The sequence below is a fragment of the Muntiacus reevesi genome, chromosome 22 (genome assembly GCF_963930625.1).
Source record: "Muntiacus reevesi chromosome 22, mMunRee1.1, whole genome shotgun sequence".
In the NCBI taxonomy this organism is placed as follows: Eukaryota; Metazoa; Chordata; class Mammalia; order Artiodactyla; family Cervidae; genus Muntiacus; species Muntiacus reevesi.
In genome coordinates this window covers 22,453,533-23,525,826 of record NC_089270.1, presented here as the reverse complement: position 1 = coordinate 23,525,826, position 1,072,294 = coordinate 22,453,533, and the positions used below count along the sequence as shown (strand labels likewise).

General features: G+C 40.5%; 5 protein-coding genes, 1 long non-coding RNA gene, 3 other non-coding genes and 2 pseudogenes across 13 annotated transcripts; 7 read left to right on the top strand and 4 right to left on the bottom strand.

The window, feature by feature from the left end:
- The first annotated feature begins 21,390 nt into the window (after positions 1–21,390).
- On the top strand, positions 21,391–82,356 carry MRPL1 (mitochondrial ribosomal protein L1). The gene is made up of 9 exons (XM_065914498.1): positions 21,391–21,543; positions 26,992–27,103; positions 37,104–37,362; positions 39,609–39,692; positions 40,787–40,858; positions 46,297–46,408; positions 56,434–56,540; positions 80,315–80,396; positions 82,061–82,356. Exons 1-9 carry the CDS (start codon positions 21,513–21,515, stop codon positions 82,177–82,179), a joined length of 978 nt encoding a protein of 325 aa, XP_065770570.1. The 5' UTR covers positions 21,391–21,512; the 3' UTR covers positions 82,180–82,356.
- A 4,536-nt stretch (positions 82,357–86,892) lies between these two features.
- Positions 86,893–88,096, top strand: LOC136152908 (large ribosomal subunit protein uL11-like; annotated as a pseudogene).
- A 93,146-nt stretch (positions 88,097–181,242) lies between these two features.
- Positions 181,243–688,120, top strand: FRAS1 (Fraser extracellular matrix complex subunit 1). The gene is made up of 74 exons (XM_065913973.1): positions 181,243–182,396; positions 190,456–190,487; positions 369,051–369,158; positions 377,433–377,525; positions 389,048–389,207; positions 391,439–391,572; positions 402,550–402,633; positions 404,269–404,370; positions 404,877–405,068; positions 411,210–411,299; positions 413,202–413,237; positions 414,545–414,692; positions 416,441–416,584; positions 418,060–418,194; positions 439,365–439,508; positions 453,073–453,213; positions 455,286–455,426; positions 456,947–457,123; positions 473,165–473,305; positions 476,273–476,416; positions 503,967–504,119; positions 504,360–504,506; positions 511,118–511,264; positions 516,508–516,648; positions 518,257–518,397; positions 520,090–520,230; positions 523,547–523,817; positions 527,430–527,514; positions 531,377–531,703; positions 543,615–543,768; positions 549,991–550,169; positions 557,128–557,244; positions 562,626–562,740; positions 564,940–565,077; positions 567,573–567,605; positions 577,444–577,575; positions 578,660–578,785; positions 580,733–580,980; positions 588,242–588,390; positions 588,574–588,736; positions 590,326–590,461; positions 594,611–594,801; positions 596,017–596,170; positions 598,005–598,268; positions 600,791–600,979; positions 602,644–602,763; positions 603,263–603,442; positions 611,710–611,834; positions 612,119–612,259; positions 614,125–614,352; positions 617,091–617,204; positions 618,887–619,037; positions 620,307–620,466; positions 622,959–623,127; positions 626,277–626,523; positions 627,864–628,208; positions 630,039–630,199; positions 631,119–631,266; positions 638,028–638,233; positions 642,617–642,773; positions 645,340–645,540; positions 647,293–647,480; positions 648,848–649,123; positions 652,017–652,249; positions 654,690–654,850; positions 657,081–657,295; positions 660,846–660,996; positions 662,908–663,015; positions 664,724–664,883; positions 668,960–669,076; positions 675,295–675,461; positions 678,622–678,827; positions 681,363–681,509; positions 683,973–688,120. The coding sequence occupies exons 1-74, from the start codon at positions 182,321–182,323 to the stop codon at positions 684,564–684,566; spliced, it is 12,039 nt and encodes a 4,012-aa protein (XP_065770045.1). The 5' UTR covers positions 181,243–182,320; the 3' UTR covers positions 684,567–688,120.
- Positions 446,895–447,943, bottom strand: LOC136152926 (heterogeneous nuclear ribonucleoprotein H3-like; annotated as a pseudogene).
- Positions 564,044–577,639, bottom strand: LOC136152658 (uncharacterized). The gene is made up of 3 exons (XR_010660266.1): positions 577,516–577,639; positions 575,717–575,824; positions 564,044–564,134 (listed from the first exon to the last, which is right to left on the bottom strand). It is a non-coding gene; the product is annotated as an uncharacterized lncRNA (long non-coding RNA).
- TRNAY-AUA (transfer RNA tyrosine (anticodon AUA)) lies at positions 638,870–638,941 on the top strand. Its single transcript has one exon. It is a non-coding gene; the product is annotated as a tRNA-Tyr (tRNA).
- A 5,570-nt stretch (positions 688,121–693,690) lies between the features above and the next one.
- Positions 693,691–763,521, top strand: ANXA3 (annexin A3). The gene is made up of 13 exons (XM_065914001.1): positions 693,691–693,794; positions 697,795–697,847; positions 717,958–718,045; positions 725,171–725,265; positions 728,712–728,825; positions 733,304–733,394; positions 739,604–739,683; positions 745,159–745,215; positions 745,562–745,655; positions 748,278–748,373; positions 753,048–753,106; positions 755,043–755,165; positions 762,939–763,521. Exons 2-13 carry the CDS (start codon positions 697,833–697,835, stop codon positions 762,996–762,998), a joined length of 972 nt encoding a protein of 323 aa, XP_065770073.1. The 5' UTR covers positions 693,691–693,794; positions 697,795–697,832; the 3' UTR covers positions 762,999–763,521.
- Positions 724,060–724,166, top strand: LOC136153103 (U6 spliceosomal RNA). The gene has a single exon (XR_010660343.1). It is a non-coding gene; the product is annotated as a U6 spliceosomal RNA (small nuclear RNA).
- Positions 763,522–865,515: 101,994 nt separating the features above from the next.
- TRNAE-UUC (transfer RNA glutamic acid (anticodon UUC)) lies at positions 865,516–865,588 on the bottom strand. The gene has a single exon. It is a non-coding gene; the product is annotated as a tRNA-Glu (tRNA).
- Positions 865,589–917,990: 52,402 nt separating this feature from the next.
- BMP2K (BMP2 inducible kinase) lies at positions 917,991–1,035,002 on the top strand. Of its 2 annotated transcripts, XM_065914685.1 has the most exons (16): positions 917,991–918,274; positions 973,734–973,852; positions 976,645–976,750; positions 981,968–982,110; positions 985,910–986,031; positions 988,104–988,185; positions 992,210–992,342; positions 998,320–998,423; positions 1,001,243–1,001,322; positions 1,005,393–1,005,553; positions 1,009,432–1,009,616; positions 1,010,717–1,010,815; positions 1,011,615–1,011,799; positions 1,012,528–1,012,685; positions 1,019,229–1,019,339; positions 1,033,223–1,035,002. In XM_065914685.1, exons 1-16 carry the CDS (start codon positions 918,115–918,117, stop codon positions 1,034,626–1,034,628), a joined length of 3,354 nt encoding a protein of 1,117 aa, XP_065770757.1. In that variant the 5' UTR covers positions 917,991–918,114; the 3' UTR covers positions 1,034,629–1,035,002. The 2 variants fall into 2 exon arrangements, with proteins under 2 accessions (XP_065770757.1, XP_065770758.1); XM_065914686.1 differs by lacking the exon at positions 1,019,229–1,019,339.
- Positions 1,034,535–1,061,834, bottom strand: PAQR3 (progestin and adipoQ receptor family member 3). 4 transcript variants are annotated; one of them, XR_010660323.1, is made up of 8 exons: positions 1,061,469–1,061,834; positions 1,057,731–1,057,893; positions 1,052,842–1,052,997; positions 1,049,606–1,049,803; positions 1,047,094–1,047,184; positions 1,043,408–1,043,556; positions 1,040,655–1,040,774; positions 1,034,635–1,034,659 (listed from the first exon to the last, which is right to left on the bottom strand). XR_010660323.1 is itself a non-coding variant. In XM_065914688.1 (7 exons), the coding sequence occupies exons 1-6, from the start codon at positions 1,061,651–1,061,653 to the stop codon at positions 1,043,414–1,043,416; spliced, it is 936 nt and encodes a 311-aa protein (XP_065770760.1). In that variant the 5' UTR covers positions 1,061,654–1,061,834; the 3' UTR covers positions 1,034,535–1,034,659; positions 1,043,408–1,043,413. The 4 variants fall into 4 exon arrangements, 3 of the variants coding, with proteins under 3 accessions (XP_065770760.1, XP_065770761.1, XP_065770759.1); XM_065914688.1 differs by lacking the exon at positions 1,040,655–1,040,774 and having other exon boundaries at positions 1,034,535–1,034,659; XM_065914689.1 differs by lacking the exons at positions 1,034,635–1,034,659; positions 1,040,655–1,040,774 and adding an exon at positions 1,040,847–1,043,096.
- Between the last annotated feature and the right edge of the window lie 10,460 nt (positions 1,061,835–1,072,294).

Sequence of the window (1,072,294 nt, the reverse complement as noted above, 5' to 3'; positions counted from 1 at the left end):
TTTTCTATAAGATCTTATGGAAAAACCCAAATTTTTAGCCAACCCAATATATACATTCTTCTTAAAATTCTTTTCTATTATGGTTTATCACAGGATATTGAATATAGTTCCCTGTGCTATACAGTAAGATATTGTTGTTTATCCATCCTATATATAATTGTTTGCATCTAATATTTCAATTTCTAGAGGAATTATTAAATAAACATTTTATGTTAACAAAATTCTTTCATATTATTTATCTTTCCTTCATGAATACTCTTCTGGTGCTATAATCTGAGTTTTTAAAAAGTGATTAAATGAATGAATGCATGGATGAATAAGTGTTTTGCTTAAGATCTTAAAGGCAACAAATGATCAAGACAGGTTAGTGTTCACTGACCCTGTCTCCCCAGACTACTGTTTGGCCCCTTGGCCCCTGTTGTCTCCCCAGAAAAGAGAGGGAGTACTACAATGCCTTTTTTCCATGGCTGTCTATAAATGGGTTATTTGGTTCAGTAAATGTTTGACAGGAAAAGATGAAAGACTAAACCAAATGAACAATGTCTGCTTGCTGAAGGTATGGCTTAACATCTCGGTTTATAACTTTTGGGGGGCTCCAAAATCACTGCAGAAGGTGATTGCAGCCATGAAATTAAAAGACACTTACTCCTTGGAAGGAAAGTTATGACCAACCTAGACACCATATTAAAAAGCAGAGATATTACTTTGCCAACAAAGGTCCATCTAGTCAAGGCTATGGTTTTTCCAGTAGTCATGTATGGATGTGAGTTGGACTATAAAGAAAGCTGAGCACCGAAGAATTGATGCTTTTGAACTGTGGTGTTGGAGAAGACTCTTGAGAGTCCCTTGGACTGCAAGGAGATCCAACCAGTCCATCCTAAAGGAGATCAGTCCTGGGTGTTCATTGGAAGGACTGATGTTGAAGCTGAAACTCCAATACTTTGGCCACCTGATATGAAGAGCTGACTCATTTGAAAAGACCCTGATGTTGGGAATGATTGAGGGCAGGAGGAGAAGGGGACGACAGAGGATGAGCTGGTTAGATGGCATCACCAACTCAGTGGACATGAGTTTGGGCAAACTCCAGGAGTTGGTGATGGACAGGGAGGCCTGGCGTGCTGCAGTTCATGGGGTTGCAAAGAGAACGACTGAACTGAGACTAATAAGAAATGTTATGGTATCCATTAGCAAGTCTTTGCAGTCTTTAAATATACAAACTCACATTTCTTTTCCAATGCCAAAAGTCAATTTCCCTCTATTCTATACCTGGAAAGAGAAAAAGAGAGAGAATGAATCAGTTTAAATGGATCTGAATTGCTGAGATTCCTTTGTTATATTTTATTTAATTTAACATTTTAAAATTGAGTTGGAATGGTGCTTAATAAAAAAAATTGGTATTGATAGATACACTCTGAAAAAAGAAAGAAAATTTAGGTTTTGGCAGTAGTAGCTTAGATTTTACTAAATCTATTTTCCTTTTTTTTTCCCCCTTATTATATTTCTATTGAGTCTTTTCCTGTAGTTTTTTTGAACTAAGCTAGTTGCTATAGAGGGAAACTTGTTTGTATGCACAAATGAGTTTTTTTTTTTCCCCTCACTTCCTTTGATATTCATATGAATTTTTATTAAATTTCTTTGGCTTTGGAGATTTACCTCTCTTGATCTTTTGTGTTCCGAACAGCATTTTCCCTTCCATCTATTGTTCATGTGAATTAAGCTTTCACAGTTGCATTTACAAACTGTTATGGAAATTAAAAGCTTTTCTCTGTGGTTTGCAACTCTTAGAACACAATCCACTCCTGATAGGAGCCAACTATGCCAAGTATATATCCCAGTCTAAGTACCAGCACAGGTTTGCTGACACCAATGTTGAATTACAGCTTTTGACTAATAGACACAAATTCTTGTCGTTTCATAATTTTATTTGAAAATACAAGTGTTCTTTAATTGATTTTTTTCTATTCCAAATTATTTTTCTTAGCTTTATCTGCCTCTGAAATATTTGCCAGTGTTACGTCTCAGTATAATCACTGATAAATGTATTGCGGTGGCTTCAATTCCTTACTAAAATTTAAATATATTTGAGATATTACTAACAGTCATTTACAATGTTCTTTTGATTCTTTATACGGAGTGAATCCTGCTGGACAACATTATACAAAACAGCAATTTGATTTATTGAAAGTAAACTTTAGTAGTGAAAATCCCTACCCTTTGGGCTTATGCATATTTTAAATGTCAAAATCTGCCAAGAAAGATCAACTATATTCCCCTCCCAGGTAATTAGTTAAGCCAGAAATGAAGAAAAAAATTGAAATTCTTTTATTTATATATTGTCACAGCATTAAATAAATTTTTCTTGAGTTTCTAATATAGAATGTCTAATAGAAATCCCTCTGTACCGAGATGCAGCTCACTTGTAGACTTTTGTTTGGGAAAACATGCATTTAGAAATAATTGCTTTTTAGTACTATTGCATTATTAAATTCTATTCTTGTTTTTAATAGAATGTGGCAGATATCACTAACTTTCATGGCCGTCAGAGGAGTTTTGTGATGAAATTATTACAGTTTCTCCCCACCTTTATTAAAATCCTCAATCCCCAAGGATTATAGTGATATACCAACTCAGGCCTAGCAGGTCAGAGCTGCTCTTCCTGGTGGGTCTCCTTTAAGTCTTCCCTGGCTTCTAAGCTTCCTGTCAATTCCTTTCCCAGAATTCTCTCTGACAGTCTCTGCTTTTGGAAATGCGAAACCCCTCCCAGAATCTTTCCTGTCACCCTCCCACTACAAACTCAGTTGTGAAATCCTCCCAAATGCCAGTCTTCTCCCCAGTTAGTTTGAGATAGCTCTTGGGCAGTGGTTTGCTAGTGCAGTCCCCTACTGCACCTCATTGAGAACCTGCCAGCAGTGGAAATTCACTGGTCACATGCTGTGGTGGTGGTTTAGTAGCTAAGTCATGTCCGAATCTTGCAACCCCATTGACTGTAGCCTGACAGGCTCTTCTGTCCATGGGGATTCTCTAGGCAAGAATACTGGAGTGGGTTGCCATTTCCTTCTCCAGGGGCTCTTCCTGACTCAGGAATCGAATCTGGGTCTCCTGCATTGCAGGCAGATTCTTTACCTACTGAGCTATAAGGGTAGCCCCAGTCACAGGCTAGACCTTTGGAATTTGAGAGGGTATAGGGTTTTGTGTTTGAACAAGCATTTCTGGAGGTTCTGACCCACACCCTAGGGCAGAGATCCACTAATATCATCTACCTTTTATCACAGTGGGTGCTCAACAACATTTTCATATGAAGTCAATCCTTCTAAGGAAACAAAAACAAAAGCAGTTCCCTAAAATTGGTTAATGGAGATAATTTAATCTGCAGCTAATTTTCTCAAAACTTGTTTACTTACTAATCACAGCTGTTGATGACCAATTTACCTGAAATTCAGCTTCCTTTGAGTATTTTTTATCACTGTAGTGTCCACGACTACACATTCTTCAAACCACTAATGAAAGTTCTGTTTTCATTCCAAACCTGAGATTCTGCCCCCCGGGCCTTAGTCTTTTTCTCTTATTTGTTCCCCTAGCGAGTTAGCAACAGGTTTTCCTTTGTATAGAACAACTGCACTCATTTTACATGCTAGCAAAGTAATGCTCAAAATTCTCCAAGCTAGGCTTCAACAGTACATGAACCAAGAACTTCTAGATGTTCAAGCTAAATTTAGAAAAGGCAGAGGAACCAGAAATCAAATTGCCAACATCTGTTGGATCAAAGAAAAAGCAAGAAATTCCAGAAACATCTACTTCTGCTTCACTGACTATGCTAAAGCGTTTGATTGTGAGGATCACAACAAACTGTGGAAAATTCTTAAAGAGATGGGAATAGCAAACTATCTAACCTGCCTCCTGAGAAGCCTGTAGGCAGTTCAAGAAGCAATGGTTAGAAATGTACATGGAACAATGGACTGGTTCAAAGTTGGGAAAGGAGTATGTCAAGGCTGTATATTATCACCTTGCTTATTTAACTTATATGCAGAGCACATCATGTGAAATTATAGGCTGGATGAAGCACAAGCTGAAATCAAGATTGCTGGGAGAAATATCAATAACTTCAGATATGCAGATGACACCACCCTCACGGCAGATAGTGAAGAGGAGTTAAAGAACCTCTAGATGAAGGTGAAAGAGCAGAGTGAAAAAACTCAATATTCAAAAAAACGAAGATCATGGCATCCAGTCTTATCACTTCATGGTAAATAGATGAGGAAACAATGAAAACAGTGACAGACTTCATTTTCTTGGGCTCCAAAATCACTGCAAATGGTGACTGCAGCCATGAAATTAAAAGATGTTTGATTCTTGAAAGAAAAGCTATGACAAACCTGGACAGTGTATTAAAAAGCAGAGATATTACTGTGCCATAAAGATCCGTGTTGTCAAAGCTATGGTTTTTCCAGTAGTCATGTATGAATATGAGAGTTGTACCATAAAGAAGACTGAGTGCCAAAGAATTGATGCTTTTGAACTGTGGTGCTGGAGAAGACTCTTGAGAGCCCCTTGAACATCAAGGAATCAAACCAGTCAATACTAAAGGAAATCAGTACTAAATATTCATTGGAAGGACTGATATTGAAGCTGAAGCTCCAATACTTTGGCCACCTTATTCAAATGAGCCGACTCATTGGAAAAGGCTCTGATGCTGAGAAAGATTGCAGGCAGGAGAAGGGGGCAGCAGAGGATGAGACGGACATCAATGGCATCAATGACTCAATGAACATGAGTTTGAACAAGCTCCAGGAGATGGTGAAGGACAAGGAAGCCTGGTGTACTGCAGTCCATAGGGTCTCAGAGAGTAGGACACAACTGAGTGACTGAATGATAGCAATTCCTGTATTAGTTAGGAGTGATACCATTTACAAGAGTCAGGCTACAATGCTACACCTAGCAGAGTGGACAGGAGGAAGAAAGGATATGTCTGTGTGTTTGTGTGTGTGTTAGTTGCTCAGTCATGTCCCACTGTTTTGGTACCCCAAGGACTGTAGCCCAGCAGGCTCCACTGTCCATAGGATTTGCCAGGCAAGAATACCGGAGTGGGCAGCTGTTCCCTTCTCTAGTGGATCCTCCCAACCCAGGGATCCAACCCAGGTCTCCCACATTGCTGGCAGATTCTTTACGGTCTGTCTTAGCCACCAGGAAAGGCCAAAGAAAGGGTCTGGTTGGTGGCAAATAGAGTATAACCAGTACAGTCCTCTTTTAAAATAAGAAATTATCAATAATTAGCTGATTATCACAAGGATACAAAATGTCAGGAGAAAATTAGTAGAGATAATGAAGCACTTTTGTAGCTGGTGGATTTTTGGCAACATGATAAGGGCGGTTTTGTAAAAATAAAGCTGCCTTCTAATCTGCTAAATTATTTGAAAGTCAGCATAAATGACAAAGGAGGATTAGCCAGTGAGTATAATTTATTCAGATTTTGTAGGAATTGTGATAAAGCCTTCTCTCTTTTTGTTTCACGGACAGACAGACACAATATTTTATTTTATAACTTCTCTTTATTTATTTATTTTTTTGGAGAGGCTACATCACATGATACATCAGATCTTACTTCCCTGACCAGGGATCAAACTTGTGGTCCCTGCTATCGAAGTGAAGGATCTTAACCACTGAACCACCAGGGAATTCCCAATAATGCCTTCCTACTGTAGACTATGAAGTATACTTAAGGGATATGATATATAGTCATAGGTAACTTGGTAAGATTTAGAAAATTAGGCCAGGATTTAATATTTTTAAATTTTTTTTATTTATTTTGATTTGAGGCTAATTCAGTTCAGTTCAGTCACTCAGTTGTGGACAACTCTTTGCGACCCCATGAACCACATCACGCCAGGCCTCCCTATCCATCACCAACTGCCGGAGTCTACCCAAACCCATGTCAGTCGGTTATGTCATACAACCATTTCATCCTCTGTAGTCCTCTTCTCCTCCTGCCCTCAATCTTTCCCAGCATCAGGGTCTTTTCAAATGAGTCAGCTCTTCGAATCAGGTGGCCAAAGTATTGGAGTTTCAGCTTCAACATCAGTCCTTCCAATGAACACCCAGGACTGATCTCCTTTAGGATGGACTGGTTGGATCTCCTTGCAGTCCAAGGGACTCTCAAGAGTCTTCTCCAACACCACAGTTCAAAAGCATCAATTCTTCGGTGCTCAGCTTTCTTTATAGTCCAACTCACATCCATACATGACTACTGGAAAAACCATAGCCTTGATTAGATGGACCTTTGTTGGCAAAGTAATGTCTGTGCTTTTTTAATATGCTATCTAGGTTAGTCATAACTTTCCTTCCAAGGAGTAAGCGTCTTTTAATTTCATGGCTGCAATCACCATCTGCAGTGATTTTGGAGCCCAGAAAAATAAAGTCAGTCACTGTTTCCACTGTTTCCCCATCTATTTGCCATGAAGTGATGGGACCAGATGCCATGATCTTAGTTTTCTAAATGTTGAGCTTTAAGCCAAATTTTTCATTCTCCTCTTTCACTTTCATCCAGAGGCTCTTTAGTTCTTCTTCACTTTCTGCCATAAGGGTGGTGTCATCTGCATATCTGAGGTTATTCATATTTCTCCCGGCAATCTTAATTCCAGCTTGTGCTTCCTCCAGCCCAGTGTTTCTCATGATGTACTCTGCATGTAGTTAAACAAGCAGGATGACAATATACAGCCTTGTTGTAGTCCTTTTCCTATTTGGAACCAGTCTGTTTTTCCATGTCCAGTTCTAACTGTTGCTTTCTGACCTGCATACAGGTTTCTCAAGAGGCAGGTCAGGTGGTCTGGTATGCCCATCTCTTGCAGAATTTTCCACAGTTTATTGTGATCCACACAGTCAAAGGCTTTGGCGTAGTCAATAAAGCAGAAATAGATGTTTTTCTGGAACTCTCTTGCTTTTTCGATGACCCAGCGGATGTTGGCAATTTAATGTTCTGGTCCCTCTGCCTTTTCTAAAACCAGCTTGAACATCTGGAATTTCACAGTTCATGTATTGCTGAAGCCTGGTTTGGAGAATTTTGAGCATTACTTTACTAGCGTGTGAGATGAGTGCAATTGTGTGACAATTTGAGCATTTTTTGACTTTGCCTTTCTTTGGGATTGGAATGAAAGTGGACCTTTTCCAGTCCTCTGGTCACTGCTGAGTTTTCCAAATTTGCTGGCATATTGAGTGCAGCACTGTCACAGCATCACCTTTTAGGATTTGAAATAGCTCAACTGGAATTCCATCACCTCCACTAGCTTTGTTCGTAGTGATGCTTCCTAAGGCCCACTTGACTTCACATTCCAGGATGTCTGGCTCTAGGTGAGCACACCATGGTGATTACCTGGGTCGTGAAGATCTTTTTGTACAGTTCTTCTGTGTATTCTTGCCACCTCTTGTTAATATCTTCTGCTTCTGTTAGGTCCATACCATTTCTGTCCTTTATCAAGCCCATCTTTGCATGAAATGTTCCGTTGATGTCTCTAATTTTCTTGAAGAGATCTCTAGTCTTTCCCATTCTATTGTTTTCCTCTATTTCTTTGCATTGATCGCTGAGGAAGGCTTTCTTATCTCTCCTTGCTATTCTTTCAAGCTCTGCATTCAAATGGGTATATCTTTCCTTTTATCCTTTGCTTTTCTCTTCTCTTCTTTTCACAGCTATTTGTAAGGCCTCCTCAGACAGCCATTTTGCTTTTTTGCATTCCTTTCTCTTGGGAATCTTGATCCCTGTCTTGATCCCTGTACAGGGTCTTGATCCCTGTCTCCTGTACAATGCCATGAATCTACATCCATAGTTCATCAGGCACTCTGTCTAACAGATCTAGTACCTTAAATCTATTTCTCACTTACACTTACACTGTATAATCATAAAGGATTTGATTTAGGTCATACCTGAATGATCTAGTGGTTTTCCCCACTTTCTTCTAGGAGTTTTATAGTTTCTGGTCTTACATTTAGATCTTTAATCCATTTTGAGTTTATTTTTATGTTTGGTGTTAGAAAGTTTCTAGTTTCATTCTTTTACAGGTGGTTGACCGATTTTTTCCCCCAGCACTTCTTCTTAAAGAGATTGTCTTTTCTCCATTGTATATTCTTGCCTCCTTTGTCATAGATAAGGTGTCCATAGGTGTGTGGATTTATCTCTGGGCTTTCTATTTTGTTCCATTGATCTATATTTCTGTCTTTGTGCCAGTACCATACTGTCTTGATGACTGTAGCTTTGTAGTATAGTCTGAAGTCAGTCAGGCTGATTCCTCCAGTTCCATTCTTCTTTCTCAAGATTGCTTTGGCTAATCGAGGTTTTTTTGTATTTCCATACAAACTGTGAAATTATTTGTTCTAGTTCTCTGAAAAATACCATTGGTAGCTTGATATAGTGATTGCATTGACTCTATAGATTGCCTTGGCCAGTGTACTCATTTTTACTATATTGATTCTTCTGATCTATGAACATGATATATTTCTCCAGCTATTTGTGTCATCCTTGATTTCTTTCATCAGTGTTTTATAGTTTTCTACATATAGGTCTTTTGTTTCTGTAGGTAGATTTTTTTCCTAAGTATTTTATTCTTTTTGTCACAGTGGTGAATTGAATTGTTTCTGTAATTTCTCTTTTTGTTTTCTCATTGTTTGTGTATAGGAATGCAAAGGATTTCTGTGTGTTAATTTTATATCCTGCAACTTTACTATATTCATTGATTAACTCTAGTAATTTTCTGGTGGTGTCTTTAGGGTTTTCTATGTAGAGGATCATGTCATCTGCAAACAGCGAGAGTTTTACTTCTTCTTTTCTAATCTGGATTCCTTTTATTTCTTTTTCTTCTCTGATTGCTCTGGCTAAAACTTCCTAAACTATGTTGAATAGTAGTGGTAAGAGTGGGCACCCTTGTCTCCTCCTGACTTTAGGGGAAATGTTTTCAATTTTTCACCATTGGGGATAATGTTTGCTGTGGGTTCATCATATATAACTTTTATTATGTTGACATATATTCCTTCTATGCCTGCTTTCTGGAGGGGTTTTATCATAAATGGATGTTGAATTTTGTCAAAGGCTTTCTCTAGTTATATTCAGATAATCATATGGTTTTTATCTTTCAATTTGTTAATGTGGTGTATCACATTGATTGATTTGTGAATATTGAAGAACCCTTGCATCACTGGGATAAAGCCCACTTGGTCATGATGTATGATCTTTTTAATATGCTGTTGGATTCTGTTTGCTAGAATTTTGTTGAGGATTTTTGCATCTATACTCATCAGTGATACTGGCCTGCAGTTTTCTTTTTTTGTGGCATCTTTGTCAGGTTTTGGTATTAGGGTTATGGTGGCCTCATAGAATGACTTTGGCAGTTTACCTCCCTCTGCAATTTTCTGGAAGAGTTTGAGTAGGATAGGTGTTAGCTCTTCTCTAAATTTTTGGTAGAATTCACCAGGATTTCATATTAATTCAATGAAGAGTAAGTTAAGATATAGAGTCCAGTGTGTCATATTTTATTGTGTAAACTGGAATTCTATGAATATATTTTATAAAAGGTGGAAATTTTGCTAATCTGAAAAAAGAAAATTTAGGAAAATTAAACATTAACTGAGACCTAGAAAACTTCATAATCAGTCAACATTATTGTAAAACAATATTATCATACTTGCTTGTCTTACTCTCAGAGGATTTTTTTGCAACTGTGTTTTCCAGACTGAGGGTGAACTAGAGCCTGACTATTTCTCTGCCTTTAGGACACTACCAATTGTAATTGGCTCTATACTTCACCCTGAAATTCTCCCAAGCTTTCCCAGGCTCTGAATGGATGCACAGATTGTAGCAAGGGAGTGTCTCACTGAGTGTTCCGAAACACTTCTGCTGCTGCCTGGCATCAGTCCTCTTTCTCTTCTCCTGCTGCTTTTGGTTACTGTCTGTAAGAAAGGGGGCAAAACCATTGAACCCATCCCTGTCCCAAGTGTGTCAAAGGCTGTAGTACATGGCGTTGAAGGGTTTCTCTGATGTCCTCACTGTTACTTGGTTCCCATAGACAAGAAGTCTGGTGCTCGCAAGTCCCCCAGAGGACTCAGTGCAATGTCTTTTTTTATATTCTTTTGCCTCCCTGCCCAATCTAACACTCACCCTTGGAAGGCAGTGGGTAGAAGCAAGTGCCTGAAGAACACGCCCAGAATTGCCTTCCCTTCTCACGTCCCTGTGTCCTTGAAAGGCTCCCACCTTTCAAGGAGCAGATGACTCCTCCTCAGTGCCAGGCAGAGACACACTGCAGATCCTCTGTCTGTCCAACACGTGTCTGAATCTTGGAGTGCACACAGCTTGTATTCAGTGGAGCTCTCCCACAACACAGCCACTACTTCCTGAATCCATTCTGTGTGCTGCCTACATGGTGAGTTGTGGTAACCCTGCAAAAATCCCCACCCTCACCGTTGGCCACGCAAGGGACTGGGCCTCTTCCTATGGTGGAGCCTTGAGCACCAGGGTGTCTTACTCTCCCTAATATTCTGTAGCCCTCCCCACTGGAGAGAGTTCTGGAGAGTGATGTATTCTTATGTTTTCTTGAAGAATCAAGTGTTTTATACCAGTTAAAATGGTTCAAACTAAGGAAAGAGAAGCAATTACCAGTACATATTTTAGAACCTAAATTATTACAGTTGAAAAGAAATTTTATTTAGTAAAAAATTTCCGTTCTTATCTCTATGCCCAGCTGTTATTATTTTTCCTTTGCTTTTTGGAGAAGTCTATTTATTTTTCTAAATGCAATCTATTTTTTCCCTGATGGGTCAGAATGGTAATTTCTCCCTCCCCTTGGGTTCCTGCATATCCCTTTAACCTGTTGTGTTTTTGCTTTCATTTTTTGCTCAGGTAGAACTCCATCACCTGACCTAGAGGAGCCAGAAAATCATCTGTTATTTATCCATTAAAAATTAACCCTTAATGGGACTTCTCTGGTTCTCCAGTGGTTAAGACTGCATACTTCCACTGTAGGGAGCATGGATTCCATATCTGAAGTGTTAGTCACTCAGCCGTGTCTGACTCTTTGCAACCTCATGGACTGTAGCCCTTTAGGCTCCTCTGTCCATGGGATTCTCCAGGCAAGAATATTGGAGTGGATAGCCATTCCCTTCTCCAGGGGATCTGCCTGACCCAACGATTGAACCTGGTTCTCCTGCATTGCAGGCACATTCTTTACCATCTGAGCCACCAGGGAAGCTCATACCTGGTTGGGTAACTATTTGTAAGATCCCACATGCAGCCTAGCATGCCCCCCCCCCAAAAAAAATTAAAAATTAACCCTTAACCATTATCTGTATTTGTTTAGCATACATTAACAAAGTGTCACTGAAGCTGATGAACTGCAATGAAGAGTCATGCCCTGCAAAATTGTTGTGGCTCTTATTTTCAGATGGGAAAATCTGAGGCACTGGGTAGGGACACAGCTTGCTGGGATTGGTCATGCCACAAAAACCTGAACTGAATCGCTGACTTCTTAATTATTAAAGACCACTCCACTCTGAGTCTCTTTTCTTCCCATCCCATTCCTTACCATTCCCTCCAACACCACCACTATTCTACTTTTTCCACTTGATAGTAGAAAAAGAAAAAGGTTAATCCAGGGCTTCCCTGGTGGCTCAGTGGTAAAGAACCCACCTGCCAATGCAGGAGATGTAGGTTGAATCCCTGGGTCAGGAAGATCCTCTGGAGGAGGAAATGGCAACCCACTCCAGTATTCTTGTCTGGCAAATCCCATGGATAGAGGAGCCTACTGGGCTACAGTTCATGGGGTCGTAAAGAGTCAGACATGACTGAGTGACTAACACACACAGTAGCAACAATAGAAAAGCTGCTAGATAGAATAAAACAATTTAGACCTGAATAAGATAATACTGTGTATGAGCAAATACTGGAGTATTTGATTAAATATTTTTCAGGTAAAAATGACAAAGAAATACCTATTTAATCTTAATAATAATTATTAGCCCCTTATTAGACCCTAAGGTCAGAGTTTGGAGAGTTCAGCTTCAGTCTGACCTAATTTTAAAAAAGGCCCTGAAGGAGTGCCACAGGGAAATGTCAAGTTCACCTCTAAGTCTACAAAACAATCTAGCCACACAGCACAGAGGGAGGAAGAGAGTCACATCCTTTCAATACTTACTGCCTCCTCTCACCAGTTGTACACACTCTTCTACAAAAAGAAAACATCTTCCTGAGCATTACTTTGTTACTGTTGTCACTTTTCTCAGATTTATCACATTTTAAAAACGTATCATCATGTTTTAGATAAATATTTCAAACACGTTTTACCTCTGAGTGCATTAGAGATTAAAAAAAAAAAAGTAATTCTAATTAGTGTTTTGTTGCTGCTTGTGATTTCCACCCTTGGCTTTGAAGATAAAAAAATAATAGTATGTGCTTACACGTTGTTTACTTTCTCCCACACACTCTGATATTATCTGGCCATTTTCTAATGTAGAACATTGGCATGAAAAATATTGAGTCATAGATGTTTGTGTGTATAGACACTGGAGTTTCAGGGTGGCCTTGGAGCTTTTGTGTGATGGTCAAATGCACTGACTTTGATGATAGTTTTGAACACTACTTGGGTGGCCTTGGGTGACTCACTAACTTTGTTGAGTCTCAGTTTCTGCATCTGTAAAATGGGAATTAAGGAAGCTACTTAATGTAAAATGCTTAGCATAAATGCCCAGTATGAGCTATGTGTGTAATACATGTATACTGTTGGTTACAAACATAGACTCTGGAGTTAGGCATCCTGCGTTCACATACCAAATCAACTACATACTTACTGTGCTAATTACTGAACTTCTCAGTGTCTCTGTTCATTCATTTGTAGCCAGAATTTTTTTTTTTTTTTTTTGATCTGTGAGGCATACGTACCAATAGTTCCCTGACCAGAGATCAAACCTGTCCCCCCTGCAGTGGAAGCACAGAGTCTTAACCATGGACCACCAGGGAAGTTCCTGTAGCCAGAAATTTAAGCAGAGAATTATAGAGAGGGTTTTTACATCTACCTTTTCAAACTGAGATTCCATGATGAAGGCTTTGCTACTAATTCTGGCAGACAGCTGCCAATTCATGTATCTTGACTAGAATAACTAGAGACCCATGATTTTAATTAGGTCTTTGTTTGTTTAGAAAATACAGACATTGACTGGTGAAAAACAGGATTTATCGTAGGGCTATATATGGTAGATAAGAATCTCACCAGAACACAGGGAGATGGACAGTGATACAGCAGGCTTGACAGAAACAGGAACTAAAGCAGCGTCTGTCTTCCTCTCAGAGGCGAGTAGATCTCTCTCTTCTTCATGATGTTTCAGCTTTTCCCAGCATTCTTACTCCATTCCGTTCTTGAAACTGACTGACTTCTTGTGACTCTATTCGGGAAACTTTTCTGCTTGCTAATAATTATACCTTGCCTTTTAAGGCTTCTCTAGCCTTGAGTCTACACCATGACCTTACAGCTTGAGTTCTCCCAACTAAATGTTTGAACCTTTCATTTTCCAAAATCCAGACCACTGGCTACAGTATGAATGGATTTTCCTTGAGTCAGATGGTTTCCACTGATCCAAATAGCTGGGGCTTGGGGAATTTCATTTATGTGGCAGAGGGAGGTTTCCAAGAGCAACAGATGTAGGTGGGGCAGGAAGTTAGTGATGTTTCTGGTATCTCTATAGGAAAATGGAGGTCATGGAGTTTATACTCAGAAATTTGGGAATCCACTTAAGTCTCAGTTCAGTTTCGTTCACTACAGTCGCTCAGTCATGTCTGACTCTTTGTGACCCCATGCACTGCAGCACACCATGCTTCCCTGTCCATTGTCAACTCCCAAAGCTTGCTCAAACTCACGTCCACTGAGTTGGTGATGCCATCCAATCATCTCATCCTCTGTCATTCTCTTCTCCTCTTGCCTTCAATCTTTTCCAGCATCAGGGTCTTTTCCACTGAATCAGTTCTTCGCATCAGGTGGCCAAAGTACAGAAACTTCAGCTTCATAATCTGTCCTTTCAATGAATATTCAGAACTGATTTTTTTTTAGGATTGACTGGTTTGATTCCTCACAGTCCAAGGGACTCTCAAGAGTCATCTCCAACACCACAGTTCAAAAGCATCAGTTCTTTGGTGCTCAGCCTTCTTTATGGTCCAACTCTCACAGCCATACATGACTACTGGAAAAACCATAGCCTTGACTCTACACACATTTGTCAGCAAAGTAATGTCTCTGCTTTTTAATATTCTGTCTAGGTTGGTCATAGCTTTTCTTCCAAGGAGCAAGCATCCATTAATTTCATGGCTTCAGTCACCATCTGCAGAGATTTTGGAGCCCCAGAAAATAAAGTCTGTCACTGTTTCCATTGTTTCACCATCTATTTGCCATAAAGCGATGGGACCGGATGCCATGATCTTTGTTTTTCAAATGCTGAGTTTTAAACCAGCTTTTTCATTCTCCTCTTTCACTTTCATTAAGAGGCTCTTTAGTTGCTCTCTGCTTTCAGCTATAAGGGTGATGTCATCTGCATATCTGATGTTATTGATATTTCTAACAGCAACCTTGATTCCAGCTTGAGCTTCATCCAGCCTAGCATGTCACATGAGGTACTCTTTATATAAGTGAAATAAGCAGGATGACAATATACACCCTTTATGTACTCCTTTCCCAGTTTGGAAACAGTCCATTGCTCCATGCATGGTTTTAACTGTTGCTTCTTGACCTGCATACAGGTTTCTCAGGAAGTAGGTAAGGTGGTGGTATTCCCATCTCTTTAAGAATTTTCTACAGTTTGTTGTGATCCACACAATCAAAGGCTTTAGCATAGTCAATGAAGCAAAAGCAGATGTTTCGTTGGAATTCTCTTGCTTTTTCTACGATCCAAAAGATGGCAATTTGATCTCTGGTTCCTTTGCCTTTTCTAAATCCAGCTTAAATCTGGAAGTTCTCGATTCACGTACTGTTGAAGCCTAGCTTGCAGAATTTTGAGAATTTCTTTGCTAGGGTGTGAGATGAGAACAATTGTGTGGTAGTTTGAGCATTCTTTATATTGCTTTTCTTTGGAGTTGGAATGAGTCCCACTTAAGTTTATTCTATTAGGAAGTTCAGTTCAGTCCAGTCACTCAGTTGTGTCCAACTCCTTGCGACCCCATGAATCACAGCACGCCCGGCCTCCCTGTCCATCATCAACCCATGGAGTTTACCCAAACTCATGTCCATTGAGTCGGTGATGCCATCCAACTATCTCATCGTCTGTCGTTCCCTTCTCCTCCTGCCCTCAATCTTTCTGAGCTTCAGGGTCTTTTTTAAATGAATCAGCTCTTCGCATCAGCAACTTATTCAAATGGTCCTGGCTTGAGACTAATGATGGAAACACGAATTTTGCTCCAGGATCTGTTTTAGGATCTTTCTACTCAAAGTGTGGTCCATAGACTAGCCTTAGGAAGCATTACTATGAACAAAGCTAGTGGAGGTGATAGAATTCCAGCTGAACTACTTCAAATCCTAAAAGATGATGCTGTGAAAGTGTTGTACTCAATTTCCCAGCAAATTTGGAAAAGTCAGCAGTGACCACCGGACTGGAAAAGGCCAGCTTTTATTCCAATCCCAAAGAAGGACAATGTCAAAGAAAGTTCAAATTACCACACAATTGCACTCATTTACATGCTAAAGAATCTGCCTGCAATACAGGAGACTCTGGTTAGATACCTAGGTTGGGAAGATCCCCTGGAGAAGGGAATGGCAACCCACTCCAGTGTTCTTGCCTGGGAAATCCCATGGACAGAGGAGCCAGGTGGGCTACAGTCCATGGGATTGCAAACAGTCAGACACGACTGAGCAACTAACAGGCACATGCTCACAAGGTAAAGCTCAAAATCCTGCAAGCTAGGCTTCAACAGGACATGAACCAAGAACTTGCAGATGTACAAGCTGGATTTAGAAAAGTCAGAGTAACCGGAGATCAAATTGCCAATATCTGCTGGGTCATAGAAAATGCATGAGAATTCCAGAAAAATCTATTCCTGCTTCATTGACTACACCAAAACCTTTGGCTATGTGGATCAGAACAAACTGTGGAAAATTCTTAAAGAGATGGGAATACCAGGCCAACTTAACTGCCTCCTGAGAAACTTGTATGCAGATCAAGAAGCAACAGTGAGAACCGGACATGGAACAATGAACTGTATTGGGAAATTGGGAAAGGAGTATGTTAAGGCTGTATATTATCACCCTGATTATTTATGCAGAGTACATAACATGAAATGCTGGGCTGGATGAAGCTCAAGCTGGAATTAAGATTGCAGGGAAAATTATCAACAGCCTCAGATATGCAAATAACATATCTTTCTGTCAGCCTAATGGCAGAAAGTGAAAAGGAACTAAAGAGCCTCTTGATGAAAGTGAAAGAGGAGAGTGAAAAAGCTGGCTTAAAACTCAACATTCAAAAAATGAATATTATGGCATCCCATCCCATTACTTCATGGCAAATAGAATGGAAAAAAATGGAAACAGTGACGATTTAATTTTGGGGCGCTCCAAAATTACTGTGGATATTGACTGCAGCCATGAAATTAAAAGACACTTGCTCCTTGGAAAAAAAGCTATGACCAACCTAGACAGCATATTAAAAAGCAGAGACATTACTTTGCTGACAAAGATCTATAGAGTCAAAGCTATGGTTTTTCTAGAAAGTATGTACAGATGTGAGAGTTGGACCATAAAGAAGGCTGCTAAAGAATTGATGCTTTTGAATTGTGGTGCTGGTGAAGATGCTTGAGAGTTCCCGGAACAGGAAGATCAAACCAGTCAATACTAAGGGAAATCAACACTGAATAGTCATTGGAAGGACTGATGCTGAAGCGCCAATACTTTGGCCACCTGATGCAAATGAGCCAGCTCATCAGAAAAGATCCTGATGCTGGGAAAGATTGACGGCAGGAGAAGGAGGCAACAGAAGATGAGATAGCTGGATGGCAACACCAACCCAATGGACATGAGTTTGAGCAAACTCTGAGAGACGGTGAAGGACAGGGAAGCCTGGTGTGTTGCAGTCCACAGGGTCGCAGAGAGTTTGACATGACCGAGTGACTGAACATCAACATGCAACAGCAGTCTCAATATCACTTAGGAGCAAATAGGTTTCCAGCAAGAAATCGTAATCCTAGGCTCCACCTTGGGTCTACTAAATTAAAATATATATATTATCATTCCTGGATGATTTGTATTTACATTAAATTTTGACAAGTGTGGCTCTAGAATTGGTTTAGAATAGGCCTTCTAAAGTGGCTTCCCTGGTGGCTCAGTGGTAAAAATCTGCCTGTCAATGCAGGAGATAGGGGTTTGATCCCTGGGTCAGGAAGATCCCTTGGAGAAGGAAATGGTAACCCACTCCAGTAATCTTTCCTGGGAAATCCTGTGGACAGAGAAGCCTGGTAGGCTATAGTCCATGGGGTCCCAAAAGAGTTGGGCATATGTTAGTGACTCAACAACAACAAAGGCCTTCTAAAAATTATTAAAGGTTTTTACAAAGAACCTCCCGGTAGTGTTCTAGCCATGTGAAAACCAGTGCTAAGTTGTCAGAATTTTGTAAGTTGCATGATTTTATGTTTGGTAGCTTGAAATTAGCTATTCTGGGAATGTTTATTCCATGGAAATTGGCAAATATTATAAATTTGTGTGTTTTGTACTGGAAAGCCTATTGTCAAACATTTACCAGCATTCCACTGGAAAGTTCTAAATCTAATTCAATCTGGAATTAGAACAGTCTCCTAGGGATTGTTGGACACAGAAGCTCCCATATATGGAAGAGACAAGACAATGAGTTCCAATTGCTCAGCAAACCTTCAACCTTGCATGACAATATTATTGTAGATAGTTATCTCTTTATGAAAAATAAGCTGAGGGACTTCCCCAGTGGTGAAGTGTCTTAGACTTCATGCTCCCAATGCAGGAGCCCCAGGTTTGATACCTGGTCAGGGAACCAGATTCCACACGTCTTCAATCATTAGATGAAGATTCCGAGTGGTACGACTAACACCTGGTACAGACACAGAAATAAATATTTTTATTTTTAAATCTGAGTATGAAATAAGCACAAGGAGGGAAAGGAATGCAGCAGTTGGTAATACTCAAAATTTAGATAGGCAGGCAGGCAGACACTGAAGATTCTCCCTGCTGACAGCTGGATAGCTTTGGAGCTGAAACCCAGACATGGAATAGCAGTTTCCAAATAGAGGAGAAGACAAGGGTGAGTAGATTCTGGTCCTGGAGACATATCACATGGGGAAATTTATTGCTTGTATTACATTGAATATAAAATTGTTAAACAAAATGACTCCTCCCCAAGTTAATGGTAGGTATGGATGTAAACGTTTCATGATATAGGGAGTGGATTTTAAAGTGTGATCTTTAGTGTATCAGCATCACACAAGAACCTATTGTAAATGCAAATGAATAAGCTTTGCCCTAGACCTACCAGATCAGAAACTCTGGGGAGGAGAGAACAGTGAATTGAGTTTTAACAAGCCTTCAGGTGATTCTGTTGCACGCTCCTAAAGTAGGAAATGTCATAGAGTTCCTTTTTTGGTCCAATCAGAGGATTCATTTCAACTTGAACCCCAAATGGGAAGTGACTCTTCTTGCAAAGGAGTTTCCAGATCAACTGGAAGATAGGTAAAGAAGGCAGAGAACACAGATTAAGAGAACTACAGGGTTGGGCAAATATTAAGAAGCTTTTCCCAGGGAAATTAGCCAAGCAGGCAAGCACCTGACACGATGCCAAAACTCTCCTGGAGAGTAAAAGCCTTCCTGGAAATCAATTGAGAAAAGTTGCTTCAAAGTGAACTTTGAGGAAGTACATAAGTACTTGCAGTATTTCTGCAAATACTAATAAAAGTTCTCATTTAAAGAAGGTGACATTCTAGCACACATAGGAATAAGATATGTATCAATTAAGAATTATGCAGATATTGGAAGAAAGGGTACTAGAACAGCTTATTCATTTTGCCTCTCTGTTCAAGAGCTCTTACTGGCTCCTTAATAATGACAACATTTAACGAGTATACCACACCTTTGCCAGGTATGGTAGTAAGTACTCCACTAAATATCTCATTATTAGTCCCATATCACAGTTAAGGAAATTGAGCCCCAGAAAGGTATAGTAACTTGCCCCAAGTCACACAGCTAGAAAGTGATGATACTGGGATTCAAATCTAAGAAGTTTTGTTCCAGAGCGCCACTGCTTAAGCAAAAGTGCTCCATTGCTTCTCTTTAATGAGAATGTCATTAAGTCTTAAATATTCAGAGACTTGGAGTTCCCATTTCAGAGGATGTGTTTTTGTGGTTTTTACAAGTCTCAAGCTAAATAACCTCTTTATATATTATTATATAGGGACTCTGGACCCTACCTGATTGATGCTGTCAAGTTCTGACTGACAATCAGGTGAGTTACACCTCTACAGGACATTATTTCAATAAGGCTACTACCACAAGCATATTACATGCTACTCTGAATCCACATATTGGATGTTTACATTCTCTTGTTATAATACAAGACATAAAAGTCACACACGTGGGGGCCAACTGATTCCAACTATGAAAAGGAAGGGATGTTCAATCAAAGGACCAGCACCTCTAATTTGGATATCTGCATTTTGTCTGAGATAAATTAGGTGAACTTACTCTAATTCTGGCATTTACCCTCATATGAAATTCATTTTTAAGCATCATGAGAGCAATGGCTATTTTATTCACCCTATGTATGCATAGTCAAGGGCACTGCTTGACACATGGTAGGCACTCAGGTATTTGTGAACGGAAGGGAGGAAGGGAGGAAAGGTAAGGAGGGAGAGAGGAAAGAAAGTTATAAAGGTATATTACATGTCTTTGAATTTTTTTGTATAACAGCCATAATGTGTGTGTAACTTTTGAAGTAACTGTTTAGGTGTTGACAAGCCAAGACAACAAAGAAGAAAAAAACATATTTCGTGTAGAGGAGTACAATATACAAATATGAAATAAAGCATTTGTGAAATTTCTACTTCGATCCAGTCCTATGCGCAGCTTCATGGAAGCAAGTTTGCAAGTCAATAATTCATGCATATGTATAATGACTTATTCAACAAATATTTATTGAGAGCCTCCTACATGCCAGGCAGGTAGTATGTGCTGAGGTCACAAAAATGAGTAAGGCACCATTTCTGGCCACAAGAGCTCAGACAATTAGTGGGAAAAACAGATACATGGTACGGTGATGGCCACATAACTCTGTAAATTAAAAACCATTGAGTTACACAATTTAGATTGGTGAATTGTATGGTATGTAAATTACACTTCAATAAAACTGTTTAAACAGATAAAAACAGGTATAAGCCTAGTACAAAACCTGGAAGAGGTGGCCACAACTCATCCTGGGAAGGGAAGAGGGAGGCTTCATCAGTGAATAGAGCCTGAGCTGAAATCTTAATTTAAAAAAACACACACAAAAAGTTACCTAGGTGATATGATACAGGACGTTGCTGAGGGGACAGAATGAACAAAGACATGGAAGTGAGAAACCGGGTGTGTGTACGGGGTTGGGGGTCGGAGTCAGGGTGGGGTGGTGGGCTGTTGGCAGGGCGTTAAGGCCGGGGAGGTAGGCGGAGGCCAGAAGCGAGCTCGAGGTAGTCGTGAGAGGGTTTTATTTAAACTGGAAAGTGTTAAAATTCGTGATCAGATTTGTTTTAGATAAGCCACACCGTCAGCTGTGACGTAATGGAAAGGATGCCGATTTTTTTTCCCCCCAGTCCAAATAACCTGTGCGTGGGTCTCGGGTCTGCCATTTTAAAGCTAGAAGTGTTATATAAATTTGTCGTCCTGTTAGTCGATTGAGCCTAACGGCATGGTTTGTCAGCAGGGGGACTACTGCTGACAGTTGCTTAAAGTTCAGGTTACCTTAAAACCACGCTGATCCTGCGACGAGTTAAAAAGAGTTTGTCAGTGAGTGGGACACAGCCTGGCTAATTTTTAAAAAGTCTTTACAAGTCTGGAAATGTGGTGGTGACAGCTGGTGAGATTCTCCAGATTTTCTGCTTTTCGTATTCTCCTGGGTACTCTCACAATTTATTAAAATGACCGTTCTAAGTACGCTTGCAGAATCAAATAAATTAAATAAAAAGGAATAAAATAGTTGGAGCATCGCCAACAGGACCGCATTTTCCAGGAAGGGCAGATTTTCCCTGAAGGAGGTTGAACTGTCTAACCGGAACCACGAAGCACAGGCCCCTACGCAGCACGAAGGACTGACTGACGGGAACACCGCCACGGGGCACCCTGCTGTCCGCCCTCCCCCGCCCAGCCTCTGCAGGCTCGCAAGTCTACTTTGGTTCCCGCCCCTTTCCTCTTGCGCTTTCGAATCCCTTCCTCCCCAGCCATTTCCGGATGGGAACGCTTTGTAAATTTCTTCCATGTTGACGCGTGGGACCAATTTCGTCAACACAATCCGGAGTGGTTAACATGGCGGCGGCCGTAAGATGTCTCGGTAGAGGTAAAACAGAGGGTCAGCTGGGCTTGCGGGGAGAAATAGTTCTGCCGCGGGGTCTTCTGTGGCTGCGCAGTGCAAGCCGAGCGCTCCTACGTGCGGGTCTGCACTGGGGGCTTGATAAGCCTCTACTTTTTCTGAGCTCTAAGTTCTCCAGAGAGTCGTTGCTACTCAAAAGCGACCTCATAGAGGTTTTCACTCCTTTCTGAACCTGTCCACTCTAGGACTGGAGTGGGAGGGGGATGTACATTCTTCCAGCCGCCGTAGGGAAGGAGGCAGAGACATGGTTTTGTCTCTGATACTGGAGATGTGGGCTGAGGGGATGGAGGAGAAAAGGAGTTGGAATCAAAGGTTATCATTCTCTCCTTGCCACGTTTTCTTCTCATGGCTCTCAGGATGCCTTACTCTCTTAACTTCCTTTTTATCTCGTCTGTCGTTTGTGACATTACTTTGCTGGTTCGTCTTCACGTTTCCAGTCTCATACCTTGGAATGCCTCAGGAGCCAGGATTCTCCATCCTTCATCCTCGTGTCTTTGTATCTGAATTCACTCCTTTGGTGATCTCATTCAAGTTTTGTGGTTTGACTATTGTCTGTAACTTAATGGTTCTCAAAATAATCTACAGTAAGGACTTGAACTGTAGATTCCTAAACTCCTCTCTATTCTAGATCGCCAATTGTATATCTAATCAGCACCTAACTAGAATCAAACTCATGGTCACGACCTGGAGTCTTCCCCATCTCATTTGATGGGAACGTCATCCTTTCAGTGGCCCAGACACAAAACCTCAGAATGTTCTTGACTCCTCCTCTTTTTCCTCACACTTCACATTAAGTAGTTGGGAGATCCTTTTGGTTTTACCCTCAAAATAAATCCAGAATCTGGCTTCTTCTCACTACTTCACTGAAAGGACCTTCCAGGCCATTATCACCCTTGACCTAGATTTCTCTACAATCTACCCTCAACAAGTAGTCAGATTGGTTCTTAAGAACATAAGTCAAATCACGTTGCTCCTATGCTCAGAATTCCTCAAAACCTCCCCATTTTTCTAAGTCTTAAGTCTTTAGAATAACCAGTAGCTGTGCTGTCCATTTTGTTATCTGTGACTGAGCACTTTAAATGTGGCTAATCCACATGAGTGTGTTAAAAATGTTAGATTTTGAGGACATGGTACTAAAAGAGGTAAAATATCTCAATTTTTTTATATTAAAAACATGTTGAAATGATAATATTTTGGCTATTGGTTGTAATAAAATGTTAATTTTTATTATTAACTTCATTGGTTTCTTTTTGTTTTTCCTCTTTTAAAATTGTGGCTATTAGAAAATTATTCCTGTGGCTTACATTATACCTCTGTTTGACAGCACCGACCTAGGGTCTTCCACGTCATTTGGTACCTGCCTTCTCCTTCCTCCACTCACCCAGTTTACCACCCTGAGCTCATTTTTCTCTTCTTTACTCACTGTACTCACAGCAGCTTCTTTGTTCCATAAACACACCAAAAACATTCCTTTGTTGGGAGGACATTTTCTCTCAAGTGGAATGGGCCTGGAACGCTTTTTCTAGGTATTTGCATTACTGATTTTCTTACTTGTTTCAAGCCTTTGCTCAAATGTCACCTTTTTAAAAGGGCCTACTACCTTAACCTTCTTATTTAAAATTACAACCAACTTTCCCCTTGATTCTCAATTCCTTTTACCCAGAGGGTTTCCCATTGAAGTGCAAAAGTGAAAGACTTGCTCATTTGTGTCCACTCTTTGCGACCCCATGGACTGTAGCCCGCCAGGCTCCTCTGTCAATGGGATTCTCCAGGCCAGAATACTGGAGTGGGTAGTCATTCCCTTCTTCAGGGGATCTTCCTATTTCTCTGTTGTTCAGCCACTAAGTCGTGTCCAGCTCTTTTGCATCCCCATGTACTGTGGCGCGCCAGGCCCCTCTGTCTATGGGATTTCCCAGGCAAGAATACTTGAGTGGATTGCCATTTACTTCTCCAGGGGATCTTCCTGACCCAGGGATAGAACCCGTGTCTCCTGCATTGACAGGAGAACCACCAGGGAAATGAACAGTGCTATTTAAGTAGTGGTGTTTTTGTAGTTTGGTTTCTTCCTTAGTCTGTGGCAGTTTGATACCTGTTGAAAATTTTAATTTCTGGTTGTCATGACTGGGGATTCTTGAAAGTAGTGGTTGATTATTTTATAGCAGGTTGCGATTGATGCAAGAGAATTATTATTTTGAGGATCCTGCCAAGGTTATTGGGTTTTTATTTAATACAGTTAGAATTATTTTTTTGAAGTGTTTGCCAAATTGTGAGTGGATAATTGCTTTTCCTTCACATATGGTAATATGTGATTTTTCAAGATAGCTGGCTTTAAAAATGTGGGGGATCTCCTCCTAGAGAGTTGCATACCAACATAGCCCACTCAATTTGAGATTCTGGAGGGCAGGAACTGAATCTCCTTAGTCTATTTCTCTTTTTTTCCCTAGCCATTAAAGCCCTTTGTGCCACAAAGAATTCCCAATGATAAACAGGTCTCCTAGACTGTTTCTGATGTCATTTCCATACACTCACAGAATTCACAGTTTAGATGGTTTTCCTGTACTTGCACTTTGTTGTGGGATATTAGAGATGAAATTGAGTTGTTAGGCATGTGATGCCATTTGAGCTAATAATCAGGGGAAGGCCAGGGGAAGGTCTGGAGCTGGTGCATCCCAGTCAAATGTCACATTAAATGTAAAGACCCTAAGGCAGGAGTTAATCTGGGGGACTGGAGGGATTCAGGGATCTGAAAAAAGGGTCAGTGTGAGGAGGTTAGAGAGGGGTTTGGAGTGACAGGCAGGGACAAGCTCACATAGGGGTTGGTAGACCACAGGAAGGACGTGGGCGCTCCTCAGCACGCACAGTGCTCTGCGCATAACTCATGAAATGAATTCATTTGATGTGTAGACAGGTCTTATAGTTTACATGCTCTCAGTGTATCTCTTGAATGGATTTTAAGATTCTGGATTTTAACAGTCATTTTACTTGAAAACTTAGTTGTGGAGTGCCAATTGAAAAAATGGAGTTTGAGTGAATTCAACACAAGCTATAGATGATCGCACATGAAAACGTACTCAGCCTAACTCTTAAGGAAATGCAAATTAATAAACTCCGTATACCAGCTTTCTTCTCCTAGATTGACAAAAGACCAAAACATTTGGTAACAGACTGTGTTGGCATGAGTGTATGGAAATAGGCAACCTTTTCATTGTTGGTGACTGCATGGCACTGTTATTGCAGAGAGCAGTATTTGTCAGAATTACAAATGCTCATATCCTTTGATCCAGCACATTCCCATCTTGAAATTTATCCTGTGAAATACTTACTTGTGTGCAAAATGGTGTTTGTACAAGGTCATTCACTGCAGGATTGTTTATAATAGCATAATATTGTAAATGACCTAATGGCTGGTCACTGGTTAAATCATGATACAACCCCACAGTGTGTAGTACTTTTTAGCTCTAAAAACATAGTCTTTATGAAGTGATGTGAAATTATTGCTGTAATATTTACATATGAATGTACCATTATGAAAAGTATACGTGAGATTATATATATGTGTGTATATATATGTATATATACATCTCTTATAAATAGGTGTGTATATCTATATCTGCGTGTGAAAATGGGCTCTAATACCTTTACATGAAAAAGCAAGGTGTGGAACAGTGAGTGGGCTTCCCAGCTGGCTCAGTGGTATGAAATCCACCTGCCAGTGTAGGAGATGCAGGAGACATGGGTTCGATCCCTGGATCGGGAATATCCCCTGGAGGGAAGAAATGGCAACCCACTCCAGTATTCTTGCCTGGAGAATCCCATGGACAGAGGAGCCTGGGGAGTTATAGTCCATGCGGCTGCAAAGATTTGGACATGACTGAGCATGCACGCACATGCATGCACACAGGTCTGTGACAGGCCATCTGACTGAGTAGGCCTTAAGTAGTGCTGTCAAATGATATCTTATTGTGGTTGAAATTAATATTTATCTGCTTGCCAATGAGACTCTACATTTTTTCATATAATAATTCATCATTTGTATTTCCTTTTCAGTTAGAAATCGATTCACCTCTTTTGTTTATTTTTCAATTGGGTTGATCTTACATATTCTGGGTGTTAATACTTAGGCCAGTTGTGTGTGTTACTGTTCTCCCAGTTTTTGGCTTGTCTTTTATTTTCAAGTATCTTTTGATAAACAAGAGTTCTTTTTTAAAAATTTATTTATTTATTTTAATTGAATGCTAATTACTTTACAATATTGTGGTGGTTTTTGCCATACACTGACATGAATCCGCCATGGGTGTACATGTGTTCCCCATCCTGAACCCCCCTCCCACCTCCCTCCCCATCCCATCCCTCTGGGTCATCTCAGTGCACCAGCCGTGAGTGCCCTGTCTCATGCATCAAACCTGGACTGGCGATCTATTTCACATATGATAATATACATGTTTCAATGTTGTTCTCTCAAATCATCCTACCCTCGCCTTCTCCCACACAGCCCAAAGGCTGTTCTTTACATCTGTGTCTCTTTTGCTGTCTCGTATATAGGGTCATCATTGCCATCTTTCTAAATTCCATATACATGCGTTAGTATACTGTGTTGGTGTTTTTCTTTCTGACTTACTTCACTCTGTGTAATAGGCTCCGGATAAACAAGTGCTCTTAACACTAACAGAGTCACTTTTTAGTGCTTTTGGGTTTTGTTTGTGAAATTGTTCCCTCCTCAAAGGTTGTAAAGATTATTTTCCTATATTCTGAAAGTCTTTTAAGTTTTGCCACTCACATATAAGTCCTTAGTCCATCCAGATTTGTTTGCATGTTTATGGTGTGAGATAGGGATCTAAATATACTCTTTTCCCTGTTGATAATCACTTGGTTAGTGCCACTTATTGCATTCTTTGCCCAGTGATTTGCGATAACATCTCTATCATATTTCCATATCCATATGTGCGTAGGTCTGTTGCTGGGCTGTTTATTGTTTCATTAGTCTGTTTTTCTATACTTGTACCAATACCAAAGTGCCCTAATTACCATAGCTTCATAACAAGTCTTAACTTCTGGTAAGGCAGTTCCCTTCACTTTGTTCTTATCTTTCAAAAGTAATTGGGCAACTTGAATGCATTATCTGTGCAAAATTAAATAAAATATAAGAAAAATTCAGGATACATATACATAATCCATAAAGATAGAGCTAACATATTCTGTTGAGTCCAAACTAGATTCAGTTAAAAATAAATGAGGACACAGTTCTTCAATTAGATGTGTTTACTTGGCTTTCATTTCAAGAAGTGCAGTTTCCATTTTTACACTTTTTTTAAGATTGTGGTTAACAGTCACAAAATCTTGACTATTTTTGTTTTGGAAACATTGAGAATGAATGTAATGATGAATATTAATATTTTACATGTTTTTTCTTTTAAGTCTTGATACATCATCAAAGGCACAGTCTTTCCAAGGTGACTTCTCAGACGTCTCTCCATCCTTGTTCCACATACATTCCAGTGCCCAACAGACATTTCGCAGCTGCTGCGAAGTAAGTATTTTATCTTTTGGTTATTTCGTCTGCTACCATTTCAGTGTTTGATTAGAAAACATTATGCTGGGTTCCTTAAAGACGTACGAGGATATATAGTTGTAAAAATTTAACATCTCTGTTGCTTTGCCTGATAAGTTCTGAAGGAGAGATATGACTAATTATAATAATACTTCATATGTATTGAACACTGACATTCAATAACTAGTTTAATCTCTACAGCAGCATTTTGTGGAAACCACTGTTATTATGCTCTTTTTTAGAGGTGGAGAGCAAGGCGCCAGTAGATTGTTGTAACTTGCCTAGGGTCACAGAGTTAGTCAGTGTCAGAGCTAGGATTTTGTGACATAAGAAGTATTTAAATTTGTCTCTGCCAGCAATTCCTGTCTCACAGGTCCTAAAATCCTTGTGATCTCCTGTTTCATAGGGGTGCTAGCAGAGCAGTTTTCAAAAATACCTGGCCTTTGACCCAGTTCCTGATACAGAGCTCCTAAAACCCTTAATATTTCCTGGGTCATAGGCATATCTCTTTGTCTAGTGAGGCATCTCTTGGTGACCTCCTGAAAGGGGACTGGTCACTATAAAGACCAAGCTAAGATTGGAAGCTTGGAACTTCCAACCCTGCCTTCCATCCTCCAGGGAGGAGAGAGGGGCTAGAGATTGAATTCATAATTGCTCATGCCTCCGTGATGAAGCCTCCATAAAAATCCCTGAACTGTGGGGTTTGGAGAGCTTCTGGGTTGCTGAACTCACTAGCTTAATGCATCTGGTGCTTCATCCAGATAGATAGTGTCAGAACCATGTTGAATTGCTAGCTGTCCAGCTCGTATTGGGTAACTGGAGGTTGTGAGGGACATACCTACACATTTAGTGTCAGAATTGTTGTGAGTAGAGGGAAGCAGTTTCATATCTAACTATACCCCTTGTGCACCTTACTTCCTTGTTTCTAACTTAACAATGTATCTTGGAGATTGTTTCAGATGGAGCTTTTAGTCATTTTTTTAAAAAAAATTGAGAGAAAATCAACATATAACATTATGTTAGTTTCAGATATGTGACATAATGATTTTCTTTTATTTTTTTACTGGAGGATAATTGCTTTACAGAATTTTGTTGTTTTCTATAAAACCTCAACATGAATCAGCCATAGGTGGTATACACATGTCTCCTCCCTCTTGAACCTCCCTCCCATCTCCTGCCCCATCCCACCCTTCTAGGTTGATACAGAGCCCCTGTTTGAGTTTCCTGAGCCATATAGCAAATTCCCGTTGGCTATCTATTTTACATATGGTAATGTAAGTTTCCACATTACTTTTTCCATACATCTCACCCTCTCCTCCCCTCTCCCCATGTCCATAGGTCTGTTCTCTATGTCTATTTCTCCACTGCTGTCCTGTAAATAAATTCTTCAGTACCATTTTTCTAGATTCTGTAAATATTCATTAGAATACAATATTTATCTTTCTCTTTCTGACTGACTTCACTCTGTGTAATAAGTTCTAGGTTCATTCACCTCATCAAAACTGACTCAAATGCGTTCCTTTGCGACATAATGATTTAATGTTTGTCTATATTGGGAAATACTCACCACAAGAAGTCTAGTTAACATCCATCACCATACAGAGTTACAGATTTTTTTTCCTTGTGATGAGAACTTTTAAGATTTACTCTCAGCGACTTTCAAGCATACATTATAATATTACATTGTAGTCTATTATTACATTATATAATTCTACATTGTAGTATTATTAATTATAGTCACCTTATTGTACATTACATCCCCATGACTTATTTTATAACTGGAAGTTTGTACCTTTTGACCACTTCACCTATTGCACCTATACCCCACTCCCTGCCCTGCCTCTGGCAGCCGAGATCTGTTTTCTTCATCTGTAAGTTCATTTTTTTTTCTTTTAAGATTATACATATATGTGAAATCACATGATATTTGTTTTTCTGTCTGACTTACTTCACTTAACATAAGAGAAATGTCCATCTGTGTTGTCACAAATGGCAAGGTTTCATTCATTTTATGGATGAATAATATTCCTCTGTGTGTGTGTGTATGACATTTTCTTTATGTATCCTTCCATTAGTGGACTCTTAGATTGCTTCCATGTCTTGATTATTGTATATATGGCTGCAGTGAACATGGGTATAATATTTCATTGGGTCTGTGTACCATAATTTTACTTAATCATTCCCCTGTTTATACACACTTATTGTTCCAAAAGACTTGTCTTTTGCTATTACCAGTGATCCTGCATTGAAGGATCATGTACATAGATCTTGTCAGTTATTATGAATATTTGTAGTATGAACTCAGAAATAGAATTCAATCAAAAGTTGTGCATTTATAATTTTCATAGGTAATACCAAATTGCTCTCATAGAGATCTTGCCAATTATGTCCTTACCAGCAAGTATTATTAGAATGTCTTATTTTCCTGTATACAGTGTAATCAAAATTTTTGAACTTTGACAATTTGATAGATAATAAATAGTAACCTCATGGCTTTAATTTATGTTTTATTATTATTATTGAGGTTGTTTGTCTTTTTTATCTGTTTAAGAACCATTTATGCTTTCTTTACTGTCAGTTTTCTGTTTATATCCTATTCCTGTTTTTTTACTGGTGATTAGTAGGAGGTCTTTATAAATTAACACATATCTGCACTGTAACTTTAATATGTCTTAACTGTTATAGTGGAGGAATGGACCAGGTGCTGTGTGCTCACAGATGAAAGGTCATTTAATTCTTCCTGGAGGAGAATACGGCAGGAAGTGTTTGAGCTGGGTCTTGAAAGATAGATAGGATTTTGCAGGGAAATTGTGAGAAAGGTATTTCAGTGGTGCAGAGGCATGAAAGTAAATGACATGAATACAGGATGAAGAAAGAAGAGGCAGAAATGTTACTAGAAAGGAGACTTCCTTTGAGTCTGAATAGTAAATGGGTTCTTTTTGGTTGAGAATTTAAAAGTATTCGTTGTACCAATTTACATCCCTACTCAGTAGTGAGTGAAAGTGCCCTAATTTTTTAACAACTTTGGAGATCGTCAATCTTTATTTGTCTTTCTTCATTGTATATCTGATTTGTACATTTTGCCGATTTTTCTTTTGAGCTGTTTGTTTTTTTTTCTTTCTGTTTTGTGGAAGTATTTGTTTGTTAGGAACATAGATTATTTTGAGACTATTTTTTCTTTAAATGTTATTTTCTTTTATAGAAATTTTTCATTTTATGTCTTCCCCATGTTCTATTTCAGTACAACTTTAAAAGAGTTTTCCCTCACCTAAAAACTGTAGCATATGAAATATGCATGGTAAAAAAGAAACTGGAAAATTACTGTGGCAAGCGGAGACTGTTCTTCCTTACATAGTGTGGGCTTCCCTTGTTGTGGAGCACAGACTCTAGGTGTGCAGGCCTCAGTAGTTGCAGCGCGTGTTCTCAGCAGTTATGGCACACAGGCTTTGTTGCTTCATGGCATGTGGAATCTTTTCAGACCAAGGGTTGAAGTCATGTTTCCTGCATTGGCAGGCAAGAATTCTTGTCCACTGAGCCACCAGGAAAGTCCTAACTGTGGTTTTAGTTTTTAATTTGTTGGCTTTATAATATACAAAAAAATAGTTTTTTCCTGGCTAATTTTTTATCATGGACCTGAGATTGTCACTCTGAATCTCCTCTCTTCCCCACGGTTTGCCAGTGATGTCTCTGACTCTGCTTCTCTCTTGACAATAGATTCTTTTTCTTGCTTCTTCATGCATCTCAGAATTTTTTATTGACGGCTAGATACTTTGTGTAGAGCAGCGGAGGCTAAAGTACATAGTATTTATGCCCGGAAAGGAACATACCTTTTCTGTCAGCTGTGGTGTCAGTCCCGTCGGAAGCTGAGCTGGGGTTTGGTTTTGTTGTTGCTGTGGTCACCGCCGGCAGCATCACCTTTCTGGACTGTTACCTCGTGCTTAGGGTGGAGGCGGGCTTGCTGGAAGGGTTTTCGCCTCTGCTCCTGTTCCGTGCTCAGTGTTGAGCCTCGGCTGTGCCGCTGCGCCTCAGAAGGGGGTTGCTGTCCATACCCTGGCTCCTCTCCTAGTAGGAGACTGCTGTTGCTTATTGCTCAGTGCTCATTTGGCTGGTGACGGGTGTGGAAGGGATTCTCAGTTTCCAAAGCCAGCCTTTGTCTTAAGCAGGCCCGGTGTCGCTGGTCCTTGGGGATGGTTTTCTCCATATTTCTCTCCTCTCCCCCCGTGGTCTGCATCTATTGAAGGTCTTGTGCCCCAGTGTCTGGGCCCTTCTGGAGCTTTATCGGTAGAGGATATCGCGATCAGGACTGTGTGCTACCCTCCCTTAAGGATAGAAGTTTTAGTATTTTTTCTTCTTTCTAGTGTTTTATTCGTCTTCTTTCATTTCCCTACACATTTCCCTTCTTTCATTTATCTGTGCCCTAGAGTGGCGGTCCCCCACCTTTTTGGACCAGGGACTCGTTTCGTGGAAGACAGTTTTTCCATGGACCGACTGTTTGGGGTGGGGATGTTGGTTTCAGGATGATTCAAGTGCATTACATTTATTTGTGCACTTTATTTCTGCTATTACGTCAGCTCCACCTCCAATCATCAGGCTGTAGATCCCAGAAAGTTGGGGACCCCTGCCCTAGAGGGCTTCAGGGTTACTTGTCTTTCTGGCCGCAGTGGCTGTTCTTCTCTAGGCTGCACCCTCGAAGGAGGCTTTCTATCTCCTGGCCTACTCCAGTCTTTCCTAGGAGGACCTGGTGGAGGTCTGAAGACGGGTGAGTGTGAACTTCCCTTGTGTCTGGATCTCTCGGGTTTAAACTGTCACACTAGCAGTAAAAGTTTAGCTGAGTTTTTTTTTTCTTCTTACCTGCCTGCCTTTCTCTCATTCTCTGCTCTAGGCAAGTCCCTCCTGGCTGTACACATGTGGAGTGGGGAGTGTGGGAAGATTTTAGACCTACTTGGTTGCCTTAGGTATTTTCTCTTTAGTTCTGTTTAGTTCAGTTTAGTTTGACTCCAGGTTGTGTGTCCCCTACTGTCATCCCGATTCCTCAAATTAAAGACTTATTCAGCCTTAAAAAGACTTGGATCTCTAGGGTTACAGATCTTCAAGGATCTTGAAGTGAGCTTTATTATAGTACTGATTTTTTTTTGTCTTGTTTTATTTGGGTATGACCATGGAATTGTTTTTCCTTCCATGGTCTCGGAGTTAGGAGACAGGAGAAGCAGGGAGAAAGTTATTATCTGACTACAGTCTCTTATGACTCGTTTGGTCTGCGTGGTTTAGTTACCCGGGTAACTGCAGCTAAATTGTGTTCTCTCTAGTTCAGACTACCAGGTGTTTCTCCCTTACCTTCCCCAAAACCTTTCCAATACAATTATTTTACTCCCTGAGAATCATAGTTTTTACGTTCTCCAGATAGGGCCTTATATACTGAATAAAAAACAGAGTTCTTCTGGATGTGATTCTTATGAATAAATTTACACCTTTTGAAGGGTCAAGGAAAACAGCAGGTGGTAGGTTTGTAAAATTGATTACTATTGACAGATTTTAGTCAGTTGCAGTTTTTTTAATTTTGGAAGAAAGTGTTTCCCTAGAACCCTGTTTTGCTCTATGTTAAATGACGTCGTCTGCTTCCCTGGTGGCTCAGTGGTAGAGAATCCGCCTGCCAATGCAGGAGATGCAGGTTTGATCCCTGGGTCGGGATGATAGTCTGGAGAAAGAAATGGCAACCCGCTCCTTTATTCTTGCCTGGAAAATCCCATGGACATAGGAACCTGGTGGGCAACAGTCCATGGGGTTGCAAAATAGACAGACACAACTTAGCAGCTAAACAACAACAATGATGTTTTACTTTGTTTATTTTTACAAGTGTTCATTTGTAACTCAACAGTATTTTCATTGAACCATCTCAAACCATTCAAAAAACCATCTCAAATTTTGTGAAACAAGGTCCAAGGCATAAATAAGTAAACTGCTGTATACTCAACTCAATCTCTTTATATGTTCCTGACTTTTATCAGGTTTTGCAAATATTTATTAATTTAAAAATCACATTTTAGTCTCTGGGAACTTCATATTACTAATTGTAAATTAGATGGATAGCTTCAGTCATGATAAAGAATTTAGTGGTGAAATCAGTATTTACGTAAAGTAAATCTGTGGGTTATAGCTACAATTTTTATTCATTTTTTAATTTCAGATAGTTTATTACTAAAACAGGCTCTCTAGGCTCCTTCACCTATTGGCCAGTCTACTCTTTTACTAAATATAAACTGTGACTTCTTCAGTTTGGAAGGGTTCAGGATTTCGTGGTGTACTTCCACATAGTATTGAGGCACGTTGCATCTGTCCACTCAGGCACCTACTTAGACTTGTCGGCAGTCCAGTAGGGCACCTGTGTCCCATTAAAAATGAGTGTTGTCATTATCTGCTATTCTATCAAATTGCTCATTAGTTGGGAGGATACTATTATTAGTTGTAGTAATAAGGATTCATTGAGTGCTGTAAGTGAGCATGGAATTATATGTTGGATTGGTTTTTGAGGTTTTTTTTTTAAATATCATTTTACTGTCATCCATTTCTTTTGCATAAATTTTATAGGACCTCTTACTAAGTTTTCTATTGGTGCCATAGTGAATTGCCACAGACCTTGTGGCTTAAAGCAACTCAAGTTTATCATCTTGCAGTTCTGTAGGTCAGAATTTGATATGGATCTCACTAGACTAAAATTAAGGAGCCATCAGAGCTTCGGTCCTTTCTAAAGGCTCTAGAGGAGAATCTGTTTCCTGGCCATTTCCAGCTTCAAGAACTACACATATTCTTAGCTCATGGCTCCCCCTTCCTCCATCTTCAAAGCTAGGAATGGCATATTGGGTCCATTTCATGCTCAGATTTCTCCTTCCCATTGATGTGAGATGAGGATGAGAAAGGAGAAGGTTTCTCTGCTTTCAGGAACTGTGTGATTAGATTGGGCTCACCTGAATAGTCCAGCATCCTCTCAAGATAATCACATCTGCAAAGTCCTTTTTGCTATGCAGATGTGGCCACATTTGGGAAGCTGTAATCCTATCTACCACAGAACCCAGATGTCTTTCTAGAATAGTATTTCCCTAATTTAAAGGGTTTATGGTTAAAAGATTAAAGGTGTGATTGGAATTAATGCTGAGAAAATATATCATATCACCTCTACTTCTGTCTTCTTAGCTTCAAACTCTTAACTGCAGTTACCTGTAGAACACATTTTCTTAGATATTTTGTAAGCGCCTTGTTGGTGTTTGTTATGTAACAAACCACCCTGCGATTATCATTGCCCACGTGTCTGTGAGCTGATCCGAGCTAGGTTTGTATGGGTGTCTCCGGTGACTTTGGCTGGGCTTGCTGTGCCTCCGTGAATCTGCAGGTCAGCTGAGAGTTGTCTAACCTAGCCTGAGGCTCTGTGGAGCCAGCTGTGTTGTTCACTTGTCTCTCATCCTCCCACCTTTGGGCTAGCCCAGGCTTGTGCTTGTGAAAATGGCAGAAAGACAAACTTACGAGTGGAAACAGATGAAGCCTCTTAAGGCCTACGCTTAGTGCATAGAATCTGTCAGTTTTGCTTTATTCTATTGGCTTACTGGTCATGTGACCAAATCAAGGCAGTTTTAAGTGGGAGGAACTGCAGAGTCACTTAGCAAAGGGACTTGAGTAGAGGGAGGAGATAAGGAATTGGGGCCAATGATGCAACTAACCCCACACTCAGACTCTCTATTGCCCCAAACTGAGCTCATCTCCGTGACTACCTCCCTCGAAAGAAACCTGTTTTGCTTTCTTTATTTCTGGTTTTAGTTAATGATACTACTCATGTCTAATCATGAGAGCCAGAAACCTGCGTAGTATCCTAGAGTCATCTCTTTCCCCTTTGCCTTCTGTATTTACCTTGTGAAATGTCTCTGTAATCTGTCCAGCCTAGTATCATCCCTGTCCTGCTTCAGGCTGCCATGTCTCTGAGAAGAGAGGGAGGGTCATCTCTTTAATTGTCTCCTGTCTGCTTCCTTCAGATCCATCGCTTATATTGCAGCCAGAATACTCTGTGTGAAATACAGATGCCACCCCGTCCAGTGGCTTCTCATTGTCTCTAGAGGAGGCCTCTGTTATCTGGATTCTCCAGCCTCCTGTGCTGCTGTTTCCTGAGGTAAAGTTCAAGAGTCAGCAAAATGTGGCCAGAGGACCATTACATTTTTAAGTGAAAAGAAGAACAGCATTTGTGACACATGAAAATTACAAAATTTGAACCAGTGTTTGTAAATAAAGCTTTATTGGAACGCAACTGTGACCAACCTAGACAGCATATTAAAAAGCAGAGACATTACTTTGCCAACACAGGTCTGTCTTGTCAAGGCTATGGTTTTTCCAGTGCTCATGTATGGATGTGAGAGTGGGACTATAAAGAAAGCTGAGCGCCGAAGAATTGATGCTTTTGAGCTCTTGAGAGTCCCTCGGACTGCGAGGAGATCCAACCAGTCCATCCTAAAGGAGATCAGTCCTGGGTGTTCATTGGAAGGACTGATGCTGAAGCTGAAACGCCAATACTTTGGCCACCTGATGCGAAGAGCTGACTCATTTGAAGAAACTCTGATGCTGGGAAAGATTGAGGGCAGGAGGAGAAGGGGACGACAGAGGATGAGATGGTTGGATGGCATCACCAACTTGATGGACATAGGTTTGGGTGTACTCTGGGAGCTGGTGATGGACGGGGAGGCCTGGCTGCAGTTCATGGGGTCGCAAAGAGTTGGACACAACTGAGTGACTGAACTGAACAGAACTGAACTATGCTCATTCATTTTTGTGTTGTGTATGGCTGTTTTCACGTTCGAATGGCAGAGTTAAATCACTGAAATGAGTCCATAAAACATTTACTGTCTGATCCCTTCTGGAAAAAGTTTACCAACCCCTGCTCTAGTCAACTAGAACTTATAATGGCTCCCCTTGTGTACCATTCTGTTAATCATGCCTCAATGCTTTTATTACATTGTTTCTTTGCCTGGATAACTCTGTTTTTTTAAATAATAGCTTTATTGAGGTACAATTTGCATACCATACAATTCACCCACTTAAAGTGTGCAACTCGGTGATTTTTAGTGTGTTCACAGAGTTGTGTGACTGTCACCACAGTCTATTTTGGAACATTTCGTTATCTTCCCTGTAAACCCCATGGCCATTAGCAGTCCATGGCCATTTCCCTATCCCCTCCCCAGCCCTAGACATCCTGAGTCTACTTTCAGTTTCTATAGGTGTACCTGTTCTTTTTTTTTTTTTTTTGGCCCATTCTTGATATTTCCTGCAAATGGAACCATACAATGTGTGGTCTTTTGGAACTGGCTTCTTTCACTTAGCATTCTGTGTTTAAGGTTCATACAAATTGTAGTGTGTATCAATGCTTCATTCCTTTTCATTGCCTATTAATACTCTGTTGTATGGATATACCACATTTTGTGTATTCAGCTTGTTTTACCTTTTGGCTTTTATTGAGTAACGCTGCTGTGAGCAGTTGTGTACAAGTTTTTATGTGTCCATGTTTTTGTTTCTCTTGGGTTTATGTTTAGGCTAATTCTTCCTCATCCTTTAAGAATTGACTTTGGGGTCTTTTTTTTTTTTTTTCCCCGAACTCTTCCCTGCCTCCTAGGCTGAGTTAACTATCTTTTCCCCATGGCCCTGGTAACATTTTCATAGTATTTACCACATCATATTGAAATTATTTGTTTGCATGTCCATCTTCCCTACTCTGAGTTTCTGGAGAGCAACATCAATACCTTATCCAACTTTGTATCAACTGCAAACAGTTCAGAAATTTGCTTAATATTTGTTGAACTAAAAAAACCTACAAAGAAGTCTGTGCTTTTGAATTAAAATAAACTTTATCTTTTGTCATTTTTTTTCTGTCAAATGTAAATATATTAGCTTCCTTTTTAAGTCTCTTCGATTTACATATTTAGATAACTGATTCAAATTTTTTTTTAAGGCCTGCAAAGAAAACAAAAAAAGGTACTAAAGAAGAAGCGTCAAATGAGAAAAAAGTTGATATAGAAAAAATAAAGTCATATCCTTTTATGGAAGGTGAACCTGAAGATGATGTCTACCTAAAACGCTTATACCCAAGGCAGATATACGAGGTGGAGAAAGCTGTTTACTTACTTAAGAAATTTCAAGTTTTGGACTTTACAAATCCAAAGCAAGGTGTTTATCTTGATTTGACACTGGATATGACACTGGGGAAGAAGGTATGTAGACTCAATTAAAATTTATTTGTCAACAGTAGTTGAATGAATTGCCGTTTCTTAAAATATGTTTTGTCTCCTATAATAATTTTTAGAAAATCTTATGCTCTTTCTGAACTTTAGGGTGAAAAATACTAAAGTTTGTCTTTTACTTTTCCACATATAAAATAGGATGTTGAACTCATTCTGTAGAGTCAATGAACACATATCTCCTGTTTATCTGGAAGTCATTGGTAGGAACAAAAGTAGTGTAAAAATTAATTGAGGTATTACTGTAACCTTGAAAAATGACTTAAGCTGTCCAGGTATGTTGTTCCTTCTCGGTCAGGAAGGACCTTGAATAGCTTGGTGGCCTGAAGATGTGTTCCTCCGAATCCTGGGTTGAGACGAAGTCTGGATGGGGTGCCAAGCCCCTTACCCTCATCTCAGCCTCAACATTTCTGCTTTGTCTGCTTGCATATTGCAGTTCCACAAAAGACTTGTTTATGAAACTCTAAAGCTGGGAAAAATACTAGATTAGAATTGAGGTCCATTACAGCTCTCAATTTGATAAGCTTCTCACTTAAGAAATTAATTTATTTGGAGATGATACTTTGATTTTTATTCTGAGGATGTCTTTTTTTTTTTGTAAAACTGAAGGGTCTGTGTTTTTGAGTACAATTTAACAACCTCAGCAGCAACAAGTAATTGAGGAGGAATACAGCATAATGCTTAAGAGCATAGGCTGACATTGCATTACAGGCCAGAATCCTGGGGTCACCAGTTACCTGCTGTTTGAGGAGTTGGTTTAACCTCTCCAAATCCCAGTTTTCCCCTTTCTTTATAAAGGGAAGTAAAATGCTTATTTTCATGCATGTTCTCATTTAATTCTATAATAATCTCAAAAGAGGAAGCTGAGACATTGAAAGTGAAGTAAACTTGCTCAAGGTCCCCAGAGGTGGGGGTGGAATTAAGATTTAAACCAAGGTCTGTGTCATTTCTTGGTTATTTTTTTGTTTATTCCAATCCTATTGAAATTTTATTTTATACTATAGTGTTACTGTTCTTTTATTTGAAAACATTGTAGTGTCTAACATAACATCTTTCTCAGTCAACCAATTGTGTAATTTATAACGAAGTATTGTAGGACCACAAGTTTCATTTTGTAAATGTTAGCCACTTGTAAACTAATAACATTGAATAGGTTCAGTTTTCTTCCTGAGACCTTTTTTGTTCTTGACAGAGTGCTTGTAAAACAAGCCAGTATTCCCCCAGGGGACGCTATTATTGTGATTGTTTTCCATTGAAAAATTTACTGAAGCCAGTTGTGACATGTTAATAGCAAAGGAATGACAGTCAGTAAAACTGAGTTGCATGTCTGACATAAAGTGTGCTTAAGACTTTGTGCCTTCTTATCTGAAAAGAAATTCTCAGGAGGTTATGTTACTCAAGTTTTTCTAAAAATATAATCTTTCAGTCAGTTTTAATTATGAAACAACTCTTTTTCTCTTTTTCTGGACCTTAAGGCTGCAACAAAACTATGGGCCTAGAACTTGTTTCCGTGTGAACTCTCCCTAAGAGAGCCAAGTCACAGGTCTAGACAGGTCCTTGGCCCAGTGACTAAACAAATTAGTTTTGAGGTCCTGTAAAAACTCCACCCATATTAGGGTGCCTCAAATGCATGCCATTATTTGGGATTTTCCAACTGACTTCCCATACATATCTGGAAGTGGTGGGTGGTCCAGGTTGTTTCAAAATAGACCAGAGGCTTGAAATAGCCTTTCAGATTTGGCAGTCTGTCTTGGATTTAGAGTTAATATCATCAGAGTCACCTGATTGTTTAGAACCAACATGGATATTAGGAGTGACCCACTGAGCAGATTAGCTGGATATTGTTCAATGTGCATAGCTGTATACATGCCCTCCTTGATGATGTAAAAAAAAAATTATGTGTTTTTTGAATTTAATTCAAGGTAGAAAACATTTATTGGCATCTATCATGTGGAAAGCCTTGTACTAGGTGCTGGGGAAGATAAGGATTGTGCAAACACAGGTCTTAATTTAATATGTGAGACTCTGGTGAATGCTGTAGAGAGAGAAGTCACATGCCATGGGAGTATGGAGTTGGGGAAAGAGGTTTAGATCTTTATTTTGATTTCTTACAAAGGAAATATAATCACTTATGCTTTAACAGGTAATCAGTGAATATTTTGGATATAGAAAAGATGAATGAATTTTTTATAATTGTTTTTCCATTGTTGTATATTTAGAAAAAAGTGGAGCCATTTGCCAGTGTTCTTAATTTGCCATACCCATTCATTTCAGAAGTGAGTAAAGTTGCCGTCTTTACAGGGGTGAGTAACTTTTGTCAGCTTTTTATATCCTTTAGTTTTCTGACACATCACATTAATCAGTGATTAGAGTAACTGAATAGAGTTAGAGAAAATCCTGGCATTCCCCTAAAATATTTACCCCGTGTGAAACGCAAAGCAGTTAAATGACTTACTTGAGATCATATCATTAGTTTGAGAAAGAGCTGAGCCACAACATTAACTTCATCGTTATTATCTACCCTTTTATGTTTTGCACAAGAGCAGTATTTATCCTACTAGCTGCTGTGTCCTGCTGAAACTCTCCAAACAATAAGAATAACATTAACTTTAAAGCAGTGGGCCATTTAGTGCTGTGAAGACGCAGAAACCACACTTTTAAAATGATCTAGTCTGTAAAGTCAAGAAAGTCACGGCAATAACAATATAGTAATACAGCTCTTTGTCATTGTTTTTGTATTATGCACATTTGTTTATAACATGTTCATGCATTTGTTTTGTAAAGTGTTTTTCTTCCTGTCATCTGTCTCACTTACAATGAAGAAATTCTTTGCTTTTTTCCCCAGAAAAGTAGAGAATATAGCTCTTACAATGCCACAAAACTTGAGTAAATAGTGACATATTTTTACAGTAAATCCAAATGGTATAAATGAAGCATATAGAGGAAAAAACCTAATACTGTGTATTTTTCTTTTGGATTTTCAGATAGTAGGCTAAATTTTGGTTCTCATTTCTTAAATTTAAAATTCTTTACTCTTGTAATACTGGATTGATAACATGTCTCCATTTAAAGTAGCAAAACTAAATATATTTTAATCTGTTATTTTTGGAAAATGATGTATTGATGAAATTGGAGACTTACGACCACTTGGTGGGTTTTTAATATGCCATTTTGACATATTTCCTCATGTATTAGTCAAGAAATCCCTTAATCACCTACAAACTAAGCTTGTTCTGAATGTATTATCTCTGGTGCATCTAGTTGAAAACTGAGGCACTTTGAATTAAAAGTAAAAAATACAGTTTTTATTTTCAACTGTGGTATTTCTGACAAAATACTTGAAAGCAGACTGAATTTGTTTAAAGACTAATGTCCAAACTATTGTGTTTTTTGGTAGAATGCATCAGAAATTAAAATAGCAGAAGAAAATGGAGCTGCATTTGCAGGAGGAACTAATCTGATTCAGATGGTACGGTATTATTTTCGTATTCATTACTTACAGAAATTGATCTGTTATCTTTGCCATCTATTGATTTATTACATGTGGAACATAACTAGTCTGTTCATATCTTTTGATAAATGATAGTAGAGCCTTACAGAACAGATGGTTTTCCTACTCTTTTGAGTCTCAAAATCAAGCTAAGAAAAAACTATCCAGACAGCCTGATATTAATTATACTTGATTTGTATTTGTGATTTTTTTGTTTCTTTCTTATGTGTTTGTGAGAGTTTTATAGATAGACTGGAAAGGACAGTATGACTCTTATGGTTTTGAACATGAGATTTAAGGTGAAATCCGCAAGGTAGCCTACATGGATATCTCTATTCATATTTCAAAGGCTAGATGTTTGTTTTGCCTTATTGGAATGGAAAGTGTGATTTACTTTAGTAGATTGCAAAGGATAGTATCTGACCTCTATAATATGGTACTTTTGGTTACTCTTAAATTTTACCACACCAGTTCTCTCAACTCAGTGGTATAGGCTAAAAAAGGTTATACAGCCTACCTTGAGAAAATAAAGAACTGGTGGAGCCCATATGAAGCAAAGACATTTGTTTGTTTGTTTCAATTAATCTATTTATTTTAATTGGAGGCTAATTACTTTACAGTATTGTTGTGGTTTTTGTCATACGTTGACATGAATCAGCCATGGGTGTACATGTGTTCCTCATCCTGAATCCCCTCCCACCTCCCTCCCCATCCCATCCCTCAGGGTCATCCCAGTGCAGCAGCCCTGAGCGCCCTGTGTCATGCATCGAACCTGGACTGGCGATCTATTTCACATGTGATAATATACATGTGTTTCAATGCTGTTCTCTCAAATCATCCCACCCTCGCCTTCTCCCACAGAGTCCAAAAGACTATTCTTTACATCTATGTCTCTTTTGCTGTCTTGCATATAGAGTCATCGTTACCATCTTTCTAAATTCTGTATATATGTGTTGGTATACTATATTGCTGTTTTTCTTTCTGACTTACTTCACTCTGTATAATAGGCTCCAGTTTCATGCACCTCATTAGAACTGATTCAAATGTATTCTTTTTAATGGCCGAGTAATATTCCATTGTGTATATGTACCACACCTTTCTTATCCATTCATCTGCCAATGGACATCTAGGTTGCTTCCAGGTCCTGGCTATTGTAAACAGTGCTGTGATGAACATTGGGGTACACGTGTCTCTTTCAATTCTGGTTTCCTCGGTGTGTATGCCCAGCAGTGGGATTACTGGGTCATATGGCAGTTCTGTTTGCAGTTTTTTAAGGAATTCTCCACACTGTTTTCCATTGTGGCTGTCCTAGTTTGCAATCCCACCAACAGTGTAGGAGGGTTCCCTTTTCTCCACACCCTCTCCAGCATTTATTGTTTGTAGACTTTTTGATAGCAGCCATTCTGACCAGCGTGAGATAGTACCTCACTGTGGTTTTGATTTGCATTTCTCTGATAATGAGTGATGTTGAGCATGTTTTCATGTGTTTGTTAGCCATCTGTATGTATTCTTTGGAGATATGTCTGTTTAGTTCTTTGGCCAATTTTTTGATTGGGTTGTTTATTTTTCTGGAATTGAGCTGCAGGAGCTGCTTGTATATTTTTGAGATTAATTCTTTGTCAGTTGCTTTATTTGCTATTATTTTCTCCCATTCTGAAGGCTGTCTTTGCACCTTGCTTATAGTTTCCTTTGTTGTGCAAAAGCTTTTAAGTTTAATTAGGTCCCATTTGTTTATTTTTGCTTTTATTTCCCTTACTCTGGGTGGTGGGTCATAGAGGATCCTGGTGTAATTTATGTCAGAGATTGTTTTGCCTATGTTTTTCTCCAGGAGTTTTATAGCTTCTGGTCTTACGTTTAGATCTTTAATCCATTTTGAGTTTATTTTTGTGTATGGTGTTAGAAAGTGTTCTAGTTTCATTCTTTTACAAGTGGTTGACCAGTTTTCCCACTTGTTAAAGAGATTGTCTTTTCTCCATTGTATATTCTTGAAGCGAAGACATTTGTTTTTTTAAAGAGGTGGAAGAAGAGGCACATCTCTCCATGCTATTCTTCAGAACTCTGCATTCAAATAGGTATATCTTTCTTTTTTTCCTTTGCCTTTTGCCTCTCTTCTTTTCTTAGCTATTTGTAAGGCCTCTCAGAAAACCATTTTGATTTTTGCATTTCTTTTTCTTGGGGATGGTCTTGATCACTGCCTCCTCTACAGTGTCATGAACCTCCATCCATAGTTCTTTAGGCACTATCAGATCTAATCCCTTGATCTAATCCCTATTTGTCACTTCTACCGTATAATTGTAAGGGATTTAGGTCATACTGGAATGGTCTGGTGGTTTTCCCTACTTTCTTCAATTTAAGTCTGAATTTGGCAATAAGGAGTTCATGATCTGAGCCACAGTTAGCTCCCTGTCTTGTTTTTGCTGATTGTGTAGAGCTTCTTCATCTTTGGCTGCAAAGAATATAATCAGTCTGATTTTGCTATTGACCATCTGGTGATGTCCATGTGTAGAGTTTTCTCTGGTGTTGTTGGAAGAGGGTGTTTTCTATGACCAGTGTGTTCTCTTGGCAAAACTCTGTTAGCCTTTTCCCTGCTTCATTTTGTACTCCAAGGCCAAATTTGCCTGTTACTCCAGGTATCTCTTGACTTCCTACTTTTGCATTCCAGTCCCCTATAATGAAAAGGACATCTTTTTTGGGTGTTAGTTCTAGAATGCAGGTCAAGAAGCAACAATTAGAACTGGACATGCAACAACAGACTGGTTCCAAATAGGAAAAGGAGTGCGTCAAGGCTCTATATTGTCACCCTGCTTATTTAACTTATATGCAGAGTACATCATGTGAAATGCTGGGCTGGAGGAAGCACAAGCTGGAATCAAGATTGCGGGAGAAATATCAATAACTTAGATATGCAGATAACACCACCCTTACGGCAGAAAGTGAAGAAGAACTGAAGAGCCTCTTAATGAAAGTGAAAGAGGAGAGTAAAAAAGTTGGCTTAAAGCTCAGCATTCAGAAAACTAAGATCATGGCATCTGGTCCCATCACTTTATGACAAATAGATGGGGAAACAGTGAGAGACTTTATTTTCCTGGGCTCCAAAATCATTACAACATGCTGACTGCAGCCATGAAATTAAAAAACTCTTACTCCTTGGAATAAAAGTTATCACCAACCTAGCCAGCATACTAAAAAGCAGAGACATTACTTTGCCAACAAATGTCCATCCAGTCAAAGCTGTGGTTTTTCCAATGGTCATGTATGGATGTGAGAGTTGGACTATAAAGAAAGCTGAGAGTCAAAGAATTGATACTTTTGAACAGTGGTGTTGGAGAAGACTCTTGAGAGTCCCTTGGACTGCAAAGAGATCAAACCAATCAGTCCTAAAGGAAATCAGTCCTGAGTATTCATTGGAAGGAGTTATGCTGAAGCTGAAACTCCAATACTTTGGCTACTTATTGGGAAGAACTGACTGATTTGAAAAGACCCTGATGCTGGGAAAGATTGAAGACAGGAGGAGGAGGGGACAACAGAGGATGAGATGGTTGGATGGTATCACTGACTTGATGGATATGAGTTTGAGCAAGCTCCAGGAGTTGGTGATGGACAGGGAAACCTGGTGTGCTGCAGTCCATGGGGTTGCAAAGAGTTGGACACAACTGAGAGGCTGAATGACTGAACTGAATTGCTTTAAGTACATTTTGTTTTAATTTTAATACTTGTGAAATGTCACAAGTATGCTTAGTTCTGAGGGATTTTAAAATTGTTTCATTTTTACTTGTCTCTGTGATTTCCATCTATAGAGTTTTGTGATATTTTGTGATATGATCTTAAAGGATAACTGGAGCATAACTTTCAAACATAATTTTAATTTAATCCAAAGGAAAATGTTTTAGAATCAGGATTAGAAAATCTTAGAGTGGAAATTTCACATATGGTTCTTTGATGTTTCAAAATTGCCACTGCTTTCATATTTGTAGTGATGAGAGCCCTGGTTTTGGAGCCAAACTACCTGTGTTTGGATTCTGAGTCTGTCACTTAAAAGTGCACAGACTGATTTGTCCTCCCTAAGCCCTCAACTTCCTTGTCTAGAATGTGTGGTCAATATTAGTACTTGGCTTGTAGGGTTGTTGTATAGACTTGGTGAACTAAACCATGTAACATGTTTAGCACGTTACAAGTATTCTAAGAATACTTGTCACATGCCAAGGATTCTTTTACTGTAAATTATTACTGTTCAGGGCTTCCCACGATGCTCAGTCGGTAAAGCATCTGCCTGTAATGCAGGAGACCTGAGTTTAATTCCTGGGTTGGGAAGTTTCCCTGGAGAAGGAAATGACAACCCACTCCAGTATTTTTGCCTGGAGAATCCCATGCACAGAGGAGCCTGGTAGACTACAGTTCATGAGATCGTAAGAGTTGGACATAACTTAGTGCGATCTTTCTTTCTGTTATTGTTCAGGGGAGCATAGTATGCCATTTAGGGAGTAAAGAATTTGTAAAAAGAAAAAATAGTAACAGGAAAATAAAATTCCAGAATCATGCGTAATTTTGCTAGAGTTCAAGTTTTTATAGTTTAATGTGTAACCCCAAACTAAGGCTTTGAATGACATATTGTGGTAAGATTTTATGCAAAGAGAATCATTGGTAAGGTAATTGTTGCCCAGGCAGTATTACTCTAAAAAGTTGCTTCAATTTTAAATCAACTAAATTTTTAAATGGAGTATACTGTAGAAGTAAAGTAATTATTCTGGGTGCCTGCCTGAATTAATTTAAAATGTCTTTTAAAAATTGAAATTATTCTTTTTGTTCTTAGAATGAAATTAGACTATGGATAGTAAATTATAAGTAAACTTGTCTTTGACCATCCCACTCCTCTTTTGTTTTTTGGAGGCAAAAGGAATTTTAGTTTCAGTTCTTTGTGAAATTGATTTTAGATTCAGTTGTCTTGATGCTCCAAATTTAGGAAAGCAATGTGGTTGCTAATGATTTGGTAGCTAGTGCTTATTAATTTTACATGTGATCTTGCAAAAATTTCAGGATTTTTTTTCAGTTTTGATGGACATACAAATTCAGCTTTGTTAGGACTGTATGAACCACATACACATCAGTGCAATGTTCTAGCTTGTAGAACCAACATAATTAATCAACACTTTTGACTAACATAACCCCATGGAAGAATTAAACCTATTAAATATTTGTTTGTTTATAATGGATGTGGCTATTTTTTAAAAGCAAACATCAGAAAATGTTTTGCTTCTGAAGATTTTCATAATTGGTAAATATGTTCATATGATCCTTGTGTTTGAAGAAAGGAATTGTGCTTAATATGTATTTTCTAAATTATAAAAGAAATGATTACTACATTAGACCTTATTTTTTTTTATGCAATCTAAGGTTATCTTTTCCCTCCTGATTTTCAGATTTTGGATGATGAAATTCAAGCAGATTTTTATGTAGCTGTTCCAGAAATAATGCCCGAGCTTAATCCATTAAGGAAGAAACTGAAAACAAGATTTCCTAAGTTTAATCGAAGTAAGGGAGAGTTCTTTTACTACTTCAGTACTCTATCAACAACTTTCTAATATATATGTTTAATTAGAAAACAAAATTGCTAATATATGTGTAGAATAAATAAAATGCTCTGGTATTTCAGTTTTGTGTTACGTAAGAACGTGTAGAATTTTTTTTCCTTTGGCATTAATATTGGTGATTTAATGTAACTTGAAAACCTAGTTGCTTTATAATACCAGATCTTTAAATTTAAGCCATATTCTTGTTTTAAATTAATGGAACACATTACCCACTAGGTATACTATTATCATACTATCTTATGTCTCTTTGTCAAAATAACATGTATGCTCGTTTATGTTAGCATTCATCATCTGTATATGCTGGCTTACTGTGTATGGTTCTGCAGTTATTTCCCCTGAGCAACTTTCCCCTTTATGAATATTTGCCCCTTACGAAATTTAGTAAGAAAAGTACGGGTGCTACATAAATAGCCTTGTTATAAAGTATGAAGTATTATATGATAAATTCACGAGATGTGGTAGGTGTTCAGTAGAGGAGGAATTTATACATAGGTGGGGAAATCAGAGAAGACATCCTAAAGGGGGTGACGTTTAAACTGTACCTTGAAAAATTTGTGAGCAGACTAAGAGGGATATTTTAAGTAGAATCTGTTAATCATAGACACTGAACAGACTACATCGAAGAAATATCAATTAGTTTTCTTTGGTGGTAGTGAATGGTACCCCTACTTTGAAATGAAAGAGAATATGTTAGAAAGGTAGATTGATGCTGTATTGAGTAGAATCTTGAATAAGATCCTCATAAATTTGGACCTTGATTCTATATTCAGCAGGAATCTCTTAGAAGTTTTTTTAAGTTGGAGGATTCTTTAGAGCTTTAATCTAGCAAGAGTTTGTAAAATATACTGACATGAAATCAAAAGTAGAGGCAAGGAGACCAATTCAGATGCAGTTGCCAGAGATTAGTAAAGGTGAGGCTTAAACTAAAGTCTTCATAATGAGTCTAGAGAAAAGAGGACAGATGTCAAAGATAATAGGACTTTGCACTATGTGGTTAGGAATGGACATCTTGAGAGAAAGGGAAGAGTCAAATGATGCTGAGATTTTTAAGCCTAGGGATCTCTCCTAATAAGTTGATATCAATAATGCAAATGGGGAGTAGGTTTGGGAGGAATGAGTACGTTCACTAGCAGACGTAGTTTCTTTTAGGTGGTGCTGAATAACTGCTGTAGATAGATGTTTTTTCAAATAAAATTTAAGGTAAAAGAGAAGATATTTTAAAATTATTTTAGTAGATCTTCAAATTTTAACTCTAGTTGAGCTAAAAAAAAAAATCCTGCTAAAATTCTTCATATATGATAGCCACTAATGCTCATCTGAATTATAGACCATGTTCTGTACTGTAAGCAAATTCAAATGGACTCTTCAGTTCTTTCGTTATATTGGAGTTTTGTTTTTTTTTAATAGCCTGCATTGAATAACACATCTTTGTGAGATATTGGACGGAGATTTGGTGCTTTTTATTAGGAATTTCCATTATAGTAGTGTTTGTTTTCATGGAATCACACTACATTCTTTCCTAAGACAGACCTGAAATTGAACATTATTTTAAAAATTAAACCAGAATTGCAGTTGAATTTGAAGATAATTCTCATAATTTTTTTCCTAATTGAATTCAAGCTCAATAAAGCCAAATAATATTAAATATAGTCAGTTAAAAGTGAAACTGAATACTGAGTATATCTGTATTCAGCTCGCTCATTGCTTTGCACGGTTAACTGGTTTTTCACGGAAATTAATTTTGTCACCTTTGCTAACTTTATCCATTCTTTGAATAACTTTTGGTCTGTTTTCTTTAGGGTTGAGGTTTTTTAATTGCCATTTTCATCACAAAATTTGGGATAATTAGTTTTAGTCTGAAAGGTTTTCAAAGAATATTTCTTTATTGCAAAGAAGAAAAGTTTCTCCTGAAAATGTTTATTTTTATTAGTGGACTTTACTTTATTTCTGCTTTCATAATGAATCATAGCTTCTGTATACTATGGTTAAGTTACCCAGGTATGTCCCCCACCTCCATTTGCTTACCAAAGCATCTTGGGAAAACAGACCTTTCACCTTCCCCAACTTTTTCTTTTCACCCCCACATGATCTGTTCAACAGCACTTGCAAAACATTTGTGTTCTTTAAACATGAAGACAAACGATTAACCTGTCAAAAATGTTAAAACAGAGTACACCAGATGTGCATTAGAAAAAATGAAGCTTGTATTATGCTCTTTTAGAGCTTATTCAGATTCTTGTTTAGGAACATTTGATTCCCCTTACATCCAACAAAAGATGTAAGGGAAAAGAAGGAATTACGTTTTGAGCAAATGGATGGAATTAAAAAACAAACAAACAAGCCCCTGCAGCTGAGCTCATTAGTTTCCCATTTTGTCTTACATTTTGTCTTTGTAATGGGAGTGGGTGTAACTAACTTGGCTGGACTGAATGTGCACATTTTGCAGCATGTTTAATGCTGCAGTTTTGTTTTATTTTAATTGCTTACGTAACTATAAGCAAGTTCTCTATTTTTTCCAATGCACATTTGGCATATTTTCTTAGTATTTCTTTTTTATCTCATTAAAAAAAAGACATTTAAAACTTGCTTTTTAAAATTTCTTTGGAAGAAATTGGGTTTCATTTTCCTTGTCAACTAGCTTCCCCCCAGCTCCCTGCTACAATGTAACTTCTAACATTTTTTCGTATCTGACATAGATATATTTTGTTGATATTTTTAAAGTTTTCTTTATTCCTAATCTTACTAGCATTTACTAAACAGAAAATACTAGTATGAAAATATCTTGACTTAATAGAATCAGTTTTCTATTATTATACATATTAAGTCATAGTAGGTACTATGGAATATGTAGAAACAGTTGAATTCTTTTAAAGCATATTAAGTTGTTGGCAGGTAAGGGACATGATTAGCAAATTGGACCCACTACTGTATGTTCCTGTTAACACATAGCTCTTAGAACTGAACATCAGTGTTGCAGTTGGAGTCTTGTCAAAAGGATATTCCAGCAGACTTGTCTATAGAGTATTCACATCTATTGAGTAGGACACTGCTTTCTGTAAGGAAGTTGCTTTTGTATCCTATTTGAGAGTAATGGATGTAAAATGATTGAAATCTAATGTCAGTTATTTTTAGCTCATAGATCAACATGCGTTACTTAAGAGTATTATTTGCATTATTGAAACAATTAGAATTCTTCGGTCATATGAAGAAAAATGATAAAGCAAATGGAATTTTTGCAGGGTAACAAATTTGAAATTTTTCTAAATTTCCCCCTCTCATGTATTAATAGTTTAAAAACTATTTATGTGTGAAAGATTCTAGTGGTGATTAGGTATGATTATTATTGCTATAGATGAATTAGTGATATATTACAACTGGTTCTATTGATCTTCTTTATTTCCCTTATCTAGCCGTAGTTGCTTCCTTGCCGTTCCTCATACACACCAAGTTTTCTCCCTTCTCAGGTCTTTGGATTCATTGTCCCATCTGTCTGTAATGCTTTTTACTAATTTGTCTGGCTCACACTCTCATTCAAGTATCACCTAGACGGAGACACCTTCTGTGACCATCCTATTTAAATATTAATCTCCACTTCCCATTACCACTAGATTTCTCATTATTGTGTTTTTACCTTCTTTCTTTTAAGGCTTATCAATCTTGGCATCTTACATTTTTAATTTGTGGGTGTGTGTTCAATTTCTTCCATTAGCATAAGGGCATTTTTAGTTTTGTCCACTAGTATAGTCCCATGACCTAGAATAGCACCTGGCACATAGTGGGTACTCAACAAACATAGTGTCAAGCCTTTAATGTGATGGCTATGAATAAGAGAAAGTCCTTACTGGTACAGGGTGAATAGTTTTGTTTTCTGCACTAGACAAACTGACTTACTGAGCGTTTATTTTTAATTTAATTAACTCAGATTTCTCTAGTTAAAGAAATAAACCAAAACAAAGCACATGACCTCAAAACCTTTCTTTGATTCCACTGTCCTCTATAGCAGTGATCTACTTCTTTCTGTTGTCTCATACCAAGTTTCTCAGCAGGTCTCTTTAGTGGTTGACTGTCTCTATTTCCTTTCAAGTTGTTATTCTTCCTTTCATACTTTTCTCTCATAACTCAGCTCAAATGTTGCTCTCACTACTAATCTCTGTTCTTTCTTTTGTCACCTTTAAAGGTCTGTTTTAAATTTTCTCTTTTTCTTGAAACTAGTTTTTACACTGTACAATCTTAACACTTTTTTCTCCTAACTACTCCTCCTTTGTCTTCCCTGCCTTCTTACATTCTACTTTCTTTATCCCTGTCATATTCCCTGGTGAAGAAGAGAGAAGGTACATTAGTGTGAAATACCTACATGTTAATATAGGTTTTGTTCATTACGAAAATTAAATAGAATTAGGAGAAGAGAAAGGAAAAGAAAGAGGAGAAAAGTAGACAAATGTAAAAGCATAGAGAAAAAAGGAAATAGAGAAAGAGGAGGCTAACTACATAATCTAAAAGCCCTGAAAATAGTGGGAAAGATTTAACCTTGGGCTATGTTGAAAAGCAGAATTAAAGAGTGGCTAGCATAGACCTCTTTCTGTCTTGGCTTTATCTCTCATTGTGACTTTGAACAAATTTCTGAACATTTTTGTGCCTTTGTGTTTTTCATCTGCAAAATGGATTTCATGACAACATGTCCCCATGGTGTTTTTATTATAATGTGCAAGAGCTTAGCACCGGCTAAGTACATGATGCATATGACCCTCTGTCACTGTTGACTCCCTACAATTCCTAAAGTAGCTATGCATGTTCCATAATTACTTTCTTCTTTTTGTAAAAAATTTTTCCCTAATTATTTTAGAACTCATTCTTTTTCATGGCTTCAGATATCATTTCTACCTTTATAGCTCATTTATTGAATCAACAGATATTTATTGGGTGTCTACTGTGTGCCAGGCAGTACAGTTAGTGCTGAAGATTAAAAGATGAACAGACAGTTCCCATCTTTAAGGAGATGAAAATTGACAGGTGAGAGATAGTAACAAATTGCTGCTCTAAGATGCAGAAAGTGTACTAGTGGAAAATGTACAAAGTGCTTAGAGGAATGGGGAGCACCTTGTAGAATCAGATTATATAAAGAAGGTAGCAGTGAAGTTGAGAGTTTAACCACATATAGGCATTTTCTTTCCTGACATTCATGGGGAGAACATTCCAGGTAGAAGAAATGGCCTGTTCTAATGCACAAAAGTGTGAGTCAGCCACTTGTGTTCAGAAAATTATAACTAGCTTTCTATCGTTTGTTACATAATGTGCTATCAGATAGGTCAGTGGGGTTAGCAGTGATAAGCAGGGGGCCAGATCATGGAGGACTTTGTGTGATACACCACGGAGATTAGATTTTATCCTCTGTGAAGGTAGGTGCTGTTGAAATCTGTTGCTCAGAGGAATGAAATAGGATTTGCTTGTTAGCATGACTCTGTATGGGAGCTGTGTCAGTGATAGGGTGGCGATGTGAAGATAATGAAACTTTAAGAACAGAGACCAGTAATGTAGCGAATGCAGTGGGCGAGGGGGAAGAGGAATAAGGGCAGAATCTGAGCAGTGACAGTGAAGATGGAGAAGAGGAAGGCTGTTGTGGGTTAGTGAGGAGGTAAAATTAACAGGAGTTACTGACTAGGTGTGGAAGGTAAGGGAGAGAGAGAAGTCTTGCATGAGTCCCTAATTTCCTCCTTGAGTAGTCCAGTGAATATGATTTTAAAGATAGATACATAGGAGCTGCAGCAGGTTTGGGCATGACAGTAACATCATGATGAAATGATATAGGAAGGATGGAGGTGGGCACAAATCTGTTGTTTTCTGGAAGTAAGTGTTAAGATGAAGTAGGTTGTGATAAATAGATATGCATGTTGTAATCTCTAGAACAAGTAATAACATACACACAATTTTTTTTGTTGAAAACAAAAGAAAGCAGTATAGAGCAGAGAAGCAAATGAGATGAGACAAATAAAAGACGTATATCAAAATAGAGACCTAAATCCAGCCATATCATCAGTCAGGTTAATTGGAAATTGAATAAACACTTCAACCAAGAGGCAGAAATTATAAGATGATGAAAAAACAATCCAATTATATTCTTTCTACAGGAGACACACTTCATATTCATACACATAAAAAAGCTGAAAGGAAACTGAAGAGTAAAAATGTACCATGAAAACATTAACCATTAGAGAACTGAGTTGGCTATTTTAATACCAGACAAAATGAACTTTTAAGGCAAGGAGTTTACTAGAGAAAAAGGTGGATATTCTGTAACAATAAAAAGACATGCTCAGCTACAGAGAGAGCCACAAAATACATGAAGCACAAACTGACAGAATTGAAAAGAGAAATAAGCTAAACAAGTACAGTTGGAGATTTTAATCGTCTTCTCTTAATAACTGATAGAACATATATATAGAAAATCAGGAAGTATCATAAAAGATTTGAACAACAAAAAAAAAGATTTGAACATTACTGTCAACCAACTTGACTTTATTGCTAGCAGGGTAACACCTCACTTAATAAATGTTTGGTGTATACTTTTCAAGAGTATGTGGAACATTCAGGTTAGACCATTTGCTGGGTTTTAATACAAGTCTTAATAAATTTAAAAGGCATGCAATCATACAGAGTATGATTTCTGGTTATAACAGTTAAGTCAGAAATCAGAAACTGAAGGAAATTCAAGAAATCTCTTTGCTACTCCATGGACTGCAGTACACCAGGCTTCCCCGTCCTTTTCTATCTCCCGGAGTTTGTCCATACTCAGGTGCATTGAGTCGATGATGCCATCCAACCAGCTCATTCTCCAACCAATAACGTTGGTTATTCAGTTCAGTTTAGTTCAGTCGCTCAGTCGTGTCCAACTCTTTGCGACCCCTTGAATTGCAGCACTCCAGGCCTCCCTGTCCATCACCAACTCCCCGAGTTTACTCAAACTCATGCTGGTTTTTAGAGAAATGCAAATTCACATGAACATGTTTTGGTTAAAAAGGGAGAGAGAGAGGAAAAAAATATGTAAGTTCAAAGGAAGGAGGTTTTATTTGTGATTGTTTTAGGATGGAACTAGTTTAAAAAACTCAAATATATTAATACATCATTATCCCTGGTCTGTCACTTTTTTGCAGTTTCTTGTTTCTATGTGTTCAGTATTCCACCAACACCTTCACTTTAGTGTGTTTTAATAAGGAACTCTTCCTTCTTAAGCCCTGTCCTTTCCCACTTCATTATCATTACAACAGCCCTGCGATATCAGACCCAAAATTATGAAGTCATTAATTTGTTCATTCAGCAAACATTTTTCATGTTGTACTCCATATTAATTACCTACCTGCATTTGAGTGGAGATAGGGAGCTCATGAGAGAACTTGTGGCCAGAAATATAAATTTGACAGTTATCAGTGGGTCAGTGTTTAAAGCAGTATGTTTAAAATGTTTAAAGAGATCACTTAAAGGGTGTCTGTGGGTAGAAAAAGAGAGGTCATGTGACTGAACCCTCGGGTAGTCCACCTTTAGAAATCGGCCAAGTAAGGGTAGCTCAGCCAGCAGGAATGGAATGAACAGCCAGTGAGAACAGAGGCTCAGAGGATCATGATGCAGCAGGAAGCGGGGGGACATAGTCTGTGAACTGCTGTTGACGGGTCAAGTCAGAGGAACCCAGGATCATTCTCAGTGGAGTGTTAGGGATGTAACTTGGTGGAGGAAGGTCCGAGAGAAAATGGAAGGAAAGGAAGCTGAGACAGAAAGGACGGACAACTTTTTTGGAAAACTTAGCGTTCTTCAGAAAATATTAGATGGTTGTTGAAAGGCAGTATTTTGTTTTAAGATGGAACATTTTATAGCAAGTTTGTCAACTGCTGATGATCTGGAAAAGCAGGGGAAGCTGACAGTGTAGGCAGAGGGAGTGGTGGTGTCGCTGCATCGGCGAGGAGGTGTGGGGTCCAGCGCTTAGATGAAGAGCTCTGGCCTCCGTGAGGACGCAGACAGGTCATCCGTGTGACAGGAGGAGGGCAGGGTGGCGGGGCGGGTTCAGGGCAGTCGGCAGGTGGTGTTTTCTTTTTAACGTGCAGCTCCTCTTTTTTGGATTTCATTCTTACCTAGGTCACCACAGAGCATAGTGTAGAGCATAGCAGAGCATAGCACCTACGTATGCTAAACAGTAGGTTCTCATTAGTTGTTTGTTTTATACATAGTAGTGTGTGTGTGTGTGTGTGTGTGTGTATATCTCAGTCTCAATCTCCCAGTTCATCCCACCCCATCCCCCTTCCGTCCTTGGTGTCCATACATTTGTTCTTTATGTCTGTGTCTCTATTTCTGCTTTGCAAATAAGTTCATCTGTACCATTTTTCTAGATTCCACATATGTGCATTTATATATATATGTATATATATAAACTGGATAAGCAACAAGGTCCTAGTATATAGTGTGATAAACCATAATGGAAAAGAATGTGAAAAATAATTGTGTGTGTGTGTGTATATATATATATATATAAAAAACTGAATCACTTGGGTGTATAGCAGTAATTAGCACAGTGCTCTAATTCAACTGTTACTTCAATAAAAAATGAATTTTAAAAGTTTAAGGTAAAACTAAAAAAAAATATATTTTTTTATATGTTAAATTTGAGTTAAAATGTTGATGATTAAAGGTTAGCAGGGTATAATGTATGTTTGGAGTCTCCTGCATGATCCTTTGAAAATTCTTAGTTTTTACCTTGATTCCTTTTTTCTCTTTTTGTTTATTCAACTGCATCTTTTTCTCTACCCTAATGGAGGACAAAGTGGCATTAGAATCCAGTAAAGTTTCAATTTTTATCTCTTTCTTCATGCCAGTTTCTGTAACCATTGGTGTAGTAATGAGCTGCCTCCAGATTGTATCACTCACTGAGATATTATTTCTACTGCTAGCTCTTGCTGCTTTTCTAATTCCTTCCTTATGGTAAGGCAGGTCAGATGAATTTCATGTAAAGGTAAGTAAAATGTTCTTCAAAGATTTGAAGACTCCCCTGTTTCAGCTTTTATCATGTGTTATTCTATAGGTTTTAATTTGCCGTCAATGTTTCTGAAGTTTGATAAGCATCATCATTGTATACATTTATTTATTGTTTGTTACTGTGGAACAATAATATCACAGATTTAGTGGCTTAAAACAACACACATTTACTATCTCAGCGTCTGTGTACCAGGAATATGTGTACAGCTAAGCTATGTTTTCTGCTTCAGTGTCTCAAAGCTCCAATCAGGGTATCAACCGGAGCCATGGTTTTATCTGAGGTTTGGCTGAGGAGGGTTCGCTTCCAGATTCATATGGCTTTTTGGCAGAATCCAGTTCCTTGCAGGTTTCTGGACTGAGGGTCTCAGTCTCTTGGCTCATAGCTCTCTCCATATGCCCCCGACAACATTGTATCTTGCTTCTTCAAAGCCAGTAGGAAGAGAGACTCCTTCAAGATAAGCATTGCATTTTTATGTCATGTAATCAGTTATGCATAATCATCATGTCTCTTGCTTAGAAGCATGTTGCAGGTCTCCCCACACTCAGTGGGAGGGTATCAAACAAGGGCATGAACACCAGGATATGGGCCACGCTAAAGTCTGTTTGGGCTTCCCTGGTGACTCAGAGGTTAAAGCGTCTGCCTGCAATGTGAGAGACCTGGGTTCAATCCCTGGGTCGGGAAGATCCCCTGGAGAAGGAAATGGCAACCCACTCCGGTATTCTTGCCTGGAGAATCCCATGGACGGAGGAGCCTAGTGGGTTACATTAGTCCATGGGGTCGCAAAGAGTTGGACACAACTGAGTGACTTCACTCACTCACTCACTCAAAAGTCTGTTTTCCACAAATCATTTTTTATATCTTAACTTGGGTTGGATGTTTCTCTTATTTAGTAATTTTTGCTACTTGTTTAGATATAGGGATAACTTTGGATTTCTTGTTTTTCTAACCAGATTCCGTTGGCCGGGACATCCCCAAAATGCTTGAATTATTTAAAACTGGAATTGAAATTAAGGTAGATGAAGAAAGGGAGAACTTTCTGAAGACCAAAATAGCAACAGTAAGTTATAGTGAATATTATTCAGTAACCCCTTTCCTTTTTGCTGAAGTGATTCATTAATAATTTATAACATACCAGTCCTTTGAACTTGTCCTTGTCACTAGCATTAGGAGTGGCACTAAATATATACATACTTTTTTTTGTGGATTGAATTCATACATTTTAATGGTGCTGTAGAAGTCCTTTTCTAGAGTTACATGCCACTCTCTGACATTTTCTTGTACTTTGCATTGTTCGTCAATTCTGTGTTATTTTTACTCTCTAATATTTTAAGTGTTTCGGGAGTTGGGTCTAGATCTTATATATATCTTATAGGATATTGCATAATGCTGAGTCTGTAGTAAGTATTTAATACTACCTTATGGGAATTGAGTAATTTGATTTTAATAAATTGTTTCTGATTATCCCTGCTTATGTTTTAAAAACTGCCCACTTACAGAAGGTGCTGGAAATTATTTCCAAAGTCATTTTTGAGATATTAATATAGATAAGTCAGAATTGTAGAGGACTGTGTTTTAAAACATATAGTTTTTGTTAGTATTTTTTTAATACTACAGAATTTCTAACATACCTATTTAATGTATGTATTTTTTTCCTATGCAATAACTATAATAATATTGTTAGCCAAATTTACACAATGTTAACCAAGTGCCAGGCACTATTCTAAACACTTTTCATATGTTCTTTTAATCCTGAACCCTGTGAGAGGTAAATTACCATCTCTGTTTTATAGATGCAGAGATGGAATCCCAAAGAGATTAAGTAATTTTTCTAATGTCTCACAGCTAGCATGAGGTATACTAGGTATTTGAACCTCGGGAGTCTCAAGAGTCCACGCTCTTTAGGCATACACAATCTTGCCTCATAACTTGAATTACTTGAAGAGCTGTTATTCCTCCTCCCATGCTACTCCTGAGAGCAATTCTACATTAAAGCCAACAGCTAGAAGTCCAAGCTCATGAGCTGAGCGTATTGCAGGTCATCAGAAATATATAAAGGGCCCTTTGCTAGTTTTATGGAAGGAAAACTTGCTGCAAAAAGGGGGCAAAACAAGTTTATTCCAGTCAGGGATTGGGAAACCCCGTATCACCTCCAGTATCATCAAAGCTTAGCTCTAATTCTTATGGCACTAGCTCTGCTGGAATCTGATGTTGGAGTTTTCTTGTTCCCAAAAGGCCCTTGGCTGTGTGTCTTTTTTCTCAGGGAAGACAACATTGTAATGTGAAACACAAGCAGAAACCAAATATAAATTTTAAGATCATATTCTGGAGCTGTAGAGACTTAGGCTTGACTACCTGTTCTGCTACCTAAAGGATGGCAGGTTTTGGACAAATTTCTTTTCTTTTTTCAATTTTTTTTGATTGAAGTGTGGTTGATATACAATATTATATGTTACAGGTGTCCAGTATAGTGACTCACATATTTTAGAGGTTATACTCCATTTGTATTTTTATAAAATACTGTCTATATTCCCCATGTTGTACAATATATCCTTGTAGCCTATTTTATACATAGTAGTTTATACCTCTTTAACTATTGCCCCTCCTAAACAAGTTTGTTAATGTTGTTGTATCTCAAACTTCCTCATCTATAAAATTTATATAGTAATATCTATTTCATAGTATGGTTTTGAAGATTTAAACTTTAGAATGGTATCTATCAGCTATTGTTACTCTTTTGGTTGGACTTTTTGGGTCTGTAAAGTATCTTTATAAGACTCTTTGTCCCTAGTTTTAGCTTTTTCTTAAGTAATGTTTTCAGTATATTGAATAGTTAATAATTTATGTATATATCCTGACTCAGTGTATAATAAACCATGGCATATCATTCATCCTTTTTAACAAATAACATAGTGATTGAGACTTGGGCTTCAGACCAGACTTACCTGGGTTTTTTTAGAGATATAATGCTTTTTTTTTTTAATGAAAAATAAATTAATCTGTGCTTAAACAGAATCTTTTTGAGTACTACTAAAATAGTATAGTAGAGTAGGATGTTTAAAGAATGGTTTCATATGTGTGGATTCAAATCTCAGTTCTGGGTTAGAACTGTTAGAACTTTTTGAACCTCAGTTTTCCCCCTTTCTCTATTTTCCCTATATATAAAATGATGTTGTTGGTATACACTTTGCAGATTAGGAAGGAGTGGATGAGACAACGACCTAATAACTATAAAAAAAAAAATTCTAGGCTTGCCAGGTGGTGCTAGTGGTAAAGAACCTACCTACCAATGCAGGAGACATAAGAGACATGGGTTTGATCACTGGGTTGGGAAGATCCCCTGGAGGAGGGCATGGCAACCCACTCCAGTGTTCTTGGGCTACCCTGGTGACTCAGACGGTACAGAATCTGCCTGCAATGTGGGAGACCTGGGTTCGATCCCTGGGTTGGGAAGATCCCCTGGAGGAGGGCATGGCAACCCACTCCAGTGTTCTTGCCTGGAGAATACCATGGACAGAAGAGCCTGGTAGGCTACAGTCTATGGGGTTGCAAAGAGTCACACACGACTGAGTGATTTAGTGCACACACACATACACACACTTCTAGCTAAGATGGAGTAACAGGGATTTTAATTACACCCCTCCCCCCCCCACACACACACCTAAAGCAATCAGCATTATCTTGATACCAAAACCAGGCAAAGGAAATGACAGTCCAGCATCATTCATAAATGTAAATATTAAAATTATAAGCTAAACTTTAGCAAATAGAATCTAGCAGTGTGTAAAAGAATAACATGTCGTGATTACATAGGGCTTATCCTAGAAATACAGGTTAGTTTAACACTTAACAATGACTACAATTTACCACATTTCTTTGTTGTTGTTCAGCTAAGTCATGTCTGATTCTTTGCGACCCTATGAACTGCAACATGCCAGGCTTTCCCTGTCCTTCACTATCTCCCTGAATTTGCTCAAACTCATTGAGTCCGTGATGCCATCCAACCATCTCATCCTCTGTTGTCCCCTTTTCCTCTTGCCCTCAATCTTTCCCAGCATCAGGGTCTTTTCTGTGAGTCAGCTCTTTGCATCAGATGGCCAAAGTATCGGAGCTTCAGCTGCAGGATCAGTCCTTGCAATGATTATTCAGGGTTGATTTCAACTAACTAAAAATCAAGTCATGTGATCATTTCTGTAGATACAGAGAAAACATTTGACAGAATCCAATACTCATTTCTGATTAAAAAGTCTCAGCAAACTAGGAATGCAAGTTAATGTCCTCAACCTGGTAAAGAACATCTAAGAAAAATCAACAGCTGATATCATACATAGTAATGAAAGGCTGAATGCTTTCCTCCTAAGATCAGGACCAAGATACGGATATCCACTCTTACCACTTTTCATCGTTAATCTAAGAATTCTAGGAGGTGTATTCAGGCAGGAAAAAGAAACATCCCGATTAGAAAGGAAGAATAAAACTGTCGTTTCTCACAAGATGACATGATTCAGCTACTAGAACAAGGAAGTGAGTTAAGTAAGTTTCAGAATACAAGGTTAATATATGGAAATCAGTTTGCTTCTATAAAACAGTAATGAACATTTGGAAACTTAAAATTTAAAACTAAGGAATGCCAAAGTAATATTAAATAAAAATGAAATACTTAGAGAAAAATCTGATAAAAGATGTGAAAAATCCATACACTGGAAACTTCAAAACATAGTCAAGAGAAATTAAATAGATCTAAGGAAATGATAAGATGAGCCGTGTTCATGGATCAGTAAACTTAATAGTGTGAAGATATCAGTTGTCCCTAAAGCAATGTATAGACTGTACAGATCAAAACCCCATTGAAGTTTTTTGTAGAATTGACATGATTCTAAAATTCATGTGGAAATACAGAGGACCTAGATGAGTCAGAATAGCCTTGACAACAAAGTTGGAGGTCTATCGGACTTAAAGATTTATAAAGCTACAGTAATTTAGACAATGTGATATTGATGTCAAGAAACAAAACAGTCAGTGGAATAGAGAGTCAGAAGAAAAGTATAAAACACATATGGACAACTGATTTAAAATAATGTACAGAAGCATTTTTAATGGCAAAGCAATAGACTTTTCAACAAATGGCACTGGAACAATTAGATATCTATATGAGATAAAATGAACTTTGATCCACAGTTCATACCATACTTAATTACCTCAAAATGTATCAAAGACCTGAATATAAAGTTTAAAATTATAAAACTTCTAGAAGAAAAAGTTAGGTTAGGTAATAATTTCTTAGATATAAACCAAAGGCATGATCCACAAAAATAACAAATTGGTAATTCATACTTTTTAAAAATTAAAAGCTTTTTCTTTTTAAAAAAGCTGTTAAGAGAATGAAAAAATAAATCACAGATTGGGATGAAATATTTGCAAATCAGCTCTCTGATAAATCTATAATATATAAAGAACTCTTAAAACTCAACAATTAAACAGTCTAGTTTTAAAAATCAGAAGATTTGAAATACCTCATGAAGGTATGACAGACACATGGCAGATAAATGACAAACATTGAAATATGCTCATTATCAGTCATTATGCAAATACAATTTAAAATGACAACGAGATACCACTGTACATCTACTAGAGTATCTAAAATTTAAAAAAATGATCACACCAACGTTGGTGAGGATGTGGAGTGACTGGAATGCTCATATGTTGCTGTGGGGATGTAAATGATGAAACCTCTTTGGCAAACAGTTCTGTAGATTCACAAGTTTAACCCACCTACTATATGATCCCATTACTTAACATTTAGATATTAGCTCAGGAGAAATGAAAGCATATGCTTATGCAAAGATTTGTAAACAGATACTTACATCAGATTTATTTGTAATAACCAAAACAGAGACACGTCACATGTAAATGTATAAACAAACTTTGTTGTTCTATACAATTGAATTTCCTTTAATAATAAAAAGAAACATTGATACATGTTCTAATATGAATGAATTTTTGAAATATTGTGCTGAATGAAAAGGGCAGACAAAAGTACATACTGGATGATTCCATTTATATAAAATTCTGACAAATACAAAGTGATACATAGTGACAGAAGGCAGATTGGAAGTTGCTTTTGGGACAAGGTGGCTGGGACGGGGTGGGAATGAGGGATGACAAAGGAGCACAAGGAATTGGGGACGTGATTGACCTGTCTGTTATTCTGACTGATGATGGTTTCAGGAGTATGTGCAAGTGTTAGATGCTCAGTCGTGTCCTACTCCTTATGACCCCATGGACTGTAGCCTGCCAGTCTCCTCTGCCCGTGAAATTCTCCAGGTGAGAATACTGGAGTGGGTAGCCATTCCTTTCTCCAGGGGATTTTCCCGAGCTGGAAATCAAACCCAGGTTTTCTGCATTGTGGGCAGATTCTTAACCATATGAGCCACCAGAGAAGTGTATATGTATGTCAAAACTTGTTAGATTGACACTTTAAGAATGTGTAGCATGTCTCTTGGAATACTGTTTAGCAATAAGAAGGAACAAACTATGGATACATACTGTGATGTGGATGAACATCAAGAACACGCTCAGTGAAAAAAAGCGGATGCAGAAACCACATTTATGTGAAATGTACAAAAAAGGGGTAAAACTATAAAGACAAAAAGATTAGTGGTTGCCTGAGGTGATGGGGTGGGCAAAAACAGGCATTAGCAGTAAACGTGCTTCAGAGATCGTTAGTTTGAAAACTGACTTATGGAGTTGGTAGAAAAAATTATTTAAAAAGTCATTGAATTATGATTTAGAAAATGGTGACTAACATGCAAAGTATGCCTCTATAAAGTTATCAAGTATACCTCAATAAAGATATTTAAAAGGGAATAAAAATCTATCTGTGATTGTATCTAATACAATATAGCTATTCCATAAAAATATTTATTATTATAATTATCAGAGGTAACAGACTTTAATAGAAAATCTTTGAAAGAAGATTTTCAAAACACAATAATATATCTTCCTTAACAGTCTGAGATTTCCAAAGGTGATGTTACTATATAGTTGGAAATACTAGAGGTTTATTTTTGTTGTTTTGTTGTTGCTTTGTGTGGTGCAAGATTGGCTTTAGAATGAGCATGTGGATGAACAGGAACTGACAGCATTATGTGCCCATTAGGGGTCTGCTTCATTTTGAATAAAAGGAGGCTATCCAGAGCAGAGTTCACAAACTACATATGGCCCATGGACCAAATCCAATTGAGGCTGTTTTTTTAACAACAGACCCGTGACCTATCAATGGTCTTTTACAGTTTTGTGTGTGGTGTGCTAAGACGCCCAGTCGTATCCGACTCTTTGAGACCCTGTGCACTGCAGCACGCCAGGGTTCCCTGTCCATCACCAACTCCCGGAGCTTGCTCAAACTCATGACCATCAAGCTGGTGATGCTTTCCAGCCATCTCATCCTCTGTTGTCCCCTTCTCCTCCTTCCTTCAGTCTTTCCCAGCATCAGGATCTTTCCTAATGAGTCAGCCCTTTGGATCATGTGGCCAAGGTATTGGAGCTTCAGCTTCAGCCTCAGTCCTTCTAATGAGTATTCAGGGTTGATTTTATTTAGAATTGATTGGTTTGTTCTTCTTGTAGTCCAAGGGACTCTCAAGAGTGTTCTCCAACACCACAGTTCAAAAGCGTCAATATATATTATATGTAGTGAGTCAATAATTTATAAAAATTTAACTTAAACTTTTCAAACAATCCTTGTAAGTAATATTGAAAGTAAAAATTTTAATTCCTGAGGTTTCACAAAATGAGAGTCAGAATTAAGAGTATTGTCCTTTATTCATTATAGGCATGTTTAGTCAGGTGTATTTTTTGACATTACACAGAAAACCTAAACAGTGTCCAGATACTATATATGTCCACATACTGTAGCTTAAACCTGCCAGAATAAAGACTTTGAAGTAATTTTCAAAGGGTGTCTGTTACTATTTTATAACATACCACAAATCCATTTTATGTTAGCTATGAGGCTGTCAGAAATATGTTTTGTTTTTTCTTTGATAGATTGCTTGTTTGATTTAAGAATCTTGGCCTCCAGCCTCCTTTTGCAGATCACTTGTAAATGTAAGCCAGTACCATTGTTGACTGGTTTTCTTAACATATCCTTTATGATAAAGTAAAAGTTCTTTCTAATTTTCTGTTAATATTGACGTTCCTATTTTGCAGAGGCACACATAGTACCTTTATATTTGTCAAAAACTGAAATGTTCTCTCTCTCTTCCTTCCTTCACTTTTGTTAATATTGACTTCTTCACATATTTCAAAATCATATGTGGTAGTGTTGTAGTTAGGTTTCATTTGCTGAGACTGATGGAGATCAAAGATAGAACTTTTCACTAGGAAAAAAATTCTTGAGCTGTAAAATATGGCGCATTAGGACTTGTACTAGGGGCATTTATCAAGAGGAAAGGACATGAACTATAGTTTAAAGGAAAGTGTGGAATGTGCTTATTCGGTTATTTAACCTCTCATAGTATTTCATACTGTAATAAATTATGACTCTTGTGGCCTATTATGTCCACGCCTGAAAGAGCCTATAAAATCTGACCCATGTTTCTGTGTATATTTTCAAGTAGCAACTAGCTGACTTTTATGTCTGAATCCAGTTCAGTAGAATCTCACATATGTAGAAATGGTTACTGTAGTGTTCATCTGTTTTAGACTTTGATTTTCAAATCAAGTGTAACCTAGAAATCTTCCAGGATTAATAAAGTTAGATGAAGTTTCAGAATAAAAATGTATATTTGTGATATAATGCACAGTGTACCTTTCAAAGGGTGCTGCTAAGTCACTTCAGTCGTGTCCGACTCTGTGTGACCCCATAGACGTCAGCCCACCAGGCTCCCCCATCCATGGGATTCTCCAGGCAAGAACACTGGAGTGGGTTGCCATTTCCTTCTCCAATGCGTCAAAGTGAAGTTGCTCAGTCGTGTCTGACTCTTAGCGACCCCATGGACCACAGCCTACCAGGCTCCTCCATCCATGGGATTTTCCAGGCAAGAGTCCTGGAGTGGGGTGACACTGCCTTCTTCAAAGGGTGCAGTGTACTCTAAAATCTACTCGGTTTCAGGTTATGTTTTGAAGTTTTGGCCCCTTTAAATACTTTGGTGTTAGCACAGTAACTTCTTGGGATTTCCCATGCTTTATAAAAAGTGCCTAAACTTTCTTTTTTTTTTTTTTTTTTTTTGTGCCTAAACTTTCAAAAGAATGTTTTCTGAAGACCTGCTATAATTTCAGTCACCTTTTGCCATTTTCATTTTTCACTTCGAAGTAATTCTTTTCAAGTATCCATGTACAATAAGCTTTTTAAAATGACTTTCCAAACACCATAAAATCAGGAATCTTGATGGTTTATCTTCATTTTATCTTAGAGCATTGGGGGCTTCTTGGGTTCATATCTCTTTAGAAGAGAAAACTCTAAAGAAATTAAATCACATTCATAACATTTCAGGTAAGAAAATAATGAAATATTACAGATTTTCTTGGAATTTATTGCTTAATAAAGTTTATTTAAGCTCTTATTTGAAATAGCTTAAGCTCTTGTTTGTAAATACCCTCCACATCTGCACATCTTTTTCTTCAGTTTTTTATTTTGAAAAATTTTGAATGAATGGAAAGTTGAAATTATAATATAACAAACACCTAATATACTCATCACCTGGATTCACTTATTTTGTCATATTTGCTTAGAACAACTAGTATACGTAGTTTGCTTAAAGTAGTAGATATTCTTTTATATTTTCTGAACCACTTAAAATTAAGTTGCAGGCATTATAATACTTCATCCCTAAATATTTTTATGTTCATAACGTAAGAATAAGACATTCTTCTTTATATTTTTTAAAATTTACTTTACTGAAGTATAGTTGATTTATGTGTTAATTTCTACTGTATAGCAAAGTGATTGAATTATACACTTTCCATTATGGTTTATTACAGTGTTTTGAATATAGTTTCCAGTGGTATCTCAAATATGTGTTTTAAAGTACTTTTTTTTTAGTATAGTTTTTAGAATTTATTGCTATTTTTTTCTATCTATGAATTATCAATTTGCTCTTTTTATTACCTTGAGATTTGCTTTGTTGTTCATTTTCTAAGTTTTATATAAGATCTGTGAGGTTTTGTTTTTTTTTTAATACTGAAAGAGTGTAATTTGCCTCTAATTACAAGTTTGATACTTAGTTTTCTTGTCATTATTTTCTTGGTACTTTTTATTCTTAGTTGGGAGAATATTTTAAACTTTTGGAACCTTTTTTGACTTGCTTAGATTTTTGGTATGTTCTAATTTAACTGCCTTAATGGTTGAAGAATGTATCCTTTTTAGTTTCTACTTTTAAAAAATTTCTCAAGACTTTCATTGTGGCCTGTAGTATAATGTTAATATTCTTTTCCAAAGTATCAAATGGACACTTGAAAATAACATGTGCTCTGAGGCTTCCAGGTAAAGATGGAATGAATACCACAGTGGTAACTGATTAGGAAATGTCAAATCTTAAGTCAGCAATGGAGAAAGCCAAAGAAATAAATTTCAGGATCTTTAAAAAGGCTAGGATCTGGCTCTGGATACCACAGGGACTGAGTGTTAATGCTATGTGTGGGGATGGAGCAAGAACCCTCTGAAATAGGTTTAGCTGACAACTATTGAAGATTTTTACATATTTCCTGACCCTGAGTAACTGCCCTTTCCCCTGCTAGTAGGTGGCAGGAAAGGTGAAAACAAAGGTCTCTTACTGGGAGAGATCAGGAGTTGAGAAAATTGAAAACAGGGCAATTAAGTGAATATATGTATATGGAATATTGAGAAACCCTCCCCTCCTCCCCACCCTCTCCTCTTCCCTCCTCCCCACCCTCTCCTCTTCCCTCCTCTCCACCCTCTCCTCTTCCCTCCTCCCCACCCTCTCCTCTTCCCTCCTCCCCACCCTCTCCTCTTCGCTTACCTGGCTCCCAGAATTCTGGCCACCAGTCTAGGCAGGAGATTGTTGTTTAGGCACACAATCATGTGCAGCTCTTTGTGACCCCATGGAGTTTAGATGAGGCTTAATTTAAGAATAATTATAATAATTAGGCTTTTGAACAGTTTTGTAACTTTTTTCTTCCCACTTGAATATTCATGGTAGTTTTACTCTTTCAGTCTCTGGATGAAGAGGTAATTGTTCATCTTTGGCACTTTGATGAATATTATTTGACATGATTTATTTGTAGGCTTTTTCTTTTTAATGTAGTTTGTTTTAAGGCTCCCTTTTCCCTACCTACTACCCTCCTCCCTGTTTCTCTGTCCTTTTGTTTTTTCCTTCTTTTAATAGCTCTCTGAAGTTTTTCTTTTCTACTTTTCCCTTCCTCCTATTCATTCACGTACAGATTGAAAAGACATGAAAAGAGAAATAAGTTTGTGGGAAGATTAATATGAATTACTTGAAAGTGAATACCACAGAAGTTTTTCAATGATACGCAACTTACTAATATGATAACATTGAATATCTAATAAAAAAATGTTGCTTGATAGATGCAGCCTCAGTTACTTTGCTTAGTTGCCCTGTTGTGTCTGACTCTCTGTGACTCCTTTGACTGTAGCCCACCAGGCTCCTCTGTCCATGGAATTTTCCAGGCAAGTATACGAGGGTGGGTTGCCATTTTCCTACCCCAGGGGATCTTCCCCATCCAGAGATCGAACCCACGTCTCTTGTATATCCTGCATTGGCAGGAGGATTCTTTACCACTAGTGCCACCTGTAACTAACAAATCAGTTGTTTATATTAAGCAATGTTTTTAATATAAGTGTATGTTCTATAAAGATGTTTAAATATTTTTCTGTAATCTTATTCACATTATTCATTCATTGCATCATAAAACTTTTGAAATATGTTTTAAAATATATTTGACAGTCTTTGAATTATTACTAATTCCAAATTAGTGGCATCAGTACATTTATTATGAAACATTGATTCCTCCTGGGAGTGAGTGGAGTCCTACTCTTCCTATTTATTTTCTTCTATCCCCAGACAGATTCCTGCTAGTATCCTGTGAAATCTGCTTAAGGAAATAGTGAAGTATTCTAAAGAAACAGTGTACTTTCAAAATATATATGCTACTTGTTCTATTTTAATTTAGAAGCTATTGCTAATTCTTTTCTATTAATTTATTAATATGAAACTAGAACATAAACTCTTAAAAGTAACTTGGATTGAGGAAGGCTTCTAAAAACTCCATTAAATATAATTGAAATTTTGAAGAACATCTTTTAAACATAATGACCTAGCTTTGACATGAATGTTTATCATAGTATTAAAGGAAAAACAGCTGTAGCCCTTTTATAGTCACGTGAATATCCAGGATGAGAGGTTAGGTAACATCACCAACTCAATGGATGTGAAATTTGAGCAAACCCAGGAGGTAGTAGCGACAGAGGAGCCTGGCATGCTACAGTCCATGGCATCTCAAAGAGTCAGACACAACTTAAGAAGTGAACAACAACAAAATATCCAGAGTTTGAGAACTTGTAAATAATGCTATTAGCAAACAAAACATTTTGTAACAGGAGAAAAAAAAAATGGGATAGGACAACTCAGATTTTTGTTTATGCTAAATCATGCCAAGACCTGATTTAACTAGTGTTTCTTGTCTGGGCTTCAGATATACTTGGATCTTTGACATATTTAATATAAAGGCCCTGTCTTTGATGTGCTTCTTTCCTCCTTTTTAAAGTTGGAGACATGGTCCCTTCCTAGGTGTGTATCACTGTATTTTGCTTGTGTAATAGTGAATTGTTTTGTGGCAAGAATCTTGTCAACTTGGCAGCTGATAAAAGATGATGTATATGGTAACAAAAATAAACAAGTTCAGGGGTAGGGAATATAAACACAGTAAAATCTTGTTTTGAAATCAGAGCCTTCAGGTTTAGCAAACATGTTAGAACAGGAGAAGTGTGTTGGAGTTCAGTTAAAACAAGATGTGAATAGTATAGCACATGGAAAATGAAGGCTTATTTTGAAGGCTCTAGGTCTGCAAGTTGAGAAAGCTGCAAGCAAGGAGTATTGCTGAAAACAATCAGATACAAACAGTAGTTGGATACAAGGCAGCTGCTCATTGGCACATGCTCACTGCCACTTCCCCTCCTCCTTTTCCTCCATGCCTTCCTGTTGATGATTAACTTTTCTTTGGTTAAATTATTTTTGGTATACTGCAGTGTACTGTGTCACAGACCAATTTAAAAGTGGAAAATAAGGTGTAGAACATACAAGTCAAATTCTGTACTTTTTAGTTCTCATTAAAAATAAAGAAAGTAGATTGGCAGGAAATCTAAGAGTATGTAGTTAAGAAAAAGGAGAATATAGTATTTATTCAGGGCCCAGTATATGTCAGCATACTAGCGCTTCATTGTGATACTCAGCGCTTCATTGTAAGAGATGTGTATTTATTTAACTGCGATGAATAGTCTTTGTAGTATTCTAGGTTGCAGCCTTTGGTTGGATTATCAGTGTTCTTACCAGTGGAATATTAGAATTAAAAAAAGTTTTTTTATCATTTCTACTTTTCTTATCAATACTGTTGTGAAATCAGATGCTAATTTCTCAGAACTTTTGGGAATTGGAAGTGCCACTCTCCCCTTCCATCAGATATAAATAATACCTTAAGGAAAACCATACCATTTGAGAGAAACAGCATTAACTCAACAACGTAATGATCACTGATCAACAGATAAACTCGTGATTAAAAATATGAATGTGACGTAACATGGAGTGCGGGAGTACATTGACTTGCTTTCCTTTGTTTGCAAACCCATTTCTTGGTAAGTGGTTGTCAGTATACTGCACACACAGCTTTCTTTTGTTAGCTTTATTTCAAAAACCAGTGATAAATATGGCAGCTTTTACTGAATTCTGTCTTTATCAAAATCCTGGAAAGTGAATGGATCTGAAAGAGAATTCCCTGTAATTTTCATTAGTATTGTTGTTGTTGCAGTCGTCTCCAACTCTTTGCGACTCCATGGACTGTAGCACTCCAGGCCTCCCTGTCCTTCACTGTCTCCCAAAGTTTGCCCAGGTTCATGTCCATGGCATTGGTGATGCCATCCAGCATTCATTCACTAGTGCTGCTTCTAAACAAATAATAGCATTTAGAAACACAGTGTTTACAGTAAACAATAAAACAGCTACAAGATCCTATTATGAATTATTAAATATATTAAATGTAAAGACAAAATTAAGCATTTTTCAAACAGATTATCATGACCAATGATAAAGGCTGCTTCTGCCTCATAGCACTCATAGATTTTGGTAAAGGTATTGAGTTATTAAAGTGATGTAAAGCATAACTTATACTACAGCTTGTCTTTGCATGAATTTTCATTTATTTGGAGAGAAATAATGTATTCTAATACAAGAGTTGGAAAACAATGGCTCTATGGTCTGTTTTTATACCACCTGTGAACTTAGAATGGTCTTTTAAAAGGTTGTATAAGAAGAGAGTATGCAATAGAGGTCATACTTGACCCTCTAAGCCTAAAATATTTACTCTTTGGTCCTTTACAGAAAAAATTTGCCAACCCTAAAATATAAATATATAAAACATAAGCATGGGGATTTCTGGTTCCAAGTGAGCTGGTGTAATAATCACCTGACTCTGTGTCTCTCTCAGTGAGTACATCTATTATAAACCTTGGACAGAATGCCCAGAGCAGTTATATGAAGAGTCTGAATAGTAAACAGTAGCAAGAGAATTAGGGAAGACCAAAATTTGAAATGCCACCAGACTGGGGGTGAGTTTTCCACTTTTCCACTTGTGTTGTCACGTGTCTTGGTCTCAGCATAGTGTGGAACCAGGAAGTGGACATCAGTATGGACAGAGAGAGCCCCAGGAGGGCTCTAAGAGAAGCCCTCAACCTCAGGCTTGGAAAGTAGAGATTATGGCTCCTAACAGTGCTGGTGGGCACAGAGGAAGACATAGGTATCTAAAACTGAGGAAGGGGGTTGCCTTCCTTTCTGTTGGAGGGTCTATGGTGATGAGAGGTTGAGATGGGCAACCTGTTCTTATTTTCTCTGACTTCCTGCCCGTTGGCCCCCACTACCTGAACACTTGGAGAAAGTAAGAGGCAAAATGTAAATAAAACCTCAGCTTTCTGGGCAGAGTGCTGAAAAGCGAGAGCCCCAGGGAATCAGAAAGTACTCATTTATCTACAGGAGAGGGGAACTTAGGAAAGGGATCTCGGAAGAATTAATGTAGAAACTCCTGGAGATGAAATTAATGGAAGCGACAGAGGAAAGAGTCAGAGAACTTGAAGATAGATCTTAAAAATTGTGCAGTCTAAAAAACAGAGATGAAAGATTGGAGAGGGGGAAAGAGCATCAAGGCCCTATGGGACGATAACAAAGATCTAACTTTCGTATCACTGGCATCTCACAAGGAAAGGAGGAAGTATTGTGCAGAAAATTACTTTTTAAAAAATGGCAAGATTACAGAGAAACTCTCATATATTGATGGTAGGAATACAAAATAGTACAGCCACTCTAGAAACAGTTTGATAGTAACTTGTAAAACTAAACATATATTTATTGTAAGGTCCACCAATTCCAATCCCATAGAGTTGAAACATTTATGGTGAAATCAAAACATAGCATTCACACAAATAGATATCCACAAAAATCTTTGTAGGAACTGTATTGATAATTATCAAAAGATGGAAAAAAATCCAGTTATCCTTCTATACGTGAATGGCTTTAAAAAAAACCCCTCCGATACATCTGTGTAATGGAATACTACTCAGTGATTTAAAAGAACATGTGAACGATGATAGACACAATAATTTAGGACATTTTCTCAAAAGGTTGCAGACTGTAACCTGATTGAAAGTAGTCTCAGAAAATAACATACTGACACCAAAAGCACAGGCAACAAAAGAGAGAAATTGAAAAAAGTAATCCCTTCTGGCTTGGGATGCTAGAACTGCACCATTTTATTCTGACCTTAACAGTTTGGGGTATTATCTTTTAATGATAAATAAAAAATCACTAGCCTGATTATTAAAATTTAAAACAAGTAGAACCCACCCAGCTGCTTTACATAACGCAAACTCCATGTTGCTGTAAAGAAAGAGACTGGCCTCTCTCCTCTGGAGCTACGACAGAGTGAGGGTTGTGTTGTAAGTAGAGAATGAAAGTGGGACCCGTTGAACTAGCATGCAGTTGTGCATAATCATTAGAGATCATTTTTAAATTATTTATGCAAATACATGTGAAACTGAATCCAGATGTGAAATAAAAATATTTGGTTATGAAAAAGAAAAAAAAGATAAGTTGTATTTTATCAAATACATAAGACTTTTGTGTGTCAAAGGATACTATTGACAGAATGAGATGGCAGCCCACTGAATGGCAGAAAATATCTGCAAACTATGTGTGTGTGTGTGTGTGTGTGTGTGTGTATCTGATAAGAAGCATAGCTAAAATATAAAGTAGTCTTATACCTCAATAATAAAAAGACAAATAAAATTAGCAAAGGATTTGAATACATGGGTTAGGAAGATGCCCTGGAGAAGGGAATGGCTACCCACTGAAGTATTCTTACCTGGAGAATTCCATGGATAGAGGAGCCTGGCAGGCTACATACAATCCTTGGGGTTGCAAATTGTTGGACACGACTGAGCGACTAACACTTTCACTTTTTTCACTTCTCCAAATAAGATGCACAAATGGCCAATAAACACATGAAAAGATGCTCAGTATCATTAGCATCAAGAAAATGCAAATTAAAATCAATAGGAGATACTGCGTTATGCCTGTTGAAATGGCTGTTATCAGAAAAGCAGAGATTAGTGTTGGTGAGAATATGGAGAAGTTGGAAGCCTGGTGCAGTGCTGGTGGGGATGTGAAGTGGTGTCGGTGCTATGGAAGATGGTATAGTGGTTCCTCAAAAAATTAAACATACTTACCGTAAGATCCATCAGTTCCACTTATAGATATATACCTCAGAGAACTGAAAGCAGGGACATAGATCCATATATGTATATTCATAGCAGCGTGGTTCACAAGTGTCTATCAAAGGATGGATGGATGAACAGAATGTGTATGTACATACAATAGAATTTTGGAATTAACAGGTGATAGCATGTATATAATATTTGAAAGATAACAAATAGCATAAATAAGATTATAACATTTTAAAATTGCAATTGGTAACATTTTAGTCCTGTTTAGTACTGTTCATTATTGTTCTTTCTTTATGCATGTATTTTGTGTGTATGTGTTTGTAGCAGAGCAGAAAGCTTAATCTTATCATCAGGCACGTCATCAGGGCTCTAGGAAAAGGGAGGAAATTTGCAAGGCACTATGTGTTTATTTCTTGTTTATGTAATTACTGTTATACTATATATTGAATTTTCTTTTCTCTTTCCCTTAAATAATGTATCTTGAATATTTTCAAAAATTATTAAAATTCTTGCAGAGCATTATTTTCATGGTAGTATCTTGTGGATGTATCATAATTTATTCAACCTCAGTCCTTTTGGGCCATTTAGGTTGTTTCCAGCATCACTTGTTTGTTTATTTGGGTGTGCTGGGTCTTACCAATATTATAGTTACCACACCCAGCATCTTCATGCAGCATATGGAATCTGTTGTCACAGCCGGCTTCTCTCCAGCTGTGGCGTGGGCTCAGTAGTTGTGGCACGTGGGCCTAGTTGCCTCACAGCGGTGGGATCTTAATTCTCTGACGAGGGATCTAACCCGTGTCCCCTTCATTGGAAGGTAGATTCTTAACCACTGGAGCACCAGAGAAGTCCTAGGTGTCACTCATTATTATAACCGTCATTCCTATGAACGTATATTCACAGTTCTCGTGTGCACAGAATACCTGTGTGTAAATGTACAGCCCTATTGAAAAGTCTGAATTTAGTGAAGTACAAACATGAAATAGTCTTTCTCCACTCCCTGATTCCAAGCGTACCATGCACAGTTTCTCTTCTCTCTTATGCACAGGCATGTGAGGTGAGTGACAGGCATAATTCTAGTGATCTAATTCAGAAATTAAAAGTGCAGTGAGATCCAGTTCAAAACTCTGATCTCATATCCAAAGATTTTCCTTGTTCAAGTTGGAACCAGGCTTTTATGGCTCGTGATCTGAAGCGGGGAGGGCTTATTAAAATTTCGTTCACACCTTCTTCCGCTCTAGACTGTAGAGTGTGGCAGTGACTTAATTCAGTTCCAGGCATAACTCCTCTGGGGTAAAGGCTTAAACAAAGGGAGTAGAAGCAACTGCCCTGTCTTACCTGCTTGTGTTTGTCATCCCCCTTTGGGTTGTCGCTACTCCTCTGACCAGCTCTTACTGATTTGATGTCCTTCAAGCATATGTTCAACCACCAGTACCCTCTTCTGGCAGCGCCCCCAGTCTACACAGGAGCTTCTTGGAGCCTTGCCTCTTGGCCTGCTTCTACTTTGCATGGTTGTTGATTATGGAGAGAATATTATGACCTTAATTGTTGGTATCTTTCTTTAGAATATAGATTGTGGGTGCCAGCATGCGTGCTAAGTCATGTTTGACTCTTGGTGACCCCATGAACTGTACCCCACCAGGCTCCTCCGTCCGTGGGATTCTCCAGGCAATAATACTGGAGTGTGTTGCCATGCCCTCCTCCAGGAGATCTTCCCTACCGAGGCATCAAATGTGCGTCTCCTATGTCTTCTGCATTGGCAGATGGGTTCTTTACCCCTAGTGCCACCTGGGAAGGCCAAGAATATAGGGCATTAAGTGCCTTTTTTGCTTTCAGATGTAGACTCTGGTCATCAGTCCTGAACAAACTTCCAGAAAGGCCCCATGCAACATCTTGTTTCAAGTGCATATGTAAAATTTGCAGCAGTTGTCAGAACAGTTGCTGAGCATTTTTCCTACTTTTATTTTAAATGGCAATTCAATTCTTAGCTTGAAAAAACATTTTTCTGCCTCATCTGCATAAGTAGATGCATTGTAAGATACATTGAAAGTCTATCAGCACCCAACAAAGCTTTCTGTTAAACACATAAAACAAAAATTTCTGTTGTAGCGAAAGTGAATGGTTTCTTTTAGAGCCACTCACTTTCTCAGGCATCCTTTGGTCTGTCTTCCTCACCAGGGGTCTGCAAACTGTAGCCTGTGGGACCCTCCCAGCTCCCCAGCTGTTTTTGTAAGTTAAACTTTCTTGGAACACAGCTGTGATCGTCGTTCATGTATTGTATAGGATGACTTTTGCACCACAACAGCAGAAATGAGTATTTGTGACAGTCCATTTGGCCTGCAAAGCCCCAAATATTTTCTCTCTGGCCAGTTATAGAGAAAAGTTTGCCAGCTCCTGTTATACACCCTTCCTCTAAAATTCTTTCTAAAACATAGCTGAGAAATACCAGTTGTTTACTTATAAACATTAAGTAGCTTCTCATGGTTGACAGAATATATCCTAAAATCTCTAGGGCTTCCCAGGTGGTGCTAGTGGTAAAGAACCCACCTGCCAATGCAGGAGGCATAAGAGATGCAGGTTCGATCCCTGGGTCTGGAAGACCCCCTGGAGGAGGGAGGGCAAGGCAACCGACTCCAGTATTCTTGCCTGGAGAATCCCATGGATGGAGGAGCCTGGTGGGCTACAGTCCATGGGGTTGCAAAGAGTCGGACACAAGGGAGGCAGCTTAGGACATGTGCATTCTAAAATCTTTAGCTATAGATTCAAATCTTTTTACAGTGTAGTCTCATATCACTATGCCAAGTTCAAATTCAGGATTTCCTGTTATTTTCAGTGGTGTAACTTGATGTCTGCTGTTGCAAATTGGCACCTTACTGGATGAGTTTGGCTCCCAGGCTTGTTTTGTTTTATTGATTCAGCATTTGAAAACTAGATGATATCACCCAGAAATCCAGATTCCTTGTTGTTCTTGATGAGTCAAGAGTTCTGACAGACTGGCCCCAGAGACCTCAGTGTGACACTCTGTTAGCGCTGAGTGGCCACGCCGCCTCCCTGTGGGGCGGAGCTCTCCACCTCTGCACAGCCGTGTCGTGCAGGTCACATGCACATGCACTCAAACCCAGTCCCCTTCAGCCGTTCATGTTACCGGCTCTGGCAACTGGAGTCATTTGAGTTTGCAGCCAAGCCTGGGCCTGGGTACAGTGAGCTGCCTCCTGGTCACCGAACCTCCTGTTCTCACAGTACCGTGTGCTCCTCCCTCTGCCTGGGAGATGCTCTTTGTCTTCAGAGCTCTCCACCCTTTAAGCCTCCGTTTAAATACCCCCTCTGCAAGGCCTTCCCTGTCACAGTCACTTCTGCACCCTCGTGGCACCTTGTTCCTTTAGTTTGAGTGGCACCTGTCCTGTTGTATTTTAGTGACCACATGGTAAGCTCCTTGATCGTAAGATTCGTGTCTTCCTCATCTTTCTGTTCCTAGGCCCCAGTCAATGCTCAACAGAGTGAAGGCCAAGTGAGTGTTACCAGATTGTGTGCTGTGAACAGCTAAAAGCTGGAAATGTAGAAAAGGATTCATTAGGCAGACAGAAAAATTTGCATTTTTCCCACTTAAACGCATATTCTTTTCCTTTCAGTATTTCACTTAGTTTCCTCTTTTTCTTTCCTTAGCTTATAACAAGTCATTTGTGTTTTCCAGAGAATTGATACTTCAGTTTTCATAAGGATTGCCATCACTTTCTAGCTGTGCCCAGGGTTACAAGCTAGTAAGCGGTGGAAGTGGGTTTCAGAGTTAACATTTCTCTGCCTTTAGAGCTCATGCACATAGCTGCTGGACCACTCTTGATCATCTGGGTGCTTTTGAATAAGTTGCCAAGTTTTCTAAGTCTCAGTTTCTGATTGTAAAAGGAAAATGATAATGGGACCCATCTTTAGGATATTTGGGAGAAATAAGTGAGAATGTTTAAGTGCTTAGAAGAGAGTTGGCTTAGAGTAAGCACCCAGTAAATAGAGCTGCTCTATTTCTACTACTTCTACTATCACCCCTGCCACTGCCACTACTATTGCTGCTGTCACTTCCCTTGATGTTGTGTAGGAAATACACAGACCGTCTTCCTTTTCTTGGTTTAAACCTTCAGGAGTCAAGGGAATTAGGAGTGTTGGCCCACTTGCAGAAACCACTGCCAGACTACCCTGTATGTGATCCTAGATCATTGCACTTGGAAGAAAATTTGAAGGTCAGGTGTTCTAACAAGTGCTTATTCTAAGCAGCAGTTCTCTCTGCAGTTTCCAGTTAGAGATGATCAGTCATCTAGAGACTGTTGGAACATTTACAGTGACAGAAGCAGGCCACTTTAGGAGGAACACAGGAGTATTTAAAAATTGTGCACACATACTTTGCTTTTCTTTTTTAATTCTGTCCCCTGTAAAAGGTAGACCATTAAGTTGAATCCTTTTTCCATACTCTTGTCCTTAGTCCTTCAAAGTATTTAAGCTGACTTCCAACATTGGTGGTTCTCCAGGTGTGGCCCAAGGATTCCTATTAACTGAGACCCTTTCCTCAGGAGCTTTTCTTCTCTCATCCTCTTTCTCTTAATCAAAGAATCCTTCAGACCCTAAAAACATGAGCTAAAATTTTTGTGTGCCTGAGTACCTTATTCTGGAATAAGATTTGATAACCGAGAAAAGTTTAAGAATCACAGCCTCAGACAGTCTCATGACTACAGTTTGTCCTGCATGTATCTGTATCTCAAAGGGATGAAAAGTGGTTAAGAATAACAGTTTTTTAGTTCTCCCATAATGGTAGAAAGTGATTGAAAGCAAAAGCTACGAATTGCACAGAAAGAGGAAAATCTGAGCATCAAAGAGATACAGTTTACCTATACCCACTGAGCCACCATGCCGACATCTTTGGGAAGTTGACTGTCTAGTGTGACTGGAAGATAAGTGCATGCTCAGTTGTGTCCGACTCTTTGCGACCTCACGGGCTGTGTAGCCTGCCAGGCTCCTCTGTCCATGGTATTCTCCAGGCAAGGATACTGGAGTGGGTTGCCATTTCCTCTTCTAGGAGATCTTCCCGACCCAGGGATCAGCCTGCGTCTCCTGTGTCTCCTGCATTGCAGACGGATTCTTTACTTACTAAGCCACCTAGAAAACCTTTAGTGTGCTTAGCGAGTTATTTCTGATATAATAAGGATGAAAGCAGAAGGGTGGATTCAGTAAATCAGTCTTTTCTTGAAGACATTAATGGAGGCTTCCCTGATAGCTCAGTGGTCAAGAATCTGCCTACCAGTGTAGGAGACCCAGGTTCAGGTCCTGATCTGGGAAGATCTCACACGCCATGGAGCAGCTAAGCCCATGTGCCGCAACTATTGGGTCTCTGCTCTGGAGCCTGGGAGCTGCAACTACGGAGCCCACGTGCCACGACTGCTGAAGCCCACATACCCTAGAGCGTGTGTTCTGCAACAAGAGAAGTCAGTGCAATGAGAAGCCTGTGCACCGCAATAAAGAGTAGCCCCCACTTGCCACAACTGGAGAAAACTCCACACAGCAGCAAAGACCCAGCACAGCCAATAAATAAATAATTTTTTAAAATGCTTGTGTGCATACATGTGTTTTTGTAGCTCTCTTGTCATCTGTAGTAGCCAATTTTATAATCACAGTTATGCTCATAAAAAGAAGGCAATGGCAACCCACTCCAGTACTCTTGCCTGGAAAATCCCATGGACGGAGGAGCCTGGTGGGCTGCAGTCTATGGGGTCGCTAAGAGTCAGACACGACTGAGCAACTTCACTTTCACTTTTCACTTTCATGCATTGGAGAAGGAAATGGCAACCCACTCCAGTGTTCTTGCCTGGAGAATCCCAGGGACAGGGGAGTCTGGTGGGCTGCCCTCTGTGGGGTCGCACAGAGTCAGACACGACTGAAGTGACTTAGCAGCAGCAGCATGCTCGTAAAACATAACAACTTTTTCATAATTTTATACAATATCTAAAGTAAAAAGTAAAGTGAGGTGTGTGACTGAATTTATTTTAAGATTTAGTAGAGGACATAGTACTAATGACTAGAGGTGCTAAATTTTGGACAAAAGTGTAAGCTGTATTTTAAAGCAATTTATGTATTTTAAGATTTCATGAAATCATTGAGGGCATCTGTTTTGCATTTCTGGAGCCTATGTTGTTAGTTTACAGTAGGAATGGCAGTATAAGGCTGCAGAAAGTATAGTCACAAACATCTGAGTGTAGTATACAATGTCCAGCAGTCTAGCTTGTAACGGTTAAGGAAGGTATATTGGACCTCTTACTTTTTCTTGTGTCTGTTACTTTCCTAAATTTAAGGTAGGTATAGGTCTTTGTGGGCTTCCCTGGTTGCTCAGTGGTAAAGAATCCGCCTGCCAAGCAGGAGATGCGAGTTTGATCCCTGAGTCAGGAAGATCCCTGGGAGAAGGAGATGGCAACCCACTCCGGTATTCTTGCCTGGGAAATCCCATGGACAGAGGAGCCTGGCAGGCTGCAGTCCATGGGAAACGACCTGGTGGCTAAAGAACAATAGATCTTTACAAAGGGTAAAGGAGCTCCTCTGAGCAGCGTTGGTTACTTCAGGTGGTGATAGAAAGAAGGGCCTTTTGAGGTAAAGTGGAGAATTCAGAGACAAATGAAAGGACACATGTTGATGCTCTGCATGTTTCGTTTTCTTTTTTCTGCCATAGCAAATGTAAGGTACCCTGTCTGTCAGTGAGCTACTTACTTTGATGGAATTTAATGTCTGTAAGGTCTGTGAATTTAATAAGGAGAACTAAGCAAGGCTTGATTTTCCTTTTTTTCCCCTCTCAAAACTCCCACTTATGGATTGGCATAAAGTGAAAATTCCTCCAATAATGTCCAGACCTTCCCATTAGGGTTTGATGCTGTATCATGCCCAAGTGGGTGTTGAACAAATGTTGTCTGATGATGATGCAAATGATTTTTTTTTTCAGGAGGAATTCTTTTTACGCTTATGTACCACATTTCTCACAGTGGTCTCAAGAGTCATTGAGAAATAGAATTCTTGTTTGATCTTGAATTCTTACTGTGTAATTTTTACCAGTTACTCTGTTACAAGTTTTACATGTATTTTAAAAACTGGATTCATTTGACAAAGTGCAAAATCCTTTAAACATAGGACTGTAACAGAATTGATTTTTAGTGGCATATTTAAGAGAATAACATGCATTGAATTTTGAATGATAAACTCAAGGACTTTCCAGAGATTCATGCTGGGTTAGGTGTTTTATGAATAGGGCTCATTCACTATTTAGGACTTACTGTAGCTTTTCCTAAGTAGGAAGATAATTGTTATTGCAGTTAAAGAGTGTTAGCATAGCATCTTGGAAATGTCTCTGTGTGATTTATGTGTTATCTGAATGTGTGTAGTCAAGAAATTTCATTTTGGACTTTGAAAGCATTAACTTATAAATATTTTCTTAAGTTTCTTTTAAAAAATAAATTAACAAAAAAATAAATTAATTAACAACTTTAAGAAAAAATTATCACTGATGCCTGGGGTGGAGAAGTGGCCGGTAGGGATGGTATATTCTACCCCACAATATGCTTTGGGGAAATTTCTTGGAATTCAAGGAATCACAAGTGGGAACCACTTCAAATTAACTTTGCTGTAATATGCTTTAAAAGGTGATTAAGTCTTGCATGTAGAGACATGTAAATGTAGCATTCTTAAAAAAGGGCTATAGAAGTTTTTTCTTTCACAACAGAGCCCCTTAGTAGATAATTTGCACTAGTTGAATATTTGAAAAAACTGTCTGGAATAACTACTGATACAGTTACCAAAAATTGTGTTATTGTCTTCCTTTTACATCATTAATGTTATGTATCCTTTTCTTTCAGCTGGATATGCCAAGTGACCAGATAGCTGCCAATCTGCAAGCCGTTATCAATGAAGTTTGTAGGCAAAGACCACTGAATTTGGGTAAGTGGTTCACTGGGGTTAGACTTCCCTATAATCCTGTGATGCTTTAAAAATGTAAAATATTAAGAAAACAGTTCAGTTCATATGCAACTACAGTAATGTGATATTTCCAGGGGTTAAAGAAATACAGTTGAATTCACCAAAGTATTCCTGATCCTTTTGAACAAGTTGTAGTTGTCTAGAGAGGAAACCTCTTTAACAGTAGTAAGGAATACACTGTGAAGCCCTGATAAATTCCCACATTATTTCTATCATTAAATGTAATAAAATTTGAAAGAAAAATGTAACAGATTGCTTTAAACTTAGAATAGTGTTTAAGCAGAAACTAAAATCATTTGTGAGATAGATCATATTTTGAAGTCAGACCATTCACTTTGTCACTGGTACTAGCAGTTGGCTTTCTTTATCTTATCTATTTTGGAAAAGAGACAAAGTTTTAGTCATGTCAGAAGAATCACATTTTATAAACGGAGTGATTCATGGAGAACAGTGAAACTGATGTAGCAGCTGTGTCATAAGCTAGGAACATGCATAGTTCGCACTGTATCAGTTGTCATTCACAAAAATGTGTTCTCTTGTGGCTGACTGAAACCAAACAAGAGTCCATTACCTTCAACTGACTCAGAACTTAACAGACTTCCCATTATAGGAATCTGTCACATTTTGTTTTATAAACCAAATGTATAATTAAAATACAGTCTTAGGCTATATTTAACCTTCTTTGGGAATTAAACACACTGGTGAATAAATACCTCATATATTAATTCTGTTCTGCTAAGTATGACCATAATACTTAGCAATTATATGTGTATAGATTCTTCTATTTCTTGGAGAACTTTGATTTCAGTTTAAAAACCTCTGAGCCTATAGCAGGAATAGAATGATGAGTGTGTGTGGGTGTGTGTGTGTGTGAATGATGAGAGTGTATGTGTGTGTGTGTGTGTGTTAGTCACTCAGTCGTGTCTGACTGTGATCCCATGGCCTGAAGCCCACCAGGCTTTTCTGTCCATGGAATTCTCCAGGCAAGAATACTGGAGTGGGTTGCCATTCCTCTCTCCAGGGAATCTTCCCAACCCAGGGATAGAACCGGGTTTCCTGCATTGCAGGCAGATTCTTTACCATTGAGCCACCAGGGAAGCCCTAGAGTGATGAATAGTAAATCTTTAAAAGCAATGTAGTTATCTTCTCTTTGCCATTTTAAATGAGGTCCCTTAACATTATCTTTATGAAAGCTTCTTTAATTTTTAGGGAATTTGACTAAAAAATGTTTGGTAATACAAAGGTAGCATATGTGCTGACTGTTTTAAATAAATATTTAGAATCTTGCCATCTAAGATAAATATCACCACCTGCTCCCTTTACTGTTGTCTTTGCAATAAAATAAATTCTAGGTGATCACCTTCTGGGAGAGAGAAATGAATTATTAGTGAATATGTGTGGTTTCATTGATAAATCTCTAGTAAACGCTGGTACAATTAGTTTGCCTTCTTCTCTAGAAATGAAACAATCTTCCCTTTGTTATCATTTAAAATAATAGCTCAGTAATATCAGTACTTTCAAATGAAAATATAACACGAATCCTATAAGGTTTCTTGTTGTATATTTGTATTTGCTCATTAGGTATTTGGAATAAAATGAGAATTGGTTCTTGTCTCTGTTTTCAGGACCTTTTGTGGTACGTGCTTTCCTTCGAAGTTCAACAAGTGAAGGTTTGTTACTAAAGATCGAGGCATTGTTGCCTAAAGCAGCAGAAACCAAAGAAAGTGACAAAAAAGCTGCCTAAATGTGTTGTATTGTGAAATTATTCTCACTGGTTCAAGAAGCAACAGCGAAAATTATAAAACTGTTTTCTAAGTTTGGTGTCTTATTATTGATCATCATACTTGAAAGTAAGTTTTAACACTGGAAAATCTTAGAACACTTTCAAAAATAAGAAAATAAAATTTGCTGTGTGTCTGAACCTACCTTTTAGATCCTATTATATTTTCTTCCTAAGAATTCAGATTCTGCTTGCTGGTAAATTATAGCAGCAATTTCTAGCTTAATAACCGTCCCTTGAGAGTTGTATATGAGAGAAAAGTAAGGTCCTCAATTCCCACAAGACAGAAAATGAAAGAATTGTGGGCTCTATCCCAAGTATGACTCTTCTGAAGAAAAATTATGAACAGTCTTCATTCTGAAAACTTTTGAATGTCTTTTGTGATAGCATGAATATAGAAAATGACTAAGCCATTAAAACAGATGGATGGGATGTTTTTTTCCTCTTAGGAATCAATTTATAGTATTTGTATTTTTTGTAATAATAGTGTATATTTTAATGGTGCTTTGCAGTATGTGAGGCACAGTGTATATAGTGTTTTTATATATTTACTTTGCTTCATTTGATCCTCAAGTCCTCTGCTTAATAGCAAGTTGTTCATGTTTGTTGAATGAATATCCCATGAGGTAGATAAAGCAACTCAATTTATGGATGAAGAATCAGGCTAGGAAGTTCAGCTACCAATTTGCAAACTGTTGTTAGTCCTTAAATGTTTACTGGTACGTGATGAAACAAAAAATTAAGGATAATTTTGTCATGCAGTTGCCAACTGTCCTTTCTTGGAAATGATTGATTTCCTTTACTCTGAGACTGTCTTCCACTTTTTTAGGGGATGTTCAAGGGCTTTTTCTTGTATAAAATTTTATGCCATTCCTTTCTCCAGAGGAATCTTCCCAACCCAGAGATTGAACCTGGGTCTCTTGCATTGCCAGCAGATTCTTTACCGTCTCAGCCACAAGGGAAGCCCTATGAAATAACAGTCCTGATAAATTTGTTAGTGGGTTTTAATAACACTCAACTTTGTAAAGAATAATTTGATGGCTCCATGTAGGTCTCCCAAATTGTTTTTGAAATTTTAGTTGTCTGAGGCATCCAAGTGACTGTACCCCACTAAGCTTTTTTCTCCCACAGGAAAATTAAAATTTGATGACTCTTTACTGAAAACAACTGTAACATTGACTACAAAACAGTAGCCTTCTAGTGAGTGCCTACTGCTGTCTTCTGCTTTATGTGCATCCTCTCATTTCCTCCTCACAGGAGCTCAAGGAGGAAGGTGAGACTCTCATTTCACAGAAAAAGAAAGTGAAACTTCTGTGAGGTCCCATAAGTGGCAATTTAAGATTTAAACCTACATTTGTCTGATCTTAAAGCCTGTTCTCTTAACTATTAGGCCATTTTACCTCCCTTTTATATATTCTAAGGTAAACTGTTTGACCAGTTTTAAGTTTTGAAAATATTGAATAATTACACTTCAGTTTCTTGGTGTATCTAATTACAGGATTCCGGCACAGCTGATGTGAATAAAGTAGAAATATAAGAGTTGGAGGAGTGGGTTGAGAAAGAGCGTTGAAGGAAAGAGTGAAAAAAAATATCTACTTGTTTCCCACAGTTCTGGTCTTCTGAAAGTTGTTCATGTTCAGTCGCAAAGTTTCTTCTGACTCTTTGTGTCCCCAGGGACTGCCAGGCTTTCTTGTCCTTGACTGTCTCCTAGAGTTTGCTCAGACTCATGTCCATTGAGTCGATGAAGCCATCCAACCATCTCATCCTCTGTGGTCCCCTTCTCCTCCTGCCTTCAGTCTTTCCCAGCATCAGGGTCTTTTCCAACGAGTTTGGCTCTTTGCATCAGGTGTCCAAAGTATTGGAGCTTCAGCATCAGTCCTGAAAATATACTGATTGTTAAAGACCCTAATTCACAGAAGAGAAGCACCATTACTGTATTTGTAAATTTTCTTCCAATTAATGAAGTAAGTATACTCTTAAAAATTTTAGCAATACTAATAATAAATATTAAAGTATCACTCAATGCTACTACTCAGGTAACCAGTGTTAATAGTTTGGTGCTTTCCATTATTTTTTTCAGTTGACAGAAACAGAAAAACAGAGGGAACGTGCACACAAGTGATTTATAAAGTAAGGATTTCCCCGTATTGTTTATTTTTTTTTTAATTTTTTATTTTTTCTGCCTGCCTGTCTGCTTTCCGCTTTCATGATTCCATTGTCATTTTCTTTTTTTTTTTTAATTTTTTTTATTAGTTGGAGGCTAATTACTTCACAATATTTCAGTGGGTTTTGTCATACATTGACACGAATCAGCCATAGAGTTACACGTATTCCCCATCCCGATCCCCCCTCCCACCTCCCTCTCCACCCGACTCCTCTGGATCTTCCCAGTGCACCAGGCCCGAGCACTTGTCTCATGCATCCCACCTGGGCTGGTGATCTGTTTCATCATAGATAATATACATGCTATTCTTTCGAAACATCCCACCCACACCTTCTCCCACAGAGTTCAAAAGTCTGTTCTGTACTTCTGTGTCTCTTTTTCTATTTCACACATAGGGTTATCGTTACCATCTTTCTAAATTCCATATATATGTGTTAGTATGTTGTAATGTTCTTTGTCTTTCTGGCTTACTTCACTCTGTATAATGGGCTCCAGTTTCATCCATCTCATTAGAACTGATTCAAATGAATTCTTTTTAATGGCTGAGTAATATTCCATGGTGTATATGTACCACAGCTTCCTTATCCATTCATCTGCTGATGGGCATCTAGGTTGCTTCCATGTCGTAGCTATTATAAACAGTGCTGCGATGAACATTGGGGTGCACGTGTCTCTTTCAGATCTGGTTTCCTCGGTGTGTATGCCCAGAAGTGGTATTGCTGGGTCATATGGCAGTTCTGTTTCCAGTTTTTTAAGAAATCTCCACACTGTTCTCCATAGTGGCTGTACTAGTTTGCATTCCCACCAACAGTGTAAGAGGGTTCCCTTTTCTCCACACTCTCTCCAGGATTTATTGCTTGTAGACTTTTGTATAGCACCCATCCTGACTGGCGTGTAATGGTACCTCATTGTGGTTTTGATTTGCATTTCTCTAATAATGAGTGAAAAGCTTCTGCACTACAAAGGAAACTATAAGTAAGGTGAAAAGACAGCCTTCAGATTGGGAGAAAATAATAGCAAATGAAGAAACAGACAAAGGATTAATCTCAAAAATATACAAGCAACTCCTACAGGTCAATTCCAGAAAAATAAATGACCCAATCAAAAAATGGGCCAAAGAACTAAACAGACATTTCTCCAAAGAAGACATACAGATGGCTAACAAACACATGAAAAGATGCTCAACATCACCCATATTGTTTAAAATCTCATATGAAAAGCATCATTTTAATGGTTGAACAATATTTCATTCTGTTGATCCTTTAATTTATGGAGTCATTTCCCAATTTAGGGGTATTTAACTTGCTTTCAGGTCCCCCTCGACCTTTATTATTTACAACGGTTTGGAGAAAATCTTTGAGCATATTTTTCTCTGTATTTCTAGAAGTGACATTCCCAAGTGGAAAGGTATGATATGGTTAAAGGTCTTAATTATGTCTTAGAAAGGTGCCTTTCTGAGCAGAACAAACCAGAACAAGGAAATATGGTTGGAAAACTTGCTCTGGGCAAGAGCATTCCAGGGTCCTATTAACTGGTCTATGAATAAATTATTCCTTAACCTCCCATTATAGCTAACCTGAACTAATGTTGAATGCTCATAATGATGTCCTTCTGGAAAAATGGTAGAATTGCACTTGTTTACTCTTCACATAAACCTCTTTCTCTTCTGTATTATTAATCTACTTTCTTCTTTATTAGAAAACAGTGAATTAAAGTCTTATGTTTAAAAAGAGTAAAAAGTTTTAATATGTGTATGGTAAATACTTGTAACTCTCATGTATTAGCCTGCATCCAAAGCACCTGGAGAGGTAGCAGGCTTGAATTGCTTGGCACCAGTTGGCAAAGTGGGGTGGACCTTAAAAATTTAAATTTCTGACAAGTTCCTGTTGCCACACCCAAGTTTGTGTGCCTGGTGCACACTCAGTAAGCCCAAACAAACCAAACTGAGGGGATTTGTAGCAGAGAAAAAGTTTATCACAAGGGCTGAGCAAGGAAAATAGTCTGCTAGAGCTCAAAAAGTCCGAACTCTCCGAAGAGTTTTTATCTGCAAAACGTGGAGGGGAGGGCGGCAAGGTGTGTGACCTTCCCCTGTAACAGTGTGGTGATGTTCCAGGAATGTCAGTCGTTAGACTTCCGATCCCAACCAGTCTGGGATCCAGAGCTTGTGCTCTGCCGAGTTACCATCCTGCAGCTGGATGGGGTCTTAGTTCTTGTAGAGGAACTATCAGATTGTTACGTACAGCTCTCAAGGAGGAACCGGGCCCTGTCCCAGCGCTGCACTATTGTTTCTTGACTGCCTTTCCTTTGTTCCTGCATCCGTTCACTCTTCTGTGTGAATCCGTCCTCTGGAACTCTGGGGAGTTCTAGGAGGCTGAACTGTTTCCTACGAGCAAGGAAGTGCGGGGACAAGGAGAGGTTTGTTTACATGGGCTCCTGCTTGGTCTCATTCCCGGGTGATGATGATGCCGCTGCTCTGGAGACTATGCTTTGAAAACCATTGGTATTTGCTAATGGAGCTTTTAACCTGAATTTTAAAAAGACTCTGGTTTTGATATCAGCATCAGTTTATTTTCAAATTTGGCAGGTAATTCTGGTGTAGCAGGGCTGAGAACACTGGTGTATACAATTAATGAAGTTATATATGATGAAAAATTTTTAATAGAAATCAAGATTTTAAAAGACTGAGGTAGCTTTCGGCTTTCGGCTAGGAGGAGGCGAAGGTGCAACTTTCTTCGGTCGTCCCGAATCCGGGTTCATCCGACACCAGCCGCCTCCACCATGCCGCCTAAGTTCGACTCCAACGAGATTAAAGTGGTGTACCTGAGGTGCACCGGTGGGGAAGTCGGTGCCACATCTGCCCTGGCCTCCAAGATCGGCCCCTTGGGTCTGTCTCCAAAAAAGGTCGGTGATGACATAGCCAAGGCAACTGGTGACTGAAAGGGTCTGAGGATTACAGTGAAACTGACCATTCAGAACAGACAAGCCCAGATTGAGGTGGTACCTTCTGCTTCTGCCCTGATCATCAAAGCCCTCAAGGAACCACCAAGGGACAGAGAGAAGCAGAAAAACATTAAGCACAGTGGAAACAGCACTTTTGATGAGATCATCAACATTGCCCGGCAGATGCGGCACCGGTCTCTAGCTAGAGAACTTTCTGGAACCATTAAAGAGATCCTGGGGACCGCCCAGTCTGTGGGCTGCAATGTTGATGGCCGCCACCCTCGTGACATCATAGATGATATCAACAGTGGTGCAGTGGAGTGCCCAGCTAGTTAAGAACTGCAAAGGAAAAAGAAAAATAAAGGATCATTTGACAACCAAAAAAAAAATAAAAGACGGAGGTAAAAAATAATAATGCACCAAATTTAAGAGCCAGAACTAGTTTTTAGCTTTCTGGTCTATCCTTATGTATAAACAATTTAAATTTCTGTAGGAAAACAATTCAAACTCTGGGATCTTTTGTAAAATGAGGACAACAATAAGGTGATCACCAGTGTACTTGAACGGACATTTTATAATGCAATTTTTATAGGTGGCATTTCATGTTGTTAGAAATGATGTGATATAACATTATTAGTTATCATTACTATTATAAACATTTATAAACATAAATTTACTGGTATTACTTATCATTATCTTGTTAAAAGTCAGATATTTATGCTGGGATGGGGAGACCTATTCGATAGTAGAGTTTTTTCAGAGCAAGTAGTTAATCACAGTGTCCAGTAGGTGGCAATAATAATCTTTCATATAACTTTTAAATAGTTGTGTACTTACTGGAAAATACTTGTTTTTCTCATTTGATTATACAAATGAAATAGCAAAAATACTTTATAGACAACTTGGAACTTTGTTTCTGTTTTAACTTTTATCATCGAATTTTTCAAGTATGCAGGAAAAAAGAACACCCATTTACTTAGCACCTAGCATCAGCAATTATCAAATTATACTATTGTTCTAGATATGTCTTTCCCTTCCATCTACCTACCACTCCCCAGCTTGTCCTCATCCTTGCCAGACTAATTAAAAGTAAATCTCAGTAAGAGTTTTAAGAATAATCAAGCTATAATTACAAGACGATTTTAGATCCATTTTTCAGAACCCAGCTTATTTGTGTTCTGCTCTGGCCATTGAGGGCATTTAGGTTCTTAAGATTGCATTTTTCACGTAATAATGGGCGAAACCCCTATTTCTAGTGCTTTGAGAATAGTAACATATTAGACAAAAGATTGTATATAAATATTAAATAGTTTTTAAAAGTAAGAAAAAAGTTGGTATCCTCACTTAAATTTTTGTTTTGAATCAAAATATGAGATTAGAAATGTAACTATTATAAGGAATAGGTTGAAATAATATGCAGCTTTCATTCTGAGGATATCCAAAGGAATAGAAAATATTCAGTCAGTTCAGTCAGACATGACTATGTCTGACTCTTTGTGACCCTATGGACTGCGGCACGCCAGGCTTCCCTGTCCATCACCAACTCCTGGAGTTGACTCAAACTCATGTCCATCAAGTCAGTGATGCCATCCAACCATCTCATCCTCTGTTGTCCACTTCTCCTCTTGCCTTCAATCTTTCCCAGCATCAGGGTCTTTTCTAGTGAATCAGTTCTTCGCATCAGGTGACCAAAGTATTGGAAATTCAGCTTCAGCATCAGTCCTTCCAATGAATATTCAGGACTGATCTCCTTTAGGATGGACTGGTTGGGTCTCCTTGTAGTCCAAGGGACTGTCAAGAGTCTTCTCCAGCACCACAGTTCAAAAGCATCAATTCTTCAAAGCTCATCTTTCTTTACAGTCCAACTCTCACATCCATACATGACTACTGGAAAAACCATAGCTTTGACTAGACTTTAACCATAGCTTAAAGTTTCAAGATGGAGGAGTAGAAGGACATGTGCTCATCTATAAGAACTCCAAAATTACAGCTAGCTGCTGAACAACTGCTGACAGGAGGGTGTTGGATCTTACCAAAAAAAGATACACCACGTCCAAGGGCAAAGGAGAAGCCCCAGCAAGACAGTAGGAGGGGCAAAATTGTGTTTAGAATCAAACCCCATACCCACCAGAGATGCTCGGAGAGCTCAAACAAAACTTGTACACACCAGGACCCAGAGACTTACACCAGAACTTACGAATTGCTGGGGAAACATGCTTGGAGAGCGCAAACTAAGTCTTGTGCACACCAGGACCCAGGAGAAACTGACCCCACAGGAGACTGACCCAGACTTGCCCTTGAGTGTCCAGGAGTCTCCAGCAGAGGCGTGGGTCGGTGGTGGCCTGCTGCAGGGTCAGAGAACTGAGTGAGGCAGTGTGTGCAGGGGACCTTTGAAGAAGGTCACCATTATCTTCCTTACCTCCACCATAATTTGGCCTCAGGTCAAACAACGGGAGGGAACACAGCCCCACCCATCAACAGAAAATTGGATTAAAAATTTACTGAGCATGGCCCCGCCCATCAGAACAAGACCCAGTTTCTCCCTCAGTCAGTCTCTCCCATCAGAAAGCTTCCATAAGCCTCTTATCAGTATCCATTAGAGAGCAGACAGAATGAAAACCACAATCACAGAAAACTAACCAATCTGATCACATAGACCACAGCCTTGTCTAACTCAGTGAAACTGAGCCATGCCGTGTAGGGCCACTCAAGACAGATGGGTCATGGTGGAGAGTCCTGACAAAACGTGGTCCACTGGAGAAGGGAACGGCAGACCACTTCCGTTTTCTTGCCTTGAGAACCCCGTGAACAGTATGAAAATGCAAAAAGACAGGACACTGAAAGATGAACTCCCCAGATTGGTAGGTGCCCAGTATGCTACTGGAGATTGGTAGAGAAGTAACTCCAGAAAGAATGAAGAGATGGAGCCAAAGCAAAAACAACACCCAGTTTTGGATGTGACTGGCAATAGAAGTAAAGTCTGATGCTGTAAAGAGCAGTAGTGCATAGGAATCTGGAATGTTAGGTCTATGAATCAAGACAAATTGGAAGTGGTCAAACAGGAGATGGCAAGAGTGAACATCGACATTTTAGGAATCAATGAACTAAAATGGACTGGAATAGGTGAATTTAACTCAGATGACCATTATATCTACTACTGTGGGCAAGAATCCCTTAGAAGAAATGGAGTAGCCCTCATAGTCAACAAAAGAGTCTGAAATGCAGTATTTGGATGCAATCTCAAAAACAACAGAATGATCTCTGTTCATTTCCAAGGTAAAGCATTCACTGTGATACAGTAATCCAAGTCTGTGCCCTGACCAGTAATGCTGAAGGAGCTGAAGTTGAACTGTTCTATGAAGACCTACAAGACCTTCTAGAGCTAACACCCCAAAAAGGTGTCCTTTTCATTATATGGGACTGGAATGCAAAAGTAGGAAGTCAAGAGATACCTGAAGTAACAGGCAAATTTGGCCTTGGAGTACAAAACGAAGCAGGGCAAAGGCTAATAGAGTTTTGCCAAGAGAACGCACTGGTCATAGCAAACACCCTTTTCCAACAACACAAGAGAAAACTCTACACATAGACATCACCAGATTGTTAATCCTGAAATCAGATTGATTATTTTCTTTGCAGCCAAAGATGGAGAAGCTCTATACAGTCAGCAAAAACAAGACTGGGAGCTGACTGTGGCTCAGATCATGAACTCCCTATTGCCAAATTCAGAAAGTACTACTGTATTCTTTTATTAAAAAGAAATAGAAGGACATTAGGTAAATTTGCAAGTAGAGAAAGGAAGAACACAGTGAAGAATTTAAAGAAAATAATGACCCATAATTCTTTAAATAGGTGCTTAACATTTTGTTGTACTTTTTCTTTCTTCTTCTTATGTAGAAGTCTATTACCCCCGCTGCCCCCCACCGCCGCCCCCTTCTCCCCCTCCAAATAACATGGTTGTGATCATGTTGGTATAGGGTAGGAAGAGAGGTTGGCTTTGGAGGTTTTCCACATGTCTAGCTCTTCAGGCTTTGATTTGAAAAAAGCCAACCAAAAGCAATTTTCAAGTATTTGCTAAATGAAAGTTGAAAAATTCCTATATCTTGTCATTATATGTTACATAAAACTTTATAGCTTTGTTTCCTAAGTTGGTAATTACTTTAATGAAAATTAATTTATGTAAATTTTTAAGTTAAATAGGATAACCCAATATTTCCCAAAGGGCAATAAGTATACCATTAGTGGCAAGAAAGACCAAGAAAGGAATTTCGATGGTAAGTGAAATCACATCTTAGAATTAATAGTTAAGTATTTTTTACTGTATTATAGGAAAATATAACTTGCACATGAAAGAATATGACTTCATCGATATTGTTGCCTAGATGACTGTTTGTAAAGTCTGTTTAAAAACATTATGTATTTTTCAGTTGCTCAGTCGTGTCCTACTCTTTGCAATACCATGGACTACAGCATGCCAGGTTTCCCTGTCCTTTACCATCTCCTGGGGTTTGCTCAAACTCATGTCCACTGAGTTGGTGATGCCATCCAAACATGTCATCCCCTTTTCCTGCCTTCACTCTTCCCCAGTATCAGGATCTTTTCCAGCAAGTTGGCTCTTCACATCAGGTGGCCAAAGTATTGCAGCTTCAGCTTTAGCATCAGTCCTTCCAATGAATATTCAGGGTTGATTCCCTTTAGGATTGACTGGTTTGATCTCCTTTCAGTCCAAGGGACTCTCAAGAGTCTTCTACAGGACCACAGTTTGAAAGCATAAATTATGTAAATATGTAAACTATGTAAACTGCTTTTCACAGTGTGTATACCACTACCCTTAACTTAGACTGTCGACTACTGATCCATGGCTCTCGTGCATCATCCCCTGCGTCCTGCTAGGCAGATTGTGACGGATGATGGGACTCACGGAAGGCTTTCCCACCAATTGCTACGTGGTCTCAGGTATTTTTTTCTCTTAATACAGTGCTTTATGTAGTCACACTGTTGACTAGAATTGTATCGGAATATTAAAACCCTCTTTTCCTCCTGTACCTCAAGGTACAAGGTAATCAACTGAGTCTTGACATTTTTTCAAATATTGCCACTTTCGGTTGGTCCTATATTATTATAAACTGACATAAATGCAGCTCATTCTTAGAAAGCTGTCATGTCAATCTGTTACTTAGTCATGCTAACTGAGGAGCTGGCTTATTCTTACTTTATTCTTGTTTAGCTAAAAAATTTGTTTTCCTTTCTATTTTAATATTTAATTGAATTTTTTTCACTTGGACTAGGAAAAATTCTGAGATGTTTACTGCAGCTTCATAGCTCAAAGTTAGGGAAAATGGCTTAAAAGAGGAGGAAAGATGATCCAGATACAAGGTTACACGTGAATGCTGACAGTTTAGGAGGTTAGGGAGGTTTTCAGTGGCCTATATGGATTTGGAGGATGTTGGTTATGTATGATATATATTGATTATAGCTTGTCACTTGAAATTAAAAATAATATATGGTTTTGAATTACAAGTAGCATTTTTCAAAGTGGAAAGCTAAAGAATGAGTTGCTGCTTAAAATTTTGACTAAGCTAACATGATAAAGTCGATGATTAAACCCTAAAAGATAATTCAAACCTGAGAGGAATAAAGAAGGAATAAAGAAGGGAGGAGGGATCAATGAAAAATAAAAGGGTTTTGTGATATACGTAAAACCAGGATTCAAGTTTTAGGAGTCGTAGTTTATGCTAACATAACATTCCAACTCCAGCTGTTACTAAGCATTCACTTGCCTTATGAACCTCAGTCTTTTTGTCTATAACACAGTTGTAAGAAAGGTCACCCTTATTAACTCGTGTTATAAAAACTAATCAGATAATATAAATGAAATTGTTTTATGAAATTAAGATACACTCAACTGCTGTTATCATAAATTCTGGGATAATATGTGAGCCTCAACATGTAAATAACTCAGACTAGGTTTTTAAAAAAAAATTCTAGCTTTGCTTTTCTGCCCATAATGGAATAACATGTATCAGAGTTGTCTCTCTACCTGTGAACATCTAGAAAACTGGACAAAATATTTGAAGCAATTGTTTTCTGACATTGGAAAACATGCAGTACTTGAGTGTGTTCTCTGAATGGATGGAAACAAATGAGTCATACAGAAGCCTCAGCACTCTACCTGATGTCACTTTCCAGACCCCATACAGAAGAGGGAGACCAAGGAACGAATGACAGTCTCTGTATAGAAGTCACTGAGATCAGATTTTGGGAAGGTTTCGGCAGCTTCAGTTTGTGAGGCACAACACCAGAGATGTGGGAGCTATGCAGAGGAGCTCCAAGGCTCTGCAGGAGGTTTCACTGAGACTTTGCTCTGTGCTAAGTAAGATGCACATGCATAGTATGAAATGCCATACGGCTAGATTAAATGCAATTACTGGGGAGTTGAACAATTCCTAGAACCTACACGTGGCTGAGACACACTTCAATTTTGGCCACCAGAGTGGCAAGTGAGCATTCAATAGATACCCTAGAGTTATGTCTTCAAATGGGGCTACAAGAACTCTAGAGTAAAGGCTACTCTAGACCACCAAAAACAATTTAAAAACAACCTCAAAAGGATCAAACTAACTGGCAAGTAACAGCCTGCCAAATCCCACACACTTTAAAACTGGAAAACAAAATCCAAAATTTTAAGAACATAGCTTTTAGAGTGTCTATGTGTATGCTGTTAGCTCAGTTGTGGTCGACTCTTTGGGACCCCATGGGCTTAGCCCACCAGGCTCCTCTGTCCATGGAATTTTCCAGGCAATATTACTGGAGCAGGTTGCCACTTCCTACTTCAGGGGATCTTTCCGATCCAGGGATCAAAACCGCTTTTCTTGAGTCTCCTGCATTGGCAGGCAGACTCTTCACCACTGTGCCACATAGGAAGCCCTACCCAGTAAAAAATTATGACATACAAATGAGCAGGAAATTGTGAAGCAGAAAATCAGTCAGTAGAAACTGACTCAGAAATTATGGAAATGAATGAAATAGCTGACATGGGCTTTAAAACAACATCGTAAATATGCTCAAGTATGTAATGGAAAATATGGACATAATGAGGAGAGAAATGGAAGACATTAAAAATAGGCAAAGGGAGCTTTAGAGCTGCAGTGCAACTTAAAAATATAATATCTGAATTGAAAATTCACCTACGGATTATCAGCTGATTACCCACCACAGAAGAAAAGAAGCATGACTTGAAGATACTGCAATAGAAACTATGTAATTGCCAGAAACTATGAAATTGAGATACTGAATGAAAGTAATAATAAAAAGATCCTTAGTAATCTAAGGAATATGATCTCACATATGCATAATTGGAGTATCTTAATATGGCAGAGAAGAGGAGCCAGGAAATATATATTTGAAGGAATAATGGTTTAACAAACAGGATGAAAACTATGATTTTGAAATCTAAGAAAACAAACTCCAAGCAGGATAATTGAAAGTAAAACCGTTTTAAAACATATCATACTCAGTTTGTTGAAAGCCAACAATAATGTTGAAAACCAACGATAATGCTCTTGAAAGCAGCTGGAGAAACAAAAGCAGCTGGGATAGCAAGATAAATTACTGATTTCTTCCCAGAAATAATGTAAGCCAAACAAGGAATGGAATGATAACTGTAATATGGTTTTAAAAAGTTAACAGAAGATTCTATGTCAAGTGAAAATACCCTTCAAAGATGAGAGCAGCATAAATATTTTTTTTTTGACAAAAGCACAGAAAATTTATTTCTAGCAGACCTGAATTACAAGAAATATTAAAGGAAGTCTTTATAGAGAAGAAAAGTGATACCAGTAAAAACCCAGTTCCAAATGAGAGAAGAATGCCAGCAATGGAAAATATATGGGAAAATATGAAAAATGCTTTTCTAATTTTATCCTTTCTTTAAAAAAAATTACCTTTTAAAACAAATGTAATAGTGAATGGCAGGGCTTTTAACAGATTTGAAGGAAAATGTATGAAAACAGTAACATATAGGTCAGCATGGTATATATTTATACTTGGCTGTTTTCATTTGGGTTGGGTGCAGTTTTCTGTGTTTATCTACTATTTTTTTTTATCTACTGTTTTTAATGAATGAAATCCAGTATCAAAGTGAATATAAAATTTTTTGTTGTGTTGAACCAATTTGCATTTTTGAAAATAAGTATTATAGTAGAACTGACTATATAGTTCACCAAGTGTGACAAAAGTTTGCACCTGTGTTCAGTTCATTTCACTTCAGTCGCTCAGTTGTGTCCGACTCTCTGTGACCCCATGGACTGCGTCATGCCAGACCTCCCTGTCCATCACCAACTCCCAGAGTTTACTCAAGCTCGTGTCCATTGAGTTGGTGATGCCATCCAACCATCTCATCCTCTGTTGTCCCTTTCTCCTCCTGCCTTCAGTCTTTCCCAGCATCAAGGTCTTTTCTAGTGAGTCATTTCTTCACATCAGGTGGCCAATGTAATGGAATTTCAGCTTCAGTATCAGTCCCTCCAGTGAGTATTCAGCACTGATTTCCTTTAGGATGGACTGGTTGGATCTCCTTGCAGTCCAAGGAACTCTCTAAAGTCTTCTCCAACACCACAGTTCAAAAGCATCAATTCTTCAAAGCTCAGCTTTCTTTACAGTCCAACTCTCAGATCCATACATGACTACTGGAACAACCATAGCTTTGACTAGGTGAATCTCTATTGGCAAAGTAATGTCTCTTCTTTTTAATATGCTGTCTAGGTTGGCCATAATTTTCTTCCAAGGAGCATGTGTCTTTTAATTTCATAGCTGCAGTCACCATCTCTGCAGTGATTTGGGAGCCCCCAAAAATAAAGTCTCTCACTGTTTCTACTGTTTCCCTATCTATTTGCCATGAAGTGATGGGACCAGATGCCATGACCTTAGTTTTCTGAATGTTGAGTTTTTTTGTTTTTTTTTTTTGAATGTTGAGTTTTAAGCCAACTTGTTCACTCTTCTCTTTCACTTTCATCAAGAGGCTCTTTGGATCCACGTCACTTTCTACCATAAGAGTGCATATGCCATCTACATATCTGAGGTTATTGGTATTTCTCCCAGCAGTCTTGATTCCATCTTGTACTTCATCTAGTCTAGCATTTCTCATGATGTACTCTGCATATAAGTTAAATAAGCAGGGTGACAATACACAGTCACCCTTGATGTACTTGATGTACTCCTTTCCCAATGTAGAACCAGTCTTTTGTTCCAAGTCCAGGTCTAACTACTGATTCTTGACCTGCACATAGATTTTTCAGGAGGCAGGTCAGGTTCTGGTATTCCCATCTCTTTGAGAATTTTCCACAGTTGTGATCCACACAGTCAAAGGCTTTGGCATAGTCAGTAAAGCAGAAGTAGATGTTTTTCTGGAACTCTCTTGCTTTTTTGATGATCCATGGTGCCATGATGAAAATCAATATACAGAACATTTCCATCACCACTTGCTTCAGTAACAATCAGTACACAAGACATTTGTGTTCTGTCACTATAGCTTTGCTTGCTGTAGAATTTCACATGGACGGATCATACACAGTTATTTATAGGTTTTTATATTTTAAAACTCAGAATCCATGTTGCCACATGTATCAACAGATGTTTCTTTTCTGTTGCTGAAATATATTCTGTTGTATACCAAATGTATTTATCCATTCATTCATCTGTTGATAGGTGTTTGTGTTGTTTCCACTTTGCAGCTACTCTGAATAAAAATTCTGTGAACATTAATATACAAGTTTTTTTTTTTTTTTTTTTTGGTGGACATTTGTTTTCTTTTCCCTTGGATTAATAATGGAACTGCTAGGTCATATGGAAAGTGACAGCTTTCATAAGAAACAAACAAATAGGTTTTCAGAATAGTTGTGCCATTTTATACCCTCAATAGCAATGTCTGAAAGTTGAAATTGTTTCATACAGTTGGATTTTTAATGGACAGAACAGTTGGATTTTTAATGTCTAATTTTAGCTATTCTAGTGGGTATGGAGTGATGTATCATTGTGATTTTAATTTGCATTTCCCTCGTTTAATGATGTTGAACTTCTTTTTATGTGCTAATTAGCTATTCTTCTGTCTCCTTTGGTAATTAGTATAAGGTGTCTATTCAAATCTTCTGCTCTTTTGAAAAATTGGACTGTCTTCTTATTGAATTGTAAAGGTACTTTATATTATCTGGTTTCAAGTCCATTGTCAAACATATGTGTTATAAATAATCTTCCAGTTGAAGGCTGACTTTATTTTCTTAATTGTATCTTTGAAAGAGCAGAACTTTTTAAATTTTTATAAAGTTTATTACTGTTTCTTATATGGTCAGTGCTTTCTGTGTCCTAATATATCTTTTCCCTCATAGAAGTTGCAACATTTTTCTTCTGTATTTTCCTCTATTACATTTCTTTTATAAAGTTAATAGGTTTTAACGTTTACTTTTAGGTTTCTGATTTATTTCACATAAAATTTTTAAATGATGTAATGAAGGAAGTATAATTGTTCCATACTGATATTCAGTTGCCCTAGGACCTTTTGTTGAAAAAACTATTTCCCTAGACTTTGCATCGTGGTCAAAAATTTATTAACCATATATGTGTGGGTTCATTTTTGAACTCTCTATTTTGTTCCACTGATCTATTTATCTATCGTCATAGTAATACCACACTGTTCTGATAACTCAGAATCCATGTTGCCACATAGATGTTTCTTGATACATGTGGCAACATGGATTCTGAGTTTTAAAATATTAAAACCTATAAATAACTATGTAAGATCCATCCAGTTTATAGTTAGTCTTGAAGTCAGAAAATATGAGGACTCCAATTTTGTTTTTGTTTTGTTTTTAAAGATTTGTTCTGGCTGTTTCATATCATTTGTATTTCTATCTAAATTTTAGAATCAGGAAATACCTTGGTGGTCCAGTGGTTAGGACGCCGTGCTTTTGCTGTAGTGGCCCACGTTCAATCCCTGGTTGGGGAACTAAGATCCTGCAAGCCATGTGGTTCATCCCCCCAAAAAAGTCTACGAATAATAAATGCTGGAGAGGATCTGGAGGAGTGTGGTGGGAATGTAAAATTGGTGCAGCCACCAAGGAGAATAGGATGGAAGTTCCTTAAAACAAACTAAAAATAGAGCTGTTATATGATCCAGCAGTCCCACTCCTGGGCAAATATCCAGAGAAAACTCTAATTTGAAAGGATAAATGCTGAAAATTCCTGGCAGACCAGTGGTTAGCACTCAGTGCTTTCACTGCTAGGGCCTGGACTCAAAAGAGTCGCAAAGAGTCGGACACGACTGAAGCGACTTAGCAAATGTGATTTTGATTGAGATTTCATGGCATCTATATTCTAATTTAGAGAGAATTGGCACGTTAACAACGCTGAGTCTTCTAATCCATGACTGATATATCTCTCAGCTTACTTAAATCTTCTTTAATGGCTCTAGAAAGAAAAAGTTTGAGGAAGTTGAGTCCTGTGCCTAATATGATGATTTTGCTGATGTTGTTGTTCATGAAAGTGTTGTCCAAGTCTTTCTGACCCCATGGACAGTAGCCCGCCAGGCTCCTCTGTCCATGGGATTTTCCAGACAAGAATTCTGAAGTGGGTTGCTGTGCCCCTCTCCAGGGGATCTTCCCGACCCAGGGATCGAACCCACGTCTCTTATGTCTCCTACATTGACAGTAGGGTTCTTTACCACTGGTGCCACCTGGAAAGCCTCAGGAAGTTGTTTTTCATGAGTGGGTATTAAATTTTACCAAGTGCTTTTTCTGAATTTTATGCTGGAAACCATGTGAATTTTCTGTTTTAGTTTGTTAGTATGGTGAATTATGTTGACTATTTTTCAAAGATTAGAACAACCTTCCCTTACTGGGATAAACCCCATTGGTCATGGTGCATTATTCTTTCTATATGTTGCTAAGTTGGATTTGGTAATATTTTATTAGGAACTTTTCCAACTAGGCTCAGAAGAGAGATTGGTTTTTAATTTTCTTTTCTTGTAATAGGTTTACTTTTGGTATCAGGGTAATGCTAGACTCATAATGAGTTGAGAAGTCTGCCCTCTATTTTTGAAACTTTCTTAAGACAACTGTGATATCTTCCTCAGATGTTGGATAAAATTCACCAGTGAGTGTGTCTTGAATTAGAATATTTTTTGTTGCAAGATTTTAAGATATTTCAAATATCTCAAAATTATTATTATTTTAAATCATTTCAATTATTATTTTTAATTATTTCAAATTATTATTCAAATAATATAGGGGTCTTTAGGTATTTAATTTGTTTATGCCAGTTTATGGTTTTATAAATTTTGGCTATCAAGGACTTAGTCTATTTCTTCTGAGTTCTAGAATTTATTGCAATAAATATGTTTAAAACATTCTTTTATGATTATTTTAATATGTATATAATCTATGGTGATATCTCTCTTTCACTTCTATACTGGTAATTCATGTCTTCTTTTTTATTTTTGATTCTTCTAATATAGTTTATTATTCTATTGATCTTTTTAAAAGTTTATATTTAGATTCATTGATTTTTCACCATTGTTTGTATTTTATTTTTAATTGGGATTTTTATAGCAAATTTATTAAGATATAACTCATATACCATATAATAATTCACCCATTTAGAGTCTACACTCAAAGTTGTTTATTTGTTTTGTTTAGTATTATATATTCAGAGTTGTACAACCATCACCATAATGAATTTGAGAACATTTTCATAACCCCAAAAAGAAATCTATCCAGTTGCTCTTCATTTTCCCAACATACCCTTCCCCAGCCCTAGGCAACCATTAAACTACTTTCTATCTTTATAAATTTGCCTATTTTGGACATTGCATATAAATGGAGTTATCTAATTTGTGGTTCTTTTGTGACTGGTTTCTTTCACTTAGCATGTTTTCAAGGTTCACTTATACTGGAGCATGTATCTGTTTATTTTTATTGTTGAATAATATTCTATTGTATGGCTACATCACACTTTGATTATCCATTCATCAATTGGTAGACATTTGGATTGTTTGCATTGTTTGGCTATCATGAACAATGGTGGTATGTTATTTGTGTACAGGTTTTGTATGGACATATGTTTTCATCTTGCCTAGTATATATACCTAGTAGTGGAATTGCTGGGCCAAATGTTAACTCTGTGTGTTTAATCTTTAGAGGACATACCAGTGTGTTTTCCAAAGTAGCTGCATCATATTATATTCCCATCAGCAGCTTGTGAGGGTTTATATTTCTCCACATCCTTACCAATTCTTGTCATTATCTTTCTTTTTGATCATAACCATTCCAGTGAAGGGCAGTGCCAAAGAATGTTCAAACTACTGCACAATTGTGCTCATTTCACATGCTGGCAAGGTTATGCCCAAAATCCTTCAAGCTAGGCTTCAACAGTACATAAACCAAGAACTTCCAGATGTTCAAGCTGGATTTGGAAAAGGCAGAGGAACTAGAGATCAAATTGCCAGCATCGGTTGGACCATAGAAAAAGCAAGATAATTCTATAGAAACTACTTCTGCTCAGTTGACTACACTAAAGTCTTTGACTGTGAATCAAAACAAACTGGAAAATTCTTAAAGAGATGGGAATACCAGATCACCTTACCTGCCTTCCGTGAAGCCTGTGTGCAGGTCAAGAAGCTACAGTTAGAACCAGACATGGAAAAATGGATTGGTTCCAAATTGGGAAAGGAGTACATCAAGGCTGTATATTGTCACCCTGATTATTTAACTTATATGCCGAGTACATCATGTGAAATGCCAGGCTGGATAAATCAAAGGCTGGAATCAAGATTGCCAGGAGAAAGATCAACAACCTCAGGTGTGCAGATAACACCATCCTTATGGCAGAAAGCAAAGAGGAACTAAAGAATCTTCTAGTGAATATGAAAGAGGAGAGTGAAAAACTAGCTTATAATTCAACATTCAAAAAACTAAGATCATGGCATCCAGTCCAATCACTTAATGGCAATACATGGGGAAAAAGTGGAAGCAGTGACATATTTCATTTTCTTGGGCTATAAAATCACTGCAGATAGTGGCAAAAGTCATGAAATTAAAAGATGCTATGGCCCCATGTGGCCCCGCAAAAAAAAAAAAAAAGATTCCTGCTCCTTGGAGGAAAAGCTATGGCAAACCTAGAGAGTATATTTAAAAGCAGAGACATCACTTTGCCAACAAAGATCTATATAGTCAAAGCTATGGTTTTTCCAGTAGTCATTACAGTTGTGAGTGTTCGACCGTAAGTAAGACTGTGTGCTGAAGAATTGATACTTTCGAACTATGATGCTGAACAAGATTCTTGAGAGCCCTTTGCACAGCAAGGTGGTCAAACCAGTCAATCCTAAAGGAAATCAGTCCTGAATATTCACTGAAAGGACTGATGCTGAAGCTGAAACTCCCAATACATTGGCTACCTGATGCAAAGAGCCAACTCGTTGGAAAAGACACTGATTCTGGGAAAGATTGAGGGCAGGAGGAGAAGAGGGGACAGAGGATGAGATGGTTGGTTGACATCACTGACTCAGAGGAGGTGAGTTTGAGCAAACTCTGGGATATAGTGAAGGATGTGGAAGCCTGGTGTGCTGCAGTCCATGGGGTCACAAAGAGTTGTACATGACTTAGTGACTGAACAACAATCCTAGTGGATGTGAATCGGCATCTCACTGTAGTTTTGGTCTACATTTCCATGATTGCTAAAGATGTTTCTTTTCTCTTGAGCTGGAGTTTGGTAGAAATTGTGTTGACTTTGTAGATAATTTAGGGAATATTGCTATCTTAGTAACACTTTTTCTTCGATGAACACAGTATGCCTTTCCATTTATTTAGGCCTTTGTTTTCTTCAGTGATATGTTATAGTTTTCAGCTACAAATCTTGCACTTTTGTTAAATTTATTCATAAATATTTTCTTCTTTTTGATGTTATTATAAATGGAGTTATTTTCTCCGTTTCAGTTTTGGAGGGTTTGTAGGTATTGTATAGACCTACAGTTGACTTTTGGGTACTACTTTTCTATCCAGCAACCTTGGATTGTTGAACCTGATTATTACTCTTAGTTTTCCCTGATAGCTCAGTTGGTAAAGAATCTGCCTGCAGTGCAGGAAACCCCGGTTCAATTCCTAGGTCAGGAAGAGCCCCTGGAGAAGGGATAGGCTACCCACCCAGTATTCTTGGGCTTCCCTTGTGGCTTACCTGGTAAAGAACCCACCTGCAATGTGGGAGACCTGGGTTCCATCCCTGGGTTGGGAAGATCCCCTGGAGAAGGGAAAGGTTGCCCACTCCAGTATTACGGCCTAGAGAATTCCATGGACTGTATAGTACATGGGGTCGCAAAGAGTCAGACATGACTGAGCAACTTTCACTTTCACGTGTGTGTGTGTATTCCTTAGGATTTTCTGTATTCAGGCTTATATCATCTGTGAATAGACATAGTTTTGATTCTTTTTTTTTCCAATATGGATGCCTTTTATTTCATTCCCGCCCCCCCGCTCCTCCCACCACCTCTCTGGCTGGAAACTCCAGTGCAGTGTTGAATAAAAATGTCAAGAAAGGACATCCTTGCCTTGTTTCTGATATTATGAGGAAAAGGATCAATTTTTCATCCTTAGGTTTGATTGTTGTTGTTGTATAGTTACCAAGTTGTGTTCAACCTTTTTGAGACTCTTATGAACTGCAGCCTGCCAATGGAATTTTCCAGGCAAGAATACTGATGTGGGCTGCCATTTCCTTCTCCAGGGTATCTTCCCAACCCAGGGATCGATCCTGTTTCTCCTTCATTGGCAAGGAGATTCTCTATTACTGATCTACAAGGGAAGCCCATAAGTTTGATTAGCTGAAGCTTTTTGTAGATGCTGTTTGTCACATTGAGGAAGTTTCCTTCTGTTCTTAGTTTGTTGAATATTTTTATCATGAAATGTTGAATTTTTTTTAATGTTTTGCATCTATTGGGATGATTCTGTTGGAATTGTCCTTTATTCTATTGACATAATCTATTAATTGATGTTTGGATGTTAAATCATTCTTGCATTTTTTAGATAATTCCTGCTTGGTTGTGTTGTATAATCCTTTTTGTATATTGGTGGTTTCAGTTTGCTAGTATTGTGTTGAGCAGTTTTGCTTATAGATTCATATAAAATTGCTTTATGGTTTACTTTTTTTGTGACATTCTTTGCGTGGTTTTGGTACTGAGGTAATACTGTCCTCATAGGAAGAGTTGGGAAATGTTCATTCTTATGTTTTTTGATATTGTGTAAAGAGTTGTTATTATGTAAAACTTCGTTTGAATTAACTAGTGAAGCTGTCTGGGTCTCAACTTTTCTTCTGAATAATTTTTTTTTAAATTTCTAATTTAATATCTTTACTTTTCCTAGATCTATTTGAATTTTCTTTTTCTTCTTAAGGTAGTTTTGGTAGTTTGTGCGCTTCTAGGAGTTTGTCCATTTCCTTAAGTTACCTAATTTGTTTCCATACATTTATTCATAGCATTTCCTTGTTATCCTTTCCTGTCTGGTCAGAAGTAATGTCTTCTCTTTCATTCCTGACTGTAATAATTTGAGTCTTCTCTTTTCTTTGCTTGAAGAGTCTAGTTTAATGTGTGCCAATTTTATCAATTTTTTCAAAAAACCAGGATTTACTTTTATTAGTTGTCTCTATTGTTTTTCTATTTTCTATTTGATATATTACTACTCTGATCTATTATTTCCCTCTTTTTGTTTGCTTTAGATTTAATTTGTTCTTCTTTTTCTATTTTCTTAAGATGGAAATTAGATTATTCATTTAAAATCATTTTTCTCTTTTAATGTAGGCATTTAAAACTATAAAAATTTGATTTAGATGTGTTCCATAAGTTTTGGTATGCTGTGTTTTCATTCAGTCATCTCAAAGTGTTTTCCAATTTTCATTGTGATTTTTTCTTTGACCCATTGGTTATTTAGTTATGTGTTATTTTATGTCTACACTTTTGTTAATTTCCCATATTTACTTGTTATTAATTTATAACTTGACTCAGTTGTGGTAGTTGGAGAACATACTTGATACGATTTCAATCTTTTAAAATTTATTATGGTTTGTTTTATGGCCTAGCATATGGTCTATCCTAGAAAATGTTCTGTGTGCACCTGAGAAGAATATGTATTTTCCTGTTGAGTAGAGAGTTCTATAAATGTCTTTTAGTTCTAGTTGGTTAAAGTTGTTAACGAGTGCTACGTTTTTATTAGGTAGTACCTTTTTTTTTCTCCTTTTCTCCTTGTCCCCACTCCCCGTTTATCTCCTTTTCTTTTGTGTGTGTGTATGTATGTGTGTGTATGTGTGAATGACATATTATTCATTATTTTTCTAAGCCCATTTTCTTCCTGGGTCCTTCGTTTTTTGTTGAGGGGACTTTTATAGCTATATGATTTTTAGCAATGTTTGAGCTGAGTTATAGAAGAACTGACTGTATGCTTAAAATGGTTAGTTTTTAAAATATAAATTATACTACATTAAAGTTGATTTTAAAGGAAATGAATAATTCTGGGTAAAAGTTATTTAAGATTGTAAATTATAGTTTCTTAGAGTAACAAATTATTGTATTGAACAGAATGATTTTGAAAACTTACTCCCTTAAAAGAGATTTTTAAAAATCTATCTCACCCTTTTCTAATGGGTATTTAAATCTATTTTTTACTTCCCCTGAACTTATATAAATCCAATTTTTCCCTACAAAGTTTGGGTTTTTTTCTTTTAAATTGTTTTGTAAAATGCTTCTGCCTTTATTGTTATTATTTAAAGTTTTAAAAAGTTACTGATGATTGGAAATATCTGACCTTAAAATTCTAGCTGTCAACCATGTCAGGTTAAGAGAGCATATTTACATCAGTTGCGCTTTATTCTAAAATACAATGTTTTCCTTATGTTCATTTAAAAAGAAAGGATTGGTTTCAACTCTTACTCTTCTCCCAATATTGCCTGTGAAGTAGAAAGCAATTTTGCATAGATTAAAAGCCTAAATTAACGCTTAAAAAAAAGCAGGTACACTTGTCAAGTCATCTCAATGGACTCATTCAGAATTCAAAGGAACAATAAATCAGAGCCTTCATTATATGTCTTTAGCTTGGGGAAAAAAAATCCTTTTATAAGAGAAAGCTAATCATTTAACAAATATGTATTCCCATGGGAAAATGTTTGAGTATACTAATGATAACCCTCAACATTCTAAAAGAATAAAGTACAACACAACAAAACCCTTTGAGCACTTGCTGAAAGTAAGGTATGGCGTGAATTTGGTTTAGCAATAGTTTATAATGTTGAAGGCATGTTTTGAGACTTATATCCAAGTTTTAATATTAAAGTCAATACATATCATTGAACTTCTAGTTGTGGGAACTGAAGTGGTTGAGGTGAATGAATAAGGTTCTCATTGTTTTTCCAAATGTTTATTTTAATAGAGCTGTCTCAGATGGTTAACTCTAGCTGATACTAATAAACTTCTTTCGGTTTGGTTTGAAATAATGATATGTAGAAAAATGAATGAATGTTCTCTAAAAATACATCTTACAAATGTGAAATGTAAATTGTAACTTAAACATATGATCTGGCTGTAAACTAGGGAACATCCGATGGTGTTCCTCCTGTATAGTGCTTGCTACAGTGTTGTGTGTTCATTTCTTTAGTGTTTGTGTCCCACATCTGACTCCCATGTATATGTTTTTTACCACTATATGGCCAGTACCTTGAGGGCAAGAGGAGAAGGGGGCGGCTGAGATTGAGATTGTTGGATAGCATCACTGACTTCATGGACGTGAGTTTGAGCAAACTCCAGGAGATAGTGAAGGACAGGGAAGTGCTGCAGTTCGTGGGGTTGCAAAGGGTCAGACATGACTCAGTGACTGAATAACAACAATCCAGTGTGTAGAACCATGCCTGGCGTGTAGTATATACTCTAAAAAACTGTCGAATGGCCAAATCAATAAAATGTCGAGACCTGCCTTGAAATCCAATCTTAATTCTCACTTAAGAAATAAGTTGAGCAAGTTACACTCTTGTCTTCCTTTTCCCCTTCGGTAGTTTAGTGATAACAATACCTTACATATATTACATTGTGTGTTTATAATATTCAAAACATTTTCACAACACTTACTGAATGATTACTGTGTACCAGGTGCACTTTTAGGTTTTAAGGATACAGCAGTAAACCAAAAAGGACAAAAGTCTGAACCTCCATTGAGCTTCTGTTCTAATGAAATGTGCTGTTTTGTTTGGGTCCTCACAACAACCCTGTGAGGTGAGTAGGACTGATACTATTAACTTACTAATGCGGAAATAGAGACTTGAGGTTAAGTGGTTGCTCCAGATCAATACCAGACCATGTGTATGTATGTGAGAGTTGGACCATAAAGAAGGCTGAGCAGTGAAGATTGGAGAAGACTCTTGAGAGTCCCTTGAACTGCAAGGAAATCCAATCAGTCATTTCTAAAGAAAATCAAGTCTGAATATTCATTGAAAGGACTGATGCTGAAGCTCTAATACTTCGGCCACCTGATGCAAAGAGATGACTCGTTGGGAAAGATCGAAGGCAGAAGGGGGCGACAGAGGATAAGATGGTTAGGTGGCATCATTGACTCAATGGACACGAGTTTGAGCAAACTCTGGGAGGTAGTGAAGGACAGGGAAGCCTGGCATGCTGCAATTCATGGGGTCACAAAGAGTTGGACATGACTGAGCAACTGAACAACAATCAGATCAATCAGCTAGTGAGTCCAAGAACCATCTATTTTATATCCAGTGCTTTGTCTTCCTCCCCTAACTCCTCATTTATCAGGTAGGAACTTTTTTGAGGAAAAGTAAGATCCAATTTATACAACATCTTCTAAATATACCACATAAATACAAAGTGATGGCATGATTCAGGCTTTAAAGTGACTTTAAAAATTATGGCATTTCAAGATACCTTAAATCCAAAGGAAATTTAAAATTTTGGCCTGATCTCCTTTCTTTGGCTATGACTTGTTATTTATGTAGCACCTGACTCTCATACCTAGACCCTTGGCTGTAGGAGCTGGGACTTCCTGCTGTTAAATGTTCTAATACTGTACGTTAGTTTGGAAATCTAGACAGTGCCCATAGTGGATAACATATGAGTTGCTGAGCAAGGGAAATTATTATGCCATCTGCTGCCTTTTATGAAGTGTGTTACTACCCAACTCATTTTCTGAATCAACATACCAAAGGCACCATAAGTAATGTAAATGATAGTGGCTTGCACATTTTTTAACTAAAGCAGTTTATAAGAAAAAAACTTTTTGTGCCTCTTCTCAGTTTTAATGGATGCCATGGAAAATTATTTTTGTCCTTCAAACTGTTTTAATGGGATAGTCTTTTATTAGACCATCAGTTCAATTCAGTTCAGTCGCTCAGTCATGTCCGTCTCTTTGAGATCCCATGAATCACAGCACGCCAGGCCTCCCTGTCCATCACCAACTCCTGGAGTTTACTCAGACTCATGTCCATCGAGTTGGTGATGCCATCCAACCATCTCATCCTCTGTCGTCCCCTGCTCCTCCTGCCCCCAATCCCTCCCAGCATCAGGGTCTTTTCCAATTGAATCAACTCTTTGCATGAGATAGCCAAAGTATTGGAGTTTCAGCTTCAGCATCACTCCTTCTAATGAATTAGACCATCAGAAAGCCCATATTCAAATGAATGCAAGAATTTTTCTTTGTATTGAACTTACAGCAGTCCTTGCACTGATAGTAAGCTATTCATGGAAAATTTGGCATTTAATTTGAGCACTTTAAATTTTCAAAAGGATAAAATACCCCCAAATATGCTTAGGCTTATAGAGGAGCCTGGAAAAATAGATCTATTTGATTGAAGTGACAAAGTAATTTGTTTATAAATACTGCCGTAAAAGCCATACATTTGATATAATCCTATTTGATCTTTTATCCTACTATAGAATTAGGTATCCATGGAAAAACACTTCCATGGAAAAACAATTGTGTTCCTTGAGTGTGTTTCTTAAGATATTAATAAGTATTACTGGGAGAGAAGAAAGGTTACTGCAGTCAAATGTGATGAAAATGTTGTTAAAGAGGTTTCTTCACTCAGAGCCTATAATATGTTACTTGGCCAACAAAGGTCCATATAGTCAAAGCTATGGTTTTTTCAGTAGTCATGTATGAATGTGAGAGCTGGACCATAAAGAAGGTTGAGCGCCAAAGAATTGATGCTTTTCAACTCTTGAGAATCCTTAGGACAGCAAGGAGATCAAGTCAGTCAATCCTAAAAGAAATAAACCCTGAATATTCATTGGAAGGACTGATGCATTTAGCTTAGTTTGTCTTCATCATCTTACATAGATTGTTAAAGTAACCTTTTACCTCAGCACTCACTGTTCAATAGAAATACAATGCAAGCTGAAAACCCAAGTCACATACATAATTTAAGTTTTCTAATAGCCACATTAAAAAACAGAAGACAAAACAGGAGAAATTAATTTTTATAACATTTTTATTTAGCCCAGTATATCCAAAATATTATCATTTCAACATATAATCGCTACAAAATTGCTGATATAGATGCATGCTTATGGAGAAGGAAATAGCAACCCACTCCAGTATTCTTGCCTGAAGAATCTCACAGACAGAGGACCCTGGTGGGCTGCAATCCATGTAGCTGCAAAGAGCCGAACACAGCTGAACCAGCTCAGCATGGCACGGGATGCCTGCTTAGTCACTCAGTCGTGTCTGACTCTTTGAGACCCCATCAACTGTGACCCACCAGGCTGCCCGATCCATGGAATTCTCCAGCCAAGAATACTGAAGTAGGTAGCCATTTCCTTCTCTAGGGGATCTTCCCAACCTTGGGATCGAACCCGAGACTCCTGCGTTGTAGACGGATTCTTTACCCACTGAGCCATCAGGGAAGTCCCATATATATATACATATATATGTGCATGTTTTATATTATTATTTGCTGCACTAGGTGTTTGAAGTCCAGGGTGTATTTTACGCTTTCAACCATCTCAGTTTGTACTGTCTATGTTTGAAGAGCTCGATAGCCACCTGTGGATAACGGCTCTAATAATAGGACAGTATGTCTTTAAGTGCTTTTCCTTTCTGAAGCTTCTCCCCTTCCTCTCTCCCTTTACCCCTCCTCAGCCAGCGTGGTATATCTATATCAGATGGTATCATTCCATTGTTTAAGATTTTCAGTTGATTCCATGTTACTTCATTATCCAAGATCCACAATAAATCTGTACTTACCTTTCCAGCCTAATCTCCCTTAACCCCTGTCTAAATTCCATACATACTGATGATCTATCTGTGGTTGTCTTCCAAAGATATCATGCCTTTTCTCCTCTACCCTTTGTACATCTTACTACTGTTTGGAATAATCCTTCCCAACTGCTTTACCAAGTAAAGTCCTGTTCAGCTCTCAGCCTAGATTTCACTTCTTGCAGGAAACCTTCCCTAAATGCACAAGTCTGGATTAGGTGCTACTCCTGTGAATTTTCACTGTACCATCTGCTCACCTAATATTAGTACACTTATTTCACTGTATTTTATTGTACTGTTATAACTTACCTCTAAAATCTTGGGATTATGTTTGTTCTTAATTCCATGATTTAACTAACTAGATTGAGGCTCCTTGAACACCTTGTATATGCTCACTAAATGATTTTTAAAATAAAAGAATGGGAGAAATAGGATAATGTAACAGCCAGAAGACCTCTGCCCCACCTCCCATGATGACACCATCAATTTCTGATTCCCCACACCTGGAAGTGTACTCATTCAGCAAGCCTTTATTGATTTGCCATGTGTCAGGCACTGGGCTAGGTATTAACTGGCACTGTGGGAAATAGCCTGACTTACTGATCAACAATAATACATTTTCCTTTTATGTTAGCTTATAGTGTGATAGCCCTAAATTATCATGCATCAAAAAAGTACTGTCAGTTAAAATTCTGTGACTACAAGAAACAGACCCAGTTCTTTTTTAACAACAAAAGGAGATTTATTGGAAGGACACTGGAGGTAGGCTATCGAATAGAAGTACTGAACCAAATTTTAGAAAGCTTTGGGAAGGACAAGAACCAAGATGGCTTCAGATTTCTCAGTCTTACAAGTTCACAGATATGGTTAGCAAGTATGTTTCCATCAGGAAGTGATTCTAAAAGGAGCAGTAGCAGGAAAGCATTCCAGGAAGATACAAACAATTATCTGCTACAGTTATGAAAATAACTCTCAAAAGACTAAGCTATGGAGAAGGCATCTGAAGGGTTTAGTCAACTTCCTAATGGTTATTATTTTAACTAACTATCATGTGGAAGATTCAATAATCCAAGTAAAATTTCCACGTTTGCATCTGATTCATTCAGTTATGATTTGCATTTTTTCAAACATAGAGGACTTATGTCAGATGCTGCTAAGAAAAAGGGTTATAAAGATAAATTAAACATAGTCCCTGTCTTCAAAGAACATGGTCTTGTATGAAAATAACCATGTATGGATACTATGGAAAAATTGGAATAAGCTTCACAGAAGAGATTGGGCTAGGATGAACATTAATTTACCCATTGGACAAGCGGTAGGAAAGAGTTCTAGAATCCCAATACAGGGAACTCAGATGAGCACTCACCAAAACACAAGAGAGATACCTATGTTGAAGAGCTACACATAATTCAGAATTTCAAGAATAGAACATCCCTATATGTGTGTGTCAGGAGAGATGGGGCGGGGGGCGGAGAGAATGGTTAGTGGTGAGACTGAACAGCCAAGTAGGTGTGAAAGCATGAAAGACTTTGCATACCAGAATCAGAGATTAAGATTTCTCCTTGTGTACAGTGGAGGTGTGTGTGACGAATCCCGGGGAAGGGGTGGTGATGACCAAATTTCTGTATTCAAATGAGTATCTGATAGCTATGTAATCAGCAGATTGAATGGAAGAAAAATGAAAGAAACTTGCTAAATATTATATGATAAAATTAAGGAGGAAGGTGTCAAGGTAATGACAATTGGGGAAAGAGAGGCAGTAGATAAAGAACATGTTTAGTCCATATTATAAAAACCCTTTATGAAGTGGGGTTTTTCCTTTAAAATTTTTTTGGTGCCCAGCAACAGAAAATTGAATTCAAATAATAAAGAAGTTCATTGGCTCACATACCTGGAAAATTCAGAGGAGAGTGGGTGTTAGGCCTAACAGTGTCATTTAAAGAATTTATTGTCATCTTGTAATTCTGTTTTCCATAGTGTCAGATTATTTCAAGTTGGGTTTTCCTCCTGATGACAAAATGACTGCAGCAATTTCAGGTCTCACCTTAGAAAAACACAAGATTCAGAAAGAGAAAGTGTGTGGGTGACCCTTTGGAAGCTTTCATAAAAGAGAAAGAAAATGAAGTCATTCTCGGCCCATTCATGAGTTATTCTCCATGGCCCATTTCAAATTTGCTTAAACTAGTTTATCTGAACCAATCACTTTAGCAAGGAGGATGAGTCCACATCTGGGAAATGAGTCAACTTCCGGCTGGCATCGGAGTCTCAGGAATGGAGTGGATCCCAAACTGGAAGCCCAGGCAAGAGGAGATGAGTACTCTGCTCTTTCCAGAATATCGACTGAGAGAAGAGGAAAGTGTATAAACAGAGATGCAGAGTGAAGGAAGGATTTTTTTTTTCCTATTGTTTTCTCTTTCTTCCTTTCTTTCACTGGAGATAATTAAGCATGTTTATTGGTTCATACTTTCATTTGCATCTCATTGGTTAGCATTGTGTCACATGGCCATGCTCAGTTTCAAGGGAGGCTGGAAAAGTACTGGCTATGTAGTAGAATTCATCAAAAGAAAAAGAAAATAGGAACAGCTGGTGAGTTACCACAACACAAGAATTTGCAGTAAGTACTTCTTTTGAAGACTTTTTCTCCCCAGCTTCCAAGATTTTGAATGTATTCCTTTCCTCTCTACTAAGATTGTGAAGTGAATGAAGTGAGAACAGTAAACATACACTCCAAGGTTTACTTTGTTGAGATAGAGGTTTAGTTTTCTTGGTCGGACCACCAACTAACATGAAGTGAATGACTCCATGGGAGGGATAGAGATGAACCCTTGTATCCTGGTGCATTAAGTCCTAGCAATTAATGTGTAAGACAGAGTAAGTCACTTTTTGCTCAAGCACAATAGGAGCCATTCCCTTGAAAAAGTGAAGTGTCAGGTTATATATGAACTTTCACACCGGTACTGTGACAGCTGATTCGGATGGCCAGTTCAGTTCAGTCACTCAGTCATGTCCAACTCTTTGTGACCCCATGAACCGCAGCATGCCAGGCCTCCCCGTCCATCAACAACTCCTGGAGTCCACCCAAACCCATGTCCAGTGAGTCGGTGATGCCATCCAACCATCTCATCCTCTGTCGTCCCCTTCTCCTCCCACCTTCAGTCTTTCCCAGCATCAGGGAAATGAATCACTTCTCATTTTCAAAGAGTCACTTCTTCATATCAGGTGGCCAAAGTATTGGAGTTTCAGCTTCAACATCAGTCCTTCCAATGAACACCCAGGATTGATCTTTAGGATGGACTGGTTGGATCTCCTTGCAGTCCAAGGGACTCTCAAGAGTCTTCTGCAACACCATAGTTCAAAAGTATCAATTCTTCTGTGCTTAGCTTTCTTTATAGTCCAACTCTCACATCCATACATGACCACTGGAAAAACCATAGCCTTGACTAGATGGGCCTTTGTTGGCAAAGTAAATGTCTCTGCTTTTAATATGCTGTCTAGGTTGGTCATAACTTTCCTTCCAAGGAGTAAGCGTCTTTTAATTTCAAGGCTGCAATCACCATCTGCAGTGATTTTGGAACCCAGAAAATAAAGTCAGCCACTGTTTCCACTGTTTCCCCATCTATTTCACATGAAGTGATGGGACCAGATGCCATGATCTTAGTTTTCTGAATGTTGAGCTTTAAGCCAACTTTTTCACTCTCCTCCTTCACTTTCATCAAGAGGCTCTTTAGTTCTTCTTCACTTTCTGCCATAAGGGTGAGAACAAGGTGGCAAGGTGATCCCAAATTGCTGAGCCTTGTTTTCTTCAACCAGAGATTGCATCAGAAATGAAGATAAATAAAAATTGATCTACTATATAAAACAGATGATTCAGCCAGAGCAGACTGCCTTCTCACAGGCAGGAGTGGTGCTCTCGCTGTGGTTCTGTTTTACGAGTCAGGCTTCTTGACAGCAGCCATCAAGCAAGAGTATGAGGCAAAAGCGTCTATGGCTCCTGCTGGCGTCTATTGACCTAACACGGCTCATTCTTCATCACTCACTTCCTGATACACAGAAATGAAGTCCGAGTGATTGAGTCCCTTGAAAGGGCCAGTGTTTCCAGCACCGGGAGCACACACTGCTGTGCTCCCCCATTTATTTCTCATCAGTGGGTTTGCTTCAGCTGTTATCCAGCAGCAGGCAGACCATTACTGCGTGAAAATGTTCCATGACAGTGACATTCACTCAGTGTTCTAAAGCTCAGCAGGGGCCCTGGACTTTCTGGATCCCTCTAAAATTATAAGACAAGCAACTTAAATTTGAATAGTGATCAGACTACAAATTTGGAAATTCAAGCTTATTCCTATTCTGTGACAGCCATAGCTCATTTTCCATCTTCAGGTAAGAAGTCCTGAAAGTATCAAAGATAATTAAAATTCCCTGATAGATAATCCACAAACTCCAGTTTATCACTGAATTAGCTAGAGATGACTTTCCCTAAGGCATTGGTCTGTCCTCAGACCAGCTGTCTTCTCTGATGGCATTCTTCTGTTATGTAAACAAAGGCCCTGATTTTAATTACATGGAAATTGATGTTTACTGTGAACTTTTATGAAGAGTAATTATTACATTTAAAAAGGATCCAAAGAGTACTTACTCATCTTACAGGCTTTGATATGGGTGTAAATGCTTCTGATCTCCAGGGTACAGTAGTGAGATTGAATTTGTGTGTTGATCCACATTTATTTATTATTTTTTCAGGTATCATATTTCTGATACATTTGTAGTTTTTGCCTATCCACAAATGTTGATGTCAAGGCTTTGTTTAGCTTGCCTCCTTCTCAATATATTGCTACTTCTTCTGTTACTCCCTAAGCGTGTTTGGACACATTATCAGAAATTTTGCTTTCATGACTAGATTTTGCCTTCCTCAAGTCCGAGATCCCTTCTTAAGCAGCTTTGCAAATCTCCCAACAAAGCCCAGTGCCTGACTCATGGGAGGTGTTCACGTAAAAGCTGAAGAAAATGAATCTAGGTCAGAGAGATGAAGTGGGACAAATGAAATAATCTGTTTGTCTGCATTGCCTTATCTGGAAGAGGTTAATAGTCTGATTTACATCGAAGTGCATGTATTTTGAGAATTGATATACGGTGGTAATCGCTCAGAAAATGCTTGTTGGACAAGATTCAAGAGAGAAGGCTCTCAGCTGTAATGTGTCTGCTTAAACCCTTACTTCCTTGTTTTGCTGATGTGGCAAGTACTTGAGCAGTTTGCTATTTGCACCCATCCCTTCCTGAGTCTATACGGTGTTACTGCTTTACAAGTTTCTCATTGCCATTGAATAGCTGTTCTTCAGAATCAGTGCAATTTCAGAATTTAATTAGGAATCAGAACAAAGGTCAGTTGATGTCTGACTTTGTGGGCTGAGGGAGGGTCTCTCAAAAAGACGATCATCTTTTTGCCTGATATGCATTACTCACTTGAAAGGAGAACTGGAAGCCAGCAGTAGTGTGAGGCCAGGTGTGTGTATCCATCTGCTCCACCTGAGAGCTGAGGCTACTTCATCTATATTGATGAATATGCTCTAGCAGGTTCAGGTCTTTAGAAATCAGTCTAAATGATTAAAAGCTTCAATGCCTTCTCCAGCTTCACTTCCTGCCCAAGGTCCAGGGATCCTGAGGCGACTGGACAGTCCTCTGTGACTCTGTTCACTCCCATTTGAATTTGGAGTCTTCATTTAGAGCAGTGCTCCCCGACATTTTCGGTGCTAGGGGCTGGGTTTCATGGAGAACAATCTTTCCATGGACTAGGAGTAGGGGGGATAGTTTCAGGAGGAAACTATTGTTTCATTTATCATGCACTTTATTTCTACTATTATCACATTAGCTGCACCTCAGATCCTCAGGCATTAGATCCTGGACGTTAGGGACCCTTGATATAGAGCATCTCAGCCTGCTTTAAATATGCTTTTAGACCTTGACTCAGTAATTCTCTTCCTGGGAATGTAATAGAATGAAGTTGTCAGTGACCCATTCAGATATTTATATACAGATCCCTTGTTTTAGCATGTTTATGATATCAAAAACATGGAAACAATCAGAATGCCTAAGTAGGAAACTGACTAAATACTGATGCAAGCACACTGGGGAATCCAGTGAAGCCACTAAAAATAATTTCTTTAACAGGATAAGGAAACACTCATTATATAACACGAATACAAGTATTGATATATATAATATAGCCTAATTTTGTAAAACAAACCATACATATATCTGTAATTTTGGAAAGTGTATTTGGCTGGTGGGATGAATTTTATTTGGTTTGTGGGCTTCCCAGGAGGCACTAGTGGTAAAGAACCCACCTGCTAATGCAGGAGACATGAGATGCAGGTTCGATCCCTGGGTTGGGAAGATCCCCTGGAGGAGGGCATGGGAAACCACTCCAGGATTCTTGCCTGGAGCATCCCGTGAACTGAGGAGCCTTCAGACTACAGTCCATAGGATCACAAAGAGTTGGACACAACTGAAGCTACATAGCACGCACACTGTGAGATCATAGATATGTGCAAATATTTTTCCCATTTAAGCCTACCTGTATTTTCCAGGTTTTCTACAGTTTTTATCAATAGAGTTAATTTTTAATAATAAATTGTTTCAGCTCTGTGTTTCTCAGTGATGGCCAAAAGGTGATGATTCACTTGAAGTGTGGGCAGGTCCTTATGAAGCAGACTGTTAAGGTAAGAAGTGGGCTGACAAGCTCAGCAGGGTCATGGCACCAGTGTAGGGGAGGGACTGCTCACAGATTTGGGTCACCCTAGCTAGGGGATCTCTGAGAAAAAAGTGAAAATTCCATGCCAAGTCAAACACATACAGAGCCTGATACTGCTTTCAGATGATAAACTATTACATTGTTGATGTTAGTGTGGAGACAGCCACGCCTGGTTTTGTTGGCTGCAACAGAGTGACCAAGAAGAGAAAAACTGGGGTCAGCAGGTAGAGAGTCCACCTGCTAAGGAAGAGTCTGGAAGCAGAGCTGGAGGGACAGGGCTTGCTATAAATGATGAGGGAGAGGGAGTAAACCCAGCAGACAGAGCAATGATAAGTTTTCCCACCAGACTGACAGGACACAGCAGCAGGATACAGGGCCGAGTAATACGTGGAGATCCAGAGGCAGCAGAGGAAGCCTGGGGAAAGTTCAGTCTTCCTTTAACCACTCCTCTGCTCAGTATGCTTCAATAGCAACTCAGAATAAAAGTCAGCATTGTGAAAATCTAAATTTTAAAAGTGTACCCTTGGAAACCAGCTTGAAGCTTTACATTGCCATCTTCTCTGTGGTTCTTGGACTGCATGAGGCTGGCGGACTCCCCTGAACCCTCACAGAGCCATAATGACTAAACCTGGAATCTTGGATGGAACCTACAGCACATTTAATCCAGAAGACGACCTGGAAGGGGAAACCTTGATAGAAAGAGGCAAACTGGCATTGAGATGGGGCAGGGGGGTGCTGTCGGGAGCGCAGTGAAGCTGAGAATTTGGATCTGGGACGTAAGGTATCCTTGCACTTTGGGCATAGCTGCCTTTGTGCAGGGATCAAGTCCTCTGGGTCCTGCAGAGAACATCACCAACATGCTCAGCTGCTTCAAACCAGGTTTAAGTAATGAGATTGTGGATTTGAGACTTACCTGATAGAATTCCATTAATTTCTATCCCCAAGATCTGAAATTATACCACGGTCATCTTTATTACTAACTGGTTGACTGAATGGACATATGATAAACAACTACTGTGGCAAGTTAAGGTGGAGGAAAGAATGAGATGTGGAGGAGAAGAAAAGAAGGTAGTGATGTCAGAAAGCGGTCCCTGGGAGGCCCAGGGGGTGGGTCAGGATTGGTGTGTGGCTGTACCTTGCTTTGTTTCAACAAAATAGAATCAAAAGTGCTGCTATTAGAATTTTGAGTGAACATTCTGGTATGTACCCAGGAGCCACTGGTCTCAATCTACCTCCAAACTCTCTGAGGTCAGAGACAGAGGCAGCAAGAGAGCTGAGAATAGAACCCTTGAGCACCTGCCGCCCACTGTGACCTCTGTTAACCACACAGGGCCAGGTGGATGCACACAAAGCATCTTTTATTATTAGTGATGGGAAGCAGGGCTTGCCAAGTTTAGAAGCTTCTTTGAAACCAGAGGTTTGGTCTTTGCAAGCTGAACACTGACACACAAAACATTCCTTTTTCTTCTAAGGAAAAGGAACATTTTCTAATAATAAAGGATTCAAAGATCTTTTCCTAGACATGAGTGGTTGTTTTAAAGCAGCGCTTTTTTTCTTATTTAAATGTAAATGCATCTGAAAAGGCTGGATTTAAACTGTCACATGCATTTCTCAGTCACATCTTCCTCTACCTGACTAAATCCACACAGAAAAATCCACCGGTAAAGATCTGTGCTCTAAACCCATCATAAACACAAGCCAAGGTAACCACACAGGTTTCTTGATTCCACCTGCCTGGTTTTGCTGGGTTTTGACTTTGAATCAAATAAAAGAAAAGCCTAGTACAATGCTTGGCATGGAGCTGATGTGGGTTTCCTAAAGAGACTAATCATTTTTCCTGTTGAGTGTGGCATTGAGTAAGAGGACTTTTGTGTCGGTACCTGGCATTTGCTGTCTTGCTGTCCAGTAGGGTAGCTCTTAGACACGTGACTATTTAAATACAAGTTCATTAAAATTAAATAAAGTAACTAAAGTCAGTAATGCCTGTCATATTCGACTCTTTGCAACCCCATGGACCACAGCATGCCAGGCCTCCCTGTCCTTCACCATCTCCTGGAGTTTGCCCAAGTTCATGTCCATTGCATGGGTGATGCCATCGAGACATCTCATCCTCTGATGCCCTCTTCTCCTTCTGCCTTCAATTTTTTTGAGCATCAGGGACTTTACCAATGAGTCAATAGGCAGGTAAGATGGTCTGGTATTCCCATCTCTTTAAGAACTTTCCACAGTTTGTTATGATCCACACAGTCAAAGGCTTTAGCGCCATAGATCACTGCCTTGTGGTGGCAAAAGGACTTGTAAGCTATGAGCCACGCCATGTAGAGCCACCCAAGACAGACGGGTCACAGTGGAGAGTTCTGACAAAATGTGATTCACTGGAGGAGGGAACGGCGAACTACCCCAGTATACTTGCCATGAGAACCTCGTGAAATAAGAGACAAAAGTCAATGATACTGTATTGCGTATTGCAAGTTGCTAAAAGAGTAAATCTTAAAGCCCTCATCACAAGAAAATAAATTTTATAGCTATTTATGGTGATGAATAGTAATTAGACTTATTGTGATGACCACTTTACAGTGTATACAAATAGCAAACCATTATGTTGTACACCTGAAACTAATACAGTATGTCAATTATATCTCAATAAAATAAGATTAAAATTTAGCTATTTGCTAACACTAGCCACTTACCAAATGCTTGATAGCCACACCGTGGGTAGTGATCATTGTATTGGACAGCACTGTTCTAGAACCATTCCGTCATGGTAGAATGTTCTACTCTTATACCCCAAGTAGTTCAGGTTCTAAACATATGTCCCCCTCAGGATATATAGCAAGAGCCTTGAAGTTTTTCAACTAATAAGGCAATTCAATAGCAATCTATTAATCTCATTCAACATTTACTCATTCAACAAATATTTATTGAGTACCTATTATTTCCTCACTTTGCTTGGCTATGGGTCAGGTAGGTGCTGTAGCTTAAGATTTCAAAGAAGGCCCTGGGATAGAAAATGCAAAGATTTGGTGGTATTTGAGGTGAGACTATTGTTTGCCACTAGATAAGTGGGCTTACGATATATGATCTGGGACACCATAGATGTCTGCTACAAGTACTTTGCAACTATGAGTAATTATTTTGCCTTCATTTTAACATTCACTGTTACTATGATTTAAAATATTTTTTAGTAAGATAGTAATGCCTTCTAAGAGTTCCTTTGAATGTGGTCCAAATAACAGTACTGAAAAAGTGAGCCTGAAAATCTGTATCTTTGGAATAGAAATTAGATGTGCTAAAGTAAGGCCAAACAAACACCCTAACACACTGCTATTAATTTAGGAGAAAGCATGTTATGAAATGGGACTTGCCTTGTGGCTCAGATGGTAAAGAAGCTGCCGGCAATGTGGGAGACCCAGGTTCAATCCCTGGGTCGGAAATATCCTCTGGAGAAGGAAATGACAGCCCATTTCAGTATTCTTGCCTGGAAGATTCCATGGACAGAGGAACCTGGGGGTTACAGTCCATGGGGTCACAAAGAGTTGGACATGACTGAGCGACTAGCACTTTCACCATGCTATGAAATATTAAAGATAAGCTTGAGAAAAAAGCGAAAAAGGCAACATTGTAGTAGACAGACATGCTGTGAGAATTCATTTCTCCCTAGTTTCCATGTTTTCCTATGGAGAAATTAACCTGGCATTGTGTGAGGCTTAATGACCCGCACATGGGATGGCCATGAACAACTTTCTCCATCGAGATACATTTCTGGTGAGAGCAACCTATAGATTGGCACTCTAGGCAACCACCCGGATAGCACCTCCTGCTGGTTAGTTTCAATCTGGCACATGGTAGTATAAGAACATCGTGGTTGCCTCTGTAATATCCATTTCATCCTCTTGCTTTAGCCATCCTCGTGGCTTAGTGGGATCAACTTCTTCCCTAGCTCTAAAGGTGAGTTATCACTGGTCCAGCCCCAGCTATGTTATGGTTCAGGCACAGGCTCATTTCCCAGGTCTGAAATTACTATGGTGATAACTTCTGTGGCCACAGTACTTTTTTTTTTCAGGGGTAGGAAAGTTCCAGTGTGAAACATAAGGATTTGGTTTTATGGTGGGATTGAAAGGAAGCCCCTTGTGTCTCGAGGGTAATTGAGAATTGAGAAAGCATTTGACCCTGGGAGCTGCTGGTAGTCACTTTGCTACCATTAGGAAAGCCAGCCTAAAAAGTCAGTACAAGAAGGAGAACACAGTCAAGGGAAGCACCAAAAAATGGCCCTGATGGCATTGCAGACCTTTTGCTCAAAGTGACCCTAAAGTTTGCTCTCTAGGATTTCTGTTTATGTGAGTCAATAGATTCTCTTATTCTCTCAATTCAGTTCAGTCCAGTCGCTCAGTCGTGTCTGACTCTTTGCAACCCCATGGACAGCAGCACACCAGGCCTCCCTGTCCATCACCAACTCCTGGAGCTTACTCAAACTCATGTCCATTGAGTTGGTGATGCCATCCAGCCATCTCATCCTCTGTCGTGCCCTTCTCCTCCTGCCTTCAGTCATTCCCAGCATCAGGGTCTTTTCCAATGAGTCAGCTCTTCCCATGAGGTGGCCAAAGTATTGGAGTTTCAGCTTCATCATCAGTCCTTCCAATGAATATTCAGGACTGATTTCCTTTAGGATGTACTGGTTGGATCTCCTTGCAGTCCAAGGGACTCTCAAGAGTTTTCTCCAACACCATAGTTCAAAAGCATCAATTCTTTGGCACTCAGTTTTCTTTATAGTCCAACTCTCACATCCATCCATACGTGACTACTGGAAAAACCAAAGCTTTGACTAGATGGACCTTTGTTGGCAAAGTAATGTCTCTGCTTTTCAATGTGCCATCTAGGTTGGTCATGGCTTTTCTTCCAAGGAGCAAGCGTTTTTAAATTTCATGGCTGCAATCACCATCTGCAGTGATTTTGGAGCCCCCTCAAAATAAAGTCTGTCACTGTTTCCATTGTTTCCCCATCTATTTCCCATGAAGTGATGGGACCAGATGCCATGATCTTAGTTTTCTGAATGTTGAGTTTTAAGCCAACTTTTTCACTGTCTTCTTTCACTTTCATCAAGAGGCTCTTTGGTTCTTCTTCACTTTCTGTCATAAGGGTGGTGTCATCTGCATTTCTGAGGTTACTGATATTTCTCCCCACAATCTTGATTCCAACTCGTGCTTCATCCAGTCCAGCATTTCTCACGATGTACTCTGCATATAAGTTAAATAAGCAGGGTGACAATATACAGCCTTGATATACTCCTTTCCCAATTTGGAACCAGTTCTTTCTTCCATGTCCAGTTCTAACTGTTGCTTCTTGACTTGCATACAGATTTCTTAGGAGGCAGGTCAGGTGGTCTGGTATTCCCATCTCTTTCAGAATTTTCCAGTTTGTTGTGATCTCTAGGTCAGTTTAAATTGTGTTCGGGCTAGAGAAAGCTTCCTAACTGATAACAGACACTTAGAAATAAATATTCCTTTTCCTTCCCTTCCATCAGTGGTATCTTTAGAGCAATCAGGACTTAAAACAGAAAGTTATAAATGAATCCTGTAGAAGACTATGTCTTTTTTCATAACCCTAATGAAATGTTCTGCTCTTTTTCCACTCAAACTTTTTGTTTTTATAACCTTATTTTACTATTAGTCTCTAGTCATTGGCAATTCACTTCTAAATTGATTTACATTGCTTATAAAGTGAAACAACATCTATCCACTCAGTTTAATTACTGGCCTCCGACTGCTTACATAAATAAACAACTCTCTGCATGTGATAGTCTGGGCATTGATGTCCTCAGATTGGCTGGACTCAGTTGTGGTCCCAGTGGTGGTCAGTGATATGTGTGTGTGGGAGTTCTGATTGTAACAATGGTCTGGTACAATAAAGTAATGTTGCATAATTTCATATTTTACAAAGTACATAATTGCCTCCATTTGTCCTAGATGTATTTTCAGCAATGTTTATTTCAAACAGATTCTGCAAATTATCTCCCAATAGAAATGGCTGAAAGTCTGGATGCATTTATATTTTATAGTTTACACCAGGACATCTGTGTAAATAAAATGTATATCAGTGTGGGCACTCTCTGTTGCTAGTGATGGAGGACCTAACTTAAACTGGTTTAACAGAGAAAGAGAGTTTAGGGGTCTGTGTAACTGAGAAATCCAAGGGTGTTAGGTAGGGCAGGATTTGAGGTTCAAATAATGCTGTGGGAATGCAGTTCTGTCGGTCTTCATGTCTGTCTGAGCGCTACTCTCTGCTGCCCTGGCTCCATCCTCAGGCTCCACATGTGTTCTCTTGGCAACTCTGAGTTCCCTCACATCCCTTAGTCCAACAGAGTCGTGTGTGCTCAGTTTTTCAGCCATGTCTGACTCTGTGACCCTATGCACTATACCCCACCAGGCTCCTCTGTCCATGGGATTCTCCAGGCAAGAATACTGGAATGGGTTGTCCTGCCCTCCTCCAGGCAATCTTCCCGACCCAGGGATCGAACCCACATCTCTTAGGTCTCCTGTATTGGCAGGCGGGTTCTTTACTAGCACCACCTGGGAAGCCCAAGAGAAGGGATAGACTCCCCAAAAAATCTCAAAGAGAGGTCTCAGAATTTAGGTTAGTTGGTACTGATTGGCCTGAACCAAATATTGTGATGCAGAAATAGAACACAGAGATCAGCTAAGAATAGGTTGTATTCTCAACCTCTTCATTCAGTGGAAGGATAGTTCCCTGGAACCACATCCACACCTCCTGGAAAGTAAACAGAATCCTAAATATGCATGCATTGTATATTCCTCCCTCAAAAAAGGGGGCATTCGTGATGGGAAATGAAAGGACTACAAACCATCACAAAGCGAGGTCATATCCCACTCTTATATTTGAGCTCCAGGGGTTGGTCTCGTGGAGCAAGGCCTTTAACCATTTACTGTGTATTTTCACATTCAGGTTCCTAGGAAATAATCAAATTCCTTTTGGTGGGGTTTCCTTTCCTTCTGGCCATATTTGGGTCCTGTCTGATCACTGAGTTTTCTGCAAGTTAAATTCTTGTCTTGACAGCCAAAGTTCATGATTCTACAAGGAACTGTTTAATCTATTGGCTGTTTGCTTTTTTTTTTAAGACCATTTCATCGGCCTCACAGTTTGATTTATGAAAGCCAGCAATGGCTGATAGAATAGGAATATTCTGCTTGCTAGGTTCTGAGGCAGCTGGCTAATTCTGATAAACAGGAAAATAACAAAAGAGAGCTTGGAGAGTGCATTGGAGCCATGAAGTATGCTGCACAGACACCACCTCTATCACCCCTCCCAAGCCTGGAATATTGGTTCTGATATATTTAGAGGTCTTAGAGATGGTCTGTCTTGGGACTGGTGTCCTGAAAAGGGGTTGGTTTTATTTTTAAAGAGGGTAGTGCAAATGCAAGGGCATTTCCAATTCTGGAAGGTTAAAATTGCCCACTGAGAAATTTGCTGATCTTCTAATTTGGCTGTTAATCAAACAACCTAAAAATAAGGGCTGCTTTAAATAAAAGACTAAAATAAATCACTCAAGAGAAAGTCCCTATCTGTTCCTCTCCAGCAGTCCAAATATTCCTTCTAATCATTTATTTATTCCCCTTTAAAGCTAACATGGCTGCGTTTGTTATCTTTACCTAACCAATATGAACTCCTTTATTTTTTTTTTAATATTTATTTATTTGACTGCACCCAGTCTTAGTTGTGGCAAATGGGATCTAGTTCCCTCACCAGGGGTCGAACTTGAGTCCCCACTCTGGGAACTTGGAGTTAGCCACTGGACAAGCAGGAAAGTTCATTGAGCCCCCTTTTAATTAAAGTTATGTGAAGAAATATGCATTCTGTTTGCCTGTTTAAAAGAGCGTATTTTGTTATTTATTTATTTTTTGCCAAGGGAGATGTTACTTAGAGTAAACTCGAGGAGTCCCAAAGAAGAAGTTGAAATAATGTGAGGGAACTAGATGTCAGGAAAAAATAATGAACTTGAAATTGAAAAGCTAAAGTTTAAATTTAGTCTAGCCATTACGGTGTTATCTTGACCAATTTGCCTAACTCTCTCTGAGCTTCAGTTTCTGAAGAAAACAGAGAACAAGGAAAAGGATTCAAAGCCACATAGTAATTCGACCCTCCTCAGAGCTGAAGAGCTCCTAGGTGAACTTTACATCTTTCCTTAAGCATTGTGGGTGGATGGATATTTACTCTGTTTGAAATTATAGCAATAATACCTCCGATTATTTAAGCTTTGCCCTCAAAGAACTTTCCTAAAAAAGGAATAATTTATTCTAAAATATTTAATATGACTAGAATAAATGCCACTTCTTTATATCTGCCAGTGTTTTGTTATCATGTTACGGTGATAAGCATTAAGTTCTGAGAACTGGAGTTAAGCCAAGTACTACTTAGATCATAGGTTCTCATAGGTGTGTGCTTGCTCAGCCACTCAGTCATGTCTGACTCTTTGCAACCCTGTGGTCTGTAGCCCGCCAGGCTCCTCTGTCCATGGCCTTCTCATAGGTACAAATCCAAATCTAATTTGGATCATTCCCAGGAATTGATAAAACTTCTACCCAACCTTAACATGAAGACAGAGAAAAGAATGTGATGGGCTTGAGAGGAAAAAGCGTTCAAATGCCAAGCTGAGATGTTTTGCATTCCAGGTCCGAAACTCAGCGTTTTAAAATGAGCCTTTTTAAAAAAATAAAAAATAAAATAAAATAAAATGAGCCTTTTTATTTTTTTAAAAAAGCAAGGTTTTTCTGGTTCCATTCAATGGTTCTTGCCCTGTGGGTTTTGTTTTTTTTTTTTGACATTTTACATATGATGCCAGGTACTCATATGAAAGAAGGTAATATTTGATAAATATTAATTTTCCCAAAGATAATTTTTTACCTAGTCAAATTAATCCAAGTCATTTCTATCTTCAAACTCAAATCAAGCAAAAAGGAGAAAAACAAGACAAAATAAAATTTGCAAAATTTTTCTTTTAAGTTAGCTTTCCTTTCACTAAAGAAGTAAGTTCTGACTTCACTGGAAAGTTTCTATGCCACTTTTTCAAATATAATCCTATCTTCTGATGATCCAGATTAGAATAAAATTTCTAAGCCTTTTAGAATGAAAGCAACCAATCATTGTTAACTTGCAACTCTTTCTTCATCCTCATTTTCTTCCTTATTCTGTACATTTTTTAAAAAATTACATATTGCATGCATATATTATATAACATTTTAAAGTTAGTACAGTTTATAGCAGCTTTATTGACATAAAATTCACACATACGTATGTCTGTATGGATTTGCCTATTCTGACAGTTTTATACATTTCATATAAATGGTGTCATATATTTTGTAGCTTTTTGATTCTGGCTTATTTCTGGCTTATTTGCAGATGACACCACCCTTATGGCAGAAAGTGAAGAAGAACTAAAGAGCCTCTTGATGAAAGTGAAGGAGGAGAGTGAAAAAGTTGGCTTAAAGCTCAACATTCAGAAAACTAAGATCATGGCATCTGGTCCCATCACTTCATGGGAAATAGATGGGGAAACAATGGAAACAGTGGCTGACTTTATTTTTCTGGGTTCCAAAATCACTGCAGATGGTGATTGCAGCCTTGAAATTAAAAGACGCTTACTCCTTGGAAGGAAAGTTATGACCAACCTAGACAGCATAGGAAAAAGCAGAGACATTACTTTGCCAACAAAGGTCCATCTAATCAAAGCTATGGTTTTTCCAGTGGTCATGTATGGATGTGAGAGTTGGACTATAAAGAAAGCTGAGCGCCAAAGAATTGATGCTTTTGAACTGTGGTGTTGGAGAAGACTCTTGAGAGTCCCTTGGACTGCAAGGAGATCCAACCAGTCCATCCTAAAGGAGATCAGTCCTGGGTGTTCATTGGAAGGACTGATGTTGAAGCTGAAACTCCAATACTTTAGCCACCTGATGCGAAGAGCTGACTCATTAGAAAAGACCCTGATGCTGGCAAAGCTTGAAGGCGGGAGGAGAAGAGGGCGACAGAGGATGAGATGGTTGGACGGCATCACCAACTCAATGGACATGGGTTTGGGTGGACTCCGGGAGTTGGTGATGGACAGGGAGGCCTGGCGTGCTGCGATTCATGGGGTCACAAAGAGTCGGACACGGCTGAGCGACTGGAACTATTTCATATAGCTCAAAGTTTTTAAGACTAATCTATGTCTTAGTGTATATCAGTACTTCCTTTCTTTCTATTGCCTAGTAATATTCTGTTGTATGAGCATACCACATTTTGCTTGTCCCTTTATCAGTTTATGATTGTTTCCACTATTAGCATATAATAATGCTATGAATGTTCATGTGCAAATTTTTCTGGGGACATATCTTTTCAATTTTCTTGGGTTGTACCTAGAGTGGAATTACTGGGTCATATGGTAACTCTAGGCTTAACTTTTTAAGGAACTGACAACCTGCTTTCCAAAGTATCTGCATCATTTTACATTCTTATCAGCAGTATATGAGGGTCCAATTTCTCCACATCTTTGCCAAATCTTGTTATTGTCTTTCTTTTTAGGATAGCCATCCTAGTGTGTCTAAAGTGGTACTTCATTGTGATTTTGAGTTAAATGTATTTTGATTTGAAAGCATTTTTCAGACTTTTATAGTATCTTTTTTTGATTAATAACCATAGCTTTAATGTATTGAATATCTTTCTAAGCATTATCTTCAGTTCAGTTCAGTCGCTCAGTCATGTGCAACTCTTTGTGACCCCATGAACTGTAGCATGCCAGGCCTTCCTGTCCATCACAACTCCCGGAGTTGACTCAAACTCATGTCCATTGAGTCAGTGATACCATTCAACTATCTCATCCTCTGTCGTCCCCTTCTCCTCCTGGCTTCAATTTTTCCCAGCATGAGGGTCTTTGCAAATGAGTCAGTTCTTTGCATCAGGTGGCCAAAATATTGGAGTTTCAGCTTCAAAATCAGTCCTTCCAATGAATATTCAGGACTGATTTCCTTTAGGATGGACTGGTTGGACCTCCTTGCAGTCCAAGAGTCTTCTCCAACAGTTCAAAAGCATCAATTCTTTGGCGCTCAGCTTTGTTTATAGTCCAACTCTCACATTCCTACATGACTACTGGAAAAACCGTAGCTTTGATTAGATGGACCTTTGTTGGCAAAGTAATGTCTCTGCTTTTTAATATGCTGTCTAGGTTGGTCATAGCTTTTCTTCCAAGGAGAAAGCTTCTTTTATTTTCATGGCTACAGTCACCATCTGCAGTGATTTTGGAACCCAAGAAAATAAAGTCTATTTGCCATGAAGTGATGGGACCAGATACCATGACCTTAGTTTTCTGGATGCTGAGTTTTAAGCCAACTTTTTCACTCTCCTCTTTCACTTTCATCAAGAGGCTCTTTGGTTCTTCTTCACTTTCTGTCATAAGGGTGGTGTCATCTGCATATATTAGGTTACTGATATTTCTCCCAGCAATCTTGAGTCCAGCTTGTGCTTCAACCAACCCCACATTTCTCATGATGTACTCTGCATATAAGTTAAATAAGCAGGGTGACAATATACAGCCTTGATGTACTCCTTTTCCTATTTGGAACCAGTCTTTTGTTCCATGTCCAGTTCTAACTGTTGCTTCCTGACCTGCATACAGATTCTCAAGAGGCAGGTCAGGTGGTCTGGTATTCCCATCTCTTTCAGAATTTTCCACAGTTCGTTGTGATCCACACAGTCAAAGGCTTTGGCGTAGTCAATAAAGCAGAAATAGATGTTTTTCTGGAACTCTCTTGCTTTTATGATGATCCAGCAGATGTTGGCAATTTGATCTCTGATTCCTCTGCCTTTTCTAAATCTAGATTGAACATCTGGAAGTTCACGGTTCACGTACTATTGAAACCTGACTTGGAGAATTTTGAACATTACTTTATTAGCGTGTGAGATGAGTGTAATTGTATGGTAGTTTGAATATTCTTTAGCATTGCCTTTCTTTGGGATTGGAATGAAAACTGACCTTTTCCAGTACTATGGCCACTGCTTAGTTTTCCAAATTTGCTGGCATATTGAGTGCAGCACTTTCACAGCATCATCTTTTAGGATTTGAGATAACTCAACTGAAATTCCATCACCTCCACTAGCTTTGTTTGTAGTGATGCTTCCTAAGGCCCACTTGACTTCACATTCCAGGATGCCTGGCTCTAGGTGAGTGATCACACCATCATGGTTATCTGGGTCATGAAGATTTTTTTTTATAATTCTGCTGTGTATTCTTGCCACCTCTTCTTAATTAATATCTTCTGCTTCTGTTAGTTCCATACCAATTCTGTCCTTTATTGTGCCCATCACTGCATGAAATGTTCCCTTGGTCTCTATTTTCTTGAAGAGATCTCTAGTCTATCCCATTCTAATTTTTCCCTCTGTTTCTTTGCACTGATCACTGAGGAAGACTTTCTTATCTCTCCTTGCTATTCTTTGGAACTCTGCATTCAGATGGGTGTATCTTTTCTTTTCTCCTTTGTCTTTAGCTTCTCTTCTCTCCTTTGCCTTTTCCATTAGAACTATAAAAATATTATTCCACTGTTTTCAGTAACCCATGTTGTCATTGTGAAGCTGTTTTCTATCCTGAGAACCTTCACTTTGTAGGTAAGCAATTTTGCTTTTAGGGAGGATTTAGTGATTTTTTTGTTTATTCTTCATGTTCCTGATTACCTATATGCCTAGAGGTCTTTTTTCATTCATTGTATTGAGCTGTTGGGGACTTCCTTAATATGGAGACGTACATACCCTTCATCTCTAGAAATTTTTCTCATTTATTTGAAAATGTCCTTGTATCGGTTTTTTTTTTTTTCCTTCTGTTCTTCCTTCCTAGAACTTCTGTTAATTGATGTTGAACCTTTGGTATTGATGTTATTAAATTTCTTTAGAAAAGAACCTTGTATATTTTCTTTTAGACTCTATAAATTGTTCAAGAGAGCTGGAGAGGTGAAATTTTCTGAAAACACATTTGATTTTTTTAATTTTAAAGAAATTAAAAAACTTGAAATACAGTTGACTTACAATGTTTTGCTCATTTCAGGTGTGTGTATTATAAGATATTGAACGTAGTTTCCAGTACTATATCCAGTAGGGTCCTTATTGTTTATTTTATACATAATAGTGTGTATTTATTCGTCCCAAACTCCTAACTTATCCTCCCTTACCCCTTTGGTAGTCATAGGTTTGCTGAAACATATTTTAATTAATTCCTCTATTTTTAGCCCAAACTCTCTGCCACCATATGTTGTATCTGGTGTATCTCTGTCCTGTTGTCGTTGTTTCAGTTGCTCAGTCATGTCAAACTCTTTGTGACCCCACGGACTGTAGTTGCCAGCCTCCTCTGTTCCTGGGACTTCCCAGGCAAAAATACTGGAGTGGTTTGCCATTTCCTTCTCCAGGGGATCTTCCTGACGCAGGGATCAAACCCACGTCACCTACATTGGCAAGTAGATTCTTTACCCCTGAGCTACTGGGGTAGCCTTCTATTTCCTGTACCTCTCCTGTATTCTTCAGGTTGTTATTCTCCCTGACTGTATTCCCTGTCCCACTCCCAATACTTATGTATGTGCACACTCCTCTCCCTCCCACCTTCCCTGCCTCCACCTCTCTTGACTGAGGCTTCTTCTTCATTGCTTCATCAAGAATCACTGCTCCATCAGAAACTGATGGAGCTTTCAGTTTTCCAGAAGTTGACCTAATATATTGTTCCCTAGTAGAGCCCTTCCTCTTTAATTTCTTTGTATTGTTTCTGACATTTTCATACCATCTCAAGAGGAAGAGAAGATAAATGTATATAATTGTTTCACCATACTGACCCTCTAGCAAATCAAGTTCTTGGTTAGAAACTACCTGCCTTTGATCTGTGCAGATCATTCCCTCCTTATCATGAACTCACCTTCCTTCAGATTACCTGATTTTGCTCTACATGATGCATTATTTTGGCTCAGCTGCTCGTGTTTGCCATTATTACTCTTGTTACAGAGAATTTCCTTAATGTATTACAAAACAGGTTTGAGAACCCCTGTCTAGTGTTTAGGATTAGTGAATTATAACTGAACTGTAGTAAGATTATTTTTTTTTTTTAGTGAAAGTGGTAGAGTTTAGCTGTGACTTTGGGATTTAGTCCAGGAGAGTGAGAAGGGAAAAGGAGGGCCAAGTCATAATTTCCTTAAAGTACAGCATCTACAAGGTTGCTAAAGAGGGTGATAAATTGTTTCCCATCCTCAGTAAGTATAGCCAAGGAGAAACAGGCTTATGTTGGAACTTCAGAAGTTTTTAGAAAAACTAGGAAACATTTCTGAGCGAGAAAGAATTCCTATAGGAAATCATGTACTTTCCCTTTTCTTAAGTACCCTTAAAAATAGTAGAAGGATTCATTTTGTTTTCTGTAAGCATTTAAATGTGACCCAAAGTAGAAGCAGGAAGGTTGGACTAGAAGACCTATCTCGCTCTTTTCCCTACTAGGATGAGGCTGAGAAATAACAATAATGATAATGGCTGTCATTTATTGAGCACTTATAATGTGCCTGCTTCTGGGCTAAGTACTTGATATCCCGATCTCATTTGATTTCTACTACAAGCCTGTGAAGTAAGAAATTTCACAGATGAAGAAACCCATTGTCCCAGATCCCTAAAGTAACACAGATTCAGGTCCAGGTCTGTTTGACCACAAACACATTAATTTGCCTCTTTTAGGATGACAAGATTTACATTTTCAAAAACAATAACTTTGCCTAGGACCACTATCCCTTCACTATTCTAAGTAATATATGTAGCTGTAGCTGTTTCTAAGAGGTTTGTTCTTTGCTCTGTATTTTGTCATTCTAGCCAGACTGAGGTGATACTTCTTTCTTTCAAGGATTTGAGCAAAGTTTTCCAGCATTATTAAAAATGTGTCACCTCCAGGCTGTCTTTCAAAGTCAGATTAATTTTCACTACAAACACAGAAGACCCTTAAAACTCATCATCCATTGTGGAGCTTGGCTATGGCCCTGAAGGACTGACTATTCAGGAAACGACTTCTTAGCCCAACCCCAGAGCCTCCGGCCAACTCTTAACAGACTTGCAGGGTGCTGGTAGATCCTGAACCATGGCAGGCGACATTGTTGCCTCATGAAGATACTCTTCACATTCACCTTTTAAAACTGCATTTGCTTCATGTAGAATAAAAAAAACAAACAAACTTATAGTTAAGGAAAACCTTCATCCCTGCAGAATCTTCAGATGAATTCTATTTCATTTTACAAGCCTCAGCTGCATGTTTACTCTTGCTTTTGTTGGCTTCACTGTTCATTAAACAGTTGTCTGCCCCTTTCCTGTTTATACATCTGAGTTAATTGGAAGGTGCATGTGGTACTTATTTTAAACCCACTTAAAAGGCACAAGAGCAATAGGAAGAGGAAGGAAGGAAGGGAGAAAAGAAAAGAAGTTTTCTCACTTGTCGTGGTGGTAAAGACAAATCCAATTGAGCACATCTCTGTCATAATATTGGCCAAAAAGTTCATTTGGAATAAGCCAAACAAACTTTGGCCAACTCAATACAAAAGGTTAAGTATACCCTAAATGAAATCCTGCCAACTAAAACATAATCACAGTTACAGTTAGCCTACAAGGTGATTGCTGTTGCAAAGGAATTCTGCCTCCTTTCAGGCATTTATATTTTTTCCCATTAGTAGTATTTATCCTGGGGGTGACCAAGTGGGAGTCTCCTGGCCGCTATTGGCTGGCATGCCACTGCCCACTAGTTTCCCTATCATTTCCTCTCCCTCCCCGCTTCCGAACTCAGTTTAACCAGGATTGTTGAAAAGGATAGTGGTAGAAGCAGCGGAAGTGACTGGACATGTCTGGTCTGTGGCCCTCCCTTTGCATTTATTCGCCTTTCTGCCCATCCATATTTACTGACCACCTCTTTCATCCAGTTATAGGAGATACTCTTGGTCACACCGTTGCTGGATAAACACGTTTCTCTTTTCGGCGCATCACTATAAAACCATTAGCAGTCGGTGATGTCCCTGTCACGTTCGGACCCTTAGGCTCTTCGTTTGCTCTGCCCCAGAAAGTAGGATGAAGTCCACAGACTCCGGCACGAGCTAAAGAGGGCATCCTAGTCACATTTGTACCTGGTTTGAAACAACTCTGCTTCACAAATTAGGTTTTCCTCCTTTATGTAGAGGCTTTATGAGAATTCTCTGTATTATGACCTTCATTACTGACCTCAGCAATGATAAATTTTCCAATCTGGGGACAGCAGAGAGAAGGAGAAAGTGACCCTGTCTAGACACACTCTAAAGTGCCGTAACTGCACTTTGGGAAAAGTACAGAAGTCTACTGATTCAGATTCAACACAGCACGTGTTAAAACAGGCGATAAAACCACAACAAGTTAGCAGGTATAGTATAGCTGGAGACAGCAGATTTATGTAACAGGAAAAGAAGAGAGCATGTATATACAGTTTTAATAAATGATATTGGAAGACATGGAAAATCAGAAAGGGTAAGACTGTTCATTAAGTGGTCTGGGGAGACATGGTTTTATAGTCAGAGCCAGAAAAGTCAATTTGGATTTTCACCATATGTTAAAATTTATTCCAGGTGGACTAAATATAAACTATTAATAAGGAGACACAGTAAGAGACGGATCTCTAAAAGGGAATGCACTCTCTTGGTGTGAGAGCAAAGATAAAAAATTACAAAGAAATTTATTATAATCTGACTACATAACAGTGTGGAACTTCTATATACCAAAACCCAATAATGACGTAAAGGGCTAATATCTCTTATATTTAAAGAACTTGTACAAACAGACAAGAAGAATACTATGACCCAGTAGGAAAAGTGGGCAAAGAATATGAATAGTCAATTCACAAAGGAGGAAATTTCAGAGGCTAGTTAAGATGAATAAATATTCAATTGTGTCTGTAATTAAAGAAATGCAGCAGATGTTTTTTGTTTCTCCTATCAAATTAGCAGAGTTTCTGTACTGGTTGGGTCCACTGGAATGTAGATGTAGAGGTGGAGTTAGGAATATAAAGGTTTATTTGGGAGTAAGACCTCTGAAAAATAAGAAGGAAGAAGCAGGTCTGACATTCGTATAGTATGAAGCTCCTGTTATAGCAATCTATCAGGAAAAACAGAGACAGCTTTCATAACTTTCAAATATAAACTCACATAATCCTTACAACAGCCCTATACTTTCCTGAGCCCTGTGTTAAAGATAAGGAAACTAAGGCACAGAGGATAAGTAAAATGCCCAAGGCAGAGTTGGACCTTGACCCCAGCCAATCTGGCTTCTAGTCAAAGCTATGGTTTTTCCAGTAGTCATGTATGGATGTGAGTGACATGTGAGGAAACAGTGACAGACTTTATTTTCTTGGGCTCCAAGATCACTGTAGATGGTGACTGCAGCCATGAAATTAAAAGACGCCTGCTCCTTGGAAGAAAAACTATGACCACCCTAGACAGCATATTAAAAAGCAGAGACAGTACTTTAAGGTCCGTCTAGTCAAAGCTATGGATTTTCCAGTAGTCATGTATGGATGTGAGAGTTGGACTATAAAGAAAACTGAGCACCAAAGAATTGATGCTTTTGAACTGTGGTGTTGGAGAAGACTCTTGAGAGTCCCTTGGACTGCAAGGAGATCCAACCAGTCCATCCTGAAGGAAATCAGTCCTGAATACTCATTGAAAGGACTGATGCTGAAGTTGCAACTCCAATACTTTGACCATCTGATGCAAAGACCCAGCTCATTGGAAAAGACCCTGATGCCGGGAAACATTAAAGGCAGGAGGAGAAGGGGACAACAGAGGATGAGATGGTTAGATGGTATTACTGTCTTGATGGACGTGAGTTTGAGCAAGCTCCAGGAGTTGGTGATGGACAGGGAAGCCTAGCATGCTGCAGTCTATGGGGTGGCAAAGAGTTGGACATGACTGAGTGACTGAACTGAACTGAACTGGAGGAGGAAATGGCAAACCACTTCAGTATTCTTGCCAGGAAAATCCCATGGACAGAGGAGCCTGATGGGTTACAGTCTGCCGGGTTGCAAAAAGTCGGACATGACAGCAGTGTATCATGTACTTGTATTGCAGTGCCTCTTAAGTATAATGTCCAATATTAAGCAGTTTTAAAAAATGATATAATGAAAGAATTTTAATGATGTGGAAAAATGCTTATGGCATAAAATTAATTGGAAAGAGCTGAATTCAAAATTATCTATATAATGAAATCCCAATTAACTGCAATATGCATAAAGTAATGGATGAAGATAGAGTAAATTATTAATAGTAACTACTTAGTGAGAGGTGACGTGCAGGGTCACCTGCACCTGGCTTGCTCTGGACATTGCTGTTTTTCCCCACATTCTAGAAATCCTCTCAGTTCTTGGACAAACTGTGATGATTGGTCAACTCCAGTGATTTTAATTATCTTTTTATATGACATAGGTTTCACCATTCCCCCCCCCCCCCCCGCCCCACCATTTTCTAAAATAAGCCCGTATTACCTGGGTAGTCAGAGAAAGAACAACAATATACTCTTAGAAGAAGAAGTGGAAGCATGCTGGCTGTATTTTGGTTGAGGAGAGATTTGAGATAGATGAGAGCATCCCCAAGTAATGACTCAGATCAAAGGGATGAATCAGTAGCAGGAAATTTTAGTTCATCTCATCCATTCAATGCAACTCTAGGCTCTGGGGATACAGAAATGAAGAAGTTGACAATCACTTGCTCTCAGGTGTCTACCCTCTAGTAGATCAAGACATTCAGTAAGCACCTTCACACTGTGACGAATACTGTGCAGAAAGGAGGTAGGGAATATAATAGAGAGTGACAGGTTGGGGATAGTCTGGAGAGGAGCGTGGGGGGAGCCTCTCTGCGTTGGTGACTTTTGATTTGGGGCTGAATGAGAAGTGGCATTATAAATGTTGTTAATGCAAGTATAAAACTGAACTGAATGAAAAAATTCCTAGCAACTCATATCTTCTCAGACCTGGAGATCTGAGATAGAATTTTGAGAGCTCACTTATCTCTGGAATTCCTGGGCACCATACTCTCAACCCAAAGGAACAGTAACTAAAAGAGTATGTTCACAGTTTTGCAGCCTGTGAGAAATTGGGCCAGTTTGTAAAACTGGAGGTTTGTGAAGGGTAAAATTCATGAAACGTCAATTACCAGAGACCTTTTCCCCCCAAGTATATTTTGGAGCAATAATAACACACCTTGACTTTATAATTATTCTCCCAAACAAAGGCTTGTAAAATTAGACTAATGCTTGTGTTTGAAGGATCTCATTTTTAGCATGAAACTTTTTAGAAGCAATATATATTTTGAAGGAATAAAGACTAGCATAAGGGAAACTGCACTTAGCAAATGTATAACTCCTTAAAATGAAGGCTGAGCATTCAACTTACAGAGAAGAAAAATGAAGCACCCAGGCTTGCCAAAGTCAACAGAGCTTTTGTGGCATCATCAGACTAGCAGAAGTAATGTCTCCTCTGAAACTTTTCTTAAACACTGAGAGCCTGTTTCATAAAGAGAATAGGTTCACAGAACTCCTTGACTTTTCATCAAGGTAATGCCAATCGATAGAAGAAATCATCATTCAGTAAGAACAAGGAGGGGTCACACTGGAGCAGGATGCTAAAAGCAAAGGGGGGGGGGTGGTTTCTTGTTTGTCTTAGTTTATTTTTACTTGTTTATTTGGCTTCACTGGATCTTAGTTGCAGCATGTGAACTCTTAGTTGCAGCATGTCAGGTCTAGTTCCCTGACCAGGGATCGAACCCAGGCCCCCTGCATTGAGAGCATGGAGTCTTAGCCACAGGACCACTAGGGAAATCAGTTTGTTTTACTATTAACCTAGAAGCTTGATGTATTCCTAATATCTAGGCAGGCAATAAAATAGGACCAGGGTGTCATAATATATTTTAGATTATACTGCTTATAATATTACAGAACTAGTCCTAGGAAGACTGTAGTATTTGTTCTTTCACATTCTTTCCCTATGTCCTTCTGAACATACTCTTTAAGAAAAAATTGTTAAAATGCGTATTAAACACTTTTTATGCTTTAAGCTGATTATGAATATGGACTTTAAGAAAGGAAATAAGCTGTAGAATGGATTTTTTAAATCCTCAGAAAAATTTCTATGGAGGAGATGCTTTTTCTGGGTAGCAGTTCAAGTTGGATATCAGTGTCTGCTGATAGACTTATCATAACTGAGAACACTGAGCTTTTCTTAAAAAACATTCCTTAGCTGAAGTGAATAATTGAAAATGCTGAGCCACTAGAACTTCAAAGATTAATTCCTCCATTAATGGCACAAGGTGATAGAGAGAAACAATCAGGCTAAAGAAGAATAATCAAACTAACCTAACCGGGGCATTTCATCTGACATTCAAAATTACTGGGCCAAAACTTTGATCTTCAGTTTTGTTTGAGGGAGTTATTGGTCATTTAAAACTGCAGAAACCTTCTGTCTTTGTGTGTCCAAACTATGTTCTGATATACAGATTTCTTTTAATCCTTTCAGGTAATAGGATACAAAGTGGTATTTTAGGGGACTGTGAGTTACAGAATGGTTATTTAGTGACCAGTGTCAGATATTCCCAGAAGGCTTTGGGTATATTTTTAATGTGTTTACTTGATAGCCACAGGTCCATTCAGTTATATTAAACTCAGAGGCAGACCATCTTACTTTGCTAAAAAAGAATAATGATGCAACAGGAAATCAGATGAGAAACAGAAGACATTTGTGTTTCAAGATAAACCAAATAAGGCAGACCCTGGTTTTGAGTAACAGTTGGGGATGAGGTAGATTTAAGTAAAAAATTTCTATTTAGTAGCTAATTCTGCCAGTGACAGATACATTTTCTCAGCTTCCCTGGTGGCTCAGTCAGTAAAGAATCCAACTGCAATGCAGGAGACTTGGGTTTGATTCCTGGGTTAGGAAGATCCCCTGGAGAAGGAAATGGCAACCCATTCCAGTATCCTTGTCCTTTAATTAATTTGTCTAAGGGTTACAGATAATTAAGTGTTAGATTCATGATTCCAATAGGAGCTTCTTGGACTTTGAAAAACAAATTCCATCCCAATTACTGTTTCTCCAGTATTTTATACTGCTTTTCCTTGAGAATTAATGGATGGGGTGGTTTTCCTTGCCAATGTTACTCAGAAGGAACATCCTCTTTCTTTGCAACCGTATTTACGGAATACTCACAAGCTCTTCAGATCCATGGCTGTCTAACTGGTAAAAGAAGAGACAGATCAGGATGCAGAACTCCACAGCATTGTCACCCTTGTGGGGAACAAATCAGGCACATATCATTCCTTTAGCCCTAGTACTTGGAACTCTGGTGGGATTAGTTACGCACACAAGTCCTGTTCGAGTTTTCCATGTGTTGGGCTTAGAAGAACTATTCACATGAACTAGTGAGTAGCCAGCACAGCAATAGCCAGCACTCACGAATGCTTTCCAGGTGTGAGGCACTTGTGCTGGTCATCCCTTTTATCAACACGACAGCTCTCCAAGTTGAGTACTGTTGTCATTATCATCCTCACATTATAGATAAGGTCAAGGTCATTCCTACTCTTATTGGTAGAATAAGAATTAGAACCTATATGACTCCTGACATCAAAACACTCTAACTGTTGGGACTTCCCTGGTGGTCCAGTGGTTAAGACTCCATGCTTCCGACACACAGGCTGTGGGTTTGATCCCTGGTGGGAGACCTAAGATCCCACCCCGGGTATGCGGAAAATTTTTTTTTTTAATTCTATTTTTTAATGTGCTATCTGGTAGTTCTTTAGGTTAGTGTTCTCAAGTGTCTTGAAACTGTGATGTGCTATAATTCTCAAATATCCTAAGTAGTTTGTAATTAAACTATATAAAATATTGAAATTTGCAATGGTTTTTCCTTTTTTGAAAACTAGGAACATTCAAGGATTTCTCCTAAATACGATTATTCTGTACTGTTTGTATTCAAATGTGTTTCATTTTGGGCTTCCCAGGTGGTGCTGGTGGTAAAGAATCCACCTGTCAATAGAGGAGACATAAGAGACTCAGGGTGAATCTCTGGGTTGGGAAGATCCCTTGGAGAAGGAAATGGCAATCCACTCCAGTATTCTTGCCTTGAGAATCCCATGGACAGAGGAGCCTGGTGGGTTACTGTCCATAGGATCACAAAGAGTCAGATATGACTGAAAGAATGTAGCATGCATGTTTCTTTTTGTGTGAGATAAAAGTTTGTAATCACAGCCAACATACAGGAACCTGAACCCAACCCTTCTGTTATCCATTGTGCTACTTAGATTTCCTATCTTGGATCTTCGAAAGTTACCTAAAAGGCCTGACACACGCTTGTCTTACATGTAGCAAGTGCAGTAAGTTATTGGTAAGAGCATGGGAGTAGGGAAGAGAGTAGTTCAAAGTACAGATGGCAGAGTTGAAGCCAGCCTTTCAGCACCTACCAGCTCTGTAATTTCAGGGAGGTTATTTACCCTCCCGACCTTTGATTTCCTCATTAAAGAAATGGGGGTAATAAAAGTATGCAACTCATAGGGTTGTTGTGAGAATTAAATAAGATAATCAAGTAGAAACATTTAGCATGGTGCCTGGCTTAGAGTAATTACTCAATAATGTTAGCTGATACTAACTGCTATTCTAAAGGTTTTTTTTTTTCCCCCGACTCAGTAAAGTCTTGTTAGATCATACTAATCCAAAATAAGGAGCTATATTTTTACTTTAGGGTGAGCTAAAGAAGCCTGTGACATGGTATTATAAATGGATGTATAATACTTGGTTTATTTTATTTGTGATGGCATGTATTATGAGGGAAGAGAGAAAAGATGGTCAATAAATAACTCTGGGAGGGTTAATAAAATATTTACTCTTCTTCATCTGATCTTGTAGACTCGTGAGCACCACTTTTAAGTCTTGTTAACAGCAATATTGTATTCAAGATGATGAAGAATTTGTATTTAGAGAGCCTTTAATCATATCTTGCTGGTTATTGATTTTTTAAAAAAGCGAATGATTAATGTAATGGAAATTAGCACATTTTGAATTATTTTGAAATTTATTTTTTTTCTCCTTATAACTTGAAAATAGCTTATGCTATCTACACAGAGAGTTAATAAAAAAATAAAAACACATAGATGCAGACCGACTTGGTGTTAACAGCCAGTAGAAGGAACTGAGCAGGCTGGAGGACTGGACAGTGGGAAGCGCCAGCGCTGGGATCCCTGCTTCAGTGAGGACCTTCTACAAGGTGTTGTGAGGCATCACCTGCTGTAATATCACCTGTCCGCATTGTTGCTCTCATTCTCTTGCTAGGTTGTTATGTGTTATGATAAAACATTGCTCACATGTCTGCATGCATGTGAGGTCACTTCGGTCGTGTCTGACTCTTTGTGACTCTGCAGACGGTAGCCCGCCAGGCTCCTCCGTCCATGGGATTCTCCAGGCAAGAATGCAGAAGTGAGTTGCCATGCCCTCCTCCAGGGGATCTTCCCCACCTAGGCATCGAACCCACGTTTCTTATGTCTCTTTTATTGGCAGACGGGTTCTTTACTGCTAGTGCCACCTGGGAAGCCAGCAACATATCTAGGTGAGCCTTATTTTCAGTAACTGCCACACAGGTTTCTCATCTTTAATATTCTAGTAGTATTTTCTGACTCAGGGCTGCATGCCTTACACATACTACAGGAGAGCAGTGAAGACTTTTGGCTTTCGAGATGAAGAATAGAGTTTCATATGGTGCTGTAAATGTTTTATGTAGGTAGCCTTGTCTTCTCAATCTCTTTTGTACCCACCTCTGTCGCCAGAGCATCTGGCACAACCTTCCTTCTCTGAATGCCTTCCTATTGCCTGTAGTTAGGTATTCTTTCCAGCAGGAGGAGTATGGTGATTAAGCTGGCTTTCTTTGACTTCTTAAATACAAAAAGTACTTGAGCTACAATAAAAAGATGTCAGAAGTTGTGACTGCTGGACAAAATTGGAGAAAGTGATTTTGTTTTTATTGATATTAACCTTACTAACAAATGAAGTGAATGGGAAAGCCTCTTACACAACTCCCACCTCTGGTGAGGAAGGTAGTGTGATGAGATGAAACAAACACGAAGCAAGAATTGAATTTAGACAGAGAAATAAGTGTTCTAGTTCTAATCTTGTCAACCACTAGTCAGATAATTTGGGGTTAGTTATTGAACTTTCAAGGGTTCCTTGGACAGAAAAGAGATCAAACCAGTCAATCCTAAAGGAAATCAGCCCTAAAGGTCTGGAAGGACTGATGGTGAAGCTAGAGCTCCAATACTTTGGCCACCTTTGAGCTGACTCACTGAAAAAGACCCTGATGCTGGGAAAGACGGAGGGCAGGAGGAGAAGGGAGCAACAGAGGATGAGATGGTTGGATGGTATCACTGACTCAGTGGATATGAACTTGGGCAAACTCCAGGAGATAGTGAGGGACAGGGAAGCCTGGCGTGTTGCAGTCCATGGGGTTACGAAGAGTCAGACAGGACTTAGTAAGTAAGCAACAACAACACTGAACTTTTCTAGAACATAATTTCCTGATGAGTAAAATTAGAGGCTTGGAACAAATATTCTGAAATCCTCTTAGGGGTCTATTTTTTGGTGTTCTAAGATAAACAAAAGCCCACATCTGCAGTGAACAATTTTCCAGGAGCTGATCATGAACCCATCACTGTAAATCAATACTGCAGTGTTAAAAAATGGTCTAATTCTATCAAGAGAATTTTAAGATAAATAGAAGTAAAATAGATAGAGACATTTTAGATCAAAAAAAGGCAACAGTAGAATCTTAGTGATTATAAAAATTTAGGTAATTAACCGAAGTAATTTAGCAAGAAAAGCAAGCAACAAAATAAAACTTCAATTCTCAAAGAATTATTGACAAACTTTCTTTGAACTCTTCCAGGAGATGTTATTTAAGCTTACTTTTAGATCCTGGCAGTTTCCCTTATAAAACTCATAGAGATTTCCATTTCTGGACTTCATAGAGTAACTGGTATCAGACTTTCCTTTCCATCATAAATAGCTGAAAAACTCAGCAAAACGTTCAGAACAGTTTCTGTTAGACACTGGGTATGCAATAGGCAGTGCAAGAGTGTGATCCCTAAGAGAAGGGAAATAAATAGGTTTAGCCTTACAATCAACCTGAGTTTTACTTGGAGTATTTTCTAGATCATGATGTAGGAAGCGAAAAACCCAAGGAGAATATGGTAGTCTCACTGAATTAAGGGGAGTGAGTTTGGCGTTTGGAGGAACCTGAGGAGGCTGGAATTTGTGGCACAGAGTAGCAGAGAGAAGAGTGTTATCTAACAAAAAAAACTCATGCAAATATGAATAGGGTCTCCATGAATTAATTGTTGAACACTATATTATGCATTTCTGAAATACTCATGAAGTCCAAATAAAAACAAGGAAACTGTAGATTAAACAATTTTCAGAGATAACATTGTGTGGAGACATCTGAATTCCCATCATCCAGAATGGAGAGAACTCGTTGAATTTCTGGGACATTCATAGAGAATCCAGAGGATCATGGATTAACAGTATGGCTAAACAAGCCCTAGCATAAAGATTACTCTAGACCTATCTTTAAAAAATCTAAAAACAAGTCTCAAAAGGATCCAGCTGATCTTCAAACAACTAAACTTGCAGTAACTTAATTGTTTTTTGTTATTTTGTTCATTTTGGCCTTTAGCAAATAAATTTAATTTCTTTAAATTAATATTTAAATAAACTGTTATTGTTTTAGGCTCCATTTTAGAGATCCTTTTTGAATGCTTCTAGCAGCAGTTATTCTGAGACTGTGTTTTTGCTCTTTATTTTAACCTGAGGGTTCACAGTGCTGTACATGTTTCACCAGCATATTACACTTGCAAAGAAAGTTCTGTGATCAAAGAAATTTGGGAAATCTGAAGCAGATGCATATTATAATTCATCCAAATTGTAAAAAATTATCTTCCCTTGATTGGAACTAAGATACTCTATGGAGATGGTCCTTTTCAACTTGCTTCCAATAAGCTTTTCTGAAATTTCTGAAGGGCTGAGTGATACATGGTATGCATATGTAAAATTGCTTTTACCTTTGCTTATTGCTATTTTCTAATATCTTTATTGTGTCTGAATGAGACTCTCACTTTGTATCACATTGCATGAAGATGACAGTTCATTGTATATGGAAAGGAATTGATATCCAGAAAAACTCTGGGAATTGCTGGGTTTAAAACACTGGGAGAGTTGGGGATGTAATAGGGAAAGTGAAAACGAAAGTAAAAGTGTTAGTCCCTCAGTCATGTCAGACTCTTTGCGACCCCGTGCTGTAGTCAAATAGTCCTCTCTGTCCATAGACTTCCCAGCAAGAATATTGGAGTGGGTTGCCATTTGCTTCTCCATAGAATAGGGAACCTCACTGAAAATCAAAATTCTCCTATAGTCTGATCCATTCTCTCAAAAATTTAGCCACTGTTTAATGTAAAGTACTCTTTAGCCTTTTGGGTTTGAGTTCTGCTTGCTTTAAAAAGGAAAATTCTAGATAACAAAGCATTATGTTAATAACCAGATGATCTTCACTGCTGATTTTGTGTGACTTCCCTCTTTCTGCTTTTTCTCCCCATACCTATACCTAGAATCTCAGAATCAAATCTCTTATTCCGATTTTGGCAGAGTTTATGGGACAGTTTATGGTGGACCAAGTTTAAGGTCCTTCAAAAAGAAGAGCTTTATGAAATTCAGAATGTTTTGTCTCCCCCCCCATTCCCTTAGTGCTGTGTTTTAGTGCATAATTTCTTATTTTTCTCAAAATTTCTAAGCTCTACTTGACAACTTAATTAATTAACCAGGACTATGTATGCTTACAGGCATTTGTTGATATAAGGAAATCACCGTTTTGTTTAACTGTTTTGAAAAACAGATTATCTTTTAAAAGTTTATCAAAAACAACGGCAGAGCACAGACCTCTACAAAGCTTTCTTTCTGTAAATACAGAAAATGTGTATCACTGGTTCAAGAACAGTTTCTTAAATGTTCATTCAAAACATACTTTTGTATGCATGCAATGGGTATTATTAGAATCAACATGCATAGTTCCATCACTTCATTCTTATCAGTTTGAGATATTGTGTAATTCCCTCTTTCCTACCACTCTTTATTTCTGTGTTCTGTGAACTGATTTTTTACTTATCTACTGACCTTCCCGGTCAGGACACATCACTCATCCCTCATTGTATCAAACTCCTCATCTGTAAAATAGGAGCAAAGCTTGGTATTTTGTTTGAAAGTGAGCTTCTGAAGAAGACCTGCTGCTCCCGTACCATTTAGCATTTTGCTGCTAAGCAGCGGGATGCTGGCTGTGAACAGTCTGCGGGAGGGTACGCTGATGGGGGGAGAGTTTAGTTACAAGTGCACAGCCATGAGGAGAGACTAAATTGCTGACATCTTTGTTAAGATAACCTTGATCAGGCTGCCACCGGAACACCTGAGGCATTATTCACTTCATCCTCATTTGGTCAGTGAATTCATTTTTATTTCATTCTGCTAACGTGTCTCATGGTTTTAAAATAGCTTCTATCTACTTCACTCTAAGAGGATTCTATACTGTCAATGTGAGCTATCTCTTAAGTCCAGTGAATGGTATCATTTATACATGTTGCATTTACATGGAAACATTCTTCACAAAACATATTTAGCTGTGTAATACATCACATGATGCTGCGCACCCAAGTCGGATAACATGAATCTTGGTGGTATTGATGTGCTCCATGGGGAGACCATGGCTGCTTTCATGATCAAGAAATGAAAACTTTCTTCTGCATTCAGATCAGTTCAGTACAGTCGTTCAGTCGTGTCTGACTCTTTGCGACCCCATGGACTCTAGCACGCCAGGCTTCCCTGCCCATTGCCAACTCACAGAGCTTGCTCAAACTCATGTCCATCAGTCAGTGATGCCATCCAACCATCTCATCCTCTGTCATCCTCTTCTGCCTTTAATCTTTCCCAGCATCAGGGTCTTCCCCAGTGAGTTGGTTTTTCACATCAGGTGGCCAAAGTATTGGAGTTTCAGCTTCAGCATCAGTCCTCCCAATGAATATTCAGGACTGATGTCCTTTAGAATTGACTGGTTGGATCTCCTTGCAGTCCAAGAACTCTCAAGAGTCTTCTACAACACCACAGTTCAAAAACATCAATTCTTCAGCACTCAGCTTTCTTTATAGTCAAACTCTCACATCCATACATGACTATTGGAAAAACCATAGCTTTGATTAGATGGACCTTTGTTGACAAAGTAATATCTCTGCTTTTTAATATGCTACCTAGGTTGGTCATAGCTTTTCTTCCAAGGAGTAAGCATCTTTTAATTTCATGGCTACAGTCACCATCTGCAGTGATTTTGGAGCTCCCCCAAATATAAAGTCTGTCACTGTTTCCACTGTTTCCCCATCTATTTGCCATGAAGTGATGGGACCAGATGCCATGATCTTTGTTTTTCGAATGCTGAGTTTTAAGCCAGCTTTTTCACTCTCCTCTTTTACTTTCATCAAGAGGTTCTTTAGTTCTTCTTCGCTTTCTGCCATAAGGGTAGTGTCATCTGCATATCTGGGGTTATTGATATTTCTCCCAGCAATCTCTGTTCCAGCTTGTGCTTCCTCCAGCCCAGCGTTTCTCATGATGTACTCTGCATATAAGTTAAATAAGCAGGGTGACAATATACAGCTTTGACGTACTCCTTTTCCTATTTGGAACCAATCTGTTTTTCCAAGTCCAGTTCTAACTGTTGCTTCTTGACTTGCATACAGATTTCTTAGGAGGCAGGTCAGGTGGTTTGGTATTCCCATCTCTTTAAGAATTTTTCACAGTTTGTTGTAATCCACACAGCCAAAGGCTTTGGCATAGTCAATAAAGCAGAAGTAGATGTTTTTCTGGAACTCTCTTGTTTTTTAAATGATACAACAGACATTGGCAATTTGATGTCTGGTTCCTCTGCCTTTTCAAAATCTAGTTTGAACATCTGGAAGTTCACAGTTCACGTACTTATGAAGCCTGAGTTGGAGAATTTTGAGCATTACTTTGCTAACGTGTGAGATGAGTGCAATTGTATGGTAGTTTGGACATTCTTTGGCATTGCCCTTCTTTGGGATTGGAATGAAAACTGACCTTTTCCAGTCCTGTGGCCACTGCTGAGTTTTCCAAATTTGAAATAGCTCAATTGGATTTCCATTATCTCCACTAGCTTTGTTCGTAGTGATGCTTCCTAAGGCCCACTTGACTTCGTATTCCAGGATGTCTGGCTCTAGGTGTGTGATCACACCATCATGGTTATCTGGGTAATGAAAATCTTTTTTGTATGGTTCTTCTGTGTATTCTTGCCACTTCTTCTTAATAACTTCTGCTTCTGTTAGGTGCATACCATTTCTGTCCTTTATTGTGCCCATCTTTGCACGAAGTGTTCCCTTGGTATCTCTAATTTTCTGGAAGAGATCTCTAGTCTTTCCCATTCTATTGTTCTCCTCTATTTCTTTGCATTGATCTCTGAAGAAGGCTTTCTTATCTCTCCTTGCTATTCTTTGCAACTTTGCATTCAAATGGGTGTATCTTTCCTTTTCTCCTTTGCCTTTAGCTTCTCTTCTTTTCTCAGCTATTTGTAAGGCCGCCTCAGACAACCATTTTGCCTTTTTGCATTTCTTTTTCTTCTTGATCCCTACCTCCTGTACAATGTCATGAACCTCCGTCCATAGTTCTTCAGGTACTCTGCATTAGTCCTATTTTTACTGATTTGTATGACTCCAAAACTAAGTTCTTCAGCTCCCGGGAATGTTTTGACTCATATTTCTTTATTTAAAATAATATTTTTACTATGAGATTAAAAATTTAAAAATAAATTTCAAAAGATATGCTTCTAGTCAGGCTCTACTCATAAAATTTTTGTATTGTTTTTTATCAGCTCATGAACTCTTTCCGATAGTCTTTGATGAAATAAATGTATAGTGAAGTAAAGGTCGCTCAGTCGTGTCTGACTTGCAACCCCATGGACTGTAGCCCACCAGGCTCCTCTGTCCATGGAATTCTCCAAGCAAGAATACAGGAGTGGGTAGCCATTTCTTTCTCCAGGGGATTTTCCTGTCCAGGGATTGAACTTGGGTCTCCTGCATTGCAGGTAGATTCTTTTCCATCTGAGCCACCAAGGTAAGCCCTTATGAATTATGTGATAACTGATGCTCAAAACTTACCCTATCTCTCCATATATATTTATCTTCCATTTTTAGGCATAAGTACATAAGTTTTTGTTATAACATTAGCTAAAATCAGTATCAAAGAAAATCAAGGAATAAGAATTAAAACTTCACGGATTCATTTTTTACTTATACAACTTAGACTTTTTTTTTAGTTGAGGCCCTCATTTTTTTTAAGCTGCATGAGTTTTTGGTTTGAATTGCACATCAAAGATTCTGGCATGGTGCACATTTTAGGTGCCCATATCTTTATGAATAATATAGTCCATATCTTTTTTCCTCTATTGATCTAAGAGATATGTTGAAGTCATTCATTATGATGTTATTTGTGTCAATTACTCTTTTTATTATCCACATTTTTTTTTTTTTTGCTTTAAACATTTTGATGTTATATTTTTTGATCCACAAATTTGAATGATATAATATCATTCTGGTGGTTTGTAACTTTTATGAGCATAAAATATTCCTTTTGTTTAGTTAATACTTTACTTCTTTGAAGTCTATGCTGTATGTATATTTATTATTACCACTCTATATTTTTTCTTGTTAGAATTCTCTTGATGTATCTATTTATTTTCAAACTTTTGCTGTCATTTTGTACCAAATGTGTCCCTTATAAATAAGACATGAATAAGTTTCATCCCTTCAGTTCAGTTCAGTTTAAATCACTCAGTTGTGTCCAACTCTTTGCAACCCCATGGACTGCAGCATGCCAGGCCTCCCTGTCCATCACCAATTCCTAGAGGTTGCTCAAATGTCCATTGAGTGAGTGATGCCATCCCACCATCTCATCCTCTCTTGTCCCCTTCTCCGCTCACCTTAAATCTTTCCTGGCATCAGGGTCTTTTCCAGTGAGTCAGCTCTTCGCTTCAAGTGGCCAAAGTATTGGAGTTTCAGCTTCAGCATCAGTTCCTCCAATGAATATTCAGGACTGATTTCCTTTAGGATTGACTCATTTGATCTCCTTGCAATCCAAGGGACTCTCAAGAGTCCTCTCCAACACCACAGTTCAAAAGCACCAATTCTTTAGCACTCAGCTTCCTTTATAGTCAAACTCTCACATCCACACATGACTACTGGAGAAATCATAGCTTTAACTAGATGGCCCTTTGTTGGCAAAGCAATGTCTCTGCTTTTTAATATGCTGTCTAGGTTGGCTTCCCTGGTGGCTCAGCTGGTAAAGAATCCACCTGCAATGCGGGAGACGTGGGTTCGATCCCTGGGTTGGGAAGATACCCTGGAGAAGGGAAAGGCTATCCACTCCAGTATTCTGGCTGGGAGAATTCTATGGACTGTATATAGTCCATGGGGTCACCAAGAATCGGACACAACTGAGCGACTTTCACTTCACTAGGTTGGTCATAGCTTTCCTTCCAAGGAGTAAGCGTCTTTTAATTTCATGGCTGCAGTCACTATCTGCAGTGATTTTGGAGCCCCCCAAAATAAAGCCTTTCACTGTTTCCATTGTTTCCCCATCTATTTGCTATGAAATGATGGGACCAGATGCCATGGCCTTAGTTTTCTGAATGTTGAGTTTTAAGCCAATGTTTTCACTCTCCTCTTTCACTTTCATCAAGAAGCTCTTTAGTTCTTCTTCACTTTCTGCCATAAAAGTGGTGTCATCTGCATATCTGAGGTTATTGATATTTCTCCCGGCAATCTCCATTCCAGCTTGTGCTTCCTTCAGCCAGGCGTTTCACATGATGTACTCTGCATATAAATTAAATAGGCAGGATAACAATATGCAGCCTTAAATCCATTCCTTAAACATTAATATTTATCATGATTACTAACATTTTAATTTTTTTCTTATTATCATCTTTTGATTTATTATGCTCTTTGTTTTTTTTTTTTTTTTAATTTTCACATTTCCTGATTTGAGGTTTGATATTTTTGTATTTGCTCATTTGATATTTTTGTTCCTTTGTTTCACCTTTAGTGACTTGGAGAGTGTCATTTGGTGTGATCTGGGGTACATAGAAGTTTTGGCTTCCTGGTTCCCCTTCTTTTGGTTCTTTAGGAAACTTCTTCCATCAATTCATATGGGGCTCTCAGTCACCATGACAGAGGTGTGGTCACAGTGACTGAACCCCATGTGACTGAAGCTGGCTAGTCAGAGCAGCTCTCTTGTCTGCTCATGAAAACGAAATCAAGAATGAGCTCATCCCTGATTGGGACCTTCTCTGGGATCAAAATGATTATCACCGCCTTCACAATATTATATAACCTTTAGTATATTTTGGGCTCCCCTGGTGATTCAGATGGTAAAGAATCTGCCTGCAGTGTGGGAGACCCGGATTCAATCCCTGGGTTGGGAAGATCCCCTGGAGAAGGGGATGGCTACCCACTCCAGTATTCTTGCCTGGAGAATTCCATGGTCCATGGGGTCACACAGTCAGACATGACTGAGTGTTTACACTATTAGTATATTTTGACTCCTCCCCACTCTCCTCTAAAATCACCTATTAAACTGAAGTCATTTTCAATTTTAACTGTATTTTGAAGCTTTTACAGTATAGTTCTTTCATTTTCATGATATTTAAATGTGTTCTTAAATTAAGCTTTAGGTCCGTATAAACATTTCTTTATATTTATGTATAAGTTTATGTATATATTTATGTATAAGTTTACTAGTTTCCTTCTTCAACACTATTTCTTATATTTCATGTCTTCCTATTTTTAGATACTTTAATTGTAGCAATATGTATTAGAATTTTTCAGAAACCTTGAGCGAGTCATAAAGTTTCTGAGTACTTAGTTGAATAAAAATTTCTCACTTGTTTTCACATTTCCATGATGATTTGTCTTTGCATAAAATTTTATATAAAAATTCAGATTCAAAATTCCTTTCCTTTAGAACACTATAGAAAGTATTGTAGTATCTTTGCATCCCTTGAAGAAGATAAAAAGTTTAAAGCCATCTGAGTCTTGACCATCTACGACTATTTTTCTAAAGTAATTTTATTTCTGGAGATGAGAAATCTTACGTGAATGATTTTAAGTGTTTCCTTTTTCATTATTGTTGCTTGGGTAAAACTAAAGATTCTGCTGTTCCTTGGCTCAAAGAAAAAAACTTTTATTGTTATTTAAGAAACTTTAAAAATAATCTTTAAATAATTCAAGTTATATATGAATACATACTTATTGTGTTCAACTGCAGTAATACTCAGAGTAAACGCTTAGAATCTACCCATCAGCCCTTTAATTTCCCCATGGTCATATGGTAGCTATAAATCTCACCAGCATGTACCTGTAAGAGCTGCTACTCTGAGACTGCATCTTGGGTGCATGATCAAGGGGCAGGGACAAAGATTGAACAGTGGAAAGTTTATTGATTTCAGAGCATGTGCCTGAGATACAGGATTTAATGCCCTGGCAAAGTCCCCAGGAGATGGTATGGACATGCTACTGGAATGACTTCTAGGAGCATAGAAAAAGTGATGGCTCGTAAATTATATGAACTTGAAATGCCAGAATTTCTGAGTGAGACAGTGGAGGAAGGGATCAGAAGGCCCAAGGAACTTGGAATGTTGAAGTGGGTACATGTTATGAAACCAGAAGACCCACTAGAGCATCATGTTCCAGAGGTGTACCTGAAAGTACCTAGAGAACATACCACCCACCAAGGCCGTATGGAAGGTGCTGGTGTGAGGGTCCCAGCATCACTAATCATGATTAGCCTGTCCTTTCTATGGAAGAGGAGATTTTAATGGAAGGGGAGATTGTTATTGTTCCAGGTTGATAAGAACAGGAAACAGGGTAGGCCAGGTGGCAGCACTTAGCTGCTAGAAGCCAGGTGGGTACAATTACTGTAATGAACTACAGGCCTGGAATGACAGCCAAAGGGAACTGACTTGAAGAGAGTGTTGTAAAAGGGTAATCAGACAAGTGACCCCAAGGGCAAAATAGATGAGAGCCAAAACATGTACTACTCAGTGAGTACCATCATAACAAGTCAAGGATAAATGATCAGAAACTTCCCTGGTGGTCCAATAGTTAAGACTTTGCCTTCCAATGCAGGGGGTGTGGGTTCAATCTCTGGTCTGGGAGCAAAGATCCCACGCGCCTCAGGGCCAAAGAAAAACCAAAACATAGACAGAAGCAATGCTGTAAGAAATTAAAGATTTTTAAAATGGTCCACATCAAAAAGTCTTTTTAGAAAAAAAAGGATAAATGATCAGAAGACTGAGAGCATTGCCCCAATAAAAACTCATGATTCTTTGCTCAAATACGATTGAACCAATTTTTAGACCTGGAGCACACTGAATGAAGAGGAAGCTGGATCCACAGGGAGAAAGCCCCCGCAACATGATAACAATGATCATAGTAATAATTCTATCATCTCTTCTCCAAAGAGATGTTGTCATTTACCCAAGTAAATGCACTCTCAGAAAAGAAGAGTTGTGGGAATAATAATAGTCCCTGCAAAGATGTCCAGGTTCTAATTCCTGGAACCTATGACCGTTATGCTATATGTCAGGGAGAATTAAAGTTGCAGATAGGACTTCCCTGGTGTCCAGTGGTTAGGAGTCTGCCTGCCGATGCAGGGCACCTGGGTTAGACACCTGGTCTGGGAAGATTCTAATTTCTACAGAGCAACTAAGCCCGTGTGCCATAATTACTAAAGCACAGTCAGAAATAAAAATAAATAAATAAAATTTTTTAAGAAGTTGCAGATGGTGGAGAGAGTTGCATGGAAACATATACACTACCATATGTAAAGTAGATTTCCAGTGGGAATGTGCTCTGTGACTCAGGAAGCTCAAACCCATGTTCTGTGACAACCTAGAGGGGTGGGATGGGATGGGAGGTGGGAGGTGGCAGGGATGTTCAAGAGGAAGAGGACATTGCTGATTCATGTTGATGTTTGGCAAAAACCTAAAAGAAAGCTGAGCACCGAAGAACTGATGCTTTTGAACTGTGGTGTTAGAGAAGACTCTTGAGAGTCCCTTGGACTGCAAGGAGATCCAGTCAGTCCTAAAGGAGATCAGTCCTGAATATTCATTGGAAGGACTGACGCTAAAGCTGAAACTCCAATACCTTGGCCACCTTATGCGAAGAACTAAGTCATTGGAAAAGACCCTGATGCTGGGAAAGATTGAAGGCAGGAGAAAGGCATGACAGAGGATGACATGGTTGGATGGCATCACCAACTCGATGGACATGAGTTTGAGCAAGTTTCAGGAGTTGGTGAAGGACAGGGAAGCCTGACATGCTGCAGTCCATGGAGATGCAAAGTGTCAAACACAACTGAGTGACTGAACTAAACTGATGGCAGAACCAGCACAGTATTTTAAAGCAATTATCCCTCAATTAAAAATAAATAAAATTTTAAAAGTAAAAAATATATATAAAGTTGCAGATGGAATTAAGGTTGCTAATCAGTTTACTTTAAATGTGGAAGTAAGAGAAGAGATAAGGTGTCAGAGTGATGCAACATGAGAAAGACTTGACCAGCTATTGCTGGCTTTGGAGATGAATGGGGCCCAGAAACCAAGGGAAAATGGGCAAATTTTAGAAGCTGGAAAAGGCAAGTCAGTGGATTCCAGAAGGAACACTAACCTTGATTTAGCCCAGTGAGACCCATTTTAGACTTTGACCTCTAGAACCATAAGATAATACATTTTTGTTGTTTCAGTGTATGAAATTTGTTACAAATACAAAAGCAATAGGAAATGTATAAGCAATAGAGTACATACACTGATACTCATCCATTTAATTTGCAAGTCTAGCCACTACAGGAGCAGGATAAATCCTAGAGGATCACATTAGGCTACTGCAAACTCCCTCCAAGTAGTAGCCCTACTTGCAGTCCCTGTGTAAAGTGTTAATTTGCTAGCAGATTAATATGGCCTCAAGTACATGGATTGTGGCCCCTGAGTTGGCAAATGCTGTCTTTTCCATTCCAATCAGAAAAAAACAAACAAACAAAAAAAAAACTCTCAACATGGAATGGGCAACAATAGATATTTACAGTTTTTCCCAGGGCTACTTTAAATCTACTACCTTGTGTTATAGGATAGTCTATCATAATATAGTCTGAAGGGGTCTGGACCATGTGGATATCCCCTCAAATAACACATTGAGCCCCTACATCAAACATATTATTCCAGTGGTATCAGGGGACCAAAAGTGGCTAGCATCCTGGAGGCCTTGGAAAGATACCTATGTACCTAAGGGTGGAAGGTAAACCCTACAAAGATTCAAAGGTCTATCGCACTGGAAAAAAAATTCAGCTGTTCAGTAGTTGTGAGGGTGTCAGGATGTCCCTTCAAAATGAAAGACAAACTACCACGTCTTGCAACTTCCTTCATGAGAAAGAAAATACAATGCCTGGTAGGCCTTTTTGGATTTAGAAGACCACTCATTCTGAGCTGAGTACTGAAGAACTGATGCTTTGAACAGTGATGCTGGAGAAGAATCACTTGGACAGGAAAGAGCTCAAACCAGTCAACCCTAAAAGAAATCAAGCCTGAATATTCATTGAAAAGGACTGATGCCGAAGTCAAAGCTCCAATACTTTGGCCACCTGATGTGAAGAGCTGACTCATTGGAAAAAGACCCTGATGCTGGGAAAGATTGAGGGCAGGAGAAGGAGGTGATAGAGAATGAGATGGTTGGATGGCATCACTGACCCAATGGACATGAGTTAGAGCAAAGTTTACTGCTAAGTCACATCAGTCATGTCCGACTCTGTGTGACCCCATAGATGGCAGCCCACCAGGCTCCCACGTCCCTGGGATTCTCCAGGCAAGAACACTGGAGTGGGTTGTCATTTCCTTCTCCAATGCATGAAAGTGAAAAGTGAAAGTGAAGTCACTCAGTTGTGTAGGACTCTTTGCAATCCCATGGACTGCAGCCTACCAGGCTCCTCCTTCCATGGGATTTCCCAGGCAAGAGTACTGGAGTGGGTTGCCATTGCCTTCTCCAGAGCAAAGTTTGGGAGATAGTAAAAGGACAGGAAAGCCTGATTTGTTGCATTCTGTGAGGTCTCAAAGAGTCGGACACAACTGAGTGACTGAACAACAACATTCAAATGTGGGAATGCTCCTCCAGTTCATATACTGAACATCCCAGAAGGCTGCCATCATTTTATGGGGTGCAGAACAAGAAAGGGTTCTGCAGCAGGCCCCTATAATGTTAGCAGCTCTGCTGCTTGGCCTGAATGACTTGGCAGACTCTAGTGTATTCGGTATATGAATGAAGTGATGCTGTGTGGGGTTCATGGCAAACTACTGTGGTAGAATCAGGCTTCTGGAGCTACACTATGCCCTCTTGGCAGATAATCATATGCTTTTTGAAAAACAATTCCTGCTGTGCTACTGGGCTCTGGTAGAGATGGAGCATCTGACTCAGAGTTACCAAGTGACTATGCACTTGGGACTGGATTCTATCAGATCCACTCAACTGTAAATCAGAGCAGGCTCAGTAGCAATCCATTGTTAGAGAAATATGGTACATCTGGGGTCAAGCATGAGCAGGACTAAGGACATAAGCAAGCTGCATGAGCAGGTAGCCTGGATCCTCAGGCTATTTACTATTGTTGCATTTCTCAGCTCATCCCTGTTGACATTGGGGAGATCACTTATAATCAGACAACAGAGCTTTCCAGATGGGGCAGCACAGTATATGGTTTGTTGTTGCCCAGTTGCTCAGTCATGTCTGACTCTTTGTGACCCCATGGACAGCAGCACGCCAGGCTTCCCTTTCTTTCACCATCTCCCAGGAGTTTGCTCAAACTCATGTCCATTGAGTCGATGATGCCATCCAAACATCTCATCCTCTGTTGCCCCCTTCTCCTGCCCTCAATCTTTCCCAGCTTCAGGGTCTTTTCCAGTGAGTCAGCTCTTTGCATCAGGTGGCCAAAGTATTGGAGTTTCAGCTTCAGCACCAGTCCTTCCAATGAATATTCAGGACTGATCTCCTTTAGGATGGACTGGTTGGATCTCTTTGCTATCCAAAGGACTCTCAAGAGTCTTCTCCAGCACCACAGTTCAAAAGCATTAGTTCTTCAGTGCTCAACCTTGTTTATAGGCCAACTCTCACATCCATACATGACTATTGGAAAAACCATAGCTTGGACTAAATGGACCTTGGCCAGCAAAGTGATGTCTCTGCTTTTTAATACGTTTCCTAGGTTTGTCAGAGCTTTTCTTCCAAGGAGCAAGCAGCTTTTAATTTCTTGGCTGCAGTCACCCACTTGCCAAATCTGTATCAGATTCAGCTTCCATAGAATCCAGTCTTTGACAGCCCACAATCCTACTTCCATTTCCAGCTTCAGGTACTAAGAAAATGTAGGGTATATTTTTCTAGGTCTTTCTATAGGTCTATATGTGTGTGTGTTTAAATACGTAAACACATCAACATTTAAAATGTAAACATTTTTCTTCAAAGAAATGGGATCATACTGTATATTTAGTTTTTTATGACAAGACATCTTTTAAGCAATTTTATTGAGGTACAATTTATATTTGGTAAAATTCACATTTTTAAAGTATATCTCAATGAGTTTTGACAGGTAATTAAGCTACAAAATATTTACATTACCCAAACAAATTCCTTCATGCTCTTTGGCAATTAGTCCCTTTATCCCAGCTTAGCTCCTGGTCTGCGGACTGTCCCTATGGATTTGCTTTTCTGTAGTATCATTTAAATGGAATCTTACAGTATATAGTATTCTGTGTCTGGACTCTTTTTTTTAACACAATGATTTTGACATTTATTTATATTGTTGAATGTAGAAATAATTTATACCTTTTTATTGTTGAGTAATATTCCATTTATGAGTGTACCATATTTGTGTAGAGGTTTGTGTGGACATGTTTTTAATTTTTGTGGGAAACTGTGGAATGAGATTTTTGGATTATTCATTGAGTATTGTTGTAGATTTATAGATTTGTTGTTGTTTTAGTTGCTAAACTGTGTCCTACTCTTTTGCAATCCCATGGATTATAGCCCACCAGGCTCTTTTGTCCATGGATTTCTCAGGCAAGAATACTGGAGTAGGTTGCCGTTTCCTTCTGCAGGGGATCTTCCTGACTCAGGGATCGAACCCAGGTCTCCTGTATTGGCTGGCTGATTCTTTACCACTGAGCCACCAGGGAAGCCTCATTATGAGAATATTTAACTTTAAAAGAAACAGAAACACATCCAAAGTGGCAGAAATATTTCATGTTCCCAAAGGCAATACATGTGAGGTCTCCAGTGAGCCTACGTTCTCTTAATATTTGGTATTTTCAGGCTTTAATTTTAGTCATTCTAGTGAGTCTGTAGTGGTATTTCACTGTGGTTTGTTTTATATTTCCTGAAAGACAAATAATATTTAGCATATTTTGATGTACTTATTTGACATCCATATATCCTTTTTGGTGAAGTATTTATTCAAATCTTTTGCCCAGTTTTTAAATTGGAATATCTATTTCTTACTACTGAGTTGTAAGATGTCTGTATATATTATGTATTCCATTTATTAATCAGATATGTGTTTGCAAGTGTTTTCTCCCAGTATACCTTTTTGTTTTCTTAAACAGGGTTTTTCCAAAAGCAGAAGTTTAAATTTGATGGTGGTAAATTTATCAATTAAAAATAATTAAAAAAAAATAATTTGTGTTTTTTGTGATCTATTTAAAAATCTTTACCTAACCCAATGACACAAAAATTTTCTCCCTATGGCTTCTCCTAGGAATTTTATAATATTAACTTTCAAGTTTGTATCTATAATTCATTTCAAGTTAATTTCTGTATATAGTGTGAGGTAGGGTCTTGGTTCATTATTTTGCCTATGGATGTCTAATTATTCTAACATCATTTGCTAGAAAGACTATTTCTTTTACTTATTTGTAAAAAAAAAATCCCCACAATTGACCATATACATATAGTCTATTTCTGAACCCTTTACACTGTCCCAGCAATCTGTCCTTATACAAATATTGTATTAGCATTCTCCAGAGGAAAATCATCAACAAGAACTTCCTCTTTTTGTCTCTCTCTCTCTATATATATATATATATGCCTATGGAAGGAGAGATATATAGAGAGATATATAGACACAGATTTATTATAGGAATTGGCTTGCACAGTTATGGCAGCCTACCACCTGCCATCTGCAAGCTGGAGAACCAGGAAATTTGGTGGTGTAATTCAGCCTGAGTCCGAAGGCCTAAGAACCAGGAGAGCCAAGGGCATAAGCCCCAGTCCAAGTCTGAAGGCCTGAGAAGCAGAGCCAGTGTCTGAGGGCAGGGGAAGGTGAAAGTGCTAGATCAAGCAAAGGGAGCAAACTCGCTCTCCCTCTGCCTTTCTTTCTATCCAGGACCTCAAGGGATTGGATGATGCCAATCTACATGAGTGAGGATTGACTCAGTCTACCAATTCATATGCCAAAGCTCTTCTGGAAACAACCTCACAGACACACCCAGAACTAATGTTTTACCAGCCTTCTGAGCATCCCTTTAGCCCAGTAGAGTTGACATATAAAACTAACCACTGCAAACACCATATTATCTTATTTACTGTAGCTTTGTTAGACTGAGATTATTCACATTTTTGGATATAACAGTTCATCTTTTTAAAAAAAAAAAAAAAACTGAAACCAAGTGGTAGTGTGATTCCTTAAAATATGTTCATTTTCAAATTTTTTTCTCTTCTAGCTCCTTTATGTTTTCAAATAAAATTTAAGAACTTCTGCTTTTGGCAAAGATGGAGTAACAGGGACCTGAAATACCCTCATGCTTGAAATAACTGGAAAACTGAATAAAATCCAGGAGACAACAGTCTTCAGGCATCGGACACCAGGCTGTGCCAGTCAGTGATCGCTGAGAGGAGAAACAGGAGATGAGCTTTGTGATTGCCTCTTTTATGGCCCAAAGAAGGTTTCCAGGCCACAGCACAAGGAGGAGGAGACCCGGCAGAGCCCAACAGTCTTCCTGAGTTGAGGAGAAAATGTTGAGAATCTTGCGAGGACAAACAAGAGTTCCTAGGGCAGGAGTATGAAGGATCAGAGACTGTCAGGAGAGTTCTGAAGATCTGATTTTCTGTTTTAGTTGTTCCTCTGCTGGGCACTGATAATTACATGTGTATGAGGAAAGTGCCTGAGGCTGGGGATAGAATTCTATCCCCAAGGGGCAGAGGGAAAAATCCCGGGTGCTCACATGGGACCAGAAACACATCATGTTCTCACCAGCCAGAATGAAAGATCTTGTAATTCACAGGGCACTGGGCAGAGAATTCAGGAAGTTATTGGAGCCAAATTAGACATTGGCTAGAGCTTTTTTTTGTATCTCACCTCACAAAGTTTAAAAGCAAGCCTGAAAGAATCAAACTGTTTCCAGGTAACTAAACTTTGTATTCAAACACAGAAATATCCAGCACCCAACAAGGTAATATTCACAATGGTTAGCATCAAATAAAAAAAAAAGAAAGTACCCTACACTCTTTTTAAAATTTACTTTTAATTGGAGGATAATTGCTTTACAATCTGTGTTGTCTTTTGCCATACAACACAAATCAGCCATAAATATACACATGTCCCCTCCCTCTTGAACCTCTCTTCCACCCACTATCCCATCCCACCCCCTAAGTTGTCACAGAGCACCGTGTTGAGCTATGTGTTATACAACAACTTCCCATTAACTATCTATTTTACATATGGTAATATGTATGTTTCAGTGCTACTCTCTCAATTCATCCCTACCCTAAACTCTTTAGTATAGTATAGGGTGCTTCCTTTTTTGCTTAAAAAAAAAAAAAAAAAAAAAAAAAAGATGCTAAACATTGTGAATATTGCCTTGTTGGGTGCTCTGTGATGACCTAGAAGGGTGGGATTCGGGGGACTGGGAAGGAGGTCCAGGAAGGGGGGATACGTGGATACATGTAGCTGATTCATTTCATTGTACAGCAGAAACTAGCACCACGTTGTAGAGCAATTATCCTCCGATAAGAAAAAGAAAGAAAAAGAAAGTTCCCAATGTGGTAAGCGGAATAATGGCCCCCAAAGATATCAACAGTCTAATCCCGGGAACCTGTGAATTTTACCATATAGGGCAACAGAGGCTTTGCAGATGTGATTAAGGTAAGGATTTTGAGATAGGGTGGTTATCTTGGGTTATCCAGGTGGATTCTAAAGGTAATCCTAAATTTCCTTAAAGGAGAGAAGACGGAGGGAGATTTGATTACAAAGACAAAGCAGGATGCTACCCAGCTGGCTTTGCAGATGGCTGAGGAGCCATGAGCCAAGGAATGTAAGAAATACAGCCCTAGATGCCAAGAAAGAAATGGAAAGAGTCACCCTTTGAGCCTTCAGAGTGAGTGTGACTCTGCAGACTCTGATTTTGGCCCAGAGAAGTGGATTTCAGACTTCTGACCTCCAGAACTATAAGAAAAAAGTATATGTTGCTGAAGAGTCAGACACAACTTAGTGACTCAAAAACAATGTGTGTGTATGTATATATACATATGTAAATTGTATATGTAGGTATACATATGTATGGGCTCCCCAGGGGGCTCCCCAGGTGGTCCAGTGGTAAAGAATTCACCTGCCAATGCAGGAGACATGGGTTCGATTCCTGGGTCAGAAAGATCCCCTGGAGTTGGAAGTGGCAACCCACTCCAGTGTTCTTGCCTAGAGAATTCCATGGACGGAACTGCCTAGAGAATTCCTCACGGGCTACAACCCATGAGGTGAGGTCACGAAAGAGTCGGACATGACTGAGCACACATACACATCTATGTATATGTTCCTATTATATATATGGTAAAGAATAAATATATATATATATTTTTTAAAGTACATGTTGCTGTAAGCCAGCATGTAGTGGTAACTTGTTACAGCAGCCATAGGAAACCAATACATATTTTGGTGTCAGGAATTGAGTACTGCAAAGCGTTGAAGGTGGAACATGGTTTCTTCTTGTTGATTATAGTAAAATGAGACAAGAAAGAAATAAATTAAGAGAAGAATTGTTAAGCAAAAGGAAACCAGAATTTGATGATTTAGAAAATCCTTAGCCTATCCAAACTGCAAAAAAAATTTTTTAAAGCTAAAATCTGGAGAGTCATTGCCAGAAAATTACGCTCTAAAGTGGCGCAGTGGTAAAGAATCCTCCTGCCAAAGCAAAGGATGTGGGTTTGATCTCTGGGTCGGGAAGATCCCCTGGAGCAGGAAATGGCAACTCATTCCAATATTCTTGCCTGGAAAATTCCATGGACAGAGGAGCCTGGCAGGCTATAGTCCATAGGGTCGCAAAGAGTTGGACACGACTGAGTGAGCACACACACAAACAAAGAGAAAACCAAGGATGTGTCTGGATATCTTTTGCTAGTGCTTTGGAAGAATCAAATGATCAGTGTATTTATTCAAGCAGAGCGAATTTGAAGGGATGAAGCACATGATTCATGGATCTCCTCAGCCATCTCAGCAGAAGTCAGAAAAAGATGTGATTACTGTAGAGGAGCCTATTGTTTAATGGCCTACATTTCCATGACATACATAAGAGACTGACAAGAATGTTGTATCAGCAGAAAAACTGACAACTTAGACTAAAAAGGACAAGCAACAGGATGAAATGAAAGAAGGCTGTTGGTCCCCCAGAATTCCACAGGCAGGAAACATGATAAAACTACTAATCTGCAAATATGTTCAACCCTTCAAGAAAAAAGGATGACTTTAAGGGTAAGGCATTGGGTCCAGAGGTCAGAGCCAGGAGTTACAGAGGATTATTCCCAATCTTTGAAATCTAACAAAGTTTGGCCAGTTGGATTTTAAAGTTGCTTGAGACCAGTGGTTCTTTTTCTTCCATGTTCTCCCTTTTGCAGTGAGAATATCTGTAACTGTTATCCTATGGCTTCACTGTATTGTGTGAGCACACATCTTAATTTGTTATGGTTGCTATAATTAAACCCCACAGATTAGGTGGCTTATAAACAACAGAAATTTATTTCTCACAGTCCTGGAGGCTGGGAATTTCAAGATCAAGATGCAGGCAGTTTTCATGTTAGGTGAGAGACTGCTTACTGGTTAACAGCAATTTCTGGCTGTGTTTCCACATGGTAGAAGGGAGCAAGAGAGATTTCTGGGGCCTCTGTAAGGTTATTAATCTCAAAAAAAAGATTATTAATCTCATTCATGAGGGTTTCACCCTCATGACCTAACCACTTCCCCAAAGCCCCATCTCCTAATACCTACATTTTGGGGGTTAGGATTAACATATGAATTTTGGAGGATACAAATATTCAAACCACAGCAGCATATAAGTAGCTTGCTAGTTTCACAGGTTCACAAATGAAGGAGAATTTTGCTCTAGAATGGATTGTACCCAGAGTTCTATCTATATTTTCTTAGATGATGAGATTTGGGACTTCTCGAGTTGATGATGTGTAGGTAAGTTTTGGCACCTGCGATAATAGATTGAGACTTTTGGAGATGTTGGGATGAAATAGAGCAACTCCTCCCCTGACTGAAGTCGTTAGTTTTACTTTGCTTGAGAACCTGAAATGGCCTCCCATGAGTTGGTTAGTTTGCAGCAAAATGCTGATCTCCTTTAGGACCACTTCTACTACCTCTCATTACTTCTAGACATAAAGCCAGACTCAGACCTCTTCACATCCCAGAGGGTGAGATCCCACGAGGAGACACCATTTGCCCCCAGATGATTGCAATATACACTAGAGAAACATGTATGGAAATGCATCCTAAGTGTGCTAGATTAAGATATCCGGAAATCCTCAAATTCTGATTCTTTTCCTTCCCCTATGCGCAGTCTCCCTGCTAAATGACACCAAGTTTATTTGGTAGTCTAGAAGGAAGATATACCATATACATTTTTGGTAGGTTAGTAAGGTCCTTCCTCAAGAGAACACCAGCCTCCTCTTTATTCATATTCAGGGGACCTAGATCTGGGGAATTGATTGAGGATTCACAATTCTGTACTGTAGTGGTTAAGCCAGACTTTTTAAACATTAAGTCTAAGCTCTTTCACTTACATACATGAAGAAAGACTTGTTCACTCCCTCTCTATTTCAGTCCTAAGGGCGCTGTGATCAATTCACCAACACGAAAGCTGTAAGCAGGTTTAAATAGCCGCATGACTACTTTGACTCTGCTTTCATTACAGTAACCATAGATGCCTTGTCTTTGAGGATTAAGTGCTATCACTTGCTCCCTGTCACCCTAGCATTCCATCATCCTCAGTGAATTCATTGAGTCCAGTTAGACGGCAGCTTTTCTCATACTGGCTTGCAGAGAATAATCACCACCAAGCTCTTCAAGGACACCAGGGCTAACCTGATCAATGAACTTCTCTCTTTTTCTCTAGGTTGCAAGATTTAGCCATTTTATTAGTTTTTCCCCAAAACTTATATGCTTTTGGTTTTATTGGTGTGCACTTAGTCTTTGTTTTGTATTTAATTAATTTTGTGTTTATTAATGTATTTCTTTAATATCTCTGCACTTAATTCATCATTTTTTCTTGATTCTGAGTTAAAATTTTGGCATTCTTTGTTTTCAGTCTCTCTTAACTTCGATAAATTATTTTAAGCCGTAAGCTTATTTCTTGTTTTGGATAGCATATGTCATATTAAACTGGATCACATATGCTTTGATAAGCAATTTTCTTTGTCATTCATTGTTCTGTAGTTTGTAACTTTGGTTTTGATATCCTTTTTAAACCAAGAGTTATTTAAAAGAGTGCTTCTAAATCTCTAAGTGTACATATTTAAAATAAAAATTATTCTTTTCTTGTTATGCTTGCTTTTATCGTGGTTGTTAGAAAATATGTTATATGATTTTTTCCCTTGAATTTCTTAAGGTTTTATTTATGGCCTTGTACATGGACAATGATTATAACTGTTCTCTGTGCTTGAAAAGCAAATACACCCTTTACTTCGAGGGGTTAAGAAGGAAGTCTAGTTCTGTTCCTTTTTCCTATATCTACTGTCTTATCCCTCCTGCCTCTCACTCCCAACAATAATTTCAAAATTCTGCTCTGGGTCTCTATTTTAACATTCTAAAATTGAAATAGATCAATGGCCTTTACCACTGTATTTCCCTACTTCCTCTTCTCCCTCCACCACCATCTTATAATAAACTTCTATTTCAAAACAGCATTCTTTAACCCTAATTTCTAGATATTATTGACATTTTAGCTCTAAACTATTGTTTACTTTTCTTTGAATTATGCCTTTTCACTTTTTATAATCCTCATTGAACATTTATTTTATTCTTCAAAAATTGCATTATCATCGTTTTAATTTTAATATTTTTTAACAGTTTCTAAAAGCAAGGTTTTTTTTGCTTACATTGTTTCTTGTGAAAATGAAAGTGAAAGTGGCTCAGTCGTGTCCAACTCTTTGAGACTCTATGGACTATATACAGTCCATGGAATTCTCCCGGCCAGAATACTGGAGTGGGTAGCCTTTCCCTTCTCCAGGGGATCTTCCCAATCCAGGGATCGAATCCAGGTCTCCCGCATCAGGTGGATTCTTTGCCAGCTGAGCCACAAGGGAAGCCCAAGAATACTGGATTGCATAGCATATCTCTTCTCCAGGGGATCTTCCCAGCCCAGAATTCGAACCAGGGTCTCGAGCATTGCAGGCGGATTCTTCACCAAATGAGCTATCAGGGAAGCCTTGTACACTCAGTCTTTTACGAAATTGAGAATCTTTGTCCTGAATTAGTTTTCTCTTTGCTTCTTTGTTGCCTAGGGAGGATATAAAGGTAGTATATTTTGAGAACATGTAAAATTTATTCTCTGGCTCTTCCATGGGGATGATATCTAGGCTGGTAAAGAATTCTTGAATCTTACTTCTTAGAAATATTTTCCCCTATCTTCCAGAGTTGCAAGTGAGGAGTCCATTGTGATGTTCTTTCCTAAGCTAATCTGTGTGTGTCTATGTGTATGTGTGTGTGTGTGTGTGTGTGTGTGTGTATTAATGTTAGAATTATATTTTCTTCTTATCCTTGGGAGTGATAGTTTTTTCAGATTTTGTCAAAATTCATCTCACTTGAAAATTAATTATGCTTGGCACATTTAATCTGAAAAACAATCTTTCTTCAGTTCTCTTTTCAAACTTGGCATTTGTATGTCCTCTCTTTACCTCTTGGAATGGACATTGCTTTGGATCTGTCTTCCACATCTTTTTACTCAGGACCTTCAACCTTTCCGTTATGGGGCTACATTGTAATACACTTCTTCTATCTGACCTTTCACAGTTTTAATTTTGTTTTCAAAAGTATCCCCTCTATTTTGGTGTTCCTCTAATGAATTTTAAAATTCAAGTACTATGGTTTAAAAAAAAATCTTTTCCAAATAAATATTTTTGGTTTTCTGAATCTTCATTTAGCAATCTTTTTGTATGCTACTGATTTACATAGTACTTTTCTTAACTGTATTTTCTCTCTATCTGAATCTGCCTCATGGGAGACATCTGTCCTAGTTTTTTGTTTTATGGTTGATTTTTTTTTTTTGGCCCTGGTCTTCCTCCTTTAAGCTGCTGAGCCCTGACATAACCTGAGATCCTTCTTTGCTTTTCCATAACAGTGCATGTGGAAGCCAGCTTGTTGGGATCTCTCAGGCAGTGGTGGAGGGAAGGAGATGAGAACTAAGAAGGAAACTTTTCTAGTGAGGCATCAGTGAGTGTGAACGTGACACATGGTCAGCATTCTTCATTTCGGTGTGTGTGTGTAGGGGATGTTAGTGGCCCTTTTTCACTCACAAGAAAGAGGGCAACTCAGACCAATGGTACAATTCCTCCTAAAAGTGGTCTGCAGTGGTAGAACTAGAGGGTTCCCTTGTTTGGAGCCATAGGCTCAAACCATTGGATACAAAATCAATACATGTCTCTTCGGTTTCCACCAGGGTGACAGGCCTTCTCCTCGGATGACTGACTTTGAGTCTTTTCAGCTTTGTAAAGATGCTTGACCGAAGCTGCCTTAACTAGGCCAAACAAACTGTCTGTAGGACACTAAATCCTAAGTAGGCCGCAGTTTCTTCATTTCCCTCCCCAGGCCCAAGACCTTGTCCACATTAGCCTTTTATGTCACTAATCACTTGGGAAAGGGAGGCTCTGTGCTCAGCATGAGTAACTACTGTTTCTTTGCTTCTTTCCTTCTGTTTCCTCCATTGAGAACTCTTATTAAACAGATACTGGGTCTCCTGGAGCTATATCATATTTTATTGCTCTAAATTTTAAAATGTCCTCAGTTTTATCTTCTAGGCTACCAATTAAAGTCTTCAGCCATGTATGTTTTATTATTCAGAAATTCTATTAAGTTTTTCTTATTTTGGAAATTTTATGTTTATTTTCTAAAAACTCTTTCCTGTTCTTAATTGCTCTTTTTTTCCCCCATAGACTCCAGAACTTGTTTTACAAAAATACTGTCCTTTTAAATAACTTTGAGGATATGAATTTAATCTTTTCAAAAATTTACTTGCACGATACTTTAACTCTGGGGTCAGTTATTTTGTTTGTTCATCTTTATATTTCTCTTTCAAGCTGTGGTTCTTTTCTCAGAGACCCAGAACTAAAGAGCTCTGTGGATAAAAGCACATAGGTAGGATTCCTTCCCGTTACTGGGCACTGCGCAGGCAGGCGAGCGGGGGTCCTCTGTAATGGCTCAAGTTTTTATGCCATGAATAACACTAATTAATGTGACTATTCATCAGAGTGTTATTTTGTTTTTAAAATATATAGGTAACCACTTATAGAAGCCCCAGATTTATACTAGAAATGAAAACAATTGAGGTTATTTTTGGTGGTGTACCTAAAGTAGCATCATATAAGCAACTTTCAGTTCAAAACTTCAATTCTTTTAATATATTCAGGCTACAAGAGGATTTATAAATATAGTTGTGGATCAAAGCAATTCCCCTCTTTCTTTTCAAATAAATTTTAGACAATCAAAGTAGGAAACTTTTGGGGGCATTTTTATCTATGAGGGGAGAACACAGAAAAATCATAATGTTCTAGCCATGCTAGATCGTGGAGGAATATATATGCATAAACTTTGTTTTGTCCTTGGATGTCTATATAATTAACTGCATTTTTACAGCAGTTTTTTCCCTTTATTTGTTTGAGTGGGCTTTCTTCTTTGTAACAAGTCTCTTTGACTACCACATTTATGTAAATTAAGACAGTTGCATATCTTAACATTTTATTAAAAGCTTTGGCCTTGCTTCATTGTTAAGTTAAATTTTCTATACTGATGTCATGTCTAATACATCTTTGACATCTTTGGTTCAGATTCATAGTAATTTGTTTTTGGACATCTTTTTAAAATTTATCTGACTATGCTAGGTCTTAGTTGTGGCACACGATCTTTGCTGCAGCATGTGAGCTCTTAGTTGCAGCATGTAGGATTTGGTTCCCTGGTCAGGGATGGAACCCAGCCCCTTGAATTGGGAGCACAATGTCTGAGCCACTGGACTACCCAGGAAGTCTCACGCTGATACATTTTGTTGAGAAGAAGCACAATGGTGGATGTTAAAGAAGGATGCTCCAGTTGATAAGAGCGAGCCAAATCAAAGAGACACCAACATTTCTCTCATCTCAGAGGCACTTTCAAATTCTGTACACTTTTTGGTTCTATACAAGATATGAAGGGACACAGGGTCATGGCTCTTCACTGTCTGCTTTCCCACATTCTTTTCTTCTTGTGCCCACAGGGGAAATATTTCTCAACTTTATAACCTCCTAAAAATGACAGCAGGTTCAGGACTGCCTATCTGCCAGCAGGCTCCCATGAGAATCCATGGCCAGTTTTCCCCTGTCTTTTCAAAATCCACAATCATTTTAAGATTGAATCACTCCAGGGGCACTGAAGCCAGACTTATTGCAGTTCAGCTGTTTGTAGATGCTTATAAGATAAGAGATAAAAACAACAATATTAAATGCTAATGGATTAGTATGAGCAAACATACCAGACTCACAGTGATAGTAAAAGTTGCAGTTCCAGTTATATCATCACTGGAAATCTTCAAAAAATAAAGACACTGAAAGGTACTTTGTTTTCCATGGATCAAGGTATGAGACCATTATCTTTGCTTCCTGCTTCTTATTCACTATTAAAGAAATATCATCATTATCATCATTGACATCATCATCAGTTTTGATTTATCTGAATAGCCTGATGAAAAAGACCTCTGGGAATATTTACATATCCAATTATAACAAGGTGATTATTCATAACCTTTAAACTGCCTCCCACAGAAAAATGCCTGACCTAGCTGGAAGTTCTTAATAATAATACTTCACACTTGTATAGTGCTCTTAAAGTTTCAGAAGATTTTCATATCTATTTTCTTAATTTGAGCCTCCAAATAACCAATTTGATAAGTAGATTACAAGTATTGCTATCTCCCTTTTACAGATGAGGACTTAGAAGATCTATTAATGACTTTATATGAAGTCAGTCAACTAGTTGGTCTCAGAACTTAGACTGCATCCTAGGTGTTACTCCCTGGGCTCAGTGAGATAACACTGTTTTTCTTCTCTCAGTTTGCAAAGGTCAGTATCTTCAGATTGCACTGAAAATGATCTCAAAGTAGTCAAAATAATGAGTTTACTTCTGAAAATGTGGAAAATGTTGTTCTTTATCACTTCTGCTCTGAGGTCGTTGAAAAACCTTGGTGTGGGGGATGGGAGGCCTGGTCTGAGTTCACCTAACATTGATTCTTAGTTGTGTTACCTCAGAAAGAATACCGTGAAAACAAGCCAACTTCAGGAGCAAGTTTGGTGGTCGGCAGAGTTTTCTCTAATAGTGAATATATCTGGTCTTCACTGCCTTGTGGACTTACTTTCTTTGTATGTGCTATTGATGGAATGCTGGTGTTCCATTCCCTACCCTCAACCCAATTCATATGTTGCAACCCACCCACGTGATGGTATTTGGAGGTGGGGCCTTTGGGACATGATTAGGTCACGAGGGGGCTCCCCTGGAGGCTCGAGTGATAAAGAATCTGCCTACAATGCTGGAGACACAGCAGAGGAAAGTTCAGTCTCCGGGTTGGGAAGATCTTCTGGAGGAGGGCATGGCAACTCACTCCAGTATTCTTGCTGGGAAATCCCACGGACAGGACAGCCTGGAGGGCTACGTTCCATGGTGTTGCAGAGTCAGACACGACAGAAGTGACTGAGCAAGCAGGCGCAAACCATCACAAATGCAATTAGTGCCCTTATAAAACAGGCTCCAGAGAGCTTCCTTTCCTTTCTCCTATGTGAGTTTATAACCAGAAGACAACCATCCAAGAACTAGGAAGCTCTCACCAGACACCAAATATGCCTGCACCTTCATCTTGGATTTCCAAGCGTCCAGAATTGTGAACAATAAATTTCTATTGTTTATAAGCTCCCCAGTCTATGATATTTTATTGTAACAACCTGAATGGACTCAGACAGTAGGTATGTGATTAAAAATATATTTTTAGCATAGTTATTGTGGTTATTACCCCAGTAACCGTTCCACTTTTTCTTACTACCTACCAACTTTTCATTCAGGCATCCACATCTTCCTCGGGAAGCCATGTACTTTGGGATCTCTGGTTTGTGTCTGTGCTTCTGGAATAATTATGAATATATTCTTTATCACTTTCTAAAGTATCTTGGTTTGGGTAACAGATCAGTCTCCCTATTTTGAGAACTCGACTCCTGACTGTAGGAGTGGAGCTTGTGTTATGACTCAGGTCTGAGCTAGTTCATGAAATATGTTAAATATGTTGATTCAGGGGTGAGCATGGGAGTGAATGTGAACCAATGAAATATAAGAAAACGTCTGCTGGGGGTTCACAAGAAAGCAAATTCCTTCCTTTTTTTTAAAGATAGTTCTGGATCAATTCTCTGTAAATTGAACTAAGAGGCTTGTAGCTCTGAGAATTACAGGCAGTTATTTTGTACCTAAAATCAGGAGCCAAGCGGAAGGTGAAGTTGACACAATGGAAAGCAGCATCCATCATGATAGGTTAGGTTATTGCTTAACAAAATAAAGTTTATTTCTTTCTTTTTTTTTTTTTTTTTAATTTTATTTTATTAGTTGGAGGCCAATTACTTCACAACATTTCAGTGGGTTTTGTCATACATTGACACGAATCAGCCACTGAGTTTATAATAGCCAGGACATGGAAGCAACCTAGATGCCCATCCGCAGATGAATGGATAAGGAAGCTGTGGTACATATACACCATGGAATATTACTCAGCCGTTAAAAAGAATTCATTTGAATCAGTTCTAATGAGATGGACGAAACTGGAGCCCATTATACAGAGTGAAGTAAGCCAGAAAGATAAAGAACATTACAGCATACTAACACATATATACGGAATTTAGAAAGATGGTAACGATAACCCTATATGCAAAACAGAAAAAGAAACACAGAAGTACAGAACAGACTTTTGAACTCCGTGGGAGAAGGTGAGGGTGGGATGTTTCAAAAGAACAGCATGTATATTATCTATGGTGAATCAGATCACTAGCCCAGGTGGGATGCATGAGACGAGTGCTCGGGCCTGGTGCACTGGGAGGACCCAGAGGAGTCGGGTGGAGAGGGAGGTGGGAGGGGGGATTGGGATGGGGAATACGTGTAACTCAGTGGCTGATTCGTGTCAATGTATGATAAAGTTTATTTCTTACAGCAGGTGTCCAGTGAGTACTGGCAGGGCTTTGGTTCTAAAGAGTCATTCAAGGACTTGGGCTTATAGAGACTCCACCATCTGATGCTGCCATCAGAGGTTTCGGCCTTCACTCAGGCAGGGAAGGGAGCATTTCTGTAGTTGCTTTGGCTTGAAAGTAACATACCCTATTGTCTAAAACAACGCTGTCTGATAAAAACATAACGTGAGCCACACGTGTAGTTATTTTGACTAACTTTATTGTTATTGCTGTTGTTACTAAATTTGGAGGTAAAGTTTGTTTTCTGAAACTTATTCGTTTATTGTCTGTTTGAAATTAGAGAATAGTTTTGTTGTTGTTGCTTAGTCGCTCAGTCGTGTCCGACTGTTTGTGACCCCATGGACTGCAGCAAACCAGGCTTCCCTGTCCTTCACTATCTCCCAGAGTTTGCCCAAACTCATGTCCATTGAGTCAGTGATGCCATCCAACCATCTCATCCTCTATCGCCCTCTTCTTTCACCTTCAATCTTTCCCAGCATCAGACTCTTTTCTAATGAGTCAGTTCTTCACATCAGGTGGTCAAAGCTTTGGAGCATCAGCTTCAGCATCAGTTTTTTCAATGGATATTCAGGACTGATCTCCTTTAGGATGGACTGATTGGATCTCCTTGCAGTCCAAGAGACTCTCAAGAGTCTTCTCCAACACCACAGCTCAAAAACATAAATTCTTTGGCAGTCAACTTTCTTATGGTCCAACTCTCACATTCATACATGACTACTGGAAAAACCATAGCTTTGACTATACAGATCTTTGTTGGTAATATCTCTGCTTTTTAATATACTGTCTAGATTTGTCATAGCTTTTCTTCTAAGGAGCAAGCATCTTTTAATTTCATGGCTGTAGTCACCATCTGCAGTGATTTTGGAGCCCCCCAAAATAAAGTCTGTCATTGTTCCCATCGTTACCCCATTGATTTCCCATGAAGTGATGGGACTGGATGCCATGATCTTGGTTTATTGAATGTTGAGTTTTAAGCCAACTATTTCACTCTCCCTCACTTTCATCAAGAAGCTCTTTAGTTCTTCACTTTTTGCTATGAGGGTGGTATCATCTCCCTATCTGAGGTTAATGATATTTCTCCTGGCAATCTTGATTCCAGCTTGTGCTTCATCCAGCCCCACATTCTGCATGATGTACTCTGCATATAAGTTTAATAAGCAGGGTGACAGCCTTGACATACTCCTTTTCCTATCTGGAACCAGTCTGTTGTTCCATGTCCAGTTCTAACTGTTGCTTCTTGACCTGCACACAGATTTTTCAGGAGGCAGGTAAGGTGGTCTGATATTCCCATCTCTTCAAGAGTTTTCCACAGTATGTTGTGATCCACACAGTTAAAGGCTTTGGCATAGTCAATAAAGCAGAAGCAGATGTTTTTCTGGAACTCTTGCTTTTTCTATGATCCAGCGGATGGTGGCAATTTGATCTCTGGTTCCTCTGTCTTTTCTAAAGCCTGCTTGAATATCTGGAAGTTCATGGTTCACATACTGCTGAAGCCTGGCTTGGAGAATTTTGAGCATGACTTTGCTAGCGTGTGAGATGAGTGCAATTGTGCAGTAGTTTGAACATTCTTTGACATTGCCTTTCTTTGGGATTGGAATGAAAATTGTCCTTTCCAGTCCTGTGGCTAATACAAATATTTAAGTACAAGTTTTTGTGTGAAATGATAGGTTTTCATTTTACTTGGGAAATATTTAGAGGAGTGAGATAGCTAGGTCACATGGTTTCTTCATGTTTACCTTTGTAAGAAACTTCGACACCGGTTTCCACAGTGTCTGCCTCATTTTACATTAGCATCAGCAATGTGCATGAGAGCAACAGTTCCTGTACATCCTTGCCAGTGCTTGGTACTATCAGCTGTTTTTTCAATCATTCTCATAGACTAGAACTCATTCTCATATCTCAACTCATAAATAGATTAGTGGACATATGTAAACCCAATTTTCTAGAAGCTACATTTGAAAAAGTAAAATGAAACAAATGAAGTTAGTTTTAATAATACATTTTATCTCACAGAGTTTATTCAAAATACATGTAGCTAATATAAATAATTAATGAGATTTAAACATTTTTTTGTGTTTGTACTAAGTCTTTGAAATCTGATATGTATTTTATACTTTCAGCACATCTTAATTTGGACTAGCCACTTTTCAGAAGTTCAATAGCCATATGTGGGCAGTGGTTGCTCTGTTGGACAGTGCAAGTCTAGATCTAGCTCATGGCCTCACTTAACTGTGAGCAGGCTGGGAAAATCTGACATCCAGTGTTTCCAGGAAGTGACCGTCAGCCCTAGTAATGTCTATCACAAAGGCAGAGCAGAGAAAAAGAAAGAACTCAGGTCCTTAATGACATCATTCAAATGCTAAATTGGATCCAATCTGAAGGTCTTCTAAGGAGAGTGTTAGTTTCTAATTATGACAAGTAAATACTACACATATGGTTTAGCCAGTTTGAATTAGCTGATTCTGTCATTTGAAAATTTCTCTAATTTAATTTTGCATTGCACAGTTAATGATATAGATGAATGAGAAAATATTGATTAGCTAAAAAGAAAAATTATTTTTAAATGTTTATTTATTATTTTATTCTGGCTGTCTTGGGTCTTTGTTGCAGCATGGGTTCAGTAGTTTTGGCCATTACACCTTAGTTTCCCAGCAACCTGTGGGATCTTAGCTCCCTGACCAAGGACCCAGCCCATGTCCCCGGCATTGGAAAGAGGATTCTTCACCACTGGACCACAAGGGAAGTCCTAAAAAGAGGAATGAAAACTCAGATTTTCAGATAATATTTTGGTGTATAACCTTTGAGATATGTGGGTATGAATGTGCTGTGCTGTGTTTAGTCACTCAGTCAGGTCCAACTCTTTGTGACTGTATGGACTGTAGCCCACCAGGCTCCTCGGTCCATGGGATTCACCAGGCAAAAATACAGGAGTGGGTTGCCATGCCCTCCCCCAGGGCATCGTCCACACCCAGGGATAGAACCTGTGTCTCTCACATCTTCTGCATTGGCAAGAGGGTTCTTTACCACTGCACCACCTGGGAACCCTGTGTGTATGAACATGTTATAAATGCATGAACGTGTATGTGACCGAGCAAAATCATCGGAAAATTATTTTTTTTTCTTACAACCTATATTTTTCATCCAACAATATTTTAAAAACAGCTTTCCATGTCAATGCATGTACATTTAAGATATAGTTCCTTTGGTCATGTCCAATTCTTTGCCACCCTATGGACTGCAGCATGCCAGACTTCCCTGTCTTTCACTATCTCCCATAGCCCATAGTTTGCTCAAACTCATGTCCCTTGAGTCGGTGATGCCAACCAGTCATCTCATCCTCTGTTGCCCCCATCTCCTCTTGTCCTTAACCTTTCCCAGCATCAAGGATTTTCCCAATTAGTTGGCTCTTCACATCAGGTGGCCAAAGTACTGGGGCTTCAGCTTCAGCATCAGTCCTTCCAATGAGTATTCAGGGTTGGTTTCCTTTAGGATTGACTGGTTGGATCTCCTTGCAGTCCCTGGGGCTTTCAGGAGTCTTCTCCAGCACCACAGTTCAAAAGCATCAATTCTTGGGCTCTCAGCCTTCTTTATTGTCCAACTATCACATCTGTACATAACTACTGGAAAAAATAATAGCTTTGACTATACAGACCTTTGTTGGCAAAATGATGTCTCTCTTTTTAATATGCTGTTTAGGTTTATCATAACTTTTCTTCCAAGGAGCAAGCTCTTTTAAATTTCATGGCTGCAGTCACCATCTGCAGTGATTTTGGAGCCCAAGAAAATAAAGTCTGTCACTGTTTCCATTTTTTTCCCCATCTATTTGCCATGAAGTGATGGGACTGGATGCCACGATTTTAGTTTTCTGAATGTTGAGTTTTAAGCCAGCTTAAACCACTTCAGCATTCTTGCCTTGAGAACCCCATGAACAGTATGAAAAGGTATTGTTTTTAATCTCTGAATAATATTCCAGTTTATGGATGAATCAATTCACTCAACACATTTTGTATTATAGGTTGTTCATAGTATTTCACTGTTTAAATTGGGGCTGGGACAGAGGTGCTGAATTTTAGAACATGTCCTTATCTGAAGCAAAAGCAAAGTGTATTTGGAAATCCTGATTTCTTTCTCTCTCATCTCTTCTTTTTATACCTGGCCTCCTTCAGTTATTTCAGTAGAAATAAATACAAATGGGGGTATACAGCTCAGCATGGCAACTGTGTGGCTGATAAAACTAGTTTCTTATAAAATTTTCAGTAATGTTTTCCCATTATCATGACCATGGTGTATTTATTACCAGTATTGTTTATATAGGTAGGTTATTCGAGATGTTTTAGATGTAACCAGAAACAAGTTTTTTTAAAAAATCTATTGACAAGTATGTACTTGTGGGGTTGCCCTGGTAGCTCAGATGGTAAAGAATCTGCCTGTAATGTGGGAGACCTGGGTTCAACCCCTGGGTTGGGAAGATCCCCTGGAGGAGGGCTTGGCAGCCCACTCCAGTATTTTTCCTGGAGAATCCCATGGACAGAGGAGCCTGGTGGGCTACAGTGCATGGGGCTGCAAGGAGTCGGACATGACTGAGCGGCTAAGTACAGCACAGCAAGTATGTACTAGTGAAGTGTGGGCTGAATCCGCTCCAGTCCTGTAGGATTTTTATTTAAAAGACAAAAGTCAGGGTAATCTGTGCAGGAAAGGAATTGATTAAATGTGCAGAAATGAGTTATCTTCTTTTTCTTTATTGGCTGCTGTGACCATTTGATATTTTCAGTGACCTCTGAAGCTTGGTTTTCTGCTGTGCTGTTACGGTTAACACAGGATGACATTACAGATATTTAACAGCCTGGGAGGTAGGGGCGCTGAGCAGGGAGAGTATGCCACAATTAATATGACCAAACCAGCGTGGAAGAGTTGGCGGGCCGTCCCAAGTGGGGAAGATAAAAACAAGGAAAATTTAAAAACTTGGAATGTTTATTTTATCCCTGGAAAAAAATTGTAGATTTGAAGCCCATTTTCTTGGTTTTCATTTTGCATATTTTTCCACTAACAATGCTGGGAAAATTATCATTTCTCACAAAAATAAATGGCAAATAGCTACTCCTTTTCTGTAAAGCAATATCCAGTTTCATAGAAAAGGATTAATGCTCTGAATATATGAAAAACCCTTATAATTCCATGTAGAACCAAAAACTCCACTAACAGAAAAATATAAAGAGGCCATTCAGACACAGACACAGACACACACACACAAAGAAATATAAAAAATATAGGAATGTCCATTTCACAGACAGGGAATCTGAGGTTCAGGGAGTTTAATATGTCTGAGGTGACACAGTTAATAAGTGATGTTAAGCAAAATACTATTTTACTTTCTGAGATTTGTAAAGACTAAATGACAGAATAAAAATGAAAAATATGCCTGCCTTTCACCCAGAGATTTCATCTACAAAGTTTATCCCAGGGAAATAATTGGGTAACTGCAGAAAGAACCATAAGAATGGTTAGTATTGGATTATTATAAAGGCAAAAATTGGAAACAATATAAATGTTTCTTCAAAAGAGGATTGGCTCAATATGTAAAGACACATCTATACAGTGTAAACCCAAGCAGCTCTTAAAAGGAATGAGGTGGATCAATGTGATTTGGTTTGGAAATCTGTAGCCTAGCTATTCTGTTCAGTAGAAGAGAAAAGGCAGGTTAAAAAATAGCATGTACATTCTGATTGTATTTTTTAAAAAAAAATTATATTTAAATAGTTAAGCAGAGAAAAATGAATGCATTTGCTGTGGTTATCTGTGTGGAGGGGTTAGAATATAACAAAGCCCAAAGTTTATATTGACCTTGTGTATTATTTGAATATTCTTTTTGACCTAAGTATCTGAAGCAGAAAAATAAAAGCAAAGTTCCAGAGAATAGCAAGGAGAGATAAGATAGCCACTTAAGAGAAGGCTTAAGAGAACAATGCAAAGAATAGAGGAAAACAACACAATGGGAAAGACTAGAGATCTCTTCAAGAAAATTGGAGATACTAAGTAAATATTTCATGCAAAGATGGGCACAGTAAAGGACAAAAATGGCAAGGACCTAACAGAAGCAGAAGATATTAAGAAGAGGTGGCAAGAATACACAGCAGAACTATACAAAAAAGATCTTAATAACCTGGATAACCATGGTGGTGTGGTCACATGCCTACAGACATCCTGGAGTGTGAATTCAAGGTGGCCTTAGGAAGCATTTTTACGAACAGAACTAGTGGAAGTGATGGAATTCCAACTGAGCTATGTCAAATCCTAAAAGATGATGCTGTGAAAGTGCTGCACTCAATATGCCAGCAAGTTTGGAAAACTCAGCAGTGGCCACAGGACTGGAAAACCTTAGTTTTCATTCCAATCCACAAAAAAGGCAATGCCAAAGAATGTTCATACTTTGTACAACTGTGCTCATTTTACATGCTAGCAAGGTAATGCTCAAAATCCTTCAAGCTAGACTTCAACAGTACGTGAACAGAGAACCTCCAGATGTACAAGCTGGATTTCGAAAAGGCACAGGAACCAGAGATCATAGATCTAATATCCATTGGATCATAGAAAAAGCAAAGGAATTCCAAAAAAATCTACTTCTGCTTCACTGACTATGTGAAAGCCTTTGACTGAGTGGATCGTAACAAACTACAAAATTCTTAAAGAGATGGGAATACCAGACCACCTTATCTGTCTCCTGAGAAACCTGTATGCAGGTCAATAAGCAAGTTAGAACCACACATGGAACAATGGACTGGTTCCAAATTGGGAAAGGAGTACATCAAGGATATATATTGTCACCCCACTTATTTAACTTATATGTAGAATACATTGTGTGAAATGCTGGGCTGGATGAATCAGAAGCTGGAACCAGGATTGCCAGGAGAAATATCATCAACCTCAGATAGGCAGATGACACCACCCTTATGGAGAAACTGAAGAGGAACTAAAGAGCCTTTTGATGAAGGTGAAAGAGGAGAGTGAAATAGCTGGCTTAAAAACTCAACACTCAAAAAATTAAGATCATGGGATCCAGTCTCATCACTTTATGGCAGATAGATGGGAAAACAATGGAAACAGTCAGATTTTATTTTCTTGGACTCCAAAATCACTGCAGATGGTGACTGTAGCCATGGAATTAAAAGATACTTGCTCCTTAGAAGAAAGGCTATGACAAACCTAGACAGCATATTAAAAAGAAGAGCTATTACTTTGCTGACAAAGGTCCATATCGTTAAAGCTATTGTTTGTCCGGTAGTCACATGTGGATGAGAGAGTTGACCATAACGAAGGCTGAGCACCAAAGAATTGATGCTTTCGAACTGTGGTGATGGAGAGGACTCTTGAGAGTCCCTTGGACAACAAGGAGGTCAAAGCAGTCAATCCTAAAATAAATCAACCCTGAATATTCATTGGAAGGACTGATGCTAAAGCTGAAGCTCTAATACTTTGGCCACCTGATGCGAAGAGTCGACTCATTGGAAAAGACCCTGATCCTGGGAAAGATTGAAGGTAGGAGGAGAAGCGGATAACAGAGAATGAGATGTTTGGATAGTACCACTAACTCAATGGACATGCATTTGAGCAAACTCCAGAAGATGGTGAAGGACAGGGAAACCTGGCATGCTGCAGTCCATGGGGTCACAAAGAGTTGGACACAACTTAGAGACTGAAGAAGGGAAGGTTCAACCTGGGGCCTTGCTAGTGGGCAAGAGGATGTAAGGTAGAATAATTAAGATAGTTAAGGGCAAGGACTCTGCAATGAGGTGGTATAATTAATGCTCGCTGAATTCCTACATGTTCCTCTATGGCCCCAGCTCCCCTTGCCGTTAGGTTAGGGTTACGGTGACTCTTGCCAATAGATTCTGAGAGAAAGGGCTGAGGCACTTAGGGATTTCAGCACCTGTTTTATTGCTCTCTGGCCCTCATGCAGAAGCAGCACAAGCGCAGAGTTCCATGATGGTTTAGGAATAAGAGGTTATCATTGCCCAGGGGCTGATGTGCAGGAGCTATAAATGCATAAGGGCCAGGATGTGACTGAGAAATAAACTTGCATTATTTCCAGACACTGCGATTTGAGAGGTTGCCTGTCATTGCAGCTAGAGTTGCTTATTCCAATAAGCTTTGTCATGTATTAGCTGTCTTGACTTTGGACAGATTATTTAAATATCAGCATCAGTTATTTCTCTGGTAAATGAACATACTGGTAAATTTCTTGGGTAAGTGAACATAGGAGTACCTATCTCACAAGAGTATTGGAGGATTAAATAGACAAGTATACAGTGTTAGCTGCAAAGTAGTCAGTATGTGTTCACTGTTATTGTTGGTAATACTATCATTTAGAGCAGGAATGATAAATCTTGGCCCCTAAATGGGCAGTCACAAAGCCAGAGACATGCTGATAGATGATAGCAGGATGGGCCAAGGAGATTTTGTGAGACATGTTAATGGATGTCAAAACAAGATGTACAAATGAGGGACTTCCCTGCAAGGGGCATGGATTCAATCCCTGGTCAGGGAACTAAGATCCCACGTACAACATGATAGAACTGTGTGCATGCCCAGAATGTCTGATTCTTTGTGACCCCCTGGACTGTAGCCCGCCAGGCTCCTTTGTCCATGGAATTCTCCAGGCAAGAATACTGGAGTAGGTTACTATTTCTTTCTTTAGGGGATCTTCCCGACCCAGGGTTTGAATTCATGTCTCCTATATTGCAGGTGGATTCTTTACCACTGGCACCACCCAGGAAGCATGCAAACGGTGTGCCCTCCCAACTGACCCACAAAAGACATATCAATAAAAAGCCTTGAGGAGGTAGACTCAGCCTTCTCTGGCTCTTGAACTTCTGTCAGTGGAAGCATTGGTGGTTGAAATGAAGCACTCAGACTTAGAGGTTAATGTATAGACATAAGTTAGTTATGATTAGTTGCATATTCATAAAAATGCTTACTAAATTTCCACCATAATGAAATAGGTTAATACAATTCTTTTACCAATATTTTTATTTCAGTGGCCACAGGAGACACTAGATATGCCTCATATTACTGGATTATTGGTTGACTCTTTTGACTAATGGATGACCATTGGGTCATCCAAGGATCTCAGTGCACAGACTCTGGGCCTATCAACTCTCTGTCTCATTGGATGATGTGAGCAGGCCAGTGTGTGGCCCCGTCTTGGGCTGCTGGTGGACTGAGCATGTGAGAAATAAGTACAGCATAGATGAATTCAGGGTAAGTGGTAGTGCCCTCCCCCTGGCCTGCCCCCCTCTTCCCTCCTACCTTCATTTCCTTTCCTTTTAAAAAAGTGATATACTTGCACGAAGCACAAAATAACAGATGACTTATTGAGACTTCTCTATGACTTTTAAAAAATAAAGTCAAATTGGTTCTTGAGAGAGCAAATTGTCTAGGTTACTCCTAGTCAGTGGTGGCTACAAAATTTCTGTAAAGTTGGCATTAGGATGGTAACGTGGTTGACAGAGTGTGCTGGAAGCTGAATTTTCACAGCACTTTCCGTGGGATAAAGAAAATGTCAACTTACTAAATAAGAAAAGGGAGAGGATTCTTTTTTTGGGAAAAGGGGATTTTCCAAACCAACCCCACTTACATAAGTGACCACTGCTCTCAGGTTCTTCCTATTTTGCTCATTCTTTTAACAAACGTTTAATGAGTGCTTACTATGTGCTCTCTGCTATAAACTGCAGAAAGCTCTTAAAGAGATGGGAATACCAGACCATCTTACTGGTCTCCTGAGAAACTTAGGGGTCAAGAAGCAACTTAGGGGTCAAGAAGTATGTGGGTCAAGAAGCAACAGTTCTGTATGGAACAACTGATTGGTTGAAGATTGAGAAAGGAGTATGATAGGGCTGTCTGCTGCCACTGTCTGTTTAATCTAAACGCTAAGCACATCATGAGAAATGCCGGGCTGGATGAGTTACAAGCTGGAATCAAGATAAGCGGGAGAAACATCAACAACCTCAGATATGTGGATGATACCACTCTAATGGCAGAAAGCAAAGAGGAACCTCTTGATGAGGATGAAGGAGGAGAGTGAAAGACCTGGCTTAAAACTAAAGAAAAAACTAAGATCATGGCATTTGTCCCCATTATTTCCTGGCAAATAGGGCAGTAAAAGGTGGAAGTAGGGACAGATTTCTTCTTCTTGAGCTCTAAAATCACTGTGGATGGTGACTGTGGCCATGAAATCAGAAGATGTTTGATTTCTTGGCAGGATAGCTAAGACAAACCTAGAGAGTGTGTTGAAAAGCAGAGACATTACTCTGCCGACCAAGTTCCTTATAGTTTAAGTATGGTCTTCCCAGTGGTCAGGTATGGTTGTGAGAGCTGGATGGTAAAGAAGGCTGAGCTCTGAAGAATTGAAGCCTTTGAACTGTGGTGCTGGAGAAGACTCCTGAGAATCCCTTGGACAGTAAGGAAATCAAACCAGTCAGTCTTAAGGGAAATCTACCCTGAATACTCATTCATTGGAAATCAACTCTGAATGCTCATACTTAGTCCTTCATTGGAAGGACTGATGCTGAAACTGAAACTTCAGTATTTTGCTCATCTGATGCTAACAGCCGACTTTTGGGAAAAGTTTCCGATGCTGGCAAGGATTGAGAGCAGAAGGAGAAGAGGGCGTCAGAGGATGAGCTGGCTGGATGGCATTGTCGATTCATTGGACATGAACTTGGACAAACTTCAGGAGATGGTGAGGGACAGAGAGGCCTGATGATATGCTGCAGTCCGTGGGGTGGCAAAGAGTTGGGCAGGACTGGGCGACTCAACAACAACTATGTGATTCAGATCCAGAGGTGACAGTCTCAGTCCCTGTGACCACCTCGGACCATGAGAGACTGAGGGTGAATTGCACCATCCCTGGGTCCTGTGAACACACAAATATCAGTGCTGGGTGGTCAGACGTTTCCTTTCGCTTTGGCTAATAGTATTAGTTACAGGGATCTGCCAGTTACAATTTATCCAGTTATTCTGAAAAGTGAATCATTTCCAACAGCGCCAGTGCAGAGTAAACATCCACGGATATGGAGATGGCAAAGACTGGAAATAAGTGGGGGCCCCTGCGGCTTCACAGCTCTGGGGTTCAGTGCTTGGAAAACTCCCCTCTGACAGGTTCACCCATCTCAGGTCAGCTGAGAGACCCGATCGTCTCTTCTTTGGGCCAATCAGAATCCAGACAGCATCTCTCTGATGCAACTGTTCTCATCAAATAATTAACCCCAGATCAGCTATTTTTATTTGGTCCTATAAAAATCAGCTGCCATCACTCAGTCCCGAGCCGGAATGAAGACCTCCCCTCTTCAAGTGCCTGGGCCAGTCTGCCTTGCCCGGACATTTCCTTCCCAGTCTTGGGCATTTGGGGGCGCAGTTGAAGGCACCGCGCCGAGGCCGTGTAGTGTTCTACTGACAACCTCTCTCGGGGAGGGATTGGGGGGGGGGGGGTGCACTCGCTGTGGGAGGCCCGGCCTCGGACACACACACACACACACCGAGATCCTCCCAGGCTGCTGGTAAACCCACGATGCGACGACCCGGGGGTCCCAGAGCGAGGAAGATGGATCAGATCCGCCTCCCTCTCTTAGTCCAGCCGGAGTGGCGGGGTGTAGGGTGCGAGCCGTGCCGCGGCATTTGAAGGTGGGCATACCGCCTCCCAGGTGAGGCGGGCCCCTCGGCTGTTGCAGGAGTCAGGACCACGCCATCTTCCCCTCTCGCCCTCCCTCGTGTGACCACTCTCGATCCCGCCCCAGACAAAGGCAATCTGAACTCCAGCCGAAAGAATCAGGGGATCAGGTTGCTCTCTCTCACCGCCCCCCACCCCCGCCCCTCCTAGCTTCTCCCCTTTCCACGTGACTCTCAGGAATCTTTTGCCAAAGCTCGGAGTCGCTGGGTCCATTTTCACTCGGAGCTCTGGAGAGAGGAAGGAGGGGAGGGAGGCGGAGCATGTGTCCTTTAAACGCGGGGCTCCAGAGGGGGCCTGATTTTGTGCGTTTCCGGGCACTTTGGTCCGAGTGGCTCTAATTCGGGGGTCCCTTCCGGGCTCTCCAGCTCTTTCCTCCTTGCATTTAAAATGATGGCTCCTCCTCCGCTTCCGTAATCGCATCTCGACCCTGCAAACCGGCTCCGGGCGCACGGTGCGGAGGTGGCCGGCAGCGCGGAGAGGTGGCCGGCGGCGCGGAGAGACCGCGCCCGGCAGCTCTCCTCACCCGGGCTGGCGGCGGGGGCGCGAAAGTAGCGGCCGCGTCCCCCCGCGCCACCCCGGGCTCTCCTCCCGAGCGTTCGCACTATCTGCGGCAGAGAGCGCAGCCCGAGGAGGCGCCGGGCGGCCGCAACACCGGCGAGTCCCGGGAGCCGCCCGCAGCGCCGCACGAAGTTTCCTGCGAGCCTCCCGGGGAGGCTGAGGTCCGTAGAGCCCTGAGGTTCCAGCCCAGAAGGAGGGGTGACTGGGTCTTTCGGGGCTCCCGGCTACCCCCTTGGCCGACGCGGCGCCGACGGAGAGTGTCAAGCGAACTTTAAAAAGGTGCCGCTTAGGAACCTGCGCCGGGGTCTCCACGGTTTGGGGATCCGGGAGCCGACGCGCCGGGGTCTCCACGACCTGGGACCCGGGAGCGGATAGGTCCGGCCTGAAGGAACTGCTGGGGGATCAGGTCGGCCGGTGACCGGCAACTTTCCTGCGAGACTTGGCCTCGGGGAACGCTGTGCGCCCTGCCTCCTCCTTTATTCTCCCAGCTCAGCCCGCGTAGGCACCCTGCTCGGCTGGAGAATTGGGCGCGCTGTTCCCCGGCTGTGAGTGAACTGAAACCCCCTCCCGCCCCGGCGCCTCGGGGCTGATGTGAGTGTCGCGCCCGCCGGTCTGTCGCCTCGTTTCCCCGGAGGTGACCGCTCGCCGCCGCCCCCATTCTCTGTGCGCCCAGCCCGGGGCGCGGAAGCCTGCGTTTCGGCTGATAACTGCTTCTTGGATGCCGAAAGCTGGGCTCCTCCAGCCTGAGTGCCGAGGCGGCGATGAGTGTCTTCAAAGTGTGGCTCGGGATGGCTCTCGCATTGGCGGAATTTGCAGCATTGCCTCATCATTCTGAAGGTGAGAGAGTGGTGCTGTGTGTGTGTGTGTGTGTGTGTGTGTGCGCGCGCGCGCGTGTGATCGCGCTGTTTTAAAAGCTCAGCCGGATTATGGTATTGAGAGTCAGATGGAAGTTTTTTGGGGATGGGTAGGTGGGTGGCCGGGAAACTAGAGTGGGTTTTTTTCTGAGAAGATTCCATCCAACTCCTGATTGTTTTGCACGCGGATCCCAAGCCCCACTCCCTCTCTGCCCTGAGCGCATTTGGGGGTGGGGTGGCCGATGGAGGTGCTATCCCTGAAATTGGATTCTCTTTCTTCCACTTCCCTGGAGCCCCTGAGTGGAAAGCAACTACATGGAACGTAGGTGAGGAGAGAACAGCTGCTCTTACCTCTGCGTAAAAATACCTATGCTCGTATGAAACATAAAATCCGGCTCCTTAAAACCCCCTCCTTTCCCGCCCTCCTTGCCCCAGTGGGTCTCCGCGTAAAGTCCAATTAAGGTTTTATAAACCGGTTAGAGTGTATTCTGGAGGTGGACAATTCAATCGCACTAAAAGAATTCTCCCCAGTACAGAAAGGCACCAGGCTGCCGCTTCCGCGGAAAAGAAGTGGTTAATAAGAGTTTAGCTCCATTCTCTGACTTCGCCCTCTGCCTCCCAGTTTTCCTCCGGGTCTCCAGTCAACGTGTAAAAACCCTGGAGCTGGGGGAGAGAAAGGAGACGGTGGGAATTGTCGCCATGATAGCAAAAGCGATGTGAGCTCGGGCAAATAAATGCATCGATAAAAAAGATCAAGAGTTTGGGGGTCCTGGGATACGGGCCCGGGGATGCGAGGCGCAGGGAACTCCCACTTGCTCGGAGTCGCCGGGAAAGTCGCCTCTCCGGGCTTGGGAAGGGGGAAGGGAGCCGGCGGGCGGAGGAAGACGGCTTAATCCACCGCGCAGAGCTCTCGGCTTCCCCTCCCGGCTCCATTCATTATTCATCCAGCTTCAGGAAGGAGGGTTCACCTGCCCCGCTTCAAATCGGAGCCGCAGCCGCGGGCGCCGCGGGGCTGGGAGCCTTCTCCGCGCAGGTGCGGGTTGGAGCCGGCTCGGGGGTGCGGACCCGGGCTCGGGGCAGGGGGCGGCCGCAGCCCCTGGCGGGACGCAGCCCTGCTCGGGTGGACCTGCAGCCACCTGAGCTGTTGCCTTTTCCTCGCTAGCTTCCCGGGAGAGGGTGGCGTGGCTTTGGAAACGCACAGCACTGGGGGCTTGCCGGTAGGTTAAGGGACCGTCAGCCCGCACCCTACCGGGAAGTATGTTAAGGGTCCGGGAAGGAGCAGGTCTGGGACCTGTGCAGCCCTTTTCAAACAAGGCATAACCTGTAGAACCGTGTCTTTATTTTATGTGTGCGTGTGTTTGCAGACTTAAAAAACAATAAAACTTAAAGGGCTTAATTGTAGTGAAACAGATGGGAGAGTCAACCCAGGACACCCCAGTGTGAACTTGAGACGTAGAAAAATTACATTGTCACCGAGTGATGGGAGTTTCCTATTTAGGATCATATCCCGGCCACGCGGCAGACGTGCTATCTGTCCCCCCCATACTCACCAGGAAGCAGTTGGAATAGTGCAACGATTGGCTTCTCAGAGCAGATCTTTTGAAATGACAAAAGCCATTATTATGAAGGGCCGGCAGGGTTCGCTGTGTGGAAGACTGGTTGACAAAAAGGGCAGAGTTTAAGAACGTCCGGAGTTTTCAGATGGGGGAGAGGAAGTGTGGGGCGTGAGGAGCACTATTCCTCCAAAGATTATTTGGGTACTTTGCTTCTTACTGTTTCAGCCCACCTTCAGAGCATTCTAGAATCATCTCACAACCTGGATTGATACATGTTTGAGAGTTTCCATCCAAGTCATAACGATGCTGGATAGAAAGTGAAAGTCGCTCAGTCCTGTCTGACTCTTTGCGACCCCATGGACTATATATACAGTCCATGGAATTCTCCAGACCAGAATACTGGACTGGGTAGCTGTTCCCTTCTCCAGGGGATCTTCCCAACCGAGGGCTGGAACCCAGGTCTCCCGCATTGCAGGCGGATTTTTTACCAACTGAGCCACCAGGGAAGCCCCATGCTTGCCTAATAATGAATGAATGAGTAGGGAAATTTGTGGGGCACATACTATCTGCCTGGCACTAGGCTAAGAGCTTTACATATTTAATCTCATTTAATTAAATTAATTAAATGATAACAGCCCCACAGCCAGAAAATCAGTTGTCATCTGATGAGACTTGTGATTTGATTCTGTCAGGGTTTTCTTTTTCTCTTAAAAAATAAGAGTATTGAGGTCAAAGATGGAGAGCTTAAGGATCTTAGAGAGTTCCTCAAGTTTTAGTACTAGTCCTGGCAATGATTTTTAAAAACGGAAAAGAAGTATTCACATGTGTGGGTCTCTTGATGTGACCAATTCTGTGACACTTTTGCTTTTCAGGCAGAATTTGTTTTTTTCTCAATGCTCAGAGAGCGTGTCATATATATTCTAGTACACCATTTAATAACTCTATAATTTTAGTTGACAAAGATGCCCTCTTTTTTTTTTTTCTGGGTTAATTGCTTTTATTGTCCCCATTTTACATACAAAGAAATTGCAAATTACTGCCTCAGTAAAATACCCAATAAAACTAACTTTAAAAACTAATAAAATGATTAATCAAATTAAAGATGCAGTCTTCTTCATTTAACTGTATGCTCACTGAGGGCTTAAGATGGCTTTTGGTTATTCTTATATCTCCAGCTCAGCTCCTGGTGCACAATAGGTACTAAAAAATATTGTTCAGGGGAATGAGTATTGCCAGATCACATTTCAAATTAAGCTTAGACTGCTGCTGTATGGCCTTGGATGAAATACCTAACTTCTTTAGGCTGTGTTCTATTATTCACCAAATGCAGAAATTGGCTAGGTGATAGCTTGTGAAGAAGAACTAAAGAGCCTCTTGATGAAAGTGAAAGAGGAGAGTGAAAAAGTTGGCTTAAAGCTCAACATTCAGAAAACTAAGATCATGGCATCTGGTCCTATCACTGTATGGCAGATAGATGGGGAAATAGTGGAAACAATGGCTGACTTTATTTTTCTGGGCTCCAAAATCACTGCAGATGGTGTTTGCAGCCATGAAATTAAAAGATGCTTACTCCTTGGAAGGAAAGTTATGACCAACCTAGATAGCATATTAAAAAGCAGAGAAAAAAAAAATAAAAAAATAAAAAAAAATAAAAAGCAGAGACATTACTTTGCCAACAAAGGTCATCTAGTCAAGGCTATGGTTTTTCCAGTGGTCATGTATGGATGTGAGAGATGAACTATAAAGAAAGCTGAGCATGAAGAATTGATGCTTTTGAACTGTGGTGTTGGAGAAGACTCTTGAGAGTCACTTGGACTACAAGGAGATCCAACCAGTCCATCCTAAAGGAGATCAGTCCTGGGTGTTCATTGGAAGGACTGATGTTGAAACTGAAACTCTAATACTTTGGCCACCTGGTGTGAAGAAGTGACTCATTGGAAAAGACTCTGATGCTGGGAAAGATTGAAGGCAGGAGAAGGGGACGACAGAGGATGAGATGGTTGGATGGTATCACCGACTCGATGGACATGGGTTTGGGTGGACTCCAGGAGTTGTTGATGGACAGGGAGACCTGATGTGCTGCGGTTCATGGGGTCGCAAGGAGTCAGACACGACTGAGCGACTGAACTGAATTGATCTGAACTGATAGCTCTAAAATACTTGTGCTAATCATCCAACATAGAATAAAAAAGTTTGATATTTACTGCTTTATTTGCAATCAGTTGCAACTTCATAGTTCTGAATTTTAATTATTAAAAGAAAACTGAAGTTTTACCAACAGGTAATTGACAGTTTTATTTTACATTTTCTTATATCACCAAGCTGACAGACCACTATGATTTGAGAACTTAATAAATTCAGAAAGTCACAGAGAAACTTCTAACAAACATGGCTGCTTTCTGAATCAGATGGGCTCTTCCATGACATTTCCTGGAGAAGAACATCTTGAGTTGTATTGACCTTGGTTGTGTGAAGTTACACTAGGTAGAACCTGTTGGCTTGTGGATAGAGCAAGATTCTTGAATTGGTTAAGAGAACTGAGTTCTAGTCTGTGTTTGTTACTCCCCATGTGACTTCAGTCAATTTTACAATTTTCTAGTCTTTTTCTAGTTTTTAAAAGCCATTAATGGAATATACTGAAAAGGATAATATAATAGAGTGTTTTTATTTATGGGTGGATCATCCTATTTGGTTCTTCTCTTGGCCGGAAAGTTCCTTCTAGTAAGAGTCAGTGCTTAAAACTCAATGTTAAGGAAGGAAAGACATTGGATGGGAAGAAATAGCCTATCTCTTCACTCATTCATTCCACAAATCATTATTGAGAGCTTATGTATCGGGTTATCAGGTTATGTCTGGTAGGGACATACAGACATCAAAAGAAAAAATCATAATACCTGCCCTAAAGGAGTTTGCATTCCTAGAAAACCATTAATATAGGTAAGAGAGCCATAGGGACATGTCAACACTGACCCTCGGTGGGTTTACCAATACTGAACAACTGCAACTCTGTATCTTTTGGCTTTTGCAACTAACTACTAGCAGAAATAAAGATGTGTTTATATTGTCATAGGCTGTTATGTCCCTCATATTATATTTATGTTCTCCTCTGGGGATTGGATTCTAGGTGTTATCCTCTGCAAATAAATCCTTTAGTGAGAGCACGGCCATCTGTATTCACTGTTGTGGACTTGAGTGGCAATATTACTCAATTTTACTCAGACATGAGTAGTCGTAAAATACTTGGCCACCACTTGGCTCAGGAGAGGGGAGGGGTTGCCACATGGCATAGCTGGAACCCTGTGCCAAATCTTACATTAGTTCAAAAACAGTTGGCCCATTTTCGATTTAACTACTCTATTAATTGATCTGACTCCTTGTTGACAATAATCAGGACATGAGCGGTACTGTCAGTTCAGAAAACGATTCTGTTTTAACTGTTCCACAGTGTGCAAGCCATATGCTGAATTAGAGCACAACATAAAAGCTTGAACATTTAAATGCTGACTTGTGGCTGCTTGTTCCTAATGAGTCATGTTTTTGTGATACCATGCTCTTCAAATTTCTTCATATCTTATAATCTTATCTGCCACTATTTCTTTGAACTAATGGATCTGACATTTTGTGATTCTTAGGTTTTAACATCTCTAAAATGAGCAAATGCTCATGTTATCAGGTAGGGGTTTCTATCACGAATATCAGGCTGTGAGTACAAGTGCAAATTATATCTCAAATTTCCTCTGAAAACTTCAGATTTTATACAAGTGTCTCATAATGCATTCCCTTATAATGTGCCAGTGGGCCTAAAAACAGACATTTACATGTTTGCATGAATATGAAGTGACATTTTGCCTGTGGGACCTGCGAGAAAGGCACCAACCCCAAGGAGAGAAGGTCGCATGATCTCGGCTTCCTTCTTGGCACCGTCTGATCCCATCACCCTACAAAACTTCACGTGCTTTGTCACAGGTGTCAGAACTTCAATTACTCGCCATCTCAGCTGTGTTCCATGCCCTAAAACTGGCCAAGTTCTTGATCAGAGGACCTGGTTCCTCTTGTCTTTTTCCTTGTTTTCCCTTCTAGAAGGCCTGTTTCTCCTTGTAGATCTGCTTTGTGTGTGCATGTGCATGCCTGCTAAGTTGCTTCAGTCATGTCCAACTCTTTTGCAACCCTATAGAGCCTAGCCCACCAGGATCCTGTCCATGGGATTCTCTGGGCAAGTATGCTGGAGTGGGTTGCCATTTCTTAGGCCGCGGTGTCTTCCCGACCCAGGGACTGAATCTGCGTTTCCTATGTTTCATGCATTGGCAGGAAGGTTCTTGACCACTCGTTAGTCAGAATTCCCATTAATCTGGAGTTGCCTTTCAAGTTCAAAATTCAAGTTCAAATAAGCCAAAATTGAAACCTCAGAGTTGCAATCATTTCCTTAAGAGAAAAAATGATGAGTGGAGACAATAACTTTGTTTTCCAAAGTGTATGGGTTGATTGGTTAATGAAAAGGCATCACCAGAAGCTGCACGCAGCGACTTTGTCTCCTGGTAGGTGTGAAGCTTGTGTGGGTGTGGGAAAGTATGCCTGCACATGAGGACTACATCTGGCATGGAGTGGTGATAATGTTTGATGGAACTGGGCGTTACAGTGGGATGCTTTCTGTCCTCCAGAAGGAAGCAGTGAGGTTTTGGAAGCCATGTTAGTACTCATTTCTGCAGCTGCCTTTTGGGTAGAGCTATTGTGTTGCAGGAAAGCCTTCAGGGGCCAAGGCTTATTTCTTTCAGAATTGTACATCCTGCAGCAACCCAAATTGAATTAACTCCTTTTCCTAATGATAGAATGTATCAAGAGTTACACATAGTTTTGACTTTAGTGCCTAGCAGATACTTGGCTTAACGAAGTGTGTTTGTGGAGCCCCACTCACTGCCACTTCATTTTTTCATGGTACAACGAATTTATAACATTTGTCCAAATTTCCAGAAATGGATTTTGATGTGAATACTTGGATACTTCTTAAGATACCTGATACCTTTTGGAGGTTTGAAAGGATAGTGGCTTTTGAAGGGTAGTGCTGTGGAAGAAGGTAATAAAATTATTTGAGGATGGTTTTATCTAAAGGTTAAATTTTGTTAAATTGTACCTAAGTGATGATCTTTATGTTTAACTTTTAAATGTCAGAAGTTGTTAAATAAGTATGTGTTTTAAGAATCAAATTGTGTTGATATGTATTTATTTACCTATATACTATTATTTTGGAGAAGGAAATGGCAACGCACTCCAGTATTCTTGCCTGGGAAATTCCTTGGACAGAGGAGCCTAGTAGGCTACAGTCTATGGGGTTGCAAAAAAGTTGGACATAACTTAGTGACTAAGCATGTGATTATTTTATATATATATCCACATGCCTCATGATTATTTTATAAATGTATCTATATCTATATATATGTATATATATATATCTTTATGATATATTGTCGACTTAAATAGTCTTTGGAATGGGATTTCTTAAAGAAAAGTAAGTTACTTAGGAAAAATTTCCCCCCAAGGTTTTATCTCAATTTATTCTTATTTGAATGTCAAGGGCACAAAAGTCATTTCAGTAAATTTGCCCATAGAGATCTTTGATTCAAAGCCCAAGTGTAAATAACCATTTCATTTTCTTTGAACATTGTTCTTCGTTCCATTATTAGGAGATAATGTAGACCAGTCCTAACTTCATGAGAAGTTAATAGTACTGAGACTTTTCCAATGGTCTCTTGGAGGCCATGCACTGTATTAAAATGTGTCCTTTGCTCGTTGGACATCCAAATGTGGCACATTGTCAGGGTATGCTCTTGTGTGTGTATGGTATTTCAATCTGCTTTGAAGTGTGTTTCTGAGCTAGTAGCTGTTTCCACACTGCCTGCATGTTTATAGGTTGAATCAACACCTGTTGTGCTGTTCAAAAATCGTTTTAGAAAAAGAATAATCATGTGGGCTGGAAAGCCTCACGAAGGAGATGGAATTGAGTTCAAGGAACTTGGTTAGACCAGATGCATCTCCTGCAGGAAACGAAAATGAGTAAAGACATTGACAATATGAAAGTATTACCATGGGATCCTAAGTTGGCCTCTTGGGTTGGACTGGAGAATTTGTCTGAGCAAAGAAAGGCCGAGAAGCCTGGATCAGTAAACTGGGACTGGATTATGGAGGCTTTGCTGATTTGTCATACAGGAAAATGCACACTGTATTTATCATAAGTTGTTGTATTACACAGTTATTTTAAAATTCAAAGAATAAGCTTCAACAGTGCCTTCCCTCATGTGTGTCCTAGAAATATTGTTTTAGTGTTTGGGGTTATTTTCCCAAGGGAAGAACCCTCAAGCTTTTCAGACTTTGGAAAGCAGAGTTTGCTGATTATGACGCATGTAGATGCAGTTTTTGTGTAAGTTGGCCAGAGCTGTGCCTATTGGTCTGTTATGCATCTCTTTTAATTCTTGTTTTGTTTTTCTCCCACAGGTGCTTGTGTCTATCAGGGTTCCTTGTTGGCGGTAGGTCATTCCTCATATATTTGACTTATTTCTTATGAATGTAAAATACTTGTTTGGGGTTACTGAGTGAGGTGACCCTGTCATTGTAAAATATGTTTATTTTCCTTCTTGGTTTGAGGATTATCCCTCATCCTGGCACAATCATGCTCAATTACTTAATACCTTTTCCAGAGTGAATTAGTTCCATTCAGATGCTCAGGTATTGGAAGAGAAATTCAGACAACCAACACAATTTGCATTCCATGGCTGTCCCGTGTGTTCTTTCAATCAGAGAGAAAATTAGGTCCCATTCTCTTGTCAGATATGAACTAGGTCACAACCTCTTAATATCCTTGTTGCATTTTGAGTCCCCCCTGCAAAAATATGTATGATTATTGAGTACAATGTGGAGGATCCTGACCATTGTTTTGCATTATACATTTAAGTTTTATAAACAACAAACAAATTAACATTATATCTCTGAACCTTTGCCATGTAGAATAGAATTGATTTTGAATCTAATGTCAGAATGACTTGTGGGAAAAGCTGATGCAAGATTCCTGCATTTCTTTTCATTAATAGTGTACTGTGGTGCATAACAGTGTGTTAAAGCCTTATTGAAAAGACCGTCTACACTCCATCAACTCTAATAAATGGTGTGACAAGTCATTCTTCACCACTTTTTAATTTTAGTTTAATAAATGCTGTAATAAGAAAAAGAACGTGAATGGTTGGAAAGGGTTTGCTCATTTACATCCCAACCCGCTATTGACATGTGTGATACTAATATGTCATCTTGAATTATCCTTGTGGAATTGAAATAAATGAGAAATATTTGAAATATCTGAGAGTCTAGATAATTGTAGATGTTCACAGTAATATTCTTGAATCTGAACTTTGTGTAATAGAGTTACTGCTCTGGAGATTTATGAGTTTTTCCTTCCTTATATTTTTCTATAAAGAATCAGGAGAAAGCTATTTTCCACTCTCTTTTCCATTCTATGCCCTTAAAAGCCTACTTTTCCTTTGGTTTATTCTTTAGTACATTTTAAGAATCACTTTAAAATCTAAAGTGCTATAAAGTATATCATCAGTTTGGGGGAGCTGTAGAAATAGTCTGTCCATTTTATCCATTGTATATCCTTGCCTCCTTTGTCAAAGATAAGCTGTCCATAGGTTCGTGGAGTCTGTCCATTTTAATACGAAGAAAATTACTTGTTGTATAGAGTGCTTCGTAGCTTTTCAGTATATTTTCATAGCTATCAATCATCTACCTGATATATACAGTAGATCACTGAAATAGACAGGCCACATATTATCTTATACCCTCCCTTTTTTTAATGAAGAACCAAGAGTGAGAGAGAAAGAGGTCTGCTAAAGGTAATTGACCTTTAAGGAGTGGACCAGAACAAAACAACCTGATTTTTTTCTGGTTGTCCCTCCTGAATCTGAAGACAGTGTCCTGACTACCTTCTGTGCTTGATGTGGCAGCGTGGTATTGTACATCTGAATATGACTATAGCAAGTACAGAGAGAGGTCAGTTTGGTTGGATAGAGTTAAGGGAGTGGTCACCAGCACACCTGTGACCCCTCCAGTTGGCTTCCTTACTTACCAAGACTTTGGTGTGTTTGTTCCTATACATCCTCAAGCCTGGTCTACTTATGATCGTGGTTATGCAACTCAGTGAGAAAGACAATTAATTTGCTGCAATAATAAAGATTATCACTCAACAATTGGGGCTTCCCTGGTGGCTCAGATGGTAAAACGTCTGCCTGCAGTGTGGGAGACCTGGGTTTGATCTCTGGGTCAGGAAGATCCCCTGGAGAAGGAAATGGCAACCCACTCCAGTGTTCTTGGCTGGAAAATCCTATGGAATATTTATGGAGTGATACCCCTGCACCTGCTATTCTAGACACTGGGAATGCATCTGGGAAGAAGCATATCAGATTAATGCTAGGAGGGAAAACAGTATAAGGACAGGGGAGAGATAGAAAAGGCTAAAGAGGGGACAAGGGTGACCTCTTGAAATAAGGGGACAGGGAATGTCTCCCTGAGGAAGTAAGGTGACATTTGAAGAAAGACCTGAGGGGCACGGTAAGAGCTAGCCCCCTGGACATCCAGGGAAAGAGAATTCCAGAGCAGGGAACAGTGAGTGTAAAGTCTGAAGCAGGAGCTTGTTTGGCCATTTGAAGATGGGCGTGCAGGTCAGTGTGGATGGAGCATGTGACCCGGGGAGCGTGGCAGGAGATGAGGTCAGAGAGGCGGGCGGTGACAGCGCAGTGGGTCCTTATGGACCTTAGCTTGTCGCTTCAATCAGTGGGTGAACCACTGGAGGAGGTAAGAGCAGAGGAATGACGAACCTGACTTACAGTTTAATTAAACTGCTGAGGTGGGAATATGAAAAGAAACAGCATTTGTTTCTAGGGAAACTGTATAGTTGAATACTTCAAGAGGTGAGTTGCTGAAAATTTGCTGTCAAACTAAGGGTGAGAGAAACAATTTTAAAAGATTGGGGGAAAAACACAAAAGTCCAGAGAGATGCTGCATTTGCGTTTATTTGCAACCACGTGAAGTCCCTTTTCCATTTTAAGGAACTTCAGGATGGCAGGGAGCTTGGTGCCTTGTGGCCATAGCCAATTGTCTGCTTAACTCATTGCTGCTGTCTTACCACACAGGCTGGTCTTGAAGAAAAGCACTGCACCTGCATCAGTGAAACTGAATGAATATGCATTTATGTATTTTTAACTTAAAATCCAGACTTTGAGAACTTTTATATACTGTTTAGGATTCTCTGATTAAGCGGTTCCTTGGGTGAGAGGATTTCTGTGGTAAGAGGCATTGGGAGCTGGCTGTGAGGATGGTGGTGTGGTGTCATGGTCCTAAACCTGTGAATTCTACCTGTGTGCCTTTTAGAGCTGGGAGGGACTTCAGAGATCAGGTAGTCCAGACTCTCCATTCATGGTTGGGGGAGCGGGGGCAGGGCTGTGAAGTTTTTGCACTTCTTTCATTTCTCAGGTGTGTGTTGTGTGTTAGTCGCTCAGTCGTGTCCAGCTCTTTGTGATCCCATAGATGGTAACCCCAAGTCTCCTCTGCATGGAATTCTCCAGGCAGAAATACTGGAGTGGGTTGCCATTCCTTTTTCCAGGGGATCTTCCCAACTCAGGGATTGAACCCTGGTCTCCAGCGTTGCAGGCAGACTCTTCACTGTCTGAGCCCCCAGGGAAGCTTATTTCTCAGGTGCTAGGCTTAGTCGCTCAGTCGTGTCTGACTCTTTGTGACCCCATGGACCGTAACCTGCCAGGCTCTTCTGTCCATGGGGATTCTCCAGGCAAGAATACTGGAATGGGTTGCCATGCCCTTCTCCAAGGGATCTTCCCAACACAGAGATCGAACCCAGGTCTCCCTCATTGCCGGTAAGTAACCAGAAATGGAAAGTGGTCTGGTTGAAAATGGCAAAGCACCAGCTTTACTCAGAATTCCATGAAACATACCAAGCAAATGGGGACATGGATCCAAGCACTGGCTGCTGGTTGCTAACTCTCAGCCTGTCTTGTGAGTATTCCTTCCCCTGATACGATTTCTATCTCATCATTAGTTGCCTTGGAGGCGGCCATATAGAGTGGAATATTCATGACGCTTGTAGTCTGATAGACCTTAAAAAAATGATTTTAAATCTAAGTACAGTTTACAATGTTGTGTTAGTTTCAGGTATACAACAAAGTGATTCAGTTATGTGTCTGTGTGTATGTATATATATATATCTTTTTCAGTTACTTTTCCATTTTAGATTATTGCAAGATATTTCTATACTTACCCGTGCGATATAGGAGGTCCTTGTTGTTTATCTATTTCACATATAGTATTGTGTGTATGGTAATCCCAAACTACTCGTTTATCCCTCCCCCACTTTGGGAACCATGAATTTCTTTCCTGTGTCTTCAAGTCTATTTCAGTTTTGTTTATTGGCTGCGCTGAGTCTTTGTTGCTGCACGTGGCTTTCTCTCCTTGGGATGAGGAGGGCTACTCTCTAGCTGCGGTGCGTGGGCTTCTCATTGTGGTGGCTTCACATTGTGGCGCATGGACTCTAGACTGCTCAGACTCAGTGGTTGTGGCGTGTGGGGTCAGTTGCCTGGTGGCATGTGGAATCTTCCTGGAACAAAGATTGAACCTGTGTCCCCTGCACTGGCAGGTGGATGCTTAACCACTGGACCACCAGGGAAGTCTCTCTATTTCTGTTTTGTAAATAAGTTGATTTGTTTCATTTTCTTTAGATTCCACATATAAGTGATATCATATGATATTTGTCTTTCTCTGACTTCACTTAGTGTGATCATCTCTAGGTCCTTTCATGTTGCTGCAAATGTTATTTCATTCTTTTTTTATGACTACATAGTGTCCCATCATATATACATGCTACATCTTCTTTATTCATCTGTTGATGGACATTTAGGTTGGTTCCACATCTTGACTATGGTAAACAGTGCTGCTATGAACAGTGTGGTACACATACCTTTTCAAATTAGAGTTTTTGCTGACAGACCTTGCATTGATTCTTCCTCGTCGGCTACACACCAGCTCTGTGACCAAGTTACATAAGCTTCTTGAATCTCCATTGCCTCCTGTATGAAATGGGGATATATAGAGCCTTTCTTGAATGATTTTACAAAGAAGATAATGTGGGGAAGACACCCAGATGCGGTACTTGGCATGTAATTTTCTGCAATGACAAAATTCCTCTTTATGAACGAAGAAGAAGGAGAGGAAAGAGAGTTAATAAGTACCTGCTATATATTTCACACTTTGAACAACCCCAGGAAACAGGCCTTGTCTTTACAGATGAGGAGCCTGAGTCTCAGAAAGTCTTAAGTCACTTGTTCCAAATCACACATAGCTAGTCAGCACTAGAAGGAGAGCACGTTCCAACCCAGGTCTGACTCTAGAGCCATTTCACTGAGCATGCTGTTTCTTGCAGCCACGCCAGGCCAGTCTGCTTGTTGTCTCTAAGCACAACTGGCTTATTTTACTTTCAGCCCCATGTGCCCAGCCGCTCCCTGCTGCACCTGTCATGCAGTTGTCTCTGCCAGTCTCTGGCCTGACCTCCTGCAAAAGCCAGCTGTCCCTGGCTAACCCCTTCCCAATTAGCGGAGGCTCTCCCACACTGAATGAATGAGTGAAAGACGCTCAGTCGTGTCTGACTCTTGTGACCCCATGGGCTGTAGCCCTCCAGGCTCCTCTGTCCATGGAATTCTCCAGGCAATAATTACTGGAGTGGGTAGCCATTCCCTTCTCCAGGGAATCTTCCTGACCCAAGAATTGAACCTGGGTCTCCCACATTGCAGGCAGATATTTTTTTAACCATCTGAACCTCCAGGGAAGCCCAGTTGTGCTAAATTCACCACCTGAAGCAAGGTGGGTATATCATTCCATCTTAATGTATAGTATGTGCTATATTATATATGTGTAACCACACAAATCCCAACTTTTGGTGGGATAATGTGTGGTGTTTTCCAAGTTTTAACAGCTTTGTGGACTCACAGGGACACTGCACTGACTTGGTTCTAAGCCCCATGTAGCCATTTCTTAGTAATGTACTGACCTCAGCTGTCTCTTTTCATTTTACAACTGTCTTCCTTCCTTTCTCTTCTTTCCATTCCTCAGGTTAGAAAATACTCAAGAAGGTCCTCTACCTTTAGAAGCAGTACACAGTCTATTTTGGGGTTTTTTCTTACCCCGCAGTATCCCTGCACTCCTGGACTGTCAGGACTTTCTCCAAATTCAGCTGCAGTGGGAGAGAGAGTGTGGCTGGATTAAGTCAGGAATCTGTCAGAGGGAAACTCCCGACTTAATATGTTTACCTGTGACAGGGCATCTGTGTGAGGAGGGCAATAGATTTTATTTCAAAGTTTTCACCTATCTCTTGGTCTTTTCCATTTGTTACTGAGTAAAAAGAATTTCACTTTCCTTTGGTATCACCACAGTCAAACATCTCCTTCATAGATTCTTCCTGAGGGTGGATGGTTGGACTCTCCAGTTTTTGTATCTGTAAAATGGAGACAAGAGATTCACTGCACAGGATTGTTGCAAAGGTTAAGGGAGATCAGCATGAAGCACTTAGCCCAGTGCTTGTGACCAATGATAAAGTTTATGTTGTGTAGTTGCTCAGTCGTGTCTTAACTCTTTGTGATCCCCTAGACTGTAGCCTGACAGGCTTCTCTGTCCATGAGATTCTCCAGGCAAGAATACTGGAATGGGTTGCCATATCCTTCTCCAAGGGATCTACCTGACTCAGGGATCGAACCCATGTCTTCTACATTGGCAAGCAGATTTTTCACCTTGGAACCACCAGGGAAGCCCACAATAAAAGTGAGAAATGGCAGTCATTAGGCTGCAGCCACTCCTTATGGTGAGCACTGAGGAAAAACACAAGATACTAGCCCCAGATAGCTGAGATGCAAATGCAAAGAATGATTTCAGTGCCCAGACTCTTGCATATTCCCAAACATAGAAAAGCACTAATTTCCTTAACTTGAGATACATGGTTTTCTTTAATTCTCAGAAATACTTTTTGATGTTCATACTAGCTGTTCTTTGTTGCAAACATCTATATAACCGGACTCCTCCATTCCACTCCTTGGAGCAATTTTCTCAGGGTCACTTGAGGTGCTGTCTCCTGGGCTCGAGGTCCTAAAAGTTCCCCCTGAATAAAACATAACTCTCAACTTTTAGGTTGTGACTATTTTTTAAGTTGACAAAGGTTAGCTACTATTATTGTTGCTGTGAAGCAGTTTACACTTGGCAAAGGTGGACACAGCTACTCTTCCTCAGATCAACAGTGTTGAGTGTTGGGATTTTCTTCCTTGGAATACTTTTCCTCACAAATGCTGGCAAAATGAATCATGAGGCATTAACTTTTAGCACATTTGAAAGGAGGAAAAAGTTTTCAAGAATAATGAAAGTTGTGGAGTATTTATTGTATTAATGTATAGTATAACACAGTGACTGGATCCAGGCTTTGGAGTTTAAATCTTGGTTCTGCTACTTTTTGCAGTCTGGTCTCAGATCTGATACTTTAAATGGCTGAGTCTCAATTTCATATACTATATAATAATATTCCTCATGGGGCTGGTGTGAGGATTACCTGAGAGCATACTTATGAAAGAACCCAGAACTGTGCGTGGCAAGAACGGGTGCTCACATCACCTAGGTGACAAGAAGATGTTGGAGTGGAAATGACTGTGTGATGGAAGCCAGAGTGTCTTAGTTTGGGTCCTGGCTCTGTATTACTGGCTGTGTAGTATTGAGTAAGTCACCTGAATGAAATGAGGTCTCAGTTTCTAAATCTGTAAAATGAGAGCATTAGATGAGATCCTCTCCAAGATTCCTTAGCACAGTGCCATCCAATAGAACACTCTGTGCTGATGGGAATGTCCCAGAGCTGCACCCTCCAGCATGGTGGCCGCAAACCACATGTGGCTGTTGAGTGCTTGAAGTGTGGCTAGTGACACTGAAGCATTGGATTTTAAATTTTGCTTAATGTTAACTGAAATTCAAATGACCACATGTGGTTTGTGACTACTGTATTGGACTGTGCAGTATTAGAACCTTAAATAACTTGTAGTACTTCAGCTTGAATTTTAGTCTCATGGATGGTTCTCACCCTGGGTGAAGGCTCACTGTTGTGTTGTTATTAGTTTGAGAAAGGTCACAAAAACTTGTTAGAGCACCTGAGATTGTTATTTGATTGTTTACATCATTGTTTTATAAATATATACATCTGTGTATAGTTATTACAGCACTGCTCTCGCCATATGGCTTGATATATTTTCTTGAATAAAAGAAAAAAGAATGGTGTTAACATCTGAGCCTTCATCTGCAGTCAGTCCTACATATTCTGGTAATTTTTTCCAGCTTTATGAGGTATAATTGATAAATAAAAATTATATATATTTAAGATGTACAACTGGACTATCTGATATGTGTATGCAGTGTGAAGTAATCACCACAATCAAGGTAATAAACATATCAGCTTAGTCACCCCTTCCTTCCTCCCTTCCGTCTTCCCTCCCTCTCTTCCTTCCTTCTATAGTGAGAGCACTTCAGATCTACCCTCTTATCAACTTTCAAGTATATAATTTCGTATTGTTAATATAATCACATTGGTGCACATTTCTCATCTTGAGTAAGTGAAATCATGTGCATGCTTGTGTGCTGAGTCACTTTAGTCGTGTCTGACTCTTTGCGACCCCATGGGCTCCTCTGTCCATGGGATTCTCCAGGCAAGAATTCTGAAGTGGGTTGCCATGCCCTTCTCCAGGGGTTCTTCCCAACCCAGGGACTGAACCCACATCTCTTATTTCTCCTGCATTGCCAAGCAGCTTCTTTACCACTGGCACCACCTGGGAAGCCCAAGTGAAACCTTGTACCCCTTGACTAACCTCTTCCCTTTTTCTCTTCCTCCCTCCTGCTGCTAACCTTCTACTCTCTACTCTGTGAGTGTAACTATTTTAGATTCCACCCATAAGTGAGATCATGTCATATTGTCTTTCTGCATCTGGTTTATTTCACTTAGCATATGTCCTTCAGGTTCACTTGCGTTGTTGTGAAAGGAGGATTTCATTCTTTTTTAAGGCTGAATAATATTGGATGGCAGCCCACTCCAGTATTCTTGCCTGGAGAATCCCATGGACAGAGGAGCCTGGCGGGCTACAGTTCACAGGGTTGCACAGAGTTGGACCCGACTGAAGCGACTTAGCAATATTCCATTATCTATATTATATTTTCTTTATCCGTTCTTTTGTTGATAGGTATTTGGATTGGTTATTGGGAATAATGCTGGGAAGAATATGGGAATGCAGATCTCTTTAAGATCCTGATTTCATTTTTTGGATATAAATCCAGAACTGGGATCGCTGTATCATAAAGTAGTTCTATTTTCATTTTTTTTTGAAGTCCCTCCATACTATTTTCCTTAATGGTTACACCAATTTACATTTTCACCAACAGTGTGTAAGAGTTCCCTTTTCTGTATGTCCTTTCCAAAACTTTTTATCTTTTGTTTTTTTTTATCATAGGCAGTGTAACAGTTTTGAGGTCCTATTTCATTGTGGTTATAATTTCCTTTATTATAGATTTTACAAAATATTTTTGGTGTTTTGTCAATGTCTGATGTATTTGTGGGAGTATATGGTGGATACAGTATATCCACTGTATATGGTGGTGAAAAAAATCGAGAACTTCTGGCCTGGTCTGTAAGCCTTGTTGATCAGGGTTAAGGAGGGTTAAAGAAGACAAGTAGAGCTCTTCACTGCTAGTGTCCTTTTGAAAAATTGATGTAGCATAATTTTCTTTTATTTGGAAGTGTAACACAAAAGAGGTTGACCATAGAAATGAAAATGGCTTAGACTTATGTTTGTGCTGGTATTCATCAACATGCTCAAGAATTTTCATGGAGAAGAGAAATGAGAATTTGGAAGCTTTCTCTATTAAGTACTCTGCCCCCAACCCCTCAAAACTTAGTAAATCTGTAATTATTCTGGGGTAAAAGCTTAATTTTTTTTTTAACAGAAAATTAACACCATGTCATTACTATGCTGAGTGCTGAAATAAAATTTGAAAAATAATGAGAGTCCTTTAACTAGAGGTACTCAAGTGGAGACTGGATAGCCTGTGTCATAAATGAGATAGTGGTGCTTTGGTCTCAGTTCAGTTGCTTAGTTGCTCAGTTGTGAACCCATGGACTGCAGCACGCCAGGCTTCCCTGTCCATCACCAACTCCCCGAGCTTGCTCAAACTCATGTCCATTGAGTCGGTGATGCCATCCAACCATCTCATCCTCTACTGTCCCCTTCTCCTCCTGCCTTCAATCTTTCCCAGTGTCAGGGTCTTTCTAATGAGTCCATTCTTTGCATCAGGTGGCCAAAGTATTGGAGTTTCAGCTTCAGCATCAGTCCTTCCAATGAATATTCAGGACTGATTTCCTTTAGGATGGACTGGTTGGATCTCTTTGCAGTCCAAGAGACTCTCAAGCGTCTTCTCCAACACCACAGTTCAAAAGCATCAATTCTTTGATGCTCAACTTTGTTTATAGTTCAACTCTCACATTCATATGTGACTACTGGAAAAGCCATAGCTTTGACTTGATGGCCCTTTGTTGGGAAAGGACTTTTCAACATGCTGTCTAGGTTGATTATAGCTTTTCTTCCAAGGAGCAAGTGTCTTTTAATTTCATGGCTGCAGTCAACATCTGCAATGATTTTGGAGCCCCCCAAAATAGAGTCTGTTACTGTTTCCATTGTTTTCCCATCTATTTGCCATGAAGTGATGGGACCAGATGCCATGATTTTAGTTTTCTGAATGTTGAGTTTTAAGCCGAACCAACTTTTCCCTCTCCTCTTTCACTTTCATCAAGAGGCTCTTTAGTTCTTCTTCACTTTCTGCCATAAGGGTGGTGCTGTCTGCATATCTGAGGTCGTTGATATTTCTCCTGGCAATCTTGATTCCAGATTGTGCTTAGTCCAGCCCAGCGTTTCTCATGATGTTCTCTGCATATAAGTTAAATAAGCAGGGTGACAATATACTGCCTCGACATACTCCTTTCCCGATTTGGAACCAGTCTATTGTTCCATGTCCAGTTCTAACTGGCTTGGTCTAGATGACTTCAAAAAGCCTTTCTAACTTGGGTTCTGACTTGTGTGAATTGAAGATTAGAGCTGTGTGTTTCTGCCTTAAGGAAGCCCTTGTAGGGGTGAGAAAATTTCCTGATCCCAGAGCCAACAATGGATGGGTTTCTCCCTGCATTCCTTCAAAAGGACCCATTTTATACTCTTGGGTACCAGGGGTTGAGGACTGGGATCTAGGTGCCTCAGATGATTCTTTTTGTTCTATTCTTCTTCTTTTTTAAAAATTTGGCCACACTACATGGCTTGTAGGTTTGAATCCAAGGCACCTTCATTGGAATCTTGGAGTTTTAAGCACTGGACCCCCTGGGAAGTCCCTCATTTTTTCCTTTGCTGGGTTTTTATAAATTGTCCATCATAATCAGATGTGGAGATTCATATCTTCTGAGAATAATTGTGAGAGAAATAATACAAGAGATTTTGTGCTTTTATTGATGAATAATCCATATGCATTTCGATTCTTATTCATATTCTTGTGGTAGGAACAGATGTTTTAAGTTAACAAACACATTTCTTATGCTTTTGAATTTCAAAGATGCAGCTGAGCTTGGAAGCCATATTAATTTGTTCAGAATGTGGTAGCATGATCGTATATCTCAATTTTCTGCTCAGATCATACATTTCCAACACTTTTTTTTTAAAGTTTGTGTCATTTTTACTACAATTGCCTAGTGCCTCATTTTCTTTTTTTCTTCATTTGTCTGTTTATAAATACAAAATATATACATGTCCATGTTTATTTTATACATAGTACAAAATAGATATGCATATGTATAGGTACCCTAGAAAAGAACTGTCATTCATTTATAACACCTTATGGTGTTATCTCATTATTGTTATTTTTTAAAGCTGTCTGCCTAGTATGGGAAAAGATAATATATAAATATCAAATGATAATTATGAGTTAAGCAAGCTCATGTTTTCTTGGAGTATGAGTGGCAAATGTCTAAAGAAAATTTGACTTTGAAAGTCGCATATGGATGGCATTCTGCTTCTGTGATAGGAAGGGACACTTACATATAAAGTCAGCATAAAACAGTTTTAAAAAATCTGAGCAGTTTTATGTAAAATAAGTCCATAGCCACTGGTATGGCCGCTAAATTATTTTTAGCCATGATTTCTTAGTTTTCCAGAGTCTATAAACTAAATAAAAGGAAGAAAGAAAAGGAAAAGCTTTCCTAGTAAGAAGCAGTTTATTGTTAGTACCCAGAAGATGCTTGAGTTTGGGCCATGACCTGTGAGTTCTTTCCTGACAGCTCCCAAGATTGGTTATTTATTAAATTTATGTTATTCCTTTCTTCCAAAGAGAAATTGGATGGGTGTGGGAGGGGCTGAGAAGAGGAGGGAGGGTGTCTACACGGGAGAGCAGATTTCATAGTTCCTTGAACCTTGCATTCTTGAAATGGTTTTATAATCATGAGCAGGAAAGAATTATTAACAGAGATATTTACTTTGTGCTCTTACTGTACTTATTTCCCTCTAGTCCAGAGGAAACTTGATCTAAAAGATGAGAGAAGAGAAACAAGATACTCTAACCTGAAATCAGTGGCATGGAAGAACTCTCTCCCTCACATATATACCATTGGTATGTGTGGTAATGGTCATAAGGCTTCCCGGTGGCTCAGATGGCCACCTGCAATGCAGGAGACCAGGGTTTGATCCCTGGCTTGGAAAGATTCCCTGAAGAAGGGAGCTGCCCACTCCAGTATTCTTGCCTGGCGAATTCCATGGACAGAGGAGCCTGGAGGGTTTTAGTCCATGGGGGTCACAAAGAGTTAGATATGACTGAGCAACTAAGCATGCATATGCAGTAGTAGTGATCTACGTGGATTGCAGATATTTATCGATTAATTTCCAAGTACTAAAAGATATGAGTTACAGACCCTGGGTTCTCCTTTACCCTGCTGGCAAAGCCCTATTTTTTTTTTTTTCCATTTCCCACCCCTTCCCCACTTGTGTAAATGCTAATTGCAAGCTAGTTAGGAAATTTATATTTCCTTGCCAGGACTGGCTTAAGAATGAATTTAAGACATAGTTGTGACTAGTGAGATGTTCAGGGAAGTCTTGGGTGCTTGAAAGAACCCTAAAGAGTTCCTTTTCCCCTCCAGTTCTGAAACAAAGAATGAATATAGAAGTAAAAATACCACTACAGAAGTTTTTTAATCAATGAAATGAAGGTGGAGAGTATAATTTTAATTCTCTCTCTCTTTTTAAAGAAAAAAAATTTTGTTTTTTAAATCCTTTTTAAGTCGTTTTAAATCTTACAGTATGGTACCTGGAAAAGTAGAGTAGTATATATATAGAGTAGCTGGCATACAGGGGCTGGCATCGAGTGAACAGGCAGGAAGAGTTACTGATGGAGGAAGGAGAGGAGGTGAGAGATGGCAGAGCTGAAGGACTGTCAGCAATAGGAGACAGAGGGCATAGCTTCCATTTCTGAGTCAAATAGGCTTTCTGATGCTGAACCCCCACAATCCAACCGACTAGGCACTCAGACAAAGCTTTGCTGAGGTGGCTTTCTCATGTAGAAGGTCTGCTTAAGTGTGAATGATTGCTTCAAGAAGCAGAGGAAAACGTATGCTCTTGGTTGAAAGGTTTGCTTCCTGGAAGAGGAAGGAAGACAAAACTGCGTTAAGCGTGCCCAGTTACTCTGTTAGATTTACTAGTCAGACAAATCATGCCATTTTCCCAGGGGTAAGAAAGCCCTGGAATTACTCCCAAAAAGGAAACCTCAGGAGAAAGAAGAATTCTTTTATTAATGAGACATTTTATTTATAATTATTAATTTAAATTTCTTTTTTTTTTCTGGAGGAGGTTTGGCTTTTTAAATTTTATTGATTGATAAATTGAAGTATAGTTGATTTTATATTAGTTGTGGTATTGGAGAAGACTCTTGAGAGTCCCTTGGACTGCAAGGAGTCCAGTCCATCCTAAAGGAGATCAGTCCAGAGTGTTCATTGGAAGGATTGATGTTGAAGCTAGAACTCTAATACTTTGGCCACCTGATGCAAAAAGCTGACTCATTTGAAAAGACCCTGACGCTGGGAAAGATTGAGGGCAGGAGGAGAAGGGGACGACAGAGGATGAGATGGTTGGATGGCATCACCAACTCAATGGACATGAGTTTGAATAGACTCCAGGAGTTGGTGATGGACAGAGAGGCCTGGCATCTCGAACAGTCTGGCACGACTGATCCACTGAACTGAACTGAACATAGTGATTTTATATATATACATATGTATATATGTATATATATAATATTTTTTTTGAGTTGGTGATGGACAGAGAGGCCTGGCATCTCAAAGAGTCTGGCACGACTGATCCACTGAACTGAACTGAACATAGTGATTTTATATATATACATATATATGTATATATATAATATTTTTTTGGCTGTGCCAAGCGGCATATGGGATCTTAGTTTTCCAACCAGGGATCAAAACTGTGCCACCTGCATTGGAATTGTAGAGTCTTACTCTTAACCACTAGATTGCCAGGGAAGTCTCAATATTTTTATGGCTTATACCCCATTTAATGTAATTGCAAAATAATGGCTATATTTCCCTGTGCTGTACCCTATGTCCTTGTTGCTTATCTATTTTTTACATAGTGGTTTATATCGCTTAACCCCATACCCCTATCTTGCCTCTACCGCTTCCTTCCCACTAGTATCCCCTAGTTTGTTTTCTGTGTCTATGGGGCTTTTTAAGTTTTTTAAGATTTTTAAGATTACACATATCATTGATAACGTACAGTATTGGTCTTTCTCTGTCTGATTTATTTCGCTAAGCATAATACTTTCTAGGCCCATCCATGTTGTTGCAAATGGGAGAATTCTACTCTTTTTACGGCTGAGTAATATTCCATTGTATATGTGTTTACATCTTCCTTATGCATTCATCTGTTGATGGACATTTGTGTTGCTTCCATATATTCAGTTCAGTTCAGTCACTCAGTCATGTCTCTTTGTGACCCCATTGATTGCAGCATGCTAGGGCTCCCTGTTCATCACCAACTCCTGGAGCTTACTCAGACTCATGTCCATCAAGTCAGTGATGCCATCCAACCATCTCATCCTCTGTCAGCCCCTTTTCCTCCTGCCTTCAATCTTGCCCAGCATCAGGGTCTTTTCTAGTGCGTCAGTTCTCATCAGGTGGCCACAGTATTGGAGTTTCAGCTTCAGCATTAGTCCTTCCAATGAATATTCAGGACTGATTTCCTTTAGAATGAACTGGTTGGATCTCCTTGCAGACCAAGGGACTCTCAAGAGTCTTCTCCAACACCACAGTTCAAAAGCATCAATCCTTCAGTGCTCAGCTTTCTTTATAGACCAACTCTCACATCCATACATGACCACTGCAAAAACCATAGCCTTGACTAGATGGGCCTTTGTTGACAAAGTGATGTCTCTGCTTTTTAACATGCTCTCTAGGTTGATCATAGCTTTCCTTCCAAAGAGCAAGTATCTTTTAATTTCATGGCTGCAATCACCATTTGCTGATTTTAGAGCCCAGAAAAATAAAGTCCATTACTGTTTCCATTATTTCCCCATCTATTTGCCATGAAGTGATGGGACCAGATGCCATGATCTTAGTTTTCTGAATGTTGAGTTTTAAGTCAACTTTTACACTCTCCCCTTTCACTTTCATCAAGAGGCTCTTTAGTTCTTCTTTGCTTTCTGCCTTAAGTGTGGTGTCGTCTGCATATCTGAGGGTATTGATATTTCTTCTGGCAGTCTTGATTCCACCTTGTGCTTCATCCAGCCCAGCATTTCGCATGATGTACTCTGCATATAAGTTAAATAAGCAGGGTGACAATATACAGCCTTGACGTACTCCTTTCCTGATTTGAACCAGTTTGTTGTTCCATGTCCAGTTCTAATTATTGCTTCTTGACCTGCATGCAGATTTCTCAGGCGGCAGGTCAGGTGGTCTGGTATTCCCATCTCTTGAAGAATTTTCCACAGTTTGTTGTGATCCACACAGGAAAGACTTTGGCGTAGTCAATAAAGCAGAAGTAGATGTTTTTCTGGAACTCTCTTGCTTTTTCGATGATCCAGTGGATGTTAGCAATTTGATCTCTGGTTCCTCTGCCTTTTCTAAATCCTGCTTGAACATCTGGAAGTTCATGTACTGTTGAAGCCTGGCTTGGAGAATTTTGAGCATTACTTTGCTAGTGTGTGAAATGAGTGCAATTGTGTGGTAGTTTGATCATTTTTTGCCTTTGCCTTTCTTTTTTGTTGTTATGAAAACTGACTTTTTCCATATATTGGCTTCCATATATTGGCTATTATAAAAATAATGCTTCTCTAAACATTGAAGTGCATGTATCTTTTTTAATTAGTGCTTTCTTTTTTCTTTAATGTATTCCCAGGAGTGGGATTCCTGGATCATATGGTGGTTCTATTTTTACTTTTTTGAGGAACCTCCATAATGTTTTCCGTAGTGGCTGCACCAGTTTACATGCCCACCAACAGTGTAGAAGGGTTCCCTTTTCTCCATTTCCTTGCCAATATTTAGTTGTTGACTTTTTGATGATCTGACAGGTGTTAGCTAGATGATACCTAATTAATTAGGTGACAGCTAATTGTGGTTTTGGTTTGTATTTCTCTAATAATTAGTGATGTTGAGCATCTTCTAATGTGCTATTAGCCATCTGTCTACCTTCATTGGTAAAATGTCTGTTCAGGTCTTTTGCCCATTTTTAAATCCAGTTTTTTCTTTTTTTTTTTTTGATGTTGAGTTGTGTGAGCTGTTTATATGTTTTGAATATTAGCCCCTTATGGGTCATATCATTTGCAAATATTTTCTCCCATGTTAATGGGCAATTCTAAAACTTAGTCTCTGAACATTGGCTTGTGGAGATGTGATCCTTGGAGCTCCTCCAACTAGCTCCTCCTAATCCTTGCAGCCATTAGACTACCTACCCAGCACATGCATGGAGGGAAAGGATGGAAAGAGTTTGGTTTCTTGAAGAGTTTGGCTGTTGATCTGCTGAGTTAAGCAGCATAGGAACTGATCTTCCTGGGGAATTGGTACATGAGTTAAGAAATTCCCTCATTGTTTAAGCCAATGTAAGTAGGATTTTATGTTACTGTGACTAAAAACATTCTAACTGATATCCTACAGTCAGATAATGAACTCAGTTGAAAGCACTTTGGGATCAGTGTCATTGTCATGTGCAGCGCATAGTCAAGGGCATGAGCTTTAAATCTAGACTTCCTAACTTGAGTCTGGGCTCTTAACTGTTGTTCAGCCTTGGGCTACTTATTTCATTTTCAAGTTGGCGATTTTTAAGGAGTATGGTTGGTTTACAATGTTGTCTTAGTTTCAGGCATACAGTATTGAGAATACTGTTATTCATGGCGGACATCACTTATCATCTTGGCCTGAAAATATGGATCAGTTTAGAATTGGAAGAGATGAGAGAAGGGCCCTTTAGATAGAGGATCAGCGTAAATACAAATGGCAAAGACAGTCCAGTTTGAGTAAAGCGTGAAAAATGATGGGATAAAACACTGTAGAGGGATTTTTAAACTCCAGATCACAGAGGGCTTGGAATAAAGCTTGTGAATTACATTCTGTAGTCCAGTTGGGACCCTTTGAAATGGAAACCATTTGCTCTTGAATTCTGACTCTGTTACTAGAAACTGATTGTTGTGTTGTTGGAAGTGAGAAACCATGGCACCATCCTCTGCCACGGTTCTCCCTCTTCTCATCTTCATCAGAGTCCAGATGTAGTTGCTTTGTAGAGCGTTGGAGAGGTGTGAGTGGCTCCATGTAACAGGTCATCATTGCTGGAAAAAAAGATCAGTGTACCGATGTACTCCAAACAGTAAGTTGGTACTGTTATGTCCATTATTAGGTCAGCAAAAATGGGTACATCATGGATGGTGTGAAGTGAAACTTCCTATTAATAGGCATTAATCCACTCCTTTAGTATTGATGCTTATAATGATTCTCCCTGAGGTAGTGGTGGAATCTTTCTCCTTCTCTAGTCATCATTTCTTATTTCTACTTCACAACTTGCGAAGATTAAATTATGTTCCAGATAGTAGCAAGATAAATAAAGTACATTTTGGGGGCTTCCCAGATGGCACAGTGGTAAAGAATCCACCTGCTAATGCAGGAGATGCAAGAGACGTGGGTTCGATCCCTCGGTCGGAAAGTTCTCCTGGAGGAGGAAATGGCAACCAACTCCAGTATTCTTGCCTGGAGAATCCCATGGATGGAGGAGCCTGGTGGGCTACAGTCCATGGGGTTGCAAAGAGCTGGACACAACTGACTCCGCACATGGGCACACACAAACATACACAAAGTACATTTTACTGTATTAAAGTTTTTTGAATGGAAACCTTATTTTATTTATCCTATCCTAGGATTTGAAGAGTATAATTTTTCTCCTGTGCTGGACAATACAACTTACTAGCTTTTGTTTGCTTTTAGAATTTTATCAGACTTATCATTCCTATGTTTAAAATATATCATTTTAAAAAAAGATTAACTGTGATAAGATACTTTAAAAAATTGTAGGACCTCTGGAAAAATATGAACTGCTAGAAAAGATTCTTAATAGTTTGACTTAGGAGAGGAGAGGGAGATTTTATGGGAATAAGATAACTCAAGTGCTTACAAAAAGGAGAGAAAGTCATATTTCTTTAGTAGAATGAATTAAGCTGTTGAAGATAAAGCACTTTTTTGTATTTCTTACTCTGTTTCACTGATGACTTGGAAGAAAAACTTTAATAATAACAGGCAGGAGATAAATATAAAGCATAATAAAAGAAATTCTGTGAGCATCAAGGCTTGTGTACTCCTGTAAGATGTTTTTATTCAAACTTATTAGGGTCAAGAATACTTAATAAGTAAGCTTGTATCTTGAAAACTAAGAATTCTGGTTTTTTTGTACTATAAATAAAATATTGAGCTAGGAAGAACATAAAGAGAATACATAATAGTATTTTATAAAAAACCAAACCACAGACCTCAGAATATTATCTTAACTTTTGAGAATGATAACTTTGTTTTTTGGTTTTTCTAAATGAGAATGGCCATTAATATGTTTTAATATAATATTAATTATACTAAAAGTACTATTAGTTTGTTCTAAAGAAAAGAAGCCAGTTGTTGTTGTTTCATCACCCAATTGTGTCCCACTCTGTGACCCTGTGAACTGCAGCATGTCAGACTTCCCTGTCCCTCACCATCTCCTTAAGTTTGTTCAAGTTCATGTCCATTGCATCACTGATGCCATTCAGCCATCTCATTCTCTGGCGTCCTCTTCTCCATCTGCCTTCAGTCTTTTCCAGCATCAGGGACTTTTCCAATGAGTTGTCTGTTCACTTCAGTTGACCAAATTACTGGAGCTTCAGCTTCATCATCAGTCCTTTGAATGAGTAAATAGGATTGATTTCCCTTAAGATTGACTGGTTTGATCTTCTTGCTGTCCAAGGCACTCTTAGGAGTCTTCTCCAGCACCACAGTTTGAAGACATCAATTCTTTGGTGCTCTGCCTTCTTTACCTTTCAGCTCTCACAACTGACCACAATGTGACCACTGGAAAGACCATAGTCTTGACTATATAGACCTTCGTTGGCAGAGTAATGTCTCTGCTTTTCAACACACTGTCTAGGTTTGTCATAGTTTTCCTGCCAAGAAGCAATTGTCTTCAGATTTCATGGCTGCAGGAGGAGAAAATAGTAAACCACCCCGGTATACTTGCCATGAGAACCTCATGAATTGTATAAAAAGACAAAAAGAAGCCAGACAAACATACAGTATAAAAGAAGGGAAAAGTATTAATTTCAGTTATTCTATACATAAGCAAAAGTAATGATTGCTAAATATTAGGTGAATTTATTGCAGAGCTTTTTTTTTTTTAAGTGTGTGTGTGGCTGCTTAATAAAAACAAGCATCACAATATGTACATTTTGGGTCACTTTTTAAAATTTAATGCTATGTAACGAATATCTTTATGTCAATATACATCAATCTATATCATAAATCCATCATGTGTACACTGTAAGTTACTTTCATATTCAAATATGTTAGTATTGTAAGCAGCACTATGATTAACATTCTTGTAACTTTTTTAGTTATTTTTAGTTATTTTCTGAGGGTAAAGTCCTTAGAAATACAGTTTTTGAGCCACATGATATATGCTTTTTAAAAGCATATTTGTGTACATATATAATGCATATTACCAAATTGCCCTTCATGGAAGTCATACTGTTTGACTCCTATTGGCTGGTTTTAGTAGAGAATTCTGATGTAAGGATGAAACTAAGGCTTGATTTTTCAATAATTGGTTTTTCTAAGTTGGTTTACAATATTGTGTTAGTTTTAGGTATACAGCAAAATGATTCAGTTTTATATATACATATTTCAGATTATTTTCCATTACAGGTTATTATAAGAGATTCAATATTGCTTCCTGTGTTACTTAGTAAACCCTGGTTGCTTATCTATTTAATATAAAGTAGTGTGTCTCTGTTAATCCCATACTCCTCATTCATCCCTCTTCTCCCTCTCTTTCACCTTTGATAGCCATAAGTTTGTTTTCTATGTTTGTGAGTCTGTTTCTGTTCTGTAAATAACTTTCTTTGTACCATTTTTTTTTAGATTTCACATATAAATATGTCTTTCCCTGACTTACTTCACTTAGTAGGATAATCTCTAGGTCTATCCATATTGCTGTAAGTGGCATTATTTCATTCTTTTTGTGACTGAGTAATCCACTTTATGTAAAGTGGATAAAATGGAATATACATATATACACACATATACATATACATGTTAATACCACATCTTTCTAGCCATTCACCTCTTGATGCATGCTTAGGTTGCTTCCATGTCTTGGGTATTGTAGACAGTGCTGCTATGAATGTTGAGGTGCATGTATCTTTCTGAATTAGGGTTTTGTCTTTTCCAGATATATGCTCAGGAGTAGAATCATGTGGTAGCTCTTGTTTAATATTTTTTTTAAAGAAACCTCCATATTAATTTCCACAGTGGTTGCACCAACTTACATTCCCACCAACATTGTAGGAGGGTACCCTTTTCTCCACATCCTTGCCAGCATTTAGTATTTGTAGGGTTTTTGATGATAGTCTTGAATGATGGATTTTTAAAGACTGATGGAAAATATTGACAAATTTGATAAAAGTTCAAAAAATATCTAACAATGTAAAACTAAAAAAATCCCAAATAGAATAAATATTTTTAAAGAATTATTGTATAAAGGATTACTTAGTACTTAAAAAGAATGCACGCAAATATTTAAAAATATCACCACAGTTTAGGAATTTAACTGGCTAAAAATAGGAATAGAGAGTTCACATAAGAGAACTGATGCTGAAGCTGAAGCTGAAGATCCAATACTTTGGCCACCTGATGCGAAGAGCCAAAATATTTGAAAAGACCCCGATGCTGGGAAAGATTGGAGGCAAAAGGAGAAGGAGACAACAGAAGATGAGATGGTTGCATATCATCACTGACTCAATGGACTTGAGTTTGAACAAACTCCAGGAGATAGTGAAGGACAGGGGAGCCTGGTGTGCTATAGTCCCTGGGGTTGTAAAGAGTTAGACATAAACCCATAAGGGGACATCACCTTACACCTACTAGAAAAAAATTTAACCGATCGAATCCAGTTTTGATGAGACTTCTGGGAATTTGCCCTAAGGAATTAATTTAGAAGAAAAAAAATTATACATAAAAAAGTGTTATTTATAAACTAAGAATTTATCTTAACATCTGTATTATAGGAGTGGTTGAGTATATCATCATAGATTAAATTGACTTGAGACATTATATAGCCATTAAGATAATAGATGTGAAGAGCATCTACCCGTGTAGACACATTTATGAGGTAATGTTAAGTGAACGGCAGAGTGCTCAATTCACACTTCGTGATTAAAACCACTTTAAAAAATGTGTCTTTCTGTGATTGGAGTCTGATAAAGGGGGAAAACTCATTTTATGTCAAAAGTTGAAGGAGAAAGCTTGTAAAATAGGGGGTTTGGAGTCAGAGAAGATAGAAGTTATGAGACTGAAGAAACAGTAGATGGAGATAAGAAAGGATAAATGGATGGAGTGGGATCAAACCTTAGATGGCAGGGATCCCTCAAACAAGGTTCTTTTTTAAAAATGGAAGAAAAGTAGGAGAAGGCATATGAAAATTACTTTATTTAGGACTCAGTGTAAGTGATGGAAACTCAATTTAAGCTGGTGTAAGCAAGGCCTGTGATCTATGGCTCCCTTAACCCAAGCGTTTAGCTTCAGGGGCGGCCGCGTCCCTTTGCTCATATGACACATCTGTCTTGTCTGTGCGCTGCTCTTGGTTAGCACTGTCTCAAAGCAGTCTCTTTGTGGGGGCACCGTTGGTTTACATAGTTCAAATAGCTCCTATTCACAGAGAGCCCCTTTCTGGACTGATATTGCCAGGCAGAATTCTAGGAAAATCCTTGCTTGGTCCAGCTTGATTCAAGGATTGTACCCTCAGGTACAATCATATCCTCACTGGGGAAGAAGAAAGCTTATGATTTACCAACATTACCAAGCAGAGGAGGGCAGTTTAACAATGAAAGCATGCTGGCCAAAGAGACAGAAACAGATGTTCTCCACAAGGATAAATAGACATTAAGAAGCTGTGTGGCTAAGCCTTAAGTGAGAGCTACCATCTGCTTGATTGACCTAATCAGTGAAGTGAGGCTAGAGCAAGTATCACTGGATCCAGGTCTCCCATCTCTCGACTTCTCCCATTATGGTAAGCCCTGGACTGATATCCATGTTTACTTGCCTTTATCTGAACGTAAATTCCGGGAGTTTGTGATGGACAGGGAGGCCTGGCGTGCTGCGGTTCATGGGGTCGCAAAGAGTCGGACATGACTGAGTGACTGAACTAACTGAAGTTGAGAAAGAAAGTTAGTTGGACCCATTTCAATCTATAATACACCTTTACTTGTCTGAGAAGAATACTCAGCAAACATCAACTGGCCTAGTGGATGAATTAGGGCCATGTTGAGGCATTTTTGATAATTTGGAAGGGTGTGAGGTGAATGGGTGGTAGGTTAGATGTTAATGCATTTTGAAATGGAATGTTTGATTGTTTTCTTGAATACTCGTTTGGAACATTTCTTGGATACTTAGTTCTTAGTTTCATTTACTTTCCTTTGATAAATGACTAGTACAAAGAGAAAGATGTCTGTAACAGAGACTGAAAATGCATTGACTAGAAGGGTGAGGCTTATTGCTTATGGGATGTTTTTCCAGTCCTCTGGAATGAGTCAGTGATTTGTATAGCCTCCATGGTGAATTCATGATCCTGCCGTGAAGAATTAGAGCAGAGTGAGGTAAGTGGGGCACTTCAGGTGTTAGGAGCTTTAGGCTCTTATCTGAAAGGATTATCATTTCTAGCATTTTTGCAGTTGTTGTTCAGTTGCCCAGTCGTTTCCGACTCTTTGTGACCCCATGGACTGTAGCACAATGTCCACAAGGAAACAAATCCCATTCTTAGACTCCTAAAAGTGTGGAAGGAAGATCTCAATTTTGTGGTATTAGACATGAGTTAAGAAGCTTGACAATTTCTCTGTCCTTAATTTGTTGTTGTTGTATTGCTAGTTGTGTCTGACTCTTTGCGATTCCCATGGACTGTGACCCGCCCGGCTGCTCTGTCTATGGCATTTTCCAGGCAAGAATACTTGAACGGGTTGCCATTTCCTTCTCCAGGGAATCTTCCCCACCCAGGGATCGAACCTGTGTCTCCTGCTTGGCAGGCGAATTCTTTACCACTGAGTCACCTGGGAAGCTCTGCTCCTTAACTTGCATCTGTGTGTGTGTGTGTGTGTGTGTGTGTGTGTGCGCAGCGAGTTGCTTCAGTCGTGTCCAACTTTTTGCGACCGCAAGGACTGTAACCTGCCAGATTCCTCCATCCATGGGATTCTCCAGGCAAGAATACTGGAGTGGGTTGCCATGCCCTCCTCCAGAGGATCCTCCCGACCCAGGGATCAAACCCATGTCTCTTATGTCTCCTGCACTGGCAGGTGGGTTCTTTACCATTAGCACCATTTGGGAAGCCCCCATCCTTAACTTAGTGACTGTCAATTAAGCTTTCTTTACCCTTGTGTAAGGAAGCTTTATTTGGGATATTTAGTTTCCTTGCTTCTATTCATTGAGACTTTCAAAGACTGCTTTTAAGGAAAAGAAATAAAAACTCTGTCTTTTTGTATTTAATCATAGATAAAAGGATTGTGACTCAATGTTTAGATGTATGTTGCATTTCATGCTGGTACTGATATTTCTTGCATGAGTTTTGTATAAGTTGAGGAGTCTCCTTACTGCTCAGGGATTCTAGATGCCACTTAATCAAAGCAAGGAGAAGCTGGATAAGTTTTGGTAGTTTAGGCAAAGGAGCATAGGTCAGGATTGAGCAAGTAAGAGAGCTTCCCTGATGGCTCAGACGGTGAAGAATCTGCCTGCAATACAGGAGACCCGAGTTCAATCCCAGAGCTGGGAAGATCCCCTGGAGAAGGGAAGGGCTACCCACTCCAGTATTCGTGCCTGTAGAATTCCATGGACAGAGGGTCTTGAGGATGTCCTGGGTGGAAGGAGGCATGTAATTTTTCGTCAGTGTGAATCCAAAATATTAATATTTATGAGTCTTTATGTGAGAGAACTGTGTGGAAACATTGGAGGATATGCTGGCAAGAAAGAACAAAGAAAGAGAAATGTGAGTTATAAAGGTCTTTTTGAAAAGAACTTTAGGGGCCACTGGTTTTTATAGCTAGAACTGTCCTTAGAAATCATGGCTTCACGCTTTCATTTCTTATTGTTGTTGTTTTATCTCCTTGTAAGGATTTTGTGTATAGATGTCAGAAGCAGCTAGAGTTTTAGTGTAGAGGTTGTTCTTTGTCTGCCTTTTGACGTGGTCGCTAAATTGTGTGTTTCTTCTCCTCCCTATCCTCCTCCTCACCTGCCTCCTCCTTTCTTTTTTCCTTTTTTGGTATATATCCTAGCTTTTCTCATCTACATCCCTCTGTTCTAATATCTCAATTTTAACCCCAAACTGATGATGTAATAAAAACATGGAAACTAATTAGGAGCCAGACCTAAGAGCTTTCATTTTCAATATTTACAATCATCTCCTTATTGTATTTGATTATATATATATATATGTATATATATATATATATAATTTTTTTTCCCTAGTGGCTCAGCTGATAAAGAACATGCCTGCCAATGCAGGAGATGCGGGTTTGATTCTTGGGTTGGGAAGATCCCCTGGAGGAGGAAATGACAACCCACTCCAATATTCTTGCCTGGGAAATCCTTTGTCATGGCCAGAGGAGCCTGGCGGGCTACAGTCCAAGGGGTTGAAAAGAGTAGGACACAGCGGAGTGACTAACACTATCTTTTCATATATGTGTGTGTATTATAACGATTAAAGCTATTTTGGCGTTAGTCCTGCCTTGAAAACTGCCATCTTCTGGTTCCCTGTTTGGTCTCAAGTATTAACAGGTGTGCTCCTGTGTACAACTTACTACCCACAAATGGGATGACATCTCACCTTTGGTAACTGTGCTTATGGCAAATACATCTGTTTGGAACATAGCTGAGACACAGGAACTAACAACGAAGGTCTGTGAGGAGCCATGGATAGCACGATGTGTATGCCTCCAAGGGCTTGATTGTTTTATTCCCCCAGAGCTGCAGAGAGCATTCCTGTCCATACGTGTTAGAGGAGGAGGCGTAATTGGAGTGTTCAGCAGTGTCACATAGAGAAGAGACTGGTGCGGTCAGGCGTTTTAAGAGAGAGAGTGGCAGGCATAGGTAAATGCCTTGGGCAAAGACTTGAGTTTTATTTCCATATATATATAAAATACACATAATGCATATATATTTAAATCATTTTTTTCTATCACAGGTGAGATGTCAATAAAAAATCAAATCTTTTCTAAATGAAGTAGGTCTTATCTTAATAAGATACTTTCTATTGTCCAAAGTTTCTACATGTGAATAGCTGAGCATTGGGAAATACAGTATGAAAAAATATTTTCTATGTTCAATTTTGCTTTTGCCAAGAGTACATAGTTTAAACTGTACAAATCTGCTTTACAAGAAGATACATGTAAGCATTCCATGAGATGCATCTTGGGATGCATTCGTTTTGGGTTCACTTTACAACCTGAAATTCTTTTACAGTTAGGGGATATTTATTTTCAGTTTACTTCTAATCTTCCATTTGTGTGGCAAGATTATACTATTTTTCTTTTTAAATTCTTCTTAACTACATTACCTTTTTTTTTTTTTTTTTTTTGACTGTGTTGTGAGACTTACTAGATCTTATTTCCTTGACCAGGGATTGAACCTAGGCCCGGGCAGTTACTGTGTCAAGTACTAACCACGGGACTGCCAGGGAATTCCCTTGATTTTTGTTTCATATTGGGGTATAGTTGAATAACAGTGTCCTGTTAGTGTCAGGTGTTATTGAACCTTTTAAATCTGTCCTTGATGTCTTGCTGGATTGATCTGAACTGGGATGTGCAGGCGAGTGGTGCTGGAACAAGTCTGTCCTCCTTGCCTGTACTGGAGAAACAAATCCTCCCTACCTGATGCTGAAAGCTTGTGTTTGACTGCATTCCGTGGTTTATCTGGGGCCTGATGTCCCCCTGAGAAAGAGCTCTAACTCCAAAAGCAATTGAAATTCAGACATCAAATGTCGCATCGTAAGGCCTGTGAGGCTGGCATAGTATGGGGCCAGGGATAAGAAAGACTGTGAAGAGGAATAACAGGTTTCCTGAGAGGAGAAACCCACCCGCCCCATACCTTCCAAGGACAGTTTGGCATGGTGGAACGTTCCAACAGAACTTTCTGTATCAATGAAAATGTTCTGTATTTGTGCTGGTGGCCACACACTACATGTGACTGTTGAGTCAATGACATGTGGCTAGTGTGAAAGACAAGGAAGTGGATTATAAAGTTTATTTTTAAAAAAGTTTAAATAGCTGCATGTGGCTAGTAGCAACTGTATCAGATAACACTCATACTGACTTTGTAGTAAAACTGATAACCCAAAAAGGGTATAGTTTTGGGTAACACATAAACTCACCCCACACAGCCTGTCAGATCAGTTTTGCACATAGAAAGGAGATGCTCGAGGGGGTAAAACTGAAAGAACCACAATATTTGGAATTCAAACACTCTTAGAGACCTGGGAGATAAATTGGCAGGGACCTTATTACTAGCTTTCCCACCCCACCCTGTGCTGGCAGCCCAACCCACCTGCTCATGTCAGCTAGAGATATATGGGTGCCCCAGAGGTTGGTGTAGATGGCAAGGAACTCTAGACTTGTCTAAAAGATCCACACACTGCAATGAATTGTGTGCCACAATGAAGACCCGGCTTAGCCAAGTAAATAAATATTTTAAGAAACGAACTCTGATATTTTCAGGCATTTTTCTTTCTCTTGGCCATATCTTTTAGGGGGCCCCTCTTGAGACGTAGTGATAAATTTTCTTTGGCCTAAATCAGTGGTCTTCTTTTTCTTCATTTCTACTCACATGTCCTCAATATAGTTTTGAAAATCATGTACATCTTTACACATTTACAATTTTATATCTAAATTTTTTTCCTAAGATGCATGAGTTGCCGTGGATGTACATTTTTGCATATGGAAAACATTGACATTTTAGGACTGTTATAGTTCCATCCTAAAATGTCATATACCCAAACAGAATCAAATGTAGCAATTTGATTTCAACCATCATCCATAAAAAGTACAGAAACTCATCTTTGTAAGGAAATGTACTTTGTTTCCTTCTCGAACTTTCATTTCTGATCCAATTTTCCCTGCAGAAATTTATCCTTATGTAATTTATTTTTATGCTTGAAAGTCTTCTATTGATTGCCCTATTATACTTTTCTGCAACAAAATATGTATATAAACTTAAATTTAGACCATTTGTAATGTTTCCTGTGAACATAAGGCTTTTAAGTGTTAAATAGTTTCCTTTGGATTGAGTTATCACAGTTGAGCAAAACAACATAAATACATTACAAGTTTTGATAAATACTTGTTAAATGTTAGGAAGTACAGTTTTATCAGGAATGCATCTCTTAACGAGATGGATGGAGCTTTTTTCCCTTCAATTAGTTTATGCAGAATACATATTATTTATTACTGTATGAGGCACAGTTAAGCATCAATTCTATTTCCATTTTTCACTTGTCTGCATGTAAATTCTGTGAATTCCTGTTCACATAATAAGTAAATAGGAAAGAAAGGAATTTGTTATAACTCTTTGAACTCCTAACCTTCTATGTTGTAGGCTAAAAATCAATCGTGATCTATCATGAAACATTACTTTTAATGATCCACTGACAACTTGATTAAGTTCCTCCTCAATTTTATTAAAAGCAAAGGATTGCTAGCTGTCTGATTTGCAGAAAGAATAGTTGCAAGTTACCAGGATAATTTACTTTCTTAACACCTACATTGATATTTCAAAATGTCCTGGTGTTTGGTGACCCTGAGATGTTAACATACCAGAGCATCATGCTATATAAAAATTCAGGATAGCTGAGATGTGTGTCTCTCTCTTATAGTGTGAAAGGCTTAGCCTATCCTTAGAAAAGAAAGCATATGGATATGGGCATCTGGAAATTGCTTTAAATTGTCTGCTCTCACGTTACCCTTGAGGAGACTTCACATAGCCCCAGGGATACCATATTCTGTGTTCTGTCGCTAAGTTGTGTCCAACTCTGCGATCCTATGGACTATAGCCCACCAGGCTCCTCTGTCTGTGGGATCGCCCAGGCAAGAATACTGGTGTGGTTGCCGTTCCCTTCTACAGTACTGTAATACCCTCCATTTGAAGGCTGACAACCTACACATTTGCATGGTTCCCTTCCCCTGGCTTGTGATTGGTCAGAGCATGGCATAAGATGCAATTCTGGATTCTGGGAGGCAGGGAGAAGTGTGTTGCAAGATTGTGGGCAATGTCTCCTTGTTCTCAAAAAGAAATCCAGGAAAGAGTCAGTCTCTTGTTCCTCTGATGTGGTGGTCTCTGGTGCTGTGGAGCAGCTGCAAAAATACACTGGTCATCAAGGGACTAAACTTAAAGACAGAGTGCCACCTTAGCATGTCAGAACAGAAACAAAGAGAATTGGAGTCCCTAATGTTACTGTTGATCCCCTGAACTAACCACGCCTAGAAACACTCTACCTTTGAACTTCTTAGTTAAACAAAAAAGATTCCTTATTTGTTTAAGCCACTTGGTTTTGGCCACTACTGTATTATTATTTTGACATTTATTGTGATAGAATTAACATATCATATGATTAACTTATTTAAAATATACAATTCAGTGGGTTTGGGTATGCCCACAGAGTTGAACAACCATCATTGCAATCATTTTAGAACATTTTTATCACTCCAGAAAAGGAGCGCCTATACCATTTAGCAGCATTATCTCCCGCCAAGTATTTCTCCCCACTCTCCACCCCATTTCAACCCTAGCCAACCAGTGTGTTTCTTTTTGTCTGTATAGCTTTGCCTATTCTGGATATTTCATATAAACAAAATAATTTCTGTGTGGTCTTTTATGACTGGCTTCTTTTACTTAGCATAATCTTTTCGAAGTTCATCCAGGTTGTAGGGTGTGTCAATACTTGATTCCTTTTATTGTCAAATAATATTCTGTCATATAGATATACTGCTTTTTATGTATCCATTCACCAGTCGATGCGATTAGGGCTGCTTCCATTTTGGCTATTATGAATAATTCTGCTATAAATATTTGTGTACAGGTTTGTGTGTGAGTATGTATTTTCGGTTCTCTTGAGTATATACCTAGCGGTGGATTACTGATCAGGTGGTCATTCTATGTTTATTCATTTGAGGAACTACTGAACTGTTTACCAAAGTGACTGAGCCATTTTACAGTCCCACTTGCAGCATATGAGGGTTCCAATTTTCCACATCCTCAACCACACCAATTATTTTCTGAGTTTCTGACTGTTTAGCTGCTGCCCCATTATAGTTTTGATTTGCATTTCCCTGATGACTAATGATATTGAGCATTGTTTCATGAGCTTAAGTGGCCACATGTATATCTTCTTTGGATATTGCATTGCCTAAATCTCTTTCTTGTCACTTGAGAAAATTTCAGACATACACAAAAGAAGACTAGTATAGTAAACCTTCATGTTTCCATCACTTATTAGTAATAATTATCAGTTTATGACCATTGACTACCTTGTCAGTGTTCAGATTTTTCTGATTTTCTAGTGGGTTATTGTTTGTATTTGGATTGTTTAAACATAATTCAAATTGGTTTACACATCTGTTAATTTCTAAGCATATCTATCTTTTTTTCCTCATGATTTATTTGTTAAAGATACTTGTTCGCTTGTCCTGTAGAATTTCCTACATTACAGATTTTTCTGAATGCATCTCTGTGATGTCATTTAACATGTTTTTCTATCCTTGGTATTTTCTGAAAATTTGTAGTTAGATTCTTTACTTATTCAAATTCTTTTTTTTTTTTAATTTAACATAGATCGCAAAACTACTTTCAAGAGGTACACGGTTTTCTCTCTTTTATTTTGATGTTAAGAGTGATAATTAGGTTCAGGGTTATCAGTTTGACCACACATTATCAGCTTTTCACCTAATTAGTGTCAGCTGCCATCAGTGACCATAACTTTTTTTTTTTTTTCCCTTTTTTAAAATTTTTTTTATTTTTCAGTGGGTTTTGTCATACATTGATATGAATCAGCCATAGAGTTACACGTATTCCCCATCCCGGTCCCCCATCCCACCTCCCTCTCCACCCTATTCCTCTGGGTCTTTCCAGCCCAACAGGCCAGAGCACTTGACTCATGCATCCCACCTGGGCTGGTGGTCTGTTTCACCACAGAAAATATACATGCTGTTCTTTCGAAACATCCCACCCTCCCCTTCTCCCACAGAGTTCAAAAGTCTGTTCTGTACTTCTGTGTCTCTTTTTCTGTTTTGCATATAGGGTTATCGTTACCATCTTTCTAAATTCCATATATATGTGTTAGTATGCTGTAATGTTCTTTATCTTTCTGGCTTACTTCACTCTGTATAATGGGCTCCAGTTTCATCCATCTCATTAGAACTGATTCAAATGAATTCTTTTTAATGGCTGAGTAATATTCCATGGTGTATATGTACCACAGCTTCCTTATCCATTCATCTGCTGATGGGCATCTAGGTTGCTTCCATGTCCTGGCTATTATAAACAGTGCTGCGATGAACATTGGGGTGCACGTGTCTCTTTCAGATCTGGATTCCTCAGTGTGTATGCCCAGAAGTGGGATTGCTGGGTCATATGGCAGTTCTATTGCCAGTTTTTTAAGAAATCTCCACACTGTTTTCCATAGTGGCTGTACTAGTTTGCATTCCCACCAACAGTGTAAGAGGGTTCCCTTTTCTCCACACCCTCTCCAGCATTTATTGCTTGTAGACTTTTGGATAGCAGCCATCCTGACTGGCGTGTAATGGTACCTCATTGTGGTTTTGATTTGCATTTCTCTGATAATGAGTGATGTTGAGCATCTTTTCATGTGTTTGTTAGCCATCTGTATGTCTTCTTTGGAGAAATGTCTGTTTAGTTCTTTGGCCCATTTTTTGATTGGGTCATTTATTTTTCTGGTATTGAGCTTCAGGAGTTGCTTGTATATTTTTGAGATTAATCCTTTGTCTGTTTCCTCATTTGCTATTATTTTCTCCCAATCTGAGGGCTATCTTTTCACCTTACTTATAGTTTCCTTTGTTGTGCAAAAGCTTTTAATTTTCATTAGGTCCCATTTGTTTATTTTTGCTTTTATTTCCAATATTCTGGGAGGTGGGTCATAGAAGATCTTGCTGTGATTTATGTCAGAGAGTGTTTTGCCTATGTTCTCTTCTAGGAGTTTTATAGTTTCTGGTCTTACATTTAGATCTTTAATCCATTTTGAGTTAGTTGTGTGTATGGTGTTAGAAAGTGTTCTAGTTTCATTCTTTTACAAGTGGTTGACCAGTTTTCCCAGCACCACTTGTTAAAGAGATTGTCTTTTTTCCATTGTATATCCTTGCCTCCTTTGTCAAAGATAAGGTGTCCATAGGTTCGTGGATTTATCTCTGGGCTTTCTATTCTGTTCCATTGATCTATATTTCTGTCTTTGTGCCAGTACCATACTGTCTTGATGACTGTGGCTTTGTAGTAGAGTCTGAAGTCAGGCAGGTTGATTCCTCCAGTTCCATTCTTCTTTCTCAAGATTACTTTGACTATTCGAGGTTTTTTGTATTTCCATACAAATTGTGAAATTATTTGTTCTAGTTCTGTGAAAAATACCGTTGGTAACTTGATAGGGATTGCATTGAATCTATAGGTTGCTTTGGGTAGAATAGCCATTTTGACAATATTGATTCTTCCAATCCATGAACACGGTATGTTTCTCCATCTGTTTGTGTCCTCTTTGATTTCTTTCATCAATGTTTTATAGTTTTCTGTGTATAGGTCTTTTGTTTCTTTAGGTAGATGTACTTTTAAGTATTTTGTTCTTTTTGTTGCAGTGGTGAATGGTATTGTTTCCTTAATTTCTCTTTCTGTTTTTTCATTGTTAGTATATAGGAATGCAAGGGATTTCTGTGTGTTAATTTTATATCCTGCAACTTTACTATATTCATTGATTAGCTCTAGTAATTTTCTGGAAGAGTCTTTAGGGTTTTCTATGTAGAGGATCATGTCATCTGCAAACAGCGAGAGTTAGTGACCATAACTTGAGCCTCTGATTTTATTCGATTTTAGCAAAATGCTGATATTCCAGTTATAGCATTCTATCCTCATCTATGAGCTTGAATCCATCTAAAAGGTAAAAGTTTCTGTGTCATGTAAATATATAGTTAGCCTAAGGCACAGTGCATAGAGGAAGAGCCGGGTGGATTCTTGGTTGTGTGTTTTTCACTTTTATTTATCAGTTTTAAGAATACTGGTGTGGTTCTCTGGCATTAACCAAAGGTGGCCAGTGAAGTTTCCCCTTTCTGCTTTTTGAAGCTATGTTATTGTGGATTCGTGGGTATTTAATGTGTTTGAGGTGTGGCCGTTCACTGCTGTTAATTTTCCTTCTGCAGCTCAGGCTGTCTCATCTTTGGGTGCCCGCATGCTCAGTCGCTCAGTTGTGTCCAACTCTTCATGATGAGTCCTATCCTTTCGTTGTTCCCTGATAGCTCAGTTGGTAAAGAATCCGCCTGCAATGCAGGAGACCCCAGTTCAATTCCTGGGTCGGGAAGATCCACTGGAGAAGGGTTAGGCTACCCACTCCAGTATTCTTGGGCCTCCCTGGTAGCTCAGCTGGTAGGGAATCAACCTGCAATGTGGGAGACCTGGATTCAATCCCTAGGTTGGGAAGATCCCCTGGAGAAGGGAAAGGCTACCCACTCCAGTATCCTGGCCTGGAGAATTCCATGGACTGTCTAGTCCATGGAGTAGCAATTCTGGCCTGGAGAATTCCATGGACTGTGTAGTCCATGGGGTAGCAAAGAATCAGACACGACTGAGCAACTTTCACTTCACACTTCACACCAGTCCATGGTGACAAATTCTTTGATTCTGGGATAGAAGATGTTTCATCCTCATGCATTCCTGCCTTAGTCTGTAGAGTCAGCCCATTTTTCCAATATGGGAAGTGGCATTCAGGGGCCAAAATCTAGGTGCTGAAAACTACATATTGTTCCTGGATTGATCATTGTTTCCTGATCCTTTCATAGGACAGAGCTAAGAAATATATATTTCCTTTTAAAGAGAAAATGAAGTATGAGTTGATACTTAATTCCCTTTCAAATTTAGGAATATTTTTGTTTTCCTGTGTCTTTTCTTTTGAAAAGCCTATTTCACATTGACACTAATATAATGAAACATATTTTCATATAATGAAACATTGATCAATATGATTATTGAAAATAGTTTAAGGGTTTTTTTTGCTCTTTAAAATGTACTCTGTTAAGGATAGTCAAACTTCTGTGTTTTAAGGTCATTTGATTCTTTCTGTAAGATTAAGTATGCTGTCAAACTTTTGGATTTGATAGGTAAGACCCAATAACTCAACATAGTTTTAATTACACTTCTGTGTTCCTGTATTTAAAGGCCGTTTACATTTCTTTTACGCATTATTTACCCCTCCAGCCCCATCAGTGTTGATCTTTGGATTCTCTAATTTTAAAGAAGTTTATACCAATTGTACTTTGGTCTTTCTGTGACTTAACACCTGAAGACATCCTAAAAAATAAATCAAAGCTGTCAACTTGTGGGCTTCAGGAACCGATTGTAGCATTAAAAGTCAGGTTGCATCAGCCAAGCAGTGATGACAGAGCTGGAGGCAGAAGCTTTGAATATTTGAAAGACCTATTCCCCTGGGTCCATCCCAGCTTCCTCTTCTGGGGACTCTTAGACACGAGAAGGGGGAGGGAGACTCACCTCTCACAAGTCATTTGAGAGTTGTTGATCCTGTGGACTTAGCTGTGTTTTTGTTGTTTAGTTACCAAGTCATGTCTAACTCTGCAACCCCGTGGACTGTAGCTTGCCAAACTCCTCTGTTGATGGGATTTCCCAGGCAAGAAAATTGGAGTGGGTTGCCATTTCCTCCTCCAGGGGATCTTCCCGACCCAGGGATTGAACCCATGTCTCTTGGATCTCCTGCATTGGCAGGTGGATTCCTTACCACTGAGCCACTTGGGAAGCCTATGGACTTTGTAACAAAGTGTTAACAGAAGCCATAAATTGGTTTGGTCCACCTAAGGGGCCTTGCATTTGTTTTTATATTCTTTTGATATATTTATATTTATTTATTTATTTGACATGCCCAGTCTTAGGTCAATAGACATGAGTTTGAGCAAACTTTGGGAGATAGTGAAAGACAGGACAGCCTGGCGTGCCGCAGTTCACGGGGTCACAAAGATTCAGACACAACTTAGTGACTGAACAGCAACAGCAACAATGGGGTTTTAGTTTTGGCATGCAAGATCTTCAGCTGCAGCTTGTGGGATCTTTTTCAGTTGCAGCATGCAGATTCTTAGTGGGGTCTAGTTCCCTGACCAGGAATTGAACCTGGGTCCCCTGCATTGGGAGCACGGAGTCTTAACTGCTGGACCACCAGGGAAGTTAAGTCCCCATTGCCTTTGAATTATGCTTTGATTATATATGGACCCTTTCTTTTGATTTCTTATTACTTTCCTTTGGTGAATTCCAAGTTTTTAATTTATCTCTGACTCTGGGATACAAACTCCAGGTCATTTGAGTTCTCATTTTGCCTGCCTGGAGAACACATATTATGAAATTAGCCAAGTGTCTGGACTTCTGATAGAATATATATTGAATCTAGCTCTTCAAACTTTACTTTTTCAAAATCTACTTGAAATCAGCAATGTTGACAATGTGTAACAATTTTCAGTGAAGACCTTGACATTGCAAACTTGTGACTTAGAACCAACCAGCCCTGAAGCTGTGCTTCCTTGCTCTACATGTAATTGGGTATACATAGGCCAGGCAGAGTTTATGTTGTACAAGAACATAATACTCTAGCAAAACACAAAGTGCATTTATGACCATTGCAGAAGGCAAGAGCCTTAAGGCCCAAATTGGAAAGAAGCTATAAAGAACATATTAAATGAACTGAACAGTTTCTAGTATGGAACTATATGCTAATGTAGAAGATTCTGAGCATTTATGGAATTTGAGGGCCCGCTGTTGGTTCAAAACCACAGGAAGGTAAGAAGGTCAAAATTATACTAAGTTTGAAGCTGTTTTTTCTATTGAAAAAAAATTCCCGCTTTTTTTTCAAAACTTACTTTACAAACTACCATGATAGATAGAGTGTAAAATTGGGCTCTGAGAGCCCAAGAGGTCTTCCTAAACTCTGTCACTTTCTTATTTCATCCTTGAGTTAGGCTAATGCTGCTCCCGTGGCCTTCAAATCATTAACTCATCTAGGCTCAGAATCATTGAACTTATAAAATCACGCTGTTCCTAAAGTATAGCTGTGTGTTGCAAAACATAATTTTCTCGTTGTCATTAACAGAACAAATGCCCATGGGAGATTTTTTCCTAGAACTCAACAACAAAACAAAGGCATTTGTCCTCTAGTTGATATAAAGGCTGTCATTGCATAGAATGGTCTCTCTTATCCTTTTGTACATTAACTGAGCATAATTTTCAAATGTAAAACCTCCAAAAGGAGCATAATTCTGGAAATGGCAAGATTATAATTATGTGAAACAAAAAAGATAAACTTGTGGTTTATAAATCATGGATATTAATATTCAGCAGGAGCCTAATTCACAGTAAAACCTGAAATAACTACATTGTTAAAAATAATTGAATTGGGATGTTAGAAGAAATTTTTGCAGTTAAGGATTATTTTTGTGGGGAGTGTTTTGGGCCATCTGGGCTTTAAATTTGCATTTAGGTGGGGCTATTTCCATTGCTCTTTAATACAATGGCATACATTTTAATTAGTTTAACTTAATTTTTTTCATTCCTACTATGTGTCCCTTATTCCTCTAATCTGTCACAAATGCTTGGTTGTTTAACTTTCATTTATTTCTGAATTTCTCTTTCCTGCTCTTTATCCTGCCATGGATCTTGGTTCATGCCACCATTAATTTTTTTTTTTTAATTTGGGGTATAGTTGTTTTACAATGTTGTGTTGGTTTCTGCCATACAACAAAGTGAATGAGCTATATGTGTATGTATATATGTCCCCTCCCTCTTAAACCTCCCTCCCACCCCCATCCTTCCCACCCTTTCTTGGTCAAATTTGAGCTTGATTTCTACAGGGCCCTCTGACATGTACATGTTACCCTCCAGACCTGTGACCTTCAGATCCGTTTGCTACAGCATCAAGAGATACCTAGTTGATGGGTGAATCTCATATTTCTCTTCTGCTTAAAACTCCCCAGTGCCATGCCGGTATCTACAGAGTTGGAATTTACTGTGCTGTGAAGGGTCCTGGTGGCTCTGGGTAGAGTGAATGAGTCAAAATATACTTGACTCTTGAGTAATGCTGGACTTTTCCAGTGGACTTTGACTGTGGCTAATTTTCAAAAGGGAAAACAGATTCACTGCTTCTCAAACAGATTTAGTTTTAAAAATCATACATGCTTCGGTTCTGGGAGCTGAAATCTGGATGCCTCAGACGGAAGCACTTCCCTGACTAGTATTTTTGAAGCTTTCAGGTCTTATTTTCTCAGTGGTTTGGTGGAAAGAAGTATAGAATGGTGGGAAAAAGGGACTTCAGGATGATCTTGACCCATATCCTGCTCTGCTTTCTTACATAGTAATTTTACCCCTTTTTTCAGTTGTTATTTACTTAACCTGTGCACCTCAGGTTCCTGTTCTTCAGGATGGATGGATTATCATGAGGACTAGCATATGATGGTTGCTTCATCAATGGTGGTGGTCCTCTTCTTTGGGGTCTTTGGTGGACCTGGGGGGAGGTAGGTTTGAAGGAACTTACAGTGTTATTCCTTACACCCTTGGATGCATTGATAGATCACAGATTAAGAGAGATTCAAAGACTTCAGAGTAACTCTGAGGTTCCACACAAAGCTAGCCAAGGCTCTGTCTTGTGTGTGTATACAGCCTATACGGCCCAGGGGGTCTGTGTGTGCAGAGTGGGAGCTGCAAATCTCAGAAGGGTTGTTACATTGAGTGATGACATGAGAAAGAGAAAACTCACCTGGCTTTAACCTTTGCTTCTTGTGTAGCTTGGTGTCAATGAAAAATCACAATGAGGTTTACATATAATTTTCCTTCCATCACCCCTTATTTTGACTACATTGGTTCACCCCAGGAAAATTGCAAACCAAGCCTGTGGTCATATTCCTGTCTTGATTCAGAAGCAGCCAAAAGGAGGGAGCCATTCTCAAAAAAAAAAAAAAAAAAAAAAAAAGAATAATTAGGTATGTATTGAGAAGCATTTAAAATATGATAAAGTTATTCTAAAATGAAAATGTACCACAAGTACTAGCTTAAAACTCAAATGCCTGTTCAGGAGCCATGAAAAAAAATAAACATTTCCATCATGGAAAGGAGTTAACCAGGGTTTCTAGGGGCTAAGAAAGTGCTAAGCGTAAATCAAAGTGAATCTCTATTTTTGCAGCTGTTATGACTGGGGCATGTTGCTTATATTGGGAAAGAAAAACAGTATTCATACCACTATGACAACTGATTATATTTAATATCTATTCCCATAAAAACCTTATTAAGATTTTCAGAAGAGCCAGAGATTAAGTTACAAGGATTAAAATTATTTTTGTCTGAATAAATTAAATCAAGAATAGCAGGTATTTAAAATGTGAACTACCAGATCTGATGTATCTGGCCAGATGCTCTCCAACTTTTTGTTTTTTTTTTTATAAAGAACCATCTGCTCTAAGTGGAGGTGCCTATTAACTTTTCTAGTAGAAAAAGAAATTTGCATCTGAAGATACAAAGTCAGTGAATTGTGAAAGAACACAGTTATGAAGACAAAATTAAAAAATCCTCTGACACCCCCAAGGACCAGTTTAAAAGAGTGCTATTTAGAGAAATTCTGTTTGTGAAGCATCTATTTTCAGTTATTTCTGTTAAGGTTACTATGAGCAGCAGTCTTAGAAGTAGATTTTAATAGATGCTGCATGATGTAGGTAATGAGGGTGTGCTTTGCCTAACAGTTCATCTGTTTATGGAGCCGACTCTCCTGTCTTTTACCCCAGCCTCAGTCTTGATGGCCAGTCTGGGATGGCACAGCAGGCTGTCCGAAAATCATCATGCAGTTAGAAACACAACATCAATGTGAAAGGAATAGGTAAAATTTTATATGTCACTTAGTGGGTTTTTGTGACCATTGAAGTGAAATTAGGAAAGCCTGCGGTGCTCCATCTTTATATTATCCATATCTTTCCAAAGAACTTTGGGTCACACAACATCTCTCATGTTAGGGAAAAGATGAAAAGTGTGATCAGTGGATTTTGGATAATTCTCTCAAAATGAAAATGATAATGATGACAAGTGTTCCAGTTTATTTATTTGGGTTGTTTGAGGTAGCAGAGATTTTTCCTGAAGTGAACTGAATTCAAGCCACATGCAATATTCTTTTCTTCCCTTATTTGGATTCAATATACGTTTGAATCTTTAGCTTAAAAAGTTTTAGAGTTGGAATTTTTCTGACTTTTATCTATAATAGAATCTTAATAATATGGAGTGTTCTAATACGAACTGTGTGATAGGAACTCTCCTTTTTTGGTGGAAATTTTGCTGAGTTGAAATTTGATGTTGCATTAAGAAAAAATGTGTAATTAATTATTGCATGTGCTGTGCTATGCTTAGTCACTCAGTCGTGTCCAACTCTTTGCGACCCCATGGACTATAGCCCGCCGGGCTCGTCTGTCCATGGGGATTCTCCAGGCAAGAATATTGGAGTGGGTTGCCATGCCCTCCTTCAGGAATTATTGCATAATCATTGCTTAACCTGCTAAAACAGATTGTTTTCAAGCCTATTAACAGAACCTATTTATGTACTGTCAGTTGAGTATTTGATTCAGTTATAAAGTGCCACTTAGGAGTGTAAACTCTGGAGCCAGCTGATCTAAGTTCAGATTTGGATTCTTTTATTTAGCAGCTGTTGGTCCTTGAGCAAGTTACAGAATCCCTATGTTTTGATATCCTCATCTGTAAAATGGGGATAATAATAGTACTCAAAACATGGGGCAGTTGTGGGGGATCTGATAGCTTCATATATTTAATATAGTGTTTGATACAGAATAAGCACTCAATAGGTTATTATTTTGTAGTCTCCTGGGAGTTAATATATGGACCCAAAAGAAACGAAACTGAGTTGAAAATATTCTATAGCCAGAATAGTCACTAATTCTTAAAGCAACTATGCTCCAATTAAAGAAGAACCAGAATATTCACTGATTCTTTTTGAAGATACTACTTATTCTTTAAATAAATATTAATATTTTTTAACTTATTGTGTTAGCTGCTTAGTCATGTCTGGCTCTTTGCAACTCCACGGACTGTAGCCTGCCAGGCTCCTCTGTCCATGAGATTCTCCAGGCAAGAATACTGGAGTGGATTGCCATTTCCTTCTATAAGGGGATCTTCCTGACCTAGGGATCAAATCTAGCTCTCCCACACTGCAGGTGGATTCTTTACCATCTGAGTCACCAATGAATGATTTTTATTTATCAATTAGCATTAAATTACAGACTTAAGATCTAGAAATAAAAGATATATATTATTCTTAATTTTATTCATTTTCAAATTGAAAGCTTTCTGACCAAATTTCTGAAATGACCAAATTCTCAAAATCTTCCTGAGATGTTTTTGAAGAACACAATAACCAACGCCTTTATATAACATTTACCTTTATTTGAATGGTTTGTCTCCCATTTGAAATTGGCAGTAATTGATTTTCACAGTGAAAACACAGTTGCTAGTTTCTTTAATGATTTCACATATCAGAGAGGTCCCTGTATTGATTATTGGTAGATATTGCTTGTAGTCTATAGTCGATACAAGCCGTGAATAGTTTATTTATTTGTCTATGTCATTAGCTTTTGGAAGCAAACATGGATGTGAATAGCTCGTGAAAATGAGGGAGGAGGCACAAAGGTGTAAGTGCCAATTTATCTAAAAGCATTTCATTAACACTTGTAATTCATTTTGGTTTAGTGTAAATTCAGGGTCTGGAGTTAGATAATGTTCTTATTGGTTGTTTAGATTTAGGCAAATGGCAGCTTCTCCACATCTCAATATTCTCATGTTGAAAATGGACATGAGATTATGTAACTACTTCACAGGGTTCTTGTAAAGCCTATGTACTACTACTAACAGTTGTAACTGCAATTTACTATGTACTTACATGGTAGACATTGTATTAAGTGCTTTACATGCAACCCTCATGATTAATCTTCTCCAAAGTGCTATGAGATAGCTATAGTCATCATCTCCATTTTATGGAAAAAACAGGCATAGGGAAAATAAGGAACTTTTTCAAGGCTTCCCTGACAATGGTAGAGCCAAGACTAAGACACCAAGGCCAGTCTCCTTTGCCTCTTATAAAACTTCAAATGCATGAGACAAGTGCTCAGGCCTGGTGCACTGGGAACACCCAGAGGGATGGGATGGGGAGGGAGGCGGGAGGGGGGATCGGGATGGGGAACACATGTAAATTCATGGCTGATTCATGTCAATGTATGGCAAAAACCACTACAATATTGTAAAGTAATTAGCCTCCAACTAATAAAAATAAATGGGGGAAAAAAGAAAAAAGAAAAGCAAGGAAAAAAAAACTTAAGAGTTTTTTCCTCTTATAAAACTGGGAAAGTTTAGTGGCTACAGTTCAGCATTTAAAGCATTAGACCCAGATAGATGCAAAACTATTATATATAGGATGGATAAACAGCAAAGTCCTACTGCATGGTAATAAGCCATAATGGTTTGTGTGGTTTAGCTGTGTCTGACCTTTTGCGACCCCATGGACTGTAGCCTGCCAGACCCCTGCATTGCCGTTCCCTTCTCCAGGGGATCTTCTGGACCCAAGGACTGAATCCTTATCTCCTGCGTTGGAAGGTGGATTCTTTACTGTTGAGCCACCTGGGAAGCCCAACCATAATGGAAAAGATACAAAAAAGAAAGGATATAAATGCTTAACTGAATCACTTTGCTGTAGAGCATAAATTAACACAACACTGTAAATCAACTAAGATTAAATTTTTTTTAAAAAAGAGTATGTGAATTTTCATAGAGTGATTTAGTAATCTACTTATCATCAAGCGCACCATTTTGAAAAATAACAGAATTGTAAGGGAAGTACAGAGAGGCTTCTAGATAATAAACTCTTGCTAGAATTACCCAGTTTCTTTGAAGATAATACTTGCTGTCTGCTTGATACCATTGTCCGTTTGAGAGGTAAAGTATCTGTGACGACTTGCCAGAATTTTCCAATTTAGTCATAAAATTTACTAAAATTAAGTTCTGGATTTAGGGGTTTTGCTTAGTTTAGTTTTAGTCACACATATGCCAGCTTAACCTGTGAAACCAGCCAGAATGAAGTTAGCGCTCAGCCTGTGTTCAAACTGGAGCAGTCCTCTTCCTGTGAGTGGCCCCTTCACCAGGAAATGTCTTCAAAATTCACAATTGTAAAATCAATGAAATGTCTGTAAATAAAGAAATGTTTAAAACCCACCTAATTGACCAGAAAGATCTTTATTTTGAATGCAAAAATGTCAAAACTTTTTCAAGAGAAGAAATTCTATCCTAATGTTGTTAGATCCTGCTTGATTAGGTTTGGTTCAAACAATGAAAGCCTCTTTGTAGGCGGAGGTTGGGGAAAACTATTTCCTGATGGTCTACTAAATTGATAAACTAAATAAACTAAAGAGTTTATTTTTAATTTGCTTGTTTGGAAGTTAGAGCATATTTCTCCCTTAAAATAGTTTATAAAATCTGGCTGGGTCTACTTAAGGCTTGGCGAAGTCTCACTATTATATTATCTTGGTTTTGATCTTAAGAGTAGAGAGAGGACTGATAGGGGTTGATTCGTGTCCTCCTAAATTCATATGTCGAATTTGTAACTCTTGGTACCTCATAATATGACTGTACTTGGACATAGGGCCTTTAAAGAGGTTATCAAGGTAAAATAAGGTCATTCAAGCAGACTCTAATCTGAAATAACTGCTGTCTTTATGAGAAGAGGAGATCAGAACACTGGGACACTCAGTGGGGAGACTGTGAGGATACTGGAAAAAGATAACCATCTGAAGGCCTAGGAGAGAGGCCTTAGAAGAAACCGGCCCTGCCGACACCTTGATCTCCTGACTTCTACCCTCCAAACAGCTGCTGTTTAAGCCACACAGCTTGCGATAGTCTAATGACAGCCCTACCAACTGAGACAGACGCCACTGGTGTGAGGAGGGTAGACTTGGCTACAGACTGAACATGCAAAGACAGAAGTTAGTCTGTACTCCTCTTTTACCTTTTGTTCTGTTTCTCTGCTTTTCCCATTGTCTTCTTGATATTCTGCTTTCCACTAGGATAATCCTCCTCTTCAACGTGCTGGGTCAGCATGGATCTTGGTTCTCCTCAAAGTGCTCCCTTTCCTCTAAACAAAGTTAGGAATGAAGAAATAAGTGATGTTAGTGGTTTTAACCACACATACTAGAATGTGAGTGCCTGCCGGCCCCTTAATTCTCTGTATGTTCCATGTGGGGTATGGACTTTGTTTAGTGGCCAACATATTCCCATAGCCAGGAATAGCATCTGACATGTGGCAATTATTTCAATTTGTTTTCTTGAATAAAGGTCTTATTTTTAAAAACTAAAGTTGAACTCAATTGAATCTCTTAATATAGGAATTGTAGACTGTTTATGGGCTTCCCTTGTGGCTCAGCTGGTAAAAAAAATCTGCCTGCAACGCGGGAGACCTGGGTTTGATCCCTGGGTTGGGGAGATCCCCTGGAGAAGGGAAAGGGTACCCACTCCAGTATTCTGGCCTGGAGAATTCCATGGACTGTATAGTCCATGGGGTCGTAAAGAGTCGGACACGACTGAGCGACTTTCACTTTCTTTCTTTCAGACTGTTTATAAGCAAGCTGACTGCTTAAAGGCATTCTAGAATGTGATTCCTTTTTTGTGGTAGTGGTTGTTGTTGGGAGGAACAGTAACACTTGCCCCCTAAGTGAATGCACACTCCTGGGATCACTATGTTTTTGTTTTTTTTTTCCACATTTCCTCTCTTTCTAATTCAGTACCCATAGATCTTTAAAACATCTCCTCATTGCTTTAGTTTATAAGGGCTCTGCAGGTATTGCAGGCCAGATGTCAGCTTTTGGGACTGGAGGAGGCATGGGGCAATGAGGGAAAAGACCTTGGTGCATCAGGGTCATTTAAAAGTGGAAGGTGACATCAGAAACTTATTTTTTACTTCATCAGGTGTCATGTGATACCTGAAAGGCATTGGTGTGAAACGTGGAATAAGGATAAGTCAACTTGGAATGCTTCTGTAACTGGCCCCTTGAGACAGAAACAATGGCCGTGATGGGTATTTTTAGCGAATGACAGCAGGCTCTGAGCACTTCTTCTGTCCCTGCCCTGGTTCCAGCCCTCTCCTCCACTTGTGAAATCCTTGGGGTCAAGTTTTTGAAGGATGGAGGTGAAGGGGCACATTAGATAGGAGGTAAATTAAAAGTGTATTTATTTATTCAATAAACACTTAGCACTTACTATGTTCCAGGCACTGTTCCAAGTGGTTTATACATATTCATTTACTTAATCTTTATATCCCGAGGAGAAAACTCTGGCAGGAGAGGTTTTCACTCTAGATCACAAGTGAGAACATGGTAGGGGGAGATTCGTTCCCAGGCTGTGTGATTCCACAGTGTCAGCTTTTACAAGAAAGAACTAATAGCAACTGGGTGCTTTGTGGAGCAGGATGGACGAAAGAGAATGCCAGGGTGGGAGAGAGATGTTGGATATAATAGTGGCACGGGTAGGGTAGAAATGACGGAAATAGCTTATTATCATATTGAATTGATCTCTAATTCATCCCGTTTTGTATACATCTTCCTCCTCTACTTGTGGTCATGTTAACGCTGTAGTCACCTCTGAGGGAGCTGGGTTTCTTGAGGCTCTAGAAAGGGAATATCCCAAGAAGGAAGTAACTTCTGGAAGCTGGAGAGGAGAGAGGCAGCCCAGGAAAGAAACTGGTGTTGCGATGGGGGAGGGCAGGCTTTGGGTCATGATGCAGCCCTAGACATGATGTTGACTCTGTATATTCTTTAACAAATGGAAGTGGTGTTAGATTTCTACTTTTAAGGTTGTAAAGATATAACAAGAAATAGAGCATGGACCTTAAAACTGGAAAGGCAGCAAGCTCAACAAATCTAGTAGTTTTTATTTATTATCATGTAACTCATTTTTTTTTTCCCAAATGAAGGTGAGCAAGTCAAACATAGTCATTCTGTTTCAAGTAAGAGTGACCCACTTGGCTTTCCCCCTCTCTGCCTGCCCCTTTGTCTTTGAGGGCACTCCAAACCTTCTTCAGGGAATAGCTTCAAAGTATAGTTTGAAAGCTACTTCTCTGAATCAACTTCGCTTCTGAATATGAGAAAATTTTGGCCAAGAGACTTTCAATGTCTTTCCAGCAGTTGTTCAATGGCATTTTCACTCTCTGAGGGTTGTGTCCCCATTGGGAAACCATCTGTCTGTGAAACACTCTGAAAAATTAAAAGTTCATATCAAAGTAAGCGTTTTAATAATACCTATCATTTATTGAATACTTGCAATGCTCTTTCAGGTGTGCAAGGACAGATTCACACGTGTGTGACCTGTGCAGTATCACAAGTTCTACATTCAGAAGGGCTCCGCTCTTGTCATCCTGAAAATTTTAGTAGGTTTTGAGCATGTTTTCATTTTGCACCGGGCCACACAAATTATGTAGCTGATCCTTGCTCCTGATATGTGTATATCTCTTTTACCCTAATACTCCAGTCATATTCAAGTGTGGATATTAGTATCCCTATTGTACAATTAAGGGAATTGAGGCAAAGATAGTTTCCTGAAGATCACACGCTTTGTGAAGGGGCGGAATGGGGAATGTAGTCAAGAATTGTTGGCTTTCAAGCCCATTGTCTTTATACCTTAGGTTAGTGTTAGTCTAAAGCAAGACTGTGCTGGAGAAGGGAAAGGATACTAGTGCTAAGTCTTTGTTTGAAGATGTGTAGGAGCTGCCGAAATGCTTAGCCTGGCTACAGGAGCCATTTAATATGGATAATCATCCTTTAATTTTTAAACATGGTTAACTTGATAGTTTAAAAGCATAGATTATTGTAAGACTGATTTATATAGGACCATTACTCCATAGAGCTGGTGGCTGACTCAACAAGTGTGATTTTGTTTCTTTGCAAAAGGAGAAGCTGAGAAACATTTATGAAAGAACATGTTTTAGTTTAGCTGTGAACTGCAGGCACCTTTAGGATCTAGAACTCCCTTGTGCTTGCTTTTGCTTCAACATTCAGTTCTTGTGTTTTTTTTTTATGGCTTCCACATACAGGCATGAGACAATATAGTAATTTTGAATTGTTTTGATGAGAAGTTGTAGGAGTAAAAAATAAATTAGTTGATATTCCTGTGTTTACATCTGGAAGAACCTAAAACTATGCTGAGTCTCCTTTTCCTCTGAAATTCCAAAGTGAGAGTGTAATTTTTAACATTTTCATCCAAAGCTTTGGTGAATTTCTTTTTTATCAGTACCTAGGCTAAAAAATTGGAATTTTTCTATCTAAAGAAAATTCTTGACTGTGAATTTCTGGTTCTGATAGTCTTGGACAACATTATGGCTCAAGTTGTAATAATAATACAAATAATTTATATTTGTATAGTGCTTTTAGTCCGTAATGTGTTTCCATATTTGTTATAGGTAAAAGGATAAGTCAGCCGAATGGAGGAAAGAAAGGACATTGACCTGATATTCTAACAGAACATGAAGAACCCTAAATGAAAGTTCTAGAATGGGAGCAGAGCTGCATACAGAGAGGCAGGGCCCTAAATAGAATTCAGGTGTGTGGTTGCTTGCTCTGCTATTGTCCTTTTGGTCTGCTTCACTCATTCAGCAAATAGTCATTGAATCTCAAAATACCAAGCAAAATCCACTCCCTTTTAATACCTCAAATGATACTGTAGTGACTCTATCAAGACCTAACATTGCACATTTATATCAATATCTTTTTTTAATTTGAATGGCACTTCTAAAATGTTCTGATCAATTGAACTTCTTTGATCAAGGTTGAAAATGGTGATTTTCGAAAGAAAAAAAAATTAGAACACTTTTTTTTTTTTTCTTTTTCTGAACTGTTGAACATACTTTCTTAGATACTTCTCAGAAAAGAAACCATTTCCAGAGGACCTCCAGCAGCACTTTTACAGAGTAAACAGCACAGAATGCATCCCTATCACTACTCCTCACCTAAGTCCCTGAAAACTCAATTAGTGAAGTTCATGCCCAGAATCTGTCAGACCGGTTGTAACCAGAGAGTGTTAATGGCTCAATTCTTTAGTTATCAAAATGTCACTTCATATGAAATGAATGAACCCTAAGTACCCATATGCTAATTGGATTTATTCCGTACATGTTGGCTGTGATCATTTTCACGCTGAGTATGAACTTTACTGAACGATTCTACAAATTCGCCTCAATTCTCCAAGTTAGGATGGCATTGGGTACCACCTTCAAAGAGGTATTTTAACTCTAGCTGGACAGTGTAGATCAAGTAAAAGCTGAAAATTGGAGAAGAGATTGAGTGGGGAAAAGATATTTAAAAGAAAACACAACTGAGTTAAGCTGTGAAAACTAAATAGATGAGGTCATTCTTATTATTTATTTATTTGTTTATGTCTGTGCTAGGTCTTCGTTGCTGTGTGTGGGCTTTGGCTAGCTGCAGTGCAGGGGGTTCTCGTTGTGGCTTCTCTTATTGTTGCAGCTCATGGGCTCTAGAGCATGGACTCAGTAGTTGTGGTACAGGGGCTTAGTTCCCCCAAGACATGTGGGATTTTCCTGGAACAGGGATTGAACCCATGTCCCCTGTATTGGCAGGGGGATTCTTAACCACTGGACCACCAGAGAAGTCCAGTGTGGACTATTATGAAGATTTTATTAACTTGAGATTGAAATTAACACATTACTATAGATTTCTCTCAGGCGGACATATCTAAATTTATTGCCTCATAATGAGTACACTCACCCCTCTTTAGGATCTGAGGGGTGGGGACAAAACAGAGAAAGTTTCACCCAAAGGAGAAGCAAGCATGGAAGTAGAACACTGAGTGATTCTCCTATTTCTTTCAACCAAAGTGCAAATGTATCTAGATTTGAAGTGACTACCCACCACCGCCACCATGGCTCAAAGCGTAAAGAATCTGCCTGTGATGTGGGAGACGTGGGTTCAGTCTCTGGGTTGGGAAGATCTCCTGGAGTAGGAAATAGAAACCCACTTCAGTATTCTTGCCTGGAAAGTTCCATGGACAGAGGAGCCTGGCGGGCTATATAGTCCATGGGTCACAAAAAGTCAGACACGACTGAGCAACTTTCATTTTCACACACCACCACCACCATGGAATAACAAAACACTCTCGGAGATGGTGGTGTGTGTGTGCATGGGGGGGGGGGGAGCGGGTGGCTTTATTTTCTACATCTGAAATATGCTAGTACCCACCTCTGCTTATTCTGGAGCCCAAAGAGAGGCAGGGGAAGCTGCTGCTTCTTAATGAACAGGTTTTTCTGCTTCTCCCTTTAAGACTTAGCAAATAAAAGTACCCTGGCTTCAGGGACTTCAGAAGTAGCTACAGGGGAGCTCTGAGGAAAGCCTACTGAAGCCAGCCTGTAAGTCATGAAGGGACCAGTATTTAGGCTTTTTTTTTTTTTTTTGGCTGTGCCAAGTCTTAGTTTCGGCTAGCAGGATCTTTTGCTGCAGCATGTGGGATCTAGTTCCTCGACCAGGGATTGAACCTGGGACCCCTGCATTGGGAGTGTGGAGTCTTAGCCACTGAACGACCAGGGACGTCCCCTAGACTTTCTACATTATCTCTAGGAGCCACTCACTCTTGGACACTGGTATTAGAAGAAGACATTCACTAAACAATTTAAATTGTTAAATAAAACATTTGGCATTGTTAGTCATTTTTTGGTCAGTACTTTAATATACCCAAGAGTTTCAAATGCAAGTGTTTCAGTTCTCTCTTGCCTTCTGAGAGGCCATGATGGGCAGGTGGCCTTATAGGTCTACGTGTGTGGATTATGACTGTTTCTTATAGATCTTCTCCTCCTGGGGATGGAGTGGAGATGGGGGCCTGGGGACAGAATAGAGAGCTGGGCTGGGTGAGGGATATCCATTTATGAAAAGTAGTATGTTACAGTTCTTCACCTTAGCCTTGTAGATCAGTCATGCTGATGGGAGGAGCTAAGCCCTGCACCTTCCCGCCCCCCGCCCCCCACCCCAGCATTTGATGGGATCAGCTGGAGCGGAACACCTCTTTGTGGGCAGCAGCCTCCTCCACACTCAGAGCTCATTTAGCTCAGTGCCCTCAGCTAGAACAACATCCTCTATTGCTATGGAACCGTGACAGTGTTTTTGTTCACTATTTTACTCCAGTTCCCTCCAGGAGTGGTTGACAACCTTGACATTAAACACAAGGTGGAAATCAGATGTTGAGGAATAAATGGGAACAGAGAGCCCTTGAGAGGCTGCTGAGCCAAGATAGCACCAGACTCACCACACTTGTCTTGGTCACTGTGATCTTAACATGCTTGCTCCATAATGTCAGCAACGATTTGAAGAATATTTAGTATAAATCTATCACGGGCAAGAGAAAGTGAGAAGGATGGAAACACAGCCTTGGCAGACATGTAGAGAAGACGGAGATTCGATGCTACCCACCAGATTATTATTCTTCTTTTGAACAATTAGGGTGTGTACACAATTGGTCTTATTTGAACACATGCAGATCACTATCTTCTTTTTAAACTCTTTTTTTTTTTAATTGAGGTGTAATTGATTTAAAATATTAGTTTTAGGTGTAGGGCATAGTGATAACAAGTTTCTATAGATTATATCCCACTTAAAGTTATTATAAAACATAGGCTGTATTTCCTGTGCTGTGTGAGCTTCCCAGGTTGCTCACTGGTAAAGAATCCACCTGCCAATGCAGGAGATGTGGCTTGCATCTCTGGGTTGGGAAGATCCCCTGGAGGAGGAAATGGCAACCCACTTCAGTATTATTGCCTGGAAAATTCCATGGACAGAGGAGCCTGATGGGTTACAGTCCATGGGATTGAAAAGAGTCAGACGTGACTGAGCAACTGAGCATGCACACACATCCCTGTGTTGTACAAGATATTCTTATACAGAGTTCTGTCTTTATTTTTTTACATCAGTAGGTTTGGTCTTGCTAGCAAGATTAAATGATTGATCCTGTGCATTTTTTTTTTTGCTTGCTTTCATGCTATTTGTTAATGAATGCATTTCAGAAAAAGAGAGCATGAGATATAAATTTGTTCATTCATTCTGTCAGGTTAGCAGAAATTCATTGCATAGCTGGTATGTCTACCATGCTAGTGCTGGTGGTATAGCTATGAAAGGCCAAATGCTTGTTTTTCAGGAACTTACAGTAACATCAGAAGACTTTTTTAGCTAAAAATTTTAAAAGAAAGCAAATAATATGTACTTCCATATTAAAGAACATAAGCCCTGTTTTGAAATCATACCTTTATCCTATACTTCACGTCCTGCAACAATTTTCTGCTGAAGTTATAGAATGCTTCATATTGTGATGTTTTGTTAAGAAAGTTGAACTAATCCTGAGGTTCTGACAAGGTGTTTGGCCTCACCTAGCTTTATGTTACCTTCCTCCATTGATTGTTCTTCTGATTTAGATTGATTGGATTTATTTGTTTTCTCAGCAGTGGGTTGATTTCCTTCCCAGTCTTTCTTTACTTTAGATCCAAATTCTTTAGAAAACCTGCTGTTCCCCAGTCTCTCCTCCTGGCATTAGACGGCTCTGTGTGGATGGCTCCCACCAGTCTGAAAGAGTATCTTGTTCTGAAGTCAGAATTCAGGCTCAGGTTGGCACAATCTTCAGAAGAATAAATGTTTAAGGGAAGTAGTTACCTTCCACATCTGCTCTGTACTGTTGATCTTACCTAACATAGTATGTTTTTATATGATTGTGCAACACTCACTCAAAATCCTTATTTTGGAAGAGGTGAGAGAGAGAGGTGGTTGGCAGGTACCATAAAATTCTAGAAACTTGGTTGTTCAAAGCATGGAAGACTCATCAACAGGGGAGATGCTGGCATCCTAAACCAGGACCTTGTATGGCTCTTCTCAGAGGGTGTGGGGAGGAAATGAGAAGCCATGGGGATAGGAGACTTCTTGGTGCCTATGAAGACCCCTGTAAATTCACTTTTTGTTTCATTTGGGTAGAGGTTGGGGGGGAGAGGATGTAGGCCCCTTACTGTTGTTTTCAAGCTTCCTGATCTTAACATAACAGAGAGAAACTGTTGGATATAGGCTAAAATATGAAACATGACCAAGCTTGAAATCAGTACGTAAATTGTGAAATGTAAGATGAGGTTCTCTTTTGCCGCAGTGCAGAAGTCATGAAGAGTTAATTAGGGTAAAGACTAGACAGTTTGGAGTGTTTGTGGTGGGGGAGCAAGACAAGCCTACTGCTGCCATGCTTACATCCCAAGATGGAGTGCTTTCAAGCGATATGAGAGGATTCTGAATCAGGGGAAAATGTATATTTTAAAAACAATGTTGAAAAAAAGACAATAAAAAACAATTTTTGAATGTTTGACATCTAAATTTTTTTTCATATATTGAGAATTTCTTTGATAATCTCCACTTTAATGAGTATATTGCCTTGCTTTCTATGTTTTTTCCACAATAAATCTAAATTTTAGTTGAATTAAACATTTGTCAGAGTAAGGAGGGGAAATGTCTAATTGCATGTGGTTATCATATTTTTGATGCTTGACTGAAAACTGTAATAAGATCACCTTATAAATAATGTGTAGAAAAGCAATATAGAAAACTAACTGAACAAATGAAACTAATGAATAACCAACAAATACATTAAAAAAATTTGACTTTTGCTATTGCTTTAATGGAATCTTACAGTCATTTCATGAATATGTTTATAATGTCTCTATTCCCTAGGATACATAGTTCTGGAAATCATAAATCTATAATTTATTTTACTATATTTTATACCTCAGTTGGGCTTCTGTGGTAGTGCAGCGGTAAAGAATCCACCTGCAATACAGGAGCTGCAGGAGCCATGGGTTCGATCTCTGGGTGGGGAAGATCTCTGGAGGAGGTCATGGCACCCACTCCAATATTCTTGCCTGGAGAATCCCCATGAACAGAGGAACCTGGTGGGCAAAAGTCTATGGGGTTGCAAAGAGTCAGATGTGACTGAAGTGACTTAACACACACACACATGCCTCAGTCATGTGTGAGCTTTTCTGTTAGGTAACTCTCTTTTCTAATAGCTATTTCTTGAGACCTCTGACTTGTGAAAGGGCTTTGAAAGCATTAACATGCCACACAGAAATTAGGATTCAAATCATTCATATTTGGTGGGGGTTTAGTCTCTAAGTTGTGTCCGACTCTTGTAACCCCATGGACTGTAGCCCGCCAGGCTTCTCTGTGCATGGGATTTTCCAGGCAAGAATACTGGAGTGGGTTGCCATCCCCTTCTCCAGGGGACCTTCCCAACCCAGGGATTGAACCGGGGTCTCCTGCACTGCAGGCAGATTCTTTACCAACTGAGCTACCAGGGAATTCCCCTCATTAATATTTAGGCCTCCAGAAATGGCTTATGAAAGTACTACGAGAGTAGTGATATATAATTGTCTTTGCCAAAGAAATTCTGTTTGTGGTTACTTGTTTCTTAGTTACTGTAGTTATGAAATGTCCAAACCAAATCCATCAAATGGCTATACTCAATATTTCTTTCTTTTACTACTTTTATTATATTTCCAATAGTTCCTCAAAAACTATGGCAGCAAGTTCAGGTCAGACTTTTTAGACTAGCAGCTCTTAACCCTGACTTTGAGTTATAGTCAGGGTATTTATTAAAAACCCAGACAGCTCAGTTCTGAGGATTCTGATTCAGTGAGACAAAAATGGATGGCTGCAAGTTTCCCAGGTGATTTGATGACTAGTCCATGGACCAAGGTATGGAAAACTCTAATTTTGAGAGCATCACTATCAGGTAATGGAAACAAGCAAAATATCGTGACTGACAGCTGGTGTTGTAACTGAGTGGTTCAGATTATACTTTCTGGAAGCAGCTAATGTTACTACATTGAAGAGAGAGGAAGAGCCTCTCTTGTCTGTTTTCCTTTCTTGTCTACTGAAGCAAAACAATTGCAAAATACATCTTTTTTCCCCCTGTTTGCTCCTTGTTTTTTTTTTTTTTTCCTTTAGTCAGACTGATGGGGAGAAATTTTTGAAGTTATACATGAACATGTCTCCTTAACTATTTTCTTCCTAGAACATATTTGAGCTCAGTACAGGTGTATTGGAATTTTATATATTCTACTTGTTTTGGAGTTAACAGCATGTTTGGTTTTATTTAAAATGGACACTGATTTTTTGTGACCAGTGTATATGCCAAATATCTTTAATCTGAGCAAATAATTTTCCTTATAAACAATAAAACACCAACAATACCAAACTTCGTATGTGTGACTTCAGTTCAGTTCAGTTCAGTCGCTCTGTTGCGTCCGACTCTTTGCGACCCCATGAACCGCAGCACACCGGGCCTCCCTGTCCATCACCAACTCCCTTCAGACAATAAAATAATGCTTTCCTCTGTGATGGTGGCAGCAGGGCAAGAATCAACTTTGCCTTCATCAACACGTGGGGCTGTTAATGCATGAATTTATCTCTAAGGCTTAACCTAGAGTTATCTAAGGTGTACTACATATTCTTAATAAGGCTTATTTCTGAATCCATGGGGTCACAGAGTCAGACAGGATTGAGTGGCTAACACTTTCTATCTGAGATTCCCAAAGCATCTTTAGTGTTTCTCTCATTCCTGCCAGTTCTCTGGATAGGAGTCTTGGTCCCTGGTGAGACGGTGTACTGGGGATAAGCCCCTAGTCGCTCTGGTCTGTTCTCTGTTGGGGTCCAGGCCAGCCAGGTTGAAGGGGCAAAGGCGTGCATGTGTAGAGCTGCTGCTCTGGCTAGTCTTGCTTCAGAGGAGGTTGTTTGGTACCACATCTGACTTCAAGGATTACTGCTGTGCAGTATTGAGCGTTCTCTTGGGGATTGTGACTTTTGGGGTCTATTCCAGAATGATTTATGGTCTCTTGGTCTTTGAATCTTAGGATACTTATGCTCGGTTCCTGGACTTTCTCTGTTGTGGTCTCAGCTGAATTAAAATCTTGCTACACATGGGTTCAGGACCTAGATTTGGGCCAAATCTGGTGCTGCGATACAGATAAGTTGGATGTGATAGTGGTTCTGGTGTTGGCTTCATAGCCTTAGCTACTTTGTGGGAAATTGTCTCAATCCCAGGACAAGTCAAAGAAGACATCCGGAAGACATACAGCCAGGGAACCCTAGAAAATACAGCCACTGGATGCTTTGATACTTTACTCTTCTGGGCCACCAGCTTTCTTTGGAAATGCAGTGAAAGTTCAGAAACCGCTCAACCAGTCTTGCCACCGAATTGGCCTTCTCTGGAATCTGAATGATCTAGTAGTGCAACCTGGTTGGATCTTTCTCCTTGGAGCAATAGCCACATAAACAAATTTTTGTATAATCTCCAGCGTAGGAAGAGGCCTGATTACGCTTCCTGCTCTGTGTGTATCTTAGCCGCTTCGGTCATGTCTGAGTCTTTGCAACCCGGTGGACGGTAGCCCATCAGGCTCCTCTGTCCACAGGATTCTCCAGCAAGAATACTGGAGTGTGTTGCCATTTCCTTCTCCAGGGGATCTTCCCAACTCAGGGATCAAACCCAGGTCTCCCACAATGCAGGCAGATTCTTTACCATCTGAGCCGTCAAGTAGGCTAAAGTAAAACAATTTCCTTTGAAGAGTTTGGCCCAATGCTTTTGATTGTAATGCTTTCTTTTTGCTGAGGTTTAAATTTTGTATTAAAGCTTGCCCCCCTCTACACCTTGGAAGCATCCTGGGGCCTCTGTAATAGAGTGGGAACCTCAGTTAGGGTAAGGGACTTTGGAATGGTGCTGGCCTTCATTCCTTCCTTGGGTGTGTCTGCAGGGCCCTGGTTGTCAAGTATTATAATTAAGCATATTGTGCCTTCTAGCCCTCCTGGCATAGCTCGTGAAAGCATGGTATTAATTTATAGTGCAGAAATTAGCCATCCTGGCCTGGGAGACTTATCCCCTTGCTGGATAGTAGGTAAGAAGGGCATTTTTTTAATCAGACTCTCTGCCACCCTTCATATTTATTAATAAACAAAGACTTCTTTGGTAATGCTTGAACTCTGCTCAGACTGGACTGTGTATGTTTTGCAAGAAAATAGCTATGGTGTATGCCTGTCTAAAGCAGCGCAGTAGACTTGACTGGATCTTTTTTTCTTCATACACACCTGGCAGATTTCATTCTGAATGGCCACCTGTGGCGGTTGAACTATGAAGAGTTTTTGGATGATAAGACTTGGGTGTCAAAAGTTAAAGGTGTTGCTGTGATCTGGACTTGTGTGGTCTATCTTAGATTCTAGAATCTGCAGTCCAGATCCCTAAAGGATAAGAACTGTATCTGTTTATGCCTCAGCAGCATAATAGGTGTATGATACGGAAATCCTTGCTACTCTTGTGTTGAAAATTCTTGGTTTTATCCATCTGCACAGAGCTGGACCAGCCCACCTTCCCTTCCTCAAATTCTATTCTACCCTTTGATTTATTTTTGGATCTAGCACATTGTACAGTTTCAGTGTTGATTCATAATTTTATTCCTATCTCATGTCTAATCATAGATCATGAATCAGTGAATAAGTAAGAAGGTAAAGGGGGAAAACACTGTTGACAGAGGGTATCATTCACCAACTTCCTACATGTGCATGGAGGTCTCTAGAATATGTTTATTGTATGTTAGTCAAAGCTTTTGTTCTGATAACAAGCAGTTTAATGGAACTTTGAAATTGTTGCCATGGGATAATTAAAAGCCACTCAGAATGAACCCCAATATTCATTAATTCATAAAATACTTTTTAAGGTCCTGGTGACTCAGACAGTAACAAATCCACCTGCAATGCAGGAGACTTAAGTTTAATCCCTGGGTCAGGAAGATCCCCTGGAGAAGGAAATGGCTACCCACACCAGTATTCTGGCCTGGAGAATTCCATGGATGGAGGAGCCTGGTGTGCTACCATCCATGGGGTTGCAAAGAGCTGGATACAAGTGAGTGACTAACATGTGCCCAACATTTTACTAGCCATTAGAATATGGTGAATCAGACAGATGCAATCCTGTATTCATGGAAATAAATCTTGATGGAGGTATGATTAAACAGCTATTAAAGGAATGGGTGAAGGATGGGCTAGTGTTACAGGCAGGGGGAACAGTATTCCTGAAATCTGAGAGAGACGGGGGGAGAGAGAGAGAGAGAGAGGAGTATAGCATATTAGAGGGACCAAAAGCATTTCAGAATGACTTGAATGTGGAGTAGTGGGAGAGAAGTGATGAGAGAGAAGGCTAAACAGAGAATTCTTGGCTCTAATGAAGGATTGGAAGCCTTTTGAAGAAGTATGGACTTTCTCTTAAGGCAGAAGGAATTATTGTAGGATTTTGAGTTAGATAGAGATGTGACCAGCTTCTCATTTTCATAAAGGTATCTATACTCTGACTGTGGCCCGGAGAACAGACTGAAGGGGGCAAGAGTGAATGATGGTGGTGCTGACCGCACTGGCACACTAGGGTAGAGAGGAGAAGGGACTTAAGAGATATTAAAGAAGTGAGGTCAGTAAGACTTGGTAATTAAAGAGGAACCAAGGATGACTTCCAGGTTTCCGGTCTCAGGTCAACTGGGTGAATAGTGATACCATTCATTGAGAGGGAGCACAAGAGAGGTGTGGCTTTAGAGAAAGAATGAAGTAAGTCTTGGACAAAACTCACTTGGAGCTACTTGTGAAAAAGTCAAAGGAAGACAGTGTTTCAGCAATTGCATTTTAGCATTTAGAGTTCAGGAGAGAGGTCTTGGGTACAGATACTGACTTGAGGATATTGTGGAAAACCCATGGAAAATAAAGAACCTGAGAAACGGTCCATGACCTCTTAGTATGTGAAGTTAAATTAGGGAATTAAGACTTGCATACACAAAGGAATTCCCTGGCCGTCCTGTGGTTAGGACTCTGGACTGTCACTGCTGAGGGCCAGTGTTCTATCCCTGGTTGGGGAACTAAAATCCCCTGAGGCATGCAGCATGGTGGAAAAAAAAAGAAAAAAAGAAAAACCTGTATACAGAAAAGAAGAGTGGCAGTACAAGATGGCTCAGTGGCAACTTGAGGGGTGCAGTAAATACTCCCAGAGTCTGGAAAAAGGAAAGTTCAGCAGCATGGGGTGATCAAGGATGTTTTTAAGCCACTGTAATCTTCCTAAAATTGACCTCCTCACCTCCCCTTGCCTAAAACCGTCAGTGGCCTCTCGCTGATTTTAAGACGAGGTCCAAAATTTTCACCTTGGTTGCAAAAGGTTTGTCTTAATCTGGTTTCTCCGCAACTCTCAACTCTTCACTTTCCATTCTTTTTTCTCACTCATTTTCCAGTTTTTAGCACCTATTTATTCATTCTCTCAAGTTCTCATTTCTGTGTCTGCCCATGAGGCTCCCTTACTGGATTCCTGGTCTGCTCTTCTTTGTCTTGTCTGACTGGCAACTCCATCTGCTCTTTCGAACAAAGCTCCGCCCATATATTCTCATTATGATGCTTTTCCTCGCCCTTGTACCTACTTCTACTATTGCATACAATGCTTTTTTGTTGGCATGTTTTTTTTTTGTTTTGTTTTTGTCTGTATTTCTGTTATCCCTCTCAGACTGTTTAGCTACTTATTGACAGTGATCAATTTTATCCAGTTACACAGCTCATGTCTAGCATAGTATTTGGCACATATAAGATGCTTAATAAATTCTGAACTAGAAAGATTATATTAAGCTTTAGATATAATGGGCTTCCCTGGTGACTCAGACAGTAAAGAATCTGCCTGCAATGCAGGAGACTTGGGTTTGATCCCTGGGTCGGGAAGATCCCCTGGAGGAGGGTATGGTACTCCAGTATTCTTGCCTGGAGAATTCCATGGACAAAGGAACTTGGTGGGATTACAGTCCATGGGGTTGCAAAGAGTCACACACAATGAGCAACTAACACACCCATAGTTGGATTACAGGGTAGATTATAGGAATATCAGAACTATATATAGCTGGGGTCTCCAAATGCTGGACCACGGACTGGTACTGGCCCCTGGCCTGTTAGCACCTGGGTTACACAGCAGTTGAGTGGTGGGTGAGCAAGCAGCCACTCCCCTTCGCTCACATTGCTGCATGCGCCCTGCCTCCTATCAGATCATCTGAAGCATTAGATTCTCTTAGAGCGTGAACCCTACTGTGAACTACACATTCAAGGGCTGCCTATTCCTTGTGAGAATCATCTGGAAACCATCCCAACTCCCCTCTGTCTGCGGAAAAGTTGTCTTTGATGAAACCAGTCCCTGGTGCCAAAAAGGTTGGGGGCTGGTGATATATAGAATACATTGACTAGATTTTCTTATGTTTAATAGCTTTAATAGCACTGATTACAAACTCAGTGCTGTATACTTAATGCTAGCAATGATGATATTAATCGAGTCCAGCCAAATCAGAATCACTGATTCACATTTTAGTTTTTTTCCCCATTCTTCTGTCTTACAAAGTTGAAACTGTGAAAGTTGTAACCAACTCCAAAAGCCTACTCAGCTGGGCATTCAGTCATTCATTAACCCCCTTCATTCATAGACAATCTCTGTGTCCACTCTGCTTCCAGGCACAGGGGATGTGGGACAGACATGGCCCTACCCTCGGGCAGCTCGCAGCTTGCAGGGAGAGCTTGCTACAGGCTGTAGTGTTAATAGCCATCACTGCTGCTGCTATGAAGCTGTGGTACCAAATAAACTGAATTGTTGCTTCTGATTTTTCTGATCTTCCTTTCAGGTATTATTAATACTTGAAATAAAAATTACATTTTTTTTTTCCTTAAGATACATGCAGGTTTTTGAAGACATGCTGCATTCTTCTGTGCTTTCATTGTGCCTTAGATAAAAACATATTTCAGAGGAATAAATTCTTTTCGGTATTAAAATTCAGAGACTGGTATATAATCACATAGGATTTGCTATAGAGGTTTAAATTTATAGAAATCTTCTTGACTAAATCTATTTGACTGAGGTGGGCTCAGCCATGGCAGACTTTTCCTTTCAGCTCGGCTTTCCTTGAGACTCCTCGACCCCATCCAGACTATCATTTTTTCTCCTCCACCCTTCCCGCCCATGCCTCTAGAATTATTATACTGTTTCTTTTGATATCAAGTGAGGAAAATGTTTGCATCTTTATTATTATAGAGGAATTGTGGAGTCTGGTGAGAGGCATGACTGTTGTGTTGAAAATGTAGGTGCTTCATAATAAAAGCAGCATAGGCAGGAGCTGAAACTGCTCACCGTTCCTGACACCTGGGTCTTTGCCACGTGGAGAAGATGATATGTTAGCATTAGAAAGTCGTGTTTACCTCGGAGACGCTTTTCAGGGCTGAAATCTACTGCAGTGTAAAGAACACGGGAGCATTTGAGCATTGTGCCAGGGAGCCCAGTGGTGTTAAGTGATTGGCATCGTAGATTGAAGTGGGAAGGAAAAAAGTTAATTATTCATGACTTATTCAGGCATGTATCCTACAAGAATGGGTAAATGTGAAATGATTTTGCCAGCATTAGCTGCAGTAAATTAAGGACTATGTAATAACTTTGGTGTGGTTTTAAGTAGTTGCTGATAAATAGGTACCTGGGACCATCTCCATGGGGATAGTTTGTTTTATTAATTGAATTCACTCACCAGGTTATTAAAGCTCTGTCCTGTTTCAGCATGGTCCCAAACTGAACCTGTATAATTCTGTCGCTTTCCCTTCCTGTATATGGTGCAGATCTGAAAGGCTGGTGGCTGGTCAGTGCTGGCTTGTGTATCTGGGTGGTTTCTCACCAGGTCTCCTGCCAGTAAGTGACCTCATGCAGACCAGGGCCCCTCTGAAGGGGGTGTGGGGAGTCAGGAGGGACAGCTAGTTGCTATTGATTTTTACTTCCGGTTCGACTGGAGAAAAACCTTATTACTGTTTCATTTGAGAATTAGTTCAGTGTTTATACAAGAAGTGAGGTCTTTGTCTGGTGGTCCGTCATGGGCCCCTTCTTAAAATAAGATAAAACAAAAGCCGAAGAGTATCTCTGGCAACATGAGCAGTAGCACCAGGCACTGTCTGAATTCAGGTGTTAAGACCCCGCAGTCTAGCCAAGTTGTACTCTTAGGAAGCCCATCGCTTATGTTCGTGGAGTGAGTGCACACATCACAGTCTCAGTTTCAGTGCTGAAGAGCTGTAACACTTTTGGGGGGCTAAAGTATGGAAACAGCTAGAAGAAAAGGAATGTCTGGAGATGCAGGAGCCAGGAGCAGTGATAGATTCTTTCAGGTAATTCAGGAGACAGAAGGTGATAGCAGAAAGAGAGAGATTTTTGCCTGGGGCAGGAGGAGGAATGTTTCTTCCTTTGGGAAGCTAAAAAGAAGGGATAGCAGTAGATTCAAATGCACATGTGGGAGGTGGGTGCGAGGAGAAGGGTGTGGTTTGCAAGTGAGGATGCAGAGTTTGTCAAGAGTGGTTGAAGTGGGGCAGAGCCACTGAGTGGAATGGGAGGGAGCCTGGCTTTGTTGGCTCAGCCAGGGCAGATGCTGGGGGCCTGCATGGAAGGAATGGTCCTGCCAGATAGTCCGGTGTTTACAAGTTTGGATTTGGAGCTGTTTGCTGGCCTTGTATCTCATTTTGTCCTCTCTAGCTCCCTGAATTCTGACTTCTCAGCCCAAAGGTCCGTTTTCAAGTCAACCTGTATGTGCTTATTTGCTCAGTTGTGTCCGACTCTTTGTGACCCCGCGGACTGTAGCCTGCCAGGCTCCTCTGTCCATGGGGATTCTCCAGGCAAGAATACCGGAGTGTGTTGCCATGCCCTCCTCCAGAGGATCTTCCCAACCCAGGGATCGAACTCAGGTCTCCCATGTTGTAGGAGGATTCTTTACCGTCTGAGCCACCAGGGAAGCCCAAGAATACTGGAGTGGGTAGCTTGTCCCTTCTCCAGGGAAACTTCCTGACCCAGGAATCAAACCAGGGTCTCCTGCATTGCAGGTGGATTATTTTTACCAGCTGAGCTACCAGGGAAGCCCACAAGTCAACCTAACCCCCTTCAATTAGACATAAAATCAGCTTCTCTGCATCTGTATCTTTATCCCTGCTTCCTGACTATAGCCCTTGTCTCCCGCTCAGCAGTTTGGCAGATGGATTTCTGGGTAAGAAATACATTACAGGATTCAGCCCTCAAAACTTTCTTCTCTTCCCCAACTTTAAGACAGCCCTCACTGTTCCAGCTTGTGAGTTGGACTCAGACTAATGGAGCAGACCAAAGACAAATAAAAGGATTAGTGACCTGGTCAAGGGTCCGGTTGTGATGGGAAGTGGAGTCATTGTAGGGGTATGTGAGGTTTGTCTAATTGTGTGTAGCAACCCTGAGAGATCAGGTTTTGGGTTGGATCCACTTTGGCTTGTGGGGAGTTATGAGAGAAGATACATGAGGATTTATGAGAGAAGATACATGGATGAGGAAGATGAGGGGTCCACAGTGGGGTTGTTGCTAAACGGACAGCAGAGGATGTGTCAGGTGACCAAGACCTTAGTAATGCCCAAGATGGGAGAAGGAAGTGGTGCTATGATCTCACACCCATCTTATACTTATGTGGACAACTCTTGTGTGTGCTAAGTCGCTTCAGTCATGTCCCACTCTTTGCAACCCCATGGACTGTATAGCCCAGCAGTCTCCTCTATCCATGGGATTCTCCAAGCATTAATACTGGAGTAGGTTGCCCTCTTATTCCCACCTTAACTGTCTCATCTTTTAAAAACCATAGGTATATATTGAGAATTCATAGTCAGGTTAGAGCTAACCCCAAACATCCTTTCAAGGCCCCTAAGTCCATTATGTTTCAAACAGAGAAAGAACAGGTTGACTCACTTTATCAATGATGACATAAGAAAAACAATGTATCTTTAGTCCTTTAGCCCCATATTGGCCTCTTTTCTTTCTTTCTTTTTCTAAACCTCATTCATCTTGCATGTGTTTTCAGTATTTTACCTGGAAGATTCCTGAACTGTGTCTCGGGAGGGCTGGAATTCTCTGATATGCTGATGCCAGTGTTTTTCTTTCTTTCCTTTTAATGATGTTTACTGTGATTCCTTTCCTCAGAATGATTGTTTCAAAGTCAGGATTCCATTATAGGTATTCATGCAGTGTGGGCTCTGGGCCAGGTTCCTATAGATCATAACCAAGAAGACTCTTTCTACCATTATGGGAAGCAGGTCTTATGATATGTATTCTGAGCTCTTAAGAGATGCTGGACACGTTACGAGTAGCAGTGCTGTCTCTGGGCCTCCAAATTCTTAATTTTTTCTTCCTGAGCTGTTCATGGTGGAGACTTTGGCCCTAGAGGTTTTTTCCTTCATCTGCTGCCCATTTTCTCAAGTTTATTTCCCTGTCACTTGTTCCTCCTTTTCATGACAGTGCGTTAGCACTGTGGCTTCCAAGAGCTGTGCCTGTAACCACATTATTTTCACTTGTAGGATTAGATTTGGTCTCTGGGAAGTCATTGATCCATTACTTAGCTATGAGAGAAGAAAAGTGGAAAGCCTGAGACACTCACAAGAAAATTGCTGTTCTCTCTTCTTTTTTCTGCCAGGATCATTCCTTTCATGATCGATAACTCCAGAGGGGTTTCTGGGAGACGTGTTCTATGCTGTGGTTTTACTTACTGATTTAAAGCCCCATGTGACCGAGATCAGTATATGAGTTATCATTTACTATATCAAGCTAATAAATGACATTTTCCATATCCTATATATGGTAGTAAGTGCTTTTATATGCACTATTTCATTTGTGTGGTAGAGGAATCTGAAGTTTAAAAGTTAAACCACTTACTGACAGCCTTTAGCTTAGTGGTATGCAGACAGTGGTTAGTCACTCAGTCGTGTCTGACTCTTTGTGACCCTTTGGACTGTAACCCGCCTGGCTCCTCTGAACATGGGATTTTTCCAGGCAAGAATTCTGGAGTGGGTTGCCATTTCCTTCTCCAGGGGATCTTCCCAACTCAGGGATCAAACCCACATCTCCTGTGTCTCCTTCATGGCAGGCAGGTTTTTTACCCACTGAGCCATTGTGACTTAGTGGTATGAATGGGATTTGAGCCCTCATGTCTGAGTTGAGTCTAAGGAGCATGATCTTTTTTATCCAAATTTTGACATCCTCAAAGGACAGTTGCATGCTGGCAGGGTTTATTTGTATGAAATTGTTAGACCATGAGCAGTGTGATTAGACTGACTATATATTTGAGACCTCCAGTAACAAAGCATATTGTAAAAGCCAAAAGCCCCTGCCCACACTCACAAAAGAAACAAATTTTGATCTATGTTGCTGATGCCTTTCGCAAGTGCCATTTATTTCTAAAACTCTTACTATTTTATACTCAGTCTTTCTCTTTCATTCTCTTTCTTCCTGATTTTTCTCTTTTCATTTTCCCTTTTTCCTGCTTTTGTATTCTCTCTTCTTTCAGTAACTCTCCCAGCATATCTTCTTAGTAGGGGTTTCAGGTGCATGCATGAATTATTTACGGTTACTGCCCTGTGTCTCTGCAGTGGATTTGTGGAGAGCTTTCTCATGGGGGCACCATCTGCAATTATTAATGACAGTTACAAACCGATCTGAGCAAGACACTTAGAAACACTTGGGCTGCTTCTTCTAAGACGCAGAATGCCGATGTAAGCATAAGAGGAATGGAGGAAAGGCATTCCAGGAGACAGTCAGGCTTCCAGGTGGGTATACCATGTCAAGGAGCCCATAGACAGTCATTTCATCCTGAGCACTGACTAATTCTGAAAGCTTTTTAAATTTGGGGTATATTAAGGATAGGAGTTTCTATTTTGTTTTTTGGTAATATCCATTCCAACTAGATCCTATCTCATATGCTGCCGCATATGGTTGGGCATGTTGTGCACTGAGTAACTCTAGGAGATGCTATTTCATTTCTACTCAACTGTATATGGAAGCTAGTCTGAGGATATGTAGCCAGTTCTCACTATATTCTATAAAGTAGCCATGGGAGAAGGCAATGGCATCCCACTCCAGTACTCTTGCCTGGAAAATCCCAGGGACAGAGGAGCATGGTAGGCTGTAGTCCATGGGGTCGTGAAGAGTTGGACATGACTGAGCGACTTCACTTTCACTTTTCACTTTCATGCATTGGAGAAGGCAATGGCAACCCACTCCAGTACTCTTGCCTGGAGAATCCCAGGGACGGCAGAGCCTGGTGGGCTGCGGTCTGTGGGGTCACACAGAGTTGGACACGACTGAAGCCACTTAGCAGCAGCAGCATAAAGTAGCCATGAATAGTAAATTAGCAAACAATGAACCTGGGTTTCTGTGAACTCCTGATCACTTTTTCATCAGCTGATCAACACAGAAACTTGTTTTATGTGTGTTTTTGTTGTTTAACATACACTGTTGATCCATTAACACTAAACTTATGACCAACAGCAGTGTAACTCATGCCTTAATAAAGAGTATCTAACATATATTTCCTTCCTGAGAACCATCACAGCGTTTTTAAGCTTAGGAACCCCAGATAGTGCCTCAGCACTACACTCGGAGGGCATTTAAACTGCAGAATCACTGACGAAAAGTACAGAAATGTGAAGAATGTGGCTCTAAATAGACTGCAAAAAAGGACCCTTGCTTATAGTTTGGGATCAGAAACAAGAAGGCAGAGAGTCCCCTTATTTGACTTCAGCTGGGAATGTAACGGCAGGTGACCCAAATTTCTTGTCGCTCTCTTCATATAGTTGAACGACCATGAGAGCACAGTAAGTATTGATTTGGGGGTTACAAATAAATTGTAGCCAGTAGGTGAATTTGCAAATATGGAATTGGTGAGTAATGAGGATCGGCAACTTATGTTCTTTTAACTAAGAGCCAGAGGAACCCAGGGCGGGAGGTGTTGCACTGCAACTCATCCTGTGGACAGTAGGATTCTAGCATTTAGAGTTGGGAAGAACTCTAGATGGCACCCAGCTTAATCTCGCCAGCTCCTGGATGAGGAAGAGGCTCAGAGACACTATGTGACCTGTGGAAGGCCATGCCTGCGGAGTAAACACTTAAGCTGGAGTAGTAGCTTCTGGGGACGGAAGACCTGCTGCCCCGGTGATGCCCTGCTCCTCTCTGCCATGGTAAGAGTCCCCACAGGGCTTCCTGGAGCTGATACTTTGGAAGGGAAGGGCTAGGGAGGTGGTGTCATGAAATAACTCTCCCATGTGTGGGCTTCAGTCACTGTATTTGGGCTACTCTTAGAGAATACCTCATGTATAACTGATTAAATACATGTTATAAGCAATAGGAATTTAGTTCTAGATACTGGAAGTTCCAGATCAAGGCACCAAGAGATTCTGGTGAGACTGTCCTAGTTCCTACTTCACATGGAGGAAGGGGCCAGGGCTGTCCCTGAAGCCTCTTTCATGAGGACATTAATTCTGTTCTTTTTTTTTTTTCCTTTTAAATTTTGCTTTGCTGGGTCTTAGTTGCAACATATGGGCTCTAGTTCTATGACCAGGGATTGAACCTGGGCCTCCCTGCCTTGGGAGCATGGAGTTTTAGCCACTGACCCACCAGGAAAGTCCCACTAGTTCTGTACTGGGGGCTCTGTCTTCATGATTTAATCACTTCCCAAGACCCCATTTCTAAATACTGTCACCTGGGGATTATGTTTCAATATATGAATTTTGTAGGGGGACACAAAAATTCAGTCTACAGTTGCCTCCCACCCCATTTGTTTCTTTGTTCAAGAACTGGTTTTTGCATACTTGCTATGTGGCAGCTCTATGCTGAATGCTACGGTGTTGGGGGTGAATGGGACCTCATGAGGAATTAAGAGCCCACCCGAAGGCCCTCCTAGGGGTGGGCACCAGCATACACAGGCTGGGGGCCATTGGCACTGAGCCATCTGGAAGAAAAATTCCCAGCAAAAAAAAAAAAACAACTCCCCAAAGGAACTAGACTTATTGTCATATCTCAAACTCCTGCCCTAAGAAGCCTCTCATGTCACCTACCCAGCAAAGGTTTTTTCTGAGTCCAAATAGGACTGGACTATACTTAAAGGGCTTTTATAGTCCTTTGGCTCATTTTCTATTCTCAGATACAGAAAAGATGTGAAGTGTGTGATAGAGTCTGATGCCACCCCTTTACATGGCCACAGTAAAATGCTTAAAGGCTCTCCATAGGCTCTATTGGTTCCAGGGAATTAGAACCAATAATTCTTACTCATTAAGTGCTAAGTGAAAACTTTGCTCAGTCATGTCAGACTCTTTGCAACCCTATGGACTGTAGTCTTTCTCCATGGGATTCTCTAGGCAAGAATACTGGAGTGGGTTGCCATTCTCTTCTCCAGGGGATCTTCCTGACCCAGGGATCGAACCTGGGTTTCCTGCATTGCAGGCAGATTCTTTACCCTCTGTGCCACCAAGAAGCCCACATGCTAAGTAAAATAGCTTATTTAATTATGTACATGTATCTGTATGCATATAAATATATATGTGTATATATTTTCTCCTCTCAAGCTTAAAAGCATAGAAGAGAGAATGCTTGATTTTGAAAACCATATCCTCTCTTGGAGATAATTGACAAGGGAAACTTGATGCTCATGGGAGCTCCATTGAGCTCCATGGAAGGTGCCCCATGTCTGGTGTGTGTGGTTTTGGCATTGGTGGATGTCTGTATTCTCTCTCTGAAGGAGAGCTGAGCTTCACACCTGGACTGGGGACATGTGTTGTGGTGTGAGTGGTGGTTAATAACATTTACTTTGGAGTTAAGCTGAACTGGGTTCTAACCCTGTCTACATGTCACCTTGGGCACGTTACTAAAGCTCTCTTTGTGTCCAGATTCTTATCTGTGAGATATAGTAATAACCCAATACATAGAGATAATTATATAAAATGCTTAGGGATATGTTATATAGATAAGGCTGGATAAATGGTTTTTTTGTAGTAGTAATTGGCCAATAGATTCTGATTGTTATCAGGGTCTGTGTGCATGCAGTATACACTAGTTTAATCTAAGGAAAGAGCTTTCAACCTTGGGTTCTGCCACTGGGCACTTGTCTTCCTTTTGCAGGTGGTCTTAGGCTGGTGGGCAGTTCTGCCTTCCATCCCTGCCTGCAAAGAGCTTCACTTTCACTTGTATTGGTATCACTTAGCCCTCAGCTGCTGTCATTTCAAATAACGATATTGTTCATTGCATTTGATAAGCACCATCATGGTCTATATTTTAATTTTACACAACTGTGGAGCTTAGCTAAAAAACTTAAGGATGGCCATAGAGAGCAGGAGCTGAGTTGTATTCTTTCTGGAGGGCTCCATGCCAATTTCTGGTGAGGATGTGGTCAAGAGGTTGGGGAAAAGTAAGCCAGGGATCAGCAGTATTACAGGTAAGCCCAGACATTCATCCAGGATGTGTGTAGAGGAATATATCCGCAAGGGTATGCAATTTCTTTTAACTCTTGCACTTACTGCTTGTTTTTATAATGAGATTGGGTTTTCAGCCTTGATAAAAATCGCAACTATTACATAGTAATTCTCTGTTACCATTGTGTGTCCCCGGACAGGTGACTTAATCTCTCTGAACCTCAGTTTCTCTTGCTAGAAAATGGGGGGATAGCTTTAGTACCTATCTCCTAAGATTGTTATGAGAACTGAGTGAGATAAATGTGTGCATGAGGAAATGAATGTGCATGAGATAAAGTGGGACCGTGAACTTAGCGCAATGGCTCCCTTATATCAGACAAGCATTTGATAAATGTCAGCTGAAATTATTTAAGTTGTTATTGAGCTGTAGTTAATAAAGAGTAAGTCTGATATTCAACAAGTAAATACCGAATACTGAGGATCTCTGTAGTTTCCGGTCCCTGGGATTTATAAGCAACGACTGTGTGTGTGTATGTGCTTGCACGTGCATATGCAGATCTGTACATCTGTGTATTTAAATTGGGCTTCCTCGGTGGTTCAGTAGTAAAGAATCCACCTGTAATGCAGGAGATGCAGGAGACGAGGGTTCAATCCCTGTGTTGGGAAGATCCCCTGGAGGAGGAAGTAGCAACCCACTCCAGTATTCTTGCCTGGACAATCCCATGGACAGAGGAGCCCTCTATGTATTTAAATGAGAATGATCTAGCTCCCCAGTTCACAGCTTGCCTAGATTGGGAAAATGGTGCAGTGTTCTTCGGAAATAAGTCATCCCTCCTCACTGACTGCCAAGATAGTGGGCTGCCTTCTGCAGACAGTCACTGGACAGGGGTTAGCACAGTGCCAGCCTCAGACAGATGGGGAGGCAGGCAGGTACTGGATTTACAGTCTGAAGAGCAGGAATATCAGCAAGAATACAGTGGAATTTAGAAGGAATGTGGGGCATAACCAATAATGAACACCTAGCAGATGACTGATTAAGCAGGGAATATTTGATGGGATGTATGATAAAATCATTTTCTGAAAAAGTTCTCCTATTTTTTATTTGATCTCTGCCCCTTATCCCCAAGGTATGACTTTTAAGATATATTCAGGTGTGAAAGAGCAGTTTACAGGCGACCTAGGACAGTGTTAATTGGTTTTTATCTTGGTACTCATTTTTACCTTCTAATTCCTAGTTCCCCCAACTTATCCTTTTTTCTCTAATAAGTCTTATGTGGATTCTGAAATACCATCAGCGTGGCCAGCATCCACACTGGTGATGGTTTGTTAGTAGGGAAGAGTCTGGGTTGTAGAATATTAAATAATGTGCCAAACAACGTGTGCTGAGTTAGCATAAATAATTTCTTCTAGATTTAAAGAAAGATTATAGTTGATAACCCTGTATTGTAAAATGAAATATACTAAAAACTGAAATGTTCTCACCGAAAAAAAAAACCAAAACGGTAAATATGTGAGGTTATGGATGTGTTAATTAACTAGATGGGAGAAATCCTCTCATAATGTATATTGTGTGTGCTCAGTTGTGTCTGACTCTTTGCAGCCCCATGGACAGTAGCCCACCCCGTTCCTCTGTCCATGGGATTTTCTAGGCAAGAATACTGGAGCAGGTTGCCATTTCCTACTCCACGGAATCTTTCCGACCCAGAGATTGATCCCATGTCTCTTGTATCTCCTGCATTGACAGGTGATTCTTTACTATTAGAATTCGAATGTATATAAAATCACCATGATGTTCACGTCCAATATCTTACAGTTTTGTCAATTATACCTCAATGAAGCTGAAATTTTAAAAAAAGTTCTAGGAACAATATTATTAATACTTATGTGATCAAATATTAAAAAGCAGGTTGAATTATGCTAAATAATGTATTATCTTGCCTCTTGCTTAATTTATAGGTTGCACAAGTTACTACTTAAAGCATCTATTCCGTTGACTGAAATTTTTTATCTAGAGATATTTATTTAAAGAAGGCAGTGGCAACCCACTCCAGTACTCTTGCCTGGAGAATCCCATGGACGGAGGAGCCTGGTAGGCTATAGTCCATGGTGTCGCGAAGAGTTGGACATGACTGAGCGACTTCACTTTCACTTTTCACTTTCATGCATTGGAGAAGGAAATGGCAACCCACTCCAGTGTTTTTGCCTGGAGAATCCCAGGGACGGAGGAGCCTGTTGGGCTGCTCTCTGTGGGGTCGCACAGGGTCAGACACGACTGATGTGACTTAGCAGCAGCAGCAGCAGAGATAGTTATTAAACTGTATTGGATCTGACTTTTAGCCCTCTTTAACTTATTTAACTGGCAACTCTTTTTTGATTAAAAAAAAATAACTGATGAACCTTTCACTTTCTTTCTAATTCTGTTTTTACTGTTTATTATGGAAAATTCCAACCAATTACAGATGATTAAAGTAATGAATATCTATATATTATCATCACTTGGAGACTCATGGCCAGTGTATTTAATCACTTTAGTCACATGCTTCTTCCCATCTTGTATTATTTTAAAGTAGATCCATTTGCTTTATCGTTTCATCAATAAATATTTAAGATGTGTGTGTAAATGATAGTGACTCTTTTAAAAATATAGTCAAAATAACATTTTCATATCTAACATAATTAATTGTTCCTTTATAACTCAGATATTCAGTCATGTTTGAATTTCTGTCTCCATTTTGTTCTTGGTTTGTTTATAAGGATTCTTGTTAGGTCCAAATATTGTAATTGGTTATGGTTGGGTTTGATTATGTTCCATTTTACTTATCTCTTTAATAAACTTTTTTTGAAGTTGTGCTTTTTTCATTTGAGATACTGTCAATGTAATTATTGGCAATGTAATTATGTGTATTGAAATACTGTCAATGTACTGTCAAACTAGATTAGTTTTCTAGCTCTTTTAAGAACTAGTATAACCATGAGCCAATTACTTCACCTCTCTGAGTCTCAGTTTCCTAGTTTGTAAAATGATAGTGTTGAGGTAGAAGACCTTTAAAGTCATCTACAGGTCTCAAATTTTGTAATGATGTAAACTACTTGCAAGAAAAAAAAGATATTTGTATTTTCTATTTTCTTTTGAGAGTAGAAATGGTTTTTAGAAAGGTCACACATTAGAGCCACAGATAAAACATTGGACGTTGGCTGAAAGATTCTTTTTGATTTTTTTAAAGAGGAAATTCTGTTTTCATGGAAGTTGATATTTGACATCGCTAGAGCAGTCAAACCATCCTTTTCACCTGTATTTAACTTATTATGGTCCAGCACTGATTTGAAGTTGGTTATGAAAGATAAAAACATTTACTTGGGATTTAATGTTAAGAACCTGTTAGGTGAGTGAGTTCTCTTGGCAATAGTGGACAATGTTATTTTAAACTATTCTCCTGCTGAAAACAACTGGAAAATATGTACAAAATATGAAAAACATTTTGATTAAAGGTGTTAGGAGAGCTATTAGGATAGTAACTTATAGGACCAAGATACAGGTGAGGAAATGTCTGAAAGTGGCAGCATGGCTGGTAAATTCCCCAGACTTTCATTTGAGAGCTTGAACGATTGCACCCTAGAAGCAAGAATAAGCAGGAAATAGACCAGTCCCACAAAGACTGAAGCTGAGCTATGAATCAGGTCAATCCTTGGTTGGATTAGAATGGTTTAAAAATTATTGGTACCATTAGACTAGCTGCCTGCCAAAAGTGAAATTATTCTTCTCTGGAGGAAGATAGCATCATCTAGAGTTTCTAATGAACTCTACTAGTTTAAAAAAAAATACATAAAAATTGTTCTCTGCTCAGGTAGCAATAGCCAGGTATATGAGAAGACAGGCTGTAACTGAAAATTATAAAGGAAAAAAAGATAGGAAAAGGCCCACCAGGGTTTCAGGTAATGGGACTATCATAGTCTTTACAACAATGATTAACATGTTCAAGGAATTAAAAGGTAGGGCTGAGAATTATAGTAGGCAACTGGAAACTAAGGAAAAGGACCAAATAAAGTTATATAATTAACTGAATAAAACAACTGATTAAGAACATTTAGTGGCTTTAACACATATGACATGGTTGAAGAGTGAAGTAGTGAACTGAAAGAGCCGAAGAAAATATTTAGTCTGAAACACAGTGAGCAAGAAGAAAGGAAAATAGAGTAAGCAGTATAAAAGATAAGTGAGATCTGGTGAAAGCTGCAACATTTGTGTAATTGGTGTCCCAGAAGGAGAGGAGCGATGGAACAGGAAAACAGCGTTTGAAGACTAGCTGAGCGAGATCAAGCATGGACTTTGGACTCTGTACAAGATAAAGGACAAAAATCTTAGTATAAGTACTGAGAACCAACACAAAGAGAAAATCATGAAATTAGCCAGAGAATAAAGATAACATTACCTTGAAAGGAGAAACAAGGTACTAAGAAGATTTTTCAGAGGAAACAATGAAAGCCAGAAAATAATGAAAAGATGTTTTCAAAATGTGGAGAAAAATAACTGCCAGTGTAGTATTCTATACCTAGCAAAAAGAATCCTTCAAACTTAAAGGTGAAAAAGGATATCTTCAGACAAAACTGAGAGAATTTATTGTAAGTAGATCTATACTAACCAAAATACTAAAGAATATTCTTCAAGCAGTAGAAAAATTATATCAGAGGGAAGCTCAGGGATACAGGAAGGAATGAAGAAGAACAACAAAAAAAACTGGTAAATGGTAAATGTGTGAGTTAATCTAAATGATTATTGACTATGCAAAAAGGAAATATATATATAATTAAAAAGCACAGCCAAAATAGTACATAGTTTGGGAGAGGATTAAATGAAGCAAAAAACATTCTAAAATCTTTGTGTGATCTAGGAAGTAGTAAAAACACTAATTTAAGTTAGATTTTGCTAGGTCAGGAATGCATGTTGTGATTTCTAGGGTATCAACTAAAAGCATAGTTAAGGAATGAATAACTAACAAGAAAGTTAAGGGGAGGGGAATAGAATAATGAAAATTCTTGATAAATCCAAAATAAGGCAGAAGAGAAAGAAGAGCAAATGTAAAGCATATAGCAAGAGGGAAAATTTAAACATAAATATGTATTTAATTCCATTGAATATAAAATATTAAAGCCTTCCACCAAAAGGTAAAGATTATCAGCCTGGAAAAGTAAGCAAATAGAATGTGAGTATATGGTGCTTACAAGGACCACATCTTGAATATAAAAATTCCAAAACATTGAAAGTAAAAGTTTAGAAAGTGAAAAATCATACAATACTAAACAAAAGATAGCCAGTATAGCTATGCTATCTTAAGGCAAGAAGAATTTCTTGGAACAGCATTTCATAATGATAAACAGGTTAATCCACCAAGAATCTATACCACTGTTAAATGTGTATATACCTAATAATATGACTTCAAAATATATAAGGCAAATATTGGAAGTATGGCAAGGAAACACAGACAAACCCACAGTGACAATGGAAGATTTTAATATAACTTTGATGATAATTGATACATAAGTGGACAAAAAATCAGAGGATATAGAATATCTGAACAAATTAATCAACCTGGCTTAAGTGATATACAATACATAGACTAGTACACACAACTGAAAAATATGCATTTCTTTTGAATGTACACTGTACATTTGCCAAAAATGAACATGTACCATTATAAAGCACATTTTAATTTCCAAGGAATTAAAATCCAAAAAATACACTTCTGGGTACTGAAAATAAAGCTAGAAATTACTAACAAAAGCAACATAGAAAATTCTCAAATATTTTAGAAAATATCAATGTTTTTCTAAATAGTAAGTCAAAGAAGAAATCGCAAGATTAATATTGAACAGAATGATAAAAATTCTATAAAGTACAGCTAAAGCACTGAATAAAGAGAAATTAAAAACTTTAAAATATATGTAAATAAAACTTTTAAAAAAGGCTAAAAAAATCTCAAGAAGTTTTAGAAAAGAATAATAGGTGAAACCTAAAGAAAATAGAAGGAAGAAAAGAATGAATATGGGAACAGGTGTTAATGAAATAGAAGCAAACATTCAAAATGAATGAATAATGTCAAAATGTTTTAGAAAGATTAGAAAAATTGATAAACCTCGGATGATACTGTATTCTTTGACTTTGAAGAATTATTATTTCGGCCAACAAATACATTCCAAAATTGACATTGCTGCTTGATCATTACCTTTTTTTCCCCTATTTCTTAATTTTAAACATTAATGTATGTACACAACATTTAAAAAATCAGTACTTTTGTAGCCCTATATTCTTAATCAGCTTTAAAAAGAAACAACTTCGTACCTTTCTTTTCATTATAAGATGACATGTGTTCACTGAATGAAATACACATAATATAAAAGGAAATTTACTGGAAATATTTCAAATTCCAGATAACAGTTGTTTTTGGTGTATATTCTTTGAAGCTCATTTCTTTGCTTATAGAGTTACATATATTTATAAAAATGTGATGATGTGTATTCTGTAATCTTTTTTTTTCTACTTAATATTGTGTGATGACTATTTTCCCATGTCATTAAATATCTTTCTATTGAATTCTTTTTTTTTCCTATTGTATTATTTTAATGACCACATGACCTAAATTACTCAAGTGTATGAGTTGCCTGTGTTTGGACATTTAGATTGTTTGTAACATTTTTGCTGTTATAAACAAGGCTATAATAAACATTCTTGTAACCACATTTTTGTGCAAATCCCTGATTATTTCCTTTGGATAAATACTTGAGAGTGAAATTGCTGAGAGGAAAAAATAATGATTTTTAAGGCTTCCTATATTTATTGCCCGATTATCTTCCAGAAAGAGTGTGTTATGTTATAATGTCATCAACATCAACAGAGTATAAGTGTATCCATTTCCAATACTGTCTCCAACATAAGGCATAACCTTTTAAAATAAACTTCACTTAATTATCTTAACCTATTCTGAAAGTGCCTCAGTACTAAAGAATCCACCTGCCAAGCAAGGGACTTGGGTTCTATCCTTGGATCAGGAAGATCCTTTGGAGGAGGGCACAGCAACCCATTCCAGTATTCTTGCCTGGAGAGTTCCAGGAACAAGGGAGCCTGGCCTGCTACAGTCCATCGGGTCACAAAGCATCAGACACAACTGAGTGACTAACACTTAGAAGTCCAGAAATCACACTGTGGATACATGCAGGTCTCTTTTGGAAGTCAGCATCCCCAGTGAGCTCAACAACTTCAATTTATAAAGTACTTTAAAGTTTACAAAGATTTTTATGTTTTTGTTATTGAAAAAGCTATAAAAGAACTGCATTAAAAGATATTTTTAAAATGCACCCCCTTTCCAAACACTGTAGCACAACTATTTTTAATTGCTGTGTTCATTTAGCAAAATAATGTGCATAGTCTTAAAATACAAATAGTGAAACAAGACTTGCAGTGAAAAACAGCACCCCTCTCCACAGGTTCTGTCACCCTCCAGAAGCAGCCACTTTTAATACTTTCAGTTGTTTCTTCAGGCATATTTTTCCACATTGCAAAATATCATAGTTATGCTGCTATTTCTTGATTTTGTTTTTTAAGGTATAGATAGCATCTATTGATTTTCATAGAAGATCAGTACGTAGTTCTCTCTTATATACACACATATCCCATGGATCCTTCTTCATATTCTGTAGCACCTTCCCACGCTCCCATTATTATCGTTGAAAACCTTTTTTCATTATGGAAAATTACATACAAAAAGTCATGAGGCGAGTGAGCCTCAGTGTTCACTAGCCTCAACAGTTATTAAGTTGGGATTAATACAATGTAACCATATTTGCTACCTTCCTATCCCTTCAAATTCCTCTGTAGTGAATATTTTGAAGCAATTCCTTCCCATTCTCCTCCACTTCCTCCTGCTTCTCCTTCTCCCCGTCCCCCTCTCCCTCCTCATCTCTACCTCTCCCTTATTTTCCCCCATCCTCCCCTTTCTCTTCTCCCATTCTCTCTGTCATTTGATTTCAGATCTTTCTGCAAAGGAACCTGGAATTATTTCTGGGGATGGGGGCTGGTGGGCTCCCCATTGAGTATTCAGCCTTTCACTTATTTCTTCCCTTTTCATAAGATGTTCCACTCAGCTATGCTTGGTAGTGCCTGCTTCAGAGCATTTCTGGTTCAGCCTCTTCACGAGTTAAATCTTTCTTCCATCAGGGTTGTGTGGGGGTGGTCAGAGGTAGCAGCTGGTAGCTCTCACTTGCAGCCTTTCCAGGGCTCTGCAATGTTGACCACCACCTTAGAGGCACTTAAAGCTGAGAAACCTCAGATGTCAGTCACTATTTGTCTGTCTGCTTCCTGAGTCTAGACATTGTGAGCTCCATCATCCACTGTAATTTTTCCCTCTTCCCTTTGATAAGGATTTGTATGGCTTTATCTCTTTTCTTTCATTTTAGTGGGTGGGTCTTTAGGAAAAAGTGGAGGTAAACACCTGTTCTTTTCACTGCAAGACTTAACACAATGATTTTTATTTCTGCAGGTTGCCTTTCTAAAGTATTTAAGGGGACAAGAGAGGAAACAAGAAGGGAGTAAATGCAGGAAGAGGAGGGAGAAAGGAATGGATTTGGTTACCCTGAAGGAGAGCTGCTGATCCTAGTGCCACAGATGCCCACAGGGAGTAAAACTAGGACTCAGTCAGGGCTGGAGTTTTCTTCCTAGGGCCTCTTGTGATGTGTGGTCATAGGTGGACCTTCGTCTGGAGAATAAGAAGGATGACATTTGCCGAACAAGACACCGGTGATCTTTGACTCAATACAGCAAACATTTATTACAAACAAATCCCCAAGATCACTTTTCACCTTTTAAACAGACTTAACTTAATGATTTAGTTCTGCTTGATCAAACAGGGTATTAGGTTTCTTTAGAAATGAATGGAGAAGTACTTCCGTTTCCATTGTGTTTTATTCTGTTCTTCAAACAAGTTTCTCCTTAATCACCAACTAGAATGTGGGTCCCACAAAACATTCATTCATTCATTCACCTACTCATTGTTTCTTTCTTTTAATTCCCAAAGCAGGATAACTTTTTCAGTAGAAGATTTAAGGCTTACAGTGGTACAGGCTGGTTTTCATTGTTAATCAAGTCTTTCAGCACAAATTAATTGACCACTGTTATTTGGCATTGTTTAGGGTCCTTTAGATCCAAAGGTGAAGAAGGTGTGATTTTGGGGGTCAATTTGAAGAGTTTACACCTTGTAAAAATCTGACCTCCATCTTAAAGAAAGAAATACATTGCGAGTTGACAAAGTAATTTTTCACAGAGAAAATTAATAGTCAGGAAACCAAGTTCCTGGTAGGGAGGCCTTATTCCACAATGGTAAATCCCACACAGGCTTGGAATCAATCATCATTGTAAAGCTTGGCTTTCCTTCCAAGCTTTGCCATTATTTCTAGAGGGAAGTCATGGCTCCTCTTTTAGCCTCAATTTTTCCATCTGTAAAATGGAGAGAATAATACCACTTAGCACATCTGGCTTAAAAGGTGATAACACATATAGAAGACCTGAGACCTGACTCTGAGGGAGGTTAATGGCAGGTAGAAGCTGAAGCTTGTAGGGAAAGCAGAGAATGTCAAAGATTGCGAGCTCACATTTCTAGTTCTGCCTTTTCTAGGTATGCAGTGTTTGATAAAATGTAGTCTCTCGACTTCAGTTCCCTTGTGTTTAAAATCTGGATATGGTGTCTGTCTTATAGAGCTGCTCCAAGGATGGTGTTAGACAGGATATTTGCTCAGTCTTGGCCGTACGTACGTGTTTTGTGTCAGTTTTATTATTGAGAGTTTAGGGACACTCACTCGAGTTTAGGGATGCTCGATCACACGGTGAGACTGTGTCTGAGGAAAGCTGAGCATTGATTGGAGAATTTGCCTGCTATGCTGTTTGGTTACCTGATCTTTGTGATGCTTTCCTGGGTTGGGCTTTCCAGAAAATTTAACTTGAATCTAATTCATTGTAAGAATTTTCCTGACATGTTGTGTGGAGATAGTCCAATCTGGAGATGACCCTGGATATAAAAATTAAAATGAACTAATTTATCTGGCATGGTATGTGGTGAAGTTGTCATTACTTCACTATGAATTTTAAGACCTTCTCTTCTGTAAAACGTGAACAGCTTCTAGAAATGAAGAGTTATTTGTGGTTTTTGGTTTGCTAGTTTGAAAGAGCAGAGAAATGACTGTTTTTTTTCCTCCAACTGGCAAGTAAGCTGCTAGTGGAGAATCGTTAGAGCTGAAAAGTGGTCTAGTGATCACCTGATTAAAATTTTTAATTTTATTGATGAAGAAATTAAGCTTAAAAAAAGGCTGTTACTTGTCTAAGACCACACAGCTATTAACTAGTGAAGCCTAGGAAAATAGCCAGATCTTTGTTTAAATTTCAGCTAAAACAACATTATATGGTAAAACAGCTCAATATAATATTATAATTGAATGGCTTAAATACTTTCTCATCCATCTCAACCTAGAATACAAAAGATGAAAACAGATGAAAACCCAAAAGTTTTCTAAACAAGTTTGTTGAAATCATGTAAGAATTAAAAACCAAAAAAATCAAATCATCAGTGAATTGAGACTTAGTAAGTATTCTTTTATTTTTTTTTTTTAAGATTTTTAAAATGTGGACCATTTTAAAAGTCTTTATGGAATTTGTTACAATATTGCTTCCATTTTATGTTTTGGTTTTTGGCTGCGAAACCTGTGGGATTTTTGCTCCCCAGCCAGGGATCTAACCCGCACCTTCTGCTTTGGAAGGTGAAGTCAGCCACTAAATCACCAGGGGAGTCCCATAGCAATCATTCTTGAATTTCTAGATTAATGCTCTGATTTTAATAGGCTACATAGATATTAATTATGTATTTGTATTCTTAATTATTTATAACAAAATATATTAAAAGTATGACGTTCACCCCATGTGAAGAATTCTGGTGATCAACACTGCTTATTTGGGGACCATAGTCACTAATGCTCAATAGCTCGACCTGAACTCAGCCTCTTTTGATTTTATCTTTAAGGAGATCCATCCTTTTCTTAGTAGTGTTTATTGTTGCAAATTATATTGACCATGAATACACAGTGTGTCTGGAGGAACACATGCACCAGCAAAATCCATCTGATTTGTGTTTCATCAACTGGAAATGAGGCATTCCTGATGGGCAGCAGAAGGGACCCAGCTCCCCTGTGAATAATTCCTTTTTAGTTTGAAATAGGGAGTAGAGAGAGCTTTGGTGGTAGCTCAGCTGGTAAAAGAATCCTCCTGCAATGCAGGAGACCTCAGTTCAATTCCTGGGTCCGGAAAATCCCTTGGAGAAAGCATAGGCTACCCACTCCAGTATTCTTGGACTTTCCTGGTGGCTCAGATGGTAAAGAATCCACCTGCAATATGGAAGACCTGGGTTTGATCCTTTGATTGGAAAGATCCCCTGAAGGAGGAGGACATGGCAACCCACTCCGGTATTCTTGCCTGGAGAATCCCGTGGACAGAGGAGCCTGGTGGGCTACAGTCCACGGGGTTGCAAAGAGTCAGGCAGAATGAGCACCTTAGCACAGCACATGGGCTGGAGAAGTCTTCTTTTAAACTTTCAAAGGTTGTAATTCACACACTTTGGGGAGAGTCATGTCAGTGTTGCTGTTCCTTTCTGTGTTGCGATTCTGCTGGCTTTTTCTTTTTTGACTCCCCCCCAAATTCTTAGAGAAGGGAGTGACTGGGAACAGCATGGTCCTGGAAATGGTGGCGCTGAGGAGGCGCCTGTGACGTGAGAGGACCGCAGCGAGTGCCATGTTTTGGCTAGCTGTCCTAAGAGCCTGAGCATCCTTGGCAGGAAAGAAGCAATTGGCTTTTAAATATCTAGTTTTAGGTTTGCATTACTGCTTCCTTCTCCTTCTTAAATTCTGCTTCTGAGGAGTTAGCTTTTCTCAGTCTTCTATATTAGACTTTATAGCAAATGTTGCAAAATTATTATGGGGTCACTATATACTCACAGTTAAGGATTTAAGCAGAACAAAAAGGTTGTGCAATGCACTGCACACCCCCTCCAGTCTCACTCTTTATAGGAGCCACCATCTTGGGTGTCCTAGATATTTTCTATATGCACACACTCCTGCATGTATAGATACATATTTTTTTTGAATGGGAGAGTAGTGTATATGTGTATGTTTGCATGCATGCTGCCTATGTGCTAAGTCGTGTCTGACGCATCGTGGCCTCATGGACTGTAGCCCGCCAGGTTCCTCTGTGTATGGGATTTCCCAGGCAAGAATACTGGAAGGGGTTGCCATCTCCTTCTCCAGTTAAGTGTGTGTGTGTGTGTGTGTGTGTGTGTGTGTGTGTGTAGATATCTTTTGCATTACTACATAGAGTGAATTCTTTCTTTTAAAGGGCTGGGTAGTTCTGAATGTTAGGGATGTTCCATCTTTTATTGGTTTTCTTGTATTCTTTCCTCTCTTCTTGACATAATATACTTCCAGACAAGCATTTAGTCAATCTCACACCTGAGACTTGTGTCCTCTGGAGGAGGCTCAATTTTCCAACCTTGGGAAGGCAAGCCGGTGGCAGCCTGGGGGCTGTTAGCTCTCACCATCTGCACCTCTCTTGGGTGTTTGAGGTGAGGTGTGTGTTTTTGTGTTTGCCAAAGCCAGAGCTGTGGTCGTGGCTCCCAGGTTCAGTGGAGCGTGGAAAAGTGAGTGGGAAGTTGGGTACGTCAGTGACAAATCCTTAGATTGGACATAATGAAGCAGAAAATCAAGGTACTGTGCTGTCAGAATTTTCAAGGTCAATAATGCAGCTCACTCTCTTTTCAAGTCAACTCAGCACAGGGACCGAATCCAGCAACTTTGCCATTTTTCCCAGATAGGAGGAAAGTCCCAGAGCTTATAAAGCCCATCTCAAGAGTCCGCAGACTCCCAAAGGAAATGGAAATGTCAGTTTTAGCCTGCCTTCAAGCGAGAGTGCTGAACTTTGGACGAGATAAGTAGTTTTCATACTTCTTTTAGAAAGGGAACCTATTTTTCAAATGAAATGTCTTTTACAATTCCCAGTATATAAAAGAGATGAAGGGCTTCCCAGGTGTCACTAGTGGTAAAGAACTTGCCTGCCTACCAATGCAGGAGACATAAGAGATGTGGGTTTGATCCCTAGGTCAGAAAGATCCCCTGGAGGAGGGCACTCTGGTATTCTTGCCTGGAAATTTCCATAGACAGAGGAGCCTGGCGGGCTCAGTCCATAGGGTTCACAGAGTTGGATACGACTGAGGCGACTTAGCAGGCAAAAGAGATAAAAATGGAACTGCAGGGTTGTGTATGTTAGATTGGGGATCTGATTGGTTTTCCCAGCTCCAAGCCCTCACACTCCCATCAAATCCCACAGGCTGGCATCTTCCAGGACACAGACAGAAAAAATAGACTGGACATTTCATTTCATCCAAGATGTTGAGTTTTTCTTTCTTTAACATTAAATAGTATTTAGACACCATGAAGAGTTTCTACTTTGCCAGTAATTTCAAGGAGAAAACATCTTCTTTTTGTGGTTAAAGAGCCTGCTGGGTCTTTGCTGGATCAAAGGGCAGCCTTGGTTGAAGATTGGATGTATCACTTCAGTTAAATTTTAGCTCCTAAAGAAAAATTTAGAAATATGCAGGCTAGAGAAACTAGCTTGTAAGGGCTACAAGTCTTTACACAAATTCCAAAGCCTGTGAGATTGATTGCTTTCAGTGTTTACTGCAGCCAAATGATTAACTCAGGACCCTGAAACTGAGCTTTCTGGAGAAGTGATTTATGCTGGGAATGCAGAAAGGATGTTTGCATATGACCATCAGATTTCTTGGTGAAGCCTTTTAAACACTGTTTATCTTGGGGACACCCACTGTTTACAGCATTTGTATTTCCTTTTGTGTTTTATAGCCCTATACCAGAGGCCAAGGCCAGCCTTGTAGTAAGTACTGAGTCTGATTGCTCAGGACTTTCTGTGGGATGCCGCTGAGTCTGTGGGGAAGTGTGCACGTGGTCACTCAGTCATGTTCAACTCTTGCAACCCCATGGACTGCAGCCCTCCAGGCTCCTCTGTCCATGGAGTTTTCCAGACAAGAATACGGGAGTAGTTTGCCATTTCCTTCTCCAGGGGATCTTCCTGACCCAGGGTTTGAACCCCAAGTCTTTTGCATCTCTTGCATTGGCAGGTGGATTCTTTACCAACTACGTGCTCCAAACTACCTGAAGTGTATAGTGCTTGGAAACAGAAATAGTTGATTTTAGAATTAATCGATTTTTCTAACCCAAAGAAACACAATGCCCACAAACACTGAATCATACTATAAATATTTGGGAGTTCAAAATAAAATATGTGTTGATCAGAGAGCCCACTTTTATGGAACCTTCTTTTAAACACTTTTCTCCCAGCTTTAGGTTTTATTAGGGATGAAAAGCTCCCATTTCCCCCACACTGAAATAACATATTTCTTTAAAAAATGTTTATTGAGTGGGCCAGGTTCTAGGTCTTTGGGATACAGCAGTGAACAAAAGAGACAAAATTCCAGCCCTCAGGGGACTCTCACTTTTGTTCTCTTGTAACTAGTTTTTGTCTTGTTTTTTTTTTAAATCTGGCAGGGGCTTCCCTGGTGGTCCAGTGATTGAGAATCCTCCTGCTAATGCAGGAAACACAGGTTAGATCCATGGTCCAGGAAGATCCCATATGCTGTGGGACAGCTAGGACCCGTCACCAGAGCTGCTGAGGTTGTACGCTAGAGCCTGGGGACTGAAACTATTGAGCTCAAGAACCACAACTAGCCCTTGAGCCCTAGAACCCGAGTTTGGCAACCAGAGAAGCCACTTCAATGAGAAGCCCATGCACCACAATTGGAGAGGAGCTCCTGCTCGCCACAAGCAGAGAAAAGCCGGCTTGTGGCAACAAAGGCCCAGCACAGCCAAAAGTAAATAAATAGATTAAATGAATGAATATTAAAAAAAAAATCAGGTGAAAAACATCTGCTGCACATTCTGCAGAAGGAGTAATGCGAGGAAGGCAGCGTGCTGCAGGGCAGTGAAACCTGCAATTTTGGTAGGTGAAGTTTCATTTTCTCTGCACTCAAGGTAGGACTCATGGAAGACGATCACGGGCTTGTCCTGAGTACAAAAAATAAATAACATGGTTTCTCAAAATCTGTTATTACTTACCTGCATGGGAAGAGTCAGGCGTTTTTTTAAAAATACACATCCCTCTAGGTATAAAGCAAGATTAAAAGGAAAAGCATTCAGTTGCCATTCTCTTCCAATAAGGAGGATCAAGAGAGGTGAAGAGTAGCTGATAGAGAGATGCTTTCTTTCGTTCCCCAGGGCCGAGGATTTCTAAAGCCTTCATGTTTCTTATCTTTCTATTAGAACCAGCAGAAGTGCTAAGGCCTAACAGCTGACGAGAAGTTTAAAGAATTCTTACTCTTTGTTGGGAAGATATATAAATTTTTTAAGGTAGTACCTTTGCTTGCTTTTGCAGTAATATCTTAGTCTATGGATGGAAGGAATCAAGGGTTGTTCTGAAAAGGACTGATTCTAAGCTACATCCAGAAGCTAAATCATTATTTGTGTTTTTCTCTTTATTCCTTATTGTGTCACTCTTCAATTTATCCTACCATTATGCTATATTTTAGAGAAATGAATGTAGATGTTGCCATTGAGAAAGGCTGAAATCTGTTTATAAACTTCAATCAGTGTCTTTCCTTGTGAACTGGTGTGTATTTGGAGTATGATTCCTGAAGAGATGGGGTACTGCTCCAGGGATCCCACCCACACTCCCCCCAGGAAAGATTGCAAAAAGGAGACTGAGAAACTTAAGGTGACTGATCACATGGGGGTCCAGGTTAAGTTTTTCACCTGCATACCTTTGTCATATAGACTCATTCTTTATATGTAAGCCTTTTTATAAATATTTGCCAGTTCTCACTCATAGTGACTCATTCAGTTTTGGAGAATTCATTGATTCCTTCCATGGATATTTGTCAAGGTCTTACTGTGTGCTGAGGAAGCAGTGGGAATAAATAAAGTGCTCCTTTGGTTTGATCTAAATCTGGTTTTCAGCGGTAATACATTATATATGACATGACTATAAATTGATGAGACATTTCCCAGAGAAATTGGTCTCATTAGTTGCAGTCATGTTCCATCAGCTTACTAGTCCCACTCACTTGACTGCCTAAATGTAGCACAGAGCTCTCCTCCCTTCCTTCCCTGTGATCTGGCTTAAGTGTGAACCTTCATGATTGCTTCCCTGGATTGTTGCTGTTAACAACTCACCCTGTTCCACTGGTGTTCTCATCTCCTTCTTACCATCTTCTAGGTTCTTCCACACTGATGCTACAGTGATCTTTCTAACCTGAAGTTTGGTCCTATACCTAGAGGTATTTGTCCATGACATGTAAGATCTTCTGCTAGTCTTATAGCCCTAATTCCAATTATGCCCCCTCCCCTATCCACGTTTTGTTGTCCAGGAATCTCCAGTGTCCATATCCACTAGACTGAGAGTTCTGCGAGGGTAAGGTCCGTGTCTGCTTGTGCCTCTTTGAGTTTCTGGGATCCAGAATGGTGCCCAAGATATAGTGGGGTTCTGTAAGTTTTTGTGGAATTGAACTGAGTTAGTAGACTCTCTGAAACTGACAAGATTTCAGCTTGTTAGCGAACCAAATTACGTTGCCTTCTGTCTATTCCCTTAAATTCTTATTTGATGTATTCAGTATTGTTTGTCAAAGCACTTTGTGGAAATAGATGGCTCTTTCCTCTCACTGCTCAACAAAACTCAGAAGTAATTTTGTAACAGTTAGCACTTGATGAGTGCTAACGACTGTATATTTCATCAGGTTGTCCTCCTCCTCATCTGATAGCAGGAGGTGGTGTTAGCTTCTAACATAATAGAAGGAGTAAAGCAAGCCAAGAGATTCGTTCACACTGTATTCTGCAAGGTATCTTTTGTCTTCAGTCATCTTGAGAATGGAACAGGCAATAATTTAACAGATTTGCTCATCATTTCTTGAATTTGCTTTACATTTCATAATCATTCCCTTTTCATATTTTGTAAAGCAGTTTTCTTTATAACATTGATTCTTGCATTTACCCAGCAATGTTCAACCAGAATTGATGGAACCACTGTTATTTCAAGATCTCTTTTGTCCAACAAGACCAAATTCTTTACTCAAGAAATTTCTGCAAGTTCTTTAGTCTTCTTGTTCAGGAGAAATGCCTCTATCCTTACAAATTTAGATTGCAGATTATTTACTATGATTTGCCTTGTTCACAGCCAGTTTTTAAAAAAGTTTTTTAAAAAATTAAAGTGAAAGAAAATGTTAGTCGCTCAGTTGTGTCTGACTCTTTGTGACCCCATGGACTGTAGCCAGCCAGGCTCCTCTGTCCATGGAATTCTCCAGGCAAGCATACTGGAGTGGGTTGCCATTTCCTTCTCCAGGGGATCTTCCCGATCCAGGGGTCAAACCCGGGTCTCCTGTATTGCAGGCAGATTCTTTACCATCTGAGCCATTAATTAATTAATTTTTGACTGTGCTGGGTTTTCATTAGTGCATGGGCTTTTTTCTAGTTCTGGCAAGTGGGGGCTATTCTTCATTGTGGTGCTTGGGCTTCTCATTGCAGTAGCTTCTTTTATTGCAGAGCCCCAGTTCTAGGGTGCTTTGACTTCAGTAGTGACAGCTCTCAGGCTCTAGAGCACAGGCTCAATAGTTGTGGTGTACACAACAATAGCTGTGGCATGTGGTACCTTCCCAAACCAGGGATAGAACCTGTGACCCCTACCTTGGCAGGTGGACTCCCATCCACTGGGCTACCAGGGAATTCCCACAGCCACTTTTAATTTATGGGATTTTATTTTCTTATCCCTCTTTCATGAGACCAAGAGACGATATACATATGTGTGCAGCCAAAATATGGCACGCCTTTTATATTGAGAGATGAGTCCACTTATTATCAGGCTTGCTATCTTGAGTTGTGTTCATGGAAACACATGGACAATAATGTCATCCATAATTTCTTAGAATCTCCTCATTCTCTTAGAACTAATGGTGTACACTTTAGAGGGAATTGTATTGTCTCTGTAAAGAAGAGGAAATTCAGGCTTAGTGGAGTTAAGTAACTTGCTCAAGATAACCCTGGTCTGTTTGCCTAAAGTATTTTTTATCTTGAGATTTTATCAAGGTTCTTAAATGGAAAAAGAACATTATAAGGAAATCTCATGTACCCATCACTCAGCTTGGAAAATTAGCAACATTTGCCCATTTTAAGAAATCTGGTTGCATTGGAAGGATCAGAAAGCATTAAATTTCTTTTTAGGCCCATTTAAATATGTAATTGTTTTCATAACCATTTAAAATCATTCTCTTTGTTACTATATATAAAAGTAAGAAAATCTATTTTTAAACCCTGGAGGGCAAAATATGAAAAATAAGCAAACTGGAAATCTTAGCAGATGGGTAATTAAAAGCAAACAAAGCAGAATTATCTTGACAGTTGATCACAGTTCCATATATAAGAATGTGTACTTTGTTTGGGAGATTAGGTATACCCAGTCCTTGAGTGTGTGCGTGTGTGCTAGGTGGCTTCAGCTGTGTCTGAGTCTGTGTGACCCTGTGGGATTCTCCCAGTAAGCTTACTGGAGTGGGTTGCCATGCCCTTTTCCAGGGGATCTTCCCAACCTAGGAATCTAACCCGTGGCTCTTATGTCTCCATCAGCAGGCAGGTCTTTACCACTAACGCCACCTAGGACGCCCCCTTGAATGTGTAGCAGCAGATCATTGGGTTTGTTTTAGGCCTTTTCCGCCCTGTGGTCTGGGGTGCGTCCTTCTACCCTCTTGCTGGTCCAGTGAGGAACAGAGGCTGTGCAGTAGCATGAGTGGCCCTGCATGACACTGTCGTGAATTATTTTTGGATGTGGCATTGGTTGGTGTTTGATTATTTCCACCACTTCTCCATTATGTTCACAAAGATAATAAGACACTGATTCAGGTAGCTGCAATAAACTATCAAATTCTGAGGCCATGGCTTCTTCAGCTTGTATCCCTAGGACCTAGGACAGGGCCCGACTTCTGGTAAGTTCTGGGTGTGTGTTTGTTGGCTGGAGCAGTACCATCTGAAGATGCTATACCACTGCCTAAGAACCTGCAAGTGGACTGCTTTATTTTTAAAATGAATTGATATAATCTGAGGCAAAACTTTCTGCCATGTGTTTAATGTAAGAAAAAGATTGTTATTGTTATTTGAAAACACTGAAATATGAAAAAAGTAAATGGATCTAATTTTTCTTTGAGCCTGTTGCCAAGAGTAAAATAAATAGTGTAAATTGTACTGAAATGGGAAGAAAAGAAAACAAAAGCTAAGGGTGGGAGAGATTATTTTTAGCTGGCAAAGTTATTTTCCAATACTATTGTTTTTGTCATGACCTTTTCCTCAAGTTTACTGATGATACAGTCATTTGCTTTTTCTAATGTAGAAACACATGGCCTTCTCGGGGCTTATTTATAACCCACTGTGAAGAGCAAGCAGCGAAGAAGGCTCGATTATGCATTTTAAACACCATGCTTCGTGTGGTCAGGATGAAATGTTACTCTGCTTGTACGAAGGTATCTTTTACATCTGAGCAAACATACCTGGCTTACTTTCCTCAACTTCCTCTTCTCCTTTTTCTCTGTTCAGGAAATCAGTTTGGTTGGGTTTCTTGTGCAGGGTGAAACCCATGGACTCATACAGAGCTGGCGTGTGGGCCATCAATGGGATCACTGTTAGCTCATTTTTCATCAGGGAGATACGCTTCTTTCCCAAAGCTGTGATCTAGGAGAGCTGCCAAGCAGCTAGAGTTATAAAAAAAATAGACACAAAACAGCAAACAACGTAATTCTTTCATGTGGTGATCTGTCCCTTTGTGCTCATTATGCTGTGGCTGGCTGATCAGTTTTAAAATAGAGTCCATGGTTCCTTTGCCTTTGGCTGTTTCTGGGCTCATGGAATCTTGGTCAAAGCTTGATTCCAAATAATTGTTCATGACAGCATTCAAAGGGTGAAAGTGAAAGACTGTCTTTTTTATATGTTGGGACTAAATTAAGAAATAGTAGTTCATGAACAATTTCTCAGGTTCACTTCTGTGAGCTTAGTAACTTAGCATTTGCAAAGTTTTTAGGTCCTTATTAGAACCTGTGAGTTGTTTGAACCCAAAGTCCTCATCTTTTTTGATATCACTGTCTATCCCTTTGACAAGATCGATACTGGTGGCTTAAAACTCACATGTATTTTCTTTCTGGATATTCATTGGGGCGAATAATAGAGCAAGCCAATGGACACAATTTGCTTGCATCAGCTTTGTTTTGTGAATGCCTTTTTGGTAGCCAGAGCCAGCTCTCTTGACCAGAGAAAGCAATGATGCTCACCCAGTCAGTGGGGGTTATTTATTTATTTGTGAACACTTGAATTTAACTTATGTGCAAGATTCTCTAAAGAAGCAGTTGCTTTTCCCTTCCTTTAAATGAGGCTTTGTGCCAGGTGGCTTCAGCAGTCTGAAAAATGACCTGTTTTAAGGATGATTGAATTGAATCTACTGATTCTAAATATTCCACCATTAACGAAAACTATCCAACAATCTGGGGACCTGGAGCAAGTGTTGTTTTAGCTCAGCTACCTTCATCAGGGTATGCTGTGGCTTTTCTCTCTCCCACTGTACGCCCACACTCTCCTTTTACTGACCTCTGCCCCACCCCGTCACTCCTTCTAGATTGGCCTTTTCAGTTGTTTACTCTGTGGGAGCTTCTCCTTTAAGTCTGCTGAGAGAAGAGAGTGATCACCATCTATGATGCTCAAGCAACATTCGATGAATTAAACTCCCACGCAGACATTGTAATCGACAAGCAAAATATTTCTATTTTGCCTTGAAAATACATAGCTTGTTATGTTTTCAGGCTTGCTGCAATGAATAGTATGCTTGAGACAAATGGCACTTGGGGTCTTTTAATCTCAGTTTTTTGGAGCGAAGCTAATTTTTTGTTTGCATTCTTTTACCTCACATGACCTCTTTTCCCAAAGTGGGCCTGCTGTTGGATTCTCTGGTCCGTTTAGCTGTGCCATTACTGTTTCATTCTCTTGCTGGAGAATGGCTGTTTTGTTTGGCGTGCTGTTAAAGTTACAATCCCTGTGTTGTGGCCATGGGCATCCGGCAGTGATGAAGAGCAGCTTCAGTGATTGGAATCACTACATGTTGTCTGGGGTAGTTTAATTATAGCCCTTAAAACCAGACAGTAAGTAACAGGAGCTCTTTGACAATGAAGACAGAACTTCTCAATCACATGTTAGTCCGCAGTGTCACACACATTTGACACCATGTGTGATGGGGCCAAGGTTACCAGTGTGTGGGTATTCATGGACTTTCCAAGACCCTACTTTCTGAGAAAGAAGGACGAAACTCAATGAACAAATTTTTGAGAGAAAAACAATCAAATTAGAATACAAACTATTTCCTTTGGGGCTTCATTGGGGGGAAACTTGCTATAATGGGAATGTGAAGGAGGGGCAGGAATAGTTTAGAGAGAAGTGACCTAGAAAAGCGGAAAAGGTATGATGATGCAGATAAGTGAGAGTTTTCTTGCAGTGGGACAGTGAGTGGCTCCTGTGAGTCACTCATAGGAGTGAGTGACAGGAGTGAGTCACTCATGGCTTGTTTGAGAATAAGATAGTTTTCAAGTTGCTATGGACTCTGTTCTTGAACTTCTTTAACGACTGTGAAAAATGCAAGAGGGAATTGGAAATTCTTGCTTGGGTCACAAGTTTTAATTGTGACTTTGTTTCTGGACTGTGTGGATCATGGCTTTTGAAGTTTGCAGTGGTGATTAATATGGCACATTTTGGGGATGATTTACCTTTAAAGATAATTTAGTACTAATCTGTGATTATTCCTGTGTCATTACTGTCATTGATAATCATTTAAAATATTTTTCTCCCATGGGAAAGAAAGGAAACCCAAGGGATAGCACCTAATCTCCAACTTCTCCTATCTACTCTACAACTCAGAGGAGGTATCCATTACTATTAAGAGATACTATTAATAGTGTTAATCAGTGTGGCAGTTACATTTATATATACTGCTTGTGATTTGTGATTTTTATAGTTTTTAATTTACCCATGGGTAAATTTTTAATAAGGAGGAAGGCAAGGGTAAATGAAGAGAGTCTGAGTAATGTGTCTGTATCTCCACTGACGATAAAATGTTTGAAATGTTTCTCTTAGTGAAAATATGACAGTTCTGTGAGTCATAAACTCAAGAACTGTAGGTCAAATACATCAAATAGTATCTATTGATATGTTTTATTTGTCTCTCATGGTGTTTTAAAAGAGTTTGCGTCTATTTCCAAAATGTCAATTTATGGAGATTTCATAAGAAAATCTGAATTTCTAAATTGTCTTAAACAGTTGGAAGGTTTGGGAACATTGGCCGCATATTCCCATGGCCACTGTCATTTGGATGTGTTCAGAGGTTTTGCTCGTTAGGTGGGACTTGTACATGTCAATTTGCTGTTGTCTCCACAAAACTGTTTTCTTAGACACTTCTTTTGTTTATATGGACTTTGTGGTAAATGCTATTCCTAACTTATCACTGGTCCCATCACTTCATGGGAAATAGATGGGGAGACAGTGGAAACAGTGTCAGACTTTATTTTGGGGGGCTCCAAAATCACTGCAGATGGTGATTACAGCCATGAAATTAAAAGACACTTACTCCTTGGAAGGAAAGTTATGACCAGCCTAGACAGCATATTAAAAAACAGAGATATTACTTTGCCAACAAAGGTCCATCTGGTCAAGGCTGTGGTTTTTGCAGTGGTCGTGTACAGATGTGAGAGTTGGACTGTGAAGAAAACTGAGTGCTGAAAAATTGATGCTTTTGAACTATGGTGTTGGAGAAGACTCTTGAGAGTCCCTTGGACTGCAAGGAGATCCAACCAGTCCATCCTAAAGGAGATCAGTCCTGGGTGTTCATTGGAAAGACTGATGTTGAAGCTGAAACTCCAGTACTTTGGCCATCTCATGCAATGAGTTGACTCATTGGAAAAGACCCTGATGCTGGGAGGGATTGTGGGCAGGAGGAGAAGGGGACGACAGAGGATGAGATGGCTGGATGGCATCACCAGCTCGATGGGCATGAGTTTGAGTAAACTCCAGGAATTGATGATGGACAGGGAGGCCTGGCATGCTGCGATTCATGGGGTTGCAAAGAGTCAGACACGACTGAGCGACTGAACTGAACTGAACTAATCACTAAATCAAAAATAAACAAAATGAAGCTTAAAAAGTTTGTAATAATCCTAGTATTATTAATAGTGTTAGACATCTGTACATCCTTTGTAATATAATATAAAACATAAAGTAGGGTTTATTTTAATTAGAATATTTTAATTTTTTTTACACAGCAATATTTCTGATATCTTTCAGTGTCTTATTTTATTATCTAGATGCAAGCCTGAGCCTTTTAAAGATCTAAAAAAAAGATATTTTATAAGAAAAGGAAAGAAATAAGATTGTTTTAATTAAAAGAAATAATCTTTTTTTTTCTTTTTGATTAGAATTCATCTTTTCCAGATCTCTAATCAGTAAGTTATATTCGTAAGTGGGCCTGTGTACATTAATGAAATCTATTGTTTTATACTACTTTAGATAGTCATGTCTCTGGATTAAGGTGGGCTGGGTTTGAATTCTGACTCTACCACATACAGGCTGTGTGAGCTGGAAAAGCCAGAGCTTCTCTGTGCCTGGATCTTCCCACCTGTGGTTCAGGAATCATTATAGTACCTACCTTTAGAGGACTGTTTTGATGACTGAATTGAGAAATCTAAACAGGGCAGTTGGTTCAGAATGAGAACTTAATAAATGTTACCTATTTACTTCTAGATAAAGCATCTTTAGTGATTTTTTTTTTTTCCTGGTGCATTTTTGTGCACATGCTGGGCATGTCTACATTATCTATCTGAAGTAAGGTTGTAAAACTCTGCCCTTTAGTACAAAAACTGCTCTTGTACTAAATTTCAACTTTAAAACTTTCACCATAGATCTTCATCTGTAAAATGAGGAGACTACTTTTTGTCCTCTACCTTGTAGGGCAAAACAAGATAGAAATTTTCTAGTGATAATTGAAGCTCTTGATAGAAAAAATGCTGGAAAGACTTTGTCTTCCATAAATGAATTTGATGATGAATTTAATCATTCATTTTACAATTTTCAATTCCACGAATTTCCCAAGCATTGGTAATCAAATATAAAAAAGCTTGAGTGTCAAGTTGTGACCAAAAGTTATGCAAACGGCTAATTTATTATATGGAAATATGTTTGTTCTTATTGTGTCTCTGGTGATTTATGTTGTTTTTATTTTTTTAATTTATTTTTATTTGGAGGATAGTTGCTTTATAATGTTGTAGGTTTCTGCTGTAAAACAATGTGAATTAGCCATAAGTACACATATATCCCCCCACTCTTGAACCTCTCTCCCATCCTTACCAATCCCATCCCTCTAGGTTGTCAGAGAGCGGTAAGTTGAGCTCCCTGTAGTATGTAGCAACTTTCCCCTAGTTATTTATTTTACACATGGTAGTGTACATGTTTCAGTGCTACTCTCAATTCATCCCACCCTCTCATCATATCCCTGATGATATGTAGAAAAGGGAATGCTCTTGCACTGTTCGTGAGAATGTAAATTGATACAGTCACTATGGAGAACAGTATGAAGACTCCTTAAAAACGTTAGGAGTAAAACCACCATATGACCCAGCAATCCCACTGCTGGGCATATACCCTGAGAAAACCATAATTTAAGAAAATGCATGTACCCCAGTGTTCTTTGCAGCACTATTTACAGTAGCCAGGACATGGAAGCAACCCAGATGTCCATCAACAGATGAATGGATAAAGAAGCTGTGGTACATATATACAATGGAATATTACACAGCCTTAAAAAGGAACAAGTTTGAGTCAGTTGAATTGAGATGGATGCACTTAGAGCCTGTTACACAGAGTAAAGTAAGTCAGGAAAAGATAAACAAATATTGTGTATTAATGCATATATATGGAATCTAGAAAAATGGTACTGATGAATCTATTTGCAGGACAGGAATAGAGATGCAGACATAGAGATCAACGTTTTTTTTTTTCTTGAAGTTGTATTTCACTTCTTGCTCAAAGGGAAAGCAGGTTATACTCCTATACCTAAAAGGAATCCACAAGAAAAGTTTTTCAATCATCGTATATAGGATAAAGCACTAACTTGGATGATGTTCCACATCAACAGGAATTTATGATAATGTCCTTCCATTCTGTTCCTTGTTCTTCTGGAAAAATTTGGTTTTAAGTGGGAAGAGATAGAAGTGGTGACATGGGAACTATTTTTGGGATCCAGAATTGCTATTGTTTTACACCATAGGGATTCTACATCACTGAGCATCCACTGTCCTTTCTGAGGAGGCAGAAAGCAGTATTTCAATGTTGTAAATGAAGATTGAGAATGATGGGTGACATTTGAGGCAAACGTCCTCTTAAATGATTGCAAAAACACAAATCTTCTCAGCTGGAGGGTTTGCAGTGTAGAGGATCTTGTAAATTTTGCCTGGCTGCCACTGACATTGTTGTTACATTTATTCCATTTCTGTCACTGCCTGTTAGGTGAATGTTTGACTCTTATCTGATAACTTTGGAAACCCAAGTTATTTCTCCTGAGGCTATCAGGCAGAAGAGCCTTTCAGAAGCTGGTTGGTCCTGAAGTATGAAGCTGCTTTTTCTGAAGGGAAGACATGGTTTTAGTTCCTTGCTATGTCAGTGTAAGGTGAAAGTGTTAGTCACTAAGTCTTGTCTGACTCTTTGTGTCACCATGGACTGTAGCCCATCTGGCTTCTCTGTCCATGAGTGGGTAGCCAGTCCCTTCTCCAAGGGATCTTCCTGACCCAGGGATCAAACCCCAGTCTCCTGCATTACAGGCAGATTCTTTACCCTCTGAGCCACCAGGGAAGCCCTGTGTTACTATAAACCATCCTATGTTTGGGTAAAGAATAAAATGGAATTTTATAAGAAAAGTCAGTTCTGAGTATTTATTCCAGTTGTTTCTATAGCTGACTTTTAAGAAACGATTTGTGGAAAAAAAAAAAAAAAAGAAACGATTTGTGGGATGATTTCTTCTCCTCTCTAGCCTCTTCCAGGATTGAGCATGGACGCTATGAAGCTCTGGTACTTGAAGAGGAATGAAACCAAGAAGGAACAGCAGATAACACAATTTTGCTTACTGCTTGTCTCTAGAAGACAAACCTCAGACCCAGACAACAGAAAAGATACTGAGGGGGGAGAGTGGGTCATGCATATATATGTATGGCCGAGTCCCTGTTTACCTGAAATTATCACAACATTGTTAATCAGTTATACTCCAATACAAAATAAAAAATTCAGAAAAAAAAGAAGAATCACTAGCTCTAAATAAAAAGATATCAAAGACACCACTCTTATTCACATTTTCTCATTCCATTTTTATTCTTTATGAGTAAATTTATGTGCATAGACCTTTATTTACATAGATGTGCACCTTCAAGTAATTTATATTTCTCAGTCCTTGAAAATTTTGTGTTTTTTCTCTCTATTGTAAGAAAAATTGATATCCTATCTCTCACTATTTAAGAAAATTGATTTAAATTAAATTTTAGGGTCAAAGATTTCATTTATTCCTGGGGCCAGTTAATCAAGTTATCTGACTATTCCAAGAGATTTTTGTGTGTATGTGAATGATATTTATAATGTTTTTCATAGAAATTCACTTTATTAAATGTCTGGTAGTTTGTACCATCCAGAAAATACAGTCTTTATCAATTCTCCATGGAAAATTCACCTGCACCTTTTTTACTTATTTTAAATTTTTAATGTTTTAATTTCAGTATAGATTTACAGGAGTATACTAGTTTCAGGTTTATAGCACAGTGACTCAGTATTTTTACAGATTCAATTCAGTTCAGTTCAGTTGCTCAGTCCTGTCTGACTCTTTGCGACCCCATGAATCGCAGCACGCCAGGCCTCCCTGTCCATCACCAACTCCCGGAGATTACTCAAACTCATGCCCATCCTCTGTCCATGGAGTTCTCTAGGCAAGAATAGTGGAGTGGATTGCCATTTCCTCCTTCATGTGAAAGTCGTTCAGTCATGTTTGACTCTTTGCAACCCCATGGACTATACAGTCCATGGAATTCTCTAGGCCAGAATACTAGAATGGATAGCCTTTCCCTTCTCCAGGGAATCTTTCTGACCCAGAGACTGAACCCAGGTCTCCTGCATTGCAGGTGGATTTTTTACCAGCTGAGCCACAAAGGAAACCCTGTGGCTCCTCCTCCATATAATGGTTTTATTAGCAGAGATTATAACTTTGTGACTGGCTTCTTTCTAAGTTGTGGGTATTTTCTAATGCAAACCCTTTTTCCTCTCTACCTCTCCCCTACTTGCCAAGGGAACTGTATTTTAAATTACAGTGAGTGAGGGCCATTCTAATCCACAAGCCTTTGTAACTCATATTGGGGCTGATCTAGAGTGCTCTAGTTTCTTATTGCTTCTTTGGAAAAATTAGTCCCAAGTCATAATGTGACATATGATTTCCTCTATAGCTCCAGTATTGACAAAAATAATATTTTCCCTTTCCTTTTGCACTCAAACTGTTAGAGGGCTGCCCCCCACCCCCCCGCCCCTGGCCCGGAACACACACACACCCATCCCCTCCAAGCTGGGCAGTGTGAGGAGTTCTAATTCATTTTCTTCCTTTTGGTGCAGAACCATGAAAAAGTTGTGCATGGTCACCTCTGACAAAGATGGCAAGGGGAATGGGTTTTTGCTTTGCTTGTTGAACCTTCAGTGTCCCCCAGGTGGGAATTGCATTGGGCACCAGGCTGGAACAAAGTGATTCCAAGAGACTGGAGATAACTGCATGTTCCTGCTCTGGACATAGGAACTGAGAGTGGTAAGAGGGGCAGCTCTCGTCAGAGTTCCTGAGGACAGATGTTAAGTCAGTGATAGGATGTGGCAGAGCACATGGCTAGATTTGCTGCTGAAATGGATTTCAAGGGTGGGCAGGAAGGAACACCTTTGTATGGGATGCTCAGCATTTTCCATTGGAGAAGGTGGAGCAGTATTTTGATAATTGAAAGACTATAAAAGGGATATTTTTATTTATTTATTGGGCTGTGCTGAGTCTTAGTTACATGTGGGATCTAGTTTCCTGACCAGGGATCGAACCCTGGGCCCCTGTATTGAGAGCACGGAATCTTAACCACTGGACCACCAGGGAAGTCCCAAACGGATATTTTTAAAGGGGTGTGTTTGTAACTTCAGAGCCACTCATAATGCTTTAGAATAATAAAAATTCTGAGTCAGTTCAGATTAAAGAATATACCATAAGGAGCAGAAACTGCATTTATGACCAATCAATACAACTAATCTTTTTAAAATTTCATGAAATGTTAAGGTATAGGAAAAGATTTAGAAAGGTTCTGATTTTATTAAAATGCTTGTGTGAATTTAGTACTTATGTAAAACATTAAAATTGTTCTGAAGGGGAAAAAACCTTACCTGAGATAATGCCTTATATAAATGTAAGTTATTACTATATAATGACTTTCCTACACAAGAAATCTAAAGGCTATTTAAAATCTCAGTTTTTATTATGAAAAGTTGAGTATTTTAATGAAGTTGTATTTAAACATGGGCACAACGTTGTTAATATGTTTTTTGTTTTAAAAGCTTGATAATATTTTCCTCTTTCTTTTTTGTCCTCTTTTTTTATGTTACTTTCTAAAAGTAACATCTTATTTTCCTGATTCATCAGCCTAAAACCAGTCTAAAGTTCTTTCTCAAAATTTGTATTTTCTTGAACCTATTCCTATGGTTTTTTTAAAGATCACTCTGTTTAAGATTCATTCAGTTATTCATTCATTCAGATTCAATACCAGGATATAGGAATACACAAATAAGGAAAGTAAAAGTTTCTCCCCTTCTAGCCTTCAGTCCTTTAAGTCAGAATACAAATTAAGAAGTCAACTTTTGGAATAATTCTCCTGATGCTCTATAAATTGAAGGCTAATCATCCTAGAATCCTCCTCTTCCCTCACCTCTACCACTCTACCCTCTTTTTTTTTTTTTTTAAAGAAGAATGGTTAATGTCCAGGTGAAAAAATCAGAGCTTTCTGAGCTAATGGTTTTTAAAAGCTGACTCATGACCTTTCTTTTGACAAATTAGAAATTAATAAAATACTTTCATCAGTGTCTTTAGAATATAGCAGGGATCCTTGCCTTACTTTTTATAGTATTTTTTAGTGTGTTTTAAACAGTCTCATCCTATGAAAAGCTCCAGTAATCCTACATGGGGTGTTCTTTAGTGTCCAGCTCTTATAGGACACTAGTTGTGTTGACTTGAGAAACTCCAAAGATTTTGGAAGTGAAGCAAAATGTTTTCATAGAAAGCACATCAAACTGCTAAATTAGAAGACCTGGGTTGTAACCCTAGCTTTATTAGTGTCTACTTTTATTACGTACCTGCTCAAGACTGTTTACTAACTTGAAAAATGAAGGCCTATGGTAAGTGATTGTTGAGTCTACGAGTGCTCGAGTGCTAATTCACTTCAGTTGTGTCCGACTCTGTGAACCCATGAACTGCAGCACACCAGGTTTCCCTGCCCTTCACCATCTCCCAGAGTTTACTCAAACTCGTGTCCATTGAGTCGATGATGCGATCCAACCATCTCATCCTCTATCATCCCCTTCTCCTCCTGCCTTCAATCTTTCCCAGCATCAGGGTCTTTTCCAATGAGTCAGCTCTGGCAATACCAGCTCTGAAGTCTTGGGCAAATCACTTCACCTCCCCAGGAGGGGTGAGGCAGGAGTCTTAGGAAAGCAGAGAAGATGTGGAATGGCAGTTGTATAGGGATCTTCTTTTAATTAATAAAATACTGTTTCCTAACAGTGAGAGTTCAGGTGAAGGTCATTTCATTTCAGTCCAGTCGCTTAGTTGTGTCCAACTCTTTGCAACCCCGTGGACTACAGCACACCAGGCTTCCCTATCCATCACCAATTCCCGGAGCTTACTCAAACTCATGTCCATCGAGTTGGTGATGCCATCTAACCATCTCATCCTCTGTCATCCACTTTTCCTGCCTTCAGTCTTGCCCAGCATCAGGGTCTTTTCTAATGAGTCAGTTCTTCGCATCAGGTGGCCAAAGTATTGAAACTTTAGCTTCAGCACCAGTCCTTCCAATGAATATTCAGGACTGATTTGATTGAATGGTTTGATCTCTTTGCTTTCCAAGGGACTCTCAAGAGTGTTCTCCAACACCACAGTTCAAAGGCATCAATTCTTCAGCGTTCAGCCTTCTTTATGATTCAACTCTCACATCCATACATGACTACTGGAAAAACCATGACTAGCCAGACATTTGTTGGTAAAGCAATGTATCTGCTTTTTAATACATTGTCTAGGTTTGTCATAGATTTTCTTCCAGGGAGCAAGTGTCTTTTAGTTTCATGGCTGCAGTCACCGTCTGCAGTGATTTTGGAGCCCAAGAAAATAGTCTGTCACTGTTTCCACTTTTTCCCCATCTGTTTGCCAGTAAGTGATAGGACTGGATGCCATGATCTTAGTTTTTGGAATATTTAGTTTTAAACCAGCCTTTTCACTCTCCTCTTTCACCTTTATCAAGAGACTCTTTAGATCCTCTTTGCTTTCTGTCATAAGAGTGGTGTCATCTGCTTATCTGAGATTATTGATATTTCTCTTGGCAATCTTGATTCCAGTTTATACTTCATCCAGCCTGTCATTTCGCATGATGTACTCTGTATATAAGTTAAATAAGCAGGATCTTCTATATATGGGAAGATAGAAGTGCCTGGGCTTGTAGAGATCATTTCTTTCATAAACATCTAGCTATCTGGGTACAATCCTGCTTTCTTTATTGTTCACATGCTAATTCCTTATTTACAGTAAGAGATGATGAATGTGGCAGATGGTAGCCTCCCACTTACCCCCCAGCTCCTCAGCACTTACAAGGGAGGAAGTAGCTGATGGCTTCCAAATAGCTGGCTTTGTTTCACCTGGGTGCAGAAACTTGCATTTGGAAAAGGCTTGTTTACTAGTAGAGGTAAAGCAGAAAACATTTCATTTCACTATTGTGTTTGCTGGTGCTTCTGCAGTTGGCTAACAAGTTGGCTTAAGGGCTGGCTCTTCTGGAATGACGTCTCTCCAGACTGGCTTTTGGCTGGGCAACTAGATGAGATTTTCATGTAGTTCTTATCATGCTGAAGGCTAGCCTGGGCTTATTCTCTTGACAAAAGCTTGTGTCCCAAGAGTGTGAACCTTGGGACATACAAGGCATTTTAAAGTCTGTTAATTCTAACACATTCTGTTGGCTGAAGCAAATCTCAAGGCCAGCTCAGATCCATGAGATGGGGAGATAGACTCCAAAGTCTTATTGAAAGGGCGTAGAAACAGGGAGGAGTGAAAAAGTAGTCTGTTCTGCAATGAATTGACTTTCAAGCCCCTTTGAGCTCCAAGTTTTTGCTTAATGGATAAGTGATCTAACTGGTTATTTAAATACCTACCACTGTGCTTAGGCACTGAAAGAAATATAAAAGAAGAATAACACTTGACTATATAGAAGGCACTTTGTATTTTACAAAATCAGTTTTGCTTTCCAGAGAAACATAAAATAAATGATACCCTTGAGGATCTGGCAATGTGGTTAAGCAAATGAGGTTCATATATTAAAACAGGAAACATTTCCAGACCATCTAATTTTCTTTTGTATGGAAACTTGTGAGAGCTATAGGACAGGAGCCAAAAGTGGACTGGAATTGTCTACTAAGCATTGAAGGGTGAGGTGGCAGTGGTTAGATACAGACTAATCAAACATTTTTGCTTTTGATCATCCCTTATATTTATACACACAAAGAGAGCAAACGACAATTTAATTTAATTAAGCTATGGAAACTAAGAGTTTGCAGATGAATAATTAATCTCAAAACTTGTTTCCTCCTAGTTTAAGGAAAAAGTTCTATCTTGACTACAGAATTTTAGTAAATAACATCTTTTCTCAAAAGAGTATGGGATTTTTTCAACACTCACAAGATACTTTAAAGTAATGACTTTTTAAATAAAGTAAGTGGGATTAATTTTAACCAGTGGCAGAAGTTGCTAGTTCATTAAAATGCATTTCCCCTTCCTGCATCTCCCAACCTCTCATGCAGCTAGATATATCATTTGATTAAGTTCTATCTTATGGAATGTGAATAGAAAAATATATGCCACTTCCTGGCTTGTTCCATGAAACCTCCAGGAAGTGCTTTTCCATACTTCCCCTTTTATTGACATCTGGGTTGACCATACCCAGAGTGACTTTGGAAGCCCTTGACTGAATGATTGCCTGGAGCACAATGCCTCTTTCGAAGAGGAGCATCTGCCCTGGATTATTAACTGAGCAAGGCATGAAATTCTCTTGTGTTTATCACAAAACATAGTGGACCTATTTGTTTTAATAGTACAGTCTACTGCAACTAATACAATAAATATTGCATTGACTTGTAAAATCAAGATGGGCTAAAGAGTTTTCTAGATCATCTTCTCTATCTACAGATATTACTTTTGATACAAAGTTGAGTTCATCAAACATTTATTGACTTTTCCATCTACAGAAATCTGAGCTCATTACTGAAGGCAGAACTGAGTAAGACTATTTCTGCTTCAGAGAGTGCACGATCTCATGGGAGAAATACATATATAAAAGAATGATTAATATACAGTGTAGTAAACCTGTTTTGTGGTATTGTTGTTTAGTGGCTAAGTCCTGCCTGACTCTTTTGAGTCTCCATGGACTGTAGCCCGCCAGGCTCCTCTGTCCATGGGATTTTCCAGACAAGAATACTGGAGTGGGTTGCTGTTTCTCTTCAGGGGATCTTCTTGACCCAGGGATGGAAGCCAGGTCTTCTGCCCTGAAGGTAGATTCTTTACTCCTGAGACACTAGGGAAGCCCATTTTGAGGTACAAGCTAAGTTATTTTACTATAGAGACCCTACAATTTAGTGACTCAAACAAGATAAAGAATTCTTTTTTGAGGGGATTCAGAGTAAGGTGGACAATCCAAGGTGGGTAGTTAGCTCTACTCTAGAGAGTTACAATATTGATACTGATAAGAATTATTGCTATTGATTTTTATTAATAATGATCATTCCAAGTCCTTAGGTGTAATAACTTCTTTAATAGTTACAAAACCCATAAGAACTAGGTACTGTTTACTTTCTCATTTCACAAATAAGAAAATCTAGGCATAAGTTGTTTAAATTACCCAAGTTCATATAGCTAGGACAGGACTTAGCAGGGCTTTGAACCACACGACATGACCCTAGGCTGTTAATCATCACGCTCTACTTTGATAAGCAAGCTGATGCAGTGAGTAGTCATTGTAGTAGGGTGACAGCCATTGATCTTGGTGACAGTTGACTGATACTTTTAAAGCATTTTCTATCAGCACTCATAAACTTAGCTTGTAATGGTGGATTTGGTGCTTGTGGTTACACTACATTACATGTTTTTTGTGTGTTTTATGTTCTAAACATATGATTCTTTGAGTCAGTTCTGATTTTTGTGGGTTTCTATTTTGTTATGCAGTCAAATGAAGGTTCTACGAGGTCAAAAAAATTAGTGATGATTATTTGCCTATAGTCTTTCCAAGCTGAGTCTTTGTGGCTCTCAAACCTCTTCAGAATGTAGAATACTGACCTTCATTCGCTAAGTGCTTGACAGTTGACTTTTTGCTGAGCGAATAGAGAATAATTCTCTGTGTAGAGTTCATCTCCTGAATGCCATCAGAAGCATTCTGTGTAGGTCCTCTCCTTGTCCTTGGTGTTTGCCCTGCAGTTCTCACTCACGACAGTGTCTGAATGTTCATCTCTCTCAGATACTCCTTAAAAGAAGATTGAAAATGATTTTTCATAGCAGGTTTGCTTTTTTCTCTTGTAATATTCACACAAGACAGTTCCTCAAATGCAAACCGAATCTGAAACCTCAAGTTCTCTTTTCAGTGTGTGTGTTCAGTCATGTGTGACTCTTTGCAACCTCAGTCCATGGAATGTTCCAGGCAAGAATACTGGAGCGAGTTGCCATTTCCTACTCCGGGGCATCTTCCCAAGTCGGGGATTGAACCAGCGTGTCTTGGTTTCCTCCTTTTGTTGCAGGAAGGGGGACCCTTTCCAGGGCCTGAAACTGGGTTCTGGTCTAACACTCGGAAATGAATTGTCCGAGGAGACACATGCTGACAAAGCAGGAGGTTTTATTGGGAAGGGCACCCGGGTGGAGAGCAGTAGGTAAAGGAACCCAGGAGAACTGCTCTGCCGCGTGGCTCGAAGTCTTGGGTTTTATGGTGATGGGATTAGTTTCCGGATGGTCTTTGGCCAGTCATTCTAATTCAGAGTCTTTCCTGGTGGCGCACGCATCACTCAGCCAAGATGGATGCTAGCGAGAGGGATTCTGGGAAGTGGACGGACACGCAGTGTCTCCTTTTGACCTTTCCCGAACTCTTCGGGTTGGTGGTGGCTTATCAGTTCCGTATTCCTTATCAGGATCTCCTGCCATAAAGCAACTCATGCAAATGGTTACTATGGTGCCTGGCCAGGGTGGGCGGTTTCAATCAGTGTGCTTCCCCTAACACTTTTGCCGGCAGATTCTTTACCGCTAGTGCCACCTGGGAAGCCCCACAGTCAAAATGTGCAAAGTGCCGTTTTTTACTCCTGTCCATTATACTTTTTCACTTAATCAGGGTACTGACTTTTTTTGTCTGAGACTTGAAGCACAGCCAGAGCGTGTCCCTGGCCTTGACACATTGACTTTCAAGTGGGGATAATTTTAGTTTTCCTTAAAATATTGTGATTGCTGTCCTACTTTTCTCATTCCCCTGGGGTCATTTTCTCCTGTAGGGATAAGAGTGGATAGAAGTGAATCCTGAGCATCCCACCTGTTGCATCCTGAGTGCCTCTGGTGAGAAACCAGCTCTTGATAAAGAACTAGGCAGGTGCTAAAAGCTTGGAGATGTTTTCTCCCTGGGACCACTGCATCTGGTTAATCCAACCCTTGTTGGATTTTGTGAGGGTGTTCTGTGTGCAATGGCTGGCAAGACAGAATATAGGAAGGAACTGGGCAGTGTCAATTTACTCAAGTTGGCAACTCTTCACTGGGAACTTTAGATGTAAATTATGATCCAGGTTGGAACTGCTGCATATTCTACAAGAAGTGTTCTGGAAGTCCAACAGGCCTAATAAGAGAGTTGTAAGTTTACAGGCTGCCCTTTTATCCCTTGAGTATAATTGACTTGAGCCATTTAGGAATGAATTAAGTCCTATTTCTCAATTATCATGCATTCATCATCTTTGCCCAAACAAAGTTACTGTGGTCAGTCAGGAAGTGAATGGGGAGCTAGGAGTTCCAGGTTGCCGACTGGGTCTACTTTTCTCTAGCCACGTTACCTTGGGCAAGTTGTTTTACTTCCGTTCTTTCTCCCTATAGCAAAGCTAATTTTGGCTCATGGAATTCATGGGTTGGTGCAGGGGGTGGCCACAGTGGAGTTTAGATCTGTTCTCTGCCACTCACCCAGTGTAACCTTGGTCAGGTTGGTTAATCTCTCAACTTAGAGGCCACCTTTCAGATGGGGAGAGGCGTGTACACTTCACAGGACTGTTACAAGGATTAGGTAAGGCTATGCCCAGACATCACCAAGCACATTATCTAGCACATTTGTTGTTCAGTTGCTAAGTGGTGTCTGACTTAGCAACCCCATGGACTGCAGCACGCCAGGCTTCCCTGTCCCCCACTGTCTCCTGGAATTGGCTCAAATTCATGTCCATGGAGTCAATGATGCACATCTAGCACATAATAGGTGCCTATTAAATTCTAGTTGCTTTGTTTCATTATTATTATTATTACTAGCTGTTACCAAGTTTTCACACTGGATGAGATGCTGGCAAAATAGCAGCAGAGGTGAAAGGAATGTTCTTTTGTAAAAAGATCATGCCTATTCTATGTAAAAGCATTATTTTCCAATGCAATAGTAATCATCATATTTATATTGGAAGGTGTTTCTTCAGAAACTTATTTTCACAAATAAAAGAGAATAACTTCAGACATCTTCTGAGATGAGAATTGATGTGTCATAGCAGAAAGAGCATGAGATTCAGGAGTTGCCCAGATCTCGCCTTGAATTCTGGCACTACCGTGGACCTTGGAAAAGTTAATCATTCCTCTAAACCTCAGTTTACTTGTTCATAAAATAAAGATGAGATGATAATGTTCATATAAATAAGACTCATTCTGAGAATTAGAGCTAATATATAAAGTTGGTTCCATCTTGTGCATACTGCACAATTAACTAATAGAACACAGTAGGATTCTGCTGTTTGCTTTCCTAAGGTGTGTTGAATGCCACCTTGAGCTTCCAAGAGCCCCCCAAATATGTTGTCTGTTGTTCTGCTCTTAAAGCACCCTGTTCTTTTCCTTCATGGAACTTAATCACAATCTGCTGGGACTCCCCTGGTCATCCAGTGGTTAAGAACCTGCCTACCAATGCAGGGGACGCAGGTCTGATCCCTAGTCAGGCAACTAAAATACCACATGCCTGGGAGCAAATAAGCCAGTGCACCACAACGAGAGAAAAACCATGGCTCTGCAACTAAGAGCCTGCATGCAATCGTGATGAAGACCCAGCACAGCCAAGATTTTAAAAATTAATTAATTAATTAAAAAAATCACAATGTGTCTTCCTTGTTGTATTTATGTTTGTTGACTATCTTTTTCCCCTTGGGTTGAGGGCTGTCTGTTCATCATTATATAGCAAACACACTGCCTAGCACATAGTTAGTGCTTAATAAATCTTTGTTAAATGACTGGATGAAAGAATAGCCAACAACCAACGCTGGTGTTTCTCCTCTGTAAGCACACATCACTTTTTTGTCACTTCATTTCATATTGCCTCGTAACATCACTTGTTGTCTTGTTAGTTAGCTCTTGTCAAATTGCTAATTATTTTCTTATACTCTCTGCTTGGTTGTAAACCCTTGAAGTACTAGAGCCCTAGACTAGACCTGCATCCCCACGCACAGTACAGTGCTTTGCACAGTCATTATTTGTTGAATAAATGAACCAGAAAAGGAGAAAAAACTCATTCTGAAGATGTCACCCAAGATTAAGCTTTGGGGAAATGTCTCGAGGTCAGTTTGAGTTCAGCCTTCTTTGTTGTTCCTATCTATTGTATTGTAATTGGGTTTCCCTGGTGGCTCAGATAGTAAAGAATCTTGACTGCAGTGCAGGAGACCCAGGTTCAGTCCCTGGGTTGGGAACATTCCCTGGAGAAGGAAATGGCCACCCAATGCAATAGTCTTGCCTGGAGAATTCCATGGATGGAGAAGCCTGGTGGGCTACAGTCCATGAACTTGCAAAGAGTCAGACACAACTGAGCGACTAACACTTCATTGTGTTAGTGATAGCGATCATGGAATTCTCCAGGCAAGAATACTGGAGTGGTAGCCATTGATTAAACCCGGGTCTCCTGCATTGCAGGCAGATTCTTTACCATCTGAGCCACCAGGGAAGCCCCTGAGAGATGAGAAGAAAAGCTGTAGTGGTCAACTCTCTGACACGGCCTCACGTTACTTATAGACTCGTCTTGGTGACTTGCATCCTCACTGCCGTGGCCCTGCTCCCTGGCCTCTCTGTCATCAGTAGAGCTCCCTCGGGTTTTGGGTTCCTTTTTCTCAGGTCACTTTCCTCCCTCTCTAATGTTGAATGGCTCTTTGGCATCCTTTTGACTTCCTGCATCCCAGGCCACTCTTTTTTGTCAGTTCTTTTTTTTTTTTTCATTTTTAACATGGTTTTGAACATTCCTGCCTACCAGCTTTAGTCATATTCAAGATCAAAGTAAGCCAGCTCCTTCTTTAAGTCTCTTCCTGTGAGCCTTTACTGACCTACCATCAGCTTGAATTTACTTGGCTCTCTTTCTGCCCTGATTTGGTACCTTGAAAACCATGAAATCTATCCTCACCTGAACTCTCACTGTTAGGAAACAGGATTTTATGAATTAAAAGAAGATCCCTATACAACTGGCATTCCAAATCTCTGCTTTCCTAAGACTCTCCTGCCTCACCCTTCCTGTGGAGGTGGTGATGTGCCCAAGACTTCAGAGTTGGTATTGCCAGAGCTGGGACTTGAACCCCTGAACTCTGGCTTCAGAGTCACTTACATTCCCTACTGCCTCTTTATATTTCTGTATGTGCCCGTACAATCCATGCAAAATATATACGTGACATAATTTTTTAATTATTTTCTTTTACATAAATATACTATATAATACTTAAAATTGGGCATCTTACTCTTTTTCACTCAACAACATATTTTGGAGTTGAAGGTATTCTTAAGTCCTCCATCTTTATACCATATTTTTGTCAGATTCCCCATGGACTCTTTTTGTGGTTTCTCTCACCACCTGATCCATGCCCAGGGTCACGCCTGTACGCAGTCCATTTTGCCCAACATATTGTTGTCAGTCTTCGACAAGAAAAACAAAATAAGCATACAGCTGTGAAACTACTATCTCCTGTCTGCTACTGGTGTCCCTCTCTAGCACCTCACAGTAGCCTTTTCAATTTTCCAAAGATTTAACTGTGATCTTGCTCCTTCCCCCCATCACATTCTTCTATGTCTGCTTCCTACCAAATTAAATACAGGCTTCTGGCCCTTAAACCCCTATAAGCCAGCCTTGCCCCATCATTCTAGTTGTAGCTGTACTTACCTGGCACAATTCTCTGTGCTTTTCTATGGCCATTCCTTTTTCATGTCATTGGGATGTAGGATCTCAGTTCCTGGACCAGGGATCAAACCCCCGTGTCCTGCATTGAAAGGTGGATTCTCAACCACTGGACTACCAGGGAAGTCTTAATGTAGTTTGTATTAATCGAGTAGGATCATCCAAGAAAAGTTAAGTTATATTTAACACCACTGTTTAAAAACTTTTGTTTCCATTAATTTTATTAGCCGAAAGAACTATTAGTCTATTGAGATTCTTTTGTGAAGTTTTTGATTGAAAAACCCTTTGGGACCCCTTTGTATTTTAAAACTATACATTTCGTCTGACTGCCATTATTTTGGATTGAATTTGGAGGTGACCATGTGATAAAAAATAATGCTTTGTTCGTTCTGTGTGGGTGGCAATATTTTACCCATGATGTCCAACAAACAGAAGGGCAGTGTGAGGTGTTAATTTAGAAGGTAGTTGTTAATATCAGTCCACAGCTGAGGCATGCTGGAAATACTGGCTTTATGTGCTGCAGGCTGGTCTATTTCTGACATTGAATCTCCATGCTGTCAGAGGGACAGACTGATAATACCCTAAGTCCTTCTGACGTTATCTTCTTGGAGCTTTGTTGCAACTGAAGTCTTACACACTGCCAATTCTTCCCAGCTTTTCCAGGGAAGTAGTTTGTCTCTAAGTCAAAACTAGTTGCCGAGAGGTATCTCTGACACTCTCCTCACTACCCCTGAGAGCTTCTTGGGTTTAGGAGTCTTTGGCTGCTCCTGAAGAAGTGTGAAAGTGTTACTCAATCTGTGTCCCATGGACTCACTTCTCTGTCCATGAAATTATCCTGGCAAGAATCCTGGAGTGGGTGGTCATTCCCTTCAACAGGGGATCTTCCTGACCCAGGGATTGAACCTGGGTCTCCTGCATTGTGGGCAGATTCTTTACCATCTGAGCCACCAGGGAAGCCCCTCCTGCTCTATCCTAAAAGCTTAGGTATCCCCCCCACCCCCTGACAGCCCGGGGTGCCCTCTGCCTAGGGCCCCGTGAACACAAAGTCACATCTCTCTGCTGCTTCTGTGCTCAGCCGTGTCTGACCATTTGTGACCCCATGACTGTAGCCCTCCAGGCTGCTCTGTCCGCCGGACTCTCCAGGCAAGAATACTGGAGTGTGTTGTCTTTTCCTTCTCCAAGGGAATCTTCCCGATGCAGGCATCAATCCCTCTTCTGTGTCTCCATAGGAGGCGGATTCTTTATTGCTGAGCCATCAGGGAAGTCTCTGTCTCTAGAGGAGTCTTATTACCTCCAGAGCTGCTGTGGAGAAGTGGGGTCCAGTCTGTCTTTATTCCCAGCCTCCCCTCTTTCTTTCAGTTTCTTTCCTCTTGATGTCAGCCATCATTTACATGATCTCCTGCAATCCTATGCCCATGAACTATCTTGTTCTTGAGCACAGGAAGCAACTTAGAATTGAAACTGTAAAGTGATATGACTCTTGGAATTATCCCTTTAGTAGGGATATTTTGACTCTAGTCACTTTCTTCATCTCTACTCATTCTTACCTAACCCACATCTTTGTATAAAGTGCAGAAAGCTGGGACTGTGTTTACTGATTAGTGGTGAAAACCAACAAATCCTAATGGAGGAAACTATTAGGTTTTTTTCAAGACCATTTTTATTTCCTATTGGGAAACTGGAAAAAGTGCTCCTCACTTAAAACATTGCATTGGAGAGCCATCGTGGATAAAAATGACGGGGCAGTTAAAGCAATAAAAAACATTTCTCTTAGCATTACACTGTTATTGTCAATGTGCTTAATAATTCTTACTACTGCTTATCATCACTGACTGTGTACATTAAGCTTCATTGTACAGATGGCATAACTGGGCGCTACGTGACTGGCTCTTGATTACCGCATCCCTCGGTGTCTACTGTTGTCTCCCAGGCTTCAGCTGAGCACACAACTGCATCTGTGAGATCAGAATAGCAGCTCCTTTTATTTTTAGGACCAATCTCTGCTGCTTAGCCTCTGAATGAGACTCGTGTGTCCCAGGAGCGCTCCGTAAATTGAATTTTGCTGCGTTCACTGCTTCCACTTGGAAATGTGTTGGCTCATGTTCTCGACTACACAAAATCATGGTCCATTTAGGTCACATAAAACACCTTATTGTTAATTTAGGGCCTGGTGGGCAAAGCTCTGTTAATGCATCTCTTCCGTATTTGGTATGTTTATGAGACCTGCTTAACAAAGAGGTGAATATCATTTGAGTATACAGGAGGATTATGTGTCTGAAGAGAAGATAATGAGGGGACAGCTGGATGGATAATAATGCTGTCTGTCAATGGCAGCAGCAAATGCATGATTCCTGTGCATACCTCCTACCCCCACCCATTCCATCACAAGACCCTTTGTTTTCCTGTAACCAGGAGTGGTTATCTATCTTGAAAGTGAAAGTGGAATTTGATCAATCTTGTCTGACTTTTGTCCGACTCCATGGATTGTACCCTGCCAGGCTTCTCTGTCCATGGAATTCTCCAGGCAAGAATGTTGGAGTGGGTAGCCATCTCCTTTTCCAGGGGATCTTCTCGACCCAGGGCTAGAACTCGGGTCTCCTGCATTGCAGGTGGATTCTTTACTGTCTGAGCCATTATCTTTCTTGGGTGTAACCGTACAGAAGAGAGGGGAGAGGGAAAAGATAGCAGAGGTGTATTCATTCCTCTGACTCAAAAATGCTGAGCATACCAGTTGTCTAACAATTAAGATAAGCCAAGTATTTGGCTGACTAGTACTGGTCGTCTTCAGATGCTAAAGTAGCCTGGACTATAATTTGTCTGGGGGATAAAATGACAGGATTATAAATCTTTAACTCGGCTCTCTTAACTCTAGTAGGATGGAAAGCTGAATTAGATCAGGAGTCTCAGGCAAGAGAACATAGTTTCAATCTTGAGCCATCTGCCCGAATTGGGTATACCTGTGTAAGAATGGTGGGGCTGGATGTTTTCATCTGGAAACAAAATATAAACCCTAAATGTAAATCACTGAATTTTCTCCTAGCCGCATACAAATAATGCATTACACTCATGCCCAGGGTTATTGAGGCAGAAAGGCATTACTGTATTCAGTAATGTGCTGTGAAGATTTTCATTATTGAATCTCAGCAGGCTTGATTCTAGGCAGAAAGATGTAGTAGGTGAGATCAGCTTTCGTTGTTTCCAGCAAAGGCAGCCACTCCTCTCAGCCGGCCCCAACCTGACACTGCCCAGCAGAATTCTGGCCCCTTGTCCCATTGCCCGGGGTCTGTTTTGATGGAGGGGCAGGTCTCTCTTTGGACTATTTTAGCGCTCATGTTCTTAGCTCCCATCAGTTAAGCTCCTACTGTGGACCTGCTGCTGGGTGAGGTGCTCAACACCTTTAATGTTTGCACCCCGGGTGGGGAGCGCTTTCCTTGACAGTTTTCTGCCGTCCTGGGTCTCACACTATTTCCTCTGGCCTCTGACATCCCTCCCAGGGACGTATTTACTACTCAGGGACCGCATTTCCACAAATGAAGCTCTTAGAACTTCCAAGGAGAAAATCAAGTCAACATATTTGTCTGGGATAATACGTGAAGTGAAGTGAAGTGAAAGTCACTCATTCGTGTCCGACTCTGCGACCCCATGGACTATACAGTCCATGGAATTCTCTGGGCCAGAATACTGGAGTGGGTAGCCTTTCCCTTCTCTAGGGGATCTTCCCAACCCAGGGATTGAACCCAGGTCTCCCTCATTGCAGGCGGATTCTTGACCAACTGAGCCACAAGGGAAGCCTATACTTAACAGTCATTAAACGTTAACTGTATGTCGGGCCCTCTGCTTAAACATTCCATCTCACTTAATCTTTGCAATACCCTCTCCAGGTGGGAGCAACCATCTCTGGGGTGGTTTTTTTTTCTTTTTTTTTTTGAGGTGGAGGAGCTATGATGCTACTTCATTGTGATTGCATTGCTCAGGCTTCTCTAGCTGAGGCTCGTGTTTCTTCTCTAGTTGTGGCACGTGGGCTAAGTCGTTGTGGCACATGGGCTTAGTTGCCCCGTGGCATGTGGAGACTTAGCTCCCTGAAGGGGTCAAGTTCAAGTCCCCTGCATTGGAAGGCGGATTCTTAACCCCTGGACCGCCAGGGAAGTTCCCATCTCTGTTTTATAAATGAAGAACTGAGGTTGGATAGGCCAAATAGAGTCCAAGGCCACTCCAGGGCTAGTAAGTGCTGGCACTAGGCTTTGAGCTTGGGGCTGCCTGCCCTCTGTTCTAATAACCTGCTCTTTCTAACCTGCTTTACTTGTTCTAACAAAGAGCTAATGTGAGCAAGAGAAAGAGTGAGAGCAAATGAGAGAGAGAAAAAAAGTTGTCCTCCTGAATCCTCTCCCCAAGTGCATAGTTCTTCTCTGGTTCCTTTCAGCATTGTGATATTGTAACATTGGCTTGCTAGATAGAGGTCACATCAGTCTTAGATGCCCCTCACAAAGGAATTTTAGATGAAGTAAGGTCCAAGAAGAAATGGCGCACTGGACACTGGACAAATCAAATTAGGGAGGCAGGTCCCTTTAGTGTAAACCTTAAGTGGTTCAGACTTGAAGCTTGAAAAGATGGAGGCATTTCTGATGTCAGTCAGAAAATAATGTCATCCTTCTCTTCATGCCAATGGCTTCTTGCTCAAATCTTATCAAATGGAATGAAGATTATTTTCCTCTGACTTTGAACAAAAAGACTAATGTTCGTCTCTTAGTACGTGTTTTTAAAAAATTGTATTTTCTAGTGGATTGACTTCATCTTCAGTGCTACCCAGAGAGGTGCCATTGCTCTTCCTCCTGTGGTTGGACCAGCACTGCTGGAGTGACTGGAGGAGATTCTGGGGTTGTGTGGAGGTGGGAGCACTGCTTGTGTGCCCAGGGGAGGAGGGGCACCTTGCTCTGCCACCCTTCAGTGTTTTGATCTTGACTGGTGTCTGGCTGTGTCATTCAGGGCCTCTGCAGGAAATGGACTGCACACCTAAATCAGGGAATTTGAGGAGAGATTAAGGGATTCTTTTCCAAAGGTGAGAGCTGTGCGTGGTATAAGGAACCCACAAGGCTGGTGCCTTGCCCCAGGGTTAGTTAGATCAGAGGGTCAATATTAATTCCCTGTCTGAAAGGGCCAGGGGTCGGAGTGGTGATTGGACCTGGAGCAGAGCCAGCCTGTGGAGACGGTTACTTTATGGAAACCCTGCTCTTGAGATGAGGGATGGGCTATATGTTGATGCCCAGCAGAGAGGGAGGCAGGGACATAGCCTCACTCTCCACCCTTCCTCTAATCTATTGCTGGGCCTCGGTTCAGTTTAGTTGCTCAGTTGTGTCTGATTCTTTGCGACCCCATGAATCACAGCATGTCAGGCCTCCCTGTCCATCACCAACTCCCGGAGTTTACTCAAACTGGTCCTCACTTCTGGCTAAATCCTCCTGGGAGCTGGGTGACATAGGAGGTTGCCCGTGTGGTTCAAATGGGCTATCAGCTTTGGCTGAGAGCGGGGCTAAATGGAAGACATCCGGCACACAGTCTGTCAAGCCTGCCGCTTAGTTACACCCCTGAGAGATTCTAGCTCACTCTCTCCTGGTGAGTGTCATTCTGGGAATCAATAAGATTAAGACGTCAACCATTCAGATATTAGTGAATTGGATGTCAAATCCTTCATTGGCCCTCAGGGAAAGTTTCATGTCAACTCTAACCACATGAAAGTTAACATCTCTAGTTTAGTTGTACCCTGGTTCAGAAAACAAAATAATTTTTCTTTTGTAGGTTTCTTCCTATTTTGTGTGACATATTGCTTTATCTATCAACATTTATGAGAATTGGTAGTTTAAGAAAAAAGACTCAAAACTGAGAAAACTGGAATATCATTAAAATATTGGATGTGGAGAAGTATACCTAATTTATCTTCTACTCAGAGCAGAAATTCTTTCTAAAAGGACCTCTGTAATCATCCGTGGGAAGGCTTGAAACTCTGTCCATTCCCTTTCCATCAGATGTAATTGTTAGAAAGAGCTTCCTTGTACTGAACAGAAATCAACTCACTGTTCCTTTCACCAGTTCTAAGTTTTTCCTTCAGAGCTACATAGCCTAAATCTCATCATTCTTCAGTTATGTGAAGACAGACATCTTTTCTCCTTGACACCTTCTCATTTCTAGGCTACGCATCCCATTTTCTGCAACCTGTCCTTGTATGATACAATTTAATTCAGTAAACATTTGTTGAACCCCTGGCTGTATACTAGGCACTTGGTCCATGATCTAGGAGGGTTTACTTACTAAGCTTCCAACATGGTGGGGAAGGGGAATATCAACACTTAACAGACACAAGAGAGGAGGAAATGTGTTGAGTAGAAGTTTCACTCACATACTTCTAAGACTGTTTCCAAGTTGTGGGTTAAACTTAAACAGGGTAGGAACCAGGGAAGGGACCTTTAGTTGAAGTAGATTAGAACCTCAGAGGGGAGGGAGAGACAAAGGAGTGATGTGAATATTTTTAATATTCATCAAACTAGAGAACATGGTTTAAAATAAAAGTCGAGAGACCGAAAATCAATGTGCCCAAATGTTAAAAGTTGTTGAAGCTAAGTGATGATATGTGGTATTTATATTATTCTGCATACTTTTCAGTGAGCTTAAAATACTTTAAAGTGTATGGAAGGAAGAAATGAACATTGTCAGTGGCCCGCAGTGCAACCTTAAAAGCTGAGTGTGGCCGTGGCAGGTGATGAACAAGAAACAAGAGCCAACAGGTGGTTGGGGCTACTTAGCATTCTCTGTCGTACCTGTTTAGTTTCATTTTTAAAACTGTCCTTTTGCTAAAGCAGAAATAAACAGCCCTCCATGGGTGAGGTCAGTTGGGAACTTCTGGGTTCTGAATCACCGCTTGTGGGCTGTGTGCTTCAGGAGTGGCTCTAAGCGATGAGCCTCTTCCAACCATGCTTGAGATCATGCTTCAAACACCTCTTGACTCCTGGTCCATTATCACTAAAGGCTAAGAAATTCAGCCTCCTCTCCATCCCACACACCTTCTTCCTTTGGGGTGCCCCTCCCACCTTTTAAACTTTTCCCCCATGTAGATGGGCATTGGATCGAGCATGGTTTGTTACTTCTGGTGTAAGTGTAATTCAGTGTCCTTGATTCTCAGTTTCTGCATCAGTAAAATGGCAATAATGATAACTAACATTTAGGATTTGTACTACTGTCATGTGTGCGTGTTCAGTCATGTCCGACTCTTTGCAACCCCGTGGACTGTAACTCGCCAGGCTCCTCTGTCCGCGGGATTTTCCAGGCAAGAATACTGGAGTGGCTTGCCATTTCCTACTCCCGGGATCTTCCTGACCCAGGTATTGAACCCACGTCTCCTTCTGCATTGCAGGTGGATTCTTTACTGCTTGAGCCATTGGGGAAGCCTAATTTCCTAGGGTTACCATAACAAATTTCCACAACTGGGTGGCTTAAAACAGCAGAAATTTATTCTCTCACAGCTCTGGAGGCTGAAAGTCTGAAATCAAGGTTTTGGTAGGAAGCCTCTCAGGGAGCCTTCCTTGCCTCTTCCAGTTTCTGGTGGTCCCGGGCATTCCTTGGCTCGTGGCAGCATCACTTCAATCTCTGCCTCTGTCTTCAGATGGCTGGCTTCTCTGTGTGTCTGTGTGTCCTCACTTCTCCTATAAGGACACCAGTCTTTGGATTTAGGGTCTGTCCTAAGCCAGCATGAATGACCTCATCTCAGTGGAACTCATATTATCTGCAAAAACCCTGTTTCCAAATGAAGTCACATTCTGAGGTTCTAGATCCACATGCATTTTGGGAGGACCCTATTCAACTCCCTGCAGGCTTATTTGGCAGCTTAAAAGGATGCTCTGTATGAAGCACTCACACAGGGTGTGTTACACGGTGTTATAGGGTTAGTCTCTCAGTTGTGTCTGACTCTTTGTGACCCTTTACTGTAGCCCGCCAGGCTCCTCTGTCCATGGAATTCTCCAGGCAGGAATACTGGAGTGGGTAGCCATTCCCTTCTCCAGGGAATCTTCCTTACCCAGGAACTGAACCCAGGTCTCCTGCATTGCAGGCATATTCTTTGCTGTCTGAACCACCAGGGAAGCCTGTATAGGTGTCACAAAAAGATGGTTTCCGTCTCCTTGCCTCTGCCGATGCAGAGCTGGGTGAGGAGAGTGGTGGTTGTTTCCCAGGGAATTGCCCAGAATTTGATCTTCAGGACACTTTCCAGTTCCTCAATTTTCCCATCTGCCAAAGGGGGGCAGTCATTTATCTGTGAGGTGTACAGACACGTAAAGGATGGTGATATATTTTTTTTAGTCTTGTTCTGACTTTTCAGTTATGAACACAGCAAAAGAAATCTTGAAAAGGTGACTTAGAATGAGGACACACAGCAGAATGCACAGGTCCCCTTTGGGGTCATTTGCATTCCTCTCATTCTTTCCGCCTGGGGGCCCTTTCTTGACATCTGGCTCTCTGCGGAGACGGCACCTCTGGTGGCCTCTTCTTTTTCATATCGAGTGCCAGCAGGTAGTGAGGCGTGTTTCGCCCAGACATTGCTCACAGTCTCCTCAGGCTTGGGATGAAAGAAACTGGAATTCCCCTGAATGAGCGGAAAGTGTTTCATTAAAAATCTTCGTTGCATAAAACTGTTTATAATGTGGAGCTTTGAATAGCAACTCTTTCCCTGCTCCAGAAAATATATTTAAAATGACATCTCTATAAACTTTGAACGTGTCGTGCGTACAGAAATCCATAGAAGGTAAATAAAGGGGAGAGTCTAGATATTTATTTAGTCCAAATAACTTACCTCGGAGGATTTACTTTCATCTGAAGGTAGAAAAAAGCCTGATGCTGTTAAAAGACACCTTTTGCCTGTCTCTAGGCATTTAAAGTGCTTACTGGCAGACACTTGTGAGACAAATGGATGTAAATGTCATCTCTGACAGCCTGGTAAATACTAACTGCCCCAGGGAGGCATGGGGCTGGGGTATAGGCGGATGCTACAAGGATGCTTCTGGCAATTGGGATCCATGGGTAGATGTGGCTGAAAAGATTTGATTAACAAACAGCCTTGTATATATGAAGCTTGCTCTTTAACTTCTGGTGATAATATGAACTTATTTAAACAACCAGGGTTTTCTTGGTGGCTCAGCAGTAGAGAATCCACCCACAATGCAGGAGAGGCAGGAGATTCAGTTTCAATCCCTGGGTTGGGAAGATTCCCTGGGGAAGGAAATGACAACCCACTCCAGTATTCTTGCCTGGAGAATTCCATGGACAGAGGAGCCTGATGGACTACAGTCCATGGGGTCGCAAAGAGTCGGACACGACTCAAGTGACTGAGCACAGTACATTTAACCAACCAACATTGATCAAGTGTTTACTATGTGCTAAACACTAGGAATATAGAAATAATAGTCAGTTCCTGTTCTTAAGGGATTCCCAGTCTAGTAGAGGAGACACACAAGTAAACATTCATTCATTCACTAACATAAGAGCATAAGGAGTGTCTCAGGCACTGGATGTGCTGGTGGGTGTGTAAAATAAGCTAGATATATCCTAATGTTATGAAATCTTTAGTCTAGTGGGGGAGATGGACAGTGAATGATTATCCAAATAACCACAGAATTATATGCACAAGAAATGCTGTAAAGGAAAATCTCAGAGTGCCATGAGAATACATGACCAGGGCAGCCAAGTTGCTTTTTTCTATTTATATTACTGGGTGATAAGTACTGCAGTGGAGATATATACAGGGAGCGTTGAGCAGTGGAACGTTACCGGGACCAGGGCGAGTTAAGGAAGGTCGCATATGAGAGGCAGCTGCTGGATCTTAAAATATGAGTAAGAGGTAACCAGGCAAGGAAGAAGTGTGGACTCCCTCCTGGGTCTCCGATTTTCTTTCTCTGAGTGGATGGTGATGCTGGTCAGCTAAATAGAGGCATGAGGAGAGTATGTTTAGAGAGAGTGACACTAACTTTGATTTGGGTCCTTTGGAGTCCAAGGTACTTGGCGCACATCTGAGTTAAGATACCCAGAAGGCAGAGAGCTCGTGGCTCAGTGTGGAGGTGACTTGGGAATCACCAGCAGCAGATGAAAGCTTAGGAATGGATGAGAGAGGGAGAAAAACAGGGACTCAATCTGGGAGGGGTGCCCAGAAGGAAGGGGAAGCTGGAGAAGGAGCCTGCGAGCAGCTGGAAGTATAGGAGGAGAACCAGGAGAGAACTGAGGAAGTCACAGAGGTCAAGGCAGGGCTTGATGGTGTGTTCAGGGTTGTAGAGGGGTCAGGCCAGATATGGACTTACCTGGTCACTGGGCTTCTGTAAAGAGACCATGGACTAATTCAGTAGGTGCCATATCATGGGCTAGTAAGAGCAATGGACTGAACGTGGTCACAAAGCTCACAGTTTCTGAAGCTCACGTCTGTATTTTTCCCCACAGGTATTTTTATTCCCAAGAGGGCAAAACCTTAAACCCTAAGAACAAAGCTATTATCACAAAATATTAATAGTCACTCGATAAGGGAGAGGGAACTGTTAGTGTCTGCACAGGAGTGGTTCTGGCTTCCCCTGAAATCAAGACCACATGCAGATAGGTGGTCCATCTTTCAGGCAAGATGGGTCAGGACTGAGCTGACTGTGCCCAGAGAAGGCATATATTCCATTGTTTCCCTGTTAGTATTAGACTGTGCTCTATTTTTGGCCCCTGTAAATAGTGGCCTTGTCTTACTCTTACTGTTCAAATGATCTCTTTAGTTTTGGTGTTAAAATGTATCTTCTAGCAATTAGGTTATAGCAAGGCAGACTTCTATGATCGGTCTCTAGTTTGGGCGCAAAGTATGGGAGGGTATTATTTAGTATTTGCTATCTTTTCTGGGTTATTTTTACTCTCCTTGTGGCTTTTAAAATTTATCTTTATATATTATAGCCATCCAGAGCATTTGATGGTCAATGCATTATGTATTTCAAATGTGTTAATTAATTAAAAAGCAAAAGCAAACCTAAACATGAAAACTGTGAGAGCAAAGAGGAGGTAAGGGCAAAGCAAACTAGCGTTTATTTACTGCATACTGTGTTTTCCCAGATGGCTTGGTGGTAAAGAACCTGCCTGCCAGTGCAGAAGATGTGAGTTCTATCCCTGAACTGAGAAAATCTTCTGGAGAAGGAAATGGCAACCCACTCCAGTATTCTTGCCTAGGAATCCCTTGGACAGCGGAGCCTAGGGGGCTACAGTCCATGGGATCACAAAGAGTCAGGCATGACTGAGAAACAGACGCGGGCATAATGTTTTAGGATGGCTCTTGTTGGTTAAACTGGGTCCATTGATCAGCAGTGTTAGTGTCCACTGGGAGCTTGTTAGGAATGCAGGTCCTCAGGCCGCACCCAGACCTGCTGACTCAATCTGTAACCTGGTGATTTGTACTCATAGTAGAATTTGAGAAGGTCTGTTCTCCATGCTTTTTCAACTATCACGTTTAATCCTAATAGTAAGCCTGTGATATACATATAGTTATTCCCCTTTAAGTCAGGCTTCACTGGAGAAAGAAAACCAATAGGAGATACAGTTAAGAGATAAATTGCAACCAGTTGATCTACATGAATATAGGGGCTAGTTAAGCATGTCTGTATCCATAGAATAGGCAGTTGGGAAGGGACAGTCATGGGCAGCCTCTAATCCTGGGCATAGGCTGCCGCTCTTGTCCACAGGCAATCAGGAAGAAAAAACCTAGAGAAGGCGAGTTCAGTCGTAGACCCAGCTGTTGTTTGGTGTCTTGTTGGCTGGGAAGAGCCCAGTCCCTTATAAGGGCTCACCAAATTAGTGCCGGCCCACTGAGGATGATGTCCCTGCATCAGCCGATTAGGGACTTCAGTTACGTTTGCAAAATCCCCTTGCAGCAGACCTAGGTTAGCGTTTGGTTGAATAACTGGAGCAACGTTTGTGTGTTGCAAATGGCTTTACCCTCTCCTCCATGCTCATAATTCAGTCCAGCCAAGTTGACATAAAAGACCATGACATCTTCATTTTTTAGCTAACACAGGTCAAGTAATTTATCTTGGATCATGCAGTTAGTAAATGGTGCCCTGGCATTCAATCCCGGGACTGTCTACCATGCTGGCTCTGTAAGAGTGATCACTTTTCAAAACTGTTAACCAGGCCAGTACTTACAGAGTTAACACTGCCCAACAATTGAGTAACAATTATTTTCAGAGCTCTAGGTGTATCTTGTATAGGCCTATGGTAGGTGCTGTATCCCTGCCGGTCATTTAGCAGAGTGCAGCTAAAGTGGAATGCAGTCAACTGATCGAAGTGGTTTATAGTATGTAGCTCTTTTATTGGGTTGAGCTTTATTAAAGTAAACTTGATTTATCAAGATTATTGTCTTGCGAAATCTGGACAGAATGTATTTGTGCCAGAGTTTATAGATTGCAGGTTGGTTGCTAGGCTTTTCGAATAAATTTGCAGGTGGTTTTGTGTCTCTGTTTTTTTGAGTCTCTTTTTGTCTTCACTGCAGAGGTCTTCCTTTTTAAACCTCAGGGTATTTTAGAGGATACTTGTATATGTGTGTGTGTGTGTCTGTATGTTTTAGTCCAGTGAAACTTATTTGCTTTTCTTGATTGTTGGAAAACATGCTCCAGCAAGTGGAGCCCAGGTGCCTTGCATTGCTGACTGGTTGATTGTCATGTGGTCCTAATTTTAGAACATGCATTAGTTTGGTTAACATTTAAAAATATATACACTTAAAGCAGATCGTGCTGTGCCATGCTAAGTCGTTTCAGTCGTGTCCTACTCTGTGTGACCCCAAGGACTGTAACCCACCAGGCTCCTCTGTCCATGGGATTCTCCAGGCAGGAATATTAGAGTGGGTTGCTATGCCTTTTGCCAGGGGATCTTCCCGACCCAGGGATTGAACCAGCATTTCTTAAGTCTCCTGCATTTGCAGGTGGGTTCTTTACAACTAACGCCACCTGGGATGCCCTAAAGCAGGTCAGGAGAAGCAAAATCTCTGGCGCATAGACTGCTAATAAATAAGGGTAATTTGTCCACTTCTTGAAAATCATCAGCCCTTGATTTAGACTCATCTGTCTTATGATTTCCATGTCTTCATTTCTTGTTTCTATCCTGATGACCCACATTTCAAGTTCAGGCTTAATTTGGCATTTTCTATTGAAAATATATCTGTGGGTCCCTTGGAGGCTGTCCTCTTTGCTGACCCTGTCCTATTAACCTGATGATCCTAGTTGCTTTCTTGGGCCTCGTGACTTCTAAAGGATCTTAACCCCTAAGTTAAACATTCTACAGCTGTCCATGGGAGAGGGTGATACGTAACTCTTCAATAACATTGGAAACTTGGAGTTTTCAAAATAAATAAGTCAGGAAATTAGTAAGCTATGGTTCAGTTTGCAGAAGATTCAGATATAAATTTAATTTTACCTTTCCTTAAAAACAGCTTTGATGAATGGCTGATTTTATAGAGCAGCGAGAAACAGCTGTTTGACAGACTGCCTGGGAAATTAAGATCTTGCTCATACTTTTTTTTTTGCCTTCTAGAATCATGAAACCTTGATATCAGGCTGGGCCAGAGAATACTAAATGGTGATCAGTTATCAGTGATATCCATTATAAATGCCATCTGTTCAAGGCTTCACATATATTTAATAGAATTTTTACTGAAGTACTCTATTTATCATAAAACCTGTCACTTGTGAACTCTGTGAAAGTCTATATTAATTTGAAGCCAGCCAACTAAGCTTGGATCACATGAGGCTTATTAGCATTTGCCAGGTCAGGACCTTCTTGGGTTCTTGCCATGTCTCTTTATATAGATGTAGTCTTTAAAGACAGACTAGTATGTTTTTTCATTCCAGGTTTGTCAGCCAGACCAGAGCAACAGTATGCAAAGTGACTCAAATTATTATACAAATGGTGTCGCAGTCCTATTCTTTGGTTATTTCCCTATAGACCATATCAAAATTGTGTTCTGATTAATTACTTTTCTGGTGGCAACTAAATATAAAAATAACAAGAAGATCTGAGTTTGGTGGCTGTCTCCCTTGGGGTAAAAGCTCTCAGTATATCATGCCATAACTTTTCTGTGTTCCTCTTCTTTTCAACCTGTCACTCTCACCATGCCTAACTATGTCTAAACTCCTGCAGAATTTTTATTTGTTTATTTTATGCCAACTTGTATTGCAATAATATATGTACCTAGCTGCTCTTCAAATCCTTCAGCCTAAAATCTGGACTGATTTACTTTGGTTTCTTCCAAAGCATTCAATAAATATTTCTGAGTGAATGTAGGCACAAGTGAAAATGTTGGTGCACATAAAGAGAAACTGGTCAGTTCTGTATGCAAAAGGTGGAAAGGAGAACTGGAAGGAACACACGAGCTCAGTTTCCTTTTTGATGTTGGAGGTCCAAACAGAGCTGCAGGACTACTTGTGTGTTTCTCACTGTGTTCCTCTAGTAGATAAATGAACCCTTTAACTGAGCGTGAGGTTTAAGAAGGGACATACATGGAATGGTGGGAGGGGAGGGAGGGAGCCTCTGGCCTTGTCATTTTGGTCACCTGGGCAACCAACCAGAGGATGAAGTCACCCTTACACCTGCCCTTCCCATTGGTTAGGATGATGATTTGTAGACTTCCCTTACACAGGCGAGGAGGGGTGGTAGGCAGAAAACTGAACTAGCTATTTGCTCTTTGGAGAAGGAATCACTGCACCAAACTTTGTCTCCATAACATACAGCCCCAGATGGTCACTGTCTGCTCAGGCATTTCTCAGGGGAGAGCTAAAGGACTAAACTCATGGAACTAAAACTGATTTACAGATAGCATCAACGTTAAATTTTTATATATGCATGCCAAATTGTTTCAATTGTATTTGATTCCTTGCAACCCTATGAACTATACCCCGCCAGACTACTCTGTCCATGGGATTCTGCAGGCACGGATACTGGAGTGGTGGTCATGCCCTCCTCCAGGAGGTCTTCCTGACCCAGGGCTTGAACCTGCGTCTCATGTCTACTGCATTGGCAGGTGGGTTCTTTACCACTAAGAGGGCTTGAACCTGCGTCTCATGTCTACTGCATTGGCAGGTGGGTTCTTTACCACTAGCACCACCTGGGAGCCCCTTAGATTTTGTACTAGTTTCTATTTGTGAGATTGCACAGGGAGGTGCTTTGGGCTGTAATAAAATGAGACCTCAATTTGAATTTGCCAAATACATGAGCGTATGATTAATAGGCAGAAATTTTCTAACTAGGGTCTTCATCACCCATCAACAGCAATGCTGTTAGCTTTTGCCTCCCAGATGAGAGGGGAGTAACTTTCCCCTTTCTCTTCTATGGAAGCTGTAGTGGAATGCGTTTACATAAGCTTGACTTCTTTATGGAGAAAAGTGAAAGAAAGCGAAAGTAAAATTGCTCAGTTGTGTCCGACTCTTTGTGACCCCATGGACTGTAGCCTACTGGGCTCCCCAATCCATGGGATTTTCTGGGCAAGGGTACTGGAGTGGGTTGCAATTTCCTTCTCCAAATGGAGAAAAGGCAAGTATATAAGTCAGAGTCCCACCAGAAAAACGGAACAAGTAGAATACACACACACACACACACACACACACAGACAGACATTTATTTATTTATCCAGTTATGCACGGAATTGACCTGTACAGATTGTGAGCTCTAGCTAGGCCCATGGACTCTGCAGTCCACCATGAAATCTCTTCTTTCTCAGGGAAACCTCAGCTCTTCTCTTGAGGCCTTTCAACTGCTTGGATCTGGTGCACCCAGATTATTGAGCATGATCTCCTCTGTCAACAGATTGTAGGTATTAATCATTTCTACAAAATATCATCACCATGATACCTAGATTAGTGTTTGAAAAAATACCTGGGGACTCCAGCCCAGCCAAGTTATGACATGAAACTATCACAGAAGAGTTTTACACATTGAATTTCCAGACTATATACTGACTGTGATGTGGAATTTTCTGCATTGTTTCAGGGAAAGGTCCCTGATACCATGGCCATGAGCTCAGTCCCTGAGTGGATAGTTGGCATTACTCTGCCCCCTGCCCTCAATTATAAGTGGCCATAAGAAAGCGGCAGCATGAATGGACAGTCATCAAAACAGCACCATAGGTGGAAAACAGCTCGAAGCACCTGCTCTACAGATGTGGTTTTATTTCCAGCTGTTAACTAATTTGCTTTGTCCAGGCGAAGAGGCATTGTGGTGTTTTCATTGAATTGCAAGTGAGACACAGAGCCGGGTTAAGGGCTTCTCTGCGCTAAACAAGACAGGAAGTCACTGGGGGCTTGCCTTGGAATATCCATCATCTGCTTCCAGCTCTGGTGTATTTACCTGTGCACTTCTCTTGATTTATCTGATCACAGATGGTAGCACATCTCATTAAAATGCACAGTTGTGGACAATATCTTCATTTTCATCGCACTTAGGTTTAATCTTTCAAAACTGAGAGGTAAGATGTGCGCTTCTCACTTAATTATGTTGGGAGTTGATGAGCAAGTCAGTGCTCCATCGTGGTTTCCTTTGGTCATATTGGGCAGCCTTAATCGTTTCCCTTAATATTCCTATGACCGACTTTCACTCTCTTGATCACTTTTCTTGCGCTTCTTGGAATCTTCAGTACAGAGATTGGAAATGTGCTCTCAGTAGTGCAGGTTTAGAACATGGTGTGAGGAGATGGTAAGGACGTGGTTTTGATCACCCTGAGGATGTGTTTGCTGCCTCTTTCTCCTCTGAACATTAGTGTGCCTCAGGCACTGTTGTGGACCTGACTTTTTAGCTATATATGGGCTCTGCCTAGGTTCCCATGCATCTCTGTGGCTCCAGCTATGTCATCTCTATACTGACTCACCAGTGCATTTCTCTATCCCTGATCCCTCCCATGACACAGAAGGAATGTCTCCATTTGATGGCTGGATGGCATCACCAACTCAATGAACATGAGTTTGAGCAAATTCCGGGAGATAGTAAAGGACAGGGAAGCCTGGCATGCTGTAGCACATGGGTTCGCAAGGAGTCCGACATGCTGAACGACAACAATTTGCGTGTCTAGTGGATCTTCTGACTCCATAAGTTCAAGAGAGAACCCTTGATTCCATATCTTCTTCCCAACCTGTTTCTTCCAATTTCCCTCCATCTCATATAATTTTTGGCTTAAGATAAATATTGTATATATATATATTTTTAATAACTCTACCCTCCAATCCATGATCATGTCCTTTGCTTCTATTCCCTGAAATAGATACTAAGTCCTTTCTAGTCCATTACCTCAGCCCTACTCCTAAATACCCAACATGTTGTGACGTAGTAGCTTTCTAACCTGGTTTTTCTTTCTACCGTTGCCCGGCCATATCCTTTCCTGGCCACAGAATACGCAGCTGACCTCAGTGTAGTCAGGTCAGGTCCCTTCCCTGTGTAATGCACTCCAATGCCTCTCTGTTGTAAGTAGTCTAAATGCAAACCCTTTACCATGATCTGCATCTCCCCACCTCCTTCTCAGACCTCATCTCACATTGCTCACCTCTGCACTTAGGCAGCTCAGTTATCACGACTTCTTTTCCTCACATGTGTCGAACTTATTACTAACTCGCATGTCGCATGTCCATTCTTTTTTCTTGAGACACTCTCCCCAGAAACCCTCTCTTCTTTCAAAATCTCAACGTAAAATTACTCCCTCAGAGAGACTGTTCCCTCTCCCCGCTCCCTCCCCCACCACCCTCACCTACTGCTGGCTAGTCTTTATTTAGTTGTTTGGTTATATACTGTTTACCACTATCGATTAGAATGTACTGTTGTCAAGGCAGGCTCTTCAACCTCTCCCTTTCTCCCTTCATTCTTTCCTCTTCACAGCACAAGATTGTATCTGAAGCAGAGTATTTTCTTAGTAAATGTTATTTTAATGATTGAATAAATCAATTTTTTTGTGCCTTTGGTCTGTAGCAGTGTACCAGGTTGACAACTTTAAGGGATGCTGTGGATTGAATTGTCTGTCCGAACTTGTGTGTTGAAGCCCCAACCCCCCAATGTGAGTTTATTTGGCTCTAGGGCCTCTGCAGAAGTGAAAGCAAAAGCGTTATTAGCTCAGTCTTTTCCCACTCTTGGGATCCCACAGGCCGTAGACAGGCTCTTCTGTCCATGGGCTTTTCCAGGCAAGAATACTGGGGTGGGTTGTCATTTCCTTCTCCAGAGGATCTTCCTGACTCAGGAATTGAACTTGGATCTCTTATGCCTCCTGCATTGGCAGGCTGATTCTTTACCACTGAGCCATCTGGGAAGTCCTGTTATTAAGATTCAGTGAAGTCATGAGGGCTGTCCTGATCTGGTTGGAATGATGCCCTTATAAGAAGAGGCAGTGACAGCAGAGAGTGTTCCTCTTGCTCTCTGATCCCTGCCCCTACCTGAGGTCCACGCTCTTGTACTAGGAACGGACATGTGAGTACATTGTGAGAAGGCAGCCGTCTTCAAGCCAGAAAGAGAGCTCTACGGAGAAAGCTGGTGCACCCTTGACCTTGGACTTTCCAGGCTCCAGAACCATGGAGCCCCTCTGCCTGTGGTATTTTGTTATGGCAGCCTTAGCAGACCAGGGGGCTTCCCTGGTGGCTCAGAGGTAAAGAATCTGCCTGCAGTGCAGGAGACCCACGTTCGATTCCTGAGTCAGGAAGATCCCGTGGAGAAGGAAATGGCAACCCACTCCAGTATTCTTGCCTGGAAAATCCCTTGGACAGAGGAGCCTGGCTGGCTACAGTCCACGGGGTGGTAAAGAGCCGGACACAACTGAGTGATTAACACTAGCAGACCAACGTGAGGGGTGACCCTCAGTGACTGTCTGGTTGCTCTTGTAGTTTCAAACACACGTCATCTTCTACACATACTTTCGGTTGAATTTTCCTAGATGTACAACAGTCTGCTCGTTATTTCTTGTCTACCAGTTGTCTGTGTTGTCACTGAGCTTCTAGATCTTTTGTTAGGCTGGCATTTTATTGCCCAGGGAAGTTAATGTTGTCTGGTGAATTAGAAAAATCAGAACAATGTTAAAATTTGTTAAAGTAACATTTTAAAATGTTGAAAGAAAATTGTTTCCACTCTCAGGTCCTGGGAATCTATGTGTTATTTTCATCTAGAGAAAGGCTCATTTCTTCTTCTTTTTTTTTAATCTCAGGGACAGTTCCTTATTTATAACAACCAGGTCTTATTGATCACAGTATATATAGTATCTTGGGCAGTAAAGCATCTATTCTAGAACATAGTACTAACTAAAAAAGTTTACTGAATGAATAATTAAAGTGTTCTGGACCCTTGCTAATTTGTTCTTAGTCGTTGATATGAAACCTTGTTAGAAGTCTTTAGAAAGAGTAAATAATTATATACTCTGGAATAATCAGTACATACTTTTATTATACCTTTTATTTTATCCTTCATCTTGGTGTTCAAAGTTAAAACCCTGAACTAAATTTAGAGATTTCCTTTTGTTTTTGAATTGGTTTCTTGAACTTTATCTTAGTGGTGTCCATGGGCATATATTTTACAGTACTGCTAGTAGTGGTTGCAAACTGTGGTTGTACACTACATTTTCATATATTCTCTGATTTGTAAAGAATCTGCCTGTCAATGCAGGAGATGCAAGAGATGCAGATTCTATCCCTGGGTCTTGGAAGATCCCCTGGAGGAGGAAATAGCAACCTGCTCCAGTATTCGTTCCTGGAGAATATCATGGACTCTCATGGACAGAGAAGCCTGGCCAGCTGCAGTCCATGAGGTTGCAATGAGTCAGACATGACTGAGGACATCACAGCAGCACTGATCCTCAGAAATGGTAGATGAAAGATTTGGAATGATAATTTCTGGAAATTCAAACATCATCTTTTAGGGCTTGAAGGAGAGTTTTTTCCCTGTAGAATTTAAATGAAAGCATGGAATTCCACAGGTGTTATTTGTAGACTTTTTGAAACTGAAGTAAAAAATGAGTAAAAATCTGTTGCAAGGAAGGAGAGTTTGAAAAACAGTGGGGTTGCCCAATGATTGAGACAAAGTGGAGCAGAAATGTGGATGAGATTCTGGGGATAGTATGTTCTGGATGTTTTAGATGAGGTTTTGCAGAACTTTGCAAAAGTTCCCTTTATCCTTATGCTTCTACAGGCAGCTCATTGTTTTTACTTCATTAACTTTGCTACAGTCCATGGGGTTGCAAAGATTGGACACGACTGAGTGACTAAGCATACATAGCCATGCTTATTGCTTCACTGTGGTAATTTTATCTCTCCTTCCACCCCATCCTTCCTGCAATTTTAGTCTGGGCTCTTGGAGTCAAATTGTCTAGGTTCAAATCCTGACTCCTCTACTTAATATTTGTGTGATCTTGGGCAAGTTACTGAATTTCTTTATGTATCAGTGGAAAAACATCTGTAAAATAGGGTAGATGGTTCAAAGAATTGTCTAAGAGGTTTAATGTGCTTATACATGTAAAGGACTGGCACATAAAAGGATGTTAATAATTGGTAGTTATTGTTTTATAATCATCATACTCATCGTCATGATTGTCATCACCATCATCTTTATTTCTCCCAAAGATCCTAGCATATCAGTATTATATTAATTGAATAATTTAAAAAAATGATACATAGCATTGTGAAGGAATTTTAAAGTGGAAAAGCTCAGAAGTTAAGCATTTGTTGGATAGAAAATGTAGCTTGTTTCAGATACGTACATCCAAGTAAGAAAGCCTGAGACAAAGGAAAATGAGAGTAGAGAGTGGATTGAATATTCACAGGTGATCAGAGAAGTCACACAATGCTTTTAGAGCAGGACTGGGTAACAGGTGCTTTTGTATCACTTCTCCTTCACCTGCCTCTGCTTTCAGGTACTTCTTTTAGGGGTTGGATGTTTCATGATTCATGCAAGCTCAGAGTCAACATTAACAGTGCCTCACCTTAATCACCAGAAAGCCTCTTTTCACTTTCTATCTCAGGACCTTCTCAGAACACTGAGGTCAGCTTGGCCAGCAGGCAAATGCAGCTTATAAGTATGATGGTTTATGGCCCCTGGAAATTCTTGACCAATAGCCTCAGCCTGTAGCCCTGCAGATGAACATTCTGGGAGGTATTCTCTGCTTCTGAGAGGTCCCACTGGCAAACAACCCTAACTGACCATGATCTTTGTAACTCATCTTCTTACTGGCTTTTCCTCTGTCTTTGTGTCATTTTCTCCTCCCAATCACTCATGCTTTGAGGGACATCTTCCAAATGCATTACCTTTTTCCTGAGTCCTTGACTGTGCTTTAAACTCTGCTTTGGGAAGAAGCTGAACAAATAAGAAGATGAAAGAAAGAGTGCAGGAAATTAATAGGTCAGTGTTCATTTGGGATGCTCTTTGCCATTCTCTCTGGTACATAGCATGCTGTTCAAACACCTTAGAAATATTTCCGTGTCTTAACTTCTTTCAACTGTAGTGAAACTTCCTTGAGGATGAGGACAATCTTCTTTAAAAGTATTTACTGTACCCCACCTTCTGTCACTCAGTGGTGGCATGTTTATTGATGGATTGGTTTTCTAGTTGAATCTCACTATTCCTCTTGGGACTGCCATTTCAGAGTAATCTAGTTTTACCAGTGGGAAATCAGTGGCAAGTGATAAATGAGTTCTATTAGTTTGGGGATTTTAGGCTTTACGAGCTGTGGCTCATATGATCTTCCTAGCTGAAGAACGACTGTGGCTTCTGTGAGTAATTATGTCTCCAAGAGATGATCACCTCTGAAGGTCCCCTTAGCTTGCTGTCCCTTCATGGGATGGTGACATTTCTTGGCTTTCTGTTTTCGATCTGTTTGTATGAGAAAGAAATGAATTCTTTGGGGAGTACAGTGCTGTAGGGCATTTGTCTACAGAGAATGAAAGCAATTTTTATAAACTAAAACTGGTGCACATCAGTAAATGGTCAAAATAAAGTAAAACTGAGTATTTTGAAATACCTAGTATTTGTAATATGCCAGTTTTTTGGCTTAACTCATATTCCCTTATGAGATTATTTGTGTACTGGCATGATATCCAGACTTCCACTTCCTTCAGAATTGTCATAGCATTGATTTGATTAAGAACAGAAAGAGTCCAGTAGGATCAATGATGGTGCCATGTGTAATCAGGCCTGTGTGGTTGGAAAGACAGAAACTATTTCCATAATTCAATACTTGAAAAGTGCTTTTAATTGTACCTGGCACATGGTAAACACTTAGTAAATGTGACGCTGATGATGTTGTATGAATTAACAACCACTAAAACAGTTGGGGAAGGGCTCTAATGCCTTCAACTTGCATTTTCCCCTTGTGATGGGGGATGACAGGGTGCGTGTGTGCTTCAGTTGTGTCCGACTCTTTGTGACCCTATGAACTGAAGCCTGCCAGGCTCCTCTGTCCATGGGATTCTCCAGGCAAGGGTACTGGGAGGGGGGTTGCCATGTCCACCTCCAGGGGATCTTCCCAAGCCAGGGATCAAACCCGTGTCTCTTATTTCTCCTGCACTGGCAGGCATTTCTTTACCAGTAGCACCACCTGGGTAGAGGATACCTAAAGGATCTGCAGGGAGAGCTCCCTGAATGCCTTATCTCTGTTAGGATACCAGAGAGTGGGTGGCTTATGAACAACAGGCATCTATTTCTCAGAGTTCTGGAGGCTGGGAAGTCCAAGATCAAGGTGCCAGCAGGTTCAGTGTCTGGTGAGGGCCTGCTTTCTGGTTCTTAGACGCTGTCTTCTTGCCTTGTCTGCACATAGCAGAAGGAACGAGGGAGCTCTTGAGTCTCTTTTATAAAATAATGATTCCATTCAGTCTCATGACCTAATATTCTCCCAGAGGTCCCACCCCACATTAGCGGTTAGATTTTCATGTGAATTTTGAGGAGATACAACCATTTAGTCTGTAGATGCAGCTTCTTTATAGAAATATAGGTAGCGAGAACCACCTCTCCCCTCCCCGTACACCACCACCTTTCTTATTCAATGTGCAGAAATTGAAAGTTGACCTTATCTTACTGCTGACATAATATGAATTTCACTTGGGATGATGAAGCAGTATCATTGATAGTCGATTTCTAGCCCTTTATAGAACTTTATTTTTGTTGTGATTTTTTTTCATCACTCTAAATAGATGTCAAGTCAACCAAAAATGAACAGAGCTCTTTTCTTGGACACAGCGTGTGTTCAGCCACAAATAATTCACTCTAAGTTTCTGAGAATCATGAGTCTGTGCCTCATGTTAAACACACGCATGATACGGAGTTACTGACAAGGCCACGCCCCGCCATATGTTATTACTGACATTTTTCTCCCGGGGAAGCAATGCTGATTATTATGGAAGCCAGGCAGGTTTGAGTGGAGAAAGAATATGCTGAAGTTAAAAGAAAATCAGAGAGTAACTTCTAATATATACTTGGAGGCTGTCTTTCAACTTTCCCCTGTATTATTTTGAAGTAAATAAAGGGATTGCTGCAATACTGATGTGATCAATTTATTCAAGAAAGTAATACATCCAAGTTTGCTATGGCCCTAGAATTATATTTTTTTATCCAGGCAAGTAGCTGCCAAAGAAGTCAGTGAGGCATTAATTTGATGAAACTTCTTCTAGCAAATTGCTGTTTCTAATTATCCGGTGTATTTACCTCTACAGTCATATCTTTCATCACTCAAAGTGGCTATATTTCAAGGGGAGATGTCTCCTCTTATGAAAAAGTGATGGGAATGCTGTAACTTGCAGTTTCCAGCGTGCCTTGAATTGATCTTTGTCTTGTTTGTCCCCAGGTCTGGAAGGCCAAGCAAGAATCCTTTTCTTTCTTTCCCAACTGTTCTGTTTTCAGCCATTTCTTTCTCTCAGATGTGACGAATTCTTATTAACTATTTAAATGTTAGTTCCTCTTTTTCCCATCTCAGATATACTCTTGTTGCATTTGCACAGAGCACATATTTCATTTTGGTTTTTATCTGGTGTTTGTTCTATGTGTCTGCCTCTCCGTTTTGGGATCAGAGACCATGTCTTATCTTTTTTTGGTGTTGCTTTTCACAAAGTAGATGCTCAAGAACTGTTACTTTGGGGAATTTTCGGTGGTCCAGTGGTTAAGACTCTGTGTTTTCTCTGCCTTGGGCCCAGGTTCAATCCCTGGTTGGGGAACTAAAACCTCACAAGTCACATGGTGTGGCTAAAAAAAAGAGAGAGAGAAAGAAAAAGAACTGTTACTTTGATGAAATATTTATTGAATGAATGTTAAAATATCCTAATTGTTAAGTTTTAATACTAAAAATAGGAAATTATTGACGAATTAGAAGAAAGTATTAGGAGTTAGTTGGAATTATAGAATTTTTTTTAAAGCATACAGAATTTTAGAGGAACTTGAGACTTTAGCTTAGCCTCTGTTTCACGGATGAAGAATCTTGACTTGCTGAGGGTGAGAAGTCCTTGGGGTCATGCACTCCAGTCTTTTAGTGCTTTGATTAAAGATCTGGGGAATTAGCCTATGAAAGACCTGTTGTCAAATTAATTCTAAGAGTGAACTAAGGGCTCTGAGCTTTCACCCCACTTTCACCCCTCTACACATGATGTTTATGAATTGTAAAGTTAAGACTCAACCAACTGCTTCTGAAAATTTGTAATATTAAGAATAAAACCTTGCTGACAAAGGTCCATGTAATCAAAGCTATGGTTTTCCCATTAGTCATGTATGTATGTGAGAACTGGACCATAAACAAGGCTGAGTGCCAAAGAATTGATGCTTCCGAACTGTGGTGCTGGAGAAGACTCTTGTGAGTCCCTTAGATAGCAAGGAGGTCAAGTCAGTCAATCCTGAAGGACCTCAACCCTGAATATTCATTAGAAGGATTGATACTGAAGTTGAAGCTCTAGTACTTTGGCATTGGAAAAGACCCTGATGCTGGGAAAGACTAAGGGCAAGAGGAGAAGGGGGTGACAGAGGTTGAGATGGTTGGATGGTATCACTGACTCAATGGACATGAGTTTGAGCAAACTTCAGGAGAGAGTGAAGGACAGGGAAGCCTGGTGTGCTGCAGTCCATGGAGTCACAAGGAGTCGGACACATCTTAGTGACTGAACAGCAAGAACAAAGCCAAGTTAAGTTAACAGCCTAATGCCTGTTCTTCTTAACTGACTACAAAGCTAGGATTTAGGGTGCCACTGATGTGAATCAATGAAGGTGTCAAAAATGCAGAAAGCACGGAGGACCTTAATGAAAATTGTCAAAGCACTCTTCTCTGGGCATTCATTGTGAGTTAAGGGATAAGAAAGATAATAAACATTTATTGATAGCTTACCATATGTCAGGCCCTGTCCAATTTATTAGATTCAACAATCCTTTAAAACAGTGAGTCTTAACCAGCAGTGACTCTGCTCCTTTCTCTCCCCAGGGAAACTTTGGCAATGTCTGGAAATAATTTTTTACTGGGGTGACTATTGTCATCCAGTGGGTAGAGGCTGTGGTTGCCGCCAACCATTCTACCATGCCCAGGACAGCCTTCACTGAAAACAGTTATGTAGCCCCAAATATCAGTAGTGTCATGGTATGACAGCCCTGTGAACTACGTATTAACGTGTGTGGTCTGCTATGCTCAGCTGCGTCAATTGTGTCTGACTCTGTGCAACCCTTTGGACCAAGCCTGCCAGGCTCCTCTGTCATGGGATTCTCCAGGCAAGAATACTGGAGTGGGTTGCCATGCCCTTCTCTAGGGGATCTTCCCAACCCAGGGATTGAACCCGTGTCTCTTACATCAACCTGCATTGACAAGTGGGTTCTTTACCACTAGCACCACCTGGGAAGCCCAAGTATTACATGGGGTTGGCCAAAACGTTTGTTCACGTTTTATAAGAGCTTACAGGAAAACACGAACAAACTTTTTGACCAACCCGATGTTACTTTCATATTTGCGGAAAATTGAGGGCTCCATGTTACCTGGTAGTAAGGGGATTGAACCTTTGGACCCAAATTTCTCACAAAGCCCCAAAACTCGTGTCTCCTTACTGACCATTCTCTAGATGGAGCAGCAACTCCCAAGCATTGATCCGCATGAGCATCCACAGGGAGCTTGTTAGAACTCAGCTCTCTAGATCCACCCTGAGAAATTCTCTTGTAGTTGGTCTGGTGTAGCACATGAAATTTGTGTATTTTAATAGTCTCTCTAGCTCCTCAGCTGTACACTTGAGAAACACTGCTCTGGCCAAGGCATCAATGCCTGGCTGATGCTGCTCTTACTATTCCTGTGACTGGAACCTAGTGACTTGGCTCCTTTGCTTTACTCTGGGTTTTCATCTCTTTAACCTCACACCTTCCCTTCCTTTCTGCCTCAGGTAGTAATGGGGGCTTCCTTAGTTGTTTGTATGAATGTTCTCAATGTCACTGCATGAACTGAGGAGTTGGAGGTAAATGTCATCTTATTTCATGGGGATGCATTATTTCTTCATTCTGGGCTACCATTCTTTAAGATTAATGATGTTTGGTACTTTGGGTATTGGAAATAATATAGAATTGTTTTATAACACTGATTTCAGGGAAGAATGACGAAAGCTTCCTTTAGGGTCAGCCAGACTGGTGTGATTAATTTAACAAACATGAACTGAGTGCTGTGTCTCTGGCAGCTAGGAATTTTGCTGCATGATTGCTGGGCAATAATATATCATAAAACAGGGTCAGTGCTGCTGGACCTTAGAAGCCAGGAGGCCTCACAGTGTACCAGGGAGTGACTTAGAGGTGCCTAAGGATAACGAGGTTGGAAGTGTTTCCTGCAAGATGTGGTACACAGTCAATTCTTTTTACTTGTGGATTCTGCATTTGTGAATTCACCTACTAGTTGTGAATTCACTAGCATTTTATTTATTTGTAACCCCCAAATCAATACTCATGGCACTTTTTATGGTTATTTAGAGTACCAGCAGAGTGGCGGAAAATTTGAGTTGCTTGACTCACATATTCCTGGCTGAAATCAAACATAATGATGATCTGCTCTCTAGTTTCACTTCTCATGCTGTGAACAAGCATTCTTTTCACAGCCTGTTTAGTTATGATTTTCACATCTTTGTGCTTTTTGGGGGTGATTTCACTTTTCAGAGTGCTCTTCCAGATTCCTGCTGAAGTGCAGTCTAGTGTCCTAAGCAGGAAGCCTAGTGATGTGCCTTATGGAGATGTGCCTTCCATGTGTCAGAAAAGTTTCATTCAGGCATTGATTACATATTGTTCTGCTGGCTGTGGGTTCAGTGTTAATGAATATACAGTGTATATCAAATAAGGAGTCCCAGGTGGCTCAGATGGTAAAGAATATGATTGCAATGCAGGAGACCTGGGTTCAACCCCTGGGTTGGAAAGATCCCCTGGAGAAGAAAATAGCTACCCCCTGCAGTATTCCTGTCTGGGAAATCCCATGGACAGAGGTACATGGTGGGCTACAATCCATGGAGTCGCAAAGAATCTGACATGACTGAGCAACTAACATTTTTACTTCACTTTTAAACAGAAACACAAAAGACAAGGTAATTGATTCGTTGATGAAAATGTTGTGACCAGAGGCTGCAGGAACCTTGCCCTAAATTTCCCTTAGGAGCAGTGGTTCAGTATTTACTAAGTGAGTGTTGTGGAGACTTTATAGAACACAACTACCACGAATAATGAGAATACCCTGTATACAGTATCATTTCAGTTCAATTGCTCAGTCATGTCCAACTCTGTGACCCCATGGACTGCAGCACACCAGACTTACCTGTTAATCACCAACTCCCAGAGCTTGCTCAAGTTCTTGTTCACGAGTCAGTCAGTGATACCATCCAACCATTTCATCCTCTTTCATCCCCTTCTCCTCCTGCCCTCAAGCTTTCCCAGTATCAGGGTGTTTTCCAATGAGTCAGCTCTTCACATCAGGTGGCCAAAGTATTGGAATTTCAGCTTCAGGATCACTCCTTCTAATGAATATTCAGGGTTGATTTCCTTTAGGGTGGATTGGTTTGATCTCCTTGCAGGGGACTCTCAAGAGTCTTCTCCAACACCACAGTTCAAAAGCATCAATTCTTTGGTCCTCAGCTTTCTTTATGGTCTAACTCTCACATTCATACATGACTACTGGAAAAATCATGCCTTTGTCGGAAAAATAATGTCCCTGCTTTTTAATATGCTATCTAGGTTGACCATAGCTTTTCTTCCAAGATGCAAATGTCATTTAATTTCATGGCTTCAGTCACCATCTGCAATGATTTTGAAGCACAAGAAAATGAAGTCTGTCAATGTTTCCATTGTTTCCCCATCTATTTGCCATGAAGTGATGGGACCAGATGCCATGATCTTAGTTTTTTGAATGTTGAGTTTTAAGCCAGCTTTTTCACTCTCCTCTTTCACCTTCCTCAAGAGGTTCTTTGGTTTCTCTTCATTTTCTTCCATAAAGGTGGTGTCATCTACGTATCTGAGGTTGTTGATATTTCACCTGGCAATCTTGATTCCTGTTTGTGATTCATCCAGCCCAGCATTTTGCATGATGTACTCTGCATATAAGTTTAATAACCAAGGTGACAATATACAGCCTTTATGTACTCCTTTCCCAGTTTTGAACCAGTCCATTGTTCTATGTCTGGTTCTAACTGTTGCTCCTTGACCTGCATACAGTTTTTTTAAGAGGCGGGTAAGGTGGTCTGGTATTCCCATCTCTTTAAACATTTTCCACAGTTTGTTGTGATCCACACAGTCAAAGGCTTTAGCATTGTCAATGAAGCAGAAGTAGGTGTTTTTCTGGAACTCTCTTGCTTTTTCTATGATCCAAAGGATATCGGCAATTTGATCTCTGGTTCCTCTGCCTTTTCTAAATCCAGCTTGAACATCTGGTAGTTCTCAGTTCACATACTGTTGAAACCTGGCTTGGAGAATTTTGAACATTACTTTGCTAGCATGTGTGATGAGTACAGTTGTGTGGTAGTTTGAATGTTCTTTGGTATTGCCTTTCTTTGGGATTGGAATGAAAACTGACCTTTTCCATTCCTGTGGCCACTGCTGAGTTTTCCAAATTTGCTGGCATACTGAGTGCAGCAGTTTCACAGCATCATCTTTGAGGATTTGAAATAGCTCAACTGGAATTCCCTCACCTCCACCAGCTTTGTTCGTTGTGATGCTTCCCAAGGCCCACTTGACTTCACATTCTAGGATGTCTGGCTCTAGGTGAGTGATCACACCATCGTGATTATCTGGGTCGTGAAAATCTTGTTTGTACAGTTCTTTTATGTATTCTTGCCACCTCTTCTTAATTTCTTCTTCTTCTGTTAGGTTCATACCATTTCTGTCTTTTATTGAGCCCACCTTTGCATGAAATGTTGCCTTGGTAGCTCTAATTTTCTTAAAGAGATCTCTAGTGTTTCCCATTCCATTGTTTTCCTCTATTTGTTTGCATTGATTACTTAGGATGACTTTCTTGTCTCTCTTTGGAACTCTGCATATAGATGAATATATCTTTCCTTTTTTCCTTTAGCTTCTCTTCTTTTCTCAGCTATTTGTATATAGTATATGGATTATCTTAACTGCTATATGAGGGAGTCCTATGCAGCCATGGTGTAGAACTGTCATGAAAAGACTTTCATTTTGCCTAAGACACAGTGAGTGATATTTTTCCAAAGTAAATATGGCTGATCTCCATTCATACAGAAATCACAGTAGGTTAAGATAATTGTTCCCTAGAGGAATAAAGTAAAGGAAAATAACGCTTGCCTTTCAAGATGTAATTATTGAAGAAATTTAAGGACCATTTGATTGATTTTCAGGAACCAATGTTAGTATCTGAACTGATTTCTGGTATCACTACTATGTAGTTTTATTAATCTGGCCCTGGATTTTACATGATTAAATTTTTTTTTTATTTTATCCGCAGTCTACAGAGCATTCCATATCGAAAAAGAGAAGACCCTTTGAGTTGACTTTGTTGTTGTTGTTTAATCACTAAGTCGTATCTGACTCTTTTGTGACCCCATGGGCTGTAACATACCATGCTTCTCTGTCCATGGGATTTCTCAGGCAAGAATACTTGAGTAGGTTTCTATTTCCTCTTCCAGGGGATCTTTCTGACCCAGAGATCGAACCCATGTCTCCTGCATTGGCAGGCAGGTCCTTTACCCCTGAACCATCAGGGAAGCCCTTTGAGTTGACTTACTCTTCACCTATTTCAATTGTGTTTTTGTAAAATTCCGAAAAGAAAGTTTTATTTGATTTAGAGTTTTTTAAGTGAATAGAATAAAAGGCATCCCTACAAAGAAAGCAAATTATGGGCAGCCTTTAAACACAGATTGCTATGTTTTGTGCTGTGTTTTCTCCACCGCACTTTTTATCTTTTATGAATTTGAGGATCAGAGACAGATACAGCAGCGTCTTTGTTAGGGAGAACCTGCCCGGGAGGCAGTTGGCAGTTTGCTATGTTCTCAAGCTCCAGGGGACTTTTTGGGTGGTGGATCCAGGTAGGGAATAAGCATCCTAGGGATACTCAGATGCACTTCTGACTCCAGGAATGGGAAGGAGCTGGGACCTCTGAAATTAAAAGAGCATATAAATGGGTGCTCTTTAAAGTTTGCAGCCAATTAGATTCTTTGGGAATGACAAAACATCTGCACCTAAGAAAATGAACATCTGTACGTTAATTCCTTGAACTGGCAACTCTAACCATCATGTAACCTTGTTGCCCCTGAATTGTTAGGGTGGAAGTAGAAAATAGAAATTTTTGAATAGTGCAGAGGGCTGGTGCATGTAGCACAAAGAACTTGTGACTTAAACTTACTCTTCTTTGGAGAGAAGCAGCAGGAAGAGGGGGCAGTTCAAAGAGGGGAGGGCATCTGTAACAGAGACACGATTTGATGACTTTGCTGTTATAGATCTGGCCCGGGCTGCTAAGACTAGTTTAAGAGGAAGCCCAGCCTTTTTAGTTGAACTAATGGCTTCCATTTCCCGAGTCTGTTTCCACTGCTAAGAGGAAGCCCAGGGAAAGAGAGGGAAAAGGCAGGTTGGATCTTGGACTTTCAACCCCTTGAATACAGAATTCCAGCATAAAGTCTTAAAAGTGATAATCACAAATATGCCACCTATAGTAGGGTAATAACCCCCTCGTTGTTTACATTCTAATCCTGTACTGTGCCATGTAATTGTAGAAGGCAAAAGCAATGTGATGAAGGATTTTGTGATGGGAAATAGAGTATCTTAGATTATCCAGGTGAGCCCCATCATGTAATCACAAGGGTCCTTAGCGGGAGGAAAAGACAGAGGGAGAAACAACTGCAGAAAAGGAGATGTGATGGTAGAAGCAGCAATTGGAGTGAGTCATGTGCTTTGAGGGGCTTCCCTGGCGGCTCAGTGGTAAGCAATGCAGGAGATTCAGATTTGATCCCTGGGTTGGAAAGATCCCCTGGAGCAGGTAATGGCATCCTACTCCAATATTCTTGCCTGGGAAAGTCCATGGACAGAGGAGCCTGGTGGGCTACTTTTTGTTTAGTCACAAATAGTTGGACATGGTTTAGTAACTAAACAACAGCAACAACAACGTGCTTTGAAGATGAAAGAAGATAAGCCCAGAAGGGGCTCTAACACAGGTTGCTGAAAAACGCATAAAATAGATTCTTCTCTCAGAGTCTTAAGAAAGAACCAGGCCTGCTTACACCTTGACTTTAGTCCAGAGAAACTGAGGCTGGACTTCTGACTTGCAGAACTGCAGAAGAATATATATGTGGTGTTGTAAGCCACTAACATTGTGGCAATTAGTTACAGCGGCCATAGAAACTCATATACTCTACCTGAAGGGCATTTTTATGATACAGTTATTGTCTTATTTCTGTTTGGAAAAGTAAGTTTACATAACATTTGTGGGAATATGTCTCGTGTGCAAATGTTCTCTCACGTTTCATCTTTCCTTTATCAGGGTAACTAAGCAAGAGTTCTTCAGCGTTCTAAGGGGGATGTCTGGGAGGAATCATAAACTTATAGTATTCAAGAGATCAGGGAAAATCGAGTCTATTTATAGACGCATCTGCCCTTTTTGACCCTGTCGACTGTAACCCACGAGGCTCCTCTGTCCATGGGATTCTCCAGGCAAGAAGACTGGAGTGGGTTGCCATGCCCTCGTCCAGGGCATCTTCCCAACACAGATATCGAACTTGTGTCTCTAGCATTGCAGGCAGATTCTTTACCATCGGCGCCACCAGGGAAGCCTGCAGATGAGTTAACTGAGATTCAAGTGTGGGGCTCCTGACTTCCAGTCTAACGGGGGTGGTAGGTGAGGCAAGCGTCCCGCTGCCCCTCTTTCTGGCCTCCTGGGAGTGTCCTGCCTCCTTTGTAAAGACGGCTCACCTCTCTCAGTTGCTACCATATGTAATGGTGACATTGCCGAGGACTGTGAGCCCAGGAACAGCTCCGACTTTGTTAAGGAGAGGAAGGTGTTATGAAGAAACAGGCACCAGTTGGAATAAAGTTATTTTTAAAAATCATTCCAAATGCATAGTTATCACGGCAGAACTGCAGCATATACTCTGCTGTTTTAAGTCTTCATCACAAACTGAAAGGAGTTTTCTTCAAACCTAACCATTAAGCCTTGAAACCCAATCCCTGCTCGTCAAATGCAGTCTGGAAAGGAAATGGAATGCCATAAATTACCTCAATTAAAACTTTTTCTTTTGTTCTGTTCTTTCGGAGACTAATCCAGGGAGGACAAGAATGCAGCAGAAATCCAACTTGCCAAGATGATTTTAATACTCCCAAACCTGAGCCTAATTATAACCTTTGTTTACCTTCTTAGACTGCTGTCTCAGGTAAAATAAAGGTTCACGAGGAATTTAGGTATAGGGAGGCTTTTAAAATATATTTTTTTCCATGTAGGTGGGCGCTACACCTATGAATTTAACAAATAATGTGGAATTGCTAACCTAGAGTTTCCTGTGTTTTTAAAGGGCAGGAGGGAGCTGTGATAATGTTACACACATGCTTCTGGAATCCTGGCAACAACCTGTGAGGCACATATTATTATTTTACTTGTCAAGAAGCTGTAGTTCAGGGAGGTAAAGTGATTAGCGGCGTTACAATGAGCAATTTGAAAGGAATTCAAGTCTCAAAACTCTAAAGTGAGAAATCGGGCAGTTCTCATTCCTTCTAAACCAGCACTCTGTCCTCCACGTTCGAGGGCCTGTACAGGGCATCTGAATGCATCAAGTCAAGCTTCTCAAGTCAAGCTTTTAGATACCTATGCCTTTGTTGATGAAAAATTTTATTTGTATAAATGTCTTTTTGAAGAACTGCGTTGCAGATTTACTTATATGAAACTTTTCTCCATTTATAATTTATTATAAAAGTAACAGCACACTCACTTCAAGGTAAACAAAGCTAAAAGCCTAGATATTCTTCTATAGTTTTCTCCAGGTTCATTCAAAGGAGAGCTGTCATTTGAAGGAAAAGCATCGCCTCATTCAGGTCCCATCAAACAGAGAGAGATGAATTGCTGTTTGCATACCTGTTATTCACATGTAGGTCACTGCCCCTAAAGCACTGCATAGACTTTAATCTCTTCTGGAGTTAAAGCATTTCCCTGCAGTTTTGTTTATCCTCAGCCTAGTCTGGGGTACCTCAAATTTGAACGAAGTCACTCATGAATGATTGAGGTTTTGATGTTGACAATTCTCTCTACTGCACCTCAGGCATATGCAACTCCACCAATCTGAACATTTTTGCTGTCAAAATGGCTAAGGATCTAAGTATCAGAGTCCCTGAGGAAGAAGCTCCTTTCGTTCTTGGAAAGACATCTCATGGTGACTTTAGGACTTCTTCACATAGGAGTGTGTTGCCACGCTTGTGGCCGACAGGCCATTCTAAGAGAGGATATTGCTTTTGAAAATGTATTGCCAAGAAATTAAGATAAGCTTTAATCTAGTGGATTTTATATGCCAGGTTCCACGCTTGTTGAAACAAGTGGTAACCCACTGATAGGAATTCACCCTAGGCCATACTCAACTTCCCAGGTGGTTCATGGCTTGTGTCTCTAGATTTTGGTTTGCAGGCAACCGCTTGGAATTGCCCTCAGCCTCTGAAAGTTCCTTCGTCATCCCCCCTCTCCCTTGTTTATTCTTCCTCTGAAACTGCAGGAACAAGCCCCTTCTTGCTTCAACATTCCTAACAGTGACCCGGCTTACCCCTACCTCATCACGGCATGGATCCCCTCTGCAGAGAGCTGCTGATGGTCTCCTCATAGTCCTAATACATCACCCTGCCTATCTTCAAGAAGATAGCCACAGAGACCAGATTGTGTAGCCAACAGTGTACTTTGGTTGGACATCTATTGTTTATCCTTCCAAACCTATGGCTCCCCTCTGGCCTGCAACCCTGGAGGCTGCATGCAGTGATTGGCCCTTCCCTTCTGCCTTCTGGTTGGGCGTAGGCATTGGGAAATGCTAGCAGGAGCTGAGAAAGCTGCAGGAGAGTGAGAAGATAGGGGTGCCCCCACCCCCACCACCCCCTGTGAGCTGCTTGTGATTTGTTGGGCTCCTCTGCTTCCAAAGACGACCGCTCTTTCAGATTCTCTCCGTGTCCCTTCAGGCCTGGTGACGGTATGGCTCCCTGACTCCCTGCTGTTGCCTGGGCTACCCTGTTCTTTGCTGCACCGCTGTCAATGGTCTCTGTCTGTCTTCTCTTTTCTTTGTGGTCCTGTTGGACTGAACCATCCGTTTTCTGCCAGGACCAGGCTCTGGCCTCCTTTTCTGAAGTTGCCCTGACTCTTACCCATGAGTGGCTGCTCTTTCCCTCTTTGTGTTAGCACACACACACATTGAGTACTAGTATGTAGCATTGCCACACCTCTTTCCCCTGAGCCCATGGTTTGAGCAACTGTCTGTCATCCGTCGTTTCCACCTTAGTAGGAAATTATCTCAGGACTAGCCATTGGAGAAACCATGCAGACTAATTTTTTTTATTCAAATATGATGAAAATAGGGCCAGAGATGATAGATGTATTGCACAAGCTCCACCAGACATTACCAAGAGGCTGGTCCACTGTTTTTTGCTTTGTACAATATTGAGACTGGGGATAAATATTGCAAAGAAGAGATGTTGTCTGAAATGCAGAAGGCATCTGTAGATGCCATCTTCTGAAGTTGAAAGCAGTAAGATCCAACAGCAAGCAGATGAAATCATCCTTCTGCACAAATAAATAAACTGCATTCTAAGAGAAGATAGTGCTTTTGAAAATGTATTGCCAGCAAGTCAAGAATGTTTCATTGCCTTCAGCTGGTACACTTAGGGAGTTTCCCAAGAAATTAAGATAAGCTTTAATCTAGTGGATTTTATATGCATAAAAGAATGCAGCATCACAGAAAGGAGGGGGTGTTATTTGTCTGGAGAAGAGGGAAGCGTGTAAGACTATCTGTGTCCTTTACCGATCAATTATTGGCTTGGCCAAACAGTTTGTTCGGGTTTGTCCATAAGAGCGTACAGAAAAACCAGAATGAAGATTTTGGCCAACTCAGTGCTTCAAGAGTCATCCCAATCGACTGACTGGAGTGTTCTGACTCAGTTCCCAGATATATCCCCCTACTGGTAGTCTGTTAAATTCAGCACTGACCATCTACTGTGAGATTCTCACTCTAACAGGAATTGGATGTAATTAAGATGGTCTGGACATAGATCCTGACTTCTGGGAGACTATACTGGGGAGAGAGACACAAAAACAGGTCCTTTTTTTAAAAAAAAAAATTATTTATTTTTAATTGAAGGATAATTGCTTTACAGTATTGGTTTGATTTCTACCATACATCAACATGAATTAGCCATAGGTATACCTGTGTCTCCTTCCTCTTGACCCTCCCTCCCACCTCCCTCCCTTTCTCACCCCTCTCGGTTGTTGCAGAGTCCCAGTTTGAGTTTCCTGAGACATACAGCAGATTTCCATTTGCTGTCTGTTTTACATATGGTAGTGTATATGCTTCCTGCTACTCTTTTCGTTCATCTCAACCTCTCCTTCCTCCCCTCAACCCTTGTCCATAAGTTTGTTCTCTACATCTGCATCTCCATTGCTGCCCTGCAAATAGCTTCATCAGTACCATCTTTCTAGATTCCATATATATGCATTGACAGATATTTGTTTTTCTCTTTCTGACTTACTTCACTCTGTATGATAGGTTCTAGGCTCATCCACCTCGTTAGAACGGACTCAAATGCATTCCTTTTAACGATTGAGTAGTATTCCATAGTCTGTATGTACCACAGCTTCTTTATTTATTCATCTGTGGGAAACAGATGCTTTTAATGAAGCCTCTCCCTGTCATGATCTCTGATAGCCTCCTCTTTTCTTTTTTTCAAAATACCTAGCTTCTAGGAAACTCCTAGAAAACCATCTCTTGTGCTCTTTATTTTGGAGTTATCAGCCATTCTTTGACAAATCGTACTGATGTGGGTTTTGGGGAGTACCCAACCTCTTGACTGGTTCAAGAAAAGGTGTCCAGGGCCAAGTGAGAGGTTCAGCTTTGGAGTGAGACTGAGCTATAATGGAGAAGATAAGTCAACACCCATAGTATGTGCTCAGCAAGTGAATTCATAGAATAGTTAATTAATGAGCCTGTACTAAGTGCCAGGTGGCTCAGCAGTGAAGAATCCGCCTGCAATGCTGAAGACACAGGAGAAGAGGGTTCAGTCCCTGGGTCCAGAAGATATGCTGGAGAAGGAAGTGACAAACCACTCCAGTATTTTTGCTGGGAAAATCTCATGCACAGAGGAGCCTGGCAGGCCAAGAGTGTTCACGGGGTTGCAAAAAATGACTCGACTGAACGACTGAGCACACAGCAATCCAAAAGTGCCAGGGGCAGGCATTGGCGTCAGGAGTCAGTAACACCATGTCCTTACCTTGTTGGATCCTGTATCTTGGGAAATATCTCGTTAGAGTGTTTCCTGGAGAGTGTGGTGGGTCTGAGAGGAAAGAAGCAGGTACACCAATAGCTCAAACCTGGAGCAGAAGTGAAAGTGATGGGGGTTCAGTGTATTGAATGTGGTCTGGGGGTGGAGGAAGAGTTAGGGGAACGAGGGTTGGAGAAGACTTGATAGAGCGTCAAATCCGGGTCAGCCTCTGGGTTACTTTTCCCTAAGGTTTGTGCATTTCTGTGGGTCTGAAGACAGAGCCTTAAACTATTAGCTTCCCCTAGATGTTCATTTGTTACTAGGAAGATCAGAGCAGCAGGACTTACTGAAGCTGACCTTTGAAAATAACTGCTTTTAATTAAAAGGAGTATTTGGTTATGGGTAAGTCATCAAGAAGGCTAATTTCATTTATGTTTTTTTACTGCTGGCCTGCCTCCCAACTGAGCTGACCAAAGAAAGACTGGTGTTTTCCAGAACAGCTCATGTCTCTGCACCCTTTAGCTCCCTGTGCCCTGGTTCCCAGTGTCTCTGATTGTGTCCTGTTTGGGGTTCACGTGACAGTCTTTATTCTCTTGCCTTGGTCTGTTAGGCTCATCTACCATTTCTCCTGCTAGTCCTGGCCTCGCCCTCCACGTAATGGTGGTACACACCGCACCCATGTCCCTTCACGCCTCTCTCTCCATGTTCCCGCCCTTTCTTCTTCTGGAAACCTCCTCTCCTGCCTCCTTCCCTCCTCCCAGTATCCTCCCCCGCCCATCCCCATCTAACTCCTTCCAAGACTCAATCCAGGCATCACCACCTTCCAGAAGTCTTCTGTGCTCCCCTCGAGTTGGGCTGAGAGCCCTGGACTTTGGTTCTCATTCTAAGTCATGCGTACCTCTGTTGAAGCACTCATCACCTTTAAAAATTCTTTTTGTTTATTTGTTAAAAAATTATTTTGGGAAGTGGTGCTGTACTGGGTCTTTATTGCTGCATTCAGGCTTTCTCTAGTCGTGGTGCACAGGCTTCTCATTGCAGTGGCTTCTCTTCTTGCGGAGCATGGGCTCTAGGTGCTCGAACTTCAGTAGTTGAGGCATGTGGGCTCCGTAGTTGCGGGTCCCAGGCTCTAGAGTGCAGGCTCAGTAGTTGAGGTGCATGGGTTTGGTTGCCCCCAAGGGATGTGGGGTCTTCCCAGATCAGGGGTTGAACTGGTGACCTCTGCCTTGCAAGGGGGATTCTTAACCATTGGGCCACCAGGGAAGCCCTCATCACCTTTTATGTAAATTATCCACTGTCATCAGTTTTGTGTTTATATTTGCTATTTATTCTCCTGCTGGCCTGCTTGTGGCCTGGGTGTAGGTCACTTTAGAATCTCAGCAACAAATACAGTGCATAGCACACAGGTTATCCTGGAAGAAGTTATTCTGACTTGTTATATTTGGGGACTTTCCTGACTTCTGTAGAGTCTCAACTTTGTGCTTTGCCTTCCTCTGCCCCAAGTTCTTTGTATCTCAGGGATGCTTACGTGTTCTGAGAAATTGGGGCCATAGGGATGGTCCATGTGCCATTGTCCTGGTCTTACCTATGAGAAGGATGCTGAAGTTATGGGAAATAGGTTTGCCTGGTATGGTGGCAGCTGAGAAAGGGAAGGGGGAAGTGGATTACTACCTTCATCTGCATAATCGTTACAGAGCAAGGAGATTGTAGGTGTCAGAGCTCTTGGCAGAAACCAGTGGTTGTTAGGTTATGAAGTCCTAGAGTCTGTTTTGTGGCAGAGCCTCAGGAAAAGCAGTAAGCAGCTTTCCTCCTGCCTGGATGTGCAGTGTGGAGAGAGTCTATGGTCATGCCACATCCACACCCTCTGAGGACCACGGGCTCTCATATACACAGCAGTTTTCTTTCACGGAGGCAGAGGCACTAGCGTCCTGACATGCATGTGGTGGTGGGTATTATGGGCTCGCTGTCATGTGAGATGGGACTTGCTGGCAAAGAAGGCAGTTTTGGCCATTTTGGTGCTTATGTTATAGTGAGAAGTTGCATCTTGAAAATAATTGCCTGATGTGACTTATTAATGTTTAGGGGAGCTGGAATGGAAGTTATTGCAGGAGGGATGGGTTCTAGACTAGAAAGAGACATGAAGGCAACTTCTGGGGTGCTGGAAAGTTTCTCTCTCTAGACCTGTGTGGTGGTTACATGGCTGTCCCCAGATGGAGAAGGATCATGGAGCCATACACTGAAGGCTGGTGCACCTTACCATGTGAATGCCATCCTTCAAGATTTACAAGAAGAAAAGAAGTCACTTGCAAGATGGATACACCATCACTGAAAAAACCAGGGAGACAGAAATTTGTGTGTGTGTGTGTGTGTGTGTGTGTGTGTGTGTGTGGTAAAATACATAAAACATAAACTTGGCCATTTTAACAATTTTGAGTTGCATATTTCAGGGGTGTTAATTATGTTCTCAGTGTGTGATTAGCACCATTATTTATTTCCAAAACTCATCATCACCCTAAACAGAACCTCTTGGCTGTTGTGAATAATCATGCCTTGTCTATTGGCTAAGGAATAGTTTTCAGAATTATGTAAAACTTGGAAATCGTCACCTTCTCACATTCTTATTCATTCTTCAAGTCTTGACTAAAATGTTACCTTCTCTGTGAAAATCTTTTGTCTCATTCTCAGTGCCTTTGGGCGATGCCCCTTCCTCTAGGCCTTAGATTGTTCCTCTAACCTGTGGGCTGGCATGTGGGTTTTCTCCCCAAAGCAAGAGAGAGTTAACACCCACGGAGCTTGAGGAAGGGCGATCAAGGAAGGATGTCCGAACAGATCATCTGGAGAGAGGAATTAGAGAAAGATCTGTCCTACGGAAACTAAGGAGAGATAGTGCAAGGTTTTTGAGATTGGGGAACAAGCCGGGCTTTTTTTTCTTCCTTGCAAGTGGTATGGGACAAGCTTGGTGGTATTTATGAGACCAGGGGCCGTCAGCTCTCTGCAGCCATACTTATTTGCATGCTATCACTGCACCACATTTCACAGGCTCCTGAGCTCAGAGGTGTGATGTCTTAACATTTCTAGCTCTGAGCTCAGCACATAATAGGTACTTGAGTGAGTTGAAATAAAAATCCTACTTGTACTGGCAGAGCACATAACAGTGGCTTACTGGCTAAGGTTGGGCTCTCTGAGAAGTAGGTTCTGGGGGTGGAAATTGGTGTGCAGGTGTTGTGTTGGGGGGGTTCTCTTGGAGAAAACACCTGTAAGGGTGAGGAAGCCAAACCCAGCAGAGGGAGGAGTGATGCTGTGACACAGTCACATACGGAGACCTTGCTGATTGCGCGAGGAGCTTGGGAGTTGGGATGGCTCTTCAGACTTGGTCATGCGTCCAGACAAGGAGGCTGGGTTTGCGCCTCTTTATGGACCAGTCATTGGATGCAGGCTGCCCATGGTGGGGGAATAATATTAAGGGAGGTGACTCCCTTCAGCTAAAGGCACTTTTCAGCTAACACTTCTGACAGCTGGGGAAGTGAGTGCTTCATCTTGAAGGGGGATATCTGAGTAGCCTACCAGGACTGGCATGTGGCTCCACAGTTTTGGGGGTCCAGGCCTTTTCTAGTGTGTTGACCTATTGTTCCCCAAGTGCTGTATGGTCATGAAGGTTTACCCACACATCAGTAATCTCAGGGAAAGGGCAGAAAGGCACATGTTTCTTTTCCTTCTATCTTCTCTCCAAGTGCTTTCTACTTGGACATGATCCTTAGGTTGTACATATTATTCCATTGACTTGTTATTGGTTTTAACGTAGTTTGCATGAACACACCCAGCTGCAAAAGAGTCTGGGACATTCCCCTCCCCCCACCAACTTTATTGAGGTACAGTTGGCAAATAAAATTGTACATCAGTTCAGTTCAGTTGCTGAGTCATGTCTGACTCTTTAGGACCCCATGGACTGCAGTATGCCAGGCTTCCCTGTTTATCACCAACTCAAGGAACTTACTCAAACTCATGTCCATTGAGTTGGTCATGCCATCCAACCATCTCATTCTGTTTTCCCCTTTTCCTCCCACCTTCAATCATTCCCAGCGTCAGGATCTTTTCAAATGAGTCAGTTCTTTGCATCAGGTGGTCAAAGTATTGGAGTTTCAGCTTCAACATCAGTCCTTCTAATAAATATTCAGGACTGATTTCCTTTAAGATGAGTGGTTGGATCTCCTTGCTGTCCAAGGGACTCTCAAGGGTCTTCTCCAACACCACAGTTCAAAACTGTCAATTCTTTGACTTGTGCATATATTAACTGTAAAATGTGATGATCTGAGATACATATGTATTGTGACCCAAGAAAAGGTGGAAGAAGTGACTGATGCTGAAACTCCAACACTCTGGGCACCTGATGTGAAGAACTGACTCATTGGAAAAGACCCTGATGATGGGAAAGATTGAAGGCAGAAGAAGAGGGTGACAGAGGATGAGATGGTTGGATGGCATCACTGATTCAATGGACATGAACTTGGACAAACTCTGGGAGATGGTGAAGGACAGAGAAGACTGGCATGCTGTAGTCCATGGGGTCGTGAAGAGTTGGACATAACTTGGCAGCTGAACAACCATATATATTGTGAAGTGATTGCTTTTAATACAATCAAGTTAATTAACACATTCATACTTCACAGAGTTACCAATTTTTTGTGTGTATGTGGTGGGAATGCTTAGGATGTACTCTTAGCAAATTTCAAGTATAAAATACAGTACTGATAACTGTAGTCACCAGGTTGTACATTAAAGATCCTGAGAACTTACTTCTAACTGGAAGTTCGTATATTTTGACCAACATCTCCCCTTGGGACATTATTTGTTTTGTCTCTGTCTGTAAGGTACCATGAAGGAAACCCAAATGATGAAAGTGGTTATTTTGAATCTTTTTTTTTTTTCATGTCTTGTTTCCCAAGTTTTTATGATCAGGATACATATTATCAAAGCATACAAAAGATGTATGTATAATTGCTGGAAGAGCATGAATTTTTAAAGGGTAAATTTTAACTGTTTTCTTTGTCAATTTTGAGAACCATGGAGGGGAAGAAGTTAGTAGACGATTGCCCCCAGTGGTTTTAAATACCATTTTAGTGAATTCATTAACTCAATAAACACTTATTAAACATTATTCTTGGCCAGGAGAAAATTTCCTTTTACAGCTTCTGTTCAGTTTTCATTAGTCATCACTTTTGTGACCTGCCAAGGTCAAAAGTTAGTCAACCACAAAGTGAAAAGTGCAAATGTTAGTTGCTTAGTTGTGTCTGACTCTTTGTGACCCCATGAACTGTAGCCTACAAGGCTCCTCTGTCCATGGAATTCTCCAGGCAAGAATACTGGAGTGGGTTGCCATTCCCTTCTCCAGGGGATCTTCCCCACTCAGGGATCAAACCCCAGTCTCCTACACTGCGGGTGGGTTCTTTACTGACTGAACCCCCAGGGAAGCCCAGAAAGAGGGGTGTTTTTTTTTTTCAAGTTAGGAACACTCATGCCTGTAATTTCTGAGAATCAAATCTTCACAGATAGACTTAGTAGGTATTGGGTTCACTGTGGTTGCCCCTGGATTTTGAGTGGGGCTGAAACACTACACATAAAGTCTCTGTATCCTCAGGAGAGTCGTTGGCTGTCTGTTTTGGTGGGGGCAGCTGACTTCACTGTCGTGTCTCCCCCGATAGACTGCGTTAAAGTAGCTGAAGAAAGAGGAGGCTAAAAGAACAAAACCTTCTTTCTTATTTCTTGCTCCCTCTCCCAGTCTGTGCACTGTGTTCCATGACCCCTGTGGGCAAAGGCAGGATGACTTCGTATCAGTAATAAAGTTTACAGATTAATTTTATAGTATCTTGATGGGTGAGGAATCATCTAACTTTTGTCGGTCTTGAAGTCATCCGCAAGCCTGTCATAAACTGTTCTGCCCCACACACGTTTAAAAAAATAAATTTTTATTACAAAAATTTTCAAGTAAACACAAAAAGTAGCAAGAAGGATATAACAAACCCCACACAACCTTCATCTAGCTTCAAGAATTATGAATATTTTGCCAATCTTGTTTCATCTGCCTTCCTCATTTCTTTTTCTTTTTTTTTTGCTGGAGAATTTGGAAGCAAATCCTTCATTTCGTCTGAACATCCCACAGACATCTTGATAAAAGTAGACTCCTTCATGGATACCTCTCAGACTTCCTTGAGGGCTGCCTGTGAAAAGTGTTTCTGATTTTACAGCAGAAATTTGCCTCGAGCCAATAAGATGCTAGTGCCAAGGCCAATTAATTTGCTCATTCATAACCAAGAGAAACAGTATGTGCTCTGTGTACGTGGGTGGTGAGTCCTTACCTGGTCAGTGCTGCCCATTTATTTTAATTTGTTTGCCCTCACACAACTTCACTAGCCAGTCACGTCTTGACAGCTTTGAACGAACTATCTGAGGGGCCTTAGTCACAGAATTAGGGGACAAAGAGAGCCTTTTTTTGCACGAAGTCTGTCCTCTCAGCTGTTATGATCTAGGTACAGAGTCTGTGTTCCCTTAGCGTAATGAACATGCCAGAGGTGTCCTTTTCCCTGCCCCTTTCTCTCAAGCAGTCAATCACGGGCCAGTTTGTAAACCCACTTGTCTGATATCAAGATAGGTGGAGAAAGAACTGTGGTTTGGAGCACACTCGATGGCGATCTCAGCTATGCTATTTAACTTCACCCTGGTCTTTAAGATGATTTTTGTTTTTTAGTTGCAGTAAAATATATATAACATTAAATTTACCATCTTAACTATTTCTAATTAACTCAGTATGGATTAATGCAACTATTCTTATCTGGGCTGGGCTGTGCACTGCTTAGTCGCTCAGTCGTGTCCGACTCTGTGACCCCGTGGACTGTACTCCTCCAGACTCCTCTGTCCATGGGGATTCTCTAGGCAAGAATACTGGAGTGGGTTGTCATGCCCGCCTCCAGGAGATCTTCCCAGCCCAGGGATCGAACTCAGGTTTCCCACATTACAAGCAGATTCTTCACTATCTGAGCCAGCAGGGAAGCCCAAGAATACTGGAGTGGGTAGCCTATCCCTTCTCCAGGAGATCTTCCCAATCCAGGAATTGAACCAGGATCTCCTGTAGGCAGATTCTTTACCAGCTGAGCTACTAGGGAAGCCCGTTCTTATTTGTAATTTTAGTCAAAACATAACCAATGACTTTTTTTCTGTCTTTCTTCCCATGATTTGAACATAGTAGGAGCTCAAAATATACTCACTCAAAAGAGGAAATACATCAATGAATGTGTCTATGAAGGAATGATTTATTGAATGAGCCAAGTAAGAGTCTACTCTTTGGTGGGTGGTATATTTATAGGAGAGCTTCACTATGATAGGAGAGACAGAGAGGGACAAAGAGGATTTGGGCGTCATTTATTCTCTCATTCTGCGAATATGGACAGTTCTGCATACTGAGGGTTCATCAGTAAACCAAGCAGGGTTTTACCTTCTCCTGAAATTGACAGAAACAGAGTGATTTCCAGGTTTTTATTGTGCCGTGAAGGAAACAGGAACAGAAGGATTTATTGTTCTCTAATGACTGCCTGCATTGGGGAGGGCAGTCAGGGAGGACACAGGTGAGGAGTTGACACCTTAGGAGAGTGTGCAGGAAAAAACACTTGTCAGAGGAGAGCATTTTCATGGAGCCCATGGAAGGCCGATAGATCTAGGGTGAAGAGGGGAGCACAGAGGACAGATGCCAGAGGCCATGGTAAGGAATTTGGATTTCTGTTTAAAGCAGGGAGAATCCATTAACCTATTTGAACTTGAGAATGGTATGAGCTAATTTGCATTTGAAAGGAGAGTGAAAAAGCTGGCTTAAAACTCAACATTCAAATAAGGAAGATCATGGCATCTTGTCCCCTCACTTCGTGGCAAAAAGATAGGGAAACAATGGAAACAATGACAGACTATATTTTTGGGGGGCTGCAAAATCACTGCTGATGGTGACTGCAGCCATGAAATTAAAAGACACTTGCTCCTTGGAAGAAAAGCTATGACCAACCTAGATAGCAAATAAATATTAAAAAGCAGAGAAATTAATTTGCTGACAACGGTCTGTCTAGTCAAAGCTATGGTTCTTCCCGTAGTCTTGTAAGGATGTGAGAGTTGGACTATAAAGAAAGCTGAGCATTGAAGAACTGATGCTTTTGAACTGTGGTGTTGGAGAAGACTCTTGAGAGTCCCTTGGCCTGCAAGGAGATCCAATCAGTCAATTCTAAAGGAAATCAGTCCCAAATATTCATTGGAAGGACTGTTGCTGAAGCTGAAACTCCAACACTTTTGCCACCTGATGCGAAGAACTGACTCATTGGAAAAGACCCTGATGCTGGGTAAGATTGAAGGCAGGAGGAGATGGGGATGACAGAGGATGAGATGGTTGGATGGCATCACCGACTTGATGGACATGTGTTTGAGCAAGCTCTGGAAGTTGGTGATGGACAGAGAGCCTGGCTTGCTGGAGTCCATGGGGTCCTAAAGAGTCGGACACAACTGAGCGACTGAACTGAACTGAATTTGCATTTTTTTAATGCTGAGTAGTGTGTCTGGGCTCCCCAAGTGGCACTAGTGGTAAAGAACCTGCCTGCTAATGCAGGAGATATAAAAGATGCAGATCCCATCCCTGGGTCGGGAAGATCCCCTCTAGGAGGGCATGGTAACTCACTCCAGTATTCTTACCTGGAGAATCCCATGGGCAGAGGAGCCTGGCAGGCTGTGGTCAATGGGGTCACACAGAGACGGAAGTGACTTAGCATGCATGCAAGCACATGTCTGGAAGAAGAGCACGCTGCCTTTGGCTGCTGGAGCCACAGCTCAGAGAGAGATGAGGGTGGCCTGGCCCAGAGGTTCAGTGGAGCCAGGGGGATGTGGACAGACTGAAGGTTTAGTTTGGAGATAAGAGGTTGCTTTCCTCATCTCCCATGTTTAGTCTGTTTGTCCCTCTGTTTATTTTGTTACCTCTGAATGCACTTCCTCAAGGTCCACCTAATCTATTGCTGCTTTGTCACTGCTGTTTTTAAGAATAATTTTACCTGGTACTGGGTAAGATTCTCAGCAGTAGTTATTGCACAATAGCTATTGCATGCTCCTATCCTATCTCTCCTGAACCTAAAAGATCACTCGTGTGTATCTGTGTGTGTGTGACTTTTAAACACCTACATCAAAAAAAATTTTACTTAATGTTTTTAAGTTAATATTTCACGGAATGAAATATAATTCTCTGCATCAAGATACTTTCTTAGGAGACATTTGACTCCTAAGAAACTTTATTTTGAAGAATACACACAAGGAGCAGTCCTGGAAGAATCTGTACTTAAGATACAACATACTACACTGCCCTAAAACTTACTTTCTGTTCATACAGGGTGGTGAGTTTTGAATATATCTGAAAATATGTCTCCAGGGCTAGGATTTGTTGAACCTGTTCTGAATTGGAGAAGCATGGTCTATCATTTTCCCTAGTGTAGCACAGCTCATTCCCTGCAGAACCAAACCAGGAGTGTGCGCTGTCGGGAGGGACGGCAAGGAGATTGTGTGCGGACTGGCGGCCAAGTGCACATTGTTTGCCTTATGATACCTGGGTGGAACCCAGATTCTGACTAAAGTCTCAGTCTCGTCCAAGGGCAGATCTAAGAGAATTACTCTGTAATTATTTGGACCCTCCTCTTAAAATTGCAGAAGACTGACCTCAGAATCAATCAAGTCAGTCTCCCTAGAGCTCCTGAAACAAGTGATGGTCTTGAAGCCCTTTGGAGGAACTTGCTTCTTACCCTCGTCCTGAGGGAAGGGCTCGGAAGCCAGTTGGCTGTTGGGATCATAGAGAAGGTGTCACATGTGGGTCGCTCACCTCAACATATTCTGAATTCTGCCTTTTCTGTGTGTGATTTTCCAAATATAAAATGTAAAATAGCTTAGGAAATGGTTATTAAAATGAATACCTTGTCCTTTCAATTCACAAAAATGGAACTTGTAAATTACAAAAAACACATTCCTTTATATCTCAATGGAGGAGGTGTTGTCAATTTCAGGATTCATTTTTCCTGATACGGGATTTCAGCTCCAGACATAATTTTGGAGGTACTTGTCTGGTAATTGCATTTTTTTCTGATTTCTCTCTTCCTCATCTTAAAGATGATTTCATTTTTTTTTTTTTCATGCTCTAAGCTAAATGCTATTTAGTGTTCTTATTAGGGAAGAACAATTAACATATCTGTGAATTGTGGCCCTGTTTATACATCTATTATCAGAGTGAATTACTTGTTTGTTTTAAGAATGAAGTTCTACCTCATTTAAGACCATTTTTGTCTATTAACAAATGAATTCTATTCAAAATTTCATGATTTTGTTTTACTTTACACCAAAGAGCCATTGTTTTAGAAAATCAGAACATCAAAACATTTTTTTTCATTGAAACTTTTTAAAACAAACAAAAAATGTGTTATCTGCTTATAAATAGTGAAAGTAGAACAGCAGATAATATGCTTCCTAATTGCTTTTTCTTTTAGACTTAGCTACAATAGATCATGGGTAATGTTGAGAGCAACCAGTTTCTAAGACAAATAATATATACTACTAAACAGAAATGTATTTTTAAAAAGCTTTTTAAAGAGCCATGTCAAAGTAATTAAGCATCTAAGTGGTGTGTTGAATTTAAAATATTTTTGTATGAAATATCTGTGTTATCCTTGAGGAACAAGAAGAAACTTTGCTGAAAGGTTGAGCTTTCTCCGGAGCTTACTTGAGATGTCAGGATAAGTAATTGCCTTACTGCTACACACATTTGGAACTTAATATTTTGTTGGGCTTATTTTTGCTGCCACCCCATAGATAATAAATTTCATGAAGGATCTTTCCATTGACAGAAGATAGTTCTTTTTGTTTTCTCTACAGAAAATGAGTTGCTTTGCTTTGTGATAGGCAGGTGTTCAAGCACTAACATTTCCCTTTTCAGTCTGGAATCAGACAATGACAGTCCATCAGTCTCCCTGACAGCAGTGGATGACAGTCTTGCTTGCCCTGTATCTTCTAGTATAGCTCAAGGACAGGAACAGTGGCTAGAATTTTTCAGCAGCCTCAAAAGTTGGAGTAGATGATTAAATCTGAAGATTTTTCTTATGTTTTCATTTCCAAATTGACCAGAAGTTGCTATTTTACTGTAGAATCCTGAATGCCTTTCCTCATTTATCCCTCTGGAATCATGCAAGCATAGTCTGTTTCATCGATCCAGTCTTCCCTTCTATCTCTTTCTCTATTTCTCTCTTTAAAATTTTATGCAGTAGAACAAGTATCAGTCAGCTATAGCTTTGGGGCAAATCTAGTCTATGGTTGGGTTTTGCATTTTTGAATGGTTGAAAAATCAGAAGAAAAATATTTCACCAAAATGATTTGTCAGTGTCCTTCAGGAAAGTTTTCTTGGAACTCAGCCTGCTGAGTCACTTGCATATTGTCTAAAGCTGTTTCTTTACTCTACTGACAAAGGTGAATTGAGGGATTAGGAGAGATACCAAGTGGCCCACAAAGTCTCAGTTGAGGTAAGTTTAGGCAGATCTCAGAAATATGTTATTTATTATGTAAATAGTTATGATCCTCTTGTTAAATGTAGTGGTGACTTTTCTGTGTTGTGGAAAGGTATTATTTTCAGGAGCCAAATGGAGAATACATTTCTCACCTAAGTGTATTAAGGTTAAAGTAAAGCAATAAGATGTCAGAGCCAGTTTAGACAGTAAGTCATCTAATCTGAAGGTGTTAGATTAGTGCATCCATGGATTTTGCCTGCTCCCTTTTTTTCCCAGCCATTTAATTGAGGAGTTCACCTCAACGTGTCAGGTGTGCAAACTATTTAGAAGTCTCAAGAATATTAGTGTTACTGAACCAAACTTGGGTTCACTCACCCACCTTATAACAAAGTCAATCTACTGACACTGGGTTGTGGTGAAGGAAAGTGTGGCATTTATTTGCCAGGTGCCAAGCATGGAGGTCAGACTAGTCAATTCTAAAGCAAATCAACCCTGAATATTCAGTGGGCGAACTGATGCTGAAGCTCCAACACTTTGACCACCTGATGTGAAGAGCTGACCCATTGGAAAACACCCTGACGCTGGGAAAGCTTGAGGGCCTGAGGAGAAGGGGACGACAGAGGATGAGATGGTTGGATGGCTTCACTGAGTCAATCGACATGAATTTGAGCAAACTCTGGGAGTTAATGAAGGACAGGGAAGCCTGGCGTGCTGCATGGGTCACAAAAAGTCATACATGACTTAGTGGCTGAATAACAGCAACAGTTTCTTGACTACTTTGCTTTGCTTTCTGCATTTTCTCGCTTTCCTAATGAGTTCAAGTCTGCTCTTTGGAACTCAGGGAAGGATTTGGTGACCAAAGTCTTTTTCTACAAACAAGAAACAGAGGACATGGAGGGGCTTTTGTACCTGGGAGGATGCTGCTCACTTCAATCACTGTTTTCTTTGATACTTCTCAATCCTGAAGGCAACAGAGGTGGGACAGGAAAGAGAATGAAATTTGGATAGAGAGGTTAATCACAGACTTGACAGGGAACTCAGTTTTAGGAGGGCTAAACTTCTCTAGTAGCATTTTTCTTTTTCTCTTAAAAGAAAATGACACATTTTTATGATAAAAAGTTATATGTGACCAGATACCTTTTTTTAACTAAAAAGTGGTACTATAGAATTTATTATAAAGATTAATGATACCAAATTTCTTTAGTGGTCTCTAGTCACTTTTTAAGATTTTTTTTTCTCCCTTCTCTGTAACAAATCCCTGCGTGTACACAGAGTTAATGTGATAGTATATAACTTCTCGGCTGGTTAATTGATAGTTGAAAATTGATAGTAAATTTCCTCAAGTATTTTTGCATATCTTCTTGTTGTTCAGTCACTCAGTCATATCTGACTCTTTGTGACCCCATGGACTGCAGCACGCCAGGTTTCCCTGTCCTTTACCATCTTCTGGAGCTTGCTCAAACTCATGTCCATTGAGTCAGTGATGCCATCCAACCATCTTGTCCTCTGTTGGCTCCTTTTCTTCCTGCCTTCAATCTTTCCCAGCATCAGGGTCTTTTTCCAAAGAGTTGACTCTTCATGTTAGATGGCCAAAGTATTGGAGTTTCAGCTTCAGCATGAGTCCTTCCAATAAACATTCTGGACTGATTTCCTTTAGGATTGACTGGTTGGATATCCTTGCAATTTAAGGGGCTCTCAAGAGTCTTCTTCAGCAACACAGTTCAAAAGCATCAATTCTTCGGCACCCAGCCTCTCACATCCATGCATGACTACTGGAGAAACCATAGCTTTGACTATACAGACCTTTGTTGGCAAAGCAATGTCTCTGTATTTTAATATGCTGTCTAGGTTTGTCATAGCTTTTCTTCTAAGGAGCAGTGTCTTTTAATTTTATGACTGCAGTCCCCATTTGCAGTGATTTTGGAGTCCAAGAAAATAACATCTGTCCCTGTTTCTATCATTTCCCCATTTATTTGCCATGGAGTGATGGGACCGGATACCATGCTCTTCATTTTTTGAATGTCGAATGTTAAGCCAACTTTTTCACTGTCCTTGTTCACCTTACTCAAGAGGCTTTTTAGTTCCTCTTCGCTTTCTGTCATAAGGGTGGTGTCATCTGTATATCTGAGTTTATTGATATTTCTTCTCGAAATCTTGATTTCAGCTTGTGCTTCCTCCAGCCTGGCATTTTGCATGATGTACTCTGTAAATAAGTTAAATAAACAGAGTGACAATATACAGCCTTGACATAACTCCTTTCCCAATTTGAAACTAGTCCATTGTTCCGTGTCCGGTTCTAACTGTTGCTTCTTGACCTGCACACAGGTTTTTCAGGAGGCACGTAATGTGGTCTGGTGTTCCCATCTCTTGAAGAATTTTCCACAGTTTGTTGTGATCCATACAGTCAAAGGCTTTAGCATAGTTAATGAACCAAAAGTAGGTAATTTTCTGGAATTCTTTTGCTTTTTTTATGATGCAACAGATGTTGGCATTTTGATCTCTGGTTCCTCTGCCTTTTCTAAATCCAGTTGTACATCTGGAAATTCTTGGTTTCATGTACTGTCAAAGCTTAGCTTGGAGGATTTTGAGCTTTATTTTACTAGCATATGAGATGCCTGCAATTGTGGCATAATTTGAACATTGTTTGGCATTTCCTTTCTTTGGGACTGGAATGAAAACTGAACTTTTCTAGTCCTGTGACCACTGCTGGCATATTGAATGCAGCACTTGAACAGAATCATCTCTTAGGATTTGAAGTAGCTCAGCTGAAAATTCATCCCTTTTTCACTAGCTTTGTTCATAATGATGCTTCCTTGACTTCCACTTGACTTCCCACTCCAAGATGTCTGGCTCTAGGTGAGTGATCACACCATTGTGGTTATCCAGGTCATTAATAATTTTTGTATATTAAGTAGAAACTTTCAAAAATGTGGCTGTATTCTTTTGCAGGGCAGCTCAACAGAATGCTATTTGCTGTATTTGTAAGAGTTGGCTGTTGGCTCTCACTAAATATTTTGGTATGTCTTGGAAAAGACTCTTATTCCCCAAATGCTGTTTCTACAGAGATCTCATCCTTGCTAATTCCCTCTTTGAATTGCATGGATGACCATCTTCCCACCTTTAGAATGGATTCTATGTTGAACCACCTGCTGTGCATTAAGCAACATGATTCATGGACATGAGGTTCTACAGCATTTTGAGACCTTGAGCCACCAAGAAGAACATAGCAATCCCTGATTCACAGAATGAGCTCTTCCTCTTTCATACATTTGATATTGAGCTTTGGGACAAGATCACAGAACCTTCCCACTCTAAACTAAATCTGAATCACAGGGCCAAAAATGGATAAAGGTTTGAAATTTTGGATGAAGCTATAAGGAAGTAAGGAAGTAAATTATAATGTGTACTCTATTGTTAATGGAATCCTTCCCCCAAGGGGTGCTGGAAATCTCAGACTCATCCATAGTTCAACCAGAGAGAACTCTCCCAGGCTGTCTTGCAGTGCTGTCATTAACCTCTTGTAAGCCCTGGAATATATATATGGTCAGAGCTATGGTTTTCCCAGTATTCATGTGCAGATGTGAGAGTTGGACCACAAAGAAGGCTGAGCACCAAAGAACTGATGCTTTTGAACTATGGTAGTGGAGAAGACTGTTGAGAGTCCCTTGGACCGCAAGGAGATCAAACCAGTCAATCCTAAAGGAAAGGAAATCAACCCTGAATATTCATTGGAAGGACTGATGCTGAAGCTGATGCTCTAATACTTTGGCCACTGATGCAAAGAGCCGACTCACTGGAACTGGGAAAGATTGAGAGCAGGAAGAGAAGGGGGCAACAGAGGATGGGATGGTTGGATGGCATCAATGAACATGAGTTTGAACAAACTCTGGGAGATAGTGAAGGAGAGGGTAACCTGGTGTGCTGCAGTCCATGGGGTTGCAAAAAGTCTGACATGATTAAGTGACTGAACAACAACACAATCTCTGGAAGAATCTAGGAGAGCAGGGCAGTACCACGGAGCTTGCTGAGGTTCAGTATGGACTGTTACGGGATCTGAGGCACTGGCTGATTCTGCTCAGTTCTCGAAGAGTTCTTGGAGTTATCCATCCTGACCTGTGAGGACAACAATGAAATCTACTAGAACTCTTCTGTGGGATTCACCTAAGATGCTGACACTAATCCGCAGATTCTAATGGTTAAGTTAGTCAAGCATACCTCCTTCCACTGTTCATCGTATATTCTCTTTGTTTCCTGTGTGCATTGCATCTCACTGATAAGACTGTGAGCCCCACTGGAAACTCAATGTCTGTTTCTTTAACAGCTATGGAGTGCCTGAGCGTGCACACACTCGCGCACACATGCGCGCACACTTGGGACTTTGCCCCCTGTTCAGTAATTTCTCTGTAAATGTTGACTGTGTGGCAGGACGAGGGAAGCTTGACATTCTCAGGAGAATGTTTGCTTTTGCATGTCTCTGTTGTATAATGTTAATATGTCCAGCCAGACCTTACAGGGCAGCAATGTAATTCTCTTGCCATTAGTCAAACAAACAGTAGTTGGGATGGGTGTTAAGCTGAACTATCTCCGGTGCACCATTCAAACCATACTTCCCATCTGTGGGTCATCAGCAGCCTGCCCTTTTATTGCGACGGGTCCCCTAATTCTCTTTTCAGTCCCTTTCATCTCATCATTGTTCTCAAAGGCACAGCTCTGTAAATCACACAGAGGCCTTTCAACTTCCCTTGCATTTTGTTTAATTCAGCCAATTGACTAGTACTGTCAGCTAATTGGAGTGGAAATGTAAAATGAAAGCTGTATTATTCAGCTGCCAAGTCTCTTCGCTTGGCAGGGAGTGGGTGATGCTGGTAATTGTACCAGAAGTGTAATTGCCTCGAGTTCTGCTTCTGGATTTAACAGTGAACCCTGGGAGAGTCTTCCTTGGAGACACTCGATACCTGCTTCTCTTCAGTGCCTTCCTGGCAAACGGTGAGGCTTGAAGCAAATCTAATCAAGCATCCTTGTGTCGTTAGAGGATACAACCACCATGTATTTTGCTGACTGTGGGAGTGGATTGCTTGGTCTAAGTACTTAGTCAATATGTCATTCCCATTAGAACTGGCAGTTAATTTCCTCCTGATTTGAAATGGGGGTAGGATCCATGTTTCCAGAGGTGAAGAGGCGAACCTCTATGCCAGTTGTGGTCTGTGCCAGGGTGTTCTTGGGAACAGTAGATGATGAAGAACAGAAGCCCATTTTGTAAGCTGTTTATGAATAAGGGAAAGTGTACATGTGTGGAAAATGTTGAATACCTTAATGGAAAAATAAGGAAAGTAAAGTGTAGTTGATTAATTAATCATTAAAGTTGATCATCGCAGTGCTTTTTGCTCAGCCAGTTTTGGGTTTTTTTCCTTTGCCTTTCTTTTATGATTTAATTCACAGATCAAGTAACAGTGTGAACAGTATTTTAGGGTACATAATGCTGGCTCCAGCATCAGAGGACATATGGCGCAGGTTACTTCCGGTCCTTTCTATAACTGAACCCTGATCATGCGACAGACAATAGTAATTTTCCTCATTTAACCTACCTGGACAGAACTTCAGGATCTTCCTCCTATTTTAAATCACTTTTTTTCCACAGCTTATGTAAGTGATAAAACCTATTTACTGTCTCTGCCTTAGAAATATAGAAGAACATTTCCACTATGAACCCAGGAACTGGAAATAGTCACAGCTAAGTAATTATTAAATTCTCCTCACTTGCCGAGATTAAGAATGTTGCTTTGAGCAGTGTTGTCTAGTACAGTTTTGTTGCCATAACATTATTATTTTATTATGCCATGTGGCTTTATAGAAAGCTTCCTGAAACATAGCCAGAGGAGAAGCTGGTTTTGTTTCCTTAGAAGTCTCACATCTCAAGATGTGGAGGATAAGATTGCCGAGGGAAGGCTAGCTGCCTTGTTGGTCTCTGATTCCCTCCCTCCTCGAAATCCTTGCCAACTGCAAGGATGTGGTGGGGGTGGCAACAGCAGCCAAAGCCAATTAGATCTGTTGATCAGTTTTGCTCAAACCTGTTGAGAACTGTTCTCATCAGAACCAAAATTTTTCAGTTGAAAGACCTTGGTTCTTGAAACCAAGCAGGCTTGGCTTCAAAACCTGGCTTCATCAATTGTACAATTACTGACCAAATACTCTCTTTAAGTTTCTGGAGTTTTTTTTAAAAAAATTTTTACTTATAAAACAAGAGCAGTAATAACTCATTTATAGGATCTTTGTGGGGATTAAATGTTTTATGAATTCACAGATTTGTTGTTTCTAGTCGCTAAATCATAAATGACTCTGTTTGACCCCATGGACTGTAGCACGCCAGGCTTCCTTGCCTATCACCAATTCTCGGAACTTGCTCAAACTCATGTCCATCGAGTTGGTGATGCCCTCCAGCCATCTCATCCACTGTCATCCCTTTCTCTTCCTGCCTTCAATCTTGTCCAACATTAGGGTCTTTTCCAAGGAGTCAGTTCTTTGCATTAGGTTGCCGAAGTATTGGAGCTTCAGTTTCGGCGTCAGTCCTTCCAATGAATATTTGGGACTGATCTCTTTAGATTGACTGGCTGGATCTCTTTGCAGTCCCAGGGACTCTCAAGAGTCTTCTCCAGTACCACAGTTCAAAAGCATCAATTCTTCGGCGCTCAGCTTTCTTTATGGTCCAACTCTCACATCCATACATGACTACTGGAAAAACTGTAGCTTTGACTAGACAGACCTTTGTCAGCAAAGTAATGTCTCTGCTTTTTAATATGCCTTCTAGGTTTGTCATAGTTTTTCATGCAAGGAGCAAGTGTCTTTTAATTTCATGGCTGCAGTCACCATCTGCAGTGATTTTGGAGCCCCCCATAATAAAGTCTGTCCCTGTTTCCATTATTTCCCCATCTATTTGCCATGAAGTGATGGAACTGGATGCCATGATCTTCATTTGCTGAATGTTGACTTTTTAACCAATTTTTTCCCTCTCCTCTTTCACTTTCATCAAGAGGCTCTTTAGTTCTTCTTCACTTTCTGCCATAAGGGTGGTGTCATCTGCATATCTGAGGTTATTGATATTTCTCCCAGCAGTCTTGATTCCAGCTTGTGCCTCATCCAGCCTGGCATTTCTCATGATGTACTCTGCATATAAGTTAAATAAGCAGGATGACAATATACAGCCTTGATGTACTCCTTTCCCTGTTTGGAACCAGTCCATTGTTCCATGTCTGGTTGTAGCTGTTGCTTCTTGACCTGCGTACAGATTTCTCAGGAGTCAGGTAAGATGGTCTGGTATTCCCATCTCTTGAAGAATTTTTCACAGTTTGTTGTGATCCACATAGTCAAAGGCTTTGGTGTGATCAATAGAGCAGAAGTAGATATTTTTCTGGAATTCTCTTGCTTTTTCTATGATCCAGCAGATATTGGAAATTTGATCTCTGGTTCCTCTGCCTTTTCTAAATCCAGTTTGAATATCTGGAAGTTCACGGTTCACATACTGTTGAAACCTGGCTTGGAGAATTTTGAGCATTATTTTGCCAGTGTGTAAGATGAGTGCAATTGTGCAGTAGCTTAAACATTCCTTGGCATTGCCTTTGTTTGGAATGGAATGAAAACTGAACTTTTCCAGGCTTGTGTCCATTGCTGAATTTTTCAAATTTGCTGGCATATTGAGTGTGGCACTTTAAGAGCATCATATTTTAGGATTTGAAATAGCTCAGCTGGAATTCCATCACCTCTTCTAGCTTTGTCCGTAGTGATGCTTCCTAAGGCCCACTTGGCTTCAGACTTCAGGATGTCTGGCTTTAGGTGAGTGATCACACCACCGTATATATGTGGTATTAGTTGCTTAGTAAGTAGTGACTTTGTGTACTGGACATTTTAAAGGGGGGTTTGAGAAACTGTACTCTGCATTAAGTTAAATAAGTTAAATTAAATAAAGTTAACTTAAGTTAACTTTAAGTTAATATTAAGTTCAATAAATCAATTTTTAAAAAAACATTTCTCTCTATGGTATCATATTTTGAAATGTTTGATTTCTAACTTGCTTGCACATAATGAAGAGTGGTAAATATACTGATGAACTTGGTCATGAAACACACACAAGAGAGAAAAAAATCCAACAACCAATGGGCTATTTTATAAATTCTGCACGGGGTATAGTGATGATTCCTTTGAGTAGCAGAGGTCATGGAGAGATTTATCTGGGTACAGGAAGGTCTAAAGTTGCAGAAGTGGGAGGCACTGCTCTACGCTGTAATTTCTGGGCACTGTGCCAAGAAATGCAAATGTTTTACCTAATTTATCCTCCTGGGTAGATTTTATTATCTTTATTCTCTTTATGTAAAAGGAAACTGAGGTTGAGTTGGGATAATTGTCTTGCTTAAGGTTTTGTAATTATTAAGGCAGGGAGCTGAATTCCAGCCCAGGATTTTTTGGTCCCAAAACTCATTTCTAGATTATGGATATATAGTCTGATCTCTGAATTTTATGGAAGAGGAATCTGAGACCCATGCAAGTTGCTTGTCTACCCTACTTGGTCAAAGCAGGTTCTGACTCTGTCTAGTGTTCTTTTTCTACACTAGGTTTTTCCTTCACTTCTTGTCTTTTGTTGTGTAGTTCTTTCAAATCTCTTGCTTCTTTGATTGTATTTCAAGTTCAAGGGCAAATATTAGGGACTGGGTTGTATTCTTCTGTCTCTGGTTTGGGCTGTATTTTTTCCATACTTGCATATTGTATCCAACAATGAAGAATCCCCAATAAGTTCTTGGTGAGTTGAATTCTTAAAGGAATTAGTCTCTAAAATCTTATTTTGATTGACAAAGAAGTATAAATACATACAAATATACATATATCTGATGCCAGCAAATTGGAAAACTCAGCAGTGATCTCAGGGCTGGAAAAAATCAGTTTTCATTCTAATCCCAAAGAAGGGCCATGCCGAAGAATGTTCAGACTAACTTACATTGTGCTCATTTCACATGCTAGTGAGGTAATGCTCAAAATCCTTCAAGCTAGGCTTCAACAATATGTGAATCAAGAACTTCTAGATGTACAATCTGGATTTAGAAAAGGCAGAGGAACCAGAGATCAAATTGCCATCATCTGCTGGATCATAGAAAAAGCAAGAGAATTCCAGAAAAATATCTACTTCTGCCTTATTGACTATGTTAAACCTTTGGCTGTGTGGATCACAACAAACTGTGAAAAATTCTTCAAGAGATGGGAATACCAGACCATCTTACCTGACTCCTGCAAAACCTGTGTTCAGGTCAAGAAGCAACAGTTAGAACCAGACATGGAAAAACAGACTGGTTCCAAATGGGGAAAGGAGTATGTCAAGGCTGTATATTGTCACCCTGCTTATTTAACTTAACGCAGAGTACATCATGCAATGTGCTGGGCTGGATGACTTACAAGCTGGAATCAAGAATCCTGGGAGAAGGACATGGAAACAACCTAGATGCCCATCAGCAGATGAATGGATAAGGAAGCTGTGGTACATATACACCATGGAATATTACTCAGCCGTTAAAAAGAATTCATTTGAATCAGTTCTAATGAGATGGATGAAACTGGAGCCCATTATACAGAGTGAGGTGAGCCAGAAAGATAAAGAACATTACAGTATACTAACACATATATACGGAATTTAGAAAGATGGTAACAATGGCCCTATATACAGGGCAGAAGAAGAGACGCAGAAGTACAGAACAGACTTTTGAACTCTGTGGGAGAAGGGGAGGGTGGGATGTTTCGAAAGAACAGCATGTATATTTTCTGTGGTGAAACAGACCACCAGCCCAGGTGGGAGGCATGAGTCAAGTGCTCGGGCCTGTTGGGCTGGGAAGATCCAGAGGAATCGGGTGGAGAGGGAGGTGGAATGGGAGACCGGGATGGGGAATTCGTGTAACTCTATGGCTGATTCACATCAATGTATAACAAAACCCACTGAAAAATAAAAAAATTTAAAAAAAAAAAAAAAAAAAAAAAGAATCCTGGGAGAAATATCAATAACCTCAGATATCTAGAAGACACCACCCTACTGGCAGAAAGCTAAGAGGAACTAAAGAGACTTTTGATGAAGGTGAAAGAGGAGAATGAAAAAGCTGGCTTAAAACTCAACATTCAAAAAACTAAGATCATGGCATCCAGTTCCATCACTTCATGGCAAGTAGGTGGGAAAACGATGGAAACAGTAACAGACTTTATTTTCTTGGTCTCTAAAATCACTGCAGTTGGTGCCTGCAGCCATGAAATTAAAAGATTTCTGTTCCTTGGAAAAAAAGCTGTGACAGCTGGAGAGTGTATTAAAAAGCAGAGACATCACTTTGCCAACAAAGGTCTGTATAGTCAAAGCTATGGTTTTTCCAGTAGTCATATATGAATGCAAGAATTAGATCATAAAGAAGGCTGAATGGCGAAGAATTGATACTTTTGAACTATGGTGCTGGAGAAGACTCTTGAGAGCCCCTTGGACAGCAAGGAGATCAAACCAGTCAATCCTAAGGGAAATCAATCTTGAATATTTATTGGAAGGACAGATACTGAAGTGAAGCGCAATACTCTGGACACCTGATGTGAAGAGCTGATTCATTGGAAAAGACTCTGATGTTGGGAAAGATTGAGGGCAGGAGGAGTAGGGGATGACAGAGGATGAGATGATTTGATGGCATCACTGACCCAATGGACCTGAGTTTGACGAAACTCCAGGAGATGGTGAAAGACAGGGAAGGCTGGCATGCTGCAGTCCATGGGGTTGCAAAGATTTGGACATGAGTGAGAGACTGAACAACAAGGATACATCAAGGTTGTATATTGTCACCCTGCTTATTTAATTTATATGCAGAGTACATCATGAGAAAGGCTGGGCTGGAGGAAGCACAAGCTGGAATCAAGATTGCCGGGAGAAATATCAATAACCTTAGATACACAGATGACACCACCCTTATGGCAGAAAGTGAAGAAGAACTAAAGAGCCTCTTGATGAAAGTGAAAGAGGAGAGTGCAAAAGTTGGCTTAAAACTCAACATTCAGAAAACTAAGATCAGGGCATCTGGTCCCATCACTTCATGGCAAATGGTGAAACAGTGGAAACAGTGGTTGACCTTATTTTTCTGGGCTCCAAAATTACTGCAGATGGTGATTGCAGCCATGAAATTAAAAGACACTTACTCCTTGGAAGGAAAGTTATGACCAAGCTAGACAGTATTTTAAAAAGCAGAGATAAAAAGCAGAGATATTTGCCAACAAATGTCCATCTAGTCAAGACTATGGTTTTTGCAGTGGTCATGTATGGATGTGAGAGTTGGAGTATAAAGAAAGCTGAGTGCAGAAGAATTGATGCTTTTGAACTGTGGTGTTGGAGAAGACTCTTGAAGAGTCCCTGGGACTGCAAGGAGATTCAACCAGTCCATCCTAAAGGAGATCAGTCCTGGGTGTTCATTGGAAGGACTGTTGTTGAAGATGAATCTCCAATACTTTGGCCACCTAATGCGCAGAGCTGACTCATTGCAGAAGATCCTGATGCTGGGAAAGATTGAGGGCAGGAGGAGAAGGGGATGATAGAGGATCAGATGATTGGATGGCATCACCGACTCAATGGACACGGTTTTGTGTAGACTCCGGGATTGGTGAGGGACAGGGAGGCCTGGCGTTCTGCGGTTCATGGGGTCGCAAAGAGTTGGACACGACTGAGCGACTGAACTGAACTGAACTGAGAGACTGAACAACACAGATACATATCTACATATGGGGTTTTATTTTGGGAAATTCAGCTGATATTTTATAATAAAGGCTCTCAGTATTATTGTATCCACTGCTCTGTTTTTCACCTAGTCTGACAGTCTTTATCCTTTAACATTTTTTGTCAATGTAATTGTTCATATGCTGTGTGCTTAGTCACTCAGTCATATCCAACTCTTTCCAACCCCATGGACTGTAGCCCACCAGGCTGCTCTGTCCATGGAATTCTCCAGGCAAGAATACTGGAGTGGGTTGCCATTCCCTTCTCAGGTGATCTTCCCAACCCAGGGATCAAATGCAGGTTTCCCACCTTGCAGGCAGATTCTTTACCATCTGAGCCACCAGGGAAGCCTGTAATCGCTCATAATTTAAGGTTTATATTTAATATTGCTATTTGTTTCCTATTTGTCACTTCTGTTCTTTTTTTTCTCTTTTTTCTCTGTCTTTTGGATCTAATCCTTTTTGTGTGTATCTAATTTCACATTAGCTTTTTAGTTATACATGCTTTATTTCTTTAATGGTTATCCTAGAAATTACAGTAGTAATCATTTTATTTTTCTCCTCCCAACTAACACTAGAACCTTGAAACATTTCAGCTTTATTTATTCCTCTACTATCTTGTTATTTTTATTAGGCATTTTAAACTTACATATATTTCAAATCTCACAAGATGTCAACATTTTGTTTTGTACAGTTATTTATTTATGTTGCTTGCATATTTGATGTTTTGATTACTCTAAATTCCTTCTTACATTACTGTGTTTCCATCTAGAATCATTTTCTTTTTGTCTGCAGAATTTATTTAATATTTTCATTTCTTTAGTTTGAGTTTGTAGGTGACAAATTCTCACACATTTTATTAATTTAAAATATCTTTATCTCATTTTCATTGTTCAAGGATATTTTTGTTAGGTATACAGTCCTAAGTTGATGATTGTTTTGTTTCTTTCTTTAAATATTTGTTTTCTGCCTTTCACCTTTTTTTTTTCTGGTCAGTAGTTAGCTGTCAGTTTTAGTATTAATCTTTGAAATTAATTCCTCTCTGGCTTTGAAGATTTTTCTTTATGAAATCAACCTAAATGTCTTTTGATGAATGAATGGATAAAGATAATATAGCATATATAAATACAGTGAATATTGTTCAGCTTTGAAAAGGAAGGAAATTCTAAGTTTGCAACAGTATGGATGAATCTGGAGGGCATTGTGTTATGTGAAATAAGCCACATGAGGAAAGACTGCGTGATATTAGCTATATGCTGCATTTTTTTTTAAGGCAAACTTATAGAAACTTACAGTAGAAAGGTGGTTATCAAGACTGGGGTGGAGAAAGTAGGGACAAGTTGGAGGAAAAAATTTTTTTCTCTTTGCTGTGGAATTTTTGGAGTTTTACCCTGATGTTCTTAAGTGTTTTCTTTATGTGTATTCTACTTATAAGTACATAGTACTTCTTGAATCTATGGCGTGATGTTTTTCTTCTGTTTGGAGAAATTCTTGGCTATTATTTCTTGAAAAGTTTGTTTCTGCTTATTTTCTGTTATTTCTTTCTCAGGACTCAGTTGCCCATATATCAAACCTTGTGTCATGTTCCTTGTGTCTCCCACTCTCTTTTCCATGGTTTCCATGCTTTTTGTTCTTAATGTTTCACTTGGGGATTTTCTACTACTTATCCTTCTGGTTGTTGTTGTTGTTATTGTTGTGTATGTGTGTGTATGTGTGTTATATCCAGGCTGCAGTTAAGCAAAATTAATCTCATATGTTTGTTTTCTGTTTTGCAGTTTGAAATTAACTGTCCTTATAGATATTGGTTATATGATGAAATATTCATAGGTTTTATAAAATCTCCAATATATGTTCTGATCGTCTTCTGTTATCTTCATTAAATTCTAAACAAAAAAAACTAAAATCTTTGTTTGAGTTACATGTTAGTTAATTTCCTGGACAATTCACTGTATATTATTGGCACTCAATAAAGTCTTTATGTGTAAAACAGGAACAGTTGAGATATATAATCAGTTAACTATAAACAGATTTTTCATTGCTGTGAATGTTTTGTGGGACACTTGAAATTCATGTGAAAGTGGGATAGTTTTCTAGGTGCTGAAATGTCTTGCTTATTACAAGACATCTGGAATTTATGATCCTTGTCTATTAAATGCCAGTAACACCCTAACCTTTATTCTTCAAAGCAAAATTTTAAATGCCTGTTGGGGTTGCATAGTCCCTGTTTAGCTGCATGCTCTACGTTAAATCATGAGGCCGCTCACCAGTGTTGAAGTCTTTGAGTCAAGGCCTTGGCTGGGCCTGACAACAGACATTGTGGAATGTGGATTTACCTGGTGGAATGTGAGTACCAGTACAACTCCCAACCATTTACTGGTTGGCCAGTTTAACTAGACCAACTGCCAAGAGACTAGCTAGAAGGAAAAGTTAGGGATGAAGGTTTTGCTGCATAACTTCAAGTGCTATTATGCCACTTTGGCATGCTGGAATACACCAAGCAGAAATAGAAGGACTCTTTTAGAACAGAAGTCTTGACGGAAACATAGGTCTAGAAGGCTGGATCTCAAATAGCACGTATTGAAATGGGCTACTACAGCCACAAGAGCAGCTTGGAGAGTGAAGTGCTATTGTCTGTGTATTTGACTTTCAGCAATTACATCACAAAATTGCTAGCAATTATTTAGATTTGGGAGTATCTATCCATCCACCCATCCATCCATTCATTAACTCAGTCAAAATCATTCTAAGTGCCTGCCATGTTTCAATCACTATGAGAATGCAAAGCTACCTCTGTGTAAAGAAATTATCCTCAATTTTGGGGAGGGAGATAGATGTAAACAACTAATTATAGAACAAATGAGAATGATCTAGTGGGGGGTGGAAGACAAAAAAATAAATAATTTTAATATGAGAGATAATGGTCTAGCTATACTTTAATTTCATGTGCAAACATTTTGAATGTATGATTTTTTTCTCCATTTGCTTTAGAAATAGGAAATAAAGTCTTTGAGAGTTGAATTGCTAGAGAGAATAAAAAAAGCAATTTCAAGCTTAAGCTATCCTAGATTCTCTCTAGTAACTGGATTACTTTGAGTGGAAATATGAAGCAGATTTTTTATTCACTATAGAACTTTCTGTGGTTAACATCTCCAGGAATTTATGGGGGTTACTTTGCCACTGGAGTCCTCTTAGGTTGGGCTTTTACTGTAACAGGATTGTGTTAGAACAAATGGGAAGCTGGGGGTAAAAATAGAAGAGCTAAGCCTGTGTTTCCATTGCTTCAGAATTTGGAATGTGAAGCACATTCACTGGATATTTAATTTTATTCTACATTTTGAAGAGTATTTTGTTTGTATACTACTCTAGGAGTATAATTTCCACAACACTCTATAGAAGAATATTTTGTAAACATTTAAACTATAGGAAAGTGAACTTCCCCTTATCTTGGAAGCTGGAGGGATTTTCTAAATAAATCTCTAAGTGCTACAAGTATTCCGTCACAGAAAATACTGTGGTCAACTGGTTAAGATAGTGGCAAGTAATCAAACTCATAGCTGACATTTATTAAGTGCTTTTTATGCAGTAGTCACTGTGCTAAGTAAGTACGTTGGTTTATTTCATCTTCACTGTCACCCTATTGGGTCCTATCTTATCCTTAGTTTATATATTAGGAAATGGAAGCTCAAAAAAGCTAAACGATTTGTCTAAGTTCCCAAAGCTAGGAAGTAATTGAATTAATATTTGAACCCAAGTTTATCCACTCTACATTATTGGCTTCCCCAGTGGCAGAGGTAAAGGGTCTGCCTGCAATGTAGGAGATACAGGAAATGAGGGTTCAATCCCTGGGTCACGAAGATCACCTGGAGGAACCCACGCCAGTATTCTTGCTGAGAAAATCACATGGACAGAAAAACCCGGCAGGGGACTCCACAGAGTCACAAAGAGACACAACTGAGAATGCACTTAGCATATTGGCATTGGTCCTTGAGTTGATATGCTGGATAACTTGTATAACTTTGTGTCCATAGACCAAGGCTGTGGGTACAGATGTGGGTATGGTGGGGAAAATGGAAGCTTTAGAGTCAAATGGACATTGATTCAGATATAGGTAGAAATACCAGACCACCTGACCTGCCTCCTGAGAAATCTGTATACAAATCAAGAAGCAATAGTTAGAACTGAAAATGGAACAACAGACTGGTTCCAAATAGGGAAAGGAGTACGTCAAGGCTGTATATTGTCACCCTGCTTATTTAACTTCTATTCAGAGTATATCATGAGAAATGCTGGGCTGAATGAAGCACAAGCTGGAATCAAGATTGCCGGGAGAAATATCAATACCCTCAGATATGCAGATGACACCATCCTTATGGCAGAAAGTGAAGAACTAAAGAGACTCTTGATGAAAGTGAAAGAGGAGAGTGAAAAAGTCAGCTAAAAACTCAACTTTCAGCAAATGAAGATCATGGCATCCCGTCCCATCACTTCATGGCAAATGGTCGGGGAAATGATGGAAACAGGGACAAACTTTATTTGGGGGAGCTCCAAAATCACTGTGGAAGGTGACTACAGCCATGAAATTAAAAGACACTTGCTCCTTGGAAGAAAAGTTATGACCAACCTAGACAGCATATTGGAAAACAGGGACATTACTTTGCCAACAAAGGTCTGTCTAGTCAAAGCTATGGTTTTTCCAGTAGTCATGTATGGATGTAAGAGTTGGACCATAAAGAAAGCTGAGCACTGAAGAATTGATGCTTTTGAACTGTGGTATTGGAGGAGACTCTTGAGAGTCCCTTGGACTGCAAGGAGATACGACCAGTCAATCTAAAGGAAATCAGTCCTGAATATTCACTGGAAGGACCGATGCTGAAGCTGAAATTCCAATACTTTGGCCACCTGATGGGAAGAACTGCTTCATTTGAAAAGACCCTGATGCTGGGCAAAGATTGAAGGCAGGAGGAGAAGGGGACGACAGAGGATGGGATGGTTGGATGACATCAGCGACTCAATGGACATGAGTTTGAGTAAGCTCCGAGAATTGGTGATGAACAGGGAAGCCTCTTGTGCTGCAGTCCATGGGGTTGCAAAGAGTTGGACATGACTGAGTGACTGAACTGACAGTCACTTACAAGCTTTGGGAATATTACCTAGACTCTCGGACTCTTGCTTTCCTTATCTGTGAAATAGAGATGATGATAGTACGTATCTCAAAATATTTTGGGAAGACATATGAAAGATGTGAACGTGCCAAAGCATCTGAAATCCAGAAGATGCCCTCTTTTTTATTTTTCTTTACTGTGCCAAAAGAACTTGGAGAAATAAGAGTGGCTTTATGGAAGCAGGGGGAACTTTGGGAACGTGAGACAGGGAAACACTGACTTAGTTAAGGAGGCAGAGAAGGTCTCCCTGAAGAGGTGATGTTTCAGCTGAGACTTGGAGGATGTGTGAAAATTAGATGAAGAGGGGGTGGGAGTGTGCTGTTGGAGGCACAGGGGAGTCTGTTAGGCAGGTGCGTCACTTAACCTGGCAGTCTTTTCCCCTGAAAATTAGCAGCACTGCCGTAGTTTATCCCATCTTATTGGCCTATTAAAGTGAGAAAGTGCAAGAGTGATTTGAAATGGTAAGACTACTCTCTAGTATCTATCTATCTATCTATACACACACTACATACATAAAATAAGGCATGTATAGGTACATACTAAGTCACTTCAGTTGTGTTCAGCTCTGACTCTATTGACTGTAGCCTGCCAGGCTCCTCTGTCCGTGGGATTCTCCAGGTAAGAATACTGGAGTGGGTTGCCATACCCTCCTCCAGGGGATCTTTCCAACCCAGGGATCAAACCTGCATCTCTTAGGTCTACTTGCATTGGCAGGTGCGTTCGTTACCACTGGAGCTACCTGGGAAGCCCCCAAATAAGGCATATATATATGTGTATATATATATATATATATATATATATATGTAATAATTATGTATATGTAATAAATCATTAATCATTATTAATATTACATGATAACAGTACAGCCTAGAAGAAAAAAGGATGGATTTGAATCCCAGATCCACCCATTACTAGATGAGTTCTGGACAATTCACTCAGCCTTTTCACACCTTGTTCCATCAATGAAGAAGTAGCGTAGTGATGCTTTGTCCACGAGATGCTGGGAGGGCCCCTGAGATGCTGAGTGTGTGGGAGATCTGGAGAAGTACTGGCCCGTGGTAGTAGCTTGTTCCCTTTCCTTTCCTTTCTGCTCCTCCACCAGTGCTAGCTCACTATTCTAAGAAGACATGTGTACAAGAACATGATGGTAACTTGCTGTGCTTTTCAGGGTTTCTTGTCAGCCGACTGAACAAAGACATTTGCAGTTATATAAAGAAGCTATCTTTTCATCTGTGGTTCATGATGTTGTTCTTGTATCTAAATTGATCTTCTTATGATTGATTCCTTCAACTTTATCATTTTAAGACAACAGCAGGAGGAGATCAGGTACAAGCTAATCACTCCAGAATGCTACAGTGTGAAACTACTTCAGTCCTTGGTGTGCAGAACAAACTCCATAAGGGTGTATTGTGTGGAGCAAGGCTTCCCTGGTGGTTCAATGGTAAAGAACACACCTGTCAATTCAGAAGTTGTAGATCTAATCCCTGGGCTGGGAAGATCCTCTAGAGAAGGAAATGGTAACCCACTCCAGTATTCTTGCCTGGGAAATCCCATGGACAGAGGAGCCTAGTACACTTCAGTCCATGGGGGTCACAAAAGAGTTGGACACAACTTAGACCCGAAACAACAAGAACAAATTTTAAAAATAGGTCTCAAGCAGGAAGGGGTTCACCATTTTCTGTTTTGTTTGCCTTTGGCTTGTGTTTGTTCTTCCTGCAAGGGGGGAATTTAACGTAAATACAAGGACTCTTATCTTTTCTTAACAATAAGTGTCCTCTGCTCCCTTTTATTTGGGGGTGGATAAAGAGTTTCACATGAACTTAAAAATCAGACCAAATGAAAAAGGTGTTGTTTATCTAAGCTGTCTGAGGAAGGGCACTTGGGGAAAGAATTGAACTCTGAAATAACCTTATGAAAGTTATTGATTCGTTTCTTTATGGTTCCTTGACAAACAGGAACCATTATTTCTGTGTCCGAATTGGAGCTGGGTCAAAGAACCCTTATATATGGATTATCTTTCCTGAAAACCAGACTTGTCAGGAAAATGAACTTCCAGAAATGGAGACAGGAGGCCCAGTGGAATACTGCAGTCTTTTCATGGCACTCAAGGACAAATAGAGAGACAGTTTTAAAATCTTACTGAGTACAAGAAGAAATGTTTGGGAATAACACAAAGGTTTAGGTAAATGGCTCACTGTTAGGTATTTGTTGGGTGCTTTTATTTAACTCCCCTCCCCCCATGCCAGTTCAGCTTCAAAACTTGGTTGCTTTCTACCTATGGTTTGTAGAGAAAAGGGTACCATAGTTTTGTTTTTTCTGTCTTATATTTTGAAATTAACTTTAAAAGATCACGTAAGTTACATATATTTTGCTATTGAAATAACAAAAAGTAAGAATAAGGATAAAGGAAAGAGACAAAAAATCACCAAGAATCCCTAACCAGGAATGATCATGCACAGAAATATATTTTAATTATAAAAACACATTATATTCTGCTTCCTATTTTGTAACTTGAAAGCACAACTTTGGGGTTATTTTATTCCTCCTTTCTCATTTTTGGCCTAACAAGCCAAGGAGATTTAAAATGAGATGAATAAATCAACAGTTAAAATAGGGTTATTATAACATTCAGATAAAAAAATTATGTCGACAGTTGATAAACTATTATAGAATATCATATAATGTTTCCCCAGCAATCTGAGTACTCATGAGGGATGTAGTCATTGTTTATTTTTAGCATTAAACAAATATTTAATAAATACTTAACCAAGTTAAATAGTTGTTGTTGTTTTTTTGAAGCACCTTGCTATCACTTCAGCATGTCTGGGGGAGGAGGCACTGTATATCTGCAAGAACACTTTATTCACTTATTATTAGAAATATTAAAAGCCATTTAAGTTGCTTTTTAGGTTTGTCATAATCTAATCCTTTAATCTACATTCTAGTGAAAAACTGTTTTAAGACTATTTCTTTTGCAGAGTGTGTTAGATTGGAAGAGAGGATTATAAAGTGACAGAATTGCAGTGGTAACATGGAAAATCTGTAAAATTTACTTTACAGTGTTATTTCTTTGGACTTTATGGCTTTATCCAGTTTTAGTGATCGAGGAACTCTAGTATCCCTTTCTTCATAAAGCAATTTTATGATACTATAGGAATTGATTCCTAAAGTTTTAGACCTGGAAAATATATGGCTATCTATCTAGGCCTTGGTAAAGGGCTCATTTTGTTTAAAATTAACCATAAATTATAGACTCTATGGGGACATTAATATAAGGAAGCTTTTTGAAAATGCCTAGATGAAGAAAATTTTTCTTTGTCGATTGAAAGTGAAAGTTGCTCAGTCATGTCCAACTTTTTGCTACCTCATAAACTGTAGCCTGCCAGGCTCCCCTGTCCATGGAATTCTCCAGGCAAGATTACTGGAGTGGATTGCTCTTCCCTTCGCTAGGGCATCTTCCCAACCCAGAGAGCAAACCCGGGTCTCCTGTGTTGCAGGCGGATTCTTTACCATCTGAGCCACTAGGGAAGTCTTTGTAGTTTGGTTCCAGTGAACTAATAAGCTTCAACATTATGGGGGTTTTGTAGTGAATGTCATTTAAATATTGTTTTCTCAAGACCTCTCATCCTAACTGGGATATCTCAAATCATGGGGAGAGAAATTTTCTTCAGGATAAGTAAGTATTCAAGGTTGTTCACTAATGAAGTCAGCTGACACTCAGTAATTGTGCTCAGTGGAGGGGCTATACACAGAGGAATAAAGCTAGCTCTCCTTCCTGGAAGTGGCATACTGGAGGGAACTCAGATCTGTGAACAAATTCAGGAATGCTCCCTGGGCCCAGAAATTTAGTTTTTAATTAACATATTGAAAAGTCATGTTTCTACAAATGAAAATGAAAAAATATTCCATGTTTTTAGGACATTCTGTTTAGAGTTGTGTGAGCTAGGCCCAGTGATTGAAAGCTGTTAAAAGGTATAATGGACTATTCTGGAGTCTAGGGTCATTGAGGAAATAGTTGAGGTGTGGGGAAGAACTTAATGCCTGGTGTAAGAATGGAGGGAGTTTTAGAGCCACCCTGGGTTGAAGCGAGTACCTGGAACTGGTGTGATCATCTGAGGTCTGAGTGAAAAGGAAGATGGATTCATGGTTACACATGCTTTTCCAATGACCTAAGTGGTCTTGAAAATGCAATCTATGGATTCATTCATTTCTTCTAATGCAGCATTCCTGGGTCTTTCCAGTGAAAGTGAAAGTTGCTCAGTCATGTCCGACTCTTTGCAATTCCTTGGACTATACAGTCCCTGGAATTCTCTAGGCCAGAATACTGGAGTGGGTAGCCATTCCCTTCTCCAGGGGATCTTCCCAACCCAGGGATTGAACCCAAGTGCACTTTCTTTACCAGCTGAACCCCAAGGGAAGCCCTTTCAAAACTTGGATGCTGATTAAATAACAGCTTCACTCTGCTTTGCCTGTGTAGGCTGTAGTGGGAAGATGGGAAAGACAGGGTCCTTAGGGGAATATTTTCACTACAAGAAAAGAAGTGTTTAGAAAGATACTTGCTAAATGCCTATGACATCACAGGAAGAATTTGGAATAACAATAAATTGCATTAAAAGTAAATAATGGGCCTTTGATAAGTTCCAGGCACTGTTCAAATCTCTTTAAGCACATGTCTCATCTGATCTTTTCACACACCCTATGGGTTTAGTTCCTTATCTACTTTACGGATGAGGAACTGGAACACAGAAACCTTGATAAAATGGACTCACTGTTAATGACTGGTGACACCAGGATTCAAATCCAGTAGCCTGATTTCAGAGTCTGAGTTCTTAGGTCTCAGACAGTTTTGTGAACTTGAGCAAATTGCTCAATCTCTCACGTCTTGTTTCCTCATGTGGGAATAGTCATGATAATTGCAGTGCCAGCTTCGTAGGGTTGTTGTTCCTGTAACAGTTTCACGAAGCGCTGATGCACGCTGGCTTCCCTCTCTGCTGGGCTCAGCCCTCTCTGATGATGGCAGAGGCCAGGAAGGTGATGGAGGCCAGCCTCCTCCAGCGCCGCAAGTGCCTTCTCCTAACAACACTTCCTGTCAGCGCAGCATACGTGATCAATAAACAGCAGCTGCTGACTTCATGAAGTTGTCATTTTTATTTCATCTGTATCCTGAAGCTGATACTATTTCTTAAATCAGCAGGGAACATATATTACATTGTGCTTGAGAATGAATCCCCCCCCCCTCACCTATTTGTCCTTGCTTTTTGGGTTAAGAGTAGACTGTGGTTGGCACACAATTGTCATTTCAGAAGAATGTGCTTTAACATAAAGAGAAAGAAATTCATAGGTGTTCCAAGTCCAAGTTCCAACTCAAGTTCCATAGGTGTTCCTAAGCTTTCATAGGTTCTAGTATGCATTTGCTTTAATTCAAGTTTCTCATGAATTAGGCACTGGGAATGTCATCTCACCTCAGATAGGTTTTGTAGTTCTTATATCATTTGGGGTTTGAAGCACATTCCCTAAAAGCTTATACATTTAACATTTCTGAACACAAAGGACGACTTCATTTTTCCTTGAGACTGTTATGCATAATCCATGTAAGTCTGTATCAGTGTTGGTATCTCAGACATGGTCCTTCAGAGAAACAGAACGAATAGGAAGCATATATTTTAGGTTGGCCAAAAAGTTCATCTGGATTTTTTCCATAAGATGTTACGGCCAACCATATGTATATGTATGGGGGTGGGGAGAGGGAGTGAAAGTGAGAGGGGAAAATGGAGGAATTTATTTTAAGGAATTGATTCACATGATTGTGGGAACTGGCAAGTTTGAAGCCTGTAGGGCAGGCCAACAGGCTGGAAACTCAGGCGGAATTTCTGTGATACAGTCTTGAGGCTGAAATCTTTCTTCTTCAGGAAATCTTGCTTTCCTCAAGGCTTTCAGTTGATTGGATGAGGTTCATCCACATTGTTGAGGGTAATCTCTTTTGCTTAACTGATTATAAATGTTAATTACATCTATGAAATACCTTCACAGCAGCATCTAGGCTTGTATTTGACCGAACAGCTGGGTACCATAGTCTAGCCAAGTTGACACAGAAGTTAGCTGTCACATTTGGTGTCTGCCTTTGTGTGATAGCATATTTTACCAGCACCCATGTTTTTCCCAGCTCATCCCAGTTCAGGTTAGTGCTAATAGTCTGTGACTCTATCAAGAGTTTAGAAGTTTCCCTTACTTCTCTCCAATGTATTTGAGTAGTACTTCAGTTATCAGAGGACAAGAGGATGACGAAGTATAGAAAGGAGGACAAAACCTTCACTAAGTGACTCGTGCACAGTGAACGTTTGGTTTAGAAAGACCTCCAGCGTGCCGGGCCCAGAACAGTGCCCGCTGTGGGCTGCTCACAGTCTGGTCCGGGCAGGGTAACAGGAATTTGTGAGTTCAGTAAAAGTGTAGCAATATGTGCAGGAGACAGTGAGCTTCCAGAGAAGCCATGAAGAGTCACACCCGAGTGGAGGATGCAGTGCATAGGCTTAAGGGTTAGGAAATGATTCACTCTGAGGTTGTGGCTTGAAGAAGTGCGTTGGTTTGCAAGCTGTCTTTGGGAGAGTCAAGGAGAAGAGGGAAGCAGGAAGAAGATAAGCTGTGAGGCCAGGAGAAAGGAGGCTGGGGCTGTCCGATGACTTGACCATCTAGCGTGGACAGACAGAAGTCTCAGAGCTGTCAGATCTGCTGAGGCTAGGGCGAGAGGCAAGGGCCAGGTGATGGGTCTCCCCTTTATCCCATCAGAGGTAAAGGTGAGCCGTGGAATAGATGAGTGTGAGCAGAGGTAGTACCAAAGAGCCGGGAAGTGAAGTGTGAGGTGCTCAAAGTACCCAGTGGCAAAAGCTGCTCCTAGGAAGCTGGTTAGAGCTAGTCCAAGCGTCATTTTCCTCTGGACACACTCTGATGGTTTCTGCTAGTTAGCAGCACAGAGAAACCTCAAGTCAGGGAGCAGCTTGTCCTCCTGAGATTTCAGTCCAATCGATTGTTTTTACTCTGGAAATCGACAGCTCTCTGCTGCGTGCCCTTGTCTCTGGTTACGTGTGTTGACTGTGGTGAAATGGATTAGGCTGCTTTTATAGCTTCTCGGGGTTTAATCAGGACCCAGCAAGCTCTGCATGTGCCTGTGACTTTCCTTTGCCTTTGAGATGTTCAGGCCGTGGGGCTGTTGATGGCGCCACGTCTGTGTGCCCCCACCTTGACTGATCAGTTCTTAACTCAGAGCTTATGCTTCTTCGCAGGATGCCACCATTTGGAAGCCCGATTCATGCCAGAACTGCCGTTGCCATGGTGATATCGTTATCTGCAAACCCGCTGTTTGCAGAAACCCTCAGTGTGCCTTTGAGAAGGTATGGTGTCCTAATTGTTTTCTAAATGTAAAGCTGGGGAAGAGTAGGATGTTTGCATTTTTTCTGTCATCTGGTTTTGACATTTATCACAACCTCTAATTACAAAGTTTACGGAATACAGTTTTAGCATATCATTTCTAAGAATGTCTTAATTTCTGTGTGTTGGACATTTACTCTGAATCAGGCACTCAAGGTTAAAACTTAAAGGTCTTACAGTGTTACCGCATTTAAAGTGTTATCCCATTTGAAGTTCTGTGAAGTAGATATCTATATCCCCACTTTACAGAAATGGAAAGTGTAGCCTGGAGATTTTAGGCAGCTTAATATGATTATGCAGTTAAGAAGCTGCTGTCCAGAGATCTTCCCTGGATCTGACACTTGCCATAGCTACTGATACTAGCCACACCATTTTACAAGCCACTGAATGCATTGCAAGTCAGGATTGACTTCTCGAAGATGATTTTCTAAAGATATTGTTTATTGTGCAACTGACTGTATCATTGGACTACCTAGGATCATAGGATAGACTTTAATCAAGAAATCTGCTGGTGTTTAACCAAATGTGTGTGGGATATTTCCTCATTTCCCCTTTATTAAATTGCTTTATTTTTACTTTTTGGCTATACATCTATTCTGTTGGAATTTTTTTCCCCCAGGTACTGCCTCTCTTCTTTTTAAAGTAAATCTGCTTACAAACAACAAAAAATTTTAAGCTTCAAATTTGAACATTGGAAACTCCCTGGAGAAGACCAATTATTTTCTTTAAAAAGCTTTCTGTCAGTTTCACAAGCACAGTTTATTTTTCTAGAGTTTTCCCTCCCAACCCCATAATAATTATTCTTGAGTCTTTATGTCATCTAATGCTAAGAAGTTCTGTTTGTTTCTAATATTGGAGTGAAGTTTCTGTATCCCTTTAATAGTATTCCTAGATTTTTTTCTTGGCTATATTTCTGAGAAGCTGAGTGTACATTAAATGTTGGTAAATTTGGTAGTATTTCTATTTTATGGAGTAAGTACTCCTAAAAGATCTCCATTTTGCTCACTGAGTAACTCATGTCAGAATTTGAGCTGGTTTTATACGGGCCATGAAGACATGCCCTCCTCCACTTCATGTGACTAAGTATTGTTTCATGGAAGAAGCCTTGAATTGAATATTGGAAGACATAGGCGGTGCTGCTGAAACCTGGATGTGTCCTCTACCAGGGGTCAACAGACTAAACCTGGCCCGCGCCTTTTTTTGTTTTGCCCTGTGAGCAAAGAATGGTTTTTACCTTTTTAAATGGTTGGAACAAACCAACTGAAGAGTATTTTGTGTTGTGAAATTTATATGAAATCAAGTTTCAGTATCCATAAATAAAGTTTCATTGAAACACAGGCACACTCATTTGTTTAAGTATTATCTATAGCCAGCTGCTTTTGTCCTACAATGACAGTTATGTAGTTGGGGTATAGACCTTATGTGACCCCCAAAGGCTAAAATATATCTGGCCCTTGACAGAAAACATTTCTGACCCTTGTTCTGTACCAAGCATGATTTTGTCCCTTCCTAATTTGCTCATCTCGTGAGTTTTCGCAGCAAATGGCAACTCCTTTCTTTCCATTGCTCAGGTCAGAAAATGTAGCATCATCCTCCCCACGTTCTCTTACATCCCATATCCAGTATGCTGGCAGATTCCCAGCTTTTCCTCATAAAACAGTATATTTCAGATGCAACTTCTTTGGTTTTCCTTATTGTCATTTTTTGCCTGTATTCTTCCAGTGGCCTCTTCACTTGTTTCACTGTCTTTGTACTGGTCTTTTTCACTGTAATCTTGATACAGCAGTCAGGGGGGGATCCTATTAAAATTTAAGTCAGATCATGTTGCTTTTCTCCTTAAGTCCCTCCAATAGCTTTCAATGGCTTCTCTTCTCACTCTGAGTAACTCCTCACAGTGTCCTGTAAAGTGCTGCTGCTCTTGTTTGGTCGTTAAGTCAAGTCCAAGCCTTTGCAACCCATGGACTGTAGCCTGTCCAGGAGATGTTCCAGGCAAGAATGCTGGAGTGGGTTATCATTTCTGTCCAGGAGATGTTCCAGGCAAGAATGCTGGAGTGGGTTATCATTTCCTTCTCCAGGGAGTCTTCCTGACCCAGAGACTGAACCAGAGAAGCTGCATTGGCAGTCAGATTCTTTACCACTGAGCCACCAGCAAAGCCAACCCTCCGATCAATTGATTCCTCTCCCTGTTCTTTCTGCTTCAGACACCAAGCCTGCTTGCTGTTCCCTGGATTTGTCCAGGGAATGCTTCTGCCAGGCATGCTTCTACCATCAAGGCCTTTGTGCTCTGCTCTTCTCCCTGAAATTCTATCTGGGTCTTCTCAGGTGGCTCAGTGGCAAAGAATCCACCTACAACAAGGGAGATGTGAGTTCGATCCCTGGATCAGGAAGATCCCCTGGAGAAGGAAACGGCAACCCACTCCAGTGTTCTTACCTGGAGAACTCCATGGACAGAGGAATCTGGTGGGCTATAGTCAATGGGGTCACAATAGGGTCAAACAAAATTTAGTGACTAAATATCCACCTGTCTATCTATCATCTATTTATCTATTTTAACTCTTTACTTTCTCTAAGTCTTGCCTGGATACCATTCTATTTGAAATTGCAGTTCTTCACTCCCCGCCACATATTTCCTATTTCTTTTCCATGCTTTATTTTTCTTCTTGGCACTAACTACTGTCTGAACATACTCTTTATTTTACTGAAAGTTCTTGTTTGCTGTCTCTTTTATTTGCTGTGTATCCTCAGCACCTACAATTGCACTTGACACATGGTAGGCACTCAATAAATATCTTTTGACTGACTGAATGAATGAATGAGAGATGAAGCTAGAGAGTTGGTAAGTTCAAGGTTATGGAGAGCTTTGTACGCTATACTGTGGAGCTTGGAATTTTATTTTTAAGTGTGTAGAATACTAATGAAGGTTTTAAGGCATGTGGGTAGGATGGCCCACTTTACTTTTTGAAAAATCTTTCTGGTTTTTCAAAGATAATGCATGATATTGGAGATAAGGAGATCAGCTCAAAGGTTGTGAGAATAATCCAGATGAAAGGGTGAGTACCTGCATCAGAGCACTGGTAGTGTAGGAGTCAAGAGGAAAGGGCAGGGCCTGCCCTGGTAGTCCAGTGGCTAAGACTTCATGCTCCGAGTGCAGAGGGCCTGGGTTCAATCCCTGGTGAGGGAACTAAGATTCCACATGCAGCAACTAAAGATCATGTGTGCTGCAACCAAGACTCAGTACAGTCAAATAAATAATAAAAAGAGGAAAGGGTAGATTTGATAAGTATTTAAGGAAGAAATTAGCAGAACTGAATGAAGTAGGAGGGTGAGAGAAAGGAAAAAGAAAGATGACTCTCATATTTATGAGTTGATGACAAATTGGTTAGCAGAGTCACAAACTGATATTGAGAATATAGAATGAGGAGAAGAATCCTATCTGGAAACAAAATGATAATTTTGTTTGGACACATTGAGTTTGAAGTGTTCGTGGAAGAGAAAGGTAATGTCCAAAAGGCAGTGGGATATGTGACTATAAAGCTCAGAGGAGAAGCATGTACTATGCTCAGTCATGTCTGACATTTTGCAGCCCCACGGTCTGTAGCCCTCCATGCATGGAATTTTCCAGGCAAGAACACTGGAGCAAGTTTCCATTTCCTACTCCAGGGGCTCCTCCTGACCCAGGGACCAAACTCACATCTCCTGGGTCTCTTGCATTGGCAGGTGGATTCTTTACCACTAACACGACCTGGGAAGCCCAGAGTTGGAGATATAATGTGGGTATCAGTACCAGGAACACAGGAGTGCAGACCTTTAGGATGAGCGAGCTCATCCAAAGAGATCGTGTGAAAAAAGAATAGAAGACCAAAGACAGGATTGGATAGCACAGTCATTAAAGGGAAGATGAACCTAAGAGAAGAGACTTAGGAAGATTAAGAAGAGATGGTCAGAGAGGTAAAGGGTAAGAAATAGTTAGAAGAGAGAAGAATGTTGTGATAGCTAGGAGAATAGAGTGTTTCCAGAAGGAGTTTATATCAACAGTGTTGATCCCACGACAGAGAGTAAGTGTGAGGAAATTTAATATGTTTCATTGAATTTGGCAACCTGTTGGCCACTGTGCTCCCACTGAAGTTGGTGTCAGTGAAGTGGTGGGTGTGGTTGCTATATTACAGAGGCTTGAGGAGTGGATGGATAGTGGGCCTAGGATGGCCAAGTACAGGCTACTCCTTCAGGGAGCTTCACTGAGGTTGGAAGAGAGAAATGGGACATTAGGTGCACACCACTACATCTGTGATGTTTCTTTGAACCTCCCGTCCCATCATCAAGCCTCCTGGGTGTTGCCATGTGGTTTGTGCTTGTCTTTATTACTGCCCTTGACCGGACTACAAATGCCTGTGTATTTGCTTGCTTCTTCCTCCAGGCTCTTAGCTCCTTGAGAGCGGCAACCCTCTTCTTCACTATATGTAGCCCATCAAACAGCACAGTGCATGGCACACAAAAGATACATAGTCAATATTTGTAAAATGACCAAACAAGGGAAGGAGAGGGATTTTTCGTTTTTTATTTTTTGTTTGGTTTTTTTTTTTTTTTTGGCTTTTGATATTTCTATGAACTTGATATTACTATGATCACCTTGGGAGGCAAAGGGGAATGACCTTGAAGAGAGAGAGAAATCGAAGATTTGGAGAGTGGGGGAAACAGAACGATAGAACTAGAAAAACCCTTTAAAATTGATTGTGAGACTTTCTCATTTTAGAGACAAAAAGACAGACTTTTTCTTTCTTTGGTCACTTGCTCAAACATACAGCACTAGTCAGTGGCACTCCCATGACAAGAGCCTTCGTTCCTGGCTCATGAGTCGATGTAGTTTCTACTCCACCGTGTTTTCCCTTGTGTTGCTCAGGTGCACGTGTTGGTTTTCACATCTGCTGGGTAGGCTTGCATTAGTTCATGGCACAAGTTAATGAATCACCATCGTCAGTCAGTCAGTTCAGTCACTCAGTCGTGTCGTTTTGCGTCCCCATGGACTGCAGCATGCTGGGCTTCCCTGTCCGTCATCGACTCCTGGAGCTTCCTCAAACTCATGTGCATCGAGTTGGTGATGCCATCCAACCATCTCATCCTCTGTCATGCCCTTTTCCTGCCTTCAATCATTCCTAGTATCAGGGTCTTTTCCAGGGAGTCAGTTCTTCACATCAGCTTCAGCATATGTCCTTCCAATGAATATTCACCACTGATTTCCCTTAGGATGTACTGGTTTGATCTCCTTGCAGTCCAAGGGACTCTCAAGAGTCTTCTCCAACATCACAGTTCAAAAGCATCAATTCTTTGGTGCTATTGTACCCTAAACTAAATTATTATTGTTATTAATAGTACCTTGGATTCCTATCATTTTTTAAAAAAATTAAAAAATCTCTTTTGCAATTTATGTTTTGCTCCTTAGTTAACAGGAAATAGCCTAATGTCAATTGTAGTTCTGTTTGATATTTGTGTCTATCTCTCTATCATCTGTCTATTCGTCATATCATTGTATGTAATAGGTTTGTATTCATATCCTGTATCCATGTAGAATAGCTAGCTACAGAGTCAAAGAAGAGGGTCAGAGAGAGACAGACAGATATGAGAAAAATTGAAGGAATGAGAACAGAGGCTTTTAGAATGTTGACTGTCTAGCCTAGAACCAGCCTTCAGGATTTCTGAAGAACATGTATATGAGAGGGCAGTGCTGTGCAAAAGGGCACTGTATTATTAATGCATGGAGGGATTTTTGGCTGCAAACTCCAATGCAGTGTATTTACCTAATCAAGTTGTTGTGATAAATTATATATATACATGTACATATACATATGTATCATATGCTTAGAAGGGTACCTGGCTATTCTAAGGATCCTGTTTTAGCTGTGATTATCTCATGATCATCATCATTATTGTTAGTTGGTTCCTCTAGATCCCAGGCAAGCAATGTTCATTGGTGTCTTGTGCCCAAGCCACCACTTCCTAAGCTCCCAGTGCAAAGCCTGCAGGCCAGTAGGCTTATGTGTTCCATGCATCCCACAACTCATGAAGCTATGTGTGGTCACAGGGTAAGGTAGCAAGAACTCCCTGTCTTTTGTTCTCCAAGTCCTACATGCAAAACTCTTCACTCCTTCTTTAGCCCCAGATCACTTCTTTCATGTTCCCACAGAAGGTCAATAGGTCAACACTCAAAATAGGGAACATCTACTCACAAATAAAGAATATTATATTCATAAAATGAGTTTTGAGGGGCAAATCTGAGGATAGATATATAAATATATAAATCAAATCTGATATATAAATCAAATTTATATATATAAATACACACACACACACACACACATATATATATATAAAGACAACTAATTTGGGGCATAAAATATCCCTTGAAGTCTTCCATCTTGCCTGCCTTTCTCCTTCACTCTCTGCTTCCATATTAGAGTACAAACAACACTTGGATTATCTCATTTTATATCTGTATGCTCAGTGGGATTTAGGTTAATGTATTTTCTGTGCTTACTGTTTCAGTGGATATTAGATAAGTATAGGTTCTACTTAGGGTTCAGAGGGCACTTTTGTGAGTAGTCATTAATGTTGCACTCTATATACAATTTTATAAAATTTCACGCCATATGTTTTATCCTTTATTAAGCAAATAAGAAATTGTTGATCACTCTTACTCATGTATTTATCTGCTTAGTGATTTAACAGTTGTGAAGTCATAGTTTTATTCTCCACCCACATTATTGGGTAGAGAGTATACATATTCTAGATGTAGTTGTATTTGTAATTGTTGTATGTACAATTAGCATTCTCTTGTAGGTACAATTCTTTTTAATGGCCATAGCCCCAAGTAGCAAAGAAACATTAAAACACATGTAATGTTTTGAATCTATCAGCTGAATTCTTTGTAGACTTTTATTCTGTGGACAGGTCATGACTTCTGCTTGATTCAGGATCTCTTACCACCATTTTTTATCAAAATCACTAGTTACCTGTTCTGCCACATTTCTAGACTTGAGGAAATGCTAAGTGGAAGAGCAGGATAAATCCGGAAGTCTCAGTTCAGTTCAGTTCAGTTCAGTCACTCAGCCGTGTCCGACTCTTTGCGACCCCATGAATCGCAGCATGCCAGGCCTCCCTGTCCATCACCAACTCTCGGAGTTTACTCAAACTCATGCCCATTGAGTCCGTGATGCCATCCAGCTATCTCATCCTCTGTCGTCCCCTTCTCCTCCTGCCCCCAATCCCTCCCAGCATCCGGAAGTCTAGAGGGCTATTATTTTTTGGGGGGGTCATGCCATGTGGCCTGTGGGATCTTAGTTCCCTGACCACGAATTGAACCTGTGACCTCTGCATTGGAAGCACAAACTCTTAACCACTGGACCTCCAGGAAAGTCCCCAGAGGGCCTAGAAGGATCATTAAGCCCAAAGATCCACATACGTGCCACAGCTTTAATCATCTTGGATAAACAGATCCTTCACAGTGGCAAATAGATGGTTAGTTAACATCTTCCCAGTGACAACTTCCCAGTAAATCTTGGAGTATCACATGGATGTCTATTCTCTTAAAAGCATCAGGTATTGATAAGAAACACAATTGCAACAGCAAAGGCCTTGATAAACAATGTAGATCTTTACTGGAGCCCAGGAATTCTCCTGGGATACCCGCAGTACATGTGATACCTCCACAGAGATGCTGTTTCCTCTCCCAGCTCTGTCCTCGGTCACCTGCCCCTCGCGCTTTGCTACTCTGTCCCAGGTAAAAGTCAACATTGGAACTTCAGCTCCCTCTCACCCTCTCCTCCTCTCCTCCCCACAACCTGCCTGTTGCCGGCTCCATTAGGCCTCAGTAACATGTTAGAAGATGGGTCAACTCTGTGGCTAACCCTGCCCAAGTCTTCTCCATTACAGGGAAATACAGCTCTTCTATCACCCCCAGCTGCTTTTCTGGTCTGACACTCACATGGAGCATTTCTATATTGCTAGTGAGTAAAATCCTTCACTTCATTACGTGTGAAAATATGTAGACCATTTTCAAGGAACTCACTTTCACAATGGGGTCATTTTAGCTTTGAGAGAAGCTCATCATGACAGAGAGTCCTTTTTGTTAGTGTATTCTGTTTATCCTGTTTATTGTCACCCGTGGCAACTCATGAGATTTAGTGAATCCGATGTGACTGTGTTCTCTGCTGCTATTTTACACTGAGCTGCTTTTAAATGTTCAGGGAGAAGTGCTTCAAATACCCGCCAACCAATGCTGCCCTGAATGTGTGCCAAGGATGCCTGGATCTTGCCATCATGAAAAGAACATTCACGCGGTAAGTATTTTCTGACCCGTGGTTGATTCCCTGTCTGTAGATCATTGACAAAGGAAAGCTGAATGCTAAACTTGTGTTGACAAGAGAGGATTTTTTCCTCCTTTGTTTGGGCTAGGGAGGACCTCAGGCTTATTTGACTTTCCGCGGGCACTTAGGTTTCTTGGATAAGATTAAAACTGTCCTATTTATTTCAGAGGCCCAGGTAAATATTTGCTGATTGAATTTGTGTCTGTCTAAAGGGTAGTCTGAGAATGTTGATGATGAAGAAGTTGTGATGCTGAATAATAAAAGGCCACCTTGCCTTTGTGTATCGTATACATTTTTTCACTTGATTTTATGAACAACCCTGAGTAGATGACTCCTGTGTTAAAGATGAAAGAGTTGAATTGCAGAGAATGTAAGATACTGGCCCCACATATCACCAATAGGTGGTGTAACTTGGCCTGGAGCCCTGGGCTTCTGACTCCTTATTCAGCGTGGAGTTTGTGAACTTTAGCACTATGTATATGTTAGGCTTTGTGGTGAGGACCATCCTCTGCAGTATAGGATGGTTAGCGGCATCTCCAGCCTCTTTGTACCCATCACCTGTTAATATACTCTGCAGTCCTGACAACCAGAACCGTCTGTAGGTGTGGTTGTCTTTCCCCTGGGGAGAGGGGCAAAATGAAAATGCCCACTCCCGCGTTTAGAACCACAGTGCATGCGTGCTAAGTTGATTCAATCGTGTCTGACTCTATGCAACCGTATGGACTGTAGCCTGCCAGGCTCCTCTGTCCATGAGATTCTCCAGGGAAGAATGCCCTCCTCCAGGGGGTCTTCCTGACTCAGGGATCAAACCCGAGTCTCTTAAGTCTCCTGCATTGACAGGAGGGTTCTTTACCACTGGGGCTACCTGGGAAGCCCATAGCACCACAATGCTAGAAATCAACCCTCAAGTTCTTTTATTACGCTTTCTCATTCCAGATCCTGCAGGATTAGCTTAGAGATATTAAATACTGATTTTAAAGGAACATTGCAAGGACTGTAATAGAAATTTTGAAAATGGATGGCTATAGTTCAACTCCATTCATGCTTGCATACTCCCCTGAGGGAGCAGGTGAAGCTGAGTGTGATAGAAAGACACTCTTTGCTTTAATCTTCATCTTCCACCTCATATAAAACTTTCTCCAAGTTAGTGTCTCTACCCTTTCAGCAGAGAGCATAGGTTAGCCAGAATTGATATACCCAGTCTCGGCTGCTACTCAGGGTGCATACCTAAAATTCACTGGGGACAGTGCACATTCCCCTGGGACAGGATCACCTCACTTAGCCACTGGCTCAACATCACTTGAGGAAGCCACTCTTCCACGTCAGCACAGTGGATTGCCGAATGATAGCATGGTGTGTGATCTGAATGGTAGGATCTCTGTCTTCATACCATATGTCACCCTGTGCTGCTTGATTTAGGGCTTCCCTGTTGGCTCAGTGGTAAAGAATCTGCTAGTTTTGCAGGAGATGTGGGTTCGATCCATGGGTGGCAAAGATCCCTTGAGGAGGGCATGGAAACCCACTCTGGTGTCCTTGCCTGGAGAATTCCAAGGACAGAGGAGCCTGGTGGGCTACAGTCCATAGTGTCACAAAGAGTCAGACGTGACTGAAGCGACTGAGCTTGCACACATGATGCTTGATTCAGTTTGTGTTATGTAGGGTGGTGGAAACCATGCTAGAGGACCTCCTGTGAAATGGAAGGTGCTGCAGGGCAGGCTGGTGATGGCATTAATGAAAGTTTATAATGATTAGAACAGGTGTATGGATCAAGGTCAACAATCCCAAGCTGAACTTTTCAAGTGAGGGAGCCCTAGGATAACAAATAAGGCCAGGATCTGGAGGAACAACAAACATCTCAAGTAAGAGGGGGGTAGCAGGGTCTTGGGAAAGCGGAGCTCAGTGTCTCGTTGCATAGCCTCTCTAAGCTTGTCATTTGCTTGCTCGTCTATGTTCTTACACTTGTGAGATCTTTTCTTGATTTAAGATTTCTGAGAACATTGACAATATTTTGTCCACCTTCACAGTGATCTTCCTTATCCCCTACCTAACCTGACTCTTGGCACTGAACTGTTCCCAGAGTAGGTGCTCAATAACATCAGGACTCAAGCAATGAGCAAATCCTTTCTCCAGCTTATGAGTATCCTTGTCCCAAGGGGATGTTGATCTTTGACCACCTGACCTGTTTGGCGGGTGGTTCAAGGACCACAGATCTGCAGATGGGTTAGTTAGCAATCTGCTTGACCTTCTACTTCTTCAGGACGAGTTTTGAAAGTCCTTCTTCTCCCTGCCTCCCTTGCAAATTCACCTCTCTCTTCTAACAGAGCACACGGAAAACTCTAAACTGGGTAAGACAGCGTGCATACTTGTTTTCCCATATGCAACTTTCAGAATCTACTCCCCCGGAAAGTGTTATAATTATATTTCTGCAACTTGATGTAACAGAAAAAGGCTGGATTTCAGGAACTGTAGTTTGAAGGAGGAAAACAAATCCCTAGTGGTCTACTTCTCCAAATAGAAATAGAAGAACGGCTTTTTTAAAGTTGAGATAAAATCCTCTACTTTCAGTCTTAATCAATTTAAAATGATCATGTTTCTTGTCTTTCTCTTCTTCTTTCCTCTCTTTCTTCACCTTTTTAGATGCTTGCCAAATCCTTCTTAATGGTATTCATTTCCTTGAGTGGGTTAAACGCTTGGCTGGGTTGGGTCTGAATCTCCCCTTGTCATTTGCATCACTAGGATTGTTCCTGAATCTTGGAGCCTTTTCTGTTTTGCTCCCTTGGCTTGCTTTAGAAAGCAGTTTCCAGAGCACTGCCTCTCCTGTTGAACGTCGGTAATCCTCTCTTTAGCCTCTGGCTTGCATCCCATAGCGCAGGTTATGGAGTCTCTCTCCCCGTAGATATAAAATAGCCTGGTGTTTTGAGAGCTTTGCAGTGGTGAAGTGGAAGCTTTCCCCTGAAAGAGAGATTTAGAAGTGGCTTTAGGGTAGAGTAAGTGTAGCAGGAAGAGAATCTGTTACAGCAATGCCGTCCCCAGAGAATAGAGTTGAAGGGAAGGAGAATCAAGACTGGGTTGAGCTCAGAGCGGCACGACAAGGCCACCTTTAATGAAACAACTTCGCCTCATGAGGGAACCTCTTTTTCTGACTTCGTGGGCTGGTGTTCCAGCAAGTCCAGACAAGCCCCCACATCTTCCTTGGAGTGAGAAAAACACTTGAGCCTTTTGGCCAACTCCAGGTTATTTAAGAGTTTTGCATGGGCTTATTACAGTCAGCATTTGGGGAGACTATTTCATCCATGACCTCCCAAAGCTATCCTTTCAAATTAGCTTTTGGATCTCTGCCCAGCCTTGCCAACCAGTTCGGGAGACAAGCCTGAAATATGTTTTCCTAAAGAGTGTTGGAATGCTTTTTCCCTGATCTTTCCCCCACAAATTAGCTTGTGAAAGGGAGGAGAAAGGACCTTAGCCTCTTTCTTTTCCTCTTTACTAATTTGATCTCAGCACCAGATAATGTCCTGTCCGAGAAGATGGTGCTCGGAGACTGGCTGAAAAAGAAAAGTGGCAGGTGGTAATGCCCCAGTGCCCGCATCTGATTGAGTACAGGACTGTGGAAGAAGTCTGCTTGCTTTGCCTGGCTGTGAGGCTAAAAGGAGAACTAATTTATGTGTGTGAGGGGAGAGATGAATATTGAATTCTGCAGCCTTGTTTTCGTCAAAGTAGAGGATGTAATTACAATATGCACCAAACATCCCCAGATATTTAGTATTCTGGATCTATAACATCATAACAGGAACAAATTATATAAAGAAAAATTATTTTTTTGTTCTGTCTGTAAGCCAGGCAAATACTTTATGACTGTATCTTTCCTTTGGACTTAAGTCAACAGCCAACCTGACTTGTTATTTGGCTATGCAGAAGAATATATCTCAGATGTTGTCTGCAGAATGTGCTTTTGGCCAGTGTCAAAGTCTCATGTTTCTGAACGGTATTAATGATGTTGGGATGGTACAGCTACAACACAGGTCTTATGGGAGCATTGCTTTGTATATGCATTATTTTTTTATTTTACAGAGCTTTCTTTGCTGTTACTGTGCTCATGAAAATTAAAACTTTTGTGGCTATAGAGAACACAGTGAGATTAAAAAAATATGTTTATCTATAATCTATTAATATCTGTCCCCATCTGTCATCTATCTATCCATCTATCTTTCTATCTATCTATCCATCTATCATCTATCTGCCTACCTCTCTATCTACCTATGATCTGGCTATCTATCAGCATATATCAAACTCCTTGATCTCTGGTCTCCCTCTGGTGAGAGAGGTGTCACTGATTTAGGAATAGGAGTAGGAGATGAAAGTGGAGGTGACTTTCCTCAGAGAGGTGAGAATAATTCTCCATCATTCTGTTCAGTTTGGATCACTGTCTGGGCTTCTGTGGCTTTGACATCAAGAGTGGAGTCACCCTGATGAATGTTCTTTGTTATTCCCATAATTCTCAAGCTTATTGTGAAGGGAGAATCTATTGCTTAATTTTACATCTCTTGAGATAGATAATAGATTCACATCATTAGAGAGTTTGAAGGTACCGAAGAGATGAGCTAATACAGCCCTCTCGTCTTACAGTTGAAAACACTTTGGTGATTGACAGGTTGTTATTATAATTAATTTTTGTGGTCTCAGTCTGAGAGGTGGTATGATTGCAAATGTTTGAGAAATGACAGCTAGTGTTTCTCAGTAGTAACAAAAACAAGCTCTTGTTTTAATGTCTGGATGTTTAGAAGCAATCTCTTAACTTTTAGTAGGATAAAGATGTACACTTCTAATTACTTTATAAGATGCTTTCAAATTTTACTTATTTAAGATATATAAATGATTCATTAGATATCATAAACAGTACTTTTGCTCTCTGATGATAAAAGTGAGTATTATTTTATTGGTGAAAATGTGGAAAAAATATGCAAACAGAAAAAAAAAATCCACTACTTACATCTCTAACTATGAAAACCACTGTTTCCTCAGTTGTTTTTTATGGGGCAGGGGAGGAAGGAGGGATGGTAGTGAATATGGATGGGTAGATAGATAGAGATATACATGGTTTCACATAATTGTAATTATACTCTGTGTACAGTTTATGGCTTGCTTTTTATATAACATGTAGTAAATAATTCCCCAGCATACTCTTGGAGAATGTGATTTCCTATTATTAGGCATTTGGGTAGCTTCCAATATTCACTAAAATATTTTCAATTTCACTGTAGTGAACAATGAGATGGAATTCTTTGTATTCAAACTTTTTTGTGTGTCATTGATGATTTTCTTCAGATAACTTCTTAAAAGTGAAATTAGTAGGTCAAAGCATCTAAAGAGTTTGAGTATTGAAGCTGTGACATCTATGGTCATTAAAATTCAATTTTAAGTTGTCTCTGTCTAAAGATAAATGCAGTGGGAATATTACCAATAGTACATCTTCTTTTCAAGTCTGATTACCTAGGGTAGGTGCCACCTGGCAAAGTTGTTCCAGGTGCTATCATGAGACAAGTCTCTGTGTAGGAGAGTCCCTCTCCACTGAAGCTTTACTAACAATAGCGACTGTGAATTTTCAACACTTCTCATATCTGATATTAAAATATATCATTGAATTTTATTTTACTAATATTTCTTTGTAGTTAATAAAGTTATATTTTAAGTTCTATATTTAAGTTGAATATTTTATAAGCTTGTTGCTGTTTTTCTTTATAGGGATTTTATTTCTTTTTAAGAAATATAGTACAGTGCACTTACAATATAGCATTAGTTTCACATGCACAACAAAGTGATTCAATATTTTTATATATCACGAAACGATCACCACTGTGAGCCTAGTTACCATTTGTCACCATGCAAAGTTATTTCAGTATTATTGACTATATTCCTATGCTGTATGTTGTGTCCCTATGAGTTATTTATTTTATTAATATAACTGGAAGTTTGTACTTCTTAATCCCCTTTGCCTCTTTCACCCATTTTCCCATACCCCCTCTGCTCTGATGACCACCTGCTTGTTCTCTGTATCTCTGAGTCTGTTTCTGTTTGGTTTTGTTTATTCTTTTGTTTTACTTTTCAGATTCCATATATTAATGTAAGTGAAATTATACAGTATTTGTCTTTCTCTATCAAACTTATTTCACTCAGCATAATTAGCCTCTAGGAGGTCTATCCATGTTTTTGCAAGTGGCAAAATTTCATTTTTTATGGCTGAGTAATATTCGTGTGTGTGTGTGTGAGAGAGAGAGACATCTTCTTTATCCATTCATCTCTTAATGGACACTTAGGTTGCTTCCATATCTTGTCATTAATAATGTTCCAGTGATATGAACATCAGAGTGCATATATCTTTTTGTATCTGTGGTTTTGTTTTCTTCAGATAAATACCAAAAGTGGAATTACTGAATCATAAGGTAGTTTTATTTGTCATTTTCCCTCAAAAGTTAAATCTCCATACTATTTTCCATAATAACTATATCAACTACATTCCTACCAACATTACATGTAGGTTCCCTTTTCTTTATATCCTTGCCAACACTTGTTACTTCGTGTCTTTTTGATAATAGTCATTCTATCAGATGTGAGGTAATATCTCATTGTGGTTTTGGTTTGCATTTCCCTCATGACTGGCGGTATCATGCATCTTTTCACCATCCTGTTGGCTATCTTTGCATCATTCTTTACAAAAATGAATATTCAGGTCCTGTGCCTATTTTTTAATTGGATTTTTAAATATTGAGTGGTATAGGTTCTTTTAATGTTTTGGATAATAATCCCATATCAGCTGTATGATTTACAAATATGTTGATTTTAAACAGATAGTCACTTAAGTTTGAACACATTCTAAAAACACTAGATTTTTACTTCCCCTGCAACACGTTTTATGTTTTTAATGTCATATTTTACATTTTTTTTACTCTGTCTATTCTTTAACTACAAATTGCAGTTATGGTTGATTTTCCAATTTTTGTATTTTTAATTTTACTTGCTATTCAAATAGTTGATCCTTTGAGTTTACTGTGTATATGCCTTTACCAATGAGAGTTTTTGTTCATATATTTTCTTGTTTCTAGTTATAACCTTTACTTCTAAAGAAGACCCTTTAGCACTTTTTGTAGGGCCAATTTAGAGGTGATGGACCCTTAATTTTTGCTTGTCTGAGACGCTCTTTATCTTGCCTTCAATCCTGAATGATAGCCTTGGTATCAAGTATTTTTGGTTATAAGGTTTTTCCTTTCAGTACTTTAAATATATCACACCACTCCTTTATGTCCAGCCAAGTTTCTGTTGAAAAATAAATTGATAGCCTTATGGGATTTCTCTTGACTATTATGCTTTGTATGCCTCTTGCTGCCTTTAAAATTCTCTATCTTTTGCGTATTAATTATGATATGTCTTGGTGTGGATCTCTTTGGATTCATCGTGTTTGAAACTATTTCCTTCCCCATGTTAGGGAAATTTACAGCCATTGTTTCTTCAGGTATGTTATCTGCCCCTTTATTTTCTCTCCTCCTTCTGAGACCCTGATAATACAAATGTTGGTATGCTTGATACTGTCTTAAATTATCCTCATCTTAAAAAGTTCTTTTTTTTTTTCTGTAGTGATTGGGTGATTTCTATTAGTCTGTCTTTCATGTTGCTTATGTATTCTTCCATATCATCTCATGCTTTTGATACCCTCTAGTGTATTTTTCATTTTAGTTATGGTATTCTTCAGTTCTGATTGTTTCTTCTTTATATTTTCTAACTCTTTGTTGAAGTTTTCATTGTTTTCTGCCATTCTTCTCCTAATTTTTATAAGTGTCTTTATGATGCTTATAATAGAGAATTTATATTTTTGAATTCGTTATTAGGTAATTTACTTACCTTTATTTCATTAGAGTTTTTTTCCCTGGGATTTTATCTCATTCTTTCCTTTGGAACAAATTCCTCTATGTGCTCATTTCATTTGATTTTCTGTGTCTGTTCCTGTGAATTAGGTGAAACTGTTATCTTTCCTGCTCTTGGAGCTGTGGTCTTGTGTAGAAGTGTTTCCAATTAGGTTTCATGTGCTGGGTGGCCTTGGCAGGCCAGTTGGGGGTGGAGCAGAAGGGGTGGATGGGTTTTAGGGCATATTAGCTGGGCTGAGGCATCCCTGGCAAGATGCCTGGAGCTGAAGTGGACACCAGCCATGGCTCTCCTGGTGGGTTGGGGTTGCCATGTTGGTGGGATGGTTGGAGTTGGAGTTGGCCCAGGCTCGAGGGTGGGCTGGGGCTGCCTTAGCAGGCTGACTAGTATGGCAACTTTTCAAACCGCTGCCTCTGTGCTGAGACTCAGTAAGTTTGTGCACAAGCCCTTTAAGGGGGAGTCTTGGTTTCCTATAGTTCTCTGGCTTCCCCAGATGTCCATCTCACGGGTTTTCAAATCCAGCTGTGGGTCTTCCCAGAGCAGGTCCTAGGGCTGTGGTGCCCAGTATGGAGCTTGAACTCACTCCTTAGGGAGGTCCTCCAAGTTTGTGATATTCCATTCTGCGTTGGGGTTCCCTTCCAGGGGTATGTGTCCCCGCCTACCCATCTCGATGGGGTTTTTAATTTATATCCTTAATTGTAGAAGAGCTGTTCTGCTAGCCTGCAGGTTGTTCTTAAAGAGAGCTGTTCTATATGTAGTTACAATTTTGATGTGTCCATGGGAGGAGGTGAGCTCAGAATTGACCTACTCTATCATTTTGATCTCACCTCCAGTCTCTTCTTATTGCTTGTACATGGTTTTATATCGTAGAGTATAATTCTAATTAATATAATCTGCGGTTTTTAAAAATGTTTGTCATTTGCCTTTTAAATTTTTCTGCAATGTATTCAATATATTTGACTTTTAAAAGTTTAACTCATCAGAATATATCAGTTTTTTTCCTACCGTTTCTCCTTTTGCTTTTATGCTTGGACCTTTTAAAGCATAAAGGTCAATTGTCCGCTATGTTTTATTAGCCAACAGTTTATTAGCCAGTCGTGGACTTGCCCATTTATTTATATGCTGTACTAAATTTGAAGTTTTATATTTAATTATAGAAGAGGTAAAAATTGATGGGAGAGGAGTTGGCCTTGGCATCCAGGTCTGTTGCCATGATCACAGGCAGCACGCAGGTGTAAAAGGAGTAGGAAGGCCATGGGCTCATGGGGGAAGGGTTAAACATCTATGTGCCACTTCCCTTGCTGCCTCTTTAACCATTACCTCATGTAACCTTTACAATAGCCAAGTGAGCAGGATATCTTAATACCATTTCAGGTTTCTCTACCAGGAAACTGCAATTTAGAAAGATTAGGTGACACACTCATAGTCCCCCAGGCAGGGAGAACTGAGCTGTGATCCGAGAACACATATGCTTCCACGGAAACCTTTTGTTCATCCAACTCAGTACATTCCTTATGTTTCTGTCCTCTTGTACTCCCAGTAGATCCTGGGAAAGTAATCTTCATGATGGTAAGGCAAGGACTTGGTTCCCCAAAAATTTAGATGGCTGTGACAACCTATTAAGATTATTGTTACAATAATAGCACAGGTTATTAGTAATTCCCTAATGTCAGACTTGGCATGCTTGCAACCTAGCAGCAATTTGCACAATAAAGGCATAGGGGCCTTTTAAGGTAAGACAGAGTTCTTTTGTGTTTGAGAGAGGTTGAATAATTATTCTGGATGCTGGCTTGAGGAGTAGCGAGAGGATGTTTATTTTCCATGCTTCTCAGTGACACAGTTGAAATCCCCAGATTATAGTTAGGTGACTGAGCACCTAGAATGTATGATGTTTTTAATAGAAGCCTATATATGATTTGTGCAGAATCAGATTTCATCATATACTGCATTTAATACAGGCAGAGGCAGGCAGTATTTAAGAAAATGTTATAGGAGGAAACTTTATTAAGTTCACTTTTTGCATACATCTTTTAAAAGGCCACCATCATTCCACTCTGCTATTGAGAGCATAATGTATTTTGACAGTTACTTCCCCAAACAATTGACATATTTGTAACTTTTTACATTCAAGATTCTCCACTGCCCTCTGAGCATGGCTTATTTAGATACTTTTGATAAGTGTTAGTGGCTCAGTCGTGTCTGACTCTTCTCGACCTCAGAGACTGTAGCCTGCCAGGCTCTTCTGTTCGTGGGATTTCCAGCAAGAATACTGGAGTGGGTAGCCATTCTTTTTTCCAGGGGATCTTCAACCCAGGGATCAAACCCAGGTCTTCTGCACTGCAGGCAGATTTTTCACCTTCTGTGCCACCAGGGAAGCCATTAAATACTTTTGGTACTTAGTAAATGTTATGTATCAAAGCATGGATATGTTATATTGTCAATACAGTGCCAGCTTTGGGGATGTGGTGTCCTAGCCTAAAGTGGACCAGGAACATTTGGTGTGTGTAGATGGGCACCCTCACCAGAAATGAGTTGGCTCTACAATTTGTGGGAGAACTGATTGGACAGGTGCCTTCTGCTGGCTATTCCACCTTCCCTGGGACTGTATCTCTGGGATAGGAGAGAGAGAAAGAAGACTGGGGGAGGGGAGAGAGAAGACAGGAGTGTGGACACTCATCAGGGTAAAATGCAAAAAAATAAACTGAATCGGCATGAGAGCTGTTGAAAACAATGTAGCTAGAATAAAGAATTCAGTAGATATGCATGCATGTGTGCATATTTTACTTTGGTCTTCACAGAATTTTTTTTTTAAATAATGGGATTGGGGTGATTTTTCTTTCATTTTTGTGGTTTTCTGAAAATTTCAAACATAAAATCTTAAGGATAACTATTACTCATCTATGAAAAGGAACACATTTGAGTCAGTTCTAATGAGGTGGATGAACCTAGAGCCTATTATACAGAGTGAACAAAGTCAGAGAAAGACAAATATTGTATGTTAACACATATGTATGGAATCTAGAAAGATGGTACCGACAATCCTACATGCAGGACAGCAAAGGAGACACAGATGTAAAGGACAGACTTTTGGACACAGTGGGAGAAGGAGAGGGTGGGATGATTTGAGAGAATAACATTGAGAACATATACATTACCATATGTAAAACAGATGGCCAGTAGGAGTTTGATGTATGACGCAGGGAACCCAAAGCGGGGGCTCTGTGACAACCTGGAGGGGTGGGGTGGGGAGGAAGGTGGAAGGGGGTTTCAGGAGGGAGAGGGTCACATGTATGCCTGTGGCCGATTCATGTTGATATATGGCAGAACGCATCATGATATTGTAAATTAATTATCCTCCAGTTAAAATAAAAAAAATTTTTTTAAAGGAAATTAAAAATCAATTGCTAAATTGGTGTCTGCCTTGGAATATTGCAAACCCTGATTTCAACCTTGTAAACCTGGAGCTTTCTTCTGTTTTATTGGAGCTCCGTCATTCACTTGTTTAAGAGAAGGTTTGTTTCTGTTTGATCAAATGCAGGTCTATGTTCTGACAATAACCTTCTTTTTCTTTTCCTAACGCCCAGCACGGGACAGAATGGGCCTCCTCCCCTTGCAGCACGTGCTCTTGCACTCATGGGGAAGTCCGATGCACCCCCCGACCATGCCCACCGCTGATGTGTGGACACCAGGAGCTGGAATTCATCCCCGAAGGGAGCTGCTGCCCAGTCTGTGTGGGCCCTGGGAGTGAGTATGAACTTGTAGAGAGAGACCCTCTTTGCCTGTGAGGTATACCTGGTGACATCCCAACTCTTCTCTTTCTTGCCTAGTGTGGCTCAAAGATCCCTGACCTCATTCCTTGTTGGAACAGAGACATAGCCTTGCACTTGGCAGGAAGTGATGTTGTAAACCATGAGCTTAAGGAACAAATCCTTAAGCTTCATTCCAAACTCAGGGTGCTGAGGCTTTCTGATTTATTATTTTGTCTTGCCCAGATGCAACCCTTTGTATTCACAGCTCTTGAGAAGAAAAGGAGGAAGGACCAGATCCTTTGATATGATTCTATAAGGCCCAGGTAGTTCCTATGGCCTCTTGGTGGACAGAAGAACAAACATCACTTTTCTGGGTATCAGTAGTATCACAACACTAAGTCTGATGGCTAGTCTTTAAGATTTTATGTCTTTCTCCAAAACACACTGAGCCAGAAGCAGTATTTCATTTGTCTTTATGGCCTCTTTGCTGGAGAGATTATGCCTGCCTGTGAACTGAGGCATAGCCCAGCAAGCCAGGTGTATGCTTCCAGCCCGCTCCTTAGAATTCACGCTTGGACCAAGTACCCTTTTATTACATTTTAGAGTTATATGTCCCTTTCCATTTTTATAATTAAGTAGCAAATACTTCATGACACTACATTATTGTCACTGCTGTAGTATATTCTCTCCTGGTGTATAATAGCTCAAATTACTCTTTTTAAGTAGTACCTGGAAGCTACACTGTAATCTTGCCTTTTCTCTTTAAAAAGACTTCTGGCTTCTTTCTGATTCCCAGTTATTCCATTCCTGGCCACCATTTACCCTGGAGAACCATTCTGGGAATTGCAAAGTATGGTAATGGAATGCTGAAAGTAGAGTGCATTCCTCCTGCATTTCAGATGTCACCCACCAGCAAAGGACAGACAACCAACTTTGGGCCAGATAAGCCTGCAAGAAAAAATATTCCAACCACCACATTTAGGGATGGGCTGGAGGGTGGCTGTCTGGGTTTGTGGGCTCCTTTCTTACATTTTAGGAGACTTTCTGATTGATTCTCCATGAGAAAAATCTATTGGAAGCATTTTGCCTGGAGAGATTGGATGATCAGCCAGCACCAACTCCATAATTTCCTGGGTGCATAATTAAAATGCAGGGCCCTTTGTTAAAAAAAAGCAGGGTGGGGGAAGCTTTGGTTTTTCTTCCATGATCTTTCTCAAACTGTCATGTTTTTAATTTGCTGTTAATGTCACTCACCCTCAGGCATGGGGATATTTGCTGGATGGGTGAGTCCTCCTCTGGCACCCTAGACCCCTTCTGCTACTTGGAGCTTAGGGTGGGTGCTCTCCTTAGGCACCTGTACCCAGGTCCCCGATACAGGTAGAGGGTGGCAGCTTTCACTGGGCACAAATTTGGGCTCAGGCTCCTGAGAACCCAGGAAGACAAGGAGGCAGGGGGAGGTAGGGCCATTCATGAACTGAGGCTCCAAACCCCTTGCAATGTTATCTGTCTCACCAGACTTCACTTAGGAAACTCAGAGAGAAAGTTAAGAACTCCATAGAGTAGCTCCAGAGCTATACCCCAAGCCCAGGGCCCCCTAGTTTGCACCATGCCCCAGAGCACAAGACTATGTGTGACTGCCCTGGCATAGATGCAGCCAGTCCTGAGATCAGTGGTGCAGTTCAGTCCAGTCGCTCAGTCGTGTCCAACTCTTTGTGATCCTATGGACCGCAGCACGCCAGGCCTCCCTGTTGATCACCAGTTCCCGGAGTTTACCCAAACTCATGCCCATTGAGTCAATAATGCCATCCAACCATCTCATCCTCTGTCGTCCCCTTCTCCTCCTGCCCTCAATCTTTCCCAGCATCAGGGTCTTTTCCAATGAGTCAACTGTTCGCATCAGGTGGCCAAAGTATTGGAGTTTCAGCTTCAACATCAGTCCTTCCAAAGAACACTCAGTACTGATTTCCTTTAGGATGGACTGGGTGGATGGATCTCCTTGCAGTTCAAGGGACTCTTAAGAGTCTTCTCCATCACCACGGCTCAAAAGCATCAATTCTTCGGCACTCAGCTTTCTTTACAGTTCATCTCTCAATCCATACATGACTCCTGGAAAAACCATAGCTTTGACTAGACAGACCTTTGTTGGCAAAGTAATGTCTCTGCTTTTTAATATGCTGTCTAGGTTGTGCAACACCCTCAGTAACCCTTAGTGCTCTAACCTTCCAGAATCCTGTTCCTACAAAGGCCGTGTGTTTCAAGACGGGCAGGACTGGCCATTGAGTCGGTGCGCCAAGTGTGTGTGCAGAAATGGGGTCGCCCAGTGCTTCACGGCTCAGTGCCCGCCTCTGTTTTGTAACCAGGTAAGGGAGATGGCCTCAGAAAGGACCCTTCACAGACTGTTAACGTCACTATCTGGGAACCTGGAGTCTCGTCTGAGATGATGGCAGGCAGGCCTCGCAAGTACTGAAAACGAGAAGCAGAAGCTGCTTTATTTTGCTTATAGTTTTGGAGACCACCCCTGAGACATTTCTTTTACCCTTAGCAGCGACAGATAGGTCTAATTACCAGTCATTTAAGCTAATTGTTACATAATGAAACTGAGCCTTCAGGATACACACAGAGGAGCCTCCAAACTCTAGTTGCAGGTGCTCCAAAACTGTCTAGCTAAACATCTGGAAAATTCAGTAAGATGACCAGGATTGTTATTGTTTGTCAACATATAGGTACAGACTGCCCTTTAAAGACATATAGATGTTTCTTTGAACCTGATTTTCTAGATGTGCATGATTTAATTCTTAATGGTTCAAATTACCAAAGGACTTTTTTCTGGGGAGGTTTAAAAGAGTGGGAACTTGTTCTTCATTTAAAACTGATCTGAGAAGAGGGTGGGATGTATGGAGAGTAATATGGAAAAATATATTACTATATATAAAATAGATAGCCAATGGAAGTTTGCTCTATGACTTAGGGAACTCAAGCTGAGGCTCCATGACAGTCTAGAGGCGTGGGATTGGGGGAGGGGACAGGGTAGACCTCTGACTGATTCATGTTGATGTTTGGTAGACACCAACACAATACTGTACACAATTATCCTTTAATTAAAGATAAGTAAGTTTATTTTATTTTTAAAGTCCTTAAAAAAAAGGACTTTACATGGCCGGAGCTCAACTTCTATAAAATTGTTTTTTAAAAGTAAACAAAACAAAACTGATGGGATTTTCAAAACATTACTCTTTTGTACAAATTTGCAGGCGAAAGTCAATTGCAAATAAATTTTGTATCCATGGTATTTTGTAGTTTTTTATTCTTCCAGTAGCTCCCAATGATGTTCCTTGGCAGTTGACAGATAACCATGAAAGGAGCTTGCCTCCAGTTGAAAAATAGCTCATTTTTGATCTGAGAAAAAGCTGGAAGCCAGCATTCAGTTGATACAGAGCAGTACTTTGTGTCAAGTAAAACAAAATCAATAACATGGCATATTGTGACAATTCGGCAATATTTTTAAAGGCAGATAAAAGGCAATTAGGCAAGAAACACTAAATGCCAAATAAAGGGAAAACATGTCTAATTGAAAGACCAGATTGCATTACCCACACTACAGCAAACACTGCACACTTATCACATATCTCCATTTATCATCAAGTCTTGTCCTAGCTTTCCGATTGTAAATGAGCTTCTTGGTAGAGCTGCAGAATATCTTACATTTGAAAAATATTGTTGAGTTGGAGCATTTTGACTTACACATCCCAGGATTTAGTCTTTTATGTAAGAAGCTTTAATTAAGCAGTTTGCCACCATTATAATAAGGGAGGTGGGAGGAGGGAAGGAGGAAACACTCCATTGTGAACCTTCTGCTTTAAGTCTTTAAAAACAACCATGACTGCGTATCATGGGTTAGTTTGGAATACCAGAAAGTGCTGGTTTGCATTTTTTAAAATGCTAAACTCTCGTTTCAAATAGTACTAACTTATAGTTTGCATGGATTAACTTAATAAGATGAAATTTGTTGCCATACTGTTGAGGTAATTGCTATGCAAGCATTCTGAAGTCTTGACAATAGATTGATTTTAAGCACTCTTGCATCAAGTTTATAGTTTTGCCTTGACATTCAAAAATACCCAACTGTCAGATTATTTAAACCATTTTTCTTGATTTATTATCACTATTAAAACATTGGGTGTTCTGATGAAATAAAGTGGCAGTCAATCCTAAAGGAAATCAGTCCTGAATATTCTTTGGGAGTACTGATGCTGAAGCTGAAACCCCAATACTTTGGCCATCTGATGCGAAGAACTGACTCATTTGAAAAGACCCTGATGCTGGGAAAGATTGAAGGCGGGAGAAGGGAACGACAAAGGATGAGATGGTTGGATGGATTCACTGACTCAATGGACATGAGTTTGAGTAAATTCCAGGAGTTGGTGATGGACAGGGAGGCCTGGCATGCTGCAGTCCATGGGGTCACAAAGAGTTGGACATGACTGAGCGACTAAACTGAACTGATAGAGTTAGTGGCTTGGTCGGAAATGTAATCACTGTCACCATCTAACCATCACCATCCCCATATTTGGGGCATTTATTATGTGATAATCATTAATTTAAAATCTTTTTAATTTTCCTAACAACCTTATGAAGTACAAGCTATTGTTATCATCCCATATTGCAGTAGACAAAACTGAGATACAAAGTTTGAATAATCTGCTCAAGGTACCACCATTAGGAAGTATCTGTGCTTCTAACCTAGGCAGCTTGATATTACAACTTAAACAGACCACACTTGACTTAGATTTTTACCCATTACACTACATCGCTTCCCCAAATGATGAGTCACATATTGTTTACATCTAATAATAATCACAAAACAAGGCTTGCTTGTATCATCAATCATGATTGCAAGCATTTTATATGAGTTAACTCATTTAGTATTTTAAAAAAAAAAAGTTCATCAGAAGAAATGTATTTCCAGGTCTTGAGCTCTAAAAAAATTTGATTTTTAAAATAAAGTGTTTTTTTTTAAATTGTAAAAGGAATCTGTATTCATTAAGGAAAGCTTGAAAAAAGCAGAAAAGGAACTGATCATCCATATTTCTGGCATTCAAAAAGATCATAGTAGAATTTTTTTTTAATTCATTCCAATTTTTTGGTAGGCAAATGTGGATATATTTGCGTAGTTATAATCAGATTTTTTAAGTTAGTGATTATCTCTGATAAAAGGAGTAATTCCTGTGTTCAAATAAGGGGTTGTTCCCTTGGTAAGTGGTGTAAATTCACACTGAAATTGCTTGCCTTCAGCTTTTGTCCAGATGCCGCGTGAACAGAGGCCTCTTTCACATTTTTGTATGCTTGTTAAAATGATCTGTTCAGTCTGATGAGAGTTCTTCCTATGGCTATATTACCCCCTTTTTTTAATACCACCATTTTTCCATTCCTAATATCGATTAATCTAAGTGAATTGAACTTCATCTTCAGATATTTTCTTTAAAAGGTGAAAAGTTGTTATGTCTTTCAAGCCACTGAGGTATTGGACAATTATTTCCTTTCTGCCTACACTCATGAAAGATTATTTATTGGGGTCCAAAATTTAAGGAGATTATAATCTCCTTTCCACTGAATTCTGGAATTTAGTATCATGGAGGAGTCAGAGATGGGTGGGTCTGTTTTCTCTTCTGTTAGATCAATTAGTTTACTCTGTTGAATTTTTGCAACGTGTTTCTTTATCTTTATAGTTAAGACATTTCCCCAGGGTATTTCTAAGGGAGGTGTCTTTTCACATGTTTTACTTAGTATATTGTGAAGCCCTTTCAGTCTGTATTCCAGGTGTGAAATGTTTTCTTTAGTTCTGGCCTTGATTAGTCATGTCTGTTCCAATTATGCTCAGTTCTCAGAAACACCTATGATTCTTAGACTGCTCCTCTACCATCTCCCTTCAATATTGGTCACGTTCTCCCTCATTATTTTCACTCTTGTGTCTCTGCTCTGCATTATGGGGAGAGCTTCTTGAGTTTGTGTTTCCTGCCTCCATATTGATTTTATTTTGATGATTTCTTTAATTTTCTTTTAATTCTTCCTTCTTTCTCCTGTCACTGGTTCTTCTAAGTTTTAAAATTCCAATGCTTTCTCTTTCTGTATTGGTGTTTGCTTCTTTAATAAAGACTGTATTTTCTTCTGCCTTACTCAAGTTGCAAAATGGTTTTTAAATCTTTTATTTGAGATCCCGCAGTATGTAGGTTTCAGAAATCTGCCCTTTCTGTGAATCTTCAGAGTATTATTACTTTTTGCTTGCTCTTTAGGATTTTCCCCCAGCTTCCTTTCTTTCTATTTGCTCAGCCTTGGAGATATCTGTTCATTCGCAGTGCTTCAAAGCTGCAAAGGTGAGCAGCATGCCCTTGGCTAATTCCCCCTTCTTGGGTTCATTGTTGTTGATCAGTCGCTAGGTGATGTCTGACTCTTTGCAACCCCATGAACTGCAGTACAGCAGGCTTCCCTGTCCTTGACAGTATCCCTGAGTTTGCTCAAACTCATGTCCATTGAGTCAGTGATGCCCTCCAACCATCTCATCCTCCGTCACCCCCATCTCCTCCTGCCTTTAATCTTTCCCAGCATCGTGGTCTTTTCCAGTGAGTCAGCTCTTCACATCAGGTGGTTAACATATTGGAGTTTCACCTTCAGCATCAGTCCTTCCAATGACTATTCAGCATTGATTTCCTTTAGGACTGACTAGTTTGATCTCCTTGCAGTTCAAGGGACTCTCAATCTCCTTCTCCAGAGCATCAATTCTTTGGCGTTCAGCCTTCTTTATGGTCCAACTCTCACATCCATACATGACTACTGGAAAAACCATTCCTTGGATTATACAGACCTTTGTTGGCCAGGGGAAGTCTCTGCTTTTTAATATGCTGTCTAGGTTTGTCACAACTTTTCTTCCATGGAGCAAGTGTCTTTTAATTGTGTGGCTGCAGTCACTGTCCTTAGTGGTTTTGGAGCCCAAGAAAATAAAAGTCTAAGTCCTAAGAAAGGGGTGTGTTTCCTTGACCAAGGGTCTGGCCAGTTTTAACTTAATGTTGCTCTACTGTAGTGAGATCAGATCTTTTGCTGTATCCACTGCCCAATTTTCTTAAATTTTGAATTCATGAAACGTAAAACTATAGTCTCTAGTTTGCAAGAGTTCTCATCGTGTTTCTTGGTGACTATGTACTTTACATTTGGGGTGTCCTCATCCCCATTTTTTATCACTTCCTCTACCTCCCCCAATGTACATATTTCCCATTCATTTTGTTATCTTTCTGTTTCTCTTTTTGCATTATGGGCTCTGATTAGATGTAGAAAGGCATTGAGGGAGGTGAAAGGCTGCAATGGGCACTCTGATGGCTTCAATAGTAGTGGCCTTGCACTGTGGGGATGAGCCATGTTCTGTTTGGCGCTGAGAGTCAGAGAGTTCAGAGGAAGTGATGATTCTTATTTCTATTTGGTTAATAAAGCAAAGGAAGGCCACTGAAAGTCGAATGGTCAGTGCGACTCCTCTTGGCAATAGCAGGAGGTTGTCTGTTCTCCTTTTTGATGGTACAATTTTCATCTCATTTTTATATTTTCAGAGGTATCGTAGGAGAATTTGTCACAAACTATTAGCCATAATATACTATAAAGTTTATCGTAGTGTTTTAATTTAAGGAATACGGTAAACCATTATTAAATACAGTTGACCCTTAAACAGCATGGCTTGAACATATGCAGATTTTTTCAACAGTAGATAGTACAATGCTCCATGATCCATAGCTGGTTGAATCCATGGATGCGGAACCACAGATGCGGAGGAAACGTGGATACCTAGGACTGACTAAAAATTACACTCCGAGATTCAGTTGCATGATGAGTTAATTTCCCTTACCTCTATTGGTTCAAGGGTCAACTATATATCCTTAATGACAGCCCTATCTCAAATTATAATGACATTAATCCTACATGGTTTCTTTGGGTTACTGAGGGTACCATATTAGACTTGGAGTTGGCAAATTTTTCCTGTAAAGAGCCAGAGAGTGAATATTTTCAGCTGTGTGTGCCATATAGTTGGAACACCTACTCAACTCTGCCATCACAGCACAGAAACATCACAGGTAATACGTCCGTGAGTGTAGGTGGCTGTGTTCTAGTCAGAGCTTATGGAAATTGGTGGTGGGCTGGATTTGGTCATTTGTCTGTAGTGTGCTGGTCCTTGTATGGTCTATAGGTTTGGAAAGGCAAATCTATTAGGTGGAGGTGATGGAATTCCAGCTGAGAAAGTATGTTAGTTGCACAGTCTTGTCTGACTCTTTGTGACCCCATGGACTGTAGTCCACTAGACTTCTCTGTCATGGGATTCTCCAGGCAAGAGTACTGGAGTGGGTTGCTGTTCCCTTCTCAAGGGCATCTTCATGACCCAGGAATCGAACCCCAGTCTCTTGCATTGCAGACAGATTCTTTACCATCTGAGCCACCAGGGAAGCCCTCAAACGAAAGAAAACAGTTTCAACTGATCTACTTAAAATCCTAAAAGATGATGCTGTAAAGTGATGCACTCCATATGTCAGCAGATTTGGAAAACTCAGCAGTGGCCGCAGGACTGGAAAAGGTCAGTTTTCATTCCAGTTCCAAAGAAGGGCAATGCTAAAGAATGTTCAAACTTCCATAAAATTGCACTCATTTCACATGCTAGCAAGGTAATACTAAAAATCCTTCAAGTTAGACTTCAGAAATATATGAACTGAAAACATCCAGATGTACAAGTTGTATTTAGAAAAGGCAGAAGAACCAGAGTTCAAATTATCAACATCTGTTGGAAGATAGAGAAGGCAAGGGAATTCCAGAAAAAACATCTATTTCTGCTTCATTAACTGCACTAAAGCCTTTGACTGTTTGGAAAGCAAACTGTGGAATACCAGACAGTATTCCACTTAAAGTGATGGGAATACCAGACCACCTTACCTGTCTCCTGAGAAACCTGTATGCAGGACAAGAAACAACAGTTAAACCGTATGTGGAACAATGGACGGGTTCCAAATTAGAAACGAATACGTCAAAGTGGATACTGTCACCCTGCTTATTTAACTTATATGCAGAGTACGTCATGCCAAATGCCAGGCTGGATGAATCACAAGCTGGTAACAAGATTGCAAGGAGCAATATCAATAACCTCAGATATGCAGATGACACCAGTATCAGTAACCTCAGATATGGGAGAAAGCCAAGAGGAACTAAAGAGCCTCTTGATGAAGGTGAAAGAGGAGAGTGAAAAAGCTGACTTAAAACTCAACTTTCAAAAAACTAAGATCATGGCATCTGGTCCCATCACATCTTGGCAACTAGATGGGGAAAGTGTGGAGAAGGTGACAAATTTTATTTCCTTGGGCTTCAAAATCACTGTGGATGGTGACTGCAGCCATGAAATTAATAGACACTTGCTCCTTGCAAGAAAAACTGCCAAACACACAGCGTATGAAAGAGCAGAGACATCACTTTGCTGACAAAGATCCATCTAGTCAAAGTTATGGTTTTCTCAGTAGTCATGTATGGATGTGAGAGTTGGACCATAACGAAGGCTGAGTGCTGAAGAACTGATTCTTTTGACCTGTGGTGTTGAAGACTCTTGAGAGTTCCTTGAACTGCAGGGAGATCAAACTTGTCAATCCTGAAGGAAATCAGTCCTGAATATTCATTGGAAGGACTGACGCTAAAGCTGAAGCTCTGATACTTTGGCCACCTGATTTGTAAGAGCCGACTCATTAGCAAAGGTTCTGATGCTGGGAAAGATTGAGGGCAGGAGGAGAAGGGGACAGCAGAGGATGAGGTGGTTGGATGGCATCACCAGGAAGCCTGGCATGCTGCAGTCCATGGGATCTCAAAGAGTCAAATACCACTTAGCAACTGAACAATAACAACAATGAAGAAAAGAATGATAGAATTCAGGCATATATTATAGCAATAAAAGTGTACTGCCAAAACGTCTTTTCCATTTCTCTGACCCACTTTGCTGACTTGCCTCTTCTGTCCTGTTTATAAAGCGCAAGTCCAAATGGGATCTAAATTCGCTATCTTGTAGTTCTGTTGTATCCTGGGATGTTTTCTCTTTAATGTCCTTCCTTCCTGTTTTATTGGTCTCTGTTTGTGAAGAAAGATTCTATGTCTATAGAAAAAATCTTTCTATTAGAAGAAAGAGTCTAATAAAATATATAATTATGCATTGCCAGTAAGAATCGGAAAACTTGCTTTTCCTTGTACCAGCCTCTATACCAGTAATTATTCCTCCCCTACACTTTCCAGTTGACTCTGCCACTGTCCTTGGGGTTGATTAAGATAGATTATACTGAGTCTATATTTCTGTTCAAGATTTGTGCTCATGACATTTGTCTACTGATTACTTAATATTGTATAAATTCGTTGTTTACTTCCATAAAGTTACTGAAGAATGAATATGACATCAGATATAACTTTATTTTTACTTCCTTGCTGAAATTTTTTTAAACTCAAGAGCTGAGATCAAGGAATGCTCAATGATTTCAATCCATGTCCAAGTTTCACATACTCTATGAAACATCAGCTGTCATAATATTTTTATAGACTTATCCAGTAATAAAAGTGACCTAATACAGAGAAGACAGTTGTCATTTTATATCCAGTGACTCAGGTGTGTGAAATAAATCCCTAATAGAGAGTAATGCATTAATCTAGCTGATCGTATGTAATTGGGTTAAAATAACCACAGGCATGACTGGAACTTTCCATGAAAAATTAAGGTTATTTGACACCCTCCACCACCCTCACCTTTCCCCAAGTACCCTGGCCTTATTTTCTTGCAAAGTGAATTCCATATCGATTATGATAGTGGAAGTGACAAATAGGTTCAAGGGATTAGATCTGATAGACAGAGTGCCTGATGAACTACGGATGGAGGTTCATGACATGGTAGAGGAGGCAGTGATCAAGACCATCCCCACGGCAAAAAGAGGATGCACCAAGACCATGCAAAAAGGCCAAATAGTTGTCTGAGGAGGCCTCACAAATAACTGAGAAAAGAAGAGATGCAACAGGCAAAGGAGGAAAGGAAAGATATACCCATTTGAATGCAGAGTTCCATAGAATAGCAAGGAGAGATAAGAAGGCGTTCCTCAGTGATCAGTGAGGAAGGTCCCATCACCTCATGACAAATAGATGGGGAAACAATGGAAATAGTGTCAGACTTTATTTTCTTGGGCTCCAAAATCATTGCAGATGGTGACAGCCGTCATGAAATTAAAAGACACTTGCTCTTTGGAAGAAAAGCTATGACCCACCTAGACAGCATATTAAAAAGCAGAGATTTTACTTTGCTGACAAAGGTCCATCTAGTCAAAGCTGTGGTTTTTCCAGTAGTCATATATGGATGTGAGAGTTGGACTGTAAAGAGAGCTGAGTGCTGAATTGATGCTTTTGAACTGTGGTGCTGCAGAAGACTCTTGAGAGTCCCTTGGATTGCAAGGAGATCAAACCAGTCAATTCTAAAGGGAATCAGTCCTGAATATTCGTTGGAAGGACTGATGCTGAAGCTGAAACTCCAATACTTTGACCATCTGATGTGAAGAACTGACTCATTTTATAAGACCCTGATGCTGGGAAAGATTCAAGGTGGGAGGAGAAGGGGATGACAGAGGATTAGATGGTTGAATGGCATCACCAACTCAATGGACATGAGTGTGAGTAAACTTCAGGAGTTGGTGATGGACAGGGAAGCCTGGAGTGCTGCAGTCCATGGGGTCGCAAAGAGTTGTACATGACGGAGTGACTGAACTGAACTGAATGATTATGCAATCTCATTTTCTGCTTTTTGTGAGAGGAGGTGCAGATAACTGTTCAGGAGGTATCTTCTATATAAATTCTACCACTTCTTAGTAATTGAAACTTGGTTTATTCTAATCTTCCTTCTCTTGGCTTTAATTTGCCTTCTTTCTGCCATTTTAAAGGCTGTAGTGATGTCAAAATTAGAAGCTTGATTGTTTGCATTAATAAGGAGACCATTGTTGTGAAAATTCTTTGTAGGACAGCAGAGACAAAAAGTCTGATATTCTGGGGGTGGGGTTGGTAGAACTGAGACTGTAGGTATAAGGAGTTGGGGTGTCCTTTGGGCATTTAATGTTTATCACCCATATTTCTCTGCAGTGCCATATTCCTATTAATAGATATCTCACGGCGTGATTGATTTTTTTCATGTTAAAGTGAATAAAGTAATAGTGTTAGTCACTCATTTGTGTCTGACTCTTTGGGACCCCCTTGACTGGCTCCTCTGTCCATGAAATTCTCTAGGCAAGAGGATTGGAGTGGATAGCCATTCCCTTCTCCAGGGATTTCCCAACCCAAGGATCAAACCTGGGTCTCCTGCATTGCAGGCAGATTCTTTACCATCTGAGCCACCAAGATACTTAAGGGCATGATTGATTTTTTTCATATTAAGGACCTCCCTAATGCATATAGTTGAATGTGTGGATTCACATAAAGATCCAGAAGAACAGTGAGATAGTTTATCAAGTGAGGGATCCCTTCACTTTGTTATCAGTGCTAACTCAGTAGGAGTGTAAATATTCTGAAGTGTTGAAGTGGCTGATATTCTTCAGTCCTCTCTGCCAACCATTACCGATGACCTTGGGCAAGATGTCTCTGTGACCTTGGGCAAATTCCACAACCTTTCTGGTTTTCACTTTGCTTGTTTTAAAAGGGGAATAAGAGTCCCTACTTCACAGGTTCACATAAAGTACCTAGAACCGTACCTGTCAAACAAAACCTACCCTTCTTTTTATTATTTTCATTATTTAAAGTTGGGATATAGTTGCTTTATAGTGTTGTGCTGGTTTCTGCTGCTCAGTGAAGTAAATCAGCTAAATATATATATACATATGTATATATGTATATTCCCTCTGTCTTGGACCTCCCCCCATCCCACCCATCTAGGTCTTTACTGGACATAAACCCTGAGAAACCATAATTCAAAAAGACACATGCACCTCAATATTCACTGCAGCACTGTTTACAATAGCCAGGACTTGGAAGTAACCTAGATGTCCAAGGAAGTACTATTCTTATTGCTACTAGCCGTGCTTTTATTTGTTCTTAGAAGTAGCTGAGAGTTGAGGAATGTGCAAACTTCTCAAGTTACACTGCCCTGAGAAGTGCTAATTCTTATCAAAGCACCAGGTGACTAATAAATACTAAAGGAGAGGAAATTGCTATTTCTGGCTGCTTTGAGGCACGTGTTTGAGTTGGCCTTGAGTGAAGTTTTCCTACTGTTGTGGATTTTGTTAATATCGCCTTCTGATGGACTCCTTTTGGGGTGTTAGGATGAAACCATAGTCCGCGTCCCTGGAAAATGCTGTCCTCAGTGCTCATCGCGGTCCTGCTCCGCTGCTGGCCACGTGTACGAGGTAAGCTTTGATGTGCCCGTCGTAGGTGCAGTGACACTCGTTCTTACACGTCTGCCCGCTGCCTTGCTAACCATCATTCTGCCCCCGCCCTCTTCTGACTCTGTGCCAGCATTAGTAGCTCAGTACATAAACGGCTTATTTCTTCTCTTCATGGAAAGCCTTTCTGAAAAAATTAAATCGGAGAGGATTAGAAATATAAAAGAATGTGCTGGCAAGCAGCACCTGGTTCATGAACCGTGGTGAACTTTCTGTTCACACCTCTTGAAGGGAAAAAGGAGTACAGTTGGTTACTGTCAGTGGACACTTAACCTGGAAGCTCTGGGAACTTCTGTCTGGTTTGGACTTGATGCGCTGATATTCAAAGACAGTGTCCGCTGACTTACAGTGAGGTTGGGTGCAATGCGGGGTGGGAGGAGAGAGAGGGGAAGGGCAGGGAGCTTGGTGGTGGAGCCTGCAAGCTTGAAGGTACTATTGGGACAGTGTAGGTCAGCACCCAGCGCAGAGCAGGCACCAAATGAAAGTGTGTTCAACAGATCGAATGAATGAATGTTCTGTCTTAGGAGTGCGCAGCTGAACCAAAAGAAGGTTATATTATTCTAAAGCAAAGAATGTATCAAAAATAAACCCAACTACTTCCCTTGCTTACCAGTCATTCTGAGGAAAAGTAAATAGAAATTATGATTTTTGATTCTCAGCAGAGAATCTGGAAGAGTATTAGGGGATGCATGACATAAATTCTAGATGGGTCCCTTGAAGTCTAGATGAAAAGAACTCATGGGGAAATGATTTTTCTATATACTAGATCTCTGCTGTCTAATACAGTAGACACATATGTGCTAGATTATTTCCTCCTGGAAGGAAGAGCCTCTACATCTGTTATGGTGTTTCTGGCTGCCAGCAACAGAAATGCTCCTCTAAAAGTGGCTAAGATGAAACATTTATGACCTCACATAGCAAGAAGCCCAGCGGTGGGGAAAGCTCAGGGTTAGTTAGGTCTCCATGGTGTTGTCTTTTGATCCTTGCACTCTCCAATCCTCAGCATGTTGGCATTTGCTTTCTGGCTTGTCCCCTCATGTTCCAGCCACTGTGTCTTCCACAGCTTCAGGCAGCTTGTCCTCACCCACTCATTTCTTAAGCCTGATGGAAGAAAGGGGTGGGCTTTTCTTCTTTTATGGGGTAAGGAGAATCCTTTCCTCAACCTCTAGCACTCTTCCCCTGGTGTCCCCTTGTTGGGGGACAAAGTCTGTGGGCTGGCTACAAGGGAAGCTGGAAAAGTGAGTGTGTGGCCATGAGAACTGGGCCTCCCAGCAAAGAAGAGCTAAAGAATAGCCATCAATTAGCCAACAACACTGACTTCCTATGAGGCTCAGTGTTCCCAGGCCTCTGTGTACCTAGGCAGGCCCTCAAGGCATCTGCAGAATGAATCTAGTTGAATGAGAATGAATCCAAAGTTCTCTTTGGACATCTCCTGACTTTTTTTCTTAGAGCCTCCTGCTGTGTGAATGTTATCATTTCTCAGGAGTACATTCACTGTGACTCAATTAAAAACTAATACAATGTTGTGTGTCTTATGTGCCTCATGTTTCTGTCTGATACCTGTGACCTTTGATTTTCCACTTTCCCCCCTTTCTTCAGCATGGAGAGCGGTGGCATGAAAATGCCTGCACCACATGTACGTGTGACCAGGGCGAGGTCAGGTGTCACAAACAGCCCTGCCCTCCATTGAGATGCGAGAAGGTATGTGGGCGCGTGCAGCTTGATTCTCCAACCTTTATCGAGGTCATTTTCAAAATGCGCTTCTTGGTTCAGCGTGTCCCTTGAGGGAAGAGAAAGTGTTATGATGCTCAGATTATGAGATAGAGGTAGGAAGCACCTGCCTCCCAGGAAGGAGGTGGGGGTGGAGGGGAAGCTGCCTCCATTTGGGGAGGTGGGGGAAGGGAGAGTGAAAGTATTACTTGCTCAGTCCATGTCTGACTCTTTGTGACCCCATGAACTATAGCCCATAAGGCTCCTCCATCCATGGGATTCTCCAGGCAAGAATACTGGAGTGGGTTGCAATTTCCTTCTCCAGGGGATCTTCCCGACTCAGGGATCAAACCCAGATCTCCTGCATTGCAGGCAGATTCTTTCCCATCTGAGACCAGGAAACGGTGTACAAATTTGGTGTTTTATGTCCTTTTGCTCCAATGCTTTGGTGCCCTTCTGACCACTGCCCTTCCCCTTCCTTCTCTCTGCTTCCTCAGGGTCAGAGACGGGCTCGGCGTCAGGGGCAATGCTGTGAGGACTGCGTGTCTCCTGCTGGAAACTGCTCGCACCGAGGGCTTGTGCGCTACCAGGATGAAATCTGGAAAGGCTCGGCCTGTGAGTTCTGCACGTGTGACCGTGGCCAAGTGACCTGCCAGACTGCAGAGTGTGCCAAAGTGGAGTGCGCCCGGGTAAGGAGCGAAGGCATCTCTGTTTGGACTTGAAACCCTCTCTCCGGCAGGATTGGTGGTCCCCCACCTGTTCCCTCCCGTCCCTTCCCAGCAGAGGAGACAGCCAGGTTTGATGGCTTAATTTCAAGTTGTCTTCTAGCACGGAGATTCTGTAGTGTAAATGTTACTTTCTGTTCAGATTGGCTTGGAACAGCTAGCCTGGAGCTATTAGCTCTCGGTGCAGCTGGTTAGATGGGAAGCTCTGAGCCAGAGACGTGGACACAGAAAGGGATGACATGGGACAGAAGCCTAACAGTCAGCGCAGCTGGGCCTCGTCACTGGTGGCTGCCCAGCTCAATCTGGGTCTGAAGCAGAGTCCGCAGGTGCTCTGGGGGTCCGGCTTCTGTCACAGGCCCCACTGGCAGCTTTTAGTGGCCAGCCAGCACCTGGAGGCTCTTCCTGTGAATCAGGAAAGAAAATGAAATGTGTTTGTGTCTTTGTTTTAAAAAGGCACAGAGGGAGACCCCATAAATAATTAACTCTGTTGACCTCTGCAGACTTGTGCTGTCTGCAGAATTTCTAGAATCTTTTAACAAAGTAGCCTCTGTTCGGACTGTAGATATATATGGAGGGGAAATTGCTTTTTTTTGTTTTCCCTTTGAACTCAATTTTGACCCGCTGCAAAACAAATTGCTTTCAAAGCTATCTCCTTCTCCCTGGCCGCTCCCATCCGCCCCACCAGTTTCCCGCGGGGGTTGTGAACTTGAGTGGATGAGGGGAGCTGGGAAGATCTGAAGCGTGGGTATCTATGAAGGCATTTTTCTTTCTTGTTCTCCCCCACGTCTCAGCTCCTCTTGACATGGCTTCTGGGGAGGAACAGCCTATCAAACAGGGCTGTCAGCGACAGAGTTCTTTTTTCACGTTGCCTCCTACTTCTGGGTCTCAGCAGAGCTGAGACACATTTAGGTAAAGAGGGCCTCGCCTTTCGCAGATTTATTTCCCTCTACATGCCTTTTCATTTCTCTTCTTTATGTCAGGGGAATCAGATTGGTTGGATGAAGATGAGAAAAACCCTGGTCAGGGCCCTCTTCTGTTTCCCTCTCTCTCTCTCTCTGGGGCCAAGACTGGGCTTCCTGGCTTTGGCAGTCTGCCCAGAGGATGCTGGGTTATTTCCAAGGTTTTAATTTGTCTGGTATCCCAGGCTTTGTGGAAAATCTGGGAGAGGTGATCCTGGTAGGGTGGGTCCTTAACCACCTAGTTTCAGTCAGGTCTGTACCAAGAGTCTCACTCACAGGAAATAATTTGACCCCCCACCCCCAGTGTTAAAGCATTTGCGAGTACCTGCCAGTCTTCTGTGGCTCCTGCAGTGGTAGCATAAGCCAGGTCCTCTCCTCTGTTCTTAGGGAAGTGGGGAGCAGCTGATGAAGCCAGTGGAACGCGTCTCAGTGTTCCGCAGGTCACCCCATAGCACCCCCCTCTCATTCTCCGCCCACGCCCACTCGTCTTCTCTTTTATGAATTGAGTTCTAATGCCTTTAGCCTATTTCTCCAGATCTTTAATCAGTTAGCACATATTGTTTTAAGACCCTGGATTCTACACTGAATGTACTACCAGATGGGAAATTTTAACCAATACTGAACGGTGCAAAAAATATCCCTCAGCCTTCTTTCTGGGCTGTACTTCCATAAATTGCTTCACTTAATGACCTTGTGCAAAAGTCACTTAAGTGTCTTCCCTGGTGGCTCAGATGGTAAAGAATCTGCCTGCAATGCAGGAGACGTGGGTTTGATCCCTGGGTCAGGAAGCTCCTCTGGAAAAGGGAACGGCAACCCTCTCCAGTATTCTTGCCTGGAGAATTCGATAGAGGTGCCTGGCGGGCTACAGTCCATGGGATGGCAAAGAATCGGACACGACTGAGTGATTAACACTTTCACTTTCTCAATGACCTTATGAAAGCCTGGGATACTCACTTCTTAACTTCTGTGTGGAGATAACAAGATGAATAAGATACATTTTAATCTCAAGAGTTCCCAGGCTTTTCGAGGGAAGTCGGATACATACATAGGAATTATAATATGCAATGACACCAATTATTAGGAATTAACATGAATAAAATGCGTTAGGAGCACCTGGAGAAAATAATAACATTTGCCAAGGGAAGCAGTAAAAGTACACTATTGGGATTTCTACTCAATTCTACCCCATTTTCTGCCTATTCTAAAATATATCAAGGTCATTTGATTTCTAATCTTCATACCAAAGGTAGAATAAGTCTGTGTTTATATCCACAAAGGTGCAGAAAAGTAAACTTCTAGAGAAAGAGGCAAAATTGTGCAGCATCACCATTGTAATAATTATTGCATTATTATCAACAGCAATGTTATGATAGCATTGAAATAACAAACAGCTTTTCTTTGTTGATAAAGGAGCAAGTGGCATGACCCTTATCATTGATGTATAAAACCAAATCCCTAGACATTTAAATATAAGTAAATCAGCAGTAGAATAGCATGACAGGATGATTTCCATGTTTCTATATTTAGTATTATCTTTGAGCATGAATTCAAGTGATGAAGTCGGTTTGCCATTTTTTTTTTTTAAAGACCTCACTCAACATTCATATATGAGAGATAAAATGGTAAGGGAATCAAAGTTTCTAGCAAAAGACATGGAAGAAGGTAGTCATGCCGTAAATGTGAGGTGCTTTTCCCTTCTCCAGCGGAGGAAAATTCCCTCAAAAAAATGTTTTTTCTTCCAGTGGGCAGGTTGGTGGAATGACAAGAGTCTCTATCTGGTGGATGGATGCTGGTGGATTCAGTGGTGAGGGGATAGCAAATTCCATCTGGCCTATGCAGCAGAATCCTCTTAAAAAGAAGAGTTAGTTTTGTTTCACAAAGCAATTTTTCTCAGAGCCAAAGTCTGATGCTAATTGGAGCAAGCTCCTCATCGCAGTGAACTGATGCAGTCTGGGACATCCAGATGTCTATAAATAGCAAATCTATTTAGAACTTCCTGCCTCACAGAAACTGCATCCTCACTCCCCAGGAGCAGGGCTAGTGGTTATTTTCAGGAGCTTTTGAAGACTCAGAGAAGCTACCTTCTTGGCCTTATCAGAGTGATGCAGGATCTATTTTCAGTTTTGTCTGTCTATTGTAGTAGGCACTCAAGGATGTCTCATGCATTTCAACTTTAATAGAAGTACGCGTACTCTGTCTTGTTTCAAAACATTGTTTTAAGTGACTTAGATTACACGTTTATAAACCCCTTTATATGCTTGGAAAGCAAATTTCTCTGTGTTTGTGGGTTAGACCTTCACTACCAGCTGAGTTGTCACGTTTCTGCAAAACAATTTATATGTAAATACGTCTGCTCCCTGTAGCACCCTCTGACTGGCATGAAATTTTGAGGAATGGTGATCTATCTAACCCCCTCCTTTTCCAAATAACTTTTTCAATATTATAAAAATTGTGGTCGTTCATATATTTTTGGGTTTCTTTTAAAAGTGATAGTTCCATTAAAATAATACATATTCACTTAGAAAATTGAAGGCTCAAGAGAAGTAGAAAATAGACTTTAAAATCCATTCATAATGCTGCAATTGAAAGACAGCCAATGCTTTTCTTTCATATTTTCTTTTTTTTGTGTGTGTGTGTGTGTTTTATTTTTTATTTATTTATTTTTTTTTAATTTTTATTTTTCAGTGGGTTTTGTCATACATTGATATGAATCAGCCATAGAGTTACACAAATTCCCCATCCCGGTCTCCCATCCCACCTCCCTCTCTACCCGATTCCTCTGGATCTTCCCAGCCCAACAGGCCCGAGCACTTGACTCATGCCTCCCACCTGGGCTGGTGGTCTGTTTCACCACAGATAATATACATGCTGTTCTTTCGAAACATCCCACCCTCCCCTTCTCCCACAGAGTTCAAAAGTCTGTTCTGTACTTCTGCGTCTCTTCTTCTGCCCTGCATATAGGGCCATCGTTACCATCTTTCTAAATTCCGTATATATCTGTTAGTATACTGTAATGTTCTTTATCTTTCTGGCTCACCTCACTCTGTATAATGGGCTCCAGTTTCATCCATCTCATTAGAACTGATTCAAATGAATTCTTTTTAACGGCTGAGTAATATTCCATGGTGTATATGTACCACAGCTTCCTTATCCATTCATCTGCTGATGGGCATCTAGGTTGCTTCCATGTCCTGGCTATTATAAACAGTGCCTCGATGAACATTGGGGTGCACGTGTCTCTTTCAGATCTGGATTCCTCAGTGTGTATGCCCAGAAGTGGTATTGCTGGGTCATATGGCAGTTCTAGTTCCAGTTTTTTAAGAAATCTCCACACTGTTTTCCATAATGGCTGTACTAGTTTGCATTCCCACCAACAGTGTAAGAGGGTTCCCTTTTCTCCACACCCTCTCCAGCATTTATTGCTTGTAGACTTTTGGATAGCAGCCATCCTGACTGGCGTGTAATGGTACCTCATTGTGGTTTTGATTTGCATTTCTCTGATAATGAGTGATGTGGAGCATCTTTTCATGTGTTTGTTAGCCATCTGTATGTCTTCTTTGGAGAAATGTCTGTTTAGTTCTTTGGCCCATTTTTTGATTGGGTCATTTATTTTTCTGGAATTGAACTGCAGGAGTTGCTTGTATATTTTTGAGATTAATCCTTTGTCTGTTTCTTCATTTGCTATTATTTTCTCCCAATCTGAGGTCTGTCTTTTCACCTTACTTATAGTTTCCTTTGTTGTGCAAAAGCTTTTAAGTTTCATTAGGTCCCATTTGTTTATTTTTGCTTTTATTTCCAATATTCTGGGAGGTGGGTCATAGAAGATCTTGCTGTGATTTATGTCGGAGAGTGTTTTGCCTATGTTCTCCTCTAGGAGTTTTATAGTTTCTGGTCTTACATTTAGATCTTTAATCCATTTTGAGTTTATTTTTGTGTATGGTGTTAGAAAGTGTTCTAGTTTCATTCTTTTACAAGTGGTTGACCAGTTTTCCCAGCACCACTTGTTAAAGAGATTGTCTTTTTTCCATTGTATATCCTTGCCTCCTTTGTCAAAGATAAGGTGTCCATAGGTTCGTGGATTTATCTCTGGGCTTTCTATTCTGTTCCATTGATCTATATCATATTTTCTTTAGTGCACAGTGTTTTTAAACATAAAATACTGTGATTATTCTGTTTATGCAATTTTATATTATTCAGGTTTTACCTAACATGGTTTTTACACTTCAAATGTAATATAGATCACAAATTAAATAATGTCTTCATGTAAAGAAGCATCATCATTTTTTAAAAAGTAGATACATCTTTAGAAAGTGGAAAGTGTTTTAAAGAATACTCTTTAACCTACAGATATTAGATGTTACTATATTCATATGAAAAGTTGTAAACAAAACTTGTCTTTTTAATAGCAGATTTCCTGGGAGGTAGGACTTATGTTTAATGAAATTATGTTTTCTAAGTTATAGAATTCAGAATTATTTTTATAGTAAGCATTTATTATTTTATAATAAATATTTTGAAATGATTGATTTTGATAAGTTAAAAGTGATAAAATGATGACTTTGAAAGTTTAATATCTGCCTTTCTAGTGTGGCATTTCTTTCCTTCCTCTTGTAATTTTTTAAATAGTGATTATGTGAATTTGATAACAGTTTCAGAATATTGAGTAGAAATTAGTTTCCTGTTGTTTAATTTATGCCTGAGATGTCATCTGTGCATATAGGGATGTGCCTGATTTTGTATTCAAGGGAAAATGTTGGTGTGATTTGAGCACTGTTAATGAAATCAAATCACAAGTTCAAGCCTTGAAGATAAATTTAAGGTCCTTTTCTGAAACTCATAACTTTCCATGACTACAAGATTACTTGTGGCCTTTCTTCTTCATGGGAGTTCCCGGTCATGGGTAGGAAATCATACACAAAGATCATGAGAACTGGAAAGAAAAAAATACTTGGAGGAAGGGATGAGCTGTATTGACTAGGCTTTTCATAGGGTTATAGCACATGGGAGATTCAGTAAGTCATGAGTCAAAGCAGATGGGTATGTTATGGCTTTTCATTCTACTCAGGGAATTCAGCCACTTTGCAATTTAGTGCCGCTACCTGGAGATGTTAATTTGGTGTGTACTTCTGCAACCTTTATTCTTCAGGGTGAAGAATTAATTCACTTAGAGGGAAAATGCTGTCCTGAATGCATTTCAAGGAATGGTTATTGTGTTTACGAAGAAAATGCAGAATTTGTGAGTATCGGGCTAATAACTGAAGACTAATAAAAATGAATCTTTGGAAATTAGTTTAATAAGGGGGCATTACCTTCTCATTTCTTTTACCCATTCACTTGTTTAACAGACATGATTGCACAACTGTTGTGCCAGGTACTGGAGATACAGAAGCCCACCCAACAGACAGAACCCCTGTTCTCAAGGAGCTTTTTTTTTCACAGTGGGCAGATAGACGACAAACACATGTGTTGGGTGGTGACGGGCACCACTTTGAAAATGAAACAGCTGGGTAGTAACTGAGGGGCGAGAGGCGTCTTTTACATCGGATGATGGGGCAGTCCTCTCATGAAGAGAAATTTGAGCAAAACCTGAAAGAAGATGCTGAGGGAGTGAGCCAGGGTTGTGGTGGAGGGGGATACAAACCAGGAAGAGGAAACAGCAAACGAAAAAACAGTGAAGAAGTGTGCTTAGCAGGTCCAGGAATCAGCAAGAAAGTGAGCTTGGCTGGAACCAAGGGAATGAGGGGAAAAGGCTCTGAGATGAGGTGCAGGAGGTAGCCTGGAACCCGGTTTCACCCGGACCCAGACGGGAGCTGCTGGACAGTCTTGAGCAGAGCAGAGCTGTGAGGGGCTTACTTGTGAGAGAGTCACATTGGCCACCATATGGGCAAGTGACAAAAGGTGGTTCGGTTAGAAGGTTTTTGCAGTAGTCTGGAGGAAAATGGTGGTGGTTTGGTCTAGGGAGGCAGTGATATAAAGTGATCAGGCTCTAGATTTATTCTGCAGGTAGAGCAGAAAGGATTTTGATGTGTTGGATGTAGAGCAAAACTCTATTAGTTAAGGTTTTATTTATCCCTAAATCTGTACTTTTTTTTCTTCTATACCCCCAGGGAAACATATTTATCTTAATCTCTTCAAATTTGCTCTATCTTTATAGCTCTTATTTTCCACATGGGGTTCTTGGAATGTTGATAAATTCAATGTGTTCTTAAAAGCACAGTCTGTTAATCATAGATACAACTGCTTCACTGACCATTCAAAGTGGGATTATCAGTATTAGGATTAGGTGCTTTGACTGGTGAACTGATTCCTACACCCTTTTCTCTTGTGATCTGGGTGAATTGCATCTGTCAACTTGCCAATGTTTTGTATAAGCTGGGGATGCTGTGTTGTGTAGGGTTAAAACATGCGAGCTCTAAATTCAAACCCCTAATTTGTCGCATACTGACAATGACCTTGGGCAAGTTAACTTAATCCTCAGCTATAGAGATAAAAATAGTACTTATCTCATGGGTCTATTGAGATGATGCATATAAAGTTAGAACAATTCCTGGCATATAAAGAAGCTTAAGATTATTATTATTATCATCATGCTGTTGGCATTGTTTGCTTCATATTGATACTTCATAATTTAGTCACCTTTGTTTCCTAAGAATTTAGGAGATTAAAGATTCCCTATAAATATTGAAGTTGTGTTTTCTCTCTTTATCACAGTATTAATTTTCCTGTCCATTTCTGGAGGTAAATTAAGCCCAGTAGAATTCAATAAAAGCAAATTGTTTTAAATAAGCACAAATTCCCATGATGCTGCAGTACCATAGGAGTTTCAAGAATTTGCTCTTACAAGCTTAGGTCTCTTGCCTGCAAAGTCCTTGGTATTGAGGGGAATTGAAGCCAAATACTCCAGCACAAAGTGAGAATAAGAATTCAAAAATATTTCCTAGGCATTTTGTCTTCACCTCATATTGGTATGCTTTTCTTGTTTTTGATACATATTTTATTTCTGTTCATAAACAGTGACTGAAGTTGCTTGTTACTTGGGGAAAAATGGATATTTCCTATTCAAAAAATGACTAGATCAGCCTAATGGTGTTTTTAGTAGTATAAAAATAAATATATTTCTGTTTTGCTTTGTTCCTAGATGTCCTCAAATGCAAGTAAAGTTAAACGTATTCCAGTAAGTATAAATTTTTAGCTTGTAGATAAATATGTAGAAAATTATTTTAAGTAGTGATCTACATAAACTGTCCTGGGAAACCTTAATGCTCAGTATTTTTGATAGTCATATTTGATGGCACTATGGTCTGGGATTAAGAATTGTAATGATAGCAAAGACTGATTCATTGAACTTTTGCTAAATACTGGCAACATTAATTGTTCAGAATGCTTAACATCAACTGACTTAATAAACATTTTATCAAAACTTTATTTTAAAGTATGCCCTTTTATTCTCTTTAACAATACCTCCTTCATGTCCCCAAACATTCTGTTAGGAACTTTTGTCTCTTTTCTATCTCCAGGGTGAATAGCACAGTGAGCAGAAAGGAATTGCTCTTTATAATTCACTTTGGACGCTCTGTCAAAGCACTAATGTTTATTATCATCATTTGCTTGGCTGAAAAGAATATTTAGTGTGAGAAAGCCCATGGCACATCCACGGCCCACTAAATGTGGGTATGCGAGAGCTGTCACTGTAAGAATACATGACCCTACTGTTGCTTTTACTGTAGTAACAATAAGGAAATTCAGCATTTTGACCTGCTTCCTGCTGTTGTTATAAAGATTGTATTTAATGTACCTGCTAATCACCAGGTACATAGTAATCCCTTCTGGTTTTTTTTTTTTTTTTTTTTTTTTGCTGAGATAGGTTGAGAAACAAGTGTTATATGCTTCTTGCATATTCTGGAAGCCCCAGAATGCTTTCACATTTTATCTTTCTGCCTGGTTCTACTTTAAAATAAATCAATTATGAACAAAGAAGGAGAGACGCTATCCTTTTAAATTTATAACTCTTGTTGTTGTTCAGTCACTAAATCATGTCCGACTCTTTGCAACCCCATGGACTGTAGTATGCCAGGCTCCTCTGGCTTCCGTTGTCTCCCAGAGTTTGCTCAAATTCATGTTAACTGAGTCAGTGATGGTATCTAACTATCTTATCCTCTGCTATCCCCTTCTCCTTTGGCCTTCAATCTCTCCCAGCATCGAGGTCTTTTCCAAGAAGTTGGCTCTTCCCATCAGATGGCCAAAGGATTGCAGCTTCATTTTCAGCATCAGTCCTTGCAATGAATATTCAGGGTTGATTTCCTTTAGGATTGACTGGCTTGAATTATTCTACTGATGTCCTGTTTCAGAGTTAGGTTTGACATGGTACTAATCAGGACCCTTCACTTTGACCCTTATGGAAATCATGTGTTCTCTACCAGCCAACCGACTTCTGAATCTCTGCACTCTGATAACAACGTCCTTCTTTGCTGTTTCCTGCAGGAGGGGGAGAAGTGGGAGGATGGCCCTTGCAAGGTGTGTGAGTGCCGGGGGGCTCAGGTAACTTGCTATGAGCCCTCCTGTCCTCCCTGTCCGGCGGCCACACTAGCCCAGGTGGTGGAGGGACAGTGCTGTCCCGATTGCACATCAGGTGGGTCCATGACCAATTTCTGTCTGCTGAGCTGTTCTTACTGCCACACAATTCAGAGAGATCTCCTCTCCTCCCGCCCCTTGCTTATTTTTCTCTATGCACTCACTCGGTTTGTTTGTTTGTTTCTTCTTAATTTTTTCTAACAAATGATGCTATTTAATCTTGGCCCATACGTTTGCCAAACTCAGCTGATTATGAGTAGGTGACCTCGCACAAGTCATTGGTCCTCTCTGAATCTTCATGTTCTTGTTGATAAAACGGCCTTACCTTCCTTGCAAAGTTATTGTGAAAGTAAAATACAATAATGTTCAAGAACTTATAAAGGCAAATATGGTTACTAGGACTGCTTTGTTGTCAAAGATAGAAGAAAAATTGTTGCAAGTTTGTTATGGATGTTCATTTCTTTAAGATGAACTATTAAACAGATGGTTCCTTTTGGAGTTCTCAAATGGGTTTTTGAAGTTGAAGGATCCATTAATTTCTTCCAAAAGAAAATTTTATCTACTTGTTCTGCAACTCTGCCTTCAAATCACCTGGGGATGAATTAGTTCCAGTTAATAATTGTTGGCAAGCCCTAGAGTTGCTCTGGCTGAGCAGTAATTTGCCTGAGAGCTCAGTCTGCCTTGGAGAAGTGGCATTTTCTTGCACTCATATTTCATAATTAATTGTTTTCATCTGCAGTTTTTCATATTGGCAGTTGCACTTGTGGCACTCAACATATTTTGGCTAATCGGTGTTTCCATGAAGAGTTTATCGTGGGAAAATCATGGCAATGTCAGGGTTTCTTTACTTTACCCTCACCAAAGTGATTCTTTGGGCTTTCCAAAACAAATATGTAGCGTATTATAATTTCCCAAACCTTGAAAATCAGGTCCTCGACAACTGTGAAACCTAACAGTGGTCCTGTGCTGACAGTTTACCATCAAGTTCAGTGATGATCCCAGTGACTGGTAATGAGGTTTGAAATCTTGGAGGAAAAATAAGAAAAAATAGCTGTATATTTTTTAAGAATATAATAACTATTTTTCAGTAGTGTAGGTTTTATGTTTTAACCTTTATGCATATCAAAGGTTAGGAAAAACTTCTAGGAAATTATAAATCACTGAATCTGTTTAAATCATCTATCATGGAACTAGTCATTCCTGTTTCTAGAGGTATTCTAGGAGACAGAAGCATGAAAAGGCCTAGTTTGGTAATGTTTTTAATGTTTTCACTTTGGGGACACAGTGATTGTATTTCAAACAAGGAGCAATTCCTTGAAATCTTACATTGAAATCAATTTTGCTATTTGGAGTCCTTTTTCATCCCCAGAGTTTTCTCCATATTTTTTTTACAGATCCTCTACAGCCCTTTTCATGCATAAAACCTATACTGTTGAAAAATAGTTATTATTTTCTAAAAAAACAATACAGCCACTTTTTTCTTCTTTTTTCCTCCAAGATTTCAAACCTCATTACCAGTCATTGGGATCATCACTGAACTTGGTGGTAAATTGTCAGCAAAGGGCTAGTTTGGTATTGTTTTTAATGTCTTCACTTTGGGGACATACTGTTTTTCAGTCAAGGAGCAATTCCTTGAAATCTTGCATTGAAATCAGTTTTGCTATTTGGAGTCCTTTCTCACACATACCCAGAGTTTTCTCGATATGCGATACAGATCCATATACCCCATAGACCCCTTGTTAGAAGGAGGTAAGAGAAATCATATGGTCTTTACTGAGTTCTCCTCTTCTTTGTCCTTGATCATAGTTCGTTGCCACCCAGACTGCTTGACCTGCTCTCAGTCTCCAGACCACTGTGACCTCTGTCAGGATCCCACCAAGTTGCTGAGGAATGGACAGTGTGTGCACAGCTGTGGTCTGGGGTTTTACCAATCTGGTGCTTTCTGCTTAGGTAAGGCTCCAGGCAGACCACCCAGGGAGGGACTGAGGCTCACTGGTGTCCTGGGTGGGGTCATGGTGCAGGAAACGCACAGCTTCCAAAAACCTTGAGAAGGGGGTAATGTCATCCATAGGCTACTTGACCTCTCTACACCCATCTCACATCTGATGGGTGTTTCCACTTTTACCGGGAGGTATTAATAGACGATGGGGCAGTCAGATATTTACTAGGTAGCCATGGCTGGATTTCTCGCTTTCAAGGATAGTCATCTGTTAATCCAAGATAGAACTTCAGAGGTAACATGACCTTCGAGATCACTTACTAGAACTTTATTGTTTTGCTAATGGGGAATCTGTGGACCAGAGAATGAGCTGGCTTGCTTAATATCACACAGATAATTGATAACAGAGCTTACCTCTTGTGGGTTACCAGAGGATTCAGAGGGGGTTCATGTGCATTTCAGAATCTTATAGTACATATGGGGCTTCCCAGGTGGTGCTAGTGATAAAGAACCCGTCTGCCAATGCAGGAGATGTAAGAGATGCAGGCTCAATCCCTGGTTCAGAAGGATCTCCTGGAGAAGGAAATAGCTACCCACTTTAATATCCTTGCCTGGAGAATCCCATGGACAGAGGAGCCTGGTGGGCTATAGTCTATAGGGTCACACAGCATCAGGCACTACTGAATCACATAATACATATGAGAGGGAGCTCTCATTGGGAGAATTGAACTTGGTTGAGGCCAAATCATAGTTACTTTTTCTCCTATCTCTAACTCAGGGGGTTAATTATCCATTTTAGAATATGTGGGTTTACACCCTGGCTGAGTATAACCTCTCTGCGCCTCAGCATTCTTACCTGTAAAGTGGGGTGGTCCCAGTACCTTCCTCAGGAGGCGTGGTAAGGATTACATGTGTGTGTACACATCAAGTGCTTAGAATAGTGTCTGGGATGTTGTTAGGCCTCAATAAAAGTCAACTGCTTTTATTATTTATGTAATTATTCACTTCTCCCTACTCTCTCTTCTGATTCATAAATCTACAAACCTCTTGGAAGTTATTTATATCTCTTGAATAAGGGGTGTTCTTATAAATGATTGAGTGAGAAAGCTATTGGGGGCAAACTGATAAGAAGAGAAGAGCAAGACCCTTGAGCCTAACTGCCTGGCTTCCAATGCCAGCTTCATGTGACCTTGATCTCGAGCAGATTATTTTACCTCTCTGAGCTTGCTCATCATTTGTAACATTGGGATTGATACTCTACCTCATAGCGTTGTTGTGAAGATTAAATGCGTTTATATACGTAAAGCACTTCACGCATTGCCTGGCATGAAATACATGCTATGTAAATGAAGACAGGTAGAGTTATTTTCCTGCCTACCTGATTCTCTGTGACCCAGAATTGGGCTGTGCAGGGGTTGGCACCAGGGCGGTGCCCTTGAGCTAATGAGAGGTTCCCTTTCTCTTTCTCCCCCCCTTGTCGAGCCAGCCTGCCAGCCGCAGTGCTCCACCTGTACCAGTGGGCTCGAGTGCTCATCCTGCCGGCCTCCCCTGCTGATGCAGCAGGGCCAGTGTGTGTCCACCTGTGGGATCGGCTTTTACCAAGACCGCCACTCCTGTGCAGGTAAGCTCTGACCCGCCATGGTCAGGCGGGCCACCGAGAAAGCCACCCCCCTTGCCCCCAGACTCCCTGGGGTCACCCGGAACTATAAGCAGCTTTTGAAGTAGGAGAAGAAATTCTGAATGTGATTCCTGATGGCGTGAGAACAGTAGATGAGAGACCTGATAATCAGTGTTTTTATAATTTTATGAGTGCTTTAGTGATGTACATTGTGATTGATTTCTAGAAGTCCTTTCACGCATATCTGGGGGCCCTGGGACAGTATCTGATGAGCATTGTACTTTGACTCGGGCTTCCCAGGTGACTCAGATGGTAAAGAATCTGCCTGCAAAGCAGGAGACCTGATCACTGGGTCAGGAAGACCCTTGGAAAAGAACGGCTACCCACTCCAGTATTCTTGCCTGGGAAATCCCATGGACAGAGGAGCCTGGCAGGCTACAGCCCATGAGGTTGCAAAGAGTCAGCCGCAACATAGCAACTGAACAACGACAAACAAAATGCTTTGACTCAGATTGTCATTTAAAAAAGTTGTTAAGTTAGATTCCTTCATGGTATAAGAACACAGGACTTAAATGAAGAGGAACTATATTTATGTATTTTTAAGCTTTACTTTCACTTAGAGAGGGAGAAACAGAAATAAGAAATGTGGATAAATAAAAGTAGGCTTTTAAGTTTACTCCTTTAGTATCTGCCTACTTAGCATATGTCTTAGTATGTGTTACTTTAGTAGCTTTATATGCCTAATTTTTGGTTTTTTAAATTTTATTTATTTATTTTTTGGCTGCTCGGTGTTCACTGCTGCTCATGGGCTTTCTCTAGTTGCTGTGGGCCGGGCTTCTCTTTAGTTGCAATGTGCAGGCTGGGCTTCCCATTGGAGTAACTTTTGTTGTGGACCCTGGGTTCTAAAGCACTTGGTCTTCAATAGTTCTGGTGCACGGGCTTAGTCGCCCTGTGGCATGTGACATCTTCCTGAACCAGAGATTGAACCCATGTCTCTTGCATTGGCAGGTGGATTTTTAACTACTGGACCACCAGGGAAGTCCTTGTTTATATTTTTAACTCTATATCTTTTTTATCACAATCTTGTTGAAATTCTAGTATCTTAAGCATCTCTGGAAGTGGGAATCGTCATAATATGATTTAATTTGTATTTTATACGTGACTGTTTTTTCAATAGTGATTATAATCATGGGTATAAGTAAGAGTAAATGTATAAAGAACTCTTTTAAATGCAAAAATGGAGGGAGGTGTGATAGTGAGAGCAAAGAAAAGGACAGAATCCCAAGTTTGTCTTTTGAAAGAGACAGGGAATCAGGTGTGCCCAGAACCTAAGGCAGGGTGTGCAGTGGCAGGAAAACCTGAGGAGGCAGATGGACCAGAGGGTGGGTCTCGGATGTCATCCCAGAGAACTGTGGTAGCTGCATTCTGCAGCTGAGCCAAAGGGCAGAGATGTGACAGGAATCGGGAGATGGCCAGTCTGAGGGTCAGCTAGTAAGCTCCTTGGTTAGATTTTCAGAAAAGTCAGAGGGAAAATGGTAAAAGAGAACCAGTGCTATCTAGGCTATTTAAGTAATAAAAGCAATTTGCATGTCTACCTATGGATAAGCAGATAAACAAAATATAGTTTGTGTATGCAGTGGAATATTATTCAGTCTTTAAAAAGAAGAAAATCTTCCATATGAGACAATGTGGTTGAATTGGGGACATTGTACTAAATGAAATAAGCCAGTCACAGAAGGATGGATGCTCTATAATACCCCTTATTTGAGATATCTTGGTTTTCCTGATGACTCAATGGTAAGTAAAGAACCCGCCTGCCAGTGCAGGAGATCCAGGTTCCATCCCTGGGTCAGGACGATCCCCTGGAGAAGGAAATGGCAACCCACTGCAATATTTTTGCCTTGGAAATCCCCATGGACAGAGGAGCCTGGCAGGGTACAGTCCTTGGGGTCAAAAAAGAGTCGGACATGATTTAGTGACTAAACAATGATGACATATTGATGTATCTAACATAACAAAACTGACAGAAACAGAGAGTAGAAGGACGGTTGCCATGGGCAAAAAAAAAAAAAAAAAAAAAGAAAGGATTCCTGCAGTTAAGCAAGTCTAAAATTTTGGTTGTGCAAGATGAATAAATTCTAGTGATCTGATGGGAGAAAAAGAGAGTCAGTGCGTGGTATTCCTTAGGTGTGCAGGTTGAATGAGCTCCAAGGCCAGGTGAAAGTCCCCCATGGAGGAGACTGCTGGCTGTCTCCACTCCTGGTCATGGTTATGGGCAGGATCCACAGGACTGTGGAAACCACCTTGAAAGGAAACATTGGTACTGTGTGTGCCATGTGGATGTGAGGCTAGTGAGTCTGTATCCAGTCACATTACAGAAAGGGAAGCACCCTAGTTTTTGAATCTGACATGGGGGCTCTTTGAGATCTGAAAGAATTCTATATTTCTGTATCCCCAACATCAAGGGCTGCACGAAGGGTTTAGATTTGTTTGGCATTTGCTGAGTAAGTGTTTGAGTGATGAAGGAATGTCCTACCCCTTGGTGATCCTTGAAGGACCAGCTTTTTGACAGCAGTGTCAGCCACAAAAGAGAAAAGAACTCTCAATGTTTATTACAATCCTGTTCTATTTACTGGTTATTTTAGAAAAGGTTTAAAGTGGGTGCATACGAACGCTTTTTTAAGTGTCTAATGGTTCGGCAATTTAGGTAAACTGCTGAAATTTCAATTTGATGAAATTATTGAAAGTATTCTTTATTCCTTTCTTCTATCCCATCAAAGAGACCTCCTGCTAGCACACTTGCAACAGATTTGCCTTTGAAAGGGAAGTAATTCCCCCTAGATTTTATTCCCCACCTATATTTCCTCCACCCCGGCCACATGTCCCACATACATGTTTACTTTTTTTTTTTTTTTTGGCCACTTTCCTTCCTCCCAAGCCCAGTGTTTTAATTGGTGATGTTAATGTGGTTTCAGGGCACTTTGAAATGGGTAATGTTTCATTTGATTACTGGTTTATGTAGCTGACTGCTTCCACATTCCATCCACATGCCCATACACAAATGCCTTAGTAGAAAGTTGCTGGGAAAATTTGTTCATGCTCCCTCCAGGGAATTAAACCAATTTGCTTTAGTTCAGCCTGGTTGCATTTTTATGCATAAAATGAGAAGAAAAAAGAGAGCAAGAGGAGAGAGGGAAGAAAGAGAACGATCTTAAAAATTAAGGCTACACTTGTGATCAATTTCCATATACTTGTTTGATGGTGAGATTGCCCAAATAAACTTTCTCATTATTGGAATTTTTTTTTTTTGCAATATTTGTGCTTTGCACCATTTTGAGTGTTTTTTCACCACCGACCTTAGAAGTTGATCAACCAGTGCTCGTTCAGAAAGTGCTAAACTTTTCAAAATGAAGTCTGCCATTTTATGGTTTTTCTGGATTGATTCCTTCTGCCAGAATCATTTATGTTCTGGCTGGCATTAATCGCCACTTTATTGACCCATCAAAAGCAAAAGAAAGCGAACACATGCTGAGGGAACTCATTACCAGAAATTAGCTGATTAATATTCACGCTCACCGTGTTGAATATGAGACAGGATGAGAAATTTGAGGCAGACCTAAGAGGCAGACCCAAGAGGCACATAGACCTGTGACTCTTCAAGAAAAGAGTCAAGCAAGTAAACCAGAGGGAGGTAAAAGAAGGGCCTGAGTCCTACCTGAGAACCACATCCTTAGGGGCCTTTATCACTGTTTCTTTTCCCTTGAGTTTTGTGGTATAGACACACATATACGTATATGCCTACAAACATGTACACGTGTACATATATTCACATTATTGTTATAATCTTATGCTTGATTAAACTGAATAACATAATTAGAAATCACACTTTGTGTCCCCCACCAGTCAATGCTTCATTTCCTCTCCGTTCCCCAACTTGAGAGTTTAACGCTTTGATCACTTTACCTGAAGGCTCAGCATCACCCAGGCTTTATATCCATCTAAATTGGAGATAGGTGATCTGGAAGTTGTCTCTTTCCCACAGCAGAGAGGACCAAGGAGTAATCACCCTCCGGATGCCCAGAACTCACCCTTTAGGTGTGTCACTCAGGCATCTGCCTTAACCCCTAGACTTCTTTTTTGGTGCCAACTAGATCTGGTCTGACATTTCCTTCTTGACCCTGTGAACATCAGGTCCTAAGCCTGAGTTTCTACTCTGGTTCCTGCCTCTTGTCCTGTTGTGACCCATTTCCAGGAATTAATAGCCCATCTCCTAACCCTGACCACATGGTCAAGCTTGATGCATGTATGGATGTTGTTTGCCCCACCTCCACACCACGTGGCCTTGTACCCGTCCTCCATGGCTGTTGGGTACCACTTGTCCTAGACTTACTGTATTCTTTCTACCAGAGTGGTAGTTTCATTACCTCTTCTTAAAAACCTTGGCTTTAAAACTAAATCTGGATCCAGACTGAGCTCACCTGTCCTGAGAACATTCTTCCTTGCCTGTCTCACCCCTCTTTTCAATCAACTTCTGTCTTACTCTGCTGGGACTATTAAACTGTGTACATAGATCATAGATATAAGAGCCCACAAGAAGTTAGAACAACTACATTAACACACACCATGGAAGATTATTTTAAAATGAATAGCTCAAGACTGTTGACTCTAAGTAGAGAAAGAGTAGAATTTAGCCCATTTTTTGGTATGTATCACAAAGGTTGGAGGATGGAGCTGTGTGTGACCCTGGCAGGTTCTACCTTCCTTCTGCAGACCCAGAGATGGGAGGGAGGGTGACCCCTTGCTCAAGTGGAGACAAACCACCGGGATTCCAATCTTGGCTCTGTTGCTTCAAACATCCTGTTCTTTAACTCTGTGTTTCAATTGCTTGTGGCTAAAGCGGAGGCAGTAATGTCTACCACACATCACTGTTGTGTGGGTTAAATGAGTGAATTCACATGTGTTGATTAGGATGACACCTGGCACCTGTAAACCCTCCATGTATATTTGGAGACTTGGATTTCTGCTTCCCATTGTCCGTCTTTCTTTTTCCTTGTCCCCCACTCCATTCATCCTCTGTTGACCACTGCTCAAGGCCTTGAGAATATGAAGATAAACAAGGCTCCATGTTTGCCTATAGTGAGCTGGCAATCAAGGCAGGGTTAGCTGCTGCTTTGTAGAAATGTGAAAAAATAAAAACACTAACACAGAAACCTATGTAACTCATTCTATATAGGAATGCTGTGTGGTCTTAGATTTTGAAACTTAAAGAATCAAGCAATTGAACAGTTTTTAGGTTTGTGTGAGGGGCATCATTTTGAATCTCAACTCTACCACTTTTTTGCTGTACGTTTGGGTAAGTCATTTAACCACCTTGAGCCTCAATTTTTCTTAGCTATAAAATGGGGTTGATATTATCTACTTTAAGGCACTAATGTGAAGGTTAGAAAAGATGTTTGAAAGTGTAAATATATTATGACTGACACATGATATGTGGACAGTGCATGCTTGCTAAGTCACTTAAGTCGTGTCCAACTCTTTGCAACCCTATTGATTGTAACCCGCCAGGCTCCTCTATCCATGGGATTCTCCAGTCAAGAATACTGGAGTGGGTTGCCATGCCCTCCTCCAGGGGATCTTCCCCACCCAGGATTCAAACCCACATCGTTTATCTCTCCTGCATTGGCAGGCAGGTTCTTTACTACTAGCGCCACCTGAGAAACCTCACATGAACAATAAAAGGCAGCTATTGTCCTTATCAAATATATTCCTTTGCTTTTCAGTTTATGGAGATGCAAATCAAATAGCTTGCATTAGGTAACAAAGGATTTTATGCCATTTGCATCTGATTTTAAATAACTTTTGTATATTATGGAGAAGTAAATATAATACAGGGAACAGTTTATTGTATTCATCACAACAAATTAAAATCATTTTCTTTAAATGCTTCGATCAAATGATGAGAATCTAGAATGACTTGTTTCTTCACCAATATTATGCTACATTTAGAGGGAAAGCTTATGAAAAGAAAACCTGTAAAATTTACATGTAGGATGCTGACTTAGCTGAGATTCAGAAGTTGTAGTTTGAATGGAAGAACGTCTAAAGTCAATTATTTGTTGGAATTTGTAGACACGTAACACTGACCCCTGGGAACCAGGTGCAAAACAGTACTTGCTGGATATGTGGCTGAGCCCAGCCTGCCGTGCCCAGGACGAACTTCTTGGCAAAGGCATTTATGAAACTGCTGTCCTGAAATCCTCTGGAAGGTGGGACCCTTCCTGTTCTGTTGGTGTAGCCATTGTGAAGCTGATATCCTCCGTGGTCCCTCCACACCTTCCAGAGTTGAAGGGTCAGTCCCCGTTTTTCACTCCTAGATCACTCCTTCAGTCTGGGGCTCAGCACATCTTGACACTGTGTCTTCACTCACTTTGTTCTGCTCTTACATCGTGCACGCTAAGAAGCTTCAGTCGTGTCTAACTCTGTGACCCTATGGACAGTAGCCCACCAGGCTCCTTTGTCTGCGGAATTCTCCAGGCAAGAATATTGGAGTGGGTTGCCATGCCCTCCTCCAGGGGATCTTGCCAACCAGGGATCGAACCTGTGTTTCTTACTTTTGCTGCATTGGCAGGTGGGTTCTTTACCTCTAGCACCACCTGGGAACATCATATGCATGTTCAAACATCTGGTATTCTACAGCAGTTATGATTTCTCACTTAGCTGCTGAATGTCTTGTAAAGATATAGATACTGCTTCAAGTGATAGTCCTGTCTCCTCCCCTCTGTTTATGCAATAAGTATTTGTTGAGGCTCTTCCGTGTCCCAGGCACTAGGAGACTGCAGTGAAGTGACAGAAAACCACCCTGTGGTACAGGATTAGGTTCTCAACTGGAGAAGAGTGTCACTAAATAAGTAAATGCATTGCTTCAAATAGTTACCACTATATGAATCTGTTACTTTCAGTGCTATAAAGATGGTTTAAAAGTCTATTGTAGGAAGTGAGTGATTATGGAGGCAAGGGCAGGTCTTATCCTTCTGAATTCCCCACAATGCTAGATACATATAAGACACTTTGCAACAATTTTTGACTGAAAAAAAAGTTTTTAAACCACTGCACATAGGAAAAAGTAGAAGAATGTATAGGCATGCCTAGACTCTGGCTTCCTGGTAACCTGAGTTCCATTTAGCTTCTATTATTTACTCCCTGTCAGCAGTTTCTAACTAGTCATGGCCTCAGGAAAATTACAGGATCTTATTTTTTCCCCACCCCTCTTTTTCTTGTCTTCATTTGCCTCTTCTCTAACATTATTGGGTGCCTTTTGTGAGTGCTGAAACAGTGATTCTTTTTTTAAAAAATTAATTTATTTATTTTAATTGGAGGCTCATTACTTTATAATATTGTGGTGGTTTTTGCCATAAATCGACATGAATCAGCCATGGGTGTACATGTGTCCCACCATCCTGAACCCGCCTTTTACTTCCCTCCCCACTCCATCCCTCTGGGTTGTCCCAGGTACCAGCTTTGAATTCCCTGCTTCATTCATTGAACTTGCACTGATCATCTATTTTACATACGGTAATATACATGTTTCTTTTTTTTTTTAATGTTCCGTGATATTTATTTATTTTTTAAATTAATTTATTTATTTTGATTGGAGGCTAATTACTTTACAATATTGTGGTGGTTTTTGTCGTACATTGACATGAATCATTCATGGGTGTACATGTGTCCTCCTGTCCCAAACCCCCCTCCCACATCCCTCCCATCCCATCCCTCTGGGTTGTCCCAGTGCACCAGCTTTGAGTGCCTTGTTTCATGTTTGACTGGTCATCTATTTTACACATGGTAATATGCATGTTTCAATGCTATTCTCTCAAATCATCCCACCCTCGCCTTCTCCCACAGAGTCCAAAAGTCTATTCTTTATATCTGTGTCTCTTTTGCTGTCTTGCATATAGGGTTGTCATTACCATCTTTCTAAATTCCATATATATGCATTAAGATACTGTATTGGTATTTCTCTTTCTGGCTTACTTCACTCTGTATAATAGGCTCCAGTTTCATCTACCTCACTAGAACTGACTCAAATGTGTTCTTTTTTTACAGCTGAGTAACATTCTATTGTATATATGTACCACAAATTCCTTATCCATTTGTCTGCCGATGGACATCTAGGTTGCTTCCATGTCCTAGCTGTTGTAAACAGTGCTGCAGTTAACATTGGGGTACACGTGTCTCTTTCAATTCTGGTTTCCTCAGTGTGTATGCCCAGCAGTGGGATTGCTGGGTCATATGGCAGCTTTATTTTCAGTGTTTTAAGGAAAGTGTGTGTAAAAGGATTCCCTTTTCTCCACACCCTCTCCAGCATTTATTGTTTGTAGACTTTTTTTTTTCATTTGTTTTTATTAGTTGGAGACTAATTACTTTATAATATTGTAGTGGTTTTTGTCATACATTGACATGAATCAGCCATGGATTCACATGTGTTCCCCATCCCGATCCCCCCTCCCACCTCCCTCTCCATCCCATCTCTCTGGGTCTTCCCAGTGCACCAGCCCTGAGCACTTGTCTCATGCATCCAACCTGGGCTGGTGATCTGTTTCACCCTTGACAGTATACTTGTTTCAATGCTGTTCTCTCAGAACATCCCACCCTCGCCTTCTCCCACAGAGTCCAAAAGTCTGTTCTGTACATCTGTGTCTCTTTTTCTGTTTTGCATATAGGGTTATTGTTACCATCTTTTTAAATTCCATATATATGTGTTAGTATACTGTGTTGGTCTTTATCTTTCTGGCTTACTTCACTCTGTATAATGGGCTCCAGTTTCATCCATCTCATTAGAACTGATTCAAATGAATTCTTTTTAATGGATGAGTAATATTCCATGGTGTATATGTACCACAGCTTCCTTATCCATTCGTCTGCTGATGGGCATCTAGGTTGCTTCCATGTCCTGGCTATTATAAACAGTGCTGTGATGAACATTGAGGTGCACGTGTCTCTTTCAGTTCTGGTTTCCTCAGTGTGTATGCCCAGAAGTGGGATTGTTGGGTCATATGGCAGTTCTATTTCCAGTTTTTTAAGGAATCTCCACACTGTTCTCCATAGCGGCTGTACTAGTTTGCATTCACACCAACAGTGTAAGAGGGTTCCCTTTTCTCCACACCCTCTCCAGCATTTATCGCTTGTAGACTTTTTGATGGCAGCCATTCTGACTGGTGTGAGATGGTACCTCACTGTGGTTTTGATTTGCATTTCTCTGATAATGAGTGATGTTGAGCATCTTTACACGTGTTTTTTAGCCATCTGTATGTCTTCTTTGGAGAAATGTCTGTTTGGTTATTTGGCCCATTTTTTAATTGGGTCATTTATTTTTCTGGTATTGAGCTGCATGAATTGCTTGTATATTTTTGAGATTAATTCTTTGTCAGTTGCTTCATTTGCTGTTATTTTCTCCTATTCTGAAGGCTGCCTTTTCACCTTGCTTATAGTTTCCTTCATTGTGCAAGAGCTTTTAAGTTCAACTAGGTCCTATTTGTTTATTTTTGCTTTTATTTCCATTACTCTGGGAGGTGGGTCATAGAGGATCTTGCTGTGATTCATGTCAGAGAGTGTTCTGCCTATGTTTTCCTCTAAGAGTTTTATAGTTTCTGGTCTTACATTTGGGTCTTTAATCCAAATGTTGAGTTTATTTTTGTGTATGGTATTACAAAGTGGTCTAGTTTCATACTTTTACAGGTGGTTGACCAGTTTTTCCAACACCACTTGTTAAAAACATTGTCTTTTCTCCATTGTATATTTTTGCGTCCTTTGGCAAAGATAAGGTGCGTGGATTTATCTCTGGACTTTCTGTTTTGTTCCATTGATCTGTAGTTCTGTCTTGTGCCGGTACCATACAGTCATCAGACTGTAACTTTGTAGTATAGTCTGAACTCAGGCAGGTAGATTCCTCCAGTTCCATTCTTCTTTCTCAAGATTGTTTTGGCTATTCGAGGTTTTTTTGTATTTCCATACAAATTGTGAAATTATTTGCTCTAATTCTATGAATAATACCATTGGTAGCTTGATAGGGATTGTGTTCAGTCTCTAGGTTGCTTTGGGTAGTATACTCATTTTCACTATATTGATTCTTCCGGTCCATGAATATGGTATATTTCTCCATCTATTTGTGTCATTTTTTATTCCTTTCATCAGTGTTATATAGTTTTCTACATATAAGTCTTTTGTTTCTTTAGGTAAATTTATTCCTCAGTATTATTTTTATTCTTTTTGTTGCAATGTTGAATGGGATTGTTTCCTTAATTTCTCTTTCTGTTTTCTCAGTGTATAGGAATGCAAGGGATTTATGTGTATTAATTTTGTATCCTGCAACTTTACTGTATCCATTGATTAGCTCTAGTAATTTTCTGGTGGTGCCTTTAGGGTTTTCTATGTAGCAGGTCATGTCACCTGCAAACAGTGAGAATTTTACATCTTTTCCAATCTGGATTCCTTTTATTTCTTTTTATTCTCTGATTGCTGTGGCTAGGACTTCCAAAACTATGTTGAATAGTAGTGGTCAGAGTGGGCACCCATGTCTTGTTCCTGATTTTGGAAGAAATGCTTTCAATTTTTTACCATTGAGGATAATGTTTGCTGTGGGTTTATCATATATTGCTTTCATTATGCTGAGGTATGTTCCCTCTATGCCTGCTTTCTGGAGATTTTTTATCAGAAATGAGTGTTGAATTTTCTCAAAGGCTTTCTCTGCATCTATTGAGATAATCATATGGTTTTATCTTTCAATTTGTTACTATGGTGAATCACATTGATTACTTTGTGAATACTGAAGAATCCTTGCATCCCTGGGATAAAACCCACTTGATCATGATGTATGATCTTTTTAATATGTTGTTAGATTCTGTTTGCTAGAATTTTATTGACGACTTTTGCATCTATGTTCATCAGTGATACCGGCCTCTAGTTGAAATGGTGATTCTTTAAAAAATAAACTTGTCCCTGGAACTTGGTTGGTATCCATGGAGTATTTGAAGCCACTCAGAAGGGAGGGCAATAGGATTGTCCTTCTAGGATGTTCTTTTCCTGAGTAAGCTAGACCCAGTGAAGCAGGTGACAGTGGTATTCCAAATCCCCTCTGTCTCTGTACATTCTTGTAAATGATAAATGGAGAGAGGAAGGAAAAAGCAGCTGGTGGTATTTTGCCTAGGACCTCTGCTCTATCAGGCTTCAACAGACTGTGGCATTTGTCTGTGCTGCTTATAGGCCTTTGCTGTGCAGGCCAAAGACAGATGATGGAACAGACATATCACATACCAGCAAAGAAAGTCTGCCGCAAGTGCAAGGGAGTTTATCTTCCAGACAGATCCCATTCTTCCTGACACATCTGAACCCTCAAATATTTCAGCTATGGATTACAAAGTAGTGACAAGTCTTCTGGCTTTCTGCCCAGCTCCTAGGGTTATCAGTTATTTCAGCTAGACTGTATGGCGTACGTTTGTACATTCCTTCTCTCTCGTCCCTGTCCCCCACCACCAGCACCCTCCATGTTCCACCCTCCCCTCCCTTTTTATGCCGCCCACAGGTAACCCAGTGCCTCCACCCTAATCACCACCCAATTCTGAGCAGGCTGCGCAAGAGTGGCCAGGAAGTCTGGGCACCACTGAAAGCTTGAAAAGGGCTGGTGGGTCCCTCCTTTGGCTCTTTAGTTTCTATGGACAAGTAGACTCAAGGTATTGCTAGAAAAATCGATATCCATTTAATTTACACGGGCTGAAGAAAACCCCCGGGAGTTGAGGGTTGCCAGCGGTCACCGTGGATGAGTGCAATCTGAGAATTCCCTTTGGCTGTCAAGTTCAGCGAAGGTGGTCACTGCATTTGAAAATCTTCAGGATGTGCTGGGTTGTAGATTTAGGAGGACAGGTAGAGGGGCAGCAGACAGAAAAGATAACCTGAGGAGTGTTACTGGTGAAAGGAATGTCTGCCTTCATCCTCTGACTTATGTGCCACTGAAGAGCCAGCCTGCTTGTAAATCTCTCTCCATGTGGATTTGCCAAAGCCTCCTTCAGCTGGAAAGTCGCTCCTTCCATTCAAGCTCTCTGTCTATAGAAGACCCTGCTAAAAATATAAATACATTACCCAAGACGGGTGAATCATTCAGCTGTATCATGAATGTGGTTAATAGATTAACTACCTATTTACTCAGCTTGTACCTTAGAGGAAACGACTACAGGCTTTTTTTTCTCCTTTAGTAATTTTTTTCCATAAGCACCAAATGAATGCATCTAATAAAGTCAGTAAAATTCAAGGTGCATAAAATCTGTGAAAATCCCTGACTCAAGCTCTCCCCAATCATGGCTGTTAGTATTTTGGTGAATGTCTTCCTAATTTATTAGTAATGTCTTAGGAATTTGGTGAATGTCTTCCTAATTTATGTAGTTTTTGTGTGTTGTGCACACACACACATACAGATGAATTTATTTTTCAAAAGTAAAATCACACTCTCTGTATAGTTTTATTGCCTGCTTTCCCCATGTTATTTATCATCCTTCTACAGTGTTTTTTGAAACCCGTTGTATAACTTTCGATCTGTGGCTCTGCAAGATTTCTTTGAGCTAATCCTCTGTAGTTTGACATTTCTTCCTAATTTTTCTATTATTGTAAATAACCACAATGTAAATGTTTTTAATAGAATTGTGGTTAATAGAATCTGCCTGCAATGCAGAGCAGCTGGGTTCAATCCCTGGGTTAGGAAGATTCCCCAGTGGAGGGCATGGCAACCCACTCCAGTATTCTTGCGTGGAGAATCCCATGGACAGAGGAGCCTGAAGGGCTGCATTCCGTGGGGTCTCAAAGAGTTAGACATGTCTGAGTGACTAAGCACAGACTCAAATATATTTGATTAAAGTAAATTCTTAGACACTGGGTCCAAGTATAGATATGCACATATTTAATCTTTTGACACATATTAACATATTACTCTCTTTTAAAGAAGTTTTCATTTGCACTCCTACTAGAAAGGCATGAAAGTGCTAGGCATTACAATTCTTATTACATTTGTCAGTTTGATTGATCCAAATGTAATCTTGGGACTTTCCTGGCAGTCCAGTGGGTAAGACTCCGAGCTTCCAATGCAAGGTTCACAGATTTGATTGCTGGTCAGGGAACTAAGATCCTACATGCCCTAAGGTATGGCCAAAAATTTTTTTTAAATGTTTTTAATGTAATCTTGTTTATTCACTTATTTATGCTTATTTTGGAGATTTATATGAAGGAAGTTGAATTAATCATTCTTTTGCATTCATGGCCCCTTTTCATCATTAGCCTGTGCCAGGCTATTCTCCTGCTTATCTATCTTCCTGTCTATTCTTTTTCTTCCCATTACCTGTCCCCACTTCCCTTCCCCTCTTAACTATTCTAATGCTATTTAATGTGGATTTGTTGTATGCATGTGCTCTTACTGTTTTGTATGCACATATTTTAAATATTCATACATATTGTTGTTGTTGTTGTTGTTCAGTTGCTAAGTCCTGTCCAACTCTTTGCAACCCATGGACTACATGCAGCACGCTAGTCTTCCCTGTCCTTGACTATCTCTGGGAGTTCACTAAAACTCATGTCCATTGAGCCTGTGATGCCATCCAACCATCTCATCCTCTGTTGCCCCCTTCTCCTCCTGCCCTCAATCCTTCCCAGCATCAGAGTCTTTTCCAATGAGTTGACTATTTACATTGGCTGGCCAAAGGATTGGAGTTTCAGCTTCAGCATCAGTCCTTCCAGTGAATATTCAGGACTGATCTCCTTTAGGATGGACTGGTTGGATCTCCTTGCAGTCCAAGGGACTCTCAAGAGTCCTTTCCAACAACACAGTTCAAAAGCATCAATTCTTCAGCACTCAGCTTTCTTTATAGTCCAACTCTCACATCCATACATGAGCACTGGAAAAATCATAGCTTTGACTCGATGGTCCTTTTTCAGCACAGTAATGCCTCTGCCTTTTAATACACTGTCTAGGTTTGTCATACGTAATAACAGATGGATATTTCATTCTTTTCCTTTTTTTCTTAAATTTTAAAGACTTCAGAAATTCTTAGAGCTATTTTAGGTTCACAGCAAAATTAAAAGGAAAGCAAAGAGATTTCCCACACATTCCCAGTCCCAGCATAAGCACAACTTCCTCAGTTGTCACCGTTCTTCCCCAGAGTGGTAGGGGCTCCCCGGGGGTTCAGTGGTAGAGAGTCCTGCCAGTGCAGGAGATACAGCTGTGACCCCTGGGTCAGGAAGATCCCCTAAATGAGGACATGGCAACCCACTCCAATATTCTTGCCTGGAAAATCCCATGGACAGAGGAGCCTGGCGGGCTACAGTCCATGGAGTTGCAACGAGTCAGAGGCAACTGAGCACACACCCCAGATTGGTACCTTTGTTACCATGGATGACTTAGTTTCCCTCGCTGAACACTGTTTCTAAGATGCATACATGTTGCTATGTGTACATCCAATCCTTTGCATCTAGTTGCTGCTCCCCTGTGTCATTTTCACATCTCCACCTATTCGAGAGAGTGAAGATGTTTTCATGTGTTTTTATTTTTCTGTTATGAACTCCGTCATGTACATATCAGTTTCCAGAACACGTGGAGACCAGGCATTGCAACGTCAGGTGTTAAAGCTTCTGTTGGCACAGGGGGGAAGGGTGAGGGCAGAGACCAGCTTGGTAGGGGACAGGCAGGTGAAAGTAAAAGGATCACAAATGATAGTGACTCAGAGGACACACTCCTTTTAGATTTGTCTGGCTTCTGTTGCCCATCCTTCTTAGACTAGTAGCCTTGGCCTCAGGTGCGGCTGTGATGGGGGAAGAGAGCACAGTTTGCCCAGCATCTGGGCTTCACTGTGAGCATCACAGAGCTGTTTCCAAAGGGTTTTTGTTAATATTTTGTAGCAATTACAAAGAAAGAGCTCTACAGTAGGCAGCCTCTGGGCAAGACCGGGGCTCCTTTATGTAACTGCTGGAGGAATCCCTGTGGGCTCTGTTATTTCTTTTCACTCCCTTTCTAAGTGAACCTTCCTTTCCCATAGTCTTTTTCATCCTTACCCTTTGTGCCTTGTGTTACATTTTAATTTGCTCCCTTTATAATTACTTTGCTTTTGGCAGCAGTTGAAACAAGATTTGTTCGATCCCATAGGGTGTGCCACTCATAGGATCATGTTCAGTATCCTCTGCTTTCTCATATACATCATCTCGCCATATCCCCTTGAGTTAAGTACAACAAATATTATTATTCCCACTTTACAGATTAAGAGAGCAAGGGGCAGTGAAGTTGAGTTTAAAATGGAAAAATTTTTTTCATCCCAACAAGGGTGTCTTACTAGAAATTTACTCACTGCCTCCTGATAAACTTTAAAACTTGGCAAGTCCTTCCTAGTCATGTGTGAGTCGTGAAGGATAGTTAGCAGTCTCCACGATGTGGATAAGGATCAGAATGAAGGACTTTACCCTGTGTATGGTGTCTTGCTTATGCCTGGAGTTTAGGCTGCTTCATGTAGTTGAGAGTGAAAACTTCTTGGCAATTTGGAAATCCGAATTGCAGCCTCACTGATGACTTTAAAAGGGCCGCTAACCAAGTGTGCTTATTTTCTGGTAATGGACGGGAGACATTCTAGAAATCCATGGAACGCTGAGGATGCAAGATTCCTTCTTTTCCCTGGGGGGCAGTTTAAACTTGAAGGTTGAGGGAACAGGGATCTGTGTCCACTACCTGGGGTCTTTTGAAGGCTTCCTGCAAAATAAGAAGTGGTCCCTAGGAAAGTATTTTAACATTTCCTTGAGAAAAGGCTGCATTTTATTCTTTGAGTAGCACAGGTTGAATTTTTTTACAACCATCTTCTATTTCAGAATTATCAAATATGAAAAGAAGTTTGTTATTTTTAGAGTAGGGTTTCAATAGAGAGTTGCCAAAAGAAGAGTATTTCATTCCCCTTCATTTTGAAAGGAATTGCTCAGCAAGCTAACACATGTCTTGTTATGCTCCAAAAGAGTCAGGGGCTTTCCAAAATAAATTATCTTCTGCACGTGAGATAAGACGACGGCTTTCTCTTATTTGTCCTCTGTTTTAATTTATCACCACAATATACACTTCAAACGCTGGGTGAGCTGAACATGTATCACTAAGAGAAATTATGGTGAAAAGTCAGGGACTGACCTTTTATTTTTCATAATAACCCAAATGTAATAAAAGCTCCATGTAAAATAAGCCTGCAAGGAGAGATTATCTGCAGTAGCATATGTTCAGTGTTAGAAATTAGAAATCAATTGCAAAACACAGTGGGAGTGTGTCATTATGAGAAATGACAACTCAAAAAAAAAAAAAAGGAAAGGAAAGAAATGACAGCTCAGCATAGTCCTGTGTTAAAATAAAAATCCCTTCTGCTGTCCTACCTGGCTGTTGGAACATGCCTTGTTTTTGAGATGGTAAAAAAGAAAAGGTCCAGCATCACATTTGACTCTCAACGTAGATAGATCCAGCATGGGCTCCCTGTGTAGTGCTGTGGTAAAGAACCTGCCTGCCAATGCAGGAGACATAATAAATGTGGGTTCGATCCCTGGGTCAAGAAGATCGCCCCGGAGGAGAGCATGGCTGCACACTCCAGTGTTCTTGCCTGTAGAATTCCAAGGACAGAGGAACCTGATGGGCTACAGTCCATAGGGCTGCTAAAAGTCAGACTGAAGCGACTTAGCATGCATGCTTGGTCGGATAAGTAGCAGGAGAGGCCCATTACAAAGGGCTGCAGAAATCTAGAGGAAGGAGTAACTGGCTTTGTCTGGACAAGTTCAGCAAAGCATCATAGGCAGAGTGACACTTTAGGACGCCTCTCAGATGTAAGCTGGATTATATGCAGGGACCATGGGAGGAGCCAGAGGCACTGCTGGCTGGGTCAGTCCTGTGTGGGGCATCAGATGCTTGATCTTCACATGGTATGCTTAGGGTCTCTGCTCCCTAGAGCTGTTTTGGTGGAGGGAGGTAACAGCAGCCAGGGCTGAAAGTTTAGGTGGGGCTCGGTGTGGGACAGGGTGAGTGTCGTCCCTAAGTCCGGGGTCTCCATCCTGCTCATCTTTTGACCCCCGTCCTGATTGGCATCATGGGGGATAACATTAAAATATTTAACAAGCAGTATGGCATAGATCAGACTGGTCAGAAGGAGGAGAGACCCGAGACCCTCTTCTGTGTCAGACCTTTCATTGTTGGATGTGGTGTCTGAAGCATCCCCAGGGCTGCAGACAGAGTATCACGGAGAGAGCTAGGACCATAACCATTCACCAAACAGGTTGGAAGTATTTGTACTGTTTCAACTGCCAGTGCAGCTGATACAATGCCCTGCCATGAGACAATTCCTGAAACAACTGGGAATTGCCCTTTCATTTTTCATCTCCTCCTTGCCCCTGGGACAAGGATGATTTCATTCCTTAAAGATGTCTTGAGTTGATCACCCTCTCCTCTCCCCACTGCAACGTTAATGCTCTAAAAAGCAAAACTGATCACTTCCTCTGCCCTGATTAAAACTTTTAAGGGGATGGCGTCCAGTGTCCTTTACCCCTGCCTGCCTGACACTCGTGGTCTGACCCCTGTTGTCTTTTTCACCTCACTCCCCATCATCCCCTGGGGACTTACTCCCTGCTGCCCTGGCCTACCTGTGGCAGCTGGGAAGGCCCTACAGACTAGTCCTTCATATTGCATGTGGTAGGTGCTTCTGTTGAACATTGATAGATTAGCGTGGCATGCCTTCTTAGAAATGCAGTTGGATTTTTGTTTGTTTGTTTAGGTAACAGCTTTGAGTCAACTCCATTTCCTCAGTAAGGCAGAAGCCCTTAACATTGATAGACACTTCGGATAGTGACTGTAATCAGCTGTTGAGAGTAGTTGAATAAATGAATGGAAATTTTCATGTGCATTTAGGGGAGAATTTACTAGTGGGATCTTTGCATCCATGTATTTAGTTTTAAGTAGCATCAGTGGCTTATCTCAACACAAGCAGTGTTTTCATGCACCATTTGTAAATAACATGGTGAGTATAAGAGGATTTTGTAGAGGACCAAGCAGTGTGCTCAACCGAGTTGACAAGAATATGGACTCTGCCCCTATGGACCTTATGGTGAGGGAGCTCCCTAGTGAGGGAGCCAGACGAGAAGTAAGTAAACTTTGTCCGGCTTTGCTTTCTGCCTGCCACTCTCATCTCTTACCTGGACCAGAGCAGTCAGCTCCATGCTTGTCTCCCTGCAGCATGCAAGTCCTTAAACCCACTCTTCATGACATCGAAAGAGAATTTTTTTTTTTGGAACTATGCTGATTTTTTTTTTTTTTTTTAATTTTTATTAGTTTGAGGCTAATTACTTCACAACATTTCAGTGGGTTTTGTCATACATTGACATGAATCAGCCATGGAGTTACATGTATTCCCCATCCCGATCCCCCCTCCCACCTCCCACTCCACCCGATTCTTCTGGGTCTTCCCAGTGCACCAGGCCCGAGCACTTGTCTCATGCATCCCACCTGGGCTGGTGATCTGTTTCACTATAGATAATATACATGTTGTTCTGAAAGAGAATTTTTAAGTATCTCAAGCAGGGCTTGTCTCTATCCTATTTAAGCCCATTCTTGACTCACATCACAGTTAGTCTAAAAATCCTAATTTCTTTCTATGGTCTCCAAGATCAAGTTTCATAGGGCTTCTGCCTACCCCTCCAGCCATGAATCAGGTCACCCTGATACAGTGACCCTCTATTCCCCACTGTACCCCGAGATGTCCACCAGGTCCAGTCACAAGAGGAGCCTCCAGTTCCTTGGACCCCCAAGCTCCCCCTTTTCCCTTGTTGCTGCTGCTCTCTGGCTCCCTCCATGGCTGGCTACGTCCCATTCCTCAGATCTTCCTGATGTCAGTCCCTTCCGCTCCCACTACTGTTATTCTTTGTTTTTAACTTTTAATTTTATTTTGGAGTATAGTTGATCAGCAGTTAGTTTTGTTAGTTTTATGTGTACAGCAAAGGGATTCAGTTACACATATACATGTGTCTATACTTTTTCAAATTTTTCCCCATATAGGTTGTTACATAATATTTAGCAGAGTTCCCTGTGCTATACCATAGTTCCTTGTTGGTTATCCTATTTAAATGTACATATTAAGTCCAAACTCCCTAACTATCCCTCCTCCCACTCTCTTCTCCTCTGGTAACTCTAAGTTCATTCTTCAAGTCTGTGAGTCTGTTTCTGGTTTGTAAATAAGTTCGTTTGTATCTTTTTTTTTTTTTTTTTTTTAGATTTCTCATATAAGCAGTATCATGAAGTATCTGCTACTGTTATTCTTTATCAAAGAGCTCTCCCTAGCACTTAACACAATTTGCATTTATCTCTAAGTTTGTTGGAGAGAAAAGTTCTGTGAAATTAAAGCCTTTCTTTGTAGTTTAGAACTGAGAGGAGAGGCCTGGGTCTTGAGATTTGCCATGTGGGCCTCCTTTCTTCTGATTCCAAAGGGTTACCTAATGCAGTTACTCAGGTATAGCTCCCAAGTCACCTGTGACCAGCAAAAGTATTCTCTCTGCCAATTCTGGTCAAAATGAATATCTCCGAAAAATAGGTGGTGCTCCGTTGTAAAGAAAACATTTTGAAAATCAGGATACACTAACAGGGGCTTCCCTGATAGCTCAGTGGGTAAAGAATCCGCCTGCAATTCAGGAGACCCCGGTTCGATCCCTGGGTCAGCAAAATCCTTTGGAGAAGGGATAGGCTAACCACTCCAGAATACGTGGGCTTCCCTGGTGCCTCAGATGGTAAAGAATCCACATGCAATGCAGGAGATCTGGGTTCGATCCCTGGGTTGGGAAGATCCCCTGGTGGAGGGCATGGCAACCCACTCCAGTGTTCTTGCCTGGAAAATCCCCGTGGACAGAGGAACCTGGCGGGCTACAGTCCACGGGGTTGCAAAGGGTTGGATGAACCTAAGCACACAGCCCATACACTGACAGAAGGATGGATGATGTTAGTCCTACAGACGGTTTGCCAAATCTGAATATATTCAATCATTCAGAATAGACCTCTCTTTATAGACCTAAGATGAAGAGCAAGAATGAATAGTAATAAAACAATCAAATGCTGGAAAAAGAGGAGATGGTCAAACCTTAAAGGAATAACTCTGGTCTAGAAACAACATATAGTTAAAAATCTAAGGTATAAGGGAAAGGCAGGCTTCGTGAGTCCTCAAGATACAAGTTTAGAGCAGATGCTATGGGGAAACCAGAGACTGAGCTGCAAGAGTTGTGAGGAAAGATGAAGGTGGGAGAGCTGGGGTGGGGGAGAGATGGAAAAGGAGGGAAGGAGCAATAGAAGTCAAGCAGTACTGGATCTTTCAAAGTCGATTCAAGGGTAAGAGTGCATCGGTATCAGTTCAGTCGCTCAGTCGTGTCTGACTCTTTGCAACCCCATGAACTTCAGCACGCCAGGCCTCCCTGTCCATCACCAACTCCCGGAGTTTACCCAAACTCATGTCCATCAGGTTCGTGATACCATCCAACCATCTCATCCTCTTTCGTCCCCTTCTCCTCCTGCCCTAAATCTTTCCCAGCATCAGGGTCTTTTCAAATGAGTCAGCTCTTTGCATGAGGTGGCCAAAGTATTGGTGTTTCAGCTTCAACATCAGTCCTTCCAGTGAACACCCAGGACTGATCTCCTTTAGGATGGACTGTTTGGATCTTCTTGCAGTCCAAGGGACTCTCAGGAGTGCATGGCATCCCTGATAATCAGATCCTCGACATGTTGGAGGTTGAGTGCAGTTATCTAGTTTGACACTTTGTTGTATGGTTTTGAAGGCAAGGTGATGGAGGGCCTTCTAATTTCACTAGACAGACCATATTTGTCTAGAAAATTATGATTCCATTCCCTGTGATTCCCATTATTCAAAAGCTTCTGGTTTCCTGTTCCAGTTCTCTTAGCAGTAATTTACAGAAGTTATGCCTCTGGTCAACAGAAAATGTTTTTCTTTTATTTTTTGGTGGGGGGTGGTTTATTTTCTCCTGTGGTGCACATATGTGCCTAGTGGTTTAGGACTGAAGGTTCTAACATCCTCCTTATAAATTCTAAAGCCTTTGAAAGAAAAATTGCAGTCAGTCCTTTCTACTCTGGGTTCTTCCTGCAGCCTGCCACGAGTCCTGTGCCGCCTGCTGGGGTCCCGCAGAGAAGCACTGCCTGGCCTGCAGAGACCCCCTCCACGTGCTGAGAGAGGGCGGCTGTGAGAGCAGCTGCGGCGACGGGTTTTACAACAAGCAGGGGATTTGCAGTGGTAAGTGCTCCGCTTTGCAGGCCAAAGCGGTTTTTCCCTCTTCCAGCATCCCTTGTTTCATTCAAATCATAGCACCAAAAATCATCTCTTCTTCTACTTAACAAATATGCAAACGATGCTAGGTTTGGTTTCCCCATGGGGCTTCCCAGGTGGCTTGGTGGTAGAGGCTCTGCCTGCCAATGTAGGAGACACAGGAGATGTTGGGAAGATCCCCTGGAGAAAGAAATGTCAACCCACTGCAGTATTCTTGCCTGGAGAATCCCATGGACAGAGGAGCCTGGTGGGCTATAGACCATGGAATCGCAGAGTCAGACGTGGCTGAGCACACACGCAGCATGCTAGAATTGGCAGTGTTCTATACTTTCTGGAACACGTTTTTTCCCAGTGACAGAATCCCCTTGAATACCTTTGTCCCCCAGCTGCTTGTTAGGTTTGGTGCTCTCTGTAACCTTGTCCTGCATGCATATGAGGAACATGAGGCTCAGGCCACTTGCTTCAGACCCACAGCTGGAGGGAGAGTAGCCCAGCTTCCATATATGCATGGGGACCAAGGCACTCCTTGGGACTCCCAGGCCAGCCAAGGGCCACCCTGCTTTTGGTGTTGGTGCCCCTGAATTGAAACTGAGGCAGTTATTGTTTATTCAACCTTAAAGACGATTGCAGACAATAAATTAACTCAACTTCATGCTCCTTGTGCAGAGCACTGTCCCACATGCTAAACATTAACCCACTGAGAGGCAGGAACATGTGGGGAGAAAAAGCATGACCTGGGACAAGTTACTTAATCTCTTCCTGTGTCAATTTCCCATTTGTTAAATGGCGACAATAATCCTACCTGTGGGAGACAGAATGGCTCCTCAAAGATGCCCCTGTCCTGATCAGTCGCACGTGTGAATAGTCTGCCTCAGGGGGCAAAAGAGACTGTCGGTATGATTAAGGTAAGGATCTTGAGATGGGGGTGGTTACCCTGGGTTATCTGAATGAGCCAGTGTAATCACAAGGGTCCTAACAGGGAGGCAGGAGGATCAGAGTCAGAAAAGCAGACCTGAAACCGAAGCAGACTTTGGGAGCGATGCTGGGAAGGGGCCATGAGCATGCAGGCAGCCTATAGAACCTGGAAAGAGACAAGATATAAACAAAGAAATGGATTCTCCCACCCAGAGCTTCCAGGAGGAATGCAGTCCTGCTAATGCTTTGGTTTTAGGACTTCTGATTTCTTATGCAGTATGATAATAAATGTGTGTTGCTTTAAGCCACGTCTGTGGTCGTTTGTTACCGCAGCAATGAGAAACCAGCACACACCTAACTCAGAAGGCCACACCAGGACTGAGTTAATGTAGGTGAGGCATTTAACACAGCGCCTGGTACAGAATAAGTGCTCTGTGTTTAGTGTTTCCTCCTCACAGAAATTTTGTGAGGTAGTTATCATCATCCTCTGTTTTCAGTTGAAGAAGCAGAGAGACTAACAGACTTGTCTAAGGTCACAGAGCTAATGAGGGGCGGAGTTGGGATTCGTGCTGGGTCTTCTGGGTTTAGACCTTAACTGCCCCATAACTGCTCTGGTGCTGCTATAAGATGACCCCTCCATATGCACCTCTGCCTGTTTTCCGTCCCCTCTCCTTCTCCTCTCCCTTGATCCTCTTCTCCTCCTTCCTCCCTGTCTTCCTGTGTGTGTGTCCACACGTACTCAAGTCACGTCTCACTCTTTGTGATCCCATGGACTGTAGCCCACCAGGCTCCTCTGTCCATGGGCATTCTCCAGGCAAGAATACTGGAGTGGGTTGCCATTCCCTTCTTCAGGGGATCTTCCCGTCGCAGGGATCAAACCTGCATCTCTTGCATCTCTATCAGTCTTTAGATCATCCAGCTATCCCTGTGGCTAGTCCACAGGGTGGGCACCTGATGGTGAATGAAAGGTTTGAATTAAGTTTATTGTGATGGTCAATATTGAAAAGTCAGATAACATTTTTAAAAAATTAATTTATTTATTTTAATTGGAGGTGAATTACTTTACAATATTGTAGTGGCTTTTGCCATACATTGACATGAATCAGCCTTGGGTGTACATGTGTTCCCCATCCTGAACCCCCCATCCACCTCCCTCCCCATCCCATCCCTCAGGGTCATCCCAGTGCACCAGCCCTGAGCACCGTGTCTCATGCATTTTTTGATAACTAAGTCCATTAAATTAAAAAAAAAATGCAGTGTATGAAACTTTCCCTAGTTATTATGCTCATTTTGTTTACTGAGCAGGGCAACAGCAGAAATGAGATGATCTCTGAGACTTGACAAATGCACTTATCTCAGAGATGAGAGATAGTTCTTGGCAGCTGCTTGCTTAAAGCTGTGCAGGGATCCATCACTATCTCTGGTGTGAGAAACCTCACCCGATTTGGACAAGTCACAGGTGGCTTTTGTGTGGATTCAGGAGAGAATGAGGAAAGAAAAGCAGGCTGCCATTACCCTGAGCGTTTTAATCTTTTTCTGCCAGCATCACTCCCCTGCTCAATTAAGCCAGATGTATTCTCATAAGGTAGGCAGATGTCAAATTTGCACTAATTCAAAGGTCTGGAGGCATCTACTCTTTAATTCCCCGAGGAAGCTGGCTACTGTCACTGTCGAGAGCGGTGACACAGACCTGCTACTGAGTTGATATCTGGATTGAAAAAGCAACTTTTGCTAGGCATGTGTGTGTGTGAAAGGAGTGATACACAGTTAGTGTGAGCCTGAAGCAGTGAGGGGTGGGAGACTACTTGGGCTAAGAGGTTGAGTGAAGAAAACCAGACCTCCTTGCAGACTGGAAGAATTTAAAAGAAGACAGCTGAACAGGTGGCTTTGGGAGAAAGTATACATCTGAAATGCTATCTGTATACATTTTGAAACAAAGCAGAAAGAGAACTTTCAAACACAAGGATGGATGATTGCTGACATTAGTCAGCCAACCAGTCAACTGACCATTGGTTAATTAGTAATGCCTGCCATGTACTTAGCAGATACAAGACTTTGTGATGCCATTGGCATTGACCAATGGCCCTTTTGATGGACGAAGCTGGAGTTTACGCTCTTCATAAAATTGTTCGAGTTCTCTAGGTCTGTGTCAAATGCCTTCAGAAAGGTTTGTATAAATATTTTCTAAAGCAGTGGAGAGCCAAGTCACTGATTGCTATCGGAATGTTAATTAAGACGTCTGATGGTGATAAGCCGACTTACTTTCAATTCAGATTAGTGCTGTTCGAGATAAAGCCCAGCTGGTGTTGGTTTAATAATTTATAACCCAAGCAACCCATATCTGTAGAAATCTCAAGTTGAGTGCTGAGAAAAATCCAGCACAACCTGTTATAAATGGTGCTGTGCAATGGCTGAAAGAATTTACAATGACCGAGTTTGTCTGTGGTATACGCTTTGAGTTTTACAAATATTAGGTGTAAAGGGTGGGGAAATTCGAAGGACAAAACCTCCTCATTGTTTAGTCATGTAAGTACCTGTGTTGTTATGAAGGGCTTTTCTGGTTCTGGCTAACACATAAATCAAAGTAGAGTCAGAGGTTTCTGTTAAACATTCTCTCTTCCTTCCGCCTCTCTTTTTCTTCTCTTTCCTTCATTCCTTTTATACTGAATTCCCTTCCTTACCTGGGCAACTATTTTAAATTTTTTATCCTTGTGTTTTTATGGGCTCATGTCAAATGAGTTTTGTTTTCAGTGAGTATAAGTATATGTATATTTTTCTTAAATGATACCATGTTTTTTAAATTAATTTGTTTTATTTGGAAAATATTACAATATTGTGATGGTTCTTGCCATACATCAACCTAAGTCAGCTACCGGTAATACATGTGCCTCCCTCATCCTGAACCGCAATCCCACCTCCCTCCCCATCCCACCCCTCTGGGTTGTCCCAGAGCACCGGCTTTGGGGGCCCTGCTTAATGCATCCAACTTGCACTGGTCATCTATTTTACATATGGTAATGTACATGTTGAAAATGCCATTCCCTATACGTATATGTATATTTCTCTTAAATGATACCATGTTGTAGAGTTCATACCAGGTTACAGAGTTCCGGTTGTCCTTTTTTCACTCAGTGGTATGTCTTTCAGGTTTACCAATGTTGCTATAGTATCTATGTTGCTGTAGTATCGATGTTGCTGTACTATCTACGTTGCTATAGTATCTACGTTGCTATAGTATCTATGTTGCTATAGTATCTATGTTGCTGTAGTATCTACGTTGCTGTAGTATCTACGTTGCTATAGTATCTACGTTGCTATAGTATCTATGTTGCTATAGTATCTATGTAGCTGTAGTATCGATGTTGCTATAGTATCTACGTTGCTATAGTATCTACGTTGCTATAGTATCTATGTTGCTGTAGTATCGATGTTGCTGTAGTATCTACGTTGCTGTAGTATCTACGTTGCTATAGTATCTACGTTGCTATAGTATCTATTTTGCTGTAGTATCGATGTTGCTGTAGTATCGATGTTGCTGTAGTATCTATGTTGCTATAGTATCTATGTTGCTGTAGTATCTATGTTGCTGTAGTATCTATGTTGCTGTAGTATCGATGTTGCTGTAGTATCTACGTTGCTGTAGTATCGATGTTGCTGTAGTATCGATGTTGCTGTAGTATCGATGTTGCTGTAGTATCTATGTTGCTGTAGTATCTATGTTGCTGTAGTATCTACGTTGCTATAGTATCTACGTTGCTGTAGTATCTATGTTGCTATAGTAACCATGTTGCTATAGTAACCATGTTGCTATAGTATCTATGTTGCTGTAGTATCGATGTTGCTGTAGTATCGATGTTGCTGTAGTATCTACGTTGCTGTAGTATCTACGTTGCTATAGTATCTACGTTGCTATAGTATCTATGTTGCTATAGTATCTATGTTGCTATAGTATCTATGTTGCTGTAGTGCCCATGTTGCTGTAGTAACCATGTTGCTATAGTATCTATGTTGCTATAGCACCCATGTTGCTGTAGTGTCGATGTTGCTGTGGTACCCATGTTGCTATAGTATCTATGTTGCTATAGTAACCATGTTGCTATAGTATCCATGTTGCTATAGTAACCATGTTGCTGTAGTATCTATGTTGCTATAGTATTGATCTTTCTGTAGTATCGATGTTGCTGTAGTGTCGATGTTGCTGTAGTACCCATGTTGCTATAGTATCTATGTTGCTGTAGTGTCGATGTTGCTATAGTATCTATGTTGCTGTAGTAACCATGTTGCTGTAGTATCTATGTTGCTGTAGTACCCATGTTGCTATAGTACCTATGTTGGTATAGTATCTATGTTGCTATAGTATCTAGGCCTTTGCTCCTCACTGCTGCGTGGTCCTTCCTGTCCTGCATTCCCGCTCTCCCAGGGACAGACTCCCCACATCTGTCCATCTGCGTGACATCACTAGGGAACACCAGTGAACAACCTCCAACATGTCCTGCGATGAGCCTGCGGGGGTGGGAGGAAGATTCCCCAGGATTGATGGATAACCCCAGAACAGAATTACTGGTTTCTTTTTTTAATTTTAATTTATTCTTTATGTGTTGACTCTGCATTTTCTTTATGGGACTAAATAGTGCCAGGTAGATCTCCAGCATCTATGCTCCCAAGCATCAGGGCTGTCTCATCTCCACATCCTGGCCATGACTTGACATTATCAAACTTCAAGTTTTTTCCTGGTCAATAGGTATACAGGGGCATTCTGTTATAATTTGCTTAATTCTGATTATTAATGAGTTTGAGATTATCTTCAACTCCTGTTGGACTTTGGTGTCTCCTCTTTGATAAACTGCTTTTTAATGTGTCTTTCCCATTGTTTCACTGGCCATGCTTCCTTTTCATTGTTGATTTTATGGGGTTCTTTGCACCTTATGATACTAACTCTGTCAGCCTTAAATATGCAAACATTTCTCCATTTTGTTGCTTTTTAACCTTTAATGTGGTGCCCTTCACTGAACAAAAATATGTAATTCGTTATTTTTTAATTTAATATTTTGCTTTTGAAATTTTAAGATAAAGATCTACCCTGCTCAAGTTCACAAAGAAATTGTACTACAATTAATAGAAGAAATTCTATTAATTCCAGTTTAAATTTTATGTAGGCTGATCCATCTAGAGTGATCCATCTCACTTCTGTGAGATGCAGTTTGATTTTTCTCCATTTCATGATCCAGTTTTCCCAGCATTCAATCTAACTTTCTCCTTGATCTTTATTGAATATTAAATTTTCATATGCACATAGGTCTGTCTCTGAGGTATTTCATAGTCTAAATTTCTATTCCTATACCACTGTCATGTTGTTTTGTTTTATTCCTTAATTTCTATTGCTTTGCAATATGTCTCAATGTCTGATTGGGCAAATTATCCCTTTCTTTCCTTTTTACTTATCTCCCACCTTGATATTTATTACATTAATAACATTTCTAGCAAAACCAAGTAGCAAGTTTAATAACTAAATTCACATCAATAGGTTTTATTTTGATCCATTAGCCAGTTTGGAAAAAAGCCATATTGATTAAAGGGATTAAAAGTCAAAAGTACCTTTTTCTTTGCTTCATATAATTATTTTTTAATGCAATGGCTATAAAACTCCAAACACCAAATGCAAAATCCAATAGTAAGGCTCTCAAGACATGCATTTTTGTCTTACATTTTTTAAAGTAGACAAAATGGCTCAGCTGGTAAAGAATCCACCTGCAAGTGGGAGACCTGGGTTCCATCCCTGGGTTGGGAAGATCCCCTGGAGAAGGGAAAGGCTACTCATTCCAGTATTCTGGCCTGGAGAATTCCAAGGACTGTATAGTCCATGGGGTCGCAGAGTCGGAAATGACTGAGTGACTTTTGATTTAATTTTTCACTTCTTGTAGTGCTAATAGCAAAATACATCAACCTTAATCTTATGAAAGCAGCACATCCTTAGGAGCAGCTAGTATATAAGAAGTATTAGCATCAGTGATTTGAATGTAAAAATTTATTTTTTAAGTCAAAGTATGCAACAGATGGCTTCCCAGGTGGTACCGGTGGTAAAGAACCCACCTGCCAATGCAGGAGACATAGGAGATCACTAGTTTGATCTCTGGGTTGGGAAGATCCTTTGCAGGTGGGCATGGTAACCTACTCTAGTAGTCTTGCCTGGAGAATCCCATGGACAGGGAGTCTGGTGGGATATAGTCTGTAGGGTCGCAAAGAGTCAGACACTACTGAAGGGACTTAGCACACATGCACACATGCAGCAATAAAATCTACAGAAAACAAGTTTTCCCATCACAATCTGTTGCTTTACTAAGTAGTATTTTGAAAACACATTCCTTCAGTCATTATAAAATTCTTAAAATACAAAAGAAAGGAAATCTGTAAGAAAGTCTAGTAGACCCAGAAGCTGTTGGTAGGACTTTTATATCTGTGGTTATGCTTTTAGTACATCCTACACCATCCACTTCCACTCATGCCACCTTGCCCATAGTAACCACGACTGCCTCCACCACTCAGGCCATAACCACTCAAGCCATCAGGAGAACTGTATCCTCCACTGTAATTGTTCCCCATTCCCATCCTTACAGCTGACCCATGGGCTCCTTGATTATCCATTCCATCTCTGCCGTAACCTCCCATTCCTGAGCCACCTTCCAGGAGTTCGATTCAAGAAGAGTTCAATGGATTGATGTTGCATGTTTTTCTTCTCTTTGGACATGGCCGCTACTGCATCTTCATGTGTCACAAACTCTACATCTTCTTCTCCTGTTGCCTGCCATCAGCTCCGATATCAATATGCACTTGGATTGAATTTAGCAATGAGAAGAAATTAGCAATGTCATCTTCAGTTTCTTGAAAAGGTGGTCCTCTCATATGTACAAAATGACTACCATGAAAACCTGAACTTGCATCACCAACTCCACCATAGCCATGTCCTCCCATACCTCTTCCATCTCTCATACTGTCATCAAAGCCATTATTTCCATAGCCATAATCCCTGTGGCCACCAAAGTCATCAAAACCTCCATTATCACCATCATACCCATCATCTTCTCATCGAATTCTGTCATACGTGCTTCCATGCCCAGATCCATAATAATTTCCTCTTCCTTCTATTGGTCTATTGTATGGTCCTAGTTGCTGGCCCAGCAGGCTTCTTGGTGGATCTTAAAATCCTTTGATTTCCTTCCTGCTACTTCTGAAGTTCTCAATATCCCTGTGCCTCATTCTTTCCATGTGTTTCCCCAGTGCATTGTCTGCTCTCTCCTTTGAAGCAAAGGCATGAAGGCCTCCCCTGAGCTCCTCCCGTGGTAGTCCATTGTCAGCGTTATCCCATTTGGCACGATTTCCAACCCTTGAAAGAACCATTTCCTCTTTGCCACAATCAGATGGCAGTCCACGAAGTTGTACTGTCCATCACTAGTGTCATTTGTGCCATTATGTTTTACAAGCCAATCCATCTCAATTCTGTTCGATTTAAATGCCCCTTTTACTTCAAATGCCCTGTTGGGTCACAGTAGTGCTGACTCCGGTGCTAATGGGGTCTAGTTGTGAGGAGGGAGACGTTGCCCACCTCATGTTCTGCTCCCACAATGGTTCTTCCAACTGTCTCCAGCAGTGGCAACAACCCCCTTTTCACTTTTATGAAGTATTCATGAACTTTAGAGTATGGTTATTGAATTGCTATCAAATTTCATCTAGAGGTTTTATTAATATTGAAGTTTAGACTGGTTTGGAGAGAAATGACATTGTCCTAGTAATTTTATTCAAATTTACAGTTTTTACTCCAAGTATTACTTTAGGTGTATCCTAAAACATTTGGTCTGTAATGATTTTATTATTGGGCAATTCTGATTTTTAAAAAAGTTCTTTATTTCTGGGAAAATCTATTTAGTTTGTAGATTATTCGGTTTTGTTGAGATGTCCACTCTAGAATTAGAAGCTTCAGAACTTTTTGGAAGGTGGGAGTGAAGAAGAGTTTTTAGATACATTTTTTTGGTTCCTTGCTCCAGTTATGAGTAGAGAACCTGACTTTCTCTTTCTCTGATATGAAGCCTTGTTCATTATTGAAGATCTTGCCTTACATGTTTGCCTTGAGAGAGACTGAATCATCTAGGGAGCAAGGTGGAACTTTCAGTTCAGTTCAGTTCAGTTTAGTTGCTCAGTCGTGTCTGACTCTTTGCAACCCCATGGACGCCAGGCTTCCCTGTCCATCACCAACTCCTGGAGTTCACCCAAACTCATGTCCAATGAGTTGGTGATGCCATCCAACCATCTCATCCTCTGTTGTCCCCTTCTCCTCCTGCCTTCAGTCTTTCCGAGCATCAGGGTCTTTTCAAATGAGTCAGCTCTTTCCATCAGGTGGCCAAAATGTTGGAGTTTCAACTTCATAATCAGTCCTTCCAATGAATATTCAGGACTGATCTCCTTTAGGATGGACTGGTTGGATCTCCTTGCAGTCCAAGGGACTCTCAAGAGTCTTTCTCCAACATGACAGTTCAAAAGCATCAATCCTTCATCCCTCAGCTTTCTTTATAGTCCAACTCTTACATCCATACATGACTACTGGAAAAACCATAGCCTTGACTAGATGGATCTTTGTTGGCAAAGTAATGTCTCTACTTCTTAATATGCTATCTAGGTTGGTCATAACTTTCCTTCCAAGGAGTAAGCATCTTTTAATTTCATGGCTACAGTCACCATCTGCAGTGATTTTGGAGCCCCCCAAAATAGTCAGCCACTGTTTCCCCATCTATTTGCCATGAAATGATGGGACCAGATGCCATGATCTTAGTCTTCTGAATGTTGAGCTTTAAGCCAACTTTTTCACTCTCCTCTTTTACATTCATCAAGAGGCTCTTTAGTTCCTCTTCACTTTCTGCCATAAGGCTGGTGTCATCTGTATATCTGAGGTTATTGATATTTCTCCCGGCAATCTTGATTCCAGCTTGTGCTTCTTCCAGCACAGCGTTTTTCATGATGTATTCTGCATAAAGTTAAATAAGCAGGGTGACAATATACAGCCTTGACGTACTCCTTTTCCTATTTGGAACCAGTGTGTTGTTCCATGTCCAGTTCTAACTGTTGCTTCCTGACCTGCACACAGATTTCTCAAGAGGCAGGTCAAGTGGTCTGGTATTCCCATCTCTTGAAGAATTTTCCACAGTTTGTTGTGATCCACACAGTGAAAGGCTTTGTCATAGTAAATAAAGCAGAAATAGATATTTTTCTGGAACTCTCTTGCTTTTTCAGTGATCCAGCGGATGTTGGCAATTTGATCTCTGGTTCCTCTGGCTTTTTTAAAACCAGCTTGAACATCTGGAAGTTCATGGTTCACATATTACTGAAGCCTGACTTGCAAAATTTTGAGCATCACTTTACTAGCGTGTGAAATGAGTGCAATTGTGTGGTAGTTTGAGCATTCTTTGGCATTGCCTTTCTGAGGGATTGGAATGAAACTGACCTTGTCCAGTCCTGTGGCCACTGCTCAGTTTTCCAAATTTACTGGCATATTGAGTGCAGCACTTTTACAGCATCATCTTTTAGGATTTGAAATAGCTCAACTGGGATTCCATCACCTCCACTACCTTTGTTCGTAGTGATGCTTCCCAAAGCCCTCTTGACTTCACATTCTAGGAACTCTGGCTCTAGGTGAGTGATCACACCATCGTGATTATTTGGGTCATGAAGATCTATTTTGTACAGTTCTTCTGTGTATTCTTGCCACCTCTTCTTAATTTCTTCTTCTTCTGTTAGGTCCATACCATTTCTGTCCTTTAATGACCTCATCTTTGCATGAAATGTTCCCTTGGTATCTCTAATTTTCTTGAAGAGATCTCTAGTCTTTCCCTTTCTATTATTTTCCTCTATTTCTTTGCACTGATCACTGGGGAAGGCTTTCTTATATCTCCTTGCTATTCTTTGGAACTCTGCATTCAAATGGGTATATCTTTCCTTTTATCCTTTATTTGACTCAATCAATTGCCATAGTTTTCTTCAAGTTCTTTAAATGCTTTTCAGGAAGTTAGGATGGTGTAGGTGGATTAAGAGAACAGACAGAATAAATCTCTCAGTAGTTCTCTATTCCTGAATCATTGGTTCTCTGATTGTGAGAAGTTTGTTTGACTTGTTTTTAAAGAAATTAGCTATGAGTGTGGAGTAGGTTGAGTCATAGATTTACCTGCGACTGCATTTACCCTCAACTTTGTTTGCTGTTCAGCAAAGGAGGACTTTGTTCTATTCAAGGCTAATCTCTTCATCTGTACTTTTGAATATATCTCCCTTCTTTCTCCTAGATATGCTTTCAGCAATTATTCAAACTCTTCTCTTTTTAAAAACCTCTCCTGGGGTCTGTATTTGCCTTGGGCTTTTAGAGTGCTGGAGAAACAATACATCTTCTTACACATGTTTGCGTGCTAAGTTGCTTCAGTCATGTCCAATTCTGTCCTGTCTGTGAACTGTAGCCCTCCAGGCAAGAATACTGGAGTGGCTAGCGGTACCCTTCTCCAGGGGATCTTTCCCACCCAAGGATCGAACCTGTGTCTCTTAAGTCTTCTGCATTGGCAGGTGGATTCTTTACCACTAGTGCTACCTGCTGCTGCTGCTGCTGCTAAGTCGCTTCAGTCGTGTCCGACTCTGTGCAACCCCATAGACGGCAGTCCACCAGGCTCCTCTGTCCTTGGGATTCTCCAGGCAAGAATGCTGGAGTGGGTTGCCATTTCCTTCTTCAATGCATGCGTGCATGCTAAGTTACTTCAGTCGTGTCCAACCCTGTGCGACCCCATGGACAGCAGCCTAGCAGGCTCCTCTGTCCACGGGATTCTCTTGGTAAGAACACTGGAGTGGGTTGCCATTTCCTTCTCCAAGTGCCACATGGGGAATGCCTTTACTGAATAAATCAACTCGTTTCTGATTTCAACAACCACACCTGTATATGATGACCCCCAGGGCCCTCCTCTGAGTCTCAGAACTGTCAGTCAGGCTGTTTACTGGCCTGCACATGTCCCAGATGAACCCCCACACCTACTCTTTTTTTTGTTCCTCAAGTAGCATCACTCATGCCCTATACCAGACCCCTGGCAGCCATCTGAGACACTTCCACCTATACAACTCTTAAATCTCTCAACCTCAGTCACGGACTTGATGCAGCTCCCAGTCATCTTGTTCTCCGAGCATTTCCACAATTTGCCAACTTGATCCCCAACTCTCCTCCTCACCCCTCCAAACTCCACACCCCCCCCACCCAGCTGAAGCCAAAGTGATCCTGCTTGAACACAAACATAGCCATGTTTTTACTATGTGAAAAATTGTAGTGAGTGGGACAGTGTTAGTCACTCAGTCATGCCCGCCTCTTTGTGACCCCATTGATAGTAGCCTACCAGGCCTCTCTGTCCATGGTATTCTCTAGGCAAGAATACTAGGGTGGGTTGTCATTTCCTCCTCCAGGGGATCTTCCCAACCCAGTCAAACCCAATCTGCATTGCAGGCAGATTCTTACCTTCTGAGCCACCAAGGAAACCCAAAAACTGTGTAGAGAGAGGCTCCTGAAATCTTTCATAAGATGAGCATCTAGACTATGGGATCTGGTAGACTTCTGTAATCTGGCCCTTCCCACTTTTCTAGCTGAAAAAACAGAACTGCTGTTTCCCAGCCTTTCTCTAAGCAAACTTCAGGAGATGGTGAAGGACAGGAAAGCCTGGTGTGCTGCAGTTCATGGCTTTCCCAGGTTCTAGGCCTGTACTTGTTTCACTGCTTCAGCTGAGAGTATATTCCCATCAGCACGCAGTTGGCGTGCTCTGATATCTAAGACAGTGCTCAAGCGTCATTTCTTCCACGAATCCTTTCCTCACGTTTCATACTTCTTACCCCACACACATTTTGCTGAAATTTTTATGATGCTTATACAGACCAATCTGAGCAATACATTTAGTATTCCTAATATTGCATGTGTTTATTTCCCTCTAGTAGACTTAACAAGCCCCTCAAAGCTGAGACCAGGTTGATTTGGATTTTGTGTCTCTACTACCTGGCACAGTACTTGACACAGAGTTTAAGAAATGTGTTCAGGGCTCACTGGATGAATAAGTGAACGAGTAGATCCTAGAAGATTGTGTGAAGCTCAGCAATTTCACCCGAAGTTTTATAGCATGGCCTTGCTTAGTAGAACTCTGAATTCTCTCTCCAGCTAGGGTTGTCAGATGAAATATAGAATGAACTATTTTGGACAAACTTAAACTAAAAAATTATTTTTTATTTATCTGGACATTCAAATTTAACTGAGCATCTGGTATTTTATTTGTTAAATCTGGGAACCCTACTGCCAAAGCTGTTTTGACTTTAAATCCCATATTAAATTGGACACACTGGTAGGTGAACCTCAGAATATTTGTTATGCTTAGTTCAGTGAATACTTATTGAGTTCTCCTTCCACTGTGAATACAGAAAAGTTTGAATCAAGGAAACAGACCTCAGCTGAGCAGCCAGAAATGTGATTACTATGTTGATGCCACTGTGGACGTTGAAAGAACAGACTTCCTGAGCTCGCTTTGTTCAGTATTGATTTTCTCTGATGGGTTTTCTTCCCCTTTAGCTTGTGATCAATCCTGTAAGAATTGTGGCCCCAGTAGCCCCAGATGTCTTACCTGTGTGGAGAAGACTGTGTTGCATGATGGGAAATGCATTTCTGAATGCCCTGGTGGGTACTATGCTGATGCCACTGGGAGATGTAAAGGTAAGTTACAGGGGTAATTGTTATCATCGTCCTCCTCATCATCAAAAAAGTAATTAGCACATGTTTGATTACACTCAGTGCTGCATGCTGCTCACTTGGAAGTTTGTATGCGTGGTAAATAAATGGCAAGTTAAAAGGAAAATGTATCTGGTATGAGGGTGGGAAATATGGGTGGATGCTGGGGGACTAATGTGATTAAATAAGGGGCTTACACATACCAATCATCATTAGAGATCACGGGATCATTTTGAAATGCCAAGAAAACCTCCAAAATCTTCACACAGTCCTTGTGTACTTGTCAACCATTACTCACTCAGGCTGTAGGTAGGAGAGAACCATTCTTTAGATGGCATTTGTAAACACGTATATTGGCAACTACAGCACACCAGGAAAATAAAAAAGCAAACCAAGTTTGATAGCTTGTAAAGCTTAAGTGTGTATTTATTGAAAATTTGGTTTTATGTGCTATTTATATAGTATTTTTTTTCAGACTTATACATCTTAAACCAGGAAGCATTCCCATTTGAGATGGGAACTTACTGCTGCCTCAGATACCCTGATTGCCCTTCTTCTCTGAAACAAATGTGCATATTCTTACTTCCACTTCTAGTGTCTGTTTGGGCAGGACATTTAGACCCGTCATACTGCCTTGTCTCATCAACCTCCTGTTTTTTTGTCAGCCTCTTTACTCATCTACTCTTTATCTCTTGTCCTCAGTATTCTGTCCCCAGCGATCTCCTCCTGTCTCTTCCACACTCCCCTCTTCCAGCTCCTGACCGTGGCGCTCCAGAACCTTCTTCCAGGGTTCACTCCTATTCCTTAGAACAGCATGGTGCCAGCTGCCTCTTGGAGCCAGAGTGTTCCATTGTTACTAGCCAGGACCAAAGCAGGAGAGAGGCATGCCTGACACTGCCATATATAGTGGTCAAATTCTTTTACATAATTATTGCTTAGACTCCCAACCTCTCACCATGCATATGTCAAGGAAACTAGGCCTGGAGACACCCAGTCTTGGCTAAGGACATAAGCCAGGGAACAGGCCCTTCAAAAATACCAGGGGTCCCAACACCCAGATCCATGAACTTTCTCCTTTTCCCTATTCACCTGGGGAGTCTTAGGTTCAGATAGATCTAGGGCTAAATTCCAGCTCTGCTACTAACTAGCTTTGTGATCTTGGGTAAGTTTTTAAACTTTCCATGATCTTGATTTTCTCATCTGTAAAATGAGGTTAATACTACCTACTGCATTAACATTGCTATGAAGATTAGAAGTGGCAATATATATATAAAACACAATACAAAGACTAAACAAAGGATTTGTGTTGAGTTACTCAGTCGTGGCAACTCTGCAACTTTGTAGCCTGCCAGGCTCCTCTGTCCATGGAGTTTTTCAGGCAAGAATCCTGGAGTGGGTTGCTACTTCCTCTTCCAGGGGCTCTTCCTGACCCAGGGATTGAACCCAGGTCTCTTGCATCTCCTGCATTGCATCCCCTTAACCCCTGTGCCACCTGGGAAGCCCAAATAAAGGGTAGCTAATAAATAATATAACGTGGATGAAAGATGGGAAAAGTTGCAGTGTGAGCAGTGCTGGTAACATAACCACCTCCGAACACATATGCCCCTTGATTTGGTGCAACACGTGAGGGGGATTGAGAATAGAAAAGAGGGCTTCTTAGCACATGAAGAGATCCAACCAGTCCATCCTAAAGGAAATCAGCCCTCAATGTTCATTGAAAGGACTGATGTTGAAGTGAAACTTCAATACTTTGGCCACCTGATGCAAAGAACTGACTCATTTGATAAAGACCTTGATGCTGGGAAAGATTGAAGGCAGGAGGAGAAGGGGACGACAGAGGATGAGATGGGTTGGATGGCATCACCAACTCAATGGACATGAGTTTGTGTCAACTCTGGGAGTTGGTGATGGACAGGGAGGCTTGGTGTGCTGCAGTCCGTGGGGTCGCGAAGAGTCAGACATGACTGAAAGACTGAACTGGACTAGCATATGAGGGGCCCAGCCAAGAAGTGGACGCTCTAGTTATCTCAGTCCCACCGTGTTCCTTTCTTCCGCAGTTTGTCACAACTCATGTGCTAGCTGCTCAGGACCCACGGCCTCTCACTGCACCACCTGCGTCCACCCCCAGGCCCTGCGCCAAGGCCACTGTCTGCCCAGCTGTGGAGAGGGCTTCTACCCTGACCACGGTGTCTGCAAAGGTATTGTTGGTGTCATTATCACCATTTATTTATTTATTTGCTATGCTGGGACTTTGTTGCTGCATTCAGGCTTCTCGAGTTGAGCTTGCAGGCTCAGTAGTTGTGGCAAATGGACCTAGTTGCCCCAGGGCGTAAGGAATCTTAGTTCCAGAACCAGGGATTTAACTCCCATCCTTTGCATTGGAAAGTGGATTTTTAACCCGTGGATTACCAGAGAAGTCCCTTATCATCATTCCTGATAGACTTTCCCATCACAAGGACATAGAGATAAGTTATTTTGTGGGGCAGCTCTTCCTCTGGTGTATCCCATGTGGTTATGCCTGCATTATAAGGTTTTTGGTTTTTTTTTTTTTTTCGTTATCAAAGGGAGAATCTGAAAAATCACATTTGAATATTTGTCGTAACACTCAATGGGCCACCATCTTTCTGGCCATCCTTGAGGGGAATGTCGTTCCCTTTCCTGTGCATTAAAATGAACCCAGCTCTTCTTTTCTCTCTTTTCAATCCTCTGAGCATTACTAATGTTTTTCTTAGTCTTTATTTTGTTTTTCCCTGAAGAACTTTTTGTTAATGATACTGCTAAGCAAACTGAGACTTACCAGCAATGCCTCTGGGCTGAGTAAAATGGAAAATCTTCCATAGCTATTTGCTGAAAAGGCTCTCGGCTCATAGGGAGGGCAATCTCCTTTGAGTCTTTTGAAACTGGAACATTGGGAGCAAACATTTTAATTAAGCGAACTTAATTTATGTTTATTTATACATAGGGCACCTTGGAAAAGTTGTGAAGGATAGTTACAAGGGGGAAAAAAACATATTTAAAACAGGGCAGCTGCTCCAAATATCCCGGAAAAGACAATTTAGAGAATCTTTGAAAAGACGGGAGCAACCATTATATCAGACTGTGGGCAGGAGAGATTTTGAGTACTCTGGCTCTGATTCTCACCAGCAGTCAAAGTAAACCAGAAACCATGATGGATTGTCATATTTGTTGCTGCTCTAAAGGGGCCTCTTCCTTGTCTAGAAAAGCAGCCTTTCCTTACATAAATTCTAACAGAAATTTGTTGCCTGGACCCCTCTGTAGTGGGTGATGGATGCTGTAATGGACAGTGACACAACTACCATTTTTGCACATAATAGAGTAACAACCTTTATAGGAATGCTTCTTAAAAATCTTCCATTAAAAACTGAGATTATAACATTATAGAGTCATCCACTGTATGTGACTCTCTGGAGAAACAAGCCAATATTGTCCAGTTTGTTTTTTTCTCCCCTCCGTGATCTAGCCTGGCAGCTCTTCCAGGACCTGAGAGACGTGGCTAGTTAGCATCACCCTCATTTGGCCTCTCACAGATATTGTTATTATCCCTCTGGGCTTTGTGGAGAATGCTGGAAAAACAGTTATCTGCAAGGTTGTATCTGGTGAACTTTTCTGAGTGAATCAAACTTCCTTAGGGACTCCCCTTGGTTGCGATGCTTATCTGATCCTTGGATTGATTCCTGCGTTTTGTTCCTCTTGGCAGTCTGTCATTCCTCTTGCTTGACTTGCGTGGGTCCAGCACATTCCCACTGCACCCAGTGTAGGAAGCCAGAGGACGGGCTGCAGTTTCAGCCGATGTCGGGTGCAAACATCACCTCGGGCGAGTGTCTGTCCCCTTGCAGAGCCCAGTTTTACTTGGAGAACACTGGACTGTGTGAAGGTGAGTAAGCCTGATTGGAGGAAATATTTAGGTAGCTTCCAGGCTTACCTCTTGAGGGGTTCTGTGAGGTGGGACCCAAGCCAAAAGTTCTTTGTTTTCCCGCCACAATAGTTTCTGAGTGTTTCCGGGTGGAAGACCGACATGTAAGAGAATGACCCCACTGACATCCCCCTTCCTTTGGTGAATAACAGGTGATCTTAAAGAGTTAGTTCCTTTTACTCCACTAGCCCCAGAGTCACACTCTCAGAAATTCCAGGTGGGGATTCTTTCAGAGACAGTATGAGTAGCTGAGACAGACACGGAGCACATTGTAGATTTCTATTTGTTTTAATTTGCTATTCTGCATATAAATTGATCTCTTCAGGGCAAAATCTGGACTTCTGTCACAATTTAGAAGTGATTCCTGCCCTGGTTTTGGTGTAGTGCCTACAGAGAATTGATGCCATTCCGACTGGTGTGACTCAGAGCTGGGTCATCTCTAAGTGGTTGAAGACGAGATAAAGGGGTGCATGCATGTGTGGTTGTTCAGTTGTGTCGGATGCTTTGTTTCCCCATGAATCGTAGCCCACGAGACTCCCGTGTCCATGGGATTTCCCAGACAAGAATACTCGACTGGATAGTCATTCTCTTTTTCCAGAGAATCTTCCCAACCAAGGGATTGAACCCAGGTATCCTACATTGCAGGTAGATTTTTTACCATTTGAGCCATCAGGGAAGCCCCAATTTCTTAGGAGGTAGGGGAGGCCCCTCTCTGCTCCTGTAAGAACCTTCCTTGCTATTGGATGAATTTTTTGACTCTTGGGCTACTTGGGGAAAAATCCACTATTTATATCTTTCATTATGAACATATGTTCATTAAGGGGAATTTTTGAATGCAGAAAAAAGTAGAAAAATAATCTCTCCACCATCTACCTGCCTAAACCCAATTGCCTTTCATTTTGCTATAATATGTCTGAGTCGTTTTTTTTCCCCTGTGCATAGCTTTGAATTTTTATTTTTGCACCGTAATTGTAAGCATACTGCAGATTCAGTGATGTATTTGACAAGCCCACTTATTAAAATGGCTTCACTCTTACACTGGAATATATACTCACATGGAAACGCTGGATTTCAAGGTTAGGTTAAAAGGTTTTGGACATGGTGAGTGATATGGCATAGTAGAAAGTATGTGGAATTGGAATACAGAGACCCCAAGCCAGATACTTAAGCTCTCAGAGCCTTCGCATCTGCAGTATTAGAATAGGGATAATTGATTTGCACACACGCTTTTTGCCAGGATCAAAGGAGATGCAGAGTGTGAAAGTGCTTGGTAACTTGTAAAGCCCTCATGATCACTTGGTATAAATCTCAGTCCATGTGGTCAGGTATTCGGGGACGTTATAAGGGTCACCCCCTGATCGCTGGGATGCACCAGCTACAGCGTGTTTACATGGTGTCTAAAATTGGAGGAGAGCCTCTACTCCCCAAAACACTGGTTTCCACCCGTGTAGGCATTGTGCAAGCTTCCCATGGTCCCTTAAACTCTTGCAACTCTGTTTCCACAACCACTTACAAAATATGGGTATATTTGCTGCTACGAGCTCCAAAGCCTCTCTTTCTGTTTTGCAAATAAGGTCATTTATACTGTTTTTCTAGATTCAGCATACAGACACCAAGAGGTAAAGGCGGGAGTGGGATGAATGGGGAGATTGCGCTTGACATGCATATACTGTTGCTACTCTGTTTAAAATAGAAACCTGATGAGAGTCTCCTGTGTAGCTCAGGGAACGCCTTGCATGCTCTATGGGGAAATGAATGGGAAGGAAATACAAAAAGAAGGGACATATGTATATGTACAGCTGATTCGTTTTGCTATGCTGTAGAAACCATCAGAACATTCTAAAGCAACTATTTTATTATTGTTGTTTAGCCGCTGAGTTGTGTCTGACTTTTTGTGACCCTGTGGACTGTAGCCCGCCAGTTTCCTCTGTCTATGGGGTTTCCCAGGCAAGAATACTGGAGTGGGTTGCCATTTCCTTCTCCAGGAGATCTTCCCAGACCAGGGATCGAGTCTACAGCTCTTGCATTGGCAAGTAAGTGAAGTAAATAGAGAAGAAACTTGCCTAGGCTGTTCACCATGATTAGTCTCTTTCTACAATTTTGATCACTTCATTGAAAAAGAAAATTAGGGAATTTAGAGAGGGATCAGAAGAGATAAACAAAACTGATGACCATTTTAAAAGATAAATTGTCAATAAAAATGAGAGTAACCAGGGCTTCTCAGGTGACACCATGGTAAAGAATCTGCCTGCCAATGCAGGAGACACATGAGGTGCAGGTTCGATCACTAGGTCTGGAAGATCCCCTGCAGGAGGAAATGGCAGCCTACTCCAGTATTCTTTCCTGGAAAATCCCATGGATAGAGGAGCCTGGCTGGCTACAGTCCATGGAATCATGAAGAGCAGTGCACGATGGAGCACAAATGCAGGCAACCAGGGTTATTCAGCCCGAAAATAATATTCTTGTTAATTTGGTGCACAACTTTGATGCAGACACTGTTAGAAGCACCTTACTTGTTCTGTTTTTTTGCTTGGTCCTGATACCAGCCTTTTGGGGTCAGTAGGACAACTACTTTAGAGGAGAAACGGGCAGGAGGAAATTAAGGCTGTAACTTGCTCAGTATCAGGTAGCCAGCGCCAAGTAGAGTCCATTGGGAACCTGAGTCAGCCAGACTCCAGTATCTATGCTATTCACCAAGAAGCCGTTCTAATATGGTCCCTGAAGGGGCAAAGGCACAGAATTACAGTATTGCAGGGTTGAGACAACCTCAGATTAAGAAAACATCCTTGGCCGAGGGTCATGTTCTTGGAATCCCTTTATACAGACACCTTTTACAAAGGATTAGAATCTAATCCCTCTGGAATGGTTTAATTGTGGTCCCATGTGAAAGGACTGGATTGACCTCTAGAGGCCCGGATAGCCTTGTGACTTTATACTAATTCACACGGTACTGTGAAATATCACACATAGAGCTCTCTATTCACATTTATTATGAAATCCTGAGCCCTCTCTGCTCAAGGTAGATTGTTGTGCTCAATATAGTAGTGATGCGGATGGGGGAGAAAGAGGTTAATTGAGTTGCCCAAGATTCCATTGGGAGACTGATTGCAGCCACCAATTGTTTCCAAGCTTACTTGAGTATAGTGTATTGATTGATGTGTTTCCTGTCACTCATCCGGTATCTCTGGCAACCTTTCCTCCTTCCCACAATCTGTTCCTTTTTCGATTCTGCCGAAGCCTTGTCTCTGAACTCGGGCCTGGGAGCCCTGTGAGATTGCTTTGGGTGCTCCTTCTCACACACCCACAATACACCCTCTCCTCTGTAAGGAACATTTTAATAGGTTGGAGTTCTTGAGTGCGTGCCATTGAGAGTTGATTTTACAGACCTTTTCATCTCAAGTGCTTTGCTGTAAAGAAACAGAAAACAACTGCTTTCTGGAACTCTCCCTCTACCTTTCTCTGAGACTGCAGCATAGAGTGATTAGAATATTACTGCAGTTAATGAAAGCGAGAGGCAGATGCATTAGAGGGAGAAGCAATTTACTTAGAGCCCGAATATTGTCAGGAGTTGTTATAAAAGTTTCTGCTCTGAGATACCTGACAAACCCAGGAATTATCTATTGGAGGATGAGACAGATTTACTCAGGATATTTGACTAAGATCCAAGTCTGTGATAGAAGGATGAAAAACATATAATTAACAAGGAGTGACCAAAGAGAAAAATTTTTTTATTAACTGGAGGACAGTCTGTTTTTTACACTGGGAAAGACCCTGATGTTGGGAAAGATTGAAGGCAGGAGGAGAAGGGGACAACAGAGGATGAGTTGGTGATGGACAGGGAAGCCTGATGTGCTGCAGTCCATGGGGTTGCAAAGAGTCAGACACGACTAAGCAACTGAACTAAACTGAGTCCGTTTTTATTCATTCATTCTACAAATGTTTTTTGAGTGTTCCCTGGGTGCCAGGTATTGTCTAAGCACTTGGGGTGCTCTCATCAATGAATCAGATGAAATTCCTGCTCTCACGGAATTTATATTGAGAGAAACAGAAAATAAAAAATAAATAGCAGCAGCAGCAATGAAGTCCACAGTATACCCTTGGTTGGTACTATGAAACCTATAGCAAGGTATGGGGAAGACAGAGCGGGTGCTCTGAGATAGACTTCAAAACAGACGCACTTTGGTGAAATGAGGATGGAGACCTGAATATATTTGTCCTGCATTTTTGGCTCACAGAAACGAACTTGGGTACTATACCAGATAGACCTTTGACTTTACACTTCTTTCACACACAGCCTCCATGTTTTCAGTGTGGCTGGAATTTCTGGTTCAAAATAAAATCTGTTACCAATTTTTGAAGATAGTTTGGAGGCATTTTTTAATAGTCCACCAAAATTTTACATGTCTATTAAATATAAAGGACTTCCCACGTGGCACTAGTGGTAAAGAATCTGCCTGCCAGTGCAGGAGACGTGAGATGCAGATTCCATCCCTGAGTCCTAAAGATCCCCTGGAGAGAGATATGGCAACCCACTCCAGTATTCTTGCCTAGAAAATCCCATGGACAGAGGAGCCTGGTGGGCTACAGTCCATGGGATTGCACAGAGTCAGACGTGACTGAGTGACTGAGCCCAGTTAAATATTAATTGAGTATTAGGTACAGAAAGGGTTTTATTGATTTTATCCACAGTTCATCTCACCTGTTTAACTGATTGTTCCCTAGCATTGATGGATTCTAGTTTCTAAAACAAGCAAAAACCCCAAGAAACACCTGTCAGCACCTTTGCACAAATAAAACAACTTCATAAAACCCCAACCTTCTAAAACAAAATCAAAAGCCCATCCCTTACTTTTTCATTCATCTTTCTCACTAACTTTCCATACCTCTGGGAGCTCTTCTGAGGCTAGATGAGTTCTTGAGAGTAAAGTTGGGTCGGGACCACCCTGTTCTCCAACTCCAGGGGTACCATTCTCACAGTAATTTATGAGATTGGTGCCTTCTGAAGTCATTTAGTGTCTGTGAAGCCTGTGTGGCTGAACATGCAGCTCAGGGTGGATGGATGGAAGGAAGGACCTGAGGCTTTTATCGCTAGGAGGCCTTGGCTCTCTCCTATGGGTGTTCCTAAGGTCAGGTCAGATTGCTCAGTTCAGTCTCAGATTCTCCTTCACTCTTGTTGAGGACTTATCTATTTTTCTTTAAGGGATTCAACTATTTTGAAGATTCAGCTTTTAGTTGCAGTCTCTGTAGAGTAGAACTGCTCGTAGGAATCTCTTGTCAATCTTGTTTAAAATGTGGACTCAGATTCAGTAGGTCTGGGGTGGGGTCTGAGCTTGCATGTTTATAACATGTTTCAGGGGAGGCTGATGCTCCTGGTCCACAGATCGTAGTTTGAATAAGCAAAGCCTCTAATTAAAGAGTTGTGTGAACTCAGTCATGTCCAACCCTTTGCAACCCCATGGACTGTATAGCCTGCCAGGTTTCTGTGTCCATGGAATTCTCTAGGCAAGAATACTGGAGTGGGTTGTCATTTTCTTATCCAGGGTACCTTTCCATCCCAGAGATTGATCCCAAGTCTCCTGCACTGCAGGCAGATTCTTTATCATCCAACTAACTAAAGAAGAATAAGTATATCACTTTATTGTATAACTGGTGTACTTCTAATGATCGCAGTTTTTGTAAATCCCAATTTTTATTTCTTTTCATTGCCTACATTTTGCATATTATTGAAACTTTGAAAAGTATAGACCAAAAATGTTAAAAATATCTAAATTATCAAGATTAACAAATGAAGACTTGGGATTAAAAAATTCTGAAAATGTTGAAAGCCGCCATCAAATTACTTTAAAAGAAAAGGTTTATTGTCAAAATGAGTCCAAGAAGACATGGAAAGTATGAATAAATCAAAAGTCATACATAAAATTAGAAAGGTTAACAAAGAACTTCTTCTAAAAGAGTGCTAGAGTTAGACAGTTTAATGTGTGAGTTATTAAAACCATCAAAAAACAATACAAAGAAATCTTATAATAATATAAAATCCTAGAGCAGACAAAAAGATAGAATATTTTAGAGTACACTATTTTTTCATCCAGCATAGCACAAATGCCAATGTTACAACGTAACCCAGAGAAAAACTACAAATTTTAGATAAAATATTAAAAAGTTATCACGTTGAATTCAGAACTATATATCAAATTGAATTCAGGTTACTTTAAGGACTTACAGATTAGCTTTTATTGAGATATCTATTAGGTGATTTATCATATCAAAACATCAAAGGAGAAAAAAATAATGATCACTTTAATTTGCTGAAAATCTGTCTTCATAGGTTCATGATCTATTCTTCACATAAGGAAAAACCTCTTAGTAAATTAGGAGGACTATATTAAAAAATACAGAATTAAGAAATAAAAATATTTAGCATATAAAAAATGAAATGTTTAGTATGCCCACGTATTACCTGAGATATTCTAAAATCTTTTTCATTGTTTATCTGAAGTTCAAATTTAACTAGATGTCCTTTATTTTATCTGTGATTCCTACCTGTAACCCTTCTATATTCAGATAACCTCTTAGTCTTTTGGTATAGATTCCTACAGTTATTTACATACATACATACATGTATCACTTTATAGTTTATGAAATTCCTTACAAGCAAAAATTTGATTGGAAATCCTGTGAATTTATATTTACTCCCATTTTCTAGATGAAGAAACTGAGACTTAGAAGGAACCAACTGAAGAATAATTCAGCATTGGGGAGATCCTGGGCATTCGGAATATTTCCTTCTTTCCAAGCCTAGAGCCCTTGTTCTTCTTTTTGTCCTAGAGCTTTACAATTTAATTTCAGGCCAGGCCACCTCACTTAATGATCCCATCCAGTCACTAAGTCAACGACTTGGTTGTGATGGAGCAATGGGGTATGAACTTGGTTGGGATGATTAACTCAGTCACGTAATTGGCCCAATTCTGTGGCAAATTGGGCTTCCCTTGTGGCTCAGCTGGTAAAGAATCTGCCTGCAATGCGGGAGACCTGGGGTCAATCCCTGGGTTGGGGAGATCTCCTGGAGAAGGGAAGGCTACCCACTCCAGTCTTCTGGCCTGGATAATTCCATGGACTGTATAGTCCATAGAGTTGCAAAGAGTCAGACACGACTGAGCGACTTTCACTTTCTGTGGCAAGTTAAGGATGGATTTTTTTAAAATTCCCATGCAGTTTAGTGAGAGGGCTCAAGATAATATAATTTTGAGGAAATTACTAGTTTTGTTTTAAAAATGAACTCCATAGTGCAATAACAAGTTTTGCCTACATATCTTCTCATGTATAATGTCTGTAGAAACATTGTGGTTCATAAAAGAAGGCAGACATAACAAACATCCCAGAGCCCCCTCCCATCCCCCATCACAAGCATTTCATTATAGGTAGAATTATCATAGAGCTTTGATCGGGGAGACATCCGGGAAATTTTAGTATCCAAACTTTTCCAAGCCTTCTTTGTCAGTCTTGGAGACAGTACTGCCTCCTTAGGCAGAACTTAAACCTGAGTGGGGCAAAACTGCACAAAATCAATACAGATTTGGCATCAATTTTTTTCCAGTTTTGTTGAAATGTAATGACATATAACATTGTTCAATTAAGGTGTACAACATATTAATTTAATATATGTTTATGTTGCAAAGTGATCATGATAGTAAGTTTAGTTCGACATCCTTCACTTCACAGAGCTGTAATTTTTTTTCCTGTGATGAAAACTATTATTTACTGTCTCAGTAACTTTCAAATATACATATAGTATTGTTAACTATAGGGCTTCCCAAGTGGTTCAGTGGTAAAGAATCTGCCTGCCCATGCAAGAGCCGAAGGAGACGTGGTTTCGATCCCTGGGTCGGGAAGATCCCCTGGAGGAGGAAATGGCAGCCCACTCCAGTATTTTTGCTCGGTTCATCAAAGAGTCAGACACGACTGAGCTTGCACACGCAGACCAGTTGTTAACTCTAGCACCACACTGTACATTAGATTCCCCAGAACTTGTTTATCTTATAACTGAAGTTTGTACCTTTTGACCACCTTCACTTATTTCCCCTCCTCGAATCTTAGTCAGCATCTGAATGCTGGGAGATTGGAGCCAAACCCTCTGGCAGCAACTTCTAAAATATCCAAGTGGGTCTTTTTCAGAGACTGTCTAGAAGGTGGTTGTTTTTTGGGGGGGTAGAGTCGCTGGTTAACAACTATTCCTGTGTTCGCTACAATTCCACCGAGCCCACGAACTCGAACCCTGCTGATCATCAGAGTCAGGCCATCAGTGGCCGTGTTCTCTGGGCCCCGGTCAAAAAACCAGGGCCCTAGACCTGTACACAGATACTTTCCAGGGAGACACAAGTGACTTGGAGCTAGGCGGAGGGAGAACATGAACATGCTGTCCTCCCACCTCCCAGGTCTCTGGAGAGGATGGCGGGCACTCAGCCTCTATATGTGGGTTAAAGTAGAGGCCTGACCCTCAGGCTGCAGCCTTTACTATATACACGGGTGTCTCTTTCCGGAAAAGACTGGGAGATGCGCCTTTCTGATGGATGCCTTCACAAGGAGCCCTGAGGGGACAAGTACCATGAATCCTAGCGAGCCCATGAAGAATTGTCTCTTTGGATACTCTGATCTCGTAGGTCTTCTGGATTCAAGCCCCGTTGGCTTTTGGAGCTAAAGGTTGGAGGACCATTTTTCAGGTGGAAGTCTTAAAGTTGGGTAGTAAATGTTAGGTTCAAGCCCTTCAATCCTTAGGGAGAAGCTAGGTCTCTGTGAGTCCCTCTTGATTATTGTATCAATATGTTGCTGTTCCAGGGGTAGGATTTATGGTAGGAGTGTGTCTCGGCATACTTACTGCCTCCCCCCCCCCCCTTTTTTTCTCATTCATTTAATGTGTAGGAGGTGCTCAGCTAGTTTCTGGACTTCTTTCATAGGGAATTGGCCCATGTGTAATTGGAGATTAGCGTGACCACCAGGAGTGAATTCAGGAGCCTCCTATGATGCCATCTTGAACCAAAATGCCAATTTCTTTTTTAAATAAGAAACTCACTGATGATTTTGGTTAATTAAATAACTTGCTTTAGATGAATGAGAAGGAGTAAAGCATATTGTGGTATTTTATCTATTTAGTTGTTCCTAAGATTCACCAAAGGCCTTAAGGCACAGAGCTTTAATTAAAGAAAATAAATGCGCAGGAGTCAGCCTGTTCTGCTTAAGAGTGTGTTGCTATTTATGAAGCTGGGATTCCCTTGAATTAATTGAATAAAATATGTGGCATTTATATTAAGTAACACTTTAATGTAGTCCCTAGAGTGCTGACATAAGCTGTACAAATGCATGCCTTTTGGAGATGTTCAGTCTTCTCTTTCCCCTTGCTTTTATAGCAGTGATGTGCTAGGCGTTGGGGATAGAGAGATGAAAAAAAATATAGACCATGCCTTAAGGAAAGAGTGATCAACTTAGGGAGACTGACACAGAAAAAATAACTGAAAAGACAAGATACATGTTGTAATGGCAATAGGCAGAAGATATAGAAAGAATGCAACAAAGGAGACTGACCATTTAGGGGAGAGGATATGACAAAAAATTTGCAGAAGGAAAACTACATTAGGCTGTTGAGAATTAATGGGAATTTACTAGGGAAGAACGTAAGAAAGGGTATTCTTTGCCCGGGAAACAGCAAGTGTAAAGTCATGGTGTGTTTGGAGAAGGACTGTGCATTTGGTTTTCCTGCAGGATAAAGTCCGAATGGTGGATTGTAGGGAAGTGATACTGGAGACATTGGGTTGGGTCATGTCATGAAGGGCTGCGTGTGCTGTGTATAGGAGTTGACACTGTTGGTTTTGGAGAACCATTAGAAGATTTTAAGTAGGGAAGTAGTTTGGTCAATTTGCATTTTATGGGGACCTCCCTGATGGTGGTGTGGCAGGTAAATGGGGAGACAATAAGTAGGGCTAGCTAGGAAGCTGCCACACTGACCCATATCAGGAGTGACATTGACGGTCTACATTAAGGGTCATGAGGATGATTAAACTGGGAAAGATTTGATGCAGATTTAAGAAGTAGAAATCAACCTATCTTGGCTGTGTTATGGTGAGAAAAAGTAGAAGTCCAGCTTTCTCATTGTGAGCGTCTTTGTGAATAGTGGGGTAAAGGCAAGCCAGGGAATACAGTAAGTCCCCTAGAAATGAACCATCAAAATTCAAGTTGCAAGCTGCCAAAGATGTGAACGTGTGTTTGCATGTCCAGTCCCACCCGTTAGTTCACGTGTCTGGCGTGCATGGTCACGTGTGTGCATCCTCCACTGGTGCTTATGCTCTTGTGTACTTTACCACACAGAACTGTATAGAGTGCAGCAGCTCAGGGTCTTTATTTCAAGCCCGGGATGTCCAGAAGCGAGCATCACAGCAGCAGTGAGGTAGCTGGTACTACGGTACTTTTCAAGGCAGGGTACTGCAAGATTAAAGATGTTCTCATTTTTTGCATTTTTACATGTATTATTTATGTGAGAAGTATTTTAAACCTATTACAGTACGGTACTCTATAATTGTGTTAGTTGCATACCTAGGCTAATATTTTGGACTTACGAACAAATTTGACTGATTAATGAATGCACGTTCAGAATTGAACTTGTTGGTATGAAGGGGGGTTATTTTACAAACAGACCAGGTAGAGGGTAGGATGTGGGGTTGGGGGTGGGTCATGAGTACAGTTTGGATGGGATGAAAGTGATGTGATCATTTACATTAAGTAGGTAAGGGTTAAGCTTGGATACTTAATGGATAATGGATAATGGGGAATGAAGAATATGTGGTAGCAATGAAACACCAAGTAGAGACATTTCCTAGTCAGGTAGATTTATGTGATTTGAGTTCAGGGTTAAAGTCAGAGCTTTCCACATAAATTTGGGACTCACCAGCCTGAGGCTGAAAAGAAAAGATCAAAGAGAAGGGAGACCTAGCGGCGTGCTGCCAGCATTTCCATCCACCTACCCCACCCACTCCTCTTCCTAGCTGCCCTTCCGTTCAGTCAGCGGAAACTTATTTCCTGAGAACTTGTGATGTGCCAGGGACAGGGAGTATGACAGGTACTGTGTGAATCACAGAGATGGATAAGATGTAAATTTTACTCTTAAAGGATTCCCAGGGGCTTGGGGAGGTAGGATAAATCACGTTTTACCATCTGATCCAGCAATTCCACTTCTGGGTGTATGCCCAAAATATTGAAAGTGGGATCTCAAAGAGGTATTTGTATACCCCTTTTTCATAACAGCGTAATTCACACTAGCTTAAAAGTGGAAGCAATTCAGCGTGCACCGATGAATGAATGGATTACCGAAATGTGGTAAATATGCATACATACAATGGAATATTATTCAGCCTGAAAAAGGAAGAAAATTCTGACCCATGTTTCCATGTTGATGAACCTTAACGACATTATGTTAAGTGAAGTAAACCATTCATGAAAATGAACTAAATTGCACTATGCCTTTTGTTCTTTAAAAAGAAAACAGAAAGAAAGAAGGAAAAGAAGAATGAGGGAGAGGGGGAGAGTGATTTTATTTGACTTGACTCATTTCAACTTCCATCCCTCATCATGGTGTTCCTACTGCATAACCTAGAAGATTTTGATATCTACATCATAATTCAAGAGACATCCACCTCAAAAATTGTTTTGACATGAAAGGCTAGGAAATTTTATATGATATGAAAATATTTATGCTGGCCCACTTCATATATTATTTAAAAGGAAAAAAGAAGTAGCAGTGTCCTTTGAAATTTAAACAGAAAATAGAATGAACAAAAAAATTGGTATGTTTTCATTGTTTTAGGTAAAATTTTTACTGGAGTCAGGTTGACTGGAATTTACAACCATCTGAGGACACTTTTAATGCCAAAACTTTTAGTGCTTAAGCAGCTCCGTTACGCTTTTCAGAAATATACTCAGCCATCAACTGGAAAACCACTCTCTAAAAAATGTAGTGGAGAAATTACTCACAGAACTTATTCTCAAATCTCTTCCATATATGCCCTATAATGGAGTTAGTCTTCCTTGAAGGATCTTAGACTTCAGACTGGAACTTTTGCTACAGAATCAACTTCCATTAAATGATAGACCCTCATAAAAGTCCCTGAAAGAGTGTAGACATTTCCAAAAGTGGCACAGAATTGGAGTTTCATGAGCTTGTTTTAAAGACACAGATGCCTATCGTTACAGAAATAGAATATTACAGAGGACAAAATACTTGGAGAGGATGGTAATCCAGCCTATCATTTTCCCTCAATGGCACAGGTTGACTCACTAGCTCATTATCTATTTCGTTCTTAAACATTTCCAATGAAGGCAGTTCTGAAGTCTGCCATGGGGATGTCCAGTGAGGCTTATTTCTAAAATCAAGTGGGAGCCAAAGGATTTTCTCCTGAAATTCTTGGCCCATCAACTCATTTGTCTTCATTGCTTTCTTTGTTGTTGTTGTTGTTCAGTCACTGAGTCGTGTCTGACTCTTTGTGACCCCATGGATTGAAGCACACTAGGCTTCCCTGTCCTTCACTGTCTCCCAAAGTTTGCTCAAACTCATGTCGGTTGAGTAGGTGATGCCATCCAACCATCTCATGCTTTGTTGCCCCCTTCTCCTGCTGCCCTCAATCTTTCCCTTTCCCAGCATCAGGGTCATTTCTAATGAGTCAGTTCTTCACATCAGGTGGCCAAAGTATTGGAGCTCAGCTTCAGCATCAGTCCTTCCAATAAATATTCAGGACTTATTTGCTTTAGGTTGGGCTGGTTGGATCTCCTTGCTACCTAAGGGACTCTCAGGAGTCTTCTCCAGCACCAGAGTTTGAAAGCATCATTTCTTTGGTGCTCAGCCTTCCTTATGGTTGCTTTCTTGTTTTATATAATTCAGTAACAATCTTTATTCACATCGAGCCAGTTTATCTCATTGATTTTGTGACCAAATGAAATGAAGTAAGTTGTCTGCTCATAATGCATTAATTCATCTCCTCCCAGTTTTCAATTCAACAACGATATGCTTTGATTTCCTATTTATTAAAGAGGTAGAACAGGAGGAGTCGGGGATATTTGCAATCTTGTAAGGTCTGATATGAACATATTGGTATTATCATAAATAAATTTAGGTATGTAGAAGTATGCTGCTTTCCCAATTATCTTAGAGGGCTTTGTATTGACAGTACAAGTTAGTTGTTTTTTGAAATACTGCCACCTGACTTTCTATCACATGTCATTTCATTTGTGTTAAACATGTCTTAAATAATGAGCTGATATGTACCTCTCTTTTATAATCATATTTGCTTACTTGTTCTGTTTTATTTTTTAAAGAGGAAATATTTTGTCAGTGATTCTGAAAATACTTGGGAAAAATTATTGTGACTTGTGCTATTAGAGCAGTTAACAAGGCAATCTAAAAATAAGGAAATAATTTTAAAACTTGGAGCTCTGGCTCTGTTTTTCATAAGGTAATAAATACTGTTGAATAGATATAAAGCTCTGCAGTGTAGCTAGGAATAATAATCAAAATACTTATCAACCAATAAGTAGGGTGTGGGCTTCCCTACTTCCCTACTGTGTTCAGACAGCAAAGAATCCACTTACAATGCAAGAGACCTGGGTTCGATCCCTGGGTTGGGAAGATCCCCCGGAAGAGGGCATGGTAACCCACTCCAGTATTCTTTCCTGGAGAATCCCCATGGACAGAGGAGTCTGGTGGGCTACAGAGTCTATGGGCTCACAAAGAGTCAGACACTACTGAGCGAATATGCACAGCACACACAAGATAGGGTGTGGGGTTTCCTAGGGGGCTCAGTGGTAAAGAACCCGCCTGCCAGTGCAGAAGATATAAGAGATGCTGGTTTGATCCCTGGGTTGGGAAGATCCCCTGGAAGAAGGCATGGCAACCCACTCCAGTACTCTTGCCTGGAGAATCTCATGAACAGCGGAGCCTGATGGGCTACTGTCCATTGGGTTGCAGAGTTGGACAGGACTGAAGTGACTTAGCATGCATGGCATGCAAGGTAAGGTGTACTGCCCAATCCAAACAGGTATGGCCTTAGCTCAGGTACAGGTGTTAAACCTTTAGGTGCTCAGTTATGGATGAAATACTAGACTGGAGCACCAGAAGGTTTAGGACAGCAGTCATCTACCAGCCATATATCATGAGTTTAATACTCCTACAAACCTGCTGGACAAGAACATCCTACTTTACAGCAGCCCAATCCGTACATCAAGGAATGAAATTCACATTTTTATTGGGGGTTGGTGGAAATGGAGACCTCAGTGGTAGAAAATCCCATATGCTTCTTTCAAGCTGCGGATCTCTTGAGTCTTCAGGAGGTTTGATTGAGGGGGCAGAGGAGGCAAAGAGGAGACTGAGGGTGGTATCCCTGCAGTCAGTGGATCTTGTCCCTGAAATGTCTGGGTCCTCCCACTCATTGTCTTACTCACCTCTGTTTCCCCAACACCTCGACCTACTTGCGGCTCAATAACAAAAGATGAATGAGTGATTGAGGGTGATTGACTGGCTGTTTCAAATTGTGGGCTTTATTATGATTCAGATATGATGAGGTCAGCATATCAGGAGATGATTGTCTTGGGAAAGAACCCTTACTCACAGTTCCCAAGAGGAAGGGCATGTCACATCGTGCAGGGGCCACAGAGGAAAGCCCCAGCATGGGGCAGGAGGCAGAAGGAGTGAGGGCAAAAGGTGGGCAAAAGCCGTTATTGTGGTTTCTGTGGGAAGAAATGAGTGAGGCATAGTAAATAATCCACATGGTGTCCACAACACCCCATTCAGTATGTATAGTTTATATTCTCATTTTTATACACGAGGAAGTGGGAGCCTTGAGAAATTGCATAACTTAGTCTAGGTTGCAGAGAATTGTGATGTGATGCTCTTATTCTCTCTGTTATACTCCATTTTCCATTTGTTTTATTCCACTTACTTGCTTGTGTGTCTGTTGATGCAGCTAGTTTGAGCAGTTGAAAATGTTGGACAGTCCTTCCTACCTGTATGTGTCCAGTCTCCATCAGAGCGTGGGCACCATAGAAACCTTTGTGGAGTCAATCAGTAAGGTCTCTATCACCTTTCTCTTTAATTTGAGCAGCCTGATCAGCAGCCCATTAATGGTACAGGAGCTTTCCTGATGGAAGGAGACCATTTTTATGGCTTTCTGTTCTTTATCTGACATCCTCTGAGACGGGGAACATGGGAATATAGAAATGGATGAGTCCACAAATGGTCATTTCTGTTTTTTGTGTCACTTATCGTTTTCTTAATCTGGGTTCCCTGATGGCTCAGTTGGTAAAGAATCTGCTTACAATACAGGAGACCAAGGTTCAATCCCTGGGTCAGGAAGAACCCTTGTAGAAGGGAATGGCAACCCACTCCAGTATTCTTGCCTGGAGAATTCCGTGGACAGAGGAGCCTGGCGGGCTACAGTCCATGGAGTCGTACAGAGTCGGACACGACTGAACAACTAACACTTTAATCTGGGTTCCACAGATGCTTGCTTTATAGGATACAGTCTGAAAGAAGTATGTGAGGTGTCTGCCCTGTCTTTGGGAAAGTTAAGTGAATGTATAAACTTATGCTGCTGCTAAGTCACTTCAGTCGTGTCCGACTCTGTACGACCCCATAGACGGCAGCCCACCAAGCTCTGCCATCCCTGGGATTCTCCAGGCAAGAATACTGGAGTGGGTTGCCATTTCCTTCTCCAGTACATGAAAGTGAAAAGTGAAAGTGAAGTCGCTCAACCGTGTTTGACTCTTAGCGACCCCATGGACTGCAGCCTACCAGGCTCCTCCGTCCATGGGATTTTCCAGGCAAGAGTACTGGAGTGTGGTGCCATTGCCTTCTCCGATAGAACTTATACCAATGGACTATTTCAGGAAAGTGAATGGGAAAGGCAGAGCTACTGTCCTTGTTGGCTGGTGGCTCTCCTGATTATCTCTTCTGCCTTTTCTTCCTTCCAGCTTGCCACCCATCCTGTTTTGGGTGTGCAGGGATGAGCCCACGTAACTGCACAGCCTGCTGGCCTTCCCACGTGCTGTTGGATGGGCAGTGTCTCTCCCAATGCCCAGATGGGTACTTCAACCAGGAAGGCAGTTGTACAGGTGAGTATGGCTGGGGCATATGCCCATCACACCCTATGCCCATATGTTGTCTTCATAATGCAACCTGACTCTGCATTTAGAAACCGTGTCACACCAGGGGACTAGACTTGGGCTGTGAGTCCTTCTGAGTGAGGAAAATAAGTGAAATTCTGTTCATCCAATAGGAAATGTGGATAATGTGAAAAATGAGAATCAGCTTGACCCTCTGCATATAGTGAGGGTTGATGGGGGCCATCGAGGAGATGAGCAGGCTCTCATGCATTTGTGGGAGAGCAGGCATTGGCCTTACTTTTGCAGTCCTCAGCTGCAGCTACCCTACCCCTGGCTACAGCCTAATAGAGCAAAAAGGGAAAGAGGTATTTATTTTCTTCCTTGACACATCAGCCCAATATGTTTTTAAGAGCACCTGTATATTTCAGTGACAGAGATTTTAAAAATTACTCGTTCAGATTAGTGAAGGGTTTTATTGGAATCGACAAAATACTAAAATTTAAGCACCTTATCGTAGCTCTGTGTTTTCTTGTCGCTAAAGAAAAAAAAAAAAGACAAACACATTCTATCATGATTATGGTTTTATTTCTAAAAATAGACTGCTGAGGCCGACTGATAGGGAAAAAGCCCATCGTTATAAAATTGTTTGATTTGTGTCTCTGGCATTGGAAAACACGTAGTAAATGTGTAAAATATTTTTGAAATAAATTAAAACTTGTCAGATTCATCAAGCCTCAAACTCCAAAGAGGAAATTTAATGTGAATACAGATTTAGATGATTGAAGATCAATATTGTTTCTTCTGGAATTTTCTTCTACAAGTAGCTTTTTAATCTCTGTAGGCCCCTGATGGGTTGTTTTACTTGAAACACTCTATTAAGCTCAGTGGGGAGCATTCTTGGTTTCTTTGTCACTGGGGTTGTCCTTGAAAACTGTGGTCTTCCCTTCTGTGCCCTCACCCTTGCCCAGTTGGTTTTATCTGTGGAAAATTGTTGTGTGGGAGGAAAGTCTGAGAAGCTGTAACTCTTCTCTGCCCATGTCCCTGCCTGCCTGAGACCAGCAGATGGAAGGTACTTTCATAGGGAAGAATAAAAAATCCAGCTACAGGTTGAATCTGTTTCTTTTGCTTTCTGTTGCTTTCCTAAACTGAAAGGATACTATCTGTACATAATGCCGTACCTCGGGGGAACCCAGCCCCTCTGCCTGAATGTGAAACCAAAATGCTGTTGTCCAGAGAGACCTTCTGACCCTGTTCACCTATGTATGGCTGCAAGAAAGAGGAAATTAACACATCCCCTCCCTGAGGCTGGTCATTCCAGGGGGTATTTGCAAGATTAATGGCCTTTATACTTTACTTCCTCACCTCCTCCTCCTCCTCTGTGTTCTGTAAAGTAACCTGGCATCCAGACCGTGATAAGATGGTTATTTTGAGACACTAGTCTGCCATCTTCTTGGTCTGCCAGCTTTCCAAATAAAGTTGTTATTCCTTGCCTCAACACTTTGTCTACTGATTTATTGGTCTGTCGTGGGGCGAGCAGAGGGGACTTGGACTCAGTAACAGTATCACAAGCAGCAGGGCTCCAAGGTCACTGGAAATATCCTGGCAGGGAGGGGGCATTGAGCGGTAGAGATCATCCTGAGAGTGCTAGTATCTTTTGGATGGACATTTACAAAGCCTCAGGAATGTAGAACTGGTGGTAGTTAGTGCTAGCCTTCTAATCAGCAGCTTGCTCGCTTGCTTTTTTTTTTTTTTTTTCCTGTAACTTCTTATTTTCTCTTGGCCTTCTGCCAGACAAAGTTGACTTTACTGGAAATCTGTGCCTTTCCTTCCCACCAGCTCTGAACCATAAGAGAATTCTTTGTCATTAGTTCCAGCAAGCACTACCCAGCTCTGGTCCTTCACCTCCCCTCCTCTTAGAATCATACAGGCTTAGACTTCCTCATCCTTGGCAGAGAAACCCTTCAATCTCCTTCCACGCACACTTGCTCCCGCTGCCCATCTTGGCAACACAAGAGCAGTTGCAGCTGCAACTTTCTTTTCTTCTTTGCCATCCTTATCTTTATTGCCTGCACCTACTGGGAGTCACTGCTCTTTTTCAGTATAGTACCTCTCAGTAATTTGGTGGTTTTTCTGGGGAAAACATAGCTTTGACAGTTTTGTCTAAAGAATTGAACTTCAAACATGGCTCATGATAACCTCCAGAAAGAGGCCTTTTTCGGCTCTTTGTATTTTAATTAAGTGTTGCTGCTAAAACAGGCACTCAAGTTGTGGCCTGGAGCGAGAGCAGAGTTGGCATCTGATTGTGAGAAGTTTTCACTTCCCCTGCTATGGATAGTTCCACCTGTGCCTGCTGGGGATTTCTGAGAAGCAAAATGTCTCCCTCTTCTCCATGGAGCTCTTTGAATTTTAGAGAGGGAGAGTCTTACCACTTGTTTTTCTGCTTTTTGACTTTGATCTGAGCTTCATGACTTATATAGATGGGAATGGTCATACTGAGCAACCAGTTCCTCTCATTTTATTTTCTAAAAAGTTTTAAAGTATTTATTTACTTATTTAGCTACACTGGGTCTTAGTTGAGGCATGCAAGATCTTTAATCTTCTTCTTGGCATGTGGGATCTTTTTAGTTACAGCCTGTGAACTCTTAGTCCTGGCATATGGGATCTAATTCCCTGACTGGGGATTGAACCTGGGCTCTTAGCTTAGCTATTGGACCTGGGACCACCAGGGAAGTCCTAATTTCTCTCATTTTAATGTTTCTAGATTTCATGTTTTGTTCATGGGCAACATTTTTGCACTAGAAATGCTGTCGTTTGGTTAATGCCAAAGGGTGTGCCAGGCTTGCTCAGGCATCTTCTTCGAAAGATGATTAGCGTTTGAAGTCTGTTCTTAGTGTAATTGGTGGAGTACACTAAATACTTCATGTGTGTACATGCTGAGCTGCTAGCTTCAATCCTGATTCTTGTTTTTCCTTCCAGAGTGCCACCCCACCTGCAGGCAGTGCCATGGCCCGTTGGAGTCTGACTGCATCTCCTGCCACCCTCACATTCCTCTGACTGCTGGGAGCTGCAGGGCCAGCTGTAAAGAGGAGCAGTTCCTCAACCTCGTGGGCTACTGTGCTGGTGAGTGAGTCCCCTTCACAGGCTCAGAAATCCCTAGCCAAAGGCTGGAGCTCTTCATGCCAGGCCCCAGAAGGCTCTTGTATTTGTCCTTTGTCATCAGATTAAGAGCTCTCTTTTAGGAGATGTTTGTCTCATGTCCAAAAATTCACTTCACTGCTTTCTATCTGACATTTAGTAAATATCTGTGGATTCAATTGGAATCTTCTAATGATACTCTTGCAGTTCCTGAAAAAAAAAATATTAGAAACCCCATATTAATGAAAACTGAAGTCATGGTAATAATTGCTTACATGCATGCAGTGCACTTTAGCTTCAGACGGCAAGAGGTAGGTTCAAGATAGTCACTGCCCTCTGAAAACTATTGTCCTCTTGTCTGTGTTATCTCCTGCTGTGAAGAACCTTTGTCATCAGCCCTGAGCGCACACAACGACAACCAGGCACAGAAGTGCAGGGAGATTAACCTAGAAGCAAATCAGTTGCTTCAGGAAATGGGATTTTTTTTTCCTCCTCAGTTTAGTACTCAGATCTTAAAATGAAGTAAATTAGAAAACCAAAAGAGAAAAAAAAACAGCAGCAATAACAGCAACAGCTTTACTGGGACTTCCCTGGTGGCCCAGTGGTTAAGAGTCTGTGCACTCAATACAGTGGACACAGGTTCAATCCCTGATCAGGGAACTAAGATCCCACATGATGCACAGGTATGGCCACAAATTTTGTTTAAAAAGCACCTTACTGGAAAGAAACCTGGAATTTGGATAATGATGAAGTAGCCATGCAGTGTTTGTGTTCATCCATCCATCCCTACAATAAATATCTTTGAGTGTCTAACAGTGGTCAGATGCTCAGAATATCAAAAAAAAAAGTTTCATAAGACGATGATTGTGCCCTCAAAGAGTTTAAGTCTGAAGAATGGAATTTACAGACTAGTGGGTTATTTTATATTTCTTGACCCACTTCTCCAAGTTGCATGAGAAAGTTGAAGAGATTTGCCTACAGCAGCTGTTGTCACACTCTGAAGGGCTTGAGTAGGAAGAATCCTGGGATCCAGTGGGCAAGAGGGGAAGCTGAAAAATCTGGTTAGACACACCCCGGAGGGGCTGACCTGGCCGTAGGCTTGTTCCCAGGCAGGGAGGGAGTGTGGCCAGTTGTCTGCATCAGAGTATCGAAGTGACCCGTTCAACACAGTGAGTAAACGATAATAGTGCTTCATGTGTGGCTGGGGCGCCACAGTCCTGGGTGATTTCTTTCTTTTTGCACATGACCTTGGCTCAGACAGTAAAGAATCTGCCTGCAGTGTAGGAGAGCCGGGTTCAATCCCTGGGTCAGGAAGATTCCCTGGAGAAGGAAATGGCAACCCATTCCAGTGTTCTCATCTGGGAAAATCCCATGGGCAGAGAAACCTGGCAGCTACAGTCCATGGGGTCACAGAGAGTCAGACAGAACTGAGCGACTAATACTGAGCTAAAGACTAGACATTAGAAGGAATTCCCTGGTGGTCCAATGGTTAGGACTCCACACTGTCATTGCTGGAGGCCTGTATTTGATCCTCAATCGGGGAACTAAGAAACCACAAGCCATGTAGTACCACCAGAAAAAAATAATGAGTGAAAAAGTGACTCAACGTGAGAGTCCAAGATCTATACCCTAGGGAGACAGAACTCTTGAAAGCAGCCAAGACCTGCTAGGATTCAGAGCAAAACCTGATTATAGAGACTGCAAACATTTTAGGAACAATGGAAAGTAGAAGCCCAGAGAGTCCAGGCTTCAGACAGATGTGATAGCCCACAACTAGAGGGGCTTCCCTGATGACTCAGACAGTAAAGAGTCTGCCTGCAATGCCAGAAACTTAGGTTTAGTCCCTGGGTTGGAAGATCCCCTGGAGATGAGCATGGCAACCCGCCGCAGTATTCCTGCCTGGAGAATTCCAAGGACAGAGGAGCCTGGGGCTGATTTCTATGTTAGGATACAGAGGAGCAGCTCCCAAGATGTTCCTGACATGGTTAAAGCACATTAGTGGATGTTTGTTGAGAATAACCTGAGCTCAGGGTGCTGAGTTGCTGTTTCGGGGGTCTCAGAGATCTTGCAGGCTACTTAAGGAGATGACAGAAGTACAGTTAACAGACAGTACAAGGCAATTTATGGATCATAACCTCTTTAGGCAGTATGGGTGGTAGGAGTTCAGAGGAGGGAGAAATAAAAGATATGGACAGGTGGGGCCCCAAATTCTTCCTGAAGAATAGCTAGGATTCTGTTAGACAGAGGGAAATGGGGTGGGCATTCCAGGTGTGTTTCTACCGGGAAACAGACACAGGGGTAGAACATGTGGGCCATTCGTGGCCAGTGAGAGTGATCCAACCTGGCTGAAGGGCCTGGTTTGAATTACGACATATTAGGTGAAATGACTGGAAAATGTAAGTTGGAGCCAGGGTATACAGAACGCAGAGTTCTAGGCTGAAAAATTTGGACTGACTCCTGTGAGCAATAGAACTATGAGAGTTTTAGAGGGAGCTGTTGACAGCTAAGACTGTGTTAACAGGCAGGAAGGCTGCAGGCTGTGTGGAAGATGGATTGGAAGTTGCAAAGATGATAGTCAGAGTTGTTAGAAGGTTGACCCTTCATAATGGCTTTTCTAGTTTCAAACTATTCTGAGTGTGGAACCTATACACTTTATGCTGGGGCCATTTTATAAATAAATGTTTATATAAGGAAATTGGAAAATTTTAATTTTTAATCAACTCAGTTCTCTCCAATGTCCAGAGGCCTCTTTGAAGGTAAATTAGGTGATTAGGAATTGCATTAACTTTTTAAGGCTTATATGGGATCAGTGGAATAAAGAATCATTGAAGTAGGCCAAATGACCCTAGAAGTTCCCAGCCGTAGAATATCAGGTTCCATTAATGTAAGCTGAAAGGAACATACCTCTTCTGTCCTGAGATTAGGTGAAAGCTTTAAATAAGGTAACCCATTGTTTGGTACTTGGAAATCTTTTGTTGAGTGAGAATGCACTCGTGCATGCTAAGTCGCTTAAGTCTTATCCAACTCTTTGCAACTCTATGGATCGTAGCTCTGTCCATAGGATTCTCCAGGCAGGAATACTGGAGTGGTTTGCTATTCCCTCCTCCAGGGGATCTTCCCAACTGAGGGATCGAACCCATGTTTCTTATGTCTGCCTGCATTGGCAGGTGGTTCTTTACCACTAGCGCCACCTGAGAAGCCCTGAGTTGAGAGTAGCTTATCAATATTTATCACAGAAAAATATGACCAGTAATTTCAGTTGTTGACCTTTTAGAGAAGTGCACTGACCCCAAGGTTTATTTTTTAATGAATATATGCCCTTTCCAAATACCTCCCAATTCTCTCTATAATATTCTAATGGATTTATTCATGTATGGCTTCATCAAACATTTATTACCCACATGCTCCTTACCAGGCACTGTGCTAGGCTCTGGGGAGGCCCAGATGAATAAAATATAGTATTTGCATTCCAGACACACACTGTGTAGTGAAGAAAGGAGATGTTTGTTGAATATGGTGTTACTGTGACTATATGAGCTGAGGGACAGCACCCTATCCCAGGCTGGAATGTGAGTGTGTGTGTGCACTCATGTGTATGTGTGCGTGCATGTGTGTAGTGAGTGGTGAAGGCCTTCTGGAACAAGTCATAACTGAGATGATTTGGAAACATGAGTAAGAATTAGAGAGCTTTGGAGATTTGGAGAGGACAGCATTCCAGAAAACAAGTCAAAGAATAGTTTCTATTCAGGCATCAACAGAGAGTTCAGTAGAATGCCAGGTCCCTCCAGTTGCTGGGCCCTGAAGCAGAAGGAAGCAGGCCAGGTCACGAGGCCTTTGTGGGTTCTGTTTGAGGAGAAGAGGCCTTGTTATCAAGGCTGTGATAGGTTTTTAAGGAAGGAAGCGTTTTAATTACATTTATGTAAAGAGAAAGATCTGCAGAAGGTTGCGTAGAAGAAGATGGGGGCAGAATGTCCTTTGGGAGGGAGTTGTAGGAATCTAGGTGAGAGATCAATCCCTTTGATGAGAAAGATCCTGAGGGGATAAAGAGCAGGGCACAGCTTCAGTAAGCATTAATCATATATTAGGTCGACCCATCTGAGATTGCTGTTTTGTGGGCAAAAAAAAAAAGGTCAAATAGTGGCAGTTTCATATGGTTCAACCTAATAGAAACAGCAGAAGTTGGTGATCTCCTAGACCTGAGGCTAAAGGAGAGTGAATTTGGGGGATGATTTCTAGGATTCTGATCTAGTCATAGTCAGTTCAGGGACTAAGAGAACCATTTGTGAAGGACCAGAATAGGAAGATGATATATTTGACCTTGGGCAGGTGGGACAGTTGGACTATCTGGGGTAGCTTTCCAGGGTGAAGGTCTCATTGAGCCATAAACTCATCTGCAATCTTCATTTCACCCTGAGCCTAAAGTCCTGGAACTCCTTTTTTAGCTCAAGTGTTACTTCAGTCACGTCATAAGTTAAACTCCTGGAATATTTCAGTGACTTTTATCTAAATGCTGGAAGGTGTTAGGAGGAGCCCTGGTGATAGCAGAGCAGAAGATAATCCACCCATGTGGTGCTCTCAATAAAGTGTATTTCCAAAGTCCTTGGGAAAATCTAACACAGTGGAAGCCCTGAAGCACCCTCTCTTTCCCCTCTGTCTCATGTGAACTTTAGAGGTTGGTAGGATTTACTCACAGGATTTACTCTCTCTCAGCTGTACCTAACCTAAGATCATCATCAGAGACCTCTTAATTACCCTTAGCTGTTTAAGAAAGAAAATTACATCTAATTTATCACACAGACAAGAGTAAGCACATCCTGGGAACAGGTCCAATAACCTCAATGTGTTATCACATATGGAGATGTCATATGTGTGAGGTTTTTTTTCCCTCCAAGTCTATCAAAGCAAATACACAGTTTGTGAGATTTGGGGCCAGAGCTGAAGGCTTTCAACAAAGACAAATGAGCTGGGATGAGAGGTAAGAGTGGATAAGATTGCAGCTGACATGGTGAGTTATTATGGAAAACCAGTTGTTTTCCTCCATAGAGTTTTGTTTTTTATACTTTGCTCACATGTCAACAATGTTACCCTCAAATTTCAAAACCTGGGGTGCTCCTTCTTTTTGTCTTTCTCAGCTAAAACCTTTCTCTTTTTTCATAGAAAAGGGTGAGAAGTAAAAAGAAGACATGAAGAAGAAATATTCAAATAAAGGTGCATTAAAAAATGACATTGTTATTCAGGAATGTCTAATGGGAAGGCTGTACTTTTTAGTTCTTAGGTAGAAAGGAGATAATGCTGAGAGTAATATTGTAGAGGAGAAGGCAGAAACATTTTATTTATTTATTTCACTTTTAATCTAGGTATTGTTTATTTACAATATTATGTTAGTTTTAGGTGTCCAGCAAAGTGATTCAGCTATATATGCATATATGTATATATCTGTATGTTTTTCTACTCTTTTTTTCTTTTCTTTTATTTATTTCTTTTTTAATGAAGGATAATTGCTTTACAGAATTTTGCTGTTTTCTGTCAAACCTCAACATGCATCAGCTATAGGTATACATATATCCCCTTCCTTTTGGAACTCCCTCCCATGTCCCTCCCCATCCCACTCCTCTAGGTTACTACAGAGCCCCTGTTTGAGTTTCCTGAGCCATACAGCAAATTCCTGTTGGCTCTCTATTTTACATATGGTAATGTGAGTTTCCATGTTACTCTTTCCTTACATCTCACTCTCCTGCCCTCTCCCCATGTCCATAAGTCTGTTCTCTGTGTCTGTTTCTTCATTGTTGTCCTGTAAATAAATTCTTCAGTATCATTTTTCTAAATTCCATATATATGTGTTAGAATTTGGTATTTATCTTTTTCTTTCTGACTCACTTCGCTCTTTATAATAGGTTCTAGTTTCATCTACCTCATCAGAACTGACTCAAATGCGTTCCTTTTTATGGCTGAGTAATATTCCATTGTGTATATATATACCGCTACTTCTTTATCCATTCATCTGTCGGTGGACATCTAGGTAGCTTCCATGTTCTAACTATTGTAAATAGTGCTGCAATGAACAATGGGATACATGTGTCTCTTTCAATTTTGGTTTCCTCAGGGTGTATGCCTAGGAGTGTGATTGCTGGGTCATATGGTGGTTTTGTTCCTAGTTTTTTAAGGAATCTCCATACCGTCTTCCATATTGGCTGTATCAATTTATATTCCCACCAACAGTGCAAGAGTGTTCCCTTTTCTCTACACCTTTTCCAGTGTTTATTGTTTGTAGACTTTTTGATGACAGCCATTCTGACTGGTCTGAGGTGATATCTCATTGCAATTTTGATTTGCATTTCTCTAACAATGAGTGATGTTGAGCATCTTTTCATGTGTTTGTTAGCCATCTGTATGTCTTCTTTGGAGAAATGTCTGTTTAGGTCTTTTTCCCACTTTTTGATTGGGTTGTTTGTTTTTCTGGTATTGAGTTATATGAGCTGCTTGTATATTTTGGAAATTAATCCTTTGTCAGTTGTTTCATTTGCTATTATTTTCTCCCATTCTGAGGGTTGTCTTTTCACCTTGCTTATATTTTCTTTTGCTGTGCAAAAGCCTTTAAGTTTAACCAGGTCCCACTTGTTTGCTTTTGTTTTTATTTCCATTACTCTAGCATGTGGGTCATAGAGAATCTTGGTTTGATTTATGTCACAGAGTGTAGTATAACTTGATGTCAGGAAGCTTGATTCCTCCAGCTCCATTCTTCTTTCTCAAGACTGCCTTGTCTATTCGGGGTCTTTTGCATTTCCATATGAATTGTGAAATTTTTTGTTCTAGTTTTGTGAAAAATATCATTGGTAATTTGATAGGGATTGCATTGAATCTGTAGATTGCATTTGGTAGTATAAGTCATTTTCACCATATTGATTCTTCCTACCCAGGAACATGGAATATCTCTCCATCTGTTTATGTCATCTTTGATTTCTTTCATTAGTGTCTTATAATTTTCTGTTTACAGTTCTTTCATCTCCTTAGGTAAGTTTATTCCTAGATATTTATTTAATTCTTTTTGTTGAAATTGTGAATGGGATTGATGTCTTAATTTCTCTTTATGATTTTTCATTGTTAGTATAGAAATGCAAGTGACTTTTGTATATTGATTTTGTATTCTGCAACTTTGCTAAATTCACTGATTAGCTCTAGTAATCTTCTGATACTGTCTTTAGGGTTTTCTGTGTACAGTATCATGTCATCTGCAAACAGTGAGAACTTTATTTCTTTTCCGATCTGGATTCCTTTTATTTCTTTTTCTTCTCTGATTGCTGTAGCTGGGATTTCCAGAACTATATTGAATTATAGTGGCAAAAGTGCACACCCTTGTCTTGTTCCTGATCTTAGGGGGAATACTTTCAGTTATACTTGCATTCCTGGAATAAACCCAACTTGATCATGGTGTATGAGCTTTTTGATGTGTTGCTAAGTTCTGTTTGCTAAAATTTTGTTGAGGATTTTTGCATCCATGTTCATCAGTGATACTGGCCTGTAGTTTTCTTTTTTTGTGTTTTCTTTGTCTGGTTTTGGTATCAGGGTGATGGTGGCCTCGCAGAATGAGTTTGGAAGTGTTCCTTCCTCTGCAGTTTTTTTTAAGAGTTTTAGAAGGATAGGCATTAGCTCTTCTCTAAATGTTTGATAGAATTCTCCTGTGAAGCCATCTGGTCCTGGGCTTTTTTGTTTGGGGGAGATTTTTGACCACAGCTTCAATTTCGGTGCTTGTAATTGGGTTGTTCATAATTTCTGTTTCTTCCTGGTTCAGTCTTGGAAGATTGAACTTTTCTAAGACTCTGTCCATTTCTTCCAGGTTTATATTTTATTGCCATATAGTTGTTCATAATAGTCTCTTATAATCCTTTGTATTTCTGCATTGTGTGTTGTAACCTCTCCTTTTTCATTTCTAGTTTTGTTGATTTGATTCTCCTCTCTTTTTTCCTTGATGAGTCTGGCTAAGGGTTTGTCAATTTTGTTTATTTTCTCAAAGAACTAGCTTTTAGTTTTATTAATCTTTACTATTATTTCTTTCTTTTTCATTTATTCCTGCTTGGAGTTTTATGATTTCTCTCTGTCTACTAATTTTGGGGTTTTTTGTTCTTTTTTTTCCGGTTGTTTTAGGGGTAAAGTTAGGTTGTCTATTCGATGTTTTTCTTGTTTCTTGAAGTAAGATTGTATTGCTATAAGCTTCCCTCTTAGAACTGCCTTTGCTGCATCCCATAGGTTTTGAGTTGTGTTTTAATTGTCATTTGTTTCTGGAAATTTTTTAAATTTCCCTTTTCATTTCTTCAGTAACCTGTTGGTTATTTAGAAACGTGTTGTTTAACCTCCATGTGTTTGTGTTTCTTACAGTTTTTTTCTTGTAATTGGTATCTAGTCTCATAACGTTGTGGTCAGAGAAGATGCTTGATATGATTTCTATTTTCTTAAATTTACTGAAGTTTGATTTGTGACCCAAGATGTGGTCTATCTTAGAGAATGTTCCATGTGCACTTGAGAGGAGGGTGTATTCTTCTGCATTTGGATGGAATGTCCTGAAGATATCAATGAGATCCGTCTCATCTAATGTATCATTTAAGACTTGTGTTTCCTTGTTAATTTTCTGTTTTGATGATCTATCCATTGGTGCGAGTGGGATGGTAAAGTCTCCTACTATTATGGTGTTACTGTCAATTTCTCCTTTTATGTCTGTTAATGTTTGTCTTATGTATTGAGTTGCTCCTATGTTGGGTGCATAGATATTTACAATTGTTATGTCTTCCTCTTGGATTGATCCCTTGATCATTATGTGGTGTTCTTCCTTATCTCTTGTAATCTTTATTTTAAGGTCTATTTTGTCTAGTATGAGGATTGCTACTCTAGTTTCTTTTGCTTCCTATTTGCATGGAATATGTTTTTCCATCCTCTCACTTTCAGACTATATGTGTCTTGAGGTCTGAAGTGGGTTTCTTGTTAACAGCATATATATGGGTCTTGTTTTTTTATCCATTCAGCCAGTCTGTGTCTTTTGGTTGGAGCATTTAATCCATTTACATTTAAAGTAATTATTGATACATATATATATATTCCTATTGCCTGCTTTTCTATTCTTTTCCAGTATAGTTTATTATAAGATGTTGAATATGGTTCCCTCTGCTATACAGTAAATCCTTGTTGTTTATCTGTTTTGCATATGGTAGTGTACATCTATTAATCCCATACTCCCAACTTATCCTCCCTACCTTTCCCTTTGGTAGCTGTAGGTGTGTTTTCTACGTAGACTACAAAATTTTAAATAGCTGAATTGTCAGGATGGCAGAGTTCTAGGGGATTAAAATTTTGTTTATGCAGTAATTTTTTAAATGCTGATTTGTTTTCCCATTAATCTGTGCCAGAATGTAAGCGAAAGAAGACAAGCATCAGAAAAGAACTACTACTCTGAGAATTTTCATAGTGTATTCCAGTACTTGAGTTCTAAGCAGTGGTTAATAGGTGTGGCATGAAAGCATGTCTCCTGGCTGAATAAATTTGACAAACTCTTGGTTAAGTAAAGTTAAACAGCTTTCTTTAATATGGGATTTCTCAAAACCTTAAATAAGCAGGTGTGCATTCTGAATCTCTGAAATGAAGGAGGCTGCATCCCTCCCCTCGATTCATTATAGCTTCTCCCAGAGTTAACCAGTGCTTTGCAGAACAATATTTGGGAAGCCCAGCACCAGCCTGTGTTAGTATTTTGGACAATTTGTCGGCACTTCCTCAAGGTCAACTGAAATACTCAAGCTATACTCAGATTGCAAACTTCCTTCCTTCCATCCCTTGGTGTCCCTCTCTCTCTTCCTTTCTTCCTTCTTTTCTCTGTGGATGAACAGAGGGGTCCCAAGATTGCTCAGGCTTGCCACTCTATCGACTGTTGAAGAGCATCAGGGAGCAATCAGTAATTTTCCTCTAATGCTGGCTCTGAGAAGTGTTTGCTCTCTGAATCTGAGCTGACAGATTAGAAAACCTGTTAATATCTTTTTTCTTCCAAATCATTAAAAACAGAACAAAACCTCTTGAGTCCCTTCCACAATTTCCCCCAATTACTGTCAATCATTTCTTAAGGAGGACACTGAAAAGTGTGGTGAAACAGTTGAAATGCTCAGGTTAAAAGAGCAACAAATCCTTATTGTGAAATAAGCTGTGAGAACTGCACCACTGAGTGATGAAAAAAGGAACAGTTGAACTTGAATATCATTAAGAACTGGGTAGGATAGAGCCCTGTAGAAACCAGCGCTCCAGTTCTCTACTTCCAGGTAAAGTGACTTGAAGCCAGAGGTGGGGGAGCCAGTTCTGTTTTATAGCAGTTTCTGTGTGTGGAGTGCAGGGCTTCCCCAACAGCTCAATGGTAAAGAATCCACCTGCAGGAGATGCAGAAGACCCGGGTCCAATCCCTGGGTGGGGAAGATCCCCTGGAAGAGGGCATGGCAACTCACTCTAGTATTCTTACCTGGAGAATCCCATGGACAGAGGAGCCTGGCGGGCTACAATCCACGGGGTTGCAAAGAGTCGGACACAAGTAAAGCACATGAGCATGCACACACACATGTGAGGAAGGCTGGCACTGTCCTACATCTTGCTGTAGCTGCTCCTGGGGCTATCAACTGAAAGAAGAAAAGAGGCACACACTAAAACTTGTAACAATTACTACTTTATTTTCATCATCAAAATCCTGCTCGTCCATCCCTCCTGGCCTTGCTCAGATGCCTTCCCTTCTAGGCCCAGCTTGCTTTTGGCAGCTCCTGAGTTGTAATTTTTAGGTACCCTGATTGTTTCTAAGGATTTCGAACCACTTGGCATTGACTGGCTCATGTTCTCTGTGAGTGGTCTTTCCATGGTTTCTAGTAATAGGTGATTGTTCTGAAAGCTTAGTATATGACAGTGCAGGTCTGTGCTCAGTTGCTTACTCATGTCCAACTCTTTGCAACCCCATGGATGTAGCCCACCAGGCTCCTCTGTCCATGGAATTTCCCAGGCAAGAATACTGGATCAGGTTGCCATTTCCTCCTCCAGGGGATTTTCTTGACTCAGGAGTTGAACTTGAGTCTCTTGTGTCTCCTGCATCGGCAGGCGCGTTTTTTACCACTGCACCACTTGGAAGTCCGTTAGTATGTGATAAGCCCTGTGCTAATTGCTTTGAATGCATTTCGCCGTTTAATACTAACAGTGATTCTCCAAGGTGGGTACTAATGTGATCTCCATTTCACATATGAAGAAACTGAACTGAAGCAAGGGTCAAGTCACTTAGTCAAAATGACAGAATTTGGAAGATAGAGCCAAGATTCTAACCTGGAGAGTGATTCCAGAAGTCACATATTGGGTTGGCCAGAAGTTGGTTTTGGTTTTCCCATAAGATCTGTTTTTTAAAAAAAATTATTCCTATTTTTTATTTTATTTTTGGCTGTGTTGAGTCTTGGTCATTGCTCTCAGACTTCCCTCTAGTTGTGGTGCAGGCTCCAGGGTGCACGGGCTCAGTACCTTCGACTTGTGGTCTTAGTTGTGCTGCGTTGCATGGAATCTTAGTTCCTTTACCAGGGATTGAACCTGCACCCCCTGAGCTATAAGAAAGATTCTTAATCCCTGGACCACCAGGGAAGTCTCTTCCCATAAGAGCTTATGGAAAAACCTGAACAAACTTTTTGCCCATTGCTTAACCATTTTGACCTACTTGATGAAACCAAATATAATAATAGGAACTCAAGAAATTTTCTGGTTGTAGATTAAAAGGGGAATCCTCAGAGTCTGGTATGGCAGGGTGGTTGGAGTAGCACTATTGGGGAAAGTTGCAAGAATTTTTGGTCTGTTTTAAATGCTAAGGAAGTCTTTTAAGATTGCAGTGGATTTATACTGTGTATCCCTTGCCAAGTTGCTTGAGTTGTGTCAAGCTCTTTGCGATCCCATGGACTGTAGCTCATCAGGCTCCTCTGTCCATGGGCATTTTCCAGGCAAGAATACTGGAGTGGGTTGCCATTTCCTCCTCCAGGGGATCTTCCCCACCCAGAGGTCAAACCCACATCTCCCGTATTGCAGGCAGATTCTTTACCTTCTGAGCCACCAGGGAAGCTCCATATAGTGTATATCTTTGTTAAATGAATAAACTTTAAATAAAAACATTAACACATACTAAAATTCAGTAATTTGTATTACTCCACATGTACTTTAATCTTTTCCAGTGGTTAAATACACGCGTTTTTCATAGTTGTAATCAGCATCTATGTACAGGCACACCTTTGAAATGTTGTGGGTTTGGTTTCCGACCACTGCAATAAAGTGACTATCACAATAAAGCAAGTCACACAAATTGTTTGGTTTTCCAGGACTCATAGAAATTATGTTTATGCAATATTGTAGTCTATTAAGTGTGCAATAGTTTTATGTCTTAAAAACAATGACTATACCTTAAATAAAAATATTTTATTGCTAAAAAATGCTAAACATCATCTGACAGAGTAGAGTTGCCACAAACCTTCAGGTTGCAAAAGAAAAAAAAACAGAGCTGCAAAGCACGATTAAGCCAACACAATAAAATGAGGCATGTCTGTATTTCTTTGTCTTTCTCTTAAGTATCACTTTGTGTATTTCCATGTCTTGGCAAGTCATTGGAAGAATCCATGTAATTGTAGTTTTTAATGGCTAAATAACATTCCATTATATTTGTGTAACTTAATTTGATTGGCTATTTTTTCTGTTGTGGTTCTGGGCAGGGGATAGAGATACCGCTTGGTGAGTTAAGTATGACTTCCAAGGTTTTACCTGGGATGAGATCTGCTTTTCATGTTATTATTAATAGCAATAGTGGTGTGGTTTGGTGAATTTTACAATTTTGAAAGTATTTTCTCACTTAACATTTTCAATTGATCATCCCAAGAAACCTTCCTGCGGATCCGGGAGTAGAGCTCATTTCGATGCCTAATCAGCACATAGATGGTGATCAAGAAATGTTGGAATGTGATTTGATTCTGGCGTCCTAACATCGGCTTTAGTCTAGTCCCGTTTCGGTGCGTCCTATGGTAACTACACCAAGACTCTTCTTCTGCAACCCATTGCTTTTAAAAAAATTTTTTTTGCTTCTTATCTCTTCTGTTTCTATTTCATTCCTTCTGATCCTATTCTTCTATCTCTATATTTTTTCAATTTTCTTGTGTCTTATTTTTTTAACATTTCCTTCTTCATTTTCCTTATCTTCTTTTCGGGCAATGCACATTCTTTTTTTATTTCTCATCTGTCACCCTATTTCCTATTGCCAGAACTAAGAGGTGCAAATCCAATCTCTCTCTGGAACTTTCAATGATTGTCTCTCCCTTGTTTTCAGAGTTTGTGTTTTATTTAAGGGACTGTGCTGTCTGCTGGAAAATGGTTGAATATTTCAAGGCATTTCTTTTCTTTGAACTTTTGGGGGAAAAAAAAAGAGCATGACCTATGCTTAAATTGAAGCCTTCCTAAATTAAAAAAGAAAAAAAGAACAGCAACTTGTATTTTCTCCTTTGTGTGACTTTTACTAAACAATATCTACCTAACCTTGGAAGTGACCTTACTTAAAAGTCTTCAACTTGACAGGTCTTGCAATGAAATTAGGATTGCTTTGTCTTCAGAACTACAGGCCAGGGCCTGAATTGTAGAGAAGGTTTGACTGCTTATGCATAAAGAATTCCATTGAATTTAGGCTCCACAGGTTGTCCTTAAGTACTAAAGACAGAGAAATTGCTATGGCTGCACTTACCTACTTCTTTTTACACATGTAAATCTCTCCATTTAAGTGTAATAGGCAAAAATCATGACTTAGATGTAAGTGTGATCATCAGTATCAATGGCAGTCCTGATTGGGCTGGCCCCAGATTAACAATAATGGCTAGTGTTTATTGAGCACTTACTATGTACTAACTCCTCACATACATTGTCTCATTTAATCATGACTGTGATCCTGGAAGCTCAGAGCTGTGATTAGTAACATTTCCATGTTGTAACCCAAGAGACTGAGGTAAGAGACGTTAACCAGCTTACCCAATGTTCCACAGCTAGTGTGCAGTAGAGCTGGGCTTTGAAGCATCACCGCTTCAGAGGGTGCACATGTGAGCACTGAGTCACCAGCCTTCATGACCCGATCTAGTTCCAGTAGGACCTTCTCTTCTCCGTAAGAGTATTACTTACAGCTCTTTCTGAGGCTTTGGCACCTTGCCATCATGGTCTTTCCATTTACACTCACTACACTTTCCCTCAACTCACTCCCACCAGTTTATATCTTTGTTTTCTTCTGTGTTTGGAAGATTAACGTAATCTCCTAAAAATGACAGCAGAAGAAACTTCCTCACTTCTTCGCCTTGAATGTCTCTGTATCTTCTTCTAAATACCTTTTCCCTCATTCCTTCCTTTGAGAAGGGATCTGTCTGCTTTCTGAACATTTGATCCACAGGAGCAATATACTCAAAAAGCGCGAAAGGACCCCCGCTCCACTTCTACCAGGTTCTTCTTTTCCTTCTCCTGACTCTCTTCTTCATCCACTACTGATGTTTCACCAGTATAATTCAAAAGTAAGTACAGTTGATGCTTGAGCAATGTAGGTTTGCACTGCATGGGTTTACTTGTGTCCAGGTATTTTTCACTAGTAAATACTACAGTACTACATGGTCTGTGGTTGGTTGAATCTGAAGACATGGAGGAACAGGGATGCAGAGGGCTGACTACAAGTTATATTCCTATTAACCTTTGCATTGCTCAAGGGAGTTGATCATAATTATAATTTAAAATTGAGTTATGCCTACTTCCTTCCTACCCCTCTTCCACATTCTAGTCATCACCACATCTTGCAAAGATCAGGTCCCTCTTGTTTCTTTGGATAAATAATTCTCTGGTCCTCCTTAGATGCCAGTTGTATTTTGTTGTTCAGTTGCTCGGTCGTGTCTGATGCTTTGCGACCCCATGGACTTCAGCACACCAGGCTTTCCCGTCCTTCACCATCTCCCAGAGTTTGCTCAGACTCATGTTCATTGAGTAAGTGATGCCATCCAACCATCTCATCCTCTGTCACCCATGTCTCCTCCTGCCTTCAATCTTTCCCAGCGTCAGAGTCATTTCCAATGAGTTCACGCTTCACATCAGGTGGCCAAAGTATTAGAGCTTCAGCTTTGTTGTACTTTAGTGTAGCTTTCTTCTGAGATTGGACCTTGTCCTGAGCATCTTGCGGGAAGGGTCTCACTGACTCAATGCTCTGTCTGCTGCAGTAACTTCCGTAGTCTCTCACACCCAACTGATATCCTGGAGATGTTATTGAAGTGGACTTTTTTCTATTTTGGAGGGAAGGCAAGATTAAAACATAAACTGGGGGAAGGGAAGCTTAGATACAAGGCGTCAGGATACCTGGACAGGAGGGGTGTTTATTTTCCCTTGTTGGCAGCAAGAACTTGCGTCAGACCTGAGGAGGGAGCTTCACTTACATCTAACCCTGCCTCTCGCTCCCTCCTTCTTCCAGCTGCCTGTTGCTGTGGGCACTACCCCCGGCTTCTCGCCATGTTTGTAAGTCTGTCAACACTGGGCAGAAATCACTGTCCTAGAACGTTAAACTCTGTCTACAGCAGTGGGCTTTGTTGCTGTTTCTTTATTGGTTTTTCCCAGGGTAAAACAGTCACCACAAACACTGAATGGCAAGTTTTATTTGTTTGTTTGATTTTGTACTAACTCAGAGCTAACCCTAAACCGAGCACACGATTTATAAGCACTCATGAGTGGGCTTTTCATACTGTTCATGGGGTTCTCAAGACAAGAATACTGAAGTGGTTTGCCATTCCCTTCTCCAGTGGACAGGGAAGCCTGGCATGCTGAAGTTCATGGGGTTGCAAAGAGTCGGACGTGACTGAGCAACTGAACTGACTGATGGGTGGGCTAGGACCAGAGTAATGTTCCAAAGGGGAAGTGAGGGGGCTTCTTTTAACTTCGGCCATCTGTATGTTATTTTCTGGCTTCCTGCTATGCTTGTCTCACAAGTAGAACCCCATCAGTTTTCAAAGTGGCATCCAAATTCAGAATCCATACACACTTCAAGGACCCTGAGCTTCAGCATGGAATCATTTCTTTCTCGCCTGATGAGGAACAGCTACAAGTTCTGATTATTTTAACAGCTTCCAAACACGTTTAATGCAGTTGCATTAAGAACCTAATCTACTGACAGGACATTATTAAAAGCCTCACTGTGTATCTAAATACATTTTTATAGGTCCATTATTTATCAGCTAAGGAGTCACGGCCCCATAAAACCAACATGCAAAGCCATTGCTTTGACAGTACACATTTACTTTAATATCTTCAAGCTTTTTTGACTTGGCTCCAAAGACGTGAAATAAGTCATTTCACTGCCATGCGCTTCCATCCATCATGATTGTGGGTAATCCTCACTGATCCTCGAAGCAGAGCCTTTGTGATTTGAAGAAAGCCTCACACCGTGATGACCGCATATAATTTCCTCACAGCAGCAGGATGAAGTATTAGAGGATATTGCCACTGCTGAGTCAAAATATTAATTTTTTACATATTTACATTTTTAGCATGTGCACATGCTGTGCACATTTAGAAAACAAATGGAATCTGCTGCTTGCTTAAAAATAAGAAATGTATTTATTTCAGCACGAGCTGATCCTCCGCTTCCAGGCTCCCTTATAATGTGTTCATTAATTTGTGGGTTTAACGTGCTAATTCACCGGGTTTGTGAGCAAGCAGACACATAGACAAATAACTGGAATTCCAGCTGCCCTCCTCCCTCCACCTGTTTAGTATATAGTGATATATTAAGTCTGAAATGAATGTAATGTGTATAATCTGAAACAGGCTACACGTAAATGTATCTGGGGTCTCGCTTTTCTCCCTGTCATCCTTAATGAGTCCTTTATTTAAAAACTCTTTACTGTAATTGAAATAGTGACAAATAAGGATTTACTTACTGAGTAGCAATGGGAGGATTTGAGAGACAGCCTCCTGAACTGCACTGTTTTTAAGCAATTAAGGGATGCGTGCTCACCATTTCGACATATTTGAGGTTAGTCTCCTTTTTCGATTACAGACTGGAAAGTCAGCGGAAAATGCCTTCCCGCACAGATGGGGCTTTTAGAATGGACCGTTAATCCTTGCAGAGGCTCCTAGATTGGTGGGTTGGAAATTCCTCTGTTTTAGTAACTGTGGTTCTGGTACAAATTAAGCAGTGACAGTATCAACTTCCTCTGATGTATCCTGTGAACTTGTTCCAGACATCACCTGTAGGGAGAAGTGGGGCTGGAGGTGGGATGGGGGGACTACAGAGGAATTTACTGTTTTGTTGGCCTCTCTGACAGTACTGGCCTTTTAAGGACACCTTAAAATCTTGTGTTTCCAGAGAACTCAACTCGGTGCTCTGTGATGACCTAAGCAGGGTAGGATGAGGGGAGTGGTTGGTGGCAGGGAAGCTCAGGAAGAAGGGGATGTATGTATTATTAGAACTGATTCAAGTTATACACCAGAAACCAACACGACATTGTAAAGCAATGTCTTCCAATTAGAAAAAAGGATGTTGTGCTCCTACCAGTGTGAGTCCAGCAAGAATCTGAATCAGGATTTGTCAGATGGTCACCACCTACTAAGAAGAATTCAAGACTGGCCTCCAAATCGGCTTAATTCTTAAAAAATATGCCCCTAGATTTTATTGTGCATGAAGTGACTGGTAGCAGTTCCCTGGGACACATAGTCACCTCCTGCGGTGTCTGGAGATGGGCTCATAGCACCTCTTAATTATGTTTAGATTGTATAATTAGTGCATCTGGCTGGCCATGGGGAGATTTCTCTCTTCATTATCTCGAATTGTACTGACAGGGCAGTTGTAAATTGCTACACACGCAGCCAAGTTTCGCCCTGTTCCTCTTGGCCTGAAGAAAATTGAAAACCAGGTGGTGCAGGCCAGGTCAGCCTTTTCCCAGGCCTTCAGATTCCCCACAGTTTCCTAATGTTTTCACTCCATTATTTTTTTTCTTTCATTTAACATATAGATAAGGGCTCCCTTATCTAGATAAGGACAGGGAAGCCTGGCATGCTGCAGTCCATGGGATTGCAAGGAGTCAAATACGACTTAGCAACTGAACAATGGCTCCCTAACTAGCTACTACTGATTTAGCCAAATTCTACCTTGTTGTAAATTTTAAAGGCATTTTGGAAGTGGGCAGATTGTTCAAAAGTCTTCCCTGGGCATGTCTGAAAGGTAAACCACTGGTATATTGGTTTTCCTTCTCAAGGGACACCCAAGGTTGCCATTCCTGGTCTCAACAGCCTGTATACACTTATACAACAGTATTTTTAGTTTTCTTAATATACCTACTTTAGCATAAGCATCAGCAGTTCACCAGTGGACGTTAACAGAGAAGGGTCTTCTATGAATATAATGGAAGCGGGGGAGGAGACGGAAGGCTAGGGACCCCTCTCTTTTTCCATGAAAGTTCATATTGAAAGCTGCTGTGTGTCGGTTTTCTTGGCTTATTAGTTTTTGGCTGTGGTTTTCATGTCGTCTGCCATCGCTAGTCAGCTTTCATGCAATTTCTCATTTAAATCTGTAGTAAAAACACAGAGACCTCGGTAGACAGACTGGCAAAGAATACAGACACACAGACCAATTCCCATTCTCCTTGAGGATAAATCCACACTCTTTTTCGTGACTTACAAGGTATTGCAAAACTAGCGTAGCCAGGTCCTGAGCAGCTCTTTCATAGTTCTTCAACATCCAGGTGTATAGAACCTTTTTCAGTTCCTTGAAGGCATCCTGTTCTGTTGAGCTCCTGGGTTTTCGCGTGTTTTCCTTCTTCTTGGGACCTTTCCAAGCTCCCTCCCCCAACTCATCTTCTCTCACAGCTAACTCCCACTTAGTTTTCCTGTCTCAGCCTCTTCCAGGCAGCCTTCCCTGACTACTGGGCTGAGCTGGTCCCCTGTCAGAGACTTCCATGGTCCCTGTGCTTGCCTCGTTTGCATTTTACAAAAGTTTGTAATGATCTCAAGGTAGTCCCATGTCTAAGCATCTGCCTTATGCCTTCTCGTTGCTCCCCCTGCTCTGCCACCATCTCTATTGCCTTAGGACACAGGACTCAATTTGGGCACAACCCTCTTTAAAGTCAGGAAGCACAGCCCAAGTCTATTTTAGTGTTGTAGTCTTGAATATCTTACTTGGCTACCTCCAACCTGTTCTATGGTTGGGAGGGGAGAGGAGGGGCAAAGTGGATGGTTTTCTGCTCCTTCTTCCTCTCCAGCTCGAAGGATTTTTCTAGGCTGGGGTACCGATTGGTGGGGAAGGTTTGGGTCTCCTCATTCCAGTTCCACATTTAAGTTTCTTTTTTCTTCTATCTTTCACCTACTCCCTGGGCTCCATGAATTTGGCATCTGTGCTGGTCTGATTCTGCTAACTTTCTCTGGGAGCTCATGGTACCCATGCTCCCTGGTCCAGTGGGAGATGGATGCAGTGGTTGAGGAAAGAACTCATTGGTTGAGATGTCAACCTACTGTTTGATTACACATATCTGATACTCAATTGTCATCCTGTATTTTGGGTCCTCACCTGCACCATAGTGAAAACTCTATGAGCACAAGAGACATTTGAACAGTTTTATGGTTTAAAAGAAAGATTTGTTACATGTTCAGCTTCACTTATAATAAAGGAAATCCGAATCAAAACAACTATGTAACAGCAGTTTTCACCAGCCAAATTAGCCAGATTGTTTTATTTTTCGGCAAAGTTATAATGAAACAGTTGGACAGAAATTTGTAATACCTATTGAGAATTTTACATTTGTTTCATGACTGTAGTGGTTAAAAGTGCATAATCTGGAGTCAATGTGAGCAAATGACAACTTCTGAGTCTTTCCTCATCTTTAAAATAGAGATAGTAACATTGCCTACCTCATCTTTTCAAATGAGATTATGCATTTATGATAATTAATATAGTGCTTGATGTATATTCAAATCTCAATAAATGTAAGCTATAATAATAATATGAGCTATGCTTACTGACACTGTCATTTAGGAAATAATCTAAGAAGCACACGTGAATTACCTTGGCCTTCATTATAAAAGTGGATGAATTGAAAGTAAGTGATCAAGGATGAGAAAAATGGTAAGGGACGTCCCGGGTTGTCCTGTGGTTAAGAATCTGCCTTCCAGTGCGGGGGACACGAGTTAAATCCCTGTTCAGGGATCTAAGATCCCACATGCCTTTGGGGTAACTAAACTCATGTGCCACAGCTACTGAACTACAAGCTCTCACCCGCAGCTATCTCACCCTCGTGCTGCGACTAAAACCCAACACAGCTAAAAATACATATGTTTTTAAAAAAGAAAATGGTAAATTTGGTTTATTCAATGCCAGAATATTATGCAATCCCCCAAAATGATGTTTATGAAAAGTCCCTTAATGACATGTGGAAATGATGGCATTGAGTAAAAAAAAAATATTATATGGTATTAAGTTTTTAAAAGTTATTGTATAACAACATTTAGTAGAATCTCGTCTATGTAAAAATCTATATAGAGAAAATTGTACAGAAAAAGAACTAAGGGAAAAATGTCCATGTGAGTAGCTATTTACTCTGAAAGATCTATGTAGGGGGATTTTTATGTTTGTTTATACTTTATAAAAATGCTTTTCATAGTTTCTTCCATGGCTCGCTTTATAGTCAGAAAAATAAAATTGCAAGCTCCCTGTCTTGAGCCCCACTCAGCCCCCCTCAGTGTGGAAGATCACAGTGGGCTCCCAGGCTCGAGCCTGAAACTTGCCTACAGGTGGTGCCCAGGGGGACTGGCCACTTGTAGCCTGTCACCCCTGAGCAGTCTTCCTGTGGGAACAATGCTTTTCAGATTGTGGTCAGGACACTGGAATTAATCCTCAAGCCCTGTTGCTCTGATTTCTGGCTCCTTTACCTGCACATCATAATTCATTTTGAGCTCTCCCAAGGAATTCTTTCCTATAATTTTGACTTCAAGCCTTTTAAGACAAAGGTGTTCCCTAGGTTTTAGGAATTTAATTTTCTTTTCTAGTTGGTTTAATAAAAGTCATTCAACCCTCAAGTTGACTCCACAGCAAGATATGAGAGCATATAGGTTTTATGTGGTCTTCTGTTAAGGGGTTGTTATAAGACAGATTTAGGAAGAAAGCTTTGCAGGAATGTATTGTAGCTCAGCTGGTAAAGAATCCTCCTGCAATGTGGGAGACCTGGGTTTGATCACTGGGTTGGGAAGATCCCCTGGAGAAGGGAAAAGCTACCCACTCCAGTATTCTGGCCTTAAGAATTCCATAGACTATATAGTCCATGGGGTCGCAAAGAGTGGGACATGACTGACTGACTTTCACTACTACTGCTGTTAACATTAACCCAGGAGGGCTTTCCCGATGGAGCTAGTGGTAAAGAACTCGCCTGTCAATGCAGAAGACCCAAGAGACACAGGTTCTGGGTGGGGAAGATGCCCTGGAGGAGAGCATGGCAACCCATGCCAGTATTCATGCCTGGAGAATCCCATGGACAGAGGAGCCTGGTGGGCTATAGTCCATAGGTTTGCAAACAGTCAGACACGATGGAAGCAACTTTGCACAGTACATACACGCATTAACACAGGACTCACTCAGACAGTTGTTTTGGGGTGAATCTATTCCTAGGACTGGGTGTTCAGTGTGACTTATTAAAAATGATTTTATTTATTTGTTTTTGTCTGTGCTGGTCTTCGTTGCTGCACGGGCTTTTCTTGAGTTGTGAGCAGGGGCTACTCTGTTGCAGTGTCTGAGCTTCTCATTGTGGTGGCTTCTCTTGATGTGGAGCACAGGTGCTGGGGCATAAGCACAGGCTCAATAGTTGTGGACCACGGGCTTCATTTCTCCATGTCATGTGGGATCTTCCCAGACCAGGGATCTGCAGGTGAATTCTTTCCCATTGCACCACCTGGGAAGCCTCCAGCATGACTTTTTAAGCTATGGATAAATGAATAAGGAATGAGTACAGGTAATGCACAAAAAGAGTCCAACTTTCCAAACTCGAGTGGTTAGTCTCGTGTGTAATGTGAGCCTGTAAACTGACCTGGATTAATGTGATTCTTTGGGTAATGTGCATTTGATTGTTTTATTTTTCCAGGCATCACTCATTGATTTCTCCTTGCCTCTGGGTACTCACTCCTTCATGCGCTGTGGTATGTCTGGTGATTGATTGCATGCCTCTTTAAGGCTTAATATGGAGCCATGGAGAGAGGCAAAAGCCCTGAGTAATTCTGAAGTCTCTGCAACTCTCTCCTTATTTTTTTTATTGAAATATAATTGACCTACAGCACTGGGTTAGTTCCTGGTACACAACATAGTGATTTGATATTTCTATACATTACAAAATGATCACCACGGTAAGTCTAGTTACTGTCATCATACAAAGTTATTATGGTATTATAGCTGGTATTCCCCATGCTGTACATTTTATCCCCATTACTTATTTATTTTGTCACTAGAAGTTTGTATCTTTTCTGCGCCCTCACCTGTTTCACTCATCCTCTCTCCAGCACTCTCCTCTCTGGGCCCTGCCTATTTGTTTTCTCCATCTTTCACTCTGTTTCTGTTTTATGTTCATTTTTTGTTTTGTTTTTTAGATTCCATATGTAAGTGAAATCATATGATATTTGTCTTTCTCTATCTGACCTATTTCATTTAGCATATACCCTGAAGGTCCATCCATGTCGTTGCAAATGGCAACATTTCATTCTTTCTATGGTTGAGTAGTATTCCATTGGAAATATATATATTACATCTTCTTTATCCATTCATCTAAAGATGGACATGTAGGTGGCTTTCATATTTTGACTTTTATAAATAATGCTGCAGTGAAGCCAGGGGTGCATGTATGTTTTCTTTTTTATTTTCTTTTATTTTTTTCCATTTATTTTTATTAATTGGAGGCTAATTACTTTACAATATTGTGGTGAGTTTTGCCCTACATTGACTTGAATCAGCTATGGATTTACATGTGTTCCCCATCCTGAACCCCCCTCCCACCTCCCTCCCCATCCCATCCCTCTGGGTCTTCCCAGTGCACCAGCCCTGAGCACTTGTCTCATGCATCCAACCTGGACTGGCGATCTGTTTCACGCTTGATAGTATAGTTGTTTCAATGCTATTCTCTCAGAACATCCCACCCTCACCTTCTCCCACATTCAATTTAGTGTTTTTGTTTTCTTCAGAAAAGTATGCAGATGTAGAATTTTTAAGTTTTTGAGATGCCTCCATCCTTTTTCCATAGTGGCTGTACCACTTCACATTCCCTCTCTCTGCAACTCTTGGGCCCTTTCCACAGGCTTTTGGTAGCTGTTTACCAGACCAAGATGATGCAACCAGCCATGTCTGATTCTAAGACCTTCAGAGAATGAGAGTTAGGGAGATAGAGGAAGTTGAGGGTTGTGAGGTATTTCTGCACTTATCAGGAAATGAGAGACAGAGAGTGACTGAGAGGAGTCCCAGGACAAAGCATAGGAAGAAGGAGGTCAAGGAGGAGGGGTGATCCAAAGTGTCATGTGTTGCAGACATTTTGGATGAGTTAGGCTTCCTGGGTGGCTTAGTGGTAAAGGATCCACCTGCAGTACAGGATACTCAAGAGGCGCAGGTTTGATCCCTGGGTCGGGAAGATCCCCTGGAGTAGGAAATGGCAACCCACTCCAGTATCCTTGCCTGGAAAATCCCATGGACAGAGGAGCCTGGTGAGCCACAGTCCACGGGGTCGCAAAGAGTCGGACACGACTGAGCGCAGCACACAGCCCAGGCATTAGAGGAAGCCATTACATCTGGTTGTTAGGTGGTCAGAGCCCTTTTCAAGAGCCGTCACAGATGAATTGTAGACGTGGATGGCAGATTAACAGTGGGGTGAGAAGTTAGGGAGGCAAGAAAGTTGGGTGGCTAGGGGAAGGCAAGAGATGGAATGGTTGTTGAGAAAAGTTTTGGAGGGAGTAAGTAATGCAGAACACATTTTGGAGGTTGACCTCAGGGAGAATGAAGAGAGATGGGGGTAAAAGATGCAATAATGTTGCCATAATGTTCAAATAATGTTGCGTATTGGATCAAAAAATATGGGTGGAGGAATTAGCCATTTCATCTCGGGAGGGGATATGAGAAGAAATAAAAAGGGGTTGACAGGAAAGAAATAAAGGTGCTCATGCTTGATGGGGTGAATCAAGCAGAGGGTGAAATAACCTGGGAGGAGGTAGGAGGGTGGGCAGGGCGGGTTCTGGTGACTGGGGAAGAGTGGCAAGGTTTTCAAAGCAGCTGCCATGAGGGACTCCCCTGGTGGACCAGTGACTGAGACTGTTCTCCGAAGGCAGGGGACCCGAGTTCAATTCCTGGTCAGGGAACAAGATCCCACATGCCTCTATAAAACCCAGTGCAGCCACATAAATAAATAAAAATAAGCATATTTTTAAAAAGCGGTTGCCATGAGAGTGGGAAGGAGTGTCCGTGAACTAGCTCTAGCTGACTCTTAGAAGTATTTCATACACATCACACAATTCATTCAAACAGCTTCTAGAGTTCCACACAGTCAGACAAATTCATAAATACTTGTTTATTGTAGCCACAAAATACTCAAGAGATCTGCTTACTTTCTCTTCAAAGCATCCCCTTGGTGATTATTCTTTTTCCTTTCTCTAATTGCATGCTGGAGAAAGCAGTTAGAGGCAACTAGTCTTTAGACCACTGCACAGCTGCAGATCTCGTTGACACATGCCTGAGCCTGGCGCTCTCTTGAGCGCCGGCTTAGAAAGAGGAAGAGGCCAAGACTTTTCACATAATGGAGCCTTGAATCAGTCTATTTCCTGGGTTTCCAATTCTAACTTGTACCCACTCATTAAGGTAATCATACAACAGAGCCACCTCCATCTGCTCCAGCGACTTTTCAGTGCTCCTGGCACCGAGAGGAGAGTACACAAAAAAAGAAAACAAAAAGGTTGTGTGGAAGCCATACACTGAATCAGGGGAAATAGCCTCCTTATCAGATTTCTCTTGATACACCCATCATTTCCTTTATAATTTACTGAAAGACTGTAATGGGGATTAATTTGCTTCTTAGGATATCAAGAATAGTTTCTAATATTGGCCAAAGGTTGCCAGAAACTTGAAACCCCTGAAGTTCAGAGAAAGGTCAGAGGCTATTCATTAATGTACTGCTACTTGGAAGGAAAGTTATGACCAACCTAGACAGCATATTAAAAAGCAGAGACATTACTTTGTCAACAAAGGTCCATCTAGTCAAGGCTATGGTTTTTCCAGTGGTCACGTATGGATGTGAGAGTTAGACTATAAAGAAAACTGAGAGCTGAAGAATTGATGCTTTTGAACCGTGGTGTTGGAGAAGACTTTTGAGAATCCCTTGCACTGCAAGGAGATCCAACCAGTCCATCCTAAAGGAAAAAAGAAAAAAAGAAAAAAAGAAAGTGAAGTCGCTCAGTCGTGTCCAACTCTTTGCGACCCCATGGACTGTAGCCCGCCAGGCTCCTCTGTCCATGGGATTCTCCAAGCAAGAGTACTGACGTGGGTTGCCATTTCCTTCTCCAGGGGATCTTCCCAATCCAGGGATCGAACCTGGGTGTCCTACATTGCAGACAGATGCTTTGTCCTCTGAGCCACCAGGGAAGCCCTAAAGGAAATCAATCCTGAATATTCATTGGAAGGACTGATGCTGAAGCTGAAACTCCAATACTATGGCTACCTGATGTGAAGAACTGACTCATTGGAAAAGATCCTGATGCTGGGCAAGATTGAAGGCAGGAGGAGAAGGGGATGACAGAGGAAGAGATGGTTGGATGGCATCACCGACTCAATGGACATGAGTTGGAGTAAACTCTGGGAGTTGGTGATGGACAGGGAGGCCTGCATGCTGCAGTCCATGGGGTCAAAAAGAGTTAGATGCAACTGAGCAACTGAACTGAACTGAACTCCAGGTTCAACTTCTGGAGTGACTGTAAAGGCCCCAGAAAGACTTCTTGTGTGGATGAGTGGGTGCTGAGTATCGAGTTAAGATCTTTTCTTTGGCATAGAACATGTCTCAGATGATCAGCAATTAGAAAGTGTGTCACTGAGGCTTAGAGAGAAAGAAAGAAGAAAAGAAAGAGCTAAGTCGTGTCCGACTTGCGATCCCATGAACTATGGCCCACCAGGTTCCTCTGTCCATTCTTGCCTGGGATTCTCCAGGCAAGAATACTGGAGTGGGTTGCCATTTCCTTCTCAAGGGGAACTTCCCGACCGCAGAATTGAACTCAGGTCTCCTGAATTGCAGGCAGCTACTTTACCAACTGAGGTAAGCAATTTGTTTTATTGACAAGGATTCTTTAGTCTCAATATTTCTAGAAATCACAGTCTCTATCTACAAGACTTTAGGATGATAAGACATACTTGGCTACTGCATGGTGCTTTAGTGACTGCAGACAGTGCTTTGAATCCTAGCGTGGGGAAGATAGACAGACCCTGTAACCAGACCTTTATTTTCCTAGGTCTTTACTCCTTTTTCATTTTGGGGGGTAATTCATGATTTGTGGCTTCCATCCTTGGGATGGAGGTTGGTAAATGGGACTTGAAGCATTACTACCACTTGAAGTAGGACAGAGTAAGTTTTCACCTATAGGGAGAGCTACACACAACCAAGCTCTTTAATCAGAGGAGAGCTATCATACAGGTGGGAACGAGAAAGAGTGCTGGCCATCCCAGACAATTAATCCTATGACTTTTAAACTTAAGTCTTTGTAACTTGACCTCTTAGTTGTGGTTTAGTTGCTAAGTCGTGTTTCACTCTTTGCCACCCTATGGTCTGTAGCCCGCCAGGCTCCTCTGTCCATGGAATTCTCCAGGCAAGAATACTGAAGTGGGTTGCCATTTCCATCTCCAGGGGATCTTCCCGACCCAGGGATCAAACCCATATCTCCTGCACTGCCAAGCAGATGCTTTACCATTGAGCCACCAAGGAAACTCTAACTTTACCTCTAGTTAAGGACTGAAAATTTCCCCCAATTCAATTATCAACTTAGCCTAATCCTCTCACACCAATGTTGAGACTGGAGAGCTGACTCTTGAAGACCCCCTTGGGGAGATGGAGCCTCGTGGAGGTGCTGGGCATAGTAAGAAGCTCTGTGAATGAGGGGTTGCGGCTCTCTGGCTCTCTGTGTTGCTCTGATGGACTGTGTCTGTTATCTGACAGCTCTTTCTATACTCCTGGCAAGTATCTATCTCATGCTGCACTAGGGTTTGAAGGCTGTTCAATTGGAAGGGGATGAAGACTCAATTGCTGTGCTGGACCTGACCATTTGCTAAAAACCTCAAACACACACCGTTTGTACAGGTCCCAGGCTTCTCCTTCACTGATGTCCACACTGCCTTCAGGCTGCTCCCCAGCTGTCTGCGCTACAGAGTGGTCATTGCAGTCCCTTTTACCCTTCAATGTAGAAATGAGACGCTGCGTTCACAGCATCTGTGCCTTCTCTCTGTGCCCCCTTGTCCTCTCAGACTGCCACCCTCTGTGCCACCACTGTGCGGCTGACCTCCACAACACCGGGAGCACCTGCCTGCAGTGCCAGGATGCCCGGAGCCTGCTGCTGGGGGACCGCTGTGTCCCTGATTGCCCTTCTGGCTACTTCGTGGAGAGAGGAGCTTGTAAAAGTGAGTAAGTGCTGGACACAGGAGCTGGCGGTGCCCCGTGATCTTCTTTCTCTTGGGGATCGTACCTGAGAAGGCTTGAACCTACAGAGAGAGAGATGGGGGGGATCTCGCCAGTGCAGGGGATAGTAAAGCAGACCAGTTAACCCTCTGCATGCTGGAGCTTTTATTAGTGGTCTGGGCTTGCTGCTTTGGAAGGGAATTTGGCTTCATGGGTTCCCTCCGTGACTCATCTCTCTGCAGAATGTCATCCCTCCTGCAGAACCTGCCGGGGCAGGGGTCCCTTCTCCTGCTCCTCCTGTGACACTGGCCGCGTTCTGTCCCACCTTGGCACCTGCAGCAGCGCCTGCTTCCCCGGGCACTATCTCGATGACAACCGTGTTTGTCAGCGTAAGTTTTTTTAAAAAACGAACTGTCTCTCCTTTCTTGCTCTTCTGGGGTCATGGAAGGAAATAGGGATTTTTTTTTACTTCCATATTCTTACCTGGTAACCTTTATTTTTAGAAAAGAAAGAAAAGGAATCTACAAACCATATGGAGGCCATGTTCAGATGATAACTCAGATTCGGTCCTAATCGGAAGTGCTGGGCTAGGTCTGTAAGCACCAGCTGTGTGATCTTGGGCCAATCATTTAACCTCTCTGAACTGTAGTTATCTCATTAAAACAATTAAAGTGTTAGTCTATTTCATTCCTATGGTTTCTCTTAGTGAGTCAGTTCCAAGATCCTGAGCAGAGAGCAGAGCTCATTCGAAGTACGCAAGCCATGACCTCAGCACTTCACTGGGTTTGTTTTTGAGAAGTGTTTGTTGATTATTGACAATATGCAAGACTTGATATGCTACAGAGCATTCAGTTTCTGCCCAAACAGTAGTTATTTTTGTCTTGCATGACAGCAACTTGTATAGATGTCTTAGTTCTCAAATAAGCCAAAGCATGATTAATTACCTGAGTCACACACAAACGAAGAGTTGGGATAAATTGGGGCAAGGGCAAATCGGAGGGGAAAAAAATCAGGAAGTGCTTCACAGATGAAGGATCAGTTTTTAGAAAGGCTGAGGAGGCTTATTTCATTTCAGTCAGTAAAGTGTCAGTTGCCAAAAAATTGTGTTGCACTTTTCTCATTTTGAAAATGACAGTTAACAAATACAGTGTAGGTATTTCAAGTCTGTGTCCTAGGAAGGCCCATGTTGAAGGAATTAGAGAGTCATGGTTAGGAGAGTGGGCTCTCAAATCAGGTAATGAAATGGCAACTCCTAACTGCCCCTTAACTAGCTTTGTGACCTTGAGCAGGTGAATTAACCACCAGGCTTTAGTTTCTTTTTTCTATAAAAGGGGGATTGTAATAGTGCCTATATCTAGGCTTTCCCTGGGGGCTCAGTGGGAAAGAATCTACCTGCCAATGGAGAAATTCGTTTCAATTTAGTCACTCAGTTGTGTCCAACTCTTTGCAACCCCATGGACCAAAGCATGCCAGGCTTCTCTGTCCATCACCAACTCTCGAAGCCTACTCAAACTCATGTCTATTGACTTGGCGATGCCATCCAACCATCTCATCCTCTGTCGTCCCCTTCTCCTCCTTCCTTCAATCTTGCCCAGCATCAGGGTCTTTTCCAATGAGTCACTTCTTTGCATCAGGTGGCCAAAGTATTGGAGTTTCGGCTTCAGCATCAGTCCTTCCAATGAACATTCAGGACTGATTTCCTTTAGTCCTGGAGCCAATTTCCTTTAGCCAATGGAAGAAACACAGTCTCTGGTCCAGGAAGATCCCACATACCCCAGATCAACTAAACCCATGTGCCACAACTACTGAAGCCCACACGCCCTAGAGCCTGTGCTCCCCAATAGGAGAAGCCACCAGTGAGAAGGACACTCATTGCAACTAGAGAGTAGCCCCCACTTGCTGCAACTAGAGAAAGCTCATGTGCATCAGTGAAGACCTAGCACAGCCAAATAAATAGTTTCTACATCTAACGTCATTGCACTTAGCATAGACTTTAGCAGAGAATAAGCTGTCACTATAGCTATCGTTGTGTTACCATCATCATGTGAAATGAGAGGCAAATCAAGCATTAAAAGATATCTATACTTTATAGATAGAAAGATAGATATTACTGTTAGTTTATGGAGATGCTCACAAGGATTAGCATTTGAAATGAAGTTCTACGGAACTCCCCGTTTTGCATTATCTGTTTAGAAACCGGAGATAAAAATCCCTTTTCAAGACAATGAAAAGGTTTTTTTCTTTTTACTTTTGTTACAAAACCTTTGCTTGGTATATATCAACTGTCTACCAGCATCTGTAGGTTCTGTAATGTAAGAGACATGAGTGAAATACTTGCGTGTTCTGTTCAAGAGCAAGGGAGCACTGCTGTAGAAGGAGTGACTTAGATTGATGGGGCTCTTCACCGCAGTAGAATCACAGAAATAAAAGTTCAAAGGAAAAAAACAGAATCCCTTATATGGTGTATAGGTGACAAAAATGCGTTGCATGGAAATATATCTCTTCTGGTAAGCTTCTGCCCTGAACAATTGCATTTGCTATGCTACCATGTAAATAGGATTTTATAGACTAAGTCATTTAAATTAAGAATATTCTAACTTTAGTCCTTTGCTAAAGCTTAGGTTTCGTTCTTCAAAAGATTGAGTAAAGCGTGCCCCTAAGTTGTGGTATTTGAATTTCTAGTACTTAAAAATATTATCCACAGTGTCCTTTTCTAATGCTCATCATTAGAGACAATTATAGGCCTGAAAATTGCAGAAATTGTTCTGTAAAGGGCTTTGTAGTAAATATAATCAGTATAAAGGGAGACATTAATAACTATATTATAGAAAAAAGTAAGAACTGCAGAACTGTCTAGAGCCTGGTTACAGAAACCTTTAGAAATTGCATACTGAGCTCTAAAATTAGAGGACAACCAGTTGAATAGGTAAAGAAGAGATGATAATTGAGGATCTCAGTACTTGAAACCATAGGGCCCTAGGGTGGCAGGAGAACTCCAGGATGTCTGAGCCAACCTCACACCCAGGGCAGAGGTTTTCTCTCACCCCTCACAGCCATCTGCAGATTAGGAAGGGAGGTCCATTGGTGGGGGCCATAGTTGTTGGACAGTTCTTTCTCATCAGCCCTAGAACTTCCCTCAAGGGAAGTTTAGCATGGCTCCTTGCTCATTCATTTAGGCTGTTATCTTCAAAAGTTGGAAATTAGCCATCATCTCCCAGTTGGACTTCTCTGCTCCTGGCAGGACTGGAGTCAGTGGAATATAGGAGGAAAAAGAGAGGACCATCTCAGAGGTATAGTAGCAAACAGGCCTATTCAGAAGGGAGAATGGACTTCATAGGCTGTGAGATCGCTTCCTCTTCTGTGAATGATGGTTAAGGTACATCCCTGCTTCCCTCACTGCTCCCTGGTCCACTTGCCACCATCTTCACTATCTTCTTTGCGTTTTCCATGGGGTCACTGACCTCAGAGAACTGCAACTGTTACTCAAGATGTGGTCACCAATGTGACTGCAATAGGATTAATACCCTCTGTGGTCTGAATGTCCTAAGATGGAGAAAAGGGCCCGCACCCACACTGCTCTGAAAGGGGACGCTGAGAACCCAAGGGGCTTGGAATCTTCAGAACCAATTTGAGTGAGACAAGGTCATGCGGGGATTAGAGGAGGATGAGGAGTTCAGTAAGAGAGGAAGAAAGATTCAAAGAGAAATGATGGAAGCCCCCTGCTCTGTAATCTGACACCACTGCATCCCTCCAGATCTTCCATATAGTCTTAATAATTCATAGCGCTCAGCAGGAGCCCTTTTCTTGTGGCAGTCAGTGAAGGGGCTGAGTTATACTTCTGGAATGAGAGAGTTCACGGAAGGACTCGAGAACACACAGGCCGACGGAAGGTTGAGGAAGTAAACTACAGGAAACTCTAAGCTGTCGGCACAGGGTACTGACCTGTCACCCCCATGCGGAGAAACGCCTTGAGGCTTCATTTTGCAGCTTTACATACAACAGGGGGTCCAGCTGATATTGAGGTTTACATGAAGGCTCTTCAGCTTAAGACTGTGTTCATTTCTTTCGTACCATGTCAACTTTTAGTAAGCTCTTAATCAACTAAGATTCTTAGATTTTTTTTTTATAATACTGCTGTTTAAACAGGCCTTCTGTCTCCTCTGTTTCTACAATTGGTCGTGGAACATAAATGCAGGACTCTCCTTACAGTGTAGCTTATTTCACCTGATTTAGTCAGTCAGTTCAGTCACTCAGTCATGTCCGACTCTTTGTGACACCATGGACTGCAGCTCGCCAGGCTTCCCTGTCTTTTACTATCTCCCAGAGTTTGCTCAAACTCATGTCCATTGAGTCATGTCCACTGAGCCCGTTGAACTATGGATGGAGGTTCATGACATTGTACAGGAGGCAGTGATCAAGACTATCCCCTAGAAAAAGAAATGCGAAAAGGCAAAACGGTTGTCTGAGAAGGCCTTACAAATAGCTGAGAAAAGAAGAGAAGCGAAAGGCAAATGAGAAAAGGAAAGATATACCCATTTAAATTTCAGCTGATTGTTTTTAGTTTATTGCTATGTTTAGTTGCTCACTGGTATCCAACTCTTTGTGACCCCATGGACTGTAGGCTGCTAGACCCCTCTGTCCATGGGATCCTCTGGGCAAGAATATTGGAGTGGGTTTGCCATTTCCTCCTCCACATGATCTTCCCAACCCAGGGATCAAACCCACATTTCCTGATTGGCAGGTAGGTTCTTTAGCACTGAGCCACCAGGGAATCCTAATTTACTGCTACAACTGGCTAAGGTAAATTTGAATTTTTCTTTCAGGTAGTATATGTTCAGTATAAGTGTATGTGGCATATTTAAATATCATTAGCATGATCTCTGTTTTCATTAAAGTCATTGATAAAAGTAATCGAGTAAGAAATTGACTTCATCATAATATGCTAGTACGGACATTCATTTCCAGTTACAATGATTTACCGACAACTTTTTGAGTATGTATTTCAACTATCTTCAAATCCACCTACGACTGCTAGACACCACTTCATTTTTGTATTCACGGGTGTATCTTTGAGATTTTTGTCAGACCCTTTGACAAAATTAAGATACAATGGGTATAGAAATCCTACCTCCCAAAATGATAAATTTTAGCCTGATATAAGTTTCCAGCAATTATTCCTTTCCTAATTATTGTTAAGCTAGCTGTTTAAATTCCAGTCTAGAATTTTCCTAGGACTTTTAATTACCAGTTTACATATTGTAACTGATTTATACCAGTGGCTTTTCTTGTAGGTGAAACAAAAGGAGTTTTTTTTTTTTTTTATTTCAGTGAGAGGTAATTTTACTGCATTTGATATCCTTTAGAACTAAAATTCTCACGATTGCTCTCTAGAATTTTCATCTGAAACTTACTGAGAAAATTTTAGAGTGAGGCAAAGATGCTTGTGCTTGAGTATATATGATTATAGTATCTGGCTTCTATCATTTATATTGCTAGTATTTACTGAACACCAATTTCCCAATGGCTTAGTGGGTGAAGAATACACCTGCAATGCAGGAGATGCAGGAGACACGGGGTCTATTTCTGAATTGGGAAGATCCCCTGGAAGAGGAAATGGCAACCCACTCCAGTACCCTTGCATGAAGAATCCCATGGACAGAGGAGCCTGGAGGCTACAGTCGGTGGAATCATATAGAGTCAGATGTGACTTAGCACAGACATATTTTAGATAACCACCTGAGTACTGGGGATTGTGAAAGAAACAAAACAAATCTAGTCTTTGCTTCCACAAGTCTTACAACTTTAAATGATAAAGATGGTAAATAATCACTGAATAGAACATTTCTATTAATGGCAAGAATGAAATGTATAAGAACTGTACCTGGGAGACCTGAGACTTATTCCAGACTGGAGGGTCAGGGAAGGCCTTTATGTGGAAGAGACAGAAGAATGAGTAAGAGTTAAAGACAAGAGACATGGAGATTATATTGAGAGGATTCAAATATGTTTACTATGATTTCTAGGTGGGAAGAATGGAGGGAATGATGGAGGAGCAATATTTGCAGAAATGATGGCTAAAATTTTTCCAAGACTGAAGAAAGATATGCGTTCATAGACGAAAGTGCCCTCTGACACTTGAAAAGTCTGAATTTTAGAAAAAAGTCACTTTTGGGGATTCATGGAATAGAATGCAAGGAGTCAAACCAATTAGGAGGCTATGATAGTGGTCCAGCAAGAAATGATGATGGCTTGGATGTCCTTGCATGTGTGGACATGGAGAAAAGCAAAAAGTTCTGAGAATTATATAGGAGAATTCATGTAAATAAGATCCAGTGAGTGATGAATTAGGATCGAGAGAAAGAGAGGTGCCAGAATAGATTCTAAGGTTTCTAGAGTCAACAACTGAGCAGGTGGAGAAATGCTCGTTGTTAATCAGAGAGAGATGGAAGCATGGCAGGTGATGGGATTTGGGGATCATCTATGAACGCCTAAATACGTGGCTGCTAAGAATTAGAACTGGGGAAATCAGTAAGCCAGGTCACCTTAGAGTCCTTTGTATCTTAAAATATGGGATTTCCCGAGCTCCAGATTAAGTCAGTACCCAATTTTAATCTTGGCATCACACAAAAATCTAAATCTACATTGCGAACTGTAGGAGCCTTGATTCTTTAAGAAGCAAAGTTCCAGTGACACTCTGGTTTATTATTCCAGAGATCTTGGAATAAGTATAAATTCTATGGCTGAGGCATGGTACAGTTTGGATGTGGGATTTCTGTTCTTGGGTTCATAATTTATCTTCTCTGGAAAATAAAATTTCCCTGATTTTGGAAGATAAGACTAACATTTTCTGTTACTGTTGATCACAAGGGAGGGTTCTGAGCAGTATTTAGAGAATAGGTTAGAGCGAGGCTGTTCCTTCACAGCATCTGTCTAGGTTTGATCAGTGCTTCCGTATTTGCAATTCTAATCATCTGGTCATTTTCTTTTCCTATCTGCTCAGCATGCAACGTGCACTGTGGAAGCTGTGATTCCCAGGCCAGCTGTACCTCCTGCCGAGATCCAAGCAAGGTCCTGCTCTTCGGGGACTGTCAGCATGAAAGCTGTGCCCCGCAATACTATCTGGACTTCTCCACCAAGACGTGCAAAGGTAACACTCTTCCTGAATTGCATGACAGCTCTCTTACTTGGCAAAACCCCTTTAATGGAGAATTCCACTCCCCCAACTTGGAAAATACTGTCATCAGATATTTAGACTTTCTCTGATGATAGTGAGAAGACATTATGTATGTATGTATTCATTAATTTATCTATGAAGCAAGTACTTTTGAGTACCTACAATGGCCTAGATATTGTGCCAGGTGTTAGTAACTAGAGGGCTTCCCAGGTGGCTCAGTGGTAAAGAATCTGCCTGCCAATGCAGGAGACGCAGGAGATGACGGTTCGATCCCTGGGTCAGGAAAATCCCCTGGCGGAGGACATGGCAGCCCACTCCAGTATTCTTGCCTGGAGAATCCATGGGGCCGTAAAGAGTCAGAAATACCTGAGCACGGAACACATGCACATTAGTATTAATTACTAGACCAGAGGTGGCAAACTAGAAATCCTCAGGTTGTATTTGGTACAAGACTTGTTTTTCTCCCCACTAGAGGTATTATAACCATGTTTTAAAATTCTCAACTCTTTGCCTTCTAAAAAATCAGGAGACTTGACATACAAAAGTTGAGATTTGCAGTTTCTTTTGAGAGTCAGAAGTTCTGGCAGTACTGGGTGTGCGTCCTTCCTTGCAGCAGTAGGTTGGAGACATGTAGCAGTTGTCTCCATTGGGGGAGCATGATCTCCTAAGATTGCCACAGTCCCCATCATTCCCTGTTCTATCACACCAGGCCTCTTTGGAAGATTTTCATTGCCTTCCTTGGCCTGCAGGCATTTGCACTTACAACTCTAGATTACCATACTCTAAGCTTAATGAGGAAGGAAGTTGTATCTAATTTGTTCATCTCTGCTTAACATACTTCATAGAGTGAAGATGCAGTCCTTGTTCTCCAGGTGTTCTTAAGGAAGCAATGTCAAAAACCGAGTAGCTTTTACCTTGCTCTCCAGTGTTCAGAATGACTGGAGCTTATGTTCTTCCAATGGCAGCACTCAGCCGGGAGAAAAACAGAACTGAAGGGTGGATTTTCTTTGCTCCTGTTCGATTTTTCTTCTCCATTTCTCCATTCCAGTTTCCACACACTGTCCCCCTTACCCTTTCTGATTCTGCCAGAAAAGCTAGGGCTCAGAATTGGAGGTCAAACATCTATCAGATAAACTTGGGATGCTTTAAGGTTTTGCAAAATTGTGTATTTTCCATTCCAAGAAATTCTACCTGGCTGTTAACTTTGGTGGTCTGCTGTGCTCAAGACCGCAAAACCTTTTCTAGTTTCTCTTTTCTCACCGATGGTTTTCAGTCTGTGATGAAAAACAAGATTCCAACAAATCCTCCCTGTTGTAAAGTGATTTCATAACCGTACTGGCGGTTTTCAAGGCTCTGTTTTAGTCATCTTCCCTCAGGACTGAGTCAGTCAAATAAATGAGTGAGATTAACTTTATGAATCTTCTTAGAAGCACGTGTACTATCTTGCACATTTACTTGCTTCTCTGGGACTTAGACATATTGCCTCAGAGAAGATAGAAAGGTGACTAACAAGAGGTTTCCTTAGCTTCTTAGTGAAGGCGACACGGAACAAGCCAACTCTGAGTGGTGAGACTTTCTCCAGCGAAACTAGTTCAACCATAAACCTTTATTAAACTGCCATGTACCAGGCACTGTGCTAAGTTCCTTCTATTCATTATTCCATTTAATTTTCACAGTTTGCTGTTATTGTTATTGTTCAGTCACTAAGTCATGTCCAGCTCTTTGAGACTCCATGGGCCATAGCCCGCCAGGTTCCTCTGTTCATGGGATTTGCCAGGTAAGAATATTGGAGTGGGTTGCCATTTCCTTCTCCAATCTTCATAATAACCTTATGAAGATGCTCTTCTCTTCCATATTTAACAGATAAAGAAACTAAGGCTCAAACACTTAAGGAAGGCGTGTAAGACATGCATATTAAAAGTGACAAAGCCTTGACTTGAATATCAGTTCAGTTCAGTCAGCTGTGTCTGACTCTTTGCGACCCCATGGACTGCAGCACACCAGGCTTCCCTGTCCATCACCAGCTCCTGGAGCCTGCTCAAACTCATGTACATCGACTCAGTTATGCCATCTAACCATCTCATCCTCTGTTGTCCCCTTCTCTTCCTGCCTTCAATCTTTCCCAGCATCAGGATAATTTCCAGTGAGTCAGTTCTTTGCATCAGGTAGCCAAAGTATTGGAGTTTCAACTTCAGCATCAGTCCTTCCAATGAATACTCAGGATTGATCTTTAGGATGGACTGGTTGGATCTTCTTGCAGTCCAAGGAATTCTCAAGAGTCTTCTCTAACACCACAGTTCAAAAGCATCAATTCTTCTGTGCTCAGCTTTCTTAATAGTCCAGTTCTCATATCTATACATGACTACTGGAAAAACTGTAGCCTTGAGTAGACAGACCTTTGTTGGCAGAGAAATGTCTCTGCTTTTTAATAAGCTGTCTAGGTTGGTCATAACTTTTCTTCCAAGGGGCAAGTGGCTTTTAATTTCATTGCTGCAGTCACCATCTGTAGTGATTGTGGAGCCCAAAAAAATAGTCTTTCACTGTTTCCTCTGTTTCCCCATCTATTTGGCATGAAGTGATGGAACCGAATGCCATGATCTTAGTTTTCTGAATGTTGAGTTTTAAGTCAACTTTTTCACTCTCCTCTTTCACTTTCCTCAAGAGGCTCTTTAATTCTTCTTCACTTTCTGCCATAAAGGTGGTGTCATCTGCATACCTGAAGTTATTGCTATTTCTCCCGGCAATCTTGATTCTAGCTTATGCTTCATCCAGCCCAGCATTTCTCATGATGTACTCTACATATAAGTTAAATAAGCATAGTGACAATATATAGCCCTGACATACTCGTTTGCTGATTTGGAACCAGTCTATTATTCCATGTCTAGTTCTAACTGTTGCTTCTTGACCTGCATACAGATTCCTCAGGAGACTGTTCAGGTGGTCTGGTATTCCCATCTCTTGAAGAATTTTCCACAGTTTGTTGTGATTCACACAGTCAAAGGCTTTGACATACTTAATAAAGCAGAAGTAGATGTTTTTCTGGAACTCTCCTGCTTTTTCAGTGATCCAACGGATGTTGACAATTTGATCTCTGGTTCCTCTGGCTTTTCTGAATCCAGCTTGAACATCTGGAAGTTCATGGTTCACATACTGTTGAAGCCTGGCTTCTGGAGAATTTTGAGCATTACTTTGCTAACATGTGAGATGAGTGCACATGTACGGTAATTTGAACTTTCTTTGGTTGCCTTTCTTTGGGATTGGAATGAAACTGACCTTTTCCAGTCCTGTGGGCACTGCTGAGTTTTCCAAATTTGCTGGCATATTGATTGCAACACTGTCACAGCATCATCTTTGAGGATTTGAAATAGCTCAACTGGAATTCCATCACCTCCACTAGCTTTGTTTGTAGTGGTTTCCTAAGGGCAGATTGACTTCACATTCCAAAATGGTCCGGCTCTAGGGGAGTGGTCACACCATCGTGGTTATCTCGGTCATGCAGATCTTTTTTTTATAGTTCTTGTGTGTATTGTTACCACTTCTTCTTAATATCTTCTTCTTCTGTTAGGTCATACCATTTGTGTCCTTTATTGTGCCCATCTTTGCATGAAATATTCCCTTGGTATCTCTAATTTTCTTGAGGAGAGCTCTAATCTTTCCCATTCTATTGTTTTCCTCTATTTCTTTGCATTGATCACTGAGGAACGTTTTCTTATCTCTTCTTGCTATTCTTTCGAATTCTGCATTCAAATGGATATATCTTTCCTTTTCTCCTTTGCCTCTCATGTCTTTTCTTTTCTCAGCTATTTATAAGGCCTCCTCGCACAACCATTTTACCTTTTTGCATTTCTTTTTCTTGGGAATGGTCTTGATCACTGCCTCATGTACAGTGTCAGAAACCTTGGTCCATAGTTCTTCAGGCACTCTGTCTATCAGATATAACCCCTTGAATCTATTTGTAACTTCCACTGTGACTTGAATATAGATCGACTTGATTTCAAAACCAAGTACTTAACTCTGCTTTCTTGTCCTGTCATCCATGCATGAAGGACTGACCTTTCGAGCTAGAACTTTGCATTTTCTGACAGCATTGGAATTGCCTGGGCCAAAACAACAGCAGCAACAACCAGAATAATCATAATCACCAAAGTCATAGCCACAGTACCACGTTTTCCTGCATCCCACACCCCAGGCCTGATTCAGTAGTTCTGACAGTGAACCTGATGATCCGTATTTCTAACAATCCCCCTGGATCACTTGTGTGGGCGACTTGGGCTGGGATACACTCGAACATAAGCTTCTTGAGGACGGTTTACACCCACCACTTGATAAGCTGGGTCTAGGCTGTTTGTTTGAGTCAATGAACATGTAAAGGAATCAAGTCTGCTCTGCATGAGATCTGTTTTATATCAGGAATTTCTTTCTGTACTGTTCTTTCACACCCTTTTAACTCCAGTGTCAATGCTCCCTTGCATTGTGTTGGTCACTGCCTGATTTCTGAGAGGAAGGGAGTCATGCAGCTGGTATTAGTGGAGTGAGCAGATGCATCCTTCCTTGAGTCTCTGACATCCTTTGAAAGTGAAAGTATTATTTCCTCGATCATATCCAATTCTTTGCCACCCCGTGGACTGTAGCCTGCTAGGCTATTCTGTCCATGGGATTCTTCAGTCAAGAATACTGGGGTCAGTTACCATTCCCTTCTCCAGGGGATCTTCCCAACCCAGGGATCAAACCCAGCTCTCCTGAATTGCAGGAAGATTCTATACTGTCTGAATCACTAGGAAAGCCCCTGACTTCCTTTACCTGTTGGCATTTAGAGGAGATCCTGTTAGGTTTGTGGAAGAAAATTGGCCACTCTCTGGAGCAGGCTTTGCATGAAGATGCTGTGTCTCAGGGATATAGAACTCCAGAGCCCATGTTGAATAAGATCCAGTTGGTCTGGCTCCTCAGCAGCCCCGCTGACAAGCAGGCTTCACAGAAGCGTGGAGCAATCCTTGTACGTGCCGTGTATGTGCCGTGTCTAACATAATTAGGAAACACTCAACCTCAGAGAGGCGTGCAGGCTACTACAAGCAGAGCCTCATTAGAGCTCATGTACCTGACATCTCTTATGGTGTCCTCACTTTACCCCGTGTAGCTGCCGACAACGTCCTTGTAAATTAGTCTCTGGGACTGAGGGTGGACAGAAAGGAAGCTGATTGAAGGAACTTTCTTTCTAGAGTGTGACTGGAGTTGCAATGTGTGCAGCGGGCCTCTGAGGACAGACTGCCTCCAATGCATGGACGGCTATGTTCTCCAGGATGGCGCCTGCATGGAGCAGTGCTCAGCATCATTTTACCAGGACTGGGGCCTCTGCAAGAGTAAGTGTCTGCAGCCCTTCTCTGTGCTCACCCAAGCTTCCATCTCTTCTGATTGCCACTGTTCCGAGAAGGAAGGAGTCCATGGAAAGTTTTCCTTGTGGCTTTTTATCCGATTTCTGGTTTCCTTATAAGAGCTTTACTTTGTTATCATGAAAATGTCCCCTCTTTCCTTCTCCCATGCCCCAACTTGTATGCTAAGTTGCTTCAGTCGTGTCCAACTCTTTGAGATCCCATGAACTGTAGCCTGCCAGGCTCCTCTGTCCACAGGATTCTCCAGGAAAGAATACTGGAGTGGGTTGCCATTTCCTCCTCTAGGGGGTCTTCCCAAACCAGGAACCTCGCCAGTGTCTCTTATGTCTCCTGCATTGGCAGGGGGGTTCTTTACCACTAGTGCCACTTGGGAAGCCCATGCTCTAACACAACATTCGATAATTTTGAAGTCCTTATGGGAATCTTAGGGGTGTATGGCCACACAAACAGGTATGTTTTGACCATTAGTTTTGGATTTCCTTAAAAATTGAACAGTGCTGTGCTCCAGATGGAGGGGTCGGTGTGCTCTGGTCATCTGAGCACATTAAAAGACCATATTATTAAAAAAATTAAAAAAAAATAAAAGACCATATTATTCCACCATCTGCCTCCCAAAAGCCTCTGTATACCATATGTATCTAACTATCACCTTACTCTGGTCCAGTACCTGCTTCAGCATTAATTTAACACCACAAAATCTTTACATCCTGAAATGCCACCCAAAGTGCCCAGGCAGCGTTTCTGGGAACATCCTTGGGTGATACTCTGATAACCGACCAGGCCAGCCAGGAAAGACTGACGCTTCAGAGAACAGTGCAGAGAGCCAAGGACTAGACAGTATTAATGATACTAGCTTGTCGTTCTTCAGTTGCTAAGTCATGTCCGATTCTTTGCCACCCCATGAGCTACAGCATGCCAGGCTCCCTTGCCCTTCACTATCTCCTGGAGTTTGCTCAAACTCATGTTCATTGAGTCAGTGATGCCATCATCCAACCATCTCATCCTTTGTTGCTCCCTTCTCCTCTTGCCCTCAGGCTTTCCTAGCATCAGGGTCTTTTTTCAGTGAGTCAGCTCTTCACATCAGGTGGACAGAGTATTGGAGTTTCAGCTTCAGCATCAGTCCTTCCAATGAGTATTCAAGGTTGATTTCCTTTAGGATTGACTGGTTTGATCTCCTTGCAGTCCAAGGGACTCTCAAGAGTCTTTTCCAGCACCACAATTGGAAACCATCAATTCTTCAGGGCTCAGCCTTCTTCACGGTCCACTTCTCACATCCATACATGACTGCTGGAAAATATCTGTCAATTTATAGTTTGCAGAGTATTTTTCATTTATCCAGAGAGCTGGGTGGAGCAACGTGTTCTTTCCATTTTACAGGCGAGAACACTGAGGCTCAGAGAAGTACAGTTACTAGTGCTAAGTCACCCAGTTTGGCAGCACAGCAGTCACCATCAGAAGCCTGGCTTCCTGACTCCCAGTCTGCTGCCTGGCCCACTAGGTTGCCTGGCCTCACCACGAGGGCCAGGAGCCCCTTGGAAAGCCATACACACTCCTGTCGACTTGATTTGTGTCTTTCAGGCTGTGACAGCCACTGTCTCCAGTGCCAAGGTCCCCGTGAGTGCACCCACTGTGAGGAGCCGTTTCTCCTCTTGGAAGCCCAGTGTGTCCAGGAATGCGGGAAGGGTTTCTTTGCAGACCACGCTAACCACAAATGCATGGGTGAGTTGGAGACTGTACTGCATTCTCTGAAAGAAGTGAGGGCAGCAAGGAAGTCGGGTGTGTTGATTCTCAGGTAGCCAGGGACAATCTGAATTAGGAGTAGAATGAAAACCCAGGGAGTTTGGCCTAAAGTAATTGATGGCTTCTTGTGCACCCCTGCCAATGGCTGGCTAAATAGAATGTGGAAGAGCAGACCAATAATTCTTTTGTACAGATCAATGTTGTCCCTAAAGGTCTGCATGGAAACGAAACCAATATTTCATGGAATAGAAAGCTTATATTGAACTAAGGTGAGGTGTCCATTAAGAGTAGGTCAGCCCTATTAACATGGGGCCAGGGTGTTCAACGTGTTCACTAAATTACCCCTTGACCTTGTTATTGCCATTATATGCTTGAAGAATAGAAATTTGGGGAACATTTTAGTGAGATATGTTGAACTTTTATGTTAAACTGAAGTTAAACCCAAAGTCTTAATCTCTTGTCCATTAAGTTATTCACAAGAGCTTCCTCAATTTGTTCTCATCATTTCTATCAAAACTTGGTACTGTGTTGTTATTGTTCAGTCCCTAAGTTGTGTCTGACTGTTTGCGACCCCATGGACTGTCAGTCACCAGGCTTCTCTGTCTATCGGGTTCTCCAGACAAGAATACGGAGTGACTTGCCATTTCCTTCTCCAGAGAATCTTCCCGACGCAGGTATCAAACCTGTGTCTCCTGCATTCGCAGATGGATTCTTTACCATGAGCCTCCTGGGAAGGCCATACTTTAAAGGACAAGTGATATTTAATGATAATGCCTTTACCCAGGCATGGCATTTTATGTTTTCCCAAATTTCCTTCATCTACATTATCTCATTTAGCATTCACAATCACTTGGTAAAATATGGCAGACACTATGAATCTTGTTTTACAAGTGGAAAAAAAAAGAGGCTTAAGAATTAACCAACACAACATAAAATCAGATATTAAACTCAGATTTTCTGATTCAAGACTTTTAAAACTATCCTATGCCACCTCTTTCTAACAGCTCAACTGAGGAAGCAGAATAATAAGTGGCAAACACTTGATTTATAGAAGATAATTGACTTGATTGAAAGAAATAATTTATGGTCTTTTTAGAAAGCTTGCTTTCCCAATATATTTAAAATAATAAAAATAAGAAAAACCATGATAGTGGTACTTTTGAGTTCTTTGGTGTGCCCAGTACTATTCTGGCCACTTCTCATTATGTAGAGCACCTGTAATCCAACCAACATCAGTGCGTTAGGTGCTATTTATCTCCATTTTGAAGATGAGAAAATTATTACAGCACAGGCTGTTAAAACGACTTGCCCGAATTCAACAGCTGTTAAGTAGTAGAAAAGAGGAATGATACCCCAACAGGATTTATGCTCTTAATCCCTAGAAACTGCCTCCCTTACAAGTCAGTATGGTTAACTTTTTAAACAATCCGTTTATGTGCAACATGTTCAGGTCATAGTGTGTAAAGCAAAGGTGCTCCTCCCTGTTCACGGCTTTGCTGGGGTAGACCAGCTGTCTATGAAATTCTATAGGCAATAGTCAGAATTCTCTTCTGCTACAGCTAGGGGTCATATGTTGCTGTGCTTTCACTCCTCATTTCTTTGTCACTGGTGGCCCTCGCTGAGTGCCTGTGCCTTCATCCTGCCTGATTTGATGTGTCCTGTCTTTGATAGCCTGCCCTAAGGGGTGCTTGCGGTGCAGCCGCAGAGACTGGTGTGACTTCTGTGACCAGGGCTTCTTTCTGAAGAGCGGTCTTTGTCTCTCCAACTGTGTTCCTGGCTTCTCTGCCCACTCTTCTAATGAGACATGTGCTGGTAAGTGCTTCTCCCCCGATGGTCTGGTGAAATCACCCGTAATTTCTCCATGTAGAGGCTGACTTTGCAGATACAGTTGGCTCATGTGATGTAAAATGCAGGCTTCCCATTCTGGGAAAACCCTAGGTGCTACTGTAAGGGACTTATTTAGAGACAATGAAAAATTGGGAGAATTCGACTTCTAAGATCTTTGGAAGGGAAAAAGAAGTCATCTGCACTTTAAAAGTCACAACTATCAGATCATAATTTGACATAAAACTCATTTATGTCCCTGAACTACAGCCATGTTATAGAACATTTTATATATATGTTTATATTAATAGATATAATTTATTATATTTTTATCAACATGTAGAACTAATTATGGTCAGGTTCAATGATGTATTCTTTGTGCACACTGGAGATAAATGATAAATAATTAGTGAATGGTGCCTAATCAGGAGCCTGCCCCATTAGGTTCACATATTGGAAGTAGATGGATTTCAAGCCTCTCTGTGTACCATTAAGAATTAGGTAACATGTCAAAGAAATGGAACTATTCTTGTCTAACACATCAGTGGACATTTTACCTTAAACAACAAAGAGAATAAAATTTAAATTCGGGCTTAATTTTGGACCCCCAAATTTTTACAAGTGAAAGAAGATTGGGAGTTCTGAGCATTTCTTGGCTTTTGAGTGTCTTTCATCAATAACATGAATCATGTTTTATCACCTGCAGCCAATCATATTTTTCATCACTGTATTTCCGACTTCCTATGATATTAAAACTTCCCATGGGAAAAATTATCTTTGGCTTATTTTATTGGGATCCTTCTGAAGCCCTACATACTTGAGAGTCAGCTTACCCCACTTGGGATGTCATACAAGTCAACTTGTGCAAATGAATTCGACTTTCGTTAGAGCAATCTTACATTAGAAGTAGTTCCCCTGAAACTTGGCATTCCTAAACTGCCCTGTCTGTCCTACTTGTAAAAGGAAGCACTGCCAATTAAAGCTCCGGCAAAACAACTTGCAGGAGATGGGATGAATTCCACATCAAGGTCAGAAATACTAACTCATCCATCATATGTTTCCTGTGAACAGAGATCGTAAATTTTTAAAGCAACGTGTGTATATTTCACTTGACTTCTGAATGTAAGCCACCGATAATCCTACTTCACTGAAGGCTAACTGGTGCGGTTCCTGCAAATGGTATCCGGCACTTGCCTCTCCTCTTGCCCTGGGAAGGTCTGATGGTCAGATATGACAGATGTGTTAAGAGAAGACTGTATTCTCCAATGTGGCAACCAATTAGGATTACCTGTGGAGCTTATAAAATGACCAAGGCCCCATCCCAGAACATCTAAGTTAGAATCTCTGATGGTGGGTCCTAAGTATCAATATTGTTTCAAAAAATCTCTATGATTCTTTATTGTTATTATTGAGATATAATTCACATACCATAGAACTTACCCTTGAAAGCATATAATGAGGTTTTAGTATATCCACAGTGCTACACAACTATCATCACAATCTAATTCTAGGTCATTTTAATCATCCTAAAAAGAAATCCAGTAACCATTAGTAATCTCTCTCTACTGACCCATTGCCTTAGCTCCTGCTAAACACAGAAACTACAGTGCTTTCTGGCTCTATGGAATTGCCTATCCTAAATAGTTCACATAAATGGAGGCATACAATATGTGGCCTTTACATCTGGCTTCTTTCACCTGGCATAGTATTTTCAAGTTTCCTCTGTGTTAGAACACGTATATCAGTACCTCATTTCTTTTTATGCTTGAATAATACTCCGTTGTATGCACATACCACATTTTGTTTATTCATTCAATTGATGCTTGATTGTTTCAGTTGTTTCCACTTTTGTTTTTTGTGAATAACACTGCTATGAACATTGGTGTTACAGTTTTTGTATGGACATATACTTTCAATGGGCTTCACTGATAGATCAGTTGGTAAAGAATCTGCCTGCAATGCAGGAGACCCTGGTTTGATTCCTGGGTCAGGAAGATCTATTAGAGCAGGGATAGGCTACCCACTCCACTACTCTTGGGCTTCCCTTGTGGCTCAGCTGGTAAAGAATCTGCCTACAATGCAGGAGACCTAGATTCAATCCCTGGGTTGGGAAGATCTGCTAGGGAAGGGAAAGGCTACCAGTATTCTGACCTGGAGAATTCCATGGACTGTGTGTATAGTCCATTGAGTCGCAAAGAGTCAGACATGACTGAGTGACTTTCACTTTCACTTTCTATGCTTTCATTACTCTTGGGTATATGCCTAGGAGCAGAATTGCTGGATCATGTGGTAGCTCTGTGTTTAATTGCTTGAGGAATCACCAGACTGTCTTCCCAAGTGGCTTACCATTTTCCATTCCACCAGCAATATATGAGATTTCTAGTTTCTCTACACCCTCAGGAACACTTTATTCTGCTTCCTAAAATGGGTGTGAGATGATGATATCTTGTGATTTTAATTCAAATTTCCCTGATGACTGATAATGTTGAGTACCTATTCATGTGCTTATTGACCTTCCATATATCTTCTTAGGAGAAATGTCTGTTAATTGCCTACTTTAAAATTGATTTATTTGTCATTTACTGAGTTGTAAGAATTCATTATGTATATCCTGGATACAAAGGAGATACAAATCCCTTTTCAGATATGTGATTTGCAAATGTTTTCTCCTATTCTGTGGATTCTCTTTTCACTTTCCTGCTAATGTCCTTTGAAGCACAAATGTTTTTAGTATTAATGATGTCAGCTGTATCTATTTTTTCTTCTGTCACTTGTGCTTTTTGTGTCATATGTAAGAAAGCATTGCCTAATTTAAGATCACAAAGATTTTCTCCTAAATATTCTTCTAGGAGTTTTATAGTTTAACACTGACCCCCTATGTTATTCTCATGCACATCTAGGATGAGGACCACTGGAATAGAAGGATGCTTATAGAATACAGTAGTCTAGAGTTTCATCTTTGTAGTTCTGAATCAACATTACCCTTCTGTCATGTCTGACTCTTTGCAACCCCATGGGCTATAACCTGCCAGGCTCCTCTGTCCATGGAATTCTCCAGGCAAGAATACTGGTGTGGGTAGCCATTCCCTTCTCTTGGTGATCCTGACCTAGGGATTGAACCAACGAACCCACGTCTCCTGTGTCTTCTGCATTGCAGGTGGATTCTTTACCACTGAGCCACCAGGGAAACCCCATCTTTGTAGTTCTGAATGAATATTACACGTATATTTTTTTAAAAAACTAATAATAATAGCCTAATTAGTGACTGTACCAAGCCTGACCTTTGGATTCGTATGTTTTCCAGGCAAAATACACACTCCTAGTCTTCACGTGAATGGTTCCCTCACCCTTGCAATTGGTTCAATGAAGCCTCTGGATTTTTTCCTCCTGAATGTTCAAGACCAGGGTGGCAGGGTCGAAGACCTACTGTTCCATGTGGTGAGCACCCCCACCAATGGTCAGCTCGTGCTCTCGAGGAATGGAAAAGAGGTTCAGCTCGACAAGGCTGGCCACTTCAGTTGGAAAGATGTGAAGGAGAAAAAAGTGCGTTTTGTGCACAGCAGAGAAAAGCCCAGGTGAGCCAGCGTTCTGCTATTTTCCTCCTGTCTCCTCCCCATCAGTTCTCTGCGCTCCCTACCCTCTGCCCCTCAGAACTCTCCCTCCTCTTCTGGGGGAGATCAATACTCTGCAAGTGCCGCTTTCAGCTGCCTGTCATCATTTCGCTGTAATTGCTCAGAGAGAGTGCTTCTGTTAGAGGCATTTTCATTTTATCACATAATTGTGGGTAATTCTCTGATGTGACGGGGAAGTTCCTAGTACAATTATCCAGTTTTTTTGGCCCGGGAGGAACAAAATCACTTCTATACCCTGATGCAGCTGCTACTTCAGCATTAGGGTTCTCTGCCAGAGGGGAGGGCATGGCTAGAGGATGGGGTGCATACTTTTTAAGGCGTTGTGTGGTTCCTAGAATTTCAGAGTTGGAAGGAAATGAGGAGTCATGGTTAACTTGTTATTATCCACTTTCTGGGACTAATTGTGGTTAATTTTAAAGCCTGATCCAGTTTTCTTCTGATGCCTAACACAATTCTGGCTGTCTTCCCCCACCCCAGCTGACATATGCTTCAGGAATGCAGCTGAGTGTTACCACTTACCCGAGCAAATCGAGCCATATAATTAGCAGAGCAAATCTCCTCACTAGAAATCAAGGAATGCACCCCAAAGATTAGCCTCTTGGATTATCCTTTTCCCTGCTCTGCTTCACTAGTATAGCCTATTTCAAAGTGGACTCTATATGTAGATAGGGAGTTGAACCCTGTGGAACAGTGATAAAGGAAGCAGTGAAGATTTTCTACTATCACCACTAAATTTGAGAATTTTTAAAATGTTTAAGATCTGGACAAGTGGGGAGAAAAGTAGATCATATGTTTCCTGTTGCAGTTCAGAGCCAGTGATTTTGATAACCTCAAAAGACCCATCTTACAGATGTAAGGACAACTAGTATTTGTTCACCATGACCCTCCCTGCCATTGTGTGGCGAGCTTGATGTGAATTATGTATATTTATGTTCCCAGGCTACAGATGGGAAAACTGAGGCCCTGAGCATACATGCAATCCTGTCCAGGCCTCACAGCATATGAGTACAGAGCTGAGGCTCCAACCTATGGCTCTCTGATTCCACACCCCATGCCTTCAAACTCAATGATTTCTGCCTCATTAGTAGTACTTAGTAGTATAACAGATGTGCTTCCATCCTCCGGGGGCAAAAGTTCATTGTTATAGGAAAGTATTGCTCCAGAGATGGTGCTTAAAACTCTGGTGTCTGACGCCATAGAATCTCTTTGAGTTCTGTCTTCTCCATTCATTTCCTTTAAGTATAGTTCTTCAGTGTTTGCATCACACATACACAGACACACATGCACAGTTCAAAACCTGTAGTCATATGTCTCAGAATCACTTATGAAAAGTGTGTGAAGTATATAAAGATCCATAGACAACCAAAGTTAAGCCTCTCATCTGTTTGATCTCTTTAATCCCTTATCATTGATTTTTTCCAGGGTCAGCTTTGCATCCTTAAACAGGGCAAAGAGTGGCAATTACTTTACAGAGATTTCTTTCAGTATTCTTTTTACTTTTTAGTACCCATTTTAACTAGGATGGACAGGGAGGCCTGGTGTGCTGCGATTCATGGGGTCGCAAAGAGTCGGACACGACTGAGCGACTGAACTGAACTGAACTGACCCATTTTAACATTGGATTTCTTATCTAAAAAAATTTTTTAAAAGAAAGAATGAGAGGAATAGTAAAACAGGGTTAGTAGGAACTCACATTAAAAGGAAATTATCTAAGTCTCTGGATGATACAGAAGCTAAAGGGGCTACCTGCCACATGGGCTTGTGGTTGTTTTTCCCATGCACATGCCCACTAGGATTCTTTAGGATTGGCTTCCTTTGGGTTGGAATCCCTCTGTGGAGTGTGAAATGACTTGGAAATATAGTCCTAGTGACCCTGATTAGCTGGCATTGCCTAGAGGCTGAACACAGTTATTAGAATCTAAGGGCCACCAAAATCATTTTCCCCCCGTAGTTTGCAGGTAGCCACCCTTTCTCTCTGCATTCAGCGGCTTCATCACCTGTATTCTCTTGAAGTCTGGAGGTAGGAGGGGAGAGGGATAGGATTTGAATGGAACCAAAAATGAAAGGAAGGGTGGAATGAGAAGGAAGACACGAATTCCTTTTTTTAAAACAAATCTGATTTATTGAGGTATAATTTGCATCTAATAAAATCCCTCATTTTAAGCTATACTGTTCTATGTGTGTTAACAAATACATATATAATCTTGCAGTCTTGAAACCTCAAGCAAGATATGAAACAGTCTTGTCACCCTGTCCCCACCTCATTTTTACAAGCATTCCCTTCCCCACAGTCCCTGGCAAATATTGGTCTGTTTTTCATTCTTATTGTCTTGCCCTTTCTGAAATGTCATGCGAATGGACTCGTACAGTATATAATCTTTTGGTTCTGGCTTTTGCCATAATACTTTTGAGATCCATCCACATTCTTTCATGTTTCAGTAGTCAGTTCCCTGAATGCCTTTTAAAGAATCTTTAAAACAATAGTTCCTATAGTAGGCCAGAATTCAAAACTCCCATAATGTGTTAATCATACATCTTACCAGCACAAAGTGAGTTCTGAACTTGCTTTGGCTTTGAAGGTGGGTAACTCCTACCTTTCCTCCTAGTAGTCTTTGAAGCTGCTGAAACAACACTCTTTTACAGGAAATAAAAACCACAGCAGAGAGTGAGTCTTATTTTATTCTATTAATTAGGACTCTTTGATTACAAGTAATGAGAGTCAACTTGAACTAGATTAAGCAAAATTTTAAGACCTGTTATAACATTGCAGGTATGGCTCAGATCTCAGACACATCAGGGACCACTGGGCTTCTAGGGCAAGCTCAAGAGTTAGAATGGGAAATGGGAAGCAGGACTCAGTTCTCCTCTCATCTCAATTGCTTTGCTGGAAGGCTACAATCACCTCTCTCCTAGAGACCAACTTGCTCCACTTTCTCATCAACATGGTAGACTGTGGTTCCGCCTTAGTCAAATGAGGCTCTCAGGCCAATTCCAAATTTCCAGGGAAGCTGGAGTCAGTCATTCTTCCCTAGTCCAGGCCACAGTGAATATGCATGTGGCTAGAGGGAGGGATGGGCATAGAGTCATGTAATATAAACAGTGCAAAATTGTTAACGGGGTCCACTCACGTGAATTGGGCATCGGTTGGAAAGAATTCGCAGGGAAGATGGAGTCGCTGAGAACTAATCAAAGACTGTGAAAGATTCCTTCCCATTCTCCAGCTTGATCGTTAACCTTCAATATATCACCAACTGGTGTTGGCCTAACAACTGATTTTTCAACCTTTTATATATTCTACTTATAAAAAATCCAAAAAAAAAAGAAAAAGAAACATTATTATAATGAGATAGAAGAATATACAGTGCTTTTACCTGCATCTCACTATGTTAATCTTTATGGGCTCCTTTCTAGTTATGGCGTGACTAGTATATTATTGTAGTGGTTTGATCCAAATTCATATATGCACATAACCTGAAAATATTTTTAACCCTTGTCTTTCTAAAGACCAATTTAATGATTATATTGTCTCATTCTTTTCTTGGGGGCTTCTTTCAGGAAAGGTTACTTTTCCCTGAAAATTAGTGACCAGCAGTTCTTCTCTGAGCCACAGCTGATCAACATACAAGCATTTTCAACACAGGTAAGAAAATGCCATAGAGTTAATAATTTCACATGCCTACTGATGGGCTTCCCAGGTTGCTTAGTGGTAAAGAATCTGCCTGCCAATGCAGGAGATGGAGGTTCGATCCCTGGGTTGGAAATATCCCCTGGAGAAGGAAATGGTAACCCACTCCAGGATTCTTGCCTGGGAAATGACATGGACAGAGGAGCCTGGGGTTGCAAAAGAGTCACACACATCTTAGTGATCAAACTGCAACAACAACTCATTCTCAAGTACAAGTTCAGATTTTCTGTAGTTTTAGCAAAAATGATTGAGCTGGATTAATTGTTCCTTAGTTTCCTCTTGAAATGCCACTGGAGTAATTTTTTTAGTACTTGTGGGTCGTAACAACAACAATAATTACTACTACACATATAATGCTCTTCTTCTGTTGTTCATGTAATTCTCATGCTAGCCCCGTAAGGTATTAAAAGCCCCAATTCACAGGCCAGAAAACTAAGCCCCAGGGAGGTCCAGTAACTTATCTATGGTGATGTAGCTAACAGAGAGCAAAGATCTGTGCCCAGTGAAAATGGTTACGCAATCTGTGTTCTTGACCATTAAACTGTACCTTACTTTTCTATGCTGAATCTGATACCACCCCTTCACAATGATTTGAAGCTGTACCAGTTGTTAAGACTTTTCTATCCCTAGGTGGATAAGTTTGTTTTGTCTAAATATTTCTCTCCCCAGGATATGGAATTATGTTGGCCTCTTTTGACTATCATGTAGCTGAACTGCATTTAACTCAGTTTGCAGGAATTAGAGGACCTCGTACTTAGTTGCTCAATCGTGTCCAACTCTTTGCAATCACATGGACTGTAACCCTCCAGGCTCCTCTGTCCATGGGATTCTTCAGGCAAGAATACGGGAGTGAGTTGCCATGCCCTCTCCTAGGGGATCTTCTCAACAATAGGGATCGAGCCCACGTCTCCTGCATTGCAGGTGGATCCTTTACTGTCTGCGCCACCAGGGAAGCCCAAGAACTCTGGAGTGGGTAGCCTATCCTTTCTCCAGGGGATCTCCTCGACCCAGGAATCAAACCAGGATCTCCTGCATTGCAGACCAACTCTTTACCAGCTGAGCCACCAGAGAAGCCCTGGGAGCTTTATTAAGCCTTATTAAGGATCTTCTTAAATGAGGGTCCAGTGTGGTCGTCAGGCTAACATAAGTCAGAGGAAATCCTGGTAGATACTATAAAGTTCAGTGTGATGGCACATCTGGTCTCATCGCTCATCTCTGTTAAGTTGTACTTATATGCTCTGAGTCCCAAGGCTTGGAGAATTGAACAGCTGAAATGTGCAAAGAGAGGAGCAAGATCAACATATTCTGACATTGTGAACAGCGAGAGACTGGGGTATCAACATGTGGGAACTCGAACTGCCTAAATAGTAGATCTCGGTAGGATCAAGGAAGGATATATGAGATCATTGTTTTTAAAACTGTTATTTTTATATTTTTGGTTCAAAAGTGAAAAGACCATAGACTTGAACCAGAAGTGGCTGCCAAATGGTATTCACAGCCCAGCTCAGCGATTCTTGATGGCATTCTCACTTCAGTGATGACTGAAGTTGCGGAATGATTAGAAATTAATCTTAAATTAATTTGACCTCCGGGTTGGGCTAAGAGCATGAATTTTGTTTTAATTAAACAAAAATGTGATCTCTGTAAATATGGGTCAGAGTGCTACCAAGTCTCAGGATTTACCGACTTAGATGTTTCTCAGTATTTAAGTTCAGATGTTCTGTTTTGTTCTTTTTGTTTGTGCTAATATAGTTACTCTAACTAGGTGAATAAAAGACTTGGGTAGGTTTTGGTAAGTGACTTCGTAATCTGAGATGCTGAGTTGCCGTGGTTCTCTGTTCTTTGTTTGCGTTCCCCAAACCAATTGAGTAGACAGTAAAGGCATCTTTTTATTTATTACATGAGAAATTTTTGTCATTTTAACTTTTTAAAAATGGAATTTTAGAAACTAATTTTAACTTATTTTTTGTTTCTTTACTTTTCTGTGGTATTTCAAGATGATTTTGAACCTCCTTGAAATTTTCTTATGTGAGTTAATTTGATCTTTTTCATTTATAGATTTTTGACATCACCTTTGACCTCTCTTCTTTCGGACTCTGAGGGGCCATTCATTCCCATGTATGAGATTGCAGCTTTTGAAATCTCACTCAGGATTCCTGAGGAGTAGCTATCTTTTCATTTCATATTATGTGATTATTATAGAGATGCATTAGTTAGAAATTATTTTAATAGATATTGAAATTTGCAGGAGGCCAGGGAGGGTACTTTTAAAAGAAAGCTGTTTGGAGTCAAGAAGGCAGCGTGCTGAAAAAGTCCTAGATGGTTCAATTTCAAATGATAAAAAAAACTAAGATCATGTTTTCTTTGGCTTCTCACCTTTTTTTTTTTTTTGGTGAGTTTTTTTGTTTTTTTTCTCTGTTGTGGTTCATTACGTTTTATCTCTTGAAAGAACATTTTATCTGCTTACTGAAGTTGGTGGGGGGAAACATGATAATCTTAAGGAAAACATATTAAAATTTGCCACGAGGATTAGCCAGGTGGTTGCCTTACACAGATCATGATCTTATCAGGCTTTATAACCTGGGTTGGGGTGGGTCCCTTCAAGATACGGATGTGACAGCTTAAAGAAAATTACTGAGAAAGACCAGAATAGCAGGAATTCACAATGAAGTATCTTACTTCAAGTCAGCATGTTGCAACATAGCCTGGAGTGAAATACACGATTCCCAACACAAATGCCAAAATTCCATACCTCTTGCTAGTCTCCCTTTCTCTCTTTTTTTTAATTGAAGCATAATTGATTTACAATGTGGTGCAAATCTCTGCTCAGAAAAGTGATTCAATTTTACACATATATACGTTCTTTTTGAGCTTCCCAAGTGGCTAAATATGTAAAGAACCTGCCTATCAATGCAGGAGACACAGAAGACACGAGTTCAATCCCTGGGTTGGGAAGATCCCCTGGAGAAGGAAATGGCAACCCACTCCAGTATTCTTGCCTGGAAAATCTCATGGACGAGAGGAGGCTGGTGGGCTACAGTCCGTGGGGTTGCAAAGAATTGGACAAGATTAAGCACGCACACATGGTCACATTCTTTTTAAAAATTTCTCTTCCATTATGGTTTTTCCTGGGAGATTGTATATAGTTCCTTGAGGTAAACAGTAAGACCTTGTTATTCATCCATTCTAAATGTAATAATTTGCATGCACTAACTCCAAATTCCTAGTCCATCCCTCCCCTTCCCCCTTCTCTTGGCAACCACAAGTCAGATCTCTAGGTCTGTGAGTCTTTTGTAGATAGGTTCATTTGTGCAGTATTTTAGATTCCACATGTAAGTAGTATTGTATGATATTTGTCTTTCTCTAACTTTTTATGTACACCTCTTCTTTACCCATTCATTTGTTGATGGTCATTTAGGTTGTTTCCATATTTGGGCTATTGTGAGAAGTGCTGTTATAAACATAGGGGTACATGTATCTCTTTGAATTATCGTCTCCTGAATGAAGCAACTGAGTTCCCTAACACTGATCTCAGTTACAATGCAGGGGATATTGTGTTAATCAAGTCAGTGGCTTTGGAAACCTCCAGAACCAGAGGTGTGAAGTAACCTCCTTTGCAGTGCTTACTATGATTGACTGCACCTTTGACAAATGCTTTGACTATGCAAGAGTTCGGCATTTGGCAGGTGCATCTAGATTTCCTTAAAAAGCTCAGAAAGAGCAATCAGGCCACACACAACTGACTTCTGGTCCCCTGGAGTGTCCTCTCTTTTCCTGCTAATAGTGCCTCTTCTCCTCCTTCCCTTCAACTCCACAGGCCCCCTATGTTCTGAGGAATGAGGTCCTCCATATCAACAGAGGAGAGAGGGGAACCATCACCACCCAGCTGCTTGACATCAGAGATGACGACAACCCACAGGATGTGGTGGTCGAAGTGCTCGATCCTCCACTTCACGGCCAGTTGCTCCAAGCGCTCCAGGCCTCCGCGGCCCCTGTCTATCAGTTTCGTCTGGACGAGCTCTCCAGGGGCCTTCTCCAGTATGTTCACGACGGCTCGGATAGCACTTCCGACATCACAGTCTTGCAGGCCAACGATGGACATTCCTTCCAAAATGTACTGTTTCACGTGAGGACCGTGCCCAAGGTAGGCCTCACTCCTAAAGCTACACTTTCCTTGCAGCTAGATGTAAAGTTATATCAATGATGTTGTTTTGCAATGTTTATAAATTTAAGATGCAGGTAGTTATTTATGTATTCAAACATTTATTACGCACCTATTATGGAGGTTCTTTTAGGACATTCAAAGATTACAAGAACACATTACTCAGTCTCAGGGGGATGTTTGTTTGGAGCACCCTTGGTCCAAAAGAACTGTCCCCATGTTCTCTGCAAAAGGGACACTTCTGAACCTTTGTGTTGACTTACTGCCATGAAAATACCTCACTGTCCACTGATTTTTTTGGCTTCCTTCCTGAGCATGATCATAAGCATCAAGTATATCCCTGTTCTTATCTGCTCTTTTAAAATAGTTTATGTGATATGAAGCTTATTATAGTCAGCTTATTGTAATGAATCAAAAAAAGATGAGTTCAGCCATCTGTTAGCCCAGCTGAAGCAGGATGAGGAAACTCTCTCTTTAGTAATCATAGGAATCCTTGGCCTAGAGGGTAGGTACCCAGTAAAGAGCAGTGGTTCTCAGCTTAAGTCATCCCCATGCCACCTCCCTGTGTTTTTGTTGTATCCATGAGTGCCTGTCCTATTACTTACTGAATACTTTTTTTTTTTTTCTTTTTTACTGAATACTTTTATTTGAATCAACTTACTTTTTTAAGTGGAGAAGGAAATGGCAACTCACTCCAGTATTCTTGCCTGGAGAATCCCATGGATAGAAGAGCTTGGCAGGCTATAGTCCATGGGATTGCAAGAGTCGGACAGAACTTAGTGACTAAAGCACCATGACCACCAGTTTGTTAAAAAATAATTTTTATGGAGTATAGATTTATAATGTGTCAGTTTCAGGTGTGCAGCAAAATGAATCAGTTATCCATATACATATATTCAATTCTTCGTTAAATTCTTTCCCCACTTACGTCATTACAGAGTATGGAGTAGAGTCCCCAGTGCTATGCAACAGGTCCCTGTTAGTTATCTATTTTATATACAGTAGTGTGTGTATCTCAATTCTAATCTCCTAGTTTGTATCCCCCCCCACCCCCCCACCTTTCCCTTTCGGTAACCATAAGTTTGTTTTCTACATCTGTGACTGTTTCTGTTTTGTAAATAAGTTCATTTGTACCATTTTTTAAGATTCCACATATAAGTGATCTCATATGTTTGTCTTTCTCTGTCTGACTTACTTTACTCAGTGTGACAATCTCTAGGTCAGGTCCATTCATGTCCATCCATCAGGTCCATAAATAGCACTGTTTCATTCTTTTTTATGGTTGAGTACTATTTCATTGTGTACATGTACCACATATACCACATATACACAATGGTACATATACCGTATCTTCTTTATCCATTCTTCTGTTGTTGGGCATTTAGGTTGCTCCCATGTCTTAACTATTGTAAATAGTGCTGCAGGGAACATTGGGGCGCATGTATCTTTTCTAATTGTAGTTTTCTCAGGGTACATGCCCAGTAGTGAGATTGCTGGATCAGGTCATAGTTCTTTTTTTTTTTTTTTTTAGTTGGAGGCTAATTACTTTACAATATTTTAGTGGTTTTTGCCATACATTGACATGAATCAGCCATGGATTTACATGTGTTCTCCATCCTGATCCCCCCTCCCACCCATGTCATAGTTCTGTATTTAGTTTTTAAGAAACCTCCATACTGCTTTCTGTAGTGGTTGTACCAATTTACGTTCCCACCAACAATGTAGGGAGGTTCCCTTTTCTCCATACCCTCTCCAGCGTTTATTGTATATAGATTTTTTATTGATGGCCATTCTGACCAGTGTGAGGTGATACTTCATTGTAGTTTTGGTTTATATTTCCCTAATGATTAGTGATTCAACTTACTTTTTTAAAATCATGACTTCTTCCTAATAAATAACACTTGTGAAATCCTGGACTTAATGTAGAATTAAATTTTTTTCCAACTTATTAAAATTAACACATAGCCATTTTACACAATTTCATCCACGTACAACATAAAAGGCTTTGGATACTGCTAATAGGATGGCCACCGCATTTAGGGAAATACAAATGGGCTAGCCCATGCTAATCAAAAAATATTTTCAAAGTCATGTATTACTTGATATTTCACTCGAAGCTCTTTTCTCTGTAAAAGCAAGAATGACTCTTTCTCATGATGGCAGGTTGGGAGACTTATAGTTTTTTTTATAACTTCTCATTCCAAATATCAGCACTTATTGAGGTGTCACTGATGATTAGCTAGAGAGATTGGTCTGCTGAGGACAGTTTAGAAATCACTTGTCACTTTCTCACCAGCGATCACTTACAATTTGTCACTGATCCTCGCGAAGGTGAAGAGCTGAATCTAATATGGTTTGCCAGATGGTTTCTCAGTCTCTGGTCTCATTACTTTCAGCTGTTGAAAACAGTGATGGTGGGATGAGATGGGTGGGAGGAAGCGAAGGCTGATGATGAGATTGGGTTGGCAGGTAGCCACCTTGAAGCTAATCCTAATTATCACCCTCTTGCAATTGCCCTGGGAGATGAGGCTTACTTCTGAAGAGATGAAGTCTAGACAGACACAGAAAGTTTTCTGTTCTTCCTTCTTGGTCTCTTTAAGATTGTTACAGGATTTCGGTGCAACCCTAGCAGCCGCCTTTCCTATCGACGTTTCAATCTCCATGTTTGGAGCTTAGTACAGTATGTTGCACCATCATGGCCCACGACTGAAGAGTATTTCTAGGATTTTAGATGTTTTGAATACCAAAATATGACAAAGAACAGAATTTTAATTTATAAATTAGGCTTAAGCATAGAACTTGAGAATTCTTATACTGCCTACAAGCTGGGGGTCATGTGACTGTCCTTCCACCCTCCCCCTCCCATGCCTCCATGTCCTGTGGTGCTCTGCTTACTTGTCCATCAGGTGAACTAATGGCTTCTAAGCCAATGAATTAGAAAAGTGAAATCAGGTCCCAGAGCCCCGGCAGCCATTAGAATGCATGAATAATAAACATGTCAGTCTCATCCTGAAAATATTTTACAAATGTAGACTGTATCTTCTTTTAGGAATTCAGAGTGCTTTTTCTCACATCTATTCTGCTCATCTTTACAATATCCTAGTGAAGAAGGTTAAAATAGAGGCTATGTAACCTTATTACCTCTAAAGGATATTCTACTCTTGGTGGAAGGAATTTTTTTTTATCTTTCATTGGGCAGTAATGCTTGATGTGAATTACTTTTTTTGATCTTCAGGATCATTATAGGGAATTTGTCGAATTGTTATCTTTAATTTTCCAAAAGAGGAAACTGAAATAAAGGAGGTTTAAAAGCATTTTAAGAGGTTTAAAAATGTTTATTTCCCCAAAAGTTATTTAGTGATGGATCTGAGATTTCAAATCAAGCATGTTCTGTCTCCTCACACTTGACCATATGGCTTTTTTACATTCTAGCTCATTTTTCCCCCAGTATTTTTGGTCATATATATTCTTATCCCCTTAATGGACAGAATGGAGACAATAATTAGCCAGTTCTCAATGTCCTATCCAAGCAGTCTGGGCCCGAAGCCTCTCCAAATCTTCCCTGTAGACTTAACCACATCTTGAAATGAGTGAAGCTATTTATAATCATATGTCTACTCAAGCTGGAGAAGAAAAAATTGCCTTAACTGCTAATGGTGTCCAACAGGTACATAGTCAGCCATGATTGATTTTGTTCTGCTAGCCATTTCTGAAGAGAGCATCAAAGTCCTTACCCCAAGCTACCTGTGTATTAAATTTGGGGTGAGGACAGTTACTGGCCTATATCTAGCTGGTGGCTTAAATAGAATGACCAAGGATTTTAGGTCTAATTCCTAGTGAATGAATGTACAAATTGATCCCAGTGTTGTTCAACATAAAACTTAATCTAGTAAGATAGATGGAAAGGGAAGGAGGGATGGAAAAAGAAGCTTTGTTGAGAGCAGGAACTGTTTCAGTATTTGAGCCTTGAGCCAAACACATTGTGGAAGCTTAGTACGTTTCTGTTGGATGGAGAGATAGATGGGTGGAGGCAACAGCTGGAGGTAGGCTGGTGCCCATGTTCCTGTCTTTGAGTAGATTCCTTGCATCAGATTCATCAGCCTACTGGGCTCTTCTGCTGATGCTGGAATGGCCTATCTGAAACCGTGGCTCAGAGCTGTCGGTTCCACTCTTATTTACCAGATTCTATGTCACTTTCCCCAACTTTATGTTTTTATCCTTGGCCTGGCAGTGAGTAAACTTGACTGCTACCCTCCAGGCTTATACTGAGTTGCTGAGGAGAAAACAGGCCCAAGACTGATGTTAAAACATGTTCTGTTGGGGGAAGGAGGCAAAAGAATTCAAAAAGATTAAAAGGTAATAAAGAATGCTCTGCTGAATAGGCTTTCATTAATTGGGTGGATTACCAAACTCAAGCCTGTAGAGATACGATTCTAAAGCAATCGAGGTCTAATAAGGGCTAAAATGTGGGCAGGGAGAAGCCTTAGTTATTGGCAGATTTCTCTCCACTGCTGGGCTTTCAAGGAATTACCTTCTTTTTCATTAATTAAAGCATCTCTGGAAATCATGCCTCTTTTTCTACTTTGGCAATAAATCTGATGATCTTTCTGACCTCATTTGTTGTTGTCTGAGCAGTTTTCTGCAACTGGGTAATGCTTTGATGTTAAAAACCCCCAAGTGTCATGCTATGACCTGGATGGGAAATTCTACTGCTGAAAGCCTTCTATGGCTGTTTGACCTTGGTAAGACTCATGTGCAGCTAAAAAGCCCTGTTGTGCTTTCCTTCAATTTTCTTAAAACCTGTCCTCCCATGGGTTGTCTTACAGGGACACAGTTTGATTACAAGGGTGTTGGTGAGAGTTATAAATATCAATGGCATGAAAATGTTTATTTCCCTGAAAAAGAGTCTTCCTACCTCATAAATAAATAAAGCCTCACCACATATCAGGTTTTCACCTGTTTTGGACTTGTTGAGGTGGTTCAATTTAGTATCTTGTAAGGTACATCACTCAGAGTATACTCTCAAAAAGTGTTTGTCGATTACAAAATATTTATGTATTTGTTTGTTTGTTTATAAAGCAGTTGAAATCTACATGGAACAGTGGTTCTGTACTCTTGACCCAAAGCTGCAGTTTCTGAGCCATATACACGCATTGGCAAACACAAAACAGTACAATTATCTTTTCATTGTTCTTCATTCTGGTAGGCAGCACCTGTGTTTCACCTTATAGGCGTCACCTCACATAATCCTTCCCTAAAATCCACTATGACCTCCAAGATTAAATTTTTTTTTTTTTTTAATATTATTTTATTAGTTGGAGGCCAATCACTTCACAACATTTCAGTGGGTTTTGTCATACATTGACATGAATCAGCCATATAGTTACACGTATTCCCCATCCCGATCCCCCCTCCCACCTCCCTCCCCACCCGACTCCTCAGGGTCCTCCCAGTGCACCAGGCCCGAGCACCTGACTCATGCATCCCACCTGGGCTGGTGGTCCGTTTCACCATAGATAGTATACATGCTGTTCTTTCAAAACATCCCACCCTCACGTTCTCCCCCAGAGTTCAAAAGTCTGTTCTGTACTTCTGTGTCTCTTTTTCTGTTTTGCATATAGGGTTATCGCCACCATCTATCTAAATTCCGTATATATGTGTTAGTATACTGTAATGGTCTTTATCTTTCTGGCTTACTTCACTCTGTATAATGGGCTCCAGTTTCATCCATCTCATTAGAACTGATTCAAATGAATTCTTTTTAACAGCTGAGTAATATTCCATGGTGTATATGTACCACAGCTTCCTTATCCATTCATCTGCTGATGGGCATCTGGGTTGCTTCCATGTCCTGGCTATTATAAACAGTGCTGCAATGAACATTGGGGTGCACGTGTCTCTTTCAGATTCCAAGATTAAATTTTAAAAGCCATGGTATAAATGAGCCATTACAAATTATTTCTTACGGAATAAATAATATGTGAAGGTTGCTGTTATATCCAATTATAACCATTTTCTATTGAATAAAGTTAGGTTGGGATGCGCCATCATAGTTGAGCTCATCATTTATGTTCCAATCTTTTAACTGGGGAGGGAGGGAGGAAGTTTACATTTTGTTTGTGAGATTTTTCCTCCAAATGATAAAGTCATATGCCTTTACTTCTAGTTTACAAAATTAAAATCTTGGTTTGTGATACAGCATATAATAGCTAAACTTTATTACCAGCATTTCTGTATGCCTGTTGTTTTATGAAATTAATTAGAACTATTTAATTTAAATCACTGTTTTAATTATCCCCCCATATCCGTTGTTGAGATTTCATTCCCTTCTCATGTGGTGCCCTGAAGGATATATAAAACATCACTAGGCAGAAGATTCTTCAACTGAAATTATGGCTAATTTCTTGAACTTAGAAGGATATGTGTACCATTAAAAAAAAAAAAAAAAAAAAACCTATAGGCATACTTCATTTTATTGTGCTTTGCAAATACTATGTTTTTTTACAAATTGAAGATTTATAGCAAACCTGTCAGGGCCATTTTTCCAACAGCATTTGCTCACTTCATGTCTTCGTAACACGGTTTGGTAATTTTTGCAATATTTCAAGGTTTTGAATTAGTATTATTATATTTGTTATGGTAATCAGTGATTTGGGATGTTACTATTAAAGATTATGACATGCTAAAGGCTCAGATGATGGTTAGCATTTTTTGCAATAAATTTTAGTTAAGGTATGTACATTGGTTTTTTTAGACACTTAATGGACTATAGTATAATGTAAAGTGAAAGTGTTAGTTGCTCAGTCATGTCCAACTCTTTGCAACCCCATGGACTGTAGCCTACCAGGTTCCTGTGTCCATGGAATTCTCTAGGCAAGAATACTGGAGCAGGTTGGCATTTCCTTCTCCAGGGGGATCTCCCTGACTCAGGCATCAAACCCAGGTCTCCTGCATTACAGGCAGATTCTTTACCATCTGAGCCACCAGGGAAGCCCCATAAGGTACATCATAATTTTTATATGTACTGGGAAACCAAAAAAAAATTGTGTGACTTATTTTATTGCTATATTTGCTTTATTGCAGTGGTCTGGAACCAAATCCACAGTATCTCCAAGGTGTGCCTGTATAAGGAGATAAAGAAATTACAAAATGTCAGAACCACTGGGGAAAGTAGGTTCAAATTTGTTTAGGACATATTAGCTGTAGAAAAAGATGGTGCACAGACTTCTATTCTTCTCTTCTTGAATCTTCCCAAAAGAAAGCAACTGATAAAATCATCTTCATCATAATAAATGGGGAGAATTATACTTCTTTTCTTTGGATGGTTGTCCATTTCTTCTTAAGTACTGTCAACAAACAGTCCCCAAACAGAGACATATGTATTACTCTGTTATAAATGTAAATATTCTTAAAGGCTTGTCTGTGGAGTTTGGGAGAAGCATTCTAAACCCATTGTGATCTCTGTCCTTGGGCCAGACTTCTCACATTTTAGCATGATTCCATATCTCCTGGGGATCTTATTTAAACATAAGTGGGACTGAAATGCTGTGCCCAAAGGAAACTATCAACAAAATGAAAAGGCAAAGTAAAGAATGGGAGAAAATTTTGAAAACATCTATCCAATAAGGGGTTAATATCTAAAATATACACGGAACTCAACTCAATAGCTTAAAAAAGCTTAAAAAAAAAAAGGAGCTAAGAAGGTACATAGACATTTTTCAGAGAAGACATACACATAGCCAAAAGATGCATGAAAAGGGGCTCAAAATCACTAATTAGGAAAAGATAAATCAAAACCATAATGAGATAGCACCTTACATCTGTTAGAAGGTTGTTCTCAAAAAGACACAAATAGCAAGTATTGGTGAAGGTATGGAGAAAAGGGAACCTTTATATGCCATTGGTGGAATTCTAAGTTGGTACAGCTGCTATGGAAAACAGTATGGGTGTTCCTTAAAGGTTAAAAATAGAATCACTGTATGATCCAGCAATCCCATTTCTGGATATATGTCCAAAGGAAATGAAGTCAGTGTCTCAAAGAGATATCTGCACTCCCATGTTTATGGCAGGACTGTTTACAATAGCCAAGATATAAAAACAGCCTAAGTGTGGATGAATGGATAAAGGAAATGTGGTTGTATATACAATGGAATGTTACTCAGCCTTTAAAAAGAAAAAAAAAATGCTGTCATTTGTGACTGCAGACATGAGTTTATAAAATAAGCTGAAAGTGAAAGTTGGTCATTCATGTCCAACTCTTTACAACCCCATGGAATATACAGTCCATGGAATTCTCCAGGCCAGAATACTGGAGTGGGTAGCCTTTCCCTTCTCCAGGCAATCATCTCAACCTAGGGATCAAACCCAGGTCTCTCCCATTGCAGGCAGATTCTTTACCAGCTGAGCCACAAGGGAAGCCCATACAGACTGCACTATCTCACATTTGTAATCTAAAGAATTTGAACTCATAAAAATAGTGTAAAATGATGGCTGCTAGGGGTGGGGGAAACCAGGAGATGTTGGTCAAAGAGTAGAAAGATTCTGTCATAAGTGATGAATAATTCTGTAGATCCAATGTATAGCATGGTGATTATACTTAAGAATTCTGTATTGTACACTTGCTAAGAGAGTTGATCTTCAGTGTTTTCATCACACACAAAAATCTATAACTCTGTGAGGTGGTGGAAGACTTATTTAGCTTGATTGTTCATCGTTTCACAATTTATACATACATCAAAACATCATGTTATATACCTTAACTAAGTAAGTGTTAGTTGCTTAGTGGTGTCTGACTTTTTGTGACCCCATGAACTATAGCATGCCAGGCTCTTCTGTTCATGGGATTCTCCAGGCAAGAATACTGGTGTGGGTTGTCATGCCCTCCTCCAGGGGATCTTCCCCACCCAGAGACTGAACCCAGGTCTTCTGCATTGCAGGTAGATTCTTTACTTCTGAGCCACCAGGGAAGTTATATACTTAAATATATACAATTTTTCTTTGTCAAGTATACTTCAATAAAACTAGTAAAAAGTTAAAATGAAGATTCTACTTCAGAAGATCTGGGATGGAGCCCGAGAGTCTGAAATTGTAAGAAGCTTCCAGATGGTACTGGTTTCTGAACACTGAGTTGCAAAGAGAACTGTTTCTTAAAAATTGACACTCAGGAGTTATAAAGAATTACATTGATAAAGTGTAGTCGATATAGAAATGCAGTAGAAGAGATATCTGGGGATGTGCATTCAGGATACAGTGCTTATTTACCTGTTTGGAATGTGAAAAACCACACTACTCATCAGTCCAAGAAAATGGTGGTTGGTGTGTGACTGATCTCCATCACACAATCAAGTGTGATGAGGCTGCTGCTATTAGAAAGATTTCTAGCAATTAATATACCTGGGTTTAGGTAATTATTATGTTTTATAAAACTCTGCTAGAGTTAATAGTGGAGAAGGAAATGTAAACCCACTCCAGTATTCTTGCCTGGAGAATCCCATGGACAGAGGAGCTTGGCGGGCTACAGTCCATGGGGTTGCAAAGAGTCAGACATGCCTGAGCAACTAATAAACACACAGAGAGTTAATAGGGCCCTTTCCCCCAGAATTCTGGTAGGTGACAGGCCAAGTTTTTGGTGTGTCTTGATGTTTTCATATGGAGAAGGAAATGGCAGCCCACTCCAGTATTCTTGCCTGGAAAATCCTATGGACCTCGGAGCCTGGTGGGCTACACTCCTTGGGGTCACAAAGAGTCGGACATGACTGAGCGACTTCACTTTCACTTTCTATAAATAATATGCCATCTGAATTGTGAAAATTCAGTGTGATTTTGCCCTTGATTACCAATCACATAGAAGGTGTGTTGGCAACAGCAACCACATTCTCCAGGGCACCGGCTTAGTTTCTCAGTGATTGTGGTAAAAATGGCTGTGTCCACCTCCTAAGAGGGGAAATGCTCTCATTCAAGTGACAGCAAAGGAATACTTGTTGTCTTCTGTTCCAAATATTCTCCTCCTGGGCATGCTGTTTGCTCTGTCCTATTTATTGGCATATTTGAAACAGCAATCATTTAAAATAACATCCCTTCTGAAATGCCCTATTTTGAAACATCAGATTTACCGATTGTGCAAGTAGGAAAAGTGAAAACAGAACACAGGCTGTCTCACTAATCCCATCCTGTGGAAAATGTCAATTAGGAACCTTTGGAAGAGGTGTGCGCTTGCAAATCAAGAGTGGCAGCACTTTTTAATGACATTAGCTTTAGCAATTAGAATGGTTGCCTTCTCGGGGCCACTAACGAGCTGATTTCTACCAGTCAGCTGTTCCATACTGATGCTTCTAAGGGCTTCACTTTCGATCAGTCATCCAGGCCCATCAGTTTGGCCTCTGTAGTGTTTCTGGAATCTGTTCCTCTTTTTTTAAAGTATAGGAGATAGAAATTAAAAACACTATTCATTCCCACCGCAATCATCTTTGTCTTCCCTCAACTAAGCCGTTACAAGAACTTGTTAAATGTTTTCTCCAGCCCCAGATTCATCCCAACTCTAGTCCCTACCATCTCTTGCTGTTGGAGGTTCTCTAAAACCCAGACCTGATCATCCTCCTCCTTCCCTGAAGATTCATGTTGATTTTACAATGCCTACAAGCTAAAGTGAGACTTTCAGTGCAGCTTCTACCTTCTCCTAGCCAACATTAAGTTCACTTTTTATTCATCCCCTCACCTGGCTCTGGCTTCCCTAGTGGCTCAGATGGTAAAGAATCTGCCTGCAATGCGGCAGACCCAGGTTGGATCCCTGGGTCAGGAAGATCCCCTGGAGGAAGAAATAGCAACCCACTTCAGTATTCTTGCCTGGAGAATTCCGTGGACAGAGGAGCACGACAGGCCACAGTCAGTGGGGTCGCGAAGAGTCAGATACGACTGAGCGACTGTCACTCACTTCCCCTGGCTCCCTAGATTCTTCTTGTACAGACACTTGGATAATTTATTAAGCACACATTGCACTGGCTAATATCTCCGCTTAGGCTAGGCCCTCTTCCTGGAGTCTGTTTCTCTTATTCTCTTAGACAAAGCCTTTTTCTGTCATTCAAAAATTAAGTGGCATTTCCATGGGAAAGCCTTCCTGAACATTCCTTCCCCAAAGAGGATATCTCCTGTCTCCTTTATTCTCTCACAGTGCCCTGTTGAAGCCTCACTTGTGATGCATCCTAACTATTTATATTTCTACCTGCCCCACTAGACTGTAGGTTCTGAAACTGAGGTCTTATTTCAGCCAGCCTTATATACCTCAGTCCTCCAGCAAAAGATCTGGCATATAATAGATGCTTAATGCATAGTTGTTGAATATAGGTGGATGGGGAGGGTGGAAGGACAGTTAGATGTACAAATGAAATAAAGAAAAGACTTAGTCTTTCTAAATGATACAAGTTATTTGCTCATGAGAAATCAGAAGAAAAAAGCAGGATATATACATACATACCTATAAACTTATGCATGTATATATCTACACATATACATACATATTGTTCACAGTGTGACTCTAAAGCTATGAATCTCTCTTTTTAAACAACATTTAGCAGGAATAGGACCTAATAACTTATATTTTTAAAGACTGATACCTTATTTTTTGTTGTTGTTGTTGTTCAGTTGTGGCCAATTCTTTTGTGACTGCATGGACTGTAGCCTGCCAGGCTTCTCTGTCCATTGGATTTTCCAGGCAGGAGTATTGAACTGGGTTGCCATTTCCTTCTCCATTCCTTCTCCTGACCCAGGGATCGAACCCTCATGTCCTGCATTGGCAGGCGAATTCTTTACCACAGAGCCACCAGGGAAACCAAAATCACCGAGGGGGCACCCGGATACGAACCAGGGAACCTAATGCTCTACTCTCTCTCTATTCTAGAATGATCGAGGTCTTCGGCTTGTGTCTAATTCAATGGTGTGGGTTCCAGAAGGTGGGATGCTGCAGATTACCAACAGAATCTTACAGGCAGAAGCTCCAGGTGCCAGTGCCTCAGAAATCATCTACAAAATCACACAGGACCACCCCCAATTTGGTAACTTTCCCCCCCGCCCTTTGTCATGATTTCATCATTGCTTTCTGCAGTCTGAGACTTGCTCCTGTGTGATGTCACACAGAAAGGTTGTGTTTCCAATGAACGTGTCTTTCAAACACATCCCCTTTAAAGAAAGAATAATCAAAGAGTTCTTTCACCCTGTGCCCATATCAGGTACTGGATAGTATGTTGACTGATGCAAACATAGTATGTTTAAACCTAAAATGTAAGTTTTAAAACAACTTCCCTTTACAGCCAGTGCACCCTGAGGGTGAGGATAGGGCACAGTGGGAATATGAAAAACTGAGTCACTTTCTTCATAGATGGTGGGAGCTAAATTAATCCAGACTTTACTACCATACAAATTGGCACTTTGTATCAAATTCACTGATAATTTCAATAATAATCCCCTTCTAGGCATCTGTCCTACAAAATAATGATATATGGGAAGAAAGATATATGTCTAAAACACCTGTTTTAATTAAAAGGATTACAAGATGCTAAAAAATTTTTTTAAATAAACAAATCCCATTTACAGAGAGCATAGCTTGTTAAAAGTCACCTGACGAGCATTATGTCAGTTTACTGTCAAAGTTCAGGCTCTTAAACTCTACCTTGGGTACATCACTGATTTTTTTCTTTTCTTTTCTTTGGTCACCTGGCTTGTGAAAGTTCCCCATCCAGGAACTGAACCCTGGCCCCAGCAGTGAAAATGCCAAGTCCTAACCCCTGGACCACTAGGAAATTCTCCATCACCTGCTTTCTTCTTGAGACTTTCTTTTTAAAAAAATACAAAAACAAAAAACTTTACATTAAAACATTTCTCAAGTTTTCCATCATTACTTCCACTTCCAGACAGATAGTAGAGTGTGATAACCTGTCATTCTCACCTAGAAATGATGGGTAAAAGAGATGAAGAACTAAAAGGCTCTCATAGCAGATCCCTCAAGGATATAGAAGAATTTCCAGGTGCAAGAAACAGAGAAGGGACTGCAAACCTGGACAGGAGCTGATGGCATGTCTTCTCTGAGAGGGGTTGTTTGTGTCTCAATAACGTGGGGGGGGGTTGGGATTTAATGCCCATGCTGAAACAGAAAGCTGGAATTAAGACAAGAAGTTCACCAGCACAGACAGATGGTAAAGAAACTACCAGTGTTTCCCAGGGCTCAGAACAGAACAAAAAATGCCCGCTAAAAATTCAGAACTTCAGGCCTTTTTCTCCTGAAGACCCAAAGTTCCATTACACCATGTATACTGTCTGAGAAACCCAAAGCTGAGGCATTAATGTGGAAATTGATCTCAGGCCAATGATACTTCTTGTGTCCCTTGCAGAAAATAGTAGAAACTATTGTGGAATGCCCACTCTTAACTCCAGATGGCACAGATTCTCACAGATATAACCACTGAAGATTAGCTCAGAATTCAAAATTACAGAACATATGAGGAAACAATCTGTAGTACCATAGCAAAAACAAACAAGAAGATTAAAACCCAAAGAATTTCAAATGAAGGAGCAAGCTTTCAAAAACTATGAAATAAGCATATTTTAAAAGATTTAAAAACACAGAAGAAGGAATTGGAATTGTAAGAAGATAAAATGTTATAAAAGTGAAAACAACAGACAGGCAGATTTTTTAAAAGAAATAAGTAATTACTTGAAAATGAAAACTATAGTCATCAAAATTGCTTGGTGTGATTAAATGGTAGAGAAATAATAATTCATTTTTCCCCAGGTTATCAGATTCTTAAAATTATATATTTTCTCTGGTGAAGAAAAAATTAACTCAGTATTGTTTAAGAATAACTCTAGAGTCCACGAAGGCATTAAAAGTCACAATCTAATCAATAATTGACAAAGTTATAAAACAATCAGTCTAGCTGAACTGTAGTTTATTATAGATGTATAACCTTGAGGAAGACAAGTGGACCCCCTTGAGCCATAGGTTTCTTTGAAAGATGGAACTACTTAAAAATAATTTTAGACTTACTGAAAAGTTGCAAAAATGTGCAAAAAAGCTCTTGAATATGCTTTAACCACTCCCCCGAATATTAACATCTTACATAACCATAGAAAAATGGGCTTTCCTAGTGGCTTACTTGGTAAAGAATCTGCCTGCAATGTAGGAGACCCAGGTTCGATCCCTGGACGGGGAAGATCCCCTGGAGGTGGAAATGGCAACCCATTCCAGTATTCTTACCTAGAAAATCCCAGGGACAGAGGAGTCTGGCAGGCTACAGTCTATGGGGTGGCAAAAAGTTGGACATGAAGAAGTGATTAAACCACCACCACCACCATAGAACAGTAATCAAAACCAGAAAATCAGCGCTACTACAATGCTACTAATTAGGTCACAGACCTTATTCAACTTTGCCATATTTCACCCACTGATTTTAAGCTAGACAATGTTTAAGTCTTTTCAGCTCTAAAAATCTTTGACTCATTTGATATATTAAATTTTTTATTTATTTATTTTTCATTTATTTTTATTAGTTGGAGGCTAATCACTCTACAATACCGCAGTGGGTCTTGTCATACATTGACATGAATCAGCCATGGATTTACATGTATTCCCCATCCCAATCCCCCCTCCCACTTCCCTCTCTACCCAATCCCTCTGGGTCTTCTTTACCTTTATCTTGATCATAAAAACAATCAAGAAGTTAAATTTCTTAAAGGTATCCCAATATCCCAATATTCTGTTAAAGTATTAAATGGAACAATGCTCAATGAGGTGATTTGCAAGCCATTTCAGCTTGATAAATGCCATACAGACTTGATTTTGACCCTTTTCTACCATAACTCTCTTAATTAACTTCTTCCTAGGAACATAATCCTATTTCTGTGTGTTCAGAGCTCCCCACTGGTAATAATCAAATCACATTACCCTTAGGAGCCATTCAAGAGGAAAAAGGTGGTGGGAACCAGAAGCCCACTTAACACAAATCTACTTACACCCATCTATCCTGGTTTTGTGAATTATGGAGCCCTTACCTCAGAGCCACCCTAGCTACTAAGCACTCTGTCATCACACTGGGATGTTCCAGTTGAGCTTTAGGCTTTGGGGAAGACCTGACTGTGTAACTGAATCCAATGTAAATTGTTCGTGTAGTATATGCATATGCATTTTTATGCATATACTACGTTCCACTATTTGCAGACTCACCACTTTTTTCAAATGTAAGTTTAGGCAAGTTGATTAATATGTGTACCTTTAGCAAATTTGAGAGTAAATTAAATGAGATGGTTTTATTGAAGCAACTTGAGTATCATTTGAGGGAGAATCTGACTTACATTGCCAATTCTAGGTTATTTAGCATAGTGTAAGGAAACTTCAATGCAAATTATCCCAAACCCAAAATAATTCATTGTGATTCCAATTCTTAAAACCTATTACAATTTCCCTCCAAGATTCTTGGTTAAAATATTGACTTCAATATCAAGGAAATCACTAGTAGATATCATTTTCTGCTTTTTAAGCCTGGACTGTATTTTAAACCTGGATTCTCATATATTTAGAGAATCATCTCCTTGTATTTTGTCACACTATGATAAAAGCAGAGATGAGTTATAATGCAAAAGCTCTCACCTGCAAGGAGTGAACCCCACAAAATATTGGTATTTCTCCCTGTCTACTTGTGGGCTTGTCACAAAGAGATCTTGGATTCCACATACCCAGTGCTGAATTCCTCATCTTCTTTTCTACCTGCTCATCCCATTAGTGGCCTCGCTTCCTTACTCATCACCCAACCTAATAGGTGATTATCTGATTCCTCCCTCTTTCTTACCCTTTAGAGCCACACTTGTTAAATTTTGTTGCTTCCACTCCCTTAATGATTCTAGTATCTATTTATGTCTTTCTGATCTTACCTCTGTTACTTGAGTTTATTTCATCTGGGTTTTGCAGCAACTTTGTAATTGGTCAAACTGTCCACATAAATATTAGCTACTGTTGTTATTGGTTTTCTGAATTAAAATCCAGCCTCTTTCACAGAACTTTCTCATACATTCTGTGTTCTACTAAATCAATTCTTGCCATTAGACTACTGAAACTCTCACAGTGGCTCCCAGTTGGTTCTGGGGCTGATCTCCGGAGGCAGGAACTGCATCCTACTGATCTTTGAGTCCCCCATCCCAAAGGACTGACCACAGTAGTTAGCACCTAGCAGGTGCTCACTGACTGTTTACTGGGTTGAAATTAATGGGATTAGTCAATATCTTATGATTCTTGTTAATCTGCATAGTAGGGCAATGGGTTTTTTTAATCTGGAAAATAGCTTTATTTAATTAGGACTTGTTAAGGAAACCCTGCTTAATTAGCATTCCTGTTACAAAGCAGAATATCTAGGAAATTGATCTTTAAATATTTTTCTACTCTCCATATTTTCATTGTGGAAATCTCCTCTAAGAATATTTTGGAACTACCCACATTCATAAGCAGTCCACATCCTGGGAAAGCATATTTATTAACAAGGTCTTATGAACAGAAGTTGAACCAGCAAGAGATGGGTAATGGAATTTGTGACTTAGGTACAAATGAGAAACAGTCCAAGAAAGAACTAGAGTGAGTTGATTTTGCACATGATTATTTTAATAAGAATATTGATGTTTTTCTATTACTTCAGTATTTCATCACTATCCAGGATATTATGTTCATTTTCAACTTGAATTTAGTGCTTGTTAATATTAGAATCAGTATTTCCTTTGAGAAAGAAAACTAATTTCTCTAGGGTAATCTAAGTGTACTGTTAATCGCCCAATATGTCTAGTGCACCAAGATCTGGTTTTTTCCTACAGAACATTTAAAAGATATGTGCAGTTTCTTTCTTTCTCTTTCTCTGTCTCTCTCTGTCTCTGTCTCTCTCTCTCTCTGTCTCTCTCTCTCTCACACACACACACACACACACACACACACACACACTATTCTCTCCCTCTTAATATCAAAGTGGTAGAGAGGCTTCTTTCGGATTTACTGTTAAGATTCATTTTCACAAGAATGTGACTTCTGTTTTTTTTATTTACTTTTTAGTTGAAGGATAATTGCTTTGCAGAATTTTGTTGTTTTCTGTCAAACATCAACAAGAATCAGCCATAAGTACACCCATATCCCCTCCCTCCTAAACCACATCCATTCTCCTCCTTGGCCTTCACTTGAAGGAACATTCTCCTTGTGAAATTTTGATTGTTCCTATAACACCTCTGAATTTGCAATCTCACTTTAAGAAAATAGTAGCTCCAGGAGAAGAATAAACAATAGAAACAGATTGGTGTTTGTGGTGGTGTTTAGATGTAGATTTCATTACTTCAATTCTAATAAAGTTTAGAGAGTGAAGGAGGAAAAAACAAGATCAGTTATTTATCAAGGTAAATGTTGGCCTGTGAACATAAAATAATCATGATGGGTAGCAGGGTTTCACGACTAGGAAAATGAGCTTCAGATTCAAATCCCAGCTCCTCCACTTTGGATCTGCGTGACCTCAAACCAATTCTTGAACTTTTCTGAGCACAAAGAATTTTGTCTTTAAAATGCAGATGATAGTAGCATCTTCAGGAGGATTAAGTAAACAGCAATAAGGATAACCAACATTCTTTTTAAGCACCTATGAAGTATGTACTATTATTCTGTTTTCACCAATGAGGGACAGAGACTTATAGTACATACGTAAGCTTACCCAACTCTATTTGGTGAAGCTGGGTTTGAACCACTGCTGAGGTGCTTCATGCAGAACCTGTCATATGTATTCCAGTATTAGGTATTATTATTTTCATTGCATAGAATTCTTCCAAGAATACTTTTTTCTGATTTTTTTTTCCAGTTTCCCCTTTTGTTTACACCAAAAGTTTCCTGATTAGAAAACATTTGCTGTTCATAAGAAGTTGTGGGTAAAATGGATCTATTTGATGCCCAGTATTTGCAATGTTCGTGACTATTAGAGTCTTCTTATATAATTTTAATAGACACAAGTCAGTAACTTCATACATGAATTGCCCTTGAATGGCTTTTAGCTTTTTTAACTGAAAGACTGGGTATTTTTTGTCTAAAGGTGATTTTGATGACATCTACTGAGTTCTGTGTTTATGTCCTTTCCTTCACCTTAGATAAAAATAAAGAAGTGCATCATATCTTTTTTGTTAAAAAAAAAAAAAGTGTTAGAGAAGGAGATGAGAGTTCTGATTGACTTTTCCCTTTCCCAGGGTCCTCCCTAACTATGTGTTTTTCCTAGGGGAGGTGGTCCTTCTGGTTAATATGCCTGCAGACAGCCCTTCAGATGGAGGGCAGCACCTGCCTGATGGGAGGACAGCAACTCCCACCAGCACCTTCACCCAGCAAGATATCAACGAAGGTATCGTGTGGTACAGGCACTCAGGGGTCCCAGCCCAGAGTGACTCCTTCCGCTTTCAGGTACCCTCTGCTTCCTGAATTTTCTGATGTCTGGATGATCTGATGAAAATCATCACCCTTATTATAAATGATCCAAGTCATTTTCTATGATTGCCTGCAAGTCACATTTGGGAGGGAAAAAATGTAACTAGTAGCATCAAGAGATTTATTTTTAATTAATTTGCCAATTCAGCCTTATGATCCCTACATCATTTCATAGCAAAGAGATTTATAATAGATAATTGCTAAAGTGTTTGGCAAAAAGTATTTTCAAAATGTTCAAATGCCATATGGAGGAAACAAATCTTATTTTCTTTTTTCACATGTTTTTGAAACATTTACCATCTTATGATAAGGTCATGGGTTTAGCAGCCAAACTTACTGGGTTTGTGTTTTACTTCTGCCATGTACTAGCTTTGGAAAAATTACTTGGTAAAACCCTTGAACTTCAGTTTTCTCATCTGTAAAATAGGATTGTACGGATTTAATGAGTTGTAAGGATTTAAACTAAGATCATGGTATCTGGTTCCATCACTTCATGGGAAATGGATGGGGAAACAGTGGAAACAGTGTCAGACTTTATTTTTGGGGGCTCCAGAATCACTGCAGTTGGTGATTGCAGCCGTAAAATTAAAAGATGCTTAGTCCTTGGGAGGAAAGTTATGACCAACCTAGATAGCATATTAAAAAGCAGAGACATTATTTTGTCAACAATGGTCTGTCTAGTCAAGGCTATGGTTTTTCCAGTGGTCATGTATGGATGTGAGAGTTGGACTGTGAAGAAGTCTGAGTGCTGAAGAATTGATACTTTTGAACTGTGGTGTTGGAGAAGACTCTTAAGAGTCCCTTGGACTGCAAGGAGATCCAGCCAGTCCATCCTAAAGGAGATCAGTCCTGGGTGTTCATTGGAAGGACTGATGCTGAAGCTGAAACTCCAGTTCTTTGGCCACCTGCTGCGAAGATCTGACTCATTGGAAAAGACCCTGATGCTGGGAGGCATTGGGGGCAGGAGGAGAAGGGGGCGACAGAGGATGAGATGGCTGGATGGCATCACCGACTCGATGGACATGAGTTTGAGTAAACTCCAGGAGTTGGTGGTGGACAGGAAGGTTTGGCATGCTGCGATTCATGGGGTCGCAAAGAGTCGGACACAACTGAGCGACTGAACTGAACTGAAGGATTTAATGAGTTAATACAGATAAAGCATTTAGAATACTGCCTATTACTGTGTAAGGGTATGTGACTATCATTTATTTAGATTAGCCAAATACCAGTGCTGTAGACTGAATGTGTCCAACCGAAGTTCGTATGTTGAAATCTTACCCATCTATGTGTTGGGATATGGAGATGATGCCTCTGATTAGAATTAGATGAGGTCTTGAGGGTTGTCTGGAGAAGGCAATCCACTCCAGTATTCTTGCCTGGCATATCCCATGTACAGAAAAGCCTGGTGGGCTACAGTCCGTGGGGTTGCAAAGAGTCAGACATAACTGAGGGACTAACACACACACACACAAGAGGGTTGTACCCTCATGAATGGGATTAGTTTACTTACAGGAGTCATAGGAGTGCTTACTTCCAATCTCTGCTGCCCTCCATGGGGATATGATGAAAACTCTGCATTCTACAACCCTCACCAGAACCCAACCATACTGGTACCCTGATTTCAGACCTCCAGCCTCCAGAACTGTGAGAATTACATTTCTATTATTTAGAAACCACCCAGTCTATGGTATTTTTGTTAGAGTAGCCTGAGCAAACTGTAGCAACCAGACCATAAGGCTTGTTTAATTTATTCTGTCAGTAAATTACAGAACAAGAAATTATACTGGGCACATTCTCTGCTATGAAATATGATTAGAAATTAATAATAAAAGGGTAAAAAAATCAAACCATTTGGAATTTCTCAATAATTCCTAATTCTAAAACTGTTAAGAAATATTGATTAGGAGGAAACAACATATCAAAACTTAAATGATGTGGACAAAATAATACTCAGAAGAAAATTGATGGCCTTAAGCTCTTATTATTGAGCAGAAAAGCATGAAAATGAATGGGCTAAATACTAAATTCAAGAAGCTGGTGAAGTATGAGAGAAGCAAAAGGAAAACATCAATAGACATAAAAGAGGAATTGACTAATTATAAGATTCTAGACTTGATAAGGATGTGAGAGTTGGACTGTGAAGAAAGCTGAGCGCTGAAAAATTGATGCTTTTGAACTGTGGTGTTGGAGAAGACTCTTGAGAGTCCCTTGGACTGCAAGGAGATCCAACCAGTCCATCCTAAAGGAGATCAGTCCTGGGTGTTCATTGGAAGGACTGATGCTGAAGCTGAAACTCCAGTACTTTGTCCACCTGATGTGAAGAGTTGACTCATTGGAAAAGATCCTGGTGCTGGGAGGGATTGGGGGCAGGAGGAGGAGGGGACAACAGAGGATGAGATGGTTGGATGGCATCACCGACTCAATGGACATGAGTTTGAGTAAACTCTGGGAGTTTGTGATGGACAGGGAGGCCTGGTGTGCTGCGATTCATGGGGTCACAGAGTTGGACACGATTGAGTAACTGAACTGAACTGAACTGAGACTTGATAAATAAGTACAAAATCTGAATTTTTGGAAAGACCCATACAGTTAGAGAAACCTCTTGTCAAAGACCTTTCAGAAATGAATAATTGAACAGAAATACAAAAGAATGAGGAAGTATGAATGAGAAAGAACATTTAAACACAGATACAGAAAAGAATTTAGGAAAGCATCAGAGAAAATATAAATAAGCCCTCATGGTGATGTCAAAGCAACTTAACAATCCCGCTAAGTCTGAGCCCATTTCCTTTGTCTAGGAATCCAGTTGGGGATAAACTATCACTGCAGCTCACCTTGTTAAAATCATCTTCCATACTAATAACCAGCAAGGTCCTACTGTTCACCACAGGGAACTCTGCTCATTGTTATGTGGCAGCTTGGATGGGAGGGGAGTTTGAAAAAGAAGGAATATATATTTGTCCCTGATGGTTCAGACAGTAAAGAATCCACCTGCAATGCAGGAGACCAGGGTCGATCCCTGAGTCAAGAAGATTCCCTGAAGAAGGAAATGGCAACCCACTCCAGTATTCTTGTCTGGAGAATTCCATGGACAGAGGAGCCTGGCAGACTACAGTCCACAGGATCGCAAAGAGTCAGACACGACTGAGCAACTGACACTTTCACATCATATGGATGGCTGAGCTCCTTTGATGTTCACCTGAAACTATCACAACATTGTTAACTGGGTATATCCCAGTGCAAAATAGAAAGTTTAAAAAAAAATTATCATCCATTCTGTTCCTGATGCCTGGTGCGCATATCTTCATTGTCCAATTTATATTGTGTAAAAAAAAAATGTGCTTTTCCAGAGAGCTGCCTGAAATAAACCTGGAAATCATTAAAATGAGATTACACTCAGCACACTGAATGTCTAGTGAGTGCGCACACATGACATGCCCTTTGCCCAAGTTAATATTTCAATTTTAGCAGCTGGGGACTCAGCAGTCCTCAGGTAACGAGTCAGAACAGAGGGAAAGACCTCAATCAAAAGGAGTCACCTCAGCAAGCTAGAATCATCAGACCTGCCTTTGCCTTCATAGGCATCAATATGAAGAACATCATCAATACGGAGCATTTCCCTGGAAAGAGATTCTCAGCAGCTGCTAAAATGATATTTGATTGCTTTTGCAAGTTGGTTACTAAGTAGGTTATTAGAAAATAGCAAAAGTTATTGATTTTTTGAAAACAGATTCACTGGAGTTTAAGACCTAAAACATCATTACTTAGAAAATGGTTCCCTTTGGAGAGTCTTCACATGTTTTGCTCAAAATGTATTTAGAATGCCTACCTGAAATCTCCTTCAAACTCTGTGGAATATTCTTTAGAAGATCTTCAATAATGACAGTGTATCATCCTTGGGAAGTGAATTTTAAAATATAACCCAATAGATGCATGAGACAAGTGCTCGAGCCTGGTGCACTGGGAAGACCCAGAGGAATCGGGTGGAGAGGGAGGTGGGAGGGGGGATCGGGATGGGGAATACGTGTAACTCTATGGCTGATTCATATCAATGTATGACAAAACCCACTGAAATGTTGTGAAGTAATTAGCCTCCAACTAATAAAAAAATTAAAAAAAAATTAAAAAATAAAATAAAACCCAATAGCCAAAAGTCATGCTGACTCATATCTGGTAGAAAGAAGAGTAGTATTATTTTTGGTTAAAACAAGGACGAATTATGAAGCAACAAGCTCAGTTTCCTTACATGTTCCTGAAGGCTTTCCGATAAGTGCATTTAGAATACTGACAACATCTTTATTGCAAGTATGAAACAACTCTCAGATCATATTCTCTTGCATGTGGAAGCTTTGGTGTGTATGTTTTTAAAGCCTCATTATTTGATAGGCTTACCTCATATTTTGATGTGAAGTGACACAGACTCTGTAGCTATGTGCTAAAATAAAGGGTTAGCAACTTTACCCATTCATCATTTTAGTGTCCCTTGGGATTTTAGACTGTTTTTTAAAAGATGCGGTTCTAATGGTTCTTCTCTTTGTCCCTTTTTTCCCTTTCAAGCAGAAAAGGCAATACAATGAGTTGCATGGATTTAATTTCATTTTAATGTTGATATGCTGTCATGAGCTGTCAATGCAGTCCATCTGTTACTTTGCATCTAAGACTTGGGATTTATGCAATGCGAATGGTGTGAAAAAATTAGAGCATGGCATATTGAGAAGAAACCAGGAACATTTTTGGCCAGAAAAGGAGCCCTGGTTTTTGGCTTATTCAGATCACGTTGACACAGCCTCAGGGGATGTGGTTTGAAAAGGACCAAAATATTTTATAGCAGTATCTTTGCTAGGGAAGCTAGAATTGAGTCCCTTGCTTGGTAGTATGCTCACACCTCACTACCTGCAGAGTTCCATTCCTTTTCTCCAAGAGATAGGAGAATGTATCTTCCTCTGTCCTAATTTCCTAAAGCTTCCAAATTGAGTCACCGTGGTCAGTAGGAAGATCAGGAACCCACTGACCTAGTTTTGACTACTAGTCCTTAATGTCTTTTGACTTTGACACCTATAACTTTTTGACTTTCAGTTTCATCGTTTGTAAAAAAGGAGATAATAATATACACTCGGTGGGTATTCATAAAAAAAACTTTTGAAAAGTAGCTTGTACAGTGCTGAGGCTATGATAAATGCCCTGTCGCTAAGTCGCTAAGCTGTTGTTGTTAATATTATTTATGGCGACACTATGAGATGTCTTCTTCGAAACATGTAGATATTCTGCAACTTGAGCTCTGTAGAGAAGTAAGCTTTCCTGTAGGATGTAACTTTAGAAGACATAGAGAAAGGGCTGCTGTTCCTGCCTTTTTCTCAGGATTTACAAAACCCTGCCCCTTCTCATATGTGTGCGTGTGTGCTCATTCACTTCAGTTGTGTCCAACTCTTTGAGACCCCATGAACTGTAGCCCATCAGGCTCCTATGTTCATGGGATTTTCCAAGCAAGAATACTGGAGCGGATTGCCATTTCCTCTTCTAGGGGATCTTCCCCACCCAGAAATATGTCTCCCACATTGGCAGGCAGGTTCTTTACCACCAGCGCCACCTGAATGCAATTCTACATGGCCACTTGGGCCTGACCAATTCTTCTATCAAGCACAAGGAATAAAGAAAGAAGGCAAGTTTAAGGGATGGCTAGGTAGCACTGAGGAAGGGGAGAGACTGCATGGGCAGACCATCATTTTTCAGTATGTTTGAAGCAGGAAGAAATTGATTTTGTGACCACTACCCTATTGGAAATAGATGGGGAAACAGTGTCAGACTTTATTTTGGGGGGCTCCAAAACCACTGCAGATGGTGATTGCAGCCATGAAATTAAAAGACGCTTACTCCTTGGAAGGAAAGTTATGACCAACCTAGATAGCATGTTAAAAAGCAGAGACATTGCATTGCCAACAAAGGTCCATCTGGTCAAGGCTGTGGTTTTTCAGTAGTCATGTATGGATGTGAGAGTTGGACTGTGAAGAAAGCTGAGTGCCAAAAAATTGATGCTTTTGAACTGTGGTGTTGAAGAAGACTCTTGAGAGTCCCTTGGACTGCAAGGAGATCTAACCAGTCCATCCTAAAGGAGATCAGTCCTGGGTGTTCATTGGAAGGACTGATACTGAAGCTGAAACTCCAATACTTTGATTACCTCATGCAAAGAGCTGACTCATTGGAAAAGACCCTGATGCTGGGAGGGGTTGTGGGCAGGAGGAGAAGGGGACAACAGAGGATGAGATGGCTGGATGGCATCACCGACTTGATGGACATGAGTTTGAGTAAACTCCGGGAGTTTGTGATGGACAGGGAGGCCTGGCGTGTTGCGACTTATGAGGTTTCAAAGAGTTGGACACGACAGAGTGACTGAACTGGCTGACTGACTGACCCTAATTGTAAATGCTTTTAATTTTGCCTTGCAGTGATGAGGCTGGGATTTAGCATTTATAATCTAAGTGTAGATATCTGCACTGGGTAAAGATTTAAGTGGAATAAACATCACTTATGTAATGTGTTGTATATGTTCATAATGAGACATTATGTAGCTATCAAAATTATGTTTTCAAGAATGTTTAATGATATAGCAAAATATCATAATATGAAGTAAATATTTAGAATATATAAAGATTCACATATGCCTAGCAAAAAGATTAAATTGAAATGCAGTGGTATATTCATTACTATTTATCGGTAGTGAAATTCTTGATGGTTTTTATTCCATATTTATACTTTCTTGCAATTTCAGAATTGCCTAAGATGTTTATTTTAAATGAATCTTAAAATATGAAGAGCAGAACAAAGATTGTAACACAGGAGCATATAGAATTCGAAGACAGATGGTTCAAAAGGGAAAAAGTAAACACAGGCAAACTACTCTGCCCATCAGTCTCACCGGCATGCCATCTCTTTGCAGGTGTCCAGCGCCACAGAGGCCCACGCCCATCTGGAGAGCCGCCTGTTCAACATTGCCATCTTGCCTCACGCTCCAGAAGCACCCCAACAGTCTCCAGGATCTTCTCTCCACATGACAGTGAGTTGGGTGGGAGGGCTCGTGAGTTTTGCTTAGAGGAGGTAGGCTGCTGATATCTACATGCGTGCTAAGTCATTTCAGTCATGTCTGATTCTTTGTGATTCTATGAACTGTAGCCTGCCAGGCTCCTCTGTCCATGGGATTCTCTAAGCAAGGATACTGGAGTGGGTTGCCATGCCCTCCTCCAGGGGATCTTCCTGACCCAGGGATTGAACCTGCGTCTCTTAGGTCTCCTGCGTTGGCAAGTGAGTTTGCTTTTACCACTAGTGCCACCTGGATGAGATTTGACTTAATGCCTATTTTGGAACACAGACCCTGGGGTCACCAATGCATGCCAACCCTGTGAACACATTTCTCATTGATTTGAAAAGCAATTAAAATTACCAGAGTGAAAGGAAGATTAGATGAAATCTACCCCAACCTCCCATCCATTGCTGCTGAACTTTTTACAGCATCCCAATCATGGACTCACTCCCTGAGTGGTGGTGTTCAATTTCTAAGTCATGCCTGACTCTTTGCAATCCCTTGGACAGTAGCCCGACAGGCTCCTCTGTCCATGGGATTATCCAGTAAGAATTCTGGGGTAGGTTGCCATTTCCTCCTCCAGGGGATCTTCCCTACCCAGGGATCAAACCTGAATCTCCTGAATTGGCAGGCAGATTCTTTATCACTGAGCCACCAGGTACTCATTGAATACCTGGATGGATTTTCAGGCTTCTTTCCATTTGATGATTACTGTTTGGGTATAAATGTTTAGTCAGTTTAGAGCTCTACCTAGCTGGAGAAACTGTTCTTTGTTTTAAAAGTCCTGTTAGTAGTTTTCTATTATAAAAGAAATATCAGGACTTATCAGGGCTTCCCTGATAACTTAGTTGGTAAAGAATCCACCTTTAATGCAAGAGACCCCAGTTCAATTCCTGTGTCGGGAAGATCCCCTGGAGAAAGGATAGGCTACCCACTCCAGTATTTTTGGGTTTCCCTTGTGGCTCAGCTGGTAAAGAATCCACCTGCAATGCAGGAGACCTGGGTTTGACCCTTGGGTTGGGGAGACTCCTTGGAGAAGGGAAAGGCTATTCGCTCCAGTATTCTGGCTTGGAGAATTCCATGGACTGTATAGTCCATGGGGTTGTAAAGAGTTGTGCATGACTGAACAACTTTTACTTCTATTATAAAGGTTTCCTGGGAAAAGTGATGTCTATGCTGACTCCAGAAAGACAAGTAGCAAATATTCAAAAAGTCTGGGGATGGGAGGATAGGTTGGAAGGATTTGAGGGATGAGGGCAAAGGGCATCACCAAGCATAGAAGGAACACATACGAAGACCCAGAGGAGAGAGACAATATGATTGTTGGGAAAATTGCCAATAGTTCAATAGGACTGGGGACATAAGAGAGGCGGAGGAGACTGGGGGTATGGAGGTCTGTGAGCTGGATCACAGGGGGGCTTTGTGTGGGAAGGAGTGTGGACACATGGAAAAGTTTGAAGCAAGGTAACAGCTAAATTAGTGCATGAAGCTTAGTTCAGACAATTAGCAATTCCACCATAACCCTATATCTACAGGACATGTAATGTCAGAACCCCTCTTCTAGACAGAGCCACAAGCATGAAGTCCTTGTCAATGAATCATCAGAGATCCACATTTTAGTTAGCGTCCACATAATTACAGTCCTAAGTGGTGTAGCAGCCCTGAATTGCAACAAAGACAGCAGGTAGAGTTTTAGAAATTATGGGTCTGGGACGTGACAGAGACATAAAAGGGGAAACAGAAAGTATTTAATGACTAGCTGGTATCGGCATTTCCACCGTAAACCATAATTTAAAGAAATCATAATTCAGCAACACTATAAAGTCTATAATTCATCATTCTGACTAGAGGAACTTGGATCAGAATTTTCTCTAAAGTGTAAAGAAAAATGTGCATACACATTTCTTGCCAAATGCTAATGCAGTGTTATTTTGAGTTTAGAAGGGAAAATAAATGGGCCAGGAGCCATGAAGATGGCGTCACTCCCACCTCTGTGGCTGGGAACCTCTGACAACTTTTAAACATACTTAACCTTGAGGGTCTCAAGTTAGGTCTATCCTGTGTAATTTAGTGTATCACAGAGATTAGTCTACTATAAAATGTGATCAGGCTGTTGTTTCATTTCTTAAAATATACATGGTTTATATTTCTTTTTATGTTAATTAGGGCCATTACTGTAGGACATACAAACTAATTTGTGTCAAAAGTGCATTTTCACTTCAGTGATTTGGGTTCAGCTAGCCACACAAGTTCTGTACATATTTGGTAGACACATTATGAATACATATGCTAAATTCATACATGGTATATTCATGTATGTGTTTAAGGGTAAGCGTCTACTTCTCCATTCATTCAATTATTCAGTCACAAACACTGTTGGGCCCCTCATTTATGCCAAGTTCTGTGGAAGACTTTGGAGATTGAGTGATCACATAATATAGACTATATTCTTTTTTTATTGAAATATAGTTGATTTACAATGTTATGTTAATTTTTATCAAGCACTCCCATGTACTGTACACTTGGTGCTTGAGATCCATGAACAAACTAAAATCTGTGTTCTCATGGAGTTTACATGAATAGATAATAAGTATAAACAAAATAAATAACTCTCATGAAGCATATTAAGGAGAAGCATTATGATAAAAGTAGATCAGAGTCAAGAGGATTGGAAATGTAGCAGGGGAGACCTAGGTTGTAATTTTAAATAACGTTGTCAGTGGGCTACTTTAAGACAATGCCATTTAAAGAAGGACTTGCAGAAGGTGAGGAAGAGAGAGAGCTGTGAAAATCCCTTAGGAAAGGGCATTCCAGACCCAGGGAACCATGCATTTAGAGGCATCAGGCCAGGAGCATGCTTAGATATTCAGGGAACAGCCAGGAAGTCAGTCTGGCCAGATCAAAGTGAGTACACAGCAAGAGGAATCTGCATGAATGCAGATGTGCAAAGTTAACGGGGTGGAGGGTGGTGCAGACTGGGGGAACAGATTGTGTCCAGCCACACAGACCATTGTAGGGACTTAACTTTATTCTGAGCAACATGGAGAGTCATTGCAGGGGGTTGAGCAGACGCCTAATGGTCTTTTTAAAGGCCTCCACTGGTGGCTGTGTGGAAGTAGACTCTTGAGGAGAGGGCAAGAGCAGGTGGGAGGCCATGGTGGGAAGGCAGGTGTGGGATCTAGCTTCCCGCAGGGTGGTGGCAATGTCATGGGGAGAAGTGGTTGGATTCTGGATGTATTCAGAGGTAATGTGGGTATTATGAAAGTCATTATTCTGTAATCTTCTTATGCTGACAGACAGTTTAATAGAAAAGTGTCTTCTATAATGATTTCCATGAAATTTAATCTCGCATTTCTTATTGTTTCATTGATAAATATTGAACATTCCAAATAGCCAATATTAAAATTGATTTTTCTTTGATGTACCTCCACCTCAATTTTGCTTTCTTGAGAGAATCAAGTCCTTGCTTTTTCTACTTAGTGTCTATTTCTATTAGTAAAGAAATTACATCAATAAATTCCGTAATAAAATGTCTGCTTTCTTGGCTGTAATGCATTTCTCTTTTCCATTATTCTGTTTTCAAAATAATTCTCTTTTCTTATCACTTTATTGTTTTAGGGACATCTAGATTTTCAAAAATATCCCATAATACCTTGAGAATGTTCAGTCATTCTGATGGTTTTGAGATTAAAAGTTGGCAGACAGTATTGAACAGTGCACCCAGCCTATATTTTTTGTCCATGAATCTGTGCCTACATGTGTACATGTTTACAGATGTATGCACACATGTATGAACTGTAAACACCTTGCATAGGGTATGTATTTTTCTTGTGTTATCCTTCCCCGTTTTATTTTGGAGAGACCAGCTGCTATTTGCAATTCTGATTTTCCTTGCTCATTACATTCCAGACCTGAGCAATGACTTGAAATATGACTCTGTACTAGAGGGGGTTGTCCTAACATGCAAGTGCTGCCTCTCCCCAAGACAAGTATGGCGTGGGGACAATTACAAAGCAACTGCAACCTTCAGTCTTTTCATGGTTAAAAGGAAGAACACCATGCCCTCCTCCATGAGCCTTCCTGAGCCCTTCTTATTCCTTTCCTAGATGGGAAATTCCTTCTGAAAGTAGCTGAGTTTGGAAGAGCAGTTTGTTGTTCAGTCGCTCAGTCGTGTCCAACTCTTTGTGACCCCATGGACTGCAGCACCTTAGGCTTCCTCATCCTTCACAATCTCCCAGAGTTTGCCCAAACTGACGTTGTTGCCATCTAACCATCTCATTCTCTATCATCCCCTTCTCCTCTCTCCCTCAATCTTTCCCAGCATCAAGGTCTTTTCCAGTGAGTCTATGAACAGTATGACAGAGCAGGAGAGCATGTCAAACTCTAACCCTTCAGGGATCAATTAGAAAGAGCCTGTGATGAACCAGATATTTTTGTTCTGTTTTAGTATCAATATATGTGACCCAGGCAAAGGGCCCATGTTCACTCTCCTTTTCAATTTTCTCCCCTCTACTCTGTTTTTGCTGCTGTTCCCAAATCTGTGTTAAGCCTGGTCATGGAATTCTGAATCTTTCTCTCTTTTTTAATGTTGTCACTGTTAATGGGTTGTGAACCCACACAGGTGAATGGATAGTGAGAGCTATACACACATTGACTTTCCGATTCATTTCACTTGACTCCTTCATTGGGTCCTGAAAGCTAGAAGCGAAAAGCAATATCTGGTTCTTTAGAGCAGTACAATGGAGACAAAGGGGAATACTACTTCTATAAGCTTTAATAAACACGTAGCTCTTAAACCTCTGAGCACAAATGGTGAGCCTCTTTGGCATTTGAGGCAAGTTCATCTTTAGTCACTGAAACCATCAAAGTTAAAGAAAAGAATGCATCACAGTTCCCATCAGCAAGCTGGGGGATGGGAGAAATTTTCACCAGATCCCATCTTAGCCCATTAAATTAGAGGGCTGTGAGGATCCAGCTGTGAACAGGAGAATCACTAACTGTGATGGTTTAGTTCCAAACATGTACCGCTGTGAGCTCCAACCAGGAATAAGCGATCATGTTGGGACTCCCACAGCATGTGCCGGCATAAACCCAGGAGGCCAAGGGCAGGGGAGAGAAGGGTCAGGTGCAAGACTCAAAGAGAACTCTGTAACCCCGTGAGATGCTTAAGGCAGGGACAAGTCTGTGATGTGGGAGAACCGATCCTTCTTTTGAACTCTCAGAGAAAATTTTACTCTCTGTGATAAATTAAAAACCCAGAGGAAGTTGTTTTTTTTTTTAAATGGGTTTTGTTTTTGCCTCTGACTTTTGTTTTCATCACGCCATTTTTTTCTTCTTCCCTCTCAAATTTTGTGTAGGCTCGGGAAGATGGTCTGACCGTGATTCAGCCTCATTCTCTCTCCTTTGTAAACTCTGAGAGGCCAAGCAGAAAGATAATATACAACATCACTCTACCTCTGCATCCAAATCAAGGTAAGACAGGCAGTAAGTGATCTTTTGAGTGATGCTCTTTGTCTTCTATTGTTGACCAGCCTTAAAAGCTCTGGGATTCTGTCGGCTTCTACTTGTTGATGATTTAAGGAGTAACAATTATTCATCACCTCTGAGTTTAGAGCCATTTGAAAGGGAGACACTATGGTCAGACAGGTGGAGATGAATGTGTCAGGTTCGGTACTGACAGAGCTGTGCTGGAGAGCACGGGGTGCAAATAACTTCATCACTCTTTGAGCTTCCCTCCCATGTGCAGGCACAACTGGCCAGATCTAAGCACACCTGTAGGGACAGAGCCGGCCTTGGTGAGGCTCTCATAAGAGAGTGGAACAGAGTCAGCATGTGCTAAGGACAAACTAAGATCATGGTATACGGTCCCATCACTTCATGGCAAATAGATGGGGAAATAGTGGAAATAATGACTGACTTTATTTTCTTGGGCTCTAAAATCACTGCAGATGGTGACTGCAGCCATAAAATTAAAAGATGCTTGCTCCTTGGAAGAAAAGCTATGACAAACCTAGACAGTGTACTAAAAAGCAGAGGTCTCACTTTACTGACAAAGGTCCACATAGTCAAAGCTGTGGTTTTTCCACTAGTCGCATACAGATGTGAGAGTTGGACCTTAAAGAAAGCTGAGCACTGAAGAACTGATGCTTTCAAACTGTGGTGTTGGAGAAGACGCTTGAGGGTCTTGGACAGCAAGATCAAACCAGTCCATCCTAAAGGAAATCAACCCTGAATATTCATTGGAAGGACTGAGCTGAAGCTGATGCTCAAGTACTTTGGCTACCTGATGCAAAGAGTCTACTCTTTGGCAAAGACCCTGATGCTGGAAAAGACTGAAGGCAAAAGAAGAGGGCGGCAGAGGATGAGATGGTTAGGGAGTATCAGCGACTCAGTGAGCATGAATTTGAACAAACTCCAGGAGATAGTGGAGGACAGAGGAGCCTGGCATGCTGCAGTCCATAGGGTTGCAAAGTCAGATACAACTTAGCAACTGAACAACCACAAAGAACAAGGAGCTCTGCCAGACAACCAGTGGGGCTGACCCACACAAACTCAGTTTTCCCTCAGTGGATAGGTTACTCCTCCTCTTTGTTTTTAACCAAGGTAATAAACACTGTTTATGACTTCTTTAAATTTACATAGTGCTTCTAAATATTAATACCCTGTGAGCTTAAAAAAATAACAAATATATTTACAGTAGCATTATCGGTCACCTAGATGAATTCTCTAGACCAGAATACTGGAGTGGGTTGGCCACTCCCTTCTCCAAGGGGATCTCCCCAACACAGGGATCAAATCCAGGTCTCCCACATTGCAGGTAGATTCTTTACCAGCTGAGTCACCAGGGAAGCCCATCAGTTCTGTACCTGTGAAATTTAGAAACCACAGTCAGCCCCTAAGGCTTTTGTAACTTAATGATAATCCAGTTCTTTGAATAATTAAGATCCACGTTATTGTTGCCAGAAATCATCACAGAGACTGAAGGAAAGAAAGTAGATTGAAGAAAAATCATTATAGCCTCACCAGGAGACCAGTCTGTGCCATTTTGGAGCGGCTTTCACCTTTGAACCTGAATTTAATTGAGAGAACCTCATAATTACAGTTCATTGTCTATGACTTGTGAGGATTCCCTGGTCTAAGACACATTAGAGGGCAGTCATTTGCATCTTACTATTGTTTGTGAGCAACGAATCCTGTGCTGTGCTATGCTTAGCCTCACAGTTGTGTTCAGCTCTTTGTGACCCCATCAACTATAGCTTACCAGGCTGCTCTATCCATGGGCGTTCTCCAGGCAAGAATACTGGAGTGGGTTGCCTTGCCCTCCTCCAGGGGATCTTCCCAACCCAGGAATCGAACCCAGGTCTCCCGCATTGTAGATGAATTCTTTACCAGCTGAGCCACCAGAGAAGCCCAAGAATACCAGAGTAGGTAGCCTATCTCTTCTCCAGAGGAATTTACCCGGGAAGCCTGCAATGAATCCTAGGCAAGAGTATTTAGGTTTCAGATTTGCCCCTTTCTTGAATAACTAGAGAATAGTATGCCAAGAACACCCTGAGAGCAATTGTTCCTGATGGATGACTTCCTCCAGTGGGAAAGGCAGCTTTATGTCTCTAATCATTGTCAGCCATCAGAATTACTGTTGATGCTCATGCAGACTCTCTTTCTTTCCAGGCATCATCGAACACAGGGACCAGCCTCACTCTCCCATCCGGTATTTCTCCCAGGAAGACGTTAACCAGGGCAACATCATGTACCGGCCACCCACTGCAGCCCCCCACCTCCAGGAGATCAGGGCCTTCTCCTTTGCTGGTAATGCTTTTATTCCCTTCTATTTTGAGGTGCTCAAACTGCTCTCTGTGAATCTTCATGGCATACTTTCAATAAATCTTTATTTTGTGTCTCCTAGGTGGCAAGGCCTGGATGAGGCCTTGGAGAGCTAGTGGTGAGCAAAAAGAGGCATCTTGGCAAGTTTGGGGATCTAGGTATAGAGACAGAATTTGAGAAATAATCTCACTAAGGGAGGTTTAATTGCAGGCTGAAATAAGTGCTCTAAAAATAAGGAAGAAAGCTTATCCCTCAGTAAGGGATGTTCAATCACAGGCTGAGATAAGTGTTCTAAAGATATGGAACTGGATGTAACAAGTCTGACCTAGATTGAGGGTCCACCGGAGGCTGCCTCAGGGAGGTCTTGATGGTGGAGGGGTGAGTAGGAGCTAACTAGGCTGAGTGGTGTGTGTTGGGATCATTGGGAGAACATTCTGGAAAGAAGGACATGCACCCCTGGGCAGAGGCCCTGGGAGAGAGAGAATAGGACTTCCTGGGGACTGAAAAAAGTCTTTGTGTCTGGAATGTGGAGGGTTGAGCAGAGCGGGGATGAGCCTGGATGGGAAGAGAGAGGGCAGGGGCCCTGTGAGCCTGTGGAGACATGGAGCTTTATCCCAAGAACAAGAAGAACCTGGTGGGGGTTTTAAGATACAGGGGGCTGGCTTTTCATAAGGAACTCTTTGACTGCAGTGAAGAGAGAGAATTTGAAGAGGAGGCCATGGCAGATGGGCATGTGTGACAGGAATCAAGTGAGAAGGATCCCATGCAGGCACCTTTGGGGATTAAAACCAGGATTTGACAAAAATACCTTTTAAAAAAAGAAAAGGTTGACCAAGAGAATTTCAAGCAATTCAAGTGTATGCCCTTCTGTTAAGTCAAGACAGCCTTAATCCTTGCCACCCCCTTATGTCTCCCATTGACCAAGTATTCAAAGCTGCTAAGTTTTTAGTCCCTTCCACTAGATATTGGGATGACCAAGAAATTCATTCAGATTTTTCCATAACATCTTATGGAAGAGCCCAAACGAACTTTTTGGTCAGCCTTGACACTTCTTTGCTTTGGAATGCCTCTAAAAATCTTGAAGCCTGTTTCTTCGTGATCTTTAAGATGTTTATGTCCTTTGTGGCTCAGAGGTAAAGCATCTGCCTGCAATGTGGGACACTGGGGTTCAACCCCTGAGTTGGAAAATCCCCTGGAGGAGGTCATGGCAACCTACTCCAGTATTCTTGCTTGGGAAATCCCATGGACAGAGGAGCCTGTTGAGCTACAGGCCTTGGGGTCGCAAAGAGCAGGACATGACTGAACAACTAACACTGTCACACTTTCAACACAATTAATATAGAGAATTATTTTTCTATAGTAGCTTTAATCATACAGAACAGTTGGTGTTTTCTAATGGTGAGTTGAACACTGGTTGAATAGTTTTAGAATTATGTTTTATAGTATGGCAAAGTTTTAAAGTAATATTTGCCATTATTTATAAAGATGCAATTGTCTAGAAGATAATTAACTCAGATTAAAAATCCCTAAGCATTGGGATAAACCTCTTCTCTAAGGAGTGTCCTCAATGTTCGTGTGTGTGTTTAGTCGCTAAGTCATGTCCGACTCCTTGCGACCCCATGGACTCCTCTGGGAGTCCCAGGCAAAAATACTGGAGTGGATTTCCATTTCCTTCTCTAATCCCCAATGTTTACTCGCTGGATAACTCAGAGCCAGTGAAAATGTTCATGGTCCTCTAACCCCAACTTTACAAGACCCACTTTTTACAAGAAACTCAGGTTATCCAGAGATTAGAGGAAAAGAAAACATGTCAGCCCTGGTTGAAGTTATTTCCGAATCCACTATAATCACCTGTGTTTCTGGAGCCATTTTGGAGAGAGCAGAGTTGTATCCTGTATAATCTATGGGATAAATGCCACGAGGTAAATCTCTCACACTGTTACAGTGTGTAAATCAATGTCCCAGGCATCACTCAATTCTACAGTGAAACTGACCCACCAGAAAGCCTTGTCAGTGATATACGACATTACCCACATTCACCCATTTGTAGGATTTTATGTACTGGTAAAATAGAACCTGAATGAATCTATTATAAATCACTCTAACTGCTATGATATAAAATTATTCCACTCTGTGGTTCTTTTTGTTACTTAAAATTAGTATTGGCATCATTAAACTCAACATAATTTTAGCTAACAATCTGGTGATCTTTCCTTAAACCCCATGGACTATAGCTCACCAGGTTTTTCTGTCCATGAGGCAAGAACACTGGAATGGGTATCCATTCCCTAGGGGATCTTACCCAGGGATTGAACCCAGGTTGCAGACAGATTTTTTGCCATTTGAGCCACCAGAGAAGCCCCCCTTAAACCATAATAATTTACTTTTCTAACTTCTCCCCTAATTATTTTATACTTTTTTCATCCATTTTTGGCCCCCAAATGTTCAATATAATCATTTTCTGTCTTCTCTTCTTTCAGGTCTCCCAGAATCGGTGAAATTCCACTTCACAGGTAAAAATTTTAATCGCAGTCTTTCAAGAAACCTTCTTTTTGCTCTCTTCATTGTTACTTTAGCTATTTTCTAAGAACTATTTAAAAGTTACATAACACAAGTTTCCTCTAAAATAATCACATGGCTAGTTAGATAGTTATAGCTCAACTTTGTATTCATAGGAAAAATGCTCCACCAATGATACGAAGATTAGTGTTCTTTAAGCCCAATTTCAACTTGTTCTATTATTTATTAAAAAGAGGTAACAATGGTTAAGATCTCAGACTTTGAATTCAGTCTGTCTCAGTTTCAGCCTGCTTTAAGAAAGTTTCTTAACCTTTCTGTGCCTCCATGCCTATCCATCAATGGGGATAATAAATAATAATTATATATGTGTAGAGCATCTGAACCTTGGAGGAGGGCATGACAACCCACTCCAGTGTTCTTGTCTGGAGAATTCCATGGACAGGGGAGCCTGGAGGGCTACAGTTCATAGGGTCGCACAGAATCGGACATGACTGAAGTGATTTAGCACACACACACGGAGTTCCCAAAATAGTGATTGGCACATACATGCCTGCCTCATTTTATTGCCCTTTATTGTGCTTCACAGATATTGCATGTTTTTTTTACAAACTGAAGGTTTGTGGCAACCCGACATACAACAAGTTTTTCAGTGCCATTTTTCTAGAAGCATTTGCTTAGTTCCTGCCTCTGTGTCACATTTTGATCATTCTTGTAATATTTCAAATTTTTCGTTATTATTGTATTTGTTATGGTGATCTGTGATCGGTGATCTTTGATGTTAATATTGTGATTGTTTTGGGGACACCAGGAACTTGCTGATATAAGACAATAAGCTTAATAAATGTTGTGTGTGTTCTGTCTGAACCAGCCATTCCTCCATCTCTCTCCTTCCCTTGGGGCCTCCATATTTTCTGAGACCCAACAATATAGAAGTTAAACCAATTTATAACCCTACAATGACCTCTAAGTGTTCAAGTGAAAGGAAGAGTCACACATCTCTCACTTTAAATTAAAAACTAGAAATAATTAAGCTTAGGAAGGAAAGAATGTCAAAAGTTAAAATAGGCTAAAAGCTAGGTCTCTTGTGCCAAACAGCCAAGTTGTGAATGCAACAGAAAAGTTCTTGAAGGAAATTAGAAGTGCTACTCCAATGAACACACAAATGATAAGAAAGCAAAGCAGCCTTGTTGCTGATAGGGAAAAAAGTCTTAATGGCCTGGGTAGAAGATTAAACCAGCCACAACTTTCCCTTAAGCTAAAATTTAATCCAGTACAAGATCCTAACTCTCAATTCTGTGAAAGCTAAGAGAGGTGAGAAGCTACAGAAGAAAAGTTTGAAGCTAGCAGAGGTTGATTCATGGGATTAAGGAAAGAAGCCATCTTAATAACAAGAAAGTACAAGATAAAGCTACAAGTGCTGATATAAAAACTGCAGCAGGTTATCCAGAAGATCTAGCTTAGCTAATTCATGAAGGTGGTGACACTAAAGAACAAATTTTCAGTGTAGGTGAAACAGCCTTGCGCTAGAAGAAGATGCTATCTGGGACTTTCATAGCTGTAGAGGAGAAGTCAGTCCCTGGCTTCAAAGGACAGGCTGTATTGTTAAAGGCTAATACAGCTGCTAACTTTAAATTAAAACCAACACTCATTTACCATTCCAAAAATCCTAGGGCCCTTAAGAACTAGCTACTAAATCTACTCCATCTGTGCTCTATAAATGGAATAACAAAGCCTGGATAACAGCAAATCTGTGTACAACATGGCTTACTGAATATTTTAAGCTCAGTCTTGAGATCTACTACTTGGGAAAAAATGATTTCTTTCAAAATTTTGCTTCTTATTGACAGTATATCTGGTGCCCAAGAGCTCTGATGGAGATGTACAATGAGATTAATGTTGTGTTCACGCCTGTTAACATAGCATCCATTCTGCAACCCATAGATCAAGGAGTAATTTTGACTTTCCAGTCTTATTATGTAAAATATACAATTTGTGATGCTATAGCTAACATAGATAGGGATTCCTGGGATGGATCTGGGCAAAATATATTGACAAACTTCTGGAAGGGATTCACCATTCTAGATGTCATTAAGAACATTCATTTGTGGGAAGAAGTCAAAATATCAACATTTACAGGAGTTTGAAGGAAGTTCCAGATGTTCAAGGTGGTTTCAGAAAAGGCAGAGGAACCAGAGATCAAATTACCAATGTCTGCTGGATTATTGAAAAAGCAAGAGAGGTCCAGAAAAACATCTATTTCTGCTCTATTGATTATGCCAAAGCCTTCGACTGTGTGGATCACAATAAACTGTGGAAAATTCTGAAGGAGATGGGAATACCAGACAACCTGATCTGCCTCTTGAGAAACTTCTATGCAGGTCAGGAAGCAACAGTTAGAACTGGATATGGAACAACAGACTGGTTCCAAATAGGAAAAGGAGTACATCAAGGCTGCATGTTGTCACCCTGCTTATTTAACTTATATGCAGAGTACATCATGAGAAACGCTGGGCTGGGAGAAGCACAAGCTGTAATCAAGATTGCCGGGAGAAATATCAATAACCTCAGATATGCAGATGATACCACCGTTATGGAAGAGAGTGAAGAGGAACTAAAAAGCCTCTTGATGAAAGTGAAAGAGGAGAGTGAAAAAGTTGGCTTAAAAGTCAACATTCAGAAAACTAAGATCATGGCATCTGGTCCCATCACCTCATGGGAAATAGATGGGGAGACAGTGGAAACAGTGTCAGACTTTATTTTTGGGGGCTCCAAAACCACTGCAGATGGTGACTGTAGCCATGAAATTAAAAGACACTTACTCCTTGGAAGGAAAGTTATGACCAACCTAGATAGCATATTAAAAAGCAGAGACATTACTTTGCCAACAAAGGTCCATCTGGTCAAGGCTATGGTTTTTCCAGTGGTCATGTATGGATGTGAGAGTTGGACTGTGAAGAAAGCTGAGGGCTGAAAAATTGATGCTTTTGAACTGTGGTGCTGGAGAAGACTCTTGAGAGTCCCTTGGACTTGCAAGGAGATCTAACCAGTCCATCCTAAAGGAGATCAGTCCTGGGTGTTCATTGGAAGGACTGATGCTGAAGCTGAAACTCCAGTACTTTGGCCACCTCATGCAGAGAGTTGACTCGTTGGAAAAGACCCTGATGGTGGGAGGGATTGGGGGCAGGAGGAGAAGGGGACAACAGAGGATGAGATGGCTGGATGGCATCACCGACTCTATGTGTATGAGTTTGAGTAAACTCCGGGAGTTTGTGATAGATAGGGAGGCCTGGCATGTTGAGATTCATGGGGTTGCAAAGAGTCAGACACAACTGAGCGACTGAACTGAACTGAACTGAAGGAAGTTCATTCCAAACTTCTTGAATGACTTTGAGGGGTTTGAGACTTTAGTGGAGGAAGTAACTGCAGATATGGCAATAACAAGAGAACTAAAATCAGAAGTGGAGTGTCAGATATGTCTGATTGCTGCTATCTCATGATAAAACTTTAATGAATGAGTTGTTTCTTCAGTTCAGTTCAGTTTAGTCGCTCAGTTGTGTCCAACTCTTTGCAACCCCATGGGCTGCAACACGCCAGGCCTCCCTGTCCATCACCAACTCCCAGAGTTTACTCAAACTCATGTCCATTGAGTCAGTGATGCCATCCAACCAATTTATCCTCCATCGTCCCCTTCTCCTCTCACCTTCAATCTTTCCCAACCAACATCAGGGTCTTTTCCAATGAGTCAGGTCTTCGCAGCAGGTGGCCAAAGTATTGGAGTTTCAGCTTCAACACCAGTCCTTCCAATGAACATTCAGGGCTGATTTCCTTTAGGATGGACTGGTTGGATCTCCTTGTAGTTCAAGGAATTCTCAAGAGTCTTCTCCAACACGACAGTTCAAAAGTATGAATTTTTTGGCACTCAGCTTTCTTCACAGTCCAACTCTCACATCCATACATGACTATTGGAAAAACCATAGCCTTGACTAGATGGACCTTTGTTGGCAAAGTAATGTCTCTGCTTTTTAATATGCTACCTAGGTTGGTCATAACTTTCCTTCCAAGGTGTAAGGGTCTTAATTTCATGGATGCAGTCACCATCTGCAGTGATTTTGGAGCCACCCAAAATAAAGTCTGCCACTGTTTCCACTATTTCTCCATCTGTTTGCCGTGAAGTGATGGGACCAGATGCCATGATCTTAGTTTTCTGAGTGTTGAGCTTTAAGCCAACGTTTTCACTCTCCTCTTTCATTTTCATCAAGAGGCTCTTTAGTTCTTCACTTTCTGCCATAATGGTGGTGTCATCTGCATATATGAGTTTATTGATATTTCTCTCAGCAATCTTCATTCCAGTTGTTTCTTATGGATTAGCAAAGAAAGTGGTCATTTGAGATTAAATGTACTCCTATTGAAAATGCTGCAAAGATTACTGAAGTGACAACAAAGGATTTAGAATATTGCAAAAAGCTTAGTTGATAAAGCAGCATCAGAGTTTGAGAAGACTGACTCCAATTTTGCAAGATATTCTGTGGATAAGATGCTATCATACAGCATTGTGTGCTACAGAGAAATCTTTTGCAAAAAGAAGACTCAATCAGTACAGCAAACTTCATTGTCTTATTTTAAGAAATTGCCACCACCGTCCCAACCTTCAGCAACCACCAGCATGATCAGTCAGCAGCCGTCAACATTGACTCAAGGTCCTCTACCAGCAAAAAAGATTATAATTCATTGGAGGCTTAGATGATGGCTAGCATATTTAGCAATAAATTATTTTTCTAATTAAGATATGTACATTATTTTTTAATGTACATGCATAATGCCTAACATAATGCTATGGCACACTTATTAGACTACAGTGTAGTATAAACATAATTTTTATATACACTAAGAAGCCAAAAAGTTTGTGTGACTTGCTTTATTATAGCATTCACTTTATTGCAATGGTCTGGAACCAAACCTGAAATATCTCTGAAGCATGCCTATAATCATCCCTACGTGATGCTCAGCTACTGAATGAATGGGCTTCCCTGGTGACTCAGATGGTAAAGAATATCCCTGCAATGCAGGAAACCCTGGTTTGATCTCTGGATCAGGAAGATCCCCTGGAGAAGGGAATGGCTACCCATTCCAGTATCCTTGCCTAAAGAATTCCATGGACAGAGGAGCCTGGCGGGCTACAGTCCAGGGGGTCTAAAGGAGTTAGACACAAGGAGCAACTAACGTTTTCACTTTTCATAGTCTTAAATAGAGCCTTTCATTGAATGCTTTGCTACTGGAAGCAAAAGCGTTGTGACCCAGAGAGTAAGTTGTGGTAGCTGTGTGTGAGAGATCTCAGCATCCTAGTTTTAGTGCCAATAAGCAAAAACAGAATCAGAGCTGGCATCTATGCTGATGTAAAATAGAGACACACTTTCTTATATAGGTCTAGAGTGAAGTTGATTGACCATAAATGGCATCCATACATTGCTGTTTCCTTGGGATTGACTATTTCATTAGAGTCAACCATCCACATGTCCTATTATAGTTCATGTAGGACTAAATGTTGGTGGGAAAGAATGTCATCTCCCTAAAATTCTCAGATATTCATTTGTTCTTTGAGGGCTAAAAAATCACACTTGAAGCAACAGTAAATTTTAGTCTTCCATCTTTGGTTTTTTTTTTTACTTTTTATTATTTTTTGAGATTTATTTGATGTATATGTATGTATGTAAAACATATAGTTGACGTATAACATTTCAGTGTACAACATCATGAGTGATATTTGTATATACTGTGAAATGACCACCACAATACCTCTAGTTAACATCTGTCACCATGTAGTAAATGTTTTTCCTGTGATAAAAGCTTTAAATTTATTCTCTTAGCAACTTTCAAATATGCCAAATGATATTATTAATAATATCATTTTTATTATATTATATTATTATATCATGTTATCATATTATTAATATCATAATAAAATTATATTAATAATAATAATTGATTAATGATTATAATCACCATATTGTTGTTATTGTTCAATTTCTAAGTCATGGCTGGCTTTTTGCAACCTCAAAGCAAACTGTATGAAGACCCTCCAGGGGAACCGCTTTTTGACAATATTCATTCTTCTATTTCATGATAAGGAAATATCTTTCCGTGTATTTGTGTCTTTTTAGTTTCTTTCATTGGTGTCATATAGTTTTCATATTACAGGTCTTTCACTTCCTTTAATAAATTTATCCCTACATGTTTAATTTTTTGATACAACTCTAAATGAGGTTATTTTCTTAATTTCCCTTTCTAATGATTTGTTATTAGTGTACAGAATGCAAAAGATTTTTGTGTATTGATTTTGTATCCTGCAACTTTACTGAATTCCTTTATTCGTTCTCTCAGTTTTTTGGTGAAATCTTTAAGGTTTTCTATATATAATATTTCATCTGCAAATACTGACAATTTTCTTTTATTCTGATGTAGACACCTTTTATTTCTTTTTCTAGTATTGTGTCATTGTTGAAAAGAACCCATTGTCGGCTTATTTCTAGACTTCTTGATTATAAAACAATTTGCAGTATTACTTGTTGCATTTAAGCCTTATAGCAATATTGTAAATATAGGTTTTATTTTAGCATTTTAAAGCTGAGAAAACTAAGGCTCATTATAGTAGTAATCTGCCCAAGTTTCTATACCTGGTAAATAGTACAACCAGGATTTTAATACAAGTTTCTGACTTTTCTGAGTTTATTCTGGTCTGTATGTGTTCTGGTCATGAAAAACAATCAAGTATCATGGTAGTGTGCCAGTTTAGATTTTAAGCCTCAACACTCATCTGAAAGCTTGAATAGATGAAGGGGTTAACTATTAACTTCCCCCAGACTTTAAGTTAAATGATCCATGAACCTATTATACAGAGTAAAGAAAATAGACCTTGGGTTGACCTTAAATTAATTTATCTTGTTTCTGCCTGAGGTTCTTTTATTTTACTGTTCAGTGATTTTAAAAAATTTTTATTTTAGACCATTTTTTTAGAGCAGTTTTAGGTCTACAACAAAATTGAAAGGAAGGCTGAGACATTTTCCCTGTGCCCCCACCCCAGCACATGCAGAGCTTAGCCTCTCCTGTTGTCAGCATCAGTCACTAGAATGGTACACTTCTCACCAAGGATAAATCAACACTGACACGTAATCACCCAAAGTCGAGTTTACTCTAGAGTTCACTCTTGTCATTTTGCCTCCTATGGGTTTAGACCAGTGTATGGCATTTACCCATCATTGTATCATACAGAGTTGATACTGTAATGCCCTAAAATTTTTCTGTGCTTTGCCTATGCACGTCCTGCAACCCCTACCTCCCACCTTTGGCAAACACTATTCTTTTTATTGCCTTCCATGGTTTTACCCTTTTCAGAATATCATTTAGTTGAACTCATACTTTTTAGACTGGCTTCTTTCATTTAGTAATATGCACTTAAGATTCCTCCGTGTATTTTCAGAGCTTGGTAGCTCATTTGTTTTAGTGTTGAGTGATATTCCATTGTCTAGCTGTCCCATAGTTTATTTATCCATTCACCTGCTAAAGGACATTTTGGGTGCTTCCAAGTTTGGGCCATTATGAATAAAGGTGCTTAACCATCTGTGTGCAGATTTTTTGTGTAGACCTTTTAGTGAAAGGGACCAATCTAAAAAGTATGAGACCAGAAACAATTTGACTATTTCTCAGAGAAATCAAAAACATTGCTTAAAGATAAGGTTAGACATGCAATTAACATTTTGATTGTGTAAGTTCTTATGTTTGCTTGCTAAACCCTGCACCATCATGGTATATTTTGTTGTTATGAAATTTGTACTAGGCTTTGCATATGGCTTGGTGGTAAGGAATCTGCCTGCCAATGCAAGAGATGCAAGAGATGCAGGTTCTATCCCTGGGTGGGGAGAAATCCCCTTGGAGGAGGAAATGGCGATGCACTCCAGTAGTCTTCCCTGAGAAATCCTATGGACAGATGAGCTAGTGGGCTACAGTTCATAGGGTCACAACGAGTCAGACATGCCTGAGCAACTAAGCATGCACAAATTTGTACTAAAAAATAACTTTCCTCCCTTTATTTATAGAGGCAAGGATATACCTTGATCACACCAACAGTTGTGTGATATGACCAAAGCTGTTTAAGTTTTCGGTCTTTCCTCCTCTTCTGTAGGGTAAGGATGGTGAAGGCTCCTAAAGGTGCTCCTCACTTCCAAAAAAAAAAAAAAAAAATCAATGTAAAACATTAAGCAATTATACTTTGCAATCATTTATTTTAATTTAACAAAAGGCCTTCTTAACTTAGATTCCAAGCACTTCAGAGGATCCTGAATCCACTGAAATGTATGGAAAAGTTGGTATTCTTGTCCACAAGCTCCCCAAAATTAAGAATCGTTGGCCCAGGCTTTCCCTGGTGGTCCAATGGTTAGGACTTCACCTTCTAATGCAGGGGGTGAGGGTTCGATCCCTGGTCAGGGAGCTAAGATTCCGTCTGCCTCATGGCCAAAACACCAGAACATAAATCAGAAGCAATGTTTAACAAATTCAGTAAATACTTTTCAAAAATGGCCCACATAAAAATCTAAAGAGAAAAAAAATCTAAAGAAAAATAGAGGAAACATTAAGGAAAAAACAAAAAAGAAGAATCATTGATCCCTATCTCTGGCCATCCAGAGAGCACGAAAGATTGAACTCAAAGAAGCAGATGCAATAACTTTGACATTTGACCAAACGACCCTAGTCATAAAACCATCATTTCTTCCAGGGATAATGTCGTCTCTCCTTCAGGAGGGCTATTTCTGGACTTTTCTAAGGACATGGACAGACCTTGTAAAATCCAACCATATCTTTTAGTTGTGTTCTCAAGGAAAAGACAAATCTAAAACCTGTATGGACTCATTAGCAGAAGTCACTAAGTGATGCTTTACTTGGCTGAAGTAGAGGTCAGATTCCCACTGACTTGTTACTGAGTCCAGGAGAAAGTAGAAAAGGAAACAAGTTTCTTGTAGTGAACCCATGTATAAGCAGACCCTGCATTTAAAGTATCAACAGTGAAGTTTTTTCAGTAGGCACTGCATATAAACCCATTGATGAGTTGGTGGTGCTGGTGTTCCTACAAACCTGACTTTTAGGGAAGGGAAGGCATGTGGGGTATGGAAAAATGGAAATAAGAATCAAGGGTCTGGCAACTCTGCTTTCATTTCCATCCAGTGATCAGCTTTCATTTGGATGTCTCAGGTAATCCAAATAAAATCTTAAGGTAACTGCTTTATTCACAAAGTTGTCTTCCACTTATTGCACTGGACATACTGACCAGGTAAAAATGAGTCTGCTTACTTCCAAACAAATACCATTAGAATTACTTGTGTAGACATTTCTATCCTTTTAAAAAATTATTTTCTAATGAGACATAGAAAAGTTATTTCTCAAAGAGATTGCTTGAAAAAGTATTTCTCTGGAACACTGGAAGAATGAATTGAATCTACAATAATTCCACAAATAAAAGCTTTTATCCGCATTACCTATGAGCACGTATTTTATTTTACTTTCCACTAACTTTTATCAATATCATCTTGTTGTGAAAGTTGCTTCTTAAAATGACTGTGTTATTATGGTCCTTTAGCCTCTTTGTTATTCAGTAGAACGAGCTTTGTAGAATAGCTCACAGTATCTTTAACTTGTTGCCTTATTCTTTCCATCTGTGAGCATCTCTTCAGAGTGTTAAGATAATCTAAAAAAAACTTCTAGGTACAAATGTATAGAACTTGTCTAAAGGTGACCAGACTACAAGGTGATTTATGCCTGTGTGTGCGTGTGTGCCCTTTCTAGTTTCTGATGGAGAGCACACAAGTCCAGAGATGGCCCTCACCATTCACTTACTCCGCGCTGATCAGCACTCACCAGGCTTCCAAGTCACAGCTCCTCTGCTTGAGGTCAGCCCAGGAGGCAGCACGTCTATAGGTAAGAACTGGGAACCTCAAGAAAATGGCTGTGGAGATAGAACCATATTTCACTTAACAGTCCCTGTTTAAACCTCTTCATGGTTACCAAAAAGTAGTGACCTTCTCTTCCGGAAGTTGCGTGCTTTCTCATCCATAGCAGTCCCTTTGGCCATTTCCATGCAAATGGAAGCAACAGAGAGAAGGAAATAAACCCTTCAGAGGCCAGTGCTCAGTGATGGAATACAACACTGAATTCATTTTCCAGCCTCCAGGAATTTGATTTGTTGCCATCACTAAAATATAAAGTAACAGAACAGAGAAGAGACGTGAGGGAAATGGTTTCAATGGCTGCTCTTGTTTTCTACTGAGAAAGTGAAAAGTAACAGGAGTGGTAGATCACAATAACCTTCAGAAGTTGTGAAGAGCTAGAGACCCAAGTGTTTTATATGTGATTTTATTTACCTATTAGTATACTTACTCTTTAGAAGTTTAGTCTTCTACCAAGAACATCTGAAAAGGGAAGAGTGGATATTTTGATTTTTGTAAGGTGTGTTCTTACACATCCTTATCCAGTTTCTACATGTCATTATTGGCCTAAAGTGAATTATCATCCAACTTATTAACAAGTCATAGATATGAAGATAACTGTCTCTTCTGTCCCACTCTTTCTCTTGTGATGTGATGGCCAGAGCAACCATTATTAAAATAACCTGGCTCCTCTATAGATTTGGAGAAAGGAGAAGGGAAGAAACAATAATAAGTAAAAACAACTTCCACGAGTATTTTATGGAGGAAAATCTATGCAGTCAGTCAGGACTGACCTTTTTGTGGACTGCCATTGCCTCATTTGTATGGAAGAAAAAAGGTGTTCTGAATTTGGAATTACCGACTCATAAGTAAACTCTTGAAGAACTTACTTAAAATTTGTGAATTGACTATATTAAGTTTTCTCTCTTTTGTGGTCAATTCAATTTAGCATTTTCTTGTAGCCATCATGTTTCCCACACCCTGGCTTCCAGCCTGGCCTGGGGCTTTACTGTATGTGGAGTATAGAGTTGTTAACGTACACAGCTTCTCACCATACTCTATTCTCCTGACTACAGAACTTCGGTTGGGAGTACGAGACACGGAGACAGTGCCTGAAGAGCTCCTCTTTGAGCTTCGGAAGCCTCCACAGCACGGCGTGCTTATTAAGTACACGGCTGGGTCACCAGGGCCCATGGCCACAGGTAGCCTGCTCTCTCTGTCATTGACCTCCTGGAACTTCTATTATTATTATTTTTTTTTTTACTGTTTTAATTTTATTGAAGTATGGTTGATTTACAATGTTTTGATAGTTTCAGGTGTATTGCAAAGTGATTCAGTTAAACATGTACTTACATTCACTGTTTTTTAGATTCTCTTCTTATATAGAATATTGTTCTTGCTCTATAGTTGGTTTTATGTCTCCAACAAGAAGTAAAGCAATATTTTGAGATAAACCATAAGGAGGTACTCAGAAAGGGAAGACCTTTAATGTTTAGTCCATTGGCTGAAGTACTGGGGACTTCCTTCTCTGCACCACCACCCACACTCCAAAACTATGAAGCTCTTTCCTCAGGTTGTATGTAAAATTGATTTCTGAAACCAGGAGTAAGTACGTTTAGAACAACCTCGTAAGAGTTGTCAGCTCCTTGTGACACAGTAAACACTCTGACTCTTTAGAGTATAAGCTGCATGTATTTTCATCCATTAAAAAAACATGGTAATGTGACCAGCTTTCCAAAATAATATTTATTATACCTTATCCAGTTATAAAAATAATACATGCTGATTGTTTAGGAAATACAGATAAGTTCAAAGAACAAAACTAATTCTAATTTTTAATAGTTGACTCTCATATGCTGAAGTAAATATTGTTTTCAAAGTTGTCACCTTGGGATGCTATATCCTTATTCTGACAATCCATATTTTCTCAAAACTTTCATGTAATTCCTAATAGGCGTGTAATAATGCATTCTTCTGAATATCGCTGCAGAGGGAGAGTGTCAAATTTTTGACCTTGAAACTACGTGGGATTTGTAAGAACAATAAATAGGCACTTGGGAGTCACAAAGACAGTTGTTGTTTTTTTTTTAAGTTACTGAACAAAAGAAGTGTCATTATGATAGATTTCTGGTACCCTAAGGGAACTATGTTAGGAGCATAACAGTCATAGCCCAGTTTCTTTAATATTATATTTAACCAACGTTTGTGTAATTAATACGTGAGTTCTAAAGATGTTTGTAAAATATTAGTTTTATTATCGTTTTAAGGCACAATAACATTAGCATCAAGAGAAGGCTTGGAAGAAGAAAACAAAAAATGAATAAATTCTTTAGTTTTCTTATATAACATCAATTATTACAGTCAGTAATCTGTGAGAAAATAGACTTGAATATAACATCCAAGAAGACCATTTCCTCAGCTGTGCTTAGGAGTCATGGGGCCCCATGGTACTAAGTAGCATTTTTCATAAAAAGGGTTCTATGACCAAACAATTTTGAGAAGTTTTCATATTGTATATTGAAGATTCTAGAATTCTAGTGAATCCTGCCATTTAAATATTCTAAATTTTGCTTAAACCTATTTTTTAAATGATTATGACCTTGAAAAAATTTTTCTACACAACACCTATCACCTAATTATGAATTAAAATACTCTAGATTTACACAGAGGAGGTTTCTAAGTTCAAGTATACTTTTCAAGTTTTAAGTATTTTTTAACTTTCTTAACTTTTAAAATAAATCATCAGTATCATGATTAGATTCTAGAAGGGCTATCATGAAGAACAGAAGCATGCCCTGTATTGTCTAGAATGAAAGAGTGAGGAGTGGAGCTTAGAGAGGCAGATTTTGGCTCCATCTGATTTACAGCTTTAAAAAAATTACAGAGTTATCTTCAGTGGAATTAGCTCCCTTGTAAAATGGTGAGCCTCCCACCTTGAGCCATGTTGAAGGACAGGCTAAAGAACCCTTTTCAAGGGTAGTGTAAAGGGAATCTTACGTTGGGTGGATGGTTGAACTAATTAGCTTACAACTCCCAGGGTTTATGATCCTATATGTGCTTTGAAATCCTGAGAACAAAGGTGTTATGAAAATGAAAAGCGTTGTTCCCAGAAGCTATTGGATTTTTGCAATTTGTTTTGTTCTTGAAAGGTGACACTTTCACATATGAGGATGTAGAGAAGAATGTCCTGCGGTATCTACATGATGGCTCGTCTGCCCGCGAGGACAGCATGGAAATCTCAGTCACAGACGGCCTTTCAGCCACAACAGTGGACGTGAGGGTGGAGATATCACCAGACAAGGCCCGGGGGCCCCAACTGGCTGCCGGCGCCTCTCTGAGCATCACGGTTGCTAGTCAAAGCACAGCTGTGATCACTCGGCCACACCTGGCTTATGTGGTAAGTTCTTTCATTTGTCTTACTGCACCCTCTGATCAGGTTGACTAGAAAGTGATGTCGTGGCTGAACATTTGGGCCATCAGGTATATGGCCACAAAAGAGCTTTCTGTCGGCTTCGGCTTCCCTATCACTCTGCTCTTTGCAATAGTGACGCTATTCCAGCTGCTCCCACTGTTTCCCCAGCAGACAAGTGAATGAGCAGAACATTGATGAAAACTCACTGAGAAGGTGTAAGGATGGGTGATTTGCACTAGGAAACAGTAACCATGTCAAAAAGTCCAAGTTCCCATATTTGAAGCTCCCTCCATAGTATTTCAAATAGGAATTTTAGACAAAGAGCAACTTCGAAGAATTTACCCATCAATGACTGATAAGTTATGGTATTTCATGGCTCACTTTTCTGAGAGAAAGCCCACTTCTCACTAGCATTTGTCTCAAGTCCAGCTCTAAACCGAATGTTGACATGCTTGTTTGGCAGGATTCCTAATTCACCCTCCATCCAGTGCCTCACGAGAAGCAGGGACCAAGGGTAGATTCAGAAACTCTTGTTTTTCCCACTAATCTGACCTTAATTTGATATGTGATCCTGGTTAATTAAACTCATCTTTTTAACTTTACCTCTGGAGCTAAGGATAATGAGGATAATTAATCTTATTTTTCATGTAAGTATGTTGTGAACATAAACTCCGTGTAAAAATCATAATGAGTAGTTTGGACAAATACACTGAAATAAGAATGGTTATCTGAATGATAATCACTCTTAGTGTTGAATTTTTCCTTTGCTAATCTTAAAATTTCCTCCAATAACCTGGCCTTTAAAAAAATTACTATATAGTTTTATGTAATCCTTTTCTGAGCTGAAGAATATGGCTATAAAATCTAGGCTTGAATAGTAGCATGTAAGATAAAGCATTGGCCTGGGAACAATTGCTTCAATTGCTTTTGCACAGATTTTCCCCTAAAATTGTCTTTTCTTAACTTACAGGAAACTACTTTCCACCCTGATTCTTCTCGTGGGTCTAGTACAGTTTCAGAACACCTTTGACTTTGTTTTTAAATTGACAGGTGATTCTTACCCTAGGTTATGGCCTTTTGAGTCTTATGAAACATGAATTCATAAAAATTTATGAATACAGATTTAATCAATAGATCACCAAGGCTTGAAAAATGTTTGACAGACCAAAATAGGATTCCAGGAGCAGTTCCTTCCCATTAAGTGCATATTATGAGCTGCAGATCAAAATGCAAGCCCATTGGCAACTGAACATGTATTTTCAGAAATTGACTGAATGTGAATTTACCCACTGGAGCAGAGAGAAGACTCCAAAAGAATTTTTCTAGCTCACTGAAACCATAGCATATTTTAAAGACTTAGCTAAGTTATTTATTAATACTAACTTTCTCTGAGTGTTGTGGAAGAATTTTTTACTTAATGTCATGGGGAAGATTTTTCTAGGTATGCATAGTTAGTGAGTTTACTGCGAACATCCAGAAAAGTTGGAAAAGCCATCCAAAACCTTGGTCATAAATGGGGCAGTTGTTGTGTTGTGCGTTGTGTTCGGTCGTGTCTGACTCTTTGCAACCCCATGGACTGTAGCCCACCAGGCTCCTCTGTCCATCGGATTTTCCCAGTAAGAATACTGGAGTGGGTGGCCATTCCCTTCTCCAGGGGATCTTTCCGACCCAGAGATCGAACCCAGGTCTCCTGTATCTCCTGCATTGCAGGCAGATTCTTTATCACTGAACCACTGGGGAAACCCAGACTATAAAGGAAAGGAACATGCAAGCCTGTTCTTAATTACAGTATTGTGAACTGCAAGAAGGTGAAATAATGTCAGGAGAAACAAAAGTCAAAAATGGGATTCTGTGTGATTTGCTTCTTAACAGTGGTTTCCTGTACACAATTTGCTATGTACTTCAAGGAAACAAGTAGGCGAGGGATGTGTGGGTTTTATGGTTAAAATGAATGGGTTCTCATCCAAGCTTACCACTTTTAGTAGTATAATAACCCTTGACATGTTACTTAACTCCCTAGGGCTCAGTTTTCTCATTTGTAATATGGGGAGGATGATACAAGATTAATCTTAAATAGCTAATAGAATTGCTATGCACTAGCCAAAAATATACTAATTCAAAATAAATCATCTATAATAATATCACATAATGCATATGAGATATAAATGTAACAAAAGATGTGTAACTTCTAGGGAAAATTGATGCTATTACTGACTATAAAGAAAATCCAAGGGAATCTCTTAACAAAGTTTCAGAAACAAAAGGAGAATTTAGGATGGGGCTAGATAGAAGATCAACAGAACAATAGCATTTCTATATAAGAGCAAAAAATAACCAGTACATTTAACTAAAAAGATGATACCACTTAAAATAGCATCACAAAAATTATATTCCTTGGACGAAATCTAACAAAAATCAGCTAATACTTTTACAGGGAAAATTGTAATACTTAATTGGCAGACATTTTTTAAAAGCACTAGGAGATGCCATATTGATAGGAATATTTAGTATCAAAAAGATATCAATTCTCCCACAATGTGATCTTTCCATTCAACTCAGTTCTAGTCAAAAGTTCGATGACCTTTTAATGGTCTTGATAAGCTCATTCTATAATGGATCCATGCGTGCTACGTCACTTCAGTTGCATCTGACTGTTTGCAACCCTATGAACTGTAGCCTGCCAAGCTCCTCTATCCATGGGATTCTCTAGGCAAGAATACTGGAGTGGGTTGCCATGCCCTCCTCCAGGGGATCTTCCCAACTCAGGGATTGAAGGCACATCTCTTACATCTCCCGCATTAGCAGGTGGGTTCTTTACCACTAGCACCACCTTGGAAGGTGTCCATAATGTTTAAAGAATAACAAAAGGCCAAAATTCTGAAAATGAATGACAGGAGGACAGGGGTTTGCCCTATCAGGTATCAGGATTTGATATAAATGTCCACTATTTATGTCAGTCCACAATGGTATATACTAGAGAGTCTAGAAACAGATTCACACTTGGGACTTTAAAATAAAACAGATGTAGCAAACCAGATTGGTGGAAATGGGAGAAACTATTTGAAACATGAATCTGCACAAATTATTATTCATATTAAAAAGAAAACAAGAACTTGTACTGCTGCCTCACACCCTAGACAGATATTAACTGTAGCAAATCAAGTCCTTAAATGTCATAAGTAAAAGTGTACAATTCTTTGTAGGGTATAGGTGAATATTTTCATGATAATGGGAAAAGGAAGAATTTCTTAAACTACAAACAGAAAATGCTAACTATAAAGAAAAGATTGAAAATTAAATATAAAGAACATCTGCCAATCAAGAAGAAAAAGATAATCCATTTGAAAAATTAACAGGAGACATGAGCAGGAATCTCAGAAGAGGAATCCATAGGGCCAGTAAAGATAAGAGACATTCACCTTTTTAGACATCAGGAAACGCAGGCAAAGACTATATGCTGGTTAGTACCAATTCAACTGGCAAAAATTTTAAAATATGAAAATGCCATATGTCAGAGAGGAAATGGATCTACAGGAGGTTCTTTTATGATGGAGCTGTAAATTAGAACAACTGCTCTGGGAAGGAATTTGACATTGTCTTGTAATGATGAATGGTCATATTCCCTAACCATTCCCCTCCTGGATTCCTTTCCAAGGAAGACTTTCACAGGTACAAAAGATATGCACAAGAATATACACAAGGGTACTGACAGCAATGAAAGTAAAAGTCACTCAGTTGTATCCAACTCTTTGAGACCCCATGGACTATACAGTACATGGAATTCTCCAGGCCAGAATACTGGAGTGGCTAGCCTTTCTCTTCTTCAGGGGATCTTCGCAACCCAGGGATCAAACCCAGGTCTCCCCACATTGCAGTCAGATTCTTTACCAGCTGAGCCACAAGGGAAGCCCAAGAATACTGGAGTAGGTAGCCTATCCCTTCTCCAGGGGAGCCTCCCAACCCAGGATTTGGACCAGGGTCTCCTGCATTGCAGGTGGATTCTTTACCAACTGAGCTATCAGGGAAGCACTATTTGTAATAATAGTAACACTATTTTGTAGTAGCAAAAATACTGAAACAAACCCAGTGTCTCTCAGCATCAACAAACGGAATAACAGATCATTTGGAGCATACCTCCTTTGTGGAATACTAGAGAACATTCAGAAGAGATGAACAAGAGCTTCACAAAACAACATTCGTGGATCTTTCAGTCAGTTCAGTTGCTCAGTTGTGTCTGACTCTTCGTGACCCCAAGGACTGCAGCACGCCAGGCTTCCCTGTCCATCACCAACTCCCAGAGCTTGCCCAAGCTCATGTCCATCAAGTCAGTGATGCCATCCAACCATCTCATCCTCTGTGGTCCTCTTCTCTCCTGCCATCAATCTTTCCTAGCATCAGGGTCTTTTCTAAGGAGTCAGTTCTTATCATCAGGTGGCCAAAGTATTGGAGTTTCAGCTTCAGCATCAGTCCTTCCAATGAATATTCAGATTCAGGACTGATTTCCTTTAGGATTGACTGGTTGGATCTCCTTGCAGTCCAAGTGACTTGCAAGAGTCTTCTCCAGCACCACAGTTCAAAAGCATCAGTTCTTCGGCATTCAGATTTCTTTATAGACCAACTCTCACATCCATACATGACATCTGGAAAAACCATAGCCTTGACTAGATGGACCTTTATCGGCAAAGTAATGTCTCTGCTTTTTAATATGCTGTCTAGGTTTGTCATAGATTTTCTTCCAAGGAGCAAGAACCTTTCCATTTCATGACTGCAGTCACCATCCCCAGTGATTTTGGAGCCCAAGAAAATAAATAAAATAATGGATCTTAGCCGTCTTCTACTGAGTGAAAAGAATATAAATCATGGATCATGAAAAATAAAATCATGGATCTTAGCAGTCTTCTACTGAGTGAAAAGAAAAAGAAATCCCACAAGAGGAGGGTCTAACTCCCTTTTCATACATTTTAAAAAATACTACAACTACTTTACAGTAGTTTGCCAACAAAAGTCTGTATAATCAAAGCTATGGCTTTCTTATTAGTCATGTACAAATGTGAGAATAGGACTATAACTCTCACCCTTGAGTACCAATGAATTGATGCTTTCAAACTGTGGTGCTGGAGAAGACTCTTGAGAGTCCCTTGGAAAGCAAAATCAAACCTGTCAATCCTAAAGGACATCAATCCTGAGTATTCATTCAAAGGATGGATGCTGAATCTCCAATACTTTGGCTACCTGATGTGAAGAGCCAACTCATTGGAAAAGACCCTGATACTGGGAAAGATTGAGGGCAGGCGGAGAAGAGGGAGACAGAGGATGACATGGTTGGAGGCATCGCCAACTTAATGGACATGAGTTTGAGCAAACTTCAGGAGATAGTGAAGGACAGGGAAGCCTGGCATGCTGCAGTCCATGGGATTGCAAACAATCCAACAGGACTGAGTAACTCAACAACAATAACAACTTTACAATAATATATCAAACTATTCCAAGAGATTCAAGGAAGTAAAAAAGCAAGATCCATGGTGGGATGGTAGAACCAGGGACAGGATAAAAGAAGAGCATAAAATGTTAATCATCAGAGTTCTCATCCTTGTGTTGAATGGTGTGTCAATAGATGTATAGATAATAAAAAGAAAATGAAAAAGTGAATTAACACAAAATGGGTATGAAGGTCTTCAAGTAGAAAAATTACATAAAATCAAGGTCTATGTTCTTAAGAATTTTTCACCCACAGTATCTTGGATACCTCAAAGTAGTAATTTTCTTTAAACGATGACAGCATTCAGAAAAAAATCCAGCTGATTTCACAGTTTCAAACCCAGCAGTCACTTGAAAATTATAATAAGTTGGGCCTGACATGAGATAAGCATTTCTTTGCCAAATTTGCCAATGTGGAATTTAGAAGCTATTCATTCTTATCAAGAGACAGGAGCTCTGTCCTTGTAGTTTATCACCATCTCAGAAGACAGTACCTTAGAACACCTGGCTGTCTTTTAGAGGCTACTTACAGTAATATTATAGCAAGTAGTCTTTTGGAAGCCTGCATGTTATATTTGATAACCCATGAAGAAAAATAGAGAAACTTTAAAAGTATAAATTTAGGGGCTGTTTTCTGAAGTTTTACAGCTTCAATAAATTTGAGTTTCCTTTCTTGTTACTGTCAAGCAATGTGAGGAAATATGGAAAATTCTATGATCTTGCCTTGAGGTTCTGAACTGCCAGCTTAAAAAGGTCCCCAAGGATAGAAATGAGAGCTGACCAAAACCTGCTCCCCAGATCACCAGGCAGCCGCGCTCACATTTCTGATCTCCCACCTCAGCTAACTGTACAACATAGCCATGCAAGTTTGCATGTGAAAGTACACTTGGTCATGCAATATTTATCTTCCTTGTTGCTGTGGTGAAATATAGCGTGCCCTCATGTTCACAGCCAACTGGTCTAAAAGATGAATGACTCAGGGGATCTTTCCAAGAAGATGTTGCCTCCCTTCTAGATAGTTCCAAAAATATCCTTGAAGAAAGAAGAAATTGTTTGTTAAGACATTCAATTATTGTCCACATAGAAACAGGAAGCCAGTTTTATTTTTTGGTAAATAAACAGTGCAGAGGAAATGGAAATGAACAGTCTTCATTAAGATTGGGCATCTCAGAGGTTGAGCATCCTTAGGCTTGGTCAAAATGAAATTCATAAGACTTCTTACATTTTTGTGTTAAAGTAAAATTTTTTATTGTGTTGACTATTCTTTAAAGTGAGTCCTTACCTTCTATTCTTCGTTTCACTGAATTTTTAGATCATTGTTATCATATGTTATAGTGGAGTCTTACCTATTTCCAAAAATTTTACCTTTTTCTAAAAGACAAACTGTACTAGGAAACTCTAGAAGAAGCCTACAGTTGTGTTTCTAGAAGAATGACTTACATTTCTGACCACGTTTTGTACTTCACTAGATGCTTGTAATAAAAACAAAACCTTGTGTGGCTCTTACAGAAACCACTGGGCTTTCTCTCTTTCTTTTATGCCCCATACTTAGAGTGCATTTCCCGCTATTATCTTGAGCTACTTTTCAAAGAAGACTGTCAAAGAGATATTTTCAGAGGAATAAATAGTGGGATTTTCATGCAGTTTAACATGGTATTGCTTAAGGAGATTTTTCATTTAGCAGAAAAAGGAGCATCCGTAATCTTTATTGAAAATATGTCTTCCTGCAAATGTGCATTAATGTCTTGTATCATGTTTGCTTGATTAGGATGATTCTTCCTCCGACCCAGAGATCTGGATTCAGATAACTTCTCTGCCCATGTATGGTGCGCTCTTAAAAACCTCAGGACCTGAGGTGGAAGAACTCTCAGAGATTTCCAATTTCACAATGGAAGACATCAACAACAAGAAAATTAGGTATTATAACCACCTGGTACTACAAAGAATTTTTTAAATTGTATTAAAATATGTAAGCAACTAACCCATAGTTCCCTTGAAAGATTATGTTGCCTCTGGCCGCATTTTTAAACAGAGATTCAGTCATCTTACTTGACCTGACAGTGTAGTTCATTCAATCCTTCCTTTTCTTGACTTCTATAGGTATTCGGCCGCATTTGAGACCAGTGGTCATCCAGTTACTGACAGCTTCCACTTCTCTGTCTCTGATATGGACCACAACCGTCTGGACAATCAGAAGTTTACCATCACCATCACGCCCGTCAAGAACCCACCCCCAGTCATTGCTTTCGCTGACCTTATTACGGTAAGCAGTTCAGATCAATGAACTGTGGGTGCTGTAGACAGCTGGAATCTGCGCCAGTGTGAATGAAGGATTTCTACCTAAACTGGCTGTCAGATCCTTCCCCTCAAATATCCAGGCCATAGAATCAAGCTGTGTGTGGTTTTCAATCATGAGTTTTAATCAAAAAGTATGAAAATAATTAAATGCATATATCAAATCATTATATCCACATTATTTAATTAGTCAACAAATATTTCTGTGCCAGACACAGAGCTATTTGTGTACAGTATTTTGTATACTATGTTAGATGTATATAGTAGTAGGGGCGTATAGATATATTTTTGAGGTGTTTATAGTCTAATGTTTGCAGCAACTAAAACATAGGAATATAGATAGTGTCCTGGATCACATCTTAAACTGAGTTGATACTTATCCCTATAAACAATATTGACAGTTCCTTGGTGTGTGGAGGGTGGGGCGCCATGTAATGTACCCCGATTATGAAGTTACCTATACCTGAGTTCAAGTGCCAGTTCTGTTACTAGCTGCCTGGTCTTGAACCAATTATATAATCTTTCTTAGCCTCAGTTGCCTCATTTTTAAAGTGTTACTACTATTCCTATTACATAAAGGATTACTCTGATGATGAATAAAATAGCATTAAAAAGCCCCAGTACAGAACTGGCCCATCGTAAGGATTCCATAAAAGTTAATTCACTTTCTTGTTCCACTCTATGTACATACCATAATGCCCCAAACTCAGGATTTCTGATTTTGTTGAGCAACTGAAAATTTGTAGAACTGAGTTGTTTCTGAATGGTTCTGATATTCCACTCATCTTTTTCATGTCCACACTGGGGAAGCCGTTTGCACCTTCCCCATTCTCAGAGTCAGGGTGACCTTCCGCTTTATAATTTGTAAATCTTCCTATATTTAGCCAACAGTCATTCAGAAGTCAAGCTGCAGATCCAGCAGGCTACAAGAAACACTAGGCTCAGGTTGCAACGTTAGCATACAAAACAGAGCCCAAGAGGAAAAAAGTAGCTGGAGCTACTGCTTTTACTTAAACCGGTTTATTTTTCTCCTTGACGGTAATGATAAGCACTAGCTTTCAGGTACAGTGAGCCCTGTCTTCCCTTGCACCTTTAAGCATACACTCTCACGGGATAAAGGGGACTTTATTTCTGGTGGGAACTCCTATAGGGCAGGGTGTGCTCACAGTATCCGAGGGAGGACTGGATGGATCATTCTGAAGCTGCGGACTTTTGAGCTGCGGACTTTTGAACGTTGATACAAAGGAAGGCAGTCCTGCCGTGCAGCTGTTCCGAGGTGGGTGATTAGAATGGGCTAGAGATGCTTTATAACCAGATCCATCATGGAAGAAGCACAGCTTTGAAGGCAAACACGGATGTCACTGCGTCTGAGCGTGGCTCTGAGAGGCGCTGAAGGATGGCCAGGCCCCAGCAGCTGGCACATTCCTCATTTTGTCTGTAGAGGATCTGCCTCCTCAAAGAAGTGGAAGGTCACCCCAGGCAGCAAGTTTCGATTCAGTTCTTTTTTACTGCAGTCCGCACAACTGCCCAAGGACTCTCCAATCTTTTCTTTCTTAGGTTGACGAGGGAGGGAGGACCCCACTCTCTTTTCACCATTTCTTCGCTGCTGCCGCTGAGGACAGTTTCCAGGAGAATGCCATCATTAAGCTAAGCGCTCTGCCCCAGTACGGCTGCATCGAGAACATGGGGACAGGTACCAGCGGTAGCCTGGCTGTAGAATTGTTCCAGACCTGGAGAGAAGAGGCAGGGTGGAGGGAGGTCACTGCCTGCAATTAACCTGGACAGGGAGAACCAAAGAGGGATGGAATTAGAGGGGGGATCGGGATGGGGAATACGTGTAACTCTATGGCTGATTGATATCAATGTATGACAAAACCCACTGAAATGTTGTGAAGTAATTAGCCTCCAACTAATAAAAAAAAAAGAAAAGGAAAAAAAAAAAACAAAAAACAAAGAGGGATGGAACCATTTCCAAGAAATGGAAGGAAGGTCTTGTTGACTCAACAAATATTGACTGAGCATTTCCTGTATGTGAAGCACTTTTTTAAGCACTGGGGATAGATCGGTAAGGGGCTTCCCCGGTGGCTCAGTGGTAAAGAATCTGCAATGCAGAAGACACAGGAGGCGTGGGTTCGATCCATGGGTTGCGAAGGTCCCCTGGAGAAGGCATGGCAACCCACTTCAGTATTCTTGCCTGGGAAATCCCATGGACAGAGGAGCCTGGTGGGTTGCAGTCCATACAGTTGCAAAGAGTCAGACACAACTGAATCAGCTGAGCATACACACACATAGATCAGCAAACCAGACAGAAACCACTACCTTTGTGGTGCCTTAGATTCTGGTGGGAGGAGACAGATAAGAAACCTAAGAAATGAGAAAATTGTGGAAGATGTCAGGAGGTCAATCAGTGCCGTGGGGAAAACTAGAACAAGGGGAAAGTGCCAGCCTTTAGGACAGAGGGCTTGGGGATTGCACTCGAAATTGAATGTCAAGGAAATAAGATTGTCTGTTGTTTTATTAGAGGCAGCTACTGTTTAGCTGCACCAGAGCTGACGTCTCAGGTTTTTCTCAATATATGACGTCAACTGAAACGCGTGCTTGTCTGTCCGTGACCCTCTCCCCCAGCATCTGCCCTGGACCCACTGCTCTTGGCGGTTATCACAGAGGAGGGGAGGGGAGAGGCGGGGACTGCTCACAGGACCCCTGTGTCCACAGTGACTGGCAGTTGAGACAGCTCCTGGCAGGTGACCGAACCACCGCCTCTGCTGGGAGGCTCCTGAGTGCTAGCGCTCGGCTCTAATTGGCGTGCAACTCGCAGCTCCCACAGAGAGGCTATTGACTGAAGGTGTCTGTGGCCGGCGTGATGCCTGGGATTTGAGCCTAGTTACCAGAAACTCACGTAGCAGGGGTCATGTTTTCCTAGAGAGAACCTTGAGTCTTTTCCCCACCTTGCTTTGCAGTGTGTGCCTTCGATTTGTTTATTGGTGAGTTAGATTTGGGCTTCTCTTGTGTCTCAGCTGGTAAAGAATTAGCCTGCAATGAGGGAGACCTGGGTTCGATCCCTGGGTTGGGAAGATCCCCTGGGGACAGGAAAGGCCACCCTCTCCAGTATTTGAGAGGCAGTGGATTATAAAAGAGGAATAAGACACAGCCCCGGCCTCACTCAGGAGAGATACGGAGACTGATGTTACAATCATGAAACACCAGGGCAGGGAAGGGAGCAAAGCCCTGAGAAAGGATGTAGGACAAAGCAATTACTTTTGCCTGGGACAGCGGGAAGTTCTGAGGAAGGGTTAGTGCTGTGGGCAGAGGGAAAATGCTGTTTCTCACAGAAGAAAGCACATGCAAAAGTAGGGAGTCAGAAAAGGATGGTTGCCCCCAGCCTTCTCTTCTCTCCGGGTGGTTTCTGATAAGGCTTTCTAACACGGTTTTATGTTAACCTGGAGTGCATGCAGAGGAACTGTTTCACTGGTCCAGAAGTCACATTTCTGGCAGTCCTTGGCCTCTCTTAAAGTGGTTCTCAAACTTTAATGCTCATAAGACTCACCTGGAGGGCTGGAGCAAACACAGTTTCCTGGGCAGCAACCCCAGAGTCCCTGTTGGAGGAGGTTGGTGAGATCCATGCGTTAGCATTTCTCACTGGCGCACAGGTGGTTCCAGGGACCACACTTGGAGACCCAATTCTCTACATTAGTACGAACCTGGAAGTAAGGAGAAGATGTTCAGGGGGGCAAATCATTGTCCTAACACACATCATATAAGGTCCCACCCTTTGCTTCGTGGGCTTTCATAACGGAGTCTTATTTTATACATATGAAGCTAGCTACCTAGATTCAGAGTCCAGCTGACCAGAAGAACATCTTTTTAAAAACATTAAAAGAAGAAGAATCTTTAAGTTCACACTAGCACAAGAACAGAATAGTCATATTGTTCAGTATAAAATCAAACAGCGTGGAACCTACATTCCTTCAGTACCAGCACAACTAGTGAAAGTCACTCAGTCATGTCCTATTCTTTGCAATCGCATGGACTATACAAGCCATGGAATTCTCCAGGCCAGAATACTGGAGTGGGTAGCCTTTCCCTTCTCCAGGGGATCTTCCCAACCCAGGGATCAAACTCAAGTCTCCCGCATTGCAGGCAGATTCTTTACCAGCTGAGCCACAAGGGAAGCTCAAGAATATTGGAGTAGGTAACCTATCCCTTCTCCAGGAGATCTTCCCGACCCAGGAATCGAACCGGGGTCTCCTGCATTGCAGGAGGATTCTTTTAACAGCTGAGCTAGTATGGAGGATGGTGCACAACTAGGGCCCACCTTAATTACCTGTTGGGCATCACTGTGTTCCAGCACAGTGCATTAATAGATGTTCATGATATATAGCCTCCACACATCAAGAACTATTTAATTTGCACATAGTATATTCTATTTAAGAAGGTAAGGAAGCTCATTAATAAAATGATTTACATGAAAACATAGAAGGTACAGTTTTAAGAATCAAAAGGATTGATGCTTAAAGCTTCAGTGACAGATTCACTTTTTGAATAGCTTGTTTTCTAATGATAGAAAATGTCATTCTATTTGAATACATTTTTAGGCTTCATTTAGTGTATTTTTGACCCAAATAAAGGTGCCATATTTCTTATATTTATAGTGATAAATGGAAAGAGAAAATTAAAGTTTTAAGGAATTATAGCAATTCCTTTTGCAAACTCTGAACTGTATGCCCTAGGGGTTATCAGGTCACTAATCACTTAGACTCCTCTATGCTTCTAGTATCGAGAGGAATCAAATCTGAGGGATAAAATTTAAGAAAATTCATGTCATTGAAAAAAAGAATGTTTGTCTTGAATTCTTGTCAAAAACAAATTATAAATAAAACGTTTTCATTCCTGCTCTTTCAATTGGGAGGTCAACAAAAAATGACCGTGTCTGTCTTCGACTAGGAAGCCAGTGGCCTTTTAATATATGACCTTCATCTTTGCAAAAACCATGGAACAGGGAAAGAGAAAGTATTATTGCTTTCAGATCTTCTATCTACACTTTTCTTTGTTGATGTATATCTAGGAAGTGTTTGAAGATACAGGGGTTTCTTTTTTCCTCCTCTCTTTAGAAGAAAATGTAACCATTTAAAATCAATCATTTAGAAAGATTTAGACCAAATAAGAGACAAGTCATCCAACATTTAGACAGTGCTTATTCTTCCCCTTGGCCTTTGGGGTTGGAATGAATAGAAGAGATAACCAGCACGTTCTATGAAACTCTGAATGATACTTGAGCATTTCAGTGCCTGAACTATACCTGAGCTCTGGATGGTCCCCGAACATCACAGTGGCCCTAGTGTACCATCCCAGGGGCTGAGCACTAGCCCATGAGGTTACTAGAGGTTTCTTAAGGAACTGAATGGTCAAACGGAAACATGCTTAAGGAGATATTTCTTGGATTTAAAGATATACAGTCATCTTTTCTTGTGTAGAGAAAGAAGGTTCCTCTCGCAAAATGGTTTTGAAATTGACTAAAGTGTAAAACTTTTACTCCTATATCAATATTTGCCCCATGACTTATTTTATCAAATATTTCTAACAAAACAACCATTGATTCTGTGCTCTATTAAATAATAGCATTCTGAGTACTTTCATACATGCGACTCATTTGATTCCCATTTATTAATCAGAAATAGTGGGGAAACTGGGGTCCCACCCAAGTCTTCAAATTCCATTCTCCCACCTTTATTCTCAAACTTGTTTTCATCTTTTGTTGATAGTTCTGTCATGCTTTCTGGTTCAGCTCAGAAAGCAGGAATTTATGGATCAAGATAAAAGTTCCCTCTTGCTGTTGTTACAGGTGATCGGTTTGGGCCTGGAACTACCAGTGACCTAGAGGCATCGTTCCCTATTCAAGATGTCCTGGAAAACTACATTTACTACTTTCAGAGTGTTCATGAAAGCATTGAGCCAACCCACGATATTTTCAGTTTTTATGTAAGTGATGGAAACAGTCGATCAGAAGTCCACAGCATCAACATCACCATCGAGGTAAAGATTCTGGAAGTTGGAAAAGTTGGACCTTTGACCACAATATCCCACCATTAGATAGCTTCAAAAGAACTCAAAAACAAAGGAAGTTGGGTTGGACCTTCAATTTTAAAGGTCAATTTAAAAAACATAACCCTGACCTTTAGGAAACTTGTAGAATTAAGGCTGACATTTGGAGATGGTATGACTTGGAAATCTGAATTTCCATTTTAGGGTAAAATCTATCTGGTCTGTGTGAAGACACTTTGCTCTCACAGACAGAGAAAGCTTGCTAGCCTCATATGAGGTGAAAAGGAACATATACTTATTTTTCCCTGCAATTACTGTATGTAGTTCTATGTGCATACTTGCTTTTTCTAACATTTTAGCACATTTATTCATCACACTATAACATTAAAGAAATGTGTTCCCTTATGCTGTATATATTCTCTTTTGAGCAACTACATAGGCTTGCTCTGTTACCTGAGGAGAGACAGAAATAAAAGATAAAACTCAGAATGGAATATCCGCTGCCTTGAGAAAACAAAACCTGGCACTCTCAGCACCCTTGGGGGACAAGGGTGGAGAGGAGCTGACTTCTGGTGGGGCTGATCAGGCAGACAGTTCAAACACCTGTACTTTCAAATATGTGTCCTCTATCATAGGTTCTAAGACAGGTATGATTTCCAAAAATGTGCCCTTTTATCCCCCCAGTACACTTGGACTTATCTAACCACATGTCCATATTTCTGGCATCTGGAAAATGCCATCATTGTACCTATGGAGAATGCCTGAGATTTCTATAGCATGTCCATCAAGGGAATATCTGGTTTATGTGATCTGTTCAGCTTTCAACGTAACCATTTTGAGTGAGAATTAAAGACAGTGACATATTAGATGCAAACTATATACATAAAATAAACATTAAGGATTTACTGTATCGCACAGAGAACTGTGTTCAATATCTTGTAATGACTTATAATGGAAAATAATCTGAAAAAATATATAACTGAAGTGCTTTGGTATACACCTGAAGCTAACACAATATTGTTAGTCAACTATATTTCAATAAAAATACAATAACAACAACAATAATAATAAGAGATGATGACACATTAAATGCTATTTCATGGTGAAAGTTGATGTGATGGTGTCACTGTCTTTGAATAGTGTGCGCTCTTTTTTTCTTCTTAAACCAGTATCTGTGTGAGACCTAATATTTTATGCTTTAATCAGAGGAAGAATGATGAGCCTCCCAGAATGACCTTGAGGCCCCTTGGCGTGCAGCTGAGCTCAGGAGTGGTGATAAGCAATTCTTCTTTGAGCCTGCAAGACCTGGACACTCCAGATAATGAGCTGATTTTTGTATTGACAAAAAAGCCTAGCCACGGTAGGACACGACTGCTATGGGAAGCTTCTTAATTGAGGTGCTTAATGGGTTATTAGAATAAACACGTAGATTTCAGCTGATCATTCCTCTACCTTCCTGGTGTATAGTCCATTCTTTGCATCAGGGTATAATCAAATTCACAGCTAGTTTATATTCTTTGGGTTCACCATAGACTGGTTGTTCTAAAAGCCTGACTCCTGGGTAATTGGTGTCTCTGAAATTCAATTTCAGCTGTTTTCTTGCTTTCTTATGTAGCCTCAGGCAGAAAAGGTTTTCAGAATCTGCACATCCTCTTCTTAGAGGGGGCATCATTGCTTGATCATCCTGGGCTATTTCATACAAAGAATAGCCACCTTGTAATTAATTACAAAAGTTGTTCATTTCAGGTTAGAGGTGTGGTAGATAATCTTTATGAGCTCATTTGTTTTGCAAAGAAAGCACTTTTCCTGATTAAGTTCAGTTCAGTTCAGTTCAGTCGCTCAGTCGTGTCCGACTCTTTGTGACCCTATGAATCGCAGCACACCAGGCCTCCCTATCCATCACCAACTCCCAGAGTTTACTCAAACCCATGTCCATCGAGTCGGTGATGCCATCCAACCATCTCATCCTCTGTCGTCCCCTTCTCCTCCTGCCCCCAATCCCTCCCAGCATCAGGATCTTTTCCAATGAGTCAACTCTTCGCATGAGGTGGCCAAAGTACTAGAGTTTCAGCTTCAGCATTAGTCCTTCCAATGAACACCCAGGACTGATCTCCTTTAGGATGGACTGGTTCTATCTCGTTGCAGTCCAAGGGACTCTCAAGAGTCTTCTCCAACACCACAGTTCAAAAGCATCAATTTTTCAGCGCTCAGCTTTCTTCACAGTCCAACTCTCACATCCATACATGACCACTAGAAAAACCATAGCCTTGACCAGATGGACCTTTGTTGGCAAAGTAATGTCTCTGCTTTTAAATATGCTGTCTAGGTTGGTCATAACTTTCCTTCCAAGGAGTAAGCGTCTTTTAATTTCATGGCTGTAATCACCATCTGCAGTGATTTTGTATCCCCAAAAAATAAAGTCTGACACCGTTTCCACAGACTAGAGGTTTAAAACACCACCATGATAATCTTCTACCTACTTCCTTTCTAAGTGCTACCTACCTAGTATTAGCTAAAGCTCTGCACTTTTCATTTCCTAAGTGGTGGCTTGGTGGCCTAATGGTTATTGACCTTTTACACATGAAACTATTCCTGTTGATGGAGAGTTCACCAGAGAAGCTGTTGGTCATTACATTTTAGCTTGCCTCCATCCACTTTCACTTTCTTTAATGAAACACTGTGTTTCATTGCATACACATGACCCTTGAAAATAGGATAATATGCCTCAGTCCAAGGATGCTTAGTGTCTCTCTGAACATAAAAGGAGTTTAAAATAAATTCCTCTGTCTCATCCCAGACGCCTCAGGAGGAAGGCCGCAAGTGGAAAGTGCTACTTTCACCCTACAGAAGGGGAAAATAAGTCTTAGATAGTGAAGTGAGTTTGAATTCGTGGAGAGATTTGATTCCTAAGCCACTGTATTTCCGTATCCATCTGTGTCCCCTTAAGAGATTTTTAATCAGGAAAGTGGGACTTTATCTTCTTTATTTGGAGATGAGGTCATAGAGCATCACCCTGTGCTTTTGTATAAAATTCTCAGTTGTTGGTCACTTATGCATGTGCAATCAACACCCCCGAGGGACTTGGCATTCTACCCAAGCTCAAAGTTGACAAAATCAGATGATGTTTTAGTGCCATATTTGTTCTACCATTGTTTCTTTCTTTCTTTCTTTCTTTTTTTTACTTCCTTCCTCAGGTCATCTGCTCCGGAGGCAAACTGCTTCTGAACCTCTGGAGAATGGGAGGGTTTTGGCCCAGGGCTCCTCCTTCACCTACCAAGATATCTTGGCTGGGCTGGTTGGGTACGTGCCTGCTGGTCCAGGTGTGGCAGTGGATGAGTTCCGGTTCTCCCTCACTGATGGCCTCCACACGGACACAGGGAGGATGGAGATATATATAGAACTGCCTGCAAGTGACACCCCCCATCTGGCTGTAAACCGAGGTCTCCAGCTCTCGGCAGGTACCACGGCGTGGAAGAGAGTGGCTATGGTTTCTTCTTTATTCCCACACAATGCTTCCTTCCATGTCGGCAGTGTGGGAGGATCTTGAACTAGGTGTGCAGAGTTTAGGGAGACCTGTTGTTTTGAGGACACTAACCATTGTGAATGACAAGTGTGAAATCTCTGAAGTTCTTTGGACCAGATGCCTGTGTCTGTGAGTCTGAGGAAAGACTGAGAAGAGCTTACAATATTTCCAGGGTCCTCAAAATATTCATTTATCCAACTACTTGTAGGTCCCGATCTCTTAGAACACTGCCACTGCCCAAACAACCCTACGGAAACAAACAACAAAATCTAGCAGGATTTTCAACATGCTTTTTTTTGTCTTTGAAGTCATGGAGGGGCGATTGGGAAGTCATCATGCACTAGGAGAGATTATACCAGTAATTAAGAACCATTAGATATGGTGTTCTAGGATCTAACATTCACAGTTTGCTGGTGGATAAGCAACACTGAAGGACTTGTGATAACTGTGGGTCTTGGAGTCACTTTGCAGTAGGAAGTTACTTACAGAGAATGGACCTTTGGTCCACAGAGCATCTTTATCACACTGGACTTCTGTTTGCTTGTCTGTTCTTAGTTTCACATGTATTTTGTAGTGAAAAATATTTGGTAGAATGGTATTTGAAAATGTGGAGATTCCCAAAGGTCCCAAGTATTAAGTCTGGGACTTAACTTTGCCCTATTTACAAGCTAATAAGTTGGCCTATTACTCTTTCATGGATGCTGGTCAAACACATGAGATTCCTTGTTGTTTTTATTTAGTCCCTAAATCATGTCTGACTCTGTGACCCCGTGGGCTATAACCTGTCAGGCTCCTCTGTCCATGGGATTTCCCAGACAAGGCTACTGAAGTGGGTTGCCATTTCCTACTTCAGGGGAATCTTCCTGACCCAGGGATCAAACCTGCATCTCCTTGATTGCAAGTGGATTCTTTACTGCTGAGCCATTGGGGAAGCTGAGATTCCTTGGCCAGAAATATAGCACTCTGTAACAATGCCCTCCAAGTCCCACGGGGGTGATGCAGAGGGCCCACATGAATGTATTTGTGTGCAGCGTGATGAACTACAGAAGAGGAACCTTGAGCTTGGGAACTCTCCTTGTTATAGTAGCAATAAGCAAGCCTGATCTTTGTCCCAGAGGAAGATGTCACCTCATCCCTCAGGGATGCTCGCTGGGAATGGCCCAGAGAACAAGTGGTCAAACCTTGCATTCTTGGCATTACCCAGCAAAAACATACAGAGATGCTTAGGGCCCATGGCAGATTGCCGCTCCACAGACCAGGTTATGTTACACATGAGTAACTAACTAGGACCTACTTTATCAGAATTTACTGTTTTAATATGAGAAGTGGGCTAGCGAGGAGAACAAAGAGGAAGGCCCTGAGAAGAGGTGCTCGCCAGGAGGGACAGTCCAAGGTGGCTCAATGGTAAAGAATCCACCTGTCAATGCAGGAGACTCCAAAGATGCAGGTTCGGCGGGGTCGCAGAGTCGGACATGACTGAGCACACACACACGCGCTGTGCCTTGTCTGTCCCCAGCACATGGGCGGTCTTCCAGGACCCAGCATTCAGGTCTCCCTGCTCTGTGCCTCTCCTCATAGCCTCTGTCCTGAAGAACAGTGATTCTGACTATTCGGTGTGAGATGGCAACCAGATATATTTGTGAGTTTATGTAAAGCTGCTTTTTGTTTTTGTTTTTTTAATGATTTGGTGATCCTTAAGACAGTAAATAAATTAGGTCCAAGCCGGTCTCATTGTCGTTCTGAGAGTCATTTACATCACAGAGCTAGAAGTTCAGAACATAGATTTAGGTACTAACTGAAAGGTCAAGGGAGAGAGCGAGCATGCACAGAGAGTGAAATTCGATCAGAAGAAAAAGGGGCTCAGATCTAAACTCAAGGTGAAAGTCGCCCGGCCGTGTCCGACTCTTTGCGACCTCATGGACTATACAGTCCATGAAATTCTCCAGGCCAGAACACTGGAATGGGCAGCCCTTCCCTTCTCCAGGGGATCTTCCCAACCCAGGGATCGAACCCAGGTCTCCCACATTGCAGGTGGATTCTTTACCAGCTGAGCCAAACTCAAGGGCTGATTAGAAAATTGGGAAGTTGGGACTATTCAGTTAGGGAAATTAAAATGTATTCAGCTGGAACCAAAAGGTCAAGCAGCTGATATTTTCTTTTTATTTTCTAAAAGAAGGAAATTATTTTATTTATTTATTTGGCTGAGCTGGGTCTTCATTGCTTCATGTGGGGTTTGGAATATGCGGGATCTAGTTCTTTGACCAGGGATCAAACCCTGAGCCCCTGTATTGGGGAGCATGGAATCTTGGCCACTGGACCACCAAGGAAGTCCCGTAGCTGATACTTCCTTAGACCAGGGAGTGTGTGATAATTTAGTCTCCCGTCTCCTAAAATCATTTGACCTGCTCTCCAAAAGCAATAATGGGGAAAGACCTAGTCTCTCCCATTCTCTTCCAGGGTCCGTAGCGACCATCACAGAACGGCACTTGAAAGTGACAGATCCTGACTCAGATGACCATCAGGTGATGTATATCTTAAAGGAAGATCCTGGAGCAGGGCGCCTGCAGATGGTAAAGCGTGACAGCCTGGAGCAGATCTCCATTAGAGGCCCCATCCGAAGTTTCACCCAGGCTGACATCAGTCAAGGTCAGGCACTTCTCCTACCCAGACTTCCAGAAACTCCACCTCCTTTAGTCAAATGGGAATTGGTGCCTGGTAGCCAATGGCAGCAAACTGTGCACTCTTGTTTTGAATTAAGAGCTGAGTTATAGCTTCATTTATTCTTACTTATCTCCTCCATTTTTTGGTTTGAAAAAAAACTTTCCTTCTTGCCTAAAATGTTCTCATGCCTTGACATAGCCTTGATGAAATTGAGGGCTATTATAGAGGAAAAAATCATTTTGACTTGCTGTGATGCTAAAAAGTATATGAGAGAGAGAGAGAAAGAAAAAAGAAGTGAATTGGGATGGATTAAGGTGAAAATTATGCCTGCCTTAGGTGAACAATTTATATCTCTTTCCAGCTCCCCAAAGAGCACAAGTTAATGAACTAAGCAAAATGGAAGGGCATAAATCGGAGCTGCCTCAGGGAGATTACATAGCTCATCCCTCCTCCAGGAAATGCTGATGTCATGTGAAAGCATAAATGTTAAATGCTACGTAGTTACCGTACAGTGCTTTCAGGGGTGACAAAGGAAAAGAAGTTACATATTGAGAGGGAAGTAATCCAATGTCAGGTGATGATGTGCAGTTTCCATTTAGAGGTGGAAACATGCTCCTCTAGGACCAGAATACAGGTCCTGTCTGTGCACTCATGCCTAGAATTGATAGCAGCCCAAATACCTCTGGACCTGTCCGTAGTGAAGGGAGTGGAATAATTCCTTGGTTATTCCTTGCCTCCGTGTCCCTGTTTAGAATATGAGAGCAGGCACTTCTTCCCAGATGTTTAGTTATATTTCCATTGCTAGATCCTTATAAGTTATGCTGCTACTGCTACTGCTACTGCTAAGTCACTTCAGTCGTGTCTGACTCTGTGCGACCCCATCCCTGGGATTCTCCAGGCAAGAACACTGGAGTGGGTTGCCATTTCCTTCTCCAATGCGTAAAAGTGAAAGTGAAGTTGCTCAGTCATGTCCGACTCTTCGTGACCCCATGGACTGCAGCCTACCAGGCTCCTCTGTTCATGGGATTTTCCAGACAAGAGTACTGGAGTGGGGTGCCATTGCCTTCTCCGATAAGTGATGCTATGGGTTCACAAAAATATATCTTGGGTTTTTCCCTTTGGGTCCAATTGACATCTAGGTAGAGTTTATTCATTTAGTCTGTTTCTTTGTTGACTGGTTATATCCCATGCCTTTCCTAAAATGATTTAAGACTGGGAAGCAGGAGTGACACCGTAGGGGACCACGTGGTCTGTGACTCTCTGTCCTCCTGCCCTGGGACATGGATAGATAACAGGGCTGCACTGGTGATGTGGGCCTGGTCAGTGCCTATTTTCCACGTGGGCAGTTTTGCTGACCTCATGATTCCTGAGGCTTCTTTGGAGCCTTCCGCCGATGCTGAGCCTCAGCTGTAAGCAATGCTACTTGCTGCTTGGGGTTATTTTATCATCAAGTCACTGATGATGAGGAAGTCGCTAGATGAAAGGGAGGAAATGAAAATGTCAGACTAAAATGTCAAAAGCAATGTCAAAGTGAGAGGGGGGTAATTGATTCACTGGTGTGAATACCCATCGAATTCTCACCTAACATTTCAGAAGTAAGGCCAGAAAACACTAAATAGCAAACTGTGATCTTCTTGTTCTTGTTACAGGCCTTATAGAATACAGTCATGGAAAAGGAGAATCTGGTGGGCACTTTGCTTTTAAATTTGATGTGGTTGATGGAGAAGGCAACAAATTGATTGGCCAGTCATTTTCCATCAGTGTTTCAGGTAAGGGGGCAGTTGGGTGCCTGAAAGTTCTCCAGCAGGTCTGAGGTCGTGTGGTGCATACCGTGAGGCTTGAGCCTTTTCTTGACGGGCTTGAGTGGAAATCTGAAATCCTCTCCTCTCTGTTGTGCGATGCTGTGGTTCTTTGACGCACTCTCTGAGGGTCAGACCTGGGAATTATGCGGATTATTTTGATTTTACTCCTGGACACCAGGCCCAGAATTGAAAAAAGGAAGCATAAAAGGTTGCTGTTGTTGTCAGTCTCCTTAAGTTGTGTCTGACTCTTTGTAACCCCATGGAAATGCAGCACGCCAGGCTCCACTGTCCTCCACTACGTCCTGAAATTTGCTCAGATTCCTGTTCACTGAGTCGATGGTGCTATCTAACCATCTCATCCTCTGCCACCCCCTTCTCCTTTTGCCTTCAATCTTTCCCAGCATTCAGGGTCTTTTCCAGTGAGTCAGCTCTTCACATTTCATGTTACTCTTTCTGATATTTTCAGAAGACAAATCCCCACCAGTCATCATCACCAATAAAGGACTGTTTTTAGACGAAAACTCGGTGAAGAAGATCACCACTCTGCAACTCTCTGCCACTGACCAGGAGACAGGACCCACAGAACTGGTCTACAGAATCACCAGAGAGCCCCAGCTGGGCCACCTGGAACACACAGCATCACCAGGTAAGCCCATCATCTCTGACTTCATCAGACCAAAGCTGGGATTTAGTAAGTGCCGGGGGCAGCCATATCATATGGACACATTCACCTCGAACTTGCCTATATTAGTATGTATTTCTGGCATCACTATTTTTGACCATTGTATGCTGCTTTGCATCATACTTAGAACACAGTGTACCCCATGCTTCCTTGCTGGAAGTTGATTTGATAATTACAATTTGATGTAAACAGTCTTGTCTCCAACACTAGAATTCAACACATAGAAAGTGAGCATGCATATTGAATAAGATCCTGGTTCAGCTGCTACAGAGGAAGAAAAAGAGATGAATGAGACATTACCCCAACCATTAGAATCTTCTGTTGGATGAAATAAGGAGCCTTTGCATATAACCATATGTAAGGGAAAAAGATGGCAGGTATTTTAAGAACTGTATAAACCTGCCATCCTAGGACTTCAAAAGCAGAAGATGCAATATCAGATGGGAAGGTGCTCGGAGGTGGTGTTTAAGAGTGCCCTTGAAAGATAGAATTTGGGCTGACAGAAATTGTGTTATTTCCAGAGATAGGAACAGCATGTGGACTCATTCCAAAAATTATGAGTGGGCCAGTTTTGCTAAAGCATACATTCTGAAAATAGTAGTGGATTGGGTTCATGGGTAGACTGACATTTTATGATGGGTCTTCAGAGTGATGATCAGTAATCCCTATTTAATTCAATAGGCAATAAGGAGGCCCTGCAGAATTTCGAACAGGGAAGGGAAGTGAATTCCTCTAGTGTCCAATAGGATAAACTGAAAGAAAGAAAGAAAAAAGAGGCAGTGACAGTAGGTAGGAAGTTTAGCATTTGGCCAAATGGGAGCTAGTGAGGCTTCTGGCAGTGGGGCAGCCTCCACATGGGAGTCATAAGATGAAAATAATAAAAGATATTACACCTGCTACCTAGTAAATATCCAGTAAATAGTAGTTGGTGGAAGAAAAGAAGGAAAGAAAGAGTTAATTTCAGGAGGAGCAACTATAGAATTTGGCAACTTGAACAAATGTGAAGGACAAGAGATATTTGCTGAATAAACAGCCTAAAGGTAGAATTGTCTTTATTTTGTCAATCATAGAAGCAGTGTCAGCTTGTAGGAAATTTAGATCATTGGTTTTCTTTGGATTTCAGGTTACAGATTTCTCTTTCATTCAACCAGGGAAATAGCAAAAGAGAGGAAACACTTGCCCTGATGCTGGGAGTCAGACAGTAGGCAAACAAGCAAGTATATATATCATGTCAGTGGTGATGAGTTAGGGAGCGAAATGAGGGCATTCCTGGGGTTCAGGGACCAGTGAGGTGAGGGAAGGCCTCCTAATAGTTAGATGACATTTGAGCCGAGATCTGAAGAAAGTAAGGGAGCCAGCCATGCTGACATACAAGGAAAGAGCATTCAGCATCTTTCCAGGGCATCAGTGAGTGCCAACATCCTGAAATGGGATCAGCCAAGCCCATCACGTTCCAGTTGCATCAAGGAGACCAGTGTGTCTGGGGCGAAGTGAGTAGGGGAGAGTGGGGGTGGGTGAGCTGGAGGGGATATGGTAGAGAAGATGAGGGCGGCAGACTATGTCTGGGTCCAGCATGATGGTGGGGGAGGGAGTGTTGTGTGTATGTTTGGGGGGCACAGGGAAGGCTGGACGGACTGGCCTGAATCCCTAATGCAAATTAAAGCCTGTGCCCTCCCCTTTTGTCCGAAGTTCCTGGGGCAGTGTGCAGATCAGCATTCCCAAGACCTTGGCTGCAAGAGATATTTGATAATTAATTCATGAGCTAATTGCTTCTGCCAGAATTCTGTCAGGTTGCTGATTATATCTCTCCAAAGATGAAAGGGCAGACTCTTGGCTGTTGTGTTGGGGCAACTGCAGTTACACTTCACAGTGCTCCAAAAGGCTTGGAGCTTCACGCAAGGCCCTGCCAGCTACTGGTGAGACCCTGGCTCTTCTCAACTGTGTCATGTCCTGGGGGAGGCGGCTCCAAATTTGCTTTTTCTGTTTTTTACAGTCTCCACCTTCACTGGGCTTAAATCTGGAATGCCAGTACCAGGCTAGCACTGCTCAGGGGGCTATCCATGACAGATCCCACTTCTCCTTCCTCTCAGGAAAGCAGACTCTAAAACAGAGGGAGGTGTGCTTCCCTGCCCTTTCCCACCAGACTTGACTTCCTCATCTACATGCTCTCCTGCGCCCACCAGTTCTTCTCAATCCTCCTGTTTTTAGAAATTCTAAATAGACCAGATAAGACAATCTTTACTCCTGGAGGGCCCTATCCATTTTTAATGAGCAGGACTTCCCTGCCCATCCCCTACTACCAGCCCTGCTGTCCATTCTAGGAAATCTGGTCAGCATTCTGTCCTTCCCTGTCTCCCCTAAGTGGAACTGGATTCATGAATTTGATTCTTTTTAAATGTCAAAGGTTTCCCTTCAGAGCAAGTCCATGTTGATTATGGATCACCCTCTCAGAAGGCAGTTGGCTCCAGCTTAGAGAAAACCACCTCACCCCATTTGTGTCAGGGGGTGAGGATAGGTCTACCTGGAGCCAGAGCCTCTTTCCAAATAGAGCAGAACAGCTTTTAGACCCATGTATCTGTGCAGGCGCTGAGCTATTTGGGGACCAGAGGCCCCTGGGAATTATCATTTGCCTCCAGTGCCTGCAGACATCCTCTTGATGGTTAACTATGAAATGGACTTAGTCTTATGCCAGCTGTCTTAGTCAGCTGATTGTTTTCTTTGGATAGAAAAGGTGTGAAGGTCCTCTCTTCTTCCCCCAAGGAGACACAGGGAGCCATGTGCACGGGGGAGCCGTGCAGAAGACAGACACAAGATTCCTACCATGGAGGAGAGCTGCTTTAAGCTCGAGTCCCTGTGTGGGCTCCTTGCAGGGTTGAGGGCCCACAACCTCATGTCAGGAACCCTAGGAACTCTCTTGTCCTTTTCATTTTGGGGGCTGTACCGAGCAGCATATGGGATCTTAGTTCTCTGACCAGGAATCAAACCCACTCCCCCCACAGTGGAACATGAAGTCTTAACCCCTGATGACCGGGAAAGTGCCAAGACCCTCTTATTCTAAAGAAATCAGAGTAAGGAGTTATATTATCAGGATAGAAACTAAGCTTCTGGGGAAAAGCAACTCCCAAATACAGTACCTTCCACAAGTTTATTTTCGCCCGCAGCAAAATCCAGAGGCAGGTGGTTCAGTGACCCTTCACATGAGACTCCCATCTCTGGTCCAAGGTGACTACTGTATTGTCAGCATCCGCAGCCAGCAGCTGGCAAGAAAAAACCAGTGGCATCCACATCCATTTCTTCTTTAGGAAAATTACTGGAGGAACACATCCCTTTTGGTCACATCCTAGTAGCAAGGACAGAGCCACATGAGGCTGTGAGGTAGCTGGGAGATCTAGACCCTAACTGAACATCCAGTCACTTAACTAATAAACAGCAGTTGTATTTTTAAAGTCAGGGAGCAATAATATTGAACACAGCTGTCTCCAGCACACACTGGTTCTCCCCTTCCCCAGACATTTATTGAGTAGCTGCTGCAGGAGAACGCTTGGGTCTTGGGAGTGGGAGACATGTAAGCAAATATGTGCAAGTGTATGTTGGTAGCTGTAACAGCGTTGTGTGAGGATGTTAGCAGTCAAGGGGCTGTGAGTAAGTCAGGAAGGACTTCCCAGAGGTGATGCTTTACCAAAGGTGTTCCTTAGCTTCCTCTCTATCTCAGCCTCTCAGTACTGTGACACCAACCAAAATTAAATGCACCTGGTGTCTTAGTTCGGGTCCTCCTGAGAGCAGAGATGCATTAGTCTGCTGGGACAGCTGTCATAAAGCACCACAGACCGAGCTGCTTAAACCACAGAAGCTTATCGTCTCACAGATATGGGGACTGGAAGTCCAAGATCAGAGTGTCAGCAGAGTTGGTTCTTCCTGAGGAAGGCTCCATTCCAGGCCTCTCCCCTGGGCTCATAAATGCCTGTCTTCATGTTCACGTGACATTCTCCCTGTATGTGTATGTCTGTGTCAAAACTCCCTCTTTTATAAGGACATAGTCAAATTGGCTTAGGGCCCATCCTAATGACCTTATCTTTTTTAAAAAAATAATTTTGTTTATTTTTATTTTTTGGCTATGCTGGTTCTTCGTTGCTGCATGGGCTTTTCTCCAGTTGTGGCAAGTGGGGAGCTACTCTCTAGTTGCATTGTAAAGCCTCTCTTTGTGGTGGCTTCTCTGTTGCAGAGCTTGGACTCTAGGGCGTGTGGGCTTCAGTAGCTGTGATTCCTGGGCTCTAGAGCACAGGCTCAATAGTTGTGGCCCATGGGCCCAGTTGCTCTGCAGCATGTGAGATCATCCTGGATCAGGGATCGAATCCGTGTCTCCTGAATTAGCAGGCAGATTCTTTACCACTAAGCCACTACAGAAGCTCCCCCAGTGACCAGTGTTCACAAATTACATCTACAGTGATTCTATTTCCAAATAAAGTCACATTGTGAGGCATGAGGGTTAGGACATCAGTGTATGAATCTGGGGGGACACAATTCATTCCATTAACAGAAGATTTGGAAGAAAATCGGAAGCAGAGAAGCTGAGAGTCTACCCAGCATGAGCTTGAGGTGGGAACAGACAGTGGGTACAGAGCCATTCACAGCCGCGCTGAAGGAGATCCGGGGCTGTTTCCTGACATCCTATTAGGAAGGCAATTTCTTCAAAGATGCTTTATTCTCACACCACTTCCTTGCCCTGGTCTGAACTTTCTCTAACATACTGGCCCTCCAGGGGAGTTAGAAAACTGACAGGGTTAACGTGGGTCTCCATAATGCTGCCAGATACATAGGTTAGCCAGCGGGTTGGTGACTAAAAACACCTTAGATGGGATTAAAAGCCTTCAAGATATTTCAAACAGTAACTACCTGCTGTGACAGTCAGTAGGGACAATATGTTATTAGAAGCAGCATCTTGCCAGGTGAGTGAACGGCTGAAGCCTTCCAATAGCCAATTAGCAACAGCTAAAAAAATGTTTTAAGTGTATAGAGCTTGAGAATGTCTGCTTAATAGGACCTCTTAGATAGTAATTGTAGTCAATGAACTAAATTCATTCACCAAATATGTTTTGAGAGCCTGCCTTATGCCAGGTAGTATTCTTGGTGCACATTAGTGAAGAAACAGCAAAAAATTTGTCCTCTTGAAGCTTACCTTCTAATGCAGCTTGTTACCCTCTGGCACTTAATTATGGCTCTCATTTAAACCATAATACTAAATGCCCCCATCAAAATCAGCATTTCAGATAAGAAAGAGTTTATAGCCAGAAAATTACTCTATGATTCAAAATTTTTTTTTAACGTGCAATGGTGATATTTCAATAGTAGAACTATGAGTGGTTTGTGATTCTTTACTTTTCTTTGTTTCTCACATTTTTTTTTAATAATCGTGTATCATTTTTATTTGACAAAAAAATTAAAGGATAAGGGTGAAATCCAAGCGACTCCTCATCTAGCCCAAAACAGCTAGATAAGTTTTACAAAAAGCACTCCTAACAGAATAAAAAATATTATATATATATGTGTGTGTGTGTGTATATATATATATAAAATCTCATTTCTATATATAATCAACATAACATAAAGAAGTACTTGTAGCAGGCCTAAACTTTGGAAGTGAGCAACCTTGAGTTCCAATCTCAGCACTGCCCTCTTATTAGTTGTGTTACCTCAGATGGGTCACATTTCTTATCTATTTTATTAGTATCATAATCTAGAAAAATGATGCCAACTTTGACCTGCCAGAGCTGTTGAGATAAAAAAAAAACAATCTAGGTACTTTCATGGTGGTCCAGTGGTTAAGAATCCACCTTGCAATGCAGGAAACATGCATTTGATCCATGGTCGGGGAACTAGGATCCCACATCTAGGCAACTAGAGAGAAGCCTCCCAACTGCAACAAAGACCCCTTCTCCACAACTAAGACCTGATGCAGCCAAAAATTAATTAAATTTTAAAATATTTCTTTAAATATCTATATAAGCAAATTTGAAACAATGTTCTGCACATGGTAAGTGCTCAGTGGGAATATAAAATAGTACTTTGCTTTGGAAAATAGTTTGGCAGATTCCTAAAAAGTTAAGCATACACCTTACATCTATTCCTACTCACCCACTTTTAGCAATTTACCCAGAAGAATGAAAACTTCCACACAAAGACTTGTGCACGAGTGATCATAGAAACTTTCATTGTAGAAGTCCCAAACTAAAAATAACCTAAATGTCCGTGAACAGATAAATGGATAAACAACCTTTGATATAACCATCCAATGGAATAGTACTTGCCAATGAAAAGGAATGAACTATAAATACATGCTACAGTATGGATGAATTATGTTTAGCAAAATAATTATGCTAAATAAATAAGAAATCATTCATCAAATAGTATATACTGTATGTTTCTACTTATTAAAAAATTTAGAGAATATGCCAGCTAATCTATAATGACTTCATTTGCTTCTTTGGGATGGAGTGGAGCATAGGAAAAAAAGGGATGGAAGGGTTGCAGAATGTTGGAAACTTTTGAGGTGATGGAAACATTTCACTATTTTGATTGAGGTGATGGTTTCATGGACCTAACAAAGATAATATAAACTTACACTTCAAATATATATAATTTGTTATACATCAATTTCCTCTCAATAAAAATGTTAAAAGATAAGAAGATTAATCTCAGTACTTCCTTCTCAAGAGGAAGGGAAATCTATCACCTTTTAAAATCAGTCTTAGAGTTTCATAAAGGGAATAGTGAATTAGGTGACCAGTTGATCATGAGAATCCACACAGGTGTCTCCTCATGAGCTGTGAGAATGGATTCACAGCAGGGAAAGAGGTTTAAATTTCTCCATACATCCAGTCTGAAGTTATTAAATTTTTAAAGAATGGTATGAACTTCTGTCCAGAACCACAAGATGAAACTTATATAAAATGAGGATGGGGGCCACATTTTTGCCTGTCAAGAGCTGGTATAGTAAGCACAGAAATATAAATGCCTCATCAAAAAATTGATGCCCCAATATTCAGGAGGCTATTATATCTGAATGACATTTCAGATGATAAAGAGAGATGCAAATGTTAACCACGCTGGTTGATGTGTTTTATTTTTAAGATAAAGCAATGATATTAATGTCACAGTTAAATGTAAAATAGTCAAAGTAGAATCTCTTTGGTTTTTTTAACAGTAAAGATGAACTGGTTTTGCCAGGATTAGCAGTGACAAATATAAATAGTAAATTCCAGGAAGCAGCAAATGAATTTCAGGACCAAAGCAAAGGACTGGATTAAATAAATGAATACTCTAACACCCAGAATCAGAAAGAGAAAATTTGTGCTGAGAGATTAAAGGATACGATTTTGTTTCAGACTTGTCTGGCACCTGGGGATGGACCCCAGGAGCCCTAAGACAGAAGCAAGAATTTGGGGCTGTTTTGCCAAATGTTGTTGAGCATTTGAAAAGACAGAGATATTATTCATTAGTGGGATACCTTGGCATTATTTAAAAATCACTTCAGGTTTTGTTTTTAAGTTTAAAATGACTCTGAAAAATAGTTTTCTCTGTGTCACATTTTTGAAAGATACTGGTAGGTCATTTGAGAGTTGAGAAAGGATGATTGCTCAAACTCCAAAGTCATGTGGTAAGTTTTGTTACTGCCATCCTGGCCAAAGTGGTTTATGAGAAGCTAGAATCATAGCACTGAGAATGAAAGAGACCTTGAAGAATATCCGATGAAATTATGGCTCACCATTCTCAGAAAAAAGGTTGTGTGTAGTCAAGCCCTCAGACCCCAGTGTTTCAACACTAAGCCATCACACAATATTCAAAATCGGGGCAGGTTTTCAGAAAAGACTACGAGGCGATGGGGGATGTAAAACCTCAGAGCGAGGAGTCTGGCACAGAGGCGTTGGCTCTACCTTTCACAGTTTGACCTGCACACATAAACCCCAAGAGAGAAAGAGTAACATTTATTGAGCACCGGCTGCTGCCTTGGCACGGGATAGAAGCCTCGATAATGAACACATGCTCCCGCAGAACATGTGCTGTTGCCGGGAAAACACACAGGCAACTCTAACCCAAGGTCTCAGATGGCAGCACATCGATGCTGTAAGAAAAGGACAAAGGACGCTCTCTGGCGACAGTGTGACATTTCCCTTACCTGAGAGCCACGACTCGCCTCTTGACACCCTTTCTCTGGTCCTCTCGTCTTTTGCTAGGCATCCGGATTAGTTCCTTTACACAAGCTGACCTCGCTTCAGGAAACGTTCAGTATATCCACTCCAGTGAGGCTGAGAAGCATTCAGACGCCTTCAGCTTTACACTCTCCGATGGAGTCCACGAGGTGGGTGAGGAGCTCGCTTCCCTCCTTGCTGGGTATCAATTCAGCGTCATCTCCTTTAACTGGAGGGCACGGAGCCACCGTTGTTGAGAGAGCTTCGCTTCCCTCTGCTATGAGCCCGGGACAGAGGCAAAGAGAACTCTATCTTGCCAAAGAGAACTCACCTCTGGGTCTCTGGTTGGTCAGTCATGCCAGGAACGGTGTGAAAGGGAATGCAGAGGGCATCTGCCTTGTCCTCGGGTGGGTTCTGGGGACAGGTGACCCACCCGCACTTTTCCCCCCTGTAGGTGACGCAGACTTTCCGCATCACTCTTCGCCCTGTGGATGACGCGCTGCCCCAAGTGCAGAACTTTGGGATGCGGGTACAGGAGGGTGTGAGGAAGACCATCACGGAGTTTGAACTTAAAGCAGTGGATGCGGACACAGAGGTAGGAGTGCTACCCTGGCCTCTGGTCCAGTGAGATGCCTGTTGCTGTTACAGTACATCCCAAGGGTGGGGCGAGGGGTGGGGCTGAGAGTAATACAAGCATCCTTGAAAGATTAAAAACCAGAACATACCATGGCCTGCTGGAAAAGAAAAGCTAATACATTTGAAATTGAGTCGTTTTTAAACTCTTTTGGAAACCCTAAATACGTTTATCCTTTCCCACAATTACACATAACAATCATGTTAACATTCTGATTTTGATTATGATCCACAGAAAATTAGGTCGATGGCACTTTATCCAATTTTTATTACTAATGAACAAGGATTATTATTAATGAACAAGGATTTTCTCATCTCTACACTTTTTCTTCCTTCATCGAAACTTCACTGGATGACAACTAATTATTGCAGTTTGAACATTCTCAAAGAACCAGGTTTTATCCAGTAAAACAGGGCATGTCGAGACAACTCTTCCTGTCTAATGCTTTCCAATTAAAGAATCTAACATTCTGACATGATTTAGCTCCCATTAAGGGTACCACACACTTGTTAATTAGTTCTGTGTATGCCCTTCCCCGTGCCAGCATGCATTCATTTATTCATTCTTTCAGCAAGTATTTATTACCAAGGTCAGCTCTAGATGCTAAAGACAGCACTGTGAACAAAGCAGATCAAAGTGCTAGCCTTAGGGAGTTTACAACCTTTGGTTAAGGGGACAGATGATAAAGAAAGAAAGAACATAGACTATCTTGTCAGGTGTGATAAGTGCTAGAAATAAAAATAAAGTGACATGAAGGTGACAGAGATAGATGTGTGTGCTGTTTGAGGCACAGGTCAGGGGCGTTTTCTCTGAGTGGCTGATACTTGAGCAGAGATAGGAAGAGAAAGAGCAGACTGTGCAGTTTCCTGGGAGAATCCCTCTCCAGGCAGAAGAATCAGGAGGGCAAAAGCCTTGTGGTCCAGTGCGCTTGGAACAGTTGAGTAGCCAGGCCAAGGGTCTAGACCCCAGTGAACAAGCAGGAGAGGAAAAGGATGAGACCAGAGAGGAACTGTGGGACCAGCTCACAGAGGGCCTTCTTGGCCCGGGTCAGGCCTCTGCATTTTCTTCCAAGTTGGTGGAAGATCACTGAAGAGTCCTGAGCAGAATTTTCTACATCGGTATTTTTCCTTCTCATGTCACCCTAGAAGCAGCTATTAGAAATGAGAAATTTGTGGGATGAATTGAGAGAGTAGCGTTGACATATATGTACACCACATGTGTAAAATAGCTAGCTAGTGGGAACCTGTTTTAAAACACAGGGAGCTCAGCTGGGTGCCCTGTGATGACCTAGAGGAGTGAGATGGGGGTGGTGGGAGGGAGGCTCGAGAGGGAGGGGATATATGTACACAGATGTCTGATTCACTTTGTTGTATAGCAGAAACTAGCATCCCTTTGTAAAGCAATTACTCTCCAATTAAAAAAATAGAAATGGGAAGTCATGCTTCTGTTCTGATGCATAGATTCTATATGTGAGTTTTGGGAAAGTGTATGTGCTGGGGGAGGAGAGTGGACGGAAAGGAAGTGAGTGATTTTAAAAGGTCTAGTTCTTACCATCTTAGAGGTTAAAAATTCAAGTTTTCCCCCTATGACTCCAAAAGGCCAAATTTAAATGTCTTATCTTAAAACAGAAGGCAGCAGAACATAAGTTCGATTGTAGTAACCAATATAATTTCTCTCCTTAGCTTGATTTTTGGTGTCTATAAAGAAAAGGCAGTCTTTGTTTTATAAAGGTCTTTGGGTTTGACTACCCTTGGCCGCCTGTTGACCACCACTCACACGTCTGGCTCCTGATACAGAGTTCCCTTCTCTTGTTGCCTCCGTGACAGGCCGAGTCTGTCACGTTCACGGTCGTGCAGCCCCCACGCCACGGCACCATCGAGCGAACCACCAATGGGCAGCCCTTTCAGCTCACGTCCACCTTCACCATGGAGGACATCTACCAGAACCGGGTCCGCTACAGCCACGATGGCGGCAACTCCCTCAAAGACCGATTCACCTTCACCGTGGCCGACGGGACAAATCCTTTCTTCATTGTTGAGGAAGGAGGAAAAGAGGTGAGGGGCAGAGACGGCGGAGAGGGAGGCGGAGCACAGCAGGCCAGAGGTTGTCTGGAGGCTGAACATGGCATTTTTAGGCAAAGGGTAAACCCACTCCAGTATCCCTGCCTGGAGAATCCCATGGACAGAGGAGCTTGGTGGGAGCGGTTCATAGGGTCACAGAGTCGAGTACAACTGAAGCAACTTAGCACGCATGTACTAAACACTGCTTGAGTTTTGGTTCTGTCACCTAATTGGCCTTGGACAAATGACTTAACTTCTGTAAGCCTCAGCTTTTCATCTATGCATTGGGCACAAGGATCATCACCCGCTTCCATTGGTCTAAGGATCAACAGATCCATAAAAAATGCTTAACACCATTGGCAAAGACTAAGTACTCACATAAAAGACAATCGTTATTGTTATTATTACTGCTATTATTTTTCCTTTTCCTTTGCACTCACCCTTTATTCCTTCCTTTTTTCTTTCATCTGGTTTTTCTTTTTCTTTTTTTTTTTTTTTTCCATTTATTTTTATTAGTTGGAGGCTAATTACTTTACAGTATTGTAGTGGTTTTTGCCATACATTGACATGAATCAGTCATGGATTTACATGTGTACCCCATCCTGAATTCATCTGGTTTTTCAATAAGATCACAGGGTTCCAAATCGTCTTCTGAGTCAGTCAAGAGTTTTCAGTTTCATGAAGAATTACAGTGGCTAAGAGTATGGCTTTTGCATCCAAAAGACACTGATTTAAATTCTGCTTCTGTCACTTACTACCTGAGTGTCTTTGTAAGTCATTTAACCTTTCTAAGCCTTAGCTTCCTTATCTGTAAAATGAGGATATCTACTCCCCTGATTACACAAAGCACTTAGCCCAGTGCCTTACACAGGAAACACAAGAAATAGCCAATAAATTGTGGCTGTAATCATCATGGTCGTCACTTTAGGATCAGCTTGTGGAACAAATGAAGATGGTTTTCTTTTGAGGTCATGAAGCTGTCAAGCTTCTCTCCCTTAAGGGAATTGCTCACTTCTAACATTTAGGTGTTCAGAAGAAACTATAAACATCCCCTTTCACTCTCTTCCCTGCAGTTCTAACTCTTTTTTAGCAGATTTCCTGCAGCACCATAATCTTCCCCTAGGAATAACTGCAACTCTGATGAAAGGTGGACCCCTGATGTCTCACATAGCTGTCTGACTCAGCATAAGCAGTTTTAGTGAGCACATGATCACACCCTACTGTTTGCTTCCAGCATAAGCGAAGGGTCAGCAGCTTCTCTCAGGCCTGCAGTTTTTTTTCCTACTTTGATGATGAATGATTCTTTGCCTGGCCAGGAAAGATCCTCTGGTGTGCTTTAGAAACCAACAGCCTGTGAGAAGGTCATTCTCAGTTGGCCGAGGTGTCAGTAGGATGGCTCTTGGGATTTCCCTGCCATTTCAGCATCCGCCCTGCATCTCCACCTGGCAGGTCATCACGTTCATTTTCCCTCTCCCATACTGCAGCTGCTTCCCCAGTTCGTTTGACTTTCAGAAGAGGAAGAAAAAAAAGATTTCAGGATGAATCAACAAGAGGGCCACCTCTCTGATAAACATAAAAGGTCACAGCAGGTCTCCAGGGGGACCATGTCATTTTGAAAATGGAAATTATCTGGGAGGGTTGGAGAAGACTGATACACCAGTATCTTGCTGCACTGTCTGCCAGCTTGTTGTATCAGTTCAGAAATGGGGAGGTACTGGACTGGACTCCCTGCGTCTGTTGTGAATATGCATGTGTATATCTGTGTGGTGATAAAGTCATAAACTGAAATGTCTTTGCACTATTCTCACACATGCTTTTTTTAGGGGGGAGGGGGAGTGGATGTGCTGGGTCTTTGTTGCTGTGAGCAGGCTTTCTCTAGTTGCAGTGAGTGGGGGCTACCCTCTAGTTGTGATACACAGGCTTCTCATTGTGGTGGCTTCTCTGGGTGTGGTCTCTGGGGCTCGTGGGCTTCAGTAGTTGTGGCCCATGGGCTTAGCTCCTCCACACCATGTGGGATCTTCCCAGACCAGGGATCGAACCCATGTCCCCCGCATTGGCAGATGGATTCCTAACCACTGGACCACCAGGGAAATTCTCACAAATGCTTTTATTCTTGATTTCTTCTGCCCCATTTCCCCATGTGAACAGTTCTTTCTCAAAAAAAAAAAAAAAGGAAATCTCTTCCCATGAAATGTCTTTTCACGTCTAGCAGAATCCTACCTGAAGACCTTGACATTAACTAATTTTTTTTTCCAGGCAATCCTGTGCAGCATGCAGGATCTTAGTTCCCCAACCAGGGATCAAATTACAGTCTGAGAATGCAGAGTCTTAACCACTGGACAACAGGGAAGTCCCTGACAGTCACATTTTAATGATAGAAATTTTAACAAGAATTATTGAAAGGAAGATATTTTGTTTATTGTTTCATCTCGCGGCAATATTGAACTCAACTAAAGAAAGCTTAGGTTTGTGAAAACCAGCTTCCATAGCAGCTGAAATTCCAGCAAGAGTGCCACTTGTGTCTTGCTTTTCTTCTTATATCATTTCCACTTTGTCAGTCAACATTGTCCATGAAGCCTCAGGAGCCAAGTGGTGATAAGCAATGGAAACTTGCTCACTTGCCTGTTTTGAAGTGTCAACAGATTTCAAGGGTTCCAACTTCTGTAAAACCTAGACCTGACATAATTCAGGTATGTGTGAATGATGAGTTTTCTTTTTGACTTTCATCACAGATCATAACAGCAGCACCTCAGCAGTTCTGGGTAGACATCCTCCCAGTGGATGATGGCACCCCTAGGATTGTTACCAACCTGGGGCTCCAATGGCTGGAGTATATGGATGGCAAGGTAAGGCCTTTCCATCTGCTACTGTCTCACTAACCAACTTGGGCTCTATCCTATTTGTGACAATATGAACAGAAATTCCTGTTCAACTCATGTCTATCCCTCCCTAAGTAAGTTAAGTTCTTAAGATTGCTGAGTTCCGTGAATCTGGTTAGAATTGCATTATAGTTTAAGATGTTCTTATAGAATAACCCCCAAATATAGTAGCTCAAATAGGATAGAAGTTTTTTTTTCCTCACATAAAGCATGGAAGTGGGGAGGTTAGGGTGCGACGTGACCATTCAGAGATACATATTCCTTCTGTCTTACTCTTCTGCCATCACTAGGGTGTTGTTATCAACAGCAGGGCCAAAACGCTTCAGCTGCTCTTCAGTACTGCATACCATGGGAAGAGGAAAGCAGAAAAGCAGGGGTCAAGGAACTTAATTTTAAGCAAGTGATACAGAAATTAAACACATCACTTGCACTCATATTGTTTTGAAAAGAAATTGATCCTGTGGCCCTATCTGTTGCATGGAGTGTCTAGCTGGGCAGTTTGGTGCTCAGCTAAAAGTTTGTTGGCTAGAAAAAGGGGAGGATGAATTTGGGAAAACTTCTCGTACACGCCATAGATGGGAAGGAAGTGAGTTTTTTGGTAGATGAGTATCACCAGAGGATTTCTAGAAATTTAAATTTTTTTCTCCTTTTCGTAAGCCCCAGTTGGGTCATTTTAAGATATGCCGTAATTCTCACCTGTTTCCATGTCAAGCATTAAATTCTCATTCCCACCTAAACACACACAGTTCTTCAGCTCAGTTTGGGAACTGGTTTCATACTTTTGTGTGTGGTATTGCCTCTAGGATGTGAATTTTCCTTCTCCACATCGCTGATATAGCAGTGGTGTTACAGCTTTCCACTGAACTCATCGGGAATTTTAAAATATATGAGACAAAATTAGTACAGATTCCTCTCATGCCCTATTTGATATTTTTCTCAATACTCAGAACCAGCCTATTCTCTTCTCCAATTGGTCTTCCACTTCCAACTCTTACCTTGCTGCAGTGACTCTTATCAAAGTCATCAATGACCTCAGTTTCCTCAAATCAAAGGTCACTCACATGCCTTTATTTTACTAGGTCTAGTAACATTTAATAGTGTTGACCATCCTCTTTTTGTCTCAAACCTTTGGTCTCATTAAATATTTGTTGAATGAATAAATGAGTGAATTAAAATTCAGCCAGTATATTTGAGCAGTATTGGGATATTACGTATTTGTCTGTCTGAATTTCAAGCAATGTAATCAACTCTTATATGGTATAAAGTGGCCATCTTCCCTGGATTGTATCCTTCTTTCAAAGTTCCAGCCTTCTTTCAAGGCCAAACTGAAGCCACCCCCTTCCCTAATCCAGATGGAATGAATTGTCCTTGCTTCCTAAAAGTGTGATGCAGTCTTTTCCGCATCTCCCACTATAGCACTCACCACAGTTACCTTGCTCATAAGCCTTTCTTCCCTAAGAAAGAGCAGACATCAAGGACAGAGGCTGGGATGGTTTCTATCCTCATAACCTGTTCAATCCTGACAAAGTTTTCCAGGCAATAAATGTACTTAGTAAATCATGGTTGAACTGAATTAAATCTGAGTCAGAGGGTCTTGTTCCTGCTTTATTCCCATCTCAGGAATTAAATTTAATGGGTTTCTATTCCAGGCAACCAACTTGATCACCAAGAAGGAACTGCTGACCGTGGACCCAGACACGGAGGACATGCAGCTTGTCTATGAGATCACCACGGGCCCCAAGCATGGCCACGTGGAGAACAAGCTGCAGCCTGGCAGGGCAGCGGCTACCTTCACACAGGGTGAGCACTCAGGAGCTGGGCTTCCCTGGTGGCTTAGATGGTAAAGAATTCACATGCAATGCAGGAGACCCAGGTTTGATCCCTGGATTGGGAAGATCCTTCTGGAGAAGGGAAGGGCAACCCACTCCAGTATCTTGCCTGGAGAATCCCATGGATGGAGGAGCCTGGCAGGCTATAGTCCATAGGGTTTCAAAGAGTTGGATACAACTGAGCAACTAACATGAGAAGTGGGAAGGGTCTAGTCTAACACCACTCCCCCTATCTCCCTCATCTTTCTCGCAACCACTGCCAGCTACTCCCCCCCAGGACTTATTTACAGACAAATAGATCCTTTGGCATCTAACCATCCAACAGTGAAATTTTACTTCTCCTGATATTTTTTCCCCTTTACTCCAAATTATGACCAAAAAAAAAAAATTTTTGTCTTTACCTGGCTTCCTCAGTTCCCAAATTACTTTCAGTTTTGACCATGTTGTTTGGAAAAGATCCTGTGATACTTCTGGGTTTGCTTTGAAAACAAAAATAGCCACCAGACTTTATGAAACATCTGTGATCCTGTGTGGTTAATTTTTTTCTGTAAAGGATTATGGATTTTTTGTCTTTGGCAAAGAAAGAAAAATCAACATGGGTAGACTGTTCAATAAATAGTTTCCTGTTTGGAATCACATCAAGGAAACCAATTTGTATTTTAGTTTATTGGAAAGTTTTCAGAGTCTTCTAGACTTGTGTTGGGGATGGACCTGAGTGGGAGACACAACTGTGTCTTGCAATTTATGTGCCGTGTTTCCTTTTAATCCCTGTCCTCAATCTGTGTTCTCTCCTAGCCCCATGTTATCTGTGCCTTGTGAGGGGGCTGTTTTAATCCAACCCCAGCTTTTCTCAGTAACACATGCAAAGAACCTTTATTTTGAGGGAACTGGGGACAGGTATAAGCATATGTGCCTGGCAGATGGGGTCAGAGACTTCCCTCTGTTGGCTCAAAATTTGCTTTTAACTTCCCATAGACATTTATTAAACTGCTTTTTTGCCAAGACCCTGGGATTGTCATTGTACAATAGCATAATGGTACTTCCTATACACAAACAGAATTACAGGATCTTACTTTAAGACCTGGTAGAAACATTTATTTTTAAGACTACGGTCTTTTTTGTTCCTGGAAAAATAAGTTTTGTCCGTAATCCACTAGAAGAATAAACTGGATGTGTCGGGAGAAATCTATGAGGCTGTCTTTACATCCCCTGGTTAATTCAGTATCTTTTTTTCTCACAGAGGACGTGAACTTGGGGTTGATTCGTTACGTGTTGCATGAGGAGAAGATCCATGAGATGATGGATAGTTTTCAGTTTCTGGTGAAAGACAGTAAACCCAATGTGGTCAACGACAACATCTTCCATATCCAGTGGTCCCTCATCAGTTTTAAATATACCAGGTACACATGCTGTTGACATTCATTCTTGAGAAGTGAAACAGGAAAGCAGAGGAAGCCAGGATGAAGCACCTTGGAGGTCAGCTGTAATCATCCAGTCATGATGGTGGGATGATAATAAGCATAAAAATAATAATTGCACCAAATATTTCTTGAATACCATGTGTGCCAGGCACTGTAGTGGGTAACTGACATACGTCATCTTGTTTAATGCTTGCAGTTATGAGATGAGTAACCTTGTTGCCTCCACAATGATGAAGCAATAGAGACAGAAATAGGTTAAGTAACTTATATGAGGGCTTCCTAGGTGGCTCAGTGAAAGGAACATGACTGTCAATGCAGAAGATGTGTGTTTGATTCCTGGGTTGGGAAGATTCCCTGGAGAAGGAAATGGCAACCCACTCCAATATTCTCGCCTGAGAATCCCATGGACAGAGGAGCCTGGTAGGTTACAGTCCATGGGATTGCGAGAGTCAGATCAAACTTAGCAACTAAACAACATTAACTTATCTGAAATCATATAGCTAATAAGCAATGAAGTCCAGTGATCTTAACCATCATGCTTTACTGCTTCTCCTGAAACTATTTTTCCTTCTGTCTTCAAGTATAGAAGATAATCCAGAAGAACTGATAGGAGAAAAAAAATACATTGAAAAAAATAATCACTGGCCCGCAAAAACAGTCTTTGCCTTCTGTCTCCATTTTCCCTATTCTTAAGCTTATTCTCTCCCCCTTGCTCTTTTGGTATACACAGAATCATGTATCTTTAGTTAAAAATTCATAGCTTAACACAGACAACTCTTCAAGATGCTTTTGTAGTCTTGTTGGGAAGTCCAGAGGCAGAGAGCCACTGATTGGTAAGACACAGAGCTGATTTTATAGATTAGATTATAACTAAGACTGTAATTTTTGTGGGACATAAAAGTCTTTAAATCTACATTTCACAGACTCACCAAGAAACCAATATCATTATAATTCAAATGAAAATTGGATCTTGGGAAGAAGAGAAGAAAGTATGCAAACTTGGTTTCATGTGCCCCAGATGGAGGCTATTTTATTGTTACACACACTTGGAGAATGAATGGAAAATTAGAATTAACATATATGTGTGTTATATATATATGTAGTTATTGTCTAGTTGATAAGTCGTGTCCAACTCTTTTGTGACTCCCACAGACTGTAGCCCACCAGTCTCCTCTGTCCATGGGATTTCCCAGGCAAGAATACTGGAGTGGTTACCATTTCATTCTCCATTATATATGTACACTCTGCTGCTATTTACCTCTTACGTGTAACTCCTTCAGAATTAAATAAGTTGAATAAAACTGATGTTGTTTTCTGGACAACCCTCTAATGTTTGATGGACTAACTAGTACAGAGAGTCCCCAAACTGGCAATGAAGACAAACCTCTCAAAGGCACTTTGCCTGCAATCCTCACGGCAATAAGCCACAAGTCAAAGTTAATGGCCATCCTCAGTGATGACAAACAAAGCCCAGCTCAGGCTGGGCTTTTCTCAACCTGGATAGCTTGTTATGAATAAATGGCACCTGTATTCTTTGCCTCCTGCTTTGCAATTCAACAGAAATTCCTAGCAGCAAGCTAAGTTAATTCTGTGTCTTAGTGATTCCAGCTGCTATAACAGAATACCATAACCTTGGTGACTTGTGAACAATAGGAATTTATTTCTCACAGCTCTAGAGGCTGGGAAGTCCAAGACTGAGGTGCTGGCAAATTCAGTGTCTGATGAGGGCCTGCCTCATGGTCCTTGGAGAGTTGAGTTCTTGCTGTAACTTCTCGTGGCAGAAGGCAGATGGAGCTCTCTTCTATGGCACTAAGCCCATTCATGAGGGCTTCACTCTTGTGACCTAACCACCTTTGCAAAGGCCCCACCCCTATTACTGTCCCAGAGGGGATTAAGGTTTCAACCTGTGGAGGGGCACGCTTCCAGTCCGTAGCACCTTGGCCCTCCCCCACTGTCATAAAGCCCCATTTGCCTCGACACCTTTGTTACCTTGGCCCAGGTCTCACTTTCTTACCTCTGGTACCACTCTGGCTCTTTTAAACACCCTGGAGACCTGGTCCAGTCAGTTCCCACCTGAACCAAGTTATTAACTGGCTTCCAAGCAGCTTTCTTCCAAAGGAACTCACTGACCTATGCTAATTACTTGACCACACTTGGACGACATTGTTTGTTATTTCTTTGTGTTCTGAAACACGGAGGGCATACCTCCTACGTGCTGACTGTCTTCCAACTCTTTCTAAAAATGGGGCAGATATCCTTCTGCATCCACTCCTCCTTTGGCCACCTGCTTCTATGACTGTCACAAGTGAATACATTCCCTCAGTTTCCACCTAACACCTTAAAGGAAGCAAACTACCTCTTCTCGGAACTGTCTGGCACCAATAACCAACCCTCAGAGATAAGACATTGAGCACATGGATTCTTCACAGCCCTTTCAGAATTTCAGAGATGGCCTTTTTGTGTGCTTCCAGCTACAACGTCAGTGAGAAAGCAGGGTCAGTGAGCGTCACGGTGCAGAGGACGGGGAACCTGAATCAGTACGCCATCGTCCTGTGTCGCACGGAGCAAGGCACAGCCACCTCCGGCTCCCGGGCGGGCTCCCAGCCTGGGCAGCAGGACTATGTGGAGTATGCTGGCCAGGTAGGTGGGCGCGGGCACCTCTGACTCCTGAGCTGCCGGTGGGCTGCGGCCAGGCCGGGACGTGGCTCTCGTCAGCTGTGGTGGTTTCCGCCTTCTTCACCCCACCTCCCTGCCCGTCGCACCCTCCCTCAGGTCACTGGGCTGCGTCGTCTTCCCACAATGCTCTCTTCTTCACGGTCTGTCTGATCTCCGCTGCAGTTTTAACTGCTTCCCAGCTTCTCAATCTTCACATGTTTCTTCATGACCGAGAAGAGTCTCCTGGGCACCATGTTGGACACTCAGCCTTTGATATCCTAACCTTTCCTCCCTAAACTTCTCATTACCTGAAGGGTGGGGAGACTAGTTGGGGAGCTCTTGGAATCAGCTGCGTGAGAGATGAGGGGAGCTTGAGCTTCATGTATAAAGTGAAGGTGGAGTTTTCAATTAACCAATACACACTACTGTACATATAAAATTGATAACCAGCAAAGACCTGTTGTGTAGCACAGGGGACTATACTTAGCATTCTGTGATTACTTATAAAGGAAAAGAATCTGAAAAGAAGAGATATATATGTATAACTGAATCACTTTGCAGTATACCTGAAACCAGCACGACATTGTAAATCAACTGCTCTCCAATAAAACAAATGAAGAGAAGAGAGAAACAAGTGGGTGGATTCAACAGACCAGTAAGAATTGGTAGGATTCAGCAGTGGATTAGAGAAGGGAGAGATGGATGGTCATGCCTTCGCTGGGAGGGGACACCAAAGAGGAGCAGGTCTGGCGAGGGGGTGATCTTGATTCTGCCCTGGACGTGTTGAGTGAGAGTTGCCTTAGAGACAATCAGTTGACAGCTGTTTGGGTCTGTAGGAGTGTAGAGACACACATGCATGCATGCACACACACATACACACACATTTGCACACCTCTATGTGACAACAGTGATAGCGGTAGTAATTAGTGCCAGGGTGTGAATGAAGGAGAAAAATGAAAGCAAAAGAGAAAAGAGGACATAAATAGTAAACGCCTTTATGGCAGGACACCCTCTGCGTGTCATATTTAAGTACTGTACAATACCTGGCACTTATTAGGTATTTGTTAAGTGTTCTTTAAAAGTAGTTTCATTCTTCTTATGGCAGCATGAATCCCTGTAAAGAGAAGTGGGCTCGCTTTTTGAAGCATTTCAACTGGACTAAGCTAAAGCCTCTTAGGTCAATTTTTTTTTTCATTTTTACTGAAATGTAGTTGATCTAAAATGTGTGTTAGTTTCAAAAGTACAGCAAAGTGATTGATATATATATGTATATACTTTACATATATATATTCTTTTTCAGATTCTTTTCCATGATAGATTATTACAAAATATTGAGTATAGTTCCCTATGCTATAAAGTAGGTCCTTGTTATCTTATATGTGAAAGTCACTCAGTTGTGTCTGACTCTTTGTGACCCCATGTGCTATACAGTCTATGGAATTCTCCAGGCAAGAATAGTGGAGTGGGTAGCCATTCCCTTCTCCAAGGGATCTTCCCGACCTATGGACTGAACTCCCAGGTTGCAGGCAAATACTGGAGGAGGTATCCTATCCCTCCTCCAGCAGATCTTTCCAACCCAGGAATTGAACTGGAGTCTCCTGCATTCCAGGCGGATTCTTTACCAGCAGAGCTATCAGGGAAGCCCTGATATCTTATATATAGTAGTGTGTATATTTTAATCCCAAACTTCTAATCTTTGTCGAATTTAAATGAGAGACTGGAATAGATCAGATAAGCTAAGGAATCTTTTAGCAAAATAATAATAAAGAGCACACACTTGTGTTTTTCAGCGAATGACAACAGACTGTGTGTTCGAGACCTAAATAGAGACCTTTGAGTGTCTTTTATTTAGCTGGGAGCATTTTAAAATGTGGATCTTAGTAAAACTTAATTTGATACATTGATTAGATGCAGAATAGTACATTTTTATTGATGAAAAGCATGTGTTTTTCAGATTTGTGTGACTAGAGGTTTAGGACGAAACATTTTAGCTATTTCACAAAATGCAGTCTAGGCCCACTGCCTGTCCACTCAGTTTTAGACTGATCTATAACCCTCGTTCCATGTGTAGGTTTTAATCATCATCTTTTTTATAAAGACAAAGTAAACCCAGAAGAAATCCCTATAAATTCACAATCATATGCATATAAATTAAATTTTCTACTTTATATCAGGCTAAGTTAATTCACATTATGGATCTACTACATCTAAATGGGAAAGGGTGTAATAGTAAAGTTAAAATTCAGTCTAGCCTGTTCATAATGTGACTTTCTCTGAATTCAAACTCCATAATTCAATACATTGAGATTCTATGTCAATTTTGATTATATGAGTAATATGGTGATGATAAGATAATATCTTGCATTTATTCCATGCTTTAAAGCAAAGTTAGTGCCTTCATTATACATTGTCTCATTTAGTTCTCCCAGTAAGTATGTGAAATAGACATATTGTTGTTATTTAGCCGATGGCGAATCTGAGGTTTGTGAAGTTTTATAGCCTAACCCAGCTTGGAAGTAACAGAGCCAGGACTTGAGGCCAGGATTTCACACTCGAAGTTCAAAGATCTTTCCAGTTAAACTTGCCACAAATGAAAGTAGAACCGAGTAATCAAATGACTTGTGCTATGACTTTCCCGGTGGTCCACTGGCTAAGACTCCATGCTTTCAATGCAAAGGGCCTGGGTTCCATCCCTGGTCAGGGAACTAGATCCCACATTCTGAAACTAAGAGTTCGCCTGCCACAACTAAAAGATCACCTGTGATGCAACCAAGGCAGAGCACAACAAATAAATAGGAAAACAATTTTTTTAGGTGTTAAAAACAATGACTCTTGCTGTCCCAACTGAGTTAATAAAACAGGATTTGAATAGTTACCTACATGGTTTTCTACATTTCCCACATGGTAGGAGACATCTCTTCCTTCCATGCCTGTATGCAGTGAATCAGCCCCGAGGTACAGAGATAGAATGGGGAGAAGTGATACAGCGGGAGGGACTGGCTGGAAGAACCAACTATTTCATTCATGGCCTGCTCCCCGGGACTTGGGTCCTCTTTTTTCCCATGACGTTCTTGGGGAACGAAGCGGGGGAGTCTGAGGCACAGCTTATCTCCTCGTTGTTTCCTACGTGACAGGTGCAGTTTGATGAGCGAGAGGATACCAAGTCCTGCACCATCGTCATCAATGATGACAACGTGTTTGAAAACGTCGAGAGTTTCACCATGGAGCTCAGCATGCCGGCATACGCCCTCCTAGGGGAGTTCACCCAGGCGAAGGTCATTATCCATGACACTGAGGACGAGCCCACATTAGAGTTTGATAAGAAGACCTACCGGGTCAACGAGAGTGCTGGCTTTCTGTTTGCACCTATTGCAAGAAAAGGTCTGTTGGTGCCCAAGGCGGCAAGGGGCTGTAATAATAGCTAATGTTTATTCCGTCCCTTTCACATGCCACGTGCTCATGTATCATGTTAACTCCTGTGGGGGTGCATCGTGGGTTATCAACCCACTTCAATCCCCAATAACCATCCTCCCTGCAGTGAGTTCTACAGAGGGCTTCTCTATTGAAGTTGTTTGCACGCCCATTTATTCTTAAATGGGACCAGAAGGCTAGTTACATTTGGCCTTGCAAATGACTCCTGAACTCAGAGTTCTTAATCCAAAAATATATAGTAGCCTTGGTCAAGGCGGGTAGTTCCAGTGTGTAAGAACAGGCTTCCTGTCTTACTTCCTGGGAGACTGAAAATGAATTTAAAGATTTCCCCGTGTGAGTGTCACATGTAGAGCTCAGGTGAGAAATTAACCGTGTGTGAGAAATAAAGGGTGATTCCACTGGGGTGGAAAATCAAAAGATCATATGGATTTATGATGTGAAATATTGTGACTTTAAAAACACGTGGAAATTGAGGGAGGGGCTATATGTGTGTGGATTTCTGGTTCACTTTGCTCTACAGCAGAAACTAACACAACAATTGTAAAGTAATTACACTCCAATAATAAAATTAAAAAAAATTTTTTTTAACACATGGAAATTAGATCCCTATTCAAAGCCACAAGCAGACTGTAAGTGATGATGTCAGGTATTTTGTTGCATCTGCTGATGGTGTGTTAGTGTGGCCAACACTGCGGGTAACACCAACCCTTGGTGATGCCACTCAGAGGACAGGTAGGTCTTGTTGATTGCGCTGGGTCAGCCAGCCGAGCCCAAATAGCCTGTCACCCAGGTAAGTGACAGCGCTGATAAGTAAAGTCGTTTGTTCAGAGAGGCAGGGTTTTTTGTTTTGTTTTGTCTTCCTTTTTTTTTTTTTTTTTTAAACAGGCTTGTTTCTCCCTGGGAATTAAAGTGCAGAAGTTTAGAAAGTCAGTGAACTGTGCTCATAGCACTGTCTTCAGAACACAATTACTTTTTTACTTAAAGTACCAAATATGCCTCTTCTCCCTCCGCCTGCTGTGGTCTTAGATGGTGGGCAATGAGTCTTATGAATTAACAGAGCACAGAATTCACAGAATAGGAAATCCATTCCTGGTTGTTCGGTGAAGGATCTGGAGTATATGAAATCCTCAAGTGGCTTAGACCACAGGCTTAAGACACTGCAAAACCGGGACATTTCCTGTCAGAGTTTGAATGCAATATGTCAAAAAGAATCACGCCCATCAAAATTACCAGAGATTTTAAAACTTGAGAAATGCTCGTCCAACTCCTTTGGTATTCTTGTGTTTCAGGGGATTCAAGCAGCACTGTGTCTGTGATTTGCTACACGGTCCCTAAGTCAGCTATGGGCAGTAGCCTCTATGCTCTAGAATCGGGCTCTGATTTTAAATCTAGAGGGAGGTCTGCCGAGAGTCGAGTGATATTTGGACCTGGTGTCACCCTCTCCACCTGTGATGTCATGGTCATTGATGACAGCGAGTACGAAGAGGAAGAGGAGTTTGAGATTGCCCTGACAGGTGCTTCCGACAACGCCCGCATCGGAAGGGTGGCATCGGCCAAGGTGCTCATTGTCGGTCCCAACGATGCTTCTACTGTGTCCTTGGGCAACACGGCTTTTACCATCAGCGAGGATGCAGGTAATGGAGAGAATCTCTGGGCTCCCCTCCCTCATCTCCTGACCCCTTCCTTAAATAGTTTCCTCTTAGTTTTGAGAATGCCCTTAGGAGGTTGAGAATCCATTCCTCAGTGACACCATTGTCAGTCTGAGACAGGTAATACTCAGCATCAAAACCAAGAATGAAAGGTAGTGAAGGCTAGGGAGCTCCATTCACTTATCTTGCTCTGCTTACCGGTGGAAGGGAGAGACCTGACTTAGAGCTCACTGGCTGACCTCTGTGGTCCAAAGGGATGGTGTAGTGCTAAACATTTGGCACGTGAAGGAGGGGGATATGATCTGTTGAAGATGGAGGTAAATTATTTAGTGTACTGCAACTGCCATAACAAATAAATTCAAAATTTCAGTGTTTTAACAATGGGACTCTCGTTCCTATAACAGCCCAAGGCAGTCAGTGGGCAGATTTCTTCCACCCAGGTCTCTTCCCTCTTTGGGCTCCGCATGGATCTCAAAGTCTTCCTCATGTTGTTGACAGACATCCTGCTGTTAATAGGAGAGTCAGTGGTTATGCTGAGCATCTGCTGATCTGAGCCCCTGATCAAGACCTTGCACCTCTCTTGAGGTGATATTCTTAGCGATAGTGAAAACTAAGATGTTGGAGTATTTACTGAATGCCAGCCACCGTGCCATCTGCATTGCATTCTTTCTTATTCATAGAGAAGAGCAAGTGGAGTCCCAGAGAGGTAAAATAAATCATCAAAGACCAGCTAATACGACAGAACTGGATTAGAACCCAGACCTTTCTATTATACCGTCTTCCCTTCCCCATACAACAAATGCTCAGTCATGACTACTTGTCACCTCACAGCTATTGGCTTGAACATTACGATCGATGGACTTGTCATGTAGCTTTTCTCTGACCTTGACTGTGAAAACAGCTAAAAATTTACATGCGTATCATTAGGGCCCTATAAAGTATGTTGTCACAGCGACCAGAAGATGGGCTTCTTCCTGAGATAAGCAATAAGCACATATGGTTTAAGTAATGATGTGTGTAGCACTCAGATAGAATAGGGAAATCACCCAGTTAGGAACATTTAATTAGGGACATTCAGCTCCAGGCCTCATAGAGTCCCCTAGCTGGTTCTTCCTTAATTGGCTATTTCCTAGCTCATCCTTGAGGCCCTCATCTCTGAGTTTCTTCTCCATAAATAGGCTTAAGGTGTTTTTCGGTGGACCCTCCCCTCTTTGTTGTTGTTGAGTTGCTCAGTCGTGTTTGACTCCTTGCGACCCCATGGACTGCAGCATGCCAAGCTTCCCTCTCCTTCACTATTTCCCAGAGTTTGCTCAAACTCATGTCCTTTGAGTCGGTGATGCCATCCAACCATCTTGCCTTCTGTCGTCCCCTTCTCCTCCTGCCTTCAGTCTTTCCCAGCATCAGGGTCTTTTCCAGTGAGTCGGCTCTTTGCATCAGGTGGCCAAAGTGTTGAAGCTTCAGCTTCAGCATCAGTCCTTCCAATGAAGATTGAGGGTTGATTTCCTTTCGTGGACCCTCCCCTCTTAAGTCCACTGTTCTCCTGTGAAGAAGCCACAAAACTGCTTTCCCCTAAAGGCTGTCTTCCTAGCACCGCCTCCGTGGGGCCCTCCTGCAGGTCTGCTCTTGAACTTCATGTCCATACAGCGAGGGATGGTGACTCTTCTGGGCCTCAGAGGGCTCACAGGAGTGTCACTGAAGGTGGGCTAGGCCAGGCGGCGGGATGGAGCTGCTGCGGGGAGGGAAGACACTGTTCTGAAAACCGCACTCACACTCCGGTTCAAGGCTGACCACTGAAACGTATGCTTCTCAATTCAGGTACAGTGAAGATCCCAGTTATCCGCCACGGGACCGACCTTTCCACCTTCACGTCTGTGTGGTGTGCCACGCGGCCCTCAGACCCGGCGTCCGCCACCCCCGGAGTTGACTACGTTCCCAGCTCTAGGAAGGTGGAGTTTGGACCCGGTGTCACTGAGCAGGTGTGCATGCAGAGGTCAAAGGCCAGATGGGCTGTTCATGTCGTCTCTAGTCTGCTCTCCAAAGTCTCTAGAGGACTCTAAAATATTGAAATATTACTGGCTTCCCTTTCTTCAGACATCTTCCCTTTAAGATGTTTAGAAAAGCTCATGTGTGATAGACACCAGATTATTAGAAGGGATTCCCTATATGGCACAACTGTAGATCCCAAAGGTAATATTGTGGAGTTAATATTGTAATTTTCATCTTTTTAATGTGCCCTTTGGCTTCCAACTAGGCAGGATGAGACAAAAACTAGCTTTGTCTATCCTTTCCCTAGCCTTACCCTAATTTGGTGTTGTTGATGTCTGTATTTCTGAAGGGCTAAGTTGCTGTTACCTTCCCATTCACCTCTGGGACGAGGAAAGGGGAGTATAGAAGAGGTGAAAGACTTGTATTTCAGGACCATTGGAGAGTTCAAAAACACAAACCAACAAATAAACTTAGGTCTTTGACAAACTCTCCAAATGCCATTTTTAGCATAATATCCAGCATCACGGATTTAGGGTAGAAACTGCACTTGATTGATTTCAAATGTCTAGAGAAAAAACACCTAGGGTATGTGATAAATAGATCATCATTTTATGGATTTTAAAAATTTGCTTTAAGACCAACAGAGAAATGCAAGTTGTTACTTTTGTCCTAATCTCCCAAAGGCAAATGAGTGTTGGGTGGTGAGTATTCTATAAGATTTGCTTTGATTTTTTACTCTCTTTTTTAAGTAGAAAAAAAAAATTATGGAGGGGCATGTGCTAAGTCAAGGTGTAATTGACGTATAACATTATATCAGATCCAGGTGTACAACGTAATGTTTCAATATTTGTAAATATTGTGAAATGAATACCATAATAAGTGTAGTTAACATCCTGATTTTTCTCCTAGTATTGCACCTTGACCATCTTGGATGACACTCAGTATCCAGTGATTGAAGGGCTGGAGACATTTGTGGTTTTCCTCAGCTCCCCACAAGGGGCTGAACTGACCAAACCCTTCCAGGCTATCATTGCAATTAACGACACATTCCAGGATGGTAAGAGATTGGGGATACCAGCTGGTGGCTCAGATCAGATTTCTATTATTTCCTTAACATCCACATACATTACATTGGAACTCATTCACATTTTCTTTTATTTTTTCCATTTATTTTTATTAGTTGAAGGCTTATTACTTTACAATATTGTAGTGGTTTTTGCCATACGTTGACATGAGTCAGCCATGGATTTACATGTGCTCTCATTCACATTTTCACTCAAGAAATGTGTGTGTGTGTGTGAGTACATGCATGTGCACATTTTTACATAGAAATATGGGGCAGAAATAATCATTCATGTTTCTGGCACTCTGCTAGGCACACTTGGGGATATTGCACATTCGGTTCCAGGTCACCACTTTAAAGTGAGTATTGCAATAAAGCAAGTCAGATGAATTTTTTGGTTTCCCAGTGTATTTAAAAGTTTACACCATACTGTAGTTTATTAGCAGCTTGCATTGTGTCTAAAAAAAAACAAATGGAAGATGGCGGAGGAATAGGACGGGGAGACCACTTTCTCCCCTACAAATTCATCGAAAGAACATTTGAACGCTAAGCATACCCCATAAAAAAAACAAATGTACCTTAATTTTAAAATATGTTATTGCTAAAATGCTAATCATCTTCTGAGCCTTTCGCAAATCATATTCTTTCCTTCAGTAGAAACATCAAAGATCACTGATCACAATCACTGTAATGAATATAATAATAATGAAGAAGTTTGAAGTATTGGGAGAGTTACCAACATGGAACATAGAAACACAAAGTGAGCAAATGCTGATGGGAAAATGGCGCCATAGACCTGTCCAACTCACGATTGCCACAAATCTTCAATTTGTCAAAAATATAGTGTCTGCAAAGGGCAGTCAAGTGAAGTACAATAAAATGAGGCATGCCTGGTTGGGCTCTGTCCTCAGAAGCTCAAGCTCTAGTTGGGGGATCAGACCCTCAGACAGAAAAAGTAGAATATATTATGATAAATGACCTAATAGTACGATAAATCTAGTAGTGTACAGGAGAGGGGACTGAATCGTAACTAAGTGTGGAAGAATCATGGAAGATTTCACAAAGGAAGTGATATTTAAGCAGAGTCTTCAGGTGTGGTAGGAGTTTATCTGATGGATAATAAAGCTTTTCTAAATGGAGAACTATAGTATATGTAAGGTATACAATTTTGAAGGACGCATATTTGGAAAACAGTGAGATGCTCACTTTTGCTTCGAGCCTGGCAGGAGGTGAGTGGAAGGAAATGAAGTGGAAAGACATGTTGGAGATAAGTTCTAAGATGTCTTATGTTCCAGCATCAGGAATTTATAGGTAAAGGGGAGCAGCAGATGCTTCTAGGCAGAGGAGTGGTGTGATTTTTGTTAGAGGAAACTAATACTGACCGTCCTGTGGGTGATGTGCATGAACATATAGACTCAGGCACCTCAATAAAGTGGGGCTAGTGGTAAAGAACCCACCTGCCAAGATAGGAGATGTAGAGACGAAGGTTCGATCCCTGGGTCGGATGATCCCCTGGAGGAGGGCATGGCAACCCACTCCAGTATTCTTGCCTGGGATTCCCATGGACAGAGGAGCCTGGCGGGCTACGGTTCAGAGGGTCACAAAGAATCGGACACAGCTGAAGCAACTGAGTACACACACAAGCACCTGAACAAAAATATGAGTGCCCAGTGAAGAGCTGGCCTAAGTAACAAGAGAGTGAACAGGAAAGGACAGTTGTTTCTGGGAAAGAATTGGTGAAATCTAAAATTGCCAGACTCTAGAGTTGGGTAGAGAAGATCAAGTCAAACCTCTCACTTCAAGCAGGGGGACCCTCCTCAACCTCCTTAGGGATTGACATACAACCCATGATGACATTCTTCAGTGACTACAGAGTCATCAAAGAAGGAACAGGAAGCCCAGCAGGGTTACCATTAATGTCTTTGTTTTTAAATAATTTATTCACTTATATAGTTTTAAAAAAGGCTTCCTAGTTGGCTCAGTGATAAAAAAAAATCCATCTGCCAATGCAGGAAACATAGATTTGATCCCTGGGTCAGGAAGACCTCCTGGAGAAGGAAATGGCAACCCACTCCAGTATTCTTGCCTGGAGAATCCCATGGAAGAATCCCAATGGACAGAAGAGCCTGGCAGTTTATAGTCCTTGGGGTCACAAAGAGCAGAACATGACTGATCAACTGAGCACATATAACTAAGAAAAAGTAAACAGCAAAAATCATACTATGAAAATTGTCTTCCTTCTACCCCTGTCTCCCTAGCCTCCATCTCCCCTCCCTGAAGACAACTATTTGAAGCATTTTTTTGTTATATGTTTTCATATATCCAAAATAGCATCTTATTTTAGACTTAGGTTTATTGAGGTCTAACTTACATGAATCAAAGTTCACCCACCACCACAATCCAAGATGCTGAATGGTTCCGGCATCCTACTTCCCCTGAGTGGTTTGACCCTATGCTTCCACAGCAGAGGGTGTAAGTTTGATCCCTAGTAGGAGAAGTAAGATCCCCTGGTAGGGGATCCCGCATGCTACCTCCATGGTCCAAAAAAAAATCCTTACAAAGTCAGCTTTCAGCCTCCCAAAGTGATCTTAGCTCCTTTTGTCTTTCTCCACTGGGCTGAAATGGCCGTTAAACCATCTAAGTGGCTCATCTCAGAATATGTTCTGTTTTCACCTTTCTCTTCTGCTCTGATGCCTAGAATTAGACTTGCTGTTGCCCCGAAGATGCTGAGCAAGGCAAGAAAGGCCTTGTAGCTGCTACTGCCTGGCAATCTTGTATGTGCAGTCGTGTCTCACCATTAACTCAAAGAACCAGAGGCAGGAATTTTGCTCAATCTCAGACTTAACCATCACCCATACAGAGTCCACTGCATTCCAGGCGGGTTGTGTTTGCACTCACTTTGTCAGTTACTAAGAAGATTAGCAGGTGATATTTTCCATGCCTAAGACTGGTGCTTAACACTAGGGATTACAGAGGAGTAGAAGGTAGAGTCCTGCAATCTATTTCAGAACACCAGACTTAACACAAATGTGAGGATAACTGCAAATTGATGTTCTCAGAGAGGTGTTGGCGATAGTGCATGATACCCACTGCGAGCCCGTGAGCCTTCTGGGAGCCTTCCTTTTCCCATTCACACATCCTATCCCAGTGAAATAGAAGTGGTTCTGCAGTCAGACAGAACTGACCCTCAGGGCCAGCACCCCTACTTCCTCCGAGGACTGTAGTAGGGTCCCCAATCACCAGGCCATGAACCTATACTTTATCCATGGCCTGTTAGGACCGGGGGCACACAGCAGGAGGTGTGCGGCAGACTGGGGATCTAAGCTTCGTCTGTATTTGCGGCCACTCCCCTTTGGACTTCCCTGGTGGCGCAGACAGTAAAGTGACTTCCTACAATGTGGGAGACCCGGGTTCAACCCCCGGGTCAGGAAGATCTCCTGCAGAAGGAAGTGGCAACCCACTCCAATATTCTTGCCTGGAAAATCCCATGGATGGAGGAGCCTGGTAGGCTACAGTCCATGGAGTCACAAAGAGTTGGACACGACTAAGTGACTTCACTTTCTTTCACTTTCCCCTTTGGTCTCATTACCACCCAAGCTCCGCCTCCTGTCAGATCAACAGTGGCATTAGATTCTCATAGGAGCGTGAACCCTACTGTGAACTGTGCATGCGAGGGATATAGGTTGTGTGCTTCTTATGAGAATCGTCCCAAACCCGCCCCCTGTCCCCAGCTCCTGTTTGTAGAAAAGTTGTCTTCCATGAAGCCAGTCCCTGGTGCCAAAATGGTTGGGGATCTCTGCCTTGTAGGGTTTGTCAAGAGGATAAGAAATGACATGTATGGAAGCCCTTAACACAATGCCTGGCCCAGGTTGGGCCCTTTGTACATCTTAACCTCCACGCATAAATTTGTCCCCATTCCAGATTGCCTTTCCCTTGTCTCTGCTCAGTCTCCCACTGGACTGAGGGCTCCTTAAAAGCAGAGACTCTTCCCAGAAGACAGTCACGAGAAGTGTTCACCCACTTCTTTCTTTTCTTTTCCTTCTTTTTTTTTTTAAGCAGATAGTCATGGGCAAGAAAAGTGAAGTGAAAGTGAAGTCGCTCAGTCATGTCCGACTCTTTGCGACCCCATGAACTGTAGCCTACCAGGCTCCTCCGTCCATGGGATTTTCCAGCAAGAGGACTGCAGTGGGTTGCCATTTCCTTCTCCAGGGGATCTTTCCAACCCACGGATCGAACCTGGGTTTCCTGCCTTGCAGGCAGACGCTTTACCCTCTGAGCCACCAGGGAAGCAACAGGCATGGGAGTATGTGTTAAATAGAGGGAAAAGGGAAAGAAGTCTTTTACATCTCAAGAGAAATCTGAGGTTGATTAATACATGACAGGGTCCAAACATTACCACTTTAGTTTTTAATTCACCTCCACCTTGATGCCTGTCAAGCCAGCAAAAAAATCAATCCAAAGCATTAGATAAAATCTGCCATGAGCAGAAAAGTTTTCTTGCTTGTGTTGCTTTTTGCCTGGCAACAAGCTCCCTTCTTGTCTTCATGTGCAAGGTCGTGTCATTCTCACCCCTTTCTTAGAAGCACAGACGGTTGTTCTGGATGGAAAGAGTCCCAGATGGGTACTGTGCAGGATCTCATACCAAAGGCACTCATCTTTTTAGAGATATCTTCTGGGATTTTCTTTAGTGATAAACGGTAACAGTTAGGCTTAACTCAGATAATAGATGTGTTTTATATTTGCCAATGTCGACAGTTCTGAGCAGTGGACAGGTTGGAGGCAGAGAGCTTTCTACATGTTGTCTTGCACACAACCTCGTGCTCACCCCCTTCTGTTCGTTCCTTTCAGTTTGGGCAAGGCATGTCCAGGAGGCAGCCAGGAAATACGTGTTTTAGCTTTAAGGTCATCTTCCTGCAGCTCCAAAGACAGTTTGACATATGACTGGACTGACTCCCTCTTTGTATTTTTCGTAAAGAAAATAATAGCTGTCACTCAGCAAAATGTTGGTCTCAGAAGGAGACACGCTTTAATGCAGACTGTTTCCTAAGGCCTTGTAGGAAACAAGGAGGAAAAACTGATCCAATGTATGCAGAAGCCTGGAGATGGGAAGCAACACACACCATGATATAGTAATTCCTGCCAAAGTTTATTTCAAAGTTTGATGCTGGAGAAGACTTGAAAGTCCCCTGGACAGCAAGGAGATTAAACCAGTCAATCCTAAAGGAAATCAATCCTGAATATTCATTGATGCTGACTAATGCTCCAATACTTTGGCCACCTGATGCAAAGAGCCAACTCATTGGAAGAGCCTCTGATGCTGGGAAAGTTTGAGGGCAGGAGAAGGGGATGACAGAGGATGAGATGGTTGGACAGTATCACTGACTCAATGAACATCAGTCTGAGCAAACTCAGGGAGGTAGTGAAGGACAGGGACGCTGCAGTCAATGGGGCGTCCAACAAAGAGTTGGACACGCCTTAGTGACTGGACAGCAACAACCAACATTTGAGTGCCTTCTATTTACTGTATTGAGCACTAATCTTATTCAGTTCAATCCTTCCAATAATTTTACAAGTTAGATATTAACATTTCCAATTTACATATTTAAAAAAAAAGAAAAATCAAGGCTCAGAATCTATGTAACTTTTCCTGTGGAGAGAGACTTCCAGTTTCCTTAGTCATGTCTGACTGTGATCCAATGGACTGTAACCCACCAGGCTCCTCTCTCCATTGGATTTCTCAGGCAGAAATACTGGCATGGGTTGTTGTTTCCTTCTCCAGGGGATCTTTCTGACCCAGGGATGGAACCATTGACTCCTGCATTGGCAGCCGGATTCTTTACCACTGCGCCACTCATTGGCCAAATACAGCTTGTGGGTATGTTTTGTTTGGCTGCAATAGTTTTGGCCTGAATGGAATTTCTTTTAACTATTTTAATTGCTTGCTATTTTGAAATTTAGGAGCTATGACCTAAAAATGCAGACCTCTGGCTTCGTTTGAAAATAGGGAGACCTGCCAACAAAAGAATGAAGCTAAGGGGCAGCCCTCTTTAAACATAACCCGTTCTTTCCTCTTTACCAGTTGTCCCTGTTCTTCTCTATTGTCTTTCTGACCTGTGTGAGTGGTCATTTATCATCAGGTTTACACTGCTGTTTTCCTCTTTGTAGCCTTAGCAGGAATGTGAACTTTTTGGGGTTCTCAGGTCTCAAAATTTTGCTTCCACCTGGCTCGTATCTTTCCTTGCATCACCTATCTGCATTTGAGATGGTGACTGTTCCCTGAAGCTGAGCAAACTTGATTTGTTCTATTTTGTTGGAACTACACTCACAGTGGAGCAGGCTTCCATGGTGGCTCAGAAAGTAAAGAATCTGCCTGCAATGCAGGAGACTGGGGTTCGATCCCTGGGTTGGGAAGACCCCCTGGAGAAGGGACTGTCTATCCACTTCAGTATTCTTGTCTGGAAAATCCCATGCACAGAGGAGCCTGGTGAGTTGCAGTAGTCCAGGGGTCACAAAGAGTGGGACACAACTGAGCAACCAACAGTCACTTCACTTTCATTCACACTCACGGTGGGAGCAGTTTCTTGGTCCTGAGAGCAGCAGGCAGGCCTTGAAATCTGCAGATTGCCCGTGATTTATCAGCCTCTGGTGGTCCTTAGTGGCACCTTCCTGCCGGCTTGCCGAGGGCCTACGAGGGTTATCGCCACCTCCCTCGGTGTCCCGCTAACAGTGCCTGCATCTCTCCTTCCCTTACCCAGTGCCCAGCATGCAGTTTGCCAAGGATTTGCTCCTGGTGAAGGAGAAGGAGGGCGTCCTGCATGTGCCCATCATTCGGAGTGGAGACCTGAGCTACGAGTCATCGGTGAGGTGCTATACTCAGGGCCTTTCAGCTCAAGTCATGGAGGACTTTGAGGAGAGAAGAAACGCAGACTCTTCGCGGATTACGTTTCTCAAAGGGGAGAAAGTAAGTGGATTCGTGGTGGCTGAAAGATGGGCTTCTCTCCTTCCTTGATGCCTTTATTTGTCCATAGTGAAGTAATTCAGACAAACTCTGAACATCCTAAGATGTTTCTAATTAATTGTTCATATTGGGTTGGCCAAAAAGTTCGTTCAGAGTTTTCCATTACATCTTATGGGAATACCTGAACGAACATTTTGGCCAACCCAATACTTTCAATGATATCATCTCTTCTATGTAGCTGTCTTCTCGGTTTCCCACTTAGCACCAACTCCCTATGTCATTGGTTGAGCTAGGAAGTTTAGATGATGTAGAATCCGTTTGGAATTTAGCAGAATCAGATGACTAGGGACTTCTCTTAATCTGAAACTACATTGAAGAAGAATGCACTCCACAAATGTTGCCTAGAGGAGACAGTTTTCTAATACCTGGGTCCCAGTTTCAGGGCAGCACACATTCTGGTATAGGGCCTGCAGTCCAGGCTTGCACAGGTAGAGTTGAACAGATTCAGGTCTGGGGAATATTTTCTTGGTAATATAATGCAAAATGATGTATACAGATGCGGGAACTCCTAAGAAAGTCCAGTCACTAAATATGGCTGCATCAGAATCAAATAGGGTTTCCCTAGTGGCTTGGTTGACTTCCCTGGTGGCTCAGACGGTAAAGCATCTGCCTATAATGCAGGAGACCCAGGTTCAATCCCTGGGTCGGGAAGATCTCCTGGAGAAGGGAATGGCAACCCACTCCAGTATTCTTGCCCCCCACTCAAAAAAAAGGGGCTCAAAGAAATATGGAGAAGGAAATGACAGCCCACTCCAGTATTCTTGCCTGGAAAATTCCATGGACAGAGGAGCCTGGTGGGCTACAGTCCATGGGGTCGCAAAGAGTTGGACACGACTAAGCGACTTCACTCACTTCACTCACTGGCTCAGTGTAAAGAATCCACTTGCAATGCAGGAAACTCGGGAGACACAGGCTTGATCCCTAGGTTGGAAAGATCCCTTGGAGGAGGAAATGGCTACCCACTCCAGTATTCTTGCTGGAAAGGTCCCATGGACCGTGGAATGTGGCGGGCTGTAGTCCATAGGGTGACAAAGAGTCAGACACGACTGGGCACACACACATCAGAACCAAGCCTGCAGCCTCAGTGTATATCCAAAGCACGTATTGAATGGGAGTTGTATTTCCCCATTTTTTTGGATCTCAGTTTCAGATGACTAAGTCAGTTGTGGCCCTGATTGCAAGGTCACGGCCCTTGGTTCAAAGTATGCAGTTCCCATTGGTCAGTTCAAGGCTTTTTCTTATTTTGTTGATTCATTTTATTTTACCCCTATTCTGCAGACAGTCACAGTCCTTCCCCATCTGAAGTCATCAATCCATTGCCTGTTAATGTGTGTCTCTTAGTTTGTATTTGTTCTTTGAAAATGCCTCATTCTTTATATATATTTTTTAATTTATAAAACAGCTACTGTGTTATATTTTTTCACATGTTTTCTGTGTTTTCTCAGCAATATGTTTTGGTATCTGTGCATGTCATTTATGTGTATATCTAATCTGTTGCTTCAAACTGTTGCCTAGTATTTCATGATGTGCTTTTACTACTTTTTACCCATTCACTCTCAGTAATAGACAGTGAAGATCCTCCATTTTAGTTCCCAGTCACCTCCTAAAACTCTGCCATTACTAACAGTACCACTAGGCAAATCCTCCTACCTGTCCACTTACTCAGTGGCAAAATTGCTGGACCACAGGGCATGAATGTGCTTAATTTAAAAAAAAAAAAATAGTATTAGAATACTTTGCAAAATGTCACTAACAGGACATGAAGGTTGTTAAAGCCCTATATCCTCTTCTATACTTTTCCAGTTACTGATTTTTATTAATCTGATATGTATAAAGTTAGATCTCACTTCAATTTGCCTATCTCCAATTATTTCTATGCTTTGCTCAGATGGCAAAGAATCCACCTGCAATGTGGGAGACCTGGATTCGATCCCTGGGTTGGGAAGCTCCCTTGGAGGAGGGCATGGCAACCCACTCCAGTATTCTTGCCTGGAGAGTCCCCATGGACAGAGGAGCTTGGCGGGCTACATTCCTTGGGTTTGCAAAGAGTCAGACACAACTGAGTGACTAAGCAAAGCACATGCTTGTTAGTTCATTGAGTTTCCTCTTACAGAATCTATTATCTTTACCCTTTGTTACTTATTTTATTGTATTGCTATCTTTTTCTTACTGATTTGCAGTAGTTTCTTGTGTACTCTAAATATTCTTAATATTAATAATTCTAAATAGTAATATTAATCCTTGCCAACTTTAGACATTTTGGCTACTATAAGCATAGTTTCCTTTTCTGTCACTCATCTACTACCATTGACCTTGGTGTTATTAGTTGGACAGAAATCTTCATTTTAATACAGTCAAGCATATGAAGTTCAGTTCAGTTCACTTCAATTGCTCAGTTGTGTCCGACTCTCTGCGACGCCATGGACTGCAAGCATCTGAAAGTTTTGCCTTGTGATTAGTTCTTTTAAAGTTTAGCATAAGAAGACTTTACCCATCCCAGGTCACCCCAGATTCTTCCTCCATTCTTTACCACCAAAAGAAAGTAATAGTTTCTTTCTCTGAGGCTCTTAAGTCTTTTATGCATGCATGATTCATAAAACCCCTGTCTTAGTTTTGTGTTTTATGGGAATTTTACTGGTGGCAGGTTGAAACACATATCAACACACACACACACATAAGTACTGTAAATACGATCTTCAGCTTTGAGTCTGCATGTCTGTATTTGTTTTAAATTCAAAAGAGGATCTTCTGCCCATCCAAGAGGCAGTTTGTAATTTAATAAAATCATAAAGAAAATACAGCTTAATAGTCTAGATGTTACCCACATGGCAGCCTATTCATAAGCACGTTTTGGAATCTTCATCTCCTTCATCATGCTGAGCAATGTCTTTGGAACTTGTCATTTACTAGAATGTCCTTTTTTTAAAATTTATTTTTAATTGCAAAATAATTTCTTTACAGTGGTTTCTGTCATAGAATAATGTGAATCAATCATAAGTATACATTATATCCCCCCATCCTGCACCCCCAAGAGGAAAGGGTGGGATGAATTGAGAGAGTAGCATTGAAACATATTTATTATCATATGTAAAATATATAGCTAATGGAATGTTGCTGCATAACACAGGGAGAATGTCTTTTATTTTTAAGATATACTGAAGAGTCATTACTAAATTCATGCTTTCCATAAAGAAATTCTTATTGTAAGAAAAATGTGAGAAGGATAATAAAAGGGAGCATTCTTCAGGAACTTAAAACCAGGTTAGCAAACCACAAGTAAATGTTCACAGAGATAGTCTCCCTCCATCTAATATGACTTAGGAGGTGTGACAGTGAAAGCTCCATATCCACATATCCTATGCAATATGGTAGTATAGTGAGTTTAAGATCAGCCAACTGCACAGGGATGACCCAGAGTGATGGGATGGGGAGGGAGGTGGAAGGGGGATTCAGGATGGGGAAGACATGTAAATCCATGACTGATTCATGTCAATGTATGGCAAAAACCACTATAATATTGTAAAGTAATTAGCCTCCAACTAATAAAAATCAAGGGAAAAAAAATGAAATAGCTCAACTGGAAAAAAAAATCAGTCAACTAAAAATAATCACACTTCATATCATATGACTATGCTATCAAGACTGCTCTGTTGTTGTGACCTTATTTTACATTTCCCCAAGAAGACAGTCCTCGGTAGAGAACATTCAGTTTAGGAAGCCCTTGATTTCTTTCCATCCAACAGGTATTTAGATTGTGTTCTCAGACATTCGGTTCTCAGCAGTTTTCAAGTGAGACACCATTTGGCAGCTCTTTATAGAGTTCTGCAGCTTTTAAAGGTGTCTTTAGCCTAACAGGAAGCTTTTCTGACTTCCTTATAAGACTCCTCAATTTTCACAAAGGAAAGAGGACATTATTCATCTCTCCGGGAATTCTAATCCATATGTTAAACCCTCACCATCAGATATCTACCTATCATAACATGCGCAAGGGTATAAATGAGTCCAGGCAAGATGTGGGGAAGCACACAAATGTTCTCCACACGCTTTTTAATGATTCATTTTATTGCTCTAGTTTTTCATAACTTATGACCAATAATTCAAAATGGTTTGGAATGTTGAACCCAAAGCTGCACATATAGGTAGGTCCATCCAAGTATGACTGTTAAGACTTAAATGTTCTATTTTATAAATGAGATGGTTGGAATCCTTTTGAATTTGTGTTGGCTCTTTGATGCTGCAAGAAGAAAAACGACTTTCCAGGGAAAGGTGAGCAAGTGATTAATACCTCGCTGCAAATTTTAATCTCTCTTGTGCTCTTGGCTCTAGATGAAGAACTGTACTGTCTATATCCACGATGACTCCATGTTTGAGCCTGAGGAACAGTTCAGGGTCTACCTTGGACGTCCTCTGGGGAACCACTGGAGTGGAGCCAGAGTTGGAAAGAATCACATGGCCACCATCACCGTATCCAATGATGAAGATGGTAACAGAAGAAATTGCCTTTAGTTTCTCTTAGGTTGATGGGACTTGAACTGATGTTTCATAGTAACGTTTTAATGTAATTATAGGTGTTTTGAAAAATGAAAGCACTGTAAAAATGTCTACTGATAACAGTTGGAGTATTAATACAAAAAAAACAGTCTTGGAATATTTATAGAAAGCAATTATACTCCAATTTTTTAAAAAATGTTGGCAGCAAGGGATCCCTTCCACAGAGCTCCGATTTGTTTTTTAACTATAATTAAAAAACATTTTTTTTAATTAAAAATTTTTAAACATGCATTTTTTTTTTAAACATACATTTTTAACTGGATGTTTATTTGGGCTTTTTTGTTGCTACTGTGTGACATGTAGACTATTAGTTCTCTGACCAGGGATCGAAACCACGGCCCCTGCACTGGAAGCAGGGAGCCTTGACCACTGGACCACCAGGGAAGTCCCAGAACTCCAGTATTTTTAATCACATCGTTCCCTAGCACATCACATGAGGAATGAGTGTCGTTAAGAGCTAGGACAGAAACACTAAGACAGACACAGAATAAAAGCTGTTTAAGTCCCGGCAATTCAGGAGCAGGGCTGGAAATACAACCAGAGTCAGTTGAATCCAATGAACTGATTTAAAACACTGCCACCTTCCTGGAAAAGTCTAATTTCTCAGTTTTATTCTCTCTAATTGATTTGGCCTACTAACCTAAAAATACTTAAATTCTTTAGTCAAGTGCTAGCAAAGAATGACCCAGGCACCAAAGAAAACAAAATCTGTTTTAAATCGGGACATAGCTGTTTTATTAAAATAGATACTTTAATGAATGGACAATAATACCACAACTAGTAATAGCTGTTTTTATTGAATACTGATTATATACCAAGAACTGTTATAAGCATATTATATTAAAAAAAAACTTTATTTAATCCTGACAGTAATCTCTTGAGGTAGGCATTATTATCCCTATGTTATAGGTAAAGAAATTGAACCCCAGCAAAGTTATCTTATTTATGCTCTTATTTACATAGCTGTAAGCAACAAAACTGCATGTAAAACCTTATTTTATCAGATTCTAGAATCTACACAAAAGTCAGTGAAACTCAGGGCTTTTAATATAAAATAGAGACTAACTTGAATTGGGGGAAAAGAATTTAAAAGCCAGCCTTGAAGTTGAATTAGCGCTTTACCGAAGGAGACAGGTTCAGATCTGAGGTGACCCTCTCCTGTTCACGCAGAACTTAGATTGTACTTAGCCCAGTACTTAGGCTCAGAGAGGTCGCCAGTTCACCCTGTTACAGTGACACACCTCAGCCTCAGAGAGCGTACACAGTAAAACTATGAAGCCTCAAACGCGACGTATCTTTGACAACTAGGGAGGATGGATTTTCCGAGAGAGAAGGGGGAAGTGAACACAGAGACACCAGACATCTCTGGAAAAGTCTATGATATGTTTTTAGAGGGTATAAGGTTTGTAGTTGCTCCCAATTTTTCTGTCTTCTTATCTCACTGTTTCCACCACTACCTTATTGCCCTTCCTCATGAGAATATAATGCAAAGGAAGGCATGGTTCAAACTTTAAAAAAAAACACGATTGTTCATTTCACAGCAATGAGGGTAGGACTTCAAATCAGATTGTGTTTGGAAATCCTATGTTTCTGAATTATCGTTGTAGCAGCCACTAAAACTACTCATTCTTTTTTTTTTTTAACTTTTTATTTTGTATCGGGGTATAGCCAATTAACAATGTCATGACAGTTTCCAGTGAACAGCGAAGGGACTCAGCCATACACATACACGTATCCATTCTCCTCCAAACCCCGCTCCCATCCAGGCTGCCACATAACATTGAGCAGAGTCCCTTATGCTATACTGTAGGTTGGCTTGTTGGTTACCCTTGTTGGTTACCCATTTTAAATATAGCAGTGTGGACATGTCAATCCCAAACTCCCTAACTACCCCTTCTCCTCATCCTTTCCACCTGGCAACCATAAATTCATAAAACTACTCATTCTTAACTAGCCTGTGATATTTATAGATAAAGCTAAGGGTGGGGGAAAGTGAAAGCAGTGGGAGGGAGGATCCAGAAGATGGAGATGAGAGATAGATTTGGTAAATGTAAGCAGTATATAAATGAAATTCATATCTCATAAATGAAAATGAGTTGGTTCATACAATCAGTCAATAGATATTTATCAAGGGCTTACTCTGTCTCAGTCCCTTGATAAATTGTGCAGATTTAAAAACATGCTGTGAGCTACAAGGCCTAGATGGAAACTTGGATAGCATGCATTTCAAAGTGCTTAAAAATATTTCCTCCACTGTACTGTTTTTAATAAGAAATATGTGAGAAACAGCTCCTGCAGAATCACAGATGAATTCCTTTTTCCAAAGTATTGCTTAGGGGTAAATACAGATTGATTTTTACGACTGCAAGCTATTTTGCCTTTTGTATTGCTAACTAGTGTGAAAAATTCCCTCTTGTCGTTATAAAGTGTTTTCATGGGAGTTGGAATCCTTTTTCACTTTTCCAACTTGCTCTTGTTTTCCTAACCTCGTTTCCCAGCCCCTACCATTGAGTTCGAAGAAGCTGCATATCAAGTCCGGGAACCCTCGGGCCCAGACGCCACAGCCATTCTGAACGTCAAGGTGATCCGCAGAGGGGACCAGAACAGAACATCCAAGATTCGCTGTAGCACACGGGATGGGTCAGCCCAGTCTGGTGTGGATTACTACCCAAAGAGCCGAGTCTTGAAGTTCAGTCCTGGTAATTGAATGCCAATCCCAATTAGTAGGTCTTCCTTAAAGTGTTAATCAATTAGTTGTGTCTGATACTTTGCCACCCCATAGACTGTAGCCCGCCAGGCTCCTCTGTCCATAGAATTTCCGAGGCAAGAATACTAGAGTGGGTAGCCATTTCCTTCTCCAGAGGATCTTCCTGATCCAGGTATCAAACCTGAGTTTCCTGCATTGCAGACAGATTCTTTACTGTCTTGAGTCACCAGGGAAGCCTCATAGGTATTACTTAAGAGAGAGGCTAATATCTTATATTTGAAGGAAAAAATAAGCAGAAAATTAAAAAAAAAAAAAAAAAGCACAATATTTCCAATAGCATGAAGTACTTATTAAGCACACATTTGAGGTTGTGGGAATAAAGTTTTCAATTAGTAAAACTGGCATGAGATAAGAAAAAAAAAAGAAGCGCCTTACTTCAGAGAATCCTAGACATTTTGGATCATTCAAGAGGGTTTTTTTTTTATTGTTGTTAGCCTATGATTTGGTTGAGCAATGGGAGCACCTGAGTTTTTAAAAATATATGTGATGCCATCATTCAGCAAGCATTGGTACAGACCATTGTGCTGGGCGCTTCAGGGCTTACTCAACCCAGAAGGCACAATCACCATGTTCAAATGGCTTGACATCTATTAGGAGATGCTATGAAGATGAGTCATGGAAGAGAGAAAGATGAGATTCTCACAAGCAGCTGTTTAATTTTCTGATGTATTTACTTAATGGAAGGAATTAGACAGAAAAGGAGCTGAGTTTTACACTCGACTTTTCCCCAAAACTTTCTGGAGCAGTATAAGGTGAAAAGGCTGGTGTAGAGCCTGGCACTCTTTGTGATGTAGCCAGAAGTGGGCAAAAGTGGTAGAAACCCTCTTGAGAGATGGCATGGCAGGAGGAGGGAGGAAATGCCTCCCTGGGAAATGGAGGGGTGTCTCTATATGTCTCCATCACCCCACTGAGCTTCAGAGGACTTTTGGCACCATCCCTTATGCGTCTGGCTAGTGTTTACAGGGAAGGCAGGTACCCTTCCTCAACATCCTCACAAGGACCTCTCCTCCAAGTGTCTTAGCTTCTTTCTCTTCTGCATAAGGATCTGGGGGAAAGGCATGTCCTAGAAGTAACCTAGCCCAGGTGTCTATAGGAGGAAGAAGGCCATCTTGACCACTGCCAGGGATAGCTGCACCCTCATAGAATCACTTCACAGAAAACAAGGGGGTTTCTGAGCTCTAACCCTCCCCATTCCAGGCTGCCAAACCGTCACATTATCATCTTGGCAGAGCCAGTCCCGTAGGTAACCTTTGAGCTGTTGCTTCCCAGGAGACAGCTTTGAAGGGTGTCTAGTGTGTAAGCACTCACTGCCACACAGGGGCTTGTACCTAAGTGTAAATGGGAAAGAAAAATTAGGCAAAAAAACGCATAACCAGGGTGGAGTGTTTTTTAGATCATAGATTTTTATTACCACCAGCTAGTGTCAGGCAGGGGCCATTAATCCTCATATGGTGTTGAATAGTAAATCTGTAGGACTGAGCCTCCACAGCAGGTGGAATTTCACCTATAAAACAGATCCCTCACTGGAAATGGGGCTAAAGTGATTAGCAGCCACTGCATTGATAGAAACCCTCTGAGAAGAAAGGGCAGATTTCAACATGAAGCCTCAGCAGTGCCAACCTGCACTGTCTTAAGTGGGTCACTGATGAGGACCTTTGCTCTCTCTGTTCTGTCCTTGGCACAGGTGTGGATCACATCTTCTTTAAAGTCGAGATCCTGTCCAACGAAGACCGGGAGTGGCATGAATCATTCTCCCTAGTCCTTGGCCCGGATGACCCAGTGGAAGCAGTTCTTGGCGATGTGACCACGGCCACAGTGACGATTCTAGACCAGGAGGCAGCTGGGAGTCTCATCCTGCCAGCACCGCCCATTGTAAGTCTCATGGCCCAAAGGACGGTTGCTCCTGTCTTAGGCATTAGATGAGAACCTGAGAGAAGCAGGACTGCCAGGACTACTTGTGTCCCTTTCCCCAAGTCCCTCACTCCCATCACCTCCAGGGTCATCTGGCAATGTCTGGTGACATCTGTGGTTATCATGACTGTCACACTGGGTGCTGTTAGCATCTAGGGGATGGAAGTTAGGGATGCTGGTGAACATCCTACAGTACAAGGAACAGTCCCCCTTCCCCACAACAAAGAATTGCCTGGCTCAAAAGTCAGTAGTGCTAAAGAGGAGAAACCTTGTTTCCACATAAGAGTGAGACCAAACTATGTTGAGCCCTTTGTCTGACAAAGACAGTGCAATTCCAATGATCTTCTCATTTCTTTGGTGAGACCTAGAAGAGTAAAAATGGAATATTCCCCCATATCTATTACCTTACATACTTGCCACAGGCATAGAATTAAGTGTCTACAGAGATGTACCACCATGTTTCCCAATTTGGGGATGAAAAGAATGAATGTACCGACTTCACAGTTAGGAGGAAAATGCATAGAGATTGCCATGTGGTTAGTTCCTCAGTCATGTCCGACTCTTTGCAACTCCATGGACTGTAGCCCACCAGGTTGCTCTGTTCATGGCATTCTATAGACAAGAATACTGGGTTCCCTTCTCCAGGGGATCTTCCCGATCCAGAGATCGAACCCGGGTCTCCTACATTGCAGGTGGATTTTTTACTGTCCGAGCTGCCAGGGAAGCTCCCAGAAGTTGCCAAGGGGAACTTAGCATAGGATAATGAAGCATATTCGAATAAGTCTTATAACCTCCCCTGACTAATCTCATACAGTAGAAAGACCATTTCAAAATATGTCTCTTTGACCATGGAAGAAATGCATATGTATGTTCAGTCGATAAGTCATGTCTATCTCTTTGCAACCCCATGGACTGCAGCATGCCAGGCTTCCCTGTCCTTCACATATGTCCTTTATTTACTCATATTTTGCCAGATGCACCACTGCCTGCCATTGACAGTTTAATGCAACTTTAAACTCATATCTGCCATTTATGATAGAGTTTTGGTTACAGTGTGTGGGGGAGTGGAGTGTTTTTCATTTGAGTCATAGGAATCTGATTTAGGAATGAGACCATTAAAATACTAAAGCTTTTAACTCAGGGAGGAGGAGGATCTTCCCTACTATTGAAGATTTCCAGGATCTTTTAGGAATGCCTAGTTAAGCATTGTTAGAACTACTGCTATATTTTAAAGAATCCCTAGGAGTTAAGTGATCTTGTAGGTCTCTGGGGAAGGGAGCCTTAGTTCTCTGACCCACCCAGGGCTGAATCTGTGTTGCTCCTTGCAGGTCGTTACACTTGCTGACTATGACCATGTGGAAGAGGTTACCAAGGAGGGAGTCAAGAAATCCCCCTCCCCGGGCTACCCGCTGGTCTGTGTCACGCCCTGCGACCCCCATTTCCCCAAATATGCTGTCATGAAGGAGCGCTGCAATGAGGCTGGCATCAACCAGACGTCCGTGCAGTTTAGCTGGGAAGTGGCCGCCCCCACTGATGGCAATGGGGCCCGGTCTCCCTTCGAGACCATCACCGACAACACGCCATTCACCAGTGTCAACCACATGGTAGGTCTGGTTACAGAGGGAGAGACCTGGCCTTTCTCTTTGTTACTCCAGCTCTGACAAATTCCTTAAGGTCCCTGCATGCCATTTGGTATAAACTAAACAATTAAGTAGGTACAACACTGTCCTTTCGTTCTTACGTATGAGAAAAGATAATACGGTGTAGCAGAAAGAAAACTAGGCTAGTACTCCGACAACCTGTTTACAAACCTTGATTCTGCCTGTTCTGAACTATGTGATGTTAAGTGTTTACTTCACCTTTCTGAGTCTCAGTTTCCTGATCTACAAAATAATACCTCCTTTGCTTAATCCACTTGACAAAGTCATTGACAGATAGGAAAGTGATTCACAAATGGTGAAGTAAGTCAAAGATTCTAGGTAAGTATGACTAATGATTAGTCTCTTTTCACATCTCTTAAATCTTTCAATAAGGAGTAGGGTATAAATTCCTTAAGAAAAAGGACCAAGGGTTCTACCACATTTGTATATCCCTCCCAAATTGGCTGCCACATTGGTGGCACGTAGTGGAGACCAGTTATTACATAAAATGAGAGTATGCTTATTAAGTGATCAGTATTTTTCAAAGCCCGGTGGGAAGATATGAAAAGAGGTTCAGAATGTCGTTGCTGTCCTCAGAGAGTTAGGAGGCCAGACGCACACCTCTGCCACCATCAGGGAGCCGTGCACATCGGTGGTTTTCCCAACCTCAGGAAACAGTCCAGTGTTCTGACTCTGCTCATTGCACCAATGATGTTCTTCAGAGAAAGAGCTGAAAGCTGTGGAGATTCAGGCTCCACAGAGCGTCTGGCACCCAGTAAGAGCTCAATGATTTTTGGCTGAAATCAGTGCATTTAATAATTTCGGAAATCAGAGATTTTCTTCGCTCAATTTCTCTAGCTTTTCCCCTACAAATCCACAGTTTGTTCTCATGTTAACAAGTGCCTTGGACTTCCCTCATGGTTCAGTGGTTGGGAATCCAGCTACCTGCCAGGGAGATGGATTCAATCGATCCCTGGTCCAGGAAGATTCCACATGCTGAGGAGCAGCTAAGCCCAAGCACCACAGCTAGGGGAAACCCGTGCTCAGCAATGAAGACCCAGCATAGCCAAAAATAAATAAATAAAAAGTTTTATAAAGAACTGTCTTGAGTAGATAGTGGAAGAAAGCTGTTGGACGTACGTGGGAGGCTTTGGATAAAGTGGGTCCCTTGTGTTCATTGTCTTTGGCACAGCTTATTCAGAAAGGCCAGAAGATTAATTCTTTTGCAACATAACCTAGTTCAAATTTAAATTATCTTTATTATTATTAGAAATGTAAATGGCAAGATTTAACAACTTATTGTTTCATAAATACCTTGCTCTCTGTTCAACAAAACCATGAAGGGGTAGTTGGTTTGATTTGAGCCAAATATGCATTTTTAACAGGTACCAAGTTTATGATTGTACCTTATATTTCAGTTTGCCTTCTTGTGATCAGTTGGCGACTAATCCTCTTATCCCAGCTTCCTCTGCCCTGCCTTCATTTCTTCAATTATTTATTTAATACTGTTGTGTGCATTTTTGTAAGATGCCTCAAATCCCTTCTGAATGAAGGCCATGTATAAATAAATAAATAAAGTCATGGCAGCTAATTAAAAAAAAATTTTAATGGAAAAATCTTCTTCAATTTTTAATGGACTTCAGTGAAAATTGTTTCCACGGTAGAATTGATAAGTTTGTATGATTGCTTTGTGGGAGGACTGTGGCACACAGAACTACTAATGAGTTTTTCTTATTATATACTTCCCTATGACAATGCACTAGTAACCTAGAGAGTTTTGGTGACCTGGGTTACCTCTGCATAGATTGCATTAAGCACTCATGGATTCTGTGTGTCTGGAGCATGAGAGAATCTGTAGAAAGACTTTCAAGGCCAGTAGGTGTCAGAGGCCAAGTTCTCAACTTCAAGTCCACCATGTTATTGTAACCCTTAGTAATTAGAGGAGAGTTAAGGAAGGGAGTGGCAGTAGGGAGGAAAGAAAACTAAGAACTCCTAGAAAAGAAGTGTCTTTCCTCTATACCCTGATACGATGCCCTCAGCAAAAGTGACTTAGAGGCAATGAGCCTTGCTGGAAGGCCTGAAAAATCATTAAGTAGTTCTCTGAACCTAATATGTAAAGAGAACAAGTGTCACTGGGGATCAGTCATCTCTAATTTCTTGCTCCACATTTGTCTACTTGCTTGTTACCTGACTTAACCACCCTAGATTCAGTGCTCTGTCCCTGGTGCCTTGCTCCTGGGAGAAAGTCAGTACTTAGGTGGTGAATGAATGGATAGGTGGGTAGATCAATGGACACATAGATGGATAAATGGATGGATAATGGATGGTGTGGGCTATTAATGCAGTCTGCCATGTCAATCAGCAAAGGATGTTGCAGCATCAGCCACTGCAGCCAGTGGGGCACCCTAAGGAGACTCAGGAGGAAGAAACACAGGATACTGGCCCCTGATAGCTGAGGTGCCTATTAAAGGAATGATTTCAGTGAGCCTAAATGATTTCATCTTCCCATACATGGAAAAGTGCAAAATCCCTTAACTTGAGATATCCAGTTTTAACAGTCATCTTTTGATGTTCCAACTACCTGGCCTTTGTTGCAAAAACTCTGATTAATATGCATGCTAGCTCTTCCCATTCCTCTTTAGAGCAGTCTCTCACAGTTGTCTAAGATGCTGTGTCCCGGGCTTAAGTCCTCAGTTTAGCCTGCTGTATAAAACATGACTCTCAGCTTTTAGGTTGTGCAGTTTTGTCAGCTGACAGTGGTCTTCACAGGTTACCACAGATTACCATCAGAAGACACAGTGTGAGGGGCCGTTGAGGCAGTATCCACGTGTCTGAGGTACTTTGTTCTTCCTGGTAGGTCCTGGACAGCATTTACTTCAGCCGGAGGTTCCATGTCCGTTGTGTGGCCAAGGCTATGGACAAGGTGGGCCACGTGGGGACCCCCCTGAGGAGCAACATTGTCACCATCGGAACAGACAGTGCTATCTGCCACACCCCAGTGGTGGCTGGGACAGCCCGAGGCTTCCAGGCTCAGTCCTTCATCGCGACCTTGAAATACCTGGACGTCAAACACAAGGAGCATCCCAACAGGTCAGGCGGGGAGGGCCTTCCGTGAGGAGATGGCCGAGAGAGTCCTCAGCTATGCTTTGTGTGTGTTGTAGGTGGGACACAGTGAGTGATGCTTCTGCAAAATAGGAATAATGGTGATGAATGCTTCGTAAAAAGTTGACATGCTTCAAACGTGCCCTAATATCTGGCCCTTGTCAATCTTGCTAGCCTCGTTTCCTTCATCTTATTATTTTCACTTGCCAGTCCACCCACGGGGAATCACATGTAACTTCCTAAGGGTTTCAAGCATTCTTAGGTGACCTACCTCTGCCATGTGGCTACTCCTGGCTCCAGCTTTCCCCTGTCCCCTTCCAGTCCATGTTCTTAAATCCCATTGTCCCACCATACTTAAGCCATTGCATCTCTTCTAGGAACTTTTGCATCATCTCCCCCAATTTAATTTGGAAGCTTTTACTTCCCACTTTTCTGGTACCCGCATCTGCCTCTCTGAGAGTGTTATCATTATTCATTCTCTCCTTGTCATCCCCACCCAGGAGATGATGGTGACAGGGACCATGACTGTTTATTTTGCATCCCCTCTGCCTAGAACAGTGCTTCTTGGCACCTAAGAGGCACTCACTAAGTACCCAGTGAACAAATGAGTAACAACGCTGGTGAATTATAAATCAGTGGGCAGATATGCTTTTTTTTCCTGTGCCCTATGATTTTGATGGAAAATGAATGCTTTCATTTTTTGTATAGCAAAAAAAAAAAAAGATTTCAGGTAGGTTATACATATTCATTAAACCTGGTAGTATTTATGTGCATGACTTTATGAGCAACTGAGTTCAGAGAAAAGGGCTCATTTACATGAAAAAAAACAGATTTGAACATGGAGCCAAAAATATGCAAATCCTTCTCTTTTTTCTAACAGAATGAAATTTATTTTTGTAAAAAGCAATAACAGAAGTGTCCAGGGTTACTACTGACCCTGCTCTTTACAAAAAGAGCCTTTCTGTTCATATTCTGAGGTTCTGATTCCTCTTTAAAGCATGAGTCTTTGTTCTGGGAGACACGCTGTAAAAACTCACAATGCACCCTCAATAAACATGCTGAAAATTTAAACTTGTACAGTGAAAAAATTGCAGGCCCTCAGTACAGTTTTGTTGTGTTGCAGTCTTAACCGGTATTTATTAAGCTCATATTTTATTTAGAATTGTGTACTACAGGCTCTGGAGAAACAGAAGAAGTAAAGGAAATGGTCCTTTGCCCTCTTAGTGGGGAGGCAAGACAGACTCTAAAAGCATACAAGAAATAGAAGCTAATATAAATAAGTTACAGACTTCCTGGTACAAAGGTACCTAAAGGCAGAAGAATGTAGTTCAAGGCAGAGCTTGCTGCAGATTGAGGCCAGTGAGGGCTGGTGTCCTTGCTAGAACTTGCTGTTGGGAAGGGAAGGCTTTTTAAGTTGGGAAGAGACCATGTGTGTCTTATTCACTCAGTCATGTCCGACTCTGCAATCCCATGGACTGTAGCCCATCAGGCTCCTCTGTCCATGGGGTTCTCCAGGCAAGAGTACTGGAGTGGGTTGCCATGCCCTCCTCCAGGGGATCTTCCCAACCCAGGGATCGGATCTACATCTCTTGGTCTCCTGCATTGCAGATGGATTCTTTACCACTAGCACCACCTGGGAAGCCCCACGACTATTGAATAGTGGAGTATTACCATTTCTAGGCTTTTTTCCTGGGTAGGGATACCGGCCTTAAAGTTTAAGAGCTCAGTGATGTCTTGTGGGCACAAATACTTTAGAAAATTCTGTGGTAACCCTCCACAACCTCCACAGACACTCATTGTGACAGAGAAATTCAGCCATGCCTGTACCATCCACTCGGCTCTAGCTCATGAGGAAACAAAGCTTCCTTTTAAAGCAGAAGAAAGCTATAATTTATGGTTGCGATGTTATCTTTTCTTGTACACACAAAAAAATCTATGATTCTCGATTGCTATCAGTCCTGAGTCTGGAGGACCTCCCAGGGGCTGGAGGGAGGAAAATAACCCTGCATGCACATTGTACCCTTGTGTACAGAGAGAACTCCGGCATGGAAATCTTCAGAAAGAAAAAAAAAACTGGTAAATTCATTGGTGAAGAAAAACTGAGTTATAAGAAAGCAATGTACCATACTGGGGGCTTCCCAGGTGGCACTGATGCTAAAGAACCTGCCTGCCAGTGCAGGTAGACATAAGAGGTAAGGGCTCGATCCCTGGGTGGGGAAGATCCCCTGGAGGAGGGCATGGCAACCCACTCCAGTAGTCTTGCCTGGAGAATCCCATGGACAGAGGAGATGATGGGCTACAGTCCATGGGGTCTCAAAGAGTCAGGCACGACTGAGTAATTGAGCACACATGTACACAGTGTACCATACTAGCTGCTTATCGCAGACACCTAAGAGCCCTGATTTCCACTCTTGTTTCCCCCCCCCAGAATCCACATTTCCGTGCAGATTCCACACCAGGATGGAATGCTGCCACTCATCTCCACCATGCCGCTGCACAACCTGCATTTTCTTCTATCTGAGTCCATCTACAGGCACCAACACGTCTGCTCCAATCTCGTCACCACCCGGGACTTGAGAGGCATCTCAGGTGAGGGGAGAGACTTCCCTGTCAGTGTGGCCAGCCCAGCACGATGACCCTTAGGGATGTGGCTAAGTGAACTCTGCGTTTCATGTTTTCTGGTCCTCAAAATCTGCATGGGTAGTGAATTTGCTCATCAGCAAGCAGCCAAACATAGGCATCTCGGACAGTGACATGAACAGGAAAAAACAAGGACCTTGGAATCAAACTGACAGGTTCATATCCTTATTCCATTCTCTGTACTACTGAACAAAAATAGCTGGACAGCTCTGAGCCAACTGCTTTCTCATCTATCACATGAGGAGAATGATTGCTCCCAAACAAGGTAGGGATTGAATGTGTCGACAATTTTAAAACCCCCCGTCCTGGTCAATTTTAGCTCCTTCCTTCTCCTGCACTTGGTTTCCATGCTCTCAGCATTTTATAAAGCTCCTGTGCAATGGTAGATATTATAGAATGGTTCTCCAGGAGCAGTAGCCAAGGTGGAGTTTGGGGTATGAGATGTTTATTGGGCATCCACATCTCCTAAAGGAAAGGGGAGGAAGCAGGACTGGGCAGGGGGAGAAGTCAGCCTGCAGTGTGGCCAATGAAGCCACAACCAGTTCTTACAGGGAACTCTGGAGAGAACCCAGCTGTCCAACGTGTCCTGCTTCCAGCCCCAGTGGGCAGACCTCTTTGCCCCACCTCGCTCAGTCCTTGGATGGCAGGCTGCTTGAGCAAGTGCGTGACTTGGGGCTCTGCAGGTGATCCAGACCCAAGGGCGCTGACAACTGAGGCAGCACATCTCTGTGTTCACCAGGGCAGACGTTTTAGTTTACAAAGAATCCTGTCCATTTCCATTCACCTTAGCAAGTGCACATTAAATGTGCATTTCCTCTCTTTGCAACTGATGAATCATTTAACAGTATTTTTGAAGACAGGAAAGCATTTGTGTGCTCTTCCATATTCATTAAGCATCACTCTGGGTAGTGATGGTCTTGATACAGTAGGAATTAGTGGAGTGTGAATGATTCCTAAGTCACTGGGCTACAGATGAAAGTTTAATTGGTCTGCATATGCAAGCTAGTGGAAGAAACATACCATGTCTATAGGCTGAAAGTTTGCACCTCTTCTTACTTAAACACGATTAGCTTCAATACATATTCATTAACACCCTAGTCCTTGTGGTGCAGAGGGTTGTGTGCTGGTGTCAAACATTCTGAGAAATGGATCAACTCTTTCAGAATATTATATATAGTTGCTTTCAGGACTGTACAAAGTTTAACCCTACTATTCTAAAGTTGTGTCTGTATTCAGCTCTCTTCTGCATAAAGGTCTTCATTAACATAGAACAGTTCAGTTGCTTGGCAGCATTTGATCCAATAATTTTTGCCTGTAGCAAGGGAAGCTTAGTCAAGCATCATTAGTGAGCTATTTACTCATTAACACAGAATTAAGACTTTTTTTTCTGCAAGAGTTCAGAAACCATAGGAGGCGGGGGAGGAGGTAGTCAGATGTTTGTTTACTAGCTCCCCATAAAAGCTATTTTTTTTTTTTAAAAAAATCAGTCTTGAGAAAGAATAATTCACCAATAGACTCTCCATATAGTAAATCCATTTCTTCAAGGACTGATTGTGAAGCATAGAACCAGTCTGGGCAGGTGTGACAGGCAAGGCTTTACGGTGTTGTCTTTTCCAAGAGATACACAGGGCCACCAGGCATTGACTTCTTCATTTATGGTCTCATCCATTCATCTTTTCTTCCCTGGCTCCTGTAGCATCTTCCCTGAGCCTGTGAACACAGTCACTCTGTTTAACACGTGGCAACAGGCAAGATGACAAACTCCCCTCGCCTTCTCACTGAGCTTGTATTGGGAGCCCTGGGTAGTTAGTTAGTTAGTCGCTCAGTCGTGTCCAGCTCTTTGCAACCACATGGACTATAGCTTGCCAGGGTCCTCTGTCCATGGAATTCTCCAGGCAAGAATACTGGAGTGGGTTCCCATTCCCTTTTCCAGGGGATCTTCCCAACCCAGGGATCGAACCCGGGTCTTCCACGTCTCAGGCAGATTCTTTACCGTCTGAGCCGCCAGGGAAGCCTGGGAGCCCTGGGGAGCTCTATTACTCATCTCAGAAGAAGGGAAAGCTCTCTCTGGGTGTCCAAAGGATGTGTCCGCTCTCCCTCTCTCCCCAGCTCCCGGGAAGCTGGTGAAGAGCAGGTCCACAGACTGGATTACTGTTCCTTGCTTCTCCCTCCCCCGCAGAGGCAGGGTTCCTGGACGACAGGGTCCATGACAGCATAGCACTGGGGCCTGGCTATGACCGCCCCTTCCAGTTTGACTCCAGCGTGCGGGAGCCAAAGACCATCCAGCTCTACAAACACCTGAACCTGAAGAGCTGCGTCTGGACGTTTGATGCCTATTATGACATGACGGAGCTGATTGACGTCTGTGGGGGGTCTGTAACCGCCGACTTCCAGGTGGGTGCCCCAGGGCTCTGTCTGAAGGCTGCGTGCACCTGGGTATCATGTTAAAGCTTGTTCATTCATTGAACTGAAGCACTTTAATACCCAGTTGCTCCCAGAACTGCACCAACCAAGGGACTCTTCTTTCTAAATCCTTCAAAAGAGACCTTAGCAGCATCATGGCTAGAGCAAGCCCCCCGAGTCCTCTCAGTCAGCTAATTAGAAAATTAATATGGAAAAATGTTTAAATTAAGTTGAAGAAAATTAGCTGTCTGGCACTCATTTATATAAAAATCTAATAGTCTTACTTCTCTAGGTATATATGTCTTTTCCTCTGGGTGTAGTTTGGAAAGGGCTTCCCAGGTGGCTTAGTGGTAAAGAACCCACCTGCCAATGCAGGAGACAAAGGTTTGATCCCTGAGTCAGGAAGATTCCCCCGGAGAAGGAAATGGCAACCCATTCCAGTATTCTTGCCTGGAAAATCCCATGGACAGAGGACCCTGGTGGGCTACAGTCCATGGGCCCGCAAAGAGTGCAACACAACTGAGCAACTGAGCATGCATATTTTGGAAAGTCAAAAAGGTTTACCTCGATGGGAAGGTTATGGCTAAGTCGATGTGTTTTCCCCGAACGGGGAAATGAGTTAAAATGACAGAAGTTCCCTGTCTTTCAGCAGGCAAGTAAAGCACTGTTGTCCCAAGCATCATGACAACTGTTTAAAACACCTTGCTGTCATACCTATTCCAAACTTATGGTTAAAAGTCCTTAAACATCAGTAATAAAGAAAGTCTTTTCTCACTCAGTCATGTCTGACTCTTTGTGACCCCATGGACTCTAGCTTGCCAGGCTCCTCTGTCCATGGGATTTTCCAGGCAAGAATATTGAAGTGGGTAGCCATTCCCTTCTCCTGGGGATCTTCCCAACTCAGGGATCAAACCTGGATCTCCCACATTACAGGCAGATTCTTTACCGTCTGAGCCACTAGGAAAGCCCAACAAAATAAAACATTATAGCAAGAAGTCACAGTCGTAGGAGGGCCATTAATATCAAAGGGACCAGGCTAATGCAGCCTCATGGGAAGAACAATTTTAAAGCAGACACTACCCAATTTTGAGTAGTTATCTCAATAAACTAAGAAAATCAAATATTTGTTTTTCACTTCAAATCAGGTTCAACCACACTGAAAGAGGGGAACCTATAGACGGAATTATGCATAATCATTTTAGGAAAGTTTCTTTGATTGAAATTTGTTTCCTTGAGATGCCTCTTGGTTTGGTTAATTCTTATTTTGTATACACTACTTGTTTCCTTGAGATGCCTCTTGGTTTGGTTAATTCTTATTTTGTATACACTACTTGTTTCCTTGAGATGCCTCTTGGTTTGGTTAATTCTTATTTTGTATACACTATCGCCCTCTACTGAATAGAATTTTAAGGCATTCTGAGGTTTCCTTTGTACTTCTGCAGTTGCATAACTTACATTCACTTTCAAATATGCAAAACTCTGTGATTGGTTCCTTCTTTGGCCCCTCAGAAATTATTATTCTTTCTTCTCCCTAACTTTAATTATAGTTTTGGATATCTTTATTCAGAATATGCTTAAAAATCAAAAAGACAAGAAATTCTTATTATATATGTCCCACTTTTTAAACCAATACGTATATACCACAGAAGTACTTCTTTGCTGTCTGTTTCTTTAAAAATAGATGAAACAAGTGGTATATGGTAGAGTGTACAACTTAAAACCCACCCTAGTTCATATCTTTCTTTATCAAATATTGGCAGAATTAGACAAGACTTAACCTCAATGAACCTCATCTGAAATGGTCACTAGTCATCTCAAAGTGAGACAGCATCTAGCACAAGGTCTGACACAAAAGAGTTGCACAGTAAATATTTATAAGAGTTTTTTTTCCCTAAGGATTAATAAGTAATATGAAGGTTAATAGAGAATAAATGGAAACAGAGGAAAAATAATTTTACCAGTCAACTAGAAAATTTATGGAGGTTCTAACATGAGCAATGGTGAAATTAGGGCAAGTGTATTTAGTAAAACCTGTACATGAGGGGACAGAACATGATGTGAGATCCAGATAAAATCAGAAAATTTCCTAAAGAAGACAGAGTAAGATTTTCACAAAAGATTTTTAAGTGCATAAGGAATTAGCGGAGCCTTTTGAAGAACTTGGAATCCAACTTTAAGTCCCTGACAACTTTGAATATGAAAGAATACTTTGGAAAAATAAAGTTTCAGTGTCATAAATATTGATAAAGCACTTGGCTGTTTCCCTTAACTACCCATGGAAACATGTTACATTGTATATTCAAACAAAATTGTATGTAAGTTCTATAATGTATTATCACATTTAGCCAATGACAAAATATAATTATTTTAAAGTAAGCTTTTTTGTTATAAAGGAAATATGTATTTATGACAGAAAATACAATATACATCTCAAAATATTGAATAAATGAATAATGAATAAACCAACTCCCTCATTCACATACACAGCTTCTCCATGAAGTCTTCTGCTCATATTTTATTATGTTTCAATCCAAGTTTTGTTAATTGCGTAGTAAAATGAAAATGATAGAGCTGAATTAATGGCAATAAAAGGAACTCCTTCAGAAAAAATGTTCTCTTAGAAGTATGGGGTGCTGCCTTTTCAAAATTATTTCAGCAAAGCATTGAATGAGATAGGAAGCTATCCAACTGTGAGCTGTCCGTTGGTAAGTTTCATAGTATAATATCGAAATCCCATGACCTTCTTTCCTATTGGAGAAGGTCTGAGTACTCACTAAGACATCCAGGTCAGCCTCACATTCATCCTAGGATGACTTGGGCATCCTCCCATTTAGGGTTGCTTTATGCTTTCCTGTGGCTCTCTGAAAACTACGGTCAGCCAGGGACTGTGTGCTGACAGTAGATCCCAGATCTGCCCAGATCCTTTGGGAATAACTGTGATGCCTTAAAAATCTCAACCAAAAAAAAAAAAAAAAAAAATCTCAACCAAGGCTTCCAGCAAATGATCAGTGGAGGGAGAGCTTCTCATACTTCAAAAGTGTTTTTAGGGGACTGCCTGGTGGTCCAGTGGCTAAGACTCCCTGCTCCCAATGCAGGGGTCCAGGTTCCATCCGTGATCAGGGAACTAGATCCCACATGCTGCAACTAAAGATCCCACATGCCTCAACTAAAACTCAGCTCAGCCAAAATAAATCAATAAAAATAAATATTTTTTTTTAAAGTGTTTTTAAGTGTTACCTCCTTGAAAAAGTCTTCTCTGATTATCTTACTGAAAGAAGCATCTTGACCATTTCCCACACCTTTATTTTTCACATTTGTGTATCTCCCCTACTAGACGGTAGATTCCATAAGGCAGGGATTTTAGTTTTTTCCCACTGCTAAGGACCCAGTTCCTGGGTGCCTGGCACAATCATGAGTGCTTGATTAATACTGAATAAGTGGCTAAATGAGTGAATGAAGATTGAACCGATATGCGATGCTCATCTAGCTCTTCATCCCGGGGAGAAATAACCCTCTCCTGTGCACCCCACTTGCTCGGCAGGTGAGAGACTCCGCCCAGTCCTTCCTGACGGTGCACGTGCCGCTCTACGTGTCCTACATCTACGTGACGGCCCCCAGGGGCTGGGCCTCCTTGGAGCATCACACCGAGATGGAGTTCTCCTTCTTCTATGACACTGTTCTCTGGAGAACAGGTACACTCACTGACATCTCAACAAGTCTTACCTTATGCTTAAGCAACATTTTATTTTTTAAGTATTGAGTTTTAATGGTAGCTGCATTCCTCATCCTCTTGTCCTATATACAGTCAAAGGAGAGCCACATAAAGTGTAGAAAGGATACAGATCTGTGGTTTCTGAAACACTGATGTTCGTAGATGTTAATGCTGGAAGGCCTCCACCATCTGAATAAATTCAGTCCAGGGAGGCAGGGACCCAGAGTAGAGGACGGCAAGTGATAGACAAGTCCCATACTGCCCCTTTGGGGGTTTGAATGAGTGTGTGCTCTTTTGGAATATAGTCATGTTCATTTCCTCCTAGGTAAAAATGATGTGATTCATGTTGTTTAAGGAGAATAGGGTCTTGAAATCAGAAATAGAGAAATATATCAAGAATAACCTGGGTTACTTTATTCATTTGATACCGAGTTTGCTCCTTCATTGCATCCTTAAAAGTGTTCATTTTTATTTCAAAGACTGCAATGCTGAATTTTTTCAGTGACCTTCACCTTAGGCTTGTCTATGTTACAGCTCTTCTTGAGAGGAGGTCCTCCCAGGGCCTGGGTGGTTGACGACCCTTCAGCTAAGATCCTCAGGCCTCTCTCTTCTGCCTCCCTATACCCACCTTCTCCCACTGCTGCCCCATGAAGCTCCCTTAAAACTCCATGATTCAAAAAAAAAAAAAAAAAAAAAAGCTCCATGATTCTCTCCTCCATTCATTCCAATGGGTCTGAGTTGATTTTTTGTAATTTTTTCCCCCATTTTCACTGTCCTCAACTTCAAACACAGCCCCAAGCTCATTTCCCCTTTTTGTATTGCTCCCATTCCTCCTCTCTCCATCCCTGGTGGTGATTTACTTGACTGGAGGCAGAGTTACTTCATCTGAGTAGATTTCTTTAGATGGAGCTTCACTTCTACTAATGGAAAGTACAGTCTTTCCTTCTGTTAAATGGTTTAAGGTCAAATCATTTATTTATATTATATTTCTCATAAGAAATAACCTCAGGGAGTGTTCACACTCTGGGTCAGATAATTCTTGAGCTGGGGGGGGTTTTAACTTGCTTTCCCCCCTTCTTTGCTTCCCCTTTAGTTTTTGGTCATGCTGAACTCAATGGGTATCATGATTGCAATTGCTCTTATTAAACCCACAGTGGACTCATGTCCTGTCATGCGTAACTAGTTTTCTACAAGCTCACCTGTAATTCTTTATTGCTTTCAATACGAAGTATAGCCACCAAGACATTGGTTATGGTTCTGTTAAGTCCTGAAAGATGTCCTGGTGAGGAAAAGAAAATCCAGTCTGAAGCAGGCATGCTGTAACCACATCCTGGTGTAAAGTTAATAGTAAGAAGATTTAGGGACCATTTTTTTCTGAGCTCTGAAGTGGGACCCTGTACCTGCTCTGAGTGACATCTGCAGGTATAAAGACTGTCAGAAGAATAGAGTTGTGAAAAAAGAACCGAATAGAATGAGCTGTCTTACAATGCTGACAGGCACACATCTCTAAATAGACTCTGTTATTGTTGTTCAGTCGCTAAGTCACGTTCAACTCTTTGTGACCCCACGGACTGCAGCACACCAGGCTTCCCTGTCCTTCACTATCTCCCAGAATTTGCTCAAATTCATGTTCATTGAGTCAGTGATGCCATCCAACCATCTCATCCTCTGCCATCCTCTTCTCCTCTTGCCTTCAATCTTTCCCAGCATCAGGATCTTTTCCAAATAGACCCTATGTTCATGCAAGTATGAAAATCTGTCCTAAGTTACATTCGAGTAAGCATGTGGCTCTTCTTAGAGGTGTCCCTGGGGTAACTCATCTGTAGACTGCTGTCTGGGAGCTCTTCTCCAAGCCTTCACTTGAATGTTCTGTGTGTGGTTGCCTTACCAGGAATCCAGACGGACAGTGTGCTCTCTGCCAGGCTTCAGATAATAAGGATCTACATTCGAGAGGATGGCCGTCTGGTTATTGAATTCAAGACCCATGCCAAATTCAGAGGTAATATCAGTGCCATCCTTTTCCTCAAGTTTTTTTTTTTTTTTTTTATTACTAAGAAACATTCAAGCATAGAGAAAAGTTGAAAGAATAGGACAATGAAGAACAAAACCAACAATTGTAAACATTTTGCTATGTGCATGTATGTACACACACACACACATATTCCCATTTTTTTTTATCACATCATTTGAAGATAAGTTGTGGGCGTCATGCCACGTTACCCTAAATACAGTAAGTCCCCTACATACGAACCTTTCAAGATGCAAACGTGTGCCTAGTTACAGCAAGAAACCAAAACCAAAACCATCAGTGTCAGGCTTGAGTGAAAAATTGTTGCTTGCCTTTCATCTCCTATTGTGTACAATCCTTTAGATCTGTCATCTCCCATCTTCTCTTCCTCCTCCAGTCTAATTCTTTTTGCCTGTTGACTTGATGCCAGCCATTTTACTGTACTACTGTACTTTCCAAGGTATTGTACTGTGAGGATAAAAATGTTTTCTATGTTCTGTGTTTGTGTTTTATGTACGATTTGTGTGGAAAGTATTATAAACCTATTACAGTATAATACTATATAGCCAATTATTATGCTAGTTGCATACCTAGACTGACTTCGTTGGGCTTAGGAATAAACTGGATTTTTGATCACACTTTTGGAACAGAACTCATTCGTATGCAGGGGAGTTATTGTACTTCAGTAGCCACCTCCTGAAACAAGGACCTTCTCTTAAACATCACAATAGCATTACTGTGGGCAAGCTATTTCACACCAATCTAATAACATCTAGTTCCTATTCATGTTCCCTCCATTTGTGTCCCACAAATGTCTTTTATACCATACCTATTTTTATATTTGTTTATATTTGCTTTGCATCTGTGTATATAAAACAAAAGTGAATCCAGTCAAGATCCATAGGTTCCATTTTGGCTATTATACCTCTTTAGTCTCTTTTAATATAGAATGAGCTACCCTATGGCTCAGTTGGGAAAGAATCTCCCTACATTGCAGAAGACCTGGGAGGATTCCCTGGAGAAGGAAACGGGAACCCACTCCAGTACTCTTGCCTGGAGAATTCCATGGACAGAGGAGCCAGGCAGGCTACAGTCCCTGAGATCACAGAGTCAGACAGGACTCTGTGACTAACTTTTACTTTTTTATTTTTTTGATATAGAATAGTTCGCCTACTTTTATTTATTCATGACACTAAATGACTGTACTTTCAGAGAGTGGAGGTGTCTTGCTGAGTAATCCTTACCTTTTAAGGATGTTTACAATTACCTCCTTCCACAAAGGACTTGTGATCCTAAATGAGATTTTTTAAATCTGAAATTGATATTTCTATTTATGAACTACTGAGATCTTTCTACCTCCAAGAAACATGTTGGTTAGAGTTCAGAGCTAAGTGTGTTCAATGTTCATTGTCACATAACTACTCATATTATTGTGAATATGCTCATTAGTGCCATTTCTACAAGGCACATTTATTATTATTTATAAATATATGTGACCCTAACAACGATCATGAGTAGGGTGATGGACTGAGGTAAGAGGCCATGCTGTCCCACCCAGTGTGGGATATATTCTCAGAACCAAGTGGGTAGGTATAACCTTGATTTTTTTATAGAAGAATATTAATTCAGCTCCAAGGCTTTTGTAGGGGATTGACCACAAGCAAACTTACAAATAAATGTGTGTTTCCCCTTGAAATAGGACAGTTTGTGATGGAGCACCACACCCTCCCTGATATGAAGTCATTCATACTGACTCCAGACCACCTCGGAGGAATTGAATTTGACCTGCAGCTCCTGTGGAGTGCTCAGACTTTCGATTCTCCTTATCAACTCTGGCGAGCTACAAGCTCTTATAACAGGTGAGTACAGTTTAGGGGTAAATCTGAAATATTTTCTGCTTCTTTAAGGGCTTTTCTTCAAAAACTAGAAGAAAACTTTTAAAACTTTTCTATTTTAAAAGTGGGATAGACAGAAATAGCCGTCTGGCAACTAGAGAAACAGATGTAGCTCAGATCAGTTTCTGATGTATAAATTGGACAGGGATCACCTTATTTCAAGGGTAAGAATTGGCAAGGTGCACATCCATTTTTCTCACATCACATTGGCCAGAGCTGTCACATGGCACATCTACCTGCAAAGGAAGCTGGGAAATGTGTCCAACTAATATCTTAGTATAATAAAAAAATTTCACTCCAGTGATCACAACCAGTATAAAATCCAGGATCACTAGTTATCAGGTTCAGATGTCACCCCTTATGATTCAATGTCCTGTAAAATAAATAACAAGATTTAGTCTTCTCCTACACCCGATATAGAGGTAGAATGAGATTGGAATAAATATAGTGAGCTATTCCATTTGTAAAAGGAAAGAATAGGACAAGCAAAATGAAAACTTTTAGCATTAAAAGAATAATGGAGGCTATAGTAAATATTGTTAGCCCCATTTTGTTGCTCATGAAATTAGTACATATCTTTAGCATGAAAATCTTATTATTTGCAATTAAAAAGTGGCAAATTGTCCTAAGAATAATTTTAAAAAATTTTATTTTAGTTACAAATGTTTGGACTTATATCAGGTTTTTCTTGTACCTCCTGATTCCTTTGAAATCAATATATAACAAAATAACCTTTATTGTGTTTCCTAGAACCTCATGAGATTGTGCATGTACTTGTCCCAATTTATAGACAGAGAAATGGTCCTCTTTAAATCCTTTGCTGACTCCCCACTGCTTACCAAATGAAGTCCAGCTCTTTGAGCAACACCCAAATCCTTCCCTCTAAGCCTCGCCTCAAACCCAGCTTTCTAACCACATGTGTGCCCAATCTCTGACTCCACCAGTCCATCCATACCTCTTTGCTTTTATTTATAAAAATAAAAATAAAATAAAATAGAAATTTATAATCCGCCTACCCTTCTTGCTCCTTTCCTCCTGCGAATCTCAAACTCCTCTGAGCTCCAGCTCAGATACCAATCCTTCCGAGACATCTTGGCTGACTCTATGCTGTGTTAGAATCTCCTCCTCCTGGTTCGCGTGTTGTTCCAGCTTTTACTATAACACAGCTCAGCATATTATAATGCTCTGAGTCCCATTTCTATTAGATTGTGAACTTCTCAAGGGTAAGCCCCAGAACTGCATGTTTTAGCACATAGTAGTTCCTGAATAAGCATCCTTTGTGAGCTAACATTTGTGGTAAGGAGATTAAATCCATAGATAAATGGCAAAGCAAAGAATAACACCAAGCATTCTGTGCTGTGTACACCGTGAGCCATGCCAAGCAATCAGACCACAGCTACTTAGGGTTGGGAGACCATAGCAGCTGGGGAGCTGGCCAAGGCTTCTCGGGGAGGCTGAGCAACTGATGGGAGACTTCTGGTTTTCAGAAAATCGGGGAAGAGAACCACAGGATTAAAAACCTACCTCCAGACTGTGTTGGGCATATTTGCAGGAATAGTCAAGAAACTGACCTAACTCATATTCAGGGGTGGGAAACATAGAACTGCAGCCCGGGGAGACCATGCCATTTGTCTTGCATTCATTTGTTCAACAGATATTTATTGAACTTTTACTAAGAATACATCAGTGGACGAAATAAAAATCTCTGCACCCACAGGTAGACATAGTGGATGAGTACAGTATGACATGTTAGAAGGTGATGCTGTTGTTGTTATTGTTGCTAAGGCTTGTCTGACTCAGCACTATGGAAAATAAAAGGTTGAGAACAGGGTAAGGGGAATCAGGAGTGGGGGACCTTGTAATTTGTTGGTTAGGAAGTTCAACCTAGGCCTCATTAAGAAGGTACATTCAAGCAAAGACTTGAAGGAAATAAGGGAGCTCACTATGCAGATTATCTGGGTTCCCGGCAAAGTCCCAGAGTTTGACAAAATTTCGGTGGCTGGAATGGAGTGGATGAAGAGGATGACAACAGACAGGGTCGGGCTGCTGTGGGGCCTTGAAGGCCAGTGTGTGGACTTTTTCACTCTGTGCAACAGGAGCCACTACAGGTTCAAGGGGAAGAACAACAGGATCTGGCCTTTTTGTCCTTGTTTTAATTGGAATATAGTAGTTTTACAATGTTGGATTCGTTTCTGCTGCATAGCAAAGTGAACCAGCCACACCTATACATATATCCCTTCTTCCTTGGATTTCCTTCCCATTTAACCCATCTACCCCACTTAAAAGTGAGTTTAACCCATTTCCCATCTACCACAGAACACTGAGTAGACTTCCCTGGGCTCTACAGTAGGTTCTCATTAGTTATCTATTTTGTTCATATCAATAATGTATATATATCAATCCCAATCTCCCAATTCATCCCATCCCATCCCTATCTTCCCTTGTTATCCATACATCTGTTTTCTACATCTGTGTCTCTATTGCTTCTTTGCAATGGCCTAACTTTTGGAAAGCAGGAGTCAGGCATGGACAGTTCTGCTTAATTAAGTAGTTCCATTAAGAGCTACTATTCACATTACACAGGTCAATTTTTGTGTCATTCAAAGATAGTATACAAGATCTCATTTCCTGCTGGTTCCAGCTTTGGAGGAAGATAAGGATCGAGTGAAAAAACTGTAGACATACAGACCTACAGACATACAAACTTCCAGGGCACAAAGGAGCTTAGAAACTAAGTCCTGAAAGTTTGCCTGCTTTGTCTAAAATTGTGCAGCCATGGCAGAAGCAGAGCAAAGGCACGGTTAGACTGTCTCCCCATTTCCAGCCTGGGCCGTCTCACTAAACTGACCCCAGGCTGTGTCCTGAAAGTTGTATTTACTTATTTATTTACTAAGTGTTAGTCACTTAGTCATGTCCAAATCTTTGTGACCCCATGGACTGTAGCCTGCCGGGTTCCTCTGTCCATGGAATTCTCCAGGCAAGAATACTGGAGTGGGTAACCAATCTCTTCTTCAGGGGATCTTCCTGACCCAGGGATCGAACCCAGGTCTCCTGCATTGCAGGCAGATTTTTTACCGCCTGAGTCACCAGGGAAGCTGGCTATTTATTTATGATTACTAAATCTTTGCTATCACTTTGCTAATAAACAGACACAAATAATGCCAAAGAAATGGTCAAAGAAGGAACATGGAGAAAGTGAGGACTGATCCCAAATCACGCTAGTTAGAATTAAGATTCACAGCCCTGAGCTCCTCATTCAGTGGGTGGCAGTCTCCCAAGGCCCTTGAAGAATCTTTCTGCCACTTCTGGCTGTCTGGATGCCTTTCAGGCAGCCTGCCAGGGGCTGGGCTGCTGGATGACAAGTGTGGGAAATGAAGTAGGTGAGGGCTACCAAGGCTCTGTGCTCTCAGGGTCACGACCTACAGAATCTCATGCCCCACTGTAAACGCAGAAATTCCCAGAAGTGATGTTGTTCTTCAGCTTCATTGAAAGGATGAGGGTTTGGGAGAGAAGTCCTGAAACTGAATGCTAATAAAGCAGGGGTGGCAGCCGTCTCTGGAGTGGGGTTAGTTAACCCCCAGGCCTTCACTACCTTTTCAATCAGAGCAGCAGCAGCAGCAGCTGGCTCAGTAAATGAAAGTCTCTGCAGTCCAGAATGTGTAACAAGAAACACTAAACAGACGTTGTCAAGTCAGTTTCACGGGGGTGTAAAAAGGATGCGGCCAGGTCTGTTTTGCTCTCACTGGAACCTTTTAGATTTTTATCAACAGTGTGCCTTTCTCAGCATTTCTCATGGAAAGGACTTGAATAAATGAAAAGAACTCTATTTAACACCTCTGGCTAGTACTCTGAAGTGTGTTAGAATAATTACAAGTGTGATGAATTCCTGAAATTTGTGTCTGCAGACTCCTGAAGTTCTTGGTTGGATGCTGAGCACAAGTATCATCTGAAAACTTGTCTACTGAATTCAGGGTGTTTCTGGGTAAGTAAATAATCTCTAAATTCATCTCTCTAACCATAGTCTGCCTGCCTGTTTCCAGGAAGGATTACTCCGGGGAGTACACCATCTACCTGATCCCTTGCACGGTGCAACCCACGCAGCCATGGGTGGACCCAGGAGAAAAGCCTCTGGCCTGCACCGCACACGCCCCAGAGAGGTAGGGAGAGAGGATTGATCCTCACTATTTGTGAACTCACCTGCTCACTGACGTTTATTTGTAACCCCAAATCCATTTTTCATGGCGCTATCCTGATCGTTCCCTGACCTGCAGAGTGATGAAATAGCGGCCATCTGAGCCACATTCCCAGCTCAGATCTCTCATCCTGTGAACAAGTGTCCCTTTTACAGTCCATTTGCTGCCAGGTTTTTCAAATTTTTGTCCCTCGTGTTGGTGATTTTGCTGTTTAAAATGGCTCCCCAGCAGAGCGCCAAATTGCTGTCTTGTTTCCTACATACAAGAAGGTGGTGATGAGCCAAATGGAGTGTCAGATGAGCTTCATTCAAGCATGAACTTCAGTGCCGTCACCATGAGTTCTATGCTAAGGAATCAACAGTATTTATCAAATAAGGTGTCTTTAGACAGAAAGACACATAAAACAGAGTTAGGTATTGATCACTGATGAAAATGTTGTAAGCAGAGGCTGCAGGAACTTGACCCCTGATGTCCCCCCAGGGGCAGCTGTTCACAATTCATTCATTTCGTGTTCACTGCAGCGTTATAGAATGTAACCACCATGAATAACAAGAATCAAACTGTCCATCAGCCCATCCCCACCTCTGACCTGCGCCTGTCCCTGTTGTGCCGATGTTCATTCATTCGGCCCGTATTTATTCAGCTCTTATTGTGTCCTTGGCTCTCGTCACAGCATGGAGACTCCAGCAGAGGATTAAAAGTCACCTCTGCTCTTAAGCAGTGCATACAGTCTAGTGCCACCTTTCTAGGAGCTGAGCAGAGTGACTGGAAAACATTTCAGAGAGAAGGCGCTGAAAACAGAATCTGACATTGTCATTAAGAGAAGATGATTTGGAATGTGACTTTCAAATCAAGAGTCTGAGACTTGGCCATTGGATTTGGCCATACAGAATTCATCGATAATCTTGATAAAGGGCAGGCTCAGTGGATTGAGGAGGATGAGGCCTGATTAGAGTAGGTTCAAGAGAGAGAGGCAAGAACATGGAGATAAAAGGGACAAAGCAATGCTGAAGGAGTTTTGTTATAAAAGGTTTCAGGGGCATTAGTGGGAAGAGACGAAGGATCGAAAGAGGTTTTGTTTGTGTGTGTTTTAGGTGCAAAATATTTCAGGATGTTTGTGTGCTGGTGAGAATAGCCCTATTGGTCTACTGGGGGAAACAGACAATGCATTGGGAAGAGGGAAGATATGCAGAGCTAAGTCCTCGAGTGGAACAGGGGGCAGACCCAGACATGCGGGGACGGGGCAGCCTTAGCCAGAAGCAGACCCTTCATCTACTAAGAAAGGAAGGCAGGCACAGTCTATGAATACAGGTGAAGGGAGAATTAGTAGCTTGGGAGGGTAAGGATGACCAAGGAGACATCTGACTGAGTCTGTTTTCTCCATGAAATGAGAAGTCAAGCATAGCTCGAAGTAAGGAACAGTGAGGTTTGAGAAGAGAGGAGTAAGTGAAATAGAGTCGTCTCTGAGAGTGGAAAGTAAGTATGGAAGAGAGTTACAGACACAGCGGATCAGCAGTGCTGAGGGCCCTATTGAATTTTTTTTTCCCAAAAAACACATTTATTTATTAATTTGTTGGCTCCACTGGGTCATAGTCGCAGCTCAGGGGATCTTTCATTTCAGAGCACGGACTGCGCTCTAGTTGTGGCATGTGGACTTAGTAGGATTCCCCAACCAGGGACCGAACCTGCATCCCCTGCATTGGGAGGCAGATTCTTAACCACTGGACCACCAGGGAAGTCCCTGAATTGTCTTTAAATTACCATTAAATTGCTTATTAATGTAAGATGACTAGTATGTGTTTAAAGTACATACAATTTGATCAATTTTGACATATATGTACTTGTGAAATATCACCACAATTAAGATAGTGGTAATGTCCATTTTCTTCAAAAGTTTCTTCATGAGCCTTTGGTATCCCCTCTCCCATCTCTTCCCCACACCCAACCCCCCTGGTATCTACTGATCCTTCTGTCGTTACAGATTAGCTTGCATTTTCTACTAATTTGTGTAAGTGGCATCACACAATACGAATTCTCTTTCTCTGACTTCTCTTGCCCGACATGATTGTTTTGACTCACTCGTGGTTGTTGTGTGTATCAGTAGCTTGTTCCTGTTGTTGCTGAGCTGTATGCCATGGTGTGCACACACTACAGTTCATTTATCGAATCAGTTAGTTGATGGACATTTGGATTATTTCCAGTTTGGGCTATTAGAAATAAAGTTGCTATAAACACACATAGATAAGCCTTTATATGGACACATGCTTTCTGTTCTCCTGTGTAAATACCTAGGAGTGGAGTGGCTGGATTCTATGGTGTGTTTAGCTTCTTATGAAACGGGCACACTGTTTTCCAAAGTGTTTATAAATGTGTAACTGTGTGTGTACATCCCCACCATGAATGTGTCAGTGTTCCAGGTCTTCTGCGTCCTGGTAAATGTGGTTGCAGAGGGCCTGCTGTGGTTGAAGAATTAATGAGTGGGAGTAAAAGAGGAGGTGAGCTGGAAAGATAGGAAGTGGTAGGTAGAGTGTGAGATGTTTGAAAGTGAGGTTTTATGGAGGAGGTGCCTAGTAGGATGATGGAGCATAGATGGCTGCAGTGGAGAGGAGCACGTACGTGCTCTTTGGAGGTGAAGACATCAAGGAACTGAGAGGCTCGGGGGGTAGATGGTTCGTCCATTGAAATCGCTGAGACTGAGGGCAGGAGCAAGACTGGAGAGCCTGTAGTCAGTCAGGTGTGGGAGGGACGGTGACCAGGAAAATGGTGGCTGGCTGCAGAAAGGAAGAACAGAGGGCAAAGCATCTAAAGAGATACGCTGGGGAATTTTTTATTCGTGTAATCAAGTTTTATTTTGTTTATTTACTTCTTACTTTATTTTCTGGCTATGCTGGGAGGCCTGTGGGATCTTAGTTCCCCAGCCAAGGATAAAACCAGTGCCCCCTGCATTGGAAGCACAGAGGCTTAAGTACTAGACCACCAGGGAAGTCCCTTTAATACGTTTTTTTAAATTATGAAATGTTTTAGTACCCAGAAGACCATATAGCATGAATATATAAAACCTCAAGAACATTACCTAGTAAGAATTATAACTGCAGTGAACTGGGTATCCCTTGCACTATGATCCTGATGCTAAGTGAGTAATAGTAACTACCAGTGGTATTAGTGACCGTGTATGGAGTGCAGACTATGTGGTAGGCTCTGTACTAAGCTCTTTTTTTTAAATTTATTGATTTATTTTAACTGGAGGCTAACTACTTTACAATATTGTAAGTTCAAGTCTCATTACAGTGATCACCCTCAAGATTGCTTACTGTATTTCCACTTTATAACTAATGAAACTGGGAGTTGGAAAAAAAAAGAAAGAAAACATTCCTGGTACCTTTTAAATACCTTCAATGCCCCGTTCAGTTGTACTCGCCCCAGCTCTCCACTGAGTTAACCACTAGCCTGGTATTTGTACCTGTCATCCCTTGTTTTGGACTTCCCTGGTGGCTCAGATGGTAAAGTGTCTGCCTGCAACGCAGAAGACCGGGGTTCAATCCCTGGGTCAGGAAGATCCCCTGGAGAAGGAAATGGCACCCTACTCCAGTATTCTTGCCAAGAAAATCCTATGGATAGAGGAGCCTGGTAGGCTACAGTCCATGGGGTCCCAAAGAGTTGGACATAACTGAGGGACTTCATTTTATCCCTTGTTTTGGCTTATGGTTCACCTCATATTTAGGTCATCCCTATAGCTCAAATGGTAAAGAATCTGCCTGCAATGCAGGAGACCTGGGTTCGATCCCTGGGTTGGGAAGGTGCTCTAGAGAAGGGAATGTCAATGCACTCCAGTATTCTTGCCTGGAGGATCCCATGGACAGAGGAGCCTGGTGGGCTACAGTCTGTGGGATGGCAAAGAGTTGGACACGACTGAGCGACTAACACTGCTACCACTCACCTCACATTTACTTCTACATGGTTTTGCAGATCTTTCAACTTTATATAAAATTTTCAGACTGCATGAATTCTCACTGTTCCCAGTGAATCATTTGTTGATTCATAAGTGAAATCAGCATGAATGTTGATCCATGTAGCTGCTGTTTGTCTTTCACTGCATTAAGGTAGTCTCCATAGGAATTGTCCACAATTTATTTGACCACTCTGGTTTATAATCCCAGATTCTGTCTATCACTCCGTCTGTCTCTATGTGTCTCTTAGTTAACATATGTGAGAAGTTTCTCCAGGGCAGGTGCTGGGTTGTTTTTTTTTTTTTTTTCTTTTTGAGAAGAGAGAGGAATAATGGTTTGAAATGGCAAAAAGGAGCAAAAAAATCATTAGCCCCACTTCTAGTCCCAGAGTTGGTCAATGTGGAAATCTGCAGGGTGAAGAGTATTGTTGGGTGTACTAAGGCATCAGGGTTGGTTGTCCTTCTTCATCAGGGAGATCTTTACCTGTGGCTTCCCCATTATTCCCAGGGTAAGCCTCCTTAGGCCTAACTGCACATTTGATCATCTCCACATCTTTTGATATGGCTCTGTATGGATGCAATAGGATTCTAAGACATACACAGCTATCTAGTCTGATTCAGGAAATTCAGACTTAATTCAAAAGAACTGTGTCTCCTGTTATGCCTATTTTTGTGAGGTCATTATAACCTTATAAATTATGATTATCATCATCTCAATCTCATCATTCATCCTTTTTAATCAGTAAGTATTTATCCAGTGTCTTATGGCCTGGCACTGAATAGATTCTGATAAAACCAACATCAACAGGAGAAACCTATTTCCCTGAGTCCAGTAAATGAAGTCTTGGCACAATGAATAGTTATATCAAAGCTGTTAAAACAGGGTCAGGCCTACTTTGTGTGGGTTTCTCCTGTGCCCCAAACTCCTTCTTCACCTCAGCCCTCTCAAATCTACCCTGAGCAGTTCAATTAAAAGTAAGGAATGATCAGATGGACTCAGTTGGAAGAATAAAGCATTGAAATTACCACTTGTGCATTGTTGTTCAGTCGCTAAGTCGAGTCTGATTCTTTGCTACTCCGTGAACTGCAGTATGCCAGGCTTTCCTGTCCTTCACTATCTCCCAAAGTTTGTTCAGACTTGTGTCCATTCAGTCAGTGATGCCATCCAACCACCTCTTCCTCTTCTTTAACAAATATATGTGTTAGGAACTTGGCTAGCATCAAAGGTACAGTGGTGAGCAGATAGATATAGGCTATGACTCTATGGAAATTGTAATGGGTGAATCAGACTTTGATCATGCATTCAAATAGAACAGCAAGCCACAATAAGTATTATGAAAAAAAGAAAAAAGAAAAACACTGCACAGTGTATTGAGAACCAATGATAAGAGATCTGACCCAGCCTGGGAGGGAAGAGAAAGAAGGCAAGCTTCCTAGAGAAAGTGGTGTTTGAGATCTGAATAGTAAGAGTTCTCTAGTCAATGGATGGTAGCAGACAAGGAGGGAGCATTCCAGTAGGTTTGTCAAGGTCAAAGTCAGAAAACTAAATTCATTACCTCTAATCTCAATTTGAACCTCAGGGCTTTGCAGAATGAGAGGGCCAGGAAAAGCAAAGAATGTTGAAGAGTCTAAAGGCCAATTAGATTATTCCTGCTCCAAAGAGCAGATGAACCTCATAAGAACTTGAACTAAATAAAGTCTCTCGCCTGTCAGTTCAGTTTGGTTCAGTCGCTCAGTTGCATCCGACTCTTTTTGACCCCATGGACTGCAGCACGCAGGCCTCCCTGTCTATCACCAACTCCCAGAGTTTACTCAAACTCATGTCCATTGAGTTGGTGATGCCATCCAACCATCTCATCCTCTGCTGTCCCCTTCTCCTCCTGCCTTCAATCTTCCCCGGCATCAGGGTCTTTTCAAATGAGTCAGTTCTTCACATCAGGTGGCCAGAGTATTGGAATTTCAGCTTCAGCGCCAGTCCTTCCAATGAATATTCAGGATTAATTTCCTTTAGGATGGACTGGTTGGATCTCCTTGCAGTCCAAGGGACTCTCAAGAGTCTTCTCCAACACCGCAGTTCAAAAGCATCAATTCTTCGGCTCTTGCCTGTACCCATCTCTTTATTCACGAAATGTTTTAGCACCTGCAGCAAAGTGCAGGGTGGGAACAGGAGGGCAGCCCAAATGACTGATGGAAAATCAATCCTACTCTCAAGGAGCTCTTGTTTTTCTGCATTTAGATTCCTGATACCCATTGCATTCCAGCAGACCAACCGCCCAGTCCCTGTCGTGTATTCGCTCAACACTGAATTTCAGCTCTGCAACAATGAGAAGGTGTTCCTAATGGATCCCAACACTTCTGATATGTCACTGGCAGAAATGGATTACAAAGGAGCCTTCTCGAAAGGTAAGCATTCCCTTCACCCAAAGACAGAGACTCAAATGGACTTGAGAAGCTGTTGGATAGGTCTCCTAGAATCTCTGCTTGTCGACTTTCAGTCAGCTCTCCAGGGAAGAGTTCCCCAGGGCTGGTTCCCGGGCAGCCAGGGTTTAGTCAAGGAACAGATTCATATTCTTCCTTTGGGTTATTTCAAAATAAGATCATATTCTTTGTGTTATAATAATCAGTGATGTGATAAGTGTGAAAGTGCTCATGAGTCGTAAGAACGCGGGGCTTCCAGCCAGATTCTAATGCATTGTCTAACTTTGGGTGAATTGCTTCATCTGTCAGTTCCTGAGATTGCAATATGACTGCCTACCATCCTCAAAACCACACCAAACGTCCATGTCTTCTTCAGCAGGCTTGCTCTACTTGAAATGGTTCCTTTGCCCTCCCCCTGCTCCAGACACGGCTCCCTTGACTTTCTTCTTCTTCAGGTCTCTATCTAAATGCTAACCTCCCCAGAGAGACTGGCTTTGACCATACCAGTCAATCTAATACAGGTTTTCATATCTTTCACTTTCACTAAATGTTGTTCATTTTTTGTAGTACTTGTCACAATTTTTAATATCATATTTCTTTACTTTTTTATTGCCTGTCTCTCCCACTAAGACACAGATTGTAATTAAATATCAAATTTGCACATCATCCCATGAATGGGATGCTCAATAAATATTTGTTGAATGAATAAACTATAGATGAATCAATTATCTTTTCTTCCAGTTTCTCTCTTCTGCCTTTTTCTTACTTTTAATCTTTTGCTCATATCTGAGTTTTTTCTCTCATCCTAAAAACATATCCCATTAGAGAAAAATCTCTCATCCCTACCTCTCGCTCAAACTTCAGCCCACATGTCCTCCTTTTCTTTTCTCTGAGAATCTTCCCGAAGGAGTGGTGAACATACACACGGTTCCCATGGCCCTTCTTCCCAGTCACTCCTGCGTTGTCTGTTGCAGACTGGCTTTGTCCTACCGCAGCCCAGAATTCTCTCTCGTCAGACACCAAGCCTATGGATCTGGACACTTTGTTCTCTGGTTTCCTTTGCGCCAGCCTCACCTGATGCCATCTTGCCTTTCTGACCACTTCCCGCTCTCTGGCTGTCCGTCCTCTGCCCCGTCAATGTTGCTGTCTCCACGTTCCATGCTTGGCTCCCTGTTCTCACTTCAGTGCTCCTCCGGTCACCCCCATGGCTTGGCCTCTCCCTATCCTCTGAACTTCCTAACCTCCTGCTATTCCACAGCTGCTCCATGAAAATGAACCTTGTCCCTGGTCTCTTCTGAGCGTCACTTCCACACTTCCACACACAGGTTGAAACTGCCAAACCTCTCCAAGTGATGTCATAAGACTCCTGTTGTTATTGTTCCCTTGCTTAGTCATGTCTGATTCTTTGCAACCCCATGGACTGCAGCACGCCAGGCCTCCCTATCCTTCACTATCTCCCTGAGTTTGCTCAAACTCATGTCCATTGAGTTTGAGCAGATGCAAATGATGCCACTCAGTGATGCCATCCAACCATCTCATCCTCTGTCCCCCGCTTCTCCTCCTGACCTCAATCTTTCCCAGCATCAGGGTCTTTTCCAATGAGTCAGTTCATTGCATCAGGTGGCCAAAGTAGGAGCTTCAGCATCAGCATCAGTCCTTCCAATGAATATTCAGGACTGATTTCCTTTAGGATTGACTGGCTTGATCTCCCTGCAGTCCAAGGGACTCTCAAGATTCTTCTCCAACACCACAAATCGAAAGGATAAATTCTTCAGCACTCAACCTTCTTTATGGTCTAACTCTCACATCCGTACATGACTACTGGAAAAACCATAGCTTTGACTATATGGACCTTTGTTGGCAAAGTGATGTCTCTCTTTTTAATACACAGTCTAGGTTTGTCATAGCTTTTCTTGAGATGTCTAGAACTGGACTCATCTCCCCCTAGACATGTTCCTGTCACATTCACTGCCCCACTGACGGCATCAGCAAGCTCTAGGTGGTCAGCCGAAGATCCCAGGGCTAACCTCTACTTCTCCTTTACCGCCTATACCCCATCCCCGATGGTAATAAGGTAACTGGTCCCAACTCTTAGGCATCCTTGTGTTCAGTCCCTTTGTTGTTTAGTCTCTCAGCCATGTCCAACTCTTTGTGACCCCATAGACAGTAGCCCACCAGGCTCCTATGTCTATGGGATTTCCCAGGCAAGAATCCTGGAGTTTGTGCTCACGTCCTCCTCCCGCGTGTCACAGATAGGAAATGTTGAACAAGTTATTTAACATAGGGACGCGAATTGAACCCATCTCTTAGGCTCTTGGGAGGACTAAGTAAGATACTGTAGGTAAAGAATTTGATGCCCTAGCAGGAACCAAGAAAAAGTAGCTACACCAGGACTGGTACCCTTCCAGCATTCCGTATTTTGTACATGGACTTGCTTTTACCTAGGATGCTCTCCCAGCCTCTGCATCCCCAACTCAGATGCCCCAGATGTCAACTCATGGTTCAGAATACAGCTCAAATATCGTCTTCTCTTTATACCCTTCCATAGCGCTCTCCAGGCAGAGTTTTGTGCTATGCCCTCATTGTCAGCTCTATGCTTATTTGATATTGTTTACCTTCCTCTGTGGTGAGGTAACAGTATCGTGTGGCGGTCAACAGTGTGGGTTTTTCAAACCAAGCACCTTTGACTTTGAATCCCGCCCTCACCGCTCAGTGACTTTATGACTTTGAACAAATCACCTCACCACTCAACGTCCTCATCTATGAAATTGTGAGCACTCCCTGAGTTCTCCCATGGGAAGGACTTAGTAAAGTACCTAGCCAGGAGTATGAGTTCAGTAAATGTTAGCTGCTTTTAGCAATTGCTTCGCTTGTATTTCTGCCCTCTTAGCTGTGTCTTACTCACCTTTGTATCCCCTGCACATAAGGGAATGCTTGCCCTACCTTAAATACTTCAGGAACATTTACTGATTAAAGGAAACAGTGCATGAATGAATGTGTATTTTAGGGGCACATGGATCCCACAGCTCTTCATAGAAAGGTACTTTTGATTCCGAAGGAGCATGTTAAAGCCTTCCTATCCTTGACACTTTTTTTTTCCTCTTTCTTAAAGTCTGACCTAATTAATGCCTTGCAATCTTTTCAGGTCAAATTCTTTATGGCCGAGTACTTTGGAATCCAGAGCAAAACCTTAATTCTGCTTACAAGCTCCAACTAGAGAAGGTCTATCTTTGTACTGGGAAGGATGGCTACGTGCCTTTCTTTGATCCCACGGGGACCATCTACAATGAAGGGCCACAGTATGGATGCATTCAGCCCAACAAACATCTGAAACACAGATTCCTGCTGCTGGTATGCTGTTTATGTTAAAGGGCTGACACACGGATAGATTTCCTCAGCTATAAATTTTGCCTAATGCCAGAACCCCAGGCTTGAAGGTTTCTACAGATACTGTGATTATTTTGTTGATGTTGTCTCTGTCAGCTTAATTCTAGTACATATTACAAAGCAAGTGATAATTATGGTGGGTAACAATGTTACCAAACCCAGATCTGGCTGCTTGCCACTGAAAAGCCAATAAAAAGGTTGGTGGAAAGGAAAGTTTGCTTTTGGATGCTGGTAACCAAGGGGGAGGGCAGACACATGTCTAAAGGCCAGTTCTGCCCCCTGACAATCAGGGGCAAGAGCTTTTATAGACAGAGGGAAGGGGTGACATGCAGAAACAGTATGGTCAGCTCTGACAGTCATCTTGAAACTGGTCATCAGTGGTCTGACCAGAGTCATATTGATTGTCTTGAATACTGATAGTCTTCAGTTCTAGAGTTCATTTGTTTCCATTTCTTTGCAGTCAGTTCTCAGACCTGTGGCAGCCTGTGTCATGGCTACAGCCTGGTCATCATGTACTTAACTTCTTTCACCTGGTTCAGTTCAGTTCAGTTCAGTCTCTCAGTCGTGTCCGACTCTTTGCGACCCCATGAATCATAGCACGTCAGACCTCCCTGTCCATCACCAACTCCCAGAGTTCATTCAAACTCATGCCCATCAAGTCGGCGATGCCATCCAGCCATCTCATCCTCTGTCATCCCCTTCTCCTCCTGCTCCCAATCCCTCCCACCATCAGGGTTTTTTCCAACGAGTCAACTCTTCGCATGAGGTGGCCAAAGTATTGGCGTTTCAACTTCAGCATCAGTCCTTTCAGTGAACACCCAGAACTGATCTCCTTTAGGATGGATTAGTTGGATCTTCTTGCAGTCCAAGGGACTCTCAAGAGTCTTCTCCAACACCACAGTTCAAAAACATCAATTTTTCGGCGCTCAGCTTTCCTCACAGTCCAACTGTCACATCCATACATGACCACTGGAAAAACCATAGCCTTGACCAGACAGGCCTTTGTTGGCAAAGTAATGTCTCTGCTTTTTAATATGCTATATAGGTTGGTCATAACTTTTCTTCCAAGGAGTAAGCATCTTTTAATTTCATTGCTGCAGTCACCATCTGCAGTGATTTTGGAGCCCCAAAAAATTAAGTCTGACACTGTTTCCACTGTCTCCCCATCTATTTCCCATGAAGTGATGGGACCAGATGCCATGATCTTAGTTTTCTGAATGTTGAGCTTTAAGCCAACTTTTTCACTCTCCTCTTTCACTTTCATCAAGAGGCTTTTTAGTCCACCTGGCAGGGGTTTCAGTATCTACAAGACAGCTCACAGGATATGGCTCATATCGCTGAGAAGGAACTAAAGGTCCCTGACTGTGCTTACTGCCTACATTATTATTATTTGGTCCCCTTTGACTGTTTTCCTTTGTTTCTGCATTTTCTCACTTCTCTGATTAAACCTACTCTTTGCCCAAAGTTTTTCCACAAAGGGCAGGCTGAGGACATGGAGGCGCAGGGGAGGGGGCAAGGACCAGTGGGTTCTGCTCCATGTCAACAAGACAAGCTGTCACTGAGGTTCTGGGAAGAGGAAAGTCTAAGAAAGTATTTCTCAGTGTGTCCCAGAGACCCCTCAGTATCCCCAGTATTCTTTCAGGGCCTCCGCGGGGTCAAAACTACTTTCGTGATGATATGATGTTGCTTGTTTTTTTCACACTCACTCTCTCACAATTGCAGAGAGTATGCAGATTTATTGATACGGAATCACACTTCATATTGTGCCTAATCTTTAAAAAACACCATATCCTGAGGTTTGATTTAGTATCAAAAAAGGATATACACAATTATTTGAAAAAGTTATTCAAACATTTCTCCCTCTTCCAGCTATTAATACCTAGCTTATGTGAGGCCAGATTGTCTTCACATACTTCAACCAAAACAACATATCACAACTGATGGAAAATAGAAGCAATTATGAGAATCTAGTTCTTTTCTATCATTTTGCCAAAATGTAAAAGAAGGCCAACTCTCTTTTTGGGTGGATATGAATATAGGTGTTTTCACTAAAAAATATATTACTTATGTTAACATGTAATGAGTTGCTCATTTCTCTCTTAAAATGAATTAGCAAATATTTTTTCATTTTAAAAAATTGTTCATTATAGCATAATCACAGTGTTAATTTTAAAAGAGTAAATATTGATAGATATAAATCACATAAAATGAAAGCTTTGAGACGTCTTTAATTTTTAAGTCCTGAGGACACATAGCTTGAGAATTGCTGGTCTAGGCTATCTTACTTGTTATGTTTCAAGATCACAGAGGCCACCAAGTGTTCTCCCCACAAGGGCGGTGGGTGCCCAGGGGCAGCAGTCTTCTTAAGGCTTAGGTGAGGGCTCCTGCAACACACACTCCCCCGACCCAAAGGGTGACTGCCTCCTCCCTGTGACCGCCACCTGCCAGGTCAATGGTTCCATTTTGCTAGATCTTGTGTTTCTCTCTTCCAACTCCTAGGACCGCAGTCAGCCAGAGGTAACTGACAAGTACTTCCATGACGTGCCCTTTGAGGCCCACTTTGCTTCCGAGTTGCCTGATTTCCACGTGGTCAGCAGCATGCCAGGCGTGGATGGATTTACTCTGAAGGTAGACGCGCTCTATAAGGTGAGTGTGCGAGAGAAATAGAAGTGGAGGACCAATTCACTCTAAAGGTTACAAAGAGGAGGATGACATCATCTCTGCAATGGCAGTTTCTCTTTATAGCATCCTTGCTGGCAGGTCTCTTTATTGTTGTTAAACTTACCATTGTTGTCAACTGCTAAGTCCTGTCAAACTCCTTGTGACCCCGTGGACTGCAGTATGAAAGGCTTCCCTGTCCTTCAGCATCTCCCAGAGTTCACCCAAGTTCATGTCCATTGATTCGGTGATGCCATCTAACCATCTCGTCCTCTGTCACACTCTGCTTTCGTCTTTAGTCTTTCCCAGCATCGGGGTCTTGGCTCCCCTGGTGGCTCAGATGGGAAAGAATCTGCCTACCATACAGGAGACCTGGGTTCGATCCCTGGGTCTAGAAGATTCCCTGGAGAAGGGAATGTCAACCCCCTTCAGTATTCTTGCCTGAAAAATTCCAAGGACAGAGGAACCTGGCAGGCTTTAGTCCACAGGGTCGCAAAGAATCAGACATGACTGAGCAACTAACACACTCACCTCAAATTTTATCATCTATCCAATAGACCAACGCAATAATAAAATTCTTTAATTCGCATATAGTTTCATCATGGCTCTGTGCAGCACCAACTGTTTTTCACATGCATGTGGAAATATTTAACAAAATCATAAATACAATCCAGTGATTTAGAATGGCAAGAATTACTAGTATTTAATAAGCAAAAATACTCTAAATCCCAGTAATAAGCATGAATTTCCAAGATCAATTTCTACTCTTCTCTGTCTTCAAATAGTAAGTCATGACCTTGGATTTCAGAACTATTATCACTCTTCAGAAGTTATTTCAAAATCATGGAGGGTCTCAATGGGCGGCAGATGAAAGGGAAATAAAATGCTTGATGACATAACCACTCAGAAGATGATCCAAAAAGTGTTCAGATTTAGCAAATTTTTGTCCAAGTGTCTGTTTATTACACACAGAGTAGGTGTTTAATGAATCTTTATTGAATGGCTCTATTTTAGCTCAAGTTCATCAATGAATAGTAAATTAGCATACAAACCAGTGGAAGGTCACTGGGAATAAATTGGTTATTAATACTATTACTCTACTTACGTCAATAAAGACCAACAAATCACAAGCATTCATTAAGCTACAGAAACCCTAAAAGATAAATTCTTAGGGCTATTCCATGAACAAGTAGGAAAACAGAAAAAAATATGAATATCTGCCCTAAGATCACTTTAATTTGGAAATAGACTAGAACCCCAGAATATTTGGTTCAGTTCTCTATTCAGACACCAACCATTGCTAATGCTTTTCTTTTTCTCTTGTTTTCCCCTATACTTCATCAAAATCTTTATTTATTCTGCTACAGTTACAGTGGCATATTTACTAATCCTTAAATGCACCACACATAGGCTTCCCTCAGCATTTTTTAAAGGAGGCCAGTGATAGTCTGATTTATTCTATGACTTTAAAAAAAGATTCTTTCTTTAGTGGATCAGTTTCCTTTCTTTTTTTTTTTTTTGATTGAAATATATTTGATGTACAATGTTATGTTAGTTTCATGTGTGAAACATTTGCATACATTATGAAATGATCAGTGTGGTAAGTCTAGTAACCATCTGTACCCATACAAAGTTATTACAGTTTTAGTGGCCATATTCCTTATGCTGTGTATTACACCTCATGACTTATTTATTTTATAGCTGGAGGTTTGTACCTCTTGAGCCCTTTCATCTGTCCCAGCCCCCCACCCCCTCCTTCATCCGGCAACTACCTATTTATTCTCTGTATCTGAATCTGTTTTCATTTTGTTTTGCTTGTCTTTTTTTTTTTTTTTAATTCCACATATAAGTAAAATGATACAGTATCAGTCTTTCTCTGACTGACTTATTTCACTTAATGTAATACTTTCTAAGGCTCCCCAGGTTGCTCACTGATAAAGAACCCACTTGCCAATGCAGGAGATGCAGGTTCGATCCCTGGGTCGGGAAGATCCCCTGGAGGAGGAAATGACAACCCACTCCAGTACTCTTGCCTGGAGAATCCTATGGACAGAGTATCCTGGTGGGCCACAGTCCATGGGTCACAAAGAGGTGGAAGTGACCGAGTACAGCCTATAGAGCCTAATAATTTCTAGGTCCATCCATGTTGGCACAAATGGCAAGATCATTTTTTTATAGCTGAATAGTATTCCATTGTACACACACACACACACACACACATACACCACATCTTCCTTTTCCATTCATCTATTGATAGACACTCAAGTTGTTTCCATATCTTGGCTATTATAAATAATGTGGCTGTGAACATTGGTTTAGCTAAGGCTTTTCTTGAGACCATTTATCTGTGGAAGCTTGTGGTGGGCAGTGGTCTTCCCGTTCCCTTCCTCAGAGGTGGTCCTGGGCATCGGTGACATGTTCAGTGCATCTCCCCGTCTCCTCCTCCTGCAGGTGGAAGCGGGACACCAGTGGTACCTTCAGGTGATCTACATCATCGGTCCTGACACCATCTCAGGCCCCAGGGTCCAGCGCTCTCTCACGGCCCCTCTGCGGCGCCACCGCAGGGATCTGGCGGACCCCAGTGGCTGGCTGAGCCTCGACGAGTCCCTCATCTATGACAATGAAGGGGACCAGGTCAAGAATGGCACCAACATGAAGTCCCTGAACCTGGAGATGCAAGAGCCAGTCGTGGCCGCTTCTCTCTCCCAAACCGGGGCGTCTATCGGCAGCGCCCTTGTTGCCATCATGCTCCTACTGCTGGTGTCTTTGGCGGCTTGTTTCATCACCAGGAAGTGCCAGAGACAGAGGAAGAAGCCGCCCCCCGGGGACATCTTGGAGGAATACCCTCTGAATACCAAGGTGGACGTGCCCAAGAGGGGCGCAGACAGGGTGGAGAAGAACGTGGACAGACAGTACTGCACCGTTCGCAATGTGAACATACTCGGTGACACCGAGGGCGCCTACGTGTTCAAAGGCGCTAAAGTCAAGAAATTCAATCTGGAAGTCAGAGTTCACAACAATTTACAGGACGGAACAGAAGTTTAATGGAGGAGACCCACGTGTATTTTTTTTTTTTTCTAAAGTCATTTTTATAAAACGGGGGGGAAAATACTGGTATTTTTATAATCTTGCCGATTAAAAAGGGAATATGATAGCGTTCAGTGGTGGAAGGCATACATCACATGCATCAACTCACAACTGAGCTACCTCATGAGACAAAGACCCACTGAGACCCCAGAGGATGGAAGGAGTTCTTTCCGTGGATCCCACTAACAGTCTCTGCAGCGGCAAATTGTTCCTTCTGTAAGGCTAGTCTTGGAAAGCCAGTGTTCGGAGTTAGGACGGGACTTAAGCCAGCGGAGGGAGCGCACTGGGATGTACCGGAAGGTCTCAGAGGCAGAAAGCGGGGGCGGGAGGTGCTTTTGGTCTCCACCCCCTGCCAGCTCCAGCTCCTTTTCGATTGCGCTCTTCCTGGGCGTCTGGACCGCAGAGTTCACATTGCTGATGCAGATTCCGCTCAGAATTCTGCTGATCAGCCCCTATGTGTTTGCTCACGCGTCCAGTTGACAGTCTGCACTCCTCGTCCTCCGACTGTACTTTGCATCACCAGCCCTTTTCACCTGGGGCTTTAAACCGCTCTGGACTAGAGCATTTCTCCGAGAAACCTCAGCCTCTCCTGTCAGGCATCAGGCATCAGGCACTTTATGGAGGGGAAACTGAAGCCTGGGGGGAAGGAGGGGCCTGGCAGGTGTCTCAGAGCACATCAGAGATGCTCCTCGGCCCGGGGGGATGTCCTTGTGCCCGGCTGGTTTACACTGCAGCCAGGAGACATCCTCCCCGGCCCAGGACGGCTGCCAGGCAAGATCGCTGCACTGTGTCCCTTTCGCCAGCATTGCCCGTGGGTGTTTGCCACTCCTACCGCAGTTCCTGCTGCCCAGGCTTTTCTCAGTCCAGTAATACACAAGCCCTGTGCTTGCTGGCTGTGGGGCTTTTATTTTGTTAGGGCTTCAGGGAAGTCAGTGATTCATTTGAATAAAGCCAATCAGGAGAAAGCTCAGGCCCCAAGTTGGGGGTGCCCAGTACTCACTGCACAGAAGTGCTAGGGCTCACAGCAGAGTACTAGCTCAGCAGATGCAGGCATGGCTTCCGGTACAGTATTTCAGGGATTTCTCTTTTGGGGGTTCTTTTTTTTTGGTAGCTCAGGCACTTATTTTACCATATCAGCACAGCCCATGACAAGGCCATGAACACATGGCTTTAAAATGATTTAGTGTTCAAATAGCCGCTTAATGATGTTGCAGGTAGTGTACACACCACTTGCTTTTGTGTTCAATTTTGCTTCTGCTGAGTTGGCAAAAGCATAAGCATGCTTATGTTGTTTTGAACTGGAGGCACCTTTCTGTTATTCGAGAGGAAAAGACACTTCCCCTTCGTGACACCCATCACACCTTTACCACTGAGCAAATCGCGGAGCATTGCACTGTGTAATATTTGTGTTAGAGTTGAGCCTCACTCTGAGAACAGTCCACACGGGAAGCACTTTGGTCCTCAGAGCTAGAAGGAATGAACCATATAAGATTTCAGGCATCCCTGCTGGAGTCCAAGCTCCTTGAGAGGAGGGCGGGTGTGAGTCATGCCTTGGGCTCTCCAGCAGTGCCTGGCACATCACAAGCACTCCAGGAATATGTGTTAAGTGAACAAATAAGCGGTGTCATGGGTGAAGGATAGAGCAGTCAATTTAGGGCAGGGGAGGGAGAGCATGGTGCCAATATAATAAGGGCAAGTAGAGAAAAAAACTCTCCTACTTGAATCATAAAATAATCTCACTGGGGCAGAGAAGCACCACTTGACCCAGGCATGAATCTGGCAGGGGCTTGAGGAGGACTGAACAGAGAAGCTGGCATAGCATGTTAACAGGAGGTGAGACTGAGTCAGCCTCCTGAGCAGGACATTTGGAGGAGAGTCTGATGAGCATTCCAAGATGAGTGTAAGTTTCTAGGGAAGGGAGCGTTGGAGAGATTGGGCCCCGAACCAAATTCTCCTGCCTGCTCAGGTGCTATGTGAGACCTGCTGGGGTGTTTGGAGGTAGAACTTCTCTACTGGCCTCATGAGCACCCAGAACTGGTGTTTCATGACTGGAGAACTCGTCAACCCAGCACAGAATTCTCTCCAGACAATGAAGTAAAGAACCTGCCTGCCAATGCAGGAGGCACAGGTTCCATCCCTTCGTGGGGAAGATCCCCTGGAGAAGGAAATGGCAACCCACTCCAGTATTCTTGTCTGGAGAATCCCATGGACAGAGGAGCCTGGCGAACTACAGTCCATGGGGTCGCAAGAGTCAGATATGACTTAGCAACTAAACAAAAACAACCTATAAGAGAAGGTCGCCACTATTTCTGCCAGGACAGAGCCAGTCACTCACAGAGCAACTTTTGATGTGGCCTGTTGTTTCCCACCACTCCTAGATGCCTGAATGCTTGCACAAGAAAGCAGCAGCTTCCCACTTGCTGAGAGAGCCTCCTGGCACGGCCCTTCCGATCCTACTAAACAGGGCACATGGGTGGGAAGAGTGAGGACAGGAGGCAGAAGGGGGCTGGTGTGGGAAGGAGTGGAGGCTGATCTCAGCGCGCTCCCAGCAGCCTCTGTGGAAGGGTCTCAGTGACACGGGCAGCATCTATGTGGACCATGAGATGGTGAGCTGTCAGTGTGAAAGAGAAGTCCTTGGGATCATTTGTGCCTCCCTTCCTTTCTATCCTCCACCCCCACCACATACACTTCATCCTTCTCCAGTGGATGCACACTTGTGAAATAGGAGGTGTTCAGAGATGTAAAGCGGAAACGTACTGCTTCGATACAGAATTTTTCATTTCATTTTATACGTCACATGAGGAAGCACAAAATTTGCTGACTGATCTGGGACGCTATTCCAGTCAAAGCTCTCCTTTCAATTCTTATAACTCGCTCACTAAGGCCTTGTGTGTGTTTTACTAACCTTTCCTACCATGCCTTTAGGTGATCAGGAACAAAAGCCCCTCAGGGGTTGCTATTTGCTATCCCATGCTGGCTGTGAAGGTTCAAAGAAAGAAGAGTCTGCACCTTTGCCCTCTGATTGTGCCCCAGGCCTCCTGGCCTCCTGGAGATTCTTATGGGAAGATGCGGAAAGAGTGTGGGAATGTATTTGCACAATCTTACTATATCTAGTCTTGGTGTACCCTAGGTATTCATTCTTCTCAGATACTACACACCTGCTCAGACTTGAGTAAAACATCCGTGGTGCTGTCAACCTGATTCCTTGACTCTGAAATGATTTTTGTATTTCCAATACCAATCTGTGTGTTATGAATTTCTGATTTCTCCAATAGCATATGCCACTATATAAATTTGTATTAATAAATGACAGTCTGTGTTTTATTTGCTGTGTTCATCTTACTAGATTCTTCATCTCATCAACATAAGACAGTGCCATGGAGATGGCAAAATCATTGTAAAATTTGAGACAGATCGTTTTTTAGAGAAAATCCCTCTGAAGGGGTTGAATCTGAGACATTCACTACTTGGATTAAGATCAAGAATAAATTTCCTATCCTTGTATTATAGTTCTTCTTTTGAAACCCTAGGAAAAGAAGAATAATTAAAATTTCCATGTGCAAAAGATGATCATTGATGCTGGATTTATCATCATCAAACCTTCTCAGGACACTTGAAATAGTGTGAAAATGACTATGTCCTTTTATGCAGGCACAAAGTTTATTTTAATATTTATTTTTATTTATTTATTTGGCTCTACCAGGTCTTTGTTGTGGCATGTGGGATCTTTAGTTGTGGCTTGTGGGATCTAACCAGTTCACCAACCAGGGATCAAACCCAGGCCCTCTGCATTGGGAGTATGGAGTCTCAGCAACTGGCCCACCAAAGAAGTCTCTGGGCACAAAGATCTGTGTCCATAACTCACCCTGAAACTGACCAAAGCTCCAAATAAGAATTTATTGGTGCAGGAAAAATGGCAGAGTCAGAATGAAACTGAGGCCAGGCATTCTGCAAGCCTGTCCTCCCTGAGAAATGAATGACAGTGAACACCAAGGCTCTGTTGGCACATTCTGATAGCACATTTGCAAACCCAGCAAGACTTGAGAAAGATTTTCATGAAATCCTGGGAAAAGATGCCACAACTGAACCTAGGATTTCCTTTTCCCTAGATGTTGCCATGGGCTTTGTGTAAACTTAACTTCCTCAGAATTTCCTATGATTGTCCTTTGCCTAAAAGCAGGCCCCCCGCCCCAGAGTGCATTTCTCTTGGGCCCATGAAGAAGCTGATTCAGGAGCCAATCTATGAATTGCTAAGACTGGCTATCAGAATGCTTCCTGAGACCTGAAATTTCGTGAAAACTTGGAGGAAAGTGGCAGAAAATGAGTTCTCATTTAGATTTTGCAATATTTCAGACTAGGGTTTTGAAGAAACATAGTGAGAGCAGGTAAGGGAGACTACAGAGAACATCCTACTAGATTCAACCCCATGAAATTGCTAATTTTGTAAGTAAAAATAGTCCAGGATCAGTAGTTCACACCTCTCAACCTAATATTTAGATGCCACAGTGTGTACTAAAGATGCTATCCCAAGTTTCCCTGATGGTCTAGTGGTTAAGAATCCATCTGCCAATGCAGTGGACACCAGTTCAGTCTCTGGTCTGGAAGATCCCACATCTGTAGGGCAACTAAGCCCGTAAGCCACAACTACCGAGCCCACGTGCTTCAACTGCTGAAGCCCAAGCCCGCTACAGATCATGCCCCGCAACAAGAGAAGCCACTGCAGTGAGAAGCCCGTGCAACACAATTAGAGAGTAGCTCCGGTTTGCCTCGACGAGAGAGAGGCCATGTGCAGCAGTGAGGACACAGCGAAGCCAAAACTAAATAAACAATTTTTTTAAAAGTTTCTATCCCCAAATGAGCCTGTGATGGCTCTAACCAGGAGCACACTGCGACTAGCTATTGGCCCAGGTAAAATCCTAGGGACAATGTCAATATCATATTGGGCACACAGGTGGCACTAGGGGTAAAGAACCCGCCTGCCAATGAAGAGACTCAGGAGACATGGGTTCGATCCTTGGGTCGGGAAGATCCCCTGGGGCAGGGCATGGAAACTGACCCCAGTATTCATGCCTGAAGAATCTCATGGACAGAGGAGCCTGGCGAGCTATAGTCCTTGGGGTGGCAAAGAGTTGGACACAATTGATGCAACTTAACACAGACACATGCCAGTCAAGATCAATAATTTCTTCACCTTCTCTACCTCATTCAGTCCTGGTTATGACCCTGTAAAATAGTTGAAGATCACTGTCCTGGACAATTTTCTCTGAATGTTCCATATGAATCCCAGAATTTTAAGTATTTGCGCAAACTGATATTGCTTAAATATGGTCCAAATCTGCTATACCTCTGATTTAATGCTTGTCCCCCCAAATCCAGCCACTTGACGGATACAAGAAAACAGCCCCAGGGTGCAACTCTCTCTTTAAAAAACACAAAAAGCTAGAAGAATTTTATCCCCATGGTCATTTTAATTTGAGGCTGGCAGGCTACAGTCCATGGGGTCACAAAGAGTTGGACACAGCTGAGCACATGCACAGCAACAAACCCCAAGACCAGCAAGTTAGAAAAGTTTATTAGAATCCAGGCTTTAGGAGAGTTTCTGTAAATTGTTAAATAAAATTTTAAAAAAAGTTTCATGATGTCTTCCTTAATAAACATTCCAACTAAATTAGGAATGTGTCCAAAATGAACCAGCGCTCGACACTAGTAACTCACAGAAGTCCTTGGGCTGCTTACTCTGTTTGCCTTCACACCAGTTCTCTGCCCCAATTCCTATGCCAGGAAACTGGCTTCCCGAAATTGCTCCTCCAAGGCTTTCTTGGGCCCTTGGCCTCTTCCCTCCCCCCAATGCTTTGCCATGGTTGTGGCCATGCTTGCATCCCTGCTAGGCCATAGGTCCTGTCAGGCAGCTCTCTCCCATTTGATTATAATTTCCTATGATTTTCTAACATAACTTTGCACTAAAATGTTATATTTGTCTCTCAAATTGTTCTTTTTAGCAAAAGGAAAAGGGGACATAGGAAAGTCAGCTTATAAAACTACAGTGTTGTTCAATGCATTCAGAATGGTAGAAGTTTCATCAAACAGTCTTTTCTGGGGGGTTTTTTTTGGATGACGATAAACATGGTTTCTGGGATCCTAACATATATCATTCTTATCATTTTACCATCTAAAATTTACTTCTGAGAAAATCCATCCTTTGAGGGAAAAGCATTAATTTTATAAATACACTGCAGCATGATTCTAGTTTAAATGGTGGTAACTGGGCAATTGTCACAACCAGAAAACCTCAAAAAACAGAGTGCATTTTGTTTTCAAGTTGCCATCCTAAAACCAAAGAGGCTAAACCCTGAACCTGGAGCAATTAAAATAAATCCTACATGTAAACACCACGTGTTTCTCATATCCTTCTGGGTAGAAATCCAACTTTATTACTTCCTGGTTGTGTGGGACACAACGGGTAGAAGTTACTGAATCTGTCTGAGCCTGTCTCTGAATTTGCAAAATAGAGGTAATCACACCTAATTTAAGCTTTTCTGTAGACATGAAATAAGGCAATATATGCCAAGTGCATTTCTCAATGTCATATAAATTGTGGGCTCTCAATACATAGCCTCCCGTTGCTCCCGTAATAATCCCAGAATGTTCCAGGATGAGTTGGGACTTAATAATCTATTGTAGCAGTTCCTGAATGGGAGTCAGAAATGATAACAGAACAGAAGGCTGTTCTATCTTGGCAGAAAACTCAATGTGTTAGATTTGGAAGTCCGGTGGTTCCAGGGCACTGACTTGACAAGCAAGACCACCTCTCTACTTTCTCTATTGAAGCTCCTCTTCCATTTAAGGAAGGACGTCCTCTTAAACAGACTTCCCTGGTGGCTCAGCAATAAAGGATCCGCCTGCAGAGCAGGTGATGCAGGAGACCTGGTTTCCATCTCTGGGTGGGGAAGATCCCCTGGAGGAAGGCATGGCAACCCACTCCAGTATTCTTGCCTGGAGAATCCCATGGGCAGAGAAGCCTGGCAGGCTACAGCCCATGGGGTTGCAAAGAGTCTGACGCGACTGAGCCAATAACACACTTTCATCCAAACCAAAGGTTCAGAATCTGCACCTGTCAAAGCATGGTATAATGGCTTTGCAATAGCCCAAAGTTTGGTTTCCATGTGCGACAAAATCCCACCATTCTAGGAAAACCTTGGAGTTGTCGGAGGCTTTTTGGTCTGTGCTCTAGATTTAATAATTTGTTAGTTTTTCTAATTTTAAAAGAACCCATCACTTGGCCACCAATAAATTATAAAAAGACCTCTTATAAGCCTAACACAAACAAACAAACTCACAACAGAACAGCCTAGGAAGATCAGATAGAAATTTTACATCTCAAAGATGCATAGAAACATAAGTTTTCCTCTAGGAAGTTTTTGTTTAAAGTTACCAAGCCAGTTTCTCCTTTTTTTTTAAGTCACCTTAATTACATATACAATAAAAAGAGCTCCCTCAAAAAAAAGATTTTTATGTGTGTGTGAGCACTTTTAATTTCCAATTAAGTAAATACTTGTCATAAGTATAGGTTGACCAGTAATCTAGGATTTTTCCTAGGGGACTCAGATGAAACTTTGGAGGAAGTACTTCCCATTCTAGCTCAAGCAGTTAGGGTCAGATGTCTGTGCTCACAAACCAAAGTAAACAAACCAAACCAAAGCAGGATAGCAGGAAGTCGCTAAAAACAAAACAAATGGCACAGAGACGCCCAGAAATCCAAAAACCAAATGGCAAGAATGCCCCAAACATGACTTTTGAGTCCCACTAAGCCTGTGGCGTATGTCCAAAGCAGCACATTACAAATGGGGACCCCCTTCTATAGGGAGACACCCCCAAACTGGAACTGCATCAGTTCCTCAAATGGAAAACGTCAAGAGGTGCACACCAGGGGACTTATCTAAGTGCTAGTGAGGGTTTCCATATACCAGACACCCCATTTCGGATCCTCCAATATCCAGTGTTTCTGGGATCGAAAGTTCAGGTTGGCATGAAAGAGAGAAGAAAAGTGCCCTCAGCCTTGGCAGCTGAAAGGGTAACTTCTCTCCTGTTCTCCATCACAGTCCCAGAGTTCAGCATCTAAGTTGGCGGCAGGTTGGTGTGATCCCAGCACCGCCCTGTGAAAGGAGTCCCTGGTGTTCCCATAGCCAAAGGGCCCTGTGGGGCCGCCTGCCCGCCACCAAATGCCAGACAAGTCCCCCAAATTGTTGCCAACCAAAATCTTGGTTTTTTCTGCCCACTGAAGTCAATTAAAAAAATATGGAGACAGAGTTTAGAGGTAATAGAAAGGTGGCTTTATTTCTCAGCCCGCAGAGAGGGCTGCCCCCCACCCCCCACCCCACCATGAGGAGTCTAGGGGATGATAGCTCACAGGAGTCAGCGATGAGGAGCAAAGGTGTTAGGATCTTGTCAAAAACACTCATAGGCCGGCATCAGTAACCCAGCAATTGAGCCTGGTATTTTAGTGGCTCTGAGTCCCTCTTTCTGACACGTAACTACAAGGGGAAGGAAGTGTTGCAAGGCTAAGCAAAGGATAATACGTGCAAAATTTGGCTCCTGCATAGTTAGGGGGCAGAAAAGCAAGCTAAGTTGCAGATAGGCAGAGTTAGGAGCAATTAAAAAAGAAGAAGGAAAAAAAGACCCCCCAAAACTAAGGATGTTCAGGCCTGCTCACTGTTCTTTTATCTTTTTTGGTCTCAGGAAAGGGAAAGAAAAACTCATTCCTTTTTCCTTTTCACTGCAACGTGGGGACTGTCTCATCTTTGAATACACAAGGCCTAGAACAAAACATGCATTGCAAAAAATCTGAAAAAAAAAACTTAATGTGACAGAGAAGTGAAAATGGAAGACAGGGTTTCACTATGAGGATGAGCAGGGAGGGTGGGAAAGTTTAGAGATTGCCCCACACTCCATCGGGGAGGTCTAAGACGCACGTGTGGGGAACTGCAGCCCGGGGGACCCGGGGCGCGGCTTCCCTTTTCCGGCCGCCGGTGGCGAGCAGGTGGAGCCGGAGGAGGCGGAGGGGCGGGAGGAAGGGGTGCGGCCCCGGGGCCGGCCGCAGGGCGGGAGGGAGCGCGGAGCAGCGGCTCCCGGGGCGCACTCGCTCGCTGGCCGCTCTTCCGCACGCCGGCTCCCGGGGCGGCTCCCTAGGTAAGTTCAGCCTCCCCACGCCTAGCCGCAATCCTCTCCCGCTGCCCTCGCTGCCCTGCGGCCCGAATTCCCGGGTGAGCGTCGGCCGGTTCCCCCGCGAGCGCAGCGCCGGGCTGGCACCCGCGGCGCGGACCGACCCGGCTGCAGGGTGCAGGGTCCCAGGGGGCTGGGCCGGCGTGGAGTCCACGGCCCCGGTTTCAGAAAACCCAGGCAGCAAAAGTGCCTGCCCCGAGAGGGTCACCCGGTCCTGCTCAGGGCGGGGCGCACGCTGACCAGCTTTCCATCACAGCGAGCGGCGCGGGGATGCAGTTGGCCATCTTGGTCTCCCCAACTCTGAAGGTCTTGGGAACAGAAAAAGAACGGGGAGTTAGAACGGCCCTTCCGGTGCCTGGCGTGTCTGGACTAGTTCTCTGAGCTCGGTTCTGAGCACTTGGAAACCCACCCATCCTTGTGAGCTAGTCTTCCTCTTCACGTAGGCAATTAATTTTATTTCACCTGACTTTTTTAGGAGTTGACAGTGTATTTAGATATTGGGCGTTAGGAGCCCCGGAAGTTTGCTTTTCCTTCCAAAGACTCACCTTTTTCTTTGATTACAATAGTCTGATTCACTGGTCGTGAATCAGTTCCCTGGCATTTGAGTCAACAGGGGATCTGAGTCCTTGATTGCAACTGACCATATATAGGAAATTGTGGTTTCCCACCCCCCGACCCCGGTCAAGAAGGTTCAGGGTCGCTGGAGGCCACTTTGGCTGCTGTAAGAAGGTTGTTATCTACATCTATGACTTTATTTCGGTTTTATTAAGTAAGTTCATTTGGGAGGAAGGAGGGGGAGGGATAAATTAGGAGATTGGAATCACCCTATACACACTACTATATATTAAAAAAATAGATAACTGATAAGGATATGTATAGCACAGAGAACTCTACTTAGTACTGTGCAATGGCCTGTGTGGGAATAGGAAAAGAAAAGAGTGGATATATGTATAATCGACTCACTTTGCTTTATACATGAAACTAACACAACACAGTGAATCAACTATACTCAAATAAAAATTAAAAAAGACAGTTGTAATATGGCAAGCTAAATTCTTATCAAGGATTTGTGTTCTACGTAGACAGACTTTGCCCTTTGGAGTAGCTACTTTCACAACTTTTAAAAAATCAACTTCATGAAAATCGTAACTCATAAAAACATTGCGCCACTTGCTCTCATGAAGGCAGAAAACTTCAGACTGATAAGAAAACGCATTGAAAGATGTAAAGAAAACCAGAGGGCTTCCCTGATAGTCCAGTTGGGAAAGAATCTGCCTGCAATGCAGGAGACCCCAGTTTGATTCCTGGGTCCCGAAGATCCCCTGGAGAAGGGATAGGCTATCCACTCCAGTATTCTTGGGCTTCCCTTGAGGCTCAGCTGGTAAAGAATCTGCCTGCAATGCAGGAGACCTGGGTTTGATCCCTGGCTTGGGAAGATCCCCTGGAGAAGGGAAAGGCTACCCACTCCAGTATTCTGGCCTGGAGAATTCCGTGGACTGTATAGTCCATGGGGTCGCATAGAGTCAGATAGGACTGAGCGACTTTCACTTTCATTTTCAAAGACTACCAGAGCCAGAGCCTCATTCCCAGAGGCCTGTGGTTCTATAGAGACATTTGTTGAAATATAGGCACCAAGGAGGAAGTAAAGGAATTGATGTGAACACTCTAACCTCTTTCAGAAAACGGTATTTTTAAAGTTCTATTGTTGGTTCTTTTAGACTCCACTGTGGAGTAATTCTTCACTTCTTAAACCTGTGATAAATGTTCATGATTTACAAATTATACTGCATCAACACATATTGGGGCTTCCCAGGTGGCTCAGCAGGTAAAGAATTTGCTTACAGTGCAGGAGATGTGGGTTCGATCCCTGGGTCGGGAAGATTCCTTGGAGGAGGGCATGGCAACCCACTCCAGTATTCTTGCCTGGAGAATCCCACGGACTAGAATCCATAGGGTCACGAAGATTCATACACGGCTGAAACCTCTGAGCACGTAAGCATGTATTGAGCGTTAGCTTTGACAGTCTATTGACTGGGCACTTAGGTAAGTAAGAAACTTGGGGTTAACACCTGTCTTTGGAGTGTAACTGCCTAGGTTCAGTAGGGGGCCACTCCCTCCTTGTGTGGCTGGAACGTAGCCTCTGTGAGTTTCACAGCTGAACTTGGCTGACGGAACCTGCCCATGTGGAACCCCTGCGTTCCAGGAGCGGACTGTACTGTGCTCTTGTGTATAAGGGATTTAAGCACCCTCAGATTTTGTTAAATGCTGGATGAGGTTGGGGAGAGGGCCTGGGGCCATGGATATGAAGGACCTCTGGGACCATGGATGTGGAGGGACCAACTGTACCTTTCTATGCCTCAGCTTCCTCATTTGCAACTTGGAGATATTATGAATGATACCTGGCTCCCCTGGATCATTGTGAGGCTTGTATTGAATCATTTTTTCATTCCATAGCATTTTTTAGTACTTTCTGTGCCCCAGTGAACAGACATGACTGAAATCTCTAGCCTTGACCATATTGTGTTTTTGTATTATCAGCAACATAGAAACTCAAAACATTTGCTCACATTATTAACACATATAATTTCATTTAATGCCAGCAATAGCCCTAGTACTCTTGCCTGGAAAATCCCATGGACCGAGGAGCCTGATGGGCTGCAGTCCATGGGGTCGCTAAGAGTCGGACATGACTGACTGACTTCACTTTCACTTTTCACTTTCATGGATTGGAGAAGGAAATGGCAACCCACTCCAGTGTTCTTGCCTGGAGAATCCCAGGGACGGGGGAGCCTGGTGGGCTGCCGTCTGGGGTCGCACAGAGTCGGACACGACTGAAGCGACTTAGCAGCAGTAGCAGCAGCAGCCATCCTCTCCCCCTTATTACAAACGAGGAAACTGAGGCTCAAAGAGATTGTGTCTAGCTTTAAGGGGCAAAACCAGAACTAATGATATTTTGAATCCACTCTATATTTAGAGGGATGTAGCGTTAGCTCTCATAACTAGAGTGTCAACTGCCCTTCCATCAGTGATTCTGAGAATATTGAGGCTAAATGTTTCCAGGGACTAATAGTGTCATTTCCTGTTGAACTTTACTGTGGGCTATCACTGAATATTTAGAATATTTTGTTCCTGGGAAGAGTGGGAGCAACTTTTATGTCTAAATCAACCCTGGATATTTGCCAGCATGTTTGAACAATGTCTACACATGACAGTGTGACTGGATTCCCAGTCAGGACTCTGTCAAAGAAATACCCCTTTATACCTACAGGCTCTACCAAGATATGGACCTTCCTCAAAAAGCAAGCATGTTTGTTTATAAAAGGCTGTGTAGACTTGGAGCCTTGTAAAATGTAAATGGAGACTTCAGAAACACAAGGATTCAAACTGAAGCCAGTTAAAAATTGGGGAAGGGACAAGTTTTTTTTTTTGTTCCCTATGATGTTGGGAGGCTTCCCTGGTGGCTCAGATGCTGAAGAGTCTGCCTGCAGTGCAGGAGAACCCTGGGTTGGGAAAAGCCCCTGGAGAAGGGAATGGCTACCCACTCCAGTATTCTTGCCTGGAGAATCCCATGGACAGAGGAGTCTGGTGGGCTACAGTCCGTGGGGTCGCAAAAGAGTTGAACATGTCTGAACAGAAACAGACACACACAGGTCTATCACAGTCCCTTGTAGCTGCTGCTAAGTTGCTTCAGTCATGTCTAACCCTGTGCAGCCCACCAGGCTTCGCCGTCCCTGGGATTCTCCAGGCAAGAACACTGGAGTGGGTTGCCATTTCCCTTGTAGCTAGTTATCAGCAAACATTTGTTTAGCAAATGGAGTACTTGATATTAGAGACAAGTCTTCCTGAGATGATTTTTCTTTGAATATTGGCTTCTGTTTTCTGAGTTTTAGTCTAAGGGTTAGACTGAGATTATTCTGCTCTGAATTCCAAGTTTATACCATTCAGTGCTTTATTTTTCTTTTAATAGGTTAGTGTGATCTCAACTCAAGAGAAAGGTGGGATATCATGGCATCTATCTGGGTAAGTAAAATCAAGCCTTTGTAACAGTAACTTATCTGAATCAAATCAAAATATAGAAGATCAAAGTGTTAAGAAAAAGTTTGAAATTTGATAAAAAGTTCCTGTGAAAAATTAACATGCCCTCAAAGCTAGAGGATGTCTAAAAATAAGAAAATATTAAAATATATTGTAAAGGTACTTAGTTAAAATAATTTGTACTGACACCAAAATAGGGAGGTCAATAACAGAATAAATTAAGTGATTTGGGAATTTATTATAAGAAAAGACATTTTTTATCAGAGAGGAGAAGGCTTATGTTAACAAATGATGTTATGAAAATGTCTAGCTATTTGAAGAAAAGGGTAAATCTGTATTCCATCTCTCCTCTTTCATGAAACAATTTCATGGATAAAATATTGAAATGAAAGAGGCAAAATATGGGTAAATTTAAAAAATAATCTTGGAGTGGGAAAAGCAGTTACAACCATAATATAAACCAAAAGCCTAAAAGAAAAATATCGATCTATTTAACTACATACAAATTTATAATTTATGACAGCAAGCAATACTATTAGTGGGGTCAGAAGGGAACCCACAGGGGAAAATCATTTGCAACACATTTGACAAAAGATTCATTTCGTTAACATAAAAATAGCTTGAGTAAATCAATACGAACAGAGAACTTGATGAAAAAACTTTTGTGGGACATGAATAGGATATGAAAAGAATTACAAATAACATACAAAACAAATATACAAAAAGATGCTATAGGTCACTGAGAAATAAGGAAATGTAAATAACACAATGAGAAATCATTTCTATCTAAGTATTGGTAAATGTGGAAAAAAAGGTACGAAGACCAGGGTTGCAGAGGATGTGGGCTGAGAGGCACTCTCATATTCTGCTTATGGAGGAGTAAACTTGGCGCTCTTTGGGGATCGTATTTTGGCAGTATCTATCAGTATCTAAATGCACACCCCCTGTAACCCAGTAATTCCATTTCTAGGTATTTATCATACAGATAATACTTGCATAAGGTTGGAAAAATATAGGCTGATGGACATTCATTTGTACTAGTGAAAATACGCAGACAGCTTGAGTGGCCATCTGTGGGGTATGATATTATTTGGTTGTAACTTGTAGCCATTTTTATGTCATCACTTAAAAATGAGAAAAAGTGGGTCAGCTGTCTCTATATTGATATCAGAAAGTGTCCACATATATATTAATAAATAAAAAATCAAGTTACAGAATAGTATGGACAGAGTGATTCTCTTTTAGAGAAAAAAAAGGAAAAAATATATACATAAAGTCTATTTTCAGTGCTTCACCTTCTGTGCTCTGATCTTTTTTAATGATGAAAATGCATCATGTTTTACAAGTGAGGGGCAGAGAGGCTTCAAGGATAACTGCAAGGGAGACGCAGCTACAGTGCGTGGAATCCGTTTCGTCCTTGCATTCTCTCTAGCTTGCCCTTCTGGGGCCACACCCGGATAATCCAGAATAATTTCTCCATTTTGATTTTTTTTTTTTAATTTGTACTTTTTGGCTGTGTGAGTGGCATGTGAGATCTTAGTTCCCCGACCAGAGATGGAACCCCTCTCCCCAGCAGGGGAAGCTCGGAGTCCTAACTGCTGAACCACCGGGAAAGTCCCTAATTTCTCTGTTTTAAGGCCTGGAACCTTAATTACATTTGCAGACTTCCTTTAGTCATGTAACGTTACATTTGCAGGGTCCAGGGATTACTGTGTGGACATTTTATTTGGGAGCCATGGTTCTGCCTGCCACAAGGGAATGGGAGGGCTGGGCGTCCTGTGACCGGAAAGAAGGGAAGGGAACAAAAAAGGGAAATTGTGCTGTGGGTGGGGGAACTGAGGGGTTCAAGTGAAGAAAGAGGTTCTAGCCTGAGAGGGGCTCCCACTGCCTCGCTTTCTCTTTCCTATTTTCCTCCTCTCTCAAAAAACTAGCATTTATGAATGAGATGTATGAGAGCAAATATTTAAAAACAACTCAGGGCTACTATGGAAAACAGTCTGATGGTTCCTCAAAAAATTAAAAATAGAACTACCAAGACTTCGCTGGTGTCCAGTGGTTGGGGCTCCCCACTCCCCTGGTGATTCAGACAGTAAAGAATCTGACTGCAATGCAGGAGACCCACGTTCGATTTCTGGAATGGGAAGATCCCTTGGAGAAGGGAATGGCAACCCACTCCAGTGTTCTTGCCTGGAGAATTCCACGGACAGAGGATCCCGGTGGGCTACAGTCCATGGGGTCACAGAGAGTTGGACACTAATACTTTCACTTTCACTGCCAGGGCGAGTCTGGGTTTGATCCCCAGTCAGGGAACTAGGATCCTGCATCTCACAAGGTGCCGCCAATAAATAAATAATAATAAATTAAAAAAAAAAAAATAGAACTACCAGATGATCCAGCAATCCCATTTCTGGGTAAATATCCAAAGAATTGGAAGCAGGATCTTCAAGAGATATTTACACACTTAAGGTTCATAGGAACATTATTCACAATAACTAAAAGCTGGAAGCAATCCCAGTGTTCATCGATGAATGAATGGATAAACAAAGTGTGGCATATGCATATAGTGGAATATTATTCAGCTTCTAAAAGGAGGAAAATTTTGATATATGCTACACCATAGATGAACCCTTGGGACATTATGCTAAGAGAAGTAAGCCAGTAATAAGAAGGCAAAATACTGTATGATTGATTCCATTTATAATGAGATATCTGAAGTAGTCAAATTAACTCATGGAAGCAGAAAATAGAATTGTGGTTGCCAAGGTCTGGGGAGAGGGAGAACAGAAGATTTGTTGCCTGATAGAGATCGAGTTTTAGTTCCGTACAATGAAGAAGTTAAATTCTGTAGATCTGTTTCACAGACAGTAATGTGGATATTCTCACCACTACTGAACTGCACACTTAAAAATGTTTAATGTGGTAAATTTTATGTTATGCTTTTTTTAAACCACAATTTTCAAAAAGCTCTCAGATTTCTCTAAATACCCTTATCACTAAGTTTTTTCTGTTCTCTTTTCCCTCTTACACACAAAAGCACATATACACCCCAACACAAATGAGCAATGAGCCTGTGTTTTTCTACAAAACTGTTGATTGTTTGTGGTTACCAGAGTGTGGTTAATTTATTGGAGTGGTAAGATCAAGAGGGCAGATTTCGGTTGCAGTTTCAGTACATTATCATTGAAGATGAAAGGTTAGCTGGTTTCTTAAGACTGTATATTCTATCTAGGAGTGTTGCAACCCTCCCATTGTTTCAGATGCTGCTTTACTATTTCCTTTGTTTAGAATTCTTGAATATGGTAACCCCACTTTTCAGAAGTTTACATTGCATCACTTTGCTTTTATGAAAGGCCCACGCTAGTACAGGCACACATTGGCCATATTGCAGGTTGGTTCCAGACCACCCTGGAACCGCAATAAAGCAATAAAGTGAATATCATAAGAAAGCAAGTCACATGAATTTTTTGGTTTCCCAGTGCATATTAGATTTTGGAAACCATGAAACTCCTAGTAGGAAACATTGATAGAATACTCTGTGATATAAATCTGTAGCAATATTTTCTGTGTCTGTCTCCTAAAGCAAAGGAAATAAAAACAGAAATAAACAAATGGGACCTAATTAGATTTAGGCCTTTACACAGCAAAGGAAACCATTGATGACATGAAAAGGCACCCTACTGAAATGGGAGAAAATATTTGCTAATGAGATGACCAATACGGAGTTAGTTTTCAAAATACATCAACAGATATAACTCGACATCAATAAAGCAAACAGCCCAATTAAAAAGTATGCATGTGTGCATGTGTATGCTCTGTCATGACCAACTCTTTGCGACGCCATGGACTATAGCTCGCCAGGCTCCTCTGTCCTTGAGCCAAATAGACATCTTTTTAAAGAAGACATGGAGATAGCCAGGAGGCACATGAAAAGATGCTCAACATCATTAGTTGTGAGAGAAATGCATATTAAAACCACAACGAGATATCATCTCATACCTGTCAGAATGGTTGTCATCAAACAGAATACAAATAACAAATATCGGTGAGGATGTGGACAAAAGAGAACCCTTGTACACTGTTGGTAGGAATGTAAATTGATGCAACCCATGTGGAAAACAGTAAGTAGGTGTCTCATAAAACTAAAAACAGAACTACCATATGACCCAGCAATTCTACTCCTGAGTATATATCTGAAGAAAACAAAAACACTAATTTGAATATATACATGTATCCCAATGTTCATAGAAGCATTGTTTATAATTGCCAAGATACAGAAACAATCTAAGCCATCAACAGAAGAATGGATAAGGAAGATGTGGTGTAGATAGACAGATAGACAGACAAGGAAATACTACTAAGCCATAAAAAAAGAATGAAATGATGCCATTTGCGGCAACATGGATGGCATGTTAGAGGGCACGCCCTGCATTGGAGGGCATTGTGCTGAGTGAAATAAGTCACACGGAGAAAGACGTAATGTTTCTATGTGGAATCTAAAAAACAAACTAGCGAATATAAAAAAAAAGAGAAGCAGACTCATATAGAACAAGCTAGTGCTTACCAGTGATGGGAGTGGAGGCAATATAAGGGTGAAGGAGTAACAGGTACAAACTATTTGGTATAAAATAAGCTACTAGGCCTGGAGAAGGGAAAGGCCACCCACTCCGCTATTCTGGCCTGGAGAATTCCATGGACTGTATAGTTCATGGGGACACAGAGAATCGACACCACTGAGCGACTTTCACTTCACTTCACAAGCTAGTAGGTATAGAATAAGCTGTAAGGATGTACTGTACAACGTGGAGAATATAGCCAAAAAAAACAAAACCTACACTATATTGTAGCCTATTGTGTACAATAGCATTGTCTAAAGAAGGAATGTATATACCTTAATTTGAAAATGCTTTCTTGCTAAAAATATGCTAATCATCATTGACGCCTTCAGAGAGTCATATTGTTTTTGCAAAAATAACACCAATGATCACCGAGCACAGATCACCATAACAAATATAGCAATGATGAAAAAGTTTAAAATATTGCTAAAATTACCAAAATGTGATGCAGAGACATTGAGTGAGCAAATGAGGCTGAAAAAAGTGGTGCCAATGTACTTGTTTGATGCAGGATTGTCACAAACCTTTAATATGTAAAAAAACACACTATCTGTGAAGCACAATGAATTGCAATAAAGATGTGGTATGATTGTACCTGTTTTTGCGACTGAAGGAAATCTGAGGAGGATTTTTGCTTTTATGCTGTCGCCACGTTAATGTGTTGTTTGTTGTTCAGTCACTAAGTCGTGTCCAACTCTTTGTGAACCCGTGGACTGCAGCATCCAGGCTCCTCTGTTCTCCACTATCTCCCAGTTTGCTCAGATTCACATCCATTGAGTCAGTGATGCTGTCTAACCTTCTCATCCTTCTCTTTTTGCCTTCAATCATTCCCAGCATCAAGGTCTTTCCCAGTGAGTCAGCTCTTCGCATTGGGTGCAAAGTATTGGAGCTTCAGCTTCAGCTTCAGTCATTCCAATGAATATTGAGGACTGATTTCTTTTTTTTTTTTTTTTCCTGGAACACTATTTCCTTTATTTATTAAAAGAAAAAAAAGCTATCAAATGACAAAAGAAGTGATAACATTTGCCAATTGTGATTGTTGGTAGATAAGTATTTCTTTTTTTTTTTTTTTCTTTTTATTATTAGTTGGAGGCCAATCACTTCACAACATTTCAGTGGGTTTTGTCATACATTGACATGAATAAGCCATAGAGTTACACGTATTCCCCATCCCGATCCCCCCTCCCACCTCCCTCTCCACCTGACTCCTCAGGGTCCTCCCAGTGCACCAGGCCCGAGCACTTGACTCATGTATCCCACCTGGGCTGGTGGTCTGTTTCACCATAGATAATATACATGCTGTTCTTTCAAAACATCCCACCCTCACGTTCTCCCCCAAAGTTCAAAAGTCTGTTCTGTACTTCTGTGTCTCTTTTTCTGTTTTGCATATAGGGTTATCGCTACCATCTATCTAAATTCCATATATATGTGTTAGTATACTGTAATGTTCTTTATCTTTCTGGCTTACTTCACTGAGGACTGATTTCTTTTAGGATTGACTGATTTCATCTCCTTGCAGTCCAAGGGACTCTTCAAGAGCCTTCTCCAGCACCACAATTGGAAAGTATCAATTCTTTGGTGCTCAGCCTTCTTTATGGTCTAGCTCTTACATCTGTACATAACTACTGGCTAAACCATAGCTTTGTAAAGATCTTTGTCAGCAAAATGATGTCTCGCTTTTTAATATGCTGTGTAGGTTTGTCATAGCTTTCTTTCCAAGGAGAAAAACCTTTTTAATTTCATGGCTGCATATTTAATGTAGGCTTTTCTTAAAACAGAAGTGGTTTAAAGTGAATTTTCAAAAATCTGGGGAGACCCTTGGCTTTACACCATTTTGGCTTATGGAAGGTTTCATTAGGATGCTCTACATTCAGTTAACAAGGGAAACTTATGTACCTCTGTTCAGGCTTGGCTTCTGCTACTTCACCCTGGATGAGAGGACCTGGTATCATATCGGTTTGTACTCTTTGAACTCAAGATCTCTTGTCCTATGTTGCGTTTACATTTATAGCAAGCACTCAGGCAATCCACAAATTAGAATGTCTTGGAGCATTTTTATTAAGATGCCATAGCAGTATTTTTCCTATATGTGCCTCTATAAGGCTGGGTTTCTCCTGAGAATACTCTGAGCTCTTTGCTCCTTGGTCAATTTTTAACTTTCTTTTACAGAACATTGATGAATGCAGGTCACTTTGTTTGAACGCTCAAATTAGTGTTTTTATTATGCTACTAAAATTTTTCTGCATTAGCTCATAATCACTATAACCATCATGAGCTCTTGTTACATCTGAACTTGCTATATACTCTCCCTTCCCCATTCCAAACTCTAGTTTGCAAAATAAGGAAGAGGAACATAGGGCAGCTGTGAAACCAAGGTATAGAAGAAATTTTATAAAAATATAACTTCCGTTAAATGTGAAGAAGTTCATCCAAAGGGTATATGCATGTGTGCTAAGTCACTTCAGTCATATCTGACTCTGTGAGACCCTACGGACTGTAGCCTGCCAGGCTCTTCTGTCCATGGGATTCTCCATGGACAGAGGAAAATACTAAAATAGGTGTGATCAGAGAGCATCTATTTGGGGAAAATTCACTGGTTTCAGATGGCTCAGAGATAATCATTCCGATGGGCAGGAGGATGCTATCAATTTATAATAAATCAGGTCCAGGAAACAGGCAGAATCTTCTTCACTAGAACAGCTGCAGGGATATCAATTATCAAGGAATATGTTTTTAGAAAAAAAATTACTGTACCAAAATGATAATGATTACATCTACTGAGTACTCACTACATGCCAAGTTCAGGCTTCACATGAGCTGATCTAATGCTTTCAAAGCTTAGAGGATATAGGTACTGTTATACTCTTTTTACAGATGAGGAAACAGACATAGCAAGAGACGGCATAATCTGCTCAAGGTCATATTCAAGAGATTGCCTTTTAACCACTTAGTCATGAAAAGGAGTCCTGGGGTCATGCCTGGACAGTCTACAGCAGAGCCCATTGAACTAGGTACTTACGGCTTTCATTGTGTAACTACTGTTTGGATGAGCCAGGTGGCGCTAGTGGTAAAGAACCCACCTGCCTATGTAGGAGACCGAAGAGATGCAGGTTCGATCCCTGGGTGGGGAAGATCCCCTACAGGAGGGCATGGCAACTCACTCCAGTATTCTTGCCTGGAGAACCACATGGACAGAGGAGCCTGGCGAGCTACAGTTCATGAGATTGCAAAGAGTCAGACATGGCTAAACACACACGCCACAGGTTTAAGAGCTGTGTTCTGACTTCAGACAGGAGCTGCAAGTCTCAGAACCACCTGAGGTTCTGACCCAGCGGCTACACATTAGAGGGTGTCCATGACCCTGTTCAGTAATTCTCTAAAACACCTCACAGAATTCACTGAAAATGTCATTTTGGACTGCAGGGTTTTTTTATAATACATACACATAGAGCAAAGTCTGGGAGGGCCCTGGATGCAGAGCTTCCTCATCTCTCCCCATGGAGTCCGGGCGCCTCACCTTCCCTGCACATCGGTGGGTTCACCAGCCGAGAAGCGCCTCTGAGCCTTGACGTGCAGAGCTCTCACTGGACTTTCATTGCATAGCCACGACTGATTAAATCAGTGGCCACAACTGAACTTGCTCTCCAGTCCCCTTCTCCTCGCAAAGTGCCAGCCTTCTAATCACATGACCAGGCTGATGTTTCAGTATCTTGGGGCCTGCGTTGAGTCACCTCAGTAGCACAACAAAGACACTCCCATCACTCAGGAAATCCCAATGGATTTTTCATTGTTTATTAATTAATTTATTTTTTGGCTGTGCTGGGCCTTCGTTGCTGCATGCGACTTTCTCTGGTTGCGGCAAGCATGGGCTACTCTTTGTTGCAGTCACTGCAGGCTTCTCACTGCAGTGGCTTCTCTTGTTGCAGAGCACAGGCTCTCGGGCACACAGGTTCCGTAGTTGTAGCACATGAGTTTGGTTGTCCCTCGGCATGTGGAATCTTCCCGGAACTGGGATCAAACCCAGGTTCCCTGCATTGGCAGGGTAGATTCCCAACCTCGACTACCAGGAAAGTCCCTCAGTGGTTTTTGAAGCTCTGTGGTTGGAATCCAGGCCAAACATCAGTTATATCTTTACCAAAACAAAATGAGTAAAGTGTCTAAAACATCGTATTCCTGTAAACATATTCCTGCCATTTTTATGGAAATGGCACTGGAAATCTTAAGCTGATCAGAAGCTGTGATCGGGAGTCATATCTTTAATCATAGACAAGACTGGAGGAAGTGAGTTAATGTTCTATAATAGCCCCAGATTGGCAGGCAGAGTCACTCAAAACATGGGGTCCATGGAGAAGAAATTCAAAAAGGAATGCTTGATGGTGGAAAGGTTGGGGAAGGTTTATCTAAAGTGGAAACTTGCTGGTAGGAGAAGCTAACCCATCCTATGTGTCCATAGTGAGTTAGAGAGCACAATTTCCCTTCCCACCCCACCCTTCCTGTCTTTCCTGGGAACAAGATTGTTGCAGTTTGACATAGGAAGATACAACGTTCCCAGTGTGTAACTCATAGGAAGGACAGTAATGGTAGAGCTCCCAGGAAAGGTACAGGGTTCTAGTGTGGAGGGAATTTGGGGAAGGCAATGCCTCAAATTCTACCCCATGGATAACATCAGCCCTGGGCATTTGGACATTTTTGGTCCTGGGTACAAAGGATTCATGGGCTTCCCCAATGACTCCATGATAAAGAATCTGCCTGCCATACAGAGGACACAGGAGACACGAGTTCAATCCCTGGATCAGGAAGATCCCCTGGAGGAGGAAATGGCAAACCCACTCCAGTATTCTTGCCAGGAAAATCCCATGGACAGAGGAGCCTGGCAGGCTATGGTCCATGTGGCCCCAAAGAGTCAGACACGACTGAGCACACACGCACACACTCACAAAGGATTCGTAAGAGCCCCATCCACTTGCATATTTCTTGCTTTGGTGGGGACTTCCAGCTAGATCTTTTCTTCCCGTGTGTTTGCTCTTCCTGACCCTGCAAATTGAAACCTGATGGAAGGGGAACACCTGTGTTATGTACACGTGTATGTGCTGAATTTCTTCTCTGGTGTCCCTATTGTTTACTTCATCTCAGGGCTAGATGATCTAGCTTTCTAGCTGTTTTTATGGAAATGGACTTCTCATATCTCAAGCAGTACAGTCATCCTGCCTGACTAGGTACTTTCAACATGACTGTGACTTTCTGTCTGATGTATGTATCAAACCATGTTTCCTGAAACGTCTTTAGGTAAATATTGACACTCAGACAGTTACACAGATGGTCTTCTGCAGGTAGTTAATGAAAAACAGGTTAGACATGGATTTCAAATCAAAACCTTTAGAGCTTTGTTTTAGGACAAAGCCTGCAAAGAAGTACTGTATTATCTGAGTGAGAAGGGAGAGGCTTCTTGGGAATAAATGGAATGAACATTAAAGGGCTCTTCTTTGCCACTCCCTGACCCAAGCTCAACCACCAAGGAGGAAGGGTTCCTCTTTTATATTTTATCATGATAAAAAGTGTAATTTGCCAGTCTAACATGTAGCCATTGAAGAAGCCATTAAATCAGAGGTAAAGAGGCAATGAACAAGTTTTATATTGAGAGCAAGGAATGTGAAGGGGAGAAGGGGAGATGTGATTATCTGGAATGTGTTTTTTGACAAATGCAAAGTAGTTAGAAAGCATAAGTATTAAGCAATAAGATTAGTAACAGACATCTCACATGAATGAAGAAAATAAGTCAAAATGGCAGAAAATCCTCAAGTCTACCCCTTCCTCCATTTTCAGATCTTTGCTCCCTTCATTTTCAACTATTTGTGTTTGATTAAATGCCTCGCCTAGATCCTGGAGTCATGCTTAAATAAGACTAGTGACAGCCCCATGTGAACAGGATTTGCAAAAGGTGAAGAGTGCATTTGTCAGATTTTTGAGATATGGCGTGGAGCTCTGAAAGCTCTGGTAGAAAGCATTTAGTACTCAAAGGGCATGACAACCCACTCCAGTATTCTTGCGTGGAGAATTCCCTGGACAGAAGAGCCTGGTGGGCTTCAAGTCCATGGGATCACAAAGAGTCTGACACTACTGAAAGACTAACACTTTCACTTTCATTCACTCATGCAACAGATATTTACTAAGCATCTACTGTGTGCCAGATACTCTTTTAACCTCTGCAGAGACATCAGGGAACGAGAAATAAAAAAGCCATGGAGCTTGCATGCCTTTGACTTTTTTAAAATGATTTTTTGTTTTATTAACCAGCCAACGTCTTTAAGCCTTTTATGTCCCCTGTGTCTTATTTATTTATTTTTGGCTGGGCTGGATCTTCATTGCTAAGCACGGGCTTTCTCTAGCTGTGGCGAGTGGGGGCTACTCTCTAATTGCGGTGCATGGGCTTCTCACTGTGGTGGCTTCTCCTGGAGTGAAGATGGACGGCAGGGGGCCTGGGCTCAGTACTTGCGGCACACAGGCGAGGTTGCTCCGGGGCATGTGGGATCTTCCCAGACCAAGGGTCAAACTTGTATCTCTTGCATTGGCAGGTGAACTCTTTACCACTGGACCATAAGAGAAGTCTGCTTCTGATTTTATTAGGGAAGAGAGCTAATAAATAAAAAATAAATGTATAGTGTATAGGGTCAGTTTTAACTACTCTGGAGAAGAGCAGAGGTGGAGAAGGAGAGTGATGGGGTACATTATTTTCTGCTCAGGTATGTGAGCAGAAGGCAACATGGAGTGAGAGAGTGAACTGGGAGGATATTTGGGGGAAGAGCATCCAGGCAGAGGGAATAGCAGGTGTAAAGCTCCGAGGTGGAAGAGCAATAAGAAAACGCCCATGAAGTGACAAGGAGATTTGGGGGAGCATAGATGTTCTCTTTTTTATTAATTCAGGGGCCTTCATGGGCCATGAAGACTCCCAGTAGTCCCCACATGAACTGTTGGAGTTGCCATTGTCTATGTTTACTTTATCCCCAGTGGCTCAGCGGTAAAGAATTTGCCTGCAATGCAGTAGGAGCAGGCAGGAGATGCAAGTTTGATCCCTTGGGTCAGAAGAAAATGGCAACCCACTCCAGTATTGCCTGAAAAATCCCAATCTATGGGGTTGCAAAAGAGTTAGACACAACTGAGCAACTAAACAACAAAGGTTTAGTTTGCATTAGGAAACATTAAAAAGTCTGTTGCAACTTGTTGTTGGCAATGTCACTTTCCAAACATACTCATACAAAACTCATAAAATAATGCACTTTAACATCATATCGTGTAGGCATTAATGACCTTGGCCATCAGTGTAAGAAATCTTCCCAGAATATTACGAGCAGTAAACGCCTCTGATCTTAGTCACAGAGATTCCCATTCCCATAGAAGTGAAGTGGGAAGTGAGTGGGTGTCACCACTATACTCCCCCAGTTCTGCCAAGCCAGGACTTACTTCTGCAGCCAAGGACTTACTTAAAAGATGTAGATGATGCCAGATTTCTCATTGCAGTGAGTCAAGTTCCCTGTATCTTTCACAGTTACAGTCACAGTCCCTTAGGTGGAGGCATCTCCCCTGTAAGATGGTTAGATATGCACAGAGCTGAGGATGTGACCAGAAGAGTCTTCAACTCTTTGTGGTCTTTGACCAAGAAGAAAATTTGGTTGTGAAGTCTTAGCTAAGTTAAGCTCCTGATTTTGATGGTGGTCTAAAAAGTTAATCCTCAGACACTGGGGATAGAAGACTCAAAAGAAGATGATTACAACTTATGTATAAGCTGTCACAAACAAATGATGAAAATGATGCTGAGAAAGAAGTTTGTGTTGATGCAGCCTTTTCAGGGGTACAACGGTTCAAGTTCAATCCAGACAGCTGGGTTTGCTGCCTTTGACAGAGAAATGCTGAGTGCCTGGAGAGACAGGAAGGAAGATACAGTAGAATCACTGGAAACATCCCAGATGCACCAGGCATGAAAGACCTGGAATAGATTATGGTCCCTAAAGAGGTCACTTATGTAGTCCTGACATCTTCCAAATCTCCCAGGATATGGTGATCACTTTGATTTCTGGGGTATCAATATTTGAAGGAAGCAACTTCATCAGGCAGCCAATTGTCTAGGGTAGACCTCGGAGAAAGCCCACACCTTGGGATGTCACTGTTTTGCTTCTGTCAGGAAGGAAATGGCAACCCACTCCAGTACTCATGCCTGGAGGAGCCTGGTAGGCTACAGTCCATGGGGTCGCAAAGAGTTGGACACAACTGAGCGACTTCACTTCATTTCACTTCACTAACAGATGGATGGGGAAACCATGAAAACAGTGACAGACTTTATTTTTGGGGGGTTCCAAAATCACTGCAGATGATGACTGCAGCCACAAAATTAAAAGACGCTTGCTCTTTGGAAGAAAAGCTATGACAAACCTAGACAGCATGTTAAAAAGCAGAGACAATACTTTGCCAGCAAAGGTCCATATAGTCAAAGCTGTGATTTTTCTAGTAGTCGTGTATGGATGTGATAGTTGGACCATCCAGAAGGCTGAACTCCAAAGAATTGATGCTTTCGATCTGTGGTGTTGGAGAAGACTCTTGAGAGTCCCTTGGACTACAAAGAGATCAGACTAGTCAATCCTAAAGGAAATCAATCCTCAATATTCATTAGAAGGACTGATCTGAAGCTGAAGCTCCAATCCTTTGGACACCTGATGCGAAGAGCTGACTCATTAGAAAGCCCCTGATGCTGGGAATGGTTGAAGACAGGAGGAGAAGGGGGCGACAGAGGATGAGAGGGTTGGATGGCACCACTGACTCAGTGGACATGAGTTTGAGCAAGCTCCAGGAGATGATGGAGGACTGGAAAGCCTGGCGTGCTGCAATCCACGGGGTCACAAAGATTCAGACATGACTGAGCGACTAACACAAATCACTTGTTTGTCCCCATCTTCCCAAATTTCTGAATCACATTTATCTTTCTTCTTCAGTTCAAAACCTTGCTTTGTTATCACATTCCAATTCTCTGTCTCTGGGACTCCCCCAATGAAATCAGAGCAAGAAAAGCTGGCATGTATGGGTGTATTCTCATTCAAGTGATCACAGGAAGGAATGCAAACTTTCTTCCCTTGAACATCTTGGATGTACTGCAAGCACAGCCATAATGGAAGCGTTGGGACTTCCCTGGTGGTCCAGTGGCTGGAACTCTATGCTCCCAATGCAGGGGGCCCTGGTTCTATCCCTGGTTGAGGAGCTAGATCCGTCATGTTGCAACTAAGAGTTTGCATGCCTCCAAAACATCCCACGTGCCTCAATGAAGATTGAATATCTCACGTGCCACAACTAACACCCAGCTCAGTCAAATAAACAAATGTTGTTGTTCAGTTGCTAATTCATGTCCAACTCTGTGACCCCATAGACTGCAGCACACCAGGTTCCCCTGTCCATCACCAACTCCCAGAGCTTACTCAAACTCATGTCCATTGAGTCAGTGATGCCATCCAACCATCTCATCCTCTGTCACCCTCTTCTCCTCACACCCTCATTTTTTCCCAGCACCAGGGTCTTTTCCAGTGAGTCGGCTCTTCACATCAGGTGGCCAGAGTATTGGAGCTTCAGCTTCAGCATCAGTCCTTCAAGTGAATATTCGGCGTTAATTTCCTTTAGGATGGACTGGTTTGATCTCCTTGAAGTCCAAGGGACTCTCGAGTCTTCTCCAGCACCACAATTCAAAAGCATCAAAATTTTGGCACTCAAATACATATATTCGAGGACTTTTCTCCAGTAGCAGCGAGTTGGGGCTACTGTCTAGTGTGTGGCGTGGGCTTCTCATTGCGGTGCTTTCTCTTGTAGAGCATGAGCTCTAGGGCAAGCGGGCTTCAGTAGTTTCAACTCGCAGGCTCCGGAGCACAAGTTTAATAGCTGTGGTGCACAAGCTTAGTTGCTCCAAGATATGTGGGATCTTTCTGAACCAGGGATCAAACCCATGTCTCCTGCATTGGCATATGGATTCTTTACCACTGGACCAGCAGTCAGAAGTCCATTCCAGGGCCTTTAACTGTTAAGTTTCTTTGTTTTTGTAAACCACTTTTCCCTGGAAAATTGAATGAGAGGTTTTACATTTTAAAAGTTTTGATTGCTTTTATTTATTTTTTAGTCTACTTCATTGTTGCTTTTATTCTAAACCCTCATGACCCAGCAGACTCTTTCAACATTGGGCAGAGAGTGACCATTTCTCCCTGGCTCTTTGAGAGTTCCCGAGTCCTGGAGGCTTATAGAAGGCTTATAGGAGGCTTTGATTTGAAAGCTTAACTCTGGGACATGGTCTCTCCAGGGCTTTATGAAGTGATGGGTGCTCTGGCTTTGCCTCACTTTCAAAATGTCCCTGCAGCAGCTGCTATTCTTGCTCTGGAGCATTTGGCCTTAAAAATGTTCCCTGTCAAGAGGATTGGCACCCTGCGTTTTTCTCTTTCACCCATTCTTCTGAGTATAAAAGTTTGACTTCTTGCAAACGCAGGGCCCTTTCATGAAGAAATAGATACGACTGACTTTTCTGAGTTAAGGTCTGGCGTCTCTCAAGGGTAGTAGCAGACAGCTCCCCAGGACTGGCTTGGCCATGCCAGTGGCTTCAAGATGTCATGTGCCATGATTGGCATGCGAAGAATAGTTTTAGAGCATCATGGAAAATTAAGTAGTCATGAAGTAGATGCGTCCTAGCATTAGGAGCAAAGACTGACCACTTGCCAGTTGTCTGAACTTGGGCAAGAGCTTCAGCTTCATCTACAGATGGAATTTATTGATATTCTATCTGCCTTATCAGTTTCCCCCTGTGAGGCCTGAATGAGCTAATGCAGGAAACGTGCTTAACAAATCACGAGTAGCAGCAATTGTTATTAATGTAAAGAGCTCCTGTTATTTCCTCCCTCTGTTTAGACATTCCTTGCTGTAAATTTATTTTCCAACTGGTTTCAGGATCATGTTCCCTTTGGGGGCATCTGACGGTCAAGTTTGAGGGGAAAAAATGCGTTAAAGGGATGTGGATGAAAATCTGATCAATCTTGATTAAAAATAAAAGCAGACTTTGCCATGTATTCATGTGATGTCCTGCACTAGCAGTGACACTTTGCTAGGGTAGTAGAGTTCATGGAAGTAAGCTAAGTATTGATTAGTAATTTAAATGTCAAAGAATTAAGCCTGCAGTGGAGCAGGCGGTACAAGCAGTTTTGTTTGGTTGTAAAAATGCCAACATTCCTGAAACAGTGAGCTCATCATCAAATTCCTCTTCCACGCCCACAAAAGAATCTATGACTTGTTTGCTCGATTTTGTTTTGGTTTTCTGGGCAACTAAGAATGAAATAGGGCAGTGATTCTCAAACAAGTTAGAGCATTAAAATCCTCTGGAGGGCTTGTGAAACCCTGAATCTTCGCACCAGAGCTGTTGATTCAGTAAGACGGGGATGGGGCCTGAGAGTTTGCATTTCTATTAAGTTCCCAGGCAAGGCTGATGCTGCTGATCCAGGAACTGCACTTTGAGAACCATTAATAGGAATGTCCTGAGGCCTTACAACGTGGTGGAGACCTCAGGGCGATTTAGTCACCAGGAAGTGGGTTCAAATTCTGGGGCTGTCCTTAGTAGCAGAGAGCAGAGTTATGTCAGGCAAACAATCTCTCTCAGATCCAGTTTCTTCTGTTTTTAAATGGAAATGATACAGCCTTCCCCCTACCCCTTGTTAGGGTCATCAGAAAACTTAAAGATGTCTGTGAATCACTTTGTTCCCTGCCTCACATGCATTAATTTAAGAGTCCATTAATTTCTTTTACTGTAAGCTATTTTTTCATAAGTCATGTATTTATTTCTGAGTGTTTGGGGCCAGAAAGTCTGTCTGGTGAATATACTGTTCATTTAAATGACTGAAGCAGTTTGAAAGATTTCACTAAGGTTCCATTTCAAAATTCCCATGTCATTTTTCACACTGGTGTGTGTGTGTGTGTGTGTGTGTGTGTGTGTGTGTGTAGTTTCTTCCTTTTAATTAAATTAGTTTCTTCCCATTAAATTCTTAGAGTAGCAAGTTGAATAGTGGATTGGGAATTTCATTCTTCTCTAGTTTGTGCATTGGAATTTCAGCATATTTTCATGTGTTGGTAGCAGAGGGCAGTGAAAAGGTCACAGCTGGAATGAAAACCCTGAGTTTTCATAATTCACGGACAATTAGAGTCTGACTGAATTTTGTCTTTTTATTCAAAAGCAACCATGTGAGTATCTCCCTGAAACAGAAGCACCAGTTGCTGTTCAGTCCATCCATCGTGTCCGACTCTTTGTGACCCCATGAACTGCAGCATGCCAGGCTTCCCTGTCCTTCACCATCTCCCGGAGCTTGCTCAAACTCATGTCCACTGAGTCATGATGCCATCCAACCATCTCATCCTCTGTCATCCCCTTCTCCTCCTGCCTTCAGTCTCTCCCAGCATCAGGGTCTTTTCCAATGAGTCAGTTCTTCGCATCAGGTGGCCAAAGTTTTGGAGCTTCAGCCTCAGCATCAGTCCCTGCAATGAATATTCAGGATTGATTTCCTTTAGGATTGACTGGTTTCATCTCCTAGTTGTCCAAGGGACTCTCGAGCTTCTAAAACATGCAGTGTCTAACACCTCATTTCTAAAGACCATTATTTCATATGTCTAGAGTAGGGCCTGGTCATACGCATTTTAATCAATGAAAAATTAATCAGTCGATCTATGAAAGAAGTGGAAATTTTTATTCAAGCCAGATTGAGGGTTATGACCTGGGAGAGCCTCTCAGAAAGCTTCAAGGACTGTTCTGCCCACTAGAAGTCAAAGCACAGGTGTGTTAAATTTTTTGAGACAGAGAGCTGTTCCTTAAATGACGTATTATTGACAGTTCACACAGTCCTCATCGGCAGGTACAAAGTGTTGCATCACCATGACCTCTTCCAAGATCAAGGAGAAGAATGTTATCTTTAAGGAACTGTCATGTTGGTATTGGGAGAATGTTGCTCTTTATGGCTGAGCAGGTATTCCTGCCAATGGGCAAGGCCTGTTCTATGCATAATGAATTTACACAGTGCACAGTGTTGGAGAGAGAGGAGGCCAAAGGGCAGAGAAATTTTTATGTGTAAATTTTACTTGTCTTGCCATAAAATGTGAATTTTATTTCACAGAAGAATCAGCCCAGGTGGTGCAGAGACTGCATTTTAAGACAGATAAGGCAAGGGCTGCAATGGTCAGGACAGATTTCGGATTCAGATTCTGCTGCTTAACTAGCTATGTGGACTTGAGCAAATTCTCCAATCTTCCTCCCCGCCCCCCATTTGGCTGTTTCTTTTTTAATTTATTTTTTAAATTAATCTTTATTGGGGTATGGTTGCTTTACAATGTTGTGTGACTTTCTCCTATATAGCAAAGTGAAACAGCCATACATAAACATGAAGAGAGTGTCAGTTGCTCGGTCATGTCTGACTTTTTGCAACCTCATGGACTGTAGCCAGCCAGGCTCCTCTGTCCATGGAATTCTCCAGACAAGAATACTGGAGTGGGCTGCCATTCCCTTCTCCAGGGGATCTTCCTGACCTGGAGATCGAACCCGTGTCTCCTGCATTGCAGGCAGACTTTCTGAGCCACCAGGGATGACCCATATATCCCCTCTTTTCTGGATTTCCTTCCCATTTACTAATAAGTCACCACAGAGCATTGAATAGAGTTCCCCGAGCTATACAGTAGGTTCTCATTATCGCCAGTCTTCTTAATTCTTGGTCTCTCGTTATGTGACATGGGTCATTCTTATTCATTGGGGCCATTATACAGATTATATAGTTCATGGATTTTAAAAATGTCTGGCATAGTGCCAGTCACAAAGCCCTCAAAAGCTCCAATGTTGTGATGGTTCTCCTAAAATGCCACACAGGAAAGGTGGACAGATAGATAAACACAAAAGTTCACAAATGACTAGAACTGAAATGAAGTCAACTGGCTGTGTGTTAATCCATAAAATATATATTAAGTCTTGAAGAAAGAGCATTCTCCAAAGATTATGTTGAAGTGACTGATTCCTTACAGGTGGTGTAGATCGGGTACATTTGCAACTAGTTTCTAACTTGGTATAATCACTTTCAAAAAATTTTATTTATTTATTTATTTGACTGCCTTGGGTCTTCATTGCCACGTGGGCTTTCTCTAGTTGCAGTGCTTGGGCTTCTCATTGCACTGGCTTCCCTTGTTGTGGATCACAGACTCTAGGCCCACAAGCTTCAATAATTATGGCTCATAGACTCTAGAATGCAAGATCAGTGCGTGTGGCCCATGGGCTTATTTGCTCCATAGCATGTGGAATCTTTCCAGATCAGGATTCAATCTGTGTCCCCTGCATTGGCTGGCAGATTCTTATCCTCTGTACCAGCAGGGAAGTCCTGTACTTACTTTTTTAGTATCAAAACTCTATTTTGGACACCTTAAGGTAGGTAAAATGATGTTGGATTGTGTTGAAACAAATTATCCAATCAAATCTATTGAATCAGCGGACTATCATTTTTTACTGTCAGTACATCAATTTTCCATTCACTTTCACATGACAAGATAATGTCCTTTTCATGAAAATACTAAACACTTCAGGAGATCCTAAATTAAGCCATCGTAACACAAGACAACAGAGCCAGTATTATTCAGTAATAGGATGGGAAGATCAGTTTAGAAAGAAAGCAGTATTATTATAGACAGATTTTTATTCAGAGATTTAAGAAATGCCATGGAAGTGCATGTTTACTTGGATTTTTCTCTATTTCTCTTAAGCAGTTTTAAGAAATTTTATTCCTTCTGTAGAATAGTCTTTCCCAGCTTACTGACAAATTTTTAAATTATGTGCTTGAAATTAGTATTATGGCATGTTTTCATTTCCATGCTGTTCCTGAAGACCTCTGCCGGTGGAGCCTTCAGGAGAGAATTTATTCGCCACAATTGTACTTCCATTAAACAAAGCTTAAGAACAGACAGTCCTAATGGGGTTTTCATTTATGGATCCTTTGCGTAGGGTTCCCCAGGGAAGATGGTCAACATTAATTAAAACATCTTGAGGCCTGTGAGCCACAATTACTTCTATGTGAGATGCAGTGAAGAGCTTTAAATGATCCCATGAAAACAGAGGATGCAGGAAATTCCTGCTTTCTCATTGCTTTCATGAAGATGCAGCTTTTAAGCAAATATTCTTCAGAGTTACCACAATTGACATAATTCATTGCTCTAGGGAACAAATGTTTTATATTTTCAATTTGTTACACAGAAAAGGAGAGGCCTTTTATATGGGGTAGTTGTCATGTTGCCTGCATATCTAAGACAGGAGAGTCTTGAACCACCCCTGAAGTGATAAGAGGTGTGCAAATTATGGGTTTGTTATGTGTTTCCAGTAGGCATATGGGAATATGCATATGTAATATAAGTAAAGATGTCACTTTGAACTAGTGGGACTGTTGGTTATTTCTTTCTAGGTTGGAAAGCGAGGGACAATAAGAGATTATCCTGGCTTTAACCCATCAGTGGATGCTGAAACGATTCGTAAGGCCATCAGAGGAATTGGTGAGTAATGTTTTACAATTTCTTTCTTATTGTTGAAACAGATCAGGAATTAAAGCTAAAAGTGCATAGGTTCAGGTTACCCAAGTTGCTTTTTTTACTTAGAGAAATCGTAAGGCACTTCAAAAAATTGTGAAGAGGAAAAGTATAGGGAACCTAGTCTTTATGTGTGTGTGTGTGTATTTTTTTTTTTTTTTCCATGACAATCATATGAGGTGGAGACTTATTTTCTTTAGTTTACAGATGGGGGAACTGCAGCTCAGAGGTATTGAGTCATTTTCCTAGGGTCGTACATGAGTGGCAGAGCTGGGATTCAAACCCATGATTGAAATGCCAGGTTTCTTCCAGTGTACCTTGCTTTCACGACACCAGGAGAGTGTCAGTGGGGATAGGCATGACCTTTAAGAGGTATTTAAATTTTTATTTATTTGTTTTTATCTATGACTCTGCTGGATCTTCACTGCTGCGCACTGGCTCTCTCTAGTTCTGGCCAACCAGGGCTACTCTCTAGTTGCGGAGGGAGGGCTTCTCATTACAGTGGCTTCTCTTGTTGTGGAGCACGGGCTCTAGGGCACATGGGCGTTAGTAGTTTTGGGGCATGTTTCCCTACGGCACGTGGGATCTTCCCAAACCAAGGATCGAACTAGTGACCCTGGCATTGCAAGGTGGATTCTTAACCACTGGACCAGCAGGAAAGCCCGGGAACCCAGTTTTATCCAATCTTAATATTTGCCATGTTTCAGTTCAGTTCAGTCGTTCAGTCGTGTCTGACTCTTTGCGACCCCGTGAACCGCAGCACACCAGGCCTCCCTGTCCATCACCAACTCCCGGGGTTTACCCAAACTCATGTCCATTGAGGCCATCCAACCACCTCATCCTCTGTCGTCCCCTTCTCCTCCTGCCTTCAGTCTTTCCTAACATCAGGGTCTTTTCAAATGAGCCAGCTCTTTGCATCAGGTAGCCAAAATATTGGAGTTTCAGCTTCAACATCAGTCCTTCCAATGAACACCCAGGACTGATTTCCTTTTTAGGATGGACTGGTTGGACCTCTTTGCAGTCCAAGGGATTTTCAGGAGTCTTCTCCAACACCACAGTTCAAAAGCATCAATTCTGCGCTCAGCTTTCTTTATAGTCCAACTCTCATAACCATACATGACCACTGGAAAAACCATGCTTGTTTACTACTATTCACTACCATGGGCTTCCGGGTGGTGCTAGTGGTGAAGAACCCGGCTGCCAGTGCGGGCCATGACTGAGCAACTAACACTTTCACTTCCAAACACTGCCATGGCCATCACTGCTATCATCATTCATCATCATTATCACCATGAATCATTACAGATACAGTCCCTTCCGATTCTATCTGGATCTCATTCCCACCCTATTCTCTAGAGATAAACAGCATTCTAAATTAGAAATATATTTCCATGAAACGTTTAATTCTGTACTCTGTATGTATGTACATATTGTTTTGCATGGACTCAAACAGTATAAATTGAAATCCTACTGTAGGTATTCTTCTGCAACTTGTTTTTTATCCCTTAACATTATGTTTTTGAGATTTATCCATGTTGATATGTTTAGCTCTAGTTCATTAATTTTAACTGCAGAGTAGTCTATTGAATTACTGTGTCGTAAGATGGAAATAGTGATGGAACTTTTAAATTGCCTACAATTCTTTTCTATTACAGTATAAAAGTACTGCGCTGAATAGTTGTGCTTATGTCTTTTGTGAATGTTTGCTAGCATCTCTCTAGAATATAAATTTACTAGAAATTTTGCCAAACTGCTCTCTCAAATGAATTTACAAATTAGCATTCCTACCAGCAATATGGCTTCCCAGGTGGCACAGCAGTAAAGAATCCGCCTGCCAATTCAAGAGACACGGGTTCCATCCCTGGGTCAGGAAGATCCCCTGGAGAAGGAAATGGCAACACACTCCAGTATTCTTGCCTGGAAAATCCCATCGACAGAGTATCCTGGTGGGCTACAGTCCATGGGGTCACAAAGAGTCAGACACAGCTGAGTGATTGAGCGCATACAGCACCAGCAATGTATAAGACTTCCTCTTGTTCAGTATTCTCATCCCTACTTGCTATGGTCATCCAATAGAGTGGGTCTAAAATTGTACCTCATGCTATTTCCTTCCTCTTCCCCATCCCTCATTACTGATGCAGTTAAGCATCCTTTCTTATTTATTGGCTTCCTTTCCCATGAATTACTCCTCCATACTTTTTATCCATTTTTCAGTTGGGTTGTGTTCTTTGGCTTGGCAAGAAAAAAATATTTAATTTATTTTTTAAAATAAATTCTGGGTATGAAACTTTTTTTTAATTACAAGCTATAAAAATATCTTTTCTCAGAATGTGATTTCCTTTTCATATTGCCTACAGTAACTTTAATTGAATAAAAGTTTTAAATTTTAGTGAAATTAACTTTACCAATGTTTTTCTGTAATAACTTATACTTACTGTGTCTTTTCTGTGGTGAGCACATAAAGATACCTTGCTGTATTTTCTCCCCCAGATTTTACATTCTTATTTTTCACATTGAGATCTTTAATCTGCCTGGAATTAATGTTTGTGAATGGCATTTAAATCTAATATGATTTTATGTGGCTATGCAATTGTCCCAGTGCAATCGATGGAAGCATTCATCCTTTCCCCACTGATTTGTAATGCCACCACTGTCTCATAAGCTTTGCTGTTTTTCTGCTCTCTGTTACATTCCATTGGTCTGTTTGCCTCTCTGCGTCTCTATACAACATTGTCATAACTACTATTATTATTTTATAGTGACACTAGTGTCTAGTAAGGCAGGAGTTTTTCTTCTGGGCTCTTTGCCCTCTGCTATACATTATGGTCAGTTTGTCAGGTTTCATGAATTATACTATTAAGGTTTTATATCAGTTTAATATTATTGTATTTCTGCCTGTTTAGGGTTGTTTTTTTTTTTTTTTCTATTTTTAAAGGAAAGTTATTTCTTTACCTACCCCTTTGTTTCCCTATTTACACACAGTGTTGAATAGACTTTTCCATGAGGCCGTTGTCAAACTGAATGAATTAATGGTCTTTAAATTCTCTCTGTTGTCTTTCTTCCTTTCCATTATGTTTCTTCACAGGTTTGCAGACCCACTCTGGGGAGGTTTTCGTTTGTAAGCGCCACTCCCAACACCAAAACGAGGTGTCGAGGTGGCGTTTGCCTTAGGGACGTGTGAGATCCAGCCTCTGAACCATGAGGCATCTTGGTTTAATTTCTGGTCTTGAGCATTTGCAGAAATAAGAGAGGAGAAATTGCCTGATGTACACCCTACATGTGATTGTGGGTAGCTAGTTCTGTCTGGAATCTAGGGGCATAAGGTATAGAGATGCAGAGAAGGGGGTGGGAAATTAGAACAAAGATGTGAGGCAAAAGCTGGTGCTGGAGGTTTAGTCACTAAGTCATGTCTGACTCTTGCGACCCCATGGACAGAGGAGCCTGGCAGGCTGCAGTCCATGGAATTCTCCAGGCAAAAATACTCAAGTGGGTTGCCATTTCCTTCTCCAGGGGACCTTCCTGACCCAAGAATCAAACCCAGGTCTCCTGCATTGTAGGCAGATTCATTACCAACTAAGCTACAAGAGAAGCCCAAGCTAGGTCCTAAGAAACTGGTACACAAGCTAAGGAGCTTAAGCTTCATCCTGAAGATTACAGAGAATCTTTATGATTTCTATCAAGGAACTGACATGATCTGATGTGTTTAAAAAATTTACTTAGGCAGAACTATACAGTATGAATTATAATGGGATCAAGTTAGGAGACTATTGAAGTTTCCAGGTAAAATATGATGAATGCACAGTAGCAGAAAAGAGGACAAATTCAAGACATTCAGATGATTGCTACAACGTAAAGAGGAGGGAAAAGAAAGGAGTATAGGATGACTGGAGAATCTTTGCTTGGATGACTTTATCTATAGTGGTATCATTGACTAGGGAACATAGAATGAAAGACAAGTTAGAGAGGAAATAGAATAGAATGCATAGGATAGAATAAAATCCAGTGGAATGAATGCAAATAGAATCCAAATAGAATGAATGCATTCTGGAGCAGCTGAGTTTGAGATACTTGTAGTTAGAGGTGTTCAGTCATGCACCAGTCCAGATGCCATGACAGGTCCGAGTTGATAATCAGATTCACAGAGCACAACAAGGATTTAATCTAACTCTGTTTCCTTAACTATACAGAAGAATACAAGACCAGAGGTCCACTGTGGCAGCATCTTTCACTGGGAGGCCCAGCAGCTAGTCAAATACAGTTTCTTTTGCCCCATCATTCATGTAGAGTGTGCACCACTGCCATGAACGAATGGAACCAAGGCGTGTGTTGATCACTCAACATGGGGAAGATGAGCCTAGAGTTCCAACTGATCTTTTATACGATTCTAGCCAACTCACAGCCCCCAACCCAGGGGGAATCCTCTACCACAAAGGAGTACACACAACTTCCAACAATATCTTAGTACTGTAATTACTAAGAAAATGGTGACGTAGAGGTCATTTTCATGCAGGCGCGCGTCAACCCTTTCAGTTAGGTTCATTTGCTCAGTTGTGTCTGATTCTGCGACTCCATGGACTTCAGCAAGCCAGGCTGCCCTGTCCATCACCAACTCCCAGAGCCTACTCAAACTCATGTCCATCGAGTCGGTGATGCCATCTAACCATCTCATCCTCTGTTGTCCCCTTCTCCTCCTGCCTTCAATCTTTCCCAACATCAGGGTCTTTTCCAGTGAGTCAGTTCTTCGCATCAGGTGGCCAAAGTATTGGAGTTTCAGCTTCAGCATCAGTCCTTCCAAAGAATATTCATGACTGATTTCCTTTAGGATGGACTGGTTGGATCTTCTTGCAGTCCATGGGACTTTCAAGAGTCTTCTCCAACACCACAGTTCAAAAGCCTCAATACTTGGGTGTTCAGCTTTCTTTATAGTTCAATTCTCACATCCATACATGACTACTGGAAAAACCAAAGCTGTTACTAAACAGACCTTTGTCGGCAAAGTAATGTCTCTTCTTTTAATATGCTGTCTAGTTTGGTCATAACTTTTCTTCCAAGGAGCAAGTGTCTTTTAATTTTATGGCTCTAGTCACCATCTGCGTGATTTTGGAGCTCCAAAAAATAAAGTCTGTCACTGTTTCCATTGTTTCCCCCTCTATTTGCCATGAAGTGATGGGACCAGATGCCGTGATCTTAGTTGTCTGAATGTTAAGTTTTAAGCCAACTTTTTCACTCTCCTCTTTCACTTTCATCAAGAGGCTCTTTAGTTCTTCTTCACTTTGTGCCATAAGTGTGGTGTCATCTGCATATCTGAAGTTATTGATATTTCTGCCAGCAATGTTGATTCCAGCTTGTGCTTCCTCCAGTCCAGTTTTTCTCATGATGTACTCTGCATATAAGTTAAATAAGCAGGGTGACAATATACAGCTTTGACGTACTCCTTTCCCTATTTGGAACCAGTCTGTTGTTTCATGTCCAGTTGTAGATGTTACTTCTTGACCTGCATACAAATTTCTCAGGAGGCAGATCAGGTGGTCTGGTATGCCCATCTCTTTCAGAACTTTCCACAGTTTCCTGTGATCCACACAGTCAACGGCTTTGGCATAGTCAATAAAGCAGAAATAGATGTTTTTCTGGAATTCTCGCTTTTTCAATGATCCAGTGGGTGCTGGCAATTTGATCTCTGGTTCCTCTGCCTTTTCTAAATCCAGCTTGAACATCAGCCCTTTACTTGTACTTAAAACAGGTGGTTAAGTATATGGGTCTGAAATGCCTGAAACATGTATGGACCAGTGGACATAGAAATACATGTTTTGGGTTAAAAGATTTGGATTAAGGTTCAAATTCTTGCTGTGCCACTTAAAAGCTGCATGACTTTGGCAAATGAGATGAGTTCTCTAAATGTTTACATCTTTATCGTTAGAACAGTTTAATCATACCTACTGTCCTGGGCAGTATTAACTATGACAATAAATAAAAGATGCCTAGTGTTCGCTTTGGCAGCACATACACTAAAACTGGAACGATACAGAGAAGATTAGCATGGCCCCTGCGCAAGGATGACATGCAAATTCGTGAAGCGTTCCATATTTTTTGGAAGCAACCTAGATGCCCATCAGCAAATGGATAAGGAAGCTGTGGTACATATACACCATGGAATATTACTCAGCCATTAAAAAGAATTCATTTGAATCAGTTCTAATGAGATGGATGAAACTGGAGCCCATTATACAGAGTGAAGTAAGCCAGAAAGATAAAAGACCATTACAGTATACTAACACATATATATGGAATTTAGAAAGATGGTAATGATAACCTATATGCAAAACAGAAAAAGAAACACAGATGTACAGAACAGACTTTTGGACTCTGTGGGAGAAGGCGAGAGTGGGATGTTTCGAGAGAATAGCATTGAAACATGTATATTATCTATGGTGAAACAGATCACCAGCCCAGGTTGGATGCATGAGACAAGTGCTCGGGCCTGGTGCACTGGGAGGACCCAGAGGGATCGGGTGGAGAGGGAGGTGGGAGGGGGGATCGGGATGGGGAATACATGTAAATCCACGGTTGATTCATGTCAGTGTATGACAAAAACCACTACAATATTGTAAAGTAATTAGCCTCCAACTAATAAAAATAAATGAAAAAAAAAGATGCCTAGTGTGTGCTAGGCTCTCAATTAGCATCAGTTCCTTTTTTCTAGGGAAAAAAATGACTTTGTGTACCAAATATGGAGATAAGAGAAAGATAGAAGGTGAAATGACAGTAACTGAACCTCACAAGGATGAAAAAAACCTACTTCAAAAGCGGCGTGATCCTTGTGCTTTTTTCCTCTGTCTGATGTATGGATAGGACTATTTGAGCCATGATGGCTTTCTTCCCCTAAAACTATCCAAATAAAGTTAATTTTCTTTCCTCAAAGCCAGGGAATCAAAGAAATAAAGATGCCAACCTGATAAGACCTAGAAATTAGAAATTAAAATGCCTTCCTCTCTGCATCTGTTGCAGACAGTTAATCATCTTTCTTTTGTTCATGACAGATGCATTAAGCATATTTGGGTTGATGGTGAATACAATTATTTTCGCCTCATTTAGGGACCGATGAGAAAACACTGATCAGCGTTCTGACTGAGAGGACGAATGCACAACGGCAGCTGATTGCTAAGGAATATCAAGCAATATGTGGAAAGGTACGGTTCCCTAACAGGCAGTAATGAGCTAATCACTGATGGATCAGGGCTGCTCCAACGTGATGATGCCCCCAGATCTTTTATTGCAGGCCAAGCGTAACAGAAAGTGCCCAGTATATCCAGTCAATAGCCTGGAATAGATGTGGTCTTGCCCTTAACTGTCTGAATGGCCTTGGACGTGTTATTTGACCTTTCTGGACCTCAGCTATCGTCACCATTGAATAAGGAGGGTTGCCTTGGATCTGTGGCTCTAAATCAAGGATGATTTTGCTCCCCAGTGACTATTTGTCAGCATCTCCAAACATGCTGATTGCCACAACTGGTGGGAGAGGGATGTTGCTGGTACCTCATGGGACAAGATCAGAGATGCTGTTCAACATCCTTCAATGTGCCAGACAGTCCCCGCAACCAAGAATCATCTGATCAGTTATCTGATAAGCCCTGTCTTAGGTGATCTTCAGTTTCTCTTTCAGCTTTAATATATTTATGTAATTATATATTTTTTAATTCATTCAGCAAATGAAAACTTACTAAACACCAGAAGTTATATAAGAACCCTTCAGGAGCATTTTGTGTGTCTTTTCCACCTAGTTTTTTGAGTGTTGAGTTTTAGGCCAGCTTTTTCACTCTCCTCTTTCACCTTCGTCAAGAGACTCTTTAGTTCCTATTCCCATTATGCCATTAGTGTGGTATCATCTGCATATCTGAGGTTACTGATATTTTTCCCAGCAATGTTGATTCCAGCTTGTGCTTCACTCAGCCTTTCATTTCGCATGATATACTCTGTATAGACTTTAAATAAGCAGGGTGACAATATACAGGCTTGATGTACTCCTTTCCCAAATTTGGAACCAGTCTGTTGTTCCATGTCTGGTACTAACTGTTGCTTCTTGAGCTGCATACAGGTTTCTCAGGAGGCAGGTTAGGTAGTCTGATAGTCCCATCTCTTTAAGGATTTTTCAGTTTGTTGTGATCCACACAGTCAAAGGCTTTAGCTTCATTTAGTCAATGAAGCAGAAGTAGATGACTTTTGGAATTGCCTTGCTTTTTCTATGATCTCTTTAAGAAAATTAGCAGTGACCACAGGGCTGGAAAACATCCTCTCCTTTCCAATTCATATCAAATTTGGCAATTTGATCTCTGGTTCCTCTGCCATTTCTAAATCCAGCTTGTACATCTGGACATTCTCGGTTCACATATTGTTGAAGCCTAGCTTGAAGGATTTTGAACATTACCTTGCTAGCATGTGAAATGAGCATAGTTGTGTGGTAGTTGGAACATTCTTTGGCATTGCTTTTCTTTGGGATTGGAATGAAAACTGACCTTTTCCAGTCCTGTGGCCACTGCTGAGTTTCCCAAATGTGTTGGCATTTTGAGTGCAGCACTTTCACAGCATCATCTTTTCAGACTTGAAATAAGTTAGCTGGAATTCCATCACCTCCACTAGCTTTGATCGTGGTAATGTTTCCTAAGGTTCACTTGACTTCACACACCAGGGTGTCTGGCTCTAGGTGAGTGACCACATCATGGTTATCTGGGTCATTTTGTGTAGTTCTCCCATGTATTCTTGCTACCTCTTCTTAATCTCTTCTGCTTCTGTTAGGTCCTTGCCATTTCTGTCCTTTATCATGCCCATTTTTGCATGAAGTGTTCCCTTGGTATCTCTTATTTTCTTGAAGAGATCTGTAGTCTTTCCCATTCTGTTGTTTTCCTCTATTTCTTTGGATTGGTCAGTTAAGAAGACTTTCTTATCTCTCCTTGCTATTCTCTGGAACTCTGCATTCAGTTGGGTATATCTTTCCCTTTCTCCTTTTGCCTTTTGCAAAGGAGAATTTGTAACCTAATTTTTATTTTTAAAAGATTATTTTAGCTGCCTGGCTACTGAACTGGTAAGGGAAAGAGCAGAAACACAAACCAGTCAGGCTATCGGATCCAGAATCAAGAGTGTGTTGTGACCATCCACAGGCCGCTGAGGCATCACCCAGCAGTGTTCTCCCAGCCCACGGCTCCGTTAGGACACCCTTCTCTGTGTTTCCTCTGTCGCTCAGTTACTCACTTGTGTCCAACTCTTTGTGACCCCGCAGACTGTAGCCCACTAGGTTCCTCCGTCCGTGGGATTTTCCCAGCAAAAGTACTGGAGTGGGTTGCCATTTCTTCCTTCAGGGGATCTTCCCCATCTGGGGATTGCAACTGCATCTCTTGCAGTGAAGGCAGTTTCTTTACTCCTCAGCCATTGAGGAAGCGCTGCGTTCCCTTTATCAGATATTTAATATATTACTTCGGAATTTTACCTTTGACTCTTTCTGTTTTTCCCTTTAGGGTACAGTGTCCTAGGGGTAAGGATTGTGTCTAACTCATCATTAAGTGCCTAGCACAGAGCAGGTACCCAGTAAACACTTGTTAAATTAAAAAAATTGCCAAGCTTCTGGCCAAGGCAACATACTCATGCTCCATGGAGTGAACGATCCATTGGCCTTTCAGGATTTCCAAAACATGGAGGAAGGATAGAGGGGAAGGGTGACAACCGTGTCTCACAGTGGGGCAGAAGGAGAGCCTGTGAAGTAAGATCCGGGTTGAGGACAGATGGGTTGGAGTTTAGCTGTTGAAGAGGAAACCCCCCACGATGACTGCAGTGGCTCCATCCCATTTGTTTTGGCAGGAGCCTACCCTCACCCGGCCCCCAGTGTCATGGAAGATATTGGTCTGCACCCACATTGTCATAGCAGTGTGGTGGGCTTTCAGCCTCTTGTTTCAAGGCTGGAGCTCATCATCAAGAGCAGGAAAAAATAATTATTCAGTAATACTCCTTTGGCTACTAAAAATAGAAACCATATTACTTGCCTTCAAGCGAGGGAGATGGATCGGACTTAGGTGTGATCACACTTAGTGTGAAAACACTGCTGAAAGAGAGTATCAATAAATGAGGTTCCCCTGTTGCCACATTTCTAGTTTCCCCTGCTCTTGTTGTCAGAAGACTGCTTTGGATGCCTCCTCGTCCCACACTCTGAGCAGAGGCAAACGACCACGCGCTGTCTTCCCGCATCTTCTCCCTTTGAAGCTGTTTGGCAGACACTGAGAAGCCAGGCAGAGTGGAGCACCTCCCGTTAAAACTGGGTGTGAATTACGGGGCTCCTCCCTATCGCCTTCCCACTGAAAGCATCAGGGACCTGGGAAACTCATTTGGATAGTTCATATCTGTGCCCCTCACAGGACCTCCTCCACTGCCTTCCCTGCAGGAAACCATCTATAAAACAGAACGTTTTGGAAGCAATCATAAAATGCAGATTAATAGCCATAGAAGTGTTTTCACCATTTCTGTTTATGTCCTGTGGATACACATGTTTTTTGTCTGAATTCATACATTCATGTTCATCTGTTACTAGATGACTTTGGAGGAAGAGAAAAGAAGTAGTTCATGATTTTCTTTCTCTTTCTTTTAATTTCAGGAACTGAAAGATGACTTGAAGGGTGATCTCTCTGGACACTTCAAGGATCTCATGGTAGCCCTGGTGACCCCACCGGCTGTGTTCGATGCAAAACAGCTGAAGAAATCCATGAAGGTATGAGCCCTCCTCAGGCCGTTTCTGCCTCAGATTTGATGATCAGGAGTGTCTTTCTTCCAGTGCACACTTGACCACATGCTTGGTTGCTTAGTCATGCTCTTTGTGACCCCGTGGACTGTAACCCGCCAGCCTCCTCTGTCCATGGGCTTCTCCAGGCAAGAATACTGGAGCGGGTTGCCATTTCCTTCTCCAGGGGGATGTTCCCGACCCAGGGATTGAACCCGAGTGTCTTGTGTCACCTACATTGTCACACGGGTTCTTTACCCCTGCAACACCGGGGAAGGTCCACACACTTGAAGTATGGGAGTCAATATGATGGATTTGGATATTCTGTGCTCTCCAATTGTTAGAACAACCCTGAAATGGGAAGCAGTTGTGGAACCTTAAGCCCACATGTTCCTAGCCTGAAAGGATATTGTCCAATTTTGTTTTTTTGACCTGAGGAGTCACATTCTCTGTTTTGTTGTCATTGAGAGTTAGGGGCCCCATCATTAACCCTATTGCCTAGGCCCCAAACCTAGAACTATCCTTGATCCCTCACTTCCTCTCACACTTAAAAGCTACCAATTTTTTTTTTTTTCCAGAGACGCTCAGCTCTCTTCTTAATTAAGGCTGTTTGACTGATTGAATTAGGCCTGCTTAGAATATCTAAGATGCTCCCCCGTAAGATTGATCGATAATGGGCTGTAACTGCAAAATACCTTCACAGCAACACTAGATTAATGTTTGAATAACTGAGGACTGTAGCCTGGCCAGATTGACACATAAAACTGATCATCACACCCTCTCCTCCCCTGCCCGCCACCCCAATTCATTGCTGTAGCTGTGCTGGCTTTCTTGATGCTCTGTGGACATTCTCAGTTTATTCTTATCTTGAAGTCTTTATACATGATGTTCTTTCCATCTGGAACACTATTCTTCCAGATGTTTTCTATTAATTCACTCAGTTTAATTTTCTTAACTGCACCTTTTACCATCTAAAATTATCTTGTTGATTTTTTGGTCCATTTACGTATTATTTTTTACATCTAATGAACAGGGAAACTTTGATCATATCAGGGAACATCATCCCTCTAGGAACCTCTCTTGTTCTAAAGGAAAGCCTGTGATGAAATAGATGCTTGACATATGAATGAGTTCCGAGAGTGAGTTCGTAAAGTCCAATTCGTTCATAAACCCAACAGAGTGGGCCTAGGTACCCAACTAACTATCAGCTATATAGTACTATACTGTAATAGATTTATAATACTGTTCACACAGATAATACATAAAAAACAGACACAAGAAATAAAACAGTTTTAATTTTAAGATATTAATACCTTGAAATGTACAGTAGGGCAGTATGAAAGTTGGCATACAGGGACATGTTCGAGTCTTTGAGAGTTTGCAACTTGAAGCTTTGTGTGTAGGGGACTTACGACCTGAAGGAGGGGAAGAAAGAAGTCTAGTTCTGAGGCAAGACCATCTTCTGCCTTCCCATCAGAAATAGTCAGTTTCTTTTCTGTGGAAGAAGCATAGGTACCCAAGAAGCAGATGGCAAGAGGTACAAGAGTTATATTGGGTGAAACGCTTGCAAAAGATAAGAGACAGCAGGGTAGGTGGGGTGAACCTGCTGACTACAGTACAGGTGTGACCCCTGTGAAGGGATGAGGGAAGGAAGATGGCTCAGGCGGGAAGAGCCTCCGTCTACAGCGCTGCTCTGAGGAAGCCGTGGCAGGCCGGTGGGGAGCCCCGAGCAAGGCGTGCCCTTTGGAGGAGTCACATGGGGTGGGATGGTGGCCCAGCTTTGGTTCCCCTTGCATGCTCAGTCATGGCTGAAAGCAGCTGGAGAGACCATGATCTTGCTGTGAATTTTGTGCCGGATCCAAAGGTTGGAAGCTATCAGCCAGCTACATTCTTTGCAGCATATTCTCTTGAAAGGAAATCTCAGCAGTGTGTTTCTGTGGCTGCTACACGGGGGACGGCTTAGCAGGTGAAATGGTGAGAATTAGATTAGCCAACAAGGATTAGAAATTTTCCCAGTATGTAAAAGAAATCCAAAGGAGGCCGTCCATAGCTCAGTATTATGGCACCATCATTATCAGACCTTCAGTCTTGGGGTTCCACCATCTTCAGCCTGTAGATTACACTTCTTATCTAGATGGCTGCTCAACATCCAGCCATTATACCTTTATTCCAGGCAACTGAAAAGAGTCAAAGACCAAGAAGTGTTCATCTTTTCTTTTTACAGACTCCCAGAAATTGTACGTGAGGCATCACAGGTATTTCATGGATCAGAATTTAGTTATATAGGTAAACCTAGCTCGAAGGGAAGCTGAGAAATATGGTCTTTATTTGGGTGCATGTGTGGCTAAGTCACTTCATTTGTGTCCACCTCCTCTGTCCGTGAGATTCTCCAGGCAAGAATACTGGAGTGGGTTGCCATGCCTTCCTCCAGGGGATCTTCCCCACCCAGGATCAAACTCACATCTCTTGTGTCTCCTGCATTGGCAGGCAGGTTCTTTACCACTGAGCCATCTGGGAAGCCACTTTATTTGGGTAGTTTTGTGCTCAGTTTTTTTTTTTTTCATTGATTATTCTTTTATTTTATCTTGATTATTTATTACTTTTTTTTTTTATTTTTTATACATTTTAAAAAGTTGCACTCAATTTATACTACTACAAAATATTGGCTATATTCTGCATGTTGTACAGTACATTGTTGTGCCTATCTTACACCCAATAGTTGTTTTTTTTTTCATTTATTTTTATCAGTTGGAGGCTAATTACTTTACAATATTATAGTGGTTTTTGTCATACATTGACATGAATCAGCCATGGATTTACATGTATTCCCCATCCCAATCCCCCTCCCACTTCCCTCTCCACCCGATTCCTCTGGGTCTTCCCAGTGCACCAGGCCCGAGCACTTGTCTCATGCATCCAACCTGGGCTGGTGATCTGTTTCACCCTAGATAATATACATATTTCAATGCTGTTCTCTCTAAACATCCCACCCTCACCTTCTCCCACAGAGTCCAAAAGTCTGTTCTGTACATCTGTGTCTCTTTTTCTGTTTTGCATATAGGGTTATCATTACCATCTTTCTAAATTCCATGTATATGCGTTAGTACACTGTATTGATCTTTATGTTTCTGGCTTACTTCACTCTGTATAATGGGCTTCAGTTTCATCCATCTCATTAGAACTGATTCAAATGAATTCTTTTTAATGGCTGAGTAATATTCCATGGTGTATATGTACCATAGCTTCCTTATCCATTCATCTGCTGATGGGCACCTAATGGCGATTCTGTCAACGATGAAAACAGAAATATTGGATCTGCTCAATTTTGCTGTAAACCTAGAACTGCCCTAGAATGAATCAGGAGCTTGGGATTAACATATGCACACTAATGTAGAAAAGATAGATAACCAGCAAGAGCCTATTGTATAGCCCAGGGAGCTTTATTCAATATTCCATGATAACCTATATAAGAAAAGAATCTGAAAAAGAATGTATGTATGTTTATGTATAACTGAATCACTTTGTTGTACACCTGAAACTAACATGACATTGCAATCAACTATACTTCAATAAAGTTTTAAAAAGAAGGAAAACACCCCCCCCCCAAAAAAAGTCTATTTAAAAATAATAAGATAAATAAGTTGAAAAGGAGATCTCTTGGGGACCACTGGGAATCTTTGCCACAGAGGGACACAATTCAGCCTCTCTTCTTATACCACCTTGACCTGCTTTAATCAAGTCCTGATGTAAATGGCTTCTACAGTGTGACTCAGTGACCTCAATATAAACCAAGACTCAGGAATCACTAGCCTCTAAACCAGCTGGGCTCATGGTCTCATGCAATATCGAGGCTTTAAAAACCTCCCCAATGAAGAGGGTGATGCCTGCTGACCAATGCAGTGTATTGGCACAAGGATGAACTCATTCAGAAGAATTGCAGAGCCCTCTCTAAATACAATGACACATTCGAATGCTCAACTTCCGATCCTGAGTGATGTAAGCTTTCCCTTTATACTCTTGCCTCCTGGAATTAGTCAATGAATTTTTACACTACAGCAGGATATTTTCTTTAAAATTTTAATGTCAGTTAACTTTAGATGATTCATGTTATTTTAATACTAAAATATACAGAAAATTTAAAAACTGGTTTAGAGCAAGCGATTGACGAAAAACGATTCTTTTCTCCTGTGTAAAACAAGATATTGAGACGGAAGTGCATAAAACTGAGTTTTTAAAGTATTCTAAAAATAGTTTTCGATGAGACTTCCCTGGTGATTCAGTGGTTAAAAATCTGTCTTCCAGTGCAAGGGAGATGGATTCAATCCCTGGTTCAGGAACTAAAATCCCACATGCAGTGGGGCAACTAAGTTGGCATGCCACAACTAGAGATCCTGAATGCCACAACTAAGACCCAGTGCAGCCAAATAAATAAATAATTTCTAAAAAATAGTTTTCCTTTTTCTTTCTAGGGCACGGGAACAAATGAAGATGCTCTGATCGAAATTCTAACCACTAGGACAAGCAAGCAGATGCAGGAGATCGGCCATGCCTACTATACAGGTGATCTTATTTTCTGCTCACCTTTACCCCTGTTCACACCTATATAAGCCAATGTTGTTTTCCCCCAGAAACCCACCAAGTTCTTCTTCATGAGTGATTTTGAGAAGGCAAGAGTATAGAAAGGAGGACACATCTAAGATGGACTAAGGGCTGTGGATTTTCAAAGAACATTTTAATATGATCTGAGCTAGAAGCTGCTACATAGCAATGGCATTAATGCTTTGCATGTACAACATTACAACTCTAGTGGATTTTGCTCTCAGCAATTACTGCTTAATTGAATCAAGCATTTTCATCAATGGAAGAGACTCAAATCATTGTATATTCATATCACATGTTAAAAACACTGGGCTTAGCCTCATGATTTTTGGTGTGGGAAATTGTGTGTGTGTGTGTGTGCTCAGTCGTGACTAACTCTTGGTGATCCCATGGACTGTAGCTGCCAGACTCCTCTGCCCATTGAACTTTTCAGGCAAGAATGCTGGAGTGGGTTGCCATTTTCTACTCCAGGGCACCATCAAGACTGGTGGCGTGAAGAGATGTACTGGGAAAAGTCTGGGAGGGTCCCGAACACAGAGCCTGCAGGTCTCAAGGTGCATCCCCCTCCCAGCAGAGTGATGTATCAGTTTAACTGCCAGCCAAGGAGGTTCACTTGGTTGTTGGTGTCTGGGGTTTTCAGTGGGGTTTTATTACACATGCATGGTTTTGGGGGTTTTTTAGAAATTAAGCAACAGAACATTTTACTTATTTATTTATTTTTGGCTGCCCTGGGTCTTCATTGCTGCATGCAGGCTTTCTCTAATTGCAGCAATCAGGGGCTACTCTTACTCTTGGCTGTGCTTCATGGGCTTCTCACTGCGGTGGCTTCTCTTGTTGCAGAGCATGGACTCTAGAGCGTGCAGGCTTCAGTAGTTGTGGCACATGGGCTTAGGTGCCCCACGGCATGTGTGATCTTCCCGGACTGGGGATCAAACTTGTGCCCCCTGCATTTCATTGCACGTGGATTCTTACCCACGGGACCACCAAGGAAGTCCTACACAGGCGTGACCGACTCCATCACAGCCATGTGACTGAACTCCATCTCTAGTCCCCTCCTCCCCACCAGAGGTCAGGCTGATATCACATGGCTCAAAGCCTTAACCCTTTAGTCACCGAGTTGATCTTTCTAGTATGACCCAGCGCCATCTGGAGTCATCTTGTTAGCATAAACTCAGCTGTGGTTCAAGGGACCCTCCATGAATAACAATGATATTCCTATTGGGGAAATTCTGAGTGTTTAGAGGTTAGCTGCAAAGAGCAAGGGACAATGACCAGCCCAATTCTTATTAAACAACAGCTCTCTGTCACCCCCTCCATGTACCTTAAGGGAGCCATGGTTTCTATGGTTTTGTATCATGGGGGCTTTTGCGGTGGAAGAGAGCAAAAGGAGGGATATACCTGTCCTCAGGTGGGTGTTAGAGAGGTTACTTTGAGAATTTCTCACTTGAATGTAGATCCCTCAATGATAGGTGACTGTTTTATTGTTAATGTGCTAATCAGGTCTAGTCAGAAAATGAGAAACACACTAGGTGCTTTAACAAAGAGAATTTTAATATCAATTGTTTAAGCACCTTCTGGAAAACTGAAAAAGTGGAACAGAAACACAGGGGAGGCTCAGAAGTGTAACCCTCAAGGCCGGGACGAGATTTGGGTTTTTAGAAACTGGCTCAGAGGAGTTGCTGGTACTTTCCGTTGTTGGTACTAGGTTGGCCAGAAGTCTGTTCCGGTTTTTCTGTAATATTTTATGGGAAAACCCAAACAAACTTTTTGGCCAGCCCAATACTTCAGGGGTTCAGAGGAGAGGCCCCAGGAACTGGAGTTCAGATCTCCGTGGAGGGGAAGGGAGCTCCATCTCACTAAGGCTATTACCTCCATGTAATAGCCTTGAAATAGCATGTAAACAGGCGACTTATTCTAGGAGCCTGGAGCCAACTGCTGCTCTCGGAATGCATCTCTTCACCAGATTGACACTGTCCTTCCTTCCTCCTTCTGCCTTCCATCTGATCTCCCTCTGCTCCCCTCATTGGTGGAACCTGAGAGGGAGGTGGGGTGTGGGGGACAAAAGAGAAATCTCATTTGTCAAGTTCCACCCCAGCTCCACAAATCAAGGTGTAGAGGGGCAAATTTGGGGTAGAATGAGACCATTGCTCAAAAATAGGCATAGATGGGTACATGGTAGATGTTTAATGTCTTTGATTCCCTCAGTTCAACAATATGTACTTGTGAAAAATCACCAGACCCCAGGGCTGTATCCCAAGATGCTAAGTTGCTTTTTGGTATCTGTTAGAAGAGTTACACTCCATGAGATGACTGACCCCAAAATTCTCCCTGAAGTTCAGCATTTATTTATGTACAAACAGCCCTGTGGTGTAATCTCTATGAAGGGAAATTTTTGTCTCTTTTGCTCTATGTTTTTTCTCCAGTGCTCAGAATATTTATTGAATGGATATCCTTAAGATTGAGATAGGGGACCTCAAGAGCCAAGTGAATGGGACTATTGTTTTGCAGATATGACAAGTGATCCTTATTCAGGGTTACCAGATGCCCCGGTATCTGTGAGTTAAGCTCCCCAAAGCTAGAAAGAATTAAACTACATCTAGGTTCCCTTGGTAAGCAGGGATTCATGATACACAAGAATTGAGAGAAGGAAATAGTAAAAGAAGGAAGAGAGCTAGAGCCCATAGTCTCAATCATGTAGAGCCGAGCTGATACAGGACCCAGAACTTTGCTAGGGACTCAGCCGTCCACTCGCTCCCTTTGCGTCAGGCATGCATGGCTCCCCTGCACATCTCCATCCGAGCAACTTTTTCCCCTCCTTCTCTGCCTCTACTGATCTTCAAGAGACCAAGTAACATCTCTTCCCTCACCACATGGTATGTGTCTCCTCAAAGCTTGCGTTTGCTCACGGTTTCTGCTTTTGTCTTGGCTTCAGTTTTACACTTTATTTCTGGGAGTCTTTCCACTTCATTGTTAGTCTTTTTAAAAACCTCTGTACAGCTCACTCTGTAAGAGAGAAGATTCAGTGGGCTCAGAAAGGCGCTGTCTTTTGGGCAGAGTTCTCCTATCAGGTCACTTCGTAGGCTGCTGGCTCCCTCTCGTCAGAGGCCAACCCTGTTGCAGTCAGCTGTAGGAGAGTAACGGCGTCGTGTAATGTGAAACAGTGACCTATGTGTTAGAAATCCATCAGACCAACTGCCAACGTGGTCCTCGTAAAGGGACCAGGTATATGGAGTGGCTTGTACAGTACAGTGATACAATAACACTTCAAGGAATAGAGATCTAAGTTCTGAACTCTTCCCAGTATTTTAAAGTCAACGGTGCACGAGAGAACACTGAATCAGGAATCAAGAGCTCTAACTTCTGCTTTATTAAGTCACTGTATTTGTTTATCTGTACCCTCACTTCAGTTCAGTCGCTCAGTCATGTCCGACTCTTTGCGACCCCATGAACCGCAGCACACCAGGCCTCCCTGTCCATCACCAACGCCCGGAGTTTACTCAAACTCATGTCCATCAAGTCGGTGATGCCATCCAACCATCTCATCCTCTGTCATCCCCTTCTCCTCCTGCTCTCAATCTTTTCCAGCATCAGGGTCTTTTCAAATGAGTCAGCTCTTCACATCAGGTGGCCAAAGTATTGGAGTTTCAGCTTCAACATCAGTCTTTCCAATGAACACCCAGGACTGATCTCCTTTAGGACGGACTGGTTGGATCTCCCTGCAGTCCAAGGGACTCTCAAGAGTCTTCTCCAACACCACAGATTGAAAGCATCAATTCTTCAGTGCTCAGCTTTCTTTATAGTCCAACTCTCACATCCATACGTGACTACTTGGAAAAACCATAGCCTTGACTAGACAGACCTTTGTAGGAAAAGTAGTCTCTGCTTTTTAATATGCTGTCTAGGTTGGTCATAAGTTTCCTTCCAAGGAGTAAGCGTCTTTTAATTTCATTGCTGTAATCACCATCTGCAGTGATTTTGGAGCCCAGAAAAATAAAGTCAGCCATTGTTTCCACTGTTTCCCCATCTATTTGCCATGAAGTGATGGGACCAGATGCCATGATCTTAGTTTTCTGAATGCTGAGCTTTAAGCCAACTTTTTCACTCTCCTCTTTCACTTTCATCAAGAGGCTCTTAAGTTCTTCTTCACTTTCTGCCATAAGGGTGGTGTCATCTGCATATCTGAGGTTATTGATATTTCTTCCAGTAATCTTGATTCCAGCTTGTGCTTCTTCCAGCCCAGTGTTTCTCATGATGTACTCTGCATTTAAGTTAAATAAGCAAGGTGACAATATACAGCCTTGACATATTCCTTTTCTTATTTGGAACCAGTCTGTTGTTCCATGTCCAGTTCTAACTGTTGCTTCCTGACCTGCATACAGGTTTCTCAAGAGGCTACTGTGCCCCAAAATGCATAAAGTAGTTTTCAACTTTCATTGAAAAAAATTTTCATATTTTTAGTCTAATTTCCTACAAAAAATACCTGGAGTAAAAAGGAGGTGTGGGAGATTGCATGAGTCTCATCTAGATAATTCTAATATTATAAAATACTTCTCCAAATTCTAACAAATCAGAGCATCATCTTTAGGTTTTATATTTTTAAATTAAAATTTTTTTTCTAAGAGTGAAGGATAGGTGTAACAATAACATGTGAGTGTTGGGGGAAATGATGCCTACTAAATGTTATTATTACTTAGATAAATAATCTATATTTACAGTGGATTTTGTTTACTTGAATTGCTCTGGAAAATTATAGATTTCATAAAAAAAGAGTTACTAAAATCATACTGAAAAAATTTCTCTCCCAACTATTGTTAAGATTAGATGATCTCAAATCATTTTCTTTTTTTAAATTTGTTTTTGGCTCCACTGTGTCCTTGTTGCTACACTCGGGCTTTCTCTAGTTGCAGTGCATGGGCTTCTCATTGCGGTGACTTCACTTGTTGCAGCTCATGGGCTCTAGAGCGTGGGGTCAATTGTTGCAGCACCCCGCAATTTAGTTGCCCCTTGGTATGTAGGATCTTTCTGGGCCATGAATCAAACCCACATCCCCTAACCACTGGGCAACCAGGGAAGTCCTCATGTCACTTTCTATAGTTGTCCTTTACTGATTTAAAAGGATAAGTATTCATCTGACTGATTTATAGAGTTCTTGAGAATGAAGCAGGCAGAGTTCAAATAGCCCCATGGTATCCGGGGTATACAAGTGGCTCAAAAAGAAATGCTACTCTGTGGATGGAACAGAACAGAGTTTTTAAGATGCACTGAACACTACACATCACAGGTTATGTAAAAAGGGCTACAACTAGTTGGTACTAAAATATGTGAACACACAGTTGGCATTTGTTATGGAAAAACAGTATGTTTTAGGGTAGCTTTCCTACTTTTGAGAGCTATCAGATAATACAGCCTAGCTGTATGCATTAAGATTCGAGATAGGTAATACAGCAAAAATAACAGTGACTTAAGTAAGATGAATATTTATTTCTTTCATATATGGAAGTCTGGACATAAGAAGTTGTAGGACTGGTATGATAGCTCCTCAGAACTTTCAGGAACCCAGACCCCTTCCTGCTTATTTTTATGCCTTCTCTCAGAGGTAGTCCTTCAAGACCAAGAGGGCTGCCAGAGCTCCAGCAATCAATCTACACAGCAAGCAGTAGGAAGGAGGAAGGCACGAAGGTGGACATGAGCCATCATTAAGGAGATTTCCCAGCAGTGTCCTAAAGGCCTACATTTCATGCCAAGAGGAGAGCTGAGAATGTGGTCTTTAAGCTGTGTGTACTATGTCTTACTTAAAGCCAGGTTTCTGTTCCTGTGGAAGAAAGATGTAATAGAAATTGGAAAGCAGACTAATCGCTTGGCCACCCTAGCTTTCTCATTATACATTTCTTAGTGCCATAGTCAGATGAAATGAACCATGATTTGATCCAGAATAGCAGCTTTTTTTTTTTTTTCTGTGTTTGTGCTACCACCACACCACACACTATAGTAATAGTTATAAGAAGAATTTATCTATTGCAGAAGAGCACTGAAAGATTAAAAAAAGAAGCAGCAGCAAGATTTATTTTATCAGGTACTCATCCCTTGCCAGTGTTGACATTTAAGCTTTTCTGTTTTATAATAATATTTTCAGCTTATCAAGGCTTAGTTTCATTCTTATCTGGTTTCAGTGTACAAGAAGAGTCTTGGAGATGAGATTAGTTCTGAAACATCTGGTGATTTCCGGAAAGCTCTGTTGATTTTGGCAAATGTAAGTTTTTATTTTTCATTTTCCAACTCCCCAATAAGATACATGCTCAATAATGATTTTTAGGAAGTTTTCAAACAACCAAACTGAGGCAGTGAGGTTGCAATTTTCCTTATGGAATGATTGTTCATTTTACATTTGCATCACAACCATGCAGCATAATATTTAACTACCATCATAAAAGTATAACATAATGAGTAGTCAAAAACTTGTTTTGATCAGTATAAGGATTAACTGTATTTTTATCAGGGTTTGTAATATTTTAGAAAATACTCTGTGAGTTCATCTGGGCTTCCCTGGTTGCTCAGATAGTAAACAATCTGTCTGCAATATGGGAGACCTAGGTTCAATTCCTGAGTTGGGAAGATCCCCTGAAGGAGGGCATGGTAACCCACTCCAGTATTCTTGCCTGGAGAATCCCGTGGACAGAGGAGCCTGGCGGGCTACAGTCCATGGGGCTGTGAAGAGTTGGACACAAGTGAGCAACTAAACACACAAGTTCATCAGAAGAAAAATCATTTATTTCCATTGTAAGTGTCTCCATTTTTAAGAACATGCTGATTTTCTTCTGAACTCCAAAGAATATTTATTTAACTTTTGGCAGCATTTAAATTAAGTAGGAAGCATAATAGAGAAGCATTACCTTCAGAGAAGGGTATATCAATCTTAGGACTTAAAAAGTGACTTTCTGCAACTTCATCCTTGCCCTCTTTGGAAGAACTGCTAAACTTTTCATCACCATGTGACCAAAATGTGGCCACACCTTGCTGTCTCTTTTTATGATGCTTATGGCTTTATAAAAAAGGTGGTAAGGTCAAGATGGGCACAATAAAGGACAGAAATGGTATGGACCTAACAGAAACAGAAGATATTAAGAAGAGGTGGCAAGAATACATAGAAGAACTGTACAAAAAAGGTCTTAATGACTCAGATAATCACGATAATGTGGTCACTCACCTAGAACCAGACATCCTGGTATGTGAAGTCAAGTGGACCTTAGGAAGCATTACCATGATCAAAGCTAGTGGAGGTGATGGGATTCCAGCTAACGTATTTCAAGTCTGAAAAGATGATGCTGTGAAAGTGCTGCACTCAAATGCTAGCAAATTTGGGAAACTGAGCAGTGGCCACAGGACTGGAAAAGGTCAGTTTTCTTTCCAATCCCAAAGAAAGGCAATCCCAAAGAATGTTCAAACTACTGCACAATTGCACTCATCTCACAGGCTAACAAAACAATGCTCAAAATTCTCCAATTCAAGCTTCAACAGTATGTGAACTGAGAACTTCCACATGTTCAAGCTGGATTTAGAAAAGGCAGAGGAACCAGAGATCAAATTGCCAGCACCCATTGGATCATTGAAAAAGCAAGAGAGTTCCAGAAAAACATCTACTTCTGTTTTATTGACTGTGCCAAAGCTTTTGACTGTGTGGATCACAACAAACTGTGGAAAATTCTTCAAGTGATGGGAATACCAGACCACCTGACTTGCCTTCTGAGAAACCTGTATGCAGGTCAGGAAGCAACAGTCAGAACTGGACATGGAACAATGAACTGGTTCCAAATAGGAAAAGGAGTACGTCAAGGCTCTATATTGTCACCCTGCTTATTTAACTTATATGCAGAGTACATCGTGAGAAACGCTGGGCTGGAGGAAGCACAAGCTGGAATCAAGATTGCCAGGAGAAATATCAATAACTTCAGATATGCAAATGACACCACCCTTATGGCAGAAAGTGAAAAGGAACTAAAGAGCCTCTTGATGAAAGTGAAAGAGGAGAGTGAAAAAGTTGGCTTAAAGCTCAACATTCAAAAAACTAAGACCTTGGCATCCAGTCCCATCACTTCATGGTAAGTAGATGGGGAAACAATGGAAACAGGAGAGACTTTATTTTCTTGGGCTCCAAAATCACTGCAGATGCTGATTATAGCCATGAAATTAAAAGACACTTGCTCCTTGGAAGAAAAACTTTGACAAACCAAACGGCATATTAAAAAGCAGAGACATTACTTTGCTAACAAAGGTCCATCTAGTCAAAAGCTTATGGTTTTTCCAAGTAGTCATGTATGGATATGATAGTTGGACAATAAAAAAGATTGAGCACCGAAGAACTGATGCTTTCAAACTGTGTTGTTGGAGAAGACTCTCGAGAGTCCCTTGGACTGCAAGGAGATCAAACCAGTCCATCCAAAAGGAAATCAGTCCTGAATATTCATTGGAAGGACTGGTGCTGAAGCTGAAACTCCAATACTTTGGCCGCCTGATGGGAAGAACTGACTCACTGTTCAAAGACCCTGATGCCATGAAAGATTGAAGGTGGGAGGAGAAGGAGATGACAGAGGCTGAGATGGTTGGATGGCGTCACCAACTCAATGAACATGCGTTTGAGTAAGCTCCGGGAGTTGGTGGTGGACAGGGAAGCCTTGCGTGCTGCAGTCCATGGGGTCGCAAAGAGTGGGACATGACTGAGCATCTGCACTGAACTGAACTGAAGGTCAAGGATGAGATACAGTCATAGATGTGTGTAAGAGGGGCTTCCCAGGTGCCGCTAGTGATAAAGAACCCACATGCCAATGCAGGAGACGTAGGAGATACAGGTTTGATCCCTGGCTTGGGAAGATTCCCCGGAGGAGGAGATGGCAACCCACTCCAGTATTCTTGCCTGGAGAATGCCTTGGACAGAGGAGTTTGGCTGGCTATAGCACATAAGGTCCCAAAGAGTTGGACACAACTGAAGCAGCTTAGCATGCACATACTCATGTGTGCAAGAGAGGAAATGACTTAAGCCTTATCTCAACAGCCTCTTTCAGCTAATTTACACACCCCTTAATGTGTAGGAAAATTCCAATCACTGTCCCAGCCTGAGGGTCGAGGCAACACTTGTCATTATGCCACTAGGGAACAATTTATCCTAATTATAGTTTCAGTTGTTTCCAATGGCGAAAGCCTTTTGAAATTTGAACCTATAAATCCAAGTTGATGAGACATCGCTGCAAACAGACAATCCCACAGGTCAGTATTCATTAAGTGTATGTGTGGTGAGCGCACACGCCCACAGGAGGCAGTGGTGAGTAGGGCTCCTAGACAGTTTCAGAATCGGGCCTGGACTCTCCTACTCCTCTGCTGCCTACCAGCTCTATGTACTTAGACAAGTTACTTTAACTCAAGCCTTAAAGCCTGCATTTCACATCTGTACAATTAAAATAATAGTATTACCAACCACAGAGGGTGCTGTGAAGATACAGAGAGAAAAAGAGTATGAACAACAGCACAAAGTCATTGATAAATGGTGGTGGCGGCTTATTGGAATTAATGCCAGCGATCATCAACACTTTTATTATTGAAACAGAGTGAATGATGAAAGGAGAACAAGAAAGCAGCAAACTATAGAGACAGCTAGTTGGGGCAGAGTAGCAATAGCACTGAAAGCAACAGAGAAAAGAAATCATGCAAAAGTCAGGCAGGCATACAAAGACCTAATATTTGCAAATAGGCATAAATATATTTTTTAAATTTGTGTTTATTATTTATTTATACTGAAGCATAATTATACTGAGGCATAATTGCTGAATTGATGCTTTTGAACTGTGGTGTTGGCGAAGACTCTTAAGAGTCCCTTGGACTGCAAGGAGATCCAACCAGTCCATCCTAAAGGAAATCAGTCCTGAATATTCATTGGAAGGACTGATGCTGAAGCTGAAACTCCAATACTTTGGCCACCTGATGTGAAGAACTGACTTATTGGAAAAGACCCTGATTCTGGGCAAGATTGAAAGCAGGAAGAGAAGGGGATGACAGAGGCTGGGATGGTTGGATGGCATCACCAACTTGATGGACATGAGTTTGAGCAAGCTCCAGGAGTTGGTGATAGACAGGGAGGCCTGGCATGCCATGGGGTCGCAAAGAGTGAGCCATGACTGAGTGACTGAACTGAACTGAACTGAACTCCATTTATAGTTATCATAAAATATTGACTTTATTTCCTATGTTGTGCAGTGTATCCTTATAGCTGATTTTATACCTAATAATTTATATCTCTTATTCCCCTACCCCTATAATGCCCTTGCTCCCTTCCCTTTCCCCATGGGTAACCACTAGTTTAGAACAAATACATTTTTTAAAGTATTAAAGCCAAAAGTTTCATTCACCTGTAATTTGCAAAATAATGCAGGCAATCTTCTTTCTTTCTCCATCTTCCATCTTCTATAATGTCTTGAATTATTTATGTGCAAGCACACACACTTAGCCATAGAGCCTTCAACAGTAGAGTTAGTGGGGAATTCGTGAGTTTTGAGTTTATTTGAATACTTTATTTTTAGAGCAGTTTTAGATTTCCAGAAAAATGCAGCAGAAGCTACAGAAACCTCCCACATGCCCCTCCTCCTTCCACACATCTTGCATTAGCATGGTACACTGGTTATAGTTGATGAATGAATTAAATGATAAATGAATTAGATGATGATTACATGGTGAATGAATGAACTGACACATTAGTAACTAAATTCTGTACTTTACATTAGGATTCACTCTTTGTGTTATACATTCTATGGGTTTGGACAAATGTTTAATGTCTTGTGTCCACCATTACAAAGTCATATGGAATAGTTTTACTGCCCTAAAGATCTGTACTTCAGCCTTTCATCCCTCTGTTTCTCCCTCTGAGCCTCTGGTAACCAGTGGTCTTTTTATCTCTATAGTTTTGCTTTTTCCCAGTGGTCCTATAATTGAAATAATACAGTGTATAGGCTTTTCAGACTGCATCATTTCATGGCTCAATAACTCATTTCCTTTTTTTTTTTTTTTCATCACTGAGTGCTATTTCACTGTGGATTTCCCAGGTGGCTCAGTGATAAAGAATTCACCTACCAATGCAAGAGACCTGTGTTCAATCCCTGGGTCAGAAAGATCCCCCTTAGAAGGAAGTAGCAACCCCCTCCAGTATTCTTGCCTGGGAAATCGCACGGACAGAGGAGTCTGGTGGGCTCCAGCTCACGGGGTTACAAAGAGTCGGACACGACAGAGAGAGAGATGTTGTTGAGCATCTTTTGATGTACTTTCTCGCCATCTGTGTATCTGATATCTATTCAGATATTTTTCCCATTTTTAATTGGGTTGTTTGTTCTCTTTTTGTCGAGTTTTAAGAGCTTCTATGTATTTTAGATACACGTCCTGTGTATCTGATACATATCTGATGTGTTTGCATACATTTTCTCCCAAGGTGTGGCTTGTCTTACGATTCCCTGAAGACCTTGAGTTTCCAGAGAAGGAAACTCGTGCTCAGAAGACTGTAGGGATTTGCTGCACATTTCACGGCTAGTCAGCGGCAGGGCCAGAAAGAGAGCTGTGAGTGATCAATTCCTTTGGGCCGTGTGGTCCTCACTGGAAGAAACAGCTCTAAGAGGCCCCGCGGGTTCAAATGCCAAATGATGGAATATTTGTCTTTAAAAAGACTGCCTTCATTTTTATCTTCTCTGATTAGGGCAGAAGAGATGAGAGTCTAAAAGTGGATGAGCAGCTGGCCAGAAAGGATGCTCAGGTCAGTAACAGCAGAGAAAACATCTCCTTGAACTCTCCTCCCTCCTGACTGCCTTCTTATATCTCCGGCATCAGCTGGGGCCGTGCTCTCATCTTTTCTGTCTGAAGGAGAAGCCTGAAGCCCAGCGATGCCTTAGCTCCATCTTTCTGCCTTCCCCAGTGCTGGTTATTATTCCCCTGGCTCCTGCCACTTCAACTGTCAGATTTTTCTGCTAGAAGTGAGAGATACGGCTTATCGAAGACCTCAATGACCTGTAAAATAAACTTACCCCTCTTCTCATCCCACCTCCTCAAAAAAAGACAGAATTGGGTTTGCACTAGCATTTGCGTCTTCTCTTGTCCAACAGGTTCTCTATAGCGCTGGTGAAAAGAGATGGGGCACGGATGAAGATGCCTTCACTGACATCCTGTGTCTGAGGAGCTTTCCTCAACTGAACCTAAGTACAGACTCACGTTGCGATCTTTTTTTTTCTCTGAATTGTGTTGTTTTTGCACGTACATCAGGGTTTAATAGACCTAATTCTGAAAATGAAGTTAAAAGTGGTGAAGGCGGTCCCATTTTTATGTACAGACATTTCAGGAAACGACCTGGGGAAGCCGTGCTCCAACTCAAGGGAGAATCAACACTGCTCGGGTTTTACCCTCGGAGCTCAGTAGATTACCTGTGTGTGTTTAGTCACTCAGTCATGTCCAACTCTCTGCAACTGTTTGGACTGCAGCACGCCAGGCTTCCCTGTGCTTCACCATCTCCTGGAGCTTGCTCAAACTCAGTCCATTGAGTCGGTGATGCCATCCAGCCATCTCATCCTCTGTCATCCCCTGCTCCTCCTGCCTTCAATCTTGCCCAGCATCAGGGTCTTACCCAATGAATCAGTTCTTTGCATCAAGTGGCCAAAGTGTTGGAGCTTCGGCTTCAGCATCAGTCCTTCCAATGAATATTCAGGACTGATTTCCTTTAGGATGGACTGGTTGGATCTCCTTGCAGTCCAAGGGACTCTCAAGAGTCTTCGCCAACACCACAGTTCTAAAGCATCAGTTCTTCAGTGCTCAGCCTTTTTTATTGTCCAGCTCTCACATGCACACATACTACTGGAAAAACCATAGCTTTGGCTAGATGGATCTTTGTTAGCAAAGTGATGTCTCTGCTTTTTAATATGCTCTCTCGGTTTGTCATAGCTTTTCTTCCAAGGAGCAAAGTCTTTTAATTTCATGGCTGCAGTCACCATCTGCAATGACTTTGGAGCCCAAGAAAGTAAAGTCTGTCACTGTTTCCATTGTTTCCCCATCTATTTGCCCTGAAGTAATGGGACCGGATGCCAAGATCTTCAGTTTTTGAATGTTGAGTTTTAAGCCAGCTTTTTCCTTCTCTTTCATCTTCATCAAGAGGCTCTTTAGTTCCTCTTTGCTTTCTGCCATAAGGGTGGTGTCATCTGCTTATCTGAGGATATTGATATTTCTCCCAGGAATCTTGTGCTTCATCCAGCCCAGCGTTTCTCATGATGTACCCTACATATAAGTTAAATAAGCAGGGTGACAATATACAGCCTTGACATACTCCTTTCCCAATTTGGAACCAGTCCATTGTTCCATGTCCAGTTCTAACTGTTGCTTCTTGACCTGCATACAGATTTCTCAGGAGACAGGTAAGGTGGTCTAATAGTCCCATCTCTTGAAGAATTTTCCAGTTTGTTGTGATCCACAGTCAAAGACTTTAGCATTGTCAATGAAGTAGATGTTTTTCTGGAATTACCTTGCTTTTTCTATGATCCAGCAGATGTTGGCCATTTGATCTCTGGTTCCTCTGCCTTTTCTAAATCAGCTTGTACATCTGGAAGTTCTCAGTTGATGTACCGTTGAAGCCTAGCTTGGAGGATTTTGAGCATTATCTTCTAGCATGTGAAATGAGTGTGTGACAAATAATAGACAGGGTGGGGTTGGCAGGGAGGAAAGGGGAGCCGCCCTCTGAGCTGAAAGCAGAGAGGAGTGTTCCTGCTGATGGCAGATCCTAAATCACGGCTTCCAGCCCCTTTCTTGCCTAGTTAGCCACTTTCCAGGAAAACCAGGCATTACGAGTGATCTCTGTTAACACATAAATACGGATTATCGTTCAACTTTTTCTGATATGAAGGTAAATGGGTGGGGTGGGGAAGCTGTTTTTCTCAGACCAGCTATTCCATGGAACTGCTAAGCACCCACCCCTTCACTCATCTCCCTGGGTCATTCTGGAAGCAACAGTACCCAGAAATCCAGAACTCCACTGCCTGTGGACAAGAACTGTATCTTCCCTGTGCTGCTCTGGAGAACCACCGCGGTGCCTGACTGTGCTTATACCAAGTTCGTGGGAAAATGAGGAGACCTGGACATTGAAATTTCATCCTTATTATAAAATAATAGTAATAGTATATTATAGTTGCTTTATTAATGTCTTCATTTGAAAAATAAAAACCGAACAATCATAGATCTCCAAATTTTCTGTTTTCAAAATTTACTTGGAAACAATATACTTGGCTTACAAAGTATCCCTCCATGCTGGGTGATGTATGTACAGGTTTTACTTTCGGGAAATATTGACCAAGAACTTTCAGTGCCTTCTCATAAGTATGAAATAGGCTCTGCTGCCTTGGGGAGTGATTTATTCAGCACAAAGAAATCTTCACAATTAAGATTTCAGTAGCAGATTTAAAATATATTTGACACATGACCACATTCTTGTTTCTCAGGTGCTGCTATCTTTTAAAAGTTAGCCCACCTTGCTAGAGAAATTATTTATCATTTAACTTTTCAGGGTATTTTAAATGCTTACAGCCTGGGATGGGAAGGGAAGAAAGGAGAGAGAGAGATAATCATTGAAGAAAATGGCCTATGAAGTTCAAGTTTTATTGTTGATGATATTTTTTAAAAGAAATTAAAAACAAAAAGTTCTATGCTGAGTTTTTGATGGTTTAAAGAAGTGTTTGTGCTTGCTACTTAATAACATGATTTGCTGCGTATCAGATCAGAAGCTAAAATACATTCAGGTGTCAACTGGGATGCTTTCAATTTTTTTGCGATGCTGCTTTTCAGCATTTGATGAATACAGAAACATCAGCCAGAAGGATATTGAGGACAGCATCAAAGGAGAATTGTCTGGGCATTTTGAAGACTTACTGCTGGCTATAGGTAAGCCCATGAGTGCTTATAAACTGAGGTACTTTGCACTTGTTTTACATCAGTGTCAGAATCAGCTCTTTTCATCTCAGAATCCTGACTGATCCATCTTTATGCTCCCCAGAGCCCTCAGCACAGTCCATGGTACACACCATATGCTCAAATATTGTGAAATGGATGCAGGAAGATGTTCTCTGTTTAGGGCTTCCTTTGCCTTTTAACTTTGTATTTATCTTGGTACCGCATTTGGATTATAAACTCCTTGAGAAAGAAAAACGTTACACTTCTACTGGCATTTTTATGGAGCCCGTCGAAAACATAGATCTAAGCCCATATGGTAATTATATCACATTTGGTTATTTTTGGAAGATGTCAGTGGCCTCCCAAGGTTAAACTCAGGACAGAACTACAGGTCTCCTCCTTGTTGGCTGTGCGAACAGGGAGAATCAGAAAGAATAAGTCACAGACTGAATCTGTTCCTGGAGAGACACGTGGATAACAAGCAGACAAAAACATGGTTATGTAAGCTGATCTGTCTTCTCCATGAGGTCTCTGCAGCCTGTGCTTTTAGGCACCCAAAGAACACCTTGCAAGAAAGATGCATTCAGAGGAATGAGACACTCTTCAAAGACAGGATTCAGTGACCATTCTAGCCGAGTCAGGCTAGTGTGGGCAAGTCAGGCTTAATCACTCAGTTGTGTCCCACTCTTTGTGACCCCATGGACTGTGGCCCTCCAGGCTCCTTTGTCCATGGGATTTTTCAGTCAAAAATACTGGACTGGGTTGCCATTTCGTCCTCTAGGGGATCTTCCCGACCCAGGGATCAAACCCATGTCTCCTGTGTTTCCTGCATTGTAGGCAGATTCTTTACCTGCAACTCAGTCTAAATGCTCATAAGCACGCAGGATTGTTCAGAATCCTAAACTTCTCCAATTTCTGGTGACTGTTGGTCTTGCTTCTCCGCTAATGCCAGGGTAGGAGTACTTGTCCTCCACACAACTTATCATTTCACCAATGGAATGTCATATCTAACATCAATCACAATAATTAATAGCTTCTCCAGTGAGATAAAGATAGCTGATATCTAAGGGTAACCTCCAGAGTGAGGCTCTGATTCATCTTTCAGATGTTAATTACCACCTCTGGAGGGTGGAAGGTGCCTCAAATTGTACTTTTTAAATAAACACTTGTCAGGCACTTACAACATTCTCGGCATTATACTAACCTCTTGGCAAACATCAACCCATTTAAGCCTCATGACAATCCCATGGGTGAGGGACTGTTATTATCCCCATAGGAGACCTGAGGAACCAAAAGGTTAAGTTCCTTCCCAAGTTACTCAGGGAAAATGTGGTGAAGCTGGGGTTCTAACCTAGGCATTTGGGCTCCGCAGCCTGTGATGTTAACCAGCCTCTCCAATGTGCTTCAGGGGAAATGGAGATTGAAACCTGCATGTATCACCCCATCCGCAGTGAAGTATTCTAAATTACAGGGAAAGTACCAGGGAGCAAGCCCTCGCTAAGGTTTGGGCCCTAGTCTCAAGATTTCCTCTGCATGTGTTATTTCATTAACTTCTGATCCTTTCTTCAGTGCCAAGAATAGGACTCTTGATCCAAATGCTGTTTTAAAAAAAAAATATGTATACACACAGACACACACACATATATATGGGCTTCCCAAGTGGCACTGGTGGTTAAGGACCCACTTGCCAATGCAGGGGACATAAGAGACACAAGTTCAATCCCTGAGTGGAGAAGATCCCCTGGAGGAGGGCAGGCAACCCACTCCAGTATTCCTGCCTGGAGAAGAATTCCATGGACAGAGGAGCCTAGCAGGCTACAGTCCATAGGGTTGCACAGAGTCAGGCACAACTGAAGCATCTTAGCAAGCACATGTGTGTGTGTGTGTATAGGTGACTTGCTAAAAGACAGACCAAGAAAGAATGAAAAGCTGCTTTTTCAATTTAAAAAAAATGAATCAGAGATCAGTCTCCATTCTTAGCTCTGACAATATTCCAGTGTCAGTGATATAGCCAGTTAATTTTTTTCATTTCATATTTTAACCTTTACACCAGTTTTGCTGCTTTTTACCTTGCCTGCTGCATTATTTGAAAAACTTTACTAAGATGTACAAATTCTCACTTCATTGAGCTAAGAGGCATTTTTGGAAATAGATGCTGAATTATGCACTAAATGTGGGCCATAGTGTGTGTCATTTTATCAAGTGAAAGAAAGACTTTAAAATTCAACTAATTTAAAGTTCAAGATATGTCTCACTTTCGTTTTCTATTTCAGTCTATCACTGGAATATATTTTTAAAAAAATCTTTATTGAGATAGAACTCAAGTACCATAAAATTCACCCGAAGTGTGCAATTCAGTGCTCTCTGGTTTCACAGAGCTGTGCATCTGTCACCGGAATCTAAGTTTGGGATCTTCCCATCAGCCCTCAAAGAAACCCTGTGCCTGTTGATAGTCACTCCCCACTCCTCCCACCCCTTGCCACCACCAATTTCCTTTCTGTGTCAATAGATCTGCCTGTCCTGGCTATTTCATATACAAGGAATCTAAAACACTGTCAACACATAGCTTTCGCCACGAAAAGCCATCTGAGTTCTAACATCTTAGAAATGCATGGTAGGAAGATCACTAGTTGTCAAATCTGTACGTAGATAGGAAGAAGCTTTCTTTAAAAAGACTGTTTCATTAGGGAGAAGAGTTTAATCTCAGAAATGTATACAGGAGTCTGAAAATCAAACAGAAAAAGCTTTTTTTTTTTTTAATGGGGAAGAGATAAACAGATCTTAGCGGAAGCTTTTATTTTTATTTTTTTTAAGGTTGATTTTTCGCTGTGCTGGGTCTTCGTTGCTGCGTGGGCTTTTCTCTACTTGTGGCACGGGGGGCTATTCTTCAGTTGTGGTGTGTGGGCTTCTCATTGAGGTGCCGCTTCTTCTGGAGCAAGAACTCGAGGGTGTGCGGGCTGCAGTTGTTAGAGCTCGTGGGCTCAGTAGTCATGGTACAGCATGTGGGATCTCCCCAGACCCAGGATCGAACCCGTGTCCCCTGCGTTGGTAGCCAGATTCTTAACTACTGGGCCATCAGGAAAGCCCTAGCAGAAATTTTTAAGAAATTGGACAAGCAAGGAGGTGGGTTCGTTGGGGTTGACAGGAAGCGTGTCTCTCCATGTCAGCTCGTTCTTAGGACAAGCTGAAAAGGAGGCATGTTTGGCATTCTGGTACTTGCTCAGTCTGGGGACCAAGCGAGGATTCAGGGGCCTGTGACAGGGGTCAGGGGAAGGCCTGAGAAAGTTTGATCAAAAGAATACAGAGGGTAGGAAGCAGGCAACCAAGAGCTCTTGATCATCATAACGAACTTCAATAGACTCCCTGGTTTTTTGGAATTTCCCCGAGTTTCCCTACTGAGGTTGAGTCTTAAAGCAGGCTTCCTTATACTGTATATGCTACCACTTCCCCAAATATTCAGACATGAGGAACAAATCTGGTAGTTAAGACCAAAAGCAAAGGACAAGATAAAGGATAATGGAAAGAAAGGATTCCCTGCATTTAGTTTGTGGGGAGCGAGATGACTGAAGACTTAATAGAATAAAAGCGGGCATAAATGCTTTCAATCAAATGATTAAGGCTTGCTGAATATAAGTTTGAGAAAAATATAGGTAATACCAATTGACATCTTTGATTTCTTCTCAGACAGTTTCAAATCTGTAGCTGTTGTCATGTTTGTCCCAGATTCCATGTTTCTGATACATTTCTCTGTTTCCCTTAAGACACAGACACAAAAGGTCTTTTCGCTTTCCTTAAAAGAGTCTGAAAGGCACTATGAGAAAGCCACTGTTCTTGTTCTGATCTCCAAAATTCATTATAAAATTCATTCACATTTGGTCCGCTTTCTACCTAAGAGATCAAATTTAAGATGACACAAGTAATTGTATGCAATAAGCAGATTTATTCCCTACAGACTTTTCTAGTCCTGGCTACTTTCACTTTAAAGGATAATTTAATTGCTCATGTTTTTTGCCAGTTATCTTTTATTATTATTATTATTATTATAATTTCTGCTTTACTCATTATTTCAAAATAAAGAATTGAAAGATTTTAGTGTTTTTTTTTAATGGCTGAATTTAGATTACATGCACTGGTTATAATGTAATTAATCAGTCTATAAATTCTAATTCAGTCACTTAAGAAAAAAAATCTTTCTGTTGGAAAAATTGGTTTTAAGCTGAGCTCCAGTGCCCCTATTTGCCTAATGAGTTATTTGGAGCAACATCTCTGCAATCTTTAGACCCAAGCTATTCATCAGTAGTCAAAGACGTTAGAAATGGAGCGGTGGTACACCCTAGGGAGTTATCAAATGTAAGCGTAGGTGTTGGTGTGTCTGGGATCTGGAAATGAGTCAGCTGCTGTGGGAGTATCTTTGGCAGGTAATTTTATTTTCCCTGTGGCTAAGGATAATTACTGTGTTAAAGTTCCATGCAAATATGATGTTATAAAGGCTTCAAAATTCAGGTTAAGCATTCATTCATTCTTTCATTCTAAAGAAAAGCTAGGAGTGGGGAGGAGGAGAGTGGTATGGTTACTCAAAAAGAATCTTTTTAAAAACTGTGTTACTATAGATTAACTCAAGTTCTATTAAATGAAACTGAACATTACTTTGCTTTTTTATAACAGTTCGTTGTGCAAGGAACATGCCTGCCTTTTTAGCTGAAAGACTGTATCAAGCTTTGAAGGTTGGTCTGAAAATTTCACTTATATTCTTAGCTTCCCTCAAGGAAAATGTAAAAATATTACTTAATATTGATGGCATTTCCTATTTCTTTTCCATTTTGATAGAGTTCTCTTTTGTAGCTAATCTGTCTACTAATTTGGCTCATAGGTTGGTAATGAGTTTCCTAATCATTACAGAGGTAGGTGCACTGAAGTGCTGACTAAATTATTTCTCCCACTTCACAGTAATGTAGGCTGTTGATTGGTTTTAGGACAACAGCCCTCAAATGTGATCCAGTGGCCTCTCAAGCTGCCTTGCTTAAACCACACTGAGCTAGCAGCCTTTCATGATGTAGAAAGCCTGTATTTTCTCATCTGCTGTCACTTCTAGATGGGGAGCTCTGTGAATCTCTTCAGTTCTTTCTCGTTTATATCTTCAGACCCTCATAGTGAGCCTGGCATGCAGAAGAAGTCCGTGTGCCTTTTCAAAGCTGTGTCCACAGTAAGCACAGCACTTTCGTCACCTCCCATCCTAGCCTTGCTCCGCATCCTGCCTTCCGTCATCTCAGTGGATAACACCAGTAGGAACTAGCCTTGCCCAACTCACTGAAGTTATACCTTTCCTCCCCAGCCTTGTTCTCTACAACTCAGCCACATCGGCCTTCTTTCTGTTCCATGATTACTCCAAGCGTCTTCCCATGTCAGGGTCTTGGTTTTTGTCGTGCTCTCTGCCTGGGGTGTCTCTCCTCCAGATCTATCTATGGCTACCTCCTTCTGATCTCTGAGGTCTCAGCTCATGTGTCCTCCTGAGAGAGGTCTTCCCTGTCTACCCAGGTCAAATGACTTCCTTTCATTTGCACTCCATCCCATCGTTCTCCATACCATTAACTTACTGTCCTTACTGTCCACCTCCATCAGTGAGAACTCCATGAGAGTGTGTCCTGTAAGTTTGTTGTGCTCTGTAAGCATTTGTTGAATGAATAAATGAATAGTGTCAATATCCACCTAACTGCTCAGCTAGAAATTCTACACTTCTCTCTCCCTTTTTCTTCTCAAACATTATTAAGTTTTGTCAGTCTACCTTTACAAGCATATCTTAAATCTTATCAATTTTCTCCATCCCTACTACCATTATTGTAGGTCAGGCCATCAACATCTCTTTCTCTCTCTCCTCTCTTCTCGATTATATAATCACTTCTGGATGGATCTCAAAGCTTCCAGTCTTATTCTGTCATCTTCATCCTACTCTCTTCCTGAAATCCATTCTTCATAATGCTGCTGTCAAAGGAAACTTCTGAAACTACAAATCTGATCTGATCTCAACACACTCATTTTTAACAGACTGCAAATAGCTCTTCACACTCAGGATGAAGTCAGAATTTCATTTCATGGTTTATAAGGTCTGGCCTTTCCAGATATATTTCTTGCTGTTCCTTCTTATTCCTTATGTATCCTTAAATGTGGTGTTATTTCTTGCCCTAAAGCGTCACGTATGCTGTTTCTTATATTGAAACACTTTTTTTTTTTCTCTCCATAAGAACTCCATTCCTTCTTCTCCTGGCTGACTATTTAGGCCCCAGCTTAAATCCCACTTTTTCAAACAGTCCTTTACTAATCTTTGATTAGCATATGGTAGGCCTCCCTAACTATATGTTCCCATAGTGCCCAATATTTCCCATATGTCAGATTTCATTGTAATGGCCCATTTTCTCACCTGCATCCTTTACAAAACTGAAAGCATAACAGGGGCGTCTCATATCTGTTTTCAGCATTTAGCAATGCAATGGCAGAAAACGTTTCTTGAATAAATGAATGAGGATGTTTGATGAAAAATGAGAGAAGGAGCGTCAATGTGGCTGAATAGTTTGTGTACCATTATCAGTGTCTCATGAATAGAGATCCACTTGTTGTTTTGTGAGCGATGAGATTGGTCTCATGGACGCTTGCGTTTCTTAACAGGGTGCCGGGACTGATGAGTTTACTGTGAACCGAATAATGGTTTCCAGATCAGAAATTGACCTTCTGGACATTCGAGCAGAGTTTAAGAAGCTTTCTGGCTACTCCCTGTATTCAGCAATTAAAGTAAGTCTCTTCTTAAAAATAGCAAAACAAACAAACAAAAAAAATCCAGCAAAAAAAAAAAAAAAAAATAGCAAAACATATCTTGCCTCTTTCTACCCGTCATCTTTCCCTTATAATCCTCAAAACATGGAAATTCATGACTTAGGTTTCTCTCTCCTTGTCAGTGTGTAAATGTGTTTTCTGAGTTATTTGTCGGCCATAAAAAGGAGTGAAAATTTGAGTCGGTGGTGATGTGGATGAATCTAGAGTCTGTCGTACAGAGTGAAGTAAGTCAGAAAGAGAAAAACAAGTGTCATGTATTAATGCATAAATATGGAATCTAGAAAAATGGTGCTGTTGGACCTATTTTTTCAGGCAGGAATAGAGATAGAGAGGTAGAGAATGGGCTTGTGGACACCAGGGGGGAAGGAGAGGGTGGAACAAACTGGGAGAGTAGCATTGACATATATACACTTCTTGGGTGAAATAGCTAGTGGGAACCTGCTGGGTAGCACATGGAGCTCAGCTCGGTGCTCTGTGATGACCCAGATGGTTGACATGGGGATGGGTGGGAGGGACTTTTCAGAGAAAGGGTGTATGTGTATACATATGACTGATTCATGTTTTGTATAGCGGAAACAAATGCAACATTGTAAAGCAATTCTATTCCAACCTAAAGATTAAAAAAAAAAAAAGAAAGAAAGAAACCTCAAAAAAAGAGTGACAAAATATTTCTTAAAGATAGTAATTATTTTTCAGCTCTAAAATCCTAGGTACATAAAAGGCACTCAACATTTTATTTTTTTCAGGTTTAGTGGCCACTGGTTTTTCTTTTGTGAATTGCATATGCAAATTGCTTATCTGTTTTCTTATATTGCACTGGTTTAATTTATTTCAGGTATTCTTTCTGGCAGTAGAACCAAAGTATGTATTTTACATTTCCTCTTTGTTTCACACAAAAGATAACATGATTCTGCACTTTGGGGTTCTTTTCATTTCGGGAAGGAAGCTGTCTCATTCTTTTTTTTTAACTTTTTATTTTGCATTGGAGTATAGCCGATTGATAAACAGTGTTGTGATAGTTTCAGATGAACAGTGAAGGAACGCAACCACACACACACATGTATCCATTCTCCCCCGAATTTCCCTCCTGTCCGGACTGCCACAGAGCACTGAGCAGAGTTCCATGTGCCAGACAGTAGGTCCTTGTTGGCTATTCATTGTAAATACAGCAGTGTGTACATGTCCATCCTCAACTCCTTACCTGTCCCTTCCCTCCACCCTTCCACCTGCCAGCAGTCATAAGTTCAGTCTCTAAGTCTGAATCTCTTTCTGTTTTGTAAGTAAGTTCACTTGTATCATTTCTTTTTAGATTCCATATATAAGGGATGTCTTCCAATATTTCTCTTTCTTTGTCTGACTTACTTCACTCAATATGACACTCTCTAAGTCTACCATGTTGCTGCAAGTGACATTATTTCATTCTTTTTAATGGCTGGGTAATATTCCATTGTTTGTATGTACCATATCTTCTTTATCCGTTCCTTTGTCGATGGACATTTAGGTTGCTAGGAAGCTTTCTCATTCTTTTTAACAGCTGCATTTCATTCCGTTATTTGTATGTTTGTACCTACCACAACTTGAAACAGATGTTTCAAGTTTCTTGCTATTCTAAACAACACGGTACTATACATACCTGATTTCATCAGGTGCAAGTGTATCTGAGGGATGAGTGCTCAAAAGTAGGTAGGAGTGCTGAGATGATGTCAGTACACCTGTAATTTTGGTTGTTGTTGTTCAGTTGCTAGCCATGTCCAACTCTCTGTGACCCCATCTACCGCGGCACCCCAGGCTTCCCTGTCCATCACCAGCTCCAAAGACAGAGAATTTTGGTAAATGTTACCAATTGACTTCCACTGCACCTCAATTAGTCAACTAGATTTGTTCACCAAAATCATTTGTTTTTTTTTAATGAGAGCTGTTGTTTTTGTACTAAACCTTTGCAGGAAAAGATACATGCTTAAGTTGAAAAAGAAGATTTATTCAAAAAGGCAACTGTCCGGTTGCACCTGGGGCTTAACACAGATTTCATCAACTGCTCACACTCAATGCAATTTGAATTGATTCTGACACATTACAATAGTTTCAATCAACAGAGGCAGATACAATAGTGTTAACTAAATTGTACTTACCAAGGCAGAAAAGGAGACACATACATTTTATAAAGATTTCCAGTAACAAGATTGAAACATGAAGAGGTCCTTTGGTTCACCCTTGGCAAACCAGAAAATTCAATTAACTTGTAGCTCTCCCTCTCCAGATGGCCTGGGTAGTTGAGGCTTATTGTATTAGGAAACATGTAAGCAATGTGTATCTTGATAGAAAAGGAAAATCCATTGCTGAAGAGTTCGGTGTGTAATTTAAAATTATCTTAGGTTTCTTCATTTCTGTTGCCTAACATAGATTATTAAGTAATTTCATTACATTTTCAATATTGATAAACAGAATCTTTTTGTCTACCATCCCTGCCTTGGCTCCTGTCTTTCTCTTCCTTCTGCCTTTAATTTAGACATTTCTCTGCCCATTAACACGTTTCTCAGGTGATGATTGGAGGGGAGAAGAGGAAGAAAGTAGGTGAAAAACAAATGTGTGTCTCTTAATACTAAGACGTTTTAAAAAATTGGATGAAGTTAGTTTTTGGTAGATTTTCTTGATCAACAAATTAAGAATCTATCTAAAAAATAACTTGATTCCAGAGTCTTTAAGGGAAAATGTAGTAGCTACCCTCTGTTAGTTCCCGATTTATGTGTAGACTTGTGAAGTGAAGTTGCTCAGTCATGTCTGACTCTTTGCGACCCCGTGGACTGTAGCCTACCAGGCTCCTCCGTCCATGGGATTCTCCAGGCAAGAATACTGGAGTGGGTTGCCATTTCCTTCTCCAGGGGATCTTCCTGACCCATGGATCGAACCCAGGTCTCCTGCATTTCAGGCAGATGCTTTAACCTCTGAGCCACGAGGTGGACATAAATAAAGCAATTTCAAGATAATAATCATACTTCATATTGGTACTACTTGCTAAAATGTGAGATTGTAAGTGCAAAGAAATTTGAAAAAAGGATAAAGCAGGCTGACAAAATAATGTGAAACAGCATAAAATGAAGTCTTAGATGTGGGGTATAGAGGAGTAATAGAGGGATTGAGAGTCAGAGATGTTTGGGATTAGACAGAGACTGTTCCCAGGTGGCCCTGTGTGTGTGTTCAGTCGCTCAACTGTGTTCAGTTCTTTGCAGCCCCATGGACTGAAGCCCGCCAGGCTCCTCTGTCCATGGAATTTTCCAAGCAAGAATACTGGAGTCTGTTGCCATTTCCTACTCTAGAGGATCTTCCCGACCGAGAGATGGAACCCACGTCTCTTCCATTGGTATGCGAATTCCAGGTGGCGCTAGGGGTAAAGAACCCACCTGCACGTGCAGGAGACATAAGAGATACAGGTTCCATCCCTGGGTCGGGAAGATCCCCAGGAGGAGGGCATGGCAACCCACTCCAGTATTCTTGCCTGGAGAATTCCATGGACAGAGGAGCCTGGCGGGGTACAGTCTGTATGGTCGCAAAGAATCAAACACAACTGAAGCGACTTAGCACACAGCACATTTCTTAGGGAAGTGAGTCTGGAGCTTACCTTTGAGGCTAATAAGCAGATGTTGAGGGCCTTATGAGCCTGGTGCTGTGCTGGTCAATAGAGTCTGAAAGGTGAGTGCTCTAGAAACATATGTTTGATGAGAAGTAGAAGGATAAGTACCCACTCCAGGGTTCTTGCCTGGAGAATCCCAGGGGTGGGGGAGCCTGGTGGGCTGCCGTCTCCGGGGTCACACAGAGTCGGACACGACTGAAGTGACTTAGCAGCAGCAGCAGCTGCAGTATTAATAAGATGTTTAATTGATTAGGAGCCTACCTTGGGAATATGGAAAAATACAATCTCAGTGGCAAGATCCATTCAGTTGAAAGAGAGCCTTGAGAACAGGAAATTTGTATTCCATTCATTCAATTTACAATACTTACTGAAAGTATATTATGTGCCAGGCTCAGGGTTACAATTATAAGTAAAGAAAAAAAGTTTTCTGCCCTTATGGAAGTAGAAATAAATGCAAAATTACAGCCATGTTCAATGTAAAGCAAAGAGAGATTGTGCTGTAAGATCATATAACAGTAGGGTTTCACCTACAGGAAGGTTTTGATTCAGATCTGAAAATGATTAGACTTAACAAGGCAAAGGTTGTGGGGGGTCAGAATTCAGCAGAGCATTCTAACAAAAGGAGTCATGAGTGGAAAGACCTCATGGTGGAAGAAATGTAATCAAGAACGAGGCTGAAGGGACCAGATCATGCAGGGCCTTTTTGACAGCGTTTAAAGATTTGTCTTTTGCTTAAGAGTATGGGAAGCCATTGAAGTGTTTAAATTTTAAGCACATGGTGTCATGACCAGAAGTACGTTTAGAAAAGATCTCGTGACTTTGGAGAATGAATTGGACATAAGATAGAAGGGATGTGGGGTGAGGGGTTACTGTATTAGTCATATTAGAGTAGCTCTGATTCAAAATAGTGATGCAGAGCTACTGCTAATACAAACAGAGGAAAAAGCAAAGACTCAAAAGATACTTAGGAGTTAAAACTTCAAATGACTCCATATGACATCTTGTTGTGAAAAGAAAGGAGAAGGAGTTGAGGATGACTCCCAGGTGTCTGGGGCTTCCGGCGTGGCTCAGCGGTAAGGAACCCACCTGTAGTGCAGGAGCTGCAGGAGACTGGGGTTCGATGCCTGGGTTGGGAAGATCCCCTGGAGGAGGGCATGACAACCCACTCAAGTATTCTTGCCTGGAGAATCCCATGGACAGAGGAGCCTGGCAGGGGTACAGTCCATTGGATCACAAAGAGTCAGACACAACTGAAGTGATTTAGCACACACGTTCCTTTCCTTACAAGTAGATCAGGTTTTCAGTGTTTTTTTTTTTCCCTTTGGGGGGAGTCAGGGAGAAAATTCCACATGTTAAGTTCGAGATGTCTTTTGTCCACTTAAAAACAAAGGCGCAACGTGAGAGTTTCGAGTTGTTTTATTTGGGGCAAAGTGAAGACCGCAGCCCAGGGAATCTCACCTCAGATAGCTCTGAGGAACTACTCCAAAGAGGTGGAGGTGGGGAAGGTCAATATCTATGTGATTTTGGTTAAGGGGAAGTTCATGGAATCAAGTGCTTATTTTACAAAAGGTTTTCTGCTAGTCATGAGGAACTGATGTCACCATGAAGGGATTTAGTGATTTTCTAGATATGAGGAAATACAAGGATTGGGTTCGTAAAATCAGTTCTTAAAAATGTCTGTTCAAAAACCTGTTCTGCTAGTTTTCCCAGAGCACAGTGGCTCATTCCTGCCCTGAACTTCTTCCAGGGGATGTTGAAGGACAGCAGCTGCAGCAGCACATGATTTATTTTTAACCCTTGTAGAGGTAGATGGCAAATGCCCATGGCACGTTACAATTTGTAATTAACACTTCAAAACATGCAAATAGAGATGACGAGTTGTAGCTAGTGGTATGGGATATATTTTCAGAAATAATTATGTCACTGAATCTTTGGACATGCATGCAAATTCTCTAAGGAGAAAATATAGATTAAGAGAAAATGTAATACGAATTTTAAGTGATAAATTGGGATTTAAGCATTACTAACAGTGACTGGCTAAAGAGTGGAGGATGAGTCTACGAAGAAGACAGAAGTGGAGATGGCAGAGAGGAAAGAAGAAAAGTCAGAACTACTTATAGGATAAGAGAGGGCTACTTGCTTAATGGGTATGATGATCATTGAACCCATTTCCCAAAACAAGGAGCATTAACACCTTGGAAAATATGCATTGAGAATCCAAGGAAACTAATGACAAGAGATGAGGGCCTAGAATAGATTTGTTGTGGTTAGAATGGAAAAAGATTAGGAGAGGAGAGAATCACTGTTAAAAATAGGCCAACAGAAAAAAAAAAAAAAAATAGGCCAACAGAAACATTTAGTTTCTTAAGAACAATTAATATGGCCAATTAGGAAACTGTAAATTATGTTTAAAGGTTTTGAAAATACATTGGTATTTTGGGGTAAAAATTTTTAAAACTCCTTAAAATAGAATTGTTTATTCATAAAAAGGACTTCGCCTTCTAATATTGAGGATTTGAGTTTGATCCCTGATGAGGGAGCTAAGATCTCACATGCCTGGTGGCCAAAAAAACAAAGCAAAAGATAGAAACAATATTGTAACAGATTCAATAAAGACTTTAAAAGTGGTCCACATCAAGAAAAATCTTTTTTGAAAGAATAGACATTTTCCTGCAAGACATAAAGGAATAAAGGTAGGAGAAAAGGATGAACATTTATTGTCTACAGTGGATCAAAATTGTATGTTTAGTTCTGTGTTAAACTACTTGAATATATTTTCTCAGCTAACTAATAGAACCCCTAATACTTGTTTACAACTTTGATCAGAGATGGCTAGAGGGAGCTGTTTTTTTAATACAAAGCCAGAGCACTGATGACTTGTCAGTGATTCAAGAGATCATTATATAGGGCAAAGCAAGACTTAAAAACTAAAATTTATATAAAACAGAAGAACGTGTATTAAGGCCTGTTGTGTCTTATTATGAAAACAATGCTTAATCTCTTCTCTAAATGACCCTTCTTCATTGCTTCCTCTACCTTACACTAACTACAATATAAATTTTAAGTGATAAGAAGTTGCCTTGCATCAAATAATGTGAGGATTTTAAGCAATCTTGGTCAAAAGCCAAGTTTTACCACAGATGCTATGCAAACATTTTGCCTCTGTTACATAACAAACATGCCAACTTGTACTTTAAGCCTCAGTCTCCCTGATGGCTCAGTGATAAAGAATCTGCTTGCCAATGCAGGAGACACAGGAGGCACAGGTTTGATCCCTGGGCCGGGAAGATCCCCTGGAATAGGAAATGGCAACCCACTCCAGTATTCTTGCATGGAGAATTCCATGGGCAGAGAAGTCTGGTGGGCTATAGTCCATGGGGTCACAAAGAGTTGGACACGAATGGGCAACTGAACACAGCACACACATGGTATCTTTTCTGAACCAAGATCTTTTCTGTCTATCCTAGGAGAGAGGAACTGGGAAACATACTTTATAGGAAAGTAGTTCATTTCACTTTCTTAAGTCAGAAAGTATAGAATGGGGTTAAGCAGCCAGGTTAACTGGCTCTGAATTCTGATTCTGCACTCGTTCTCTGTATAATATGGGATAAATATCCTAACCTCTGTCTCTCTCATTTTACTTCTTGGTTAAATGGAGATAGTTACGATACCTACCACACAGTTGTTGTAAGGGTTAAAGTAGTTAACCTTTAGAAGAGCAAGTGTTTCGTAAGTATTAATATAAATATAATAAAATCATATTTTTTAAAAGTGTGGTTAAAAACTTAAAAGAAAATTAAGCTTACGTAATATTATGCAATTGATGTACTCTTCTTTTTTTAAAAAACCCAAGTTGACATTTAACCGCAATATATCCTGCAGAATTTAAGTATTATATATTGTAAAGAAGATGGTAGGCTGGAACGTGATTTCCCACAGATACGGCTGGATGGTGGAGTTGCAGGTGCATGTTACTCAATGGTACAGGTCATGAGCTTCCCACGCCGGTGACTCCCCTAGTGCTGTGGGATTCGATTCATCCATGGATCCCTCATTATTTACGCTGTGTCTCTCCTTCTCTCTGCCTGTCCTGTTCTTTGCAGTCGGATACTTCTGGAGACTATGAGAGCACACTCTTAAAGATCTGTGGAGGAGATGACTGAGTCAAGAACATCCTTTCCAAAGGCTGCCTGCTCCCATGATGGGCATTTTCCTCAGCTCTGCTCACTCCTTTTTCACGGTATTTACAAGTACAAGCAAGTGTCCACAATAACCTGTTTTTAACAGAAATTCTCATTGTTCCATAATAATAACAAGCACAAAAAGTGATTATTGTCATAGAACGTCTCACTCATCATAATGTAGCCACTTATAAATGAAATTTTTAAATGAAATTAAAGATCTGCTAATACTATCCAAATTGCATTTCTACTTTGGAAGTGAGAATCTATGTATAGTTCTAAAGCACTCAATGCCAAACAGTGTAATAAAAGTTGTTGCCTATGTAAAAGGTGATTTGTCTGTTAATTTTTATCATCTGCCAGCATTGTTTGGTACCTGGCGCCAATGACTAAAGATATTTTAAAATGTGTTTTTGTTGTAAAAGTTGTGGTTGCTTCAATTTATCTATTGTCTTATTGATCATATTCATCTTTAAGAAAGAAATAAAAATGAAGATCTATGTAATCCTGGCCTCCCTTTTCTTGTTTGATCAAGCTAGAGGAATGGCAATGCATGAAAATTTATTTTAGCCCTCAGAAAACACCCACTAAACTATTGATCTAACCACTGCCCATCTGAATAACAAACATGACGTGTGGTTGTTTCATGCCAAATACTACTTTCCCAGAATGGGTATTTAGAATCAAGTTTTTTAGGTACCTTTTTCCTCTAAAATAAGTTTGCAAGACTACACACTTTTAGAAATCTTTTATGTTATTTCTGAAAGGGACCTAAGATGAAATACTGAAAGGAAATATATAAGGTATAAATTTCTAGTTAGAGTTATGAGCCTGAGCAGAAATAGAAATGATAGATGTGTGAAAAATAGAAAGAGTGATGTGTGAGTTCAGAACTTTTAATCAGTGGATTCCACACTTCAGCATTTCTGAGACCTTTCAAAAAGATGACGAAGAAGTTATTTCTTGTCCTGAGATTTCAAAAAATGCATATGGGAATAAAGCACGGGAATTAAGAATCTACGTGCCAGGTTTTGACATCCTGCCTTAGAAAGTGAAAGTGAAAGCCACTCAGTCATATCCGACTCTTTGCAATCCCATGGACTATACAGTCCAAGAATTCTCCAGGCCGGAATACTGGAATGGGTAGCCTTTCCCTTCTCTAGGGGATCTTCCCAACCCAGGAATCAAACCCAGATCTCCCACATTGCAGGTGGATTCTTTTCCAACTGACCCAACAGGGAAGCCCAAGAATACTGGAGTGGGTAGCCTAGCCCTTCTCCAGCGGATCTTCACGACCCAGGAATCGAACCGGGGTCTCCTGCATTGCAAGCGGATTCTTTACCAACTGAGCTTCCTGCCTTACCATACAGCCAAATAAATAAATATTAAAAAAATAAAATGGTGATGATTATAGCACTTACTTCTTTCCTAGGTTTCAGTAAAATAATGCCTGTGAGGCACTTAGCCCTATGCCTGAACCTCACACGTGTTCAGTGACTGTGCTATCATTTACTATCAGCAAGCAAAATCAAAATGATCATGACAAGCATTGCAGCTATTCTTCAACAGATTTCAGTTCATCTGTCACGTGCCATGCCCTGTGCTAAGTAAGTGTTGGATACTCCAGAAGAGCTAAGACTCGTTTACTTTGGCCAGAGAGCTTTAAAATCTGCTTAGGGAGAGAGACCGATGTGGGTGGGCCTTAGCAAACAGGAGGAGGTGACCAGTGACAAGGGCTAGACTCTGAAGGTCTCACAGAATTAAAGAATTTACTGGCAAGGGAGAGTCATGGAAGGAGCATTCCAGGAGGATTTCAATCAGGGAAATGATGTCAAATTTTTGATCAAGGAGGAAGAATATGTGGGAGAAGAAAGCTAAAGGCAGGGAGCCCACTTGGCAAATGAGCTCTTTAATCAATATAGAAGTGTTAGCCTGAGCTAAGATAATGACAAGGGAGAAAAGGAAGAAAAAATACACTCATTTAAATATTTAGAAGATAAATACTTCTAAAAATTGATAGAACACAGTAATCAAAAGAGTCAGGTGTCATGTATGCCCTCACAATTTTGGCTTAAGTGAGTAAGTGTATCACTGAGCAATAAATCATTGCTAATATGCATCGAGTGCTTATTGTATAGCTGTATTAAACAGTGTAGTATATATTAAATCATTCATCCTCAAGGAACTTTCCAATGTAGGCATTAACTCAAAGACACAGGAACAGAAGCTGAGAGAAATCAAGTACGCTGCCCATTGGAAGAGACAAGACTTAAACCCAAGCAGTCCAACTCAACCGTGTCCAGGCCATTAACCACTATTTTCCCTTAGTATTTATCCCATTCTAAGGCCACTGTCCTTTTCAACCTTAGAACTTAGCTGTTTGAATGAAGGGATTTTTGTCTGCTGCCTTCTCTGCTGTATCTCTAGTGTTTAGAACATACACACATACTATTGGGTGTTTATAGAAGTTTCATCAGATAGGCTTGATCATTCATTAAGTCCATTTTCAGCCCTTTTCCCTTCTTAGGAATTTGAAGGACCGGGCTGAAAATTCCAAACCTCTAATCGTGGCTTGTTCTTTCCAATGACCAGCCCTCATCCAGGAGTCCAACCAGAGCTGCCTCTTTAGCAAAGACGAAATATTAGGACAAAAGATACTCCAAGTGTTCTTATCACTTAGAAAATTACAAGGGTTTTAAGAGCCCTGTGCCAGGAATGAGGGGGCAGAGACCAATATATAATGTTATCTCACCAGGGATTCCCTGTATACTCCTTCATAAACCACTGTGAATGTCAATGTAAATGTTATCCCTCTCTAAATTTCTAGCCCAGTTCCCTAGTCATAGTAAGCATGTGACCAATTTTAATGACAATGATTTGTAAAGTGGGATAGTAGATCTTTCCTGTCATTTGTACCGGGTTGATATAAGGAGCACATGAAACAATGATTGGAGCCACCATGAAAAAGTATTACATGTGATTCAAATGTGATGTGAAATTGTAGACTTACTATTAAAAGAATCAATTTTTGTTGTGTATATGGATCAAGGACTTACTAGGTACTGAGTACAGTGCTAGATCTTTTAGATCTCATTTATTCTTGGAGCAAGGTCATATGGGTCATTATCCCCATTTACAGATGAAGAAGATGAGACTTGGAAAGTATTTACTTGCATGCATGCTGCATGCTAAGTTGCTTCAGTCCTGTCCAGCTCTGCGACCCTATGGACTATAGCCTGTCAGGCTCCTCTGTCCGGGGGACTACTAGCCCAAAGTTACAAGGTTTCCCTTGGTTTCCCAATACAGATGGTATTTGTGCATGAGTGCGTATGAAGAAAGATAAGAACATGAAGGGAGTGGTGATCACTGGACAGAACACTGCAAAGAGAAGGGAACACTGAGATAAGGAAAAATTCCAGGGAAAGCTCTCCTCTCATCCTCTGACCTCCTGTGCATTGGGCCAGCTGGTAGCTGATGGATTCTGATGATTCTGATGGAACATGGTTATCTCAAGATCCAGGATTATTGTTAGTGACCCTTCCAAAGAACTGTGATATTTATTTTTAAATATTTAATACATGTTTGAATACGTGAAAATGAGAAGGGCTGTATATGGCCCAGGGCAGTGCCTGGTTTAGTGCATGAGCCCTGGGGTCACGATGCCCCCATCTGTGACTGTAGGCTGATTACCTTGCTGAGTCACACATTCCTCACCCTTAAAATGGGGGCAATAATAGTTCCTACCTCGTAAAGTTATTCTAATAATTAAGTGAGAAAACATTTAAAAGCTATTTTGCATAGTGCCTGGCATGTGGTAAGCCCTCAATAAACGTTAGCCCAGGTCATGTTATTATCATCCAAGGGCCATGTTTTTTTATTGCCTCCAATTTCCACAAGGTGGCAGGTCGAGTTCAAAGTGGACCCCGTGGCTCTGAGTCCCAAAGGCAAAACCTATTTTAATTGCTCCACAATAACGGGGCCCAAAATGAATTGTTCGAAAATATGTTCATTGTCTGTAGAATGTTTGTTACCATCCAGACATCTTATTGTTGCTGTAAAACCCATCTTAATGGAACATATGTTTCATTTAATTTCATCCTGTTGTTTCTCAAGATTCCCAGGACCATTTGTATTTACATGAAATGCATATTAACTCTTCCAGGGGTCTCTCGGCTAAGTGAGTACGTTCAAGTCATCTCATTGCACTCTGTTTAGTCCCTGAAAGGCTGTGAAAAGGAAAAAGCTAGCAAGCTGGAACGAGTCCTGGTCTTGGTGAACTGCAGAAGGCAGGAGATTTGTGCATCTCGTCCTGGAGTGAGAGGGTGCTTGGTCTATTTGTGAGGAGCTACCATAAAATGACAAATGGAGATTTTGAATAGGGGCGTGTCTAACCTATTTGTAAGAGCATATTGAGAGCTCACACAATTTCAGACTTTTCTTCTGTGTATCCTCTCCTTTTTCCTTTCTCCTAATTTCATGTCATATTGACAGGCTCCAATTTCTACAATTTGACTTCATCTTTGACACATTGGTTTTGGGGTCAGGTCAAACTGGGTCCAAATCCTGTCTCTGCTACTCATTATAGCAGTGTTTACAGCAGTAAGGATTTGACAAACACTTAGCTTCTTTACACCTCAATTCTTTTTTCTTCCCCCCCACCTTTGGCTGCTCTGGGTCTTTGTAGCTGCGCACAGGCTCTTTGTTGCTACGTGCGGGAGTTCTCTAGTTGCAGCGCTGCCCTCTAGGTTGCCCTGTGCCTCAGGTTGCAGTGGTGTGTGGTTGCAGGTTGCAGTGGTGTTTGGGCCCCTCATTGCAGCGGCTTCTCTTGTGCGTGGGCTCTAGGCGCTCAGACTTCAGTAGAATGTCTGCTTGGGCTTAGGTGCCCCGCAGCGTGCAGGATCTTAATTTCCAGACCAGGAATCAAACCTGTGTCCCCTGTACTGGCAGGCAGATTCCTACCCACTGGACCACCAGGGAACTCTCTCTCAATTCTTAAGTTTTTAATTGAGGTGGCATTGATTCATAACACTACCTAAGTTCCACATGTATATCTCTATTTCTGTATACCCTACTGCATCAATTCTTTACCTGAAAATAACAAAACCTACCTGAAAGAATTGTGAGGATTAAATGAAATAAAGCATGCGAAGAATTTAATTCAATCAGAAATAGTTACTAGTAATTAGACTAACATAGCCTTGCCCGGAAAATGGCAGCTAGAAGAAGCTCAATAAGCATGTGTAGAAGAAATATTAATAAATGATGCTTATTTTAGTACCACACAGTTATAGTAACTCTAAGACTGGCCTAGGAAGTGTCCAAGGAGAACACTTACTGGAATCAGTGTGATTTTGTCAACTGTGTCCTCTGATGACCGAGTCAAAGATGTAAAGCTTCTCTGGTTTATTTTCCGCTCATCACTTGATAAACTATGTGACATGTGAGCAATCAATTTACTTAACTTCTCTGTGCCTTAGATTCCTTATCTGTAAAAACAGAATGGCAATAGCATTTAATGGCTCAGGTTCAGGTGAGTATGAGGTTTCAGTAAGTCAGTTTAGGTAAAGTACTCAGCCCAGAACCTGCTGTGGGCTTCCCAGGTGGTGTCATGGTAAAGAATGCAGGAGACTCAAGAGCCGGTTTCAATCCCTGAATGGGGAAGATCCTCTAGAGTAGGAAATGGTAACCCACTCCAGTATTCTTGCCTGGAGAATCCCATGGACAGAGGAGCCTGGTGGGCTACAGTCCACGGGGTCACAAAGAGTCAGACAGTACTCAGCACAGAGCTTGCCATACCTTAAATGCTCAATAAATGTTAGCTGTTATTCTCTGGCTCACTTTGGAAGACCTATAGTTACTTCTTCGTGATTCACTTGGGGGATTTTCAGATGTTGCGAAGTGAACTCTTCTAGTTTGTAACTAGAAAAGAAGATAAACCAGATCTCTTCGCCATTTCCTGCCTTTGAAACCTCATGTTTTATGAACCACGGAAAGTACCACAAATTTCTTTTCAACCCACCGCAGCAAACTGACAAATTCAGGTCTTTTTCACCCACTCTCTGTACGTCTCCCAGGGACTGTGAAAATAAAGAAAGTATTTGTTGCTTTGTGCGTAAGCTGTTTTCTTAGTGTCTATTTCTTCTGAGTTTCGACAAACTCAGCTCTTTGACAGTTTCATCTATCAGAGGATCAGCCCTGCTCCAACACCAGAGTTTGCCTGTTACTGTGGATTTTGCAAAGTCAAAAGTGGGAGAGAGGAGAATTTCAAGCGAGGAGGAGAGTTACAGAGTAGGAGTGGCATTGAAGGGCTGGTGCAGTAAACAGTAAAAAGAAATCCCAAACTCTTAAACCCAGGACACCAAAACAGCCCATTCTACTGCATGAGTTTTCAAACCCACATGAGAAAACAGGTCCTCAAAACCTACCAGAGTCCTCTTCCTTCACCAGCTTTCGTGAAACTGGATATAGCAGTAAATAATGGCCCAGGGTGACTTGCAGAGTTCGGGGCTTGCCCTGAAGTAACTGATAACAGTAACAACCATCAGACAAAAGAGAACTTTGACAAAGGACACTGATATCAAATCAGCTCCTACACACACCAGCATGCCACAGTGGGAGGAAGTGTGGAGAACAAAGGGCCCTGGTGGGAAGTGAGGGAGAAGGAGCCAAATTCACACCTCCCCTTAGAGAAATGCAGCCAGGGCATAACTGGCCTCTACCAGTGCTCCTGGCCACATCCGTCATGCCAAGATTCGAGATTTTCAGTGGGGAAAACTTAAACTTTTGTTTTGTATTAGGGAGCCAAGTTTACAAAGACAAATTCAGATCATGTAGTGAGTATTCTCTTTAAACAGGTATTGACTGATCTCTTCAGTCATAATATCTTTCTTGGTTGCTGTCAGTCACATCAACTCCATGAGTCCTTTATTCCTTCAAGTATTTACTCTACGGTAACCATAGCCCAGGAACGGTGCTCGGTGCTGGGGTTATAAGGATGAACAAAGCTTTCCGACTTCGACCTCGAAGACTTAATATTCTAGGGGGAATGAGGAAGAGAAAGTAAAGACAGATACCTGGCTAATTAGCAAAGATAACATGGTGGTGATGGTGGTAGAAGTGATGTTGTTGGTGATTGTGGTAGTCCTGGGAGGTGATGGTGGTGGTGCTGATCGTGATAGTATGTGGGGATGACGTGATGGTGGTGATGGTGGTGGTGATTGTGGTAGTTTTGGGTGGGTGATGTGGTGGTGATTGTGGTAGTCATGGGAGGTGATGGTGCTGGTGCTGATCGTGATAGTATGTGGGGATGACGTGATGGTGGTGATGGTGGTGGTGACTGTGGTAGTTTTGGGTGGGTGATGGGTGGTGGTAGGATTGAGGGTTGTTGGTAGTGGTAGCTGGTTGAGAGAGCAGACAGACCTGGCTGCCCTATTTTGAAGCTGTTTATCATCAGACAAGATTCTCATGGTTGTTTCTAACTTCCAGAGTCAACAAATAAAATATTTGAAGAAACTGCTGATCACTGAACTGAAGTGAAATTTGCTCAGTCATGTCCGACTCTTTGCAGCCCCATGGACTATACAGTCCATGGAATTCTCCAGCCCAGAATACTGGAGTGGGTAGCCTTTCTCTTCTCCAGGGGATCTTCCCAATCCAGGGATCGAACCCAGGTCTCCCACATTGCAGGCAGATTCTTTACCACCTGAGCTATCAGGGAAGTCCTAAAGTGAAAGTGAAAGTCGCTCAGTGGTGTCTGACTCTTAGTAAACCCATGAATGTATAGGCTATGAAATTCTCCAGGTCAGAACACTGGAGTGGGTAACCTTTCCCTTCTCCAGGGGATCTTCCCAACCCAGGGATCAAACCTGAGCTGATTATTAGATGCTCAATTATTTGCTGTTAAATTCATGAAGGGCAGTGGTTAAGAGTCTAAAGCCAGTCAGATTCAGGTTCAAAATTTAGCTCTAAACATACTGCTGCTGCTGCTGCTGCTGCTGCTAAGTCGCTTCAGTCGTGTCCGACTCTGTGCGACCCCATAGATGGCAGCCCACCAGGCTCCCCCGTCCCTGGGATTCTCAAGGCAAAAACACTGGAGTGGGTTGCCATTTCCTTCTCCAATGCATGAAAGTGAAAAGTGAAAGTGAAGCCGCTCAGTCGTGTCCGACTCTCAGCGAGCCCATGGACTGCAGCCCACCAGGCTCCTCTGTCCATGGGATTTTCCAGGCAAGAGTACTGGAGTGGGGTGCCATTGCCTTCTCCACTAAACATACTAGTCATAGAAAAATTATTTAAACACTTGTTGACTCCATTTCCTTATCTATGAAATTTGATAGTAAAAATTAAACCAACCATCTCAGATTATACAGATTAAATAGATCAATCATGTAAGCAATTAGAACAACCCAGGGAATATTATGTACTATGTGAGTGCTAGCTATTTATCTTGAACTGTAGTGGAAATGTGATATGCTCTGTAATGATCCTAGTAAAAATGCTGAAACTACCACTCACCATTAAAATATATAGATAGAGATAGGTAGATAGATACACTTGTAAAAGTGATACCTGATATTTTGCCACATAGGAAATAAAAAAAAAAAAAAAAACATGTTAGCAAAGCAGTGGGAAATAGAAAACCAGAGAGACTGGAAAAACACACATGCCGGTGGACATTGTTCATCTCTGGGTGGTTCAGATAACTCATTTTCTTCTTTTTTCTAAGTTATACTTTATGAAATTTTAACAGTCATTGGTTTGTGTGCTCAGTTGTTAGGTCATGTCCTACTCTTGCGACCCCGTGGACTGTAGCCCACCAGGCTCCTCTGTCCATGGGATTTTTCAGGTGAGCATACTGGAGTAAGTTGTCATTTCTGCCTCCAGATATCTTCCGGATCCAGGGATTGAACACACATGTCTCCTGCTTTGGCAAGCTGATTCTTTACCACTCAGCCACCAGGGAAAATTTTTAACAATTATTTGTTTACTCATTTTAAAACATTTTAAAATGAAACTTAAAATGATATGAAAAGATGCTTAGAGCTCCAATGAAGGACTGATAAGATCTGTCAGGGAAGGATTCACTGGAACTGGAAAAACTGAGCCAAGTATTAAAGGAATTAATTGGTAGGGGCTTTGAAGACATAAAGATTAGTACAGAGATGACAAGTTCCCAAGAACTGCCTAATTATGTATTAGCTGATTGTAAAGGGAAAGGCATGTGGCAAATAGTGCATGGGATCACTGGGCCATCAACCCTCAGTAAAGAGCTTTCTCTTGGCCTGAATGTCGAGTCCATCCTCAAAGCTCACTTGTGTTCCTACTTCTACAGAATGTGATGGAAGGTTTGCTCCTATTTCACTCTCAGAATCTCTCTGAGACTTTCTCTCAATGTCTCTGATTTCAAAAACCTTATTGTGGAAACGTGAAGATACCTAGAGACCAGGTTAAGTCTTCTTTGTGATGGAACATGCAGAATAGACGCTAATTACATTGCCTCTTTTCCAGATGCTGACAAGTAATCTGAGAGCCGCGTAGATCTCCATATCGTGGTGGAGAACCAGTGTAAGATCTATCTTGTGGAAGAACACGCCAAGCTGAATCTTTCCTAGGAAGTGGGTGAAACAGAACGACATTCAACTGGGAATGGTCCTGCTTTTCCAGCTCTTGCTCGGCTTCATCACAGACCCTGGGACTCTAAAGGGAGTACCAAACTGTGTTGCAGGCAGGGCCCATCGGCCCCAGGCTCCTGGCAGTTATTTCAGATCTTTTGGGTACCAAGGCACACCTTAGCCTTCTGTCACGGGAGGGCTAAGTTTGACAGCAATGATTGGAGAATATGCTCAGATGCTCAGTCGTGTCTGATTTTTTGTGACCCCATGGATTGTAGCCCACCAGGCTCTTGTATCCATGGGACTTCCCAGACAAGAGTACTGGAGTGTGTTGCCATTTCCTATCTTCCCCACCCAGGGATTGAACCTGCGTCTCCTGCGTTGCAGGCAATTCTTTACCAACTGAGCCACCAGGGAACCTTCAACTTATTCCTTTATGTTTCTGGAGAGACTTAATGAGAAAGGGAAAAAAGCAGCTTCCTTCCTCTTTCTACCTCCTGCCTCTTCTTAAGCCCTCTGCCTTAATTTTTCTGGCTGACTTGAGCAATGTTGGCAAGACAAAGAGAAGTCTTTCCACTGTTTAGTCTACTTTTAATTATTTCAAGATGGGGTCCTTCCCTGGCCACCAGGCAACGAGCTGTCCGTTTTTGAGTTTCTCCTCATTCTTACTTCTGGGTATTGGGGGTGTAGTTTGGTTGGACCAGGTGCAGCCAGAAACTTCTTGGGAGGTCCAAGGTTTCCCAGAATTTATGATCTGCCCAGAGAAAGCCCCTGTGGGGAAACTCCACTGCTCCTTCTCCGGTTACCCACTCTGGGGGCACTGTGGTTGTCCTCTTTCTCCTGGGCTGCCTTGGCTTCCTCAGTGTGATGCTTCTGTCTTCTTTCTTCAGGAAAAACAGTCTCCTTGACCCCCCTCCTCCTTTCCTAGGTATAAAGGAAAGACTCTAAGCTCTGGAGCTAACCTCGGACTTCAAAAACCACCTACTTGCTATGTAACTTTGGGCAAATTACTTCGTGATTCTGATCCACCATTTCCTTTTGTTTATAAGATGGGAGGAGTGAAATAAGTCAGACAGAGAAAGATAAATATTGTGTGATCTCATATATGGAACCTAAAAAAAAAAAAATCTCATATATAGAGAGAACAGATTGGTGGTTATCAGTGGTGGGATTTGAGAGGTGGGTGGAATGGGTGAAGGCAGTCAAAAAGTACAGATTTCCTGTCATAAGATAAAGAAGTTATGGGGAAATATTATAGTGATTATAGTTAGTAATACTGTGTTGTATTTTTGAAAGTTACCAAGACAGTAAACCTTAAACTTCTCATTGCGAGAAAAAAAAATTGTAACTGTGTGGTGATGGATGTTAACTAGCCTTGTTGTGGTGATCATTTTACATTAGATATATGTATCAAATCATTATGTTGTACACCTGGAACTAGTACAACATTAATGTAAACTATATCTCAATTTGAATAAAAGATGGGAATAATCTCTGTAACTCACAGTGCCAGAAGGCCCAAGGAGGGAATAATTAGATCTATTATGGAAGATTGGAGCAGGAAATGGAAACGCACTTCAGTATTCTTGGCTGGGAAATCCCATCGACAGAGGAGGTTGATGGGTTACAGTCCATGGGGTCACAAGAGTTGGACATAACTTAATGACCACCATCACCACCACCACAGTTAGAGAAGTTATGAAGAGTTTAATGAGGTAACAAAAATTATCTAACTAAAAGCACCAACACAGCATCTGAAATAGTGTAATAACTGGACATTATTTATCCCTTCCTCTGTTTTCTGTTCTCTTTTACTACTAGTACATGTATATGATCCTGTTTGTTTCCAATGTTTTACTGTTAATAATTGTAGGGCAACTGACTCAGGACTGCATATTCTGTTTAATAACCACGGGGAAGTTTGGCAGCTTAACAAACATCCTTGACTCCCTTGCTGAGAGGAGAGCTCAGTTTCTCTTGGACTTTGGCTTCAAGATCTCACATTCTTTTCTCAGAAAACAGACCTGAAGACCCAGTAGGTGTTAACTGTGCTCTGACCCTTCCAGGTGTCTTTGTTTCAGTAATAATAGACACCAGTTTCTTAACACTGATTATGAGCAAATTATAGATGCTGTTTCATTTAACCTCAGCTCCATGAGGCAGGTGACATCATCCCCATTTATAGTTAGGAAACTGAGGCTCAGAAAAGCTAAACACCACCATACATTACATACCTAGATCATTCTGAAACCACAAGACAAACCAAGACATCTAAAACTCCAAAATCCATGCTCTTGGCACTCTGTCCAAGGTGTCTTGAGGCAATAGCAGCAGCGGTTGCAAAGCTCTTTACTTTAGAGGACTTTTTCCAAGGGGAGAAAGGTCTGGAAACTTGCATATCTCATGAAACCCCTGGTTTCTCACCCCAAGCAACTTCACAACCTATCACTGGCTTGTAACAATCACAAGTGTGCGCGTGCTAACTCACTTCAGTCAGGTCTGGTTCTTTGCGACTCCGTGGGCGTAGCCTGCCAGGCTCCTCTGTCCATGGAATTCTCCAGGCAAGAATACTGGAGTGGGTTGCCAGTATGACTGCCCTCCCACAGTCATAAGGACCGAAATCAAAATTAGCCTCTCAGAAGTTCTATAAAGATCAATAAACTAAGGACATCTCAGTTCAGTTCAGTTCAGTCGCTCAGTCGTGTCTGACTCTTTGTGACCCCATGAATCACAGCACGCCAGGCCCCCCTGTCCATCACCAACTCCCGGAGTTTACTCAAACTCATGTCCATCAAGTCGGTGATGCCATCCAGCCATCTCATTCTCTGTCATCCCCTTCTCCTCCTGCCCCCAGTCCCTCCCAGCATCAGGGTCTTTTCCAATGAGTCAGATCTTCGCAGCAGGTGGCCAAAGTATTGGAGTTTCAGCTTCAGCATCAGTCCTTCCAATGAATATCCAGGACTGATCTCATTTAGGATGGACTGGTTGGATCTCCTTGCAGTCCAAGGGACTCTCAAGAGTCTTCTCCAACACCACAGTTCAAAAGCATCAATTTTTCGGCACTCTGCTTTCTTCACAGTCCAACTCTCAAATCCATACATGACCACTGGAAAAACCATAACCTTGACCGGATGGACCTTTGTTGGCAAAGTAATGTCTCTGCTTTTTAATATGCTATCTAGGTTGGTCATAACTTTCCTCCCAAGGAGTCTTTTAATTTCATGGCTACACATCTGCAGTGATTTTGGAGCCCGAAAAAATGAAGTCTGACACCGTCATCTAGTACAAGACAAAAACCACCACGATAAAGAAAGCAGTGACTGTTATCTTCAACTCTGTGTCAGGAGGCTCTCAGACTCGAACAGAATTGGTTGGCTGTATGTCTTCTGCTCCCTGAACACTGTGCTATTTAAGACGAGAACTCTCAGAGATGTGGATGGACCTAGAGACCGTCAAGCAGAGTGAAGTAAGAAAGAGAAAAACAAATATGCACATATGTGGAATCTAGAAAAATGGTCCAGATGAACCTATCTGCCAAGCAGAAATAGAGACACAGACATAGAGAACCAACATATGGGTATCAAGGGGAGGTAAATGGGGCAGATGGGATGAACTGGGAAATTAGGATTGACATATGTATACTTCTATGTATAAAATAGATAACTAAAAAAAAACTAAAAAAAAAAAAAAAAAAAAAGATAACTAATGAGAACCTACAGTGCAGCACAGGAAACTCTACTCAATGCTCTGTGGGGCACTAAATGGGAAGGAAATCCCCAAAGAGGGGATGTTTGTAAATATGTAACTGACTCAGTGTGCTGTATAACAGAAACTAATGCAGCATTGTCAAGCCATTACACTCCAATAAATATTTTTTAAATAAAAAGAATTTTTCTGACATTTGAAAAAAAGGCTTGAGAACTCTAGAATATGCCAAGTTGGACCCTCATGACTTACAGAACATTCTTGGTTCTGTGTTTCCCATACTTTCCAAGGGGGAAGTAGGCTCTTTTGCTGTCTTCATTTCCCCATACTGCCCGGAGCAGCAGTACTGAAACCATTCAGCAGTGTGAACTGGGCAACGTCTAAAGGCCACGTCGCCGGCGGGTGCAGTCTGAGCTGAGGTGACCACAGATAGCAAGGAGATCAAAGCTGTCGATCCTAAAGGAAATTAACGCTGAATATTCATTGGGAGGACTGATGCTGAAGCTCCAATACTTTGGCCACTTGATGTGAAGAGCTGACACATTGGAAAAGACCCTGATGCTGGGAAAGATTGAAGGCAGGAGGAGAAGGGGGGCACAGAGAATGAGATGGGTAGATAGCATCACCGACTCAATGGACCTGAACTCGGGCAAACTCCGGGAGATGGTGAGGGACAGGGAGACCTGGTGTGCTGCAGTCCATGGGGTCACAAAGAGTCGGGCATGACTTGGCGACTGAACAATAAGTGAAGGAATACTGCATACTGAAGGCTGACTGTGTGCTCAGCACTATGCCACATGCTCTCTAGAGGTCCTTTAACAGACCCTTAACAATGCAGTTAAAAAGACTTCATTCGTCCCAACTCTGCTACCAACTAGTTTGGAGAAACTGGGAGAATCGTTCAGTCTCTCTGAATGTTTATTTTATCTTTAAAATTGAACTAATAATATCTATATTAATCACTGAGCCTATCAATATTAATTGAAGGCCTACTATGTGCTAAGCATTACAAAAACTGTATACACATGGTGGTAAATTAAAGTAAACCATTGTCTTATAAGTAAGTTTGGGGACTGCAGTTGTCCAGCATGATGATTAAAGTGAACAATACTGTATTTGTTTATTTGCTGAGAGTAAATCTTAGAAGTTCTCATACAAGAAAAGAATTGTAACTATATGTGTGTGATGAATATTAACTAAACTTGTTGTGGTGATTATTTTGCAATATATATATATACATACATATAAAGAATGCTGAGTGCTGAAGAATTGATGGTTTTGAACTGTGGTATTAGAGAACACTCTTGAGGGTCCCTTGGACTGCAAGAAGATCCAACCAGTCCATCCTAAAGGAAATCAGTCATTGGAAGGACTGATGCTGAAGCTGAAACTCCAACACTTTGGCCACCTGATGTGAAGAACTGACTCATTGAAAAAGACCCTGATGCTGGGAAAGATTGAAAGCAGGAGGAGAAGTGGATGACAGAGGATGAGACAGTCAGCTGGCTTCACCGACTCAATGGACATGAGTTTGAGTAAACTCCTGGAGTTGGTGGTGAACTTGGAGGCCTGGCGTGCTGCAGTCCATGGGGTCACAAAGAGTCAGACACAACTGAGCGACTGAACTGAACTGAACTGAACTGACTGATATATACATACATATGTATATCAAATCACATATATGTATACATATATAAATATCAAACCATAATGTTGTTTATCTTAAACTTATGTATTATATGTCAATTATCTCAAAAATCTCAACTTATCTCAAGAAAGATGGAAAAATTTTAACAAAATAAAATAGTTCATTATCTATTTTTTGGAACTTATGATTTACAGATACAGGCAAGTGTGGTAAATTATATAAAATATTTGGGATTTGGTCATTGTTTCATTTAATCTTCACAGTCATCCTATGAAAAGTATGCTGTTTTCACATCGGTGTTATCTACTATTGTTAAATGTTGAAAATAAACTTAGGCAGATCCAGACTGAAAAAAAATACCAAGTACTAGATTCATCTTAATTGCAAAAGTTAAGTGGCCATCATTAGCTAATCATTTCATATAATTAAAGTAAGTTTGAGAATGTGGTATATTTCACATTGAAAAATAGACCTTATGTTTTATTGATTCATGCCTAGTTTCAGTGAACATTTGTGGTCCATTGTATTCTTAGCATCTGGCCCAGTGTCTGGTACATATTAGGTGATTAATACATAATTGTTTAATAAAATCGACCACTTATTACATTATTACCAGGCATTACTTATTCTGGAAATTGGCATTGTATCTCATCTTTGTTCCTGGAAATTATGTTAAGCCTGTGGATAAAAACATGAAATTCTGGCCCAATAAGCTTTAGAAAATCTGTGTCAATACAAATGAAGGGAAGGAAGAGTAGTGGAGACTAGTCTTGGATGAGGAGTGTCCCCCACAACTCAAGAATAACCCCTCTATCTCTACTCCGAACTGCTTTCCAGAGAACACCCTACAGGGAGAACAAGCCCCAATTCCCCACAGTGATAACCAGCTTGTAACATATCTGTATTGACTCCCTTCCTGATTCTATGTCACATCTGCTCTCACTTTCCAGTGCCTCCTGAAATCCCTGGATCCTTATCTCAGAGTCTCTTTCTGGGGTGACTTACCCTAAAAGTGTCAGATTTTGTTAAGCAGGAGGCATAACTGTGTGTATAACTTTGTAAGGTTACAAGGGTAGAGAAGTTGAAGAAAGTCTATGGAGGCTTTGGGCTAGAAATAATTTAGAAAGGTCAGTTCTCTTTGTCAGTGTGCTAGGAAGTTACCAAGAGACCTAAAGGGAAATGGAGAGGTGGGGTCAGGGTGCAGCTAAAGTTAGAGAGCGCAGGGCAGGAAGTGAGCCTGTCTTCAGAGAGCGGCCTTTTCCTCCAAAAGCACAGAGTAACTTGGAAACACAAGTTGAGGAGTGAGCAGAAGGCAAGGGATAGGAGCAAAATGAAGAAGAGGAAGGGCTCACATTTAATCACTATCTACCAAGTTACTAGCGGGCTTCCCTGGTGGCTCAGTTGGTAAAGACTCTGCCTGCAAAGCAGGAGACCCAAGTTCGATCCCTGGGTGGGGAAGATCCTCTGGAGTAGGAAATGGCTACCCACTTCAGTATTCTTGCCTGGAGAATCCCAAGGACGGAGGAACCTGGCGGGCTATAGTCCATGGGGTCACAAAGAGTCTGACATGACTCAGCAACTAAACCACCACCACCAGCACCACCAAGTTACTAGTACTACCTCCTAGTGCTTTATGTTTATTTTCACGGGGTCTTTGAATGTCAAGTCTAGGGTGTGGGGGCACATGAAGAATCAATGATTCCAGCAGGCAAGGCAGGAAGCAGTGAAGGCAAACAGAGTAACCAAATAAAGGAGGATGGATTGTATGGAGCAGGAGAGGGGGTTACTGAGTGGGGTGGAGGGAATGACAGGCTGTGGCTGCAAGTGGGAAAACAACGCTCAGAAACAGACTGGGGAAAGCCCTGAGTGTGACTCCATGGGCTGGTGGGCCAGAGATGGAGGTCGTTGGCCCAGGCAATGTGCATGGGGCCAAGGGATGTGAAGGGTTAACTTAGATTTGAAGTCACTAAAGATGAGGGCAAGGGACAAGGCAGAGGGGAAGGGACTGCAGTCAGCTCAAAGAGTCTCAGGAAGTGAGAACAGATCCTGTGAGTCAGAGTACTGAGATGGTGCAGGCTTCACCTGAACAGGTGAGACTCCGTGAGAGTAGGGAGAGTGTGAGCAGGTACACAGCCAGGAGCAAAGAGCTGGTGCTCCATCCCGCCTCTGACTCAAGCGGGTGAGGCACAATGAGGAGAACTATTAGGAGAAAAGCAATTTTAGGCAAGAAGAAGAAAGAGACTTTCCTGGTGGTCCAGTGGTCAAAGCTCTGCCCTCCAGTGCAGGGAGCCCAAGTTCAATTCCTGGTCGGGGAACTAGATTCTTCATGCCACAGCTAAGACCTGGCACAGCCAAATAAATAAATAATAAATATTTTTTAAAAGGAGAAGGAAAAAAGGGTTCAAAAACATGGATTTATATAAATGAAAATGTAGCAGTTATTTTTATGTGTCAAATTTACTAGGCCACGGCACTCAGATATTCGATCAAACACCATTCTATATGTTTCTATGAAAGCATTTTGTAGATGTGAATTTGCAAGATTTATTTTATTTTTGGTTGTTCTGGGTCTTTGTTGCTGCACGAGGGCTTTCTCTAGTTGCAGCAAGCGGGGGGTACTCTTTGTTGCCATGTCTTCTCATTGTGACGGCTTCTCTTGTAGAACACAGGCTCTAGGTGGGCAGGCTCAGTAGTTGCGGCACATGAGCTTTGTTGCCCCGAGGCCTGTGGAATCTTCCTGGACCAGGGATCGAACCCATGCCCCCTGCATTGGCAAGCGGATTCTTATCCACTATACTACCAGGGAAGTCCTAGATGCGATTTAAATTTAAATCAGTACACTTTGAGTAAAGCTGATTGCCCTCCATAACACGCGTGCATGCACGTGTGCTAAGTTGCTTCAGTTGTGTTGGGCTCTTCGCAACCCCATGGACTGTAACCCACCAGGCTCCTCTGTCCGTGGGATTCTCCAGGCAAGAATACTGGAGAGGGTTGCCGTTTCCTACTTCAGGAGATCTTCTCAACCCAGGGATCAAACCTGTGTCTCTTAGGTCTCCTGTATTGGCAGGCGGATAACATGGGGGGCCTCATCCAATCAGCTGAAGGCCCTCAGGGAAAAACACTTTCCTCTCCAAAGAAGGGGGAATTCCACCAGAAGGTTGCCTTTAGACTTGAACTGCGACTTCAGCTCTCTCCTGGGTCTTCTGCTTCCTGACCCAACCCTGCGGATTTGGATTTGCCTGCCACCACAATGGCATGAACCAGTTCCTTAAATTAATCTCTTGGTTACCTCTCTAACCCCTCTCTTTCTGTCTCTCTCTGTCTCTCTCAGTAGATGACAGATGATAGGGATGTAGTGGAAAAAAAACATAATCTGTTGCCTCTATTTGATATTACATCATAAACAAATGGGCTTCCCAAATGGCTCAGATGGTAAAGAATCTGCCTGCAATGTAGGATACCTGGGTTCGATCCCTGGGACGGTAAGATCCCCTGGAGGAGGGCATGGCAACCTACTCCAGTACTCTTGCCTGGAGAATCCCCATGGACAGAGGTGCCTTTCACGTTACAGCCTGTAGGGTCACAAAGAGTTGGACATGACTGAGCAACTTACCAGTGCGGAGAGCAGAGGGATGTAGAGATGTAGACATAAACACACAACTTTACATCTACACGTCTACTTCTAGATACACACACCCTATTTGTTCTGTTTTTCTGGAGAAACCTGACTAATACAAGGACCCCGGGACTTTCCCACAATAGAGTGGGGATTCCAAAGATTACAGCAAAAGCCAAAATGGTAATAGAGTGAGGGAGAGCAGAAAATGGGCGAGAGGGTTGAGAATGACCCAATGGGGAATTTGAGAATAAGGAACAAATTTGAGGGATTCGTGGGGATAAAGGCATAAAGCCCATCAATTGAGTTTAAGTGCAGAAAGAAGACCATTCTGGTTATTTTAATCGAGTTTGGATTTAACACAGGGAATTGAAAAGTGAAAGTGAAGTTGCTCATTTGTGTCTGACTCTTTGTGACCCCGTGGACTGTAGCCTACTACACTCCTCCATCCATCCATGGGATTTTCCAGGCAAGTGTACTGGAGTGGGTTGCCATTTCCTTCTCCAGAGGATCTTCCTGACCCAGGGATCGAACCCGGGTCTCCCGCATTGTAGGCCGACTCTTTACTATCTGAGTCACCAGGTGAAGAGTAACACAGGGAATTGGGTGTTTGCAAAACTTTAGGAAAAACTGACTTCCCCCAGAAGCCCCACTGGCTGTGTTGTTCTAGGAATCTTTTCCAAAAAGCCAGTTTTTCCTAAAGTTTGTAAATGCAGGGAATTGAGTGCTTACAAAACTTTAGGAAAAACTGACTTTCTGGAAAAGATTCCTAGAACAACACAGCCAGTGGGCCTCCTGGGAGCTGCTCTCTGGCCACGAACAGGGAGATGGGCACTCAGAGCTGCCACAGGAAGACAGCAAAGATTGACCTTGACCTCACAAATACACGGCTTTAGGCTGAATTCCTGGGAACCTAACACCATGGAGATGGTAGATACAATGTCTAGTGCCAGCAGTACATCTCGGGGCCTGTAAAACTTCTTACCAACAAATTTATTTTTTGCTTTTTTAATTATTTTATTTTATTGGATTATAGTTGCTTTACAGTGTTGTGTTCGTTTCTGCTGAGTCACAAAGTGAATCAGCCATAAGCGTACATATATCCCCTCCCTCTTGATCTTCTCTCCCACACCCTCATTTCTTTAATTTCTTTAAAATTAGATTTTTTAAAATTAATTTCTTAAAAATTAATTTCTTTAAAAATTAGATTAAAAATGAAATTTTAGGCTAAATTAATGTTTAAGTATTTAATAATAACATTAATCTTTATCCCAATGCAGTATAATTTTTTAATGAAGGAAGGGGTTCATGACGGTAGGAGTGCCTAGAGCCAGTGAAAGTCACAACGTGGCCCCGAAAGCCACCGCTGCTGCCACCTTTGCAATTGCCTTGTGACTCCTGTGAAACTAGTGGCTGGACCCTGTAATGTGCTGCAGAAAACAGCACAGTAAACAAAAAGATAGTGAAGAAAAAAGAAGAAAACCTTGCTTCCACCTTCTTAGCTGAGGCAAATGCATCTAATCAATGGGAATGATTTGTGTCCAAACTCTTAGCTCCAGAGGAATCTGGAACATACAGTTTTAGATTTCTAGTCTCCATGGTACCAGAAGACACACACAAAGGAAGTCAGCTCAGATGCTGAGAGCTTGTCTTGCCACATCCAGCACACTTGCATTAGGGAGCACAGGGCCTCACGATAGAGGGAAAGGAAGGACAGAGGGCCCTGGTGTTAGATAAGTTAGACTTTGCTGAAAATGAAAGAAATGCCTCTTTACTCTCCAAGGAACAGCACATGTTTCTGACAGTGAGTCTCAGGTTCTGGTCCCACTCTAGTCCAAACATCTATTACAACTGGACTGAACCAGTCTACTCCCTCTCCCCAATTTTCCTAGCAAAGATCCACGCATAAGAGGATGGGGACAATTTATCTTCAAATCAACAGCAGCTTCCAGCTTCTCTTGGTATTTTTCCTCCCCTCTGATCTCATCTTTACCGCTCTTCCCTTTTCTCACTGTGTTCCAATAACAAATGCTCCTAAAACACGACAAAACACACTCACCTTAGGGGCTTTGCACTTGCTATTCTTTAGTAGGAAATACCCAGACTTACTCTCTCGCCTCCTTTAGGTACCTCTTCAAATGCCATCTTATCTGTGGCCCTTTATGTCAAAGGGCGAACGGCAAACTCAAGCACATCCTTTCTTTCCCTCTGCCCTAGTTTCCTGCTAAGCACTTATCATCTTCTAACACATGCCATTTTTTTTCTGGAGTATAATTGACTTACAGTATTGTGTTGGCTTCTGGTGTATAGCACAGTGTTCAGATATATATATATACACACATATATATATATATATGAAGGACAGGGAACTATATTCAATATTTTTTAATAAGCCATAATAGAAAAGAATATGAAAAGTATGTATGTATGTGTGTGTGTGTGTGTATATATATATATATATATATATATATATATATAAAATAACTGTTGTTTATCTGTTTTGTATATAGCAATTTGTATCTGCTAATCACAAACTCCTACTTTATCCCTACCCACTCTCTCCTTTCATAAATTGGAACAGCCACTATGGAAAACAGTATGAAGTTTCCTTAATAAACTAAAAATAGAACTACCAGAACTACCATTTGATCCAACAATCCTATTCCTAGACATTAAAGAAAACTCTAATTCAAAAAGATACATGCATCCCAATGTTCATAGCTGCACTATTTACAATAACCAAGGTATGGAAGCCAAGACATGGAACCAACAGATGACTAGATAAAGAATATGTGATACAGGAATTTCCCTGGTGGTCCAGTGGCTAGGACTCCACACTCCCAATGCAGGGGGCCTAGTCAGAGGCCTCTGACCAATCCCTGGTCGGAGAACTGAATCCCACATATCCCAACAAAGATCAAGCATGCTGCAATGAAGACACAACACAGACAAATAAATAAATAAATATATTTTTAAAAGAATATGTGATGCATATATAAAATGGAATATTACTTGGCCATAAAAAGAATGGGCCAAAGAACTAAACAGACATTTCTCCAAAGAAGACATACAGATGGCTAACAAACACATGAAAAGATGCTCAACATCACTCATTATCAGAGAAATGCAGATCAAAACCACAATGAGGTACCATTACACGCCAGTCAGGATGGCTGCTATCCAAAAGTCTACAAGCAATAAATGCTGGAGACGGTGTGGAGAAAAGGGAACCCTCTTACACTGTCGGTGGGAATGCAAACTAGTACAGCCACTATGGAGAACAGTGTGGAGATGCCTTAAAAAACTGGAATTAGAACTACCATATGACCCAGCAATCCCACTCCTGGGCATACACACCGAGGAAACTAGATCTGAAAGAGACACGTGCACCCCAATGTTCATCGCAGCACTGTTTATAATAGCCAGGACATGGAAGCAACCTAGATGCCCATCAGCAGAGAATTGGATAAGGAAGCTGTGGCACATATACACCATGGAAAATTACTCAGCCATTAAGAAGAATTCATTTGAATCAGTTCTAATGAGATGGATAAAACTGGAGCCCATTATACAGAGTGAAGTAAGTCAGAAAGATAAAGACCAATACAGTATACTAACGCATATATATGGAATTTAAAAAGATAGTAACGATAACCCAATATGCAAAACAGAAAAACAGACACAGATGTATGGAACAGACTTTTAGACTCTATGGGAGAAGGCGAGGGTGGGATGTTCTGAGAGAACAGCATCAAAACATGTATATTATCTAGGGTGAAACAGATCACCAGCCCAGGTTGGATGCATGAGACAAGTGCTCAGGGCTGGTGCACTGGGAAGACCCAGAGGGATGGGATGGGGAGGGAGACGGGAGGGGGGATCGGGATGGGGAACACATATAAATCCGTGGCTGATTCATCTCAATGTATGACAAAAACCACGACAATATTGTAAAGTAATTAGCCTCCAACTAAAAAAAAAAAAAAAAAAAAGAATATGTGATGAATATTACTTGGCCATAAAAAGAATGAGATAATGCCATTTGCAGCAACATGGGTGAACTTAGAGATTATCATACTAAGTGAAGTAAATTAGACAAAGAAAAATATCATATCACTATGTATGGAGTCTAAAAGATAACACAAATGGACTTATTTACAAAATAGAAACAGACACAGAAAGCAAACACACTCGATTTAATATATTTGATTAGGATGCATCTTCACCTCTAGAAAATAAATTCTATGAAGAACGAGCCTGTTCGCCTCTCTCCTCAGCACCTGCAGTAGTGTCTGGTGCTTTTGAAGTACTCAAAAATATTTATGAGTGAGTGAGTGGATGAGTGAATGAAGAATATTCACCCTTAGAGTCTACTTCTCTCCGAGCTAATTCATTTTGGCTAATGTGGTCATCTTCAAAGTTCTCTGACGTATACAGTTTGTGTTTAGATTCATGCACAGAATTGAAACTGAGAAGAATAACATCTCCAAATGCTCTGTTTTAGTCATCCAGATTTATAGCTCTATGCTCCCTCATGTTATGTGTGAGCAGAGATCCAAAGAGGAGTGACCGCAAAGGGGTGAAAGTCAGTCAGTTGTGTCCGATTCTTTTCATGGACTACACAGTCCATGAAATTCTCCAGGCCAGAATACCAAGTGGGTAGCCTTTTCCTTCTCCAGGGGATCTTCCCAACCCAGGGATTGAACCCAGGTCTCCTGCATAGCAGGCGGATTCTTTACCAGCTGAGCCACAAGGGAAACCCAGAACAAAGTTTAGGTCCTGTGATTCTGAATTCGGAGTATTTTCTGCTCTAAACCATCATGATTTTTATTCTTTTAACATCCTTATTTTCATGTACACTCTAGGAATAATTGAGGGGAAAGATAGCTAACATGGGCAAATCCAAATTCAAATATTATTGCTCAGTCGTGTCCAACTCTTTGGGACCCCATGGACTGTAGCCCACCAGACTCCTCTGTCCATGGCATTTCCCAGGCAAGAATACTAGAGTCAGTAGCCATTTCCTCCTACGGGAGATCCTCCCGACCCAGGGATCAAACCCGTGTTTCCTGTCTCTCCTGCACTGCAGGCAAATTCTTTCTCTGCTGAGCCATCAGGAAAGATCTAACATGGGCTATTCTCCAGAAAATAACTCTAATTCTACTCTTTCTCTTTCAAGAAAAAGTATGGAATACAATTGAGTGAGAATACATTATCATAGGATATATTAGTTAAGGGGCTTCCCTTGTAGCTCAGTTGGTAAAGAATCTGCCTACAAAACAAGACACCCAGGTTCAATTCCTGGGTTGGGAAGATCCCCTGGAGAAGGAAATGGCAACCCACTCCAGTATTCTTGCCTGGAGAATCCCATGGGCTGTAGCCTGCCAGGCTCCTCTGTCCATGGGGTTGCAAGAGTCAGACACGACTTAGCGACTAAACCACCACATTACTTAAGATCTTTCTGAATGACAAAGACAAAATCCTTCTCAAACTGACTTACCCAAGAGAAGGAATTTATTGGATTTTGTACTAAAAACCCAGAGATAGAGTAGACTTCAGGCACAGTTGGATTTAGGTTTCAAAATCTATCATAAAGACATGGTTTTTCCTCATCTCTCAGCTCTGCCTCCCACTGATGAATTTCAGCCTCAGTCTCCACATGGGAACGAATGTCTGCAGGAGTTCTGGCCTTGTGACAGCTCCATGATGGTTCACACCAATTGAGAGGGAATGTCTGTTCTCGCTCCAAAGCCTTACCAAAGCTTCTGTTGAATTTTGATGGCTGTTATGGGCCATGTGTCATCCCTTAATTAAACCTACAGTCTAGAGTAGGCTAGACTCTCATTGGCCAGAATATTTTTGGGTTGGGGATGGAAAAATCACCAGTACCACTGGAATTGAGAGTGGGGAAGAAGTAAGTCCCTGATTGAAAGTAAGTCCCTGATCAGGGAGTGCTATAAAGAATGCTAAAAATCCAAATAGTTAAAAATGTCCACAAGACATGGAAAATCTAAAGTTTGTTCATATTCAAATTTACTACATTAATACTGTGTGACTTTTGACACATCTCACAACTGCGGGAGACAGAAGAGTGTATTGACTGTAAGATTGAGAGGATGAGCAACTTTGAGTTCACAGACAAGAGTATAGAACTGGGCTTCAGCATGGATGAATAATAATCTTGAATCTTGTTTTGACCTCAGACTTTTCCATGTGATCCTGAGTAATTCACCTTACCTTTCTGGTTCTCCAGCTTTTTTTTTTTTTTTTTAATCTGTTAAACAGATGAAAGAAACATCAACTTGCATTACCTAGCTCACTGGTTACCATGTGCCTGAAATCAGATAAAAGCATTATGCAAGGTGAGGCACATAGTTTTATTAGCTTATCATGAGAGATTTTCTACGCAAATATCACATATTTTGTTTCAATAAAGGACGATGAGGCTAATCTACCCAGTGACTTTTAGTTCTAAGTGTTATACCATTGAATTTCTGACTGCAAAATTGAAACAATTTTCTTTTGTTGGTTCCAACATCTGAGTCCAAAGTTTAACCAGGTATTCACTGGCTGACCTCTCATTAAGAACATTTGAAGAGTTAGCCTAAGGTCTGAGATGAAGGTAATCCATTGACAGATGTTTTTAATTCTCATTCATTCATTTCTTTCACAGATAGTTTTAAGTAGCTATTACATGATAAATAATATAAACCAGGTCCTGAATCCATAGCACTTAGAATCAAGGGGGCATTAAGATTTTAAACTAATAATCATGCCAATGAACAGGCTTCCCTGGTGGCTAACTAGTAAAGAATCTGCCTGCCAATGCAGAAGATGTGGTTTCAATTCCTGGGTTGGGAAGTTCCCCTGGAGAAGGAAATGGCAACCTGCTCCAGTATTCTTGACTAGAAAATCCTATGGACAGAGGAGCCTGGTGGGCTACAGTCCACGGGTTGCAAAAGAGTTGGACATGAGTCAGTGACTAAAAAACAACATGCCAGTGAATATATAACCAAAAACTGTCAAGAGCTACAGGACCATCTGATGAGAACTTGTAATTTGACTGAAGGAAGCCTCTCTGGTGAAATGACATTTAATCTGAAACTCAAATGACAAGTATACTTAGTCATTAGAAAACTGTGGTGATGGTGCAGGTGGTGAGTAAGAATCAGGAGTGTTCTCAGAGAGGGAAAGGCTGTACGAATGAGCCATATTGAGTGTCTGCTATTTTTGTCTACCCAGCATCCCTACCCACCCCACCCCCCCTTTTTTTTCTTTTTCTTTTCTTTTGGTAACCTAAACCTTCTGTCCTATGAGGAACCCAGCCTGCCACAGTTTAGGTAGATATCTGGCTGATACTCACCACAACGCTCTTTCTCCTACTTTTGGGCACTTATATCAAGCTAGCCAGCCAAGGTGTCACCTGCAACCTTTCTTTTAGAGCATCAGAATAACAGAATCATGTGGCTATAGTCATTAAGCGAAGAATGTGTAATGTGTAAGAAAATGTGTAAGAGAACTAGCCAATGGTTAGGGGGGCATGTTCGCACAAGACCATCCCCACTTCTAACACCAAGCGCACCTTTGGTAGTTCCCACAGCTACCTTCAGGTTTGAGAATAACAGTTCACTTAAAGCTGCAGAATTAAAGGTTACAGTTTATTTCAGGCAAAGGATACAGACTAAAATCAGCCAAAGGCAAAGATTCACTGGCCGGGAGGGTACCCAACCTGGAGTATTGAGCTGGCCTCTCCCAGTGGAGTCAGGATTGCATTACTCTCTTAATACTATGTGTGACAATATGCACAAATGTTGCCAATCAGGAAATTCATTTGACGATCAGTGTGCAGAACTTGCACGAGGGCTTCATCCCCTAAATGTGATGGGGGTGGTCTCAGTCCCCAGCCGCTCCAGAGGTCACTGATACCACTGACTCAACGTCACCGTAAGATGCACATTGCTGATGTGGATCAAAGCCCTTGCCTTCGCTCACAGTGTTATCTGGCTGGTATACAGCCCCCGGGCAAGTAGAGACACTCTTATCAAGCATGACATTCAAAGTGCCTAAAGATTACTTCCCAGAAGCCTAGGACAAAGGCCAGACCTCTCTCTGGGTAAGATTAATTCTTCATTTCATATATCAGCGTCTTAGAGAGTGGATATCTTGAGTCTGTGAGGACAGATCATGACAAATCAAGAAGAATCAAACCAAAGATAAGCAGAGTCATAAGATAAAACAACAGAGCAATAAGGTCATAATTTGAGTTTCTGGAATTAGCCACGCTTGAGTTCAGTTCAGTTGCTCAGTCGTGTCCAACATTTTGTGACCCATAGACTGCAGCATGCCAGGCTTCCCTGTCCATCACCAACTCCCAGAGCTTGCTCAAACTCATGTCTATCGAGTCAGTGATGCCATCCAACCATCTCATCCTCTGTCATCCCTTTCTACTCCTGCCTTCAATGTTTCCCAGCATCAGGGTCTTTTCCAGTGAGTCATTTCTTCACATCAGGTGGCCAAAGTATTGGAGTTTCAGCTTCAACACCAGTCCTTCCAATGAACATTCAGGGCTGATTTCCTTTAGGATGGACTGGTTGGATCTCCTTGCAGTCCAAGGGACTCTCAAGAGTCTTCTCCAACACCACAGTTCAAAAGCATCAATTCTTCGGTGCTCAGCTTTCTTTATAGTCCAACTCTCACATCCATACACGACTACTGGAAAAATCAGAACTTTGACTATACGGACCTATGTCGGCGAAATAATATCTCTGCTTTTTAATATGCTGTCTAGGTTGGTCATAGCTTTTCTTCCAAGGAGCAAGCATCTTAGCCACATCTGAAGTCAGCCACTTAGTACGTGACTTACTGTTTTTGCTTAAGTTTGTTTGAGTTGATTTTTGTTCTTGCCATTAGAGAGGTTCTCAGGCAGGTTCAATCCCTGGATTGGGAAGATCCCCTGGAGTAGGAAATGGCAACCCATTCCAGTATTCTTGCCTGGGAAATTCCATGGACAGAGCAGCCTAGGGGCTTACAAGTCCATGGGGCTGCAAACAGTTCAGTATGACAGAGTGACTAAACACATACAAGGTGGGAAAGAACTCATTCATTTCAAAGGTCTAAAAGAAAAGCCAGAATGTAATGAGCAAAGGGGAGTGATTGCTAGATAACACTAAAGACATAGGAAGGACAAGAACATTTAAGAGTGCTGTATTTATTAAGAAAAATTTCAGGGAATTTATTCTAAGACAGTGGAAATTTTCTAAAGAACTTTAAAAGGGAAGTGACATCTGATTTACAATTTTAATCATAAATCACAAATTTAATCATAAAGTGGGAAGGGGTGAGGGAGAATGCAGATGAAGAAGAGTATCTACTTTTGAGAAAAATTAGGAGATAAAACTGGCAGGATGTGATGATTGATTGGCTACGGATAGTGAGAAAGAAGGATGTGTTCAAAATGACCCTCAGATTTCTTGGCAACAGCCACTAAGATGAGTGGAATTACCACTTACTGAGATGAGAGAATGGAGGGGTAGAAGTTGGAGATGAGTTTTAGATATTATACATTTAAAATGCCTGTCATTCACATAAGAGATTATTTCAAGGAACCAAGAGAAGAAAATATGTCATGAAGGAGAGGGTGACTGATAGTATTAAATCCTGAGAGCTACAATGAGGACCAACAAGTGTCTGCTGGATTTGGAAATATGGCATTTATAGAGTGCTTCAGCAAGAGCAGTCTTAACGGAGTGGTGGCAAGAAACTGTATGAGTTGGGCTGCAACTGAATGGGAAGCAAGCAATTAAGACTGCATAGAGAACTTTCCTAATCAGATTGTCTGTGGAAGGAAGTCAAGACAAAACTGGGCAAGAATGTGGCGTCAGAGGAAGTATACTTTTTGGTTTTGTTTTGTTTTAAGATGGAAGATGCTTGGTCATGTCTGAATTCAGATATAGATAGATTCTAGTAGAGAGAAAGATGTAGAGGAAAGAAAAATAAAGTGCTAGTTAGAGTCATGATACCTGCTATAACCAAGTGACTCAGCAATATACAGTAGGTTAAACATAATAGAAATTTTTTCCTGTGGTATATACACTGGAATATTACTCAGCCATTAAAGGACCACAATTGGGTTATTTATGTAGAGACATGGATGGACCTAGAGACTATCATACAGAGTGAAGTAAGTCAGAGAAAAACAGTACCATATATTAATACATAAGTATGGAATCCAGAAAAAATGGTATAGATGATCTCACTGGGAAAGCGGAAATACAGACACAGCAGTGGAGAACAAATGCATGGACACCAAGGGGGAAAAGGGAAGGGGTGGGATGAATTGAGATTGACATGTATGTGCTAATAGACAAGAGACCCTATGTACGGTATGGCTCAGGGAACTCTACTCAAGGCTCTGTGGTGACCTTAATGGGAAGGAAATTCAGAAAAAGAGAGGATGTATGTAAACATGTAGCTGATTCCATGAAATTAAAAGATGCTTGCTCCTTGGAAGAAAAGCTATGACCAACCTAGACAGCATGTTAAATAGCAGAGACATTACTTTGCCGACAAAGGTCCATCTAGTCAAAGCTATGGTTTTTCCAGTGGTCATGTATGGATGTGAGAGTTGAACTATAAAGAAGGCTGAGCGCCGAAGAATTGATGCTTTTGAATTGTGGTGTTGGAGAACACTCTTGAGAGTCTCTTGAACTGCAAGGAGATCCAACCAGTCCATCCTAAAGGAAATCAGTCCTGAATATTCATTGAAAGGACTGATGCTAAAGCAGAAACTCCAATACTTTGGCCACCTGTTGTGAAGAACTGACTCATTGGAAAAGACCCTGATGCTGGAAAAGATTGAAGGCAGGAGGAGAAGGGGATGATGGAGGATGAGATGATTGGGTGGCATAACTGTGTCGAGGGACATGAGTTTGAGCAAGCTCTGGGAGTTGGTGATGGGCAGGGAAGCCTGGTGTGCTGCAGTTCATGGGGTCACAAAGAGTCAGACATGTATGAGTGGCTGAACTGAACTGATAGCTGATTCCTGGTGGCTCAGTGGTAAAGAATTGGCCTGGTAACAGGAGACGCAGGTTCAATCCCTGGGTCAGAAAGATCCCCTGGAAAAGGAAACGGTTACCACTCCAGGGTTCTTGCATTGGAAATCTCATGGACAAAGGAGCCTGGTGGGCTACAGTCCTTGGGGTTGCAACAGAGTTGGCCACAACTTAGAGACTAAGCAATAATAATAGCTGACTCACTCTGCTGTATAGTAGAAACTAGCACGGGCTTGCCCTGTGGCTCAGCTAGTAAAGAATCCACCTGCAATGCGGGAGACCTGGGTTCAATCCCTAGGTTGGGAAGATCCCCTGGAGATGGGAAAGTCTACCCACTCCAGTATTCTGGCCTGGAGAATTCCAGGGACTATACAGTGGTATTAGCTTAAGGTATACAACATGATTTGATGTATGTATTAACATATATCTTGAAATGATTGCTACAAAAAACTTAGCTAACATGCATCACTTCACAAATGGCAACCCACACCAGTATTCTTGCCTGGAAAAATCCCATGGACAGAGGAGCCTGGCCGGCTACAGTCCATAAGGTGGCAAAAACTCTGACATGACTGAGTGACTTCACCTTCACTTTCAGAAACTAGCACAACATCGTAAAGCAGCTATACTCCAGTAGAAATAATTTTTTTTTTTAAAAGGATTTTTTTCCCATTTACATACCATTCTTAACACAGACGTTCTTAATGGCAGGTGGGTCTCCCCAAACGATGATTCAAGATGGAGCCTCCATATGTCTGTGGATCCCTTATCTTTAGTATATGAGTTTTAACTTTGCTGTGCCTCTCTGCACCAAGTGAGCAGAAGGGGAAAGAAGCATTTCTACTTTATTTTTTTTTAATTGGAGGATAATTGCTTTATAGTGTTTTGTTGGTTTCTGCCATACAACAATGCAAGTCAACCATAATTATATATCTTCTCCCTCTTGAGCATTCCTGCTTTTTAAGCTACTTGGTCAAGAAGTGACGCATACCACTTGTCACATTATATTGATAAGAACTAGTCACATTGCCTCACCTGAAAGGTAAGAGAGGTTGGGGGATGTCGTCTGCATCTGGACAGCAACTTTCTAGCAACAACTGCACATATCGCAAGACAGAAGCCTGAAGTTAGGAGGACAGTTACTTCTGTTGCAGAAAATAACCAACTGAGGGACTTCCCCGGTGGGTTAGTGGTAAAGAATCCGCCTGCCAATGCAGGAGACAGCGGTTTGACCTCTATCTGGGAAGGTCCCACATGCCACAGAGCAACTAAGCCCATGCATCTCAACTATTGAGTCTGTGTTCTAGAGCCTGGGAGCCCCGCAACCACTGAGCTTGAGTGCCCTGGAGCCCATGCTTAGCAGCAAGAGAAGCCACTGCAGTGAGAAGCCTGAACACCACAACTAGAGAGTAGCCCCCGCTCACCAGAGCTAGAGAAAAAGCCTGAATAGCAGTGATGACTCAGTATTAGTCATTCAGTCATGTTTGACTCTTTGCCACCCCATGGACTGTTCTCCTCTGTCCATGGAATTCTCCCGGCATGAATACTCAAGTGGGTAGCCATTCCCTTCTCCAGGGGATCTTCCCTACCCAGGGATCAAATTCCAGTCTCCTGTACTGCAGGCAGGTTTGTTACCGTTTGAGCCACCAGAGAAGCCAAATGAACACTCAGCTCAGTCAAAAATTTAAAAAAAAAAAAAAAAAAAATTTTTTTTTTTTAAAGAAAATAACCAGTTGAACATATTCCTTGAGAAAGCAGGGTGGAATGGGTTCCAGAAGACACATGAAGAATTTCATAGGCAAAGGGACAAACTCTGTGTTTTGTGGGGAAGGAAGAAGGAGAAAATGAGCGTTTGTGTTTTTATCACAAAGCACTTACAGGGAGTATCAATTGAAGGAAAAGAATAATGTAAGAGGAGTTGAAACTTGGCTGTGCCCAAATTGAAGTCCCAGCCTATCGCCCAGAATTTGACTAAGGAATCAGGAATCAGGAATGGCTGGTCACCTACTTTAGCAAGAGTTTTTACTAATAGGATAGAATCAACAGACTCAATACAGCCAGGATCAGTCCCATCTACAGAAAGTTAAGCGCAATTCTTAGGGAGCTACTCTGTACTATTCCTGTCCTCTGCCATGATAACTTAAAAGAAATACTCATAGAGAGTGAGTTTTGTCTTAAAATGAAATCATCTTAAAGCAGAGCCAAAGGCTTTGCCCTCCCTTGAAAATAATAGCTTAAAAAACAAACTGAAACCTTGCTAAAAGTAACCTGAGGGGACGAGGCCGAAGGATGAACAATATCTTGCTCTCAACCTTGTAGAAGCCAAGAGAAACCTGATCAGGAGCTGGGGCAGGCAAGTCCGTGTCGATCCCACCACTGGAGATGGAGCCAGCAGCACAAATTCAAAAGGCCTTGCTGTACTAAATAAGCTGCACAATCTTGGCTCCCAGACAAGAAAGAGAACTTGTGACCAAAAGGGACACTCCAAAAAGAATTTCAATGAAGCACAACTTGAGTCAAAACAATAAGTTGCCCAGATTACTTGGATCGTGGACAGACAGCCTGGCATGTGGAGTGAATGTCATCAGCTGAGAACACAGCCTTGATTGGTAGCCATGGCGCCTGCTGCCCACGTGGTCCCCTCGGGCTGGCTTCCTGGTGAATGCTATTTGGTGAGTGCCAATCCACTCCCCTCTGTTTGCTGTTTTTTCCTCCCTCCAAATGATTCCCACAGAAATCTTTCCCACCCTAGACACTGTGATAAATATGCTTTACTAAAATGCCATCACAGTTTTATAAAAAACTGTTTCTTTAGCATGCAGAGCAACACTGATGGTATGAATATAAAATGGTTCAACCCTTTGAAGGACTATGTGGCAGTTTCTTATAATGATAAATGTACATCTAACCCATAACCCAACAATTCCATTCTGAAGTATGTACCATCACTTCATGGCAAATAGAAGGGGATAAAGTGGAAGCAGTGACAGACTTTATTTTCTTGGGGTCCAGAATCACTTCGGATGGTGTCTGTGGTCACGATATTAAAAAATGCTTGCTCCTTAAAAGGAAAGCTTGACAAACCTAGATGGTGTATTAAAACACAAAGACATCCCTTTGCCAACAAAGGCCCATATAGTCAAAGCTATGGTTTTTCCAGTAGTCATGTATGGATTTGAGAATTGGACTATAAAGAAGGCTGAGTGTTGAAGAATTGAGGCTTTTGAATTATGGTGCTGAAGAAGACTCTTGAGAGTCCTTGGGGCAGCAAGGAGATCAAACAGTCAATCCCAAAGAAAATCAACCCTGAACATTCACTGGAAGGACTGATGCTGAAGTTGAAACTCCAATACTTTGGCCATCTGATATAAAGAACCGACATTGGAAAAGACCCTGATCTGGGAAAGATTGAAAACAAAAGAAGTGGGCCGTGGATGAGATAGTTAGATAGTCCATCACTGACTCAATGGACATGAATTTGAGCAAACTCTTGAGAGAGAGGGAAGGACATGGCATGCTGGAGTTCATGGGGTCACAAAGAGCAACTGAACACACAGTGAAAATATATGTTCACACGATGACTCTCATCATAACAATTGTGGTATATCTATATGACGGAATACTATTTGGCAGTAAAAAAAAAAATAGATGACTGATCGATGCATTGACATGGATGAATCTCAAAAACATTGTTGACTGAAAAAGCCAGACACACATATACTATCATACAATATGATTCTAGGGTGACAAAAATGTTTTCTATCTCGTTTCAAGTAGTGGTTGCATAGATACAAAGTTATCAAAACTCATCTAGCTAAACATCTAAAATCAGTGTTTTTTATTGAATATAATTAGTGCCTCAATAAAAAGAAATAATCTGTCTCTATGAAGTGTTATTAACATGTCCTCTGCATATTCTCAGACTTCAGGTGCTTGAAAATAAGCTTTCTATCTCATTTCATACCTTAGAATGTCTTATGAAGTAAGTCTCAGAAAAATTCGAAGGCAAGCACCAACAGAGATAAATGACAGACTGTTGCTAAGCCAAGTGAGAATCTGGACAGATTCTGGGACCCAGCCAAGTGGCTCTGTGGTTAAACTCTCCTGGCCATTTTTTGCCAACTAGAGACCACTCTTCTCATGTGCCCTGGAAGGAGGTTAGTGCTATTCCAGCTGAAGTTTACACAGACAGAATTTAGCAGGAGTTAACCTCTATGATCTTCTGTGTAGTCATCCTAACTGATCCCTATAGAGAACACTCGCCTCCCTGAATTATGGTTGTATTCTTAACTATACCATACAGCTCAGCATCTATTTTATACTTGATAGACTACAGAAGGCAGGAAATACAGTAGAATGTTTAAAAGCATGGTCTTTGTAATCAGAGACCTCAGTTCAAATTCTATCTCTGTCATTATTTTTTGCCTAAATTTGGAGACTGCACTCAATCTCCCTAACCTTCAACAACCATTTACACAAGACAGGGGTTTTTCCAAGATGGAAAGATTGAAGAAGGAGGTATCACACTGCCACTTAACAATCAGTTTCACCCTCCTGGAGGGAGTGATAGGTGGGCAAGGAAGACCAGACTGTTGTGCTAACAGAAAGCAAACATTGGAAGTGGGGACAAAGCATTCTCCCCCTAGCAATTTGTATGCGATCTCACCATTGTCAAAGCTCTTTCACCAGTATTACCTACTGGGCAGCAGGTACTATTACCCACACCTTATAAATATGGAAAATGAGGTTCAAAATCATTGTCTGTACCAACACAAAGCTGACAATAGCAGCTACATCTGTAAATAGACAAAGGGTTTTCAAGATTTTTTATTAATGTCTAATTAGGGCAAATATTTTATATTTTTATTGAAGAATTAAGTACATAAAGCAAAATGCTTAAGTAATACGTATATACATTGATATATGTTTACAAATTGAACATACTCATGTAGTCATGGCCCAAAGTAAGAAATCAAACACTCTATGCTCCTCCCTTGTGGCTCAGCTGGTGAAGAATCCACCCACAATGTGGGAGACCTGGGTTCAATCCCTGAGTTGGGAAGATTCCCTGGAGAATGGAATAGCTACCCACTCCAGTATTATGGCCTGGTGAGAATTCTATGGTCTGCATAGTCCATGGGGTCACAAAGAGTCGGACACAACGGAATGTCTTTCACTTTTCATATGCTCCTCCAAAGACCAGCCCCTCTCGCAGCCTGTGACCCTCAGAGATGACTAGCCCACCCTCAGGAATAACTGTATCTTAACTTCTGTTTTAGACTGAAAGTTTGTGTCCCCCTCCAAGTTATTCTTGCCTGGAAAATCCCATGGACTGAGGATCCTGGTAGGCTACAGTCCATGGGGTCGCAAAGAATCAGACACGACTGAGCGACTTCACTTCACTTCTTCCAAGTTCAGAGCTTGAAATCTAGTCCCTGATGTGATGGAATTTGCAAGTGGGCCCTTTGGAGGTGATTGAGATTAATGCCCTTATGGAACAGACCCTGGAGAGCTCCCGTGTTCCCTTTGCCACGCGATGACACAGCAAGAAGACAGCTGTCCATGAACCAGGAGGCGGGCTCTCACCAGACACTGAATCTGCCGCTGCCTTGCTGTTGGACTTCCCAGCCGCGAGAAATGTGAGAAATACATGTTTGTTGCTTCTAAGCCACCCAGTCTATGCTGTTCTATTAGAGCAACTGGAACAGACTAGTACTCATAGCATCAAAGTTAGTGCTGCCTGTTTCTGAATGAATGGAATCCTACACAATTACACAGTAGGTACCCCTTTGTGTCCACTGCTTTTGCTCAGTTTGTAAGATTCATCCACATTGTTGTCAGTCTCTCATTTTGTTGCTGCATAGTCTTCCACTGCGAAGACAAACCTCATTGTGTCCATCCATTGTCAGTGGATGGGCATTTAGGTTGTTCCCAGTTAGGGGCTTTTATGATTAGCACTGCTATTTAGCATGAATGGTTTTTGGGCATTTCTGTTAGGTAAACACTTAAGGGTTGAGTTGGGGCTTTCCAGGTGGTGCAGTGGTAAAGAATTCACCTGCCAATGCAGGAGACATAAAAGAGATGTGAGTTTGATCCCTGGGTTGGGAAAATCCCTGGAGGAGGGCAGAGCAACCGACTCCAGTATTCTTGCCTGGAAAATTCCATGGAGAGAGGAGCCTAGCAGGCTGCAGTCCATGGGGTCACAAAGTCAGACATGTTTGTTGCAACTAAGTATGAGGGGTAGAGTGGCTGAGTTGTTGGTCGTGCATATTTCCCATGAGTTTTCCAAAATATTTGTACCAATTTGCACAACTACCAGCAGCAATTTCTTGTGTTCCAGTATTGTCACCACCAGTCTTTTTCATCTAAGCCACTCTAGTGGGGCTGGGGCACTTTGTTTCTCTTCATTTGATTTCAGTATCAACTGCTGACACCTGTTTTTTTAAACTGTGGTTTTAATTATTTCATTTCCTTTCACATGGTGGCTGAGATACTTTCTTTCCAGTTTCTTTGCTTTCCTTGAAATCGCTCATCCTATATGAGATTGTTGAGTTCTTCCTTGTCTCTTCAGTTCTTCTTTCATTTTCTTTCTCTGATTGTTGCTTTTTGTCACTGTTACACATACTTCACAGCCACCCTTCAGAGCAAGGCCTCCTGCAACATCCACCAGAGCTCTTAGCCACGTGGGTTCTCAGGGTCCCTCAATTCAAATTCTTTCCCCTCTCTAGTCTCATTCACACTCATCCTGAGACTAGTTCCAGTCCACCCTCCACCTTTCAGCAAGTCAGGCCCTAAAAACTCTTAGATATCAAGAATTTAGGATTTGAGTATCCATGGATTTTGGTGTCCATGTAGGTCCTGGAACCAGTCCTCCATGGGTACCAAGAAATGACTGTAGTTTAAAGTTATTGAGGATTTACTATATCTCCTCCCCGTAGCTCAGTCAGTAAAAAAATCTGCCTGCAGCACAGGAGGCCTAGGTTTGATCCCTGGGTTGGGAATGATCCCCTGGAGAAGGAAATGGCAACCCACTCCAGTATTCTTGCCTGGAGAATCCCAAGGACCGAGGAGCCTGGTGGGCTGAAGAGTGGGGTGGGGACCCCTGCTGGGGTTGCAAAGAGTCAGACAGGACTGAGCAACTAACACTTTCTCTTTCTTTACTGTGCACCAGAGATGTCACAATACTCCTACACCCTCCACAAAAATTCTGCACCATACAGATGAGGAAACTGAGGTGCAGGCAGCTTAAGCAAATTTCTCCAGCTCAAATCACTAGTGATGGACAGAGCCAGGATGCATATTCAGGACTACTAACCCCAGAGCACGTGCTCTTAAGACTTTGGTTAACTTGGCTAAACTCAACAGCACCTGTTGTGTGTTTCACTCATCTTGCAGTTGTGTTTTGACCCTTATATTATTGGTCATCCTTTTACTTCCATCACCATGATGTTGAGTCTTTCAGATTTCCTGTCTGATTTTGTAAGGCATTTAAATATTGACCAAAAGTAAAAACTTAAAACTTATACATGAGAAAAAACCCCAGAAAGTAAAAAGACAGGTGACAAACTGGAAGAAAAGTGAAATGGATGACAAAAATTTAATGTCTTTACTATAGAGGACCCTTTTACAAATCCAAAAGTAAGACAACAAGCCACTGATTCGTTAAATAGTTTTTTTTAGAGAGTGACATAGAAGTAATGTGAGCAATTCACACTAGCAGAAATGACTAATTTACAACAAGTTCTACTTCAGTGGTAATCAAATGAATGAAAATTAAAATGATTTTTCACTTCCTTTATATTCTATGTTATTTATGTATTTACCTACAAGGAGTATGTGTTAGTTTTATCCTTTTTAAAAGAAAGTCATTTCTATCTTGGGAAAACAAAAGAATATATGGCACTATGTCACACACTTTGTGAGGCAATATCAGAATCTGAAGCTTGCTGGAGTCTAAAGGTTGGAGTTAACCAGTTTCAGGGCAAAGAGCTATATTTTAAAGAAACCATTTATCATTCACTCAGTTTTGTAAAAAATACCCTCAATTTTCTGACACTGTGCTTCCTCTGTCAGTTAGTCAGGTCCCAACTCCGTCATCAGGATCTTACATATCTTGCTCTTCCCCTGTTCTCCCCAACCCCACTTTTTGTCCCAAATATAGTAGAGCCCTACGAATGAGACTTCTTGGGGTAGCAGCAATGTTACCTTTCCTACCCAGATCCCAACCAGGCTGGGCTCCTTTTTGGCCACAAGTGCCAGCCTCTAAGATAACCATGTTACTTGTTGTTGCAACAGTTCTGGTCAGAAATCTCATCTGTTACCCTTGCCCTTTCTTCTTCAAGTCCTCTCCTGACTTCTTCACTTGCAGCCATGAATTTAAACTCTCCTACCTCTGGGAGTCTTCAGCCCGTAATACTGCCTGTGAAAATGACAGTCGCTCAGTCATGTCTGATTCTTTGCGACTCCATGGACTATACAGTCCATGGGATTCCCCAGGCTAGATACTGGAGTGGGTAGCTGCTCCCTTTTCCAGGGGATCTTCCCAACCCAGGAATCGAACCCAGGTCTCCCGCATTGCAAGTGGGTTATTTACCAGCTGAGCTACCAGGGAATACTGTCTGTAATTTACAGTTTTTTAATTATTTTTTTAATTTGGTTGCAGTGGGTCTTAGTTGCATCATGCTGCATCTTCTCCTTGAGGCACAAGGGCTCTAAAGTGCCTGAGCTCAGCAGCTGCGAGCAGGTTTAGTTGCTCCATGGCATGTGAAATCTTAGTTCCCCAAACAGGGATGGAACCTGCGTCCCCTGCATTGCAAGGAAGATTCTTAGTCACCAGACCACCAGGGAAGTCCCCTGAGTGTTTACTTCATGCCAGGAAATGACATATATCCTCTATTTCAGGCCTTCCAACCATACACTGAGTTAAATATAATCACTATTTTACTGACGAAACTAGCAAGCGTCACCAATCAGAGCACAGCCAGTATTGAAAGATGCATCTGTTTTTCTCCCAAGCTGGGATCCTTCTCCTGTCAGCTTTTCTTTGGCCAAGAGGAGCCCCTGACTGTTCTCTGCGGAGGGTTGGATTGCTACCACCACAGATGACCTGCTTTCTCTCCTAACAGAGCTCAAGCAAGCCCTTACCAGTTTCCTCACAGCATTAGCTGCACAGATATCTGTATGATTAGACCTGCCCACTAGTCTCTTCCTGAATCGTTACTTTCAGCACCTGTCAATCAAATGCAGCCCAATTAGAAGACCCTTCTTCCTGTCTCCAGGGACCAGGAGCATCAGGTCCCCTTCAAGTTTAAGTGAGAAGATACTTTGTGTTTCTCTTGATTGAGAGACTGCAGAGACTTGGCCCTACCAGGATGTATTTGCACTTTTGCACTTTTAAAAGAAGAATGTATCTATTTAAGTAAATCTCTTATACCAGTACATTCTCCAGCAGGAAGAAATTCAGAGCAAGGGGAGGGGGGCATCTGTGAATCCCTGTTTTACAAACAAGGCAGTTGAGCCTCAGAAAATCTTTGGCTTGGCTGAGAGTCAGCCGCAAAATATGAAAATGAGGCTCTTCCTTCTAATCACTGACTCTGAACTCCCTTCTCTCTGCCCCCCACCCTGGTGCCCATCTCCATCAGCCACCAAGGGCCCTAAAGTTCTTCCTCCCCTGTCTCCGTGCTTGTAGGAGAATCATTTCTTCAGAGTGCCCTGGAGTGGGGGCTGGGACAGCGCTCCCTTCCTTCTTCCCCTCCAAAGCTGGACTCCAACCAGGCTCTGTGAGTCCTCTCCATGACTAAAAGTGTTGATGAGACTACTCACTCCATTGCAACACTCTATGTGTCATTATTATTTTATGAGATAAAATGTTCAGCTCTCGCTCACCAGTCTTTCCCAATTTCCCACCTAGGAGATGCTCCCTAGGATACACACCCAAGTTCCATAAAGCTTTTTGACACATACATTTGTTCAGTAAGTGCTGGAGCCAAAAGCATGTCAGGTCCTTGGGAGAAAAAGAAGAGCCCTCTACTCCATAGAAACAGGGATTTGATTTTATGAAAAGATTTGCTTCCAATTTACTGGACTCTCCTTGACTTCCGAACTTCCAAGGCTTAAAGTGAGCCCGCATACTTGCAATTCTTAGACAGTTGGTCGTTGGTCATAAAACATGGTGCTTCGTGGGTGAGCTGGCTTCACCTGAAACCCCACCCAGATCCACACACACCAGCTTTGCACACAGCGGCCCGGGGAACAGCCTGCATTGTCCAAGGGCACAGAGTCAAATCAAGACTGCCACCTTTGGCTCCCTGACACCATCCGACAGAGCATTCGCTATTTCACTTCCACACCCCATGCCTCCTGCTTCCGGGTGCCTCTGTTATGATGCTCACACTCAGCAGAGCCATGCTCACTGCTTCAGCAGCTGTCCTGAGACCCAGCTGCCTGACATTCCAGACACAGGTACCTGGTCTCAAAGTGTACCTTATTCATCTTTGTGTCCTGGCGCCTAGAACAGTCTCTACCACCTAGTAGGAGCTCAGCAAGTATTTGCCGAATGAGGAAGTGAAGGGCCAGAATCCTGAAGTAACTCGAATACGATATCCATTTTCATTGTTGTTGTTCAGCTGCTTACTCATGTCCGACTTTTTGCGACCCCATGGACTGCAGCACACTAGGCTTCCCTGTCCTTCACCATCTCCAGGAGCTTGCTCAAACTCATGTCCATTGAGTTGGTGATGCCATCCAACCATCTCATCCTCTGCCGCCCTCTTCTCCTCTTCCCTCAATCTTTCCCAGCATCAGGGTCTTTTCCAATGAGTCAGTTCTTCACATCAAGTGGCCAAAGTATTGGAGCTTCAGTTTCAGCATCAGACCTTCCAATGAATATTCAGGGTTGATTTCCTTTAGGATGGACTGGTTGGATCTCCTTGCAAACCAACAGACTCTCAAGAGTCTTCTCCAACACCACAATTCAAAAGCATCAATTCTTCAGTGCTCAGCCTTCTTTATGGTCCAACTCTCACATTCATACATGACTACAGGTAAAACCATAACTTTGACTATATGGACCTTTGTTGGCAAATGTCTCTGCTTTTTAATACGCTGTCTAGATGTGTCCTAACTTTTCTTCCAAGGAGCAAGCATCTTTTAATTTCACGACTGCAGTCACCATCCGAAGTGATTTTGGAGCCCAGGAAAATAAAGTCTGTCACTGTTTCCATTGTTTCCCCATCTATTTACCATGAAATGATGGGACCAGATGCCATGATCTTCGTTTTTTGAATGCTGAGTTTTAAGCCAGCTTTTTTATTCTCCTCTTTCACCTCATCAAGAGGCTCCTTAATTCCTCTTCACTTTGTGCCATAAGGGTGGTATCATCTGCATATCTGAGATTCCTGATATTTCTCCTGGCAATCTTGATTTCAGTATGTGCTTCATCCAGCCTGGCATTTGCAGAGGTACTCTGCAAATAAGTTAAATAACAAGGTGACAATATATCAAGTTTAGGAGAGAACTAGACAAGAACCCTGGCTCCCCAAGTCCAATATCATACTCATTCATCTCTATCACCTCAGGCTCTATTACATGAGCCTCCTACAAAAAAGAAAAATAAAATGAATGACAGCAAGGGAAGGAGGAAAGGCTATAAAAGAGGAAACTTAAGAAATAAAATCTGGGGGTGAATTTATAGGTGGCAGAACAGCAAGACTAGAACTGACATTTTCTTGGGTCATAGGTGGTCTGCTCCAAGGCAGATACATTGTATTAATGGTTAAATGGTACTGTTGCCCACATACTTACATCTGAAACAGGTCTGGAAAAGCATGTGACTCCAGGCATAATGAAAGTGGCTCAGGATACATATTTATGAGATTGAAATGTGGCTATTTAAAAAATCTGCAATGCAGGAGACCTGAGCTGGATCCCTTGGTCGGCATGATTCCCCTGGAGGAGAAAATGGCAACCCATTCCAGTATTCTTGCCTGGGAAATCCCACGGACAAAGGAGTCTGGCAGGCTACAGTCCATGGGGTCGAAAAGAGTTGACATGACTTAGCAACTAAACAACAACAATCATGTACCCCACCTCCAATTATCAAGTTTTGTTTTTGTTTTAAATCTCACTTAAAAGATAAATAAGGGGACTTCCTTGGTGGTCCAGTGGTTGAGAATCTGCATTCCAATGCAGGGGATATGAGTTCAATCCCTGGTCAGGGAACTAAGATCCCATATGCCATGGGGCAACTGAGCCCACACTCTCACTCAAGCACCTAGAGAGCCTGGGTGCTATAGAGCCCATGCTTTGCCACAAGAGAAGTCTGTATACTACAAAGAAGGCCCAGCACAGCCAAAAAAAAGATAAATAAAATATTTTCCTAATTATCCCAGCAAAGTAGATGTCCCCTAAGAATTAGGAATTGTTTTGGCTGCTGTTGCTTTAAATAGCTTAAGTCATGCAAGCATATTCAATATCATTTATTTTAATTTAATCAGTATGGATCAATTAAGAGAAATTCCAGTGAGAAAATTTTTTTCAGATTATGACTTAGATGTGCATTTTTTTCCCACGAGGTATTGATTGATGAAGATTAGGGAAGAAAAGTATCATGAGAGGAGATTTCTTTGCATTAGCTGTATGTATGTTAAGACTAAAGGCCTGATGCAGAGGACTGGAGTAAGAGAAAAGGATGACAAGGCAGATTTAGGCATGCTGTCAAAGAGCCCAATAAAGCGGTTTGGGAAATTATCATTAATTCTTTTACTTAATGGGAGAAATTTATACAGAAAGCTATAAAAAGATCAATATTTCCTGTCATTTGAAAATAACTGCAGCTAAGGTTTTAGTACACAATTATTCAAAGTTAGCAAAATAGGTACATTCTTAAGTAATCTCAAATTATTAAAAAAATATAAAGAGGTAACAAGGGACCTGGGGAGGGATGGCTAGGGAGTAGAAGTGGGAGAGAAATTTTTCATTGTATAAACACTGTTATGCATCTTTTAGAGATTGTCTTTTTTGAATGTATTTCTTATCAAAAATATATCAAATTTAAATTTAAAATCAAGATTTTAAAAATATTAAAATAGGAACAGAGTAGTTTTAGATTCATAGTAAAGTAGGGGTTTTTTCCACAGTATTTACAATAATAAATGTGTTTTTGTAACCATAAATGTATCTGGGTATTGCCAGCTTAAAAAAAAGAGGGGAGAATCAAAAAGTACAAAAACAGACTTTTCCTTCCTTGCCATTACTTCGTGTATTCAGTACCCTCTGTTTCCCTATCACTGCTACTATGCAGTTCTGCTTACAGCCCAATCTATAGAAGCTAGGTTATATACAGCTTTTTTCATTTTATTTCTATTCTGATGATGCTAATTCCCAATCAGTTCTAGTTATCACTGACACTTGCTCATATAAATTATGTTTCCTTATTAGCTAACTGCTTTATTTAATTCTTGTTATGAATGCTCTAACTATAGGAGAACTCATTTTCCATATTATTTCTTAAAACTTTTTTCAAGTATGTGTACACAGATTTTACATAGAAGTTATGTTTTGTTTTTACCAGGAAAAAAATGAGATCGTAATAAACACACTACTTTAGACATTTGGCGGGGGGGCAGTGTGCTTCCCCTGGTGCCTCAGATGGTAAAGAATCTGCCTGCAATGTGGGAGACTTGGGCTCAATCCCTGGGTCCAGAAGATCCCCTGGAGAAGGGGATGGCTATCCATTCCAGTACTTTTGCCTGGAAAATTCCACAGATAAAGGAGCCTAGATCCATGGGGTCACAAAGACTCAGACATGACTGAGTGACTAACACTTTCAGACATTTTTTAAACTGAATGATACATTCTAAACTCTTTGATGCTAAGCAACATAGGTCTCCCTTATCATTTTAATTCATCATATTCTACTTTATCTACAATAAAAGTTTAATGAAACCCTTAGATATTGATGGTCTTTGAACAAATGAACACTTTAAGAATTTGCTTTTCTTTATTAAAAAAGGTCATGCTAGTATTTTCAGTATCTTTACAATGTTAGCATATAAACTATTAAAATGAGTGTGATTCTGTTATCATTTAAAGACAGACATGAAGATCAGTGAAGGCTGAGATTTCTGTAGGCCAAAGCAACCCTAGGAGGTACAGCCTTACTGAGGCTATAACAAACCCAAAAGTAACTGAAGGTCACACAAGGTTTCAAATCTACCCACTGAAGGGAGAATTTGTGTATGAGTTGGCATTCTCAGATCTGCTAGAAATCTAATCATTTCCTCGGATGGGGATTTCATTCTACTCTATTCAAGCTTTTTTTCTTTTTTTTTTTCTCAGTAAAGCGCAAAGGCAGAGTGTTAAGAAAGAGGGATGCAAACTAAACTGAGTTGCTCTAATTGCTCAGGACACTAGCAATCCAGCAGGGAAATATATAGACATAAGACATACTTAAATAAGTATGATGCAAAGAAGACTTCTATGTAAGACAAAATAAAAGTGTTCTAAGAAACATAGACAGCATATTAAAAAGCAGAAACATTACTTTGTTGACCAGGGTCTGTCTAGTCAAAGCTATGGTTTTTCCAGTAGTCATGTATGGATGTTAGAGTTGGACCATAAAGAAAGTTGAGCACCAAAGAAATGATTCTATTGAACTGTGGTGTTGGAGAAGACTCTTGAGAGTCCCTTGGACTGCAAGGAGATCAAACAAGTCAATCTTCAAGGAAATCAGTTCTGAATATTCATTGGAAGGACTGATGCTGAAGCTGAAACTCCAATACTTTGGCCACCCAATGTGAAGATCTGACTCAGGGGAAAAGACCCTGATGCTGGGAAAGATTGAAGGCAGGAGGAGAAGGAGACGACAGAGGATGAGTTGGTTGGATGGCATTACCGACTCAATGGACGTGAGTTTGAACAAGCTCTAGGAGTTGGTGATGGACAGGTAGACCTGGCGTGGTGCAGTCCATAAGGTCGCAAAGAGTCAGACACGACTGAGTGACTGAACTGAACTGAAGAAACACAGAAGAGCGGGTTAAATTGGCTGGGAAAGGTAGCATTGGAGTTGCTTTTATATGAGTCAGTGGGTGGGATTGACATATACACACTATTGCTATTATGTATAGAACACACAGCCAAGGAGAACCTACTTACAGCAGAGGGAACTCCACTCAGTGCTCTGTGGCAACCTAAATGGGGAGGAAATCCAAAATAAAGGGGCTACACGTATACGTACATCTGATTCATTTTACTGTACAGTAGAGAAACTAGCACAACAGCGCAATTATACACCAATACAATTTTTTTAAAAGTCGGTGAGCTTGCAGGAGAAGCGAGAAGGCATGAGTTGTTGACACGGGCTTGATTCAAGCTGCTCCCAGCTGTAGAGTCCCTCTCAGGTTCTCACTCTGTACTTTTCAATTCTCTCTTCTTGCTACGTTTCTGGGCACCCCCAAAGGATCTTCAGACTTTATAAACCAGCCATGCAGAGCCTGGCATTTCAATAAGAAGCAAAATGCTGAGTAATAACGTGAAGTCAATCCATTGCTTGCCAAGAGCTGGGAGGCCTGGATGGTTTCCCGATCTTAAAGAGATAGAAGGGTGCTAAAGCAAGCCTCCCGGAGGAAAATCTGGGTGGATTTACCAACACAGTAAATGTTATGCAGTTTGGGTAGGTACACCCCCTGCGATCACTACGGGTCACTCCCAGATCAGATGGGCTAACTGAAGCTTTCAATTACTTTGCCTTTTTTCCCATGACAGACCAACATCCCATGAATGGCTTACTTTTGTGAAGAATCTGTCATGCATTGCAGAACATAGATATTGTTCAGTCAGTTCAGGGTCAAAGAGAAAAAGTTGAAGAAATTTAAACAGGAAATGACTCAACAAATAATTCAAATGTATAAGTGAATGAAACAAGCCAGGCACAAATGATGAGTCCTAGGTGTCTTAGTAACACCAGAAAAAACACTGGAGTAGACTCTTGAGAGTCACTTCAACAGCAAGGAGACCAAACCAGTCAGTCCTAAAGGAAATCAACTCCGAATACTCACTGGAAATACTGATGCTGAAGCTCTAATACTTTGGCCACTTGATATAAACAGCCGACTCATTGGAAAAGACGCTGATGCTGGGAAAGATTGAGGGCAGGAGGAGAAGGGGGTGACAGAGGATGAGATGGATGGCATCATTGATTCAATGGACGTGAACTTGAGCAAACTCCAGGAGATGGTGAGGGATGGGAAGCCTGGTGTGCTGCAGTCCATGGGGTCGCAAAGAGTTGGATATGACTTGGCAACTGAACAACAAGTGACAACAGAGCCCACTGCCAGCTCAAATGGGTGGAATCCCAGGCTGATGAAATGTTTCAGAACTCCAAGGAGGTCACTCCTGAATTCATCACACCCATGTCACAGGTTTTCCACCAGCTCAACTCTTATTCAACATCCTGAGGGCTTTTGTCCAATCTTGTATGTCTGACCAATCACATGTTCTAGGAACACATATAGGGGTGACTTCATAGTTTATAATTGAAATGAACAGAGTAATCAGCAGTCAGACAGAGCAACCCAAGCAAGACTGGGGCCAACTCAGGAATTTCTTAATTTAACCTTTCCTTACAATTTTCAATCAAAAGTACAAAACATGAATATAAAAATAATATCTACTCCTGATGGAAAATTTGGAAAAACAGAAATGTAAAATATGGGAAAAATACAAGCCCACCACTGACACATATTGGGTGTATTTTCATTCTCTGCTCACCTGAATATATAAAATTGAGATCATGTTATATATACATGATTTTAAGTTAATTTTAGCTAACTTTATAGCTAACTTTATACTACAAAGTTATGTTATAAGCATGTTATTAAGCATTGAATTTAATGGCTGTATAATACTCCATCCTACAGGTAAATGACAATCTATTTAAACATTCCTCTTATTGGAGCACTTAGATTGTTTCTGGTTATCTTTTCATTTGTTTTTGTGGAAGTTTTGTTTTTGGTTTCTTTTCCTTTTTTTTTTTTGAAGTAATGCTGTGATGAATATTTGTACATGTATTTTACTACAATCAAATTTATTTTCTAAGGATTTGAGCCAAGTAGAATTATTGAATCAAATAGTACTCTCAATTTCTTTTCAAGGTATAAATAGCCAAACCATGCTATATGAGCAAATTTATTACAGTGTCTGAACATGCAACCAAGGTCTTTGAATCACTGTGGGTGAGTCAGGTTGTCCAAAGCCACACTCAGTAGCCTTATTTTGGGCATTTCACCTGCAGTCCCTTGAACTTCCTCACACCCTGCCCCCAGCCCCAATCTAACCAGTGCTGTCTCATAGCAGATGATCTTTGATTTGAAAACTGTTGAACTCAATGGTTCCTTCTTCCCAGGCATTTTACATCCAAATGATTTGAAGGAGCAGGTTCTCTGAGTTGTGAGACTAAATTCTCTATTCACCTGTTTTACCCATCTGCCTACCTCTACACACACACACACATATAAGTCTTCTCTTCTGTAAATATCATATACGGGTTGTCAACACCCAAGCTTCCCTCTCCAGCCCAAATTTCTCCCCTATTGAGTTGCCTACATGGCATCATTATTCAGATGTCTAATAATTATCTCAAACTTAGTATGTCTAATACCAAACTGCTGACCTTTCCCAAACCAGTTCTTCCTGTAGTCTTCTGCATGTAAGTTAGTGGCAAAACCACCTTTTTCCTTTTCATGCTGAAAACCTTGCAGGTCATCTTCATGCCTCTTTGACTCTCACACCCCACATCCAATTCATCAGCAAATATCAGTATCATTTCTCACTGAATTATTGCAATAATCTCCTTACTGGTTTCACTGCTTTTCAGCCTCTCAATACAATAGTCAGAATGGTCCTATTAAAACATACACCAAATTATGTGACGTCTATGCTCAACTCCACCAAAGACTTCCGTTTCACTTAGAGTGAAAAAACAAAGTCCTTATAATGGCCAGACACAATCTTCCCCTCCCTCCCTTCATAACCATTTCACTGTATATTTTACTCTCATCTCTTCTATTGTCTTTGCTGTAGCCACACTGGCCTTCTTGCTCTTCTAAGAACAGGCGCTTTCCTTCTTCTGGGTTTAAACACTTCCCATGACTTTCATGCTCCTCTCAGATTTCTGCCCCACTTACTCCCTACTTCCTTCAAGTCTTTACTGGTTTATCTTATTTGACCTTTCCTAATCATTCAATGTTAAATATGAAACTCCTGTTCCAGCACTCCAGATCTCCTTTTCTACCTTATTTATCTCCATCACACTTAACCACTCAACAATAGGCTGTATTCATTTGGTTTATTGCCTGTCTCCCCACCAAGGGCAAGCTCAGCCCTTTGCAACAGAAGATGAGTCAGGACAGGGGAGCACTGGTCCTGAGGCCTGGATATGCACCTGGGATGAGGACAGAGGGGAGCCACCCTCCCACCCTCCACCGTGAGGCACGTATGATCCCAGAAAGCCACACACCCAGCCCAGCCCCAGGGTGGCTTCACAAGCTGTCTGTTTCAATGAAAGCCAGCTAGGGCAATCATACATTCTGGTTTGTCCTGTTGGCCAGGGCAATTATTTTTAGTGCTCCCTGTTATTCTCAGAAGTGTCCCCAGTTCAGTTCAGTCGCTCAGTTGTGTCTGACTCTTTGCGACCCCATGGGCTGCAGAACGCCAGGCTTTCCTATCCATCACCAACTCCCAGAGCTTACTCAAACTTATGTCTCCATTGGTTGATAAATTACATAGTCACTGTATCAGTTATCCATTGCATGTTTATTACTATATCCTTAGTGGCCTCAGTTAGTGCCTGGCAAGGAGTTTGAAGCATCTAATATACTTGCTGAATAAAGTAAAGGCAAACTATGAAAAAGTATTGGTAAGGACTTCTGGATCTTGATCGCAAGAAAGCAATAGGCACCAACATGTCCCCATTCAATATTTCTGACTCCTATTACAGAATCACGGCCAAAACTTCACACAATAACCAGAATTATTGCAGGTCAGGTAAGCCAGGCCTAATGTCTTCTAGTTAATTCTTAGATTTTTTTGTGAATTTCACACATGACAGGAATTTTTAAAACTTCTGTACATTAAAGCAAATCAGAACGTTTTGAAAAAAATTTTGGGGGGTTTCCTCAGCATTTCTACTTTATCACAGAATGCGGCAAGGGTTTCTGAAAATGAAACCAGTATAAAAGGAGGAAGGACTGAAAATAACATGGAATTGAGTGGCTTCTAAATTGCTAAGCATCTTACAATATAGTCAAGGAATAGTATTCCTATTATAACTATATTAAAATTGAGGTTAAGAGAATAATTTCTTCAAACCCACACAGATAGTCAGTGGAATACTTAGAATTCTTCTCACTAGCTCCCCAATATAGAGCTCAGAATCTGTCACTAATATTTCAACTAATTAGATGACTTAGGAGAAATCATTGAATATTTCTGTCTTGGTTATTTGCAAAACAACGTACATTCACTTTAGACACATACCGTAGAGTGAATCAGAGTGATGACCTCGGTCTTTCTGGCTCTTATTCATTTCTCAGTCCTTTCAGCAAAAAAGAAAATGTTCCAAATGATCAAGTCCTTGTGGCTCTTGTGTTTCTCATTCAAATCTTTAAACCTTCAAGTTAAACCACAACCACCACCACAACACAAAGCCTCCTGGAACATTTTCCCAAGTGAAACAAAGAGTCTGGCTGGCTGAGGGCGTCAGGCAAAGCTAGAAATGGAACTCCTTGCTGGCTATCCATGTGAAGGACTTTGTTTAAGGGAGCCCCACGTTGCCAGCACAGTCGTTTGTCGAGGACAATAGCCGTTGGCACAGCATTAATATGTGAAGATTGGGAGAATCGCCAGTGAAAGCAAACTCTTTTGTGGGGTGAGCTATGTTGTTCTGGGGCATCAGCTGAAGTTCACCACTGATGACCATCTGAACACTGCCTTTCACTCACCATCCACCAAACGGGCGACTCAGCAAATTGGAGGATGAATTTCTAGGGAGAGGCCACATAGTGTAATGGGGGGGAAATAGATTAGAGGTGAGGAAATCTTAATTCCAGTATTGTGACAGATACCTCCTTTAACTGACCTGAGCCCCATTTTCCTTTTCACTTACTCATCCAGTCACCCATCCAGACATCCAGCAGGTGTTTATCAGATGCCAGCTTGTTTTGAAGGGATTGGGTCAGATGATGTGATCATTTCATGTTGCTGCTTTCTGTGTATGGGGGATGATAGTAGTCTCAGCTACCTCAACGTGATGTAATGAAGAGGAAAATCCAGTTGTTGCATTAATAAAAATGGAAATAATTATGTTTGTTTTGCTTACTCCATGGATTTACTCTGAAAATCACTTAGGATAATTATGGGAGCATACTTTATGAACTGAAAGCATTATAGAAATGTATAGGAAAATAGGTACTTTGAGTAAGATGAAACTTATACCATTGTTGAATGTTAATGAGAGAGAGAGAAAGAGAAAATGACTCTAGAAACTAATGAGATCTAGGGCCATTTTTCTTATTTATTTTTGTGAAAACAAGACTTCTAAAACTAAACATAGAAGTTACTTTAAATAATTGCCTTTATAGTTCTACTAAGAAAATACACAATAATAACCAACCCTGTGGTTCAAACTATACTCTTGTATTATACTGAATACCAGTAGTTTTAGGTGTTCAACCTCTACAGTTCAATATTAGAACTGGGTATGTGTGTGTGCTGAGTCACTCAGTCATTTCTGACTCTTTTGCAGTCCTGTGGACTGTAGCCTGCCAGGTCCTCTGTCCATGGGATTTTCCCACATGGAGTGGGTTGTCATTTCCTCCTCCAGGGGATCTTCCCCACCAGGGATGGAACTCATGCCTCAAGCATCTCCTGCATTGGCAGGTGGATTCTTTACCACTGAGTCACCTGGGGAGCAGAACTGGGGGTAGGAATTTTTTCTTTCTAATATATCAGTTAGGGTTAGGTTTTGCTGCACATTAAAATAAAAAAAACCACAAGAAAACCACTTCCAGTGCCTAAAGCAATAACCAAGATAGAAATATTAAATGGTCTCTCTTAAGTCATCTAATTAGTTGAAATATTAGCAATAGATCCTAGTTCTATATTGGGGAGCTAGTGAGAAGAAATTCTAAGTATCTCACTTACTACCTATGTGGGTTATTTCTCTTAATTTCAATTTTAATATAGTTATAATTGGAATACTATTCCAATTCCTAAACTAATTTCCCCTATTATCTTAACATGTCTTTTATTATTAAGGCTGTCTCAGGGTTGTAAAAGTTCCAATTATCACATCTGCATTGCAGGATAAAAGAAGAAAAAGCAGAAAGGACCCCTCCCTACAGAGTAGCCTTTCTGGACTTCACAGCTAGTAATGATGCTTTTCTCTCATTGATAGAAAATGGCTACATGGCCACACTTAGCTACAAGGGAGGCTGGGAAATGTAGTTTTCCATAGAGACCTTGTACCTGACTAAAAATTGGGGTTGTGTTAAAGAGGAAGGGAAAATTGGCTGTGAGGGTAGTCAACTAGCAGTCTCTGCCACACAAAATGGTAATAAAATAAAGTCAATGGAAAATAATTCCTTCAATTTAAAATTTTCCTCTATAAATGTTCCATATTCTTGTGGTTTTACTAGTATTATCATCTCTATAATAGAACACAATAGATCTGATTCAGTAAAAAATAATACTTTTTTAAATAACTTGAGTATTTGTATTTCATTTTACTCTGCAAAAGCAACATAAGGGACTTCCCCTGGTGATTCAGTTGCTGAGACTCCATGCTCACAATGCAGGCAGCCCAGGTTCAATCCCTGATCAGGACACTAGATCCCATATGCTGCAACTAAAAGACCCTGCTTGCCACAACTAGATCTGGTGTGGCCAAATTAAAAAAAAAAAAAGAGCAGCATGATTTTCAGGTATTTAATCACATGATTATATTTGAGCCCCATTAATCCAAATCAAAGGGTTGCCCAGGTGGCTGTCATGGTAAAAACTTGCCTGCCAAAGCAGGAGATGTAAGAGATGCAGCTTCAATCCCTGGGTCGGGAAGATCCCCTGGAGAAGGGAATGGCTACCCACTCCAATATTCTTGCCTGGAAAACCCCACAGGCAGAGGAGCCTGGCAGGTTACAGACCACGGGGTTGCAAAGAGAGCGACAGAGGATGAGATGGTTGGATAGCATCACCAATTCAATGGATATGAACTGGGCCAGCTCTGGGAGGTGCTGAGGGACAGGAAAGCCCAGAGTGCTGCAGCCCATGGGGTTGCAGAGTCGGACATGACTTGGCAACCGAACAACAACAATCCAAACCAAAGAGAATCTGAGATGTCTAGATTAGAAACACATCCTGAATGGTACTAGGCCGTCAGCTCTCATCCTCCAACAGCCTCAGTCCAGAAGCATTTGTAGTATTCACGGGGCCTGGTTTCAGCACTCCTGCAGATACTAAAATTCTTGGATGTTCAAGCCTTTCATATACAGTGGCATGGTTGCACAAAACCTATGTACACCCTGTCATACTTTAAATCATCTCTCAATTACATGTAATCCCTAGCACAGTACAAATTCTGAGTGAATAGTTACCATTGCTCACTGCTCAGTCGCTAAGTTGTGTGTGATTCTGAGACCCCATGAACTGTGGCCCACCAGGCTGCTCTGTCCATAGGATTTCCCAGGCAAGAATACTGGAGTGAGTTTCCACTTCCTCCTCCAGGGAATCTTCCCGACCCAGGCGTGGAATCCATGTCTCTGTATTGGCATGCAGATTCTGTACCACTGTCCTACCTGCGAAGCCCAAATAGTTGCCAGCAGACAGCAAATAGAACTTTTGTCTTTTGGAATTTTACTTTCTGGAATTTTTTTTTTTTTTCATTTATTTCCTCTGAGGATAGTTGAATCCATGGATGCAGAACCGCGAATATGGAGGGCCGACTAGACTATACTAAAAAGCATACTGACATGAAAACCAGCATAAATCAAGGCGTCTCTTGTTTTTCAACCCAGAAGAATGTCCTTCCACTGTGACCACAGCGTGTGCATCTTTCGACGTGTGTCCTCAAATTCCTGCCAACATAGCGGTGCTCTGAGTAAAATCCCCTTAAGTGTTTCACGTTGAGCTGATCCATTATGTGTATTTGTGTTTATTTAAACTTTCTGTTTACTTAGAATTTGCCTTAAGACCTTAAATAACTCCAAGTAACAGTGCCTGAGAAGGTCATTTCCTAACCCAAGGAGCATGGCAAACCAACTGGGCAATGAAAGAGCAGGGGAGCCTCCCAAACCATCCAGATTGTTTGAGGAGTGTCCTCTGCACACCACAGCACTGGGATGGCAGCCAAATGGGAAACATAAGCTCTGGATTTCAAAGCAAAGTTTCTATTTCTTTCAAAGCAATTCTCACCATTATGACATAAGCTTAAATTCAACCCAATTTGGGCCTTACTGGCAGTAGTATAATTCCTGGATGAAATCAGGTTTGGATAAATTTGAAAAATCTAATACTTTATGTGACCCTGGATGAGTCATTTAACCACACCAAATTGTTGTTGTTTTATGAATAACAATAATAGTTGCATTAGATTATTAACATAGTACTCCCCCCCCCCAAGGTATTACAGTACTAATAAATAAATGTAAGAAAAATGACTCCTGATCATCCCCTATCTGGCCAAAGAATTTTTGTCACTTACTAAGATAGTTTTGGCAAAACTTTCAATTGAAGGGTCAATAAGTTATTCTATTATAGATTACAGAGAACTGAACTCTATATAATATCCTAGCTGGCTTTAGTGTCCTACCACTTAAGATCTTACTGTCTTTAGACTTTTTTTCTTCCTTGGGTTGCTCAAGGAGCAATTCTGGGCATTTTACCACCCATTGTTTCTCTCTCTGAAGGTTGGCCAAAAAAATAACAACAGTTCTGATAAACATAGCAAATATAAATGGAAATGAGCCAAACGGAGCTCTGTTAAATTCAGTAGAAAATCATATATTGATCAAATTCACTATAACTTGGGAGGCAAAATAGAATGGTACCCTAGAACATAGGCTCTGGAGTCAAGAGTGGGAAATTTTTGCCTTGAAATTATTCTGTCCTGGCCACTTGACCTTCAATGAATCATATAGCCTCAGAGACTTCATCTAGAAACCATAGGTGGTAATAATACCTACTGTCTAAGATTTGTGAGAATTCAGTGATTATTACTTATATTGTGAGTGTGAAAGAATTTCAATCTAAAATAGAACTGAAGGATATAAAATGAAGAACTTCATGCATATGCCCTCTAGGAAGGCAAAATTTAAAAACTAAAAGACTGATTTCCCATAAATGCCTGATTTACAGTAAAACATAGTATCAGAATTATCTCAAATAGGGGTGAGGTGGGGTGAGGTTGATCAGCAGTAGCTCTTCTCAAACTTGGGAAGTTTTGCTACAGGTATGAACGGGTCAGGTTCGTCTCACAAAGTGGGCTGAACTGAGCTTTGTGGGCCTGAACTGATTTTTGTCTGCTTGTGAAGTTTTCAAGGCTGGCCTCTCTTTGTTTTTGATCCCTGACTGACTCTGACTGAACTCTCCCCTCTTTACATTCCCTGCACATAAATACAACCTACCCCAGACCCTCAACAGATTCTCCAATTGCTCACTACAGTTTGCTTGTCTCAACTTGCAATTCCTCTGCTCTTCCTGAACAAACTCATTTTTTAAGCTTGCTTCAGTTTATCTCTTTATTTAAGTCAGCATGGGCCAAGTACTAAATGCTACCTATTACTATTAAGAGACGCTCTTATGAAATAGCTCTATAGGCTTCCCTTATAGCTCAGTCGGTGCAGGAGACCTGGGTTTGATTCCTGGGTTGGGAAGATCCCCTGGAGAAGGAAATGGCCACCCACTCCAGTATACTTGCCTGGAGAATCCCATGGAGAGGAGCCTGGCAGGCTACAGTCCATGGGGTCGCAAGAGTCAGACACGACTTAGCGACTAAAGCACAACCACCATCAATGACAAAAGAATTTCCCTAAGTTGAAGGTCCATTTAGTTCAAGCAATAATTGTTTTTTAAGATTTTTTTTAAATGGACCTTTTTTCAAGTCTTTTATTGAATGTGTTACAATATTGCTTCTGCTTTTTTTTTTTTTTTCATGTTTCGGTGTTTCGGCTATGAGGCATGTGGGATCTTAGCTTCTTGACCAGGGACTAAACCTGCATCCTCTGTGTTAGAAGGTAAAGTCTTAACCACTGGACCACCAGGGAAGTCCCTCAAGCAATGTTTGATCCAATGCAAATCTAGTACAATAAGACACTCCTGGAATGACCGGAATAGGATTATGTCCTCTTCCGGTGTCTTTAACAGCCATGAGGCTTTGAGGCTTTTCGCCCTTCCCAAGTTACGGTTCAGTTTCATCAGCACTCCTGTTTCCTGTTTTGTCCCTGTCTAGGCTGTTTGTTTTGCACCTAAAGCTCCCTCCCCTTCCTCTTCAGAGACTATCAGCGACATTTCCAGCAGAACAGGCAATGCCACCAGCTTCTCCTGCTGCAGCTTTTCCTCTTCTTTCTCTTTCTTTTTTTAACCTCCTTTGAACCTTCCTAAGCTTCCTGTAATGACTACATCTCTGTTTCAGCTATTTCAGTACTCCTGTGGCTTTAGATTTTGATCCGGATTCATGTCTTCTAGCCGAAACCATCCAAACAAGTAGTTTGAGGTTTTTGCTGGAAGGTAATTTGAATTTGTTTACATGGCCACCAACTCCCAATTTAGATGTCATGAGATTTCTGGAGGGGAGGAGTTACCTCCCAGATTACCTTTCTCTTGTTACCACTGAGCTGTGTTATTAGTAGGGATGGGCTGTTTTGTTCATGACTCAACTTTGCTTCTTGTAATTCTAAATAATTACTTCTAAATCAGGAGAATTAGAGAGAGTCTTTCGGAGGGTTAATGAAGAGTTAACAAAGGGCAACCATAGATACAGATGTATTGCTATGACTTGACATACCTCCCTCAATATGAATGATCACATACACCTACACAAGTGCACACTCACATACAAACACACAGTTATTCTTTTATAATCTTCTGGCATCTTTTCTGCAAGGAAGATATGAATTCAAATTGAATAGGAACAAAATAACTCAGCTGCCATGGCAAATGACAGATGATGTCTTGTGCTTCTTTTCTTTTTCTTTCATTCTTTTTTTAAATTTTATTTTTGGTCATCACTGGTTAGGTGAAGAGCAAAAAAGTCCAAAATATTTCTCAAGCTGCTGTCACATGATTGAGCTCTTAGATGTATATTCATTCATTCAACAAATATTTACCGAGCACCTACTATGCTACAAATGCTTACAACATGTGCGTGTGTGCTAAGTTGCATCAGTTGTGTTCAACTCTTTGCAACCCTATGGACGGAAGCCCACCAGCCTTCTCTATCCTTGGGGATTCTCTAGGCAAGAATACTGGAGTGGGTTGCCATGCCTTCCTCCAGGGCTCACAACTCAGCTATTTACAAAACAGATAACATGCCATCCAGAACCTTGTGTTCAGTTGTGTAATTATCTTTCAGGATCAACCATCCTGCTCATTTGATCAAAATCCAACGTGGTTTAAGATTCCATGGAGCAGAGGGTTGAGGCAAGAGCAGAGAATGGAGTCTATCACATGACCCATCGTGTGGTTTCCTAACAGGCCAAATGCAACACAGACTGGGGTATTGCTCACTCTTCCTTCCTGTTTCTGTCGCTCGAACTCACAGAGACACGTGAGGAGCTAGATATTTCATTTCCTACCAACCTTAGACTTTTGCTGTGTTTCTTATTATTCTCACTAAGTAAGAGGGCCATTCTCTTACCTAACAATATTTCTGCCCTGCACCCTGACAACGCTGAGTAGAACTCTTATCTTGCGTGGCTTGCTTTTTTCCAGGAGGCAAGATAGTTTCTTCTTTCTTTTTTTGTCATGCCTCGCAGCATGTGGAAATCTTAGTTCCTCAACCAGGAATCGAACTGGTGCCCCCTACATTGGAAGACTGGACTCTTAACCACTGGACCACCCAGGAAATCCCATGAGGCAAGATAGTTTCTTACAGGGACTCTCTCTTGCTTTGTAATATCACTGTTCAGACCGACTTAGCTGTTTACTGAAAATAGTACCTGTTAAAAGTCACCACAAGCTTCTTAACTGAATCCCCACTTTAGTCTTTTTGTGTTTTTGGTTTATAAGCTAAAAAAAGTAAGAGAGTGTTTGCCATTCATGTCTTTTGCTCATTTATGTGAGTATGTTTTTGTAGCATACTTATAGATAAAAGGCACTTTCCATGTCTTTTTTACTACTATTTGGTTTGTGTAGAGTGAGGACATAGAAGTGAGTATATTTGCCCTTTGTTTATAGGTGGTTGTGAATATTTCTAAACATGTGCTATTTTCTAAGAAGTCTTACTGTTCTTATTTTCAACTAACAAAAAAGGGAAAATAAAGATTGTGGGAGTAGAAAATGAATGCTTGCAATGTTTGTCATTTTTTAAACCCTAGTTCTGTGGCTCTTGACTTTTTCTACGATGACTTCACCTAAAAGCTAAGGCCAAGCCAGAGCCCTTGTAAACAAGTGACAAGGGACATGATAGCTCATAATGAATACAGTTTGGGCGCTCTGTGGCATATTGTGTGGATGAAAAGTAAAAGGCTAGTTTTGAACACAAAGGAAATGAATAAAGCCTCTCGCCACTAAGAATTAAGAGAAGACTATGAGAAGGCAGAAACATTCTGTGCAGCTGGAGCCATACCCTCCCCTAGATTGGACAACACAACATATGATAACGAGGTCTGGATCTTACCCAAGCAGCTCATATTCAATTCTCCATTTGGATAAGATTTGGGAGGAGATGAAGAAATAGCAAACACACTGCCTGGATGCAAGTCCTGCCTCTACCACTTGTTTGCTATGTGTTTTCTTTAATAACCTGAACCCAGAAAAATACTGCTTGCCTCATAGGGTTGTTTTAAGATTTAAATGAGATAATCTACATAAAGCATACAGCTTAGCTGGCACTTAGTCATCAGTGTGAAATATTATTGTGATGATGATAATGATGATGATTCTGGGTGTCCAAAGAGACACCTGGCTGAGTGTATCTGGTGTGACTCAATAGGTTACTGGAAGTCAGGAGTCTGAGATACGAACCAGGCAACAAGCTTCAAAGTGTGGTTAGAAAACTGAGGGGGTAAATTGGCAGAGTTATCAATAAGGACATGGGGCAATGCCTATAAAATCAAAAGGGATAAGGAGACCTTTTGTCTCCTGTGGGACAAAGTATATGACCTGGTCTAGATCCAACTACGCAAGGACCTGGACCTCAGCAGAGAAGACATTGAATCCTACTAACCTGGTCAAAGTCAAATGGGGCAAAGCTTTTCGCTTTTCAGTTTGTTTGTCTGGTTTCAAAGATTCCTGAAGAGGAATTTTATGGTTTGCACTCTTCTAAGATCTGACTTCTGTATAACAGAAGGAAAAATAGTACTCTAGTAGTCCTCTCTAAAGCCACGCACATGCATAATTAAATAAGGAGACCCTGTGTAGGATGATAGGAATATCTCACCCTACCAAATCATGAAGGAGAGAAATTCCCTTCTAATGATGGGAACCTGTTACAGTTACATAAGCCATAATATTCTAAGCCAATATATACACAAGCCAATATATTTCTATAAAATAAGCCATCAATTTGAGAATACCACTACCTATAGTTTTTATAATTACCAAGCTGACAATTGAAAAATGTAAAGTTGACAAGACTCAAGAAATAGCTGTGGAGGGTCTGTTTTGTGCATTATTACATAAAGACAGAATCATGCTATTCTGTTGCCTTATGCATAGATTTGCATTGCCTGGTCAATTTGTAACTAATTCCTTCAACCTTTATGGAAAATAATGATCCAGAATTCCTATGGGAAATACAGTAGCATATATTCATAAATTCATAGCATTTTAAAGCTGGAAGGACTCTCAGAAGAGAATAATAGGCTTGCTTTGAAATCTTGGTTTAGGTCCCAAGGGGGTTTTGAAATTTTAAAATAGTATTTTGAAACCGTCTTATAAACAAAATTATTTAGTCAAATATATCAGCTGGCTCACTGGAAACCCACCTACAATAAGAATTTATTCATCCTAGCATTGTCAATTTTAGGAAGCACAAAATAGAAATTCAGATAACATAAATGATGGATTCAAGGTGAATGGCATGAATCATTCATTACAGGGAGATGACAATCAGTAAGACATCTAAGTGAAGAAGGAAATGGCAACCCACTCCAGTGTTCTTGCCTGGAGAATCCCATGGACAGAGGAGCCCAGCAGTCTACAGTCCTTGGGGTTGCAAGGGTCGCACACGACTTAGCGACTAAATGATGACGAAGACATCTAAAAGAGATGAGCCAACATTTGACTTGTTTGATTATTTCTGTTCCCAGCTGAAAAATATTTTCTAAATTCTGCCCAGGTCCTCTTGAGGTAGACAAATGTTAAAATAGAAAAAAGTGGTCATGTGCTTTTGTTCGGTGTGGGCTCATGGGGAAAGCCCTATAATATTTTCAGCTGGTTGCTATGGAGCCAGCCAACAGCGAGCTCAGCTAATAGATTCGGGCTGACATTGTTGTGGGATGGTAGGACAGTGGCAATGAATAGACAAGTAAGCATTGGAATTGTACAGCAGAGGGAAAATAAGGCAGGAGAGTACTAGCAAAGTTTACCAGAAAGAAAATCACAAAGTGCACACAAGAATGGTCTGGTTTTCAAATGTTACAATGTAAATACAAATCCTGATAAAGGAGATATGCACCTTGCTTACCCATGAACCTTACCACAGGTAAACATCCCAAGGGGAGCAACGTACATGCACAATGTACCCAGAGCACCAGGGGAAGCTGGTTAAACTGAAGCAACTCTGAAAACCCATGTTCCAGGCTGATTGGATTTCTTGAGTTGTTGCATATCCACTGTAGAACTTCTGAAAATAGAGTTTCAGTTGGAAAGGGTTAAAGAACTAGCTGCCTTCATTTTGTTTAAATGGGCAATGAAGTCACAGTGACAGTCATCGCTAGCTATTCTCTTCTATGGCTCTGGACAGTCCTGTTTTTTTTTTTTCATCCTGTTCAGGGTTTCCTGCTTGGTGTTTGTCTAAGCAGGGAGGAAAGTCATGGTTCAAACTCTGTGACAACAGATTGCAAGCTAAGGCTTTTCTACGCTTTGTTTAATTTTCCTGAAATGTCCTTTTTTTCAGAAATGATTTATTGGTGACCCAGAATGCTTTACTTCTTACTCAGCACTCCCCTGGGGATGTAGTTAAAACACCCCTTAGCTGTAATTTTGTAATTCTCCTGGGTGGGGAAGTGGCGGGTGGTGGCCGTGAAACCAAAGCCCAGATTTGAGCAACTGTGGGCTGTTGACTTTAGACTAGTCTTTCATGAAGGGAACCCTCAAAACACCACGGTCATTTAACAAACAGTGTGCATTTCATCTAAGCCTGGCTGGCTTTGAGCTTGCCTTTCTTCAGGCTAGAATGATCCTAACCAGCAATGTCTTTGTGTCATGATGCAGAAAGTTGGCAAGTACACACGAGGATAATGCTGAAGTCTAACTTCTGAGTGGGGGAGGGAAAGAGAGTGAGAAATAAGCTCTACACAATGGCTAGTGGTTTTTGCTTCTGTTGTTTTTTTTCCAACAGAAGTTGATCATTGTGCATTGTCTTTTGGTAAGTGAATACAGCATATTATTTTTGAGTAAAATTTGAGATTTCTTTTGGTGGTAAAGTATTGATACATAGAAAATAGAAGCTCTCTGTACTTGATATCTGCTTTCATTTAAATAGTCTCCTAAAGGCCTTCTTCTGTGAGTAAGAAAATGACATGATAGGCCTCTAAAAATGAAACTGTTTTAATGATAGAAATGTTCAATATCAAAACTACTGGAATTATTAGGATATGTTACCAGTGTTTTTAGGCGTTTTCATGTATAGTGAACTACTCTTCTAGTTCTTCCCTTCTTCTCAAAACGTCTTTCCCTTCTTCCCAAAAGAACCTCAATTTTCCTTTCCTCTTATCTAGCCATGTACCTGGAAAATATTGATCCTAATGCAAGAGAGAATTCTGATCAGTCTAAGCAATGCAACCTCCTGTCAGTCAACCAATCAGGAAATGGACATGTGATTCAATTCTGGCCAATAAGGTGTAAGCAGAAGTTTGCTGAAGGACTTCCCTGGTGGCTCAGAGGGTAAAGCGTCTGCCTACAATGTGGGGGACCTGGGTTCAATCCCTGGGTTGGGAAGATCTCCTGGAGAAGGAAATGACAACCCACTCCAGTATTCTTGCCTGGAAAATCCCATGGACGGAGGAGCCTGTCAGGCTACAGTCCATGGGGTTGCAAAGAGTTGGACACGACTGAGAGACTTCACTTTCACTTTGAGAAGTTATCCTTTGCTATTCAGAGAATCACAGTTCTCCATCCTTTTCCTCTTTGCATAGAAGCAAGGCAGCACATAGTCCCAGCAGCATAGTCATCCTACATCCAACAAGAGGAACAAAATTGAGGTCAAAGCTGTAAATGGTTCTTATGACATCATTGAGCCAGTAGATCAATCAATATACTTCCTTGTTGTTTAAGCCATTTTTTTTTGTTTGTTTGTTTAAGCTATTTAAGTCGCATTTATACTACCGCAGTTGAAGGCATTTTTTAACACAGAGTGAATCTACCTGCCAAGCCTCATCCTGTACATCTCTTAGTGTTTTACTCTCTCCTCTTCTTTCCCTCTCTCCTTTTCACATACGAGCCCCAACCTTTGTTCTAATTCACATTATCCCTCTCTGACACTCTCCCTCCTTGCCTTCTGTGCCTCTATTCTCTGATACTCTCCCTTTTGCGCTTCCTCCTACCAGAGGTACCCACAGGTACATATTAATCTCCTTAGTCCACGGCCAGGATCAAAAGAGTGGGACTACCACCAGCTGTCACTCTGAAACAGGGGCAGTGTTCGTCCTTTTTCCTCCTTGCAGTTTGTCTCTCAACACCTCTCACCTCCCAGCAATTTCCTCCCCTGCTCCATACTGACCTTTACTACCTGTGATACGTTCTGACGTTTTTCTATTCTGCTGTTATGCTTTTAAAACACAATTTGTCTCTACTCGCCAAATTGACTTCATGGGCAGGTTGTGACCACCCCAAACACGGCCTTAACCCACAGCAGAAACTAATGGGCAATATGACAATCACCCAAGGAAGTTTTTGAGGGGAGTCACGGTCTTACTCAAACTTAAATGAAATGGCAGCCAACACCAACTGGAGACGTTCCGTTTGTGTGAGTTTCTGTAATATTTTTTTTCTGAAAAAGCAATGAGTGAGACAGACAGCGAACGTTGACAACTGACATGATCCTAGTAACATGGGAATCTCTTTCTGAAAGGACAAATATATTTAACAAACACCATCACAGTTATTTCCAAATGTTAGAGGTCTTTTCTTCAAGAGCTGTTGGTGTTCCAGAGTGAACTTATTGGTTGGATTTTTATGCTTAACTTTTTAGGAGTTATTAAATGCATCTGTTTGATCTTTCATTTGCTGGCTTTGCTGCTTCTTTAAAAGAGCTGGGAATTTGACAACAGCAGATTATCTATAAGCACCATTTTTATACTATTGGATTGTGTCCAAAATATGTTAGCTTTCCTGTTGATAACTAGTCATTATCGGCTGTAACCATTCTTACAGCCTGTACCCGACAAAGGCCGCATGTATAGAGTCAATAGAATGCCTGAAGATCACATTATATCCTGGAAAGCCCTGTTCATAAACTGTAAAGTTCTATGTAAATATAAAATACGATTATAAATTTTTAAAACTAAAAAACTCTCTTTGCTTAAGAAACAGTTCATGATTTTTTATCTTTCTATTGATGGTACCGAGTCCTATGTATTTTTCCACACAACTCTAATACACACACACATACACACACACTTGAATTTTAAGTCTATATTCAAAACAAGGTAGGCTGCTTAATTATCCATAAGCCTCAACCCTTCCCTTACAGAATATATTTGGAATTAGGTCTTCCTCTTCTATGTCTATCTATATTTATGGGCTTCCCTGGTGGCTCAGATGGTAAAGAATCTGCCAGCAATTCAGGAGACCTGGGTTCAGTCCCTGGGTCAGTAAGATCCCCTGGAGAAGGGACTGGCTTTCCATTCCAGCATTCTTGTCTGGAGAATTTCATGGACAGAGAAGCCTGGCGGGCTATAGTCCATGGGGTCACAAAAAGTTGGACAAGTGTGATATACTCATTATTAATTGTTAAATGATGTGACATACCCTTAACAGTTGACAAGGTTTTGGAGACAGAAAGGCTCCATATTCACACTGACTTCTTACTAACTCTGTGAACTTGGGTGAGGTACTTAAACTTCTGAGGTCTGGCATTTCTCATCTGTAAATTAGTGATAATATAAATCCTTTCACGAGAATGTTATAAGATTGAGGTTATCTCTGCCCATTAAATTAATTCCATGATTCACTAGTGGATAATGACCACCAAAAACACAGCCTTAATCCACAGCATAAACTCTGATCTTTAGAATCAGAGGTACATGGCAAATTGGTAGCGTGCAGGCATGTGTGTGTGTGTGTGTGTGTGTGTGTGTGTGTGTGTGTGTGTGTAAAGCACTTAGCACAGTGCCGATACCTAGCAAAAGTTCAATAAATGGTAGCTCAAGAAATTATATTATTAACAGTAGTAATTAGTGACAATTGTGACATTTTTATCTCATAGCCCTTTTACTGTAAGAAATGCAGAAATCTAGAATATGATACATCTTGCTTTCTCTTTAGTGTTAGGTGTTCTCTCCACTTCTCCCCAAATACCCAAGTGTACAACTAGGGATGTATATTATGGCCACGATACTTTGCAGAATACTGCAATACACATTTCCAACTCTTCGAGGTGTGTGTGTCTGTGTTTGAGTGAGGAGGAACAGGGTGCTGGTTTCAATCTTCTTGCTAAAGGAACTTCTTTAAAATAAATATGCTGAAAAGTAATGACAGGAAACTTCACCAAATCAGAAAAGAGGATGTCAGGAAGTACAGGATGTGAGGTTGTTTTCGTTTCCTTCGGTGCTTTTCTTATTAATCATATATATTTATAACTTTAAAAAGCTGAAAAAGTTCATGTCTTAAGACCCAGTTTATAAAATAAAAAAGCTGTGATTAAAAACAAGAGCTAGTTTAATCCTTTCTGTATTATAAATAGCTTTCTAGTCTCTTATCCTATGTTACTGGACATCTGAAGAGGGACCTGTCACAGTCATTCTCATTCATTTACTAAACTGTGGCACTCTCAGGCACTTCATGCCCAAATGGAAAGGGCATAAAAGCGGAGCAACAAAAGGTAGAAATTGAAAAGGAAAGGTTTTTTTCTTTTTTCCCTTTAAATAGTGATCATTACTTCTTTCCCAGAAGATAGTTTCAAACACAGGGGCCTAGACACAGCAACAAATGCTCAAAACTAAATCCCCCTTCTCCCTTTAAGAATCAAGGTTACAGGGACTTCCCTGATGGTTCAGTGGTTAAGACTGTTTATTTCCAACAGAGAGGGTGCAGGTTTGATCCCTGGTGAGGAAACTAAGATCCCACATGCCTCAGGGCATGGCCAAAAATAAAATTTTTTTAAAAGGAATCAAAGTTGCAGAAATATTAGAACTCTTAATGCTCAAGCAGCCATGTGCCAGAGGAGAATTCTGTGATTTTTCACTTAAGAGAAAAATGAGCATGTTGCTTGCACATTTTTCTCCATGAACTGGGAACCTGCATCCTATGGTCTAATGACCAAGGAGCACCTTTACTCTCAGTCACCGTGGTCCTCTGTTTTGCTGAAGAGATAGATATGAAGGTTGTGAGTAGACTTGTCTTTATTACTCTCTTTGACTTATTAACACCTTGGTACTCAAAGCATAAAGTTCAGTCTATCTTTTGAAAAATTATGACCTCAGTCAAATGGTTTAAGAAGACATCATTTAGCTCCATGGAGAGTTTAGACATGAGAGACTGAAAGTTTCCTGCTAGTAAAAGCAGCCTCTCCTTTACTTCTTGATAAAATTCCTTTTGAAAGTGTATGGAGGGGATATATTTACATGTGCCCAGCATCCCTTGCTCTGGGCAAATAACACTCTCCCTTCCGCATGATTCTAGTGCGTGCTAGGTCGCTTCAGTCATGTCCAACTCTTTGTGACCCTATGGACTGTAGCCCTCCAGGCTCCTCTGTCCATGGGGTTCTTCCAGGCAAGAATACCAGAGTGGGTTGCCATGTCCCCATCCAGAGGGGCTGCCAATCTCTGTACCTCACTCCCACATAGGACATAGATCTGATCAATCCTAAAATTTTCTTTTTTTGAAATGAAGATATGATGCAAAGTTCAATCGATATGCTTACTTTCTCCTGGGATGCCAAACTAGACCAGAGGTCCCAGAGCCACCAGCTCCCAACTTCACCACCCATGGAGGAGGTGGCAAAGGCCCTGCCACGGAGGGAGAGGATGACAGAGAGAGAAGAGTCAGAAGAAAAAGAGAAAGAGAACAGCAAGGAAGGGGAGGGGAAAGGGGAGGATGAGAGAAATAGGGAGAAAGAAAAGAAATTTAATCTAATTTCAATGGAGCTATGACTGAGCTAGCTGATTCTTGAAACTTCTAGATACTCGTGTCAACAAAGTCCTTCTCTGTTCACACCAGTTTAAATGAGGAATCTGCACCTGAGAGAGTCCTACCTAATACAGTCGCTGATGTTCCGTCCTTCATTCATTCAACAAACATCTATCGTGTGCTTCCTAAATGCCAGGCACTGAATGGTAGGGGGTTGGGCACATGGTCCTTGCCCTCACAGAGCTTCTGTCCTGGCTGAGGAAATAAACACTACATACACATTCATTCATTCTATTTGAATATTTATATTCAATTTTTCATTTTGTGGAAGAAATAGCACTGGAGGAGAATGAGTTGAAAGTCTCCAGTGTTGTTAGAATAATGCTTAAAATGGCATGGATTGTGGTTTGGGGACACCGATGAGGCAGCTTGGAGAAAACTTCATTCAGATTCCAGAGACCAGGAGCCTCATCCTAGCTTCATCAGAACCTGCAAGAGCGTGCCTCATCAGCAAAGAAGCAATACCTATCTTTATTTCCCAAGGGTTATAATGAAAATCAAATGAGAAAATACAGCTGATGCACATTTGAAAAGAGGAGTGTATTAAAATCCATCAGGCACAGGATAGAAAACAAACAGGACAAATTGGGGTATCTCTTGGGAAGCCTGGATGTTGTCCTGTCATCTGGACATTTAGCTGGAAAAATGTGTGACGGTTAATGACCCTATAATGGTCACTATTAGCACTGTTTGTGTACTCAAAGGCCAGGTAACACAATCTTTATGTATTCTTATTTATTCTAGCCTTTGATGTGTTGTTGCTTACATTTTAGTTAATAATGTTCTGAGGAAACAGCTCTGAATAATGTTTAATATAATAATGGTTTTTTCAAAACCACTTAAGGTATTTTTACTTTTCATTTCCCAGATGACTTTTGTGTTCTCCTTAGAAGACACTTTGGGTTATTTTTAAAAGAAATGGCAGAAGCAAAATAGCAAAGAAAGAGTCACCACTATTTCTCTAACTTTTGAGTTAACTTCTGAAAATCCAGTTATAAAAGTAATACACTCGATTGTGAACAATTCAAATAATACAGAAGAGCATGAAGTGAAAAGTCTGCTTCCCACCCACCCTATTCTCCTTGCCCAGAGGGAACTAATCTTAACAGTTGACTCTGAATCCTTTTACAACTTTATTTATCTGCATCTGAGTTAAATTCACCCATTCCAGTCCATCTTAGTTCGCTGATTCCTAGAATGTCGACATTCACTCTTGCCATCTCCTGTTTGACCACTTCCAATTTGCCTTGATTCATGGACCTAACATTCCAGGTTCCTATGCAACATTGCTCTTTATAGCATCAGATCTTGCTTCTATCACCAGTCACATCCACAACTGGGTATTGTTTTTGCTTTGGCTCCATCCTTTCATTCTTTCTGGAGTTATTTCTCCATTGATCTCCAGTAGCATATTGGGCACCTACCGACCTGGGGAGTTCCTCTTTCAGTGCCCTATCTTTTTGCCTTTTCATACTGTTCATGGGGTTCTCAAGGCAAGAATACTGAAGTGGTTTGCCATTCCTATCTCCAGTGAGCCACATTCTGTGGGCAGGAATCCCTTAGAAAAAAAGGAGTAGCCATTATGGTTAACAAAAGAGTCCAAAATGCAGTACTTGGATGCGATCTCAAAAATGACAGAATGATCTGTTTGTTTCCAAGGCAAGCCATTCAATATCACAGTAATCCAAGCCTATGCCCCAACCAGTAATGCTGAAGAAGCTGAAGTTGAACGGTTCTATCAAGACCTACAAGACCTTTTAGAACTAACACCCAAAAAAGATGTCCTTTTCATTATAGGGGACTGGAATGCAAAAGCAGGAAGTCAGGAAACACTTGGAGTAACAGGCAAATTTGGCCTTGGAGTACAGAATGAAGAAGGGCAAAGGTTAATAGAGTTTTGCCAAGAGAACACACTGGTCATAGCAAACCCCCTCTTCCATCAACACAAGAGAAGACTCTACACATGGACACCACCAGATGGTCAACACCAAAATGAGATTGATTATATTCTTTGCAACCAAAGATGGAGAAACTCTATACAGTTAGCAAAAACAAGACCGGGAGCTGACTGTGACTCAGATCATGAACTCCTTATTGCCAAATTCAGACTTAAATTGAAGAAAGTAGGGAAAATCACTAGACCATTCAGGTATGACCTCAATCAAATCCCTTATGATTACACAGTGGAAGTGAGACACAGATTTAAGGGACTAGATCTGATAGACAGAGTGCCTGATGAACTTTGGACAGAGGTTTGTGACTTTGTACAGGAGACAGGGATCAAGACCATCCCTGTGGAAAAGAAATGCAAAAAAGCAAAATAGCTGTCTGAGGAGGCCTTACAAATAGCTGTGAAAAGAAGAGAAGTGAAAAGCAAAGGAGAAAAGGAAAGATATTCCCACCTGAATGCAGAGTTCCAAAGAAGAGCAAGGAGAGAGAGAGAGAAAAAAAAAAGCCTACCTCAGTGATCAATGCAAAGAAATAGAGGAAAACAACAGAATGGGAAAGACTAGAGATCTCTTCAAGAAAATTAGAGATACCAAGGGAACATTTCATGCAAAGATGGGTTCAATAAAGGACAGAAATGGTATGGACCTAACAGAAGCAGAAGATATTAAGAAGAGGTGGCAAGAATACACAGAAGAACTGTACAAAAAAGATCTTCATGACCCAGATAACCATGATGGTGTGATCATTCACTTAGAGCCAGACATCCTGGAATGTGAAGTCAAGTGGGCCTTAGGAAGTATTACTATGAACAAAGCTAGTGGAGGTGATGGAATTCCAGTTGAGCTATTTCAAATCCTGAAAGATGATGCTGTGAAAGTGCTGCACTCAATATGCCAGCAAATTTGGAAAACTACGCAGTGGCCACAGGACTGGAAAAGGTCAGTTTTCATTCCAGTCCCAAAGAAAGGCAATGCCAAAGAATGCTCGAACTACCACACAATTGCACTCATCTCACATGCTAGTAAAGTAATGCTCAAAATTCTCCAAGCCAGGCTTCAGCAATACGTGAACCATGAACTTCCAGATGTTCAAGCTGATTTTAGAAAAGGCAAAGGAACCAGAGATCAAATTGCCAACATCTGCTGGATCATCAAAAAAGCAAGAGAGTTCTAGAAAAACATCTGTTTTTGCTTTATTGACCATGCCAAAGCTTTCGACTGTGTGGATCACAATAAACCGTGAGAAATTCTGAAAGAGTTGAGAATACCAGACCATCTGACTTGTCTCTTGAGAAACCTATATGCAGGTCAAGAAGCAACAGTTAGAACTGGACATAGAACAACAGACTGGTTCCAAACAGGAAAAGGAGTACGTCAAGGCTATATATTGTCACTCTGTTTATTTAACTTCTATGCAGAGTACATCATGAGACATGCTGGGCTGGAGGAAGCACAAGCTAGAATCAAGATTGCCAGGAGAAATATCAATAACCTCAGATATGCAGATGACACCACCCTTATGGCAGAAAGTGAAGAGGAACTAAAGAGCCTCTTGATGAAAGTGAAAGAGGAGAGTGGAAAAGTTGGCTTAAAGCTCAACATTCAGTAAACTAAGATCATGGCATCTGGTCCCATCACTTCATGGGAAACAGATGGGAAAACAGTGGAAACAGTGTCAGACTTAAGTTTTTTGGGCTCCAAAATCACTGCAGATGGTGATTGCAGCATTGAAATTAAAAGACGCTTACTCCTTGGAAGGAAAGTTATGACCAACTTATATAGCATATTTAAAAGCAGAGACATTACTTTGCCAACAAAGGTCCATCTAGTCAAGGCTATGGTTTTTCCAGTGGTCATGTATGGATGTGAGGGTTGGACTGTGAAGAAAGCTGAACGCCAAAAAATTGATGTTTTTGAACTGTGGTGTTGGAGAAGACTCTTCAGAGTCGCTTGGACTGCAAGGAGATCCAACCAGTCCATCCTAAAGGAGGTCAATCCTGGGTGTTCATTGGAAGGACTGATGCTGAAGCTGAAACTCCAATACTTTGGCCACCTCATGGGAAGAGTTGACTCATTGGAAAAGACCCTGATGCTGGGAGGGGTTGGGGGCAGGAGGAGAAGGGGACGACAGAGGATGAGATGACTGGATGGCATCACCAACTCGATGGACATGGATTTGGGTAGACTCTGGGAGTTGGTGATGGACAGGGAGGCCTGGCATGCTGCAATTCATGGGATCAAAGAGAGTCGGACACAACTGAGCGACCGAACTGAACTTATCTGCATAGGCAGCTGACTCTTGAAAGCTGAGTAGCTGCCCCTTGGTAAACAACAAAAGGGAGATTATTTCTACAAATGGAGGAATAACATGAGTGTGCACTGTCATGGGTATGATTGACTCCCAGTCCATGTCCATACAGTTCTTTCCTAAAGTAAGTAGTCCCTTCAAAAACTAAAAATACAGTTATACCATGTGATCCAGAAATTGCACTCCCAGGCATATATATCCAGGGAAAATTCTAAATCAAAAATATACATGCACCCCAATGTTCATAGCCACACTATTTACGATAGCCATATCATGGAAACAACCTAAATGTCCATCAACAGATGAATGGATAAAGATATGGTACATATATACAATGGAATATTACTCATCCATAAAAAAGAATGAGATAATGCCATTTTCAGTCACATGGATGCACCTAGAGATCATCACACTAAGTGAAGTCAGTCTGACAGAGAAAGACAAATATCATATGATATCACTAATAATGTGGAATGTAAAATATGGCACAAATAAACTCATTTACAACATGGGAGTAGACTCAGAGAGAGCAAACTTATGGTTGTCAAAGGGGAAAGAGCGGGGAGGGATAAATTAGGCAATTGGGATTAACATATACACTGCGCTGTTGAGCTTACTCACTCAGTTGTGTCCAGCTCTTTGCAACGCCGGGGACTGTAGCCTGCCAGGCTCCTCTGTCCATGGGGTTTCTCCAGGCAAGAATACTGGAGTCAGTTGCCATGCCCTACTCCAGGGGATTTTCCCAACCCAGGGATCGAACCCTGATCTCCCACAATGCAGGCGGATTCTTTACCGACTAAGCCACCAGGGAAACTCCACATACACACTGCTATATATCAAATAGATAAGTAACGATAACCTACTATACAGCGCAGGGAACTATACTCAGTACTTTGAAATGACCTATAAGGGAAAAGAATCTGAAAAAGTATATATATCTGAATCACTTTGCTGTATACTTGAAACTAACACAACTTTGTAAATCAACTATACTTCAATTAAAAAATGAATTAAATATAATTTAATGTGAGGTCACCTTGGTTATCAGGCAAAATATTCCAGTGTATTCATTTCAGTGACTTTCAGGAATTCATGGGTCAAAACAAGCATCCCAGGAGTATGTCACCCCTTACCAGAGGGGTGAATTTGTGTCTTGGCTACTTCCTGCTCTTTGACATTGGTCCTTGCCCTCTGCTACTCAATGCTATGCTCTAGGCAAGCTCAGTGGTCATCTCCACTAACCACAGGTTGTCCATGTATCCATCTACAGCAGTGTACTGGCGGAGTTCTAAGTGTCTGTATGGTATTCTAACTTACATATACGTAGACATTTGGAGCTACCCCGGTGGTAAAGAATTATAAGCGGTAAAGAATCTGCCTGTAATACAGGAGCTGCAGGAGCCACAGTTCCATCCCTGGGTCAGGAAGATCCCCTGGAGGAGGGCATGGCAGCCCACTCCAGTATTCTTGCCTGGAGAGCCCCATGGACAGAGGAGCCTGGCAGGCAAAGAGTTGGACATGACTGAAATGGCTTAGCACAGCACAGGCGTCCAGGGGATGGAATGGTTGAAGGCTTTAAACAAAGCAGTGGCAGGAATCAGATTTTCCTTTGAAAAAGCACCTCTGATGTCAGCAGGGACAGTGGAGTGGAGGGGAGCAAGGCTGGAGGCAGTGAGACAAGTTAGGAGATTGTGGAAATTGTCAAGAGAGAGTCATTGTGGACCCAGCACCTTAATCTTCTCCTGTATCTGAGGGAGTTTCCATTCTTTTGTCCTACTATTTGGATTAAAGACTAATCCCCTACCATTAAAGACAAAGAGTCAGAGGCATGCATTTCTAGCCCTCCTTGTAGTTCAAAAGCTTCCCAGGTGGCACAGGGGTAAAGAATCCGCCTGTGATGCAGGAGACACAAGTTCAAGAAGATTGCCTGGAGGAGGAAATGGCAAGCCACTGGTAAAATTCTTGCCTGGGAAATCCCGTGGATAGAGGAGCCTGGGGGGGCTACAGCCCATGGGGTCACAAAGAGTCAGACATGACCGAGCGACTGAGCATACAACGCACTTGTAGCTGAAGGTAAGACTTAGACAATACTTCATCCTAGTAGTGCTGGTTGCACCAGAGGCAAGAGTGACGGTGGCTAAAGGGAAAGTGTCCAGAGCCCACTGGTGGTGGCAGCAGCGTCTTTGCTCCAGGGGTTCCGTGTGATGGTGTTTGTCTGTGGCTGCCTGAGCTCTCTTTGCTCCTGCCCATTTTCCATGCCTGTTTTCAGATCTCTGAGCAATTGCCACGCAATTTTTAGGATAATCCTCAAGGAGGTTAGGAAGATGGTATGATTCTCATTAAGATGAAACTGGAAAGATAGATGATTTGTTTCAGAGTAAAAGCTGGTAAGCAGCACCCTCAGGCTTGAATCCAAGTCTTTACAGTGGGGCCCAATGCTCTCGCCACTACCCCTTTGCTTATCAAACTTGGCAGCTCATCATCCCTGACTCATGTGGCAAAGTGAAGGGAAATGTAGAAACTGTGGCTCACTCCTGGCACTGCTTTCTACAGTTATGTAAAAGTCTTATTAAAAGCTAAGCTGTTTACGATCGTATACAATGGAGTAAAAAGCAAAATCTAGGTACATTCAGAAAATTCAAATAAAAATTGTACCTCTGTAGGAACTGCGCATCTGGATTCCCCAGGGGTACAAAACCATTCATCTCAGTAGTTTATACCTTGGCTGAAATGTATGAGACATTCTGAAATGAAACATCAGCCAATCCCTAGGTTAGTGTTGCAATTAAGTAAATGTCCGCATTTAACTTAGTGACCACCTAAGTTAACCGTGCATATCTGATCTATGTGTGCATGTATAATACCCTCATTCATACATGTTCTTAAAGCTCAGAAGCCCAGAACTCTTAATAAATGTGTAATAAAGTGAATTTGACTAAAGATCAGAAGAGATACTAATGCCAACTAATGCTATTGAAGATACATGAAACACTCTGGTAAATACCCTACTGAAAAAGAGATAAAATGTCTTTTCTGTATCTGCATAATATATGGAAATGACTATTTGTCATCTGGAGATAATTGCATGTGATGATTTCATAGTGAGGAAACAAATTCATATTTCAATGAAAGGGTAAGGTAGATATGAATCATAATCATTCTAAATTATAGTTGTTAAAATTCTATAAATCCAAAACATTTCAGTTCTATAACTTGGGCATTGAGTCTACTCTGAGCAGCAGTGAACAAATAGTATTATTTTCAGATGTTCTAAATATAGTAGGTTACAGCTGACCACAAAATGTTTCTCTATATTACTACTACCTATGCCCATATATTCAATCTACTATTCATCCAGGCACTACTAGGTCTGAAGGCAAGATAAATATCACATAAATAAGCAATTGTAATATTATGTGATATATAGTAATGGAAGTACATAGAAGGCACAGCGTAAGCATCAAAGAATAAACTGTCTATTGGCTTCCCTGAAGAGTTGATTCTCATCCTTGGGATTGGGTCCTAAAGGATGAATATGAGAACAGCAGTGGACAGCATGCTCAGAGGAGGGAAAAGTGAGCAGACGATAGGATTTCAGACAGAGTGGTCTGTGTGTTCAGAGATAAGGAGGCATAAAATAATTTAATGAGTTCAAAGACTTGTAAGTATTTTTGTGTTTGTGGAACCTAACATTGAAAAGCTGTGATGGAATAGAAGTTAGGCAGACAATGGACAGCTCATATCAAGTACCTTAAATAATCATGCTATATGGGCTTTTGTTTAATGGACATGAAGATGACACTCTGAGTTTCAGGTAGCAAGCACATGGCAAGCACATAGCAAGCATACAGCAAGAGAGTACTTATGGTTTGGGAAAATGACTTTGAAGTCACTGTGGAGATAGCTTGGAGAAGAAAGAGACAAAGGTAGAGAGTCCAGGTGAAAAATTATTAAGACATGCAAATAGAGATGAAAAAATGAGAATATAAGTGAGAAATTTCTAGGTAACATCAATAGAATTTGATAATACATTGCATGAGATGGGGAAAGACTGGTGAGGACTTAGCCAAATGAGTTATTATCAAGCCAAAAAAACAAAATAGAAAATAGAGAACAGATTTGGTCGATATAAAAAAATAAGCTCAATTTTGGCAAGAATATATTAGGTTTATCTGTGAATGATACAGGTAGACCTATGGGACGGGCGACAGAATACATGGAAGAGGTCAGAGCTGGTGGTACTAATTTAAGTCATTGATCACACAGGTAGTAATGACAACTATGGGAATGAGATTGCTCAATAGGAAAAAGATACTTTAAAAAATATTCTGTATATGCCTGAAGTGTCATTAATAGGTACCACATCTTTGTCAATAACAATCGTTGGAGTGTGTTTTTTCATTCGTGCCTAGGAATGTGCACCATGATGTGGTAGAAAGAGTGCTGGACTGGGGAGCAGAAAGCTTGGCCCAGATCCTGGCTCCCTTGGGACGTCATTGCAGGAAGTCATGTTGGGCAAGTCACTCACCCCTTCCTTTCCTTGGTTTCTCTATCTGTGAGATGAGGAGGCTGGATTCAATGAGCAATAACACTCTGTAACTCTTTAATCAACTCTCCAAAGCTTGTGATTTCCCTCTGATGGGCTCTGATAAAACAGCCAGTGAAACCTGAAATAACAAAAAATACACATTGAGGATGAAATTTGACCCAGGAAGAGTCACAGACTTTATAATTTTCCCCTGAGTAATGAAAAGTTAACCTTGAAAAAATATTTTTGTTGTAATTTGGGGGCACTCATTGTAGAGTATTATGAAAATGTAGGGCTATTTATTGAAATGAAATATTTGGTCCCAAATATTTGAGTTTTGATTGGATGACCATTCTGGTCCATGGTTTTTGGAAAATAACTTTGTAATATTGTCCCATTTAAAAGTCATCTACTCATAGTTTCATACTCATGATCAAAGCTGGAAAAAACAGTAGTCATGTATGGATGTGAGAGTCGGATGGTGAAGAAAGCTGAGCGCTGAAGAATTGATGCTTTTGAACTGTGGTGTTGGAGAAGACTTGAGAGTCCCTTGGACTGCAGGGAGATCCAACCAGTCAATACTAAAGGAAATCAGTCCTGAATATTCATTGGAAGGACTGATGCTGAAGCTGACGCTCCAATACTTGGGCCACCTCATGGGAAGAGTTGACTCATTGGAAAAGACCCTGATGCTGGGAAAGATTGAAGGCAGGAGGAAAAGGGGATGACAGAGGATGAGATGGTTGGATGGCATCACCTACTCAATGGACAGAGTTTGAGCAAGCTCCTGGAGATGATGATGGACAGGGAGGCTGGTGTGCTGCAGTCCATGGGGTCACAAAGAGTTGGACACGACTGAGCATCTGAACAGTTTCATGTCATTAATGACTGTTAATAGGCCTGATAATATTTGTCCCTTTTGGCCAATTATGGCTACCTACAAATACTCTTGTCTGTAAAATCTCACGGACAGAGGAGCCTGGTAGGCTACAGTTCATGGAGTCACAAAGAGTTGGACACAACTGAGCAACTTTTTCTTTTTTTCTTTCTTACAAGTAATACAGGAATAAAAAACATTTACTGCAATTTTCTTGTATTAAAATTGTATGTTCTTGAAACATATACATTACCATATATAAAATAGATAGCCAGTGGAAAATTGCTATGTGTCACAGGGAGTTCAAACCTGGTGCTCTGTGATAACCTAGAGGGGTGGGATGGGGTGGGAAGTGGGGGGGAGGTTCAAGATGTGGGGGGACATGTTTATACCTGTGGCTGATTCATGCCGATGTATGGCAGAAACCAACACATCGTAAAGCAATTATTCTCCAATTAAAAACAAGTAAAAATTAAAAAACTATATGTTCTTATGATGGCTAGCGGTTTAAGTGATTGAGAAGAAAGAACTTATTGATAGATGGGCTTCTAGGTGCTGAAGTGGCACACAAACCAAACACCTGAAAACCTTCCCTTTGTGTTCCCCAAAATGTAAGGTAATTGTAAGCACCTTACAAATGTAAGGTAAAAATGTAAGTGGATTACAAGCACCAAGGAAACACAGACTGTAGTTCAGCGAACAAATAAAAAATCTATGAAGATATTCACTAGCTGTGTTGTACTATGTAAGTGACAGTTTTTATTAAATTGTTTGTAGTTTCAATTGAGCTGTAGTCTGGAAGTACACTTATGCTAAGCATCTGAATTATAATTACTCTCTGAATATTAGATGATTACCTTGTCATGAAGAGCCTTGAGCTCACTGACTTACAACAATCATGGCATCAAGAATTTCAGAACATAGAGCGTTGCATTATAAAAAGAAATCTGGGCAAAGAGCAGTTTATTTAACTTAATCTGAGATGTGAAAATGTTTAAAAATCAAAGCAAAGTAGAAGAGTAAAGAATGTATGAATGAAATTAATCTATATAAACAGAAAACAACCTATTGCAAAATGGAAGAGAATACAAAACCAAGCCCCAAAAGACTTGATACCTAGGAATAAATATAAGAAGAAATGTGTGGGCTTCACTGGTGATCTAGTGGTTAACAATCCACCTACTGATGCCCGGGGCACAGGTTCGATATCTGGTCCCGGAAGATCCCACATTGCCAAGAAGCAACTAAGCACCACAGCTACCGAGTCTGCGCTCTTGAACCTTCGCACCAAAACCAGAGTGTATGTGCTCCTTCTCACCGCAGCTAGGGAAAAGTCACAAGGAAGACCCAGCACAACCAAAAATAAATAAACAACAAAAAAGAAATGTTTAAGACCTATGTGAAGAAAAATTTAATACACGACTGCATGGTTAATCAAATATACTCCAATACAAAATAAAAAAAATTTTTTCAAAAGCCGTTACTGCATGAAGTTGAAGATGACTTTGGGTAAATGAAAGAATTCTATCTGGAAAGACATCCAGGATATATTATTAAGTGAAATAAACAAGGAGCAGAACAGTATGTAAAGAATCTTACTTATCACACAAAAAAGAAACAATAAGAACTTACATTTCAATTTACTTGTGTATAAAGAAACTCTGAAAAGAGTCATAAAAATGTACCAATGGAGGATGTGGAAAATGTATGAATAGGAGACAAGAGTGGAAGAGAGGATTTTTTCAATATCCATTGTAGAGCATGTCCTCATTTAACTTTACAACTATATAACATTTCACTCTATGTTTGTACTGTAATTTGTTTTAATCAGACTTCTGTTGATTGTTGTTGCCAGTCATTTACTATTACAATCAAATCTGCAATTAATCATTTGAATGATTACCTTTAAAAAAATTAAAAAACCCAAATAAAACTTTCAGATGGAAAAAAATCCATGTAAAGTAATTAGCCTCCAACTAATAAAAATAAATGAAAAAAAAAAACCCTATATATTTCAGAAAAAAAAAAATAAAGGAGATTCATACACATACAAAAAAAAATTAAAAAATATTTTTAAAAACTAAAAAAAAAAAAAAAAAAAAGAAAAGAAAAAAGAAAAAATCCAGAAAGAGAAAGCAAACACGTTCCTATGAAAGCTCTGACTTAAATATAAACAGAAAAGGTCAAAATGGTAGGTCTTAGGAGTGGCCAAGTCCAGAGTAAATAGTGAGGCATCCTCACTCTCCTCTCCTTTTTCTACTCCAACCACAGACCACACACCCAAACCACACCAGCTCTCTTGCTTATGGTGAAGCAGCGTCCCTGGTCATCTTTGGAAAACCTGCTGTGCAGATGAGAAACAAGCCAAGTAATTTCATCCATGCAAGTCAGCACAGGGCTCAAAAGTCAGTCTAGTTCAGCAGCTGTCCTTCTCACCCTGTCTTGCCATGGTGACTATTTTGCTAGACTGGTAGGTGTGGCAAGGTAATTTATTACAATATTAACTTGTGTAGTTTTCCATCCTACATTTGAAGCAGATAGCTCAGGTTTTGCTCTCTTATCTCAGAGGTGGTTGGGTGCTGAATGAAAAACGGAGCTTCATGAGAAAAGGCACCACATTAATTTGTAGACCCGTCAACTCACAGAAGACAGTGTAATAGATATCCTGAATTGATTAAAGATGATGAGAAGTGTCTATGACAGTGGCAAGAGGAGAAAACAGTTAACTTGTTCATCGAGAACAGGGATAGCAGTCAACAGATTTGAAAAGTGCCACCTGCTCCTGGCTCCCAGGCCAGGCCTCAGTAAGGATGGTTGCATGGCCTGGGAGCCCTAGGCATCAGGGTCCCAGCCCCGGTGATACCCTATGTTCGGGGCCCACGAGCGGTTTGTCACTGAATTTCAAGGAACCATTGGACAATAAATATATCAGCAGCCGTCCCAGATGGACTGGAGAGTAGAGCTGTTACCTCTTTGAATCAAAATTTTTGAAGTTAAAATGCTTTGAAGTTAAAAAGTTAAAACATTGAAGTTAAAAATGCTTTAAGCTGCGAATAATGAAAAACTCACAATACAGTGACTTAAACAAATTAGATGCTTATTTTTTCACTCACAACAAGAAGTTCTGGAGGAAAGTGAGTCCTGGAATTGGTTCAGTGGCTCAATGATGTTGGGGCCACCAAATCTGCAGTTCTCCTGGCCTGTTCTTCATGGTTGCAAGACGGCTGCTCTTGTTCCAGACATCATATCCATATTAACTCAGGAGAAAGAGAGGAAGGCGGGGGGGGGGGGGGGGGGTCCTAAGATGCTGCATACATTTTATAAGGAAAGGCAAAGCATATCCTATGCACCCAGCAGAAGTCCCCTTACCTCTCATTGGCCAGTACAATCACTTAACGACTTGTCCACCCCTTGCACCAAGGAAGGTGATCAAAGCAGGAGTTTGGAAATTTCTTTTGAGTTGGACAAAACCACATCCAATTTCCTGAGCGTTACATAAGCATCCTTGAGTCGTGTGTGATCAGTGGCAGATGAAACCACAATAATGACAATTTTCCACCACCCAGTGGATTGGAATGAATTTTAAAGAAACCAATTAAGAAAAAATAAGTACATTTAAAAAAAAAGAAAAACAAGAGGTAAAAGGTGATGCTTTTTACATATCACAGCCTGTGGTTGTAAATTTATTACCTTTTACATGGGCACAAATAAAAATTAAAAGAAAAACAGTAGTAGTAGACACTTCATAGCAAACAGTTACCAGATCTATTCACCAAGGACCTGCAAACTCAGCTGCGCACGTTTGATTTGAACACTGGCAGTGAACGTAAAGCCTGCTTATGAGGAGCATTCGACTAAAGGTCGACATTATTTAAACTTAATCACAGAGACTCTAACCTTTGTGATGCAAGTGGCTGGATATGGACTCTTCCAAGTCTCTTAACTGGATAATGCCTATATTTTAAATGTCAGATGACAGTCTGTCTTTATTAAATGTAATCAGTTTCTCTAAAACCCTATTCTTGTTTGACAGGTGCCCCATATTTCTAAATTTCTGTTCTGTTCTTGCTCTGTGTCCTTTGGGACTTGGTTTTCACTTTGTTTTTAACTGACATTAAACTAGTGAATTCTGCTGTCTCTTAACCAGGTTCCGGATCCGTTTTCCTTTTCCCTTCTGAACTGTTTACATTTTCTCTCCCAGTGCTATTCCCAGGAACATTTGTCTCCTCGTCGGCTGTCTTATCCCCCCAGAAATAGCATAACGATACTGCCTGAAGAATGGCAGCAGAATCTGGGGCCAGGCAAACAAGTGACTGCTTATTATAGAGATAGACCATTACCTTCAAATCATGAAACACAACACATCAGCATATGTCCTGCAAACTTAGTATAAGAAAGGCATTTCTCAGTGGTGACCACTTGACAGCTGAGACTCTTATACATATGATCAGGATAGATGAAACTGATGGGGGCCTTTGAATTCTTCCTGAGGAATTGTCTCTATAATGTGATGGTTTGCTCCATATCATGACTGCATTGCTAATATTAACAAGAACTACTTATAAGGGGTTTGGAGTTTCTGAGGTAAAAGATGTAACATAAATAGAATGAGTCCATTTGGGGAGATTGATTGTGAACACAAGGAATATTACACATACCATCAAAGGCCTGTGGACTTATCCTCACAGTCATGTAGCTAAGGAGTGGCAACGCTTTTGAACATGGTTTCCCCCATCAGACACAGCTTTTCATTTAAAAGTTTTAGATACATCCAGTACTTTATTGAACATGAGCAAGTACATTAGTGGAATCATTTAAAAAGTCCATTTTATTTGCTTTTCTGGCTTATGGTTAGCTTTGTAAATCTAACCATTTAGAGGCATTTTCATATAACTCCTATGGAGGGCAATTCAACAACAGCTTTAAAAAAAATGAATATATTTGTACCATTATACATTTCCATATCTACAAAACTATTCAATAACCAAAGACTGGAAACACTCTAAAAGTTATCAATAAAAAACACTAGTTAAATAAATTATGGTGCATCTATCTGAATACTGTGTAGCTGTAAAAAGAAATGAGAAAGGTCTCTATGCACCAATATGGAAAGAGTTGCAAAAATACATTGTAAAATGAAGTGTAGAATGATATATATATGTATGTGTGTGTATATATATATATATTGCTGATTCAGTTCCAGACCACCACAATAAAGTGAATAGTTACATAAACTGAAAATTGCATGCATTTTTTTGGTTTCCCAGTGCATATAAAAGTTATTTTTTACATTATACTATCTTCTATTAAGTGTGCCATAGCATCACATCTAAAAACACAATATACCTACCTTAATTTTAAAAGACCTTATTGCTAAAATGAAGCCAAAACAATTACAATAGTAACATCAAAGATCACTAAACACAGGTCACCATAACAAATACGATAATAATGAAAAAGTTGGAAACAGTGTGAGCATGGTACCAAAAACTATTATAAAGTGAGCAAATTCTGTAGGAGACATGGCACCAATAGACTTGCCCAATGAAGGGTTGCTACAAACCTGTCATTGGTAAAATACACAGTATCTGAAAATTTCAATAAAACAAAGTGAAATAAAATTAAGTATGTCTGTACATAACATATGTGCTGCTATATAGTACAGTAAAAGATGGGGAGGGGGAATAAAGATTTATATTTACAATGCCTATACTGATATAAAATAATTCTGGAAGTTTATTTGCTTTAAAAAACATATTAAAAAAAAAGATTGCTTTGTTTATGAAGCAACCTAAATGTCCATTGACAGATGAATGGATAGAGAAGATGTGGTATATATATACAATAGAATATTAGCCGTAAAAAGGAACAAAATTGGGTCATTTGTAGTGATGTGGATGAACCTAGAGTCTGTCATACAGGGTGAAGTAAGTCAGGAAGAGTAAACAAATATTGCATATTAATGCATATATATGGAATCTAGAAAAATGGTATAGATAAACCTATGTCCAGGATGGGAATAGACACGCAGATATAAAGAAGAGTCATGTGGACAGAGGGTGGGAAGGGGAGGGTGGGTTGAATTAGGAGATTGCGTGCGTGCTAATTCACTTCAGTCATGTCCAGCCTAAATGGACTGTAGCCCACCAGGTTCCTCTGTCCATGGGATTCTCCAGGCAAGAATACTTGAATGGCTTGTCATGCTCTTCTCCAGATCTTCCTGACCCAGGGGTCAAACTTGTGTCTCTTACGTCTCCTGCATTGGCAGGCAGGTTCTTTACCACTAGTGCCCCTTGATATATATACACTACCATGTGTAAACAAATAGCTGGTGGAAGCCTGTGCTGACCTAGAGGGGTGGGATTCAGCGGTGGGGGTGCTAACGAGGTCAGATAATATATGTATATACGTAGATGATTCACGTGGTGGTATAGGAGAAACTAACACAACCTCATAAAGAAATTGTACTTCATGCAATTAAAAAACTGAATGAACAAATTAAAGCCTGAGAACAAAAGCAAAAAAAGAGAGAGAAGAAAGAAACATTATCTATGGTAGTGTTAGGTTTGGGAACTGGATAAGGGAGAAATAGGAGCGGAAGTAATATTTTACAGTTTACAGTTTTATGTATTATATGTATATATACATAATACATTATATATACCGTCAGAATGTATTATTTACTCATAAAATCAAGAAAAGAACAAGTGTTTGGATGCTCTGCTCCCATCTCAGTGCATTTATATTCTTTTAGCTTTCCAAGTGTAAGTGTCATTATAATCAGCTCATGAAACTTCCTCTGTAGTGGGAATCTTGCCATTCTCTTAGCTTCCATGGCACTGTTAGGACAGATCACTCACCACCATGTCTGGTTATTATTTATAGATGTCATTTTTCAGGCTGTTCTTTACTTACCTCCTGCCATGCAGAAGGAGAAGGGGTTACAGAGGATGAGACGGTTGGATGGCATCACCAACTCAGTGGACATGAGTCTGAGCAAACTCCAGGAGACGGTGAAGGACAGGGAAGCCTAGTTGCTGCAGTCCATGGGGTCACAAAGAGTCAGACAATTGTTACCGAACAATAACAAATGCTTGCCCTCACCTCTGCATGTACTTTTCTCAGTTTCTTGAAAAGGTTAAATTCCCTCCCACAGAGAAGCCTCTTCTAATCCCCTTAACTTGGTTAGGTTCCCTTGCTATTATTTTCTATGCCGGTACATTCCTTTTCAAACTACCTATCTCACTTCTTACTACTTGTCACATCGATCTTCCCCATCCGAGTCTAGACCAAAAGCTCCATGAAGGGACTGGGCTGTATTGTGTCATTCACTTTTGTGTCTCGGGGGTTTAATACAGTCCCTAGCAAAGGTTAGCAAATATCTGCTGACTGGAAGTGAATGTTATTCCTCCCTTACCAGAGAGTGATTTCTTTATGGGTAAGTTATGCCATCTTTCTGCAGCCCGCATAATATAAAGGACAGCAGGCACAGTGGATGGCAGACAGGGGTTCGAGTAAGAGCACTGCTATTCCCTAGCTCTGGAATCTTAACCTTTTAACCACTCTGGGCTTCAAATTTCTCATTCACAGTAAGTTTTTCATTCATTCTGTCATTCAATAATATTTACTGACTCTTAACCAGGTGCCAGGCGCTGTTCTAGTAACTGTGATACAATGATTTGCAACCCAGAAAAGTGTTTGCTGTCTGAGACACACATTCTAATTGGGATAGGCAAGGAGATAGTGGAGAGAGGCACAGAACATAAATGAATCAAAATTCCAGGTAGTGATCACGGCTACCATAGAGCAACTGAGGGGGACTAACTCAGAGCAGCCAGGGAAGGCCTCTCTGAGGAGATAATATTTGAACCGAGTCTTTGAGCAGATTAAGAGAGATAGCATCTGTCAATCCTTTAAAATAATGTCTGGCATATAATAAGCTTCAATAAATGATAACTTACTATTAACTTGTCTACAGAATGAACTGGAAGCTTGAGAAAATAGAAACAGGTTGTCTTTAGCATATAAAATACTATAATCATGACATTTATATGTGGATTTATATGTATTTATATAGTGTGTGTGTGTGTTGAGTCAGCAAGCTCTTTTGTGACTAAGAGAATCTCCATTTTTTTATATAAAGTTTTTTTTTTTTTTTAATGTGGACCATTTTAAGTGTTTATTGCATTTGTTACAGTATTGTTTCTGTTTTATATTTTGGTTTTCTTGGCCCTGAGGCATGTGGGATCTTGGCTCCCTGACCAGGGATGGAACCCACATCCCCTGCATTCGAAGGTAGGGACCTGCACTGGAACTCCAGGGAAGTCCCCAAGAATCTCCATTTTTGATTCTGAATAGTTGATGTCCCTCCCCACCCCCACCCCTACCCCACCCCCGGAGCAGTACACTTTTTACCCTGGGAGCGATTTAATTACTCACAGCACCGACTAATCATGTACTCAGGGAGAAATCACAGAAACACATGTAACACTGGTTTTCATAAATGGATTCGATACTCTCTGGTGGAGATCGTTTAGTCTCTAAGATGTGTCCAGCTCTTGGGACCCCATGAACTGTAGCCTATGAGGCTCCTCTGTCCACGGGATCTCCCAAGCAAGAACACTGGAGTGGGTTGCCATTTCCTTCTCCAGGGAATCTTCCCAACCCAGGGATCAAACCCAGGTCTCCCACATCTCAGGTGGACCATTCACCGACTGAGCCACTGGGGAAGCCCTCAACGGACTCGAAGGGCCCATGAACCTATGAGGTTTTCTTTTTAAATATTCATTATGTCCGAATAATGTAAACACTAACTTGTTACATCTGAGGTGATGAAAGAGAATGGTTAGGGGTAAAGTTCTGAGAGAGAGACTCGGGATGTGTCCACACTATAAAAAACATCACTGACCATTCACATCTTCCTGGGGTGGTAATAAAACTATTGGCATGTACTGGCTGGTATGTATAAAAACAAGGTGGGGCTGAGAACCTTCTCTGCGTCAGGTGCCACTAGTTTCATCCCTCCAAAACACACGAAGTGAGTAGCATCTTAGGCTGGGTTCTCAGAAGCTGACCCCTAGGTGCAGAAGCAAGGGTCAAGGTAGGATCTCCACGTGAAGTCTACTGGGGCCAGAGGTCCAGGAAATTCAAAGGTATGAAATGTGTCCCAATTAGAGATAGGGATTGGGTGTATACATGTGTACAATAAATAAGACCCAGAGAGGGACTTCCTTGGTGGCCCCGTGGTTAAAACTTTGCCATCCAATGCAGGGAGTGCAGGTTCAATCCCTGGTCGGGGAGCTACAATCCCACATGCCTCTAGGCCAAAAAACCAAAACATAAGACAGGAGCAATATTGTAACAAATTCAATAAAGATTTTAAAAACAGATCACATCCAAAAAAAAAAAAAAAAAAATCTTAAAAAAAGAAAAGACCCAAGGAATCTGGGCAGAGTACTGACAGTATCCTATGCCTTATCCATATTCCTAAATTACAGAAGAGGAAATTTGGGAGTGCATGCGCTCAGAGAGGTTGGATACTTGTTCAGGTTCACTTACCTATTAAGTGTCAGAGCTTGGATACAAATTGAGACATGTTTGAAGTCACAATTCATGCTCATTCTCTTCTACCAAATGTTTCTCCCTTTCCTGATCATCCATTAGCCAAATACACAGAAACATATTTTGTATTTATATAAATAGACATTCTCACCCAGCTTCCTGAGGCAGAAGGTTATTAGAAATTACCATGAAACATTATAATTGGGAATCTCTAGAAAAGTACTGTAAAACAGAAAAAGAAAGCAAGTCATGCATACAGTTTAAGATTTGCTGGTAGCCACAATAAAAAAGCAACAAGTGAAATGACATTAATAGTATGCTTTATTTAGGCCAGTACACTCATAATATTGTTATGTAATATGTAATCAATATAAATAAACAATAAGACTTTTCAAGTTCTTTTTCCATACAAAGGGGTTTTTTGGTGTATTTTACACAAAACTCATCTCAATTCAGTTGTGAAAGGTCTACTGGAAACATTTGATGTGAATTTAGATTTCATAAAATTTACAGTTGAAAAAAGTAGATTCTCATAGGCAAGTTGGAGAAGGCAATGGAAAATCCCACGGATGGGGGAGCCTGGTAGGCTGCAGTCCATGGGGTCACTAAGAGTCGGACACGACTGAGTGACTTCACTTTCACTTTTCACTTTCATGCATTGGAGAAGAAAATGGCAATCCACTCCAGTATTCTTGCCTGGAGAATCCCAGGGATGAGGGAGTCTGGTGGGCTGCCATCTATGTGGTTGCACAGAGTCGGACACGACTGAAGCAACTTAGCAGCAGCAGCATAGGCAAGCTGGTCCAAACGTATTTAAAAGTTTTCCATGACAGAACCAAGTGTCACTTTTGAATTTAAATCAATTAAAATTAAATGCTAAAAATATTCAGCTCCTCAATCACAGTGGGCTTCCCTGATGGCTGAGATGGTAAAAAAAATTCTGCCTGCAATGCAGGACACCAGGATTCAGTCCTTGGGTTGGGAAGATCCCCTGGAGAAGGGAATGGCTACCCACTCCAGTATTCTTGCCTGGAGAATTTCATGGACAGAGGAGCCTGATGGGCTATAGTCCATGGGGTCACAAAGAGTTGGACATGACTAAGCAACGTCAATCACACTAGCTACATTTCAAATGCCCAGTAGTTTCATATGGCTAGTGGTTACAACAGGACAGAAAATTTGTCCTATGAGACGGTATGAGGTCATGACTCTGTCCACCATCAGGAACAGAAACAAATATTTTATCTATCATGCTGTACACAGATGTAGATACAGCAGTGAAAAAAAAAACAAACCCATGACCAGGAACAGTGAACTACAAGGACTTTGCAATTGGAGTTGCTCAAAGAGAATGAGAATTAGCCCTGTTAATTGTTTGGGATCAGAATCACTCAGGAAGAAGATGATGATCTTTGCTAAACCACCTACATGCACTACTTTATTTTAATCTCTGGGGACCTGATTACCCAGTTCCAGTGCATTTTGTAGTCTGGTGAGATGCTCTGCAACAAACTCAAAACAGACAGGTGGACATTTTGACCCCATATCCTCATCTATACATGCCAGTTGGTGCTAGAAACATAGCCAGGTGCAAACATATGAAAGTACTAGAAAGACTCGGTCAAATCTGTAAATGTATGTGGTGGTATATGCTAAAAAAAAAAAAAAAAAAAAAAAAAAAAAAAAAAAGGCTTTCCTTTCAGCTCAGTTGGTAAAGAATCTGCCAGCAATGCAAGACACCAGGATTCAGTCTTTGGGTTGGGAAGATCTTCTGAAGAAGGAAATGGCAACCCACTCCAGTATTCTTGCCTGAGAATCCCATGGATGGAGGAGCCTGGCAGACTACAGTCCATGGGGTCACAAGAGTCGGACACAACCTAGTGATTAAACCACCACCATGCTCAAAAAACATTTCCAAATGTCCTGTGCCAAAATGTTCATGGTACCTCTATTCCTAATCTCCGAAACTGGATATAACCCAAACACACATCAGCAGTAGAGCAATTTAATAAATAGTGGAATTTTCTGAAATATTCATGCAGTGAGATACTCTATAGCAATGAGAATGAAAAGCTTGAGTTATACCCAGCAACACTGATGAATCTTTAAAATGTACTGAATTTGTCTGAAGCAGATAGAAGAAAAGAACAAAATGTAGGATTCCATTTATTCCAAGTTCAAAAGTAGGCAAAAATAATCTATGATTTTAGGAGTCAGGATAATCATTAGCTTTGATAGAGGGGGAAAAGAGGAGATTCTGATTTAAAAGTGGCATGAAACGGGCTACTAAGATGCTAGGAAGTTCTGTTTCTTAATTGTAAGCTGGTTATGCAGGTATGTTTGGTTAATGAAAAGAGATGATTTGTGTACTTTTCGGTATACACACACACACACACACACAAATACATGTTCGGCTTTAAAATATATATAATAAATAAATCAATCGTTGAAGACAAACAGAGTTTTTTTGTACATACTGGAGCTCTAAAGACAAGCTGGGAATGTAAAGAAAGTCAAAGTTATCATTCCACTCTGTGGTTCTACTTTCTTAAAATCACAGACATCTTTCTGATAAAAGATGCTGAAATAGCTTTCAGCAAAGGAAAACCAAGCTGATAATAGAACCAGAGGAGTCCAAGAGGACAGAACGTAATAAAAAAAGAGAAGTGGTTTTCATGGACGTTCCTTTGCCTGCCATGTCCTTCCCTCACTTCTGCCCAATGAAAAACTACCCACTTTCAAGTTCTATTTATGACACTTCCTCCATGAAGACATCCTTGATTATCATAAACAAAAATGATCTCTCCTTCAAAATTTGTAGGCCACTTGTCAGCACTATTCCTCATATATTATAATGCCATACATGTGTGCATGTTCAGTTGCTCAGTGTCCCAACTCTTTGCAACACCTTGGACTGTAGCCCGCCAGGTTTCTCTGTCCATGGGATTTCCCAGGCAGAAATACTGGAGTGGGTTGCCATTTCCTTCTCCAGGGGATCTTCCTGACCCAGGGATGGAACCCAGGTCTCCTGCATCTTTACAATCGATTCTTTACAATCCTGGATTCTTTACAATTGAGACACCTGGGAAGCCCTTTTCAGTTCAGTTCAGTCATTCAGTCATGTCCAACTCTTTGCGACCCCATGGACTGCAGCATGCCAGGCTTCTCTGTCCATCATCAACTCTTGGAGCTTACTCAAACTCATGTCCATTGAGTTGGTGATGCCATCCAACCATCTCCTCCTCTGTCATCCTCTTCTCTTCCTGTCTTCAATGTTTTCCAGCATCAGAGTATTTTCAAATGAGTCAGTTCTTCCCATCAGGTAGCCAAAATACTAGAGCTTCAGCTTCAACATCAGTCCCTCCAATGAATATTCAGGATTGATTTCCCTTAGGATGGACTGGTTGGATCTCCTTGCAGTCCAACGGACTCTCAAGAGTCTTCTCCAGCACCACAGTTCAAAAGCATCAGTTCTTCAGTGCTCAGCCTTTTTTAAAGTCCAATTCTCACATCCATACGTGACTACTGGAAAAACGATAGCTTTGAGTAGACTGACCTTTGTTGGCAAAGTAATGTCTCTGCTTTTTAATATGCTGTCTAGGTTAGTCATAACTTTTTTTTTCCAAGGAGCAAGTGTCTTTTAATTTCATGGCTACAGTGATTTTGGAACCCCCCAAAATAAAGTCTGTTACTGTGTCCATTGGTTTTTTCAGCTATTTGCCATGAAGTGATGAGACCAGATGCCATGATCTTATTTTTCTGAATGTTAAGTTTTAAGCCAACTTTTTCACTCTCCTCTTTCACTTTCATCAAGAGGCTCTTTAGTTCTTTGTTTTCTGCCATAAGTGTGGTGTCATCTGCATATCTGGGGTTATTGATATTTCTCCCGGCAATATTGATTCCAGCTTGTGCTTTTTCCAGCCCAGCGTTTCTCATGATGTACTCTGCATATAAGTGAAATAAGCAGGGTGACAATATACAGACTTGATGTACATCTTTCCCAATTTGGAACCAGTCTGTTGGTCCATGTCCAGTTCTAACTGTTGCTTCTTGACCTGCATACAGGTTTCTCAGGAGGCAGGTCAGGTGGTCTGGTATTCCCATCTCTTTCAGAATTTTCTGCAGTTTATTGTGATCCACACAGTCAAATATTTTGGCATAGTCAATAAAGCAGAAATAGATGTTTTTCTGGAACTCTCTTGCTTTTTCGATGATCCAACAGATGTTGACAATTTGATCTCTTGTTCCTCTGAAGCCCCTTAGATGCTTTATAATGAATAAACTCATTATGCGGGAAACCAAGCAGGGCCCTGAGTGGCCTTACTGGGGAGGAACCCCGACCTGTCTCCTACCTGCCTCTTACTTGTAGTCCTTCTTTGAGATCCAAAGAGCAAATTCAATCAGAGAAGTGAAAAAAATGCAGAAGCAAAGGAAATGAATCAAGCAAGATGAAATAATAATAGTTAAGTCATAAAACAAAGTCAAGGACCTTTTGTTTCTCCCTAATGGCAATCAATAATATCCTGAGCCATATCCTTGAGTTGTTTTGTAGATACTAAAACCCCTACCAGGTAGATGAAGTTAACTGCATGCTGACCCCAGACTAGTTGGAACCAGAAGATTGATGACTGAGATTTCTGAAACATCACCCTGTTACCTCACCCTCAGCCAATCAGAAGGAGGTGCATGAGCTGACCACACACTGTATGACTCTCTCTTGCACCTTGCCTTTAAATACCCTTTCCCAAAAGCCACTGGGGAGTTTGAATCTTTTGAGCATGAGCTGCCCGTTCTCCCTGCTTGGCCCCACACTGGGGGTCTTGCAATAAATGTTTTAATTTCCTTCATCACAACCGGTGTCAGTAGATTGGCTTTACTGAGTATTGAGTGAGCAGACCCAAGTCTGGCTCAGTAACACACACATCCCATGTAGGCTTGCCTTACAAGAAGGCATGTTCTTTGTTATGTTTCCCACTATAGCCTAAGCTCCATAAGAACAGGCACTTATTCATGGTAATAGCCTCCACATCGTGTAACTCTGGGATTTAGGCTTTGTAGATGCTTAAGTTGAATCCCCTTTCTCACATGGCAATACTCAAAGCAATCAAAGGAGAACTTCCATAAAACTCATACCACAAATTTTCCTCTCTCTGTGGTGACCAACCTACTCTCATATGTCCTTGACTGTGCCAATTTGGGCACTGAAAAGCTCATAATTGGGGAAACCCCTCAGTTCCAGACAAACCAGGAAGGTTGACTTCGCCTACCTGCATCAGTGCTTTACACCTGGGCTGGCAGCAGTTTTTATGGATGAACAATGTCATGATCCTATTTAAAGCCAAGCCCTTGCTCTGGTCAGCGTTTCCTCTGCCCACTCTAGGACTGGGCTCTAGAGACTGCCCTCTCTCCTTCCTGCATCAGCAGTCTTTCCTCTCTACTAAGCCATTTCCATCAGATACCAACAAGCTCTAATTTTTCCTATTTAAAAAGGTGTTGAAAAATTTAAAACAGTAACAGCAACAACAAAAACCTGAAAGATACATGTTTGTCAACCTACAACCCATTTCTTGCCTTTTAAACAAAACTGCTTGGATTAATTGTCTGACATCTCCTAGTCCTCTTTACCCCATTCTTGGTTGAACCCCTTCTATCAGGAATTTGTCCCCAGCTCGCCACAGACACAGGTCTCATCACAATCTGCCAACAATCTGAAATCTTCCTTGACTGTTGAGTTATGAGAAGTAAACTTCTAAGATGGAGCCACTAAATTTTGTCATTTTTTCTACTTTACTTTTTTATTAAAGTATGGTTGATAGTGGGCTTGCCAGGTGGCACTTGTGGTAAAGAACCCACCTGCCAAAGCAAGAGACATAAGAGATGTAGGTTCTATCCTTAGTTTGGAAGATCCCCTGGAGGAGTGCAAGGCAACCCACTCCAGGATCCTTGCCTGGAGAATCCTATAGATAGAAGAGCCTGGTGGGCTATGGTTCATAGGGTCCCAAAGAGTTGGACACGACTGAAGCGACTTAATATGTATGCACGCATAGTTGATAGTGTCATATTTTTAAACATAGAAGTTCCTTGATAGCTCAGTTGGTAAAGAATCCACCTGCAATGCAGGAGACCCTGGTTTGCTTCCTGGGTTGGGAGATCCGCTGGAGAAGGGATAGGCTACCCACTCCAGTATTCTTGGGCTTCCCAGGTGGCTCAGCTGGTAAAGAATCTGCCTGCAAAGCAGGAGACCTGGGTTGGATTCCGGGGTTGGGAAGATCCCCTGGAGAAGGGAAAGGTTACCCACTCCAGTATTTTGGCCTGGAGAGTTCCATGGACTCTATATAGTCCATGGGGTCACAAAGAGTCGGACAGACTGAGCGACTTTCACTTTCAAGTAATAGAGCTCAGAACTACCACATGTATGTGTTTGGTTTATATATCCTTTGTGCACTTCACACTTGTATATCCAGCTATTATGCAAAAGAGTAGGACACGACTTAGTGACTAAACTACCATTGCTCTGCAACCAGCTGAATGCCTAAAGAGCATCTCATACTTCAGGAGTCAAACTAGATTTTTAATTTCCATCCCTAAGCACTTCCCCTCTTTTTGAAAAAAGTCCTCCATTCTTCTCATCCAGGTTCCAAACCATGAAATCACCCCATCACCTCTCCTCTCATATCCCACATTCAGTCCACTAGGGAAGACCATCAGCATGTCTTGCCAGATACTTACCAAGAGCTTCCTAACTGGTCTTGCCACTTCCTCCCTGGCCCTAAGCCTTGTCAACATGGGAACCAGAATAATCCTTTAGAAATAGGTCAGTGTCAGTCACTCTTCTGCTCAAAACTTCTCCCAGAGGCTTCTCATCTCATTCAGAGTAAAATCCAGAGTCCTTAGCTTGACCTGCAAAGCCAGACCATCTTGTTCTGTTACCTGTGTGACCTCCACTCCCGCCACTGTCTTCCACTCTTCCTCTGCCCTGCCCACTGGCTGCCTTGCTCTTTCTGAAACTCCATAGCCACCCTAGCCTCCTAGGCGTGAACTTGCTGCTTCTGCTGCCCAAAAGGCCATTCCCCCAAATGAGAACGTGATCCACTCCCACACTTCCTCAATCTCTCCTCAAATTTTAAATTCCTTCTTTGACTTTTATATCATGTGCATTCTCAGTCGCTTCAGTTCAGTTCAGTCACTCAGTCGTGTCCAACTCTTTGCAACCCCATGAATCACAGCACGCCAGGCCTCCCTGTCCATCACAAACTCCTGGAGTTTACTCAAACACATGTCCATCGAGTCAGTGATACCATCCAACCATCTCATCCTCTGTCGTCCCCTTCTCCTCCTGCCCCCAATCCCTCCCATCATCAGGGTCTTTTCCAATGAATCAACTCTTCACATGAGGTGGCCAAAGTATTGGAGTTTCAGCTTCAGCAACAGTTCTTCCAATGAACACCCAGGACTGATCTGCTTTAGGATGGACTGGTTGGATCTCCTTGCAGTCCAAGCGACTCTCAAGAGTCTTCTCCAACACCACAGTCACTTCAGTCATATCTAAATCTTAGCGATTCCACGGACTGTAGCCCACCAGGTTCCTCTGTCCATGAGATTCTCCAGGCAAGAATACTGGAGTGGGTTGCCATGCCCTCCTCCAGGGGATCTTTCTGACCCAGGGATCAAACCCTGGTCTCCTGCATTGCAGGTGGATTCTTTACTATCTGAGCCACCAGGAAAAGTCCCTAGATAAAACTGTGTGTGTATGGAGGAGGCGGGGGCCGGGAGGGTGTGCGGGGGTGTGCTTCCCAGGTGGTGCTACTGGTAAAGAATCCACCAGAGAGTGCAGGAGATGTAAGAGATGTGGGTTCAATAGCTGGGTCGGGAAGATCAACAGAGGAGGACATGGCAACCCACTCCAGTATTCTTGCCTGGGAAATCCCATGGACAGAGGAGCCTAGTGGGCTACCATCCATGGAATCACTAAGAGTCAGACATAACGGAGCATCTGGGCCTCAATTTAAGAAATATTTTCCAAGTGATAGACTCATGTTATAGACTCAGTACATGTTCTCTGTACTGAGAACATGAAGATGAACACGATATGACCTCTGCCCTTAAGGAAACTGCTAAATCAGTCTGGAGACTGGGCTTTCCAGGAAGCTTTCCTAGTGACGGTGGCCCCTAAGATGAATCTTGCAGGAAAAGTAGAAGTTCATTGGTGGAGGAAGGAGTGATCAGGCGAGTAAGAGTAGCAATCAGGGAGAGAGAGTAGCAATTACTAATGCGTGTGGGTTTGACATCTGCCACATTTGGAGGTTACAAGATCAGCCTTACCACTCCCAAAGCCTGGTCACGTGCTATTATGTGAGCACAAGAGGCGCTCAGTTAAACACAGAGGATGGCGGCCAAGGTGACATGCTACTAGGGTGGCCAAACTCACGACCAGACATAAGGCTGCGGAGCACCACTATGACAAGAGGGGACTCAGGCAAACTGCAAAATGAGCACTCCAATAGAAGGAGGGAGACATAGCCCAGCACATGAGCAGAACTGAAGAACAGGGATTCCTGCAACAAACAACATTTACAAAGAGAAGTAGTGGTGAGTCCCTATGCTGACAGCCTCCAGTGAACTAGTCTTCTGATACTCACGCCCTCCTCAGCCTCTCCCCTTGAATCTGGGCTCCAGCTGTGACTTGCTTTAACCAAACAGTTCTCAACCAGGGGAGATTTTTTTCTGCAGGTGAGATTTAACAATGGAGACCATTTTTTTGGCACTAGTGGTAAAGAAAGCTGCCTGCCAATCCAGGGGACTTAAGAGACACAGGCTCAAGGTCTGGGTCAGGAAGATCCCCTGGAGGAGGGCACAGCAACCCACTCCAGTATTCTTGCCTGGAAAATCCCATGGACAGAGGAACATGGTTGGCTACAGTCTGCAGAGTCAGACGTGACTGAAGTGACTTAGCACACAAGCACAGAGGAAGTGGAAGCTCTACTGGAATCTAGTAGGTAGAGGCCAGGGCAGTGTTAAATATCAGACAGTGCAGTTCCCCCCACCATCCCTCTCCCCGTGACAAAGAATTCTCTGGCCTCAAATGTCAATGGTGCTGAGGTTGAGAAGTCAGCAGAAGGCAAGCTAAGCCTTAAGACATTATGCCTTAAGGATCAAGAAGCTTCCACTCTTGTATCCTTGGAAGCAGAAGACTCCTCAGAGAGACCACATGAGTGACTATATGGAAAGGGAGCAATCCTGAAGCTACATGGAGCACTGAGCACTCAGCTGACAGCAAGGAGCACGGTCCCAGGCAGGCTCTTCCAGCCAGCCCCCAACCATTTGAGATGCCAGACATATGGATCAAGATGCTGTCATTGATGTTCCAGCACCAGCAGATGTCACATACTAGATGTTCCCGCTAAGCATTGTCCAAATCAGAATTGAGAGCCAATAAAAATATTAACTTAAGTCACTAGGTTTGGGGAGGGTTTATTACACAGGAATAGATAGATGACAGAGCCAACAGATTAGGCACTGTCCCAAGCACATTCTGACTGTGGTGGTTTAGTCACTAAGTCATCTTCCGCTCCTGCGACCCCATGGACTATAGCCTACCAGGCTCCTCTGTCCATGAGATTCTCCAGGCAAGAATAGTTGAGTTGGTTGCCATTTCCTTCTCCAGGGTGTCTGGAATCGACCCAGGAATCAAACCTGGGTCTCATTCATTGCTGGCAGATTCTTTACCGACTGAGCTACAAGGGATGCCCACATTCTAACTACAGTCATGCAAAATGAGACATTATTATCAATATCACTTGAACGAGGACATCTAATCACACAAACAAAGAAGTTAAGTACCAGCTCAAAGTTAACAGAACTAAGAGGTAAGAGAGTTGGGCTTTAAACCCAGGCAGCCTAACTCCAGAGGCTTAACCATCAAGTCATACAGGCTGTCTGGTCACTCATTCATTCTCTCATTCAACAAATGCTCATGAAGAACATATCCTATGTCAGGCAGACGCTTTGCACATGGGATACAACGTGTATCCCAGGTTTTATTCACAGGGGATACAACAGAGACCAAAAGAGAAAAATTCTGCTCTCATGGAACTTAATTCTAGTGAAGTCTGAGAAGCATAGCGGTATGCTTTGGGTAATAAGACATTGATTTCTTTCCTGGCTGCCTGGCATCTCTTCTAGCATCCCCAGTTCCACCAAAGAATTACCCTTCCTTTGGGATACAATCTGCTAGGACTGTTACTCAGCGTGGCCAGCCCTCCATCACCAAGCCAAGCCAAACATTTCTATTCTAGGATCTGAATCTTCAGAAAAGTAACAAAAAGACTGAAACTAGTTGGAACTCATTCATTCCAGGGATGTCTCTGAGACAAAACTGTTGAAAAGCTCTTGCTACCCAGATCTCCAAATCTGCCCTGCTTCCTACCCATTTACGAGCCTTGTTCTATAGGCATCTTGTTGTTCTGTGAGCCATCTGACATCTTGCTAATAAATTCCTGTGTTGACTTAGACGGAGGCCGGTTCTGATGCTTGTGATTGAAGAACTCTAATTACAAGCCTGGAGTTCAAGAGGTCTTTGGGCCCAGAGGCGAGACAGGTAGGAATAAACAGTAATGATGTCCCCCAGTAATCTCCATTAACTTTGTCTCTGGTATCTCAATATGGGTAACTCAGGTTCCCTCAATTTTATTTAAAGTGTTAAATGGAAACAGTTTCAAGCCCCCTTCTTCAAATTAGATTACTGTACTAAGACCTTGGGTAAAGAATCTGCCTGCAATGCAGGAGACACAGGAGATATGGGTTTGAGCCCTGGGTCAGGAAGATCCCCTGGAGGAGGGCATGGCAACCCACTCCAGTGTTCTTTCCTGGAGAATCCCGTGGACAGAGGAGCCTGACAGGCTACAGTCCACAGGGTTGCAAAAAGTCAAATATGACTGAAGCAGCTGAGCATGCATGCGCTAAGGCTTTAGAAGGAAGTCTCCAGAGGATGAGATGTTTGGATAGTATCACAACTCAACGTACATGAGTTTGAGCAAGCTGGAAGACAGTGAAGGACGGGGAAGCCTAGCACACTGCAGTCCATGGGGTCACAAAGAGTCGGACATGGCTTAGCGACTGAACAACAACAAAGGCCTTTCTGCATAGAAATCCTACAGACCACTGGAAACAGTTTGTAAAGCAAAGACAGAGATACAAGACACCAGTGAATAGAACTGTAATAAAGACACAAGACTATTTTTTTTTTAATTTTTCAGTGGGTTTTGTCATACATTGACATGAATCAGCCATAGAGTTACACGTATTCCCCATCCCGATCCCCCCTCCCACCTCCCTCTCCACCCGAAGTCCAGCTGGCAGGATTAAGCTTGAGCTCAAGACCAGACCAGCAGCACTTGCCTGAGGAAAGAGAAATTCCAGGCCCTGTCCCAGACTCCCTGAATCTAATCTCTGGGGTGGATGCCAGGAATTGTCATTTTTGTATAAATGATTCTGGGGCTCGTGAAGATCTGATAACCATTTGTTTAGTGCTGGGCGAGAGCCCCTAAGAGTAGTGTTTGTCAAACTTTAACAATGCAGACATGTGATCCTGCTAAAATCAGATTCTGATTCAGGAGGTTTGGTGGGGGGAGCCTGAGATTCCGCACTTTTAACAAGTGGGCAGATGATGCCTTATGGCTCAGATGGGTCATAGTCTGGGTGGGGCAAAGCCTGAAGCTGGGAGGCAGAAGGCACAAACCCAGGAAAGAAGCTGAGAAGTAGAAACTGCAAAACCGACAGTTATATTCTTCTTTTTTTTATGTTTCAGACTTTTCTAAAGGTTGGAAAAATTAAAGTTACAACATATGAGAGAAAATTTTAAGCAACCATTAATAGCATTTTTCCTGGAAAACATTCAAGAAATTAAATGTTTTATAGGAGGAAACTTTTTGGTGGGGGCTGAATAGAACCTAATTTTGCTCCCTTAATCTTATATCTACCTTCCTTTTTAGAGACACAACTCTCTCATCAAACCCCCTCCTCTGGGGTGTGCACCCCTTCCCATGTTTAAGAAATATCACCTTCCACCTCTAGGGCTTGGTCTGTCACACAAGGATCTCCACAACCCGCCCAACTCCCCAGGAGCTCATTAAGCCAAGGCTTAGTTATTCCATGCAGGATGGCTCAGCAAAATCATCTAAGAGGCACATGGGCCCTCCAAGCCCTTCAGAGTCTGATAAGCTGTGGGGAGTGTGGAGATCCCATCGTTGTTGGTGTTGTTAGTCGCTAAGTCATGTCCGACTTTTGCGACCAGTCTCCTCCGTCTATGGGATTTCCCAGGCAAGAATACTGGAGTGGGTTGCCATGCCTTTCTCCAGGGGATCTTCCTGACCTAGGGATTGAACCCATGTCTCCTGCATTTGCAAGCAGGTTCTTTGCTACTGAGCCACCTATGAAGCCCAGGGACCCTAATCTTGGTCAATTTAGGGTCTCTCGCCAATGTGAATTGAAAATGGACCTCTTTATTCTTCAAATAGACAAAGAAGAATGAACAAACAGTCCGACAACTGGATTCTTAACCACTGAGGTGCTGCCGTTCTTCTGGCTTAACCCAAGGCGCCCCTAAAGCAGCTAGGAGACCCAATCCATTAATTCAGTCCTTAAGTAGCTACTTTGTCTGACCCTTTCCCTCTGATTCCTTGTCCAGCATTACAAGATGAAAGAAAAACAAAATTGTGACTCCAAAGTTCAATCTGATGTAACTGGGTGCTTTGTTCTTAATTAGAGTGCGAAGTACTCTTTTTGCAGACCATTGCATTTGTGTAGATAATAGTTTCGTGTTTACTGTTCTAATAAAAACCACTTCTCATTATGATAATAAAAGTGCCACAAAGCTGACCTAGACAGTTTCCAAATGATGGGTGAGACAGAATCAAATTATTCTGAAGAGCTTGAGAATATTTACTTACTAGACATGATCCTTCCCTTTCTGTTCATTGATACACTCAATGGTAATCATGGCCCAGGTATTATGTTGAGCACTGACATTTTTCATAAGGATTATGTGGTCCCAAAGGCCAAGAAGCTCAGAAACTCAGCCTCTGTGTATTGTCTGATGTATCTCACAGGATCCACTCCATTGCTGGTTTTATTTATTAAATGGAAAACTATGTGCAAATCCTTGTTCCGTGTCCTCTGGAGGAAACCCAGAAATGAAGGTAGAGTTCCAAATGGTAGGGAATAAACAACAGGTGGTCTGGGCTTTGTTCAAAATGTGAGTCACACCAAAAATGAGTGTGGGTTTTTTTTTTTTTTTAAGAGTCATTTCCACTCCAGATCTGACTGTACGCTATTCAGCACAAAGTGAGTATTTAATAGCCACCATAATAGCTGTCTATTAAGGCAAAGCTCTATTGAACTGATATTTTTTTAAGTGTGAGCAGCATTTGCAGGGTTGAGCTGGGAATGGAACCTCTTTCAAAGTCTTTTATCCCCTACAGACAGAAGTCCATCAAATCAAAAGTCTGAAAACCTCTGGTTTACGTTAGAATCACTTCTCAAATAGCAATGTCAAGACAGATGAATGATATTAACATCACTTGAAGGTATGTGTTAAGCACCCACACACAAATTCTTTGTGACAGGGCTATGCTGGAAATGATTAGAGAGAGAATGTGAGACCACAGGAAGAAGTGCAGAGTCAGGCCAAGCTGAGAAAGCAGGACCATCAAGGAAAGGACAGAAGGGAAGGATGTGTTGACACAAGCCCCAGGTAAGAAGATACAAAAGCTCATCACCAGCACCTACTGAGACTGAAGAAGAAAGTAAAAGCATCACAAGGAATGTCACCTTATTGGAAAGGCCTGCCCTGACCTATGTACCTAAAATAAATATTCTCCTCTCTACACATCATTTTCCATGTAGTGATACTGCTGTATTTTTCCCCATGATGCTTTTTGCTACATGACGTTATTTTATGTGCTATGAATATATATTTGTTTATCTTATGTTTTCAGTTACAACATAAGCCCCATGATGTAAGGAACCTGGTCTTTTTCACTGTTGTATCTCTAAACCTAGAGCAGTGCCTCGCAATTGCAAGCACTCAACAAAATATGTATTAAATGCACTAAATGAATGAAACCAGTAAAGAGATTTGAGGAGACGAAAAGGCTAGTACAAGTTTAATATTATAGATGAGATGAAAAAGGATGGGGAAGAAAGAGAGAAAATAAAAGTGGAATATTTTATCAAATTTCTTGAGATTAAAAAAGATAGAGGAGATCCTAAACTCACGCTGAATCCAATCTAAGCAGCCTAGAAGCATTGTGAAACATTTGTGAGCGATCCCATGGACTGTAGTCTGCCAGACTTTTTTGTCCGTGGAATTCTCCAAGCAAGAATACTGGAGTAGGTAGCCATTCCCTTCTCCAGGGGATCTTCCTGACCCAGGGGTTGAATTTGGGTCTCCTGCTCTGCAGGCAGATAGTTTACTGTCTGAGCCACAAGGGAAGCCCACGTTAGAATAGAAGTATCAGATAATTCTCGAGGAGAAAAACCAAGCCCTTGATTCTGGGTAAAACAGCTCATAGACTGCAAAGACCCTCCAACCCCACCCATTCCAGCAACTTGACTTGCCCCGGGGGGCATCAGATCCTCCTGGGAAGTAGAGGGGGCATCGAATGTCACTTGGAGGACTTCCCTGGTGGGCCAGTGGTTAAGAACCCACCTGCCAAAGCAGGGGACGCGGGTGTGATCCCTGTTCCAGGAAGATTTCACATGTTACAGGGCAACTAAGCCCATGCTCCACAACTAATTAACCTGCGCACCCTAGAGCCTGTGCTCTGCAACAGGAGAAGTCACCACAACGAGAAGCTCGTACACCACAACTAGAGAGTAGCCTCTATTTCACAGCAATAGAGACTCGGTGTAGCCCCCACCCCCACCGCCCCCAAAAATGTCACTTGGGAGCTGTTCAAGAAAAGAGGCATGCAGAATTAATAAGGGGGAAATGCTTTATAAAGTTAGTGACTAATCAGAGAAGAGAACTTGATTAACCATCCCTCCTACCGCCCCCTGGTCCCTGCAGACAGTGTCTCATTGTTGGGATTGTGTTTACTCAAGAAAAGACAAAGCCTCAGCTGAGTCTGTGGTTGTGCACGCCTAGTACTTATTTTACCAAATGTCTTTGTGCCGGCAGGAGTGATGTGCTAGGGGCCAGTTTAGGCAAAGGATAAAGGACCATCTTGTGACTCCACCAAAAAGGAAAAGCATCCCCAAACACCTTCTCCATCAGAATCCTGCATTAATTTGTTCTTGCCTTGGGTACTGGCAGCGTGCTGACTGCCAGCCCTTAATCATTCTCAGACCAAAAGGATATACACACAGCAGAATGTTTCTTTCCTGAAAACAAAATTCAAACACAAGTTGATTTGGAAATGGGGGTTACCTCTGAAGAGTGAAGGGGAAAATGAAGGATACTTTTATTATTTTATGAAAACAATAACATGATAAAATTTGTTGCTTGTTTCCTTGCTTTATTTGTTCTACTTAATATTTTTGAAACTGTAATTTTATTTTTTAAAGGTGATGCATTTGAGTACTTATTTTACTTTCTTTTTTTTCCATTTGACATTTTGAGTGTACATTTTTTTAAGTAAATCAGATTATAAGAGAGGATTGTGTTAATAAAGGTGATGGCCTTTAGATTTAAAACTATTTTAAAACATAACTACTAGCACATTCCACATCAGTTAGAATGGTCATCACCAAAAGTCTACAAATAAGGAATTCTCTGGTGGTCTCGTGGTTAGGACTCAACACTTTCACTTCTGGGGCCAGGCACAATCCCCCACCCCAGAGCCTATAAATGATAAATGCTAAGGTGGATATGGAGAAAAGGGAACCCTCCTGCAATATTTGGTAGAAATGTAAATTGATAAAACCAGTATGGGTAAACAGTATGGAGGTTCCCTATAAAACTAAAAATAGAATTACCAAATGATCCTGCAATCCCGCTCTTGGACATATATCCAGAGGAAACTTTAATTGGAAAAGATGCACGCACCCTAATGTTCATAGCAGCACTGTTCACAGAAGCCAAGACACGGGAGCAACCTAAATGTCCTCTGACAAATGAATGGGTAAAGAAGATACCGAATATACAATATATACAGTGGAATACTATTTGGCCATAAAAAAAGAGTGAAGTAATGCCATTTGCAGCAACATGCATGGACTCAGAGATTATCATACTAAGTGAAGCAAGTCAGACAGAGAAAGACAAATATCATTATATCACTTCTATGTGAAATCTAAAATAATGATACAAAAGAGTGTATTTACAAAATGGAAATGAACCCACAGACAGAGAAAACAAATTTGTGGTTACTAAAGGGGAAAAAGGCAGAGGGATCAATTTGCAATTTGGGATTAACAGATACCAACCATTACATACAAGACAGAGAAACAAGGACTTACTATATTCAGTATCTTGTAATAATCTATAATGGAAAAGAATCTGAAAAAGACTATATATATGAATAGCTGAATCACTTTGCTATTTGCTATGTGTCACATCTGAAACATTGCAAATCAACTATACTTCAATTAAAAAAGAGAAAAGATATAACTACCAGTCAGATACGCTTTACACTACTATGTAAATTTTAGCACAGGCGTGTCATAATAATAAGCAATTCTTACTTATCACTATGTCTTATGAACTGTTCTGAGTTCTTTGTTTCATGCTTATTTATTTAATTCTTACAACCTGATGAGGGAAATACTATTTAATCCTTGTTTACAGATGAGGAACTGGCAGTGGTTGGGGAGGAATGGAGGATGTAAGAAACATCCAAAGTCCTGTGGTTGTTCCATTCATAACTTCACACTTATAACATAGAGATGCAATGTAAGCTGACCTGGATTCTTTTTTTTTAGCAATATTTGTTTATTTATTGAGATATTTATTTATTTGACTGTGTTGGGTCTTAAATGTGACACATAATAGGATCTTCATTGAGGCACACAGATTAAGTACACCAAACTTAAGTGTATCCACCAGGAAATTATCACCTGATCAAAATACAAAATATTTTCAACACCCCCCAAAAAGGAGTTCCTTTGTGCCCCTTCCTAGCCAAAGGCTCCCCAAAAGGTAACTGTTATTCTCTTATCATCATAGATCAGCTTTACCTGTTCTTGAACTTCACATAAAGAGAATCACTCGCAAGTATCAATCTGGGGCTTCTTACACTCAACATTATGTCCGAGAAAGCCAACCACGTTGTTGCATGTATCAGTAATTCATTCTTTTTTATTGCTGTATAGCATTCCATTTTGGGCTTCCCCAATGGTTCAGGCAGCAAAGAATTCACCTGCAATGCAAGAGACACAGATTTTATCCCTGGGTCAGGAAGATTCCCCAGAGTAGAAAATGGCAAGCCACTCGAGTATTCTTACCTAGAAAATGCCATGGACAGAGGAGCCTAGTGGGCTACAGTCCATGGGGTTGCAAAGGGTCAGACACAACTGAGCACACACGAGTATCCCAATTCTATTATATGAGTATTCTACCATTATTTATCCATTCTTCTATTGATGGACTTCTGGATTGTTTCCAGCTTTTGAAAGTGAAAGTGAAAGTCGCTCAGTTGTGTACGACTCTGCGACCCCATGGACTATACAGTCCATGGAATTCTCCAGGCCAGAACACTGGACTGGGTAGCCTTTCCCTTTTCTAGGGCATCTTCCCAACCCAAGGACTGAACCCAGGTCTCCCTCATTGCAGGCAGATTCTTTACCAGCTGAGCCACAGGGAAGCCCATTGTCACAATAGTTGCACAATTCTTTTTCTTGGCCATGTTTTGAAGCTTGTGGCATCTTAATTCCCTGATCAGGAATTGAACCCAGGTCCTTGGCAGTGAAAGTACCAAGCCCTAACCACTGGACCACCAGGGAATTCCCTTCCAGCTTTTAGTTCTTATGAATAAAACTGTTATGAATATCATTTTCCATGTCTTTAAAAAAAAAAGTGCTTTTATTTTTCTTGGGTGTATGCTTAAGAGTGGGATTGCTGGTTTGTAGAGTTGATACATAGTTAGAGTTGATAGATATTGCCAAACTGTTTTCTAAAATGGTTACATCAGCTTACACTCCCACTAGCAATGCAGGAGAGTTCCAGTTGCTCCACATCCTTGCCAACTCTTTGTCATTCAGGTAGGTGTGTAGTGGTATCTCACTGTGGTTTTAATTTGCATCTCCCTGTTAACTAAGAGTGTGAAGTGTCTTTTCACATCCTTGTTAGCCATTGGGATATTGTTTTTGCAAAATGCCTTTTAAAATCTTCCACTTATGTTTCTTAATTAGGTGGTTTGTCTTTTTCTCATTGAATTATAGAAGCTCTTAACACATATTTATTAGGATTCCTTTGTCAAATACATGTAATTTGAGAATAAATTCTCACAGCCTGTCTTCTCTTTTCACTCTCTTAATGGTGTCTTCTAACACCAAATCCTTTTCAGAAAATAGGTAATAAATAAATTTTATACGACACAAAAAAGGAGAGAGCTTATCTTATTAGGTTATCAACATGTACAGTGTATTATAATTTATGTCAATAACACCAAATTAAATCTATTTCAAATAGGCATTTTACTCTTTCAAACATATACTTCAGTATTCATCCCAATTTAATTATGTGAGAGGAAACACACATGCCTGAGATTCTTCCTGCCCTCAAGGAACTCCATGAGACTGACAGGAGATAAGTTGCAATAATGTCATGAGAGAAATGAGAATGAATACATGTACATTTCCATGAGATCAGGCTGGAGTGAATGAATGAATGACTAGGGAGACCAGTAGGAAGAACATTAAATCAGTATCACCCAGGGACATTGCCCAGACCCTTGAATGAAATGGAAGGAGGCAAACTTTCCAGAAGGGGCATGGAAGGCGTGAAGGGGTCAAGTGTAAATATTCTGCTCTCTCTAAAGCACTGATTTCCAACCATCTGTACCAGATTGACCTGTAGTACTTGTGAAATTTGCAGGTGACTTATTGTCTTTTCTCCTAGAACTTTGTAACTCAAATCTTTGGATGCAGGGCTTTATAACCTGCATTTTAAATACACGCCTTTAGTGGTTATGGTCTTTCTTACACCCTTATGTTTGAAAATCACTGATATAGGGGAACAAATAGGATACAAGAAATGGTGCCTAGTACCAGTTAGGAAGAGCCTTTCCTGGAATTTCATGCTGAAGAGTTTGAATTAAGCCAAGAGGACCATACAAGGACATTAAAGGGGTTTTTAAAGAGAAGAAATTTTAAAAATCAAGTTGACTCATGCATCCAACCTGGGCTGGTGATCTGTTTCAACCTTGATAATATACTTGTTTCAATGCTGTTCTCTCAGAACATCCCACCCTCGCCTTCTCCCACAGTGTTTAAAAGCCTCAGGGCTGGTGCACTGGGAAGACCCAGAGGGATGGGATGGAGAGGGAGGCGGGAGGGGGGATGGGGATGAGGAACACATGTAAATCCATGGCTGATTCATGTCAATGTATGGCAAAAACCACTACAATATTGTAAAGTAATTAGCCTCCAACTAATAAAAATAAATGGAAAAAAAACATAAACAACTAAAACCAAAAAATAAAAATAAAAATCAAGTTGAATGATCTTAGTTAAATTTACTTCTTTTTACTTCAAGAAGTAGAAAATCATCATCAAGGAGATCTGTATGATCTTCCTGATAGTATTTGAATCATGCCTTGGTTAAAAGCCAAAGGAGAAAGTCATGTTCATATTTCTTATTCTAGATCAGAGATCAACAAACTTATTCTATAAAGAGACAAACAGTAAACACTTTATGCTTTGCAGGCTACACATTCTCTGTTACACCTACTGAACCATGCTCTAAACATGAATGCAGCCAACCAGTCACAGAAAATAAATATAAATGAATGGGCATGACTGAGTTCCCACAAAACAACCTTTACAAAATCAGGCAAGCCAGAATTGGCCCATGGGAATTAGTAGTTTGTTTTCTTCAGTTCTATAGCTTCTCTTAGTCTAGTTAAAGGCTTAACTTCAAGTTTAACTCACAGCTATCTTCTCCTCTAAAATCATATGCAGCATCTGCCATTTCAAGTAAATGTAAGTCTGAAACAAATTATGAAGAAAAAAATTAGTAAAAGCTAGATTGTCATATATTTTTGGAAGAAAATGCCCAATCAGATGAAAATGTAATGAGAAATAAAGGTGAAAAACAGGGAGACTGTTTTAGTATACAGTTTTTTAACATTGAGACTTTACCACCCAATATAATTCATGAAAGTTGATCCAAAAATTAAAAAAAAAAGCTACAAAACAGCTTTAAAGAATATATATGGGACATTTGGGGAAGTTTGAATATGATCTACATATTGTGTGCATGCTCAGTCAAGTCTGACTCTTTGCAACCCCATGGACTGTAGCCTGGCAGGTTCCTCTGTCCATGGAATTTTCCAGGCAAGACTGAGTTCACATCGGCTCCTCCAGGGAATCTTCCTGACCCAGGAATTGAACCTAGGTCTCTGGCATTGCAGGCAGATTCTTTACCACTGCGCCCTCTGGAAGCCCATGATCTACATATTAGATGATATTAAATCAATGTTACATTTCTTAGATGAGATTATGATAGTGCATAAATGTAGAGAATGTCTTTGTTCTTGGACATATGGGCCTATATTTAGGGATTAAAATGTTGTGAAAAATAGTTCAGCAAAACAGAGAGAAAAGGACAAAATCTCATCAAACCACAACTGAGGTTAAGGGCATATAAATCTCACTGTACTATTTTTGCAACTTTTCTGGGGTTTTGACTTTTTAAAAAAAATAAAATTGGACGAACCAAATATTGCAGAGCTGAATATACAGTAGGCTCTTTTCTCTTTTGGAAATGTGGAAGAAGACTTGTCTACGTCACAAAAGTTAATTCCGTACTAGGATTCTATCCTAAAGTAGTGGAGCGCCAATCGACGCATTCATTTTTAGGCCCCGAGTTGTCATTTATAACTTTTGGCTCCGCATTGCCACATCCCCACCTCAGCCCATCCGCCTTTGTTTTCTCTTTTTCTTCCCCCAAGTTGCCTGAAGGAGGGGCGGGGGGGAAAGTTCGCATTCCAGAAGGGTGTATGAAACCGCGGCCGGAGCACTGCCCCAGGTCTTTTCTGCAAGGGTGTCCCTTGGTGTGCCCCTAACTCTGTCACTGTTGAGATTTTGAGTCTCTTCTGTGTGGAGTGTGGGAAGGATCGGGATGGGGCGATAGGGGGAGAGCTGCCAAAGGGGACAGAATCATCTGTTTACACAGTTCTCCTCTGTCTCCGGTTTTGAGTCCTGTCCTCTTTTATCTCGCTCTTCTTTCTGGCACAGCCCCAGCTCCTCTGGGGGTCATTTCCGGAGTGGAACCCTTGCTGTCACTGCGCCTGTTTCTGTTTCCTTCCCCTTGGCGGTTACAGAACCTCCTGTTTGAAAATTGCTCCAAGGGGGACAGGGAGGTTGGCAGTTGCAAATAACTAAAGCTTACAAAAAGTAGCAGGCTGCAGTGTAAATTTATCCTAAAAAAAAAAAAAAATATATATATATATATATAAAACATGAAAGGAAAGACAAGTAAAGTGCTGTTTAAAAAGAATAGAGCTAATAATAGCAATAGCAAAGGCATGGTGCATTTGAAAAAGCAGGACCTTTACTGTCAGGTAGTGAAATGAAAGTCGCTCAGTCATGTCCGACTCTTTGTGACCTCATAGACTTTACAGTTCATGGAATGTTCCAGGGCAGAATACTGGAGTGGGTAGCCTTTTCCTCCTCCAGGGGATCTTCCCAACCCAGGGATTGAACCCAGGTCTCCCACATTGCAATCAGATCCTTTACCAACTGAGCTACCAGGGAAGCCTTCACTGTTAGGTAGATCTGAGTTTGAATCTCTGTGATGCCACTAACTGGCAAGATGATCTTGGAAGAATTACTCAACTTCTCTGCGCCTCAATTTCCTTACCTCTAAAATGGAACAAATAGCACCTACTTCTTGTCAGGATAAACAGCAGCAGTGTAATTTTTGATCAAAAAAACAAACAAACAAAAAAAAAAAACAACCAGCTACAAAACAGCTTTAAAGAATATATATGGGACATTTGGGGAAGTTTGAATATGGTCTACATATTATGTGCATGCTCAGTCACGTCTGACTCTTTGCAACCCCATGGACTGCTGAGAAGCTTCTAGACATGTGAACATTGGTCTAGTATAATTGCTGGTTTGACCTTAAAGTGACCCTTTATTCCACAAGGATGACTGAGTTCACAATCCAAGCCAGCAGAAAGGGGGCAGTTGGATGTGTTTCCCCAGGGTAAAATGGGAAACCCTCTTTGAAGTCTTTTTACATTCAAATACATTCAGATATTCAAATACATTCAGGTATTATCAGGGTTTCTCAAAACTGTAATGTGAAGAGGAATCACCTGGGGCTCATGTTAACATGCAGATTTTTATTCCTACATCTGGAGTGGGACTGGAGTTCTGAGCTTTCATCAAGCTCCCAGCCATGTTGCTTCTGTGCTTCTCCAAACCACACAATGATGAGAAGACCCCCAGAGTCTTCTCTGGAAGACTGAGGAAGCAGAGCTCTCCCAGACTAGGAACTCCTAGGGTTTCTGCTGTTGCTGTTTAGCCACTCAGTCCTGTATGACTGTTTGCTTCCCTATGGACTGTAGACTGCCAGGCTCCTCCATCCATGGGATTCTCCAGGCAAGAATACTGTAGTGGGTTGCCATTTCTTTCTCGAGGGCATCTTCCCCACCCAGGGATGGAACCTATGTCTTCTGAGTCTCCTGCATTGACAGGTGGATTTTTTACACTGAGCCACCTGGTAAGTCCTCCTAGGACTTATGACCTTCTAATTCATCTTTATTCTAATTCTTGTTTCATGGCAGACACTCCTTTTAATGCTCTTTTTTTTTTTTAAGTTTTCTTTCTCTTAAATGTGATGTTCTTTTCATGTATTCTAATGAAGTAAAGCTCTTTTTCAAAAGGAACTAAGACAACATTGTTAGCTGCCCATTGAAGCCTCACTATGGAATTAAATAAACCATGAGTGTCTCCATGAGCATGAAGGAATGAGTTTTGCTGTGGAAAGATGGGAATGAGAAAGAAAGCTTGGTGAACAAGTCCCCATGTGCAACCTTGACCCCCCGGGTCCCACGGGTGGGCAGGAGTTCTACAGTCTCTTGCAATTGTGAAAATGAAAAAAAAAAAGGAAAAAGGAAAGCTTCTGAGACATGAATCCTTCCTTGAATTTGTGCTTTTAGGCTTCTTTCTTCACTTCTTTCTCCAGCCTACAAGTCAGTGCATGCACAGTCCTCCCTCCTGCAGAGCGACTGGGAGCCCAGGACTTGCCCAGCAGGTTCTGACCCTTTCAAGGCCTCCCTTTGTGAGTCCTGGTAGCTCACAGGTCCCAGAGCTTTTTAAACAGCCTGACTGAGCATATGTTTTAATGTCAGGGAGTTGTTAATGCAGGAAAGAGTTGGCTAAATTTTCATCTACAATCACCAAAAGCGTTTTGAGGGTTATTATTTTTTTTTAATTAATCAAAGCAACAAATACTTATGGAGAGTCCATTAAAAGCTAAGAATTAGGTTAAGGACTGTGGAAAATCAAGTTTAATGAGACACTCCACTGCCTTAAGGAGTTTTCATTTTATTAAAGGAGATAGACAAACACATTTTAAAAGCCACAAGACATGAATAAACGCTGTAACACTGAAATGAGAAAGAAGGTACAACTAATCAAGAGATTGGAATGATGGAGTCTAGTAAAGGAGAGTGTTTTTGCCTAGCGAGTGCCACAGGGCTTGTTATATAAATGCATAAATAGTCAGAATAAATGAACTGATGAGTATGAATGAGTGAATGCACGCAGAACAAGACCTTAATTTCTTAGAAAACTCAATCCATTTTTTTTCCTGTTTTTTTTTCTTTTTCTTTTTCTGAAATATCATCTGGTAGCCTCACCCCTCATACGGCCCACACACTGCTCTCTATCCTCTCCCAGGACAGCAGTTAGGCTTAGAGAGTAAATCACCCTGCACACAGCCTTCAGAGTCTGAAGGGGGATTAAGGGGGTGGGGAGTGGGGGTGGGGTAGGGTATGGGGATGCTACTTGTATATTGGTAGCTGTAAGCACCAGCTAGAAACAACTGTTACCAGTTTTCTCACTGGAGAAAACGGGAGGAGGAGGAAGAAACAAGAGACAGCACGAGGAAGGTGCAATCAAGCAAAGGACTGACCCTTTCTGGAAAGATAGTTACCCAGCAACCTGGCAGTGACCGGTCATGCCCCAGAATCCCATGCAGCTGAATGAGGCCAAAGGCCACTGCCCTGTTCAAGTGGGAAGGTGCCTGCCTGCAGATTCTGCTCAGCTGTACCTCACTTTAATATCTTCAATAGCAGAGAGATATTCTGGGTATGAAAAACTGGGAAATTAACACTGTGCAGAGTCTGTAGAACTCTATTCCAACGCTTAAACATTGCTCTATTCAATTAGCATTTATGGAGTGCGTTTTCAGTGCTTACTCTCAAAACCTGTTGATTGTCTTTTATTGTGACATTGTGTGTGATCAGTAACAGTCTTTGATGAAAATTTGTTAAAGACTTTGAAATGGACAAATTAAGGAAGAAAATGATTTAGATTTCTAGATGTCCTTTTAGTGGAATACTAGGTGTTGTTTTGTAAACTCACCTTTCAGGATTTATCTCATTCTGTACTGTCTATGCCTTTCATTGCCTTTGAGCTATTTCACAACTCTGTAAGTTGTAGCAATTGATAGTGAGGCCAACAATTCCTGTTCATAGAAATGCAATTTTGTCAAGGTGAATGTGCAATTCGTTCCACCATATGGAAGAGGCGAGTTTTGCTTCTACTGGTAAATTTATTTCAGTGCTCTTGAAGGCCTTTATATGGATCTGTTCTTTGAAACCTCATTTGAACTGGTTTTTACATTTTACTGTTTCCTCATTAACTGAGTTAAAGAAAGTGTTTGATACATACACATTTTATTTATATGAAAGCCATGATACTATTTTTTTAAATTATCCTTTACTGTAGGAAAAACAAGATAAGGCATTAGACATTTATACCTTAATGGCAATGGAGAAAATAGATCAAATGGAATCTTGTAATTATGAAAACGTTTTGTATACAAAATAAGTGTTAAGATTGTATCCACTAAAGCTGATAACTATAAATATAACATGTTCCAGCCTGGTAGTTCTAAGACAGAGAACAATTTGGCACCTTTCTTTTTTTTTTTTTCCTCATTGGTTATCAATGCAGTACCATTGGTGTAGAGTAGGAAAAATTTTCCTCTACCCTCATATTCTAAGTGCCTATGGCCTGCAAATTGAACTGACGAAAGATAAATGGACAGGAGGAAAGGTTTATTGGGCATGGACATTTTGTCACAGAACGAATATGTGGAAACTAAAAGAAATGGTTAGGAAAGCAGAAACAGACTCACAGGGGAAGAAAACAAACATGATTGCCACAAGGGAAAGGTGGGACTGGGAAATAAAACAAGGGAAAGGTGGGGCTGGGAAACAAATCAGGAGTTTGAGACTGACACGTACACACTACTATACATGAAATAATCAACATGGACCCACTATATGTCACAGGGAACGCTACTCAGTATTCTGTAATAACCTAATGGGAAGAGAATTTGAAAAAGAATAGACACACGTAGATGTATTAATATAACTGAATCACTTTGCTATACATCTGAAACTAAGACAATACTGTAAATCAGTTATCAGTTCAGTTCAGTCAGTCAGTCATGTCCCACTCTTTGTGACCCCATAGACTGCAGCATGCCAGGCTTCCCTGTCCATCACCAATTTCCAGAGCTTACTTAAACTCACATCCATTGAGTCGGTGATGCCATCCAACCATCTCATCCTCTGTTGTCCCCGTCTCCTTCCACCTTCAATCTTTCCCAGCATCAGGGTCTTTTCAAATGAGTCAGTTCTTCGAATCAGGTGGCCAAAGTACTGGAGCTTCAGCTACAGCATCAGTCCTTCCAGTGAATATTCAGGACTGATTTCCTTTAGGATGGACTGGTTGGATCTCCTTGCTGTCCAAGGGTCTCTCAAGAGTCTTCTCCAACACCACAGTTCAAAAGCATCAATTCTGTGCTCAGCCTTCTTTATAGTCCAACTGTCACATCCATACATGACTACTGGAAAAACCATAGCCTTGAGTAGACGGACGTTTGTAGGAAAAGTAATGTCTCTGTTTTTTAATATGCTGTCTAGATGGTCATAACTTTCCTTCCAAGGAGTGTCTTTTAATTTCATGGCTGCAATCACCATCTGCAGTGATTTTAGAGCACCAAAATACAAAGTCAGCCACTGTTTGCACTGTTTCCCCATCTATTTGCCAAGAAGTGATGGGATTGGATACCATGATCTTAGTTTTCTGAATGTTGAGCTTTAAGCCAACTGTTTCACTCTCCTCTTTCACTTTCATCAAGAGGCTTTTTAGTTCTTCTTCACTTTCTGCCATCAGGGTGGTGTCATCTGCATAGCTGAGGTTATTGATATTTCTCCCAGCAATCTTGATTCCAGCTTGTGCTTCCTCCAGCCCAGCGTTTCTCATGATGTACTCTGCATATAAGTTAAATAAGCAGGGTGACAATATACAGCCTTGACATACTCCTTCTCCTATTTGGAACCAGTCTGTTGTTCCATGTCCAGTTCTAACTGTTGCTTCTTGACCTGCATATAGGTTTTTCAAGAGATAGGTCAGGTGGTCTGGTATTCCCATCTCTTTCAGAATTTTCCAGTTTATTGTGGTCCACACAGTCAAAGGCTTCAGCATAGTCAATAAAGCAGAAATAGATGTTTTTCTGGAACTCTCTTTCATTTTCAATGACCCAGCAATTCCTAAGATGACCACTGTAATGCCAGGTTAAAAATATAAAATGCCTCAAAACTTTGTCTTTGCTGTATTTGGAGAGAGGAGTGCTCTGTTTTGTGAGAGCCTTCAGCCTGGGCTTCGTTTGTCTGCTGGGTAACCCAACCATAGATTTGCTCTATATTGTTACAGTCAAAAACGTGCTTCATAGATGTTAAAACGTAAAGGCATGTGCACGCAGATGAGTTTGACTCCCAGCTCCACTATTTACCAATTGCATAATCTTGGGCAAGTCAGTTGGTTTCTTTAAATCTCAACTTCCTCATCTTTCACAGTGTTCAAAATAATACCCACCTCTCAGGCATCTGCTTGCTGTTCACCAAGCCTCACTTTGAGCACTTTACAAATAAGTCATTTAATCATCAAAATGACAAGTAATTATGTACTCATGTCAAACCCGAGAGGACTGAAGGACTTTGAAATAATTCTCCAAAGTCACTGAGCTGGCAAGTGGCGGAGCCAGAATTTTTACACAAGCAACCTAGATCCAAAATTTATGCTTTTCACCACCCCAGGATGCTGATAACGCTTCTGACGTTCAGGTATCACTTATCACACTGCTTTGGTGTGCTGACAGAGACTAAGGTAATAGTGGGTTATATCAAAGAGAATTTCCTTCTCAACCCACAGTCTACGTATTAGAATTTATGTCAAGGACCCAAGCTCCTTCTTTATTTGTTTTCTTCTATCTTGATGAAATTGCTGTCAACCACCTAGTGCAGGAAGACTCATCATTAGACACACATTCCATTCGGCCAGAGGGCTGAAGAGGAGAGACAGGCGTGTGTTCTCCCAGTAACACTATTCCTCTGAACTCACACATCTTACCTTAGCATACTTCCCATTGCCTAGTATACGGTCATCTAGATAACTTCCATAGAAAAGAGGCTACAAACATATAATCAAGCAAAACGTTTAAAACTTAGAGTATCGGGGTAAAAGGTATACAGGTGTTATCTCTACTATTTGCATAACTTTAATATTTTATTTATTTTTTATCGGGGTATAGTTGCTTTACAGTATTGTATTCGTTTCTGCTTGCAATTTTTTCCATAAGTTCAGTTTTAAAGTAAAAGTTTTTTTAAAGTCTATTTATGACAGGGGAAAAAAAGATATCTACTACTTAGTCAGAATTTAAATTCCAGACCCTATGCTAAGCACCTGTGGCAAAACCTGCAGTTTTCCCAATATCGACTCTTCTCTTCGTCTGAAAAGTAATATAACCCTGATCTGCACAGGAGATTAGAGTGTGGAGCCAAATTCTGCCACCTGTTTTATTTAAATGAATTCTGTTGGAACAGAGCTATTTGTTTTATATATATATATATATATATATATATATAATTATATATATGGAAGGGATTCTCTGGTGGCTCAGACAGTAAAGAATTTGCCCACAATATGGGAGTCCTGGGTTCAATCCCTGGGTTGGAAAGATCCCCTGGAGAAGGAAATGGCTACCCACTCCAGTATTCTTGCCTGGAGAACCCATGGACAAAGGAGCCTAGCAGGCTACAGTCCATGGGGTCATAGAGAGTCGGACCCAACTGAGCACACACATATATATGAAATATACATTAGTATATGTATTTATGGCTGCTTTTGTGCTACAATGACAAGTAATCTGATCCACGAGGCACAAAATATTTGCTGTCAGGCCTTTTACCAAAAGAGTTGCTGACTCTCATAGTTATCACATATGAGATTTCCACATGTAGCTGGGTCTGTTTCTGGACTTTTCACTCTATTTCATTGGTCTGTTTGATTATGCATGTGCCAGTATCACATGGTTTTAATTACAGAGGCCTTGCTGTATATTTCAATAACAGGCATGCGAGTCCCTCCTTGTAGCTCTTTCTTTTGCCATGTTTTCCTAAATATTCCAGAATGTTTATTTTTCCGTATTAACTTTAATTCAAATCAACTTTTTTAGCTCCAGAAAAAAAGTGTTGGTGTTTTTATTGGGATAACATTAAAATTTCAGATTAGGTACAAAACTGATGTTTTGAGACGAGGCTAAGAGACTTTCCTCATTTGTTTTAATCTTCTTTTATGTCTTTCAGGAATGTTTTATGGCTTTCTTTGTATGCCTACTCAATATGCTTTGTAAAGTCTATTATAAATATTTTATATTTTTGGGATGCCTCTGTAAATAGGCATTAAGAAATTTGAGGTTTAAGAAATTTAAATGTTGCATGTTAACTTTAAATCCTGCTACTTTTCTGAATAACTTTATTGTTATCTAAGTTTTACAATTAATTATCTAGGACAGCACTCTCCCGTTAAAATATAATGTAGTCACACATATAATTTTAAATTTTCTAGTAATTAAGTAAAAAATTGTTAAAAGAAACGGGTGAAATAAATGTTAAGTATATCTTGTATTTAACCCAAGGTATCAAAAGTATTATTTCAATATATAAATCAATAGTAAAAGCAAAATATTTTTTAAAATTGTATATAGGTGCTCGGGCCTGGTGCACTGGGAAGACCCAAAGGAATCGGGTGGAGACGGAGGTGGGAGGGGGGATCGGGATGGGGAATACGTGTAACTCTATGGCTGATTCATATCAATGTATGACAAAACCCACTGAAATGTTGTGAAGTAATTAGCCTCCAACTAATAAAAAAATTAAAAAAATAAAATAAAAAATAAAATTGTATATAGGATATAGATCTTCAAAATCCAACATTTTGTATTTTATTTATGTATATAATATTTCAATATGAATCTTAAGCTTTTATCAGAAATATTTTGTGAGTTTAGATTTCATAACTTTTACAACATTTTGTATTTTATTTATGCACAGGATATTTCAATATGAACCTAAGCTTTTATCAGAAATATTTTGTGAGTTTAGATTTCATAACTTTTACAGTTGGAAGAGTATATTCACATATTCAAATTATTTCAAACATACTTAAAACTTTTCTTGCCACTAAAGTAGTGCCAAAAAATCATTTTCTTTTAATATTTGTGTCCTCACTGGTAAAACTTGTTCTTCCTTAGAAAAACTGATGTGAACTTTATAGTCAAAGCATCTATCTGTTAAATAAATTCACTGATTCTTGTGTCAACTCGGTATCACTAACATCAAATTTTAAAAGGTATTTCATAAGTTGAAATTCAGCCTTGACGTAAGGAATTAAAATCTCCCCTGGGGGACTCCCAGTGGGGATAAGAATCTAGATAACTACTCCAGCACACCATTGTCCAGGTGGACATTTCTGTGGGCTTTGTGGATTACATGATGTATCCTATTAATAGGTTTCCCTCCTTCCTCAGCTCATCCCCTCCTGTGCTTCACTCTGGCTCCCTGGGATCATCTCCTCCAAAAACAGCCTGCACCTAAGTCCTTATCTCATACTTTCTTATTCCAAAAGGAATTCAAGAAAAGACAGAGATCTACCGAGTTTGGAGCATCGGCATGTGTAAAACGCGGAATGCTTGTAGAAAAACAAATTAGAACTATCTGATAAGTCCTCAAAATATTATTCTGGATTTTGATTAAAAAGTGAGATCTAGATGTATAAAAATATGATTTAAATTTATCAAATTAAGAAGCGAGAAAGGCAATGTTAAAAACTGTAGTCTGTTCTGTGGCCATGTAAGAGAATATTTCTTTTTAGGCACATACAGCTTATTCTTAAAAGTTCAGAAAAATATGTATATCATTTCTATATGCATGCAAATGCATATATGCATACATATAAAAATGGTATGAATATATGCATATACAGACATATATACAAATGATACACATAGGTTTCTAAACTTTTAAGGATAAACTGAAGAAAAGAGAGAAAGAGAGAGAGAATCTGGGGAAAGAGTATATGGGTGTTCCTCATACTCTTTATGGAGATTTTCTGTAATAAAATTATTTCCAGATAAAAAGTTCCAAAAAATCTATTATCGGGGTCTCCTGGTGGCTCAGTGCTAAAGAATTTGCCTACCAGTGCGGAAGACACGGGTTCGATCCATGATCTGGGAAGATCCCACATGCTGCGGAGCAACTAAGCCTGTGCATCAGAACAATTTGAGCCCGTGCTCTAGCGCCCAGGAGACACAACCGCGGCCCATGCGCCCCAGAGCCTGTGCATGGCGACAGGAGAAGCCACTGCAGTGAGAAACCAGCTCGCTGCAAGTAGAGAAAAGCCCGAGCAGCAGTGAAGACTCAGCACAGCCAAAAATAAATAAATAAATTAAATTATTTTTAAAAATCTATTATAGAGTTTCTTTTCAAAAAACAGCAAACTTGAGTCATATAGCTTCAGGGTCAGCAGGCTTTTATCTTTTTTTACTGCCTACCTATAACAAAGTTTCCCAAAATGCTGACAAGCTAATACTGTCGAAGACTCCACATTTAGGTTCACTAAGAAAAAAGAGGAAATATTCACTCGGAAGTGATTGTAAACAGCCACACTTTCCCCCACTTGAAAACAAAAGGCAGTGTTGGCTATTGCCTTTAAAAGCTTGGCTGGCCCTTTTCTTACCGTGATGACCTGGTTTACAGAGGCGCTGAGGAAATTCATTAGAAAATGGTAAAACAGCTGAGATTTGGGATTCAAAGGTCATGGGCTGACGTAATTTCTTTCCTGAATTTCTTGGAAATTTTGGTCAGGAAATCTCTTGCTGAGTTAGTAAGTAGACACAATACAGATAAGAAGGGGGAAAGGTCTGTGAATGAACACTGGCCAGCAACTCACAGCTGTCAATCCATTCTAACTGCTCATTTGCAGTTTTCCGCAGTCTCTAATCGTACCTGACAAGTCATCATCTGGTCTATACTTCAATAAGTTCATTATACATGAAACAGCACAATTAATCTGTCTCCTTGTATTAACAACGATGTTCATGGCATTAATTTTAATAGAAATGTAAAAATTAGGAAGACTTTAATATGTCGGTAGAAAAACTCAATTCATTGAAATTCTGATTGATTAAAACGGGGAAGTTGGATTTATATATATATACTTATTTGGAAGAAAAAAATTTATAAAAATTACCATTAACCAAAAAAAAAAAGATTGTGAATTAGTTTACTTAATATTGCTCTGATTTTTGTACAAAAAGCTGTAAACTTGATCCCCACCTGCCCCCCAAAACAATCTAGAAGAATAAATTCCACACAACTCCAAAGCATTAACAGTGCTTTCCTGCAGGGAGGGTGGTGGAAACAACTTATTCCTACTTCTTGTGTACTCTTTGTGGGCAGAGTTTCCCTTACACTTCTGACCTCTGGATGCTAATTCCTTGTTCCACACCCTGGAGGTATGTGGAAGATATGGTGGGATATGTTTATTCTCTCCAACTCTTATTTCCAGGAAAGGAATAGGTATTAGAGAACTACCACTCCTGGGTGGAAGGGGTAGATTGGTAGGTTTGAAGAAATGAACAAGTGTGACTCAGTCACACTATCTCTTCCCCTCTGGAAGCAAACTTCAGCAGAAACCATCCTTCATTTCAGGCTGTAAGTTATGGGGGGTAGACCCTCCGAGAAGAGGAGGCTGTGGTTGTGAAGGGTTCCCCTTGACTCACTAATTGGCACAGGTAAGTGCTGTCCTCGGGTTTGGTGTTAGCAAACCCGCAGCTGTCTCCCATCTAGACTACAGCTTCTCCAGTGGATCCAGCAGTAACAAAGCTGATGTGCTATCTGCCTGATTCCTTATTTCTCACTGGTTCTGAACTTGAATGAGTAACAAGTATCATTTATTGGAGGCCCTCAAACACGAAAACACTATTTTCTTTTTATTTGTTATGCTTATATATGGTTTGAATATTTTGTAAGGATGACATGTTGAGATACTGATATCTTTAGATATAGAGGTATAAAGTCATAAAATCTATATCCTTCATTTTTACCTAATGCATGCACATGCTAAGTCGCTTCAGTCATGTCAAACTCTGTGACCCTATGGACTGTAGCCCGGCAGGATCCTCTGTCCATGGGGTTCTCCAGGCAAGAATACTGGAGTGTTTTGCTGTGCCCTCCTCCAGGGGATCTTCCTGACTCAGGGATCAAAGCCACGGCTCCTGGGTTGCAGGTGGGTTCCTTACCACTGAGCCACCAGGGAAGCCCTTTAACCTAATATCAATATTCTTATGTCCTCTCTGATATGTATGGTCCTTTATACTTCAGTTGCTTTAAGCAACCACATTGCCTTCCAAGCTTAGAGGGGTTGTTTTCCTTGATCTGCTTTCTACTCCCTTGGTATTGGACACTAATTCTCTAGTTCTGTACATACTTTCTGTTATGATATAAACAGTTTAGTTTGACTTCTCTCAAGAAGGTCATTGCCTTTCTTTTCCATTAAGTCATTCCTATTCTGACTTGGGAAAAAGCTCTCCCTATTTTTCCAGACTCCCAAAATAATTTTTCTTTGGTGACAGTCTAAGAGTGGTCTCCCAAGAATTTATGGAATGCTTTCTTTATTTTCCACATCATGGACTTCAAATATATAAAATACTATGTCCTCTCAAATCTTTTTCTCTCCAGGCAAAATGTTCCGACTTTTTTAAAGCTATCCATCACATGACATGATTCTGATTCCCTCTAATGTATTGGCGGCTGAGTGGTAAAGAACCCGCCTGCCAATGCAGTAGATGTGGGTTTGATCCCTGGGTTGGGAAGATCCCCTGGAGAAGGAAATGGCAACCCATTCCAGTTATTTTTGCCTGGGAAATCCCATGGACAGAGGAGCTTGGAGAGCTACAGTTCATGGGGTCGCAAAAGAGTCAGGTACACCTTAGTGACTAAGCAACAGCAACCATATATTGGCCGGTTTCCTCTACATGGCTCCCGGTTTGTTGATAACCCCCCCAAAAGATGTTAAGTGATGACACCCATGGTGTAATATAGCTCTCTGGGTGTGATCTAACTGGTGCTGAACAGAAAAGGGTCACAACCTACTTGTTCACAGGTGGTTCACTCAGCACAGTGGGGAGAGTGGTGGTTACTCTTCCCATATGCATGATATTGATGATCATATCAAAGGATCCACTCATATTGGGCTAACTGTAATATGTAACACATAATCACTTTCATCCATGTTGTTGGTAACACAGGTTCATTCCTGTGTTATATATGTTTCAGTCACTTCCACACTAAATTATATACACCCCTATTTCTACTGTAGTGATCATCTCTTCACAACCAAATATCCTTCCTCCTCTGTAGTCTATCGCCACTTGAACCTGGTGACTCTAATCTGAGTAATTTGAAGTTACTCTTGTAAATACCACTAATAACAAAAATCCAATAGTCCCTTTTCAGGCCCAGTACTGCCCTCTAGAATGTTAACACTGATGGCCATCCCCTTGTTCTTGGATTCTAGATACTTCAGTGTTCCAGAAAAACATCTATTTCTGCTTTAAAGACTATGCCAAAGCCTTTGACTGTATGGATCACAATAAACTGTGGAAAATTCTTAAAGAGATGGGCATACCAGACCACCTGACATGCCTCTTGAGAAACCTGTATGCAGGTCAGGAAGCAATAGTTAGAACTGGACATGGAACAACAGACTGGTTTCAAATAGGAAAAGGAGTACATCAAGGCTGTATATTGTCACCCTGCTTATTTCACTTTTATGCAGAGTACATCATGAGAAACGCCGGGCTGGAGGAAGCACAAGTTGGAATCAAGATTGCTGGGAGAAATATAAATAACCTCAGATATGCAGATGACACCACCCTTATGGCAGAAAGTGAAGAAGAACTAAGGAGCCTCTTGATGAAAGTGAAAGAGGAATGGAAAATAGTGTGGAGATTTCTTAAAAAACTGGAAAGAGAACTACCATATGACCCAGCAATACCACTTCTGGGCATACACTGAGGAATCCAGATCTGAAAGAGACACGTGCACCCCAATGTTCATCGCAGCACTGTTTATAATAGCCAGGACATGGAAGCAACCTAGATGCCCATCAGCAGATGAATGGATAAGGAAGCTGTGGTACATATACACCATGGAATATTACTCAGCCGTTAAAAAGAATTCATTTGAATCAGTTCTAATGAGATGGATGAAACTGGAGCCCATTATACAGAGTGAAGTAAGCCAGAAAGATAAAGAACATTACAGTATACTAACACATATATATGGAATTTAGAAAGATGGTAACGATGGCCCTATATTCAGGGCAGAAGAAGAGACGCAGAAGTACAGAACAGACTTTTGAACTCTGTGGGAGAAGGTGAGGGTGGGATGTTTCGAAAGAACAGCATGTATATTATCTGTGGTGAAACAGACCACCAGCCCAGGTGGGATACATGAGTCAAGTGCTCGGGCCTGGTGGGCTGGGAAGACCCAGAGGAATCGGGTGGAGAGGGAGGTGGGATGGGGGACCGGGATGGGGAATACGTGTAACTCTATGGCTGATTCATGTCCATGTATGACAAAACCCACTGAAAAATTAAAAAAAAAAAAAAAAAGAAAGAAAGTGAAAGAGGAGAGTGAAAAAGTTGACTTAATGCTCAATGTTCAGAAAACTAAGATCATGGCATCTGGTCCAATCACTTCTTGGCAAATAGATGGGGAAACAGTGGAAACAGTGGCTGACTTTGTATTTTGGGGCTCCAAAATCACTGCAGATGGTGATTACAGCCATGAAATTAAAAGACACTTACTCCTTGGAAGGCAAGTTATGACCAACCTAGATAGCATATTAAAAAGCAGAGACATTACTTTGCTAACAAAGGTCCATCTAGTCAAGGCTATGGTTTTTCCAGTGGTTTTATGGATGTGAGAGTTGGTCTATAAAGAAAGTTGAGTGCCCAAGAATTGATGCTTTTGAATTGTGGTGTTGGAGAAGACTCTTGAGAGTCCCTTGAACTGTAAGGAGATCCAACCAGTCCATCCTAAAGGAGATCAGTCCTGGGTGTTCATTGGAAGGACTGATGTTGAAGGTGAAACTCCAGTACTTTAGCCACCTGATGTGAAGAGCTGACTCATTTGAAAAGACCCTGATGCTGGGAAAGATTAAGGGCAGGAGGAGAAGGGAAGACAGAGGATGAGATGGTTGGATGGCATCATTGACTAAATGAACATGAGCTTGAGTAAACTCCGGGAGTTGGTGATGGACAGGGAGGCCTGGCGTGCTGCGGTTCATGGGGTCACAAAGAGTCGGAAACGACTAACACTTCTGCCTTCCAACTCCCAGAGTGCTTTCAAGGTTCCCTTCCCATTTTAAACAGCTTCTCTTCAGGCTCTCCCACCCAGATCTCTGTTATTAACCCACTTTAAACACTTCAATATCTCTTTAGAGCAATGGTTCCCAAGCAAGTTGCTTGTTGGAACCACTTGTGGACCTTTTAAACACAGCTAAGCTCAGGCTCCATTCCAGAAAATTGAATCTGAATTAATAGAGAGGCCTGGATTTAAACCACCAGAGATGACCCCTATCTTTTCGTCCTGCTTCACCTCTCATCCCTTATCTAGTGATGTAACCATATTAAATAGATTTCTTCAACATAAACGGTTTTCTCTTTTAGCTTATACATGCTCAGTTTAAGTGTCATCTCCTCTGTGAAGCCTTCCCTAGGTCTACATCTCCAAAGACACCCTATTTTCCCCTTACTGTTCATTTCCTTTGACTTGATGGTGAGACAAAGTTTAGGTTGACTCAAGTTGGTAAAGCTGTCGGCATGGCCAAATTAAGGCGCCACTCAGAGTAGGGAGGAGCGGAAGGTAGGGTGTGCAGAAGGGGTGGTACTCATATCCCTTTATTTTATTTTTTTTATTTTTGTTTTTTAATCATATCCCTTTTAAAACCTTCACACCCATGTGCACAGACACATAGATACACACACACTCACACACATTTACACACACATTCACACACACACAGAGTGAACAAAGACCTCAGATTGCACAGAAGGGAAAATAAAGCATTTGAGAAAGAGACTAGGGATGTGGGAGGATTGTTTTATAATTAAAGGATCAAAAGAAAGAAGGATGTAGAAGACTGGGTATAATAGTGAGACAGAGAGCTTGTTTTTTGACAAAGGGCCTGAGGTGACTGAAATGAGAAGTCTCCAGCAGAGGTGGGGGACTCGTGGGATTTACATAGGTGATGGAGTGAGAGCTGTGTAATCTGGGCAGTTGTCTGCAGCTTCTCAGGACCAGTTTTTGATTCTAAACTAGGATTGATGTCAAGGTCATTGGTCTGTTGTTTGTGGTCAAATTTCATTCTAGTTTTGAATATTTCTTGTTTTTTGGATTCTTTCAAAAGTTGTCTTGTAATTTCCCTCCTAAACTATCTTAGTATCTTAGTATCAGAAAATAATATTGCTTGCCCTACCCAACACCTATTTCCCATTTACTCCTTAAATAACTTCTTTCCCATGCCATATGTGCTTTAAAGAAACGTGATTCCATCCCCGCCTCCTTATCACAGTTAGTCTAAAGTTTACAGCAATTCATGCCTGGTGTTTCCCAGGCAACTGCAATTGGTTTTTGGGGGAATACCTAACCCAAAATATGATTGGTTAGCAGATAGGGTTTCTCTTCTGGACACATAGAAGAACATTTGTAGCTCAATAGCCACAGACAGCCATCTCCCATGAAAGAGAAAAACCAAGGGATAAAGCCACTCCTGAAGAAAGCAAAACCAAGAGATGCAGAAACATCAGGCTACTACATCAGGTAAACTTGGATCCTGCCCCACGTCTGAACTCTTTGTTATATGAGAAAATAAACATTATAAGTGAAACCACATCCAGCAATGATTTCTGTTATTGTAGCCAAAAGCATCTTTAATCTTCATCTGAAAGTAATTTTAAAAGATTCAATGCTTTAAACTCACTTAAGTGAGATGCTTATCGCCTCAAAGTTTCTTCAACCTTCTTGAATTTTGGGCTTACTTCTCTCTTTCCAATATTTGTTCTAGAATAAAGGTTCAACATTTATTTTCTTATATAACAGAATCCAGAAGTAGGGCAGGATCCAAATTGGGCTGATTCAGTGGTCCAATGATGTCATCACAGACTTAGATTCTTTGCAGCTCTCTGTTTTGTTCCATTTAAACATCACATAGATGCACAAACTCATGCTATCACTCAGCTCACAGACTTTCTAGCAGAGTGAGAGAGAACTAATATAACTTCTTCCCAAGGCTTGGAAGGGAGTCAAAACTGATTTTAACTCATCCAGTACAGCAAGTGAGTTGTTAGGGCTTTTAAAAGTATTATTATAAAATAATATGTGCCTCTGAGATCGCCCAAGAATGGGATTCCCAAATGATAGAGCTATTTGATTTGAAAGAGGAAAAGAAAAAGTGAACTTGTCATCCGGTGTGTGAATATTTTATTGTCCTTGGGAAAAAAAGTTACATGTCCATTCATCACACTTGTTTGCTACTCTATATCCTTTTCCTGTTCTTCAGAGGAACACAGAATAGTTTTTTGTAGCCACAACAGAGGCACATCTGTTAGTTCCTGAGAGTTTTATAGAGCAGAAGCAGGAAAGAATCCTTTCCAAATGATCTCACAGTTGACAAAAAGTTATGATTTTGTTTCTCTTCAAGAAGGTGGTTTTTCAGCAATTGAAAGTATAAGACTTTTTAAAAGTGATAATACAGAAGAGATCAACTGACACTTGGCTGATGATTTATTGTCTTTGCCATCACTGTTGGTAACACAAGTCACTTTTAGGGTGGTTTCCCCAAAACACCTAAGGGACAGCTATAAAAATTGCAAACTAATCAGATAAATTAAAATTTAAGGAATAGAAGGTTCAAGTATTCTTTCTAGTTAGAAACTATAGACCAAGAGTAGAGTATTTCACAGTCAAATTTAGCATACAAACAATCAAGGAAACATATATTTTGAATTATTTGCATGTATAAATATAAATTTATTTATTAACACATTTAAGCTGTTATTTATTTATTGGCTCTGCTGGGTCTTCGTTGCCACTTGGGCCTCTTATTTCGGCAAAGGGTACTACTATCCAGTTGCGCTGCACCGGCTTCTCATTGTGGTGACTTCTCTTGTTGTGGGGCATGGGCTCTAGAGCATCAGGCTTCAGTAGTTGCGGCACATGGGCTCTAGAGCACAGGCTCAATAGTTAAGGCACACAGCTGAGTTGCTCCATGACACATGGGATCTTCCCTGACCAGGGATCAAACCCATGCCTCCTGCATTGACAGGCAGATTCTTTACCACTGCACCACCAGAGAAGCCCCTAAATATAAATTTAAATATAAGCTTAAACTATCTTAGAGTCTTCTTTAAGTTGATAAAAAAAATACATTCAGAAACTATGGCTTGTGGAATCACTGCTTCTCTCTCTTTGTATCCAGAGGACTCTGCGATAAGATTAGGCTGTCCTCCATTTGCCTGTGTAAGTTAAACTTCCCCTAATCACTCTCTATCCAATTAACGTTTTATTTTCTTTAGAGCACTTATCATCACTCTGTGAAATGTTCTTATCTGTTTTCTAGTTCCACTAGAATGCAAACTCCACAAAAGCAGCCACCTCATCTAGTTTATTTGCTCCTGTGTTCCCAGCCAGTCACTTAGAACATCTGACACCTTTAAGGGACTTGATAAATATCTGTTGCATACATAAATGGATGAACAAATAAATATTGGTAAAAATATGTTTTAATTTATATAGGAAAAGAAAAGACTCTGTACAGTATATTCTAACTAATTCAACTAATTAGGAAAATTTTCCCAGAGAAGTATTAATTATGTGACATTGTTAACAGATAGACATGGTATTTAGAAGCCATTTATTGGATAAAAAGAATGCTAGATATGTACAGATTCCTTCTTAATACAAAAACATTCATGGCATGATTTGGATTCTTTTAAACCTTTCTAAACTTAAATTTTACTCTTCCTAAGTTGTAAGGTGTTTTCTTATCAAGATGAACAAATTTTAACCTGAGAATATTTGTAATCAGAGATTTCTGACCCCGCCTGAGACCTAAGGCAGCAATCACCAAAAGTATTTCTTCTAATTGCCCTAACTAGCTAACTATTTTTTCACACATAGCCAAAATCTCTGAAATGCCGAAAACTTGCCAAACAGACTTTACCAGTTCATTCAGATTGTATAACACAACGACATAAACTGACTAGCTTATAAACAACAAACATCCTTTTCTCATGGTTCTGGAGGCTTGGTGAGAGCCCAGTTCCTTTGATGTTTATTCTGCTGTAAACTCACAATGTAGAAGCATGCAGAGATCTCTCTGATGGGATAAACTTACTGATATCATTCATGGTGGCTCAGATGGTAAAGAGTTTGCAATGTGGTATACCCAGGTTTCATCCCTGAGTTGGGAAGATCTCCTGGAGAAGGAAAGGGCAACTCACTCCAGTATTCTTGCCTGGAAAATCCCATGAACAAAAAAGCATGGAGGGCTACAGTCCATGGGTTCACAAAGAGTTGGACACAACTGAGCGACTAACAGTCACACCACTCTCATGGACTTAATAGACTCCATCTCCTAACACCATCACCTTGGTGGTGAGGATTTCAATATATGCAGTTGAGGGAGACACACACATTCAAACCACAACACAGGTAGATTAAAAGTGAATTGAAATTTCAGGTGTCTAACCTCAAAGCCTGTGTTTTTTTCAACATACAATATTTTCCAATAGGTCAGAGTTTGATGACATGTCAGACATGAAAATGAGATAGAGAGAAGGAAGGATTTAGAATCTTTTGGAAAAAAGAAACCTGGAATATACAGAATACCTGCTTTACATGATCTTAGAATGTTTGTAGTTAATCAAATAGTGAAAGTGAAAGTGAAGTTGCTCAATCATGTCCGACTCTTTGTGACCCCATGGACTATAGCCTACCAGGCCTCTCCATCCATGGGATTTTCCAGGCAAGAATACTGGAGTGGGTTGCTATTTCCTTCTCCAGGGGATCTTCCTGGCCCAGGGATCAAACCTGGGTCTCCCCCATTGCAGGCAGATGCTTTACCATCTGAGCCATCAAGGAAGCGAAGGTCATGTTAATAAGAAACTAGATGCAGTCAGGTAACAGGTAATACCTACAAACAGCATCCATGATATTCCATCCAGGGAGGACCATTTCGATCATCATCATCATCTAACAATTCCAACTGAGGACTCTACTGGAAGACAAAGCAGGTGTTATACGAAGGATTTAAACAAGGATTTGAAATAGTAAATTTGATACTCAAAAAGATCTCATTTCTTGAGTTAACCACAATTAACTGAAAGCTCAAATGTGTTGACAGTATGTTAATGTGAAACAATTAAGATACTGATCTTTGTCAAGGAAATTTCCTTCTTCCCATTTCCATGCACTAGAAACCAAATGCTTCTAGATTAGTATGGGTTTGTTCAAAATGTATAAAGTGGCAAGAACGCTGAATTAGTAACTCTATATATTGAAATTAAATGGAACACACTCTTTTGCCTTGAACATTTACAGTAATATTTTGTTTCCTCTGTGAGAGTCTTACTGCATGTAAAATAAGTGAAGATAAAGATGTCTTGAAATACAGGAGAATCTATAAGGTCATTTGCAACACTTGTGAAAAGCTTTGAAATGTGGCCTTTAAAAAAATGTAAGTTTTAAAACATTTCATCTAACAACACTTATTTCAAATCTATTCTAGCACAGACCAACATATAATATAACTACAGCTTTTTTTTTTTTTTTTTTTCTCAATGTAAATGCAAAAAAAGAAAAGAGAGAGAGATAGGTCCAATTAAAACAAGCCGCATAGCTCCAAATTTTTGCTAAGTTCTACTGGTGGCTCAGATGGTAAAGTGTCTGCCTACAATGCGGGAGACACGGGTTCAATCCCTGGGTTGGGAAGATCTCCTGGAGAAGGAAATGGCAACCCACTTCAGTATTCTTGCCTGGAAAATCCCATGGACGGGGGAACCTGGTAGGCTACAGGCCATGGGGTCGCAAATAATCGGACACGACTGAGCGACTTCACTTTCACTTTCACTACAAAGTCTAAAGGTTTTGTTTGGAGTTCTAGCAGGACTGGGAGTATAGAAAACTTTGCATGTGTGCACAATATCCCTGGTTACCTTTTGCCCAAAGCTAAGATTATCACTTTCCTAATGAATATTAATACTTCCTTTAAAGCAATCTGCTTTACCACCTGTTGTTGAAAACATTCTATTTTCTTTCACAGCTGCTAGAAGATTGTTTATATTCTGATTTCACACAGCTTCTGTGAGTCCTTTGTCAGAAACAAATCAATTCTGTAACTAGATTAATATAAAATGTTTGTTTATATTCTAAACAATCTGATCAGGTGTGGTTGAAAGAAGAGCTAATATTATGTTGTTGAAAAAATACTTGTAGTTTCAGACCTTTGTAAAAAAAATCATTTAAAAATTTTAAACTATTATAACTAGGCTCAAACCCATCTTTATTATTATCAATCAAAATAGGAACCATTACAATCAACACATTTTTGTCAATGAGAAATAAGTTGGTTTATCCCTTAGTGTAAAAATCCGTGCTTCAGGATTTGACGACCTCTTGGAAAGCATTTTCTGCCTCCTGCTGATTGTGGAAGTGTTTTCCCTGCAAAAAAGTTGTTGAGATGCTTGAAGAAGTGGTAGTTTGTTGGCAAGAGGTTAGGTGAATATGGCAGATGAGGCAAAACTTCATAGTTCAATTCGTTCAACTTTTGAAGCGTTGGTGGTGTGACATATGGTTGGGCGTTGTCTCAGAGAATAATTGGGCCCTTTCTGTTGACTAATGCCGGTTACAGGCATTGCAGGTTTGGGTGCACCTCATTGATTTGCTGAGCATACTTCTCAGATGTAATGGTTTCACCAGGATTCAGAAAGCTGTAGTGGAGCAGACCAGCAGCAGGCCACCAAACTATGGTGGTTTGTGACTATGACCTTTTTTGGTGCAAGTTTGACTTTGGGAAGTACTTTGGGGCCTCTTCTCTGTCCAACCACTGAGCTGGTCATTGCTGGTTCTTGTATAAGATCCATGTTTTGTCACACATAGCAATCTGATCAAGAAATGGTTCATCGTTGTTGCATAAAATAAGAGAAGATGACAGTTCCAAACAATAATTTTTTTGATTTGCGATCAACTCATAAGGCACCCACTTATCGAGCCTTTTCCAATTTGCTTCAAATGCCAAACAACCACAGAATGGGCAACATTAAGTTTTTTGGCAACCTCTCATGTAGTTTTAAGAGGATCAGCTTCGATGATGGCTCTCAATTGGTCATTGTCAACTTCCAATTGGCCAGCCGCTGCACTCCTCGTCTTCTAGGTTCTCTTCTCCTTTGCAAAACTTCTTGAACTACCACTGCACTGTACGTTCGTTAGCTGTTCTTGGGCCAAATGTGTTGTTGATGTTGCGCGTTGTCTCCACTGCTTTACAAGCCATTTTGAACTTGAATAAGAAAACCACTCGAATTTGCTTTTTGTCTAACATCATTTACCTAGTCTGAAATAAATATAAAATACAATAAACAAGTAATAAGTCATTAGCAAAAAAAAATGAACTAAGAAATGTGCGTTATAATGATGTATGAAGTAAACACATTTATTTAAGAACAGATTCCAATATCAAACAGTAAATTTCAACAATGCAGAACTGCAATTACTTTCTGCAATGCAGAACTGCACCAACCTAGAACTTGAAGTTTCCAAACTACCACTGGCCAAAAGCCAAATATATCCTGGGACTTCTTAGTGGCCTATAAGACATAAACTGATCTTGGTTGTAGTCGCAAAGTGCAGCCAGGTGCTTTTGGCTCCAAACGGGTGCATTTCTTGGCCTTCTCAGTTCTGGCAGCATCAGATGTAAGGCCAGGTAACAGAAGAGCCTGTAGGACTAAACTCTTTACTGTAAGTGATTTGATTCATCTAGGGAGAGAATTCAGCCCTCTCTTGGATTTCAGCTGATAATTACTGTGGTACCATCTTTTATAAGCATGACACTCAAGAGAAAACACATATTAAATTTCAAAAGGCTGTTCTTGCATCTTTAATCTCCATATTTATCTTTGAAAATCATGCTATCCATGAATATAATAGAGCATCATGAGAAGTTAAATAATATAAATACTGAACTATAAATTCTTATTAGGAAATGAAATGTAGCTAAATTTTTAGTTCTGGAGAAGTATTTTCTGTTTTAATGGAAAGAAAAAGTATGCATTTAGGAAAGAGATATAGAATAGACCCCATCTCAAAATTTGTACGAATTTTTAGGAGACACAGAGAAATTAAAACCCAAGCTAAGCCTGTGCTGTGCTGCGCTAAGTCGCTTCAGTCGTGTCCAACTCTCTGTGACCCCGTGGTCTGCAGTCCGCCAGGCTTCTCTGTCCATGGGATTCTCCAGGCAAGAAAACGAGTGGGTTGCCATGCCCTCCTCCAGGGGATCTCCCCACTCAGGAATCAAACCTGGGCCTCCTGCATTGGAGACTGATTTTATACCACTGAGCCTCTGGGGAAACCTACATAATTACAAATACATGAATTCAGCGAACAAAGTAAATTCCATAAAAATCAATAAAAGCCTCTTTCGTTTTCTTTTCAATTGCATAGGTGAGATAAACAGTTGACTAGCTGAGGATATTTTTAAATCTCTAGTACAGCCTTTTAAATAAATATATGTTGTTATTTTATTTAATCAGAGAAGTAATATGTGCTTATTATGGAAATTTTGTAAAATACAAAAAAATTCAAGGTTCAAAATAAAATTATCCACAAAGCCATTGTTCAATAATAAAAATCATTATTACATTTTTATTGTATGTCTTTTGGACTTTTCTATGTATAAATTATGCATGTAGTTACACAAAATTGGGTTGAAATTGTATGTGTTGTCATTTGTTTTCTCCCCTTCAATATTATACACAGTTTTCCTTTATTCTACTACATTTAATCTCTTATGATTGATATATAAATCATTGCCAATGTTTTGTTATTACAGATACAACTGCAATAAATATCTTTGTAAGTAAATTTGTACATCTACTTTCCATTCATTATTTCATTAGGGAAATAATAGCACTGGAATTCTAAGATAAACATTTAGCCTTTTAGAAACATTGAAATAAATTATACTCTCACAAATAGTGATAAGAAGGCTAGTTTGCTTATGTCCTAGCTAACACTGTATTATCAACCATCTGTCTTCATATGTAGACAGAGCATCATCTAACACATGCAGGAGATGGACAAATACTTGTCCTTCTAAATGGTCCAGAGATTTCCCTGGAGTTTCCCTTATGCTCAATTATAATATGAGTCAGAACCAAGTCTTCAAAAGCAGGACAGAGGGACTATATTGACAAAAATTTGGGCCACTGTGTCCATAATTCCCTTGTCTGACTCATTTGTTCCTGCATATTCATGGCCCTTAGCTCTGAGGCTGCCTTTGTTTCAAGTAACTCAATAAATTACAAAAGTCACATCAGCAGCAACAGAAGTGAGTTGCAACACAGTCCCATGGAGGGCTTTTCTATCTCTGAAAATTCAGTGTTTTATTAAAGTATATTTGTCTATATGTCCATGAGACTAAAAAGTTGTGATTTGGTCAATCTTTTATTACCCACAGCAAAATCAGTATATTTAGAACAAGCAAAATCAAATTAGTTTCCTAAGAAAATTCCAAAGTAATTATACTATCCCAGGCCTCAACAATGTTTTCTATAAAGGACCAGATCATAAACGTTTCAGGCCTTGCCAGCCATATGGTCTCTGGCACCATTATTCAACTCTGCCCTTATAATATGAAAACAGTAATAGACAATAAGTAAACAGATGAGCGTGGCTGTGTTCCAGTAAAACTTTATTTACAAAGATAAGCAGCTGGCTAGATTGGACGCTTAGGCTCTACCCTCAGCAGAGCTTCAGTCTCCCAACACTGGCTCCATCTTACTGTTTGATTATAAAGAAAAAATACACTGAGGAATGTTTGTATAATTATCTCTCCTAAATGAAATCCTTGTTTATGAAGTTAAGTCATTCTTTTCATTAAGATATAGTCTTTATTAAAAATCTGTTAAGTGAGAGGGAGCATGTGAACCCTTGACACTCTAAGAAAGGCCCATAGAAGAGACAAGTCAAAGAAAGAGGTGAAGATGAAAGGGTTGCCACAGGGTGCCATTGTCTCACCCAAATAAAGCTCAACACTGCAACTCTTCTGAAGTATTGGATGGGCAAAAAAATTCATTCGGTTTTTTTTCATGAGATGCTATGGAAAAACCCAAACAAACTTTTTTGGCAGCTCAATAATTCAGAGCTTACAAATCTTCATAGATAAGAAGAAAGACCCCAAAGCCAAAGCAGAGCTCTGCATGGGTGAAGAGGCACAGCCCTATCATCTCCAGTGAAGAGCAGCCATGATCATCTTGATCACTGAGGTGTGAGTATCGGCAGGTTTGGAGCACCTTATCACTAATGGTGGTGCTTATTTGGAGATAGTTTTCAAATCTGAGCTATCATGGCTAGTAAGAGCAAATAGGGAACGAATGACAGAACAGCTTAAAAGTGCTTCAAGAGGCCTAAAATGACAGAAGAAATGTTCAAATGGAGAGTCAGAACTAATATACATCTTAAATAAAACAACAATATAGATGTGTCATATGGCATACGTTTTTACAGTGTCCTGTTGGCTTTATGAATAAAACGGCTTATGTATCAAAGGGCTAACAGTTCAAACGTCCAGGGGAGAGTTTGTATTCTTTCCCTTATGACACAAACCCATCTGACAAAGAGTTTTAGCCTATGTCCAAGATCAGTGATGATGGTCACAAATCCTTTGGTACCTTTCCTGAGAGCTGGGCACTATGCTATCTCAGATTCTCTGACTAGTAGAATACGTGTGAAAGAATGGATGTCCCTTTCTCAGTTTTCGGGCCCAGACCCTAGGAGCCCACATTTTCTGTCTCTTAAAGGCCAAGTAAGAAGCCCAGTTACCCCCTGGAGAGTAGAAGTCTAACTACCCTTAGGACAAACTATCCTAAGACTACATAAAGACTGATAAAGGCTCAATCATGCCATCAAGTTGTCAGCCACGTAGGAAAGTCATCTTGGACTCTCAGGAACAATTCAGTTGCCAGTAAGTTGAGCAGAAGAATCACCCAGTTAAACCCTTGCCAATTTCCTGACTCACAAAACTGTGAGATACAGTAACAATTTTGTTGTTTTAATCCACTCACTTTGGTGTGCTTTGTAATACAGCAATAGGTAACTTGATTATATACACTAATGACAAACAGCAAAAGATACTTATGTGCATTCTAGCAATGAATTACTTAGCGTTTCTCCCTTTTATTTTTCCAGTTACTTTCAATAAAATACACATCCCCAGTTTTGCCTTTCTGAGTAGCATCCTCTGAGACTTTTATTTCACTTCCTAAACAATGACCTTCACTGAGAAATTTCCAAGATTGATGTTGATACATGATTACCAGCTAAAAAGTTACTTTTTAAAAATGTTAAAACCTGCCACAGAACCCATGTGAACTGGCAATAGATCTTAAAAATAAGCAATTGACTAAACAGTTGAATTTAGTAATTAATTTCATAACCAAACCCAGCTTAATTATTAGAGACAATGATTTCCAATCCCAGTTTTAAATAATGCCAGGCATCATTAATGGATTCAAGCAATCACAAAATTCTCTGTAATATTTCAAAAACTCCTTTTGCTTCATTTCTCATTGGAATAAAAATGTAAAGTATGTCAAGCAACAAGAATTTGGGAAAGGGGTAAATGGTATGTTTCATGCATAAATAAACTCCTTCAGAATGTAGAATATGTACCATAAGAAAATGTAATACTTATTTTTGTGCTTTTTTGTATCCCCATTTGGTAGTCTCGTCTGTATAATTCTACAGCAACATTCTATTCTCCTAGGTAAAGAGCCAGGAAGTTTGTTAAATTGCTGTAGCCATCTGGTTTTCAGTCTCATGAGATCTACTTGTTAACTCATGGGAAAATATATTTTTTTAACATGAAGAGAAAGGATAGCTTATGATGAGAATTCTTTTCTATAGAAATTACTTTCTAACATAGGTTGGTGTGGTACAGTATCTCTCAAAGGAGTATACAGGATTTGAACAACTCATGATATTAACATGTGTTAATTGAATTAAAAAATGCCTTTGCAAATAAGCTTAGGGAAATCTAGGAAGGAAATTGTTAAACACATTTCCTTTCCAGAAATTTCTGAGAAACTTGAATGTGCTAAGTGCTGCGAACTTCTAAGGAATCCCACCGTGTGCTGAATCGAACTGTGGCATTCTTTTTAGGAAAAGGATTTTGGGGAATGAATGTGAACTGAAACACACTTTGGAAAATACTGGCAGAGTGGGAAGATCTGGAATGTGGAACCCAAAGGCCTTGGTCATAATCTTGACCTTCTGCTTACTGATTGAGCAAGTCATTTATCCACTGTGTAAGAGAATAATCATACAGACATTAACTGGTGCTTCACAGAGTTCTTATGAGAAATAAATGAAAGATTTTAAGTAAAAGTGACTAATCCAAAGTTTGGTATACAGCAGGCTCTAGTGATTGTACGCTGGAGGAATGACTATCTTTGTATAATAACATCTTTGGAAATGTCATTCACTCAATTGTGTCTGACTCTTTGTGACCCAAAGGACTGTAGCCCGTCAGGCTTCTCTGTCCATGGAATTCTCCAGGCAAGAATACTGGAGTGGGTGGCTATTCCTCTCACATCTCCCTCATTGCAGGCAGATTCTTTACTATCTGAGCCACCAGAGAAGCCCATCTTCAGTTTTTTTAAGGTACTGATGAGAGGAGAGAGGTTCAAGAGGGAGGGGACACATGCATACATATGACTGATTGACGGTGTTGTACAGAAAGCAATACAACATTGTAAAGCAATTATCCTCTGATTAAAAATATATTAAAAAAATAAAAAAGTAAAAGTACTGGTGAGAATTCTGGTGCTGATTTTTTACCAACTTCCAAACCTTTACCCTTCTTGGTAAGCCTAGGTCCAGTTCTCCAAAAATGAACCCCTGCAGCCTCACTATATCTCATGGCAATGACCACAGCACGTGACACATTGTCTGCTGAATTGAAGGTCAACTCGATCTTGTTTTCAGACCCATTTGAAAGACAACCAAGCTCAGAGATTTTAAAGTTAATTTCTCAAGAAAATATAAAATGGAGATAAAACCTACCTTAGAGCAGAGGGCTAGTATCAGAAATTCAGAACATGGCTTATTTAATTTCTTTGACCGTTTGCTTCTTCACTTATAAGTAAAAAATAATAATTTCCCCATAGGGTTATTTGAAATTATGTATGGTAAGCACATTGTATATTATAGGATATAGTATACAGTTAATAGGAGGCTTTCCAGGTGGCACTAGTGGTAAAGAGCCTGGCTGCCAGTGAAGGGGACACAGAGATGTGGGTTCGATCCCTGGGTCGGGAAGATCCCCTGGAGGAGGAAACGGCAATCCACTGTAATATTCTTGCCTGGGAAATCCCACAAACAGAGGAACTTGGAAGGCTACAGTCTCTGGGGTTGCAAATAAGTTGGACACAATTTAGCGGCAAAATAACAACAACAATGCAGTTAAAAAACCATTCTACACTGGCATCAAAAGAGATTTTTTCATAAAATTATATAACATTGAAATTAAATGATCTGTTAAAGATCACCTTGTCCAATTCCCTCCTTTCTAGAATTAAAAAAAAAAAAAAGCAAAAAAAAGCTCAGAGGGTTGAAGTAATTCTGCCAAGGTCATGCTGTTCTTAATGGCAATGGCAGGCAGGAAGTAATAGCTTTCTCCAAATAGTCAAAGGAGAGTGGATTTGTCTTGTATGACTTCAGGGGATAAAAGCAGCAGTGGTGAAAGGTGGAGTAGATGATGTGAAGAAGACATGTCTAAAAGTCTCATCGTTCCCCTGTTGAAATGGGTTGCCTCCGGTTGCACTTTCCCCTCTATTTATCTACTGAAGCTAGCTCTAGGAAGATAAAGCAGGCCAGATGTACACTGATTACTCCCTGGGGTATATGCATTGGAGATGAGTTGTGTGCATAACTTAGCTACATGGTTGACACATTAGCTGAGATGAGCCCAGACCTCTGACAGAGCTAGCTCTAGAGCTTCTATTTTACAGGAATGTAGGAACCACCATCTCATTGGAAGCAAGGACTTGAAGCTTTGATTTCTCAGCACTTTACATAAAATTGAGAATATGTCAAGTATCCATACCAAAAGATAGGCTTTCAAGGAGATTATAGGGAGACTAAATTCCTTTAACTAGATTGGCATTGTCACTGGGTACATATTGACGTTTGGCTCAACTCTACTGGATGGTTAACCACAATTTTAGGATCTGTAATTTTCTGTTATCTGGACCAACAACTTTTTATGTGGATAATTGAAAATTGGCTGCAATGATGAAATCTGACCACTGAAGACACACTTGTTGAGCACCACGCTTGAGAAATAATATGGATTGAGATGTTCCACCTACTAGGCAACCCAAGTAATATTTGCTCATGATGGAAGAAGGTGCTGTCAATCACAATACCCCAAACCAAAAACAACAACAAAGAAAGTCCTCTCTTAGAAACAATCTGAGTGAAACAGGACTGACATCAGCAACAAAAGAGAAGTGAGACGTGATTTGAGGAAGTAAAATAAAGTTCAGTAAAGGTTGGGATATTTCTGTGGAACCGATGAAAAGGGGAACTCCAAGAGATGCCTTGCATTTGCTCAGATCTGGACCTGAGTTTGCATATTTTGTGATTTCAGGGTAGGCTCTGACTAAAACAGCAAATATACTTAGTACAAGTGGTTAATGAGGCCGGCAGTTAAGTGGGCACATCCTGTTACAGCGTGCATAACAACACAGAGCTGACATTAACCAACGCTCACCATGGCAGTCACTTTGCTGAAGCGTTTCACATGAGTTAACTTGTTTAGTCCTCTTAACAGTCTTCTGATGCAGGTACTATTCTTAACCCATTTTCAGGAAACTGAAATTTAGAAAGATTAACTACTTTCCATAGCTGACAGGTGTCTAAGTTTAGGTTTGAACTAATGCTTTCTGATGCCAGATCCATACTCATCATCACAGTGCCCTGTAGGCTACACTGTCATTTCCACTTGTGACATCCGAAATGAAATCCCATCTTGTTGCCTCAGTGCTGCTGCTTTAGCCCCTAAAAAACCCCATCATTTTCCATCTCTGGTGGCCAGGGCATGACCGGCCTCATTCAAGTTAATCCTTGGAAGAAAACTACCCCCAGATAAGTTCTTTTCCCATCAGGGTCATGATGGTCAAAGATCTACTAAGGATGATTAGCTTTGATCAGAAGTGGCATAAATTGAAACATAATTAGGAAAACTGCCTGACCATTATTTCATTTACAGTGATAGTTAAGTGTGGTCCTCAGGTGCTGCTGAGAAAACCTCTCAAAGGTCCAGACTATCTGTGGCAGATGTAACTTTCCTCGATACAGGAAGGTTGCGTATAGGACCAGCTCTAAGCATGTATAAAGCAGGTGGACTTTCGGATGCTGAAAAGGGCCACAGCATCCACATTGATTTCCCCTAGAACTGACAACTGGTCTGAAATTCTCACTACTCCTTTCACAATTTGGTTAGAACATGCACATGTTCTTGAAAAGATGAATACATTTATCCATCTGCATCAACTATAGACCAGTGAGATATAATGTTAGAAAAGAGAACTGGGATTCAAGGGAATGAGACTATAGTAGGTAAGTTTTGATGAATAAGACAACTGGAAAGTCACTACACCGGTTTCCAAACACAGGTCTGTAGATTGAGGTTGGCACAAGGTGAAGTTTTCGTTGATTTATGGTGAAACATGAGCAACAAAGACAATGTAGTAACTTTTCAAATTGAAATTGTAAATTCTGAGGTCATGTTCTCCTTTTTGGATGGTACTATGTCATTTCTTTTATGAAGTGATTGTGATAGTCAATGAAGGTTCTGCTTTTTCCTTAATGTCTTTACTTAGCAAAATAAAAAGCTAGCCAACTTTTCGTTAATCTTTAATGTGTACATACACATATGCTAAATACTTCACATTCGATATTTTATTCGGTCTCCATGGCGACTATATGCAGAATATACTGTGATAATTTCTACGTTATAGATGAGGAATCTCAGGCCTGGAGGATAAATAACTTACCCAAGATTATATAGCTACTGAGCAGCAGTAGTGCGATTTGTCCTCCTTATTCCTCCCTTTTAGGGCATGGATACTAAAGCCTTTGTGGGAGGTATGGGTGCTGAAAAGAGAGAGAGAAATGTCAGAGGAATGGAAGAAGAGAAGATACACTTCACCTACTTAATTTTACCATGCGTGCGTGCTCAGTCATGTCCGACTCTGTGCTGCCCCATAGACTGTATCCTACCAGACCCCTTTGTCCATGAGTGTTCCAAGCAAGAATACTGAAGGGGGTTGCCACTTCCTTCTCCAGGAGATCTGCCCAATCCAGGGATCGAACTTGTGTTTCCTGCATCTCCTGTGCTGGCAGGCAGATTCTTCACCACTGAGCCACCTGGGAAGCCCATAGGCTCCCTAGAACTTTGCTTGGAAGAACATTCCCCCTTAGAGTCAGCATTTATAAACTAACATCATAAAATCCTAAACAGCTAAGCAAAGAGAGTCTTAAGGTTTATCTTCTTTTTAGTAAATGAGAAAACTTAGAGGTAGTGTCTGACTTAAAATTCTAAATGCTTGCATTGCACTAGCACTAGAAGTGTTTGCTTAAAGCAAAAGATAGGACATAGCCATTATTGCCAATGTAAAAAAAGAAATAGAAGAAACCGCAGCCAGATCAAACCAGCAAAGTGTCTGAGTGTGATAAACTCTAGTTTAGTCAACTCAATCATCCATGACAAATGAAGAACCAATAAATAGGAAAAAGACCCATAATACAGTTAATTTCATTTCAGTGTTTTGTATGTAGTAAGCACTCAACATCAAGTACTAAAAGAATGAATGAATCCCTGATTTTATGTTACTCATCATCACATGGGAAACATGCCTCTTTTCTTGTTCAAGAAATGAACATTGAAGACTTGTGAAGATGCTTAATCATGAGATAACTAACAAGGCTACATTTTGGTCAACTAAGTCCTGCCATTAAATATAGATGTGAAATGAAAATGTGCAAAAATGCGACTATGGACATAGTACATGTAATGATTAAGTTTTAAGAATGAGTATCATTCATTTGGCTTTTTTCCAGACTCAGCATTTGAAAAAAATTTTATGTTACTGAGTCTTTTTGCCACCAGGGAGCTCAGCTAAGTCCAGAATTATGCTAACTTCATGGAGGGAGGTGGAATTCTTATTAACCACAATAACCTTGGCAGGTAGCTCTCTTTATGCATGCTCTGGAACACACTTCCAAGAATTAGAATTAAGACTAAAGGATATGCTCAGCATTTCCAAGTATAGGGTTGGCCACAAAGTTCGTTCGGATTTTCCTAAAACAGCATATGGAAAATCTGAAAGAACTTTTTGGCCAACTTAATACTTCTGTATCTGTAATTGCATCTCCTGTTGACTATAAAAATGAGTAAGGAGTCATTTATTTTTTTTGGAGGGTGAGGAGAACAGAAAGAGAATGGTATCCTGTGGATTCAGTCCTGATGCTGAAGAAGTCCATATAATGCTTTTGAAAGGCAGGCATGGAGGTAGAACCTCAGAGAATCCCTCATCTACCCTGTAGACCAAGATACAACATATTACAGTGGGAACTCATGTACCATGTTGAGGAGTTGCCCATTAAGGCTTGGATTTGCATGAGAAACATGATCAAACTGGATTTGATTCCTGAAAATGTGTAGAGACAGGTAATTTTCAAGATTCCTTTCATTAGGGATGAAATGAAGACTTGGAATTGTGAGTGATAACCAGCATAGTTCACATGCTCCACTGAATATGGGGCCAAGTGATTCCTTACTTAAACCCCTGTCTCATACTTCACTCATCCCCCCAAATAAATGAGGTATTTGACATCATATTCCTTTTTATTGGATTTTTTTTTCCTCCTGAAAATTTCTAAGCCAAGATCTAATTACATAATCTCATGATGCATCTACCATATAGGACATATCAAGGCTAACACTGTTAGACTATATACTAATCAATAAAAACTAGATCTATTTCAAATCAGTAAAAGAATTCTCTGGCCTCCAGTGCATAGCACAGGCTTATTCCATAGTGGACATTTCATAAATGCTTATTGCACTGAAAATAACTCCTATGGCAAGCAATTTTTACTTTCAGCTTTTTTGGCTGGATGCAGTTATTTCTTGGCATTTTCTCATTTGAAATGTTTTGAACCAATGAGTAGTAATACTGAGTACCAATAGAATAACAATGGATTTACTTAACTTTTAAGCCATAAAAACTTGCCCACTTAGGCAGCAAATTCAGTCATTCAGCCTACTGAGTATTTGCTTGCTTTAGTGCCAAAATTTCAGCTTCTATTGATGTATCCATCAGGAGTGTTCCTCTGAAACTGTTCTAAAACTATTGACTCTATAATTTTTGCACTTTGACTCAACATTCCAGTTTGTAAAATCAAAGTTGTAGCTGCCTATTCCCTAGAAACAGGTAGTTTTGTGAGCTACCAACTAGATATTACTAATTACCAAGTAGCAATTACATGCAATTGCTCTTACTTTCAATGCCAATGATTCAACGTGCAAATGTGTTGGAATAAGTTGTATATTGCAGGCAATAAAGGACTACATTAACAAAAAAATTAGTCCCTCAGCTGTATCCGACTCTTTGAAACCCCATGGACTATAGCCTACCAGACTCCTCTGTTCATGGAACTCTCCAGGAAAGAATACTGGAGTGAGTAGCCATTCCCTTCTCCAGGGGATCTGATGTATTTTAAATATATATTCAAATCTAAGACTATCCCAGTAGCATGTATTCTCACTCATTCTCAATGACACTTGAGTTGCTTTTGCTGAATGAAAGGTGGAATTATAGCCAGGTACCAGGAATGACTTATGGCACACAAGAAGTCTCACTCGTCACTGGTTCACTTATGGGAGTGTGTCACACATATGAATGTCATTAGTCACATGCACCACAGTGGAGAAAAAGGTTGCAAATTTCTGTTCTATAGCCATAGTCTTTTATGGAGAATTATAAGTACCTTTGGGCAACTTGGAGAAAGAAATGGCAACCCACTCCAGTACTCTTGCCTGGAGAATTCCATGGACAAAGGAGTTGGGCTGACTGCAGTCCGTAGATTGCAAAGAGTCAGACACGACTAGTGATTAACTAGTAACTAGTTGGAAAACTTCGGAGAAGGCAATGGCACCCCACTCCAGTACTCTTGCCTGGAAAATCCCATGGATGGAGGAGCCTGGTAGGTTATGGTCCATGGGGTTGCTAAGAGTTGGACACGACTGAGCGACTTCACTTTCACTTTTCACTTTCACACACTGGAGAAGGAAGTGGCAACCCACTCCAGTGTTCTTGCCTGGAAAATCCCAGGGATGGGGGAGCCTGGTGGGCTGCCGTCTATGGGGTCACACAGAGTCGGACACAACTGAAGCGACTTAGCAGCAGCAGCAGCAGCAGTTGGAAAACTTACATTTAAACATGTTACAGTGTGATTATTCACCATTATAAATAAGACAAGAGTTTCCCTGCTGAAACTATTTAATAATGCACCTAACTAACCTATATTCCTTAGTCCCCTTTTCTGCCTTTTTCTCCATAGCAATGATCTCTATCCAACATGCTATATATTTCAGTTACCTGTTTCCATTTTCCTTCTAGAATATAAATGCACCATGAAGACAGGAATTTTTTGTCTTGTTTTCTACTGTTTCCCCCACCTCTAGAATAGTGCCCAAAATATAATAGACACTCAGTAAACATTTGTTGAATGAATGAATAATATGGAAAGTTTTGCTCTTATGAAGACACTGCAGTGGTTTTTATTTCTATTTAGACTCTTGCTTTTATTGAAACAAATTTGGATGATGAATGAAGTAAAAACAGCCAACAATCTAAAACACATTAGTCCAAAAGTAAAAACAGAGCAGTGATAGAAGACAAACCATTGAACATGGTGGTTCTTTTCTCTGCCTGACAAATTAGAGAAAGATTCAATATTTTTCAAAGACTTGCATAATATATAAATTCCAAGAGCTTTGGAAGATAGGAGCACTTCTCAAATCAACATCTTTTAAAGGAAAACTAATCAATTGTCAGATTAGACAGTTATATTAGCAAACAAGAGAATAGTAATTCTACTAAGTAATAAAACATTCACCTGAACTATAGCATTAAGAATGAAAGGATGACACTAAGATGAATTCATTTTTATTGATCAGCTAGAAGCTAAAAGAAAGTCCCATTTTATTTCACAAAAAATCCTAAATTTAAATAATTCTAGCGCTGAACATGAATTGACTCATACAATTGTTTATTTTTAGTTAAACTTGTATAAGTGTGAATTTACAGGCAGTGGTAAGAAATAATACTGAGAAATCCCATATATCTTTTGGTAACACCTTACAAAACTATAGTAGGATATCACTGACATTGATCCAGTCAGTTCATACAATATTTCCATCACCACAAGGAACCCTCAGTAGCACATCTACCTCCATCCTACTCTCAACTCTCCTCTACTCCTGGGAACCACTAGCACCTTCTACATTTCTATAATTTTGCTATTTCAATAATGTTACATAAACACACACATACTGATGCATACACACACTTAATTTTGTTCTGCTGTGCCATGCAGCTTGTGGGATCTCTTCCCTGATCAGAGCTTAAACCCAGGTCCCAGCAGTGAAAGCCTGAAGTGCTGACCACTGGGCTACAAAGGAACTCACAATAATGTTACATAAATAGAATAATTTGTTCTAAGGTTACAGTTTGCAATTTTGGGGATCAGCTTTTTTCACTCAGCATAATTCTTTGGAGATTCATATAGGTTGTTAAATGTATCAAGAATACCTTACTTTTTTATTAAATAGTACTCCTTGCTATGGATGTATCATAATTTGTTTAACCTTACACATGTTAAGTGAAAGTCACTCAGTCCTATCAGACTCTATGCGACCCAGTATTCTGGTATTCTCCTGGAGTGGATAGCCTTTCCTTTCTCCAGGGGATCTTCCCAAGCCAGGGATCAAACCCAGGTCTCCCATGTTGCAGACGGATTCTTTACCAGCTGAGCCAGAAGGGAAGCCCAAGAATACTGGAGTGGGTAGCCTATCTCTTCGCCAGGGGAATTTTCCCGATCCAGGAATCGAACCAGGGTCTCCTGCATTGCAGGTGGATTCTTTACAAACTGAACTATCAGGGAAGCCCTGACAGCTTCACATGTTAAAGGACATCTTTAACATCTGGCTGTTTCCAGTTTCAGATAATATGAATAAAGCTGCTATAAATATTCATGTACAGGTTTTCATGTGAAGTCCAGTTCTCTGGGATAGTTGCTCAGAAACACAAATGTTGGGTTGTATAGTAGTTGCATGTTTAGTTTTTAAAGAAACTGCCAAACTGGTTTTCAGAGTGGCTGTACCATTTTACATTCCCACCAGCAATGTATTGAGTAATTTACTTTATCTGCATTCTTGCCAGCATTTGGTGTTGTCACTATTTTTTAATTTTAGTCATTCCAGTAGGTAGGTATTTACCTACATTGTGGTTTAAATGTACACTTCCCTGATGGCTTATAAAATTATGTATCTTTTCATGTGTGTGCATTTTCATATCTTTTTCATGAAATGTCTGTTCGTATCTTTTGTTCATTTTTCAATCAGACTATTTTGTTTTTCACTATATTGAATTTGGAAAGTTCTTTATATATTCTAGATACTAGTTCTTTATCACATATGTGGTTTACAAATATTTTCTTCCAGTCTGGAGCTCATCTTTAACAGGGTTTTCCCCAAGCAAAAGTTTTTTAATCTTGACAAAGTCCAACTCATCAGTTTTTCATTAATTCATCATGCTTTTGGTATCAAATCTAAGAACACATTCCACAGTCCTACATACCAAATATTTTATCCTACATTTTTTTTAAGCTTTATAGTTTCAAGCTTTCTATTTGGACTCCAAGATCCATTTTGAGTTAACTGTTGTGTATTATGTGAGACTTACCTCCCTGTGTGTTCTTTTGTTGTCCCTTATTTACAGTACACATATCTTAAATATTTCCTATGTAGAACCACAACAGACAGTATTATAATTTTTGGCTTCCACCATCAATCTTAATTTAGAACCAAGAGGAGAAAGAAAACTTACTGTATATTTTTGCTTATCGTGTTCTTCTGATGGTCTAAGTTTTCTTTTTTTATCATTCCCTTCCTGTTTAGAGAACTTCCTTCATCATTCTATTAGGTTTGTTGATGATAAACTCTTTTAGTTTTCCTTTATCTGAGAATTTCTTGTTTTTTCCTTAATTCCTGAAGGATATTAAAGCACTCTGGGTTGACAGTTCTTCTCTTTTAGCACTTTAAATATGATATACTGCTCTTCCAGCTTCTATGATTTCTGATGACATATTTGCTACCATTTGAAGTGTTTTCCCTCTACAGTAAAATGTTATTTTCTCTGTTTGCTTTCAAAAGTTTTTATTACTAGAAGTGTAATTTTTCTGTGTGGTGGTGTAGGTTTCTTTGGGCTTAGTTTGTTTGGGGTTTGCTGAGCTTCCTGAATCTACAGGTTTTTGCCTCTTCCAAATTTGGCAAGTTTTCAGTAATTATTTCTTCAAGTCCTTTTTCAGTCTCACTGTGTTTCTCTTCTCCTTCTGGGCCTCTAATGACACAATGTTATTTTTTGTTTTGGTCTCACTGGTCCCTGAGACTCCGATCATTTTTTTTTAAAATTTGTTTTTCCCTTGCTGTTCAGATTGACTAACTTCTACTGCTCTATCTTCCAGCTCATTAATTCTCTCCTCTCTGCCCTTATTTCTGCTGTTGAGTCCATCTACTGTGTTTTCTATTTTGGTTATCGTATTTTCCCACAATTTTCTAAAATTACAAATTGGTTCTTCGTTATCTTCTGTTTAATTTCTGAGACTGTCTATATCCTTCCATTTGTTTCAAGAGTGTTTTTATAGGCTCATTGAAGCTTTTAATTATGACTGTTTTTTAAAGTCTCTGTTAGATAATTTTAATATCATTGTCACCTTACTCTTGGCATTTGTTGTCTCATTTTTTAAATACGAGTTTGAGATTCACTCAGTCAACTTAATTTCATTCATTATGGAACCTCTGAAAGAATAGTATCAGTTTGAGTTCTTCCCACTCCTTGGTGTGATAAGTCATTTTTAAAAAGTGAAACTTGAATATTTTTGCATTCTGGAGCTTATTTAAACCTGTGCTCAATAATGGCCATATGTTTCTAGTGGCTATCATATTGGACAGTCAGATACAGAACATCTGAACATCTCAGAAATCTACTGGAAAAGGGTGAAACAGACGCTGAGCAAAATGGCTGATGATACCACTAAATATTGATTCAAATGCAGGGGAAAGAAGAAAAATGTGAGGAAGATAAATAAATGAACCTATGAGTAACTTCCCTGGAGGCTCAGAGGTAAAGAATCTGCCCACAATGTGGGAGACCTGGGTTCGATCCCTGGGTCGGGAAGATCCCCTGGAGAAGGAAATGGCAACCCACTCCAGTGTTCTTGCCCAGACATTTCCATGGACAGAGAGGCCTGGTGGGATACCACAGTTCATGGGGTCACAAAGAGTCGGACACGACTGAACGACGAACACTATGAATTACAGGGATGGAAAAATGTAGATTTATTCACAAGGAAAACCTGCAAAATAAATACCAACTTATTATATCTGCAGAATAGATACCAACCAACCTATCATACCGTGGACTGAATTTTTAGCGACTCTAGTTGCATGGGTCTGTCCCTAAAAGAGAAAAAGAATCTCTTTTTCTATGAGCTGATGCAATTTGGAATAGTAAAGCTAATTGTGGCAGCTGAGATCAGTGTGTATTGACCCTGACATTGCATGTTATGTTACATTGAGATATATCTGACTTTAGCACATGTTGGACATATTCATTCAACATCATTTTATTTGACAGAGGGGTTGCATCTACTTCATAGGATTGGTTTTTTTTTTAAAGATCATGTGACTTCCTTTTAATTTTATTTATTTCTGGCTGTGCTGTGTCTTCGTTGCTGCGAGGACTGCTCTCTAGTGTGGTGCAGAGGCTTCTCATTGCAGTGGCTTCTCGTCGCAGAGCATACGCTGTAGGGCGTGTGGGCGTCAGCAGCTGCCGCACATGGGCTCATGCGGTTCCTGGGCCCCAGAGCGCAGGCTCAGTAGTTGTGGCCAGTGGGCTTACTTGCTCTGCGACATGTGGGATCTTCCTGAATTAGGGACCAAACCCATATCTCCTGCTTTGGCAGGCAGACTGTTTACCACCGAGCCACCAGGGAAGCCCTAGGACTCAACTTTATAAAACAATAAGCTGAAATGATATAGAGATGACTTTGGCAAGAGAGTACAATTTCAGGGCAGTAAAGCCCAAATAAAGATAAAATATATACAAATAAATGTATAATGGCTAAAGATCATAAAGATTTTAGAACTAGAGCTTCTTGCTGCATGATTTATTCCACAAGTATTTATCAACTCATGTTATTACAGTTTAACCACCAATTTCTCAGGTGAGAACTGAACTACAGAGAAACTGGCTTCATTACTTACTGGGAAAACAAAGAAAAAAAATAAAAAACTTAGGCCATTGCACTCTACATCTAGTTTCTTTTTGATTTACATCATGTGGCTATTAAATGTCTTTCATAGTCATGTCAGCCACATAACTTTGGAAAAAAAGAAAACCTTGGACTTTCTGCCTCCACGATTAACTTATATTTTCCCCTCTCATTCATTCATTCCACATTTATTTACCAAGTGCCTACAATGAGCCAGGCACTAAAGTACATCAGTGAACAAAACAAAGATCTGTGTCTGAACACTTATAATCTAGTGATGGTAAAAAAAAACAACTATATATATACATAATAAATTAGGAGATGAATACTACGAAAAAGAGAAAAAGTAGTACAGGTTAAAGGGGAATGAGACAGGAGGCAAGTCATTCTTACAGGATCTATTATAACCATCTGATGAAGTCTCAACTCTTCTCCAACATCCATTTCAAATGCCACCTCCTCTATGAAGCCCTCCTTAATACCTTGGCTAAAATTTATCATTTCTGCTATGTTCCTTTAACTCTATCTCTATTTCAGCACTTAGCATTCTGCCTTGTGTAAGATATAAAAGTATCTTTCTTTTCATTAGGCTGTAATTCCTGAATAAAGAGAATGTGCCTTATTAATCACATCATCTCTTCAAAGAATCATATGTGGTGGTAGGCATAATAAGCATTTGCTTAATAGTGAAGCCTAAATTAAATGAATTGACAAAGACGCAGATTGTTTATAAAAGGTAATCCTGATATTAGAATTCAGAAATATAAATTCAGCATGCAGATATTGGGTGCCAATTTTCTGTCATGCTAATTTTATTCCCTTCTGCCCATACCTATGTGGTTAGAGAGAAGGTTTTCAGTTTTGTTGGAGAAAGCCTTTATTTTCTACTCTTGCTGGATTTCTAATAAAACAAATACCACATATTAACAGACTTAACAAATCAAACAAAATAGTGGCATCGTGAAAACCTTAAATTTGTCTTCAGAACTGTCATGCATTATTCACAATCCATAAATTAACTGTTATACATTAGAATTTAGGCAACTTAACCAACACTATAGCCCTTATATAATATCACACACTTCTCTGAGAAAATAAGATTTATGTAAAATTGTCAATCTTCATTTGTTTTTTTGCCAGTCAATTAAAAACACAGAAATAATCAAGCTATATTCTCCGTTTCTTTCATGAAATATACTGTTTTACATGTTCAAGAACCAGTAGGGCTTGTTGGTTAAGAAATGTATTTCTTACAACATAATAACATACCATCTTGAATGTGCTGTTATAAACAATATTTACTACATTCATAAGTATTGAATAAAGCATAGAAAGCTAAGAATTTGATTTTGATTACATTCTGTAGGTATTCTAATCAGTAGGTATGAATAAAAGACATCCCCTAAACATTCATATGACTAAAAGTACATATAGTTTTTGCATTTTAATTCTTTTTAAAAATCAGTTTTAGATTTAGTTAGTACATAAATGTAAGGTGTTTGTAAAATCTCAGTAATTCAGATATATTGAATTGGTTGAATTAGTGTCACTTTTTTGAATAGAGATGTGACGACATGAAATATTAATGAATGTTCTACTGGAATTGCTAATGATGGATTCTTCTGATGAAGAACTTAAAACAAATCTCTTTTAAATAAGGGAATGTGCTTATATTTTTGAAATTTTTATTAAACTGAAACATTGATGTTTCTCTTAGAGGTCGTTATTTTTATCTAAGATGCACATATAGTGTACATTTCAGTTAAATTTTACCCTGATGTGCAGGCCATTACTATAGAGGATAATAATTAGAATTTTCATTATTAGAGAAACAGGGACTGATAACTCATTATGACTATCATAGGAAAGCTGATGGGTGGTAAGTGAGGAAGTTAACAACGGTGAGTCAAAGAGAAAATTTGCAGGTCAGAACAGAAGAAATGTTTAAAAAAAACCATAAGTGATGAGCATGAACACAAGAAAACATGCCTATGCCCACTAGATTCAATGTCTGTTGGGCTTAAAGTTTGGATCTTCAGTCTTAACTCTGTTTTCCTGTGTGAGTACTACAAGGTTGCGAGCATGTGTATGTATGTGAAGTGAAGTCGCTCAGTCGTGTTCGACTCTTTGCGACCCTATGGACTGTAGCCCACCAGGCTCCTCAGTCCATGGAATCTTCCAGGCAAGAGTGCTGGAGTGGGTTAAAAGCTTCTATTTAATTAATTTTTTACACAAGGACAGCCAAGTTGCTAAAGTAACTCTTTATCTTTGAGGCTGTGTGTAACTGCTATCAAAACAACTGATAAATTAAAAAAAAAAATTGTTATGTAAAATTATTTGTTATTTTTTAAGGTTTTGATAATTATTTTTTGTCATATCGACATAAAAAAGTTCCAAGTTTAAATGGGCCAAATTTATAGTTGGTTAACCCTCTTTGGTACAAAATATGAGCATTAATATCTCTTATGATAACTATTTTGCTTAAAATGTACTGTTAGGCATATTTCAAAGACCAAGTGTATTTACATATGTATGCAAAATTTGAGTTTAACATTTGTCAATACCACATGAACATTTTAGCAAAAAGCTGCTTAAATACACACACATATGTCAAATTTATAAGTTTAGATTTATAAAAATGTACTAGTTTATGAAAAGGATGTAACATGGGGACTTAGAAAAAAAATTTCATTTGGATAAAAATAACAAGAATTTTAATAAAATGTTAACAATGTATAAATTTATTTTAGTTATATTTTTTCCACTTTTGAGTTAAAGTTTTTACTCAGCAGTGCTATTTCTTCTTGCATCTTGTAGATGTTCTGACTTGCTACTAGTTTATCAGCAAACATGAGCTGGGTGTTGTCATGGTAAATGGAAAAAATGTTTTTAATCAGTCCCTATAAGTAGGCTCAGTGCTGTCAGCTGATAAGACAGAGAACAGAAACAAGGTGTCTGTTGAAGTATGAAAAATTAAAAGGTTAAAAAACTACACTTATCCTTATCCTTTAAGAATGATTTTCTTGAATATTTTATTCAGAGCAAAAGGCAAATTATATAATTGGATAAGGTCAACAAAAAGCAATTTATAAACATAACTTAAGAAGTGGGTACATAAAAATTTTCCATGTTATCTTGAAATATGCACTAAGGGTGTTTGATATTCTCCATGATGAAAATAAATGATAAAAAAATAGCTTTTATATAATATCTATAATAGGAAAACTTTATTTCACTTTTAAACCAAAATACAGTCAAATTTATCTTTGTTTACCCATACACTGATAAATTGCAACTCTTCCCTCATAGCATCTGTCTTTTATTCCTTTTTGTGAATCCAAAATGTAATTTAAAAAACACATTTCAAAATATCAATCCAAAGTGGCATTTATTTTCCAGGCGCTTTGTTTAATTCAGTAAGTATTTTTTTATTCTTTAAAAAATTAAACAAATTACTTATTAGTTTTGGCCGTGCTGGATCTTTGATGCTTTGCGTGGACTTTCCTCCTATTATGGTGAGCAGGGGCTATTCTTCATTGTGATGGACTTGCTTTTCATTGCAGTGGCTTCTCTAATTATGGAGCTCTGGGTCTAGCCACATGGGCTTCAGTAGTTGTGGCCCACTGGCTTAGTTGCTCTGTGGCATGTGGAATCTTCCCAAACTAGGGATCAAAACCATGTCCCCTACATTTGCAGTTGGATTTTTATCCACTGCGCCACCAGGGAAGTCCTCAGTAAGTATTTAACACCTATAATGTGCCTGGTATTGGGTTATTTATACAAGGGAAACAAACATAAAAACAGCTTTTTATTTGCCAGTAAGATTTATATACACTCTGCAATTAAAGGACACAGTATGTTAGGCTTTGCTTGAGGAACTGATCCTGCAGCCATGCACCTCAACCAAAAAAATATCCCCCACAACCAGTATTCTTCCTATTTTAAAGATGAGTAAGACTCAGGTGTAGAACAGCTAAGATGCTTGGGATTTCAGACAGACCTGACTTTTGAGCCTGGCCTCAACCCCCTAACTCTACCACTTACTAGATTTTTGGCTAAGTTATTCACTGATTTATTCAAAACTCACTATATCTCAAGCATGTTACTTGGATCTGGGTTTTAAGGAAACAGTGTGACACAGTGCCTTTCGATAAACCTCTTGAACTGCAGCAGAGGGTAACAGGCATGGAATGAAGTCCTTATAATTAAGGGATCAGTGTGGTTCTAGATGTCTGTGAAGAGTTGTGTGGGGGACAAATGAGTCCCTTCTACCTGGGAATGGCAGATGGTAGAGGTCAGGCAAGCTTTCACAGGGACATGGCCCTCGAGTTCCATACAGACATCCTCTGAATCAGGTGACTGTGAGAAGAAATAAGACATTCTATCTTGTGTGAGCCTTGAGGCCTAAAACAGCTTGGGAAGAAATGAAAATGGTTCAGGGTGGCTGAAGTGATAGAGCTGTAAGTCAGGCAAAGTAATACTTACTTCCCTTGTGAAAGGACTGAATATATACAGCGTTTAGCACAATGCCAGAGACATACTAGATGCTCAATAAATGTTCCTGTTCCTTCTTTAGTTTTTCCATTTATTATATCGCCTTCCAGCTTGAAATTCCATGACTTACCACATTGTATGTGTTATTGTATGTTGGTTCATACACTATTTAGCATATTGTATAAATAAAGTCTCTATCACAGATAATAGAAATGTGGGTAAAATAAGAAGTGAATTTTGATATCGGATTGATGCAAAAGCTGACTTTAGCTTCAACCCTTTCTTTCTCTGTGTTCCTCTATAGTAACTTAAAGAGTGTTGCTTGAGTAAATCTGAATATTGTGCAAATGCAGAGATTCAGCATCAGTTCAATACATGGGGACAGGATTCAGTATCTGTCCATAGGAATTGCCCACCTGCTTCCAAACCCAGAAGAACAGTTTTTCTGTTTCCAGAAGGTTTGACGATCATAACATCAACCATACTGTCAGGAGGAGATTTGAAGGCAACATCTCATCATTGCACAATCTTAGAGACCATGATTTTTGTCCAGAACTTACAGTCAACTCTACCTCAATAAACAATCTTTCCTCTCTGCCTCTATTATGGCTGTGTACATGTCTACCCCACCCTCCAAGAGCATAAACTCTGAAATCTTGACTTTATTCAACTTTGCATCATCTAGTTACTCCCCCAATACACAGTGCTTTACCCACTGGAGATGTTCAGCAGACACTTGTTAACTTTTCAGTATACCTAGTTAATCAGAAATTGTCACTTACCATAGCAGGGTTCCCTGAACCTAAGTAGCACACTCTTGTTAAGTGAGTGATGTGGCCCGAGGGCATAGGAGGCTATCTTATCACCTTAGACTGTAGCAATCATATTGTTTATTGTGTGTTTTCAAGGAGTCTCCATGGTGTGGGGATAAAGAGCATGAGCTATAAAGCCATACGACCTGGTTTTGAAACCTGTTGGTAGTCACAAGACAGACTTTGAATGTGTTAACAGATCTCTCTGTGAATTAGTATTCTCTTTGGCAAAGTAGTAGTAATTTGAAGTGTTATTTCATAGTGTTATGAGGAATTACTGAGTTAATATATGCACTTTTAAATAACACTGGTACATTGCAAGTGCCCAATAAGAGTTAGTTGTTATTTTATGCTCTGCTAAGTTTTATATGAATGTAACTGGGAGCAGGGTAGTAACTCGGCCATAGGAGCAAAATACAAAGGCTAACAAGGAGAGGGAGGGCAGGAACATACCCAGACATGTGACTGTAATCCATTTCGAGGACAAATGCTTCCTGGGGCAGCAAGATATTCCTGAAATGAGGTTTGAGCCTGAGGTGCTGTCTATCTGGAGGACTGCTCCCCCACCCCCTCCCCAATTCAATGGGGTCAGGGATCAAAGTACCTCTCTTGGTTGTAAAGTTGTCTACTTCTTGCAGTCTTTTTAAAAAGCATGGTAAAAGTTATAGGAAAAATCCTATCACAGAAAAATAATTTATGTCACATGAGTCATTTCTCTTATTAAGGATATTCTTGAGCATCTTGGTATTTTAAGCTATGAGAGTGATCTTTCTTACATGCATATATACATATTTTACAGGTATGTTAATGACGTTGAATAGTCTTAACAGAGGATTTAAATATTACTGATACTTTAATAAAAGAATTGCTTTTTAAATGGATATACCCATGTGCATGTGCACATGCACCCAGTCATGTCGACTCTTTGGACCCTATGGACTGTACCCCACCAGGCTCCTCTGTCCATGGGATTTTCCAGGCAAGAATACTGGAGTGGGGTGCTATTTTCTTCTCCAATATATATATGCATATGTTCTTTTAATGGACTTTAGGACTACCTCTTTTGGAAAGCAAAGATACAGGCATAGGTATAAAGTAATTGTTAGGCAGGGAGGATAATTTTTCCTGCTAGTAAAACATAATGAGGCTAATAATGATTGAAGACACATCATCAAAGGAAAACACTGACTCGGGAGGAAAAATGATCAATCAGGCTTTGGAAGAAATGACTTATAAAAGTAATTAAGTCACTGGTATGAATAAGCCTTTTGGGATGAGCATACTTTGTTCACGCCAGTCTTTCTTCACATATGTCTTTGAGAGCCACCTTAGTGCAAAAAAGAGGAGAATCAAAGTAACAAGAAGCATCATAACTTTCCAGTAGAAGACCAAAATATAACAATAATCTCCCCCATCCCCATCCATTGTCAAATTCCTTCCCATTTGAGGATCTCAGGATGCTTCATTTGGCTACAATGATTTGTTGCCTTTATAGGTATATTGTGACATGAAACCTTGCAAGCTGAAACAACCTGCTTTTTAAAAAAGTCTTTGTTATGTGGCTAGTTTCCAACTATTTTCATTGCAGTACAACTACAGACATTTGAAAGATTGACATACATATCAGAGAAACCGGAAATGTAATTTTTTACTTTTATTAAACTATACCTGTGTTAAGACACCTCAATGACAGTGGGTTAGCATGGTCAGAATGTATGTTATCCAGTTTTTTTTTTTTCCTAGAGATTTTCAACAGGAAGCCCAAGTGAAAGGAGTGCAAAACTAAGACTAGAATTCTCACTATAGTTTTTCCACTGATGAGTATCTCATTTTCTGCCTACACATTGGTTTAAGGACACTCAATTTTAACTTACAGAGTTGCCAGAAGGATACAAACTGACAGTTAATATCAACATCTTTTGGTAGTGTTTGTAAATGTTGGCATTCTTATTAGTAACATAATGTCTTTAAATTCTTATTTGTCACAGAATATTGTGGAGTAAACAGAGAAGATCAAACAATATTCCTATTTTTTATTATGTGCTTGGTGAAAAGTTAAAGAATACATTGCTTAGTGTTACCCATAATTTTTGAGACGGGGCCTATATCTTTCATTATCAACTTCCATGTCAGAAGTCACGTTACTTGGGTAGACAGAAGTGATTTCTTTTTTTTTAAACCACAGCAATTGTGGTAAATTGGCTCCCACACTGATCACAGGAGACTTCACTTACTCTTGTGTGGTCATCAGGTGAAGCTGTATTAGGCCCAAACTTTGCATGTTAGGTTGACTGCATTTTGCCATTGTACAAAATGACTAAATCTCTGTTACTCGACTTGAAAAACTATAATTCGAATACGGTAGGAATGAGACTCCACAGTGAATCCCCAGTTAGGAGAATGATCTGCTTATTTCTAAATGGAAATCCCCCATTGTCACACCACATATAAATCTGCATATAAATCTGACTTCCATACAGCTGGAATGTGCTTCAAAGGTCACATCTCTAGATGAAGAATCTTAGTGGGTTATGCAGTAAAAATGCCCCAAATCCAGATCACTGTGTTGGCAGAAATAGCTTCTCTCGAAATAGCAGACGAGAAGAAAAAAAAAAAGGAAGATTTTAAGCCCAAAAACTTTTGCCTAAGTACATTTCCTAACGTTTTTGCCTGTATCTCATTAAAAAGCTGGATTAAGAAATGGGGGGCGGGGCGTGGTGGGGATAGAACCACAATACCTACTTTCACAGAAGGTGTACATTGGAGTCCTGCAGGCACAATTTATTTGGCCTACATTTAAAACTTGGGAAATGCCGTATTAGGGGGAAAAAAAATCTAGATGTCTGCCTTACAAGTGGAACGTTTGGCCACAGTGGGCCTGTATTCATATAGGGCGGTCGGTGGTGGCGGGGGTGGGGATGGACGCGAAGCAGGCTTGGTTTGAGAATGAGCTCTGATTTCCCACTCCTTACCATTCTGAACGTCTTACACCAACGTTCACTTTGCCTGCCTCACGCCGCAGGCACTGAGATTCCTGCAGTTTATGAAATGGATGCAACGGGTCTTTTTTTTAAATGGGCACATCTCTTTGTTAAGAGGCGGGGGGCGGCGGCAATGACTGGTTTTGCTTGCAAACAGTCCTAACTCTGCCGTTTTTCAACGATCTGAGCCTAACCTACTTTTCCCGAACGGCCCGAGGTATGAAACTTAGGTATCAAAGGATGGCCCTTGCAGCCGCAGCTCTGTCACAAGCCAGCCATGTGACCTTGGGCAAGTCCGTTAAACTCTCTTGCCCAAAGGTGATGAAAGGTCTTGAAACGGACTGATTACCTCTTCTGAATACTTCGCAGGGTTGTTGCAGAGCACACACGAGATTCTGAAAGTACTCCTAAGTCATTTATAAACCGCAAAACGCTCTCAGCACAAGCGGCTGTTACCCAGAGTGCGACACCACGGCTTTAGAAGTTATGTTACTGAGATCCGCTCTACTTCTGTGCTGCTCCCACCTCCCACGCTCGGGGTGGGCGAGCGGAAGAGGGTTCTCAGGGGAGAATTTCTGGAAAAACGACTTAGAAATGCAGGGAGAAAAGTCCCTTCGCAGGGGTGAAGTTGTTGGCGGCATTTTTAAGCCCCCGAGTGACATACCAACCTCCAGCGGCGATGGTAGACCTCGCCGCACAGCCAGAGCCAAAAGCGGTCCCCTGACCACCTCCCTGCTCGAAGCGGGGACCCCAGGAATCAGGCCTGAATCCTCCCGGCCGGGACCCCAGACCCGGGATTCCGGACCTCGCCCTCGTCCCCAACCCCCACTATCGCCTCCCCCGTCCTCCCCCCTCCACGTGACAAGAGCCGGAACCGTCACTTCCGGCGGCGCAGGCAACGCGCCTGCGCGGGGCGCCTTGCCTCAGTGAGCGGTTGGCAGGGGCGCCGCGCCGCCAACGGCCGCGAGTGGCGGGCGGCGCAGGTTCGGCCGGGGCGGCGGCGGTGCGGTCCAGCGGGGGTGAGGCCTGAGTGGTCCAGCCCACTCCTCGGAGGGACCGGCCGCCCCGCCCCCTTGGCCCTCTCCCCCGCTGGCGCCCTCCTCCGGGGTTCGCGCTCCGGGCGCCTAGCGCGGCGGCGAGGGCGCCCGAGGCACTGGCGGAGGCGGCCGCGTCGCTCCCGCACTCGGGCCCGCCCCCTCGCGCCCCGCCCCGTCCCCGCCCTCCTCGCCGCCCTCTGCGGGAGCCCGGCAGCTGCAGCGGAGCCGCGGAGCGGGCGGCGGGGCCGGGGCAGTGCGCTCGGGGCGCGCGGAATGTGAGGCTCGGCGGGCCGCAGCGCGCACGGACGCTCGGACAGGCGAGGGGCGGTGACCCCTCGCGGACGCCCCGGCCGCGCGCGCCGGGCCGGGCACTCGCCCTCTCGCTCGCCCTTACGCGCGCCCCGCGCCCTCCAGCGCGCCGGCGGGACCATGAAGAAGTTCTCTCGAATGCCCAAGTCGGAGGGCGGCGGCGGCGGCGGAGCGGCGGGTGGCGGGGCCGGCGGGGCCGGGGCCGGTAGCTCGTCCGTGGGGGTCCGGGTGTTCGCGGTCGGCCGCTACCAGGTCACCCTGGAGGAGTCGCTGGCCGAAGGTACGGGCGCCCGGGGAGGCTCGGGCAGGCAGGTGAGGGAGGGCTGGGGTGTGGCGGTAGCTTCTCCCGTTCTCTCCCGCTTCTTTCCGCGCCCTCGCGGCTCACTCTTTCCTGCTTTCTCGGCCAGGCCGGCGGGGGCTCGCGCCTAAGTCGGCTTTTCTCGCCGCCGGCAGCTCTGACCCGTGCACGGTACTTTCAGTACGAGTTGTCATTTTCACTCCCTCTTGAGGCTGGGAGATAAATAGGAAACATCTTAGTGAGGGCTGCGGTGTCATGATTGAACCAGTGACTCATTAGAGGTTCAGATCGAGCAGGAGTGGGGCTCCCCGCTCCGGCGGCTGTCCTGCACTAGCCTCTCCACCCGCGCCGCAGGGCTCAGGACCCCGCAGCCCCGGGTGTTCGCCTGGGTTTGCTCCTGCTCAGTCATCAGTTGAAAAACAAATTTATTTCTGTGTGTGCGCGTGCTGGAGGTGATGCTTTGCCCCAGATTTCAGTCAGTGGGTTGCCATTGGGGGAGCAGGTAAACTTGAAGCCCTCTTTGTTGTTTAGAATCTTCTCTCTGAGACCGGTTGCTGGTCATGTCCTTGCAGGACGAATCTTTGATAGTACTTGAAAAGGCGGTATGAAAGCTTAACTTTCACTTGAGAAGTTTTGTTCATTATCTTTACCGGCTTATGTCAACAGTTGCAAAGCTGCTTACAGAAAAGTTTACCCTGTTAAAAAAAAAAAAAGATCCTACACTTTAGTTTTGTGTATCGTGCATAATCGGCTTGTAGGAGATATCTCTTGTTTTGTCGCGTGTTTTATTGGCTTTTGAGTTTTTAACTGCAGAATGATATTACGGAAAAAATAAATACTTCTCAGGAAATAATTTGTTGGTGTGCTTAGCCCCTCAGTTGAGTCCGACTCTTTGTGACCCCATGAACAGTAGCCCACCAGGCTCCTCTGTCCATGGGATTGTCCAGGCAAGAATACTGGAGTGGGTTGCCGTTTCTTTCTCCAAATTTGTTGGTAAATGGCCCTTTTAAGTTCCAAGATTAAGAGAGAAGAAATCAAAGACAGTAGTTTTGGTTCTGAGAGCTAGTTGTTGATGTGGTTTGGAGACAGTAGACTGAGATTCTACTTGTGCTTTTTGAAATGCTGTAAACAATAGCAAATGAGTACAAGAGGAAGAATGGAAGGTTATTGTCTATTAAATATTCTAAAGAAAGAAGATTTGAATGGTTCAGGGATGGATGCATTGTTTGGCAAGCTATTGCCCCTAGTAATGAGCCTGGCTGAACCTTAGAGAGGTGGGAGGAGGATCCTTAGCTTGTCAAATAATGAGTGTATGGTAATGGGTGTTGACAGACAGATTTACTACGCTGTGAAAGTTCCTATCGCATTATTTTACAGGAATTTCAAATGTTTGAGTTGCAGCTTGAGCTGTAGGTCTTCAGAAGACATGGCTGTTAACTCACATGCTGTACTTCTGTCTTTTGAACTGTAGTAACTAATTCGAGTGTGACTTGAGTAATATTACACTCACTTCATTTCACTAAACCCCAGATGAGTCTTTTATTTAATAGAAGGAAATCATCAACTTTTCATGAAACTAGTCTTCGGATTTGTAGCTTTTGCCACTGCTCCATGCATGTCCTATGATTACTTCTGAGCAAGCTATTTTCAACAAAAAGTAATTTTGGAAAATGCAAATAAAAAAATTTCAAAAGAGGAGTGCTCAACCACACACAAAAAAATTAAAAAAAAATTTTTTTTCAATCACTAATGTCACTGTTAATGTTCCACTGCCTTTTGCCATAATTTGTCATTTCTCTTGGAAAAATCTGCAGTCAGTCAAGTGTTAGGAGGAAGCAAGCTTTGAACAAACTCTTTTGAAAGATGGCACTACTCCCCCCACTCGCCGCCCCTCCCCGCCCCCCAACATCCCAGCTCTTGGACTTAGGCTTTGGGCCTTCTGTGGAGGGAAGGCTGAGTCCTTGGTCTTGTTCTCTTGTGTATTTCTTCTCTTTGCAGCACACACACAACTGAAATTATTTATATTCGGTTTACTCTTTGATTCTGACGATATATTGTCATTTCATATGCTTCATATCCTCTTTTCTTTCCAAATATGTCACAGTGTAGATGTTTAAGCACAAATGTGGTTTACATTCAAGAATGATCATTCCTTTAATTTACAGATGTATTTGCCCAGTTGTAAGATAATGGCAAGTGCTTACGAAAAGGCGTTAGAGTTTAGAACACCTGAACTGGGGAGAGGTTTAACCATTGAGTGGGAAAAAGGTAGAAGCAAAGATAGCAAAAAACAAGCTTAGTAAGTTTTACGTTTTTTTCTGTCAGTGTTGTTTAAATGCAGCCAGGACTCCGGATGCTGTGTCCTGAGTGTTTTGCCATGCTGCTGCTCAGAATGACTTCTGCAGTGTCTTTGAGTCCTCAGTCAAGCTGGTGGGAGGGCTACCTGTCTCCCTCCCCATGTACATATTTGATTCTCATTATTCATAGAGCTTATGTTCTATAACATTGTCATCAACAGTGATTTAGCAAATATGGAATCATTGTGCCTAGGGGAAATACAGTATTAGGGTACCACAAGTCTCTGTTCACATTTTTGCTAGTCAGTCAATATAAACCTTGTTTTATGTGTGTTTCTGTTTCAAGACACCTTGTTTAGTATATATATTGTTCACTCATTAACATTGAATTCATGGCCAACAGTACTGTAGTTCGTGCCTAAATGAAGCTTAGCGAACACACAGATTTTCTCTGTAAGGGACATCATAGCCTTCTTGCTCTAAGGAATGCTAGGTGGACAGCATTTTGGCACTAAACAACAGAATCATCAGTAAAAACCACAAAAACGAGAAAAACATGACTCGGTATAGACTTTGAAAAGGGCCCTTGCTTACAGTATGAGAGCTGAAAAAAGGCAGAGTAATACCTCGTTGATGGCGGCTGGCCTGCTCAAATTTTTCGCCACTGCGCAGTCTGCAGATGACTACGAAAGTGCCATTGTTTTGACTTTGGGATATTGTATTGATTTCAGGGGTACAAATTTGACAAGTAAGCACGTTTACAAATACGAACTCAAATAATGAAGATCAGCTGTATGTGAAGATACACGTGCACATATACATTTTATATAGTCTATTATAATTTAAAAACCTAGATTCTTAGGGGTATACTTATGTTGTGTGTTGGTGTAGTTTCCTTCTGAAATGTTATACACTTCATATCGTAATCTCTTTTTAGTTAAGAATATATGTGTTGGAAAATGCTGAGAACTTGCACCTTTTTAGTTTTTGCTAAAAGATGAAACAACTGATAGGACAGGCATTTTCATGGTTTTCCTCAGAAAACAGTTTTGTTTAGTTTCAGGAATGCAAGTTCAGTTTTAGGTTAGGCTGTAGAAATGAGCTAGAGCTCTATGTAAATTTTAGCTTGAAACAGTATCAAATTGTCAAGCACATATAAGTCAGTGTCACCTTCCAAGTTTTTAATAAAACATAGGGCCACTTTTGGATAACATGCCTTCAGTCTAGTCAGAAGAATTTAATGTTGATTGATAATGGGAAGGGTGGGTTCTCCAGTAGGGGACTTTTCGCCTTAAATGTCTTTGGTAGAAAGTGGACTTAAATGGGGAGCAGCGTAGAGGACAGGGCACCATCCATGATTTGTTGACATAATCTAACCATGAGATTATGGGGCTGGATAGGAATGATATTTTGAATATGATTGGGTGCATAGGACTTTCTGACATGGGCATGGGGAGGTGTTGTTGGGGAAATACAGTTTTAGGGTACCACATTGAATGTCAGAAATTGGAAAAAAAAATTTACTACAGATTTCTGTAAAAGTAGCTTGGTAACTCTTTCAGAGTTAACTGCTTGGAGTAAGGTGAATATGGCCTAGGTGCCAACTAATTCTCATTGTTAATTTTACAGAAATTACATCGTTTTTGTAAAATGAATGTAAAGTACTTCTGATTTTACAATATAAATCAGTAAGAAAAATGATGTATTTAAGCATGATGTTTCATGCAGGAATTATCTGTAGCTACCCAGTAACATGTAAGTTAAAGTTCCTAAGAGATAAGAGAGACAGCAGAAGGGGAGGATTTAATAAAGTTATCAGCAACTGTTCCTATTCCCTAACTATTTATGAAATGCCTTCTTTAAAAAAATGCCAAGCTGTGTACTAGGAGAACAAAACAGATATTTCTTTGGCCTTATGGAACTTATAGTCTAGTGTAGATGATAAAATCAGTCAGGTTAATGTAGTTAGCAGTTTAGATAATTGTTGTGACAAGAAAGCATAGGGTTTTATGAGCGAATAACTGATTCAGTTTATATTGGTGGATTGGGAAACCCCCTCAACCCCCCCCTTTTTTTGACGTTTTAGCAGAAATCTGAAGTTTGAGGAGGGTTAAGTAAAGGCAGAGGTGTGAAGGTGGGGATGGTGTGGAGTTTGTTATGAAGAGAGAAATTCCTCTGTAGCGAAGAGTTTCAGAAACTGAAGTAAGTCTGGAACCATCGACCGAAGTGAATGAATCATGTGAAAGAAGGACCAGGATGAAATTGGAGCAGAGACTAGGATCTAGGTCTTTGTATGACATGTTGGGCATTTAGATTTTACCTGAAAATGCGTTGGGAAGCCAGTGAAGGATTTAAATTTGGGCTGTGACATGCTCTGATTTGTGTTTTCGTAAGATCATGGTGTTTGCCCTGTGGTGTTTGAGAGGTATACAAATTAGATGATTAGTTAAGAGGGTGGCAGTGGGGATGGAGCCTAATGTTACTAATGCTTGAATGGGAGGACCTGGTGTGGATTACATGGAGATGGGTGTTGTAGGAAGTGTGAAGAATGACTTGCTCATGCACCTCTTGGATGGAGGTGCTCTGAGATTGAGATGGGAAGAGTAGAGAAGGAACAGAATTTGGGGGCTGGGGGTGGAGGTTGGAAGAATATCCAGTAATTCCGGACATGTTTAGTTGAGAAATCTGGGAGGAAATACTTGTCAAGTGGGAGGCTGAATATATGGTCTGGTACTCAGCAAAGGTGTTGGGCTTAGAGACAGGTACTTGGGATTAGTGAGCATTTATTTGACTGTTACTTTAAGCTCTGGGATAGGATGGGTGTAGGAGAGCGTGCAAAATGGGAAGGGCAAGGCTGTCATGAAGGACTCCTGTGGAACATAGAGTTTATTAGAATCATTTATTTGGAGAGCTTGGTAAACCACAGTTTGTTGAGCCTGACATCCAGAGTTTGATTTTGTATGGCTGGGCAGAGCCCGTAATTTTCATTTCTACCAACTTGCTCATCGGTGCAGATACTGCTGGTCCAGGAAGCATGCCTTGAGAACCATACTTTAAGAGTAGGCAGAGACTGAGAAGACTAAAAAGGAGCTGCGAGAGAGGCAGAGGAATACAGGAGAATCTGATGCCTTGAAACTGAGGAGTGAAGGGAGGGAGGGAACAGTTGTGTCCTTGAGAAGTCATCTTACTTGGTTACATTTTTTGGCCAGGCATTTGTGATTATAATGGGCTTCCCTGGTGGCTCAGTGGTAAAGAATCCTCCTGCCAATGCAGGAGACAAGGGTTCAATCTCTGGGTTGAGAAGATCCCCTGGAGGAGTAAATGGCAACCCACTCCGATATGCTTGCCTGGGAAATCCCATGGACAGAGGAGCCTGGCAGGCTGCGGTCCATGGTGTTGCAGAAGAGTCAGACACAACTTAGCGACTAAACAGCAAGTTCATGATTGCGCGTGCTCAGTCATTCCACCTCCCTGGTGAAACTTAGCTGTGATTGTTTTCTGGTAACGCTCTTTGCTCCAGCCACAGGGTGCTTCCCTCCTGGTTCCCGGGTTGAATCTCCTGTTTGCTTTTCACTCTGCGTCTCTAACCCTAGCTTCCTAAGTGCTGGCTCTGATCACTCCCTTCTTCCTGTGGACATTTGTAGCTGTTTGCTTTTTCTTCTCTTACCACATTTAATCTTTTGTCTTGAGATATAATTATGTAAGCACTTGGAAACAGGTGATTAATTATTGTTCCTGTCTCAACACCCCTAGCAGATAGTGAAATTCTGGAGGCCAGAAGGACTCTGCATTAATTGTTTTTTGTGTCACAAAAATTGCGTCATCAGAGGCATTCAAATACTTTTCAAAGGAAATGATTTTTGACTTTTTTTTGGGAAACCAGAATTTTTCAGTAGAATTTAGGACCTAATTTGCAAATTAAGAAGTACCAGTGGAGGACTCTTTAGTTCTTGTCCCCTCAGAGGTCTTCTGCTTAGGCCTGGCAACCCTGAATTTTCTACTTTTGGTGAAGACAAATTTGCAAAGTGGCATTTCATTTAGCTTCCTTGAAACAGCAAAGAAAGAATAACATGGATGCCCCCTTAAGTCATCTTTCTCTGTTGACATTATATTTTTCTTTATTTAGCAAAAGTGGCCGAGTTAAAAAAAAGAAAAGCATTTTTACATGCCATTGTGAAATTGTTTTATATTCTGCACTTGGTTTTGACAGTCTTTTTTTTTTTTTTGATGGAGAGTATTTTGAAGACAGGGTCTTATTTATTTATCTCTGTATCTTTAGTCCTGTGCAGTAATTTTCAGTTGTTGTTGAAATTAAACTGTAACACATAGCTGATACCTAGTATGAAAATCAATAGGTAATGTGTGATATTGACAAGATAATTTGTGATGGTACCTAACAGCGCATGCCAAATCTCTCAGTAAATATGGATTAGTTTCTGGTTCAGATTTAGTTGTAAGCTTTCAGTGAAATTTGATTCTGGCATTGTAGTAACCTGCTTTTAGATTAGGTGGTACATTTATCCTGAAGTGTCACATGTTTGTAAAAATTCCAAATCATTTTGATCAGATAATTATTATATGGCATTCAGCCACATATAATTTGTAGGTTCCTGTTAGCTATATAGAATTTTGACCTTGATAGCAGTATGTGCTTTCCCAATAATGTGAAAGTAATTTGCAGCAAAGGGTATTACATAGAATCCTGTTAACACATGCTTCTGTTTTGGGTTCTGTTATCATTGTAGGGACAGCTCCTAGGATGTAATTTTGATCGCTGATATATTTTCTTTAGATGTGGCAGTGTATTCAAGGACAGGATACTAACACTAAATTTCTAATACTTCAAAAATATGTAGTGGAAATTGTACATTTACCTCCAATGTGTGTGAGCTCAGTTGCGGTCATGTCCTTTGAGACCCCATGAACTGTAGCCTGCAAGGCTCCTCTGTCCATGGGATTCCTAGGCAAGAATAGTGGAGTGGGTTACCATTTTCTTCTCCGGGGAGCTTCCCAGCCCAGGGACCAAACCCACGTCTCCTGCATTGGCAGGTGGATTTTTTACCATTGAGCCACCTGGGAAGCCCATTTATCTCCAGTAAAGGTGCTAAATTGCACTGATATGTCAAATTTCTGTGATTTTAGCTGTAGTCAACTTTGTGGGGTTAGTACTGACATTTTCATGCTGAGCAAATTGGAAAGGTTGTCTTTGGTTATTTTAACAATAATGGGGATAAATTAATATTTGTTACTATCTTTCCATTATGGAGTTCACAGGAGGGAAGGATAGAAAATTGGTGTTAGAAGTATTAAGGAACATACTAGAAGGTAGAATTGATGTCTGTCCTTCCTTTGATTCCTGATCTTTGGTGTTCTTTACTGATCTTGTGTATTATCTGGGGTTCTTTTTTACCCCTTCTCTCCTTGTTTTTGTTTTTTTTTTTTCCTTTTGTTGTCAAACTCAAAGTAGAACATACACATTGTTAGAACACATTTGGTAGCTATCAAATGATTAAAGCCTTGATCTGGAATTCTGAAATTAAGAGTATGAACGGCAGTTTCAAAGCTGCACGAGGTTTCATCTGCAAGGGCTTGAGGCTGCTCATTCCTTGATTTTTATCCTGCATCCATCTGGTGAACCATTTATGTACCCACAAGCCACTATTTTTAGGGGACTCGGTTGGGATGTTGAGTGGTTAATGACTGAGCTGTTTTAAATAGTTGGGTGCTTAGTTAATTTGGAGATTGTCTCAGTCTGTATCATCTTTACAGTTGAGATCAGTCAGCACATTTCTGCTGTGTTTCAAGACTTAGGAAAGTGGTTGTCAAGCCTTTTCATAGAGGGACTTTGTTTATGGAATTTTAGGTTTGTCCTAGAATTCCAGTAACCTTGAGGGCATAGTTTGGGATGTAACCTTTGGAGAGGCACTTTGCAATGGATATTGTTTTAAAATGTGAAATATTTGTTGCTACTAGTTTTCCTGTTTTAAATTTAAATTTTGAAATGATGCCTTCTTGGAGGCAGCTATTAAAAAAAAAAGGTGAAACTTGGGAGTTAGACCATCTGCTAATCCCAGTTAATGCCACTAACTCACATTGTGACATTTTGACCTCAGTTTCCTCAAGGAAAATAATGAAGTGGGTCAAGATAAAGCTGTAACATCTTTTTCTGTTTTGACTTTCGCTGATTCTGTCTGTGTAACTGAATCTTACTGCTCCTGCCGATAAGAGCAGAGTGTGGAAAAGGAGGGCTAATGAGCAGTTTTAGGATTGAGATCGTAATGAAAGGATTGTGTGTAGTTATCATACATTTGTATTCTTTGGCAAATTTCAGTATAGGGTAGCGGTTTATTTCTTATTACATGGTATAAAGCCATTTCTTAATCATTGGGAAAGAGTCTTTTATAAGAAGTTACCTTGTGTGTTAGTGATGCTCAGGTAAAATACCATGGCATTTCAGAGCCCAGTTCAATTTCAAGGGCCTTGGCACCTTAGTTGCTGCTTTTGTCATTTTAATGATTTGTTTTCTCCCAGTGATTGGTCTATATATGTTTTTTGAAGGGTATCTGGAAGTAAAGAAACCCGTTTTACAAATTTTTGCTTACAAAGAATATATGAGGGAGGGTTATAGTAATATTTTCTCTGAGCAAGTTTATGGATAAAAAGTTTAACTGTGTTATGTGTGAAGAACTCGTTACTTTTTGTTTCCATTGCTGTCAGCTCTAGTTTGGGTCCCTAATACTTCTTAAAGAAATACATTCTCATGTGGACTATTCCTCCCCTTTTAGGCTCTTTACTCATCAAAGCAACTCTATATTTCTTATATTTCTTCTAATTTGTTCTTCTGGAAGTGGACTTCTGATTTTGTCACCCTCTTACATGCTTAAGCAAGTGAAATGCAGACTCAGTACTGTGGGATTCAAGGTCCTCTGTAACGTGACTCCAAACCCCTTTCCAGCCTTCATCTCTCACTCCACCCCTGGGTGTATGTCGCTATTGCACATCTGCTTCTGTCTCCTACACTTCTTTTGTGCCTTATCATTCCTGGTTTTCAGTTTATGTTGTTATATTTTCCTGAATGCAGATACCTGCCTCTCCAGGTCTGTTGAAATTGGATCTTGCAGCACTCATTTAATATACCGTTAATTAGTTGCAATCTTTATTTTTCCATGAAACCCTGTGTGCAACCAAATGAGTGCAGTTATGTCTTCCTTTGATGCCTTGTGTGGCACCTGTTTCTCATGTTGCACTTATTTTACATGGTTTTGTTCTATTCCAAGAAAATTCCTGATAAAAAGTTTCCTCTACTGCAAGATTAAAAGCTCCTTTAAAATTTGGCTTATATTCATCATTTATCTCTTGCAGTGCTATACTTGTGATACATGTAAGAGATTGAGGTATTGAACTGAAAACAGTCCGAAGGCCTGTAAAAATTTATTGTTAAACAGTTGGATAGCAAACTAGACTTGATGTATCCTGTTGTTCAGTTGATATTTAGGAACAGATTGGCCCTATTTTTCAAGTTATGTCCCTTTATAGAAATTAAAATAAGTAGATACATTTATAATGATGTAGGTACAGTGTTGTCTAGATAGATAAAAAAACACAACCAGATTTATTTGTGAATTTCTAGCCTGTTTTACTTCTGTTATGATTACACAAATAGCGCATCTTTGTTTAGTGGGTACTGTGCTGCTCTTATTAGGTATGACTCTCAGAAATACTCTAGCCGAAATTCCCCTGACCCATGTCATCTTTAAGAAAGCCACGACTGTGGGACAGAGAGAGTGAGCTGAAGAGGCCTAGTGTATGTGCTCTGAGTAACGAATCTTAAGGAAGTATCAATGTTGGAAATCATCAAGTGGCTAAGGCTTTCTCTTCCGTGACTGATAGTACCAAGGTTTAATGTGACAGCTGGAATCTAAGAGAAGGAGAGATTAGCAAGAGAGGCATCTCCTTAATGCTTTGCTTGAAGGAACATATGATCATTTCTTTGGAGGACCTCTCTAATTAGTCTGTGATATTGGAGGTGCTCATTTTCTAGTGGAGAAACATTGACTTTTTTTTGATTGGGAAATTTGTAAGCCTTAGCATAAGAGATCAGAGGGTAGCAAACTAAGTCTTTATGCAGTTTTCTTAGTAACTCATCATTACCACCCTTAGCATTCTTGTCCTTCTTCTTTGGTTTTCTGGAAGAGAGGTTTCTAACACACTCCTTCCCTTGCCTAATTGCTGTATTTACTTGTTTTCCTTAGATTTAAAAAAATTTCTTTTTTGGTGTGCGTGTGTGTGACTTGGCCATCGTTCGAGCTGATGGAGGTTTTTACATCCTTAACTATTGTCTTTTGAATGAGGTGGTCAGTGGTTAGTCTAAATTTTGATATTCATTCTGGAATCATTAAGATATTAGTACTTATAATACAGTAAACTATTTTACTTAATGAATGTTTTCAGGACTATTTTTCTAGGGAGTAGGATTATGCATCACTGACCATGACCCACTTTTTCATTCTCTTTCCTGCATAACAGAATCTCTCCTCCTGAATATTAATGGTCTGTCTGTTCTTTGTGTAACAGCAACAAAAAAGATGCCACTGACTCATGATCAGTAGGACATGGATTTTGAGTTATTTTTCCAGAAGTGGGATGAGTATGTGTTCAGCTGTGCTTAGGTTTTTAATGGTCTGTTTTGTGATCTGTGACAGAAGTTTTTAAGACTGTTAACTAGTGCTGGTGCTGTAGTGCAGAAATGTAGACCTAAAGAGGATTTTATTTTCCAACTAGCCTAGTTCAAATCCTGGTGAATAGTTAACCAGATTGTTAAAACTTTGTTTATTTTTTATCTTTTAATAAAATATTATTTATAAAATCCTAAGGATCTCAATCCAAATTGATAGTTTATATGCATGTATTTAAAATCCAGTGAACTAGCTGTTACAGCTTTGTTCTTCAGCTCACTGAAGTGGGACTTGAGAAATGTTGCAAATCCTTGGATTGAAAGAAAGCATGTGTTTGTGTATGGCATTTTGCCCGTAGTATTATGTTAGAAGTGAGTTTGCAAGGTGCTGTATGAATTCATCTTATTCAGAGTTGGATGTAACTATTTTGATGGCCCATAAATTTCTAGCATGAGAAACTCCTGTTTACAGAGTTAAGGTTCAAACTTGTCCTCACTTTAAAATAGTAGCTGTCTTAATAAAAGCTACATGTATTTTAAAAGGTTATGGTGGGCCATTATGGATATTCTGCGGTCAATTCTGTTGAGTTTTGCTTTTTTGGAAGACTAAATATAGGGATGGAGTGGTGGGTGGCGTACAAGAATCTGCATGAAGGCAAAGGCCTTCCCAGCTTCCTTCAGAGAGTATCCCCAAGTGGTCTCTTAAATGGAGTTGGTGGTGCTGGACTAACAGTCTATCTTTTAAAATGCTAGAGCCTCATTAAATCTCCTGTAATTGCAGCAATTATCCAATTTTAGTTCCCTTATTTAACTGTGAGAAAATAGAGTAAGGGATGAGCCCGAAGTCACACTGTTAGTGTTGGTTGTGGAGGGCAGACTTCAGGTCTCAGGACTTCAACTTAGCACTCTTCCCATTACATGTGGGCTCTTTAATTGGCTCTTGTACACATTCAAATTTTGGCCTTTGGTTGGAGTGGGACTTTGAGCAGACTTAAGGGATCAGAGGACTTTTAATATTCTGGAGGCAGCTGGAGTATTAATGGGTACCTGAGGAGTCTGAGGTGGAAGGAGGTATTCCCAAACATTTTTGAGTTAAAGTTTTTTCACTTTGCTAAGGCCATGAAACCATGTGTTGCAGTTGTCTAAGGTGTCAGAATCAACATTAAAAGGTTTAAAATTACACCTTCCCCCAAATTAGTCTTATCTCAGTTTGGAAAGATTCAGCCCTGAGTGAAATAATGTGTTTGTGAACTGTAAGGTAAGATAAAATCACATCACTTTAGCATCTTCATGTGAATCTAGCTTAGCAATATCTGGGACCTCCTGGTAGGGAGGAAAGAAAGTGAAAAGAAGAGAAACAGGTGACTTCTTACCCCCTACCTCCTTCTGTTCTTAGTTCAAGGTTATGGGAACTTTAAAGCTTAGAGTCTAATGTACTATAATATCAAATCCCCTTTTGCATTTCATTTAACCAATTTGTGCTGCGTTTATTCAAAATAAAAAGAAAAGACACAGGATCTTTCAAATTTTTATCTTTAGATCGTAGCATGTATACATTTGTCTTAAACCTGAAAATACTACATTTCTGAGTCTTTGCAGGAAATAAGGTCATGTGACATCATACGAATTTTCTTAAAAATGACATGACATTACTTCTGTGATATGTGGCATATTTTTATACACATGCAAGTGGAAAGTTAGAATGGAATGGTCCTTGATCTATGATTTAAAAATATTAAAAGAAAATTTCTTAATATTTTTATTAAACTATGGGATTATCACCATCATTATCAAGAAACATTTATTTAGTGTTTGTATTTTTTTTAAGTAGAGAGGTTTTTTAAAAAAATTGAGATAGAGTTGACATGTAGCATTATATTAGTTTCAGATATACAACATGAGTCCACATTTGTATACATTGTGATAAGTCTATCCATCACCCCACAGTTATAAACTTTTTTCCTTCTGATGAGACCTTTTAAGATCTATTCTCTTGGCAACTTTCAGATATACATACAGGATTATTAACTCTTGTCACATGCTGTACATTACATTTCAATCACTTAGAGCCTTTTTAAAGGCAAAATACAACCTTGCCCATCCCCCATCTACCTCTAATATGGATCTCTCTTTTACTTCCAACTTTAGACTCTCCCCCCCCGCCACCTGGTTCTACTTGTGCCTTATTACTTATTCTGTCTATTCAACATATTAGTTTCTATCTCTCATTTTAAAAGACAAAACAAAAATAAAACTTTTTCATGGTCCTTTGCATGTCTTCCTTCCGTCACTGACTTCTGAAAGAGTAGGCTTCAGTAATGATGTTCCAAGTGTTGTTTGTGGGCTCCAGGGGGATGGGTCCTCAAAACCTTTTGGTGGGGTCTATCAGGTCAAAATTATTTTCATAATACTTTTAAGACATAATTGCCTTTTACACTTTATTGGCATTTTCACTGGCAGTTTGAAAGCAGTGCTAGTTAAAACTGCTTTACCATGAATCTGCACAGGTGGCACCAAAATGTATTAGTAGTCATGGTGTTCTTCATGTCACATGTGCTCAGTTTTGTTTTCTTTTTTTAAAGCCATTTTCTCGTAATGTTTTTGATGACGATGTAAAAAGTCTTTTCTCAATCTCAGAAGTACGTGTCTTTTTTTTTTCTTCTGATTGTGGTAAAATATACATGAAATTTACCGTTTTAACTATTTCTAAGTTTATAGTTCAGTGGCATTCACATTGTTAGGCCATCATCACCACTATTCATTTCCAGAACTTCTTCATCTTCCCAAATTGAAACTCTGTATCCATTAAGCACTAACTCCACATTCTTCCTTTTCCCCAATCCCAGTGACCACTATTCTACTTACTGACTCTGTGAATTTGACCATTCTAACTTCCTCATATAACTGGAATCATACAGTAATGGCCCTTTTTCATTGGCTTGTTTCACTTACCATAACGTTTTCGAGGTTCCTCCACGTTGTAGCATGTATTAGAATTTAAGTCTGAGTAATCCATGAATCCATGAATGGAATGTCACATTTTGTTAGTCACCATCGGTGGACACAGTTTGGTCATTTCCACCTTCTGACTATTGTGAGTAACGCTGCTTTGAGTATAAGTGTATAAATATCTGCTCAAGCCCATGCTTTCATTTCTTTTTGGTATGGACCCAGAAACAGAATTGCTGCGTTATGTATGAAAGATTCTATGTTTAATTTTTTGAGGAATTGTTATCCTGTTTTCCATAGTGGCCAGCTATATCATTTTAAGTTCTCATGTCCTCACCAACACTTGCTGTTTTCTGTTTTTTTCTTTTTAAAATTTTATAATGACCATCCAAGATGGGTGTGAAGTGGTGTATCATTGTGGTTTTGATGTGCATTTTCCCAGATAAGTGGCGTTGAACATCTTTTCATGTGCTTATTATTGGCCGTTCATAAGTTCACATCTTTTTAATATGTGAAGAAATGGGATGTATACATAAAGCACTTGCTTCATGGTGAAGTATATGGTGGTATAATTGAGGAAAAGCACTTAGGTGATTCAGTTGTGTGCTGAACCTGCTGCTTTTTTCATGGAACACTATTTTTATTTGAAAGTGATTTGACAAACTATGGTTATTCACTTAGATCTGGATATTTCGCTCATGTTTTTTCAAAAAATAAAGTGAGACTGTCACTTTAAGGAAAACAAGTGTTATTAATGACAGAGTTTGATTTTTCAAAAGAAAATTAGAATTTTGGAGAACTTGTATCTGCTGCTGTGAACTTGATAGCTTTCTACCACTTAAAGGCTTTTCTGAGGAGATAGGTGATAATGTTTACAAATACAATTTTTAAAAAGGGTAACATGATTTCTTAAACTCGATGAACTGTTATTTCCCTAATATATGATGTTACTAATATAAGATGGATCATTGGATTTTAATGTAAGAGTGCAAAAAATTCAGTGATGTGGTTTGAGATACCGTGTTGCAGTAACCTTTAAGAAATGAGTAATTTTTGTTATGTTTTGCTGCAATAGCAGAGAAGAATATTCATAGGTATCTGAAAGGACTATTAAAATAGTCTTTTATCTTTACTTCATTTCAGTCTTTTGAGCAGGAGTTGTGATGAGGTGTCCGAGGGACTGGTGACAGAGCAGGGAAGTGTGAAAGGAATATTCCTTTGTACTCTAATGCTGGTTCACATTAGAGTGTGTGTGTGCACGTTCAGTTGTGTCTGACTTTTTTGCGACCTCATGGACTGTAGCCCACCAGGCTCCTCTGTCCACAGAATTTTCCAGGCAAGAATATGGGAGTGGGTTGCCAATTCCTTCTTCAGGGGATCTTCCCAACCTAGGGACTGAACCAGTGAACCAGCATCTCTTGCATTTCCCGCATTGGCAGGTGGATTCTTTACCAGCTGAGCCACCAGGGAAGCCTGGTTCACATTAAGTGTATTAATTTTTTAAAAGTAATTTTGGGGAGCCTTATTCTCTAATGCACTGCTTCTCAAACTCTTAATAAGTATATGAATCACTTGGGGATTTGTTAAGTAGTTTCTGACTCAGAGCATCGGGAGTAGGGGCTGGGTTCTGCATTGCCAGCGCGCTCTTAAGGGATGCCAGTGCTGCTGTCTCCACCGGTCTCGCTCTCCTTTAGCCAGCCTCCTAGCAGAGGGAGAGAGAGAAACACCCTCTGAAGTGATCAGAGCAGTTCAGGATGAATATCTGTCTTATTAATGGCCTTCAGATTGATCATTAGGAGACAGCAGGACTAATGCAGGGGTTCTTAAATTTTACCTGGGGTGCTGTTGAACAGATTTCTGGACATAAATCCCAGAGATTTAATCTTAGGTTTAGAGATCTTTTGGGAAAACATCAAGTTTAATAAGCACTCCATATAATTCTGTTGTGTTGGGATTTTGATTGACATTACTCAAAACTGCCTGTTAACTTGGGGTTGAGCATATTGATAGTATTGGGCATTCCTTCCCAAGAGCATAGCATCTCTATTTTATTGAAGTCATGTGTGAGGATTACTAGAAACCTTGTTAGATTTTGTTTGAAAGAAACAAAGGAAAGGGGGACATAGTACTTGTTGGGCGCCTGTGGGAAACTTGCCTAGACTGTTAGAAAGGCTGATCTTTATTACATAGGTCCTTTAAGATCAAGGGGGGACAGTGCATCAAGTAATTTATGGTTCATGGGGAAATTTTTTAGAACTATTGTTTAGTATATATAGAACCTCACCATGGAAGGAAATAACTGGTTTTACTTGTTTCCTTAGCTTTCTTCCTATTGCATTTCTATAAATTACTTCACTTTGAAAAGACTTTGTTCTTAGAAAAGCTGTGATCATATACTTTCAAAGGTGTGACTTTCTAACAGTAGTCTCTGAACAGATTACTTCAGGTGGGAATATTTTTAGGAAAGTTCCAGTGGGAATCTGAAATCTCTTACCCGAGAGTTTCACTTTAGTCATTGTTAACCAGAAGTACACATTATTATGCTCTTTCAGATAAAGTACATTCTAATATAAACCTACATGACTTCAAGATCCACAGGCTGAATGAGAAAACTAAAGTCTTGGTATCAGTGCTTTTAAGACAGAACTTGTTTTAATTTTTTAATAGTACTTATTCTGAATGAAATTTTAAATATCTTTTTATAGACCATTGTAACAGATAAAAATACCAGTGATAAACATTACAAAGTTATTGCATATTGACATATTTTGTTAGAGACTTCTAATTATCTAGAGAACTTTCTTCTACATTGTCAAATTTAATGTATTCACCAGTTCTTAAGTAGACATGACAACAGAACTATATCCATTTTTAAAGAGAAGGTATGTGAGGCTAACAAAGGTCAGTTCATATACAGTGTAAGGAAGGGGAGATACACACACACACACACACACACACACACACACACACACACACACACACACACACACACACAGAGAGTGTGTGTGCCAGAATTTGGAAGAGTTATAGTTGTATATTTCAGTAGAAGTAGTAAAAAAAAAAAAAAAAACTTTTGGATAGCATATTTCTTTGAGAAGTTATAGATACTTTCCTCAGGAAAATTTGCATATATACAAATTGTGCAGATTTCAGAGAGTGTATATGTATTATGCAAATTACCCCTATGGTATATTCCTTGATTTTTATAATTTAAAAATGTAGTCATACTTTTGTGTTTTAGTAGCTTAGATAGTAGTGGCTATACATGTATTAGTAGTGGTACTAATACATGAAAATATAAGTCAAAGTATATAGAGAATTCATTTTTCTAACCTATATACACTTACGTGATTTTGGGGAGGAGATTCTGCTGCTGATGCCAATATTTGTGTGTGTGTGTGTGTGTGTCTGCATTTAAAGAGTTTTGTGTACAGTTTCTATTGGTAAGATTGGCTTTTCTCTTAAAAGTGCATAAGATGTTTGTAAGGCTGTGTTCAGCCGTATCGCTGAGTATCGGAAGAGTTTGACCGAATTCTTCCTTAATGCTCTGTGGTCATTAGCAGTATGCACAGATGGGTTGTAGGTGTGCCCAGATGGTTCCCCTCGGTCCTCACAGTGGCCCTGTTGTGGTTGGAGGTCCCTGCTGGTCAGCAGCTCAGGCTGAAAGCAGGCTCTGTCATTCACTTCATTTCCCCAGGGCGCTGGCCAGGTGGTTGGGAAGCACTGAGTTGGATAACACTGGATGGTTTTCTATTAGTAGGATAAATACGGATTCAGTCAATGGAATATTAAGCCCAGGGAGTGTTAGAGGCCCGTGAGAAAAATATGCTCCACTCGACCTGACAGGCCTAATTAATCAGGAGATAAATTTGAGCTGTCTTTAAGAAAAAGGAGGAATTAACACCGCTAGTCTTTCAGTTTGAGTCTTATTTTTGTTTAGTAACATCAAGATAAACCAACTTGAAACTTGTAGAGTGTGCTTTTCTTAGGCTTACACAGAATGTTTAAATATGTATCTGTTTTCTGAGCCAAGGTTTTGCTATCAGGCCTTGAAGTAATAGATACTGGCCCTCTGCTGATACTTTGGCTCCATGGGGTGATTTTTCTCAGCAGTTCCCTCCCCCTCTTCTGAAGTAATTACAGAAGGCGCTGTGTTTACTTGGCACACTTTGAACTCGTTAGACAAAGTGCATGCATAAGCATCAACATGTTAGGGCCAGTGTAGTGATAAGGGATAATGCCAGGAGAAGTTAACATATCCTGTTCAGTACACTCTATCTTCTGTGACTTTAAAGAAGATGTTTCTCTTACTTGTTTTGAATGATTTGGAATTACAATGCTTCCCAGCTGTCTCATGCACAGTCATAACCATTTTTTGTGCTTTTTCTTTGCTAACCAGAGCTGTTATGTATGATTTTAATTCTGCTTTAATTAACCAGATAGTGGAATGTAGTTATGGATAGAAGTTGTGTAGTGTTGTTAGCTTAATTTCTATGTGTTGAAAAAAATGGGTTTTGCCTTCTCTGATCATTTCATGTTAATGTCGTAAATTGGAATGGCTTGAACTGCAACTGTCTTCAAAACTTGGAAATAAAGCTATTTTCATTTAATAGAAATATAATTTATATTGTAAGTATCTAAAATAAAAAATGGGGAAGAACTCACTTGCTAATGGAATTTAGATTGAATTGCCTTGCTTATCTACAATAAATATCTGATACTGAAGTTATAAACAAGTTTTTGGAGGATGAGTATGTTTTAAAGATTTTGTAAACCTTTCAAGATAAAGAATCAGCCAGCAATGCAGGAGACCTGCATTTGATCCCTCGGTTGGGAAGATATCCTGGAGAAGGGAATGGCTACCCACTCCAGTATTCTTGCCTGGAGAATTCCCTGGACAGAGTAGCCTGGCAGGCTATAGTCCATGAAGTCGCAAAGAGTCGGACATAATTGAGCAACTAACACACACAGTATTTCAAAAGTTTTTTTAAAGAAGAGTTTTCTTTTAGTATTTTTTTTTCCTAATGGCAGTTGTCCAAAATATTTTAAGATAGAGTTAAAACATCCCATAGAGCTCATTTTCATTTGCCTAGTGTTCGTGTTTTACCTGTCCTTTACTCCCCCTCAGTATCTGTGTTATGGATTTATTCACAAACCCAGATTCCCCAAATCTCTATCTCTGTAGTATACTCCTCCTTGCCTCTGTTGTAGACATGATCTAAAAAACCTGAACTTCTCACCAAATCAACAACTTCCCTGACTCCATTGGAAGGGAAGCCCACTCATGGTCACACAGGTGGGAAACAAGAGATGAGTTTGTCATCTCCTTTCTATAAATGTCTTTTTTTTTGCCTGGACTGTTAAAGTAGCTCTGTGGGGGTGTGAGAGTGTATGTATGAATGTCCCAGTAACCTTGTGTTAATCCTCTTCCTGTATCTGTTTGAGACTTATTTCCTTCATACTGAAGTTCCTTTCTAATTTGGCTCCATACTGAAATTCCTTCCTAATTGGTCTCTTCTTCTGCCCTTGACTTCTCTTCACTCATCAAACAATGCTGGTTAATTATTATCTTTTATACAAATTCTTTTTTCCCCCCTCTTTTTGGATTGATTAAGGTTCTCTTTGTCTTATTATCCCACCTCCCATTAATTGGAAGCTATATATTTTTTTCCCTCTTATTTTTTTAGTAGTTGTTTAATAGAAGACTACTTCCCAGGTGGCACAGTGGTAAATAATCTGCCTGCCAGTGAAGGAGACGCAAGAGATGCCGATCGAGTCCTGGGTCAGGAAGATCCCCTGGAGTAGGAAATGGCAACCCACTCCAATATTCTTGCTTGGAAGGTTCCATGGACAGAGGAGCCTGGCAGATTGCAGCCCATGGGGCTACAAAGAGTCAGACATGACAGGAGCTGGGCACCACAATAGAAGATTGTAGTTAATATTTCTTTAATGCACGAATATTACGAGAGCTGTAGAATGCTCTTAACTCCTACGTAGCATCACCTTTCTCTCTTCCTGATTTATGATGTCATTGTCCAGGACTTTGCAACTGTTGTCTCTTTTCATTATAAATGGTAATTAGTGTTTTATATTGTTGTTCAGTTGGTAAGCTGTGTCTGACTTTTTGTGACACCGTGGACTGCAGCACACCAGGCTCCTCTGTCCTCAACTATCTCTTGGAATTTGGTCAAATTCATGTTCGTTGAGTCGCTGATGCCATCCAACCATCTCATTCTCTGCTGCCCCCTTCTCCTTTTGCCTTCAATCTTTCCCAGCATCAGGGTCTTTTCCAGTGAGTCAGCTTTTTGCATCAGGTGGCCTCGGTATTGGAGCTTCAGTATCAGTTCTTCGAGTGAATGTTGAAGAATTGATTTCCTTTAGGATTGACTGGTTTGATCTCTTTGCAGTCCAAGGGACTCTCAAGAGTCTTCTCTAACACTACAGTTCGAAAGCATCAATTCTTTTGCACTCATCCTTCTTTATGGTCCAACTCTCACATCCATACATGACTACTGGAAAGACTATATCTTTGAATATACAGACCTTTATTGGCAAAGTAATGTTTCTGCTTTTTAATACACTCTTCAGGTTGGTCATAGCTTTCCTTGCAAGGAAAAAATGTCTTTGAATTTCATGGCTGCAGGCACTGTTCACAGTGATCTTGGAGCCCAAGAAAATAAAATGTCACTGTTTCTGCTTCTCCCCCTTCTGTTTGCTGTGAAGTGTTGGGACCGATGCCATGATCTTTGTTTTATTAATGTTGAGTTTTAAGCCAGCTTTTTCACTCCTCTCTTTCATCCTCATCAAGAGGCTCTTTAATTCCTCTTCACTTTCTGCCATTAGAGTAATATCATCTGCATATCTGAGATTGTTGATGTTTCTCCCGGCAGTCTTGATTCCAGCTTGTGATTCATCCTGCCCTGCATGGCACATGGTATACTCTGCATAGACGTGAAAAAAGTGGGATGACAATACACAGCCTTGTTATACTGCTTTCCGAATTTTGAACCAGTTAGTTGTTCCACATCCAGTTCTAGCTGTTGCTTCTTGACCTACATACAGGTTTCTTAGGAGACAGGTAAGGTGGTCTGGTATTCACATCTCTTGAAGAATTTCCCACAGCTTGTTGTGATCCACATAATCAAACGCTACACTAAAGTGTAGTCAATGAAGCAGAAGTAGATGTTTCTCTGAAATTTCCTTGCTTTCTCCATGATTCAGTGAATATTGATTATTTAATCTCTGGTTCCTCTGCCTCTTTGAAACCCATCTTGTATATCTGGAACTTCTTTGTTCAGGTACTGCTGAGGATGTTGAGCATAACCTTGCTAGCTTGTGAAATGAGCTCAATTGTCTGGTGGTTTGAACATTCTTTCTCATTGCCCTTCTTTGAGATTGGAATGAAAATGACCTTTTCCAGTCCTGTGACCACTGCTGAGTTTTCCAGATTTGCTGATATATTGAGTGCAGCACTTTAGCAGCATCATCTTTTAGGATTTGAAATAGCTCAGCTGAAATTCTGTCACCTCCACTGACTGTGTTCACAGTAGTCCCTCCTAAGGCCCACTTGACTTCAAATTCCAGGATGTCCTGCTCTAGGTCAGTGACCCTGCTGTGGTTATCCAGGTCATTAAGACCTTGTATAGTTCTTGCCACCTCTTCTTAATCTCTTCTGCTTCTGTTAGGTCCTTAGCATTTCTGTCCTTTATTGTGCCCACCCTTGCATGAATGATCCCATGATCTCTCCAGTTTTCTTGATGAGATTTCTAGTCTTTCCCTTTCTGTTTGTTTTCCCTTTCTCTGCATTGTTCATTTCTTACCTCTCCTTGCTGTTTTCTTGAATTCTGCACTCAGTGGGTCTTTCTTTCCCTTTCTCCCTTGCGTTTAACTTCTCTTTTTTCCCCAGATATTTGTAAAGCCTTCTTAGACAGTTACTTTGCCTTCTTGGGTTTCTTTTTCTTTGGGGTGATTTTGGTCACTGCCTCCTGTACTGCGTCAGGAACCTCTGTCCATAGTTCTTCAGGCACTCTGTCTGCCAGATCTGATCCCTTGAATCTAGTCGTCACCTCCTCTGTATAATCATCAGGGATTTGATTTATATCATACCTCAGTCGCTTAGTGGTTTTCCTTACTTCTTCAGTTTTAAGCCTGAGTTTTGCAATAAGGAGTTCATGATTTGAGCCACAGTCAGCTCCCAAGTTTTGTTTTTGCTGACTGTATAGAGCTTCTCTCCCTTTGGCTGCAAAGTACATACTCAGTCTGATTTCTGTATTGAGCATATGGTCATGTCCATGTGTAGAGTCCTCTCTTTGTGTTGTTGGAAAAGAGTATTTGTTGTGACCATTGTGTTTTCTTGACAAAACTCTGTTAACCTTTGCCCTTCTTCATTTTGTACTCCAAGGCCAAATTTGCCTGTTAGTCTGTGTTTAACAGTTACCTTCTTTTTTCCCCCCTTCTTTTCTTTTTTGTATGTCAGGCTTTCCATCCAGACTCAGCTGCTTTTACTCTGAAACATCCTTCCTTTTAAGTTCTTTTAATCAAAGTCATTTTGTTAGCTTGAAAAATTTTTTATTTTGTCTTCATTCTAAAAAGACTCTTACTTGATACAGAATTATAGGCAGATAGTTTGTTTCTTTCAGCATTTAGGTATCATTTCTCTGCCTTCTTCCTTTTATTTTTGAGAGGTCGGTAATCACTCTGATCATTTTTGTGGGTAATCTGCCTTTTCTTACTGGTGGCTTTGATGTTTTGTTTGTTGCTGTGTTCTTTTACTGTGATAGTGTAAGTTTGGTTTTCTGTTATTGTAGAGTCCTTGAGTTTTCTGAATCTGCTGATAAGTGTTTTTCATCAGTTGTGGACAGTTCTCAACGATATCCTTTCTAATAAAGCCTTTTCTCAGTTCTCTGAGGTGATGGATGTATGCTGAATCTTTTCACTGTGTCCTGCAAGTCTCATAACTTCTCTATCTCATTTCCCACGTTTGACCCTTTGTCCTGCCTTTTGTTAGTGCCATCATTCTATGCATTCAGCTTCTCTTCCCGGTTCTGCTCTTCATGTGTATTTCATCTGCAGTTTACCCTTTTCAGTTATTGTATTTTTCATATTAGAAATTCAATTTGTATGATAAAATTGCCTGGTCAGTTTTTTTGGCCTTGTCAATTTTGATAACCTCTTAATCCCTTTTTATACTTTTTTTTCCCTATTTTGTTTCTTTAAATCTGTGGAACATTGCTATTTAGTATTCTGTGTTTGGTAATCCCAGTATTTTTTAATCTTTTCTGGTCTCATTGTGTAGTTTGATTGTTCCTTCTGACTTTTGTTCATGGTGGCTGGTTTCTTGAATGCTCAGTGATTTCCTTCCTTCTTTTAAAAATGTTTGTTTGTTCTGTGCTCACAGTCTGTAGAATCTCACCGGCTAGAGTTTTTTGAGGTTTGAGTGCCTTCCTCTAGAGAATATGAGTTTCTCTCTACCAGAAGTCTGGGTGTACCCACCTGAGCTATTAATAAATTGTTGAATTAGAATTTTTTTTCCTTGAAAAGTTTCAGGCGACTCTCCCACTTTATTCAGAGCTGAGGCTAAGGCCGGTGGGTGTATGTCTTTAGCACCGTCTGTGGGATGCACTGGTTTCTGTGTTACACTGAGGGTTCTTTGTGGGTCCAGGCTTTATGTGGTGGTCCCATCGTAGCCTTCTGCCTTATTCCAGTGTTGGCCTTTGTCCAGTGAAGCTTATGGATTCCTGCATCTTTCTTGTTTCCTTTTGTTTCAAGGGATTCTCTTGATCTGTCTCCATGATTATGTTCTAGCATTTTAAGGACTACTATACTAGGAAACACACTATACTATACTAAACATACTATGAACTGTACTATACTAGGAAACTAGGATCACAGCAAACTGTGGAAAATTCTTAAAGAGATGGGAGTATCAGGCCACTTGACTTGCCTCTTCAGAAATCTGTAAGCAGGTCAGGAAGCAACAGTTAGAACTGGACATGGAACAACAGACTGGTTCCAAATTGGGAAAGGAGTACATCAAGGCTGTATATTGTCACCCTGCTTATTTAACTTATATGCAGAGTACATCATGAGAAACCCTGAGCTGGATGAAGCACAAGCTGGAATCAAGATTGCTGGAAGAAATATCAATAACCTCAGACTTGCAGATGACACCACTCTTATGGCAGAAAGTGAGGAATAACTAAAGAGCCTCCTGATGAAAGTGAAAGAGAGTGAAAAAGTTGGCTTAAAACTCCACATTCAGAAAACTAAGATCATGGCATCTGGTTCCATCATTTCATGGCAAATAGATGGGGAAACAGTGGAAACAGTGTCAGACTTTAATTTTTGGGGCTGCAGATGGTGACTGCAGCCATGAAATTAAAAGACGCTTGCTCCTTGGAAGAAAAGTTATGACCAACCTAGACAGCATATTAAAAAGCAGAGACATTACTTTGCCAACAAAGGAACATCTAGTCAAAGCTATGGTTTTTCCAGTTGTCACGTATGGATGTGAGAGTTGGACTATAAGAAAGTTGAGTGCCAGAGAATTGATGCTTTTGAACCGTGCTGTTGGACAAGATTCTTGAGAGTCCCTTGGACTGCAAGGAGATCAACCAGTCCATCCTAAAGGAAATCAGTCCTGAATATTCATTGAATGGACTGATGTTGAAGCTGAAACTCCAGTACTTTGGCCACCTGATGTGAAAAACTGACACATTTGAAAAGACCCCGATGCTGGAAAAGATTGAAGGTGGGAGGAGAAGGGGATGACAGAGGATGAGATGGCTGGATGGCATCACCGACTCAATGGCCAGGAGTTTGAGTAAACTCTAGGAGTTGGTGATGGACAGGGAAGCCTGGTGTGCTGCAGTCCATGGGGTTGGGGTTGCACAGAGTCGGTTGGACATGACTGAGTGACTGAACTGGACTGATAACTAGGAAAGGTGATCTACCTTGAATTTGTAGTCTGCCTAACGTGTTACTAGAAGCAGAAATTGTCACTTAAATTTTAATATGGTAAAATTTATTAGTTTTCATCTTTTTGGTGTTTAACGTAAGAAATTCAATCATACATACCTTTACTTACATTTTCTTTTAAAACTTTAAATGTTTTATTTTTTCATATTTATATCTTTGTAATCAAATTTCTATTTGATGTGTTATGGGATAGTGCAGTAATTGATTTATCCTTTTCCCAGTGATATATATGCAGTGTTTCTGATGCCATTTATAAATATTTTAGATGGCTTTCATGTTTAAGGAGATTTGTTTCTGAGTTTGTTATTCAGTGGTTCTTTGTTTCTATGCTATTACCATATAATCTCATCAGAGTTTATAATTTTGATAATTGGGAAAGTGACTAACCCCATTCCTTTTTTTCCCCCCCATTCCTTTATCTTATTTCTTTAAAAAAATTGTTAGCTAGTCTTAGTTCTTTGTACTTCCATGTGAGTCTTAGAATCAGGACATCCAATTCTATGAAAAACTATTAAGGTTTTATTTAAATATATTGAATTTATGAACTCTGTGAGAAATTGAAAACTTTGTAACATGGCGCCGCCTTTTTCATAAATATATAGATATAGAAAGCTGCACTTATTTAAATTTTCTTTGTCTTTTATTAATGTTTTATGATTTACCTCATACATCTCTCATACATTTTCTAGTTGATTTATTCCTTGGTGCTTTTGTTGGTGATGTTATTGCTATCATAAATGATATCTTTTATTTTTTCTTTTAGTTGCTCCTGTATAGGAATATAATTACTATAGAATTACTTTCTGATGGACATCTGATGAATATAAACCTTTGCCTAAAATCCTTCTGTGGTCTCCTTATCTTCTGCAGGACAGAGTTCAAGCATCTCAGCATATGATCTTAGCAATAATCATTCATGATTAGGATTATTTCTGACTCTTTACCATGCCTCACTAATGACTTCATGTTTTGGGACCTGTGTTTCAGCTGTAAGGAGCTAGTTATAATTCTTTGAATTTACTCTGGTTCTTAAAAGCTTTATTGGGATATAATTAACATATAATTTAATTTAAAATGTATGATTTAATTAAGTTTAGTATATTTTATTATATAGATCTTTCTCAACTTACAACAGGGATATGTCCCAGTAAACCTATTGTATGTTGAAAATATAAGTTGAAAGCACACTTAATACACCTAACCTATCAAACATCATAACTTAGCCTGCTTTACATTGAACATGCTCAAAATACTTACATTTGCCCACTTAACAGTTGGGCAGAATCATCTAACACAAAACCTGTTTTGTAATAAAGTATTGACTGTCTCGTGTAATATACTGAATGGTTGCAAGTGTTTCAGTTGTTTACTGTTGGGCTGACTGGGAGCTGTGACTCACTGCTGGTGTCCTACGTCACAAAAGAATGTCCTACTATATAACCCTACCTCAGGAAAATATCAAAGTTTGAAATTTGAAATATGTTTCCTACTGTCTATTGCTTTTGCACCATCATAAGTAAAGTCATAAGTGGAAACAAAGTAAGTCAGGGCCTGTCTGTATATTTGGTGTATTTGGACCGCCACAACTGTCTAATTCTAGACTGTTTTCATCAACCCCAGAGAAACCCTGTGCTCACTGTCAGTCACTTCCCATTTTTCCTTCCTGGTTCCAAACCCTTGCAGTCAGCGGTCTGTTTCTTTTCTTTATGGATTTGCCTCTTGTGGGCATTTCATGTAAATGGGATCATATGTAGCCTTTATGTCTGACTTCTTTCACTTAGCGTATTTTCAAATTTCATTCGTGTCTTAGCACGTATCCTGTGTCATTTATTTTTACGGCTGAATCATATTACATTCTTTGGGTAATACTACATTTTATTTGTGTATCAGTTGATGGACATACATGTTGTTTCCACTTTTTGGCTATCATCAGTAATGCTTTTATGAACATTTGTGTACAAGCTTTTGTGTGAATGTATATTTTCAGTTTTTCAGGGTATACTTTTAGGAATAGGTTACTGGCTTGTTTGATAACTCCATGTTTAACTTCTTGGGGAACTGCCAGAGTTTTCCAGAGTGACTGTATTCTCTTGAAATTTGTGAAGGTTTCCAGTTTTTCTGTGTTTTCACCAATGCATTGTCTTTTTGATTAAAGCCATCCTAGAGGGTGTGAAGAGGCATCTCATTATGGTTTTGATTTCCATTTCCTTAATTACTGATGGTTCTGGGCAACTTTTCCTGTGCTTATTAGTCATATCTTCTTTTGGGCTTCCCTGATGGCTCAGCTGGTAAAAAAATCCACCTGCAATGTGGGAGACCTGGGTTCAATCCCTGGGTTGGGACGATCTCCTGGAGAAGGGAATAGCTACCCACTCCAGTATTCTGGCCTGGAGAATTCCATGGACTGTATAGTCTGTGGGGTTGCAATGAGTCAGACACGACTGAGTGACTTTCACTTGGGGCAATTGCTGTTAAAATCTTTTGCTCTTTAATTGAATTATTAGTCTTTTATTGTTCAGTGCTAAGAGTTCTTCATAGATTCTAGATACTAGATTTTTATCAGGTGAAGGATTTGTAAGTATCTTCTCCTTTTCTTTGGATTATCTTCCACATTTTTTGAGAGTTTCATATTGATTATTTTATTAACAGCACAGTTGTCTTTTTCACTTTAATAGTGTTCTTTGAAGTATAAACATTTAAAATTTGATAAATTTCCAATTTTTTTTTCTGCTTTAGTTGATTGTACTTGGTGTCATGGTAACACCATTGCCTAGTCCAAGGTCATGATGACATACACCTATATTTATTCTTTTATTTTTTGAGCTTTTTTTTTTAAATGAAGTGATTTTATTTATTATTTAGTTATTTTTTGACCACACTGTGCAGCGTATTCTCCAGCTAGGGATCAGACCACACCCTCTGAGTTAGAAGGTGGAGTCTTAGTCACTGGACTGCCAGGGAATTTCTTCTGTGTTTTATAATTTTTGCTCTTACGTTTAAGTCTTTCATCCATTTTGAGTTTTATGTGGGGTGAGGTGGAAGTCCAACTTCATTCATTTGCATGTGAATATTCAGTTGTCCTAGCACTATTTATTGAAAAGACTTTTCTCATTCTGTTGTCAGTCATTCTTACTGGATATCAATTGACCATAAATGTATGGGCTTATTTTTGAGTTCTCAATTCTCTTCCATCGATCTATATGTCTATCCTTCTACCAGTACCACACTCTTTTGATTGTTGTAGCTTGGTAGGTAGTTTTAAAATTTTTTTATTATTTAAAACTTTTTTTTTGGCTATGCTAGGTCTTCATTGTTGTGTCTGGGCTTCCTCTGGTTGCCACGAGCAGTGGCTACTCTTCCTTGCGGTGTGCAGGCTTCTCTTCATGGTGGCTTCTCTTGTCGCAGAGCACGACTCTAGGTGTGAGGGCTTCAGTAGTGGATCTCACAGGCCCTAGAGGGCAGGCTCAGTAGTTGTGGCACATGGGGTTAGTTGCCCAACCACACGTGGAATCTTCCTGTAACAGGGATTGAACCTGTGTCCCTTGCATTGGTAGGCAGATTCCCAACAACTGTTCTACCAGGGAAGTCCAGTAGTTTTGCATTTGGAAAGTGTGAGTGAGTCCTCCAACTTTTTTCTTTTCGAGACTGTTTTTAAGTCCCTTGAGTTTCTATATAAATTTTAAGATCAACTTGTCTAGTTCAGGAAAAAAAAGGAGGGGGGACTTGATAGGGATATTGGGAGTTTGTTTTTTCTTTTTTAATGGGGATTTTGGGAGCACTTGGGGAATATTACTGTCTTAAGAGTTCATTCTAGTTCATGAATGAGGGATGCCTTGACATTTATATCTTTAATTTCTTTCAGTGATGTTCTGTACTCTTCAGTATATAAATCTCTCATCTTTTAAATTTACTTTTTCTTTTTTTAAAGATTATTGCTGCTGTTGTCAGTAGAATTATTTTCTTAATTTCTTTCTCAGATTGTTCATTGCTAGTGTATAGAAATACAATTCATTTTTATAGTAATGATCTGGTATCATGTAACCTGCTGAACTTGTTTATTAGCTCTTTTTTTGTTTGGGTGTTTCAGGTTTTTCTCTATACCAGATTATGTCATTTACAAATAGGTAATTTCACTTTTAAATTTGAATGATCTTTCATTTATTTTTTTTTTTACTAAATTACCCTGGTTAGAGTCAGTACCATATTGAATAAAAGTGGAAAGAACAGACGTTCTTGTCTTGTTCCTGATTGCACAGGGAGAGTCTTCATTTCTCTCTTGAGTGGATTTTTCACATGGCTTTTTCTTTTTTTTAATCGAGATGATGATGTGCTTTTTGTTTGTTTATTCTATTAGCATGTTTTGTTATGTGATTTTTATATGTTGATCCAGCCTTCTGCATTCTTGCCCACTTGCTCACATTGTATAATTCTTTACATTCCTGGATTTGGTTTGCTATTCTTGTTGAGAATTTTCACATTTGTATTCATCAGGGACATTGGCTTGTAACTTTTTGTGACATGTTTGGTTTAATAGAATGCTTAAAACGTCTTTCCTCCACTTGGAATTTGTGAAGGATTGGTGTAATTCATCTTTAAACATTTGACACTATTCACTAGTGAAGCCATTTGGTCGTGGGCTTTTCTTGGTTGGAATTTTTTTGATTACTAATGCAATTATCTTTCGGAGCTTCCCAGGTGGTGTGGTGGTAAAAAATCCGTCTACCAATCAATGTAGGAGACCCAAGAGACTCGGGTTTGATCCCTGGGTTAGGAAGATCCACTGGAGGAGGAAATGGCAATCCACTCCAGTATTCTTGCCTGGAGAATCGCATGGACAGAGGGACCTGGCAGGATGCAGTCTGTGTTGTCACAAAGAGTCGGACATGACTTAGTGACTGAGAATGGACGTGGATGGATGGCGGTATCTTTACTTGCTACAGTTTTTTTTTTTAATTTATTTTTTTGGTGCCGGGTCTTCGTTTCTGTGTGTGGGCTTTCTCTGGTTGTAGTGACTTCTCTCCATTGCAGTGTGCAGGCTTCTCATGGCAGTGAATTACCTTGTTGCAGAGCACAGACTTTAGGCACCTGGGCTTCAGTAATTGGGGTTACGGTCCAGCTTTCTCATCTGTACATGACTACTGGATAAACTATGGCTTTGACTATATGGACCTTTGTCAGCAAAGTGATGTTTTTGCTTTTTAATAGGTTGTCTAGGTTTGTCATAACTTTTCATATGGGCCATAATTTCCTGTTTCTTTCTATGTTGATAAGTTTTTGTTGAAAACTACATGTTTTAAATGACATAATATGGCAATTCTGGAAATTGGATTCCTCCACTCTGTAGGATTTACTGTGTTTTTTTTTTCCCCCATTTAGTGACTTTTCTTTAGTAATTGTGTAAAGCCTGAATTTTTTTTTTTTCTTTAATGGAAGAAAGACTGGTCTTTGCTCTGTTATGTAAATAGTCAGATAATGATAGAACAGATATTTCCTTAAATACCTGGAATCCATAAGTCTTCCAGCTTTTGCCAAAGGACTTTATGTATGTGTTGGCATAAATTCGGTTCTCTCATGCAGTTTACAACTACTTTATACTGGTCTTCCTTCTGTAGAACCTCAGTGTTCTAGAAAACGCTAGGGCTAGTTGGGGATAATAAGGGCTGAGAGGCTAGGGCCGTCTCAGTTCTTCCCTGGGTGTGCCATTTTACCTTATGTATGTGTGGCCTTCTCAGTTCCCATGAATGTGTAATAGCTTTTCAAAGCCCCCTGTAGACATCTTATTTCCAGTTTTTCTATGCAAATATTTTTGGTCAACTTATTATCCCCAACTTGTTTCACTGCCAAGCATGGCCTCAATGTTATACGATTGCTGTTGATTGTTTTAAACAAGCTCTCTAGTTATAGAACTAGAATGAGTCAGGTTAAATAAAAACAAACCCTGAGAAGGAAGCTTTTCCAGAGAGCTACCTGACAGATCTGATAGTGAGGAGTCTTGGGCTTTTTGGTAGCTCTAAGCCTGTTTTATTTCTTCCATTGTCTTCAAGGCTGCAAGGCTAGTAGTTTCTGCATTTACTGTAGTTGTGAGCTTTATGTTTTCAAGACTGCTATGGAGCTGGGAGAGAATAATGAGAATAGGACAAGTTGTCACAAAGCTCACTCTTTTTACTGAGATTGTCATTTTTCTTGAATAAAAACTCCTTGAACTGTTGCAAGTCTTTGTGTAATTTCCTGAGTTGTGAAGATATAGGTGTTGCCAGTTTTTACCAGTGTTCTTATTGCTTTTATGGAGGTATAGATTTTTGAAGGTTCTTAACTTTCTATTTTGGAAGTGTCCCATTTGTTTTTTATACTTGTTTTTGGGGAACTACTATACATCTTCAATATTCAGCTCGTACATTACTTCTTTCTTCTGCTTAGTTGCTTCAGTTATGTCCAACTCTTTGTGACCCCATGGACTGTTGCCTACTAGGCTTCTCTGTCCATGTAATTCTCCAGGCAAGAATACTGGAGTGGGTCTCCATGCCCTTCTCCAGGGGATGTTCCCGATGCAAGGATGGAACTCCGTTCTCTTATTCTCCTGCATTGCAGGTGGATTCTTTACTGCTGGGCCACCAGGGACGGAGAAGGCAATGGCAGCCCACCCCGGTACTCTTGCCTGGAAAATCCCATGGATGGAGGAGCCTGGTGGGCTGCAGTCCACGGGGTCACTACCAGTCAGACACAGCTGAGCGACTTCACTTTCACTTCCCTTTCATGCACTGAAGAAGGAAATGGCAACCCACTCCAGTGTTCCTGCCTGGAGAATCCCAGGGACGGGGGCGCCTGGTGGGCTGCCGTCTCTGGGGTCGCACAGAGTCGGACACGACTGAAGCGACTTCGCAGCAGCAGAGCCACCAGGGAAGCCCTATTACTCCTTCAGTGACGGCTCTTCTGATCTTTCTCCATGTGCTACAGCTTTATTGGTTTCCATATGCTTTGAACATAGTGTTTTTATCCCACTTGTTACAATAGTTTGTTTATCTGTATTTCTTACAAGCTTGTGGGTTATTTGAGACTACTTTTTATCTATAGTTCCTGAGAATTGAAGAATCTCTGGAGATTATCTGTAACTGTTAATATAATTTTACAAATGATACAGGCCTAAGAAGGGTAAGAGAGTAAATGCTTAACTAAGTATGTTTCTAAAACCCACTTCTGCCATTTGTGCAGTATATAATCATTATGCACTTAACTATTAATATTATATAGGATTATATAATGTTATGCATTGCTAGATATTTGCAGGTGAAAACAAGTCTATCTTATTAGAATTTCATATATACATGTGAAATAAGATTTAGAGATGACAAATATAAGGCTAGTTAATTTTAAACATAGTAGGAGCCTCTTTCTTTCTGAACTTCATAAAAATAGTTTAGAAATTAGTGTATATATAAGTAATGAGTGTGATCTTTTTGATGAAAATTACAAATAAATGAGTATTTTTATGAAGTAATCTCTTTTTTGTCCATTGATAAGTAATTTTCTTTTAACATGTTTCAGAAGTCATTAAAAATTTTAGGGCCATTTTATAAAATACATAGATTGATTTTTTGACCTTTCATGTACTGGCTTCCACATACTGTTTTTTCTTTCCATCTCAAAACATTGAAACCTATCAATAACTTTTATCTAATTTAGTTGACTAGGTTAGGGGCAGGTTGTAACTATTTTTGAAATTCTGTTCAGTCTCAAAAAGTGGTAAATTTCCCATATTGTAGTTATCAAAAAAAATTTATGATGGGTCTCTGAAGTCTTTTTCAAACTGTGTTAGGGAACTGTGTTAAATTTTTAGCAATGTTGTGGAAAAAATCAGTGTCAATAACTTTGGTGACAATATTCATATTTTGAGTCTGTTTATATAATGTCTATACCTGCAAAATATAATTTCTTTTGTTTGGTATAAGCTGGATCCTAAGGTGGTATTAAGTACTGCAGGGAAATATGTGTATGGTGGGCTTCTGTTGTGGCTCAGCTGGTAAAGAATCCACCTGCAGTGCGGGAGACCTGGGTTCGATCCCTGGGTTGAGAATATCCCCTAGAGAAGGGAATGGCTACTCACTGCAGTATTCTGGCCTGGAGAATTCCATGGACTGTATAGTCCATGGGGTTGCAAACAGTTGGACACAACTGAGTGACTTTCATTCACATCATATGGTGTTAACCCACTTTATCTTACTGTTACCTAACACTCCAAACGCAGGAGTATCACAGTGCTAAATCATTGATTTTTTTTTTTTTTTTTTTTAATATTATTTTATTAGTTGGAGGCCAATCACCCCACAACATTTCAGTGGGTTTTGTCATACATTGACATGAATCAGCCATATAGTTACATGTATTCCCCATCCCGATCCCCCCTCCCACCTCCCTCCCCACCCGACTCCTCAGGGTCCTCCCAGTGCACCAGGCCCGAGCACCTGACTCATGTATCCCACCTGGGCTGGTGGTCCGTTTCACCATAGATAATATACATGCTGTTCTTTCAAAACATCCCACCCTCACGTTCTCCCCCAGAGTTCAAAAGTCTGTTCTGTATTTCTGTGTCTCTTTTTCTGTTTTGCATATAGGGTTATTGCCACCATCTATCTAAATTCCGTATATATGTGTTAGTATACTGTAATGTTCTTTATCTTTCTGACTTACTTCACTCTGTATAATGGGCTCCAGTTTCATCCATCTCATTAGAACTGATTCAAATGAATTCTTTTTAACGGCTGAGTAATATTCCATGGTGTATATGTACCACAGCTTCCTTATCCATTCATCTGCTGATGGGCATCTAGGTTGCTTCCATGTCCTGGCTATTATAAACAGTGCTGCGATGAACATTGGGGTGCACGTGTCTCTTTCAGATCTGGATTCCTCAGTGTGTATGCCCAGAAGTGGTATTGCTGGGTCATATGGCAGTTCTATTTCCAATTTTTTAAGAAATCTCCACACTGTTTTCCATAGTGGCTGTACTAGTTTGCATTCCCACCAACAGTGTAAGAGGGTTCCCTTTTCTCCACACCCTCTCCAGCATTTATTGCTTGTAGACTTTTGGATAGCAGCCATCCTGACTGGCGTGTAATGGTACCTCATTGTGGTTTTGATTTGCATTTCTCTGATGATGAGTGATGTTGAGCATCTTTTCATGTGTTTGTTAGCCATCTGTATGTCTTCTTTGGAGAAATGTCTGTTTAGTTCTTTGGCCCATTTTTTGATTGGGTCGTTTATTTTTCTGGAATTGAGCTTCAGGAGTTGCTTGTATATTTTTGAGATTAATCCTTTGTCTGTTTCCTCATTTGTTATTATTTTCTCCCAATCTGAGGGCTGTCTTTTCACCTTACTTATAGTTTCCTTTGTTGTGCAAAAGCTTTTAATTTTCATTAAGTCCCATTTGTTTATTTTTGCTTTTATTTCCAATATTCTGGGAGGTGGGTCATAGAAGATCTTGCTGTGATTTATGTCGGAGAGTGTTTTGCCTATGTTCTCCTCTAGGAGTTTTATAGTTTCTGGTCTTACATTTAGATCTTTAATCCATTTTGAGTTTATTTTTGTGTATGGTGTTAGGAAGTGTTCTAGTTTCATTCTTTTACAAGTGGTTAACCAGTTTTCCCAGCACCACTTGTTAAAGAGATTGTCTTTTTTCCATTGTATATCCTTGCCTCCTTTGTCAAAGATAAGCTGTCCATAGGTTCGTGGATTTATCTCTGGGCTTTCTATTCTGTTCCATTGATCTATATTTCTGTCTTTGTGCCAGTACCATACTGTCTTGATGACTGTGGCTTTGTAGTAGAGTCTGAAGTCAGGCAGGTTGATTCCTCCAGTTCCATTCTTCTTTCTCAAGATTACTTTGGCTATTCGAGGTTTTTTGTATTTCCATACAAATTGTGAAATTATTTGTTCTAATTCTGTGAAAAATACCGTTGGTAGCTTGATAGGGATTGCATTGAATCTATAGATTGCTTTGGGTAGAATAGCCATTTTGACAATATTGATTCTTCCAATCCATGAACACGGTATGTTTCTCCAACTGTTTGTGTCCTCTTTGATTTCTTTCATCAGTGTTTTATAGTTTTCTATGTATAGGTCTTTTGTTTCTTTAGGTAGATATACTCCTAAGTATTTTATTCTTTTTGTTGCAATGGTGAATGGTATTGTTTCCTTAATTTCTCTTTCTGTTTTTTCATTGTTAGTGTATAGGAATGCAAGGGATTTCTGTGTGTTAATTTTATATCCTGCAACTTTACTGTATTCATTAATTAGCTCTAGTAATTTTCTGGTAGAGTCTTTAGGGTTTTCTATGTAGAGGATCATGTCATCTGCAAACAGCGAGAGTTTCACTTCTTCTTTTCCTATCTGGATTCCTTTTATGTCTTTTTCTGCTCTGATTGCTGTGGCCAAAACTTCCAACACTATGTTGAATAGTAGTGGTGAGAGTGGGCATCCTTGTCTTGTTCCTGATTTCAGAGGAAATGCTTTCAATTTTTCACCATTGAGGGTGATGCTTGCTGTGGGTTTGTCATATATAGCTTTTATTATGTTGAGGTATGTTCCTTCTATTCCTGCTTTCTGGAGAGTTTTAATCATAAATGAGTGTTGAATTTTGTCAAAGGCTTTCTCTGCATCTATTGAGATAATCATATGTTTTTTATCTTTCAATTTGTTAATGTGGTGTATTACGTTGATCGATTTGCGGATATTAAAGAATCCTTGCATTCCTGGGATAAAGCCCACTTGGTCATGGTGTATGATTTTTTTAATATGTTGTTGGATTCTGTTTGCTAGAATTTTGTTAAGGATTTTTGCATCTATGTTCATCAGTGATATTGGCCTGTAGTTTTCTTTTTTTGTGGCATCTTTGTCTGGTTTTGGAATTAGGGTGATGGTGGCCTCATAGAATGAGTTTGGAAGTTTACCTTCTTCTGCAATTTTCTGGAAGAGTTTGAGTAAGATAGGTGTTAGCTCTTCTCTAAATTTTTGGTAGAATTCAGCTGTGAAGCCATCTGGTCCTGGGCTTTTGTTTGCTGGAAGATTTCTGATTACAGTTTCGATTTCCTTGCTTGTGATGGCTCTGTTAAGATCTTCTATTTCTTCCTGGTTCAGTTTTGGAAAGTTATACTTTTCTAAGAATTTGTCCATTTCATCCAAGTTGTCCATTTTATTGGCATAGAGCTGCTGGTAGTAGTCTCTTATGATCCTTTGTATTTCAGTGTTGTCTGTTGTGATCTCACCCTTTTCATTTCTTATTTTGTTAATTTGGTTCTTCTCTCTTTGTTTCTTAATGAGTCTTGCTAATGGTTTGTCAATTTTGTTTATTTTTTCAAAAAACCAGCTTTTAGCTTTGTTGATTTTTGCTATGGTCTCTTTAGTTTCTTTTGCATTTATTTCTGCCCTAATTTTTAAGATTTCTTTCCTTCTGCTAACCCTGGGGTTCTTCATTTCTTCCTTCTCTAATTGTTTTAGGTGTAGAGTTAGGTTATTTATTTGGCTTTTTTCTTGTTTCTTGATGTGTGCCTGTAATGCTATGAACCTTCCCCTTAGCACTGCTTTTACAGTGTCCCATAGGTTTTGGGTTGTTGTGTTTTCATTTTCATTTATTTCTATACATACTTTGATTTCTTTTTTGATTTCTTCTATGATTTGTTGGTTATTCAGAAGCGTGTTATTTAGCCTCCATATGTTGGAATTTTTAACAATTTTTTTCCTGTAATTGAGATCTAATCTTACTGCACTGTGGTCAGAAAAGATGACTGGAATGATTTCAATTTTTTTGAATTTTCCAAGACCAGATTTATGGCCCAGGATGTGATCTATTCTGGAGAAGGTTCCGTGTGCACTTGAGAAAAAGGTGAAGTTGATTGTTTTGGGGTGAAATGTCCTATAGATATCAATTAGGTCTAGCTGGTCCATTGTATCATTTAAGGTTTGTGTTTCCTTGTTGATTTTCTGTTTAGTTGATCTATCCATGGTTGTGAGTGGGGTATTAAAGTCTCCCACTATTATTGTGTTACTATTAATTTCCTCTTTCATACTCGTTAGTGTTTGCCGTACATATTGCGGTGCTCCTATGTTGGGTGCATATATATTTATAATTGTTATATCTTCTTCTTGGATTGATCCTTTGATCATTATGTAGTGACCTTCTTTGTCTCTTTTCACATCCTTTATTTGAAAGTCTATTTTATCTGATATGAGTATTGCGACTCCTGCTTTCTTTTGGTCTCCGTTTGCGTGAAATATTTTTTTCCAGCCCTTCACTTTGAGTCTGTATGTGTCCCTTGTTTTGAGGTGGGTCTCTTGTAGACAGCATATATAGGGGTCTTGTTTTTGTATCCATTCAGCCAATCTTTGTCTTTTGGTTGGGGCATTCAACCCATTTACATTTAAGGTAATTATTGATAGGTGTGGTCCCGTTGTCATTTACTTTGTTGTTTTGGGTTCACGTTTATACAACCTTTCTGCATTTCCTGTCTAGAGAAGATCCTTTAGCATTTGTTGAAGAGCTGGTTTGGTGGTGCTGAATTCTCTCAGCTTTTGCTTGTCTGTAAAGCTTTTGAATTCTCCTTCATATCTGAATGAGATCCTTGCTGGGTACAGTAATCTAGGTTGTAGGTTATTCTCTTTCATTACTTTCAGTATGTCCTGCCATTCCCTTCTGGCCTGGAGGGTTTCTATTGATAGATCAGCTGTTATCCTTATAGGAATCCCTTTGTGTGTTATTTGTTGTTTCTCCCTTGCTGCTTTTAGTATTTGTTCTTTGTGTTTGATCTTTGTTAATTTGATTAATATGTGTCTTGGGGTGTTTCGCCTTGGGTTTATCCTGTTTGGGACTCTCTGGGTTTCTTGGACTTGGGTGGCTATTTCCTTCCCCATTTTAGGGAAGTTTTCAGCTATTATCTCCTCGAGTATTTTCTCATGGCCTTTCTTTTTGTCTTCTTCTTCTGGAACTCCTATGATTCGAATGTTGGGGCGTTTCACATTGTCCCAGAGGTCCCTGAGGTTGTCCTCATTTCTTTTGATCCTTTTTTCTTTTTTCCTCTCTGCTTCATTTATTTCCACCATTTTATCTTCTACCTCACTTATTCTATCTTCTGTCTCCGTTATTCTACTCTTGGTTCCCTCCAGAGTGTTTTTGATCTCATTCATTGCATTATTCATTTTCAATTGACTCTTTTTTATTTCTTCTAGATCTTTATTAAACATTTCTTGCATCTTTTCAATCTTTGTCTCCAGGCTATTTATCTGTACCTCCATTTTGCTTTCAAGATTTTGGATCATTTTTATTATCATTATTCTAAATTCTTTTTCAGGTAGATTCCCTATCTCCTCCTCTTTTGTTTGACTTGGTGGGCCCTTTTCATGTTCCTTTACCTGTTGGGTATTTCTCTGCCTTTTCATCTTGTTTAGATTGCTGTGTCTGGAGTGGGCTTTCTGTATTCTGGAGGTCTGTGGTTCCTTTTTATTGTGGAGGTTTTACCCAGTGGGTGGGGTTAGACGATTGGCTTGTCAAGGTTTCCTGATTAGCGAAGCTTGCGTCAGTGTTCTGGTGTGCGGATCTTGATTTCTTCTCTTTGGATAGCAATGGAGTGCCCAGTAATGAGTTTTGAGATGGGTCTATGTGTTAGGTGTGACCTTGGGCAGTCTGTATGTTGACGTTCAGGGCAATGTTCCTGCGTTGCTGGAGAATTTGCGTGGTATGTCGTGCTCTAGAACTTATTGGCTCTTGGGTGGTGGTTGGTTTCGTTGCAGGTATGGAGGCTTTTGTAGGGTCACTTATTACTTAAAGATTCATGTAGTCAGGAGTTTTCTGGTGTTCTCAGGTTTTGGGCTTAAGTCTCCTGCTTCTGGATTTCAGTTTTATTCTTCCTATAGTCTCAGGACTTCTCCAACTATACAGCACTGATAATAAAACTTCTATGTTAATGGTGGAAAGTTTCTCCCCCGTTAGGGATACCCAGAGAGGTTCACCGAGTTACATGGAGAAGAGGAGAGGGAGGAGGGAGATAGAGATGGGCAGGAGGAGAAAGAGGGGGACTCAAGAGGAGAGAGACAGATCTACGAAGTTGTCTGATCCCAGAGTGTTCTCCGTAGCCCAGACACCCACAAAGATTCACAGAATTGGATTGGGAAGAGAAGGGGGAAGGAGGAAATAGAGGTGTTCTGAGGTAGAAAACAGAGTCAAGATTGGGAGAGAATAATCAACACACTCGTGAATAAAAATGGGAGCTGAATATTGGATTCTTAAATGTTCACAATTTATATCATATACTGAAAAACAAAAATTAAAAATCTAGAGTAGAGGTTAGACTCTTAAAAATACTATATTAAAAACAAAAACCAAAACACACAAAAGAAATTTTAGAAATATATATGAAGTTTGGTATAAAAATAGGGCTTCTCTTCTTTTTTTTTTTTTTTTTTCTTCCCTTTCTCTTTCTTCTGTAAGGTTATAGTGGATTGAAAATGAAAATTAAGGCGTAGTAAAAGGAGTGCTAGAGGGCTTTAAAAGAAATAAGAGAAAAAGAAAAAGAAAATAGAAGAGAAGAAAAAAGAAAAGAAAAAAAGAAGAAAAAAAAAAAAGAAAAAAGAATGAGAAAAAAAATTGTTTTGCGTAATTAAAAAAAATCGTAAAAATCTATGAAAATGAAAGTTAAGGAGTAATGGGGGAGTAATAAGGAATTTTTAAAGGAAAATAAAAGAGAACCAAGAAAAAAGAAAGAAAAAAAAAATTTTTTTTTTCCTTACTTAAAAAAAAAAAAAAAAAAAGAAAAAGAAAAAATATATCTAGGAGTTTCCCTGGAGCTGTTGCGGTCAGTGTGGGTTCGGCTCAGCTTCAGATAGCTCCTCGTTCCAGCTTACACTTCTCGATATCTACAGGCCCTTCCGGTGTAGTCAGTCCGTGGTTTCTTCAGGGATTTTAATCTGTTACACCGGTCCCTTTGTTTATTTGGGTTCTGTTGCCGGTCTCTCTTCCGCGCCTAATTTCCGCCCTGACACACGGGGCGGAGGTGGATTCTTATTCAGGTAGCTAGTTCCGTCGCGCTGCGGCGAGGGGCTGTGCGGGGAGGGACCGGCGCTCCCGGGAGAGGCTTGCGCTCTTTTCTCGATCTGCGCTGCTCAGGCTCCGGGCTGCTCCGTCTGAAGCGCGCGCCACGCTGCGCGCGGCTCCAGCCCTCGGGCGATTCACAAAAGCGCGGCACACAAAGCCGGGCCCGCGCTCCGTCCCCACGCCGCCCGAGCGGCCCAGGCAGCCAGGTGCTTGACGGGCGCTCTCTCCCCGGGTGCGGCGCGTCCTCTGCCCCGCGCGGTCCCAGTCTCAGTCCCCGCCGGCGCCAGTCGGGAGCGCACGCCCTCTGCCCTCCGTGTCCCCAGCCGCAGTTCCCGCCCGCGCCGGTCGGGCGCCCGCGCCCTCCGTCTCGCCACGACCCTCCCGGCGGGCTTCGGCCGCCCAGAATCTCGGTCCCTTTGTTCTGCGAACGGCCGGCAGTGTGTTCGGGCCGGTTAATTTTCTCTCTCTCTTGCTGTCCCACAGTTCAAGTTGGCAACTCACAAAAGCTCCCTCTGATTGTCCTCAGGGTGCTCAGGCCCGGATCCAGCCCCAAGTAATGCCGCCCGCTCCTCTCCGTTCCGTCCCCACTTGCTGGTGGCGGATGCGGGCGTCTGGGGTACTTTTCTGCTGGGAGTTGCTTTTAGGCTCTTAATCTGTGGGTTTTATTTATTGTATCCCTCCCAGTCAGATTCAAACTCTTGAGATTCCAACACTTCCCCCAGGCCCGCCAGAGCGAGGGTTTCCCGGTGTCTGGGAACGTCCTCTATTAAGTCCCTTCCCGGGACGGATCTCCGTCCTTAGCTCTTTTGTTTCGCTTTTTATCTTTTATATTTTGTCCTACCTCCTTTCGAAGACAATGGGCTGCTTTTCTGGGCGCCTGATGACCTCAGCTAGCGATCAGAAGTTGTTTTGTGAAGTTTGCTCTGCGTTCAGTTATTTTTTTGATGAATTTCTAGGAGAGAAAGTGGTCTCTCCGTCCTACTCCTCCGCCATCTTGGCTCCTCCCCCCATTGATTTTTGTTTGTAAGCTTCTGTTTTGGAAACATTTTTTGTGGTTCTTAGTTAATGAGAAGTGCATGATATTTGCATTCTATAGAAATAACCTTACAAATGAGGGCCAGTTTCTAAAGCTTGATCCTACCGCTCATGTACTTGATGCCTATGTAGGACTCTCTTAACTACAAACAAAAGTTTGCAGTTGAATACATCTCAACTTAGTGTACTAAAAAAAGGAATTTTATTCTTTGAAAGGCAAGAGACTCTGTCCTGAAAGCAGTTGTACCTGAAGTCAGTTGAACTTGCTTTGTATATATAGTAATCCTTTGGTACCCACAGGAGATTGGTTCCAGGACCACTTGGGGTCACTAAAATCTGAGGATGCTCAAGTCCCTTGTATAAAATGGGATAGGATTTGCATGTAACCTACGTACATCTTGTAGTTTTTAAATCATCTCTAGATTACTTATAATACCTAATACAGTGTAAATTCTGTGGGAATAGTTGTCAGCATGCGGCAAATTCAACTTTTGCCTTTTGGAACTTTATGGAATTTTTTTGGGGGGCGGGATGTTTTCAGTCTGTGGTTGGTTGAATCTGCAAATGTGGAAGCTGTGGATATGGAGGGCCTACTGTAGTCTATTATATGTTTAAAATTATATTAGTGTTATTACAAACACCTTTAATGCTTCCACAGACTGTCATTCTATATGACATTATTTGCGTCTTTATTTGCATGTTGCTTGAAATACGGGTTTCTGCTTCTTCACTAATAATTTTTATATGATAGAATTCTATGAATAAAATCATGAGAAGAAGAATATGAATATTTTTAAGGCTCTTAATACATGATATATAATCTTAAAGTATGGTTATGGTGGAATATTTTACTAATTTCCACATCCACCAAGAGCATATAAAAGATTATTGATTTTAGAGCATCCTTGATGACAAGTTTAATGAAGCTTTACTTTTTAATAATCCTTTTTGTGTGTGGGAAACTATTTTAGGATGCAGGAACACAACTATAGCTAATGATAGATTGATTGAAAACGAAGGTATAAATAAGGATAGCTCTTAAATATATCTCTTTCCCTTTGATGCTTCTCTGGAGTTTATACTTGGAAATCTAATTGCCAATTCCACATCCTAGCTGAATGTCCAACAGGCATCTCTAACTTAACATATCCCAGACTGAGAACTTACTCTACCCTAAATCTTCCCTGTTGTCTATTAAGAACTGTTAAGATTTTGAGATTTACCTTACTTGTAAGTTGGAACTTCCCTGGTGGCTCAGTGGTAAAGAACTCACCTCCCAATGTAGGAGATGCAGGTTCAATCCCTGGGTTGGGAAGATCTCCTGGAGAAGGAAATGGCAACCCACTCCACTATTCTTGCCTGGGAAATCTCATGGATAGAGCCTGGTAGGCTGCAGTCTGTGGGGTTGCAAAAAATTGGACATGACTTAGTGACTAAGCAACCAGTTGAGTTAGCCTGCTGTAGTTTCATAGATTCTGGCAGAAGACATGGGAGAAAAGATTTTGGTACTGTAGTATCTATCCAGAATACCAGGGTTTGCTCCACTTTCTAGAGCCTCAGTTCCCAGAGGGCAACGTGAAAGGGCCACGTGATGCCTCTGCATATAGTGGGATTGAATTGAGTTGGCAAATGTTCAAAACCCAAATGAACTTTTTGGCCAACTCAGTTTTACAGGAGAGGAACACTGAGTTTAGGGAACCAGATGTTTTTATAATGGTTATTATATTTGCTCCAGGAGAGTTGGGGGCCAGGTATTATCGTTATTATGCTAGGCAGTAAACAAATCTTCCCTTTGCTCCAAAGGGGATACAGGGGATCTTGTCTTCTAAGGCTGTTCATTACGTAGGCAGTCTTGATAAGATCGTCCAGAGCAAAGACAGTCAGTGCCTCTGCCTGCAAATAGGCAGAAATATGAGAGATGCATGTTAAATTGTTTTCCAGCACAGTCTTCTCCATCTCAGTGGTGACTTCATCCTTCCAACTTCTCAGTCCAAAACCTTGAAGTCATTTTTAGCTCCTAGTTTTCTCACAACCAGGGTTATCAAGAAATCCTGTTAGCTCTATCTTAAAATTGTATCCAGATTTTTTTTTTTTCTTTCATTTCTCACTAGTCCCACTGCCCTGCTCAAAACCACTGTTATCTTTCAACAGAATTAGTGTGGTAGCCTACCAGCTGGCTTCCTTACCTCCAGTGTTGCCTGTCTTCACTGTTTTCCACACGATAGCTGGAGTGGCCATATTGAAATACGAATCCAGTTATGTCAGTCCTGCTCAGTGGCTTCCCATTTTACTGAGAGCAAACGGCAAAGTCTTTACCCAAGACTTTGGGTAAAGTCCATACCCAAGAGCCTGTGTGATTTGGCTCCGTTCTAATCCTTTGTCCTCTTCTCTGTCACACTTGCCTTTGCTCATTCTGCTGCAGAACTTCTGGCCCCTTTGTTGTTATTTTCCGTTTCTGAGTCGTGTCCGACTCTTTGCGACTCCAGGAACTGCAGCACACCAGGCTTCCCTCTCCTTCACTGTCTCCTGGAGTTTGCTCAGAATCATGTCCACTGGTTCAGTGATGCCATCCAACCATCTTATCCTCTGTCTCCCACTTCTCGTCTTGCCTTCAGTCTTTCCCAGCATCAGGTTCTTTTCCAGTGAGTTGGCTCTTTGCATCAGGTGGCCAAAGTGTTGGAGCTTCAGCTTCAGCATCAGTCCTTCCAATGAATATTCAGGATTGATTTCCTTTAGGATTAATTAGTTTGATCTCCTTGCTGTGCTAGGTACTCTGAAGAGTCTTCTCCAACATCACGGTTTGAAAGCATCAATTTTTTCGGTGTTCAGCCTTCTGGATGGTCCAGCTCTCAAATTTGTACATGACTGCTGGAAAACTATCGCTTTGACTGTATGGAACTTTGTCACAAAGTGATGTCTCTGCTTTTTAATATGCTATCTAGGTTTGTCATAGCTTTTCTTCCAAGGAGCAAGCGTCTTTGAATTTCATAACTGCAGTCACCATTGACAGTGATTTTGGAGTCCAAGAAAAGAAAATCTGTCACTTTTCCCACTTTTCCCCATCTGTTTGACATGAAGTGATGGGACCCGATGCCAAGAGCCTGTGTGATCTGGCTCTCTTTTAACCCTTTGACCTCTTTTTCTGTTACACTGCCCTTTGTTCATTCTGCTCCAGGCTTTCTGGTCCCTTTGCTATTTTTCAAACATCAGTAAGCTTCTTCCTTAGAGCTTTTGCACACCTTCTTTTATCTCCCTGGAATGAACTTGCCTTGTTATCTCTGTGGCTCATTCCCTCACTTCCCATATTTATTCAAAGTCACGCCAGGCCTTCTCTAGCCATCTAGCATCTAGATCAAGAATTTCAACCTCATCCCTCCCTCCGCTGGACACAGTTTTATAGTCTACCATCCATCTCCACTTTAATTTTTTCTTGCCTCAGAATGTGTTGTCATCTTTTATATGGCATATATTTTACTTGTATGTCTTGTTTCGACCTCTCTGGGACATAAGCTCACAGAGGGTACAAGGGTTTCTCTGAATTACTTGTAGTTTTGTTTCTGGCTTGGCATCTTGTGAGCAGTTAATATATATTGTCCAGTGAATGAATCATCTACATGGTAGAGAAGTGAAATTCTTTTTTCTAAATTTGTAGTGTATATTAAAAGTCCAGTCAACACCAAGGGAAAATGATGAATCAGTGGTTAATTGCTTTTTATTCACAGAAGGTCAATATAGTAATTGTTAAAAATTACTTAAAATTAAGTAATTAGTTAAAAATCTATTTCCAGCAGAACCAGTTTATTAATGTTAAGTCATTCAATCAGTAAATATTTGAGTGCCAGGCAAGGTGGTAGGCATTGATGATACTGGGGTAAGTGAGGTGTATGTCGTTTTTTCCTTATAGAGCTTATGACCCAGTTGAAGGGAGAGGCACTAAATAAGTATAATAGATAGAATTACTGTGATGGGTAAATTTTTAAAAGTTCATGTTGCAGGGGTTGCAAATTCAGATGCCTACACAAGCCAGGCGCTTAATGTAGAAGAGCACGGTGGGCCAGTGCCTCATTGAAACCTTGAGAAGAGAGGGAGCGGTGATGAGCTGCAGGGCGCATGCCCTGTATGAAGGAGTGGCAGCTGACTGACATCATACAGGAATAAAAATCCTCTCGCTCCTCATTTCCACGTTTTTCAAGAAAAACAGAAAAATCAAGATCGTCATCTGAAATATGCCAACCTTCTGAGATACTGTGCAGTCTAAACCACACCTGGTTTTGACCTACAAGCCTCTTCTGTGTAAGAAATACTGCTTATTAAGGAAGGTATATCAAGAAGACGACTCTGGGTACTGGGAGGGAGGACATTGTTCCCTCTCAGTAACCCCGTTTTTCTTGTTCCTCCTAAATTGTAATATTATTCCCAGATCCTACGTAGAGTTTTCTTCTGGAGTAACAAAGACAGGTGTGGATATAAAAACATTACACCATGAGATTTATGAGAGAAAACCCCTCTGGCTTCATCTTATCAGCGTTGTGTAATTGGACTAGCTGCTTACCTTCTTTCTCAGTGTTGAGTTTATTCCTCATCTGCAGAATGGGCATAAGTTAAATTGCTTCATAACGTTAGGAGAACTAAATGAGATCGTGTACTTAGCAACGCTTTCTGGTAGTTAGGGCTCTGTGATGTCGTGCTCTTGCTTTTTCTCTTTCCAGCTCCCCCCTCCTTTTTTCTCCAGCCAGTCAAATGTAGCTGACTTATCCTTTCATTACCTTGTACCAGATAGCACAAACGGATACGATAACTTTAGCATGAAGTTAAGTTAGTAATTCTTTTTAGAGATATTTTCACTTTTAAAAATAAAACTCCTGGAGTCCTTGCTTTAAACTAGAGTAATGAAAGTCTGATGTATCACAGGCCAGTGGTCATTGGCTCAAATCCTGCAGCCAAATAAGTGCCTGTTCCACTTAACTTGAAGATAGTTTTCAAATGACATTGTTTTCTTTGGCAGTGGTTGAAACCAGAAGTTGCTGACGGCTTAGTATTTTTTCTATCTTGTTGACTAGCATGATGTCTGATGATACACACAATACAGAAAAAGACCATGTGTAATTTTATCCATTCCTCTCATCTCTCTTCATTCCCCAGGGAAACAAACTTGATAGAAGTAAACACTGCTAAAGCCCAGACTTTCATAAACATGAAGTGCTTGTGTGTATCAGGATATTGGAACCGTAGGTATCCAGGATACCATAAACATTTTCTGTGGCAAGAGACTTATGGTGCCTTTGGGGAAGTTGTGAGTCTGGCTAATCAGCAGCAGCATTGTTATTCTTGTAAAATAATAATTCTCAGTGGTGGTGGTGGGGTTGTTGGATGGCAATGGAGAGAGGAATTACTTGGAGAAAAACATCCTGAGACTCTTATTCTTTTTCTTCCAAGTTTATTATGAAAGATTTCAAAATGTACAGAAAGTTTGGAGGAGCAGTACTGTGAATAACTATATGAAGATCATCTAGATTCAACTACTGATAACATTTTATCATTCCATTATTTATACAGTGTTTAAAAATGTGGATAATTTTGAGTCAGGACTGTGCATTAGAAGTATTATTGTTCATTTTCTTAGGTGGAACAAAGGTATTATATAGGATAGTGTATGTATTTTAAGAAAGTATATGTGTTTAAATGCTCATGAAATATTAATACTAAAAATAAACTGACATGAATCCACAACTCACTTTCAAGTAATCCTCTGCTAGCCAAAAGCACGTTTTATGGTTTCTTTCAAAATAGAGTTTAATTGAGGATTATTTTTTTTGATTATAATCTCATTTTAAATCTAGGATAACCTTACCCCCCTCATTAAAAAAATTTCAGTTTTTTTAAACTAAGAAAGTAAAGCGGTTCACCCAGTTCTTCCAATCCCCCGCCCTTCACTTCTGGCAACTACCAATTTATTCTGTCTGTGAGTTTAGTTTTTTTATATTTATTTAAAAAATATTTTTAGATTCTGCATGTAAGAGAGATCATATGGTATTTGACTTTCTCTGTCTGACTTATTTCACTCAGCATAATGCCCTTGAGGTCCCTCCATGTTGTTATAGATGGCAAGATTTCCTTCTTTTTCATGGATGAGTACTGTTCCTCTCTGCGTTTGTGTGTGTGGCACAGATTTTAAATCTACTCATCCGTTGATGGCCAAGCTGTTTCCGTATCTTGGCTATTGTGAATAATGCTACAGTGAACATGGGAGTACATGTGGTGTGGTGGTTTAGTCGCTAAGTTGCGTCCATCTATATCTTTTCAAATGACTGTTTTTATTTACTGCCAATAAATACCCAGAAGTGGAATTGCTGGCTTATACTGTAGTTCTGTTTTTAATCATTTGAGGGACCTCCATACTGTTTTCCATAGTGACTGCCCCGTTTTTATTCATACCAACAGTGCACAAGGGTTCCCATTTATCTGCATTCTTACCAGCATTTGCTGCTTCTCGTCTTTTTGATAATAGATGTCCTAACAACTGTAAGGGGATATCTCATGGTTTTGATTTGCATTTCCCTTGTGATTAATAATGTGAAGCATCTTTTCATGTACCTGTTGACCATCTGTGTGTCTTCATTAGAAAAATGTTTATTCAAATCTTCTGCCCATTTTCAAATCAGATTTTTTCTAAACTATTGAATTATACAAATTGTTTATGTATTTGGACATTAGCTTCTATCACATGATTTGCAAATATTTTCTTCTCTTCAATATGTTGCCTTTTCATTTTGTTGATAGTTTCTTTGCTGTGAGAACTTTTTAGTTTGATACAGTCCCACTTGTTTAATTTTGCTTTTGTTGCCTTTGTTTTTGATGTCAGGTTCAAAAAATCATTGTCAAAACCTATGTCAAGGAGGTTACTGCCTGTGTTTTCTTCTAGGAGTTTTACGGTTTCAGGTCTTATGTTCAAGTCTTTAATCCACTTTGAGTTAATTATTATGTACGGTGTAAGATAGTGGTCCAGTTTCATTCTTTTGCGTGTGACTGTTCAATTTTCCCAACACCATTTATTGAAGAGACTTTTTCCCATTGTGTATTCTTGTTTCTTTTGTCATAAATTAATTGACCATGCGTGTCTAGGTTTATTTAATTAATCTGGGCTCTCTATTCTGTTCCATTGCTTAACTTGTCTTTATGTCAATAGCATACTGTTTTAATTACTATGTCTTTGTAATATAATTTGGAATTAAGGAGTCTGAAGCTTCCAACTTTGCTCTTCTTTCTTGAGATTGCTTTGGCACTATGGGAAACTTTTAGGTTTCATGCAAATTTCAGAATTTTTGATCCTATTTTTGTGAAAAATGCCACTGGAATTGATAGAGATTGCCTTGAATCTGTAGATTGCTTTGGATAGTATGGACCTTTAAACTATATTAATTCTTGCAGTCCATGAGTATGAAGTATCTTCCATCTATTGTGCCTTCTTCAGTTACTTTCATTAATGTCTTGTAGTTTTCAAGGTACAGATATTACACTTTCTTGGCTAAATTTTTTTCTAGGTATTTTATTCTTTTTTATGCAGTTGTGAATGGGGTTGTTCCCTTAATTTCTCTTCTGGTAATTCATTATTAGTGCATAGAAATGCAGCATATTTTTGTATATTGATTTTGTATTCTGCAACTTTACTGAATTCATTTATTCTAACAGTTTTTTAAAATGAAGTCTTTACTAGGGTTTTTATATATATCTGTGTGTGTTACTCGCTCAGTCGTGCCTGACTCTTTGTGACCCCATGGACTGCAACTCACCAAGATCCTCTGTCCATGAGATTTTCCAGGCAAGGATACTGGAGTGGGTTGCCATTTCCTTCGCCAGGGGATCTTCCCAACCCAGGGATCAAACCCAGGTCTCCTGCAATATATATATATATATATATATATATATATATATATATAATATCATATCATCTGTGAATAGTGACAGTTTTATGTTGAATAGGAGTGGTGAGAGTGGACATCCTTGTCTTATTCCAGATCTTAGTGGAAGAGCTTTCGACTTTTCACTTTTGAAGTGAAGTGAAAGTCCCTCAGTTGTGTTTGACTCTTTGTGACCTCATGGACTATACAGTCCATGGAATTCTCCAGGCCAGAATACTGGAGTGGGTAGCCTTTCCCTTTTACAGGGGATCTTCCCAACCTAGGAATTGAGCTGGGGTCTCCTGCCTTGTAGGCAGGTTCTTTATCAACTGAGCTATGAGTCATCTAATATTTTGTTACTGTCTATTTCTCCTTTTAAGTCTGTTAATATTTGGTTTATATATTTAGGTCTCCTATTTTGGGTGCAGAAATCTTTACAAGTGTTCTATCTTGTTGGATTGACCCCTTTTCATGTAGCACCCTTCATTGTCTCTCTTACAGGCTTTGTTTTAAAGTTAATTTTGTCTAATTAAGTGTAGCTACTCCAGCTTTCTTTTGGTTTCCATTTGCATGAAATATTTTTTAATCCCTTCACTTTGATTCTGGGTGTCCTTACATCTAATGTGAGCCTTTGGTAGAGAGCATATACGTTGGTCTTTTAAAAAATTTATTCAGCCACTGTGTCTTTGATTAGAGAATTTAGTTCATTTACATTTCAGTTAAGTAGGTGCTTACTGCCATTTCACTAATTTTTTTTTTTTGTTTTTTCGTGTGTTTTGTTCTTTGTGCCTGTTTTGTCTTGTTTTCTTCTTTGATGGTTTTAATGGTTTGATGGTTTTCTTTAATGGTGTGCTTATATTTCTCTTTATCTTTTCTGTCTGTATTTACTACAGGCATACCTTGTTCTGTTGTGTTTTATTTTCTTGCACTTCCCAGATACTGCCCCGCCCCCCCTCTTTTTAAACAAATGGAAGGTTGGTAGCAACTTTGCATTGAGTAAGTCCATCAGGACCATTTTTTCTAACAGCTTTTGCTCACTTTGTGTCTCTGTGTCGTATTTTGGTAATTCTTTCAATATTTTAAACATTTTCATCATTATTATATTTTTCCTTGGTGATTTGTGATCAGTAATATTTGCTGTAAGACTCCTTGAAGGCCGAGATGGTACTTAGTATATTTTTGCAATGACGTATCTTTTTTAATTAGTGTGCACATTTTTAAAAGACATGATCCTACTGTACTATTAATAAACTATAGTTTAGTAAACATAGCTTTTTATATAATGGGAATCCAAAAAATTTGTATGACTAGTTTTACTGAAGCATGCTTTGTTATTGTTACAGTGGTCTGGAACTGAATGTGCATTATCTCCAAGGTGTGCCTACATAGGCTCTTTGCTGGGCTTCCCTGGTAGCTCACATGGTAAAGCGTCTGCCTGCAACGCGGAGACCCGGGTTCGATCCCTGGGTAGGGAAGATCCCCTGGAGAAGCAAATGGCAACCCACCCCAGTGTTCATGCCTGGGAAATTCCATGGACCAAGGAGCCTGGTGGGCTACAGTCCATGGGGTCGCAAAGAGTCGGACATGACTGACCAACTTCATTTCACTTACCAACTCTTAACATATGACAACTTATATCTGCAGTAGTCTATTTTAAATTGAAAACACTGAAGCTTAATCCCATTGTGAAGCTCAACGTTATTGCTCCCCCCCCCCACATTTTGTATTATTGATGTCATATTTTACATCTTTTTATCTTGTGTATCACTTAACTAATTATTGTAATCATAGTTATTTTTACTACTTTTTCCTTTTAACCATCATACTAGTTTATAAATGACTAAACCTTTACCTTTACTATGTGTTTGTATTTCCAGTGAGACTTGTTCATTTATGTACATTTTGTACTAATGTACATTATGTACTGATTTACTAATTAGTACCCTTTCTTTTCAGCTGAAAGAAGTCTGTTTAGCAAATTTCTTTTAAGATCCATTTAGTGGTAATAAGCACCTTTTGCTTTTGCTTGTCTGGAAAACTCTCTATCTCTCTCATTTCTGAGTGATAACTTTGCCAGGTAGAGTATTATTGGTTAGAAGTTTTTTTCTTTCAGCACTTTGAATATATCATGACACTCCCTTTGGCTTGCAAAGTTTCTCCTGAAAAATCTGCTTATAGTCTTATTGGAGGTTCTCTTGTACAACAACAGGTTGTTTTTCTCTTGATGGTTTTAATGTTCTCTCCTTGTCTTTAACTTTTGACATTTTAATTATGTGTCTTGATGTGGGTATCTTTGGGTTCCTTTTATTTGGAACTCTGGGCTTCTTGGATCTGAATGTCTGTTTTTTTCCGTAGGTTAAGGAAAATTCAGCTATTATCTCCTCAAATAAGATTGCTGCTCCTTTCTGTCTCTCTTCTCCTTCTGGGAGCCCTGTGTTGTGAATTTTAGTCTGTCTGATGTTGTCTCGTATACCCCTTAAACTATCTCCACTGTTTTCCATTCTTTTTTCTTTTTGCTGCTGTGGTTGGTTGAGTTACACTACCTTGTCTTAGAGTTGACTGAACTCTTTGTTCTACTTCATCCAGTCTGCTGTTGAACCCCTCTAGTGTATTTTTCAGTCCAGTTATTATATTCTTCAGGTCTTTGACTTCTGTTTGGTATTTTCTTATATTTTTTAAATCTCTGATGAAGTTCTCACAGTTCATCTATTCAATTTGGTGAGCATCTTTATGATTATTACTCTTTATCAGATTAGTTACTTATCTCTCTTTCATTAAGTGTTTTTGTTTTCCTGAGGTTTTATCTTGCTCTTTTATTTGGAACATAGTCCTCTGTTTCTTCATTTTGCTTGTGTCTCTTGTGTTGGTTTCTATACCGTAGATGAACAACCAGTCAGTTTGGAAGGCATGGCCCTGTGTAAGAGATGAACTTTGTGATTCAGTCCTGCCTCAGCTTTTGGTTATCTTTTAAACATCTGTCCTTGTCCACGTAGCCTGTTACATTTTTAATACTCACCAGTAGTTGTGGATGTGCTATGACTTATCATTGTCCCACAGGGTAGAATCTCAGCACCTGGATTCAGGTTTCCTGGAAGTCAGATCCTCAGACACCAGCTTTTAAACGTATGCAGATATGCAGAGGTTTATGAAACTAAAAGTGTTAGCTCTGTTGGCCACCAGAACCAGGTGATCTGGAGGTCTCCCCTGAGCAGCAGTGTCAGAAACTGGGACTTCAGATGACAGAAGAGCTCTTCTCTGGGTGATACCAGTGAGCTGGAGCAGGGCAGAGGGAGAGTGCCAAGATGGCATCCAAAGCCTGTGTTCCTCTGTAGGCCACCAAATGTGGCTCAAACCTGAGGAGTGCTCCTTAGGGTGAAGCTCCAGAACAAGTAAAGCGGCTGCCTTGGGTGTGCCCATTACCTACTAATGAAGAAAATGACCTCACTTTCAAACGGGCTTCCCTGGTCGCTCAGTGGTAAAGAACCTGCCTGCCAGTGCAGGAGAGGTGAATTCAGTCCTTGGGTCAGGAAGATCCCCTGGAGAAGGGAATGGCAGCCCACTCCAGTGTTCTTGCCTAGAAGATCCCATGGACAGAGGAGTCTGACAGGCTACAGGCCATGGGGTAGCAAATGAATTAGACACAGCAACTAAACAGTAACAGCAACAACTTTCCAATAGCTGAACAAGAAAAATCACGTTTTATAGTTTCTTCTAAAGCTAGGAATTAATCAAAAATGATGTATTAATTTGATTGTAATGTGATTCTACTCCTTTTTTGTACTCTACATATGGAATACTGTACAAGACAACTAACCAGAGTCAGTATCTCAGACTTTGTCTTACTGTCACTTTGTGTTATTTTCCATATTCTTTTAGCCCCTGTTATCTGTAAAGTAGAATTTAGGCCTTTAAGGTTTATTAGGTTAAAGGTATTTCACAGGTGATGCTGTTTAGTTCATTTTCTATCACATCAGGAAGCATGTAATGTCAATATTAATGCCAATATTAGTGACCCCCAAATTTCTTCTGTGAAAAGAAATGATTTTCCTTTTGATGCCTTGACACCATGTGAATATCCTATTTTTCATAAACCTTTCATCTAGGATTTTGCCATACAATGATGATCCTTGCTGAATCAGGTTCATAATGTATTTCTCAGCTTTGATGCCTTTTCTCCCAATTCCATTGACAATCTCTGTCACTTAGGGAATGAGTAGAGTCCATCAATGTGCTGGGCAAGAAAATGAGTTGAGGATCTCGGTTACAGGAAACAGATAATGGCATCTAATTTTATGTCACTTTTTTGAAGTTGGATTTTCAGTTCTTTGGAAAGAAAATACTGATTAGGAGCTGAGAGATATAATTAGCAAATTATGTCTGATGAATGACTTCTTGGTAGTGATTGGGAAATTTTTTTACTTGTAATCAGGTTATGTCAAGTAAATTAGTGTATGTTAAGATTTCAGTTTAGTTCAGTTCAGTCACTCAGTCATGTCCAACTCTTTGCGATCCCATGAACCACAGCACACCAGGCTTCCCTGTCCATCATCAACTCCTGGAGGTAACCCAAACTCATGTCCATAGAGGCAGTGATGCCATCTAACCATCTCATCCTCTGTCATCCCCTTCTCCTCCTACCTTCAATCTTTCCCAACATCAGGGTCTTTTCAAGTGAGTCAGCTCTTTGCATTAGGTGGCCAAAATATTGGAGTTTCAGCTTCAACATCAGTCCTTCCAGTGAACACCCAGGACTGATCTCCTTTAGGATGGACTGGTTGGATCTCCTTGCAGTCCAAGGGACTCTCAAGAGTCTTCTCCAACACCACAGTTCAAAAGCATCAATTCTTCTGTGCTCAGCCCTCTTTATAGTCCAGCTCTCACATCCATACATAACCACTGGAAAAACCATAGCCTTGACTAGACGGATCTTTGTTGACAAGTAATGTCTCTACTTTTTAATATGCTGTCTAGGTTGGTCATAACTTTCCTTCCAAGGAGTAAGCATCTTTTAATTTCATGGCTGCAGTCACCATCTGCAGTGATTTTGGAGCCCAGAAAAATAAAGTCAGCCACCATTTCCACTGTTTCCCCACCTATTTGCCATGAAGTGATGGGATCGGATGCCATGATCTTAGTTTTCTGAATGTTGAGTTTTAAGCCAACCTTTTCACTCTCCTCTTTCTCTTTCATCGAGAGGCTTTAGTTCTTCTTCACTTTCTGCCATAAGGGTGGTGTCATCTGCATATCTGAGGTTATTGATATTTCTCCTGGCAGTCTTGATTCCAGTTTGTGCTTCTTCCAGCCCAGCGTTTCTCATGATGTACTCTGCATATAAGTTAAATAATGTTAGATGTTAGATTTAACAAGGCACTAAAAAATACCACCCCCCCGTCCCCGCCCAGAGCACTTAGTTAATTCAAAAGTGACTTAGCAGTTATGTTCTGAACACATTAATTACTTGTCCTCTGTCCATGGCAGTTCTCCAGGCCAGAATACTGGAGTGGGTAGCCATTCCCTTCTCCAGGGGATCTTCTCAACCCAGGGATCGAAGCCAGGTCTCCTGTATTGCAGGCGGGTCCTTTACCAGCTGAGCCACAATGGAAGCATTGTTTTAGAAGGACTATCAAATTGATGAAAGTGACATAAAATATCCTATGCCAAAATGAGTTTTAAAAACTTAAGGTGGAAATCTTTGTTCAAATGTAACAGAAGTAATTGTTCTTTAGAATACCTGTATATTTCATATATGATGCTTTCTTAGGTGCAGTGAACAGACTGTGGCATAAATAATGAAGACATTTGTCATCTAGCATGAGAGATCCCAAAGGCTTGTCTAATTCAGTAGCCTGACTATGTTAGTATTCTGGGTCATTTTCTCTCTGATTCATTTTTCTATCATAGCCACATATGGTTGTCCTAGGTCTAAACATTATGTTCTTACACTGCAAAATCCAAAAGCTGGAAGGAAGAGCAAGGCCTTCTTCATAAAACTCTCTCCCCTTGTCCCCTTCCCCTGGATGGAAAATCTTTCCTGCAACCCTCAGCAGACTTTCCTATATGTCCCATTAGCATAGTCAATCCGAAATCAGTTGCTGACAGGAGGAAACGAGGCTCTCGTTATTGCCTTAATACAGTGTCGGTTCGCCCCCTAGATCGGGATGAGGGACCCGCCCATCTGAGCCTGCTGGTGGTTTGTCATCACAGAGGGGGAGGCTGATGGGTAGACAATCAGTATTGTAGTATTTTCCATATCCCATAGAAGAAATATTCCCATTCAGATACTATTTTAATATTTTAACGTTTAAAAGAGAGACATGTAACCTGAAAAGCATATTATCCTATATGTGCTAGTTTGTGATTGGTATAGCAAGGCAATGTTTTGGCTGTAATTTAATATATTAGTCGCTTACTGTTCTTATTTTTGTCTTGTGTACAGTCACTTTATTTCCCTCTGAGATTAAGCTCCTCAATGATGTTACATGATTTTAGCAGTAGTTTCAAATTCTTTATATTTAATTGGTACTTGTTCTCGTAGGTGGCTTCTCCACTGTTTTCCTGGTGCGGACTCATGGTGGACACCGTTACGCATTGAAGCGAATGTATGTCAATAACATGACAGACCTCAACATTTGTAAAAGGGAAATTACAATTATGGTAAGTGAAAGAGTAATTCCATTTGAAAAACTTGTATCAGCATAACATTAACCAGCTTTTAGGCAAGCTGCTTATGCACATCCTGACAACCTTTGAAGTGTACTCTTTAAAGCCACACTTAGGGCTAAATACAGCCAGCTCCTACCTCTCCTCCCTTGCTTATAGTAGTTCAACAGGCAGGCTTCTCTGCTTTCTTTTTTTCTATTTAAAATAAATTTTAATTATGGAATATTCTTAGAATAGAAAAATTGAGAGGACTAGTGAATACCACTTCACCCCCTACTCAACTTAAGGATTAAAAGCTTACAGATACAGTTGAAGCCTTCTGTGTATTCCTCTCCAATGTCATCTTTATACTGTTATCCTAATCCAGAAAGAAGCCCTTATCCCGAATTTGGTGCTTACCATCCCTGTGGGTATTTAATAAAAGTATGTGTTTGTATTCACAGGCAAAACTTAGTTTTGCTTTTCATTTTAAAAATCATGCTGTAGAATTGATTTTTTTGTGTAGGTGTGTACTCTAGTTATATGGTAAAGTATGCTTCAGTAAGGAAAAAATTTCTTTTTGAATACTAGGAAAAGTGAAAAATACTATACTAGGCCATTAAAGAAAATTTCAGTAATTCAGTTAACTAGACTAACCAGTCCAAGAAAACTACAGAATAAAAGTTTCCTTTTTGTCTCCAGTTGCTTATTGTCTGTGCTCTGGGTAGTTTCTTATTCTTGTTCCCCCCTCCTCCTCCTCCTCTCTCCTGTTCTCCTCTTCCTCCTTCTCATCCATTCTTTATCAAGTCTAATATGTATATTTAATGTTTTTGTTTTATTGTGGCAAAATTCACACAATATAGTTTTTATAATTCACATTTTAAAGTAAACAATTCAGTGGTATTGAATGCGTTCATGGTGTTGTGTACAAACTGCCCCTGTTGTTCTAAAGCATTTCATCCCTCCAGAAGGAAATGCCTGCCATGAAGCAGTTACTCCCCATCCCACTCTTATTCAGGGCCTGGCAACCACCTGGTCTTTGTTATGTCTCTATGGGTTTGTGTCTTCTGGATATTTTATATCCATGGAATCATGCAGTATGTGACCTTTTGTGTCTGACTTCTTTTCACTTAGTATATTTTTAAGATTCATCCACATTGTAGCACTTATCAGCACTTGATTCCTTTTTATGGCTGAGTAATATTCCATAATATATGCGATGCATATATATCAAAATTTGTTTATTCATCTATTGATGGACTTTTAAAAAGCCATTGTGATGGTCATTTGGGCTGTTTCTACTTCTTGGCTATTGTGAGTAAGTGTTGCTATATATATATGTATATATATGTATTTGTTTGAGTATTTAGTTTCAGTTTATTTGCTATATATCTAAGAGTGGAATTGCTGGGTCATACGATAATTCCATGTTTAACTTTCTAAGGAACCGTTAAACTGTTTTCCATAGCAGTTGAATCATTTTATATTCATACTAACAGTGTAGGAAGGTCCTAGTTTTTTCACTTCCTTGTAAACGCTTGCTATTGTAGTCCTCCTCAACTGCTAAGAGGGGGATTTTCTTATATTGTATCAACATCTCTATCAACACACATGTGGTTTGATCCTTTTTGTTTTAAGACAGGCGCATTTACACAATATGACTTACCTGAATTCTGCTTTTATTGTCCCTATCCCTCAACTAGACTAGAGTTGATTAGACTTTGAGACTTGCTTTTTTTCCAGGTAAGGCTGTTAGTCAAAGGGGGAAAAGATTTACTCTGAGATAATAGGAAACCTTAGACGATTTTCTAACTTGAGCCCAGATATATTACTATTATATTGTAATAGTTCCTTCAATAGAATTTATTTACGTTTGAGATATATAAAATGTAGTCATCATCAATCTCAGTTAACACTCAGATCTTATGCTTTGAAAGAAGATAGTTTGGTGAGATGAGCAGTTGTCTTCCAACTGTTTTTTGATGACCAGTCCTCCATTATTTATGTTTATTTGTGAATTATTCACATGTTCAACTGCCATTAGCTAACGTCTCAAATTATATTGTATAGTTAATACTAGATTTTTTCCTTTAATGATAGTGGATGTAACTTACTTTAAACTTAAATTTAAAGACAAAATGAATTTAGATCATTATTGTTTTTAACCTTATTATATATTGATGATTGTTTTATACTAGGAACAAAGTGTCAGATTTCCCATTTTCTTCTTATTTGCTTGTACTCATTACACTAGTACTATATTTAATCTATAGTTTCTTTATAGGAATCCTATTTAGCTACTTGTTTATTTTTTAGGTTATTTAGTTGAAAGTACATACATTCATAAATTCTTTTAACTAGGTGGATATAAATTGTAGTCTGTTGCAGAGAAAACAGACAAATGAGAGTATAACTGTTAATTTAGGAACTAAAAATTCATATTTTAAAATAAAATACAAATTTAAAATACTATATAAAATCTGGTATTTTATTCTTGCATCCCACCGTGCTATCTTGTGTATTCACTTTTGAAGAGTATTGTTTTGAATGAACAAAAGTGAAGTCTTTCTTCTCCGTTGAATTTAAAAATGAGTATTCATTAACTTTCTGTCTGTTGCAAAATGACAGTCATGTGTAACTAAACTTTCCATTGAAACCCTAGAAATTTTTTTAAACATGTCAGATTCCATACTTAAATTTTACCTTTTGAAATTCTTTAAATATATTAGTTTAAACTTCAAATCATTAACAATAGATGTTTAAAATACATGTTTTCCAGTTTTTAAAATTTTGTTTATTTTTTGCAGAAAGAGCTATCTGGTCACAAAAATATTGTGGGTTATTTGGACTGTGCTGTAAATTCAATTAGTGATAATGTATGGGAAGTGCTTATCTTAATGGAATATTGTCGAGGTAAGTATTTCTCTGCATTTGTTTTATGTCAAAAGAATTTGCTCATAAAATGGGTTATTAGGTGTCTTGGTTTCTCCCTGAGCAGCTGTTATCTAATTGTGGACACTCATTGCACCTCAGCTTTAATTATTTGTCTAATTAAGGAATGCTGTTGAAAAATAATTTATAATATTGTTGTACTGGTGATATGAGCACATGTAAATGGACAGTTAGAAAAATGCCTTTGGGTTTAAGATAGGGAATCTAAGCAATCACATTCCCTGATCCCTGTTTCTCTTATAGTCAACCAAGAAGAACTTGCTGTGTCCATATTAGTATTATAGGATTTTTCCAGAATGCCACTATGTTATCCTTGAGCATATTGAATGTAATAAATTTAAAGGATACGTTTTGATGTGTAATTCTTAAAAATTTATATGGTCTTTTGTAAACATCAGAAGATAGAAAACCACTTTTTATTTGGATTTAATGTGATATTTTCAAAGAAAAAATTAGAAATTGTAGAGTATGCTTAAGAATTATGATCAAAGTGTTGACTTTTTTTTTTTAAACTTTAACATGTGTGAAGGGGTCAACTAGTCAATTTCCTGCAAACTTGCCTTCTTCCCCCCATGCACACCTGCCTCCCCCCCCACCTCCCCGAATATAACTGGCAGTTTGGATTCTAGGGAGACCTGTTTTAAATTTAGATTCTCTTAAGACAGTTATGATTGTTAAGTATCGTACCAGGAACTCTGGTCAGTTCGTGAAGTTTGGAGAAGGAGGAGGATGGTGGTGGTAATTGAAAAAATTTAGTCTTTATTTTATTCCAGTCTTGTAAGAAGGGAAGGACAGAGGAAAATGAAGTGAATCAGTATTATAATATCTATTGTGATATGTTTGTAACTTATTTACATATATAATAGAAACAATTAGATATTTTTGTGATTGTTCTTCCTTATTTTTATCTACTCTACTGTAAAACATTATGATCCCTTGAAGGAGACAATACTGATTTTCCTTACTTTTCCTAGCATTTAAGGTGCTAATTCTTAGCTTGATTAGAGTTGACTAATAGCCCTTGACTGTTGATAACTTTTTAAAAATAATTGAATTGAGCATAATCATAACCTTGAATGAGTTTAATTAAAAATTGTCATTCAGAAGACATTTTAAAAGGGGAACCAAACGAGCTTCAGTTTTTAAGGAAGTGAGTATGTGGGGGCCAGTGGTACAGTCTGTGGCAGATGAAATTTAATTATCTTGTAAAAAATAAAGTCATATCAGCATTTAAATAAGATGGTAGGTTGCACTGTATGGCATTTTAAATTAAATGGTAATGAGTGCAATTTCAGAGATATGAAGATTGTTGAGGCTAGAAAAATGGTGACTTTTAAAATTTGAATCCTGAAATCGGGCAGAGTATAGAAGTTTTGGTTTAGGGGATGATACCTGTTTGAAAAATATGTAAAGATTTGGAAGTTACCCACATCCTACTTTAAAAGACCTTCAGGCTTCAGCAATATTTACTTTTTGGATATGATTTTTAAATTTTTCATTAGAATAATTTTACTTTAATGTCTTGGTGTCGCTCAGTTGTGTCTGACATTTTGCGGTCCCATGGACTGAAGCACACCAGGTTTCCCTGCCCTTCTCAATCTCACAGAGTTTGCTCAAACTCATGACTGTTGAGTTGGTGCTATCATCCAGCCATCTCATCCTCTGTCGTCCCCTTCTCCTCCTGCCTTCAGTCTTTTGCAGCATCAGGGTCTTTTCCAATGAGTCAGCTCTTCGCATTAGGTGGCCAAAGTATTGGAGCGTCAGCTTCAGCATCAGTCCTTCCTGTGAATATTCAGGGCTGATTTCCTTTAGGATTGACTGGTATGATCCCCTTGCGGTCCAGGGGACTCGAAAGAGTCTACAGTTCAAAGGTATCAATTCTTCGGGCTCAGCCTTTTTTATTGTCCAGCTCTCACATCTGTACATGACTACAGGAGAAACCATAGCCTTGACTGTTCGACATTTGTGGGCAAAGTAATGTCTCTGCTTTTTAATACGCTGTCTATTTAGAAGACTTTGGTTTTGAGTTTCTACATCAGTAAGTGTGGCTCAGATAGAGCTTTTAGCTTTTTCTGGGAACTTAGATTTTGTGATTCAAGGCTTCTAACCCAAAGATCTCTAAAGGGAAAAAATATTGACTAACTCTTTATTTAAAATTTATTCTACTCATTAAAACATTGAAAGTTTGCAAGAGGTAGAATGAATTCAAGGTGATGGTTGAATAATGGTGAATGTTGGTGTTCAGTCGCTAAGTTGTGTCTGACTCTTTGTGACCCCATGAACTGCAGCATGCCTGGTTTCCCTGTCCTTCACTATCTTCTGGAGTTTGCTCACGTTCATGTCCATTAAATTGGTGATGCAGTCTAACCGTCTCATCCTCTGTCGCCCTCTTCTCCTCTTGCCCTCAATCTTTCCCAGCATCAGGGTCTTTTCCAATGAGTTGGCCAAAGTATTGGAACTTCAGCATCAATCCTTCCAATGAGTATTCAGGATTGATTTCCTTTAGGATTGACGGGTTTGATTTCCTTGCAGTCCAAGGGACTCTCAAGAGTGTTTGTGTGTGAGTTGCTCAGTCATGTCTGACTCTGTGACTCCATTGTCTGTAACCAACCAGGCGCCTCTGTTCGTGGAATTCTTCCAGGCAAGAATACTGGAGTCTGTAGCCATTCTCTTCTCCAGGGGATCTTCCCGACTCAGGGATCAAACCCAGGTCTCCTGCATTGCGGGCAGACTTTTTTCCCATCTGAGCCATCAGAGAAGCTTGAATAATATGAATAAACACCAATAAACCACTTCTTTTGCTGTTTAATTTTTGCATAAAATGAGTCAGGACATCTAACAAAGTATGGAGAAAATTGCTGCATAGTCAGGTGCCTCAGTCTTACATGAGATACTTTGAACAAATTATAACCAAGTAGACCTGAATTTTCTGAAAATTGAGGATTCATAGGCAAAAATAATATTTTTTCCTTTACTTTAACGTTCTAAGGAAAAACTAGCTATTTCAGAATACATATGAGAATGCTGTTTAGACAGCAATAATAGAAGGAACAAGTGTGTATGTAACTTCTTCAGTTCAGTCACTCAGTCGTGTCTGACTCTTTGTGACCCCATGGACTTCAGCACACCAGGCTTCCCTGTCCATCACCAACTCATGTCTATTGAGTTGGTGATGCCATCCAACCATCTCATCCTGTGTCGTCCCCTTCTCCTCCTGCCTTCCATTTCCCAGCATTAGGACCTTTTCTAATGAGTCAGTTCTTTGCACCAGGTGGCCAAAGTTTTTGAGTTTCAGTTCAGCATCAGTCCTTCCAGTGAACATTCAGGACTGATTACCTTTGGGATTTGATCTCCTTGTAGTCCAAGGGACTCAAGAGTCTACTCTAACACACAACTTGAAAGCATCAATTCTTTGGCGGCTTTCTTTATAGTCCAACTCTCATATCTGTACATGACGACTGGAGAAACCATAGCTTTGTCTAGAGGGACCTTTGTTGGCAAAGTAATGTCGCTGCTTTTTAATATGCTGTCTAGGTTTGTGTAGGTTTGTCATAACTTTTCTTCCAAGGAGCGAGTGTCTTTTAAGTTCATGGCTGCAGTCACCATCTGCAGTGATTTTGGAGCCCCCCCCAGAATAAAGTCTGTCACTGTTTCCATTGTTTCCCCATCTATTTGCCATGAAGTGATGGGATCGGATGCCATGATCTTAGTTTTTTGAATGTGGAGTTTTAAGCCAACTTTTTCACTCCTCTTTCACTTTCATCAAGAGGCTCTTTAGTTCTCCTTTGCTTCCTGCCATAAGGGTTGTGTCATCTGTGTGTCTGAGGTTATTGATATTTCTCCCAGCAATCTTGATTGATTGCAGCTTGTGCTTCATTCAGCCTAGCATTTCGCATGATGTACACTCTGCATGTAATTAAATAAGCAGGGTGACAGTATACAGCCTTGATGTACTCCTTTCCCAGTTTGGAACCAGGTGTTGTTCCTTGCACCTTCTTACACATTACAAAATAACAGACATTCATTTATTCAAACTTGTTAAACGAAACTTTCAAACTTAAACACAAGCTTGCCTTTTTAAATTTCCAAACTTTATTTGGGTTAGAATGTTTTCTGAATGAACCATGTATTTGTATTCTGAGAATATGATAGTAAACTTTCTCTTAGTGTAAGAGTTGTCACCATTATGCTATCAGTTATTGTGGTCCACTCAATACTTACTTAATAACTCTCTCAGGGCTTGTTGGTGTGGCTGTTTGACTTTGGTAAGTTACTCTGCCCTGGTAAGTTATGTCTTAACCTGGTTTAGAACAGTAGTCTCTTACACATCTCTTTTTCTCTCTTGTGATTCCTCCATCCCCCTGTCAAGAAGATCTTTTCAAAATCAGATCAGGAAGTTTCCTTGATTCTCAAGATAAAATCTAAAATTTCTCTCTCTCTTGTCAGTATCATCTTTATTTTACTCTCTTCTTGATGCTTTCTAGACCATACTCAAATTGGTTCTCTTTAAGTTATTCAAAATCATCAAACTGTTTCCCAGACTAGAGGCCTTTTTACATGTCACTTGCTGTCACTAGGGTGTTCTCCCAAATCTCTGCCAGGTTAATTTCTAGTTAACCTTCAGTTTAAGCATAAATAATCACTTCCTTAGACAGGCCTTCTCTGCCAGTCTCTTCTTCCCATCCTTTACCAATTTAAATTTGGGTTTTTCTCATATTATACTTGTTGTATGTAACTTTGATAAATATTTATGTGTGTGATTGTTTAGTAATTTATCTCTACCTTTAGGTATAAATTTTGTGATAATAGACTTTATTTTTGTTCACCTCTGTTTACCCCCATAATTAGCATAGTTGAATAACAGTTGCTTCAAATTTGTGATGCCATCAGTTACAAGATACATCTTGATTTTGGAATTGTTAAAATGTTAAATTGTTAAAATGTTAAAAATGTTAAATGTTAAAATCATCAGATATTCTCATTTCAAAGATGTAAAATGTGGGGGAAAAAATATGTCATTGAATCAACAAAATATGGTGTATAATAAGCATTTTTACATGAAAATAATGAGAAAGCCAGTTTTCCATTACCTGAGACCGTAAAGTCATTTCTTAATTTCTTTGTCTGTGGTAGTCTTCAGTTGTTAAAAATGTCATCAATATTACTTTTTTTGGTTAGCTGGGCAGGTAGTGAATCAGATGAATAAGAAGCTGCAGACTGGCTTTACGGAAGCAGAAGTGTTACAGATATTCTGTGATACCTGTGAAGCCGTTGCAAGGTTGCATCAGTGTAAGACTCCGATAATTCACCGGGATCTCAAGGTAGGAACTTTAGACTCCATATGGATTACTACCTTTTAAACTTTGGAGTTAAAATGTCCTTGGACTGTCTGCATCTAAAGCAGTTGTTGTTACCAGCACTCAGACTGGTCTCTCCGTTCTCTGCTGCGTTCCCTGAGGCCATGTAGAGACTGACTGTAGAATTGAAGCTGTGCTCTCCGTGACCCTGACAGTTTCTCACCTGGTTGTAGAAGTGGATTTTGTGCTCCCTGCTCTGCTTCTGTTGTACTGAGCAGGCTGCTCTAAAAGGTTTCATGCGAACAAGAATGTGAGCGTCACTGACGCAGGTGGGGTGTCTCTGCATACTGTCCTTCCAGCACTCCTCCTGTTTCCTGTAATTCATTTGAAGCATCAAGGAATTTTCCAGAGATATTGAAGCTCACTGTAAATGGGTCTCTTTACTTATTTATTTATAATTTACTACAGTTTTAGGTAATTTCTTATAATTTGGTGGTGATTGTCACTTTAAGGTCACTTTGTCTTTCATATTCATGGAATCTGACCTTTTGTATATGGTACCCACCTGTTACACTGGAAAAAGTGCCCTAAAGGGATTGAAGATTCCTGAAATTACATTGCTTGAGCTATCACTACATTCTTTAGAAACATAGGTGTCTTCTTTGATACTTGGAAACACTAAGATTACAAAAATTCCTCTTCCTGAAATGTTCTATGCCCAGATATCCCAAGGTAAACCTTTCCCCCACTTCAAGTTCACTCAGATTCACTTTCTCAGAGTCCTATGCTTGTACCACCTTATTTATAATTACAGCTTAATCTTTCCACTTTCTACTTGTTCTACCGTTTATTATCATTTGTCAGTTTCTCAGATACTATGTAATTTGCTTATGTTTTAAGACTGTTGTTTTATTTTCTGTCCTCTTCCATTGGAAGGTAAACTCTCTGTGAGCAGGGATTTCTCTCTTTTGTTATGATGTATCCAAGCATTTAGTACAGTGCCTGGCACATAGCAGAGTCTCAGTAATTATTTACTGAATGAATGAATCCCAGTTCTGGCTTATTATTGGGCTTCCTAGGTGGCACTAGTGGTAAAGAACCTGCCTGCCAATGCAGGAGACATAAGAGAGGTGGGTTTGATCCCTGGGTTGGGAAGATCCCTTGAAGAAGGGAATGGCAATCCACTCCAGTATTCTTGCCTGTGGAATCCCCATGGACAGAGGAGCCTGGCAGGCTATAGTCCATAGGGTCGCAAAAAGTCAGACACAACTGAAGCGACTGAGCACTCAGCACAGACAACTTTGAAAAGTGACAATAAAATGCTCTCAAGATAAAAGAGAATAGAAGATGTTACTCAGAATATAGGTTGTTAACCATGAAAGCATCTTTTAGGGAAACCTACGCTAAAGAATACAAGCTAAGGTAAGATCACAGTGTTCGACTCCACATCCCTGTCTCTTAATTTGGATAATCAGTGTAGCATCTTTCATTTCAGTTCTTCTGAATATGCAACTCTTTTACATTTTCCCTAATAATTTGGTCAGATGTTTTTGTGCTGTTTTAGCTCATTAACTTTTTTAATGTAAAGTTGATGTTTTCAGCCAAGTCTTCCTTGGTTTTATTTTTTTTATTTATTTTATTTTATTTTTTTTATTTTACAGTGGGTTTTGTCATACATTGATATGAATCAGCCATAGAGTTACACGACTTCCCCATCCCAGTCTCCCATCCCACCTCCCTCTCCACCCGATTCCTCTGGATCTTCCCAGCCCAACAGGCCCAAGCACTTGACTCATGCCTCCCACCTGGGCTGGTGGTCTGTTTCACCACAGATGATATACATGCTGTTCTTTTGAAACATCCCACCCTCCCCTTCTCCCACAGAATTCAAAAGTCTGTTCTGTACTTCTGTGTCTCTTCTTCTGCCCTGCATATAGGGCCATCGTTACCATCTTTCTAAATTCCATATATATGTGTTAGTATACTGTAATGTTCTTTATCTTTCTGGCTCACCTCACTCTGTATAATGGGCTCCAGTTTCATCCATCTCATTAGAACTGATTCAAATGAATTCTTTTTAACGGCTGAGTAATATTCCATGGTGTATATGTACCACAGCTTCCTTATCCATTCATCTGCTGATGGGCATCTAGGCTGCTTCCATGTCCTGGCTATTATAAACAGTGCTGCGATGAACATTGGGGTGCACGTGTCTCTTTCAGATCTGGATTCCTCAGTGTGTATGCCCAGGAGTGGGATTGCTGGGTCATATGGTAGTTCTATTTCCAGTTTTTTAAGGAGTCTCCACACTGTTCTCCATAGTGGCTGTACTAGTTTGCATTCCCACCAACAGTGTAAGAGGGTTCCCTTTTCTCCACACCCTCTCCAGCATTTATTGCTTGTAGACTTTTGGATAGCAGCCATCCTGACTGGCGTGTAATGGTACCTCACATGAAAAGATGCCCCACATCACTCATTATCAGAGAAATGCAAATCACAACCACAGTGAGGTACCATTCCTTGGTTTTAAAACAAAGACATTGAATTGCATACTTTTATATAGACCATACTGAATAGAATTAGTTGTTTTTACGTGTGGAAATTTATTCAAACCTGCTTAAGTAGATATTTTTAAGTAGATTTCTTGTATAAATCTTTATTTTGTACAAGTATGTTTAAAAGTAAACTAAAATGAAATATAGAAGAAAAATTATAAAGAAACTAATGTGAGTATTTTGGTAGAATCGAGAGAAATTTAATCACTCATTCAAGGCTATATCATAAAAATAAAAATACTGTAAAAAAGTTAATAATAATAGTGTCGTTTATTGTATGCTTACCTTATTTCTGTTGTGTTCTAAACTTTTTACATGTTTTAATACTTTCAGCTTTTACAGTTTCTATAACAGTCTCATGTAACAGAGGTCATTTCCCCCAGTTTATAGGTGAGGAAACTGCAGCATAGAGGGGTTAAGCAAACTGCCCAGAGTACATGTGATAATAAGTGGCACAGTTGGCCTGTGAACCCACACTCTCCTGTGTTAGAAACTGCGCGCGTAACTTTATTTATTTCGACTCCGATCTCTAAGTTCAGACACAAAGTTAGATCTGTGTTTTTCAGTGTAGTATTTTAGATAAAAATGGAATTAGGAGTTAATCAGAGGTAGAACTGGAATGGTTTTTGTTTTTTCTGTAGAAAAACTGAAGTGTCAGAAAAGGAGGAAAATGGAGGTAGGGTATAGACTCACTGCTACTAGCAGTTCTTTTTTATAGACGCGTTATAGAGAGGACTTATGGTTACTTGAGTGCTTCCCAGGTGGCTCAGTGGTAAAGAATCCACCTGCTAATTTAGGAGACACGGGTTTGATCCCTGAGTTGGAAAGATCCCCGGGAGAAGGAAATGGCAACCTGCTCCAGTAGTCTTGCCTGGGAGATCCCATGAACAGCGGAGCCTGGCAGGCTACAGTCCATAGGGTCACAAATAGTTGGATACAACTTAGTGACTCAACATGTTACAACAAAAAGGGTTACTTGGTTCTTGTAAAACTCATCCTGGGATGGAAGAAGCACTCCTCTGTTCTTAGTGAGAGAAGCAGTAGATAAAGTAACAAGTATTTTTGTTCTGAATCATTTGCCCTTTCTCACAGTTTGAGGTACCTTCTCTCTGTATATACTTGTGTATGTATGTGTGTGTAGGGTCTGTGTGTGTGTGTGTGTGTGTGTGTAAAACAAGTCCTTTGGTATTTATTGTGTAAAAACATTGTTGTAAAAAGACAATTTTCACTTTGAAAATACTACTAATTATTGATTTTCTTTTCTGAAGGTAGAAAATATTTTGTTGAATGATGGTGGAAACTATGTACTTTGTGACTTTGGCAGTGCCACAAATAAATTTCTTAATCCTCAAAAAGATGGAGTTAATACAGTAGAAGAAGAAATTAAAAAGTAAGTGTTAATTTTGTTTTGTCTCATGAGAATTTTAGTTAACTTGAGTATGTGACCAGCTCTGCTAGTTTAAACTTTAGATATTCCATTAATAGATCTCTTTAAGATATTTCTGTGTGATATAATTGATTAGTTTATGTCTCATCTAGTTAAATAGAAAATACATTTTATCACGTAAGCAAAATTTTCATCTACATTTTAAACAAATTAATCAAATTTAACAAATTTGTTAAGCTGTAGTAATTAGTGGAATCATTAAAGGGAGTTTGAAGTTATTATTGAATTCAATTAAACATCTTTGTGTTTATTGATACTGAGTGAGGATTTGTGCTTGTTAGGAAAAATATTTAAACTTTGGCCTTGTATTTAGTATTAAGAAGTTGATATTATTGCATTGAAAACTATGTGGAAAACTTGTTACTTTATAATACTGTTTTGGAGAACTCTTTGGTAGAAATATAAATCATATCTGCCTTATATTTTCTTAACCTTGTATTTTCCATGGTTGCTAGAGTATTGTAAGGACTTTCCCCTGGCTTTTCTGTTTTCTAGTTTTAGAAAATAGTACTGTTTGTAAATCTTTGATCATCTTAATAAAATGATGCAGAATGCAGAAAGATCTGTCAGGAATTTCTAAGTAGCTCCCTTTTTCTAAGTTACTTTTCTTCACTTTCTCACAGATTCTCAGTGGTTTAAGGCTGCCTACGAGCTTTTGTTTGAACTGTGACATGTATTTTGAAATAGGCTCAAATAGAGCTGATCTTATTCTGGTCCTTTTGTATAAAACTATGGTTTTGTAGACTTGTGTATTTCTACTCAGGAACAGACTGTGATAGTTATGTTACGATTTCATAAAAACAAACTCCTTAGTAAACTTATAAACATCCTGAAGAACACCAGAACAATGAATTATTGAATTGGCTTCTTATGGGTATATGTATATACATATAATTTTAAAAGTTACTGAGTTGTGATATATAATGACTGTTACAGAATTCTGCTCAAGCATCTTTGGCTTGCTGGAAGTTTAGTTTCTTGCTGTTAAGATCTGAAGTATAGCTAAAGAATTTTACACTAGTGGTGAACGTAATAAGCTCATGGGTTCTTGTACTTAGTGGCTCTAAGGAATTAATGGTCTAATTGTTTATTCAGTTAACAGGGCATACAACATACTGGACACTGTTGTTGATGCTACGGTATAGCAGTGAACAAAAAAAAAGGCCTGTCCTTATGTAGTTTACATTTTGGTTTCTTAGACCACTCCTCTGTAGTAGTGTCATTCAGAATGTATCACGTTAAGGTGATTTGAAAAAAATAAGATGGTAGAATATTGAGTTTTTAAGATACTTCATGTAAAATAAAAAAAACACTTAAAGTGAATCTTAAATTATGCCATAGTATAGGAATTCCTTTGATATTCTAATAATTTCTCCCATGAAATTGAGCAATACTTTATTCTGTTCATAGTGGATTTGGAGTTTTTATACTTGTAAATATTTATTCACCGTATCTTTTAATTCCAAACTACTTACGCTAACAGTTTTGGAATTACATTATTAATGTAATTAATAATAATTAATTATGACAACTAGATTACTTTTAAAAGAATAATTATAAAAACAAACCTCGAGATTTACTACCATGTGTAAGAAATTATGTTAGGATTCATAAAAACAAACTGCTTAATAAACATATAAATTAATTTTTTGAGAGGGTAGAAGTTTTACTTTTAAATTAGTAGACTAAAATATTTTGATAAGGATATTTTTATAGTCAAATTGTCTTATTTCATTTAAGAAATTCAAGGAAAACCATGTTTCCAGTACATTGTCTTTATTTAATTTTTTCTCTTAAAAATTGTGTTCATTATCCAAGATGCAATTGCTCTTGTTAAAAACGTGTATAATGCTTTGTATTGTTTAATACTTGATGGGCTTTTAATGAGCTTTTAAAGCAGTATTATTTCTCTATAATGTTATTGAACCTAGAAGTTTTTGTAGTGTTTTATGTAGAAACAATGCAGTATGTCTTTTTTTTTATATCTCCGCTCCATTTTACTTATTTACTGCCAGGTATACAACTCTGTCATACAGAGCCCCTGAAATGATCAACCTTTATGGAGGGAAGCCTATCACCACCAAGGCTGATATCTGGGTAAGGCCAAGAAAGGCTGACATTTTCACTAACCAAATTAACAAAATCTGAGTTCAGTTGATTATCTTCCCCCTGTCCTCCACAAGGTTATTTCCTAATAAGTAGAAGAGAGTGGTGGACAGTAAAGCTTACTAATAGCAGAAGAAAAATATTAGCACATATCTTCTTGATCCGGAGATGGAAAACTTAGGTATAATAAAGCAAGTAAACAGTTTCCACATAATGTAACTTTTTACCACAGTATTTTTTAGAATTTAGATTATATATGACGGTTAAAATTTTTTTTGATTTGAGTGCAGTTTTGGAGAAGCTGGCCATAACTCTTAACTGGTTATGCTTATAATTTTCTCAAGTATTTTAGGATCTTTTTAGTGGAAACTAGCATGAGTAAAATTTTTAAAAAATTATAAACATACTGTTGACTAACCTCTGTATATTGAGGTTCTTTAGCATCTATATATAGATTGAATTATTGAGGTATAACATGTTTCTATGGCTTCCCTTGTGGCTCAGATGGTAAAGAATCTGCCTACAGTGCAGAAGACTCAGGTATGATCCCTGGGTCAGGAAGATCCCCTGGAGAAGGAAATGGCAACCCACTCCAGTATTCTTGCCTGGAGAATTCCATGGACAGAGGAACCTGCGGGGCTACGGTCCAGGGGGTCTCAAAGAATTGGACACGACTTAGTAACTAACACACACATGTTTCTATAGAGTTGAACTTTATGTTAGAGAGTCAATATGTCTTTTGAGGTTATTTCATAAGTAAAATGTGTTTTGTCTATATTTAGTAAACTAGCAGGAAACTATTTTAAATGTGAATTCATTTAAATTTAACAAGCATTCAGCCGTATCTGCCACCAATGGCCATATTAGGAACTGAGGAAAAACATTCAGAAGTATTTCTAGAGTTTACAAGAAAAGTCATTTGATTTCATTTTAAAGCATAATATTTAGAAAGCAGTCAAGTGTAATGGGTGAAACCAAATGAATATCTTCTTGGTGCTCCTTTTCTGACCGAATTCTTTTATAGAGATTGGGAAATATTCTTGCAAGGTAATAAAAAAAGTATCTACAATATTTTTCCCTCTGTCTACATATTATGCACTTTTTCATCAGTGGTTCTTAAATCTTGTGGTAGTTGAATTTTTAACTGTATATGTAATTTAATGAAACCACAAATAGGTTTGATTTAGTCAATTTGCTCCTGCTTACAGATTCCCAGCTTGTATAACTAAAATTCAGTTGGCTCTTCTCAGCGTTGACATTTGATTCATTAAATGGCTTATAGTAAATAGCTTGTAGTATAATGTAGAAGACAAATTCAATTGAATCTTAATTTATAAAATGAAGGTATTAATTAGAGGAGGTGATTGTGGAAGTCTTTTCCTGCCTAATTTTATGACTAGTGTTGAACCCCACATTACCTAAAAGAGTATTTCAACAGCGGAGGAAACAACAGATTCATACGTTGACTACTGTTTTGAAATCATCAAGGGTTGATTTAAAAAAAGTCTTTTAAGAACATGTTTGTTACCCAATGTCTTAACAAAAAGGGGGGAGTCTTTCTTTGTTGTTTGTTTTTCCCCAAGCTTAAAATTTGTGCCAGGATGGCTAAACTGTCAGTGATAGGTGGCTCAGTGGTAGAGAGTACATCTGCTAATGCAGGAGACATGAGTTTGATCCCTGGGTCAGGGAAGCTCCCCTGGAGAAGGAAATGGCAACCCACTCCAGTATTCTTGCCTGGGAAATCCCATGGACAGAGGACCCTGGAGGGCTGCAGTCCATGGGGTCACAAAAGAGTAGGACATAATTTAGCAACTAAACAGCAACAAGTTTAAAATTTATTCCATTTACAGGTTAGTTATATGGAGTAGCATTTCTATATTGGGTAACTGGATATAGCTGTGGGATGCCAAATAGATACTCAAAGATAAAAAAGAAGCCAGAAAAATTATCAGAAAACAGAATGTATTTATATGCTTGACAGAGATAGAGTTTTAATTTCCTTGATACCATTTTTATGCTTGTCATAGCTCAGATGAAATGCCTACAACATTTTAGGTGTGAATTTGAGAATATCCAGAAAAAGAAATCAGTTCATATCAGTTAAGAGCCATATTTTGATCTTATTTCAGAACAGTATTTAGAGAATTATGATGTTGAGGTTAAAGTATTCATTTGGCATATGTATTTTGGAGAAATTTATTTTTTACTTTGAAATTTCTATTGTAAGTTATTTTTATCCTGAGAACTAGGATGCTGATTTTATTGACCAATAGGAAGTTCAGTGAGAGATGCTTCATGTTACCTTTTAATGGGGAAAATGGAAGATGGTGATACTCAACCCTCAGAATGAGGTCATTCATTCCCTCCTGTTTCCTGAACAGTTCTCATTGTATCAAATGGAAAAAGAGGGAAATGCCTTTGGTGTGAAAAAAATTAGGACGCCTCCTTGTGTTCACACTCTGTGAAGCAGAGTATTTTAGATTAATGTTTTTGAAGTACACTGGCATTGCTATCTAAAATTGTTACCTGGGAACTCCCACAACATATACTGTAACAAAAGACACATTACTGAAGGTTTCAGTGACAAGATAAAACTGGCTAAAAAGCAGATCTCCTTTGCTTCACTGTCATCTGGGCAGAAGAAAGGTATAATTTAATGCAGACATTACACCATTAATAGTCATTTTTTTAGTGCTGTTAAGGAAGCCTCATGCTCAGTTTGCAGTATAGAAGCTGAAAATATCTTCCTTAGAGAAAAATGCATCATAAATTTTTTAAAGCCACATTGAACTCGTTACTTCCATTCAGAATCTTTGTAGTTTTATTAGTCACATAGTAAATAATCTAGTAATGTTTTTGAACTAATATATTGAAATTTCTAGAGTCTCTAAACTTGTTTCATTAAAGGACTGTTGTAATATTGAAAATAATGTTTTGTAAATGAATACTGTTGAACTCAGAAAGGTATTTCTGTATTTTGTGACCTTCGTAGCAGTTTTAAAACTAGTGTATTTGTTAATTGGTTTGCCAGGTTGCTGTGTGACGAAAAAGCCAACAAAGGCCAGTTGATGTGCTAATGTTTAGATAGGCCAGATATCAGTTATTGCTGATGTCATTGTATAGTAACTACTGGATAATTTTATGTAATCAGTTTAGAGTTAGAATTGTCCCTTACACTCATAACGCTTTGTAGGCGACACTTCTTGTGACAGCATAATGATTTCTTGAGCAGAAAATCACATTTTATTACCATGTCTCAGATTTGAGCTGTTGGCAGTTTAGCTAAAAATTTCCTGTGCTACTTTTCCAGACACAGTTTGTGTCTTAGGGTTTTTTGTATTCATTGTCAGAAAGTAGATTTATTGGCACTGTGATGTCTGTGAATCCATACAAGCAAAGCAGACAGAGCCCTTTCTTTCTGAATTTTATATAGATTACTCAGGTACAAATATGACTAGTATAATGTAGAATGAAAATTGTAGGATTATGTTTAGAAGTAGAGAACTAATTTTTATACTATGAAATAATGACATGTGCTCAGTGAATAATCACTGTTGATGGGTGTCTGATAAATTTAACTGTGCTGGCTAACTCCTATTTGAAGCTTGGAGTTTTAAAATGTGTTTTATAGTGAATTTTTAAAACATTCTGCTACAAGGAGCTTTGTGCTTGCTTTGTTGGTTGTTACATGCTAGCTGTGTACTAAATATATATTTTCTTTGTGAAAGAAATGAAAATGTGATTTTTCTCCCAAAGGGAACCAGTCACTTCTAATTTTAGTTCTGTCATTCGTGATCTAGTGTTCTATGAGAGCATTAATTCATCCATCTAGCCACACACATTAGTTTAAGTTGTAATTTGTGAAAAGATTGAGTCAATATAGAAACATGAGGCTTTTGTTTTCTTAATAACATATTTAGTTTTTCATTTGTGGCTTTTTTTTTTTTTTTTTTTTGCTCTTGTGATCAAGTTGATACTTGAGTTCTGATGATATTCATGCTTCCTTGTTTTCCAGGCCCTGGGATGTTTACTGTATAAACTTTGCTTCTTCACTCTTCCTTTTGGTGAGAGCCAGGTTGCCATCTGTGACGGCAGCTTCACCATCCCAGACAACTCTCGTTACTCCCATAACATACATTGCTTAATAAGTAAGTACTTGGAAATTTATGAAAAGAGTTGTAAGGTACTATACGCAGGGCCTGCTATTTCCGTTCCTTTACCTAAAGCTAGTCTTTTAATTTCATGTTATTGTAATTTTGTGAAACTGCTATAGTCAAGAAATCATTTAAAAGGATGTTCAGGGCCTTACCTGGTGGTCCAGTGGTTGAGACGTTGCCTTCCAGTGCAGAGGGTGCTGGTTTGACCTCTGGTTGGGGAGCTGGGATTCCACATGCCTCACCGCCATGAAACCCCAACATAAAAACACAGAAGCAGTATTGTAACAGATTCAATAAAGACTTCAAAATTTATCTACATCAAAAAAATCTTTAAAAAAAGATGTTTATAAGACTTTTATAGGAGTGGAAATAGACTAATTACTGATTAGTACATGGATGTTTTTAAGCTCTAGATAAGCTTTTATAGAACATAGAGGTTATGTAATTAAGGAAACTGGAATTTCTGGAAAAACTTTCCAGCATAACATTTCATTATTCAGTCTTTGTACTTTTGAAATCAAAATAACCTGATCTCTTTCTTCTTTAGATCAAACTATTTCCAATTTAAAATTGTAGTTTATTTGCCACAGTTTTTACTGTTTATTCCTTGTTGATTATAAAATCAGAAAGCAACCTAAGTGTAATATCAGAAGGAGTAATCTTGTGGACCTTTCATTCCAAAAGAATGCCTCAGGTTTTCTTACAGTCTCTTTTCAGAGTTTTTTCTTCCTTTTTGACAGATCCTGTAACTTAATTTCTTGAATTTCTTGAATATGCACATGGTATAATTTCTGCAAAAGATGATTTGTTACACATTTGGTGATTGACTAACTTTTGTAATTTATGAGGCTCATGTAACTAAAAAAAAACAAAAACCCAAAACACAGAGCAAACACTCCAAAAGAAAAACAATCAAAATGGAGCATAAAAGGATATATGTTGCTTCACTTGGCAAACTTATTTAAAGCATAATCTTCTTTGTTTCTTTAAAGAAATCCACATTTCTTTAATGTGGATTTGCCCATACATGTTGGAAATTAGAGGATTATGTCAGCTGAACACAAAAATTACACTACTTCACATAGAGTGTTTTTCCTAGGTGAGGGGAACCAGAGTAATGGCGTGGGGGAGGTGGTGGTATAACTTACAGGGGAAAGGAAATAGCCCTAAGCTTGGCTGCTTCACTGCCAGCATGAACTTTCAGCTCTAATTGGAGAATATTAAACATGAGTGCTTGTACCTGGGGTTTCCTTCCCAGAGAGGTCTACCTCTCAGCTTTTGTGTGACTCTCTGCTAATGGATGGCCTCCTGAATTGCATCCTTTATGGCTCAGAACTGCAGTTTTATCTTTATTGGTGATAACCTCCTAGTGTTGTTTTGATATGTTTTTCTGTCCTTCTGACAGCTTTCAGCCAAATAAGCTACCTGCCTGGGCAGTCCAAGTTACCTTTTCAGATACTTTAACATTAATTTGTTTTTCTCAGTGTTCTGGTGACTGAGCTGTATAGGTTTTCAGTGGTTTGTCCCATCTCTCTTTTCTCCATTAGCCTTGTTATTTTTAGCTTGCCATTTTGCAGAATGTGTATTTTTTTTTTTCAAAGAGCAAGCATACCTTTTGAGTATATAATGAATAAACATCAGACCCACCAGCCACTCTGTTTTAACCAGTTGCTTTCTTCCTTCATTGCAAAATTTAGGACATCAGAAGCATGAAAGAACTCTGATTAATTGGAATGCTCAAAAAACAGATTGAGAAATTTTCTTTGGCTGTTGAGTGTTCTAGCCAATTGAAATTTAACCTTTCTTTGAAGCTTTTGTTATAAATCACCATATCAGTGGCATGGTTTTGTTAAGTATAATGTTTTTTTTTATCACAATTGGACTAAGGATTTTATTGAGGATCTTGCAGTGTCTGCTGATTGCCAAAGGTGGGAGATGGGTGAAAGAGATGAAGGTGGTCAAAAGGTATAAACTTTGAGTTATAAAGTAAGTCCTGAGGACGTAATATACAGCATGTGACTATAGTTAAAAATATTGTACTGTGTACTGTATATTTCAACGTTGCTAAGACAGTAGATCTTAAAGAGTTCTCATCCCAAGGGAAAACAATGTTTAATTCTGTGAGGTGATAGATATTTACTATATCTACTGTGGTCACCCATTTCATAATACATATATACATAGAATCATTATGTTACTCACATAGTGAGCTTCTCTGTCTGACCTGGGCTTTCCTGGTAGCTCAGCTGGTAAAGAATCTGCCTGCAATGCAGGAGACCCTGGTTCGATTCCTGGGTCAGGAAAATTCTCTGTATAAGGGATAGGCTACCCACTTCCCTGGTGACTCAGTCGGTAGAGAATCCGCCTACAATGTGGGAAACCTGGGTTCAATCCCTGGGTTGGGAAGCTTCCCCTGGAGGAGGGCATGGCAACCCACTCCAGTGTTCTTGCCTGGAGAATCCCATGGACAGAGTAGCCTGGCGGGCTACAGTCCATGGGGTCGCAAAGAGTCGGACTGAGCGACTGAGCATAGCGCAGCACTGTCTGACTTAGTTAATTAGCATGTATGCTGCCCTCATGTTTATTCATGCTGCAAATGGCAAGATTTCTTTCGCTTTTTTTTTAATGACAATCATATTCCATTGGTATATATACATACACACACCTCTCACATTTTCTATATCCATTGACCCATTGATGGACACTTAAGTTGCTTTCATGTCTTGGCTATTGTAAATAATGCTGCAGTGAACTTGGGGGTGCACATATTTTTTTGAGTTAGTGTTTCTGTTTCTTTCAGATACATACTCAGAAGTAGGATTGATGGATTATATGACAGTTCTTTTTTCAACTTTTTGACATACCTCCATACTGTTTTCCATAGTGGCTGCACCAATTTACATTCCCACCAACATTGCACAAGGGGTTCCTTTTTTCTACATTCTACCAACACCTGTTGGGCTTCCCAGGTGGCTTAGTGATAAAGAATCTGCCTGTCAATGCAAGAAGACACAGGAGATGCAAGTTCTATCCCTGGGTCAGGAAGATCCCTTGGAGGAGAAAATGGCAACCTACTCCAGTATTCTTGCCTGGGAAATCCCATGGACAGAGGAGCATGGCAGGCTACAGTCCGTGGTGTCACAGAGAGGCGGATATGACTGAGCGACTAACACACATATACATGTATACTTTTTAAAAGTTGATTTTATATTTGCAATAGAAGCCAAGTTAATGGGAGTGGTCTTGTGGTGACTAACGATCATTTTAAGTTGGGTAAACAGGGGTGTATTCTAGCTTTTTTGTCTTTTCTAAAAAACTTAGTAACTTGATTCACTTTTAGATCAGTTAGACGTGTGTATTCATTAATCCAGCAGTCCCCAACCTTTTCGTTATCAGGGACGGCTTCCCTAGTGGCTCAGACAGTAAAGAATCCACCTGCCAAACAGGGGACCTGGGTTCAATCCCTGGGTCAGGAAGATCCCCTGGAGAAGGCAGTGGCAACTTACTCCAGTATTTTTGCCTGGACAATCCCATGGACAGAGGAGCCTGGTGGGCTATAGTCCATGGGATTGCAAAAGAGTTGGACATGACTTAGCGAGCAACAACAACAGACAAACTAAACAGCCTCCAGAAAATGTATTCCCACATGAAAACGTGAGCTAGGGGAGTTAGAGGTCCTTTTGTTTGCTTGTAAGATGATGTCAATCCACCAACAGCCTGGTTACTTAATCATTAGGAGATGTGCTATCCTTAACTTGAGAGAGAGAGTTACCTATACAGATATTGGTTAGAAAACATAAAAGCTCAAATTTATTTATTTCTCTTCAATGCTTCTCATGTACTGTAAAAGAAAAAAAAAATACAGGGTTGCCCAGAGGATTGCCATTCCTCTCTAGATACTCAGAAAACCTTTCCCAAGATTATGCCTTGCCAGGAAAGTATTTCGTGCCCTCACTGTTCTGTACTCCTGTAGAATTTCTTCTCCTGAACTGCATTTTGTTGTTATTTCACTGGTCTGCACGAAGGCGGGTATAAGACCTGACTGTGAGTCACTCATTGTAGTTTCTTAGGAATATTGTTCACTCAGTGTGAACCATCTTTAGAAAGACTCAAAGGAGAATTTACTCTTTGCTTTCAATATTAGAAATGGTGCTTTTTCTTAGCACCTGGTTTGTTTTTTAAGAATATTGCAATTCATATAATGGATCATGTTGCCCTATTTGTGCTGACAGCTAGAGAGCTAAATTTTTCCAGTTTTGGCCCTGCATTTATAGAACCAAGCATATGTAATTTCTTTACTGACAACATTACCCTTCTTTTTTTTTTCTTCCTTTTAGCCATTACTTTTTAATTAGTCTTAATTTTCTCATATATTAAAAAAGAATTACAGTTTTGTATGCCACTTCAAGTCCTCTATAGGAAAAAGTATTTATAATTAGCTACTATTGAAATAAGATTTTAAAGGCCAAATAAACTGAATTGTTAGGATAGAAAAGTTTTAAGTTTATCAATTTTAGAAGTTTCTTGTGATTTGTTTCACTTTTACAAATTATATGAATAAGCATTTATAAAAGTTGGTATAAATGTATTCCCATATCATGTACTATTATTGCTTCTAAAACAATGTATTGCTATCAAGATAAAATATGATTTTGGAGGATAAAATAAACCTTGTAGATTTTTCAGATCTTTTCTGGAATGAGGTTGAATATCAACTAATAAATATTAGAATTAAATGTTTTGAGCTATTTCATTCTAACAGATGATAAAATAATAAAATATCAATTTTGTAAGTGGTATATGTTAGCCTTTTTAAATGTATAAAACCAAGTGATGTGCAGAATATAATAAAACTGAGTTCAAAATCTCTCAAATAACATGTTTGTGCTTAGTGGCACTTGCCATCCAACCGTGTTTTTAACCAAGTTAATGTATCATGCTGTCAGCGATGTATTACACATTATTTGTTTAAATATTACCTATGATTGAAAGGAGGATTTAATTTTGATTTGTGATATTACTTAGAATTGAAAGGAGGATTTAATTTTGATTTGTAATATTAAGGTAGTTATTTATATACTTTTATCTCAACATAATTTTGTTAGCAAATTTCAGAATATTGTCTAATTAATGCTGTAAACTTTACATTGCAAGTAGGTTTAAAAATGATTTGAACATGATAAGAATTTAATCAATGAAGCAGAGTTAGAACATGATGAATACCGTAACAAAATATGGTTTTTTTCATGTATAGGATGGAGTATAAATGTCGGCCTTCTTGTGAAATTGTAATTTAGCAAGTAGTTCAAGAAATGTAGTGGCCATTTTGGTTAGAAAAAAGGTCAGGCCTTTCAAGCAGTGCTGTAGGATTGGTGTGAAAACTGTTCATAATAGAACCGTAAGACTATGCTTGTACTTCTAAACATGTTGTGGATAGCATATTGAAATACAAAACTATGATGAATACTGCTGTCATCCGTGTGGGAGGAAAATGTGTTTTAAGAAAACTACAGTGCCGACCCTGTACTACTTCCCTATACTACTTTGTTAAGTAGATTGTAATGCATATAGTTTAGTCTTCTCTTCATGTTTCAGAAGCCCTTAAAAATATTAGCAGATAGTAAAAATTATTTTAGATAATAGTGAAAATAAGGACCCCTACTATAGCCCAGAAATTTTCTTGAATAATTCCCCAGTGTTGACTAAACTCACTTTTTGTTTTGTGTCAGAGTCTCAGAAGAATATTCATATTTGTAATTCATGCTTTCAGTACCGATCTGTCCTAGGACTCATTTATCTTTAGCTTGGGATAATGTATAAAATAACAATTTTTGTATTTTCTATAAACATTCCCAAAGTTTACCGGAAGCATCACTAACCTTAGAATGGAAGTATATATCTTTTTAATGTGCCTCTAATTGCTTCTGTGTTCAGTGAAACTTCTTAACATTTTTATTTATTCTTGTAGGGTTCATGCTCGAACCAGATCCAGAGCGGAGACCCGATATATTTCAAGTGTCATGTTTTGCGTTTAAATTTGCCAAAAAGGATTGTCCAGTCTCCAACATCAATGTAAGTAGTTTTTGTATTATAAGTAAGTAGGATATGAATTTAAAATCCATTTCATCATGTGCGGGTATATATACTTTCAAAGTCACTTGTTTCATGACAAGTGATGTAACAGTATATTTGTAATTGGTATTTTTGATGCAAAGCTGCAGATACAAAGTATATATGCTGGGGTGCTCTGGGGAGCTACGGTGGACTTGATGGCACTGAAGGACACTTTACATCATTGCGGGGATCACAGTGACATCTCTGAAACAGCGCAGACTGTTACTAAGTTGACTATCGGAAAAGCAGGACTGTTAGATTTCTTAGGAGCATGGTTGGGCCGGGGGTGTCATGAAAAATGGCTGAGATACTCAGCATTCTGTAAACTGAAAAAGTTTGGTTGCCCTTGGTGTACAGAGCATAGGCATTATAAATCGAGAGAAGTGGGTTCAGTTCCACAGAACTGGAAAAGGTCAGTTTTCATTCCAATCCCAAAGAAAGGCAATGCCGAAGAATGTTCAAAACTTCCACACAATTGCACTCATCTGACAAGCTAGCAAAGTAATGCTCAAAATTCTCCAAGCCAGGCTTCAGTAGTACGTGAACCGTGAACTTCCAGTTGTTCAAGCTGGATTTAGTAAAGGCAAAGGAACCAGAGATCAAATTGTCAATATCTGTTGGATCACAGAAAAAGCAACAGACTTCCAGAAAAACATCTACTTCGGCTTTATTGACTACACCAAAGCCTTTGACTGTGTGGATCACAACAAACTGTGGAAAAATTCTCAAAGAGTTGGGAATACCAGACCACCTTACCTGCCTCCTGAGAAATCTGTATGCAGGTCAAGAAGCAACAGTTAGAACTGGACATTGAGCAACAGACTGGTTCCAAATTGAAAAAGGAGTACATTGAGGCTGTATATTGTCTCCCTGCTTATTTAATTTCTATGCAGGGTACATCATGTGAAATGCTGGCTGGATGAAGCACAAGCTGGAATCAAGATTGCTGGGAGAAATATCAGTAACCTCAAATAGGCAGATGACACCACCCTTTTGGCAGAAAGCAAAGAGGAACTGAAGAGCCTCTTGATGAAAGTGAAAGAGGAGAGTGAAAAAGCTGACTTAAAACTCAACATTTAGAAGACTAAGATCATGGCATCTGGTCCCATCACTTCATGGCAAACAGATGGGGAAACAATGGAAACAGTGAGAGACTTATTTTCATGGGCTCCAAAATCACTGCAAATGGTGACTGCAGCCATGAAATTAAAAGATGCTTGCTCCTTGGAAGAAAAGCTATGACCAAGCTACACAGCATATTAAAAATCAGAGACATGTTGCCAACAAAGGTCTGAATAGTCAAGGCTATGGTTTTTCCAGTAGTCATGTATGGTTTTGAGAGTTGAACCATAAAGAAAACCAAGTGGTGAAGAGTTGATGCTTTTGAACTGTGGTGTTGGAGAAGACTCTTGAGAGTCCCTTGGACTGCATGATCAAACCAGTCCATCCTAAAGGAGATCAGTCCTGACTACTCGTTGGAAGGGACTGATGCTGAAACTCCAATGCTCTGGCCACCTGATGCGAAGAACTGATTCATTGGAAAAGCCCTTGATGCTGGGCAAGATTGAAGGCAGGAAGAGAAGGAGATGACAGAGGATGAGATGGTTGGATGGCGTCACCAATTTGATGCACAGGAGTTTGAGCAAGTTCCAGGAGCTGGTGATGGACAGGGAGGCCTGGCGTGCTGCAGTCCATGGGATCACCGAGAGTCAGACACAACTGAGGGGCTGAACTGAACTGGACTCGGTTGTCTATATCAGTGACTGGTTTTGTTTATTTTGGGAAGTTGTTTAACGTTTGTTACTTTTTCTGTAAAACAAGGATGGTGATTATGAGTATTAGAAATAATAACTGTAAAACCCAGTGTGTAGTTCAGGGAAGATGTATTACAGCTGATACCATTAAAAGGCTTTGAATGTATCTGTTGTCTGCACCCTGTACTTCACTATATCAGATTAACAGTACATGGCAAGTCTGCTAACTTTAATAAAGGTCTAGACTCAAACACTGATTTTTAAGCTTTTTCAACTTGAGTGGCCTTCCTTTTTCTTATAGGTTTCCTTTGTGTATAACTTAATCCACTCCACTAAGAAAAATGAAGGAATTTGGTCCCTTTCCTTTTCATTTTTTTAAATTCTTGTTATGTCAGTGTAATATATTCTTGGTGGAAGCCGAAAGTCATTGCTCACATTCTAGTAATGAATTTTATTTGACATTTGCCTGGATTTTTAACTTTTCACTCTGTAAACATTTATTGAGTACTTACTGTGACATTTTTTTGAGTAATTGTAAACTGAACACTATAGAGCAGAAGCAAATGAGTGAAGCCTCTGTTCTTGTTTGCTGGACTTAACAAGCAGTGTCATGAAAATTACCTTCAGTCTGTAAAACAACACTTTATTCATGTACTTGGTGTTTGCTTCTTTTTCCAGTGTGTGAAATAGTCGTTGTGTGATCCTATACCCCAGATTTACCCATTTGTAAAGTGGTTATAATATATATATATTATATAATCTAATATTGTTCTATTTTCCAAGGGTTTCTCTGGAACACAAATAAGAAAGCGACACTTGAGTGTAACACATAGTGATATTTGCGGATTAGATGGGGCAAATATGTGTCAACAACTTGTAGGTATCTACAAAGTGAAGAGGTGAAGAAATAGTTTCTCACAGACAGTGCTGTTAAAGTTTAAGAATATATTTGCAGTGTTTCAATAAAACTTTCTGCAGTTGAAACGAAAACTAAAATGAACTGTTTTATTTTTTTCTTCCAAGAATTCTCCTATTCCTTCAACTCTTCCTGAACCGATGACTGCTAGTGAAGCAGCTTCTAGGAAAAGCCAAATAAAAGCTAGGTAAGCAAAGCTATGCTGAAATTTGAAAAGGCATTTATTAAAAAAAAGGGGGGGAACAGTACTCATTTTTAATCCTAGCAGATGTCATTTGTTAAATAGCATCTTCACCCACAAAGAACACTGTATTCCTCACTGCATGTAGCGTGACATTGAGACAGCAAGTTCAAAGTAAGCCTTTTTGTGTGAGATAAGGAGGTTTGACAGTAGCCACACTTGAACTGCTCCCTCTCCGCCTTCATGAAGTGATTGTGTAACTGGTGATTTACATTGGGTCATCTTATAGGTGGGACTTGTCATTATTTCATCACATGACAACTAATTTAGGAAATACTATGTTTTATTTTATTGTTAGTAATGACCTTTTATTGACTTATGAAAAGAAGAGCTGTATGTAATTTACAATGAATAGTTACAATGGCAGCATTTTTAAGACCAATAGAGGAATATTTTTTGTTGTTCAGTCTCTCAGTTGTGTCTGACTCTTTGAGACCCATGGAATATTATAGTGTTTTAAATAATTTTATAGTTATTCACTACATTAATGTTTGATACAGATTATGTAGGTTAAGGCCTAAATCTGAGTAATGGTTGAATTAATGATAACCTTTTCTCCTCATTTTTTTTTTTTTTTTTTTTTTTTTGAGTTTAAAAGTGAGTAGATAGGACTGTATTTTAGATTATCAGGTATAGTTTTCTATTTGGGGAGATTTCTTGATCACAGCTGTTTTTTGTATTGTATTTCACTTATGCAAAGTGTTTTGACATGAAATACGTAAAACCATCTGTCACACACTTGTTATATGCAGGATATAGATATGGAGGACCCAAAGAAAAAGAAGCAGTGTATTTCTAAGGAGTTCCCATTCAAGTGAAGATACACCAGTGAGCAGTTTCAGCTTGCAGGTGATGAGGCTGTGAGCGTGGAGGAAGAGAGGACAGGGGCTCAGGGAGAATCCTTTCCCAGGGGCGGGCATTGCTGGACTCTTTCTTGAAGGATGAGTAGTCTAGTCACTTGGAGTGATGGATGGGAAGCTATGACTGGCAGACCTTTCAGGTGAGAACAGCCTTTGTGAGCTGCAAGACGGGAGCATGATAAGGGCACATCTTCAGGAGGTTGGGAAATGAAGCTGAGGAGGCAGGTGGGTGTCAGTCACAGCAACTTTACTCTGTGTCATGCTGAGAAATTTGGATTTTGGCCTTTAGGCAGGTGAATTTTCAACCTTAGTCAGTTTGCTGTTTGGAACTTGGTTGTGAGATGTGTTAGAAATAATCTGCTATTTGTAAATTGTTGAAATATCAATTGGGAATGACTTAATTTTTAAAAATAGCATCACTCTAAAACTGTTATCTTCATTCATTTGAATTTAAAATACTCTTGAGTAGGAGACAAAGGAGTAAAGTTACATCTAACTTGCAGGGATCCAGCATGACTGACTGTCTTACTCATGATATAGCTGGAGTTAACTGCTCTTGTTGTAGTTGAATGGTCATTATGAATTATTGTCAGACTTGTCAGCTAGTTTTATTGTTACTTGTCTTTTAAAATTATTTTGTCAATGATTAAATCTTTAAGTAAGTATAAATTTTTTAAAAAGCATGAGTCAATTGAAAAATAATGCTTTGAATATCTTTTCACCATGACACAAGCTATAGCTATACACTTACAAACAAATGAAATAGTTAACAAAAATTCACAGTGCTATTCATAGTATGTTAAACTATATATTATGTATATTAAATAATAGGGTTCATTGATCCTTACTGGTCAATAATATAAATTTACTTTTTATTGATAGTATCAGTAAAGAACTTGAAAAATTATAAATGGTAAAGTAAAAAATTAATCTTATTTTTCCATGTGAAAGTCATATTTCCAATGGGGGGGGAAGGGGAGTCTTTAAATAGCCAGTATCATTATTTACATGTTTTAAAACTGTGAATATTACCTGCCTGCCCTACCTTCAATCTGTGAACTTTTTGTTTTACTTCTTAAAAGTTCCCTTCCACCCCCCAAAATTTGCATCTGCTCTTGGGACTGTTAAACATGTTAAACTTACGTGATTTCTATCTTCAAGATGGCAGGGTTGAGAATCACTGTCCTGGCAGGGGGAAACACTGAAGGATTTTAAAAGAAGAGAGTGTTTATATTTTAGGAAGATTGTTCAGGTTAGCAGGAAAGAAAAGAAAGCAAAACAAAAAAAATCAGCTCTGTGTTGGCTACAGTAGTGCGAATGAGGTTTTATAGCAGTGTTGATACCAGTGATTACTCAGTTTTTCATTTCTGTTAAATTTGTGTTTTCACTTTGCCTAATTCATCCCGGCATTTTCTTCCCTTTTTTCACAGGCTGCTTAATGTCTTTTACTGTCTGATGAAGTCATATTTATTTTTGTACCTCCAGTTCTCATGTGAGCCTTCTCTAGCTAAGTTAGGTTAAAGGTAGAATAACTCCTCTGTCAAACTTTTGACATTACTAGTGTTAGTGCTAATTATTTTTTCTGTGTTTTATTTTCGTGAACATGTGCCATATCTTCCTAGGTAGCCTGTAAACTCTTTGAAGACTGGACACTGTCATGTTTGCAGGGTATCAGTAAAGTAATTGTATGGTAGATATTGGTGCATTAGGGAAATAAATTAGGCAACGCTAGACTAAACAACTGAGCCACCAGGGAAGTCTGCACAGCTTTTTGATGTGGTTTTTAGAGGTTTGCTGTGCTTGTGTGTGTTGTGAATCCTCTGTGGAGTGATATATAATAAAATAAGAACAAGGCAGGATGAGGCTTTGCCTGTACCACCCACTGAATAAAGAATGGTTAGACAAATGGAAAGACTGTATATAATGTTTCCCCCAGATTGCTTGAGTTTAGAGAGTATAGCATGGGCTTTAGTGCCATATCCATAATTTGGACTCAATAAATACTTTTTTAGATTAAATGAGATAATTGGTTATATGTACATGTGATCTTTTATTGCCTTAAATTTAGTTCAGTTTTCATTGTATCCTCCGCATTCCGTCTAAAACATAAATATTATTTTCAGAAAACTGCCCGTATGCAATGTATTTCTATGATTTTCCAAAGTCTTTCTATTCAATTTCACTTCCTTTCTTTCTGAGAAGATGGTTGTTGACAGGGCTCCCTCTTGTGTCTACAGATAGAGAAGAGAACGATAAATCTGTGCAGTAGACAGATCTATAGATCTGTTATGGTAGACAGGACTTTCTCTACGTGCCGCAGATGTCTACTTGATGAATCATGCATATGCAAAAATTTTAAGTGTCAGGTCATTTGAAAATGTGCTAAGGGAACTTGGTAAAGAGATTTTATTGCAGTCCTTTTGAAAAGTGAACTTAGACCTATTAAAACGTATGAGGTTTTGTTTTGAATTTATAAAAAGCAGATTTGATAACTATGAAAGTTAAACATTTTTTGTGGCTTTTTTTGAAAGAGAAGTATCTTCTCAGATTATATTTAGTGCCTCCTGACTTCCATTTGACCACTCACATCTATGACCTAAACTAGATCCTAGTGTGAAAACTTTCATATAATTTCCATTCAGTGTTTCAAGTCAAGCAAAGATAAAGATTCATGAAGTTGAAGGTGAGCCGGTAGCTCCACCTGTTAAACATTTTGGTTTCTTTTGTTTTATGTGCCCTAGGACATATTCTTTCTTCTTAGGCTGAGTCCAAGCTAAGGAAGACTGTTATTTGTTGTTTATTTTTATGTTTCTGCCTGGTTTAGAAAGTTGGCTCTCACTTTTGTCTAAAACCTTACTGAGAAGGCTTCTCTGTGTTTATTTTATCTCCTTAAGAGCAATCCTATACTCTTTTTCTGCCGGCTTCAGTGGCAGACTATGTGTGGAAGCAATTTGGTGTGAGGAAGTTGGTTCATTTTATTTCATTTACTTCCTTATCTTTATTAACATTTGATACTTGATAATGAGACTTAGGAAGAAGCCAAGAGGACTAACATGATTATCAATAATAATAAATATGCATCTGCTTAAATAGATGCTTCATAAATTAGAAATAATCCCAGTATTTGGAGTGACATGTCTTCTTCTTCTGTTGTAGAATAACAGACACCATTGGACCAACAGAAACCTCAATTGCACCAAGGCAAAGACCAAAGGCCAATTCCACTACTGCCACTCCCAGTGTGCTGACCATTCAAAGTTCAGCAACACCTGTGAAAGTCCCTGTTCCTGGTGAATTCGGTAATCACAGACCAAAAGGTAATACAGCCCTGCCGCCCTCGTCCCCTTTATAGTTGATTTACATAAACCTTTTATGGCTTGGTTACCTAGCAGTGTAAATTATTGGCAGACTTATTGTGAAGCAGGTATATTACACAGTACTTTAAGAAACATAAAGCTACTAATGTGTAATAAACTCAGCTAATTATTTTCCTAATGTTCTCAGCAAAGATAAGTTACTGGCAGTATAGAAGTATGGTATAAAAACCTCACAACTTGCTCATCCCTGGAGTCATCTTCAACTAGTAGGGGTTCGAAGTTGATACTAAAGTTCAAGAGTATAGAAATTTCTGTATTGTATTGGAAAGGAAGAATTTGAAACTCTAGCCTTACAAAGCATTTGTGTAAAATTGTTTTCAACTAGTATGTTTTAAATTAGAATACTCTTTACAGACTTCCCAGGTGGTGCCGTGGTAAAGAATCTGCTTGCCGATGGCAGACGTGGATTCAATCCCTGGGTTGGGAAGATCTGCTGGAGTAGGAGATGAAACCCACTGTAGTATCCTTGCCTGGAAAAGTCCATGGACAGAGGAGCCTGAAAGGCTATAGTCCATGGGGTTGCCGAGTCCAGCATGACTAAACAACTGAGCAGTCACGCACAATGGTTAAAAACCCCACATGTTGAGTCTCATGAACCTGAATTTCAGTCCTGTATCTTCTGTTTTTTTTAATAAGTGAGGTGAAGTTGCTCAGTAGTGTCTGACTTTTTGCAGCCCCATGGACTGTAGCCTACCAGTCTCCTCCGTCCATGGAATTTTTCAGGCAAGAGTACTGAAGTGGGTTGCCATTTCCTTCTCCAGGGGATCTTCCCAACCCAGGGATCGAACCCAGGTCTCCCACATTGCAGGTAGATGCTTTACCCTCTAAGCCAGCAAGGAAGCCCCGTATGTATTATGATAATTTAGGATTGTTCTAAGGATTAAATGACTGCTTACTGTAATGCCTGCCACATAATATGCCCTTCAGAAATGTTCACTCTTAACTATTATTACTACTATTAAGTAAAATACATGCTCAAGAAGACAGTATATTATCTGATGTAACATATGCCTGTGGTGATCAGGCATACCCGATGGAGGAATTCTATGGAAAAGGGAAAATAGGGAAATATGAAGTCTTTATGTCTAATTCCCGTTTTACCATCTCTTAGCCTCACTGTTCTCTTCTGTAAAATGGGAAAACAGCTATTCTGTTTTAAAGAGTAAATAACAAGGTGTATTGTATCTTGGAAAATTCTGTTTCATGGTAAGCATTCAACGTGAATTTCCCTTTTTATACCTTTCTGGGTGGGGATGCTCTTACTCTTACCTATCATATATTTCAGTCCTTCAGCCAGAGACCACTAGGAACACACTTATATTTGAGTAAATTTGGTTTATTACTCAGAAACCATGGAAATCTGTGGGAGTATCCCAGTAAGAAGGTGTCAGAAAAGACTTATGAAAGGGTTTGGGCTTGCTTTTGGTAATTTGGGGGAGGTAGGGGTATAATATCATTATGTAGAAGGAGAGATGGAGAAGCCTCATTTGGAAATGAAGCAACATTCAGTCATATTGGCCAGGATTGAGAGAAGTTTGGTCATTTTGTGGCTTGGACAGTGTTTCTGATTTTGCCAGTGTTGAGACATGATTATGGAGTCGGCTTGTCGTGATCCATCACTGACACAGGATGGCCTTGTCTGATGCTGGTGTTCTGTAAAACTGTTCACATTTATCAGGAGACTCCTCCATGCCATGACAGGGGCTGTGCTGCTTCGTCTTACATGCTTCCAGTTTAAGTTGGGGAAAAAAACAACCTCCCCGCCACCCCCCCCCCCCATATGTATACATCTCTTTAAGATTTCTTTTCCCATTAAATCTTACATAAAAGTAACACATGAATAAAATTTAAAAAAATATTCATACGAAGCAGTAATATTCAGAAAACTGTAGATATCTCCATTCTTTTTCTTCCTGGAGTAGACTAGCAACAGTTTGGTGTACCTCCTCCCAGTCCTTTTTATATTTTTGCATGTATAAACACTGATATAAATAATTCATGTTGGGTTAAACACAAATGCATTCATACTAGATACAGTTCTCTACAGCGTGATTTTTCTTAATATGCTTTGGGGGGGCCTCCCAGGTGGCTCAGTGGTAAACTATCTGCCAATACAGGAGACGTGGGTTTGATTCCAGGATTGGGAAGATCCCCTGGAGAAGGACATGGCAACCCGCTCTAGTATTCTTGCCTGGGAAATCCCATGGATAGAGGATCCTGGCAAACTACAGTCTATGGGGTCACAGAAGAGTAGGACGTGACTTAGAGATTCAGTAACAACAATAAACTTGGGAGAGCTATGCATAAATCTGTATGCATGGTGCATATCGTATTTTTATAAACACTTTCAAGAATAATTTAAAAGGAATATGCATTTTCTTAATAATTGTAAGAGTTGTTGCTCAGTCATGTCTGACTGTGACCCCATGGACTGCAGCACACCAGGCTTCCCTGTCCTTTACCATCTCCCAGAGTTTGCTCAAACTCATGTTTATCGAGTTGGTGATGCCATCCAACTATCTTGTCCTTTGTCGTCCCCTTCTGCCTTCAGTCTTTCCCAGCATCAGGGTCTTTTCTAATGAGTCGACTCTTTGCATCAGGTGGCAAAACGTGCATACAGATTCCTTGTATTTTGTAAACATTTTCAAGAATAATTAAAAGAAACATGCATTTTCTTATAACTGGAAGAGTTAGAAATAGTCATAAAACTTATCTTCATAGAGATGCTGTATTTAAGGCCTGTGGAGGTTTGAAGGCATTAACATTGATGAGAAAGAGTCCTCTTTCTCCTTGCACACTCCCTCCTTTTCCCCCTTAGGATTAAAGAGTCACATTTGATTTTACAGTAACTTGTTGGAAGAGAATATAGAAATTATTGTATATTACATTTCCTCTTTTTAAGTTGTGTATTTCATCCTCTTGTTTGTTTCTGAAGTTTATTTGTAGAGTTTTCCTGTGGTACAGTTTATAAAGCTTATAAATAAATTTCTATTTAGGAGCCAGTGTTAGTAGATTTTCTACAGTAGCATTTATTGAACATCTGTTATATAAAAAGTTCTTTGTGGTGCTAAAATAAATAATAATAAAGTCTTCACCCCATCTCTCAGGAGTACTAGTTAGGAAATAGCCATGTAAACAGTTAATGTGTGCAATGCCGAGATAAATGTTATAAAACCAAGTGGAAGCTTTAGGTGAAAGAACAAGGAGGAGAGATTTGAGATAAATTGTAAAGGATAATAACAGTTGCAGTGCGTGGAAACTGCATTTTGGGTGGAGAATCCCGTCAGCAAACATGCAGACTCAGGAGGGAGCATCATACAGCTGAGAAACGTGGAACGTTTCAAACTGGCCTGGCTGGTGTGTCCATGGAGAGGGAGCGCGGAAAATGACGTGTTTCTAAGATAGTGACTTGTTCATGAATTGTAACTGACAAATGAATACTTTTGCTATAGTAAATAATCCATTTAGACTACATTCATGTGGAAGTTTCTATAAAATAAGGATATAAATGCCTTGGTTAATGACTACTGAAATGGGTGTTTTGAAATCCATCCATTTTATTGAAACCATGAGTGTTTTTAATTTTTACTCCCTGAAATGGAGCACATTTGCTTTGCAGGGTTGTGTTTCTGCTGGGCAGCAAAGTGAATCAGCTCCACCTGTACATGTGTCACCCCTTTTTTGGACTTCCTTCTCATTTAGGTCACAGAGAACATTGAGCAGAGTTCCCTGTGCTATACACTAGGTTCTCATTAGTTGTCTGTTTTATACGTAGTAGTGTGATTATGTTAATGTAAGTTTTTGAAAACCTCTTTTAGGAGCACTGAAGCCTGGAAATGGCCCTGAGATTTTACTGGGCCAGGGGCCCACTCAGCAGCCTCCACAGCAGCACCGAGTCCTTCAGCAGCTCCAGCAGGGGGACTGGAGGCTGCAGCAGCTCCACCTGCAGCGTCGTCATCCTCACCAGCAGCAGCAGCTTCTTCAGGATGCTTACATGCAGCAGGTGATTCTGTCACTTGAGATACAGAAGTATCTGTATCTTTTGTATATATAGCCTCTATAGCTGTGAAATTCATGCCAGTTGAAAAGAGCAGTGAGTTCCCTTTTGTCTCATGGGACGTTGAGCTGTGGACTGAAGTAAACAGTTTGCTCAGTTTCCTGCTTATTAAAGAAAAGGCGTTTTATGTGCCTTCTGTGAGATGCTTAAGGATGCTCTGTGGAAATAGGCTGCGTTGTGGCTTTATGAAGCAAAAAATGTTCACCCAGTCATTTGGCACCACAGATAAGTATTGCAGTTTATGATGAGTAGTATCTTTTGAGTTACATTTTGAGTTCGTGTATATATATAGACTAATAATGTTGCTGAAAAGGTGATATTAAGTTTTCAGAGGTAGCATTGTCTTGGGTTCTTGTTCTTATTTTGATGTTTTTCATGTTTTGCCTGTGTTTGGGTTATATGTGTGTTATGTGTGTGTGTAGGTGTATGGGGGTCAGCAGTTAGAAGGGACATAGAAAAAAATGACGTTAAGTTCTATTCTGTCCTTTGCCTCATCAGAACCTGCAGATTTCTAGTGTCACTAAACTATTTTAAATTTAATGACTGTTGTTATCATCCTTCCATCAATTTCTGAACTATTTTTGAGCCAATTATATGCTGACACTTCTTATGGGTGTACTGGTGCCCTGCTCTTGACTGATAGACCCAGAGTGAAGAGGAGTTAAATAGGGGTGCCATTGAATGGCCAGAAGATATCATTGAAGGGGAGTCAGAGGAGATTGGGAATTTACTGTTGTAATTCCTGCAGACAGATCACTTCAGGGGCTTTCATCAACAAGTAAACAGGTTTAGGTTTCTTCCAGACATCCTTAAACTGTGCTGCTAATTGCTTCTAGTTGCATCTATTATGTTGCATTGATAATTTTGAAACTAGTTCCAATAAGCAGATGTAAGTTACAGTCACTTACTGATTATAGGTATTTCCCATTAGTGTTTGACTATTGAGTACCCAAGTCATTGTTACGGTAGGATCAATACTTCACAATAAAAGGCTATGGAACAAAACGGCAGGAGTAATATCATTGAATTTGTTCTTCAAACTGTAGTATCAGCATGCAGTGCAGCAGCAGCAGATGCTTCAGCAGCAGTTGTTAATGCATTCGGTGTATCAGCCACAGCCTTCTGCATCGCCGTATCCTGCAATGGTAAGTGGTGCATAACTTTTAGAGGTTGCCTTTGGAGTATACACTGCAGTGTTGGAATTCACAGTGTGAATAGTATTTTATAGAATTTAATAATTCAGAATTAACTCAAGTTAATTAATGAACATATATTTTATCAAAGCCAATTGTAAGCTCAAGCAGTTTTACATTGGGTTGAACCTGGATTTGGCAGATCATAATAGACTGATAGTATTTTTCTCTTATCTCATAGTATAAGGAGATGACTGCTTACCCAGGATATCTTGTCATATGTTTCATTCATTTGACAAATGTCTATTGAATAAAAAAAAGTAAGAAAGGAAGGAACCCCAAAGGAAAATTGCATTTGCTTCAGAAAATAGTTTGACATTTTTTTATAGCAACCACCATACCAAGTGATTTTAAACTACTGTGTTGTTTTTTTCTTAAACTATTTAAAGGAGAATTTTTGAATCCTGCTAGGTGAGCCTAACTTTCCAGTTTCTTAAAAATTGAGGTATAGTTGACATAGGATTATGTTAGTTTCAGGTAGATAATGTAATAATTTGTTGTGTGTCTATATTACAAAATGATTGCTACAATAAGTCCAGTTAAACAACTTCTTAAATAGATTTATTTCACCTTGTTGTAGTGTTCTGTAGAAGCTGCTCCTTCAGATAAAAGTTGTTTTTCCAGTATCTGATTTGTTGCCAGTGTGAAAAGGAAGGAGTGAAGTGGCAGGTGCAGTGGAGTAAATAGGGCGCTGCTGACAGCGCTTCGTGCCCGTGAGCGTCGCTTTGTGTGACGGCATGCTTTGTTTCAGATGCAGCAGTATCAGCAGGCTTTCTTGCAGCAGCAGATGCTCACTCAGCAGCAGCAGTCTCAACCACAGGCGTCACCAGAGTATCTCACCTCCCCTCAAGAGTTCTCCCCAGCCTTAGTGTCCTACTCTTCATCACTTCCAGCTCAGGTTGGACCCATGATGGACTCCTCTTACAGTGCCAATAGGCAAGTATTTTTCCACTGAATACAAAGGAGATCATTGTGGGAGTGGGTGTTATCATGGAGTGGAGTCATTTCATCAGTTGAAGTGGCTCCTGAATTTGGAGCCCATCTTTTAGTCGAGTTCCGCCTTTTCTCTTACTAGTCCTCTCTTCTGGTCCCTGTGCGTCTCCATCCTTCTTTCCGTTTTCATCAGTTAATTCTGCTAACTGCTGTCTGCAAGTAAGGCTTAGCAACATCCAGGAAAGGAAAAGGAAAATTATTGTCAAAAGGAAAGCTATTGTGGTGTCTTAGCATAACCAGGACATAAAATCACTTTATTCAGTAGTGATTTTAGAGTGGTACTATTTGTTATGGCAGCTGATTTTCACTTTAAGGTTTATTCACTGTGATGATAATAGTTAATATTTATCGAAGGCTTATTTATTTATGTTCTTTGCTTTACCTGTATTAAATCATTTAATCTTCTCAGTAACCCTGTGAGGTAGATACTGCTTCTCCTGTTTCACAGATGAGGAAGTTGAGACCTACAGAGGTCAAGGATCTTGCCCAAGGGTGAACAGCTAGTGACCTTTCTGGAGGTGATTCAGATCCCATGTGGTCCCTCTCCCAGTGCATGTCCTTATCTGCCACCTCCATCATAATAAAATGATCTCCTTTATCACGTATTTATAAAGTATGAACTTTAAAATTTTCAGTTATAATTTTTTTTCCTCTTTTAATTTTTACGCTAGGTCAATTGCTGGTAAAGAGGCAGTTGCAAATATGACACATCAGAAGAACATCAGTAACCCACCTGATATGTCAGGGTGGAATCCTTTTGGAGAGGACAATTTCTCCAAGTTAACAGAAGAGGAACTGTTGGACAGAGAATTTGACCTTCTCAGATCAAGTAAGGGACACTTGAAGGCTTATTTTGCTTCACAGTAAAATAACAGCTCTATAATTATTCAGCAAGGCCAAAGACTGTTTTGGAATGGTAAAGAGAAAATTCTTTTTGCACATTTGAGGGCAAAATTCAGGCCATCTTCTTTTACATATACTATCATACTATCTTGTGTGCATTAGAAATCAGTTGCTTGATAGTAGCTATTAAACCTAAGATTACTGATATTATGTTGATTCCTAACACTTAAATACTGCATATCTTTGAATGTTAGTTCAGAAACCTCCAAAAAATGGAAAGTTAATGTTCAGATAAAAAGGGAGGCATTAGTATCCTGCCTTACTAATCATTTTGCAGCTCTGTTTTCTTGCACACTCGTTACAAGATTTTGTGGGTCTGAGATGCCCTTTGAAAGTGCCTGAAAGAAACATGGGCTACTACATTATGTTAATGTTTTGTAATGCCCTTTGAATGAGTGGTGACATAAAAGGGCTGCTTTGTTATCCTGGTATGGCAAAGTGAAATAAATTCTTTTCCATCTTAAATCAGATATCTCAATGTTTTTACTTGCAGTCATTGCCTTTTATTAAACTACCTAATACATACGTCAAACCTCGCCATACATATTTTAGAAATTATTTTTTGGAAAAGAGATGCGTGGAGTGTTTTGAGGAGCTTGCGAAACAGTAGCAAAAACTCATTCCTGAAATCTTAAGATAATTGTCAGTTTTCTGAGTCTTGGGTGTGTGTGTGAGCATGAGTGCATGTGCCAAGTGTTTTTCCCCGTTTTGCATGTGAAAAGGTCATTAGTTACAGTTCCTAGTTTCTATTTTGTTTTTAGGTAACTGCCTTATGAGAACATTTATTAGGTGAAGTACTTTGTTTCAAATTGATATATATTTTATGTTAAAGCTAATAAATGCCCTGAATTCATGTAAGAATAGTTGTTTGGAATTTAAATTTGTATTTTACTTTTTGGTTATATGATTATGAAAAATTAAATTGATTAAATACAGATATAAAAATGAGTTCTGAGCCTTTAATAAAGGTTTGTTAACTTTGATAAAACCAATCTTACATTTTTTTTCATTAAAAAAAGTATTTTTAAACCACAACATTTTTTGTTTGGCATTTTTCCTACAATTTATGTTGAGTGGTCCAAAAAGCAAGGTTTTTAAAAAAGAAAAGTATCTCTTTCCTTTAGGGAGATGGTAGGGAGATATAGGGGGTAACCAATCATTGTAATGTATAGGATTATTTTTAAAGCAAAAGATAAAATATTCATTTTAATGAATTCTGACCAGGATAGTAATTAAGGTTTGCTAAATCAGTATTTTCTACTCTTTGGGTGAAAACTCCTCTTCACACTGTTCTAAAAAATAAATCAGTTTATGGGTGGGTAAAGTATTCACATTATTCTGTACCTTATAAAAATGTTATTCTAAGCTCTCTAGAATTTATGATGACACCAAGTGTTAGTTACTTTGCATAGGCAGAAGTGGCATACACATATTCATGTATACTTCATAAAAATTGGATTTAGTTTGTAAAACGCTTAACCAGCCATTTGCTTTCAAACTTTAAGGTCTACTCACATGTGTAATTTGTGTATATATTTGAATACACATGTGTATGCCAAAGAGAGTCAGAGTTCACTGCAGTATTAGTTATGAAAAGATACTAGGTTCCAAATGAAAGTGCAAGAGGAACTTTATCTAAAGGACAGACTTGGAAACAACTCAGCCATTTGGAAAACCGCCTAGATGGTCCCTGAGCTGTTGAACTCATTGTCACAAGGATGATTTACTTAAATTAGCACATAGCAGCAGAAAGCATGAATTCTGATAACCTGGCCATGCCATTTAACCAGATCTTTAACTCTCTGAAGTCACTTAACTGCTGTTCACCTGATCATTTATAAACTGGTTATAATGATGCTTATCTCATAGGGTTGTCAAGAAAGTTCAATAATGTCTTTCAAGAGTCCTAGCACTCCATAAATGCCACTTCCACTTTTCTTACCTTCTGTGTACGTCTTTGGGGTCTTATTTCCGAGGTTATTTTTCTATAACAGTCATTTTAAAATCATATCTAAACTGTTGGGTTTCTCAGCTGGCAATTAAAAGACAAATGGAAGGGGTTTTGTGGGCAACATTGTCAGCAGCAGAAGTGATTTATGACAGCAGGGAGAGCGATTGAATTCTTCAGGCAAGAACACTGGAGTGGGTTGTGGTTCCCTTCTCCAGGGAGTCTTTCCCAGCCCAGGGATCTAACCCAGGTCTTCTGCATTGCAGACAGATTCTTTACCAACTGAGCCACCAGGGAAGCTCTAATAATTGATAGTCACAGTAATGGGGTTCAAAAAAAGTGAAATGTCTTTAATAAAGTTTATGAAGAAATCAGTAATGTATAGAATATAGTTTAGAAAGATTTCCTCCCAGATTTGGCTTAATTGTAAAGCTGAGTCATCGTTAGCACACCTTTCACTCACAAGCAATAAGGTATCTAATATATGATCTACTTGATAAGATTTGAATTACACAAATGGGTCTCTTTTAGAACCTCGAGTTTCAGTACACTGATGGTGGAGTGGAAATTGATTGTCGGTCATTACTGCAAGTTGGTTCCTCTGTCTCTATCAACATTTTCCAAAATGAAGAAATAAATTACCAATGAATTTGAAATACCAAATTTATCTTTTTATCAGCACAGATATTTATCAACAATTTTTCAAAGTCTTTTTTTTTAAGATTTTTTATATTTGGCTTATGAAAGCTTTCCAGTGAGAAACTGTATACTTTATGTTTGGACCTTAAAAATACTGGCATTGTCCATATAATGATTGTTTAGAATAAAACATTGCCATTTGAAGTTTTATTTTAAAAATAGTATGTGATTATTTATTTTTTAAAAAAGAAAAAAAGATGTACTGTCAGGAAATACTCTACTTGTGTGTATTTTGCAGGCAGTAATTCTAAAATTTTGAGATATTAAAATTCTAAGATATTAGTAATTGGTAGTTAAAAAAACCCGTTTTTTAATCATTTTTGAGAGAACAGTGGACTCCAGCTGGCCAAGGGGGTTAACATATAAAGTATGAGTCAGATTCTTCTTGCTTTTGCTTTCAGTGTAACAATACTTATGGTTTGGAATTTTTAACCTGTTCCTATTTAAGACCAAAATATTACATTGAAATTAAGCATTATTAATAAAGCTAGTCTCAATATTTTTTTAAAATTTAAACTTGTATTTTTCATGGTCTTTTGTGTCAAAGCATTCAGATTCATAAGCTAACTTTAGAAATCTAATTGTCATAATCTTTAATACACTAAGCACTAATTAGAATATGGGTGTTTGCTTTGGGAAAATTTAACTTGCCTTTGAATAGTTGTGTAGCTCTACATATTAATTAAAAGTGATACTTGATGATATGTTTTCTTGTTTATGAATTTATTGTTTATTTCTGTTTAAAATTGCATCAAAATAACTAAAAGGAAGAGTCAAAGAAACTAAAATCTATGGCTTCTTTGCATATTCTACTGAATGTGCATTTTTTCCCTCTGAAGCCACAGTATGAAATAGATATTAGTATGAAATACTAATATGAAATACTAGATATTAGTATGCAATAGATACGAAATAGATATTAACATCAGTATAAAACATCAACTCTCACCATTTTAACCTGATTCAGACCTATTACTGTTCTTTTATGGCAGAATGACAGAACTTTTCAGGCATATTAGGATGGTGTCAAAGTATCAGATGATGACTCTACTTTTAAACGTTATTCTTTAACTTTTTGGCTGTTCAAGCCATTATCCACCCATATAAGCTGTTGAATTAACTTTTTAGAGTATATTCATTTTCTGATGATATTATGGAATATAATTTGATTCTAAAATTTAAAAATTCTCTATTTTTGCCATCTGTATCTATTAAAATCCTTGAAAAAATAGTGTCTTCATTCAGCACAAATATTTTGGGAAGGCAGGAAGAGGTAAGTTACAAATCAAGCTTAAGTTTTACGCTAATGAAAAGAAAACAATTCAGAAAAAGAAAACAAAAGTTCTTTGAAAATGGAGCTTAAATACATTTTAGGGGTGACTTGGTATTTGAAAAGTAACTCTACATACCATTTCATTAGTTTTTATTTATATGTAGTTGATAATTTAAAAAATTAATGTCTATTTTTTTATTTTGTGCCCTGGGATTCAGATTATCATGTGAACTTTAGAAATCTAAATGATTTTTGAAAAAGTCTTTCTTGGAAAAATTTATCCTGTTTTGTGGAACAATGGGAACATGATTCACTAGATAGTGAGTTTATTCTGCTTCCTGTTTTGAAATAATTGGATACATGAACTTTGTATAGAACAGTATTTTCACATTTTTAATTATGGGGACGCCATATATAAAAAAAATACTACTCCTTCGTGGTAGTGTTTGTATTTTTTCATAGTATAAACAGTATTTGTTACTGATTTCCTGAATTAAGGTTACAATGAATATTTTGAAAGAACATCTAAATTGAATTTTCATTGCTTTCCATTTCTATATTGGATTTGAAAATAACCTCTTGAGTTTTGGAAGTTTTATTTGTACATAAATCAGTTGTCAGGTTTGTTGCCTTAAAATATTAGTGTTTCATTCAAAATTTTAAGTAAAAATTTAAATAACCTGAAGTTTCATGTGGATATTAATAGAGTTAGTTTTAGCCATAAAACTGATAATTGTATCATAAAGGTGTTTCAAGGATCAGTTGTCCATAGCAATGATTAAGTATTTTCAAGATACCATAGACTCTAGAGCCTTGCCTTCTCAAACCTGTACTCCCTGGACCAGCAGTATCCTGGCATTTGGGAGCCTGTTGAATTGAGAATCTCAAGATCCATTGCAGAACCATCCAGTCCGAATCTGCATTTTAACAACTCCCCAAGTGTTTAGAATGCACATTAAATTTGAGAAGCACTGTCTTAAGATTGCTGCTTTAACTTGGGGCTTTTTAACTCACTCTGCAGTTACAAGTCTTTTTAGAGAAGTCTAATTCTATCTGGGTTTTCCCTCCGCATCCTGCCATCCCTTAGAACTCACATGAAATCAGGATAGTTTACCCGTGTGTGTGTGTGTGTGTGTGTGTCTGTGTCTGTGTGTGCGCATGTGTGTGGACAATTAGTCCTGGCTGACTGCAACTCCATGGACTGTAGCCCACCAGGCTTCTCTGTCCATGGAATTTTCCAGACAAGAATACTGGAGTGGGTTGCTATTTCCTTCTCCAGGGGATCTTCCCGACCCGGGGATTGAATCCATGTCTCCTGCATCTCCTGCATTGGCAGGCAGATTCTTCACTGCTGAGCCACCTGGCCTGGGAAGAAGCCAGTTTACCCATAGAATTCCTAAATATGAAAGGAATAGTCCTGGGAATGCCTAAAATGTTTGTTAGAGTAGAATGGGTCTGATTATCAAGAATCAGAGGATAAAGAGACATTTTACAGAAATCCAGAAGTTGTCAACTGATAAAGTGCTTGTGTTGTACAGAGTTTAGGGACAGGGAACCATCATCACCACTAGGCAATCAGGATACACTGGATTTTCAAACATACCAGACCTGCTCCTGCCTTTGAGCCTCTGCTCTGGCACTTTCTCTGCCTGATGTGTTCTTCCCCAGGAATCCACTTCCGCCTCCTGGGAATCTTTTCTCACCAGGCAGCTGTTAGCCTCACTCCATTTCACTGTGTTTATTACTGCAACCTGTGCCCGCTCCCTTATTTCCTTTTTCCTCGATCTACATATTTCTCTCTAGCTTTGTTTTTAAGTCTGTAGTCCTCATGTTTCTTTCTTATTAGTCGTTCTTCCATGCCAGCATGTAACCTCCATGAGGGCAGGAATCTTCTTTTTGTTTGCTGTTGTATGCCCATGCTCTAGAACAATGCCTGGCACATAGTAGATGCTCAACTATTTATTGAATGAAAAAAAATGAATTCTGTTAAGGCTTTTAATTTAGTAGAGAAATGTCTACATATTTGTATGTATGAGGATGGTTTAACCAAGTGATATGAGAAATAAACAGTAACACAAAATAAATTAACATACAGCGAATTACATTTTATTGCTATTGAAAAATATGATTTACCTCTTTTATGAATAAATGACTATTTGTATTTTTTCTATGCATATTTTTAGAGAAAGTTTGCCAAATATGTCTCTGTTTAATAATTGGGGTTTAACTTCAGATCTAATATGTTACAAGTTAAAGATAACTGTTGTTTAAGTAAGTCAACCTAAGTTATTTGTTAGGTTAATTATATTTAGTGAAATCTAGCACTGTGATTATATTGTTAAACTTGCCTTTGTAGAAACAGATACATATTTAAACTCAGGACTACCCCCTAATACTTAAACAAATGAACTTTGAATCTCATATTTTTTAAGAAGGCTGTTGCTTTGTTTAATTTTCACTTTTATTTGTACTGTGTGCCACTTTTTTTAAAATTTAAAGATCATTTTGTTTTTATTTTATTTTTTGTTTTGTTCATCTTATTTTTGCAGACAGGCTCGAGGAAAGAGCATCCTCAGATAAGAATGTAGAGCCACTTTCTGCTCCATATAACCATCCTCCAGAGGATCCTTTTGGTTCTGTTCCTTTCATTTCTCATTCAGGCAAGTTACATATGTAACATCATCACTCTCATTAAAAAAAAGCACACAAGAACAACAGTAGTAACAAAGGCAGAAACCCTTATTATAAAATCGAAGTAGAAATCAGATGTTAGTTACAGAAAATAGAACGGAAAATTATTTTAGCCTCTAGCTATCCTAGTTTTCCTAATGTTCTTTCCATTGGGTTATTTAATTTGTGCCTTTTGCTCACACGTAAAAATGCTGATTTGCATAGTAGAATATTAACTGTTTCTTTCTACTTTTACCACTGGATACTGTTTTCAACCATTGGATACTGTTTTCAACCATTGGATACTGTTTTCATGCATGAAAATATCTCCCCCTTTTATATACTTGAAATACTTCAAAGACATTTTTATACTTAGCTTTTGCCTAACAATCCTCCTTTCCTAGTTTATACACACTCTTGTAGCTGCGTTTTAAAAGTATTAGTAATCTTCTGTCTGTCACAATTTGTAACAAATGACCTATTCTTTTCTTCTTATTCCTTCTTTGATTTCAATCCAGAGTTTAAATATTGTTATTATTCACCATTTAAGAATACTTGTAATAGTATTTTCAAAGTAATTGCCTAGTTAACACTGTTGAAAATACAAGGATGGAATAGGATCCCACTTTGGCATAAATGGATTTGTGTGTATGGTTATATTATAATGGAAAAACTGAGTTTAATCTTAGAGAAAGGGAGTGCGGTGGAAGAAATCACGCTTTACCAGAAGGTAAAGATTTTGTTTAATATATTCAAGGTAATTGTCTACCATGTTCTTTGGTTCTGTTTTATTTCTCACTCAGGCCTAAGTTACATGTGTGACTTCATCACTACCATTTAGAAACATTCATACAGAGAGAGCAATAACAAAAGAAAAACGTGAATGTAAAACCAAAATAAGATATAGGTGTTCAGGATTTCTGATAATGCATCAAGGCAGTGTGATGGCCTTTCAGATTTGGTTATCCAGAACACAGCACAGTAACTGTTTCCTGGACGGTTTCTTTATCTTAAATTGGGGATGATATTAAATACTTTGTGAGATTATTGAAAGGATTAAATGAGAACATGTTTATAGAGAACACAGAGATCATCACTGTTGGTTGCTGTTGTTACTGTTGTTATTGGTAGTGTTATTAAATTGTATTTTTACTACTTAGTACTGAATTCCAGAATCTTAAGTGTTCAGTAAGTTTTGTAGCTACTATCCAGCTAGTAGCAGTATAGAGTTCCAGTAATAATAAGCTAATTAACTACTGAATGAAATCTTTTCATGAAGTGTAGACCCAGTTTATGAAGCTGTTCCCCCACCAAGGACAGTTTTAACAGTACCATTTCTATTTTTATTAAAGCATTCACTACCAGTGTTCAGTACAGCATACACATATACATATCTGTTAAAAGCATATGGTATTCATTCCTGGTCTTGAAATGCGCCCAGCCTTCCTTCTCCCTGAGACATCGTTGTTAGTTTGTATACTAACATGGGATGTTGTGGCTCTGTGAGTTACAGCATGGACTATCTAATTTTAATAAACACCCTCAACTTCTGAAACATACAGAGTTTAAACAATTCTATCAATGAAATTCTAGATTTCTTGTGTTGCATTTCATTTTTAATTAGGTTTGGTGAACTTCCCTTACTCTCCCTAACTGTAACCTACCTCTTGGATCTTGTTATCTAATATGAAGTTAAATTGAATTTAAGGATGGGAAAGGTCACATTGTATATAGCAAATACTTATTGAAAATAAATTATTACAGATTGTCAGTCCAAATGCTGGATCATTGTATAAGCCATGATGAGGTGTATCATTTATACCTTTAGAGTCTAGTGATTCCTTTTTTTAAAAAAATTTTTTCCTTGAAATTGTTGTTGTTGTTCAGTCACTCATTCGTATCTGACTTTGTAACCCCATGGACTGACTGCAGCATGCCAGGCTTCCTTATCCATCACCAGCTCCTGGAGCTTGCTCAAACCCATGTTCATCTGGTCGGTGATGCCATCCAACCATCTTGTCCTCTGTCATCCCCTTCTCCTCCTACCTTCAATCTTTTCTCAGCATCAGGGTCTTTTCTAATGATTCACATCTTTACATCAGGTGGCCAAAGTATTGGAGCTTTAGCATCAGTCCTTCTAATGGATATTCAGGACTGATCTCCTTTAGGATTGACTGGTTTGATCTCCTTGCAGTCCAAGGGACTCTCAAGAGTCTGCTCCAACAGCACAGTTCAAAACCATCAATTCTTCAGCACTCAGCCTTCTTTATGGTCCAGCTCTCACATCCATACATGACCACTGGAAAAACCATAGCTTTGACTAGACAGACCTTTATTGGTAAAGTAATGTCTCTGCTTTTTAATATGCTGTCTAGGTTTGTCATAGCTTTTCTTCCAAGGAGCAAGAGTCTTTTAATTTCATGGCTGATGCTTTTAATTTCTCCACATATGAATATGAGTTATGAAGTTACTCCATAATGAATAAGTATGAGCAACTTTTAAGAAATCAAGCACAGTCTGTTATTGTGAGCACTTCCTTGGAATGCTCCCTACCTTCAGGTTCTAATTAGAACTTGTAGATTCTACTGATTCTTGAAGATCAAGAATTCTCCTCTTCTAGAGTTTCAGCAGTGGTTCCTACTGTTGGATCCTACTGTATAGACACAGAGGAAACTGAGGCTCTAAAGTGGGGGCAAGTGACTTTTCTAAGACCAGATAGTTATAGTCCAGCTCTGGCTAATGCTAAACTCTGTTCTGTAAAAATAGCAAAATGAAACTGTTGCATGACTTTTTTTTTTTAACCAGTGTTCAGTATATATTCTGTTCTGTGTGAATTGTTCCACTTGTAGATGGGTTTTTGATGTATTGTGGAAAGAAGTGAACTCCATGTCCTAGTTCTCCACCATCTTGATTTCCCAAGTGTCGAGTGTCTTGCTCTAAATAAAAACCTACAGTAAGAAGAGTACCATAATAGAAATGTCAGTTCTGTGGCATTTTTAATCTGGCTGGCAAATATTACCCACATCTAGTATGATTCTCTTCTTATACTCGGGCCTTTTTGCTTGGTTCATGTTCTGAGAAATTGTACAGATTTTGATAAAACCTTCTAATCTAGTAATCCTTGGGTCTGGTGGGGTAGATTGCTGAGAAATGATGGCAGGCAGTATGCTTCCAATTCCCAGTCTCACAGCCCCTCCCTTATACCCTAAATGATGAGACAGCAGAAGGCATGTAATTACAATAGCAGTTTCAAGCCACTCATCCTCTATAATCCGATAGCAAGGAAAAGAACATCAAAATTTTCTTGAAACTGGAAGCTTCTTACATGATTAAAAATGTACCACCTGCTTTATAAGTAAAAGAAGTGTCCTCTCGAAGATGGAAACCTGATTAAAAGAGTGGTAACATGAATGGTAAGATGCAAATATTCCCCTCTCCTCACACTGTTTTGGACGTATTCTAAATATTTTAAGTTTTTTAAATTATTCATATAGTTTATATATAAAACTAAAGATAAAATTTATATAAAGGTTCATTTATGTGGTTTAAGAACACATTTGCAATGTTTATTTAAAATAGTGTGGCATCGGGACTTTCCTAGCAGTTCAGTGGGTTAAAACTTCACACTTCCAATGCAGGGCGTTTGGGTTTGATCCCTGGTTGAGGACCTAGGATTCCACATGTCATGTGCCTCAGTCAAGAAATTAAAAAAACAAAAAACTATATGTATGTATATATAGTGTGGCATTAACTAGGATTTCATTCTTTATACAAGTATTTGTTTAAAAAAGACTAATAAGTGTATGAAAGTCTATGAAAGTTGAGAAATTTTAGTTTTTGAGTTTGGAATCTTCTTTTGGACACTGAAAGACTGATGTCTTTGAAATTTTAATATCTAGAAATATCTTTTTATGAAAATTTGAGCTTGGAATAGATGAATTCATGTTCTTAAATTCATTTGGTTAGGTAAGCTTGTTTTTCAGAATCTCCAAATAGTTTTTATCTTGTTCAGTCATTTTCCAGATCACTAGAATCAGATTAGTATGTGTTTTTCACAACTGTTGGCTTAGATGGTAAAGAATCTGCCTGCAATGTGGGAGACCTGGGTTCAGTCCCTGGGTTGGGAAGATCCCCTGGAGAAGGAAATGGCAACCCACTCCAGTATTCTTGCCTGGAAAATTCCATGGACAGAAGAGTCTGACGGGCTATGGTCCATGGGGTTGCAGAGAGTCTGATTCAACTGAGCAACTAATACACTTTCACAACTGTTTAAATGAATGATAAGTACCTTGAAGTCAGGAAGTAATCATATCTTTGTATGCTGTATAATACCTTGTTGAATGAATTCACTATCAAAGTGTACTTTGGTAATCTAATATAAACTTTTTATCACATACCCTAATATTTAATGAGTTTTCACTAGATAAGATGGATTTTATAAATGTTTGGCTCTATCAGGTAAGTTCGAGTATTGCCTTTATTTCCTCATTCCGTATATGAGGAAATTGAGACTTTTTTGGATGCCTGTCTTCCATGGATTTTGTAAAGTTGTATGTGCTTTCATTTGTTGATAAAGCCTTATAGTATTTCTAGAACTTAACCCTATGGTGAGTGAAAGTTGCTCATTTGTGTCCGACTCCTTGCGACTCCATGGACAAGATAGTCCACGGAATTCTCCAGGCCAGAATACTGGAGTGGGTAGCCATTCTCTTCTCCAGGGGATCTTCCCAACCCAGGGATCAAACCCAGGTCTCCCACATTGCAGGCAGATTCTTTGGCATCTGAGCCACCAGGGAAGCCCAATAATACTGGAGTGGGTAGCCGTTCCCTTCTCCAGGGGATCTTTCCAACCCAGGAATCAAACCAGGGTCTCCTGCATTACAGGTAGCTGAGCTACCAGGGAAACCCTATATGATTAAGATATTTATCATAGTGTTCAACAAACACTGTTTGCTGAAATAGAAGCAATACCATTCTCATTCTATTAGTTTTTTGTTTCCTTTTTAAAAAATTTTCAGACATAGGTTTGTAAAGGGGGATACAAAAGAAACATAAGGCAAGCCTGTGGTTATAGTTTGTAAGGGATCGGTTCTAAGCTGTACTGAATGTTTGCTGGTGTTGATATTCTCCTGGTAGTTTATAGAATTTACAGAGCGTTTTAAACTAGTGTCATCAGCAGAGAACTAACTGGGCCTTAAACTTGGACAAGTCATTCAGCTTTTCTCTAATTTCAAATTACTTTTATGTTAAAGGAGATTGGACTTTGTCTTTAAAAATCTCTTCTTGTTTTTTGCTTTCAACATATAGTTGAAACTATGAAACAGGATTAAGATCACCAAAAGAAAGAAAGAAGAGAAGCGAGAAAGCCAGGGAATGAGTGTCGGTTGGTAACGTGGCATATCTTCAAAATGGTAGGAAGTCATGACAGTGACATGATACAGAAAGCAAGGGGAACGTTTCTGAAGATGTGGTTCATAAGACTGAAGGGGAAAGATTGTAGCAAAGCTAGCTTACAGAGCATTTTCACCCTAATGTTACTGTGGGAGCTTAAATGGCGGGGAGTTAAGAGATAATGTATGAAAACCCCTCAGCACTTCATTCGCACTCAGGACAGTATTAGTTACCATCTCCTCCGATTCATTTCTCAGGACCGGTAGCAGTGTGTAGTAGGCACTCCATAATCGTGAAACGATGGTGTAAGGCGGCACAGTAAGATAGCCCGTACTGAGCACCTACAGTGTGCCGGCGCTGTGGAAGCACTTGACCTGTACTCTCGCTTTCATCGCTGCTGCGGTTCTCTGGGGCGGACACTACTGCTATTCCTACTTTACAGATGAGGAAACTGAAACGCTCAGTGAAACCTGACTCCAGATGAGAACACGAATCACCAAAGGACACTTGATGAAGGGAAGGAAGTATGCTGTATATTTTGATACGGGCAGTTACCAAATGGTTAATTTGGTATTTAACTTATTTAGTAAATACTTATTTTATTCATAGTACTAAATAATTGAAGCACCGTTTCGTTAGCTTTGAATTACTGTTTTGACATTTTATACAGAGGTATATTAAGCCATAAAGCAGTGAGAATTTATGTGTGTCAATAGGTACTGGTTCTGTTGACACTTCGGTGACTTCCATGGTTTGTTTTTTTTTCCTCCAATACATGGAATTTCCCCGAGGAGACAAGTTCATATGCCACACAAGAATTTAGACTTCATAAAGTCATTGCTGTTCTTCATACTTTACCTGCATCTGCGTTGTCTGCCTTTGTCACTCACCTTCTTCTCAGGATTTGGCTCCAATTAGATTTTGGCTGTTTTCAGTAATCAAACCCAACCTCAAAAGATGAGGATTACTCAAAAAGCTGGAATTTTTACAGTTTGTAATTCCAAGGCACAAAGTGGAGAAAAAAGCACCTTGACTGGAAGCCAGCAAATCTACTATATTTAGTTTAAGAAGACGGTGCTACTAAGAGCCCAAAATAAAAGTTAGTCAGTATATGACATTTTATGGTGTATCACCAATATCATTAATGGAGAAGAATGTAATTGAGATGTGATCCTGAACACATTGTAGACATTTGTTTATGCTTTAAGTACATGTTCCTGGTGGTTATTGAAAATACTGTAACTCACCTTCTACCTACCTGAAAACCAGCCATTTTTACATTAATAATACAAATCTCAGTAAATAAAGGGATTATCAGGGTTTGGGATATTGAATTGTAAAGCAACATATTTAGGCTATCCTTTTGGGAAATTAACTTAAGCAGTGAAATAATCCTGATTTAAATTTTATAGCAAATCAAATGTGTAATATTTGCCCTAACAACTTGGAAAAAGCAATCTGGCACCAAGAGCAAGCAGTAGGAATATCTGAATTTTTTAAATTACAGGAATATGTTTAGGCAAAGAAATAGGTTGAAAAAGTTGATGGCACTCAGCTATGAAGTTACATTTTAAAGCACTATAAATTGTACAGTTGGTAACCAATTTTATAACTTGGTAATTCTTATTTTGAGTCTTTTGTGCCTGTGGAACAGGACTAAAAGTCTTAGAATGTATCGAAATTATTTTAAAAAATTTTCATTGGAGTATATTTGAATTACAATGTTGTATTACTTTCTACTGCACAGCAAAGTGAATCAGTTATGCGTGTACACACATCTACTGTTCTTTAGATTCTTTGCCCATAAAGACCATTACAGAGTACTGAGTAGAGTTCCCTGTGCTATACAGTAAGATGTTATTAGTTATTTATTTTATATATGGTAGTGTGTACATGTCAATCCCAATCTCTGCTTTATCTTTCCCTCCTTCAGTTTCCATTTCTTTCTCACTTTTTTTTTTTTTTTAATCATTTTGCATCAGAGAGGACAATTAAGTAGATGGCTGTTGTTACAGAGAGTAAAGAGTAAAACCTTATCTGGGATGGTTGAAACTTGCAGCTTTGGAATTTACCTTTTCCCTAGCAAGGGGTGGTGCAGAGCAGTGACCACTTATGTTTAACTTTGGGCTTCGTGGTGCTTAGTATTTGCGTTGCTCTTAGGATGCTGGCAGAGAGGCCTGTTGCTGCTCTTGTCTCCGAACTAGGTTATGAAGGAATGGAAGGATGAAGAAGCAGAGAAACATTTCAGCAGTATCAGGGTGGGTTATGACCATATGGGAGAAAAAAGGAATTTGGAAAATATTTTTGATTGCTTGTTTTAGCTTTCTGAAGGGGTGACGATAAAAGAAATAAAACCAGTCTCTCTACACCAACCAGAAATTTCCCCAGTTGCCCATACTTTTCAGAAATGTAATCTGAAACCATAAAGCCAGGATAGATCATTGCATGTGTCTTTTCATGTTCTTTTTGAAAGCGTTCCTTTCAATTTCCTATATTGTGCTTTTAACTGTAGCTATTTAAAAACCAGAGATACAGTTTCCAGGATCCAAAATGCACCCTTGTGGTGTGTGAATATACATTTGTTTGCCTGGTTATTTGTTTGGACCTGAGTCACTCTTGAATTATCCATAGAATTACACCCTCTTGTATCCTGTCCCTATTCTTCCCTCTCATTTAAGTCTGTCTTCAACCATTGAGTCCAGAAAAGTAGGTGGGAAGTTGGAGTATGATGTGTGAGATTATTGAGTTTTGCCTTGTCCTGGAGATGACAGTTAAACACTTTATCAAGTGCTTTTGTGTCAGGCACTATTTTAAGTCCTTTCTTTACAATAGTCCTATAAGTAGAACCTGTTGTTATTGTATTATTCTCTTGTAATATGATAATATGTATTCTCTCATGTATGAGGGAACAGATTAGAGGATTTAGCTGTGGTCTTAGTAGTTAATAGTTAGCCCATTAACTAGGTTAACTTTATTAGCTGCGAATTAATCATGCATAAAGAAGGAATAACAGTAAATCAATAAACTGAAATTATTAGTAAAAATAGGCTTTTTTCTCCCCCTCAAAAGTGCATGATCATAGTTCTATTTAAAATCCAAAAAACTAGAAACAGCCTAGAGGTTCATTCTATAGGTTTATAGTTAAATGTTATACATACAATGTTTTATTACATCTCTATCAGAATTACTAATGGACTGTATTGAAACCTGTAAAGATGCTTTAAAAATGGTAAGTGGAAATCCCCACAAATTTATATCCATACTGACAATTTAAAAAGTAGATCTGTATAACGCTTTACAACAAAGAGATACACAGTCTGTATTAATGCAACTTTGAGAAGCTGACAAAAGGCAGAGTAGGAAGTAGAAAGTGACAAATGTGTTTTGGAAAGCAATGTTGGCAATTTGGGTAAAGGAAACAATTTAGAAGACTAGAATTAATATAAGAATACCCAAAGGAGGTCAGCTGGAGGACCTCTGTCCTGAGTTAAATGTTCCAGAAGACTTCTAGGAACAGAACTCTGTGCCCTAGAAATGGAAAATTTTCCAGGAGAATTAATAGAGCAGCATTTCCCCTGAGTGCTTTGTGCAGAATTGTATATAAAGCTTAATAGGTGTTAATGTGTAAATACAAGTGTTTGTAGTGAAGGAAATGGGGGGAAACTAGGTTTCATTAACTCACATTCTTTTTGTGTACGACATGTCTGCACCTTTGGTTTGATGGGCATTGTCCAGATGAGTGGTGCTGGTGGTGAGGAGGGTTACATTATTAATGTGTACTCAGTTGCCTGAGACCACAGAACTGTTAGGTTCTTATGGGAATAGCATTCTGCACTTTAGGGAAGATGTTGGACTGTTCCTGGAGGTGTCCACGAGCAGGAATGAGGGGTGCATGTTGTAGCTCTCTGTGGTAGGCAAGTCGCCTGAGGAGTAATATGTTAGCATGTCTCTTAGAGGGACTATCCCACTAAAGATAGTGAGGGATGGTTGCAAGTCTTTACCATTACATTTTTGCTTTGAGATGAAAATTCATGAAAATAAATGCTCTGGTTAATCTAAAAGCACACTTTCTTTTTAATATCAGAAGTCTGCTATATGGAGAAGTCAAGTGAGAATTCGCATTTGACTTGATTTTAATCTGTTAGGATTTAAGATAAGCTTATTATGAATATGTAAAGATACAGCATATAGCTCTTGGCTGGTTTCAGGGAACTGGCAGATGAATAATGCATGAAGATTATGTTTGTGTTTAAGTATAACTGATGGAAATCTCCGCATCTTCTCTCCCCCTCACTAGGTTTCCTCCCCGCTCCCTGCTTCAAGGTTGTCAGCAACCTGCGTGAGCTGACTAGAGCCAGTGGCCACTTCCACTGTCAGTTTACTGGACCTCTTTGCATCACCCAGCCCTGTGGTCAGTTCCCTCCCCTGGGAACACTCTCCTCTCTCAGCTTAGGGGACATGGCACTCAGCTGGCTGTGGTCCTCCTCTCTGGCACTTTCCTGTTTGCATTGCAGGTCCCTCTGTTGACTTTTGAATGTTTTATACCCGAGTGATGGATCCCTTCTTGTACTCTCTTCCTCAGCGATTTCCTTCAGACTTGTGCCTCTCTCTGTATAGTGATGCCTCCCTAGTCTATTTTCTCCAGCCAGAAACTAACCATGGTGCTCAAGCCACAGATACTTTGCTCACACTTAAATGTCTCATAGATACTTCAAGCTTTGTGTCCAGACCAAATTCTTGATAATCCCCTCTACTTCCCAGTGTATTCTTGCCTCTTTTCCTCTGTATTAAAGGCATTACCATCCATCCAGAGTTTTCCTCTCCAATTTCTAATTCTTCCACTTCTGTTTTCCCTGCCACCATAACTTCTAACTTGGTGTTAGTCGCTCAGTTGCATCTGACTCTTTGTGACCCCATGGACTGTAGCCTGCCAGGCTCCTCGTTCATGGAATTCCCCAGGCAAGAATACTGGCATGTGTTGCCATTTCCTTCTCCAGGGGAATCTTGCTGACCCAGGATCGAACCTGAGTCTCCTGCGTTGCAGGCAGATTCTTTACCATCTGAGCCCCCAGGGAAGCCCAACTTCTAACTTGAATGACAGTTTCCTGTCCCTGATCGGTACTTTTGCAGCCACCCCCTTCAGTCTTTTCTCTGTATGGCAGTCACTTAATCTTTTTGAAATCTAAATCTGATTATTGCACTTTAAATAATTCATGACAGTTCCCTATTACACACTGAATTTAGAACAAAACCCAGATTTCTCATCGTGGCCTTAGAGGGGCCCTCACGATCTGGTCCTTTCCCCTTTCTTTCCCTCCTCCTCTTGAGCAGCATCGCCCTTGATCACTGTGCTCTGAGCACACTGATCTATTTTCAGTCCTTCAAACACGCCAGCCGCCCCCGTTCTTGACTTGGTCTTCACACATGCTGGAGCTGTTACTGGAGCACCTCTCTGCCTGTCCTTTGGGTGGCTGGCTTCTCCTCACATAACTGTCTTTAACTGTCATCCCCTTAGGGAGGCCTTGGGCAACTGTCCAGCCTAGCTTCATGCACCCTTCCCCCTGCCCCACGACTTAACACCTCTGCTCTCTTATTTCAGAGCGCTAGTCACACTTCCCTGGTGGCTCAGAGGTTAAAGCGTCTGCCTGCAATGCAGGAGACCCGGGTTCGATCCCTGGGTCGGGAAGATCCCCTGGAGAAGGAAATGGCAACCCACTCCAGTGTTCTTGCCTGGAGAATCCCATGGGCAGAAGAGTCTGGCAGGCTACAGTCCATGGGGTCACAAAGAGTCGGACATGACTGAGCGACTTCACATACTCTCTGAAACTCTTGAAGGCAGGGGCCGTGTTTGTTTTATTCACCAGTGTTATGCTCAGTACATATCATAAAAGAGCTTCCCTGGTGGCTCAGTGGTCAAGAATCCACCTGCCAGTGCAGGAGACATGGGTTTGATCCCTGGGTCAGGAAAATCCCCTGGAGGAAATGACAGCCCACTCCAGTATTCTTGCCTGGGAAATCCCATGGACAGAGAGAAGCCTGGCAGCCTATGGTCTGTGAGGTCACAGAGAGTGGGGCATAACTTAGCAACTAAATAACCAACTACCCTATAGAATGTTTTGTTGAATCAAGAAAATGTGACTGGATTCTAAGAATTCTGAAGGTGAAGTTTCTTTTTCTTTGTAGCTTTCTTGATTGCATTCTGAATGTATTAGATATGTATGTCTGTAGCTGTGAGCTTACAGTAGTTACTTGTTTTGCTTAACATATATTGATTGATTCAGCACAGCACTAGGGAATGATCTATGAGGTAAATGATAAATAGGCCTGTGTCTAAAGTAGGTGCTACAATTAAGGCTTGTACGAGGTTCATCAGGAGGACCAAATATAGGTGTTTTCTGAGGGGTGCCTCAGAAGGGCTCTGACATGGGCTAGGTTTTAGAATACAGCCAGGTACCCTGGGCAAGTCAGGTGGGAGTGGAGTGCTAGACGGGCGTTCACGCTGAGGGCCAGTGTTACGTGTGAGAGGCTAACAGCACAGTGCTCCTTGATCCCCAGATCTATTAATTTCCTTGGTTTTTGAGAGTAAACCTTAACAGTTTAGATAGCAAGAGAGCCCCAAAACCCTTGTCCACATCTGTTCAGCTCCTGAATTTGAGCAGGGAGAGTTTCGGTGTGGCTATAATGAGGATACCCATGGGAGACATCAGGGTTTGAGGCTCACGGCGTCGGGAGGACAGAAGCCAGGTAGAGAAGGGCCTCTGTGTTGGGCTGTGGGTGGAGATTTTAGAGAGACACTGAAGGGTTTTCAGCAGTAGCCACGTGATAAGTACTTCAACAAGGTCATTCTGGTGACAGTGTAGAGGATCTGCCTTGAGGGACACGGGACTGAAGGCAGGCAGGCAAGCTGAGAGCCTGCGGAGTTGCTAGGTGAAGATGATAAGGGTGGGATACACAGCTGGGGGAGGGAGAAGAGGGACCAGACCCCTGAGATTTTAAAAACACTGGTGGGAGGGGGAAGATGGTTTCTGCTAGTTTGCAGAATTCGGTAGATGGAGATATTATTCATTACTTTAGAGGGAACTGGTGAGGAGCACATTTTAAGAGAAAAGATGATCTCCTTTGAAATTACTGAGTTTAAAGTAAAGTTATTCATGATAAGAGTATTAGGTGACTAGGGTAGGTGAGTATGCATGGTAACTATTAGAGATCCAGTCATTACAGTAAAACGCTGATTAACATACAAGTAGTCAGGACCCAGGGGAGGACATACAGAGGGAGAAAGGCAGTCAAGGTTAGGACCCTGGGGAGCATCTGTGTTTAAGGAGATGTTTGTGAAAGGGAAGTTGCTAACAAATTTGAACAAGAGGGAATAGTCAGAGAGGTAGGAAGACAACAGTGCTGACTTTCAAAGAGAAGGAAATAACTCAGAGGTGTCCTGTGCCATGGGGACCACCATTTAATCATGGGAAAGTAATAGCCCATCCATCATAAGGTATTTAGTTTTCATGACTAAAGACTACCAAGCCTAGCTAATTGTTTTAAAAATATCTGATCTTAGAGGGGAAGGGATGAATGGATATGTGATTGGATCAATTCAAATTGTTTACTACTTCTGGAAAATCAATTCAGTACACCAGTGTATTGTGAGGGCCATATATTTTCATATAAACTAACATACTCTATCTTTACTATGTATGTATCCAGCAGCGAAATTGGAGAACACTGTGTTTGATGCATTTTTGTCATCTACCATACAGTAAATATACTGACAGTTAACATTTTCATTAAGGTAGAGTGCTTTTAATACAGGGTCTACTAGTACAGGTATGACAGTTAAAGGAAGATGTGTCCTCTTGGGAAGGCAGATGTCCTTGATACTGTCTCAGTTCAGTAACTGGTCCTCAGCTTGGATCAGGCTATGAGGATGTGCTCATGTTCATCCAGCCTATAAGATACTTATTCACAGTAAAACCCCAGAATGCCAATTTTAAATAGTACAGTGAAACATATCTAAGCAGATAAGCTATTCATGCTTGTTGATCTCCATAGGAAAACTTTATAACAGAGTCAAAATAGAAGCATAAGGTTGGGGTGAATGGGGGATCTGAGCAGGGCAATTGACTGGATAATATTATTCTGAAGCTGGGAGAAGAACATTTGCTTGTGTACCATATTCAGAGTCCTATTGTGGGTACTATAAGACAGCTGTCAGTGGCCACCTGTGGTGAGTAGGTGGTGTGTAGGGTAGAGACACAAATCTGTCGGTCTGCACTTGAAGGACCTAACCATAAATTAGGACCAAGTGCTTTCCGCCAGCGCCGCGCCCACCCCCCCCAAGCCTAATGACCAAGAACTGCCAATAAGTCTTCCTGTAAGGGAACTGATATGAGCGATCTGTAAGGCTTTGTATTAGTACATGATGTTTACTGCAAATGATTTTTGAGATGCATTGAGATGATACAATTTTTGTTTGAATTGGCAGGTTCTCCTGAAAAGAAAATTGAACATCCCTCCATGAATCAAGAAAACGGCACTGCAAACCCTATCAAGAATACAAAAGGAAGTCCAGTCTCTAAAGACCACCGGACTGGAAAGAAAACCTCAGAGAATTCATTAGTACGTGCTCAAGTGCAAAAGGGGAACGACGAATCCGAGAGTGATTTTGAGTCCGATCCCCCTTCTCCGAAGAGCAGCGAGGAGGAGGAGCAAGAGGATGAGGAAGTTCTCCAGGGGGAACAAGGAGATTTTAATGACGACGACACCGAACCGGAACACCTGGGGCACAGGCCGCTGCTCATGGATTCTGAAGACGAGGAAGAGGAGGAGAAGCACAGCTCCGATTCGGACTACGAGCAGGCCAAAGCGAAGTACAGCGACGCGAGCTCGGGCTACAGGGCCGCAGCCGGCGCGGGAGCGGTCCGGGGCCCTAGCGCAGCACTCCTCACGCCCGCCCGCACGCCCTCGGACGCGGGAGCGGGGGCTCCCAGACCCGAGTTTGATGTCTTTGGCGCAGTCCCCTTCTTTGCAGCGCGGGCTCAGCAGCCCCGACAGGGGGAGCTGAAGGACCTCTCTCCGCAGAGCCGGCTTCCCGCCGCGGGGCTCGAGCAGGAGGAATTCGATGTCTTCACCAAGGCGCCCTTCAGCAAGAAGGTGATGGCGCGCGATGCGCACGCCTCCCCGGCTGGCCCCCCCAGCGTGGATGTCTTTGGCTCCACGCCGTTCCAGCCCTTCCCTCCGTCCGCCAGTAAAAGCGACAGCGGCGAGGACCTTTTCGGGCTGGTGCCCTTCGAGGAGATAACTGGGAGTCCGCAGCAGAAAGTCAAGCAGCGCAGCCTGCAGAAACTGTCCTCCCGGCAGAGGCGCACCAAGCAGGACGCGGCCAAGAGCAACGGGAAGCGGCACCACGGCACCCCGACCGGCGCCAAGAAGCCGGCCAAGCCCGCCTTCCGCACGCCCGAGCGGGCCCGCCGGCACAGGAGGGTGGGCCGCCGGGACTCGCAGAGCAGCAACGAGTTCCTGACCATCTCGGACTCCAAGGAGAACATCAGCGTGGCCCTGACCGATGGGAAGGACCGCGGGCACGTGCTGCAAGCCGACGAGGGTCTGTTGGACCCCTTCGGGGCCAAGCCCTTCCACCCTCCGGACCTGCCGTGGCACTCTCCGCACCAGGGCCTGAGCGCCGACCACAACCCGGTGCTGCCCGGGAGGCCGCGGCCGAATTCACTGCACGGCTCCTTCCACGGGGCGGAGGCGCTGAAAATGGATGACTTTGGGGCCGTGCCCTTCACAGAACTCGTGGTGCAGAGCATCGCCTCCCATCAGCCCCAACAGCCCCAGCCCGTCGAATTAGACCCCTTCGGTGCTGCTCCGTTTCCTTCCAAACAGTAGAGGACTTCTGACGGACTCGTGGTATTAACTCCTGTTTCAAAGAAAAAAAAAGTATGAATAGTTTTATGAATTTGAAAGATTTATTTGTATAGCTCTTTATATCATTCATTCTTACAGGTCAATCAGAATAGGCGATTTTTAAATAAACCAAATAGAAAAAGGAAGTATCTGCACAGGGTAATGACTCCACGTCTCTTTCACGCAGGCGCAAAGCAAGCGAAGGTGGCAGGTTCTAACCTGGGGTTTCAGCTACCCACCTGACGGCACATAAGTCTAGGGAAGGCGTGTGGCCCCCGAAAAGGGGCTGGGAGCTGTGGCGTTATTTTTATAACAGAAGGTCACTTTTGTGCCCACGTCCCAGGCTCATTCCAGAATCTAGCATTTAAAACTAAGGTTACTTGTATATACACAAATTGCATTTGTGGATTTTTAAAAAAAAAATCTCTTCTAATCCACGTGGTTAAAAAAAAAAAAAAAATATATATATATATATCAATATATATATCGATATATATATATATAGATATATCTATATATATATCAGTTTCTCATAAAGAATGAGAAAGTTATTCGGAGAGTGCAGAGATTTTTGTCCTTACACCTTTCTCTACAAAGAGGAGCCAGAAGTCACTGACTGTTGTGCCTAAAACTGTTTCATTAAAAAAAACAAGTGCCATTAATATGGACTATTACATAGAAGCCTAGAACAAAAACTAGAGATAGCTAGCTGATGGGTGGAAAAGCAGAGAGAAAAAAGGAATGATACAGAGGAGAGGAAAAATGCTCAGTGGTACTTCAGGAACACTTTATGTTCTGACTTTGAATGGCTTCTATCTCAAAACTTTTATCATGCCTCTAGTAAAGCAGATTATTGGAAAAACTGGGAGTGAGGACAAAGGTCAGAGAGAAATACTATTCTAGGGAAAAATATGTAGCTGAAACCCTGAGTTTCTGAGACGTTTACAATGTAAAATCATGTTGCATTTAATAATGTGCTTTATTAAATAACCACCTTCACCAACTAACTATTCCCCAAGTCGTCTGGTGAGCAGCAGTTTTGGAGTTAGGTCTGAAGGGTGGAGTAGTTTTAATAAAGAGGACAGAAGAAGGAATCCCACAAAGCCTTATGGGCAGGCCTTGCACATCCTGCCGCAAGTACCTCTGCACTAATACCCGAGATCTGAGAGTGGCTGTAAGGTGTCAAGGTGATGAGGGGCTAGCATCTCAGCTCTGCTAGTCAGCTGATGGTGTCTTTAGTGAAAAGAACCTAGCTACCAAATTGCCTTTTGATTTTTACATCACAAATCCTAATTAGAAACTTGAGATTTTATAGAAATTGTTTAATAAGGTAGAAATCATTAATGTGAATACAGTCTGTTTCTCCTATGTCTCCATTTTAAGTTACAGTTAACTGTCCCTGCCTTGCAAGTGAACATTTAGAAGTTTGTAGAACCATTAAAGCTATTTACAGAAAAGGGTAGAAACTCCTATCAGCTGGCACTCTCCTTGATTGCTGTATTTTAAATTAACGCTTTAAGCCCAATTAAAATCTGTTTCATCAGTAATCTTATTAGAATCTCAATTATAGTGCCCCAGCTGGGATGAGCTATTTGCCTGTTTTCATAGTTGTAAACTTGGAAAAAAACAAAATATCTGTAACTTAACTGTCTATGTTTTCTTGCTTCTCTCTTCTATGTTTTAAATCAGATACAGATTTGTGGACAAACAGGGAAGCAATATGTGAATGATGTGTAGCAGAGACAGATCGGTCATGACAGTCATTACTGCGTACATGTTAGAGCCCAGCCGCACCAGTTTTACTTGTCCTTGTGCCAAAGGCAAATGTTATGTTTGCACCTTGTTTTTTCTTTCTGATTCTCAGGTTGATTAATATTGCTAATGCAAATGCTCAAGTAGATGTTCTTTAAAACTTTACAAAGTAGATTCAAGTGAAACTTTCTTTTAAAAGTGAAGAGTTGATGATTATACATAGTCAATTCATGAACTACAGTAGGTTTGTATCAAACAATCTGTTAATGAAAATCTGTTGGTTGATGTATACACAAGATGCTTCTTTGACTATTTTAGTCCGTATTAGCCTTTGTCTCTGCTAGACCTCATGAGTTTCATAATTTAGAAGGGGTACAGATGAATTAGTGTGGTCCCCTTGGGATGTAAATATGAAATACCTAGAGTCTGTCAGATACCAAGGCCTTGCTTACACTTGTTTTCAATACAGAGTAACTTTAAATGATTTAGGCACTGACAGACACTCTGGCTTATAACGCTGGGTACATTCTAAGGAAACACTTTGACATTGTTTAAAATACTGACAGTCATATGTTTGTTATATCACAATGACCTTCCTCTTGAGATTACAGCCGAGAGGAAACATTTAGTACTTATAGGGGACCCAATAGGATAGAAATGGGGAGATTCCTTTGTGTTCAAGTGGAGGAATTTTCCTAAGGAGTATAGGATTAGGGTCGCTTTCCATTTCCCATCATGTTTTCCCACTACTGTTAGACTGTAGGTCATTCTACACAGCTGATGCCCCGCTAATTCCCTTATGAGAATTATGAGAATAAAGCTCCCAAGGCGTGTGAAAGAGCTTAATGCATATTTGGCACACAGCACTCGGATTGGCTCTGTTATGTGATGGTCCAATTCTTGTATAAGGAAGGAAGGCTGAAAAGAAATCATGTCTCTATTAATCAGTTGTCGTCTGTGCTTCTCTAGCATGTAAAGTTGTCACAACTCTAAACCTGTAATACTTGAACATCACAAAGGGAAGTGAAATATTACAAAGCTAGCGAAAAGTCTGAGGCCAAAGTTATTTCTGTCCTAACAGCTTTAATCATGCTTCTTGGTTTTAAATTATCTTTTAAAATACGGACCATTTGCTTAATTATTTTAATGTTACCACTTCAGCAAAATGTTAAGTGTTGAAAAGACCAGGTTCTATGGCCCTGAGACGAATGTAAGACATTCTGCTAGGACACAAAATTGCTTGGTATATGTGTTTCAGGTGGAGGAGGAAAGGTGGTGGGCTGGGTGAAACTGACTAGAATATTTATTCAGAAGTATCCATCAGGAAAGTGTGATTCTTCCACTGATGTGACCTCCGCCGTGTGTGTGTGTGAGTGTGTGTGAGGGTGTGTGTGTGTGAGATTCTTCCACTGATGTGACCTCCGCCGTGTGTGTGTGTGAGTGTGTGTGAGGGTGTGTGTGTGTGTGTGTGAGATTCTTCCACTGATGTGACCTCCGCCGTGTGTGTGTGTGTGTGTGTGTGATTCTTGTGACCTCTGCTGTGTGTGTGTGTGTGTGTGTGTGTGTGTGTGTGTGTGTGTGTGTGTGTGTGTGTGTGTGTGTACATGCTCGGGCCTAGTTATACCATTATTTGGGATCATAGACAGAAGCAGCTTTGGACCCTCCCCTGTTTATCGTGTGACAGGGACCCTAAGCTGGTGTCCCCTCCTCTACTCTGGGGTTCAACAGGCAGAGCCCTTTCCTCCTCTCTGCTTGGCTTATTTTAGGTTGTGGTACTTCATATCAGTATTGCGAGAAGGTACACGTGTATTCGTATCACTGGTTCTGAGGAGTTTGGGTACATTTGTTTTAATATATGTAGACTGCAGTAAACATTTTCTTTTGTTTTTTAAGCAAAATTACTTACCATTTATCATTTTAGGTCCAATGTTAGGCTGACAGATCTACTGTGAGAATGAGCTGACAGATCTACTGTGAGAATAACATAACGATAGTTTATATGAAAACTTTTATACACAGTGGGGTTTATACATTAGGGTAAATAGATAAACCCACGCTTGCATGCACATGTCACATCTCTCTAGTGTGGAGTTAATGTGAATTTTTACATTTTGAGTGGAATTGCAACCACAATCATTGCTAAAAGAACATTCACTCCTAGTGAGGGTTTACAAAGGCCACTAAAAAGAATAAGACAGATGAAAATGCAAAGGGCCATCATTTGGGGTTATTTTTATTTAAAAATTTATTGTGCTACTTTTGAAAGAGAATTGTTTTTATGACTATGCTCTTTTTGTGATTGAAAGTCATCTAATAGTAAGCAGTATAGTAATAATAATAGGCTACTTTTTAATTGCTGGCAAACAGCTTTAAGTGCACTTTCTTTGATTACACTTCCATTTTTTGTTAAACTTGAATTTTCTGAAGCCTTTTATGTACCACTAAGCAAATAACTTTAACTTTTAATAAAACTGATTTTCATCTTTATTATATTTCTAATTGTTAAGACCATACTTTCTAAAGTTAACTTCAATCCTCAGATACAGCTGGGAAACTGTTATCAAATAGAATCAGTTGCTTTTTTTTTTTTTCCTTCCTGTATCTAATTAAGCACTAACTGATTTTAGTACTATATTGCCTTTACATTGCTTATTCTTATTGACTGAATCCTATCCCTCCATTCACTTTGTTTTGTTTGAAATTTAAAGTTATTTTCTTACTGTATTTATCATACCTACTGTTTTAATAATCTGCTTTCTTTAAATGCAATAAATCCCAAATGGATTGCATATTCTTTATAATCAGTGACTTTGAGTTTTTCATTATTTGTCGTCTTATTAAAACTTTTGGATGCCAACTTCTAGTCAGTTCTTTCATTCACACCACAGACATTTAAGCACCTATTAAGCATGAGCTAATGGGAGAGAAAAATGAGTAAGATTAGATCTCTGGTCTAAGGAGCTCCCAGTTTTGGATTTAAGTAAGAAAATACATTTTGTGTTTGTACAACATTTGATCTAGCATCTGTGCAACCAAAACGATCATACAGTTTGTTCGGGGATTACAATTACTGATACTTAGAGTGATGAAGATAAGGTAAAAACATAAGACTCTGAAGTAACTTTTGAATATTTAGCATAGTTTTTGCATTATATAAAATTTATTTTTTAAACTCTTTAAAAACTGATACCATTTTTCACTGTTAATAAGTATTTCATTAAATAAAAATAACTTGATTACAGATGAGAGTCTTCCGCATGTTAAACAGAAAACCTATTTATTGGACTGATGGACTAAGTTTGGTGTTGAGATCGCAATATTATGTATTAGTCCACAGACTGGAGTTTCAGATTGGTGGCTTGTGGAAAGACTCAACTTATTTGTTAGAAATGCACTTTGTGCCCCCCCCCAAAAACTGTAACATTTATCTAAGGTTATATGGAAAAATAAGGGCCCTGTTTCTTTTTAATAAATTAATGGTACAAAGGAGCAAAATATCACATATAAGTTATATAAAATGCATAGTGTGGACTGTGCCACTGTGCAAATTTGGTTATAGTTTTAACTTTAGAGAAGGATATATGCTTCAGTTAGAGCTGTTTACTTTGAGCAAGCTAATTTTGTTTTAAGAAAGTCCAACTCCAGCATTGTATGAAAGATGAAGTTAATCTTTTCCTACTGAAAGCATGAGCTTTTGAAGTTTTCTCTGTTGGCACATTTAAAAAGACAGTACACTTTTGTTTCAGATTGTCGACACTACTGAATTTATGTGTGTGTTCTGCAGTATTTTTGATCCCGGATTTGCAGAGTATAACTTGACTTCAGTGGCTATCATGCCTGCCCTCTAAGGATGGAAGTTTCACTGTTCACAAGAGACCCCCGCCCACAGTGTTACTGCTTCTCCTTCCTGAAAACGTTTTCTCAAGGGTAGTTTCAAGTTTGGGATCATTCTCTTGCTCTCCTACTCAGCAAGTATGGTAAAGAATTTCAGGGGATGTTGGTACCCAATTGCATCTGTACCTCTTTTCAGTATAAACACAGTTATTGTGATAACGCACATACATAAAAGACACTTCTGCCCCTCCCCAAAGAGCTGAGCTGACTCTTCATTGCACATATTCTGGCAGGGGTGAGATTGCCCAGAATGATCATTACAAGTGAATACAGATCTACTCGGCTCACCAGGAATCTAGACGTGCAGGCTATGCCCCTTAATACTTAATGCAGGGCAAGCAAAGATATCTCTAGGCCGGTACCTGCCGAGAGGAGAGTTGTACAGCTTTATGCCAGTCAATGCCAATCTTCAAATCGGTTACTCTGTCCGGGTGGGATGCCATAAGATGGGACACACACTCCCTGAAGCTTCATTCCTGATTCTAAAACATGATTGTGAAGCTGTTATGTATTATAAAGAAAGACAAACAGCACTTATATATTTATAAACCCAGTTTATTTACATAATACACATTTTATCATGCAGCTCACTGAATTGCTTTTAGTGTAACAACAAAGGCAAGCACTATCTTGCTATTTGAAAGCAGTTTTATGTAGAAGAGAATCCCCTTAAATGAGTTAACTACAACCTTACAAATCACTATAGACAGTTTAAAACAGCCATGAATAATTTTAAAATGTACTTGTAAAGTCTATAGGTAAAGAGCTTTTATAGTTTATACATTGGTAAAATTAAAAGCAGTCTTTTTAGTACTTTAGTACTGTAGCTGAATAGTGTACTTTTAAAATCTTATTTTAATAAATCTACAAAAACAAAAATATACATTATTACAAGGCTCAGATTCATAGGCAATTTTTAAATATTTATTCTTTAATGTTAACAATGTCTTAAAATTTTTGCCAGTAGTGATGTGCACACAGTAGGTGGTCAATAAATGCTGATATACAGAAGTGCTTATAGTTGACAGCAATCCACATTCGTTCATTCCCTACTTTTTATAATAAGTACATCATAGTCAAGATAAAAAAAGAACTTTCTTACAATATTTAGTATTTTCATGAAAAGATGAAATGTTTACAATGGTATAATTTAGCTCTTTCAGTCAGACCTATATGCTTTTTAAGTTCAAGAAGTCTTAAAATTGGTCATTTTTATCAATTAATTCAGATGTCAAGGATTAAATAACTCATACACTATAACAAAAAAGGACTTTTTCTAAAAGTTGGAAAAAAATGAAACTTTAATGTTTTTATTTTGAGATTTTATAATTAAAAATGGTGCCAGACCTAAAATAGACTTTTCCTTCATTTTTAAATTAATTATAACTACTCAGTGTATTCTGTTTGGCAAAAACAACAAAATATCTATTTAAAAGCAATAGTATCATGTAAGTCAATAGGGATGCTTTAGAGAAAATATATCCTATTTTTCATTTCCCCAAAATCTTCTTTCACTAAGCATACAGATCAAATTTCTGGCCATTTTCTTTTGGCCAGTTCTTTTAAAATAGCTATTTTCACAATGGTGTTCCATCAGAGTAATGGGTAGAATGGGGTGTGCCCTTAGTCTACTGGGGGGAATTCGCCTTGCTGAGATACTCGCATGGGAATTCATATTCCAGCAACACACTACACTGAAAAGGAACACAAAATTTTACAGATGCATAAACTAGGGCACATTAAAGTAACATTCTAAATATTGAATGTTTAAGTGGCATTTTGGGAATAAACTTCACTATCAATCAACACCTCCTGATACTTAGAAAGTCCAATGTTTTAAATATACACCAGTAATTAAAGCAGCTCACGTCAACCCATTTAGAAACTTGGATAATATTTTATATTCCAAAAAACAACATGTTTTTATGAATGACTACTTTAAGGGATTTAACTTATGCATATGAGAAGACCAGAAATCAAGGGTGCTAGGCTGTGGTACAGGGCAGCGAGATCTATTTTTTAATATATACAATGAAGTATCAGACCCAAATGTTAGCTAGTGTGTATCAATACTGTGAGTTCTCAGTGCAATACTAACACATGCATACAGAGAGAAAGGCCAGAACGCAGGTGAATTAATCACGTCATCAAACGGGGCATCTGCATGACTGTTCTAAGGCTTAAGGTTCACTTTAGTGTCAAGAACTGGGCCATCTGGGTTCTGTGGCCTTTAAAGTAGCACCATGTACCCGGGAATCCCCATCACCAAGAATTTAAGACCGCAAATGCAGAGAGGTGAAAAGTCTGCTGTTACAGGAATTCTGGAGCCCCAAGTCTGCCGTCTCGTAGGCAGGAGCTCAACTCTTCTTTATGGGATTAAATCTAATACTGGAAACCGAAAAGCTTAAATGGCCAATAACTTGGTAATTAGACCACAGAATTTGTCACCTGTCATGTAATTGGTTCTTAGTATGATTTTTATCGGATGGGAAATGACAATGAAAGTTCTTTTCCCTTTCTCAACACCTCTCTCAACTTGAAGAAGAGGTTTTAAAGTTTTGTTCTAGCAAACTAAAAAGTCCAGCGCTCCTAAGAGAACCTACAGGAAATAAGATCTGAAGTGCTGGTTTCTCAGAAACCAGCCATGGGAAGGCCAGTGATTACTCAGAATCGATCAGGTTGCTTTGAGCACAGGCCATCACAAACGCTGCCTTCATCAGGCACTTAAACTTGATCGTCTGCTCTGTCTTCTGTTAAAGGAACCACACCGGAGAACTCCACTTTGTAACAGAGGTGAACTCTTCCTAAGGAAGTGAAGCTGGTGCTTAGGAAAAGGAGTACTGGCTTCACATTCAGGTTATTCAGATGATTCTTAGGGAATGCCAACCAAAATTTTCACTTTCTGTACAAGCAGCAAGTTAGTAGTCTTAAGGGCCCACAAAGCAGTTACTATTACTGATCCCCAAGTATATTTTTCCATATTTATAAAATATTACTCATGATATTACCCAATCAGAGGGATAAAGGAAAAACGAATGGGAATCTAAGAAATGGTGGGGTCCAGAGCTCCCCATTATATATTGCTTAACAACTGAGTACACCCAGGCTGCCATACCTGAATTCACAAACGTGAAGCATAGTCAGGACAGGGTTTGCTGTGTCTATACTGCATAACATACACCGTGGACTGATGCCACCAATATAACATCACTACTGCAAGGATGTGCCATATTTGGTGGCTTGATCCGAGGTAGTTTAGTTGTCCTGCAAGGGAAGGCGGAGAGAAAAGAGTACTGATTAGTCTAGAGTCCCCTGGACAGCAAAGAGATCAAACCAATCGATCCTAAAGGAAATCAGTCCTGAATGTGCCTTGGAAGGACTGATGCTGAGGCTGAAAATCCAATACTTTGGCTGCCTGATGTGAAGAACTGACTCTTTGGAAAAGACCCTGTTGCTGGGAAAGACTGAAGGCAGGAGGAGAAGGGGATGACAGAGGATGAGATGGTTGGATGGCATTACTGACTTGATGGACATGAGTTTGAGCAAGCTCCGGGAGTTGGTGATGGACAGGGAAGCCTGGCATGCTGCAGTCCATGGGGTCGCAAAAGTCAGACACAACTGAACGACTGAACTGAACTGATTTTGATGTTAAATAAAAATATACTTCCATCTCTGGCCTTGGAAATGTGACTGAGCAGCAAAAAGATTTTGGCAGTCTCAGAAACTGACTGAAATTAATTCAGACCCAAATGTTTTCTAAAAAGAATATTAATTCATATTGAGTCTGACTTTAAGGTTGTATTCATGAAGAGTACTGGTGAATTTCAGAGATACTATTCCAAATGTCTTCTCAAAATCTAGATGTGGTTAATTTCAGGACTTTGACCTTTTGTCTCCCATGTCTCAACATATATATCTGGTGAGGAAAAGACATCACATGAAAGAAGCAATGGAAATTAGTGCTACAAATCATGGAGTTAATTAGGCATGAAGCAGAGACACAGCTGTGTTTGGGTATAAGTCTGTTTGAAGCATTTTAAATTTTAAGCAGGTGTGTAAGGAGACAGCTCAGACCTGCATCTTGTACTATCAGACAAATGGAACAAATAGAAAAATGTAATTAGTGATGCTGAAGCTCTAATACTTTGGCCACCTGATGTGAAGGCAACTGCTTGGAAAAGACCCTGCTGCTGGCAAAGATTGAAGGCAGGAGGAGAAGGGGATGACAAAGGATGAGATGGTTGGGTGGCATCACTGACTTAGTGGACATGAGTCTGAGTAAGCTCCGGGAGATGGTGAAGGACAGGGAAACCTGGCGTGCTGCAGCCCATGGGGTCATAAAGAGTAGGACACAACTGAGCAACTGATCAACAACAACAAAAAATATGTTAATTAACGAAGGCTGGTTAGTTCATATACGGGCTTCCTTGGTGGCTCAGATAGTAAAGAATCTGCCTGCAGTGCAGGAGACCTGGGTTCAACCCCTGGGTTGGGAAGATCCCCTGGAAAAGAGAATAACAACTTAGGAGAATTAATTTCTCTCTGGTTACAGTATAAATTCCAAGGAGATTAAATAACTAACAGGTAAGAAGCATAGTGAAAAATAACAAAATACAGAACTATAGAAATTGAAATGTAATTCCTGGTGCATCTATGGTCATATAATATAAATATTCTCTAACCTCTGTCTTCTCTACCAAGAACAATAATCAGTATAGTGTGTAGATTTTAAAGTGTAAGTCAATAGAATCCTTTCTGTTCTTAGACTTTCATTTATTTTTTTTTGGTGCCATGGAACCGTTTGACAGCCCAGTGAAGTTCACAGACTCATTTTTAAAGCATAAAATACCGAGGATCGTAAACCTGATCAGTTGTAATGCAAATATTACAGATTCACTGAGTTCTGTCCATGGAGAACTTGGGGATCATTGAACCCAACAAATGCCACTGTGATGTTTACATTAAAAAAACACAACAACAAAAAACTGACATGAGCTGAAACTAAGTTCTTAGGTTTGAAAAGGCTTTTGATTTCACAGTATTCACCCACCATCTCCCCACCACAATGTACTTCTCCTTAGAGCCAGGTCATCAGTGAGGACTGACCAGACAAGGTTTCCAAGCCATGCATTCATGAACACCTGACACTATCCATCACTTTTATCTGCAGAGACTTTTCATTTTTCATGGACTCTGTCGTCTCCCCTGCACAAATGTACCACACACTCAGCTACACGGGGCACATTTTATGTCAAGCTCATCTTCAGAAAAGTTACATAACATTTGGCCTTTTATAGGTGTCCTGTATCAGACAACTGAGAACTTCTGATCTGAATATTTAGGGCCTAAAAACACGATGGTTATAATCACGAGTGTAGAGAGCTTTCAACAGCTAATTTTCTACCTGTATGTATGAAAAAGAAATTCATAATGAAATAATTATTAATAAAATGATATGAAAATGTATTTCACCAGAACTGTTTTCTGAGGAGAATTCTGACCCTGCCCAGAACACGGGTGGGTCTTCAATTCAGGCACATGTCTCAGTTATGTTCCCATATCCTAATGTTTATACAGAAGTTCTCTGTATTCCACCCTTATTTAAAACTCAGTAGTGAAAGATCACGTGCACAGAATGCCTGAGGTTCTGCAGTCTATTCATTCTCTAGTTCAAGGTTTCTCATCCTTTTTTCTTCCCCAACACATGTGACAAACGGCACACTATCTTCAATTCACTGTGGAAGAGGTTCTTAACCCAAGAGAGAGGGAGGACAATTTTCAAATTGAACTTAAACAGCTCCCTACTTCCAGCCCCCACACCGAGAAATCACTCCTCTCTGTCTCTGGGTACTCTTGCCTGGCGCCCAAGCTCAGTCTGCTGCTGGGCTTGCACCCCTGTCCCTTCTTAAGTCACACATTCATCTGTGAACTGGGGCTGGGGGCGCTGTAGCAAGAGCTGCTAAGATTTACTGAGTGCTCACTGCTGGTGAGGAACTGAGCTAAAGGCTTTGCGTGCACGTTCTCATCTAATACCCAGGAGAGAAAAGCATGACCTTCACATCTCAGAGAAGGAAACTGGCCTGAGAAACCTTGTGTGACTTCAGAGCATACAGCTAATGAGGGGCTGATGGGGGATTTGAACCTATGTCATCTGGCTTTAGAGCTGAAGCTCTGAAACAAGCGAACACATGCTTTGGAGAACATTATTCTCTTTACCTAGTGTCCTCTTAGTTTTTTTTTTCTATCAGAAGGCTTTTTTACCTAAACTGAAGCAGGGAAATCTGTCCTTAAGTTCCTGGCTTAGTAAATCTTGGGGACATGAAGATCCTTAATTTAATTTCCTCTCACCACTGGGTGCCAGGAAGCTGAAAGTCAGACTGATGGGCCTTATATATTTTATAGAAAGTTACCACACATACTTGTGAAGTAATCCTAAACCTGGCTTATTTTCATTATCCTATTATTTTCCTTTGCTTCTGGTTTTGTTTTATGGATCTCGTACATATAAATTAATTTTTAAGCACAAGAAACTTTTGTGGAACAAAATGCGCCACAAAAAAGCAGTGGTTGAGAACTCACTACTGAAATGGGAAGTGAAATGGTGGTAACCCTATCTACTGGACAATGAAAGAAAAAGTTTGTGAAGGCCATCTGAGAGTTCAGGTTTTAGCTAACATTTGAGAAAAGCCATTCTATAATCAGTAACATTGGGAAAAAAATCTGTTTTGATGCTCTGACATATATATCTCCGCCATTTATTTAGACTAAAGTCATAAAACCATTATAAAAACATATACCTACCTGGAAAATACCTTTCGGGAACTTTGGAAATGTAGAACAGGAAAGCAAGAAGAGCAATCACATACATCACAACTACACGGGGTGCAAAGTCCTGAAAAGCAAAGCATAGTTTTTCACAGATCTTGCTACTATGACTGAACTTTCAACTTACTGATATTATAAATCTAATTAATATAAGTGAACACAGAGAATTAGAATTTATAGGTGGGATTTAAGTCTATTAAATCTTACGTACAGTCTCCAGTAATAGAAACCTAGTTCTCAATACTCTAGGAAGTGTTTCATAGGAGTGGAACACAGCTAACCTAAGGGTCAGGGTGAGCAGCTGAAGCTTCACCAGGGTCAAAGTGCAAAGGGCAGCCAACTCCCATCTACAACGTGGGTGCCTGGGTGGAATACATGCGGGAATGGAGTTACCAGCTGAATAAGCAGAGAGTAAACAGGGATCTGTGGCTGGAAAAGACCCAAGAGGCTCAGCCCAAGAGTGGAATCTGTTCCACCATCCCAGATAGATGATCCTCTTGAACACTACTGTGCAAAGCTCTCTTGGAAAGCTTTTCCTTGCCCTAAGAAAATCAGCCAGCTCTAATTTATACACCTTGTTCCTAATTCTGGTTATAAACCTAATTTACTAAGAAGTCATTTAAGAAATTAAAACAAATGACTTTTCTTCCATCTACACATATTTGAGAATCATCATGGAACCCCTCTCCCCTAAATCCTATGTTCTCAGACGATCAACCCCAGATTCTACAAACATTCTCGAACAAAGCTCCACCGTACCTCCAGGATTAGCTGTTTGGAACTTTTCATCTTTGGTCAAGTGCCTCTCTCCCCATCTTTTTAAAACTAGACCTTACTGGAGAATTTCTCTGCAAGTCTCCCTTTGTTTCTGCACTGGGATGATCTCTGTTCACATTAGATTTCCATCTTAGAGAACCAGTATTCCTAAGCCATATTTCTAGTTTAAGATTGCTGAACACAGGAAAGTTTCCCCCACACGCCCCCATACTTATTTTTTTTCCTGAATTTCTTAAAAATCTACTGGCTTAATAGGTTTGGTTCTCTTTCTTTAATAACAGGATAAGCTTATGATAAGCTTGAAAGTGAAAGTGAAGTCGCTCAGTCGTGTCTGGCTTTTTGTGACCCCATGGACTGTAGCCTACCAAGCTCCTCTGTCCATGGAATTATCCAGGCAAGAGTACTGGAGTGGGTTGCCATTTCCTTCTCCATATGATAAGATTAAACAGATGCATTTCCCTCACCCCAAAACATTCACTTCTGTGTCAACAATTATTCACTTCTGGTTAGGACTGAATCTATTAAGAGAGTAGCACTTCCCCATTCTATTTTCTGGGCATCAAAACTGTCACAAAAATGATGTTTTCAGATACCAGGATCACTGAAGTTACTCATCACCACTATCACACCTTTATGCCAATTTTTTAGTCTTACAAAGAAAGCATCACCTTCATTCTCAAGTTGGCAACACAGCCAAATCATATCACTCAGTTCACTACACCAGACTTCCTTTTAGTTTTGTATGCAGATGATTTCCACCATGCTGTTACCAATAGTATGTAGGCATACTATTAGTCTCTTCTCTTCTAAAAAAATATAATTCTTTTGAATAAAATCTGCATTTAAATCTCCATATTCCAAAGGTCCCACTGCAACAAGTATATGCAATTTCTTCTAGACTTCTCAGCATAATTAAGTTACGTTAAAAATTCTCGTTTACTCCCTAGCACATACTTGGAGCATTTATATACAAATCTCTAAGAATTTAGGTCTAACTTCTAACTCCCTTCTCCAAAATGCTGAGGAATTCTCACTGAAGCTCTTCCTTATGTACTCCAATTCTCCCCATAACAACTAATGGTGTTTTATTTCTCAATATATTTTCCTTGCGGGGTAGAATATGGTCCCATGGCTCTGGCTGTCAAGAGATTTTCAAATCTCTATTTACTAGTCTCAATCTCTGAGCTTAATCCACACTCGATCTCCACATTAACATCCCACAGGTATTGCAGACTCAAGAGGTCCAAGAAGAAATCCTTCCCAACTCCTCTTCCACAAACAAGCAAATCAGCTGCTCCTCCTGGCACTGACCTTGCCCCAGCTGCCAAAGCTGGAAACTTAGGAGTCCTCCTTTACAGGGAGGACTTGGATATTTACATTCCAAGGTGAACAGAAAGAAAGTTAAGAACGTATGATCTTACAGAAATACATCTCAGAAGAAAACAGTAGTTAGAATCTATGCTATAGAGTATGTTTTATTTATTTATTAACATAGATTAACATATGTTAACATTAACATATTTATTAACATATTTACTAACATAACATTTATTTATTTATTAACATTAATATAGATGTGAAAAATTACTGCATCATTATGCAATTATAAATGACAAAGACCCACCGCTTGGCCAGAGTACACTACTTTACCCAAAGGAATGAAATTAGAAGGACAAAAAGAACGGGAACATACTGACCACACTCAGCATACCTGAACGATAGGAGCACCGATTCCTCCATTGAGCCACACCCAGTGGAGAGTAGGGATGACTCCATACCCGGAAACAGAACAGAAGATGATAGAACGGAGCCTCTGCCACTGCTGCGTGAGGTAATTGGGATGGATCTGAGCAAAAAATACGGCCAGGATCATAGCAAGCACGGTGATCAAGTACACTTGACGCCAATACTAGAATGAAAGGACATCGCATTTTAATTGTTATTGACAATAAGGGAAGGCAATGAGCAATTTTTGATTTTGGCTTCTACGGGACACATTCCAAACTGTATTTATTTTGGTATTTTCACTTCCAAACACGATTACCTTCCTTCCTTAAAACAGTGCACACTGCACACAGTTTTCAGGTCTCTTAGGATGACAAACCAGGCCCCAAAGTGAAGTGGTAAAGAACATTTATTCACACAAAAGCATTCCCTGAGTACCTATTATATGCCAGGGGCAACTGAAGCCCTGTGGAAACAAAGACACTTATGACCTGAGCTCGCTCAGTGGGCAAGCTCACAGGCTATGAGGGGGCCAACGTGTAAAGAGATGATTATAATCAAAGGCTAAGGACTGCAGTTGAGTTATGGAGGGAGCTCTCAAGGAAAAGGCAGTGTGATGGAGCAAGGCAGCTTTGTGAAGGGAACCTGAAAGGCAGACACACCGGTGGGCTATGTATTTGTAACTTTTCCAAGCTGGCGCTGAGGGAATAGCAGAGCTCTTGAAGAAAAAGATGATGTGGTTGTTTTTCAAACTATCTTATTAGAATAACTCTGACATCAGTGTAAAGAAAAAGAAAAAAAAAAAAAAGAGGTGACAGGAAGCTAGCTAGGAGGGTATTAAATATTTGATTCAAGGAGAAAATAGCTTGGACTGTTGCTGAACAGGAAGACAGATGTGAGCAGCAGATTCAGGAGACATTTTTGAAATAAACTAAAATCTTAACGGTTGATTGTCTATGGGATAGGGCAGCAGAGGATAGGTCAATTGTCTGCTGTAGAAAAGGCAGGGCAAAGGGCTTCTACTAGTGGAGCAAATGAACAAAGGTGATCCAGCATGAGGGGGTGTGTGTGTACTGGGGGCAGAAAATGGTGAAGCATGAAATATCATTCATTTCAAAATATGTCAAGTGTGAAGGACTTATAGAATATTTAGGTATCTAAACAAGAGGCTGAAAAGCAAGTCCTGAAGCTCATAAGTTGTTAGTTGTCCTCACAACTCAGTTAGGACAGAATTCTTAACCTGGGCTCCAAGGACTTCTCTGGGACCATTACAACTTCCTGAAACTCACATGTCAAAATGACTGATCAATCTGTGCCCAAATGCATATTATCTGGGATGGAGGGTCCAGAGTTTTCAATCTCATTCTCAAAGCAGCCTGTGTTCCTTAAAAGGTAAAGTGCCAGTAGAGCAACTGAATAGTTGGTTAAATGATGAGAGAGCAGAGGTAAGAAAACAATTTTTCCTTTAACTGATTATGGACTGTACTAGCTCTAACAGAGTTTTGTTTTTTTCCTCTTTAATCTACCTTGGAGTTCTGGTTCTTCTGAAAAAAAGATTTACAGTTGTCCCACTAGTCTATTTGATTATCAGATATGCTTGGGAAGAGGTAAATGAAAAACTGGTTTCAGAGAAATACAGAATAAGATAAGCAAAATATTTCTAGTATTACATACTCAAAAGCCTATTTTTAAAGATGTCAACATTTTCATGTAAAACGAATAAGTTGTGAAAGGTGAGCAGACATGCACAGTTTATTACTGAAACCAAACTACTTTACAATAGGGTAATGGCATATATATTTAATTATATGCTTCTATTCCAATGTAATCAGGCCTGAAAAACAAATGGCTTATGAATAAGTGGCTACCATTAATAATGTTCTTACATTCAAACCAAATTCTGATTTTTCACTTTGCTACTTTTATACTTTAGCATGTTGCCATTTTTCTCTATTATTGTGGAGTGACAAAGATCCTATTTAAGAATTCCCAATAATCAAAGTACGCCTGAGCTGCAGCCCACCCTCCCAGGGAGTGAAGGCTGGGGGTACGGTCTGGACCCCCATTCTGCAGGGAGGGCTCGGGCAGAACAGACTCATCCAGTGACTAGCAGGCCCACTGCTCCTGGGAGAGTGGCTCAGTTTTGGCTCTGAAAGGATAAAAGGAAAAAAGGAAAAGAGAAAATAGTGTGGTGGGGGGCAGGAGAAAGAGAGGCGGGTTGACGGGGCCTTTCTGAATGGGAGGCCTTAGACTGACTGGGCCCATGGAAGGTTCAGTTGCCTTCCTGACTGAGACATGAGATGAGGAGGGAGTTGGCCAATATATTTAGGTCAGCTGCTGCATAATTTGATCACCGTGTTTCAAATGCTGCTTACCCAAGGCAAAAACTGACTTTTGTAACTTTAGGCTCAGAAAGCAGCGCTGATCAAGAATTCAGAGAGTAGCAGTAGCATTAGTCACTCGGTCGTGTCCGACTCTTTGCGACCCCATGGACTGTGGTCCGTCAGGCTCCTCTGTCCATGGGATTCTCCAGGCAAGAATACTGGAGAGGACTGCCATTCCCTTCTCCAGAGGCTCTTCCCTCCCCAGGGATTGAACCGGGTCTCCTGCATTGCAGGCAGATTCTTTACTGTTTGAGCTACAAGATATGTTAGAATTCAGAGTAGACACGTTTATTAAAAACACTCACCACCCATCTGGTCTGTCTCTAGGTCTGACTCTAAATATAAGACTAAGGAAAGGAAAATATATTTCTTACATAAGAATATGCAACACATTGACAGATATACTTTCCTCTTTTATTCCCCCCCTACTGAGAGAGGAGTAAAGGATAAGAAGGGAAAATGGAAAGCAGTAGCTAGCTTGAAAATTTTAATGAGTGCTAACTTGATCTTCAACTCCAGCAACACAAAAATAAAAGATGTGTAATGTGAGTCTGAGGAATCAGTTAGCTATACAGTTTTAGAGGGGAAATAGTAAAATTTAAGTTTCAGAAGATAGCATATACATATTTTCCATGGAAAATCAGTAAAAGGAGTAGGAGCTGATAACAGATGTTAGAGATCATGGGGCCCTTTTGAAAAATGAGTTTATGCCTCCACTAGACTTTACTGTTTCTTCGATAAGTCAATTATGTGTCTACTCATAAGTTCAAGGGAATCATGGAAAGATAAAAGATCTATACCTGAAAAGGAATACGTAAAATGCTTTTAAGTTACTTACATTATTACAATAAAATGCATAAAATACACCGGAGACATAGCAGCCCAGTATTCCAATAGAAATTCCTGCATAATCTAATGCCATCCATCTTCGACAGGTTTTTTCTGATCGATGGCAGGAAAAGAGATGATAGCCCACAGAGCAAAGCATACAGACCTAGGGAAAATAAAACAAATCTTGTCAAAGTGAAACAAACAAAATGATAAAATCAACTCACTCATGACGTTCAGGGAGTGGTCAGGTGAAGTCCAGGTTTTTCAGCCAAACAGACCTAGACAGGGACTCTGGCTTTGTGCCTATATGTCATTTTCTTAAGCCTCAGTTTCCTCATGGGTAAAATGGGACAAAAATCATAAAGAAAGAAATCTATAATGACAGCTATTTTTATAAGATAAACAATTTAAATGAGTAGTACAATAGAAGGAAATATATCTACTGCATCCTATTTTGATCCATGAATAAGTTTCCTTTTAAAAGCTGCTTACTACAGAAGATATGTCCTTAGAAAGAAGAAAAAAAAAAAAAAAAACCAAAACACCATGGAATTTGATGATGTAAAAAAATAAGCCCTACCCAGTCAATCTATGCTCCAGTGATAGCCACTGATAACATCTTTTATGTATCTGTCCATATAGTTTCAATGAATCTATCAAACACCTCATGAAATAGAAGTCTATACACACATACACACAAGAACACATTTTAAATTAATCAAACAAAATCATATTGTATAGCTTGCTCTGCTATTTGTTTTTTTCCACTTAATATAAGACCTTTTATGTCTGTATGAGACTTCATTGTATAGAGTTTACTTTTAAGTTAAACACAGCTTTGGTGAATTCAAGGAAAAATAATTGTGACTTATGCTGACTCTATGTTGCCAAATTGAGAGCAAAGCTTATCTGATTCAATCAGCTGCTCTGAAGATTGATAAGGTTTCTGTAGCTGAACTCCCTCTAGTCATTAAATACCAGGTGTATGTCATGCACTGGGGATACAAAGATGAAGCCTCTGCTATCAAAGAGATTTTTTTTGGACAAGTGAACAAATGGTGATGTTGGAAGTCCTGCAGGAACGGTGCAGAGCACAGTTAGAAAACAGGAGGGAGGGAACTGGGCCTGTGGGCGCATGTGTGCACCCGATGGAGGGAGCTGCGGGAGGAAGAGGGTTCCGTGTTTCATCAGAGGGCTCCCCTGAGCTGCACCTTCAGCTGCTCTGGCGTTCATCAAGGACAGAATCAACGGCGTGCACAGGTTTACTGGTGGGACCACAGCAACAGCAGCGTATTAAACACAGCACCCTGACCAACGTCACGTGGTCTTCTTCATGATATGATTAGGACAAGTCCTATACATCAAGGAGTTTTAACTTCAATATTATGGACTCTATGTGATACTACTGAAGATTTTAAATGCACCTTTATAGAAAGGTTGACATGAGAGGTTACAGCTCTAGCCTTAGGAAACAATGACTAGAGCCTAGACCAAGGCAAGGATAGTGGGGATGGGGAAAGTGGGCCAGGTGAACGGTCATCTAGCCATCCTATGGGGTTCCCAGGTGGTGCTAGTGGTAAAGAACCCGCTTGCCAATGCAGGAGACGCAAGAGGCACGGGTTTGATCCCTGTGTTGGGAAGGTCCCCTGGAGAAGGAAATGACAACCCACTTCAGTATTCTTGCCTGGAGAATCCCATGGACAGAGGAACCTGGTGGGCTACAGTCCATGGGATCCAAACAGCTGGACACAACTTAGCGACTAAAAACAAACAACAATATACAAACCAGTCCCCGCAGCCTCAATATCAACGTTCAAAGCAAGGTTCCTAACTAGAGTCTCATTTCTTCTTCTGCTATCTAAAATCTTTAATGCTCTGTGGCTTTGACTACTAAACTGCAAGTCAGAGTGCACCTGACTCAATTAAACGTAACTTTAAGAAGTTATGTTTTCTATTATCCTTGAGATAAAAGGATAAATCCAGAGAACATGAAGGTGTACCTTCTCACTGACTGGAAAAGATCTCATTGCCACAGTGCTGAGTGACATAAACAGTAAGCGGAGTCGATGCAGCTCAGAAGGAGGTAGACAGAAAGGTAGGCAGGCAAGTGTGAGGCAGGTGTGGATCCACAAACATCTGGAGGGATTTTAACCCAAATGTCCAACGTGGAAGTGGACTTTCAAATGACTTTTTATAATACTTTCTTCCAAACACCACTTGTTTGCTCGAATTTCTATATGAGCATATCTTACAGTAATAAAGTTAGTAACAAGAAAGCTAATTTCATTATGAAAAGGAAAATAAAACTGAAAAGAGAAAAATAACAGTATCAAGTGGAAAGGATTAATAAAATATATTGTATTCATAGAGGACATCTGAGTTTTTTAAAAGTTAACCTAGACTAAGTATGTTCTGTTTTGAAAGGGACGTGTTGTTAGTTGCTTAAAAAAAAACTGGCTGAAAAATTATCTGACATATTGAGTATATCTGTTTTCTGGAAAGTTTCCTTCTGTGGAATATCTCACTCCATCCAGGTAGACAGATAATCAGAGTGTTATGTCTACATCCTTGCCATAATAACCAGATACCATGGGACCTGGCCCCTGCCTATCTCTCCATCCTCGTTGTTCTCCACTTTCCTAGGGTCTAACACAAGCAACAACACCTACAAGTCTAGAAAGTGCTAAGCTGTCTCCTGCTTCCGGGCCTGTCCACACATTTTTTAGGCTTCAATGCCCTGCCTCACTCCCCCTTCTGTGATGCAATCTTGATGATAGGCTGGTTTGTTCTGCACCAGATTCCCCATAACTGGCTTAGTGCCTGGCTATAGACAGGAGATATGAAAAAATATTTCTTGAAATGAATGCTAAGGAACTGAATCTCGGGAAAGGCATTCTCAAATTCTATTTTTCTCTAAGACAGAAAGACTTCTGGGAAAGTGCAAAGCCCCTAAAATTATACTCTACTATTCAGAATGGACTCTGTTATCTTGTTGGTAGGAAAGTATGAGCATTTAAAAAGCACAGGAAAGAGAAAACCATGTTATATTTCTTTAAAAAGTTAAATGTACATCAGTATTAATACATACAGTGATGATTTGCCTGCTGACTCGAAGAATCCGGGGAAATCGGGTGAACAAGTTATAATATTATAAAAATAACAAAAATGGTATTTGTAAGTAGGGCAGGCATGCTCACGTGACTTCAGCAAGCTGTGCTGTGTGTACCAGAAAGATCACTGCACTAGCAGTCAGGAGGACAGGACTTTACCGTCCTACTGAACAGCCTTGAGCAAGTCACTCAAACACTTCAGGCGTTTCTTCATTGGCAGGAGTTTTAATTATTTCATCTTCTCAGTTTTGCAATGCAGTGCTTTCTTAAACCACAATGAAAATAAGCATATATTCCCTGAACTAACATCAGCTGGGGCTGGGAGGGTAAAGGGCAGGCCAAGGGTCAGAGGAAAGCTTATGGGATCCTCAAAGGAGACGGTATCCAGATAACTAGCCGTAGAGCATAAACCAGTTTTTCTGATTATTGATTATAAGAGCATCTTAGTCTACAGTGCGTGTGTGTTAGTCCCTCAGTCGTGTCTGACTCTGAGACCCCATGGACCGTAGCCCACCAGGCTCCTCTGTCCATGGGATTCTCCAGGCGAGAATACTGGAGTGGGTTGCCATTCCTTTCTCCAGGGGATCTTTCTGACCCAGGGGTCAAAGTCGGGTCTCCTGCATGGCAGGTGGATTCTTCACCGTCTGAGACAGGTAAGTATGGGCAAATAGATTCATTTCCATTTTAAAAATGGAGATAGGTTTTTAAGAGATGTTTAGGCTCCGATTGGGACAAAAGTTAAACCTGAGAAAGAGTATACTGTAAAAAAATACTTAAAAGAAAAAGTAATTTTCTAATAAAATAACACAAAAATACAGCGTATTCTTTCCCTCAAAGAAATTAAAAATCTTATTCTAGAAACTAGAATTAGAAGAAAAGGGAGAGGGGGATGTTTCCATTGTGTTTCTTAATCATTTAAGTCCAAAGTTTTGAGTCAGATGATGAAGGCCTGAAACTGATGAATACACAATGAAACCAACAGCTGTGTGGCTGACATGGATTCCCCTTTCAGGGCAGCCGCAGGCTAACTGCTGGAAGCGCTGGCCTATGTGTGGGGGAGGAAGGATGATACTTTTTTCTTTCCATTTTTATGTTTACCTGTACTTTGCATTTTTTTTAATTTAAAAAATATCAACTGGATTTTGGTCCATATTAGCTTTCTTCTTTGGAAACTCCTGTTTGAAAAATTATTAAAAATAACTTTTAAAGGCCCTTTTACAGATTCCTGAAGAAAAGTGAAAGTTCTGAGGGACTATCACATGTTAGGCCAATGGAGGAAATGGCACAGAGAAGAAACTGAAAGTATTTGAAATCAGGAAAGTGCAAAAGGCCCAAAGGAAATTAACATTAAAGTGAGAAAAGATTAATACAGCAAAAGGAGGCATCAGAATTAAGACAATAGGGAAACAAGTACAAAAGTCATAGACCAATAAAAGGTGAGAAAAGTTCCCAAACAACTTTTCAGCACACAACAGGGTTCTGCTTCAGTTGGCAAATAGAATACAATCAGAGATTTCTATCTCTGTGTTAATCTTATAGCACAGAAGTCTAGAGAAAGGAAGAAAAAAGAAAGAAATTTTCTCAATCTTTAAAACTTCGTGGATTTCAAATACACTCTCAGAAAAACATACTTTGGGTGCTTATATTAGGAAATCGAATAAGCTAACTTATCTGCTACTTTGGGGCTCTTTGAAGCAAGTGGTGGGTGTGGAGTAAGGTCACCTGCCCAAGCCTGTCTGACTAAAGTTCTCTTTATCAATAATAGTGCTTGTGAAATGAGACTTACCTGGAAGCAGAAGAGACAAATAGAACAAATTACAAAATCTTCTCTGGATGCACTTGCTGAAGGTAACACAGATGTCATGTCATATATTCCCAGCGTGAAGAAGAGGAAGAAACCCAGCAAATGACTCCAGATGTTTACTGTCTCATTAGACAGAATGAACAAACTGGGGGGAAAAAAAAAACACACCAAACATGCAGCTCAGATTCAGATCTGCTGGCTCACTGGAGGCATTCATAAGGGTAGGGACAATTTGGTTGGTGGCGGACGTTATCTAATACTTGCTACTTTAAGCCCTTAACTCCATCTTGGCCTTTCTAAATTTAATGTACCATTTAGTTTAAGTTTTTCCACAACTCCATCAATCCTGGGATCTTACAGTTTTTTTTCCCCTTCTCATCTCTTATTATATTTACCATTTCAGTCATTTATGTATAAATTCCATCTCATTCTTCAGCATATCAACTCCCTGACAACTGGCACCATTCATCTGTATGATGCCACTGTTCTCAGCATAGGGTCCTGCTCAGATTAGATGCAGAAATAAACGTGTCTACAGAAATAAACGTGCAGATTAAAACCGGGTGCTAGCTAACACAGTCTGACATTCAGTAATAGGTATTTGAAAACCTGCTAAGCTTAGGCACACTTTAAAATACCTTTTTAGTATATACTGGGTTTCCCTGGTGGCTCAGATGGTAAAGAACCTGCCTGCAAAGGGAGAGACCCAGGTTCAATCCCTGGGTTGGGAAGATGCCCTGGAGAAGGGAATGGCTGCCCACTCCAGTATTCTTGCCTGGAAAATTCCATGGACAGAGGAACCTGGCAAGCTACAGTCCATGGGGTCACAAAGAGTCGGACACGACTGAGCAATTAACACTTTCAATTTCACTTCAGTATATATAACATGCAAGTGCTAAATTAAATGGACTTGAGAGAAGCAAGACAAATACAAATGGATCCACCGGAGATGTCCTTTAAGACAGGCATGCTGCAACAACTTTGCTGAGGCTGTTTTGAAACCAAACTAGTTTCCAGGTGGCATGAGTTTATTCTTTGTTGGAATAATAGGTTACTTTTACTATCAGTACTAGTTGCCCTCTTTCAATATGCCCTAACTGGTTTGAGTTTAAATAGGGCTTCCCAGGTGGCTCAGTGGTAAAGAGCCCACCTGCCAATGCAAGAGACTTGGGTTCCATCCCTGGGTCAGGATGATCCCCTGGAGAAGAAATGGCAACCCACTCCAGTACTCTTGCCTGGGAAATCCCAAGGACAGAGGAGGCTGGCAGGCTACATTATATGGGGTTGCAAAGAGTCAGACATGAGGGAGCATGCACACAAACGTATAACTCTAACACAGAATTTGCAGCAGTCACCATGGTTCCAATTTTCCCATGTCATAAACATCCTGGAGTCTGACACAATCAAACAATCATCAAGGATAGAGTGGATCTCATATCATTAATGTCAGGCTTTATCCTGTACAAGCTCCAAGTATAAACACTACTTATATTGGGGAGGGGGAGAAGAGACACAGGAATGTGAGGAAACCTAACTAAACCCAGGACTGCCTGACAGCCAATACACATCCGTTATACCTCAGAACTTTTCATGTGGTAAAACTCAGTGTAAGCTGGTTAAGTGAGCAGAGAGGCACAATCGTGGCATGTTCCTTCCGACTAACAGAGTACTGGCAGAACAGCTGTGACATACTAAACCCCTCCGTATATCTATATAGATAGAGACATACAGCTGGCCCTCCGGGCAGCTAAAAGGAGAGAGGGCAAAAGCTGAGCCTGGAAAACACCAAGCTGGTAGCAAGGACACTTAGAAGAACATCCCTAGGAGTGGATCTACTCTTAATCAATGAGAAGTTAGACACATACTCTGATCAGCTGCAAAATCAACAATCAATTTCTACATCATCATCTATCTGGCTTCAAATTCGATGGTCATGGTGTTAACAAGTCACCATTTACTGAGTGTTTATTATGTGCCAGGCTGGGTGTAGTATTCACATACACAAGGACTCATTTAATCCTTACTACTTTCTGAAGCAGATACTGTAAATACCCTCACTCTTACAAAAGGGGAGAATAAGGCTGGGAGAGGTTAACTTTTGTTCAAGGTCCCACAGCTGTGAAGTGGCTGATCTGCATACTCAAGTCTTTTTCACTCAATGCCCTGAGATCTAAAGCACTATATTTTCACTCCTTTGATCTATGAGATTTGGACCCTAACATAAGAATGCAGAGGTGGGTTTAAAGCCATTATTTAAGATAATTCATTACTCCGCTCTATCCATGTGGAACGTCACATCCACAGCAGGGGCTAGCTCTGATTTCTTGTGTAATAACTTATGCAAAGAAGGTGATGGGGAGGAAATGGCACTCAGGATTCAAACTGTCAAATGCCGTGGGCCATTCATTGAAGCCAAGCAGAGATGGACAGTGATGTCATCTTACTTTAAAGGCAGGCAGGGTAAAGGACAGCAGGAAGACGGTGCCAAAAAGAAGATCAAGCATCAAACATGTGGTTGCTGCTTGAGCAATTCAATAGCTCACATTCCAGCAGTGGGGTTTGTCACTACACCGACCTAGAGCTAGCCAATATCAGTATCTCAATTCTCCTAAAGTGGGGTCCTGAAATGAAGTACATATAGTGAGTTTTAGGGCTTCCCAGGTGGCTCAGTGGTAAAGAATCTGCCTGCCAATGCAGGAGATGGAGGTTTGATCTCTGGGTCAGGAAGATCTCCGGGAGAAGGAAATGGCAACCCACTCTAGTATTCTTGCCTGGAGAATTCCATGGACAGAGGAGCCTGGTGGACTTCAGTCCATAAGATCACAAAAGAGTTGTATATGACTTAAAGCTTGAGCATGCAGGCAAGTGAGTTTTAACAGAAATCTAGTCTAAGAACTAGAACACTAATTTTTCAGTTTTGTTTTCTTTTTAAACCCAGGCTTTCAAGGGACTCAACTTTAAGAATGTAGATGATGAAGACATTCCTTTTTTAAAGATGTTTCTACAGTGCTCTAATGGAGGGCAGCACCCCGTTATAGGCCCCCTTTGCTATAGTGCTTTTCCCACACAGCGTTTTTCACAATGGTTATTACGTAAGAGTGTAATTAGCTCTTTATTGTGTCACCCAGGCTAGACTTCAGTAGATTCACGAGAACAAGGGCCACACCTGCGTTCCTCTGTAGGACCTGGTAGGAAGACTGGCTGGGGCTCCATACTATCTACTAAACGCATGAATCAGGAATTTTTAAAAATTTATATGCCAATGTGAACTTGTTTCCTACTACACCGGCATTTACCGGGCTCCAAATATCTTAATTTCCATAGGGCTGCCTTAAAAATAAACAAAGCTTAGGTATACACAGGAGCAAGTATGTCCTGGCCATTGCCAGTGGGGTCGATTCCAACATATACCCCCAATAAACGCCGAATGGAATAAAGGATGGGAACCCTTTGTAAACAGCAAAGCCCCACTGGAGTTAGTGATTATGGTCATTGTTACCGTCATTAGTCCATAAATCAAGTACCCCGGCGGGGGAGAAAGAAAGATCACGAAGAGAGGAGAGGTGGCAGAAAAGGATGAAAAGGATGGAGGAGCTAGGGAACAAGGGGCGCGGAGAACAGCGGGGAAACCAGCAGGCGGACCAGACAAAAAGGGTGTAGAGGAGGAGGAGCCGCCGGCGCGCCCCCCTGGCGCACCCAGCGGAGGCGGCCAGTCTGTACCTTTTGATACACAGCCTGGAAGGCAGGTAGGCCCGGTAGCCGTCGGTGATGTACGGGTTGTCCTTGAGGGACACGGGGATCTGCTCGTAGGTGTAGAGGCGGATGCCGCGGGGCACCAGGACGGGCCAGTACTGGTAGCTGCCCAGCTCGATATAATGTGCGCTTTTCAGTAGCTTCTGATGCATCCTTCCCGGCCGCCGCCGCTCCCCAACCGGGGAACTCACCCAGGCCCCGCCTCCCCGGGGAGGGGGCTTCGCCGCCGCCGCAGCCCCCGCCCCGGAGCCCGCGGACGCCGCGCGAGGTCCTAGGGCCCCGCCGCTGCCCAGGCCCGGCTCCGCGAACTGAGCGTCCACCGCTGTCAGCGCCCCGGCGGACCGGGCGGCGTCGCAGCCCTCTCTGACGTCAGCACGCTGCTGCGGGCCCCGCCCCTCGGCCCTGGCTTCGATCGGGGTGGCTGGCGATGGGAGGGGGCGTGGTTGGGGAGTGTACGGGGCGTGGTTATGGAGGGGAGGGGGCGGGGCCGGAGTCCGCGTGGGCGCGCATGTGTGCCTGGGAGGCCGGTCTCCGCAGGGGATCCGCTGCCGGAGCTTGTAGGCAGCGACTACTTACACAAGAGTGCGAAGCTGTATAGCAAGTACAGCTGGTTTTTTTCTTATTCTCTGTTTAATTAGAAGCAGTATGTGTTTCATTCTGAAAATCAAGGAGAAAAGACTAACTGGAACAAAAATAAGAACTAGGAGTAACTCTCACCGGTTACTTTATTCTTGGAATCTCACATACTTGGTGTCAGAAGGGACCTTCGAGGTTTTCTCGGCTAAGGTCAGTCTTTTGAAGTAGTTGGAAATAGAGAAATCTGATGTACATAGAATTTCACCAAAATCGAGCATACACTGAGCCGTAAAGAAAGCCCTAACACATTCAAAGCACCAAAATTTTTTCTGACCACGGTAGACTTAAACTAGAAATTAGAAAACGGAAAATCCCCAAATGTCTGGAATTGAAACAAACGCTTCCAAATATTTAGTGGATTGATGAAGAAATTGCAATGGAAATGAGAAAATCTAGTGAAATGAATGATAAAAGGTGGAATATGTCAAAACTTGGGGTGTAGCTTATACAATGCTTAGAGCAAATGCTATATCTTCGTCACCGACTTTGAATTATGATGCAAATGCTTAGTCATAATGGCAACTGGGGAGAACGTCAGTTTTGCATCCATGTATGTAGAATCGTTAGCCTGTGTTTTGCTACATGTGTGGTAACGGTCACTCATGATGCCTATTATTTGTGTATTGTTATTGTGCAAGTAATATTCGTTGATGTTTGAAAGGCAGTATGATTTACTTGTAACTTCTAGGCTTTGAAGCCTTTCTAAACTACCTGAGTTTGAATTCAACCATTTGCTAGCTATGTGTCCTTGTACAAGTATTTAACCTCTTTGTGTCTCAGTTTTCTTACTAGTAAAATAGGGATAATAACAGAACTTTGTGTTGTAAGGGTTAAATCAGTGAATCCATAAAACACTCTTAGAAAACTGCCAGACATATTGTTAGCCCCAACAAACTTTTATCTATTGTTAGGGTTCGAGGGAAGATATATTAATAGATAAAACTAGAAAAATTTAGATAAATCCTAAATGGACTTAAACATCGTGTAAAAGGAAACATTGAGAGTCTTCTTTGAGCCATGAAGCTAAAACCAATATTTAAAAGCTTACTCTGTGGCCAGCACCTTAGCTCTGCTGAAGTTTTCTGTGTATTGTTGCTATTCAGTTGCTAAGTTGCATCTGACTCTTTGCAACCCCATGAACTGCAGCCCACAAGGCTTCCCTATCCTTCACCATCTCGTGGAGTTTGCTCAAACTCGTGTCCATTGAATCAGTAATGCCATCCAACCATCTCTCCTCTGTTGCCTCCCTTGTGGGAGGCTCTTCTGAATATATTCATGCTGGTGCCACATGAGATTACTGTGTGGTCACTGCTGACCCAAAGGTAGATCAGTGGCCCATGAGATGTCATAACACAAATGTCCATGTAATTGTCATGGTAATTAGCTTTCTTCAATCAGTTTCTTTCTTGGGAATTTGGCCTGGAGATGTGGGAAGAGTGCTTGCAGCTCGGTATTTGAAACAGAAGTAGGAAGATGCCCAGAGATCATTAGAGGCAGAGGACTGTATCATGGTAATGGTGGGACCACTGCAGTGAAGAACTAAGAATGGCAACTCCTTTGATTGTCATGAGACCTGCCGCAAAATGACTTTTGGACTGACTTCAATAATCTATAACTCATGTCAGTTCTCTCTAATTAAATAGTTATGTGGTTTGATTTTTAAATTAAGCCTTCTTTAATACTAAATACTTAACACCCCCCCCCCCCACTTTTGAAGTGAATGGACAAATATGAAAAGATAGGCATAGCATTGATCTATGTCTGAATCCTAGAGAGAAAAAGAAGTCTATGAATTAAAGAAAAAAGAAGGAAAAAGTTCTTTCACTCAGGTCTGTAAGGCAGGGGACACAGGCAGCTAGCTCTGCATTGGAGGCACTTCTAACAGGGAGGGGAGACGGCACAGCTCCCCTCGTGTAGCAGTGGATTTTTAGTACTTTGAGGACTCTGGCTCTTTAGTTATGATGCTTGATAGAAGGCTTCAGTGGCATGCCGGATGGAGGAATAACGCCTGGTGGGGACATCCAGAGCTGCATCTAGCCGAAATCTCAGTGCCCCTGAAGGGACAGGATGGGAAATTGTATCTCATGGGTATTTGACGTTTCGGGAAACTCATATTGTGCCTTATTTTATAGGATGACTTTCTGTGATCTGGAATGGGGAGACGTGGGGGCTCCATTAAGCATTGTGGATAACTGAGATGTTTTTTCCTTTCCTTCCCTCCTTCCTTCTTGTATATTCTTACAAACCTAGACAGTATGTTAAAAAGCAGAGACATTACTTTTCTGTAAGTAAACGGGTTCACTTAAAAATGAAACATGGAATCCACTTAACAGAAAACAATTTTATTATCAGGTAGCATATACATTTTTTATCCTACTGGAACCTGTGAATATGACCTTATTTGAAAGAATGGCCTTTGCAGATGCAATTAAATTTTAAGATTTCAAGAGGAGATCAACCTGAATTGGACTGGGTTCAAAATCTGTGATGCCACCATCATCACCATCTTTTCCAAGTCTCTGTCAATAGGTTCTTTTTAGTGCTATTTTGCTGACTTATCTGTAGTACTTAATTGCTCACTAACTTTCCTTTTCTTTCCTTCTTCAGTTTCAGTAACAATGCTCCCCCGGTTTTCTTTTTTCTTAACATACTCTCTTGTCTCTTTTGTAGTCACTTCATTTGTCTGTTGCATAAGTATCCTTTTTTTTTTTTTTTCTTTTTTTGCCACACTATCATATAGTATCTTCGTTCCCTGAACAGAGATCAAACCCATGTCCCCTGCACTGGAAGTGTGGAGTCTTAACCAGTGGACCTTCAGGGAAATTCCTAGATCCATGTTCTTATGGGTTCTGCTCTTAATCTTTTTTCTTGTCCCTTTACATACTGTAGTTAGTATGTATTGTCCCTTTACATACTGTAATTGTCTTGATTTAATATCCACATATATCCTATTAATACCACATATATGCTATTACAATGCCAGGTCCCGAATTTCCTCCTAAGTTATATACCAAAATATCCAGTTTCTTATTACATATTTCCACTTGGATGTGTCTCATGACACACACTGCATCCAGGTCAGGAAGATCCCCTGGAGAAGGGCATGGCAACCCACTCCAGTATTCTTGCCTGGAGAATCCCATGGACAGAAGAGCCCAGTGGGCTACAGTCCATAGGGTCGCACAGAGTCAGACATGATTGAGCAACCAACAATTTCACTTTTCAACACTTTCATGATTATTAACTAGGGATGTCTGTTCTGGGCTGAGAAGCAGCATTCTAATCCTTTTCATCTGCAGTCATGCCTTTGAGTCTTCCCTTATCACACTTATTTACCATATACTGTTGGATTATGTCTCTGTTTAGTATCTCTGATCTACCTTTTTTCTGGATTCCTGTTGTCACTGCTGTGAAGTGAAGTGAAGTGAAAGTCGCTCAGTCGTGTCTGACTCTTTGTGACCCCATGGACTATACAGTCCATGGAATTCTCCAGGCCAGAATACTGGAGTGGGTAGCCTTTCCCTTCTCCAGGGGATCTTCCCAACCCAGGGATCGAACCCAGGTCTCCGACATTGCAGGTGGATTCTTTACCAGCTGAGCCACGAGGGAAGCCCAAGAATACTGGAGTGGGGAGCCTATCCCTTCTCCAGGGAATCTTCCTGACCCAGGAATCGGACCGAGGTCTCTTGCCTTTCAGGTGGATTCTTTACCAACTGAGCTATCAGGGAAGCCCTGTGGTTTTTTTAAAAAATTTAATTTATTAGTTTCTTTGGCTGTGCCGGGTCTTCGCTGCAGCATGCGGGCACGTCTCTGGTTGCAGCTCACAGGCTCGTCTTGGGGACCAGGGCTCTGGAGCACGTGGGCTCAGCAGTTGTGTTGCACAGGCTCTCTGGTTGTGACGTGTGTGCTACTTTAGTTGTGGCGGGTGGGCCTGGTTGTCCCGGCAGCATGTGGGATCTTAGTTCCCCGAGCAGGAATCAAACCCACATCCCCTACTTTAGAAGACGGATTCTTAACTGCTGGACCACCAGGGAAGTCTTGTCACTGCTGTAGTTTAAATCTTTATCACGTATCACTGGCTACCTCCGGTCCCCACCATCAGCTCACAATTCAGTCTGCACCTCCATGGCTTTTAAAATCTACGTCTTATTTATTGCTATAAACAGACAGAGAGACAGACAGACTTATAATCTCTAGCTATACCCTACAGGATATACTTCAAGCTTTTTAAAATAATATATCTCAAGACCTGGACCGTGCTTTAGGACTCACATGAGCCTTGTCTCTCCCGGCAATTTGACTGGCCAGACACAGGACATACCGACCTTCATAGTTTCCTAAAGGCATCACGTTGTTTCCAATCTCCTTGCCTTGGCACTTGCTGCTCCCTCTGGCTGGAATGCCCTTCACCAATTTCTCCCCTTTCTTTGCCAGAATACCTCCTAGTAATTTTTCAAGCCTCTGCTGTAGCATCACCTTCTCTGGAAATCTTTTCATTTACCCTATTCCATGTATAGGTTCAGTGCTTTTCCTCTGGGTCTTCTGGATGTATATGCAGAATAGAGAATGGAATTTACCACAGGACAGTGGAATCACCTTCTTTCTTGTAGGTATTTAGTGTCCTTTGAGGAATCTTTATTCTTTCTGTAGTTCCAGTGCCTTAGGCACTCGGTATCTTTGTTTTCAATCAACTTTTTTTTTGAGACTGGTGAAGACTCCCATGCAATTGTAAGAAACAATAGCATTATGTCCTCCAGTGATAACACTGGTTTATAATATCAAAGCCGTCCAGATATGGAATGTTTCCATCACCCCAGGGGTCTCTCCTCTTGTCTTTGAATGCCACACCTACTTCATTCTTATTCTCACCCTCTCCTTAACCTCTGGCGACCCTGAATCTGTTCTCCAGCTCTGTAATTGCGTCATTTAAAGTATATTATATAAATGGAGTCATACATTGTGTAACCTTTTAGAGTTGCCTTTTTCAACACTGGTTAATTCCCTGGCAATTCATTCAGATTGTTTTATACAGCAATAGTTTGTTTCTTTTTACTGTTGAGTAGTACTCCATAGTATGACTGTACCACCATTTGTTTAACTAGCCGCCAGCTGAAGGACATCTGGGATTTTTCCAGTTTGGGGCTATTACAAATATAGCTGGAGGAACAATCGTATACAGCTTTTCAGGTAAACATTTTTTTGTTTACTGGGCGTAAATGCTCCCGAAGGCAGTGTTTGACATGGTCATATGGCACTTGCATGCCTATATGGAACTCCAAACTGTTTTACAAAAAAATTTAATGGATAAAGGAAAGATCTAATAGCATTGTTCAAAATCTTTAAAGATTAGGATCAAATAAATCTGTTTTTAACTAATTGCACAATCAATCATATTAGTCACAAGAGTGATATTCTAAGTACACTGAAACATACTGTGGAGTAGAAATCAATAAAGCTTAAATGTGATAAGCTTCTTCATTATTCTCAGAGTCAGGGTTTTTATCCTAAACTGTTTATAGCAATAGTGAGGTTAAATTTCTCACCAATGATGTGTACACACTGCACTATAATGTTTAATCTCTAAATGGCTGCTCTTTGAAAATTACATTTAAAAGCCCCCACAAATGATCAACACAGTTTGTTAATCACTAATGTACATTAAATGTGTAACCACAAAGCCCTTTAATATTTTTTTCTATTTTTATTGTGTTCCACTGGATACCATAAAGGTGCTCCATCCTTGATAGCATTCTCATTTCATAGCAAGTCTGTCTTTTCATTTGAAGTTCATATCCAGGACTTAGAATAATGTTTTTCAGGTGTCATGGAAGGTGCTTGTGATCTAGACCCAGATGGACATGAGGCTAAATATGAACAATATCACTTACTGACAAGCTTCAGAGTCTCTCCTGGCTTTTATTTTCCTCATCTGTTAGGTGAGGATAATTCTAAGCAATCTACCTGATTTGACAGGGCTCTCAAAAGAGACATGAAATAACATGTACAAAGTGTACTGTGTAAACAGCATCAATACTATTCAGTTCCTTTGTCTTATGGCATTAAAAAAATTTGGATTTATCTTTTAAAAACTTTTTTGTTGAAATATAGTTGATTTATAATATTGTGATAATTTCTGCTATACAGCAAAGTGCTTCACACACATGCATTCTTTTTCATATCTTTTCCTTTATTGCTTTTTACAGGATATTGAATATAGTTCCCTGTGCTATAGAGTAGGACCTTTTCTATCCATTCTATATATAATAGTTTGCATCTGCTAATCCCAAACTCTTTTATGGCACTTTTAATTTCTTGAGGAATAAACTCCTAAGGTTTATTTATACACTTTGTTCATATTGTCCAGGAGATATGAGAGTAAGTTAAAAAAAATCAAATCCAAGGAAATATTGAAGGATAGCTGGTATAATCTGCTAAAGGGCCTTCTTAATTTTACAGGTGGATATTAGTATGAAGAAAAACAATTATGTACCATTGAAAAAGTTGACTTCTTGGGACACAAACCCTATTTCCATATTTCTTTACTTCTTTTTCTTGTTAATGAATATACATCCACTATAATTCAGTTCAACTAAGTGAAGGAATTGTGTTTCTTAATTTGGACTATGTATTTTTTATTTTGAATAATTACATGCTATCAGAAACAAGATCACCACTGACAAAGGCAAAATTTAAAACAAGCACTCACTTGGCAAATGGCCAAGGGCCCAGATCAAGAACTGCTTGGAGTGATCATGATGTATAACACGCAGGAATAGTAGCTTTCTGATCATTTTGTATCTGATTTGAATTGATACCTTCAATAGTGGTAGCCGTTCCACCTGACTGCTTGCTCTGCAGAATTTAGGAAAATAAGTGTAATTGATGAAAAATGCAAGTTGACCTCATTTTGTATTTTTCAATGGCAGCTTTGCAGTACTCTGAGGGGCCTCTGTGGTCATAAAGAAGAATGAGAGACACATTGACCAGGAACAGAAAGGAGCTACTCTACGATAAAAAGTGATTGGGTGTTTCAACTCTTTTGAGGCTAATGAGGAAATAGATTTAAACAGTGGCATTAAACCAAAAACATCAAGGTTTGAGTCTGTCCTCTGGCAACTAGTTAGCACCTGGGTGAGATAGGACTGCATCACTTGTCTCCATGAGCCCAACACAAAGGTCTAAATGATTTTAGTCTTCTTCAGGAAGACCCCATTAAAATGTGTGTTCAGATCACCTTGGTGATAGGATCCATTAGCCCTTGACCTGGAGTAGTTTACCAGGTCAGCTAGTTTCTACCTAGATTGGAATCCTGTGAAAATGAAGCACAGGAAATTTAGTTTTGTTGAAAGTGAGGAAGATTATGGGAAATTCCTGGTATCAAGTGCTTATAAGGAAAAACAAATGAGGAGCTAAAAAAAAAGAGGTGGGAGACAGGGAAAAGGAAGCAGGAACCCCCTGGGGTCTTGCAGGATCAGCAGACTGGAAACTTTTCAAGAACAGGAAATATGTCTAGTTCCCATTGTACACCATGCTAAATACCACAGACTAAAGACCAGAGTGCCTGGAACAGAGTGTGCTAAGTTGCACCCGTCGTGTCTGACTTGTCCCCGTGGACTGTAGCCCGCCCGGCCCCTCCGTCCATGGGATTTTCCAGGCCAGAGTATTGGAGTGGGCTGCCATTTCCTCTCCAGGGGATCTTCCTAACCCAGGGATCAAACCAAGTCTTTTAAGTCTCTTGTATTAGCAAGTGGGTACTTTTCCTAGTGGTAACTGAGAAGCCTGGAACATAGTAGGTACACAACAAATGTTTATTGAATAGATATTCTAAAATTGTGCTCAGTTGCTAAATTGTGTCTGAATCATTGTGACCCCATGGACATAACCCGCCAGGCTCCTCTATCCTTGGGATTTCCCAGGCAAGAATACTGGAGTGGGTTGCCATTTACTCCCCCCGGAGACCTTCCCATTCAGGGACTGAACCCACATCTCCTGCATCTCCTGCATTGGCAGGTGGATTCTTTACCACTGAACCACCTGGGAAGCCTGTTCTAAAATTGGGAGGTGTGTCTATTCAGAAAAGGAGAACTGGAGCTTCTTAGATTGAATTTGTATACCTAACAAAAGTTTGCCTGAACCTGGCCCTGCTGAAGATTGTCGAGCCACAGTATAGATGGGTGAGGTTATGGAATTCTTTCTGTAATATCTTTAGAAACAAGACAAGATTCCTGTCTGTCTGGAACGGTTTCTATGAAAAATCAGAAGAATGACCAGAATCATTTGACTAACTTCTGACTCTTCATCTTTGAGCTTTTTTAATTTTCGTTTTTTAATTTCAAGAAGCGCAAAAATGCATTTACGACCAACATGACCGTCTCGCAGATGACAGCCATCATTTGTTGAGAGTCTGTTGTGCGCCAGGCAGCACGCGAGTGTGAAACCTGAACGTTGGCGGAACTGGCTGATTTTTGAGAATTCCTGTGGGTTCTGCCATGTAATGACCCAGTGCTCCTGCAGGTGTCAGCCTTTCCCTGCAGAATGTTACCCACTGAGTCCTTGCCTTGAGCCCTGTTTTGAGATAGGGCTGAGAAAACAGTGGTTTTTAAAGTTGGTACCCTAAGTTAAAAAAAAAAAAAAGATTATCTATATATGAGCTGATTTCCTAAGTATGAATCAGCCTGACAGCTAGTAAGGTAAAATTAAAAGTTAAGCGAGTTAGTTGCTCAGTGGTGTCTGACTCTTTGTGACCCCGTGGACTGTAACCCACCAGGTTCCTCTGTCCATGGAATTTTCCAGGCCAGAATACTGGAGTGTATTGCTATTTCCTCTTCCAGGGAATCTTCTTGACCCAGGGATTGAACCCAGGTCTCCTGCATTGCAGGCAGATTCTTTACCATTTGAACCACCAGGAAAGTTAAATTAACGACACTAAAAAAAAAAAAAAAAAAAAAAAAGAAACCTTGATGATTAAATTCACATACTTTTTGAATAGCTTTGCAGTTTGACCTTATCTTTCGCTTAAAAGAAGATAATTTGTTGTACTATTTTCTTTAGGAAAACTGAAACAAAGACTTTTTTTGAAAGGCAAGCTTCAGCTCAGAAGATCAATGAAAAGCTTCTGGCCTCTGCTTATGCCTCATTTTGAACTGTCCTCTCCACCTCATTTATGACTTTCCCCCCTTTTCTCAGAAGGGCTGGTGTGACTGAGCTTGGGAAAATGACTGGTCAAATTAGACTGGTTCCTGGATGGAGGCACAGTTCATCAGCCTCCCTCACTTCCACCTGGGCCTCAGCTTGTCCTTCCAGCACGTTCTGCAGCAGGTGCTCATGCATGCATGAACGGTCACTCAGTCGTGTCCGACTCTTTGCGACCCCATGGACTGTAGCCCACCAGGCTCCTCTGTCCGTGGGATTTCCCAGGCAAGAATACTGGAGTAGGTTGGCATGCCCTCCTCCAGGGGATCTTCCCGACCCAGGGATCAAACTCACGTCTCCTGCATTGGCAGGAGGATTCTTTACCAGCTGTGCTTAGATTTATGTGTGTGTGCTAAGTCGCTTCAGTCATATCCGACTCTGCAACGCTATGGACCCACCAGGCTCCTTGGGCCATGGGTTTCTCCAGGCAAGAATACTGGGAGTGGGTTTCCATGCCCTGCTCCAGGAGATCTTCTCAACCCAGGGGTTGAACCCTTGTCTCTGGCATCTACCTGCATTGGCGGGGAGGTTCTTTACCTCTAGTGCCACCTGGGAAGCCCCACTCTCAGAGTATAGCTCTTCAGAGACATGCCAGGACAGGATGGAAGAGTGAAGCAGAATTAGCAGCATGCCCAGAAATAGCCATTTTAAAATGACTATCCCATGGTATTTACAAAAACACTCTTCTAGGCTTCCATCACTTTCTCGTTGCTTCTGGGCAAACGCACAAAATATTTTTACCCCTGCAGCTCTGGTGAGTGTGTCATACACAGTGACAGCGTCTGATTTTCTTGTACACTTTGGAAACATTTAGAGCTTCATATCTCAGAGATGTGGAAGTTTTACCTCTTCCATCAGACCCCTGGGTCCAGTAGTAAGGCAATACTTCTTAGACTGTGGTCTGTTGATCATGTGCCTCTGAATCTAGGGGATGTTAGTTAAGGGAAAAAAAGAAAAAGCAAAGT

Coding starts and splice junctions, on each gene's coding strand:
- PAQR3 (XM_065914688.1), bottom strand. CDS start 1,061,653: ATGCATCAGAAGCTACTGAAAAGCGCACATTATATCGAGCTGGGCAGC. Junction 1,057,894..1,061,468: donor TCCAGGCTGTGTATCAAAAG/GTACAGACTGGC, acceptor TTTTCCCCCCAG/TTTGTTCATTCTGTCTAATG. Junction 1,049,804..1,052,841: donor ATGCATTTTATTGTAATAAT/GTAAGTAACTTA, acceptor CTTTCATTCTAG/TATTGGCGTCAAGTGTACTT.
- FRAS1 (XM_065913973.1), top strand. CDS start 182,321: ATGAGTGTCTTCAAAGTGTGGCTCGGGATGGCTCTCGCATTGGCGGAA. Junction 504,120..504,359: donor GGAGAGAGGAGCTTGTAAAA/GTGAGTAAGTGC, acceptor ATCTCTCTGCAG/AATGTCATCCCTCCTGCAGA. Junction 681,510..683,972: donor AGGTAGACGCGCTCTATAAG/GTGAGTGTGCGA, acceptor CTCCTCCTGCAG/GTGGAAGCGGGACACCAGTG.
- ANXA3 (XM_065914001.1), top strand. Junction 733,395..739,603: donor CGGCCATGCCTACTATACAG/GTGATCTTATTT, acceptor ATCTGGTTTCAG/TGTACAAGAAGAGTCTTGGA. Junction 755,166..762,938: donor CCCTGTATTCAGCAATTAAA/GTAAGTCTCTTC, acceptor TGTTCTTTGCAG/TCGGATACTTCTGGAGACTA.
- BMP2K (XM_065914685.1), top strand. CDS start 918,115: ATGAAGAAGTTCTCTCGAATGCCCAAGTCGGAGGGCGGCGGCGGCGGC. Junction 998,424..1,001,242: donor GTCCAGTCTCCAACATCAAT/GTAAGTAGTTTT, acceptor TTTTCTTCCAAG/AATTCTCCTATTCCTTCAAC. Junction 1,010,816..1,011,614: donor CATCGCCGTATCCTGCAATG/GTAAGTGGTGCA, acceptor GCTTTGTTTCAG/ATGCAGCAGTATCAGCAGGC.
- MRPL1 (XM_065914498.1), top strand. CDS start 21,513: ATGGCGGCGGCCGTAAGATGTCTCGGTAGAG. Junction 21,544..26,991: donor CGTAAGATGTCTCGGTAGAG/GTAAAACAGAGG, acceptor TTTTCTTTTAAG/TCTTGATACATCATCAAAGG. Junction 46,409..56,433: donor ATTTCCTAAGTTTAATCGAA/GTAAGGGAGAGT, acceptor TTTTCTAACCAG/ATTCCGTTGGCCGGGACATC.